At 37.3% G+C, this 1,153,433-nt stretch overlaps 1 protein-coding gene, 3 long non-coding RNA genes and 2 pseudogenes across 10 annotated transcripts; 4 read left to right on the top strand and 2 right to left on the bottom strand.

Moving 5' to 3' along the window:
- The first annotated feature begins 266,470 nt into the window (after positions 1-266,470).
- Positions 266,471-308,901, top strand: LOC311580817. The gene is made up of 3 exons (XR_014773588.1): positions 266,471-266,699; positions 304,912-304,993; positions 308,768-308,901. It is a non-coding gene; the product is annotated as an uncharacterized lncRNA (long non-coding RNA).
- A 1,288-nt stretch (positions 308,902-310,189) lies between these two features.
- ADGRB3 (adhesion G protein-coupled receptor B3) lies at positions 310,190-1,018,371 on the top strand. 2 transcript variants are annotated; one of them, XM_084755177.1, is made up of 31 exons: positions 310,192-310,882; positions 313,625-314,396; positions 550,821-550,931; positions 556,816-556,977; positions 562,851-563,015; positions 581,090-581,254; positions 581,670-581,834; positions 602,315-602,416; positions 602,776-602,882; positions 616,215-616,409; positions 635,421-635,489; positions 639,618-639,726; positions 664,411-664,560; positions 665,423-665,498; positions 683,808-683,910; positions 696,998-697,041; positions 871,085-871,211; positions 872,756-872,859; positions 876,940-877,042; positions 957,415-957,565; positions 959,889-959,958; positions 962,078-962,144; positions 965,066-965,151; positions 969,672-969,770; positions 970,074-970,245; positions 981,135-981,230; positions 983,569-983,608; positions 987,775-988,418; positions 998,554-998,589; positions 1,008,859-1,008,963; positions 1,015,470-1,018,369. In XM_084755177.1, exons 2-31 carry the CDS (start codon positions 313,640-313,642, stop codon positions 1,015,656-1,015,658), a joined length of 4,569 nt encoding a protein of 1,522 aa, XP_084611303.1. In that variant the 5' UTR covers positions 310,192-310,882; positions 313,625-313,639; the 3' UTR covers positions 1,015,659-1,018,369. The 2 variants fall into 2 exon arrangements, with proteins under 2 accessions (XP_084611304.1, XP_084611303.1); XM_084755178.1 differs by lacking the exon at positions 1,008,859-1,008,963 and having other exon boundaries at positions 310,190-310,882; positions 1,015,470-1,018,371.
- On the top strand, positions 537,255-545,572 carry LOC311580728 (low molecular weight phosphotyrosine protein phosphatase-like; annotated as a pseudogene). Its single transcript has 3 exons — positions 537,255-537,334; positions 539,894-540,008; positions 544,912-545,572. The product of its transcript is annotated as a low molecular weight phosphotyrosine protein phosphatase-like (transcript).
- Positions 774,318-779,421, bottom strand: LOC311582245. The gene is made up of 3 exons (XR_014774051.1): positions 779,289-779,421; positions 775,382-775,477; positions 774,318-774,436 (listed from the first exon to the last, which is right to left on the bottom strand). It is a non-coding gene; the product is annotated as an uncharacterized lncRNA (long non-coding RNA).
- A 60,625-nt stretch (positions 1,018,372-1,078,996) lies between the features above and the next one.
- On the bottom strand, positions 1,078,997-1,152,880 carry LOC311582243. Of its 4 annotated transcripts, XR_014774046.1 has the most exons (9): positions 1,152,806-1,152,880; positions 1,151,872-1,151,982; positions 1,127,380-1,127,479; positions 1,124,520-1,124,708; positions 1,119,559-1,119,674; positions 1,111,062-1,111,160; positions 1,104,887-1,104,995; positions 1,081,857-1,082,023; positions 1,078,997-1,079,604 (listed from the first exon to the last, which is right to left on the bottom strand). It is a non-coding gene; the product is annotated as an uncharacterized lncRNA (long non-coding RNA). The 4 variants fall into 4 exon arrangements; XR_014774047.1 differs by lacking the exon at positions 1,111,062-1,111,160; XR_014774048.1 differs by lacking the exon at positions 1,124,520-1,124,708.
- LOC311581926 (proteasome activator complex subunit 1-like) lies at positions 1,123,567-1,124,275 on the top strand (annotated as a pseudogene). Its single transcript has one exon. The product of its transcript is annotated as a proteasome activator complex subunit 1-like (transcript).
- Positions 1,152,881-1,153,433: the final 553 nt, after the last annotated feature.

Genomic DNA, 1,153,433 nt, shown 5'->3' with positions numbered 1-1,153,433 from the left:
CACATTTTATCAATTTTGCTGCAATGCTCCTGGCAGGGTGTTCAAGGATATCTGGCACCCGAAGCAACAAAGTGAATTTTACATCCACGATATCTACTGACATCAGAAGATATCCATGTTGTGCACTGAATTTGTAATAAGAATTAGATCAGTAATGTTATTGAACTGGAGTCACTGGAATTATAGTCAGATTTTTAAATCTGAAACTAGAACACTCCTCTAGAGTATTAAATATTCACAGCTCAAAACACAGATGGATAACGGGCTATTTAGTATAATATTTTCAGTTGTTTTAAAGAGAATTAAAATAAATTTGATAATAGTATGCAGAACCAACAAGTTACCCAATATATATATATATATATATTTAATGCATGCATGTGTAGAAGACAGGGGGCAACTTGTTGGAGTTGGTACTCTCCTTCCATTACTGAAGTTACAAGTATCAAATATGGGTCAACAGGTTTAAAGGAAGGTGCCTTTAGTAGCTAAAATATCTGGCTGGCCCACAGTTTCTTTTTAGATATAAGGAATCTAATATAAGACATGTAAGTTTCATACTTAACTCTACTAAAAAGAGCTTATGTAAGTTATGCAAATACAAACTCAAAGTAATTGAGGGATTTAGCTGATTTTTTTCAAGCATTGTATAAGAAAATATTTTCATGTGTGTCACACAGACACACACACACACACACACACACACACACACACACACTCATATAGAGAATTAAGCTTTCAGTATTGTCATGTATGTCAATTATCTCATCTTTCTTATGTTCTCCTAGGTAACTAAGTCAAGATGAAGGCCTTGTGAACACCTGAAATGAGTATAGGAAACAAATGGCAAGGCATCTTCACTGGTTAATTTTGCCAACTTGATAACAACCTGAAATCCCCTGGGGAGAGAGGCCCAATGAAACACCATGTCTATTAGCTTGGCCGGTGAGCATGCACATGGGTAGAGAATTGTCTGTATCAGATCAATTAACGTAGGAAGACCAAGATGGAAAATGATTCATAACACTCGATGGGTATTGGAATGCACAGAAAGGGAAGAGCGTGCAAAGAACAACTGTGCATGCATCCATTCTCTCTCTCTCTCTCTCTCTCTCTCTCTCTCTCTCTCTCTCTCTCTCTCTCTCTCTCTCTCTCTCTGTGTGTGTGTGTGTGTGTGTGTGTGTGTGTGTATGTATGCACATGCTTTCTTTCTTGTTTGTTCTGGTTTACTTTTATTTTAATTTAGTAACCTGTTTCCATGTACAACTTAGGATTTCTTACAGTGTATCATAAAAATAACTTACATTTAACAATAATGAACCAACATTAAATTTCTTGTGTTAAAAAACTTTACTCCCACCTTGTGTTGTCTTGATGTGGAGTGACCTTTAGAAGGTACAGACTAAGTGACATGTACTAGACCACTGTGCTTGTGCCCTTGATGAGGTACCAGAGCCCAGCCTCTATGTCCCTGTGAACTGTACTGCCAGGAAATGAACAGCTTTCTCCCAGCATGCATTTTCCCATACACAGTGTTATAAATTGGAGACCTACATCAACAGGGTTTGGAGACCATGAATTGAAACCTGTGAAACCAGGAACCAGAGTACAACTTATTTCTCATAAGTTAATTGTCTTGGTCCTTTTTTCCTCAGAAATGGAAAATAGACTACCCAGTATTATTTTTTAGTCTGAGAGGTGACATTCTTTAGTTTGCCTTATTTCCTTGACTTTTTCTATATTTTCTACCTAGATACAACAAGCGTCAGTTGATGTTTTCATATATATTACTCAATTTTCATTGTTTAATCAGCTGTTTTCTTGCTGTTAACACGCACTCATTTTGAATGTAATTAGTCAATTGTAGATGTAGACTTATTAGCACAAATAATTCTATTGTAAGCTGAAATATGAACACATATCAATGCACATTTACAAACTGGAACTAATATGGATTTTACAGCTTAACCTAGGATTGGTATCAGAATATTTTAGAATTCATGCTTTATCCATAGTTGAAACAAGTCCTTGAAGCTAATAACAGCAAAGTACTCACTTACTGCTAATTTCAACTGCATCAAACACAGATTTGGAATAAAAAATCATGCATAATAAATTTATTTCTTTAAATTTGATTTAGGTTTCCATATGTTCTTAAGTAGTCATCTGCAGTTGGGAAAATTAGATAGGACATATTTTGTTTTATTCACTAAATTCTGCTAAAAGGTTGGTAATTATTGTTTTAATAACACCCTGGATAACATACTAAAAGTAATAGTTTTAGAAAATAAAGTCACCTAAAACATTTATTCAATTAGTACATGATAGCTCTCTAGTATTCATAGTGTGGTACAAGAAGATTATAATGTTCCAGAATAATCTTCATAATTTAGACCTTGTTATTTTATCCTACAATACATGCACAAATTTTGTTTCCAATGCTTATGAGAAACATTACATAAAATAGCAAGAGACAACTAGAAAATTTATTGATACTAAGGTAAAGTGAGATTCTGACAAGACTGAAGTAAAGATTCTTAACTTTATTCAGATAAATATAAGACTACGCAAGCTGGAATATCTTGTTTTCTTCTTTGTGAAAGCATTATATATTCTGTATATGTAAACTTACTTAACATATTTATTTAAATATTTATGATAAAGTCACACTATGGAGCCCTGGCAGGCCTGCAACTCTTTACATGAACCAGGGTGGCATCAAGCTCAAAGAGTTTCATCTGCTTTGGCCTACAGAGTACTAAGATAAAAGGCATGAGTCATCATACTGGGATGTGTAGCACATTCTGATATTCAAAATAGGCATTATTCTGCTTGTAACTTATAATGAACATTTCAAACTAATTAAAATTTTGGTTTAATAATAGATCTCTCAATAAAATAACATAGAGGCTTATAATGAGTCTTGAACTTATATGTAAAATGAAATTCTATATAATTGACAGGAAATGTATAGGAATTGTCTAAAAAATTTCAATATTTAGTTATCTAGTATTTTCCTCTGTAAAATTTCAATATCAAAAAATCAATATTTCAAATATGTTTAAAAATACCAAATTTTATATATATGCACAATTATTTATTTTGCACTAGTCTTTTTTATTCATTTCTAAGATAGAACAAAAAGACAAATTCATTTATTACACAATTTTAACATGATGAGAGTCACAAATACTTAAACTCACAAATTCTCAGCTAAAAATATGAACTTGCTATCACTTTAGAATGTGTAAACTGCATTACAAGGAATTCGGATTCCCTACCCCTGCTGCTGTTGGTATGTTGTCTTCTTGTCTCAAGATCCCACAGAGTTGCTTTTAATTTATGGAAATTTCTCAGTGCCTCTAGGCATATCCAGAAAATAGCAAACAAAGAAAAATAAATGTTTATATTGGCAAAGCAAATTTGTACCCAATTTTATCTCTTTTGCTTATTCCACTAAAAATAACTCAGCTTAACAAAAACTGTTAAAGTCATATCTACGTTCATAAACAGAAATGAGTAAAAAAATATTAAATCGTCAACTAATGTCTGGAAATTAATTGGCATTTATAAATGTAGATTGAAGCTGGGACATATACATATGTGTGTGTGTGTGTGTGTGTGTGTGTGTGTGTGTGTGTGAGCGCTCGTGTGTGTTTGAGTGATAAGAGTAGCTAATCATTATCGAGGAGGACCCGAGGATGATGTTTAAATCTCACTTAAAAGAAAAAATAGAATAGACAGAGAAAGTGGTTAAAGAGAGGGAACAACGTAGGAGAGGGAGCACAGAGACAAATCAAGGTGGAGATCAGACCTGGGGCGAGCGGGGACAAGGAGAAGAAAGCTTGCAGAGAAAAGAGAAATCGTGGGCAGAGGCATCTCTGTGAAAAGCTGGGTAGGCTTGTGGGAAGACATGAGGGCGACTCTAGCTAAGACTCCCAATAGCAGGGCCATGGAGACTAACGAGGACACCCTTTAACTGGACGGGACTCCTAGTGGAAAGAGGAGAATACCAGCCCACCCACAAAAACTTTGACCCAACATTTACAGTGCCTACAAGATGTGCAGGGGTAGATACGGAGCAGAGACTGAGGGAATGTGTAACCAAGGCCAGGACCTACCTGAGACCCGCCCCATGGGAGAAGCTCTTGAAGCTAATAGTGATATTCAGCTATACTTACAGATAGGAGTCTAACATAGCTGTCCTCTGAGAAGGCACACCCAGCGGCTGATCCAAACCAATGTGGAAACTCGTAAACGTTGGGCAAACCTTAAGAAGTCTTTCAAAAAGTGAGGGGATGGGTAAAAAGACCTGTAAGCGTCATGAGCTCCTCAAAAAGATCAATAGAGCCAAGAGAGCATGGCACAGAGAGCCTTGCTAACAATTGAAGCACCAATCAAACACTAAGCATCGACTGGACTTACACAGATGTAATAGATTGGCAGCTCAGACTTCATATGTGTCCCCTAGTAAGAGCAGCAGGCTCTGTCTCTGACGTGGACTTGGTTTCCTGCTTTTTGATCACTCCCCATCCCCTGCCCCACCCCTCTCCGCACTGATAAGACTGTAGGAAATCCTAAGTTGTACACGGAAACAGATAATTACGTTAAAAATCAAAGTAAACCAAAAGCAAAACAGAACAAACGAGAGAGAGAGAGAGAGAGAGAGAGAGAGGGAGAGGGAGAGGGAGAGGGAGAGGGAGAGGGAGAGGGAGAGGGAGAGAGAGAGAGAGAGAGAGAGAGAGAGAGAGAGAGAGAGAGAGAGAGAGAGACTAGCAGAGATAAATAATGATCTGGTATCTATTTTTCTCCCATATCTATCAAAATTTGGATAGGTTTTCAGGAGGTGCTGGGATTCCTGGTGTCCCTGAGCCTTCATGGTGGTGGGGTTAATATAGATGCCTTATTTACCTACCATGATCAAGCCTCTTTTTCTTGATACTCTGGTCATGTTTGCATCTCTTGATTTACTATGTTGCACTTTAAAAAGAAGAAAAAACACTCTGGCATCTAAGGCTAGAGAACACTGTGTAAGTGAAGAAGCGTTGATTTATTTATTTTTTAATCAAAATTTCACTTTACAATATTTTGTAAACTGATTGCTGATATCCTATTCAATAGTGCTGTTTCAAAATATCTAGAAAATGGATTGATATTTCAACTTCATGTATCAAACTGTTATTTACTTTTTTGCAGATAAAATTCATCTTATAAATACAATAGGCTATTTTAGCTATATTTTTCTATTAATTCTTTTGTTTTTTAGATTATAATATAATTACATCCTTTTGCCTTCCCCATTCCTCCCTCCACGCTTTCCTATACAGCCCTTCTTGCACTCTTTAAAAACTTCACCATAAACTCTCTATTATTAAGTTAGATGAGCCAAAATCTTAATCTTATATTTTATGTTAATTCTCTTTTGTGATCTGACAATTTTGTTTTAAAGGTTAGTATGTGTAAATTAATGGCTAAATTCTGCTAAGTTCAATTATCTTTTTTGTTATGTTATATGTTTCTAATATTCTTCATCAACCTTAACCTATTAGGTCTTTCTATTGGAGTAAGAGAAACGTAACTTCTTAATTAGGAGACTTAGCAAGGTGACACAGTGTACCTTCCAGGCCAATCTGGCCTATATAGTGACAGCCAATTTCAGAAAGAAATGAAGGGGTGGGGGTGAGAGTAAGTGATCTTTCCAATTAAACTCAGATTCATAGTAATGTATAAAGCTTTCAATAGCAGAGGCTTTTTCTAACAAGAATTGCCTAACTCTATGCCTAGGATACTCTTTAACATAAATTGTATGAAAGATCAAAGTGTTCAAATTCCCCTGATTAACAGAGAATAAAATGAAGAGGAAGGAAGAATAGAAGAAAGGAATAATGGAAGAATTTTAAGGAAGACAAAGTGAGAACAAAGAAGAAAAGGAAAAGGAAAGGTATAGAAAGAAAGGAGATGATGCTGAAGAGACACACTTGGAAGGGGAGAGAAAGGAAGGGAAGGGAAGGGAGGGGAAGGGAAGGGAAGGGAAGGGAAGAGAAGGGAAGGGAAGGGAAGGGAAAAGAAACGAAAGGGAATAGGAAGGGAAAAGAATAAAGAATAGGTCACCAAGTCTATGGGACTGTTTTGTACACTCTTGAAAAGCATCTGGGGCTAGAAAGGGCTTTTATTGCCTGACTTATTGATGGTCTCTAGTTAACCTCTCTTCTTTGGAATCAGTGCTCCATGGTAAAAGCTTTGCTTTCTTGGCTTGATTTTTCACATGCAGACATCCTCCTGTCTTGTTAGTTCCCTCTAATACAGTCTTGACAATAATGACAGATGCCATATCCTTACACTACAAATATTTTACAGTTCTGCAGGTTGACTGTTTATAATGTAGACCAATTGACTACAATATAGGTCTGCTATTATATTGATTTTTTAGAGGTTCTAAGGAAGAGTAAGTTCCTTTACTTTTTCTTATTTCTAGAGCTTGCCTACAAGAATGACCTTATTCTTATTTCTTCAAAATCAGCATGTACAGGTCTACAAATCTATTCAATCTGAATACCAAGGCTCCACTCTTCTCTCCACGCTCCTTTTAAAATACCTTTGAATGACACTGGGCCTGTGCACAAATTCCACCATGGTCTCCCTATTGTAAAGTTAGATGAGCAGAAATCTTCACCTTATCTTTTACATTAACTGTTTTTTGTGATCTGACATTTTTGTGTTTCACAGGGTAGTATGTGTTAATTAACCAGCTAAGTTCAATTACACCCTTTGTTGTGTTATATATTTTATTGGATTTTTTATTATATATCTTTTTTACATATACATTTGTATTTTACTAAAGTTCTTCATCAAGCTTCAACCGATCAGGTCTTTCAATTGGAATAAGAGACAAGTTACTTCATAATTAGGAGATTTGGCCGGCTGTTTGGGTATTTCACTACCCAAGGTACATTAGATGTCTGATATGGTCACCATGCTTAAACCTCTCATTTCACTTCATACTTTATTAAATACAAATAGATTATTCCAAATAATATCTATAAATATGATCAAAATATGTAGGTAAAATCTAGAGAAATCACAATTTACATCAACATACATTGAGACTAAATAGGTTTTGGAACTAACACCACACCAAAATCATGAACATATATGACAAATGTCACCATTCAAATTTATCAGGAATCCACAAAATATAAACATTCTAATCTAGAACTCAGTTCTTCATGGCTCAAAACACAAGGCCAATGCTTACATGGGAATAAGAGTTGTACTTTTTTTCATTCAGATAAATCTTCATATTAAATTTTTTTCTATAAAATTCATTGATAGTTTGCTAGGAGATTCTTTTTTTTATAGCTATGCCCTTCTCACAATATGCTCTCTATGCTCTCAATAAAATATCTGATATTTATACTTAATTTTTTAAAAAAAAACCTCCTTTTCTAGACACAGCTAGAACCACTAGCTCAAAAACCCAATCATCAAAAAGGACAATGAAACAAAAACTGGCAAAGAGAACAGTTTTTAAAATCCTCAAACAACATACAATTTGGTTACAGGATGAGGTTGGTGTTACAATATGGATCTGAAGTGTTTTATTATATGTTCACTGAATAGCTTTGTATTACCATATGGCAGTCTGTGAATGCAGCAGTAGGGATAAATATCCTAAATGGTCATTGTAAAAAGAACGTAATGTTCCCACTGTTCAATTGAACCTTTTGTTGGACAGAATGGAGGAGCACTTTTCTTTAGACAGTTTCTAAGGCATATGTAGTTACACTAAATCAAAACTTTTTCACAGGGTGCTGAGCTGCCAGGCAAGATTGCTTCAAATTGTCCTTTCAGTCTCAATTATAAAATAAAGGCTTTGTTCAGGATAAATTAGCTAAAGGTATCAATCATATTGTAATATTGTATTCATAAGATTTGAGTTGCTAAGCATTTTCTTCCTTGACTAATATCATGGCTATATTTACTAATATTCCCTGACTAAACAGACAGGAACACAGTGGTTATGTCCATGCAATGCTTGCAAGTTATCAGTTGTAAAGTTCCCATATTTTTTCTTCTTCATTTTGTCAGAGAAAATAATTAAAATATTTTATTGTGCTAAAAGCAAAACAATATAATTGAAGAGTTAAGATGAGACCTCTCTGAGGACATAGTTATATTCCAAGATATCCCTATAAAATAAAAAAGAAATCACAATTATGTGGAGTTTTATAAGTGTAAAGCATGATATTGCTTCCTTTGGAATATTATGTCACAGACTGTTATATGAAAGTTAAGGGGAGATGATCTGTGCTAAAGAACAATAGTAAAAGAAATGATGGACATATAATATGAGTGGTGAGTGTAACAATGCATCAAGACCTAACGATGTCATACCAAAGTTAGGACACTAGAGAATTTTCCTTTAAAATTAAGTAACAAGTGCAATTGATATGCTAATATCTTATGAAAACACAACATTTTATTATGTTTCAACTTGTTTTAGTAATAGATTCATAGTATATTCAGGTACATAAGAGACAACAATTTGTATTTATAGCCAAATAGAATGAGTATAAAAACGTAGTCATAAGCTACGGCAAGATTGTATAGCTGCTCTACTAGTATAATTAACTATTTATGTATAAATGACATTCAGTTACATGAAAATCTTAATTCAAATAGCTACAAATTGGAAACCTGCAATATTTGAAATTTGTACAGTTAGAAGTCATTAAAATATAGAAATGTTATTTAAAGTAGTCTAATGTAATACCATAGAAAATATTCATATCTAATGGGTAATTTCTGGCATCAAGGTCATTCACTTTGATTATCTTATGAATGTTCTGAGGTTGTAGACATTACACTTAAGAAACCCAAGTTCAGAGACTATAGTACCTAGGACTGGACCATCCTAGCGTGATGATTGGCTCTTTTCTCTAATGTTGAATACATTCAGGACAACTGGCGTAACTACAGATAACCAAAGACACCATTACATCTAAGAGTACAAAATAATGACTTGAGGCTAAATACTGGTCATGGTGATGGTGCTTGTGATCGCAGAACTTGGAAGGCTGAAGAACAGTTGAGAAATCAGTGCCAATCTTGGTTACTTAGTGAGCACCTAGCCAGGTATAGTGAGTGACACAAAGGAATTCTACCAAATACTAACAAGAAATGAGGCTTTTATTTGGCTTTTAAGTATATGAGTGTGTGTATTGGGAATATACCTCAAAATAAAAATATTAATTTATCACTGAATTATATCAAGTATCACACTCTTATCATTAAATATTTGTGCTGACAGTAGTAGAATTGTGAAGTCTACACAATTTAGTCAAACAACTAAAGCAAGGTCAATGGAAGTGTATTATAGATACACACTGAACTATTCCCAACTATAAAGAAGAATAAAGTTATGGTTTGTGGGAAAACATAATAGCCTAAAGTTAATTGAGCTAAGAGAAGAAAAACAAATATCTTATTTTCTCTTGTTTCTGTCCCTAGTACTAATACAGACAAATTGTGTATATGTGTATGTGTGTTTGTGTGTGTGTGTATGTCTGTGTGTGTCTGTGTATGTGTTGTGTAACATGGAAGGAAGGTTTCTAGGAGAGCAAAAGGGGCCAGTAGGTGGAGAATGGAAAGAAGAGAAAAAGTAATGGAATATGAGAAGGCATGTACTCAACATAAAATGTATACATATATAAGCTACTTAAAATACAAAAACAAAATTTGAATGGAGATATTCTGTGTGGTAAGTAAAACCACTTCCAAAAGAATATGGTTATTAATCAAAAGTTCAAGGGCTGTGGGTAGGCTACCACACTACGAGTTCTTACACAGGGAAATTGTAGTGCTAAAACAATACAGGCTGTTGTCATTTTTTTCGGACTGCCAGGCACAACGAGGTGGTAAGACCCTATTGTTAAATACACACATCGTTTGGTTGTAGGAAAAATAACTATGAGGCCTGAACTGACCTGAAACATGCCTATTTAGCTAACTTTCCTGGTGCTGTAAGGTGCCATTCATACCATTGGGAGAGAAATGACCACCAACTATACTCAGCTATAGACCCTAAACAGTACATTACTGACATGCCAGGAAAGGTATACCCATTGGTTCAACAGTAATATTATTACTGTGTGGTAGAGGATCATTTTCTGATCAGTTTGGGAGTCTACCCATGCCTGACACTGTAAATGCAATCAATAAATCTGTGGTTGGGAAGTGAGAGGCTTTAGTGGGAAAGCTATGTTTGTTTCCTTGCTAAATGGTCATGATACACATGTCAGTTCTCCTGCTAAATATTTATACTTATAATCTATCTCTATCAAATGGGGATACACATGTCAGTTCTCCTGCTAAATATTTATATTTATAATCTATGTCTATAGAATGGGGATAATGTCAGGACTGGCTAGAGAAACGTCTTTTTGCACTGAGCACTGGTTACTTCCTACACTACCTGATTGAAGTGCTAGGAATAAATGACTGCAGAACACTCGCCTTAAATTAAATAATCTGAGTCAAACTCTGGAAGGTTCAGGGAACATTGAGAAAGGGGGATCAGGAAGAATGTCAGAGCAGGTGGAAAGTTTAGAGACTTTTGTGATTTTAAACTCTCAGCAGCTGTGCTTAATTGTACAAGACCTTACCAACACTGGGCTTGTCAACAGTCCGTCACAGAGAGCAGAGTTGCTTATGAGGCATGCCCATTGTGAGGATCTATAGACTTGTACTGATCCTTAGTGCTGGGAGTGGACACAGGATCATGAAAGACCTCTTCTCTCTGTGAGCATCTATAAGATGTTATTGATCACTGGGGCAAGAGAGATAGCCCCCAGTTGTGTCGTCACTAGTAAGGTTTCTATTCTCTTGTAAATAATGTCACCCAAAGAAATGTTCATTTGTTCATCCCAGAAAAAAACATCATCAAAGTAGAAGACTATATGGTAAAAAGATTAGTGGGAGTGTGGCAGCACAAGAGAGGGTAAAAAGAGTGTATGTAGTCAAAATATATTATATAGAGCTCTAAAATATGAAAGCTAACATTATATGTAATTGGTATATGCTAAAATTACTTTAAACATGGAAAACATAGTTCACTCTTTGTAGAGATTTGTGTCCCAATTTATTTTGTTAGATCAGAATAAGGTCCTATAATAGGGTCATATTTTAGAAATTGAAATATATAAACATGCACAACAACTTCAGATGGATGTAAGTAAACTTATCTGCTAGTAATGCCCAATTGAAATGTTTGCCATACCCTGAAGAATAGTCTACTTTTCCTTAACATAATTCTTTTCCTTCACTTGGAAGATGATTTTGTGAGAATGAGAAGACTGAAAACTAAGGACCATTGTCAAATGACTAAGGAGCTTCCATCCTACGTGGTTTGGTGGCTGTAGTTCTTCACTGACTCTTCAGCGGGTGGTGTGAGCTCCATTGTCATAGTTCCGGGATTTACGTCCTTACACTTCTGTTCACCTACACTGTGGTAGACATACATGTAAGATGGTGTCTAAAGCTTCCCATCTCCTGGTCCTGATTGTGAACTTTCAGTTTCAGAAATATGGGCTGGACATGCTGAAGTTACTAAGCTGACATAATGTAGGAAAGTTGATTCAATGTGACTTTCATAATTATTACTAGAAATGATCATAACTGTCATTTTGCTAACTGACTCTTTTGCCTTCTCAACATTGATTGATGATGGAAGCTGTCAGGAGAAGGCCACATGCCAAGGAAATTAAGCCAACAACAGCTTGCAGGGTTCTAAATATTGCCAACAACGTCTCCAGTTTACCCACAAGCGACTCTTGGGTCTTTTACCAATAGCTTCTTGTAGAGTCCTGTGTAACCCGGAAGGAGAAAATGTAAGCATGTCCCAGCTCCTCGCGTACCTAAACTGCACTATTAAACTGTCCTGCTAGGACCAGAGTTTTATACAAATTAGCTATATGGATATAGATAAATAATAACGGCACTATTGCCAATATTCTTCATTAAGCCTTTAAGCCTTCTATGTTTATGTTGGGGAAATAAAGATAATAAGGATAGCTCTCCTGTGCATAAAAAGCACTTAACATTTAGTAAATATTATATGAAATATAGAGGAAATAATAACTGGTACAGAATAAGACACAAATGCGTAAAGCTCCCGAGTAAAACTGAAAGGAAACCACAAGCCTTATGGTGTATACTATAGGCAAGTTAGACTAAAAAATATTGAGTCACAAATTTATGCAGAATTTTTCGTCATTAATACCAGACTTGGAAATACTTCTGTACAAAAGAGGCTTACTTTTAAAAACTTACAGCCTGAAGATAAACCTAGTTTTTGTGTAATAGCAATAGGAGGAGTTATAATACCAATAATACTATCTTAGTCACTAGTGAAAATAGTAATATTAAGAAACTAATAAATGAGCCCGATGGTGGTGGCACTCACCTTTAATCTCAGCACTTGGGAGGCAGAGGCAGACAGATCACTGTGAGTTCGAGGCCAGTCTGGTCTACAAATAGAGTCCAGGACAGTCAAGGCTACACAGAGAAACCCTGTCTTGAAAAACAAAACCAACAAACAAAAACAAAAAAAAAACAAAACACAACAACAAGAAAACCAAACAAACAAACAAAGAAACTAATAAATAGATTTTCTAATAAAATGAGGAATTTATGTAAGGTAAATGAAAACAGCAAAGAAAATAAGCATTTCATTACTTCTGTAAACAAAATGAAGTAAACATAAATATCATTTACAGTTTTCCTTGATAAGGTCTACAAACATTAAGCAACATTTTTTTAAATTGCAGTGGGAGCCTAAAATGGTGATCATCAAACCAATTAACTCTTATTAAAGGTATGTGCCAAAATAAACTATTATTCTGATTTTCATACACAAATTATAACCACCGTTGTGCAAAAACCATTTGTAGATACACTAACAGAATCCCATTTCAAGATTATATCAACAGACATTCACTGCAGAGGCATATTGTGTTGTATACTGATATCATCAATCTAGTGCCTTCCTGTGGAAAACTGCTTAAGCAGAATGCCAGGAATTCCATAACAACACAGTCAAGGGCTGGAGAGTTGGCTCAGTGGTCTGCTCTTCCAAAGATCCCAGGGTTCAATTCCCATCACCCACATGGTGGCTCACAACTGTCTGTAACTCCAAGATCTGACACCCTCACACCAATGCACATAAATTTAAAAATTAAATAAAAATCTTTTAAAAAAACACAGTCAAATTGCAATCAGAGTTGATCAACCAAACAAGACATGGATATTTCTGAGAATATTTGTTATTTATTATATCTTTATGTGTTTTTTCTTGAACCATAACCAAATAACATTCATAGTCTTAGTATTAAATAATAATTCACATGACAGAAAATATAGATATATTTTCAGAAAATTAATAGAAATGCAAGTAAAACAGGCCAACAGCTATTCAAGAAATCTAGATAATAGAAAATCGTGAAGTATTACAATAAAGGAATGTCTATTAATTAGGCCTGGTAAGAAAGTTATATGTTATGTTCCATAGAAACCTGTTCTGCATGTTTGTTCATTTGTTTTATGTTGTTGTGATAAATATTAAGAAGATAACGAATGGAGAACTGGCTCAGCTGTTAAAAGAGCTCAATATTGTTCTAAAGCTTTCATGTCTGACAGTTCCCAACTACCTGTAACCTAGCTCCAGAGCATCCAAAACTTTTAGGGAGCTTCCTCACAAGTGGTAGACATTTAAACTCACACATGATTGCATGCACACACACACGCACACACACACACACACACACACACACACACACACACACACACATACACAGAGAGAGAGAGAGAGAGAGAGAGAGAGAGAGAGAGAGACAGAGACAGAGACAGAGACAGAGACAGAGACAGACAGACAGACAGACAGACAGACAGACAGACAGACAGATGTAAAAATAAATCCTAAAGGACAAAGGAACTAGAAAGTGGTCAGGGTTCAGAGGCTTTGTGGTAGTCCCCAGTAGATGAGTGGAATAAATGATGGAGTCACTTAAGGGTGCTCTGTGGAATTCTCACGAGATAGAAGAAGGGTTTCTCTTAAGAATGAGAGAAAGCCATTTGTGAAGCTACTAACCTGTACTCCCGGTATACTCAGGTAATCAATTTTATTCCTTCTCAAGTCTCTGGTGGGGTTGAAGACAATTAAGCTTACAATTGTGAGTTTTATAATTAAGCTTAGTTTGTTTAGAGGTTAAGATGTTTTTAGATATAGATAGATGTTTTAAATTGATAGAGATAAGATATTATAGATAGTGGTTTACATTCAGAATTTTAGACTCACCAAGATAGGAAAGATATTTTCTTCAAGGATGCCAAATGCAAATAGCCAAAACACTAAGAATGTAACATTTATATAATTCCTGATTGTTTCATGAGTCTTCCTGTTGATGGTAGTTTATTGTATATATGTGTAATAATATAAGTGTATATGTAAAAAATAACTAAAATATTTTTAGGGGGGGAGACCTGGTGGCACTCAGAGGAAGGATAACAGGCTACCAAGAAGAGACTTGATACCCTATGAACATATACAGGGGGAGGTAATCCCCCTCAGGAACAGTCATAGGGGAGGGGAATAAGGGGAAAATGGGAGGGAGGGAAGAATGGGAGGATACAAGGGATGGGATAACCATTGAGATGTAACAAGAATAAAATAATAAAGGAGAAAAAAATCCAAAAAAAATTCTTCTAAAAAGAAAAAAACGAGAGAGCCTACAAATCACCTAATCTTAGTTCTCAACTTGACACACCTGAGAAGAAGGGAATTTAACTGAGGTATTACATCTATTAGATACACCTACAGACATGTTTATAAAAGCATTTTCTATATTGCTAATTTACAAAGAAGGGTCCTACCCATTGTGAGCAGTATGATCCTTAGTCAGGAGGACCTCGGACATATAAGCAACACTGATGAATCTGAGCCTGAAAGCAACCACTAACCATTCTTCTGTTCCATGAGCTACCTCTCTTCCTTGAGTTCCGGTCCTGACTTCCCTATGCAATGAAGTATCACCTGTAAGGATAAGCAAAAATAAATTCCTTTCTTTCTAAGTCAACTTTGGTTGATGTTTTATTACAGAAACAAGAGGCAAACGAGAAAGGCCTATGACCACATATATGACCTAAAGAAAAATAAATCACATTGTCCACTTATGAATAAAAATATCTCATTCTTCCATACTGGTGTCTGATGATCTGTAGGCTTGACATGACTATATATAAAGAAGCAGCTTTATAGTCAGTGAGGGCCAGGCTTACCAGGATACACATGAGAATATTAATTTAAATTCCTCCATTGGTCCCAGAATAACTAGTCCCAGTTCTTGAGAGAATGTCACACTGATTGCTCTGACCTTTTTCCTACACTCATTATAATAGGCATTAGTGGTGACATGGCACCGAAGACATGTTATGTCTTTTTGTTTGTATCTTCCTTTTTAGCAGACTACCATAGAGAACTATATTAGGTACCAGAGGTCTTGTCAGTCAGACTTCCTAAATAAAAAAAAATTCTATCAGTTGGGAATATGAATAAGTGTATATCCACAGACAGCATCATCCTTAAAAAAAGAAACCTAATTGCATCATTTTTGACCAATTTTTAACAATAACAGAATAGAATTTGCATCATTTTTGACCGATTTTTAACAATAACAGAATAGAATTCATTATTCCTAAGCACTGTAGTTCAGTGGTTTTCACCATTCCTAATGCTGCAAGCCTTTATTACGGTTCCTCATGTTGTGGTGACCACCAACCATAAAATTATTGTTATCACTACTTCATAACTAAGTTTGCTACTGATAAGAATTATAATGTAAATATCTGTTTTCTGCTGGTCCTTTGGGGGTCATGACCTACAGGTTGAGCACAACCAGTGATGTAGTTTATGCTACAGAAACATTTTTTATTTATTTGTCAAACTCAAAAAGAATTTCCTTCTGTGAATGAAGTGGATGAAGGATATACCTCTCATTTTCTCCCATTGAATAAATTAATGTTTATGCTTTTTTTCAAGTACAGATTATAAAATATAATCATTATTTAAATGAACTCACGTACCTGAGATGAAAAATATCAGAAGTGAAATCTTCAGTAAAATTCAATAAACTAGCTTCAATTAAGAACCAAAGAAAAACATTATCCTGTTACAATGTTTACAAAGAGATTCTGTAAACCACAACAGCATCTATTAGGTGAGTATAAGGCATTTTAGATCTTTCCTAAGACTCATGGCAGAAAAAAAATAATGCAGTATATTTTATCTTTTGAACATTTTGGCACTGTATAACCAAAGTCTAGTACATAGAAAGTACGGTATAAGTGTGTGCTATGATGAATTTCCATAGTTATTAATCAGTGCTGTTGATTTTAAGAATAGAAACTGATGTAGAGTACTGGGATGAGAAAAAGAAATGACTGAAATATCTGAAAAGGAACACAGATTGGTCAGAAATTATGAACTCTCCTTCTTCAGGATCTCAATGTGAATGTGGCTGTCTAATCATAATACTATATGCTTAATAAAATACAACGTCATAAATTCTAACCTAGCTGAGATACTTCTGCCACAGATACCAGGGTTAATATTCTGGATAGCACCATGACTTACTAGCCTGTGTTTTATGACCCAAAGTTCTAAGAAAGTTAATACATGCTGCTACATACACTAGAAGCTGAACCATGCCTTCTGCCACACTCACTGCGGTTGCCACAGCCTAGTCCAGGAAGAGGTCATGGATACTGATCTTCCCCATATAAAAATAATACAATTGTATAAAGTCAAATAAATTACAAAGTATATACAAATAAAGGGCAGATTGGTACCCATAGGGGACCTCCCCCCTTCTCTGCTCAGATGCTCTGCTCAGATGTAGTAGATAGGCAGCACAGTGAGTCCCCTAATATAGAGAGTAGGGGCTACCTCTGACATAGACTTTGGTGCCCACTCATTTTCAGGCCACAGAGGAAGAGGATGCAGGTAGTCCAGATGGGATTGATAGGCTGGGGTCAGATGATAGGGAAGGAGGGCTAGTGGACTAGTGTGTGAGAGGATGAGGGAAGGATGGAGGGTGGGACCAGGAGGAGATGAGGGTAGGTGCTACAATCAGGATGTAAAATGACAAAATTAAAAGTTTAAAAAGTTATACATAAAAAAATCCTTAAAGGTATTTTTTGGAGATTTTCCATATTGCCTCTGATTGGCCCTTTAACCTTTGAAAGACCTTTACACTGGACAATACATTTAGATCTGCACATTTTAGACTGGTCTCCAGAGATCTTTCCATCTTCTGATGTCATATTTAATATCCTTCTTCAGAGAATTGAAGTTTTATTCAAACAAGTCTTTCACTTGCCTGGATAGATTTACTCCTAGATAACTTATATTATTGTGGCTATCCTGAAGGGTATAGTTCCCCTAATTTCTTTCTCAGCATGATTATCATTTGTGTACAGGAAGGCTACTGACTTTTTTGAGTTAATTTTGTATCCAACCACTTTGCTGAAGATGTTTATCAGCTGTAGCAGGTCTCTGGTGGAATTTTGGGGATCATTTACATACATTATCATATCATCTGCAAATAGGGATAATTTGACTTCCTCTTTTCTCATTTGGATCCTCTTGATCTCCTTTTGTTGTCCTATTGCTCTAGCTAGAACTTTAATAAATATGTTGAACAGATATGGAGAAAGTGGGCAGCCTTGTTTTGTCCCTGATTTTAGAGGAATTTCCTTTAGTTTCTCTCCATTTAATTTGATGTTAGCTTTTGGCTTGCTGTATATAGCCTTTATTATGTTTAGGCATGTGCTTTGAATGCCTGATCTCTCCAAATCTTTAAATATGAATGGGTGTTGGATTTTGTCAAATGCTTTTTCTGCATCTAAGGAGATGATCATGTGGCTTTTTTTTTTATTTCAGTTTCTTTATATGGTGGGTTACATTGATGGATTTCTGTATATTGAACCATCCCTGCATGTCTGGAATGAAGGCTGCCTGGTCATGGTGAATGATATCTTTGATGTGTTCTAGGATTCAGTTTGCAAGTATTTTACTGACTATTTTTGCACCAAAGTTCATAATAAAAATTATTCTGAAATTCTCTTTCTTTGTTGGGTCTTGGTGAGGTTTAGGTATCAAAGTGACTGTGGCCTCATAGAATGATTTTGGTGATGTTTCATCCATTTCTATCTTTTAGAGTAGTTTGAAGAGTATTTGCATTAGCTCTTCTTTGAAGAGCTGGTAGAATTTTACCCTGAAATAATCTGTTCCTGGGCTCCTTTTGCTTGGAAGACTTTTAATGACTGCCTCTATTTCTGTAGCAGAAATAGGAGTATTTAATTTCTTTATCTGACCTCGATTCAACTTTGTAAAGTGGAATCAACTAAGAAAATTGTCCATTTCCCTTAGATTTAAAAATTTTTGTGGCATCTAAGCCTTTGAAATAGCATCTTTTGATTCTTTGTATTTCTTCAGTGTCTGTTGTTCTGTCTCCCTTTTCATTTCTGATTTTGTTGATTTGGATAGTGTCTCTCTGCCTTTTGGTTAGTTTGGCTAATGGTTTGTCTATCTTGTGGATTTTCTCAAAAACCAGCTCCTGGTTTTGTTGATTCTTTGAATTATTCTCTTTGTTTCTAATTTATTGATTTCAGCCCTCGAGTTTGATTATTTCCATTCATCTACTCCTCTTGGGTGTTTCAGCTTCTTTTTTCCCTAGGGCTTCCAGATGTGTTGTTAAATTGCCTATATGAGATATTTCCAATTTCTTTATGAATGTACTTAATGCTATGAATTTTCCTCTTAGCACTGCTTTTGATGTGTCCCATAAATTTGGGTAGGTTTTACCTTCATTTTCATTTGAATGTGTTTTCTCTTTGCAATAAATCCTACTTTAAACTAAAAGAAAATACAAAACAATAAACAAAAACAAAAAAACAATAACAGCAACTACAAATTTTTAAATAGATGTGTTCACTGAACATTTTGAATGAAATGAAAATAATTATTTACTAGCCCATCCCAATAAGACTACCTTAAAAGACTTTTCTTACAAATAGACAGGAATTTTAAATGATTTGAAAGGTAGTACTTGACATGTTGCCAAGGCGACTCTTGAATTTTGGGTCTTACAGTATCTCCTTTCTACACCTTTTAAGTACTGACAAGCCAAATAATATGAAGATTTATCAGCATTTTTGTACCTATGTCTCTGGATATTTTATACTCTACTGGCTATACATCAAAGAAAACCCACCCCTTGTCATTTGATGGGTAAATAATTACAATTGCAGTGGTTAAAAGATTTGTTGGTCTTTCAAGGGGTCACAGTTCAGTTCCTAGCACCCATATGTAGACGCCTACAGCCCTTGAAACTCCAGGTTCATTATATCTGATACCTTCTTCTGTGCTTCTGTACCTGCATACATGTGGTACACACACACACACATACACACACACACACACACACACACACACACACACACACACACACACATATATAAATAAAAATGTTTAACTTAATGTTATTAAATTATTATCATCCTCTGGGGCCTGATGATATGCTTCCTTTCAACAGGTAACATGGAAGACTACATACAAATGATTTTCAATAGATTATTGCTGTAATTTAAACTATGAACATCATTAAATTGTTGAAATATGGTAACTCACTGAAATTATTTTATCTGAAATATTATATTTACATTACAGCAATTATATTGCAAACCTGATTTAGCTTCATATTACTTTTACAATGATACTCTTCTTACCAAAAACTTATTCAGAATCAAAAATTATATCAGCTTTCATGTCTTTCATTATTATTGTCCAGAATAATAAGATGCCTGAAGGGAAAACTGAGTAACTGAGGCCAGTAAAGGGACTACTGATAAAGTGTTTTTTCTCTCCCCTATAATGTTGCACTGTATAAAGTAAAGATCTTTTCTAAATATTAAAGAAAACGAATGTCAGGTGTTTTAACTGTTTGTACTTTAAGAATATGCTTAATACGTCAGGAAGAAGACATGAGAGTTTAGGGTTTTCAAATATTTTGTTTAATATCTAAAACCCACTGGTTTAAAACTATGAACACATGTAAAGAAATACACACAATAGTTTTTTTTAAAGCCATCAAATTGGAAGTATGGAATCCTATTTTTCTGTTGTGATGGTATGCCATCATAATATCACAAATATTTATTATTGAGCATGTTGGCTCACATTGTACACTAGCAAGTAGCAGGCTAAAACAAGACAATTTTACCCTTTTAAAATTGCTCTGCTATATAATGAAAGCTGGTCTCAAGACAAAAAAATTAATTTACTTTTTCATATTGCATTAACACAAAATATCAAAATTTATTTTAATCGCTATATATAATTGTGCATCTATAGCTATACATATAAGAAAATAGACAATGCCAAAGATTTAGTCATTTAAATTCAAAATACAAATGCTGAAAATATAAAAACCCCAACATTTTAAAATAGAAGACCTTTGCTTCATTTTTCTTTTTCTTTCCCCCTCATTTTCACACTGTCTGTTCTATTCTAATTATACATTATATATACAAAAACTTACATACACAGAAAAAGTATGAATTTTTATAGAGAACATCAATTTCTATAGAGAAATTACCAAGGCTCATTAAACACAGAGATAAATAATCCAAATATATAAGCCAATTAGATAAAATGAATTGACTTCAATTTAAAATTTCTTTTGTTTCCACATTGTGTTTAAATACACTTAAATCTCTTGTTTAATCATGATAACATATGTTTATATGTACTATTCAATACTGAATGCATATATATGTATGCAATAATGCATTTTAAAACATGGAACAGCCAGAATTTTTAAACAAACATCATGTATTGTGACAACATGGAAACATATGGATACTTGATATGCTTCATTAAATAAGATTTTTAATGTTCAGCAATATATTTTAAAGTGAGCTTTGTCTTGACTCCTACAATAACAAACAAAACTAAGAATGTAATTCTAGTTTTTAGAAAATTTTCTATGGTTTAATTTAAAACTATCAAATATAATATGTGGGGCAAGCATTGTCTGCCATCTTAAAAGGAATTCATTGCCTGACTTAAAACTTAAGAATCAAGCTCATAGACATTCATAAGCAAGAAAATGTCCTGAAGACAGATGTGTATTAGAAAGACTTACCTAAAACTAAGTACAGTACCCAAAATGTCTGCGATGGTGTTCTGCTATAGCCTGGGCCAAACTAGTTAGATTTGATATATTTTATATGCATGCCAGCAAATAAGAAATGTGATTTAGTAGAAAGAATTGTCAAGTAGAATTAACAGCTTACCAGATATAAGGAGATGTAGTTAACTGTAGTTAATAAGTGTAGGTGACACGTGGGCACAGAAGACAAGATGGTGTTGATGCTATGGAGTCAGAATATGTAGAAAGAAGGAAAGTAGGGAGAAAGAAACATAATGTTTTAAGTCCATCTATACAGAAAACCTTGACAAAGAGAACTTCTCAAGAAATATACACCAATACTAAGAAAATACCAACAGGAAATTCAGGAGGCACAATAAGAGAGAGATAAACAAGTCAGTAAAAAGGTGTTAGGAAACAAATCACATAGAAAATCACATTCATACGACTTCATTAGCTTGGAAAACTCACCCAGGATCTCTAAACCTCATTTACTTGATCTGAGAGAATGAGTAATTTTTCCAGGCAGGATCAATATGAGGATTAGATACAGCGATGTTTCTTAGGTCACTCAGAATCACTAACACAATGGAGATATTTTTAGGTATTTGCATTGGGAGAAATCAAATTTATTTAAAAGAACTAAGAGCAAAAAGGATGCACGACAGTTCAAAGAAATGTTCAGTGGATAAATTCTGGTTGACTGGTGACTCTGAAGACCATTCCTTGGCCGACATAGAAGGAAAGGTGAGCAAGGGATGGAAAAGACAGGGTTCTCTAAAACTGTGAATTCAACGAGAACATTATTAGAATTGCACATTTAATTGCTTCTGTTTGGGATTTCTGGTGCCAAGCTGAAGCCCATTTCATATCAAGTGAAAGTATTATAAAGATTTTCTTTAATGAAGTATAATACATGCAGACATAGGTGTTTTGAGATTATTTTCAAAGCGTGACATTTATTTTAAAAAATGCTCAAGGAAATAAAAAATCAAAACAAAACTTATGGAAGCAGTCATAGGTGTAAATTGTATAGCTATATATGCCTACATAAAAGAACTTGAGAGATTTCAAGTTAATAAAAATTATATGTCTAAATACCTAAAAAAAGAATGAAAGAACAAAGAATACCCACAAAAAGGAAGTAGAAAGAGATAATATCAGGGCTGAAGTTAATGGAGATAGAAACAAAGTAAACAATACAAAGAATTGATGAAACAAAGAGTTTGTACTTTCATAAGATTAACAAAACTGAAAACATTTAGCAAAATTAACCCAGAGAGAGAGAGAGTATCCAAATTAATTAAATTAAAGATGAAAGAAGATATACTAAACAGACACAGAAAATTTAGGGAGTCATAAAAATGTACTTTAAAAATCTGTATTCCACCAAATTGGAATTATAAAGAAATGGCAGAAATCCTAGATATGTAAGGCATGCCAATATTTAATCAAGATTAAGAATAATTTCAATAAAGTCATGACATCCAGTGAGATAGAAGCAGAGATTAACAATCTCCTGACTTATAAAATATTCCTCAAAAGAGAAAGGAAGAACTTGGACAAATTCCTTTCATGAAGCCAGTATTACAGTGATACTAAAACCAGACAAGACTCAATAAAAATTATAAGCTAAAATATTTAATGTGCATAACCACAAAAGATTTTAGCAAAATATTTGCAACCCAAATTCAAGAACATGTCAAAAAGATTATCCACTATAATCAAGTCTGATTCATCCCAGGTATACAGTTGTGATTCAATATCTGTCTTTCAATAAACATAAGTAGACAAAAAGACACAATTATTCAAGTGGAGAATGGGGTCTGACTTTCACGCAAACTCTGGTGCCTCATATTTGACCATGTCCCCTGGAGAGGGAGGCCTGGTGGCACTCAGAGGAAGGACAGCAGGTTACCAAGAAGAGACTCAATACCCTATGAGCATATACAGGGGGAGGAAGTCCCCCTCAGTCACAGTCATAGGGGAGGGGAATAAGGGGAAAATGAGAGGGAGGGAGGAATGGGAGGATACAAGGGATGGGATAACCATTGAGATGTAACAAGAATAAATTAATAAAAATATTTTTAAAAGACACAATTATCCATTAAATGAATATAGAGCCTTTGTAGCAATCAATATTCATTAATAATTAAAGTTCTGGCGAGAAGGGTAATATAGGTGACTCAACATATTAAAGGGAATATATAGTGTATATGCAGGAAGCCCACAGGAAACTTCATGTAAATGAATGTCTTAAAAAGCATTTCCACTAAAATCTAGATCAAGACAAGAGGTGCACCATCCCAACTTCTGTTCAACATAGACATCGAATTCTTAGATAGAGAGCTATCAGCTAGGTGAAAGAGATAAAATTGATACAAATAAGAAAGGAAGAAGTTAAAATATCTTTATTTAAACATGATATGAATCTATATACCAAGGGCTCTGAGTACTGCAACAGAGAAGCACAGCTGATAAATACATGCAGCAAAGTAGCAGAGTACATAATTAACTCTCAATAAGCAGCAGCCTTCCTACTCGCAACTGACAGACACACTGAGAGAAACAAGTACTAACCCATACAACTCTAAGATATATGTCTGGTAATAAATATAACAAAGAAATTGAAAGATGTATGCAATGGAAACTTTGAGACACTGAACAAAATCGAAGGAGATACCAGCAGACAGATTGACAGGATTGATACTGAGAAAATGGCCATCCTACTAAAAGCAATCTATGAGATCAATGCAATACCTACCAAAATCCCCAGACCATTTTCTCTGAAACTGGAAAACTAATCTTACATTTCAAAGAGAAATAAAAATAGCCAGGATAACCAAAACAATCCTAAACAACAACAACAACAAAAAACTGCTGGAGATATCACCACCCCAGATTTAAAACTATGCTCCAGAGCTATGATAATGAAAGCAGCACGCTCATAACATAAAAGTGGACTCATTGGTCAATGGAATGGGATTAAAGAATCACATAGAAATCCATCTACTCTCCTACAAGCTACCTGAGTTTTCACAAATAACTCAATTATATACACTGGAGAAGAGACACAGCTTCTTCAACATATGGTGCTGAGCAAAGTTGGTAGCTTGTTGGCATTTAAAAATGAAACTATCTTTTAATACCAGGATAATATTTCATTTTGTAAACATACCACCTAAAAATCCTCAAGTTAATTGAAGGAGCTATAGCAAAATCATCATCTGAGATTTAATCCAGACTCCAAAAGCCAAATACTGTATGTACTTTAATGTACTCATCTATATGTGCACTATAGCTGTTAAGTCTTTGGTAAACAAACTACAAGCCATATAACTGCAAGGTTAGGTGTACAGTAAGGGACTTGGGGGAAAGTTGGATCTCCCTAAGAAATAGAAATAATGTGGATAATTATGATGAATGGGACTGGGTAAGGCCTGTAATGGGAGAGTCACTTGAAAAAGGGGTTGGAAGGGGGTCATTGTTCGGATATGGGGATAAAACTAAAAATAAAGGCCATTTAATGGGTTTTATGGAAACCTAATTCAGTAGAGTCTTCCATATATATATATATGTTGTATGTATGTATGTATGTATGTATGTATGTATGTATGTATGCATGCATGTATGTATGTATACAATCTAAATGAAGAAACCAAATAATGGAAGAGGCAGAACCCTAACTGGAATCTCTCATTACCAAAGGAAGCTTACAGTACCAGAAATGGGTTCTATCTAATTTAGTTTTTGGCAAAATGAGCCCTATGGAGACAACACAGGCCAAGGCTTTTGGTAACTCTTTGGTAAGACTCTATTGCTGAAGACAACATTTACATGACTCACTGAACACAGAAGTCAAACTGGACAGCATAAACTGGTCTTGATGTGTTAAAGCACAGAAGGACAGGGTGACTATGGAGGTGGGGAGGCTCTGGAGGATTTATTGGAGGAGAAAATTTGTATACAAACTTCCAAAATAATTTTAATGTAATTTTTAAGTACACATAATTGGTGGGTAGGGTCTGGGAAGAGTTGGGTGGTTGAATATATATGTATATGTATACATATATATTATGGGTATATATACAGTCATGATGACAGAATTTAAATAGATACAATGTGTTACAGTTGAAAATATTCAGATCCCTATGTCAATTCATTTTCAGCTAACTAATTTTTTATCTGCTTAGGAGATAAGTTTTATCTGCTTAAGAGATTAGTTGTAGAAAAGGCACAGGTTAGATTGTATTGAAGTATAGGACTGAGGGTGGGTTTGTGGGGGAGCCATCTTTTTGGAAGTAAAAAGTTTACTTGTGAGATGTTCAGGTAAGGAAAGGTTAGAGATCAAGCCAATAAGCAGCACACTTCCATTGTCTGTTCCTACTTCCTGTTCCTGCTTGAGTTCCTGCCCTGACTTTCCTTCACAGGGGACGATAAGCTGTAAGTTAAAATGCACTGAGAGTTACTTATTAAATACAGGCTTGGATTCTTTCTTATTAGTAGTATATTTATGACTCTGAAAAATTATCTGGTTCCCTAAATTGTTAATAAATAACTGTATATATATATATATATACACACACACAGGACTACCCTACACCTTGTAATAAAACTGTTCAAAGAACATACTTCATACTTCAACAATTTATTTTTTGCTATGGGATGTCACAGAGAGACTCTCTAAAAGCCCTTAAGGATCTAAATTTTATTCCAGATCATAAGCTTTAAATTATTTATAAGTTTTCATAAGAGAACATTATGATAGTCCTCTGATGCCCAAGTCACTCATTTACTTACAGATGGTTGATAGCATTTTGTTTCTGAACATGAAGAATAAACACTGTTGAGAAAAATATGGCTTTTAATTTCCCTCTTTAATCCCAAAAGAGTTGAGATAAGCAGAGGGGGGCAGGAAATGTGATTTAGGACCCTGTGTTCAAATGTAAAAAGAGCTCCTCCCATGGATCCTTAACAAGAAGGTAACACTGCCAATGGAGGCATGGTTTGTTTTCCTGCCTGTTCATAGTCCCAAATTGTTTCATTAATATTAACCAAAGTTTGTAAACCTCCCCAGGCCAGTATGTGCTGGATCTCAGAGAAGACAAGTGAATAATAACTCACATAGCCTCCAAAATCATCCTTAGAATCTAGAAGGCTAGTGGGCTAGATAGGGAAGGGAAGGGAAGGGAAGGCTTTTCTGCCACTGGGAATTGTTGCCTTATTTACAACTGAACAACACCTACAGAGAATTACATTTGGAGCAGACACTTCTTGCCCAGAGGCTTATATTTTTTTTAAGGTAAACATTGTAAAGCATTGCATTGGGTATCAAGCAAAACTGAATTTTATTTTTATTTTACTCAACTTGATCCATTTAAATATTCATTTTTTTTAAAGCTGGGTTAAGCTGTAAGTGCTACCTGGTTAACATTAGACTAAAAATAACTTGGCTCCTGTTTGTTTTGCTAGTTATTCACTTTAGTCTTTTAATCCTGATGATTTAGTTGATTGTCTATAATTATTTGAAATATCAAAAGACTGAGAGTTAGGCAAAGACATTTACTGTCATAACTAAATCAACCCCCCCTTCTTTTTTTTTTTTTTTTTTTTCTTTCCCGGTTGCATGCTTATTTCACCATTCACAACAGTAACCACTGTGGGATAAGGAAAAGTAGCTCATGACCAATTTTACACCACAAAAAAGGTGAACTGTTTTACTTGGGTGCCATTGCATTCATTCTGTTCAGTCAGTACACAACTACGTCATCTCACTCATTTCCACAGAATGGAAATGAAGAGCAGAAAGTGGATCAAGGTCAAAACCACATTTGAACAAACCATTAACAAACAACTTCAACATTGCATACTGTATGTTCTCTGAAGTGATAGGGTTCAGAAGACATTACTATTAAAAATAAACATTTGCATAATTTGACAATGTTTTATTGTGTCTGTTTTAAATAACAGAATTGAAAGTGTTTAGCATGTACAGTTTAATGGTTTGGATGTGTTTTATTTGGTTTGCAAGAAAGTAAAAAGTTAGCTACACTCCACTCTATTTAAAAATTTAAGAAAACACCCCCCAAACAAAACAAAACAAAACAAAACACACATACACACACACACACACACACACACACACACACACACAGAGCATACTTATGCATTCCTGACAAATATATAAAACAAATCATTCTGGTGAAAAGTTTTAATAAATGAAAACATTCAGTTGTCTGCTATGTCACCCAAGCACCTGTGTTCTAGCTATACAAAAGATTCTGAGGGGAGAGTGACCTTCAGGAATCCCTGAAGATTGCAAGCTCCTAGAGAATTGGATGTGAGATAACTTACAAAAGCAACTCAGGTCAAGTGCATCAGAATAAAAAACAGTGAAATAAAAAGTAGAATAATGTGAGTTTTTAATAACCTCATGAGGGTGTCAAGAGCAGGCCTGGTTAAAAATATCACAGTCACACACATGTCATATCAGAAACGCAGAGACAGGTAGTGTTGCTGTTAGTCCTGTGTGCATCACAGTTAGAGAGCATGTCCACAGTGTATTGGAAATTACAAGCCATTCTTGTGTGCTTTCAGTGAGAGTGCAAGGAAGGAGATAACAAGGAGTGACTTCCCATCTAGGTGCTCAAATAGGGAGTAACCCTCTTTCAAACTCATTCAGACTTTTGGCATAATTCGTTTTCATGCAACTGTAGGGAAAGTTGCAGCTTGCTTCTCCAAATCCACCAAGAAAGAAACACTGCATGCTTTGTGTGACAACATGGTACATAAAAATATCAAACAATGAAAAGACTGTTAATCCACTAACATTCTCATATTCTATCAATAGGAAAAACTCGTCCACAGTGCCAAAACTAAGAAACATAGGGAAAAGAGGGAGGAATACTGGAGCTACTCAAAATCTGTGCTCCACTGAAAACACACACAATATGTATTTTGATAAATAATTATAAATATGATGGGTTGTATTAATACACTCTAGTAATGATAAAATCCTTGGATTATGTTTTTACAGGACTGTAGTTTTCAGAGGAGATCATTTGGTATCAAAAAGAGGAGGACGAATTTGAAAGGGAGTTGGGTCGGACATTTTGGAGCATAGAAAGGAAAGGGGAAAATAATGTAATTATACCAATCACAACTTAAAAATACTTTAGAAGACTATACATTAATATCTACAGTTAGCCATGCATAGCAGCGTGGGAGGAAGAAGACAGCCAGAGACCTGCCAACTGCCATGCCATAGAGGCACAGAGAGGGAAACACTCCCACAGACCTGTCCTTGCCCCAAGACATGGGAAGTCAGTAGGAACACAGAGCCCTACCTGCCACCATGCTGTGCAGCACAGAGAGGGGCATTCACAGGCCTGCCAGCTGAGTGGTCTGCTGCACTAAGATCCATTACAATGTTCAAGTTTGTGGTAGGCAGACAAGAGAGAAAAGAGAAGCAGAAAGTTTGAACATTATGAAGACAGATGAAAACAGGTGTATGGGACTAGCCTGTTCAGAGTAGTCAGCTCTACCAACTGAGGCTATGGTGAAATCCGACATCCAAACCTTTGCTTCAGCTGGGGGCCATGTCTCAGCTCTGCAGCTGTAGATACCTATGGCTCATATTATCACTAGAGAACACAGGGACATCCCTGGTCTGGGCAGCCACCTGGGACCATATGCATATCCAGGAGCTGAGCAGAACTGGCCCTGCCCCGCAGTGGCTGTGGTGTTCTGGAGGGCTGGTCCCATCTATCCCCAATAGCAGTACTCAGGATAGTTGACCCTGTACATGCTGAGGCAGAACAGTGGAGCTGGCTTTTGTATTGGGAGTATGGGTAAGCAATCATGAATGTGGAAGGGCTGAACCCTCACATATCTGCTGTTGGTGGCCTGGGAACAAAGACGACACCCTCCAACCCTTTGCCCTTATCACCTGAGCCAGCCATGAGAGCTGATCCTGGGGTCATGAAAGCAGGAGATGTCCTTGCTCCTCATTGACTGCTGAATGATAGCATTCCCTACACCTTGCCTAGGCAACTCAGTGGAGCTGGCCCCTATGACAAGGGCATAGTGTGCCAGCCCCAAGGGTGTGAGAATGGAATAACTAGGCCAACCCTTCTCTGGCTGCAGCACTTGGAAGAGTACATCTCTAACCTAGATTGAGCAGCTCAGTAGTGCTGGGACTGGAGTCCCAGTGAGGATCCAATATTGAAGGTGTCACGGAAGCCAGAGACTTTGAACCAGACCAATACTTACTGCAATGAACAATTGCAAGTAAAAGTGTGTGGACAAAGAGATATACTGTGGGACACATTGTGATACACTACACCTTAAACCATGAGATATTTTCTATGCTTTGTTATATTTTGTTTAGTGTGTGTCTCTCTCTCCCTCCCTCCCTCCCTCTCTCTCTCTCTCTCTCTCTCTCTCTCTCTCTCTCTCTCTCTCTCTCTCTCTCTGTGTGTGTTATATTTTTGCAGGTTACAAGGGCAGAAGGCAGATATAGGAGGACAGGGAGATGAGAGGAACTGAAGTATATGATGAGAAATTCACAAAGAATCAAGGAAACACTGAGAAGACTTCAGTTATCGTTCTCTTTTCTAAAAAAATCAGCGTGCACGCACACGTGCGCGTGTGGTGTGTGTGTGTGTGTGTGTGTGTGTGTGTGTGTGTGTGTGTGTGTGTGTGTGTTCAGCCATTTGTGTGTCTCCAAAGGCCAGAAGAAGCCTTTGGGTGTCTTATCATTATTCCGCTCTAGTAGAGCCACCGCATTCCAGGGTTACAGGTATTCATTGTCTTGTATGACTTTGTAGGTGTTCCCTTGATTAAAACCCAGCTTCTCACATTACCACAGCAAGATTGTTTTTTCTACTCATTCCTTTCTTCCTCCTCTTCCTCATTTTGTCCCTCCACCTTTTCCCTCCCCTATAATCAAAGGAATACTATTACATAGCCAACATATATCAATAGATGACTGTGAGCTTCTATGAAGATTCACATCTATGTGATTTAGATACTAGCAAATTTTGTAGGTCAACTTGAATTCAGGGAAGGAGTTCATGTGAGTAGTGATGTAGAATTTCAAAAATGGCTCAGGATTTCCATGATATAGTGCAAAGGAACCCCCTCTATCCATACAACAAGTTTCCAGATGGTTTGTAGTATCTCATGCACATGGCTCTCTGATTTCATAGTCATGACATTTTTCTAAATGATGACGTGGAACATATTTTTCATGAAAGCAACATATTGCATTTCTACTTTTATACTTTTTTTCTAATTTGTTGACAATGCACTGAATTTTGAGCTTAGGAATTTATTTATTAATCATCAACAACCATTTACAACAATTATCCTCCTCAAATCTCTCTGCTAGATATTATGACATCACCTTTTCATGTAAAACCTAAAAAATAATTTTTTTTCTGTGCAATGGTGACACATGCCTCTAATCCTCCCACTTGGGAGGCAGAGGCAGGAGGATCTCTGACTAGACATGATAGCCACTGCATAAGAGAGAACTCACACCTAGTACAGTAAATTTATTTAAGAACCCATGGTTGGGGACTTTGTTTTCTTGTGTACCATCCTCTGCTTTGCACTGCCTTTGTGTGTGCCTTGTGTATGTTATATATCAACTCTAACAGAAGACTTTCTTTACTGTCTGGGAAAATAAGGACCCTACAAATTGAGAAGTTATATAGGTAAGGGATAACCTGTGACTACTCAGTTAAATAGGCACAATGACAAACTGCTTTCTATTTTTTTTCTCCTTTATTAATTTATTCTGGTTACATCTCAATGGTTATCCCATCCCTTGTGTCCTCCCATTCTTCCCTCCCTCCCATTTTCCCCTTATTCCCCTCCCCTATGACTGTTCCTGAGGGGGATTACCTCCCCCTGTATATGCTCATAGGGTATCAAGTCTCTTCTTGGTAACCTGCTGTCCTTCCTCTGAGTGCCACCGCTTTCTAAATACTCATGTTTCTATCCACAGATTAAATCTGGCCTCCACCTTCATCAGAGAAGCTTCTTTTTTGCAGTATGTAGCTGCTAATGCAGAGATTCACAATTAGTCCACTTTGATGTGAAGAATAAGTGATAGTAGAGGTTTTGCTCTAAATAAAATATCTAAATTGCCCCCTTCAGGGTGCACAGGCTATTGTAAAAAGAATGTAAGAACCATAGTTGTAGAAGAATGCTATAAAACAGTAACCTCTGTGTATGATGTGACTGTTGCACTTATGAACTTGCTGCTGCTGTAAGGTATTTCCCAGAATAGAACCTATCACTATTTCATCATGCATGGGGGAGGGACTCATGGGGCCTCAGTCTTCACTGAGCAACCATGGGCAAGCAACCGTAATTAAAGTCAGTTGGTAAATAAATAAGTACATAAAAGACATCAAAGTAGCAGTGGGTTTTCTGGATAGGAAGGGTTTGGCACACAAACATGGGAATAAGAAAGGTAATGGGTAGAAACAGTGTATACATATACAAAACTGTGTGTGTGTGTGTGTGTGTGTGTGTGTGTGTGTGTGTGTGTATAAGCTAAAATGATACTAATATTTGAACTAGTTTCTCACCTATATGTCTATATTTAATACTGATATTTTGGTAGAAAATGGTAAAACTATTTCCATACATAATATTATTGGTGGTATTGTAAGCATAATGAATAAATAATAATTAAATTTATTGAGGCTTAATCTGGTGCAAACATCATAGAAAGTATATTTTATATTTTATTAAAAATCTTACAATTACAACAAATCAACTTACTACTATTATTACATACTTTATATAAATCAACACATTCAATTAAAAACATTCACCGAGTCCCTTAAATGCTATCTATGTAGCCTGCACAGTATTTATGATACATTCAATTTCATTTAAAATGATGCCTATTTCCATAATCTTTATTTTGTGTTCAAGGTTCACGATATTTGAGATCTGAGGAGTCTACATAGAACATTCAAAAGAAGCCCTGCTGTGCCTACTGCTGCTATCTCTACCCACAGCATTCAATAATACTCCATCAAAACTTATCCAAATAAGAGCAAGATGCAACCTTCATGCTGAAATGGTTCACCAGGTCCTCTGTGTATGTTGTGACTGTTAGCTGGTGTTTTTATGAAACTCCTAGCATGGTGAGCTCACTGTCGCTTGCTCTTTTGGCTGCTCTGGGACTCTTATCCTCCTGTTTGGTGACCTTTTCCAGCCTCAATATGGGGCCTTTTTTCTTGTCTTGTTTGTATCTGTTTTGTTGCATTTGGTTGTTGTCTTTTGGACATATGTGCTTTTTTTTTTTTAAGGGAAATGGAGGTGGAGTGGATCTGGGGGAGAGTGGAAGTAGAAGGGGGCTGGGAAGAGTGAAGGGAGGGAAAGCTGTGGTCAGGATGTATTGTGTGAGAGAAGAATCTATTTTCAATTAAATATTTAAAAACAAAAGAGAACTTATTTCTAAGAACACTGGGGCCTCAATCACTATATCAGACCACAGTTGGCAAATGCCACAGACTCTATTGGCCATCACTACTAAACTGTAATGAATCAGACTTTTTAATCCATCAGTAAAAGTGACTGAAATCAGACCAATGATTGATTCCTACAGAATGACCCAAGGACAGAACATCTCTGAGGCAAATAGAGATCTCAATAAGGAAAGTGGGCCAGGATCTAACCCAAGTATCTTACCAAAATTTTCCCTTATATATAGAGAAAACCAAAAATATCTAAGATATAACTGATAGAAATTTATCTGGTTTGTAATCATGCATAGTTCCAAAATGAAATACTTTAAATATTTTTGGCGAAACAAGTTCCCAGCTCTAAGCAGTTTTATCCTCATTTTTACCCTTTTGCAAAATGACTTTTGAAATGACCAATTTACAATTGAGCTATCTATAGCAGCTCCATATGGCTATGTATTATCAAACATGGTGCCCAGAAATAACTTTTGTATGCATATATTTTGTCAGTTTTTTCATACTCTAAAAATATTTTTGTAGAAATGCTACTGGCAGCTTTCCACATATAAATATAAATTTACGTACTAAAATGGGTATTTCCCTTTATTTTTACTTTTGGGAAGTGAACAACACATCATAAAATAGGAATATTTAAGCTAAATTTAGCAATTTAATATTGTTTTTGCAACAAGTATTTACTGAAATTTTATTGAATCAAAAGTTTCTAACATGCAGTATAAAATGATAGTACTTAATCTTATTTAAAATAGTTTAATAAATTCTACTACTTTTATGTGAACATTGGATACAGTTATTTTTTTTTTCTGATCTCTGTGAATCAATCTGTCAGGAAGCCATAATCTCTGTCAAGTTCTAAGTTATATCAATTTGAGGACTAGACAAACATATGTATGCATGTGTTCGTGCCTGAAAATGTCTGTCCTCTATCCATACACCAGTGACTCTCAGTACCAATAAATTTTAATTAACAAAGCAAATTTTTAACATCAATTTTATATCTGAAGGAACATATCAATTTCTGATGTTTTATTTTGTTTTTATATTTTGGTTGATGAATTCTTCCTAAACAAACATTTGTTACAAAGGATACAGTTCATTCATGTCATGAGCCCACATGTGCTCACCTCATGAAATACAGGGCTTAATGTCAACCAATCAAATTCATAGCATGAGCTACATTCTAATGAGACACATTAAAAGTCATAGTACAGTTGTATTTTTTGATAATCATATATATATATAAGAAAGATGATTTTGTGTATATTTGTGTATGAATATCATGCATTAAAATAGTATCTTATGTATAATTTTTCAATGTATTATCACGTATTTAAAGCCAGTCTTTCATTTATTTACATGGTAAAATCCACAAATAAAAATTAACATTGGAAAACAGTATAATTGAAAATGATCAGCTTGAAGGAGGACAACCTTCATACCATTAGTAACTATTTAATAGATATGTTGAACTATTAAAATTCTAAGCATGTTGTAGGTGTGTTAATCTTTCATTAAGATATCATGATTTTACTCAATCAGTCTTTTTTTTTTTTTCCGTATAATTTCAGCCAGTCAACAAAATTTAGCAGAGATTCATTCTGGACTGACACTAACTTGACCAATACGACTCTAAAGATTTTTTAAGCATTAATTTTCTTTACTGAAATACCAATAAACTGTTTGGAAGAGATCATCTGTTGTGGACTTACAAATCAGAATTAGACTTAACAGTTAGGACTCAAAAATTGTGAACTTCTACTTGCAATTTTGCTTTTTAGAGGGAGAAAACACTAAAGGTTACTTTGTACTTTAAATTTCCTGGTGATGAAGGCATAGGTATATGGAGCCAAGATATATATTTTATATGTATGCGTATATAAATGTAGATACATATATGAATATGTGCTTTAGTAAACTCTTCTGAGCCTGCCTCTGCAATCGTGCTACTTTGGAAATGTTAGTGCATACATTAATAGCTTTTGTTTATATACTAAATTTATAACTATTTTCAGAAACTATACGTGTACGCACTTCTAAATGGTGGTAGTGATGGTCATGGTAAGACAAAAAACAGCGATATATTTCAGGATGCTCCACCCACCTTGAGAACTATTTCTCTGCCACTGGGTCCTTGGCCCTTCACAACAATGAGCCATGGAATAAGGCTACCCACACCCTGCAGATCCAAACAAAGATTCAGGCACAGTGCGCTAACATAAGAGCCTTGAGATGACTCTGGCAGTGTACTATACCAAGTCTTCCTAATTAAAGAAAGGGGTGTGATCTCTGGCTCTGTCAAGTCTTGTACAGGAGATGAAGATCAAAGGAATATCACCAAATAAAGCTTTTTAGCAAAGTTATTGTTATTTAAATAGACAGAGGTATTTTGCCAGTTTTATAGGATGGAAGTCCTACGTGAGATTTATGCTTTCTTAATGTAGACTTTATAGAGTAAATGAACTGGTGCTTTTAAATTTTTAAAAAAATATTTTTAATTTTTTACTAATATATTTATATTATTACAAATATATACAACAAACTACCTACAGCAAGAAGAACCATGACACAATCAGGAATTATATAAATGTTACAATCTTAGTGTTTTGGCTATTTGTATTTGGCAGCCTTGAAGAAAACATCTTTCCAATCTTGGTGCATCTAAAATTCTGAGTGCATATCAATCTCCATCACATCTTGTCATTTTCAGCTTAAAACATTTATCTAGATTAAAAAATCTTAACCCCTAAACAACTAAGCTTCATTGTAAAACTAAACTATCTGGTCTTCATCTCCATCAGAGACTTGAGAAGGAATAAAATTGATTACCTGAGTGTATAGGGAGTGCAGGTTAGTAGCTTTCCAAATGAGAAGATGATAGAGACAGTTTGCTAGCTGAATAGTCACTCAAAACTCTAACATTGGAGCATCATCAGCTTTCTGGCCCAATATCTCTGACAGACTTATTTGCAAGGCAGAAACTATTGAAGACTTGCTTACCCTGTCTTGGCAGAGTTTGGCCATCAACTCTGCCAGCATCTAAAGTTGCCCATTTTTAGGAAGAATTCTTTCTGTGGAAGAAATGAGGATGTTTTGCCCAGTGGCTGGTTTGCCACATTTAAAGCCAATTCCATAAGGCGGTTCTTTGATGCTCATCATCTTCTTTGAGTTAGGCTGGGTGTTGCCAGAAGCTAACTTGTCTTATTGTCAAAGAATCTTTAAAATAATAAAAACATCTTTAAATGCCATATTCTGTAGGTCTCTGAGGTTTTTGAAGATCTTATTTAACTGTTTTACCTCATATGTCATATCTACTAGACCTAGAATATATATTCTTGTGATAAAAATTAAACTAGCTTTTGACATGAGCATGATTTGCATTGATATACATAATTCAATACCATTGAATTAAAAAATAACCTTATTTGTGAGTAAGAATTAGGGCCTTGAGATAAGGAGTAGATTCAATAATCTACCTTTTGTTCTATCCTCCCTCTATATTTCTATATCCCCCTTTCCTTCTTTTCAGCTCCTATCTCCTTACCTACAAAAGAAAGATAAAGGAAAAGAGATACATCTCTGAGTCAAAACTAGTTTCTTCTCTGTAAAGACCAATAATACTTATAAACAACTTCCAATAAAAATAAGCATCTGTAGACCCAGAGAGTAAACAGAACCTATCCAATACCCCCTTAGAGGAAATAGGGCATCGTTCTTTTAAGGTTTCTTCAGGTTGATATTGGATGAATAATTCCTTTGAAGTCCTCCCCCCCCCTAAACGGTGAAAATAATTAAGTAAGCCAGGGATAGCATTTGTGGTCTATCTTTCAAAAGTTGTGAAAGTTCAGGTTTTAAAGGAGTCCTGTGTGGGACAGTCTGAACTGCAGAACCAGTTGGGATCAAAAGCTTTCTACAATGCAGTCCTGGAAGCTGTCCTGTTTGATGGGTACCCACAACTGAGGCACCTGGGCTGGATCATGGAGGGTGCAGGGTATCAGCATCCAGCTTGCTGAGAGGAATGAATCAGACCTGTCAGGTCTGATCTAGGGTCGATGTCCACTTCTTTTATTCTGAAAACATAATTTCTCACAAGCATTATACAATTCTAGCATTGAGATAGTACAAAATGGGCAGGATGTACAGAGCAATTAAGGCTGGTTCTCTGCTCATTGTATGAGCAGAAGTAGGACATTTGCAAATCTTCCTTCACGCCATACTAAGAATGGCCTTTAATTATAAGTCACAAAGAATCTATGACCAACATGAAGCCTTGTCTGTGCATAAACCTTCATGTCTCAGCCAGTCTCAGAGCTATTCCCATGTAGTGGGATTAGCAATATTAGTTACCTGCTTTTTCTGCAGTTTGAATTCTTTACATCCTGATTGAAGCCCCATCCGTCATCACCTCCCTATCCCACGCCTACCTTCATCCCCTCCCTACCCCATCCCCTCCCTCAGCCCCTTTCCCTCCCTCCCCTAGTCCTTAGCAAGGGGAGCCTTCCTCCCATAACATTTGACCTCTGTTTATCCAGAGTCTTCTGTGTTACCTCTATGTAACCTCTTCCTCTGTGGCCTGGCAAGGCCACCCAGCCAGGGGAGAAGTGAATAGCATTAGGAAGCCTGAATCCATGTCAGAAGTCGTCCCTACTCCACCTATTGTGTGACCTACATGGAAACTGTGCTGCCTGTCTACTACATCTGGTCAGGAGGTCTGAGCAGGGGTTCTGAGTAGGAGGTCCATGTCCACGTCCCACATGGACCTTGGTTGGCTCATCCGTCTCTGTATTGTAATGTGATTAACCTGAATTAAGTGGATAACATCTGCTTATGAGTGAGAATATGCCATGTGTGTCTATCTGGGTCTGAATTACCTCACTCAGGATGATTGTCTCTAGTTCCCTCCATCTGTCTGTAAATTTCAAGATTTCCTTGTTTTTAATAGCTGAGTAGTATTCCATAGTGTAAATGTACCACAGTTTCTTTATCCATTCTTTGACTGAGGAGCATCTAGGTTCTTTCCATATTCTGGCTATTACGAATAAGGCTGCTATGAACATGGCTGAGCATATGTCCTTGATGTGTGGTGAAGCATCTTTTGGGTATATTCCAAGGAGTGGAATAGTGGGTCTTGAGGTAGCTCTATTCCCAGTTTTCTGAGAAAGTACCAGATTGATTTCCAAAGTGACTGCACGAGCTTGCACTCCCACCAGCAATGAAGGAGTGTTCCCCTTTCTCCATTTCCTCTCCAGGATATACTGTCATTTGAGTTTTTTATATTAGCCATTCTGATGGGTGTAAGATGGAATCTCAGAGTCATTTTGATTTGCATTTCTCTGATGACTAAGGATGCTGAGCAGTGTTTCTCCACCATTCAATATTCCTCTATTGAGAATTTTCTGTTTAATTCTGAGTCCAAATTCTTGATTGGGCTATTTGATTTTGTGGTGTTTAATTTCTTTAGTTCTTTATATATTTTGGAAATTAACCCTTTGTCAGAAGTAGGGTTGATGAAGATCTTTTCCCAGTCTGTAGGATGTCAATTTGTTTTCTTGACTATTTCCTTTGCCTTACAGAAGCTTTTTAGATTCATGAGGTCCCATTTACTAATTGTTGACCTTAGTGCCTGGGCTGTTGTTCTGCTCAGAAAGTTGTCTCCTGTGCCAATGAGTTCAAGGCTCCTCCCCTCCTTTTCTTCTAACATATTTAGGATGTCCGGTTTTAGGTTGAGGTCTTTAATCCACTTGTACTTTAGTTTTGTGCACCATGAAAAGTATGGGTCTGTTTGCATTTTTCTATGTGTAGCCATTCAGTTAGACAAGCACTATTTGTTGAAGATACTATATTTTCTCTATTGTATGGATTTGGCTTCTTTGTCAAAAATCAAATGCCCATAGATTGTGGTTTTATTTCTGGGTCTTCTATTTGATTCCACTAGACAAGCATCTTATTTCCATGCCAGTACCATGTTGTTTTTATTACTATTGGTCTACAGTATAGCTTGAGATCCTGGATGGAGATTCCTCCAGAAGTTCTTATATTGTACAGGACTGTTGTAGGTATTCTGGGTTTTTTGTTTTTCCATATGAAGTTGAGAATTGATCTTTCAATATCTGTGAAGAATTGTCTTGGAAGTTTTATGGGAATTGCATTGAATCTATAGATTGTCTTTGGTAAGATGGACATTTTTACTATGTTGATTCTCCCAATCCAGGAACATGGGAGGTCTTTCCATCTTCTGATATCTTCTTCTATTTCTGTCTTTAGAGACTTTAAGTTTTTTCATATAAGTCTTTCATATGTTTGGTTACAGTTACACCAAGATACTTTATACCTTTTGTGGCTATCATGAAGGGTATAGTTCTCTTAATTTCTTTCTCAGCCATTTTTTATTTGTATAGATCAGTGCTACTGATTTTTTTGAGTTGACTTTGCATCCAGCCACTTTACTGAAAGTGTATTTCAGATGCAGAAGTTCCTTGGTGGAAATTTTAGGGTCACTTATGTATACTATCATGTCATCCACAAATAGTGATAGTTTGACTTCTTCCTTTCCTTTTTTTATCCCCTTGTTCTCCTTTAGTTGTCTTATTGCTCTAGCTAGAACTTCAAGTCCCATGTTGAAGAGATATGAAGAGAGTGGACAGCCTTGTTTTGTCCCTGAATTCAGTGGAATAGATTTAAGTTTCCTGCCATTTAGTTTGATGTTGGCTGTGTATTGCCTTCATTATGTTGAGGTATGTGCCTTGTATTCCCACTCTCTCCAAGACTTTAAACATGAATGGGTATTGGATTTTTTTCTAATGCTTTCTCAGCATCTAAGGAGATGATCATGTGGGTTTTTTTTCTTCAGTTTACTTATATGATGAATTACATTGAATGATTTCTATATATTGAAAAACCCCTGCATACTTGGTATGAAGCCTACTTGGTCATGGTGAATAATATTTTTGATGTGTTCTTGGATTCAGTTTGCGAGTACTTTATTGTGTATTTTGCATCAATGTTCATAAGAGAAATTAGTCTGAAATTCTCTTTCTTTGTAGGGTCTTTCTGTATTTTAGGTATCAAGGTGACAGTGGCCACATAGAATGAGTTTGTTAATGTTCCTTCTGTTTATATTTTGTGGAAGAGTTTAAAGATAATTGGTATTAGCTCATCTTTGAAGATCTTGTGGAATTCTGCACTGAATCCATCAGGCCCTGTGCTCTTTCTGCTTGGGAGACTTTTAATGACCTCTTCAATTTCCTTAGGAGATATTAGGACTATTTAATTTGTTTATCTGATCTTTGTTCAATTTTGGTAGCTGGTATCTATCAAGGATAGCTACACTTCATTTAGGTTTTCAAATTTTGTGACATATATAATTGTGAAGTAGGACCTAATGATTTCTTCGATTTCCTCACTGTCTGTTGTTATTTCTCCCTTTTCATTGCTGATTTTATTGATTTGATTGCTCTCACTTTGTGTTTTACTTAGTTTGGCTAAGAGTTTGTCTATCTTGTTGACTTTCTCAAAAAAAAAAAAAAACAAAAAACATCTCCTTGTTTTCTTTGTTTCTATTTTATTGATTTCATCCCTGAGTTTGATGATTTCCAGCTATCTATTCCTCTTAGGTGAGTCTGTTTCTTTTTGTTCTAGAGCTTTCAGGTACATTGTTAACTTGGTAATATGGGATCTCTCCAATTTCTTAATAAAGGCACTTAGTGCTATGAATTTTCCTCCTAGCACCATTTTCATTGTGACCCATAAGTTTTGGTATGTTGTGCCTTCAGATTCACTGAATTCTAGAAAGTTTTTTTATATCATTCCTTACCTAGATATCATTGAGTAGGGGATTGTTCAATTTCCAAAAGTTTGTAGGTGTTCTGTTGTATTTGTTGTTATTGAGACCCAGCTTTAATCCATGGTGGTCTGATGGGATGCAAGGAGTTACTTCTATCTTTTTTTATCTGTTGAGGTTTGCTTTGTGGCCAATTATATGGCCAATTTTTGGAGATGGTTCTGTGAGGTACAGAGAAAAAGTTAATTCTTTTGTGTTTGGGTGAAAAGTTCTGCAGATATCAGTTAGGCCCATTTGGCTCATGATGTCTATAGTTTCATTGTTTCTCCCTTTAGTTTCCAATGTCATAATCTATCTGTTGGTAAGAGTGGGTTGTTGAAGTCTCTCACTATTAAAGTGTGGAGTTCAATGTGTGATTTAAACTTTAATAATGTTTCTTTTATAAATGCGGGTGCTCCTGTATTTGATGCAAAGATGTTCAGAATTGAGACATCATCTTGGTGTATTTTTCCTTTGATGAGTATGAAATGTCCTTCCCCATCTCTTTTGATTAGTTTTGGTTGAAAGTCTATTTTATTAGATATTAAATGGATATTCCAGCTTGTTTGTTTCATCCATTTGCTTGGAAAACCTTTTTCCATCCTTTTATTCTAAGGTAATATCTATCTTTATTGCTGAGGTGTGTTTCTTGTACGCAGCAGATTGATGGGTCCTGCTTTTGCATTTATTCTGTTAGCCTATATGTCTTCATTGGGGAGTTGAGGCCATTGATGTTGAGTGATATTAATGACCAGTGGTTAATGGTTCCTATTATTTTGATGTTGGTAGTGGTAGAGTGTGTGTGTGTGAGAGAGAGAAAGCTATCTTTCTTTTGTTTTTATGGGTGTACATTTAGTATTTTGGCTATTATATGGTGTACACCCAAGATCCTGGTGGCTGCTTGCCTGCCAGATGTGTGGCTCTAGCCTTCGGACCCATACACTATTTGGAGCTCTCTCACCTGTGGGTTACTGGTGCTATTGTTATATGTGTCTCAGATCAGTTTTTGGGTTGCTGAATGTTCACTGCTGACCTGCTGCTTAAACAAGGTGGATGTTAGGCACTGCCATCTTGAGTTTTAACTAACCATTTTATAAAATACAGCCATCTACCAACTTATTTTACAGAGTGGAAAAGTGTTGAACAATATACTTAACAAATTGTTAATGTTCAAATAGCTCATTTTGCTATTGCTTTGCTTTTAGTGTTGTTACTGTTTGTCACTAGATCTTAGATGGACATTTGTATGCATTCAGTTTACCAGTGTTTCCTTTTCTTTTTCTTTTTTTTTTTCCTTATTTTTTTACATTCAGTGACATTCCTGACACAATCAATAACTAGAAGCTATTATTAGAACAATGAGATAAAGAAACTAATCAATTTTACTTTATATCAAACATAAAAAGAGTCCCAATTGCCTGTCAGCATCAGCATATATAAGATAATAATGTAAGGAAAGAAACTGATGCCTGGGTCACTGGTGTTTCTAAGCTATGAATTCTTCACTATGACACTTCATTATTTGAAGAAAAGGATGGTGAATGTTATCCATCTTTATTATTTAGAAAAATGCAAGAAGTCAGACATCTCCATTCCAAAATTTAATGTGAAGCAGGGAAATCTGAATCAAAGATTAATCATATGAATTATTCCTAATTAAAACTAGTTATGATTCAGACTCATCTTTCATGTGTTCTTTAATCAGAATAATTACAGTTTTCAATAAAAATGAGAACCTATAGATAAAACAATTAGCATACAACCAGAATTTAAGAGACTACTTATTTCTAAATTGACAAAACAATCTATTTTCTTGACAGCAGTGAGCCGTGTCCTAGTATAACTAACCATTCATTCGTCGATAATTCCTAGCTGATTTCTGAAGACATTCCACATATTTTCAGGTCTCTACTTAGGAAAGTGACTCTGAATTTATCCACTCATCCTGAATCTATCCCCTCCTTCCATCGACAAAACATAAAAGTCTCAAAAGAACAGAAATCCAGACCAGACAAATACAACTTCACTGAATAATATAATATAAATATTTTGTATCTGAATGTGTACTGAATATAGAAGAATATAAATGTTCCTCACACTTTTAAAATGTTTCTTGTGGAGAACTAATATTTGAACAATATATTCTTATGATTTCCCCTTCCTCAACTCCTTCCAGGACATTTCCATCTCTCATCCTAACTACCCAATCCAGACTCTTTCTATTTCTCATTTTAAAAAAAATAGGTCTAAAAAAAGACAAAAAAATACCAAACAAACAAAATCGGAATAGGAGAAAATAAGCAGATAAAAGAGGCAAAAGAAGCACAAGAAACATATAGACAGAGAAACACATACAGAATTGCACTAAAGACAGCAAAATAAGAAGCCACAGTATACAGGTCTTATAGAAGACCTATAAGAAAAAGAAATGTCTGCACATAGCATCATTGCTTTCTCCCAGTAAAAGGGAGATTATTCTGAGATTAACAGTGAAAAAGGTTGAGGTAGTTCCAGTGTCAATCCATCTCATGGTAGCTAGTAAGGGATAAATGGATGGTACTTAATATCTTATCTAACATTAGCTAACCTTATCGACCATTCTGTATAAGATCAGGATTTGTAAATTTTAATTTTGAAAAATATTTATTGCAAATTTATGGCATGTAGTCACAATGTATTTTTTTGCCACCTTCTGTTTGTTGTTGTTTTCTTGGCAGGTTAGAGAGTAGTGTCTTTTTATGGATATTTGAAGTTTATTGTTTGCTTCCTTACACAGTTTTCTGTGTGGTAAAGAAGACAAATAAGCATTATGATCACACTACAATTTAATAAATCCCGGAACACGATAAATAGAGGCAGTGGCCTTCTCAAGCCTGAGAGAAAAGATAATTGATGGTCTCCAGAAAGAAGTCGATGGCAACCAGAGCTGCAGGTGGAGTGAGAGCCAACTGTGGCAAAGGAGGCATGGTACTTGTCACTCACAGGGAGCGCGCATTCCACAGACTGGAGAAGCCACACCAAGTAGGGGCAATGAGTTTGTTGTGCCAGAGAGTCAGCAGTGGGCATGAAGCAGGCAACTGCAAGGGTTCAGAATGAGAAAAAGTAACAGGAGAAGGTTTTTCACTCTTTCCAAATATCAACAAGCCACTCAAGTACTTTTGGAGAAGTAGATTACCACCATCAGATTAGATACATGATGATGACAGATAGATAGATAGATAGATAGATAGATAGATAGATGATAGATAGATAGATACCATAGAAAAAGATATTAACTTCAATTTAAAGGGTTGATTGTAGCCACAGGAGAAAGGAAAACATAAACACTAACTATCAGAAGGCCAGTGACCTAAATCTGAGTCCAAGGTTATGGGATGCCACCTGCACATAGCAAAGGAGATTTAAAAAGTGAAATCCATAGGACAAATGGACAAATCATTCACCCCTAGTGGGAGGGGCAAGAGTTAAAACAAGACTCCTGGGCTACAGATATTAAAACCTTTCACAAACATGTATTCAAAGGTGTGAAAGCATTCCCCCAGGTGCCATTGAGGATGAAGGCAGCTTTGGCAGCAGGTGAATTTAGAGAAAGCCTGCAAACCTCTAGCACCCATATGCTTGAGCACCTCAGCGCACTTGCTTTCGTAAGTACACATATGTGAAAGCACAAGTAATTAAAACAGACTTTTCTGTCTTTTTGTGTCCCTTGAAGAATTTTAGGAGAGTTTAATTCATTTCCAGAACTAACACTCTCTGAACCACTTTGTTATGCTTCTCCACTGTTCCCTTAATGGAAAATTTGAAGATTTTTTTTTTTTTACCAAAAATCTCCCCAAACACCCTCCTACTTCCCTTCTGCAAAGGGAATCTCACTTTTCCTCTCACTGTACTGGGTTCTTTTTTCTTTATGCTCCTCTTTGGAAGTTTATTCTAAAATGTCCCTTTTTTTCTTTTGTCTAATACATATTATTTCCTAAAAGTATACTGTATGGCTAGACTGAAGGTTAGAGAGGCCACAGAGTTACATCACAGTCCAAGGTTATAAAAACAGCAGATACAAATGAACTTCAAAATCATAGAGAAAAAGAATCCAGGACAAGGTGACTAAGTAAACAGTTACTGTAAAAATGCATCACCTTGGCACAGAACTTGTGGGAGTGGCTAACCAATTGTCTGATTGATGCCCAGCCCATGAGAGGAGGCCTACGCCATTTTGGATGGCAAGGAACTGGAGACTGGATAGCCCAGAGTCCTAAGTTAGAACCAAATATGACTGGTCAAAAAAAAATCAATGTAATGATTCCTAGTAATATTCTGCTATATCGATAAATCAGCGCCTTGTCATTATCAGGCATGCTTCCTCCATTAGCAGATAAGAGCGGATACAGAGTCACACAGATGGATATTATGTAGAAAGAGAGTCTAAATTTAAGATTTACACTGAGTCCCTTCCCTTGGAACTTAGGGTACCCTGTGGAAGAAAAAAATAAAGACTGTAGAAGTCAGAGAAGATGAAGGACACCAGGAGGACATAACCCACTACAATCAACTACGCAGGGAGCATGGGGCTCACAGAGACTGAAGAGACAAGCACAGGGCCTGCAAGTGTCTTCACCAGGTCCTCCTGTTTTCTTTTGTCATATTTGGTGGTTGTCTCTTGGAGGCCTGTAATTTTCTGAAGGGAAACAGAGAGGGAATAGATCCCGGGGAAAGGGAGGTAGGAGGGGGAGCTGGAAGGAATGAAGTGAAGGAAAATTGTGGTCTGTGTAGTGTATGAGAGAGGAATCCAATTTCAATTTTTTAAAAAGTCGTAAGTGGAAAACGGAAATCAATCTCCACGGTGGAAAAATCCTATGAACTCCAGGTTTCTAAGTTTCACGTGTGTCGCTGTCTTCTTGCTTTCATTTTGGCATCACTTGTGGCCTTTGCTCATCTCCAGCTTCCAACCATACATTACCCACTCCTGAGAAACTGATAAAACTGATGTCACCACAAATCTTTAGTAGATATAAATTGTAAAGCAAGAAGTTTATACTGGCAAGATGCATTCTATTTCAAAGCAAGATTAGAGAAAATTTACAAAAGGAAAATGCAGATTAATCTGTAGTAGAAGAAGCTGGATTAAGGGAAGTATGGGAGGTAAAAGAAATGCTTTTTGAAAAAAAAATATATTCGTTCAGTACCTCTTTTTTCTCTTATATTTATTTCGATACGTGTGTCTTATCATTAGGATTAATGGTAGACACTATAGGGACAATTCTTTGGAAATGAGATTCCAATTATTTCCATGCACTTGTGGGCTGTACAACTTTCTAAATAATGTCCTCTCACTAAAACAAGATTTATGGTGACAATGTAATGAATTTCATGTGAATAGAGTAGGAAGAGAGGAATGACATGGTTACATGAAAAGCAAGAAAATGCCCAAGAAATTGCTGTTTCTTATTAAGGAGTTTAATTGAAAGAACCTTGCATCAGTCGCACACAGTAAATACAGTAAGTTCAACAGCAGCCTGGAAGACAAGGCAAAAGAAAAAGAGAGCAGAAAAATTATTGGAAAACTGGAAAGTTGCTCACAAAAAAAATTTGTATCTACAAAGTTTGCTTCTCATAGTCTTTGAAGATTTTTCAGGATATTAAGTTAAAGTGTGTAGTTATTTAAAGGGCTGTTGCATTTTCATACCTCAAAACGTGGATTAATCTTTTAAGGAAAATTGCATAACATTCCTTTAAGCATGTATTTTCTGTCTCCTCTTAGTGGCTTTCTATTCCTGTAACTTCCTTTTAAAATGGGATGAACCCACACTCACTCCGTGCTACTGCATTTGGATACAGGAAGCACACTTGAGGGGAGCAAAACTCTGGGTGCCAAAATCTGAAGAAGCAAGGGAAGAGAAAACATGCCTTCGGTAAACAGGAAGAATGCTTTAGAAAACGTCAGGTACCCGTCGCCGTACTAATGTCATGAGGATATGCTGTTCTTTTAGGGAAAGTTGAAAAGAAAGAATTTCTGTTTTAATACGCTGAGCCACTGTAGTAGACGAGACTTCACTGCGCAGCACTCTGCCTCTCGTGGCTTCTTGGATTTACAGCCTGGCTGTAGAGTTTAAGCTGGAAGGCCAAGGAGAGGTCCTGCCTCAAAGGAAGAGGCACAAAGGGACAGAGTAGAAAAACTGGTGCCACCCTCCTGTCTCCATTGTCACACAGACATTCATACTTCTACACATACAGATGTACCACACTTGCTCACATGTATACACACTCACAGACACATATATTCACAAGCAAAATTAAAAACATGTAACAAGCAAACAGAACTTGCTGAAAGAGGATTTTACACCACCAAGTTAGTATATATTCAATAAAATGCAATCTTTAAAAAGAATATACCAGGGGACAAAAATCTCTTGTAACTTCTCTATTCTTCTAAATTTAGTCACATGAAATCACTGTCTCCCACAGTAATACTTAGCAGTCAGTTAACATGAATAGCTTCCTGCCAACTATTTTTCTAGCTTATCACAGGTTTTTTTTTTTTTTCAAGTAAATGGCAGGGACCCATTAAAGTTCGGTGGAAATCAATGACAAAAGTAATTTTTAACCTGTACTTCATGATGCATGAGTTCTTTTGTTCTGTCTTCTCTCTATATATATATGAAAAGAACTGTCTGGGCTTACAATTTATCAAGACTCTATGTGCAACATATGTCTTGTTCAGAGCCCAAATAGAAAGTTGAGGCTGGAGTTAACAATCTGTTATCTCAGGTCAGATTCCTTACAGTATAGTGGAAAGAATAACAAGGAAGCATGAGTTATTCAGTGGCTATCACATACCAAAATATGAGTATTAAATGCTAAGTAAATTGTAGGCATACATGTTTGCTTGTATCCATGTGCATGTATGGTTGTCATTTACTATTATCATGGTAGACGCATTTGTTAGCACAGTATCTCTCTGATTCCGTCTCTCTGATTCAGAAAGGAACTGGAGTGGTAATTCTGAAGCCAAAAGCAATTGAAATATCCAAGCCAAGAAATTTACTAATACACTAATAACCTTGTGAATAATTAAGGTTGACAAGCAGTGTGTCACCATCCATTCTCAGACTGAGTTGTGGGAAACAGTCGGAAAGGAAGAAGGAATGTACGTTGTACCACAAACTTCTCTAGGAGTTTTATCATGGAGGAGTATTGGATTTTATCAAAGGCCTTTTCTATTGAAATGAGCATGTACGTTTTTCGTTTTTCTCTCAGTGGCTTATATTTTGGTGGATTATGTTAAATGACCCTTGTATATTGAAGCATCCATGGGTCTCTGGGATGAAGCCCATCATGGCAAATAATTTTTTGGTATATTCTGGTATCCTGTTTGCAAGTGTATTATTAATAATTTTAGCATCTATATTCATACGGGAAATTATTCTGTAATATTCTTTCTTTGTTGCATCTTTATGTGGATTGTGTATCAGATTAAGTGTGAACTCTTAGAATGAATTGGGCAATGTTCCTTCTGTTTCTATTTTGTGGAATAATTTGGGGGCTATTGTTATTAACACCTATTTGAAAGTCTGATAGAATTCTATACTAAAATCCTGACCATGTGACTTTTTGGAAGATTTTAATTACTGTTTCTAATTCACTAAGTGTTATGGGTTTGTTTAAATTGGTTATATGATCTTGATTTAACTTTGGTAAATGATATGATATCAAGAATATTATCTATTCGTTTTGGATTTTTCCAACATGGAGGACATATTTTTCATCTTTGTCATTCTGAGTCTCTTGATTTCCTCTGTGTCTGTTCTTGTGTCCCTTTTTCATCTCCATCTTTTAGTTAATCAGGATAAAGGTTTGTCAATCGTAATCACGTTCTCAAAGAACCAATTCTGTCTCATTGTTTCTTGGTACTGTTTTGTTATTATTGTTGTTTGTTTCTAATTTATAGATTTAACCATGAGTTTGGTGATTTATTGAAATCTCCTCCTTTAGGTGTGATTTGTGTGTGTGTGTGTGTGTGTGTGTGTGTGTGTGTGTGTGTTTGTTTTTGTTTTTGTACTTTCAGGTGTTTTGTCAAGTTACTAGTATGAGATCTCTTCATTTATTTTTTTAGTGTAGGCACTTAATTCTTTTTTTTTAATCTTTTTTTTAAATTAATTTATTAATATTACATCTTGATTGTTAGCCCTTCCCCTGTTTCCTCCCATTCCTCCCTCCCTCCCACTTCCCCCCTTCTCCCCTCCCCTATGTCTGTGATTGAGGGAGACTTCTTCCCCCTATGTATGCTCTAAGATTATCGAGTCTCTTCTCAGGGTTAGGCCATCTTACCAAAAGCAATTTACAAATTCAATGCAATCCCTATCAAAATACCTACAAAATATTTTGAAGATATTGAAAGATTAATTCTCAAATTCATATGGAGAAATAAAAAACCCAGAATAGCAAAAACAATCCTATACAATAAAAGATCCTCCGGAGGAATCTCCATACCTGATCTCAAGCTGTACTACAGAGCAACAGTAATTAAAACAGCATGGTACTGGCAAAGTAATAGGCTGGTGGATCAATGGAATCGAATTGAAGACCCGGAGATGAATCCACACACATTTGCTCACTTGATTTTTGACAAAGAAGCCAAATCTATTCAATGGAAAAATGATAGCATCTTCAACAAATGATGCTGGTCTAACTGGATGTCTACATGTAGAAAAATGCAATTAGACCCTTATTTGTCACCATGCACAAAACTCAAGTCCAAGTGGATTAAAGACCTCAACTTAAAACCAGAGACAGTAGGCACTTAATTCTATGAACTTGTCTTTTACATCTTCCTACATTGTGGCCCCTAAGTTTGGGAATGTTGTGTATTCATTTTCATTCAATTCCAGAAAGTCTTTCATTTCTTAACTTCTTGATCTGCTTTCATTAAGTAGTAAGTCATTAAGATTCCATGAGTTTGTAAGCCAACTATTGTTTCTATTGTTGATATCCAGTTTTTATCTGTGGTGGAGATGGGAGCAGAGACAAAGTAGTGGCTATCGCAAGTGGTTAGGCTACAGAGCTGAGAATGAGACGTGGGGATTGGGTTCAGAGGAGTAGGTAGTGGAGACCTGCACTTAACCTACCTGCTTCCCTAGTCAGAGTGGCCTGTTTTTCCCAGGGAGTGCCTGATCGTGTTGCCAGCTGTGATAGGTCAATGAGTGAGGAGAGGAAGTTTGGAGAGGAAGATCCATGTAATCTGGAAACGTAGAGGTTGCAGCTGGTTGTCTGCTACAGCTATCGGGATAAGACTAGGCAGTGAATTTGAAGGAGCAGAAGGAGGAGAAGACCTACAGTTAGCCTACCTGATCTCCTAGACAGAGTCTGTACCTATCAATTTGATTTGTGGTTTTCCTCAAGAAATGTATCTGAAGGAAATTTTTATATGACACCTAAATCATTTATGTGAAAATTATTGCTCTTTGATTTTTTGTTGATCATTTGGAAATGACATGAATATCTACGAAAACAGAAATATTTAAACTTAATAGAATATGAACAACTTATTAAAGAGAAATATCAATATATAGACAAATCAATAATCTAAACTATATTATTAACCTCAATGATAAAAACATTATATGCATAATGATTTTTTAATTTTCTTCTTTTTTTTTCTTTTTTTTTTTCCTTTTTTAATTTATTCTTGTTACATCTCAGTGGTGATCCCATCCCTTGTATCCTCCCATTCTTCCCTCCCTCCTCTTTTCCCCTTATTCCCCTCCCCTATGACTGTTCCTGAGGGGGATTACCTCCCCTTGTATATGCTTTTAATCAATATCCTAATCTCTGGAGGAACTATTGTAGCCAGGCTATTCTCACCCGAATGAAGGAGACCAGAGTGAACTTTTTATGCATTTGAAGTTTCACTGAGACACACAGACCCCAGGCTGTTTGTACTCTTGTGACCACAGCTCTGAGGTGGCCCTGATCTTAATGAACAGGGGTTTATAAAGGTACAAATTACAAGTGTGGTACATCTCCTGGACATAGCTACATGGTTGTTAGCAAGCATAATGGGATACGAACTTTTAATAAGAATAGAGCACAGCTGTTTTACCATGGTATTTCTGTTTGATCAGGTAGCAGAAATCTTATTCAGTACAGAAGCAGCACAGGAAAGCAAATGCTCCCCTCAGTACAGTTCTGTGCCTGAGAAAGAGGCTAACCTCAGTTTTAGCCAAAGTCAGGATTTACCAAAGGTTTTTTTTTTTCCTCACTTTAAAATCAAGTGATAAAATGTGTTTTGGGGTATCAGTGAATTGCAGTTAATGTGATACAAATGAAAAACATCACAAAGAATCAGTGAAAGAGGGGGGTTGATTATTTAAAGAAACAAATGATAAGTCCTGAGCCAAAGAAACCAGCAGGAAGAGGGAGATCTCTCAAATTAGTAAGATTAGAAATGAAATGGGAGAGATTGCAACAGACATCAAAAGATATGGAAAACTACCTAGTAGATAACTAACTCAAAATTACAAAATCTAAAAGAAACATCAATAGATTTCTGAAACAAATGACTTAGTAAAATTATATAAAACTGAGATAAGAATTATATATAGCTCCAGAATAAGCAATAAGAGTGAAGAAGTTATAGTAGTAAAAGAAGAAAATGGTGATAAATAAACAAAACATATTCACTGTTTTAAAATTACTTAAAAATTTTTTTCAAGACAGGATTTTTCTGTGTAGCCTTGGCTGCCCTGGACTCCCTTTGTAGACCAGGTTGGCTTCAAACTCACAGAGATCTACCTGCCTCTGCCTCCTATAGTGCTTGGATTACAGGCATGTGCCACCATGCCTTGTTTAACATTACTTTTTAAGATTTAATTTAATATTAACATTTCTCCCTTCCCTCTCTTCTAGCCCTCCTATATAACTTCCCTGACTCTCCTATTTTTTCACTAATTGTACTGCAGGCATACATGTATTTGTACATACATATATATTCCTTGTTAAGTCTGTATATGTGTTTTCAGAGCTGACCATTTGACACTGGACAATCATTGCTGTGCTCTTTCCTGAGGAAGGCCAGGCCTTATGCTCTGTGCTTTCCTTGGTGACAGATGAGACAGAGAGAGACAGAGAGAGAGAGAGACAGAGAGAGAGAGAGAGACAGAGAGAGAGAGAGACAGAGAGAGAGGAGACATGATAGATAGATAGATAGATAGATAGATAAATAGATAGATAGATGATAGATAATAGGATATATATATATATATATCTACATAATATATAGGGTTTTTCCATGTTCAGTGTGATATGTTCATTTGTATTCTCCTTGTTCAGCTCAAGTCTACCAGACCCTTAAAGAAGATCTATTAGTAAAGTTCCTCAAACTCTTCCAGAACAATCAGGAAATAACCCTACTGCATTCATGTTATGAAGACAGTCTTAAAACCATACAAATACATGGTATGAAAGAAGATTATGTACCAATCTCCTTTATGAACAAAAATGAGCAAATTCTCAGAGATTACTTGCCAACAAAATTCAAAAACAGATCAGAAGAATGATTCATTATGATAAACTTGGCTTCATGCCAGAGGTGCTGGGACATTTCAACACACATAGATGAGTAGATATAAGTCATCACATAAATGAATTCAAGAACAAAAATCAAATATTCATCTCAATAGATGCAAATAATGTCTTATGACAAAATCTGGCATGATCTCAGGATTAAATGCCTGAGACCAGAAATGGAAGGAATTCATTTCATTATAATAAAGGCTCCATATCACAGATTTACACAGCTATGGTAAAAGGGGGGGGGGGAGACAAAGAATTTCCACTAAAAACAGGTACAAGACAAGCTAATATGCTGTCTGTTATCAATGTACATCTTGAAGTCTAATATAGAGCAATGAGACAAGGGAATGAAAGGGTTACTAAGAAGAGTCTTGTGTGGGACTCACCTAGAGCTCTCCAGTTCTCTCAGTCTGTGGCTCTCAGTCTAGTCCCTGGTCTCCATGTGTAGATCAGATACAGTGTGTGATAGGCGCCACCATCTTGGAACGTCTCTGTCTTTCAACTTCTAAGAAATTCTTTTTCTATTATTTAAACTGTTCAATCTATGGTATTATGGCACGATGAGCCAAAACAAATATTCAGCACGTCTTTGCCTATGCTTGTATCTTGAAGGGGTGTCGTTACTTCTTCCTCTGATATTTCACAGTTGCATATCAAATTCGAATTCATAGAAATAGAGATTAAGATTCATTTTTCTACATGTAGATTCTCAATATTGACAGCACCTTTTGTTGATAAGGTTGTCTTTTTTTTTCCCAACGTATAGTTAGTTTTGACTTCTGTGTCAAAAATCAGCTTAGCAGCCGAAAAAACGGATCATCAGTTAAGAAAACTTGCTGCTTTCCTGGAGGACTTAAGATATGTTCCCAGTATCAACATGAGATTGCACGCAGCCTGTAATTCAGCTCCTAGGAATCTATCTCTTCTTCTTCTGGCCTCAGTGTGTACCCACATACACAATCATGTATACACACCGAGACATGTATATTCAAATGAATGTTGAAAATTCAGGTAGATGTAGATTTTGGTGGTTTGGCTCTGTAGTAAAACCTAAGATATTGTGACAACCCTAGAAATATTCTTTTTTTTTTTTTTTTTTTTTTTTTTTTTTTCAAATTGTCATTGGTTGTGTGGGAGTCTTCTGTAATTTCCTACGAATTTTATAAATTTTTTTGTTTGTTTCTCTGGAGAACATCACTGATGAAGATTGCACTGAATCCACTTTTGATTTTACACTGATTCTTCCAATCTATGAGAATGAGGGTATCAGTTTTCTAGCATCTTCTGCAATTTTTTTTCTTCAGTGTTTAAGTCTTCACTGTGGAGAGATTTTACTTTGTTGATTATGTTTATTCTGAAAAAAATTATTCTGGGACAAGTGTGAATGAGTTTGTTTTCCTGATTTCTTTCAAAGCATATCTGTTATTAGAAAATAGAAAGACTTGATTTTGGTTAACTTCGTATCATGTCACTTTGATAAAAAGTTTTATGGGATCTAAGAGTTTTCTAGTGGAGCCTTTTGTTTTTCTTAGCCATAGGCAGGCCTGGCTCCGGGTCAAACAACAGCCCACAGAGGTTCTGAACCCACTCTCCAGACTTTGGGATGGGACCCACCTGGGACTGCAGCCAGCCTCTCTAGCCCAGGTGCAGTGTGTAGGAGGTGGAACACCACAGCTTCTGACCTGGGGTGAAAGCAGCAGAAAGGGAGGACTAGAAGATACAAGTGATGGGATAACAATTTAATTATAATCTGAATAAATTAATTAAATAAAAAGAAAGAATAAAAAAGAAGGTGAAAGTCTATACTGAGTTAGGTTTGAGATAGGAAGAAAAGCAAGGGTAGTAAAAGCTGAGCTAACTTATGTCTTCAATGTAATAGACTTTTCCAAAACAGAGAACTCAGTAGAAATTTAAAGTATGAGAAGGAGGGGTTACAGTTTTGTAGGCAAGGATGAGTATCAATTCTTCACATTTTTAAGGGATATTTCAGGTACCACCTCACTAGACACCATCCTTAGTGGTCTTCTACTATGTGCCTGTAGTCAGATTTCCTTATTCCCAGGCAACAGCAATAAAAGGTAGAATTCAATGCTTTGTGACTGCAAAGTCCCAGGGTTGACCTGTTAGCTGTTTGCAGCAGTACCTAGAGGGGAAAGTATGCTCCAAGTAGGATGTAGCAAGATTGGTGATGCTACAGATTCCAGAAGAGATAATGTTCCAATAGGCTTCTGAAGTTAGGATGCTAGCATGCCTGAATTCTAGTGAAGAAGCTTCTTGACTTGCAGATGGCTACCACAGATGGCTATATCTATATAACCTATTCTTTCTGAAGATGAGAAATCAAGCTCCATGGTCTCTTCTTTCTGTGTCTATCACATGGTCCCTGACCTCATACCATCTTGTAAATGCAATCATTTTGCCAGATATCACCACACTGAGACAAGTCATCAACATGGGTGTCGAGAGGAACACAGCTGAGGCTAAGACAGTCCTAAATCGTAAAAGCATGCAGACTGCTCTGAGCTGCCCATTGGGAGTGCTGGAACAAAATTCCAGTCCTTCAAAAGAGCTGCAAGTGTTTTGTTAATGATGGTGAGTTTTCTGTTTTTGTTTGCTTGTTCATTTGTTTGTTTTCTTCTTTTGACCAAATTTTATATTTAGACAAGGTTGCTAACTCATGGAGATTTGACCTACCGTTGGTTTCCAAGTTCTGGAATTAAAGGCAACAAATGTTCTCTATCACTAAGCCATTTCTCCAGCCTCTAAAATTGTTTACATACAATTAGCTGTCTTGGATAATGACAAATTATAATATATTAGAAAAGATATTGAGGTAGAGCAAATGAAAGAAAATAGTATTAATATTTTTATACACTGTTTAAGATGTTTATTATTTATCGACTATTACATTCGAAAATGATATTTGAAGAGTGTTAAATATCAATATCGAAATACCAGGTAATGAGTAATTAAATAATAACTATAATTATCTGCTTTCAACATTAATACATGTGTGCTATTTTTACTAATACCATATAATATAAGGAACTACAAAGTTTTAATTTACTATCAACAAAAGTAGGATTAGGAGCTGAAAAGATGCCTCAGGAGTTAATAGTTGTTGGAGGGTCACAAGTTCAGTTCCAAGCAACACCAGTGTTGGGTAGCATCCAACTGCCTAAAATTCCAGCTCATAAGAATTTGTTGCCCTTCTTTGACCTCAGACACCTGTAGGCACATGGCATGTACACACAAAGAGACTCACAGACACATAAATGAATAACCCAAATTCAGAAAACTCAAAACATATTTAGAAACCAAATATAAACATCAATTTTAACAATTATTATAAATATACTATTTCATTAAGTATATTTTATATAGAAAAATTACAACATAATTTTGTTGAACCTAAAACTTTGCTAAACTTCTTTGAAAATATCATTATGGTATAAGGATGAGGATAGACCAGCAATGAGATTAGCATTTCAAGAGCTTGTGTTACATTTTGTACCACTTTTCCTGCCAAGTCCCTAACCCACCAAGGGCTTTGCATATTTGTGGGATGCAAAATATAAAGGAACATATTTGAATGTTTAAGAGAAATTAAACTGTCTTCAGATATTGAAATGTGAGATTAAGGTTACTGCTGGGGAGTTGTCAACTGTTATTTTATTAAGCATCTTAACAAACAGTGTTAGATTCTGTCTCATAATCTGCTGTTCTTTAGTCATAAATGTCTGGTTTATATTCTATTCAGAAAGGGTACAGGAAACCCAAAGGTGAAAATATTTGTGTTTGTTATACTAAATTCAACTATGATCTGGACCTCCTCTGTACCTTGCATTCCGTGAACAAGGTTAGACTTTAAACTTTCTATGAATTTTCTTAATTTGTGACATAACTTTTATTGATGTAAGCTCCATATTTATTTAAAGAGTTTACCTTGCACACTCTCAGTGCACATGTTGTAACTATTCAGGGCTCTTGAAAAAGTCCACTGGAGAGCAGGCACGTATTCAGACTATCTAATGGCCATGCTGGCTGTGCCATCCAGATCCTATTTGGTTACAACCTCCTTTGAACACCTTTAATCCAATGCCATGAAGGAAATGCTCCAGGCATTGGCAGTCTATGACTCCAGGGATGACAACATACCAAAGACCAATCCATACCTGCCTTGCTGTCTTAAATACACAAAGACGAACCACTCTAGGAACACTATGAGACAACTCGAGACTTGGAACATGCAGCAGAAACTTGCATAACCAAAAAAATTGAACTTTTGCTATAAATATAGTTGTCAGATTTTTGTGAGGATATCTTCAGAGTTGAATATCACACAAATGCTTATCTGGGGCATCTTATCACTTGGGAGTGATAGAAATGTCACAGGATGTGAATGAGATAAGTAGTACTCCAATTAGTAGGATTTTTAAAGAAATGGATTCTTAGTGAGAAATGGAAGCCTTTAAATGTGTTTGTTTTATCAAAGAGTAGACTGAATCCTCTTTTCTTTTCTCTCCATAGCATGGAGCAGCTGACAGCCTTTGGAATTTATATGTTCAGGCCACATAATTTTGCAAAATTAAACCTCTCTGAAGCATGTTCCTTCGGGTAACCAAATATAAAAACTAGAAAATTGTTGGAATTATTAAATGAAGTCTTTACTAAATAATGATATGTTCTTCTTATATAATCTCTTCAACAGATTTGTGCTATAAAATAATATAAATAAAAATTATCAAATAAAATATAAATACTGCAATGCTTGTCTAACAGAAAATAGCTAAAGCCCATGTGTTCTTAAATTTTGTTAATGTTTTACAATTTTTGAAAATGTCCTTGTAAATGGCATACTTAATGCAGTAATACTTACATATTTTAATTTTTGTGCTATCTTGTGTCACTTATAGATCAATATGGAACATTTTAATTTCAACCTTTGGTATTTCACATATACACATTTCATATAATTTCCAGTGTGAAGAGGTTTTAAGAAATAGCTAAGAAACTAGTGGATTAACCTGTTTAATGTCCCTTGATCATCATTCTAACATTGAGAATAAAATACTAATCAACCATCAATAAATTCAGAGGTATTGATAGGCAGGATGGAATAAAATCTGCTTAAGTATTATTCCATGTCTGCATTTTTACGTCTGACAAGCACAATCCTAGTTATTATATCTTTACCACAAGGGGTTAAGAATAAATTCAAAAAAATAATGTATCTCAAAGATATTAGAGTGTGGAGCGAGAGGGAATTTTAGGATGACAGAGTACCTGTCCTACCTGTATATAGAGACACCACAAGACACTCTCTGGGACCAGTAGCAATAGCTTCTGTCATCTCCAAATACAGGGAATGATTACCCAGCAGGGCTTCTCAGGCTGCTGAAAAACTCCAGTGCATCTGACCTGCCTCCTCTATGCAACAGCCTCATCACTGGAGTGCTCTGTGCGCTCAGGAGAGGGATGATTTCCTTTTGTTATCAAAGCATTCCTTTCTGGCACCATCTCTTCAGTGCTTTCAATTCTACTAGAAATGACGAGTGAACATGAATCAGGGGCCTACCTCAGATGAGCTGAAAGCACACAATTCACCATCCAAGCTTTGCAGCGTTTAGTGGAAATAATTAAGAAGAGCCCTATCACAAGCATTTGCAATCTCACTTGTCCTTTATAAAGGGTCTCTTTGGAATCCAGCTTTATGGCAGTATTTAAGGCTAAATATCAGGGAAAAGCAAAACACAATGTTTGAAAATGCAGCACTGATATTATAACTACAATATGCCATTGAAGAGAGATGTAGATAAGATGCTGGAAATTATTAAATTACTCACCAAGAAATAAGAGTTTACTGAAAACAAATGTGAGCTTTCAAAGATTCTTGCGTATCAATAAAATTTTCTCCATCTTTCGGACAAAATGCTGATCTTTACAGATAAATTATTTTACTAAATATATGATAGAAAACTAGGGATAAATCTTAGAGCACTTGCCTAGCATAAGTAAGACTGGGTCTCATCTCTAGCTTGGGAAAAGTATATATGGAGATATAGGAATATAACGTAATATACCTGGGTCACAGCCACGTTTGATCAATTTCATTTACAAATGCCTAGATATTTTCTACTAAGATGTCACTTTATATTAAAAAAAAGATTTAGGAATATATAAAAATTCTCTTAGGACATACTGCCATTAAAGCTATTTACAACGTCTTCATACTATGTTTTGCACAATTTGGGATTATATATGTAGTTTCCAAGTTGCATTTCTTCAGACTGAGTAATGGTTTGCAATTGTGCTTAAATGGTTTTGAAATAATGTATTGAGTGTGGGATTCTATAAGAATTATTAGTTTTTTGCCTGTGAAGTACCTGTGACTATAAATGGAACACGTGCAGCTTAGTTTAGTAATTCCAACGCACTCTATTCCCAAAGCTGGAAACATATAGTCTCTCATGACCTTCACACTTGAGAAAGCCCTTATGAAACTTGAACACAATCTTCCCAACTTTTCATGAATGACTTTATCTTATTTAAATGTGTCCTACACCCTGTTTTCCACTGCCAGCTTCTCTCAGAACGTATAACAAACATTTGCTTACTAATCGCGACATACTGTAACTTCTGTTTAGCAGTCTAAAGACCAGACAGCACAAATCCTTCTGTTGCATTACTTTTCCTGGAGAGATGTGAATACATGTCTATTCACTCTAGCTAAGGCACTAACCACTGACAAAAGCAAATTCCACTTCTGAATTTAGGATGTAGAAACTCAGATCCTCTCATTCATGGAAATCAAAATTCATCAGCCTTCCTTTCTGGAAGGTCGGTTGGCAGTATGGTATCTGTGGTGCAGAACGAGCTTCCGGAATACCTACACATAATTCCACAAATATCGTACTTACTATCTCTTTACCACACTGTGTCTTTCATACTTTCTACATAGTACCCAATATATACTATGAAGCAAGCCACTGAGATAAGCAAATTATTTTCCCAGGACCTGTTGACATTAGTGCCTGGCACCCCAAAGTGCTTTCTTAGGTGCCTGCACTCCCTGCTTGTTAGATACCATGGTAAATAGTTGGTTTGTCTTTCTTTTGCCTACAAGAAAAATGGCTTGTGACTCAGTTGGTAAAGTAGGATATGGGATCTTGACCAGGGATCGGTGTTAGAGAATTTTCCTAGAATGTGCAAGCCTGAAATATCTAAGTTCAAACTCTGATTCTACACAATAAAGAGAGTTCTATTTCTTGTATCATTTTCTGTTCGCCTTTTACCTAAGTATTGAACCTAACATTTGTAGATACTATGAGCAATTTTACACAGAGGTCCTCAAATTCAAAAAACAAAAAGCATTTGAATTCTTAAAAGACAGTTCCTGTCTCTATTTTTAATGCTATTTCTAACTGTCCAGTTTGATATTTCCAACTAAGCATCTTGTGTCTATTAAATTATGAGCTGCAATTTTGGGTTTTGACAGCCTTAATTTCCTATAAAAAGAAATTGAGTTAATAATTTTTACTAGCTGATGCGTCTTTTCTTTTACATCAGTGAATCTCAACCACTTGGTCACAGCCTGTTTGGGGGTCCAAGGACCCTTTCACGTATCAGATATCCTGCATATCAGATATTTACATAGCAATTCATAACAGCAGAAAGATTACAGTTATAAAGTAGCAATTAGAATAATTTTATGATTTGGTGTCAAAACAACATGAGGAAAAATATTAAAGAGTCACAGCATTAGGAAGATTGAGCACCACTGTTCTAAATGATCAGTCAGTCAGCAAATGAAAGTAAGAAAATACAGACACATCCATATTTAATTTTATAATTGTGAATTGTGGAACCCATGTATAAAAGATAATATTTATTTGGGAAGGAACTTGTATTTACACACTACTAAGGGACCTATGTGGATAGATATGTCATAAATAAATTGAAATGCTTCTCCTTTTCTACTGGCTTCTAGTATATCTATATCAGTAAAACGTTTCAAAGCTAATACTAATTTTATTTTGGAAAGAAACAATTTGATGGTACATTATCAGACACTTTAGCAAAAGTAAGTTGAGAGCCAGGATTTTTAACTCTGCTCTCTCCCTGCCTAGTCTAAAAATTAAAATTCATTTAGATCAGCTTTATAAATTGTCTGAAAATTAATTTGAAACTTTCAAACAGAAAAAGCAAAGCGAGAAGCAGATGGGCCTGTGCCTTCTTGGGAGAACTGTCTGTTTCTCCTTGTCATCAACAGAAAAGCAAGAGAGGAAAATGAAACAGAACACCCAGGATTTCACACACATCACTGTCCTGCACACATTCAACAGATAGTCAAGTATATTTGTATTAGAACAAATATTCTCATTAACTATCTTGACACCATCATGTCTTAAGAGTTACTTCTTGGTATTTGAATTAAGTAGTTAGCTTATATTTAAGTCACTAATGGTATACATTCACCTTACTTTTTGCTTAGAGACTAAGATGAATGACGCCCAAAATCCATGTAATGTTTGAAAGAGCAGGGGTCTTGAATTAACTTTTATTTTCTCAAATGTGACATGTAGATACGTGGGTAACTACTTTCAAACAACTAAATTCAAGACTCACTCACATACTGAATGGTTGACTTTGGTTTTTGTCTGTCTAAAAGAAGTATAAAACAGTATTTCAAACGATAATCACGCATCTTAAGTCGTTACTCTGATACAAGCAGCTACTTGCTATCACTACTGTTAAAATCTTTTGGAGGTAGCATGCAGAAAGGAGGACTTTGATACCAAAAATAAGGGAATGAGAAGATAATCTGAATTAAATGTTAAGACTTACGGAATTGTTAGTCATTCCATATTGTACAATTAGAAGAACTACACTCTATTCAGGTGACAGAAATAAAATTGTCCTGCAAGCTGTAAAGTCTTTACTTTTCATCCTCCATCACACACACACACACACACACACGCACACGCACACACACGCACACACACACACACACGCACACACACACACACGCACACACACATACACACACACACACACACACACACACAAAGTTGTAGAAAATTTTCCATACTCTTCCTCTTGTTCCTAAGACACTCACTTTCTTATTTGAATTTTTTTAAGGCTTTCCTTTTACTTTTGTTATTATAAGATGTTTACGTCATTTTCTCATTTACATCTTTACATCTCTCTTCTCCCTTCAGACATTCTGGGATACCCTTGCTCGCCTTGCAGAAGAAAGACACAGAGATTTATAAGAACCAGAGGATTAGGGAGTTTTCTGTAAAACTGTGTCTCCTAATCATGTCAATCTACACTCATAAAGTATCACAAATATGACTGCCCCAAAGTGATATGAACAAGGATGACACAAATAGGCACACCCAAGTTGTCAGGGAGAAGCCAACGGGGCCTCAAATTGACACTGACTTTTATGTTGTTTCTCGGGTAATATTTCTTTGTATCTTTATTAAAGCTGGTGGTTATAACCGTGTTCTCAACCTCAACCTGATACTATCCCTCTGATGAAATTAGCATGCTGCTGAGACATTTATGAATGATTATTTATGGTGAGAAATCCTATTTCCCTCACCAAATTTGCATCCTAGTCAAATGTTCTCAGATGTTATTTTATTTCAAGCTAAAATATTCGATTTTCGTTTTTACCATTTCACATCAGGGGACTTTGTTCTCCTGTAACAGGCATTCATCTTCCCCTATTTCAAAAGAAGTATGTTTCACATTGTCCACATTGTCTATTCTCTCCCACAGTGATCTGATTTCTTTACCTGCTCCTGCATAACTCTTAGTTGTTATTGTACAAACATTGTCATACTACCTTTTGAACGTCTCCCTGATTCCCCACTTACAATGTTTCAGTAAGGTGCCTCCTTTGTGGACTGGCACATAGTTTGCTAGCTGGTCTCTGCATTCATTCTAATACCGTCAACTTCCTAGCTTAATAAAACCGCAAAATTTGATATTGAGATGCACGAATCACATCAGTTTGGATGCCACATTCAAAGCTTTCTGCACAGCCCACAGTGGCTTCTTTATTCCGCTCCCTGGGCAATCAGGTAAAATCCATCTTGGGATTAGGAGGAATAAAGCACACTTCGTTGGACCAGGAAGCTTCTGCAATAGTGCATATAACTATGCATTTCTGAAAGCCTATAAGAAAACTGTAAATTTAAAGGCACTTTGAATAAAATAGGATAGTGTAACATATAGTATTTGCTAAACATACATTTTCACAAATTTTGGATTGTAAAGAAGGGGGATCCTAAGTGCTCATGAACACAACCTGAGAGATTCTGGCCTCTGTCTTATTTGTGGCAATAATGATGTCTAACCCTATCTTTGCACAAACCTGATAGTGCATTGTGCTGCCCGTTCTGACAGCCCTTGTGACGTTGTAACTGCTCTTGTGTTCTCTCCTTGAGAAACGTTGCCCCAATCTTTCATATAAGCCTATGAATCACTTTCTTTAACATGATGTTTGGCCTTATCTGATTTTCAGAGTCATCTGAAATATCTCTGCGTTTCACCAAATAAGGCCCTGGTTCTATGTATTTTCATTCATGAGTTGGATCCAAAAGGCTGTGATCCTTGAGAACCATCACTTTTATTGATCCAGACACCACTCCAACATTCAGCCACTGCTGCCCCTGGCTCCATAAACAACACTCACCAGTCTGAATTCCTTGTTCACTTGTATACTTCATAATATTCTGATGCTACACAGTAAAACTGAGTTATTTATATTGTTTATTTTCTGCAGAGTGTTAGTATTTTGACATAGCATGTGTAATCAGCAAGTACTTAATGAAAAAAAATTAACACTGGGTTTCATGCCCCTGATCATACAATTATTATTTTATCTTACAATAAAAATTAAAAGATTAAGTAAATGTTATTAACAGGCAACAGGCAAACTAGAATGAAAAAAATCACTAAAATGTTAAGATCATCTGCGTGGAAACTTTATCTTCTTTTATTAGAAAGAAGATTATAAGGAAAATGAACCTTCAAGGGATGAATTGATAACTTTAGCTATTGAAGCATTGTAAGACATTTGAATTTAGGGAAGATGGACTGCATAGGCAATCAGCAAACTAGTGCAGAAATCTTTCACATGGTGAAATCAAAACCATTGCATGAAAGGCTACATATAAAATGAATGATTTATTTTACTAAACACAGTGTAAGTCTAGGAGAGCAGGTTTTACTAGGATGGACCAGGAAAATAATCAAAGAAATAAAACAATAAATAAATAAACTCTGCATGTGAAAATTCATTTGAAGTCAACTCATCAATATTTTAAGTTGCATTTCTTAAAACCAAGTTAAATAAATAAATGTCAAGAACCACTCAGACAGTTTTGAGTAAAACTAAAATCTTACAATAAAATAACTGAAATAAAATTAAAAGAGCAGTGCGCGGATCATGAGATTTTAAAATGCTGTTCCTTAAGCCTCCCAATCCTAATAAATCCACACTTGCCCTTTGAGTATCTTCTCAAGGTTGATAACAGAATTTCCTTCTAGATCCTTACTTTGACTCATCTATAAAAAAAATAGCCCACTGGGTATCCATGGCCTGGTCCTACCACAGTAACCGTGCAATGAACATCTCAACTCTGTTCTTGATTCTCTGTAGCAAAACCTAGGTCCACAGAGATGGCATTGTAGCCACCTACAAACGCTTTATGGATTTTTGTTGTTGCTGCTGCTGTATTTGCTTTAGTTTAGCCAAGTTATGCTCAATGAGGAATGAGTGGAAGTAGGTGAGGCTTCTGAAACAAACTATATTTATTAGGAGCTGGATTTACCTGGGTGGATTCTGTTGTCCTTCTGCTTCTGAAGGAGCTATGGTAGTTAGAAGAGCAAATAATGAGCAATCACATGCAATGGCCTTAAGGAAAGAAGCCATTTGACAAAGTATAACAAACCATAGTTTGGTTATAAGACAGAGAATCACCAAATCTCCTCTCTACTGCTTTCAGCGTTTTTTCCCCTTATTTCAAAGCTTATTTTTCTCGCCTCTATGGCTAATAAGAATGCTAGACTGAGAAATGATGCTGGGTTTTGCATGACTATTTTCTAATATGCCCCATTTAGTATTTGTATGTTGAACAGTCTTCATTAAGCACGTTAAAAAGAAGGGGGGGGGTGTTAGACATCTGGAAAATATTATCACCTGATTTTTTGAATGATTGACATATAAAATGTTCACAATTTGTTTGGTTGTTGTTGTTGTTTTTAATCTTACCAGAATTCATGAACTGCATTACAGAATATAAAGTTTCTCCATGACTGAAGTAAAATTTACGCTATGATAAATTAATTAGAGAGCTTCAAAATGTAGAATAAGCATAATAACCAGCACATTTATCTAAATCGTTTGATTTAAGAGGTGTTCTTGGTGCATCTGTAATTTGATCAAGGTGACCCGAGAATCCTTTTATGAAGGCATGACTTGATTCGACTGTAACTAAGGAAACCCACATTAAAATAATTATATTTAACTGTGTTCAAAGAGATTGAAGAATATATGAAGAAAAGGGAGATAAACCATGAATAAGAAGGAAGGAACTAAAAGATAAAACCTGATAATGTTCCTAGCATTAGTCAGTAGAGATTGTACCTGATTTAAATAAATGAATTTGTATTCGCTGTGAGCTTCATTATCACAAGTCCAATTCTGGAAGTTAAGCTATAATAAATTCTTAAAAATAGTGCTATGTTATTTGAATGTGTTTGATGGGCTAACAACTAGCAATCCTCAATATGCTATCAGGGTCACTAGGATCCAATTTTCTTAAATATACCACCGCCACATGCATGTCACTTGGTCCAATATTGTAAACAATGCAGTGACACTCAAACTACAACTTCTATATAAGAAATAAGATATGTACTTAACAATTCTTTTCCTTCTCTTCAATAAAACTTTTCTTTAATCTCTCCTTTTCTTATTTCTCTATCTTCTAAAAATATAACTTTCTTCTCAAATCTTTATTTTCATTTTAATGAGAAATTTGCTGAACCACACAAACACTTCACTTATGTAAATATGTTCCCTTGTGAACAGTAATTATTATTTTTGTTCCTACACCTACAGCTATACTCCTTAGATTGTTGTATTTGTTGTCTTCAATCCTCCATTTCTATAGTCAACCCCTTTTACCCCCTGCATTCTACCTTTTACCTTTGTTTCTCTGAGAATAAGATATGTCACTGTGACCAGTATCTGTCTTTGTTAAACAATTTTCTTTTAATAATACAAAAAAATGGATGGAAGAAGGGTTTTAGTAGATGACTTCTGAGGTGTTAGTCATAGCATCACTGTAATGGGAGCTTGTGGAGGAGGAGGAGGCTGTTTATAGATTATAAATGAAGGAGCTCAAGGACAGCATCTGCCCCTAAAAGCGTGATCCTAATGACATTTCCTTTAGCAATGGCCCACCTCTTAATAACATCACCAGTAGTGAAGCTATCAATAGATTGCCTACAGACGAATGCTGAACACAAAGTATTCAATCATCTCTCAAAGACTGGGTTCACACTGTAGAGACTAACCCCTTAACACATCACTTTTCTGGGGATACTTTAAACTCAAACTGTATAACTCATGTGCTAAACTCAATTTTAATGTTCTGTTTCATCTTACTTAGCCTGCCCCCTGATTTCTTCATCATGGAGCAATCCCTCCTCTTCCATATACTGAGGCTGTGTATTGCTCCAAATTTTTTATAATGTGGATGTAATGTAACCACCCAATGATTCTTCTTTCTCCTGTCCTTCTCCCTTCTGGCAACTGTTCCTTGACATAGTCCCTGCTATTGGTGCATCCTCCCCGTCTACAGAATGTCCATTCTCCTGTTTGCCAGTGTCTATTTAACATCCATCCATCCATTTATTCCTTTGTGTGAACACAGACCCGCCCTTTCACCTTTACATCAGAATTCATCTGAAACTTGTGACTCACAACTACCTGACTGCCAACAGTCATTTCTTCCCTGCAGTATGGTTAAAACATTCCACGTCTTATAAACACAAAATCATGAATCCCTATTTGTATCACAGCTCTATCTTTCCAGGCTTCTTTGAAATTCTCTGCCTCTTCAAATATTTGTCAACATTCTGTAACCTACATACAAGCATGTATGAAAATATATTTACAGGGTGATATGTAATGTGTGAGAATGAATATTAGCAATTAGTAGTAAAACAAAAGACTGTGAACTCATCTCATGCAGCTTACCAAACCAAGTAGTGAATATCTAGATATTTGCTGCTATTAAAACTATATTGCCTTGTGAATTTATTGTTAGTCAATAAATCCTATCATTATGAGAATCCCCAAAATGCTTATATTTGTTCCTTACATGATACAGATATGGTACAAACTCCTTCTACAGCCCCCAACCCAAATCTCAGTCTCCTCTTTGTCTTTCAAGAAAGTAGTTACCATCACATGTGACATGTAAATGTTTCTACTAGTCATTTTTTATTGAGTGTTATTCTCTGGTGCATATATGACTCCAATAGAAAAAAATCTTTGTCATTGTGCTCAGTTCAATAACCTAGCTCAGATCATTGGGCAGAGTACTAGAGCAGTAAAAATTTTGGGGCAAATGAATAAAGTTTAGCATTAATACCTGTATTTTAGTTGTCAGTTATATGGTTATGATTTAATTAGTATTTTCTCTTTATATAAAATACTCTGAAAATAATTGTCACTGCTGTTTCTTTGTTTTCCATTCCTTTATCTATAAGGTAGCTGTGTTCTATAACAAAAGGCTAAGAGAAAAAAACATTTCTAAACAAGCAACAGCAACAACAATAAAATCCTACAAAAGATCCTAAGCAAAAATGACTAGTCAAAAGTAATTTCTATTACAAAACAAAGAGACCATAGTATGAACTCAGAAACTCATTTGGCCTGAACGGTCAGCTTATGTCTTCCCCTCAATGCCTCATGAGGTTTTAGCATTTCTGTGCATCATATTTCTCATTTGTAAAGAATTAGTAATATAAGATACCTTAAGATGGCCAAAATAGAAATGATAATCTATGTAATGTAAGTTTAGGTTGGCCCATAGTCGGCATACTACATGTGCACTAAAGGAGAAGAGATACATTAGCAAGATCATGAAGGTGTGGCTGTAAATGTTCACAACCATTTATCTGCTATCCCCATCCTTTGCTGTTCTTATATCTGTGACCTTCATTAGCCCACTTAAGTACTCAGACCTTAGTTTTCTAACCAATGAAAAGAGGGCATTCATCTAGATGACTTCACAGATCTTTAGCAAACAGTAAAGGTTCAAGCTTTTATGAATGTTCAGGAGCAAAGCAGGCTCCTTTTTTTGCTACAAAATCAACTCTCTCCATCGAACATGACAGCCTGGAGACATTTCTTTTCACGCTGATGCTAATGGCTGTATTCAGGGGCAGCATGGGATCTGTGCTCCACATTGATTAGGAGAGAGGAGAACAGCTGATGTTCACCTCTGGAGCAGTGGTTCTTTCTATTCAGTAGAAAGAATTCTTGAAAAGAAGCGAAAGGACAATCAGTGACTAAATAAGGACGATAATAGTAAGGGGACTCAGGTGATATTCAGTGTAATTAGCAATGAGAAGGGCATGGGTATTGAGAAAGAGAATATCTGTTAGGTACATCAATACCTTCCTTCTGAATAGGAGGGTCAAGATAGTTGAATGAGAAAAACTAGACTCAGGGGGATAACTTAGCACTGGTTCATTCTGAAAACAGTTACAACTTTAAAATGATTTAGCTAATTAGTCCCTAAAATACATTGTGATTCATGAATAGCTCTTCACATAGTCTGACACTCTGAGCCAACACAGTGGTCAAATAAGCTTCTTAAAGATGATTAGGGAATGTTCACAGAAAAAGCCAAGCCTTTAGAGAACAGGTTTCTTGTCATCATTTATTATCAGAAAACAACTGGCCTTCAGGGAAATGAATTATAAGAAAATTTCAGTAAACATTGCTCACCGGGGATGGAGAGATAGCCCCAGTTAAGAGCAATGACTGTTCTTCCAAAGGACCTGGTTCCATTCCCAGTACCCACAAGGTGGCTCACAACTGTCTATAACTCACATTCCAGGGACTCGACACACTTTTCTGGCTTTCTTGGGCTCTAAGAAGCCAAGTATTTCATAGACATACATGCAAATCAAACGCCTATACACATAAAATAAAAATTTAATTCCAATTTTTAAAAATTGCAACATAATTACAAGATATGATAGATATTGATTTTCATTCAGAATTTTTAGACTCACCAAGATAGGAAAAATGCTTTTTTTCAAGGCTACCAAATACAAATAGCCAAATACTGTGAATGTAACATTTACATAATTCCTGATTGTTTCATTATTCTTCTTGGTGTATGTAGCATGTATATATGTGTGTGTGTGTGTGTATGTGTGTGTGTGCGTGTGTGTCTGTGTGTGTCCGTGTGTGTGTGTGTGTCTGTGTGTGTGTGTCTGTGTGTGTGTGTGTGTCTGTGTGTCTGTGTGTGTCTGTGTGTGTGTGTGTGTGTCTGTGTGTGTGTGTGTGTGTATGTGTAGTAATATAAATGTGTATATAAAAAATTGCAACACAACTAAAAGAAGGCAGAGGCCACATAGACTTGGATTCTGTTCCATGTCTTGATATCTTCCCACATTGCACTACAAAGTAGTAGCAGTTTCAATTCATTTGGGCTCCTTAACAGCTGACATTCTTGCACTCTGTGCCACTTGGAACTGGCTCCTGGCATCTCACACTGGCATGCACAGTCTCCACTGTCTCTAGATTCAGAGATGCAAATGAATATTGCAATGTCATTAAGAACACAGATTCCAGTGCCAGATTGGTGGGATTCAGACCTTGATTCTGACTATAACTAGATGTGTGTGACTTTGGGCACGATATAGAGTTCCTTCATGCCTCAGTTCCCTTACCTGTAAAATTAGAATAATAGTACTCAATAGATTGTATTGTCATGGGAATAAGATCAGATTATGGCACTTGTTAAGTACTTAGCTAGCACATGCTGTTCTAAGCCTCAGTCAATTTACTAACACTAAGTTAATTTATAGAAACCTGGTCATGTTTCTAGTCTTCTTGTTTACTCTGGCAGCAGAAAAATTTAAGATACATAAGTACTTAGTGTATCACTCCTTTCATTAGCAGGTCCTATAACCTCACTAATTCTTGCATTTAAAAATTTTTAATCACACACACACACACATACATACACAACTAAAGTTCAAAGTCAAATATATTACTTTTGTAATTATTAAAATACTGAGTATGGTGGTAGTACATATTTATTTCTCTGTATAGCATTTGTAAAACTGGATCATAATGACTGGCAATAATAATACTTTCTTCAACATGTTTTAAGTGAGGATCACCTACCATGGAACTTCATTAAGGTGGCCCAGATGAGTCTTGGCAGTTCCTGACCGTTAGATAAATTGTGAAATAGAGAAGAAAGTCAACTGCATTTGACACTCTTTGCAACATTCATCATCATTCCAGTAGAAGAAGAAGGACATAGTGATCAACTAAGAAGCCCCTTATCTTCATCTAGTCTTTAGGTCTATAATTTTAATACCTGCCACACTAAAGCTAACTTTGACAGTTCAAGGATAGAGATGATATTTCTTACTGTCCTCTATTATTAAGCCACTTTTAGAAATAGGAATTTAAAAAGTGAAGTATTGGAGCATTTTCAGGGCTAAAATAATGGTATGCTGCTCTCTACCTAAAACTGGAAGCATACGGTAAGATTAGACTATGGATGTGTTTTGTCCAAAATATATTATGAACCACAGCTTTCTTCATACTGGTCAGGAAAGTCAAGAAGCCCCAAAAATGTTCTAAACCTATTGTATTTGGTATAGCTCTATGCAAGTTAAGGTAGATACAGCCTAAGTCACTCAATAAATAGTAATTAACCTTCCTTAATTTCATACAGAACTCTATGGCTGAAGCTTAGAAATTTTTTTAAAAAGCCTCCACGAGATATCAGCTTTGCTTTGACACCACTATCTTTGAGCAACAGAAATAAATCTGGAAATACTATGATCTATTTAACTGTCTTGCTAAATGTCTGATTTCTATTTGAAACCCAGGTCCTCTTGTGTTAGGTCATCACTGAAACAGAAAGAATTTAAAAATGACTGGAGAAGTCAGTTTTTCCAGCTTTAGAAAAGTAAAATCCCCATAAACAGAAGGTGTCAGTAAAACCATCGAAGGTAGAAAGCCACTGGTTGGGACGGCCAGTTGGAACAAAGACGCTAGTTGTAGACCTGGGGAAGGTCGAGTGATTATGTTTGCAGACAGGGTAGGTTCAGAGGGACTCACGAGGCTTAACTGGAGCAAAGATGTGTAGGTCAGGCTGGACCTGAAAATTGGAGTATTGTGTAGGCATGATAAGGCCATGCAGGCACAAGGTGTTAAGTTGGTGCACAGGATATATGTGTAAGCTGAAGCCTAAAGGCTAGAGATGGTATAAGAGTGGCTTATCACACTGGGTTGGGGCTCTGGTTGTATGACTTTGGCTAAGTCTGAAGGTTGGTGGGGGGTGGGTACAAGCAGGCTAAGGTCTGGTAGACAGACTCAACAAAATGGGATGGAACACAGAATGTATGGGCCAGGCATGACCACCATATCTTGTATCACTGGTGTATGATTCTCACAAAATAGTTGTATCTTCTAAGCCGAGTACCAAATGTTCTTATGTTGAGGAATTTTAACCTAGAAACATGGTGCTCTGACAAGGGATCACTTCTAAAGACCTTCTAGGTCTACATGATTGGGCTGGAATGCAGATATGCCCTAAGTGTACGCCTTTAATTCCAAGCCATAAAAGTAATAATAATTTAGAGAAGGAAGCAGTCATGTTTGAAAAGTCTTCTGATTGAGGGGCAGACAACATGACAAATCAGAGAAAAATTTATGAGTCAGAGATAGGATATGGCAAAATCTCAAAGAGAACAGCCCAGGAAGAGGTAACTTAATAGCATCATAGGGAGATGAAGGAGAGGGGTAGTGTGGTAGAAGTAGTGTGTGGAAGTTTTACCGAGACATGTTGGAGAGAGAATGAGAATGAGCCAGAAGATTAGAACATATTTCGATAGTTGGTTTGAGTCTGTGCAGAGCAATTCAGTCAGTGATAGAGAAGCCAGATTGAATCATCAGCTTAGAAAGGAGTTTGGACCAGAACAGCTGAGTTAGACCAGCCAGCCAGAGTTCAGAAAGAACTAACAAGGGTAAGTTTATTCAACAGTAAGTCTCAGAGGCTAAAACATTATTGACTTAGATAGGAGACAGAGGCTAGAAATTAATGACTTCAAGGTTTGGGTTACAGGAAATTAGATTATACAGAGGCTAGAAGCTTCCAGGCCTAGACCTAGGGTGTAGTTAGAACAGAGAAAGAAAGACTTTGGGCTCAGGCAAAGCCATGTATTCATCCTGTTTGGGTAGGTTCTCATTTCATGCCCTCACCTAAGGAAATAAAAAACATTTAGATTCTTTCACAAAAAGTCCAGTGTAATAAGTAAAAGAAGAAGCCAGGTAATGGTGATACATGTCTGTGATCCCAGCCTTCAGGGAGGCACAAGCAGGTGGATCTCTGAGTTCTGTGCCAGCCTAGTCTCCAGAGCAAGTCCAGGATGGTCAAGGCTACACAGAGAAATCCTGTCTCCAAACACAAAAGCAACAAAACACTCACTCTTGATATGATTAAAATAGGTCACCTCAACACACTCCTTGTCTTTGAGGACCTTTATATAATGCTGATGCCTCTCTGTAAAATCCCATTATTCGTCTTTCTATGTACTTTCAAACCATTCATCAATTAAACATCAGTTTAAGTTCCATCTAGTGCATAAGTAGGTCATCAAGTGGAAAAGCCCCTAGGTTTCCAAAGCCTTTTGCTATATTTTAGGTATTTGTCTTCCATTTATAAGATCACTGTTGCACGTTCTTAGGTTTAGGGCATCGATATAGGTACAGAATGCCTAAGAGCTAATGAAGCACAAACAGCCCCACTAGATTTGCTGTACAAGGCAGATTTGCTGCCAAACAAGTCTCACTGTATAAATACTGTTTTATAAACTTATAAAGAATAGCTCTATTCAGACCCTAGGGTATCAGAAAGTATGGCCTCGGATTTCTATAGTCCAATGGGACTCTAACTTAGTAATTCACTTCTTTTAAAGCAGTTAATGAGCCTCAAATCAGAAGTTTGATTATGCCAATTCTCTGCTTAAAATATCTAATATGTCATGATTGTCTGCAAATTAATGATACGCTCTTAGGCAGTTATTACCTTTGGGCTTAAATGGATGTAAATACAGCAGAAGGGAAAATATTTGTAGTTTGTAGTATAAATGACCTGAAAGAGAGGCAGCGCAGCACAGTAACAGCTGTTCTTCTAAAGCCTTTCTTCTTCTGAAGCCCTGTCCCATTTGACTTTGTTTAAACGTGCATCAGCATTGTTCAAGACTTGACTTCCAGATAGTAAATCCCTTGCTTTAGGAAGCTTGTCCTATAATCTCTAGAATGTTACATGCCACAGGTAAACATTGATCGTTTAATTATATTGCATGCAATTAAATAGCTGATAGCTGTATTCAAAGGAGAGAAGGATTGTTGATTAAGAAAACAAAGTGTTTCCTCCATATCAACTGTCAGCTGTTCAACTGCCACCAGTTGTTAATGGACAGTGAGTTAACTTCTGACTCCAGGAAATGATTTGAATGTGTGCTCTACTTTAATGCCTCCAGTTTATCCATGGCCAGCAAAGCGGTATCTCTTATCAATTAAAGTTATTCACCTAAGAAACCAGGAGATAAAGGTTTATGCCTCAGGCATCAAAATTCCTTCCTTTTTATTGAATGTTCTGAACTAGAGCTTAATAGTCTTTTTTTTTTCCTGTATTGTTCTGTCTACCAGAATTTCTTTCATAGTCAGAGAAAATAGCTATGATTCCATCTGTCCTCATTTCTGCTCTGAGTTGAGCTATATAACCTAGCACCTAGCAAAACATGCATAGTATACATAGTAAGCAGCATATATAGCAACCAGCACCACTGCTCCATGGCAATGCCTTTCCCACTCACCACTTAAGGCTCTCATCTTATTTCTTCTTATATGATTGACATTATCCTTTTAGGAGGTGGCAACCATGAATGTTTTGGGGGTTTCTTCCTATAAATACAATATGGCCATCAAAATTAGGAAGTGAGTGCTGACAAATTAATCACATATCTCAATGGGCTGAAGTGTATTTCCCTCCAAAATTTATGAGTTAAAGTTCTACACACAATACTAGTGTTGAGACTCTAATGGGAGGTAGAGACTTAAGAGATTCGTGTCTTCAGGACAAAAGGAAATTTAGACACAGGAAGAGAAACCAGTTGGGTAGATGCAAAAGAAATTACAAGGTAAAGAGAAAGCCAAGGTCATTAAAAGAAAGTCACCATAATACAAAAGAGTCAGAAAGAATAGAATAAATTGCAGTGTTTTGAAAGTTATGTCACGATTGCATTTTAATATTTAATATTCAGGACCTCAATGTGTGCAAATACTTTAACCAGAGAGTCTATGAAAATGCTTTTGCTTTCCTATCAGTTTTAATTTTCTTTTCTAGTGTCATGAAAACTTCTTTTAAAATAAATTTCTTCCATAAAAAGAATGAAATTTTTTTTTCTTGAGTAAAGCGAGAAAGAATGAGATCAGGACATTAGTCTGTCTCCCCACTTCTTTCTCTCCTCTCTCTTTTCTTCCTTTATCCTCTTACTTTGCTTTTCTCCCTTTCCTTTTCCCCCTCCTCCCCTTCCTCTCCTCTTCCTTCCTCTCATGTCCTGTTCTATCTATGTGGATCTATTTAGTCAATTTTCACATTGTACATCAGTTTCTTTAAGTTTTCAAATCTATGGGCATTGAGGTGTTTAGAGGATGCTTCATTTATTTAAGATTCATAACCTTTTGAAGCATGTGACTTCCTCCTCCATCTCCCAATATTAATCTGAGTTATCTCCTCCATTTGTTTATTGTTTGTTTGCTTTATAGGCCATGAATTTTGTTGGCATTATTTATTTTTTAGCTTCTGGGTTTTAAAATTATTTTAGCCTTAGTTTTATGTTTTCAATAAATCTATTTTGCACAGATATATACTATTCTTTTTAGATTATCTCAGTTTTCTATTTTTATTGTGGCTTTGAATAAATTGAATTGTTTACTTACACTTTTCTTCCACTCTATAATATCCTTTGAAATTGTGAATTTCCTTCTAAACACTAGATTCAGTTCATCATACAAAGGTTAATAATAATTCTTTTTATCTTTATTGACTTACTTTAAAATTAATTTTACTTTAAAGTTTTTCTCAGTTTCCACTCAGATTTATTGTTTAGCCAATACATTCCTTTAAAAATATATTTAACTTCAACACATGTGAGGATGTCTTTAAGTTGTTTTTCTGTTATTGATTTCAACTTTAATTTCCCTTTAATCTGAAAATAGATACTGTACGGTTTTCATTCTTTTAAGTGAGCGTAGGTATGCTTTCTAGCTTAGGATATCCTTCTTTGGGGTGACTTTGACTTGGGAACTTAGTAAAAATGTGGAATCTATTATTGGGTAACCGTCTGTATGTGTCAACTATATTTATTTGACTGATGATATTGCTGAATTCAGTGTTACTCTTAGCAGAACCTTGCCTGTTCAGTCTACTTCTGAGGTAGGAATTTTGAAATCTCCAGTCCTGGTGGTGGATGTATGTATTCCTTCTTGATGTTTTATTTGCTTTTCCCACGTATAGGTAGAAAAGATGTTGTTAGGTAAACTCATATTAAGGGCTGTAAAAATCTGAAAAAATGTATGTCTTCATAGTTAAATAGTACTTGCTACCATGATACTACACCTTATTTTGAAATATGTTCTTCCTCCATTAACATAACTATCCTTGCTTTACTTAGTATTCACATCATTTTTTCTGAATCTCTTTATTTTTATTTGTAACCAAGGTGTATAGTGTCCTACCTTCCAATTAAAGTGGGAAATCAAGTACTATGACCATTATCAGTATTTGGGGGGGGGGATATCTGGAGGTTTCCTGGCCAGCAACTTCTCGGAATAATATATACTAAGCACTGAGGTTTTTTCACTTGATAACCTCAAGCTTCTGGGATCGGCATCACCCACTCATGAATGGTATCTCTGTTGGAATTCTTGCTTAAAATATATTTTAAGTACCTTATAAAGAAGTATGTTTATACCTGACTACTTTCTACATCCTTACACCTTTAGTTTTAATTGATTTTTAACCTAAATTTAATCTTATTCCTCTCATCCACTTTTCATTCATGTCTAAATATTGTCACTTCCAATATCCCTACCTCTCTCCCCGAACTCTCCACAGCCATCCAGCCTGACTGACAGCATTCTTCATAGCTAAATAAAAGCCGATTGTCTTCTCAGGGAAAAAACATACTGATTGTTAATTTAACACTAAGTACGCAACACTGAAAATATAAACATACATATACACCAGTCATTATATGGATTAAACAAGTAGTGTTCATATATTTAGGAATATCCCCACAACTAAAGAAAATGATGCCAGGAATTTTATTTATTTATTTTTGGAAAGATTTTTTTTATTAATTTATTCAGATTACATCTCAATTGTTATCCCATCACTATATCCTCCCACTCCTCCCTCCCTCCCACTTTCACCCAATTCCCCTCCCCTAGGCCTATGACCAAGATGGAACTCCCCCCCCACCATATGGTCATAGGCTGTCAAGTCTCATCTTGGTATCCTGCTTATTCTTTTTCTGAGTGCCACCAGGCCTCACCAAGAAGGGGAAGTGGTCAAATATGGGGCACCAGTGTTCATGTCAGAGTCAGTTCCCCACTCTCCACATAACTGTGGAGAATGTGCTGTCCATTGGCTAGATCAGAGTAGGGCGTCGATGTTTACTGCTTGTATTGTCCTTGGTTGGTGCAGTAGTTTGAGCAGAACCACGGGGGCCAGATCCAGCCATCATGATGTTCTTCTTGCAGGTTTCTAGAACCCTCCGGATCCTTCTATTTCCCCCATTCTCCTATATTTCTCTTACCTAGAATCCCAATAGAATGTCCCTACATCTATCCCAATCTCCTGGTGCCAGGAATTTTAAAGACAGTGAAAAGAGGAGTACATGGAGGGTTTGGAGGAGGAAAACTATAGGGAAAGTGATGCAATTCTATTATCTCAAAATATTATGACGGACACCAACTGTGCACTTGACCAGGTTTTCTCTGTCCATTCATCTTCTGATAAGCATTTACATAGTTTGAATAGTGCCATAATAAACATGAATGGGCACATATCTCTTTGGTGTGCTAACTGGAATTCACATGGGGATATACCCGGGAGTATAGCAAGACCATTTGGTGGCTATATTTTGACGAACTTCCACACTGATTTTTACACTAGCTGCACCAATTTACATTCTAAGCAAGAGTAAATAAAGGTTTCTATCCCCTCTGGTACCATTTGTTGCTATTTATCCTGTTCTTAATAGACGTAATAACTGAGGTGAGATGTAGTTGTGATCTGCATCTTCCTAACAGCCAAGAACATTTAGCATTCTGTCATATAATTGCTGTCCATTTGCCTTTTATTTTGAAAAATGCTTAATAAATTATTTTGCCATTTTTATTTGAAATTTCAGAGCTTGGGGACAACTGTGCGTGTGTGTATGTTTGTGTATGTTTGTATTTGTGTGTGTGTGTGTGTGTGTGTGTGTGTGTGTATGTGTGTGTGTGTGAGTTTTCATGGACTCTATTAATTCCTGTCATGAGTGCTTAGTTGGCAGTAATTTTCTCCCATTCCATAGGCTCCCTTCATAACTCTAATTATTTCCAGTTCTACAATATTCTGTTTTACTCTTTCTTAGACTTCCATCTTTCTTCTTGCAATGTCTACCTTTGCAGGAATGCTGATTTTCTCACTCTCTGTAGTCCTTAGTATCTTAATCTTGGGGTTTTTTTCTTCAGATTCATGGACTAAGCACAATTTTCTATTATGTACAAATGTAATGTGTGTTCTTTTTCTGCCAAACTTGTCTGCGACTTCTTTGGCAAGTTCACAATGTTTACTCGGTAAGTGGGCATGATATTTCAAGTAAAAGCAACTTATTTCCCTAGAATGTAAGTCAAGAGGGTTGACAAGAGGGTTAAGAAGGCAAAGGATTTCATAGGTGTATGGTTTGATCTCATATGTTGGTGAAATTCTGTTTAGAAACTGTCAACACTATACAAGTGATTCTCAATTATTTTTATACTTTTGAAGGAAAATAAAGATATAATGGACTATCCAGGTAAATATTTCCTTTTCTCATGTAGCTTTATCTAAATAGAGTTGTGTATTTCCTTCTTTCTATAAGTCATTCAGTCTCCCAAGAAAGTTTGTGTCTTGTTAGCTATCTTTCCTGAGATAGAAACCATCTTATCATTAAGAACAGAGTGTTTGAACTTATTTGAGAGTGGGTATTGTTGGTGTACCCTCCAAGAATCATCAGAATGTTTTATTGTTTTTATCTAGTGTATTCTAAGAAATATGGTAGGACTCTTAAGTATATGTCACCATACTGTGGCTGCATTCCCATGCCCCAAATTTTCAGCTTCTTAGAATTCCAACTTGAAGAGTTGTTCACGATGAGCCTTTAAAGAACCATTGCAGTTCAGCTTGTGCTTTCTGCAACAATGGTTTTAGTGCACAAATCTCTCTATATGCCTGAGAAACCACAACATAGCTTATGTATGTTTGTGTGTCCTTTGTTAAAGGCAAAAGGTTTACCCTGTGTCTCTTCCTCTATCATTTGATCAAAAGAAGAATTGTTGATGTTAACTCGCTGTTATGGAAGAAGGCCTACTCCCAGTTTCCTTGCCTGTGTAACTCAAACCTGTTCAACTCATATTATAAAGGTGTCATTGTCCAGTCTTAAGAGATGAATGCACATAGCTATATTTGTTGAAATCAAAAGAGTGTGCTAATTGTGCATTATGAACCTGATTTGAGATAAAATGTTTTGTGAAATACTGAAATGAAAATAATTAAACATCTTAATGAATTTTGATTCTCTTAAAAATCTTACTATCTGCAACATTCCATGTCAGTTTGTACAATTTTCAAAATATTTTAGTTTTAAGATACTTTTGAGCCTACAAAGTCAATTGGATAGATTTACATTTCTTGCTAGTTGTTGTTAAAGTGTGACTCCCCAGAGTAAGCACTGTAGCAGCAACATCTGTGGTGATTAAGTGAGAAATACAGATTCTAATCTGGCCCAGTCGTGGTCTTTGTTCTACCTTATCATTGGTGATTCAGGAGCCCTATTGAGGGGTAAGATCCATTGTTCTGTTCCATATATGGTTGATTAATTGCAATGCTTCCTTCCCTCTGTGGTAGATTTTTTTACTGTAAGGAATAAAGGTAATGAGTAACAGGATTAAAATTGGGAACTGTACATCCAGTGATATTGGAAACACAATTTCCCCTGTGGAGACTTAGCTGCCTAGTCAGAGTAATTGAAGAGACACACACAATGCTTTAACAGCTCTCAAAGACTTAACTGAAGACATTGACCTTCAAATCAAAGGTGTTTAATTGATAGGAAAAAATATAGATATTTCACTCTGCTCCAGGCTGTCATTCTTATAATTCACAGCTTAAGAGATTTCCCTTCAAATGAACATCGAAGAAGTAAATGTGCTAAATGTTAACAACAGTTCTAAAGTAATTTGTCAGAGTTGCCATACATGGACAGAATGAAACTTTCTTTTTTTTCTTATTTTTTTATTTTTAATGTATATATTCACTTTGCATCCCAATCTTATTACCGTCCCTCCTATTCTCCTGGTCCAACATTCCCATCCTCTTCCCCTTTGCCCCCTCTCCTTCTCCTCAGTAAAGGTGGAGCCACTCACCAACCCACCCTAGCACATCAGGTAGCATCAGGACTGAGCTCATCCTCATCCACTGAAGCCAGGCAGAGCAGCCCTGCCAGGTTGTAGTAACTTAAAAGCAAGGCTACAGAGTCCAGATCACAGACAGCACCCACTCAACTTACTAGGGGACCTACATGAACATCAAAGTGCCCATTGGTTATATATGTATAGGGGTCTTGGTCTAGCCCAGGCACGCCCTATGGTTGGTGCTTCTGTCTCTGTGTGCCCCAATGCGTCAGTGTTAGTTTACTCTGTTGGACTTCTTGTGGCTTTCTTATAGCCTCTGGGTCATTTTATCTTTCCTCCCAACTCTTCGACAGGACACCTAGACCTCTACTTAATGTTTGACTGTGAGTCTTAGCATCTTATTCAATTAGCTGTTGAGTGGGACCTCTCAGAGGAAGGTTAGGCTAGGCTCCTGTCTGCAAACATAGGAGAGTATTGTTAATGGTGTCATAGGTTGCCTTTCTCCCATGGGGTGGGTTTCAGGTTGGGACAGACATTGGTTGGACATTCCCTTATTCTCTGTTCTATCTTTATCTCTGCATATCTTGTAGTTAGGGTAAATTTTGGGTCAAAGGTTTTGTAGGTGGATTGCAGTTCCCCTCTCACATTATAGGTCCTGCCTAGCTACAAGGTGGCCTACTCAGTCTCCATGTCCTCTGCTGCTAGGAGACTCAGCTAGACTGTAGCTGAGTTAAACTTTCTTAAATGTCCATTTAAGTTTCTTACTGTTGCATGTGTTCTTAATGAATGTTGGATAATTACTACTTGGTTGTGTTAGTATACAAAGTTGAATTTTCAGTAAGTATGCAGGCATATTAAAGCTGTATAGTTATTAATAAAAGTTATTTAACAGTAAAATATAACAATACTGTTTGGGAGGTGTTTGTTTCTAGATGAAAATATGCAGTGGGTAAAAGGACTTTATCTTATTTTGATAACCCCAAAGCAAAGCAAACAACTTACTGACATTCAATTTTTATGTCAAAAAATATAGTTTGAAAAGCTGGGCACAATGCAGTCTAGTCTAGAAAATGCCTCCTGCACAAGCATGAAAACATGAGTTAAGCTCCCCAGGTCCCACAGATACGGAACACCCATGGGGCAGTGCACATCTTAGTACCAGACTTTTGAAATAGGAGAAGAGGGACCTTGAATGTCATTGGAGGACGAACCTAGGCAAAATGAGGGGAGGCGGGTTCAGGTAGATATTGTATTTCAAAAACTAAATGTGAAAAGGAGTGAAAGAAATTTTGATGTCAAACTCTGACTTCTATCCTCCACATGTACATATGTACACATGCAACTAAGAAGTACATATACCACATGTAGATCCATACTGTAACATAGACATGTACACACACACACACACACACACACACACACACACACACACACACACACACACACATCCTATTGGTATAAAGCCTCTTGGCATTTTAAGTTGGAGGAAATTTCACTGTAGTCAGGAAGGTCATTCAGACCAAACATTTTGACCCCTGGACTGTGTGTAGAAATGCTCTCATTCCACCCCCATGCCTTCTTAACAGGATCCTTTCCACTACACCTAGCACTTGGAGAATTCACAGTTTGCCTATGATTCTGATTTACTCGCTAGCATTCATTATAATATGACAGTTTTGAATGACTGAACCCTAGTCTAAATGAGCCAAGACCAGTCTTACACAGATAGCCACTGGCTCTGCTGTACTAACTGATTGATCTGCAATGAAAGTGTCCTGAATTCTGGAATGGAAACATTCTGCCATTCTCATATTTTGTAGGATTTTTTCCTAAAGTTTACCACACAAATTGAAACAGATTATGACAATATAAATAATGGATCTGTAGCATTAAATAGCATAGAAACATGAGAACTAAAATAAGAAAAAAAGAAATCAAATCTGACAGGTCCTTTTTGTTGTTATAAACAACAAATCACTCTAGCTTTAGCATGGAAGGCTTGCATAAAATGATGCAAGCTCTTAATGCTCATTCTAATCTCTGTTATTTATCACCACTATGTAGTCTAAAAAATCATCTTTCACCCTAGCATGCATCTTGAGCTCTTCCTTGTTCGGGCTTTGTTTAGGCACGGGTGAAATATCAGAAAGCCCCAAGCCTAGACAAAGCTCTAAAGAATGCTGAGAACTGAGGAAATGGTCCTCCTGAGGAAAAAGGCATCAAAATAGTTACCTAACATCAAGGTATCAGCCCTGAAATCATATGCATACATGCTATACCATTAACATATGGACCAAGCCGATTATGTTAATTAGGAAAACATATTTATGTAATTATTGTTTATTATCATTGTATATATTTAGGAATACTATATCCTGATAAAATTCTTCTTAGTATCATTCTTAACTCATAAAATTAAATTTACTTGAATTTTCTTACATTAAAATACTTTAAAGGATAGGTTTATTCTTTTCTATTTTCTCTATGTCTTTCTTCCACTAGGCTTAATCAGGTTGCTCACCTGAGAATGGGGATGACCATTATGTCGTGCAGCATGAACAACTTACCAGGAACTACAGCTCTAATGATCAGAATTCCCATTCTCTCAGCAACTATTTACTGCCAATAGCTCCTCAGGGAAGGGTGGGGTCTTGTGAGTTCCTCCCTCTCCTTTTTCTCTTAAACTCTTTTAGCCTAAGGACAGGAAGTAACTATATAAAAGACCAAAATGATCTTCTTACATATAGCAAGCAGCAAAAACTTTATGACAATAACTGTCATTGAGAGATTACATGTATAGTTTGTTTTATGATATACATTTTTTAATTAGGGCAAATATGTAGAAATAAGTGACCAATCATTTAAAAAATAGGAATAAATACTCTTGCACAGAAAAGATGCTTTAATCATTAAAATCAATGAGAAACAATACAATGTCTGAAATAGTCACTTCAGATTTTTTTTTTTCCTTTATAAGGCAAAGTCATCACAACTCCAAGCTTTCTTTATACTCTTTGTCTCCCTAGGAGATTTCATCCACTTTATGTTTTCACCAACCTTCCCTACAGTAAAGCAATTCATTCATCTCATTGAATTGTTAAAATTCAAACTCACAGGTCTTCCTGTGGTGTTGTGTTGCGTTACTTTTATGATGATTCAAATTTAGCATATGCAAAGTAGATCACTGGAACTCACCCCAGTGCTAGGTATCTGGAGAAGTGACACTGTCGTCTGCAGGACCAGAACTGAAGTTAGAGGCCATCTTCGCCTCTTCCATGTCTGACACCATCACACCCAGCTCCCTGAAAGCCTCTGTGTCCTAACCTCCACAGTCATCTGTAAAGAGTAATAGCCTTCTTCCACTTTGTGTCTCCTTGTCTGTGTGGCAAAGGCTCTTTTCTGACCTTGTCTTCCTCCTTTCAGATTCCTTCAACTACATAGAGCAATTGGAGGATTCAGAGTTCACAGAGGCTTATGAGTTAACCACTGCCTCTTATTAAAATACGAGAGTTTTGAAACTTCCTTTACAAAGACATAATTTTTTTTCTCATCACCGAAGACATTTTCGCCATTTCAATCTCATGGAGTTTGCTTTAGCATTCATTTCACAGCTTTTAGCCCACAGGACTGAGCAGGGTAGGGGCTGGGCAGGGTAGGGGCTGGGCAGGGTAGGGGCTGGGCAGGGTAGGGGCTGGGCAGGGTAGGGGCTGGGCAGGGTAGGGGCAATGGTGCAGGTTCATCAGAGTGGTGACTGAAGTGTCTTTGGGCGAAGAACCAAAGCTCCCACCAACATTCAGTAACTAATGTCCAACGATGTTGGATTTTGCCGTTTTAGCCAGTCACACCTAGATAGTTTACTTCCAGAGTGAAATAAAGATTAAAGGTCTCTGTGGGGCAGCTTGTAGGTGGTGAAGGTATTGATATATGGGGTAGGACTTCATCTGATTTGCCAGGTGCAGCAGGTTCTAGTCTTAGGTAGAGGGTAAGATTTTACTCTTCTGCTCTTTGCCATGGCTTTAAAATTGCTTTCAGTACCCAGTTCAACATAACCTCCTATATAGGAACCCTGAGTACATGGACACATTCATGAACAAATGGAGTAAAACCATAGAGCTTCTTTGGTTGGTTGTGAGCACAGTATAATGTGATAATACACTATTGTTAAAATTACTTTGAGAAGTGTTCTGAAAAAAGTTTAAATGTCTTTTTCTATCATATTATTGCATAGCATATAGGCCCAAGGAAGTTATTATGTATGTATGTTTGGAATTGATTTTCCTGAGATGATTAATGACAAAGGGGCCCTATGTGGGAGAATTCCCACTAGATCCAGAATTAAATTCTTGTATGAACAGAAGCCTTGGAGATTTAAAATGATAGATAGCTTAGGCATGTTGATTACATTTCTGATAAACAGGTGTCTTGAAATCTTTGCAGTCCAGTATGAGAGCCTATACCATCAACTGGAAAATGTACTCTTGATTTCTAAGGTAAAAAGTCACTTTCATTTTTCATGGACTGCTCCCCAGTGTCAATATTGGTCTCAATTTTACAAATAGATGTAACATTCATACTGTCATCATTAATTTGTTGATTATTTTAAAATTAGTAATATGTTATGTGGCTTATATAATATACTCATTTAATACATTTATAAGTAAATTATCCAAGTACCATTTTAAGAACCTTTCACAATGATTACAAATAGGCTTGAAGTCACACAGCTGGTAGACCATGGAGCCAAAAGGAAGCACAAGCCCATATGTGCTGATGCCACTGCTCAGCTTGGCTCTCATTAATCACCTCCCACCTGGATAATGAAAACAATTGTCAAGCTTCTATTTCTGCCTTTCCTGGTGAAGCTTTGTTGGTTGGTTGTTCACCTCCCCAATTCTAGGTAGAATCATAAGTAAAGAATGCAAGTCTGACCTTGTAAGTTGTTTCATTCAAACTGTATTGGCCCCTAATTACTTCTAATATGAGATTAAAATTCAACATAGAGGTTAATGGCCCAGAAATCTTCCCATCACAGTCTCCTACCACTTCTGTTTTCTACTTCACGCTCCTTTACACTACACCACTTTTATACTAATAATATGAAATATTTCACCTTACCTCATGCAGCTTCTTCCCAAGCAATATAAGGAAACACTCAGGTACATTATGGTCTAAATCCAGTGTCAATCAGGAAGATGATGAAGCAAAATGTTCCAGGCTGACTTGCCATATTCAATCTGGAATAGATATTCTTTTAAACATTTTTTGTTTTCTGCATATTTATTTTTTATTTTTTAAATATACATTTATGTTATTACACATATTTACAATAAACTGCCTATAGCAAAAAGAACCATGGCACAATCAGGAATTATATAAATGTTACATTCTTAGTTTTTTTGGCTATTTGTATTTGACAGCCTTGAAGAAAATATCTTTCCTATCTTGGTGCATGTAAAATTCTGAATGTAAATCAATCTCCATAAAATCTTGTCATTATCAACTTAAAACATCTGTCTAGATCTAAAACTATCTTAACCCCTACACAATTAAGATTCATTGTAAGACTAAACTACCTGGTCTTCAACCTCGTCAGAGACTTGAGAAGGAAAAAAACTTTATTACCTGAGTATGCTGGGAGTGCAGTTTTATAGCTTTCCAAATGAGAAGCTGACAGATAGTTTGCTGCCTGAACAGTCACCAAAAACTCTCTATAACACTGGAGCATCATCTTCAGCCTTCTGGCCCAATATATCTGACAGACATATTTGTGAGGCAGGAACTATTGAGGACTTGCTTACCCTGTCTTGGCAGAGTTTGGCCATCAACTCTGCCTGCATCCAAGCTTGCCTTTTTAAAGCAGAATTCTGTCTGTGGTAGAAAGAGGACATTTTTCCCAGTGGCTTGTTTGCCACATTTAAGACAGCCTCTATAAGGAGATTCTTTGATGCTCATTCACCTCTTTGAGATAGGCTCGGTGTTGCCAGGAGTTAACCTGCCTCATTGTCAGTGAATCTTTAAAATAATAAAAACAATTATTTGTTTTTAAGTGCCATATTCTGTATGTCTCTCAGGTTTTTGAAGAGCTCTTCTAACTATTTTACCTTATTTTTCTATAGAATCATATTTATCTATTGCACCTAAGATGTATATTCTTGTGATTAAAATACACTAGCAATTGATATTAAATGATTGATCAATTAACAATAAACTTGCATAACTTATTTATCCTAAAAAACACTGCAATAGCACTTTCAAAGTATTGGAAGTAAACATTGTATTATAATTGAGTTATATAGGTACAATACCTCATACTAGAGTAGAATATATATATATATATATAGTTACATTTTAATTCTATACCATTGTATCTAAAACTAAATATATTTTGAATCTATATACAAAATTCTGTATCAGTGAATTAAATATAATCTTGTGAGTGACAAGGCATTAAGTTGAAGAGTATATTCAATCATCTACTTTTTGTTCTATCTTCCCTGTATATTTCTATATTCCCCCTTCTTTCTTTTCAACCCCTATCTCCAAACCTAAGAATGTAAGATAAAGGAAAGAGATACATCTCTGAGTCTAACATTTTTCCCTCTAAATAAGACCTATAATAACTTGTAACCAGCTCCCATTGATAATAACCCTCTATAGCCCAATACAGCAACCAAAATCCTACCAGAACCCTTTAAAGGAAATGGGACATCATTCTCTTAAGGGGCCCAAATAAAATCTGGGAAATGGTTTAAAAAGCTAGGAATAGCATTTGTAGTCCAGTTTCTAAATGTTGAGAAATTCCAGGCTAAATTAGAGTCCTCTCTGGGACAGTCTGAAATTCTGGACCAATTGGGATTGGAAGCTTTCCTCAAAGCTGTCCTGGGAGCTGTCTTGTTCTAATGAAGAACAGCAACTGAAGCACTTGGTGCTGGAACATGTAGGATGCAGGATGTCAGTGTCCAGCATGTTGAGAGGAATACATCCTGTGAGGTCTGATCCAATGTCAGTGTCCTATTTTTTTGTTCTGGAAGCATATAATTTTTCACAAGCTTTATATAGTTCTAAAACTATAAGTTTATAAGGTGTGGGTGATGCACAGAAAATTAAGACTGATTTTCTGCTCTTTGTATAAGCAGAAAAAAGACATCTGTAAATCTACATTTATGCCACTCTAAAAATGGCACCTAATAATAATTCATAGGGGTTCTGTAGCCAACAAGAAAGATTGTCTATGCCTAGACATTCATGTCTCAGCCAATTTCAGAGATATTCTTATATAGTTGGATTAGCAATATAGCTACTTGATTGTTCTGCAGTTTAAATTATTCACATCCCAATTGGGGATTAGATATTCTTAATTTTCCATATATATCCTAGAATCTGAAAGTTATGGGTTTGAAGAGGTACTCTCATATGTTCAGTGTTATAGTTACAAAAGTAATACATGTATAAAACTTCCTGCATAAGTTTTTGTTTCATTAAGGTTTCTGTTTACTAAAATATATGGCTATAGTCAACTTCAATGTAATATTTAATAATTCTCATAATTTACTCACCACATTTAGAACATTCACTTAAATATTATAATCTTATACCAAAGCTCACTGTCCTTTTTCCTTTGCAAAGAAGTAGTCTAGTCTAATAAGCTCCCCCAGCAAAATAGTTTTTAATTGCATGACAGAATAGAGTTTTAAAATTAAGTGATGTTAAATTTTATGATGTAAAATTTGGCAGTAATGACATGTATTCAGGCTTCCAAGATGCAAATATATCAAATTTAAAAAACAGAGTTCTGGACTTTGGATAAAATGATGATTTTTTTTTTTTTTTTTTTTTTTACTCAAGAGGATTTGAAGGGATAGAAGGGCACAAGGAATACTGGGACAAGGGGAAACTCTCTCTCCATAATACAGCATTTACAGATAAGTGAGATCTGTATTATCTAGAATTGGGGAGAAGGAGTTGGAAACTTATGGGACAAAGGGATTTGGAACATTCTTGAGAGTGAAGAGCCAAGAAGTCAATGAGGGAGAAATATCAAGGCTGCTGAGCAGTGGTCAGAGCCAGGTTGCCTGTGGTCGATATAGCCATTAAGAAATCTAAGTCTCCTTGGCAATGCTTCTTTCCAGTGTGGATACAGGGATAATGAAGTGGCCTCCCTCCTCATTGATTCCCTGGATATGATCTTCAAGGACAACACAAAGTGAGAACAATAAATGAAATAAATAAATGAAATAAATGAAACAGCTTTACTGTTGTAATTTACAGTTGACCAGTTAGGTCCAGATGCATTGATACGTAAGATTTTTCCAAATCAGCTTCTTAAATGATCAATGATATAAACTACAGATATATTGTTTTCACAGTTTATATTTAATAGGAAAACACTAGAGAACTAACAAGAGAATTTTAATACATACTTTATATGTAGATATATCTTGGACGATTATATTTTGGGTATACTGTAATTTCTAAAATGCTTTTAAAATCCAATATACAGAAGGGAATAAGTGATTACAAATAATGTCAAGGTGTCTTTGTTTGGTTGATTATTTAAAGAATAATAAACTTTAAGGGAAGAGATTAGTTAAATCATCATTTGACTTTTGCCTCAGGATGTGGATAACTATAAAGAATTCAAGTCAATTTAGAGGATTAACTTAGATAGACATAATATATTTTGAAATAGCTGACAGGCTCAATAATAAATTAATTTAGAAATAGGTTAGATTTAGCTTTTATTCCCAACATCTCTTTTACTGGTGCATAGTTTTATAGGACAATAGAAAAAGAAGAAAAGGCAGAAGTTGAAGAAATGATATTACTGAGGGAGGAAAACAGCATGAGCAAGACTGGCTCTATGATGTATTTATGTACAATGAAAAAAAAAGGAAAGATACTATTTACATACAACTACTTAATTTGAATCTTCTTAATTCGTCCAAATCTCTCATCATTAGTGGTACAACAAAACAGTATAACAAATGCATAATATAATAGTTCTGTGTCTTACTGCTGACAAGACACCAAACCTAAACAATTTAACAAAGAAAACACGTATTTAAAGAAAAAGTTTATTTTGGCTGATGGTTCAAAGATGCAGGCCCTCATTGTGAGCACAGAATGGTAGCAGAAACCAAAGCCAGCTGATCACATTACAACTACAGTCAATGTTGTAATGTTGTTTCTCAGCTCTTTTCTCCTTTGTATTCAGTCTAGTACCCTAGCTTATGAGAAACGACACTCACAGTCAGTATGGATCTACCTACTTCAGGTAAGCTAATCCATTCAGGATAACCTCAACCTGGAAGCTGTCCCTCTTGAAAGATGCACTGGGACAATGGTGATGCAGAACTTGTGTGACTGTCCAACTAATATTTGTTTTAACTTGAGGCACATGTGAGTGAGCACATGACTTACACTGCCTGGGTGGCCAGGCACTGGAGACAGGATAGTCCAGAGACCTAGGGTAGAAACAAACAAGACTAGCCAGATAGATAGATGAATGTGCAATGAAATGATTCTTAATGATACTCTGTTATGTTTATAGAGAGGCTTCCTCCAGCAGCAATGGAGAATGTTTGCAAAGATGCAAGGTCAGACATTTTACACAGAGGTGGTTTAAACTGGAGTCTCCGTTGGATCCCTTGCCTCAGAGCTCCAGAAGCCTGCAGAAAAGGAAGAGGAAAGAATTTAGGAATCAGAGGGGATGGAGGACACTAGGAGAACTTAGCCCCCTGAATCAACTGAGCAGGACTCATATGGGCTCACAGAGACTGAAAGGGCAAGTACAGGGCCGGCATGGGTCCGCATCTGGACCTCTTCATATATTTTATGGGTGTTATCTTATTGTTTTAGTGGGACTCCTAACAGTGCCAATAGGTGTTTCTCTGACACTTTTGCCTGCTTTTGAGATACTTTTCCTCCTACTTGGTTGCTTTGTCAGTCAATTCTTGTCTTGGCTATTGGTACAATGTTTTTTAGTGTCTGATTGCTGTTTCTTAGAGGTCTGCTCTTTCCTGAAGAAGAAACACTGTTGTGGGGAAGTAGATCTTGGTGACTGGGAAAGTGCTGGGAGCTTGGAGGAACGGAGAGAGGGGAAGCTGTGGTCAGGATGTATTGTATGAGAAAAGAAACTATTTCCAATGAAAAAAGGAAAAAATTCAACTGCTATTTTTCATCTTAAAATCTTTAATTTTATTTATTTATTTGTTTATTATGCATGCAGTGCATAGATGATTGTGAGCCACCATGAGAGTTGAACTCAGGACCTTTGGAAGAGCAGCCAGTGCTCTTAACCTCTGAGCCATCTCTCCAGCCACAAATCTTTAAATTGTGAATAAGAAGGAGAAGGAGGAGGAGGAGGAGGAGGAGGACAAGGATGAAGAGGAAGAAGAAAATATGCAAAGTAAATGCCCAGGGTGGCTAAAAGGTTGGAATAGTTAATATACTTAAAATAAGTGAGATTGTCCAGTAGATGATATTTACCCATGAGTAAAGTAAATTTATTGCCCTTGTGGCTTTAGTAATTTTGAGGGTATTTTAGAGGATTACAGAGAGCATTCTTTTTCAATAACAGAGTTATAACTATATTAAAGCCCAAAATAACATATTTTTTGGTGCACACAGAGTACATATTTAAATATATGAGCAAATATGCAAAATGAAACTTGGCATATTATTCAGAAATATGTTCCCTGAGGTAGAGCTCCTGTCCTTCCTTGGCTCTCTCAACTTTTCCTCTTCAGAGGAAAAAGAAACAAATTAAATTACTTCCCTAAGTGTTTTGCCTGATTTTTCCAGAGCAAGGTAACACAAGAAACACCAGTGGGGTTATCAGGACTTCAAAAAACAAAACAAACTTACAGGGAAGGCCAGCTAGTTTCCTGGATAAATCCATTGTAGAGAAACAAATTTCTCATCTAAGTTGTTTATTTACCTCAGACAAGGAACAGTGGTGGACTGAACCTCTTGTTTTATGTATAGAAAGAAATCTTCAACGAATTCCACTCTTTCCATGACTGTAAGTTCCGCCGCTATTATTCTGCCCACAGATCTTTTCTTTTTATTTGTTTTATTTTTGAAATTATACTTACATCATTTCCCTTTCCCTTTCTTCTCTCTACCTCCTTAATGATACATCTTTCTTGTTCTTTTCAAATTCATAAACTTTTTAAAATTTAATGTTTGATACATTTATGTAAACACATATAGCACACAAAATATAATATAAATGTTCATATATATAATATGTGGTATATGTATCAATATATAGTATATGTTTATATACATTTGTGTATATACATTATATACAATATGAGTGTATTTATATATGGTATATATCATTTATTTTGTTGTATTACATACATTAAATAAATATAACAATATTCATTTTATTTATACATATAGGTACATATTTACATATAGCCTAAATATAACCTGGTCACTGGGTTTAATATCACTTGTATATTTGTTTTGGTGACTGAGCATTTGGTATTCGTAAACTAATAGGTGTGCTCTTCCATGGGAAAGACGATTTTGCCACTTACAGCAAGCCTTAGTTGAAGATACTATTTCATGTAAGGTTGAGGCCTTATGTTATTTTTCACAGTTCAGCCTGTGTTTAGGCACTCAGGTTGGGGAGACTTTGCAGGTACAGCTTCTGACATTACTAGAAGACACTGTCTCTGAACAACTTTTTGATGTTCTGGCTCTTGTGTTACCCCCACCCCCACCTCTCGGCTCTTCCATGATACTCCCCGAGCACGAGGTGCCGTAATTGTGTTGTAGATGATGTTTTCATCAGTACTGGACTCTAGAAAGCTGCATTTTGATTGGTTGTGGTTTTCTCAATTTGTGGCAAAAAGTGTGTTTGACGAAGGGTGAGTAGTACACTTACCTGTCTGCGTGATGGCAGCCATTTAGGACGTATTTAAGAGATTCCTCTGTTTCAGTAAAGAGGGAGTAGTACGGTTCGCCTCCAACATCTATGACTTCAGTAGTTTTTAAGGGGTTTCCAGTACCAGTAATCAGGTCCTTCCACCTATTTTCAGGTCTTAATCCCGAGTAGAGAGCTGTTGTTCATCATTACAGTATGCACGCCACTGTGACATCTCAGGGCGATCATGCCATGCTGATGGCTGTTATGGTTCATGCACCTCACAGATGGCACGGCTCCTCTTTAAAACACACGCCCCTATCCTGCCGATTGAACATGTTTTCACTATCCTACTGAGACAGTTCTTCCACAGAGTAGGACAGAGCAGATGATTTGTAAGCTTGTGGACTCTGGTGCCTGAGTAGTCTGGCCCACATTATTATTTTTGTGCCTGTTCGTATAGGCAAATTCCTCTATAATTTTGGAGCATCTTCTTCAGCCTTCTGGACCAATATATCTGACAGACATATTTATGAGGCTGGAACCATTGAGGACTGGAAGTCTTCCTCAAAGCTGTCCTTGGAGCTGTCTTGTTCTGATGAGGAACAGCAATTGAAATACTTGGTGCTAGAACATGAAGGATACAGGAGGTCAGTGTCCAGGATGCTGAGAGCAATGCATCCTGTCAGGTCTGATCCAATGTCAGTGTCCGGTTGTTTTGTTCTGAAAGGATATAATTTCTCACAAACATTATACAGTCCTAAAATTGTAAGTGTACAAGGTGTGCGTGATGCACAGAGCATTGAAGGCTGGTTTTCTGTTCTTTGTATGAGCAGGGGGAAAAGGCATCTATAAGTCTTCATTCGTGCCATATGAAGAATGGAATCTTTCTCAGTACTAGAAAATGCACTCCAGACTGCTAGAATGTGTGTGTTTGTTCAATGTGTGTGCGTGCACACACACACACACACACACACACACACACACACACACACACACACATGTAATTTTTCCAGCTATGGATTTGTGAGCTACGATAACAAGAAGTATAACAAAATATGCCTAAGGGTGAAATAATGGTACACACATTCTGGAGTAACCAATCACTCTCTCCCTAGCTCTAAGGGCCAGTTTATCAGAGAAAATATAAGACTAGTACTATAAATCTTGCCAAGAACACATTGTTGAGGAGCCCACAGGCCACAGGTACGAAACTACTGCTTCTACTTAGTTGAGGACACATATTGTCAAACTTCCCTATAAATTTGTATCTCTACACACATAGATTATATCAATTCTTGGACGTGACCACACGAGATTCTTTGTGCAGTCAGTGGCGTTTGACAAACTCACAACTTGTAAAAGTTCAGAGAATATGTGTCTGTGGAGTGCTCAATATGGAAGAACCATTGCAATGGAGGAAACAGAGATATTGAATTCCGGGAAGGCCAAAGCAAAACAGTGTCTTCTGGATGTGACAGGACGTCTGTACTCATGAACTCACTGTAGCTGTCCTTGCCTGCATAAGACCGGCTATCTCAGATCAAGCAATAAACATTCTAGCATAGAATGAGTGGCTCATTAGCCCCACCCCCTCATACACACAAGATTACCCTATATATACCTGTGGTACCTTGAGTGATGACTGATGATATAGGGCCCAATTATAGGCAGTGCAATGCCTGGGATGATGTCCCTGGGCAGTATACAAAGGCAAGTTTAGGAAGCCATGGAAGCAAGCCATTAAGTAGCATTCCTCCATGACCTCTGCATCAGTTCACACCTATAGGTTCCTGTGATGAATTTTTTTGAATGTCCTGAAAACCTTGATTTCTCTCAGCAACTGACTGTGACCTGAGAGTTGTAAGCTGAAATAAGTTGTTCCTTCTTCCCTAAGTTGTTCAAGGACGTGATATTTTATCACAAAAGTAGAAGCTGTAATTAGACATCCACACTGTGAGCTTGTTTGTTCAAGGTATAATATTTTAAAAAAAAAAACCACTCTAAAAACATTCCCTGTATACTCAGATAATTGATTTTATTCCTCCTCAAGTCTAGATGGGGTTGAAGACCAGATAGTTTAGTTTTACAATTATCTTTAGTTGTTTAGAGGTTAAGATGTTTTTCAGTATGGATAGATGTTTTAAGTTGATAATGATGAGATATGATAGATATTGATTTACAATAAGGATTTTAGATGTACCAAGATAGGAAAAAAGTTTTCTTCAAGACTGCCAAATACAAACAGCCAAACCACTATATATATATATATTCCTGCTTATTTCGTGGCTCTTCGTACTATAGGTAGTTGATTGTATTTATGCATAATAATATAAATGTGTAGGCAAAAAAAGTAAGAATAATTTTAAAAGAGAAAAAAGCAAATTTATGAAATATCAATAAAAGAAGAACTATAAACAATGAATACAATTAATGACTGATAAGATCAGAAAACTTGATTTTCCCCAGGGAAGTGCCTCCTGCTTGATCATCTGATACCTAGTGGTCAGCACTAGACATATGTAAGTACAGCCAACACTGAACAGACTCAGCAGGTGACATTTATATGTTAACCTAAAAACAATGGTTTCAGAAGAGGAGTCTATGAGTTTGGAGGAGCCCGAAGCAGGCATGGGGGACGTAGGAGGGAGGGGACAGAGGGAGAAATGATCAAACTATACTTTAAAAGTATATTTTAAAACCAAAAAAAAAATTCTCACAAGAGAAAATTCTAGCAATTGTTGCTGAGTAAGAAGTTGGTGCTAGCTGAGGAGAGAATGCTCTACAGCCTGGCAAGGGGGTTTGTTTAGATGAGACGGGCATTCTTTTGTGGATTGTTTAGGATGGAGATGGCTCGGTGAAAGGGAAAAGCAAGATGGTACAGGGAGAACATGTTATCTACCACTCTTCTGTTTATCAGAGTTGTTGCTCTAAGCAAAACATGACTCTCAGCAGATGTTCAGGCTTCTCAAGGCCCACATTGCTGTTACATCTTGCTTTGTGACAGTTTCATGTCTGTACAGGGGCAGCATCTGCTGGGATGAGTGAGCCCTCATCTATTTCCATAGCAACATCAATCATGTCTGTTTTCTTTTATCCTTATTCAAAAGTTCTCAACTATGATCTACCCTCAAAATAGGGGTTATGGAGAACACCTCCCTGAAATACTGAGATACTCCTCATCAAACTTTGCTCTGGCTATATATATATATATATTTTTTTTTTTTTAAGAAAGAAATTAATACCCTGAAAACCCTTTTATAAAATATTAATATATATGAAATTGTATTAACTTATTCTATAATATTTATATAACTCTATTCTAGGTTATCTACTCTAAATTTTATATTTATACCTTCGTAAGTTTTTGGAGCATATTCTCTCTATAAATATGCTAATATATAATGGAATTTAGCTATTTTGCCATCTATTTCTTTATGTTTTTCAAAACATTGAAACCTTAAAAGAAGTTTTGGCATTTTAGGGGTAAAGTGAGATAATTGACTTGGTATGCCACATATCATAATTAAATCAGAGTAGAGGGTGCTTACTTACCATCCAACAGTTACGAAACCTGTAAACTTTAAAACTCTTTCTAGCTATGTCCAACCATGACATGGATATTCTGAAGCTGATATTTTGCCTTATCTGTTTATAGAAACCAAAAGTTCTTGTTCCCTCAGTGTGCTGTGTCCCTTTCTACGTTCCTCCATTCCATCACCCTCTGACTTGTCCAGGATCTAGTGATAACTATTCAATTTTTGTCTTCACTTAACAGCTTAGTTTCTACAAATAACTGAGAAAATATGGCATTTAATTTTTTTTCTCTCTGACCTGCTAGCATATAATGGAGAAGAGTTTATTCATGAGGAGTGATTTCATATGGTAATTTAATTACCCCACAGTTTGACCCATCCAACTTACATCACTGAAATCCCAAGTATGTTCTCTGCACAAACTAATTTAAAGGCTAGATTCATCAAGGGTCAATCTGACACAATATATCCCAGAAAAAAAAATGATCCCAGACAGGTGGCAAAGCTGGAACTTCAGAGATAGTGAGGACTGTTGATGGCGATGCCTAAACTTTGACATCTAAGAATTTCTTATTGGTGGACCTCAACGTGCTTGACCTTACACAGACTCTACTTTTCTAATATTATTTTGGCTTTGGAATGATAGGAGACTTCATAATAAATTTCCTTGGCATATAAATAAGCAAAGATGAATTGCTTACTATTTCACATCTTTAAGAACCTTCAATGATCTCATAAATGCATTAGTGCTGCACAGACAAATATTCTAGGCCCAGAGACAAGATATTTATACTATCCTAGATAATTTCTGAAAACCTTTGCTGTGAGTACAGTTGGAAAATTACACATATAATCATTCTTTTCTGGTGTTTTTTTCTTTTTTGTTGTTGTTCCATTGTTCTTTGGATTTTCTGTTTTTATTGTTTGTTTTTTGTTTTCTAGACAATATTTTTCTGCATGGTGGCTGTCTTAGATTCTTTGTAGACCAGTCTAGCCTGGAAGTCACAGAGATCACCCTGCCTTTGCCTCACTGAGTGCTGGGATTACAGGTGTGTGCCACCATACCTGGCAGTATAATCATTCTAAAAGTGAGCTCTGACATAAATTATGTCATATTTTATTTAAAATTATATGACATAAATTCATAGTTTCAGGTACTATTATATATACGTTTAACTGATTTCTTGAGTGTGTCACAAAATGACTTCATTGCTTGCTACATCATGTTTAGCATTAATGAATATTGTCTATGCACTGCATTAATCTGTTAGTGTCTCTTTTTCACAATTTATGGAGATAAAAATGAAGAGATGAAAGATTAATCTATCTCTTATATTTACTCTAAGTCACTCTATAAAATAATATGAAGGTGGTTGAAGAAGGCAATTATAAGATTTAGTTTTCTCTCCGAGAAGCTCAAAGTACTTATCTGTTGTTATTCAATTGATTTTATAAGATCCCCTTGAGACTCGTGAGAAACAGCTCTTTTATAACAAGAGGAATTAATGCAGAAATACCACACACTGTGTTAACTGTAAGAACAGGGATTTGAGTCACAACCTCTGTGTTTATGAAATGTTCTTAGCACATTAGTTACTCTGGTCTGTCCCAGTGTTTGCTGAGCTTCCTCTTCGATGGGCTTCCAGTATAGAGATGATCTAAAAGGCTGAATATCTTATGAACCTCCTCCTTTGAAGTAAAAAAAAAATACTTAGTGTCAGTTAGCTTCATTCATGGATTAACCCTTGCCTTCATAATTCTCTATGAGAGTATGAGGATCATAGTCATAATGTCAAAGCACAAAGGTTAGGCTAAATCATTTAAGAACACACCATCAAGGTTTTGTCTTTTTTATTAAACGCCTTGGGTTATCTTATTGTGTCTTCCAAAATCATGAACTTTGGACTCTATATTTACCAAGCATCATCTTCTTACAAACTATTTTATTCCCCATGAGATGAGCTTTATTTGGTTTCCTTCTTGTCTGCAGTTTTCTTGGAGGTTTACCTCTTATTATTTTTACCTCATTACCTTCATCGACTGACTGTTCCAAATCAATATTCCATGAAACTTCAAACTTAGTTACCTTTCTCAATTTTAAATTTACAAGTTACATTTTTATCTATATTGCTGGGGGTATTAACACTTTTTAATGCACTGATTCCTCTTCATTTGAATTTTTCAATCCTTGTTTTGCTAATTTCTATCATTCCATCTCTTCTTAGCCTAGACATTAAATTTGCAAAGGAGGAGGACATTGTGTCAAATATCAACTAACATAGTTTTTTTGTTTGCTTGTTTGTTTTTTATATGTTCTTTGTTCCAGTGTTTAGAATTGAACCTAGGGCCTAACACATTCTAAGCATGTGCTTTATAATTGGCCTAATAATCAATCCTGGCACACTGTTTTTGCACCTCTCATGTGCACAGTAAATATACAATGAAGAAATGTTAATTTACTAGCTGTCATAAGTGAATTTGAGAGTAGTCTAATGCTTAGGAAATCTTATAATATTTAAGAAATATTTATTTTTGTCTATTAAGAATATAAAATGAGAAAAATATACGTTCTTATATTTAAAAAAGTACTTGTGATACAACTTTTAGCATGCAGGATGACTTTAATCAGCAGTTTAGTTTACACACACTTTTACAGACTAAATACTCCAAACACTAAATCACCCTTTATAGTGATATTAATCACAGCTTTTCCAAGTCTAAATACTAGACCATATTAGTCACCTAGAAATCATACCCTGTTTTTTTACTCAGGCATAAACCAAAGACTGCCCAAAAGCACTTGAAACTTTAATTTTCTACCTACTAAAGGTCATACCATTCTACAGTTCTTCTCATTACTTCAACCATTATTATAAGTGATAACTGGTCATGTTCATGATTGCAACCTTTGTTTGCAATTGTTTACTCTGTACTGTCCTAGCCCACTTAATTTCTCTGAGCTTTTTCTATATAGCTCATTAATTTCTTTTTCTAAAAGTTGATATTCAATGAAACAAATTTCTCCTGAGTCATTATCATCAATGTATCCTACTAGCTGTTGTTAGTGAATCCACATGCATATCAGAATATTTAAGAAACTATAAAACATGAGTCATTTTATCAGGCTATTATGTGCTGACATTCATGCATAAAGATGTCAGTTGTAGCATTCTTTTAAGTAAAAATGTTCTGAATGTAAACAAGGCAGAGAAATAAAGTCTATTTATAAACATGGAAATATTTTAACAGTAAAAAATATTTTAAAGGAATATTTTATTGCAAGGGAAATGGAATCAACACATGTTGTATAGAATGTTTTATGTATTCATTTATTCAAATGTATTTATTAGTGCATCTAATTACTCAAGGAATGATTTAATCAGACATAAACAAATATGCAACATTTGTAAGGGTTATGTTTTCATGGTGAAAATAGATAATAAAATGACAAGGAAATAAATGTAAATTATTAAATATTAATGGTAAAAATAAAGAGAAGTCTGATTCAAGTGATATTTTTACAGGATGATCAGTGAAGATAAAGTCAGTCAACTGATTATATGGAAAAATTCACTATAAATGAAGCAAATATTAAAGTCTGGATATTAAAAATTTCTCAGTGCTAAATGTAGTTGGCATTCAAAATAAACAAATGAATGAAATAATGAATTATTCAAGTCCCCAAACTGTGATCTTAGCCTTGGATATACGTTTTATTGATTAGCTCTGTTCAGTTATATCTTACTTTCTGATCATTAGCCACGTAAAGTATTATGAATTCACACACAAAAAAAGAAACACTTTGTTATTATGCCTCTAATTTAACAAGGGAACTGAGAGTCAAGAAGCTACACTATATTCTGAAGTCAAACAGTCTAGGAATATAACTCAGCTACAAGGGCATTCCATGTCCAAACCCTTTCTTCTGTATCTTAGTGAAACTATAAGACTAAAGATGTATGAGAAATGAACATGCTTCAGAAGGAAGAGGAGTTAAAACAGATTCCCTGATATCATTAATAGTTAGCAATGATGAATTTCTGAAGTGAATGGATTCTTTTTCCTCATTCTGCTGACCTGAGACAAAAGCCTGGCAGCTTGAAACAAAGAAACTGTAGCTGTGATCTCCCACCAGCAGTGTCCAATGCTGATGAACTGGCTTCATGAGTTCAAGTCCTGATCAGATCATAAATTCAGGCATGTTTAAACATCAACTGTGGGCCAGTCAGCTATCCTTTCTCCAACCTGAAAAATGCTAAATTACATGAGGAAAACTTTAGAGATCCTTCAGCTCCCAAGGAACAGCCTAGCCTAGGCTTCCTACCCATACCTCAAACCCCACCCCCTCTCCTGTTTACTCACCCTAATAAAAGATTTTTTTTTTATGCTTATGCTGTCTTATTCTGTTTGTTGTGTTTGAGATGTTCCCCATTGTACATTGTCAAGCTTGAAATTTTTCATTAACTGAAAGATAAAATGCAACAGATGAAGACCCCTAAATTGTAACGCTTCTATTACAGAGAAAGCAAAATAAGATAGACATCAACTCCAAAAACAAAATTTAGTTTTAAATATGTTTTATATGCATATATAAACATAGATACATATATATGTAATTATATGTTAGGGTACATAACTAATGCCTGCTAAATTTAACAAAGGATTATAATATCAAACTTGATTTTAATGAAAATATTCATAATTTATATTGTAGGAAATCCCAACAGTAGTTACTACTTACATTTAACTACATTTCTTCAAAAGAAAATTATTTAATTTTCCTGTCACTCATTAGACTTAGCCAGAGTTTCAAACAATATTGGCAAAGTCTACATTTAGTGCCAGGCTTTACTTAGAGTGTCTCATCATTGTGTAGAAGAATTTTAATCCAGCAACATGGCTGCTCTGGCAATGGATCACATCCAAAGACCGTCTAGGTCTCTGTGATCAGATTGGAATGACATACCTTCAATCCCTGTGGCTGGAATACAGATATGTCCAGGGCACACACCTTTTGTCTCAAAGGTAAAGTTAGTTTGTAAAAGGAAGCACCCATGTTTGAAAGTGACATATAATTGAGGGGCAGACAAAGTGATGAATCAATAGATTGTTTGGCAGAATGAGTCAGAAGTAGGATACGCAAAACTCTTGAGAATAGTAGCATGGCATTGAGTTCAGCAGTCAGGTAGGAGCCAGTGCAATGGAATTCAGTTTGTACAGATTAGTTTCTGGAATTCCGGGGGCAATTTGCAGGCAGAGAACTCCAGTGAGAAGCTGAGAGAAGCAACTTAAAATCAGTCAGCTTGGGGAGGAGTTTTGAGCCAGAACAGCTGAGTTGAACCAGGCTGCCAGAGTTCAGAAAAAGCTAGAAAGGGTGAGTTTTTTTTTTCAGCAGTAAGCCCCTGAGATGACAGTATATCTGGTGAATGTAAGATATTTTTAAATTATTGGATGGCAATACCTTTTAATGCTAGTTACTGTACCTGAAAATTATCTAGTTCTCTCTGCCCATTTTAAAGGGAACTGAAGTCTTCCACAGTAAGAACATGCAACACCTAGAAACATGCTGATGCACTTTGAAAAAAAGACTCATATTTTATTACTTTATGTTTTGGAAATTTGTGAATTCATTATGTGTTATAAATTCAGAAACTAAAACATACAGAATTGTATAGTGAGGACCAGGGAGCAAGGAAGAGTTCTGAAGTGTATGGATGAAAAGAAACTATGACAACACATATTATGAAAGCATCCTAAGAAAACCCATTGATCTGTGTGAAGAGAATATCCCAAATAAAATGGTGGTAATTGTTTCATTAAGCAGAGATTTAAATACTGAATTATCTGCAATATTTCATCAATTCAATAGACTAATAATGAAATAATTGAAAGTCCATACTTGTGTTGTGTTTTGTTCTAAACAAGAGGTATGAGCTGGTGGACAGAGATGCACGGTTCACTTGTTAAGATGACTATAAAATATTTGACAAAAGGAATGTCTGACTCTATTTTGTACAGTGTTTTCAAAATCATTTAAGTAAGGCAGGCATGGTAGTGCACGCCTTTAATCCCAGCACTTGGGTGACAGAGGCAGGAGGATTACCATGAGTTCAAGGCTGTAGGAACCAGGCCCGACTGGGCTGCCTGCCTGTCTTGCTGTTTCATGTCCTGTTTCTAGCAGCTTCCAAGTCTGTGCTTATCTTGGTTAGCTAGTCGTATTTACTGCTCTGAGAACGCACCCCCTCCCTTCCTCGAGAGTTTTCCTCCTATGTGGGATCACCTCTTGAGGGATTTCATCTGGGAGGAGGATTCCTGTTTTGCTGCCTATAAGAAGGCTCTTTGGAACTCTGGAGATGAATAATAAACCGCTGCCGCGGCTGCTGCTGAGGCTGCTGCTCTCTTAGCACGAAGGACCCGCTGTGTTATTGTGTGTGTGTGTGCGTGTGTGTATGTGTGTGTATGAGTTAAATCCGCAGCCCCTTGCCCTCGACTCGGTACTGTGGTGGTGCGGGCGCCACACAAGGCCAGCCTGGTCTACAAAGTGAATCCAGGACAGCCAAGGCTACACAGAGAGACCCTGTCTCCAAAACCCAAAAGACAAAAAAATCATTTAAGTATAAAGCTACTTTTGACCCATGAAACTTTAAACACTTAATCCACACTTTCATTGACAGGCAATAGTGTCCTCTAATGTTCTTTAAGGACAAATGATGGTGGTGATAACAAAGAGAGAGGATGAGAAAAGAAAACAAGGAGGAGGAGGAGGAAGGGGTCTAATATGTAATTAAACAAAATTCAAAAGTAGGAATATTTTAACATCTCATATCATGCTCTGTCTATAATCTTAGACTGCTCACAGAACTAAGAATGCTGAATAAGACTTTTAGATATAGAATTGTTTAAAGCACTGAGTAAATGCTTCTTAGATATGAAAGACTATTGATATTTTCATTGTTTTCAAAGGAGGATTATTGAAATTATGGGTAAACCTGAATAAATAATAGGCAACATGATGTGTGAATTGAAAATCATTTGTATATCAGAAGAGAATGTTGTGTGAGCACAAAAATGAGAGGTAAAGGGATCCAGTTGTCAATAGATTACAAGAATAATCTTCCCTTCATGTAAAGTCCCTTTTATACAGGTATCTCTGGATGTACTCAGTATAGGAGTGGATGCTGGGCTAGTTCTGGATAGCCCAATAAAAGAGGACATGAGTGATTAAAACTCCCAGAATGATTTCTTACAAAAGACTGAAGTGGCAGGTGTTTGTTTATCTTTCACGACTTTCTCCTTTTTTTTTTTTTCCAGGAGCAACATCCTACAAATGATCCTCCAATTCTTTTTAAACTCTAGTTCAAAAGAGCATCCCTGAGCTTATACACCCTTTGGTCTTTGTATTGTTAGACTTTGTATTAAGCGAGAAAAATAAATGTATATGATTACTTGGTTTTGGCATTTCCAAGAAAAAATATGTTTGACAAATAAAAATTTGTCTTTGAAGAACATTGCTATTAAACAAAAAAAAACTGACATAAAGTAAAGAACAGCATTGGTTGAAAATTATATATGCCCTTATATCTAAAGAGTAAGCAATACTAAGGAACACAATGTATATATTATTTGATATCATATGATAATGTTAGTTCTGGAACAGTGTTTGGCAGATAAAATATATCATGATTTTCTCATTTTTATTATTTAACTCAATGAATGAAGCATGCCTATTTAATAATTAGATAAAAGGGAAGAAACTGAATTTTGCTAGGTTTTGTTAGTTTGTTTGGCAGCCTGGCTGGTTCTGGTCTGGTTCAATCAATCACATGAACAGGTTAACAAACAAACCTTTCTCCACTAGTTCTTGAATGAATACCAAGTTTTTAATTCAAGACCATCATTCTGCTCTTTTGATTACATTGCCCTGGAGCATGGGAACATGGGGTGCATTTAAGAAACAGGTGCTTACCGAATATCTATTAAACACAGTATTTGTACAGCGTTGGGGGAAATACAAAGATGCCTTATTAATGTTAGGTCTCAAACCCCATGAGTGTCACTCTTAGCCTTGGCTCCTCCCAGTACTTCTCACCATGACCCGACCCTATAAGCTCCTGCCGAGGACGAGGGCTTCCCTTCTGCCAATCTCTGGTCCTTATAAAACCCCGGCCATTGGGGACACATGGTCTCTTGGTTCTTCTCCCTCTCTTTGGTTCGTAGTCTTTTGCCCTCTTGGTCTCTAGGATTCTTTGCTCCCTCACCTCTCTCTTCCTCTCTTGCTGCCCCTCCCTCACTATTCCCCCTCCAAAAAAATAGCCCTGTTCAGACTGCTGGCCTTGTTCAGTCTGAATTCTTCCATATGCTTCTAGCTGTTTTCTTCCTCATATCTACAATAAACCTTCTCTTCAGCCCATACATGGGAGTATCATGGCTTCAGTTCCATTTATTTATTTATTCATTTATTTATTTATTTATTTATTTATTTATTCCTCTGGTGCTGAAGTAGTTATAAATAAAACTAGTTCGACTTTTTTTTTTTGTGGGAGGAGGGAGCGATTGAGACAGGGTTTTTGTGTGTAGCCTTGGCTGTACTGACCTGTTTTGTAGACCAAGCTAATCTCAAACTCACAGAGATCCCCCTGCCTCTGTCTCCCTGAGGGCATGCACCAATGGGTCTGGTGGTAAATGTTGATTTTTTTATTGTTGTTGTTGTTGTTGTTTTGAGGTAGTGTTTCCTTATGCAGCCTTAGCTGTCCTGGACTTGCTTTGTAGACCAGGCTGGCCTCAAACTCACAGTGATCTAATCTTTACCATCAACAGGGTGGAATGCTTGTCTCAAATTCAGAACAAACGGCTAACTGTGATGCATATTTAACTGTCAAAGATGATGCCGGCTGCCAGGTTCTCAGCAACTTCCTGTTACAGAAACATCCTGGCCTGCATACTCCACCCCTACCCTAAACTCTCCAGCCCTTGGCTGGACTTTCTTTTGCCCACCTTCTCTGGTTCCTATAAAACCCAGCCATTTTGGTTACTCCAGTCTCTTGGACTCTTGACTCTGAGCTGCCTCCACTCCTGGATCTCTTTTAGTCCATTTCCTGCCCCGCCCCCATTCCTCTTCCTCATTCTTCTCTTGGTCCAGTTCAGTCAGCTGATTTGGTTCAATCTGGAGCCTTCCAAATGCCTCTCCCTCATGTCTACAATAAACCTGATCCTCAACCATACACTGAAGCATTCGTATCTACTCTTTTTCATTCCATTATAACTCGATAGCAGTTGGATCTCAGTTAAATAGGAGAAAGATATCTACAAACATTATGCATAAATGTCACAGAAGAAAGGCACAAGAGTCCCAGCACAAGGCATGAATTAGTTCCTGGCTTGGGGAAGGCTGTTGGGAATTAAACCTATGCCTGGGACAGTGATGCTGCTGGCAAACTGAATCACTGGCAACAAGGAAGTAGGCTTCTTGGAGAGTTCTCATGTCCTTTTTCCCCCAGCTCTCATGAAGATTTTTTTTTTTAAGACAGGGATTTTCTGTGTAGCCTTGGCTGTCCTGGACTCACCTTGTAGACCAGGCTGGACTTGAGATCACAAAGATCCAATTATCTCTGCCTCCAGGAGTTCTGGGATTGCAGGCATGCATCACCAGGCACAACTCAGTGGAGATTATTTTGGGGTAGATATAGGAATTGGTTTCAGCCTTTCAAAATGTCTTCAGACGTGAGAACCTTTCCAAACACCCAAGTATTTCTGTCCTACATATCTGCAGTCCCTCCCTCTGCATTACTACTTGATGTATCTTTCAACTTTCTGTAGAATTATTCTTTAGATATAGGGGCTAAAATGAAGCTGCTTTTCCAGAATGCAATAGAATCTTCTGAACTAGAGGATTTCTGTTGTTTTGGTTTGTTTTGTTTTTCCTCTTCTAATATTTAGTTTCAAGTTGAGCATGCATCTCCAGGTCTTTATAACTTTTATAACTTTAGTTATCCATGTGTGAGTGGTGAAAGTAACCTCTTCTAGAACACGTGGCTAGCTGCTTTCCCTGCACACGCTCATCCCTTGGTATGGCCACAAAGGGAACTGAGCCCTCACCGCTGTCACCTTGGCACTCTGGTAGCTTTGATTAAAGAGTAAGAACAGAAGCAGAATCCTCAAGAGAAGACACAATGGTCAGAAGCAGTGGTTGTTCTTCCAAAGGATCCCTGGCATTGCATCACCATCATGGCTTTAGCATTAGGAAAGCCAATATCCTTCTTCAGTCTCTACCTGCAACAGGCATGCAAGTGGTACACAGACACAAACACAAAAACAAGCAAACAAACAAACCTCACGTACTTTATTTTGACAAAAATATTACATATATATGTATATATATGTATGTATGTATATATATATACACACATCTGCAATATTTCAGCTTAGAAGTTTATTCTCTAAATTTAGATTATAAATCCTAAATTCATCAATATCTAAGAAATTAAAATTCCTCAAGATTTCTTTTTCAGTATAATCTATAATCCATTCACTGTTTTCCTTATAGCCTTCTAAGTGTGTTTTTCATTGTCAACAATGTACATCTTTTCTTTTGTTGGGGGGGGGTTGGTTCGAGACAGGGTTTCTATGTGTAGCCTTGGCTGTCCTATACTTGCTTTGTAGACCAGGCTGTCCTCCAACTCAAAGCGATCCACCTGCCTCTGCCTCCAGAGTGCTAGGATTAAAGGCGTGTGCCACTACTGCTCAGCTCTAATGTGCATCGTTTAATACTGCTTTGCTCAATTCTTAGTGATGTTTTTCACTTTGTGGTATTTCCTTACTACCATTACTCTCTAATGAGCGTGCTTAGCCCTTACCTTCTTTTCAAAGCTTGTCACTATTTCTCTACGGGTTTCTGAATTCTCTGTTTCTAAGCCTATTCCTAACTTCTGGGGGAAAAAAAATAAGGTGTTGCTTAGCGCTAAAGTGTCTTAGTTACAGCCCGCTCTTGTCCCACCTTACTGTGTAAAAGCCTATTTCTCAGGCTTGTGAGTTTTTGAGCAGCTCCTTCTCTCAATCCCAAAGCTATTTAAAAGGGTTGAGCATTTCTGAATATTTCTGACTTGAATATCTTAGTGTTTGGATTGCTATAAAAAAAATGCCATCGACCCAGTAGCTTACAAACAACAGTTGTTTACTTCTCTCAATACTAATGGATGCATATGTTGTGCCTGATTAGTCCCTGTTTGTTTATAGATTGAGCTTTCTAACTGTGTTCATATGGCATGGAGATAAAGGCAGCTTTCTGGGGCACTAATCTCATTTATGGAGCCTTGACCTCATGACATATGTACTAACTTTCCAAAGGCTCAAACTCTTAACACCTCCTCATTAGGGACTAGGATTCAGCCTAGATATTTGTGGAATGGTGACGTTTTATAACCAAACTCATAGACAACTAAAGTAACCAATATCTTCCTATCTCTTTTACTTTGACAGATTGCAAAGTTATTATATTCGTGCAAACTACACTCTCCTTTCCATATTTAATGAGATAAGCCATTTTCTTATTTTACTTCATGACAACTAATTCAATTATAAAATAACTCAGCTGTATTTTTAATTTAAAATATATTATATATTCAATTATAAAATAATTCAATTATGCATTGTTAAAAATTCTCAGTTCATTGTGCTATGTAGTGCCTAGGGATCTCATTTATTTCAGATTCTGTATTTTTTTTATGAGGTCTGGAGCACAGCCTGTGATTCATTTTAGATTTTTGAACAGTGATTGTCCTCCTTGTCCACTGACTACATCAATACTGTCATAAAACACAATTTTAATTGGTCTTCATTTTTTTTCTGGAAGTTGCTCATGAAGGCAACAGTACATGACTCCTAGAAAATGGGAGCTGGAGGCCCTGGTCCAGTCTCCTAAACTTCTCTTAACAACTGGGAAATTCTTCCAAGGAAATGTTTACTTCTCCACTCCTGTGTTCAGTGACATTTTGGAGTCACTGTCCTGCTCTGACTATTGCTGCTTTGCTGGGCTTTGCTGGCTTCATTTCTTCTGTGATCTCAGTCTTCTAGGACTAGATATTGTCTTTTTAAATTTCCAATGTCAGTAACCCCATTTTAACTTTCTGGGGAAACTAGGTTGAGTTCTACCTCTTTCACAAAGCCTGCTTTATAGATCTTAAGGTTGTTACTCCCCTTTACATACCCAGTATATCCTATACCTTTAATTACTAGATATTTTTGTCCCTTATTTCTCTTATCTCCACAGGCAGTTGTTTCTCTCTAGTTAATCATAAATTTTTATTCATCTTAAAAGCTACTTCTGTCTCCTTCTTGAAAACATAGCAAACCATATCATCACTTACTTGTTTATCTTTCCTTACCGTGTATACAGTACAAACAAAACTTACCACATGCTTATGTGTTTAGTCTCTTATGTACTTGGTATGCATTCCTCAAATGGAAGACCTTTTTTTTTCAAATCATATATTTTCAGTCATTGACATAGATATCTATACAATTAATGTATATTGAGTAGTAGGATAAATAAATGAACAGTATGAATGCAGACTTTACATATATACTCCATTAAAATATTAGCATAAATATCAGCAACGGTACTCAAAAGTGAGACTACGTAACTCATAGTCTTTGATCTGCAGATCCCAGCCACTAAAACTGAGAGAAAATAAATTGTGCTTTTTAAACAAATCTATAGAAATTTTATATATCAGTTCAAAAAAAGTAACACAGTGAGATAAAGCATTTGCAAGGTAGGGCATGAGAAAGGAGAACACAGGCCATAAACTTCAAACCCCTACCCAGACCTAGCCAATGGACAGGACATTCTCCACAGTTGAGTGGAGAGTGGGGTCTGACTTTCACATGAACTCTGGTGCCTCATATTTGACCACGTCCTCTGAATGGGGAGACTTGGTGGCACTCGGAGGAAGGATAGCAGGCTACCAAGAAGAGACTTGATACTCTATGAGCATATACAGGGGGAGGAGGTCCCCCTCAGTCACAGTCATAGGGGAGGAGAGTAAGGGGAAAATGGGATGGAGGGAAGGATACAAGGGAGGGGATAACCATTGAGATGTAATATGAATAAATTAATAAAATAAAAATTTAAAAAAGAATGACAGAATATTTAATGGGAAAATTGTCTTAAACAAGTAGTGCTAGGGCATGTGGATATCAACATGCAAAAAATGGAGGTGGCTGACATGACACTCAGAATAAATCATATGTCCCAAGCTACAAAGAGAAACAGAACTATACAGTTTTAGCACCTAAGAGGAGTGAATGGTTTCTTAGAAATGACTGCAAAAGCAAAATAGAGGAGAGAAGCAGGGGTTAGCAAAATAAAGATAAATTACACAAGATCAAATCTTTTAACTTATACTTCAGAGAACATAATAGGTAAAAGGGACTAGAAATTCAAAGGATGAGCACATGTGTCTGCAAATCACCATATATTCTAAGGACTTAGGTATCTAGTGTGCACTGTTAACTCTTATTATTGAGCCATATAAAAGTAACTCAACTGAGAAATTGTCAAATATTTGAATCTACTTTTTTTACACACAGTATAGATAGATAATAGGTAGATAATAGATAGATGATAGATGGACAGACAGACAGATGGATAGGAGAGATAGAGTGAGTAATGTGGGAAAATATGACTCATAACTAACGTGAGCTACTACTTCTCTCCTAGGATGGCAGTCATCGAAGGGATAAGCACAGTGTTGGTGCAATATTGGCAGTTCTTCAAAAATTAAACATACAGTTACCACATGATCTGGCAATTTTACTCCTAGGTAGGTCTATAAATTGCAAACACACGTCTTAGTCCAAATTTGTACCAAGATGATCATAGCATCAATATTCATAGTTTCCATGCAGTAATACTAACTAATATGTCTTGCTGTTTAACTGTTAAAAAGAAAAAGAAAAGGAGATTTACACAATAGACTATTACTTTACCACTCAATGGAAGATAGTACTAAAATTACTTTCACCTGGATGGACCTTATAAACATTAAATAAAATGAGAGAGGTAAAATAAAGATTACATGGGACAATTTTACATTTATATTTACATTTTTTACATTTTACATTACAAATTTATATACATTTATATAAGACCACTTATATACTAATGGTTGTCAAAGGCTAGTATAAGGGAAGAATGTGGAACAGCCGCTAAGAGGAATAAGAGATTTTTTTACATGAAGAAAATGATCTGAGATAATATATTGGCGATGTTTGTATGATTTCATGAAATGTTCTAAAGTGGATACCGTATGATCACTAAACAGAAAACTGAAAGTGAGTTCACCTATTGTAAACAACAGGTCAATGTTACTGAAAAATATAAAAATGTTGTGCAGGCACAATGGAGAGGCTTGGTTAGATTTTGGAGGTCTAGGAAAATTTCCACAGATGTAAGCCGATAATAGGAAGCGGAGCGTGGCCACCAATGTGTAAGTGTGTGTCGAAGAATGAGTGAGCAAACTGCTGTTAGATTTTATTGTTGTGACCAGACACCTGAGATGACTTAATTAACTAACTAATTAAAAGAAGCTTCAGTTCTGAGGATTTATTTTGTGCCTCCGTTGATTCTGAGCCCTTGATGAGGGAGAACATTATGTAAGTGACAGCAAATGGAAAGTGCAACTTCACTTGTGGACAGGAAGCAGAAAGAGACAGGAAGTGGTGGCGCAACCTTCAAGGAAACACCTTCAGTCTTCAATGATCTATTTCCTCCGGACTCACACCACCTTCTTTCTTTCTTTCTTTCTTTTTTTTTTTTTTTTTGTTGTTGTTGTTGTTGTTGGTTTTTGTTTTTGTTTTTGGTTTTTTTGGCTCTCAATTTTATTTTTTATTTTTTTTATTTTTTTAATTAATTTATTCATATTACATCTCAGTTGTTAGCCCATCCCATGTATCCTCCCATTCCTCCCTTCCTCCCACTTCCCCCCTACTCCCCTCCCCTCCCCTAAGTCTGTGTCTGAGGGGGACCTCTTACCCCTGAATATGCTCATACGGTATCAAGTCTCTCCTTGGTGACCTATTATCTTTCCTCTGAGTGCCACCAGGCATCTCCATCCAAGGGACATGTTCAAATATGGGGCACCAGAGTTTGTGTGAAAGTTAGATCTCCTTCTCCACTCAACAGTGGAGAATGTCCATCGGCTAGTCTGGGTAGGGGTTCGAGGTTTACTGCCTATTTTTTCCTTGGCTGTTGCCACAGTTTGCGGAGGACCCCAGGGCCCAGACTCGCCTGTGGTTTTCCAGGACCCGCTGGATCCTTCTATTTCCTCTTTCTCCCAGGCTTCTCACACCTAAAGTTTCAATAGGATGTCCTCCCCTCTTACCCACTATCCTGGTAGGTACAGTTTTTCATGGGGACATACACCTTGGACTAGTGTCTCGATATAAGTGAGTATATACCAATTAGCACTTTTTGCTTCTGTGTGAACTCACTCATTATGACAATTTCTAGTTCAATCCATTTGTCCACAAATTTTGGAAATTCCTTGTTTTTAATAGCTGAGTAGTATTCCATAGTGTAAATGTACCACAGTTTCTTTATCCATTCTTCTATAGAGGGACACGTAGGTTGTTTCCAAGTTCTGGCTATTATGAATAAGGCAGCTATGAACATGGTTGAGCATATGTCCCTGTTGTGTGGTAGTGCATCCTCTGGGTATATTCCAAGGAGTGGAATAGCTGGGTCTTGAGGAAGCCCTATTCCCATTTTTCTGAGAAAGCACCAGATAGCTTTCCAAAGTGGTTGTACTAGTTTGCATTCCCACCAGCAATGCAGGAGTGTTCCTCTTTCTCCACACCCTCGCCAGCATGAGGTGTCAGTTGAGTTATTGATCTTAGCCATTCTGATGGGTGTAAGATGGAATCTCAGTGTCGTTTTGATTTGCATTTCTCTGATGACTAAGGAGGTCGAGCATTTCTTTAAGTGTTTCTCAGCCATTTGATATTCCTTCTTTCTTAACATTTATTTTTAAGTTTTAGTTTTGAAAAATTCCTATATGAGTAGCTAGGACATTTTCACCCCAGAATTCTCTCTCTCTCTCTCTCTCTCTCTCTCTCTCTCTCTCTCTCTCTCTCTCTCTCTCACACACACACACACACACACACACACACAACATTTCTGATGCTACACCAAAGTATCTCCCAACTTCATGACAATTTCTTCTTTAATTACTATCATGTATGTATTCTGTTCAATCCATTTAGTGTTTCTTTTACGTGTATGCATGTTGGAGGATGTTTTATGCATTGTGTATTCAAATGATGATTTCTGTACACAGATATCTGGTTGCCTTCTGGACACTGGCATTATCATTTTTTACAAAGATCTCCTATCTCAATATTGTGTAAAAACTGTTCTCCATCTTCTGATTTGTTAGTAAAGAGCTGAACAGCTTATAGCTGGGCAGGAGAGTTAAGGTGGGATTGCAGTGAGAGGGTTCCAGGTGGAGAGGAGCGGGGGGAGGGGGGAGGCAGGGATAATGGAGGGAAGGAGAGAGTCACCAGGAGGGGAGTCTCCATGAGGACACCAAGGAACAAGGAGCAACCAGAGCAAGACTAAGATGGCAAGTAATGACAAAGCAGTCTGGCCCAGCACAGATGCTAAGAATAGTCAATATCTACCAGTCTATGAGGCCTGAAGCTACTATAAGTAAGTATTAGTTCTCCATGTCACTAATCAGGAGCTAAGATGGGCATAGAAAACACTTAATTTTACATATATTTTAAGGGGTGATCACTTGGGAAAAGCTACAGACAATCAATAATTGCTAAGAGGAGTTATTGGATTTCTCACTTAGAAGTTTCCAGCAATAAGAGGGACACACCTTCTAGAGTTTTTGATACTTTTCCAAACAGCACTCCCTATAGAATAGCAAGCATTCGAGATGCAAAAAGGTGGGGCATATTCATATTCAAACCAGCAGAGGTATTATGGTGTTGAATAATACCCTGTATAAATGGAAGGACTGATGAAAGAAGACAGAGAGGGACACACAAATAAAGAATGACTGTAAGTATAATTCTTCCAGGCACTTACAGGAAACAGGAGTTTTGTTAGACAAAATTCAGATGAGAGATTATCATAGCTTTACAAAGGAAATGACATCAATACTAAAGTGTTTTAAATAAAAGAATCAAATGAATACCAATTGCTAGAGGAAATTTTAGTATTTAGTTCAGGTAAGAAATTTATTCATGCTAATTCCAGTCTCAGGAATTAGTCATAATTCCAAAAATATTCTCTCAATGCTTTTTCTATATAACATAATTATGAAAATTAATTTTATATACATTTCCCCCTACCTCTATAGTTCAACAAATTCACAAAGCTACTGAATTTCTGTTTTAAATGCTTGAAATGTCATTAACAAATAGCAATGCCATGTTACAAATGGCGTGATCTCATTTATTTAGAATTAATATTATTCATTATATTTATAACTATTTCATGCAGTTCATTTTATTGGACATGTATACAAAGCTTTGGCTATTGTGAATAATGCAACCATAAAAATGAATCAAAATATCTCTTTACTATTGAAGCTCAGTTTCCCTTAGACCTATACGCAGTAGTAGGTTGACTGAACTAGAAACCAAGGCAAGAATTTCATGACCTTATTCATGTACAATTTAAAAACACTGACTGCATAGACATGGAAATGTATTACTATATTATTCCATGAATACAATACAGAAGAACAATAAATCTTCAGTGATTTAAGTCAGTGGAAAATGTGTGTGTGTGTGTGTGTGTGTGTGTGTGTGTGTGTGTGTGTGTGTGTGTAAAAGAGAAAGAGAGAAAGGGAGAGAGAGAGAGAGAGAATGTGTGTCTGTGTGTGTGTGAGAGAGAGAGAGAGAGGGACAGAGGGAGACAGAGAGTGAGTGAGCATATATTTATATACATATAAACATATATATATGAATGCATATATATTCTTCAAAATTGTAAGAGTGGTGAATGCCATGGACATATGTCAAAAAATACAATTATGTGAGACAGTACAGTCAAGGAAACTTATTCATTCCATAAGTACATGTAATGTAGTACATTATGTTGCACATAATATAAAAATACAATATCTGTTCATTTTAGCAAAGGTTGGGTACTGTAGCATGAGAGATGAGAGTTGAGGCAATGGGCTTTGGGTTAATATATATATATTTACATATATATTATAATTATATAGCTTTAATATAATTATAATTTCCCCTTTCCATTTACTCCATTTACCCTCTCAAGCCCCTCCTATGGACACTTTGCTTGCTCTCTCCTGAAATCATGGCATCTTTTTCTTTAGTTGTTAGTAATTTATGTGTGTGTGTGTGTGTGTGTGTGTCCCTCAACATATAATTGCAACCTACTCAGACTGTGTACTGTGTAATGTTCCTTGTATGTATATGATTTCAGGGATAGCCACATAGTGTTGAATAACAACTAAAGGTCACACCATTAGAAAAATTATTTCTCATCCTCTCAACATTTACAAGTTGTTTCTTTTGATGATTAGTCTTGGTTTTCAACTGAAATTATTCTGAAATTAACTAAATCCCAAGTGGCTGGGTATACCTATAAGGAATTTTCTTTTCAATTAAATCATTTGAAATGGAAAGACTCACTTTTAATCTTTAAAAAGATTATTTTAAAGGTGCTACTTTTCTGGTGTCAGCCAATGTAAGGGGGATGTAAGAAGGAAACTCTCTCTTCTTGGCCTGCTTACTCTGGTAAAACCATGCCTCTGCTGTCATTAGAGCCTATTTCTTCATAATTCCTGCATGTACTGAAAATCTGCTGAGACACTTAGCTTCATAGACTAAACTATTATGAGATTCTTGTGCTTTTTATTGGTGAACAGCCGTTATCAGGATAGCTGGACCATAGCTGGCAAACCACTCTAATAAATAAATCCCATTGTGTGTGTGAGTGTGTGTGTGTATGTGTGTGTGTGTGCACACACATGTATATGTGTACGTCTCTCTTATGCCTTATCAAACTAGGATCATTGGTTTTATTTACCCATTAATAATTCTTACCTAACTGTTATTCTAAATGTTCACTAAATTTTTTCATATTAGTTCCTCCCAATTCAACATTTGACATTCTATTATCAGCAAGTATTCAAAAGCTTTTCTTTTCACTTGTTTATCCCATTTTAAAATAATGTATGTTTTATTCAATATTCTATAATCATTTCTACAGTACAGACTTTATGTTTAAATTGTTCAAGATTCAGCTAATAGGGGCCACTTTAAGCCTCTCACATGTCCCTTTATTAAGACACACATCTTATTTAGGGTTTTTATTGCTGTGACAAAACACCATGACCAAAAGACAGGTTGGAGTGAAAGTATTTATTTACCTTGCACTTCTTTATCACTGTTCGTTATTGAAGGACATCAGGTCAGGAGCTCAAACAGGGCATGATCCTAGAGAAAAGGACTAATGCAAAGGCCATAGAGGGGTCTTACTTATGGCTTGCTCCTCATGGCTTGCTCAGCCTGCTGTCTTATAGAACCCATGACCTGCACCCACAGTGGACTGGGTCTTTCCCCATCAATCACAAATTAAGAAAATGTCCTTCAGCGAGATCTTATGGAGGCATTTTTTTTTCCAACTAAGGTTCTCTCCTTTCAGATAATTCTAGTCTGTGAGTCAATTTGACACAAGACAAACCAGTAGAATACCCATCATTCCTTGAGCATGATCCTATTTTCTGAATGTATTTGGTTTTGTGATTATCATTGTTACGGTGGTTTTTTTTTGTTTCTTTTTATAACTGATACATACATTAAAACTATGTAATCTGTTCTCCGTCCTAAATACTTATAGATATACACTATAAGTACACTTGTTATTTCAGCAAAATTATTCCTTAATATAAAGGTCAGAGATACATGTTTATGTGACCTTGTATATTTATTTAAAAGGGCCAATCTTATTCTGTATAGGTAGCTGTTTTATGTCTGGAATCACAAATGTGTGTTTGTGTGTTGCTTGAAATCTTTATTAATATCTACATGATTGTATATTCAATTCACTAATTCAATACATAGCTATGAGAAATAATTATTTTCCTTTTATAGAACTAAAATTGTTTTTAATGATACATTCCTATGTAAAGATGCAAAATTACACTCCCATATCTTTAATAAGTAAAATCAGAGTTCCCACTAAGAATATTAGCAAGTTACTAAGATTAATTTTGCTATATTTATTAAGAATGTATGTCTGTACAGAAAATAATGAATATTGAACTTAATGCAATATATAATGCATGAACATATGAAGCAGAATAAAATAATATAAAGTGAGCAAGGAAATTATATATTATGAAGACCAGCTATGCTTATTGCACATTGGCCTAATTTTAACCCTTTCAAACATCTGTATTTAATTATTTAAGATAGAAATTTACTATATACATTTTATTTGTGCTATAATATTCAAAACTATATAAAATACCTTTAGCTTCAATTTTTTGAAATGCACAATCGTGTTGCTCCACTAGACACATGGTTTTTAACCAAGATTTTAATTAATAAATTGAAAGATATTTTCTTTGTCTTAGGCATTTTGAATATTCAATAAATTTTAGTATATGGATACTATTATGAAGACTAAAGACAAATAGTTAATTGATGTTTTCTTAAAAATATTATGAATTGAACAATATAACTGTTTGACTTTATCTGATTTATCGGCACTTGTCCTGAATTCTTAGACAAGGCTGGTAAAATACTGACTTGGCATACATGAAGTGCGTTTCAGTCTCTAGCATGACCAAAAAAGGAAGGAGAAGACAGATTATTCATCTGTTAAAATCTTTCTCCTTGAATTTCACGGTTTTTTTTTTTTTTTTTTTGCCAACTCTTGGCAGATTTTAGAATTTAGTCAATCAGTGCAGATATTCTTCTGAGTTCTTGCAGAAATTCTGCTGTTTATTAACACAAGATCCATATGCTTTAAATATGAAATGTGAAATGTGGAAAGCCACATCATTGTATAATATAGAAGTTGTCCTTGAGTTTCATTCACGGGGACCATAGGAGGTTGTATTGAATTCATTGACAATAGCACTACCTAAAGTATATACTTCATGTTATTATAAAACTTGTAGTTCAATGAAAAAGTTTAGTCTAATGAAAGTTTCATTTTGTATGGATTTATTGGCAATGTATAAAAGAACATAAAAGTCACAAAATTAAGACAAGTGACATGTATTGCATGCTATTCCATGGATGAAAGAACTGTATAGTGAAAAGAAGGAAACAATTAAAAAGAGAAATTAAGACAATTAAAAAGGGAATAAGATAAAAAATTGGAGAGATTGAGATGTAACAAGAATAAATTAATTAAAAAAGATAATCAACAAAGAAAAAACAAAAAAAAACTTAATGTTTGCATAGATGCTGAATTTTCAATAAAATATGTTCTATTGTATGTAAAAAATTGGAGTGAGAACAAAGTATAGTAATATATGTCTGAAAATATTACTGTGAAAATTATTATAACAAATAATAATAATTAAAAATTAAAGACTTGAGGATCCAAGATGGCGGCGAGCAGTGTGGACCGTGTTTGAAAGCTCCAGCGAACAATTCAGGGAATTGCACAGATTTCTGAGCCAGGAACACCAAGGTCCCCACACCACGGCAGCAGAAGTGCTCCACGGTTCGGAGGGACCAGGGTGCGGAGGACCTGCCTCCCCCTGCACACGGGAGGAACGAGGACTTTCTCAGATCAGAGCGGCGGCAGCTTTTGGGACAGCAGTGCTACCAGCGGCTCCCCCAGTGGCTCAGGCACCAGCGACGGCGGTTCCAGCGGCGACAGAGGCGGTGGCTGAGGTTTGCAGCTCAGAGCCTTCCAGTGGAGGCGATTAGTGCGGTGGACGGGCGAGGGGACTCTGGGCAGGATTTGGGTCGCGTGGCCTTGAGACCCAGGCTGGACTCAGCGGACGGTTCGGCCCCAGAGCCCTGGGTTTGCTCAGTGAGCGGTGCTGTGGAGAGGCGGGCTTGGCTCGGCGGGCAATTCTGCCCGAGGCGCAGCTCCTCTACTGTAACACAGGCTGGGCGGGGTGCCCGCTTCTACCCTGGGCTCTGGCTCAGCACAGACACAGTTTTCCTGCTGTGACACGAGCTGGGAGGAGTTCTCAGTTATACTCTGGGTGCTTGCTCAGGGCTGTGGCAGTTTTCCTGCTGTGACACAGGCTGGGCGGAGCTCTCAGTTATATTCTGGGAGCTTGCTCAGTGCTGCGGCAGTTTTCCTGCTGTGACGCGGGCTGGGCGGAGCTCTCAGTTATACTCTGAGTGCTTGCTCAGGGCTGCAGCAGTTTTCCTGCTGTGACACGGACTGGGCGGAGCGCTCAGATATACCCTGGGTGTGTGCTCAGCGCAGACTTGGTTTTCCTGCTGTGACGCAAACTGGGCAGGGCGCTCACTTCCACCCTGGGTGCTTGCTCAGTACAGTCGCAATTCCCCTGCTGTGGCGGACGGTTCAGGCCCTGAGAAACTAGCTGAGCTCCACGCGTGGTTCAGGCCCAGTATCCCTGGCTGGACTTGGCAGGGGACCCAAAAGGTTGTGGATACCTTGGCCTGACCAAACGATCATTCAGAGACACAGAATGATTGCAGGACCCACAGCAAAGGGGAGCTGAGGATCACTGGCGGTGAGAGCCCAAAACGACAGGGCTAACCTCCCGCCATTCACACAAGTGAAGTATCAGGGCTTCCAGCCTACGGAAATCGTGAGAAAACAAGTGAATCTATCACCAGACTCCCTCCACTCAACTCTGGAAGTTACCAAAAAAAAATGTCTAAGGGACAGCGTAAAAGCATACGCAAAAAACCCCAAAACAACATGGAGTCTCCAGTTCCCAGCTATCCCAAAGAAAACAATCCGGAGAACTCACATACAATGGAAACACAAGAAAATGACCTCAAATCCCTGGTAATGAGGATGGTAATGGAGGAAGCAATTAAAATTAGAAATCAGATGCAGGAAGAAGCAATGAAGCAGGTGCGAGACATAAAAGAAACACATAGAGTGGAACTGGAAATTTTTCAGGAAAATATAAACAACCAAATGAAAGAAATAAAAAAATCTGTTCAAGATATGAAGATGAAAATGGATTCAATGATAAACACACAGACAGAAGAAAAACGAGAACGTGAGGTCTCAGAGAAGAAGGCGAATGACACAGTGCTGAGCTTTTCTAACAGAATCCAAGAGATGGAAGAACGAATCTCAAATCTAGAAGATACAATCTCAGATCTTGAAGCAACCATTAAAGAAAATGCCAAATCTGGAAAACTCCTGACACAAAACATCCAAGAAATTAAGGACACCATGAAAAGAAGAAATCTGAGGATAATAGGCATTGAAGAAAGAGAAGATATCAGACTCCAAGGCCCAGAAACTATTCTCAACAAAATCATAGAAGAGAATTTCCCCAATCTAAAGAAAGGGATGCCTATAAATATACAAGAGGCATACAGAACACCAAATAGAATTGACCAGAAAAGAAAAACTGCCCGTCACATAATAATCAAAACACAAAACATACAGAACAAAGAAAAAATATTAAAAGCTACAAGGGAAAAGGGCCAAATAACATTTAATGGCAAACCTATCAGAATTACACCCGACTTCTCAGCAGAGACCATCAAAGCCAGAAGGGCCTGGACAGAAATCCTGCAAACCCTAAGAGACCACAGATGCCAGGCCAGACTACTTTACCCAGCAAAACTATCAATAAACATTGATGGAGAAAACAAAATATTTCATGACAAAACCAAATTCAAACAGTACCTATCCACAAATCCAGCTTTACAGAAGATACTAGAAGGAAAACTCCATCCCAAAGGGTCAAGCTACAACCAAAACTACTCAGGAAATAGATAACTATACCATGGCAAAAACACAACTACACAAACGCTCAACTGGAACCAACATCAAAATTAAGACTCTTAATAGTAACTGGTCGTTAATATCTCTCAACATCAATGGTCTCAATTCTCCAATAAAAAGACACAGACTAACTGAATGGGTGCATAAACAGGATCCAACATTCTTCTGCATTCAAGAAACACATCTCACCCATAATGATAGGCATTACCTCAGGATAAAAGGTTGGAAAAGAATATTCCAAGCAAATGGACACAAGAAGCAAGCAGGCGTAGCCATTTTAATATCGAACAAAATAGACTTTCAACCAAGATTAATCAAAAGGGATGAGGATGGACACTTCATACTCATCAAAGGTAAAGTCAACCAAGATGACATCACAATTCTGAACATCTATGCTCCCAATACAAGGGCACCCACATTTGTAAAAGATCTGCTAAAAAGGCTTAAACCACACATCGATCCCCACACAATAATAGTGGGAGACTTCAACACCCCACTCTCACTGAAGGACAAGTCATCGAAACAGAAACTAAGCCGAGAAATAACATCATTAACCAATGCCATGGGTCAAATGGATCTAACAGATATCTATAGAACCTTTCACCCAAACAAGAAAGAATATACCTTCTTCTCTGCACCCCATGGAACCTTCTCCAAAATTGATCACATCATAGTTCACAAAGAAAGCCTCAACAGATACAAGAGGACTGAAATAATACCTTGTATCCTATCAGATCATCATGGGCTTAGACTGCAATTCAACAACAACAGAAATAACAAAAAGCCTACACGTATGTGGAAATTAAACAACTCTCTGCTAAATGACACCTGGGTCAGGGAAGAAATAAAGAAAGAAATCAAGGAGTTTCTGAAATTCAATGAAAATGAAGGAACAACATACCCAAATTTGTGGGATACATTGAAAGCAGTGCTAAGAGGAAAATTCATAGCACTAAGTGCCTTTAAAAAGAAATTGGAAGCATCACACATAAACACCTTAACGACACAACTGGAAGCCCTAGAAAAAAAAGAAGCAGAAACACCCAAAAGGAGTAGACGTCTGGAAATAATCAAACTCAGGGGTGAAATTAACAAAATAGAAACTAAAAAAACAGTCCAAAGAATCAACAAAACCAAGAGCTGGTTCTTTGAGAAAGTCAACAAAATAGACAGACCATTAGCCAAACTAACTAAAAGGCAGAGAGACAGTATTGAAATCAACAAAATCAGGAATGAAAAGGGAGACATAACAACAGACACTAAAGAAATACAAAGAATCATAAGATCCTACTTTGAAGGCATATATGCCACAAAATTTGAAAATCTAAGGGAAATGGACGATTTTCTTGATCAATTTCACTTGCCAAAGTTGAGTGAAGAACAGATAAACAAGCTAAATGGCCCTATTTCCCCTACAGAAATTGAAGTAATCATTGATAGTCTCCCAACCAAAAAAAGCCCAGGGCCAGATGGCTTCAGTGCAGAATTCTACCAGACCTTCAAGGGCGAGCTAATACCGATACTCTTCAAGCTACTCCAAAAGATAGAAAGGGATGGAACATTACCAAACTCATTCTATGAGGCCATAGTCTCATTGATACCTAAACCTCACAAAGACTCAACAAAGAAAGAGAATTTCAGACCAATTTCTCTGATGAACATCGATGCAAAAATTCTAAATAAAATACTTGCGAAACGAATACAAGAGCACATTAAAGATATCATTCATCATGACCAAGTAGGCTTCATGCCGGGCATGCAGGGATGGTTTAATATACGGAAATCCATCAACGTAATCCACCACATAAACAAACTGAAAATAAAAAACCACATGATCATCTCTTTGGATGCAGAAAAAGCATTTGATAAAATCCAACACCCATTCATGTTTAAAGTTTTAGAGAGATCGGGAATACAAGGCACTTTCCTCAACATAATAAAGGCTATATATAGGAAGCCAATAGCCAAAATCAAAGTAAATGGTGAGATACTTAAGGAAATTCCTCTAAAATCAGGAACAAGGCAAGGCTGCCCACTCTCTCCATATCTTTTCAATATAGTACTCGAAGTTCTAGCCAGAGCAATAAGACAACATAAGGAGATCAAGGGTATTCAAATGGGAAAGGAAGAAGTCAAATTATCCCTATTTGCAGATGATATGATAGTCTACATAAGTGACCCTCAAAATTCCACCAGAGAACTCCTACAGCTGATAAACACCTTCAGCAAATTGGCTGGATACAAAATTAACTCAAAAAAGTCTGTAGCCTTCCTATACACAAATGACAAGCTTGCAGAGGAAGAAATTAGGAAAACTACACCCTTCACATTAGCTACAAGCAATATAAAGTACTTAGGAGTTACTCTAACTAAGCAAGTGAAGGACCTGTTTGAAAAAAATTTCAAAACCCTAAAGAAAGAGATTGAAGATGACATGAGAAGATGGAAGGATCTACCTTGCTCATGGATAGGGAGAATTAACATAATAAAAATGGCCATCCTACCAAAAGCAATCTACAGATTCAATGCAATCCCTATCAAAATACCTACACAATTTTTTAAAGACATTGAAAGTTCAATTCTGAACTTCATATGGAAAAACAAAAAACCCAGAATAGCTAAAACAATCTTGTACAATAAAAGGTGCTCTGGAGGAGTCTCCATACCTGATCTCAAACTGTACTATAAAGCAATAGTAATTAAAACAGCATGGTACTGGCACAGCAACAGGCTGGTTGATCAGTGGAATCGAATCGATATGAATCCACACACATATGGTCATTTGATTTTTGACAAAGAAGCTAAATCCATTCAATGGAAAAGGGATAGCATCTTCAACAAATGGTGCTGGTCTAACTGGATGTCTATGTGTAAAAAAATGCAACTGGACCCATATTTGTCACCTTGTACAAAACTCAAATCCAAGTGGATTAAAGACCTCAACATAAAACCAGAGACACTAAGTCACTTAGAAGAAAAAATGGGAAAGAGCTTGGAACATATTGGCACAGGAGACAACTTCCTGAACAGAACACCAACAGCCCAGACATTAATGTCAACAATTAATAAATGGGACCTCATGAGGCTGAGAAGCTTCTGTAAGGCAGGAGACACTGTAAAGAGAACAAAGCGACAGTCTACAGACTGGGAAAAGATCTTCACCAACCCTAAGTCTGACAAAGGTCTAATATCCAAAATATATAAGGAACTCAAGAAATTAAATACCACCAAACCAAATAACCCAATCGAGAAATGGGGCATGGAACTAAACAGAGAATTCTCAACAGAGGAATATCAAATGGCTGAGAAACACTTAAAGAAATGCTCAACCTCCTTAGTCATCAGGGAAATGCAAATCAAAACAACTCTGAGATTCCATCTTACACCCATCAGAATGGCTAAGATCAAAAATTCAAGCGACACCACATGCTGGCGAGGATGTGGGGAGAGAGGAACACTCCTTCATTGCTGGTGGGAATGCAAACTAGTACAACCACTTTGGAAATCTATCTGGTGCTATCTCAGAAAAATGGGAATAGGGCTTCCTCAAGACCCAGCTATTCCACTCCTTGGAATATATCCAGAAGATGCTCCAGCACACAACAAGAAAATTTGCTCAACCATGTTCATAGCAGCCTTATTCATAATAGCCAGAACATGGAAACAGCCGAAGTGTCCCTCAATAGAAGAATGGATAAAGAAACTGTGGTACATATACACTATGGAATACTATTCAGCTATTAAAAACAAGGACTTCCCGAAATTTGTGGATAAATGGATTGAGCTAGAAATGATCATAATGAGTGAGTTAACCCAGAAGCAGAAAGACTCAAATGGTATATACTCACTTATATCTGCATATTAGCCCAAGGGGCACGTCCCACGAAAGCCTTCACTTACCAGGAAACTGAGACAGAGGAGAGGACATTCTAGTGGGATTCTAGATGAGAGAATCATGGGAGAAAGGCAAAGTAGAAGGACCCAGATGGTCCTAGAAGCCTACAAGTAGAACATTATGATAGGCAGATTTGGGCATAGGGGTCCCGCTCAAACTAAGGCACCAGCCAAGGACAATACAGGCGGTAAACCTTAAACCCCTACCCAGATCTAGCCAATGGACGGAACACTCTCCACAGTAGAGTGGAGAGTGGGATATTACTTTCTCACATACTCTGGTGCCTCACCTTTGACCATGTCCCCTGGATGGGGAGACCTGATGGCACTCAGAGGAAGGACAGCAGGTTACCAAGAAGAGACTTGATACCCTATGAACATATAGAGGGGGAGGTAATCCCCCTCAGGAACAGTCATAGGGGAGGGGAGTAAGGGGAAAATGGGAGGGAGGGAAGAATGGGAGGATACAAGGGAAGGGATAACCATTGAGATGTAACAAGAATAAATTAATAATAAAAAAAAAAAAGAAAGAAAAAAAAAATAAAAAATAAAAAAAACAAACAAAAAAAAAAATTAAAGACTTGATAAGAATCCTGAATAAAATTGTATTTTAAGCAGTCATTTGTGATTTGAACAGTTATAATCTTACTGAACCTTCTGAGTATTCTGATTGCAATGTCTGAGTCATTCTGTAACTGTTTTGTATGTATTTGCTTTTCTATTCAATTTCTTTAGTACAAAATGTTGCTGCAAAAGAAAGTGGACCTGCCTACACTGTACTCAATGCCTACATCATTCTAATAAATTCTGACTAAAACTTAAATTTTGGAGAGTAATTTCTCCAGGCTAAAATGGCTTTTATGATCTGAAATGTTCTATATGTAAAAGCTAATGTCTGGGCATCACAAGAAGAAAAATATTCTAAGAGAATTTGAGTTTTAAAAAAAGTAATGAAATAAACACATCATGTCATACCTGTAGACCATGTGTACTAATTTAGTATTAAAATTTGACATATTAGTCTGAGGAAATAAAAACATTAAAAGTCCTCTAGGCCAAAGATTTTCTATTTTTGTATGGGCACTTGATACTTCACTGTACTTTTAAAGGAATATTATATTATATTTTTAAAATTATTTATGACAATTTTTAGAATTAAATATATTTTGATGATAATCTTCCTCTCACTCTACTCCTTCCAAATCCTCTGCCCTCCCTACCCAACTAACGTTAAATTCTTTGTAAAACAAACAAACAAACAAAAACACAATACAATGATTCCCCTCCAAAGAAACAAAAAAATAAAATCCTCCCTCGCCAACCAAAACACCAAACTCTAACCAAATAAAAGCATTCATTTGCATATTGTACACACACAGACACAGACACACACACACACACACACACATACACACACACACACACACACACGAGAGAGAAAGAGAGAGAGAGAGAGAGAGAGAGGGAGGGAGGGGGGGAGGGAGGGAGGGAGAAGAAAGAAAGAAGATTGTGGACTCCGTTAAATTTTTATCAACTATTTCTGGACATGAGACCTGTCCTGGAGTGGTTGATATATACAGTCTATCTCTATGGAAAAAAGCTGATTTTTCCCTTTCCAGCAAGCATAAGTAAGAATTCAGTTATTAACCTTTACTCTAGTGGCTAGGTCCACCCATTTATTTTTTTTGATGTAGAAAAATAAAATATAATAAGATAATAAAAAACTATCACTTTGGAGTTGAACAAGATAAAACCAACAAAAGATAAACCGTCCCTCCTCCCACCAAAAGGCACAAGAAACAGAGACGCCCTCATTTACTCACTCAGGAGCCCCATAAAAACACTAAAACTGAGGCCAAGGTATACACACAGATGACGTGGTGCAGACAGGTACTCTGTTCATGCTGCTTTAATCTCTGGGAGTCCCTATGAGTTTTGCTAAGTTGATTTAGGGGGCTTTGTTTTCTTGGTATCCTCCATCACCTCTGACTCTTACTGTCTTTCAGCCTTCTCTTCCACAGGGTTCTCTCATCTCTGAAGGGAAGGATTTGATCGAGACGTCCCATTGAGGGCTGAGTACTATAAGGACTCTCAGTCTCTAATCTCAAAGTGATATGTGGCTGTTGGTCTCAACAACATCTTCACAATAGCCTCAAATATATATTAAATATCTTGGCTTTACTCTAACCAAGCAAGTAAAAGGCTTGAATGATAAAACTTCAAGTCACTGAAGAAGATACCAAAACATGGAAAGATCTGCCGTGCTTGTTAATCAGTAGGATTAACAGAGTAAAAAAAAAATGGCCACCCTACTAAAAATAATCTGTACATTCAATACAATTCTCATCAAAATTCCAACACAATTCCTCACAAATATTTAATGTGCATTTTAAGCTTTATAAGAAAACACACACATGTACACACAACAACAACAACAACAACAACAACAAAAACCAGAGCAGCCAAAAAAAATCTTGAATAAAGAAGTTTATGAGGTAGCTTTCACTTTCAAGTTCTATTACAGAGCCATAGCAGTAACAACAGCATGATACTGACACAAAAACAGATATGATAAATGAAATAGAATTGAAGACCCAGACATAAGACATCTACTAACACCTCATCTTTGATAAGGAGTCCAGAAATACACAGTGAATAAAAGAATGGTAACTTCTATGCATTTTGACATGTTCTGGTTCTCTGTAATTCTTCTATTTGTGGCAAGAAATAATTTCTAATGAGGGATGAGAGCTAATTCATTGATGTATATAAGGATGAGTATTGAGAACATAATTTTAATACTGTATCCAAGGGTCAGGGAACATCATGGAAGAGGTAGCAAAAAGATTGTAAAAGCAAAGGGGCCAGGAAATTTGTACTGCCAAATAGGACAGTGATGCTACAACCACTAACTCGTAATAACATGGCATCCACACAGAGCCTACAAAAAAGATACCTGTCAACATTCCACCATGGAAGATAGAAAGGCTCAGAAGGCCTCGCCCTTAATTAATGAGTGATCATGAGTAGCATGGGTGGGAGTTAGGATTCTTTATGGATGGCTACAACAGGACTGAGTTGCGGATGCTAATGAAGTGATGGGTTCCTCTTGACATTGTGCTGTGGCAGCGTTAGCTTCCAGGGTTGTATGAGTTACCTTTCTCCTTTTTGAAAACGTGTTTCAAGTCAAGGGAAATCCTCACACAGCACAGTCTTTAAAACCTGAACAGGTTTAGAGGTAGTTGTAGATCCATCTTGAGGGTGGCAGTGATAGAGACTCAAGACAGAGTCTGTGATATCAGCATGCATTTATTTCTTGCTGGGACGGGTCTAGATGCTTCAACTGCAAGCCTGGCTGGTTCCTAGCCTTCTTTCCTTCAAATTCAAACTCATCCAGACTCCTCGCTGTAGCGATGTAGTTTGAAGTATTTGGGGTCTGGGCGAGGCTGTTTTTTACCTACAGTCTTATTGCGGTGTCAGGAATTCACTCTCATATGTGGGCGTGAATCCATGGTTTTAGTGCTGTCCCCTGCAGCATGCATCTAACAAGGCTGTTTCTTTGGATATTACAGCTTGCACCTCCTCTCAACTGTATCTTTCTTGTCCCCCCAATTTTACAAAGAGACTCTCCATCTAGATGGCTAAGATGGTTAACATCTGAATATGTTATTTTCCTGTAGATTTATGAAGTAGATAACAAGTAGTGGTCTTTTGTAAGTCTCCTCTCCTGTCTTTTGTTCTATGGTAACACTCATTTTGTCATCAACTAACCACAAAAATATATAATTAACTTGTAGAAAAGTAATTGACAAATACGAAATGAATAAGCTAATGGCCTAGGTACATTTCCATGTTTTAGAGGAGAAAACAGAAAACAGACATCTGGTGTTTTCATTTGAGGATTCTGAATTTAAGTAAAGATCACTTTCATTCCCTCCCTACAGGAATCCAAGGCTTGATCTGTCCTACCCAGAGAGTAAGGGCTATATGAAACTCTGCAACATCAGCTTATGCATCAAAAAAAACCACTCTGCTGTTTCGTCTCATTTTTGTTTAGTTCAGGGTGTAAATTGTAAATTGTCTTATGAGCTCAGATGGGTAAAAGAAGGATGTTTGGCTTTATTTATTTTCATTCACTTCTAGAAGTCTCAAAAGAGGAAGTACTTCTGTTTGTCACATTCTGTCAGCACTGTACTGCTGAAAGGGGAAGTTATCCTCTAGATTTTTATTGTGTTTATATTCTTAGAATTAGTTGATAGCCTTCTTCTTTCACAGGTTTCTTCTACCTTCTTGGTCAGGTTTTAAGTTCCTGTTGTTTCCTATATTAGAGAAATACCATTGTATTATTATTATTATTAATTTTAGCATAACATCATGATGTTATTCATTGAGACATGTTAAGATCACATTTTCTTGATACAAGTCTTCAAACTGAAAAGGACACTTCAATCTTAGGGAATATGGCATCACATAAAGAGATTCCAATACCATCCCACTAAAAATTTACAGGCTTTAAAAGGTCATCCTGTGTTTTTAAAGTATGCTAGAGAGAAAGGTTGTTTAGAATAACAAACAGTTTACTAGGCTTCCTTGCTTCAGCATAGCATGTTTTACTAGTTGCTGTCTGATATAGCTCTTCCTTTGTTGTGACATGTTATAGACAATATATAAAAGAAGACACTAATAAAGGTCTAGTGACTGATAAAATTGTAGAAGATTAAGCATGTCATTAATTATGTTTAATACTGCCTAGTTGGAAAACTATTTTAAAGTAGAAAGTATAATACTTTGATAATGATTGAAGGCTGTCTATAAAATCAACTATAAGAATTATTAAACAGAGATGTCACATGCACTTACATAATAATCTACAAATGTTGTAGTTGTTATTCTCATCTTTCTTTTCATGGTTATTCTACAGTGGGTTATAGTTGGATATTAAATCAGCAATACTTAAAATTTATTCATGCTTTGAAAACAGGGTAACATTCATATTTTCTACTGAGATTCTGCAAAGATGAGCCTTTCAAAGGTGTAGAAGAGCAAAATGTGTATGTAATAATTCTTTAAACTTCTCTATTATTTTAACCTTTGGCCTACAATTTCAGAACTAAAAAGTTTGTATGATGAAAAGAAAAATCATTTCAGCGCAGTTAAGTAGGTCAAACTGAACCCATTGTGTGGTTGACATTTTCACAGCATCATTGTACCTATGTCAAGGGATTTGACTACAGCACTAAGCTTCAAAAACAAAGAAAATTAATTTCCACTGGTATTGCACTCAATCCAATCTGCACATGAAAGGGAGCAGAGACTATCTCAAGAAGATGTAGAAATGGAGAGAATTCGAAGTAGCTTTAGCCACTTGTGTCATGCTCCTTTTAAAAACCTCCTTAGTATGAGGTTATCAATAAAGGAAACAAGAGCAAAGCAAGCCAAAGTGTTTACTTTTAAAGTTAGAGGAGAATTAACATTAAGAATACTACTAAGGGGCTTGAGAAGTGGCTCAGCCTTTTCAGAGTACAGGTTGTTCCTCCGAAGGACAGGGTTTGATTCCTAACACCCACAAGGTGGCTCACAACCATCAGTGGCTCATGTCCCAGGAAATCCAACATCTCTACAGCTACTGCACACATGACACACACATACATGGAGTCAAAACGCCCACACACATACAAAAGACAATAATAAAGTTTCAAAACATAAAAGGCACTATAACTATAACTATACTGTAGTTACAAAATCATAAATATTATGTAATTTTTTTTCACTTCTGTTCTTTGTACAAACAGTGCTACCTAGTTGTGATGGCTATTCTTAACTGTCAGTTTAAACTACGTCTGGAACAAATTGAACCAAAGAGGGTGGGTACACTTGTAAGTTTCTGTTTTTCTTAATTAAATCATTTCAACTGAGAAGACCTAGTTTTAAATTCTCATAGGTTTTTTTATTCTTCCTGTATACACATATAGGAGGTATAAATCTAATGGGCCATCAGAACTGCATGCTTACCCATGTGAAGAACTGCCAAGTGCTTTTCTTCCTGTATTTGTTTTTATTTCTATTTCTCTCACATATTACACAGAGACCACAGTTTCTCCTTTCTCTTCTCCTCCCAACGCCTCCTCCCATCACTTCCCCCTTTCCCCAGAAGGACAGCCTTCCCAGGGTTATTATTCATACATGGAATGTCAAGTTGCAGTTAAACTAGGCTTCTCCCCTGATACTAAGTCTGGAAAAGATAAACCAGTAGGATGAAAAGGGTCCTAAAGGCAGGCAAAATCAGAAGCAGCCCCCATTTTCACTTTTAAGAGGCTCACAAGAGCATCAACTTCTACAGCCATAAGTGTATATACTGAGGACCTACGTCAGACCCACACAGGCACCCTGAATGTCCGTGTAGTCTCTGTAATCCCTCTGAGCTCTGTTAGCCCTGGTTAGCTGGTTGTGTGGATTTTGACATTGGCCTCTCTATCTCTTACAATTCCTCCTGTCCTCCGACATGATTCCCATTGTTCAACCTAATGTTTAGCTGGGGGTCTCTGCATCTGTCTCCATCTTTTGCTGCATGAAGCTTCTCTGATGACAGTTGAACTAGAGCATAGTAGAATGTCGCTAGAAATAATTTCATTGACGTTTATCTGTGTTTGTTTGTTCGTTTGTTTGTTACTTCTTGGTGTTGTTTGTTATGTCAGGTCTTGTTTGGTTCTATCCTAGGTCTCTGGGCTCTCCAGCCTTTCGTTTCTGGACTCCCAAGCAGTATAAGAGTTGGGCTCCCTCTCAGGGCATGGATCTCAAGCTGGACCAGTTATGGGTTAGCCATTTCCACACTTTCTGTACCACCTTTATACCCCAGCACTTATTGCAGGCAAGACAAATTGAATGACAAAGGTTTTGTGGCCAAGTTGGTATACCAATTCTTCTACTGGAAGCCTTGCCTTGTTAAGGAACATACCAGGTGCAGGCTCCATATCTCTCACTGCTAGGAATCTTAGCCAGGATCACCCTTATAAACTCCTGGGAGTTCTCATTGTCCTAGGTTTCTACTAGGTTTCTCTCTCATCTCAGAGATGCATTCAGTTGTCTCTTCCAGTACTACCTCCCTCCATTAACAGATCGCCCTACCCCACAGAACCTGAAACCTCCTGTTCTCTGTAGGCATAAAGTTACTGTGTAATTCAAATGCTGATTTCTGTACCCTCCATATCTGGCTGCAATCCTTGTTCTGAGAATTTCCTGTCTCCATGTTGTGTAAACACAGTTCCCTAACTGTACCCTGATATTCCAATAAAGCAGCTTACAGCCAATCCCTGAGCAGGGGAGACAACAGGGCTAGACTTCTTGCCAGCCAGGAGAGGAGAAGTTGGAGGAAGAAGTAGAGGATTCAGGCATGGTAGATGTCCGGGAGAAATCAGGAGAGAAAGCTGGAATAATAAAAGTTACAAAGTACAAATATTCCTGAAATGTAAGCTGAGAGGAAGCCAAATTAACTTAGAGGATAGAGTAAAAACTGCTCAGCTATTATATTTTGAGGTTTACTATTTAAGAAATATGAAGGAATCTCAATTGTTTATGTGTTAGCTTGATTAAAAGAGAAACTAAAAAACAAACGTAGTTTTATAAAAATAACCTTAATAGTTCCCCTTCCACTGGACCACAGTCCACTCATAAAATCTATTTTATTTGCCCTTCCCAGGGATATCCATGAGTTCCAACCCTTGAACCCTCCTTGTTATTTATCCTCTCTGGGTCTGTGGATTGTAGCATGGTTCTTCTTTACTTTAGAGCTAGTATAATTTATAAGTGATTATATAACATGTTTGTCTTTTGAGGTCTGGGTTACCTCACTTGAGTTGATATATTTTTTCTAGTTCTATCCATTTTCCTGCAATTTTTATCATGCTATTTTTTTAACAGCTAAGAAATACTTCATTGTGTAAATGTACCACATTTTCTTTACCCATTCTTCGGTTGAGGGAAATATACGTTGTTTCCAGTTCCGGCTGTTACAAATGAAGCGTCTGTGAACAGCATCTCTGAGCTTCTGAACAGAAAGTTGTGCCCTGTGCCAATGTGTTCAAGGCTATTTTATACTTTCTCTTCTATCAGACTCAGTCCATGTGGTTTTATATTGAGGTGGAAGTACTACTTTTGATCTATATTTTTAAAGATATATATATATATATATATATATATATATATATATATATATATATATATATATAGTCTGAGTCACCTCAGAGGACAGACCTTATAAAAAACACAGTAGGAGGAAGCTTGCTCTGCTTTGCTGCTTGTTCTTGATCTCACTGGCAAATCCATTCCTACACTAGTTTTAAAGTCTACTTCTTCAGGAATTTGGTGTGTACAGAAGACCAGCTGTGACATCTGAGCTCATGAACTGAACAACTACCAGATTCTTGGACCTTCCATTGGTACACCACCATTGTTGGGACTGCTAGGTCACTGCCTATAAGCCACTGTAATAAATCCATAAATGAATAAATCTATAACTGAACATATGTATTAGTTCTAAAGAACCCTGACTAATACACTAGTCTACACAAAATATACTGCATTTCTAATTTTATAGACAACACTGTATTTAGTAAAAATTACATTACATTAAGAAGTATTTGTGGTATTTTAGCTGCCATTTTAATTATTTAACATTAGTTTTAGTTGGTCGTTAGCTACATTATAATATACAATATATGATCATTTTTTATTACCCAAACATATCAACAATCAACACAACTAGAATGTTGTAATAAATGTGTCATCTACCCCTTTGAACACAAAGCCAGAAGAATAATGAGTTCAAGACCAGATTTTACTACATACTGAATGCTGCTTTAAATTTGATCAATAATTTTATAAACTGATAAAAATAAAATAAAATTTATCGATAAAATCTGCTATAAAAAGTTTTCCAGAGATATATATACTTGCCTAAAAAGCCACAAAATGATGGCTTAATAAAATAAAATATCATCAAGTATTTGACAAAAAATTCAGAGAAATTGTTCAGTTTACTCATATTTATTTTGCAATCTTGAGCTATTTGTTCTCCCCCTCAGACGTGGGGGCCATAGCACTGTAACTGCCAAAAGAAAGTATGGACAATTATAGCTATTTAAACAGGAATTCATATCTTACAGATTGGTTAGTTAAAAGGAACAATTTTGAAGAAAATTTGTGAATTATATACATACAATATAAACAGGAAAGCAATATTCCTGACCTATTACACCCAACTCCTCATTCCTGAATAACACACAGTAAATTAGACCTTGTATTTGGATATGGCCCTAGGTTACATGTCTGTTGTTGATATGAATTGAATGTTCTAGAAGATAAAAATGAAATGTGTTATTAGCACTTCAAGTTAATATTGAAAAGTGATGATCTGGATTTTCAAAAATGAATCTGTAATATATTTTTGCTCTTGAAACATTTCACTGATAATTTTTAATTACATTTCAGCATAGAACTTGGATAACTTTAATATATTTATACATATTTAGGTAAATTTAAATTTTGTGTGCAATTATTTATGGTTGTGAGTATATAAATACACTTTGTAGTTTTTATATTTTTATAATTTTGCACAATTTTGAAGAGAAATATTAAGATGTAAATTTATGAATAGTGCAGGAATTAAGTTTGATGTCAAAAATTGTGATCAATTTGTTATGCAGATGGATGAAAACATACTTCATAAGTTTATTCAATGAGTTCATAAGCATTATTAGTACCAGATAAATACTATGCCATCTAAACTAATATTTTATAAAAATTAGTGTGTATAGCTGTTTTGGCAATTTGATTTTAGTGGAATAAAGCCTTGAAATAAGAACCTTATAAGAATTCACATGAATAGAACAGGAAAAGAAAAGTATCTATTAACAAATGTTAAAAATTATACTTATGAAGTAAGTATGCATTCATATTCATTTGCTTCAAACATTAAAATTAAACCCAGGAACCCACATTAATCTATCTCTTAGATTAAACTTTTTACTTAATGTGTGGAAATCATACCAAATTCTCACCATTTAAGTAAAAGGGTACAGGTTGATCCTTGGTTGTTAAGAAAATTGTTTATTGCACAAGGTTATGGATCTAATTGTATGAAACAATTAGCTCTGAATAAAAAAAAAAATCAACACCACCACCAACAAAGCTCTTCTTCCACACAAATCACACAATTAAATGCGGTCAACCATCCAGCTACACAAGCCAATGATCCCAATGGGATGGGTGCAACATATTTTCTCTCCTGGAAGAATAATTAAATACACATTTCCAGCTGCTGGCAGTTCCACTGTGGCATCTTAATTTAGGAAAGTATCTTTGAAACAGAGGTAACTAAGGGAAAAATAAGCCTCTACAGTGAAAAAATGAGCCCAGAATCCAAAATGAGCACAAATAAATAGTACAGGGTCAAAATTACCACTTTAAAACTAAGGTTATGTGGTTATTTTTTAACTTCTAACCAGTTCTGGGACTTGGGTGACTGTAATAAATTACAAGTAAATAATTAGAAGTCTTTGCTTTATTTGTAACTGTTAGGTGTACCAATGTATTTGGGCATGTATCCTCTCACTAGGTACTAGATTTCCCCTACTTTTATGTTTTTGTATTTTCACTCATCCTCTGACTTTTATTGTACCTGAAAAGTTGGCTTCTGAATCACAACTCAGGTTCCCCTTCCATGAAGTTGCCTTGTGTTTATGTCATCGGAACACAGGAGGCATCGGAAACAGGAGATCAGAGGTTGATAGAGGAATTTGTCAGAGTTTCTGCTCCTTTCTTTGTGCTCTGAGCCATAAAACACATATGAATAACAAGCAAACATACAAGACCTTTTGTCAACGTTTTTTTCTCCTCATAGATCTGACATAGACTTAAAATGAGTTGTTCAGTTTTCAGTCTTTCTTAATACAGCCATCTTACTCTGGACTAATTGTCCTCCAACATTGGTGTGCAGAAAAAAGTATATCCGTTATATTTTGTTCTTTCAATGTTTATTTCAGAATTATTTTATTGGATAAAAATGTACATGTTAATACTTTCACCAATAACAAGTGTGCAGTTTGATGAAATCTCACAAGTGGATCAATGGAATGAAAATCCAGAAGAAAGAAGTTCATGCCATGCATTACCATAAATCCCCAACATGTCACTGTCCTCACTGGTAAATAATATCTTGCTACATTCTTTTTTTACATATACATTTATATTGTTACACATAAATACAATAGACTTCTTACAGCAAGAAGAAACACAAAACAATCAGGAATGCTATAAATGTTACATTTATCGTGTTTTGGCTATTTGTATTTGGCAGTCTTGAAGAAAACATTTTTTTCGATCTTAGTGAGTCTAAAATTCTGAATGTAAATCAATCTCTATCATATCTTGTCATTATCAACTTAAAACATCTATCTAGGTATAAAATCTTCTTAACCCCTAAACAACTAAGCTTAATTGTAAAACTAAACTATGTGGCTTTTAACCCCATCAGAGACTTGTTAATTACCTGAGTATACAGTAAGTGCAAGTTACCAGCTTACAAAGTAAGAAGATGACAGAGACAGTTTGCTGCCTGAACAGTCACCAAAAACTCTCTAAACATTGGAGCATCATCTTCAGCCATCTGGTCCAATATATCTAACATGACGCAGGGACTATTGAGGACTTGCTTACCCTGTTTTGTCACAGTCTGGTCTTCAACTCTGCCTCCATCCAAACTTGCCCCTTTTTAGGCAGAGTTCTGTCTGTGGTAGAAATGAGGACATTATTCCCAGTGGATTGGTTGCCACATGTGAGGCCATAGCCATAAGGAGGTTCTTTGATGTTCATCATCTTCTTTGAGGTAGACTGGGTGTTGCCAGGAGTTGACCTGTCTTATTGTCAATAAATCTCTTAAATAATAAAAACATCTTTAAATGTCCTATCCTGTAGGTCTCTGATATTTTTGAAGACCTTATCCAACTGTTTTACCTTATCTTTCTATAGAATCGCATCTATTACACCTATTATATCTATAGGTTCTATAGAATCACATCCTATTACACCTAGGATGTATAATCTGGTGAAAAAATATAGCAGTAATTGATATGACCATGATTTGATCAACTAAAAATTAACTTTTATAACTTACTTATCTTAAACAGCCTGCAATAGTACTTTCAAAATATTGCAAGTAAACCTTGTGTTATAATTGAGTTGGATTGATACAATACCACATATTAGAGTAGAATATTATGTATCTATATATATATATATGTGTGTGTGTGTATGTATGTATATATATATATACATACATACAGTGTGTTTGTGTGAAGAATAATCTTAAATTTAAATTCTTTACTGATATATCTAAAATTAAACTTATTATGCATCTATATACAAAATTCTATACCAGTGGATTAAAAATAGCCTTGTGAGTACAATTAAGACATTATGTTGAGGAGTAGATTCACTAATCTATTTTTTCCCATTGCCCCTATATGCTTCTGTACCCCCTTTCTTTCTTTTTAATCCCTATCTCCAAACCTAAGAATGAGAGATAAAGGAGAGACATCACCTGAGTCCAGCCTTGTTATCTCTCCTAATAAGACAAATAATAACTTGTAACCAACTCTCAATGAAAATAAACAACTATAGCCCAAGAAAGCCAACAAAAAACCTACCCAATCCCCTTAAGGGCAATGAGGTATTGTTCTTTTAAGGTTTCTTCTGGCAGATTTGGGGCAAATAATACTTATATAAGGGCCCAAATAAAATTGAGGAAATGGTTAAACAAGTTAGAAATAGCATTTGTGTTCCAGTTTCTAAATGTTGATAAATTCCAGGCTTAATTAGAGTCCTCTGTGAGACAGTATGTAATGCTGGACCAAATGGGATCTGGAGCTCTCTTTGAAGCTGTCCTGTTCTGATGAGTAACAGCAACTGAAGTGCCTATGATTGGAACTTGAAGGATGCAGGATGTCAGTGTCTAGCATGCTAAGAGTATTGAATCCTGTCTGTTCTCATCCAGCATCATTGTTTGGTTCTTTTGTTCTGTATAATTTCTCACAAGCATTATATGGCTTACAATTATAAATATATGAGGTGTGCATGATGCACAGAACAATTAAGGTTCATTCTCTGCTCTTTGTATGAGCAGAAAAAAGTCACCTGCAAAATCTTCATTCATGCCATATGAAGAATGGCATCTAATAATAAATCACGGGGTTTCTGTTACCAACAGGAAGCATTGTCTGTGCCTAAACATTCATGTCTCAGCCAGCCTCAGGGCTATTCCCATGTAGTGGGATTAGCAATATAAATTACCTGCTTGTTCTGCAGTTTGAATTCTTCCCATCCCAATTGTAGGCCCCTCCCTTATAGCCTTCCAATCTCTCCCCCCTACCTCATTCCTTCTCCCTCCTTCCCTCACCTAGTCCTCAGAAAGGGAACCTTCCTCCCCTAACATCTGACCTCAGCCTGTCAAGTCTCATCTGTACTGCCTGTATCCTTTTCCTCTGTGGCCTGGCAAGCCCGCCCTGCCAAGGGAAAGCGATCAATGATATGGGGGCCAGAGCCATGTCAGAAATAGTCCACACTCCCCATACTGTCAGACTCATGGGGTGATGGTGCTGCCTATCTACTACATCTAAGCAGAGGGTCTAGGTCCACATCTTACATGGTCCTTGATTTGTGCATCAGTCTCTGCATTGTAATTTGGTTATTCTGTATTATGTGGCTGATACTTGCTTATGAGTGATTATATACCATGACTGTCTTTCTGGGTCTGGGTTACCACACTTAAGGTAACCTTTCTAGGTCCATGCATTTGCCTGCAAATTTCAAGATTTCTTTGTTTTTCATATCTGAGCAGTATCCCATTGTGTAAATGTACCAAAGCTTCTTTATCTATTCTTTAGTTGAGGGATATCTCGGTTGTTTCCAGATTCTGGCTATTAAGAGTAAAGCTGCTAGGAACATAATTGAGCAAGTGTCCTTGTGGTATAGTGGAGCATCTTTGGGGTATATTCCCAGGATTTGTATAGCTGGGTCTTGAAGTAGAATTACTCCCAAGTTTCCTGAGAAAGTTCCAGATTGATTTCCAAAGTTGTTGTACAAGTTTACACTCCCACCAGCAGCGCAGGAGTGTTCCTCTTTCTCCACATCCTTGCCGGCATGTGCTATCACTTCAATTTTTGATCTTAGCCATTTGGAAAGGTATAAGATGGAATCTTAGAGTCTTTTTTATTTGCATTTCCCTGAAGACTAGAGATGTTGAGCATTTCTTAAAGTGTTTCTCAAGCATTCAATATTCCTCTGTTTAGTTCTGTACACTCATTTTTTAAATTGGATTATTTGGTTTGGTGGTGTATAATTTCTTAAGTTCTTTATATATTTTGGATATTATCCTTTTGTTAGGTGCAGAGTTGGTGAAGATCTTTTCCCAGTCTGTAGGCTTTCATTTTGTTCTGTTGACAGTGTCCTTTACCTTCTAATGCCAAAGTTTTTTTTTTAATTGAATTAAATCGAATCAAAGAGTGTATATTTATTGAGATTGACTCAGTTTTGCCCAAGGGAGCTTTTTCTCATTCTTACATCCCCTCCTTTTATCCTATTTCATTATCTTTCTTATATGTGTCAGAAAAAAGGGGGGGATAGTTTGCTGTAAATCTAGAATTACTTTCATTCTTTTACTGAAGAACAGTCACACACTTGATAATCTCCTTGTTATAAGACAACTTTCCCCCAACATAACTTCTGCTGTCAGCAGGGCCAGATACTCATTCTGCCTACTATAACTTGTTGTTGTTAAATTACCAGTATGTCTAGTAATGTTTATTGTCAGGCCTATAATTATTATTACGACAGTATTTTCTAACCCCCTGGCAATCAATCAAGACACAGACACCTGTTATATTTTAAAATGGCCTTAATTAAATTGGGAAAGGCAGATATTAATCCTCTAAACTACTTCCTGTAGTGGGGCAGGTATGGGATACCTGTCCCAATCCCATGCGATCTGGTTCTAATAACTTCTATTAAGCTACCTCCCATGCATAATCCCATATACTTGTTAAATGTTCTTCATCTTGGCCAAATCTCCCTCCATTCCGGCCATGTGCTTCTCCATCTAACCCATGATGTCCTCTTTCTTCCTCCCTTCTCCTCTGGTTTTTCTTCTTCCCATGATCCTCTCTGTCTCCCCCAGCCTAGAAACATTAGCCACATCTATCCCATTTGCTGTGACCAGGTGTGGTGGCCTTTTATTAATTAGTATCAAAAATCCATACCCTTAAATATCATATTTTGTCATTGTCTGGTGGCAGGGAGGGTGGAGAATAGCTTGCAGAGAGTGTCCATGGGCTAGAGCTTTTCACAGGTAGTGCTCCTAGCTGCCTGTGGCCTCAACTCCCACAGAACAAAAATGCCTCCAGACACACGGCCAATTGGAGAGGCTGAACTGGGAGGCTGGTAGTCTTCTAAACTGGTCTAGGGAATGGAGTTAACTGCTTAGAAAAATAAAAAACAAAGACTACCATGGTCCCTTTCCAAGGCACCATGGCAGAAAGCTCCTGGATCTTTTTTCCCTTTGTTTTGATGCATACAAATTTGTTTACAATAAATGATACCTGGAGGAAGATTCCTCTGAGCTATGAAATCTATTTGCCCTATTTCATCATTATTTCATTTTTAACATGCTGTTTAGAAATATTCCAAAGACAGAAATTTATAGCCCCTATTTCCCACTCAAGCCAACTCAAAAATAGCAAAATTGTAGATCGAATCCATAAGAGAGTAGAACATCTCATTTATTATTTGATTCAGAATCCAAATGCAAGTGTCTATGCTTTTCTAATCACCCTACCCATGGAACACATTTTTTCCTTTTACAATGTAGCTCAACTCTGTTTAAAGCACTGCTCCATGCAATAAGTGTTCCACTCTTTAAGAGATTAGCACTATAAATTAAGTAATTATTTTGAATATTTATTAAAATATCCACTCTCAAATTATACTCATAAGTACTTATGAGGTATATAATAGGTAGTCGGTGTCAATATTTAAACTTTCAATTATATTGTGAACACTTCCTCCTTTTTCTATTTTCCCCACATAATCACTGTGTCACTTTATGTCTTCTCCTTTCCCTATATTATTGTTCTATGTTTACTCTTTCTCTGAATTCTCCCATAGTCTTTATCATGGCAATTATTTTGCTATCTGCTCCTTCAAAACCACTTTTCTTTTCTTCCAATGTATGTCATTAAAATCCATGGTTAACTCTCTGACCTTACTGTCAGGATCCTCAGAAAAGTATATAAAACCCAATATAGATGATTTATATCTCCCTTCTTTGCTAATTATGCCTTCCCTGAATGCTATAGTGTAGTTTGTTTCTCTAAGAAAGATTCTGTCTTTTTTTTTTTTTTTTTTTGGATTGGTCCTGAAATGCTTAGTGACTTATAAAATTGGATTAAACCTGAATCACTTTACACAAGTTACTATCTTGCAAAGAAAGACACACTAGAATTTGAAGAATACAGTAAAAGAAAAGATAACAATATCTATATAACACAATATCAGAAAAGAAAATTTTAATATAAAAAGCTACAATCCTAAAAGAAAAACTTGTTTTTATATTATTTTTACTGTGTTTCTTTTTTAACATGTACATTTATATAATTACACATGCAGCAAGAAGAACCACAAGACAATCAGGAATTATATAAATGTTACATTCATAGTGACTTGGCTATTTGTATTTGGCAAACTTGAAGTAAACATCTTTCCTATCTTGTTGGGTATAAATTTCTGAATGAAAATCATTATCGATTGTATCTCATCTCTATTAACTTAAAGCATCTATCTTAAGCTAAAAACAACTTAACTCCTAACTTACTAAGCTTAATTGACATACTAAACTATCTGGTCTTCAAACCCATCAAGACTTAAGAAGGGATAAAATTTAAATACCTGAATGAACCAGAAGTGCAGGTTAGCAGCTTCCAAAATCAAAACAATGACTGAGACAGTTTACTGCCTCAACAGTCACCCAACACTCTCTATAATGTGAGAGCATCATCTTTGGCTTTCTGGTCCAATATATCTGACAGACATATTTTTGATGCAAGAACTATTGATAAATATGTTTCTATAGATATATAAGGTAAAATAGTTAAATAAGTTCTTCAAAAACCTGAGACCTACAGAATATGGCATTTAAAGATGTTTTTATTATTCTAAATTTCTTCGTTAACAAGGACTTTGGGTGAAAGAAGCATGGGAGAATGGGGAAGTAGAAGGACCCAGAGGGTCCTAGAAACCTACAAGAAGAACATTATGACACATGGATCTGGGTCCAGGGGTCCTGCTCTAACTATGGCACTAGCCAAGGACAATATTAGCAATAAACTTCGAATCCCTACCCAGATCTAGCCCATGGACAGGACATTCTCCACCTTTGAGAGAAGAGTGGGGTCTGATTTTCATGCAAACTCTTGTGCCCCATTTTTGACCACGTCCTCTTGATCGGGAGGCCTGGTGGCACTCAGAGGAAGGATAGCAGACTACCAAGAAGAGACTTGATACCCTATGAGCATATACAGTGGGAGGAGGTCCCTCTCAGTCAAAGTCATAGGGGAGGGGAGTAAGGGGAAAATGGGAGGAAGGGAGGAATGGGAGGATACAAGGGATGGGCTAACAACTGAGATGTAATATGAATAAACTAATAAAATACTTTTAAAAAAACAAGACAAGATAACTCCTGGAAACACCAATTCTACCTCAATGAAAATGACGAACATCAAAGAACCTTCTTATAGAGTTGGCTTCAAATGTGGCAAACAAGCCACTGGGCAAAATGTCCTCATTTCTTTCACAGACAGATTTCTGACTAAAAAATGGGCAAACTTAGATGCAGGCAAAGTCAACAGCTCAACTCTTCCAAGACAGGATAAGCAAGTCCTCAAGACTCTGTCTTTTTAAGGAACCTAAGCAAGAAAAGAAGAAAGCCATAGATGGGGACAAAAGTGCTGCCTTCTTGTCCCTTCAGTACACAAAAGATCAGAAAAAAAAATTAACAGTTTAAACAATCACAGTACCCTACACAACAACATCCCTTTAAAATTAATGATATCTCTTCCTAGTGTATTTTTTCCTTGATTAGTTCTTTATTGCAATGATAAAGAAACATGACAGAGGCAACTTATAAAAGAAAGTATTTAATATGGATCTTACAGTTTCAGAGGATTAAAGTCCATGATAAGAGAGCCAGAACATGAAGGAAGGAATAGTTGAGTGTTCATGTTTTGATATAAAAGCAAGAGGGAGGGAGAGAGAGAGAGAGAGAGAGAGAGAGAGAGAGAGAGAGAGAGAGAGAGAGAGAGAGAGAGAGAGAGAGAGAGAACAACATTAGGGACAAGAAGTCTTTTGACAGCTGAAAGACACCACCACCACCACCCATTTCCCCAGTGGCACACCTTTTTCCACTAAGGCTGTACTTGTTAATCCTTCCTGAAAAGTTCCACTAATTGTGGACCAAGTATTCACATTTATGAGCCCGAGGAAGATATTCTTATTCAAACTATTAAACCTTTATGCCAGTCTGAAAAAGTCAGGTATAAAATAACAGGTATAAAGACCAGGTGCATTTACCTTTCTAAATGCAACGGGACCTGACAGAAGGGAGCCAGTGACTGGGACAAACTAACGTCTCATGCAATAGCCAGCTGTATATAGAGCATGAGCCAACTGACACTCTGAGGGCTAAGAAGAATCATATGAGTAAAGTACACAATCACAAGGACAACCTGCATGTGGTAGACAAGGCACATGTGGCAAAAAATAATATTTTTTTTCATAAGGCATGCAAACAAATTACAATAGACAGTTGTAATGGAAGGTCTGCAGCAAACTCACTCCTATCACCTACCCCTGGAGGAGCATGAAATCATAGTGCAAGAACAACTTTATGATTTTGATGAAACTGAGTTACAAGTCTCTTGATTTTTGATGTTTTACCACAGTTACTCAGCCTTCTCCTCACGGGACTCCATTCTTGGACTTTGATGTGACACAAATGTACCATTTAAATACTAATATGAGGAGATAAAGGCACTTACCAAACAAAGGAGTGTGAAATGCAAATTATTCAATAGTAGTAAAAGTCACACATTTGTTCTTTTGTACATAAAAAAAATATGCGACAAAAGCAAGAGCAGCATCATATAAGATAAACAAACATGTTGTAGATAAAGTAATGCAATATATGTATTTATGTGACTTGTTTTAATTGTGTACAAGTTAAAAAGGAATCATAAGAGGGGGTTTGTAGCCAGATATAAAAGAAACATAAATAGTTTACCTAATGAGTAAAAAAATGTAAAGAAAATATTGAAATGCAAGCAGGTTTGGCGCATGAATATATATATTATTTTTGTTAGCTCATTTATCTGTATGTATGTAAAGTGTATATGTGTACACATGCACATGTGAAGGTTCGAGGGAGATATTGGGTGTGACTCTCCACCTTATCTTTTGTGGGACAGTCTCTAATTAAACCCTGAGCTCAGTGATTTGCTAAACTGCTTAGCCAGAAGCCTTCACACCACCAAGACTAGTGTTCCTGACGTGTGTGATCATGCCTGACTTGTATGTGGGTCCCAAGAATCCAAATGCAGATCCTTATCACCATGCAGCAGGAACATTATTAACTGCCCTTTCTTGCCAGTGCTCATATGAACCTTCAATTTAGCATCATCCAAAGCAATAGGTTTAGTTATAGCACTTACATATACATATGTATTGTGCCTCAGTTTTCTTCATCTTCATCTTCCTCCTCCATAATTCCCTGTTTTCCTTGCATCCTGCTGGTAGTCTGCTTCTTCAAAAAAATTACTCCTTCTGTTTTCATATCAAATTTGCACCTCTCATAAAGCAAAGTATTTAATTTAGTGCTTGCTTACTTTCAGAGGTTCAGTCCGTTATTGTTGTGGTGGAAAGCATGGTGACACCCTGGATCAGCAGGGTGTCAGGGGGAAGAGACTGGGCTTGGATTGAGCTTCTTAAACTCCAAAGTCCACACCCAGTGACACATTTCCTCCAATAAGACCACAAATACTCCAACAAGGCCACATCTTCTAATATTGTCTCTCTCTATGAGACTTTGGGGAGGGGCATTTTCATTCAAAACACCACAAAATGTATTCCACAATAGTCTTCCTTTCTCTTGTCTTCTTAAGATATTTCTCCACCCCTTCTGAGGTTCTGTATCACACACACACACACACACACACACACACACACACACACACACACACTTGTAGATATTTAAATCTATATTGCACATAAGAGATAAAGATATATTTGTCTCTCTGAGACTGGCTTATTTTTCTTAACAAAAGTAGCTTCAGTTCTGTCTATTTTTCTGTAAGTATTGTAATTTATTTTTGTTATTTTGAAAATTTCCAGTGCACACAGATACCATATTGTTTTCCCCAACTGCCTAATGATGGGCAATTAAGCTGGTGCCAAACATAGGCTATTACAAGTCATATCACAATAAATATGGCTGTGATGTTTTTCTGCAGTATGTTGACTTAGTGTCCTGAGGTTCATATATATTGATAAAAGGTTTTGTGTTTATAGTAATGTTCCAATGTTAAAATACAAAAAGGTGCATCAGTAGTATTCTTAGTAACAACGAGAAAATAGTTATTACATTCCAGGGACATTTACTAAAGCCATGTTTACTATAAAATAGAATCTAGAGCATATTTAATTTTACGTATTGCATTCTCTGTGGAGTACCCTTTATTCTTTTTAAGTTCGCTTCCCAAAATGAGTATTTTTGAAATTCAATAGGCTATTCACAGACAGTTTGAAGATTACCTGTGAGAGTTCAAGAAAAATTGACAGTTTTCAGTTTGAATGTGAGATATCTAAAAACATTGGAATAAACTATTTTTCTATTTCAAAAAAGTTATTGGAAATCCAACAGGCAGCAAGCTATAAGAGCAAATACAGGATCTTATCCATTTGGACAGAAGCAGTAGAGAAAAAATTATAAACTGCATTAAATTTAGTTAGCCAAGTTAACATCCCTGTTAGCCTGAAACCTTCATTTGAACCCAATTATTACTTTCAAGAATCTTGTCAAGATAATAGTTTTCTAAATGTCTCTATTTATCAGAGTACTGATGGGGGACCAAAACAAATTAAAGTCCAATTGCCTTTAAGATAAAAAGCATTGCAAACTGAAAGCTGTTCATACTTTTTAAACTTATTTTTATTTAAAAGATGTTTTTATAATATATTTTGATCTTATTTTCCTTTCCCACAACTTCTCCCAGATCATCCGCATCTCCCTATCTAACTGTCTTTACTCTCTACCTAATTCTCACACTTACTCTGCCTCTCTGCCTCTTCTTGTCCCCCCTCACCACAAGATAAAATGCAGACACAAAAACCTTGAAAACTAAAAAGTACAAAAATATAACAAAAATGAAAAAACCTCACAGAAACCAAACATAGAACCCGTTTTGTTTGGGTAAAGTATTCACAGTCATGAGGCCTGCCCTGAATTGATGTTGATATACCCAGGGACAATATGCTGGACAAAACTGACTTACATTCCCTTTTACATCAATTGTGAATAGCCTCTTTGAAGTGGGACATTGTGTCCCCTTCCTCTTCCCTATGTTTGGATTTTGTCTGCTTTGATCCTGTGCAGCTCTTGTGAATATGAATACTGTAACAATCTCTATGAATTCATATGCTCATGAGCCTTGTTGTATCTGGAAAATGCTGTTTCTATGGAACTGACCACCAACTCTGGCTCTTACAATCTTTCTGGCTCTGGTCTTCATAGATCACTGAGTCTTGTAGGAAGGGGTTTGACAAAGATATTAAATTTAGCAGGGAACAGTGGTGCATGCCTGTAATGCCAGTACTTGGGAAAGCAGAGGCAGGTGGATCTCTGTGAGTGTGAGGCCAGCCTGGACTACAAAGTGAGTTGAGGACAGCCAAGACTACACAGAGAACCCCTTTCTCAAAAACAAACAAATAAACAAACAAAAAGAAGGACAGCAGGTTACCAAGAAGAGACTTGATACCCTATAGCATATATAGGGGGAGGTAATCCCCCTCAGGAACAGTCATAGGGGAGGGGAGTAAGGGGAAAATGGGAGGGAGGGAAGAATGGGAGGATACAAGGGATGGGATAACCATTGAGATGTAACAAGAATAAATTAATTTTAAAAAAGATATCAAATTTGGGACTGAGTACTCTAAGTTCTCTCATTCTGTACAGTTTCCCAGTTATGAGTCTCTGTGTTAATTACTATTATTTTTAAAAAGCTTCTCTGGTGAGACTTTATCAATGCATTGATCTCTGGGTATGGCAATATTTCATTAATAGTCACCTGTTGCTATGTTACTGTAACAGAAAAATAGTAATATATTTTCACAGAAAGGTTATGATCTATACAGTTTTTTGTTTTAGTCACTATAGAAATATGTGTTTATTCTTGGAGTGGGCCAAATATCCAAATAAAAAACAACAATATTTTTAAGTGGTTGGTTACTTACATAATATATGTGTCATTACTGAACTAGTATATCTTACAGCCAGGGCTCTGTTGTAGGCCGGGAGTTTGAAGTGATATTGATGATTGCTTTTTCTTTGAGAACCCTGCAAATATTTTCCAGCTCTAGAAAATCTGGTCAAAGGGATGAAGCTTCTAGTTGGATATCAGGTCCATTTCTCTGTGTCCAGTGGCATAACTAAATTGTATGATAAGCAGTAAGGTCTTACCGTCAGGTAATGGAGACCAACAACTAACCTTGGCAATGTAGTCTAATGATTAGAAGGTCCCATTGGCCTATGACCCAGTAAAATACAACTCAGTTCTGGCGCTGGAGGTTTTACTGTTTAGCGAGGCATTCTCTCCCTCATCATATGATGACATCATTTAAATTCTTTTCATAAATGTGTACATTCATAAATACTCCATAATAATAGATTTCCATATGACTATTCAAAATGTCTTTAGCCTTAGTTGTCTCTCTTAATAGTCAGTTTCCTCCTACTCCTCATCCTTCTTTGTGAAAGCAATAAGAATGTCTGGAAAAAACATGATATAGAAAAGTGACATAATATGATATAAAATAAAAAAGTTGGAACATAAATGGCTGCATTTTCATTACTTAATTGGGTAGCTTAGGAGAGGGCAGCCTCTGAGTAATTACAAATGTCTTTAACTCTTCAAGTTTTTTATTGTTTACTTGTAAAATCAATAGAGAAACATTTCAATTGCTACAGCTTCTAAGGAAACATATATATATATATATATATATATATATATATATATATAATGCAAGTAAATACTCATTAAAAGATGTTTTTAGTCACTAATTAATATGAAACCTACAAGAAGAACTTTATGACAGGAAGATCTGGGTCCTGGTGTCCTCCTCAAACTAAGGCACCAGCCAACCCCTACCAAGACCTAGTGGCCGAACACGATATTCTCCACCGTTGAGTGGAGAGTGAGATCTGACTCTCACATGAACTCTGGTGCCCCTTTTCTGACCATGTCCCCTGGATGGGGAGGCCTGGCGGCTCTCAGAGGAAGGATGGCAAGTTACCAAGAAGAGACTCGATATTCTAAGAGCATATATAGGGGGAGGAGGTCTCCCTCAATCACAGACATAGGGGAGGGGAGAAGGGGGGAAGGGGGAGGGAGGGAGGAATGGGAGGAAACAGGGGAAGGGCTAACAATCGAGATGTAATGTGAATAAATTAATTTAAAAATTAAAATAAATATATATATGTAACTAATGGATCAGTCTAAAAGAATGTTTTATGTTTTGTTTTGTTTTTGCAGTAGAAATCCCCAGTACTGACATGGGTAGAAAGAAAAATGAATTGGAATCATTACTGAATGGACTCTTTCATCTGACTTGCCTCTAAGTCGATTTATTTAAATATTTGGAAATTTGCCACTCTGTGATAGTCACTAAGAGATAGTATTAACCTCTGACATCAATAATCTAAAAGCAAACATTTGCTCATGTCAAGTTTTAGTAACCTGCATGCATAGTACATCCTGAGCTAGGCAATCAGACTCTCATCTAGTTCTTAAGTCTGGAATGGTCCAAAGAAATTGAAAGTGGAAACTTCGTTGCTGTAGGAACAACAGTGAACTCAATTGATGGGATGGGAGTAGTAGTGATTATATCAAATATCTACATTCATCAGCTTCAAACTGATTCCATAGTTTGAGTCTGCTCATTTTGAAATCCATTGTTATTTCAATCTGTTTCCTACAACAAAGAACCAGAATACTGTTTAGTCTTAAATACATAAAGATCTAACTCTCTCTTGGCTTTATTCCCTAATGCTGACTCTCTCAATAACAGGAGATACAGTAAACATCAGTTTAGTTTAGTCCTCTTATTTTCAAGTTTGCTCTTAGAATTGTTTCAGGTATCTTTGCTTAAGTTAAAATCGTAAGCCTGGGGTGGGGGGGGGGATGTAATTGTTTTAGTTCTTCAGGATGTCTATTCCTTGATAATTAACTGTAGATGTAATTATAAGGTAATAAACTTGATCTATTAAAACATTACTAGAAGCTAAATCATGGATGTTCAGAACAAGACTAAGAATGCAGACTTTTTTTTCTAAAAGAAGGATAATTATAGAAGAACAAGTGTATGCTGGTAAAATATATGCTTACCGTAAGACATACTAGTTGAATTTTTAAGAGAAAATAAAAATAAGACAAGAAATTAGAAATATTCACTGCGAATTATGAGATATCATAGCAAGATGACATCAACATGCATGAGATATTCATAAATAGGAAGAAACATTAATTATTTTACCATATATATGTATATATGTATATATATATATATTTCACATAAGTTTGTAATATTCTGTCATGACAGCATATCAAATACATAATAAAAAAGGAGAAAATAATAAAAATTGTTAAGATGAAGAGTCTTTGATAGTGCAGGTATGAGAACTACATAAAATAAAATCAATAAGATCACAAACAAAGATAAATTAAAACATTATCTTGAAATAGTTAATCAATAAAATGTGATAGCTAATTGATCCAAGTTGATGAAAGTGATATCAATATTCACATCAATTTTCAGTTGTGCTTTTTAAAAACTTCAAACTGAAACAGGTAATTCATGCATGTATGCTTTGGAACAGTCTAGCTGATGGAAGTTGGGAATCAAATGAAAATAGAAATGTAATGAAACACTTAATTGTTTCTACTCTGGGAATAGAAAGTTTCTCTTGCATCTTTTTGTAGTCATTCGAAATTTACCTATGTTAATAAATGAACTACCCGTAAAAGAATATATATGTGTCTACATTTCTGTTTTACTAAGAGACTTTCTTACAGTGCATCAAGTGACTCTAACCCGTAATTTGAGGATTGCTGCCTAATGCAACAAAAATTTCTTTGAAATAGAAGTTGTTCTTCTTGCAAGCAAGCTGCTACCTGAAAGCAAATTAGACACTTTTCCACCTTGATCCAAACAATAATTTTAGAGCATGGGAGTAAAGTAATGTTTCTGATACTAAATGTATTCTCACATTCTGTAGGAATTGATTCAGCTTTCAAAAGTGCCTGACACTTAGGAAATGCTTCCTTTGCTGTTAAAATCAAGTTCTTGTCATTCTCTGGGCTTTTGACCTGTTATTCAACACTAACTTCTTGAAGTCCTTGTTAGCATTGCTTAGAATTCAGAAGCATCTAGGGAAAACTTTATTTCTCTATTGAATCTTCACATATTTACAAAAAAGTATTTCATTTGTTTGTAGTTGTCTACAATTGTATCTGAAATCACCACATATAAGAATTCAAATAAATTTGTATTTATAGGTTTATAGAATTACATAATTCAGGAAAAGGTGTCACTTTTGCAATAACTACAGTAGGTTAGATTTAATCTGCGGTCTCCAAGGAATAGAGTATAGGCAAAGTATGTAAATATACAAGTTGTGAAAACTGAATGCTGTATATGTCCATTAACATACTTGGATATTAGCAAATTATGTTAATAATTTATATCATTAAAACAATATTTCAGTTCAATAACCTTTTCATAAAATTCATAATTTTAGTGTAGTAATGAGAAATGATTAAACAATGTTGCCATCAACCCTACATAATATTTAGCAACTACTATTAAAATTTCTAGACACACAAGAAGCAAGGGAAAACTGAAAAAGTCAGAAAATAAAGCTAAGTGAATTTGGGGCTAAATTCAATATGGTGATCTGGATTGAATACTGAATTGGGAAAATTATACTAATGTAAAAACTTTTGGAATAAAGAAAAAGTCTATGATTAGACTGGCAATTACTTTGCCAATGTTTTTGTTAGTTAATTGTTGTTTTTAAAAACAAAATCCCAGTTGTTTGGTTTTTATCAATGAAGTCTCAGGAGCCAGATGCAAACAGAGGTGAAAACTTGCTAGGTCAGAGAAACAGAAAACCACCCAGCTGACCATCCTACTCAGATCAAGTCCCAGAAGAAACTAATTCTTCCTAGTCAGCTCAGGTTGTCTTAAATGCCCTTCAAACTAAATGCCCTTCCTTCCTATTTCCACTGTGCCTCTCTATCCATCCTCTAGACTTCCTCTCACTCTCTATGGTTTTCCCCTCTGTTCATTTCTTGTCAACTGGCTGCTTACTCTGCCTCTGACCTAGTTTTAACTTTATTTAATCTTGCTTACGAAATTCCTTTGGATTAAAGGTGTGTGCAATGGCTGAGCCCACCACAACCACATGCTTATAATAAACAAAACGTTCTTGGATTAAGGGTGTGGTGCTAGGGCTGAGCCACACACAACTCAAAACAAGTTTTTCCAGTACACATTCTTGGGGTTCACAATGAGACTCTTTGTCATTGTGACAAGTTATGTAAGATAACAATGTTATGAAGGGAAATTTTCTTGGTCCGTGATTGTTCGTATTTCAGTTCATGTTTTGCTGGCTCTGTTGTTTCATGGACGTGATAGAGACATTATAACACTGGGGCATTGGAAAGGAAATCTGCTCGTATTGTGGCATCTAGGACATGGGGTGAAAAGAAAGCAGAAGAAGATAAAATATCTGAAAACACTTCTCATGTATCTGCTTTCTATAGCCAGACAAATCCTGTAATGACCACACAGTATATAATCAACAATGGGTTATTACCTTCATGATCTAATCACGTCACCATAACACCTCCAGGTGGAGGGAGATTTTAACGCCTGAAGGAGCCTTGACATTTAAATCTTAGCACTCTGCCCTTAGCCTCCAAAAGATTCTTGTGTGTCTCATCATGTAAAAGGCATTCAGTCTGTCCTCAAGAGTACCCATAGGCTTAACAAGCACATAATTTCTAAGAATTCCCAACTTTAAAGTCCTCTCTGAGACTAAAGGCAAGCTGTTAACTATGAGTCTCTATTGGGGATAAGGAAAATTATAGAATTCTAATATTCAATGGTAGGAAAAGGTCCACTTTCCCATTCTAAAAGAAGAACATAGAAAGATATATAGACAAATAAATAAATAAATAAATAAATAAATAAATATCTCTGTGAGTTCGAGGCCAACCTCGTCTACAAAGAGAGTCCAGGAGAGAGGCAGACATAGAAACCCTGTCTAAAAAACATAAACAAGCAAGCAAATAGACGAACAAACAAACCCCAAGCTCCACAAAGCATTTATTCTATAGCCCCATGCCTGGCATCTAAATCATATGATAGGATAGTAGGATGTGATTTCCAAGATGCCTTATGGAATTGAGAGTTGCAAACTTCATGTGGCCTCAGGTCTCTCTCATAAAATAGCTGTGCTTACTGCCTGTGGTATTCCTTGGAAATGCTGCATATTTCAAGCATCTCTTACTTTCTATGGTATACCTTTTATCTTTAGATGCCACAGTTTTATACGTTACTCTTTCAGGAGATTTCTTCAAAGACTCTGACACTCGCATCCATTTTTTTTTCTGCATACCAGGCAGTCCTTTGAACTACTGGGGTTAGCTTCAGAGATAAGTTGTCCATATTGCTGTAGAAAAGACACAGTAGAAACAAAAGAAAAAGTCACAGACAGAACTTTTCCTGCAAAGGCGTCTACCCAAAATGACATAGTCCTCCAGTCAAGCCCTAATAAATCACTAAGTATGAACTAATCAATAGATCAGTTCATTAAGGAGAGTAGCATCCTAATGATTCATCAGGAAATGTAATTCTGGAGAAGAATCACTACATAAAATAACAGGTAAAAGGAGAAACAGAAGCAGATTGCACTTTCCTAATGTGCCAATACCTGATTTGTTTTTGCATTACCTAATAAATTATTAAACTTGTGAGATAGCTCCATTTGATTGTATTTGTCTACACTTCTTTAAAATCTCAAAATATAAACATTTACCCTATACACAATGCTTTTTATAATGAGGCTGATGAAAGAATAGAGCCTTTAGAAGTCTAAGTTTTGGCAATTTGATTTGGAAAAAATGGCGAAAAAGTGAGTTTATTAAGTATGCAATGTTATCATCAAGTAAATTCCCTCATGCCCTACTATCATGGTGAGGAACTCAAGGATAAATAATCTTCTGCAATATTGCTAATGAATAAAACTTAATTAAGTCACCATTCACATGTGATTAGTTCATATTGTAAAATTTAAATATACTCTAAAATATTTTCTGCAAATAAAAATGACAAAAATAACTGTTACTGTTATGTGATGACTATTGCAGAAAAGTAACCCTGAGTTGATCAATTTATAAGTATTATTGAATATATTTCTGTTTCATGCTGACTCTTTATAAAGGATGTTGTTGGTTGCTATGGTGAGCACCATCCCTCTACCTAGCTCCCTTCAAGGCACTACATTTGTAAAGGCAGAGAACTAAACAGAGCTAAGGAAAGTTGATGTCTTCCTACTTTTCTTTGAGTAAATCCTCATGAAAAGTAATGGGCTAATTATATTATTATATTTATCTCTTTTATATTTGGTTGTTTGGTTTTGTTACAATTGTTACTGCTGCTGCTGCTGCTGCTGCTGCTGCTGCTGTTAAGATAAGGTTTCTCTGAGTAGCCCTGGATGTCCTGGAACAGGCTCTGTAGACCAACCTGGCCTCAAACTCAGAGAAATACCTGTCTCTGCCTTCTGAGTCCTGGGATTAAAAGGGTGCATAGCCACAGCTCAGTCTGAGTACCTAAAGTCTATTGTGAGTAGGAAAGTATGAGTAGGGAATGAAGAACGAAGTAGTTTATGAATCTTAATGTTTCACACATTGCTGATCTTTGATTCATAATTCCTCTAGCATACTTAGGTGGGAGCCTTTACTATTTTCATGAAGATACCTGAAGTTCAGCCTCCCCAGTACCATGCAAACATAAGCAGCTCAATATTACTGTCAAAGTCATTTTTGTTAAATAGATTTTTTTCTTTTTTAAATTTTTTATTATTAATTTATTCATATTACATCTCGATTGTTAGCCCTTCCCTTGTTTCCTCCTATTCCTCTCTCCCTCCCACTTCCCCCCTTCTCCCCTCCCCTGTGTCTGTGATTGAGAGAGACCTCCTCCCCCTATATATGCTCTTAGAATATCGAGTCTCTTCTTGGTAACTTGCTATCCTTCCTCTGGGTGCCGCCAGACTTCCCCATCCAGGGGACATGGTTCATACCATATTTCTGATTAATGTTTCCTCTCCCCAAACTCTTCCCAGAGCTCTACTTCCTCACCCACCAACATTTATACTTTTTCTTTCTCCTTCTCATTAGAGGATCTAAAAAAACCATTCTCATAATAGTAAAAATATTTAAACAAAAACAAACAAATGTGATTCAGACAAAACAAATGATCAGAAAGATAAGAGCCAAGGAAAAGGAAAAGAAACACAAATAGACATTGAGACACAGACACACACATTCTCACATTAAAAAAAAAACTGAAAACTAAATCTGGAAAGATAATATATAAGCAAAAGACTTTTAAGGTTAAAAAAAAACAGATAAAGCATTTTGAGATAAAACGAAAGAAAGTCTGAAAAATACCATGGAGTCCATCATGTGTTGGCCTTCTTCTGAAGGGCTTAGGCCTTGCCAACTGTCTGAGGTAAAAATAACAGACAGTACACTACCAGAGCAAAAGCCAACATTCAACCAGGTTCTACTGCTGCTTGCAAACAAAGACAAAATATCTTAACTTAATTATTAAGGTCAGTGAGGCAAAATGAGTTATTGAACATAACAATTGGCCTGTATGTGGCTTCCATATACTAAAGAGGACACATATTTATGCTGCATAATAAAGCAGCAGTTAAATTCTTAAGACCAATGCAATTGAAAACAAAACCGTGGTATAGTTTCATTTCTATGAAATTTTCTAAATGATTGCTTTAACAAATGACATTTGTCTAAAACAAGAATGGATCAGACTCTGTTTTACACATTTCCCCTAGCATTAATTTGGTTATTAGTGTTATCATCATTTCAATTAATTCACCTTATTGTAGAGGAGAATTTACAGTTGACATAGTTTAAACTACTAAATGCTAACAATTCCATTGTGCTTCATGTTGCTCCTTTTACCAACCACAGAGATAAAATGTTAATAAAGCCAGGCATGGTGTTGTATGCCTATAATCCTATCATTCAGGAATCTGAAGTAAGAGTTGTATATAGTTATTCCCTATAAAATTATAGTGACCATATAGTTCTTCCCTTACTGGTGTCAAAAACTTGAAATAAGACTGTTTATTCTGGAGGTAAATTGAGTGACCATGTACTGGGAACACCAATTCACATTAGCCCAAATTCATGTTTCAATATGGAAGCAGTTTCATGAAGTTTTATAGTAATAGGACATATAAAGCCATAAAGCAAGTTATTTTTACAATTATGAAATATTTTAACATTTTATTATGCAATTATTAATAATAATTACAAAAATAATTTTTACGGTTGGTGGTCACCACAACATGGGGAACTATATTAAAGGGTAGCAGCATTAGGAAGGTTCCGAACCGCTGTCTGCTATCTTGTCATGAGCTTATCCTATTGTATTAGCATCAATACACACATTACAAATATATAACATATGTATTACATATAATAAAAGAATCAATGCTATTTAAAACTAAATAGTGCAATATCTTATACCTTATTAGTTCAAAGTTTATGTTTGAGCATCAGAACAGTATAACTTCAAATGTCAACATACCTACTTATTATCGACATAATTCAATAGTGCTTTTATCCTCCTATACCCCAATTTACATATCTACTTAGTGGGAGAATTCATCACCTAGGGTTTTTGAAGGATGAACATTGAAATGTTCGTGCCAGTTCTCCAGTGCACAGTGGGTTCCTAAAGCATAGTAGGTACTCTATGCATATTTGTGGAAAGCATGAGTGAGGAGAAAGAAAGTTATTTCTTAAAATATGTTTGTCAAAACATTAGATATGTCATTTGGCTAAATGAAAGACCCTCTCCTGCAGGGCTCAAATGCTAACATATGACATTTGGAGATTTTGAGTTGGTGCAAGCTAGTGGCCTCCTAGTTAACAAATTCCTAAAGGTTTAACATTAGTCACCAGGATGTTGCAAAACACAATTGAGTAAGGGATGCCTGTTTATGGGGTTAAAGTTGACCTGGGCTCTTAGCCGAGTAATTATGCTGTGCACCTGCAACATTCCCTGCTCTCCATATCACTACAGTTCTATTAGTCAATCAGTCTCTGCAGTCATCGTTTCTTTATAAGAACACTTTTTCACAGATATTCCCAACAAAATGATGACAAATCATTAATAAAAAGAAAATATATATGCCTATATGGATAATGGAATATTTAGAAAACTAATATTTTTGCTCCCAAGCATTCAGAAAATTTATATAATTATTTTTATTGCTGGCCAAATTTATATATATCATTTTTTGTTCAGTGATCTGAAAACAATTTCTATCATGTGTGTGTGTGTGTGTGTAGTTTTTTGGTTTTGTTTTTTTTGTTTTTTTACTTTTTCCTTTGAAAATAGATTCTTTGTTTTTCTCATTAAATTTTTGGATTTTTTAAAATTTATTATAATTTATTCATATTACATCCTAATTGTTAGCCCTCATTTGTATCTTCCCGTTCCCACCGTGTCTCCATCTTCCTACCTATTCCCCTCCCCTAGATCATCTGAAGGGCTGACCCTCCTCCCCCACCATCTGACTTCCAGGTCTCATCAGGATAGCCTGCATCCCCTTTCTCTATGTTCCAGCTGGGCTTCTCCACCAAGGGGATGTGATCAAATCATCAAATTGAGAGCACCAGAGTTCATGGCAGAGGCAGTCCCAGCTCACCCTGATCCCCAACCTTGGAAAATGAGCTGTCTATTAGCTATATCTGAAAAAGGGGTCTGGGTTCCTTGCATGGCTTGTCCTTTGGGGGCATCAGTTTGTGCAGCACCCCTGAGTGCAGATCCACTGGCCTTGATGATCTCTCTTTGGGGCTCTGTACCCTTGCAGTCCTTTCATTTTGTCTTGTTTTGTTTTGTTTGTTTGTTTGTTTGTTTGTTGGAGACAAGGTTTCTCTGTGTTGTACTGGCTGTCCTAGAACTCATTCTGTAAACCAGGTTGCCCTCAAACGCACAGCGATCCACCTGCCTCTGCCTCCCAATTACTGGGATTAAATAGTTGCCACCACTGTCTGGTTCTTTCACATACAATATACCATTATTTTAGTTTCCCTCCATCTACTCCTCCCACTTCCTTTCCACTTTCCCTCCACTCTAGATCCACTTTCTGTCGCTCATTTAAAAAGAACAGGATTCAAAGAGGTAACAACCAAACATGACAAATTGGGGGGAAAATCTACATTTTTAATATGACAAATTGATAGTTTCAGTTGTAGTCTATCTTTAAAAGTGTTTCTTTAAACAGTAAGAAAATGTGAATTAGGTAAAGGACTGGTGAAAAAAGCTGCAGTACATATCTTCCCATGCTGTTTTGTATAAGCATAAACAATCTTTCTAAATCCCATTTTATTCTTTGAAACTGCACATTTTCTTTGCATAGGGAGAAGAATACTTCTGTGATGACGAACACAATGCTTCAGGAAATAGCCACAGGTAGATAAATGTGTCATATAATCACGTTGGCTCTGTAGGATCACTCTTCCCTTAAGAAGCAAAAATTGTCATGACATCTTGGCAATTAAAAGTCTACAATGTCATCATACTTTTTGGAAGCTGTAGGAAAACAGCTGAATGATGTGTATCTAATCAATACCAGTGACTCGGGGTTGAATATATGTTTGCATAAAGGATTAGTAATTTAGGATAAAACACCGTGGCAGCATGATGGATAGGTGAGACTGGGGTGTATATGGTAAGATGCTAAGTGTCCGCTGGGAATGTAGAATGGAAATTTTTACAGCAGTAACTGTTCCCTCCATAGAGTATATTTGGTGCAGGAGACCATAAGTATATATGGGGAAGTTACAGAGACTTAAATACAGGCAGAAACAAGTCTTATCCCACATACATCCCACAAACCTGGACTGTGGAAACGATTTTGTCATGGATTCGTTCCTTTGGAAAATGCAATCACATTTTTCTTCTTTCATAGTCTTTTCTGGGGAAAATTAGATATCAAGGGCCAGATATTTTCAATTCACTCTAACTCCCATGGATTATTATAAGCCATAGGCCTTGTTTTCAGAATAAATCTAAAGACGATGACAATGAATGACAAAGAAAACAGATGCTAGGAAGTTAAACATAAGCTTTGGAAAATAATATTTCCTTAGTAAACACAATCGAGGCCCAAGTTTCTATTTTGACTGTATCTCTTCCCCATGTTCCTCAAAGTAAGTTGGCATGCTAAGTTTGTTTCTGCCCAACGTTATTTTCCAGTTACATCATTTTAGGTTTAATTCTTCAGATGAAGTATCTCAATTCATCCTTTGCATATTACAGCTCCTCTCAGCAACACCACACAGAGCTCATAACTAGTGAGGAATCCATTCTAGACAAGTGGCCTTTCCTGTCATGGACAAGAATAACCAATGTTCTAGATGCTGGTTTTTGGAAAATTCTGTTGTGTGTATCTGAAAAAAGGGAAATGTACACAGCATCCCACTGCTAACAGTTGATACATGCTGGCAGAGAGAAAATATCAGTTTTCTCTAGTGGAATTTTGCTATATTTGTCAACCCCAGTCCAGGGCAACCACCATGCCCAGGGATCACTGGCCAAGTCCAAACAGGCTCTTTGTGTTTTGTGAGTAGGAGGGTGACCTTTTCTTTTTTTTTTTTTCATTTTGTTTGAGGCCTCTCTCTCTCTCTCTCTCTCTCTCTCTCTCTCTCTCTCTCTCTCTCTCTCTCTCTCTCTCACACACACACACACACACTCTCTCTCTCTGTCTGTCTCTCCTTCCATTCCTTTCTTCTTCCATCCTTCTTTCTTATGTATTGTTGAATTTTTGTCGTTTGTTTTGACTTATATTTTTATAATATCTTTGAGATAAGGAGACAAAGAACATAATGTTGGGCGGGTAGAGATGAAAAGAATCTGAGAGGAGTTATGGGAGAAGAAAACGTGATTAAAAATAGCTTCTTTGTTAGAGGTGGTACCTTGTGCCCACCCTCTCTGGACTGAGACACAATCTGATTTGAACCTGTGCAGGTCTTGGGCATGCTGAAACAGAGTGACTTCTGTAAGTTTTTACGTGACTTCATCGGTCCTGTTGAGCCTAGGCAACACTATTTCTATTGAGTCATCCTTCTCCTCTTGCTCTTTCATTCTGTGTCCTCTTTTTCATAGATTCCTGGGCCTTGAGGGAAGGGGTTCGATAACGTCATTGCACTTAAGGCAGGGTACAGTCTCTCTTCTTTTTCTGTACAATGCCTACTTGTAACATTATCTTAAGTGCTGCTTTCTGTACTTCGTATGTGACTGCTTAATTTTCTTGTTTACATACTCCAACATGCCAGTATTTGGGCATATTAAATGAGTACTGACTTCAGGTAAGTACCACACACCTGTAGGATTTTTCAAATCAATCTGTGCTTTTCAGAACCAGACATAAAAATTTTATTCACATAATTATCAATAGCTTCCCTTCTCCAACTACCTCTAGTTACTGCGAAACTAGTACTACCTTGCATATCTGTAAAAATTAATATTTCCACCATTGAAAACAGTGTATTTACTAATTCTCAGTTACAAGGTTTTATTTAAAAAAATAACCATTTTGGTTTATAAGTGAGCATAATAATATTATTGTTCTTTGTTCTTTGGATACAAATTATTGCTTGTAAATTTGTTTGTTGATTTACTTTTAACAGATTACTACTGGAGGCTATGATAGGTTAAAGACTTTTTGATATCTGTGCATGTCTAATTTTTATAATTGGTGCTTTCATTCATACTTTAAATAAAACCTAGAATGAGCACAGTGTCCTGCTAATTGCTTCCCTTGTTTCCTTTGAAAGATTAAGGCAGCCTATGCTTTGTTAGGATTACACTTAACCTATTAACCATATTTATTTGTTGTGTAAATTTTCTATCAGAATATTTATTTTAATTTTGCTTTGTTTTGAATCTGTTAAGCTCCCTTTACAATGTGTACTAGTAGTTTAAAAAACTTACTAAAATGCATTTCTACACACCCATTTATTTTCTAATCAAATCTCAAAATTATTTTTAAAGCAAATATGTATGTGTATTATGGTTTGGTTTTATTTCTCAACTTTAGAAAACTTCTTTTTCTGCATAAAACATTTTAAGGTTAGGAAGCATGCTTTAGGTCTTTAAACATTTGTTAATAAAGTGATGTTAATTTCATCACACCCATTCTCAAAGCACTAGTAATGTGTTTAGGGTTTCAGAATTCTTTATCATTTCTATAGAAATATAATATACTTTTACATTTAAAAACACATGGTAGCCTGAGTTACTTTATGAACTCTTGTAAAGTAACAGAGATAAACAGTTTATGTATTAAAGATACATGATTAGACAATATTTCATTAGAACACTTAGATACTATAATATAAAAACTTTAGTTCCTTATAATTGCATGCATTTTATTTTGCTACCATGAGTTCTAAAAAAGACTTGATAACATGTAATGGTTTAAATTATTTTGTTTTAATATTACAACTTTACATTTCTGACAAAAGTAAGTCAGAAATAAAGAAAATAAATTAAAGGTTCTATCTGTTCAAAAGAGAAATCTTTTTAAATGACAATATAAAAAGTAGATTCTATAGGCATCAGGTCAAATAAATTTGACAGTCTATTTGAATATGTTCCCTTATTTTTCAAATATATTATAAATTAGTTTTCCAATAAAGTATACAACTACATACAATAAACACATCAAAATAGAGTTATTTTATAACATTGATTTCCTACATATTTTAGTGGTCTAATTTAACAAGAGCAATCTGTCAATATTTGTAATTCATCTTTTGTTGAAATAAATAAGATTGTACTAAGAGGTCCTCAGAGTGGGTGTCTAAATTACCTTGATCAGTGTATGCGAATTACAGATTAAAACACATTGCATTTATTTTATTTCAATATAAATACTAATATGTCTTACAAATAAATTATAAAGGTATATTTAATAAATTTACTATGGAAGTATAATTATAAACATACTTTAGTTGTAGGCATTTACTAAACATAGGAAATAGTGATAGGTAGGTAATAAAACAGTAGAAAATTGTACAAAACTTCTCCAATAAACTAATAAGCAAGCACCAATATTTACTGATTCTTATATTTCTACCATAATTAAAATAATACTAGAAGGATAATAATAAATTCATATTCCTCGAGAGTAACTAAGAAACTTGAGGTAATGAGGCATATTCAGTCTTAACAAAGGATAGGATGTCTGTAGTAGACTAGCTATAGCGGAAGACGCCATAGTCACATTGACAAGGAAAGTGAAGATTCAACCTGTGAATGGTGGCCCCTGTGTATCTAATTAATAAGCCTCTTGCTCTTGGAAGTACAGGATGCTAGGAGAAGTGCCATGTAACCTGAGCGTCTAGGGGATTGGGCCATTTTTGAAAACCCTGAAGTCAGAAATGCTGCACCTTGGAATTGCCTGCAGTGAAAATCAACCACGAAAATATCTAAACAACAAATTCATGAGCTTCATCCTACATAAAAATGATACTCCTTTACTTTTTCCATCAAAGCATTGTGCAGAAGTAGGTTGCCAGAAACTAGAAACATGGCAGCGAGGGATGGCTTAGCAATGTCTGCAGGAAGGTAACGTCTCCACCAAAGACGGTCTGATTGAAGAACAATGAACATCTATTACTACCCACAGGCAAGCTATAGTGGGACAGGGGAAACACTGAATATAAGCTTGGAATTCAAATGAATGAAATTTACCCTGGGAACTCAAAGCAAACCACCACTAACAACAACAACCAACATAACAGCTGCCACCAGAGAGAATGGAATGACTCTGTATTTCCACTTATAAAAATCGGAACATGATATGCCATGAAGACATTTCTTTGTACACATGTAGTGGACTTTTTGGGAGCCTTGTCCTCATGACTCATCTCTAGCTCTGTCCTGCTTTCTTCCAACCACGCCCATTGACGGCATTTCATTAACAAAGGACATGGCCATTCACGTCTCACTTGGTTTAAGAAAACTGTCTACACAAGAAAACACATGTGTGTCTGTCTACGTCAATTCTAGAAATCTGCACTTGTTCAACACTTTTAGGAAAATTCAAGAACAAAGCATTCTATGTGAAACCAGCAAGCATGTGATTTAAATGGAAAATGTGCTGCTACACCCCCCCCCACACACACACACAGATGCTCATGTGCCAAATGTATCAATAGCAAAAGTAATGCTAGTCAGTCAAATTATAGTTCCTTTACAAGGTAAGATTAGAAACAGATCACCAGGAGCATCATTATATGGTTATCCATTTTTCCTGGTGCCTTTGTCCTACCCCAGTCTATCCTGAGGTGAACAGCCTCTCTTTTCAAATGCTACAACAGTAATATAGAGTGTTCCTCAGACGTAGATTAATAACATTTATAACTGTGGGCCAACCCTCTGAAAAAAAAATGAGATAAAATTGATTTCTTTAAAATTGTCCTCGAAAATTTTCTGGTCACACTTAAGCAAAAGTAACTAATAAAGACATGAAACTGTATAGTTGAATAAGTACAGTGTAATTATATTATAATTACAGTGTTAAGTCATAGTCAAAGTAGAGTAAACCTATGTAAAGTAAAAACTGTATAGGGATTTAAATAAAGATTTAGGTTGTTCTCCTAGTTGTACCAGAATCCTCAAGATTTTCTTATTGCTTTCTAATCTCTACACAAACAATGCCTGAATCTGCATGGGATAATATTATTAATGAAGAAAATATTTACTAAACATATATAAGCCTATAACATTCAAGGTTGACAAGGCACTACCTGGAATGACACCATTTTGTCTCTTGGCTTTTATTAAAGCCATAATATTATGTCTAAGAAATCTATTTCACATGGACATTTAGAATCATGTTAGAGTGTATCAGAACAGAATCTCTTGAACATAAATGTGAGTGAAGAAACAATTTTTTCATCTATATTAATACTAAATAACATTGTATTTATCTGCCTCATAGCCTGAAAGCAATTATTTCAAAGAATATCAGCTAAAGCAGAATATGGTTTTTGGTATGAACCTTTCCTTATATTATACAGTACATATATGTCTCCTAATTGAAAATTTCAAAATATCCATTAACATTTTCTAATTCTCAACATAAAACCAGAGACACTAAATCAGTTAGAAGAAAAAGTGGGGAAGAGCCTGAAACACATTGGCACAGGAGACAAATTCCTGAACAGAACTCCAACAGCCCAGGCCTTAAGGTCAACAATTAATAAATGGGGCCTCATGAGGCCGAGAAGCTTCTGTAAGGCAGGAGATACTGTCAAAAGAACAAAGCCACAGCCTACAGACTGGAAAAAGATCTTCACCAACCCTACATCTGACAAAGGTCTAATATCCAAAATATATAAAGAACTCAAGAAATTAAACACCACCAAACCAAATAACCCATTTGAGAAATGGGGCTCAGAACTAAAAAGAGAATTCTCAACAGAAGAATATCAAATGGCTGAGAAACACTTAAAGAAATGCTCAACCTCCTTAGTCATCAGAGAAATGCAAATCAAAACAACTCTGAGATTGCATTTTACACCCATCAAAGTGGCTGAGATAAAAAATTCAAGCAACACCACATGCTGGTGAGGATGTGGAGAAAGAGGAACACTCATTCATTGCTGGTGTGAATGAAAACTAGTATAACCACTTTGGAAATCTATCTGGCGCTTTCTCAAAAAAATGGGAATAAGGCTTCCTCAAGACTCAGCTATTCCACTCGTTGGAATATACCCAGAAAAGCCTCCACCACACAAAAAGGACACATGCTCAACCATGTTCATAGCAGCCTTATTCATAATAGCCAGAACATGGAAACAGCCTAAGTGTCCATCAGTAGAAGAATGGCTAAAGACACTGTGGTACTATGGAATACTATTCAGCTATTAAAAACAAGGAATTCCCGAAATTTGTGGGTAAATGGATTGAGCTAGAAATGATCATAATGAGTGAGGTAACCCAGAAGCAGAAAGACTCAAATAGTATATACAGTACTAATTTTAAAGGCAATCAAAATTATTTTAAAGTATGGAAAATACTTTAGTGACCATCTACAAGAGGAGTATAAAATTTGAAACGTATGGGAAAGCATATATGCACACATATGCACATGCCTATACACCTATGCACTCTGAAATATAAACACATACACACCCAGACACATACATACACAAAAGCACATATGTACACATACATACACCAACTGTTAAGTATTGGAGATTATTGAGACACATGAAGATGTTTATGTATTCAGAAGCGGGAAATAATCAGATATAGATAATGAGAAAGAGCCAAGAAAAAAGCCATTCCTTTCAAAGATCATCATACAAGCATTTTAAGTAATATTTATTAGTATTATATTGAAACTGTATCTAAAGCAGGCCTAGTTTTAATCATGTCAACATTTTAAGTTGAGGTTTGGGTTTTTTTTGGGGGGGTAGGGGGGTTGGGGTTTTTTGGCTATTAGTACACTTAAATGTACTAAAGAGATCACTGATTTCTCATAAAGCATTGATTGTTGAAAGATTGTTTGAATAAACTTTTATGTCAATAATTTTAAGGCAGAATTAATAATACTAAATATGCTAATGTTACTGTGTATAAGCTCAAAATTAAACATGCAATGGTACACATTGAACAAATAGTAATTACTATTAATGGCATTATTTATGCTTCATAATGTTCCTCTTCTTCTCTTGAGTGCTCACATTAATCTGTGAACAAGTTGCAGAGCTTTGTGTGCACTCCAGTAACTTAGAAAAGCAGGTTAAAAAGGTTAAGATTATTTACACTGTGTTTGAGTCAATGGTTATTATGATAAGAGGCAATGTTTTGTTAGTGAAATTGCCAAAGAATTCTAAAAATGGAAGTAACAAGCAACAATGAGAAAAAGTAATAGTTTGATTGGTCACGACATTGAAATGAGAATTTAGATAAATCATACCGGTCAGATAAGCTATATATTGACATTAGGAAATGAAAAAACTAAATTAGAATGGTAAAGGCAACCATGAATTGAGGGACAAAATGTCAGGCTCTTCCTGCTTGGAAGAAAATCTGAAATCGAATGTTTGAAATGTCTAATTACAGGAGGATGGGGAGGCTGCCAATACAAACATCTATTGCTCTGCAGTATTTCAGTGATGGGCTCTGAGACACAACACCTGCAGCCAAAGTGAGAAGCTCAAGTGCCACTGGCCTTGAGTAAACAAAAGAACTCCCCTGTCATGGCTTTGAGAGAGAATTAATGAATCAAATAATGCTGAAACACAGCAAATAAGCCTGCAAAATATACGTGAAGTTACGAAATTAGAGTATTTTAAAAACAGTATTAAACATGAAATGATGGATGCACCTGTTTCACAATTCAGATTAACTGCAATGGCTCCAATATGGTCATTTTGCTTTTTAACTCTTCAGAGGAGAAGGGAGTACATTTTCTGGTCGGTATTTTCTAGAAATAATTTTCTTGACTAAATCCCATTTATATGGATAAAAGCAATTTTGTCATGATTTTTATAAGAGATTGAATGGTATTTACACTGTTTGGGATTCTAGAAGTGACTTCTAGAATGTTTTAAGTAAAAAAAAAAAATGACAGTTCTAATGTGGAATACATCAAATTATAGAAATATGTAGGTACCACTCTTGAAATGTACTCACTACCAAAAGGCACATGCATGCAATGAGAAGGCAAATATACAGGTTCATGCCAGAGCAGATTTATGTCAGCATAAGAAAATGCACGTATTATTGTGTCATATTTCCATAAAAATATCACAGAAATTATATTTTTCATGACTTTAGTCTGTAGTTTATAGACATTTGTTTCTTGAGACCGTTTCACATACTCCAGACTGCTCTGGAAATCTCCTTGCACTGGAGCTTGGTCTTAAATTTCTGATCTTCCCACAGCACCTCTTAAATGTTGGGATAACAGCACCACCATACTGTTTCTGTGTTTGTATAACACTTTGCATTAATGCGGAAATAGGCATCCTGAGGAACTACCTTGGCTGGTGAGTTGTCTCAGGCACTGGAAGAAAAAAACTAACAGTGACTTATCTCTAACCTCCACATATCACATATATGTTGTAATATGCTCATACACACACATACACACAAACACACACAGAGAGAGAGAGAGGGGGGGGATTTATGCAAGCACGCACACAGAAACATACATTCACGCACACATACACACTCACAGAAAGAAAAAAAAATTAAACTAAAAATCTGTTTTTCTACATAGACATTTATATACTTTTGGACATCTATATACCCTGTGGAAAGAAGGCTGATGGAAAAATGTATTAGTAAAATTTCTTTTCTCACCTACCACTTTTAGAATTTTTATTTTAGCTTGAAGTTTCCAAAAATGGTAGAGACAGGCAGTCAGTGCGTAGATCCTGCAGACGGGACTGTAGCTATGGCAATCAAATATGCCTTATAAATAATTGATCATTAAAATTTGAGTAATGCAATCCATCCATGATGGAGAGGCTGAGACACAGCAGGAGGTTTGTACTTTTCCTCCTCCCAGCAGCAGTCTCTCCCATGCTTCTCTCCACTCTTCAGATCAAAAAGAAGACAGCAAAGTAGTCACTGGAGAGCAAGCTTGACTTCATAACAGTTTTAGAAACAAACAAAATTTGATAGTCTGCAAGAACTCAGATCACCCGTTAAATATTTGCACTATTTTTTTTGTTTGTTTTTACGTAGTTTTCTCTTAATAAATTAACTTAGTTGACAAAACATTGATCACTGACTTATTTAGTCATGCTTCCATTTGGGCACAAAGAGTACTGTGGAACTGAAACACAAAACCTAAGATTGAAAAGGCTAAAGGTAATGTAACAGCAAGAGTTATATTTAATATCCTGCGTCATGTAGGTTCAGAGAGTCATAAACAATCAAAAACATAAAATATATTAAAGAGTAGAAGAATATCCACAGTTAATGCAGCAGTGTGGAGATTCAAGATTTGAAAACAAAAACAAAAATCCCTTAGTGGAGATCACGTCCTTAGAAGTGCAGCAACATATTGTCAGCATAGTGACACAATGGCACAAGGGTACCAAATGAAGAAAAAGTCCAAGCCTAGAACATGTCTTTCTGCCTCAAAATAATCTTTAGTATTTTAAGTATCTGTGAGGAACCTCTATTTGTATTTTAGCATTTTTGTTGCTGTGAAAAAACACAATGACCAAATGTAACTTGGTGAACGAAATTGTTTATGTTTTCTTATAAACTGAGTAATAGTTTATCACCGAGGGATTAAGGGCCAGAACTGAACAGGTAGCCATGGAGGAACACTACATCCTGGCATGCTTTTCTATGCTTTGCTCATCTTCCTCTCCTACATCATTAAATGACTAAGCCCTCTCTCATTAATCATTTATCAAGAAAATGTCCTGCAGATTTGCCCAAGGCAATCTGACAGAGGCATTTTCTCAGTTAAGATTCTCTCTTCCCAGATATGTTTAAGTTTGTGTTAAGTTGACAGAACCAACCAACACAGTTGCTTTTATTATGACTGTGAGCAGATACATGACATAAAAGCAACTTAGAGAAGAAAGGGATTATTTTGGCTCACAGTTCAGAGGAATCTACTCCATCATTGCAGTGAAGTCCTGATTTCATTGGGTCTCTAGTCAGGAAGCAGAGAGAGATGAATGCTGGGACTCTGTTCATTTTCTTTTTTGTAGTCTATGCCCCTAGCTTTTGAGTTGGTGATACTCACAACCAGGATGTGTCTTCCCTTCTCAGTTAATTCTTTCTAGGAATTACAAATTAATAAATAGATTAGATATAGTTATACATATATGTAGATAAAAAGATAGATACCGATATAGATATAGATGATAAAAATAAATGAGATAGATGATAGGTAGGTAGGTAGATAGATAGATAGATAGATAGATAGATAGATAGATAATATGATATAAGTAGTGATAGATATATATGTAGATATAGAAATATAGAGAGAGAGCTAGATATAAATTAGATAAATAGAGTGACAGATATAAATATAGATATAGATGATATAGATAGATATAAGCAGATGTAGAGCTAAAAATAGAGAGATAGCAATAGAGAGGCGTTCATAGAAACATAAACCTCGGGTTACTACACAGGTTTTATGGTACTTTCCCTCAATATCTCATCAATAATACAAGATGGTCATGTTCCATAAAGAGGCTCTTCCTTTTGACAGAGTTGAAGTTCCACATCAGGGTGGTGATATGAGGCACCAGATAATGCACTGGCTGCTAGGCCTGTCCACCTGAGTTCAATGCTTGTGACTAAAATGGTGTAATGAGAGAACTAACTCCTACAAGTTCTTCTTTGACTCACCTCCACATTTATACAAAATCACACACAAAAATAACGATAATAAAAGCATAAATTAAAATTTTTAAGTATATTCACATTGGCTAGGGATATGATACAACGATGACAAGGCAAGGCATCTTTAACAAGTTAAAAATTATCAAAAAACATAGTGTAGCTGGAGAAGCAACTATTAATTCTTTAATATCTGAGATGAGGGAAATCTAATACTAGGGTGCCAGTATGGCCAACGTTCTTCATAGGAGCCTTCACTCTGGGCTCTACACATAGCAGCCTGCTATGTCTTCCTCTAGGAAATGAATCTACTCTGTGTTCTGTTTGTATTTTCTAAGTGTAATAGTTACTATGATAAGAGGCAATGTTTTGTTCGTGAAATTACCAAAGAATAATAAAACGGAAGTAACAAGCAACAATGAGAAAAAGTAATAGTTGATTGATCATGCCATTGAAATGAGAATTTAGATACCGGGCAGACTTATAGAAGAAAGAGTTTATTTTGACTTATGGGTCCAGAGAGATGAGATCCATCATGGCTGGGAACATGGCATCAGGCAAGATTACAGAGAAGGAAGCTGGGAGTTCCCATCCTTAAGCACATTCATGAAGCAGAGAGAAAGAGAGCAAGAGAGAGAGAGAGAGAGACAGACAGACAGACAGACAGAACAGAAAGTATGGCAAGACTATAAACACTCAAATTATACAGACACACAAAGACACACACACACACACACACACACACACACACAGACACACACACACACACACACGGCATATACTCTTCCTGTTTACTTTAAAATATTCCACCACCAACCCAATGTGTCACCAACTGGTTACCAAGCCTATAGTGGACAATTCATGTTCAAACTACCACATTAAGACAGTATTCCAGCTTTTCCCTGAGATTCCCCCCTACATTTGCTTTCTTTTCTCCCCATCACCTCCCACCCTTGCCTCTGACATAGACTCTGTTGCCTAGTTTTGAAACACTTTCCTCTAGCAAGGCTGCTTTGTTCGGTCTCAGTAGACAAGGAAGTACTTAGTCCTAATGCAACTTGTTGTGTGAGGTGGGTTTGTATCGCGGAGAGCTTCCCCTTTTCTGAGGAGAAGGTGCTGGGGCAGGGGGCAGGAATAGAGGGGGAGGGCAAAACCATGAAGAGAGGAAGGAAGGGGGCTGCAACAGGGACGTAAAGTGAGTAATATAATAATAACAATAATAATAATAACAACAACAACAAGCAGTAATTCCATTCATAAAGGTTCTGTCCTTGTGGCTTGAATAGACAACAAAGGCTTTAATTTCAAATTTCAGCTAATTTGTCATTAGGCTTCAACATATAAATGAGGACAAGAGAGCCTCACAATTCACAGCACAGAGTAAAGCAACCCAGTTCCAACAGAACACAGCAAATTTCTATGTTGTCAGTATAAACAATGCACTTGATATTACCCCAAAACCAGAGAAGTAATATATCAGGAAAAATAGAATGTTTATGAACATCAGGATTTAGGAAAATTTTTATGTTTATATGAAAATTTATATGTTTTTCCTCATTAAGAATACTTAGAGCACGATGCCAGAGAGATGACTTAGTTCTCTTCTAGAAGACTGGTGTCAGATTCCCAGCACTCACCTGGAAACACACAAGCATCATCTAGTTTTGCAGGAATCTGATGCTTGGCTTCTGCTGACACCAAGCACACACGTAGTGCATAGACATACATGAAGATAGGAACATCCATATCTATAAAATATAATAACTGTTTAAAGAATAGTATAAATTTCACAGAATATAACAATTTAAATGCACCAAATAGATTAAATAGCTATGTTAAATCATAAAGTATATGTGTAAAATATATGCTCTATGGTGCCTCCTTTATATTTTCCCTTTGTTAGAAATCTGTGAACTGAAGGCCAAATACATGTATAAATCAGTAAATTCTTGGCATTTACATAGGCATTAATGTTATTAATTTATATTGTTTCAAATATTAAAGTTTTAATTTTATATCGATAGAAATTAATAAAATGACATAAATATCATAATGAGCTAACTTTTGTCAAATAAGTAAAATATCTTTAAGCATATTCACAGGGCTCAATAAAGAGGAGTTTACAAGATATTTTTAGGCAACAGTTCAGCTAAGAGGGGAAAAAAAAACTAAGCAAAGTGAGAAAATCATCCTCATTGTTCCTGCATCGAAAGATCAAATCTCTAGTGGGATTAAGGGGAAAGCTGAATGTTTTACATTTTTCTTGGAGAAAAGAAAATGAAGTCATTTAAAATCCTTGGAAATACTGCCTAGTGTCTTAGCTCCCTGAGCATTCATTGGGATTACTTTATTGAGCTACATAAACTCTAAAAAGGAATTGAAAATGTCAGGCCCAACAGACCACCACATCGTAGCAAAATACTTGCTGTGAGAACACATTTAAAACTGCATCAAATAGATGTGGGCATATAGCTCTGGCAAGAAAGCACAGCACTGATGTAAATGATTTTCTTTGTAAAGATGTAAATTTTAAATGTGGCTAATTGATGGAATTTTTATATTTCAAATGAGCAGGCATGTTTACTGGGAGAGGAAAATGTTAGCAAGGGGCTATATTAGGTGAACGTGTTAAAGCACTTGCTCTTCATGAGGTGGTCCAGTTAACAACACCCAGGTTATGCTGTTCTGATATAAAAATGGCTACTTAAAGTGTCATTTGAAGAAGCTATTGAGCAACAAAACTAGATCAAGAAAGGAAAGTCTTGCCTAGGATGAGAGGTCAGTCCTGTAATAAAGTGCTTCCAAGCAGGAGGACATACACTTGATCCCTAGACCCTCATAAAATCCAGGGGAATGATGGCTTGTGCTCCAAGTCCCATCATTGAGGAGAAGGCAGACAGATACCCATGGCTAGAACCTCAAAGCAAGCAGATACTCTTTTTTTTTTTAAGACTTATTTATTTATCATGTATACAGTGTGTTCCCTGCACGTACACCTGCATTACAGAAGAGGGCACCAGATCTCATTATAGATGGTTGTGAGCCACCATGTGTTTGCTGGGTATTGAACCCAGCACCTTTGGAAGAACAGCCAATGCTCTTAACCTCTGAGTCTTCTCTTCTGCCCCCCAAGCAGATACTCTTGTTTCAAAAATTAGGTGATTGGATCCTGAAGAATGATACTGAGGATGATTTCAGCCCTTCACACACATTGCACACACTACACAATTGTGCAACAATATGATAGCATTCACACACACACACACACACACACACACACACACACAGACAGACAGACACACACACACACACACACACACACGGACACTTAAAGGAAAGAAAAAGCAAATGAAATCTTCCTGGAAAAAAAATTAGCACAGGCATTAATGTAGCATCTAAACCACTTGGCCAGCCAGCATTTTCTCATGAAAGCAAAGGCAGTATATTAGAACAGAGACTGCATGTGGCAGAGTCTAATGTCAGATGAGGAAATATATTTTCCTAAAAACCTACGAATTATATAATTTTATATCCCATATTACTTGTCATATCAGCGCCCCCTTTTTTTAACACATGACCACATTTTATAGAGGAGGATGCATGCCTCTGTTCTTTGAAATGAACAGGAGAGTCAGTTTATTGTCTGGTGGGCTGAATAGGTTTGACTCCCATAGACTCATGTGCTTGAATGGTTGGTCCACAGGAGGTGGCACTGTTAGGAGGTGTGGCCTTGTTGTTTCCTGTGCTCATGCTCCAGTCAGTGTGGGTGTGAGCCTCTTCCTGGCTGCCTGTGCAAGCCAGTCTCCTCCTGGCTGCCTTTGGATCAAGATGTAAAATTCTTGGCTCCTCCAGCAGCGTGTCTGCCTGGATGCTGCTGTGTTCCTGCCATGACAGGAATAGACTAAACCTCTGAAACTGTAAGCCAGTCCCCATGAAATGTCCCTTATAAGAGTTGTCTCAGTCAGCGTGCCTCTTCACAGCAATGATCATTGTTAACTAAGACAGGAAGAGAAGAAATAGACTAAGATTGAGCTTTATTTGGGGTTAAGAATTCTTGCTTGCACTTTTTTCCCCTATACATAATTCCATAAATCCATTACAGTGGAGGAGAGATAAACCTGTTTTTGTTATGATCCCAAGTGTGGGATGGGAAACAGTCTTGTGAAAGAACAGGTGATGTCAATCCACTAGAAGGCAAACCACCTCGTAAGGGAGCTTGATTGTTGCCAACGGGAAAGATCCATGAACGGACTCTGGGAGGAGATTTATAAGTGAGCCAGAAACAAGAGGCAGGACTTTTTGGAGGATTGGGATAACTTGGGCTGTTCATCACTCCACTTTGAGATGCTCCTAGAGAGAACCACTCAAGGGAAGACTTCGGGGCTCTGGTCTCCTGCTGAAGTTTTGGGTTTTGGTTGTTCCAGGTTCCAGCAGAAGAAATCCTTCTGATTACACAAGGAGAAATGTTCCTCAGAACTGATATCCTTACATTTTGTTATTGTATTCTTTAATCTTCTTTTTCTATTGTTTCAGTTAGTTGGGTTATCAATGATGTACTCTCAGTTAATAAGTTCACAATAAAATATATTTGTTAAGAAAATTGAGCTTACATTACACCTTTGAAAATGTCACCCAAACTAAGATAAATATTAAAATTCAAAGGGCTTTTTGATCACCATATCATTAATTGCGAATAATGTTGCTATAGTAGGACATGTAATCTAATTTTTTAGTAAAGTTCTGATGATATAACCACTTATAGACCACAGACCTTTACCTATAATATCCAAGAATGGGTGATGTATTTAAACTCAGTCTTTCTCAAATTTTTGAACATTAATTTTAAGTTCCATTGCAAAAGAGCTTTCAAGTTTATTATAATGAAAGCCCTTCTAAGTATAAAGAATTCTCATACTTAAATGATATTTAAGATAACAGTTTTATTCAGACATAAAGTTCATTCTTTGCTTAATTAACTTCACTGTGTGTAATTTATTTACCAGGATTTCCCTTTCATGTGGATAACTAGTATAAAAGGGGCAGTTAGTGTGTTTTTCAGAAACAAGAATAGAAAGTTCCCAGGCATGACTTTAGAGGTGACTTTTTTGTGTTAATATTATAGAGGTCCTTGTGGACTGTTTTCTCTTTTCCATTTATTACTATAATTAATAATAGTTAAAGTCTTTACACAACATTTCAACAAGGAAACTCAAAACATGATAATATTGTTTATGCCTCTTTCAAGAAGCAAAAACTATTTCCTCAGTAACTTAAATTATTAATTATACACAACCTTATTCGTTATTCAAGGACACCAGTATGAATCAGTGCTAAAAACGAGGACTGTGAGGAGGCACAGTGGCACATATCTTTAATCCCAGCACTCAGGGAGGTGGAGGCAGGTGGATCTCTGTGAGTTCGAGGACAGCCAAGACTACACAGAGAAACCCTGTCCTAAAACAAAACAAAACAAAACAAAAGTCATGTCGGTGACCAACTTTACTGTTCCTATTTCACAAAACAACACCACATATCATCACATTCTCAAGCAACGTCATTAGTTCCTGAAAAGAAATGCAGGGACCTCCTTGTATAGAACTAATATCACAGTTTTGTCACAGTGAAAATACTATTTTTCCTATTGAAAAATACAATGAAATAATTGCCACATGTATTAAAATCATTACGAAATACAGAAAGAAATTAAAACATCTAAATGTACTTTTGTTGATATTTCTGTTTTGTTCATTGCCATTTACCATTCTTTCACATGTAATCAGATCCTAATAGAACAGACTTGATGTAGATGTTAAGCACAGGCTTCTGCTGTGTCTTCCGTTTTTAGATATATTGGAAAATTCTGGCAACAGCAAAAGAAGTATTAAAATTAGTACAGCTATAATGTCCCTTGTTTCCTTTACTATTCAAAGTAATACTGACATTGACTTGTGGGGCAGAGGGTAAATAAAGCACTAGTTCTTAACTATTCCTGGGTTCAAATAACAACCACAAACAATAGCATATAGACGCACAGGTGACCGTCCTCGTATTGCTCAATCCTGAGACATGGTAGCCAACTAAGACTCGCATAACTAAAATAATGGTCTTGTCTTCAGCAATTTGTGAATAACCCAGCTATCATTTTGTTGCAATTCCTGAAGGTGCTGGATAAAATAACAGATTCCTTCAGGCAAGTGTCGTAGATTAAGGTAGCAGTGACATCATCAAACAATTTAAAATACCACAAAAGATTCTGGAGGTGGTTTTAATTAGGATGCCTTTATATTAATGGGCATGGCAACATGAGATAAGCAACCCAATTTAAAAGTTAAAAAAAGCTACACTGAGTCAAAAGAGAAGTTATTCCTACCTTGAGTATTGATAACAATATTCTTTGGGAAAGTAAATTTTACCCAGGGATCCAAGGAAACAGTTATATTTCTATGTACACCTCAATCTTTAAATCATAGAAAAATAAGCATAATAGATTTTATATGAAAATGGAGAGACATGAAAAAGCAAAGCACACCACCCTAAGCAGATTATAAAACTATAAGTGAATTTGAGTATTCCCCTGAGGACCACAAAGTTAGTAAGGTACAATATTTTCAAAATCCTTTCTCTGGCTGGATAAAATTCTAATTTTTTCACTGTGTAGTGAATGAACTCCTCTCGCTTTCTTCTCAGCCTCTTGCTCTGTTTTCAGAGGTCAGAATTGTGTGTACATCACCCTGAGACACCGTAATTAATGTAAACTTTTGGGTTTCACAATTTTCCCTTGACAATGCACATGCTTCTGATTACTTCACTGCAATGTGATGCAAAGCAAGCAGATGCACAATGCTGGCCTATAGCTAACAACATGCCCTCCTTTGCAGCCAGGGAGTATGGCACACAACCCACATACTATGTTCAGTTTATTAAATGACATATCTTCACAGTGATATTTGCCACTTATATCCTAAAACCATGTAAGGAAAATTTTTTCTCTTTATGGTTGAGATGTCTTGTAAAGTAACTTTTATTTGCCTTTTATAATTTTCATCTCAGAAACTTAGTGCCTCCATCAGCTAACCTAGGCCTAGTCCCGGAAGCTTCTAGACTTCTTAGAATCTTACCTAGGTTTTCAGTCTCTGAGACTTACTGCTGAATGAGTTCACCTGTTCTAGCTCTACTCTGGACTCTGGTTAGCTGGTTCAACTCAGTTGTTCTGGCTCAAACTCCTCTCCAAACTAACTGATTCATACTGGCTTCATTCAGCTTCTGAATGAATTGCACCACTTGGCCTCAAACTAACTCTAACATTCTGTTCTAATTTTCTGGCTCCTTCACGTTCTCTGGTTGGTTCCGTCTTCACCTGTGTCTACTTAGTCTTCTCTTTATTCTGTCTCTGTGATACTCTCGGGGTAAAACTGCCTTCTCTGTCTCTCCTTCACTCTGCTCTTTCGAGTAGTTTCTCTTTCCTCTCTCTTCTTATGAGAGTTGGGCCTATCTTAGTTTGTCAAATCTTTCTCTGATAAATCATTTTGTCTGCCTCTCAATTAGAAATTACTGTCAAATATTGGTACTTCCTTCTACAAACTAACTTTAATTCAATTGTTTGGGATTAAAGGTGTGTACTAAGGGGATGTCTGTATTCCAACAAGAGTAGCCATGTTGCTGGATTAAAATCCCTCTTCATGTAAACATTATTGTGTTTCTTAGATTAAATTTATTATCTTATATATCTTATTCATGGATCAAGCAATATTGCTGAGAATTTTGAATTAATAGAAGTACACAAGACAGGAGTTTTCAAATTCATCTCAAAATAATGAATAATCAATAAAGCACGCCACCTTCTCTTGAACTTGGCAATACTTCAAAACTTTTTCACATAAGAACACTTGAAAATAGTACTTTAAACTCAGTCTTTAATGTATGAAATGAATTTTAATTTCAGTAATACATTTCCATTTGTCTTAAAAGGAAGATACATGCAGTGGCTTCATAATATATGTGGGAGACGTGATGCAATTGTATTTATTGCTGTGTCTTCTTGGCTTTAGTCTCTATAATACTCCTTTCTCTTTTAGTATGATCCATGTTTTAGTAATTGATTTACTTAAAGTTAATGAGAAGTAGCTAACATGTGCAAATAAAAGGGAGATATAGACTAAACACAACAAAGTACAGCTTAAAATGCATATATGGGAAATTGTTTAGAAAATTGGTAGTATTAATATACTTATTTATATAATAGACCTATACCCTAAATTTCCATATTTCAGAAAGATAAAGTAATATATGCCAGGAAAAGCTTTCTTCTCATTGTAATGAGATTGTGCACAAGTAATAATTTTGTTGATCCCAAATGAAAATATAAATGACATATTTTCATAATCACCAATTCTACTTGTTTATGATAATAATGAAACAACCAAATTAAAAAAACATGCTTGATAACTATCTCCCCCAAACAGTCACACATCAAAAGTTAAGATGTTAGTAAAAGTGGACATGAAATATATTATTAAATAATATTTCATTGATTCTTTGAAATTTTCATACAGTTTATTTTGATCCCACACTCTCTCTCCCCAAAGTTCTCTCAGATTACACAACATCTCACTATTACACAATTTTCTGCTCACATTTTTTTTAATCTTGTTAATCTCTTAAGACTTATTTAGTTCAGTTTTAGCCACTCAACCCCTCTTGGATGTAGTGTCAACTCTAAGAAATGGTGCAACTATGAAACAAACAAAACCCCCGATGCTCCTTTCCCAAGAGTTATCAGTGGCCAAAAGTTCTTCAGAGAGGGAAGGAACTTCATGACCATTCTTCTTGATCTATTATCAGATATTTTCTCGCATGATCTTGTGCATGTCTTGTGCATGCCATTACAGTAATGAGATCATATGTGCAACTACATGGTTATATCCAAAAAGCATTATGACTCCTGGATCCCACAAGTTGCTAGTCTTTTCACCCTCCATAATACCCGAGACTTGCAGGGAGGAGTGTGAATTAGATACCTTATTTAGGGCTGAGCATTCTGCAACATTTATTATCAGTACCTTGACCATTAAATCTATGTGCTAATCCTGTCTACTCCAAGAGGCTTTCCTGATGAAAGTTGAGAGATGCCCCAATCTGTGGATAGAGCAATTAGAAGCCATTTTATTATTGTATCAATTTAGCCAATTAATTGTACTGGTTGCTTCCCTAGGACCTATGATCCATCCAGTCACAAGTTTTGGGCCCTGATAACAGTTCTATGCATGTGTTCCATCCACTGCAGCCAGCTGTATACTCACCCAGTAAATATTTGGCAACTTTCATGACATTTGTGCCACTATTTGCCAGGGATCTTGCCTTTCCAGAACATACATTATTATAACTCATTAGTTTTACCACTTGATAATGAGTTTTTGCTTCCTCAGGTGTGCATAGCACCTACTGCACTGTAAAAGATGGCTAGTGGGGATGTAGTTTTATTGTCAGTACCAGCTTTTTATGACTTAAGACAGTGAAATAAGATCTTATTTTTTGAAATAAGATCTTACCATGGGGTCCAGAAAGGTAATCAAGAGGAATGAAAATAGTTTGTAGTGTTTGGGGATTACAGAAACTCAGTAGCCAACAACCCCAAAAGAAGTAACCCATCACTTCTACTCGGATTTGTGTTTGCAAGCATGTAGTTTCTTGTAGAGGCATGATTTTTCCTCATTATAGAGTAACTCCATTTAACTCTTGCTATATGTGTATATGAATATGTATATACTTATTAAGCACCCACTGTACTAGTTTTCTATATGTCTTTTTCAAAAGGCCTTTAGTGTCAATTATTCCTCCCATTTTCCCCTCCTTTAACCTATCCTTCATGCCTTTTCCAAGGAATCCTTTCTGTTTCATTATCCCCATTTATCAATTTATATCACTGTATTCTATCCCCTTTAACAATTTATGTCACTGTATTCTATCTCCCTTCCTTTGAAAGCCCCATCAATGGCCAATTACTAAATCCCTAACTGCTTTGTATGTTTCAAATGAAACACACATATCTAAAGAGTCAAAGCTAAACCACTTATGATTACAAAATTTATATTTTTGGTACGTTTCTGGATTACCTCACTCAGGATGATTGTATCTGGCTTCATCAATTTACTAGTAAATTTCATGCTTTTATTTTTCTTAACTGAAAAATATTCCATTTTATAAATGTACAACATTTGTATGTTCCATATATCATCAGTTAATGGATCTCTGTATTATATTTATATAGTGGCTATTGTGAACAGAACACAGTAAACATGTATGAGCAAATACCTCTTTTCTAGAATATAGAGTCCTTTGTGTAAATGCTCAAGAGTATTAGAGATGCATCATATGGTAGGCATAGTTCTAGCTTTTTGAGGAACCTTGACACATTGATTTTTAAGAGTGACTGCCCCAGTTTGCACTTCAACTAACAGAATTAGTCATCCTATTTTCTCCAAATCCACTTCAGCCCATAAGATAATTTGTTTTTCATCTTAGCAGTAGTGACTGGGGTAAAATGAAGTTCTAATGTACTTTGATTTGCATTTCCCTGATGAATAAGATGTAGCATGTAAAAAAAAATATTTCCAAGTCATTTGCATTACTTTTTACAACTCTATTTTGTTCCTTGCTCCAACTTTTTTTTTTGGTGGTTTGTTTCTTGATACTTCATATTTTATTTATTCAGTTGATTGGGATTTTTTTAATGCTTGTTCTTTTTATATAGTCTACATAGAGTTTCAGTCACTTGTCTTGCTGGTAAATATTCTGCCCTATTTGGTGTGCTGTCCCTGCATTTCAATGGTGGTGTCTTTTGCTGCACAGAAGCATTTTAGTCCATTTATCAATTGTTAGCCTCAGTGCCTATGCTGCCAGGGTCCTGTTCCTTCCAAATGCTCTTTCCTATGCCAGTGACTTAAAGCATATTTTCTATTTTCCCCATCCTACTCAGAGTACCTTGGTCTTGGGCTAAGGTTGATGAGAGATATGTTCACTCTTTATATGAAGCCAACCAAAATAACCAGAATCTTTTATTGAAGATGCTACACTTTTTCCATATCTATTGATGGGCTTTCTACTAGTGTGTGGATTTATTTTTACATCCTTATTCTATTCCCTGGACTAATATGCTGTTTCTATGTCAGTACCATGTTAATTTTACTTATTTAGTAATGTAGCATAATATAAAACCAGGGGTAGTGATACTTCCAGAATTTTTCAATTGTTCAGAATTGCTTTAGCTATATTGTTTTGTTGTTGTTTTATTTTGCTTTTGCTTGTTTTGTTTGCATGAGTGCTTATGTATGAAATTTAAGATTCCTTAACAATTTAATGAGGAAATGTGTCAGAATTTTATAAGGGTTGTGTTGCGTCTGTAAACTGATTTTGGTAAGGTGATCATTTCCACAATATTAGTCCTAGTAACTATGAGCATAGTGGATTTTTTTTCATCTTTGGGCATCTTTTTCAATTTCTTTCAACAATGTCTTCAATTTTTAATTGCTTAAGATTTCATTTCCTTGGTTTAATCTCTTCTCAAACACATTCCTTTGAGACTATTCTGAATGGTACTCTTTCCCTAACTTTTTTTCCTCAGGATGTTTGTTGTTGTTATCTATCAATGCTACTAATGGAGTGTATTAATGGTGTGTCCTGTTACTTAGATGAATGCATTTATCAACTGTAGGACTTTCATTTGGAGTCTTCAGGGTCTTTAATATATAAGATCATATAATCTACAAATAAAGATAGTTTTGATTTCTTCCTTTCCTACTTATATCTTTTTATCACTTTTGTTTGTCTTATTCCTCTAGCTAGGATGTGCAGCACTGTGTTGAAAAGGAGGGCAGTTTCCTGGTAAGTGAAGGCTTTTGTGGGACATGCCCCTTGGGCTAAAATGCAGATATAAGTCAGTATATACCATTTGAGTCTTTCTGCTTCTGGGTTAACTCACTCATTATAATCATTTCTAGCTCAATCCATTTATCCACAAATTTTGGGAATTCCTTGTTTTTAATATCTGAGTAGTATTCCATAGTGTATATGTACCACAGTTTCTTTATCCATTCTTCTACTGATGGACACTTAGGCTGTTTCCATGTTCTGGTTATTATGAATAAGGCTGCTATGAACATGGTTGAGCAAATTTTCTTGTTGTGTGCTGGAGCATCTTCTGGGTATATTCCAAGGAGTGGAATAGCTGGGTCTTGAGGAAGCCCTATTCCCATTTTCTGAGATAGCACCAGATAGCTTTCCAAAGTGGTTGTACTAGTTTGCATTCCCACCAGCAATGAAGGAGTGTTCCTCTCTCCCCCCATCCTCGCCAGCATGTGGGAGGACATCCTATTGGGACTCTAGATGAGAGAAGCATGGGAGAATAGCAAAGTAGAAAGATCCAGAGGGTCCTAGAAACCTACAAGTAGAACATTATCAAAGGCAGATTTGGGCCCAGGGGTCCTGCTCAAACTAAGGCACCAGCCAAGGACAATACAGGCTGTAAACTTTAAACTCCTACCCAAATCTAGCCAATGGTCAGAACATTCTCCACAGTTGAGTGGAGAGTGGGATATGACTTTATCACGTACTCTGGTGCCTCACCTTTGACCATGTCCCCTGGAGGAGTAGACCTGGTGGCATCAGAGGAAGGACAGCAGATTACCAAGAAGAGACTTGATACCCTATGAGCATATACAGGGGGAGGTAATCCCCCTCAGGAACAGTCATAGGGGAGGGGAATAAGGGGAAATGGGAGGGAGGGAAGAATGGGAGGATACAAGGGATGGGATAACCATTGAGATGTAACAAGAATAAATTTAAAAAGAAAGAAAGAAAGAAAGAAAGAAAGAAAGAAAGAAAGAAAGAAAGAAAAGCTAAAAAAAGAAAGAAAGAAAAGAAAAGGAGGGCAGGAAAAAATGGACAACCTTGTCTTCTTCCTGATTTTAGTGAAATTAATAGACACTTTCTCCATTTAAGATGATGTTGGTTGTGGGCATTATGAAGACTGCCTTCATTATGCTGAGATATGATGCCCATATCTCTATTCTCCCCCGCCCTTTTATCATGAATAAATGTCAAAGACCATTTCTGCATATAATACAATGATTGCATGGATTCTGTGCTTTGGTCTGTGTAGTTGTTATATTATGTATAGTGATTTGATATGCAAACTATCGTTGTAACTCTAGGATACAGGCAGTATCATCATTGTGGATAATCTTGTTATTTTTTTCTTGACTTTGGTTTGAAAGTACTCAGATGTGTGTGTGTGTGTACATATATATGTTCAGCATAGAGAGTAGCCTTTAGTATTCTTGTTGATTTTGCTTTGGTTTGGGTATCAGAATAATGAGAGTTTCATAAGAATAATTTGGAAGTATTGTTACTTTTGTATTTATTAACTAAATTAAGGAATATTGATGTTGGTTCTTCTTTGAAGATACAGCAGAATTCCAGGCTCTGTATTCGTCTAGATCTGAGCTTTTTAGATTGGATATTCTATTAATTATTACTTCTCATTGGTTTTATAGGTTTACTTAAATTTTTAAATTAAATATATGTTATATGCAATATATTTATAATGTGTCTTTTCTAGCTATATATGATCTACATAGTCTATGTAATTATGTATATATGTGTACATGTTTAATGTTGACCACTTTAGATTGGATAGCCTATCAGGGAGTTCTTCCATGGAGAATACTGCTTTCCTTCTCTCTGAAATTATTGTTTGCCTATAGTTATTCATTTAGAGTTGAGGCTATGTGAGATTTTTCCTATCTAAGGTAGGTTATCTACTAATGTACTGTTCAATAGGAGAGATACTTTAAACCTAGCCACCTACGTACAGCTGATGATGTCCTAGAGCATTAGAGAAGAATATATTAATTTAACTTTCTTAAACCAGTATAATTTCTAACTGCATTCTATAATCTTATCCTTATGGCTATTGTGCTATTAAGTTATTTCAACTTGACACAGGCTAGAGGAAAAAGGGAACACCAATTGAGGAACTATCTCCATAAGGTTGACCTGTGAGAAGATCTGTGGTGCATTTTCTTGAATAAAGAGTGATGCAGGAGGGAGCATCCCCTATGGCCAATGTTATCCAATGCTACCCTATGGCCAAGGGTAAGGGTAGTCCTTACCCTTAGCTGTATAAGAAAGACAGCTGAGCAATTCAGAGCACGCTAGTAAGCAGTGTTTCTCTGTGGTCTTTGCTTTGGTTCCTGGCTAAAGGTTCCTGCCTTGTGTTCCTGCTATGGATTCCCTCAATGCTGGTCTGTAACCTGTAAGCTAGATAAATCTTTTCCTCCTCAATTTGATTTTAATCACTGTTTTGCCACAGCTATATCAACCAACTAAAATACTCACAAGTAAGTGTAACTCTCACCCTTCACAAAAGATGATTCTGCAGAAGGTAGACACTGTTACAGAAATCAATCAATGTTCAAAATGCAAAGGACAATAGAGTCTGGGATGCAGGACCTCATTAGTACATTTACAATACAGCTCCTACACCAAAAGCACAGGGAGCATTCTGGAAAAGAGAAGAAAAATTATAAGAGTCAGAGAACCAGGACATCTGCTTAGAGATTGTATTTTGTTTTTGTTTGTTTGTTTTTGGTTTTTATTAATTTTTTATTTTTACATATACATATTTATTATTATACATATATACAATAAACTACCTACAGCAAGAAGAACCATGACAGATTGAGGAATTACATAAATGTTATATTCTTAGTATTTTGCAGCCTTGAAGAAAACATTTTTCCTATCTTGGTTCTCTAAAATTCTGAATGTAAATCAATATCTATGATATCTCATGATTAACAACTTAAAACATCTATCTAGACCTAAAAGCATCTTAACCACTAAACAAATAAACTTCATAATAAAACTAAGCTACCTGATCTTCAACCCCATCAGAGACTTGAGAAGGAATCAAATTAATTCACTGAGTATACAGAGGATACAAGTTAGCAGCTTCCCAAATGAGAAGATGACTGAGAGTTTTCTACCTGAATAGTCACCCAAAACCCTCTATAACATTGGAGCATCATCTTCAGTCTTCTGGCCCAACATATCTCATAGACATATTTGTGAGGGAGGAACTATTAAGGACTTGCTTACTCTGTCTTGGCAGAATTTGGCCATTGACTCTGCCTGCATCCAAGATTGCTCTTTTTTAGTCAGAATTCTGTCTGTGGTATAGACAAGGACATTTTGTCCAGTGGCCTGTTTGCCACATTTGGAGCCATCTCCATGAGGAGTATCTTTGATGCTCCTCTTTAAAGTGCTATTGCAAGCTGTTTAGGAAAAATAAGTTATACAAGTTGTTAGTTGATCAACTCATGGCCATATCAATCACTAGTCTATTTTTATGACAAGAATATACATCTTAGGTGCAACATATAGATATTATTATATAGAAAGATAAGGTAAAATAGTTAGATAAGGTTTCAAAACTTCAGAGACCTACAGAATATGGCATTTAAAAATGTTTTTATTATTTTGGAGATGGTATTTTCTATAAGCAACACTGAAGCTGCACCATGAAATCTCAACAAATCTTGCATAGCAAAATATAGATTTTTGAAGTATGTCCTTTTGATTCATAAAATTTTCTGATATCTATTGTATCAATTTCTTTTTCATCTTTAATTTTATTCCTACATTTCTTCTACATCTTTCTCTTTTTCCTTTCCCAGTACATTTACCAAACATTTTTTTACCTATTCAAAGAACATACTCTTCAATTAATTGATTCTTTGCATTGCTTTTTGTTTCTAGTTTGTTTCTATTTCATTCTTTTCAGCCCTTATTTTGATGACCTCTTAACATCTATTCTTTTTTGGTTCTGTTTGTTTTTTCCTCAAAGACTTTAGGCACATCATTAAACTATTAATATTCTCTCTCTCTCTCTCTCTCTCTCTCTCTCTCTCTCTCTCTCTCTCTCTCTCTCTCTCTCTCTCTCTCAGTATGCACTTAGTGCTATAAACTACTTTCTTAGGAATGCCTTCATTGTGCCCCATAGATTTTAGGATGTTATGTTTTCCTTTTCTTTAAATTCTACACATTTTCAAAATTACTTCCCTGATCCTGTTTTCATTCAGTAGTACCTTGCTGACTGTTTGTGCATTTGTGTACTTTCTAAAATCGATATTGCTGTTAATATATAGCTTAATTTCTTTGTGGTCTGAAAGAATGCAGGATATTTGTTTTCCTAAATTTGTAGAGATCTGTTTTGTATCTTAATATGGGAATAAATAAAGAAATTGAGATGGGAAAATAATAAATAAATAAATAAATAAATAAATAAATAAATAAATAAGTGAGCCCTTAGTTCCCCCTTGTGGTCACCTCCATTTTGTAGGGATGGTTGACCTCTGCATGCAGGCTGTTTCTGCAGAATAAATGCTCTTTGATTTTACATGGATTTGAGTCTGGGGTCATCCTTCAGTGATTTTTGGACCTGACAGTAGTAGTAAAAAAAAGGGGTGGGATTGTTTTCTAATAAATCATGTTCATCTGCTGTCTTTTATTGGAAAATCAAAACTGTTAATATTGAGAGTTATTACTGAATAATCTTCATTAATTTCTGTTATTTTGTTGTTATGCTGTTAGATTCTTAGACCTCTTTGATTAACTGTTCTGAAATTGTTTATTTATTCCTTGCTCCCTCTTGAATATGTTTAATCTCCTCTCAAGAGCAAAATATTCCTTCTAGTATACTCATTAAGGCTGGCTTAGTGGAAATAAATTACTTAAACCTTTTTTATCATAGAAAGCTTTTTCTTTCTTCTTTTTATATGACTGATAGTGTTCTGAGTATAATAATCTACTTTGGCATCTGTAGAGAATAGAACATGTATAACATCATGCCAATTACAAATGATCTTGAAAGTCAGGAGTTTTTTTGATGTGGCTGCCTTGCTATGTCATTTGGTCCTTTTTCTCTTTGGGCTTTCAATTTCTTTTCTTTGTTTTGTATAGGTAGTGTTTTGCTTATTACGTAACGAAAGGAGTTTCATCTTTGTTCTTTTTTGTTTGGTGTTCTGGATTGTCTGGTAACTTCATATATTTGGGGAATTTTCCTCTGTTTTTTAATATATCTTCTATACTTTTGATTGAGTTTATTCTCCTTCATCTATACTCTTCATTTATAGATTTGGTCTTTTAATAGTGATCCTGGTGTACTGTGGGTTCTTTTCTTGTTTCAGGTGTTTCTTCTCTGTTTTGTTCTAGATTGATCATTTTGTTCAAGTGAGTCAATCAGTTACTGTCTTACTTGTTATTCACAAGGTTATTTTTAATTCACTGGCATAGAATTTTGTATATAGATGTAAAATAAGTTCAATTTTAGATACATTGGTATAGAATTCAAATTTAAGATTATTCTTCCCACACATTATATATATATATCTACTATAATATGGGTTATTGTATCCATACAATTAAATTATAAGGTTTACTTCCATTAAATTGAAAGTACTATTGCAGGTTGTTTAAGATAACTAAGATATACAAGTTAATTATTAGTTGATCAAATCATGATCATATCAATTATTAGTCTATTTTTATCACAAGCATATACATCCTAGGTATGTAACAAATAGGTATGAATTTATAGAAAGATAAGGTAAAATAGATAAGGTCTTCAAAAACCTCAGAGACATACAGAATATGGCATTTAAAGATGTTTTTATTATTTTAAAGACTCATTGACAATGAGACAGGTTCACTCCTGGCAACAGACACCTCAAGGAAGATGATGAGCATCAAAGAACCTCCTTATGCAGATGGCTTAATATGTGGCAAACCAGCCACTGCTCCAAAGTCATAGAGAGTTTAGGCTGACTTTTCAGGCAGGAAACTGACTCTGTCATCTTCTCATTTGGGAAGCTGCAAACATGCACTCCCTGTATACCTAGGTACTTAATTTTATTCTTTTTCAAGTCTCTGATGGGGTTGGAGACCAGATAATTTAGTTTTACAATTAACCTTAGTTGCTTAGGGTTTAAGATGTTTTAAGTTCTTAATGATGAGGTATGATAGATATTGATTTACATTCAGAATTTTAGACTATGATAAGGAAGATGTTTTCTTCAAGGCAGCTAAACGCAAATGGCCAAACCACTATGAACATAACATTTCTGTAATTCCTGATTGTTTCATGGTTCTTCTTGCTGTAGGTAACTTACTGTATATATGTGTAATAGCATAAATGTATATATATAGAATTGAAAGATATTTATTGTTAGAAAAAAGAAATTCTCTTTTTGTGAAGTTCTCTAGTCTTTTATTTGAATTCCTGAGTTTTTCATTTTAAGTCATATTTCAGTTTGGCTTTGTTTTTTAAAGAGATTCTTTCTCTTTATTTTTGCCTTCATACCTTGAATTATTCTCATCATTTCTTTCATTGTGTTTTTGCAACCTTCCCTCAGATATTTATTTGTATTCTGTTTGAGTTTCTTTAACATTACACACACACACGCACGCGTGCGCACGCACGTGCACACACACACACACACACACACACACACACACACACACACATATATTAGATAGTGGGGTAACAGGCTCTGAGAGTCCCTTCCCAGGCATCACCACCTATTCTGGACAGCTGGACATCATGTGATCCTCATTAGTATGTTAAGTAGGATGACTGGTAGCTAGGCAGTCACTTTCTCTTGCAGAACTCCACTCCATCCCAGAGTACCGCAGTAGGTGGTGTGGCTGTCGGGCTATAAAGGAACACTTTCTCTAGTGGCCCTACACAGAATCATGTTTGAAATATGCCATGATGCCATAGGTAGTCTGGCAAGTAGGGTAGTTGTCTGGCAAAGGGTGGGTGGGGGTACTCTCCCTGGAGGTTCCTACCTGGGATCATGGTTTCTGGATGCTGCATCATCCCCGGGCTGAGTGGTGGGTTAGATAGTTGATAGATGAATAATGTGTTGACAGGTTCTAGGCATCCTTCCTTGGGATTCCAGATTGCGAGACTCCTATAATATTGATTAAAAACACAGACTTAACCTTTCTTGCCGGTTTAGAATACTGTAAGAAATACTTGATGCTGCAAACAAAGATGATTTATTTCCCGGCTGGAATTAAAAATATATCTATTCATATAAATGTATATGTTATAATTGGATATGACATAGATATACATATATTTACATATATAGACATTATACTTACAATTATATATAATTGTAAAATTGAACACCGTTCACCAGTCTGACATGGAGATTATATACCATTTCCTGATTATCTGTAACATATTATACATCTAACAAGAACTTTATGTACATACGGCTCTTCTTGAAATCAAGAATTAAATTGGTTGGCTGACTTTCAAGCTCCTCTGACATGCCTCATGAAATAATCATTATACCTTAGAACTAATGACTCTGTGAAACACATTTTTTGAAGCATCATCTTATGACAAATTCTGCACCTTATGACATTGAAGAAATTCAACATTAATTAGCTAGGATTCTCTCTTAAGCAGTGTGGTTGCTTGAATCCCATGCATTTTTGCTGCTATAATTTAGATATCAAGCTTTGTTTTCCTGTTTTAAGTCTTTGTTCTAGGAACCGGTGCTGTTTTACTTGGCTTTTTAATATTAATTAACTAATTATAAATTAATTAATATTTCTCTATGTGCATATTTGTGTGCCTTAGTTTATTTTAGTTATCTTCAGACAGAATGGAGTAAAATCAGAATGGACCCACTTCTTTTTTTTTTTTTTTACTTTATTAATTTTTTCTTGTTACATCTCAATGGTTATCCTATCCCTTGTATCCTCCCATTCTTCCCTCCCTCCCATTTTCCCCTTATTCCCCTCCCCTATGACTGTTCCTGAGGGGGATTACCTCCCCTGTATATGTTCATAGGGTATCAAGTCTCTTCTTGGTAACCTGCTGTCCTTCCTCTGAGTGCCACCAGGTCTCCCCCTCCAGGGGACATGGTCAAAGTTGAGGCACCAGAGTATGTGAGAAAGTAATTTCCCACTCTCCACTCAACTGTGGAGAGTGTTCTGTCCATTGTCTAGATCTGGGTAGGGGTTTAAGGTTTACCACCTGTATTGTCCTTGGCTGGTGCCTTAGTTTGAGCGGGACCCCTGAGCCCAAATCTGCCTATCATAATGTTCTACTTGTAGGCTTCTAGGACCCTCTGGATCCTTCTACTTTGCTATTCTCCCATGATTCTCTCATCTAGAGTCCCACTTCTTGATGCTTGTTGGGCAATTGCATACCTTCTCAGGTTTCTGAGCTCTTTGAATATCAGAAATCCTGCGTATACAAGTGAACATTGAACTGTTGCTTTTCAACTTTCCCCAAAAGTAAAGTACTCAAATCTCTAAAGATAAAGCAGGAGAGCTGAAGGGGAATAACTCCTTTCTGATATTTAAAATTACCACCTTGTATTAATAATAAGGGATGCTATCAAATTGTGCAATCTTCTTATGCCGTTCCGTCTATCCACTGGTGCGTACAGCTGTGTTAGCTTCCCTAGGTAATGACAGCGAAAGAAGTCAGAGCACATGTCTGTGTACTCTGTGTTCTTAACCTTGTCTTCCCAATAAGTGAACAACACAGTGGAAATTTGCGTGAGTGAAAGTATTAAGCTATATATTGCATCAATTCTTTATATAGGGTATTTGCTAAAGAAATTTGTAATTTGTATCTTCATAGTTATCAAACTCCAATATTTTGGTTCTTGTAAGAAAAAGGTCTGAATTTTCTCCGGACCTAAACTATTTGTTATGATATATAATGATGTGACAGCGAGGGAGTGCCGTGGCAGGCCCATGCCGAGGTGTGACCCCTGAGACATTACAGCACACAACAGATATAACACAGAAGTTTGTTTGTGGGAAGGGAAAGGAGGGATGGGGAAGACATAGTGGCCGCGAGCTAGCCCGCGTAGGTAGGCAGATGCACTGGAATAGAACCATGGCTGCAGGGGGCGGGCACAGAGAAGGACAGAAATGTGGAGAGCTGGAACAGAGGGAACAGAGAGAATCTGGAGCACGGAGAGAGAAACTGGAACACAGAGAGGGCTGGGGTCTGGGGGGTCCTTTTATCCAGCTGATACCTGTCACCTGGCAGCAGCAGGTAATGTCATTAACAGTTGCTAGGGCCCTGAGGGCAGGCCAGCAGAACAACCTGTATGCTGACACTATGAATATGAAGTGGATTGGTTCATAGTTTCAGAAGTTTATGTTCATGCTCACTTGGCTCCATTATCTTTGTGCTTATGGCTAGAAAGTATATCATGGCTACGTTTGGATGATGGATCAGTTGGGGTCTCCTCATAGTGACATAGGAAAAGTAGAGGAAGGGAGGCCACATTCCAAATAACACATTCAGGAGCAACACTCCATGTGACCATAAATGTACAAAGACTTTCTTCATCTTAAATATTCCAGTTTCTAGAAAGGCCAATGGACTGGAGACTAAGCCTTTATCAATAAGAGCCATTGGGGACTTATTCAAACATAGTAGTATATAATCTTGAGAAATTCCACTTTACTTTTACATTTTATTTTCAATTATAAATGAGTCACTTAAACCTCTTAGGCTCACAAACAATATTCTAGATGTTTTAATGCGGTTGCAGTATCTGCTCCTTAATGATATATAAAAATTTCCCACTCCGATATATTTTTCCAATTTTCTCACTGTAGCCAATCTAGTGACTGTATAATGTTATCACAAGGTTTCCATGTGCATTTTGTTGATAACTAGTACTGTTCAGTATCTTTTCACATTCTCAATGGCAAAATTGTATACATCTTGAGCTTAGGCTGAAATTAGTATATGGTCAAATTGAAGATTTTACTAGTGCATTGGAAAAGGGAAATAATCTACATTAATGGGTGTAATGTTCCATATAGTTAATTAAGTAAATGTACTTGAAACTTGTCAACATTTTTATCTCATTTCTCTATTTTTTCTGTATTTTATCCCTGCTCAGGGTGAACTTTTCTGTCATACTGTATTTGCATATCTATTGTTTCCAGTCATTTCTGTGCTTATTTGTCTTAGTAGCTTCAAAAAATTAATATTAACTTTTTAAACTTTATGTCTTTTCTTTGTTAAGAGTGTCACTGTGTATTACCTAGACTGGCTTCAGAGTCTATAGATCTTGTAATTGTAGGCAACTATGACAGCTACAGATAGCTATCTTTGTCTTCTGTCTTGCAAACTGTTGCACAGCTATAGTTACATTTATATTATCTCTGTTTACTCTCTGTAACATTCATTCTTTTGCTCTGATCCTGTCTCATCTTCACCCTTACAATTGCCATTTTCAATCTAGTTTATTCTAATTTAGCATATTGCTCCCTAATGCTATGAATTCCCTACAAATAATGCATCAAAATGGAGAATATGTATTTTTATCATGCATTGCAGTAGATTCTATTGGGTATACATAGGGGTGGAATAGATAAATCATATATTAGTTTTGGAGCTTTATTTGGGTTTAGAAGTTGTACTGTATATGTATCAGTTGAGGCTGAGCTTCACAACTATATTTGATCAGTTTTAGTTTTCTGTAATGATCTCTATCTGTTGCAAAGAGAGGTTTCATTGATAATGGATGAGAACTTAATTTTTGTGGTATAAAGATAAATATTTAGAAGGCAGTTAGGGATTATGCTTGCTTAGTAAAGTGTCAGTTGTACATTTTCCTCCAAGATTCAGCACTTGACTACCTCTAGTGAGTTGACTAAGTTTCTAGTACTAAGCATGTTTCCTTTCTTGTTGAGTGGATCTCAAGTCCAGTTAGAGAGCTGTTGGTTATAGCCAAGATATGTATACCACTATTTTCCTCTTAGAGGTATCTTGCCCTACTGGTTATTGTTACTGTTTTGACTATAGCTGAGTAAGATTATTGCTTGCTTCATTTAGAAGCTTTGTGTTGCCTTCTGGAAGATTGAAACCTAGATCTCAGGGAGTAGCCTTTCAGGTCAGAGTCAGATCACATTGCCTGGGTTCTGTGTCCAAAGGGCATTGAGTCTTCACATTTGGAGACTTGTCTTCCACCTCTGAGAGATAGCCAAGGGTTCCACTGATAGCCTATTGTGTTTTGAGAGTCTATTGGGCAACCATGAACAATAACTCAACAAAAAGGCTTGTCATACCTGGTGTTGTGGTTAAATACTCTATAGCTCTTGAGGGGTATATTGTCAGCCCAGATGGGAAATTTTTATCATATATATATATATGAGAGATACTGAGGGTAGAGCATTAATAGTATGACATTTTCAGACATTCTTTTTATTATCTTACTCTCCTCCTCCCTTACTAGAGTCATCTAATTTTCACATTTTTCACACTGGGTCTCTTGTATCCTGTTAGTCCTGTCTCAGTGTCCATCCCCCACTCCTGCCCCTATCAATGGCTACTTTTTCATTCTTTGTTTCTGCAATTACTCAAAGTGATTTATATACATCTGAAGATTTAGAGTAAAGAAAATAAAATGAAGGAGAATGAGTGAATTTGGCTTTCCAGGTCTGGGTTACCTCGCCCAAAATTATCTTTTCTAGTTCCATAATTTACCTGATAATTTCATAATTTTATTTTTTTTAAATGGAATAATTTTTCTTAGTGTATATGTACCATATTTTCATTATCCATTTCAAATTCATACTGCTTAAAACAATATGATACTGGCATAAATCCAGACATGTAGTCCATCAGAATACACTTTAAAAAAGACAAAAAAAAACATGAGTAAACATAGCTTAATACATTTAATACTCAACAATCCAAAAACACACTGGCGAAAATAAAGCATTTTCATCACGTGATGCTCAGAAAATTTGATGTTCACATCAAATGAAGTGAGACCTATATTATCACGTTGCACAAAAACTAAGCCCAAATGAATCAAAGAACTAAATGTGAATCCTGAAACATTGAAACTGATAGAAGAAAATAAGGCAATTTTCTACATGATATTGGTATAAAAAGGGCTTTACGAATAAAATATCATTTGCACAAGAATTACGGCAAAAAGTTGACCTGTGGAACCATCTAGAACTAAAAATTTTCTGAACATTCAATCAAACAAACAGAGCACCCATAGGATTGGAGAAATTTTTTGTCATCTGTATATCTGACAGAGTATTAATATCCAGAATATGTAAAGAACTCATAAGACAAAGATTAAAAAAAAAAACAAATGAGCCATTCAATAAAGGGGCTTGATATTTGAACAGAATTCTTAAAACAAGAAATAAAAATAGCTAAGAAATACTTCAAAAATATTCAACATCTCTAGCAATTAGGAAAATGAAAATCACATGAACTGTGGTGCCCCAAATTTGACCACGTCCCCTGGATGAGTAGGCCTGGTGGCACTCAGAGGAAGGATAGCAGGCTACCAAGAAGAGACTTGATACCCTATGAGCATATATAGGGGGAGGTAATCCCCTTCAGGAACAGTCATAGATGAAGGGAATAAGGGGAAAATGGGAGGGAGGGAGGAATGGGAGGATACAAGGGATGGGATAACAATTGACATGTAATATGAATAAATTAATAAAATATATTAAAAATCAAAACAGTTTCGATATTTCATCTTACCCTAGTCAGAATGACAAATATCAAAACAAAACAAAACAAAACAAAATCTGTATGAGTTTCAGTGAACACTAGTTCATTGTTGGTTGGGTTGCAAACTAGTCCATTGTTTCTCAAAAGCCATCTGGAGAAATCTATAAAAGATAAAATAAAATAAACTACCGTATGACCAAGTTATACCACTGCTCTACAGGTGCTTGCAAAAAGACTTAGCTTGCAAAAAAGACTTTACATGGTATTCTAAAGATACTTGGTCAGCCATGTTCATTCCTGCTCTATTCACAATAACTAGGAAATGGAAATGATGTAAAAGCTTTATTGAAAATAAAATAATACTAAATACAGAACTGGAGCAAAAAGATGAAAGAGAAAGTGGAAGAGATAAAAAATTAAAACTGACAATGAATTGGCAAAACTTCCTCCTCAGTCCTCTGGAATCTGGGCCTAGAATTTAGTCATTCCTTTCAAGAGTGCTCACTAGCTTTGTCATTTCTTAGGCATTACTGTCTCTCTGGAGACGAAAACAATCTCTGATTCACTGCAGACAAGAAACCAGCTGCAAACCAAAGTATGGATACCATCAAAGTTCAATTGGTGAACCAGAGTATTATTTGTATTACTTACAGGAGCATGGGTGAGATTTTACATACGGGAACATCCGTGCCTAAAAGACAGCTGTATCACTAGAAAGCATACTTCAGCATGGGCTTTCTCAGCTCCTGAAAGCTGGAAACTCCGAACACACTGCATAATTCACAAGCAGCCCAACAGATTGCTATGTCTCTTTTAGGCCACTTGAGGGATTTGATGCTGTTGGGTAGCTTAGCTGATCTCTGCTTCTTTTGGGCAACCCCTACTGTTCACATCTTCTTCCCAGAGTCTTTGCTCCTCTCTGTTCCTTCCAGGTAGCCTGGCTGCTCTGAGCCTCTTCTAAGCAAATCAGATTGGCTGAAAGAATGTTTCAGAGCAGTTTTTTTTTTATATACTTAGAGAGGGAAGGACCTAATATATCTGGTCGGTATTAGGGATTTCCTGAAATCTTTGAGTTGTTTACTTCCTGAACTTACTGAGCTTACCTTCAAGATAGAATATTTTACATCCCTAAAGTTTAGAGCATCCTGTAGTTGTATCTCCCTTTTATGTCTTAAAAAAAAAGCTGCTCTCTAATGTAAGAGGTGGCATTTGCAGAAGAAACTGCTACACAAGTGCACTTTTTTCCTGATATCAAGCCCCACAAGTAGCTTCTTCAAAAAAAATCTCAAACTGTCCTGAGGCTTTCACTCTCAGAGATACAAAGATTGACAAAATGGATTTCTTCTCCAGCAGTGGCCTGGTACATGGAGGAATCACTAGGACTCCAGACTTCAGCTTCCAGTGGAAGCTCTGGCCTTTGAGCACAGTGGTTTCTGCAGCTAAAAATGCAAGTCTGTTGTGCTCAGGTTTTACTGCCTCACCTTGTGGCTGTGACTGCTCTGCTCTGCTCTTCCATGGAGCTGAATTGGTGCTGGGAATCACTGCATACAGTCTTTATATCCCAATGCCATTTCTCAGTGCTCTGTCCTAACAAGCTGTCCTACCAAGGCTTTTATGATGCCCCAAGTATTACCCCGGACACTACACACACACACACACACACACACACACACACACACACACACACACATACACACAAACAAACCCCATTTCCCTCAAATACTTTTTCTTTTTACCCTGAAGTTATCACTTAGATAACCACTCATATGAAAGGTGCATCTAAAAGATGCACATACAAGGTGAACCACCTCAATATTGCAGTTCTTGAATTTTCTTGTAATTAGATTGCCTTATAAATCATTAAAAATATGAAAACAGCCTGTTTTTTCATGAAGATACTCTTTTTACTTTTTTCCATTTCCACACTTTTGTTGTTAGAATTGTCTCATTAAAAAAATCTGAAAATATCATATTTAAATAATATGTTAAATTGCAATTTCTCTAATTCCTCTCACCGGAGTTAAAGAGCTTAACTCCAGTACAACTAAATGCAGAAAAAGTTATGTTTTTATTTCACTCTTTCAGGCACATTTATATTTACATATGATCTCTCAATTCTATAAGTAACTGATGCCAAATCCTGAAGATGATGACTAGGTTTTAAAGTTGTAATAATACTTCGTACCTTGGAAATAAGTTAAGGTTTTTTTGTTTTGTTTTGTTTTGTTGTTTTTTTTAATTGCTCAATTTTATTTATTTTTCCCCAAGATATATATTATTTTATTAATTTGTTCTTGTTACAGGACAATACAGGCAGTAAACCTTAAACCCCTACCCAGATCTAGCCAATGGACCGAACACTCTCCACAGTAGAGTGGAGAGTGGGATATTACTTTCTCACATACTCTGGTGCCTCACCTTTGACCATGTCCCCTGGAGGGGGAGACCTGGTGGCACTCAGAGGAAGGACAGCAGGTTACCAAGAAGAGACTTGATACCCTATGAGCATATACAGGGGGAGGTAATCCCCCTCAGGAACGGTCATAGGGAAGGGGAATAAGGGAAAAATGGGAGGGAGGGAAGAATGGGAGGAGACAAGGGATGGGATAACCATTGAGATGTAACAAGAATAAATTAATAAAGTAAAAAAAATTTTTGTTCTTGTTACATCTCAATGGTTATCCCATCCCTTGTCTCCTCCCATTCTTCCCTCCCTCCCATAAGTTTTTAATGTGTTTGAAATATCTCAGCTTCTTGAGGAAACAGACCATATGATACTCAAAGCCAAATACTCAATGTTTATACCCCATTTCAGTATACAGTGAAACAAATACCATATCTCTTCTACAGTAATTGCTATTTCAGTTCAGAGGCAGAAGACATCTGTAGATATGTCAACAAAAGAATTTTATGTAGTAAAGTAAAACACAGAGAAGCTGGTCTTTGTGTGTTTAAGATATGTTGACTAGCAGCAGTAAGAAACAAATAGCTCAGAATGGAACTATAATAAAGTAATGCAAGTTAAAGTATATAATATCAGAGCCACTTAAAGACACCATGGAGTGAAATTCAGTTGTAGAGATAAAGTATATAGCATATCAACGCGGAAAGAAAAACACTGAATTAAATATTTAACAAAACATTATTATATCAAACAAATTAATCCAAATTATTTTTACTGTAACAAAATAATAACCCTAATCATTTATTATTTATATTAATGAGAGGCTTCTGGTCAGATTAGCTTTCCATATAATTTGTAATTTAAGTCTGGAAATTGAATATATAATATGATTGCTCAAGCAGGTGTATACTAAGGTGAGCAACAGTGTGCAGATTAATAGGCATCATAATTTGAACTAATTTTACTGATGACCACATAGCTGATGCAGTTTTACAGTTTGTATGATAAATTAAATCAACTAAAAGCAATAATTTCTAATATGAACAACTAAATTTAGAATTACACTCAAGATATATTTTTCTATATGGATCTGTTATATGAAAGAAACATAGACAAAATAACAACTCTTGTTAAACAAAGACAAATCTTAACAATGAAGGCACACACAATTTTATATATATATATATATATATATATATATATATATATATATATAATTTACATTACTAATATATATATTATTTATACTAAATTAGCTAATATTTATGTAACAAAGAATACTTTTTAAGTGTCGGAAGTTCATATTTTAAGCCCATTTTCGTGGGTCATACTAATTAAATTCATAATTAAAACATTCTTACTCTTCACAGTACTTAAGTGTCTGCAGTTGATGAGCACTGCTGTTTAGACATTTTTAAATGAATCATGGCTGTGGGCTCAACATCAGAAAACTATAGAAATACAAAGAAATACACAAGAGTAGATTATCAAGGCAAGGAAAAGATAAAGGAGCTGATGTCCAAAAGACAGTGATGTCATATAAACGTAAAAGGTAAAAACCCATTACAAAGAAAAGCAATAAGGAGCTAGATATCTATTTGAGATCTAGTACTCAATAGGATTTAGTGAGTATTAAACATGTACATATAAAGAAATGTGTATAGATTGTTCTAAAAAGTGTGACACACAAAAAAGTTAAGCTAAAAAGAATTAGTTCAGAATTTTCAGAAATCTAGTCTCAGCTTCACAGTAAGCCAGAGACTATTAACTGGTGGAGAGGTCACTGGCCCTTAGTTAGATTGTTCTGTTTGGCTCACTCACTGATTTTTTCTCTGTCTAGCAAATTGGCCAACACTTGCTACAGGTACTGTTCCTTTAAGATAGTTGATTTAGTGTGTAGTTAACTGAATTTCAGTGGGAAAGAACAGTACATCTATAGCTGTTGTTTCTCCTTTTTAAGCTTGGATGCAGAGTTGACAGCCAAACTCTGCCAAGACAGGACAAGCAAGTCCGCAATGGCTCACAAACATGACTGTTAGATATATTGGGGAGGAAGGCTGAAGAAGACACCCCAACATTATAGAGAATTTGGATGACTGTTCAGGTAGCAAACTGACATCATCTTCTCATTTGGGAAGTTGCTTAACTGCACTCCCTGTAGACTCAGGTAACTAATTGTAGCCCTTCTGAAGTCTCTGAATCAGTTGAAGACCAGATAGATTAGTTTTACAATGAAGCTTAGTCATTTAGGGTTTAAGATGTTTTTAGGTCTAAGTAGATGTTTTAAGTTGACGTTGATGAGATATGATGGATATTGATTTACATTCAGAATATTAGACACACCAAGATAAGAAAGATGTTTTCCTCAAGGCAACCAACTACAAATAGCCAAAACACTAAGAATACAATATTTATATAATTCCTGATTGTGTCATGGTTCTTCTTGCTGTAGGTAGTTTATTGTACTTATGTGCAATAATATAAATGTATATGTGAAAAATAAATATATTTAATAAGTAATTTTACTTTAGTTTTTAAGTACTCCATGACCCCGTGTTTGTGCATGCATGTGCAAGTATGTGTGTATACATGAGTTCAGATTCCCATAGATGCCAGAAGAGGCTTGCTTCCCTGGAGTTGGGGCTGCATCCTAGCACTGGCAAATGGACCCAAGTCCTCTGCAAAAGCAGGAAACACTCTTGACTAGTGAGCTCCAACTCTATACCTACAGTTGCTGTTTCCCAGGATGCATGAGAAATGGAACCTATGACTGAGGAAAACACTAAACCACAAATTGAAGGGCTGTCTTAAAAATGATTGGTCTATTGATAGCCTAAAACCATATAGTGGGGGAGGAGATCCCCCTTGGTCATAGACCTAGGGGAGAGGAATAGGATGAAAGCAGGAGGGAGGGTGGAACGGGAGGATACAAGTGATGGGATAACAATTGATATGTAATCTGAATAAATTAATAAAAAATGATTGGCCTATAATCTTCAAATATGCCAACACCATGAAAATTAAGACTGAAGAAATTTAGATTAAACTACCTAAATTTATTAAAGACACATAACTAATAAATGGATGAGGGGTTTCTTGAGTAAGTAAAATAATTTTATTTAAACGAAGACTAGCTCACTGCTTACCCAGATGCCTTCCTAGTTGTTAGATAACTGATTAAGGAAACCTGCATCACAGTAGAGTGGAGAGTGGGATATGACTTTCTCACATACTCTGGTGCCCCATATTTGACCATGTCCCCTGGAGGGGGAGACCTGGTGGCACTCAGAGGAAGGACAGCAGGTTACCAAGAAGAGACTTGATACCCTATGAGCATATACAGGGGGAGGTAATCCCCCTCAGGAACAGTCATAGGGGAGGGGAGTAAGGGGAAAATGGGAGGGAGGGAAGAATGGGAGGATACAAGGGAGGGGATAACCATTGAGATGTAACAAGAATAAATTAATAAAGGAGAAAAAAAAAGGAAACCTGCATCAAAGTTAGTACTATGCTGTGACAATGGTGTCAACATGGTTGTGTAGCTATGTCTTTCTAAATGCATACTGCGTCTTTGAGAGGTGGTGGGAAATGACAGCAGAAGAGACAGAGTGAGTAATGATATAAAATGCTAATATGAAGAGCGAAACTGAAGATTTTTCCAAATCCTGTTACTTTGTATGACTTGCGTCTCTACTTTAAACCTTATGTTCGTTTAGTCTACCAACGCAAGCCCACACGTCTTTGTAAACATGCTTCCCTTTGCAACTCTGTTCTCTTTCATGTTTTTAACGACTTTGATTTTAATGACTGCAGAATCCATATATTCGCTCCAGCACTCGTTCCAAAGCACCCCACTAATCTACCACTTCAGATTTACAATCACTTCACATTTAACACAATCTATTCATTTGTCGATTGAACAAATAGCTCCTGACGTCCTCCACAGCGGGCACCATGCCAGCCACTGAGAATGTTGCTGATCAATGTACTAGAGAGATGGTACGCAGAAGTTTCCTGAAGCCCACAGCTGCCTTGTTAGATTCTTTTCAAACTTTCTTCTGCGAAAATCTCTACTTCATGCAGAACTCTAGGAATTATGCTTTTACGCTTTATCATATTTCACATTTTATGAGTGACTTCAATTTGTTTCCTAAGGATTCCTTTGACTGCTTTGCGGTCCAAGTTTTGTGTTTTTATTTCTTGTTTGTTTGTTTTTTGCTTTTTTTTTTTTTTTTTTTTTTGGCCCTAATTTGCTACAGACTGCCTCTGGATTTCCACAGCATCTTTCTACTACATTGATTCTGTTACCCATAACTTAGACTGAGAGAGAGAATTTTTAATTAGCATTAAAGCAACCAGAACAGCAGAGCTCTCTAACTCATAAGTGCAGGTCGGCAGGTACGCTAGCCCAAGGTCCCAGATGATAAGTCACAAAGAATGCGGAGCTAGGAGACAAAGACCTATTGAGTGTTCCAGGGACTGGCTGGCCATAAAAGATAGGGAGGATACACAAGGACAAATTCCTGAGAGAAACAGGTACCGGACATGGTCGAGTGAGTAATGAGCCAAGACCCCTCATCTGATCTTATGGTGTTTGCTTCATCCCCCCTTGTGGCCCGCACACAATGTTTCAGGTTTGAGTTTAACCAGATGTGTCGTTAGCTCAGATAAACATCTACCCTCTGGTTCTAAGAAAAACAGGAACCAAGGACTGTTCCCGTGTGATTAAGTCTGACCTTACCCCAGATCTGCCTATGCAATTTGCTGATGTTCAAATGTTTGAAACAACCAATCGTGTGTGGCCACGCCGAAACTTCCCACTCCCCCCGACCTTTGCCCATATAAACCTCTAACCCCTGGGCTTCTGGGTCAACCCCTCTGTCTCCTGAGATACATGTCGACCCGGAGCTCCGCCAATAAACTGCCTCATGTGTTTACAGCAAGACAGTCATTTGTGTGTTTTTGGGTGCGCGCCATCCCGAGGCTTGAGTGAGGGTGTTTCCCTTCGGGGGTCTTTCAAGACAAGCTTAAATCTGATTTACATGATGTAGAGCAACTTACTCATTTTTACTAAAAGTTTAATCATATGTACCTGCAGGAGTGATACCTTATGTCCCTGTTATCTTCAGAGGCTCCAGCGAGCTGGGTAGGGTGCTTCTGGAGTGCTAAAGCCTATAATCCTGTCAACCTGTGAAGAGAAGAAGAAACATTTGTTTGCCAGAAACATGTGGTGAGTTTCAGGAGAACCTGAGCAACATCGCAAGACTCCCTTTTCAAATTAATACATTGAATTAATTGTTCAGTAAATAATCTCTTTAAAATGTTTCCATACAAATATGAATTCTTTAATTATATATCAACTAGTTAACATTTATAACTCTTTTCGCCCAATGTAAATTCTATCCCTGGCAACTTTATCATTTAAATTAGTTCAAATCAGCTTACTAGATAATTTGTGGCCTTAAACCCCATTGCGCATTAAGTCACCTCCGTTTTGAGTGAGAAAATCTGAGCACAGATATGTTTGAGAAGACAGAAATTATCAAATAGAAGTAATTTCAAGAATGGTAAGAGGATGTTTAACTGAAAACTCAACTCAAGGGCATTTTTAGTTTCTCTTTGTTACCATGAACCTTGGTTCAGAATTCTGGAACTCATTCTGGAAAGATAAACTTGTTTAATGATTTGCTTAACCTAGGAAGTCTTCTGGTTCTATGCTTTGATACCTCACCTATTACACATTTGTATGTGCATTTTAATATAAATCTTATAGATGCATACATTTCAATGCTATTTAGTAAGATAAATAAAAGTATACCAAACTATCAAAACTCATACAAGAAACACATAGGAAACTTTTTTAATGAGACAGTCTCTTTTAATTTTTTTTTACGTATTTAAATTTTTAAGTTAGATGTCCCTGTATGTGGTTATGTGCTTTCGAATTCAGATGTCCACAGTGACCAACATTCTGACTCCTATGAAGCAGCCTTAAAGAGGGCTGTAAGCCACAGAGTATGGGTGCTGGGAATCAAATTCAGGTCCTCTGAAAGAATAATACATGCTCCTAACTGATGATACATTTTTCCAGTCTCAAGTATAAGACAATTATCAAGATATCCATGAATATAAGTCAGATAAGAACAGCTATTTGGCATTAGATACTGATAATTATTAGAAAATCTACTAAATTAAATTCAGTTTTAGCCAGGGTAGTGGGGAATTTCCAAGCTTTGCCTGGTCATTCTTTCCCTGAATTTGACTGATTTTTATCAGTAGAAGATCAAGTTAGGAGAACAGCAGAATACAAGTCAACCAGAGGTGGAAAGCATGCTTCATTCAAAAAAGGGAATCTCTCATTATCCTAAATAGAATTATAAAGGCCATTAGTATAACTACATTCATTGCTACAGTGTGGGAGTACAGGAAGCGGGGGACAAGTTATTATTCTCCACTGGAACCAATGATGATAATGGTGTTTCACTATGGGTACCCAGGAATTAGTAGGTCTTCCTGAAATGTCATGTTGATGAGCTGCTTATGTTACGATATTGTTAAATGTGCTCATTCATTTCTCTCAGAAAAAAATGTTTTTAAAAAGACATTAATTTGAATACCACAAAGTATCAAAAATAGCATCAGGCATCTACATACATAGAACACTGCAGGCCTAGTGGGCCCAATTTAACAAAGATGAAGAACTCCATCTCTCAGAATGCCTCTTTGTTAAGCATGATCGTGATCCGAACCATTTTTCCAGTAGTAGAAAATGAAGGAAAATTAACTCATCCTCTCTACTATGTGGTTAATTTACATTCCTCGGGTAGAAAAGACAGTATGGCATGCTATAATAATCTTTATTTCTTTTTACAAAACTATCTTTTAAGCACGGTCCAAAATGTACTCATATCTCAAAGTCTGAAATTCTGTGACACTTTGCACATAGGTGGATAGGTGAACAAAATTAGTGTGATAATAGAGCTGAGGTCTGTTGCGTCCATGTTTGTTAGACATGTGCAGGTATATGAGTTTATCAACCTCTTTAAACTCAATTTCAGTTGTCTTTTTAAACAAGGACAATAGTAGAGCTGGACACAGGAGCAGTCATTGGCTTCAGTAAGTTGATCAGTGTATAATTCTTAGATTAGGCATTTGACAGGTGCCAACTATTTTGATTACTATACCTTTGCTCTGTTTTTAGTAGAGGACTTCTTCCCAGTGACCTCAATTAACTGAAACTTCATAACTACAAAATAAATGTACTTTCAAAATATTAGCTTTCCAAAAGATTACAGAAGACAAAGCAAATTCGCCATTTAACTACAACCTAGGAACCATGCAGGTTTTAAGGAGCTAATAAATGTTTTTACTTTATGAGGTGGCACCCTTTTTATGTTTGAGATTAAGCCATCCATCAGTCTGCACCTCACGGGTGGAATGGACAGATTGTATTATTTATCTTCCCACCAATGTACAGAGTCACCCTGCACCCGTGTTTCTACTCAAAACGAAGTCAAAAGCTGCTTGTAAAATGAAGTCTCCTGCCAAAGCACAGCCTGAAGGACTGCCGTTTTACATGGGTGTGCAGTAACTTAGAATAGGGCACAAGCTGAAAAATACCTTTGTTTCAGAGGCTGGATTTGGGCAGCTCCTTGAAGAATAGCCTACTGCTTAAGACTGAGCTACCTGATGGCCTTATAACCAGGAGCCATAAAAAGGCAGGGAGCCTTAACTCAACATGCCTAGAGTGGAAGGCCACCATGGAGAAGCGGATAACTAGATGCTGGCTGCCAAGCAGTTCAGGCAACAGAGAGCTCCACTCAGGCAGTGGTGAGCATGATTAGTCAGTTTTGAATGGTTATGGCCTCCATATATTTAAATCAATCATCCAGTTGGTGGAACTGGATGAAAATGTATAAGAAGCCTTATTGGAAGATATGGATTATGGGGCAGGCTTTGAGGTTTCAAAGGATCATGCCTTTTCCAGTCAGCTAACTTGGTCTCCTACTTGCAGAAAAAGGAGGAAGCTCTTAGCTACTGCTCTGGCACAATGCCTGAGTGACTGTTGCCGTGTCCTCCAACAAGATGGTCATGAATTAAATAAAGTAGGTTTGAAAAAATTCAAAGCCTACAAAAATTAAATGGATACAAACAGGAAAAGATTTCAAATGCGTCTATTTTTAGATTACATGATATTATATATAAGATATCCCAAAAATTCTATCAGAAGTGTTCTAGAAACAGTTGACAATTACAGCAAAGTGGCAGGGTACAAAGCAAACTTACAAAAATCAACTTTTCTTACACCAAAACAACACGCTGAGAAAGATATCATGGACACACTCACATTCACAGTAGAATGAAAGACAATAAAATATCTTGAAATAAACCTGACCAAGGATATTAAAGACCTCTAAAATGAAAGTGACACTAGAAAATAATAATACATATCATGTTCACAGATCAATAAAAATAATATTGTGGAAATGAACATTATATCAGAAGCAGTGTGCAGGTTAAACTTTATTTGTTTGATAAAGCCTCAAGGAATGATTTATATTTACCTAAAAATGATTGCATGTAATTATTGATAATATATGAGATATGGGTAATAATATATAATAAATAATATATGTTTTATATGAATATAAATGTGTATATGTATGTATATTTATATGTTAAATAATATATAAAATATATAATGATATATGCAATAATTATATATACATATATATATATATAGAGAGAGAGAGAGAGAGGCAAAGAGAAGAGAGAAGAGACAGAGAAGGGAAACTAACGACTTGGGCTGACAATGCTGCCACAACTGCTGAAGACTGCATACTTAGCACATGGACTTGGATTGCTAGACCTGGGTCTGGCATGAGAATCTCATTCCTCCAGTCCAGCTTTTATTATTCCAAAGGACACTAGGCAAGATTCAATTCAGGCAACCAATTAAATAGTCCTACCCATCTGTGATGCCAAGAATCAGGACAATTACCAGTATGTCAAGATATGCATAAAGGTGTAAGAAGGGCTCACACATCAGTGGAAGCAATCAAGATCTTTCTAAGTGGACATAGAGACCACGCAGCAGAAAGATAATCACAGCTGATAGAGGAAAAATAGGCACATATTACTGCAATTGAAGGAGACTCAGCCTCTTTCGTGAATGAGCGCCTTATTGGTTGCCCAATTCAAAGTGGTCAATATTGAATCAGTATATACACACAAAAATGATTTCAACAGAATATATATATGCTATATACATATACACCATTGCACACATACATATAATCAAATAAAAAAAAAAAGACTGTCAACTGCAGACTTGGCAGGCATGGGAACGGTTTAAAGAAGAGTAAATAGAAGGGACTGCAGGAATAAAAGGAAGGGTGGTTGGAAATATATGCAAAAATAAAAACAAAAGTCAAGTGCATATATACTCTGACGTGGTGGCACACAATTATAATCCCCACACACAGAAAGGGCAACTAGGAAGATCAAGAGTTAAATGTCCACTTCAAAGAGGGCATCGACCACGGTGCACTGTATCTGAGAGCAGAATCAGAGATTGTGGTTACAGTGAATAAGCTAGCTGCTGACTCCAAAGCCTGACAGGAGAGGACATCTCAGGACCTGGAAATGCACAATTCCAGACATGCTGTAGCCATCTCCTGAGTCCAAGAGTGGTATGAGATCTTGGATTGTTGTGCCCTGACCTTTCTGCCTATAAGAGCTCAGTTCTCTGGTCCCAGGGGAGCTGCGCTCCAGCAATCAGACCTTAGAGAGGGAGAGCACATGGCAGGCCTGTTAAGTGATGGCATTGATTTGTCTGGAATAGTGGTTATCTGGTGTGAACCTGCTAATGATACTGCATGTAGTTTGAATTCAGATACGGGTGTGGCAAAAATCCACTATTAACTTCTGGAAAAGTTCAATGACTTGGGATTTGACTTTGCATCCAAAACGGAATATAACAGCTTAGAGAGCTAGAAGTAGATCAACAGAGTAGGTTATGATGTAGATACTTTCATGCTAGTAGAGACCATGGGAGTCACAGCCTGGCAAGGAAAGGAAACCCAAGGCTTCTGGAAAACATGACAGAAGTGACTCACAAGAGAACTCGAGTTTTAGATTCCACTGAGGCAGGCAAATGATGAATGGCTTGTGGATCAAGCAGGCATACAGTAGACTCCTGTAGTAGATTCCACGCTGATGTGACTTTCTCTAGTCCAAGGTTCACAAAAGGGAAGATGTTTTCACTTAGCAGCTGGCTCCCTGGAGTCCACACTATAGACTCCAAAGTATCGGAGTGATGCAGCCTCTCATCTCGGCAGGGACTCATAACAGAAATCTGGACTGGGATCCTTTTTAACAGTCCCGAGAGGCTCAGGTGCCATAAGTAAGAACAGCTCAGTAAGACACTGACCTGGATTAGGTAGAACACCTGTCTAGTCAGCCAGAGCACAGCAGCCTATAGGCCACCTGCCTTCTGAAGCTACCCAGATGAGTTCCCACACCACAGACCACCAAACGAAATAATAGCAGACCAAGGCCCAGCAGGCTTGGATACATAGAAAGAAGGCCACAGAACTGAAGATAAAGATCAGTGTCATGTTTGAGACCATGGTAAGACTTATTTGAAGGGAGATAAAATTATATTGAAAATGTGACCTATGCAACGCATTCACATGTAAGAAACTTCAGTCATTTGTGAAGTAGGGCATTTAAACAAATACATGCCTGAAAGCCAGCCTTTTCTAGAGAGCCAATTGATTATTTTATGTGTAAGTAGGAAAACAACTTACTTTTTCTGGTCTGACAAGCTGTGGGAATATTATTTCTCTGGGTTACCACAAATTGTTTTTGTTCTGAAAACACTTGGATTTCAAGTGCCTGCCACTGGCAGCACTCTTTGGCTTCCTTCTCAGCAGAAGCATAAATGATTAGGTTGCACAGAGTGTCTGTTGGTAAAAAAAAAAAATCTTGAGTCAGGATTCGTGGTTAGCCCCTGTACTCAGTCTGGCTTTGTAGGCCCAATATATACTCAGGTTCAAAAGCCAATGGAGCTGGGTGGTATCCAGAATTTCAGTGAAAATATAAGCCAAAGTGTCAGAAGCCTTCTCCAATTCTGCTTCACCTGGATACTAGAACAGACCTGTTCCTCAGGAACGTGGCAGAGCTACTAACTAGGACTGTCCTTTTCCACACGTCTTTTCTCCATTTATACACTTTACTAACAAACTTATAGATATCTTTAAGAGCAACTGGAAAAAAAACTCTTCAAAGTGTGTGTATATGTGTGTGTGTGCGCGCACTCTTAAATATTGGTAAAGCTTTTAAATTTGCACCCAAATATACTCTGTGCTCAGTGTTTTAAATGTATTTTTATTATAATACAATTGCATCATTTTCCCCTTCCTTTTCCTCCCTTTCAACTCATTCTTCAAATACATAGCCTTTTGTTTTTTCAAGCAACCAACAGCCTACTTAGTGGTGATGCCGATGAACCACAGTGACTAACATGGAAACTTATTCCTAAAGTTGCAGTCATACATAACTTGGCAGTAACCAACAGCTATCTAATTGGACTTAGGACCTGCATAGTAGGAGAGAAATCATACTTGGTACTGCAAATCTAGTCAATAACCACAGGGTTAGTAAACTCATGAGCCTTGGAGGAGAACCTACAACAAACACATGGGTTTTATTTTTGTTGTTTGTTTGCTATATTTGAAATCTTTCTAGAAACTAGTATTAAGTGTCCCATTTCTTATGCAGTACAGGTTGAAATAAACATGCCTATGATCTGTGCTGAGTCTGTCACCATAGGGGCTGTATCTCTCATTAGACCACTCAGAAATGAGAAGCAAAGAAGCTGCCTATGCCAGGCTGAGAGTAAATTTATATTCACTCCCTATTTCTATTCCCCAAAGCAAGGCATCACTTTTTGAGTCTTAACATGTGACCGTGTGCCTTCACAGTCCTTAAAAGTCAAGCAATGGAAGAACATGAGATGCTGGGAATTCAAACTAGGTTTCAAGAATGTAGTATTGGAAACATTAGTTGTTACCACATTAAGGGTGTAACTACAATTTGGTGTGGCTTTTTACATTTGCCACTTGTCAAATTTTACTTTCCCTTCTTGGTAGCCTCCTATCCTTCCTCTGAGTGCCACCAGGCCTCTCCATCCAGTGGTCATGGTCAAATATGGGGCACCAGGGTCCGTGTGAAAGTCATACCCCACTCTCCACTCAACTATGAAGAATGTCCTGTACATTTTGTAGATTTGGGTAGGGGTTTAAAGTTTACTGCACGTATTGTCCGTATTGTCCTTGGCTGGTGCCATAGTTTGAGCAGGATTCCTGGTCCCAGATCCACCCATCATAATGTTCTTCTTGTAGGTTTCTAGGACCCTCTGGATCCTTCTATTTCCCCATACTCCCATGCTTTTCACAGGAGGTCCCCCTCAGTCACAGTCATAGGGGAGGGGAATAAGGGGAAAATGGGAGGGAGGGACGAATAGGAGGATACAAGGGATGGGATAATCATTGAGATGTAATATGAATAAATTAATAAAATATATTAAAAAGAAAAATACAATAGGAAAAACATTTACTTTCCCTTTTTTTAATATTGGTGCAATAAAATATAGCAGGTAACAGAGGAGAGTAGTAATTGTCGCTTTTAACATGATTAATTTTTAACTGTTTTTATATAGTTGAATTTGGTAAATTTATTTTGCTGCTGCATAGTTTTATTCTTGAGATACTCCTTGAGTCATGAATTAAATGGAAATTCCTGAAACTGCTCTTTGAAATTGAAAGTCAGCAGTATGAATGCATGTTAGATCTAGCAAGGAAACTAAAATCTTGGAGAACAGCAACAACTGGAAATGTTGGGAAAGAAAAACTCAACTCATCAAATGAAAATTATAGTCGAAGTCATCCCTAAAAAGTGGCACCAAGCAGAAGAATACTGGGGAGAAAAAACACAACTAAGAAAACACCATGTAGTTAAGATATCAATATTATTTAAAGGTACATGTCCACAGAATTCAAGAACTCAGAGACATTTTCTAATGATAGAAAAACTAAAGGCCTAGGAAATCCATTCGTGAAGTTAGAAATGTTTCCAAATGTGGGATGGCCAATGACCATTTCACCAAAGGAATATTTTGAACCCAGAATAGACATGACCGGAGAATAACCTTCACATTATGCATGATTATCAAGTTGCCAAAACTAAAAACAAAAGTATTAAAAATTAAGGGGAAAAAGCCACAACCAACACACAAAAGCAGACATAGCAGAACAATAACAGATAATCAGCAAAAAAAAAAAAAAAAAAAAAAAAAAAAAAAAAAAAAAAAACTCTACAACTCAGGAAATCATAGAATAATAGATTTCAGTTCAAGGGCATAAATAATTGACTGTCGAGATTGCTATATCTTGCAATGCCACCTGCAAGTGGCTTAAAATTCACTGAGAAGTAAATACTTTTCAAGCAAAGCACGAACTATCAATTCATGCCTAGAAGTTCACTGTTAATGAAGGTAGTATGCAGATTCCTACACACAGAAAAGGAATACAGCCACCATCATGGAAATCACTGAAAAATAAATAATTTTGCATCACAGTTCATGTCAACGGCTTTGGTGCCCCCAAATTCAGTCACTTCCCCTTGGTGGGGAGGACAGGCAGCACACAGAGAAAGGGGAAGCAGGTTGAAACCTGATAGGCTGCATGGTAGGGGAGGAGGTCCTCTTCTGTCCAAGGTCTAGGGGAGGGGAATAGGGCAAAACAGGAAGGGGGGCTGGGAATGAAAAGATACAAGTCAGTGGATAAAAATGGGCATGTAATCTGAATAAATTATAATAAATAAATAATAAATAAAAGAATTCTTAGTTAAATATAAGAATAAATTTTGTAAAATAGTTTAACAAGTGTTAAGAAGAAAAGAACTGATCATCTTTAGCACAGTAAATCAGCAAGCCTATCTCAATAATTATCTCAAATTTCAGTGAACTTAATTGTTTATCCTAAGAAAGCAAAGAGGCTGATTGAGCTTAAAAAAAAAGATGCAATATTTTTTTGTCTACAATAAGTGCACCTCACCAATAAAGATACACACAGAGACTGGTGAAAAACAAGATCTCAGTATTCCAAGCAAATAGAAGCCTAGCCAACCAAAGTAAGACATACTTATACCTGATAATGTAAATTTCCAGTTACAACTAGTCAAAAGAGATAATGGAAGTTAGTGGCCATATATTTTTAAAGGGAAAAAATCTATGATGATGATATAACAATGGTAAATATATGCAGAATAGATATTTGATTTCAGAAAATAAATTGTAGTAGACAAAATGATGTATTCCATATATACTATGGTAACAGTAGATGACTTAATACCATATTCACATCACTAAATCATCCATTTGATTCATGACAACGTTGCACAAATCAGACATTAAAATGATACTACCCCTTTTAACAAATGGTCCTGGAGCATTCAGATGTCTACAGGCAGAAGAATAATATAGTTTCCTTCCATCACCCCGTACAAAATCAAATCAAAATTTATCAAAGATGTCAATGTAATACATGAAATTGAAATGACTAGAGGAAAATATGTGAAATACTTCAAGATCTGTAAATAGGCAAAGGTATTCCAAACAGACTCCAATAACTCAGGAAAATATTGTAATGATTGATAAATAAAATCTCTATCTATTAAAAAGCTTCTGGGTATTTGAGGAGAAAATCACCAGAAGGAATAAACTACATGTACAACAGTAAAAAAAATTTGCCAATGATACAATCAAATGAAGCTTGACATCCATATTATATTACTGACTTAAAATTAAATACCCATACCAAATCCCTACAAGTCAACTATCCAACTAAACAGCACCACAGCTAAGCAGAGAGTTGTCAAACTAAGAAGCCCAGATGACAAATAAATATTTTTTAAGAGATCAACATGTCTTGCCATCAGAGAAATGTAAATTATAAATGTGTTTGAATTCCAACTTACCACAATCAGAATAGTTATCATGATTAAAAAAAAAAAAACAAAGGGAAAAAAAGTGAAACTTCATGGACTGAAGACTGGGATTAAAGGAACCGTTAAGCATTTTGGCAGTGATACAAGCAAATATAGTTACTATTCAAAGCAGTATTGACAATTTCCAAAGACTAAAACACTTATATTATAGAACTAAATCACTTTCAAAGGAATCTTAGTCAGTGAATCATGGAGGTATGTGTTCACAACACATTAAAAAAGAAAATGAGTGAAATGTCCATGCACAGATAAATGTGTAAAGAAAGTATAAATTATGGTGTATGTGCACAGTGTACCTTTAGTTAGACTTCATGGGATAAAGTAAATTGGAGCTTAAAGTAAAATGGTTGGAAATGAAGGTTCTAGTATTAAGCAGAATGCAGCAGACCTAGACAAGTGAAATACTTCCCGATCTAGACATACGCAAGGGTGCTCTGAACAGACACCCATGTGGATCTTATCTCTTACACATGGAATTCATATATGGTATTTATCTTTTAAACACACAGCAAAAACATATTTGCCTACAGGCAAAGAACATATATATATATTCTTATGCATATACAGTGGACAAATAGAAACAAATCATAATGATACACATGTATGAAAATAACAATACAAAACCCTTGTTTTGTATGCTCTCCAAAGGGAACAGTCTAAAAATTCATATCCATTTTATTACAATTTTCATTACCAAATTATCTCAACATTTTTGTCCCAAAAGACACTTTGAGGTACATTTAGCCAAGAGAAAAAAGTACTTTCTTAACCTACGATGTAATTCTAAACCAAACTACCAAATTTAGACACCCTACCGTGTTTTAGTATTTGAGAGACTTTTGTAGATTTTGGGTCAATAACACAGCCGTCAATGGAAGCCAGAACTTTGGAAACAACAGGGACTTCTAGGGATCAATACTTTCAATTTTCCTTCTCCAAGTTCAGAAAGATATTAGAATGGCAGAAGGTTGTCTTCCACACCACTATCATTTTCCAACCACACACACACACACACACACACACACACACAAAAGCTCTGTAAATTTTTAATATTTTACTTTACTTTTAATTCAAATATAATTACATCATTGTCCCCTCTCCTTCTTCCTCCAGCCCATCACATAGTTTATACTCTCTCAGATCCATCACATATTTTTATTTGTTATTCACACATGTATATTACACTTATGTATTAAACCCAAATGAGTTCATGTAGTCTTGCTCATGTGTATGTTTCTAGGACTGACCATTTGGTATTGGATAACCAATTAAGTGGCCTTTCCCTGGAGAAAATTAATTTTCTCTTTTTCCTAACTTGTTAAATCCCTGTATGTTTGAGGTTGATCTGTTCTGCCCAAGTGAGCAGACTCACATAACCCAAAATGTTTGTAACCTTGCCTAAAACCTTGTTCCTGTTTGAACAACAAAATACCGACACACTTAGGCAGGGCAAATGGGATAGGTGTAGCTAAGGTTCAAGGGCATTTGGCAGAGAGACAGCAGCAGCAACAACAGCAACAACAGCAGCAGCAAGCACAGCAAAACAACAAACTGAAGGCCAAAAACGAAAAACAACACACTAAAACTGTCACAGAGATGACAGCAATAGGAAGAGTTTATCATCATAACAATAGAGAAAGGAAAGGAGTGGAAATGAATCTCGACAAAGAGCAACTCGTGTATAGGCAACTCATGTTGAGCAAAGACAATTTGGTAGACAATTGCTTTTTAATACTTTTGAAACAATTGTATATCCACAATCAAAAGTGAATTTAATTACTAAATTTGGATGTAAAGAAGGAAACAATTTGTTAAAGGGAGTTTCAGTGAGATTTTTAGGATATTTCCAAAATGCAACATTCACAGAACACCAAAATGGATTTGGTCCTAAAACTACTTTCTTTCTTCATAAAGCACTGTGAGGAGATTTAACTGCCATGCAGCAGAGAGTACAAGTATTTTATAATTAAATAACTCATAAAGTGCCAACAATGCCACACAGCCAGTCATGGTTAAACTCAGTGGGTCACAAGAACAAACTAAAAGACATGAATGTGGGGAAAAGACTAGCAAGCATGAGTGAGTGGGAGGAGTGGGAGAGAATAAAGTGAGAGTAGATATTGCAGTAATCAAACTTAATTATATATATATATATATATATATATATATATATATATATGAAATCGTAAAAGAAAAAACCTGAAGCTATGTAAAAATCAACTTAAGAGGCAATGAAAAGAAATCAAACAACCTATGTTTTAAATGAAAAAAACATTTTATCAAATAAAATATATGAATTAAAATTAATACAAATTTGAAAAATTATTTATTTTAAAATAATACTAAAAACATTGGGTAATATTACACACTTACAAGAATGTGAAAATTGAAGACATAAATCAGAGTCTTTTTTATACAGAGAGAAAAGGATTGGGAGATTCATATGCCTTTGTAGAATGATAAAATATTTCAACTGGTTTGTAAACCACTTCGCTCACTTCCTTTATTAAATTCTTTACCTTTACTAAGATCTTCACCAACCTACATCGGACAAAGGTCTAATATCCAAAATATATAAAGAACTCAAGAAATTAAACACCACCAAACCAAATAACCCAATTGAGAAATGGGGCTCAGAACTAAACAGACAATTCTCAACGGAAGAATATCAAATGTCTGAGAAACATTTAAAGAAATGCTCAACATCTTTAGTCATCAAAGAAATGCAAATCAAAACGACACTGAGATTCCATTTTACACCCATCGGATTGGCTAAGATAAAAAATTCAAGTGGCACCTCATGCTGGGGAGGATGTGGAGAAAGAGGAACACTCCTTCATTACTGGTGGGAATGCAAACTAGTACAGCCACTGTGGAAATCTATCTGGTGCTATCTCAGAAAATGGGAATAGAGCTTCCTCAAGACCTAGCTATTCCACTCCTTGGAATATACCCAGAAGATGCTCCAGCACACAACAAGGAGATTTGCTCAACCATGTTCATAGCGACCTTGTTCGTAATAGCCAGAACATGGAAACAGCCTAAGTGTCCCTCAGTAGAAGAATGGATAAAGAAACTGTGGTACATTTACACTATGGAATACTACTCAGCTATTGAAAACAAAGAATTCCTGAAATTTGTGGACAAATGGATTGAGGTAGAAATGATCATAATGAGTGAGTTAACCCAGAAGCAGAAAGAAGTGGTATATACTCACTTATAACTAGACACTAAGCCCAAGGGCCAGGTCCCATGAAAATCTTCACCTACCAAGAAAGTGGAATAGATGAGAGGACATCCTATTTGGACTCTAGCTGAGAGAAGCATGGGAGAATGGGGAAATAGGAGGATCCAGAGGGTCCTAGAAATCTACAAGTAGAACATTATGAGCGGCAGATCTGGGCCCAGGAGTTCTGCACAAACTATGGCACCAAAAAAAGGACAATATATGCAGTAAACATTGAACCCCTACCCAGATCTAGCCAAAGGACAGGACATTCTCTACAGATGAGTGAAAAGGGGGACTGACTTTCACATGAACTCTGGTGCCCCATATTTGACCATGGCTCCTTGATGGGGAAGCCCAGTGGCACTCAGAGGAAAAATAGCAGGCTACCAAGAAGAGACTTTGATACCCTATGATCATATACAGAGGGAGGAGGTCCTCCACAGTTACAGTCATAGGAGAGGGGAATAGGGTGACAGTAGGAGGGATGGAGGAATGGGATGATAGAAGGGATGGGATAACAATTGAGATGTAATATGAATGAATAAATAAATAAAAATTTTAAAAATTCTTTACCTTTCCAATTTTTACTAGCATTGACTATTTTATGTATTATGAGGTACAATATAACATTTTGATTCATGAATACATTGGGGAATGATCACTTAACACAAATAACTTAGCCATCTATTTAAAGTTTACTAACATTAAGCACATTTAAATTTCTTTTCTAAGTGTTAGGAAATCCATAATCAATTATTATATGCCTATTCTGTTCCATAGCAACCAAGTTATCTTTCCTTACTGTTTCTAGTATTGTACCCAGTGACAGACAACTTCCCGGTCTTCTTACTATTATCCCAGGTCTAAAAATGTAAGGCTTGGATCTATTTTCTAATAATCTACTCATAACATTCACTTAAGTGAACAACATTATTTACCACCACAAAAAAAGAAAAAACAATTGTAAGTGTTCTAATCGTTTTATAAAGCAGTAAATACATATACCCACAAGATGGCTGTTTTATAATGTTCTCTTATTTGCCTTTCATGCAGCCGCTTTCCATACTCAAAAAGAATTGTAGATCTTATGAAATTTTGCATGTCACTTTATCTATACACAGGTTAAATTTATTATTTAATTTTTATGTTTGTGTGGACGTGTGTGTGTGAACAGGTGTGTGTGTGTGTGTGTATGTGTGTGTGTGTGTGTAGCACCGCATGCCAGATTTTCACACCATGTATCTTCCTCGGTTGCTCTCCGTCTTACTTATTGTGACAGAGTCTCTCACTGAACAAAGCTCACTGATTGCACTAAGCTGCCTGTCCCTGTGCCCCAGGGCTCCTCTTGTCTCTACTTTTCCAGAGCTGAGATTACAGGTGTATATCATGCTCAGCTTTTTACATTGGCTCTGAGCACTTGGACTCAGATCCAGATACTTGTTTTACATTTTTATTTGTTATGATTTATTCAGATTATGTCCCAATTATTATGCCCCTCCCTTGTTGCTTCCCATTCCCACAACTCCCTCTTCCACTCTATTCTCCTCCCCTAGACCCCTGACAGAAGGGGACCTCCCGCTCCACCATCTGACCCTAGTATGAGATTTACTGACTGAGCCATCTCTCTGGGTCTCTACTTTTAATAAATGGAAGAAATACTAGCATTATCATTTATCTTCTGATTGTCAGAATACAATGGATATTAATTTGTCTATAAAATATTTTCCACTTACTGTGCTATATAGTAGCCTCTACCTCTCTATTCTGTATACCATGAAGATAGTGTGTAAATTCCTGAAGAGAAGGTCGAGCTGTATAGTGCTTTTAGGTTATTTTTTTTAAGTTAATTTTAATCTTCTCATGTTTCTTAACAATTAAATTTCCTTATCGATTTTAGTGTAGCCCTATCGCATATCACAGTGCCAAAGGGTTCCACTTATTTTAAGGCTTAATGCTAGAATCAAACAAATCTCTGGTGATGTGACTCTGAAATAATGGCCACAATGTTACCATACGTGTAATCTCTGAATTCAGTTTGCAGCTAATATGAAAGAAAAGAAAATGTGAAGAGGTTGTTTTGATAACAACTTCTCCCAAACAGTTTGTGCTTTGTTTGAAATAAGAGCATATATGAAGTAAGTCATGTACTGGTATCCATAGACAAGGACATGATAACTCTTCCCTTTTGGAATTTCTGCCAGCTATGAGCATTACAAATGTTACTGTAGAAAAGAGACAGGAAGCAGGAGCTTGTGAGAGAGACAAAATACAATGCAATCAGCTCCACACATAATCACAGTTTGTTTAGTTGGTTTTTTTTTTTCAATATGCACATGTGTTTGTTTTGAAGTAAAAATAAAAGCAGAGCTACTGGAAGATTAAAAAGGTAATTTAATTTTGATTCTGGATTATGTTGCTCAGTGTATATAAATCTACTGTTTTTTAATTTTTCCTTTTTATTTACTGTGTTTTACATACACACTGCACCCACCATACACACACATCTACATAAGTACATTTAGTAGACTTGCTGTCTTGGCTAACAGACTCAGAAAATCTACATCTATTTTTCTTTCTGAATTAAACAAATTTTTGATTGATCTAAGCAGCTGAGTGGCTTCATTAAGACTTCAGATAAAACAGTATATCCAAGTGAAATATGCCAGGCTATTTTGAGTACTGCTACTGATCTTCACAAAAATTACACGCAGATGTGATCCCAGAGTGATGGACCTGCCACGCTGGTGTTCATTTCAAGTGAATTTCAAAGCAGAGTACCAAACCACTTTTCATTTCACATGTCTAATATTTTCAGGGAGCTAATAAACAAAAAGAAAGACCAGCTAATCATTCTTTTCTAGGCATCATAGAAAATGAGGAGCTTATCATGAAAATGTACTGATGTGAACATAATATATGTTTTATTCAAAACTGTGATATCTAAATAGCTGCTTTATTATTTGAGTTAGACATTTTCCTTAGGACATAAAGACTAAAGAAGTGTGGGGAGATGAAATCCCTCCTCCTTATTCTCTGATATTCATGGGTCACTAATGATATAAGCATACAGTAGAGGTTATTTTGCAGTTAAAGGAAAATAAAAGTGTAAAATAAGCAATATACTTCATATATGTCATCTAATTTTGAATGCCTTGAAGAAAATTGGCTTAGGTGTTTAATGTCCTTTTCTTCTCAATGTGAAACACACAAAATTACTCACAGTATTCCTTCTCTAGTGTTCAATAGGCATTAACAAGCTCTGACTATTTCCAAACCATAATAACCGATGTTGGAAAATACTTGAATATATGTTTCCGATAACTGTTCCTTTGGCTGTGTTTTTGCTTTAGGGAAATTCAGGTTTTTTTCCCCATTTGTTCTAAACTATAATAAAGATTAATTAATAATTAGACCATTTTCAATTCTCTTAATATTCTGACAGCATATAAATTCATTGCTTTAAAATTCTCACAGTTAGTATAAGAAACATGAGAAAGATAATGCGTTTCGAAATAGTTTTATGAGTCACAAAATTCTAGAGACCAGAAAAGAATCTGTACGTGAGCTGCAGAAAGCCAATGTACAACACAAAACTCTTCCCAGAATCATGGATACATGGTTTAATTTGTATATATAATGCAATATTATTCAACCTTATGAATAAGAATATCTTACCATTTGGGACAATGTGGATAATTCTATAGGTTACTAGATTAAGTAAAATCAGTCATACCAGAAGTGAAATCTTTCTTGAAAGACTTAAACTCTGAAAGCTTAAAGTGACTGCTAAGAAATGGGGCCAGGAGAGACAGTTGTTACCCGTGCCACATAAAAGAGATCAATTGATGGTGGGGTGCCCACGTCGAATGGATACATCTAGACCACAGCTCCCACAACTGTGGCTTAGATATCATCAGGGAAGGGGAGGCAGAAAGATTGTTAAGAGTAAGGATACTAGAAAGTGCCCCCATGAAACAGTCTCTCCTAGAGGTGACTGAAAACAAAACTGGAACAGTGTCAGCATCCATGGGAAATCAGCCTCCCACAGAGAATATGGCCCCTTTTAGGCTGTATGTACATACACACAACTGAAACAGACTCAGTAGGCTGTACTTATATGCTTGGGCATGCACGTGTGTGTGTGTGTGTGTGTGTGTAATAATAGTAATAAAAGAAAAGAAGGCTATCACAATGAGAGGGACCATGGAAGGACTAAAGAACATATACCTTACAGGGGCTAAAAGGAGAAAGAGGTGAAGGAAAGTGAAACCGTTCTATTTCAGCTCAGATGAGTGGAAACAGAAGAGGAGAAGTGAACGGGGACTAATACATAACCGGAAAATACACGGAGAGTGTTGGTCTTTGGGACACTCAGTGCTCTAATCCCTGAGAGAAAGGATTTGATAAAGAATTCTCATTTAGGAATATGAGAAGAACAAGGCAGAGAAATTGTGAGATCCAGTGGTCATGGAAGACACCGATGAAACAGTATCTGTCAGACACAACAGTGTGAGACACATATGAACTTAGAGAGACTGTGGCAGCATGCATAAAGCCAGCACAGGTCAAAGCTAGATGGGAGCCTAGCTCTGAGAGGCAGAAGTGGACATCCCTAACCAAGAAGCTAACTTTATTTGATCACAGTTGCAAAGCAAAGATAGGTTTCTCTAACAGAATCTTATTGGCTGTCTTAACCATTCTTATGAGTAAGGCCTATAACTCACAGTAGATGACCAACAGAAAATGAACTCAGTAGTATTTCGTAGATTTCTTTTTGTCTCATAATCCTGTGTTTGGACATTTTTTATCTTACTAATATTTTCCTTATATATTATGGTTTCTGATTTTGTGTTTTTCTGAGTGCATGTTTGGTTTTTGTGCTTTATTTTTCTTTTTTTAAGTATATTTTATTAATTTGTTCATATTACATCTCAATTGTTATCCCGTCCCTTGTATCCTCCCATTCCTCCCTCCCTCCTGCTTTCCCCCTATCCCCCTCCCCTATGACTGTGACTGAGGGGGACCTCCTCCCCCTGTATATGCTCATAGGGTATCCAAGTCTCTTCCTGGTAACCTGCTATCCTTCCTCTGAGTTCCCCCAGGACATTTTTTTATCTTACTGATCTTTTCCTTACATATTATGGTTTCTGATTTTGTGTTTTTATGAGTGTGTGTTTGGTTTTTGTGCTTTATTTTTCTTAATTCTGTTTTCCTTGTTGTTTTGTTATTGTTGTTTGCCTGTGATTTTCTGAGGAGAGAGAAAGATGTAGTTTATTTGATGGGTGGGGGATGTGGGAAGGATCTGGGAGAAGGGAGCAGATAACTCGTGATCAGAATACATTGTTTGAAAAATATATTTCCAAGGAAAAAGTAAACAAGAAAAATAAATGAATAATGAAAATTTAAAGAGAAAGATAATTATACAAGATGAGAAGCAATCTAATATCCTTGACTATGCTAGTAATTTCACTTTATGTAAAAAAAAATAGCCAAAACACTAAGAATATAACATTTATATAATTTCTAATTGTGTCATGGTCATTCTTGCTATGGGTAGTTTATATATGTGTGTATATATGTGTAATAATATAAATGTATATGTAAAAATGAAAAATGTTAAAAAATAAAAATAAATGAAATAAAATAACTGAAGATACAATAAAAATGTCAGTGCATTGAAATACCATGTTTTGTACCTTAATTATATATACAGAGAAAACATTTAACACTTAATTGAGATACATACTATATTCATGAAATAAAAACATATTTAAATAATTCACATGTTCTCAAAATAATATCAACTATCCTGCTAGCAGCTTTTGTTTTTGGTTGTTGTTGTTGTTGTTGTTGTTTTTCACATAATGCAAGGATCTAATAATAGTACAGGAAGCAGAAAGCTAAGTTTTAAAAATGACAAAAGAAAGCATTGTACATAACAAATTTAAAATGTTACACATTACTGCAAATATTACCAAACATGCTTCAGGACATAGAGTAAGTACCGAGTCTCCTAACAGTGGTGGAAAGAGCTGCCATGAGCACTGAAAGAAAGTAATCAAGCTAACAAATTTTTCCCTATGAAAAAGCTAATAATCATTATCAAGCTAACAGTTTCTTTCCTATGAAACAAAGATTTCATCTCTGGATAATTACCTAAATAAAAATATATGCCTATATACCACATGTAAAAAGTGATTTTGGCGATCATCTACATTTGGAAGGAAGGGATGACCATCACTGAAGTGACAGGTACAAAGCTTTGTGTGGCAGTGCTTTGAAAGAACGAACACTCAGTACTCAAAAGGAATGGGCCCATGATGAGACACAGGCAACTGTCTGACTATAGAGATACCTCAGCAACTAAGAGAACTTACTGTTTTGTATGGGATCCAAAATCAATACCTAGCACTCACTTGGTGCCATAGTCATCTATAAAGCCGGTTTGTTCTGGCACCCTCTTCTGGCCTCATCCTGTACCAAGCAGGCACATAACGCACAGAGATACATAAAGGGAAAACACTTATACATATAAACTAATAACATGCAACTATCAAAAATCATTTTTGCAGTGTAAAGGGTTTTTGGGTTCTCTTTTGTGTTTTCTGAATCGTTTATCTGTATTTACTTAAAGCAAAAAAAAAAGTCTCTGGTGGAAAGACTCTGAAAAGATACCACTAACTGTGGCTACCATAGGAAATTGCAGGCTCAGACATTCTAGGTGATGGTAATGAACCACACGCTACATAGTTTTGGCAAAATCCATTAGAACATGCACATCATGCTCATACATATTACTTCAGTTTGATTCTCAAAGAAAGATTGCAAATAAACATGGAAATATATCTAAATAATATACATACCAAATATTTATAATGATTTTATTTGATATTATAGATTAGTTTGAAATTATACAAAATAATAAAGTGGATTGGTAGGCAATGATAAGTCCATTTTAGTAACACATTAGTAACAGGATTAGACCAGTGACTATATAGACATGCAATAATTTTGTCTGCGTGAAAATTCTTATAATAGAACATTGGAAAATTGAGTTTGAAAAGCAATATTCATGGAGATTATTTGTAGAAGTTTGACTCTAAAAGCTACAAGTCAGAAAGGAGTCTAAATTTGATTAGCTGGTGACTGGGAAGCAATTTATGGTATTTTTTTTTTTTTACAAAGAGGGGAAATCAATGCTAGACATGCGCCAACGATATCATACAAGATCAAAATGCAGTTTTCTGTGAAAATGAAGCTGGCTACAATAATGTGCACTGTGCTGTTCTGTTCATGGAGGCATCTAGAACAAGATAAATCTAATCTATTGTGGCAGAAAGCAAATCAATTTTGGAATAAGGGGAATTTTGCTATAATAAAAATCATTTTTATTATGACAGACATACTGTGTATTTTGACCATACTACTGTGACAATATATATTTTTTAACTAATTGAAATTCACCTTTCACACAGGTAGGTTACACCTCAATAGCATGGGTAAGGGAAAACTGAATACTTGTGCTGATAGGAAGTACAACTTGTCTGAGGATGTTATAAGTGTTCCAGTCTTGGTGAGAACGTCAGGACTCCAGCAATGTTGACATTTTCTCAAGTTTCTCAAGGCTGTCCATCTCTTTGCCCTCAAGCTGTGTGTCAAATAGCCTATTTAACCAAGTGCTTTGCTCCTTTGTAAGAAAAGCTCTTAGCACTTCAGATCGGCCGATGGGATACTCACAGCCTCCTCGAACTGTGCATCCCTCACACTGACAGTTTTCTCAGACACAAGTAACAAATTATTCACTCAGACTTTAAAAGGAAATACACTGGCTCGTGAGACAGACACCAAGAAGTCTGAATAACAAACAATGTTCTGTAGAGGACTAGGGTACCATTGGAAGACCTAGAAGTACACAAACTCGGTAGCTCTCCCATCTTCAAAGGCTCTTTCAATGTCTCCACTCCATTTTTTTTATTACTTAGTTACTTTAATTTAATTCATATTTTTGAGTAAAGGACTCTCTATGTAGCCAATGCATGTCATAAATCCATGGTCTTATCTCAGACTTTCAAGGAATGGATTTGTACGGTGTGACATCATGCCCAGCTTATCTCATGTTTACTTTTAAACAGACGGTGGTGCACATAAAGGCCAGAAGAGGGCGCCAGATTTCCTGGAGCTGGAGTTAACGTGCTTGTGAGCAGCCATATAGGTTCTGAGAAACAAACTTAGTCTTCTGGAGAGAAGAGCAAAAGTTACTCTTAACTTCTGGACTGTCTCTCCAGCTCTCTCACTGAAAAGATTAAAAAAAAACTTAAAAAAATTAAATTCATTATTTTAATTTTTATGTGTTATAAGTGTTTTGCCTGCATTTACCCATACGCACAGTGAGCTTGCCTGGTGCTGCCAAGGCCAGAAGAGCTCTTTGGAGACCATAGGATGTAAGTACGATGTTTGTAAGCGACCAGGAGGGTTCTGGGAACCCACATCTTCTGCAAGAGTAAAACGTGCTCTTAAGTACTGAGCCAACTCTGTATCCCCCAAGCTCTCACTGTTTGTCTGAAACGTTTCGATGTGGTGGTTGATCGGCTTGGTTTTGTTCTTTGTTGTTGTTGTTCAGTTCTGCACTATCGACCCTTCTACATTTCAAGGCACATGACGTATTCCTGAATTTGCCAAATCAATATCCAATGGCTAACTATACCTAACCAGGACCAGTTGGTTAGACGTTGTCTTGAGTACTACTAACAGTTCTCAAGTAAGGGTCTCAGTTGATTAGGTCACATGACATTGGATTACTCATTCTTCCACTTGACTCTCTGGTAACGAGTTTTGTATTCTATGTCCTGAGGAGCATGTACTGGACAGCCTTAGCCTCCTCGTCATTAGATGCTAGTGGCTGTCTCCTTGTCCCATCACCCTTCCTTCATATAATTAATGTTATATGGTAGGTGTCTTTCTTGTCAGTGTGCAGAAAGGGAGTGAAATTAAGATTATGAAATGATGTACTTAGGACTAACAAAGATTCTGTAGTTCAACTTTCTTGGCAAAACTAACATTGAATGCCTTTTTTAAATTTTATTTTATTAATTTATTCATATTACATCTCAATGGTTATCCCCTCTCTTGTTTCCTCCCATTCCTCCCTCCCTCTCATTTTCCCCTTATTCCCCTCCCCTATGACTGTTCCTGAGGGGGATTACCTCCCCCTGTATATGTTCATAGGGTATCAAGTCTCTTCTTGGTAGCCTGTTATCCTTCCTCTGAGTGCCACCAGGTCTCCCCATTCCGGAGACGTGGTCAAATATGGGGCACCAGAGTTCGTGTGAAAGTTAGTCCCCACTCTCCACTCAACTGTGGAGAATGTCCTGTCCATTGGCTAGATCTGGGTAGGGGTTTGAAGTTTACATCCTGTATTGTCCTTGGCTGGTACCATAGTTTGAGCAGGACCCCTGGGCCCAAATCTGCCTATCATGAGGTTCTTCTTGTTGTAGGTTTCTAAGACCCTCTGGATCCTTCTACTTTGTCATTCTCCCATGCTTCTCTCATCTAGAGTCCCAAGAATGCCTTTACTATCATAATCATTTGCTCTTTTTTCTTTTTTATTCCCCCAGCCATTGTTGTGAGGGATTCTGGGACAGAGTATTTTGTGAAGTAATATTGTACAAAACTAAACTAATAATAAGATGTTTAGCCAATGACGCATGTATTAAATTAAGTAAAATTATTGTATTCTTTAGATTAAATTACTCACATTGCACTAATACTTCATACTCCCATTCTTTTATAAATAATAACTATAACGTACCTTTTCTAAGTATAATAATGAATGATTTGATATTCTCAAAGAGTTTTACTAAAATCTTAATAGTGCTGCTATTTTTACATATAATAACATTCTAAAAATTATTAATGATATATTTGTCAGTTTGAGGCTTTTATTTGATTTCCTGAAGCATGTCTATAAAAGTATAAACTGTCCAAGAAAATGTACAGAAACGTAGCCACTCACACTTGCAATAACCCATCAGTTATACACAGTAAATATATTTTAATGAAAATATTCTGGGTCACACCTAAACTCAGTACCTGGAAGGCTGAGGTAGGGAGATTGCCAGGGGCTCAAAGCCAGCCTAGGCTCTACAGTGATTTCCAGGTAGCCTGAAATACAGAGTAAAACCCGGTCTTTAAACATTGGAGAGGGAGTGATGTGTTTTTCATATAAAACATATATAAATTAGACTGTTGCACGATTCCAGCTTAAAGAAAGAAAGCCGCATATATTCTTTCCAGCTTTGATGTGAAGCTAGTAAACATCTTCATTTATAGTTTCTCAATATTTCATTTTGTTTGCAATTATGGTTCAGTGTATGTACACACCTGTGAGTACCTGTGCCTAAGTAATCTAAAGGAGGGAGTCAGAGCCCCTGTATCTCCATTTGCAGGTCATTGTGAGGCACTGGCATGAATTCTAACCTAACATGGGTCCTCTGAAAAAAAGTCGTCTTCATCCTTACCTACTGAGCCATCCCTCCAGCTCCTACAATTACCGCTTTAAAACATACTAAATTATCAGTATTTCTTTTTTTTATTTTGATTTACTTTAAACTTTTTATTTGCTTTACATTCTAACTGTAGGGTCACCCCTCATTTCCTCCTGGTCCCATCCTCCTTCCTCCTCCTCTACTCCCCTTCCCTAGTCCACCAAGATAGGGAGCCCTTCTCCTGGCTCAACTGACCACAGCCTATCGAGTCTCATCAGGACAGCCTGCATCCTCTTCCTCTGTGGCATGGTAAGGCACCCCAGCAGGAGAAAGTGAAGGCAACACAGAGTCTATGGCAGGGACAGCTCCAGCTTCCCTTACTAAAGGACCCACATGGAGACTGAGCTGCCCATCAGCTATGCCTGAGTGAGGGACCTAGACCTCTCCATACATGGTCCTTGTTTGGTGCATCAGTCTCCGTCGCCCCCCACCCCCGCCCCCAGGACTAGATTTTTTGCCTTTGTTAGACTTCTTTTTGAAGCTCCTGTCCCCTCTGGGTCCTTCTATCCCCTCACCCCCAACCCAGGCCCATCCTGGGACTTCCTATGCTCTGCCCAGAGTTTGGCTGCTAGACTCCACTTTCTGCTTAAAAACAATTGTCAATATTTCTATAATTTTAAAATCTTTATTCTTTCCGTGAGTGAGATCTTGACTTTGTATTCATAAATTTTTACACTATTGTTAGGTCAATCAAATAGCAGATATTAACCTTTGATATCTGTTAATCTAGTATTCAGTAGTCAATAGTGCCTTTGTTCTTCCAATAAATCTTTACCTGGTCTTTTAAACCTGAACCCCTCTAAGACTACAGAGAAGGAAGTCTGTCTTCAATTATCAATATTCAGTCTGTAAAGAGCTGGTTGGTAACAAATTGATATGACAGACCTTGGCTTTTCAATGTACTTCATTTAATAATTTTTTCTGGCATATATTTATAAATTGTGTTTCCCATAACCCATAAGAATCCTATAATCAGGGAAATACAACACCCTGTAAGTGAATGATTGAAAGCAGTGTTTCCAACAGTGTCATTTGGAGCAGACTGCCCAAATGCTCTCAGCTGAGTAGGTCCTGTCAACTGTAATGGATCATTTCCCCAGAATGATATAAATGTTCTGAATTCCAGGGTACATTTTCTTACGGTTATCCTTTAGTGCTTATGAATGTTATTTTTGACATTTAATTTTAAGTGTTCTGGTTACTCAGAAATTAATAATACCCAGAAATGGCAAAGTATATGAAAATTCAAGTACGGAATTAAATGCTGAGATGAGTGTTCTACAATATAGAGATTTAGAACATGACTCCAGAGTGATTAGCTTTGGTGTTATAATCAGAGAACATTCGTAACTCTTTGATCTTCCAATAAGCATTAATTTGCAAGGAAATTTACATAGTCATGTTGTGAAAATATTCTTTTGATCTTGGTAATGAAATGTGTGGAGAAAATTTTTGTTTTCTAATTACAACCAGTTATCTGCAAAGAGTGAAAAAAATCACAAAAGAACAGTAAGTTACAGTAAGCTAGATTATTGATTTATTTGTCTGTCACCAACAAGAAGCTTGGTACCAAGGGCATCTCACTGGGCCTCCAAACCACACTTAAGGGCTGGCTCCATGGCCTGCAGTACACGACCAACAAAAAGTAAATGCAATACTATTTTAGGAGAGGTTTTTTTGTTTTGTTTTGTTTGTTTTTTGTTTTTTGTTTTTGTTTTTGTTTTTGTTTTTTTGGTCTTTGTTGTTTTGTTTGAGCATTTAAAAAATCTTTCTGGTATATTGCATTATATTATTATTTCTAGTTTTGTGTTTCATTGGATTTGTTTGTATGTAGATATTCCTCTTTATTTTTCTTTGTTTTATTAGGGGAGGATTGTTTGCTTGGTGTTCTGGTGTGCAGCTGCAACTGAAGTGCTACGATGAAAAAAAAAAATCCAGACTGAATCCTGCCCCAACAGCCAAGACACAGCAGTGTGACTGAGGTCCTGTAAGAGATCTATCTTCAAAATCAAAGAAAATGGCTCTTGAGAAATGATACATAAGCTTGAGCTTCCACCGACATACACATACATGGGAACACACATTAGCATCCACAGGCAAGTACACACACACACACACACACACACACACACTCAACACAAAGAGAAATGAAAAACAAAATTCCTCACAATTTTTACTTGACTGTAATCATAATTAATGGAAATTTCTTATGCATCTCTCTCTCTCTCTTTTAGTTCTTGAAAAGAAAATGCTTTCAAAACCATTTCTCCCTCTGTGTCTATGTCTCACAATTTTATGTTACTATTTTTTTCACTCAATATTTTTAGTGGCAAGAAGTTAATCAAAAATCTGTGAGAGAATTCTGAGACGCATCTTCAAAAAGCTATCCTGTAATTGATGTTTTAATATATACATATATATATATTATGTCACCTCAAACTTCAAATATATATACACACATATATATATATATGCATATATATAAATACACATGATATATGATGATAATATGTGAATCACTATATGTGTTAACTACTATATCTATTAATTTACAATTCCTTGATGTTTTTAAAACAATATCTTAATATATCATATACACAATCAGAATAACCATTGCTTGTAATCTAAAAATTAAGAATATATCTCTGGCTAGAAAGATGTTTAGCTGTTAAATGCACATATTGCTTTTCTAGTAGGCCTGAGTTTAGTTCCCAGAATCCATGCTGGAGGCCGCTATACAGCCTGTATTACATGCTCCAGGAAATCTCACAGCCTTTTTTTTGTTTCTTTGAGCAAATACATATTCATGTGCACTTATATCCACATATACACATGCTTAATAATAATAAAAATAAATACTTTAAAAGAAAATATAACAATGCACACCTATTTACAGAATACTTTGAGTCTACATTATTCTGTGCTTTCATTGTTATTTATTATAATTTATTGTTTGGTAATTCCACACATGAATATATGTTTTGATCTATGTACACCCTACTTCCTCCCCTCCAACTTCTTTCATATTCCCTCACTATTTTCTCTCTCCACTTCAGTAATTCTTTTTTTAAAAACCCACTAAGTTCACTTAGTGTTGCCATTATATGTATGGTTTTGGAGCATGGGCAGCTTACCAGGGTCTGTATTATATCTCAATATAAAACTAACTCTGTCTTTCCCAGAAGTAATCGATTGCCAAGATCGTCTCATCTAGGAGTGGAAAATACTAAATTCCCTCCACAATTTGTGCTGGAAATTTATACTGTTTTCATCTTATTCTGATCCAGATTTGTAGTCACAGCCACTGTGACATCATGTGTGACATGGCCCTCTCATGTGTGGAAAACACTGTTTCACACCAGTCCTCTACTCTGGCTTTTAAATCCTTTCTTCCATGGCTTCCACGAAGATTCTTGAACCTTGGGGAAAGGAGTGTGATATAGATATCTCATTTAGGAATGAGTCCTCCACAGCCTTTTATTATTTGCATGTTGACCAGTTGTGAACCTCCTCCGTGTGGATTGTCATCTGCTACAAAAGTAAGCTTACTTCAATGAAGGCTGGAAGTCACACTAATCAATGAATATAAATATACATTTTACAATCCAATAATCTATGTTTATAATACATTTTGATTTATTAAAATTTTTAATTTTACTAATAATTTAGCACTTTTCTATGAACACATCATATGTATGTACATTCCACATTTTCAAAAATAAATAGGTTGTATATTTCCCTTTCAAACTTTATCCATTTGGGATTCATAGCATTCTTTCCTTGTTGCATTGACTAAGATCTACAGCTATTTGTTGAAATCTAATGCAAATGGCAAATAGGAGCATGCTTTGGTCTTGAACTTAAAAAAAGAAAAGAAACAATCAATATATCAGAATTAAGAATATTAGCTACAGAAATTAATAGTCTGTAAAATATTACAAATATTCTCTCCAGTATACATTTCTTTAATATTTTGTCAATAACATATATTGAATTTAATTAAATATCTACATCAGTGTATATCAAAGTGTTCCTCTTCATTTCTTAATTTTTATGATTATTTTCTTTGTTTTCTCAGTATTGGAATAACATGTTTTTCATGGGATAAACTACACTTATGGATACTAAATATATACACATAGAGAGAAAGTTATATTTATCATATGTAAAAATACATACAGCTGAAATTTTATGGCATTCTTTAGTAGAGTCAACTTATTTATATGCAAGTTCATTAAAGATTTTGCTTGGTTACTTTTGTTTTTCTGAATTTTGTCTTATATTTTGCATGTCAAAATAATCTGATATCACAAAATGAATGTTCTCTCTTATTCTATTCCAACTAATTTCTGTATGGTTATTTTTTGGCCAGGAACAGTGGCATATATTTTTATGCCAGTATTTACACACAAGGCAGATGCAGGCAGATCTCAGAGTTTGAAGCCAACCTGGTCTACATAATGAGTTCCAGGACAGCCAAGGATACACAGAAAACAACTTGTCTTAGAAAGAAAGAAAGAAAGGAAGAAAGAAAGAAAGAAAGAAAGAAAGAAAGAAAGAAAGAAGAAAGGTGAAAGAAATTTTTAATAAGTAAGGAAAGCAGGAAGAAAGAAGAAATTGTATATATTAGTGGCCCCCACAATTCTACTAAGGAACTCCTACAGCTGATATATACCTTCAGCAAAGTGTCTGGATACAAAATCAACTAAAAAAAATCAGTACCCTTCTTTATACAAAAGACAAACAGGCTGAGAAAGAAATTAGGGAAACACCCTTCACAATAGCAACAAAAAACATAAAGTATCTTGGTATAACTCTTAACCAAGCAACTGGCAGATGTGTATGAAAAAAAAAAAAACTTCAAGTCTATGAAGAAATAAATTTAAGAATATATCAGGAAATAGAAAGATCTCCCATGTTCATGGATTGGTAGTATTAACATAGTAAAAATTGCCATTTTACCAAAAGCAATCTACAGATTCAACGCAATTCCCATGAAAATGCCATCACAATTCTTTACAGACCTCAAAACAACAATTCTCAACTACATACGGAAAAACAAAAAAACCTCAAACAAGTAAGACAGTTCTATACAATTCAGAATTTTAGATGCACAAAGATAAGTAGAGATGTTTTCTTCAAGGCTGTCAAATATAAATAGCCAAAACACTAAGAATGTAATATTTACATAATTCCTGATTGTGTCGTGGCTATTCTTGCTATAGGTAGTTTATTGTATATATGTGGCATAATATAAACATATATGTAAAAAATAAAAATAATTAAGCCTTAATGTGTCAGAAATGATGGAAGTTAGCATGCACATCTAAGTGTGTCATTACTTATTCATTAATTGAAATCCTTTAAATTTATATTCTGCTCCTGGCAATTGTGGCTTATTTGGTACTTGTAAAAGCCACTTTAGACAAGTAAATAAAAATGAGACTGAAGACCTCAAGAAAAGTTCTCCTGGAGGTACCTCAATCCCTGATCTCAAGCTGTGCTATAGAGCACTAGCATAGAAATCAACTGGTTGATCAATGATATTGAATTGAAGACCCAGAAATAAACCCACGTAATTATGGACATTTGATTCTTGACAATGAGTTTAAAGAAATGCTCAGTATCTTGGTCATCAGGGTAAGGCAAATCAAACTGACTCTGAGATTACACCTCACACTGATCAGAATGGCTAAGATCAAGAAATCAAGTGACAGCACATGCTGGCTAGGAAGTGGAGAAAGGGGAACACTCCTTCGTTGCTGCTGGGAGTGCAAACTTGTACAACCACTTTGGAACTCAATCTGGCAGTGTCTATGAAAATCTGAAATAGTTCTACCTCAAGACCCAGCTATACCACTCCAGAGCATATACCCGAAAGTGTTCCACAATACAACCAAGCTATTTGCTCAACTATGCTCATAGCACCTCTATTTGGTTTTTTGTTTGTTTGTTTGTTTGTTTTGTTTTGTTGTTGGTTGTCTCTTTTTTATTTTTTTAGTTAACTTATTCTTGTTACATCTCAATGGTTATCCCATCCCTTGTATCCTCCCATTCTTCCCTCCCTCCCATTTTTCCCTTATTCCTCTCCCCTAGCAGCTTTATTTGTAATAGCCAGAATCTGGAAACAAACTAGATGTCTCTCAGCTGAAGAGTGGATAAAGAAACTGTGACACATTTACGCAATGAGGTACTTCTCTGCTATTAAAAACAAGGAAATTTTGAAATTTGTAAGCAAATGGATATAAGCAGAAAAGATCACTCACACACACACACACACACACACACACACACACACACATATATATATATATATATAATAACTTACAAGCAATTATTAGCCACATAGTATAGGATAACCATACTAAAATACATGACCAAAAGGAGCTGAATAACAAGGAGGACCCTAGAGAGAATGCTTAGTTCTCATTCACAAGGACAAATAGATTAGACACTGGTAGCAGTTGAAGAGAAGCAACAGAATGGGAGCCTGCCACAGAGGTCCTCTAAAAGGCTCCACCCAGTGGGGGATCAAAGCAGAAACTCACAGTCAAACCTTGAGGTGGAACACAGGGTGTCTTTATTTTTTTTTTTAAAGACAAATCGTTTTTATTGATTTATAACGCAGAAAGGTACCTAGAGAAATATCAAGTGGGACAAAATAGAACAATAATAAAAGGTAGGATCATAAAACAAAAGTAAAAAGAGATGGGAAGGAAAAGGTATTATTTATTTCATAATGGGCAGCATTCTCTGATAGAAGCATGAGATCATTATTAAAGGGAATGGAGAGCCACACAGAGATCAGGAAGGAGTTTTCCAAGTCTAAGGGGCAGCAAATGCTGCTGTCTTGTGGTAGGGCAGACCAGTTGTCTTTCTCTACTGTTTATCCAATCAAAGAGCTACATATAACCTCTGAAATTATACCTTTCTGTTGTTTCTATGATAAGAAACATGATTATTAAATTCAATGGAAATATGTTTTAGAGCAAAGAAGAACATTATATTTTAAACTTCTGATTGGGTATTAGTTTTGTTCTATTTTATCAAAAATTTTACTGAATGGCCCCCTTCTTTTCTTTTTTTATTAATTTATTCATATTACATCTCAATTGTTATCCCATCCCTTGTATCCTCCCATTCCTCCCTCCCTCCTGCTTCCCCCTACTCCTCTCCCCTATGTCTGTGACTGAGGGAGACCTTCTCCCCCTGTATATGCTCATAGGGTACTGAGTCTCTTCTTGGTTACCTGTTATCCTTCCTCTGAATGCCACCAGGCCTCCCCATCAAGGGGACGTGGTCAGAAATGGGGCCCTAGAATTTGTATGAAAGTCAGACCTCACTCACCACTCAATGGTGGAGAATGTCCTGTCCATCGGCTAGGTCTGGGTAGGGGTTCAAAGTTTACTGTCTATATTTTCCTTGGCTGGTGCCATAGTTTGAGCAGGAAGGACCCCAGGACCCAGATCTGCCTGTCATAATGTTCTTCTTGTAGGTTTCCAGGACCCTCTGGATCCTTCTATTTCCCCATTCTCCCATGCTTCTCTCACCTAAAGTCCCAATAGGATGTCCTCCCCTCAGATCCACTTTCCTGGTAAGTAAAGTCTTTCATAGGACATACCCCTTGGGCTAGTGTCTTGATATGTGAGTATATACCTTTTGTCTCTTTTTGCTTCTGGGTGAACTCACTCATTATGATAATATCTAGGTCAATCCATTTGTCCACAAATTTTGGGAATTCCCTGTTTTTAATAGCTGAATAGTATTCCATAGTGCATATGTACCACAGTTTCTTTATCCATTCTTCTACTGAGGGACACTTAGGCTGTTTCCATGTTCTGGCTAATACGAATAAGGCCGCTATGAACATGGTTGAGCAAATCTCCTTGTTGTGTGCTGGAGCATCTTCTGGGTATATTCCAAGGAGTGGAATAGCTGGGTCTTGAGGAAGCTCTATTCCCAGTTTTCTGAGATAGTGCCAGATAGATTTCCAAAATGGTTGTACTAGTTTGCATTCCCACCAGCAATGAAGGAGTGTTCCTCTCTCTCCACATCCTCTCCAGCATGTGTTGTCACTTGAGTTTTTTATCTTAGCCATTCTGATGGGTGTAAGATGGAATCTCAGTGTCATTTTGATTTGCATTTCTCTGAGGACTAATGAGGCCGAGCATTTCTTTAAGTGTTTCTCAGCCATTTGATATTCCTCTGTTTAGTTCTGAGCCCCATTTCTCAATTGGGTTATTTGGTTTGGTGGTGTTTAATTTCTTGAGTTCTTTATATATTTTGGATATTAGACCTTTGTCAGATGAAGGGAAACAGAGGGTGTTTTAAAGGAAGAGTTGGAGCATAAAAGGACCTGGAGGGGATAGGAGCTCTGAAGGAGACCAATGGAGTCAACAAATCTAGGTGGAGCAAGAGTGCTGTGGACAATGAATGAATCAGCCAAGGACCATGTATGGCTAAGACCTAGACCCTCTTCTCAGATATATTAAATAAGCACCACAATCTCTTTTTGGGTCCCATAATATAGGGAGTAAGGGGGTTCCTCTGACATGGACTCTGGTGCCCATTTATTGATCACTTTCACCTGGTGGGAAGGCCTTGTCAGGCCAAAGAGAAAGAGAATACAGGCAGTCCAGATGAGACTTGATAGGCTGAGGTTAGATGACAGGGGAGGAGGGCTCCCCCTTTCTGAGGACTAGCGGAGGGGCAATGAGGGAGGTAACGATGGAGGGGGCTACTTTTGGGATGTAAAGTGACCAAATTAAAATAAAAACAATAAATAAATATTTTTCTTATTGTTTACTCATAGTTTACCAATGAAACAACATAAAGCTTTTTTAGGAAAATGATTTAAGCTTTTTTAACTTTGTAAAATGTTATTAATTTATTCAGATTACTACTCAATTGTCGTCCCATCTCTTGTATCCTCCCATTCCTCCCTATTCCCCTTCCCTAGGTCTGTGACCAAGGGGACCTCCTCCCCCACTATATTGTCATAGGCTATCAAGTCTCATCTTGGTATCCTGCTTATTCTTTCTTTGAGTGCCACCAGACCTCGCCACCAAAGGGAGGTGGTCAAATATGGAGCACTAGAGTCCATGTCAAAGTCAGTCCCCACTCTCCACATAACTGTGGAGAATGCCCTATCCATTGTGTAGATTACAATAGGAGGTCGATGTTCACTATTGTATTGTCCTTACTGCAATAGTTTGAGCAGACCCTCTGGGCCCCGTTCCACCCATCATGATGTTCTTCTTGCCGGTTTTTAGGACCCGCTGGGTACTTTTATTTCCTCATCGCCTTTATTTCTGTTGCCTAGAGTCTCAGTAGGATGTCCTCACATCTATCCCTATCTCCTGGTAAGTGAAGACTTTCGTGGGACATGCCTTTTGGGCCAGTGCCCAATTATAAGTGAGTATATACCATGTGAGTCTTTCTGCTTCTGGGTTAACTCATTCATTATGATCATTTCTAGACCCATCCATTTGTCCACAAATTTTGGGATTTCTTTGTTTTTAATCGCTGAGTAGTATTCCATAGTGTAGATGTACCACAGTTTCTTTATCCATTCTTCAACTGAGGGACATTTAGGCTGTTTCCAGGTTCTGGCTATTATGAATAAGGCTGCTATGAGCATGGTTGAGCATATATCCTTGTTGTGTAGTGGAGCAGTTTTCTTTAAGTTTTAAATAAGTGTAGATTCACAGAAATTAGCAAAATTATTAAGGAGTTTGTCTACTCTTTTTCTGGCTTCTAGAAATTTATATTATTATTTAGTAACTATAGTAAAATATTAAACCACAAAACTGAGATTTGTACAATTTCTACATGCAGTCATTCACTATCTTATTGTATACTTAGACCCATTAAAACCATTAGAATGACTAAGGAATGAACAATTGTGTTGCCACAAAAATTTTAGCCATACTTCCTCATTATAATTACATCCACTCATCATCCCCCTCCTTAGTAACCACTAATCTCCCTTCAGCATCTATAATTTTGTCATTTCGAGAATGCTATATAAATTGAGTTGTACCACATATGACCTTTCAAAATTAGCTTTTATTCTCACTCCGTTCAAGAGCTTGAAACGTGTCCAAACTATTGCATGTGTCAGCAATTTGTTCAGTTTGTCATTGAGAAGTATTGCATAGAGTTGACTCAAACAAAGAAAGGCCTGTAATTTCCCCAGCTACACGCCGGAGTTAATTTCCAGGCACATTGTACAGAGTAGCATGTATAATGAAACTGACATCTCAATGAACACAAGGTTTAAATACTGGAATTCAACAAAGTTAAGGCTGAGAGAATTCAAGTAGAGAACCACCGTCAAGCCTCTGAATGGATGATCTGTTCCCAGCTTGAACATGTAGGTAGGAAAAAATTAATAGACTCAAGTGACTCCAGAGCTCAAGTACTCAAGAGTGACGCACGTTTGCCTAGAATGGAGAGATTTTCTCATACTGGTAACTAAATAATAATATGTAAAATACAACGCCTAGGAAATGAAGCTAAATCAGAACCAGAACAATGGTTGATCTGGACTTAGATTAGCATGCAGAAATGACTATTAAGCTTCAAAAATGTTTAATTGATTCTCAACATAAATTTGTGCCAGTACAAATCTAAAATTTTTTAAAGAAATTAAATAAAAACTACTTTTAACCATGAAGAATGTACAGGTGAAATGTAACAAATATAAAAAAAAAACAGGAAACAATACATAATCAGAAGGAAAAACCATGAGAGGAACAAAAATAACAGAAATATGGTGGGAAATACAGGAATTTCCTCTAATTTTCATTTTAAAAAAATAAGCTTTCATTAAAAAACAACCAGGAAAATAATAAGAAATAATGTAAGAAAAGTGTGAGATGCTCTTAAAGCTGAAATGAAACTTGGAATACCAGTGCACTATCTTCTATAGAGACTGATGATGTCCATCCGTGGAAGAATGGCAAGGAAACTTGTATATTGTATAGTCAAGAACAGATCCAGCCACAAGTACAAAGGAGATACTGTTGTATGCAAAACATGGAAGACCAGACCAGATAACAAGACACTAAATAAAGAAATACAAACAAAGCAACAAGAATACTGCAAGATCTCACACACATGTGCATATATTTGAATACCAGATACATTAAGAGCAATGATTTATTAATTGGACATCATGAAGTTGAAAAGTTTCTAAGAGCCAAAAGACACCATCTATAAGACAAAGACGAAGCCTACAGGATGGAAAAAGGGTTTTACCAACTCTATATCTGATAGAGATTTAATATTCATAATACATAAAGAACTCAAGAACTTAGGTATCAAACAAACACATAATCTAATTTTAAAATGGGGTAGAGATGTAAACAGAGAATTCTTAATAGAGGATTCACAAATGGTTGAGAAATATTGAAGGAAATGTTCAATATCCTTGGCCAATAGGCCAATGAAAACTACTTTGAGATTCCTTTTAACACCTGTCAAAATAGCTAAAGTCAGCAACTCGAGTGACAGCACAGGCAGTGTGTATGGGCCACAAGGAGAACACTCCTCCATTAATGGTGGGAGTGCAAATTTGTACCGCCACTGTGGAAATCATTATAGTGGTGCTTCACAATATTGGATATCTATCTACTTCAAGACCCGTCTATATCACTCTAAGGCACATACTCAATAGTTGCTCTATCCTACCATAAGGACACTAGCTCAACTATGTCCATTGTGGCTTTATTCATAATAGCTGCGACTAAAAGCAACCTAGATGCCCCTTAATTGAAGAATGGATTTTAAAATGTGGTACATTTACCCAATGGATTATTACTCAGCTGTTAAAAATCGATACCATGAAAATTTCCCAAGAAAGTAGATGGAACTAAAAACAATTATCCTGAATGAGGCAGCCAGACCCAGAAACACAAGCATGATAAGTACTCACTTACAAGTGGATTAGTAGTTGTTAAGTAAAGAATAAACACATTACAGTCTACAGACCAAAGGAGGCTAAGTAACAAGGAGGGCTCTAAGGGGAATGAATGCTCAGAGCTCCCTGGGGAGGAAAAACAGAATAGATTCTGCAGGTGGATTTGGGGTGGGTGGGGATAGGAGCAGGAGGGAGCAGACCGGGGTGGGGGGGGGGAGATGAGGCAAAGAGCGCAGGAAGAGATGGCTGGAATTGGTGGGCATTTAGGGGCCTTTGTGGAAACCTAGTGCAGAGGAAACTTCCCAGAAAGCATGAGGGGGGCTCTAGAGAGTAATGGAAAATACGGAGCCTGAGCAGACTATGTTCTTTAGCCCCACGAAATTCCTACTGGTAGAAGTTGGTTGCAAGTTGCATTGTATTGAGTTGTTGGTATAGGGGGCCCTGTGGAGATCCCTAAAGAACTTGGGCTGAGCCAGGTGTGGTGGCACACGTCTTTAGTCCCAGCACTTGGGAGGCAGAGGCAGGAGGATTGCTGTGAGTTTGAGGCCAGTCTGGTCTACAAAGCAAGTCCAGGACAGCCAAGCCAAGGATACACAGAGAAACCTCGTCTTGAAAAGCCAAACCAAAGAAAGAAAGAAAGAAAGAAAGAACCTAAGCTGATGCTAGGACAAAGATTCACTCTCTGAAAACTGAAATCTGGGTCCCATCGCTGAGGACAGCATCCATACAACTGAATGTGGAGAGGTCAAGCTGGTGTTCGCATGGAACCTTTATCACTATGTTCTAGTCTCTTTAGCATGAAAAGGCATTCTGCAGGATACAGAAAGAGAAACCTGGACACCATCCCAGCCAGAAAACCCTTGACCTAGAAACTGTCCTTCTTGAAAATGTGCTGGAACAACGGTGGTACAGATCTTTTGGGAGTGGCCAATGTTTGGTTTAACCTGAGGCACACATGAGTGAGCCCACGCCTTACCCTGCCTGGGTGGCCGGGGACGGGAGAATGAATAGCTCAGAGACTCAAGGTAGAATCACACATGGCTAGCCAAACAAACAAACAAATTTAAATAAATAAATAAAACCAATAACCAATTAAATGATTGCTAATGATATTCTGCTATATTCATAGTTAAGTGCCTTGTCAAATTGTCATCCGAGAGGTTTCCTCAGGCAGCCGAACCAAAGATAGACATATATACAGAAAGAGTATCTACATTGGATCCATTGGGTCCTTCCCCTCAGAGATCCAGAACTCTGCATAAAATGGGGAGGAAAGATTATTTGAATCAGAGGGTACAAAGATTATATGAACCAGGAGATCATGGCTCCCAGTATCAACTAAGCAGGGACCAAATGGACTCACAGGGCCCTCTGCTTATAAGTTATAGCCGGTAGCTTCATGTTTCTGAGGGACTCCTAACAATGCGAACAGATGTATCTTTGATTCTTCTGCCTGTTTTAGGGATCCTTCCCTCCTATTTGGCTGCCTAATCAAGCCTCGGTATGAGAGCTTTTGCCTTGTCATATTATATCTTACTGTTTCTCTTGTCTTTTGGAGATCTATTCTTCTTTGAGGAGCAAACATAAAATGAGTGATTCTGGGGGAGGGGAAGGATGAAAGCGATCTGGTGTCAGTGGAAGGAAGGGAAACTGAAATGTATTGTATGAAAAAATAAAAATAAATTAAAATATGCTTGTCTTCAATTCTTGCTTACTTTTTACTATGAGGTGGTACTCATTTTAATCGCATAGGTCATCTAAATACTTCCAGGAAATAAATTACTGTTTTTAGCAGGAAATTATTGAAAACAGGAGTTATTTCCTCATTTAGTCACCAAGGTATACAATAAACTGATAAGATGTTCCCAGTGAGACATTCAAGAACCTTAGATAAGTCTAAACAAATTGTTAACAGCCACTTTGTGCAAACCTAATACAGAAACATTTCTTTCAAATGTAAATCTATTGTAGGTAGCACAAGATTTGAGGATAAGAAAGGATAATCTTATAAGAAATAAATACAGATTAAACACTATTCTGTGTTCTATTACATACCAAATTAATGTTTAAATAATTTTGTTCAGGTTTTAAGCCTTCATTTCAATTAATGAAATAAATAGTAGGGCACTATTTCAATTAAATAGCAATAAGTATACACCTTGATATATGCAGTTTGTCACTTGTATTTTAAATATAGCATCCATAATTTTCATCTAAAATTAGTCATAAAGTTTATTAGGCATACAATATTTTTAGAATAAGTACATGTAAGTAGGAATGTTAAAAAATAGTGCAGAATAAATAAAATCAGTTTATCCAAGAAGAGAAAAAGGTAGGAGAAAATAGAAGACATAAAAAATGATACTTTAAGTATTATTCATACCTATAGTTACAGTAAATATAAGTATACTTATAGTAGTAAGTGTGTTACTACTATACTTAGTAGGTAGTAACCAGCAAACACCACACTGCAAATATATAGAAGAATAGATGTTGCTCAAAGACGTTAAAAAGCTTCTAGGGAACAGTAATCATAAGATACCAGATTGGCTCTAGTAATAACAGACATAAACTAAAATGTAGATTCTCCTGTGATAAAGAGTATAGTTTCATAATGATATGATCTGTGAATAATAGAGAAGTCATAACATTATAAGAGTGAACATATGAATTAACAGGTTTCCACCAATGATAAAATATAATAGCAGTGAATGGAAAATACATAAATACAGTATCATAGAGGATTTACCACTCTTTCCTGATTAGATTTACGTAGGACCTATGCCTTATTTAGGAACCACTGCAGTAGAAGTAACATTTACGGAACATTTACTCCTCTGGTATGTATGTTTGAAACAATAAGTAATATTCTTAATTTAAAGGGATTTAAACCATGTGTTGAGTTCTCTAACTGTTGAGTAAAAGCAAAATTCAGTATTCTGATTTTATGTAGAAAATACAGGCACAGAAAAGATGGCTCAGCAATTAAGAGCACTGGTTGTTCTTTCAGAGGACCTGGATTTGATTCTCAAAACCTGCAGGGCAGCTAACAACACTTATAAATCCAGTTCCAGAAAATCTGAAATCCTCTTCATGCCTCTTTTGGAAATGCATGCAGGCAAACTCCTATCGAAATAAAATAAAAAGATATAAATTTTGTAAGAAAAAAGAAAATATTTAAAAAAGTAACCCATATATCTACAAATAGATAAGGAAATTTCTAAAATATTTTAATGTGGAAATACAAAAAGTAATCACTCTTGAATAAATACAGTAATTCTAAGTAAAAATAAAGAACATTAGTTCTTAAGTTAATATCATATCAGTAAATATTAATGTGTAAATTTTAAAAAGGTAAAATTTAATTATTCTGGCAGTTCCTTGAGAAAAACAAATGATAATAAATAAATAGGAGAAAAATTTGCAAAAACTGGTGCAGCAGAAATTGATGAGATAGAGAAAATCAGTGAAGCAAAAACTACTTGCTTACAAAGTTTATCAAAATTAATAAACTTAAAAACAGCCTTACCAAACTTAGAAAATTATGTTCCTATTTCTGCAGCGAAAAGGTAGTTAATGATTGGAGGTCCATACTATTTAATATAAATGCACAAGATTTCAAAATAAACCTCATTTTATATTGACTACATCATACTTTCAAAAGTATCTTTAAAAATTAACTGTAAAGTATAGCAGGCTACCAAGAAAAGACTTGATACCCTATGAGCATATACAGGGGGAAGAGGGCCCCCTCAGTCACAGTCATACGGGAGGGGAGTAAGGGGAAAATGGGAGGGAGGGAAGAATGGAAGGATACAAGGGATGGAATAACCATTGAGATGTAACATAAATAAATTAATAAAATATATTTTTTAAAAACTAACTAATCAATATAGATGCATGCCAACACCCAACAAATGGTTACAGAAACTGGTGATTTTAAACATTGTAAGAGGTTGAAGTAATGTGCTAAGGGATTTTCTTGCCACTGTGACCAATTATTTGGCAAAAGCAACTCAAAGGGAAACCTTTATCTTGGTTTACAGTTTCAACACACCCCGTCCGTTGTGGAAGGACCTTCCGTACTTGTTTATTCATATCTTAGCAGATCATAAAAGAGATCCCAGACTGGATCCAGAAATGAGTATTACCTCCACAGTGCTAACCCCTGAGACCAATTCCTAGTATCTAGGCCAAAGTCTAAACAGGCTGATAGCCTCCCCTCGCCCTAGAGAAGGCCTGCCCTTTTAATATCCGAAGGGAAATATGTGAGGATTCCATCTGAGGCAGGGGAGGTAGCTGGGAGGAGTGGAGAGAGGGGAAACTGCTGTTGGCATGTATTGTATGAAAGAAGAATAAAACAAAGACAAATAAATGAATAGCAGCCTTTGAAACATCACCATAGGCCAGACATCAATTGTTCAAACCCTTTTACCTATGGATGACATACACCATCCATACCACAGAAAGTGGAAGATTACTCAAACCACTGTTAACAGAAATATTATCTTTGTTCCATAGCTCCTAAAAGCGTGGCTGCTATTACTGCAAGAAAGCTAAAATACACAATTAAGGCCTCCCCAACTGGAGAAGCTTCTGAGTCCCCAGAGCACTGTTGGTTTGTTTATTGGAGATTAATGCAGTTTGATTACAGTCAAATTTCAGGAAACCAACTCTCTAAATGACCAAGTTGGCTACTTATCTTATTTCCCATTGTAACATGTATTATTACTTATGGATTTTTGAATAAAGAGTAGCTAAGTAATATTCCATTATAACAGGATAAACAGAAGAGGTGAAGAGAAGGGGACTGAGGAGTGACAAAAATCAGAGAATTTGGCAGGGACTCAGCTATCATAAACAGAAATTTAAGCACAATCTGGATGACATTTTTTTTTCAGATTTGTCACTGAGGCTGTGGAAGGAGACAGTCCGTAAATGGATGTTACAAGAGATGTATTGTAGAAAGCATTGCTGCTTAAAATCTAAGGCTTGCAGTGTAGCTCATTTGCAGCTATGTATCATCAAAGCTAAAGAGACAAAGCACAGAAATGAGAAAAAGAGAATGTAAAATTCTTTATAGAAGCTGAACATTTTAATGTTATATATTTTAAATCCCATTGCAACTAATGGTTTGTCTATGAATAATCTACTGATATTTTACTTATAAGAATACCCATCCACAAAATAATGATTTTTATAAAAATTTCGTCGGATAATTGAAAGCTTCTTCTACAAAATTATAGTTTCCAAAACAAACAAACAAACAAAAATAAAGCAAAAGAACCAAACGAACAAAAATAACTGTCATGTTGTAACCTTTCCGTGATAAAATCTGGAACTTTCCCATGATAAAATTTATTTGGGAACAGTTTTTTTCTTACCTTTCAAAAATGTACTTTGAAATATTAATATCTAGATGAATTAAGCTTTTAGTATTTGTTGCATTAGGAGATACAAGTCTGACTTAATAAGAATCTTGCCCATATGATGGTATTAAAACCTTAAAGAAAAATTCTCAGATAAACATATTTAGAATTACATGAGATGGAAGCCATGACCAAAATTTGTGGAATTTTAATGTCCTATAAAATATAAATGTAACTGTTCTTTTAAAATGTGCCACATATATTTTTATGTAGTGAAAACAAAAAGAGAATTAGATCTACCTTCTCAGAAAAACTTCAAATGCACTATATAGGGTGGTTAGCAAGGCATGATGACAAACAGCAAGGTGTAGAATTACACATAGCATAGCCAGACTTTTATCTAGAAGAACAGGTCCCCATTTGCCCCACATATTGGCAAACAACACTCTTCACTCTGTTTGTATTAGTTTGATTTTTGTTTCTCATATAAGTGAAATAATGATTTCTATGACTCTAATTGAAAATTTTCCTTCTGTTTCATCTATGTTGTTACGTATGGTATAATCTCCTACTTATTTTAATATTTATTTTTAATTATTTTAAGTGTATCTGTACGTCCCCAGAATAAAGTAGTAGGTTCAGGATCTTCCGGAGCTGGAGGTACAGGTAGGTATGAGCCAAACTCAGGCCCCATGCTGGAGCATGTGAACACTTAACTGTTGAGTCACTCATTGAACCCAACCTTTGTCAGTGATTAAAATTTGGACATTATCACTTAATGACACTGAATGTCACTGGAAAGTAACATGATATATGACATAGATTGTGGTCTCTGATTGAAAAAGTGCTATTTAAGTATTTACAAAAACATCAATAAGGTGTGAATTATAATGATAATTAAAAGGCAAATATGATTTTCATTCACATTGTTTATAAATAATAACCTTTCAGTTAACAAAAGCATTGTGTTATCATAAAAAATGTGGTGTGAAGAAATTGTTTTCAGCAGCCTATGAATGTCTCGGTAAAACTGAGGACCTATATGAAAGAAAGGAATTGTACAAATTGTAATTCTCATTATAATTCATTAAAAACATAGGCAGATATAACATATGCTTTGAATATAACTATTTGGGCTATAATATTGTGCGTTTCGAACCAAAGTAAATAAAAATGTACAAGGAGAAAAAAATTTAAAAAAAAATTTGGACATTATCAAGTGCAATGACCGGACTTGCATCCATTTTGAGTTTATCTCTGTATCTTGGCTGTTGTTACTGCTGTGTCAGACCTAGAAGTACAGTTGCCTCTTCAATATACAAATTTAGCTGAAAGGCTATGTATCTATAATCAGAAATGAAACTGATTTCTAGTACAATTGGCTTAGTTTTAAATTTTACAAAATCTTCTTTTTTAAATAATGCCTCTCATTTTCCCATTTTTATCAATAGTGTAAATGAGCTCTCAGGTCTCCAAATTCTCAGAAACATGGAGGGGGATGGGTACTATACTGAGCTGATTTCTGTTGCTGCCATAAAAACTACTATTACCAGAAACAACTTAGGGGACAAAGTGGCTTATGTCACCTTACATTCTAGGTCACACGAACTCAAGCAAGAACTTGGACAGAAAGTGTAGAAGAACACAGTTTCATTGGCTTGTCCACTGGTTTAAACTCAGATTTCTTATGCAATTCCGAGTAGAGATGGTAGTACCCGCTGTGGAATTATATGTCTTCATATCAATCATCAATAAAGATAACCTTTCAGAGACAAGGCTACAGATGGATCGGCTGGTGGAAAAGCTTCAGATGAGGTTCCCTCTTCCAAGTGTCTCTAAACAGCTTTAAAAAAATTTAACCAGCAAAAACTGAGATATAGATAGATGCAGATATAAATATTAATATGAATACAGATGTAGGTAGTTATAACCAACCTAGGGTGTGTAAGGTCACCTTTGTTTTATGTATGATGTAAAACCATAAAACTGATTGGAAAATCATACTGAGAAAGCTTCATTACACAGGTCTAAGCACCGAATTATTTCTCAGGTGTAACACCAAAGCTGCAAGTGACAAAGAAATTATCAGAAATGGCTGTACATTAAGCTAAACATTTTTTGCTAGCAAAGAAAATTACCAACAGAATGATAATACAATAGATGCCATACCCATAGGTGAAGTCACTTTGTAGCCACAATAGATGGTGGTAAATATATAAATGTGTTAAGATCTACATCTCAAAGGCAAGTTAATAATCTGATTACAAAATTTACTAGAGAATGTGACTAATTTCTCCTACAGTAACATGAAAATGTCCACGAAATATATGAGAGGAGTCATCACTTTGCTTAATTTGTATTTCTCACATTAGAATACTACTAAGTTTTGAATTAAAGTCAATAGTAGCCATTGTTTCAAATCCTTTTTCTTATTCTAAATGTGATTTACTACACTCCTAACTAACTCATGATGAAAACAAGCATGAGACTCTTGTAGGTGTTTTTGTCTTCTGAACTCAATGGTAGAAGTCAGCTCTACACTACTTGCAAAAACTTAGGTAAGTACATAAAATTCTCTAAAATTGTGTTTTGTAATCATACTATGTTTCTGGAATTTCAGTATAGCCCACATTTCTGGAAGAAAAAAAAACCCACAGTGGATAAGGGGCCTTGTGTCAGGATTCTGGAATCTTTGATTTTTAGTTATCATCTACTGACTTGAAAACTTCTACTAACTTGCAAGTGGCGTCAGGTGAAAGATCCCAAAAGTAAAGGGAGATCGCCTTCCAATAAGGCCCCAAAGTATATCATGGAGTACCATGGAAAGATCAGACATTGATACACATCCCGGGACTAAGTCTTCTTTAAATTTAGAACTGTGAAAAAGAATCAAGCAATTGACTCAAAGTCCTTTTGGATTCATTTTTCTTTTGTTTTCTTTACTTTAAAAGCTTTATTTACCATGTATTTGCTCTCTGCTTCATAATTAGCATAGAAAGAAAAATGTTTAACAAAGAAAAATAATAAAATGTATAATATGATCTAATATGTGAACATTCTAAAATATACAGATACATTTCTACATTAATGAAATCTTCATTGTGAAAAAGATAAGGCTTTATAGCTCAATGAAATATTTATTATTCAACATTTTTCTTCCATTTCTTTTTTTCTCTTGCCCCATTGGTGTCTAGGTAACTGAAATACCTCAGAACTTTACCAATAAAATTCTATTTTGTGTTTTACAAAAGAGAAGCATGAATTTCCACTTTGTGAGTCGAAAAGCAACACATACCATCAGGACACTAAGCTCTTTGGACATGAACAGATCCTAGTTAGCATATGCTTCCCGCAACAGTGATGCCCAGAACGTCTGCTTCTGCAGCTAAAATGGGCTTGCCATTTAGAGCAGGTGGATGCTGCTATTGGTTTTAGACTTCTTTCCTTCAACACCTTTTGGGAATAAGAAATTGGGTGTTGCCAATCTACCTTCCTTACACAGATGTTTCAGCTCCTTCTTGTAGATCCTTATGTGCATGGAGGAAACTTCATAGGATGCAGGACATGGGCATTTCGTGCTAAACATTTTATTTATTTCAGTTAACATATAATAAACTAAAAAACTGAAATGAGTGATTGCTGCTGTATCACAAACTATAGGCACTGTCCATGGATATGTTGCAACTTTCAAAGCTATGTTAACTTTTAGAAGAAATTAAAAAAAAAAAGATGAAGTGAAAGAGATGGCCCAAATGATAGAAATATGTGATAAGAATTTTCTAATTTTGGTTTCTTTCACAAATAAGGAAATACTATGGGAATATGTTTTCATTTTAATCCCAGGTGTGGAGATATCGGCATGCTTCTCAGCAGCTGACTATGATTTGCATGATTTTGCCAGCTGCAGACAGTTTCTGCAAGTATGTGACATTTGGAAATTGGGGGATTTCCCAGAGGGCATATAATTTCTAGAGCTCTAAGATGTGGTGTGTGTTGCTGGTTGGTGAATGGATGCTATTGGCTGCCATTGGTCGCGGTTTGTCAAGTAATTGTGCACAAAGAAAAAGAAGAAATTAGATACCCTGATGGTGAAGATCAAACTTGCCCCATGGAACTTGATGCCCCCTAGTAAGCAAGAAATAGTCTACTGATAACATTGCTCCCTTTCCTCTTCATCCTTTTTCCATTCTTTATGTATTTTTTTATTTAAATAATTTATTCATATTACATCTCAATTGTTATCCACTCACTTCTATCTTCCCATTCTCACCTCCCTCCCTCCCTCTTTCACCCTGTTCCTCTATTATAGGTTTGTGACAGAAGGGGAACTCCTCCCACACCATATGATCACAGCCTATCAGGTCTCACCCTGGCAGCCTGCTTACCCTTCCTCTGAGTGCCGCCAGGCCTCCCCAACAAGAGGAAGTGTTCAAATAGGATGCACCAGAGTTCATGTCAGAGTCACTCCCCTCTCTTGACACCACTGTGGAGAATGTGCTGTCCATTGGCTAGATCTGAATAGGGGTTCTAGGTTTACAGCATGCATTATCCTGAGTTGGTACAGGAGTTTGAGTAGACTCCGCCCCCCACCCCCCGGTCCGGTCCAGACCTGCCAGCCTTGACGGTCTTCTTGTAGGGTCCTTCCGTTTTCCCATTCTTCAATACCTCTCTAACCTGGAGTCCCACTAGGAAGTCTCAGCATCTATCCCAATCCCCCACTAAATGAAGACTCTGAGAGGACATCCCTGTTGGGCTAGTGTCCAATTATAAGAGAGTATACACCACGTGTGTCTTTCTGTATCTGGGTTAACTCACTCAGGATGATCATTTCTAGTTTCATCCCTTTGCCTGCAAATTTCAAGATTTCCTTGTTTTTAATAGCTGAGCAGTATTCCATAGTGTAAATCTACCACAGTTTTTATACATATACATTTATATTATTACACACACACACACACACACACACACACACACACACATATATATATTTAACCACCTTTAAAGCTAGAAGAATAATGTAACAATCAGGAATTACATAAATGTTGCATTCTTATTGTTTTGGCTATTTGTATTTGACAGCCTTAAGGAAAACATCTTTACTATCTTGGTGCATCTAAAATTTGGAGTGTATCATAAATTGCATCACCTCTTATCATTATCAACTTAAAACATCTATCTATACCTAAAAACATCTTAACCTCTAAACAACTAAGCTTCATTGTAAAATTAAGATACCTTCAACTCTATCATAGACATCAGAAGGAATAAGCTTGATTACCTGAGGATACCAGGAGTGCAGGTTAGTAGTTTTCAAAATGAGAAGATGACAGAGACAGTTTTCTACCTGAAAAGTCACTCAAAACTCTCTATTATGTTCGAGCATTTTCTTCAGCCTTCTGGCCATCAAGTCGGCCTGCATCCAAGCTTGCCTTTCTTTAGGCAGAATTCTGTCTGTGGTAGAAATGAGGACATTTTGCCCAGTGGCTTGGTTGCCACATTTGAAGCCATCTTCATAAGGTCTTTATCCATTCTTTGACTGAGGGACATCTAGGTTGTTTCCAGGTGCTAGCTACTATCAATAAGGCTGCTATGAACATGGTTGAGCAAATGTCCTTGTTGTGTGGTGGAGCATCTTTTAGGTATATTCCAAGGAGTGAAATAGCTGGGTCTTGAGGCAGCCCTATTCCCAGTTTTCTGAGAAAGCACCAAATTGATTTCCAAAGTGGTTGTGCCAGTTTGCACTTCCACCAGCCATATACTGTCACTTGAGTTTTTGATCTTAGCCATTCTGATGGGTGCAAGATGAAATTTCAGTGTTGTTTTATTTGCATTTCTCTGATGACTAAAGACATTGAGCATTTCTTTAAGTGTTCCTCAACCATTCGATATTCCTCTGTTGAGAATTCTGTTTAGTTCTGAGCCCCATATCTTAACTGAGTTGTCTGGTTTGGTGGTATTTAATTTCTTGAGCTTTTTATATTTTAGATATTAGCCCTTTGTCAGATGTAGGCTTGGTGAAGATCTTTTCCCAGTCTGTAGACTGTCACTTTGTTCTGTTGACAGTGTCTTCTTCTTTACAGAAGCTGCTAGGCCTCATGAGTCCCATTTAAAAGTTGTTGACCTTAAGGCCTGAGCCATTTATGTTATGTTCAGGAAGTTGTCTCTAGTGCCAATTAATTCCAGGCTCTTCCTCATTTTTTCTTCTAATATACTTAGTGTCTCTGGTTTTATGTTGAGGTTTTTAATCCACTTGACCTTGAGTTTTGTACATGGTGATAAATATGGATCTATTTGCATTCATCTACATGTAGACATCCAGTTTGAAAAGCATCATTTTTTTGAGTATGCTATCCTTTTCCATTGAACAGATTTGGCTTCTTTGTCAAAAATCAAGTGTTCTTTCATATCTAGTGTTAGGTGGTTGAAAGGGTGGAAGAAAGGGGGTAGGAAAGGGTAGAAGAAAGAAGAACCCACAAAGTAGCAAAAGCAGTCTACAGATATGGTTTGTTCATTGGTGTTTTGTGTTAGTACACTGTGTTTGATTGGCCCTATTAATGATATTGTGAGTAATCCAGCTATATGACCACCCATCATTGAGCTAATGTAAAGTATTTAATGACCCTCATAAACTTATTAAATCATTACTTCATCATAAGGCCCATGAATCATCCCATGAGGACCCGCCCTTTATTCATTCCTGCAAGTCTCTCTAACACCTTTTATGCAGTGCTTCATCTTTAACAATCTTTAGTCATTAGGACAAAATAAAATGCCAAAACTCTAGAGCTTGCCAAATTGGTATGTAATTTTGCTCCAACCCACTTTAAAACCTATGTATTAGTCAGATTATAGCATATAAGTAAGCATGTCAAGATTGAAACTTATTTCTTTAAAATTATATATATATATATATATGTGTGTGTGTGTGTGTGTGTGTGTGTGTGTGTGTGTGTGTGTGTGTGTGTGATATATATATATCACCGTATCAAGTTTTATGTATGAGAAACAAATGAGGTAAAAAAAAATTTCAGCAAGCAGAAAAGCAATACACCTTTATTTTCTGTTAAAAAGTTAAGCTTCAAATGTAGTTTACTCTCTGGATCTTCAAACAAGTGCCTTACAGTTTATAAATACTAAAATTCAGAAAATATAACAGTCTATGTATGATAAGAATTGAGGAAAATAGACACTTGTATAGAAGTTGTTTGTAAAGACCAGGGAAGTTGTATTCTGGATAAGGAATTTGAATTCTGATCAGACAGATCTTGTACAACTGAGCTCAGGGATTAGGGAAACATGAGGGAATACTTGAAGATAGGCTTAGGATGATTAAACCTGTGACCTACTATTGGAATGCCATGATGGCAGGAAAATGGATATGTCTGTGATGGATAAAAGGTCTTGTTGCTTCCAGAAATTTCTAGAAATTATTAACAGTATTTTTAAAGGAAAAGAAAGCAGTAATAAGATTAAAAACACTTGTATTACTAGCTAAAGTTGCATTCAGGAATTTAAAGTTGAGGATGTACACATTTTCCTATCTGAAGGATTGGTTAGTGTTTATGACTAGAAGTAAGGCACACTATAAAACCAGGACAGGATCAGTTCTCAGTAGGATTACTTATCCTGTTTTCAACGACTAATAGTTCCATTTCAAACATTCTTAGTGATTTTTCCAGTAAAGTAATGCAAGAAAATGAACCAAAAAATGTGTAATATCTACAGCCCATGGCCCCGTATTTCTAAAAAGTTGGACTTCCTTATTAGAGGACCCTATGGAACATACATAAAGTTACTAGAGGTCAGAAGTCAACCAAATAAGTACAAGTCTCATATATAAAAAAAACTATATTGAACATTAAAAAAAACAGCAGGTGGATTTATAATACAAAACATAAAGACATATGAAAACACAGTTCTCAAAAGTGAGTTATCTTTGCACAAAATGGGTATATAAGACTGAGAGATCACCAGTGTTCTAAAAATGAGTCACATATAGCTGATGAAATTATTCAAGGTTGACAGAACACTAATACTAGAAAGAAATAAAATTACATATACAAAATGAAGTTTTAGAAGGTATCTTACTCAGCAACACAAAAGAAGGAAACAATATATTCAGTGAAGACATGAAACGAAGTAAACATGCTGGGTGAAAGAAGGCAGACAGCTGTCACAGAAACCTTGTTCCTGTTGAGGTTCTGTGAAAAACAACCAAGATTAGGTGATCCATAACGAATTTTATTTCTCTCAATTGGAGCTTCAACTTTGGAACTCCACACTGTGGCATATTTTGTAGACCTTTTTGATGTCTTTGCCTATGGCAGAAACTAGATTAACAAGTGCAACAAATGCTGCATAAAGCATCCTTAGTAAGAACCTGCAATTCCTTTCATTAAGGAGGGCTTATCATTACTCCACTACCTCCTAAGAGCCTGTAATGGTTCATAATCATTGTCAGGTCCACAAGATCTAGAGTTACCTAAGGGGACAAGCCTCTGGGCACAGATGTGAAGGATTAGCTACATTATTTTTGAGTTGAGAAGATCCATTTAATAATGAAAGGCATCCAGGCAGTGATACATACCATTAATTCCAGCAGGCAGGCAGGCAGAGGCAGGCAGATCTATGTGATTTCAAGGCCAACCTGGTCAAGAGATCTAGATCTAAGATAACCAAGGCTATACAAAGAAACCATGTCTTTAAAAAAATGATGATGGTGATAAAGAAGAGGAGGAAGAGTATGAGGAGGAGGAGGAGGGAGGAGGAGGAGGAATGGCACTACAATGGGCTGGAATCTTTGGCAGAGTAAAAAGGATAAAGGCTTTCGTGGGACATGCCTTTTGGGCTAGTGCCCAATTATAAGTGAGTATATACCGTGTGAGTCTTTCTGCTGCTGTGTTAACTCACTCAATATGACCATCTCTAGTCCCATCCATTTGTCCACAAATTTTGGGATTTCCTTGGTTTTAATAGTTGAGTAGTATTCCATAGTGTAAATGTACCACAGTGTATCCATTCTTCAACTGAGGGGCATTTAGGCTCCAGGAGATTGGGATAGAAGTGAGGACATCGTACTGAGACTCTAGGTAAGAGAAATATAGGAGACAGGGAAATAGAAGGACCCAGAGAGTACTAGAAACCTACAAGACAAACATCATGATGGGTGGATAGGGGGGATCTGCTCAAACTATTGCACTAATCAAAGATGATACAATAGTAAACATCAAACCCTTACTCTGATCTACCCAATGAACAGGACATTCTCCACTGTTATGTGGAGAGCGGGGACTAACTTTGACATGAACTCTGGTGTTCCATATTTGACTACCTCCCCTTGGTGGAGAGGCCCGATGGCACTCAAAGAAAGAATAAACAGGATACCAAGATGAAACTTGATAGCCTATAACCATATATGGGGGAGGAGGTCCTCTTTGGTCATAGACCTAGGGGAGGGGACTAGGGGGAAAGAGGGAGGGAGGGAGGAATGGGAGGTTACAAATGATGGGAAGGTAATTGAGTTGTAATCTGAATTAATAAAAATTTTTAAAATGTTTTTAAAAATTAAAAAACAAGGAGAAAGGACACAGAGCATGGCCTCTCACTTCCCTCAGCTTTCTGTGAATGCAGTGTGACTAGCCTTAGACTCTTTCTTCCATTATTTCCCCAGCAACATGGGCTATGGATCCTGAAATGTGAAACCAAGTAAACCTTTTACTCCTTATGGATTTTTCCTCAGAGCATTTGTCACAGCAACAAGAAAGTGGCTAATAGACATCACCAGTTCTTGATATTAATTCATTGGTCATACCTGTATTTATTTTAAATTAGAAAGATACTCAAGGCAAAAAAAAACCCTCAACATATAGTATATATTGCATAACTTCATTATACAAAAAATTCTGAAAATTCAAATCGACCTAATGACCCATTAACATATTATTCTTCAGAATACAGAAAGGATAGCTGGTTGTGGTGGCATATGCTGGTAGGATTTGCTGAAGAAAGTGGAGGCAGGAGGATCATGGGTATATTATATTGAAAAACAGTTACTGAAGAAATGGTTAAACATTTTGAGATACAAAAATCACCCTGAATTTCCTTGGTGACACAGGAAAACTGATATAGCCAGATTGGGCTAAACCAGTGTGGACAGAAAGGCGAAGACTAGAGTAATGAAGCTACAAGCCAAGGCATGAAGGTAGACACCAGAAAATGGAAGAAACAAAAAGTGCCTTACCAATCCAAGCCAGAGAGCATGCAACCCTCATGATGCCTGATTTGCACATTGCACAATAAATGTATTTTTGGCATCTATATCCAGATATCAGAATATTTTTTGTTATTTAAGACATCAGTATTGTGATAACTTATCACAGTATCTTCAAGGGCCTCATACAGTCCCTAGAAGTTAATCGTTTTCTTGTTATTTACTTCTGTTGTTTTCTGCACTATAATCTGCTGTCTATGTCTTGTTTTCTGAATTAAGACTGAAATCCCTGTGCCAACTTGATTTGTCTTTCCTCTTGGAAAATCTAACTTCCACAGTTAAACAAATTCTCTCTGAAACTCCTCCTGGAACATAGACTTCCTGTCTCTGCTAATGCAAAATCCATTGATCCAACTGCTAAAAGCAATATTCTTCTTGGAGTCCTCAATCCTCTACTCTTCAACCACTGACAAGTCTCCACCATCACTATGAATTGGTTTCATGTCACCACTACCCTGCCAGGGGTTACTGTTTTCATGGGTCCCCTGTTTTCATGTTTGCTTGTCCCTAGGAGCAGATAAGGGCTCTTGTAGAACATGTGTAAGAATCAGGTACTCATCTGCATAAAATGTCCCTCCCCCCCATTTTTAGACAGTATCTTTACAATGGGTGGTCTCTCTCTAGACTATATAGACTGGGCCACCCATAACTACTCCTAGATCCTTTAAGTACTTCTTCAAAGAGCAGCCTGACTGCGTTGCTGGCCTAGATCAATTTAAACACTCTGCCTAAGGACTTTAGATCATCTTAAACACTCGGCCTAAGGACTTTTATTTCCCCCCCCCCATGTTTGCGTGTGTGTGTGTGTGTGTGTGTGTGTGTGTGTGTGTGTGTGTTTACTTCTTTTTTTTTCAAGAAGAGACTTGATACCCTATGAGCATATGCAGCGGGAGGAAGTCCCCCTCAGTCACAGTCATAAGGGAGGGGAGTAAGGGGAAAATGGGAGGGAGGGAGGAATGGGAGGATACAAGGGAGGGGATAACCACTTAGATGTAATATGAATAAATTAATAACATTTTTTTAAAGTGTAAAAAAAGTAAGTTTATTTATTCACTTTATATTTCAAACCGAGCTCCTTCTGTCCTCTCCTCCTGGTCTAATCTTTGCCCATTCTTCATTTCTCCCCTCTCCTTCTCAGAAAAAGGGAGCCCCCTGCCATCATCGCACCCCAGACCATTGAGTTGCATCAAGACTGAGTTCATCCTCTTCCACTGAGCCCAGGCAGGGTAACCCTCTAGAGTGAAGAGACCCAAAAGCAGGCAATAGAGTCCATGCCACAGACAGCTTCCACTTCACTTGCTACAGGACACACATGAAGACCACGCTGCCCATCAGTTACCTATGTGTAGGGGACCTAGGTCCAGCCCACGCATGCTCTTTAGTTGGTGTTTCATCTCTGTAAGCCCCCAGGGGCCTAGGTTAGCTGACTCTGTTGTTCTCTTGTGGAGTTCTTATCGCCTCCAGTGCTTCTCCCCAACGCTTCCACAAGACTCCTTGAGCTCTGCCTAACGTTTGGCTGTGACTTTTGGCATCTGTTTTTTGTCTGCTGCACGGTGGAGCCACTCAGAGGGCAGTAATGCTAATGCTCAGATGTGCAGAGGGGCAGGGGGCAGGACGGGGAGAAGACTGGGAGAGAAAGGGGAAACCAAGAGGGTGCATCTCTGAGGGAAGATGGAGACCTGCAACAAGGTGGGGTCCTGGGAAGGATATGGTGTTACTCTACCTAGGACTCCTAGCAGCTCTAGACATGGCAACTGACGTGATCACCTTTTAGCCAGGTAGGACCTCTAATATAAGGAAGGGGGACACCAAATCACCCACAAAATCTTCAATCCAAAATTTACCCTACCTATAAGAAAGGCATGGAGAAAGATGGAACAGAGATTTGGGGCAGTGTCTAACCAATGACTGGCCCAAGTTGAGACCGACCCCATGGGAGAGAGCCAATCCCTGACACTGTTGATTATCATCTGCTATGTTTTCTGCTATGTTTTTAGTTTCTATTCTTTCCTATTCTTTTTTCCCAAATAGTCTCCCAGTCTCCCCAAACTTTATGTTCCCAATCCGTCTATCTAGACTATTTAATAAAACACATTCAATTTTTCATTATAATTATCCTTTCCCTATTGTACCCAAAATGTGTTTTAACAGAGTAAATAATCTTGCACATCATTTTTATCATTTGTTGTATCATTCATGCAGTAATAGAAGCTCCTCAGTGAAGAAACTTCCCATGGATACATTCCAAGTGTGGAGAATCGGATGTGCCTCAGTCACTCAATAGATACTCATTTATTTAATATTTATTAAATAAAGAATTACTGAATAAATGACCTTCTTATTTTCCATGGTAAACCTAATTCTCTGTTTAATAAAATGCGAGTGTCTGTATGCCTGCTTGAATTAGATCACATGACAAATGCACGCTATCTCTGTATTTCCAGGACTAATTTTTTGTAATTTTTAATCTTTTGATTGAGCTGGAAAAATACAAGTGCATACCTCCCAAAACACTGCCATGGTAAAGACAGAACTTAAAATTGAGTATGTAAAAAAAATGAGTATGTAAGGAAAATCAATCAATCCTTGATACTTTCCTCTATGATTCCAAGCCTGGTTGTCTCCAAATTTTTCTAAAGTATGAAATTATTAAATGGAAGCCTGAACTCCAAAGATAGCCAACGTAAATTCCAGAAGTTTTCATTAACTGAAAGAATGGGTTAAAACAGAAAGAAAGTAATAGATGTGCCATTTACTTATCAGGCCCTAAATGAACCATAAAATCCGTCAGCGAGAGCTGTCAGAATTAAATGAAATTTCAAGGCTCTGACCAGTGATTTCCAGGAAAAAAATAACAAAAATAAAACAATTGCCCCTAACTATTCATTATTTTCTAACTAAATATGCAATCAATATAACTCTAAAAATATTATTTACATATGACTTGAGACATAAAATTTAAAAGATTATAGCCACTGCTTCCTCTGATCTTTTCCTATATCATTGTAAATGAAATTCTTAAAATACTTTTCAATTGAGGGAACTGTGAAGGTGTTACACAAAATGGGTTCATAACACAGATTGCTGTCAACGGAGACTCTAGGACACCTGTTCCCTCAGAAATTTGTACTATAAATGTAAGTCATGTTTGCATTTCTCTCTATATTGCATAGTGCCTAAATGTAGCTGCCCACAAAACTGCTGTTCAACAAATATTTATTAAGTAACAAGAGGATAGAGTTATTTACCCTGAAATATGCTTGAGTTTCTTAACCTTGAGTATACTTCTCATGATTTTTTAAATAAAGGAGTTTTTTTTTCACTTAGTTGCCTTAAGTGGTTATTGCTACTTAAAAGTTGTTTATCTCTACTTCAGTTCCCATAAGCACATTGATTTTCCTATTTAATATTTCATCTATTCTTCTTCCCACATTGTATTTCTCTTTTAGCAAACTCATAAAGGCAAGTATAGTAAATGACTCCATCCCCTTATATTAATGATTTTTATGCACTGCTCAGCTTCTTTCAAATAGCCCACAGCATCATTATTTAACATTTTATTAATTTTGTAATAAACAGACTCACTGCTACTTAAATGTGGAATCAAAATCTCTTAATGTTTGATCATATGATTATCAGATTAAGTTGTTTCCCCCACCCCAAAAGGATTGTTGTAACATTGCAAAGTTAGGTCAGTGCACTAGGTTAAAGAGTATTCACCTAATCTCTACATCCTTCCTAGAATTTTAGGATGTAACTCAACGGTTAAAAAAAAATGATTGTAGAGCAATTGATCAGTTTACACAATGTATTTCATAAGTAGGTTGAGCCCTTAATCCAGTGGCTTTCAACCTGTAAGCCATGACGTCTTTGGGGGCAAAAGGACCCTTTCATACGCATCATGTAAGACCATTAGAAAACACAAATTTACAATACAATTCAAAACAGTAGCAGATTTAGAATTATGAAGTAGCAACAAAAATAATTTTATTGTTGGTAGTCAACTAGGAAGGTCAAAAACCATTGCCTTGATCCAATATGGCCATTATCCTCCCAAGAAAAGAAAAGGAAGTAAAGATACTTACAAGGAAGGCAGCCTCATAAAAATGGAAGCGCTTGGTGTGATTTCTCACATAAACTAAGGAAAGGTAGTGTTGTCTGCAGCCAGAAGCTAGGAGGAAGCAAAGAGAGTTCTGTACCTCAACTCTTCAGTGCTACCATATCCCTGAAACAGTGCACTCTGGGTTTGCAGCCTCCAGAACCAGGCAAGAAAAATAAATCCTCTAGTTTTTAGTCACTGAGTTGGCAATAGATACTATTATGTAAGCTTGTTGTTTCATGCAGGACTCTATCACTCATAATCACCCACTGACAAGTGAATTAACATACAACATGTTCTTAAATTAATGAAAACCTAGTTATTTTTTCTTCCATTTTAGTTTTTTTTATTTTTACACATACATTTGTCTTATGACACATATATACAATAAACTATCTACAGCAAGAAGAACCATGAATAATCAGGAATTATATAAATGTTACATTCTTAGTGTTTTGGATTTGTATTTGGCAGCCTTGAAGAGAACATGTTTCCTATCTTGGTGTGTCTGAAATTCTGAATGTAAATCAATATTTATCATATCTCATCATTATCAACTTAAAACATCTATCTAGGCCTAAAAACATCTTAAGCCCGAAACAATTAAGCTTAATTGTACAACTAAACTATCTGGTCTTCAACCTCATCAAAATGGGCACGCTTGGATGCAGGCAGAGGTGACAGACAAACTCTGCCAAGACAGAGTAAGCAAGTCCTCAATAGTTTCTGCTTCACAAATATGTCTGTCAAATACATTGGGCCAGAAGGCTGAAGATGATGCTCCAACGTTAGAGAGAGCTGTGGGTGACTGCTCGGGTAGCAAACTGTCTCTGTAACCTTCTCATATGGGAAGCTGCTAACCTGCACCCCCTGTATACTCAGCTAATTAATTTTATTTCTTCTCAAGTCTTTAATGGGGTTGCAAACCTGCTTATAGAAAGTATCTGTGGACTTTTGCAACCTTTCTAATTCTGTAGATATACTTTTTATAAGATTTTATTTATTTTATGTATGAGTTGCTCTATCTGTATTGCACCTTCATGCTAGCAGAGGGCATAAGATTCCAGTATAGATGGTTGTGAGCCATCATGTGGTTGCAGAGAATTGAACACAGTACCTCTGGAAGAACAGACAATGATCTTTTTCCGTGAGCCATTTCTCCCGCCCCTCTTTAGCAATTCCTTATACAAGAATATTGTTTTCATTTTTAAGCTAGAACCACACCAACTCTTTTTCTTGCAATATAACTTAAGAAATATATTCATTTAAAGGTATGTAACAGTGATGATCATAAAAGGCCATTAGTTTGAGAGCTGTTGGGGTGACATATTAAGAGTTAGAGGTAGGGGACATTGGAGGACTTGAGGGAGGACATACAAGAGAAAACTGATGCAATTATATCTTAATTAAGATAGTTATTAAAAAGTAATAGGCATCAGAACCTAGAAATATGGAAACTATTAACTATGATATGTTATATTTTTAAATTACTTTGTTATACACTTATGTTGTGTTGAGTGTGCTTCTCTTTTGTATTGACAACATAGACAAACGTCAGACACTGAGCCTATACATAGTAACAAATCAACTTTCTCATATCAGAGTCATATCTACATTTATTTACCTATATCAGCCTAGGAATTCTATAATTTTACCTATTTGATAGCAATTCATACATGAGAGCATTTCATACCTCCTTTTCTTGCAGGCCATAACACTGAGATTTAAACGCAGCTTAAATTGTTAAGGAATACCAACCTCTTAAAACCATGAGGGCACTCTTTCCTTACCTGTGCAAGTTTTAGCTAGAAACACACACACACACACACACACACACACACACACACACACACACACACAGACAGACAGACAGACTGTAGCTAGTTGTGGTCACTATGTAAGACACCATAAGACCTATGAGCTACTGAAAGCAAAGAGATAAGGTGTTTGCATATTAAAATGTTATCTTTTAAAGGAGATTATAGCATTGTCCCTAAAATATCACGTATATAGGCCTTTGTAAAATGTGTAATAAAAATTTGTCACAATTAAATAATTCCCCTTTGTCTGAGTCAGCATCTGGGTTAATTCTTCTAGAACAGTTATTATCTCTAAGCACATAGGCTCCAACTCAATAATTTATTCATTGGCAACAGTAAAAAATACCACTTAGTTATTATGGTGTGATCTTTTCCAGGTAAAATTTTTACAATTTTGAGAGAAATATAGTCCTGTAAATTTGATTTCTATAGACCATGCCTAATAGTGTATTGCATGCTTACTTCAACACCATGGAATTCAGACTTAATTAGTGCATGGTCAGATTCTCCTTGTACCGTGGACTTCTTTGATAAAATCCTCAGCACAATCAACTTTTTATACTTCACAAATTAAAGGAGAATTGGCCATTCATAAGAAGTTGCGGTTCCTCCGGGGGAAACGTGGTGTCCAGAAGGAGGCCATTTTTTTTTAATACACATTAGGCTGGAGCCATTAATCTCATACAGGGCAGATGAGTAGTTATCGTTAGATTTCCTCCCTACCCCGTGGACATGATGATTCTCCAAGGTTAAACTGAATTGCACGCCCTAGCCTACAGAATTTCATCAGACTCTGCTTCCGCGCTGTCACAAAGGTGTCTCTCCCAACTAATTAGGTCTCTTCTGTGCATCCTATTTTTAATTCATGGATAATATGCAGCCTTGCCTTAGCAACTTCTTTCCTATAATCGAAGCTCTCTTCTTCCTTTAGGCAGAGGAATTATTCCTACTTACTGAGCCAGCTCCTCCCTGCTTCTCTGACCTTTACATGCCAACCAGTCATCTATAACTAAACATGTCCTTACTATATACTTTCTAAGTATCAGTTTATACCTGTCACTCTAAACTTGCCGGTTCCTGGGCTAATGATACTCTTTCCAATGTCTAGATACCCGGGGATCTCCGAGGCAGGCTCCTCAAGTGATCTATAAGATCGCAAATGAAATCTGATATTAGATCATGCTATGCCTTTCATTCAAGTGTTGTTCTTGATGGTCATGTATCAGTTCTAATGACTATGTTAGAAACATGCTCAGGTAAATAGGCTATAATAATAGTGTTGTTTATAACAAGATTATAATATTTTTCCAGGATTAACTAGTACACCACGACAAATATCTGCATTAACAAGAAGTGCTCAGTAAGCCCTTATTGCCTGGAGGAGCTGCCTGCCAGTAGGAGAGTATTGGGAGCATATGCATCTAAATCAAAGCTTGAATCTTTGTGATCGCATACAGACAATATGTGATATAAAAAATCATATAAAATAGAAGCAGATGAATATTTTAGAATTTTTTAATTTAGTTTCCATAGATGCGGTAGGCATGGGAGAATGCAATAGAATTTTTGGCAAAGAAACTTGGACAGTCTAAATTATGGGCAAATTCAAAATCTAATTTTGCAACATGCTCAACAAAGATGATGCAACAGAGACACTTCAGTCCAGGAAAGGCTTTGCACATTTTGAGGAATTAACATAGGTTAGAACTTCCTATGTGTACTTCTGAAGGTTATGCTCGTGTCTTTACCTTAGTCAAAACTGGTTCCACAGAAGGCCTGTGGCCAACCCACTGAGCAGTAGGGAACTGCTAAGGCTAAAGGAAACCAGGCAGAAGCTGACAGGATTTATCATTAAATATAGGCAGATATAAAAGAAGCAGCAAGCTTGAGGGCAAGGAATAAAGGTTAGAGCAGGTTATAAAATGGTTATTACTGCTTATGTCGAGTTTTAAATATTTCAGGCTTTTCAGGTAAGTGCTAGCAGGCAGGTCCAACCTTTTGGCATTACACGGTATTGCCATCAACAAAGTTCACACTTGAGAACTGTATTATCGAGTTACAGAAGGAAATCCATCCAAAATTCTCATAAGGGTTTAAGTTAAGTTTCTGATTTTGTTCTGGGTCACAATCGTTGCTTTCTGGGATTCTGGGGGTCTACAGCCTGTCAGGTAGACACACCTGAACAAAAAGGTGATGTGGTCAATGTGGATTTCTGGAGAGCAGGGTAGGCAAGATGCTATAGTGTCATTAAAACGGCAGAGAAGAATGTTTCAGAAGGAAGTGAAAGGCAGCATTTTCTCACAAACTTCACTGGTTTTATGCCATAAAGCAGAAAAGGCAGCCACTGATTGACAAGCAACACGTCACCTGTGGCCTTTCAAGAGCTGTTCCTACAGTATATTGTGATGAATAAAAGAGCAACTCTGAATATTAAAGAGAGGAGAACAAAATCAAATTGATTTAGACAATACTTAAGATAAATTGTATAACTTGTGAAAATGCTTAAAGATTTTTAAGATATATTTTTAGATTTGAGAAGCTCAATAAATTAATGTTATTTTTCTAGTTATTAAAGTGTATTCATAAATATGTTTATTTCCTATCTGAGAGAAATTTAATAATATGATTTATACCATAAATAGTGGTATATTACAGTGCTCACTCAATTGACTTCTAAATACGTATTCAGGTCAGGTCAAAGACAAGCCATATAAACACATGTATGAGAATGTATCATAAGTGGACAAATTGGAAACAGCTTCAGAATCTGTGATACCAACACTGAATTATTTATGTGTGGACTTTAAAACCAGACTAGAAAAATAGAGAATAGATTGGAGGTTACTAGAAACAGCTTTGGGGGGGGAGGTTTAAGAACATGTCAAAGACAGAGATATTGAGTCTGCAGGTTTTTATCAATTCTGATTATGTACTTTATAATTATGATACAGTCTAGTGATTGTAATTCATAATGATCCATGTTACAAAAGGGTTTATGAGAATAAATTCTATCTCTCTATTGTCACAATAAAAATAATAAGTTCCTGAACAGATTGGAAGGTTAACTTATCCTAATCTAATCATTACAGAGAGAAATAAGAGAGAGCAAGATATATTACAATGTACCCAATTATATATGTGATTAAAATTTGCCAAGTAGAATTACAAATAATGGTTTGGTACAGTTGATTTTGAAAGTTGTATCATACAAAATTTAGAATTCATAATTATAACCACATGTTTAATCTAAAATTGAAAATCAATGTGTATAAGTTATGGCAATGGATCAGCACAGGAGTGTTAAGTTGGCCTGGTGTGTATTTTTATTTGAAAGGATTAATTTGGAGGCAGTATGGATAGAAGTTAGCAGGTAGGACACATAAGCATGCCTAAGAATAGTTGAGGGCACTGACTACTTGCCCTCTCTGGGATTGGCATGCTGGTGGAAACAATACCAATTTGAAAGTCAATAGAATTTCATGAATGTGGTGCATGAGATAAAGTTATTAATTATATTATTGTTTTGGCTTTGAACAATAAAAACAATCAGCTAATTGTGATTGTTTACTGCTTTAACCAATATATATTCTAATGCTTATTTCTTTGTATATGTATTTGCCTTATACATGTAGACATATTAATACATGTGTGCATGTATTTTGCTATCACACATGAATGTATGTGGAAGCCACAGATTGGTATCAGGTATCTTCCTCAATAAATCTCTCCACATTTTTTGAAACAAAATCTTCCACTGAACCCAACAAATATCCTCATGCTTACTTCTTTATCTGCATACCTCTTTATCTGCTTACTTCTGTATCTGCCTTGTGTGTAGGCATATTAACATATGTGTGCATGTATTTGTGCTGACATGCACGTATGGAGGCCAGATGTTGACATCAGGAACCTTCCTCAATCACTCTCTCCACTTCTCTTTGAAACAAAGCCTTTCACTGAAACTGGAGTTGGTTGCATTGGCTGGCTAAGTGGCAAGTCTCACAGATATATCTGACCCTAATTTTCCAGTGCTGGGACTCAGCATTCACAGCTCTTCTTGGCTTTTCATGTGGGGGCTGGGCATATGAATTCAGAGCCTCATGCTCCTACACAAACACTTTACTGTGCCATCCACATAGTCCCTTGTATTTCGTTCCTAGGTATTCAGAAGTAGCATCAAAATTCCTGCAGCATTATTACTGTTTATATGATTTGAGAATGTCATCTTATCTGGTTATTCTCAAGTTCCTTTAGAGACCCCTCCCGTGGTATCAGTATAGCACTATCCTTATCCGTAGTATAACTTCTAAATTAAAGTCACTAATTTACTATCTCCAGGTCACCGTCTTTAAATTTTTATACCATGACCAATAGTAAAATCGTTTTAAAACCTGTTTGCAGCATAGAACATATATACATGTTTTATAAATAACATAAACCAAATATTGGTAAGATAATACCTATCTTGACTGTATTCATGTAGTATATGGTATTTTGTTTCAACTTAAAAGAATTTTTTTTTTGTCCTTCAACTCTGTGTATGGCTTACAAAGAAGTTATTTGTTCATTAACTGAAATCACAACTTGAGAAATTCTTACCACTGTAGTACCTTCAATTTTAAGTTGATTAAACACAAATTTAAACTCTTTATTAAAAAGTGTCTTTTAAGACCGTAAATCATAAACTTCCCTGTTTTACATCTTTACCAGAAAGAATTACAGATTCTCCAAGTTTAAAATCAATGCAGTTCAGCCTACGTATTCCTCTAAACCTGTTACATGTCCAGAAATTCGTACCTCAGCAACTCTGCTACACACTGTAGAAGCAGAGGATGGGAAGTGTATGTTTGTGGCATCTGTAACATGTTTCTCTATATTCAGCTGTTTCGTGGTCCCATATTTCCACCTTTTTCATATTTCCTAAAGGTGTGCTCATCACTTAATATCTATTAATTGTGTATTCAATCCCCCCCACAGCCATTTCTTGCACTGTGTCTACAAATTGTCTAGCTTAAAACAAGCCTTAGTTTTAGTATACTACATCCAGGTGAATTTGGAAAGAATATCACTGGTAGTATTTTTTCATCCCTAAAATGCTGAATATGTTCATGAACCTAATAATAAAAATGGAGCTAATGACTCTCAAGATCACCCTTAGATTTTTCTCACTTTATCAACACCTTTCCCCTGGTCCTTTGTCCCCAGGTTCTCCTATGTGTGTGGGTTCCACGTTGATACTCAAGGAACTATTCTTCCTTTCCAGTCCTTAAGGACTCATCACTCAGGATTGAGAAAAGCATCAGTGAAATTTTAGTTGTTCTCTTTGTACTATGTAACAGACCCCTGAATAAATTCCAATCTCAAACCTTCTAATCGAGCCAAATATACAGCTTAAGTCCATTTGATTTCGTGTTCATTACCAAACATGTCTTCTTTATCACACATAACACGTCATTTCAAGGGAATTGTGTGCATCATCAAAACCTCGGTGCGTAGTAATCAGTAACTATCACAACGAAAAAAAGAAAAGATCCCAGCACTTGTTATAATGAGTTACCAAAAATTATTGTAACAATGACAATTATCACTAAGAAGCACATGAAATTAATGCCACATTTTTCCATCCTATTATTTACATGCTTAGAAAGTATCAAATCATATGAGTGATCTAATCTTACATGTCTCTTGAAACAAAGCCTGAACTAATAAATACATATATAATCACACACACGCACACACACACATATATATATATTCTAGCTATGGAAATAAATATATGTACATACCTATAAATGTAGAAAAATAGTTTTAAAACTGGGAAATATGTTTTAAATGAAAATATGATATACTAGAAAAAAAGTAAAAATATGAGATTAATTCATAAATCCTGAAATGCACTTTAAAAACATAGAACAAATGATAACCATGGCATGTTTTATCATGTCCTCCACTTGGTTAATGTAGATTAGTACATTTTTCTGCTTTAGAATTTCTATTTAGTGCTTGATTTCCTATTATCTGCCTAAAAATCTGATTGTAGCATATATCTCATTATGCATATTAAGCATTCCTATCTCTTTTATCTGCTCCATTATCTGAATTCCCCATGGTTCTGTTTCAATTATCCACTATTTGTTATGGCTAAAAATCACATTATTATATTTCTTGGCATGTCTGGTTAATTTTGATTGAGTGGTGAATATTGTGTGGTAAAAAAAAACGGAGAAAAAGTTCAGACTTGCATAATGTTATTTTCTTCCACAGAGAATTCACTAGGCAGTTGCCTAGTTGCCTGACTCCTGGGAATCATAATTTTGGAAGATCTGCATTCCAACTTCGCTCACTAAGATGATTTAAAGCTGAGCTACAGTCCCTGTTAAGTCATTTCTACTTTCGAATAACCTTTACTCTAAGAGAGCTGCCTTTGCATCTCAGCACTCATAGAGCATATTTGAGAGGATATGACACTTGGTAGTCACTTCCCTATCTTTTCTTTATCAACCTTATCTTTATCAGTGTTTGTTAACATTTCAGATTTTTATTTTCCTCCAAAACAGAAAACTTTCTCCAGAGTAGATAATTTCTGTGCGCACCTGTTCTAACTTGATCAATTACTCTCCTCCATCACATTACTAGTAAACATATTTATTTAATATCAATATCAGGCCATATCTAAACAAAATCTGCGTCTATCCCACATTCTCATGTGTTCTGTGCCAGAAGTTGCATCAGGTTACACAGTTCACTATCACCAGAAGCATGAATCTCTTGACTTGATGTTGAGGAAACTGATCTGTGGGAAATGCAACAGAAATGGAGGTGATCTTGCTTCTTTTGTGATTCTTTAGACTTACAAGGTGCTCTCTGGGAGAGATACATTTTATCTAATTGGCGACTTCTTGCTTTATAAGCCATATGAGTTTGAAATCCACACCTTTTCCCTCTGAATTTAAATCTAAACAGAAATGTTGGGAAAAGCTTGTTCTCCCGGCCGGAAGAAATTAATACCTGCTGTTCCTTTTGTTTTCTCTATTACCTTCTGTGCATTCAAGCAATGTTTTGTTCTTTCTTCCAAGAAGATGGTAAAACCCAAACCTGTTACTGTTAGACTATAACCAGGTGGATGACCTCACTTTTACTTCAAGTGTGCCACTACTCACGAAGTAGCCCTTTATTTTATTTCAGATTCACAATTTCCTGTTCCTTGACCTTCCTGGTGGTCATTATCAAACCTTTCATAAAATCTATCCAGTATCGCCCAATAGTTGGTAGAATTAACTTTTTATTGAAAAGTTGCATAAACACTATTGCTTTCATAACAAGTTGAAATGTCATACAACTAACATAAATAGCTATGAAGATTCACAAACTATCAGGTGCCATGATAGCACTGGAATGTTATGATAGGCTGACATTTCCTCAACAAGGAATGGCTTAAAGAACTTATCTCTCACCACTAGCTCCTTTCACTCAGAGCTCGGTTGACTGGCTCAGACATGCTTCATGTCTTATCCTTAACTCAGAAGCAGTTGCTTCAGACATGCATCAGGTGAGGGTACATTGAGCTCAGTTCTCAAAAGTGCTGACTAGAAAAATCTAAGAGCCATTCTAAGTCCTTCCTTCCTCTGTGGGCACAGCCCGAGAGCTGTCTTCTCTTCTGTTTTGATCACACACTGAATCTATCACTTCTTATGACTACCTAGAACATTTAAGTGCGTTCATCACCATAATGTTGAGAGATCCTGCATTCAGGGTTTACTCCATCTGCAGCTGAGTGAGCTTCACAGATGAAGAAAGTGCACATTCTTCTAAATCTGCAGTAAGACTTCTTCTGTTCCAATGAAGACTGAGACTGTCAACTATGGTACTTATATCATTCACTTTAGGAAAAATAGAAATAAAGGTTGCATGTTAGCTGTTTTTAATATCACAAAGGAAACCAGAAAGTTGGGGGCATCAAAATGTTATTTGTTAGCCTGTAAAGCATTTTCTATGAATACTGTAAGCTCATGAGAGTGTGTTGAGTGCTCAGACATGCCTAAACTGCAGCTTAACACTGAAAAATAGCCTGATCCCACTCAGCCTAACATTAATATACATCAAGTAGAATTTACATTTTGTCCGTGGGCCAACATCAATCCTTATGTAGAGTGCTCCTACTTTAAGAAGATTAAATAAGCAACAGCCTAGCAAGTGAGAAAAAAAAACCATAACCTGCAATATGAGAAGAAGTACAAAGAAAATGATACAATTTTAATAAGTATTTTTATAGGCAACAGAATAAATACTTGAAATCCTTGTGCTTACACAGCTATAGGACAAACATAAGATATTGTGTTTACTAAGAAGCATGTTTCAAGAAATATAAAGAGATTTCAATCAATAGAGAAAAGGAATGAAACCTAGCTAAAATGAGATTTAAAAATTAAGTTCTCAGCAAGTTTTCATTTAAAAGGAAATTCAAATGAATGAGTGGCATAATGAACAAACGTCCTAAGAATCTAAGAAATTAAAGTATAAGAAGTGAAGATATTTAATAAATAAATAATGACAATTTTACAAAACATTTTAAAAATTAACAAGAAAAAAAACCTTTAGAAGACATGATTTTAGGAAGGTGATATGTGAAATATGTTATGGGGCAGAGGGATCTGGAGAAAGGAAATGTGTATGACAATGACCAAGCTGCTCTGCTCGCTGCTCTTGAGATGGTGGCACCTAAGATAATAGAGCCTAAAATGATGTGGTCTAAAGGCTTATGTAATATCCAACTATATTCAGAGCACTAGACAATTTCAAGTCTCAGGGATAAGAGGAATCACGGGAGTAAAGTGTACAATGCCAACGACAAGCCACACATAGCAAATACATGGTTTCCCATAGAGGCATATAAGCAAATAACAATAGCCAGTAATAATGAATAATACGAAGTAAACTCACTTCTCTCTGCTATACCTGGGAGAGGTGCCAAAGCACAGTCCAAGAACAATTCTGTGATTTTTTTAAGAAACTGACGCCACAAGACTCTTGCCTGGTTTTCTTGCAGTTTTCTCACAAGCACCCAGAATTCTCACACAACTCCATCCTCACGCTGTGTTTTGACACTTTACTGCATACATGTGAGAGAAATTTAAAACCAAAAATTTCGAAAAAGTGCATAAAGAAGATAACTCATGAATTATAGATTTTGTTGAAGAATGAATATAGAGCCAATGCAATAATCATCAGTATATTATAAAGACTAATATAATAAATTGTTTCTGTGGGCCAAAAACCTTTTTTGTAGAATGTGCTGACCGTATTATGAGAAATTACACTCAGTCTAGGCTTATGTAGAAATAACTTTAAAAATTTAAAGAATGTATACACAAACTGCTTCTAGCTTGTTTTAAAGTACATAAATAGAAAGATCTTCATACTACAGAAAACAGGAAGAAACAAGAAATTTCATAATAAAAAAAAGGAAACATTGTTAGCTCTGTGTGTATTCACGTATGTGCCTCACTCTTTTCTTGGAACTTTAAACATAATCATATTGACTTCTCACGGGAACTTTAGGAGATTGGTGTTCTCAGTCCTCTTGAAGATAAGTGCATAGTGCTGTCAATCACACAGTCATGAAATAATGAGGCCAACACTTTAAACTTACCCATGTAGTTCCTGGATCTGCACCTAAATCTGTGTGAAGCATCATCTAAATTTATTTTCAAATACCATAAATTACTTTAAATAAATATCATAGTTGGCATATCAATATGTAAATATTAATTAAAACAACACATGCCATCGTTTGGGTCAGGACTTAAATCTCTGAGCACATACAGTGGAAAAAAAAGTATAGTAGAACTATTTCCCATACAGAGAGATTTGGGGATTAGAGGATGCTCTGAAAATATGTGGTTCTCAGTCTCTTACCGTGATCTTTTAGTGTTGACTTGACTCTTTCATAATCTTCAGATGGTGACCAAGACATGTAAACCTATAGCCATAGGTTTAAAAACTTTAGTCATGAAGAATTCACACACACAAAAAAATCTCACAGATTAGAAACCTTTTTCTGACCAAATCACTAGTTAGGTCTGTGGGATCACAGGTGCCCTCCTGTGGGAAGAAAAAAAAAAGGAATATATAATTAATGGCACCTGAAGGTGAAATGAGGCAAACTGTATAAGAGAAAGTGACAAAGGCAAATCAGCAACAGATATATTTAACCATTGTTTACAATGGCAAGAATGTATTACGAAATTTTCAGACAGTAAGCAAAATGCATAAAGCATAAACAGTTATCATTAAAAATAGAGTGAGGTGTAACAGATCTGATATTGGTAGATTTATTTAAGAGAAGGGGAGAAGAGTTAGGGCCTGAGTGGGCCATGAGTGTAGAGAGAGAGGAAGAAAGAAAGAGAAAGAGAGAGAGAGAGAGAAACCCCTTAGAGAGAATGCAAGAGAGAGAGAGAGAGAAAGAGAGAGAGAGAGAGAGAAGTGTATACCTGGTGTCTTTGGCACACACTTGGTTGGGGAGGAGGCAGATTATGATGTCAGATGTTGCTAAGCAACCTAGAGGCAGATCAGGTCAGCTAGCAGGCTTGCAGATCAGCTTGTGAACTAACATAAACAAAATAACATTTCAAAACTAACAAATGTAAACAAACCCTACCAGTAAAGTTTAACATGTTCATAACTTTATAATGTAACTAACACATTTTAAAATGTAAATTGAAATTTTGTTATGGACAAATGAGAAGTTACAAATGACAATTAAGTGAAGTAATAAAACAAGAGTTTTCTATATCAAATCCTGTGAAAATATGAACACGATACTAAGGTAAATTACATGTATAAACTTTACAGCCTAGCAAAATTTTACTTTTTATTTATTTATAGCACATTTTCAGGAGTGGTCATAAACTGGAGCATACAGATTTTTTAAAATGTTTACATTTCCAGAATGGATATTATACTGTCAATAACTCATATTAACAGTGAGTTTTATGTTAATTATTTTAAAATACTTTAAAATGAATATATTTTAAATATTGCCCATCTTTTAAGTATGTTTCCAGGATTTGCTGAGGCAAGAACTAGAGAAAGAAAGACATTCAACGAGACTTGTGATTTCCAGATTCAGTGAAAGAATTGTTTATATTTAAAATTAATGACCAAGACAATAAATAAGTCATACAGTGATTATACCAAACTCAAAAAAATTTACCTTAATCAATGTAATTGTGTGCTTTTAAGGATCTGATTCAAGTTTCATTCTTTACCACATCTTCAACATACAAAATATGTCACCATAACCCTTTAAATAAGATTTAATTCTGATTAGAAGATATTGACCATGTCTGTATCCAATGATACAGACAATAGCACTTGGCTAAAAGTCTGCATCCAACTTAACTCCATGCTAATTAGATTTAATACTAATTATTAAAATATAGATGATGGAAAAATTTTTATCCAATGCTATCTTCAAAATTAACAAATTTCATAATCTTTACTTTTTCAATACTAACACACACACACACACACACACACACACACACACACACATGCTAGAGCGTGCACTGAAGTTCCTAAATACACTTAAGTTTCCCAAATGGACGTGGCAAGGCCTGTTACCAGAGGGCTTGCTCTATGCCAGGAGATTGCCCTCACAATTAGCCCCTGCAGCACCATGTGCTGAGCTACATGATGTAGCTCTCAGCTTTGTTTCCTGCCAACTACTGAAGTCTTTCTGCAAAATAAATTTGGTTCCAATATTTTCACCTTAAACAAAACCCAATCATTTGATTAATTTCAATTAATAAATATGAACTAGAAAACCAACCCCTGAAGTTAGGGTACTAATTGGTTAAAGTGGTCTATTCTTTCCAATGTATCAAATACTAACACTTTTCCTATAAAACTAGATGTTCCATTTAATTTAAGATTTTCCAAAAATGGTCCCAAAAAATTAAATCAATTACCTCATTTAGCATGTCTTGAACATTTAATATAGAACCAGTAAATTTTTATTATTTACTTATCCATTAGAAAGGCTCAATAGAATTGTAGCACACCAATGGATATATGTACATATGTAAAGAGAATGTTTTAGTTGCCTAGCAAATTCCCAAAAAAAAAAAAAATAGATGAGACACTTTGTATACTGTTCAGACATTTTCTTTAAAGGTCTTCCTGCCGTGCAGCGTATTAGGCCAGCGTGCCTTGTGAACAGGATTTTAAGAGTCTGGAGATGTGACTGTGTTTAAGATTCCTTTTTCCAGTCACTAGTTCATTGTCAGCAGCAGCTACAGAGCAGCTTGGTGTGTATTCAAAGACCGCCAGGAAGTTAGTTCTGCATGACTGAGTCAGCACGGAAGCCTGGAGAATGCAGATCGCCTGCTTCCTTAAGCAATTGTGTATTCCTGGTTATGATAACAATCTTAGATAGTGTGACTGGTGCAAAATAAAAGTCATGTCATTGTATTTCATGGAAGATAGTTAAGTCATCAGTAAAAGAGTGGTCCATGTCATACATACTATGTGAAGTTTAAATGAAATGTACAGGATCTTTTCTGTACTTTGTGTTGCATTCCAAAGAGCTTTAAGGGGGGGTGGGGGGATGTTGGTGGCTTGTTTAGTGTCCACGGTCTTCTCAAATAGAGGAGGAAGGAAATAACATGTCAGGATAGTAACTGCATTAAGTTAGCAACAACCAGAATTCAAACGTAATTTAAAAGTGAGTCAAATGTCTTTGTTTCCATGGTTTTCAAAGGAAAAAAGAAATAGGTAGTAATGTTTTTCAGTAGTCCCAAGTTAAATTAACATTGGTCTCATGTGCTTAACTGCTGTCCCATTTCAGTCCGTAAACCATTCTCATCCCCTACCCCCTAAATCTTCCATTTCAAATCATTTTCAAAAAGAAAATAGAAAGTGTTCCTAAACTCAAATCTATATATTAGATATTGCTTTTGATTGAAGTTCTTTAAGGATGCTCTTGTACGTGTATAAGTCTGAGAAGGATAACTTTTCTCATTATCATAATTTTATTTAATGTATTCAGGCATAGCCCTGAAAATAGCCTCTTACATATTTCATATATTTCCTAATGATATATTGATGTGCCCATAATTTCAGAATATCTCATTTATACAAATATGCATATGCACACATAATCTTACCTGAATTCATAGATATAACTAAAACCTAATAATTTTGAACTGCGGTATAGATATTTTAAGAATGCTTTCTCCTTTTCATTTTCCAGTGTCCATCAAGCACACGCGTGTGTGTGTACTCTCATAGGTGTCTATGTATACTGTGCATATTTCAGAAGTGTGTATGTATACACTTAAGCATATTTCTATTTCCAACAAAGTCATTAGCTGTAAGTTTTAAACCTGCTAAAGTTCTGTGAAAGTATAGTCAATAAAATGCCTCAAATTTTCAGTTCAAAAGATACTTATTAAACACGTACTTAGTGGATGAGACAATTGCTAATTCCAGTGATAAACACCAAGGTTGATGACACAGTTCCTATTCTGAAAGTTGTTCCCATAACAACATGGAAGATATCAATTTATCTGTCAGTCTGAATAGTTTTGTGTGAAAGAACATGACAAACAAAGCAATTCATAGGAAATGTTATAAGCCTAAAGTACAGGATCATAATTTTTCAAAATGATCAAATTTTAATTCGTGGTAGAATAATAAGATTCCTAATGCAGGAAAATTAAATGTATACTGAATTTTCTGTAATATTTTAAAAAATATTTTGTAAGATGACCTTTTCACCACATCATCACATTCAAACTGTTTATATTTTCTATAACTAATGACTTTAATAGTACCATAAGTTATTCAATTATATTCCTTCTTGAAAGTTCTAAATCTTTAAACAGCATCTTTCCTCATGAAAATGTTGACACTCAGTAACTGTAAACTCATGTGAGTTTTTATCCATTATCCTATTTTGTCTTTTGGTAAGTGAAATAATGGTCATAGGTTTACAACCCTAGAAAGAACTGGTATGAGTCTGCCCCAGAACTGGTTGAGACAAAGTATCACATTTAACTATAATCTTTTGATGGTTGTAAGTGATACATATTTTCTATTGTGAATTAGGCTTAAGACTGTTCTGTAGTTTTCACCCAAAAAAAGCAAATACTGGAGATACAGGCCAGTGGTGGAGTGCTTGCCTAGTATGTGTGAGTTTAATCCTTACAACAGGAAAAATAACAACAAATTCCTTATAATACAGTAAGAAAATGAATCAGTTGGTAAATGCAATTGACACAAAGCTTGGTAACCTGAGTTTAAGCAGCAGATTTCACAGGAGAATGATCTCTCTTGTGATTCCTGAAAGTTCTCCCCTAGCTTCCATACATGCATGATGGCATGCAGTCGCCACAAATAAAATAAGTAAAGAAATGAAGGTTTTAGAAGGGCACTTAAAAGAAAGTTAGGGATTTTGAAATATTACACAGTAAAAAAAATACTATTAACTTTGTATCCAAATGTATAGTTTGACTTCAAAGCTGCTCAAACCTAAATAACAGATGTTCAAAAATGATCTCTGTGAGTTAGAGGCCAGGCTGGACTACAAAGTTAGTCCAGGGCAGCCAAGGCTACATAGTGAATTCCCGTCTCAAAAAAGCAAAAACAAAAGCAAACAAAAACAAAATGTGAATTAAAGAATATTTTATTTCTAGGTAAATCATGCAGATTATTATACCCATGATTTCTTAAACAACATAATAAATTTTATTCACTGAATCCTATGAAATTTGCTTAGTGTGTCTAAACACTTTCAAATGAGTCAGCAATTGCTATCCTGACCTCCTCTTCACCTGAGATAGCTATGACGTCAGGAAGGATAAGCATTACTCCTACAAGGTCACTCATATACTATGGCTCTGTGAACTCTTATGTTCTGAGTCATGCAATACTTCAAATCAGAATGTTGCTTTTACCTTTTTTCCTGTTGCACTGGAAACATGGAATTAACCCTCATGCAGTTATTGCTACCTACTTTATTACCAAACGTAAGAGTTTTGAGGAGTTAGGTAACTTCTTTTGTGAGCTGTAATAGGCAAGGACATGTAAGGCAAATACCACAATTCTTGTCTCCTATATTTCCAAGGAAAAATGGGGATTTTTCTTTTAACTTCCTTGGCTTAGCAATTACAATCTAATGACTTGGTCTCCACCCACTGCCACATTTCTTCTTTGTCTCAAATATTAATGTTTTGGTTTTAATTATTTTTTTTCATGGTTCTTTTTTTTCTCCTTTATTAATTTATTCTTGTTACATCTCAATGGTTATCCCATCCCTTGTATCCTCCCATTCTTCCCTCCCTCCCATTTTCCCCTTATTCCCCTCCCCTATGACTGTTCCTGAGGGGGATTTCCTCCCCCTGTATATGCTCATAGGGTATCAAGTCTCTTCTTGGTAACCTGCTGTCCTTCCTCTGAGTGCCACCAGGTCTCCCCCTCCAGGGAACATGGTCAAAGGTGAGGCACCAGAGTATGTGAGAAAGTAATATCCCACTCTCCACTCTACTGTGGAGAATGTTCTGTCCATTGGCTAGATCTGGGTAGGGGTTTAAGGTTTACCGCCTGTATTGTCCTTGGCTGGTGCCTTAGTTTGAGTGGGACCCCTGGGCCCAAATCTGCCTATCATAATGTTCTACTTGTAGGTTTCTAGGACCCTCTGGATCCTTATACTTTGCCATTCTCCCATGCTTCTCTCATCTAGAGTCCCAATAGAATGTCCTCCCTTTTTAAAAGACTACATAGGGAGGTATAATAGCTGTGATCCAAATATAATTCTACTAGCTCACAAGGTAAATGAAAGGGACACATGTGCATTTAATGACCACAGAATAGCAAAGAACAAATTCTATATTTAAGGATCCTGAAATGTTTAAAAAATTTCAAAAAGAGATTACAGGACACAAAGGAACTTTCCAATGTCATTCTGATATTTCATTTAAAAAAAACTTCATAGAATTAAAAATTGCTATCGCATTCAATAGCTAGAACAAGTGACTTTTACAAGATCACCGGGGAAAAAAGTACCTCAATGATGAAGTATTTTAGTGTAAGAGAAAGAATACATTTAAAGTTGCTGCCGCTGGTGGGAAACAATGAAGAATATGATCAGATAATGAGTGAAAGAAAAAATATTTAGGACTTCAGAAGTGCATAAATTATTAGGAGAAGCATACATGGTGTTTCATTATCAGAATTCCTCAAAAATAGGAAGAAGTCATGGAAACTTGTCAGGTTGTTTGAGCAACCTTTGTACACAGTTTATATTTACTGTTAATTACATAACCCTCAGGAGATTAAACAATTGAAAATTTGGGTGAGAAACATGTTGAGAGTCAGCTACCCTATAATAAGGGATATTTACTATGTATAATAGTTGAAAAGTGTGTTTTTAACAGAGAACTATATATTGCATTTCTTTAATTCTTTTTAATCTAAATTTCTTATGTTAAAATTTAAATGACGTCTACTTTGTAATGATGTTGTAGACTAAATGCTTAGGAAATGATAGCACAGAACCAAGAGACACTTGACTGTACTATCTTACAATTCTGTCCGTAATTTTTAATGTGATAAAATTTTCTCATTCAGATCATAAATTATTACTAATTTAGGTCTGCCCTGACAACTTCATGGGCCATCACTAACAATGGTTAGCAATAGAGAATATTAGGGTGCTGTATAGTAATGGGGAGAAGGGATAAAAGAGTGGAGCCAAGTAGATTTCAGCCGTTTTCGATTGTGAGCCTCGCCTTTTCTAATGGCTGAGCCATCCCTCCAGCCCAGCTTGAGACAGTTTTAAACATTAGAAATGCACAGAAACCACTAACATGGATGAATATACAACAATACAGAGGACAAGGTAGGTTTCAATATCTTGAAAGAGAAGATTGGGAAGTTGAGGGAAATGATATTAAAATTTGAAGAACAACAGTATAATAGAGAGCAGATGAAATAAGGTAAATGTGATATCTCTAGTGTTATTATTTTTGTTAAGAATTGATTTTCTAAAAAAGATTTATTTATTTCTCTTTTATGTGTACGTGTGGGTTTCCTGAAGGTTTGTCTATCCATCCTGTGCTTTCCGTTCCTTTGGAAGCCAGAAGAGGGCATCAGAATCCCTGCAACTTGAGCTACAAATAGTTGTTAGCTGTTGTGCTGGGAAACAGAACCAGGTCCTCTGTAAGAGCAGTCAGTGCTCTCAAACCCTTCTGCACTGGGCCGGTTCTCCCTCTCAGCTCCCCCAGCTTTTAAAGTTTCTGCTGAGAAATCTGTCTTTCAACTGGTCTTGTTTTTATACTTGGGTTGATGTTTCTATCTTGTTATTCTCATTATATTTTCTTTATCCTGTACATTTAGTAGTTTAATTATAATATGACCGAAGTACATTCTTCTTTGAGAGAAGTCTGAACATATACTTTACCTGTATTGACATCCCATTTGGGACATTTTCTGGTCTGCTTTTTTTTTTTTTTTTTTTTTGTAGAAAATGTTCTCCCTCTTTTCTAATCTGTGTGTGTGCTGTTATTTCATTCTTCAATAAGATGCAAAGTAGCTGAAATTATTAGGCCCATACCTTCACCATGAATAACATATTCTTAGGGCCTGCCAGAGGGAGATGATAAATTGTATCCTTTCTCACTTCTGAAAATGTCTCGATTATTGAGTCTTCTTTTCATGCTGGATGTGTCTGTGATGGCTGACAGGACTAATGATGATACAATGTTACTAGCCCTTGAAAATGTCTGCCTTCACTTCCCCACAACAGTGGGGAACTTGGATTTGGGACCTAAACAAAATAATCAAGAAAGCAAAAGAGTGACCACACTGCATCCTCACTTTGACTGTAGCCACAGTGGTTGAGCAGTTGCTAAATCCAGTACTGAGATGGCAACCATGGCAACGAATGAGGGAGTCAGGGATGTTCCTCTGAGCCAACAACAGGGTAAAGTCCGACTACGCTGTCAAAAGATGTACAAGCATTCAAAGATTTCCTTCTTAAGAACTGTTCCAACTACTCCCCCCAGCCTCATCTGTGCCCGATTTTATGGGTAAGCCTTCTTAGATTTTGAAACATCAGACAGCTTTTAGCCTCCAAACGCAGTGCCATCCCTGGCTACCTTGATGGACTGTGAAGTTTCAAAGTGCTAGCATGACTTTTGTTAAAGTCTCTACAAGGCTGGTGGGCTGTTAAGAATGTCTGTAATTATAGAGAGCTAAAATGCTATAGGCATGGAGCCAATATTTATTCTGAGATAATTTGGGACCTCTAAAATAGCCATTACTTCGTACCTCTGTTTGTGACCTAACACTCTATGATCATTAGGGAAGTCATTTTATGCAGACAAATTTTTTAAAATGCCCATCACATTCTAAAAAATCTCCTACAGGGTATCAGATTCAATTGACATCTTAACACTATAGAATCAAAGACCTGTATACTATTAGTACTGCTCCCCTAGGGAGTTCCCGTACGCCCTTCTTTTGATTACTTTTGGTCTCCATCTTCTCAATAGACTTCTATAGTTTATCCAACATATTCACTTATGAGTAACTAACATCTTCCACCGGAAACAATACAGAAGGACATTCATGTGACAATGTCTACTAAATCCTAGAACAGAATACTATGTAGTTCCATTGATGCTCTTCAATGAGGCTCCAGGACAGCTTAAGGACAGACTAAAATCTTTCCTATTCAGCTCTATGTCCCTACTCAACAGGAAACAATTCCTGGGAGACCAGCCTTCTGCCTTCAACTCCCCTAACAGGGAGAAAGGGCTCTCAGGGGAAGTCAATGTGAGCTAGAATAAATAATAGTTTAGTCCCCTGGGACTCTCCTTGTGTTGGGCTATGCACAAACTTCTTTTAATAATTTACTTGGCAGCCACAGAACTTTGCCTCTCTGAACAATGGATTGAGTTTCTCCTCTGTCTAATGACCACAAAATTTAGAGTTTATTCAGTTTTACTCCCATTTATGTCCAAGTACAAAAATAGGAAGACCAATATAGTGTAGACTGGGCTTTGTCTCATGAACAAGAAGGCAAAGCTGTGCTTGCTGCTGGCGAACTTTTAGAAACAACCCTCGGCACAGAATGTGCCTTACTCCAAGTCCCATGCAGACTCTCTGAGCCAGACTCTGTCCTCGAATTTGGGGTCCACACCTTTTTCACAAAGCCAAGCTGACCTCTCTGGGATCCTTTCATGCTGCAATTAAATCAAGAGATATTCCAATGCCACTCATCTCTTCTAAAGCATTTATGTATCTTCAGAGTATTCCTTGGAAGTTCTGGCAGCCCCTGCCAAGCGTCATTCACTCACTTCCTTTGACCTCAAGTTTTGGCAGGGTTTTTTTTTGTTTGATTGTTTGTTTGTTTGTCCATTTTATTTTATGTGTGTTGTTGTTGTTGTTGTTGTTGTTTGTTGTTGCTGTTGTTGATGATGATGGTGATTAAAAAAAACTTGTTTCATTATATGTTTATGAATGTCTTGTTGCAGCCTTGTCTTTTATAGTTCACCATTCTATTTGGTCTTGCCTGTTGATAATGCTTTTCACTACATGTTTCATTTGGTTCATTGAGTCTCATGATTTTCACATTTATTGTGTGTTGTTTATTATTTTCTAAGTTTTCTTGCTCCACGCTGAGTTTCTCCTCTAAGTTACTGATAATTTTCTCCATGTTGATAACTTCCTTGTCCCACTACTGAACTGATTTCCCCTACATCATTCATCTGCCTATTTGAACACTGTTCCTTCTCAAATCGTGCCACTCCCTGATAACCAAACATTCAAATGTATGGGCATATGGAGGTCATTCTCAAACCACCACAAGGTGTTATAACTCCTGCAAACATTTTCTTTTACATGTTTTCCATCTACATTTCCACAACTCTTATTTCCTTTACATTACAGATGCTTTCTTATGGGCATTCAAAGGGAATGGCTACAAAATTTACCATTTTATTGTTAAATGTTGTGGGAGAATTACAGTTATGAGGTTTTATATAGCATTATTATTTTCAAAATATAAATACTATTTGCTAAGGGCATTTATTAAGATACAGTATGATGTTGAGAGAGCATAATCACTGAACCAGACTAAGGAATGAGTGAGCTCTGTATACTAATAAGCTATTGATATTGGAGACAGGAGCACGGGTAGAAAGTTACCAGGGACTGGAGTATTCAATTGCAAAAGAAGCTGAAATGGCACGTAAACTAAAGGAGGCTGAGCTTATATGATCATGTATAAAGAATGCATGTAGTGATTGCTTGTAAGAATTAGCAATTCTTTATTTCTATAATCATAACTGTAAAGCATAAATCAATCTTATTTCTTGTCAAAAATAAACTTATGGTATTGGAAAGGTTGCTCAGTGGTTAAGTACACTTATCTTCCAGAGGCCAACTTTGAATTTCTGGCAACTCCCTTAGTATATGACAAGATCTAACTCCAGTTCCAGGTACTACAAAGCCTCTTCAGGATGCCTCAGGTATCAAGGATGTAAATGGTCCACACACATACACACGCAAGCAAAATATTGACATATACAACAGCAAATAAATACATTGAATAATGTTCTTAGAGAAATATTACTGAAGATCTATCTTCACTATATTGTACACAGTTATAAAGTAGACTCATAAGTACCCCTAGATTTTACTTTTAGCCTAAATCAAGTGGGAAAGACTGTAAGCTTTGTCACAGGTAAAAGCAGTCTTGCCGGGCTTTACCCTTGGACACCCCATGGATTACTTGTGATAGACTGAGTGGAGCCATCTTGGGCCTGGAATTCAGGAAGCAGACCTGGGAACCCCACCTGGACTATTGGTTTTCTAATTGACCCTCAATGGGAGAGAGAGCACGTGACACAGGCAGGCAGAGAGGAGAGAGCAGCAGCAGGTGCAGACCTGGCTTGAGTGCATGTGGATCAGCGAACAGGCTGGACCAGCATGCACGCCAGAGACACGTAGGGACCCGTCCCATGGAACGGACACCAGAAGGTTCATTCTTTTTTCCCTTTAACCTTTTTTCCCTCTTGTGTAAGCTAGTTGGGTTGTATAATAAAGTTTAATTGTTAAGAAACAGAGCCTACATATATATATGTGTGTGTGTGTGTGTGTGTGTGTGTGTGTGTGTGTGTGTGTGTCTGTGTGTGTGTATGTGTGTGTATAATTTCTTGCACTTTTTAACTCACAATCAGTACATCCACTACTAAAAACCACTCTAAACATCATTCCTTTAAGAAGTTTTGAATCACATAGTAAGTATCCCAGTTTATCTTAGGTAAAGTTCCCTCTTAAGACCTTGGAGGGAACAGTTATCCTGTTATTCATAGCATCTCCTCAGCAAGAACCTTCTAAGGGAGTGAAGAGAAGCACTGGGAAGGTTAGCAGAGCAAAGACGGTTTGTAATGAGGCCTAGACTCATCACGACCCCACAACACACGCTTGAACTCAAGTGTTTAACAGTCTGTCTCTCAGTAATGTTGGTCCTCCGCCTGGTGGGTGGTGAGGCAGTTCCAGGAGCCCAAGATAGTTCTTATGGAAAAGGTTAAGTAAACTGAAGCATTGGAGGAATCATTTCCAAGGGATCATCACAAGTCTGGGTAAGACACCAACTGTTGTCACTTACAGACCTCTGTCATCCAGAATTCTTTCACTGAATATTAAAGTGAAAACATTTGGGATGGGTTAGAAACGAGGAAGGCATAAAATGTCTCCCTTTTGTGGATTCAATCTATGTGTCCCCAAGTTTTTTTTTTTTTTTTAGAAATCCTTTTATTATTCAGGAGGTATTTTCAAATCAAATATATCATAATATAAGTATTTTGCTTTTGTTTTTTTCAAATCTTATTTCTCACAAATCTAACTTAGCAACTTCTGTTGGTCTTTTAGTAAGTGAGGAAACGGCATACAATCTATAGTTTTATCTCAAATGGAGGGTGGTTTTTCAGGTCTCTACATCTCTAAGAATATGCATCGTATTCTTGGTTCTCCAAATATTCCTGAAATATAACTGGTAGACATGTTTATCACAACGTTATGTATATGATCAAGCCATGATCTATGGAAGGCACACCAGTGTCAATCACATTTTCTCTTGGTGTTTTCAGAACTTGGACTCAAATTCAGTGCCCAACTCAGTGTCTTTTCACTATGCCACAACCCCTACTTGAAAGACTTTTGAAACTTTCTCTGCTTAAAATAGTCCATTATATAAACAAACAAAAAGTACATCTTTCTAAGTATTTTATGAGATGTCATTTAGTGAGATTAAAAGAAAAACGCTTAGAGCCAGGAACATTTAAGATCTACACATCACTTACTATGTGGCCATTAGACAGTTCCTGCTGAGTTTCCACTTTCTTGAAAATAGACAAGTAATAAGAATGGTAGTAATGTCACAGGTAATAATGTCATCTTACCTGTGACATTATTTCGTTATATTTGCAAGAGATTAAATATGTACGTAGCATAAATATTGTCAGGTGTGGTCATTATTATATTTTCACTTGGCAAGAGGAAATGATACATAGTTGCTCCCAGATGGCCACTATGCATATGTTTGAAATATATCATTCAGAAGGTTTTAATATTCACAAAAATAGGGGGTTCCTAGACATGAATTTATGATCTGAAAATGTCTTGTCCATTCTAAACCTGAAAAAATTGACTCTCCTTTCATTGCCCAGCGCTTAATGTCACTTTGATGTCAGGCTCCTGCAGAGCCTCAAAACATATGCACACTTTCTTGGTGAATTTGCCTCCTTTTTAATGTAAGTGCATCATTTACTGCCTGAGCACCACATTTGGTTAGTGCTGTGAAGCTGTTTTGCAATAGAAAAATCTTTAAACTCTACTGTTTCCATTTCCCTGTGACCTCAATTAAAACTTTGAATAGAATTCATAAAAGCAGTTTGATCTGTAAAATATGAAACTCTGTTATTCTTTCAAAGGAAAAAGAAAACTTCCAAGGTTTTAAAATGGGTATATAACTTGTATTTTTTGCAATGTGGGCACAATGTAAATTATTTTTCACCCTGGACAGTGAGTTAATTGGAGGCACTTTCAAAAGCTAGATTACAAAATGAACCATCTGTGACTCTATAACCTATCCACCAGAAGCTCGGGTGATGATAGCAGTCACTGCAGCCTTCTGAACTCTGTTCATCATTTCACTATAAACACGGGATTCTATTCAAAGCTAATCTAATGCAGCCATTCCTTGAGCCTTTATTTTGCCAATCTGTCTTGATTTAAAGAATATTTAAAGAATAAACTCCAATCTCTTCATATGATGCACATGGTAACAGAAACATTCTCCCCCCCCCCGCCCCCCCAAACATGTAGCCATTAACACTTGAAACATGCTATTTTCCTTCTGTTTTTCTATTGAGCTGAATTGGATCCATCAAGAAGTAGCTATGGTGTAATGAAGTAAAGGGCCACATTTATGCTGAGTGTCCGCCTTGTTAAATGTTCCCCTCGGTTATTTAAGCTCCAATATTACAAATTACCAAAAAAATAAAATCAATGGGAAAAAAAGACAGGAGAGAAGGAGGAAGAGGGGGAGAGGGGTGAAGATAGGAAGGAAAGGGTGAAAGAGATATCTCGGAGATCTTGGGGCCTTTTGCTACTTCTTTTTAAAACCCGCAGTGCATTCCCACCTCCAGGAGAAAAGTGCTACCCACACAGTCTGACCCAAGTCCTCCAGTTTAGTTTGAAAATGGTAAAAACAAAGCAACAGGAATTTTATGCAAAATTGAACTTAGACTAGTATATTTTCCATAGTTTCACGTCAAACTGTGAGATAGAAAATAGTACATTAGGTCAAGCAGAAGACTCTCATCCCCTTCCAATTATTTCAGTGCAGGCTCCACCTGTAGTCACAGGATTAGCTAATTATTCTGGTTTTCAAAATGCCATCATCAAACAACTGTGTGTGCACTGGCCTCACTAAAGTCTAAATTGGCTGCTAATAGGACCGCTCTGTAGAACAACTGGTTATCAATGTGTTGAATCCTTCAGACTGATGCTCTTTAAACATTTAAAGTTCTTCATGGCTGTTTCTAATTATTGTACAGTTTAAAATATATGGCAATATATGTTTTGATTTTTTTTTATAAATCAAAAAAATATTTCAAATGAGATGGCAACTATTAACTCCTGGTGTCATGGGAATGGTTTTTGGTTTTTTTGTTTGCTATTTGTTTTTATTTTTTGTTTGAGTTTTTTGTTTGTTTGTTTTTAACATCCGAAATGGAGTTCCCTGAAGAAAGAGACAGGCTGCCTGATTCTCTGTTATGAATAACAGTCATTGTCATGGTAAACAAGAAATGATTAGAGATTTCCCTTCATATTCTTTTTCTTAAACAAGCCTTCATTTAATGAAGAAGGAAAGAAATATTTTTTAGTAGTATACGTTAGATAATCATACAGTGGCACCCTCTTTGCTTAGGTAATCATTTCATTCATTCATATGGTAAATGAAAGTTAGAGACAGTTCATTTTCTAATCCTCATCCTACTTATTTAGGTAAAAAGAACTTTTGAAAATTACATGCAAATCCATACTGGGTGGTCCTAAAGAAGACTGATGAGGAGTCATGGGAGACTGTATTTCAGGTGATCTCCTGTTGGCACATACTCCGTTACATCAATTTTAAAGTATTACATGCAAATGTGAGATAAGGTTATTTTTAATTCATTGGTATAGAAATTTAACTTATGTTTAATTTTAAGTTTAAAAATAGCTTTAATTTGATATATTGGTATAGAATTCAAATTTAAGATTATTGTTTATATGTATTTTATATATATTTCTACTCGGTTTAGGATAATTAAGTAACACAAGCTAATTGTTAGTTGATTAAATCATGTTCATGTCAATTACTAGTCTATTTTTAATCACAAGATTATACACCCTAGGTTTAATAGACAGATAGGATTCTATAGATACATAAGGTTAAATAGTTAGATAAAGTCTTCAAAAGCCTCAGATTTGACATTTTATCTGCTTACATTTTTGAGTGCATAAATTATTTATTAATCCAGTTGAAAACCACAAAGCAATGAAATACACACAAAATGTCACGATTTTAGGGAAAGAAACTATATACACATTGCATGTACTACTTCAAGCACAAAAAATCAATCTTGTATCTACTCCAACACACTGTCCTTACTTCCTCCTTAGTATCCACTGCTCTAAATATTTTTCAGCTTTTGTCATTTGTATTTTCTACATATTTTTCAACTATTTGTTATGATACTTTGGTCATATTCTCTAATGAAGTGTCACTTAATACAACAACTACAATCCAAGTAAGGCCCTGTGCTCAGGAATAGTTGCTCAAGACGAAAAGGACTCCATGGTCTTTGTGTGTGTATCCTTTTTTGTTTTTTTTTTTGTTTTTTTCATTTTTATCTTATTCATTTTCTCTGTTTGTTCTTATTATTTTCATTGGGTTTTTTTTTTTTTAAAGAAAAAGAGCATGAAATAGTTGGGTGAGTAGGGCAGTGAGCAGAATCTGGGAGAAGTTGTGAGGAGGGAAAAGAATATGATCAGAATATTTCCTTAAATTTTAGCTCCCACATGAATATGTTATTTTATTATTCACCTCCTATTATTCATTGTACAAAATAAGTCATTTTCTCACTTTTGCATGGCAGATATTTTGCAATGTTTTTAATGGTTTTATACTTCTTTTTCCAAAAGAAAGACATTTTTTTTTACCGCTGAATGTGTAACAATGCGATAAATTTGTCTGTTTAAATTTACGAGTGTTTCTGTGTCTGGGTTTGGATATGTGCATCTCAGTTAAGGTGTCCATGGAAGCGAGGGGGTGTTGGATCTTCTGAAGCTTGAGTTATCGTTGCTTCTGAGCTACCAGCCATGGTTGTTGGGAATCAAATTCTGGTCCTGTGCAAGAGCAGCCCCTGCACTTAACATCTAAATCAGCGGTTCTCAACCGGACTGCCTGTGGCCTACCAGATATCACATTACAATTCATAATAACAGTAGCAAAATTACACTTATAAGGTAGCAACGAGAATAATTTTGTGGTTGGGGGGGGTCACGACAATGTTAGGAACTATATTAAAGAGTCGCCGCGGTATTGGGAAAATTGAGACCCAGTGCTCTAAAATCTCTCTGTCGCGAAACTTATTTTTAGGATTCCATTAGAAAAAAATATCAAAATAAGTAATAAAACCCCTTTCATTCACAGAATAATTTCCTCAATGAAAAGGAGTTAATAATAGCATCAATACCCTCCTAGGACTTGTAAGCAAACGTGTAGAAGGAATCTCTTGTGTCTGTATGAAAGCATCACCTGTCAGTAAAAAGCTAATGACCAGAGGCTGAGGCAGGAGACAGAAGGTGAAAAAATGTAGATTAGTATAATGAGTTAATTTAAGTAATGAGCTAGTCAGAGAAGAGCCCAGCTATATGGCCTAGCTATTTGTAATTATATTTTGAGTCTCATGAGTCATTATTCTAGGAGCTTGGGGCCAGGAGGAAAAGCTGCAACACAAACCAAAGAAAAGGAAAAACAGCCATCAGATAAGACCAAATTAACCACAAGGCCATTTGTCTCAGTCTCACCATACTATTTTGAAATACTCTCCAAGGCGGCTGAGCAATATTAATTTATTGCAGTGTTGAAGATCAGAAATTTTAAAGAGATCTCATGAAGCCGGAACTAAGTCACCACTGTGATACATCGAAAAGGTGTCCTCTTTCACACAAGCTTAGAAAGTATTTTCAATATCTTCATCTTCCAGAGGTTGCCTGCTTTTGTTGGTTTACAGTCTCCCTCCCTACATCTTCATAGCTAAAAGGACAGTCTGTTCCTTCATATACATTACTACTGACATATTATAGTATGTTAAGTGTTAGGCAGTAAAGCATAAATATCTTTGAGTAACATCACTCTATATCTGGTATAGATACAGGATATTAATAGGTACCTACTACAAAATAGTTGATTGCATCAATGCTGTAGGTTGTTTTCTCCTTTCAGTTCAGCAAATTTTATTTTAGAGTATAAAAGACGTGTGAATTTTAACAATACATAGCAAAATAAAGGTTGTGTTCTTGTTCTCCTGAATTTATTAATTTTTAATTTGTTCTTTTCTCTTTTTCGAGAATCTCAGTCACAAATACTATATTTTCATCATTTGTACCTAATTCCCATCCCTTGACATGTTCCTCCAAGTCACCCAATGCCATCTCACGTTCATGAACTCTTATTATTTTTATTATTGCGTGTATATCCTCCTGAGTCCAGTTGCTCATGCACATGTGTTTAGTGCTGATCAAATGGCATTGGATAAGCCATCATGGAAAAATTGATTCCCTTTTCTTCTTCTGCAGTCCATAACTCTTCATCTAGGGTCCTTGTGAATTTTCTCCCATTTTGACATGTTAACTACTATTATCATTATGTAGGTCTTGCTTGGTTGGCCATAATGTTGAGTTTACATGAGCTCCCTCCTTGTATATAGAAATAATGAGCAACGGTTACCTAGTCCTCTGGCTCTTGCAGCTTTTCCAAGTCCTCTTCCATGATATCCCCTTAGCGCTGGGTAATGGAGTTACATTGCAAATATGTCAGTTAGGGTGAGGCATCCCACAGTTGCTTATCCACTGTTTTTTGACCAGTTGTAAATCTCTGTTGTAGCCTTTGTCTGATGTCAAGAGAAGCTTATTTGCTCGGAGTTAAAGCTACACTTATCTGTGGGCTATAAGGATAAGTATTTAAAACGCATTTAGAAACTGTTTTGGTATAGGAAACTAGCAATAGGAGGTTCTCTTCTTCTAGAGTTTCTGACTTCTCTAGCCATGGGGTATTGTCTTTGTTTAAAGTGTCAGGTGCTATTTTTCTTGTTGTTGTTTGTTTTGTTTGTTTGTTTACTAAATCCCAAATGTTCAGTTTTACCAATAAAGACTCGGGATCAAATATCCTGCAACAGGCAGTTATGAGTTCTCTCCCATTATGTGGGATTTACACGTCTAGTTATTTATTAGACGGTACATCTTTTGGTTATTCCCAATATATACATGCCATTATTGCAGCATCAGGATTGTCTTGTCATGCTGGTCATTGTGATTTGTAGGTTGCATGGCTAGGTAGGACTATTGATTGCTCTTCTCTCTTGGCAGCTTCTATAGAACCTTCTGATACTAAGAATTACTATTTATTCCTCCAAGATTTGTGTCCCAATTATGTGGTGTCTTCAGCAACAGGATCTTACCTTCAAGTTGCAAGAACCAGATAATATCAATACTAATTGTCTATATTGTTTGTTTCGGGAGTGTTTTTGGTTTCCTGGCCAACAATTCAAAGCGATGTGTCCCATGTCTGGAACAAGGGAATTCGTTGAGTACTCTAGAGTTTTTGAAGGAAAGTTATTATGCTGTGTGACACAACCCCATTATACATGTGCATTTTTAAAAGCTTATAAAAGAATGTATTAATCGATAGCTTTTCAAACATCATTAGTATCTATGGCCATGCCACCCTGAGCATACCTGGACTCATTAAGCATCCATATTATTTATAGCTCCTTCCTTTCTCTGTATTTTATTATCACCCAGCTAAGATCACCCTCCAATTTTCTCACACGCCTTTATAGCACCTGGGTCCACTCATCACTCTCTCCCATGCTTGTTCTACCCACTCCCCATGGTCCTTTTCTATTTACTTTATTTTTCTCCTTCCCTTAGGCTATATACTTGAAACATTTGGTACCAAGATCTACAAATGAAGGAGAACAAGCAGCATTTGATGGGGGGGGTCTAGGTTACTTCTTTAAGTATAGTACTTTACAATCCACCAATTTACTTGCTCATGTAATGGTTTCATTTTTCTTCATTGCTGAATAGAATTCTGTCGTCGTGTATATGTACCTTGTTTTCATCATCCATTCGTTAGCTTAAAGACTTCTTTGTCATTTCAGTTTCTTGCCTATTATAAATCGATCAACAACACACATTGCTGAACAAGTATCTCTGTAGTAAGATATGGAGACCTTAGGGTACACTCCAAGTAGTAGTTTAACCAGACAGGCAACCTGAATTCAATCTCCTGAAATCACATTTAAAAAAAAAGTACAACATTGTGGTTGGCAGGCATCTCTCTCCCGTCTCTCTCTCTCTCTCTCTCTCTCTCTCTCTCTCTCTCTCTCTCTCTCTCTCTCTCTCTCTCTTTCTCACACACACACACACACACACACACACACACACACACACACACACATACACATACACACACACACACACACACACAAATCAATCAATCAATCAATTTCATTGTTTGATAGAATATTTTGCCTAATCATTTTGTTTCATGAAAATCTGTTTGCATATTGGGTCTATGCAAACAAACAGCAATAGAAAGTAGTTACATAAACACTGATTCAGGTGTGGGTTTCTGACCTACTGTAGCAAATGCAATATGACATGGGCTTCATCTTCAAAAATATTGTCTGAATTTCAGTAATGGTTCTGCCACTACTCATTTCAGTCATCTTGTCCAAATGATTTTGCTGTTTTTATCTATGTGGTGAAATTCCTAATATCCATATTATCTAGGTATTTGAATGTCATGAAATTCATTGTTTTCAAAGTAGCTAAAATAAGAGTTTATTTTGTGTTTCCTAAGTGAGTCAACAAATAAACTAACACACAACAGAATAAACACTATTAACACATATAATTAGGCCACTAGGACAAATTATACTTAAAATCAGAGAGAATTACATGTCTGAATGATAATGCAAAAGATCATAAGTAACTATTATGAACAATTCCATGGCAAAAAGTTTCATAGGCTATGGAAAACTGATAAATTCCTAGACATAAGTTGCCAAAAAAAAATCATGAGAAAGCATAAAATCCTTAGAGGTGCATAATGAATAAGGAGATTTAGCCAGCTGTTAAAATAATACCAGTAAAAACCAAGAGAACCATATGACAATGATTTAATTATTGTTGTACTCAGCATTCCAAGAAATAGTCATAATACTTTCTAAAACTTTGTTTTAAAAAACTGAAAAAGAAGGTGTACTTGTGCATTCATTTTATGAGGCTGACATTGCCCTTATATTAAACTAAGAAAGATACTACCAGGAGGCAAATATTACAGGTCCTCATAACTATAAATGCAAAAAAAAATACTCAAGAAATACTTGTTAGTAAATCATGTTAGAAGGAATTATTCACCAGGCCCAAAGAGAATATATCCATGCTTGAAAAAACAAATCACTTATGTATATCAAGAAAAGCCATAAGACCACCTCAACATATGAAAATAACTCAATATATGTATGAATATAAAGAATTACTACTTCTTAAGTTTATTGTTTTTTTGGTTAAATTACTGTTGGTTTTGTAGGTGTTACTTTATTTATTTATTTTTTTGCAAAGTTTTAGAAGATAAGTACTACAAATAATTTTGGATGCTCTGTAGATCTCAGCAGGGGAGATGTAGTAATGGATCAACAGTGAGGAGCTCTGCTGCTCTCCCAGAGGTCCTGGGTTCCATTCTCAGTGCCCACATGGAGGTGTACTACTATCTATACTCCAGTTTCAGGGGATCCAATGACTTCTGACTTTTATGGGCACCAGGAGTGCGTGTGGTATACGTGAACTCTCCCAGACACAGACACATAAAAATTAAATATTAAGAAAAAAAAAGAGCCCAACAGGGAAATCATTGGGTCTCTTGGGCTTTTCACTTCTATGACTTATTTTTTTATTACTGACTCAATCTTCTTACTTATTATGGGCCTGTGAAAATGTGTTTTGAACACAAAATAATCCTTTCATGATAAAATCTCTGAACAAACCACAGGTAGACAAATGAACCAGACAAAAACCATCAATGGAAAGTCCAAGCTTACATCATAACTGATACTGACAGTGATGCCTACACACCCTTCTTTTGTTCAACATGATGTTAGAAGTCCTTACCAGTGTGACTAGACAAAAGACAGAAGTAAGCCAACCAATATACAAATTCTTGTTTTTCCAACTTAAGTTCTCCTTGTTTGAGGATGAACTTTCTCTCTCTCTCTCTTTCTCTCTCTCTCTCTCTCTCTCTCTCTCTCTCTCTCTCTCTCTCTCTCTCTCCACACATACACACACACACACACACACACACACACACACACACACACACACAGAAAGAGAGAGAGAGAGAGAGAGAGAGAGAGAGAGAGAGAGAGAGAGAGAGGCATATTAACCTTATGTAACTTGCAAAAATAAATTGATTTAGTAAAATGGTATTATATAAAACCAGCATAAAATATTTAGTGTTTTTAATCATTAAAATGAACTATATAAAGTAATTTAAGAAAATGTCATTATTTGTCATAGCTATAAAAAATATTTAAATAATTAGAAACAAAATTTAGTCTTGAGAAAAAGTTTTACAGAAAACTACATTTATTTGAGAAATAAATTGAACAATAAGAGGAAAGTTTCTTCTAAAAATTATGCAAGTAAAACTGAATGCTGAAGAGTAAAAATTAAACTATTCACACATTATAGGAAACAAAGGTAGAAAATATTTAACATAGTAAATGTATGACCTGAGAGTATGGAACCACTAAAAGAAAAATATAAAGGACAGACACTAAAGTCTATGTGTGACATGAGCCTGAACAATGGCTTTTTAAAATATGGTCAAAAGTAATAATAAAAACTTAGGTAACAAAAGCACTAATAACCCTCCTGTATAACAAAGGACATTAAGAGCAGAATGAAGAAATCATCTCACAAACACCTATAAATACAGTTCTAGGGAATCTGACACCCACTTCTGTCCCCATGGGCATTGAACTTACATACTCCAGCCCACACTCAGATACAAACATATGCACATGATTTAAAATAATTGTATTTTTTTAAGCACAAGTTTTTTAAGTCTAGAATATACAGTTGCTATGCAACAAGTTCTTAACACCTGAAGACAAAAGACAGCTTGAAGGAATTCCTCCTGATTGTCTGGTTTGGAACACTTTAATGAATGTAAGGGATCGTTATACATTGAGCGTATGCCACAGAGCTGCACACAGTCATCAAGTTATGGCTGTATATATAGCTTAGCTATTAAAAATAGCAAAGTACAATGGAATCTGCAAGGAAAAATTTTAAGTGTAGAACATAGAAGAATGCATGCATAAGGAGATGAGAAGGATCTTTAAAATTTAATTCTTATACAATATATTTTAATCATGCTTTCTTCTTCTTCAGCTTCTCCTAGATCATCTCCACTTCTCTCCCCACCCAACTTCATGTTCTTTTTCTTTTTCTCAGCAAACACAAACAAAAACAAAGCACAGCAAAAGAATGAAAATCAAAACAAACAAAAATCCAGTAAGGGACAAAATGCCAAAACCAAAACCAAAAACCAAAAACAAAAAAACAGAAAGCCCACAAATAAAACAAACAAGCAAACAAAGAATGAAGTTAACCCTATGTTGACCAGCTATCATTCCGCATGAGCCTTCATACAGGTAGCCTGAGATAGACACTCTGCTAAGCAGTGATCCATGTTTCCTCTCAATGTCTCAAATTGTGTCTTATAGAGAGAGCAACTTAGGGCATGCATATATAAACCTAGGAAAATGTATGGTAAGTACATGGCCTGGTACAAGAGTGGGAGAGAAAAATATCATGATGTAATTACAGGTTCGAACAATAAACATTTTTTTTCTCTAGAGAAGAATAATTGCACTTGAGTGGATAAGGTGAAGAAAGATGATAATAATCTGAAAAGATTCATCTGGTTTAGCGTTTTATACAGTTAAGCGTCATTGGAGACTGAAATTCTAAAATAAAGCACTGGGTAAAGACTCTGGGAAATAGGAACAGTATTAATTACAGAGCTAAAGGGAAGAGGCTGGCAGAAGCTGTGGCATTATCTTGATATGCAGGCCTCCTGTCAGTCCGCCAGCCTTTTGTTTTTAACCATTTACCTTGCCATTTTCTGGTTTTTCTGCATCAGAAATTACAGACCCACAGTATAGTCTAATCCCAAAAACCGTGTTCTTTGGTAAAATGAGAGCTATGTGTTTTTGCCAGAATTAACCCTTTATATTAGCAACTGACCATTTGACTTATCTGGTTGTTTACTCTTGAAATTGTATTTTAATTATAATATTTCTCTCTTCTCTTTCCTCACTCCAAACTCTCCCTTCAGCCCTTTCCTTCTAATTCATGGCCTCTACCTTCAGCAGTTGTTGCTTCATGAATAAATGTATTTTTATATGCCGGTTTATTCCCAGATATAAGATTCCATCCGTACAATGTTACATATATGTATGCTCTCAAAGCTGACCACTTGAGACTGGACAACCAATTGTTGTGCTCTTCGCTGGGGAGAGCCACCTCTTTCACTCCCAGCTTTACTCAGTTACCTCTTGTTTGTTGGGTGTAGTTGAGGCTCCTTGTGCTTTTCCCATGTAGTTTGACATGTTAGTTGGTGTTCTCCTTGTTCAGCTCATGTTTGCGTGGTCCTGTTGGTGAAGATTCATGGGTGTAGCTTCTGATGTTCCCAGGGGACAACACAATCCCACTGCACACTCCATGATCTTCTGACTCCTACAATCTTTCTGCTCCCTACTCTGCAATGCTCCCCAAGCCTTAGGCGCAAGAGAGTTTTGTAAATGTGCCCACTGGGACTGGACTCCATAATTGTGCCTATTGATAGGCTATGCTTTTCTGTGATGCAATATATCTACAGCAAAGAGCAGTTTCTTTGGTGAGTGAAGATTACACATTTTTTTGTGTATAAAGACAAATGTTTATAGATTGTTATTAGAGATCATGCAGGTTTAATAAGTTAATGGCTGTTGATTATCCTCCAGTATCCATGATTTCATTAGCAACAAGTAATGTCCAGATTTCTAGTACTAACCATGGTATCCCTCTTGTTGACCCAGTCTTAAGGCCAATAAGAGAGCCATTGGTTTCCACCAAGAGAAGTGTGCCATTAATACACTCTAAGGGTTATTGGGCCATGCTGGTCATTGGTGTGGTTCATAGGCATTATAGCTGGAAGAGACTGTTGGTTGCCTCTGTCTTTTATAAGCTTTTCTGGTACCCTCTGGTACCATGGATTCTATCCCTCAGGGAGGGAAAATTCAGGTCAGTTCCAGCTTGAGGTCTCTGTTTTTATGTCTGAATAACATAGTTTCTTCAACAACAGAGACCTAACTTCTAAAGGGCAACAGCAACTGGCTATGTTTAGGGGAGTCTCTCAAGCAACCCTGGGCAATGACTAAAAAGTGGGATTCTCAAATCTAGTATTGTCTTTTTTTTTTTTTTTTTTTTTTTTTAGGTAGTCTTTGGTTCTTGGAGGGAGCACAATCAGACCAGAGGAGAAAAGTTAAATGAAATTTAGTTTAGAAATATACATGTATATTTTTAATGATCTTTTCCTGTCCTTATTAAAGCACAGTTGTTATCAGCAGAATTCTGTGCTTGGCAGCTGTAGTGGTAAGACTCTCTTTGGTACAGGCCATCCAATACTCACTGGACAGAATGCTCCTTACTCAAAACATTTGTGTTTTCTTGAATCTTTTTTCTTTCTCTCACCTTTATCTTCTAGACCTTTTATAAAGTACTTATTTGATTGGGTTGAGCTTATTAAAGATAGCCTTTCTTATTATCTTAAATTCAACTGATTGTACATAAAACTTATGTATGCACCTTGACTTATTACCGAATCTAGTGGCTGTAGTGATATCATCATATCTACAAATAATACAATGTAGACTATGTGTCTTAGTTAGTGTTTTATTGCTGTGAGGACACATTGTGACCACAGCAAGTCTTATAAAGGACAATATTTAATTGGGGTTGGCTTCAAGTTTCAGAGTTTTAACTCATTTTGATCCACAGGTAAGGAGACTGTGCACCACACTATACATAGCATGAGCATGGAAGACCCCCAAAGCCTACCTCCACAGTGACATACTTCCTCCAACAAGGCCACACCTCTTAATAGACCTTAATAGGGCTCTCCTATAGGCCAGGTAGTCAAATACAAGAGTCTATGGGGTCAAACCTACTCAAACTGCCACACTCGAGATGTGTGTGTGTGTGTGTGTGTGTGTGTGTGTGTGTGTGTGTGTGTGTGTATGTGTGTGTGTCTATGTAAGAATTAAACTTTGAAGATATTAGACAGAACTAATGGCAAATTTTTCATTTATTCCAGACTGAAGATGGATATCACTTATGTGTAAATATCAAAGGAGAAGGGACAAATATATTCCTCACATTTGAGTCTCAAGCACTTTATCTACTGATTCATCCCCTCAAACCCAAGTACTCTTTTTTAACAGTCCTCATAAAGAGCAAATGGCACTAATGCACCGATTGTGGGTTTCTACACTTTGCAACTCCAATATGATTAGTTTATATTTTAATCTACCCAGTACTGTTGTTACTGCATTCATACTACACGAATCATTTTCTTCTATTTATAAAAGACTTTATAAACTGTATAAAAAGTTATTTTAAAAACTGTGGTCACATAATTCTCTAGGTTGCATCTCATATCAACTCCTCCTTTCCCTAAAGCTTCTTTGATTTTTCAAAAATAGAGTAAGTATTTTCTATCCCAGGCCTTGGTACTTGGGATTTAAAGTGGAAGACGTTTGTTTTCAGATGTTTGCTTGACTCGGGTTTTAGCTATGGAGCAGGTGTCAGTCCATTGGCTTTACTGCAACAAGGCCAAGCATTTAGATGAGTCAAAACAGTGTTCAACCCACAAGCCAAGAAGTTTTGCCAAGCTGGTTTTCTAATTCCTAGAAAGTTTTCCAGGAAATATTTGGCCCCCTTCTTATGCAGTTTACATTGGAGTACAGCTGTCAGATCCCAAACCATGGGGAAGCTAAATATGTGGGCATGGGTATCCTGTTCTTGGAGGCACATAAATGGATTAGACTTTTCCCAAAGTTCAAGTAATAAGGATTGGAAGACAACACTTTGTTATTGTAGATTCTGTCAAAGCAAGCATACTCAGTAAAGTATTTTTTAGTTTCTTTCCAAAGAATAGAGAGTGTTTTCATGATCACCTGTATAAACCACCTGTTCCATCTACTCTGTCTTTCTCTATTCCTGTGGTTAGATTTACTTTCAAATCTCAGAATTAACATTATGTCATATAAGCACTTGAAGAGAAAGGGATTCTTCTACACTGCTGAAGGCAGCATCTTCAGGTATATGAATAATTCCTAGAATATTGTGTGTTCAAATGGTATCACAAAGTGAGAGACTATATGTGATAAACAGCAATAAAGAGTACGGGATTACAATTTAGATTTCAGGCTATTTGAGTTCTGTCTTTTGCTCCTATGTTAAAATTATTGTTTTCAAAACTGATTACATTTTATTAATTAATGCATCTTCTTTAGAATATAATCATATTAATGTAAATGAATAATATGATAAAAACAACTTAAAGTACTCCTTAACTTTTTATATGTGTTCTAACTATGCAAAAAACAATAAATGTAGCCCATTTTACTCTATGTTTTCAAGAGTATTTGTGCATTGAAAAGTCTTTTTATTGCTAAATCACAATTTCATGACAAATTAAGAGTCGTACCAATCCTGAAAGGAATCAGAATGTGACAAATGCAAGAGGTCGACCGTAGCTACAATACAGTAATAACAATCTAGTTTACTTCACCAAATATAAGTGCTACTTCAATTATCTTATAAAAGACATTATCTTTTTTCAAAGCAGACCAAAACACCTCTTTGGCAGACACAACAATGATGGGTTTTGTTCACAGTATAAAGGAAATATCTCTAATGGCACTTATGATCTGAGCAGTCAAATAAAGTAACAAAAATTGAAAGAAGAGAAAGAATAAAAAGTAAAACTTTGTGTTAGGGCTGTGACACTGACCATCTCAGGTGTTTATCTAGAAGCTGAGTTACACAGATGTACTGGAATCTCTTGCACTTTGGTGAAGGAGAGTCTCAGCATACTCTCCCACCAGAGTATTTCTTTCCATCCTCCAGTTCTTACCTCCAGCCACCTGATTCTCCAGTCTTGGCTCTGACAAAGCTGCATGCTCCAGTGGTGAAAACAGCATAGACTGGAGTGTGATGTCCTTACATGCTGTCTATTCCTTATAGATTTCACATGACAACATAGATGTACATTCAAATGGCCTCTGTACACTCAAGTCAAATAAAAATATATATCATGAGGCTTTCCATTACTGATGGATTTGGCTCCTGATAATATCTTTATGACACTAAAGGGGAGGTAACCTGCGATTTAAGTTATAAATACTTGGATTTCCATTTAAATCATCTCATATATACAATAGATTACACATAAACGTTGAATGATTAACCACGTACTTTGCACTTTACTTCAGGCATCATAAAAAGATCTATTTGTTTTTAATTTAGGTTTGAATGTTTGCCTACATGCAGGTATGTAAAGCATGTTTATAGAGGCCAGAAAAGAGAGTCAGATTACCTGTCACTGGACTTACAGGTTGTTGTGAACCTCTGGGAGGCTCCAAGGAACTGAATCCAGGTCTTCTGCAAGAACAGCAAATAGTCTTACAGTTAAGCTTAGTTGGTTAGGGGTTAAGATGTTTTTAGATCAAGATAGATGTTTTAAGTTAATAGAGATGATATATGACAGATATTGATTTTCATTCAGAATTTTAGGCCAAACAAGATAGGAAAGATGTTTACTTCAATTTGCAAAATACAAATAGCCAAATCACTATGAATGTAACATTTATATAATTCATGATTGTCTCGTGGCTCATCCTGCTGTATGTAGTTTATTTATGTGTAGTAATATAAATGCACATGCTAAAAAAGAAACAATAAAAAATAAAAAAGAATAGCAATTGAATAGATATTTGTTCTATATATAATATTGCATATTGAAAGTCATGTGCCATTTTTGTATTGAAAAAAAGGTAACATTTCCTTTGGTAAAAGTGAAAACTGAAAATAAAAACAAAAAAAGGCATAAAGCAAAAAAAACAAAAACAAAAACAAAAGATAGCAAACATTTCTTCCAGCTCCATCGTTTCAGCATTCCTCCAGTCTCTGTCACAACTAGCCCACTCTGTCCTCATAGACCTTATGTAACAATAAAACATATATAAATGGTGACAGCTGCAATCCAACAAAATTTTATTCCTACAAACAGCTCACCAGTTAGATATGTACTATGGGACCTTCTTTCCAATTCTTGACCTTTAAAGGAAGAATAGCACTGCCAATCCTGGCATTTTTACAGAAATGATGTACCTGGTCAGGTACTTAGAAAGGAACAATCTCACACACTGTAAGTTGCAACAGTTTCGCATGTTATCAATATTTTTATAGTTTTAGTTATCACTCCATGAGATACCTATATCTAGAAACATTATATGATGGTCCTTCATTACCGCAGAAAGTAAAGCTACTTGCTGCCATGAGTAACCTGTTTCTAAAGCTGTCCATAATATTGAAATACAGAACTTTAGACTATAAAAGTTGTCTTTAAGTGTCAAGCATTAATGATTAATCCACGAAGAGTATGTAACAAAATGCATCACTATATTTGATTTGGTAAATAAAAACCAATGAAAATGCAGGATTAAATAATAAAAGAAATAAGACTAATGATACAAAATTAAGGATTTAAAATATGACACTTTTTTTAGTGTGCTACCTTAAGGACATAGAATGTTCTGAAGTGGATTTCCATCAAGAGTACTAAGAGATGATGCTATTCATTTAAATAGATTTTAATTCATTTTAAATTATAATTGAAATACAAAGCACACAAAAAGACCACATTAAAGAGTCATTGTTGAGCAAGATCGAGCAGGATAGCAGTTTTCCTGTCTGCCTGGGAATGCTGAGCTAAGACAATGGCACTTCTGCTAGGGAATTTGGGAGAGCGCACTTTATGGACATCTCTGAGGAGCAATTAAACTAACTGAATTCAATTAAAAATTGGCCTTCAACCAAGAGGATATGAACTTAGCCAGGAGAATATAGCCACATATTAAAAAAAAAACTATAGTTGGAAGCAAGACACTAGGATCTCAATGATTCTTTCAGATGCTGTCTTGAGAGAGAGCGTGTTATTGCCATAATAGCAAATCATTTTAATAAGCAAGGACCTTCAGGAGTTATCTCCAGGTCACTGCTCCAGGAGCCGAACTACAGAACTCGGTAAAACTCTAGCCAAATTATATAGCTAGAAATTGCTTTTACACTGCTCAAGTTACTCTCCACTCTGATTACAATTTAAGAGATGCTTGATATAGCTTAATATTTTTACATGATACATAAAACACTGCTTATACTGATTTACGTTAAATATTTGATTTTACTTTCAGAGTTTGTGTGTTTGTGTTTGTGTGGTATGTGTCTGTGTGTTTCTGATGTCAGACCCTAACCTTCAGTGCTAGACAAAAAAGTGACTACTAAGCCACATTACTGACTCCTAGTATTTTTTTATTTTTGGTCTCTATGTTGGTTTTATCAAAGGCATAGTTGTAATATACACTTAATATAAGAGTAGCATATATTATACAATTATACTATAATCTATGAAAGTCATCCTTCATGATTATAATTCAGTAATAGACACTTTGATAAGTAATTAACATTCATCATAGATTCTCTGATTTTGCTCATGCAAGTTGTACTAGAAAATAATGGTTTGAAAATCCAAAATCATTAAATGGAGCATATGTTTTTCTTCAACAAAATCTTCTGTTTATCTGTCTATTAAAAGCATTATTATTTCAGATTGAACATGATGACACAGGAGAAGGCATTGCTTTAAGGGTGATAAAGTATAACCTCTCTGGTTTTGACTTGTTTATCAAGTACTGTTTGAAATACTGTCTTAAATAAGGATCATTTGTTACAACTAATTGGTGCCTTTATTAAGTAGATAGTGTATAAAAGGCTTGTGTTGGCTTATAGTTAATTGTAGCAGAAATAAGGTATGTTGTTAACTAATATGTTACATGAAATGTACTAAAGATGGGGGTTGCATTAAAAAAATTTTTTACATCATGATCACTTCACACAGCAGGCAAAATGATCATCTCTAATTTATATTTAAAATAGCTAAGAGTCTTTGATGAAATATGGGCAGGCAGCTAATGTCATACCAAGTATACAAGCTCTGCAGTTTTCATCCATTTTTGCTGATGAGAGACCTGAAACTCAAGAAAGCTAAGGAATTTAAGTAAGTACTACTAATTCAAATTAAACCCAGTATTCTGATCACAAAGTTTACTCCATTAGCCAATTCAATAGGCAAAATAGAATTACCAATATCAATACTAATGTTGCTATCAATCTTATAATAGAATTCTTAAGTAATAATTAATTAATTAACTACACCAGGCACCAACACATTTCTCAGAGAGTACATGAACTTAGAAATAACATTTTGAGTAATTTTGAGACAAAGCTTCAAAGTAGAGTTACAAGGAATCTTTAAACATGCTATAATTTTGTATTCATTGTTAGTGGAGAGGGAGGACACTTAGAGAAGGACATGGAAAAGGGGGTTATTTTTTGGGGAGAGGGTTGTGACTGTCTTGTAGATTAGCTGATTTGTGACACAATCACTTCTGGGCATGAAATTGGCATGCTAAAAGCATCCTTACCAAGATTTTAGGAGAATCTTGACATTATGTCTCCTTAGTCCCTATTCACTTACATAGCCAAGATATCAAACCTCCAACTAGCTTCCTTGACAAATTCCCTTAACATTGTGACTCAGTCTCACCAGTAAGAGTTTGTTCATTTATATATTTCATGTGCATATCTTAGTTTTTAGTTACCCTTTAATGTTATCCAACACGTCCATCTTTGATATAAGTCCATAGCTGAGCAAATTAATAAAAAGATCAAGGTCTCAGTCTATAAAGTATTAGCCTTGTTAGCATGAAAACTTGAGTGTGTTAGTCAGAACCCATGTTAAAATAAAGATAGTCATCACGTGATGCAGTGCACTTGAATCCCATTGCTGTGGAGACCGAGACAGGCAGGACTCACTGACAAGCCATCCTTATGTCCTCTGTAAACTACAGGACAATGAGAGAACATGTCTCAAAACACAACGTAGGCAGAACCTGAGGGATAACATCCAATATAACACTTTGTCTTCTACATATATGTAGACACATGTGCATGTGCCCAGGCACACAGGAGCATGCATACACTAAAGATCAAAGTAAAACATCTACATAAAAATATCTGCAGTGTATTTTTTCATATGTGAAACTTAATTAGGAAGTGTGCATGTATATGACATGAAAGCAAAAAGGAAACTATTTGAGAGCAAAACAGGGTTCAGTGGGGGGAAGACTAAGCAGAGAGAGCAGGGGGTAATGGGGAAAAGGAACAAAGTACAGTGATGTACAGTGAGGTCCATTAAATTGTATGCTTATTTAAAATGGTCATTTTTTAAAGAAAGTAAAAGTGTCAAAGTGACAAAAACATGACATAAGAGTTTATTAGAACCTTCAGGTTGGTTTTTTTTTTTAATCTAAAGCCTGTTTCCATTTCAACAGAGATGAGTGAAAAGTACCGAATGTCACAAAACTCCATTAGATTGTTGAAGTAAGTCTGACACCCTATTCACATGTCATACTCTGTTGTTATTATGTAACAGGGGATCTAAGCCTAAGATCCCCCGTTGAATTTTGATGGAATTTTCCAATCGTACGAGCTCCTTGAACATTGATGTAAGAATCTGATATTGTTGCAAAATACTTAGAGACTGAGAAATGCAATAACTTGCCCCACAGCATAATACTTCAACATAGTACATATACTACCCCTCAAAAGACTCAGGGAGCATTGAATAAGGTGGAGGCAGAATTATTTTAAGATCTATAAATCAGAAAGATCAGAGTAATGTCTTCTGGACATGATGAGGCCACTGCGTCCCTGACCTCACAGTACAAGTGAGTTGACAGCAGAACACCTGTGCAAGGTCAATAGGTTCAGCATTCTAACTCACACAGAGAGGGGGGCAGATAATGAGACCGCACCTGTAACTGAGGATCTGTTGATGGTTGGTTTCCAGGGCAAGGACAGTTTTCTTTAAAGCCTGTGGAGCCTTGTAGTTTGACCATACTCCAGTGGTTGGCCTAACACTCACGAGTATATTAGCAACATAATCAAGTCGTTTAAAAAGACAAAAGAAAAGCAGTTGCCATTGAGAAAGGATCAGAGCATGAAAGTGAATTAGGGAGGAGTTAGAAGCAAGTGGGAAAGGAAAATGTGATCAAACTACACTGTGTGAAAGCCTCAAATAATTGATAAAAATATTATATTTTAAAAGTCCCCATGGGTTCTTCTTCTTTTTTTTTTGCATTAAAGTAATTGATACACTTAACAATTTGTAGGAAATGAGAGTGTTGGTTGTTGTATTAGAATCATTCCGTACACCTAGTAATTGCTTGCAAAGAACATAGCAATTTTGAAACTCCCCAAAATGACCCTCAAACACCACTAAATACATTTTTATAAAACTTTAATACATGGTATCAGCTAGAGCTTAACCTTAAATTTTAATTCATGCAAACTAAGTTTTTAATGCATATTACAATCTGCCATTTACTGCAAGCACAGAATGGAAACTTAATTTCCCAATTACCTGTACCTTATAATGGAAGCGCTCAATTACCCTGACAAGTTCTACTCTTTGTGTGGCTTTCAGAGACTATAGGCAGTTTAGCATTACCTGGAGATCCCCATCTTAGAATAAAACGTTACAGTCAGTGCTTCTTTCAATAAAATTCTTAATTCAAAAATAAAAATATAATGAAATTTACTTTATTAGCTTATCTCTTAAATCTATTTTTGTAAAACTTTTAAGAATTAAAATCATTACTATTAAATAGCCAAATACATAAGGTGAGAGTCATAGCTGGTCAAAGTGCTGAGAATAAAGAACTGTGAGTGTGCAGCCCTTATGTGGAGCATCTATACGGTGCTATAGGGAAGATGGGGAGGAGGCGGAAAGAATATAAGAGCTGAAGGATGGAGAGACCCGCTGTGAAACCCTACCCCGAGACATGCTAGATATAGTATTATGAACTCACAGCAGCTGTACTTATCTACATAGGATCTGCAAAATATCAAGCAAGCAAAAATTCAGGCCTGGATGAGGAAACCCCATCATAAGGAGGTCCTGGCAATTGATAGCTGCTAAGGGAGGAAGATTCTCTTCTCTCTGGGAGTACGGCCACTGGTATGTGTGTGTCCCAGTGGATGTCCCCAGACAGTGCACATATGGGCAGCACTAAATGTAGTTGGTGAGTTACTAGAAAAAGAGAGAGAGAGAGAGAGAGAGAGAGAGAGAGAGAGAGAGAGAGAGAGACAGAGAGAGAGAGAGTGAATAGGAGGAAAAAGTGGAGGAGGGTAGAGGGGAAGAGAGGAGAGGAAGTTGAGAGGTGAACATATGTGGGAAGTTATGGGGGTTAATTGAAGGGTGGTTCAGTGTTTTTTATATTAGGTTTTTGTGTTTGCATGATCAAGACCAAGCATTTTACCAGTAGAGAGTCCCCCTTTTTGAGATGCCTTCTCAATTATCACAATCTGGTTATGAAATTACTGTGTGGCCAAGGATGACCTTTTAATTCCAATGATTCTGCATCTTCCTCCACTGTTCACACGCTACAATGTCCAATTGATATGGTGGTAGGAATCAAACTCAGGGCTTTCTGAATGCCAGGAAAAATAGCCCATGTCCTTGACTCCTTTATTTATTTTTGAGTCACTGAAAAATTGCTTTATCATTAATGACCTAAGCATTAATATGCCATATGAGTCTTTCACTTGCCAAATGGGAGTCTCCACTTCACAATACTGTTAGCTGAATATGCTCTGAAGCACACAGAAATTCATTCACGTGTTGACATGGAAGGAATCAATAAAGGTGACCATAGGCTTTTAACAGAAATGACAAAGATGCCCGAGATTTAATTGCCAAAAGCAAAGATTAATTTACTCAACAAACTCTTCTATGAATTATAAGTGTTAAATTCTACCATAGGGCTAGTGGGATGGTTCACCCCTAACAGTGATTACTGTGCAAGCCTCATGACCTGACTTTGATCTCCTGATCCCATGACAGAAGAAGAAAACAGACTTCTGATAGCTGTCTTCTGACGTCCTCATGTGTGCTGTGCTACACAAATGCACACACATGCCCAGTTACTCCCACAATTAATCAGTAAAAATGTTTAAAAGTTAATGTTCTTCATGATATTCAACTTTTGATGCATATTAAGAATATAAACAACTTGTCCTACAAAAGTATTGAAATTTCTAATAAAGCAATTTATTAATTAATGATTAATATAAGGAAATACATATTTGTAAAGGAATTATATGTAAATTATTGTCAATTAAAACAAAGACAATAGGAAATTTGTAACACTCAACACATGGCTAGACAAAAATTAAAGATATTAAAAGTTTAAAAGCAAGGCCAGAGAACGAAGGATTAAATGACAACAAAAAAATTCAAATTAGAAGCACAAGATATCCTGTTTCCATGGAACAAAAGGCTTCATGATAAGAGAAGGAGGACATAAATAATTCTTACTTAAATTCCTCCTTGAATCAACAAAGGGATAATATTTTAATCTTGAACATATGGACCAACCATGGCTGAATGAAATGATAATCAATAAATCACAGAAAGAATAAAACTTTTTTTAATTTACACCATGATTATCCTAAAATCTGTCTTGATGTATTAAATTGTATCAAGTAGGAACAGATAAAATGTTCAGACACCAATTCTGAATTTATTAAACTATAATTTAAAAGAGTATTTCCTTTACAATTGATATAACACCTATCATCTTACATTACCCACTTATTTTAGAAATTTTTTAGATTACTAAAGTAAATTTTACAAGAACATTTTCTGTCTTCCTACTTGATACAATTTTATACCCCAAGACACATATAGGATAAACATAAAGAAAAGCTATAAATTCCGATTAAAGAAGTGAAGGATGACTAGAGATATGGTTCCATTATAAAATGCATATCCCAAACCCAAGTACTACCAAACTAAAGTTGAAGGTGTGTGAGGTTACTTGTCTGGTGGTTGGGAGTGCACAAGTATACAGCACTGTGTAAGGATGCTCTGTTACATGTATCCTCAATCAGAAAGGGCTGTTGCACAGTACAGTATCCAGCCAATTAAGTATTATTATACTTTGGTGAACATTGCTACATTATTTATTATAATCATGGGCATTGAATTCATGGAGTGCACATTAGCTATCTAATGATGCATAGCAGTAACCCCCAAATATAGCAATTGTAAACAAATGTTGGGTTTCTTACAGTTTTTTTTTTTTTTTTTGTAGGTCAGAAATCCAGGATCATCTTTGCTGGGTGGCTTAGCTCAAAGTTTCCTGTGTTAGCCTGGTGGTGGGTCTCTCAAGATGTATCTTAGGACTCCTTCTGAGCTACTCAGAGGGTCATAGTATAATAAACTTAGATATGCTTCTCCACAGGACATCTGGGTGGCATGCTAGCTGGTGTAGCTGAGAAGCAACCTACAGGAAAGAACTTCCCAAGTTAGCAAACCTGTACTTAAACACTTTAAGTTTGCAAAGGGCATCCCGTTATCATTGTCATAACGTAGCTGCCAGAAGCAGCTTTCTGGTTTTACCCCACACTCCTGGGATTGTACTCTAAGTAAAAATTGATCTGAATGGGAGAAGAATAGAAACAGATTTTTTTCTATGCAGGAGTAAATGAGGAAAAGAAGTGGTTAAGCTTGAAAGAGTCTGACGTTTTTGGAAACTGTGGTGGAACAGACAGACATTTCCAAGATTTGAGTGGAACAGTTGCAATTATATCTAGCCCAGAAATTTGCCACATTTTTCTCTTCTAGATTCCATTTATTTGCAGTAATTACGTTTTAAATTTACTATAATTTATTCAGATTACATCCTGATTGTTATCCCCTTGCTTGTTTCTTCCCATTTCCACCCTCCCTCTCTTTTCTGCCATATTCCCCTCCCCTCGACCTCTGCCTGAAGGGGACCTCCTCCCCCACCATATGAGCACAGCCTATCAGTTGTAAGCCTAGACTTCCTGTTCAGATCTTGCCAATGGACAGCTCATTCTCCATGGTTGTGGGGAGAGCAGGGACTACCTCTGACATGAACTCTGGTGTCCCCGATTTGATTGTTGCCCCTTGGTGGGGAGGCCCAGTGGCATACAGAGAAAGGGGAAGCAGGCTGTCCTGATAGATTCCATTTTTAAAAGATGCTGATATGTAGCCATGTTCTCCAAATTAAAACATCTTGTTCTGGAAGGAGGTGGGAAGTTCATGGAACTGAAGGCAACTATGGGATTCAGGAATCTCAGAAAGGGCAAGCTCCTTTTTTGTATTTCATTTCCTTCTCTTACCTTTCTGCTCAGAAGAAGAAGACTTCTTGTACTGTGTTTAATAAGAATAGAGAACATAGACACCCTTCACTTGTTCCCGGATAAGTGGAAATACTGAAAGATTTTGTTACTTAGTATAATATTTCCTATAGCTTTGACATGCAGCCTTCATGGTGTAGAAATCTGATCTCTGTATTACTAGTCTCTGCAAGGCTTTTTTTTTTTTTTTATCATGAATTGATGTTTGATTTTGTCTGCCTTGCTACATTTATTGATATAGTAAGTGAATACTTTTAATTTTCAATATTTCTTCTTGAATTTGGTTTGCAAGAACATTGAGGATATTTGCCTGTATGTTAATCAGAGGTATTAACCTATCATTTTATTGTTTCTTAATTATATAAAAACAAGAAAGTAAACTTTCATACATAGATTATTTCCAGGTCTTCCCATTTCCTCATCTACCCAACTGCATGACTTTTCTTTCTCCCTCTTTGTTTAGAAAACAAAAAGGCAAAGAACAACAAAACCAGTTTGAAACACACACACACACACACACACACACAGAGAGAGAGAGAGAGAGAGAGAGAGAGAGAGAGAGAGAGAGAGAGAGAGAGAGAGAACCCATAGAACTCAAGATCAGAAACTTAAATATTTAAGTAAAAGACCAGTAAGACAAAGACAACACACACACACACACACACACACACACACACACACACACACACACACACACATACACACACACACACAAATGAAATACCCAAATAAAGCAATGAAAAAAAATTCTACCAAAATAACTTTGAAATCTGTCTTAGTTAGGGTTACTATTGCTGTGATGAAACACCATGACCAAAAGCAAGTTGGGGAGGAAAGAGTTTATTTGGCTTACACTTCCACATTGCTGTTTATCACTGAAGGAAATCAGGACAGGAACTCAAACAGGGCAGGAACTGATGCAGGCAAGAACTGATGCAGAGGCCATGGAGGTATGCTGTTTAGTGACTTGCTTCACATGGCTTTCTCAGCTTGCATTCTTATAGAACTTAGGACCATCAGCCCAGGGATGGCCCCACCTACTGTGGGCGTGGCCTCCCCCCCTCCCCCCAGTTGATCACTAACTGAAAAAAACGCCTTACAGCTGGATCTCATGGAGGCATCTCCTCAAGTGAGGCTCCTTCCTCTCTCCATAATTCTAGCTTGCTAATATCAAGCTGACACACAAAACCAGCTGGGACAAAGTTGTTTTATGGTGGCCATCTTGGCAATCAATTGGTGGGCGTGGGGCCTCGCTGAGGTATAGTTAATATACACAGTGTGACTTTATTGGAAAAAAATAAAAACTCTTTTCATTTAAAAAAACAGATATCAACTTCAGATAGTTTCTTGGTTAGGAATGGGAACCCACATTTTCTTCCCCTGTGAGCACTGGAGCCACAGCTGGCTTGAAATTGCTCAGGCCTGTGCCCACTACCACAGTCACTGTTAGAGCAGCTATGCATCTTTGCTGTTGTAACAAGAAGACACTGCTTCCTGGGAGTCATCCATCTCCGGCCCGTATTTGCCTCCTTTTCAGCATAGCTCCCTGAACTCTCAGTGGAGGGGTTTAATGAAGACATTCCATTTAGGACTGAGTGTGTCAAAACCTCCCACTTTAGGGTCTTTGGGTTAGCTCTCAAGTACTGCGCTAGGAACCTTCTTTGTTGATGGCTGAGCAAGACCCTGATCTGAGTCACAGCACGGTGTGGCCATTCTGTCATTTGATTTGTGCTTTGTTTGTTAGCTTTGATACCAGAGTAATACTGGTAATGAAGACCAGCATGTAGAAACACAGGGAAATGTGCTCATCTCTTGTGTTGATGTAAACTCATTGAGCAACTGTGGAGGTCAGCTTGGTGAAATCTAAAAATTAAATGACAACAAACAACAACCAATAAAACAACACCCCACATACATGTCTCATACATAAATCATTTCTGGGTATGTACCTGAAGGACTCAAGTCACCACGTCATCACAGAGATTCTTGCACATTAATGTTTACCTACAGTACTATTCACAACAGTGCTATTCAGAGTAGCAAAATTGGGGGACCAACTGTGGTGTCCAATAACAAAAATTAGGAAAATATTGTATTCATGCACAATGATAATTTTTAGTAACTGCTGCCATTTGTAGGAAAATGGATGCAACTGGAGAAAATCATATTAGGTGAATTAAAACCATTTCAGAAAGAGAAACATATAAAATCATGTATGGTATGGGTGATGAGAGTAGAAGTAAACTATTTACAGAGACAAGTGTTACAAAGAGGAGTGTGGAAACAGGAAGGCTAGGGTACCCTTCCAATGAAGAGCATGCTCAATTTACATTTTATACTCACACAAAAACTTAGAATATGAAAAATTACTGTTTACGCTTTTTAAAGATTATCCTGTGTGTCTGTGTCTGTGACTGCTTGTGAGCATGGGCATACAGGCCCAAATCATGATGCATATGGGGAGATTTGAGGATGACTTTTGGGAGACAGTTTTCTCTTTCTACTAGGAGAACTCTGGGGATGAACTACTGCCATCAGATTTGAGTGACAAGTGTTTCACCGGCTGAGTCATCTTGCTCGTCCTAAAGGGTATGTTCATAATAAAAGCTACAATCTATTATTACAAGAGACTATACACAGACGTTTTTATCATTTCAGAATGTTGTATTTATTGAAAATACATTTTATTATTGTTGTTGTTATACATATATGTTAAATATAAACTAAACTATATTTCCTCTCACGGTGTTACACTTATTGTTGTCTCTAGACAAACATACTTAAAATCTAGATTACTGTCAATATTATTCGTCTCTTATTTCTTGACTGAAATACCTGTGTGATTCTTGAATGTGATTCAATAACTTTTATTCCATAATTTATTTCAAGAAAGAAAGAAACTTTAGGTGAAGGAGCTGTTTTTGAGTTGCCACTGCTCTTGTAAGTCACCTCTCCCCCAATTCACCCTAGTAAAACATATTGGTCCACAAGGCTAGACTTAGTGGAGACTTTTATTTGGTCTGTCATTAGTGCCTTTTCTGGAGAGAACATCTAATTGTTCACCTCTCAGCAGGAAAACCTGAACAACGGACACATTTCTTCACTTAGAAAAAATAGCAACTACTCATCCATTCCCTTTCCTATGAAAAAAGACTAGAGAAGCCACAGTTTCATGTTCATAACCAGGGAATAAGTAATGTCAATTTCCAGGTTAAAATAAAATGCCGGGAATGGTGGCAGACGCCTTTAATCCCAGCACTTGGGAGGCAGAGGCAGGTGAATCACTGTGAGTTTGAGGCCAGCCTGGTCAGCCAAGGCTACACAGAGAAACGCTGTCTCAAAAAACAAAACAAAACAAAAAATAGAACAGAATAAAATATCTCACTTCTAGTGAATTGAATTTGCATAGATGAAATATTATGCCATAATTACAATAAATTTATAACAAAAAAGAACAACCAAAAATAAAACAAAAACAAAATAGTAACTGATAGAATTTTGGGATAGGTTGGCATTTTGCTGAAAACTTTTATTCAGAGCTCTAAAAAGTTCGTTTTGTTGGTTTTTGCTTTTACTTTTTATGTGCACTGCTGTTTTAGTCTGCATTCATGTCTGTGTAAAGTTGTTGAATGCTCCGGAACTGGAGTCACGGACAATTGTGAGCTGCTATATGGGTGCTGGGAGTTGAAACCAAGTCCTCTGGACAAGCAGTCAGTGTTCTTAACCACTGAGGCCTCTCTCCATGCCCTAGTCTAAGCTTCTACAATCCATATTTTTCAAGTTCTGCAATATATCTATATGACAACACATGTGTTCCTGGAATGCAATGAGTGAAACTATAGAAATTGACAGGCAATAACTACCAATGAGCTAACCTTCTTACTCGTGTCATTATCCTTGGAAACACTAATAAAATTGAAAAATGATACTAGGACCAATTCAGCTCTGGTCGTCCCTACACTGGATGAGACTTGACTAACCTAGATAGACCTCTCTAGTGCACCGCCTACCTCCTATAACTTTCTACCGCTTTGGCCTATGCCTTCTCTTCAAGGCTGCCTAAGACGAAAATGACCAATACTCAGCTTGGTTACTGAGATACTATGTTATTTAAGAAAAATAACTTAAGGAAAACAATTTAAGAGGAGGAGAGGGGGAGTTTGTCTGCTTGTGGTGAATATATTAGTTTTAGCATAACCATGTAATGTTTTAAGATTTTATTATTATATGATTATTTAAGGGTTTGGTGATTGCGGTAAATAAGAACATGGTTAGATTTTGATATCTCTGGAGATACTAGACAATAGGAAGGAAACAGTGGAGGAGACGGTAGAGGAGGAGAATTTATTTCCAAATCTTGTGTGCACATCCGCAGAGACAGTAATTACTTGGGGAAAAAAAAGCATGGAAAGAACAGAGGTTAAGCTACATACTATATATGCTTCAAAAATCTTAGTAATAATGATAAACTATAAAACATAGAATGTGGCAATTATATTATATGAGGAAAAGGGCAAGGGAAAGCTTTTTGTAAAATTGTGGCTGGAGAGATGGCTCAGAGGTTAAGAGCACTAAGTGCTCCTGTGAAGCACCCATGTTTGGTTGCCAGCATTCACTTGGCAACTGACAGACATCTATATTTCCAGTTACACAGGGTCCAACACCTCTTCTGACCTCTGAGGACTCTGCGTGCACATGGTCTACAGACATACAGGCAAATACATATGCACGTAAAATAAACAAATACTTTAAAACAGCTTAAATGCATTAAATGTGTTCTAGAAGTGTATTACTATTTGATGACAGTTATACAGATGAAACAATCATAAGCAATACTGTAGGAGAATGGCGTTATTGTCAAATGCAGAAAGTTTAAAGTTAGGTGATAAAGTAAATTTAAAAATACTATACATAGAAACACTTTTTGCAGTGATCTTAATGAGACAGATAAATTATAGGTGATATATTGTGAAGACGTTGAACCTTGGATACCCTGGCCAATTTGAATAATGGCAATGCCATAATAAAGTATTAGTCTAGATTTGGATATGTTAAAACTTATTTCCCATTATTCTTTTTGAAAGTCAATAAGGATATGGATAAAATCGAGTTGTACAATTAATTTGATAGGTTTTTTTTTTGTTTAAAATAAGCTACTTGCCATAGATAAACAATTTACTATAACCCTCCGAACATGATCAAATGTATGTATGTGTGATGTGTGTGTAGATTGGGAAATAATGTATGCATACATAAACACATATAATAAGTATATTGTGAAATATGAAATATATAAGGAATATGCACAAGGACAAATGACTTAGATGGTAAGAGCTGGTAACTACCATCTGAAGACACAGAGCTCATGGTATACACTATATTTTTGCTGTTGTTGAGTCAATGACAGCAAAGCTTTCCCACGGAACTCCATGCCGGCACAGAACAAAGTAATGCCTTCTTGAGTTGGCTTTGGCTTATGGTTGTTGTCAGGGCCCAGAGACCAGATTCTCCTTATATGGTTCCTCCTGTTATTCTTGATTGTGACCCCCTACCCCCCAGAGGAAGTCAGATGAGCCCCGGGTTACTGTAGCCATGTCTTGCTTGGCATATTTATCATCTACAAATCATCTGCTATAAATATACCCCAGCAGGATCATCATCAGGCCAGCTCAGTAGCCTGCAATTTATGAAGGTTATGGGAAACAGTGTGAAGGGTGAAGCGCTTTATTAAGAGTGGCTTTCCTTTCTAACCCAGCCCTGGGTCCCACTTGAATTAAAAAAACGATCCTGGGAAAGAGTGCCCCTTCCCATTTAGGATTAAGCCTTTTTAAATTGTCCCCCTAGGCTGTTTTTCTTACTCCACAGTGCTATGACTTTAGGGATTCACAATGATAAACGATAATGTGAGAAGGCACTACTGTGTGAGAATTATAACTAACCCTACATTATTTTATCTCCTTATTTACAACCCATGCAAAGTATTTTCTTATTCTCCATTTTTATTGCACGTTTATTAAGATTTTTTTTCTCCAGGTTAAAAAATAACAGGTTGACCCAAATGTCTTGCAAAATTGTGACTACATATCTGAAAGTTAAAATGAGTGAAACATTTTCCTCTTTTGTACTGCGGAATAGTCTTTCTTTTTATAAGACAATGTGCTCACTATACACACTATGATTTGGATTTTGGATTTGACATATAAGACCCATTTTCTTTTCAAATTCCCTTAAATGAATAAAAGCATTGTAATGAGCCAGAAATGACACAAAACCAAAATGCCACCCAGGCTGCTTTCCCTGGTGATTTGTTCCTGGGAACATAGTTGAAGCCTGCTGGAGAGTGATTAACTGTTTCCCTTACAGGTTGTTACTTCAGTTCTTCTCCTAAAAGAGAAAGCCTTGAAGAGGGTCATTCTATTAATATGTATTAAGATGTAAAGAGCCAACGAGCCAATTTTAATATTTCAAACAATTCTGGTGCACAAAAGATCATCAGCACCTTCCTGGTTTCTTGATAGCCCTCCTTTGAAAATCGTGTTCTTGGCTATGCAATTGCCCCAGGGGACAGGAACAAGAAGAGGAATAAAAAATGCAAATGAGAGAGTAGAGCAAATGATGGAAAATTGCTTCATTCAACTTCACCTGCCGCTCAGGCAACTCACCCTTAGGAAGACTCTCTGCTCTGAGCAAACGCATTTCCCATTATTATGCCTCCTCCCTTCGCACCAGTAGGCTATTCAAACACTTGTTTTGCAAAACACCAACCAAGGCTACCAGTAAAGATGTAACGAGCAGGCGAACGACCAGTTGTTGCTGCATGTAAAGCCAATCAGATACTTCTTCAGACAGCTGTCTGTACAAAAGGCGAAATAAACAATAAGTAAATAAAAAGGTTGAGGCGTGTAGAGATTTATTCTTTTTCTCCCTCTCAATGGACAGCAATGGTAGCTTTTCCTCATTTCTTCCCATAACTTACCCAAACTTGCTACGAGGGGAGACTTGACAAGGAATAAATACATTAAGAAGGCGAACGAATCAAAAGTTTAGAACCCGCACTATTGTCCCATCTCCAGGCAGACAGCAGTGCAGATCGCCTGACCTCGGTAGCCCGCCCAGTGGTCCTGGCAAAGGCTCTTTGGAGCCAGAACAAATAAGATGTTAATTGCAGTCTGGCTCTGATTAAAAAAAAAAAAGACAAAACAAAACAAAAAACCCAACAACTATATAGTTCCAGCATCCATTCGGAAGCAAGAAGCAGTGGGAGCTGAGATTTAGCCCCTCAGCTGCAAACTGGATCAATCCTAAATCCCGGTACTGAAATGACAGCTCTCCCGCTGCTTCAGGCGGGGACTGAAAGGCAGAAAAAGATCTCTGATCGAATCCAGCGTTTACTTCCTACCCCTCCGAGTCGCCTTCCTGTCTCCGAGCCCCCCTGCCTCTCCTCCTGGGGACTTTTCTCCAACAGTTGGTGGCCACCAGTCCCAGCGGTGGAAAATGAGGATGCGAAAACCTCCCAGACGCAGAAAAGACCGGGATTCCAGACGAGCTCGTGTTTGAGTAGCGGGGCGCGGGGCTCTGCAGCTCCCTCCCGCTTCGCTCCCGCGCCCGCCCGCCGGGGACGCCAGACTCCAACCCCAGCGCAGCGCTCCGCCGGTGGCGCGCGCACCCACGAGCACGCGCGCGCGCGGGCGGGGGGTGCTGCCTGGTGGCGTGTGCGCGCCCGCGCCGAGGAACGCGCGGGTTCCCCTTCGCGCGCAGCCCCGGGGAGAGCGAGCGCCGCGCGCCGGCGCGCACGCCGGACACACAGCTTTACTATATCGCGCCCTCGCGCGCCTCCCTCCTCGCCGGGCATTCAAACAGCTTTCCGACGTCGCCAGCCTAGGATTTTCACCCCCCCGGTTCCTCAGCCGCGGCTCGTCCATCAGTACCTGGCAAGGAGGAGGGTCAGGGAGGAGGGTGCACCAAGCAACCGGTTCCAGTTCCAGCCTCGCCACCAGTCGTGAGCACTCCTGCCACCAGCCCGCCGCCCAGCCCGCCGCCTCAGCAGCCACCGCCGGCCACTTCTCAGTGCTTTCTTGGCTTCTTGGCCAATCCGTTTTTTGGGGGGGTGGGTTTGGGAAAACACATCTGCGCTCTTAATCCACTTCCATTTTTCTGTTTGTTGTTTCTGTCGAGTGTCCCTTCAGGGGGCCTCTCCCCGCCTCTCCTTTGAAGGCTTCATTCACTTGGATAAGGCGCAAGCCTCTGGCCACTGGGTACCACCACCCCCACTCCCTTTTTAGTTTTCTTTTTTCTTTTTGTTTCTTGTATGCATGCATTTTCCCCCCAATAATAAATCTTGATATGTGAAGCTGAGCTGGGGGAAAAATGGGCAACGGTGATTGGGACCGAAGGGGAGTCTCTCCGTCACTGTTGTTGGGACGCGTGCCTGTGCTGGTGTCTTAGACCAAGAGCCTCCCGGAGCTTTCGGAGTGGAAGGTAAGGAAACAAGCCTAGCGGTCACCTCTGTCTTCTGGGGGTCGCCCCGTAGAGGCTTGGGCTCAGTTTTGGGTGAAGGAAGTCAAGGCTGTTGCTGGCGGGTGGAGAGGTTCTGAGCTTACTTAACCGCCGCAGTTGAAAAGTTAAGACAAGTCTCATCTGGAAGAGGTGTGCTGGATAGGAAGGAATAGGGAGAGAGACCCAGAAAAATCTAGCAACTCCAACGTGATTGAGGTAATTTTAGCGGGGGCGGGAGGGGGTACGTTAAAAGGAAGTTAGAATAGAGTAGAATTGTGTCTTCTATTGGGGGAAAAATCAGTGGAGTGATGGCGCCGTCTATGTTCGGCTAAACTAAAGTGTCACCCAGAGATCAGTTTTGAGAATAGCTAAACTCAGTGCTGGTTTGCCTCTCAGCAAGAGCCAAATAAATAAATAAATAAATAAGTACAACATCCTGGAGACCTCGGTGACCATCCCTTAGCCCAGCCCTGGCCCATTATTTTCCTTAGACAGATGTACAGTTGTTTGAACAGGCCCTGCATTGGGGGCGGAGGGGGGGGGAGCGAAGGCAGTTCAGCGATTCATATTTATCATTATTTAGAAACAAACAAACAAGACTTCATACACCAAGGATAATTAAAATTAAGAGCGTTACATGAAGGGCGCCTGCTCAAGAGATACGTGAAATCAGCTGTTTGCCATTCTTTCTAATCACTGATAAGCACAATATTGCAGACATTCACTGTCACATAAATGGAAGCAGAAATACAGATTTTATAAGGAAAAGAAATACGACCTCCTTTTGAGTTCCTGATTATAAAATGAAGCCCCCTTTCGTGGTTGGAATTCCTAATTTAGACACTTACTGTCACATTGGCTTTCAACGCCTACACTCTATCCTGAAGAACACTGCGCAGACCTGCATTGCCTGCAAAGTGCTGCGCACACACACACACACACACACACACACACACACACACACACACACACGAGAGAGAGAGAGAGAGAGAGAGAGAGAGAGAGAGAGAGAGAGAGAGAGAGAGAGAGAGAGGGATATTATTTCCAGGTGAAAAAAAACCCCACATATTTTAACCTCTAAAAGATCATTGCCTTTTTTCCCCCAACTGGAAAAGGCATTACTCATTGAGCTGTGTGTTTGAAAGAGAAAATGCTGTTCTGATAGTCATATCAGCTCTGGGGTTATTTTAAACTGCTCCTATATAGGGATTTACAGTCGGTGCTGTTTTGGCCTCTGTCAAGACATAGTATTTGAATTACAATCCTTAAAACACAGATCTGTTCAGGGACTTGGTCACTGGATTGGGAGTGCATGCGTTGGTGGGTTATGCAACTGCAAAGAAGAGGGTTTTGTGCTTTGGTTCAAAGAGGACCAGACAGAGAAAGCATGAGAACTCTTAACTGTCTGTGTGTCTGTCTCTCTGTCTGTCTCTGCTTATTGAATGGTGGAAGAGACATCAGCCCAAAGCCTTTTAAAATAAACTTGACCATCACTTTTATCAGCTTAAAGGCTGAATAACAACAACAAAACAAAAAAAGCCACTGTCATTTATTCTGAGAAACAACTTCCTAAACGTTAAAGCTGAAAAAATATTCAAGTTGTTTTTGGACAACAACTTACAGAGGCAAATATAATCAAGGATGCTTTGGTTGTACAGGCCACGACAAAAATAAATTAAAAGGAAGAGCTCTGGAGCACTTGTTTGAAAGGCATGAATTCAGTAATTGAAATCAACTAGAGGAAGAAAGGAGGCTAATATTTTTCATCTTCCATATGTAAATCCTAATTTATAAGAGATAACTCTAACTAAACTACCATAATTAAAAAAAAAAAAGAGTGAGGCAAGCTCAGTTACTGCAGTTCTGGGATTTTTTTCCCCCTCTGACATTGTCTTTGGATACATATACTAATATAGTGATCCACTTTATGCCCCCCAGGAGGGCATGTCATATGGAATGTCTGCCTCAAATCTTGTACTCAGTGGTGATGCTGAACACCAAGTCTTTTCCTGTACATCTCCCCATGTGTGCCCTTTCCTAGGTAACGGCTTTAAAATTATATGAATCCACACGAATGCCCATGTTTTTGCACAGGAATTTCTCATCATTTCCTATGGTGGCCCCTGCAAAGGCAAGTAGGGGCATTTGGGAGACGATATTCCATCTGGCACAAATGATCATTTGGGCTTGCAAAGCCATGGCCATAATTTATCATGATTACTTTTCACATTTAAGAGAAAATAAGTAATGTGATGACATCTGCTTCCAGATTATCAGATTAGATTTTGTGTGATGGTGTTTACTGCAGGCAGAAGACTGAGGGAGAGGAAAGGTTGTGTAGCTTGAGTCAGAAGCTTAGCAATTAATATGTAGGCTATTGCTATTCCAAAAAAACCTGTTTTCCCGCTTCACTTGATAGACTGATAATGGATGTGCAGGAAATCCTGGTGGATGAATTAGGACATAACTATTAATAATCTATTAAATGTTATTTTTAAATTGAATGTTGAGACTTTGTCCATAAGCAGTTACCACGTGAGGGCGCTGTTCACACAGCAACTGATAGTTTCCTGGCATTATAAAATAAAAATCACCTGCCCTTCGTTTAAAAAGGGCTTTTTTACTGAATTCTTGAAAACAGCTGGCTGCGATATTGGAAAGGTTTTGTTTTTTCAATGCCTGTGGTCTCCTGCTTGCATTTCACTTCCATTGCCATTTTTACAGGCCAAATGACATAGGATGAAGGCTGTTCGTAACCTGCTGATTTATATATTTTCCACCTATCTCCTGGTTATGTTTGGATTTAATGCTGCCCAAGACTTCTGGTGTTCAACTTTGGTGAAAGGAGTCATTTATGGATCCTATTCTGTAAGTGAAATGTTTCCCAAAAACTTTACAAACTGCACTTGGACACTGGAAAATCCAGATCCAACCAAATATAGCATTTACCTGAAATTTTCCAAAAAGGACCTTAGCTGCTCTAACTTTTCTCTTCTGGCTTATCAGTTTGATCATTTTTCCCATGAAAAAATAAAGGATCTTTTGAGAAAGAACCATTCCATAATGCAACTTTGCAGTTCCAAGAATGCTTTTGTTTTTCTACAGTATGATAAAAATTTTATTCAGATACGCCGAGTATTTCCAAGTGATTTCCCAGGATTACAGAAAAAGGGCGAAGAAGATCAGAAGTCTTTTTTTGAGTTTTTGGTCTTGAACAAGGTGAGCCCAAGCCAGTTTGGTTGCCATGTCTTGTGCACTTGGCTGGAGAGCTGCTTAAAATCAGAAAATGGGAGAACAGAGTCCTGTGGAATCATGTACACAAAGTGCACCTGCCCTCAGCATTTGGGAGATTGGGGGATTGATGAGCAGTCCCTGGTGTTGTTGAATAACGTCGTGCTACCCCTGAACGAGCAGACGGAGGGCTGCCTGACCCAGGAGCTGCAAACTACTCAAGTCTGCAATCTGACCAGGGAGGCTAAAAGACCACCCAAAGAAGGTAAGTGCATATAGAAAGGGGGAAACTGGTGTTAGGGGGTAGGGGAGGCTTTGCATAGGAGTTCCTGGTTCGTTACTTAAGCGGGAATCCTTGCTTCTTTATTCTGTCAACTTTGAATTGATTTGATTTGTGGCCGTCACTGATGAAGGGTTCTTAAGCTAGTGTTCGCCTTCAGGACCTTAGAGACAAGCAGGGGACATGGGCAGCTTAGCGAAGCTCTACAGAAATATGGGTAGAGTATTCAAGAGGAGAGAGATACAGAAAGGAGGAGTGAGTTGTGTTGGGGGTTGGCAAGGAGGAAAAAAAAAACGTGTGCTTGTATTCAGGCTGCAGCCCAGGAAATCTACACATGCTTCAAATGTGAAAAGAATATGCAGGCTTCTTTCTGATCAAGTCCAGCAAATTCTCTCTTCCCTTCCTTTCACCTGTGCCTTATCCTCTCTTCCTCTTGCTGACTTGAGAAACCATTCACCAGAAAGCCTGCATGGACTCAGAGGTGACCTGTCTCTGAAGTCAAGAGGGACCAGTTTCACCAAGGTCCTTGTTTTGTATAGAGTATTTGGCACAATAGATCCATATGCACAGTCTTTGGCCTGTCAAGAGAAACACATTGGAAGCCAGAATTCCCTAGGTGTCTGCCTCTGAAGTCACCAGCACCCCAGCAGAAGGGAGGGGGTGGTGGAAATTAAAGGACATATAGATTCTATAAGACCTGAGTTCCATGTTGCAAGTCTTGCTACTTTCTTTTCCTTTATTGATATGTGGAGAGGGGGAGGGGGAGGGGGAGGGAGAGGGAGAGGGAGAAGGAGAGGGAGAGGGAGAGGGAGAGGGAGAGGGAGAGGGAGGGAGGGAGAGAGAGAGAGAGAGAGAGAGAGAGAGAGAGAGAGAGAGAGAGAGAGAGAGAGAGAGAGAGAGAGAGACTGACTGACTCAGAAAGGGGGGGGGGGGAAACAGTGCAACGGAAATGCGGAGGAAGAATCCCAAGTATTAGAGTGACTTCTAGCTTTCAGCCATCCTCAGAGGGGGAGCTAGAAGGAGATTTGAGATTGTGGATTATTTTTAATAATGCAAGAAAGCATGGCATATTTTGAGAAAATGACATTTGCGCTTGGGAGGTTAATAGCTGTGCTCCATTTGTTAGAGGACAGAGCTGGTGCATATTCTTTCTCGTCCCCCCCAGCTCTCTGACCAGAGAGTGTGTTGATTTCTTATGCAGGAAATGTTTTCTGATCACCACAAAGATCCCAGTCTGTGAAAAGGGACAGCCAAGCTCCAGTCCCTCTTTCCTCTCCCTCCCCCAACAGAAGTTGTCTTTGTGGCCAATATAAAATTGACACGTTGTTGGAGAATTTTCTTTAATGGTAGCCAAGGCTTTGTAGGAAAGTAGAGCCAGCAAGAGGAAGGGGGGGAGGGATGCTTAGAGGAGCCTCGACAGCTTAATGCTGTTTCTCTGCTGGCTGCAATTTGGGGGATGGGAATTATGGAAGAGCGATGGCAAAAGGGAAAAAAAATGTTAGAAAATAAGTGCAGGCCAACAGCAACCAGAGAGGGGCGGAAACCTTTTCACATTTCCACAGGTCAGTGTTAGAGCCCTGACTGAAGAAAACAAAGTAGTTTTAAATTACAGGAGTTCTTTTTCTCTAGTAAAAATCCCAGAGAAGCACTTACAACTGCAGGGATGGTATTTAACACCATTTAAAACTCATTAGTGTCCCCTAGAATAAGAACTACAGTACACACAGAAACTGTGATGCCACGAGCTGCCTAAGAAAATGTTACCATCAGAAGCTAAGCTCGGCTCGTCCTCTTGTCATTTGAAGGAGAATTATAAATGTAATTCTTCCGTGGTGGTGGTGGTTCAAACTTGACCCCTGATCAGATGGAATGTGGAGAATTAGTCTAGTTTTGCAGCCTGTTTTCAAATGGAAGTCACAGAAGAAAAGTTGTGAGCTCATTATGCATGCTTTTCAGGGATGTTGCTGGTTGCAAGCATGGGCTGCGTAGAAGCTGCAGGAAATTCACATTTGATTTGCAGATGAGTGGGTTGTATTTGTAAAGCATGTGGGAAAAAACATATTTTTTGTTGTTAATCCTGTAAAAATGAGGAGGAAATACTCGCAAAGGCAAATATATGCTCATCTTGAATTTTATAATGTTATGGGAGATGAACTACCAAGTTTATATATCAGGCATCATATTTAGGCTGTATCAATAAAATGGCACAGCTATATCCTTTGTAGTCTGAATTTGTGCTTTTTAGTTGTCTAGGTGCCTGGAGTTAGAAATGTGAGGGATTTTAGTTCCTTCTGACAGGTTTTAGTTGATGCATTTACAAGTCATTCTTATAAAATATGTATGAAAGACTACCTTATCTCATTCAAAGAGGGCCTTTTTGTTTAACATGCATTGTAGAAAAAGAATGTGGAAATTTAGACCCTTGATTTTGTACCATTTTTGCAAAGTATATTAAATCTTAGATAATATTTTATGTAAGTGACAAAATATTATGTAGAGAATGATTTATTTAATACCATTTTAAGTAAGCAACGTAACAACACCTAGAGATTAAGGCTAATCATTACATACAGAATTGCTGCTTATATTCAATTTATGGTTTCTTCATTTCATGCAATAACTTGCAATTCTTGTTTATAATATGAGCTTTTAAAAATTTCACCTACATGTATATTATTTGATGATCATATTTTCTATGGAATAATATTCACCTCTGCTGAAGTTGTTAAAAACCCAGTCTTAGTTTTGGACTTCCTGTTCATTCATTGTGTATGTAGTGGTGAAGGTCTGTTTTGAGCATATTTACCTGAGTTACATTATAGACTTGGGAATGACTTGTCAGCAGTTGCCTCAAACTTAGTAGACACGACTCAAGCTTGTTTTGTGTGGTACTGATGTTCATGACAAAATGTGCCAAATGTTGCCTATCCCAAGTGAGCCCACTGTGTTTACAGGAACCAAGTTAGCACTGAGGAAAGAGTAGACGCTCTACAGTGGGTTTCTACTCTAAAAGCTGATTTGTACTAAAAGGTTATTCATCAACATGGAGAAATTATTACTCTTTCTAAGGATACCAGCCATTATAAACTAAAGCACACAGCAAGTTCCCGTACTGGAGTTCTGTCTCATCTGAGAACATTTAAGAACCATCTTATTTAATGTCATATCGGACAGAGTGGAGGGTGGCACCTGCTTACAGAATGTTGCCTTATCATTCACCCCGATTATTTCTTTTTTTTTAAATCATGAAAATGAATTTTAAAAAGGGATGCTTCCTAAAAACAGTGATTTGACAATTTAGACAATATTTGGATTTAAAAACTATACATCATGAACATACATAGATATATTTTATATATTTATGTATAAAATACTTTATATACATTTATAAACTATATAATTTAGACTATATAATCATAATTATATAGAGCATGTAAATATAAATAAAATAGTATTGTTACATATATGGATATATATTTAATAAAACTTAACATTGGCATTCAGCTATTTTCAGATAGAATTCTGGGAATAGACAGGTCTTGGCAAAATCATTTTCACATTTTCAGAAATATGCTTTATTACCAAATATGACTCAGGACTATACAGTTAGAATTTGGTGTGAGATCTTATGACAGTTTAAACTGATAATATTAAAACAATTTGGAAAGAAGAATTCCACAGCAGAATGTCCAAGTCATATAAGAATTCTTAAAGGAAGCTTTGTTTGCTGCTAACATCAATGGCTCTACTTATGTGAAGGCAAATAGGATCCCTGTATAGATTCCAGGAAATCTGCACACACTCACTCATTTGTCTTTCAAGTTTGGCTATGCGAATCCTGAATATTCCAGCTCCCAAGGGAAGAATCACTGTGTGACTGTGTAAACTCTAGCTTGTGTGTGTGTGTGTGTGTGTGTGTGTAGTCTTGAGGGATTTTTATCTCTGTCATTCTAAGTCTTTCTTCTCTTGCCCTATTTGCCCTTACTTTACTTACTGACTCACCTGTCATCTTTTCTCTTATCCCTTTGTGAATAATTGTTATCAATACACCTTCTTCATCCCAAGAGAAAGTGCATCCGTATGGGTTTGAGGAAACAGACCCTGAGGTTTGTCCTGTTCTTTGCTGTTTCCTACAGCCTTTTGTAAGCACTGTAGTTTTGCTCTCACACTTGACCACAACGTAGTGTGATTTTTCCAATTTATATTTCCTTCTTCTTCTTTGCCAGATTTTGTGTTGAGTTTAAAAGCCCTGGATTTAAAATTGTTAGCCCGATCTTAACAGAATTTCGGTGACTACAGGTTGAAATAAATGTGAAGAGAACAAAACAATGACGTTCTAAAGAGGAAACATATTGATGTATTGATTGCAGTCAAAAGATTATTGATGAATCATGTTGGGAAAGCAGTCACCTTTTACTCTTCTGTGAGAAGATGAATTCCATTCACAACATTTCCAATTCCATTAATGGATTGTTGATGTTAGAGACTGGTCTCCAGTGTATTCTAATAACACTTTGAAAAGAACAAGGAGATTGCAGGCATTTAGTATTATTTCATATTTATTTGTAAGTGTGAATGACAAGCATTAACTTTTTAAATATAACCATCTAGAACAGTGGTTCTCGGTCACAACCCCTTTGGGGATCAAATGGCTCTTTACGAGGGACCACGAAAGCCTATCAGGAACACTGATATTGCATTATGATTCATAAGAGTAGCAAATTATAGCCATAAAGTAGCAACAAAAGTAGTTTTATGTTTGTTTGTGGTAATCCCAACATGAGGAACTGTATTTAAGCATCACATCATTAGAAAGGTGGAAAACCATTGGTCTAGAAAATGATAACAAGGTTGGTAACATTTTTCTGCTCACATCTCTGTGTTTCTCTTCTGCCTCTTGCATAACCTGTGTAGTCAGAGCATTTCCTATGTCCTCCCTTAAAGAGTGAGCTCATGCAGAAAGCCACATTCACCTGTGTTATTAACTCTCAGTTAGGAACTGTACACACTGTTAATGGCAGAATATGGCCAAAGATGAAGGCCTAGTCAAACAAAATGCTGAAATTATTCCTTTTTTCAATTTTAGAAATATATCAGTTTAGGAAATATTTTGCATATGCAGTGTTTATGAAAGAAAACTCTTGCAATGCAATTTTGTAAGCCATTGCTTCTTAATAGTAAAAGCCTTGAAAATTAAGGGAAGTGTGCCTGTTCGGCATACATACATGGCTGAGGCAGGCAGCATGTAGGTCTTTGTGACTGTTGCGGATAATATACTAAAATGATATTTCCTCAAAAACGAGGAAGAAATTTTACTTCACTAACAGTTATGTTGTTAGTCACTTTGTGACATAACTGTCTTGTGAAATACAGTTTCCTTTACAGTTAGCCTGGTCTGCATTGCCTATAAAACTCAATTGACTCTTGAGTCAAGAATTAGTGTATTTAAAAAAAAAACAACCTTTTTTCTGGCTTAAGGAGGTAGATCAGTCAGTAAAATGTTTGCCACATAAAACCTGAGTTCAATCCCCAGAAGCCTAGTAGGCACACACACACATGCACATGTACACACACACACACACACACACACACACACACACACACACACACACACAGACGTATACATGCACACAGTTTTCTGCTTCTCTTTTTTAAAGTAGCATAATCTGGGCTTTCAGTTTATGAATCCAAAAGATCATGAAGCTATCTTTTATTCTTTCATTTGACATAAAATGATCTTGTTTCTTAGATTTGCAGTTGTTGATACTGCTTATAAGAAAAATTATATTGAATATAAGAGTGAGAAATGAGATTAATGATTAGATAGTTTAGCTTTCATCAGTCTCTATGAAAACTTCTCAATTCAGTTTACTAATGTTCTCATTTAATATAGCAGTTATATATTCTTTATTTAATACCAGAAAAACATTAAACTTTCTAGTTGTGTCACTTCATTGAAGTGAAAGCAGTAGTGTGGTTTTTTCGGACCCGAGTCCATAGAAAGACTCAGCCAACTTTGACAAGTAACTAAGCCTGAATCATTAATAAGCTGGGAATTATACTTGTGATAAAAGAGTTGTATTCGATGAGATTGCACCTATTAATACTTAGCATATTTCTCAAGCTGTGTTAGAACATTAATAAGTGTTAGTATTTTTCCTCTCTCTCAAACTTCTCCATTTGGTGGCTTAGTTTTCCTGTTTTTTTTGTTTTTGTTTTTGTTTTTTGTTTTTTGTTTTTTTTTGGTAGTTGTTAAAACTCACTAAGTTCAGGGATTTATAGATTCTTATAAAGTTTCTTATAATGTGATAAACAATGTTTTTATAATTGTGCACTGTAGTGTAGACATGATCATTTAAAGCTCAAGATAAGTTAACACTCAGTATTAAACTGCATTTGTCAAGTAGTCAATAGGTTTTGTTATTGTTGCTGCCTTTTGTCTTTTAAATTTGCATTGAAAAGGCTAAACTTGCCCTTTGTTTCTTCTTGATGGACAAGAGAGTATAAACAAGGCAGAGGGATAATACCTAAAACTACCAGCCGGGCTGAAGCTGGAACATCAGCCACCATCTTGCTCCCACACTTGTCTCTGTCTGTCTCTGTCTCTCTGTGTCTCTGTCTCTGTCTCTCTCTGTCTGTCTGTCTGTCTGTCTGTCTGTCTGTCTGTCTCTCTCTCTCTCTCTCTCTCTCTCTCTCTCTCTGTGTATAAAAGAGTAATACCATTGGTTTAGAAACATTGTTTTTTCAGCAAATTTATTGATATGCCAATATTTACCTCAAGATCAGGAGGATACCAAGTTCTCAGAGTGTGGTGTGGGAAATTCTGTACTGAATGTATTTCTGCAGACAAAACAAAGAAACAAACCAAAGTAAAGCAAAACCAAGCCAAATCAAAGAATTAAATTCGAAATTTGGAAATTGAAAGGTTTTTGTTGTTTCTATGTGAACAGGCTTGAGATTCTGAATAAACCAAAACAGAATTCCAACAAATGCTGTGAACTGTCATGTGTAATGCAGAACAAGGGTAGTTGCTCTCCAGCTTGATGAGTGATCCATCAGCCAGCATGGAAGTCTTAGACACTTTGCATCATGAGTAGAATACGTTTTCCCTGAGACACCTTTCCATTACGGTTTAACACACACTGATGGCAGAACTGCTCTTTACATCTTCTGTAGTTTTAGTTATGGAAGCGTTGTCTCTTGTATAACATCAGTATATGTTTTTCTATTTATCTGGTTGCTTATACTATCTTTTCCATTTTTATTGTTATACATTCATTTAAAAGATTCTTTTTTAAACAACTGAGGTTTCTGAAATCCATAAAAATCTGTCCCCCCCCCCCCAAATAACCATAGGGAATTGATAATATTTTAGATTGTGATATAATTGTTTGAACTTGTCTATTAATTTAGGGCATTTAATAAAGGACCATTAAGCCACGAGTTTGTGTACATTTTGAGTTAGATAAGGAAAAAGCAGCAGTTTTGGCTTTCTATATTGATGTATGAATGACTAATACTTCAAATAGATCAATCTAGTGGTGCGCGACTCATCTCAGCCTGGAAAGCCGTCCTTTGGATGTCTTTGCGTATAGGCAGGCGAGCTATTTAAGTTAAACTGTTTCCATGTATTTTAATCTTTGCTGCATTATACGAAATGAAGATTATATTTGGATGTTTGCCTTGCAAAGGAGTTCTCTTCAAATGCCAAAGGATTCTTTTCCAATCTGCTGTAAACCATTTGGGAGGATAGTGGGGCTTGGTTGGTATTTCTTTCACTCAAGTGTGACCAGTTTTAATAGGACAGTGAGCCCCTCCCCTCAGCTTCTTACATATTCGGATATCGGTACAAAAACAATGAGGATTGTTTTAGTATTGGTTTGAAGATTCTGAAATGCTCTTAAAGCAGGATTATAAAACGTTGTCTGTATAATTCCGTTGAGCTAACCTTTAAAATGTGGTCCAAAAAGTCTACCATCAGAGAGTAACCTAGCTACCTAGTTATTAAAGATTACTCATTTATCTTCATTTAGTAAAGAAAGCTCACCAAATAACAAATGCATAGGAATCAGTTGACTAAATAGCAGTTCTTTTCCTAGGTCATAACTGTTTTCTATGAACACCTTCTGACCCCCCCACCCCCCACCCCCGCCCCACATAGCATAAACTAAACAAACTAAAGTCATGTGTGAAGAAGAAACCTCAACCAAGGACTTTTTCAATCAGGTTGGGCTCTGGACATGTCTGTAGGGTATTTTCTTGGTTATGTGAGGGCCCAGCCCACCCTGACCAATACTAAACCCTGAACACGCAGCCCCATGGGTATAAGAAAGCAAGCTGAAAGCAGCAAGGCAGTTGGCAATGTTCCTTGAGGTTCAGCTTCCTGCCTGAAGTCCTGCCTTGACTTCCCTCAGTGATAAACTATTTTCCTGAAAGTGTTTGATGAAACACACCCTTTTCCTCCCCAAAGTTGTTTGCTGTCAGTATCTTATTGCAGCAATACAGAAAGCGATGTCGATCGATGTCACTTAGTATTGTGACAGTGTTATTTGACATTGTTATCAAATGGAATGTAAACAGTATTTGCATTATGTGAAATGAAATAACTGACTTGGTGACCTGATTCTAAGATGTAATATTCCAAGAGTTTTTCTTACACTAAAAGTTTCTTTGGGAACTGAAATTGTTTGGAGAAATATAATGAAGTTGGGCATGCAAATGACATTAGAACACCAATTGGACCAGATTACAATGTTTTTAAAATATGCATAGACATTATTAACAGGAAATTTGGACTCCAGCACAGAAAGCTATACAGGTGAAAAGATGTTTTGAAAATTAATATGAGTGAATGATAAAGTGTCACAGAAATATTTACCCTTCTGAGTAATTTCTCCTGATGTTCCTTTTAAGATGATTTTAGAAAATGATAAATTTTTGGAAAAAGAACATAATTTCTGTACTTGCATCTTGAAAAAATTTAATACTTTAATTTCCATTCTATGTTTTGAATGTTGAAAGACTCTTTGTTTAAGAAGTAAAGTGCATAAGCACTTCATGTGTTAAAGCAATACAATTAAATTTCTCAATCTAGAAGTGGTAGCGTGAAGAGTTTTACCGCAGGCATTGCTTGTTTGGGCAATGATTGTGTGGGGTTTATGCTATTTATACCAATATTATGTGGCCTAAATATCATGATATACCATTTTTATCATACAAACCAAAAAACAATAATAGTATAACCGGACAAAATGAAATGCTCAAGAACTTGGTAGTCTTAGTGGTTTCTTACAGTTTTGGGAACACTTGAATCTAAATCTCACATTCTCCAAATTGTAAGAATCTTTTAACCATTGCCTGATTAATAAAACCTTCATTTGCAAATATGTAATGAGAAGATTGCTTCAGTTGAACACAGTTATTGTCAGAGTATGCATCCTGTAACATCTCTCCAATGTGAAAAAGGCTATTTGGTATCCAGTCAGGGCAGTGTGTATGATCAGAGCACAGTTTTCAGGAGTTGTCTCCTTCCACCATGGGGTTTGCAGTTGGGCCACATGTGGGTCATTATGCCTGCACAGCAACTGCCTTTTCTGGCTGACCATCTTACCTTGGCCTCACTGTTAAATGGTAATGTGAAACTGGGGCATTTAAAGTTTCCTGGACATTTGAAGAAAATATTTCTGAGGTTGACAGACAAAAATCAAATAGCTTCAAGATTTCAAAATGAAATAAGAAGAGGAAGTTAGTTCTAATCTGATGTTATTGAGAAAATGGAAGGATAAAGCGAAACCAGAATCAGTTGCTAATTCAGTTTTAATTTGCAGATTCATCTCAACTGTGTCCCTTCAAGCACAAGAAAAGCAAAGACGCATAATTTCCTACACTTCTTTGTGATGTACCAAAGTGACAAAAAGCTTCCAAGTTTTCCCTTAAAAATGAATAAGGAATATTATATTTCTTTCTTCTTCATTGTCTAGCCATTTTTCATATGGAGAAAAATAATCTGTAAAGGGAAATTATTGACTTTTCCATTTCTAAATTTATTCATATAGCTTTATGAGGATTTGTGAACTAGAATCCAATGGATATTGGGCAAATATTTTTAAGTTGCCTATGCAAAATAATGGTGATATGGAAAGGAGGACAAAAATCTGTTTACTTTATATAATATTTCCACATTAATCTGGCAAGCTTTCAAAACCCTGCTAGTGCCCTGCAGACTGAGATATTTCAGTGTATTTTGGCTTCCCAGAGAGGTCAGCTTCCTCACAGATCCTTCAGCCTGTGGTTAGTTACTTTTGGCTGGCCTTAGTTTTTGTAATTTAAAAGCTAAACAGTGTATATGCTTAAGTGATGAAAAATGCCTAAGAAATTAATACAGTACAGTAGCCCTTTGTTTTTAATAAGCTTTAATTTCAAATAAGTAGTAAGGTAGCCAGAAAACAGCTTTTAAATCATAGCTTATAGTGTGTCAAGAATCTACTCTCCTAAAAATATGTGACTTTTTATCCTTTTGTGGTTTCCTGTAATTTTGTGATGACCGTATGTTGGTGTTGAATTACTTCTAAAGGGCATAAATGAATCCTAGGCTTAATAAATAGTACATGTAGTGGCCTCTGATCTCTGTCATGAGACCACAGAAACCACAAAAAAGGAGTAATAATATTATAGAGTAAATGTTGATTCTCTAGCTAAACTGATGAAGGCATGAAAAAAAAGTAAGTGGCAGAATGTGCAACCATGCACACTTTTATTAATGTGGGCGACTCTACTTTTCTCTAAGTTCAAATCAACCCATAAAAGCTTAAAGAAGAGCCAACCAACAAGATGTTTAGTTGATGCAGTCAGGCCTAATGTCCTCCTAGTCAGTCCCTCCCCTCTCTGGGTGCTGAGCCTAGAAGCCACTGCACTTGAGAAGCTGCTACAACATCTCAGTCTGCTTATAAGAGAATTTGGAAAGGTCAGTACTATGCACTTCCTTCTATAAAACTATTTCAATATTACAATCACCTAGAACACGTAAGAACCAATATTCTGTGTTTATTATGCTCTGTGTGGAGCAGGATCCATACTCCTATGGCCCAAGTATCTTCTCTTGGTTTCCTTCCATACATGCTTCTCCCCACACAGCCCTGTATGGGATGAACATCCACCGTTTGTACAACAATCCTGTATATATCAGATGATGTTTATACCCACCAGTGTTTGGTCACTTCTCTACCATGTGTCCTCTGCTCCGATTGGCTTTTATACTCTCAAGTATCAGGCCACAAAGTCATTTCTAGGTTTGCTTTGCAAAGCTTTATAGTATAGAATCCATGGTAGGTTTATGCCAAAGATGAGATCACCTCTTACTCTGTTTCATTTTCGTACAAATGAAATAAAATGCAATAACCTCTCATGACCTACTTGTCATACTTGCCATGTGACATTTGCTTTACAGTATGGAGCCTGACAGTGTGTGGATTTGAGAGAAGACACCATGGTTCTCTGTTTTTCCTAGTTATTTAGACTTCGGATCATCTCTCTCCCCACAGGACTTCCTAAAACAGGCGTATATCTTGTTCACATACTGGTTCTCCTTCATAATCATGAATAATCATCTCAGACACATTTAGCTCATTTAGGTGCTAAGTATTCAAAAGACCTATTTTTAAAATATTTTTTCATTTTAATATTCTTGTACATACACGTCCTTAATATGTGAGTGCACAAGTGTGTGTGTGTGGGGCGGGGGGTGGGAAACAGAGGTTAATGGCAGATAACTTCCTCAATCTCGTCATCGTATATTTTGAAGCATTGTCTCTTGTTGAGCCATGAGCGTACAAATTTGGTTTGGCTATGTAGCAAGCTTGCTCCAGCGAGTCCCCTCCTTAGCCTCTGGAGGGCTGGGATGGTACTTAGACTGCAATTGATGCTTAGCGTGTACATCACTTTGGGGGGAACTACACTATGGACCTTGTGCTTAAGTGGCAAGGGTTTTATCAGAGGATCTGTCTCCGCAGTCCCCAAATTCTACTTAAAATCTATAATTGTAAACAGATGACATTGTGGTAGATACGTTGTGGTCTACTTTTTTATTGTTTTGTTAACCTTTTAGTTACTTACAAACTATCAAGCTATCTGTTAGTTTTAGTTCTCTGACTATTTACTCTGATTATATATGAAGTATAGATGAATGATATGCACTTAAGTCACAGTGTGCATCTGTGATTGATGATATCTTATTAAAGCAAAACCAGAAATTTTATTAGTATTGGAATTCCTTTGATACAAATGGGTGATTGGGGTATCATTACTGTTCTCCTCCATGTAATTCTAGACATGGACCATTTGGGGCATTTAATGGGACCATATGTATAGACCACCAGTTTTGCATGGATTCAGTCATGTGTGAGCAAAGGTAACACCACTCATTTATTGGCTGCTATGAGGCTGTGAAGTCTCCTGTTTCTGGCATGCAGACTTGCATGTACGGAAGGGGCTAATGCCTGAGAGCAGCCCTCACTTTGAACCTTGATCAATCTACGATGGCCAAGAATCACGAGAGAAGGTGGATCTCTGTGGCTTAATACAAAGGGTGTGTTTGGAGCTGCAGTTTAACCTGTCTACTAGGACCCAGGTAACATCGGGTGAGAAGGTCTGCAGAGTAATCAAGGTGATGTGTTCAGTGGCGCAATGACTCACTGCTGATGTGTTCAATAATTCAAGGTAGTTGTATGATGCCCATGACCTTGCATTGTATTTTGGGAAAAGGGACTGAGTCACACATGCACAACACTGTAGTAAGCTGTATTTGCACTTTATGTCCATGTCACCCCGAAACTCACTTTAGTTATTTATCAGAAAATTTTCTCTAGCTTATTTAAAGCAAATCTCAGATTTGCTATGAAAACTTTGTCTTCTAAAGAAACCATTATTTGTTGTATATTTATAATGCTGGCACTGGGCATCCTGAGGGCACCTCATACAAGTACATAATGCTGTTTGATCATATTGACCCCTCAAGCTACACTTCTTCCTCCTGTTATATCCTTTATTCCTTTAAACATGTTGGCTTATTTCATGTCTTATACATGCAAAATTTTTGTATCTATGTATAATACAGGATCCACAAATGAAAGAGAACATGGTATTTGTCCTTCTGAACCTGACTTAATATGCTTAATATGAGAATTTTCAGTTGCATCCATTTTTTTTTGAAAATGACATAATTTTCCTTCTTTGTAGGTGAATTAAATCACATTTTGTATTCATACCACATTTTCTTTGCTCACTTCTCTACTGATGGATGCTTTGTTTGAGTCCGTGCCTTGGATATTCTGTATAGTGACTTCAGTACCTATCAGTGTGCAAGTGTCTTTATGATATGTTGATTTATAGTCCTTTGTATAAATATGTGGGAATAATATAGCTAGGTCAAAAGGGAGATTTGTTTTTGCTGTTTTGAGGACTCTATACTGATTTACAATGTGTCTTTTAATTTTAAAAGTTACTTGAGGTTTCCTTGGTTTTAAAACTAAACAGAAGATATTGTCATTTGGTGAGCTATATTGTTATCTAAGCAAATAAAAAAATATTCATTCTAGTCTGGCAGTTTCAGTTGAAACACATCTCATTCATGGAAGTTTTTCCTTTCTGCTGATCTGCCTTTCTCCAAAGTGTTTTTTTCTCTCTCTCTCTCTCTTTTTTTGTTCCTTCTCACTTTTTTCCTCCTTTGTTCTCCACTTCTCAACAAATACACAGCGTGGGATTTACAAACGTTGGTCCATCGATTAACCAATGTGGCAATGTACGCAGAATCTGTTATTAATATACATGGCAATGGTCTTTGTAAACAAATATTTCTGTAGTAGTTCCTGGAGAGTTTGTAATCACTTAGTAAGCACTGCTTCATTAATCTTAGCAATTTTCTTGTGAGGCTAATTATGTAGCGATAATTAACCTCCTCTTTGAGTAGGTGGGTTTTTGTTAGGGGAGTATTCTTAACCTCCACTGAGAAGTGGGAGGAAAAGGGAAGGCACATGACCTTTAAAGATGTCTCAGGCTTCCTTACTGGGGAGAGAATAGGTCCTCTTGCTTCTAGTGCAATTCTGTCAAGCTTTGCTCTAAGGGCTGTGCCTCCATTTCCTTGTTTTCTCATCCTCAAACTGTGTGGATTATGGCATGCTCGTTAATTATAAGAAGCACACTCCAGGAGTCAGGGGGAAGAGTATGTAATCCATTGAACAACTGAGAAATTAAAAGAGATATCAAACACTATCTGCTTTTTTCCCTTTATGCATTTTGAAGAAAATCCAGGGATGGAGCAAATTATTTGGTCAGTTTTAACATGTGAGTGCATACGTGATATTGTAACATGGAGATGTACACATATATTTATATAACTATGTGGAATTAAATGATTACAGGCATTACATGCATCCTTATAATAGGAAATGATCAACATTTTCCAATAGTTTGAGAATATCCCCCAGGCATTGGCACATACTGACTTCTCCATTGGAGAACCTAGTGAAACCCAGAGCAGTAACAGGAATGAAGGCTTTTTGAAGTAGGAGGCTTAAAGGATTTTGAAGATTCCCTTGTAGTATGTTTATGAAGTAAGCCAACATTAGATAGATCTCCTTGGATATAAGAATTGGTCACTTCTACTTCGGACTTAAAAATAGACAATTTGTCAAGTAGAGTTCTAAAAATCTGAAGACAGTTCTCCATTCAAAAACCTACACGAGAGTTCAGATGAAGTCGCATACACCACATATAGAAAATTAGAGACTATCAAATCCCCTTTAACTATTGATCACTCTGTAGGAACATTTTATGTCTTAGAGCTCATGATTCTGCATTTCTGCTCTCAGCTTCAGGCTTTAGATTTTTCTTATGGTTGTTGATTTTACCATCAACTGAGATTACTCTAATAGGCAACATTTCATTGTGTTCAGAGTCCGATTGCCCAGATGCAACTCTGGCCTCTTCATTTCTGGCTCTATGGACTTTAGAATATTATACATCTCTCTAAATATCAAGGTATCTTACCCTCAGTCTTCATAGAGGTATTTTAGTGTAGAAATTAGCAGATTGGGATAGAGACAATGCTCGATGTTTGACCACATACACATGGCATTCTTTCAATGTCTGGGCTATGTAGTACAAACTTAGTAAATGTTAAATGTTATCAATTGGGTGATCCCAATGCTCCTTATTGTGCTAGAGATTTTGCTAACACCAAATGAAATTTTGATCCTTAATAAAAAGTAATCCATTTATTTAACAGACCCCAGAGAAATTAAAGTATCTCCTCTAGTGTTCAGTGTATGGAAATGTGTTGCTTGGATTCTTCCTGCTGAGAAATCAGTGAGTTAATCTGACATACCTGCTTTTCATTACTCCTCATTTGAAAAATGGATCGTTCTGTTCACATCACTATTCTTCTACTTTTAAAATGAATTAGTCAGTTATATTTAATTACATTTGGCCATGAAAACAGCTTTATCTTCCTTAGTACTTTTCCAGTCAGGGTGTATGGCCAACTAGCCTAGCCTTTTCTTGATAATATTTGAATTAAATGAATTATCATGTTATTAGTTGTATCAAGTTAAAATCTCAAGTCTAGTGCATGTCTTGAAGCAAACTATCACTTTTGTCTGTGTTCCATCAATCTTTTTCTTTCTAAAGAGTAGTTTCCCTTAAAACAGTGTCTTATTTCAGCCTCTTTGTTAACATTTGTTCTTAGGCTTAATTAAGGAAAATAGTAATAAAATATAACTGCACATTTGATTTCCCAAAAGATCAACTCTTTTGATTTCCGTTTAAGAAAAAAAAAAAATAGAACCAGCAAAACAAAATGAAAGAAAGCCAAAAACCTTAACTTGGAATAATGTCACAAACATGCCAGCCAGAAACGCAGTGCTGGAGTTCAATTCTCCAGCCTAGTTAGAAGCTAAGCGACAGTTCTGTGCATGAGATTTGCCTGTGTCTTCAAGCCAGCTTTTAGCAAGGCCACTGTGACTCACAGGGTTGTGTGGCAAGGAGACTATCATTCACATTAAGAGCCATTTGGGAAATCTATATCAGCGACCAAAAAATGTTGCTATTTTTTCATCATTTCCAAGATAAACTCATGTTATTTATTTCAATTGTTCAGCTCATAGGTGGGCATGCTTCGGGCACAAGGCTCTCTCCTCTGATGACAAGTATCGTAAATCGCATGGTTTTAGATATGCTTGGGATTCTTAAAGGAGATGTATGTGTTGTTAAGATGTTTTTAGTTTCTATAATCAACATCACTGGTGAGAGTGTTGACTTCCTGTGGAAATAGCTTAAGTGCTTGGTTTCATCTGTCACTTGCTCTATCTCTGTGACGTGCCAGTGTGCATCATAGTGCACACTTTTTGTCCCTTCAAAACAGGCTCATATTTTAAAAAATGTAGTCTATACAATAAAAATACAGTTATTGCACAGGTGTTCAGGTGTAGCCTGCTCTCTAAATTTACATTTTAAAGCAACTTAAAAAGTTAGGCTTCTCCAAGTTAGTGATGTTTGATGACTTCGGTTTTATTCAGCTTTGGCATTATTCATTTGAAGTTGAAGATCAGAAATTTGATGAGTCATTTCACAATGAGCTTCCAGTCTCCCATAAACCAGACACGTTGCTTAAAAATAAATACATCCTTTTCCCATGAAGAGTCAAGAGCAATAGTAGACGGGACTGAGAACAGATGGACTCACCAAAATGTTGTTCTGATGACTGTGAGTTATAATGTTACAGAAATGCTCTCTCTAGGAGGCGAAGAATACACAATAAGCACTCATCTTTGTGACAGATGATGCGATTAAAAATTATATGTGTTAATATTTAAGGAATACCAATTGGGTGAATTACAGTAAAGCTTCATAAATGTTTTAGAGTATTATTTTAGAAATTAGTCCTCAAAAAAGTACATATAAGACTTCTCTAAATGGCAAAAGTGGGACTATGTTAGAAAACTAGCTTAATCAATTCATATACTACTGTTCTGACTGGGTCTCTTAGTAAATTTCGTAGCCAGGAAGAACATCTGCTTGTAAAAATTTCTACCTGTGGAATGCTCAACTTTTAAAGAGCTTTGACAAACCTAATCGCTTCACAGTCACCTTGTCGAAGCATGCAGTTTTGTGCCTTTGAAGGAGCGCTGCAATATTAATAGGTGGGTTTTCAAAGACAGCATTGAAATGAACTAGTTCTGTTTTCTCACAACTTGTTAAAATCAAACAATCACAGCTTAACATTTAGATCACTAGATCACATCAGATAACAATAGATACAAATAGGTGATACAACTGCCCTTTTGTGCAATAAAGGCAGCAGTTGGGCAGTGGTTAGCATAGTTAAATCTATTAACAGAAATTTCTTACTCAAATTGGCTGTTGTAAAGAAAATCTAAGTGGAACAGAACAGTCCCTTAAACCTGTTTTTTTTTTTTTGAAAACTGTTTAATTACATATTTTACAATATGCCCATGAATGTTTGTGTGTTTGTGTGCGTGTGTGTGTGTCTATGTGTGTGTGTGTGTTGTGTATCTGAACCCTGTGAGAAATACTTATTACTTTAATGTTTATCTTCCACATTTGCAAACTGGGACATGGAGAAGACAAAGCTAACTAGGAGTACATGCTACAAGTCTATAGTTCTGTCAAGACAAATACAATCTGATACTTTTAATAATTCAAAAGATAACCAACCTGTTCAATTCTTTGTTGCTATGGGATGTTAAAAATGTCTGAAGTCTTATTCTAAGCTTTCTAAAGTATATTTCTTAAATCAGACACAGCAGCCGTGGCTTTCTAATGCTTCATCCAATATTTTTATCTTTCCTAATGAGTAGGTTGTACTCCTCCTTAGTAATAAAGGTGAAAGTGGTTAAAATTTTGACCAGCTATTAGCATACAGAGCCCATGAATAGCTTTTATTCGTATATATGAATTTCAAAGACTTTATGTTTTTCATTAATGTAAATATCCACTTAGGTATAAATGTAGTCTAATTTTAATATTCTGTTCCAGAAAAATATGAATGTTTTATATTACAGGAGCAAAGGCTTTGCCGTTTAATTGCTTTGAACTTCACTTAGCACCACATTAACACAACTAGGTGCTTAATCTGTTCCATAATTATAATTAGAGAAGATCAAAATAAAATAGAATTACAATTACCTCTTCATGTATAAAGTAATGATTTTAAGTTGTTAATATGTCATTTATAGTCGACAAAAATATAGTTAGATTCAGCATTTGTAATGGCAAAAGATACAGGATAACTATAAAAAGAAATAGGGGTAAAAAGTTCATTCCTTAGTTGAAGGAAGAGTTTATTTAAATTTTCTCTTTTAAATATTTTATTAAATTCCTTTTTAATTTTCAGCTTTTGTTTGGATGTTTGTCAAAATGGTATACTCTCATTTAGGAAGAAGAAAATAATTTTGGGCCATGCTTAGTATTAATTGATAAATGACATTAACCATAATTGCATTCAATTATTTAAAATCAATTTGATCCAAGCTTTATGCTTTAAATAGTAGTGATTCACTATTATAAGAATATAAACATTTAAATGAAAGCAATTAAAACTTAATTTTTTTTACAGAAGGACAACTATTTATTTTACTTTAAGATTTATAGAAACTATCTGTAGCCCTTTGGCAGGGAAAAAGAACAATTTTTTTTGAAAAGTACATCAGAAAACTTTCTATTTTCACTTATATTTATTTTACTATCTTTTTTTAACTTATGATTAAAAAACATATTCTCCCAGAAATAAGTTTTATTTTGAATGTGATTCAAACTTAATGTTCTTTGTCTTCTCTTTATATTAACACATAAGCATATATCCATCATGCTAATTATTTATATATCGTATCATTGGAAAGCAATTTCATTTGAATGAATCTAAAATTCTTATTTTGTGCTCATTGTATATAAAAATTTGTAGGTACAAGATTAGACATACTTGAGCATTTATAGAATTTATCAGATTAAAAAGAATTTAGAAAACTATGCTAGAGCAGTTTACTTGTTTTGGACATCTGCTTAACAGCTGGAGTAATGAAAGTCAACACAGCAGTGACCATTTTTACACTGATCCCCTGTGCATACAAAGCTCTACAAAGGATTAACTACTATTAAGTCTTGCTTTCTCTGTTCAGAGAGATTTTCTCTTCTAAAGAGAAGGTTTTAGAATTAATAAGTACATCATTAAAATATATGGGAGCTAGGAATAGTCCTGATTAACTACAGATTTCAGCGTAATATAATTTACAAGGAGAGTACTATATTTTGACGGGTGACATACTTTTTGTGATAAACTCTTTTGTTAATTCAGGGAACACACTTAAGCCCCAAATGATATTGTGTCAATAATCCCTGGTTTATTCTGCTGAATCTATTTATTGAATTGACTAGATGGTAAAACCTGAGTTTTACTCTCTTAGGGTATTTAAGATATTAGTTAGATTATCACTTTTGTAATAGATAATATGTAAAATTATTTCAACAGTTCACATTTTTACTGTTTCAGGTGAAACTATATTTTATTTATCAATTATTCTCTTTTCATTTAATGAACTGATAAATTTGGGATGCATTCAATTGAAAATGTATAAGAGCTTCCCCTCCTCGGGTCCCACTGAAAAACAGTTAATTTTAAAAATAAGTATAAAAGTATAACAGTTCCTTTATATAGAACAGTAGAAACAGCGTCTCCAAATCAGCCCTCCCATTTACATATCAGCCAAAGTCAATCTAAGGGGCATTCTTCCCATTTGAAAGTGCAGTCCCACTATTGAAATGTGTAAGCATTTTGTATGACTAAAAAGTCATATGTAACGATAAGCTAGAAAACCTTGTGAAATTGAACCACAGTAGAGTTTCTGCTATGTGTTATCTCCAGTAATAAAAGAAAAGAGACTCAGATTGTTCTGTAATTATACTTTTGTACTCAGTCCATTTTGTAGGTGATTTTTGAAGGGATTAGAACAAGACTGCAAAAGTTTAGCATCAAGTTATTTTAGGTCGGGATGAGTCGCAATAACAGTAGATAGAATATGTGTAATCAGGTTATGATATGTAATAAGTTTGATAAGTAGCTGAAGGATCATGATTCTTGGTGTTGTCTTTATTCCTAGCCTCACGTTATTGTGTAAGGAAACATGTATGTTTGCACGTAACAGTTCACAGCGGTACCGTTTTTGATATGTAAACAGCCTAAGAGTTGACCTTAACCTGGCTGCATAAGCCTTCAGTGATTATTCTGGGCTGGTTTTCCTAGAATTGTTTTTCAGCATGCTGTACAAAATAAAATGCGGAGCGGCATATGGAACTTTGAGACTAGACTCTGAAGCTGCCCATGTCAGTAACATGCTGCTGACATCTTTAATGTTACCTTGAGGTAGACCAGTTATTTTTCTGGCCTAGATCACTTCAGTCCTGCCTGCTATATAAGCTCCCTCCTTGCTGAACTTGCGGGTTTATATTGACTTTTATTCCCAGAACCATGCTTACATCAGAGTCTCCAATAAGGATATTTGTGATAGAAGTAGGAAGGAGTAGATAAAAGTTATAATGAAAAGGGTAAAGGTTGGATGAAAGGCAAATTGGATGAAAGCTGAATTAAAGCATCTGGGATGGTGAGTTAGGGATTCAGTAAGCATAATGAATACTCTTTCCATTTGTGTAATTGGTACCTAATAACTTTAGGAGAAACTGTGAATGAACTGAGCAAGTAGTTAAGGGGACAGAAAATAAACATTTTGTATTAGCAAATGGCAGTTTTCTAAGCTAAGTAGAGAATTGAGGTGAAGCTTTGAGAATACTCTATTTCAACCCTACAGTGAAAGGCTATGCAATTCACAGAGAGCCAAGAATGGCCAAAATAGAAATCTATTTGGCCAGTCAATGATTCTTAAACAAAAATTTTCAAACCTATACAAAGAAATGGCAAGTGTGTATGTTATAAAATGATATCTGAAAATTATATTTTACTTAATAAATCTAATGACAGAAACTCAGACCACAATCTTTGAAGATATCATTTAAAGACGTACTAAACAACACTATGTATGTATACAAACTATCATGTAGAATCATGAAAATGATGTTTTGGGCATTTAGTTACAATTCTAGAACAATTATTGGAGAAGTGAAAATTGATCAGAATAAATCTTGATGTTTCCATAAGTGAATATTTTTATACTATGAAAATATAAGGTCTCTTGTAAATACAATGGGAACTTGTCAAATGGAGAGTAACTTCCCTCTAGATATACTTCGTCAACATTGTCAGTAACAATGTTAGGAGAAATATAAAAAGTAACATTTTTTTCAATTTTTTTTATAGTAATTTACTTTTTTTAAATTTTGTGGACAGATTCTTGCTAGGTAGTTCAGGCTAGCCTTGAACTCACTCTGCAGAGGAGGCTAGCTTCAAACTTGTGATCGTTTTGCCTCAACCTTCTAAGCAGCTTCAATGACACGAATGTATCACCATAACTTGCTCATTTCATTTTTCTAAACTTTCATAAATAGCTACAAAGCAGACTAGAGTTTAAGAGCTTTTTTTTTTTTTTTTTGGTTTTTTGAGACAGGGTTTCTCTGTGTAGCCTTGGCTGTCCTGGACTCGCTTTGTAGACCAGGCTGTCCTCGAACTCACAGCGATCCGCCTGTCTCTGCCTCCCGAGTGCTGGGATTAAAGGCGTGCGCCACCACGCCCGGCTTGAGTTTAAGAGCTTTTAAAAAGGGTCCTTATTTGTCTTTTTATTTCCACAAATTACCTCGTATTACTAATCATTTTATATTTCAGAAATGCCTTTAAAGCAAAGGGAGCAATATAAAGCCCATGACCATTTACAGTAGTAAATGCTGTACCAATTGATATTGCCTTAATTTTACCCAGACATCTAGCATTAGCAAAAAGTTAAATTTGTTTTACAAACAAGCTGTAGCTTTTGTCCACTATATACTATTACTGCTTTAATTCATTAATTCTGTTTTCCAATCTTATAAAAGGGCTTTCTGCTTTCTGAGCAAAGTTGCTCTTTTCAGATTTTCAAAAACTCTATGTTTTAACAAATGCTTATACAAACAATTATACAGAGTCACAATTCAGTACTTGAAAAAAGCCCCTATATTTTATAAACTATTTTTGAAATTTTAAGTTTGAGTTGATAAGTTTAAATTTTTTTCAATGCTGAGAAATAATCCTGTTGGTTGAATCAACATTATAGTCAAAGTGATAAATTAATAAACCCATCTAGGTCATGCAACTAATTTTGTGCCTTAAAAGATGCTCATGTGTACTGGAACCGGCTATTAGGATCTTTGTGCATTCTGTGCATCATTGGTTGTGCAGTTGGAAAACGTTCTTCCGTAGACATTAATAGCTTTGTCCAGAAAGCGGTTTGAAAGAGCAGAAAATTTACAGCTACCGAAGGAAAAACTTCTCTCAATTTCAACAGTAGTTAAATCAAAGACTGGGCAAAGATTTCAGCCCTCCACTGTATTAAAGATGGAGAGACTAAAGGTGGTTCAAGTGTTTTAGTACAATAATAGATTTAGATATCTCAGGGTCAAGTTAGTTAAGCCATGTGTATTCCATAGAGGAAATCGTCCGCAGTGTTGTGATTTCCTTGCAGTGTAATTTTCTCTAAAAGCATCATCATCAAAGGAAAAATCAGTATGTCAGCAAGGATTACATATGGAAATTCCATTCATAGGATAAAAGGATTAGTTTTAAGTGCAAACAAGCATCTTGAGTGAAACTCTTCTGTTTCCTCTGTTCCTTCATTTTCCTGGTGTTTTCTAAATATGTAGAGGATAGTGTGATTTGAGTCACATTTTTCTCAGTACCATCACAATTCTTCATGAGCCGTCACCCTCAAAAACTATATTTGTGAACAAATAAAATGTTAAGATATGTTTTATATTTGAGTTGAAATATTCGTGTGATCTGAATGTTTTGTCATACTAATAATTTATATATTGACATAAGTCCACTGCCACGTACATGGGGCAGCTTCTATAAGAGGTCATAGGGTTAATTTATACCCATTTGTAACTAACTTTCCTCTTTTTTGGTGAATGGTTTAGAATGCATATATCAATATTTGGTGTTCCTTTGCCTACTGGGAAAACAGAGTTAGAGATTTTAATTCCCAGTATTCCTCTCTTTACACTCCAACCTGGTCTAACCTTTGTCCTTTTTATGAATTAGTTGTCTAGGGCTCTGTGCTGGACCATTGTCATCAGCATCAACAGCAGCATGCACTGAGGCTTAATAATGCCATTGCTGGGTATATTTTTATGTCTAATTTTAAGTTCTGAATTAATTAAAAATGATAACTCCACATATATGTTATTCTTGGTGCACTATTAGTGAAATAAGACAATTTCCCATAAATTATGCTTAATATTTTTAGTATAATTGTGTACCATTATGCTCATGTAATGAAGTTTTACATTATTTTAGACTGTATGCTGTAATGAATTCTTACGTAGACTTCCTTGATATCCAGTTCGTCTGTACTCATTTTTAATATTGTGATCCTGTCTATTAAAAGTTACTTGGCTTCAAATGATAAAAGTGTTGTTTTGTTTAAAATATTGTCATGTAATTGTTTGCATATGTATTTAAACTACAGTTTATTTATTTATTTTTTATTGTTTACTCACCCTGGGCCCTAGTTAGTTAAGGTATGCCCTTCCTTAGAATTTTAGGCTTTTTTTTTATGTTAAAATGTCTGAGAGGCAGATTTCATGGTGCAGAAATAGCAGATCAGAATCTCCCTTGAGATTCAGTCCCTTTTCTTTTCTACTTGTCAAATTAGCTTGAACATGGTCACTTTGGACATTTATATTAGGTGTGTAACTACGAAAGAAACCTGAGGTTTTGTTTGTAGGACCTACTTTCTTTTTGTTGCCTCCAGTACTGAAATTGTCAGCATTCTTATGATTGTGACTCTTTGGAACTATCTTGGGCAAGGCAGTTTTTATTATCAGCTCCTGCTTCTGTCTCACTTTTAGATGAGGACCAGTAATTGTCATTTTTGATGCTGAGGAAAATTGATTTTTCTATTTTGCTGCCATCTAAGTCAAATATAGGCACCAAAGAATAGCATAGATAGACATGATTTTACAGCCTGCAAAGATATTTCAAAAATAAAATAAATATTCTTAATCTTCTGCGAATACAATAGCAGAATGAAATTCTATCTTTTATTTTTATTTATTTTATTGGCTAATTTCATTTTGGAGTAATTTTTTAAAAATATGGATATGAAAGTAAGTTGAACTACATAGGTATAGTTAGGTAATTAACTCACAAAGTAATGATAAGTGATGTTGATTTTAAGTGTCGTGGAAGTTTGACAGTCAATGATTAACATAGTAATATCATTTTAGAAGGAAAAAATGTCATACTGAAGTCATTATGATTATTTTCAATATTTTAAAATATAACCTTTACCTACTACTAATATTGTTTGGAAAATTGGAGCTACAAATGAATATTTCTCATAAGTTATTTTGTAGTGAAACTGGTTCATGTTCAATACAGGCCTCTACACACAATTGGAGCATTGTTTTAACTTTGTAGGGAAAATATGCAAAACTAAAACATGTTAAAACTTACCCGAGTTCAGTTTAAAGCTAAAATCTGTAACCATGAAGTGACTGAGAAAAATTGTTTCTTAAGACTTTGATAAAAGTTTAAAGTAATTGTTTGTTAATGGTGCAAAGTAACTTGAGTGGATGTATTGTACATTTAAGAAACATCAAACCACTGCCTTATTTTTTACTAAATTTGTATGGATCTTCTTCTGCCTGGAGTCAGCAGTGCTAAAGTCTCTGTTTAACCTAAAGAAACACTCATGAACAAACTTCAGGAACCCTGTAATCTGAATTTATATCCATAGGCTCTAGGGAATAAAAATAAGGCTTAGAATTATCATGTATTTTGAATAAGTATTTAAGGTAATCTGAAAACACAGTTTGACAACAAATAACAGATTCGTGTAGCTACATTCTCTTATAGTACAGAGTTACAGGGCTCCAAAGAACGTTTGCAGTAACTGCAAGGCATTTTTATAGTTAGAGTTCCAGACTGCCTGTTATGGTGCCATGTTCTATTTGTCAAAATAATAATGAGACCAGCAGAGATTTAAGAGTAAGAGGAACAAGACTCTTAATGAGAAGGCCTGTAAAAAATTATTGCCATCTTTTCAATGAGTTATATCATAGGTTTTTTTTCTTTAGCCAATGTACACTGAAAAAATAGTATACAGTTAGGGCTTGCTTTGTGGAAAATAAAAGATCACAGACATCCACCCCTGCAATCTCAGCTGTCTTAACTAAATCTGGCCATCCTTGCCCACAAGCCGTAGATCTAGAGATGTGTGTATCCTACCTAATAGAACTGTTCACATATCAGAAGAACCATATATTCAAGGCATACAATCTTGAGAAAATATGAGCAGTTATCATTTTAATCCACATAACTATTTTGTATAAGGCGGTCAGCATCTTTTTTCTTTCGGAAGTTGGTATTGTTTCTCTGACTTTAAAAATGGAATTTCAAGGGTCTGGAGAGATGGCTCAGAAGTTAAGAATCCTTGCTGCTCTGACAGAGTTTCTGGTTGCCCTTGTAGTTTCCCGCACTCATAACTCTAGCTCAGGGATCCAATGGCTCCTGCTTTCTGCTGCCAACACTTTCACTCACGTGTGCATACCTACACATAGACATGGCTTGCAGAATGACACAAACATACTAAAAATAAAATCTTTTAAAATGTAATTTCATATGTAAAACTAGTACTGGTTTTGAATGTAGGAATGATACTATTTTCCAAATAATGATCTGTTTATAAGATAAAATTCCTTATAATTTCCTTAGCTTTGGAGTGAGGAAAAAGTAGTAGGCTTTGTCCAGGTCTCATTATTGTCACACTTTTTTGTTCATACTTCCAATATCATGCATATGATCTTTCCCTTTACTAGGTGCTGTATCTAGCACAACACTAGGGAATTAGATCTGACTATGGAAGATGGGGAGTGGAGAAATGGCAGACAGATCTAAAGACAGGAACAGCTGGATCAGGTGAGATGGACTTTCAGATGGAGTCCTCTGAGCATCCAGAAGCTCAGCTTGGTAGAACTGAATGAGAAGCCGGGTTAGTTAGGGCATCCAACTGAATAAGGGTGTGGGTTATTATTTACAGATAGTAAGGCTGTTGAGTTTATTTTATACCATTGTGTCAAATAAAGAGTTTTAGCTCATGTTAGTAGGAGGAGTGACTGTAGGGAAGGGTTATTCAGGACTGAATGTTTGGGGGAAGAGAGTTATGATGCACATTTTCTTTTTTTTTCTTTTTCTTTTTTTTGTGTACACATTTTTTTTATTTTTAATTAATTTATTCATATTACATCTCAGTTGTTAGCCCATCCCATGTATCCTCCCATTCCTCCCTTCCTCCCACTTCCCCCCTACTCCCCTCCCCTCCCCTAAGTCTGTGTCTGAGGGGGACCTCCTCCCCCTGAATATGCTCATACTGTATCAAGTCTCTCCTTGGTGACCTCTTATCTTTCCTCTGAGTGCCACCAGGCATCTCCATCCAAGGGACATGTTCAAATATGGGGCACCAGAGTTTGTGTGAAAGTTAGATCTCCTTCTCCACTCAACAGTGGAGAATGTCCTGTCCATCGGCTAGTCTGGGAAGGGGTTCAAGGTTTACTGCCTATTTTTTCCTTGGCTGTTGCCACAGTTTGTTGCACATTTTCTGAACCCACGTTAGAGATGGACCAGAATGGAAGGTTTTACATTTCCCCCTGAGCCTCACTCGGGGAGGTGGAGGTGGGGTTTGCCATTTTTCCATGGGTCTGAGGGTAATGTGTTCCATGCCAACAGCAGTATCACACATCCACTGAGGTCTTCACTCACACAGGGCTTTTCCAGTCTCTACCACCAGGACCTTTCTTTTTCTTCTCTCTGCCTATACACTGTAATTAACATATACCTATGCTTGTCTTCCCATTCTCAATACACTTTCTGAGGGAGAATTTCTCTAACTTCCCCCAAAATCAGATTCCTTTTTATAGTAAGAGAAGGCAATTATAACACAAGGTTTCTATAATGATTTTTTTTATTTCCTCCTAAGGTCTGGTGAAAAGGGATAGAGGAGTTAATTTTAGCAGGGCAATATTCAGCAGAGATAGGAGTGAGAAAATATTGCACAAATGTAGCTAGATTAATGAATAGGACTTTCTATATTATATTCCTAGCTCTTTTAATAGTCCTATCTGCATTTGCTAAGGGACACAGGCACCCTGATAGACAAAAAAGATAAGAGATATCTTCCTTGAGTTGAGCTTGCCTTAAAATATGGTTTGTGCATGTTGTGTTGGGTGCACTGTTTAATTTTGTATGCAAACTTGGCTTTACAATGGGATCCAACTTTTTGTCAAAGAACTAATTACACTAAAGATAGTTTTTAGGTGCGATGGAGACTTAGATAAACATATAATAAAGAGTAGCATCGTTGATTATATTACCTGGTCAGTTGAAGACAATCTGAGAAAAGACAGATTTCTTAAGGAGGAAAGCTTTTTTAAAATCCAGTTTGCCTTTATTTAAGCTACATCAACTCTTGTCTGCTTCTGCAGCTGTGAGGGAGTATCCTACAGATTTAAAACCTGACTTCTGTAGCCAGTTCCTGAAACTGAATTACCTCCCTTCTGAGCTGTGTGGTGGTGGCACATGCCTTTAATCCCAGCATTTGAGAAGCAGAGGCAGGCAGATCGCTGTGAGTTCGAGGCCAGCCTGGTCTACAAAGGGAGTCCAGGACAGCCAAGACTACACAGAGAAACCCTGTCTTGAAAAACCAAAAAAAAAAAAAAAAAAAAAAAAAAAAGGAAGAAAGAAAGAAAATGCAGATAGAATTAAATAGAAAGATTTCTACTTACTAATAATATCTTATTTCTAAAATAAATCCAAGAAAATGAATTTAGCTACTGTTCTCACTGAGCCAGAGAAACTCACTCCCTGAGAATATAAAGATATAGTCCCTTATAGTGTGAAACTATACTGAGAAATAAGGCATATCACTCTGCATAACCCTAGTCACACCTTCATATATTTCAAATTATTTACTAGGAAGCCAGTATAGCTGTCACTTGGATTTAGTAGCAGAGAGTGTTTTAGTTTATTTTGTGTGTGTGTTAGCTTATATATTTATTATTTATTTATTTTCTGCTTGGTCATAGACTGCTGAGATTCTGAAACTTTTCTTAGTTCTGTTTGGTCTTTAGACATTTATTTTTATTCATCAGTGAATTTAGAGACTCTTTATGCTCTTTTTTTCAAATTGCTTACCCACTTCTCTTTAAGGCAAGAAAAACCTTACAGTTGATTATTTTATTGGGGTTTGTTTTACCAGTTGCTTTTCTCACTGCTGTAACAAATTCCTTGAGAAAGAGCAGCTAAAGCGAAGGTGGGTGTTACTTGGCTCATTGTTTGAGGACAGGGTTCATTAGGGAGTGAGGCTGTGATCATGAGAGCAAGGCTGAGCTGCAGTGGCAGGAGTGTGAGGCCACTGGTCCCTCTGGGACTGCATCCCTGCAGCAGAGTGAGAGATGAGTACTGGACCACATGTGCTTCTCCCTTCTTACTCAGCTCAGGATGGAGGCCCACAGAGCACTTCAGGGTGGGACTTTTCGTCTCAGTTAAGCATTTCTGGACATCACCTCACAGAGATGCCCATGCCTCTTCAAGGCGATTTTATATCCAGTCCAAGTTGCCAATGAAGATTAATCATCCCAACTGTCCTAGCACAACGCTTTTGTTCTAAGCGGACTGCTGCCCAGTCTGCTCCACACTTATGTCTTTGAGTAAGAAAAGAAATGGAAGAGTTACCTAACCTATATAATCCTTGAGGAATGTAGATTTAGAAGAGTTGGATTTTTTTTTAATGTTATAAAATAAGGGATGCCCTTTCATATCCAAGATAAAGTTAATTCTAAACATTGTTAGTATTTATAAATTCCCTGGAAAGAATTGTTACTCTGTTTTTTAACACTGAAAGCATTTTATGACCTTAAGATATACTGTGAAAGATAGTATTTTTTTATTGTGTCTGAGTTTGTCTTAGTGAGAGGAAAAGTTTCTGAACATTAATAATGTACTTCCTATGATTGCTATTGCTATTGCTTGCAATTCTGCGGGAATATTTTTGTTGGAAAAATTGTTTGTAATATAACATGATTTAAAACGCTAAAATCTTTTAAAAATAAAAGATATAAGACTTAGTAGAAAAGATAATCTATTTACCACAAATGGATAATAATAGAAAAAAATTACATATAAAATATCTTTATAAAAATATGTAGAGCAAACCTTATTCATGGGAGATTCACATGGATATTGTATTTTTCTGTTATCAAGACTTCATATGGCAGGATAAAAACTGTCACAAAGAAGATGTTAAAAGTGCTCTAAATAAAATGCCGCTTGAAGGGGCTATGAAATGGAATTATCTTGTTTTATCATACAAAGAGGAAAATGACTTAAAGAGTAGGTATTTTCTGAGCCTTGGGTGGAGTACGATGGAGATTTTCATAGAGCTCAGTGGGCATTCTCCTAGAAGTGGAGGCACAGGAGCACAATTACATTCATTTGACTCTAGTGTGAAGTAGTAGCTCATCAGTGATTTGTTCAGAACACCGTGATTAGTTAAATAAAAAGGCAAAATTAAAACCAAGAACTTGGACATCCTATTGGGACTCTAGGTGAGAGAAGCATGGAAGAATGGGGAAATAGAAGGATCCAGAGAGTCCTAAAAACCTACAAGAAGAACATTATGATGGGCAGATCTTGGCCCAGGGGTCCTGCTCAAACTATGGCACCAGCCAAGGACAATATGTGCAGTAAACTTCGAACCTCTGCCCAGATCTAGCCAATGGACAGGACATTCTTCACAGTTGAGTGTAGAGTGGGTCTGACTTTTACACAAACTCTGGTGCCCCATATTTGACCACGTCCCCTGGATGCGAAGGCCTGGTGGCACTCAAGGAAGGACAGCAGGCTACCAAGAAGAGACTTGATACCGTATGAGCAAATAAACAGGGAGGGGGTCCCCCTCAGTCACAGTCATAGGGGAGGGGAGTAAGAGGAAATGGGAGGGAGAGAGGAATAGGAGGATACAAAGGATGGGATAACAATTGAGATGTAATATGAATAAATTAATAAAATATATATTTTTAAAAACGAAGAACTTGTACTTCCAAAACATTAGGAACTTTCTGTAGGTCCATAGACTAAGCTGTAGTTGAAATATAATACTGTGCTTCAGAATAACAGAAGTTTTGGCCTGTTTTGGGAGTGTCTTGATTGTAGCTAATTGGTACATATTAGGTTCTTTCATGTGCTTGCAAATATTGTTCTTCAAGGCAAAGAAAATTATGAAGACAAAGTTGGCTTAAAGAAAAGCATAACAGCTGTGGCATTATATATCTGGTGAGATTTATATCCAGAATATATAACGTTATGACACATTACATCCAAACAATCTAATCAATCAATTGGGAAATGAGCTATACAATTCTCAAAAGAACTGGCCAATACATATATAAAATAACATTCAGCATTCTTAGCCACCAGCGAATGCAAATCAGAACTACACAGAGGTTCCGTCATACCCTAGTCATAATGGATATATCAAGAAAACAACAAACACATACTGTGGAGAATGGGCAGTGGGTACTAGAAGAGAGAGTGGAAAGTGAAATTACTGTAGCCATTATGGAAATCAGTGTGGAAATTCTGTAGAAAACTAAAAGTATACGTGATGGCTAATCTTGCTTGTTAACTTGACTACACCCTGAATCAATTAAAATCCAAGCAGCTACGCACACCTCTGAGGATGTTTTCTTTGTGGGATGATGGAAGTGAGAAGACCGAGCCAAATATGGGTCATTTGAAGTCAGAAATCCCATGTGAAATTTGGGGCTTCTGGTGGCAGTCTACATCAAAGGACATGGAAAAAGGAAGCTTATACATTTTTGTCAGCTTGGCCTCACTCTTACTGGAAAGCTTATTTGTCGTGATGCTGAAGCATCCTTTCAATGGTATTAGAAGTTCTTCTTCGGAATCCCAAAGTATAATGAAAACAATCTAAGACATCCATCATTGTGACTTGAATAACCATTGGATTATTGGCCTTTCTGTCTTGAGACAGTCATTGTTGGACTAGCCAGAACACAGTCTGTAAGTCACGCTACTAAACACAAATATAAGTGTGTGTGTGTGTGTGTGTGTGTGTGTGTGTGTGTGTGTATTTATTCCTTCATTTACTCTATCAGTCCTGTTCCTCTAGAGAATCCTGACTAATCCTAATCCATGTATCATCAAGCCACATCATTTGTCAGTGTACTTATGGTATTCTGTATACTTATACCTAAGCCAGCATTCCATGGAGATACTTGCACATTAATTTTTATTGATGTAGATTTGTAACTGCTAAGATATGGAAAGAGCCTAGATAGTCACCCAGAGATTAACAAATCAAGAGTAGTGTATTTATATGTGTGTGTGTGTGTGTGTGTGTGTGTGTGTGTGTGTGTTTGTACTTGTATATTTATATATGTATGACATAAAGGTAGAACAGGAAACACTTTGCAATGAAGTCATGGCCTGTAGAAAGTAATGGTGATTATTATGATTGAAGCACAATGACAAATAAATATGAAAATGTCAAAAGAAACCCATTATTTGGTACCTTAAATATATTATACTAAAGTATGTTTTTAAATGTTAAAATTTTTACATGAGTCTTAACTTGGATGCAGTTCAATTGTGTGCAATTGTTATTAGGAGAGGAAATTATTCCATCTTTTGCTCTCAAGTTTAGAAAGGAAGAGGGTAGCAGAAATAAACAAGTTGGAAGTGTTCCTTTTCAGCTAGTAAATTGATTCCTTTACTCCTTCTACTAAGCTTGAATCTGGTGTCCATCAATGCATGAACAGGGAATACCAGGGAAACAAAAATGAATTAACAAGTTATTGCCATAAAATTTAAGCTAGGTCTTAAAAATCAATTTTGAAATAAAGAACAGTGAAACCAGCAAGAAATAGTTTTTAGAATAGATGAGAGGGGAGATTAAAAGGGAAAGAAAGAAACTTATTATAGTAGGACATATCCTCCGAATATATTTTGGGCAAAGAAATACTACAAGAAAAATCCATTGAAACGAAAGTGAAGAAGCTAAAGCATATATAAAAGAAAAGGAGAGACAGCTTACAGACAGGCAGAAGATTTAAAGATACAGGTTGAAGAAGGAAAAGGGGAGTTAAAATGAATAAAAGAAAACTATGCAGAGACATGTTTGTCTTAGAAAATTTCCCTTCCTACAGCCAGGCGTGGTGGCACATGTCTTTAATCTCAGCACTCCAGAGGCAGAGGCAGGTGCATCACTGTGAGTCTGTGGCCAGCCTGGTCTACAGAGAAAGTCCAGGACAGCCTAGGCTACACAGAGAAACTCTGTCTGGTGGGGAGCCCTGGTGGCACTCAAAGAAAGAATAAGCAGGCTACCAAGATGAGACTTGATAGCCTAAGACTATATAGTGGGGGAGGAGGTCCCCCTCGGACATAGACCTAGGGGAGGGGAATAAGGTGGGGGTGGGACGGAGGGAGGAATGGGAGGACATAAGTGATGGGACGGCAATTGAGTTGTAATCTGAATAAATTAAAATTAATATATATATAAAAGAAAAACAAACAAACAAACAAAAACCAAAATAAAACAAAAACAGGACAATTTTCCTTCCTTGCCCTCCCTGTGAGTGAGTTCTCAGGTTTTTGTGGAAGACTTTTGGCCTAGCGTCGTTTTCGTGCCTTAAAGCCACAGCTTCTCCCAAGGTATTTGTAATTTAGCATAGCCGCCAAACTCCAAGTAAGTCAAATACTATTGAAGAAACTGAAGACTATACTTGGTGTTTCTCTCTCAGGATATTCATAAACTCTCTCTCTCTCTCTCTCTGTCTCTCTTTTGAGATTGAATCCAACATATCAGGCTTTTACTTTATTCATTCAGAATATTTTGACCTAAATGGTATTCTACTTCAAATGAAGGAATAAATTCCATCACTTATGAAGCTGAACCAGAAGGAGGGCAAGTTCACGCCAGTTTGAGCTAAATAGGGAACACTGTCTCTGGAATAAATAAACAAATAAGCATAAAGTCCTCCTGCAATATTTTGTTTGTTTCTTAAATGAAAGCATGCCACTGTGTGCAAGGTGTTACGTTTCTTGAATGCTAATGCAGCAATGAAGCCGTAATGAAGCTAATCCATGGAAAGAGGCTGCCGTTTAAGTATCTACCTATGCTGTGAATCTCCTTTCAGTTACAGTTTTATGTACTTGCTTTGGTTCACTAATATTTCCAGAGTCTTGTATTCTCAAATAGACTGTAAAATCCCCCAAGACAAGGACAGTATCATAATACTTTTATGGCCTGTGTAGGTTTGAGTATAGACCTAAGTAAAATGTGTTTTTCCATGAATGTGTGTTGCATTTGTGATCTAGTGCTTGTACGATATAAGGAATCCTGTGACGTTTTCAGGTTACCAAGGCTGTCAAGTTAATCTGCACTTATTTAAAGCATCTAGTTTGATTTAAAAAGATGAGAATCTTCTCCATTGTGATCCTCCCTACCTAATATGAGGAAGAAGAAGAAGAAGAAGAAGAAGAAGAAAGAATGACAGTAACTTTAGAATCAACAGTTTTAGAATGTTGCCATAATTACATTTTTCTACTTGGTTCTAGGAATCATAAACAAACCCTACTTTAAATATATTCATTTTCTTTTCTGGCAGTGTGAGTACGCCATCTAGTAATTAAAGTGAGGCGAGTATACTTAACATATTGGCGTGGTTTGGTTGTTTTATTACAACGTTAGTATTTCTTTAAAGCTGAACAATAAACCAAAACAACAAGGGAAACACATGAACCTGGAGATTCTTCTTTCTGCTGCTTATGTCTTTCTGTCGTGCCTCGAGGAAGGTGAACTGTACTCTCTGCAGTTACTCTGGCTGGGTACAGGGCACTTCTCAGTGTCTGAAGTAGTGATGTAGGTTGTTTCTTACTGTCGGAAGGAACTATAGCGAGGATCTTTTTCTTGAGATGCCATTACTTTCCTATTTCATGATTTCCCTCCCTCTCCCGCCGCCTGAATGTTTCAACAGAGCACTCTGAGTTCACTGATACAAACAGAATCATAGGAACTTGCAGAAATTTTAGGTAATTGCAGAGGGTCTCAGGAAAAGACATGCATCCGGGTTCCATTTATTTTCCCTTTTGCACAGGCGTGCTTCAAAAATATGGTGATATGCAACTACGGAAAGGAGGAACAATGCCAAAGAACTATCACACTTGATAAAATCATTCTAAAAATAATTTATTTCCTTCTGGCACAGTAAGTCAAAAGAGAAGCCAACATATCTTTCTTTTATTAATGTATAAAAAATTAGATTTTATGCATATTCATGTTTGCTTGTAGGTATGTATGTGGACCATGTTCATGCCTGGTGCCTACGGAGGGCAGAAGAAGGATGTCAGATCCCCTGAACTATAGCTTTGGTGGTTGTGAGCTCCAGAGTGGGTGCAGGGAACTGACTCTGGATATTCTGGAAGAGCTGAGCTACCCCTCCACACCCTCCCAATGGCTTTTTACATTTCTGTGCCTTCATTTCTATCAACCAAAAACATCCAATTGTTAATAAATAGGTCTAATCTTTAGAGCACAGATCACAACGTGTATGTACCATATTTTATGTACCTCCTAGGTGATTAAATTTTAACTAATTTTGCATTTAACTCTGGATTTTATGTAGCTTTCAAGGAAATTAGAAGGTTCAAAAACACCAAGATAACAATTTCCCCCAACCAATTGGCCTCCACAGACCTTCCTATTAACATTAATGCCTGCTTTTAATTGATATCTGCTCAGCTCTGGGCCAAGTGGCTCTCATAAGTAGCGAGTCAACCTATTTCCATTAGAAAAACAAGTTAAATGTCAATTTGCTGGGCAAAACAACTCTGGTGTTTCATCACAACTCCTACCTAGCCCAGTAAGTATAACCCACATGCCACCTGTGAGCCTCTGTGAGCTTTTGAGATTTTGATACTATTTTTCTGGAGCTTATAAAAGATGTTGTGATTTGGAAAAAAAAAACAAAAAACGAGTCCTTAGAGTTAAAATTTGTCCTCACTTCCACTGATAGAACGGACATAATCAGAGTAGTAAGGTGATGTAAATAGTCAAACTCAGGAATTCATCCTGGTTTTAGAAACTCTTTTTCTATTGTACAGGCAATTCTGCATATGTTCTTTTCACGAGACATTCAAATTTATTAATTGCGAGTGGTAATGTACGAGATTGTAAGCATTACCATCATTATAAAGTTGTAACACCCCATTAATTCTCAGAGTCAGATAAAAATCTAGGATTTGCAAATTAAAACAATAATATTAATAATGCTACTGAACATCAAAAGAATATCATCATAATAAAGCATTTCAACGGGGTTATTATTTTGAGTTGTCTAATGGCTTAACCTCAAAGACGTTTTGATGTTATGTACATGTATGCAAATAATGGCTTTTCTTCATTTTGTTTTAAATTGCTTATTCCATTTTAAAGATCAGAAAAGAATATTATTCTCCATTAGTTCTCTTTAAAATATTTATCTTGTGATTAATTTCTAAATAGTATTGCTTATTTTGCATAAAATTAAATACTTGGTAAATAACTTGAAATATGGCACTTTAGAGTATGCATAATGTATTACTTTTGCAAGGGTTTCTATCATTAAGTTGAAATCTTAACTTCCATGGTGATGAAATGAAGAGGCAGAACCTTTCAGAATTGATTAGTGTTCGGAAATGAATCTTATGAATGTCATTTGTGTCTGAAAGAGACACTTTGTCCCTTCTGATATATTTGACCCAACTAGGAGGTGCTGACTATGAACCAGAAAATAACATCAGGTTTGTCTTCAATGTGGGCTTCTTAACCTTAGAAGAGTGAGACATACTTTTCAATTGTTTTTCAAGTAGCCAGTATGTGGTGTCTAAAAGGGATAGTTAATTCATCTGTCAGATGAATACAGGATGAAGGAAGAGTCCAACAACAAGTAAAAGATTCCAATAAATTTTGACAGAAAAAAAAAAAGAACCAAAAAAGGTGGAAATAGTGAAAATAAAACTATGCAAATGGAACAGGAAAAGAGGATGAAAGAGGTCCACAGCAGACACGTACAAGAAGGCAAGTTTAGAGGTTAGGCTCAGTTAGGCTCTTTGTCAACGAGCTTTAGAGCTTTGTGGACTCCTTTCTAACGTGTGTGGTGCTGGCTATCCATGACAGAGAGCTCTTCAACCCCTTTAATCCTAAAGCCTTTGAAGTATCCTCTGAATGGGAGACTAGAGAAAGCCAACAGGATATAAATTGATTTATAAACCTTGGGACTGAAGCCAGAACTGCGTGGAGTCTGTTACAATTGGGTCATAGTTTCCCCTTACTCTGAGACATGCCATCAGGTATCAATCCATAGCACTTTTTTTTTCTTTTTTCTTTTTTTTTTCTTTTTTTCCTTTTTTATTTTTTATCCTTTATTAATTTATTCTTGTTACATTGCAATGGTTATCCCATCCCTTGTATCCTCCCATCCTTCCCTCCCTCCCATTTTCCCCTTATTCCCCTCCCCTATGACTGTTCCTTTCAATGAATGTTTTAGAGTAACTAGAAAGGGAAAGAGCCTCAAGGCATTAAGATATTTTCCCCCTGCCTTAACTCACTGAATCACTGAAGTTCTCTTTGTTTACTAACTGCTAAAATGAGCTGTCCGTTACTTGAAATTTCTACACTCCAATAACAGTTTCAGTCTTAATACTCTATTATCCAGTGAAACGTAAGCACTGTACAAATTAATTGCTACTATTTTTTTTTCTGGTTTAAAGGGTAAAATAATCTGGGTGACAAAGTTGGAAATATGATTAGGACATTTTCAAAACTACAGTCACTAAAAATGTGTTGTATTTCATACACAAGTATTATATTTACATCATTTTTATGCCTCCCACCTCCCACTTACAACTCCTACTCTGTGTCCCCCCCCCCCCCCGCCCAGCTACCTCTGCAATTCATGACCTCTTTTTCTTTATTATTGTTACACACACACACACACACACACACACACACACACACACACACACACACGCACACACATGCACACTTCATTGAATCTATTTAGAGTTGCCCATTTTACATGTGTTTAGGACTGACCATTTGGGACTGAATGTTTAGGGTCCCTAATAGGTTAGGTTCCTTTGTCCTGGGGAGCTCTGTTTCTCCCTTCCCAGCAGCCATAGATTACCTGTAGCTATTTACCTAGAGAGAGAGGGTCCATCAAATTTTCTCCATCAACAATGACATATATCATGTAGGTAGGTTTTATTTACCTATACTGTTGAGATTTCATGGTTGTGGGTGGCATGTCTAGAAGACAGTATCTCACTGGTTTTCTGGACCCCTCTTCTGTGGCATTCCCTAAATCTGAGGTGTAGAGATTGTATTACAGAGGTACATTTTGTTGCTGGGCTCCTCACAGTAATTTATTCTCTACATTTAATCAATTGTCTATAAGCCACTGCCATTTTCATAATTCGATATAGTTTCTACATATATTTTACACACTTACCCTTACACCCACAGGTAAGTATAGTTTTCACCCCTCACTAAAAAAAAAAAAACCTTCTTTTTTTCCAGTTGCTTTATATTTCATTTATTTGAAAGACAAAACTGTGATCCATAAATTGTTACTGCTTTCAGCTATTAAAATAGCCTTTCCAAAATAAGTTATAATTATGCAAACTAAATTTGATTTATAGAAACTTCAACTCTTTAGCATCTAGGTATTTGGAGTCTGGGGAGAAAAAGGTTATGGAAAGTGCTGTCTCAAAGATTCTTCCAATTATTATTATAATTTTTAATTTGTTCATGTCACATCTCCCTCCCTCACATCCTCCTGGTCCTCCCCTCCCTCCCTCCCTCCCTCCCTCCCTCCCCCTCCCCCTAGCTCTCAGAGAGGCAGAGCCTTCCTCCCCTATCATCTGATCCCAGCTTATCAAATCACATCTGGACAGCCTGCATCCTCTTCCTATGAGGCCTGACAAGGCTTCCTAGGCAGGAAGAAGTGATCAGTGAGTGAACACCTGAATTTGTCCCCATATTATGGGACTCACAAGGAGACTGTGATGTCTTATCTTCTACATCTGAGCAGAGGGTCTAGTTCCTCACCATGCATGGTCCTTGGTTGGTGCATCAGTCTCTCCACCCACCCCCAACCTCACCCCATCCCCCGGAAGCGCTGTTGTTGGCTCCATTGGTCTCCTTGTGGAGCTCCTTTCCACTCCAGGTCCTTCTCTCCCCCAACTCTTCTAGAAGACTCCCTGTGCTCCACCTTGAAGTTTGGATGTCTCAGCATCTGCTTCAATCCACCACTGGGTAGAGTCTTTCAGGGGATTAGTTTATTTTTATTGGAAGTAATTTTGTCTTATTTTGTTTTCCTCAACACAGGGTACATCCTGTTTGAAAATGAAAAGTAAGAAAATATCATATTAGTCTAAACATAAAAATCAAAAGGAAATGTACTCAATTCCCGAGAATACGTCAATTAATTTTTGCTTCTCTAACTTTTTCTATTGGTCATGTAATTTATGACGTAAGTTCATTATCAGAAAAATAGCTTCAAAACTCAGCTCTAGTATACAGTGATCACATATCAGAACTATAAGTTTTTTTTTCTTTCAAAAATTACTGGGTTTTTAAATTTTACCCATCTATAAAATTTAGAAAATGTATATGCTAATAACGATAAATATAATAAGTAATAGAGGCCACATAAATAGTTAAGTGTGTTAAATAATATCCTGTCCCACTTAGGTGACATAATTTACACACTGCTAGAATAATGTAAGGTCATTTGCATGAGAAATTTAAAATATGTTGATTTATATTTTTGACTTGCAGTTTATTCCACAAAGATAATCTAATATGATAATAAATATATGATGCTATAGTTTATTATATACTGTTTTGCAAGTTAAATAGGAGACAATTAAATAATAATCTAACAGAAGATAGAATTTCAGTGTTCTTCTGATTTACAAATTTGGATCATTACTGCCTGTCTTATTTTTATAAAGTAAATTAGAAAATATTCTATGAATTAAATTAAGCAAGTAGTTTAGAGTGGAGTTATATGAGTTCACCTCATGTTTTATATTTGACATGTATCTACTGTATGCCTTGCTTTGTGTTAAGAAAATATCCAGTGGGTCACTGAACTCATAATTATTTCTACACTGTGGCAATTGGAGTTGTGTCAATATTACAACTTTGATTTCCATTTGTTTTGAGATGTAGGATCAATGAGGAGTTTGGAGCGAGGAAGTGGCAGCACCTGATAGGTTTATAGATTCCTGGAATGGATTATTCAAGAAGCCTTTACGGCAGTGCTCCTCTGAGCACATGGCTGAAGTTGGCTATAGCAAAGACATTGGCCCACATACGTTAAAAATGCACATAAAATGGAAATGTGTGTTAGGGTACCTTATGGAATGCTTGCACTTTGGGTTCATCTGTAAGGGAGGAGGTACATGTGCTGTCCCGCTTCAGAGAACTCCTGATCTTTGAAAGTGGAATCAAGTACTAACTGTCTGACAAGTTATCAAGAAAGTTTAAAGCTACATTTTTTTCTAGGGATTCTAAAAATTGGGCTATATGGTATGAGACATGAAATAATTCTCCCTTTGAATGTTTGCTTGAAAGCTGTTTTTTTTTTTGTTTTTTGTTTTTTGTTTTTGTCAACCACACTGCAGTAGGGTTTGTAATGTTCCAGAATAATATGGGCACCTTCATACCATGTCCACCTTCCAGTTCTCTTTGTCACTCTGGAATTGATGTGTTTCTCTGGCTACCTGTCTGTCTTATTTTGAACCGCCTTGTTACACAGAAAGTCTTCCTAGACATTTATATCTCAGTCTTCAGTTCAATGTATTTTCTGCTACAGTTCACAAAGTTTGTCATAAAAGGAAAAATAGACCCCAATTCCTGAATATTCTGATAATCTTGTAATGATAATCTAGGCTAATAAGCCTAGAAGCAAAAGAGATTTTTTTTTAAAAGTTGTAGTTCTTAGAGTCTTGACACTTATGAAATACAGAACATGATTATTTCTTGAGATTTAATCTCACATTTTATAATGGGGTCATGTAAATCTGAATAGAGATGTCTGTCCTACTTTTAATTAGGCCTTCTCTTTTTAATATGCCCTTTATTAAGGGGACTTGATTTCCTTCGGGAGAACGTTGTGAGCACTATGATATAAATTTCAATTATGAGAGATTCTAATGTTAATTCAAGGGACATTGTCCAAAGAAATGTTGGGCATGATTTTATGACACACCAGCTATAGTGTATTCTTATTAATTTTTGATAGAAACTGGAGCCATATTCCACATAGCAATTCAATTTAATTTTAAAACTCTTCCTGTTTATTTACTTGACCATCTACATTTGATTCTTAAAAAGAAGACTGTGCTTTGGCCTACTAGGACCAGGGGGGAAGTTTAGATTGGGCACTCCAGAATCACAGGAAGGTAGAGGGCTACACTAGAAACTCTTACAGGATGAAGATGAAGTCAAGAAGGCTGTGCATCTCTTTCTTGCTCAGCAGATCCCAAGCACTGGCAGCACCCACCTGCAGGGAAAGACTCAGTAGGAACTGAGCAAAGCCAGACCACATTTCAGTGTTTAGTGTCTCCAGTGGAAAAGTTGTGTTTCTGTAAGTCTACACACATCATACATTGATGGGCAGTTTCTAATAGATTACTTCAGTGCTTTGCTGAAAAAAAAAAAGTTTAAGGAAAACCTAATATTAAGAGTTTAAATAAAATAGAAAAATGAAGATGAAGGCAGATATTCAGGGAATAAAATGATACATCAAATAGTATAAATTACTATCCCAATTAAAATAAATCTATGCATTGCATCTCTGAAACAAAATGTGTTTTGTATTTTTCTTCAAGAGTTAGAGAAGAAAGATCAGTTCACAAGTCAAAATAGGTGTCCTATATATGAAGTTAAAATGCAAAATTAAAGTTAGAGGAAGAAATAATGGTAAGAAATGGAGTTGGAAAGCCAAGATTTTAAATGCAGTTGTCTTCTCACTGTCTATAAGCAAGGAAGCTGAGGCTCTATTGAAATGCAAAGGTGACTATAATCAGAGAGAAAGTCAGACCAGCAGCTACACTAACTGCACTTGTGAAACCTGTGCATGCTCATGTTGTCGAGGAGCAGGGCATAATAAGAGAAACATGAAAATAGTCAGTTAAGAAAAAAAAAAAAAGAATAGGTAGAAATAATGCTGCCCCGGTCCTCCCTGTTGAGAAAATGAAATTTAAAGAGCGCCTGTTCCCAAAACATAAAAGTGAGCATTCAGTTACCATCACGAACCAAGCCGAGTGGGAGAGAGCTTCAGACGGTGATTTTGGAGACTGTAGAAAAAGCCTTGCCAACTTCACTGTGGCCCATTAAATGAATGTTAGTGACGAGTATAATTTTATGTTGTCACAAATTTGGTGCCCTCCAACAATTGTCAAGATCCAGTGTATAAAGGCATACAAAAATAGAAAACCACAATAATCAAAAAATAGAATACGTACTTATAAATGAGGAATGGAATTCAGGACATTAAGTAACCAAACTCGCCCTTCCCCCATTGCCCATAATATAAATCTATTAATTCTTGAGATGAAAAACAAGGTATTGTTTGAGGCCTGGAGTGCCATCCAGGAGCAGGAGTGAGGTCCAGGTGTGTCTAAACCCTGGAAATCTCATCCTGAAGCCGGAAGGAGCAGGACTCCTCCATCCCTGCCCTGGGCCTGTGTGTCCTGGCACACTTATCCCTCACCTTTGCTATCCTTGATGGAGGTCACATAGCCTGCCAGCCAGGTTATAGGTTAAACTTCCTTTCTACTTATAAGGTCATGGCCAGTAAGCACCTGGAATGCTTCTCTATGCAAATAAGGCATTTCCGGGACCTTTGTCCTAGCCAGTGATGCACACTCACCCTGAAAGCCTCTACCCACTCTCCAAAGGGTTAAATAGCCTTTGTTCTCCCCAATCAAAAGAGCTGCTCAGTGAAGCCCGCACCTACAGAAGAGAAATCTGTTTCTGCTGGTCCACCCATCATCTGAGTAGTCCATCACGCTCACCGTTTCTGCTTTACTCTCCCTCTCAGACCACCATTATGCAATCATGCCATTAAGAGGCGAGGATTAGAATATGAACGACAATATTGAGACTTTCTAGCGAAACAGACTAAACAATAGCAAAAAAAAAAAAAAAAGCAAAGCAGGTATTTCACAAACAATGAAAGCACCCTATATGGTGGATCTAAACTTCATGCCAAACTGTAACCAAATGGACAGTGAAAACTAAGATGATTTTTTTTACCCTGTATTCTATTTCCAACTAAGTAATCAGTCTAAACTTGAAGGTTGACTGAAGACATTTTCTGTTATGAAAAAAAAAACAAAACTTTGTCTTCAAGCAGTTTTTTTTCTCAGGAAGCCAGTAGGTGTTGAACAGGGAAATTAAGTTGATACCTAGGAAGAGGCAGGTATGAAATCCAGAAACAAATTGTCAGAGGAGGGAAGGATTTTGTAGAGTCCCACATGGTGATACATGTCCAAACCAGAAGAGTGCAGTCCAGAAACTTCCTAGTAAAAGATGACTCTGTGAGCAATGAACAAACAAACCTCAGACAGATAGCATGCCTATCAATGTGGCAAAGTCCGTAGTTGCCAGACTACATCCTAACCACATTTGCTCTTTGGTATGTAAAATAGAAGAAGATTCAGAAGAGTTATATATGTCATGTACCCGTTTCCACATGTTTATTCATATGGATTTTCTTCATAATAGTGGCATAGATGCATGCCTTCCCTCTCTGTCTTTGTTTCTGTCTCTCTCTGTCTCTTGTTCCATCTCTGTGTCTGTCTGTCTGTGTGTCTCTGTCTCTCTGTCTGTCTTTCTGTCTCTCTCTGTCTCTGTCTCTGTCTCTGTCTCTGTCTCTGTCTCTCTCTCTCTCTCTCTCTCTCTCTCTCTCTCTCTCTCTCTCTGTGTGTGTGTGTGTGTGTGTGTGTGTGTGTGTGTTCTAGTAGACTGTCAGTCATTAGAGGTTATGGACTTCATTTGAAAGTCCACACATCTGCAGATAGGACATATATCACATCATGCTAGACCTTAACACTTAGGTACATTTTATGAAGAATATTTATAAAGAATATCTTTCCAAGTGCTGGTTTCAACTTACAAAGTTTTTGGCTCTGAAATGTCTGTAGCTCGTTTTATTCCATGTTGCTTTGTTGATTCAAAGGTAGTATTGTCAAAAGCTCTATGCATCAGATATACATCACATGTGTATTCTTATATATAAGAATGTCAACAGCAAATACTTCATGGTTTAAAACTTAATTCTTTATCCATAATAATAATAATGGAAACTTGATTTGCTCTATTCAAAAGAATAAGCAAGTGAAAAAGCAACTTTAATATTTTTGTTATATTGCAGATATGATAGAAGATGATGATTTTTATTTCATATTCCCATGTTTAATTAGGGTGATTATTGAGTATTTCCTAAAATTCCAAAGTCTATGCAGAACAGGTAAAATCTCTCAGATAACTTGTTTAATTTATAATTACATATTTTTCCTCAAATTGAATTTCTATTTAGAAAAAGAGAGAAGACACTGGCACCCACTCCCGTTGTCCCTGCTCCAGATGCCATGATATTTCCATTTCTTAAAGCCTCTGTATAATAAAGATTATTCACTTCCATGATTCTATTGTGGTCATGTGTTCCAGTTTATGATCATGGAAATTCCTGTGTGTTTCTGTTTTGATTTTTCAGTGAAGGGCCTGTCTTTAGTGATATATGTCTGTATATATATATAAAGACTTTTAACTTTATTTTTCTAGTGTTAGTATTATGTTTTCATTCTTCCATTTAAAATATTTTATTATTCACTAACTTTGTGTGTACATGTGTATATTCATGTGTGTTTATGAGAAAGAGAAGGGAAGAAATTAATTTAGTTGAGAAATCTCTAGTTTTATAATTACTATGGGACAGTCAAGATTTAGAAATTTTATGAGGTCTGAGAATTTATTCAATTCTAAAGACACTTTTACTTAAAGAGAATGCAAAAATAGTTTAAAATAATGGAATTTTATTTTAGACAACAATTTAAAAATTAGGCTTTTAAAAAGAAAATAGTAATATTAGTATTTGCAGTAGTTATTATCAGTATTTAAAATACCTTTCTCTTGTTTTTCAATTCTTTATCCTACAGAATTGATTTTTTCTTTTTATTTCCCCAAAGAAAAATAGAAAGACAATTTAGTCTTTCCTCTAACTTGTATCCTGTTATTGCTCACAAGTTTCCTTTTTCCAGGAATGCTCCAGGTTTATGATTTACAAATCCCAAGGTACTGATAAATTCTATTCCATGAGAGAGTGGGGGAAAGCGTGGTGCATTTATGAAGTGTGTGTCACTGAAGGAGAGAAAAGAGCTTTTTCTCTCTCTTGAATTTTTATTTTAATTTTTAAACTTGTATGGTCCTGATGATCTTAATATTTTTCACAGATCTTACTTCCAATGCTCTAGCATATCTCAAAATCATTTTCTCCTCCATTACCCACACACCCTCACGGTTGAGCATGATAAGATATATTCCTTTTTTTTTTTTTTTAACTTTTCACTGATTCTTTGTGAATTTCACATAATGCACTCCAATTGCACCCTGTGTCATGGGGACATTCTGACAGTGAGACCTTCATGCTACTCTGTTTATGACTTGATCACTACAAAAATTTCAGCAACCTATGTCTATCCAAAGAAGAACATAAAAAAGACATTTATGAATAAGGCCTGTTTATGTATACAATGATTTTTTTATTTCATAATAGTACCCATAAAATCCAAACTTAATAGGTCCCAACTTTTTCTCACTGTAGCTTGATGTCAAATTATATCTGGAAATTCAATTATCACGCTATATAATATTGCTGGATAGTTTACATCAACTTGGCACAAACTATAGTCTAGTGGTAGGAGGAAACATCAATAAGGAAGTGTCTCCATCAGATTGTCCCATGTATAAATTTGTGTGTCGTTTACTTCATTAATGACTGATGTGTGAGGGCCTAGCCCACTTCAGAAAGTTCCGCCGGCTGTCTGGTGGTCTTAAGTTGGGTACCACTTCTGTGCAGATATGGCCCTGATTTGTATAAGGAAACAAGTGGAGCAAGCCATGAAGCCTTTAGAAGCCGGCTGAGCAAGTCTGTAAGAGATGCTATTCCATGGTCTCTGCTTCAGTTCCTGTGTCTGGCTTCCTGTCCTGAGCCTTGAGTGTCTGCCCTAGCTTCTGTATTATGAAGTGGAAGTGTATGCCAGATTAACCCTTACAGCCTCAAGTTGCTTTTGGTCAGGTTTTATCACAGCTCAGGGAAGATGTCCCGGAGGACAATGTAGAGGCAGGGGACAGCAGTCTTGGTTTCAACTGAAATATTCTATTTATGCACATTTTCATAAAAGGAAGTTAACAGGTAAATGTACTGCTAGTTTTCTTCAGGGACTTCAGGGACCTTTGAAAGTCCATGCGGGTAAAGCTCCCACAGCTTAAGGGCACTGCCTTTAGATCAGAGGTCTCTGACCTCTGAAATTTCAAATCAGATACATAAACTACCTTTTGAACTGACCACAAGATCAAATCAGAAGCTATTTAGAAGACTCAGGATTTCCGTACAATGATTTATAATTGTATAATTGTTCTTTATGTTAAAGTATCATGAAATTTTTTTTCAAAACGAAGTGCATAAAGGTTCAAGCCAGAAACTACTGACATTCACCAAGATTATCTTTGTAAGTTTAAGGAGGGACCCATGTGCCATGTTCTGGATGCAGTGTCTAGAGACCACTATAGTATTGGAGCTTGGAGAACACTCAGGCTTCTAAGTGGAAGAGGAAATGTCGCAATGTAGCCACACAAGAGCAATGACAAGCCACCAAGTCCAGAGAACTGCTCAGAATTACACGTGTATGGGGCCATCTGTTGGAGTGTGGGAAGCCTAGGACAGCCACACCCTCAAAAATATTGATTTGTTTTTCTCATTAAATAGCTCTCATGTGCCCATAGCTCCTCAGTAAAGGGCGAGGCTTTGGGAGTATCCCCTCTATCTATGCCAGAGCTTTGACTGGCTTAATCTTACATATTTAACCATAGCTACTCTGAGTGCCTGAGCATGATAAAAAATACCACAGAAGGGAGCATTGCTCAGCACTCCTCTCTATCCTTGGCTCTTACATTTCTCTTGCCTACTCTTTGGTGACATTCTCTGAGCCTTGGTGGGCCTAGGAGTGTGGGGGTGCTATGATTTGACAATGATGTCCCATTTAGAGCTGTATTTCATTATGTAAATGATTGAAATCCTGCAGCATTATAATTAAATTATAATTTAAAAAGAAAAAAGAGTAGTAGGATAAGCTTAAGAGCATGGGATACCCCAGTATCCTGATGGAACCTTTCATATGGCTGCTGCTAATAGTAAGCTGGAGGTGGGGGACTCTAGGTGTAGGCCAGGCGTCAGAACAGAGCTCAGCCTTGTGAACCTAGGAGCTAGTGTGTGCTGGGGATGATATCATTAGGGCTACTTTTCAGTGGTTTTAAAAACTGGTCTGTGGTGAATGTCAATCGCTATTATAAAGCTGGGTACATGTCTTTATAAATTTCTAAGATTATTATAAATCTCCTTATTAGTAGCTAAACTTCTGTGGGTAAAAGAAAAAAGGAACATAGTCATTTCAAAAGTCTGTGAGGAGTTGAGAAGAGAGTGGGAGGCCCCTCTTTGGATTATACATGCTCTGAATTTTTCTAATCATGCAAGGCTTAGCTCCACAACTAAGCATGCTTATGAAATGTGTATTTTTAACAAGTGTTTGCCAACTGTAGCTTAAGCACCAAATACATTATTCTGCAAACAAAAAAAAAATCAGAAAATCAACTAAATAAATTTCCTTTTCAAACAAATAATCACCCCCAATGTTTTGCAGCCCTATCTTAAGCATGGTGCCTTCCTCTTCTCCATATACTTAGAAGTCTTGACTGTTACAGCTTCTGCGTCAGGAGCATCCTAGGAACCACTCTCTATATAGAAATTCAGGCTGGTCCCTGTCCATTGTGTGACTGCTCATGGACTTGAATGGCTGTGAATGTGAGTAGTTTCTTCCACTCCTGGGCGGAAGCTTCAGTGCTGTCCTCCCAGGAAGTGAGTGGGAGACAAGCTCTTCTTTCCTTCTGTCTGCAGCTATTGAAGGCAGCTTCCCAAGGAAGGACTCCTCAGAGGAATTACTTAGAAAGCTGCAGGAAGCACGGTGCAGTGCTAACTGCAACTCTTTGTGTGTTTGTCCCTAAAAAGCTTAGAAACATAATGAGCTTTTGTTAGTTTGTGTACTTCTGAAAAACAGCTTAAATCTATATTTAAGAATTTTAAGGCTCCAAGTCAATGACAATGGTTACTCCTCTTTGTGATACATTGATGCTCATTGTCATATGAATGCTTCTGCCATCCTCCTGTCAGTATATCCATCTTAGCTTCATGGTAAAACTAAGAGAATCAGCTGGAGAGATGATGGCTCAGTGGTTAGGAGCACAGACTGCTCTTCCAGAGGAGTGGAGTTCAACTTCCCTTGTCCCTATCAGGGAGCTCATGGCAGCCTGTAACTCCAGTGCCGCAGGGATCTCTCCCTCTCTTCTCAACTCCTCAGCTACCCACAGTTACACACACACACACACACACACACACACACACACACACACACACACATACACCAGACACACCCATACACATATACATTAGTAAAAGTAATCTAGAAACGTAAGAAGAAACGTTCCCAATCCTTCAACAGTTCGGTTATATCAGTTCCTGTGAGGTTGTAGGAAGCACACGGTTTTGACTCAATGCCCTGAGTCTGAGTCAGTTTATTAATTGTGTGACATGAGCCTAATTTTCCTCATCCATAAGATGTACTAGAAAGCAGTAACTACGATAAGGATTGTATACAATTCTATAGGTTAAACATTCGATATCTAGCATATGGCTGCCATCAAAACAGTTCTTTTATACTCTTCGTATGCTTTATTATTTCATTTTATAATTTATTTCACAGAGAACCACCCTAGATTGCAGTTTTCCAAGAAAAAATTGGTTTAAACAATTTTAAGTGCTAATATTAATTTCATAAAATAATTGTAATATTTTCTGAGATAGCTTTTAATAACAATGCTACATTCTTTGAAACATATAGCCGTGATAAATACATTCTATGGATTTGATTTTATTTGTTTTGGCTATAGAATTTAGGATAAAGCAGGCTACATCTATTCTTTTTAGTCTTTAGGCAATCAGATGATTATTTGAATTATTCATAGAAAATCTTTGCAGAGTATTTCACTGATTCGTCACCTGAACTGTGTTAGACATAGTGGTAGACTTCTCATTATGTGTGGTCTCTTCTCAATGGCTGCTGACTTTGTAAGACTGCTAAGTCATATCCCCACCATCATGTCATAGCCATGAAACAAGGGCCAGACATTGCTTGACTGAAAGATGAATATTCAGGGTTTGGGTTTTATCTCTCTCAGGGAACGTTTGAAATTCATGTGGCTGTGTCTGTGGTTGTGGCTGTGGCCGACAGCAATGTGTAACTGGTGTCTGGCCTTCTTTAGTGCTAAGTATCTCAGTTAGTCTACTCCTCCTAATGCTGACAGTGTGTGTAAAGTCACAAAACATTATGCAAACACCTAAATATCACACGTTTGAGTACATTGATTCTTTAGTTGTCACTCTCTTCCCTGTCAATGTTTGAAACTATCAGGTAGACACAAACCATTATTTAGTTTACATTTTCATACCACTAAAATGCAGTTTTAGAGGATGACCTTTAGCCCATGGGTTGTTTTGCTCCTTAGCGGTAACAAGAATGGGTATTAATAGTGACAGCTAATTTGCAATATTATAGTATTTGTCAAATTTCAGTTACTATTTTTTTCTCTACCCATATAGTGACCCAAGCCATAACTAAAAGGATTTACCTGTTCCAGTAATGATGCTATCCTGGTAAATTCCAAGTATATTATGTTTTTTCCCTAAAGAGATCCTAAGGAATTCAATGAAAGACTTTAAATTATGTTTTAAAGAGTGGCATCTTGCTGCCTTGCCCAATCTGGGCTTCAACTATTTGGCACAAGCAGTCTTCCTGCCCCACCCTGCTGAGTAGCTCAGACTACAAGTGCATTCCTACTGCTTTGTCTAGAAGGTAAACGTTAATTCACAAACTATTGCTAGAGTATGAAATATTGACCAGAGCTGTCATGTGTATCCAATGTATGTTAATGTATAGATATAAACTCAGGTTTGCATACAAACCTGTCATAGATTATGCACACTATTTATACTACATTATAATTATGTAAGTATTTAATACAACTAAAACCAATGTCAAATATGGTCACCCAAAGGTTATAGAAGAGTAAATATTTTTACCATTGAAGTAACTATGTCAAATCTTTCAAAATTGTTTTAAGACCCCACTAATATTGAGGACATTTAATGTGATGTTTGTATATGGGATAACTACTTTGATTATCCCTTAGAAAGACAATTTTGTGTTTAAAGCAACAACATTTTCTTTCTCCCACATTTGAAATTACATGGGTACATTAAATGAAAGACAACATTATAACAGGCTAATATATTGAGCAAACAAAAGCTGTTCATCTTAAAGAATATTTCGTTTCTCGTCTTGAGATCTTGCCATTTTAAATTATTCTGGTTTGAAAATGAGGAATATTCATTGAAATATCCCATATCTCTGTATCTTGGTTTGAAAAATAAAGAGAAATGTCCCTGGGTTTTTCTAAACCTATACTTTAGGAAGCCCTACGCACAGGAAATACATGCATAATAGCAATGGTCCTTACATAATGCTAAAAGGAAAGCATCAATGAATCCTCCAGATGCTTCCCAGTGGGTGTCTGAGATCAACATTGTCTACGGAAGGCTTCTTGTCTATTCTGTGTTATGTTGTTGTGAGTTTGAAATTGATTGAATTTTGAAACTCAATATCATTGTTCTAAAATTTTATGTTTTGGCTCTCACTTCTATTTACAAAGTATAGAGAAATGATTTTTCCTTCAGCAGGGGGGTTGTAAAGAGTAATGAAAATGCTAGCCCCTAGTGTTAAGAGAGCTGACTCCCTGAAAATGTCAACAATGAAATAATGTGACCACTAAGGCACTTAAAACCACACACTTTGCAGCACAAGCTACTATAATGGCATCCCTGTGACTTTTGCAACTTTACTCAGCTTTATAGAATCAACTTTAAAAAACTTAGAAGCTAAATATTTATATTTTTCAGTTCCAAAGTGACAGTAAATGATTGAAGTGATAGGGACAAATGATGGTAAGTGACTGAGGTCAAATTTTAAAGGTTTATTCTTTTGTAAGTTCAGTAGATGATACTTCATCTGTATTTCCATGTGATCTCAACTGTGTGTTTCAAACTTTCAGGTATTAACTATAAAACTGGCTGTGAATGAAACAATTTGTAAAGCCACTGTTAAGATGTGCTTTTCAATGAGTAAAGTAAACCTTGCCTGGCTCTAAGTGTTAATGGTGGTCTCCCATGTTGTGAAAACCTATTACTCTAACTTTGCAATTTTTCTAAGATAAATGAGTTTATAGGAACATGGCATAAGACTGCTTTTTCATGTCACTAAAGGCTTATAAAGGATTTTAAGTTGCTAAACTGAAGTAATGGAAGATATATTTTATTTTTGACACCTTTTTTTTGTATATCAGTCTTGTTTTTCACACATATTTATATCTATGAATTACCAAAACAAAATTGTCATCCAAACTTATCATAGCAGGGACTGGATGTTCTATACTAATTGACAAATTAGATGCACATTAATCACCAGGAACACATGGCATCTACCCCCCAAATTTGGAAAGCACTCAAAAGTCTCATTTGTGAATTGGGGATTGCTGACAAAACGGGCAGTTTTTCTTTGCAAGGGGCAGGATGCCAGGACTCTGGTGAACCGACTTATTGTTTGTTATAAGAGACCATATAGATCAGGAACATCATTTCCTTCACCAACCTGGGCAGTGAGACAGAGAACCCTTTCAAACTACCATTTCTTAGGCTAAAGTAATCCAGTAATAATGAGCTTCATACGTATCTCACTTCTCTCTGGGGGAGATCTTGCCTACTTCCAGGGGCTGGATATTGTCAAGGCATTGGCAGGGAAGTGGATTGAGGAAATGTGTGAAATAGACTAATCCATCCTGTTTTGTGGTCCTCTGCCTGCACACACAGATGTCTGCTGAAATATCCACCATCCCATATGGCCCTGACTTATTTTTTTTCTATTGGTTACCTTAGATGCATGCTGTGTTCCTTTAGTTTAACCCGTAAGGTCTGTTACACTCTCTCTTTGCAAGGTTGGTAATGGTTTTGTTGGTTTTAAGCCATAATAGGCTAAAAAGGTAATGTGAGATCTCTGACGCCTCAGCTACTGTCCCTTTCCCCCATATCTTTTGTTTGCCTCTTTCCTACCATCTTGCTCTACAGATCAGAAGTTCTTGTCTTTAGAGAAAGCTTTAGTATCTGTAAGCCTAGACATCCAAATGTTAAAATGACGCCTGTATCCCTTCATGGCTTCAGGTAATTGGACAACAAAACATTTTATAGTCTAATGTGTAAAGTCCATTTAGTAATTTTATAAACTTTATTGTTAAGAGCTAGCAAATAAATAAAAATATCAGCCACCAAAGATAACCAGATGCGGCCGATGCAAGTCAGTGAACACCGTTCAGGCAGAACAGGCATTCAGAATGGAAGCTGTGCAGCCTCATGGTAAAATTTACACTAAATGATTGGAGAGGGTAGTCCCTTAGTCAAGAAAATTGTCTTTTTTCTTTATATTATAGGAGGTCAAATTTAAACAGCGCTAGAAAACTGTAGTTTGCTTTTTTGTATGAGTACTTGAATAAGGAAACATCTGGAAAGCCCTGATTCCACTGGTAATTAAAGGATTTTACATCCTTGCAAATTGATCCTATTGTGCAGCTCTCTTACTGAGCAATACTTCTTACTCTTCTGAGAATTATCACCTGTGCTTTTGAGTCAGATCAGAGAATAAAGAGACCCCAGGGAACCACAGATAATCCTACGAGAATGCTGTGAAGAACTGTGTGGGATGGACCAAACCAGAGATGAAAATGTTCAGTCCCGATCTTATACTAAGAAATGTGACATCCCATATTTTTGTTTGAGAGGTTTTTATACTATTTTTCCTGTGTTGTTTTATCTTACCTTGAAATGATTGCTTTAATTTCAATTGATCTGTTTTTTAATTTTATACTATTATTTATTTTATACTGAATTATATATTGAAGATGGACCTCTTCAATAACCCATTGAAACGAAATGTTAAGCATAACTTGCTTGTGACCTTGGTTACACATAACCTTTCTTTTATTAGTCTGAGTGACAGATGAGTTGCTTTTTCTGAGCATATATGTCCTTCATAACATTGTGTGTGTGTGTGTGTGTGTGTGTGTGTGTGTGTGTGTGTGTGTGTGTATTAAGGCCTTTATGACCACCATGCAGTATTGGCCTATACTGTTTGTCTTATAAATTCTGTCAATGTACTAGAATGATCCATTTAACTTGGCCCTGGAAGATGGTGTTCACTCTCTAGCAAGCATCCTCCGGCTTCTTGCAAACCCAATAGCACTGTCGCTCTGCTCTTTGTAGTGTTGTAGCAGTGAGGAATGGGAAAGCTCAAAGCAAACTAACATCCCTGAACACACACACACACACACACACACACACACACACACACACACACACACACACACACACACCAGACAGAAAGAGAGAGGGGGAACAAGAGAGACACTATAAATAGCAAAATAATCAGTTAGTAGTATGAAATTTTTAAAAATATGGAAAGACCAAAAAGTCTTTTTAAAAAAGCTTAAATCTCACGAAGCAGAAACAGTTGAATAGGATCATCGATTTTTCCATTTTTATTTACGTTATTTTATTTACTTGTGTAATCCACCCTTTCTTCACCCACACTTTTCAACCTTTACAGTTATTTTGGTTTCTATCACTGCACATATACCTACCGTGTGATGGACACGATGTGCATCTCTCCTTCAGAGGGGCAGTAAGACAAAGTTAATGAATTAGAGAGAGACCTCATTATTGATAATGAGGCAAAAATATAGTTGGAAAGATAATTCTAGGAAAGCAAGCAGAAAAGGCTATTATTTCAGGATACTTTTTGAGGAAGATTATCTAAGCAAACAGTGGTGTGTTCCTTGTTACTTTATGTAAAGCAAAGCAAGAAAGGCATGTGTGGTAGTCACAGGTTACAAAGGCATCAATGATGTTATATTAAACTTAACCTCTCGAAGTTTCTAACAAGTGGTGCATCTAAGCCCAGGTGCTATCTGTACCATGTTTCTCAAGTAATTTTCATTTATAGCTAGAGCTCATTTTATGTCCACATAGAAACCTTGAGCTTTTCTGCAATTGTTCCCCAGACAAAAATGAAATGATCTCTAAGCTATTGTTTCAGAAACAAACACCATTTATAACAGAAGCATTTTTAAATGTTTTTTTATATTTTGAGTAGGAACTCTTCCAACATCTAATTCTACAGTACTAATGGACATAAGCCTTCATAACAGCAATTAGAGAAACTTATTCTGTGAGTAAGCACTTTATAATTTGCAGATATTTTAGACCAGTAAGTCTGACCAGACTGGCATTTTTATTTGTGTAAATTACTATTATTGAGACAAAGGAAAAGACAGCTTTGTAAATGAGGAAAAACCGAGGAGACAAATTCAGATGCTTTTTTCCCTGGAATATTTCAGAGAGCAATATTTCAAAGAACTTATATAAAACTAGATAAGTCCTTGTGATGTAGCAAATTATTTTGAATATTTGTAAAAGGAATAATCTGTAGTTTAGCTAACCAGATTTGATATTTGGGACTGTCTCTGTAGAACTTTAAATAGTATATTCATTTTTTCATGGTGTTAGATGGGCCATGTTCATTTCTGCTTGGACAGTCTCTTCCTTCTATATCCTAAAGAATCTTTTGTAATTGAAAGTAATCTCTTATATGGAGACTCAAGTTAGATTTGAAGGTCTTAGCACAACCACATATAGATTAGACACTCATAGAGCTATGTGAAATATGAAGAGGAGTGAGTGAAGACACCAGTCAGAACAGCTGCATAAGCTAAGGGGTCAGGTGATATCCATCATGAACAGCCACATGAGACATCAGTCAGAACAGCTGCATAGGCCATGAGGCCAGGCGATATCCACCATGATCAGCCACTCTCCAGTACCTCTGTCCTGTACACAGTTTTAAACAAGAGATGGTGGTACCCTGAATATAGGAGACAGTAGAGTTCTATTTAACAGAGGGCTATGGGGGTAGTGATTCCAAATAGGGTGGGTTTTTTTTTTGCACTGGTAAACATGGGATGCTTCCTATTTTCAAAGACATTCTCATCTTAAACACTGTGACACCAATTATTTCTTTACCATGGAGTATTGAGGATATCTATCGACCAATTTTAGGGAGCTTAGACAACACTCATATGCACGCATGCACAAACAAAGCAGAAACTAGAGGGGACAAAAACAGTGAGCAATGTTTTCCAGCTTTGTGTAGTGTTAGATATCCAAAGGTGTGGGGTGGGGAGAAGGTTCCTTAACAGTGAGACAGGCAGAAGATTCATGACCTAGGTTCTTGTGCCTCAGAGAGTTTCGTGCGTGTGTGTATGTGCATGCGTGTGTGTGTGTGTGTGTGTGTGTGTGTGTGCATGCGTGTGTGTGTGTGTGTGTGTGTGATTATTCAACTACTAATTAATTGTATTCCTTAAAGGCAAAGAAGTAGATCATTCTTATTTTATTTTGTCTATCTATCTATCTATCTATCTATCTATCTATCTATCTATCTATTTATCTATCTATCTATCTATCTCTGATCTATCATCTATCTATCTATCTATCTATCTATCTATCTATCTATCTATCTATCTATGATCTATCACCTATCTATCTATCTAGCTATCTACCTACCTACCTATCTATATTCTTTTTATACTTCCTGTAATCAACCAGAAGATATAAAAATGGAATAAATTTACTGTTTCATAGTCATGATGATGGGATTTGAAAATACAAAGACATGGTGACAGTTTCAACTTGAAAACCTGTCAGTGAAAGAGTTTTATAGATTCAGTGATATTTTGATGTCTTTTTTCTTCTGTCCACTGTCATGTAAGCAATTTCAGTGTAAGAATAATACATTCAAATCACTTTATAAATAAACCATCAAGATTGTTAAGGATGCTTTGATAACTCCCTTTGTAGTTAAGGTATAAAATTTATTCCCCGAATTCTATAAGACATGTGAAAAGTCTAAATATTTCAATGAATACCTTTGAGACTGTGTGAGGGTAAGCATAAATATAATCAGAGTTGTGAAGGACATTTCACAATGATTTGAATACCTAATTCTAGGAAATTACCTTTAGGTGCCTCCTGTTTACTTTGACTACTATGTTGAAAACCACACCATATGAAAACCAAGGAATCATTTGTACTTCCTTGATGTTTCACAGCCAGTGACTAAAACAGAATTCAGACACTGTCTTTGCCAAGGTGTATAAGCAAATATGTCTCTCTGTTAGTTTCTTCTATCCTTTCCAACATCCAACATCTATCATTAGTCAAGAATTCTCCCTACCTGGTCCAAATGGATAGTCACAGTCCTACTCAGTAAAGGGTTTCATTGCTAATTGATCAAAGCGGGCAGATAAGATGAAAGACCTTCTCCAACACAGCACACAGGAAAAATGCACTGGCTGACTACTTGTGACTACCTTTATAGTTTCTCCTCATGTCAGATAACAGAACATCTTAATGAAAGCATTCTTAGTTTCTTAATGTTTTATCATATCTCTCGGTTCATTACTTGTTTTGACGGACAACTTGCAGATCAATAGGACCGAAGCCAGCACATTTTCCTATGGTGCTTTGAAAGCTATTTTAATTGGTTCTTATTATTGCTCTGTCTCAAAGAAAAAAATGAATTCAGAATTTCCCCAAGCCAAATGCTACAGCCACGTGGCACAAGAAAACGTCTTGTTTGTTGTGCTTGTCTGTCATCTGAACACTCTTTAAAGATAGAAATGGTGTTCATAAACATATGAGGCTTTATTTTACGTTTGTTGATTTTTATTTTGTTAGTTGACTTAAACTAGGAGAAACAAAGGAGGTTGTACAGGCACAACTACAATCTGCTTTGGCAGGACTGATAACTTGTTTCTGAGCCTGCATAATTTAAAGTTAAATAGTTTGGCAGCATTGCTTCACATTATAAAATTATTTCTGGTCTCATCAACTTGAGTACTAGCAAGGCATACTGAAGGACTCAGTCTTTTTGGCTTGGAAGATGGAGCAGGAAGTGTAGTCATAGAGGTTCAGAGGCTAGCATGGCAGAGGGATTGGCATAAAATGCTTTCCAAAGGACAGAGTTGACTAACATTCCAGTCTCATCAATGAGCATGTTCTTAAAAGTGAAGAAATGATTAATAAACCAAAATCCAACATAAAAGAATCAATGCATTTCTCATGGTAATGCATTTGACTGTATGTTTCTCATCTATCTGTCTATCTGTCTGTCTGTCTGTCTATCTATCTATCTATCTATCTATCTATCTATTATCTGTCTATCTATCTATCTATCTATCTATCTATCTATCTATGTATCTATCTATCTATCTATCTCTATTATCTGTCTGTCTATCTATCTATCTATCTGTCTGTCTATCTATCTATCTATCTATCTATCTATCTATCTATCTATCTATCTACCTACCTACCTATCTATCTCTCATCTCTATATCTTAATCATCATCATCATCTGAAACCTATATTTTGTCTATTTATCTAGTGATCAAAGTAGCTTGATTTCTTGATTGACCATTTGTTGACATAATTGAAGATAATACAAAGATTTAGACTTGCTGTTATTCCTTGAATACATTTTATATAGAGCTGTAACTTACATGTGCTTTGTGCTACTGGTCATAATTTCCTAGTATTTAAGATATATATTGCTTTGGGAATACTTTAAATTGAGAATATTTAGAATACTAGAAATTTAGCAATACTTATTTATACAAAACAACTTTAAGAAAGAAATTTATTGATTACTGGTTAGAATGGGTAACAATGAGTAGATATTAATAAACACAAAGTAAAATGTTAATATCAGATGACGTACATGAGTATACCCATCTTCTGTAAGATGTTCCCAACTGTGTTAGCCAAAGGCCATAATAAAATATGGGGGAGGGGAGAGTGTAATTTTGGAGACAACACATTTTATTTTTATTCATCAAAATCAATAATTTTAAGATAAAAATGAATGTTTTCCAATCTTAAATTTATAAAATCAAAAAAAAAAATAAAAAGAAAGAAAAGAAAAGAAAAGAAAAAGGAAATATAGATATAGCACAAGCTCTCACAAAGTGCCATCAGGGAATTGGGGAACTATAACTTTGAAGTTTTGGTATAAGATTTTATCCTGTAAAGGTCAGATTTCTGCTTGAAATCCTAAAAATTATCACTCTATAGAAAGCCATTATTGATTACCAGCTTTCAGAATCTATGGCTATTTAAGAAAACCTTATGGTTTCAATGTTTTAATTAACTTTTTAGTAGATTTTGTGTGAACTGAGAAAGCATAATTTATTGAGATTACTGTGTTGCTATTGATCATTGTTTTACCACACTTTTTATTTTATATTTTGGTTTCCTTCGATTTTAGATAGGCATTTCATGGAACCCAATGTCTCCCTGTTTGTCATTTATCACATGGTGATCTCACATTTCCTATCCGCCTTCTTCAGTCTCCCAAGTACTGGAATTTTAAACATGCGCTATCAAGCAAGGAGGATGCTACATTTTAAAGCACATAAATGGGATGTGTTCAATGTTTTAAAGTCCCCAAAATTTATTGATAACTATTTGATTCTTTGTATTTTACTACCGAATACCACTTCATCATTATAAATGTAAAGTGTAATGCATTAATGTGTACGTTTATTTCAAAGATTGTCTGATTATATTATTAAATGTAAAAAAGTCCTGGCCTACTGAGGTTAGCATGCCGCTGTTGAGGCACAGAGGCGTGTCACCCTATGTGTTCTGTCCCCATTGTTCAAGCGTTTGGTTCTGTTTTTAGATGTGGGACACTTAGAGAATAACGCCAACCTGATTATCATTCTCAAGTGAGCTTTCCAGAGTTCATTAAGAGTTGAGACAAGAACAGCATGCTCTGGGAGGCAGCTATTTTTAACAGCACCAAATTTGAATCCACCTACTTTAAAGCCTTTTGCTGTTTTTAGAAAATATTGCTATGTATAAGCTTTGTATTCTAAGTCCACTGAAGTCACAGTTCACAGTCTTCTATTGGAAAAACTTGGCATTTTACCTTCAATTAAATTCATGAGAACCGATCATGTCAGTTCAAAAGAAGCACTGATAAAGAAATTAGCGCAAGCAGGTTTGTCATGCAGGCAAACAACAGACAAAATCTCCAAAATATTGCATTCAATTGGAACCTGCCAGTAATTTATATTATGCTTTGGTTTGATAAATTAGTGCTAAATATTTGTGTCATCAGAAAATCAAACTTTATAACAAAAGTTTCCTTTTAAAGAAGAATGCTTAAAATTCCATTTTAAAATAAAATCCTACCAGCCGGGTGTGGTGGCCCATGCCTTTAATCCCAGCACTCTGGAGGCAGAGGTAGGCGGATCACTGTGAGTTCGAGACCAGCCTCGTCTACAAAGTGAGTCCCCGATGGCCAAGGCTACACAGAGAAACCCTGTCTCAAAAAATAATAATAATAATAATAAAAATAAAATCCTACCAGAAGAGGTATAAGTTTGTCTTCAATTTAAATACACAAATAATTTTTGGAAGCCATTAAAATATAGTCAGTAATTAATCTTTTTCACAGCAGATCCATGGGTGATTATTTGTATAGTATTTCTCTAATAACATTAATATGCACTTGATTATAATCAATGATTTTATGGAAATACTGAAAATATTTTAAGGTGACAGTATTTAAGATAAGTTAACACACAAAAATGCTGCCCTTGGAATAGTATATCTAATATGTGTCTCAGATTATTTACTTGGTCACTGCTTTTTTGCTTCTCACTGCTTGTTCCAGCTATTTGTTCACTCCTAAACACAAGATTAGTCATCATTTCGTTGTTGTGCTCCTCCCTCGTTCCAGAAGACTGACTCAGATCATCACTTCTAATATAGCACTTTGCAGCATTTATTACAAGATTTACATGTATTTTTCTCTTACGTAGATTTGTAGCTAAAAGTAGTCAGTGACTGAGACTTACCTGATGCTTTTTCATTGTAGTTTTTTTTTTCTCTCTCTCCATTCAAAGTCAACACTGATAAATTAGGACGTTGAACTTATGCTCTGAAGACTCCTTTCTCTAAGGGTCGTTTTCGCTTACGTCATCCTGTCAGTAACTTGAAGTGGAATGAACTAATGTGGGCATCCCATGTGTTGTTGTTGCTGTTCTTGTTGTGGTTGTGTGTCTGTATCTATTTGAAGAATTATGATGGAGTTAAACAGTGGTATTTAAAATCCTAAGTCTCCATTCCAGTCAGCAATATTCCAGAAATTGGGTACACATCACGAGAATTCAGTTAAAGAGAAATTAATGAAGTGGGCACTTAGAGGGTTGCACAGGAGTTGGTGTACCAAACGAAAATAGAGAGACATACATGGACTAGCGTTAATAAAATGACAGAGCTGGTATGTAATGTGACAGTTGTAGATTGTACTCAGTCATATTACAGCATGGCTAAAGGGTCCCCATTGTAGAACTACATCAGGTCTTAATGATACATTGATAGCTGATTCAGTTACTAAGATTGTTTTGATAAGAGTATTTTCTTATTATGACTATCTTAGCATCAAAAACAAAAGCAAAAACCAAACTAAACCAAAACAAATCAAAACCAAGCCAAACTATAAAATTGCCTCAAGTTTTGAATCAAAGCAAGGGCTAAAAAACAAAACTGAAATAGAGTTATGATGATAGATTCTGGGAATGACACGCTCTGAAGATATGCTTATTTCTAGGATCACATCTGTATTTATAATGTCTTAGAATCATTTCAGTAAATATTTCATACATAGCAATGTACAATCATTTCTGTGTATTCCAAAGAGATTTCAAATACATACAATATATTGGTATGACAGTGATGCACACAGAAAAATAGTGAGTGCATTTTCACTTTTGTACTGTTTTTGTACGTGTTCAATTATACAATGTAATAAAATGAGATAGTATGAAAATAAAACTGCTTGCATATCTGAGGGTCATCAAATTGTTACACATTTGTTAGCAATCAAATCAAATTGATCAATGCATTATAACCAACATAATAAATGCGTAGTTGAAGTGTAAGGGACTCTACAAAGACCAAGGTTGATCCATGTGAAGCAAGAAGGAAATGTGGTTCAGAATGACCCAGTATCCAGTGTCGGTTCAAACTTCTAGAGTCCGATGCCAGGCAATTTATTTTAGGTATATTTAGAGACAGTAGTTTCTTGGTGTAACACAATCCCATGTGCACACTAGGGCATGATTACATCAAAGTTGTTTATCACGTCATTCATAAAGATGGATTCCATAGATAGCCAACATGTGTTATTTTAAGGGTCTGTAGGAGGGACCTGGTAGGGTCTTGCTCATACAGAAAGCATAGAGGTCACCTAGGCTATTGCAACAACATATCCAGCCCTTTGGGCACAATACAGTTTACACATCTTTTCCTTTTATGAGACAATCCCATGTGTTCAACATTCTTGATTTCCCTAGTACGTACCTGTGAGTTCTAGGCCCTCGGTGCTCCCAATACTGTAGTACACCACTTTCTATCTGCAGTAGTGCCAGGACTGTCAGAGATGAGAGCTTGTTAATGCTCAGGATGATTCTGGGCTCAGGCCTCATGTGTGTATGTGTATTCAGAAGGGATTTCAAATATATACAATATTAGTACAAAAGTAATGTTAAGGTGAGATTATCAAAGAGTCTTCCAAGCAAAGATCCTGTGCCAGGGAATGAGGAAGCTCTGCCACAAAGCAGGCAAGAGCCTAAGCAGCGCTGAACATTGACCAGGGTGAAAACAAGATTTAAAAGCCCACAAAATATTCTGGTGCTTCTGAGGTACTAGGTCAAGTCGGATCTGTGAAGTAAGTCTTCATGTAAGAAGCTCTTCCTGTACTTGACCAGGAATAAATAAACCTTTCTTAACACAATTTTGACTATGAGGCTTCTTTCTCCATTGAAAAACAAGCGATTAATTTCTCCCAACGCTAGATCCATTTCACTTTCACCCCTTTGTCCTTTTTTTAGCCAGGAATTAAAATATTTCTACAGTTCCTGAATTATCATGGGCCCTAGGTTCGATGGTTCCTGTGCATACTCCTCATATGGAACAGCACTCCTGTTATGTGTGCCCAGGCTGAAATGCTATCATCTGGGACAATTCTTAAAGGTTCAACTTGTGGATGAGTAAATACTATGAAGTGGACAGATGTTTGGAGTATGCCACGCGGTTCGAGTTACAGAAAACAAGACTGAAAGGGAACCTAATTAGAGTCCTAGCATTTACAAGGTTCCAGCTCCTGACACTTGTGCTTAATAGATAAGGAATATGTGGAATTGTTTTCAGGATTTATATAAAAAAGGTTCACGGCCAACCTTGGTGCATATCAGATCTGAAACTTTGTTTGAATTAATTTTTAAAATGTTATGCCTTACAAAAATTTAAAGAATAGTTTTTACTAATACATGGCATCTTATGAAAGTCTGATAATGTGATTTTTCTAAAAGGGCCTTGATTAATGCCAATGCCTATTTTTAATCTATACTTGATGCCATTTTTAAAAAGACCCTTAATAATATTGTAGTCAGAAAAAAAAATCACTGTGCTGTCTTTATTGGAGCATGGGTGGATTCTGATGAAAGGAAATGCCTTTTTGCATGCACAAACACAATTTTTTAAAATGTAGGTTGTTCTACTTTAAAGCTCAGTGCTCTGGACATTTTGAACCTTTTGCTTCATTAACTGCATTCATTCTAAAATACCTTTCAATTTAAAACAGGAGATAATTGTAATACCTTGAAGCAAATGAGATGTTATTGCAATAATTAAATCAAAATGAGATGCAGGTACTTTAGACCTGCTGGTGTTTCGGACTACTTAATAGCAAGTAACATTTCCATTGGTCACACTGATTTCTTTCCATAATGCTTTCCAGTTGAGATGGAATACTGCATCCTAATCATATTCTAATATGTTTTACAAGAGGTATAATATGTCTCAGTCTCCATCACACTATTTTAAATTAACTCGGCAAAACTAATGATGATTATATTACATATTGCTTTCCTCCTTTACAAAAAAAATCATCAGGTTTTAGAAAATAATTTTATATAATAATAAGATTACTGAATAACAAGTGCATGCTTTGCTACTGATGGATTTGTTTGTGGGCTCATCATGAGCTTTTCCAGGCTTCAGGGCATTTCAGTTTTTAAAATGTGTCTGTGTTTTAAAAGAGGTATAGTGCTGTCACTGTGGCTGGATGTATAGATGGTGCAGAAAGAGTTACAAATAATGGGAGCCTTTCCTTTTTATTTTCTTAGAAGGAATATAATTTTCATGAAGAAAACAATGCCTTATATTAAAATGTTAAACTATGGTACATAATTTCTATCAAATTACAAATGCAAAGGAAACTTTCTGTTCATAGCAATGACCCAAATACTTAATGAATCTACTCCTCAACTTATTGCCTTAATTATTACTCACAAGGTTATTTTTAATTCACTGGTATAGGATTTTGTATATATATGCAAAATAAATTTAATTTAAAAATATTGGTATAGAACTCAAATTGAAGATTATTCTTTGCACACATTATATATATTTCTACTCTAATATGCTCTATTGTACCCATACAACTCAATTAAATAAAAGGTTTGCTTCCAATACTTTGAAAGTGCTATTGTAAACTGCTTAGGACAAGTAAGTTATACAGGTTAATTGTTAGTTGATCAAATCATGGTCATATCAGTTACTAGTCTACTTTTATAACAAGACTATACATCCTAGGTGTAACAGATAGATATGATTCTATAGAAAGATAAGGTCTGCAACAATCTCAGAGACATACAGAGTATGACATATAAAGATTTTTTTATTATTTCACAGATAGATTTACAGTGAGACAGGTTAAGCCAATGGCAAACACCCAGCCTACCTCAAAGAAAATAATGAGCATCCTTATGATGATGGCTTCAAATGTGGCAAACAAGCCACTTGGTAAAATGTCCCCAGTCCTACCACAGACAGAATTCTGACTAAAAATGGGCACGCTTGAATGCAGGCAGACTTGACAGACGGGGTAAGCAAGTCCTCAATAGTTTCTACCTCACAAATATGTCTGTCAGATACATTGGGCCAGAAAACTGAAGATGATGCTCCAAAGTTATAGATAATTTTTGTGTGACTGTTCAGGCAACAAACTGTCTCTGTCATCTTCTCTTTTGGGAAGCTGCTAACCTGCACTCCCTGTATACTCAGGTAATCAATTTCATTCCTTCTCAAGTCTCTGATGGGGTTGAAGAACAAATGGTTTAGTTTTGCAAATTTGCTTAATTGTTTAGGGGTTAAGATATTTTTAGGTCTAGATAGATGTTTTACATTGATAATGATGAGATAGGATATATATTGTTTTACATTCAGAATTTTAGACTCACCAAGATCGGAACGATGTTTTCTTTAAGGCTGCCAAATACAAATAGCCAAAATACTATAAATGTAATATATATATATATATCTCCTAATTGTTTCATGGTTCTTCTTACTGTATGTGGTTTATTCTATGTATGTGGTCAGTGGAGGATATTTTTGAACCTAGTGTAGTTCTTGTGCTCATGTGCCTAAGCTCTCTAGCATCCCAGGGCAGCCAAGTTCACTGAGTGGAAGATGGTAGGAAGGTATAGGTAGAGATGTACGTATCACTCCATTGTCGGTAATATAACAATTAACTTGTGCTTTATCAAAAGGTATGTGGGCCTCTTGTTCCTTTATGTGATTCCTCTGCAGTGACATTTAGTAATTTCACCCTGGTACTACCTGTTTTATGTGGACTTTCTGTTGTGTTCCTCTGGCTGCCCATGTTCCCCAGACTCTGCTACAGCTCTTTCTTTGAGCTAGTGGTTTGTGTATACTTTGTGTGTGTTGACATTATTATTTGTTGAGGACTAGTACCATATTTTATTTGAGGTTACCAGGCTTCTTTCCTGGTTGTGAGTGTGTTTCGCTCACGGTTAAGAACCTGTTTTTGTTTCCCAATATGCACTGTTTTTGTAACATCTCTAGGTTAAGGAGAGCCTTCTTTCATCCTGTTATGGGACTCTGATGGGATGAGGTGGAAATGGTATCAGTGTACCAGCCTACTTGTAGATTCAACCCATCCAATGGCCTCCAAGGTAGAAAATACGGATGATTCAAGGTTTCCCTACCCACTTCGACAGGGTCAGAGTTTTCGAACTGGATATAGCTATTAGTTCAGCTTTTATTATCATTTCTTTCCTTTAGGCCCTACTGAATGCTCTTAAGGAAAACCAAACTTCCAGAATGGTTCACTCCCAATTCTGAGGGGATGACTCAGTTGTTTTCTGTGCAGACTTCTCCTCCTTCATGCATTTCTCCCTCTATCTCTGCTGTAGAGTTTGCTTCAGAGAAGCCTCTTTTACTCTTCAGATAATACTGTGAAATTGATCCAAGTAGGTCTCTTTATGTGTCTGTGTATTTTTCTCATTTTCTACTTAGGGCAGATATTTCCTTGCCAAGTCTGTGCATCCTCATAGAATGAGGACAGTGGACACTATCTTTATCTTTCAGATCCTGCATATGTAACACAAGACCTTATTTCTTTTCTCCTATCAGTAGCGTGACCTGCTTGTAGATTTCATCTTGAAGCTAACATTTTCCTTTTTATTTCTAGAATGCCAGCAAACTATTTGTAGTTTATGACCACAAACGGTATGTTTCTATGGTAAGCAAATAATACTTTTTAAAATGAGGACCGACACTTGATAGGAACACATTCAAAATTGACAATGTCTGCAAATACTGATTATCAAAAATGCCGACAGTATGCCAACTCTTAATTCAGAAAGGAATGAAAGTTAGATGTGCTTTCTAAAATTCCATGAAACTGCCCTGACCTTACTTTGCTTTGTGAATATTTCCTTGCCAGTGTCTATATTTTATTTTATATTTATTTTTTATTTGAAGGATTCAACTAGACCAATAAAGCTAATATCATTATTTTTAGCCTCTTCAACAGTGAGTTTGACTTGGCTTCTGGGTCTTGTGTTAATACTCTCTCAACAAAAATAATGTCGAGGTCTCTTTTCGTTTTTGTGGACATTTTGATTTACTCTTTCATACTCATGACTTCAAAACCTATGAAACTTATTGTCATGTTGATCACCACATGACACGCAGACTATGATTCTTCCTCTTTCGTAGGATAAGTCTAATTGACACTAACATTTCCTGAGAGTGGAAAACTGTTTCTCTAGAGGTATCTAACCACAGGAGACAGGATTGGGACAGGTCCTGTTTAGTTGCAGGTATTTTGCTGGGAAAGCCATGGTTTTATTATCATTCTGTCTTAGAAGAGTCTCACTGTTCTGGTCTTGAAATACTATGCTGTGGAAACAAAAGATAACTCCAGGATAAATATTCTTTAAAAGCAGGAATTAAAGTTCCAAAAATAATAACTTAGGGCAAAAATATTATTAATAAATTTATTGACTTCGAAAGTGCACTAAAATTTTTATGAAGCAGGAAGTTGAGCATGGGCTTAATTTATGTGTGGAACATCACTTCGCAATTTATCTAAGTTCAACAGAGATAAAAATCCTCTCATAAATAAAGAGGCAGCGATTTGGGGTGACTGTGAATGAGAAGGCAAAGGGCATGGCTATATTAGCAATTTTGGTCTCCATCTACACCACAGGCATTTCAATAGCTGCTATTTCAAATTCATTTAAAACCCACTTTTTGAATTTTAATAGCTTTTCTTCTAACACCAGCATGCAAATGTGAATTTGCCTCCAGCATGCTTTATTCCTTTCTTGTCAGAATCACTAGAAATCCATATTTTCACCTACGATCGCCCTTCATTTTTTTTGGAAGTCAAGAGAAAGGATGTAGGAGTTTAGGTAGATGAATGAAAGGGATCCTGTGGACAGGAGACAAAGACGGAGAAAGAGGTAGAATCATAGGATGGGACACAACAAATTAGACATATTAGGAACAAGGAAAACATCAAAGAAAAATTTAGTAGGTTATCTTTTTGTAAGTTGAAATTAGCTAAATAAAATTTGATTTATTTTTGTTTTTCTTACTAGAATAGGAAATACTTTTTGGGCTGAAAATCTGACTCAATAGGGAAAGTGTCTGCTACATAATCACAAAGACCTGAGTTAAATCCCCAGCAGCAGTATAAAAATCTGGCTATAGTTGTGCGTACCTATAATCTCGGCTCTGGGGAGGCAGTAACAGGAGGATCCTGTGGGGCTCCTAGGTAGGAAGTCTAGCCAAGTTGATGTGCGTGAGGTTACAGTGGGAGGCAAGTGGACACATGCACACGCACACGCACACGCACACGCACACGCACACGCACACGCACACGCACACACACACACACACACACGAGTCTTATAAAGTCAACAGCTGTACATCCATAAGAGATGATAGTTTGCTTCACCACTTCCCAGACACAACAGTGACCCTGACCTTGAACCAAGAGCTCTGAATGAACAAGCCTAAGGACATCTTTCCTTCTTACAGCTCATTGTTTAAGTTGTGTAGTAGGTGTGATTAAATGCTGACTAAACCTAGGAATCATCACTGCTTGTCCATTAACCTTGTGGACGCAGTGTACTGTCCTTACTTTGTATGAAGCCTTCAGAGTTCTCAAAATCTTTTGAAATATTGCCAGCTTTATTGGTGACGGGAATGTTTTTTAATAAATTCATTTGGGGTTGTTAGAGATGTTGATCATTTATTATATGTACTTAAATGCCTCTTTGACATTCAAATGCTGGCAGCAAAGCCTGTTTTTAGATTACTAAGGATGACTTGTACCCAAACAGAGAAAGGTTATGCTTTACATCAGCAGATATTTTTTCCACCTCAGCCTTTGGTTTAAAATCAAACTCAGGTTTATATGGTCTAATTAGGGATAGCATATAGTGGTGGGCAACAATAACAAAATGACACTTTGGTAAAACAGAAAGGCTGAGAGATAAATTGATTAGGCACTTTCTGCCGGTTTCCAATATCTGTGATCCAACCTCTGTGAGAATGTTATTCTGAATCTAATCACGGTTTTTTGCATTTGGCCACTTCCTCCCACCATTGTGTGAACCTCAATATCTAGATGTGCCTTACTCTGCAGTTTTTTGTTTGTTTGTTTGTTTGTTTGTTTTTTGGCTTTCTAGAATTAGTGATTTCTAGTTCTAGAGTAACAAAAGCTGTGTGGAAGGGCTAAGCCGTAGACTAAAAGGAAATATTTGGAAATTGCCTTCCTTACTAATGGCAGTCACTGCCTTGTCTATTGAAAGAGAGGGATGCCTGAAGGGACACTGCGGGTGTTGGGGTTCCTATGATCTACTGGGGAGCTCCCTAGATCATTTAGCTGATTGCCTCCAGTTTTTTCCTCCTTTATATGGTATCCAAATCAAAATCATTGTTATGGTGACCACCCAGGCTCTTTTGTGTACATGGTCTTGGTCTATGAATTTCTACCTCAGTACTTTTGGTCAGACAATATATTACTTTCTGAACGGGTATGCATTTGTTGACTCTACCTTAATATTTTTCTTGCTGAGCAAACTTCACTTATATTTGATTTACCCACATTAGTTTTATTGCAATATTTTTGTTAACAGTTTATCCCCTCCTTAGTTTTATATGATTACCTCTTGTCTAGCATATTTTCTTTGTATATATGATTTTGTATGTGTGTGTGTGTGTGTGTGTTTGTGTGTGTATGTGTGTGTGAGTGTGTGTGTGTGTGTGTGTACAGGTGCACTTGGATATACAAACACACATGAGCATACATGTTAAGACAAGAGAAAAATGTGATCTATCACCCATCAATTTTTTCATTATTCCCCTCCATCCCTCCCTTCCTCCCTCCCTCCCTCCTTTTCTCCCTCCATCCCTCCCTTCCTCCCTCCCTCCCTCCTTTTCTCCCTCCATTCCTCCCTCTCTCCCTCCTTCCCTCCTCCCTCCTCTCTCTCTTTCCCTTTTTCTCCCTCTATCTCTCCCTTGTAGCTTGGATTACAAGCACAATCTTTTACCCTTGCTTTTATATGTGAGTTCTGGGGCTTGACACGGACCTTTTTCTTGCCTTGCAAATTCTTTATTGACTAAACTATCCTTTCATCTCTCTAGCGTCTGGATGTAATACCTCAAAGATAAACTTCTATTCTTTAATTATTTGTAAACCCATCTTAATATAGAAGTTAAAAATATATTTTAATCCTATGAAATTCCAATTGGTGCCTCTTGTCTTAGAATAATTTATCTGACAATATTAGTTGTTATTAAATTTTATGTCATAAATATTAGGTTTATTGTCATATTTATATCATAAACATTTAATTAACTATATGGCCATATTATTTATTAATATGTCCTATATATTTAAATATAATATTTTTACACAGGAAGAATGCTGAGAAATATTTAATTGACTAGAGGAGGGTAAGTAACACATTTTAAAAGAAAAATTTGAGTTAAAATCTAAGCATTATGTAGCAACACATAAAGATATGAATTTCTAACTAGGACCCTCTATAAAATGTTGATTCACTTGGTAGTTTTAGTTTGGACTTAAGAGCCAAACTTCTGATATAGTCTTTTTAGTGTCAAAAACATCTATGTTACATTATTTTTAAATTTTGGGAATATTACTTGGTGTAGTCTCCTGGCAATGTAGGCTAGCTGTTAATGCAAAATGTCAGATCACAGCATGAACAGATATAGCACAAGGAAAAGGGTGGCCAGTTGTGAGAATTCAAGAGATTATTGCACAAGTAGATTTGTTCTATTCAAATCATAAGGTTTTCATGTCGGTTTCCAAGACTTGTCAGCATGTGGTGACAGTAGGATCAGTCTGTACAGGTGTGTACTCACCACTCTCAGGATTATGTATTTGTTTTTACCTCCTGGTTCTGCAAAGTAATTAGAAATACTGAGCAAACAGAGAAGCATGGGCCAACTGAATATTACGTGCACCCTGCTACAGTTGCCATGTTAAAAATGTATGTGGGAGATTCTTTCAACTTTAATGTTCGGACAGTGGTACTAAAGGGTAAATTTTTGTAGGGCTCCTAAGATTTTAGATTTGATAGAGAATAAATTGTATATTTTGTGAATGTTTTAGGCCTGAGTCATTTCTGAATCAAGTACATGAATACTTTCATGCTCTCAATTATCTTCTATTGAAAATAAAAAGCAAATGTTTAAATGAATAGGGTTTTTTTTCTTCTTCTGAAAGCAGCAGTTTTATAATCCTTGGAAAGTAAGTTGTCAGAGTAAGTTGTTATTCATTTTCATAAAATAAGATTAATATACTCTATGTGACATTTGTAGTGTGAGGACAATCAGATGAGTTAGTGCATACCATGTGTTTTAACAAAGAGCTCTAACGTGCAGGATAGCTATCTTTATCATCATTAAAATTTGTCATTTAATAATTGCCTTTTATTTATGACAAAGCATAAATGACCCTGAGGCTATTTATTTCGTGATAAAGGGCAGTTGCTTGGAATAAAGTATTATCTGATAGTTAAATAATTTGAAATGACTTTAATATAAAAACTGCTACAATTCTATGGGTTGAAAATTGGCTCAGAGACTTGAACAGATCACTGGAGAGTGTAACAATAGCCTCTCTCCAACTGTAGTTGGTACCTGCCCTGGTTCTTTAGCAGGTATCTGCTGTTTCTTCTCATGCTGTTTTTGTGCTCTCCCCGGTGTGCAAATATATGAAGAAGGAATGTACTGATGTTTAAAGAAATGTTTTCACTTTGAATTTTACTCCTCAAAATATGATTTTTTTCCAGCAGGCAATGTTATATTTATGAAAGCCCCATAACAATAGATCTATGAAAAATTCAGAGCATTTTATAATTTTATATTTACATTTTCACTTATAGAGATAATATCTCCAGTTCACATTGTAGTTAATAAATCACATTGATCTTAAAATGGTATGTTGTAGGATGTCACATCAAGGTAAACTGTAGATTACAAGTCTCTTAGATACTCTAAGTTATTTTTATAAGAAATCTTCCTGAAGCCAGGCTTAGTGGCCCATGCATTTAATGCCAGTACTCAGGGAGGCAGAGGCAGGAGGATTGCTATGAGCCTGCATGTTCTTCAAAGTGAGTCCGGGACAGCCAAGACTACACAGAGAAACACTGTCTTGAAAAAAATAAAAAGGAAGGCAGGACGGGAGGAAGAAATCCTCCTGAATATGAAAGGTGAAAGGAATTTTACTATAGAAATGTTTCTTTGGGTTAAAGAGGGTCTACTTGGAATGCAGTTGGCTGAGAGAGCCCCTGGACTGCACTAGAACCTAGAAGAGCTAGTTTCCCTTTCCTTGTAGCTTTAAAGAATTTGGTGTATTCCAATGATTCATTAAAATATCCATTGAATTAACAAAGATATAATAATGTTTCTCTCTGCCACTGTGAATTGACAAAACCTTACTCCCATGCTATGGAAACTTCACTGATGCATCTCAAGGAGGAATATGGGACATTCCACTAGGAAGATGATTTGATCAAAACGTGCCAAAGGGGAATAAAATGAGAATAACTAAAGAAAAGTATTTCTTTAGTACTAGAAATGAGAGGTCTTGAAACTGGAAATGACATCTCAAGGCGGAATACTAATTGCCTCGGTATGATGAACGTATTTGAGGCTGAGGTCTCTGAGATGAGGTAGCCTGCCAGGTAGCGAAACCGTTTACATTAAACAGTGACTTGCACACATCTGGGGCTTTTTTTTTTCCAGAGAAAGAGTTAACATTAGACAATAGGCCTAACATAATTCCAACTGTGTTCAGCCTGTCTCAAGTGGTTAACAAGTTTTAATAACTTGAGATGTTCAGCCTGTCTTCATTTATTAAGGAAGTGCAGCTAGAGGTGTTCAAGCTAACCATGTATTCAGCGGTCCTCAAACAACTGTTAGCCTCAGACTCAGGATGATTGTTCAAAATGTACATTGTTCCCGGCTACAAATCTATTGAATTTGGACGTTCTGCAGATTATGATCCAAGAATCCATTTTAACAAATCTCTGTGGTAATGTGGGTAAACAATTGATCACCTAGAAAAATACTGCTTTTTTTTTGTTGGTGTTAAAAAGGACAGCCTCATCTATACTTAGAAAGCACGACTGCCTCGTCCTAATATATACTCTGTGTCGCTGTCAATTCCAGTTAGAGTGACCTACTACCAACTCATTGAACAAGTCCTATGCTGTTAAGCCCTTTGTCTTCTCTTGAGTTGTTCACTCTTGCTGAAATTTCTTCTCTCCATGCTCACTGAGGTCATATTCATTTACCAATATCCATTTCATATCTCACCTCTTCTGGGAAATTTCTGCCAGTTCGCTCAGTCAAAAATCTGCCTCTCAAACCTGTGTCCCAATAGATTCTGAACATATTCTAGAATTCATCACAGTGTACCTCTGTAGAATTCTTCACCTTGCATGGAAGTGCTTATCTATCAACCTGAGTGGAGGTTGGCGAATTACAGTCTGCAGGCAAAGTTCAGCCCACTGCCTGTTTTGTAAATGATGTCTCGTGGGAACACAGCCATGTCTATTCCATTACACATCATTTAAAGGAGCCCTTGCACTCTGGCAGCAGTGTTAAGTGGTATTGACAGGGAAGAATGGTCCACAGAACCTAAAATGTTTGCTGTGTGGTTCTTTAGTTTGGCAAACTCTAAATTAGGGTATTTGATATTAGTTAGTCATTGTATATTAACATTCTGCTGCTCTGTGGTTTTATTTAAATAAGTAGTGAAAGAATGAAGAGTTGAGAATTTTTGTATTTATAAAAGCTTTGCTTTCCTGGCTCAGTTTGGTTTTGATTCCTTTTGTCTTTGATGTTCATCCAGTGCTCTATGCCTTCTGTGGCAAGGGAAAATACCCCCATGTCAGTCCTGTCCATGTGATAGCTGCTTGGTCATGTGGCCACTGAAGCATTTGACATGTGACAAATATACTTGGATAACTAAATTTAGTTAATATCATTGATTAAACTAAAATAGCTAATGGCTATCATATTGGACAATGTTGATATAAACAAATCATATATATATAATTTCCCCTGGAGAGAAACATCTTGGAACAAGAATTAAGGGGCAGGAATTAATTTGTTATGTTATAAAATATTTGTAAGAGATTTCTGATGCTTTTGTGTTGTTAATAGTTATTCTTTGGGAAAATTTGATCACTAGTTGTATCTTGGATAATGCTCTTAAAATTTATATGCTAATTTAAAAAGTTCATTAAAATATATCTAGTTACATTTCTTATTTTCATATTATTCATTACTCTTGAGTATATGGGGATGACAAAAGTACACTTACTGAGTATTTGTGATATTTTTGCTGATAAGTGTTCATCAATTCATAAGCTATTGAAGCCAAAACACAAACACAATGGCATGCACCTGTAGTCCTGGTCAATCTCATGTGAAGTGAGAGGAGCTCATAAGGATAGAAGTTCAGATGCTGTCTGGAAAATATAAAACACGCTCACCTGTTGGAGATGGGAGAGTGTTGGAAGATGGGATTGGTAAAAGGTTTCTTGAAATACCGAAAGATCCATATCATAAGTTCTACCTTTGTGTGTTACCGTTGATTGAGCAGTGAGTACTACAGATGCAAGAGGAGTTTACTCGAGAGTCCTGGGAGTGTTATCGCCTAGGATATTTCCTTAACATATTTGTATAGTTATCATTATTGTAGCTGAAGTTCAGCTAAACTTCACTGCCTATGTGACCGTATTAGGTAAGGATATTATGGCTGTGAAAAAATATAACTTTTTAAAGAGGCCCAGTTGTGAATCGTTCAGTTGCTCTGAGAGATCATTCTACATTTTAATGTTTTCTATGGGTTCTGTGTTGTTTTTTCATGGTGTAGAACTTTCCCTCTTATAATTGTGTTTCTATTCAACATTGTGGGTGTTATGGATGGGGTTTCCTTCCTGTTAGTTTTGTCTCAATTGATTTATTAATGATGTTCAGGAAAGGTTCCATTATTTGTATGCTGAGTCTGTATTTTGCGACTTTGTTGAATTAATGCATAAATTCTAATGATTTTTAGTAGATCCTTTTAGTAGCAGATAGTTTTTAGTAGAGGTTTTTCTACATACTGCAAAATGTCATCAACAAGTAGGGTGATAGTTTATCATTTTCTTTTCTTATTTGTTAGAAAAAAAAGTCTTATCTCACTTAAACTTTCCATAATGTATGACATTATCTGCAAATGGAATCTCCTTCCAACAAACTACCAATGACATTATTCACAAAACTAAACAAAGTCCTAAAATTTTATGGCAACAAAAAGACTGAATAGCTAAAGCAATTTTGAGCAAAAGAACAAAGGTGGAGTTGCCACAATTCCTGATTAATAGACATAATACTCAAGCATGGTAACAACAGCATGATTTTTTTCCCATAAAGCAGATGCACTGACCAATAGCAAACTATAGAGAAGACAGAAATAAGTCAACACAACCAACTGATGTTTTTTCAAACAGTTACTGACAATGTGATGTAGAAAGGACAGCCTCTTTTTAAAATTTGATGCTGAAAAGTTTGCATGTATATACATAGAAAAATTAAACTTGATGTTTTCTTCGATCCTGTACAATGATTAATGAAGAATAGAGCAAAGACCTTAGTGTAAGGTGCAAACAAAAAATTTTTGTTTCCTGAACCAAAAGACAAAGCAAACCAATGATGGAAAAATTAGGAAAACCATAAAATTTCATATGCTGTTAACTGGAGTGTGAATTTATATATTTCCTTTGAAACAGTATAGAATTTTCTCAGTAAAATGAAAGAAGAATTTCCATAAGATCCAGCTACAGGACTCCAGTGTAATTATTCAAGGAAATGAAGTAAACATACAAAAGCAGCATTTCTCTACTCATTATGACCGATGCACTACTCAGCCTAACTGAAGAATGGAACCAGACATGGTGTCCATCAAAAAAAAAAAAAGAATGGTTATTTAAAATATGATATGTACACTCTCAGGTATTATTTGGCTCCCAGGAGGAATGAAGTTCTGTCCTCTACCAAGAACAGATAGAACTAGAAGAGGCCAGGTTAAGCAGAAAAGGCAGACGGCAGAATTATAAGTACCATGTATTCTCTTATATGGAAGCCAGCACGGAAGATTTGAAATTGAAAGAGCGCTTACTATAGACTGTAGGATTGCAGAAGATGGAGAGCAATAAAAATGGCACAATGGCCAAGAGACACGGTCAATGCATAATGTGTGCATGTATTAAAATGGTACAATGAATTCCAATGACTTATAAAATGCATATGTGCTTTTAAAATGCCTGTAGTCCTCTTTTCTGGCAAAGAAAATGGAGACCTAGATAGCTTATAACAAAAATGCATTAGTCATTCTGGAAATTGATTTTTGTGGTTCTTAAGCTGATAAACTGGAATCTGAGGGAGAAATAGGTCTTTTAGCACCAGTTTTTAAGGCAGCCCTAAATTCTTGTGCCTGGTATGAATACAAAACAAACCTCCCTCATGTCCGACACCAGTCCTGACTGGAGGTTCCTCTTTTTAGGATTGTGGGAGTTTCTCAGACTAACTGGATGTAAAAATTTACCAGAATAACAATATTGAAGATGCAGTTCTTTTTTGATATTTAAACTAGGAACTACAGCCTCTGTAAGGGACATATGCCACAGCAAAGTTACAAAGAAGATTAAAATGGTTTTTTGTTTCAAGGCAAAAGAGGAGTGCTAGAATTTTGAATCTGTTACTATGTAAAAAAAACTTGGTACATTCTTTAAATAGAAGCTACTCTAAATATCAAATATAAAAGTGAAAATTAGAAAAATACAAATGCCTTTGCATTCTGAAGTCTCATACTGAACTCATAACAAATGTTTGTCTACCTGTAGTATACGTGTGTAGACAGTGGCGATGGCCATGCACACACATACAGGGAGGAAAGGAAGTTGATGTTGACATTGCCTTGAAACGGTGGACATCAACAGAAGCCCTGGTTAGGAAGAGTCATGTTTTCAGGAACAAAAGATGAATAATGAAAGCTTGCCAGCTATTGGGAAGTCCCTAGCTCCTTTAGGGCCTGAGAAATTGAACTTAGTTTTGCCCTCTGTTTAAAAGGTGGCTGATAGCAAAAAGACAGTACTCAGGAAAATTTACTTTTACTTTTTCCCAACATTTGCACAGCACAGTCATCTTCAAATGTGGAAATGAACACACACTGGAAAGAAAAACCTATGCAGTGTGGTAAAGACTTTGTATGTAGCAGTAGTCTTAGAAATAATTAGAGAAAAATCTTCAGAGAGACCCATAAATTAGTAAATGTGGTAAAGTTTTGTACTTTCTGTTATCTTACACAAGAATAAAACCTTGAATGTGTAATCAACCTGTTAAAGCCTCTAGGTATCACAGTAGTCTTTGAGGATCTTAAAGAACTCATACTGAAGGGAATTTATGACTATAAAATATTTGGTAAAATCTTTACCCGACAAACATACTTTCAGTTACACAAAATTGTTTATTCAGGAGTATCAAAAATCTATTCAAACATTAGGATACCCCTCTTTATTTTGTTTGGACTTGAAAACTCTTTTGGACCAAAGCCCTATTAATTCAGATTTTTACACTTCACAGTTTTCTTCAATTACTTGAAATAACTCATGCAGGAGTAAAACTATGTGGATGTGTATTAGTACCTTTTCTGTTGCTGTGATAAACCAGTGTCTAAGAATATTTACAGAACCTCTTTATGGAGATGGCTTCCAATGTGGCAAACAAGCCACTGGGCAGAATGTCATTGTTCTACGATAAACATAATTCTGCCTAAAAGTAGGCAAGCTTGGAAGAAGGGAGACAGAGTCAATGGCTAAACTCTGTCATGACAGGGTAAGCAAGTCCTCAATAGTTCCTGCTTCACAAATATGTCTGTCAGATATATTGGGCTAGAAGACTGAAGATGATGCTCCAACACTATAGAGAGTTTTGGGTGACTGTTCAGGCAGCAAACTGTCTCTTTCATTTTTTCACTTTGGAAGTAGCTAACATGCACTCCCTGCATACTCAGGTTATTAATTTTATTCCTTCTCAAATCTCTGATGGGGTTGAAGAACAGATAGTTGAATTTTACAATTAGGTGTAGTTGTTCAGAAGTTAAGATGTTTTAAGTCTAGAAGGATGTTTTAAATTGATAGAGATGAGATATGATAGATATTGATTTACATTCAGAATTTTAGGCTCACCAAGACAGGAAAGATGTTTTCTTCCAGGTTGCCAAATACAAGTAGCCAAAACATTATAAATGTAATATTTATATAATTCCTGATTGTTTTGTGGTTCTTCTTGCTGTATGTATCTTATTTTATATATATATTATATATATATAATAAAAAATTTTAAAGTAAAAAAAAATGAAAAAAAAAAAGAAAGAAAGGTGTGGAGTGCTTCCATATAACCTGTTCTCCAGAGGATAGTGGCCTTTGTTTTAGTCTTTCATGATATTTTAATACGATGCTTAGATATTTTTACTCTTCCAAATTATCATATCAAATTAAAAAGGATATATGGATATTATACATAACAACAATGGAGAGAAAGCTGTTCAAGCCCATATATAGGCACAAAAAAGTCATTTTCATGTAAAATACATGGATAGTTACAGTAAAGTGGTAGTCTCTGTCTTTGCAGAGGAAAAGAGAAGATAACTATCTCTACCTTAAATGGGTTTATATTTTAAATCATATTAAAATATTAAAATAGAGATGAACGGGCCTCCCCAAAATTGAGTAATCTTTTTAAAAAGCTGCCTATTTAAGATGTGATACGAATTTCATTAATACAACAATACAATAAAATGTATTAAATTCTGGAAGTTTTTTTAAAAATTCTGAAAATTGACATCATTTTCTTTAACTTTTTCCATGTCATCTTGAACATCTATTTTATATCATGGTATCTAAGATATTTAAGATATTCAATACAAGTGTCCTTACTTCCCACTGAAAGATTTGAAACCTATTAGCTTTTGTATCTATATTAATGATTCCAAAATGTATATTTCTTGTCTAAACAGAGGGATTTTAAGATATATCCTAAGCTACACATATATGTATACATATGTTGGTACCACTAGTGGCACTGCTACTTAAAACATTAGTCTATAATGTCTTGATTATAGAGTCAATTTGCATTAATTTTTCTAACTTTTCTTTTAATATATTGACCTTATGTGTCCAGGAAGTCACTGCTTTGTGTGTTTTGGTTTGTTGTTCATTTTCCATATGATTTCCTCCTGTTTAAAAGAAGCAATTAAATATTGCTTTTTAAAGACAAATGCAAGGGCAGGTTTTTCCCTAAGGGATATTTTGGTTTATATTTCATTTAAAATGTGATATTTATCTAAGAAACAAAGAATGGTAAAATTTTGTGAAAGAAACATATGCAGCAAAAATCCCCAGTGACATATTGGTCTCTGGATGTCACTATAGGATGTTACCCGAGCATCATGTGGTGATATTTCTTTGTTGGAACTTGTGTATACACATCATTGTACTCAGTTAATTGTTTGACAATATTAAACATTCTGTCACATAACTGAATTATGTGTTTCTGACTTTTTGCTCTTCTAGCAAACGTCTGATCATTTGGCTTTCTATATGTTTTGCTTATGAGAATATACGTAAAGATGTGAATTGTAAATGGGTAATTATAACCCATAAGGAGTACTTGGATCCCCTAGTTCCAGATTTCACTTGATGACTTTTTTTTATTATTCTCTGAACTTGAGCAGTTCTTTTACTGCTGTCATTTACCCCCCTATAATAATGCATCCAGTGAAATTGCAGACAAAGCTGGCCAGTAAAGGGTCCGTGGGGCTGTCTTTAAGATGACTTTTTATGGCTTTGATCTTGTTGCCAAGGTGACAGTTTTATTAATGGTGGCCATTGCACTTCACACTTGCAGTAAGATTGTAAATCCCTAGGGGAACTGTCAATAAAAACTCACTAAAACGGAAATTGTGGTATGTATAAGCAAGGAAGTCAATTGCTGTAGGTTTGGAAGGTTTTATAGCAATGGACGAGAACTAAACAGTTAGTCCTTGTGAAATGGCTATCCTTTAGCCATTTTAGGTTCATTTTAGGTAAAAATATAACATACAGCCAAAGATGTTAGGACCAAAATCATTCAGCATTTTTATCATTTCTTGTTCCTCTCTTTCTCCACTGTCCCTTTATTTTTGAAATTGGAACTTGGCAGTCTAAGATGGTGACTAAAGGATAAAACACACGTGTATTATCATGAATTGCTTTTGGGGGGAATTTTTATGAATAGACTTTCCCATTATCTTTTTTTTATTTTTGTCACTATGAAAAAACTGTGGGCATCATTTCATTCTTTATTACATCCTTGGTTTACTATTCATGAGACTATAGATTAATGAAACACATGACCTGTTTTCTTGGCAGAAGAAATCTCACAAATTTCATGCCAAAGGCAACATACAGCTACTTTGCACTAAAGAAATTTTAGAAGGCCTTATTGTTTAGTAAACCAAGCTACTACTCTCATAGGTGTGTTTATATTTGTCAAATTATGTGACTGGGCTGATGAGCGAGAACTGTGCCATTAGTTTCCTTGTGTATATAAGAACACCTCACATAATTATAATATGATTGGGAAGTCTGCAGTATTTTTTTAACGTGAACACATATCATATATTTATTACAGGTAAACTTGTGTTCCTCTCCTACTTTACTAGATTAGGAGAAGGGGAAGATAAATCTAGAATTCTAAAGATATTAATGGATGTGTTATGAAATTCAGGATTTATCCTTTATAAACTTTTCATTGCTAAACTACAAGGAAGTGACAAATGACATGCATAATCTTATTTTTGTCTCAGAAGGAGAATTTCAACAATAATTCAGATGATGGATTAGACAGAAGGAAAACTAGCTTGACAGAAATTAATTAAGAGGGTATGGCAGTAATACATATGCCAAAGAAATATACCAGATGGGGATGTAGTCAAGCAACAGTGTCACCACGAATTGAAAGGACTGATGAACAATGTGATTGCAGACATGGGAAAGTAAAGCATGAACTTTAGGAGCATGTCATGATTTCAGTATGAGTAACATCAAGGTTCCAGAGTCTATCAGAGGACTGACTTGAGAATGACAATCTTTTGATAACCTAACAATATTTAGGGGAAAACTAATGAGATCACTGGGGAGAAATTAGAGTAGAAGATTAGAATTATTAACAGCAACAGGTGGTGGTTCTGACTGGGAAAGAGGCTGACTCAATACTAGCCCGAGCATCAAAGTAGGAATGGTTGACAGAAGGTTAAGGGTAGGGGGTGTCTAGTAAAAGAAGCCAAGAGTCTGAACTGAAGTAATTACAGAATGGTTGCAGGAAAGTTGTCAATCGTTAGTACTGAAATGGAAGGGTAGAGGCTAAATAATGCTATCAGATTTTTATAGTTCTTGTAAGAAAAAGACCATGAAAGAAAACTTTTGACGATAGGAATATAATGATAAGAAAATGTTATTTTTAGGTTATAGCTATGCATTTTCACTTATACTTCAAGGGTATGGTCAGGCGTTATATAATTTTATTAGATTGGGTAAGTATTGGAGAATTCCTATTTCTTCCAGATTATAATTGGAAAAGACATTTGTCCAAACATTATATACTGACAAATTTTTATTATATAATATTTCATTCTTGTGATCAGTTGAGTGATTTTTTTTTAATGTAAAGGTACATATGGCTCCATAAAAGTAGGAAAAAGTTATACAAAATGGTTATGCAGCTTGTCTTATCAGCCTAGTCAGTTTGGAGTGGAGGAAAATTGAATAAAAAGGGTAAGTGTCTTCCCAATATGTGCACATAGTTGGTTGTAAAACCAAATCTGGGGATGCTCTTATGATTCCTGCTCTAGTACCTTATCCATTATGCCATGAGCAGAAAGCTCGAGGTCATTTCTATACAGAGAAAAACGAATGAGCTGTGTCATGGAAGAAATGTTCTGCATCATTTGCTGCCATCTGTCTTAAAGCTCGATCTGGACCCACAGGAATGGAGACAGTGCGCTGCATTTGGAGTGACCATGCGCAAAGAGCAAGATTTAGTATATGGAAAATAGGACATATAAAACATTATTCACCCTCTTCTAAAAGAGGGTGAATTTCCTTAGCGAATTAAACCAAAGTATAAAACTGGAGGCCTTTTATGGCCCCCTGAAGACTTCTTGGGCTAATTCCTCACATTTTGGGGGATCGTAATGTAGGTAACTAGAAAGCCTTAGATTTCTTTAAATCTCTTGTCCTGGTTATGTAAGCATTTGGGTTTTTTTTACTTCTCATTGTGTTTGTCCTTTAAGCTTTGTTGTTAAGTAAGTTTCATTAAATATTTCATTAATTCTTCATGAAAAGTTACCATCATCAATTGTATGGGGCTATGATTCAGTGTTCATTGATTATAAGTATTGAAAAGTTCATAAAAGTGTACTAAATGAAATGAACAAACAAATAGAGATTTATTTCTAGTCTAATTATTTGTTACCCATAATGATTAGGACTAAAGATCCTCTTTGTCACTTTCTGGGCATGTTTATCACTCTAAAGAAACACTTAAAGTCTATGTTCTTTTGCTCAGACTTTCTCGTAGTTAAGATTTTATTATCTATAGAACATCTAGGCTTTATATCATACTAATATATACATCTCAAATGCCATTTGACAAACTACAAAACTGATTGTGACAATGCTATGCTTGATTTCACTGAGATGTTCAGTTGACATCAACCCTTTCTGGGAGATAAAATGGTTGTCATCTCAATTCGATGACATAAAACAAAACAGTTCTCTCCGACCCTTTGAATCCCATCACAATCAAATACTGATGAATCCTTAATAGATATTTGAAAAGTACACCATCGAATATTTGTTTGTTAGAGATTAGTGTAAGTTTCTTCTGTTTTATTCTATTTGGGTATTTTTGTTGCATTATATTTGTTTTGATAGTTCTGAATCTTTTCTAAGAATGACCTGTAAGTTATAAGTTAAAACCGAAAAATGAAAATTTAGACACATGGAGTATGTTTTAAAAAATATTGACAAGTAAACTGAAGGGGTATTTTAATTTGATTTGATTTCTTTTGCAGTGTGATAATGCATTTCCTGATGTCAGTTAGCTTCAAAGGCTAACTGTTCTATCCTTCTCCTGTGTGTAGACTTATGTATGAAAATTTCATTCTTGGCGGTTAGTGGCTGTACAGAAACTCATCATCCATCCAGCCTTATAATACAGGACAAAAAAAATAAATATAAACCCCCAAATTCCTGTTTTCTCAAATGGTGTAATGATGAGGGAAACATTGTTAGACATAGAGTGTCTAGACCTTACAAACAATCTAATTTGTTTCATGGACTATTTTTTTTCAAATATCAAACATTCATACATATAGACACATAAGATAGTGTTCATGACACATAGTTTGCTTATTTTATTGATATAGATATAAATAGCATAAATATAGATACTAGTAGGTATTGCAGTTTTACCTTCATTATTTTCAGATGGAATTTTTATGATAGAGAATATCATTTGCATTGTTTACAAAAAAGAATGTTAAAACATAGATACTAGGTGATTGTCTAAAGTTGTACAGCCAATAAGAAAGACCAGAGCCAAGTATGAACAACGTGTCTTGGCTTCATGTCCCTTAAACTTATCAGTAAAATCTGCTATCCATCTTCACTACAACTGAGCAACCCAAGATTCTGGAATAAGGCCCAATCAATTTTGTTTGTTTATATTGTTTTATTTCATAGAGGTTCTGGCTTTGTGCCTAATAATAATAAAATGTGATTAATTTTAAAGAATTGCATTTTGGTGCACATTGTAATTTGATTATATGTATCTCATACTACTCCTTTGAACTCCCAGGTGTACCTTCACATTCCATCTTCCCAACTTCTTGTCATTTCTTTTTCTTTGTAGCAAACTCATTCAAATTAGTGCTGCCTATATATATATATATATGGGTATGTGATCTAGAGGAGAATGGGTAAGTACCAGGGAAAACCTGAAAGAAGACTGACTCTCCCCTCCCCTGGAAGCCAGCAACTGAAACAATATACTTAATGGAAGTTGTCACTCAACACATGGCTTTGAAACGCACCCTTTTTGCATTTCTTGAAGAGACATTCAAAACTGTTTCCCTTTCTAATGGCAAAAGACACAAGATAGGCAAGGCAATCTGATATAGTTACAGAAGCTATAGGTTATTAATGCCTCATATATAGGTCAATGTCAGTAGCAACCATGAAAGGAAACCGGGAAGTATATGTTCCCTTAGGAAACTGTAGATTGGCGCAGTACAGAAATACTGCTCTAACTCACTATCCACCCAGAAATGGAAATTCAGTATCTTTGTCCATGAAAGAAAACAGGGAAGTATATGTTTCCTTAGGAAACTGTACATTGGCGTAGTACAGAAATACTGCTCTAACTCACTAACGACCCAGATGGAAATTCAGTATCCTTGTTCATGCTGGAGAGGATGATTGGCAGTAGGTTTGAAGCTAGTGTGTGAAAACTGCAAACGTCCAGTGTGCAGCAAACCCTGGAGGAATTTGACTTCTGTAGATGAATATTCTGAATTATATGTGTGTGTAGTGGGGTATCGGACAGGTCATGAAGCATACTGAGCCAGATTAGGGCCGTAGAGGAAAGCCTGAGAATCTTTTGCACATGGTAAGTTTGTGCAGAATTAAGGCCAAAGGTTTGTTGTTGTATGGTGTTGTATACACTCTTGCCCTTATAGTTGCACTTTTCAAGAGTTAACATCTCTGTTGAGATGAGGTAAGCACTTTCTCCTTGGTATATTGATCCTCCATTTAAATACATGTTTTCCCCCAAAATCCTTACAGTATCTATCCCACTTCCAGCATCCAGAAAATTATCATGGTAGAATTCTCGTCTCAGATATAACGATACAAAGATGAGTCAGAATATCTACTACCCTGGATAACTTACAGTTTAGTAACAATGACTGACTGAAAATTAAAGCAAGGGATAATAGGAAACAAGAGTTTTATCCATCTGTTTCCACAGTTATTAAAAATGCTAGAAAATGGAGCTAGTGCCTTATTTATCACGTTATTTCCAGAGCATGGGCATATATAGCTCTCCAAAACTGGAACCATGGAATAAATTCATATATCTAGTTAAATGAATGATAAATGAAAGTTAAAATACTAATAGATTCTTATCCTTGGACAATTAATAATGTAGCTTCATGAAAGCCATTCCCATTTTCTAAACTCCTGGCACGACCAAAGAGGTTGATGAACCATCACAAAGGAGAACAAAATTAATCCATTAAGAGAAGTAATATTTTATATGTGTAAAATGATTATTAATATTGAGAGTTTCAGAGCTAGTCTCGGTGCCATAATGTTACTTTCCTTTAGAAATTAGCATTTTGAGGTGGAATTATGACTTGTATGTTTCAAATGTCCAGTACAGATGATGACACAAATGATATGAGTCAGAACAAATTAGGAATTGTGGGCATATTAATATTAAAATGACCCATATGGAAGGAATTTACATGCAACTTACTGGGAAACTAAGAAATAATTGTGACTTATGAAGTATTATATAATTCTTCCCATATTATGTCTTCTTTTTGATCATCATCAGCTCAGTACTCTTGTAACTTAAACAAAAGAAAAGATGGTTATAAGGAAGTAGACGTCAAGATGATAAATTTCATAGTTTTCAACACCTCAGTTATAAAAAGCATGCTCAAACACCTGATTGAAAAGAAACCTGATGATTCATGCGTTATGATACAGGTCTTCCAGTAGTTAGCCTTTAGTCTACAAGTCACCCTCCACATGTTTATTATTACTTAATCACTCTAGCAAAGGATTAGAATGAAACTCACTGTGCATCAGCAGATGAAAGCATAATGAAAATTTAGCCTATCTATGTAAAACACTACTGCTACTTTCCAAAGAAAATGAAATTTAAAAGTTTGCAGGAAAGTTGATGAACTTAGAGTATATACACTAAGCAAGGTCACACAATCTTAGAAACATACACCATGTTCTTTCTCATATGTCAGATATAGCCAATCATACATGTCCATATGTAAACAAATCTGCACATAGGTAAAGTAGAACAGAAAGAGAACATGCAAGAGTGCATATTGCAGGAGACACAAGGACTAAATGCACCTAAGGGACATGAGTTTCTATAGGTAGAGCGAACTCTTTTTTCTAGATCTAATTCTCTCATGCTTTTTGTCTTTTTGTTTTTTCCTTTCTTTTCTTTCTTTTTTATAGTATAGTGGGTAAGGGCAGAAGATATATTTTGATCCTAAAAATGTAAAACTTAATTAGAAACTTGACAGCTTCTGTTTTGAATGCTAGTTCTAATTGTATCACAGTTTATTGAATTAGGTATAGCTGATTTGGGCATGTGACATTTTTTATTTATTTCCAAGTTTTAAAAATAACATAAATATTTAGAACAAAAGAACAAAATCCAAAGTCAGGAAGCGGCCTCACATCCGCCATCTCAGGCATGAAGTGTGAGGTAGGAAGATTGAAAACTGAGGATGACCTAATACACACACACACACACACACACACACACACACACGAGAGAGAGAGAGAGAGAGAGAGAGAGAGAGAGAGAGAGAGAGAGAGAGAGAGAGAGAGAGAGACAGACAGACAGACAGAGACAGAGAGAGACAGAGACAGACACAGAGACACAGAGAGAGAGAGACAGAGAGACAGAGAGACATACAGAGAGAGAGACAGGCAGAGACAGAGAGACAGAGACAGAGACAAAGATAGGCAGACACATAAAACACATACACACACATCCATATATATATATATATATATATATGTCTTTTGTGCATCTCTGTTGCTCCTGATAACAGTCTTAGAATGAAACATGCTGAGAACATTATATCAGATTAACCTAGAACAGTTCATTGAGGTTACAGGTCTCACCTTAGAATTTCTCATTCAGTAGGACCAGGTTAGAAGCAAGAGGTTTGTTTTTTCCTGCACACCCAGCAGGGTGGTGGTGGTGGTGTTCTGGAGAGGCTCCTTAAGAACTACTGCTGAGGGGCTGGAGAGATGGCTCAGAGGTTAGGAGTGCCATCTGCTTTTCCGAAGGTCCTGAGTTCAATTCCCAGCAACCACATGGTGGCTCACAACCATCTATAATGTGATCTGATGTCCTCTTCTCGTGTGCAGGTTTACATGGAAGAAGAACACTGTATAATAAATAAATGAATAAATAAATAAATAAATAAATAAATCTTCTTAAAAAAAAAAAAAGAACTACTGCCAAACACCTTCCTTATGAGAGCTCTGTAGAAAGAGTCATAGTCACCAAGTGTTTTGGTAAAATTGTCAAGGACGAAGTTGGTATTGTAAGTTTGGACATAAACGCATAGACTAAAATGGATCCACATTTATAGAAATATGTTTAAAATCAATCTGGTGAATTTGAGAAAATTTCACATGGACCTTGATAATTAAGGGGTTCTCATGGTGCATCATATCAGGGGAATGTTAGATAAGGGTATGAAGGAGACAAAGGGTCAGGGCAGCCCCCTTAAGACCCTTGGGGATCTGAACACTTCATTTTCAAATATTCCTTTCTTGCAGGAAACCGCAAACTTAGGGATTCTCTTTGTTCAGCTCTCTGTCCCTAGGCATACTTAGAGATCCACACTTGAGATTTAAGCCCTTGCCCTTTTATCTTGGATGGCATTCATGTAGATGGAAGTACATAGTTTTGCCCAAAGTAAAATTTTCTTAGGTTTTCCTATTACCACTGCAATTTTTTAAAAATATGGGACTCAAAGCTCCCAGGCCAGAAGATAAAGGCTCATATATCAGGGCTGTGCAGTTTTCTCTCTCCTTATGATTTGATTCAACCCCTGAGCTTGTTTAGAATGGAAGAATACAAGAGAAACATCAAATCTCTTTCATTCCTTCATTGGAATGAATGTTTACAATTAGCTTATGAAGTAATGGTTTCATTATGATATTTCCAAGGGTTACTTGTCACTTTCAACTTTCCCCAAGCAGTGCCCAGCCAACCTCAGGTCTATTCCTCTTAAGATCACCTGCTTCACTCTAACTGTCCCTTTTTATTTTCAGACTTATGCAACAAACTTTCAATCTAGGGTCTACAAATAAGAGGTAGCCTACGATTTCTATCGATGTGAATCTGGCCAGCTATTTAGCTGTTTAGATTTTATACTGTGTGATTTCAGTCCAGAAGAAAACAGATTCTGTAAGGACACTGCGAAATTTCCTGAACACTGCAAGATGGTTATAAAAGGAGTAGGAGTTGCATTACCAGATGACAAGCCAGGAGAAGTGGTCACTTGGCTGTCTAACTAGTAGGTTTCATACACAGAGGAAGGAATTATGAGGACAGTGCTGTGTTGTTAGTATAGCAGAAAACTGGCAAAGACTGAAAGCTAAAGCTTGACATTTTAAAGGAGTTTGCCTGGGGTTTGAAACCTAGATTTTATTCAAATAGAGTTTAAGCCTTCTTAAGAAGTCAGAGGTCACCATTTGAGTCCTACTTGAAAGAGCTGGGCTTCTGTGAGGAAGCACAGAATTGAGTACGTGATGCTAAGCTCTAACTATGGACATCACACAGAGCCGAGCCATGCTGTGAAAAATGACACACTCTAACACCGAGGTTCACAGAAAAATTTGAACTTGTGAAAATTGGGTCACCAACAGTGTTATTCCTAATTTAAAATCTTCAGGTTCTCATTACAAGTAAACAAACAAACAAAAATGTAATCTTGTTTCTCTATCTTCATCTAGTTCAAATCTAATTCTTTTGTCGTTTTATTTCCAACCTATCAGTACTCATTACACTTATTAGAAATTCCACTTATTTCTTATATCATGTGGTATTTGCTTTTTCTCTCAGAGTGCTCACTTCTCTGCAAACATCTGTATTTAACTGGTCATTGGTTACAGACTTATAACTATATTTGTAGCCTTCATTATACAATGTGCATTTACTTGGTAATTATCTCTTTGTAGCTTGTTACTTCCAAGAGTCAACAGAAACTTACTTGCCAGGGTTTGTGACATGGTAAATATATAAAATAAGACAAAATTTGAAATATTACTTGAGTGGATGAACAATTAGGCTAGATTCTAAGATAAAGTTTGAATAGAATACTTAATTTTATATCTAGATAAATAAGTCTAAAACAAACTTGAGATAAGAATATGTTTATTTAGTTTCTAAAAGACTGATTAGCATTTCAAATAGATAATATATTGAACTTTTCTATGATTAATAATAAACTGAAAATTTGATAGAATCTGAAAGTAATCAATTTTTCTTATAATACAAATGAAAATAGGAAATATCTTATTAAAATTAGAAATAAAAGCATACTAAAGTATTGAGAAATATTTTTAAGTTGTTAAGACCTTATACTTTTTCCTATAGTAAATGAATTTATAACAATATATTTGTCTAATTAAATTAATTTACAAAAATTGGAGCATTTTAATATGCTTGGTATTTAGACTATACAGACTCATGAGGAAAGACATCTGACCTGGGTCATGTAAGGGTTCTCCTGTTACCATGCCTACCATGAACTCTGTAATTTTTAAAAATTGTCATATGTAGAATATAGTTTGCTTTTAAAGAGGACCACATTAACACAAGGCCATATTACAGACAAATTCCTGAAATTTTTTTCTATTTTGAAATAGAGGGATTTTTAGTTTTAGTGAATATTGTATGGCCTGTGTCCTTGTTCTGCTGAGATGCCTCAAAAGCCTTATTCAGAATGTCTGGGTCCCAATGAAACCCTACTATACCCAGGTTTACCAGGAAATTTGGGTAGAAATGAAGTTAATGACCCTTATCCTTTATAAAATCAGGAGTACTGATAAAAGAAGTAAAGCTTTGAAAGACTCCAGTCCTGCACCTGCCCATGGCCATCATTAACCGCTCTCTGAGTCCACTAAGCTTAAGCAAACTATATTAGGTAAGGTAGACATGTAACATCACTGCACACTTGTCTAAGTACCATTTACAATGTGGCATTAATAAATGTGAGAAACAGCAAAAACAAACAAACAAACAAAATACCAATTTGAAATTCAGAAGAGGCATTCCAGTCATACATAAGTATATGGAAGTAGTTAGTAGCAACTTAAAATTATGACACCTTGGGCTGTTATCAAGACAGTGATTGTTAAATTCTGTTATTAGGGTCTCAGGCTTTCTAAGGTCAAACATGGGGTGGGAGCTGGGGAGATGGCTCAGTTGGTAGAAATCTTGCCATGCAAATGCGATGACTTCTTTGCATCCTCGGGGCATCGTCATCATAAAAGCTAGTGTAGTAAAACATCTTTTGTGTTTCCCACACTCCAAAGTGAAAGTGGGAAGGAGAGACAGAGAGGGATCCTGGAAGCTTACAAGCCAGCTGGCCTGGCATATCCATCAAAACAAACAAACAAACAAATAGAAATAAAAGAAAATTGGCTTGGAATATGATTCAAGGTGATGACCAACCTTCGATGTTGTCCTCTGTTCTTCAGATATGTGGTGGTCACACCTGCATTGAATAACACATGATCACACGTCCAAGCTCATGCTCACCCTTGATGGAAGTCATGAAGAGAGTAAACTGACATAGGCATGTCTGATATTTAAAACCTAAGAATATGGTGGTGTCCTTTATGGCAAGTATAGGATAGGGAACCTGCAGAGTGAACAAACATTTACACTTCTACAGTTGGCTCAGAAAAATGAGGGCAGACCTATGATTTCTAGCTCATAGCCAGAATGTTTACTGGTGAACTTGCCAGGAATGCCTTTGGAGTTGTCTTGAAGAGCAGAAGTCTGAGTATCATGAGTGGATAGTAATTAAGGGGAAAAAAAGAGATGTATGTAGATCTTTCTAGAACCTTTGTTGGAAAAAGACAACTGAATTGGATATTGACAAAATATGCATGGCCAAGTGATATATTTTTGAGATAGGCTTGAATATCTCTGGCTGAACTCAAATTCACAATGTAGCCAGTGACGGCCTTGGATTCCTGCTTCTCCCGTTGCTGTCCATGTAATTCTTCGCTTACAGGCATGCGCCATCATGCCTGGGTCATTTTCCAGAAAGATTATCATGTTTTATATGCTAAATAACTATTTGGAAAGAGGTACAATGAATATATATTTGTTACTTAAAACAATTTTTACTTTAAATATATTTTGTTCATATTCTTTCCCTCCCCCATGTCCTTTCAGATCCTGAGAATAAAGCATGTTTCTAAGTAGTGGAACGTATGTCAGACATAGTTGTGGGTGTTTTCTTCAGTGAGGAGTGTAGCAGGAGACTAGAGAAGTCAAACCTATTGGCTCAGAAGGGAGGTGTGAGTAAACAGTGTGATGTTCTCCTTGTCTATAGTTTAAGATATAATGACGCTGAGTATGAGTGCATGAAGCATTTGCTATCTGAAGAGAGGGAAGGTGATAAATAGCTGATGAGAAAAATAACTTCCGCCTTTGTTCTCAGTGGCTCTAATAGTAAACCAAGGATGTTTGCATATTCAAATTGTAAGTTAATTATCCATAGCGATGCAACCATCCATGTAGCTGATTGTAGAGCCTAAGTGAACACTACTCATTTACTTTTATTACCCCAACTATTTAGTTTTAATTAACTTTCTCTGATTTTGTTTAACTTTCTTGACTAATGGTAGCAAAAGGTTGTAGCCTGTTAAAGGAGATGTTTAATTAGCATTGTCCTAACCCAACTTCAGCAGGTAGTAGGTACCACTGTAATGACTGTCACCAATCATTCAGGAGTTGGGGATCCTTAAGACCCTCTTGACACATCTGCTGAGTTACCATACACTTGATTAAACCTGTCTTGCCACCTCTGCATTTTCTGCTCTACTCATTAAAAAACAATTCATTCAAAACAAATCTCACACTATATTTTTGAAAGTGGAAATGCATGCTAGTAATTACATACAAAGCGATATGTTTTATGAAGACAGTCAAAGGTCTATAGTTTTGCAAACCCATAGCAATAAATAGAAATGAATATCAGTAATGAAGGAAAGCATTATTTTTGCATGTATTTATTTTTATTTTATTTGTGTGGATATTTTGCCTGACTGTACATTTGAATCACAAGGGTGGCCTTGGAAGCCTGAAGAGGATATCACATCTTCTGGAACCTGAGTCACAGTCTGTTGTTAGCAGCTATGTGGTGCTGAGAATCTGTAATACACTTAATTAAAAATAAATTTTAAAAATTCAGAGGCCACCCCTCTCCACCCCCTCAGATGTGGGAAGAGCAGGCACGGGGGTGAGAAGGCTGGCAAAGAGAAGGGAAATTAGTGTTAAGACATCTCTGGGACAAGCTGGAGAGCTGGAATGGGACAATATGTGGATGACCCTAGCTGAGACTTATAGCAGTGTGAGATACTGAGACTGAAGTGGCCACATCCCAAAGCCAGGCAGGACTTCAGTGGATGGAGGGGGGACACCGACCTACCCAAAAAACCCTGGACCCTGCCTATAAGATGTGCAGGGATAAAAGATGACCAGAGATTGAGGGAATGGCCAACCAATGACTGGCCCAACTTAAGACCCACCCCAGAGGAGAGACCCAACCTTTGACACTATTAATGATACCCCACTATGTTTGCAGACAGGGGCTTAGCCTAACTGTCGTCTGTGAGGCTTCATCTAGCAGATAAAGGAAATAGATGCAGAGACCCACAGTCAAATATTAGGAGGAACTCAAGGAGTCTTGTAGAAGAGTTAGGGGAAAGATCGAGGGAGCTGGAGAGGTCGAGGACACCACAAGAAGACCTACATAGGAAATTAACCTGGGCCCATGAGGGGCTGATAGAGTTTAAACCACCAACTGAAGAACGCGCACGGGTTGGTCCTAGGTCCTCTGCACATATGAAGTGACAGCCAGTTGGTCCTCAAGTGAGTTCCCTAGCAATTACAGCAGGGCTGATGCAACTTGATGTGCCATGGTGGGCAGGGAAGGGGAGAGCAGGGAGTAGGAGGGTGGGACAGGGAAGAGAGGAGAAAGAGGGCTTGTGATTGGGCTGTAAAATGAACAAATAAGTAAATTAATGAGGGAAAATGTTAGGGGCCACCTATATACATACATAAATACATACACACACACACACACACACACACACACACACACACACACACACACACACACACATATATATGGAACAATCTCTCCTGCTGCCCCAAACGAAGTAAAATCATCACAATATGTTTTTTTTACAATAAGAATTGTAATCATCATGTCTTTGACTGACTTCTATTGCTTTGTAACTGACTTTTGGAGAAATGTGAAGATAAATTACTTGTCATATTTTTCTCAGTATTATTGCAAATCATAGCTAATGAGAAGTTTCTTGGAAATAGTTTTAAATTCAGCATATATTGTAGATTCTCCAGATTCTAATTAAGCAAACTGTTTGGGTGCTTTATTTCAACATAAAGGATTTGGGAAGGAGATTTCCAACTCGTCCAATGACAAGTGATATACATTTTAAAGAAAACTTGACACTTTTCCTACTTCCTCTGGGACTTGACTCTGACAGAGAGGAGAGAAGGAAAAAAAAAATAACAACACCAATTATGCCAGTCAGTCTGAGAAATAAAGTTCATTCTTTGAAAACTGAGTTAGTATACTTGAAAGTGTACTGATTTAGAATTGCAGGATTAGAAACTGAATTCTTGATTGTCTTCCTCACACCTCTACAAACTCAGTGGGTCACTGTGTTATAAAGGAGAATAATGAATGCCTATCACATAGGGTGTCTACAAGATTTAAATTAAGATGAAGGACATATGTCCATTTGAATGCATTATGTAGTAATCAACAAGCAACCTCTTCAATTATTAAATTATGAAGATACATTATTTGAAGTCATAGGATACAATTAGAAAAAACACACAACTACATATGAGCGTCTAGTCACTAATGTTTTTTCCTTAGTTGGAAAAAAAACCCTAAAATTATTCTGAAAATTGAAATGTTTTATGTTACCTGGCTATATTATGGGTCATTTTAAACCCATTTTCATGATTTCCTCTAATTTCACAAAAACATATTTTACATATTTATTAATTAATTATATCCTATAGGCAGCACTTTTGCTACCTTTACTGCATTGATACGGAATATTTATGTTTGCTGTAGGTCAAGCAGTTTACCAAATATGACTAACTATGTATTTATTTTCTATTACAACTAGCTTGGATTTTGTGAAACTTTTTGATTACAGAATCATATATTTTTATTTCAGAAAACAGTGCTTCTATCCATTGTGCTGCTATTGGTTGTTAATTGTGGCATAGTCTCTGCTCCTTTTACGTGGGATTCCTTCTCCGTGAGTGGGAGCCTCTCAGGGCCTGTCTCCCTCTCATTCCCTTCTCTATTGTCTTGGAGTCTCTGTGTGGATGTCTCAGCAATGACTAGCCTCACTTTTAATCATTTCTTTTTATCCCTTAAGGCAGGCAAATAAATCCTCTCCTTGCTCCTTTTTGGTAGATATGCAGAAATTATTAGTTGAGGAACACAGAGCCCCTTTAAGTGCTTTGGGGCTTTTCCACCTTCAGGTGTGTGTTTGTGACTTGAGTAGTTTAATTTCATTGGCCATTGAACTTCTAGTAATGTAGTACCTACATTGTGTTGAATGGTTTGTGAATGAGCATGGTGTATGAGTTTTTATGAATCTTGTTTTTACATTTTCTTCCTTTTACTATTATTAGTTCTTTGCAAACTTGATAAAGTGTATTTTAAACATATTCACCCCTCCGTGAATTTCTCTTAGATCTTACCCTTTTTAGTTCTTGCCTACCACACAGCTCTGTGTATGTGTGTGTTTTAAAATGAATCAGCCCAGTTCTTGCAGTCCTGTTTTTACCATCTACACATCACTGGATGTATGGTTCATCCACCCTGAAAAACACTCTTGAAGAAAGCCGACTTTCCCTCTTGCAGAAGCTATCAGTTTCCACTAGCACATCCCTAAGGGTGAGACTTCTCATCTAATTCCCCTTTCCATGCTGTGGATGCTTTTACATTTTCTGTGAGTGCATATATGCAACTGCCTTGCTGTGTCCACAAAACACTGTTTTCTTGTCATCCATTGCTTCTTGCCCTTACAATCTGTCAGTCCCATTTCCCAAAATGAGGCCTGAATCCTGTAGGTGGGGATATGATGTAGAATTCTCGTTTATAGGTGAGCATTACATAGTCTCTTATTCGCTTAACCTTGACTAGTTGTCTGTCTCAGTGTTAGTCCAGTCTGTTTCAATTACAGACTTCTTATAATGGTTGAGTCTTGTATTAAATCGATGTATAATAATAAATTATTAGATATCATTTGGGATCCGTTTTTCCTCCTGTCCCAGAGCAGTTGGCCTGCAAAGGTCATTGCCAATGGCTCCAGATGGGAGGAAGTGAGAGGAAGAGGGGCAGCAGGGAGGCCACTTGTGAAAGAGACCTCAGGTGATGGTAGGCAGGGAAGAAGCAGACTTCACTGTGGACAGCTTCCGTGAGACCACTCATTTAACACAAAGGCTGTTTGAACCTTTGAGGAGTGAGCGAGTAGGGGCTGTTTGCCTTGCTTTCCATTTAAAAATATGAGTCCTGCCAGGTTACCCTCCAAAGAATTTAAGAATACCCTTTCTGACCTGAGCGGTGGTGGCGCATGCCTCTAATCCCAGCCCTTGGGAGGAAGAGGCAGGTAGATCTCTGGGAGTTCTAGGCCTGCCTGGTCTGCAGAGTACCAAGACAGCCAAGGCTACACAGAGAAACCCTGTGTCATAAAAACCAAATCAAACAACGACAACAACAAAAAAAAAACCAGACAAACAAACAAATCCCAAAAAGGAATAAAGGAATATCCTTTCTGCTGTAGTATGCTCAGTTGTAGAAAATATCAATTTCAGTAACGTATTGATATACTTAAAGATTATTGTCCGTGTGATCTTATCTTATCTTATTATTGAGGTGAAAGTATATTCTTATGTTCACTAGTGACTTCAGCTTTTAATGTGGATTTTTGAGGGTTTTATACAAGTGCTGTTTTTTGTAACATCGCTGCTACCAATCTGTGTCTCCTACTTCTCCCTTGTTCTTCTCCCACTTCCTCTCAAAGGACTGACTTCCCCTCCTCTAATTAACATTTACACACACACACACACACACACACACACACACACACACACACACACACACACACACTCCTTCCTTACTGAGTCCATTTAGTGTTGCTTGCATCTGTTTAGAGTTGACCACTTGAGATTGGATAACTTATCGTGGTGCTCCTGCCTGGAGAATACTGATTCTTTACCCCAGCAGCCATCAACTGCCTGTCAGTCTCCATCTACAGGTGGGTGCTTGTAGTATTTCCTCTATCTGAGTTGGCATGTGAGCTGATGTCATAGTTATGCAGGTCTTGCTAAGCTATCATATGGCTGATAAAGCATAGCTGAAGTGTCCTTATTTTATAGAAGTCTAGAGCCTCTAACTCTATGCTCATCCTGCCTACTCTTCGACAATGAGCCCAAGGTGTAGGGCTTGTACTGAAGATGTATTATTGGGACCATGCATCCCACAGTCTGTTAGTAGAGTTGTGGATTTCTATAATTGCAGCCTTAAAGAGGAGTGAGAGCCATGCTTATCTGTGCAAAGCTCAGTGGCAAATGACCTGGTTTGTTCCTAAGCTTCAGAAAAAGAAAAAAGAGGGATGGCTTCTATTTATTTTGAATATCTTTTATTCATATGTCGAGTTCTGTTTCATGCATTCATAAAACCTAGTTCTTTTTCAGATTTAGTTGTTGTCCATTAACAATCATTGTTTGCAATTTTGTTTTAAAACAATCTTAAAATTGCTTGGACTTTTTAAAAGTAGAAGTACATATGCTATCATGTTGTAATTAGAATCTTGTCTCTTGCATCTTACTATTGTTCGTGCCATTGTGCCTTGTGACAGGAATGTTCTCTCAAAGGCGCATTAACATTCTCTCTTCAACTGTGCATAAAGTTGTTTTGCCTTGTCACTCCCATTTAGAGAAGAGCATTTTATAGACTTTCCCCGTTATGTATATAGTATTTTTCTATGACATTTTTAATTCTCCAAAAACATTTACTTGATTTCTTTACTAATTTTTGACATTAAAATCTATAACCAACCTCTAATGTTTCACCTGCATTCTTAATCCTGCTGTCAATTTTCATTTCCTTGTCGGTTGCTATATATTCTCAGTTATAGGGTTAATTTCTATTTTGACCACTCCATATTGGTCATAAAAGCAGCAGCCTTAGAGTCACTGTGTAACTTCCGTAAGTCACTATCTTATTAAGGCAGCATGCATTTGCAATGTTTTATGACGGAGACACTGAATCTCTTATAAAATACAATTGATTCTGTGAATTACATATCGTGGATGCAGGGAAGAGAGGACAGAGAAGGAAGAGAGGAAGACAGGTGCTTTAAGGATAGAAATATTTACTCTCAAGGAAGATATGCCTGGTCTAGAATGACTGGCTGTCTTTAATACCAGGCCTTAGTAGAGTAAGATTGCCTAGTGTTTGAGGCCAGTTTCCACTAAACACTCAATACTAAGCCAGGCAGTAGTTTATAAAAAAAAAAAATTCTGTCTCAAGAAAACAGAAGATGAAGAGGAGGAAGAGTAGGACAAGAGCAGAAGAAAAAGAGGTATGTGAGAAATTGATGGAACTACTGAGAAACATCTTTCAACTGACTTATCTAATTGATGAAGACTGTGCATTTGGGTGTGGGGGGGCGGTGTTCTGTTGCATCCTAGAGAGCAGTGAACCACCTAAATATGTGCTACTGAAGCACATCAGTGAGATCTCCCACAAACATTTATGCAGCATCTACATTAGTAGGAAGTGTCAATCAATCAGGCAATGACCTCTGTTGTTGTCTGAAATAAGGTGGCCTGCTTATTCGGTATGGTTTTTATACATTTGAACATTAAAAAAAAATGCATTTTCAAGCTTAAAGGGAACCTCCTGTGGTAGATTCAAAACCAGAGCATTGCATTTCCTTATATGCTGGTGCAATTCATTTAAGTACTTAAATGGAATCATTTCAGGCCATTGCATTTGCAAATTTGGTGCTAAACACAGAGTAGAAAAGATTGATATAAAAATGTGAAGAATAATTTATAGGAGCTTTTGAAATCTAGAAATGTCCATTGAGAATTTTCTTGGAAACAGATACGTCTGGTACTATTTGGATACATATATATATATATATGACATATATATATATGATATTTGCAATATTTCATATAAATTAGTTTTATTTTATAATATTTCATAAAGCACTTTGAAATAAGCTTAGCATTATTGAGTTTTTGTTTTGTATTTTGTTTGGTTTGGTTTTTTGAGACAGGGTTTCTCTGTAGCCTTAGATGTCCCGGACTGGCTTTGTAGACCAAACTGGCCTTGAACTCACAGAGATCTGCCTGTCTCTGCCTCTCTATATTCTGGGATTATAGGCATGGGCCCATGCCCAGCTGAGTTATTAGTTTTATGGCACGATGAGTTAGTTTAGTATAGTAGATTGGAAAAAATAAACTACTATTAAATATTATAAGTCTTCAAGGTTTAATTACCATAAGTACCTATTTTAACATGTCATTAGCAATAATCATGACGCTGTTGAAGGATACATTAAAAGAAGGACCATATGGACTTCTATACCAAGACCTGTGACTACAGATGAATAAGAGGAATAATCACACACGGATTAAGCCTTCTGTCCCGGCAGTGTAAGCAACATATTACAGACTAATGAGGACAGCTATAGCTGTGTTGAGGAGCCTAGATTAGCAGAAGCTCTAGAATCAATGAGATATTAAATTGCTTATAGCCACTGAAGAGGGACATCTGTTCTAGTTGCCGTGGCTATTGCTGTGATGGAACACCATGACCAAAGCAACTGGGGGTGGGGGGTGGCTGGAGTTATTCAGCTTATCCTTTCACATTTCAGTTTATTACCAAAGAAGTCAGGACAGAAACTCAAATAGGGCAGAAACCTGGAAGCAAGATGTGACGCAGAGGACATGGAGAAGTGCTCCTCACTGGCTTGCTCCTCAAGTCTCAAAGCTTGCTCTGCTTTCCAGCCCAGCGATGGCTCCTCCCACAATGGGCTGGGCTCTCTCCCATCAAGCATTAATTAAGAAAGTGCCTAACAGGCTTACCTATAACCTGATCTTATGGGAGCATTTTCATAATTGAGGTTCCATTGTTGTAGGTGATTTTAGCTCCTGTTAAGTCGACATAAATCCAGCTGCGCAGATATGTGAGAAGAAAAATTTCAGGTGGTTCTTATTAACAGTGCTGCCTGGAAATGCAAGAATGAGGATAACGTGTGTTTGAGTATGACTATGTTCAGACTTTTTGAGACAGAGAGCAAAACTCAGTCTTGTCAGGTTTCACTGGCCAATTTACTGTCTCAGTGAAAATGTACATAATTTTAACACATCTCCCTCCATTTAAACACAGCTCCGTATTTCCAAAATCTCACATCATCACTTCCTTGTCTGTTCAAAATCAAACAAACTGGAACAAATGCAAGTTCATGGAGAAAGTGAGAAACTTATTTCAAAATATAATATTGTGATAAGTTATTGTCTTCTATTATAACATATGTGACTCGAATCTTCCCTGCCTAAGAAAGCATCTTGCCATCAAATGTTTACATTGGAATTTACACACCAGCAAACCATTTAAACAGTCCAAATTTTTGAAATGAGAAGGAATCAAGATAAAGGACACTCAAACATGAAACTGACCTTTCAAGATTAAATTCAAGAAGCACTATTTTAAATCTAGGTCTAGAGCAAACACACAAAAGTTAGTATTTGTTGGTTGGTCAACTGATAAAAATTGTTGTTTGTTGACAAATGTGGTGCCCACTTGTGAAACAGGAGAGAAATCAAATCAAATTTCAAAGGATTATGCAGACTTTGAATCATTAGCTTTGAAAGTGTTTAAGGAGCTGTTGGTGAACAGTCGTGTTCAGTTGCATCAGTGATGGCATTTGACAAGAACATAGGAGGGAGAGGCACTTATGGAAGAGGTGTTCATGGGGAAATACCCATGCAGTGTCATAACATATCGTATGCTACTCACAGGGGTAGTGGTTTCTTATATCATGAGGTTAGCAATGTAAATAGAGAACTTTGCTTATCAGGTAGCTGTCAGATTTGGACACAGGTTCACCATTAGAGATTAGCTTAAAAGAACTTTGGACAACATTGCAATTGACATAAACCTTTATGGGACAAAAGAAAAAAAAACAGGAATAGGTATATGTCACAGGAGTAGGTATATGTCACAGGAATAGGTATATGTCACAGGAAGAAAGCACTATAGGAGTCATTCTAGGTGGCAGCAGAAGAAGGCAGCCGTAGAAATTGGGCCTCCACTTTCTGCTATGGAACGTCTCTGAGAAGCTTTACAAGTTAGTGCTGATAGGAAAGTTATTTTGGGGAGTCATGATTAACTTTTCATTACTCGCTAAGTAGAAATTATAGGTACATTTAGCATTTTTTATGTAATCATAAGAGTCTAAATGATTCTGCCAGTAGATGGGGAGAGTAATAATATAAAAATGACAGATTAGGGAACACTTTAAGAAGTAATGTCACTATCTGAAAACAAGAAATATGAAAGTCAAGAACAACATTTTTTTTTTAATTTCCCTCTCACCAAAATGGAGAGCGTTGGGAGGAGCTATTATTATGTCCATAATGTATCCTAGCAAGTGGCTTGAGGTGTGGGAGGGATTTCACATAGAAATGCTTATTAACGTATTGGAGATACAATCTTTGTAAACACAAGGCCATTTTAAAATTCCTATATAAAGACTTTGTGATCAGGATCTGTTGTGTGATTCCTTGAAATATCAGCTGGAAGAAAATACCCAGAGGAAGTTTTGATTCAGCAAGAAAAATAAAGGACGAACTTGTGTTGTGTTGTATTTGAATATTTAAATCCCTTATTTGGTAGCATGTAAAGATAACTTTTCTCAGAAGTCAGAGATTAGAGTTAAGGAGGGAAATGTACAAATTGCTTTTAAAATAAAGTATATGTTTAATCCCCACACTTGTCGCTGGCTTGGCAAGGTGGTATTATTTTCATGCTGGCTAAGGAAATTGGTCTCTTAACATTTACAGTGGGGGACACTCTGGAACCTCAAAATGTAGAGGAGTAGGTGTTTGAATGAGGCGGTAAGTGGACACTGAGAAGGAAGAAGAAGAAGCTTTACCCATGGCCCATAGCCATAGCATGCTCTCCACACATACGCTCCAGCACACAGCTCAGCTCTGTGACTGCTCCTGCTAGCTGAGAACTCTGAAACAGCACTGCAGGTCAATGTATGGTCTCTTCTCAGCAGCTAAGCTCATGATAGATAGCCTATACATTTTATTTGAATATTGTATTAGTCACTCGTCTTACTGCTAGAGCAAAACTCATGACCAGCCAACTGAAAGGAGGATTATTTTCTCTCTTGGTTTAGAGTACATGCCACCATGATGGGGATTCATGGTATTGGATACACTCACTAGTAGGTGATTGAGTGTGAACAGATGTAGCAGTGCTTCCCCCTCAGAACTCTTTCCGGCTAAGGCCGGAAGATGCTTCCCACCTTTAGAGAACATTGATCTCCCTCAGTTAATTTCCCCAGATGTACTCTTACAGACCTGCTCAGATGGGATTAGCTTAGTTGATCTCAACTCATCAACTTGAAATAAAATTAACCATAACAAATACTTGGTATGTACAAATTGTCTTTCTGGGAAACCTGGATATAATAAGAACCTGGTATAATTAAAAATATACCAAACAAAATAAGTACCATGCTAGCGCTCTAATAATTCATAAAACCTACACTGGGTTGTGAGTCCCCATTTCATGAGGAATTTGTATATGAAGAATAAAGGGCCAGTGATGTGAAAAGCCCACCTTTTGAGAGGTTGAGTGTAACGCCAATTGCATCACAGAGCATGCAGAGAAGGCATCAACATTTTTCATTGGCATGAGCTTCATTCAGAGAGATGATCGAATGAACCAGAGCAGATGATACTTAACAAGAGTTGAATACAGCACAGTCACATGGAAAGAGAATACTGAAAACATGAGACGGATGCATGTGTGCCCGTTTATGACTGCATGTGACTGTCTTGGGCAGATAAACACAGCTCCTAGACATCTAAGACAAGGGGACTTCACTTCTAAGGCTGTGGTGTTGCTAATAGCCATGGGCCTGAGGATCCAGTAAAGGCCACAAGAAAGAGTGACTACAGCTGACCTGACTTCTGCAGTGGAGAATTCTCTTCTTGTTAGCATTATATCATATTTAAAGATATAAAGGAAGGAGCTGGGGAAGTGTGTCACTGGGTAAAATCCTTGCTATGCAAGTATAAAGACCCACGTTTGTATTTCCAGCACTCCTGTAAGAGCTGGGTGTGGTTGCCCAGTCAAAAACCACTGAAACAGGGCCAGAGTGAGGGGGAAAAGAGTTGGTGGAGACAGGCACATCCAAGAGCTCGGAGGCCAGACTGTCTGGTCAGTTGGTGAGCTGCAGGTAAAGTGAAAAACCCTGTCTCAAAAGGTAATTTAGAATGTAATAGAAGAAGGCATATAAAGCTGCCTTCTGACCTGTACACACAGTTACAGTGTGCATACAGTCTGTTTGCACGCACACTCATAATCACATACACAAATATATATATATAATTAAATACATTTATATTTATTTAATATATATAATTAAACATAAATGAATATATAGTGCATAATATGTGTGCATATATACACACATATATTATATATAATATTATATATATTACACAGATATATTTTATATATATATGTTGCCATTTATGGAGATACTAGAGCAGAACCATTAGCAGAAATTGGTACTAATTTTGGAGAGAAAGAGGCGTTAGGAAGGGTACTGACTGAAGTAAAGGCAGCATCAGGAATGATTTCAGCATATAATAGCTGCTCTGTTGTTTTGTTTTGTTTTGTTTGCCTTGGGAATCTTGAGATAAGGTTACTCATTGGCACTGATGTTGATGTTGATGTGAACAGAACAGAACAAGAGAACAACACCTCTGCTGAGGTGATCACTGAACTAAGTTAAGATGGTGGAGGTCTGAGAGGGGAGGGGCCAGAGGTCAGCCAGAAGGAACTGCAACTCTCACTGAAGAAAGGAGGAAGCGGCCTCCACAGCAGGTTTGCGGGAGAGGACCAAGGTTCTGAGCGTCTGACAGCAAAGATAAGAGCAGGGAATGAAAAAAATAAACAAAATAAATACAAAATAAAAATTAAGAAAGTTTAAAAAAATTAGAAAATAAAAAAAAGATAAAATGCAATAAAAAAAAGAGCAGGGATTGAGTGTGAGACATTTATTTTGATATATGACCCTTAAAACTATAGTTTCTGATAAATGGATGATGTTTTTTATTGTTGTTACTGTCTAGTTTTGCAGCAGCCTTTAGTGCAGACAAGGTTCATTTATCTAGCTTTACACTATTGTTCTGCTCTTTCCTTTTTCTCAAAAACAAGCATCTATAAGGAACAAAATTCTCAGGTAAAGTAAAAAAAAAAATCCCTCTGCCTTTATTAGGCCCTGTTGGCAGAGCTTTTAGCAAACACTGATATATTTGTTTCTCTAAGCTTAGAGTTCTGATTAATGGGCATGCTGTTGTATTTCCCCTTCCTTCACCTGCTGGCTAGCTCAGCTCTGGGCAATCTCTTTGGGTCAAATTAAGGGTAGAGGACAGAGTATAGTGCCCCGGGAGACAGCCGTATATAACTCCCATTTAAATGCCACCAATGGAAAAAAAAATGCCTTGGTTTAATTTAAAGCATTTGGTTAAGGAGAGAGTTACTTTATAATTAAATAATACTGCTTCCTTCCTATCTACCCCTTGAGTAAGAGAGTTAAGAACTAAAACAATCTAATGAGATAATATTTCAAGGGCATATAGTACTTCCCTCTCTGTGCACAGAGCACTTTAAATCTAATGGGACTTGTCTGTGCCGATGCAATGTCGCTATGCAGGAAGTTAGGCCTGGAGAAGAAGGTAGTACCAAAATACAAATGCGGAGGACCCAGAAAAAGCACAGGCTCCTTGTTCGGAAATCTGTTTCGTAGTGTACGGATGGATTGTTCTGTAGCACAGGTGCTCATATTACTGCGGGGCATATTCTGTACCAAAAAAACCAAAATCACTCAGAAGCCACAAGGGCTTCCTGTGCTACACAGAGACCAGATGGGAGCTCGGGGCTGTTTTGCTTATCATATGGCCTCTAATGTTGGAAGAAGTTGCTGCAAGGAACAGAAACAGTTTCATTCCCAAGCCGTTGATGGTCTGATAGGTGCACATAGGCTGCTTGTGTGTGGAACATATTTTTATATTTGTGGCGTGATTAAAAGGTGTCTGGTACAGCATTCTTCCTGGTGTGATCGCAGACATTTAATCGTTTAGCCTGTTCCATCCACTTGTAAAATACCATGGAGCATCCGGCCAAATTTTCAGTGTTGTTACCAGCTCCACTTATCCTTTGGGTGGTACACTTTGATTTCTCCAAAAGACTGCTTCCACGTCTTTGCAGCTCCTTGCACATTTTCACACTCTCCTACAGTCCTGAATCCCACTGTTGAGAAGTTAAGAGACTATTTGTGGAGAGTGACATATATGTCTGTTATTTGTTCTGTTCTCCTATGGAAGAGCTTGGTCCATTTCTGAGCATAACTTTTTTTTTCTTTTCTTTTTTGATCGGGAGTGTGCCCTGAACTTCAGGTGCTGTTAGAATTAAGAGCACCATTGTTCTTGAATTCCCCATTGCTTTACTTTTCTCACCTTCGATTTTATAAAGATTATATATCTTCCCCCCATTTTGAGAAAATTTCGATTTATTTTCATGCTTGGTGTTCTATGCCAGGCAGAACAACTGAAGATGATGTCTGAACCCTTGGAGGATGCCTTTCTTTCCACAACCTGGTTCAACTGAATTCAACTTGGTTCTCTCTGAGCCAAATTGTTAACTTGAAAATAAAACTCTTTAGCTCCTATGCCCATTGCTTTGCCAGCTCGTATAGCTTATACCTTTAAGCATGGGCAGTGTTGCTTTTACAGTCCTGAGCTTCTTCATTTCCCATGCTCTCCTGAAAATAATCTTCAGAACCTTTTATTGCTGTTGTGTTATAAGCCAAGAAGACACTTTCAGCTTTTTATCATAATAAGCCTGCAAAATTTTTGCCAGTTTTGAAAAACCATTTAATCTTTCGTCTCAGAAAATAGTACCTTGTTTCTTTTTTAGCTACGTGGAAAACAATTAATGACATATCACTCTTCCTTCAACCAGTGGTAGCCTGGTTTCCATATTAACCTTTAAGATACTTGTTATCTAGCATGAGGATGCCCCTCCACAGTTACTGACTTCAGTATACTTTCATGGCACTTTGAACTCCTACTTTTGCCTACTCCCCATCACCGTGTACTTCACTTGAGAATCCGTGTCTCTTTCCTATCAGTGATGCCATTCACTTAGAATGAAAGTCTAAATGCTTGACCTTAGCAGCCATAGAAACTGACCTTTCTGTTCTGGGCTTAATATTATGTGACCTTAGGAGAGTTCACTCACTAGTGCCTCTAAGGTTGATTTATTCATCAGTAGGAAATGAATGGTCCGATCTCCCTACATCACCACAATCCCTTCCATCTGCTCAACACTAGGTAGAAAAGAAGGAAATCTAGAGGAGGAACAGGTTGATATCCTGACATTTTCTTTCCACTGATTAGTGGCATTGAGTTCCTTGGGCCAGATTTGATATTTGTTGTCATTTATTATTATTTACTTCCAACCAGCAATCCAGACAACAACAAATGGCAACTAGCAACCAGCAACAGTAGCAGGAGCAAACGACAAGGGGCAACAGGTGCAGCATTAGATGGCCAGCCTCTGGGTCTCTGGCACTTTTGTATGCTCCCAAGAGTCCCTAGAATTTTAAATGTAAGCTTTCTTCAGCTGGCGATAGCACGCCCCTCCTAGAGCATGAGGTGAATCATAGCCAGCTCTAGGGGAACATAACTGAAGCAGCCCCATAGCCCTCACCTGGAATTATAACAAAAACATATATACTTAACACTTTTTGTGTAAAAAAAAATTACCCACAAAATTCTCAACTGTAACTATTACCACTACCATCCTATCATGATAATTACTTCTGTAATCAACATTTCATCAACCTCATTTTATTAACTAGATCACGGTTCATTGTAGTCCTAATCATATTGTTAATTTCTTATTCTACCTCCTCAGCTTCTAGCACAGTAGTAAACACAGCCAAAAAAAAAAAAATCATTTTGCGACTTTCCTGTGAAGACCATTGTAATACATTTCCTTCCAGTACATCATAAATGTCATGTAAACAGCCATTTTAAAAAAAAATTTTAATGCATGTTCCCTACACCCCATGCTTAAGTCATTTTGGTTCTTTGCCTGTGTAGAAAAAATGTACTCTGTTGGCTGGAGAAATGGCTCAGAGGTTAAGAGCACTGACTGCTCTTCCAGAGGTCCTGAGTTCAATTCCCAGCAACCATGTGGTGGCTCACATCCATCTCTGTTGTGATCTAATGCCCTCTTCTGGCCTGCAGGCAGAGCACTGTATACAAAATAAATAAATTTTTTTTTTTTTTTTAAGAAAAATGTACTCTGTACCTGCAGTCTGGTTGAATTATTAGCACTGTGAAGTAATTTTACAGCCCCCATTTCGAAATGAATAATTGTATATTCCTCTATGTTCATTCAACATTTTTATAACATTGTGGCATTTACAATGTTCTGCTTTGTAACATAATCAATTGCTGCTCTGTCTGCTCTCCTCCTAATCCTATAAGCAACCTTACTGTTTCAATCATTTTGTAAATTAGATACCTTCTGTACCTCAAAGATGCTTCCTGAGAAGCACTGTTTCTTAAGAAGCATAAAAACACAATCCCAACGGCATTTTAAATCAGCCAGAGTGTAGGATATGAGTACCTGGCCTGTGAGCTCCATGGTCTTGATCATGATCATGGAGATGCTCATGGAGATCATCAAGGATCATTCTGGAAGATTTACCAGTGATAAAATGTCATATAAGAAGCATATTCATTGACAGTCTCTTTACCTGCTGAGAAAGTAGATGCAGAAGAGCTATTCCATTTAAGCAATGGCTCGTGGCTTACTAGCATAGAGAATCTACATAGAGTTCTTCACAGCCATCAAAATAGTTTTCATAAATTTGAGTCACATTAAAGATAATAAACCCCCATTTTGCAGTATTTCAGTTAATTTTCTGTTTATATTGGAGAACGCATATTTCTGTGAGCTTTATTATTTTGTTCATTTCAAAGGTAATCCATATATCATTCTCTGAAATAACTTCCTTCTCATTCACTGTGTAGCTTATCTAATATTTTTGTCTCAGTTGCTTGTACTAATTCCACACTTTCCACTCTTTTATTACTCTTTTATTTAGAATTAGTTAAAGAAATTAGGATTATCCTATGTGCATGTGTAAATATGGGTGCAAGTCAAGGTTAGAGGACGACTCTGTGGCATCATTTTTGCCTTTCAACCTTTACATGGCTTCTGGAGGTCAAATTCCGGGTGTCGGGTGGCAGCCATTTTCACCATCTGAACAATCTAGTTATCCTCTCTTATTTTTTATCCATTCACTATGTGCACAACCACAATCCATTGCTTTATTTATTCTACAGTTATTTTTTTATTCTGACATTCCCTTGTACTCTAAGAAGTGGCCTTATGATGTATTTATATTAACTATTTCTTTTGTGCCCAAGATATTTCCAGAATATTTATTTGTTCAATGTAAAAACTTCAATATTTAAGCTGGGCGTGGTGGCACACGCCTTTAATCCCAGCACTCGGGAGGCAGAGGTAGGCGGATCACTGTGAGTTCGAGGCCAGCCTGGTCTACAAAGTGAGTCCAGGATGGCCAAGGCTACACAGAGAGATCCTGTCTCGAAAAACCAAAAAAAAAAAAAAAAAAAAAAAGCTTCAATATTTAAATTAAATATGAACTAATGTTAAAGGTAATAAAAATTTTCTTAGTATGTAAAATGTAAATTCACATCAGAAAAAAGAAACTATGCCAATTGGGAGATAAATATGTTATCTATAGTTAAAAGAAAATATAAAGAAAAAATTTTTTTAGCATTTCCAGGTTTTTAATAAAATGGCCCTTAAGAAACTTCATGAGATTTTTTGTTTTAGCAAATAAAGGTTCATCATCATTGTTTGAAACTATTTGTTTTGAAATTAGATTGCATATCATATAATGCCTATAGTTTTATTCAAATGAAACTATCTTTTACTTGGAAAACTGTATTTAACTATATAATTTGGCTGTTTTAAAACATATGATAGAATTAGAAACAAAAAATGAGTATACATAAACATTATAAAGTTATTTTATCCATATTATTATATAGGGAGGATAATTTAGTAATTTAAAGCAAGTTTAGCCTTTTTAGACACACAGATGCGCGCGCGCGCACACACACACACACACACACATATCTGCAGTGGGGAGTTCTTTCATAGGAGTGGTTGTCATATGATTCAGTAATGGATATTAAATTCTGAGTAGTTAGTTGAATAGATCTTTTCCTAAAAGAGAAGCTAAAATTCATTAAAAACTGATTAGAAATGTATAGAAGGCTAATTTTGCATGTTAAGCCTTATTAGCGTGAGATAAGTAATTCATAAAGAATCATAGCATTGCTCTGGACAGGATCAAATAAAATGACACTACCAAGCCTTGTTTCTGAACAAATTAAAGAGCATGAAAACAAATCAAAGCAAAATCTCAGGTCCAACTCATCTTGCCTTTTGTCAGGGGAAAGCAGCACACATAATGCCCTGCACAACTCTATTAAATAGTGGCTCCTGGCAAAGGTTTCCTGAAGTAGCAGCTGTCCATGCAGGTGGACTGCCTCCCTTTTAGTGTCTGAGCTAGAGAAAATCATGCCATTTGCCAGGATAAATTTACCCTCGGTGAAACATAACTGGGTATGAATTCTTGCTCGATTCAATGCCCAATTACCAAGCCTGCAACAGGACACTATAATAGTAGTATGTCCAGCTATCTGAGTAAATCTGTCAGCTGCATTCGACTGCATTTAGATATATGGCACATAATGGGAATTAAAGGAAAACAAATACTATAATTTTATTTTTGCTAAACTTAGAGCTTGCATCCTATTTTAGCACCATTTTTAATCTGCCCTTTTAACTAAATAACTTGGGTTATTTCCATGTTGGAAAACTTTAGTTTTGTTGACATCCTTTCCTGTTACCTCCTACAGTGGGTGTTCTCACTTCTCCTTGGCTTTCCTAACAGACAGGACATCTGCTGATTCTTGTAAACAGTAGACGCAGCAGCACAAGCCCTGTGGTCCTAGCTCAGCCCGCATGCACTGTTCAGGCAGAGAAGAACAAAAAGGCAGCCAGAAGATGGAAAAGGCAGACCCTGCTGGCATTACTCTCAATCAAGTGAACTTAGAATCACATATGCCCTAAACCACCTCACCTGCTTTCCTGTTTTGATCCTAATCAGGTTTTCAACCAGTAACTCTTCAGAGTTACTCTGAGACATAGCTGATTTGTTTCTGCATACTACTTTGGCCTTAGACGTGGCTTGTATATTGACTGTATTTCCCTCTGAATGGCCTAGGATTACATTAGCTTTGCTCTGATATCTTAGGCAGCCATGCTCAGTTCTGTGGTGCTTGGTTGTTTTTTTTTTTTTTTTTTTTTTATGTTTTATAATTTCAGGGTTGCTTTCACATTAAAGAATGAAGAAAAACAAAGAGTGACTTTCTCTTTGAGAATGTGTGACCAAAATTTGACTGAGGAGGTGTGACCAAGAGTGAGCTCCAATTTGAGTTCTCTGTTTTTCCTTTGTTTTGTCTTCCACCCATCTGTGCTTTGTCGTTAGTGGCCTGTCTGTGTTGTGTGTATCATCTGTCCCTAGTGTCTGTATGTTGTGTCTGGGTGATCTCTCCTTCATGCCAGTCCCTTCTAAAGGGCTTTGCTCTATATTTATTGATGAGCATGGGGATCATGGTATGAGATTAATTTTTATAGAACATTTTAACAGAATTACACAAGAAGTTAGTTGTCTGACTTCATCTGACCCAGAACAGCACTTAAAGCCACAGATGTGATTAACCTATTTCTGCATATTCTCAACATTTATGAAATATTTGCTGCTAAAGACTACTTTCAATCTGTTGGCTACTTTTAGCCAGTGGTTGCCACAGTGATTAATCTGATTCAGACACGTGGAGGAATATGTAGCTGAAGATTAGAACCAATCATTTGGCTTAGATTTTGGCAGGTGATTTCATGCAAAATCCAACACATAGGAAGGTTGGTTACGTTGTTCTCTCAAAGGCTAGTTAAACCTGAGTGCACAGTAGAATGGCAGCTTCCATACATAAGTCTTAAGTGGTTAAAATTAGCTGCTTCCCCATTCCCCCTCCCTCTTCTATTATCAGCACTTTTGTTGAGTAGGCTCTTTATTGTACCAGGTAGTTTTTACTACATTTGTAAAAACTCAAAAAGATCTTAACTGTGTGAGGCTAGCTTTTCTTCTATTACATTATCTTCATCTATTTGTTTTGCTGTTAGTACCATGAGGTAGTGTAATTTGTGGTCCGATAGATAACGTTACGCCACTATGCTCTTTCTGTTTAGAATTAGTTTGGCCTTCCATGATCTTTTCTGTTTCCATATGAATTTTAGGATTGCCTTTCTAGTTATATGAAAAACACCATTGGAATTGTAGTGGTTATTTCAATGAATCTGTAGATTGCCTTTATTGGTATAGCCATTTTCACATTATTAATTCTGCCATTCTGAGAACATGGGAAGTTTCCCCATTGTCTAGTTTCTTCAGCTTTTCTTTTCCTTCTCCATCCTCCTCCTCATCCTCTTCCTTCTCTTCTTCCTCCTCCTCCTTTTCCTCTCCCTCCTTTTCTTCCTCCTTTTCCTTACCTCCTCCTCCTCCTCCTCCTCCTCCTCCTCCTTCTTCTTCTTGCCTTTAACTATTCCTTATGTTCTGTTTTATTTCCACAGGAAAATCATATGTAAGAAAATTGAAAAGTTGAACAAAAAATAACATAAAAGCAATAGCAAAAGATGTCCTGTTCTGAAACCATACATTGTATCAAAAGTCTTGCTAGATGTACGAATGGAGACAGCATATTTGTCTTAAGTATATAATAATATATTTTCTTTTGAAGAAAGGCTGTTTATGACCATGCTTCTTTAAAAAAATGGATTATCTATTTACTTTAAGTTGAGTTGTTTGAGTTCTTAGTATATATTGTATAATAATCACCTATCAGATTTGTTGTTTTCAGATACCTTGTCTCATTCTATGGCTTATCTTTTCATTCCCTTATTGTTTCATTTGCTTTGTAGAAGCCATGAGCATTATGTTCGGGTTGTTTTCCTTTCATTGTCTCTGCATTTGCTATCATAGGATATTATTTTCATTAGTCAACTCAACTGTAATTTTATTGTTAGTCTTTAAAATTAGTATTACAGGCCTTAATTTTCTTGCCCTATGTTTTTGTGTTTATTGTTTCATTTTTAGCTAATTCACTGGAAGATCTTACTATTAGTTTTCAATTTCTGCATATTCTAAGTCCTATTTTGGCTAAAAATTTCCTTAGAGATATTCTGTGTGATTTCCTACCTAGTAAAATATTCTTGCTTCATATTGAATATGATAATTCATAAACATAATCTGAAGAGGAATAAAATTGAATGGAATTTTCTACTCTTTATATCTAGAATTATAGAACTTATAGGAAAATTTTAATTTAATAGAAAAAGACGTAGCATACTCACATATATGTGTTTGCTTGATTTCATTAACAAGAGTGCTTTAACTATAGTTTTATGTCTATTTCATTTAAATTTTATTGTTTTTACATGCAGTTTTTCTAAATTAACAACAACACTGAAATCTTCCAATTTGGAAAAGATTTGAAAACCTTTTTGACTTGTTGGTCTTCTTTAAGATATTTTACAATAAGAGATACACTTGAATAATCCTTAAATAGAGACAGTCATGTAAAATACCTCTTTTTATAAAAATTGATATCCCAAGATAGGGTAAGCAAGTTCTCAATAGTTCCTGCCTCACAAATATGTCTGTCAGATATATTTGGCCAGAAGGTTGAAGATGATGCTCCAACATTATAGAGTTTTTTGTGACTGTTCAGGCAGCATACTGTCTCTGTCATTTTCTCATTTAGGAAGCTGCTAACATGTACTTCCTGTTTACTCAGATAATTAATTTTATTCCTTCTCAAGTCTCTGATTGGGTTGAAGACCAGGTAATTTTGTTTTACAATTAATCTTGGTTGTTTGGGGTAAAGATGTTTTTATGTCTAAGTAGATGTTTTAATTTGATAAAGATGAGATATGATAGATATAGATTTACACTCAGAATTTTAGACGTACCAAGATAGGAAAGATGTTTTCTTCAATGTTGTCAAATACAAATAGCCAAAACTCTATGAATGTAGCATTTATATAATTCCTGATTGTTTCATGGTTCTTCTTGTTATAGTCAGTTTATTGTAGATATGTGTAATAATATAACTATATATGTAAAAAAAGAAAAGGAAAAAGTGTATAGCCCATGCTAATGGATAAAATGTATTTCTAATCACAAAACTAGTGCCAAATAGATAAATTTCCAATAAAAGCTAATAATGACAATTATACAATTGTAGTATGGAAGTATATAGGCCATGATTCCCATAGTATACTCCCAGGACAGTCCTTTTTTGAGTGATCATCTATAGTTTGAACACATGATCATCACTTTATATGTCATACAAAATAAGTGTGTTACTTTTATCCCCAACTTGAGATTTATGTAGAACGGTATTATCTTAAAGGTCTTTGTTTTCAGATCCTTAATCACAAGTTATAGTGTGTAATTTGAGTTACTATTTATCCATCAACTGATGGAGAAGTGACTAAAGTATGCCAAGACCACTTCCATGTTTTATGAAACATAATTGTTTAAATTATTTCCAAAGCAGGAAATTTCAATTTAAGACCATCTCAGATAAGATACATAGCTAATGTCACTGTTTCTAATAGTAGTGTAATTGTTTTCAGCCATGAGTGTCTCAGAATTAAGTAGCCATTTATTATATTATATAGTAAAATCATGAAAGTTACACTTTATCCAATAATATAGCTTATATTGTCACAATCCAGAAGAGAGAAAAAGAAATTGCATATGATTATCTCATGCAAAGGTTCCTTTATGGAATGTGATATAGGATATGAAGATCTATACAAAAATATGTTGCCAACTAGATAAGTAGTATGAAAACTTTTGTGCACTAAAATCACACACACGCACACACACACACACACACACACACACACACACACACACTGAGTTTATTGAATGAAAATTTCCGAAGGAGAAGATTTAAATTGCTTTCTTAACAATTTAGAAGAGCTGGAGGTCAATAGGTAAGAAGATATTTCTAAATTTCTTTTGCTGATGATGAAGGATGTCTTGGATTCATCAGTGGGTTAGAATGTCCCAGATTTTTAATGACTTCCTGTTGAAATTAAGTGAAGCTAAAATTAAAAGCATGCCATGGCATATCTTCATGCTTTCAATGCAGTGTTTTGAGTTACTCAGGCTGTATTCATTTTCAACTGACAACCATTGCCTTTTTTTTTTTATCCTAATAGAATGAGAAAAAGAAATCTACATACTTTATTTCTCCTGTTTTATATACAAACCTCAGTAATTGGATTCTGAGTCTTCATTCTCATTTTATCCCAGGGCTCTTATTGATCATTTGGCCAGGGAGAAAGGACTCTGGAAGGAATACATTAAGGGAACAACAGCTCTGTCTGATAAGTGCTTGGCAAAATCCCTGATGTTGTAATTTTGGTAATGTACATCTTTGTTCCAGATAGAAGGCTAGCAGGATGCAGACCTTCTATCCGTGTTATGTATTATAAGTTGCTTTTCTTTTCTTTCTCTTATTAGTGTGTCTAGAGTGAGGGAGGGGTATTGGAAAAGAGGAGAGGAGAGAGAGAGAGAGAGAGAGAGAGAGAGAGAGAGAGAGAGACAGACAGACAGACAGACAGACAGACAGACAGACAGACAGAGACCGAGAGAGACAGAGACAGAGACAGAGAGACAGAGAGACAGAGAGAGACAGAGACAGAGAGACAGAGACAGAGAGAGACAGAGACAGAGAGACAGACAGACAGAGACAGAGACAGAGAGACATGCTAGCATAGTTAGGAAACATCCTGTTTTTCATCTATGTGAGCTGTACTAACCCTATCACTATCTAGAAGAACCTGCCTGCAACTTAGGCAAAATAACTTCATCTTTATTCACATAATGTAGTTCATGAATGGCACAACACTTATTGAAAGGACTTGGACTTGGACTCTCCCTTTCTGTCCCTTGAATATGCCTGTGTTAGAGTCTAAACCCGAGAATTTGTTCGTAGTTTCAAGGGCATGATGTCACATAATAGCAGATTAATTGCCTCTCTTATTTTTTTTTTAACTAGGAGAATTCTCAGATATTTCTGCCTATTATCAATAGATGAGAGGAACTGGATGTTTTGGCAAATAGGAAAATGCAGTTCTGTGGGAGGCTTTTGTGGCGTCCATGCATTGGGCTCTCAGCATGAGCTTAAGTCAGTGTGTCATGAGAACTGACCCTGTCCTGCTCCTGGCTGTACACGCTGTGCGTTTGATTCCTTGATTGTGACATTGAGGAAATTCCCCTGTTCACGATGCAAATACTTATTATATCCCCGACTAGGCACCATGGTGTAAGTTAGCTTTACTAAGTTGTCTTTTCAGGTTGTTATAAATTCAAGAAGGTGATATGGGCCACACAGAGGAAGGGGAAGCAGGCTAGCTGGATGAGACCTGATAGGCTGTGGTCAGACGATGGGGAAGGAGGGCGGTCCCCTTCTACCAGAAGTCTAGGAGAGAGGAGTAGGGTGAAAGACAGAGGGAGGGTGGGAGAGGGAAGATACAAGTGAGAGGACAGTAATCAGAATTTAATCTGAATAAATAACAATAAAATAAAATATTTTTAAATTTTTCCTTAAACACTTTTTTCCCCTAGTCTGTGGATACCAGTGGTCTTCCTTTACAGCTAATGGAAACTACAACATTTAATGGTTCATAATGAATTATTTTGATATTTATCTTAACCTTTTACCCTAAGTTTATATTGATTTGCTGATGTGTGTCCCTGTGAAGAGACACCAACTGACACGTCCTAGGCGAACCATATTAAGATGGGCAAGGAATGAATTATCTCATCATCTTTTTTACAAAAAAAAAAAAAAAAGAAAAAGAAAAAGAAAGAAAGAAAGAAAGAAAGAAAGAAAGAAAGAAATACACAGAACTAGGAGCTAAAGTGATTGCTCTTTAGACACAATTGTGATCAGGCCACATGGGATTTTGAGTGCTTAGTAAGAAGTGGCCTGGCAGAAGAAGGATGATATTAACAGCTCTGTTTACTGCTTGCTTCTATTTATAGGGAGGGGGAAACAGAAAACAAAAACAAAAAATAAAACAAAACCCTGCTGCGCAGAGAGTTTCCCTGCCAGAGTAGGATATTGCTGCATCAGCACGGGTACAGGAGGAACTAGAGAGAAGCAAAGGACCCAAAGTAGCCAAAACAGTGATGGTACTTGAGCAGTATTCTCTGCATACGGGCAGGGGGATTGCAGGTCTGCAGGGACAAAGCATAAAGACCCACTAAGGGAAGAAGGGAAAGGACAAGGCATAGATAAAGGCTGGAAGACCAGAGCTGCTTCTAAAACCTAAGACCCAAGGAAGTGAAGGGTTGGTTAAGCTGAGAGGGAAATGTGGACATGGTGAGTGTGTTTCTAGAATCCAGACAAGTAGTTTCAGGTTTTGATTTTAATGTATTGATGCAGTCCTCCTGCAGCTGGTGGGCAGTTCAGGATGCAGATGTCTTTATTGGTGAAAATGCTGTATTTCCTAATGGGACATCTAGGGCATATGTCTGTCTGTCTGTCTGTCTGTCTGTCTGTCTGTCTGTCTGTCTGTCTGTCTGTCTGTCTGTCTCTCTCTCTCTCTCTCTCTCTCTCTCTCTCTCTCTCTCTCTCTCTCTCTCTCTCTCTCTCTCACTCATATCTACCTATAATGAGTCATCATGACTGTAATCAGCTCTAGGAAATTTATTACTTTAACACTCTGTTTAACAAATACATTCAAAACAATTGGAAAAGAATAAAACTGCTTAACCATGTAGGAAAAAGAACATTCCTACAGAGCAATAGTAATAAACGCACACAAACAGCTTTTATGCCTTGCAAGAGCAAATAGAGCTGCCGTGTAAGCAGCGTGTCCTGAATTTTATTCCAAGCCCTGTGGCTTCACAGTCTCTTGCTACGTAACTTGTGTAAAAGAAAGAAATTGGGGCTAAAGTAACTGAACTGGGTTTCCTCAAGTTGTCCATTTGCCCGCAGCTGAGCTAGGACTGGAATTAGGCTGTTCCTACCAGTTTGAAGACAGACTGGAGTCTCTGCCTGTCCAAACTAGGGTTAGGGGCACTGATCGTCTCTTGATCACCTCCAACCAGTGGAAGTGGTGACATCTTGTAGCATTGCTCAGTTCACAGACCTTGAGCAAACTCAGTAAGTGCATGGTGTGGTAATGTCTGTTTATTCAGCTATCCATTCTATTCTTTTTTTTTTTTAGCAGAAAAACATATGTTTTATATTCTCAGTTTTGAGCAAGAAAGCCATCTATATGTTCTTGAATAACCTATACCTTCTATAGGATAATACTGGACAAAAATTATTTTTAATTAAACATTTTTACTTTTTACATATACATTTATATTATTACACATATATACAATAAACTACCTGTAGCAAGAAAAATCATGGCACAATCAGGAATTATATAAATGTTACACTCTTAGTTTTTTGACTATTTTATTTTATTTTTTTAAGTAAATGTTTTTTTTTTTAAATTGAAATTAGACGTTTTTTCCCTCATACAATCAATCCTGATTCTACTGCTCCCTCCACTCATCTGAGTTCCTTCCCATTTCCCCACCCCTCAGGATCCACTCCCTTTGTGTCTCTCATTGAAAAGAGCAGACTCCTAAGAGACAGCAACCAAACATGATAAAATAAAATATAATAAAATAAAGCAAAAACTTCCATATTTAAATTGGACTTTGCAACTCAACCGGAGGAAAATAATCACAAGAGCAAGCAATAGAGTCAGAGACCCACTCACTCTCAAAGTCAGGAGTCCCAGAAAAATATTAAACTAATAGCTATAATATGTATGCAGAGGACCTGGTGTAGACCCATGTCGGCCTGGTGCTTGCTGTTTCAGTCCCTGTGAGGTCATATGCACCTTGCTTAGTTGATTCTGAAGGCTGTGCTCCCCTGGTGCCCTCCATCTTCTCTGCCTCTCATAATCATTCTGCTTCCTCTACCACAATACTCCTTGAGCTCTGAGAGGAACAGTTGGATGGAGACCTTCAATTTAGACTCTCCACGAAATGTCCGGCTGTGGGCCTCTGTATCTGCTCCCATCGGCTACTGGAGGAAGCCTCTCTGATGGTGACTGGACAAGGCAGTGATCTTTGAGTATATAAGAATATCATTAGGAATCATTTTATTGAAATTTTTTTAGACCATCTGATTTTGGTTTTACCCTGCGTCTCTGGATTATCTAGTCTCTGGTTCTTGTTGGCGCAAGCAGTATGGGGATGGGATCCTGCTCAGTGGAGTGGGTCTTGAGTCAAATCAGACGGAAGTTTGCTACTCCTGCAAGTTCTGTGCCACCATTGCTCTAGCATATTTTGCAGGCAGGGCAGATGGTAAGTGAGAGGTTTTATGGCTGGGTTGCTGTCCGCATTTCCTTTTTGGTAGCCTGTGGAGTAACTTTCCACTAGAGGAAGACTAGGGACTAGTTCTAGGGACTAGAACACAGGGGTGAAGGCTCCATGCAGGCACCAGCTCAACTTCCCCATGTCCAGTGAGTCGTGTAGATGTTGTCCTCAGCAAAGGGACCCCACTGTCAGTTTGTGGGAAGCAACCCTTTGTCTTTGCATTTTTCAAAAAAAAATTTCTATTCACTAAAAATATAACACATCAATTGTATAGGATTTATTAAGAAACATTCCTTAAAATGTAAAATATATCTTATATTCTTAATATATTGTTATGAAATATTAACCATAACATGAGTGCAATTTAAAGCACTGTTATATCAAATAGAAGTAAATACTTCTGTAATAAAATTACTGGCTTGAGGGGCTGAAGAGATGACTCAGAAGTCAAGGCCCCTAGTTACCCTTCCCTAGGGCCAGGGTTCAATTCATAATACCCACATGACAACCTTCAACCATCTGTAACTTCAGTCCCTGTGGATCCAAAGCCCACATCTGCATACACGTAGTGCATAGATGAGCATGCAGGAGGAAAGCGGGAAGGAAAAGTTTACTTTGGAAAAAAAATTTTTTAAGACGTTGAATGGGTGAGCCACAGAGAGGTCTGGCACTCCTGAATATGCTCATGGGTGTGACCACTATGATGAAAGTAGGAGATTTCCTTGACAGTATTATAGGCGATCAGCTCCATGAAATTCTTTGCTCTCATGGATTTCCTGAGCTCTTCTACATTCTGCACTTCCCTGTGGCTCCTAATGTCGTTGGGTGATCAGGAAGAGTCAAAGTGAAGAAAGGTCCAAGCAGCTACAGGAACGTCTGTACATCCAGAGAATCACCATTGCTGTTGTTGCATAGATCAGGGGACATAGGTGTGCCTCATAACTTCCAGGTCAATAGAGAGGAACAGGGTGGACAAAAGGTGCTTCTTGCAAGGAAAAAGAAGTAGGATTAACATATTTAATCCGTTTCTCTAAACAAGTGACCCCCGGACTTCTGACCAGAGGAGGTTTGATGTCATACTTACTAAGAAGAAAGCTCCCCATGTCTCTTCTTGATGTCCACAGATGGCATTCATTATGAGCAATCTAAGAGACTTGAAAGCTAGCAGAAAACAGGACTCAGGTTTTTTTTTCCTTGAATCTTTTACTTGGTGCAATCACGATGTCTTTCCTTACCACTAGTGTTCACTCTACCGCAACAAACTTCCTCTCTTCTCTCTCTCAACACATTTTCAGTAGACGCCAAATGAAGTTTGTTTCCTGTCTTTGTTTGTGTTTGAAAGGGACAGCCAGATAATTTATTGTCAAGCCGTTTTATTCCTTCAGCATTAATTAAATACTGAAATGCATTTAATTGTTTCTTATCAGTATTACAAATGAGAATTTGGGCAACCACTGTAGAATTGTCACTTCATTAGCATGGCTGAGAATTTTCTTTCTATGCTTCAGGATGTCAAGAGCACTTACTTAGTCATAACCCAGACACTGAAAGAGGAGGTTCCTGCATGAGCTTGGGCTTGCTCTCTTCCAGTTTGCCATCCGTCACACTACTTAGTATCTTCACATTTTAACTAGGTATGAATGTGAGGAAATAAGTGACTAAACATTGCCAGTTTTATCTAGTGCGAGAAACTCTAGAAGGAAGTTTAGGACAAAAAAAAAAAAAAACATGATGTAAAAATAACTCCTTGCAACCTAATGTACCTGATACAGTCTTCAATCATCTACCATAGACAACTGAAGAAGAGTTACACGAACTAATCTTTATAAGCAGGAAATTGCTACATCTGTCCAGGGTAACCGAGAAATGATGGCATAACCAGATATCTGTCGTATGTTTGCCGTATGACCTCCATGATTTCCTTTCAGTCTTTGACTCTGCAAATTGAATGCATAATTTCATATGCATTTATTCAGAAATATGTGTACCCAGACTTCTTTCTTCTTAATGCAGACACCCACTCTTAAATACTGGTGAGAGAAGCCTGTTAACTGACATTTGCATTTTCAGGATGGCATCGTGTGGGAGAGAGAACTGCCAATCATTTCTGCCAACATCACTCTCAAGGGGAGTTTAAATGAAGCTAGCTTGGCCCAATTAAAAGAAGCAATTACGAATAATGGAAAGTAAACAAATGTAAGAAAAATGATATTACAGATCATACTGAATAGGCAGACTGAAATTCTGTCATCTATAAGATTCATTTTTGCCCCTAAAGCTGTTAATTTTTTCTTTCCCCTGAAGTCTTTGTATGAAAAAATCAAAAAGAAATCTTCAAACTGCAATTCATAGCTGAACAAAATTCACTTTAGTGGAAAAATTAAGAAGCTTTTTACAGATCCTTAATTAGGTCAGTTCTACATGGCCTTTGGGTTAAGAAAGCCATATGAAATATTATTACACTGTGACCTATTTAGATGCTTTATTATAGAAAATCTAGGTAAGACTGAATCTATAACTTGAGGTCTGTTTTGTGCTATATTGCAGGCCAGGTGATGTAAAATATAGATTTTTGATGAGTTACAACTTCATGCCCTTTTCTCTATGCAGCATATATTGAACCATTCACCATGATCCCTTGTGTATATTTGCTTTTTATCTCAGAAAACCTAGTAAGAGAGCACTTTACTATTGCCAACCAGCCAACTGTGGTTATCTTAGCTGACAACAGTTCACATATACTGTGATTTAATTACCAAATATTTTTAAGCATTGGCATATTCTTTCTTTCTTTCTTTTTCTTTTTTTTTCTTTGTGTGTGTGTGTGTGTGTGTGTGTGTGTGTGTGTGTGTGGTGTGTGTTTCAAAACAGTTTCTCTGTGTAGCCTTAGCTTTCCTGGACTCACTTTGTAGACCAGGCTGGCCTTGAAATCATAGGAATCCAACAACCTCTGCCTCCTGAATACTGGGATTAAAGACCTATACAACCATGCCCAGCTTTTGGTTGGATATTCTAAATAGAAAAAAAAATGCCTGCCTTAAAGTTCTGAAAAGACTTGTTATTATCTTTATTTCAAAATATTTCCCTGCTCTGACATTGCCATATAAAACAATATTCTATTAAGAAGCCAAAGTACAAACTTGCTTTCCCCACTAGCAGTAGCTTGGCTTGGGGATTAAAAGCCAAGATTGGAGAACAAATGCCTATGTACACACAAAAAATGATGGTAAATGATATAAACAAGAATAGTGTTCTTTTTTTAATTGGTGAAAACCAATAACCATGCAAAAGGGATAGGAACAGTCACTGTTTCTTTGAAAGCTAAGAAATGTGCTACTGATGAACTCATATGATAGCATATCTATAGAAAACATTTCTAACCAGTTATCAAAGTGTTTAAAGCTGATTCCTAACTGGGAAGAGAGGATGGTCCACGGAAAACTGTTAAATTCTTTTAGCTTAATTCTGAAACATAATGAAAAACAAAACCAAACAGTACAAGACAACAAGAAAACCTCCATGGTCAGCAAAGAAAATAATAGAAACCAAACCAAAACACATCCTAATGTGCCCATTCTTCTAAACAATCACCTAAGCCAACAGCATTACTGTGCCATTCACTGTGTTTCAGAAGGTAAAAAGGAAATGTGAAATCTATGTATTCTGGCTATGCAACTGGCCTTTTAGGAAGTGATGGACATGTCAGACATCCTGAAGTAGATGCTATTTCGTTAGCATCACTTACTGCCAGCAAATGGCATAGGTTTGGATCAAAGCCAAGATAGTGACATGGAAGCTATGTACAATACTCTGGACTGGATTTCATCAAGAAATAAGAGGAAAATTATCTAGTCTAGTATATGGAAAAGGCTGATATGAGAGACAAATGGGAAATGTCCATATGTCTCTTGTGGTTGAAAACAAAACAAACAAGAGCCAACAATATACACACACAACACATACACACCCATTCCCACCCCAAACAAAATTAGACTTTAAAATTCCTTTCTCACAGTACCTATGATCAGGATTCAGGCATAGACCCATATTCTCCCTTAACTCTGCCAGCAGTGTTTTATCATGATGACAACTTTAAACTACAAAGTAGAATATCAGCCTATCTAATCTAATTTATGTACATATGTATGTATGTGTGCATGTATGCATGAATGAATTTTAAATTGTGTCTGTGTGTGTATCTATGTGCTGGATATGTACATGTGAGTGCAGTTACCCAAAGAGGCCAGAAGAGGGCCTAGGATCCCCTAGAGAAGTAGTTGAGGGCAATTATGAGGTGCCCCCAAACAGTTCCTGAGAACTGAATTCCACTTCTCTAAAAAAGCAGTTTATACTCTTAACTGTTGAGCCAAAACTCCAGCTTGCAGAAATATATTTAGAACACAAACTTCATGCATAGGATTACTACAACCAAAGCCTAAACACTTCTTGTGTTTCATAGGTCTGTTTTCATTTTTTCCATAGCCTTGTAACAAAATAATAGGTTAGTCATCACATAATTTTTATTCAGCCAGTCTTGGTTGGTTTTTGTTTTGTTTTAATTTTTGCATCACACTTGTAGCGAGTTGGTACAAAATGCCTACACTTTGTTTCCTACTGAACCCACCTGCACACTTTTCAGATATTTTCTTAAGGAAATATCACAGTTGTACATTATTATTATGTCCAAAGAATTACCTCCCCCCGCCCACTCCACCTCCATATTCACCCGTGTCTCAGTGCAGGACTGCCATCTGGTGGAACCAGGAAAGCACTTCTGGTTTGAACCTAACCAAAATGTATTATCTTATTTCTAATTAAGTTTCCCATAGAGCAGTGTAGAAACAAAACAGGAGCTCTGTTTCTTGTCTCAAAGGAAGATGAGCACACGAAGAATGGAGACCTTGGTAACAATTATAGCAGCCATTCTTCAGGGTGACTGGGTGTTAGTTGGAAGGCACATAGCATAAGCAGAGATCTCTCATCTATTAGCCAAATTTTATAAATATGTGATTGTACATTGTGGGCATAATGTCTACAGTAAATAAATTAAGGAAAAATCACAATAGAATTGTAATGAAGCAACAAAGAGGTGTACCAGATTCCTTAAATTCTTCTTTTTTCCTTTCTACATCTGCTAATCATTTAGTCTCTTCTTAGAGTCCTGCTCATGTACCTCTCTACCTATAGTACCTAATAAGATCACATATTGGCAGTAGATGACGGTGCCTAGGTAATGCAGTGTCTACATGCCCAGATGGCTCATTATGTGTGCTGCTACAGGCCTGTTCTCCTCAGAAATCCTGTCACCACTGTCAGACACTTTAAGTGAGGGACAGTGGGTTCCTATTGGAGGAAGTACTCAGAAGTAATTTGATGCTACTGATCATGAATAAAACCAGCACCAATGAGAAGGAATAAGATTTTTTTTCTGAGAAGTGCCTCTGGCATCTTGTCTTTTAGAAAGAAAGAAGCTTCTCATTCTTATGTCATATTCATCCAAATTAATCAAATATTCCAAACAAATTGAACTGTTATTAATAATAGGGGTCACAATTGTAACCTTTCAGAGCTATACAGAATTCATTTATATGACATATGCTGCATACCTAGATAATTTTGCGTATGGGAAAGTAATTAAGAAGTGGGGAGAGAGGGTCTAGTGAAAAGGCTCCACTTGTTTTGAGCTACACCTGTGGAGTGGGACTAACATTTTTGAAGGCAGATAAAATGCCACAAGTGAATTCTGAAGAGGGCTTTTCCTAAAATTATTCCTGTTTCTTTGAAAGAAAATGTCATTGTTAAGGTTGAAACATTCTGTTTTATCTGAGAAAGAGATGCATGAATTCTTCTTAACTGGAGAAAGATGAAAGAAAGAAATTGCTACAAAGCGTTTGCTTTGGTTTAGGTTTTGATTTTGATTTTTACGGAAGAGCAGGGTATGATGCATTCTTCAGAGTACCTTAGGGATATCCAGACCCAACATGGAGTTACTTCCTAAGAGAATCAAAGTCCGTTCCTAAGAGTTGCATAACTGGGGATGGAACAGTGCTGTTAGTCTAACTACTCCATCATCATGGGAACAAACCGTAGATGTTACTGAGCAGTGACCGACACCCATGGTTGACTCATAGGTCCATGATTTGCTAGTTCATTTGATATCTGAGTTGTGGAGGATTTGGTAACAGCTTCTCATGGAATGTTCATGAGATAGAATAAACGTCCACAAAGAAATTAAGATACCTGGACCCTATGGCCAATTTAAAACACAATTGGAAAGAAATAGAGAGCTGGGGATACAGAATCATGGTAGAGTGTATTTGATCCCCAGCGTTGCCTCATCCAATTTAACTGAGTAAAGAAGATCTCCAAAGCCGAAAATGATGCAAGAAAGAATTTCTTACATCATATTAAATGCCTAATGAGGTATAGAGCATGATTGTGTTCTTAGTTATGCAACAAAGCAGTAATTACATTTCCAGTTTCATGTAGATGATCCAATTATGGCTTAAAATTTTGACTACAGTTTTCTAATTCATTCTCATATAATAGGCATAGGTTTTTTTAAATTTTAAAATAATTTTAGAAGATACAAGAATAGGATGAACTTCCTGTGTATTCTTCCCCCAGCTTTGCTCAGTGCTAATATCTTATATAACCCGAATATTTTAACAAAATGACAAAATTGAGGTTGGCAATCTACTATTAGCTATAGACCTTATTGTGATCTTTCAATTTTGCATATTTTGATGATATTACTTAGCATCTCTTTATTATTGTTTTATTTTGTAAATTATTAGTCCTATTTCACAACGAAACTCTGCTTGAATTTAGGGTTTCTTGAGGAATGCCTTGCTTTCAGCTCTTTTGTTTTGCCTTCCTCCTGCCTTTGTGTCACTCTCAAATAAATGAATAATAGAACTGTCAATTGCAGGCTTTTTTGTAGAGTTCAATGTTATTGCTTCTCCACAAAATTTCAGCTTGAAGCAAGGTTTAAAGTGTATGCCTTATGGTATTTGTTTTCATTAAAATCATAATTTCCACCATTTCTATCAGTGTCATCTGAATTACAAACACCTACATTTTCCACTGAGATACCAAAGTCAGCTATCTCTTATACTTCACGACCTTCCCATGATCCTACCATTAAATTTCTTGCATCTTTTCCAATGAATGATATCTTTTAGAAGAATATTACTTTTTAGAAGAATACTGGTAAAACAAATATGTTTTTTTTCATAATTGAAAAATAAAGGCTCAAAGGTTCTATTTGCGTAATTCATGGCATAAAATCATGTTATGGAGCATGGCATGGTGACACATATCTGTAATCCCAACACTGGAAGCTGAGGCCAGAGGATTCTAAGTTGGTGGCCAGCCTGGGCTATACATTGATGCACTGGTACACAGAGTCTCTTTATATAACGAACAGTTAAATGGTCTGTGATTATGTGCCTATGAGGAATATGCTATATATAGCACAAATTTGTATTTTTTAAAAATGTGGCCAAATCGCTAAGAGCCATCCAACAGGGCAGCAGCATCAACCAGAAGTCTTGCTTTTTGAGCGCAGTCACTGGTTAACGTGAGAGAAGCCTAGGAAGTGTAGGAGGAGCCATGTTGATAAGAAGCAAGTTTAGCGAGGCTGTTAGAAGCCCATGTCACATTCAGGATCTGCTCCCAACTGTAGACAGTGGTGAGCTGCTCTTACTGTGTACTGCAGAGAGTTCTGGGTAGATTTGCCTTAGAAATACCAATCTTCCTATGGCATAAGGCGGCCACGATATTTGGTGACACATTTGGTGAGCATATGATGATTATATAGACACTCTATAAATGTCAGGGGACTTTTGCTTAAGTGTTGTATTGGTGTAGTCGGAAGGGCCCCCAGCGCTGCCTAAGATTTTATGGCCCTGACTTAACTTCTACGTTGCGAGAAGCGATGATGATCCTGACAGTCTCTTAGGTGTCTGAGAACAGGATTACAGAAATTTACCAATTTGGTTCAACATTCAAGCAACAGTACCATTGCATTCCTGTGATTACTGTATCAGTAAATTTTCACATATATGTATGCAGATGATTCTTGAATAACCCTTTTACTAGCGCAGAGAGTTCTTCTGCATTTGAAGATATCTATATGAGCAGTAGCAAGGGGGAAGCAACCAACGGGAGGCTACTGAGAGGCAGAACCAAGACAGTAGGCATCACCAAGGCATTGTTCATGGACCACATTGGTGTGATTCACTTCACCTCTCCTACTGCATTCTAGTTCTGTTATATGCTTATTTAAAGAAATCAAACGTCCGTGTCCTCCCCATTCAGTTCTTTTTGTATAGTGGATTTGTATTTAAAATTACCTCTACATTGTTTCTAGTAATTCATTTTATGCTGCAACTAAAATTTTAGTAGCCATCACCTATATCTCAGAAGGTTACCTGTCAAATATATAAATTATTCATAAGTATAAAAGCTATTTAATATTGTTATATGATCTTTAAACTTAGATTCACCTGCTTCTCATTGTATTGCAAAGTATTTTAAGAGTAAAAAATTGCATTTTTTTTTGTTTGCTTCCTAACAGGTGAAAACGATTTTCTTTCCTTCTTTGATTTTAATTTTTGTAGCCTCTCATTTGTATTAAGATGAGGTAGCTTCATATCTGCAAAGCAGAAAGAATTATTGTTATTAAAATAGTCCATTTCCTTTTCTTGGTTTCTATTTATTCACAGTTTAATAGTGTTCATTTTATTTACCTGAATGTTAAAATTTTCTGGATCATTATAGCATGCTATGATCAAAGTAGCTTACTTGAGTAGAAGAGCTTAATGGCTTAGCTTAACTTTAGTTAGTGAGTACGTGGGTATAAAGCTACAGAACCTCTCCTGTGGCATCATGGTCTTGGTAGCGTCACTGTAGGAATGGCTGCCTCCGGAAGCCCCCAATTCTCCTGACGTTCCGTCAGTACTACCCACATCGCAAACTAATTGTGTACTCTTACTGATTTTGCATAATTATTTATTCATAAAATCTTGTGTACATGGCAACTTATATCTTTACGTAATAAAATTTTAGTAGTGTATTCTTGTGACCTTGCCTTGGGGTTTTAGTCAGAGGGAAATGTCGATTGTCAGCATTATGACTTTGAATGCAATAAGCATTCATATCTCTCCATACTGGTATCCATATGCATATTTATAGAGAATCATGACAGTGTAGCTGAAGACTAGAATAATTGTTTCCAAATGTAAAAGGGGTGTGATGATTAGTGTGAACTGTCAACCACACACTGTCAGCCACACAAATGCTAGAGTCACCTTGCGTGCAGGCCTTTGGGCATGTCTGTGGGGGTAATCTGGATGGTTTGAGTTGTGGGAAGATCCACCCACTGTGCATGGTTCTCTGGCTGGGATCCCACATTGTGTGAGTGGAGAAAAGCAACTGGGTAGCCGCTTGCATTCATTCCTTTGTGCTACCTGATTTTGAAAGTAATGTGGTCAGCTGTTTTATGCTGAGGCTTTCACTTTCCTAAGTTTGACTGTACCCTGTACGCTGTGTAATAAGTCCATTTTCCTTTAAGGAGCTTTTGTCAAGACATTTAAATATAGCAACTGGAAAAGAAATCAAGATGATGATTATGTGTTATATAAGTAAATACTATATAAATGTAATGACTACATGCATAATGGAACTGTGAAGAAAACTAGCAGAACACATACACACATACACAGGGGTGTGTGTGTGTGTGTGTGTGTGTGTGTGTGTGTGTGTGTGTGTGTGTGTGTGTGTGTTACTTTTCCTGAAGTGCTGTTTTCATGCAAATTGGTTAAGAAAATTCAGTTTCTAAGTTGATCATCATGCAGTGCTTGTGGTGTAGAGACACTATATATTGTTCAGATTAGAGATGTGTACCTCACTTGTGTTTCTGCACATCAGAATAGCTAACTGATATTTAATGATGAAATGCTGCCTGATTTTCCATATGTAGAAAAGTGTGTTCATATCTTCATAGTCTGTAATAGCTTTCTGGAAGATGGACTAAATGCTACACATATGAGATTTTGATGATCATATTAAAGATATTTTTAAGTTGCATATTTAAAATCATTTTTATTTAGAACGGGCAAATTAAAATTTAATTGATTGTGGCAATTAAAAGTCCTTTTAGACCCAAGGCAAGAAAATTATGGTACAGGTTTTAATAAAGGTTATAGACAAATACACATTATAGTTTTAAAACCTGGAAAGATGGATATAAAATTGAATAGATGGCATGGAGATAGTATTAGTGTAGCTCTTAGCTTATCCTGAAGTAATGTTTGCTAAGAATTTGGTGAAAAGTTGAGTGTCACTTTCCTCCCTGTATGCACTCTAGGTCTACTGTCATGCCTAACAGAATTATAATATGTTATTCTTCTGTCTGGGGCTTTAAAGGCTATTTTACTCCAAGAAGAATATGGTACCTATATCTCTAAGGGACTAGTTCTTTACGTCATATAGATACCAGAATTTAATTAATTGTCAGGAATATATGTGTCCTCTTTATCTAGGAATATGCATGACATCACCTAAGAGCAAGGAGAGAATGCTTCTTCACTCAGAGCTCAGTAAGTGGCCAGGTACAGTGTCCCTTGCTTGTATTTCTAGCACTTGGTTGAGAGAAGCGAGAGGGTCAGGACTTTAGGATGATTTCGTGCTACATAACAAGATACAGCCTGGTCTGTGGTGTAGGAGACTGGACTCAGCAAAAGAAATGAAACCAAACCAGAAATTTCACATGGCTGTCCAGTGTCGTGCCTGCCCTAGGTGCCAAGTGCTCTCATTGCTGAGCTTGGAGTCCCTTGATTACCTGATCTGAAAATTCCCAGTGAGACATTACTTTTCTTTCTCTATGATCTACAAAGTGCTGGATGCCCTGTGGTTCTGAGAGCCTCTCTGTCTTACACCTGAATTCCTTCCTGTGGATGTTTGTGCTTTTTTAAAGCTCCACTTACTGTGCGCTATCAGCATGTCCTCTTGCTGTCAAGGGGCCTGCACATTAACCGGCTCTTGGGGAAAATACTCCCGTTGATGTCTCGAGCCTGAGCTGAATATCCACACCTTTGCTAGACAGCAGTGCGCTGTGGTGGTTCTTTGTCCCAGTAAACAGCCTCCATCTGTGATGGCTCTCTGGCTTTTCCTAGCTCAGGTGCATCATTGTTGGGACATTCCTTACATTTGGTTCTGGTTTTTGCTGTTGTTGTTTTATTTGTTTGTTGTTGCTGACGTTTTGTTTTTTGTTTTTTGTTTTTTGTTTTTTGTTTTTTTTGGCACAGATTCTACAGAAAGTATTGCTCTGGAGGGATTAGGGAAGCAAGAAAACAAAACAAAAAGTCGTAAAGGAACAAAATCCACTCCACAGTGCAGTCAGGTGTCCTCCTTTTCTTTCCCTGCACTGCTTTCTCTTACCTATGGCCTTCCAACTTCCTTTTAATAATCTTCAGTTTTTATACAAAAACCAGTACATGGAATGTTCTCTTTAATTTAGTAGAAACTTGGAATGTGGAGTGAGTGTTTCATTCAGATATAGCGAGTGCCTAGGCTTTTGAATGGACAGTGTTCACATAACCAACATATTCAGAAAAGAAAACTGCCTTAGTTACTGTGATGAAATACCACCAGCAAAGGCACTTGGGGAGGAAAGGGTTTATTTTGCTCACTGGTCCATATGACAGTTCATCATTAAAAGCAGTGAAGACAGGAAGACCAACAGGGCAGGAACTCTGAGGCAGGAGCTGATGCAGAGGCCTTGGAGGAGTACTGCTTACTGGCTTGCTCTTCCTGGCTTGCTTGCTCAGCCTGCTTTCTTATAGAACTCAGGACCACCAGCCCAGGGTTGGAACTACATACAGTGGACTGGCCCTCCCACACCAATCACTAATTTTAACCTCAGTTGAGGTTCCCTCCTCTCCTCTCTAATAACTCTAGCTTATGTCAAGTTGACATAAAACCAGCTAGGAAAGAAACACTGGTCAATTGTTTATACCTCCAAAAGTAGATTTGAGACTGTAAATAGATGCTTCTTTTTTTTTCCTTCCTCATCATTAAAAATTGTTCCTTGTGTATTTTATTGGTCTCCCCCCGCCCCCGTCATAACACTAAAATATTTAGTTTTCTGATTTATGTAAGATCCTGAATGTAGCTGAAGCAAAGCAAACCACGGTAAGTGGATAAAGATAGCACAGGTGTGTGTGCGGTAGGTCCCGTGAGATATTTGCACATCCCAGGCTTGCACAGGTGCCTTTATTCTGCTATGTGGGGTCATATCTGGGTTTCTATCTCAATAGTGTGCTGCCCACTTTTACCAAGCAAAGCTTGAGTCTTTTCTTATTTGGTGCTGAAGTTTGAACTTAGGCCCTTTCCAAACTAGGCTAGCATATTATGACTGAAATATGCTCATAGCCCCTACCCTTTGTATTTTTCCTGTGAGTGTGCATGCTGTGTGTATGCTACATATATAATTTATGTATTTAGATTATCTGTTTTATGGTCATGTATGGTATGAATTACTTCCTTATCTCTGTTCATGAATTAAATTTTTTTTAGAATTCATAATTTTCTCCAAGGGCACAGTCACTAGTCTCAATTTTCATTTAAGAAAAATCATCCTCCTTAGTAATTTGTATTACTTGTAATCCTTTTTATTACTGATGAAATATTTCATATTTTAAAATTTGAAACTATATAGACAAGTGACTTTTTTTTTGCTGCCTTTACATCTGTGACAAGATACCATTGGAACTGTTGCCTCCTGGTGAATCACATAGCTCTGTCTTATTAGAATTCTAAATGTTGTTCACAGTTTGGGGCTTAAATGGGGGAATCAGTCTTTCAGCTCAAATATCCTCATCATATTTTTCACAATATAACCAAAGCAATACCATGGGTTGTAGATATATTCATTGCTTAGGTACATGAGCAAATTTTATGTATTCTTTCAATTTTAGAAGCTACAGCCAGAAAAAAAATTTTTTTCATTTTTTATTATTTATTAATATTTTGTTATATTACACCTCGATTGTTATCACCTTGCTTGTATAACCCCTTTAGGGAGAGCCATGTAATATAGGCCATTTGTACATATGCAGTACATACACAATTCATACTTATGTGATATGGTATCAGTTAAGGATAGGTCAGTAAAATGCAAGAATTGGTAAAGGAATAGAATCAAGTTGAAAAAAAATCCGTTCATTTTGCTCCTTTACAAAATGGTACATAACCTGGGGAAGAAAAATGCAGTGGAAATGGCTGCAGCACATTGTACTCATAGCACATACCATTTGATGTGTTTAATTTTACTGTTACATAACAACTCTACAAGTAAGTCATCGTTCTTTTTCTTCTACATGTGACGGTGAAGGGTAAAGAAATAAAGTAACTGATTGATGTTATGACAGACCTATAATCTGGTAGTCAGCTTTAGTAGCCTACTCCCCCTGTAGTTGAGAGGAATTTAAAGCTAGTGTAAGGCCCAGCAAGTATGGTAGGGACAATACTTAGTACAAGGCTAAATAAAGCTGGCATTGGAAATTAATCTTTTGCAGAGGTTGGTATGCAGAAATATATTGGTATCACATCACCAACATTTAGTTTGATCTTTTCATGTGGCCAAATATAAACTGATATTTTGATTTAATACTTTCCACCCTGGTAAGTGCTGGAATGACAGGGTACTGAGCCTCCTGGGTCAGTTCACACAGCTGAACCAGTATGCTCCTGTTGATGGGCTCTGGTAATTCTAAAACTACCCTTATAAGGGCTGTTATCTTAGCCCTAGTCAACTTTGGATGCTTTTGAGATGATCTAAAATATTTAAGTAATAGATGGGACCAAGTAAGAGGCAGTAAAGATAAAACCCCCAGGGCAGTGGAAGGAAAGTGACCACATGTCCTGTTTTGAATCTGTGCCCCCTGAGTTGTCAGGTGGGCGCAGTGATTTAATAATTGTATGCTCTCCCATGCACAAGCAACAGTCTTCAGCCTTGTTAGCACTCTGTGTCATCTTCAAAGATGAGAGGTAATAGCAGAACATTCAAATTATCTCTGCTAAATTATAAGTAAATGAAGTTATCCCAGAAAAAAATTCTTGAAATAGCAGAAAATATGACATATATTCTCAGATTTTAAGACAAATGAGACTTTTTTCCTTTTTAAAGACTAAACATTTACTTAGATCACGAAGCTAATACTTTTGATGGAATACACTAGAGCAATTGTAATTTTCTTCTTTTAATCTGAATCAATGTTGTATTTTTAAAAGCATGAAAGACACCCAAACCTAAATTTTACGGCGCTCTGAGCTAGTTAGAGGTAGAATAGATGTTCTACTGCAAATTCAAAGGTGAGAATTTTTCCCAGTCAAGTTTTAATTTTTAAAATCTGAATATTTGTGGGGAAATCTAAAAGCTAAAATCACCAGGAGTGCCTGAAAAAAAACTGGCCTAAATAATATGTAAATGCAGAATGTTTGTGAATGGGTTGGAGTTGTCAATGGGCATCTTGAATTAAAATGCAAGTCGATGTAAGAGAAAGTTCTCACAGTTTATTACATATTCAGTGGAGTCCTAATTTAGCTACCATTTCTTTCAACTGATTTATTTTTCTTTCTCTCTCCTATTTTAAAAATAAATGTCAAAAAAAAACTAGTTTGGTTAATGATGTCATCCTTATTGTATCTTACTGGCTTTGTTTAAAATTTTCTTATGCTGGTTCAGATTCCATCTTCAGAAACCCCTTCTGTTTCTGTTGGAAAAGGAAAAAACCTTAATTAAGAACCAGTATAGTAAAAAAAAAAAAAAAAAAGAGGGTAAGGAAAAAGAAAAGAAAGCTTTGGCGTGAAGTAAATTTGTGAAATTGAGTTCAAATTTTTCGCTACAATTTCTCTACAACTAGGTCAAGGCTCCATGAGTATTTTTTTTTTTCATCTCAGCATTCTTTACCTTTACTGATACCTATTATAGCTATACCGTAGGGAACGAAATGATTGATATGTTTAGGTATATGAACACTCACACTATACAGTATCCAGGAAGAGCTTCCTCTGAGTCTAAATATGGTCTGTGTTTTCCTACTTTGTCTGCATCCTCTTCTGTGTCCTCTACTTCCTTCGAGCTTTCTGCGTATGATTTTCTTCTGAAAGTTTTATTTCGAAGCCTTCCACTCTTTTATTGTGAGTCTGCATGTGATTGATATTCTAGGGTTACACGTGTCCTCGTTATCTTCGTTATTCCTTTGAGACATTCGTATTTTTGTGCCAGTGTCTATACTTATTGTGCTACCAATGATTCCAGGGCACTCCCCAAAATTTCTCCTCTGACGGAAGCGTTCCATCAAGTACTTTCTTAATTTGCATCATCTGGGAATATTGTTCTCCATTGTTGAGGTTCACCGGGCAGGTCTATGTTGTCTTGGTGACAGTGCGGCTATTGGGACCAAAATTCACAAGACTATCAAATGAAATGTTTGCGTCTATAACTTCCGATGCAATTATTCCAGAGAACCTTTGTCCGTTTATAACAGCTTAGGCACAATTCATACAGAGAGAAAGAGTAGTATTTGTAGACCACAGTGGAACTATTATATATAATAACTTTAGAAGAAAATTAGTAGTAGAGGCTACGGTTATTGTAAATTTATTTTTGTGCTAATAATTGTCCTTTGCAAACTCAAGGAATACAACCCTATAAATCATAGTGAAACTATGTGGAAAGGATCTCCAGAGACATGAAGAATGCATATTTCCCTAATGTTTCGGTTCTGTTTCATGGGAACACATTCTTTGGCTGGTGTATATTCCCCTCCTGTCTGAATGCTCAACTAGTAACCAAGGTTAACTCATGACTCAAAACTGGATGAGCTACAAAGACAACCCATCTTTGCCTGCGTCCATTCACTGCACCCGTGCATTCCATGTCCAGCATGGGTCAAAAAGGGTGCGAGAAGCTTCCGGCACAGACAGGGGGAGACTATAAGACAGTCCCCTGTCCAGTGAGAGAAGGCACACATAAGAACAAACGAGCTATGGGAAACATTATATCCCGAGAAAGGGAATCACATTGTGTTTAAAAACTGGGAAGGATTACCTGGCATATGTGGAACCTGCTGTGTAAGTCCCAACATTGGCAAATAAGTAAGTAAATGAAAACTGAAAGGCTGCCTTCTAAAGGAGCAGGTTAGTGTGTACAGATTACTCAAGGTGAAAGAGCCTCCTGTGCGATGATTGGGTGGAGGTGAAGTGCATAAATTACTCTGAAATGTTAACCAGGCTTTTCTGAAGCTCCAAATGTGGCTAAGCTTGAGGGTTCTGGTAAAGTTGTATTTCAAATGGCTTTAATATAGAACAGCTTCCTCAAGGTTCGTGTCTGAGGCCAAGGAACACAAGGAAAGTATTTAAAGTTAAGATACCTGGATACATTTGTGGAAAACAAAAGTGCTTTTCCATTTAAAGAATAATCTAAGCTAGGCAGTAGTGGCACATGCCTTTAATCCCAGCACTTGTTAGGCAGAGAGACAAGCAGATTTCTGAGTCCACCACGGCTAGCCTGGCTTGCTGAATGAGTTCCTAGACAGCAAGGACTAAACAAAGAAATGCATTTTTTAAATGTATTAGCAGATGGGTTAGGGCAAGGAATATACATTTGCAGAAACGATGAAAAATTAGAAAGCAACTCCAGAGTTCAAAAACACAGTTCAAGTGGATACTTGAAGGATAGCCATTATTACAGCCGTGCCACAGGGAAGTGAGGCAGGGAAGAACGGTTTGAGAGAAATTGTCAGAAGCAATTTACACACTGCATTTGGGAAAAAAAAGGGGGACACGGTACAAGATTACTTCCACATTTCAAACCTTTTAGGAAAAAGTAGACAAGTACAACCTACCATCCAGGAAATAAAGTGGCTTGGAGGAAACTGTAATTATTTATTCAACAAATATTACTGAGTAATCAGTGTGCTCCAACATTTATTCCAGAATAAGAGATATAAACCCAAACCAGACACTATATTTATATAGGGATTCAATTCCCTATGGACAAAATAGAGTCAGAAAGAATAATAATTTCAGGAGGTTCTGTGTCTTGGAGAAAACAGAAGGTATATGATGAAGTAGAGAAAAGCCACAGCCTGGGAATATGTTACAGATAAAATGGTTATGAAAGGCCCCTCTAAGAAGCAATATGTAATGGAAGAAGTAAAGGAGACATCCCCATGGGATGACCTGAAAGACAGTGCTCTCTGCAGAGTTGTTCCAATGGAAAGTTGTCATTGTTAGCTTCAGCTGTCAACGTTACACAAACAGAGTCGTGTGAGGGCAGAAGCGTTGCTATCATATTGGCCTAGAACTGTATCTGTGAGCCGTTCTTACTGGCTTACTGTTTTAGGAGGGTCCCCTCAAAAGGCGGGGTCTGGGCTGTAAAAGATGGACAAAGGAAGCAAGAGTTCCTCCAGGGTCCTGCTTACAATCCTGTCTCCGGATTCCTGCCTTGAGCTCCTGCCCTGGCTTCTCTCAAAGATTGACTGCACTTGTCTATAAGCCACGTGACCCATTTTCACTTCAAGTTACCTTGGATAGTATTTTTGTTCTTTTCTTTCTAACAGCAGAAAGAGAAAGATATAGGTAGAGAAACTAAAGCTAGGAGATAGAGGGGTGTGTGTGTGTGTGTGTGTGTGTGTGTGTGTGTGTGTGTGTGTGTGTGTGTTTTACAGGAAATGAGTTTCAGGAATGTTGGAAGTAGCATGGCAAAGGCAAGAAATTGTGTCTGTGTCCATTAAAATGAACCAACCCTGGAACTTAGGTAGTACTGGGGACTTGAGGGGGGACTCGGGGAATTATGGGAGAAGGTACATTAAGTCGGATAAGGCTGTATTAAATCTGTGACTCCTGAGCATGCACAAGGAAAAATCAGGAACAAAGGAATCTGCTATCCTCTGAAATTATGAGAGAGTTCTTGGAGAATTCAGCATGGGACATATGAGCATATGAGCACATGAGCATATGAGATCACCTCGAGTGGGGGAGTTTAGCAGATGGGGAAGCCGCAGAGCACTGTTGAGACTGGAGGAAGACTGCAAAGCAGGGCAGGGGAGTGGCTGCTGGCAAAGGATGCTGAGAAGAAAGCAGACACAGGAACCTTTGGATCTGTTTCAGTAATGCAAACAGAAGTAGAGAGAGGTTCTAAGAGCAACCAATCCCAGTGAAAGATGTCATCGGTAAAACACTGAGGCATTTTATGTTTACAAATTAACCCACGTAACCCACTCAATGAACTAGTCATGTAGCTCATAGAAGCTGCTATCTGCATGGACGAAATTGCTGTTCATAATGACAGGTAGGCATTGCTGTTTGGGGAGCACAGTAGAAAGTCACAGTAGAAAGGGAGCCGAGCATTAGTGTCCGACACTGACTGACTTTGGACAAACAGACTGGTTTTTACATCACACAGGAATATCCTCAGACACAGCGGGGAAAGATCCTTGGTGTTTAATAGAATCACTAGTCGAAGTGATTTGTATTTATTGAAATATGTGATCAGCTTCATATAAATCTGAATGAACTAATCACTTGATAATGAGTCAGCTTAATGAAAAGAACTCCTGACTGTGTGCATAAATTTTTTGTGCTTCTAGAACTTGCTTGTGTATGTACGACCGTGGCTTCATGTAAGTAGATCAATACGGTCTCTACCATTTCACTCTGGGTCCTATCATTGCTTTGAGAATTATCTGTATGACCTCCCCCACCAGGGTAATTCAGTTGCCTTAACAACGACTCTGCCTGTGTCCTGTTCCCCACAGAGTGGATTTCAAACTTCTTCACGTGACAGTTATGCCTTCCACTTCAGCTTATCTGCCTAAGCTGCCAGAGCACCCTGTTCTCAATCTTCTGTCTGCCTGCACTTTCTCTCACCCCACCTCATCCCCTTGGTTCCTAATGTTCACTGTGTACTTGTTTCTGAATAATTCGACTTCTTTGGCTTACGTCACACTCTTCCTTCCGGTAGAACCATATTGGGATACATTGCTAATGATTTTTCTCATGCTCCTACGATATCTTCCAACATTCGCTTCACATGTCAGCTAATGTAAGAATTGGTTACAGGCAGAGAGACGGCCCTGTTTCATGGAAGGCCTGAATCTCTTACTGTTTTAACTCCTGTCTTGTCTCTTAGGGGTTTAAAATCTGACTGGAGAACAGATAAGAGCTTTCTTCTAACCATGGAATCTGGCCGTGGCTCTCTTCCACAGTCTTAGCAAATCTAAGTGGAGTAGCCACTTAAAAGGCCTTGAAAACACCACACACATTATACCTTAGAGCATTGGAGATGCGGTTGCTGCTCTCTGAAATGCTATTTCACCCTTGCAACTTTAGAACGCCATGCTTATCTGCAAATTATCTCCCCACTGTGCCACTTGCCTTCCTAGAAGGCTTTAGAATTGTCAAGCATCATACACTGAAATATTTTCTTAGATGGCTAAGGTTACAGAGTTCCTACTTAGGTAAGTGTTTACAGCAAATAATCTCATTCACACTGCAGAGTGCAGTGTAAGATTTTCCCTCTACCATCAGTATTATTTATTGTCTTTCTTTGATGGGGAAATTCTGTAGTAGCTCTCTTTATTGCTTATCTCTATAAAAATAAATAAGCAAAAGAAATTTATTAAAAATTATTTCCACAGTTTTAATTAGTTCGCATTAATGGGTGAAGGTGATAACTTTTATACAAACAAAATTTAAATATTAAAATTGATATTTCAAAACATTATTATTCCACAATATTTATATCATATGTCTGATCATTCAAAATAGTACTGTTACTCTTATTTTCCACATTATTTGAATTTGATATCTCTAACTTTCCTCTGGATTTACATGTTGTACTAAAATACGTCAAGTACAGTTCTGAAAGGCTGCAGTATTAGAAGGAACCTGAGCCAGCATTTTGAAATCACTACAGAATGAATGTGAGCACTTTACAGGATTTCATTTTCCCAAATAAGGAATGCTCAGTTGGACGTTCATTTTTCTGCACTCTAATTTTCCTTTGTTCACTTAATTGAACTCCATCTCTCAGGTGCTGTAATTGCCTGATTCAGTAAAGCCCACAGTGAATGTAAGTTCAGTTCTTTTTCACCTTCATCCGCCAAAACAGTACTCCTATCCTTCAAGGAACATTCTAGAATGGTTATTCACCACAGGCCTTGAGACCAGAGCTGAAAGTTCAGAATATCCACACACGAACTGTGGAAAGGGTTTTGTAGCAAGCGTCCGCCTACCAGAACCTGCTGCCTAAATGTCAGGGACCATATATTCTGTGACTGACTAAGACTTAATGTGGTGCGCTAGAGCCATGCAGAGTCCGACAGTATAATAATGTTTGCAAATGAGTGAGTGAGAGTGATGGAGTTTAAAGGCTCATTATAGTCTACTTCCTGTGTCCTTAAGACTTTGAGGATACCTGAAAGTCAGTGGTTTGGATTTGATAGAACATTGTGTATTGAATTTAAAATAGTTTTTTTTAATTTTTGTATTTAATTATTACATTTATGATGTGGCAATTTTATACATTTATATAATGATTTCAGGTTGTTATCAATCCCCCACTTCTCTTACCTCTCTCCTATTTCTTCCATCACCCATTCCTTCTACAAATTCTTTCCCTTGTCAGTGTCTTTTTGTTTGTTTGTTTTAAGAATTATTAATTTATGTAAACAGTGTTTTGTCTACGTGTACACCTGCATGCCAAAGGAAGGTGCTGGGTCTCATTATGGATGGTTGTGAGCCACCATATGGTCGCTGGCAATTGACCTCAGGACCTTTGGAAGAACAGCCAATGCTCTTAAGCTCCGAGGCCTCTCTCCAGTCCCAGTGTGTATTTTTGTTTTATGTCACCACTCACCTTATTAAACTAGAGCGATCTGTGTGCCCATAGGTTCAGAACAATCCTCTAGAGCCTGGTGGCCTCACCATTGGGAACATACTGAAGACAATGACTGGTTTTTTTTTTTTTCTCCAAAAAATACCAGTAACCAGTGGGTCAATACAGAGGAAAAGGAATCAATGAAGCTCTCTCAATCTATAATTGACTGTTGATAGGCCCAGCCTTATGTAGTCCCAGACCAGGAAAAGCATTTACTGTGAATCATGTTTGCAGTGACTGAAGAAAACATTTCAAAATCTATCTAAGTATCTCACAGCTCTCCCATTCTTTCTGCTAACGCTTTTGTGTCCCCTGACCTTAGAAGGACTGGTATCCATGTTGTGTATATGACTGAGTTCTCAGTAAACACTTATTCTCAGTGCCTTGGGTAGCTTCAGAGACACATTTTTGCACTTACTACCCATCAATACATTGCCTGTAGTGGGGCTTTAGGGCCCATGGTGGTTTAATTTTTAACTTTTATTTTGTAGTCTGTATCTCACATAGTCAAATTCAGATTTCTCACTTTGTAGTCTGTTGGGACCTGACCTATTTACTAGATATACAGAATTAATGAGTGTGTGCATTCTGTAAAAATCTAATATTTACATATTAGTTCTCTGCATGCACGTACCGGTTAAAAAGTTGTTTTACAAACACCATTATGCAATATTGCTAACATTTAATGTGGGAAAGAACAAATATAACCCTAAATCCATAACTCTGTAAATCACTAGTTTTCATTTTTCATCTTCTCTTCCTGGTAATTCTGATATTTCCATGTTGCCAAAATATTTTCATGGGATAGTAGTCTAATTTGATATTCAAATTTTTATGCTATGATGTACTTACTGAAAAAGAACATTTTGAGTTTATTATAGAACTATAACTAACAAACAGCCAAAATTACAAATAGACATTACTACTTTGACCTCCCAGAAAAAAAGTGTCACTATTGGGGCAATTATTGAATAGTTTAAGTTTTTTATCTTAATTTTCTATCTAAACAATTATGAACATAAACACATACACATACACATAAACACATATGATAATTTAATTCATAATAAAATATATTTTATAAGGCATTTTATTATATTATGACCAGTTTTAAAATTGATACTTCCTACTTATCTATATGGTATTTTCTTTATAGAGTATGCTATAATTTAAAATAATCCTAGTTAATGCATTTTAAGAATGACTCTGTGACTAAAAACACTTGCCACTAAAACTGAGGACTTGACTGAGTCCTTGGCACTAACATGGAAGGAGAGAACTCACTCCTTCAACCTGTCATCTGACCTTCACATGTAGACTATTTATTACACATGCTTTCAAACTACACATGTGTACATAAACTAGTATGTAAAATGTAATAAATAAACTTAAGGTATATTTTTTATTTCTTGTTACTTTAAACTTATAGTAAGCATCTTTACTGTCACATAACAGTATTTGCTTCTTAAGATAACCTTTAGACTGATATTAAAATGTCAGGTGGTGTTTATACTTAGTGAATAACTACCAGAAGGCTCATGCAGGATTATATTTCAAGCAGCAAGTTTGTAACACATGTTTTGGACATTTAAATGTGCTTTTTAGGCCAAATAATAACAGAATGGACATAATTTACTAACTGATTACAATATATTGTATTCAGAGAAAGCCCTATTTCAGCTCCAGATAGTGCAAGATAATGATTATGTTTCTGGGATTAAAGTCTGGTCTTCCATTGTTTCTCTCATTTCTATGATCTCCATCACAGAAGATACACCAAATGTCATGTAAAAGCAGAGCATGGGAGAATAGCAAAGTAGAAGGATCCAGAGGGTCCTAGAAACCTACAAGTAGAACATTGTGATAGGCAGATTTGGGCCCAGCAGTCCCATTCAAACTAAGGCACCAGCCAAGGACAATACAGGCTGTAAAACTTCAAACCACTACCCAGATCTAGCCAATGGTCAGAGCATTCTCCACAGTTGAGTGCAGAGTGGGGTATGACTTTCACACAAACTCTGGTGCCTCATATTTGACCATGTCCCCTGGAGGGGGAGACCTGGTGGCACTCAGAGGAAGGATAGCAGGTTATCAAGAAGAGACTTGATACCCTATGAGCATATACAGGGGGAGGAAGTCCCCCTCAGGGAAAGTCATAGGGGACTGGAGTAAGGGGAAAATGGGAGGGAGGGAGGAATGGGAGGATACAAGGGAGGGGATAACCATTGAGATGTAATATGAATAAATTAATAAAAAAATTTTTTAAAAAGCAGAGCACATTCTCAAGAACTTAGAATGGACAATGGCCTTATCTACATTTTATGGTATTTCTGAAGTCTCTAAAACTAGCAACTATTGCCAAGTGTCTTCTCAGGTCCAGATGATTGACAGGACCATTGGTATTCACTACTATAAGAAGGGACAATAACAAGTCTCTGTTCTTTACCTAAAAGCCTCCTGCTATTAACATGTACTAAGCTTTTATGATTTAGCATCCTTAGATCCAGGTTGAGATAGATATCTATTCATGATCTACAAAGCAATTGAGGATACCAAGGCTGTTCTCTGGGTCAGAGACGGCACTCATTTTTCCCTCTTTTGACCAGTAATTGTCACCTGAATGTGTTAAGTCTTGTCTTTTCCATGGTCTTGGTTATGATGGGGGCTCTATGGACTCCCTGTGTTCTCCACGCCTCATAAGGTCTAATCAGCTAACTAAGAGTTATCCTGAATTGACCCTTTCCGTGTCACAAAGAACAGATCCCAACACTGATTCTTTCTATAACATTTGCTTCCCTCTAGATCATATATTCAGAACAGTAGAAAGTTCTAGAGGCAGGCTTAATGCTGTTCAAACAGCTGCACCCAGCTGTCAATAACGTGTACACAGTTCTTTCAAGTTAATCATCTGAGATTTATTTTTCAATTACTTGTATGTGTGAAGGGTAGTATGTGAACTTGAGTGTAACTGCCTGCCTAGGCCAGGTTCTCCTAAAGGTGGAAGTACAGGTAGGTAGTTTGTAAGTTCCCAACCTGGGGGCTGGTAACCCAAACTCAGGTCCTCTGCAAACGTAGTAAGAACTCTTTACTGCTGAACCATCTCTTTTTTTCTCTCTTTTCTTATTATTAATTTATTCATATTACCTCTCAGTTGTTAGCCCATCCCTTGTATCCTCCCATTCCTCTCTTCCTCCCACTTCCCCCCTACTCCCCTCCCTTATGTCTGTGTCTGAGGGGGACCTCCTCCCCCTGTATATGCTCATAGGGTATCAAGTCTCTCCTTGGTGACCTATTGTCCTTCCTCTGAGTGCCACCAGGCATCTCCATCCAAGGGACATGTTCAAATATGGGGCACCAGAGTTTGTGTGGAAGTCAGATCTCCTTCTCCACTCAACAGTGGAGAATGTCCTGTCCATCGGCTAGTCTGGGTAGGGGTTCGAGGTTTACTGCCTATATTTTCCTTGGCTGTTGCCACAGTTTGCGGAGGACCCCATCTACACTATCGAATACTACTCAGCTATTAAAAACAAGGAATTTCCAAAATTTGTGGACAAATGGATTGAACTAGAAATTGTCATAATGAGTGAGTTCACACAGAAGCAAAAAGAGCTAAATGGTATATAGTCACTTATATCAAGACACTAGCCCAAATTGTACGTCCCCATGAAAAACTGTACCTACCAGGAAAGTGGGTAAGAGGGGAGGACATCCTATTGAGACTTTAGGTGTGAGAAGCCTGCTAGAATGAGGAAATAGAAGGATCCAGCGGGTCCTGGAAAGCTGAACCATCTCTTTAGTCCCCAAATTGAGTAAAAGTGTTTGTATCTACTCCACTCAAGTGAAAAACAGATCTGCTGTGATACTATAGGACACAGCTCAGTTGCTTGAGCTAATCATTAGTTAATAGTTGCAAAACTGTTGTAAACTGAATATTATTGAACCATGTACTGCGTATGCATAGTCCCCTTTGAGTTCTCCAAGTTTAATATCCATCACAACTGCCTTTACAAAGCTCTAAAATGTTTGTAGCACTAGTTCAATAATAATATTTTAAGGTCAGATGGATCTAATTTCCTTTTACTCCGGGAAAGATAAAGCCACATAAAATTGAATCAAACTCCCAGGATTCCTATATGGTTGTTTCCGATCTGCATTTAGTGGCTTCAAAAGTTCAATCTCAGAGTGGAGCGCTTGCTGTGGCAATATCATCCATCACTTTGTCATCTAGGGAAAGAGTAGACAATGTGCTTCTACCTCGGATAGCATTGTTTGAACTGTTCGGATGCATGGACTTTGTACTCCAATAAGAGAAAAACCCTCACTTTTCAGGGCCTTTCTTTTGCCTCCGTTAACTCTTTATTTGCTATGTTTAAGGTGATATTTAGATCTAGCCAGCTTCAAAGCTATGCAGATTGAATTATGTTCTATCAAATACAGTTAGATAAGGTTTGGGGAGCATATAATTCTGTATGCTGCAAGTAGATGAAATGGAAATGCCAAATTAAGTTTCACATAACAGATATATTCTCTTAATATTTCTAAAATGTCTTATAATTGAAGACTCATATACATTGCATTTTTTAGTGGTAGAAATTTTCAGGAATAGGAGAAAGGAAGGGACGATTAAGAGGGAGGAGGAAAAATAATGAACAACCAACAAAGAAGTGGAGGCCTTTTTATTATTGTGATTGAGGATAGCTATTAGCAGATAGCTATTAGTAGTGGCTTTTCTCCAATTGTGATCACGAGATCCCTTGAGGACGGGGACACTGTACCTGATGAATATTGAGACTCTCGCCTGTTAGCCTGTACCTACTACTATATACTGATGGGCCTCATGTTTCTGTTTGTGCACGTATATGTGCTAGTGTGCATACTACTCCATATCCTTCTGAATTATAAGCATGTTACTCCACCAAGCTACACCACAATTTATATTGTTATTTTTCAACAAATATCAAAGGTGATTTGTGACGTTAAACATCCATTAATGGCTAAAGTTAATTGAGAATTCTGACCTCTGGCCTGTTTTAGGTTTTCTTTTTTTCTAAAATAGTATTAGCTTTAAAAAGAAATCTATGCATGCTAATAGTTTACATTTAAGGATCACAAAACTCATTACTTTAAGAAAAAAATCTGATAAAGAAACTTGTGTGGAAAATGCATTGGAGTAAAACTAATAGGAACATTTTGACTGTTCATTGCTTTTAGAAATGATAACAGGAGCAGGGGTCATTAAGGCACAAATGGTTTTGCTTTGTATTTTTAATATTATGTGAATGGTGATTTTGATAAATACTTAAATAAAAACAAATTAATGTGTATAGACAAACACCTAAATTTTAAGACTCTGGAAACTATTCATTATTTACATGCCAGAATATTCCTATCAAGTGACTGATATTGATACATATTATCACAGACATTGTAAATATAGTTTAAATAATAGATAATGGCAGTTGACTGATATGTATATCGATTTCTGTAAGTTATAGAGTATATATTTAAGATCATATCTTAATTAACTCTCTTGAGATTATGCTCATACTTATGTAGTTTAAATGAAATTTTTATATCTAGGGAAAATAGTGTAAAGAAGTAACAGATGAATTTAGTCCCATAGGTCACTTGGTAATTTATAGTTCCATCATTAAAATAATACTACAAGTTCCAGTGCTAAAATTAATTAATGAAAAATAGACTTCTTCTGAAGCTGATTTTTTGACATGTGCATTTTAATCTGTGTTAACATTATTTTATTCCTTTTTTCCCCTTCAGTGTTTGGAGTGGAATTGTAACACAAGTAGATTATGCAAATCAAGACAGTTCTTTCCCAAAGCCCTGAAAATTTAATGTCAAAAAATACATATTTTAGCATACATTATTTCATGAAAAGTTCATTTTTATTTTTCTGCAAAAGTGTTGTAAGCTTTGGAGGAAATCTTATGGTCTCTGGTTAAGCCATATGCTTCAGAGCATTTAATGTCCTTGCAGTTACCCAAAGATGGTAATATTTGTTTTTTTCTGGCATTGTACTAATCGTGTTTCCTTACCATGGCGTCTCCATCAGAGTATCAGCTGCTGACACTGTTATCATTTATATATGAACGAAAATGGGAAACTGCCACGCTGATCAATGGTCAAGAGCCACCTTACACTTGACCAATAATTATTATGATTTCTTTAATTGGTGTAATATTTCCAAGTTCTTGGAAGAATAGAGTGTGTTTGTCTATAGTTAAAAATGTAACACAAATGCCTTTGAAAACAGTCATCAACATTACTATCATTACACCAGACAAATTTGAAAATATTGACCTTGGTCACTATCAGCAATGGAATCACCTTGGCCAAGTTTTCCTTAACAGTTCCTATCATGAAGTAGGTAGGTACTTAGCAAAAATGCTTAGATCATAGTGAGATTCGGTGGACACATATTATGATGGGAAATGGCTGTTAAGATTGTCAGCTGACAGGATTCAGGTCAGGACTTTAAATTTGAGAAATCCAGCAAATGTTTCCTGTGCCTTTTTTCAATCTTTTGAAAAATGGCTTGAGGTAGGTTTTGCTTTATTACATTAGTTTTCCAAAGGTTGAAAAATGAACATGGATGGCATAAAAAAGCCAGTATATACGGTGGTGAGATAGACAGTAATTACAGACTTAAATTAAAAGTACATCAAGTTGAAGAAAGGGAAATTTTAAAAATATTTAAAATTAAAATATGAAGCATTTGGCATAGAAAATAGGCAGATTTAACAATAAGCAAATTGGTTCAAATGAAAGCTTCATTATAAAAGAACAGGAAAATTGATGCCATTTGATTCACACATCAGCAGAAACAAAGCATGGCAGCATATTTTGAGCTTTCTGTAAGTAAGTTAATCAAATTATATAAAAATGTGTATCTAAAGTATATCTTTTTTATGTATTTTAATGATAGTTTTTCAACATTTCCTGTAAGTAGCAAAGCCTTGGCTCATTAGTTTTAGTTTTCCGATACAAGATGCTTTTCATTCCTTAAATTTGTTCTTAGCCAGTTTCACACATGTGATGCTTCCTGCACAACTCCCTGGAGTGGCCTCACCTGGATGGGAAGGGAGTGAAGAAAGGATGAACACTTTGGTACCCAGAAGAGCTGGGATCAGGTGGCTGGACTCTGATGGCGAAGCCTCAGCATCCTGGGAGCCCAGAATGTTTATTATATATAATTAAAAGAAGAGGGAGACAGGGATGTTTCATACAGATAAATGAGTAGGCAGCATTATTAAATATAAATGAACAAGGAGGCAGTGTTATCACATACAGATAAACAAGAGGCAGCGTTATCACATACAATTAACAAGGAGATAGAGTTACCATAAATACAGGGTTGAAGAGGAAACAGGCTTTGCTAATCTTGGTAGGAGCAGTCTCTTATAGAAAAATAGTGTTCAGGCCATATATATCTGGGGGGCCGGAGAACTGTGGACATTTTCTGACCATACTGTGAACATTCCCTGCAAGCTTAACCCAGGAAAGGCTTTGCCTTCTCTTGGGCCTAAGGCATTGGCCCTTGAGGTGGCCTTGTCCAAGTCAACAATACACATGCACTGAGGATTTCACTTGCTCCTTTATACGCCTGTACTCAGTGCATACTGAGCTCTATCATAGTCCACCCTTTTTCACCTCACAACCCCCGCCTGCCCCCCTACACACACACACACACACATAAGAATTTAAAAAGAAACTTATATGTTCTATGAGTTTTAAGTTACATGATGTTTGATTATTCTCTCATCCAAAGAAACTATTTTGGGCACAACAGCACATCAAAATGGGCAAGGCTCTTTTCTAGATTCTGTGAGTGATGTGCGAGGATTGAATTAGACAGACAGATACAGGGACCTGTTCCCTTAACTTACATTTAAACTGGAAAGGGTGTCAGTGGCTACTCTTAAGAAATTAGCAATAAAAAAAATCACTTTTAGTTGTGCAAGAGAGAAACTATATATATAAAATAGCAGAATTAGAATTACTTGAATCATGTATTTGGGACATGATTCTTTAATGAGACCAAGGGAATGGTATGGATAAAAATATTAATTACTATCTTATGGTGTGGATTTTGGAGACCTAATGTGGAATGGCATAATTGTACTTTCAAAAGTCTCATGAGTGAAATGGTAAAGGCAGGGAGGAATCAGTAACAAGGAGCTTTAAATGTTAGAAGAAACAAAGATACTTGAAATTTGTCCTGTACACAGTCATGATTGGACGGATAATATAAATGTTGACAGTATTGCAAGCACTTGAGGTTCACTTAATCTGCAGTCTAACTTCTGAGCTAATTTATTTTTTTAAAAAATTATTGTTGTAAATATGTATATTTTAGAGTGTAAATATTTTAATTAGGTGATTATATTGCCAACAGTAACAGAACAACCCTGTGTTTTTAACACTTTGTAAATACTGATTACATGCTGGTAAACTACTCTTCAGCCCTGCCTCCCTAATATGACCAATGCCCATGGAAGTAGCTGTACAATGAAACATCCACATGAATGTTTCTTTTCAACACAGAAATCACCTAATAGACACTGAATTGTGAATGTTGCTCCCACAATGTTAAAGGACAAGGTTACACCCAGGAGTCTTTAAGAATTAAGCCTGAGAGGGAGGAAGAGTGAGAGAGGGTAATGTCTGAGTTTTAAAACATATAAAATATGCTACATACAAATATGATACGTTTAAATAAGCCTGGGGGAAAACACGATGGAGATTTTACTCAGGGAACACATCTGTGGCTTGCAGTAGGCTAAGCTTATGAGCCTAAGGTAAATATGCTCGTCATTACAGGAAGAATTTAGCTTGTATTGAAAAACTTGTTCAATTTCTGTGAGCAATCTAGAGTTAAGTTACAAGCTTAACTGCAGTTTTTAATTTCATAATACTAACAAACCATGAATGTTTTATATTAGTAATAACTAACTCTAATACTAAATCTCTGATGGGCCTGAATGACTACTTTGTCTCTGTGTAACATGGCTGTAGCCCTGAAATGTTAGTTAAGAGGTAATGTTGTTCAAATATACCAAAATCATATATGTTTATGCCAAAAACCTATCAGCAGCACATTATATAGTTTTATTGAAATAGTTTTTGTAGCACATCTATCTTAACTACTTTGCAAAGAGAAAAATTCATTTTCTTAATACCGTCTTGTTAGTACTTACCACCTTTGCTGGTAAACATAGGACTTTTAAGATTGATTTGATTATTATAAATATTTATGTGTATACAGCATATACATTTATAGAGATCCTGCTAAATGTAGTAACGTAAAAACTCATCTTGAATTACAAAACTCATCCAGAGAACAGTTATTGGTTTTAAATACATTTTACATATGTAACTTGCCCTCCAGAGATATGCTCCAGATGTAAAAATCTTCAAAAGTACTTTAACATTTACAATGCTCTACGTGTTTCTTGTAGTACTATAATAATTAGGATGATGTATTCTAAATGTCATATTTCACATATATAATATGCTCTGCATGATATATTTATTCACATGACTTTTACATTATTTTATATCAATATTAAGCTTTTCAGACCAGATTGGCATTCTCAAGGCTAATTGATCCAAATCTTTGGTTGTTTCATTAAAAATTTTCGTGATTTCAATATGTCAATATAAATTAAGACAAAATGAGTTTAAAAATAACATAATGGGGAACTTTCAACTTTTGACATTACAATTTATCTAATAAGATTAGGAATAAGAAGCTCTTATCATAGGTCCTTCATAATGCTTTGGCTTCCACTTTTATTCCGTGTCTGTTTTTAAAATTTTTATTAAGCTTATTTGTTTATTCATTTTACATCCCGATGACAGCCCCCTCCCTCCTTTCATCCCTGTCATACCATCCCAACCTCTTCCGCCTTTCCTCCTTCCCCTTCTCCTCAGAAAAGGGGAGGCCTTCACCACCAACCCACTCAGGCACATCAAGTCTCATCAGGACTAAGCACATCCTCTTCCAATGAGGCCAGAAAAGGCAGCCCAGCTAGGAGAAAGTGATCCAAAAGTGGGTAACAGAGCCCATGTCAGATACAACTCCCTCCACCCCGCACTCAGCTCCGTTTGCCAGGAGATCCACATGAAGACCAAGCTGCCCATCAGTTACATAAGTGTCAGGAGCTTAGTCCAGTCCAGGCGTGCTCCTTGGTTGGGGCTTCAGTCTCTGTAAGCCCCTATGGCCCTCGGTTGGTTGACTCTGTTGGTCTTCTTGAGGAGTATTATTCTGTTTGTTTGAAGTGTTTTTGCTAAAACTAATGTCTTGAATTAGCATCATGTATATATGCATGTATGTAAGAATGTATGGATGTGGTGTCTTATAACATCTTTGCCCATTCTTAAAGCTTTCAGAAGTCTTAACGAAATCAAACATTTTCATTCCTGAAGGTACAATTGTGTACCGTTAATGATAAAAAAAAATGCAATGGATAAAAGCTTTTATTGGAAAATTAAAAAAACTAGTTGATGTAGTATGAAAGAAGCATTTTGTTGTTTGATTTGTTTTAAATTAATAAATGAGCTAATTTTACTTTGAGTAACTAGGTTAAACTCTCATTAATGTATTGAAACACATTGATTATGGTATACTCCCAGAAATATTTAACTTGGAACAAGTAACAAGTGCTTCTTGGAATAAAGAATATGATTATTTATTTTCATTAAAATGAATAAGGATCTATTCTGAGTTACGACACTGTTAAATGAGTTATTCCAGAATATAGTAGAGAATATTAATGACTAATTATATAAAATTGATTTGTAATTTTATCTACAGGAGTACAGAAATAATTCTGCTATATTAATGACAACCTTATTCATAAGGATAGCTTGTTTCTCTCTGCTATAATGACTTTGGTTTACAAATTCTTATTTACAAAACAAATACACTATTTATTATTAGGTAGCCATGAGTCCCAAACCATGTGTTCAATCCAGTGGAGATTTCTGTTGTAATTCTTTGCCTTAGAAGTATTAGTGTAATTACAGAAAGTCACAGTGAGTCAATGAAAATAAAAACAGACTCAACTCTGAGTAAACTTAGGAAGTATGATTTTATAAGTATTTTTTCCCATTTATCACTACTCCTGTCCTCTTCAGACGCAAAAAGCCTCTCGAGGCACAGACTACATCAGCCCCTTCAACACCACCTGGAAATTTTTCCTCTTCCTCCTGGGTTTGAACTTTGACCTTCTTGATTCCCAATGCCCTAATGAAACCGAATTAAGCTGGACCTCGTTTCTATTTTATTAATGCTTTTCTACTGCTGCTCCTTGATCTGATATGTGTCTACTTCATGTAATTCCCTCAAATACTATTGGAGAAATATTTAGAGATGTTTCTTCTCCAATCAGTCTTGTATACTCCTTCACAAGATTAGACATCTATGTAATGCATGCATATGTGGACATTTGCACGTTTGCTTTTTATTTCATTCGTTCCTTCAATATAATCTTTGAAATTGGAAACATTTTTTCTCCTTGGTATTCATAGACTAACACCATCAGCACTCTATGCTTATACATTCCTAGTAGTCTATAAAAATTTCCCAAATAATTAAAAAGTTATATATATATATATTACAATTTATCATACATATATGTATATATATATGTTGTTCAATGGCTTATTTTATAAAGTTTGAGTGATTTATTGATAAAGAGTATTTCATCCACCAATTTGTCCTTGTACATATAAAATTCAAGATTCTATATTTTATATATTTTCACAGTAAGGTGATAGTATGTGATTAATGTTGTATGGTCTGAAATAGTGAGTAATGTGTCTTTGGTGAACAGAGAAGCGAAAAGGTATTTAATCAACTCTCTCATTGATATGATGAATATCTGAGAAAAACTTAAAGTAAAAGACTTTTGCTGGTGTTCTCAATGAGTTTAGTCCATGGTCACTTGTCCCCATGTGCTTGGACTTTTTTATGATGGGGGATGTGGTGCAGAGCTTTACATCATGATGGAGAAAACAGAGAGAGGTAATACAGCAATAGACCAGTGTAAAATTCAGGCAGGATACCCAGGGCTCCCTTGACCTACTTCTTCCATGGAGGCTCCAACTCTTCTCGTGGCCTTCAAAACAAAACTGCAAACTGGGGACACTTTACAAATAAGTTATAGCATAAGTGAATATGGTCAGATCGATTACCATCCTTATGTCTATTTCTTTTATTTTGATTAGCAATGTGTTAATTATATGTAGTAATGGCTTTCAGTATGACGTTTTTATAGGTGTATATAATGTATTTGAATCATATTTATACCTCCTTTCTTATTCGACTCCTGATGATCCATTTCCTCATACTGCCTGTTTCCTATCCCATGCCTTTTATTAATTTTCTTTTCATTTATGTGTGTGTGTGTGTGTGTGTGTGTGTGTGTGTGTGTGTGTGTGTGTGTGTTTTGACTCAGTGAGTTAGTGTTTCTAGCATGTGTAGGATTTACAAGATCCTAGACAACTTACTAGTAGGTGCACCTTTGAAGGAAGTGTATCCTTCATCTCCAGCAACATTAAGTATATACATCCTCAAAGACAGGTGAGGCTTTATAAGCTCTCAGGTCTCTTGATGATGAAATTATTGATGGGTCATTCTTGTGCAGATCCTCTGGAAGTAATTACAAGTTCTGTGGTTTCATGAGCGCAATGGGCTCGTCATGTGTGGAAGACAGCATTCCAAAATACTTCTCCACATCCTCTGGCTCTAACATTTTTCTGTATCTTTTGTTCATTACTTGAGTCTTGATTGGAGTGATAGAGATGTGCCATTTAAGGCTGAGCATTCAACCTTTACTTGTTTTCAGAATTATCCCTATAGCAACTGCTACCCACCACTAGGAGGAGGAGAGCAGAGGAGAGGAGAAGAGAGAAGGAGGGGGAGGATGAAGAAGAGGTGGAGGAAGAGGAGGAGGAGGTGGAAGAAGAGATGGAGGAAGAGGAGGAGGAGGAGGATGGGGATGAGGAGGATGGGGAAAAGGAGGAAGAGGAGGAGGAGGAGGATAGGGATGAGGAGGATGGGGAAAAGGAGGAAGAGGAGGAGGAAGAGGAGGAGGAGGAGGAGGAGGAGGAGGAAGAAGCTGTTTCTCTGACCAAGCCAATCCAGGGAATTAGCAGTAAATTCAGGGAATGGAGGTGCTATCTGTTCTTGTAACCAAGACCAGTTCCCTCAGAGTTTGCTAGAGGGCGGCGCCCAACCCACACACTGTTAAGGAAATGAGAAAGCCACATGGAATGTGCAGTTCTCTGGGTGTGAATTCACCTTTTCCTGCTGCACACTCCCCACACAGTTCAAGTGTGATAAAAGCAGTGTTGGGAATTAGACCTTCAAACCCAGCGTTTAATGTCACTGGAGCGTCATCTGAAATGCCGGCCCCCATAGCATTTCCATTGAGGATGAAGGAACCCACCTCTGAGAGGTATCTAGAAGGCAGGCCTCCAAGCACCCATTTCTCCCTCTCCACCCTGCTGCCCTGATGTGTGAAAGTACTCCTCAAGAGAGGCAGCTGCTTAGCTTGGTTGAAATTTTAACTTTTGAGTCCCTGTTTACTCAACATGAGATTGATCATAAAAGGAAAAGAAGTTACACTCTACCTTTGTCCTATGCATTCTTGGGCCCTCAAACATTTTTTTTATAAACTATTCTCTTTTTTTCTCTCTTAGATGAAGAGTAGATTTAATTATTTATCAGTTGCAGTTCTATCTAGTTCAAAATGAGGCTTCTAAACTTGCCCTCAGGCAAACAAACAGAAAACAAAGTTATTTTATTTTGCCAATACAAAAATTTGAAATAAAGAAAATTCAAGGATGAGAAAGCCTCCTGATGTTTTTACATAATCTCTCAGACTGTTTCTCAAGACTTTGAAGAAAAACAAACTCTCTGAGGAAAGATAAATTTCAGAGAGAAGTACAGTATTTCTATGAAAGATTGACAAGCACATGTTTTACTCTGTGAAGCAGTTGAATAAAAAGAAACAACACAAGGCAGATGCTTCTTTATCGTGCAGATCCACAGCTGTCATCTGCTGCGGTGATGATCGCTAAATGAGTGGAATATTGTTTATCCCACGCAGAAAATTATCCAGTCTTTAGTTAATAGATAAGCTTCATTTCCCCAACTTTATGCCTGGAAGCAAGGACATACCAATTGTTTTGTTGTTGTTAAGTGCTATGAACCTCTAGATGTGAACTCATTCACATCCACCCCTTAGTAGTCTGTATTTAACTCCATAGAAAGTTCTGGTGCCTATTTGAATGGCTGTCTAACTCCTGGGCCACTATTCATCTCCTCCAGCTTAAATGTCTCTGTACCTTTGTCCTTTGTATAATGTGCTTCCCCACTTTGAAGTCTGTGATTTCCCCTGCACGGTCATCTTTCACTCTGCCTCCCACTTCCTGCTCCTTTTCTGTATTAATAGCCTGCCCTTCTGCTCCCATATGCATCTTAACTACATCTTCAAATGATCCACATCCATGCAAAATGTCTTGGTGAATTCGCTCAACACCATAAAGCTAGTTTTATTTGTATGTCTAGAGTTCCTGACTCAAAAGTTTGTATTTTATGCTGTGCTGTCCTGCCCCCCTCCCCGGGGGCACCACTATATACCTCAGAGCTTAAAGTGTCTAAGCAAAATGCATCTCACACATGGAAATTTATTTTGTCTTAATTTTCTTGTCTTATTAGTAGATTTTGATCATTAAAAGTACATAGAAAACCCTTGTTTACATATTTATCTAGGGTGTGTGAATGCATGTATGTGCATGTGTGATAAGCATGTTCTTACATGTTCCAAAGTACACATACAGAGGAGAAAGAGCAACCCTACGGATTGGATTCAGTTTTCTTCTTTCACGATGTATGTTTATTGAAGGAACTCGGGTTGTCAGACAACAAGGCAAGTATCTTAACCTGCTGAACCATCCTATGACCCATCACTTAGTTTTCAATTTAGTATTATCTTTGTGTGTGTGTGTGTGTGTGTGTGTGTGTGTGTGAGAGAGAGAGAGAGAGAGAGAGAGAGAGAGAGAGAGAGAGAGAGAGAGAGAGAGAGACTGAGACTTAACAGCTGCATTCCTTATTATGAAGAGCACTAAACTGTGTGGAGCCATCCATTGCAGTCTTCCTCTGTTGTTCAAATATTTTCTTTGACTATCAGCTTTTTCAGGAATAACTTTTTAACCATTTGGCCATACATTTCAAACTCCAGCAAGAATGCAAAGTCCATAAAGACAATAATTTTTGGGCAAATTTAAAATTATTTTACACTCTGTATACTTGAAGACCAAGTTATAGAGAATTTTATAGTAGAATGGGTGCTCAGCCCAAGGAATGCATGCTCGGTGCTCTGACACTAGGTTACACCCAGGTGGGAATTTAGTATAAATCTTAATTATATGATAGATTGAAAGTACTTGCAATGAATTACAATAAGTAATTTCAGATCATAGAATTCATGTAAAAACATGGGAATGGCTTCAAATGCACCTATAACTACAGAATCCAGAGGACAGGGAAGGACAGACTGCTAAGATTTACAAACCAGCTTACTAGTTCTAGGTTCAGTGAGAGATCTAGTCTCAAGGGAATGTGCTAAAGAATTAAAAAGCAGGACCCCAGGCATCCTCCTCAGATGTCCACACATGTGTGCATGGGTATGTGCACCCTCATTCTCATCGGCCTGTACAACATACACATACACCCACATATGTGTGCAAGCACAGAGGGAGATGGAGAGGGAAAGGGAAGGAGGCAGAGAGGATAAAAGAAGTTGTCAACTTATGTATTCTAGCTCTCTAGACTTTAATGTTTCTTTAAAAATCTACAATGTTGTTATAAATTGAAAAAAATTGGAAAAAGTGCTGATTTCAAGAAACTCATTTTTACAGGATAATGATATCACTTTACATAAATTCCTGTCGCATAGCTAATTACACATTTTTATATTTATCTTACGGAAAATGAAACCACTTATATCTCTGATGCAACAGAATACACGAACATTGAACGGAACACTACTTACAATGTTTACTAGAGCAGACACAATTGCGGGCCCCTTGGTAGGCAGGCAAAGGTGTGCTGATGCACTGTCAGGGGGTCTGATTCCTTTGCTTGATTTTTTTCTCCTGTTTCTTCCACATGAAATAATTGTGGGTTTTCCTTATTTTTTAAAACAATTTTCACATGATATGTTCTAATTCTTTCTTTTATTTTTGAGATTATAACTATGTCCTTTCCTCTTCAGACATATTCTTCTTCCTCTCTTTTTGCATACCATGTATTTTTTCATAAAATGTACTTTCATCATATTTATTCACTTTCCAAACTTCTTCCAGATTCTCCTTACTTCCCCTCCTTAAAAAATTAGGGTAAACAATGCAAGATGAAAAGCTGTAAATCATTTTTTTAAAGCAGTAAGATAAAACAATACATAAAATAATGTGAACACACACACACACACACACACACACACAGAGACACACACACACACACACACACACACACACGAGACTATGTATTTTCTTGGCCACTCTTCCTGGGTTTAAGGCCTACCCTGGAATGTATTTATTATATTCCTATATAATGGAACACTCCATTGGAAAAGAAAGGGGTTTCCTCCTTTTCGTTGCAAATAGCTACTAGGTTAGGAGTGACCACTTGTCCCCAGTGTTTGGCTTGAACCTGTGCAGGTCTTGTGCACATTTGTCACAGTCACTGTGAGTTCATATGTGCCTCAGTCCTGCTGTGTCTAGAAGATGCTCTTTCCTTGGTGTCCTCCCCCAGCTCTAGCTCTTTCTGTCTCCTCTTTTGTCCAATACCTGTCCTATAAGTTATTTGTATATTTCAGTGGGTGTGCTGACATAAGATTAAAATGACTTCAATTAGAGTTATTGTGTGTCCTAAAGGCCAGAATTCCTAGTGCTTAGTGGTTTTTCTTATTAAAATTCATGAGCTGCCTTCCAAGGTCCTTCTGATGTCTCTTTGAACCATAAGATCTCACACTGAAGGAAAAGCTATCATGAAGATTTTTTTTAAGTTTATTACATAACGTTTCCATTTTAGAGACTTGAAGTCTAGCTTAAGAACCCTGAAATGATGTTAAGAAATGGAAATTGTTATCCAAGCATTTTATGAGGCACTTCATTTTAGGATCAGGATGAAATGACTCTGGTCATTTAAGTTAGTGACAATTTGTGAAGCTGTGTTGCCTCCTCGATCTTTTGGAAGCACATCTTCCTGTTTACACCCCAAAAGAAAGCTGTGTTTATTTATGACAAGCAGAGAATATTTGCATCTGTTATTAGAAACCTAAACGCATAAAATAAATGTAAAGCACAAATCTTACTGTAGTTACGACTACTGATAAATAACTCACTATAACAGAAGATGTCTTCAGCCAATAGGAGGCAGATGTTGTACATACAATTGCACAATGAATATTGTGAATTCACTAAAAGATTCTTACTGGTGATGATAATGTTATTACAAAGGAAAGACCAGAGAATTCTACAGTATGTGGCTTATAAAACTCATTCATTGAAAAAAAATTAAGCCATATCACTGTGGAAATGTTTGTACTTTTGTTTAATTTTGTTTTTATTTTGATTTTTAATGCTTTTGGTGCACAAACTAATTTAACCTTTCTTTAAAACTGAAATAGTTTATTGAGCTGATTGACTAGCATCTATGACCCATCTAGTTAGGTAGATAAATAGATGCATATCTTAAGGTTTATTTAATATTTTAGCAAGGTATTCCATAAGTATTGAAGACTGTGATAAGTTGTTATTGAGTCATGTTTTACATATATGCAGTTTTTGTATGTGAAAGAGAATGTGCACACATATCAACATGTATGTGAAAAATGAGATATAATAGTAATGAGACAGAACCTTCTGGACTGAGATAGGTAGGTCAGTCAGTGAAAGTACTTTTCCTGGAAGCCACAAGATGAGACTTTGATTCCCAGAACCCACATGAAAGTGGAGGTTTAGGAATGACTCCTCATAGTTTTCCTCTGCCATCCATGTATGCACGGTAGCATGTGTGCATACAAACACATACCCACACTCACGCAATGTGACCTCTAGCTTTTTATAGATTGAATAACAGAATTTTACATGATCTGTGTTTATGATTATATTTAGGGCCTAACTATCCAAAATTTTTTCAGTTTCTTTAGAGTTTTTTTTTCCTGCCATAAAATACTTTCTCTGTTTATACTTTCAACACATATTTGCTAAATGACCAGGAGGTTCCAGGTACAATACTAAATGCTGACAATCATGTGTAAAACATTAAAAACTCCTGAGCTTTTTTAGAGTTTCCATTCTAGAAATGACAACAGCTAAAAAAGATGTTATATAAATTATAAGCTAACTATGTTGAAGAACTTGGTAAGAGTATAAGAGTGTCACTAGGGACAGAAATTACACCTTAAAAGAGAATGCATGAAGTCTTAAGCGAGAAGAAAGACCTTAAGAATATAACTAAGTGGGCAGTGAAGTTTTGTGAAAGAGGAGGTGGTAAAGCCAGATGTGTTGACGTATAGGCTAAAGACAGGGAACACTGGGGACTGACTGGGCTTGACTGGTACGGAGTGATGGCAGGAAGAAGTATGGAAGGCCAACATAGAGAGAAATTTGCCTATTACTGCTTGGGAGTCTTAGAAGCCTGGGCTATTTTTAGGGTAGAAATATTATTCATTTGACTTAAGCTGAAAGAGATCTGCCTCGCTGCTCTATTATAGTCCAGTGGAATCGTCCAAGATAAAAGTAGGAATGGGGAGAGTGCGGACTGCCTCTGACGTGAACTCTAGTGCCCCTAATTTGATCGCTTCTCCTTGGTGGGAGGCCAGGCTGCACACCGAGGAAAGGGATGCAGGCTATCTGGATGAGATCTGATTTGCTGTGGTGACATATGGGTGGTCCCCATCTGTCAGAGGTGTAGGGGAGAGGATTGTGGCTAAAGAGGGAGGGGGTGGGAATGGGAAGATATAAGTGAGAAGATAACAATCTGAATAAATTATAATTAAAAAAAAAAAGAAAAAGTAGGATTACACATCAGCAGCAGCAATTCAGAGAAATATAATGGTGGTTTTCCGAGAGCCACAGCAGTGCAGGGGAGCACTGGTGAGGTCCGGGAAGTGCAATTATGGCACAGCCTACAGCATTCCTTTGATACATTAAGTCTGAAGTATTAGACTACAGTGAGCTAGGCCAGGTGACACAATCCTTTACTTCATCCTAGGCCTGAGGAATCTGAAAGTGGAATATCATGAATTTGAGGTCAGCCAGGGCTATATAATAAGATTCTGTCTCAAAGAATGAATGACAAAATAAGAAAATGGCCAAACAAGAAAGGAGGGCGGTAGGAGAGGAAAGAAGGGAAGAAAGCAAGCAAGCAAGAAGGAAGGTTGGGAAGAACTGAGGTGGGGAAGGAGGGAGGAGAGATACTATACTGCGTTAGCAACAGTTGCTAGGTTGGATGTACCACTAGCTGAATGGAGACAAAGACAGCATGAGAAGAATTTGTAGAAGCGAGTTTTGGTTATATAAGGTTGGTGGTACCTATGAATCAATCCTACTCAAGATTCAAATACACAATTCAGGCTCGTGTGGTGGCACGTGAGAGGCAGAGGAGCCAGATCTCTATGAGTTGGTAGGTAGGCTGCCTATTTTACACTGTGTTCCTGGCCAGCCATGGTACATAATACCTTATCTCAAAAACAAAACAGAACAAAAGAACAGCAACAACAAAACAACAAAGCAACAAACGTAAATCAATAAACTAGACCATCACAAGGAAAAGTAGGTTAGGAGATGTAAATTTGCCTGATGAGTAGGTAGATTTTGCTTTATACTGTGATGCTGCAATCACTCCCCACACACATCACACACGAATGAATAGAGAGAAGGACAGTAAAGGCAGAGCCCTGAGGAGCTTTTATGGTCAGCCTCACAAGATGCCAGGTAAACAGAAAAGCAGAGTGAAATTAAATATCCCATTAGATAGAGAATGAATCCCAGAAGTTAAGACATTGATAGAATGATCAGGTATGTCAAGTGGTAAACATTGGGTAACTGAGAGGTTGTACCTTAACCATGAAAATAACTATAATTTGGAAGCAGGTTAAAAAAAAAAAGCTAATTGGAGCATATTCAACAGAAAATGGGAAGAAATAAGGTGATTTTCTCTATTTAATCAAGTGTGAAAATGAAGCCTAGCTAGAGAGGAGATATGATAAAAACATATTTAATTCACAATATAAAAACAAGGGAATCACATACATGTTCAACATCATCCAAGAAATCTATGCAATAATATGTTTGTATATGTAAACAAATATACATGTGGGTGCATTATAATGTGTACAAAAGAAGAATAAAGGTATGCAGGTATGAACATGAGCAATGAAAGAGCGTAGAAAACTTTTTTGTTGTGGTTATTACTATCTTATTTTATTTTGTTTAATTTTTGTAGTTCTAATACAGTCACAGAGTCATCTTTTGGTGGTGGATACCTGCAAATTATATAAATTTCATAGTGAAAATATAAAATCCAGTGTGAAACCCCATGCCTTCATTTTGGAATGGCTACTTTAACCACATAGATGTTTATTGACTTGTATAGACCTTGTGTCTGGTTGACTTTTTAGTGCAAAGTGTATTTTATTTACAATTTTCATGAAAATAATAAAGTTTAATTTTTTGTTTTTTAAATTAACTTATTTATTCACCTTATGTCCTAATCATAGCCCTCTCCGTCCTCTCTTCCCAGTCCCACATTCCCTCCCTCTTCCCACATACCCCTGTCTCAATTCCTCACAAAAGGGAAGGCCCCCTACTAACCTATCCTAGCACATAAAGTTGCATCAGGACTGAGAGTGTCCTCTTCCCCAATGGCCTTGTGAAGCAGCCCTGCCAGGCGGAAGTGATTAAAAAACAGGCAACAGAGTCCATTCCTGATATAGCTTCCACTCCCCTTACTAGTGGATCCACATAAACCAAGCTGCCCGCCCGTCGGCTACATATGTGTAGACGCTTAGGTTCAGTCCGTGTATGGTCCTTGGTTGGTGCTTTAGTCTCTATAAGCTCCCATGGGCCAAGGTTAGCAGACTATGATGGTCTTCCTGAGGAGTTCTTATCACTTCCAGGTCCTTCTGTCCTTCCTCCAATGTTGCCACAAGACTCCCTATGGTTCGCCCAATGTTGGCTAGAGAGCCAACCCATCACACTATTAAGAATACTATGCTAATCTTGCAGACAGGAACCTAGCATAGCTGTCCTCCGAGATGCTCCAGGTAGCCATGGATCAAAACAGATGCTGAGACTCACAGCCAAGTTTAAAAATTTTTTAAATTAAAAATATAGAGAATGTAGAGGGAAGAAAATGAGTTGGGAATACATTCATGCAAAAGAAAGAAGGATGAGCTGTTCTGTTTTGGAATACACAAATAAGAGTGGATGGTAGTGGAACTGGCATCTCCTGATTTCCAAGCAAGTCTTGACTTAATGTTTTAGTGCTATCTGCAATGTTGTCAGAAAGACTGTGAATAAGGGAGATGTTAATGCAGCAGTGCGTATCCTGCCCTTTTCCTGTGAGAGTCCAGTCACAAGGACTTGTATTTACTGCATTCTTCCCCCGTGCCCCAGACTCACCATAGTGTCCTTGTGCATTCTGTCTGCCTCATATGGCAGCCACTCTGTGGCTTTATCTAGGTCATCTTAATATATTCAACAGATCTAATTCTGTTTCCTTATGTTCTCAGTTGGTTAACAGTAGTCTTTATCATTGACGTTTAGTCAAAAGGGCAGGACCAAGTCTTTTGAAGTGTATTAAGGACATATCATATATACAGGATAATAATAACCAAAAGTGGGTTTGATGATTTTCAAGCTTGTTTTTATGGTCTCTTTAAAAAAAAATAATTAATTTACTTTACATACCAGTTGGGTCTTCTCCCTCCTCTCCTCCCATTCCCACTACCTATCCTCACTCTTCCCTCTTTGTCCCCTCCCTTCTTCTCAGAGAAAGGGAGACCTCCCATGGCTATCAACCTACCTTGGTATATCAAGTAGGACTGGGTGCATCTTCTTCTATTGATACTGGACAAGGCAGCCCAGTTAGGGGGGAAGGGATCCAAAGGCAGGCAACAGAGTCAGAGACAGCCCGTGCTCCTGCTGCTGGAGGGCCTACATGAGGACCAAGCTGTGCGTCTGTTACACAGTTGTGGGGGGGGAGGGGGCCTATATCTATCATATGGCTGCTCTCTGGTTGGTGGTGCAGTCTCTGAACCAACTAACGGGACGAGCATATTGTTAACTAAACATTTTGAAATATACTGAATGTATTGTTAAGGGGCAAAAGATGACTGATGCAGGTGCTCCTGTCCCTGATTTTGGCTGCCTGAGTCTAGACAAAATCATCATCATAAATCCGAAATGCTCTAGAGATAACATGAGTAAGCCAACTGTGATCCGAATAAGTCAGAAAATAATGTTGCAAAAGACATACTCTTGAGTTTTTTATTTCAAAATGAGCCAACTGTGTGCATGCAGAAATGTCGTGGGAACATTTGAAGCTGTGCTTAAATTTTAGAACCTTTAGCTATGCTCCCATAACTTTGACCCAGGACCGCATGAAATACTTACATTTTTACTCACTAAAATAAAACGTTCACTGGTTTCTGAAAGTATGTTGGTGATCGTGGTGATGTTGCTGCTGTAAAGTGGGAAGTACTGCAGAAGAAGAGTGATGCAAATCATTAAGTAAAATAAATGTGTATCGGTTACTCAATACATCTACTCATGTGTATATAACCAATAAAGCAAGAATTTAGGAAAGTAGCTAATATTTAGCAATATTAAGAAATCAGGAAACTGTCAGTTAAAATCAAAGAGCTTAGGAATCAAATGATATGAACATGTTTGTACCCATTTCTGAGCCTTGTGTGATCATCAACAGGGCTGTGTAAAACTCTGACCTCAGTAGCATAAGTGAGTGACTGAGGTGGTATGATTTGTTTATGTGTGCCCACTGTATGACTAGCATTTATAAAATAGAAATAGAAAGTGTTGCACAGAAGGAGGTTGCTAAGTCTTCATGACCCCACTGTTATTTAATACCATAAATATGCAAATTTGAGACCCGTATCCTTATCTTAGCTGCTGTTCTAATTTTCCTGAGTCTCCAGTAGAACAGAAAAGTCTTTATAAATACCCCTTCCACTTAACTGTTACAATGCTATGACCATGGGGCCAAAGACAGATTGTCACTTAAAAGTAGTTTTTATCACAAACAAAGAGTTTTTCAGATGTAATATCAAATGCATGAGGAAAATAAGGTGGGATAGGGTATTGCACATCACTTAGATCTTTAATGTAAACCTCCATGTCACATGGGTATTGATGAGGATCATAATTTTAATTTTTTCCTAGTTTGAGCCAATCAGATTTACATTGTTGTGCTATGAAGAATTCATCATTTTTCTAAGATATACTTATATATGGTTACTGTATATTATGATGGGCCATGTGCCAGAGTAATCTTTATCTGTGTTGAAGCAAAGTGAACACCATCAATATTCCAAAGGAATTATAACTAGTGATTTATTGTTAGATAGTAATTTTGTAAGTTACAAGGCAAATATTAATTATTTATTATTATTTTGATAAAAGAGTTACTATGCCAGACCTATGTTAATGAATATAAAACAGGACACATGTACCAGGTGTGGTGGCACATGCATTTATCCCAGTACTGAAGAAGGCAGAGGCAGTCAGATCGCTGTGAGTTCAAGGCCAGCCTGGTCTACAAAGAAAGTCTAGGACAGCTAAGGCTGAACACATATACAAATGCATGTGCACATGCATGCTCATGTGTATGCGCACACGTGTTTACACCCACACACACAGGAAGAAAGGAAGAAAGAAAGAAAGAAAGAAAGAAAGAAAAAAGAAAAGCAAAGCAAAGAAAACAAGACAAGTGCTAATAACACATATTTAGTAAGCTCATATATATATGTATATATATATTCCTTTTGTGGCAAATGATTTCAATCAAAATATAATCAGGAGTTTTCTAAAAAGTCAAACTTTTGAGGATCATTTGCATTCATAGGTCTATATTCATAATTACATTATGGATTATTATATACCAAATTTATTTTTACTTTGTTTAAAATATAAAAATAATGTTCTGAGTATAATTTATTGATTTTTGGAATCAGAAATAAAATGAGCCCATGAAATAAATTAATAGTAAATATTTGGAAACAAACAGCTGTCTGTTGTTCAGGCAGACTGAGTTTTCCCAAATTGTCAGTGAACTCAAATTATACCTTCTTGAAGGAAAGCAGTAAGTAGCTAAACTCTCATTTACAAGGCATGTAAAAAATGTTGTATTTGAATTTTCATTTTCAGAAAAAAATGGTTCTGAGAAGGTTGATTTTAGTATTGTGTCTTATGAATCCATTTCCATAATCAGAGTCACTTAATAGTCACCATTAGCAAGTGCTATTTTTGACATTTTCAAATCTATAGTCATATCAGGATTGGAAATGTCTTGTCCTTTACTATCACACAGACAGTAAAATGCTAGATATAGAGGGAGAGAGAAGACAAACTCAAAGCAAGCTGACGCACATACTCAGAATTGGTTTTTGCCACTTGCAGCTACTTCTCCTTTCTCGGAGGCTCTTCATCTAACCAACTCTGTGTCTGCAAACAACACATGGGACCTGCACCTTCTGCTGGGCTCATGCCTTCTCACATTATTTGCATTAAGAAAGTCAGCAATAGTGCATGTTCACTATTAGAATTTAATGTACCATTGAAGCCTAGGAAAACTATTAAACAATCATCAGTAAAGTGGGCAGAGGACACAGAAACATTTAGAAGTTGAGGAGGAAATCATATTAAGAGGGTAGGTAAAGTATCAGATCTTTGTAGAAATCCTATGAGATGACAATAATTTATAATCTAAAGAATAGGGAAATATTATTATGCTAATTTTATCCTAATTTACATGCTTTGACCAAAATAGTATTTCTACCCATCGTGGTTAGTGTGACAAACACAAAGATTTCTATGAAATTTTTCTCCCATCACCAAGTGTTTTCATTTACACTACGGTTACTTGAGATACAACGGGCATACTGCTGCTGTGATAATATTATTAACAGTATCACATGTATTTATGCAAGGACTCAGCTACTTTTAAAAAACTTCATTTTTTGTCATTTAAATAAAGTTATGATGTATTAATTGCCAACACATATCTGAAAGCATATATTTTAAATTAAAACTGTATATTCAATGTGTATGAGATTTAGCAATTCTCAAGGAAATCAACATAGAAACTACTAAGACTGTTGTCATAAAATAAAAACATTTAGGAAAAATTTTATAGTTATTATCATTTCAACTTGTTAAAATAGATGTTTTGTAAAGATGAATAAATAAAAATTTATTATATTTTCATTCACCTATTATGTTGTATCATTCCTGTTTTAGTGACAATACCATTTCTCAGGGTGAAAATGATGGCTCAGAGAGTTAAGGACTATGTCACTGGGCCATGGACCCAAGTTCAATTCTCTGAAGCCAGGTGCAGGTTGTAAAGGTTATAGGAGAGAACAAATTCATTACACTGTCATCTGACTCCCTCCTGTATACTGAAACATGAATGTATGTCTGCCCTATTTTAAACAAAATTTAAAGATACAAAATTCTGCCTTCCTTTAAATTATTAGACTAGCCATTTCCCTCCTCCACTAGACTCACTTTTCTTGGTAACAATTAATCATTGACACACATATATATACATATATAATAGATATCAATATATTTATCTGATATAAATGTATTGCTTGATTCTAGATCCAAAATTCAAAAATGGAGACATGGTAGATATTTTCACAAATATCATATTGGCAAATGTTCTAGAACATATATCTGCTTTGATACGATCATTTTTCTATTCCTTCAATCATAGTTCACATTTTAGTATTTAATTTTTCTAATAGTATTGTTCAACCTAATATCATTACAATAGTACATTAATTAGTTCATGACACTAATAGCAATTAATGCTTTGAAGTTTAAGTAATATGTTTCCCTGTCTCCTGACCATCTATTGACTTATATCTTGGCTACCTTTGCATCTGTACAATATTCCTTGCACTTTTCATGAGAGTTCCAGCAGTTCGAAGCGGAAGCTGATCATGACTCAATGGAAACCAGCCTGAGCTATAAAGCAAGGCCATCTCCAAGAAGCAAGGGCTTGGTCCTAGGACACTGTTACAGTGCTTCTTATATGTGCTGTGCACCCTCAGGTGACCCCCAGGAGCACATAAAAATAATTATAATGATAATATAAAAAAATAAAATGCATGAATATATTCAAGATGGAAAAATCACTAAGACTTAGCTCCCTTATGTCCCTAGGATAGAGCATTGTCAATTCTGTTTGTATGAGCAGCCTGTTTGATCTTGAGGAATAATGCAGTATTCCTTCTCCCAGCCTTGCAATCTGAGTCTCCTGAATTGATGAACACACACACACACACACACACACACACACACACACACACACACACTCATTGACTTGTTAATATCTGCTCACAATGTACCGTTCTCTTGTTATTACCAACAGAGTGGTCAAAAACAAGGTAAAGGTATATCTATAACAAGACCATCTAAGGAGGATGGTTTTACAGAAGCATTTCAAAGGTTCTCAGCCTTTTACAAAAAATATGATTTTTTGTTCTGTACGGAAAATTTGTGTACAATCAAAAACCCAAAGATATTAATATGCATCTTGAGTCACCATCCTACATGCAACTTTTCATCTTGAATTGTCTAATGAAACTATTTTACAAGTAAAACATTTGCTGACTTGACAAAGAATACTAAAATTATTAAAAAGTGTATTTACTGCATATATGTAAATTGACACCTGAATGAGTATAGAAGACTGCAGGATTTTAAATTATTGTAGTTGTTTACAGTTTTTTAAAAAATGATTTATTTACTTATTATGTATATGTGTATCACCTGCATGCAAGCCTGCACTCCAGAAGAGGACACCAGATCTCAATATAGATGGCTGCGAGCCACCCTGTGGTTGCTGGGAATTGAACTCAGGACATTTGGTAGAACAGACAATGGTCTTAACCTCTGAGCCATCTCTCCAGCTCCCTTGCTTTTGTTTGTTTGTTTGTTTTATTCTTGGTAACATGAGTGCCATTTTGTGAGAAAGTAACACAGTATGTCAAGTTAACTTGTGGCTTTAGGAAGCCTTAAAATTACAAGAATTAAAATAAAATGTCATGTTGTTTATTATCAAGCAGTGAAAATAAGAAACTTCTCCTGTTATTTTACTAGGTAAGTATTCTAGGTAAGGGATTTGAAGTCAGCATCTCTCTTCATGTTTTATTGAGATCAGTTTATCAATTAGCTAAAATATACTTTATTGAAATAAAATTAATAAATTCCCAATTTATTTAAATAATTAAAAATCCCATTTCTTCAGTAGCCACTGTTAAAATAAATTCACAATTTAAAATTGATATAATACTAATATTACTGGGAGAGCATTTGTATGTATTAAACCCAAAAGAATGAAAGCAGCTATTGTATGGGACTTAAGACATATTCAAAAATTAACATAGCCAACTCAATAGAAAATGTTTTCTTTATGGACAAGAGAAACTGTATGAGCCTCAGCTTTGTCTGCTCTGTTCTCTGCATTATTTTCCTTCCTTATGCGGCACTTATATTAACATGCAGTTATAAGGCATTTTGAATGAGTGAAAAATGAGTGTCATAGTCAGCAAAGAAACTCCAGTTTCCAATCATTATGATCATGCCATGTAAAGAAAAATAACATGTAAACCTAGGCTAAGTTTTAAACTCTCTGGGATCCTCCTATTAAACTTTCATATCCTGTATCTCCCTTGGAAGCCATAGAGAATCCCAGTGCACTGCACCTTTGATTCTGAGCTTGGAGAGGTCAAAGTAAGTGATGATGTGCGTGGATCAACACAAAGCCAAAAGCCAACACTGGAAGAGAAATTATTCACCCTCATGATTGCCTGAGTGGGGCCAATAGTGTTTAAACCTGGGTAAAATAGGATACTGTGCGTATAACAAAAGCATTGTGATTGCGATCGTATGCATGTATATAGACGTTACTTTTGAAAATCCAGAATCTAAATGGTTTAAGGCAGTCATTCCCATTTGTGAGTAGCTGAGCTGGATTCAAAGATATACAGAAAAACAATTTAATATAAGAACAAAAAGACCACTTCCTGTGTGGTACCAGAAACCCAGAAAATTGCAGCTAACAGAAAGCTTTAACAGTGCTTCTCACTCTTTAAATTTCCAAGTTCGGTTTTCTGAGTGTATTCGTGGATATCCATCTGTTCGGTGCAGACACAGGCTGGATGCTTATATTTATTTGCGGCCACTAGCTCCAATCTGCTGAGTTAGTGGAAAGCACGAAGGTCATGCCTGAATTTAGCAAGGCGCATGAAGCACTGTCTACCAAATAAACTGCAAGATTCTACTGCAGATGTAGGTCAGTGGTAGGGCACTCGTCTAGCAAGTGCAAGGCCCAAGTTCAATCCCCTGCACTCGAAGAGATAAATAAAACTCTACTATTTAACATATTTATATATAGAATTGCAGCCCTAAAAATATTCCACATGCCCTACTCAAGGACAGTTTTGGGCAGAAAATTCAATATGTTCTGTCAACTTCAGAACACTTTAAGCTATGATATTAAACAGTGAGACTGTAAGGTAAGATGCTTGGGGCAATAGGTGTGTTAAAATAAGTGGACATTTTTAAAAAGGCTTTCAATGTCGATGATAATTTCTTGTGAGGAGGCCTTGCCCAGTCTCAGTAAGGGTTGGTCTCTGTGGCCCAGCATTCTCTTTCCAACTCAGATAGTATTCTATTGCTCAGAGAAAACATCATGACAAAGGCAGCTAGGGAAGAAAGGGTTTCTTTATTACATTCTGTCACTAACTGATACACATCAGGGTAGATACTCAAGGCATGGACCAAAAGACAAGGACTGAAGCCGAAGCCCTGGAGTGCTCTTGTTGCCATGGTGCTCCTTATGGGTTGCTCATCCTGCTTTCTTATAGTACCTGGGGCCACCAACCTAGTAATACCACTGCCCACTGAAACCTTGGAACTCACAAATCAATCACTAATTAAGCCAAGCACCATAAGATTACCCAGAGGCCAATCTGATGGGGGTATTTCTTCAGTTGAGTTTCCTCTTCTCAAAAGGCTCTAGATTGCATCAAGTTGACATTAAACCGACAAACATAGAGTCTATGAAGTAGTTGATGTGCATTTTTTGATGAAGTTCATAAATACACAAAATATGTACAAAGGACTATGCACTCCCTTATAAAAAGAAAGTTTTCTTTTCCAACACATTTTTACTGACCTTTGACTGATTTTCAATTATGCTAAGGGACCAAATTCCATCCCAAGTTCACATATACAAGGGGTAAGATCCCATTATCTTTCCCCCTCTTTCTTTCTTTTTGTTTTGGCTCTACAGCTCATTTGCTATGTTTTTCTCTTTGAGTACTTGTAAGTATTTTAGATTTTTCTCCTTTACAAAGGTTACAACTGCTGCAATTATACAGATGTCTCCTTAAAGCTGTTGTCATATAGTAGGAAAAGCTCCTTGTCTAGAATTTTCATTTTGCTTTATATTTCACTGTTTATTTTTTGTCTTCCAGGGTTTTTTTTTTTCTGAGACAGGATTTCCTTATATAGCCTTTGCTGTCCTGGACTCTCCATGTAGACCAGGCTGGCCTCTAACGCATAAAGATCCACCTGCCTCTGCCTCCCGAGTGCTGAGATTAAAGGTGTGCACCACCACGCTCATAGTTTTTATTTTACTTTGTTAGAATATTTCATATTTTTGTGGAGGGTATGTCTTCTTTGTACTGGCTTTGATGTTTTAAGGACAATGTTGGCATGAGCTGGTTGTAGATGAGTGTTCCCCATATATGTAAGCCTGTATGCCTTTCACTCGGATAGGAGACTGGCTGTGCTGTGGCCTACAGAGTCTGATAGGCAGTGTACTGCTTTGCATTTCACATTTTTGTGTCTTGTTCTTTGTTTTACCCTACAGAAGTGCAGCTAGAGAGATAATTTTTGCTTTTCCATGTTTTAAATTGAAAAAAAAAAGGCTTATATTAGAAATGTCTTTGACATTTTTTTCATACCCAGCTTTACTTTATTCCTGTGCACATACCTGGACTTCAAATCTCTAGACAAAGGACACAAGTTTAGCTCTAATGGGTTTTTAGAGCTGCGTTATAATGCCTTTCCATTTATGATATGAAAATATGATATCATACGATAACCCTTTCTCTTAACCATGTCTAATGTTCATTGTTTTTTCATAACATGTTGTCCTAGTTGTGTTTTTTATTTCCAGCCATTTTCTCATGTTACTTAAGATGGGATTTTCTTACATGCACCTTTTTATAAAAAGAAGCCATTGTTGATTCGTTTACTTCACCATCTTTAAATAGAATCCCTTGATTATGCTTAACTATAGTAAGTGCCATTTTAAATTCAGGTGTACTCATAAATGTTTTTGGTCGAGAGACATAGTGCATGAACTTTGACTTCCATAATTGTTTACATAATTTAATAGTAACATATCTGAGGAGGAAATTAGGAAATTACATATGAAACTATAGAGTACTGAACTTCAAAACTATTTCTCATTCAATTGCTAAATGCCCTAATAGCTTATATCACTCAAGAGAGTAAATGTAACTTCCCTTTGGGAGATCAGTTTAGAGAAATTAAGCTTTCTCATTGGACAACTGCTACCTAAAGTCTAACTACTGGCCCGCTCCTGGGTCTGCCTTACTCAAATCCTCTAATGAAGAAATACACTCCCCACAATTATCATACATACTGCAAATATCAAGACCTGTATTAAAAAAAAGAAACAAACAAATAAACAACAACAGCTAAAGCCTTTTCTCTGTAATTAACTTTCTGATGATAAACCTTTCCCCATGTGTGCAAAACAATCAACTGCCCTGGCTTCTAAGGCTCATACTAACTACACCATGAGGTATTTCAAAATATAAAAATACAGATACTAGTAAACTAGGAAATAGAAAGTAAGAATGATCAGCAGCAGCTAATATAGTCTTAAATTTTAATTTGCTATATTATTGCTAAATTTGTATTACATTTATCATATCTAGTAATATAATTATTGCTTATACAATATTGTCATATCTTTAAACATAATATGTTAAAGTTAATAGCTGGTTTTCATCATGTGAAGTAGATGAAAGAGAAACTCTGAAAGTCCATGACCTTTATAAAGAAACAGGATAAAAGGGAGAGAGTTATTGATAAAAACTTTCATTTGCTCTTTTTGATGATCTGTGTAGGCTAAAAACCAAGTCCTGTCATTCAGGGATAGTTTATAGCCAACCTGAAGAAATAGATACAGGTTTAAAACAGGTTTTTCCAAGCTGGGATTATATTCTTCTTTGAAAAAGTGCTCTGGTAACCTAAGGGGTCATTGCAGGGTTTCTGCATGCCAAACTGCCCCCTGAGTGGATTTACAGTTCAGAATCACCCAGACACTTTACTTCCCAATCTTATGTCAAACAGAATGCCACAGTCAAAGGATTTAACAGGGTTTAAAATATATCTGTTGTAACAACTGCCAAGCCTTATCTTCAGCTGAGCTGCGAGGAAGCTCATCAAAGTGAATTTTCAAGGCCATTTTGATAGTCAATGCTTAGATTCTGGATCTTGAATTTTTAACACTAAAGTCTCTACTTTTATGTGAAGAAAAAAAATGATAACCAGAGAGGGGAAAAAAAAACAGTATTGGAAAGAAAACATGTACAAGGAAAAATGTTGGCCTAGAAAAATCAAGGGGAAGGCCAGCAACTCTGCAGGGTGTGGGCAAATGCTGACTATAGCCACAGTTATGATTAGGACTCATTTCCCCTGTCTTATTTAAATGGATGAATAATCACCGATTGATTGGGAGTAGACTATGTATGTAGGTGAATATTGCCACATGTGCTTTCCCTCACTCTAAGAAGTAGATGGATTAACTGTTTGCTATGCAACTAGAGAAGGATGGCTTTATTTGTATTACAGGATGTAACAATGACAAAACAAAAACAATAGCTCATGAACTTGCTTCAGTCCCCATTTTCTCTTTTTGTCTACAACAACGTGCTTTTCTAAGTGTAGCCACATGTGTAGCCACATGCTTAGGAAAAGTAATAACATGATTTTGGTTAGTCAACAATTTTGTTATTAATAATAAGTTGTTATAGTTGAGTCAAAGGATTTTACAGAAAAAAATAATTGTTAAGCTAGGGATCGGGATCCCAAATTTTGAGTTGTAGATTTCTCATCAGTTTGTCGGTTTGGTTTATACAGTTGGTGTCTTTTTCCTCAATTCTACACTGACATGCCAAGTGCATCTGATCTTTCAGCTTGAGTAACTGTATTAGTTGCTTTTCTGTTGCTGTGCAGAAAAATAGCATGACCATGGCAACTTATAGAAGGAAGGGTTTATTTTGGGCTTATGGTTCCAGAGGGATGACTTTATCAGCAACACTGTAGGGGAAGCATGGCAGCAGGCAGGCATAGTGGCTGGAGCAGCAGCTGAGAGCTCACATTTCAAAGTATAAACAGAAAGCAGAACTAAGAATGGTCTGAACCTTCAGACTCTCAGCTCCTGTACCCAGTGATATACTTCCCTCATCAAGCTCATACTGCCTAAGCCTCCCCAAACAACCACGACCTGAGGACCAAATATGTGAATGTTTGAGACCACGAGCAGCATCTCATTCAAAATACTATAGGAACCAACTGCTACAGATTACTTACTATCTCTGCATTTATTTCCATGACACATCTCATGTCATCAAAGGATCTTTTGGAAGTGTCCTACAAAGATGCATGAAATACTAATCAAAATTACGTAACAACAAGGACTTGCAGTGGATCAGCCACCCTAATGCTCGAATTGCAGGTATGCATTACTAGCTGACCCACTCACTGCAAGTTTGAGGTCATCTTGGCATACATTATAAGACCCTGTATCAAAACAAAACAAAACAAAACAAAACAAAACAAATCACCCCCAAACCAACCAACCAACCAACCAACCTACCAACCAAAAAAACCACTAACAACAACAAAAGCAAAACAACATCAACCAAAAAACAAAACAAGAAAAGTGGAGTTAAATTGGCTGGTTCCTAGAAGTTAAAAAACAAAACAAAACAAAAATGAACAAACTAAAAATGAACAAAATATCCATTAACTTACATGGTCATGAATGTAAGAGATATACATGCTTGCTTTATCTCAACAGCACCCCCTACCCCCTATGGCTAGCTATCAATGGAATGGTCCAAACCAGGAATATTTCTGTGTTTGCTGCTATAAAAGGTAAAGATATAACTTTATTGTTATATAATGTAAATTACACAGACAGTTTCTATTCTTTCCTCTTTGGAATTTCAATCCACCATATTTCTCTGTAAAGTACCATTCTATGCTCAGAAGAACTAGATCATCTCTAGAAAGTAAGTTCAGAAGGAATGGGTACAGAACTGCTTTTGAAAACAATGAGAGAGTTAAGGAAGGAGGAAGAAAAGAACGTGAAAAAGATGAAAAAAGTGATATTAAAAGCATGAATAATTTAAGTTATGCAACCAAGAAATTGAATCCAATCATATACATAAAATTTTTAAAAATAAGCTAGTTGTAATATGGCACTCCTTCCTAAATAACCAGTTGTTAAATAAAAGTAAAATGTGTATACATTTTAAGCATATAAGAATAGGGATTATTTTTAATTATCTTAAGAAAAAGCAATACGAGATTATAAGAGGAAAACCATATATCTTTCTTGCCAGTTACTGAGTCCAAGGCTCTCTTTAATTTACCTTGCACCTTTGTGATTAATTTATACAAAAGAGCAATTGCAGTTTTGCTACTAACAACAATAGTAGCAACATTGTTTCTAAGATGCAGAAGGAAATAATCCCATTTTGAAGAAATATTAAACAATGAAAACTGTAGAATTCACATCTTAAAAGTATTTCTTTAAAAATGACTGTTAGGGTTGAGGAGAGCCCACAGAAAAACTAAAGTAGTAGTGGCCTCTGTAATATTGTTGCAGCCTTCTGCAAGAAGGTGGGCCACAGGGGTAGGGGATTCCTAGGAAGCTTGCAGGGCATTTGGCCACACATCCAGACATTAGAGGTTGATCTCTGACCTCTATACCCCAAACATACACATACATGTACTTGTGCTGTATGTCTGGACAGGGGGAGAGCTCCCTGCAAACACCAGGGCTAGCAAAGTCTAGATCTTCAGGAGGCAAGAAGGAAATCAGGTTAGTAAGAGTCATAGCCAATGCTGTTTCAAACTTCCAAACCTGATACCAAGCCATCCCTTTTAAACATGTTTAAGCATAGAGCAAATTTGTGAAAAAGCTTCCAGATGATACTAAATTAAAGCCAGCGTCTTCTATAAAGCTTAAGAATGCTTACATTGAAACTCTTGACAAAGTGAACATGACTTCTTACAACACCTAAGAAGATTTGGGCTTTTAGGGGCTCACAGAGACTGAACTGCCAACCAAAGAGTGTACTGTGGCCCTACACATGTGCAGCTTGGTCTTCATGTGGGTCCCCTAACAATTGGAGTAGTTGGTCAGGACATACGGGCTTGTCTCTGACTCTGCTACCTACTTGTAAATCCCTTTCCTATAGCTGGGTTCCCTTCTCTGGCCTCAGTGAGAGAAGATACACTTAATTCTGCTGTGATTTGATGTGCCAGGGTGGGTTGGTACCCATTGAGGGCCTCCCTTTTCTCTGAGTAGAAGGAGAAGGGGGGGGGCGGGGCAGGGCGGGGCAGGGGGGGGGTGAGAGGAGAGGGAAGTGAGGGTGGGAGTGGGTGGAGGAGGGAAGAGACTAGAATCAGGCTGTAAATTCTTTAAATAAACAAATTAATGAAGAAGAAGAAGAAGAAGAAGAAGAAGAAGAAGAAGAAGAAGAAGAAGAAGAAGAAGAAGAAGAAGAAAGATGTGTTCTATTGACAATGCCCAAGATAAGGAGTTTAGGGAAAAATAACTGAGATAAACATAAGAGTCTGGGGAAGCCTTGTGTGGCCTGAGCCTAGATAGCACAGAGACCACATGGGCTATTGTGAAGTACTTGTGACAAATTTACATATGGATGGGCTCTATTAACTGAAAAACAATAGGTAGGATAAAGGTCTTGGGAGGAAGAGTCTTTGTTAAACTAAAGAGTCTGCAAGAGTTAGATGTGGCCTGGGTCTACTTATAGCAGAACTCACTGGCCTATTAAAAATATCCTTTTCCAAACTTCTGGGTGGAAAACAGGTTATTCATCTCTTCCACTGAAGACACCATTCTGAGTGTTTGGCACTCCTGGATTCCCTAGTGCTTATCTGTGTGAACAGGGAATGCTGTACATGCACAACATATACATCATAAACATAAAATATGAATAAAGAATGAAAATGCCTTTTAATGAAAATACATTAGTCTCAAGAGTAAAATATCACAGTAATAAGATGGTGTTATTTTGTATTGCTTGAGAGCCATCTACAGTGTTTATTTGAGGGTTTAGAATCTTTCTTAGACCCATAAAATTTTCCCATAGAATCTAATATAATTCCACCAAAACATGTTCAGACTTTTCAGTATGATATATTAAATCATGATTTTTAAGCCAGTAGAAAAAAAAGAAATATTCAGACCAAGAGCAAAATTGTAAAACCAGCATTTTTAATTCATTTGCCAAAGTTTTGCTCACCTTGTAAGTTAATATTTTATGTCATTATTCCTTTCTAAAATGTATTAGGCTCAGGAACCATTGCTTATTAGCAAATAGTCGACTCCTTGAGATTTTATTAGTATTCTGTAGGTTTCCCATTGATCGTGGAGCATTGACAGTTCAAAGATATTCTTGACTTTTGATGTATCTTCCCTGCAAAGGAAAAGGCCGTATCTGGTTTGTTTGAGGAGAGCCGGAAAGGCACAGAAGGCTTCTTGGCCCACTTGATTATTGAGGAATAGATAAGTTAAGTGCTGAAGCTTAGCCAGGACTGAACTGTTTGAGTTGTTTGCTGAGGTTTTGCAAAAGCATGATACTTGCTTTGATCTGCAGGTGAGAAATGGCCTTGAATCATGCAAAGGGGATGCAAGAAAAATTCGGCGTCCTTGAACTAAATTGTCACCAGTGGAAATGAATCATAATTTGTAATATCCTTAAAGACTCTCTGTAGGAGATTTACAGGAGAGGCCACAGAAAAATCTCCCTTCTAGCATACACACTTCAACTTAAAAGTTCACTGATGTTCCCCTCCTTTTATCTAGAGCAGAGGCAAATGCAGTGATGAGCAGCTGAGCTACATGTGCATCAGTGGTCAATGCCTGAATTACACAGAGCACAGTTGTAAATAATAATTGAGGTCAGCTACTGGACACTGGAGCACGAGCTCTTTATTGCCCATTTCTTTATTGTTCCTAAACAAAATATACCTAATTAAAAAAAACATGTATATTGAGATATCAAATATGCAAAGGTAAACCCTCCTTTCCAACGCCACCATTTTAACACTAGCTAAACACCTTCTCTGCTGCTCTTACCACACCAGTCTTACCCACGTCTTCAAAGCTGCAGCAAGATCCTTGCACACATGTGCAGGGAGACGCGTGCATAAAGATAGAGGGTTGGTTGATTTTGAGGAAATCACAAATATGCATGTTATTTCAGAAGATATAGAGACCCTTCAGTTTCACTTGAGTTATTCAAAACTGCTAAATTGGAGAGAAATGACAGGGTCAAGTAGAGAAGATAGCTCAGTAGCAGAGAGAGACAAGCAATCTGAAGAATACGGACTGTCAAAAAAAAAAGGGAAGGAAGTACAAGAATGCTTTATGAGGGTCAGTTTTTCAGTTGCCTCATCAAATTTTAACCCTGTTTATTCTAATTTTTACACATAAGTCCTTCTCTTCATGTGGATAATACTAAGCACTATTTCTATATTTATCAAATGTATGGCTATTACATTTTTTTTTATTAGTAAGTAGTTCTATGGAACTGGATTCAGGGTGCTTCGCCATTCCTTCCACAGTGAAGCCTGGGTCCCTGTGTATTTGTTCATTTCTCCTATAACTGGTTGGATTTCATACTTAGTTAAGTATCTTGGTTTGTTTCTCTTTCTTTCTTTCTTTTTTTTTTTTTTATTTTGTTTTTTTTTAAAACAGGGGTTCCCTCTGTGGCTTTGTCTATTCATTTCTTTATTTGGGATGAGTGCAGGTTTAAAATACAATTCTTGCATATGTGGAGTCTCTAATTTTTGTACACAATTATATTTTTGTGGTATTCCCTTTTTCTCATTTTCATATCTATTTGCTTGTTTCTAACCTTGCTAAGCATTTTCATTAATAATAATAATAATAATAATAATAATAATAATAATAATGAAACCATAGCTTGCTATATAAACCCCAGCAGTGTCCTCCATATCATTTATTTGACCTTTAATCAAGTTAATCTGGTTTCTGATATCTCTAATTGTGTACTTCTATATAAAAGGATTCAATTGTCAATATTTGTTCATAAGACTTGCGTTGTAATTTTACATACTTGTTTCACTTTGCACTTGAGTTCATTTTTGTATAGTTCATAATATTAGTACATTATTTTTAATGCTAATACTTGTGGAAAATTCTTTTTTTGAGCCATGCTTTATTTTTCTTCTGTTGGAATCTTGGCCTTTCTGTTTTTTTGTAGCACATTTCTGTAGAGCATTTCTGTCTCCTCTAGAAAAATACTAATGGTGTGTTTACCTTCTTCCTGTGTCTCTCAGACAAGTTGTCCTTCAAAACTATGGTCTGCACATGCACTCTCTCTGTGTATCTGCTTTATTTTTGTCTTCAGCTGTGTTTCTTACTAGTATTATTTTTTTTATTCTACTATAGTTTTCATGAGTCCTATATGCATACTGTTAGAATATATTTCTACCACTTAAATTGTTTCTGCTCATTTTATTTGGTAAAGAAAATTCTGACATTATGAGCTTTTCCCCCACATTAAACCGAAAGGTTCTGTGTTGATATTTTAGGCTCTGTATATACATTTTAAAAATGATTTCCCACAGATAAAACTTAAGATTACATGATTATCAAATTTCTGAGACAGTTATGCTGGCTGATTTAAGGCATCAAAAATATTTATTTTATTCTTAAAATATCTCTCAATGGTTAGGAATAGTGGTACATGCCAGAAATCACTCAAAGGCTAAGAGATAATGATCCAGTGACAGCCTGGCCTACCAAATTAAAGCATCTATCATTAGTAATAGAAATATACTGTGTTACATTAGAATAGTCTTTATTTCATGGAAGTAATATACTTCTAAAAACATTCAGCACAGTAAATAGTTGTTGCAGTGAATGTGTTGATCTCACAGAGGCAGTTCTTCTTTTTCTACAATTGTCAATTAATAAAGACCTAAGAATTTAAATTGCAGTTACTCCAGGAGCTGGGTTTTCTTCTTCTTCTTTTTTTTTTTTTTTTTTTTTTTTTTTTTTTTTGATGAACACTTACTATCTCTTGATGAATTATATGTTTCAACACTGGCCACTCTGAGTTACTTCTCTGGGCTTTTAAGCCCTTGCATCTTAATATGGCTGTTAATTTACCACATCCATAAAAAGTTATCAGTTTTTATCTCCTCTAAGAGATTAAACATGGTATCTTATGTCCTTGGCTAAGAATGTATCTTATTTGTGAATACTCAGATGCATCTCGTTATTCATGGATAGTCTTGAACACTTCATAAAGATAACGTTTGTTATTTGTGTCTTCTTAGTGAATACTGAATGCTTTTAAGAGGTCAGAAATAAGTATATAATAAAATTATCATTTGTTGAATATTAACAGAAATGAAACATTGTAATATGTATTTATGAAAGTACTAAATTTTTATTATAAAATTGAGGAAAATATATACTCGCCCTCTTCAGAGGTAAACAAGTAGGTTTTGCTTTCATTATACATTTTGATATAAAATTTAAAATATTTTCATAATGTAAGCAACCAAAATAAATTCTATATGAACATCCCTCATTGTTTTTAAAGTAATCAACACTTTTCCTTTAATAGAAATCTATAGCCTTCAATGCTGCACACAGCAAAGGCTGTCAAAGGTGAAGTAATAATTTTATTGGAAGTGAATTAATGCTGTATTTGAATCATGTTAAGTTTTTAAAATTTTTGTCTGGAGTAGAAAATATCTGCCCTGAGTTTAGAATAATGAGTTACTTCTTTAGACTCTGTGGACCTTGTTACCTCTGAGGTTGGAATGTTAAACAGGAAGACATGTGCACTTTTCAAATGCAAGAAGTCTTTACTGACTAAGCCTGCTGTTTATCCCCATATATGAAACAATGTCTAGAATTAATTGTATGCATTCATGAATCTGAAATGTTTCCTCCAGGGAACCTTACTCATTAATAGTTATAATATATTTTTTATCCACAGGCAAAATTTTAATCTTTCATTTAATCATCATAGGCCAAAGCAGAACAAATTATGATTTATATTTGTATAATATTATTTGACAAAGAAAAAACATTTTGAAGAAAAATCAATTAACATACGCCATAATTGGGTATAAATTTCATAACCTGCATTGTCTCTTTAGAGCTTGATTTTCAATAGCCATAAGTTTGAAATAGGTGAATACGCTCATACTTTTTTTTGGCAAAGCATTTAAAATGTTTTTTATTCTGTCATGTTTCTTATCTTCAGAAGTGAAACTGAAACAGTTATCACTAATAGAAATAATATAAAATGTTATTAAACATAGTAACTGTGAGCAATGAGGAAATGGGCTAAAACCATAAAGATACTTTGATTCTTGACTCATTTTCTCTGCACGCGCGTGCATGCGTGCATGTGTGTGTGTGTGTGTTCATGCATGTAGGAAGAGAGGTGTCATATCTCAGGCTTACCATAGACCATATTAAGCAAAGTGTGAACATGACCATCAGATCTTGTTTTCCACCTAAATGCTGGGATTGTTGAAGTATGCCAGCATACCCAGTTTAGTCAGTGTTGGGGACCAAACCCGGGCTTTATGCATATGGGACATATATTTTCCTAACTCAGCTACACCTTAGCCCAAACTCCTCAGTGTTTTTTTTTTTTTTAATATTTTGGATTAAGCAGTCATGAAGAACACTCTAAGTCACACCTATTCCGATGAGTGGTACAGTTAGTACCTGTATTATTTGTTAACAAGTAGCTGTTAACTCGAGATCTATTTCAATCATACTTAATACTTATGAGTAAATCTTTTAGAAAGTTATCTTAAAATTATGCAATAATGGTTGAAGTCACAGATAATGGTTTTTATAATGCTCATTTAAATTAAAGTAAAGGTGAAGGCGATAACAAGTGTGAAAGCTATGATTTCTAGTACCAAGGAGCAAAGGATTGATATCCCAAACCATGGATGTGTAAAAGATATTTAATTTTTATTTTCACTCATATGAAGATCTTTTATTTTCTTAAGACACGTCCCGTTTCCACGATCTCTGCATTCAGTCTAAAGTTTTGGCTTCTTTTTGATCAATCCCTGTGTGCACATGTTTGTTTCCTTGTGCTGGGAAGTCTCTTGGCAGATCTCTGGTCAGGGTTGATAATTTTCTGGAATTGTCTCCTCTATTTATTTTGCATCTTTTCAGGTTGAAGAAGTGAGTATCTGGACCATAAATGACCATGTAAGGAACTTCCCTTACTTTATTAAACAGAGAGGTGGACTACTGAGAAAATTTTGCTGGGTTAACGCCTAATAGCTGTCAGGTTTGAAAGGTCAACTTTTACGGACTGCATGTCTTACTCCAAGCTCCATTCTCTTGGACACCAATGCTGGGATACATCTTCCTCCCCAGGGTATTAACCACTTCTCTTTATGATTTGATACCTTGCTCCCTTTATTTCAAAATATGAAGACCTAATAGTCTTTCCTAGGTTTCTCTTCATCTCTGGGCAGAATATTCTGTGCAGCTCTGTGAGCTGGTTATTATTGCCCTTGTAGAGTCTTACCTCAGAATCTCATTTCCTATATTTTTACATTCAGTTTCTTGCTCATACTTGTCTCTCTTAAGGAGTTAGACCCAAGAAGGACAATTTTTGTAGAATTAAAAATGATTCCAAGATTATTCAAAGAAAAAATGTTTCTTTCATGCCCAAAGTTGTTTTTTCCTCTTCCTCCTCCTCTTCCTCCTCTAACGCCTCCTCCATCTCTTTGCCTTCCTCTTCGCCTTCTTCTTCTTCTTCTTCTTCTTCTTCTTCTTCTTCTTCTTCTTCTTCTTCTTCTTCTTCTCCTCCTCCTCCTCCTCCTCCTCCTCCTCCTCCTCCTCCTCCTCCTCCTCCTCCTCCTCCTCCTCCTCCTTCTTCCTCCTCCTTCTCTTCCTCCTTTTTTCTCTTCCTCCTCCTTTTTGGTTTGACATGGAATTTATTTAGTACTTGTTTTAAGTACTAACTATTTACTAATATGTTAGTACTTCTTTTATGAATGGCGTTTTGCTAATACTTTTCCTGCCTGCTTTTAGAATATGAACTCAAAGTATTTTTCAGTATCCACAGGTGTGGTGATTGTGTAACAGACTTTTGAAACACAATAAAAACACATACTTAGATACATGTAAATAAACAATTATAGCCTCAATAATACAAACGCCATGCCATTCCCCAATAGGGTTCTCTTTTCCTCCTCAACTTCTTTTTTCCCACTGCCTCTCCCTGTCCTCTCTTCTTTCTGTTTGTGGTTCTGATGTAAGCACTCATCAGCTGCCTCAGTATCAAGCCTGCTTGCCTGTTGCAATGCTCTGTGCCAAGACAATCATGGATTCATCCTCTAAAACTGCAAGACCCACTAGAACCATTCCTCAATAAGTTTCCCAGGTCACGTTTTCTTATTATGGAAATAGAAGCAGAGCTAAGACATCTATTATGTAGTGTTATACCTACATAAAGTACATATATCGTTACAGTTAACTCAATCATGTAAGTGATGTATTAGCAAGTGAATATTTCCTCCTCCTCATTTTTTTTTTATTCTTCTAAGCTAAACAGTAGAACTTAACATTTTCTGCTGAGGCCACAATGGCTAAGAAGGAGCTATCAGAGGACTTGATTTGGGACAATGAGATAGGAGCAAATTGTCCCATTTTCAACGCAAAGCCTTAAAGGAAGCAATGTGGCTTTTTTAGCCCTCTCTGCAGCCTGTTGCTAAGAACTAAAAAAAAGTTGTATACCTGGAGTGGGTGATGATCGAAACCTAGGTATAGTGTAGGAACGACTACAGAGCCATTGAAATGGGGACAAAATCAATGACTTCCCTTTTCCTATACTTACTGTTATTGTTGCTCTAAGTTACCTGTCTTCTAATGGACCAGACTTCGTATAAGTGAATGTAGTTAGTGGTGTGAAAACAGCATCCTCCCCTGCTCAATATATTAACAGTATCATTGCTCAGAGAAATCCTGCTTCCTCTCCTCAATTATCTTTTGGTTCAAATAACCATGATTCAATTAGCAAATTACCTAAATAGATTTCCTACCCACCTAGAATGAGAATTCTCCTACTAGTTTCCAGCATGGCCAAGAGAGGAGATGCCACAAAGTGTTCATAATGTAACCTAATTATATGGCATTTTCATCCATAGTTTACAAGGTAGGGATGAGAACAATTCTCTAATCTTTTGACTCTTGAAAAGCCGTGGGAGATGAATCTGATGCACTTGCACCTCACTTCATAAGGCAAGTGACTTTAATATTCTCTGGTCCAGGGTTTGGCATGAGTCCCAGTAAGCATTCTGTTCCTTTAGTAAGGTAATCATGAAGGAGAATGAACCACATACTTTCTTACGTACAAAATTATTCTTAATCAAACACATAAAATTTGTATAAGCAGTTATAAGTTTTATAACAGACATTAAAATATACACATTTATTTTCCCTTGTCCCTGAAACCAATATTTTTTCCACTGAATCTAAAATGCTGCTATTTATAGGATAATCTAGTGTAGGTAACTTTTATAAGCCCAATAACTATTATTTTTCTCCTAGATGTTTTTAATAAATATTACGAGATATATTTACACAATATTTCTGTGTTGGCATATGTCAGATGTGTGACGGTATGCACCCTGTAGTACCATAGTGCAGACTCCTAGGGAGAGTTATAACCATGAAGCATTATAATTTCTGAATACAGGTTGGAAGACAAGCTACAGAGAGCACTGTGTCTCCTTGTGTACATGTGTGGGCACCTGCATGCGTTTTAACTTCATATCAACAATCATCTCTAAACTTTTCTGCTTTAGTTTTCTTGATACCATCTCAAAAGAAAATAAGTACAGTCTAGTAGACCCCTACAAAGTAATGTATTTGACTTCAAGGTTGTCCTTCTCCCCAGTCAGCTGGACTCTGAAATATATGTGGTGGAAATAACCACAAGACTCTTGCCTTTTAATTCTGTAACACTTGACTTGAAATCCTCAAACGCATGCATCTTTCACTTGTTAAACATAAGATAATGATAACAATTAAACAATTCTTAATCCTAGGAGAAATGTAAATAATCTATAGTTGTTTAAAACTTATCACTTTAAAATAATTTATAATTTATGATAATTTATAATTATACAACTATAGTTATGATTACTTGGAGAATTTCTATAGTAGGAAATTTAAAGATGATAATAATTTTGTGTATGCAAAATGCGTGTTTCAAATGTAGACTAATAATTATGTTTATGGGTACTTATATTTGCTAGACTGGAAAAATGAAATAAAAAAGGTAAGAGTATTGAATAATAATTTAAGCATTTAGGAAGCACAAAAAGGAAAGCTGGCAGTAAAACCTCATAAATGAGATTTGTATACCCAAATCAGTTTGATCACTTGGTTCATAAATCTAAGTAAGAGCAGACTCTAGAGCATTATAAAGACAGAGAAAATAAGGATGAGTCCATTTATTTAGAGTTGTAGATGCATTCCTATATTTAAAAAAACGTAAACTGTTATTTTATTTCTTATTTTTATGTAAGGGATGCACATAAACATAGCTTCAAATAAAAAGGAAAATTATTTTGCTGTGAAAGAAATTCATCTTCTTCGTATATTTAGCTCCATAATTTTCACTGCATTTCTTTCCTGTGTGAGAATTCAATTCCTATTTGGAACGACAGCTAAATACTCTGCTGCAAACTCATGATGCTATTGGAGGGACAGCTCTGGACAAAGACTTAGAACCTGTCTGGTGACAGTCACCAACTGAGGTTTCATTGTCAGAACTCACCACACTTATTTTGGCACACTAAGTAAAAATTTGGAAATTACAGGTACGATTCTAGCTTCTGTGCTCGTCTTGAGAAGTCCTGATGGTCTTAAACATGCTGTTCCCTCCTCTAGCCATCAGTTAGGACCGAGTTACCAGGCAGCTGGCCAGAGGGACCATTTCTTCTAGCTTACTTACTGACTTTCAAACAACGGGTTGCACTCACTTCACTTTTGCAGCATCTGAAAACATTTGTATGTCTGACCCTTGATTTAGTCCATCTTTTACAGCTGAAAAACCACTTGGAGAGGCATACACCTGGGATCCCAGAACTAGGGAGGGAGAAGCAGGGGGAGTGGGAGTTCACTGACATCGTGAGCGGCATGTCTGGTTCTAGGCCTGAGAGATCTAGGTGACACCCTAAGTCAAAATGTTACTCTTTTCTCCTGCCCTGCGTCACCAGCATTCTAAAAGATGACCATCTATCTGAAATCAGCCTCGGTTTATCTTTATGGGATCTATTTTCAAGAATCTTCATTGTTTAAAAATGTGGTACGGAAGCACCGTGCTTGGGAGGATAAATCCAACTTCAGAAGCAGAATAGCAGAGCTCACACTTAAACCTGACAGGTGCTGGACTTTTGACCCCGTTCACCAGGAGTAAGTGTTAGAAAGTTGCCAGTAAGTTGACTCCACCTATTTCTTTCTTGAAGTCCTTCTGGGGACTTCAAACTGTTATTCAAGAACCAACCGCGCCTTTCTACTCCAGCCTATCATTAAGTCCCCCAGATTACCTACCAGCCTGTCACAGGGACTCACATAGGCCACATCTGAGTGTGGAAATACAGATACCAGCCTCTGACTCTAGGATCATTAGTCGGTCAACTGACACGTTATGAAGAGGGAAGGCTTTTAAACCTGACCCTCACAATGCTACAATTTCAGCAGGAAGTAACAGAGTAAAGGTAGGGGCCCATAAGCTCCTTGGACCCAACTTGCATCTAGCATCAGTTTTGTGAAGTTTCATTCCTTTTTTAACATATTCAAAAAACAGACAAGCAAACAAACAAAAACTGGAATGTTGGGTGAAAGTTGCCATGGTAGATACCTGCCATGCCTCATGTCGATCTCATACCTTTCATGAACTTCCTACCTCCTGGCAGCCCCAAGCAATGTTGAATAAACATTATAAATCACTGCCTTTAATCCTGTCCAGTACCTTCAGTTTTTGCTAAGTTCAGACTTTACTCCTCTAAGCTCAGAAAACCCCTCTATTCTAAGCTTAGAGAACTATTCTCTCCTCAAAAGACTATAAAAATAAAAGACTTCCACTGATCTGTGTGTTTCTGTGGGATCCCAACTTTTTACCACTGTGGTTGGTCAACATTACTAAAGGATTCAATTACCAGAAAGAAAGCAAGAGGGGGAGAGAGGGAGGGATGGGGTGGGGGGGGTAGGAGAGAGAGAGAGAGAGAGAGAGAGAGAGAGAGAGAGAGAGAGAGAGAGATGAAAAAAAAGAGAAAGAAAGATAACAGTGTAATTGTTCTGAACAATTTACTCCTTTAAATTAAAAAAAAAAAACTGGGCTAGATACATGAGTTTTGAATTAAACCTTCAGTTCTCACTTAAAAGAGTAAAACATTTCTTTGTTAAATTTCTCTTTGAATAATGTGTAATTAGTATTAACATTGTAGAAACCAGGAAACAAATCACCATCTGAGGTGAGGACATGAAGATGCATTCCCCCCTGTTAGACACAGTCATTACCTTGGTCAGATGGAGTTAATGGGCTTTTTTAGAACTACACACTTCACAATCAAGAAAGGTTCTTTTGGGTGAAGAGGTTAAAAATAATTTCACACTAAGAAAAAATAACTCCATGTAATTTTTAAAAAGCATTTATATATAGCATTAAAAATTAGCATTTTCTTGTTGCTAAGCTTGTTGTTGTTCAAGAGATGAACATTTGCATTCCCAAATGTCCCTACCCCACGGATTAATTTCAGGTTGACATGACTCCCTGAGCACCAGCTAGAATGCTTTCTTTACAAAGAAATATTTCCCATTTTGCACCAATGGAAAGAATAATACGACACTTGTTTACATATAAGTCAATTATCTAGCAAAAGGAACATGAAGTTCTTCATAAAGGGGAAATTGTGTTCAACAGACATATATTGGAAATGCAATCCAATTACCAATTTATGGAACTCCATTCTCTTTCAGTAAAATAAAATTTCTTGGACCATTCTAAAAATTTATCATTTGTGGATAAATTATATAAGTTATGTAATCTTGCTGTAGCTTTCATATTCAGAGAGCGTGTAAGTTTCTGTATGTGCAAGGCTTTGGTACTTGGAGACCAGGTAGAGGCATAACATTATTCTATTCCGGAAACATTAATGCAATATTTTCAACTCCTGTTGGTTTCCATAAAATGCAAAATTATCTTCAAAGACAAATTCTTGATAGCTGGCATTTGCTAACATGATAAAACATAATGCAATGAGATAGTCACCTGCTTTTATTTTCTTTAGAATAAAGATTTTACTGAAAGGAATTTATAAAAAATAAAGAAACTGTGAACATAAAAGTTGTTCAGGAGGTATTACCATTTGAACAGAAGAAAAGGCTAAGATAATTAACTTCAAAGTAAGTATGAGAAGAGGTAAAAATAGACTGCACAATATATTGAATTCAAAATGAGAGCCGTTTTTAATGTTCACTTTTCTATATTGACCTTAAGTAATAGGATGACTCTACTCTCTCCTATTATGAGTTGCAAAAAATAAGGCCTTTGCAAATGACTTCTTTATTGATCTTGTGATGTACTCTGTCTAATCTGGAAGATTACATGTCTACGTCTTGAAATAACATAGCCAAGCTCTAATGACAACTGTTGCTGTGATGTGTATGTTTATATTGTCTTTAAATATGATTTCAAGTGGACATCAAGTACGTAAGTTCCCTGTGTGGTAGCACATTTAGACAAATTCTAGAGTGTCATTTGGAACCACGATCAACTTTACTGTTCTCTGATCCAGATACTCTTTAAAGGACACCCTTAGTAAGAATTATAGATGAGGAGATGGGAGGGAGAACACATTGACACTTGGCTAGTCGACTGACAGAACACTAAAGTCACTGCAGAATGATCGTCGCCCAGTCTTCACAATTCCAAGGAAGAATTACTGAAAAGAAAAAGAACCAAAGTGGAAACTTATAATTTAAGAATTTTGAAATTTCAAGAATTGTTACAAGTCCTTCAAGACACTGTAAAGTATGTGGTGTAGCATGTAATAGAAATAATGTTTCCCATTTGGCTTATCGGTGAAGAATCGAGTGAAGATCATTTCTCAGCAGCAGGTGCACATATTCTGGCTTTAGGCTTCGATGCATTTTGTGAGATTGTAGCTCGGATTACAGCCATAGTTCCTGTCTTTTTTCTCTCTGAAGCTAATGAAAATCCCTCGAATGTAATGCCATTAATCCCCAGAGAAGAAAGAACTAGGGCAGCAGTTTGTACAACAGATGTGATTTCTATATGTGCCAGGGATAAAATAAGAGGCAGTGCGTTAGGCAAGAGATTAAAATAAGGAATATTGAACCCCACACGTAAAGATTGTTTGTTCTAAAGGAAGCAATGATTAACTAGCTACTGCCTAGCGTCTGCCTCCACCCCTTCTCAATCCCTCCCTCTCCCTACCCCTTCCCTCCCTTTTGTGTGTGTATATGTGTAACCCTGTGTGAACCTGCTAAAGGGGGTGCATAAGCACATGGTGCCCTTTGGTCTAGAGTGCTGGCCAGATGGTCACATGTTTCTGACTCTCTAACACTGGCCTTACAAATATATATGGTGCCATTCTTTCTTTCTTTTTTTTTGTGTTGCTTCACAGGATTCAATTCTGGTCCTTCTGCTTACAACAGCAAACACTTTACTGACTCCCTAGCCCCTCATAATATTTACTAATATTTAACTAATAGTATTAAGAGCCACAGACAGGGGTTGACTATGGATTCTGATAATGAAAAACAAATAATATGTACAGTGTATATGGTTTTTCATCACAAAAATAAAACTAATAAAATATTGGCTCATGGGGTGGGGATAAGAGGGACAGTAAAATTAGGATGACTTTATTATACTCGGAATTGGTATTAAATATTCAAAATGCTTTTATTACACTTCCCTAAAGGTAATTCAGTGGTTGAACTAGAGTTTGATTTTATTAACAAATTAGCATATATTATTTTTTTCACTCTAAATTAGCTAATATAACTCAGAATAGCCTAAATATTAAATGAAACTCTAAAATTATATTGGTTTTCAAATAGTATAACTATAATTGTTGAGTACCTAAGATATCTGGGCAGTTTTTGCCTACTTTCCCATCTTTCCTAACTGCAGAAATTTGACTTTCAAGAATGTATATTTGTCATGGAACATTCTTCACAAAACTGGGCTTTCTTACCCGTGGAAAGAAGGTTTCCTATAATAAAAGCTATCCCTTAAAATGTACTCTTACTGAGCAGAAAAATATATGATTTCATATAAATATTACCACTATTTTTTAAATCATGACATTGTGAGAATAACATGTATGCACTCATGATTTATTATTATATTTCCAGGTAAAACTTCACTTCAAGATTTGGCTTTCATACTATAATTCTTCATAAGTATATATTATGGATTATTAATTATAAACTACTAACTCCTAAATACATATTTAAATATTCTTTTCTTGAAAGCCCATGTAGTTTGGGTAAAACCCTGGCCTCTTAGTTATGAATTCATCATACATACAAATTTCAGTATACTTTTAACTAGTTCAAAATGATTGGATATACTTAGGTTTATATTTTGACAAATTTTAAATTTTGACTTATATAGCATCATCAAGGTTGACAGGATGGCTCAGCAGATAAATTCACTTGTCATGCAAATCTGGACACAAGAATGTTGTCTCCTGAACTCATGTAAGCTGTAATCCAATCCAGATACAAAACTCATCAGGTACATGGGCAAAATTCCCCAATCATAAAAGGTGGCAGAGGTTGGCTCCTGCCTCAGGCTGTACATGAAGCCTGTATGTTATTGCTTATGCTCTCATTGAGATCATGAGCATTTCTTGTTTCTTCGAGCCCTTGATAACTATCTTTCTCTTTCTCTATTTTCATAAGACTATTGAGTCTTGGCTCCACTTTTAATCAATAAAGGCCTGAATCACCTGATATGTTTGATAGGGTTAAGTAGGTCAAGAAAATCATCTATCCCACATAGAAACAAGTGGTCTTCCTTAGTTAAAGTTATGGCACCGACATCACATGTACCAGCAAATACACATGACCAGTAAGAATCTTAAATGTAGCATACCAGAGCTCAGTGCTGAGGGTACACCCCAGGGCTGCACACACATCTAGCATGCTCTACTGTTCAGCTACTTTCCCAGACTCCTAAACAGCTTACTTTTACTTATTGGACAGTCTTCTTGGCATGGTTCATGTACTTTAATTTTGTTTGATTTTGTTCCCACAGTATTACCTGAGTACAACAGTATTATTGGAGTTTAAAAATAAAAATTGTAACTTCTTATTCAGTAGGGTGGGAAGGTCTGTGACAAGCTTTCCAATATAAAGTGTTCTTGTATTTTTAGTACTAATGATGTGGATACTATGTTAAGCATGTTAGAAAAAGATAAAGAAAAAATGTGACACACACACACTTTTAAGTAAATCATTTTGGTGTTAAAAAGTCAAAAGTTTTTTGGGCCTTGTGAGGACGCTCAGCAATTAAACACAATTTCTACTCCTGTGAAGTACCACAGTTCATTTCACAACACTTGATTTCTCACAGGATCACAGCTACCTGTGACTCCTATTCCAGGAAGGACTGATACCCTCTGCTGGCCTCTGAGTGTACTCACTGGGTTGTGCCATAACCCCCTACATATACAAGCTTGTGTACACACACACACACACACACACACACACACACACACACACACACACACAAATTTTTTTAAATGAGGGTTCCTGAAAATATTTGACAGCAGTTTTAATTTTCTAGGGACTTGATGGGACATATATTAATGTGTACTGTATTTGCCAAGTGAAATCACAAATTCTATTACTGTCTAAATACTACACAGAAAAGATTAATTTGTTAGTGTTTTCTAAAATGCTCAAACTACAATGAAGTTTAGTAGAAGTTATTTTGGGAAAAATAATTTATTGTATTTTATTGTTGTTTCTATGAATGGATAATGAATAAGGAACTATCTGATCTTAATTTTATTATAAATAATTTATGAACTCAAAATATCTCTTGATTATTTCAAACATGGAGCTGAGAGGCAAGTGAGGAGAGGGAGGGGGCCTGTGCTTTCATGGAAATTATTACAACCGTTAAATTGCAAATGACAAAGATGTCATCAGATCACTCCTACTACACAGTCTTGCTGGAATATACAGTCTTCTTTGAGGCACAAGAATTTAGCTGTATCCATCAGTATAGTGAGATGGCTCAGGGTGATTAGCGGAATCATTTTAACTACCATCATATGACAGGGGAACAGGAACCAAACCAGTGTTCTGCTCCTCTCTCGCTGGTGACAGTAGACAACATTTTTATAAAAACTTACTAGGATTGAAAGTGAATACTTGAATGTAGATACATAATCAAAGCAAGGAGATTGTCGGATATTATCAGTGGTTATCAATGAGTAATTTTTCAAAGTTGTTCATATCTATGCCTGAAATATGTTTTTCTTGACCTAAGTGATTTTTCCCCCTTGATATTATTAGTGATGAGTATTGAGAAACTATTGAAATATGCCTACAGTAGAGCCGGGCATGGTGGCACATGCCTGTAATCCCAGCACTCCATGAGGTAGAGGCAAGCAGATCTCTGAGCTCAAGGCAGGTCTGGTATACAAAGGTATTCCAGGACAGCCAAGACATCACAGAGAAAAACCTGTCTCAAAAAAACAAAACAAAACAAAAAAAACAAAAACAAAAACACAAAAACAAAAAGCCTATTGTGTCTAGTTTTTAATCACTAGATTTGCATGAAGATCTCATGTCCTCAAATCTATGTTGCTGAAATTGGCCTTGAACTCCACATCCCCCTGCCACACCCTCCCAGGTTCTGAGATAGCACAGTGGACCAAGCTCATGGTTGTGTTTCTTATTAGTTGCCAAACACTACTGAAAACATTAAGGGAGGCCCAGAAAAATAACTCAGTAATTGGGGTTAGTTGCCCAGCACTCACCTGTCTTCTCTTAACTGTGAATAATTTCCATTCTAGGACGAGTAACTTCAGTTCTAAGGCCTCTGGTGTTCCTTTGTAGCATTCACAGAAACTAGACACCCACCTATTGGACAGACAGACATTCACACAAAACACACATCTAAACAGAAATAAATAAATCTTAAAAATATTAATTAAGCTATGAATTACATTCTTTATTGCCTTTGTCTGGATACATCCAATTAATCTTGATTAGATCTGGGACTTTGGATTCCACAAAATATATGCCAAGTTCGTTATATATTTATGGGTGCTAGTTTAAACTGGTTTAAGTATACTGCCTTTACTTACCTTATGTCAAATTGAGAATATTATTTTGTATAGACCATAGCGAACTGACAGAAGTGGGATCAATGCAATGGTATTAGCGAGTGCAAAGTTACACGCCTTTATTATTGTAGAATGTCATGTCATTTAAAACATTTTTGTTACTTATTTTATTCTGCCTCATGTGTAAGGTATTTGAAGCTTCTATTTTCTTTTGCTAAAATAATTAATAAAATATTTACTAATTATTTAATGTCTTATACTTCTGTTTTCATCCAGTATTTATTATGGTATGAGTTTACATACAGAGTAGTATTTGGCTATAATATGATGACTCAGTTTTGAAAATACAAATCTTTAAGTAACTATAGTTTTTTAAGACATTGTTAAGCCATTCTCAACTTTACCTTTAGGTGGCAGCATTTGAGAAGAGTTATAAAAAGTTGCCACCATTTAGAAAATGATAAAATACTATCAGGTTTGAGAAGAACGAATTTAGATGTATACTATTTAATTTTTAAACCAATGTAATATCTCATGCAGCCTTAGCTTAGGTTTATAATTTAAACACTGTAAAATACCTGCCTGTCCACTAAAGTACTCCATTCCCATAAAAAAAAAAACAACATAATTTTTGAAATGCCATTTTCAGGACTCAGATATAATATATCTGAGATAATTAGACATATCTAAACATTCCTTCTGGAGTATTGAAGATAAAATTGCGTCAGTTTTCTATTGTGATTACTGGCTTAAATGTACTTTACTTATGTAGTGAGAGATGAAAAGGGAAACACATTTCAAAACTCACTGATATCAAGACTTTTGACTAATAATCCATTTTAGTTAATAAATAGTTTATCTCCACTGGAAATCAGTTTCGTAGAAAAGTAGATTACTTATTCTGTCTGATCTTTAATTCACGCATTGTCTTATCTTTCAAAAATTATGGTAAACCAATCAGCTTTAATGTGAAACACTTTGGAAATGTTGGCCTCAATAAAATCCATTGCCTTTTGTAGTGTCAGCTTTTTCATGACTTCAACTCTTATTTCTATATTATTAATTTTTATCATATTAAATTATAAATTATTTTACCTCAATTTTATTTTACTATATTCCAGAAAATCTTTTAGGATAACTTTAAAATAAAATAATGTGTTCCCTGTCCTCCCCTCCCTCCCTCCCTCCCTCCCTCCCTCCTCCCTCCCTCCCTCTCTCTCTCTCTCTCTCTCTCTCTCTCTCTCTCACCTGTGATTCTTAGATGTTTTGAAAAATGTTTTAATATTTTTATCCTGATTTAAGTCCAGTGGCTTTTAAGTGCCTACTTTTTACATAAGATACACATTAAATATCAAGTAACCCAATTAAGGCTGTTTATAAATGTAGGCGAACAGAAGACTAATGAGAATGCTTACTTTGATCCTCTAATGCATTAGTTTTATTGAACATGAAGTATTTATAAAGACATTAATGGATTGTTGGAAATCTGTTTTATGAATCTCATTGTGTAATATTACCTAATGATTTGAGAGTTTTATAATCAGATGCTTGTGTTTATGATGACTGTATTAATGAATTGGAATGTATCTAAAGATGTGAATGTACAGAATAGATATACCGCCAATTTATGTAGATAAGGTGCCTGAAGTTCCTATGGAGGCACTTTAACTACGAAGGCATTTGTAGCATGTTAGGTTTCTGTCAGGTTCTTTTATTTCCATGAGTTTCTAAAAATGGCTCCAAACAGGGGAAAGGATTAACCGACATTTACTGAAAAGGTCAGAGACTAAAGACTTGGTTCAATCAGATACTTAAATAATGTCAGAAATCTGGCCCCAAGCCCCCTCCCCTTTCTGTACTTTCTTTTCTTCCTGGTGCTTTCATTCTTGTTTAATCTGGAAGCTGGGGAGCATGGTCGGCACTTAAGAGCGCGTGCTGTTGTTGGAGAGGGTCTGAGCTCAGTCCCCAGCACCCAACTAGGGTTGCTCCTATCACACCGCTTCCTATCACAGAAGCACCTGCACTCGTGTACACCTGCTCACAGACAACTAGCTGAAACCAGGAAGACATCTCATTAAGCCTTTGCAACATACGGCGAAGAAGGTTCCTGCCACTCTGAACAGCATCCTTCTGGTCTCAGTGAAACTTCTAGGGAAGTTATTCGTTGCCTGAAACTGAGCTAGAGTCATCCTGAACCTTCCTGTCAGGCTGAAGTGACTCTTAACTATGATTTTTACAAAACAAATGACTTCTGTGCAAGGCCAAAACAGACGTCAGATTTTGGTTTAGTTTAATCCAGACAACAGGAACTAAGAACCACAGGAAATGTGGTTTCCTAAAAAACAGACAAACAAACAAACAAACAAACAAAAACAAAAAACAAAAAAACACAACTTGATGTCTTCATTAAAAACACTAAATAAATATAAAAACGGAAAAAAAAAAACCAACCCAAGTGCATATAAATGCCAAAGAGCCAACAATAAGAAAGATTCATTAAATACTGTTAAAGTTAGGTGATAATTAAATTATACTGAAGGAGAAAATTAGAAGTAAGATGCATGAATTAATTGCTCATGAATTTTATAATAAATAGGTAATGAAATAAAATATTAAACATATTATATATAACACACATTTCTATGCACACATTTCTATGTTGCTAAAACATACCTGAATTTATATTTCTCCTGCATTTAAAATAGTTTAGTTTGATGGTCATGGCTTTGCACTAATCAACTTTATATTAGCATAATGCAATACCGGTGTAGCTCTGGTGTAATATTTTAAAATATTTATCACTTACAATTTCCGTGCAAATATAATTTTGCAAAAGGGGAGTTATGGCATAAGGGAATCGTCTCCAAATTGGGATATTTTAAGGTAATGCAGTCATAGAATGTTCAGTTTCTCTCCATATTTCCTTTAACTATAATTGCCATGGAGCTTCAGATTTGCTATAAAACCTAACTATGAAGTATAATTTCCTATTTAGTAAAACAGGAATAGAATATGCTGCCTTTTATAAAAACTTAACAGTTTATAGCAATGCACAGTCACAGAAATATAAAAAAAATTAAATGCCATATACATTAAGCAAATTTAAATGACTCAGTATGCTCTTTAAATAAAAACCAACCATGACTTTCAGGTGAGTATAAGTTAGGCCACACAGATTCTAAACTCTTATTTAGAAGAATGTTGGGATTGAGTTATACTTAATGATAGAGATAGAATGTTGAAATGGGAGAAAAAAATGTGAAAATGATGAGTGACTATAGTTTTTTCTAAGTGACTTCATGTTTTAATCCTGACTTATTTTTCAGAAAACTTCTATTTCAATGAATCTGTTGTATTTTTACTCAACATTTTATTGAAAAATACTTCATACAATATATTTTGGTCATGTTTCCTCTCCCCCTATTCCTGTCAGGGTCTTCCCCTGTTCCTGCCTACCCAACTTTAGGTACCGCCTCTTAAAAAGAAAAAAGAAAACCCCCCACAAAAACCCCACAAAAGTGCAAAACAAAATAAACAGGCAAATGAAAAGATCAGTAAAGCAAAACCAAGCAAATAAAATTTCCAGATTTAGAAAAATGCAAAAAAAAGTCTACAATAAATATTAAGTTTATTCTGTGTTTGAGCTTCTTCTCCTGAGCATGGGGCCTGCCCTGAGGTGTGGTTAATTTACCAGTGAGATATTATTGGAGAAAACTGAAGCTTTCCTTTTCCAGAAGATATCGATCAAAGAACGCTCCTGTGAGATGCTAGAAAGTTTTAGCAGAATACTAATAGAAGAAACTAATTTCTGAGTTCAAATATACCTTTTAACTTGTGCCCTGTCTCAGTCATTTGACAGTGTCAGTTGACACGTGTATTCAACAACATTTTGGAAAAATGGGACAAAGCAGATATTGAGGCTTTTCACTCCTGGTTGGGGCACTTGAGCCTGGCACAGTCATATTCAAAGTGCATCAACAGGTCATCCCACCAAGGTGAAATGAAAACCAATTTCTAATAATTAGTATTGTGCCTGCTGTTAAACTTTGATAACAAAGGCTGGGAAGGCACATAATGTGTAACTAAAGCCATCTCAATTCAACTCCGCTTACCCATGTAAAAAGCTAGGCCCAGCTGGTTACTTGTGCCTGTAACGCAGAGACTGGCAGAGCCCAGGAGCTCACTGGCACCCCTGCCTAGCCAAAGGATGTGCTTCTGGTTTAGTAGAGACCTCCCCTCAATAGCTGTCTTGGAAAGTGGGAGAGGAGAAAACAAAACAAAATTTTGGGAATTGTACCTAGATATGACCAGGTTGTTGGAAATTCATTTAAAATAAAGCTATATCTTAATCCAGAAATTGGCATATTATCCTAAAGATTGATGTGCCCAAATCCTGACTTTTGAATTAGAGATAAGCAGAAAAACCTTGCCTGCGTAAGATGGAAGTCCATTGTAGAGACTGGGTAAGGTGTTTAAGGTATGGTACCTCCATCTTCCAGTGACTCCTGAAGCCAAAGAGATGCATGACATCAAACTGCTGTATTGAAGCCTCGAATTCCCGAAATAAATGTGGTGTTCTCTCTTGTAACAGGGATAACACATGCCAAATAACATGAAGTATTAAGTTTAAAACACTGTGTTCCTCACCTCCACTTTCCTACCTCATATTGTATCAGTGTTACCTTGTGTTTGGTAGGGCTACTGTGACTCTGAGGGAACCGAAGGTCTCCTAATACAAGGTATCCTGTAATAAGTTCTGGGTCAATGCACTTTGAGAGCTTCTTACTTTAAAGAGGAGACATGTATAAAAGCTTATGCAGGTAACTCTACAGCTCAAATAGATCACGGGGCCTTCATACATGGAGTGCATCCTGGAAGAACAAAGTCGAGTGTTAGTGTCTCTGAAAAGGAAACAGTGTGTTCAGAAATTCACTTTACTAGGATCGGTTGCATAACATACCCTAGGCAATGTTTTGACATTGTATTCTTTCTCATAGAAATGTGTGCCTTATCTTTGAAAAAAGAAAACCGAGAAATACAAGGTTTAAAATGTCCAGTGCCTTCTGCATTAATTATTTGAAATGCTTGCAAGAAAGGGCATTTTGTACATCGAGGGTATTTGAGAGAAATAGTGTTTAAAATTGTCACTTCTTACAAGGTTTACGGAGGTATACTTAAAGGTGTATGAAAAAATTCTATATGTAGTATCAAGCCAACGGTCCTGCAAATGAAAAAGCACATACCTCATTCCCTTCCCTTTCCATCTTTTTCAGTGCTGTCAGTGAACTTTTTCAAGTGCCAGTCTATTTAGGTAACTGTTGCAGTTTTCAGCCTTCAGTGTCTTTCTATCTGCCCCTTGTTCTTCTCAGACTTCTGAGCAAGTGCTTTACGGTTTATCCTATTTCAATTCTACAGCCTGGTTTCAGGTATCTCCCCACCCTCTCTGTGTCGTGCTACTTTGATCTTCTTTCCATTCTTCTACTAAGCAACACGCTTTCGTTTAAATCATGCACTCCACAGTCAACATTCCTGGGTTGTTGTTCATCAAGGCTACCTTTGCCATTATGTCTTCCTTCAGAACAGCGTTTCTTTCTGGCCCAGTGATGCACTCCTCAGTCCACATCCAATGGCATATCCTCCAGTACATTCCACTGAAATTACACAAATACTTCCAGTCTAACACATGGCCTCTGTAGAGGCAAGGACTTTGCCTTTTCAGTGCCTAGCATACTATTGATACATGTGGATATATATTGAGTAGGTGAACTCAGTTCAGCTCATCAGATATTTCCTGAGTAAGCATTGCCATACAAGGACTTGCTGCATACAGTCCAGGAAGATGCAATCAGTCTTGCTGTAGCTGCTTCTTTAATAGACTTGAATATTTGGGATAAGCAGGACTCATATTTCACATCATCCTATTGTAAAGCAATATATGTGAGTTGGAGTCTGATATAAACAAGCAGAGATGGGGATTCCATCTCGGGAATGAGGGATCATGAAATCTCAAAGATTCCTGTTTGCTGCAATGCATTCTCCTCCATGTTTGAGGAGATATTTGTCTTTTAAAGTGAGCCTCATCTCTTTTTATAAATGAACAAACCCCGCTGTTTCCTTTATGATATGCCTAGCATATGTATCTTGACTTAGTGTAATACAGTTCCCATATTCACCTGTTCTACATAAGGTAAAAATATATTTGATATGTTTAAATATTACTATAATTTCAGTTTTTATCCAAGTTTACACCTTGATTTTGTGTGCATAGGTCTGTGATCATAACAATCTAATCTTTATTGCTTCAGTGTAATCTCTGAGTCCCCTTTCATACGCTAGTATGTCCTCCCAGATGCTGATAATCTAAAGCTATTAGCAAACTTTAATGTTCTTTTATGGATCTTTGACTTTGATTTAGAAATGTTATTCTTCTATTCATCTTATAAACATTCTCTAATATTTTTCTAAGGCTTGGAACATAATATGGGTATCTTATTTCTATTGAAAATTATGGATAGATAATTGCTCTATTACCATGTGGGAAAAAGACATTTGGATTATAGAGTCCCAAATATTTCACAAAATAATCTTCTGAAGTAGTGATTCAATATTGGTAATGTGTATAGTTTGCATACAAATAATAGCTATTAAACTGTTGAGGGTAGCATTTAAGCCACAGGATTCTGAGCTGCTCGCTTCCTGTTGGCAGTTTTCCATGTAAATGTGGAACAATCCTCTGAAAAGCTATGTATTTCTGTCTCATTTTATTAAACAGTACCATGAAATCATAACATTCGGATATCATTAGTTTTTTTATTAACTCAGCTATCTTAAAAGATTGGTAAACTTCCTTCACATTACATCATCCTATCTTATTCTGTAAATATCCCCTATATATCTCTCGCTTTTTCTCTCTGAGTGGGTTCTCTTCCTCCTCTGTGGTGATCTATGGACTATTCTGTATGTTTGTTGGAAGTAGGAACTCTCTCTCTCTCTCTCTCTCTCTCTCTCTCTCTCTCTCTCTCTCTCTCTCTCTCTCTCTCTCTCTTCCCCACTCCTCTCTCTCTGAAGTGGTCCTTTTTATGTTTCCTGAGGAGTGAATTCATGAGATCACCAGTTTCTCCCACCTCAGTTTCTCAAGCAACAGGGTACAGGCTCACACACCCACACATATCTCCTGCTCTTTATATCAAACAGATTGTGAAACAACTAATAAGGCCTATTGAAAAAAAAGCTTCTACTAAAGTGTCCTTAATATTAATTCTGATAGGAAGACCAGCTAGATTAGGATGCAGTTCTTTCAACAGACATTTCTATTAGAGGATCTTTAAGTCAGAAATGAAAAACAGTCTCAGATCAAGAAAATGATTATGATGACTGATTTCTCTAAATACTCTTTGAAACTGCTCATATAAAAAGGCTCTGAAGAGGAATTAATTTTCTTAAGTATTTCATAATTGACAGTGGTATAATGTTTATCTTTAATGTTTTGTCTTTTGGAAAATGATTAAAAGAAATACGAGGTCCTTTCTTCTTAAAGTACTGAAATTAAAAATATATAGGTATTTTATCATCCATTCTTCTCATGCTCTTATCTCCATTATTTGGAGAGAGACACAGAAGCAAGATGGCTTTAAAACTCTACCCAGTTAATTTGTTACATTGAAATTTTACTAATGATGCTTGAACTGAAACAAGAATATATGCATGCTCCCTTCACTGTTATTCTGTCAATTGGTATTTGTGTAGTAATATATTACATATCAAATAGAAGTAAAAAAGCATTTGCCTGGATCTTAAAATATTACACTTTTGTTTCTGGATTGCCAATCACTAAATATGGCACCAACTTCCTCCAAACTTAAAATGCATTACTGTATTGACTTGTGTAATCTTCATGGGTAACTTAATTATAGAAACAAAACAAAAAAAGTGGTTTTTTAGCATCAATGTAAACTAAAATATACTCTTTCAGATGGCTAATGATATTAATCAGATATTGTGTGAACTTTCTCTTTATGTTAGACACACTGATAGGCAGTTTCTTTGCTCATGGTCTTAACGTCCAGGAAAAGACAGACATTACACCACCACCCCAATGAATAGGAACTCTGATAAGTGCTGAAAAACACCATGAAGGGCATCTCAGGGAAGAAATAGGATGAATTTAGACTGAGAGTCAGGACTCTAAGTTCCCTCAGAGAGTAAGCCCGTTACACTAAAACCCAAAGACTAAGAACGACAAAGCCTGTGGAGAACTACCCAAAGCCTAGTGCTACAGATCAACAAAGAGGCTGGGGAGGAGCCCAGAAGCACATCCCCCAGGCGTCCACACTATGGTCTGGGATAAGGCTGGAGAAGTAGGAGCCAAATGATATCAGAGAAATACTAAGGCAAATTTTGGAGCTTTTACCCTAAATACAAAGACCAATTGTCACAGGGAGGTGGAGCTGGGGAAGAAGACGATAATACTCGAGAGAAAAAAATTCATAAGGTTTAGATGCTTGACTTGCTGTTATTGTTGTTGTTGTTGTTGTTGTTTTGGTAATTTGGCTTTTCTTAAGATTGATCCCAGTGGATCAAATGCGATTTTAGGATTTTGAAATGTTCTTATTTATAATTCCATACCCTAAGTCTAAGACTGCTACTGTGATTCCTATCATTGCTAGCCTCAGAATTGTGAGCCGGGTGGAAAAATTGGCACAACACATGAAAAGAGAATTCACCCCCAGGAGACTAAATAGCAGTGCAGGGCAAAGCAGAGGCAGTGTACTATGCAAGCCGTGCATAATTGTCATAGATAATTGCTTAATCATTGTGCAGTCAGACTAGCAAGAAGCTCGTGGTGCTGAAAGAATTCTGTGAGGTCTTTTAAAGAGGGAGCATTTTAATATTCTGAAAGAATGTATGCAAGTCTGGTACTAACAGTATCGGAATTTTAGAGAGGGGATAATTTCGAGTTATTTTTAAGTGGTTATAATTTGATGACAGGATTAAAGGATGCTATGGTTACAAAGAATATAGAGCCCGGGCTTCATATCTAGGATTTTTGTCTTTTATTTATAATTTGGCAATTATATATAGTTATAATTATATTAACCATAACCATAAAATTGTTATAATATATATTGTTATTGTATATATAGTTATGATTTTGTGATACAGTGTGATGCTTTGATGGGATTTACTTTGTTGAGTGATAATAAACCTACCTGTCAAGTCCATCAAGTGAAATTCTTAATCATTTTTCATTTCCATTCATGTTTGATGGTTATATTTTAGTGTGCCATTCAGTAAGTGCACATATGTATGGAGGAAAAAAGTTTGGCATTATGTTTTTCCTATATTGTTCTCTGTCCTGCTTTCTGAGATGGGATCTCTCACTGACCCTGAAACTTGGTGACAGGCTAAGCTGGTAGGCTAGGGAGCTTCAGCATCTTCAATGCTGATAAAACTCTCCCTCAAAGGCACCATTATACTGAACAGTCGACATTTTAACAGCTGATCCATGACCCCAGACTCCTATCATTTTTGATGTGGTAAAAATATAAAAAAAAAAATCTCACTCAATGATTTTAAAATAGGCAGTGTTTTACTGTTTATTATATGCTAGGTGAAATAAGCCGGCCCCAGATCAAGACATGAACTGATCTCAGTTACATGTGGGACCTGAAAAATTGAACTTAGAATCAGAGGATAGGATGGTTCCTCCCAGAGGAAGGGGAGGGGAGGAATGGAAGAACAGGGGCTGTTTTCAAAAGATACAGAGTTTTAGTAAGACAGCTGTTGTGTAACATACATGTTGTGGGGACATGCTGCAGTCCTCAGAATAGACTAACAGTGGAATCAAATTGACAGAGCACAGACACAGTGAAAGCCTGGCCAAAGATTAGAGGAGAGAAATAGTCAGATGTACAGTCAGAATCCTGGCCAGAGGCCATAAAAGCATAGGATGATGGAGATGAGAGTGGAAAGGAAACGAGATTTAGAGAGATCAAATAAATGAGAGATAAAACAAACAAACAAACAAACCCCAAGAAAAGACAGGATTACAAAATTACATATGTAAGAAAAAAAAAAAACGAAGTGTTCAACATAAGTAGAAGTTTGCACCTCATAAGTTCAGGAAGGCTTTTGTGACTATTTAATGAGTTGGAATGTCTGATGAACTGTGAGTCAGAAAATCAATAACAGCACTTACCAATAAAATGCATAGCTGGCCCTGCTAACTAGAAGCGAGCTCTATCCTGCAGCTCTGCTCTATAACACAGCTTTATAACAGCAGCTGTGTTACAGTTGCACATCCCAGACCCAACGCACCCGAATCCTCACTGTTGGCTAGTTCTGATATTTCATCCTGCTAGGGCAGCTGATGGGAATTTTCTGGTCATTGTTCCCCACATCCTATTAAATGTCATTGTCTATAGGCCCAGAATGCAATCCTCAATTGAAAGGCCAAACTTTTTTTTTTAGTATAATTCTCCATGCATCTCTAGTCTAAAAAGTACATGGTGGCCGGAATGACCTCGATGCTGTCAATCATTTCAATGCCTGGAAATTAAAAGAAGAACATTTATTAATCAGAAACAAAGGCTTTCATTCATATGTTATGTGTTTCTATGTATGTTTCCTCTTTATTTTTATTCATTAATATCTTTCCACAATTGGAGTTAGACGTAACAATACTTCATTTTCAAATAATTGTTAATAAAACCTTCTGCAACAAAAAATTCATCTTACTGGGGGGGGCAATTTTTAAAGTGTTTTAAAAAAGAAGTATGTAAGCAATTTCAATGCTAAAAAATAAATAGCATAAATAATATTAAAATCATGCCATCATCATATTGTATATAACTAGCTACTACTAATACTCATCATCATGCTCCTAAGTTATATCCTAATCATACATAAATTACAAATTTTGTAACAGAGATGTGGCCTTTTATATGCTGCAAAGATTGATACTTTTTTATACTGTTCATGGCGTACTCGTCTCAGTTTCTTTTAGTTGTTGTTGTTGCTGGTTTTTTTTCTTTGCTGGGTTTTGAATGAGCACAGAGAGGAAACTGCCATTCTCATGACCTTCGTGAATGTTTAAGCCCCTTCTTGGTTTTACATGTTGTGTTGACTCACAACAGTTCTATCGTGAATGCTATTGTTTAAAAGTATCTCATGAAGCAAGCCCTCAATAGTTCATGCCTCACAAATGTGTCTGTCAGATATATTGGTCCAGAAGGCTGAAGAAGATGCTCCAACATAATAGAGAGTTATGGGTGACTGTTCAGGTAGCAAAATGTCTCTGTCATCGTCTCATTTGGAAAGCTACTAACCTGCACTCCCGACATGCTCAGGTAATCAAGTATTCCTTCTCAAGTCTCTGACGTAGTTGAAGACCAGGTAGCTTAGTTTTACAATGAAGCTTAATTGCTTAGGGGTTAAGATATTTTTAGGTTTAGATAGATGTTTTAAGTTGATAATAAAAAGATGTGTTGGAGATTGATTTACATTCAGAAGTTTAGATGCACCAAGACAGAAAAGCTATTTTTTCAAGGCTGTCAAATACAAATAGCCAAAATTCTAAGAATGTAACATTTATATAATTCCTGATTGTATCATGGTTCTTCTTGCTATAGGTAGTTTATTATATATATATGTGTGTGTGTGTGTGTGTGTGTGTGTGTGTGTGTGTGTGTGTGTGTAATAATATAAATGTATATGTAAAATATAAAAATGTTTAAAAAACAGTCAAAAAAATCCTCAAACAAAATAAAAATAAAAGCTTCACATGTAATTTTCCAGTGATGCCAGATAAACATCCCTGATAGCTAAAGGACAGCATTGCCTCTAGCAGTGCAGTGGAGGCAAACGGAAGCCATAAGGGAAGGCCCTGAGACAAGCATGTGCATATTCACGTTAACACATTAAAAGTTTATTTCATAAGTTTTATTAGTTTGCCAATAAAATTGATTCTTGATAATATTTATATGATTAACTCCAAATTATGGAACATAATTCCCACCGTGTCCCAACTACATACAGATTTTAGAGACATATTCATCCAAACATTCATATCAGTAGGTCCTACATGTATGAGTTCAACTACCTTAAGATAGAAGAACATATTTAGTTAAAAACACCTTGCATTCAATATGTCTACACTCCCTTTCTTGTCATTATTTCCTAAAGAGTAATGAATGCTTACCTAGGACTTACATTATCTCCGGCAGTACAAGCAACCTAAAATATACAGCATTACACATAGGTTAGTTGTAAATAATGCACCATTTTATTCAAGGGAATCCAGCAGAAAAATACTTCCGTGTGACTGGGTGTGGCTAGACTAATCCTTCCAGACTGAGAAGTGAGTGCATTTTGATTGAAATTATAACTAGTAATGAGTATTGCTGTGGGACCCTAACTGCGACCTTTGATTGATTATGCATTTCAAAATATTTTCAGGCATTAGATGCCCAATACTTGATGTTTATTTTGCAAGCAGTTTATGATCAAGTTTCGAAAGGCACTTCATTCCTGAAACCTCTGCTCTCACTAAGTTTTAAGACAAATATCAAAATAGTGCTTAGTTCGTCAATAGCTCAGTGAATTAGTTCTTTAGTTTTTACCCCACCTACCAAGAAAGGGATGATAAATGTCCAAAAGCGAACCATGGTTTGACATTCTCAGGCATCAGTTTGGGCTACAGTACCTGAGAGTGAAACGTTGGCAAAGGTTTGCTTCCAGGTAAGTACAGTTACTTGAGAATGTTACACATGATGTCCAATTTATCCTTAGCAAATACGTTTGCCATGACAAAACAGAACATTTTATGCTTATTTCCACAGGTAAAAGAAACCCATTGGAGTGTCTTCAAATTGACTACAGGCTTCAGTTCCCCTAACCTTTCTAAAAAGACATCTTCATAGCTTTATCTGAGCCACCTTAACAGGGACTTTAGGCTCATTTTGATACTTTGTAAGCCAAGGGAAGATGTTTCATTAAAATTAATTAAGTTTCTAATACCTTTAGTGCTATTGTATATTATAAAGATCCAATTAGCATATTAGATACTTTAAAACTGTAAATCTATATACAGTATTTTTGGTCTTAGTGTGAATTATGAGGCATTAATCAACACTATAATGCAGGGGTATGCAAACTCAGAAAATAAATCACTAAGAGAGGAAGCTGAGCTTTTTAAATGCAGAAGGAATCTCTATAAGACACTGGTTTTGAAGATAAAATAAGACTCCATTGAGCAAGAAGTGCTGGTGATCACCTTTAAATCAGTTTTTATAAATAGTAAGTAATATGACTGTGTTTTGAGTCTGAAATGTCCTCCATGGGTTCTCCTTCTTGTGACACTATTTTGAAGAATATGGAAGCATTCAAACAAAGGGTGTGGTTATGGGAAGTAGGTTACTAATGGTGGGCCCCTGAAGGCAATACCCACTCATCCTTCCAACCAGTATCACTGCTTCCATGCTTGCCTTGTGAAGAATCTCTTCCTTTCACGTCCACTTGCACATTCACAAGTGCCTTCCTTGACGCATTGTGCTGAGAAACTGGGACCTATGAGTCTATCATCCCATGAGTTATTTTCTATCAAGTATTTGGTCACAGTGGTATAAAGGTAATTAATACGTTCATATATTTGAGGTGGGTGGCTTAGCAAGTAACACAGAATAGTATGACCAAACTTGGAAGTGGAAGAGAAGGGGGTCATGTTCCTGGACCAAAACCATGAATGCCAAAAGGAAAGAAAAACAATGAAATTGGAAGTGCAAATATTCTATGGCAACAGTGTAAATGACGTGTGTCTGCAAGATTTTTTTTTTAATCAAAATGCTGGTTGGAATTATAGTGTTTTAACCAATCTTATTTACAATCACTTTTCCTAGAGGAGTTAAAGTAACTTAAGTAATAACCAACTAGTTGAGAATAGAAGTAAAAGTGTATTAAACCTTGTTAGTATAGATTATATATGGTTGGATGGCCTTGCTGAATTACTGCCTGAATGAAATGGACAGATTAGACGGCTTTCAGATGATGATCAGGAGAATGGCAAAAATCCTTCCTAAACAATAGAGGAGGCAGGAGGTTTGAATGCACACAGGGAAACAAAGATTTTTATAAAAGGTTGGATTCAAATTGCTTCCGTAATAGTCCTGCAATGTTGTCAAGTCATTTGCTGAGAAACTGCATCTTCTGCAGAAGATAAGGAGGTGCTGATGGTGGAGCTGGCAAGGGTGTGGTCAGAGGAGTGAGTCAGAAGTGATCACAGAGAAATGGAGGAAGAGAAGGTGGATAGAGGTTCTACAGCTGCTCCCTGCATTTAGAAGGTGGAGATGTGAAAAGCAAAGACCAGAAAGACATCGATACTGATCTGGAGCAGTACTGCCTGGAAACCGTCCCTGCAACATGGAAGTGTCCTGTGTTTACTGCCCATAGGCTGTCCAGAATACTCTGTGCACCCAAAGTGGGGCGTTGATAGGTGCAGCTACAGAGAATGTTAAAGTGCTCTTCTTAAAAAAAATGATTTATTCTTATTTTATATGTATTGGTGTTTTGCCTGAATGTATGTCTGTGTGAGGTTGTCAGATCTGGAGTTACAGACAGTTGTGAGCTCCCATGTGGCTGCTGGGAATTGAACCCGCATCCTCTAAAAGAGCAGTCTGATGCTTAACCTCTGAGCCATCTCTCCAGCACTGCAGTGCTCTTGTCTCACATCAGTCGCTTTTACTTGGCCATCAAGTGAAATCCCTATTATAATCCATTTACTTAAAATTGGCCAGAGACTTTTCCTGCTTTATTAATTTTTATAGTACCAAATGCCTAGTGCCTAGAAAGTATCTCTGATCCCAGTGTCCCCAGAGAAGCCACGGCCATGTCAGTGTTCCTGATATAGGCCTTTAATCCATCACCTGCTTCCCTCAACTTATTTATAATTTCTACAAGGCTCATTTTTTAGTTCATTCACATATCTGTTTACATGCTGATTCTTAGCTCTTCCCTAAGCCTGTATTCTAAATTAGCCAAGACTCTGCCATTGGACTTGACACTCAATTTATTTATTTTTCTTTGGATATAACTCATAACTGTTACCTGTTTATTTCCCACAGCTTCTGAAGCTGGTCTTTCTCATGCCTATAGCCAGTTGTCTGTGCTATAGAGCAGTTATCATGGAGTGACTTTGTTCTATACGTACCAGGCAAACTGTCAGATCCAAGAATATGTAGCTATTAAAGAGAGATTTTTAACATATTAACCTTGTTGTTACACAACATATGTACATATGCATACATATGTGTGTGTGTGTGTGTGTGTGTGTGTGTGTGTGTGTGTGTGTATGTGTGTGTGTATAAATCTCACCCACAGAGTACCTGGAGAAACTTAAACAGAATAGCAAAGTTTTCCTGGAAAAGCCCATTGCACAAAAAGGATAAAATCAGTTAAAAGATACTATTTGGGTAGTAACTACAGGAATGAAAGTCACTTAACTTTGTTGCTCATGACATATCAAGTCTAAAGCCTTTGTTCCTGTGGTACCACTGGAGTTTATTGCTAACCTAAAGTAAGTTTGCCTCTTGACTATTGCTGCTATATAGATTTATTCTTTAGACTTCCTTAAAGATAATGTTATTACATTATATATATTGTGTGTGAGAGAGAGGGGGAGGTGCATGTGAATAGCATAGCATGCATATGGAGATCAATGTACTAGGTAGGTTCTATAGGTCAAACTCAGCTCTAGCTTTTTCCTCAGCAGGAAGTCTCACTGGCTGTCTTTACCTTTGTGTGGGCTGTTGAAGCTTTGGATAACTTCATTTCAGGGTGTTTTCTGGAATGTTTGTCATGGCGAAATGCAAAAACCACTGTCATTTACCGTATAGAGAAAGAGAAAATAGTCTGTTATTGCTTGGATAAGCAGGAGAAATAAGGATCAATTTATCCCCTCAGAAAAAAATAGTTATTTACTGTCATTGTATGAGTGAAATACAGCAGCTGGCATGTTGAACTGATTCCACTGCTTAAATAGGCACAGGATATTTTTTAATAGATTTCATTATACTGGGAATGAAATTGATGGTGCAACATTAAAGCTTTCTAAAATAAAGCATTGTTTGAGGTGTGTAGTTTTAAAGTTAAATATAAAAGGGGTTATACAAATGAAAAACATCTTTAGCATTTGAAGCAAAGCTATATATCTTCTGACAAAGGCAAATAGGGAATCTGTCTCCAAGACAACGAGGTGTGATTCTCCATATCCTATAGCTATGAAGTGTGTGTGTGTGTGTGTGTGTGTGTGTGTGTGTGAGAGAGAGAGAGAGAGAGAGAGGGGGGGGGAGGGAGAGGGAGAGAGGGAGAGAAAGAGAGAAAGAGAGAAAGAGAGAGAGGGAGAGGGAGAGGGAGAGGGGGAGAGAGGGAGAGGGAGAGAGAGAGAGAGAGAGACAGAGAGAGAGAGAGAGAGAGAGAGAGAGAGAGAGAGAGAGAGAGAGAGACTAATGACTGGCTTAGGTGACTTGGGCAGGGGAGAAGAAAACAGTAGCAACTACACATAGAAATAAATACCCCATGCTGATATTTCCCCTTAAATTATGAATTTAAATAAATGTTAAGTTGCTTTCATGTGTCCAAGCTGAAGATTAAGTTGAGTGTATTCAGTTATTTGTGTCTGTGCATGGTTTTAAGTAATTTTGAGGACCTGGGAAACAACATTGAATTTCAAAAATACCAATTCCCCTCCTATCTCTGTTTAAATTTTCATATGTCTTCATCTACCTGCGATCTGCCCCTTCTCCCAATGGATATCTGCACAAGTCTAGGGGGTATCATAACAGATCTTAAGTGGGCATAGGGGATATGTGCTTAGATAACCTGGGATTTACTTTTAAGTGATGTCATGATATAATAAAGCATACAAATATAAAAATGATCCTGGAAGAGTTCGTCACAAATTGTAGATAGTTCTCAAGGGATTCCATGGGCTGTCTTTCTTCTTGAAATCCATTTCTTCTTTCTCCATTTACCCCACCCACAGAGTTCAACATAACTTATTTCAAGATCAGTTGCTTAGCAGGTGGAATGTATTGAAATAGAGGCTCGCTCATAAAACTTCCCAAGTAGGAACATACCACTTCCTATTGAGAGCCCTTGCTTAGGGGAAGCAGAAGGTCCCTGCCTCCCAGCATTCTGAGTAGTTATGTGGGCCACATACTGCTGCTTAAGATTTTTCTCTGCTATTCTTGTTGAATTTCCAGGATGTCTCTTCTAAAGACTCCCTCACCGAATTGGCTACAAAGTTTTGCCTCTAATTTGTTGCTAGGATACGCCTCCATAGGTAGAGAGAACTTAAGAAGATAAAAGACAGATGACTCCCAAATGGTGACAATTACAGAACGAGTCCCTAAATGACTGCAAGTGGTTCCTTTATCTGCTTCCTTTGCCCAAAGGGGCATATTAGAGAGCAGATAATTACCTTATGAACTCATGTTGTATACACAGATGGATTGGTTGGTATGAAAAAAAATTGCATTAATGGCCTGTGAAATGCAGATGAAGTAATTATTTAGATAGCTCCATCAAAACATGAACTTGTCCTCGTCTCAAAAATTTAAATGAGTCTTAGGAGCATGTGGTGTGCCCCAGTAATTTGGCATAAACATTTCACTTCAAGTTGTATGAGTTAAGATACAAGCTCAATTTGTAACTTCAAATAACTATTAACCCACTTGCTTTGTGAATTAACAGATTTTTTATTTCAGTCTTTGGTGCCCATAATAAGACAAGATTTCATTTTTATATTGTAATAACTACATGTCTTAAGTTATGAAAAAAAAAAGCATTATGATTGAAGAAAACTAAACCTGAAACCTTGATGTCCTCAAAATCAAGAGTCATACGTTGGTATAGAATATTGGTAGAAAACATAAAATGTTATTAAGCCTACTTTTTAAAGACAAGGACCAAATTTCTAGAGGATATTCTGTTCTCATCTCAGCTATTAAAATTATCATCTTTCTCAGAAGACATTATTTTTTGGACATAATTTCTTCCTGCTTCAACAATCCCATTGTCCCAGCTGCTGGATCTACTGAGGTTGAGTTTTACTTAGTTCAATGCTGTGCAGATTATTACATTACCAATTGAAAGCTTTCAAAGAGGTCCTGCTGACTTGAAGTATGAGGTCCTTTGTACTGTGTATTTCCTTGATTTTATTTTTACACATTTAGTAAGTGCACATTTAGCATTCAGGGTTTTGAAAAGATTTACAGTGAGTAAAAAAAGAGATTTTTAAATTCGAGAAAGATGAAGGAAGAAAGTGCATGCAGTTGAACAGCTCTGTCTCTGTATTTTTGCACCAATCTGCTTTTTCTATGTAAGAAAGGAAGGATATCTGTCACATTCTTTGAAGATGAAGATAAAAACTAAACCTCTTATATCAAATATTTCCTATTTTTTAAAATGAACATATAAAATTTTGTGTGGCTTTTAAGACTCTACATTGATGAACTACCATTCTGTTCTGCACCATGTGCCAGCTATTCAAAGAAGCATCTCACGATGAATAAAATCAGTGGTTAATCTTTTAAAACACAAAATATCAATATCCATCACATATCCATAGAACTTGAAAGCCCAGTTCTATTTGCTACTTGGGAATTCACAGGATATTTTTTTTTTTGCCCTACGTAACTATTTATTTGCCTATGGTTTTCTCTTTTTTAGATAAAATCTTGCTGTTTTGCTGTAGCTAGCCTTGACTGACAACCATATCCCTGCCTCCATCTCTCAAGTGCTGTAACTACAGGAGTAGATCACAAGAGTTGGCCTAGTCCATATGTAGATTCTTAACTAATTTGCTGTAACAAACCTGTTTTCTACTAGCTATGAGGAAAAAATCTGACAGAGTATTAATTTGTAAACAGAATATCTGATTTGTTATTAAAATATAAGGGAATTCATGCTGGATACTGTAAATATGGTCAAAAGCACATAAAGATATCATAAACATAAAAATTAAGGAAGCAAATAAATTAATTAAAAATACATAAAGATATAGAGCAGAGGGCAAATGACAAAGTCAATACTTGGTATTTTTTCAATAAGAGCCTCGTTTGAGAAATTTAAAATGTAGGTATAAGAATACCACTTATCCATATTACATCTCAATTGTAATATGAATAAATTAATAAAATATATTTTAAAAAAAGAATACCACTTATCTAGTGCTCGTGTGTGTGTGTGTGTGTGTGCGTGTGCGTGTGTGTGTGTGTGTGTGTGTGTAAAGTAAATAAATGACCAGCTTCCTTTAAAAGGATTATACATAAACAATGAAGAATTGGAGAAGATTCATGTACAGATAATTCCTGAAAATAAGCTTCTCAAGTAAGGTGTTGAGCAGCCCCTGATGGTTGCAGAGTTTTGAAAACATACTATAAAGAACCAAAGAGCTTAATATGGGTTTGGGTATCTTCCATCCCCTGACCCATTCTATGTAGAAGGGAGAGCACATTAAAAATGCAAATGACCTTGAGACCATGATCATCAAGTGTCAAGATGGTGTCCACATGTTTTCTCTATCTCTAATATTAACAATTATATTTTAAAATGATAATTAACAGAATTATTTTTCAAAGGTACAAATTTTGAAATAATACTTCAAGCAATTTTGAGAGCATTTTTATTTCACTAAAAGCCTAGTTTTCTATTTTAATTGCCTATAATTTTTCCTTTTTCTGACCTTATTCTGCCATTTTAAGCACAGGACAAAAGGTAGATGCATATAAATTATCTAAGTTTCAATGACATCAACCCATGGGGCTTTTCCTAATTTTGAGGAAGAAGGAAAGAGTAAGGAAAATGAAATGGAGATAGGTGAGCACTGAACCTTTGATGTTGCGCTTGGAATTTAAAGCTAAATTATCAAAATGATCACCTGATCTAATCATCAAAGATAAAAAAAATTACTCTGCTAAAGACACATCTCAATGCACCTTAATACCTTCAACATCCTTTTGGCTAGGGAAAATGATTTTTTAAATTTGTTTATTTATTAATTCATGTATATTATATCTCAATTGTTATCCCATCCCTCTGTCCTACCATTCCTCTCTCCCTTCTTCCCTCCCTCCCTCCCTCCCTTCCTCCCTTCCTCCCAATTTTACCCTATTCCCCTCCCATATGACTGGGACAGAGAGGGAACTCCTCCCCATGTATATTATCATAGAGTATAAAGTCTCTTCTTGGTAGCTTGCTATCCTTCCCCTGAGTGCTACCAGGCCTCCCCATCAAGGGGACCTGGTCAAATATGTGGCACCAGAGTTCATGTGAAAGTCAGTTCCCACTCTTCACTCATCCATAGAGAGTGCCCTGTCCCTTGGCTAGATCTGGGTAGGGTTTCAATGTTTACTGCATGTATTGTCCTTGGTTGATGCCATAGGTTGTGCAGAACCCCTTGACCCAGATCTGCCAGTCATAATGTTCTACTTGTAGGTTTCTAGGACCCTCTGGATCCTTCTATTTCCCCATTGTCCCATACTTCTCTCACCAATAGGATGTCCTCTCATCTATCTCACTTCCTGGTAAGTGAAGACTTTCATGGGACATGTCCCTTGGGCTAGTGTCTAGTTATAAGTGAGTATATATCATTTGAGTCTTTCTGCTTCTGGGTTAATTCACTCATTATGATCATTTCTAGTTCAATCCATTTGTCCACCAATTTTGGGAATTCCTTGTTTTTAATAGCTGAGTAGTATTCCATAGAGTAAATGTACCACAGTTTGTTTATCCATTCTTCTACTGAGGGACACTTAGTGACAGCCTGACAGCCTACAGACTGGGAAAAGATCTTCATCAACCTTACATCTGACAAAGGTCTAATATCCAAAATATATAAAGAGCTCAAGAAATTAAACACCACCAAAGCAAATAACTCAATGGAGAAACGGGGCTCAGAACTAAACAGAGAATTCTCATTAGAGGAATATCAAATGGCTGAGAAAAACTTAAAGAAATACTCAACATTTTTAGTCATCAGAGAAATGCAAATCAAAACGACTTTGAGATTCTATCTTACACCCATCAGAATAGCTAAGATCAAAAATTCAAGTGACACCACAGGCTGGCGAGGATGTGGAGAAAGAGGAACACTCCTTCATTGCTGTTGGGAATGCAAACCAGTACAATCTCTTTGGAAATCTATCTGGCGCATCTCAGAAAACTGGGAATAAGGCCTCCTCAAGACCCAGCTATTCCACTCATTGGAATATACCGAGAAGATGCACCAGCACACAACAAGGACATATGCTCAACTATGTTCATAGTGGCCTTGTTCATAATAACTGGAACGTGGAAACAGCCAAAGGAAAATGATTTTTAATATATGGTTTGAGGAATTGGAGCCTATAAATGTACAAACAAAAAAAAAATCCATTTCAGGCCCATTTTAAAGATACCGGTAATGCTACAGAATAGCAGCAAATGGATGAATGAGTTAGTAAGTAGAATAGATTTTAGTGCTCAGTAGCAAAATAGAGTTAGTAATCAACATTATAACTCTTAAAATACAGGAGATGGTTGTAAATACTCTGGAGAGAGAAGTTGTAAAAGTTTAAACTGGGGCTGCAGAAATGCCTTACTGGAATTTGCAACTCTGATTTTGGTCCCAGCTCTCACATAGTGGCTCACAAATGTCAGTAATTCCAGTTCTGGGGCTTTCAGCTTCCTCCTCTATCTTCCACAGGTACTACACACACATGGTGCACCTAAGTATAAGGGTAAAAACCCATTCACAGAGAAATACAAATAAATATATCTGTTTTTCTTAAATATCTAAGGTGGTATGTATGCTAATTTGTGTAAGTTGGTTATTATCCATCATAGGCATGAATCAACATATTTGGATCTCAAATACATATATCAGTTATAACAGAAAACTGTTTTAAAGGGTTATCAGGGGAAGTAGAGCTGAAAATGATATTCTTATTTGCATATACAGGGGGAAGTAATCCTCCTCAGGAACAGTCATAGGGGAGGGGAATAAGGGGAAAATGGGAGGGATGGAAGAATGGGAGGATACAAGGGATGGGATAACCATTGAGATGTAACAAGAACAAATTAATAAAAAAAAAAAGGAAAAAAAGAATACAAAAATATACTAGGTGTATGCTAAGGAGCTCTGAAATACTTCCCTTAAGTTAATGTGATTGGTAGATATTATGACAGTCCAGTAAACCCTACTTAGCAAATTTCTAAGTGACTAGAGAAAATATGGTTGATGGGCTAGAGGTAAACTGTCCCTCAGTAACAAAATATACATTTAGTAAGAGTGAGGACCTCTATCCTGGCATCATAAAACCTCTTTAAATAAGCATGATTGGAATATTGATAGCGAGCAGGGCAGAGGAAAATGCATATAAGTAGACACAAATATAAAGATATTTGTATTATTGAATGCTCACCAACGAATGACTCCACCAGTAAAGGCAGTTATCACACCAGTAAATTGAGTGAGCCACTCTGTGGAACTCAGACCGTCCCTTTCTTCGGTTATTTCCCAGTTTACTCATGTATAAAGTAACATTATAACGATTTTAACAATGAGGGAAGTTATATATGAGCTTAGCAACTAAAAATAATCAGACTGAGTTCTATGCTAAGGGCCTATTTCCCACCAATAGAGACTAATAGTGTGCCCATAATACGGCATACTCCAACTGTTTTGGTAATAGAGATGGTATGGCTTTTTACTAATATAGACAAAAATGCCTCTTAATTTAAGCTCATTTTGCGTATTTACAAAACCAACTTTTTAAAAAAAATATTGTCATTCAAGAATGCTTATCACATAAACTTGAAAACTTAGCAAGTCAGAGTGGAGGAAAACATTGATTCTGCCCTGTCATGCTTGCATGACGAGGAGGAGCTGCTTAGTGTTGCCACTGCCCAATATCTGGTGTTGTCCTGCATATGGACCTCGCTTTAGGTCCACCCTCAGATTGAAGTGTGGCTTCTGTTGACTCCCGATCACCTGTGTGTGTTCCCTGCAGGGGCCTCATGGTCAGAAGCAAAATGATCAGCAGAAAGACAAGAATGAAACTTGGTTCAGTATGGCTTTAGTTAACTGGTGCTGCTTCAAACTTCCGGAGTGTGATACCAGCTGGTTTATTTTAGACACGTTTAATTTCAGCACAGTTTTGCAATGTTTCCTGATGCCAATTGACTAGCTCTGCCTTGAGTATACATCCAACCTCAAGACATACTTATTCTGAAACTTTTACAAAGTGCATGTGTCTTCTTCCATAAAGATGCGGTCTATTGACTTAGACATTCTTCAAGATGAGATATAGGGAGAATGACTGAGGTAAAGATAATAGCCTATGAGAGGCCCAATTGGCCTGTTCCCTAAGATAACATAGAAAGTCCTTAGACTATTATAAAATACAAATGATATCTCTTATAAGAATGGATATTTTTAGACTGAGAAGCAATGCCTAAGATTTGTGGGGAGGCGTCTGGAATAAACAAACATTAATCCTGGGAGATTTGGTGAAGCCTGGTGCTACAGAGGGCAAAAGATCATTAGGTTGTAAACTACTTCCTTTCCCAGCATCCCAGGTGATGTAAACATCTCCTTCCTCTCAACACAGAAACATGTGTGTTTACTTTACCTGGTCTTATCTCTGAGAACAAGGACATCTTGTCCTCTACTTCCACATGAGCTCCATCATAAATTTGAAAAAGAAAAAAATAAAACATTAGGTTAGATTATCCTAATTCAATGCTCCCTTTGCTTGCTCTCTATTTCTAGTGTATGTAGACATATTTATCAGAGCACTGAGAGGCATTTTGGATAATACTTAGCAGTGAATGGAAAATAATTGGGAAAAGATGCAAATCCTGCTTTTATTATTACCTATAATACCTTATCATTTCAACAAATATCAATGGACATAGCTTCATACATTAAGGTACAGATGTTTTGAACATAGCCTTTCATAATAAAAATGCTTAGAAAATAAGAAATTGTTACATATTGTCCATAGCTAATATTAAAAAGAATATGCTCCCAACATATAAATTTATCTTAAGAATTTGTGTACTAATTTTCATGATTGAAATTCTGAATGGCTCCATGTTAAAAATTTGTATATTAATTGTCATGACTGAAAATCTGAATGGCTTCCTGTCCATGCGTGATTATTGGCAACATTAAGATCTATCATCTAGATTACAAGGATATACACATAATGTATCCAAATAAATGGGTGCTATTTGTATTGTGTAACTCTGATTAAAAATGTTAGACATAGCCATAATCACTCTGCAGTCTTATTCACTGAAGACTGTGTCTATTGTCACACCAACAACTATTATAAGAACAGAGGGTTTATTCCCTGCAACCTTTTTAGGACAATCTATCAAGCCATCTGTGGTAATGTTCTTTCTGCTCAGGAAATGATGGTTAGCATATGGCAATGTCAAATGATTTTAATTTATCTTTCATTAAACACAAAACAACATGTCATCTCTTCAGTAGACTGGAGATTGTTTGCTTTTTTCATTATGAACCACTACAGAAAAGCTATTACCTTCTCATTTCCCTGGTGTTATGAGAGAGAGAGAGAGAGAGAGAGAGAGAGAGAGAGAGAGAGAGAGAGAGAGAGAGAGAGAGAGAGAAAAGACATTGCTTTCTCTTTAAAATATGTAGAATATTTGGCTGCGGGCCCCTAATCAGTTTCCATCAGGATCTGGGTGAAGCCTCTCTGATGACAGTTACGCTAGGCTTCTATCTGTAAGTCTAACAGAATATCATCAACAGAGTCAGGAGTTGACTCCCTCTCATGACAAGGATCTCAAGCTAAACTCTCTTTAAATTCTGCTCCATTTTTTCTCCTGCACACCTAGTAGGCAGGGAAAAGTGTGGATCACAGATTTTGTGGCTGGACTAGTATCCAATCCCTCCAGTGGAAGCTTTGCCTGGTTGAAGGATATGGCTGGTTCACTCTATATCCCCCATTGCTTGGAGTCGTAGCAAGGGTCACCCTTATTGATTCCTGGGAGTTTTCATTGTTCTAGGTTTCTGGCTCATGCTAGAGATGACCCCCAAGAATCCAGTTGTCTCTCCCAGAACTCTATCCTCTGTTCTTCCCCTACGTCATCCCTCCTGTCTCCGTATCCACCCCCTCCCCAATCCAGTCCTCCACTTCCATCCACCCCCTGATCACTAATATATTTTCCTTCCTCAGTGAGATTCAGACAACCTTCCCTTGGGCCCTCCTTGTTACTTAGTGTCTTCGGGTCTATGGTTTATAGCATGGCCATCCTGTACTTTATGACTAATATACACTCGCAAGTAAATATATACAATGCTTAAGTGGAGATTGGGATATATCCTGTGGAAGCTGGGGAGGGAGGATTAAAGAAGCGAGAGGAGTCAAGGACAACATAAGAAAACCTACAGATTCAACGACCCTGAGGCCATAGGGCCTCATAGAATCTGAACTGACCAACAGAGAGCATGCATGGGACAGACCTCGACCCTCGGCGTATATGTAACAGCTGTGCAGCTGGGCTTTCACGTGCGACTTCTAAAGTGGGAGCAGGAGCTGTCTCTGACTCCATTGCCTGCCTTTGGATGCCTCTCCTCTAACTGGGCTGCTTGTGTAGCCTCAATAGAAGACGTGCCTAGTCTTACTACAACTTGCTATGTCAAGGCTACTTGGTATCCATGGGAGGCCTCCCCTTTTCTGAGGAGGGGTGGATAAATCGGGGAGGAGCAAAAGGTAGAAATTGGGAGGAGAGAGAGCGGAACCTGTGATCAGCATGTAAAGTAAATAAATGACTTATTAATAAAAATATACAGAGAATCAGAGGTTCTACAGATTAACTTTACAAAAAAAACCAAATGGCTTGTTTATATTTTAACGCCAAACCTTTGCCTTATGTAACTGGTTGTGTAATATTTTGGAAAGGGGAAAATGTTTAAGTAAATATGACTTCGGAGAGACTAACTCTATGTCTTGGTGTAAGAGTGAAAGGAAATCATGTTTACTTAAATATAATTATTTCATTTTCTCTTGAGCTGATGGGCAAATAATGCAAACCCCCACACAACACACCCCAGTGATCTCAGTAATGCCAGACAGTCACTGCTGGCCTGAATAGTGTGACTGTGCTGGACCCTGGACAAAAGCTACTCTGAACTCACTTGGTATGCTGTGATACAGTTTTTTTTTTAATTGCTAAAAGCAATGTACAACTTCTCTAATTTCTGTCAAGTTCTGCTGCATCTGACAGGTACAAACAAAGAGTCTATGTTTTCTGATAAACTTAGATGTGGCTTTAGGCATAGAATACTGAATGCTGGACATCTCCCATATATTTCACTACTCACTGGAGCTTCTTAGAAAGTGAGATTAGTAATCTAACCATGAAATAAGTCACAAAGGAAAAGCCAAATGAAAAATGATGGTAACTTATAACATATGATAGGCCAAAATTTAATAACAAAAATGTGATTGTATATTATTGTATCTCTAAATCCCTTATAATTTCAAGTCAAGAAATAACCTTTTTTTTTTTAGCAAACAACTCCCATGAAAAAAAATTTTTTAAACACTTGACTATATCATTCACCTTTTATTGACATTCCAAACAATTCCAATATTTTTGGTTTTAAAACAGTGTCTGACAAATTTTTCCCTTAAAGGGCCACAGAGCATTTTTCAATTTTGTATGATATACAAGCTTTGTCACAACTACTTACCTCTACCTTTGTCATCTACATCATATAAACAGACTTAAACCTAGGACTTTAGTGGCTGAGACAGGTGGATCATTAATTTAACGGCAGCCTGAGATACATAATAAGACCCTGTTCCAAAAATGAGCAACAACAACAACAACAACAACAACAACAACAACAACAATAAAAATAAAGCACATGACAATGTTCCAATAAAACTTCATTAATAGAAATGAAAATATATATTTCATATAATTATTGTGGGCTACAATATAGCATTTTTCTTTTGATATATTTCTCATCATTTAAAAATTTCAAACCATAGTGAACAGGCCATACAAGAATGGTGATAGTAATATTAGAAACCCTTTTAGGGTGCCCTCCATGGCAGATAATGTGCTTAGCACATAGGAGGCTTAAGTTCTTTTTCTTTCACAGATATAATCAGAGAAATATAGGAGATAGGGAAATAGAAGGATCCAGAGGGTCCTAGAAACCTATAACAAGAACATCATGATAGGCAGATTGGGGCCCAGGGGATTCTGCTCAAACTATTGCACAAACCAAGGACAATACAAGTAGTAAATATCAAACCCCTACTCTGATCTAGCCAATGGACAGGACATTCTCCACAGTTATGTGGAGAACGGGGACTGACTCTGACATGAACACTGGTGCCCCATATTTGACCACCTCCCCTTGGTGGGGAGGCCTGGTGGCACTCAAAGAAAGAATAAGCAGACTGCCAAGATGAGACTTGATAGCCTATGACCATATAAAAGGGGAGGAGGTCCTCCTTGGTCATAGACCTAGGGGAGGGTAATAGGGTGAAAGCGTGAGGGAAGGAGGAACGTTAGGATAAAAGTGGGATACAATGATACAAGGGATAACAATTGAGTTGTAATCTGAACAAATTAATTAAATAATAAAAGAGAGATAAGTAGGGGTTTTATGATTATATCTCATAAAAATCTTGAATAGCATTTTTCAATAGTAAATTCTACTTGGACCTGTTGCAGAAGAGAATCCAAACCTCGATGCAAGCATCCTGTCATTCTGTCTGTAACACCTATAGCATTTACAGTACCTTCACTTCCTCAAGCTGGTGACTAAGACATTTTTATTTATTCCACCTGAAAATATTTAAAAAATTCTCAACTACCGTTTGATAAATGAATGCAATTCCCTTCACAAAGCTAGCTTTTAGTGGCATATATAAGATGTACTTTGTCTAAGTTCAGTCAGAAGTTTGAATATCAGATTTGATTTGTAAGACTGAAGAGGTATGTTATATACATATATGAAAAAAAATCCCAAATCTGGGCTTGCTAGCAGGTAAAATTAATAAAGCTGGTAAAAACAAACAAACAAAGAAACCTTTAGGGTTCAAGATGCCACCATGGATGGAAGACCATACATTTAGATAAGTTTTTTTGTTTTGCTTTCTATTTTTTAACCATACATGTCTAATAATTATTTGCACTGTCAAGTATTCTAATATGGAATTAGAAAACAGAAATATAGATGTTGTATGACATTTCATAATGGTTAGGGCTTATCTTTAACGGTGATGCTTCTGTGACTGGCCTGGTGCTTGCTAAAACTGCATAATCCAGAGGTGTTCCAGTCAAGATTCAGACTCAGTGTGCTTGAATGTACATATTGGAAATGTCCAGTAGGTGTTTCTTACTAGACTAGTGATTTAAAGGCACAGGCATATAGTGTGCATTTAATAATTAGAAAATGAAAGCCAATGGGAAGGACAACAGCTAATGCACCCTAGTAGGCCGAGGTAGAGAATGCTTCACTCTTCTCTGAAAATGTTGCTTTTGCGTGTAGTGATTTCAGCATAACACATGAACTCTTATGAAGCACGTCTTAGCCCTGAGCTAGGTCTAACTTGCACCTAGATGTTTTCATCTCATACAACCACGTATGGTGGTTTCTAATCACGGACTTTAGGAAGAATGGTTCTCGTGCATGAAGATTATGATTTTGAAAAACTGCAGTCTACGGTTCTTTGAGAGACTGTGTCAGTCAGTGTGGTGCAAGCAGGTGGTCCACTTTATGATGTCTGTAGACGTAACCATGCTTTGGCGAGACTCTTGTCCTTCAACGCAAAGCTGAGTGGGCCCGCATATAATCCCATGCTTTCCAAAGCCAGAGGAGTGCTATGTGATGGGGTTGCCTTTGCCTTGGAGCCTCCTGCAGTAACAACCTCTCTCTCTCTCTCAGTCACAGTCTGATAACACTTACCTCTTAAATAATTACTTCCGAAGCTATCGCTGGGTTTAATAATCTAAATAATAATCAGTCATTGTGCTTATTTAGGCTTATGGCAATGTAGACTCTTGTGTGTCCTTGGTGTTAATCAACTTTTTATTGACATGTGCAGGCTATTAAGAAATAGTAAATGATGAATATTTTAGAAAGCAGAGCAAAGAAGGAATGTATCCCTTCTGGACATTCAGAGTTTTCTCCTCTGTTGTTTTCTATTTCACTTATCCAAACAGGCAATTATTTCACATGAAAAGAGTTTGCGTGTTAAACAGTGGAGATGCATGCTGTTTCAAATCTCAACAATGAGCATCAAAACTTGACCCACAGAGAGCTCAGTGGTAGAGTGCTTGCCTAGCAAGCGCAAGGCCCAGGGTTTGGTCCTCAGCTCTGGAAAAAAAAAACTTGACCCACAATAACATAAAATGATCCCAGGTACATAATGAATACTGGAACCTAGTGTTTGTTACATTTTTGAAGGTTTACTATATTGCCAGTGGTTTCGCAAATCTCCCTGGTATTTATATGTCACGACATCAAATTTAAAAGGTTTAAAATGATATGATATAGAGCAGTAGAGAAAGATGCTTGTCGTGCACCATTGTCTCCACATGTGCAAGCACTCACACATGCATGTACATATACCATGTGCTCCACACACATGAAGAGGGAAAGGGGACAGGCAGGCTGGCAGACAGACAGACAGAGGCAGGGAAAGAACAGAATGACAGAATGGCAGAGAGAAAGAGAGCATATTTATTTTTTTTTTTATCTTTTTACATGCATATTTATATATTTACACATATATACAATAGATGACCTATATAGCAAGATCACTGGAGTTTTCCTCGATGTCTTACATTTCCTGACTGTGAATATTCTTGTTTTCCATTTGCATGACTAACCCAAATAGTTGCTCTGAGACCATGCTGTGGGTTATTAAGGCATCGTGTCTAACAATAAACAGTAGTCGTTTATTGTGCTTTCACAGGGTCTCCCATTAAGTTTCAGGTTTTTACTGTTACTGGTAACTTCATTCTTCCTCTAGATCACAAGAATACCAAGTCCTTTTCTGAGACTCTTGTGTTAATAATAATAATGTCTGTTTTTTTAAAAAATAATATAAAACATCTCTATTTACTGTCCATCATAGAACTAAACAAAAATACTTAATTGTGGACTAAAAGATTAAACAGTCACATGGAGATTGAGTCAGTTCAGAGCAGAATGTGCTTATTATTATTTTGGTAGCAATTACACCTCTAGCAGACCTCCCTTTCTGCTTGGTTGGTCAAGCAGAGGCCCTGTGTCCTACTTGAGAGCCAGCCTGCTTCAGGCTGATCCTGACCTCCATCTACAGCCTTCCTATCTATCCCCGGGAACGTGTGGAGAAAAGACCAGCCCCAGGTTGCGTTGCTTCACAGCAGTGCTTTGATTATCTACAAACTGCAAATGAGTTTTCCAAATTAGGTTAAAAAGTTTCCCAAATATTCCATTCTAATCTTCCCTCCAGCCATTTGTCCCAGTTTGCTTCTATCTTTCCACAAAAGTATAGAAAAAACAAAAACTTGGCTGTTGCCTGCATTTCATCATTATCTAGGTAGATACACAAATGTAATTCTCTCATTGAAATGGTCTAGAATAGTGCGAACTACCGCTGTTTTAAAGATTCCTTTACTGGTTTTAAAAATGACCTGTAATCATTATTCAAATACTTGAAAATCATTAAATGATAAAGATATATAACATAATTTATGGCCGCATGTTTTATTTTATTTTATTTTATTTTTGTTATTTTTATAGCCTTTACGTTTCATTGGTTTTAGTCATTTTTTTTGTAGGATCAAATGTGCAATGGCATTTTCTTAGCTCCTAAATCATCTTGGAAAATAAATTCTCAAATCAATTTTATTATTACTGGTTCCTGCTTACTTTCTAATCACTTGTTGGTCCAGAAAACTTCTGTAATAAATAATTATACATTTTGGCCACATCTCTATTGTTTTACTCATGTTGAAGAGAATGACTGACTAGGTTAAAAAATTAGCATTTAAAAGTTGCTACAGAAAAATCATGTTAAAGAATTAGAATAACTTAGAATCTAGAATAATGTAGGATTTAGAAACAGGGGATACATGCTTCCTTCACATTTTACACGTATCTCTTAAGAACAGTGACTGTGTTTTTAAATTTTTCAACTCTAATAACAGCATGCATATATAGATGACATAACAAATTGTACCCTTTTCACCAAAAACAGGGACAAGTGAAAGCTAAAGAAACATTACAGTCCTCTATTAAAAGCAGATGGGAGAAAATACTGAGATTTCTGTGAGCTATGAGTTTTCATTTAGAACGACAATTTCCATGGTAACTTTGTCCTGTGTGTCACTTAATGTTCTGTCTCATGAAAGGAGCTGAATGGGTCTGATCAACCTGTGTTGAGACTGTGTATTGCTTGAGGAACAGAGAAAGCTTGTGTAGAACGACCAGCAAGGAAATCATATGGCAGCATCAAGGTCAAGACAGAGAGTCTCAGACTTGATTTGAATGCTGAAATTACTAAATTCAGTGAAACAGTCTGGATACCAGGAAAGGATATATTTGGTATTACAGAAGGCTGTGGTGGAAGGTTTTGAAATTAAAAAAAAAAAACTGCAGAGTTGTCAAAAATTTTACATTTTCTGAGTTATCAAAGCGGGTTTAACAGTTTTGTAAAAGTGATGTGAAAATGGATGAAATATTTGTATGCAATCTGGGCACTTAACTTTACTGATTTTCAGTAATGTTGGCAAAAATTTTATATATATATATATATATATATATATCAAGGGCAGTAATTCCTTTTTTAGCTTATAATGTCTATTCATTTGCAAATTTGTTTCTGGGAAAGTTTGAATGTTGGCTTTTTTGGAAAATGACTTTTTATTCTACACAAAGGTCATTCTAAAATGTCAAGCATCATGTGGTAGTTGCTTGTGGTTCTTTCTTTTTTTAATTTCATTTTTTTAATGTCCGGAAGAACGTTTTTCCAGGATTGTTTTGGAGATCCATCTAGTGTTTTGGAGTAATGGGAAAGTCTTGTTCGTGGAGACCTTAGGCTTTGAGCAAAATGTAGGGTACTGTTACATAGAAAATTAAATTCTTATGTGATTCAACCATGACCTTTGTAAGTGATTAACAGATTGTCTGCTGGGGGAGTTCAGTTCTTTCTCAGCCATTTACTAAGAAGAATTGAGTATTTCTCTGGCAGTTACAGTCTTTTACAAAAGTTAGAGTTTAAAACCATTGTGATCTCAAAGGACACCAGAATTAATGCCAATTCCATCTCAGTAACTTATGAATATAAAGAATTTATATATTATGTATGTCTATTATTTCTATGCTTCTTCCAAAATGTGTCTAAGGTACCCCAGTAATTATACTCTCCGGTGCTTTGTTTGAGAAATAACGTATCTTATTCATGTTCCATGAAGATATCCCCAGTTGAGGCAAAATTACAAAAGCATCAGGTTGGCAATGTTGGAAGCAAGAGGGAAGATGCAATATAAATATCACTCACCAGCACTCCACATTGTGAAGCTCTTTATTTAGCGTAGTTCCCTCCCATGATATATGAAATAAAAACCTACAAAACACGTAGAGGGAACCTGCAGCCGAGACGAAAACTCTGAGCAACATTAGCCTAATTCTATATTAATTATATTTGGGTGTCTCCACTATAAAAATGCTACATAGCTGTACATCCATTTTGTAGAAAGAAACTATACAAAATGAACAGATAGCCATATTTAATTTAAATTCTAAAGAATTTCAGTGATCCAACTTTCTCTTAAGCTGCTAGCAGGATGGCAGTTAATGTGGAATGTGGCCGGCGCCTGGACTCTGCTCTACCTGTATGCTCTGTGTCACAGAGAGGGCCAGGCTGGTAAGTGGCTGGGGGGCTGAGAGAAATAGGAACCCAAAACAGCTCTGGTGCTCCACAGGCCTTTTTGAGACGGCAGGGCTATGCCTATCTGCTCTGTGACGAATATGGGCTAGACCAGTAAGCAGCTGGTGGGCAGAGAAAGAAAGATTCGAGCTGGAGGCTGCAGGGAGAATGGCAGCTAATGTGAAGAGTGGCCGTGCTGGGACTCAGCTCTGCCTGTATGCTCTGTGTTCCAGATCTGTAAGCAGCAGACAGACGGAGAGAGCCCAACGCTGCACAGGTGTCTCACAGTTTTTCTCAAAATGGCAGCTAATGAGGGTTGTCCCCTGGGACATTTCTGTGGGCGAGTTGGATGGCCAGGGCCTTCACACATGCTTCACACTATGCAGATCCCTCTCATCTGGGAATCAGCAGCACGGGGTGTTTTATAGCTCTCAACTTGGTGTTTAGGTCACTGTGCAGTCCTGGTTTACCTGCTGTTCAGATGCACTGTGAGATCAGCGCCGCCATCTTGGATCTTTAAGTATCACTATTTTTAACATCATTTTTGAAGTGCAGGAATTCATCTCTTACAGCTTCTTCTATTTTCACTTTCTAGATTTTTCTGCACCCTTTCCTTCATTCTACCTGAATATTTAACCTTTAGCTCTCTCTCAACTATCCCCATGAAATCTAGCTACTCTGACTGGCAGCCTCAGCTAACTTATCATCATCATCTTCTCTTAGGCAAAACAAACTTTAATCTTCAGCTTTTCAGATTTATATCCAGCGCTTTTTTTTTATAAATGCACAAGTGGTCCAGCATGATGTTTTGATAAGCCTGAGGTATTTTCTTTACTCTATTTGCTCAACTTATTTTCACTTTCCTACTTATTTATTCATCAAATGTTTATTTGGGGAACTTAAAGTTTGTTAAGCAGAAATTTAAAACATACAACACAAGCAGCTGGCCTAAGAGAAATAATTAACTTGTTATCATAAATGCTAAGTTTGCATACAGAATATGCAAATACTTAGCGTAGGTAGTCAGGAAGATAGTGGTGGGCTCATCTGTATCAAAGACAGCTGTGTGCTTGAAAGCCATATTTGACTGTGTGGGGTTGAGTGGGATTTGTGTGTGTGGGGGTGCAATGTTGAAGCACAACCCAAAGTAAGCATATTATGTCGTGGATAAGGGGTTACCTAGGCAATGACAGTCACAGTGGGGGAGGGGAGCAGGGGAGGCGGAATTGAAGAGGAAGAGAATTAAGTATGCTAGCTTTGCAAGCCTGGGGGATGAGCTTTGCAGGAAAGGTTGTGGGCTAGAGAAAGGTGGAAGGGTGTCAGATGCTGAAGGGATCCAATGAACGTGACAGTTTCTAAAGGCAACTCACTTTCAAGAGTTTTGTTGGAGGACAAAAGTCTGAAGTCACATTGCTTGATGTTATTGTGTGAGTGGGACGTGAACTGACAATGGTGTTGTGAAAGTTTTCTATTACAAGGATTGTTCAGAGAGGGAAATAAAAAGTAAAGATTGTCTTAGTTTTTATACTCACTGTTTAATAATCAGAAATCAGGACCTCAATTGTCCTAAAGAAACTTCTTAATGAGTGTGGAGGAGCTGGCATGAAAGCACAGGAGGCATTCAGAAGCTCAACAACGTAAGAGGGAAAAAACAGAAAGAAATAGGAAATTTATTTAGGATGAACACACTCCATGTGCACTATGGAAGTGTCGGTGTTGAATTCCAAGGGTACATTCCATGCATGTATGCTGAATGAACAGGAATGCCTGAACATACGCTAGCAACACTTTAGAACTCCATGAATAAAAGGAAAATTCCAAGGCCTGGAGGGTTTTTTGTTGTTGTTTTTTATTTTGTTGTTGTTTGTGTGTGTGTGTGTATGTGGGGTGGGGGTGATGTGGCTTGTGCTTTGCATGTTAGAGATGCTGAATTCAGTTCACAACATTTTTAAGAATTGCTTTCATTAAGAGAAACAGCTTCATGGGAAACTGATCAAAGTAAAAATATGTTCAAATTTGGGGGGGGGGAACAATTTTAATCATATATTTTTTTCTAGCATTAATATGAAGTGGGAAATCAAGGTAAATCAAGCCAGATCCAACAGTCCATCCTAAAGTATGGACACATGGTGTACGGATGCATATTTGTTGTTCTTCTCTCATATAATACATCCTAATGGTGGCCTCCCTCCCTCTACTCCTTCAACTCTCTCTGTCCACCTCCCTTCTTCTCCCACTGCTGTCCCCCCATTTCCCTTCAGGAGAGAGCAGGCCTCCCAAGGATATCAATTGAACATGGCATTACAGCATGCAGTAAGACTAGGTATAAACCTTCATATCAGGGCCTACTAGGTAACACAACAGGAGAAAAAGGATCCCAGAGCAGGCAAATAGTCAGAGACAGCCCTACTCCCATGGGTAGGAATCGCACAAAAACCCCATGCTAATCAACCACAACATATATGTAGAGGAAGTAGCTCTGAAGCATGCAGGCTCCTGGATCGACTTTTTCAATCTCTGTGAGACCCTATGAGATGTGTTAACTTGATTCTGTAGGCCATGTTCTCCTGGTGTCTTTGGCCCCTTTGGCTCCTACAATCCCTCATACATCCCATCCCAGGGTCCAGGCAGAGATATGGACAACACTTCTAAACTTCTGGCTTTGTGTATGGTAGCATAGATGCTTATTACAGATACTGATCAGGTTAAAAATGCACTATTTTGTGCATAGGAAATAAGTAGTATTCAACGTTGAAACATTTAAAAACCTACATTAAAATTTCTAAGAGAAAATGTAATTTAAAAAAAAACTCCTACCAATCTAAAAGAAATTACAAAACAGAAAAGTGAAATAGTAGGGAGGCTAAATAAAGAGAAACTCATACCTAGCAAAAGTAGGTTTAACCTTTTAATACATCTAATAAATATAATCACTTTAAATTTCTTAGGGTTTTATTGTTGTAAAGAGACACCATGGCAATGATGAGTTTTGTAGAGAAAAATACTTAATTGGCCTGTCTTGAAATTTCAGAGATTTAGTCTATTACCGTCATAGCAGGAAGAGTGGCAGTATGCAGGGAGACATGGTGCTTGAGCTGAGAGTTCTACGTCTTGACCCCCTAGGCAGCAGAAGGAGACTGCGTGCCACACTGGGCATAGCTTGAGCATATAAGACCTCAAAGCCCACCTCCACCGTGACATACATCCTCCTGCAAGGCCACAACCTCCTAATAGCTCTCAAACCACCACATCTATTAAGAGAAGGAAGGTCAGATATGATTTTAAAAATCTAACTCTGTTTATATTTAGGACCAGATCAAATGCACAGCAAAGCGTTAAAAAAGCAGATACAGGGAGCAAAAACGCAGAGTAGTACTCAATGTGGGACAGAGGTGGAGTCGGCATAAAGGCATTAACCGAGATAGGGAGGCTGAACTTTCCTAAGCATCAAATACACCAAGAAGATTACAATATATGCCTTTCCTTACTATGCTACTTATAGTCAAGTATACCAGGATAAATATTTGAAAGAGATTGGAAATATATGTACATATATGTGTGTATATATATATATATATATATATATATATATATAACACATATACAGCTACAAAACCATACATATATATATATATATATATATATATATATATATATATATATATATGCTGTTGTGTTGTGTTTGGGACTGGCACTGAACCAATGGCACCAAGAAGTAAAGTAGGCAATCCACTATCTATCTATTAGATCCAACCTTCTTTTATTTTTTTATTTGGAAGAAGAGCTTCATTAAGTTGCCCCAGCTGACTTTCAATTTCCTATCTGTTTTTCTCAATGTCCCAAGTATCTAAGGATAGAGATTTGTTCTTCACTGTTGAGTCAATTTGTTTGATATATGGTCTTTCTATATATTCCCACCATGCTGTACACCCACCGTTTATTTCAGGCTAGCCCCAAATTTGTAATTCTCTCAACCTGACATCACAAATACTGCAATTACAAAGTGTTATCATCACGGCCAAAGTATTACAGTATGTTTCCATGTGTACTTTGCAGAAACAAAATAATTAATTTATATGAAAATAAGAAATGAGGGTGGAAAATGTTTTTTTTAATGAGGTTTAAAGAGACTAACTGAGCAATGGACAAAATCAGGAAAATAAAAATGAGGAAATTGAAATGTGATGACATGAATATCATGTCCGTGGTTAAATATTCACTTAACAAAGATGTCAAATAATATTGTTGAAGTACACATTTACATTAGCTTTAAATTGATATAAAGCATTAATCAAAAGTTATAAATCTGAATATATATGGTAACTGATGATTATCTCTTGATGGATAATATTGTATAGTTAATATTTATATATTTCTATGTCTTACAAATCTGAATAGAAGCAATTGCAAAGGTAATTACACACAAAAATTATCTTTTTAATTTAGCACCATAGCTCCAGTATTTAGAGTCTCATATGAAGTGGAGTGGATACATAATTTCTTTTGAATGAGTAAAAACCATCCATTCGCAAATGCATTTGAAAACTACTCCCCTTCTGGGAAAACTTCCTGCAATGTGGAATCTTACAAGAGTATACTTGCCATATTTACTCAAGTGTACACTATGAAGTCTAGGAATTTACAGGCTGGACAACACATTGCATCAATACTTAGAACTAAATCAAGAAGGTTCCTAAATAACTGATTAAATAAACAATGTTTTGAAACAGCCAAACAAATGTACAAAAAAAATCACATGCTTGAAGACGTGTGAAAATCTACAAAACCTTTAATCAGCCCTGGTCAGGTGTCTAGGCCTCTTGGTCTGGTGAGTTGGTCCATGCACTCACGGAATGAATTCCAACCTGGGAATTCAGAACAAGTGTAATTATAGAACATAAAGAGAACTTGGGGCCTCAATTTTCTGCACTTGCATTTGCACCAGGCTGAAGCATGGTATTCTGAAATATGAACTGCATTTCCTAGTTGCCAATTTCCTTGTCCCTTCATCTACTCTGACTCTTAGGGTACAGGCCAATTAAAGTGGCCTTCACTTTTGTCAGCATCTTAGCCACTGCTTTGCCAATGTGCATTATTCTTAGATTGGCATACAGAATTGGACTTGGCTAGCAATGTAGTCCATTTATCGAGGTCCTCTTGACTGAATGTTAGCTGATATCTTAGAAAAGTGCAGAGATAATAAACCATGTATTTTTACTTGTCTCTGAAAAATAATCTACAATATTAGGGAAGCTCCGAGTTAGCATCCTGGTTACTGTAGAAAGCACAGACACTGTACCTCAGAATCTGGTATTTATTTTAGTAAATGTTATGCTAACAGCACTGCTTTAAGTTGCAATGTTCTGCAGTAAGTGATGGAAATATGAGAGTTCTTAGTAAGACATGACCCGAACCACTTACTCAATCATTTCCAGACCCTGAAAAATACGTCTCTTCGTCCATATATTGAATGAGGTAAAAAAAAAAAATACATCGAAGACAGAATAAACCCTTTTCTCACCTTCAGAAAATACAGCAAACCCTGAGAGCTGACAGCTCAACATATATTTACCGATATTTTCTATGAAAAAGAAAATATGTTTTTTATTACCTATAGCTTATATATTTACTTTTTCATCAAACAACCATTTATAGAATATTTTAAACTTGGTATTTAAATTTAATACTTAAATAATTTAAATTTATTTCCTATTAGTATTATAACAAAAAGGCAAAGGATCTTATAGTATAATATGCTAATTATTTTTGGAAGATCATATTAAAAAATTCCCGTTAGTAATGTAATATTTTCATGGAATATCTCATAAAAGTTCCAGTAACATTTCTTTAAATCAAATTATTCTATGGCTTGCTGTTAAAATAATAAATGAAAAATAACTTGGCAAGTTTAAAGTGCCATATAATATGAGCTATAATTTAAAATCTAGAAGAATAATTTCATTACAATTTCTAAGAAAATATATATCATCATATTTATATGTGGGTAAGACCTATCAAGATAGCCAACTAGTGAATGCATTAAAAAGATCAGAAAACAAAATAAGAATACGCTTCTACATGGAAACTCTTTGTTGATGATCAGTCAGTACAGTGGTGCTTGTGAGAAAGGGTGAAGACCCTTGTTCAGATTCACAGCACACACTTAAAGGCCTAACAACACGAACCTCCAATTCCAGTGCTGAGCCTAGACATCAGACAATAGGCAGCCAGTATCCTAGTTCGCAACTCTCTAAAACTACCGTCCTGGAGACCTGACCCTCTCTTCTGGACTCTTTAGACACTGCAGACACGAGGTGCACGTAAATACACACAGACAGTGATACAGATGAAATGAATCAAACTAATCTTCAAATCTCCGTATCTTCTAACCAAAGCTTTAAGTTCCTCAATCACTTCTGAGGCCAGTCTGTTTCCCCTTATTAAGACAATCTGGCTTCCCAGAAAACATCTGCCTTGTTCCCTTTTGTGCTTGGCTTCGCTGCTTTGTTTCCAGGGAAGGGTGAGAGCCAAATCTTTTGGACACTGTCATAACTGTGTTGCTCTCTTTGAAGCCTCTTCACACAGGACGCCTCTACCTGTCACAAACTTTGTGCAAAAACAAACAAAAAAATCAATCTCTACACTAGTTTGTAAAAAAATCAGAAATAATTTTATCTAAAGACAGCTCTGTTTTCATATATTTCAGATTCTTAAGATCTTGTCAGGCCATATTAATAGCAAAGCTTATTAAAATGCCATAATATAATAGGTTTTGTCTGCAGCAAAATGGACTAAAGTAGATATGAGGAAAGCCCTGGTGTGCTGATGTAAATGAACAAGAAAGTACATTCAACTACTAGTTTACCATTGAATTGTAGAATTGCATTTACTAGTATGTGTTCATATGCCATTTTCTTCATTACTAAACAATATAAAGTATTTCTCAAGCAATCTCCAATACTTGCTTACAGTAATTCAGTAGTTAACAAATATGCATTAATAATATACATTTATATATTAACACACATAATCAACATATATGTTTTAAGTAACTTAGTAAATATTTTATTATCACATAAATGATATTTTACCACTTCATGTATACTTCTGAACATTATGAACTCTTTGAACATATTAGTAGCATATGCATGATTCGTTAATGCTTTATCAATTCATATAAGCATCTTAGGTCCCTAATAAAGTAATTCTGCCAAAGTATTTTCAAAGTAAGGTGCTGTTTTATAAGTGTGAGATATAACATCTTTATCCCTGTAGTCAGGTATAAGAATATTTAAATATGATAATTAAACTTAAAATGATGTTTAGTAAGGACTCATCATTGATATCTCAAATTTTAATGAATTATTCAGGTTCCTTGTATTTTAATAATGTCTTTATTTTTAAATATTTTCTAGTATTTATCAACTTATTCTGCAACTTTTACTCTCAAGTTCATTTAAAAATGTGTTCCAGTCATTTTTCTGTGCTTTGGCGTCTATTAGTTATAATGAAGAGTAAGTATTGTTCAAGTGCTTTTTAATAAATTTTCCTAATTTACATACTTAAAATTATAGCCTTTGAGGGCAGAGGTTGGGTCCAAGTCAGGGCTGTTCGTGTCTCGGTAACATTTGCCGGTCATCCATTGCAAAGGCAGTTTTCAGAATAGCTGATGGAAGTGTTTCAGATAACTGAAGGATAGACAGTGCAACTACCTCCAGCTGCGAAGTGGGGAGCCCCCCCCTAACTATCAAGGGCCGAGCTGCATGAGAAAACATGGCATCTCCATGAATCACATTGCACGGCAGATTAAAAAAAGAAGACTGCCACATTCAATTATATACTATGCATGAATGAGAGCAACCTGAGATATTTGAATAGAAAAAGCAATCAAGTTAAAAACTTCAAAGTTAAAACTCAGCTGTTGGGAGCTATGATCCACAGAAACAACTCATTATTGCAGATCCCTATTGTGGCAATGAGTCTCACTGCGAGGTGATGTACCAGCAGTGTCCTAGGGGATGCAAGGCTTTCCTGGAGAAGACTCAGTAGTAGGTGGTCCTGCCTACCGCCGTTGAGCAACTCACTCAACCAGTGCCATGCCCAAGGGTGGTGGCAATCCTTAGCCCTGTGTCCCACCTGTCTTTTCAGCTGACTGACTTTTAAATAATCATAGGTGAATATTAAGTATATGTTCAGGAGGATAAAAATACTTGAGTAAGACGGTTTGAGGTGTGGATAAACATTCTTAAACCAATTGAACCTTGCCCTACTTACAAAATTGTGGAAGAAACAAATATGGAACAAAATAAAACCCAATAAAGTAAGAATTACCTACAAGCTGTAGGTCAGCCTCTGAGCTCAGCCATCCCAGGTGGCCTGCTCCGACTGGAGTGTGGGCATGGAGGGCACCCAGTGGTGCTGCTCACTTGCCTTATGATGCCTCTCTACTCAAGACTCTAATTATGGCAATAACTCCATCTATAGCCGCCTTTCATGTAATACTGGAGGAGTTTAAAGGCCGACTCACTGAGGGCGTTCAGATAACTTGGAAAGAGAAGAAGCCGGATGTGATAATGGGATTGCAATTCCAGCAGGCCCTCCTCGGCTGTACAGTGACACCCTATCTAAAACACAAACAAACAATAAAAGATGGGAGGAGCAGATTGACAAAATTAACATTTTCATTCTTATTTGATGTTTGTTTCGGTTTTTGAGCTTTGTTCCTATTTGAGCCACTTTCCCTCTTTAAAAAAAAAAAAAAGGTAAGTGTGCTTAAGTAGTATATATCTCTACGAGTGTTCTTTTATCCACATTTTTAAAAGTTACAGGCAAGCGTAAGTAATTTTAGTGCATTTTCAGAAAAATGACCTCAAATTAATATGGATATATGTCAGAAAAGAACGGGAATTAAGCTGAGAAGTTATCAAATACAACCAAAATACAATATATATACTTTGATAATGCATGCTATTTCTAGAAACACTTTTGATTGTGGAAATTTCAATCTTTGCACTTTTCTCCTCTGTATTTTCATAAAATGTTTGTATATATAAGCACTTAACAAATGCTTATGAAATGAGAAAATAACAGAAAAGTTAGACAAATTAGAAAACCTCAGAAATCAAAAATATATTCTCATAGAGGTGATCTGAGTTTTTCTTTACTGTCTACATATTTTTCAACTTTATTATGCAGAGAAGGTTTTTACACACAAAATAATTGTGCCAACTATTTTAAATAATATGAAAATAAATGAGAAATTTAGTAAATATATTCCAGCCCAGATGTGAACCTAGAATATATTAACTGAAATCAACTTGCCTCAGAGATAATGTTGATGCTTCTTAACAGACTTTACTTGTCTGCACTATCTTTAGTAAGTAAATGATAGACTTTCATTGGCCCACAGAAATGTATTTGATATTCTCTCCTGTTAATGAAAAAAAATCTCATTTAATTTTTCTAGGTGTGTTCTTAAAGTTTATATGGTGGGGGCTGGGTATGTGGTACAGTGGTAGAGTTAAGGTTTATCTCTTCTTGTATAACAAATTCCAAGACAGTCAGGGGTACATGAGATGGTTTATCAAATAAAGAAAATGGGAAAAATTTGTATATGATGGGAAAAATAAAATATATCTATATAATATACTAATTATATCTACATACTAGATAAAATACAAATCCTTTTGCAGTACTAGGCAAATTAGTGTTTCAAGGAGATAAGCACTTTTCCTTAATACCTTGATGTGGAAGTGATATCTGGTGCTATTGCTGATGTTGAGAATAGAAAGGGCCTACAGCTATGGCTGTAGGAGGGGACTTTTCCATTGGAGAAAACTGTGAGCAAAAGTGTAGTTCTCTGGCAAGCAGTAGTACAGTTGGAACACTTTATAACTACAGCATGACTCTTGGAGCACTGGGAAAAGCATTTATGGCCTGTACTATGTTGTTGTTGGGAATGCAAAGGAAAGTCTGCAAATTATGAAGCCAGTCTTTATATTAAGTGCCAGTATCAATGCCTGCTCTTCAGTGTCATATGCTTGTCCGTATATTTAAAATAAACACATTGTAAAATAATGAATAGACATGTTTTAACTTTTTGATAAATTAAATCATATTATCCGTGTCTTCCTTGCTCTCTGAACAAATTTCACATAATTGATGATTGATGTTCAAGACAAAGGTCTAAAGTCTATTTGGATCCTTAGGGATTCCCAAGGGATCTTGTACTTAATCAATTCATCGGCCTAGACTTAAGGGAAATGATGTTTAAAACCTTTCTATCATGCATCTAACTGTTGGGACTTCTGCTTTTAGCAAGAAGCCTCAATGGATGACTGAGGGAAAAACCCTGAAGCTTCCGAGTCATCTTCAATCATTTTGGGTTTTCTACATAAATAGCTTTTTCCTCACCACTTCATCAATGCCATCGACATAAAGACAAAAGAAGTAACTCTTTGTTTCCATAAGCCATGTGCCATATGCATACATGTCCTATTACCCTGCACTTTTTCATTTGACTTCATAACTTGCTTTTCATTGCTTTCACCAAAGCAGTTCATCTTTTAATTTGGTTATTTTCCTTTGTAACTAATGTAGTATATTATCTTTGCCAATGCAGACTTGTATGACTATGAACCAATCATTCGTAAAGACTTTATATTATCCAGAAATCATATTACTACAGAATACATTGGCCACATGAAAGCACGCTATTATAATAGCTTTGTCTCTTACATTTGAATGATCAAATTGGCCTTTATTTTCATTAGAAACAAAGATAATGCCACCATGAAAGGTGTGAAAGGCAATATAAGTGTTTTGAAAATAATATATTGTGAGATATGCAAATTTGTTGTTAAAATCTTACTCTTTATTAATATTAAGACAACATGGATGTATATTTTCTAACAGTTTAAAATGGAGATGTTGGGTAGAAACTCTCTTGATTAGATAATAGCATGCTTCAGTTTCAATGATAACTGTAATCTGGATTAATAGGCCTAGATATTTTTAGATGTTTCTATAGTGTTCATTTGCATTCTAAGAAATCAGTGGTATATCCTACATAATATAGATAATATATCTATATCAGGGCCATATATTGTTGTGTGGGGCTTCAGATATATCTCAGTGGCAGAGATACAAAACAAAACAAAAGCTCACAATTCTCATCTTTAAACAATTTCCAGTTAAATTTTATTACCACAATAAGCAACAATTCCACTTTAAACATTTGTTTGTTCATGATATAATTAAAGCTATAAATATTTGAAGGATTTATTTTCTTAAATATTATCACAAGCGTAAAGCATCATCACTAATGCTCATATGGACATAAAAATTGATGGCAAGTGGTCACTAAAGTTGAAGATAGATGTGTCATTTGTACTGTAAACATTTTCGAGATATACAAATTATTTGGCTAATAATACACAATAATAGCCTAAATCCTTTTCCAAAATAAATATTTAACATATTTATATTTGAGAAATAAATAGAAATTTCATGTTATATTTTTTTGTGTTATCTCAGTAGTGAATTGGCAGTTGCCACAACCTTAAGTATCAGAATCACATTTGCTTTAACATCACAATATTTTCCTCAGAAGATAGATTACAGGTTATAATAGTCATGCTGCCACTGATATTACAAATGGTCTTCCATCAAATTGGTTCTGTCATTACTTTGTAACTTAAAAGTTGTATATATGGGATAAAATTTTTTTCATCCTTCACATGATTGTGCCAAAACTATCTTAGTGTGAGCATTAGAGCCCCAACTGTATAATGAAAAGATATACTCTGTTATAAATATTGAAAGTGATAAAAACTTGCAAAACCTGCAAGTTAAATTATACTTTTAAGTAGAAAGGTGATGTATAGTGTTAATAAAACTTAAACATCATTATTTGTTTGTTATTGAAGATTCAATGACATTTCAGTTGCATAATAGTTTTAAATATATGTAGGATCTAACTATAGCTAAAACTTTCTAAATAGTAAATTTAATAGTAATTAGATACTTCTTATATGCTCAAGGAGAAATGGTTTACACAGCTGATAGTTTACACAGGAATGCTTGAAAGAATGTTGGCAGGGCTAGAAAAATAGTGATGGATTTTATTTTATCAAGTAAACTGACATTTTATAAATACTTCAATTTTTTTATTCTTTGATATTTTCCCATTTGACAAAAAAAGAGACAAACATGTACACTTCCCAGATATCTTGAGATGTGAACTCTTTAGTGGATACACTAGTAAGAATTTCTTTAGGTTGGTTTGTCCAGCGTTGTAACTGGTTGGGATTTTGACTGGACAGACAACATGCTAGGCTTTCTCTTACCTAAAAGACACAAGCTGGCAGAATTACTGCCTTCAAAGTACATTGCAAATACATTGTATTTTAGCATAAGAACATTTAAGATTTGATGACTAAAAAGCTAAGTAGTAAAACTTTTGGTGAGAATTTGATTCTCAACTTTTAAGTTTCGAGTATCAGAGATTAGAACATGTGTGATGTAAGAGAAAGTACCCCATAGTCTCATTCTTGCTAGGAATTTCCTTTTCCTAGCTTACTGTTAGTAATTAGAGCTATCAAATATTCCATATGCCAGGCACGTTTTTTTACTAGAGAATTTTACTATGACAAGTCAGCAAACAGAGCCAATCAGGAGTCCTGAGCATATACCCTTTAAGCACATGAGTTTTTGGAAACATGCTACACAGAATTTTCATCTCCACATTTCCTTTCTAATTATGTTAGGCAAGGATAATTTTTGTCTTTATTAGTAGCTTTACTATGGGACAATTAAATACAAAAGCCTAGACTCTTTTTTAAAATACAATTTTAAAAAGAAAACATTGCTAATATGTAGTCGGAGTGAGGTATTGGTTAAATCAGGGAAAATAAGAGTCAGAATTACTGAGGCTACCATTATTACTATTATTTTTTTGTGTGTGTGAGCCTTGAGGCACACCAAGGTTACCTCATCTTTGGATGAAAAATAAACATACATTTTTGAATACTTGCACTAGAAAGTTAGATTACAGAGCTGCCCATTACTTTTGAAGGTGCAGGAAACCTTATGGGGGTGACAAACATTTAGACAGAGGCAGCAGACACCTACTCACGACTCTCTGAGGGACAACAATTAACAGTGCGGTTGAATCTTTTCCTTCTGATATGTGACTTCAGAACATTATCAGAAAAGTGTAATATATGCTCTGTTGCTTGAGTTGACTTAACATCGGATGTATCATTTACTGATTGTTGTTATTGTTTCTTGAAAGCTGTTCATGATTGCAGGTTTTCCAGCTAAAGTTTAGACATATTCCAAGTAGATCAGCATAGAAAAGTTAGAATTGTGTATTTTGTCCATAACTTCTAGGTCTGTGTAGGAACATATTGCATGGGACAGTAATGTAATTTGTGAGAAATGTCTACACGCAGGCTTTCATATACCTTTATTCTGTCTTTAGAATTTGGAATGATGGGAGATCATACAATTAAAAGTCAGCGACCTCGATCTGTCCATGAAAAAAGGGTCCCTCAGGAACAAGCTGATGCTGCTAAATTTATGGCACAAACTGGTAATACGTTAGTTACATTTTTCTATTTATTGTTGTTAATTTAATGAAACCACTGCATGTTTTCATGGTCTTTTGCTGCACATTTGTCAGTTTTTGGAGCTGATTTTTTTTTTAGCCATTTTTTTTGTCACCAGTTAAAGTCCATAAATAAAGTAGCTGTGAATGAAAACTACACAGAGAAAATGTGTAAGACTTACATTGCTTTGATATGGAACACTTTAGAATTTGTATATTATTATTTCCTTATGTTATTTAACCACTAAAATGTATCAATACACTTTCAAAGGAAAGCAATACAGTTACCTTTTCAAGAATTATTGTTTTTGGAACTTACAACAACTATAATTTAAATAGGACTCAGATGATGAAATTTAACTTAACAAAATTTGATACATTACTCTCTTAAATGACATTATCTATAAATATTGCTTGATTGTTAAAATATTCAGAAGTTGGGATTTTTATAATTTAATATGTTATTTGAAAATAATTTTAATGAAGAAGATAAATAGTAAATAGTTGACCATCTAATTAAGTATCAATAAAATTATCTTACTGGCTTATAAAATTCTTTAATCCTACATCAATCAGACTATTTTAAAACATTGCTACAAATTGGAAAGTGACTTAAAAGTTTGACATGATTTTTGAAATTCATAAATATACATGAATAGATATGCCCATGCAGAGTTTATGCTTTAATAATCTATAGAGTTTGACCGATTACATTGGTTTTGATTTGACCACTTTAGTAAGTGGTCCAGAATTTCGCCCAGTAACATTGCATGGAGACTGTTCCTTGTTGCAGATGTTTAAAACTGCATTGCAAACATGCTCAGCATTTACTTTTGTTTTTCAAAACTGGAAACTCAGTTTTCCTGTGTTTTTATAAAACCATATGCATTCAATTCCTATTTGTTTTAGCATTAGTAGGAAACTATGAGTATATGGTCAGATCTGGGACATGATATACAGACTGATTTGAATGAAATTGTCCAAAAGAATGGGTGCTTCTTTTGGCTTATGTTTTTTTTGTGGTGCTAATTTTTTTTAGAACACTGTACCTGATCTGACCTGACTACCCGGAAATTGAAATACTGATACTGTATTTCATTCTTCAAAATAGATGAGAGGAATATTTTAATATATTAATTGCAGCAGCTTCTCAAAGCAGAATATGTAGAATAAATTCTATAGTATAGAATAAATTTTTAAAATATTGTATGAAGAGAATTTTCTTTGCTGGATTGTTTTTGGGGTAGCTAATTTAAGAGGAGATTTATAGTTTAGTCAGTGGTTCATTCAGGTTTAAAGTTTATTACAGGATTTAAATGAATCTCCAAATTTCTAAATGTGTTTTTTTCTGATACCATGAGAAAACTAATTGATACAGTGAGCAGAGATCCAGGAATTTCTGCCCTCAATGAAGATGAAGCACGGGCTGACCACGTTGTCACTTAGGCATCTCACTATGAGGGCACATATGCCTTTTGAGAAATGTGTCCTTCTTTTATACAGAAGACGTATCAAATATTTCTTTACTGCAAATCCGAAAACTTGTCATCAAGGACGAGCGAAATAGAGAAACATAGGTTTAAGTTTCCAGTGATCTAGTAAAATTAGTTTGTGTATTTAATATTATGCAATTTAGTGGAGACTTTGTTTAAATTCCATTTTTAATGTTTGTGTACATTAAGAATATTCAGTTTTTCTGCCAGAATATTTTAACAGATTTAAATTTAAATGGTGAGGAATGTTGATTTTTAAAAGAGGAATTGGTTGTCATAGTTTTTATATTTATTTGTGATTTTACAAGTCATTATTTTTTTTTGCACAACGTATATTTTTTCACTAACAAGTGATTTGGTAAGTAGATGACACACTTAATAAATAGATCTGTGATCAACTTTAAAACTATTTACACATAATGTTAACATCTCTGGAGGGCCATGCAAAATTAAAGTTCTAAAATTATGGATTGATGCTTGAATTTATGAGAAATAGGGTCAATAAATTCATATTAAACCAAACATTGTATATGAAAGCATAAAGATGTGCATTGTATTTACTTGGTATAACATCACCAGGCTGAACTAGAAAGGGAATGATTTATATTAATTATTTTTAAGATTAATAAGTGATTACTCTGTGCTTATAAAGCCAAAAAGACTAAATTAATAGAAGTATCAAACAATAACATTTTATAAAATAAAGTTTTATTTATAGAACTTGTTTATTTCTCATATCAAGGTATTAATATTGCATACAAACAGTCATGAAACATTGCTAAGCATATTTTGAAAACGAAAAAAAATGACACAATGGAGAAAAATTAAATAATAGAATTCTAAAAGGTCAGACTATGTTATATTAATAATGGAAAAAGAAATCAGAAGCTACCACACCTTGTTTCTTCTCAAATAAGTGAACTAGTTTGCAAAATCAGTACAATCACTAAATATTTTCATGTTAAAATAAACTTTACTATATGGAGACAAAGTAGGTGGATATTTTTAAATTACATTGTTATAAGGTAGCATTATTTTACCATCATAACTAGAGTTTTCTTCAAAGTACTAATAACTGGAGCAAGTCGAAACATTAAGTAGGTCACGGTAAAATCCTCAGATAAGGTTGGAGAGATGTCATAGTGGTAACAACTCTTACTGCTCTTGCAGAGGCACCATGTTAAGTTCCAGAATCTGCATGGAGGCTCACATCCATCTGTTAACTCCAATTTTAGGGTATCTGACACACTCTTCTAGCCTACATTCATAATGTGGCCAAACTGTATCATGCATAATAAAATAAAATAGAGTAAAAACTTAAGTAGGATATCTATATGTATAGTTAAGGAAAATGAAATAAGTAATAAATATGCCTACTTAAGGGATACATGCAAGCTAAGTACCGATAAGGCAGAATAAGACATTTTAATGGGTCTTACTTTTTAGCAACATAGGCATGAAGTGAATTTATAAACAGGTTTAAAAAAGTAATCATTTATTACACGAGGAAAACTGTATTGGGAATATATAAAATGTGATATAAAATAGGAATATAACACTAAATTTGTTTCTAAATTCATGATTTTAACACACTAGCAAATGTTATGTTAATATCTTTTTTATAACTTTAAATACACTACCCCGATGATCTCACTCAATTTGAACAAGTAGCTTTTGAAGTAGACAAATTATTAAAGAGCTTCAAAAAATAAACGGAGCTTTTCAAGGCTCCAGGGTCAATATAGAGTTGACTCGAAAACCATTCTGTTTTTCTTCCATGGCTAGTTTCAGGATAAAGAGCCTCAAAATGGCCTTGTCTCAAGACTCTTTGGCCTGACACCTAAACTGCATGCTGTCTAGATCAGTTTGCGCTATCCCTAGAGACACATATGCTGAACATGGTGCTTAGTTAATATACTACTATTTAAGTGCCATTAAAATATTTTTCTTATAAAGCATATTAACTATTTCTAACATAGCTCACAGTGTGCTTTACTAGATTACCCTCACACTTTAGGGAAAAAAGGAAAATAATATAAACATTGCAGTGAAAATATCATTCGAGATACAGGATCAAGTTGATGGTTAGACCATTATTTTAGTGGCAATTTTTGATTCTTAAATTTGAAGTAAAATTTCCTATTCATGGGTTTATTTTTATTTAATTTTTCATCTTCAACATGAACTGTGAGGAAGGCTAGCTTTTACCGTTCACCAGTGACGTCTCATGACCCAGCACCACTGCTTACCATGTTCAGTGTTGTGCAGAATCATGGATTTAGAGACAGCTCAGATTTTCTAATACTTGTGAAAGGTTCTATTTTAAACTGGGCTTCAGTATGAATTCACTGCTAAGATTAATTTAAATTTTTTTCCATCATTACAATGCAAGAGAGAAAGAAAGAAAAACTATGTTTGTGGCAAACAATGACTAATTTTACTTATAACCTTTGTCATTTCACCTATGGAGTTCACATTGCTCTTAACTTTCTGGTTTGTAATCAGTAACATATAGCCATAATATTTATACTCAGTCTCATCACAAGCAGCTGGGCATGTCATTAAATGTACATTACATTCCCCTAATTTTAAGCTTCAAGTTTTTACTCCCAAATATGCCTATGTGTATGTGCATACATATGTAGATTTAACCATTGCCATACTATTGCATTCACAAAATTATGACTTTTATTTTGCTAAAATATTCAACGTAATAGAGAAAATTACAAGATGTAACTTCAAGTACTACTCAAACAGACATCCAAGATGATATTTATCAAGTTAGTAATATATAATATTTGTAAAGGTAAAAACACTATCATGAGCGATCTATTACTGCACCTCTATGCTAAACATGTGTCAATATTTAAAAGAATCCCTAATTAATGTGAGTTGTCCTTCAAAATACCAGCATGTGTCCTTCTGATAGATAGCCAGCTGTCAATGAATTGTTATCTGTGCCTTTTCATTCATAACTGTAAACCATAATATAAGAACACATTTCTCCAGATTCTGCTAACAAAGTTTCAAATGAGCAGTGTTTCTCTGCAAACTGATTGTTCTGAGCCTTCAAGAAAATAAGCAGATTATGCCAGAATGTAAAATCAACCTCTTTAGCAAAGAGATTTTCAAGCAGTAAGCTCATTTTTAGAATGGGGTTCTCTCTGAAAAATATCTTGCCTTGCAGTTTGGTGTAAATTCATTCTTTTCTTCAGAACTAGTTTTTAATCAGCTGCCCTGATTTGCACTTAATGTGCTTTCTAAATCATTGACTCTCCAAAGCAAGACAGACAAGTGCATGGTCATTTCTGTTTTTTCAATTGTCTTCCTAGGAATTACTTTGGACAGAATATACAATATGGAGCTAAGTTCCTTCTTGCTCTGAATAATCAGTGATACACATTTCTGGGAAACCCCTTCCCTGTGAAACATTTTGACAACGATATGCATACTTAACTTAAACACACACTTCTAGCCAGATATAGCTTGACTGGAATTTGGTGCAAAGCATTGGCAAAATTTCAAGTCAGGTTTTAAAATCCAGCCTGGACACGATGACAGAATATAATTAAAACCCCAATGGTTTGAAAAATTGATGCTTCCTATCTTTTTATGACATGGCTTTAGATAAGGAAGCACCTAGTCATAGTTTCACTGCAAAGCCAAAGCACCAGAAATTTTATGAAGCTTGCCATTAATTGGCTTCCGAGGGCCCTATTTTGAAGTACATTTTACTTCTGCCTTCAGCTAATAGAAATATATACTTTCACTCATTTGAAGTAAAAAAAAAAATCACTTCTTAGGTCAGGGGTGAAACGGAGAGCAGGTAGATATTAATAAATTACCACAAGGTAAATAATTATCGTAGGTTGAAAATTCAGGAGTATATTTGGAATACATTATCAACCTGCACAGTAATCCATGTGTACTCAGTCGTTATAATAGAAAGAGCATTCTTCAACAAAGACCTAGATAAGAACAAGTCAGGAATCCATACTCACCAAAGCTACAGAGTGTGAGCAGGCAGACAGTCTGTCTCTTTTCACATCAAATACCTGACCCTCGATAGGCTTGAAGAAGACTCCTTCCGCAATTATTCCCACAGAAAACCCTTGATTTCTTCCTTCACAGTGTGGATAGCACAGTGGACTTTGTGGAAATGGTTTTGCTAACGAGGTTATGACGAACAGCCTTTGTATCGGCATTGCATACATCCTTCTAAATTCATTTTCCTATGAAATGTTTTGTACCTTTGGATGCACTGTCATATATTTACATTGAAATTATCCATGCATGTCATTGTGTCAGTTTGGTATATGCTTATGAGATGAATAATCAAGACAGTATTTCATGTTTATTTGTTGTCTTGCATGCAGGTGAATCTGGTGTGGAGGAGTGGTCCCAGTGGAGCACATGCTCAGTTACTTGTGGTCAAGGGTCGCAGGTGCGAACCAGAACTTGTGTATCACCTTACGGGACCCACTGCAGCGGCCCATTAAGAGAATCAAGGGTTTGCAATAACACTGCCCTCTGTCCAGGTAGTGTTAGCAGCAACTACGACTATGGATGTTTTGAATTGTGTCATGCTACGCATTTGGAACAGTTTGTTATTTTCCTGTGAACTGGGTATAGGCATTTTAATTAGAGCCTATTAGCGTGTAATTCTTTTCAACTGTGATATTTTACTCTGTATGTGGTTATTTCTTCTTTCAGAGCAGTCAGGCTGTTAGATAGTTGACTATCTCGGCTGCAAATAAGATCGAAATGTGTGTATCTACTTCAAAGAGTATAAAAATTCAGTTACTTTTCTTGTATTTTAGGTTGCAGAAGCATCCAACTGCATATATGAGGATAAATTAAAATTTCAAGCATAGTAGAAATATGACATGTAGCCATTCAGTGATTGACATAAGTTTCCAGTCATGGATTCCCCTACCATTCATCTGACCCTATCAGAAAAAAATAAGTGTAGTAGACCTAAAATTGATCTCTTATTTTACTTCACGAACTACCTTGAAGTTATTGTTCTCATCACAGCAATATAAATTTATAAAAGCCAGCGAGGGAGTTGGTTATGGTAATATATGTTACACCAAAAATGTATTATTTAATGATGCACATGGTCTTCTTGTATTTGTTTCACACTTGCAAAGCAATGAGGACTGTACTTGAATCACACCCAAGGCAAAGAGTTTAGCTTGGTCCCCATCATTTGAATAATGGTTTACTGTTAACGATATATAATATTGCAACAGTTGATACTAGACTCACATGTATAGTCTACAGAAACATCTGAAAGGCAGATGTTCTTTAAAAAAAAAAAAAGCCTAGCACTGTAGTAAGCCTTGTAACTTTCAAGTCATACCTGAATATTTCCTAGGGGTTCTACATTTTTGGAGGTAGCTGATTCTGCAGTTGCTAAAGACAAGAGTGAGGGACGTGGTAGACTGATCAGATATAATGTCAATTTATGAACAGGCAAGTGTAATCATAAGTCATTCTAGGGAACCAATTATTCATCGGTATAATGCTTCAAAAGTGCAAAATCGAACATTTCCAGTGATCTGTTTGACAGCCACATGAATATCCTCAACATTCCTGAATTATGAACTCAAAATAGTTTACATGAACAATTTTATGTTATGTGGGTTTTTGTAATAAAAATAAAAATCCCCAAGGAAAGAAAAATGAAGGAAATAGCAGGAGTATTGGAGGAATGATGTAATAAATTATGAGAACACTTCACAGCAGAAAGAATGAAGGAACAGAAAATCAATAGATGAAGACAAAGTTAAACAGAAACTAAGACTATGAGGAAAGGAAGGCATAATTATCAACAGAAGGACAATAATTACTACTGAAAGTAAGTAGAGACAGTTGGGATTGCATGAGAAAAGAAAGAATATGGAATAAAAAGTAATATGGTTCAGAAGGGGAAAAAAGTAAGCTAGTTTGGAAGACTAAAGATGACAAAAGTCTAAAAGGAGGGTTGATAGACCAAACACATTTTGATGACATGAGCTGAAAAAAAAAAGAGATGGAGAGATAGAGGCTTGGAGTGTCATAGTAAAACCTGCAGACATCAAGCATAGTGCATATGAACATAATAGGTCTTCTGGGAGATTACTTAACCAGGAAGCCTTAATCCCAGTATTTACATGATGATTTACAGGGTCTACACCCTGTTCTGATCATTTTTAAAAAAAGTATCAGTAAAGGATTATGATTCAATTGATAAATAAATTTATCTTATACATAAGTATTTTGTGTCAAAATCCTTTGCACATGACAAGAATAGAATTTAATGACAATTTTATTCTCAAGTGGCAATTGGATTGTTTTCCAGTGTGCTTCCCACTGATCTCTATTCATAGCTTACTTTCCAATCATCAGTTATACAAATTTGTAAGGATGATATATGGATATGGAAGTCTTCATCCTCTACCAGAGGGGGATGATTAAGCCCTTAGTTGGAAACCGAGCACTTCTCTAGGAAGACCCAGATCTCCCCACACATGGAATTACTAAATTCTCTTTCTGTGTGTCTCATGTGGAGAAAACTGAATAATACCTCATTTGCTGGCTTTTTTGATTTCTTAAGTTTCCCTTTCACCTTCATGTATATAAAATATTTGACTTTTCAATTTTGGTTGAATATTTCTCACAAGAAGGATGTCACTGTTATATTTCATTTTGTTGAACTAAGGATCTTTTTTTTTTTAATTTTACACCTACAAAAAAATCAACTCTTTTGTTTTAAAGTTTCAGATAAGCACATAGTTTCAGAAAATAGGAATTTCTCTCATATGTTGTTTTTTATTTACTGCATTGTCAAATGTTATCCTAACATGGTATATTGTGATAGCAATACAAAATGAAAACTAAATCTCTAAGTGGTTTAAAACTTAAGAAGTATTTGTGTCAATATAAACTCACTATCTCAGCTGTGATGCTGGAGAACTGTAATTTTTGTGTTATTTTATTAATGAACATGTGACAAGAAAAGGACAACTTGACTATTAAGTTATCTCTCCACCAAATACGTGGCGTGAGAGAGCTTTTTGTACAATGAAGGAAGCTCATAACAAACAAGTAACTTTTCATTTATTCACTTGTTTTTCTTTTATTCTGATCCTCTAATACAGACACACTCTGGGCCTTATGGAAATTGTTTTTATTTGACATGATTTTTTTTATTGGCAGGGTTTTTTTTGTGTGTGTTTGTTTGGCTTGGTTTGGCTTTAACAGAGGAGAAACTTATGGGATATTCTTAAAGTAAAACCAGAGAGGCAGAGAGCAACATTCAATTATGTAGTAACTGTCCCAGCTGAATATCAGTTCTATATTTCTCTCTAGGGTTCTCTCTGTTGATTAAACACCAGCATTTTGACCCTGATACATCTTTGTTTCCCAGGGACCTTACTGCTCATGTGAGTGCTTCCCAGCATCTCAGGCTTTCACCCATGTGATGCCAATAGCACTTCATTTCCTTATAAACTGATACAACCCAAACCATCCGCAGATACCAACCACTGTCCCCATGGGTGGAGTTACTTCCAGATGATACAGATACTGATCTTTACACTGCAGAAATTAATCTGTGAAAGTTAATAAAGGCTACAGAATGACTTAAGATGTGTTTTTAATGAATGTCAAAATTGTTATATTCATTTATTTCCAGAGTAGTACTGTTACACTTAAAGGGTTTATTTTATATATAATGCAACCTAATTCATATGAGTATTTCCAGATGTTTATTTCTAAACCTTGTGATAATGTTTATATATTGTATATATTTTAATTTATCTTTGGCTTGTACCAAGTAGAGATATGACAATATACCTGGTACCAAAGATTAAGAAGAAAACTATAAAATTGGATGAAATTGATGTAAATTAAATGACTATATTAGTTCTTTAAAAAAAACTTGCTAGATAATTTATACATTTTCTTATTTTACTGTAAAATAAAAGACCTTATATAACACTTTTACTTAAATTGAAACCTGGTCTTAACAAAAATCTTATGAATAGCCACTCTAATAGAAATATTTTAGAATCTAAACATTATAAAGCATGTGCTATCATTTTCTGCCAACTTAATAGTCTCTAGAAATGACAAATTATTAATAACTTCTTGTCCCATAAACAAAATTGCATCTCAAATGATGTGACTGAGTCACAAAACTTCAAGGCATAACAGTAAAGACTACTTAAAATGGCTAGGTAGCATTAATTTTCTGATCCCTCCAGTATGATTATTTAACTAAGCGGCTAAATTCTTTGGTAGTTTTTTGTGGTTCACAAAGAAAAATATGCAAATTTAGCCATTTAATTTTTTCTAGCATTGTTCTATGTTCATTGAGTACTGTAGTAGTTTGATAAAAATCATACAGTGTCATTAATATGTTATATAGTGGAGCAGTTTAATCATTAAATTGAAATTTTTAATGGCTGCAAAAAATGCAAAAATAGGTTAAAAACTTTTAAAAGAATAAAATATATTCATATAGATTTCTTTGAGAAATCCTTCTTTGATTGATGTGTACATAGATGTATGAACATATATATTTACATACTCAAAAATTAAATAATAATTATGTGTACATAGCTAAATGCAGACATTAGATATTGTTACTGATAGATATCAATTAGCTTTGGGTTTCCTAACTTACCATAAAGTCAATGAATAAATGTTAGTTTTCCTTGTTCTCTGGTACTTTTCCTATATATTATTTTGAAAGATTTTCCAGTGACTTTCATAGAATCAGTAAATGATTTTTATTGAATAATATTCTGAGTTGCTTTTTTCAGTATTTGAATACATTTTTACCACTTATTGCAATAACAATTTACCCAAATACTGAAGTGTCCTTTTTAGTGTGTGAAATTCTTTTGAAATTTAGTCATGGATCATTTAAATTTCCATGTAAAATTGTGTTTTAAATTGTATTCTTGGTGGTTTGAAGTATATGTACATACACTGTGGCATAATTAACCATTCGCATAGTTTGTAAAACTATACAACATTCCATCAAGGCCCTAAAGGAGCAGATGCTAAGTGCATTTTACCAGAAAACTGATAACAACCTGTGGCCATGCACTGGCTAGTTAACTAGATTTCAGCTTTAAAATAAGAACATGGTCAACATATACATAAAGAAAAATCTAGAAATATCATATTTACCTGGAAGGCACCTATGACATTTTGTGTGGACTTGTGCTTAGAGCTATCAGCTGGAGGAGGAAAACGAACCTCTCTCTGCTGCTACTGTCCTGTGGATCTATACTCCTTCACAACTCGCATGAGTAGCCTCAGCCAACCCAAGACATTCTCACTGATCTAAGGCAGAGACAAGCTCACCATCAAGAGAGCAGGTTCTCAACCAAACATTTCTCCTGTCTTCTTTGTGCTCGCTTTATTTGTGAGGTAATACCTTACGTTAATAATGAGGAGGAGACCAGTAATTGGCAACCAGAAGAGGGATTTAAACTTTGAGATCCACTGAGCTTTTGTAAAATACACCAATATTTATTTACACAGCATTCAATACTCATTCTGAAGGAAAACATTGTTTTGTTTCTAGCCTTATGGGTAATGGGATATTTGAAGTATTAGTGTGTTCATGGTGACTTTAAGTCTGATTTTATACACTTTAGCTTTTGTTCTTGTTGTTTTAGAAATATAATTGGGAGAGTTTCCAATTCCATCAAAATGTCAGAGGAGGAAGATCATCTTCTAGCCCCATGGCTTTTAGAAACCTATCCTTTGTGCTCACCTTGAAATGGGAACCAGGAGGACCCGATGAGATTAGATACAGTGGTTGAAATATTCTCTTACTCAAAAAAAAATGGTGAATTTACTGCCAAAGTTTTATATGAGAGAACAATTTTTAAATAATCACTCTAAAATATCTATTTTAAATATTTGCAACCAAAATTCAGGGAGCCTTTTTTTGTTGTTGTTGTTAACATTCTGACACAAAATATTCCTGAAACTTCACAGGTACTAGAATTAAATGGTCCCTTAGCTATTTAAATTCAAATTTAGTTCCAAAAGGTTCAGCTTTGTTATGAGAAATTTAATTTTTCTTATTCATCGTAAGTGACCATGCTTTAAAAATAACAGATGCATCTTCCATCAAAAGAAAGGGGAGTTTCCATTTAAACAGATTAAAGGGGGGAATAGTTTAAAACTCATGGCTCAAATATAGAAGAGAAGCAAGATAGTTTTCTGTTGTTTTAATACATTTTGAAACTAAATTTAAAAGCGAATGTCTAATTAAGAATTTCAGTGAGAGAGTTTTCAAAATATCATTATACTTTGATGATTTCTTTTCTTAATTATACAGAGAGAAGTCTTTGACTTTGCTTCTCTTCCTTGTGGCTGAAGCTCGTTTGCTTTATTGCAGTACATGGCGTTTGGGAAGAATGGTCACCATGGAGCTTATGTTCGTTTACATGTGGCCGAGGCCAAAGAACACGAACCAGGTCGTGCACACCTCCTCAGTACGGAGGGAGGCCCTGTGAAGGACCTGAAACACATCACAAGCCTTGTAATATTGCTCTCTGCCCAGGTAAGCATATTTGGTTTGATATTTATTGAAGCTTGCATTAAGGTCCTTCATATATTGTCCCTGCTGTACATGGCATACAGGAAGCATATCGCAATTATTGATCCTTGCTGCAAATATTCCCTCTCATTACTCTCTCTTATCTGGGTAATTGCCCTGGTCCCTATGTTTGTAATGATAGGCGTTTTCTTGAGTGATGCCAGTTTGATGCTCATCTTCCTGTATTTCTCTCTATATGTACATTAATGTTTTAAAATAAAGGTTCCTTGATACAGAATTATCCATTGTGAAGAATCACAGAGTTCTCGGGTCTTGAGGTGAGTTGTTACCTTTGGGTATTACTAGTAAGACCTGTTTTAGGATTGTTTCTCCGTGTGTTTTCCCTTCACACTCATTCAGTCAAGGGATGGAGTTTGTCACTGATCACATGAGATAACTGCCAACATTTTCTGAGAAATATCATAGAGCAACATGTTCGCTCTTTCTTAGAGTATTTATGTCATCTTAACAATTTACTTCTTCCTAATAATCCAGTTCTACATCATTTAACTTTTTTTTTTTTTTTTTTGGTTTTTTGAGACAGGATTTCTCTGTGTACCCTTGGCTGTCCTAGACTCGCTTTGTAGACCAGGCTGGCCTCGAAGTCACAGTGATCAACCCACCTCTGCCTCCCAAGTGCTGGGATTAAAGGCGTTATAACACAGCCATCTTTATAATGTTATGTCAAACATCAAACAAATACTTATATAAAGAATAAGACATTTTAATCCCCAGTTTCAATAGGGTCAAATTTAGGGTATGTTAATAAACTAGTAAGTGATAGAATCTTCCAGGAAGCTATAGGCAAGACCATAAATGGCAAGTGGCTTAAGAGAGTGACAAAAGGCAGTGTTTAAAACAAAAATCTCTTCTTTGCTCTTTGGAAGTTTTGTTGGTGGACCAGTTTACAATCTACTCTGTAGGAAAGCAACATAGTGGAACTCATACTGACACTTTTGTGTAGGTATATTTTCCAACACAAATTCAGTTTCTTCTATACACTAAAATTCTTCATGTCAGTGTCCACTGTTATAAGGCAGTCCCTTAATGTTTCAGGAATTATGTGACAAGATGAGGACTGCCAGAAGAAGGCAGAAGGAAGTAGTGGTGAACAGATACAGAAGACAATGTATATACATATGAAATTTTCAAAAAATAAATAAAAATATTATCTAAAAATAAAATTTTTGTGTAGTTTCATGTGTTCCATGGATAGATATTTCAGTAGCAATTCAATTATTAATATTAGAGCTCAAAATCATAATTAATTATTTGCAAATCATTCTGAGAAAATCCATTTATGTTGTTATTGGTATTCCTTCTATCTGTAAGTACATACCCCACACATTCGCATTCAGTCATCGAAATACTGCCCCTTTCTTATGATTTTTCAAAGCTCACTCAAACCTTTTTAGAAATCTGGCCCAGCTCATCTTTAATTAAGATGTATGGCTCGATCTTTATATTCTTAAATTCATCATACATTTTTCTCCTCAATTTTATTTAAGTCTTGAGTTACACTACAAAAGATGCATTTCACTTTGCCTACTCTAAAATGGAAACTCTTATGGCTTTTCAAAATTTTCATTCTGTATCATATCTTTTTCAATTATGATTTATAAATATATATTTGGTACAAGCACTAGGAATTCTCTTTAGAAACAATTGTGTATGGCTACACTCAGCCAACTCTACTTACTACAAAACCTTCACCAGTAATAGCTAGGCGCAAGGCATTGTTGAAAAGAATGCATACTTCACAACTTCAAGAAATTAAGAACACTTGCATATAAGCATGTAAAATGCTAGATGAAGTACTCTAGTGTTATTAAATGTTGCAGATTAATTGTCTTAATGTTTAGGGTAACATTTTTTATTATCATGCTGTCTTGAATCCCTTAGACATTATCTTATGATATATAGATGCAATAGGACGTGTCCCAAGTGTAAAGTAAATGGTCACTACTACAGTATGTCTCCTGGGTTGACCTGAAATGTAGTAAAGACAAGGACAGAAGAAACACACAAACCCACAAATTGCATCTATCCTTACTACTTTCAAGTTTTAACATATGAGCTGAAGTAGTGTGTATGGTGTTATTTTTTTCAGTGATACCACAAGAAAAGGATTTCAAATCCTTTCTTTTAAATAAATGTTTCTAAGATGTGTAAAGCCACTGTAAGGGTGACATACATTTTTCATCAAATAATGAGGTATTTTTCACTTATGCAGTTAATATCCCATCTGCTGCTTTCCATGGGAAATATCCAGTTTCCCTCACTTCTTTAGAGGGTGGAAAGTCCTCTGCCTGACATCAAAATAAAGAGGGAGGGAAGAAAGAAAAGAGAGTAGATGCTGCGTTTCTGCTTCAGTTGTCTGTTACTGTCTTAGCTTCTGTCCCTGTTGCTGTGATTAAAATATCCTGACAAAATTAATTTAAAGAATAGGCTTATTTTGGCTCACAGTTCAAGGTGCAGCCCACCATGGTCAAGAAGTCAAGGCACCAAGGGTTTAAATCTGGTGAAATTGCATCTTGTCAATAGGCAGAGCATCATAAATAAAGGTTTGCTAGGTCTCAGATTGCTTCTCCACCTTATACAGTGTGGGATCCCCTGACCACAAAAATCATCCTGATAATAATTAAGGTGGGCCTTCCCACATCAATTAATGCAATCAAGATAATCCTTCAGAGACATATTCCAAAGCTAACCTTAATCATTCCCAGGTATACCCTGAGGCTTTTCTCCCAGGTGACTGCAGACTCTGCCAAGCTGACAATCAACACCATTACCATTACTGCATTAAAGTCTTGTCTGAGAACAGGGCCTGCTGTTGATGGGGAAGATGAGCAGATGAGTGGAGCAGCAGTGGGGATCAGCTTCTTTAGAGTTATTATGGAAGGCTTTGTGTGCACCCTGAGTGCTTAATTGTCTTTCTGGTCTGACTTTCTCATCTAAACAAACATAAAACAAAGTCCAAACCACTTTGTTTTAATTATTGTTTTCTCTGAAATTTTGTTGTTGTAACTAATTGAACATTCAATCTATGGTAGTGACTATTGACATATTTGAGTATATAGAACTTCTCTTCAGTTGTCTTCGTATTTAAACATATTGGCTTTTGGTATTCATCCAACAAATTACAGTAAATGTATTTTTTTCATATATATGTATATGTCATCTATAAAATATATTTTCATATATCTATTTACTTACATCTACATATATACACAAATTTCTAAACCTCGTTACAATTTCTTTAGTTATGTTTTCTACAAACGTTTCATTATCTTAATGTGATGTCATGATAGAATTTTTGTGCTTTCATAAGGATGTATTTTTTCTTTTGTATCTTTTACTGTAATTCTTGCTCTCTGAAACTTGCCAATGAGACCTTTGAGAGAATTAGAAAGGGCTTATTAAGGGACTTGGTTTGTGCATTAAGTAATTTGATGTCAGTTGAAGAAGGAAGAACGCTGTTCTGGATTGCATGTTGTCAGGTAGGAGGATTATTCTGACTGGATATCATATGCATTGTCTAGAGAAAAGGAAAGATTTCCTGTAATTGTAATAAATGCCAGCCATTCATATTAACTGAGAAATGAATATTTTGTACTGTGCGTAGTTGTGCTATTCATTTTATTATGTCTTTTATTAAATTATCTTATATTCCCCCGCCATTACAGCTATCCCTCCCTCTTCTCTTTTCAGTCCTACCCTCTCACCTTGCCCCCATCCTATACATCCCTCTTCCCCTTTTCAGAAAAGGGGAGGCCTCACCGGATATGAAGCAGCCTTGGCATATCGAGTTGCAGGAAGACTAGGCACATCTTCTATTGAGGCTAGGCAAGGAAGCCCAGTTAGGGGAAGGGATCCAACTGCAGGCAATGTAGTCAGAGACAGCGCCTGCTCCTGCTTTAGGAGGCCCACATGAAGACCCAGCTGCTCAAGAGTTCCATATGTGCACAGCGCCTAGGTCCACCCCATGCATGCTCTTGTTGACAGTTCAGTCCCTACAAGCTCTGATGGGCTCAGGATAGTTGCTTCTGTAGGTTTTCTTGTGGTGTCCTTGAGCCCTCTGGTTTCTTCAGTCCTTCTTTTCCTCTTCCACAGGATACCCACTGCTCCTCTTAATGTTTGGCTGGGGATCTCTGCATCAGTTTCCATGAGTTGTTGGGTGAAGGGTTGTACTTGTTATATTACCTTGATCTTTACATGGAAGTGAATGTGTCTCGCAGTAATGTTGTTTAGATGGTAACACAGCCTAGGTCAAGTATAGGCAAGCTGCTAACAATGGTAGGATCTAACTATGCCAATTCCATCTTTGGATTGTCCTGTTACTTGGACTACTCCTATGGGGAAACCTTGTCATTGGTGGTTTTGGCTTTCATTGATATTTAGCTACAGAATTATGTCAGATGTGAGGTACCGCCACTAACCTTATTGACACAACTTGAAAAGTATATAGGTTGATAGCCTCAGAATAAAAATCACTTCTTCTGAACTGAGACAATTGCTTATAATGTCTTAAGGTCTGAACTCAAAAACTCAAAATTAACAAACATATAATTTACATTATAGATAATGTTTCCCTCTTAGCAGTTGAGGATTAGAGTAACCAATGATTCAAAATTCTCCTTGCTTTTTGTTTCAGCTTTGGCATTTCTCAATCTGAAATATAGTCATTTAGCAAAGTACAAATAAAATAGATCAAGCGTAAGTAACATGTGAATCACCACTAGCAGACCAAAATACATGAAGTGTCTACATAAGATTCTATGAATATACTATGTAAAAGCAAATTTAATTGTTCAATTTAGTAGGAAACAAGTGCTCTGGAAGCCAGAATACATTCAATTCCAATTCTTAATTAATGATGCTTACTTATACAACTTACTATTGCCCTTAATATTCCTCATTTTTCTCATTTATAAATTGACCCCAGCATCTATATGACAGATATGATGAGATTAAAATTCAGCAGAAACATGAAAAGTATAAAATAATGCAGAGTGGAAGATATTTAGCCAGCTTTGTAGAATGATACTATTTTAATATTTGGATCTTTTGGAGGTTATACCACAAATAAATTCAAGGTGTAATTTTTGAGCTCTGGAGCCCTCTCCATACACTATGAGACCCTTGTCGCCGTTTTGTGCAAGTATTCACCAAATGCTTGTGCCTGTGGGGGGCGGGCTAAAGGGTCATTCTGATATCCTGTTTGAGAAACACATTCCTGTGAACCCAGACAACCCACTGTGGAGTTTCCCCAGGTCTAGTTTCCAGGCACATTTGCATATTTTTGCAAATCCTGGCAGGGAGCTATAGCTAAAGGAGATTTGACCTGAAACATGCCCGGGGTTCAGTGTCCTACTGACCTAACATTTTGATGCTTGGCATTCATAGGAGAGTAGCCTGTCTGTCCCTCTGCGGGGAGCCCTTCTGGTGGCATGGTGAACAGGATGATGCTAAGCATTTGTGTGCATTTGGTTCAAAGGTCTGCTAATCCCTCTGCTTGAGGATGCTACAATTTGACATTCAATTGTTGCCCCATTAACCTGTTTTTTAATATATGTATTTTGGTATTTTAATATTCTAGTCAGTCTGTTTCACGCTGATTGTGTTTGCTTTATGCCTCTATGCCAGTAATAATTTTTTTTATCAATTGTACATTGCTTTTATAAGAGTTTGCATCACACTCATTTGTAACTTCTAAAAATAATATTGCATTTTGAATCCTATTTCCTAATAGTTCATTTTAAAATAGCACATAGGAAACATAGATTTTTTTCTTTTTCTGTTTATTTCCAAGGCAAGAAGTCAGGCTTTTTCCACACACTTGAGCCTTGTGTTATGAAAGGATCTTTCAGATTCCTGGTGACTCTTAGCTAAATTTGAATCTGCGCCCTCTGGCGCTTCTATCATTAAGTCAGACAGCTTTACAGCCAGGTGCCAGGGCTCTTCTGCTCACAAGTCCCTCTCTCTGTCCGATTTACTCACTCAGCAGTTTTCAAGCAGAATCACTGCTGAAGTCATAGTTTAGTATCCAAAATATACAAGACTCAATGCATGGGTACAAATCTATCTGCCTGTGCTGTATTCTTAACAAGTCGATCTAGCTATGAAAACAGACTAAAGACAATACATTTACTATGATATTATATAACATTTAATAGGAGACAGTTATTATTTCTACCACACTGGCTTGGCTATGTCTGGCAGGATGAAGTCCCTATTTCAGCACTAATGTCAGAGATCTGAAAATTCAGCCCGTGCCAGTGTCACTCTTCTGGTCCCAGTCAGGTAGCTTGTCTTATCGCCGAAGGGACTTCAGTGTGGAAGGGCGTACACTGCGGAGTGCTTAGACTGTTCGATCCATCAGATTTTTCCTGCTTCAAAATAAAGCCTGTTTGTCCTTTGTTCTTATTTGCTGCTGTAGAATGGCTCATAAGGCACCAGGAGCTTTTAATTTGGAAGATTAACATTTATAATAAAAATAAAAAGAGTCAAACTGTGAGTGCTTGTCATGTAATTGAAAGGAATTGAAAGGGGCTTAGAGAATGATGACTTTGAAATGTGTGCATTTCCTAGATTAAATTATTAGATATGGTGTACCATTTGAAAAATGGCTTTCTGTGAGGGGGAAAAGAAAGGAAAGGGTTACATTTTCAATAAAATATTCTTTTTTTTTTTTTTTTTTTGGTTTTTTGAGACAGGGTTTCTCTGTGTAGCCTTGGCTGTCCTGGACTCACTTTTTAGACCAGGCCGGCCTCGAACTCACAGTGATCTGCCTGCCTCTGCCTCCCGAGTGCTAGGATTAAAGGCGCGCACTACCACCGCTTGGCAAAGTATTCTTATAACATACAATACTGTGTAAAGCATAACGGAACATCTTACTCCTAACTATATATAATCCATTATCCATCAGTATATCTTTCACCTTGTGTCCATCAGCCTCTGATAACTATAAGTCTGGTTTTAAGATCAGTCTTTTTATATTACACATACAATGTCACATGACATGTATCTTTTTTGTGTCTGGCTTATTTCATTTAACATAATGATTTCCAGTTTGATTCTTGTTGTAAACTATAGATTTCATTTGCTTTACTGATGAGTACTATTCCATTGTGTTTACACAACAACTTTTTGGGTCATTCATCACTTGATAAACAGATTGTTTCTGTTTCTTGGCTCCTGCCTCTTCTGGTACTGCTTCAATAGGCAGAGGGGTACAGGTGATTCTTCAAATTACCTATTGTTGGATCGTATGATAGTTCTACTCCTATTTTTTTTTTGTTAAGTGTTTTAAAGAACATCTACAATATTTTCCATAACTGATGTACTAATTTGTATTCCCTGCAACTCTTTTCCCTTCTCACCAGAATAATAAAAGCTATTCTGAATGGATGGAAAGTATATCTCATTGTAGTTTTGATTTGGGCTTTTCTTAGTCTTTTTCTTTTTTTATTTTTAATATATTTTATTAATTTATTCATATTACATCTCAATTGTTATCCCGTCCCTTGTATCTTTCCATTCCTCCCTCCCTCCCATTTTCCCCTCACTCCCCTCCCCTATGTCTGTGACTGAGGGGGACCTCTTCCCCCTGTGGACATGTTAAACATTTCAGTGTCTTCTGTTGAAAGTGTCTAATGAGAATTCTTCTTTAAAAAAAATATGTTGTTTGTCCTTTTGGTTTAAGGAGTTCCATATATATTCTGGATACTAACTCCGTCATATGTAGAGACTGCAAATATTTTTGCATTCAATTAGGTTATCTTCCCTTTCACTACTCTTTATTTTACTGTGCAGAAATTTTGGTTTTATGTTAACTCAAAAATTTATTTTTTCTGATTTTTGTCTATTATGATATTAAAAGAAACTACTTATTGTTTTCTTCCAGTAGTTTCATGTTTTATATTAAGACTGGAGTTCGTTTTAGATGATTTTTGAAATTGTGATTTTGAAAATGGCAGAGTCCAGTTTCCCATTGTTATTTCTTTTTTTTTAATTCATGTATTCATATTACATCTCAGTGGTTATCCCATCCCTTGTATCCCCCCATTCCTCCCTCCCTCCCATTTTCCCCTTACTCCCCTCCCCTATGACTGTGACTGAGGGGGACTTCCTCCCCCTTTATATGCTCATAGGGTATCAAGTGTCTTCTTGGTAGCCTGCTACCCTTCCTCTGAGTGCCACCAGGCCTCCCCATCCAGGGGACGTGGTCAAATATAGGGCACCAGAGTTCGTGTGAAAGTCAGTCCCCATTGTTATTTCTTAATAATGGTATCCTTTTAGCAATCATTCTCTTAGAATGTGGTTAAAAGCTCTTTTGGCAGCAGGTTCATGAATTTGGTTTTAGGCTGTCTATGTGTTTCCTGTTCCATTAGCCTGTGTTTATGCCAATATTGTACGGTTTTGATTATTGTTGTCATCTAACACATTTTTAAAACATTGTATAATGATCCTGCTTGGTTCTTTTGTTTTTTTTTTTTTTTAATCAAGAGCTTTGGTTATTTGTGACTTAGTGGTCCATTGAAATGTTAAAATTGCTTTCCTAGTTCTATGAAAAGTAGCATTGGTATTTTGCTAGGTGTATCAGTTACTTGTTGTGAAAGGAAAAAGAAAACAACAAGAAACTTTATAGCAGAGGACTTTATTTTGGCACAGTAGTATATCATGAAGGGGAAATTCTTACTTTCCCCAGGAGCTGGAGGCAGCTAGTCATGTTGCACCCAAAGTCAGGAAACAGCATGATTAATGTTATTGCTCAGCTTGCTTTCTTCTTTATTTTCAACTAGGACCTATACCCATGGTTCTAAACATAAGGTGGATCTGTGCACCTCACATCAGCTGATCTAGACAATATCTCACAAGCATGTTTGTAAGAGCAGAGTCCAAGTTTCATCTAAGCCTTAAAATAGTCTCTTAAAATAAACTTCTATAAAAGAATACACAGGTACCATAAAATACCATTTTTCATTTATTACACTAATCTGCATAAAAATTATAGATGTTTAGTCCTCCGCACCCTTCTTGTTCAAATCTGCAAACCTACCCTTAACACCTTTCCTTTCCAAACTCACAAATTTCTTATCTTTCATTCTCTCTCACTCACTCCCTCCCTCCTCCCCCCCCCCTCTTCCCCCCCCCCCCCCGGAACACTGAGCATTAATCATTAATCATAACACTGGCTGAACAGTAACATACCTTGAAATGTTCTCTACCAAATAAACAAGTCTGTCCCCTCTAAATTTAGTCTTATTCAAGTACTCTGCCATGGGTTAAGTACAGCTAGATTCTTTACTAGCGTACACATGCATAGCTCTTAACCCAGGTCCTCGTATGACCACTCCATCTGTTTTAAACTACACGAGGGGCTCCGTGGTTCACATTTGCCTCCTCAGTTTTTCCTTCCAACCTCACTCCAGAACCACCCATTAAGCTCTGCTTACTGCGTTGAGGATCTTTTCTAGCCCCAAGAGGCCCAAGTTCACTGTGGCAGTGAAAACAACACAGCAGGAGCTTGACTCAGCTGGTCATACTATGTCTACAGTCAGGAAGCAGAGAGTCGTGATGCTAATACTCAATGCGCTTCTTCTTTTTTTTATTAGGTCCAGGAATTCTGTCTGTGCAATGGTCCTGCCCATTTTTAGGATGGATCTATATAGCCCATCACAGACATGCCCAGACACATCTTTTCATTGTTATTTCAGATCCCAGCAAGTTGATTCTCAGTATTAGTCAGGACAGTAAGGTTTGTATTGGTTTTAAACTGCAAATCGTTTTGGATGATGGAAACATTTTGACAATATTCATCATTCCAATCCACAAACTCAAGACGTCTCACTTTTTCTGTACGTCTTCTTCAGTTTCTTTCACCAGTGTTCTAAAAGTTTCATTTAATCCATTCAGTCAAATTTATTCTTGGATATTGTTTTGTGGTTTCTGTAAATGAGAATGGTTTGTTCATTCTTTTTTTTTTTTTCCTACTGGTGTTTAACAGCACTGCCAATGTGTATACGTTGGGTTTGTTATCATCAACTTTATTAATCCATTTATTAGTTCTAATTTTTGAAAGAATCTCGGTTTTTAATCTAAATAAGATCATCTGTGTCATCTGTGAACAGTAAGGATTTGACTTATTTGTTCCCAGAATGTATGTTCTTTCTTACTCTTTCTTGATTGTCTAGACTTCCAACTATATGTTGAATAAATGTAGAGAATATTAGTGCCCTTGTCTTCTTAAAGATAGTAAAGACAAAGCTTTCAACTTCCCTTATTCATTTAGCTTTATTTCACCTGTTTGCTTACATTATGTGGCTTTTATTATGTAAGGTACATTCCTATCTATTAAGGTAATATCCTTCTATTATCTTGAGATACCTTCCTCCTATACCTGATGTATTAAGTTTCTGTCCAGTAGGATGTTGGATTTTTTTTTTCAAATGTTTTTGCTACTGCTGAGATAATAGTATACCTTCTATCCTTCGTTCTCCTGATATGGTATGCCACATTTATAGATTCTATTATGCTGACCTGTTCTTCATCATAGGAATGGATCCAATTGAGGATGTTAATTAATTTTAATGTGCTATTATAATTGATTTTCTGTACTATCAAATATTTCTGCTGAATAATTTTGCATCTATATGTGAAAGAGAATATTAGGCTGAGAACCTCTTTCAGTGGTGTGTTCTTTTCTAGTTTAAGTTGTAGTGCACTGGCAGATTCATAGAATGTTTTTGTCTTCCTTGTTGCTCTACTGTTGTCAAGAGACACCAAAACCGAGGAAACTTTTATAAGAAAAAGCATTTAATTGAGGGCTTGCTCACAATTGCCGAGGTTTACTCCATTATCATCCTGGCAGGAAGCATGGTGGCATACAAGAGGTCACTAGGACACTAGCTGAGAGTTCTACATCCTTATCTCTAGGCAGGGAGAGGGAGACTGTATCTGGCATAGTTTTGAAACCTAAAACACACTTTCCCCTTCAGGGCTACACCTATTCCAACAAGGCCATGCATTTTAATCTTTCTAATTCTTTCAAAGAGTTTAACTCCTTGGTGACCAAGGATTCAAATATATAAATGAGCGTATTGTTGGTGTGGTTCTTATTAAAAGCACCACAGTTTTAAGGAATTTTCTTTCCTTATTTTACTCTGTCATTTCTTTCTGCAAAGATACCTCTTGTTTCCTTCCTTCTAATAAATGTGAGGTTAGTTAATTCTCCCTTGTTTACTGCCCTGAGCTGCAGTGCTATGCTGTTCATTTCAGGAATTCGTCTGTAATTTGGTATAGAAGTTGACCTCTATCAGCGTTCTCTTCTTCCTCCTTTAAGTGTGTCAGGCTTTGCTTTATTGTATCTTTATCTTCAGTTAAGCATTTATTATTGACTTAATGCTTGACTCACTGTTGCCTTTTGAAAACCAATTTTGATTTCAGTTTATTTCATTTGGTTGAGGTATGGCCACTTCTACTCCTTTGTAAAACACTCTACAGAACATCGTATTATGTCTTTCACGTTCAGCCTATGCAAGCTTTTAGAGGTAAAATGAGCTAATTGCAAACAAAACATGGTATTTAAATTTTATTGTTAGTCTATAGAGACATCCTTTTTAAAATTTAATTAAAATAATTTTTAGCTCTGTGTGTGTGTTTGTGTGTGAGTGCATGCGCACATGCCAGTGTGTATACACACATGCATGTGTACATGTGTATAGGTATTAGAGACCAGAGCCGTTTGATCTTCCTATGGTTAGAACTGCAGGTAGTTGTAGGTGTCTGTCATAGAACCTATAAACCAAACTACTGTTCCCTCCAAGAGCAGTCAGCATTCTTAACTGTTCAGTCATTTCTCCTTTTGAGACACAGTTTTAAACAAAGTTCATCTGATGCAAAATAATTAATGAACCTCTAAATTCCATATCATAAACATAGAAATTTTCTTTTTAGTGATGGGTATTTCTCACTTGTTTGGAAGCTTGTCAACAGCCCAATAAAAGAATCTTCCTTTTACCTATATGTGTTAGCAAAAGCATCAGTCTGATTGTTTATTACTGCCTCCGTCAGCTCACCATCCAGAGAATCTGACCTACTGTTAGCTTTGACTGAACCATAGGACCCCATAATTCCTTTGACTTTCACTGTTCTTGCCCATGAATAATTTATGTTTCAGAAAACAACAAACTTACTTAAGCTTTAAATGGAAATTATTTCATGTGTCTACTTGCAAATTCACTCATAGCTACACATGACTTCTGGGTCCCATATATTACCTGAATCTATCTTGTACATGTTCTGGTTTCCTGATACTGTGATATGACCTACCTTTTTCTCTTCTCCCTGGCACACATCTTCCTGGTCTGGAGAGTTTGCAGTTATATATAGTTATAGTAGTCTTTGCATTGCTGGCTCATTTTAGTGACTGGGAATCTGCCATTATTATCTCCTAACAGACCTGCTGGGGGATTCCTTGCGGTGGTGCCCAGCTTATCACATTGTTTTCATACCTTTCAGATGAAACTCCTCCTCACCCATTTATGTACATTTTTTTCATAGCCACTCAGATAAGATCATGAAGACAAATTTTGGGCAGTCCTTGTCAACCACAGTTGTTCCATAATCTGGAAGAACAACTCCAATGACACCATAAATTTTCTGGGACCCTTCAGTTAATAGTGCATTATTAGCTTTCATTAGGGTTTTGGAGTTTTCCATTTTACTAACTTACCAGAGAACAATTTTCATGTCAGAATACCAAGATATGAATCACAGTTCAGCAGAAATGGTTTTATAATGGAAGAAAATCATTGAGATCTATCCAGCTTTCTCAGGTTACAATGACTCTGTGAGATTCATCTTATCTGGGTGACAAGCTCACAGAATTTATCGAACTGATTCTTGGGAAGAAGAGGCATTGCTTTTCTGCTGCCTTATACTGGTTACCACCAGCACAGGTATTGAGAGAGACTTCATCTCTTTACTGCTTGTCTCCCCAGTTAAGCCCCAGATAGCACAGTTATCCATTTACTTTATTTAGTACCAAGAAGAATGTCATTCTTAAATTAATAGATACCTGTATTTTAATAAATGGTGCTTAGCTTTATATATACCAGCATTCACACCTGAAATATAATGTCCACTCTTTATTTTGGGTGCCTAAAATTCCAAAAGAGAAATTAACTTCTTCCAAGAAACTCATGTTCCCTAAAATGAGACTACCAGCTCCTGGAGTACCTAGCAGCAGAAGTCCTTAGAAGAACATAGTAATTAACATTTTTTAAATACCAAGGTGAGATATGAAACTAAAAAAATAACAGAAAATCTTATAATATTGTGATCCCTCACTCTCACAATAAAGAAATTTATGTACATCTGTGACATATGTCAATCTTTTTGTCACTCCTTACATTTCTCCTTATATAGTAATATAGCCAATACACTAAAAGAATTAAGTTCTCTGTCTCTCTCTGTCTCTGTCTCTGTCTCCCCTTCTCTCTCTCTCTGTCTCTCTGTCTCTCTGTCTGTCTGTCTCTCTCTCTCTCTCTCTCTCTCTCTCTCTCTCTCTCTCTCTCTCTCTCCTTTCTCTCTCTCTTTGTGTATAAAGTGAATTACTTTATCAAGTCAATTATTTCAGAACATCTCAGCTAATATCCGATAAAATGAACTCCAAATACATAGCAGAAATAAAAATGAAATAAAAACCCTAATAAAAGTGATTTATATATCTTCAATTTTATTATATTTTGTTGTAACTGACTTTGTAAACAAAACTAGTCACATCTCAAACATGTGTTTTATGGGTATTTGACAGTGTTTAACCTGAAAATATCCTTCATGTTTCTAATATTAACTCATGCTTGAACATTGGGTAACCCAAAAATATGTACACTGTTAGCAAGCACTGGACAACTCACATTAAAAATGTATGACATTGACATGTTTAATTTTGGGCTGATGGAAAGATAGCATCTCCTTCGAGGTAAAAAACCTAATTAAACCAAACTTTGCACAAACAGATACAACCATTTTTCCCAATTAATTTTCAGCAAGACCTTTGTGTTTTTCTTATAGAAACAAAACTCTAACCACACGGTCTATCTTCTCTCTCATTCTCACACTTGACTTGCTCATTCTTATTTCTATAACTTCTTTGCTTAATATACTGTTTGGTGTGTGTGTGTGTTGTGTTTTAATTTTTTGTTGTTTTGTTTTGGTCTGGTGAAGAGTATGTAACTATAACAGTCATGATGAAACGTGCTTGAAAACTATCTCAAATTGGGACTTCTAAGGATGCTGCAGGAAACCCAGTCCTGTCTTGATTAAATTGATGTCATCTAATTTATCTCCACTAGTTTTGCTTTCTGAGTATTGAGAGTTAGGTGTCAATCTGTATACCCTTTATCAATTAAAACATAAGATACATGTCATTAATCTTAATGTTTCAGGTCATTCTCCAATTGCTTGGAATAGCAAAGGTTCATAAAGGGTTCAAAGCTCTCTTTTTGTTTTTTTAAAGCAAAATCTGAAATAAAAACTACATGCCTCCTGAAAGTCAAAGCCAGAGGATACATTGATACATTATAATGTCCTATTGATTCACTAGAATTTTCATTTTGTCTAACAAGTGTACTACATGGTCAGATAAGATTGTATCAGGTACTTACAACAAAAGAGATGCTGAAATTACATGAATGTGATTAAATTGGTATTTTGTGATTTTTTAATCTCACATGGGCTTATTAAGTACAGCTAGATATCTATTAAAGAACAATATATAATATAATATAATAGCTACACGTGAGATTTGAAATTATCAACTCATTCTGTCAGAATCTGGTTCACCTGGAAGTATTTTCACAGCAATATTAGCTTCTGGTAGAACTTATGTGTGATGTTAACTTCCCTTTCAGCCATGATCAAACTAAGAACACAGAGTGGGAATAGACAAAGTAGACCTTGATCTATGAACATATTTATAGCATTCATATATTAATTTGTACATTTTAATAACATATTTTTGCTTTAATCTTCTACTTTTTTGCATTTGTCAGTCTGTCTCTTTTAATTAAATTATTCAAATCTCACCAACCTATCAATTATCCCTTGTGTAGATAAGATCCAGTGAAGTCCTGCAAACCTCAAGTACCTTTTTCCTTTGAACTTTTACTTGCCTATATGTATAATTTCATACTTTCCATGATAGCTGAGGTTGGAACTTAAGCCTCTCATTTCTCTCATCAGCACCAATCACAGATTGGATAATTTGTTCTTAACATCATATGAGTGAATGAGCAGGAGAATAAAGCTCTAAGGATGAGCCAAGTGCAGTGGTCTGCATTCCAGCCATCAGACACAAGATACCTGGGAGTCACCATGCGTTTTTCTCTGTTTTGTTCCCAGAGATTTCCTTCATTGCTCTGAGCACCACCTTTCTATTCTTCCCAATTCTCTGTCATCCAAGCTCAGATGCTCCTCAGTTCTTCCCTAATTTGTTTTTCCCACACAGCACTAGCTCTTACCAGAACTTCCTCCGTTTAAATACTTCAAAGCTTACTTAGTTGCCTGAGAACAGTGGCCCAAAATATTAACCCAGATGCAAAAATTGGTTGCAATATTTGACCAACTTCATTTTTTATTAATTCATTCATACTACATCTCAATTGTTATCCCATCCCTTGTATCCTCCAATTCCTCCCTCCCTCCCGCTTACCCCCTACTCCCTTCCCATATGACTGTGACTGGGGGGGACCTCCTCCCCCTGTATATGCTCATAGGTATCAAGTCTCTTCTTGGTAGCCTGCTATTCTTCCTCTGAATGCCACCAAGCCTCCCCATCCAGGGGACCTGGTCAAATATGGGGCACCAGAGTTTGTGCGAAAGTCAGTCCCCACTCACCACTCAATTATGGAGACTGTCCTATCCATTGGCTAGATCTGATTAGGGGTTCAAAGTTTACTACACGTATTGTCCTTGGCTGGTGCCATAGTTTGAACAGAACCCCGGGGCCCAGATCCGCCCATCATAATGTTCTTCTTGTAGGCTTCTAGGACCCTCTGGGTCCATCTATTTCCCCATTTTCCCATACTACTCTACCCAGAGTCACAAGAGGATAGCCTCACATCTATGCCAATTTCCTGGTAAGTAAAGACTTTCATGGGACATGCCCCTTGAGTCTTTATACCATTTGAGTCTTTCACCTTCCAGGTTAATTCAGTCATTATGATCATTTCTAGTTCAAACCATTTGTCCACAAATTTCGGGAATTCCTTGTTTTTAGTAAGTGAGTAGTATTCCATAGTGTATATGTACCACAATTCCTTTATCCATTCTTCTACTGAGGGACACTTGGGCTGTTTCCATGTTCTGGCTATTATGAATAAGGCTTCTATGAACATGGTTGAACATATGTCCTTGTTGTGTGCTAGTGCATCTTCTGGGTATATTCCAATGAGTGGAATAGCTGGGTCTTGAGGAAGCCCTTATTCCCAGTTTTCTGAGATAGCACCAGATAGCTTTCCAAAGTGGTTGTACTAGTTTGCATTCCCACCAGCAATGAAGGAGTGTTCCTCTTTCTCTATATCCTCGCCAGCATGTGGTGTTGCTTGAATTTTTTATTTTGGCCATTCTGATGGTTCTGAGATCGAATCTCAGAGTTGTTTTGATTTGCATTTCTCTGATGATTAAAGATGTTGGGCATTTCTTTAAGTGTTTCTCAGCCATTCAATATTCCTCTGTTAGGAATTCTGTTTAATTCTGAGCCCCATTTCTCAATTGGGTTATTTGGTTTTGTGGTGTTTAATTTCATGAGTTCTTTATATATTTTGGATATTAGACCTTTGTCAGATGTAGGGTTGGCGAAGATCTTTTCCCAGTCCGTAGGCTGTTGCTTTGTTCTGTTGACAGTGTCTTCTGCCTTACAGAAGCTTCTCAGCCTCATAAGGTCTCATTTATTAATTGTTGACCTTAAGGCCTGGGCTGTTGGTGTTCTGTTCAGTAAGTTGTCTCCTGTTCCAATGTGTTTCAGGCTCTTCCCCACTTTTTCTTCTAACCAATTATGTTGATGACCAACTTCATTTGATGCCTCTCTTCACGTGGATCTCTGGATTCCCTTCCCGACAGCTTGTGTCTTGTTCTAGGAAATGCCCACCTTTATTCTGTTAGAGACCTAGGTATACCCTTTTACAGACAGCTCTTTTCCTATTGTGTTCTCAGTATTCTCAGTGATTCCTTGGAGAACCAGATTAGGCAGCAAGCTGTCCCAGGCCCTCAGGACCTATATCTCACAGTATTGTGAAATCATTCTGTGCAACACATTATATAACTTTGATCTATTTTTTGCATGTCATCTATTGGTTAGTTTTAGTTGCTTATATTTTAAAATATGATTTTTGTGATGTGTTTCCAAGTTTCTGCCTTCGGTCACATTATCCTGCTTCTGTATTCTGAAGTCTAGCTCAAGGTCTTAACTTTTTAATGCATAAATTAGTAGAAATAAGGGTATTAGTTATTGGTCTTATTGCTTTGACGCAATACCTGATAAAATTAAGTTATCAAGAGCAGTGTTTACTTTCCTAAGGAAGGTGACAGGAACAGGAGTTTCCTCATCCTGTTGTACCTGTAGTCAAGACACAAAGGAAATACAGCTTGTCTTCCTTTCTCCTTTTTACGTAGTCTTGAGCCCCAGTCAGTACATTTGTGCTAATCACATGAAGGGCGGGTCTTCTCAGCCTAGCTACCCAAGTCTAGATAGTTCCTCACAGACATGTTCAGATATTTGTTGTCATGACTCTGAATCCCATCAAGTTGGTAGTCACGGTCAGCCATCATAAATGATTATATGTAAAATGAAACAGAAGCAAAAAAAAGGCAGTAATACCTTGTGGAGTAGTAATAGAATCTCATGCAGTGTGATCTGCAATCATATTCAGAATCCTTGATTGGCATTCATCTTTCAAGTTGCTGTTACCTTGTGCTCCCTGCATAGCCTTCCCCGTTGGAACATCTTATGCTGTCTCTTTCTCCTTTGGTAGTTGATGGACAGTGGCAGGAGTGGAGTTCATGGAGCCATTGCTCAGTGACATGTTCTAATGGGACACAGCAGAGGAGCCGGCAGTGCACAGCAGCTGCTCACGGAGGCTCTGAGTGCAGAGGACCATGGGCAGAAAGCAGAGAGTGCTACAACCCTGAATGTACAGGTAAGGCTAGTTCCTATTTACAAATACACTAAGTTCATAAGACCCTAAAGAGCCACACCAGATAGTTATAAAACGAAAGTAAGTTTTATATATTCTTATGAACAAAACTACTTACTCTCTTTTACTGTATACTGTGAAAATAGAAAAGTCAGGAGATTCTGAGATTGAATAACCACTATGTTAATAAAATTTAGTGCTAGGCTTATGGTTTTAAAAGACAGGTTCCCTGTGAATAGACACGCTAATATAATTTTTCTAATCACAAAATGCACAGTACGTCAACTTTTTGGAAAAAGCTTGTTCTTGAAAGTAAATTAATAATAATAGAAGGGATCTTAGCATCCTTAGTTTTACACATCTCCAAAGCAGTGTGTGACCGCTAAGCCTGCTGTTAAGGAAGACCCCTTTCTTTCAGCCAATGGTCAGTGGAATCAGTGGGGTCACTGGAGCGGATGTTCCAAGTCATGTGATGGAGGCTGGGAGAGGAGAATGAGGACGTGTCAGGGTGCAGCTGTAACAGGACAGCAGTGTGAAGGAACCGGTGAAGAAGTGAGAAGGTGTAGTGAGCAGCGGTGTCCAGGTAAGGAGAAACTGGTGTGTGTGTGTGTGTGTGTGTGTGTGTGTGTGTGTGTGTGTGTGTGAGGTGACCACTTCCTCAATGAAAATACTGATACTAATAAATGGCAATGCACTGTTTTTAAAATAATATATGCCAAATTCTCCTGATACATCAGAATAGTTCCATAAGTTGTAATTTATTTGTTGTAATGTGACATTGAAATACATGATAGTTAAAGGTAGTCTCAAAGGATAATAACTAGGTCATGTACGATTTATGTTATCACAGCATATTTTCTACTATTTTTATGAAATTTGCTTATTGAGAATACAAAAACACTCTTAAATCTTTATGTTTTAAGTATTAAGCAAATCAAATAGAAGGTACTGTTGAGATTCATATACTCTCACTTTTAAAACTGTTTAATATCCCCACGATGGATAACCTTAGATATCTCAATTTACCCATTCTTTTTCAATATTCAATCTTTTAAAAAATCACTATAGGTAAAATATGAGATGTTATGGCTAATGAATGTGGTATGCATGTAAACACAGATGATAACACTTCATATACCATTCATATTTTCTTCATTCCTTTAGAATACTAAATTCTTTCCTTGAAATAATTGTGACACACTGAGAAGTCAGTATATAAGTGAAAAAATCATAATTTTAGCATGGTACCATAGGTGAGACTGATACAAACATGCAAAAGAGTGGGGGGTCGGTCTTGTAATTGCCCAGTGAAGTGAACCCAGAGAATGTGAATGCCCTATTGTGTTTATTCTATGGGTGTGTTGGTTTGGGTTGATTCTAATTTGAAGGGTTGTAGAATCACCTTGGAGACAAATCTCTGGGCTGGTCATGTTGGTGAGAAATCACCTATATTAGGCTAACCATGGTGGGAAGACCTATCCTGACTGCTCTTGAATAAAAAGGAGAAAGAAAACCAAGCTCCAGCGCTTCTGCTTCCTGCCTGTGGATACAAGATAACCAGCTACTTCAAACTGTGAGACAAGATACACTTCTTTCTTCTTCAGTTGCTTTTCTCAGAGGACTGTGTTATCAAGAAGTGGAGTCATTGTCATGATAAAATTGACCTTGCAGTTCTTAGGGCTTTGGACCTGGTTAGTGGAAGAGATATGGAATAGCTTTGGATATTTTACCTACAAGAACCCTCAAAAGTATAAACATAGCTTGGGCCATACCGGTGAGAATCTAGAAAAGTGTAAGACGGAGAGAGATGTGGCCCAATCAGTTTCAGAGGTGAACATGAGCTCCATCAGAAGCTGGAATAGCGGCCACTCGTGCAATATTCCACATGAATATCTCGCAAATGATCTGGCTGTATCCTGTCCGTGCTCTGAGTAATTGAACGGGATCGCATGGAAGAGACTGATGTATTCGGTGGAAGGAACTTCAGACAGGCTAGCTTTAAGTGTGAGGCACCGGCTCCTGCTTACTGCTCTCATTCAAGTCTACAGAGAAAGCAAGGAGTCCCCACATGTAAAATTCCTTTCCATGCAATCCTGGTAACCTGCATTCAAGCCACAAGACCCACAGTGGAAGGAGAGAACCTACCCCTCAATGTCTGTTCTTTGATCTCTGCATATACCCCATGACTCGCATGTTACTGTACTGGCATAGACATATAACAGAAACTCATGCCTCATGCACATACAAACACACACACACAAGCATCCACAGACATACATACACAATAGTAACAAAAGTGCTGATGATGAAGTACTTCAAGTGAAGCAGAGAGATATTAAAAAATCATGCACTTTGATGATGAAAATGTGTGGACAAATTTCAACCTTCTGAGCAGGAGAATGTGGACAAGAACAACAGAACATTCTGTCTTTGTTGAAGAGATTAGTGACACTGATTTGACACTGCACTGGGACAACAGAATAGATGTCCTAAGTGCAAGACCCTTCCCCATCCGGGGCTCCTTCCAGTGAAAAATGCAGGTTCTTTTGAATGAGACTGCCTAAACTGAAAAAGTTCCTGAAAGGAATCTTTGTGACGTTCTCACTGGTACCAGCTCACGAAAGCTGACCTGACTGTGTACCATGTCTCTGTCCTGAGCTGGTAACCCAAACTCGGCAGTATAACTCTCTTTGTCCTAGCTGAAGGAGATGTTAAAGATGTGAACTGGAGCAGTCACAGACGCTTGCGTCCTTCCAGAGAGCTGATAACCCAAGGCTGTGTGTGTGTCAATCCAGTTAACAAAAGAGACGCCCGGGAGACCATTTCATGAAGCTGTGAAGGTGAAGCCTACATTGTAGTGGAGTCTTCTGATGGTCCCAGATGCCAGAGCCTTGGCACATTGACCAAAAGAAGGCTGTAGATAGACATGAAATGGGAGTAGCCCAGGAGAGAGGCAGGGTTTCCTACAGGCAGCAGGGAAGGAAGGGCCGGCCTTCCGGGCTCCCATGATTCTCTCTGAATCCCTAGGTGGCAGCTGAGGAGCTGCAGGGTTTCTTGATTGCACTTGAGGGTTTCCACATTGGTCTGTCTGATCATACCTTACTATTCTTCCATTCTTCATTTTGCAGTATGGATACTTCGCTGTGCTAGTTTGTCCTGCAAGTGTGCATTTCTTTATCTTGTAGGAGCTCACCATCGTGACATCACCTTGTGTCCCCAGTGAGCTTGGACTTTGTACTTTTGGACAGTATTAGGCCTGATTAGAGCTATGGGAACTTTAAAGTGGGACTAAATGCATCTTGCATTATGAGATGGTCATTAGCCTCTGCTGACAGGAGTTAGAGGTTATGCATTGAGAGTGGTCTGTTTCGTGTTAAAGCGAGGAAAATGGCAGACACACGATGGCTTACATTTGTCAACTCGACACTATGTAGTCAAGTCATGTCTCAGAAATTTACTAGAGTAGGTAATTTGGGGCAGGAACATGCACTCTGTCTCCCTGATTCAATGTAAAGAAGAAAGAAAGCTGAGCACAGCTTTCTTCATGCTTGTTGGTTGTAAATATAATGTAACAGCTACCTTAGGCCCCTGGTGCCATGGCAGCTCTCTATGATGGAATGTACTAAACCCTCTATTCCTTAAATTGCCTTTGTAGGGTGTTCTGTCACAACAACAAGACAGGTAACAATGCAGAAGTTTCCTATTTCCTTCTGCTACCTGGTTACAGAATTTTGGTATGTCTTTGCAATATTCAAGCTATCAATTTATATCTAAACTGACCACTCTAAGAGTTACCCAGTAGTCAAAACATTGCATTTCTCCATAAGTAATAGGCTAAAAGAATTTTCTCAGTTAACCATTAATAATTGCATCAGAATCCAGTTTCTTTTAAATTATTATTAAATTTAATTATATTATTGGGCTGGATTGCAGGCCTGCCACAACACACATACCAAAGTCAGAGAGCAACTCAGAGACCCCTTCCCTGAGTGGTCTTCAGGCAAGACAGCAAGCACCTTTACCCACGGAACCATCTCTCTGGTCTAGAAACTTAGTTTTAAGTTTTGCAACTTGCCAGCAGGTTTTCTTCTGGCGTGAGGTCTAAAATTAGTTTTGCTAATTCTTCAGGCCATGTGAATTCAGAACGATAAGAGACAAATAGCAGGCAGAAACTCTGCTGCGAAGGATGCCTAGACAGATTAACAATGAAATCCTTGCACCGCGTGAGAATTAACAAGCTTTAAACAAAAACATGTGTGTTGCCAGAGGAGCAATTTCATTAGAATGGTAGAGTGTGATGAAGCAAGACTCTCTTGATATTGGAAGGTGTCTGAGCCAGTCTCTCTCGGTGCGTGAAGCTTAGTGTCTGTCCACAAGTGCATTTCATCTGCATAGGTAAAACGGAGCAGCGGCAATCAGATTTACAAAGATTGCCACCTGCTGTTGGAAAAACATTTTACAGATCTGTTTAGAGAAAGAGTCTACATTTTATTTGCTACGTTGGCTTGTTAGGTTTCATGGTTTAAGACAGATTAATAGCTTATCAAATAAAACTAAAAAACAAATGTAGTGTGATGCTATATTTCTTGGTATTAGTATTTTCAGTTCTCTTCAGTAAGGTGATTGGAAAACAACGACAATAAGCTTACAAATATATGGTTTCCAGGTGAAACATAGTTCTCGATTCAGCCAAATATTTTTAAGATTACTGCTTATAAAGTTACAAAAAACGTTCCCATTTACACACACAGCTTTATCAAATGAACTTCACTGTAACTAGTTCTGATACTTTGCACAAATAACATTATACATTAAAAGGTGTTCACAACTGTTGCTTTCAAAATTTAGTGTCTTTGAAGGATAGGATGCTTTTATCACAATATTTGCTGTCCTTTTTATTAAGAAGGCAGTAATTATAACTAATTATTTTATAGATGTACGTGGTGAAACTGAGTTACACACTAAGCTCTATGTCTTAGAGTTCCCTAACCCTGTTTATTTTCCCCATTATGGATGTCATCATACCCTTTGTGAATAAGGGTATAGCAGTCCTAATTCAAGCCAATATATTGTTTCAGGTACACACATTGACAGAACACGTTGGGAAGTGTTCAAATCACCTTAGTATTTATTAAGGCATTTTTTTTTGTCGGGTGCAAAGCTTCAACAAATGTTTTTCTTAAAACTATGATTTTGTTACCTGTATTATTTTTAATATTATTAATTCTTGCTGGGGGCCTGTTTCTGGGGAAAACTAGTCTTTATTTTTATGCTTCACTTAATTTGAATTCAAAAACAAATTAATCAACCTTGTCCAGGGACTGGCTGTTGTCAAGAAGGAGAAATATATGTACATCTTTCAGATAACTAATGAAAATTAATCATCTAGATTTAATCAAATTATCTACTAAACATATAAAAATGCTCTGCAACGTTAGGACTTTTCTTTATGGGAAAGTAGTCTAGGGCAATATTAAAACAGCATCATTGACTCCCCCTGCCCCCAGTAAGATGTTTCATTTCTTTTAATAAGAAACAAGAATCATAGTGACCAAAACTTAAGAATACTACTGTTTGGGAAATAGAATCACTCCAGGGAAGATAATTACATTTCCCAATTTTTAAATTGGGCAAACTCACCAAATAATGATTTCATTTATCTCAGTTGCATTGCACACCCTCAGGCTCTGATGGGCATGGTCAGGGCTTCACTGATTTTTCTTTCTATTACAATGTGAAACAATCTTTCAAATATTACTGGTGGACTGGTTAGATTTAATTTGTTGGTTCCCTGCTGGACCATCTTACTAATGTCCTATTTGTTTATCCATTTGTTGCTAAGTTGAAATTTATCACTTACAAATAATATATATATATATATACTCATACATACATACACACATACATATATATGGCTTTTAATCTACAAATAATGTTTGCTTTTGGGGATTACAATTGCATTGTCTATCAGGATGAGGGAAGCCTGCTGGTTGATTGTGCTCAGGAACACTAAATCTTAATGAAGGCATGATGCTCCAGGGAGGCTGAGAAGCCAAATATATAAATTCTGGTACTTTTCTCTAGATTTCCATGCCAAACAAGGACAGCAATAGCAGTAGTAGTGCAAACTGTATCTTCCACACTGCAATGTTTTTTTATGAACCACCTGCACACCATCATATCATAAATATAAGCACCATTGCTTTGCCTTACTCCTGCACCCCATCTATTGTTTTTAAAATTACCTGTATTACCTGTAGGCCTGGCTAGTAATTAATCAAGACACAGACACTTGTTATATTTTAAAATAGCCTTAGTTAACCTAGGTCAGGGCAGATGTCAATCTTCTAAACTACCTCCCATTGTGGGACAGGCGTGAGATCCCTGCCTCAATCCCATGCCAAATGTTTCCAATAACTTCTATCAAGCTACCTCCCATCCATAATCCCAAATATTTGCTAATGTTCTTTATCTGGGCTGGATTCTCCATCCACACCACCGGCCATGTGCTTTTCCTCTATCTAACCCATGACAGCCTTCCTCTCTTCACTTTAGGTCTCTCTCCTTTCTCCTAGTGGTGGTCTTTCTTCTTCCCAGGATCCCTTTCTCTCTAAGACCCACATATTTCCTTTGCCCTGCCCAGGTGGGATGGCTTTTTATTAAGCAAAAGGTTCACAGAGACTGCAAGCAGTAATTAGCATCAAAATACATCAGACCATCTCCCAACATCTCCCCTTTTCTGTCTAAATAAAAAAGGCCATTTTTATATACAACTTCAGACAGACTTCGTCTTTTATTTTATTTTTTCTCAAGTAAGACTGCCTGAAGAAAAGGAATAAAGAAAAGAACTTTACTTACTCTGTGCTTGTGTCTTTGCAGGGAACCACTTATCACTAAGGCAATGCTCTGAAGCCTTCAGTCAGCTTAAAATCCAGGCAGGGGGCTTGTGGACTCCTGACAGAATATCAGAGATTTGGTTAGGTAGAGCTTGTGTGGGCTTGAGAATTTACATTTCTAATCGCTACAAGGTGATGCTGATGAGAATGGTCTCCAGGGCGTCTTTTAGATTTCAGTGACTGACTAAAGTCAACTCTTCATAATAAAATTGTGATTGAAAATTAACAGAGAAATGAAATGCACTCCTCAACTACTGCTCCATTGGTGAAAGTTGCACACTGCCTGGAAGACTGCAAAGATGTACTTAACTCATGCTTCTCCACTGATGAGGAAGGGTGCTGGCTGTAATACATTGAAAATGCAAATGTAGACAAAACCTCTCATGGCAACCTTTTAAAGAAAAGCAGGGCTATTGACTTTTCAGCATAAAGGGTCATGTTTTGTTCAACGCTTTGTTCTCCAATTCTCATTTCTCCTGCTCCATAAAAAAAGTAAAATAATTATCATTAGAACAAGTTTAATGTAAAATTTGCAGTGCCAGGAAGCAGGTTTCTAGATTCCTACTGCAGTCTGTGTCCTGGCTAGCATCTGTGCCAACTTAGCACTAACCGAAGTCATCTGGGAAGAAGAACTGCACTTGAGAAAATTCCTTCATGTGCTTGCCTATAGGAAAGCTTTTAGAGCATTTTTTCTTGATTTATGGTTGATGTGGGAGGGCACGGCATGCTGTGACAGTGCCAGTTCTGAGAAGGGGAGGTGGTCCTATGTTTCATAAGAAAGCTAGCTCAAGCAATCCATGGGACTGCACCAGTAAACAACACACCTCCAAAACCTTAGCTTCAGTTTCTGCCCATGGCTTCCTGCTCTGAGTTCCCTTCATGATGGACTGTTAGTTGGAAGTTTTTGTCAAAGAAACCCTTGTCTCTCTCCAAGTAGCTTTGAATCATGGTGTCCTTATCCTAACAGTAGAAAGCCAAGATGTTTCCCGCACCTCTCTTCATGGGCAGGAGTGTGTCCGCAGTGTTCCTCATCTTCCAGAGTGAAAAGCTACACTATGGAAATGCACCTGGTATAAGACAGCGTTAGGGAAGGTGGGGTGCCCAGTGCATTCACTTGTTTTCTCCTCAGGTGCCAGTTAGTAGACTGGAGAGTTGAGAATCAAATCTACCAAAACTGTTTTTTTTAAAGAGACAAGTATAGGACACATTAAGCAGTTACACATTGGCTGTTCCAGTTCAGTTTGACCTTAGATATAATCACTTCCATAGCCCAAATATGTCAGTTTAAAATGCTCATTTCCTCACCCAAGGAGGAAAGTTGTAGAAGCATTTACAAGCTGCCATGAGCTGTCCTCTCTCCGAGTTGCTATGAGTGCATGTGAAATCCCCTGGATTTTCATTAGTTTCTGCTATTACCAGTTATATTTAAAACATATAAGTAATTACACTGTTATGTGGTGAGCTCTTCACAAGGTTGAAATAACTGAACAATAAAAAGGTACTAACTGAACATTTCTGGCTATAGTAAGTAATAGTAAATAGTAAATAATGTCATACCCACATTTTGACACCAGCTATTCACCTAAGTTATGTATTGACAGTAGATGGCAGTAGGTACTGACATCTGTTTGTTCTTGTCAGGTGCCTCAGGTACATATTAAAGAGCAGAGAAGTATATTAGATGTTGTAGATCACCTTTGAATGAGAGATATTGCTTAATAAATACCTAAAACAGTATTCAATCCTGCCCAAAGCCTAAGTGTTGCTTGTTTTTACATAATCTACTGTTCTGGGACAAAGCAGCTGAATTTTATGGGCAAAATTAAGGAAAAATCACTGAGGGGCAAAGGACTCAGAGTTCGAATTAGATAACACTACATGTCCTTTATCCAAGCCTGTTGCTATGGTGATAACTATTACAATAATTTATCTTAGCAGATTGTTCATCAAAGAAGACTTTGGGGAAACTCTCATAGGTTCTTCCAGGGTGGAAATTTAAAAATCAATTTGTTCTAATCTTCTATTAGCCTACCTTTTCTGGTTTAGAAATACTTTGGCAATATCCTCAAATTGAGAAGAAAAATATAGAAGTACATATTACTATTTTTCACTTCTTTTCCATTCATAGTAAAAGAAGTAAATTTTAAGATGAGCATGGTGGTACACGCTGGTAATCCCAACACTCAGGGAGGCAGAGGCAGGTGGATCTCTGTGATTTTTGAGGCTAGCCTGGTCTACGAAATAAGTCCAGGACAGCCAAGGCTTCACAGAGAAACCCTGTCTCAAAATACCAAAGCAAAGCAAAGCAAAGCAAACCAAACAAGACAAAACAAAATTACATTTTAAGATGCATCTAACAATTATCTTCAATAAGAACATCATTAATTAATGCAACTCCTTTGTTCCGATGCACAGAGAAGCAACAACTCTAATATCAAATGTAACCTTTTTCTTCCTCATTGATTTTCTGAACGTCCTGATATGAGGGACCCTCAGCTTCAGCATCCACTCTTTTTTTTTGTTTTCTTCTTATCATCATTAGTCAACTCTTTGGGACATACTGGCTGTTTTACAACTTTGCCTTGCCTCTCTCACAGAGTCCTTTGCCTCTCACAGAAGACTTTGCCAGCAGTCATCTACTAGGCTCTTACAGAGTGGGAGAGTTTTTCTGTTTTACTAGCAAACCCTTTGTGTCAGTCAAACTGATTATTGACAGAGGCAGTTAATGTTCTAATTACAGACCCTTGATCATCTATTTCCTTCCCAGGTGGCCCTGTGCATGCGCCTTCCCAATACCTGTTAGTAGAGTAACATAGAAAATACAGTGGCCATGGAGCGCAGGAAAGAGTGGATGTTTTTCTCTTGGTAACGTCACACCTAAAATGGAAGCAACATGGTGCAAAGAATTGCTTCAATGTGATAAAACATTATAACTAAATATGATGATAAATGGCAGTTGGTGAATACTTTGCCACTCATATCATCATAACGTTATCTTTTCTGAACGGGTTTGTCTGATTATTGTGGCTTGTTTACGGCCTTAGTCATATGATTCACCTGGTTTAAAAACCTTGCATAGATTTTCATTACTTGCCATATTGAGTGCATACTGTGGAGTCCAGATATTCTGTATGTCAATGATGTCACCTCACTAGTTTTCCGACACTACTTCTCTCTACTCGGTTATAAGTATGTACTATTATGTATGTATTGTGGCAATGGTACATATTATTTCTTCATACTACAGTTTTGTTGTTAACCCCCTTAGTGTTGCTGCTTCCTCCACTTTGACCATTGTGATGGGGTTCTCTCGGGAGTCCATCCATCAATGATTCTTCTATTTTCCCTCATTTTATAGTGTATCTTTTTTATGGAAATCCTATAAAGGTAATCTGTGCTCCCATTATGTGTTATTAATAGTCAATATGATTATGTTAGCTTCAATCCCAACACATTTCATGCATACAATGTCTTTTTAGCCTAACATCTCATAATTGTGCTGAGTCTTGTTGGCCATAATAGATCACTGGGTTCATGTTTCATAACATTAATAACTAGAGTGGTGATAACATTTCTATGGCATCATCTCAATAAACTATGCAATGGCTATGATTTTAATACCTATTATTTTGTAATCTTTAACTCTCTAAGAATTCTGTTATCTTTCAGATTAATTCATCGCATGAATTTTTAAAATCAAATCTGTAATTTTATAGTTATAGTTTACAAAATTATCTATTTCTTTTGTAAATAGATAAATGATAGGTATGAGATAGGAATTTCTACAAATATAAATTTCTTTTTTTCTTTTTCTTTTTTTTTTATACTTTATTAATTTATTCTTGTTACATCTCAATGGTTATCCCATCCCTTGTATCCTCCCATTCTTCCCTCCCTCCCATTTTCCCCTTATTCCCCTCCCCTATGACTGTCCCTGAGGGGGATTACCTCCCCCTGTATATGCTCATAGGGTATCAAGTCTCTTCTTGGTAACCTGCTGTCCTTCCTCTGAGTGCCACCAGGTCTCCCCCTCCAGGGGACATGGTCAAAGGTGAGGCTCAGTTTTTCAGTTTCCCCAAATCTCAACCTCACTTACTCTCTTTCATTAGAGTACCTCAAGGCAGTATACAGTAACCTGTCAAGCTGGGATTGGTCCCATAGGTCTAAAATTGTATTGAAGAACTCAGTGCATTTTCCCCGAAGGAGATGTATCCAGTACTCCAAATCTCAAGTAGTTTTGTCCATTTACTCTGGTGCACCACCAAGCATTATTTTTCTACATGTGTGACCACGGGAGTACATTTGGGAACCTAGTTAAAACTAGCCGTTGTGAAGATCGTATACTAGGACAAACAAATCCAATATTCTTTGGAAATTCTTGCATGTGCTCTCAGACCTTCAATATTAAAGTTAATTTTCCTTCTATTAAATTGGGTAAGAATTTAGAACTAAAGAAAACTTATCTGCTAGACTGAAATGGAGTTAAACAACACAGAGTACAGAATTTACAACATGCATTAGAATACTGTCCAGACAGTACCTAGTACTGGTCCAGACTTGGGTAAAATACTGTCCAGAGTTCAAATAGGCAGTCTATAATCACACACACACACACACACACACACACACACACACACACACACACACAGAGGCTGTGATGTTTTCACTTCTGCACTCAATGACTCAATGATAACTTTTAAAAATATACAATTGATTTATCACCAGACTACTAAAATCTTCTGTAATTGGACACAAAGTAAATATCTGCACTGAGCGTGGCCTTGCTGCTTGACTGACCATGGGTCTCCACTTCCTCCTGTGTAGCTTCAGGTTCGGTACATTTTTTCTACTTTGATTACTTGTTTAAAATGAAGACAAGCATTCAGTTCTCTTCAAAACTAGCAAGATGTTTGATAAATTACAATATTTAATGTATTTAGAGGAGTCATTCCTGGTAGTGTTACAGGCACATAACTTAAAGCGGATAAAGAGAATTTACTACAAGAAGACTAATTACAGCTTGGTGGAATGTGTCTATAATCACCACATGGGAGGTGGAGGCAGAAGGACCGTACATTCCAAGTGCAATTGCGCTACATAGTATGACTCTATTTAAAAGAAACAAACACAACACCGCATCAAACTTCACAAACTCCTTTACTTCAGACCTTAGCAACAGATTGACTTCTTCACGGTTCTATGTCCCAGGTCTGAATTCAGAGCAGGGAGCCCCTATGAGCTCAGACTGACCTCTTTCACCTCCACCGCCAGGGGAACAAGGAACTCACATAGGACAGTGCTTCATGATTTGCCAGCAAGTACAGTTTGAAACTGGGGGTCATGAGTAGTGCAGGTATTTTTCTTTCTTCTGCATGCCAGCTCTGTAGTTTAGAATCAATTTCTCTTTAATGCTGAAATTCTAGCATATGAGGGGAAAACTAATTTTCTACATCAAATTGATTTAAGCCCTGTATAATTTCTGCTATTTTTAAAAGACAGAAAATCAGTTTGAATAGACACATTAACAGCTAATCGCTAGGTAATTGCTACCTTGTTTTAAGGGAGCATGCTAACTACATACTTGTGACTTCCAAGTGCAGTTGTGTCTTACAAATGAGATTTTGCTGTAGCCCTAAGGCTGCTAAGCAGTGGATCTTGCAGCTGATGAGTAGTAGTTGCTATTGCAGTGTGTTAAGACTTAAACACACAAGAGCACTTCATACTATAGAAAAATATTAAAACCCTTACTGTTATTTGTATATCTAGCCCGATCTGGTATTTTCCAATCGATAAGATAAACACAGATACCATGCAAGAGCAATAATTAATGTGAACCATCAGCTCCTCATTTCCTCCTGAGCATGGTTTCTAAGCAGCAAGTAAAAATTTAAATTATGATTTGAGGTTATAATATAGTTAACATAATCCCGTTTCCCATCTTATTCCTTCCATTTGGACTTCCTGACTTTCCTTCAAATGACTGGCCTCTTAGTTAAATGCACACACACACACACACACACACGCGCACACACACACACACACACACATACACACACACACACACACACACACACACAAATTCAATGCTATGAATGTATAAAGTTACTTGTATAGTATACATGTTTCCAGCGATGACTATTTGGTATTAGATGACCAATGGTGTGTTCTTCCCTGGGGAAGACTATTTGTTCCCATTTTCCAAATTTGTTAGCTACCTGTAGTTCTCTGTATGAGGGTAAAGGCCTCTCTCTCTGTCCCTGTCTCTGTCTCTGTCTCTGTCTCTGTCTCTGTCTCTGTCTCTGTCTCTCTCTCTGTCTCTCTCTCTGTCTCTCTGTCCCTCTGTCTCTCTCTCTGTCTTTCTCTCTGTCCCTGTCTCTGTCTCTCTCTGTCTCTCTCTGTCTCTCTCTGTCTGTCTGTCTGTCTGTCTGTCTGTCTCTCTCTCTCTCTCTCTCTCTCTCTCTCTCTCTCACACACACACACACACACACACACACACACACACACACACACACCCTTTCTTTCCACATTAGCATGACTTTTAGTGTTGTCCTTGTTCAACTCATATTTAGGCGGCCATATTGGGGAGACTTCATGGGTGTAGAGTCTAAAATTTCTAGAAAACTTTATTTTTCAGCAAACTCCTCATTCCTTTGTCTCTTACAGTCTTTCCTCTCATTCTTTTGCAGTGCTCCCTGAGGCTGAGGCTTAGTTAGGTTCAGCAGTTGTACTTTAGATGTGTCCTTTGTGATTGGGCTCCGCAATGCTGCATTTTAACCAGTTATGGTTTTCTAAATAATCTCTATCTGTTGCAACTCATTTTTTATAATGCTTAGATATGCTCAGATATCTCAAATGAAAATTATTGTCATCATATCCTTCCCAGGGTATTTTCTGTAACATACTGGAGCTCAGGATGTAGCAGAGTAGACAGTCTTTTTTATTTATGATGCCTTCTTGCCTTTCCTATCCATTTTCTTGATTAATCCATCAAGACATATAATTAATCATTATTTTATAATATATTATATTATGTATTATGTACATATACATATATTGCATTAATAAAATATACTATATCAACATATACTAAATAATTAATATATGATATAATATATAAATTAATATGTAATTTAATAATTAATCATATGCTAATAATTATTTCACAATAGCCTCATCTTTATGGGCCCTCATCCTGCACTCACTGACTTCTTAATACATGACTACTCCTGCCCAACTTTTCAGTCCACCTACTCTGACCTGCCTAAGTTCTTAGAAAGTCCTGCTTTGCTTTAACTGTGAACCTGACAAGGCCTAGAGCCTCCTGAGGAGGCAGTCCGAACTGAGAGATTGCCCTGATCAGATTGACCTGTTGGCCTAGCTTCAAGGAATTGTCCTGATTGTAACTGATGTGGGATGGAGCAGCCTAATGTGAACGGCAGCATAGGCGCACAGTAGGTCGAGGGCTATGTAAGAAAGCTCCCTTAGCATGAGCAGAGCAAGCCAGAGAGGCAGTGAAGCAGCATCATATGGTAAGTTCTGCCTTGGAATTCTGGCTTGAGTTCCTGCTCTGACTTCTCTCAGTGATGGACTATGACCTGGAAGCAGAAGCCTAATAAACTCTTTCCCCGCTGATTGCTCTCTGTCAGGGTATTTTATCAGTGCTATAGAAAGGAAACTAGAAAGCTGACAGGTGCTTCAGTAAGTGGTTTCTTTGTTTGTTGAATGGGTGAATTCCAGAAGTACAACTAAGGTAAGACAGATAAATTGATAGTGCAGTGGCTAAGGGTCTTTAGATTTTTATTTTAACACAGATAAATTTGCTTTCTGGCTCTATTAAAAATATAACCACCAGCCAAAAGTGGTGGTGCACACCTTTAATCTCAGCATTCAGGAGGAAGAGGCAGGAGGATCTTCATGAGTTAGAGGCCAGCCTGATCAACAATGTGAGTCCAGGACAGCTAGGGCACACACACACACACACACACACACACACACACACACACACACACACACACACTAACACACTATATGTATGTATAAATGGGTGTTCATTGATTTCTGGCTTTAAATGAAGAAAATAATCCAGTTCTCTTCAAAATTAGCAGGATATTTGATGTATTAGTTGCCCCTCCTCGTTGTCCTGGAACAGCTGCCCGGCTCCTCCCACCACCTTCAATCCTAACTCGAACCTCACCGTCTCAGTCGTTTCCTGCAATACTCATCCCGACCTCTGCTTTTCCATTTTCCAAAGCATGTGTCTATCACCTTGGTATGCTAATCTTGCCCTAGATCACTCATTTATCTGTTCTGGCTCGTCCTATTTTTCAGTAGTATGAATTTCTACGATAACAGAGATTGACGATGACTCATCAAAATAAATGGTGCACACATGTGATGTGAGGGCCCGACTGTAGTACCAGACAAGAAGACTGTTAGGAGGTCAGTGTAGCAATATAATAATAATAGTAAGAGCAGAGATGAGGAAGCTGAGCTGAGGGAGCCTTGTCCCAAGGGTTTTATTGCCGCAGCCCAAGTAAAAACTATTATACTTAAATAAACATAAGACAATCTGTTTTTTCCCTAAGGTGTAGGCCTTTGCAAAACGTTAAGAATTGACACCCTTTGCCCCAGTAGACAGCTGCTACACCTACCTACCTTGATTTTGAACATCGGTTAAGATACAGATGCAAAAGTAAAACAATTGTCCCTCTTAGCCCTCCACTGCCATCTAGTGGTTAACATATGCAATGACAGACATTCTGACCACACAGTGGACTGCAGGAAAGGGCACACACTGAAGGGATGTGCCTTTCCCATAACACTAAGTGAAAAGGCTTTCTGAGACCACTACAAGGACAAGATGTCTCTCAGTGTTCAAAATCATTCTTCTACTGGTTTATATAAAGATGAAGTCAGAAAATAGCTATAGCAATAGGATTTATAAAATGTGTTCCAAAGGTCCTCGGAGGAACTGAAGGAAATTTGATATGGAAAGCATTGAAAACAGAAGAGACAAATGATATGAAAAGTGAAAGTTAATAAATAAAAGCAAAATGGAAAAGAACTTCACAGTACAGACAGAACAAAACATTCAAGTGTACTCATCTTGTTAGATAAACTATCTTCAGCACACTTAAAATAGACTAGTTATTTTGTACAGTATCCTATTATGTAATATACTCAGATTTTATGGACTTTAAAACTTATTCTATTTATCTATCTTAAATTATTCAATAATCATTTGGGAGTGGATATACATAAATACAATAATCATCTATTAACAATAGTGCTCAAAGTGGTAGCTATTTAAGTTTTTATTAGCTAACATTTAAATGAAAATTAAAATCTACTGCTCATATCCACTAACCATTTTTCTGGAACGCCTTCGTGGAATTTGGTCAGCGACTAATGTATTAGACAGTAAAAATAAGGGGCATTCTATCATCACTGATATTTCTAGATGGAAGTACTTGCTCATTGAAAATGATTTAATAAACATAGTTTTGGGACCTACTGTATGTGAAGTATTCTTGAAGTTTGTTATAGCATATAAAAGAAATAAACAAAGATAATTTACCATCCAAAAAATACTATCTTGGAAGTGATACATGCACAGCCAAATGCTTTCAGTCCACTGTGAAAAATGCTAAATTTGTCTATTCTGTGCCTGAGACACTGAGAGAGGCTTTTTGGAGAAACAACCACTGAAGCACAAAGGAGCTGTGTTATATACTTGTAAGTGTTACACTTGAGCCTTAGAGAACAGACTGAGGGAAAGCTAGACTAAATCCAAGAGGCCTGGACCACTCTCTGTGATGCAAGGAAAAGCATTCACAAGAAGTAGCTATAGGAAGTAGGTGAATTCCTAATCTCCTGAGGAGGTAGAGAGGCCCAGTTCAATGCTGGAGGAGAGGAAGCCGGAGGAAGAGAATACAAAAGTGAGGCTTCAACACCAACACCCAGTGTGCTACACCCTAGCTCCAGCAACTGATGGAGAGAGTGCTGAGGAAGAGATGGTGCCAAATTTGCCTTTGAGGTACCTAGGCACAACTAGTTGTTATCAGAAACTAAGGTGGTATCATTAAACAAAGCTCAGAAACAAACCTGAGTTACGGATATGAGATGCTTATTAACTTCTTTATGTACTACCTATGTGAAACTTGTGGTTATGAGACTTGCCTATGCATGTTCACCTATCAAAACAGAAAAGGGAATTTTACATTCACAAGGGAGAAGAGAGATGATTTTAAATAGAAGATAGAAAAATATGAGCGTGGAATATTTGGGTCTGAGCATTCATTCTGTGCAGCGAATGTGTTGGAAAGTAATTGGAGTTGTTATAGATTAAAGTTGCCTTCAGCAACCTTTTGTCGTAGTGAACACACATACCTTTGTCCAGCCAGGCCTGCAGAGCCATGGGGGAGTTTCGAGCCGTGAGTTGGCATCTCTGTACCTAGTTCCTCAGCTCTGGCGGGGAGCAGGCGAAGTCCTCCCATTCCTCTTCATCATTTGCTGAACTCCTGAGTTTACTTTGTATACTCCAGTTGTTTTCCTGTTGTCAGCCCAACCATCGTTCCTCAACCATCGTGGGGCTATTGCCTTAGCTTCTGCAAAGGTCTTCGTCATCTAGTTTACATGAAATCAGATGGCTCTTAAGCTTGAAAACCTTTGCCTGGATACTTGGCAGCTCCATCACCTGCAGTGCAGGCCCTGCCCTCTCACCCCGTCGCACCACTCTCACTCATCCTATTGCCCCTACAGTCATGACGGTGTTTATGGTCTTTGCATCCATTGCATCCTCTGTCTGGAGTACTTAACGGACCTCACACTGCTCATTTCAATTAAATGTCACTTCTTCCCAGAAGACTTTTATTTTTTCAATCCTTCAGATTTATAGATTGAAACGGAAATTTCTGTTTAATGTATGAAATTTTTTTTCTAGTTGTAGTTAATTTTTTTCTCAGCTTTTTCCCCTTGACAGAAAGAGCCATGGCACAGTCTACTTTCTTCTGCTATCTTTGCATACTATTGGTTCTCTTTAAACAGGGCTTAGTACAAGCTAGGGAAGTGCAGCAGTAAACGAGTGAGCTTTGTTCCCTAATTCGATGGGAGGGAATAAATACTTGGGTAGGTGGCCAAGGTAGAAAGGAAGACTAAGGGCAGTGCAAGGGAGGGCAAGTAGACATTTATCTGATGTTTTGCATCATAGGGAAAAGTTTGACATATAATTCGCAGAGTTCAGAAATACAGGGAGAAGAAAAAGTAGTGACATGGGTTGTTGGATGAGTCTTGAGTGTCAGCAAAAAAATTTTTTGATAACCAAATAAAAAACAAACCTAGTAGTCTGATTTGCCTGTCTGTAATCCATGATAGGGTGGGTTTGTGTGTGGTGGTTTTAGCAACAACATTAGGGAGGCAGAGGCCTACAAATCTTTGTGAGTTCAAAGCCAGTCTGTTCTACAAAGCAAATTCCAGATCAACTGGGGCAATGAGACGACTCTGCCTCAAAACAAACAAACAAAAGTCACAGAAGACATCTGAACCAAAGTGACAGACACAACAGGTTTCTGCCTCACAGCTGAAGGTAGGTGGCCTGTGTCCTCACATGAACACATGAACACAAGCAAAAGCTTCGATCCAGACCTCAGCTTGTCTGCTTAATGCTTAATGCAGTTTTAGAATTTCCTGACTATTTCCATCATCATCATCATCATCATCATCATCATCATCATCATCATCTCTCTTTCTCTCTCTCTCTCTCTCTCTCTCTCTCTCTCTCTTTCTCACCATCTCTCTCCTGCTTTCTTTCTCCTGTATCTGCCTCTTTTTCTGGCTTGAAGATAAACATTACATCGTTCCATAGTTGTTTCATCAGGCTTTTCCTTCCTTTCCTGATGCCTGGCCTCCTCTTAGGAGACACACATTTGGACTTCTATTGCCAGCTGTGGGAAACATGTAGAAGCAGTCAAAGATGGAAGCACACTAGCGCCATGCATTGGGAGCTAAAGCAGGCAGTCGTGAAAGTCTCATGGCTTGCCTCTGGAGGCCAGTAGTCTTAGCTATTTGGATGATGGTGGCAGCAGTAAGTGATCCCCCTGCTGTTTCTTGACATACCAGGGGAAAGAAAGGTGCAGAGAGGCTGTCCCATCCTTCCTTATGTTGTACATTTTGGGGTGAATAACTGTTTCTTTGTGTTTATGATAGATCCACATCTGTGCATCCCTGTCATTCTCACAACAGATTCAATGACAAAACCCATTCTCGAGTCCCAGGATGAGACCCTGCTCGACCCAATGCAACACATGTGCACCGTTAAACAGCTGGTATACTTAAGGGGCCAGGAAGACGTGGTCTCACGCCTGATAGGGAAGAGTGCACAGCATGCCCTGGCCAGATGGCTTTCTTTCCATGCAGTTACCCCTGGGTTCCTTTGTTTTCTTGTCTAAAGTTAACGTCTGATAAAGGGAACATTTGAATTTTTAAAAGTTTATTTGCCTCTTCAACTTTGTTTTTCCACATCCTATATCAGAGCAGTGTGCAACTCTAATTCATAGTTGAGGAAATTAAATGAGTTGAAGATATGAAATTCTAAATAAGGGCTTTGTGACTCAAGCCAAAAAGTGATGACAATTGTTATTAATTTTGAAATTATATGAAGAGAGCCACTGCCGGTAACATTAATGATCTTGCAGAGAATGTGGAGAAGATGGACACAGGAAAAACGGCACAAGTGTTTGGTAGATGCCAGACAGAAAAAAGCTTGCTAATATCCTGGAGAAAGTGATTTCCAAAAGAAGGAATAAATCAAAGTTTGAAGTGCTTCAGGGAACATCCAGTGGGTTCAGACTGAGATGAACATATTAGGTCTGGTGGCACAACATTGGTGACACGAAGAAGACACCATTTGATAACAGGCTGATAAAACACATATCGTCTGAATCATCTGTGATGAAAACACCTCATAGAATGAAAACAATAGCATGTGTGCTTTAGTGAGAATCGAGAAGAAACACACATTCACTATTTAGAGGGAGAAGAATATCTTTACTGATTTAAAGAAACAAAGAAGTTATTTGGAAAGCTCAAAGGAGGCCACTGAGGAGTCAGAACGCTAGGCTCCAGCTTTCCTGATACCTCCCTCAACACTGATCTAAAACCACAGGGACCCTCTTCCTTGTGGCCTCATCACCTTATCTGTAAAGGAGATTGAAGGATGTGACTCCGAATTATCACACTTTGCAAATAAAATACAACTTCAAGATGTAATGCGTGCAAGTGCATTTTTTGATAAAATAAATACTGAAATGTAAGATGGGTTCATAAACTCTGAAGTAGAATGTACAATGTTGATAGATCTCATTATTTCATTATTCATTCTACAGACTAGAGAAGTTGTGTACACATACACAGACATATTTAATAACAACTAATGGGAAAGGAGACTATGAATTTGAAGAAAGCAAGGAAATATATAGATTCAAGAGTTGGATGGAGAAAACAAAAGGGGGAAATAATTTGATGATATTATAAACTCAAAATAGAAAAGAAATGATTAAGATAATAATTCAGTTTTATATGTTATTATTAAATTTTCCCTTATAAATCTTTGCTCTGTAAATAAATTGATATTATGAAATCAGTAAGATATAATTAATATGTTTTTTATCTTGAACTGTGGATATAGCTCAGTGTTAAAGCACCTGCCTAGTATTGCTAGATTGATGTGTGTGTGCACGTGTGTGTGTGTGTGTGTGCGTGCGTGTGTGTGTGTGTGTGTGTGTGTGTGTGTGTGTACCTATTTTTTAGTGTCATCAACAATTTCAAAGCAGAACTGGCTTATTGGAAAGGCAGCATCTAAAAGTTCAATGCATTTTGAAAGTTTTTTGATTAATATTCTGTATGTGTTCATTTATTTGAAACCCCCATTGACACTTCAGTAAAAACATGTCTACTATGAAGCTTTTAAAGAACCTGTGAGGGTTTAGAGACTGTTAAATGAGACATAGTGGTTTCTCCATAAGCACAACCAGAACATATCAGTAAATAAATTCTTTACAGAAAGGAAAGATTTCCACATTTGAGGAAGGTGTTTGAGAAATGTTTATTTACCAACATTTGAAAACATAAACACTGCTGACGTTCATATTTCTGTATCTTTAAATTCCAGCACCTTATGAGATATGCCCAGAAGATTACCTTATATCAATGGTGTGGAAAAGGACTCCTGCGGGCGACCTGGCATTCAATCAGTGTCCACTGAATGCCACAGGTACAATAAGATGACCCACCCAGCCCAAATAAAGCTTTTATCCCAGAACTGCATGCTGCATTTGCTTAGCAAGTCGTGCCTTTATCCTTGCGCTATAAATAAACCCTTCTAATAAGCAGTTGGTAGAACAGTTTTAGTAAAGATGGAGTTGACGGAGAGACTTCAAAAATGTTGCTGATGCATTGCTTCCTCGGTATAACTCATAAATTATAAAAAAAAAAAATTATTCAAAACAACAATTTCATGTGAATGTTTCCTAAAGCAAAAAAGAAAACCCAGGCTGTAGCCTGCCTCCCAATGCCTGCAGTGCCTTCTAGCATCCTGCTATAATGCTTCTCTCTGTTCTTTGTGACACGCAGGCACCACTAGCAGACGCTGCTCTCTCAGTCTTCATGGAGTGGCCTTCTGGGAACAGCCGAGCTTTGCAAGATGCATATCCAATGAGTACAGACACTTGCAGCATTCAGTAGGTGCAAAGCCAGCTTTAGTACTTGCTCTGTTTATTTTTTCCTAATGATCACTGTGTGAGAATTTAACCTTCTGTTGTATAATCAAATCAGTAAAAATCTCTGAAGAAATGCCCCAAGGAAAAACGGATGTGTTAGGAAGCTGATATCTGTGACTCTGATCTAAATTGTTTTGTTCCTCGAGCTTGGGTTTTTATGGATGCAGGCAGTTTAAATGAAAAATCTAAATTTTATTCCTTATCTGATAAGAGAAAGGACCAAGCAAAAATATTTCTCAGACTCATATGGAAGAGGTCAACTAAGTATCATGATTGATTCAAGTCTTCATTAATTACTACGTGATTATCTCAAAACACTACATTTTAAAGTTAAACTCTTTTCCCTTTCAGTAACTGAAGAGTGACAAGGCTGTGTTACTTAGGTACCGAATTTCTCATGCAATTTAAAATATGAAGAAGGTGATCATTCGTTGCACCATAAATAGTTAATTACTCACAATAGATCCAAAAATGGCTCTTTCCCCCAGAAACCATTGAATTATTCACAGAATATGATATTCAAAATAGCAATCCTTTTCCTGTATTCTAAATTCTAGCTCCTTATGAAATATGCCAGAAGATTATCTGATGCCAGTGGTGCAGGATATTTTGAGCACAATTAAGTGTTGCTTGGTCTGGTTCAAGTACAAGTCATTGACATTATTCAGAGGCTGCTGTCATTTCATCCTGGCAGCATAAAGTCCTCCACACACAGGCAAGGTGAACACTGTGGAAAACACAAAGGGAAACCAAGCAGGAACCAAGCACAGTGTTGTTACGAGCCTCCATGCTTTACTGGACTTATGTTTCCTTTCATGTTCTCACTGTAGGTCAAAAAAATCACACAAAGTGAAAATATTCTTGCTTCTGTATAGAAACAGTATAGTATGCAATAACTGCCCCAACTAATATAATAAATTCTTATTTAATTACCACAAAAACAGAATAATAATTTTAGAGAATCTAAATCCAAATGCTGCCTAAAGCATTGCGTTCACATAACAAATTAGTAATTATCAGAAATGTAATTGATGGCTGGGCAGTGGTGGTGCACGCCATTAATCCCAGCACTTGGGAGGCAGAGGCAGGTGGATCACTGTGAGTTCGAGGCCAGCATGGTCTAGAAAGGGAGTCCAGGACAGTCAAGGCTACACAGAGAAACCCTGACTCGAAATACCAAAAAAGGAAAAAAAGAAAAAAGAAAAAAAAAAAGAAAAGAGAAATGTATTTGATAATTATTTAAATGCATAAAGTCTTGTTTTTCTTGTGCACACAAAATATGTCTGTATAATATATATAACTAAGTTATTATTTGGCTACATGGAGCTTTATTTGTATGCTATTTAAATATGTAATAAAAATACACATTTTTTGTTTTCTATATAATCAGATAAATGTAAATTCTGTTGATGATTTAATATGTAAAAGTATTACAATACATTCAGTTTTGCAATTTTTAAATGTAGTTTTTGTAGCATGTGTACTATATACATATACACTTTTATACATAATGACAGATATAATATAATATATGTTAATTTTATGACAGAATATATGGCTATAATATATAAACTTTATAATATCTATCACTATTCAAACACTTATATTCTAGAATTATTAACAAAATAATTATATCAATTAATTTTACATGAGTTATTTTTTCCTAATGTTAGATATACTACTTTAATCTGGTTGGATTCTTTGTTTCTTTTTATTTATGTCTATTTGTTTTTATTTTGTTTTTTGTTCCATAATACTGAGGATGAGTCTCTGTACTTTATACACTTTAGGTATATGTTAACCAACGTGTGATATCACCAGCTTAAAAAAATACTAAATATGTCTTAAATACAATTTTTAATGTAGTAGTAAATCAAACAGTGCAGAAATTAAATAAATAATAAGACAATCCTTACATATTAGTTAAAATGAATATCACCTTTTCATAGCAAATTTTTACTCTTAGTATTTTTGTGTAGAGCAATGAATGATTTACATTCCTTAAGTACAGACTATCAATAATGGAAGCCAATACACTCTATGAAGTAAAAGACATGACATCTCAAACTATGCATCCTGTAAAAAAATACCACATCTAAAAAGCTAATAACCATCTGTGCATATATGTCCCTGTTAAGAGACCGTCATCAACTGTGGGTTCTCCCTTCTTAGTTCAGAAAGTGAAGATCTTCAAGATGCAATCTGTTTAGGTGAGGAGTTACATCCCAGGCACAGTTGTCCTAAGACTTAATCTCTCTGATTTAAGTCACATGACCTCACATGTGAGATTTTTGATTAGAAAGCATCTGTCCTAGACTATAGAGTTGAATGTAGCGTGTCCTCAAGATAGTCCACATTCAACAAGAAAAGAAAGAAAACTAAGAGGAGAGAGCGAAGGTTGATGTTGCAAGTATTGGACACATAAATTATGATTACATACACGTACATATATGAGAATACGCATAGGTACAAGTGCATAAATATTACTATCTATAAATATAAAAATACACAGACTTAAGGTGCATATGGGCACAACCTAATGCTTGCTGATGTATCATGACTTTCATCTTTACATGCTCAGGTTGTGTAAGGTGAAGGGTCTACCTGTGCTTTCTGTGACACTTGTCTTACAGTCAGCCTCAATATCCAGAGTATACAGAGTCAGTGAAAGAGAGGCGATCAAGTTCTCTTAAGACTCACACTCCTTTGTGCCGCGAAGCTCAATAGTGCTTATGACATAGAACAACTGGGACTTCCACAAGTCATAATTACTCTAGAGATGGCATAGAATTCACCAATTCAGTGTTTAGCCTTTGATGGATTTCATTTTCTTATTTTTTTATATTAATAAGGCCAATTAAATTGTGATCAATTATTCATAGTATACTGCAGGGGTTTATTTGAAATAAATAGCATGATATTTTCTAACCTTTCAACATATAAATAATAGTAATATGTTGCAAACACACACAGGCACAGTTTATATGTGCACCCGTTTCATTAATAAGGAAGCAAGGGCACATTTTGAGATGCGAATTTATCATTATAAACAGTGGCTGAGTATGTCTTGTATACTCTCAGTTATAAGTGGTTTAACAGACAAAATTGGTCCATTTATCAGTTTAAAGTATAAATTCAATGATCAATCATGCTGAACAATTAGTTTAAGTTATTTAATTTAGCAGTAATAGCCAGGCCATTTTAGTCATTATTTTCTAATGTAGAATACAGTGCTTAGTATAGAGTATAGATATTCCAAAAAGGCTTATTTTCTTATTTACAGTGAGCTATTGGTAACCTATGAGTTCTGATATATCATTTTCTTCATAGTAATTTTTAATCCTTGAAATTAGTACAGATTACCATACAAATGCAGGTTTTGTTTTCAGTCCGATAACTTGTAGAAATACAGAGTAATTGGTATCACCACATGATGAACTTCTTTGGTTGTTCCAGAATGGCCCCTACCAACTAACACCTATGAAGGTTTCTTAGAGACTCATGAGATTCAAAGGGAAACCTAATTATTAAAATGTTTTCTTAAACTTCATAAACACATATGCATACACTACTCTCATTTTCATCTCTTTTCCTTACACACACACACACACACACACACACACACACACACACACACAAACACACACACACACACACACACAAACATTCAGCCCTGAAGAACCAGACTTTAGAGATTTGTTGAAATGTATATCCCTGCAAGGGAACAGATCTTAGAGCAAAGGAAGTAAAGCATGCTTACCAAGGCTTTCTCTAAAATTATCAGGCAGATATGTTACTCCCCTTTTCCTGTAAAAGAATAAATATTGGCATGAAGAAGGGCTGAAAAAGTCTAACAATTGTATTGTAGTGTAAGACCCTTTAGGCAGATATAGGAGATACAGGTATAGAATTATGTTTTAATTCTGTTCCTGAATTTCTGTTGCTATTGTTGTTTTTTTTTAATTAATTTATTCTTGTTACATCTCAATGGTTATCTCATCCCTTGTATCCTCCCATTCTTCTCTCCCTCCCATTTTCACCTTATTCCCCTCCCCTATGACTGTTCCTGAGGGGGATTACCTCCCCCGGTATATGTTCATAGGGTATCAAGTCTCTTCTTGGTAACCTGCTGTTCTTCCTCTGAGTGCCACCAGGTCTCCCCCTCCAGATGCTCCAGCACACAACAAGAAAATTTGCTCAACCATGTTCATAGCAGCCTTATTCATAATAGCCAGGTCATGGAAACAGTCTAAGTGTTGCTATTGTTGTTAAACATACACATCGACTTTGAGTACTTTATCTTGTCATTGAAAGTTTGGCTCCCTAGTTAGGGATATTTAAGAGGTTGAGCCTTGATATAAGGGCATTGTTTTTCCTCTATTTTCACTGATTGTATTTTAAAAAGAGAGCTAGAGAACCAGAGCCGAGAAGAATCAGACCAAAATGAGAAACCAAGACAGGGGATGAGAATATACAAAGACAGAACATGAGAATAGGGTTGTTGGGGGTTATTTTTGTTTTGTTGTTTGGTTTTGTGTTTTGTTTGTTTGTTTTGCCCTCATGTTCTTTATCTATGAGTGAATTTTTCTTCATTGCCACAATCTCCACCAACACACACACACACACACACCACACAAACATGTTGTAAACTTGCCAACCTTTCAGTACATTGGTTGATCAGTAGTGATGCTCATTAAGCCTTATAATCATATAGGAGTTCTCGTTACTGAGTCAATAAGACATCACTCGAAGCCCGTTATCTGGGGCGGTTATCAGTATATAGTATGTAGTGTGTTATTGTCAACTGTTATCTATACTAACTACAGCATTGATTGTCACCTACACTCATGTATTCATGCTTGCATTCTTCTCTCTTAAAGGTACGTAGATACTCTTGTGCTCTTGAGAACCAAGCATTTTATTGCTCTACCTCCCCTCGAGTGCACATAATTATTACAGTATTCAGCAATGCTAAAGTAAGCTGAAGAGCATAACTTCTTTTTAAATTTTTTAAAATGTATTACAATTTATTCACATTACATCCTGATTCGTATCCCCTCGCTCTTATCTTCCTGTTCCCAATCTTGCTCTCTCTTCTGCCTTATCCCCCTCCCCTAGACCTCTGATGGGACGGGGTCTCCTCCCTGACCATCTGACCTCAGCCTATAAGGTCTCACCAGGATAGCCTGCATCCCTCCTTCCCCCTTTCTCTGTGTATTCTATTTTTTAAATTAAACACCTATATTTGTTTATGTGTATTATCTGTTTGAGTTTCTCTGTCTCTGTCTCTGTCTCTCTATCTCTGTCTCTCTGTCTCTGTCTCTCTCTGTCTCTGTCTGTCTCTGTCTCTGTCTCTCTCTGTCTCTCTGTCTCTCTGTCTCTCTGTCTCTCTGTCTCTGTCTCTGTCTCTCTGTCTCTCTCTCTCTCTCTCTCTCTCTCTCTCTGTGTGTGTGTGTGTGTGTCTTTGTACACAAGTACTAGCTATCATGTGCGGAGGTCAGACAAGAATGTTCATTGTCTACCATGTGGGCCTCCAGGATCTAACTGACATAATCAAGCTGGGGAGCAAGCACCTTTACCCACTCAGCCACCTCGCTGACCCACATCTGCATTTTAGAAACATTCATCCTCGCTCTTCAGCATATAGATACTGTAACGTAGGATGCCATATTACGAGATGCCCAGTAATTAGATAAGTAACTCAATAGCACTATCAAGTGAATAACTTTGATCTTAAAAATATGGCTAAATCATTAATTGAATTAAAAATATATTTAGATTATTGTTTATGGAAAGAATCTTTGTATATAATTATCTGTTAATTGAAGCCACTCAGAATTCTGAGAACCTTTAATATAACTTACAGATGGACTGTAGGAGTTGCTGATGAAATAATATATAAATATCTGCTATATCAAGTGTGTCATTTACAAAGAGCAACTAAGAGAGAGCCCCTCCTTTTTTTTTTTTTAGGATTGAGACAATGGAGGCAACAGTAGCTGCCAATGGGTGGCATAAAATGGAAAGTGGTATAAACAGTTTACTGTGGAAACATGGTTACTCTCTAAACCATGACCAGCCTGCATCACTGCCCTCTATATAAAGACCAAGAATGATTAGTTCAGAACTATTAAAAAAAAAACCAACAATTTCATATGCAGTCCTATTCCTGCAACTGTTAAGTTTGTCTTTGAAGCAAGTATCTCTCAGTGTTACACTGTCAACAGGCATGATTACTGATACTTATCATTCTAAATGAGAATACCAAAATTCATACATACATACACACACACACACACACACACACACACACACTCATACACAACATTTCTGACATTGATGACTAAATTAAAGAGATTAATAATTATTTCCCATAGGAATTGAACTATTTGCCCCACCCTATTTTATTGCGTAAAACTACATATAAAAATATACTTGGCAAATAGTTTTATAAATATTTAAGTAACATATTCCAAGATTGTTCCTACTGTTTAAATAATTAGAAGTACCTCAACAATGTAGTGTATTTCTTTTTTAATGGAAAGTATTTATGAAAATATTGAATTAATTTTTTAAATTAAATTTATTTATTTATTCACTTTACATCCCAACGGCAGCCTCTCCTTCCTCTCCTCCTGGCCCCACCTCTGCACCCTCTTCCCCGTTTCCGTTGTCTCTTTCTTTTCAGAAAATGGGAGCCCTATCCCGCCCCATTAACAACTCACCCCAACACCTCAAGTCTCATCAAGACTCAGTGCATCCTCTTCCTCTGAGGCCAGGCAAGGCAGCCTAGCTAGGGGAAAGGGATCCACTAACAGGCAATAGACTCCATGTCAGAAAAAGCCCCTGTTCTACTTGCTAGGGGACTCACATAAGGGACAAGCTGCCCATCAGTTGCATATGTATGTTATGGGGCCTAGGTCTAGACCATGCATGCTCTTTGGTTGGTGCTTCAGTCTCTTTAAACCTCCATTGGCCAAGGTTAGCTAGACTGTGTTGGTCTTCTTGTGGAGTTCTCTTCCCCTCTGTGTCCTTCTATCCTTACCCCCCCCCCCCCCCCCGCCACACACATTTCTACAAGGCTCGATGAGCTCCCCCCATGTTTCACTGTGAGTCTCAGGATCTCTTTTGATCAGCAGCTCCGTGGAGCCTCTCAGAGGACTGTTATGCTAGGCTCCTGTCTGCAAGCATAGCAGAGTACTTTTAATAGTGTCAGGGGTTGGCCCCCTACCATGGGGTAGGTCTCAGGTTGAGTCTGGCATTGGTTGGCCAGTCTCTCAAGCTCTGCTACCTCGTTTATTATTTATTTATTTGTTTGTTTATTTATTCACCACCCCGTCCCACCCTCCCTCCTTCCTCCCCTCCCCTATGCCTCAGAGAAGGGGAGCATCCCCATCCCATCCACCCCAACTCATCAAGTCCTATCAGGACTGAGCATGTCCTCTTCCCCTGTGGCCTGGCAAGGCAGCCCTGTCCATGAGGGGATTAATTGAAAAGCTGGCAAGACAGTCCATGAGAGAGCCCCTTAGTAGGTGACCTACATGTAGTCTGAGCTGCCCATCAGCTACATCTTTGTAGAGGGCCTAAGTCCAGTTCATACAAAGTCCTTGATTGGTGCTTCAGTCTCACCAAGCCCCTTTATTTAGGCCCTGGTTAGTTGGCTCAGTTGGTCCTCTTGGGGAGCTCCTGTCACCTCCAGATCCTTTTCTCCTCCCCACCCCTACTTTTCCACAAGGCTCCCTAATGCATTTCCCAATGTTTGGCTGTGAGTCTCAGCATCTGTTTTGAGGGACTGCTGGGTGGAGCCTCACAGAGGACAGCTCTACTTGACTCCAGTCTGCAAGCCTAGCAGAGTATTGGTAATAGTATCAGGGAGTTGTTTTCTTCCATGGGATGGCTCTTGGGTTGGGCCAGGCAGTGGTTAGACTTTCCCTCAATCTCTGCTATATCTGGTCTGTCTTTATCCCTGCACATCTTATAGGCAGGGTGAACTTTGACTAGAAATTTTGGTGGGTGTGTTAGTGTTCCCTTCCCTCTATTAGAAGACTTGTCTAGTTAGAAGGTATAATCTTCAGTCTCTATGGCCCCTGCTACTAGAAATCTCTGCTAGAGTCCCTCTCATATCCCTCCATACCATGCCAGAGCTTATCCAGACTTAGGTCTCTAGTCTTCTTAGAGATGACCGCCTCCTTTTCCCTTCTCTGCCCCATTCCTCTCATCTCCTGCCCCTGTTCTCTACACATCTGATCCCCACCATCATTTCTCTCCCCTCACCATCTCCTCCACAGTTCCCTCTCCTCATTCACACTTCCACTGTCTTTTCTATTCTCCTTGCTGAGTGAGACTCAAACAACATCCTTTGCACCCTCATTTTCACTTAGCTGCTTTGGGTCTGTGGATTGAGGTACGGTTATCCTGTACTATGTGGCTAATGTTCGCTTACAAGTGAGTACATACCATGTGTGCCTTTCTGGGTCTGGGTAGTATATTTCTTAAAGTTCTATATTTCTTGTGTTGTTTATTCAAGTGAAAAGCATTTAATCCTCTTGAAATATGTGGAATTGGGAATGATATCTAAATAATTAGATAGTTCGGGAGTTTGGGTAATTTTTGGTAAAATTATATTGTAAACTATTTGTTAATTATGATAATATCCAAGAGATAGACTTAACTCAGATTGCTATCGGTAATTTCTTGATAGGAGCACTACTTAGGAGCTCTGGAGTCTTGTTACACAGCTAAAATGACTGGGTTCCTGTGTCTACATGTAGAACAGTGTATGCCTATGGTACCTTTAAGAATCACAATAATGGTCCTCAGAGGAAGAGGAAGCAGGCTACCTGGATGAGACCTGATAGGCTGTGATCATATGGTAGGGGAGAAGGTCCCCTTTTGTCACAGACCTAGGGGAGAGGAATAGGGTGAAAGAGGGAGGGAGGGGAAACTGAAAGGTACAATGGGATAACAATTGAGATGTTATCTGAATAAATTACTTTTTAAAAGAATCACATTAAAACCTAAATATCTTATAAAGCATTTCTAGTCACATACTGGCCATATGGAAGGTGCTTGGCAAATTGTATAATATTTTCTAATATTTATTTTAAAAGATAGAAAGTAAATAACTATAACTCTAGACTCTTACATTTTTATAAACTCAGAATTCCAACTTCCAAAATTTCTAAATCTAAGCACATAGTTGGATGCCTTTTAATAATTTATTTCTATCTATTGGCTTTATAGTATAATTCTATCATTTCCTACCTTCTGTTTTCTTCCTCTAAACATTCCCATATACAACTCAATGATCTCTTTTAAATTTATGGCCATTTTCTTCATGAATTGTTGTTATGCACACACACACACACATGCATAAATACTATATATGTCTAAAAATAGAAATACAACTGTTCAGTTTGTATAATTTTACTTATATGTATACATTTTTAAGAACATTGGTATGGGATAACTAATTGGTGGGTTCTCTTGAGAAGACTATTTCTAAATGACAATTCTGTCATGGAAATGTTTTCCAATATTATATATATTTTTTGCATTGAATGTTTATCAACTACCACCTTCACCTTGTAAACACTAAGAAAAAGGAAATCTTTCTTTACCTTCACTTAGATTATAGCAGGAACATAGAACAGGCACTTCTGTGACAGACTGCAGGAGAGAGACTGTAGGGTTCTCAAAGACTGAACTACAAGACCTTCAGGAGTTCAGAGGCTAGTGGCATGGATGAGATCATGATAAAAAAAAAATGACAAAGATATAAGATAAGGTAAGATTACTTTCAGGAGGCATGAAGGGAGAAAGCAAAACAAAATAGAACAAAAAAGGGTAAGTTACAGAGTATGAGCCTTGGGCACTTGCTGGAGGCTAAGGTTCCCTCATGGGAATGTTTGCAGGATCATCTTCTACAGAAGAAGAGTGAGTCTACTGAGGCTCCAGCAATAACCACACACCTTCTTGTTACCCTGGCTTGAGAGATAAAAAAAAAAAACTATGGGAACTCTCAGATCTAGAGCATCTCTATGAACTATGTGACTCAGAGATTTGAGGGAGAGAAAGAAAAGAAATCACTTTTCAGAAACGGAAAGTTCTAGCCTGAACTAAGAGCAGATGGAATTAGCATGATAATCAGCAAGAACTGAAATAGGACCCTCCAGCGGGCCTGAGGGCTCCCCTGCTGGAGAAACACAATGGCAACTGGTCTATAAAATAACTTTACAAACCCTGGATTAGGGCCTCAAAGCATGAGAACATTCCATATGATTACAGGAATTATACATCATATTAGCTGCATCCCATAGCGAAACCCCGGCACATGTAGAAATCAGTAGAGCTAGAGGTGCGCATATATATATATATATATATATATATATATATAAATTAAGGGATGAGAGATAGACTAGAAAACATGGTTAAATACTGAAAGGGAATGTAAAAGATTTAAGTGTAACATTTAGTAGTATGTAATTGAGCTTCCTATTGCTGTGGCAAATATCTAGGGAAACATCGCTTTGAATGAGGAAAGACCCTCCTGGCTCAGTTTCTCACTGTGGTTGTCTCTAGTATTATTGATCAGAGCTGAACACCATGATTATGACAGGGACCATGGGATACAACGAATCTGCCCATCTTATGTTAAATAAAAATTCTAGAACACAGACAGGAATGTGCCACTAACAACAAATGTCCCAAACACATTCTACCTGACATTTCTAAAACCACATTCCATTGAGTCTTACCTCCTAAAATTTCCAGCAGCTTCTAAAATACCAGCACAAGCTAGAAGCTGTCTCATATTTGAGCTCAGGTGGGTAAGGGGGATTTTATATCCAAAGTATAACAAAATTGGATATATTCTCACTGCTATCAATAATTAGTATAATTAGCCAATTAAGGCCAGATGAAAAAACAATTACTGAACTGGATGTAAAAGACAAAGTTCTAGAGCTATAAATGTTATCTAATCAAAGAGAAAATAGGAATCAGAAATTGAATCCTCGCAAGAGCAATCTATTAACACAATCACAACAAAGGGACTTCCCTCCTTTTGACAGACAAATAAATGATCTTAGAAAACAGAAATTCCTCCAATCTTCATAAATAATAAGTAGCAGAATCACAGTTACAAAGCTAGGTTTTATACCTGAAGCTATTTTGAAAACTCGGTAGATAGCAAGATTTCGAAGAATGATTGCACCCTGCACACACAATCGATAAACTAGAAAGCATCGTTCAACTCAACATGTTCTGGAAAGAAATGAATCTTTTCTGAACACTCTTTATTCTCTGTGTCAATGCTGTGAATAGTCTACACCAGCATGTAAAAGTATTGCAAGGTATTTGTGCTGGGTACTTTTCAGTAACAATGTCAGAAAGGATGCTAATTATTGCCAATTATGAGAACTGGAATGATCTGAGCAACTGTTTGCTAAGAACTGGACTGAGCACAACTCATTTCACATAAGCCTGCTAAGCAGCTGTCAGATGGCAGCGAGGCTAATTTAATACTGAGTCAGGCTAGATGTGTTGCTAACACAGATGAGAAAAGCTAGCTTTCCTAGCTCTGATTGGATGGTCCGTCCAGTGCTTCCTATAACTAGGTCTCCCGAAAGCAGAAAGGATGCCTGAATATTTTATTCTTAAAAGTTCAAGTTAATTCTGTGATGCTTCTTCTTGAGGGGAAACACCCGTAAGATCTCTGACACACACATCTTCTCAGATTCCCATACACAGGCAGATTGTAAAATACCAGACAGAAAGCGGTCAGACCGTATTCACAGTTGTAGCTGTTGTTGCTTCTGGCTCCTGATGAGGAAAAACCTAAGCCCTTTTCTCCTCTGAATTGCACATGTCAAGTACAAAACTGAAGGCCTAACTTGTATCATTTTCAGGCTAGGTTCCATTCACTTCATGCCCCTCCAAAACTCTCTAAACCTCCTTTAATGAGCCACAATTTTTTTAGCCTTCATGCTATAATATCTCTGCAAGTCAGGAGGGTTATTTTATCCCATGTTGTCGATTTGGCTCATGCTATTGATACAAGTGTTTGCAGTTGACAGTGTCTGGAAGGAGATATGATGGATCCCAGTTTTACTGGTGTGCTCCTAGGATCTAGCAATGATGTGAACCTAGAAGGTGACCCATGCATTCATCCATCTAATTCACTCACTCAATATTTGATTCCTGAAGTCATGTCAATGACAAAATTATAACACTCAACAAAATGAACCAAATATGGCAGGTAAAGCTGAAGATATTTGACTAGGTTAAGGTTGTTGGGAAGGAGAAGGAGGCCATTATGCATCATCTCATCAAAGCTCTCTGAAAAAGTCACAAAAAAAAGAGTACACTAGTTCATACAGAAGGAAATGCAAACGCAAAGGTCCAGGATTAGGAGTGTGCTCTTCTGTCCATAAGGAAAAGGAAAGGATGAGAGACGAGACCACAGGAAATGAGGATGAAGATGCTACGAGTCTTGAGTCCTACCATGGGGTACTCAGCTCATGGAAAAGGAAGAACCTTCCTTGACATCTTTATTTCTTTTAAAAAGAAAGATAACACTGTCTTTCTATTGCATTATAATAAGCCTCAAATATTTACAGATTTTTTTTCTTAAACTGAGGTATTAAGATTGTTCCGTGACACGACTTTGTGTTCTTAACGTTGTGTGTGATCATTATGTCACCTGAGTTTTCCTGGAACTCATTGTATAACCCAGGATAGCTTTTATTCACAATTCTGCCTCAACCTCCCACTTGCTAGGATTTCCAGGACGTGCTTTTTTTCTTCTTCTTTATCTGGGGATGTGTGGTGTGCTTGGGATAAGACCTAGACCCTTACACTTTAGAGAAGCACCTGTAGCCCCTTCTACGATGGTAAGGTAGATATTACCAAAACGGATGCTGAGAACAATTATTATAAAGTACTTACATTCCCCCATCTTTGATCACACCCTCCTAAATACCTTCCCACACTTGTTACACGTAAGAATAGTTTAAAACTTTTTCCACACTTGTAAGATACTTTCCCAATACACTCTAATTGAAAAAAAAAAGAAGTCTCTCAATTGTGAAGGAGCTACACAATTTCCACACTAGTTTTTGCATGCTGGGTTGTTAGCCCATTAAACTGTAGGATATACAGAATTTACTGTTTTTACATCCGAAATATCACAAGACTGTTTTAAAATATGTTGAGCAAGGAGTTCTGTGGGAAAATATGAATAGAAATAGTAATGAAGATTGTGATGTGTTTTCTGTTCCTTTGACCATACAGATTAAAGAGCACCTTGCAAAGGGGCAGCGGATGCTGGCAGGTGACGGAATGTCCCAGGTCACCAAGACGTTATTGGATTTAACTCAGAGGAAAAATTTCTATGCAGGTGATCTTCTAGTGTCTGTTGAAATCCTCAGAAATGTGACAGACACGTTTAAAAGGGCAAGTTACATCCCTGCATCGGATGGTGTCCAGGTAAGGAAGATGAACCCCGAAGGCCAAGACCAGTATAAGTGTGGTCATCCTTTGTCCCCCCACGCCCAGACAGCAGTGCACTCACCTTGGAGGCAGCCTCACTGGAGGGAAAGAATGTTTATGGCTTTGTAGAAACATCTTTACTGTGTATAATGTGGACTCTGGCAGAGAACTCAGTCCCCTTAGGAATGCTGCATCTTGATATCCTAAGCATAAAATGCTCACATTAAGGCTCAAGGAAAGACCAAATAGGCATATGTGTGAAGTGCTTTGAACCTTCGAATAAAAACCATTATTGCAGATTCAAGGTAATATCATGGATATTTTATGCCCATGTTTAATATCACCGTCTTGCCATAGGAGACTATTAAAAGTGCATTAGGTATAATGAAAGCATATTATCTACAGCATGCAAAAAAAAAAAAGACATAGTGTAACATTTGTATGGGGACTTTTTATTGGAAACATGGAAAAGCATATTTAACATTGAGAACTATTGCCTGAAAGTATAAGGCACATAGAGGATTATTGCAGATGGGAAAATAAGAAACTCCGCAGCTCCTTGCAGCCCTTCTGACCTTGTCATGGAAGACTTTAGAGCAGCATAATTCACTTCCATAATAGAGCCTATGTACTCAACCTGATGAGGGTTGCCTTTTGCCATTAAAACAAAGCGTGGCAAACAACATGTTTAATGTAAGGCCAGTGTGTACTTCAGATTAACTCCATTTCTTCTGTAGACTAAAATGTTATGCTAGGATGATTTCTGCATTTCCAGAAAAATGCAACTCTGCTATCTCTAAAAACAAAACAAAACAAAACAAAAAACAACAACAACAACAAAAACGCGTTAAAGTAAGTTTGCCAGCATTGCCAAATTAGGTGTTTTTCTCACTCACTCTGCTCCTCACATGGGAGTTCAGTTAATTTCACTTAAAAATGCACAGGTGTCTTGTTGGGGCCGAATGGGGTGTTATTCTTTGTTTTTTGGGGGGCGTAGTTTATTGGATTTTGCTAAATTAACTATTGGAAGGCAAGGAACAGTTGTGTGAATGATGGAGTCATTCATTCCTGACCACAATGTGCTGGCCTGTACCCAGCTATGAATATTACTCAGATGATGCCATATACAGAGGACAGTCTATGTACGAAGGAATCCTCCATGCTGAGGTCCATACCATAGCACCAGTGTCTGCCAGAACCTGCACTTACTAACTTGGCCTGGGTCACATGATATGGCTGTGAGGAATTAAATCAGGCCAGATTTAAGTGGCCACAGCACAACTGAGGCTGTGGCAATTTTGTTGTGTGCAATCGTTTCTATAGCTTTATCAGAAACAGAATATAATGGCATTCTCCAGGATCAATACAGTTGTAGTTTCCAGCGTATAATGAAGTTTGCAAGTTATCAAGGGTACACAAGATTAATGTCTAAGACCAATTGTCCTGTCAAGCTTCCATGCTTCTTTGACTACCAAGGGAATGTACAGAGGAACAGAAAGTGGCCTGAACACGTCACTGCCCCCAGGGAACACATCAATCTCTCAGGAACTGGAAGACACATTTGCCCCAGGAGCCATGGACTTTAACCAGAAAAACCACTGATACATGCCTCTCAAGGCAGGTAGGCCAAGCCAACTCCATGGTTACCTGCAAATGGCAATAATAGAAGAGGTGCTGATAGAAAATTAAAATCATTCAAGCAGTTTGAAGATAGTACTTTTCTTATAAAAATAGTCTATTTTCATAAGAAACTAAGTGAGCCACATGCATCTTTACCCTTTGAAAATTCCTATTAGTGCTGACAGAAAAAGATGTTTGAAGTCCTTGACATAAAATAAAATTAAATATATTTTTAAAAACCTGAGACATATACATAGAAAAAATTACCATGTAGAACATAACACTAAAGTCTCTGATTTCTCAAAAATATAAGACTTGAAGGTTTTAGTGCTAAATTTCAAAAAATTAAGACTGATGGATTATATTAGAAACATATTTTTATTCCTCTTATTTTCTTTCCTTTTTTTTTTTTTTCTTGAGACACGGTCTAAGTATGTAGCCCTGCTTGGCCTGGAACTTACTGTATACATGATGTTAGCCTTGAATTCAGATGCCTGTGTGCCTCTGACTCTCAAGTGCTGGGGTGAAAAGTGTGTGACACCAGACAATGCTGGAAACATTTGGATTCAGTTATTCAACACTTAATTTATCCAAATGTCCGATCATGAAATTAGTTGATTTGACTTACATAAAGCAGTCTTCCTGGGTCACTTGTCGTTTGGTGTAGTCCAGGACATGATCTTCCATTGCTTCCCTCTCTCTTCATTTCTCTACGAGATAGAAAAATCTGTACAACCTCATATGTCTACAAGAGTGTTAAGCACAACTGTCTTCCTCCTTCCCTCATGAAGATGATGCATTTCTCTATTTTATTGTCTTTACTGGTATCTTATCAGCTGCCTAGTAAACCCACCATCCTCTCTGGAATTCTCCTTAACCTATCCCAATCCTTGCTCAAGACTTAAAAGCCCTTTCACATGCCAGCTTAGCAAGCCTCCCTCCGGTTTCATTAGGAATTAATTTTAGTTCCTCAAGTACTTCAGAGAAATTGTACCTCTCTTATTCTACTTTTAGGAATCTAATATAAACTAATGTGCATATACCCATTGTCTTCTTTGCTTCAATAAACACTTGGGTTGATGGTTGTGTTCGGTATCCCCTGCACTTCAGCTTGCCATGGCTGAGTTCCCCTGGGCCTGTTTGATGATGTGCTACAACCGGTTTAATATGCTAGGAACTAATTTTTTTTTTACCCTGAAATGTAAGTGCTCATGCATTTCCTGCTCTTTATTATAAAATCACCACTTCCTAGGCAATATGTCAACACTGTTTAGGTTTCCTTCATCTTCCTTTCCTGTGGGGTCTGCCTTACAAATCCTCTTGCTGCCACTCTTTCATCCGTAGTCCCACTGTTACTAAGCCAGCCTCTAATCATCTCAGCCTAGTCATTTCTGTGGCCTCTTTCCTTTGTTTGTCCTGCACGTCTTAGTCTAAATGTGTACTTAGGATGCATACTGGAACAGCTCTTGTTGTGTCAGCAGAAGTTCCAGGTCCTTTGAGTGACAACCTGGACCCTGGGAGCTAGAACACTATTGGTTATGTTCATCACATGCTGTCCCATCACATGCTATTCAGGCATGGGTGGATCTCCCTCACTGACCACCGCTTTAGTCAAATAAACCACTTACCGTCTTCCAGATGTACTGCATGCTCTTCTTGCCTCGTGACATTAGTTCCTCTGCTTTCAGACAACCTTGGTCTGTCTCCACCTTGCGAATTAATCTGAGTCTTGTCACTTCCAGAAACCCACAGCATCCTCTCCCTGCATCTCATTACATCTCAACACTCAATGGACAAAAATAAATAAATAAATAAATGAAAGAAATTATTGCATCATAGCAATGCCCCCTCCCATCACTCACAGTAAGTTTAGTCTAGAATCTTGACCACGGAACAAACAGCAAATATTTATTGAGTTAATGACAACAAAAGAAATAATCAAGATATTGAAATAATTGTCTTTGGGTTGCTTTCATCACCTTTCTCCTCCACCCCTGGAGTTGGGAAACAATGACCAGAGTTCATAGGCTGATTAGTTAAAAACTGTCTATGCCTTTGAATACAGTTAGATGCAGACCTTTTATTTGAAATGGCTGGCAATGCTGACATGGACAAAAGAGTGAATTGATATGTTGAAGGAAGAGTGTCCCCGTCACCTATTACAGTCTTATCTGGGCTGGAAACCTAGCCACAAAAATTTGCTTTGATTTAAGTTTCTAAATACCATGAGGACATTGTATTCTTAGATTTTTATCTTTACTTATTTAATAATTAGAGCTCCGGACCTGAGAAATCAATGAAAATATTTTTAAAGAAAAATCCATAGGACTATTAACTTACCATTAAATATTTGAAATACGTAAGACATGGTTGTTGCCTTCCCTCTTTAGCTCATGCAGAACTTGCTGCTTTTAATGTGAAGAAAAAACTTTCTCTTTACATTTTTTAGACTGTGTGTATGTGTGTGTGTATGTGTGTATGTGTGTGTGTATGTGTGTGTATGTGTGTGTGTGTGTGTGTGTGTGTCTACTTTGCCTGTATGAATACCTGTGTGTTAAGTATGTACAGCACCTGGAGAAGAGAGAAGAGGGAGGGTATCTGATTTCCCAGAACTGGAATTATGTATGATCGTAAACCACAATATGTATGCTGGGAATTGAACCTGGATCCTCTGGAAAAGCATCCACTGAGCTTAACCACTTTGTTAAGTGAGCTTTCCCTATTTTGTTCACCTTTTAAAAGCCTTTTCTTTAGATGTGTAGCTAAACAACTTCTTAAACCAGAATATTGATGCTCTGTTAAAGAATCCATAAAATTATGAAACAAAAATATTCCCAAGCTTATTAATCTTACTTAAAATATTATTATAACATCAACCATCTAAAATTATGTCCACAGAATAAATGTCTATTTTATTATTCATGATTTCTGCCTTTGACAACAAAGGTAAAAGCAAGAAAACTATAAAACGCATTATTCTGAATTGTATGGAGCTTCTCATGATCAAAATAAAATAGTAAGGACTTGATAAACTTTATACTTTGCTTTTCATAAATATAAATAATATTTGCCATTAATTTTCAAGCAAACCATTGCTAAGTCCCTTTACCCCTTGTCTATATCAACACAATATATTAAAATGGGTAGTTGTAGTTATCTTAACATGCAATACAGTTAACTCCGAAGCAGGGCCACTGCCTTTCATTGCCTTCTCTCTTTGGCAGCTGCATCTTAATGTCTGTCATCAAAATGTATATAATATCTAGTCTTTAATTTTTAATACCAAAAAGTTGAAACACCACTTGAGAGAAGCATCACAATATAACAGTGTAAATATTTTGTGTGACTGTTAGTGCTATGAACAAGAATTCACCACCTCTGAATGAGGGTAGTTTAGTGTGGTCCATGCCAGGCATACCTTGCCTCATCAAGAGGCATGTGGAAAAATGAAGCTCCTCATAAAATTATGTTATTTCCCTCGTTGGGTATCACAGTTAAACTATGCTTCACCTTAGATGAGCTAATACCAACAATAGTACACATCTTCTGTAATGCACACACACACACACACACACACACACACACACACACAAACACACACTCCAATTCAGAGACAGAATGTTTCTATTTATAATTTTTGCCATTGGAATAATTCACACCAAATTTCATTATATCTAAGGAGGACTGAGTTTACATGTTCCTCATCGGGAAATATAGCACTTAACCAGTGAAAATGTAAAGCATATATGTGTAAGTTCTTATTTGGCATTATTTTCATACATTTCCTCATCCTTGCAGTTCAATATAAAAGTGTTATACAAAAGTACAGCTCAATCCATTTATCCACAAATTTCGGGAATTCCTTGTTTTTAATAGCTGAATAGTATTCCATAGTGTATATGTACCACAGTTTCTTTATCCCTTCTTCTATTGAGGGACACTTAGGCTGTTTCCATGTTCTGGCTATTATGAATAAGGCTGCTATGAACATGGTTGAACAAATTTTCTTGTTGTGTGCTGGAGTATCTTCTGGGTATATTCCAAGGAGTGGAATAGCTGGGTCTTGAGGAAGCCCTATTCCCATTTTTCTGAGATAGCACCAGATAGATTTCCAAAGTGGTTGTACTAGTTTGCATTCCCACCAGCAATGAAGGAGTGTTCCTCTCTCCCCACATCCTCGCCAGCATGTGGTGTCGCTTGAATTTTTGATCTTAGCCATCCTGATGGGTGTAAGATGGAATCTCAGCGTTGTTTTGAGCATAGACAGGGGGAGCAGGTCCCCCTCAGTCACAGTCATAAGGGAGGGGAGTAAGGAGAAAATAAGAGAAAAGGAGGAATGGGAGGATACAAGGGATGGGATAACAAGTGAGATGTAATATGGATAAATCAATAAAATATTTTTTAAAAAAAAGTACAGCTGATTTTCAGTATTCTTGGAATTATACTAAAACAATAGCAAGCATTGAATTGCCACTGAATCCCTTGTCTGTAGCCAATCATAGGATTAAGTTTCTTTGAGAATTTGGTCACAACATTTTCATCAATTTATTGTACATTGAACATTGATTGTTGTGTTTTCCTGCTGAAAGGCACCCAGTTTAAGCTCTTCCTGTGGAAAGCATAGGATATGCTCCTTGTTCTTCATATCACTGGAGAGCCCTTCATCACACTATACTGTGGCCGTTTTAAACAGTGAAACTGTCTGTCTGTGTGTGTGTGTGTGTGTGTGTGTGTGTGTGTGTGTGTGTGTGTAACATGGTACTACACAGACCATGCAGAAAGCACTTGTTCACAGAATTAGGAGTGAAACAAAGAGTGAAGAAAGCATGACCATTTTAGACTTCCGAGCTTGAAGAGTGTGCTTTAGGCAATCAAAATTGCAGACATCTCCAAACATGTCCACGATCAACCATGACAACACTGTATTGATTTGTGGGTTACAATTCCATTTTAATAAGCAAATACATTGACGTAACCTTTCAAGAGGTTGTGAGTAATTTAGATTGTATATGTGTATTCTTCAGGATTGTTGTGACACTAAAGACCAGTCAGACTAAGTACATGATTTACCACAGAGTGTGTGCACCATACTGTTTTTATTGTCAGCATTTTAATTTGTAACACATACTTAAAAGGCGAACCTTTCTCTCAAGCTGCTTACAATATTACTGAGGAAAAATAGCATGAATGGGGCTAGATTGTAGTCCTGGGGAAAATGGGGACGTACAGTATGTCCCAATCTTAGGAAGAATTCTAGCATTTCCCAGTTCCAACAGCATACAACCCTGATCTCAGCAGTAAATAAAGTATTCATGGGAGGTTTAGGACATGAGGAAAAAACTTCAGGAAGCAAGAACTATACAGAAACACTCAATAAATAATCAGATGGAGTTATGAAAAGCACAGCAGTAATATACACACTGAACAATCAGACCAAGCTTTGTAGGAAGTGGGCTGCAGGATGGACAATGCAGTGTCTGAGGACAGGGCATGAAAGCAAAGCGGAGCTTGTATTCTTAGAGTTTTATGGTAAAATACAGTACCCTGTCAGTACCTAACAAGCAAGGCTCAACTGCCTTCCCCATGTGCCAATGAAAAAGAACATTATAGTGAAAACAGAGAAAGGAGATTTGTGCAGTGTGGCTACATTGGGAAGATGAAGAGATAAAATCTTGTGGCTTCCAAGTCTATTTTAGGAGTTACTGATATAAGGTTTAGGTTTAAATCAAGGCCAAGATATATGCATAGTTAAGTAGAACCGGTCAATATGTGGCCTGGTCTATCAATTGCTTGTCATTATTGTGGCTCCATAATGTCCTACAAGGTGACCAGATAAGTTGTCAAAATTATGAAGCCTGTTTCTGGTAGACAAATTCCATCCTTGGACTGTACCAGGTCCTCTGCCTTTGACTTCCCCCAATGGAATTCCAAAGGGAGTTTTAACTCCTCTATCCATTGACACAATAGTGTTATAGTCAAAAGGAAGGTTAAATTTCTATTTTTTATATCTCCCCTCTCATCAAATAAATGACATTTGGACTTAATTCTTTATAAACAAGATTCCTAAAAATTAATGATTTTTTAAGAAAAACAGTTTGCAGATTTTGATAACATGGATGAATAAGAGAAGAAACAGTGTTTAGTGGACGGATAATCCCATGGTGGTGGTGGTGGCCAGGGAAGGGGGCAGTTGAGACATAGAGAAAAGGGGGAAAAGGAGGGATTTAAGGACAGTGATCCAGAAAACAAGAGAGAAATGTTGAAAGAAAGTTATGCTTGTGAGAGTATCTATTTGGGATATGGTCTTGGCTTTCTGTTGTCATGACAAAACACCTTTACCAAGGCAACTTACAAACTAAAGCGTTTAATCTGGGGCCTAACCTTCTGGGAGGTTAGAGTCTATGACTATCATTGTCAGGAGCATGGCAGCAGCCAGCCAGCCATGGTTCTGGGACTGTAGCTGAGAGCTTACATCTTCTTTTATTTTTTTAAGTTTTAAAAAGTTTATTTCTTCATTATAATTTATCCATATTACACCCCAATTGTTATCCCCTCACTCCCGTTCCCACCCTTCCTTCCTCTTCTGCCCTATTCTCCTCCTCTAGACCTCTGACAGGAGAGTCCCTCCTCCCCCACCATCTGACCACAGTCTGTCAGGTCTCATATCCAAAATATATAAAGAACTGAAGAAATTAAACACCACCAAACACACTAACCCAATTAAAAAATGGTGTACAGAACCTAACAGAGAATTCTCAACAGAGGAATATTGAGCGGCTGAGAAACACTTAAAGAAATGCTCAACATCTCTACTTATCAGGGAAATGCAACTGAAAATGATGCCTAGATTCCATCTCACACCTACTAGAATGGCTGAAATTCAAATGGCGGCACATGCTGGCGAGGATGTGGAGAAAGGAGAACATTCCTCCATTGCTGTAGGAAGTGCCACCTTGTACAAGCACTTTGGAAATCCATCTGGCATTTTCCCAAAGAATTTGGAATAGTGCTACGTTAGAGACAGCTATACTACTCCTGGGCATATCCCCTAAAGATGCTCCACCATACAACAAGGACATTTGCTCAACTCTGTTCCTAGCAGCTTTATTGGTAATGGCCAGAATCTGGAGAGCTTATATCGTATCTGCAAGCATAAGTCAGAGAGAGCTAACTGGGAATGGTGTAGGCTTTTGAAACCTCAGAGTCTACCCCAGGGCCACACTTCCTCCAACAATGCCATATGTTCTAATATCTTCCCAAACAGGTCCACCAATTGGGGACCAAACATTCAAACATATGAACCTATTGGGGCCCTTCTCATTCAAATCATCACAAGCAGAAAGAAATTATTGAAAGACTCTACATTCTGTGGAGGGACTCATCAAATACCAGGATCACCAAATTAATTTGATTGCAAGGGCTAGCCTTTCTTCAGGGTCATGAAGTCCTAAACAACAAGTATTGGTTTCACTTAGTATTTTCCAACTTTTTATCCTCTCCTTTGATTCATCCTACGACACACAACAATTAAAGAAATATTTAATGAAATATTTGATTTTTTAAAGTGATATTCACCTTACTATATTATTACATCTACATGATATTTTCTTCTCTATTTTGTTAAGAAGAAAAATCACGACAGCTTTTTATCTGGTCTTTGACATGTCACTTGTGCTTGAGATTTTTTTCTTTTTTCTTTTTCATTTATTAGTTAATTTATTAATTAGTTAATTTACATTCATTTCTTGTTGGAACTTGCCCTCCCTCTCCTCCTCCCAGTCACACCTTCTCACCTCCCTTTCTCTTCCCTTATGCCCCACCCTCTCTTCTCAAAGAACAGGAGACCTCCCATGGTTATTAATCCACCTTAGCATATCAAGTAGAATTTGTAGCCTCTCCTTCTATTGAGACTAGACAAATCTGGCCAGTTATGGGAAAGAGATCCAAATCAAGGCAACAGAGTCAGAGGCAGCCTCTGCTCCTGCTGTTGGAAGACCCACATGAAGACCAAGCTGTACATCTGTTACATATATGTGAGGGAGGGGGGGATAGAACCATCCAATGAATGCTCTCTGGTTGGTGGTTCAGTCTCTGTGAATCCTATGGGCCTAGGTTATTTGATTTTGTAGGTTTTCTTGTGGTTTCTTTGACGTCTCTGCCTCCTTCAATCCTTCCTCTTCCATCTCCTCTTACAAAAGATTCACCAAGCCCTGCCTAATGTTTTGCTGTGGGTCTTTGCATCTCTGTTTCTTAATTGCTGAGAATAAGTGCAGAATTATTCAATCAAAGAGATTTATTGGAAAAGGGAGGTGGGAGGAAGTACCGCTGAATGTCTCCTGGAGAGAGTAGGTTGTGACAGATGACTAGGTAAGATAGAGGGTGAGGAATTGCCAGGGCAATTTTTACAATACATCTCAAAGCTTGGTAAACAAAAGGCTATCTTGTCTTGGTAATGCATGAGATCTTTTGTATAAGTTTATGCTGATTTTTAAATGCTTGTAATTCTTAAAGTCTTCTGTCACATGTGCAAAGAGACTACTGAAGATCAGTTATATATGGTTGGGGTTTGGGGTGGGAATAAGTTACATTATCTCACTAAGGGGATATTTAGTCCATCTGTTGCTTTCACATTTCCTCGGAGGAATCCACTCCTGGAGGAGATTGGTAGGCCCAGCTAGATTATCACTCAAGGGAAGAGACAGAGGAATGTTCTAGCCTACGGAGCAGATCAGAATGTCCTACCTCTACCCAGGGCCAAAAGCTAATTATCTATTTTTGAACACAAAGGAGTAGATTTGTCTTACTGATCCTCAATAAAGCCCTGAAACTTGCGCCTTCCTATTTGACAATTTAAATCTTAAGAGGCTGTTATGGTGCTTCCCTTTTAATGTTATGAGAGAAACAGATAAGAGGGGAGGTCCAGAGGTGACCATGAGAGAGGGATCTGGCCTGCATGGCCTTTAAGTCAAGCAACACCTGTCCTTGCTGACTGAGAGGAAATAACAAGTTCCCGTGTGCAAAGGACACAGCAGTTAGGTGGGAAGAGAAAAGAAGGCAGAGAAGTATTGAACCTGTACAATGCAATCTATTAGCTAGCCGATGCCAGGTAACCATTGAAATAATAACGTTCATTCCACATGAATTTTGTAGATGAATGGAATTCATTGTGACATTTTGTACATGCATACAACCAACATGTACTAAGTGTTGACAATTTACCATATTGACTTTTGTGTCCTTCTGCCTACAGGTGAATAATAAACACTCCATATTTAGCTATATAGGCTAACTTCTTTACTTTTCATTTTTAAATGAAGACTGGAAAAACAGTACTTAAGTATCTACCCTAAAGCACAAGGATTGAATAGCCCTGTCTTTTACTGTACTTCATCCCATTTGGAGTATGTCAAATGTAGACATCCCTTATTGGAGCATTTGGTCCCAAATTTATCCCAAAGAGACTGGTAGCATCATGGATGCATGGCTTATTTGGGCTACTAAGAACACTTGTAGGTCAAGCTGTTTTGCTTCATAGCAGGGAAAAAAAAATAGTGTGAAACATACCCAGTGGATCCTAGAGCAACATCCTTCTGCTATTTTCAAAATGAGTCAGAGTTTCTGTGAGGATGTGACTAAAAGAAGAGCAAGGAAAAACAAAATGTGTCATTAGAGACCTTGTTGTTTTCATCTAAACAAGCACACATTGGGAGAATGATGTCAACAGTCTGTTCTCAAAGTATTCCAGGTCAGAGGAATTGATGGGGTTCAGCAGAGACATCCATGCCTGATTTTGGAGACCTGTGCTCTATTAGGTCAGGAAATCCTGGAAGCTTTACACTCTAGAGCTAGGAACCCACTCCCTCAGCTGAGCCTAGCCTTTCACCTGTTTTTTTTTAATGTGCTTAATTTTTTGTGCTTAATTTCTTTCCATGAATAATACGGCCCCTTTGGCTTCATCCCTGACACCTACAATAGGATGATTTGGGGTGATAATCTCCAGCCCGTGATAGCTTCTAATTACCCAAAGTCAATAGGCATGCTGCTAGGATAGATATTCTGTACAAAACTCTAATGTACATTGTGAATTTTTTTTTTGGCTTGGTCCATTCTAAATTATTTTGCTTACTCATCTGTTGCAAAATATGCATATGTTGTTCATGCCATGCTTAAGGGGCTGCTCATTTAAAAACAAATAGGACAGAACAAACTCAAGTTAACTGATGCAGTAAGGTTGCCTACACTCATTTTTTTTCTATAGGAGACTAAGATAGTTTCACACATCATGAAGAACCTGCAGTCCATGCCTTAGTCTGTATTGTGGCTGTGTTCATAGGTGCTATGTGTGTGCTCATCCATGAGGAGACAAGTTTTAAAAAAAATGAATTCTAGTATACTGTACTTTGAATTGCCCTTGAGTGTATGCCTCGCTGAAGAACAGTCTGTGTGTCTTCGAATTAATTTCACCCACGGAACATCTTTTAAACGTGTGTTATTCTATCACCTGTCACTCTTGCCTCTCGTCCTCCCTTACCTATCCCATTTATTATTCTTCCTAGGAGGCTCACCTCTAGTGCTTAACCTTGACTTTACCTACTCAAGTCTATTCTTAGTCTTCATATTTTTTTTATCCCAAAGGACTCCTGTTTTCAGCTATGATTAATTATTCACATTACTTTTGTCTTTGGAGATTTAGACTTAAGTCAAACGTGTCTCCTGGGTCTCTTCACTTGGATGCATTAGAGATTCCCAATGTTTAATTCTTTCTTTCTTTCTTTCTTTCTTTCTTTCTTTCTTTTTCTTTCTTTCTGTCCATCTGTCTGCCTTATGCAGCTATTTCTCATGTAGGTTGTAGCATATGTAGCTTCAGTGTAATTCCAAATATGCTGAGCCAAAAACCAAAGATGGCTGTGTGATTCTTTGCTTTCTTACCTGTGCAATCTGTCACTGTGCATGTTGTTTCTGTGACCCAAGCTCCCACCGTCTCTACCCTCTACACTGAAACTATTTTACAATATCTAGTTTAACTTTCATTTTACTGCACTTTATATGTTATTCTGCATCTAAAAGAAAGATCTTACTTTTAATCAAATGTACTACATAACCATTGTAAGTTGACAGCTCCAGTGTACCTGACCCTGCTCTTTTTCCTTTATATGAACAGCATTGTCTTCCCTCTCCAGCCTATTCAAGATGGATTTAGAAATATTATATCATTCTTTCTGATTCTAAAGTTTGTTTAGATTGTTTTAGTCATGAAGTATGTACTCTCTCTTCTCACTTTTTCTTTATAAAGAAAAACTGTCATTTTTAAGGCAGTCACCTCATCATTATGGTCTTAGGTTAGATATCACACAGAGAAAGGCTTTGCTCCTGAGTAGCCAATAACCACCATCACTGTCTGTGACTTTCTCTCTCACACACAGTCTGTCAGTCTCTTCACTCTGACTCTCATCTACCTGTTTACCCCCCTCTCTGACCCTCTGCAGCTCTCTCCCTCCCATTTCATTCTCCACTGCTCCTGCATCTGCGCTATCTCCTTTCTCTTTTCCTTCTACCTTCCATGTTTTCCCACATTCTGCTACATGTCCATCTCTCTTAGTCAACTTGTGCCATTGCAGCAAAGTAGGTAAGAAAAAAAAAATGGAACCATTTTCTTCTAGTCCTGGAAATTAAGTCCAAGATGAGCCACATGAATTCACTTGTTTTTGTGAGGATTTCTCTGCCTTCCTAGATGGCCCCTGCTTGTTATATCCTCCTAAATGGAAGAATGTTGTACTTACACATGGCAAAGGTGGCACGGCAAGGTAGCAGAGTTCTGCTTAAAGTACCTTTTATAAATGTCTTAATAACTTTGAAACAGTAGGAGCCATTTTCAGTCACCACTTATAGGTATCATTTCAAAATACCCTCCCATCAGCAACATTCAATCCACTGGAGTCACTATCTGAAATTGTTTTAATTGTGTGTTCATTCTTACTGCTGAGGACTGAAGACAGGGCTTTGGCTACCACATGCAAATGCTTTACTACTCCCTTCTATACCTCTCTTAGTTTCTTTCTCATTGCTGTGATAAAATAACCCAATAAAAGCAAGGTCCACAAGAAAAGGTTTGTTCTAGATTGTAGTTCCAGAGGTATAGAATCCACCATGGGAGGGAAGACATGGTAGCAGTCAAGGAATGCATGGAACCTCTCTAGTCATACTGCATCCCCACTCAAAGAGCAGAGCCTGAGTAGAAAGCCTCAAGACCTACGCCCAGTGACCCAGCCCATCCAGTGAGGTACAACTTACAATAGGTCCCCCAACTTTACCAAACAGTGCCATCAGCTCAAGAGCAACTGTTAAAACACATTTCCCTATTACAGGCCTACAAACCTCAGCAACCCCAATCCGAAAATAATTGTTTTATATTTATTTATTTACCCACTTTCTTCACTCACTACAGTTTATGATCCATGAGTTCAGGATTCCACATACATCTTGTTCACTCTTAGTCCCCAGCACCATACAGGATAGAGAAAAAAAAATCATTCTATATATACCTTTTGTGTAAGTGAGTATACTGTCAATTGATTTTTGTCTTTTTTCAGCTTTACATTCCTATATACTTCCTTTCATTTGGCCCTCCAATAGTCACCATGGTAGCCAGTAAAGTAAAGCTAGATACACAGCAATACTCATTGTGTTTAGCCCAGAAGCTGTATAAAAAATTGTTGTTGTGTCATCTTATCGAAAGACAATATTTGGATATGCGTATTACCAGAGTTTTCAGAGACAAAAAAAAAAAAATGGGCCCTGACAATTCTAATAAGCAAGGCTTGAATGCTTGTTCACAGTTGGTCAACTAAAAAGAAAGAAAGAAAGAAAGAAAGAAAGAAAGAAGAAGGAAGACAGAAACAAGGGAGGAAGAAAGGGTGGGAGGGAGGGAGGGAGAGAGGGAGGGTAGAGGGAGGGAGGGAGAACAGGTAAAGCTATTCCTTCAAAGTGGCTATATTAGGAAGAGGGTCAAAGAGTTCCAGCAAACTTCTTAAGTCCTAAGGGCACCTCCAGTGCACTGAAATAAGATTAAAGTTTAAATAAAGGGCCAAGGACAGCACATCTGAACAGTTCCAGGCAAAATGTGGGCCTGCCCACCACTGACTTACCATTATCTGGGTTTCAACTTATAAGGTGATATGACAAATCATAAGAGTTGCTTGATGTTTCTTTTTGGAAGACAAGGCTCTCCTCTGGTTGGCACTCTTTCCTTTCCCTAGCATGTGATTCCTGGGGAACTTTCCATTTCTTTGGGTGTCCATTGCTTCAGTCGTCTGTCAGAAATGAGAGACACAAGTGTCTTTTTAGAATAGTTTTATGTTTTCTAGGCCAGTTACAGATTAAAGAACAGGAAACAGGGCTATTATCTGTATTCATCTACAAACAAGACTGTATAGCGTTATGTGCATGATGAAGTCTGATACACCTGGCCTGTAGACAAACTATGGGGCAGGAAGCAAAAGAAAGAGATGAAGACAGCAAGAGCGCGCATCACACATGGCTTTGCAGCTATAACCCAATCTCTAGGTTTACATTCAATTGTTTATCCTACCCTATCCATCATTATAGTAATAGATGGTCCCTTCTTCCTTGTGTAGCCTTCAATCATTTCCTAGAGTTATCCTGACCCTCCTGACCCAAGCCAATGAGATGTGTACCAAACCTTCACCTCTCCATTATGGAGGCTTGTCCTTTAGAGATTTACCTTTGTCCTTTCAAGTGCAAATGTTTTGCTCCTAATATAAGATGGGAGAAAAGCATTTCCTATGCCTTGGGATAATCAAATCATTAGGCCACTCTATATTTAATTTTTCACACAAATAGAACCTATAAGATGATTTCATGAAGTTATGCAAAATCATGTATGGTCTGTCAGAAGTCTGCCAAGTGTAGCCATTCAGAAGTACAGCAAGATTATTGACTACTTTTTGTTGTTGTTATTCTTTTTTCATTTGGGGATCTTTTCTTCTGTAATCACAGAAGTGTTTGTGTTTCTCTGTACATTATGCATTTATTTCTCTTTTTTTCCTACCAATAAAAACACAGAGCCATGCCTGTTTGACAAGATTGTTCTACAGCCATTTGCTATAATAGCTCTAACTAGACAGACATTTAGTAATAACTACACTCTAAAACTCTCTTACCAGGTACAGTCTAAGAAAAGAGATTTCTATTGAAAAGTTATAGGTACTGAAGTCAGTATTTAATTGATTCTATTTTCTCTGTGTTGCTGCAAGCGGAAGAAATATTTGTCAAAGGTGGTGAAGGTAGCATAAAAGTCTTCACCAACGTGGTTGGTATGCATTTGCCACAATGCAGTTATATGACAAATCACAAAAAGATACTATTGAAGAAATTCAATCATAAAAGGTCCATATATCAAGCACTTTCCATTAAGCAACAGGAACATGGTTAGGAAGGAATTACCTCCAAGATTTATATATCTCTGTCAGTGGCTTTTACATATTAGAGAAGTAAGGTGGGACAGCACCATGTAGTTAAAACAAAAACCAAAAGAGCGATTTTTAGTATCTATCTGCTACTTCACTGCCAAGGACTTTAGTTTATGAAATTAGTCTAAGACGTGGGATTGGTGTGCTAAAGCATAAATTCTATTATAGCACACAGAAACCTAAGCAGAAGGATCACCCCTATGCCAGCACAGTCTACAGAGCAGGTTCCAGGTTGGTCAGGACTACACAGCTCTTTCCAAACACCATGCACTAAAAGCAAACACTCCTGTGTCGTATATATCAGCCACTGCTAAGTGACCTGATTCACTCATCAGCAAAAGAAGGATCTCTGTAGCAAGCAAGTGGAAGGCATGTTGCCAGCCTCCTGTTCTAAACATTGTCTTGTTTGGTCGGCTCCATTCTACCAGCCTGCACATGTGTGAAAACTTAAAGTGAATTAAGCAATAACCGAATTTAATATATGTATTTTTCAGTACATTTAAGACAAGCAAGAGCTATCAAGTTCAGAGGAATGATGCAGAATCCAAGGCATTCTGGCTTTGTAGCTCTTTCTTTTAATTTTGAACTTCATTAGCTATCTTCTATGGGCAAGAGTTAAGGATGAACCGATTCACGAAAAAAAAAAAAAAAAAAAAAGACTTGTTTTCCCCAAGGAGGCCTTCCACATCACTCTAGACAATGAGGTTTAACTCATCTTACTGTGCCCTACATGGCCTGCATTAGTCAGAAAATGGCTGTTGATTTTTCTGAAATATGATCAGTAATGAGATCACAGGGGAACTTTAATCTGAGCTGCCTTCCTACTCTGATTCAATAAAGTTCCATTTATTATCCCTGAAAAATAATACAAAATGCTAGCTATATTCTATGTTTGCTTGGTTTAAGACTCTGGTTAAGAATTTATGTTTTTATGTTTATCCTTTGGTTATTTAAAAAGAACACTGAATTCGTTCTTTTTATCAAAGAATGTGTGTGTGTGTGTGTGTGTGTGTGTGTGTGTGTGTGTGTGTGTATGCACATACGCACATGCACACACAGTGGCCTTTGTGTATAGCAAGAAGTCGCTGACCCACTGTCAGAAAAACATGCTTTGTGAAGTGTTTTTCCAGAAATAGAGATGCATTTGCACAAATTGCTTTCCTCTTTCTCTTAGCTCCTCTTGTTAGCAGCAGCATGCATTTTGCATGAGAGCCAGAGGGGTTAAGATGCAAACCAAGGTCATAGACCTCAACATGGCCATCTCGCATGCACAGGGATGACACCTACAGCATTTGCCTCATTAGCTCCCTGTCCCCTACTGAGTTAACCAGCCATAGGCAATTGGAGAACTCTGAAGGTTAATTCTTTCGGCTCACAGGTAGAGTTACAGCTCAATGGACTAAGCCCTTAAAATGTGAACACTCCAAGCAAGGAATTTTAAGTGATAAAAATGGCAGGTAGTACAGAAAGGTTAAATGAGTTGAAAATGGGGCTTAAAGCACACTTAGTACTCACCTCTTCAACAGTTGCATAAAATATTCTAGAACTTTTGCAGAGGTTACAACTTGAAACATGGTCCCACCATGTGATTGCCAGGAACTATTAAAATAAATAGCACAAATAGGGCAATTAAATATAGATACTAACAGCTTCAAACCACAGAAGAGGAAATGAAACAGCCTTGTTTTTCATCTAAAAGCACCCAGGCGATTTTATTTGCAATGAGAGCAAATGCTTGTTTTGAAAAAGCTGCATGTAGAGAAGACAAACAAAACTGACGAATTAATATTATTTCTGCCCACAAGGGAGTCCTGCCATAAGCAAGTGAGTCGGCCTGCTGCAGTGTACCTGCATAATTACCTACAGACCAGTCAGGTAGAATATAACCAAGGAACCAACTGAGGATATGACCAAGCAGCCGCCCTCTGTGTGTCATGCCTCTACTAGACACTGTGAAGGCTTCAGGCCACCCTTCGATGGCCACTTCCTACTGCTTCTTCTGATTTCTGCATCTTGATGGCACAGCACTATCTGAGAATACAGACAAATCTTTCTGGAGACACCACCCAAGCGAAGTTATCAGTAGCCAGACCTGAGCAGAATGCAATGTCTCTGTGCCCATGGAGAATGAAAAATGGACCTTAGGATGGGGCTTGTGTTCTTGGAAAGAGAAAACCAGCCCATCATTTGCATAATTCCAGAGGAAGATGAAAACCAATTGGTCTTTTGCCATTAACACTGAGGATGCTAGGCTAGGATTTAGAACTGTAAAAGAACATGTGATGTGTCAACCCATTCGAAAAGGTCAGGGATTAAAACCTAGTCATTCAAAACTTACAAAGATGTGATAAACATTGCTACACATGCTCTTTGCCAGAAAATTTGAATGTCTCTTTACTCTTTTGAATTGATAGTTGAAAAGCAAAAATATTATAGCCAGGAAGGGCAGAACAAGAATTTCAGCTGAGGGGGCTGTCTAGTCAGGCTTGTCCTTTGCCCTGCTCTTATTATATATACTGTTATTAGACACAATGAAATAGCAGTCCTGGTTTGCAAAATAACTTGTGATCAACCCGTACAAGTGCCTTCTTTAGAGAAGGAATGAAACATTTGTGAGGAATAATTATATGATGCTGTTTCGGAGCATAATACAGGTGACAATGGAACAAATCTTTGTGGGGGGAAAAGTATTTTACCTATTCTGGTTGCTTCTGATATGCAGATGTAAAGCTGCGTAGAAACCTTAGTATTATGTTGCCAAAAGATTCCTTGAACAAGGATGTGTCAGGATGTAAAGTGATGCTGCAAATATTCCTGTGATATAATTGTTCCAAATGGATGTTTTGAAAAGTACATTCTCACCTATAATACTGAACTTTTTATCTAATTTAATTTACAGAACTTCTTTCAAATAGTTAGCAACCTTCTAGATGAAGAAAACAAGGAGAAATGGGAAGATGCACAACAGGTAAGGTTGAGATTATTTTAGAATTTATAATTAAGTTAGCTAGGTACAGTTTTTAAAATACATGAAAAGTCAGCAGTTTGATTCTCCAAGAGTATAAAATGATTTTAGAAATCATCCTAGATGACAAAGCAATAATTTTATAGAAATCAAATGATCATTTATAATATCATCTAATGGGAGGAATTTTTTGTGAATAAGTGGAAAGATGAATACTTCAGCTAATTTGCAACTTTGAAAAACTAATATGTAATAGCTATGTAATTTAGCAATAGACTTCTTTTTGGTTTACAGACAATGGGAATAATAAAACCATCTAATAGAACATACCTCAATGGACGTGATGTGCTAAATACTAATGAGAAAATCAGTTCCACTTCATTCATGCTTCACAGAATCTGTCTCATATATATAGATGTGAACTCTTATTCATTTTTAACATAAACTCTCATAAATAATCATGTTCAATTTTCTCTTTCTGTCATGCCTTATTAGTTAGTGAGCTTTTTTTTTTTTACTGACTTAGCTAATTTAAAAATGTTTTGCCTTATCATCTTATACTAACTTATTTACTATGAGACTCTTTTCCTAAAACAGAAAAGGGTTTTACAGGCAAAGGAGTGGGAAGTATAGTTTTTAAATTACTATGGGAATTTAAATACAACTGAGCATGCAACTTCTGTAAGGTTTCTACTTGACTCCAGTTTTTAAAAACCATCCCAAGATCAAGGCACTCTCGACCCACAGAATGAACATTTATGATGTTCAGGCAAACCGTCCTCTCCATTTCTCATACAAAATCACAGATGAGGCCTTCAGAAAGAAGGCATACGCTTTATTCCAGGTATGATAGGAAATCCATAAATAGCACAGCATGGCCAGCCTCATTATTAGGTACCAATTCTGTGCTTCTGGCCAGTGCAAGGGGGAAAGATGTCACCTCTTACTTTAAAACCTTGCTCTGTCATCTTCTGCTCCTTTGAGTTATACACTTGTCCTTGGTCTTCATCTAGAGGGTAACCTTGTTCCCTCACTGTTAGAAAGTGGCATCTTCACCTGGAATACAGCTGTTGGAGCTGAACACACCCTTCCAGAATGCCAGAAGCTATTACTTATGGATATATTTAGAATGAATGTATGATACTCTGTTTAAAATAAGGTTGCAGTTCATCACATGGTGTTCTTTACTGGAGGTCACAACATGAGCTAATGATGAATGTTATGCTATCAGGCATTCTCATCAATGGGAAAAAAACCAGGAATCTAATCTGTATGTTGAGTTGTGATTTGGAATGAATTCCATTCTCATTTTTTAAAACAAATTTTACAGTTGAAATGGCCCTTTGTGATGTTTTCAAAGTGATGGTTTGGAATGTTAAAAGAGGTTATTTTGTAGCTTTTACTAAAAAGTGGTTATTAGAATTACAGCCACGTGGTAAGCGTGTGTGGCACGAAAGGTGACTTCTTTTTTAAAAAAGGTGTTTAACATTTACCAAAAATAAGCCTTGTGATCTCTCTTTATCTAGGAGAAGTAGACTTAACAGAAACAATCTTGAAAATAGATCCTTATGTGAATTTTGTAAACTAAATGAGTAACTGACGTCAGAATTGTGTAAAACGTGTATGTACATTTCTGGAAGATGCGACTTCGCAGAGCTCACTGGTTATTCACCAAGACCATTTAGGAAGACTCAAATTGCATTTAGATGAAAACCCCCTGCTGAACATGTAGTGTACTAAAGTGAAAGAATGTACTTTATAACAGTATTCCCACCCCACTTCCATGACATATACACATCTATACCCATACACCAACACTGTGGCGGGGGGGACTGTGCATTATATAATATAATTTTTATATAATTCATATTACAAAGTCCACCCTCAGGTCCCTGGCTTAGGAGGAGACAAACTGCATCCAGGTAACAAAATCCATCCAATGACTACTATGTAAATAGCACTGACCCCGACCTGTTGCCAATGACCACTCTGCAGCAAGGACAGGAAATACTCCTTTCACTAGAGTCTCCATGATCTGAAATATGTAAAATACTTACTGTTAAGCCCTTATCAAAAAAGCTTGCTAACCCCTCTGTAATATTTTATAACTATTGGGGAAATATAATTAATAATAAGACCCTCTACCAACATGAACAGTCATTCAACAAAGGTGGAAGAGAATTAAGACCCTAGTGCTGAACAAGTATGCAGTCGGAAGTCTGCCATGATACAAGCAGGCCTCCGAGACAGGAGCTGTTTCACCCTTCAGAGAGCCAAGAGGTACATCACCACGTATGTGGCTTCTAAATAATAACTGGTACTGCTGTAGGACCCTTCACAGGCTCTGTTGTGTCATACATATATCATCAAAAAAACCACTTGGCAATCTATCTTCTTGCTTTCTCCAAAGGGAAAGAAAGCTACTTATATGCCTGAAATGGAGACAGTTTTGAAACTTGAAACCCAACCTCACGGGATCATTTACTTAGGCGCCATACTCTTAAGACACCAAGGGACAGAGACACTAGTTTTCCTTGATGTTTTCATTTCAAAGAGAAAAATTACTGGATCTTTAAGACGATGGGAAGTGTTGTTTAAAAAAAAAAAAGACATCCAAATATTTCAAAGAGGCTGACTGATTCTTACGAGTACTAGTTTTCTAAAGTGAATGCTTTAATAAAAGTGAAGGTAAGGGAGATGGATATGCCATTTCCAAGGGTGAAAATGTAGTCTCTTGTTGTTAACTTGCATTCATTCCTCTGTCACACAGCATTCACAAGCAAGCTTACACAAGGAAACAAGCAGGCTACAGTAGAATCAGGAAGCTTTGGAGCCCATAGGAACCTTATTCGTGTTCATCCAATGGGGTTGATTGATTTATAGAATCCCCATCACTAATGATCAATAGTGTAGGTGAGAAAAAAAAGATTGCCCTCTCAAATATTTCCCATGTTAAATATTGCACTTTTGTGTGGGATATGTATATATGGAGGGATAGATACATTTTTCATCTGTGTGGTATTTGATTTTTAGGTGTAACAGCCATAGCCCTCTATAAAATACGCATGTAGGCTTACTGCCTGTCCTGTTCGCCTCTTCCCGTCCCTCATAGCCCTTGCCTTATTCAGTTAGGTCTTTTAATCTCCTATGATAGCATTTATACAAATAAAATAACTATAACTGTATCAATTAATTTCTCATGTTTAGAAGCTGCTGGGATGCACATGCTTACAAATGATGAGATGCATATGTTTTCTTAGATGTCTTTGATGTTACATACAATATAAGGTGTCCTTGAGAAAACAGATCCTTTTGTGTGTACCATGAGGTTGTCTAACACACACAGAACATGGAGGTAAACTGACATGCGCATAGGTAGATGGTTAGGCAACTAGGGAAACATGTGGAAAACACAGGTACAGAAATAGATAGATGACAGTTATGGCAATGAATAGATACTACCTCTGTTACTAGCAGAGGTACAATATGGCTTCACATATATTGTTTGCCTCCTTGAGACTCATTTTTAGCCTTCAATAAGTATAATAACCTCTCACAGTCTTGTTTTTTTTTTCATGTACATATGTAAATTATTTATATTATAGCTACGATTATAGTCCTATAATTATTGCTAATTCTGCTCGGCAATAACAAATACAATTATTAGAAGTAAATGCTTCTCATAGGTACTTACTATACAATAGGAAATATGGACTTACTATTTCTAGATATCATTATATAGTTATATTTATATTTTTATTCTCATGTTTCTCCATGTAGCTATTAAGTTAAAATGCTGAGTCCAATTTCACTGTTTTATTATTTAAACCTAGGTTTCTACTAAAAATAAAGTTACGTTATTTGTGTGTAGACAGTCTACTAGTCATTTTACGATTTCTTTAACTTCTGGAGTGATTAGTCTGTCATGTCACTTCCAAAGCTCTTACTGTGTGACACATGGTATCAGATTATACCATTAATTAAAAATCCAACAGATGATCCCAGCTGTAGACATTTCTCCAAATAAGTGGAGCTGAAATGTGTATTTAATATGTAGAACGTCTGACTTTTTAGTTATGTGCTCTATCATATGACCTTCTTGTCAAGTCTAACTTGCACTTATTTTTCTAGATTTATCCAGGCTCAATAGAGTTAATGCAGGTGATTGAAGATTTTATACACATTGTTGGAATGGGGATGATGGACTTTCAAAATTCATACCTAATGACTGGAAATGTAGGTAAGAAATAGGAGTATTCCTCAAAACTTTACTGAAATTAAATCTCAGGGTTTGCACTACACATTTTCAAGTGTAATGTGCTTGTTCATGCCTTTTAGGTACATGTGAAGAAATGTAATGTGGGAATTTACTGACTATGTTTTAGATAGACCAAGCCCCATATACATGAAATACATACCACCGTTTAAATATATATTATCACATGCCTTTCCTTAGGGAGAGATAAGCAAACATCTGTTCACCCCCAGGTAAAGCACTAACTCCAGAACAAAACAAAATTATTTCACTGAAATCTAACTTGGTGAGTGGATTTATTCCCTAGATCGACTTATAAAATCCTGCATGAGTGATTACTCACAAAAGAATGGGTAATTCAAAGGCTGCTGCATCACGGAAAGACCTACCCCAGCATAGATGACAACTAATGAAAGCAGCTCGCTTGGAGCTGCCTATCCAAATTGTAGGCAATTCCAGCAAAAAGTCTCCTCCGGCCTCTCCTAGTTATTTACTCAATGAATGTAACCTGAAGGAGTGGCCTCTCGAGTAGTATAATTTTCTTAGTTCCCTGGGTTTTGTAACTTTCTTCAGTTTCCTGAGTCTTGTACGTTACATTGGCTGTGTAAATCATATGATCTCTCCTCCTCCTTTCTTTCTCCTCCCTCCTCCATATTTCAGTTTGACAGAAATGCCTACCTAATATTTTCCTCCTGACTCTTATACTGCTTTCTATCTCCTCCTCCACAATGTTCCTTGAGCTGTGAAGAGGGTGATTTGGATGACTAATTGTTTTTCTCCCCCATTTTGAATGGACGTGGAACCACGAGACCACACAATGGTCATTTAATTTATTTTCAGCATCTTAGACAGTTTTGCCTTCCTGTATAGTAACCACTGCACAAGGAAAAGAGCAAGTTTCCCTCCAAAGAGAAGGGGACTTTGTATCAGTTACAGCTTCATTTCTCTGTGTCCTGAAACACAATTAAAGTATCTGTATCAATAAAAACTTACTGTGTAATTCTGGTACACAACCACCATTCATCTCAATAGCCTTTATGGTTTAGGGGGTTTTAAAAGAGGTAAAATACTGCTGGCAGATCTTCACTCAATAACCTCACGCCTCCTATAAGTGTCACTTTCCAACAAAACAGTGTACCTGCTTTCAAACTCTCCTTTTTTTGTTCGTACTCTTATTCTAAACATTTCCAAATTTCTAAAAACATGTAAGAGTTGCCATTATATAATGAAGCAATTTATAGAGTGTGAACACGATTTCAGATTGACCAATGCCATTTTAAGCAAATGTCAGTGGGTTTGGGCATTTAGAATTAAGAAAGATTTTTTTAAAAAATTCTAAATTCAGCGCAGCGTTACTTATATTAACTGTTTCGTCAAAGAGTATTGGTAGATACAGAGGTGGACATGAGGACGGTATTCCATCTATCCGTCCCTGCATGATTCACAGTTACCAGTGGCAAGTCCTCAGCCTTGTCATTCTGAGGCACAACTATGTGGCTTGTGACATATCTTTCCATCCCCAGTGGTCATGACAGGGCTGGCTCATACCGCTTGACATGGCTCAGGACTAAGAGGGAGGGAGGCTGTGATATTGTTCTTCCCCGAGCTGAACCTGTATCCTGTAGTCTGAGAGGCTCCAGCCATTGCACCATGGCTGCAAATGTTCAATGGTCACATATGGCAGCCAAAGTGTCCCTTAAGCACATCCATCGTAAGCATATTTCCTACGTGGCAACTCCAGTTCAATAAAAATCTTATCACATTTACTTTTGAGTAACTTTGATAGGCTCCACTCTCTGTCCTCCTTTTTATATCTTGAAAAATATTTTATCTACTCCAGAGTGCAGATGACACAGATCTGGAAGGGACTCCATTACCTTGTATAAAGATCAGACCCCATTATGATATTTATCAGGGCCACTGAAGCGTTGTGCGAGTTGTAAAGGCACAGATGAATTATCTTCTTCATTCTCTTAAGTCCACATTTCCATCAGACGAGGTGAACTGGGCACCAAACACCCCCATCCACATGTACATTTTGCTCACTAATGGTTTTGTTATTGCTATTGTTATCACCCAGTCCCTGGTACTCTTGGTGACCTCAGCTAGCCATAACTAACTGTCCCTAATGGTTTTTTTCGAGCCAGCCCTCCAGGGGCTAGTTTCTCTTATACTGCTCTTGATTATGAGTGCATTGTCCATCTCTCCTCGGTGACACTCAGATCGCATACAGCTACACCCCACGACAACATGAGCCAAACTTTAAAACCATCCGTTTCTTGTTCAAAAGCTTTTCACAATCCAAACAATTATCATTGCTTCCCTATATGGACAATTAGTAAGGCCCAAGTCTGTGCATTAGATCATGAATTTTCCCTGTCTGTATTAAAGAACAGACTTGAGAGATGTCTTCTCTCATTTATATATCTCTCTATCGGAGTTTTCTCAAGATTCTGTGTTTAGGGATCCCACAAAGGGCTCTTTATTGCAGGTATAACATGTACACTTCCAGCTTTCCATATAGCTGGCTGTAGGAAACAGCAAGCCAAGAGTTCCATCTTATCCTCTGTTTTCTATATTCTTCTTTCTAAATCAGCTTAGCGCAGAAAATTAATGTCTCTGTGTCTGTTTCCCATTTCTACCCTTTCCTTCTGTATACTAGTTCTTTCTAGGCAGAAACTTGAGCCTCAGTTACAAATATTTTCACTGACCCAGAGGAAGGGCTGTGCAGTTGCTAGTGGAGCCTGCTTATAATCCCATCTTCTCTATGGTATCTCCAAGAGTTGCAATGTATTTTCTAGTTTATAGTCCTTTGGGGGATATCCCTGTGATCAAATGAAAACTGCAATACCACATAGAGCAAGATAGCCACCATGGGATCTCTCCCATCCCAGTGTGCTCTGTTCTCACGTAGCTCGGCATATGCCAGATAAATACAATACCATGGCAAGGTGCTCATACCTCCCACCACATCAGTGAGACATGTACCTCATATCAACTGTGTAAAGGCGGCCCTACTGGGATATTGTCCGTGAACATTCCAGCATCGGTACTTTATCGCCTGTTTTAGGAGCCATGCAGCAATCAGCTGATCCAAACTCATCCTTGGTTCTGTGAATCCTTCCTCAGACTCCAGTTGTGTTATACAACCTTTCCTGAAGACACGTGAACAAGTGTCAGTGCAACTGAGATGGTAGGGCACCGATGACAGGCTTAAGAAGTGTTCCCACGGAAGTGCAGTTTGGCGAGCCAGTGAGTTTACTAGGCTTACTTACAAAAATGTGGGTGAAAGGCTTGCTTAGAGGATCACCCAAGGCAGCTGCATAACAAATGCCCACCCCACTGTGAACAGAACTTGCTAACAGTATATTCCCAGAACTCTGCCCAGCCTGCAAGCGCCTCACAGAAGAACTTGCCTTCCTGCAATGATCTGCTGCTTATACAGTGTTATAGAGAGGCTTGTGAGAACTGTAATCTTAGAAGTTTTCACGCTTCCTTAGCCTTGTAAGTTTCATTATCATCCTGAGTCTTATACTCTTCCCACCTCCATCCATGAGTAAATATTTCAGTGCAAAGGAAGCAGAAAATACATACACACACACACACACACACACACACACACACACACACACACACTCACACACACACACTCACACAATGCCCCCTCTACAGGAACTTGTATTAGTGTCCAAATGCCCACTGTGTGTTTCTGTAAAAGTTAATACATAGTTATTTTTTCAATTGCTATTTCTTACTATCTATCAAATATAATTTGGAATATTATACATCAGTGATTTGGGGGGTTCAAGATAGCATTTCTCGGGGTAGCCTTGGCTGTCCTGGACTCTCTTTGTAGACCAGGCTGGCTTCAAACTCAGAGATCCACCTGCTCTGGCTCCCTGAGTGCTGGGATTACAGGCATGTGCCACCTTGCCTGGCTACATGAGTGATTTTTAAAAACAATGAAACTGCATTGTCCATAGGTTATTGAGTTGCTTCCTTACTAAGTATCCTGAACACATGTTAGATTTGTGTAGAACATTTCAGAATGCTTCTGAGGGATGTGCTACTGCAGTGGTCTTCTGAAATATCTTCCAGTACATAATAGATTACTCAGATATCTGTAATGTATTCTAAAGTCACACACACACACACACACACACACACACACACACACACACACACACACACGAGCTTACTCATTTTAGTTGTCACCATTGCATTTCATGAGAGTCTTTAAAAAGCAAAATTCCCACACAATGTTTTCTACTGAGCCACAGTAATTGTATTAAGCAAATGGCATATTTCTCTTTGCAGATGAAAATTAGTAAAGAACAAAGAAATTGTCTTCCTAATTATTATAGAAACTGACTTCATGAAGGAGTACAGTTTTATTATTTCCTTAATACTTCCTGCCTTAATTTTACTGTGATTCAGAAAGATTTTCTTTTATTTGCCATGGTACAATTATCTTCACATAAAGACACTGGAGTAATGGGTAATAATGTTATTATTATTACTAATCTCAGCATTTGTCTGAGGTGTTTGAGACATGCCTGATCTAAAGTCTGTCCAAAAATAAATAATAAAGTGTGTTATCAGATCAATATGAGACATTTTTGAAAATGTCTTTTAAAATTACTATAAAGCAGTAGTTCTCACTCACACTGTGGGTCATGACCACTTTGAAAGTTGAATGACCTTTTCCCAGGGGTCACCTAATACCATCAGAAAACACAGATATTTATGTTATGATTCATAACAGTAGCAAAATTATAATTGTGAAGTAGCAAAAAATAATTTTATGGTTGGGATCACAATAATATGAGGAACTATCTTAAAGAGTCATAGCATTAGGAAGGTTGAGAACCACTGCAAGGAAATAACAATAGTTTTGGATTCAAATATAGTTAAATTTAGGCTTAATATAGGCTGTTTCAGAATAATAGCATATCAAATTATTATTATTAATATTATTATTATCATTATCATTATTATTATTATTATTATTATTATTATTATTATTATTATTATCAAAGTACTATGTCCACAATTTAAATATTATAAGTAAATATTTATTGCATACCTTTATTTTAATTCACTACTATTATCTATTAGATTTTTTTTTTTTTTTTTTTTTGGTTTTTCGAGACAGGGTTTCTCTGTGTAGCCTTGGCTGTCCTGGACTCACTTTGTAGACCAGGCTGGCCTCGAACTCACAGCGATCCGCCCGCCTCTACCTCCCGAGTGCTGGGATTAAAGGCATGCGCCACCACGCCTGGCTTGAATATTTTTAATATCTCATTTCCAATAAGATCTGCTCACTGTCTCTTTTCTTTTACGTCACTGAACTTGATTGCCTTTAGTCATGCGTAAGAAGACTAAGACTGTTCAGTTGTCTGATCACTTATGTAGTTATCCATAATCTAAACCTTATGTTCTCGGAATAATAAAAATCCCAAATTACTGAATGACCATTGAAAAGAAATCTTATGTACCACTGATAATCCAAATACTGCCTAGCCCCTTATTCTAGCTTAGTGGCTTGAACTGGAAGATATTCTATACAAATTGGAATTTCCCAAGGTTTACCTACTAGTGTCAAATTACATAACATGGATAACTGCTGAGTGGGCTGGAATATTGTGCCAGACTTTAGAAACTTTAGCATTATAACTGATTTCTAATACCTCAGTTTTGAAAGGGGTAGTCTTAATACTGATTTTAAGTTATGCTCAAAATCATGGTGTTAATTCATCAAGATAAAAAGGTTGTACATTCCAATTAACTTCGTAGGGAAACAGCCAATATATCATGCAATGGCTTTCTTCAAAAATAATTTAAGTAAAAAGTTTCAACGTATCTTCAATAAAAAAGTATTTCTATGTATATTACTTTCTGGCAAATGAAGATGTAGTCTTTGCTAAAGTTTATATGATTAGAAGAATGTAAGGAGAATATCCAAGTATAGTTATTTTTTTAGAAGATATATATTATCAAGATATTTATTATGGCATTGGGAAAAAGAATTCTTTAAAAAAAGAGTTAAGCCAAAATGGTATAAACCAGTTTTTATTTTTCTTTACAACCTCACAAAACTTTATGTGTCAGCTCAATATTCATTTAAGATGTAATTTTCCCAGTAACTTCATGTAACATATTTATTCACCTTATCAAGACTAACCAATTCATTTATTTTTTACTATGGTACACTTCACAAATCTGTGTGTCATCCTTACTGGGCAGACATGCTAATCCCACATCGTTCCAATTTTAATGTATGTGTTGCTAAAGCATAATCAAACCTAGTCTATTCTTTATAATTAGTGTTTTTAGTTTTTGACTTAGAACTAGAAGTGTTTTCATTGACCCAAATCCAAAGATCAGCTATATGTCATTTGTTGTTAGCTTATAGATTACATTTAATGAAAAAACCAAAATTATTCCTTACTAAGCAAAATAGTGAGTAAATTTTCCCACTTTTCTGTGAGATTGGCGTCACTATTACAGAGGAATTACTTCAGACATTGTGATGTTTACCTGTAACCCTAGCACACTGAATCAGAAGCAGGAGAATTGTGGATTCTAGTACAATGTAAAGTCAGACCAAGATGATGATGCCAAAATTTAAGAAGTAGGCGGAGTTGTAGCCAGCAAGCAACTGGAGACATGGCTCAGCAATTAAGAACACTGTCTGCTCTTCCAGAGGACCTGGGTCCAATTCCCAGCACCCACGTGGTGGCACACAGGTGTCTGTAACTCTAGTCCCATACGATCTAATAACATCTTCTGGCTTCTCTGGGCATCAGGCACGCACGTGTGCATAGATGTAAATGCAGACAATGCACATGTACACATAATTTTTTAAAATATCTTTAAAATGACATCAATAAATAAACACTTAGTAACCTTGCATGTGCAATGTAACCAAATACTAGGAATGAAGCATTTAAAGGTAAACAAATATTCCTAGAGAGGGGAGTATTTAATCATTTATGATGGACTTTCAAGGTTTGCTGGCAGGGAGGGGGTCCATTCAAATGAAGAAAGTGATTATTAGCAAGCAGATCGCTAGCTTGCACACCATTATTTTGTTTGGTTGTTTGGTTGTTTTGTTTTTGTTTTCGTTTTTAATCAAAGATGATAGAGAACTATCCTGGTTAGCATTGACGTCTTTCATTATAACTCCAGCCTTAGAGGATCAGTGGCCTCTTCTGGCTTCTGCATATGGTGCACACACATATACTCAGGACCACATAACTACATATGAAAGAGAAGAAATATACCCTGGGGAATAAAATCATGTTATAAGCTAGAATTACCTGGGAAGACAATCTCAGTTAAAGAATGATGTCTATGAGGTTGGACTATGAGGACTTCTGAGAATGTGGGTGGGATGGAGATGGAGGAATCCCTATTTTTAATTGTAGGATGTCACTGGATGGCACTATCCCTAGACAGCTAGTCCTGAACTGTATAAGAAAGGTAGATAGCTTGTGGTTCCCTGACAGACAGGCAGCATGCAGCATCCTATGGCCCCTGTTACATTTCTTTGGCTATGGAGTGAGTTTCTTAGTCAGGGGTAATGCTTTGTGTAACAGCAAGCAAGCATGTCTTCAAGCCCCACATGGGCTTCTGCCATGACTCCTTCAATGATAATGATGGGCTCTAAACTGGAATTTTAAACTAAAATAAACCCCTTTTTTTTTTTTTTGCTATGTTGCTTTAGATCAGATATCTTATCATAGCAACATGTGCAAAACTAGGACAGGTGTCTAAGATGAGATTGTGTTTAAGGTATAAGACTTTGTTTGAGTAAAGAGGAAAAAAATACAACCCACCATTACTATTTATGAAAGTAATGAGAGTCACTATGAGAAAGGCTTCTGAACTCTAAGGAAATTTTGGAATCACTGAAGCACGACTTAGTAAGAATCTTGCTCTGGTAGGAAGGGTGTTAGGGTAGGAAATAGAGCTACAGCTACTGGGAAAGACTGCAAACATCATCAGTATAAATGGAGATCAAAGGCTCTTAACTGCAATCAGTGTGTGACAATAATGAAGAATGGAATTAGTAATATATGAATCAAAACCAAGTGTGGGCATGGATTTCAGAGTCTATCTGAGTTTAGAATTGATTGGATTCTATAATTTATAGTACAGAGAGGGGGGGGAATTGAGATTGTGTTTAGTCTAAAAACATTTGAACTATCTCTCACATACTGATAATACTGATATTTAGAAAAGGGCATTCCCCAAATGACAACCACAAATGAGATCTTGGATCTTAGAACAGAAGGCAAATCAATAAGCATAGACAGTGGTCAACTACATAGAAATAATCCATGAAGTGGTGTATGTGTTTTCAATGATCAAGACAGCAGTGTGATATACAAAGAAGGGAAAGTGAAGCAGCACCTGCTCTGAAAATATTCAGAGTATTATTTATTGGGCGTAATCATGTGAGGTGTGAAAGGATGAGTGGTTAGAATTAATCTATACAAGAATTCCTGAAATAAGGGAAAAGTGTCAGTGTCAAATAATTAACAGAACATTTTGAAATATTATGTATATTAATATCTACCACTAATAAAGGTCAGCGTGGTAGAGTTTCCTTAAAGATGTAATTATTGATGACCATTCTAAGGAAATCTACAGACACAGTAAGCAGCACTTAAAGTTCCTTGCCCTGGGTGGCTTCTGTGGTCATATGTTTGATTCAGTTGTCTGCAGGGATGTGCTTGGCACAGATGCATGCTGCTACTCCCACATGCTGCTGTCTCACAACTTTTTTTTTTAGGAATAATTCGATGTTGACAATATCAGAGAAGCAGAGAATTGTTTTTAGGCTGCTAATATCTTTAAAGACAGAATGTTAGGATCTTCAACTGTAAAGAATTTCAAGTGTTAGTTTTGAAATACAAGACTCTTGAAAATTGTAGCCCCATTTCTCCCCCAGTGCACTAGTAAAGCAGGTGTCTCAGATACACGAAAGTGAACAGATTTTTCTTTGTGAAGTTAAATATCCCATTTAATCTCGATTTAGAAATATAGACTAGTGTCCTTTTTCAGAATGAACATTCATACTCGATATTTTCTGAAATTTAATCTGAATAAAGATATACAATATTAACATCTTTTTCCCCCCTCCAGAATGTGTTTTCATAAAAAAAATTGTCATTTTGAAATTTTACTGTGGAATGACGAATTTGGTATAATACCCTGGTCTTCAACTGAGGAGCAGCAGCATTTCAGTCTTATGCTGTAGCTGTGATGAAGGCCTGGCTTCTGCTTCTAAGCTTATTTTCCCCCCCTCTCACGGCTTAGCTTTGAGCTTCACACATCTCCATCGCTTACTTAGCTTCCTTTCTAAATAAACAAGACACATGTTGACACCAAGCCCCCAAAATAGAGAAATTTGCATCTATTTTGTTATTTTGTATTACTGACGTCAGTTGAGTTAGCTAGACAAGGGAGTAAACTTGTAAGGTTCTCCCCCACCTTCCAGCCCTCTACCAGTCTTGCTAGACACAGGGAATAAGTGAGTAATTTTCCTTAAGTCAGAAAGAAAAGCACATAAGTGACTAGTTTATTTATATAGTATTACCATGCAGCTTCACTCAAGAAAACAGTCCGAAAGTATTTTGAAACTAAGACTTAGAATTATATGCAATATTGAGTTCTTAGATTGCTTCTTATTTCTTAATAGGAATTTTCACGCAGTATTGACTGACCCACTTATTTCAAACGTTTGGGTGTGGGAAGTGTGGGTAGATTAATGTCAACAAAACACTTCAATTTTTCTGGGTACAAGCAATAGAAAAAAACTAAGGGCCTAGAGATGGGCTTTAGTGTTCCAAACTAAGAGCCCAATTTTACTTGTTCCTCAGGGCCAGTGCAGTAGTTTGGTAATGATTCACATATTTGATTCACCTTATTCTGTCTCAGTCTCTCATTACCTACACATCATGTTCTGTTCTCAGTTCTAAGGCTTTGCCAGTGAATGAATCTGACAAAACTCTTGCTCTTGTGGAATTGCAAAATTCATGTTTCATATCAGTGAGACACATGTCAAGCAAATGCCATCCACAATACTCAATGGTTATAATTGCTGTAAAGAGTAGTCTACCAGGTTTAGAAATACAGAGTAAAGACAGGTCATGAAGAAAGGTCAGTAAAGGTCACCTCTGACCAGTGATATTTGAAATGGCAGAAGGCCTGTGGGACGCTGAGCTGCTGTGGCACGTATAGTCAGACGACCTCCGACAGAATAAAAGCAGTAGGTAAAGACCAAGGTTTACTCTAGTGCTTAATACAGTGGAGGAGTGGGAGAACTCCAAGAATGTCAAAGTGGCTGTGTGTGACCGTGAAAAAAAAAAAAAAGGCTATCAAACAGGTGACGTGAAGGGAGATTTTTGTAGCATAAGACTGGATATTTAAAAATAAGTGGGAAAAAAAGACTGCAGATATGATCAGAAAAATACATAAATTGATCTTTTTTTAGTGGATAATTATGACTACAAAGTGGAAAATGATAGGCTATGTGAGATGTGAGTGGAAGTAGCTGGAAACAGGAAGAAGATACAGGACCTGAGGGTAGGGTGAAATAGTAAGAAGTCTTGACAGTTGGTATGGCAGATTTTTACTAACACTTTAGGTAGGGTATGAGCAAAAGAAGAAGTTCCTAGTTTGACACAGTGATGCATCCAAGTGATTTTGGCCATGGTGTATGCTGATACAGAAAGATCTCGAGAGCCTGGGAATTCAAGATTGTCTCAGGGAAAAACAAGAGACACAAATAAAGGGTCAAGGACATTTCTCTACAGCTGTTCTAGGTCAGCTTACATTAAAATATCTTTTATGTGAATATTCAAGTGTCTCTAAAGTTTAGAGTACACAGTTTGTGTGTATGTGTGTTTTGGTAATCATTTACTAAAAGCTGATTGGTTGAAAGCAACTACAAAAATATAAACATCCCATAAATATTGGAGGCAGCATGTGGAGTGTTAAGTACTTTTCTGGGTCAGTTGGGTCGGCAATGTCATTTCTTTCTTTGTAAAATTCTGTTAAAATTTTCTGTGAAGAATGTTTTGTTCCTTTCCTATACTGTGTTTTCTTCACTCTTCAATAAATACAGAGCAAAACGCTTTGTTAGGGACAGGTACAACAAACAGGCGTCAAAGGCAGGCAGATCAGACACACACAACTGACAGGCAATACATAAAGACCATGGACCACAAGCACAGACAAATGGAAGACATCTTTCTTCATTTACACATAAGTCCTTACTCCCAGTGTCTATGCTATTTCACTTGTATTCTCAGCGAGAGTGATAAATTTTATCCATGGAAGGTATCACCATACTCCCACTATTGCATTATCGGAATCCTGGGGCAAGAAACAAAATGAAAATAATCATGGAAATTATTTGGTAAAACTCTGCCTTAAATTAGGTGCCAATTAAACAATAAGAAAACCCAGGCTTTCTCTATGACTTGGGATGAAATAAGCCATATTTTGTCTGAAATGTTGCTGTATTTCTCTATCAGTTGGGATGCAATAAGACATATTTTATCTGAAATGTTGCTATATCTTCTTATATTTATGTCATGGATACTCAATAATAGAAGAACTCTTAATAATAAAACATGTCCAACCAGGAGCTAGTCAATTGTGTTACACTTTGTCCTTTTCTGTTTGTTTGTTTGATTGATTTTTATACTTTTTTTATACTTTGTAAAAACATTTTCTATTTAAGTAAAAGTTTTAAAATATTAAAAATATATGAAAGTTTGTTATGTAATTAAAATACATGTCTCAATGTATTATATCCCTACAGCTTAAAAAATTATCTATAGCAGTACTATTGTTACAATTAGAACTCTAGACCTTAATATAGAAAATATTAATCGAGTTATCATGTTGCAGTATCAGTAGGCAAATTGAGTTGTAAAGTAGTTACATAGCCATTCGTGTTTATCTATTCTGTTTTATGTACTTATGCTTAAGGACACAATTATTCATCCACTTATTATTCAATAATCTTTTTGCTGAAAATCTGTAAATCATTTGAATAAGCATCCAGTCTTGATTTAAATAACGCAAATGTCTTAAATGTTTCTATGCTATGCTGATACTATTCCAACTTCTAATCTGGAAAGCTTCTCTGCTGTGACTGTCTTACATAGTTGTTCCTAAATCTCTATTTAATAAAACTTCTATTCCTTCTTCCTCATTTGGCTTGCTGCCAACAAACAACGGAAAATTTCAGAATGACTTTTTTGCTGTACTGCATGTTCACATCATCCTTGTACACATTTTAAGGACAATTAACGAAGCATCAGATAGAGACTAGTATCCCAAAATCCTATTTTCAGAAGTCTCATTTGAATACAGTACATAGAAAATGTTTCTGTTAGTTTTCCTCTTCATTCCATAGACTTTATCATTCCTTTGGGTCATACTCTAGAGCAGTTCCCAAATTAATTATGCCCAGGTATTCATGATGCTCTTTGTCTTGGCAGCCTTGCCACGTGAGTTTGGAGGAAACTCGCATAGTTTACCTTACATCGATAATTTACCTTAAGAATTAATGATTTTTCCCTGTGCATCTTGGTAATTAAAGTTAAATATTTGCTTCTTTATTTTGTTCAGCCAAACATCCTCTAGCCTACTTCTGTTATACTAAGAACATCAGGAAGGTTCTCTTTTTAAAATATGACTCTTGGGAAACTGGCACATAAGTTCTGTTTTTGCACATCATTGTTAAATTATTCCTGACATTTGTTTTCTTTTGTAGTAGCAGTAGTCATAAATACATATTTCATTAAAATGTTAAACTGTTTTTCTGTCTAATTGTACATATTAAAGGATAACTAAATTAATCTTGTTAGAAATGTTTTATATAAAAAAAGTGTTTCATAATGCATCTTAGCCAAGGAATATTATGAACTTAATCCTCATTCAGTCTCCTCTTCTACAGTTACCGTACATTAGAGAATGTGTTGCTACAGGAACAACTTTCTGTCTCTACCACATATTATTTATTTTGTATTTACTAATTCCTTTAATTTTTTATTTTATGAACTTTATTATTAAAAACTTTAAAATTAAACTACACATCACACTAAAATTAACCAGATTCAAAATCTACACATATTAATGAAATTATTAGAAAAGTCACTTGGAAACTATGGATTTGTATCTTTGCCATTGAACATACTGCTGTGCAGTTATGCATCCTGAGACGAACCTCTTGATCTCTAGAACCTCAGGACACACAGACATCCTGTACAATACTAGCAGCAGAGAATACATAATAATTTTCAAGAGCTTTGAGACAAGCAATGGGAAAAAAAGAATGTAGAAACCTTCATGTCTACCAAAGGCAAGCATGCCTAGGAGGAGAGGAGTTGTGCAGCCTGTAGGAAGAACTGGGTGCAGCAGAGATGAAAAAATTTATATTTAGTGTTCTGGGCAGTTATCTTTTAACAGAGACCCATCACCTCAATAGGAAAGGTTCTGATGGACCATCGGAGAACTCTGGAATTTCTTATACATTGACACATACACCTAGCCTTAAAAGTTTTCAACTCAACTGTCTTTAGTATCTTCAGTGAAGCTGTTGGTGAGCTCTAAGCATTTGAGAGATACAAAGAGGGACTTTGCAAGCGTGCATGGCTTTGGTCCCCAATCCAGGAGATCTTTCAGGGCCTGCAGCCAGAGAAATGCTTTCTGACATGGGAGTGAGCAGAAGGGCCATCTGGCACATGAGATGGGTTTTTGTTTCCATGGAGAACTTCTATCTAAAAGTTATCAGGATCATAACTCTTTCCATGGTGAGTTCTTCCTTTTCGTTTAAAATAAATTCCTTTAAAGTCTGGTAGATTCACACTTGTGATTATAAATGGAAAGATAAATTCTAAATCCTATGAAAGTAAGACTTAAAATTTTAAACTATTCTGATCTCTACTGGTCTATATGATATTGTAACCATTTAGAATTAGTAAAAGTGGCATATTGTGCCTGTCTTTGCAATTTTGCTCTTCAAGTAAAAGGACATTACTATCTGTTTCACTATGAAAACTAATCCTGGTTTAGCTGTTTCTATGGCAATAATTGCCTATCTCTATGACAATAGTGGTCTGACTCTAATAACTGTATAAAGAACAAAGACATTTTAACAATTTATTTTCATTTTTTTTTTCTATTTTCACGGTCTTCCTTGCTTTCAAAATCTTGCTTTATTTGCCTGTGCGAAGATATCTGTGTTGACTTTGCCCACTTCACCAAAATACCCTTCACTCAGTATGAGGCTTTGTTCTAAATTTGCAAACTGAAAAACAGATTCAGATTAGAAAGCAACACTCTTGCAGGTGGGGAGATGGGTTGAGGATGCTATTCTGTATCTTTCCAAAAATGCTGGCCAGGTATGAGAGCACACTCCTGTAATCTCAGAACTCCAGAGTCTGAGCCAGGATGATTGGGAATTCAACACCAGCTTAGGCTACATAGCAAGAACTACCTGATAAAAAAAATAAAATAATAAATTGTGCTGGCTTTAGACTGGACACTTGGCTAACCACATTCAATGATAAACAGGCCTTCTACAAGAGGCCTAAAAGAATTCTGATGCTCCCTCCAAAGTAAAATAACTGGCCTGATTATATGTTACATGTATTTGATAGCTGTCAAGTAATAGGAAGGGCTTTTATTTTGTAATACTCAAGCAGGGACAATTATGGGTTCTCCTACGGACTGGCTATGTAACTATGGTGACATTATGTCATTCCCTCGACCATAGTCTTTTCCCCTAAAAATTTAACAACTGAAACTAAAATGTGCCACCCTGTAAATTTTTTTAAAAATCTAAATATTATGCTTGGTACACACTTCGCAATGAGGAGAATGATGTTATACTTCTAGGCAGATATTGTAGCTAATCAAAACAATGTGCTGTGTGTTTTAGTTGGAGCATATGGCACAATTGCCTTCTGGAGTATAATGACAATAAACACACATAAGGATTTCAGCGGCAATTGGTGTCTGAAGGAGGGACTCTCCCATGCATTTATTTGTCATGAGTCAAATTGCAGCTCCCTTGAGTAATTTTTAGAAGATAGTTTTTCTGATTTAACTTTATGATATCTAAACATTTGTCTGCCAAATTTTATTGTTTATTTTATATATGTGTCAAATGGCCCTGTAATCTGCAGAGTTTATAAATGTTTTAGTGTCAATGATTCTTTTTCTTTTCTTTTTTTTTTTTTTTTCTGAGACAAGGTTTCTCTGGATTCACTTTGTAGACCATACTGGCTTTGAACTCACAGTGGTCCATCTGCCTCTGCTCCCCTGATTACTGGCACTAAAGGCATTCGCCACCACACCTCGATGTGTCCCTGATTCTTAAGGTCTCTTTTGTAATTGAAAGTATTGGGAGCTTTTGTGCCCTGCAGAAGTCTTCTCTCATCCATGTACTAACCAGGCCCTTCCCTGCTTAGGCCGAAGGACAGAATGAGATCAGGAGCGTTCTAGGTAGCATGGCCATAGACAACAATAGAAATGTCCTGTCTTTTTTTGTTGTTGTTTGTTTTTATTAATTTATTCTTGTTACATCTCAATGGTTATCCCATTCCTTGTATTCTCCCATTCTTCCCTCCTTCCCATTTTCCCCTTATTCCCCTCCCCTATGACTGTTCCTGAGGGGGATTACCTCCCCCTGTATATGTTCATAGGGTATCAAGTCTCTTCTTGGTAACCTGCTATCCTTCCTCTGAGTGCCACCAAGTCTCCCCCTCCAGGGGACATGGTCAAAGGTGAGGCACCAGAGTATGTGAGAAAGTCATATCCCACTCTCCACTCTACTGTGGAGAATGTTCTGACCATTGGCTAGATCTGGGTAGGGGTTTAAAGTTTTATGGCCTGTATTGTCCTTGGCTGGTGCCTTAGTTTGAGCGGGACCCCTGAACCCAAATCTGCCTATCATAATGTTCTACTTGTAGGTTTCTAGACCCTCTGGATCCTTCTACTTTGCCATTCTCCCATGCTTCTCTCATCTAGAGTCCCAATAGAATGTCCTCCACTCTGTCTCAGTTTCCTGGTAATGAGTGAGTTAACCCAGAAGCAGAAAGACTCAAATGGTATATACTCACTTATATCTGCATATTAGCCCAAGGGGCATGTCCCATGAAAGCCTTCACTTACCAGGAAATGTCCTGTCTTAAACATTTTAACTTTAGATTGTAACTAATTTCTCACAATGCTCATGAGATTTCTCTGTATCTCCTATGCTAGTCTTACAAGGGCAGTAACTGCACTGTTACTCACAGCTGCGTCCCCAGTACCAGGAACTGTCTCTTGTATAGAATTGGTCCTCAGTTAGTGCTGCTGAATGAAGATCTCTCCGTGTCATTAGATTCCCAACATTGTCCATGCTGGAAGACGTTTCCCTCTATATATATATCAACCTCTTATTCTAACATGAGATGGCATCTATGGATGGCATCCAATTTATATGTCTATATTCTAAATATAATCAGTTTCCAGACCAGATCTTGTAACTTACAAGATCATGTTCAGCCTTGTACCCTACATGAATACTCTGCCCTCTAAATGTGGTGTGACTCTTAATATTAACATAATAACAATTAATTCTATTAATACTAATACCCTTGTTACCCTGGGATATAAAAGCGTTCTTATCTCACACCCATTTCTTCTATTCAGAATGTTTCCTTTCTTTTCTTCTCTCAGTACTGTTCTGGTGCCCTTGGAATGTTATTGGGCTTTACTAGGCCCTGGGCCCTCCTAGGCAGTTCTTTCTCCCTTCACTGAGACCTAACTGTTAGACCTACCACAGAGAGCCCTGTTCAGAGTGGCTTTTCTTGGTCTGCTTCCTGTTGTCTGCCTCATCAGCCATTTCCTTTGAGATGGCAGTTCTCACCATGTAGGATACTGTGAATCGCCCTTTCCCCTTGCGGATTGGGTTTATTCCTTCAACTAGATTTTAGCTCTCGAGACTTCGTGTTTCATGTTCAGTCACTACATTTCAGTGGTAGGGCAGTTCTTAGAATACTCTGACGTTTAATGGGGGTTTGTTGAATGGACATGTTCACAAGTGGTTGTTTAAGTCTGTAGTGATATCTTTACTCCTATCAAGATATTGTACTCTTCCTGGTTACTGCTCTTCAGGGAATATGTGAATCACTATCCAGGGAGACCTGATATTGCTGATCTCTGGATCCTCAGAGGTTCTGGGCTTGTTTTCTGATGAGGTTTAGGCAAACTTTAGCTTCAAATTAATAAAAGAGAGTGAAAAAAATGTTAATGCTGCACTTCCAAGCCACTTATTGTTTTACACTTGGTTAATTATAATTGAATGTTCTTTCTATAGAAAATATTTTCAGAATTTTACTCATTGGACAAAGAATGGGATTTTAATCTGAAGTATGTTTTAAATTAATTTGTTTCTACTACTTAAGCATACATGGACAATTTTGTATTCCTCATAGGATTAAAATTCTAAACTATCTCCATAGACAAAATGAATATTTGTGAGTATGTTTTCTAAAAGGACATAGACACACCCTTTTATAAATGGAAATGAAATGGTATAATCATTGGGCATCTTCTTAGCTGCATTATGTGTAGTATGGAAAGAACACAGTAGTCAGAAAGGATTTGCAATAGACAGCAGTAAGTGGTGATACTAAAGTTACTTTCTACTTGTTAAGGAAAAACAGACATCCTAAAGCATAGTGTCCTCAAAATATGTCTAGTATAGTGTGGCTAAGCCATTTCATGTAAATGCCTAGGTATTAATAGTTTAGGTTCACCATCTCTGTTGCAACTACTCCACTCTGCCATTGTGCCCTGAAAATAATGAATGGCCATAAGGAAATCCTAGAAGTTGCTGAGTTCTAATCAAACTTAATTTACAGCCATTAAGATTTTTATTTTATATAATTTTCATATTCCAGTAAGAATTTTTCTTGGCTGTTCTCATTGTTCAAAAAAATGTGAAAAAAACATTTTTTAGTTTGTATATGACACAAAAATAACAAAAGGGACACATTTGTTGCAGGCTATAGTTTAGCTGTTTCCAGTAATGACATTTCTACTTGTACAAGACTCAAGTGAATGGCCTTGTCTCTACCCTCATGCATCAGCATGCTTAGTGCTGAAGAAATGAGAGCAACATGCAAAGACATTGAAGGAGTTCTCCCAAAAGCACCTATGCCTAGAAAGAAAGAAAAAAAAAAAAAACCACAGATACATTCTACTGTCAGCTCCCAAGCCATGAAATGGGTAATGGAAAATGAAAAATAGAACAAGAAGCTACTAATATAGAAATAATTTAGAAAAGTTTCTATTTTGCAACAAAAATGAATATGAAAAATGGTTACTTATTTGGATTGTGTATAGCATGTAATATTTAAGACTTAGAAGCTGAAAAGAAATTAGTAAAAGCCCTGCATTGTTACTTTTAATGTCCCATCTAGTTGGTCTACATTTAACTGACACGGGGCCCCTACCCCCTTTACTTAAAGCAAAATTGAGAACTTGGGCAAGGAGATTTCTCACCTAACTTTGTGCATAGTGTCAATAGGACTTGAGCATCTTAAACTTTGTAATGCTGCCTGTGGCAATAGAAATGATGGAGCTCACTGGTCCTAAGCCTGCCCTGCCCACTACTGCTGTTTCCAGAGAGCATCACATCCCAACCATCTGTTCCTTTCTCTATGGCCCTCAGTAGTCTAATCCTCACCTTTTGAGAAAGAAGCCCCTGGTGGTGGGAAACCAAAGTGGAGTGCTGGTGGAGTGAACAATTGAAATTCTATCTGTGGAAATACCTGAACAGTTCCTACAGACCACAGTCGCAGAGTCTTAAGATAGGATTTCTCATGGAAAGGCTAGAACATCAAGCCTGTACAGCCAAAGGAGAGTACATGTGGTATTTTAAAAGTCATTGTTCTTCAGTGACAGCTAGCTTTGATTTGATGGACATATAAGTGTTTCATTGCCTCAGACCAAATTACTGGCTCTGTCTTTGTTCTTAGTGAAAAACAATACCATGAAGCAGAGTACATTCGTTGTTAATTTGCTAGATAAAATCGAACTACACCAGGCAGCACAAATCTGAGTAGACAAACTGGGATCTGAATCCCCATGATACTACTTATAACCTTGTTGAAGTAGCTTAAACAGAATGCGAGTCCTCCTTTGTAAATATGAAGGCTCTGATAATAGCAGTAAAAATACTGACAATAATCATGCCTCCTGGGGTGATGTGAATGTTAAATGAGATATCATGTCTAGGCTTTCTGGCTCAATGTCATGTTAGAAACAATGTCTTGCACAAAAGAGATGTTTGACAAAATACTTGTTGGATGAATTAAGGGATGAAGAGAAAGTGCCAGACGCCTAACAATTGTCCAATAAGTGCTAGAAAAAGAGCCATCCTTTTGTTCCTAGATACTCTCACTGATTTACTAAGGATTCAACATTGCTATATAAATCCAAACCACAAGCTTTTTAGCTGCTAAGTCCTCAGAATGGGCTCAGATGTGCCACTCAGTAGTCTGTTTCATATGAATATAGTAACAAAATCAATTAAGTATATGCCAGCATGCCCAAACAAAGCATCATTTTCCTCTGCCCTGGACTCTTCTGAGAGAAACTATGCAGATGACCGCTTAACAGTCTTGACTGATATTTTCCACTAGTAATTCCATTTTGATCATTGGACAACTTTCTAATATTGACGCATGAAGACCCAGCTTGTCCGTTGTTTCTTCCGAAGGAACGTGAAAAATGATATGAACTTCCAGTATGTTTGAACTGTCAACAAAAAGAAACAAGGGAAAGGGCAGTTTTTAAGAGAACCTAGAAACAATGTCTGTGTTCCTTTGCACATTTCTTTGTGGCTCCCAAGCTCCCTTGCCTGCCTGGTTCTTCTGATCATTCACACTGAGTGGTCCAGAATGGGACTCACTGCATTGAGCACTTAGGATGATGCTTCTGAAGGGCTGCTCACTGTCTGTGGTCTTAGCTGCGATGGGAATACTGAATGTGTCATTCATGATGCTCTTACTCTATTGAAGTAGTACGTTTTACCCATTATTATCTTCTATATCTCCTAAAATCAAAATTGGAAAGTTCATGCCAGAAAAGAGAAGAAGAGGGAGAAAGAATGGAAGAAAAGGAAATGGAGAAAGAAAAGTTAAGGGTAAAATGAACAAGATAGAGTTGCACAGCACTCCTATTTGGCTCTCTGGATGATACATTTCAGCATTCCAATTTGAGCTCTGCTTATTTTCAGTGCAGTTTCTGCCTTTGGGTGTATGAATCCACTTAACATAAAACACTCAAGACATAATCTCTTGCCTGGGGTCACTCAAAGAAAAGCAAAAATAATGTTGTAGGAAAAGTTAAGATACTTTACTATGATGCATAACCTACCATGTAGTAGCTTTCTGAAACATAATTACATGAAGATTAGCTCCAAGAGTAATAGCTTATGCTTTGGGTGTAGTTCCGCATCAACTAGTCTCAGCTTTCGATGGACACTCAGTTAGTTCTCTCATAGCTCAGTATGTTACAGAAGATATTAAGGGACTGATTTTAAGGCAGCCAGTTTACTCAGCCACACAGTTTGTAGAATGAATGTGAATTTGTCTTTACTTATATTTTTGGTGCTTGTTGTTGTTATTGTTGTTGCTGCTGCTGTTGTTTTTCTTGAGATCGGGGTCATATGTTGCCCAGGTTAGTGTCTAACTTGCTATGTAGTTCAGACTGTCATTGAATTTCTGATCTTACTGATCCCACCTACCTAATGCTGGAATACAAATAGGTACCACTCTACCCAGCTTCAGTCTTGCTAGGCATTAGATCCAAGGCTTTGTACTTGCTATGCAAACAACTACATCCCCAGACACTAAAAATTATTTTCAGACTGAGACTTTTGAGACAGATAGGGAATTCAACACACAAACTGTAAACACATCTATGAAACTAAGAAATGGGGCTCAAAGGTAAAACCAGATGTTCTTTACTAGGCTTGGTTTGACTACTTTGCTCACCTTTGCCACTGCCATCTGTATACCTTTGCTCTCAAATCTTTTCTTTCCTCATGCCTATAACTCAGATAATATATCAAATGTACTAACTCCAGTTTGTTCATGGAACAGACTCACTTCAGTGGTGTGTAACGTAGAGTCTTTGTTCTCTTTGCCTTCCACACTGACAAAAGATAAAACCTCATGATCGACCTGAGGATGGAGCAAAAGGATCATGAAGGGAAAACAATCTCTCATACACTTTGGACTCAACAAGAAAAATTCCCTTGAGTTGCTGATGATCAACAACCTTAGACAGAAGGATAATGAGAAATAAGACATGAGGTTTCCAGGGAGATGTGTTGGGGGCTACTGGGAAGAATTAGAGGAAGTGGGTGGAGGTGGATATGATGAAGATACTTTGAAAACATATACAAAATCTGGAAAAAGTAAACGTAATACTGTAAAGAAAAACTAGAAATGGAGGAAAACATATACACGGAATCAGAATCTTTTTAGAATTTGATGAATAAGAATTGTGATGTTAAACCCAGTCTGATGGCGTTACTCCAAAGTTTACCATGATGAGTCACCTGGTTTTTTTTCCCCCCACGAGGAATCAAATCTAGTTTTATAGTGAAAACACAGTACTCTGGATTTAGGGCAATTCTTAGAGCTTTGAAGATCTTTCTATTTATCAAATACACTGTATTCTGTCTCATTTTATTTAAGCACCAGAATCTGTAAAAGAATGTTTTTTAAGGAACATTTTCTTATCTTCTACGTGCTTACAATAGCTGGATTTAATTAGCAGTTACTATAGAAACACAGAATATAATATGCATCTGTTTTTGTCTTTATCAGCAAAATTCACATATTTACTAAGTTGAAGTTTAAGAAATTAATTTTTGGGTCTTACCTTCTTAGTAACTCATCCCATTTCCTTATTCCAAATTTATATAAGGGGTTGGATCAGTTAAACTCAGTGAAGAAGGGAAGGCGTAGGGAACTGGGTTGATCCAAATGTCATACACAAGAACTTAAAAAAGGAAAAAAGGCACCCTTGAATTATTTTTGCCGTGTTCTAGAATGTTTTCTTGTTAATCATTCGAGGCTCATGAAGAACCAAAATGTCAGCCTTAAACATTCACCTTGGTAGATTTGGTGTAAATAGGTATTTAAAACACTTTGTGTTTTAAAAAAAAATTTAACTTTAAAAATTAATAATTCCGAGGCTAAACATGACATACTCCTGTTGAAATATCATTTTTATAATGGATGTATTGAAATTTTCATCATATTAAATACATTGCTTCCAGAAATAGTTATCACTAATTCTAGTTATGAGCATAATAATTAGTTCAGCTTGGATACACACACATATATATATATATATCCATATATATAAACATAAGCTACCATTTAGACAAAAAAGCTCAATTTTAAATGTATACAAACATATACACATGTGTGTAAATTACATTCCTAATACGTAATGAGTCATTTTTTGGTTTAGATACTGTTTATACAGGAGATTATATAATTTTGACTTTTGCACAAATTAGTCACTTTGGCCTCTTTTTATATCCTTTTGTTCTATACTGTGTTAAGTCCAATCTATCCTATATAGTCTTAGTTTAACCACTAGAAATCTATTTTATATAGTAATAACTTAACCATTAAAGTCTTTCTAATGAAAGACTAAGTTTTATAGGGAAAATGAATGCCTGTGTCACCAAATGAACTTACATATTCATAAATAACAGTGTTAAGCTTACATCTACCCAGTGTAACATGATCTCTAGCAGATACAAATATCCTCCATTAAAAACTATTTTGTGTTTGTTTTTGTTTCCTGTCAGTGTTTAAATAATTAAATAAATGATTAGACTTCAGGGCCCAGACATTTAATTCATGTTTAATTTCTATGATAGTAGAAAATAGTATGGAAAAGGCAGCATTCCTGTCTTCTCATCAGCTTTTAGAGCAGACTATCAGAAGACACTGTCTCTAAATCAAGGCGACTGAAGTTTGGGTCAAAAACATTGAATGTAATTTTACACATTATAATTCCAGAATCAAGGATGTATATTTAGCAACTGTTTTTCTGCATACAGCCAAAGTTTTGTGTCCTTGAGCACATTGAGTGCGGTTATTTATAGAAAGAAAAAGCATCTTGGTTTTAAAAATTAAAAAAAGAAACTAAAATAATTACAGTTGTTATTCAGGGGGGGTAAAAAGGCATTTAACATCCATAACCAATTTATGTCCTACCCGGTGCCTCTTTCTCCTTCAACATTTAGTTAGCAAATCCTTTTTAAGCTTAATATGTCAAATTGCAGGCCAAATGAAATTCCATCCTGTGCTGATAATGGATGTGTATAATAGCCACAAAGAGCTTTCATAAAGTATAATTTCACTGGTGCATTGCTATAATACATAACCAATTTAATTTGAAACTAAGCCAGAGGTGCAGCAATATATTTATACAACTAATATTGTTAAAATCTTAATTTCGTCCTCTCTGGTTTTAAATTACAAGTTCCTTTAGAAGAAAACCCACTTATGAAGAGCCTAATGGTTTTTACTTTCGCTATCCTATTGTGATAGCTTTTATAGTTTTCCCATCATCTTACCACTTACATTTCCATGAGACACTTAAAGCATTACTGTAGAACATGCATGAGTCTAGGTAAAATTTTACAAATTATATTTCTTAATTGTAAAATGAGTATAATCTATAAGTGCTTAAGGAGTTATCATCTTAACCTTTATTGTGAGTATTGTTATAAGTATGGGTACATGTAATATAAAGTTAGATAGTACCATTTCATAGACCTCCCAAACTGTATCATTTACATTTATTTCAATAGATAATAAAATGTGTATTTATAGGGGCTGTAGACACCTCAGCAGTCAAGACTACTGGCTGTTGCTGCTCTGCTAAAAGACATGGGTTCAATTACTAACTCTCAAATGGTGGCTGGCAGCTTTAACTTTAGGGAAAAAGTATTAGGGTTACAAAGTTACTGATATTTCTGTATATGAGGTTGCCTTGTGGTTATGGTATCATTATTGCTATGGGATTCTGGTGGTTGCTCTATTGTTCATCACTTCACGGGACCCATCTAAATCATAACAACGTTATTCTAATAATTATGTAAGGAAATCAGATTCTGAAGACAAAATATGCATTTAAATATTTCACCCTACCAGATAAGTATACTAAACTATTTAATAGAAAGTGCAGTATGGGCTTCTAACAGTTGCAGTGGAGAGCTAGCATGACCACAAAGTGTGGCTACTCCCATTGGTCCCTTCAGGATACTGACATCACTGTTGACTATTCCTAATCAAAGCTGAAGAAACCTAATGGTAAATAAAAAAATCCCCCGCCTTAAAGAACAATGCTAAATAATATATATTATATGCTAAATAATGCTAATATATTATATGCTGAATAATGCTAAATAATATATATATATATATGCTTTACTAAATGTAAACTTACCTTAAAATTTAGTTTTGAGTCTACGCAGAGTTATTTGATGTAGTTTACATCAGTGACATTTCGAGCAAGAATTTCTGACAGTATTCCTTCTTTTTCAAATAGTGGCTAGCATTCAGAAGCTTCCTGCCGCCTCTGTTCTAACAGATATCAACTTCCCAATGAAAGGTCGGAAAGGAATGGTAGATTGGGCAAGGAATTCAGAAGATCGAGTCGTCATTCCAAAAAGTATTTTTACTCCTGTGTCATCCAAAGGTAATAATGAGAAATAATATGAGCTGTGAACAAATATTTCTGACAGGGTCACTTATTAAACCATAAGGTGTAATCCTTCATATATCATGTAAGATTGAAATCCTTTACAAACATGTTTGTAAAGTAATTTTGTAAAGGTAGACAACTTGTCCTTGGTCTGTAAGTTACTTAAGGAGAAGATGTATTAAAGTGGGGGAAAGTAACCACAAACTAGTGACCTCAGCGTGGTGTGGTCATGTTCCGCTACTGCTACAAACAATTTTCTCCCAGAATAAAGCACATGACATAATCCTTTACCTTTAAATGTTGAAATGTGATGGCTTTTTCAATTCAAGGTAATTTTGTTGTTATTGTTGTTTTTATTTCACCTTTCGTTGCTTTTGTTGTTGTTGTTGTTGTTGTTGTTGTTTAAATCTCTCCTTAAAATGAGCTTTTGTTTCTAGATATTATTTTGGTGTAAATATCACATGTAAGAAAACAATTATTTGTGCTAATGTCAGGTAACTTCTTATATTAGCTTCAGGAGAGGCATTGTGATCTTAATTCTCAGACTGGTGATCCAGAACTTAATTGAAATCCTTTAAATGGACGTGAGGAAGGACCTAATCTCAGCCTTCTCAGGGAAAAGATTGAAGCTTATGTAAAACCACCACAAACAGTATTGTCTAAACCTGCCCAGGCAAGACAAGGTGGTGGGGCTGACTGACCAAGGCATGGTTGCGAATGTTTGAATTTCTTCCATCTGGCTTTATCTTTGTGCGTGGGCAAGGGTTGAAATAACCTTGTGATTAATGGATTAACGTCTTGTATTGTTATATTTTTGTGTGGTTTTACTAACAGCTCTTTACTTTATTATTCCCAGAATTGGATGACTCATCTGTATTTGTTCTTGGAGCAGTCCTATACAAAAACTTGGACCTAATTTTGCCCACTTTGAGGTAAGCTACAAAGGAATAAGCTGTTGTAATCTTTGTAAATTATTTTAAATGTGATTATGGCTCATTCTACGAAATGCTCAAACTAGCTTTAGTAGTACAAAGGGCTTTTTAAATGAAACAGAAAAGAGCAATTTAATGAATAGGTTATTATCATATTGTGTATCTCAAAACAAGTACCCAAGACAATTTTGGTGTCTGATTAAAGCTCCACTGCTCTTTTGTTACTAATCAGGACTTACCTGAAGATTAGAAAGAAAAGAAAAGAAAAAAAAAACCCTCACTACTCTCTAATAGAATGGGTCATTGTAAAATTTATCTGACTTCTCCTTTTCTTTCTACTTAATTGTACTCTTCACTGACATCATAGGAAATTAGAGTAGGACAGTAGCTGGGAAATCATGGTTTTCTACTTCATTTGCATAAAAACTCAGTTTGCTCCAAAATAAAATTTCAATTACAGCTACATTAAGAAAAAAAAATACTCTTCAATTAAAGGAGACTATTTGTGGAGGAAATCCATCTATTTCTTTGCTCACAGATATTAAAAATAAACTTCGATTAAGAATTCCACCAATATTCATTCCTGTGTTCTATTGTCTCACCCACTTTATTAAATCTCACAGGGAATATCATTTGCATCTATTTGCCTGGTGATCTTATTACTCAGAATGACTTACTTCCTGACAGCACTTCATTTGGGGGATTAAGACAACGTTTTATTTTGTTTAACAGAACCATACTTGCTGTGAGCTCTTCCCGCATGCTCTCATAAATAAAGCCTTCCAATCAGTGGGGAGCAGAGCATGGGAATGTTGTACACAGTTTTATCAGAGGCATAACAAATGGTCTAATAAATAAACACAATTAGAGTTGAACCCAGAAGAAAAAAGGCCTCCTAATAAGATAGAAGAAATTAGTTGGGATTCTTCAATGACATCCTTTCTGCTTATTATTAATGTAGGTGATAAGTCACCCTGGTCTCTCCCAACCACAAGCACCCTTCTGTGGATTCAACCTAGATATGCTCAATTTGTATAGATTAGAATTGGACAATGCTCTGCTGGGAACGTAATTTGAGACTAGTATGTTTATTCTAAACCTCTCCAGTGGTTTCATATGCACACCTACAGATAAAGTGTATGCATGCCTATAAAGGCCAAAAGAAGAGAGGCTTCTCAAGATTCAAAACTGCCCAGATAAAGTTAGATTCTTATTTCCAATGGGAGGTCACTTAGAGACATTTATAATTGAAGAATACTTGTCTAGACATTATCAGGTGACTTGTTTTAATTTTGCTTGAACATCTTAAAAGCCTCCAAAATTTCTCTAATCACTCAGTAATTTATTTAAACTGCCTTGAGCTCAACTTAAATAGAACCGTTTCTTGAATGTTTGTACTCTTTGTTATTGAAGTCAACAGGGAGGACAAAGTAAATATTAACGTCAAGTCATAGAACACTTTACCTGATTATTTCTTTTCTAGAAAGGCCAACAGAGTTGCATGGTTAACTCTGTTGTGTATAATATAATTAATTAAGTACTCTCACATGTACAGTGGGAGACACATTGTTCCAAGTTTGAGAAATCAATGTAGAAAAAAAAATTGGAAATTTGTCAAGTATATACCATTTTCAAAAGAAAGAAGGAAGGACGGAAGGAAGGAAGAAAGAAAGAAAGAAAGAAAGAAAGAAAACTATTACTTAGTGGTTCAAATTTTTTTAAATTTTAAAATTGTGTTCCTGATGATATATAACTGCAGTAATGTGTCTATGAAAAGTTATTAATTGAACGGAATAGAAAATCATATGGAAGACGTCTCTCACAACCTACTGTGGTATAAATGGATTAGGTAGAGCTTGAGACAGTGTTGTACTATGCAAAATATGACAATTGATCTTAAAGGTTCTTTTCTGCTTCAAACATTCTACTTTATTTTAAAAAGTAAATATATCTTCTGTACACCAAAGCCTTTAGTAACCTTTGTGTAAGAATAAGAAGTGTATGACATGTACAAATCACAGGGAAATATAGAAATAGTTATTGTGTTTTATTGCATAATTGATTGACTATAGGTAACAATAAGCAATGAATATTTAAAAATAACTATAAGAAAGGATTTCAGATGTTCTTTTCACAAGGTATTGATTTTCACAAAGTATTGATTGTGAAAGTGATCAGTATGCCAATTATTCTGTTTGAATATTACACATGGAAACAGTATGGGAACAGATTCTCCTATTTCTCATAAATATTAACAATGAGGTCAAGGAAAATTGTTTAGAGCATTACTTGTAGTTATATAGTAAATGGTTGTAGCAGACACTATGTGTGGATCATTATCTCGAAGTAAAGTTACTAGAAAGATCAGCATGAGATGTCTGCTAATAGAATCTTTGAATGCAAAAATACTAGTGTTTATGATTTTTGGGTAGGTTTTTTTTTGTTTTTTGTTTTTTGTTTTTGCTTATTTAATATCTGAAATGTATCATCTAAGCACACACGGTGTTTTTCCACTTTTGAGAAATTCTTCCAGAAATGTAAGATCAGCATTAAGATTTCTGAATTTTGTACTTTGGTATAATTATTTTCAAATATAACTAGAAACTATGAAAGATGATCAAATATAGTATTTCAAATCAACATCATTAATAAAAATTTTTTTCATATAAGAACAGTTAAAATTTGTATGTTACTTTTTCTTTTTACTTTGGTCATTTTTAATTCTCTTGAGCCAATGTGTATCCACCATCTTTCCATCTATAATTTTTATTTTTCTATGTCTTAGCTATGTCTTCCCCTTTAAAATTGAGAAAGTCCACTGCCAGTGAGATAGCTTAACCCACCAGCAATTCTGATGACCTCAGTTCAAACCCCAGGACTACCATGATAATAGGAAAGACCTGATGCTGCAAGTTTTTTTCTGGCCTCTACATAGATGCCGCTATATGTACAAACCCACACACACCACATACATACATATACCGAAACACATGTACATAATGAATAAATACATTTTTCCAAAACAGAAAATAAAATTAAGAAAATTAGAATTGTTCCCTCAAGGAAAGGAAGTATGCTCTACTTGAGTCTAAATCACACAGGTGCTCTTCTCTGCACACCACTTTCATGGTTTTTGAAAAAAAACTTATCACAGCTAAAAGTTAGGCACCATAATTAGGTATAGTGGTACACTATTTTAATTCTACCATTTAAGAAACAAAGGCAGGAGTATTGAAAGTTTGAGGCCACTCTGAGCTCTGAATCAAATTTTTAAAAAGCATACATCTCATTCTTGTGTCCTAGAAGGAGAGGCCTATACATCGGCAACTGTGTGTTTCCATGCTGGTGACAATCTGCCCTCATATAAACAAGGCCTAGATTTATTTTTTTCATTTTTGCCTTTTTTCTGGGAGAGCCTAGGAAGGTAACTCGGCTAGCCTGGACAACAGGGTCAATGAGGAAGGTGACACAGCTGTACATAAACGCTACTCCATATCCAGACATCCTGAAGTCTACAGGCTGGCTATCTCAAACACTGCTGTGAAAAGTTTATATCTTGCTGTTACATTTTTAGAGGCCAATTTGGCAATGTCGAGAAACTGAGAAATATATTTCCTTGATGTAGCAATTCTACTTCTAGAAATTATCTTATGAAAATTATGTCTAAGAAAAGAGACTAGTATATCAAAGCATACATCAAGCCACAAATTCCACAAATACTTGTACACAGTCTTTTAATTGACTAGATTCCAGGTTTTGTAAGGAACCCACGTTACTTCTGAGTATAGGAAGAGTGTTTAAGACATAGAGAAATGAAATCATGTTTTAGTGCATTTAATGTTGAGATAGCAAAAGGTGCCTAACTGAACTTTCATTAAATTCCATTTTATTAAATTGTATTAATATTATCTTATTAACTTTTATTAAATTACATTGCAATACTAAAAGTATAGAAAAGGGCTGAGGAGACGGCTCAGCAGTTAGAGCACATATTACTCATCAAGGATGGGTGTTTCATTTCCCAGCACTGGATTCAAAATTGGCTAAAACTCAAGCAGCTAGTTGCCTTCTTTTGGTCTCTCTCACATGCACAAACCCACATGCAGATACACATGAACACAAATATTTTTTAAAATGATAATAAAATCAAACATTAAAAATTGCTACATGAAATAAATAGAATGCCAAAGATTAAATAATAATAATAATAATAATAATAATAATAATAATAATAAGAAGAAGAAGAAGAAGAAGAAGAAAGAGAAGAAGAAAGAGGAAGAAACAAACACAGCATTTTCACTAGTCATGGACAATTATCTTTGAGAGAAGGAATTAAACACAAATGAGAAAAGAAAATTATCTAAATATTAGTAATATAAAAGGAAACCTAAGACCATCAATTATACCCCCGGCATTCAGGGAAGACCATGAACACCCAGCTTCCTCAGGAATGACTGTCCGTTAGTGTCAAGACCTAGACTATGGACTTAGGACCCTACTTCATTCTCAGTGTGCAAAGGTCGTTTTTATTTTGTGAGGTTCTCAATCTTTCTTTGTACCATCATAGAGACATTTGATATTTAAATTATTCTTGGTATCAAATTGACATGACTAAGTATATAAAATAATATAGTTTTACATAATGCATAGAAATTCTAGGTTTTATTTAGCCAAGACTTTTAAAACAGCATTTACATCCTAGGTCATTAGCATTTTCTATTTCTATATCTGTTAGAAAACCAAGCCTGAAATCAAGTCTTTCTCCTCACCCACACCACCAAGTCTGGAACTTCCAAACAATGAATTTCTGATTTGTAATTGCTAAGCAAGCCACCTGTCTTCTGACTTAACTTAACTTATATCTAAAGATTAACTTACTTTGTTCTATTGTGTGTGCATGAGTGTTTTGCCTGCATGCAAGACTGTGTGCCATGTGTGTGCATGGTACTTGTGGAAGGCAGAAGAGGGCACTTTATCCACTGGGACTGGAGTTACAGTTGTTGTGAGCCACCCTGTGGGTGCTTGAATGGAACCTGGCTCTTCTGGTAGACCATCCAGTGATCATAACTGCTGAGCCACCTCTTTAGTCCTTGATTTTAATTTTAAGAATAAATGTATTTATCTTATCCTGATAAAGTGCTTTGATACCATATTACATAAAATCTATTATGTTTTCAGTGCATCTAAATTGAGGGCCTTATTTAACGCAATAAGCAAAAATTTTGTCTTTGAACCTACATAAATGCTAATTGTAAAATAGAAAATGACTAGGAGAATTTTAGTAACTGTCAATAATCAGTTGATGTATTTTTTTCATATCATGCTGGGCTACACTTTGCATGTACTACCTATTTTGCTGCCCCTCCATCAGTTTTTCTATAACAGAACATCAAATTTCGTTGTTAAAAATAACATAACAAAATTTTCCATCACAAATATTTCAGGTGTCTGTAGTTAAAGATGTCCACCTATGGTATAATGGATCTCTAGGGATTTTTATTAAAAAATTGAGGCACCGCTCTTTCCATCTACTTTAGATTCATGGAAGAGTTTAAGAATCGCTGTTAGGATGTTTTTTTGTTTGTTTGTCTTTGTTTTAACGTTCCAATAATTCTCCAGTACAGCTATCTGGTCTTGAGATTTCACGATTGTATTTAAAAACTATTTTATCTAATTAAGTCTTATTAGTTTCATATTTGTATATAATATGATATATATCATATGATATATATGTATACATATATATATATTTCATAGTAGTTATATAGACCCATAACATTAGGTCTTCACAGATGTTGATTTATTTCATGATTTAGTCTTAGAAGACTACACATATCTAAGTATTAACCTATTTTGTACAGGATATACCATCACTTGGCACAGAATTAATTTCTTATAGAAATTGTGGCCATCATTTCTTTTTTAATATATTTTATTAATTTATTCATATTAAACCTAAATTGTTATCCCCTCCCTTGTATCCTTTCATTCCTCCCTCCCTCCCATTTTCCCCTTACTCCCTTCCCTTATGACTGTGACTGAGGGGGACCTTCTCCCCATGGATATGCTTATAGGGTATAAAGTCTCTTCTAGGTGGCCTGCTATCCTTCCTCTGAGTGCCACCATGGCCTCTCCATCCAGGGGACGTGGTCAAATATGGGGCACCAGAGTTCCTGTGAAAGTCAGACCCTACTCTCCACTCAACTATGAAGAATGTCCTGTTCATTGGCTAGATCTGGGTAGGGGTTCGAAGTTTACTGCACATATTGTTTTTGGCTGGTGCCATAGTTTGAGCAGACCCCTGGGCCCAAATCCGCCCATCATAATGTTCTTCTTGTAGGTTTCTAGGACCTTCTGGATCCTTCTATTTCCCCATTCTTCCATTCTTCTCTCACCTAGTCCCAATAAAATGTCCTCCCCTCTGTCCCACTTTCCTGGTAAGTGAAGACTTTCATGAGATATGCCCCTTGGGCTAGTGTCCAGATATAAGTGAGTACATACCATTTGACTCTTTCTGCTTCTGGATTAACTCACTCATGATCATTTCTATTTAAATCCATTAGTCCACAAATTTCGGGAATGCCTTGTTTTTAATAGATGAGTAGTATTGCATACTGTAAATGTACCACAGTTTCTTTATCCATTCTTCTAATGATGGACACTTAGGCTGTTTTCATGTTCTGGCTATTATGAATAAGGCTGCTATGAGCATGGTTGAGCAAATGTTCTTGTTGTGTGCTGGAGCATCTTCTGGGTATATTCCAAGGAGTGGAATAGCTGGGTCTTGAGGAAGCCTTATTCCTAGTTTTCTGAGATAATGCCAGATAGATTTCCAAAGTGCTTGTACTAGTTTTCATTCCCACCAGCAATGAAGAGTGTTCCTCTCTCTCCACATCCTCGCCACCATGTGGTGCTGCTTGAATTTTTTATCTTAGCCATTCTGATGAGTATAAGATGGAATCTCAGAGTTGTTTTGATTTTCACTTCCCTAATGACTAAAGAAGTTGGACACCTCTTTAAGTGTTTCTCAGCCATTCGATATTCCTCTGTTGAGAATTGTCTGTTTAGTTCTGAGGCCCATTTCTCAACTGGGTTATGTGGTTTGGTGGTGTTTAGTTTCTTCAGTTCTTTATCTATTTTGGATATTAGACCTTTGTCAGATATAGGGTTGGTGAAGATCTTTTCCCAGGCTGTAGGCTTTCACTTGTTCTGTTGCCAATGTCTCCTGCCTTACAGAAGCTTCTCAGCCTCATGAGGTCTCATTTATTAATTGTTGACCTTAAGGCTTGGGCTGTTGGTGTTCTGTTCAGGAAGTTGTCTCCTATGCCAATGTGTTCCAGGCTCTTCCCCAATTTTTCTTCTAACTGATTTAGTGTCTCTGGTTTTATGTTGAGGTCTTTGATCCACTTGCACTTCGGTTTTGTGCATGGTGACAAATATGAGTCCAATTGCATTTTTTTTACATGTAGACATCCAATTAGACCAGCAGCATTTGTAGATGATGCTATCCTTTTTCTATTGATTATATTTGGCTTCTTTGTCAAAAATCAAGTGACCATATGTGTGTGATTCATATCTGGGTCTTTGATTCAAATCCACTGATCAACTAGCCTATTGCTGTGCCAGTACCATGCTGTTTTAATTACTGTTGCTTTATAGACAGCTTGAGATCAGGTATGGAGATTCCTCCAGAGAATCTCTTATTGTATACGATTGTTTTAGCTATTCTGGGTTTTTTGTTTTTCCATATGAAGTTGAGAATTGAACCTTCAATGTATTTAAAAAACTGTGTAGGTATTTTGATAGAGATTGCATTGAATCTGTAGATTGCTTTAGGTAAGATGGCCATTTTTACTATGTTAATTTTCCTGATCCCTGTCATCCTCAATCGCTTTCTTCAGAGTTTTTCATTTTTTTTCAAAGAAGTCCTTCACTTGCTTGGTTAGAGTAACTCCTAAACATTTTTTATTGCTTGTGGCTAACTTTGAAGGGTGTAGTTTTCCTAATTTCTTCCTCTGCATGATTGTCATTTGTATATAGGAAGGCTACTCAGTTTTTTGAGTTAATTTTGTATCCAGCCAATTTGCTGAAGGTGTTTATCAGCTGTAGGAGTTCTCTGGTGGAATTTTTGGTGTCACTTATGTACACTATCATAGCTTCTGCAAATAGGGATAATTTGGCTTCCTCCTCTCCCATTTGGATATCCTTGATCTCCTTTGGTTGTCTTATTGCTCTGGCTAGAACTTCAAGTACTATATTGAAGAGATATGGAGAGAGTGGGCAGCCTTGCCTTGTTCCTGCTTTTAGACAAATTTCCTTGAGTATCTCAACATTAATTGGATTTTGGCTATTGGTTTGCTGTAAATAGCCTTCATTATGTTGAAGTATGTGCCATGTATCCCTGATCTTTCCAAAACTTTAAACATGAATGGGTGTTGGATTTTATTGAATGCTTTCTCTGCATCTAAGGAGATGATCATGTGGTTTTTTATTTTCAGTTTGTTTATATGGTGGATTACATTGATGGATTTCTGTATATTAAACCATCCCTGCATGCCTGGAATGAAGCCTACCTGGTCATGGTGAATGATATCTTTGATGTGTTCTTGTACGCATTTTGCAAGTATTGTATTGAGTATTTTTACATCAACGTTCTTAAGAGTAATTGGTCTGAAATTCTCTTTCTTTATTGGGTCTTTGTAAGGTTTAGGTATCAATGTGGCTATGGCCTCATAGAATGAATTCGGTAATGTTCCATCCATTTCTATCTTTTGGAGTAGCTTGAAGAGTATCAGTATTAGCACATCCTTGAAGGTCTGGTAGAATTCTGGAGTGAAACCATCTGGCCCTGGACTTTGTTTTGTTTGGGAGACTATCAATGATTGCTTCTATCTATATAGGGGAAATGGAACTATTTAGCTTGTTTATCTATTCTTCACTCAATATTGGCAAGTGGAATTGATCAAGAAAATCATCCATTTTCCTTAGATTTTCAATTTTTGTGGCATATGTGCCTTCGAAGTAGGACCTTATGATTCTTTGTATTTCTTCAGTGTCTGTTGTTATGTCTCCCTTTTCATTTCTGGTTTTGTTGATTTGAATACTGTCTCTCTGCCTTTTAGTTAGTTTGGCTAACGGTTTGTCTATCTTGTTGATTTTCTCAAAGAACCAGCTCTTGGTTTTGTTGATTCTTTGGACTGTTTTCTTTGTTTCTAATTTATTAATTTCAGCCCTGAGTTTGATTATTTCCAAACGTCTACTCTTCTTGTATATTTCCGCTTCTTTTGTTCCCTAGGGCTTTCAGCTGTGTCATTAAGTTGCTTATGTGGGATGTTTCAACTGCTTTTTAAAGGCACTTAGTGCTATAAATTTTCCTCTTAGCACTGCTTTCAATGTATCCCCAAATGTGGGTATGTTGTTCCTTCATTTCATTGAATTTCAGGAAGTCCTTAATTTCTTTCTTTATTTCTTCCCTGACCCAGGTGTCATTAAGCAGAGAGTTGTTTAGTTTTCATGTATGTGTAGGCTTTTGTTATTTCTGTTTTTGTTGAAGTGCAGCCTAAGACCATGGTGATCTGACATGATACAAGGTATTATTTCAATTCATTTGTATCTGTTGAGGCTTGCTTTGTGACCTACTATGTGACCAATTTTGGAGAAGGTCTATGGGGTGCAGAGAAGAAGGTATATTCCTTTTTGGGGGGGTGAAAAGTTCTATAGAGATCTGTTCGATCCATTTGATTCATGCCATTGGCTAATGATGTTATTTCTCGGGTTAGTTTCTGTTTCAATGACCTATCCTTCACTGAGAGTACAATGTTGAAGTCTCCCACTATTATTGTGTGGAAATCGATGTGTGGTTTAAGCTTTGTTAATAGATCTTTTACAAATGTGGGTGCCCTTGTATTGGGAGCATAGATGTTCAGAATTGTAATGTCATCTTGGTTGACTTTACCTTTGATGAGTATGAAGAGTCCTTCCTCATCCCTTTTGATTAATTTTGGTTGAACGTCTATTTTGTTAGATATTAGAATGGCTACACTTGCTTGCTTCTTGTGACCATTTGCTTGGAATATTTTTTCCAGCCTTTTACTCTGAGGTAATGTCTATTTTTATGAGTGAGATGTATTTCTTGAATGCAGAAGAATGTAGGATCTTATTTATGCATCCATTCTGTTAGTCTGTGTCTTTTTATTGGAGAATTGAGACCATTGATGTTAAGAAATATTAATGGCCAGTGACTGTTAAAAGTCTTAATTTTAATTTTCGTTCCAGTAGCACATTTGTGTGGTTGTGTTTTGGGGATGGTGTCGTTATCTATTTCCTGTGTAGTTTTGGTTGTAGCTTGTCCATTTGGGGTAGAGTTTTCCTTCTATTACCTTCTGTAAAGCTGGATTTGTGGATAGGTACTGTTTGAATTTTTTTTTCATGGAATATTTTGTTTTCTCCATCGATGGTTATTGATAGTTTTGCTAGGTAAAGTACTCTAGCCTGGCATCTGTGTTCTCTTAGGGTTTGCAGGATCTCTGTCCAGGCTCTTCTGGCCTTTATAGTCTCTGCTGAGAAGTCGGTTATAATTCTGATAGGTTTGCCATTAAATGTTATTTGGCCCTTTTCCCTTGCAGCTTTTAATATTTTTTCTTTGTTCTGTATATTTTGTTTTGATTATTATGTGACAGGAAGTTTTTCTTTTCTGGTCTATTCTATTTGGTGTTCTGTAGGCCTCTTGTATGTTTATTGGCATCTCTTTCTTTAGATTGGGGAAGTTTTCTTCTGTAATTTTGTTGAGAATGTTTTCTGGGCCTTGGAATCTGGCATCTTCTCTTTCCTCTATACCTACTGTTCTCAGATTTCTCCTTTTCATGGTGTCCTTGATTTCTTGGATTTTTTGTGTCAGGATTTTTCCCGACTTAGCATTTTCTTTACTGGTTGCTTCAAGGTCTACTATTGTATCTTCTAGACCTGAGATTTGTTCCTCCATATATTGGATTCTGTTAGAAAGGCTCGCCTCTGTGTTGCTCACCTTCCTCTCTGAGCTCTCACGTTTCCATTTTTCTTTTATCTGTGTTTTAATCATTGAATCCATTTTCATCTTCAGATTTTGAACTGCTTTATTGATTTCTTTCATCTGATTGTTTTATATTCCTGGGTTTCTTCCATTGCCTCTTTATAGGCCTTCAGAACTTGAACGGTTTTATTGATTTCCTTCATCTGGCTGTTTGTATTTTTCTGAATTTTTCCCAGTGCCTCTCTATAGGCTTCTTTTATGCCTTCCACCTGTTTGGCTGTGTCTTCCTGCATTGATTAACAATTTTATTTGTTTCCTCTATTATCATCCTCATTACTAAGGATTTGAGGTCATTTTCTTGTATTTCCCTTGTGTTTGAGTTCTCTGGGTTGTTTTCTTTAGGATAGCTGGGATCTGGAGATGCCATACTGTTTTGGTTTTTTTTTTTTTTTTTTTTTTTTGCCTATGACTTTACACTGTCCTTTCATCATCTTGCCATCTCTGTTTTTGGCAGGTAGCTTCTGGAGTTGGATGGAGGGAGTCTGAGAATAAATTCACCCATTTTATCATGGTTTCCCTAGGCCAGAGGCTCTGATGCTTCACTGGTCTGGATGGCAGAGGCCAGCCCTGTAGTTTGGGTCTTGCACAGCCAGTGATCCCCAGCTCCCCTGTACTTGTCATGGGTCTCAGAATGTGTGCGGGGTCAGGCCAAAGTATACCCAGCCTTCTGGGTCCCCTTGTGGCACAGGAGCTCTCCAGGGACCGAAGCAGGTCGGGCGGAGGGGGTCTGATGGCCACTCTACTCCCTGTCTCTCCGAGCTTTCCTTGGTCCCGGAGCTCTGATGCTCCGCTGGTCTGTGGTTCCCGGTATTGTTTCAGGTTAGTGTCACGGGGCCCAAACTGCACACACAATGAGTCCAGTTCGTGTCTCTGGACCCATGTGGGTCTCAGGGCCTAATCCACACACTTAGTCCAGTTAGTGCTGAGTCCAACCAGGGCCATCGACTCTAACTGCACACTAAGGTCACCGAATTCAGCTAGAGACTCAGGGCCCAGGCTGCTAGCCGAGTCCAGCCAGAGTCTCAGGGCCAGGACCACATGCCAAGCTCAGCTAGAGTCTCTGAGCCCAAACCGCATGACACGTTCAGCCAGGGAATCTGGACCTAAACTGCCCACCGAGTTCAGCTATGTTCTCTGGGCCCACCTGCCTGCCAAGTTCAGCTAGGTTCTCTAGGACCAAATTGCCCCTCAAGTTCAGCCAGGGACTCTGGGCCCAAACCGCGGACCAAGTCCAACCAGAGTCTCAGGGATGAGACCGCGGGCCAAGCTCAGCCAGGGACTCTGGGCCCAAACTGCGCTGAGCTCAGCTAGGGTCTCAGGGGCTGAACCATGCACTGAGTCCTGTTTGAGTCTCAGGGCACAAGCCACACGCCACGTTGAACTTGGGGCACAGGGCCCAACCCATGCGCCAAGTTCAGCTAGGGTCACAGGGACCAAATTTTGCACTGAGTCCTCTCTCCCACAGCAATTTCACCAGTCACCATGCCAATCTCTGCCGGAGGGTTTCCAGCTGCAAACCTCAGCCACTGCTGCTGCTGCTGCTCTGGTCAGAGAACATCTGTGCTCCTCCCGTTTGCAGGGCTATGCAGGTTTTCTGTAGTTTGGTCCTTTTGAACTGTGGAGTACTCCCGCTGTAGTGGGGTGAGGTGCTTGGTGTTCCTGGTTAAGAATTCTGTGCAATTACCTGAATCATTTACTGGAGCTTCTAAACACAGTCCACGCTGCTCGCTGCCATCTTGGATCTCTGGCCATCATTTCTTCTGTAGCCAAGATGAAATATTTTCTCCTTGGATTATGATTTTTTACTCTTAAAGATCTTTCCTTTAAAAAAAATATATCTAGCTTAGAGTTTGCAAGTTGTGCTGATATTATATAATATTTTTCTAGTTTTGTTGATTTTTGTGTTTTCAGTTTATTTTCCCCACATCTTATATAAGCATTATATTATATCCTAATATATATGAGATCTTTCTTCTCATTATCTAATTATTATTGTAATTTCTTCTTTCACTTATAGTTATTTGACTGTATATTAATTTTTTACATATTTTCAAAGCCTCTTGTTTTGACATTGATTTTCAGTTTTACTTGTTGATATGATTTCAATCTCTCTCTCTCTCTTTTTTTTTTTTTCATTTTACTAAGACCTGTTATGTAGCTTCATGGGTGATTTATCATGAAGAATTCTCAATGAGCATTTAGAAAGTCTGTGTTCTTCTAAAAAGTGTATTGGATGTTCTTTCTGTGTCTGCTAGGAGCAGTTGGTCTACAGTGTTACTTATACATTCTTGCTCCTTTTTAGTCCTTATCTAGATATTATTCAAGTGACTATTGTATAACAGTCTACTTCTCCATACAATTCTGCCAGTCTTTACATTGTTTATTTCTGTCCTCTAGTCATAGGAGCATGTGAATTTATAATTGCCAAATATCACTGGTAATTTGACTCTTTTTTGTCTCTATTTAATGTTCTCCTTACTTTTTTTCAACCTTATATATACTCGATCTGGCATTAGTTTAACCAAGACTGCTTTCTTTTGGTTACTGTTTAGAATTTTTACATCCTCTTATTTACAGCATATTCATATCATATTGAAAGTGTCTTTTATGTACATTTTCAGTGTGTTTAAACCACACTTTTACTATCCTTAAGAATAAGTTGCCTGACTTTTGAGTGAATACCAGTGCAAACCTCAAGGACAGAGAAGAACTTTATTGCTTTAGTCATGAAATCCATCTGGCTGTAAGATGTGCTTTCTTAGCAATGTATACCACTGTGCAGCCAGCCAGGAAGCATTAGGAGATCTCAAGCCTGACGTGGCACATTGGGAGCCAGCTATTCACTTATGCAAATTATAATAAATTGATGGAATAAATTAAAGCCAACTTTGTACAATATATACATCTTGTAAAAAAAAAAGTAGCCATTGCATAATGTAAATCTGCCTATTTTCCCTTTATTAGGCATTTTGCTGTGACACTGGCATTATAGTGTAAATCAACGTTTTAATATTTTACTGTGCTGTTCCACAAACTAATTTAAACATGTTTTGATCATGGAAAGGGGCAAAATGTAATGAACGGGAAAACAGACAGATAGTGGTAGTCATTCTTGTCGTCCCTGGGCTTAGAATCCTGTGGAAGGGAGCATGTAAGTCTGCTGGCTGCTATAATAAACCTCAGTGCATGTTGCTGTGTGATGCATGTATCACGGGAATAGCCACATAAATGAGACAGGTATACCGATAACTATAACTTGACACACACATTTTATCAAATAAATTCCAAGTATGCTATAATACCCACACTCCCTCAAAGCTGTAACACAGGTGCCCTCCCCTCGGGGAGGGGTTGCCTTTCAGCTGACTGAGGAGCCTGACTCAGCTAAGCTCCCTACAGAGAGTTCATCTTTGCTTTATTTGCCACTGATCTGCATCCACATTTCCAAATGCAAGAGAAATCACAAACATCTTCCCAAAAATCTCAAACTCATACATAGAACATCCATTTTCAGTACTTTGCTGATTTATACAGATTGAAAGTGATGCAAATGCATCCATATTACAAAAACTATCTAATGATTATGCCTGTGTTTTATTAATAACGGGAACAGCCACTCTAAGCATAACTCTAGGAATTTGGTGAATCTAGCAGTAGTCTATTTCCAAGGACCCAGATAAGAACTCATAAACATTCCGGCTTACCTGAGAATGAACTTACATCTGCACGCTCAGGCCAGGGCAATTTCTCTGTGGGAATCTTGCACCCTTATTTTCTGGTCCTGAAAGACAAGTTCCTCCAGAATCCATATTAATGTGATCACTCACTCACCTGACACTTCTCCAGATTTGTTTTTCCATTAATTCTCACCAGAGCCCATGGTAGCTTTGACCCACAAAGAGCAAAATAATTGGGGCAGAAAAATTATCATAATTTATTCATGTTACATCCCGATTGTTATCCACTTGCTTGTGTCCTCCCATTCCCACCCTCCCTTCCTCTTCAGCCCTATTCCCCTCCACTAGACCTCTGACATGGGTGGGGGCTCCCACGTTCTGACCACAGACTGTCAGATCTCCTCTACATAGCACATATCCCTTTGCTCTGTGTGTCTTTGAGCCTCCTCACCTAGGGTAAGTGTTCAAATTAAAGGCTCCCACCTCAACCGTGGGGAATGAGCCATCCATTGGCTATATCTAAACAGGGGGTCTAAGTTCTCTGCATACACTGTCCTTGGTTGGTGCTTCTTTTTGTGCATGCCCCTGCATCCAGATCCATCAGCATTGTTGGTCTCCCTGTGGGGCTCCTGAATCAACCAGGTCCTTCCATTACCCGATTCTCCTGACTTTAGTTGTAAATCCTTTCCAATGCAGTTTGCCTTTAATTGATAAGTTAATTGAACAAGGAATAATTAACCAGCTCTCTCTGTCTGTAATCACTTTACCCATCAGGAAAGTAAAACATACTAATGCTATGTTTTTGTTTTTGTTTTCTGCCGGCACTGTTTTCTACACACTGGATGCTCAAGAAGGCATCTAAATATCTAAAAATTCATTATTTGAAAATTCTAAGTGTGTGAGAAATGGGTTAAAATAGTATACCATGCACAGAATACTTCTTGTCCCTCTGCTACCAAACAGTCTAACATTTGTTTGTGGTGACATGGTACACCAAATAGTATCACAGAAAGAACAGTTTCCACAAATAGTGAAAAATATGATAATTTTAGAATACCAACAGCCACTTCAGAAAATAATGACTCATAAATTTATAATATGCCCTTACCATATGAGCAAGCAGTTCCCAGGTGTTTCCCCAAGACATTAAAAAATCTGTGTGTACCCATTAGAATGGCTAAGATTAAAAACTCAAGTGTCACCACATGCTGGCGAGGATGTGGAGAGAGAGGAACACTCCTTCATTGCTGGTAGGAATTCAAACTAGTACAACCACTTTGGAAATCTATCTGGCTCTATCTCAGAAAACTGGGAATAAGGCTTCCTCAAGACCCAGCTATTCAGCCGGGTGTGGTGGTGCATGCCTATAATCCCAGCACTTGGGAGGCAGAGGCAGGTGGATCGCTGTGAGTTCGAGGCCAGCCTGGTCTACAAAGTGGGTCCAGGACAGCCAAGGCTACACAGAGAAACCCTGTCTTAATTTGCTCAACCATGTTCATAGCAGCCTTATTCATAATAGCCAGAACATGGAAATAGCCTAAGTATCCCTCAGTAGAAGAATGGATAAAGAAACTGTGGTACATTTACACTATGGAATACTATTCAGCTATTAAAAACAAGGAATTCTCAAAATTTGTTGACAAATGGATTGAACTAGAAATGATCATAATGAGTGAGTTAACCCAGAAGCAGAAAGAGTCAAATGGTATGTACTCACTTATATCTGGACACTAGCCCAAGGGGCATGGCCCATGAAAGTCTTCACTTACCAAGAAGGTGGGACAGAGGGGAAGACTTCCTCTTGGGACTCTAGGTGAGAGAAGCAAGGGAGAATGGGGAAACAGAAGGATCCAGAGGGTCCTAGAAATCTATAAGTAGAACATTATGATGGGCAGTTGGGCACAGGGGTCCTGCTCAAACTATGGCACCAGCCAAGGACAATATGTGCAGTAAACATCAAACCCTTATGCAGATCTTGCCAATGGACAGGACATTCTTCACAGTTGAGTGGAGAGTGGGGACTGACTTTCTCACGTACTCTGGTGCCTCATATTTGACCATGTCCCCTGGATGGGGAGGCCCTGGTGGCACTCAGAGGAAGGATAGCAGGCTACCTAGAAGAGACTTGACACCCTATGAGCATATCCACAGAGAGGAGGTCCCACTCAGTCACAGACATAGGGGAGGGGAGTAAGGGGAAAATAGGATGGAGGGAGGAATGGGCGGATACAAGGGATGGGATAACAATTGAGATGTAATATGAGTAAATTAATAAAAAATATTTTTTAAAAATGTTTGTATAGAAAGTACATATCACAATTACTCCTAATAGCCACCCATGAATGTCTATAAATGCCAAAGTACCAGAAATGGTTCAAAGTGAACTTATTTAATTGGTGATTATATTACTTATCGTATGGCTAACCCGTGGAATTACTCAGTTGTAAAAAAATTATATATATGAATTTTAAAAATATGATGTGAATTAAGTCAAACACAAAAGTAGATATGCTATATTCTGGCAAAGTAAATTTTACAGTAATCATACATCTAAGTCTGTCTAATGCCCTGGAAATAGTAGGATCATCTGCAAAGGAATTCAAGGACACTGCTTAGGACCAGGGAGAAATCTGTTTTGATGAATGTCACGTACTACTTGCATGGTAGTATGCAGAAGCATTAAAGTATATATAATTAGGTTTGGTGGGTTTTAAATAATATCCTGAAAAACAAACAAGAGTTTTCTTTAAATGATCTTATGCTTGATACTTCTATAAATACAAATTCTCCATAATAGGTTCTGCTTATTAAAAGAACAAGTGATTTATTTCAAACCATCCATGTGGCAAGAATATACCTATTTCTTCAAAATGTGAAAAACTATAGTCAATATTTTAAATCTATAAAGAGTAGATGATCTATAACATTTGTATATTTTAGATGAAAATTTTATACTCTATTTATTTAGTTATATATGTTCACATCTATTGATAATATTCCAAATATGTATATTACAGAATGTCTGAGTGTCTCCTAGCAGGACGTTTCCGGAGAGAGAGGTTTTACAGATTGAGGACCTTGTGTTGGAGCTTTGCATGCTTTCATCTTCTATCACATTCCAGTTTTCCATCATGCATTTTGGGGAATCAAAAATGCCATGACATCACTTGGCAAAGAGAATATTTTGTCTCCTGGAGAATGGGGCTGTGATGTCTTCTTCCTTGAGATAAATGAGTCAAAGATTAGCTGATGCTTTCAATCCATGGTTTATTCTTTCTTGGAGAGCGAATTGGACTTAAGGACTCGGGAGGTTGCCAGTACTGTGTATATTTTTATCTTTCCTCCATATGAAATGTTAAAATCCCTATAATTCTTCCCAGAACTTCTACTCCCTGAGATGCTTGTTGATAAGAGTGAAGTGACATTACCTTTCAATGACTAAGGTGCCCCTACATTTTTTACTGAGGGTGAACTACCTAATATCATCCCAACAGGTATGGAGCAGCCTGAAGCAAAGTTTTCAGCCATCATTTCTCTTTTTTAATCATTATTATCCTGTTTCAGAAATTATACGGTCGTTAATTCCAAAATCATCGTGGTCACAATCAGGCCCGAACCCAAAACAACTGACTCGTTCTTGGAGATAGAGCTAGCTCACTTGGCGAATGTAAGTATCCTGCTCTTGCCATGGACTGTTTACAGAATTACCGTCGCGTGAGGATAATAATCATTATTTATTCAATGCAAACAGAACTCATATTGTGTCTTTTTATAATCACTGATGAATTTATTTGTTGTGAACATTTATAGAAGCAGATAGCCACACAATTCTATGCTTTCATTCATGATAAAACTGTCTTTAGTTTATCCAAGATGATAATTAGTAAATTATTTGTTTATCTGTGCATTCGTGTTTCCTGGATTTTTGTTACATCCTGGGAATCAGAATGAAAAAAGAATTTATCTTACTATGTACTGGGATAAAGTAGAGTGGATTTAAAATACATTTGCCTTCAAATCTATTTAAAAAAAAAAACAATTCCAACCATAGGAATTGACTGAAAAGAATATGATGTTGCTTTAATACAGAACATAGTAGGACTAGAGAGCAGTTTTGCTTTAAAGTAGTGGCTGCTCTCCCAAAAGATTTAGATTTGATTCCCAGCATCTATAGACACTCACAATGACATGTAGTCAAGTTTCAAGGGATCTGGGGCTGGATAGATGGCTCAGAGGTTAAGCACACTGACTGCTCTTCCAGAGGTCATGAGTTCAATTCCCAGGAACCACATGGTGGCTCACAACCATCTATACTGTGATCTGATACCCTCTTCTGGACTGCAAGTGTACGTGCAGGCAGAGCACTGTATACATAATAATAAACCAATAAATCTTAAAAAAAAAAAAAGTTTCAAGGGATCTGATGCCCTCTACTGGCTGCCTTGACCCCAATGAATCCATATGGCATATAAACATATATGCAGGCAAAACACTAATGAACATAAAGTATTTTTTTAATAGATTAAATACCTAGGGTGGACTGTAAGACTGATAATACATTTACTTCTAATCTTTTCACTCCTGCCCTTACTTCTTGTAAGGAATTGTTAAAATTACCCATGTGTTGGAGAAGTCTGAGATGTGACTGTCCATGTTAGAATGACAAACTTTCCCTAAATCAACCCAGCTGCAGCTGAGTCTCACAGCTGGGTCTCATTCAATCTGGTAAAAGTGTAAAATTTCTTCCTATAATTTCTACATTTAATTAGATAATTAAATAGTTAATGAATCAGAGCAACGAAATATAGTTCCTATTAAGACCCTCCTTTTAATCCTATTTCCCCTCTGTATTTAAAAAAAAAGGCCTTCACACTGTTGCATGTATTTAATGTTTCTTCACTACCCATTGAAATGCTTCTATGAAGTCATTTTTTTTTGTATTAAAAAACAGTGATTGAATTGGTTTTTTTTTCAAGTCTATATAGTTAGTGAATAAGAGAATTTTCATCCACTTTCCTTGGGCTACAAAACTCACTAGTTTTTGCTATTGTATAATTTCTGGTTCCCCCAGATATCATCCTTAATTTTATAGAAGGAGATAATCATCTTCTCAGGGAACTGCATTATTATAAGATGCTGCAGGCTTTGAGACTGTGTAATGAAACTACAAATCTTTCTGCAATGACTTTTCAACATTGTAATTAATATTTAAACTATTAAATCTCTCCTACTTTTGGCAACATGTAAGCAAGATGATGCTTTATTCTCGGGGTCTACTTCCGTGTTGCCTTACTCTACTGAATACGGGGAGAGACAAATCTGTTTTTAAATAAGAAAAAGGACTTATTCATGTGTTCAAAGTTCCCTGAGGTTTATTTTTTGTGTTGTTGTTGTTGTTGTTGCTATAGTTTCTTGTGGACATGTCCGTGTAGTTACAGAACATAGTGCAAAGCAGATATGTGAAGAGATATTATAAATAAATATATTAATTTTACTCTATTCTAAATATATTTAGATATTATATATTATAAATAGATATTATTTACAGCATAATTCAAGGACCGACAAATAAGTAGTACCCAATTAGAATGCATACCTTGCTTCTTATGCAGAAGTACTTAGAGTGGTGTCTTCTGATAACTTGGAAAAGAATAACTGTAAAATATAATTTTAGTGGAACTATATTATTTACTTTTCTTGTCCCTGTGGATAAATACCTTACAAAATGACTTCAGTGAGGAATGACTTATTTTACTTCCTGGTTTTAGAGCATCTTGGCCACAGTCATGTGGCCCCACGAGCTTGGGGAGAATACCTAGATACTTGAGAGTGGTGAGAGTAGGAGGTATGCTTCCCTCCTTGGTAGGCAGAGGGTAAGAGAGAAGTTAGGCAACAGTAATAGTCTCCGAAGGCAATGCCATCCATTGACCTGCTTCCTCTGACCAGGTCTCACCTCCTGTTGGCTGACTTAAGTATTGACACCCGAGCTTGTAGGGCTGTTCCATATTCAAACCGTAGCATTGTCTTGTAACTTTACAAAATCTATTTAAAATGATCAAGCCTATTATTTAAGCCAAACTCTCAGGAAAATATATATTTGTTGGTTGATTTAAAATAAATAAATAAGATAAACCATATATTTTAAAAAAATCATTGCCTATATAGGGGACTCGGTAAACTGTAGATAATTTTTTATTATGTGTCAGCTAGACTCTGTAAGTTACATGAAATTAGCAAAGAAGTATGTTGTGCCAGTGATCGTAAGTCACTTAGAATTAGCTCAGTGTTTTTAATATTTTAAGTAATTAAATGGATCAGGCTCCACCCCCACATGTTCTCCACTGCAAATACCCATATTGTAGGATATGTAAGCAAGAATACTGAACAAATGAGATGACGAGAGAACTGCAGTCTATAATGCTCATACAACAAAACAGGGGAGGAGTTCCTCTTTTCAAAACATGTTCTAACTGGATAGGTCTATGGATAGGTGCCTCTCTGGAAATTTCTACACTTCGTGTACTTTAAATGTGCATTGCGTTGTTTGTACAGTATATATAGCCCTTTGGGCTTGCTGTATTGGATTACTAATGCTTATTGCTTTTATATTTTTATTATCATCAAATTTGATTTTGTTAAGCATTTTATTTTTCACTGAAGGAGAGAGTATGTAACTGATTTACTGAATATCTCGATATTTATTACAGTCAAACACTGGAATTTCATATACTGATAAAAGTTTGTTTCCATTAAGGAGATAACAAAATAACCTATGCTGAAACAGTGAACTCTCAGCTAGAATGTAACAACATGGATTTTAATATGAACAATGAAACAAAATAAGCTAAGGCTTCCTATTTATAAATACATCTGCATATTCATTGATTTAGTCTTTGCAATTGAACTACTTTGGATATAATAAATGAGCAATGGCAAATCTTTCTATACTTACCTATTTTCTTATAGCAAAAGTATATTCCGTACTGTTCTGAGCTCAGCAAAGAATAACAACTTGCAAATGGACTGTGCTTCATACGTCATGTGAATAAGACAAAGATGGGAATTAAAAATTATAGTGAGTCTAGGGAAAAGCCTATTAACATTTTGTAAATGAAATCTGTCCTTTTAAAAAGCCTTTTCACAAATAGCATTTATAGTATGTTAAACATAATAAGGCCCATGGGAACCCGCAGGAATAAGAAATAGAATATGGAGCCGTGCCATTCCAAATGCTATTTAGCAAAGTCAATTGCGGTTCTAACTAGCGTAGTGATTAATGAGCAGTGCACCGTTCTCGGTTCACTTTCTCAGTGTTTAAGCTTCACCCTTCTGAGCTATGTAGTAAAAGTTTCTGATGCTTAACATTTAGATATAGCAACCACTTGCTTTTTAGTTTTATCAATGTTACTTTCCAAGAAAAAGAATTTGCATGATATATGACTGTTGTCATTCAGAATTAAGTTTTTACATGCAGAATTTTTGTATTTATGAGATATATGTAAAGTTAATAAATATGTTGAGAATAATTAATAAGGAAAGTAGCATACATGTATGTATACACATGAGTACATGTACATACCTTCACTCTGAGTGTCTTTCCAAGATAGATGGCCCCCTTGTATTTAGATGAGTTAGAAGATTAGAAAATAAATGCATTGCAGCTATGTCATGTGTATCAACTTTATAAATCTGAAAATTTACTGTTCATCTAAATAAAATATAGTTTTGTATGTTTTTCTGTTAAGGTAGAACTTTGCAATCCAGTCTAGTCTAAACAAAACCATACTTTGGCAGGATGCTACTGATTTTTTTCATGCTTGGGTTGCATCTACAGAGTGATTTGTAGTTCCTGAAGCAGACGCATGTGAAAATTATCATGGGAATTTGGGCCTGTGTTTACTTCCTTTGCCATATTCTTACATGAGACACATCAAGCTAACCAATGATAAAATCTGATATATGTGTATGAATGAAATTTGATGAGCAGCCATGTCATTTGTATATCATAGTAGGAAACATGGTAGAAATGTTCAGTGCTTTTTGCCATTGATAAGCATGAGAAACAATAAGTTTAATCCCAGCATGCACCAGTATTTTCATAATTATCAAAGACAATAAAATATTCAAAATCATTTCCCAAAGCTGTAGAAACTGGAGCCTTTGAATCCATGTTTTTCACAAGCTTTATTTTTTTCAATTGTTTTTCTCTCCTAACTTTTGTCTATTTGGAAGCAATTTCTGATATTTTGTCTGCTTAAAGCTCCTGATGATTGTTTTGTTGGGGAATCTTGAAATGCTAACTAGACAAGGAGACAGATGCTCTGCCAACAGCTAAAAGCGAAATGAAAATTGTTCTCTGCTTGCTTCTTTGGGTTATATTCCCAATTGCTCAATATGAGCAAGGATCCTTCTCAATTTCTCAGCTAGCTTATTTTTATCTACAACATCTATTTGACATAATCCAGAAGTATTTTAGAATAATTGTGGTATTGTTGAAACAAAGATCAGCAAAATTTTTTTCAGTGAAGAGATAGATAGTAAATATTTCATACATGGAAGCCTAATTATTTTTGTCATATATACTCAATTATGCTATTATTTTGCAATAAGCCACAGAAAATATATAGATATTTTATAGACCTATATAAATAGAATTTATAAATAGACATGCCTGTTGGACAGATTTAGCTTCCATGTGGCAAGCACAATAAAGGGCCATTTAAAATGTCTAGCTCTTACTCTGCTAGAGCTTATGATTATTTTATATTATCTGTCAATGGCATATTTTTATATTTGGCAAATATGTGTAAATGTGTGTTAAATATGCATGTGAGGTATGTTCTAAGTGAATGTTTTAATGTGAATGCGTGTGTGTTGTGTATGTGTAGTATATGTGTATTGTATGTGTTTATTGTGTATGTGTTCTGGAAGTGTGTTGTGGGGGGTGTCTTCTTGTTTGTTTGCTTCTTTCTTTCTTTCCTTCTTTCTTTCTTTTGTTTTGCATTGAAGATTGAGCATTGATTCTCACACATTAAGTGTATTCTCTAACAGGATATTTATTTAAGGCTTTATTTTAAATTTATAAAATGAAAGAGAGCTAGGACAGTTACGTTGAATAGTTTGTCATGCACACTGAAGAACTTAGTGTCTATGGCACCAAACAATATGACAGAAATAATTGTTGTGGACATCTGAGCCAGAGCACTAGGAATGTTAAGGTAGTTAAGATGAAGTGACTCTCCTTAACAGTTTCCCTTCTTTATGTCTTTAGCTGTTTGTGTCTTCGTGTGTTTACTTGCATTGTTTCCAAAAGCAAAGGCTGTTTTGATTCAAGGGAATATGAAAGATGCAAAAGTTGAGCCATTTCTGATAGGCAATTTCCTGTGGTGTATGTGATTTATGCTTATGAATCTTCGGAAGTCTGAATGAAAACAGACTAACCAGGATGTTACTAGGGAACGCAGCCCCCTATTTGTTGGTTCTTAATCTCATAGAAATGATTATTATTATTTTAAATATTCAAAAAATTTTTCTCATTCAATGTTATTGGAATTTGGGAGAAAAACAGTGCAAGAAAGGTAAATGTTAGACTCTGCCTGAAGGAGGGAAATGTTGTAAGAGAGAAAGTCAAGTGTTTCACATTCTAGATAACTCGGCCATCTCTTGCATGGGATTGTGGAATTTAGTGAGAGAAGGAAAGCCTCATGAACATCAGGACACTCGAGCTCTGGGTTTGGCTAGTATCCCAACAAGGGAGCTATAAAAAGGGAAAGAAGCAACACTTTTGCAGTTAGAACTCAGAAACCAAGCAACCACATGCCATTCACATGCAGTATGAGAAGGAAGTAAGGATACACCAGAACACTTTAGGATAGAGCTCCTCTTCCAGACCACTGTAACGAGGAAGGACTTTTCCATGTGGGAAGTTCCACACATTATAAGGGGAGAGTTAATCCTCCTTGAAGGGTAGTCCCCGAGCGGTTTTCTGTAATGTTTTAATTTTGTGGGCCCTTTAGAATTTCATGTCTCCACCAGGGCCCGAGAAATGAATTAGATTGCATGCTTTTGACCAAAACTTTTACAACATAGGTTATTTTAGATTTATTTTGTTTTGTTATTCAAGACAGGGTTTCTATGTTCTGGAACTCACTCTGAGAACATGCTGGCCTCAAACTCACAAGTCTGCCTCCCAAGTTTTGTGAATAAAGATGTGCATCACTGTTGCCCAGCTAGATAGATTTTTAAAATTAAAGAAAATTTAAATTTGTATAATAGCCATGCTTTACCAGGACAAAATATAGATTTTTCAAGGAGACCTTTGTTGGACTCAATAAAGGCCTGCTTCTCCCAGTTTTTTGAATGGTATATCAAATATTTAGGTAGGCATCTTTGATCATTTTTTGCCTTGCCTGTGGCATTATGAATTCTAAGATGAGTAATTAGAATAACTCATAAATTGGTGTGTTATCAGGGAAAGAGAGAAGGCGTCCAAAATGTGAGTTCAGTTCATCCTCAGTGGCCAACAAGCCTGCTAATTGACTAGCTACCTACCAATACTTATTTATCTTTTTGTATTTTTGTTTTTACTTTTTATTTTCGGGAATATTTTAATAGAATATAATTATATTTCCAAAAATAAAATAAGCCTGGACTTTCAGAGAACATTCTTTTTGCTATTCTAATGTTAACTTTACTGGCTCACTATTTTTAGAAGTAGTAATAGTAATTATGATAAGATTAGCATCAGTTCTGTAGATAACCTTTCCCTGTTAAAGAGAGACATCCATATAGGAAGGAAATCCCTAGAAGAAAAAGAGACATCTAATTTAGTTGACTTTGACATTCAGGAAGAGGAGCTCTATCCTAAAGTCTTCTGGTGTATCCTTACTTCCTTCTCATACTGCATGTGAATGGCATGGTTTTCTAGCTATGAGTCATATAGTTTATTTTTGATTGACAAGTAATAATGATGTATATTTATGGACTGCAAAGTTATGTATGATGCATGTGTACTACTAAAATGATTAAATCATGCTAATTAACACATCTATAACCCCCCAAAGTTTCATTTAGACAGAAAAAAATGAATTTCAGTAATCTGTTGCACATAATTGTGATTATAGTAAATAATAATAAATTGCACATCTCCAAATTGCTGGACAAATAGATCGCAAATGTGAACCTTCATCATTTTATTTCTTTTAAAAATATTTAACAATATGTTATTATGTAGAGGGGCATGCACATGTAGGGAGATCAGAAAACAAATTTTGCAAACAACTCTTTCTATCTTTACTTGTATTCTTGAATAACGGCTATAAGCAGCATGAGCATTTTATGTCACACGGTACATGTTTTTCATGCCAGTTGCACAGTGTGATTTTTTTCAGATATTTCACATGAAGTTCTACATACAACTTCATGATCACATGACTTATAGGGTACATAAACACTACGCCCTGCCCCCCCATGTTAACTTTTAGCAATACAATGAGTCATATTAAGTTTTAGACACACCAGTATGCCTCTGCATCTGAGCCAGTGGCTCCAACTGGTACCAGCCATCCTCGGTGCTGGCCCGGAGGGGAGTAAATTAGGTTCCACCTATTCTTTTTGCTAACAGATTTCTTTCCTCACAACCTAATTTTGTATGTGTTGCTGTATTGCATTTCTGACCTCATCTCTATCCTTAATAGTCAGATGTGTTTAAGATATTACATTGAGGCAAAGATTCTAATTATTAATACCATTGTAGAAGCAACTAGCAGTACAAGAGGATATCACATCCTCTCTACACCGTAAAGAAAAGAGAGAATAACTCAAATGAAACACATTGACCATGTTGGCCATATGCTCCATGGTTAGATAAATACACATGTTGGTTCGTGTTGATAGAGAGGAATTCTTCTAAACAAAACTGATGAAGGCACTTTAGGGAGAGTGTAGAATATATGTAGTAGTTTTCAGAGCGGCATGAGGACATCATCGCTCCACCCCATCACCTCCGTCTGAAGTATACCCTTAGTCTTTTCAGACCTTCATACTGGTGTAATAGGATCAGTGTCATGGTTTCAGAGAAGATGTTTTTGGCCGGTGTAAGAGACAGCTGAGGTTTATTTAAATAGGAAGAAAGTGATGTAGAAAAGATGAAGCACACATGTGTGTGTGCTTCTCAAAGAAGAGTCTCAGTTTATTAAAAGACATTTCAAAAACTTACTGTCTCTCTCTCTCTCCCTCTCTCTCTCCCTCTCTCTCTCTCTCTCTCTCTCTCTCTCTCTGTCTGTCTCTCTCTCCCCCCCTCTCTTTCTCTCTCTCTCTCTCTCTCTCTCTCTCTCTCTCTCTCTCTCTCTCTCTCTCTCTCTCTCTCTCTCTGTGTGTGTGTGTGTACTGAATTTGTACAAGTGCCTAGAGTGGCTGGAAGGGAAATTTCAGTACTCTGTAATTAAGGTAGTTTTGAGCTGCCTGATGTGGGTTCCGGGAGCCAAACTCCTGACCTACAAAAGCAGTAATTTCTCTATCAGCTGAACCTTCCATGCAGGCTGCCAAACTCATTTTTGATGTATATTTAGGCAAAGATGTTAGGGGAAAGACACTCAGATAAGGAATAAGATCCATGTGTGAGTACTAGATTCTCGGGGGAGAAAAACAATTCAAATGTACTAGTGATGAACTTATAATTTTGGAAAACTGTTGGATTTTGTGGTGTAATGGGCTTCTACAAGTCATTTCATTCCTACAGCAGAAGTCACTGGGGTTGCTGAAGGGGTTTAGGACTTTCTGGTGAGATTTCTAGTACATCCCATTTTTATGGCTGGGAAAAAGAGAAAGGCCGCAAGCAAATGTTAATTGTACTGGAGTTTTTGACTCTCAGGGGCCCAGAGGCTTGAATCAGACTCCAAAGTGAGAAACTAATTTCCATTCCCAGCAGAACTATAATTTCCCCTATTTTTCCATTTTGTCTTGTAATTAGGAAAATTGACCCACGTGATTTTTTAAAAAACCGTTTAAAAGTGTGTAGTTAAGAGTTTTTAAAATTATTTGAATTGTACCATTTTTATTTATTTGTTTTGATAAAAAGAAAGCTTGACAATAACAGTATTTATTTTCTAAACTTTTTCAGATGTATGCAGTTTCAGTGCACTCAAGTGCCAATTTTATAGACAGTTTGGTAAATTAGTCTCTAGCCCGTCTGTCCCATGTCCCTGACAACTTTCTTAATGAATTTGAAGCCAGCTTGTGTAGGTTCCTTCCCAGCTTGCATACATCTGCTTGTTTCTGTCAGTGCATTGCCTTGCTGCTTTCTGTACATCTCACCATTCCATTATTGATTTCCGCAAGTACCTCAGAACAGATCTTGTAGCAGTGTCCCTTGGACAGGAGTATCTAAAAATTATAACAAATCAATCAGATGTATGTTCTGGGCAGAACCAGTCATCCAGTTTTCATGGCTGCTTTGTGGTTTTCCAGAGTTCTTTCACTGTTGCTCTTGCTTCTTACTGTCCTTCTTGTTTCTTATCTCACTGGATCTACCTGATTATTAGGATAACTTCAACTGATTAAATAATTTTCACAAGCCCTATAAGTCTGCACAGTTGCAACTAGACTATGTGACCCACCCAGAGAGGCTTCTGCATACTCGGTGCATGCCTGGTAGCATGGCACATTTCAGAGCAAGACTAATTCTCATTGGGTGGTATTAAATTTTTGATAAGGACAGAAAGTGAAGGAACATGAAATAGAATCTAAGAGGTAAAAGGGTGGAAAAGATAGAGGATGTAACCGAGTATAGACAAGGATGTGGAGGACGACTACCAGACGCAATCTCATGTTTACAATTTTATCTAAAGCTTGCTTTAAGATTAGATTGCATTTTTTCCTAGTATTATTTTCTCTCGCTTTGACCTGCAACAATTTTAAATAATTGGAAAATATCAAGGCTGGAGAGATGGGTTAGCAATGACAAACGTTGGTTGCTTTCCCAAAGGCCTCAGGTTCTAATCTCACAGCCCAAATGATGGCTCTCAACTGTTGGTAAGTCCACTTCCAGGGGATCCAAAGCCTGGCTCTGGCTCCCAGACACACATGTGGTGCACAAACATACATTCAGACAAACCGTTCATAGACATAAAATTTTAAAATAATCTAGCAGTCATGAAATGTACTCTTCTCAGTTCCTATAACACTGTTGTGGTAAGCCAACAATGATGAGCGCCTTTGAGCAAAATATTAGACAAGTACAATATAACTATATGACATATCATTTTAACAACTTAGATTTTATCAGAAAACAATAGATTTATGAGTCTAAGAGCAACCAGAGAAGATTTGACAAGAGAGGAAAAGATCGATGTGGTAAGCCATTTCAACACCCTTTCATGAATATGCAGTTGTGCCCCTTCCTTAAAATGTAAGGAGGATCTTTGCCTTCCATAAAGCCTGCTTTGGTTAGCACAGACTATGTGGTTCATCATCAGCAATATCTGACCTGTGATGACATATGCATCTCTCCACTTGTTACAGAAGTTTTCATAGGCATGTTTCTTATGTACCTTCTATAGGACTGTGGCCAATTTTTCAGCAAAGGAAGTTTATTTATGATGCATGAGGTGGAGCCTCAGAGCATTGTGTCTAGGTTTGATAGTTTGATGGGGAGCAAGATCTATTGAATATGTGATTTTTTGAATAAAATTGTGATGTTGTAAATATTGGAGTTAATCAAAGATCACATCCCCTGGATGGGGAGGCCTGGCGGCACTCAGAGGAAGGATAGCAAGTTACTAAGAAGAGACTCGATATTCTAAGAGCATATATAGGGGGAGGAGGTCTCCCTTAATCACAGACATAGGGGAGGGGAGAAGGGGGGAAGTGGGAAGGAGGGAAGAATGGGAGAAAACAGGGGAAGGGCTAACAATTGAGATGTAATATGAATACATTAATTTAAAAAAAATTTAAAAAAAGATAGCTATTAAAATAGAAAATATATAAATGAGGTTAAATGGATTTCATAACATTTAGTGAGACCGATTTTTATTTTTTAATAAAATTATAAAGTTGATCTAACAATTATCACTCATCCCACAGTGCCTCTTTCCTAACATTCTCTCATCTCTGTAATTGTAAACTTCAAGACCTAAAGATTGGATTATCCTTGCTTGCTTCTTAAGGAACAAATTACTTGAAAAAGGATCCCAGTAGCCCGTATCAGCATTGTACTTTTCTAAAAAGATTTATTTACTTAGTGTATATAAGTGTATGCACACCTGCATGCCAGAAGAGGACATCAGATCCCATCACAGATGGTTGTGAGCCACCATGTGGTTACTAGGAATTGAGCTCATGAACTGTGGAAGAGCAGACAGTGCTCTTAACCACTGAACCATCTCTTTAGCCCAGCACTGTACTTTTTAAACTGTGTTGGCCTGTTCACTCTTCTTACCAATGACTTAATTGTAAATTATTCCTACCATGATATAGAGCTTAGAAACAACCATGAATGTGTGGGATGCCAAAATCAAAATGTATATGATCCCAGTAGGCTTCTCGGTGTAAGAATTAATATGAGTAATACCACTCCAGTTCAGGAAGAGATTACCAGCTCGCCGATTGTAAATTATTCCTGCCATGATATAGAGCTTAGAAACAACCATGAATGTGTGGGATGCCAAAATCAAAATGTATATGATCCCAGTAGGCTTCTCGGTGTAAGAATTAATACGAGTAATACCACTCCAGTTCAGGAAGAGATTACCAGCTCGTCGATATAATCTTTAGTTTGCATTATTACAAATGATTTCTGTTATACATGTTTGGAAAGAAAATAATGCCACTTTGCTCTGCACAATTGGACTCACGTGGATGCTTTCCATAAATGGACTTTTAAAATGTGTTTCAGGAAGTGTGTGTCATGAAGAATCAGAGAACATGAAACCACAGGATGTGTTTAATAGATAAGTTATTCTTTGAGAGCATCACAGAATGTTTAGAATTATGTAAATATTTTAAAGAAAAAATTGAGTTAGTTTTGAGGTAAAAAAAAAAAAGTCCAATATGAACAAATAAAACAAGAAGAAAGAAAGCATTTTCCAACATCAGAACTCTTCAAAACAAATTACTTGGATAGACTCAGTGTAGAAAACCCAGCTTCAAACCTAATGGTCATGGCGGGTGCTTAGTATATCAAATGCATAAAATCTAGCAACTCCTTTTCTTAGAGTTTCATTACATGTAACCTCACTAAAATATGACCTGTTGATTAAAGTTCTGTTTGTTACTGGACGCTGAAAATGGATAGCTAGCACAATCCACTGTTTTCTAGGAAAAGTCTACTAGAAGATGACATGGTTGAGTGTTCGCAAGTGCAGAGCAGGGCATGTCGCTCTGGTATAAACGCCATAAATATTTTGGTCTTCATAAAGAATGTAACTGAGCAATTATAATCAGAGAAATACATGTGACATAGAAGTCACCACAGCACGAGGCATTTGGTTTTCCTTTTCAACAATCTAAATACCACTTAGAGTTGGAGTAAAGATACTGCTTTGCTAAAATTTCACAAAATTTGTCACCAAATCTATGGGAAAGAAAATGTAAATTTCTTACAGAAAAAAAAAAAAACCAACCTTCGCGGTGTCTCTTCAACATGTCTTTTACTACTGTATGATAGTTATAAAACCATCTTTACTTTTGTATTTCACATCATTTGTCAATTTTTATAAGTGTACTCATGGCATATTTTATTCTCTGTTTATTTTTAGGGCACTTTGAATCCCTATTGTGTGTTATGGGATGACTCAAAATCGTAAGTGGCAAATGTTTTGTAATATTATATTGTGATAAATATTCAAAGTGAATTAAACTATTTTAGCTATCTGCTGGTCAACTGGACTATAATTGAGTGGGATGTGAGGTTTACTCTGAAGACATTCTCCTCCTCAGCCTGTGGGACAGCGTGTTCAATGTGTTTGTATGACGATACCAGCAGTTACTTCTCTAGACAGGAATATATAATGTATAAGGCATATTGGGATGCAACTTCCATGGGGCTTTTCTTAAGCTCTGATATTTCAGGGTTATATAATCTCAAATGTTGTTTTTATATTTTGCCTTAGTAATTCAGGTTAGCATCATATCAGAAAACAGCAATCTCTGGTCATTTAACAAAATCATGCATGAATCGGGTATGTTATCAGAGTACTAAAATATATATATGGAAATTCCAAAGTGTGCTGTTATTAAATTTGATGAGTTTTAATATTCACATGTTTTATGATTTCATGAAGACAAACAAAAGTAATCACACTAAGTACACATTAGAGATTCTTCCATGTTTTTTATTGTTACTCTTAAAATTTATTGTAGTGTCTGATTAAGCTCATCATCAGTTCAGTGATAACTCTGAGGATTTGGTGTGGGGTGGCAAAAAATGCATGGTTAATTTTTAGACTCAGGTGTATTCCAGACTTTTTTTTTCTTTTTTGTTTTGATTTGTTAAATGAATGCCCAATAAATGTCAAATGAATCCCACAGATAATATTGCCAGATGTGTGTTCTTGGTTCATTTTCTCAGTGTCATTAATTCTAAATATGATCTATCTCTAAGATATTTATGATGTTACAATCTCTCCTTAGAGAGTCTGAAGTGTAATGTTCTTAGAATTCAAGTAATTATAATTATGCTCAGCACTAGAGTACTTGGTGAAACTTTTTAAATGTTTTTCAAATGAGGACAAAGTCAGCATTTAAATTATTTTGGTCATAATTGCTGATATTTTAGCTGTTGTCTCCTTGGAGCCCTAGGGCCATAAGAAGAAACCAAGCTTGCTCGCTCTGGTGATAGCATGGGCAGACTACTCTGATACATAGCATTGGTGCTTTTGTTTTTTAAACTTGCTGAGAAATTTATCATAGTAAGATTTTCCAAAACTTTGCTGTCTCAAACAAATGCTAGAGAAAAACATTGGTTGTGTATTCCAAGAAACTACTTGGTATGTTTTGTGTCCAGAGGAAAGATAAAAGTTGGTAAAAATCTAAACGCATGTTTTCTGCTAAAGAAAAAAAAATGCATGCTCTTTTATATTCTTTACTGAAACTATTTGTGTATGTCTATGAGTAATAAGCAACTTTGATTTTTTTTAAACTTTTGTTTACTGAGTAGAATATACTTCTGTATTGATGCCAAAAAGCTGTTAATTAAAAATGAAATAACAACAAACCTCATTAGGACTACTAATGGGACGCTCAACATGACAGGAAGCGTCCCTGGCTTGCTATCTTCTTAGAGTTTCATTTCAGAAAGCAGGTGTTAGTTTCAATTTATAAAGCTGTTGTTGTCTGAGGTCTTGGTAAACCTAAGAAGTCAATCACATTCCATTTTCTAAGCGTCTTCTTGTGAATTAACTCTTATCCATCTCAAAAAACACCAGTAACTGTCGGGTCCCAGCCCGCGGGGGAAAAAATCGAATCAGGGTTCACCTGAAAGAGGGAGTGGGGATTGAAAGTAGGATACAAAGACACGAGAAATAACGAATCAAGTCAGGACATTTCTGATCAAGATTCACTTTAATGTCCTACTAGTAAGAATATATATAGAGCAAGGTCAATAGGATCTATTCTTATCTCACTCACCCTAGCCCCCGGGCAAGAATGCAATAGCCCAAATCGCTCCCTGTAGAACTTCCTAGTTCTCTGAGTAGTTCCCTGTAATAACTTCCTTGATCCTCTGGGTGGGTCCAAGTTGAGACTTCTCTACTTCTTTCAAAGGTAAATAGTCCAGGGATAGCCTAGAACACAAGACCTCGTGGTGAGGTAAAGGTCAGCAACTCGAAGGTCACAGCATGCAGCCTAAGCACAGGATTTCTGACATGGCAGAATTTGTAACTTGACCAAATCAGGCTTGCCCATGGGCCTTGAGGAAACTGTTAAGGGGACGTACACTTCCTTGCATCACAAAACAGATCATCCTAGGAGATCAGTATTTTTCTTACTTACTTCCTCGATAAATCTGTTAAAGAATCAAAAAAGTTTTCCAAAGTGACAGAATTTATCTCGTCACATTTTTTTCTCAGTGTTTATTTTTGCTAAAATATTTTTTAATTTTCACATTTATTAAGTTATAAACAGTGAAGGTCAAGGTAACTCTATAGCTTTTTTTTCTCTTCAATTTAATTGTATTTCAATTTAAGATGTACAATAATTTTAGCGATGAAATTATTAAATTTGAAAGTAAATTTTCTAAGGAAAGTTGATAGTGGATAGAAAATTATATTTCTTCCTATATGGGAAAGGAATGTCATAAATGACACATTTGTTTGTGTGTGTATGTGTATGTGCATGTGCATGTTCGTATGAATGTGTTTGAGACTGGATCTCAGTATATAGACCTGGATATTCTGGGACTAGTTGTGTAGACCAGGCTTTTCTCAAACTCCTCCTCCAAATGCAGGAATTGATGCACCATACCCAGAATTAAGTAATAATTTTAAGATTCTATTCATGAAGTTGAGATTATAAGATGTGTTTTTATTTTGGCTTTTCAAATCTCCACCTTTTAAAATTGTAAGCGAAACCAATGCATAATTGTATACTTGCACAACTTTAAAGCATGTTGCTAAGGTATAAAGTCCCATTGATCTCACTTTTAATCACTATATTTACTCATCACCAAGATCACTCCTGTAGTGCATTTATATACATGCATGAATATACAGTCATAGATATCAACGCTTGTTTTATAGAAGTGTTACAGTGTGTGTAATAATTGAAAGCTTTAATTTTAAATAAAACTGTCTTGGAAGTGTTTCTATTTTACTATTTCACTGAATCCTTCTTACTGGCTACATAGTATAGACATCTCCTAATTTAAATAATATTCTCTATATTGGGCCCTGTTCCTCATTGCTATGGATGCAGGACTGTCACCTCATCTATTTTAGGAATCTTAGGCAAAAGAATTACAAGTTTAAGATGTCTGGGCTTCAGAGTTTTGAAGACCAGCATGGGCAATAATATAGTAAGACTCTGTCTCATAATAGAAGGTAAGACAAAGTTTGGATGTGAAGCTCAGTAGTAGAAAATTAAGTCACAGTACCACAGAATGAATGTATTGAGAACTAGTAAAGTGGGGTACTTTGCTCTTGTTGTTTTGGTTGTTGATTTTCTGTTTGTTTTGGGTGTTGTTGTTGTTTACCTGTAAACTATGCTTCTACATTCTTCCTTGTACTTCCTCCTTTGGATGTCTCTGACCACTTGTTCCGTGTCTCTTGTTCTATTCATATCACTCTATTTTACATTCTTCTTGGCTATTCTGCTTCTTTTCTTTCTAATTGAAAATAGATTCTTCTCTCATATAATACATACCAAACACAATTCCCACTCCTTGTAGCTCTCCACTCCCTCCCCTCTCCCCCAGATCCACTCACCATTCATTTTCAATAAGAAAAGAGCAGGCCTTCAAAAGAGAACAGCAAAGCAGGACAAAACAAGATAGGAGACAAGGCACAAGCCCTCATCTCAAGGCTGGGCGTGGCAATCCAATAGGAAGGCAAAAGAGTCAGAGAAATACTTCCCCCTGTTAGGAATACCACAAAAACACATAGCTAAGAGCATGACATTTGTACTGGAGATCTGGTACAGACCTGTGCAGGCTGTGTGCTTGCCTTTTCCATCTCTGTGAGCCCATGTGGGCTCTGCTTAGTTGATTCATTTCTCCTGGTGTCTTCTACCTCCTGTGACTCTTACAGTCTTTCCTTTCCTCTTCCATGGGAGGAACCCAGTGAAGACTTCCACTTTAGACTTTCTTTTTCTCTGTCTTTCTACATAATGTCTGGCTGTGGGTCTCTGCACCCACTCCCATCTGCTGCTAGAGGAAGCCTCACTGATGACAGCTAGATATGTCACCAACCTATGAATATAGCAGAATATCATTCAGAATCATTTCATTGATTTTTACTCCCAGGCTTGTTGTTTGGGTCTACCTTATTCTCTGAGCTATCTCATCTTCAGTTTTTGGCCATCCAGGCAGTGTAGGACGTGGATTCATGTCATGGACCTCAAATTAAACCAAATATTGGTTGGTTACTCACAAGTTCTGTGCCTCCATCTCTCCCACCCCTCCACATCCCGCAGGTCAGACAGATTTTAGGTGGAGGGTTCTATGGATGGTTTGGTGTCCAGGTTTCTCATTCTGTAGCCTGTGGAGTTCCTTCTCTTAGGTACCAATGAAACTAGGACTTAGGGGTGAAGGCACCAAGCCTGCATCAGCTGAACTTCTCTAAATGCAATGAGTTTTGTGGAAATTGTCCTTGGCAATGGGGCTCCACTGATAGTTTTAAGAGAATGACCTTATGTCCTAGCATCATCCTGGGTTGTTTAGGGCCTCAATGGGACCTTCTCGGCCAATAACTGAATCAGGTCCCAACACTGGAAGCCTTGCCAGGCTACAAATAGCCAGTTCAGACTCCATATTCTCCATGAAGAGTCTTAAAAGGTCACCTTCATAGATTTCAGGAAGTTTCACTGCACTGGGTTTCTATACCACCTGGTAAGTTCTCCCCAATTCCAGCTGTCTTTCTGTACTCTCTTTCCTCCAGCCCCCCTCCCCACCCCCTCCACACAACCTGATCCCTCCCACTCTCAATCCTGCTGGCTCACAGTCCACACTCAAAACCTATCTTATTTCCCTTTCTCAGGGCAATCCACACTTCTGCCCTGTAGTACCCCTCCCTCTTACCCAACCTTTATGGGTCTGTGGATTGTAGCGCGATTAACATTTACCTAACAGCAATGGAGGAGTGTTCCCCTTTCGCCACATCATTGCCAGCAAGAGCTGTCACTTGTGTTAGAGATCTTAGCCATTCTGATGGAATCTCAAAATCATTTAGATTTGCGTTTTCCTGAGGATTAAGGGTGTTGAACATTTCTTTAGGTATTTCTCAGCTATTTGAGATTCCTCTATTAAGAGTCCTCTGTTTAGATTTGTGCCCCATTTTTAATTGTATTATTTGGCTTTTTAATATCTAGTTTGGAGTTCTTTATGTGTTTTAGATATTAGACACCTATCACATGTGTAGCTGGTAAAACTCTTTTCCCGTTCCATAGACTGCCTCTTTGTCCAGTTGACAGTGTCCTTTGCCTTACAGAAGCTGTTCAGTTTCATGAGATCTCATTTATTAATTGTTGATCTTAGTACCTGACCTGTTGGTGTTCTGTTCAGAAAGTGTTTCCTGCGCCAAGTCATTAGAGGCTGTTCCTCAATTTCTCCACTATCAGGCTGTGTCTCTGGTTTTATGTAGATGTCTCTGATTCAGTTAGACTTGAGTTTTGTGCAGAGTGATGCTTATGGCTATATTTACACTATTCTGCATTCACCATCTAGTTTGATCAGGACCATTTGTTGAAGATGCCTTTCTCCCCTGTGTGTATTTATGTTTGTTTGGGTTTTGTTTTGTTTGTTTGTTTGTTTGTTTAGCAGAAATCAGGTGTACATAAGTATGAATTCATGTTTGCCTCTTCAATTTGATTCCATTAACCATCACATTTGTTTTTATTACTTTAGCTCTGTATTACAACTTGAAATCAGGAATGATGATCCCTCCAGTGGCTGGTATCAGATCTCTCCATTTTTTTTTAATGTGGTCATTTAGCATTGTGACTTTCATCTTCACTCTGCTTTCATCATGTCCCATACGTTTGGATATGTTGTATATTCATTTTCATTGAATTCTAGAAAGCATTTTGTCAATTTATTTCTGTCTTGGTCCATTTTTCATTCTGTAGAGTTGTTATGTTTCCATGAGTTTATAAGCTTTCTATTGTTTCTATTTTTGTGGGTATCCAGGTTTAATTCATGGTGGTCTGATAGGGCACAGGGGTTACCTCAATTTTCTTATATCTGTTGAGATTTGCTTTGTGGTTGAGTATGTGGTAAATTTTGAAGATATACTCTTTTGTGGGAAGTGTTCTGTAAATATCTCTTAGGTTCATTTGGTTTATAACAAAAGTTAGCTCCACAATTTCTGTTTAGCTGTTGTCTGCATGATCTGTCTATCTGTGAGCATATGCTATTAAAGACTTGCATTATTGGTATATGAGGGTCAGTATCTGATTTAAGCTTTAGTAGTGTTTTTTTTTAAAGTTGGGTGCTCTTATGTTTGGGATGTAGGAGTTAAGAGTAAAAACTCCATCTTCTTGGTTATTTCTTTTCATGAGTATGTGGTGTCTTTCCTATCTGTTTTGGTTAATATTTATTTGAAGTCTATTTTGCTAAATAGTGACATAGCTACAACAACTTGCTTCTTGTTAGGGTTAGGGTTAGAATTAGGGTTACTTGGTCTACTTTGTTTGGTATAAGTCTTTACCCTGAGGTAAATCTATCCTATATATTGACATGTTTTTCTTGTATGTAGCAGGTTGGGTCCTGTTATTTATCCATCCTGTTATTGTATGTCTTTTTATTGGCAAATTGAGGCTATTCACATAGAAATATATCTATGAACAATGATTGTTCATTCCTGCTATCTTGTTAGTGATGGAGGTAGTGTCTGCGAGTGTGTGTGTGTGTGTGTGTGTGTGTGTGTGTGTGTGTGTGTGTGTGTGTTTCCCTTCTTTTGGCTTTGCTGATGTGAGATTATTTATTTCCTATGTTTTTGTGTGTATAGTTAACCTCCTTGGTTTGGATTTTTTTTTTATAGCACCTCTGTAGGCCTGGATTTGTAGATAGATATTGTTTAAATTTGACTTTATCATGGAATATTCTATTTTCTCAGTTTCTGAGGATTAAAAGCTTTGCTGGATATAATAAGCTAGGATGGTATCTGTGGTCTCTTAGAGTCTGCAGTACATCTGTCTAAGCCGTTCTAATTTTTAAAGTCTCCAATGAGAAGGCAAATGTATTTCTAATAGGTCTCCCTTTATATGTTGTTTGGTCTTTTTCCTTTGAGGCTTTTAATATTCTTTCTTTGCTTTATATGTTTCATGTTTTTATTATTATGTGGTAAGGGGACTTTCTTTTATGTATCCTTCTAGTTGGTGTACTGTAAGGTTCTTGTACCTTCATAAGCATCTTCTTCATTGAAATTATTATCTGGGACTTTGAGTTGGTATTTTTCTCCTTCCTCTATTCCAATTATTCTTAGGTTTGGTCTTTTCATAGTGTTCCAGATTTCATCATAGATGCTATGTGTCAGGAGTTTTTTAGATTTCACATGTTATTTTATTGATATATCCATTTCTTTTATTGTACCTTCAATGCCTGAGAGTCTATCTTCCATCTATTGCATTTTGTTGGTGAAGCTGCTTCTGTATCTCCTGTTTACGTTCCTAAATTTTTCATCTCCAGGATTCACTCAGTTTGTCCTTTCTTTATAGCTTCAATTTTTATTTTTATGTATTCAACTGTTTTATTTGTTTCTTTTAACTTTTTTTTTCTTTCTCTGAGGGATTTATTAATTTCCTCCAATTGTTTGTTTGTGTTTTCCTGGCTTTCTTTGAGGGATTTGTTCATTTTTCCTTTAAGGAATTTTATCATCTTCATATAGTTGGGTTTAAGGTCCTTTTCTTGTGCTTCAACTATGTTGGGACTTTCAGGACCTGGGGTGGTAGGATAGCTGGACTCTTGTGAAGAAATATTGTCCTTGATATTATTGCTTGTCTTCTTATGTTGGCCTCTAGGCATCTGGATTTGGGTGCTTACTTCTTGGTTTTTCTTGCTTGGGCAAGAACTTTTTTCTTTGGTATATCTGTTTCCTCTATGGATTTTCAGAGAGTGTGTTGGCTGAGTGTTGCCTATTTTACTAACCTACTAGCCTGATGTGTTCATGGGGGAATGCTTGTTGGTGGTTAAATAATAATAATAATAATAATAATAATAATAATAATAATAATAATAATAATAATGGAAGCCAGAGGGAGACACAGTCTGAGGGATCCACAGGATTCACTGAAAGGGAGGAGGGGAAGCTGTCCCTGGTATTCTGTTGTGCTATGGGTGACCTTGAGAGTTGGGTCTAGGATAATAAAGAGAGTGAGGAAGGTCGGAGGTCAGCCTACCTGGTCTTCTGGCAGTCATGCCATTTTTCCTACTTTCATAGTTAGCTAACTATCTGGGGTTTTTGTCTTTCTCTAGCACTCTAAGAAAGAAGCTTTTTATTTCCTAAGTATTATAGTTTCAATTCCTGCTGGACATGCTTGTGGCATTATATATCCAACAAATACTGGCTTTTTAGGTTTGTGTAAAGATGAGGGCTCTCCTACATCCTAGGCATACTCTCTAGTTAAAGATTCCTCCCATCTCTATGGCAATACAAAATATTAATTTCTTTTCAAAATTATAAGATTGAAGCTCCTTTGGAAGAAAACCAAATAAAATAAGCTTAACAAAAAGTCATTACTTTTGTTTTTTAATCTTACTATGCATTCTTTTCTGATGAGGAATCATAACTACATGTTTCATGATTCAAAATGACCTTGGTTCAGCTTTCTTTGGGCAACTTTTTCTTTTGATCCTTAAAATGTTAAAAAAAAAAAAAGAGTTTTACATTGAAACATAGAGTTCTATATTATTAACCCTTAAGTATCTAACGCCCTGAAGAAGTTTTCTTAAATTTGTTAGTACATAAATGAAACCTTTTCAGCTGCCAAAGGTTATAAAGTGCCTGTAATAATAACAGCCCATTGTGGTCATTAGCATAGTTCTTTCATCTCATCCTAAGAGGAGTGAAACACTGGCGTGGTTTTTTCCCTTGCTTTGACCATCTACCACACAGGTGAGGAAAATCCAGCTTGTGGCATGACTCCGTTCTCTTTGTGCTTTTGTGAATGAAGTTTTGTGAGGCTGGCCATGCCGCCATGTTATTTGAGGTTGTTGTGCTAAACACAGCCATAGAGCCAAGTCAGAGCAGAAGCCACAGTGCCCATGAGTACTAAAGTATGTAGTTATATATGTTAAACAAACTGTCCACCCCTACCTAAAACACTGCTGTCAAGTATTTTTTCTCTTTTGGCACACTTGAAGTATTGATTATCGTTCACATTAGGATAATTAGTGAAAATGTTTGCAAGCTTGCAGTACTCCAGGGTAGAGGGGATTGCTGCTTCATCAACTCTGTAATCTGTCTCATTTCCATCTCGAATCTCAATGTTTCTCTTGACCTCCTTGTCTCATAACCTCTCTTGGATGTTTCTGCTTCACATTATGATTATTTTGTTTTTGTTCATTTGCAGTGCTTTGGGTACAGTTTTTGCTCATATGTTGAAGTAAAATTGTTATCATATGGTAGCAAGACAGTGGAAACTATGCCTATGGGGCTCAGAGGAGGGGGGTTCTTTGTGTATGATGACATCATCTCAGTGAGCTTCCATGTTTGCAGGCTAGTGGCTTCATAAAAAGAGAGCCTGCTGCATGACGCCTCTTGCCTTGTGATACCTGTGCCATCTCAGGGCTGCCAGGCCATCATAAGATACAGGCTGCTAACCTTGTTCTACCTGAATAAATTTCTATTGTTTATTAAGTTATCCACCCACAGATATATTGTTATAGTGAAGCAAAAGGGCACTCAAATAGTCTATAATTTATCCATTTTAATGGGACGTTCAGTTCACCAATTCTTTTTTCAGTTTTGTCCAAACAGTTGAACATCCACAAAGCTTATATATGAATAATAATTTTATCATTTCTAGAAACTTTATCTGATGAATTTTTTGTATGTAGTTATATTTTATTTTTTTATTTGATGGCTTTTAATCTGCCCCATTACTCTCCAGAGATCCCTCTTTTTCTGCAGGTGCATATTTTAATTTATTTATTTTATATGCATGGGTGCTTTTCTTGCATGTTGTCTATGCACCATGTGCATGCATGGTTCCTTTGGAGGGCAAACAGGGTATTAGATCTCCTAAGACTAGATTTACAAATGGTTTTGAGACATCAGGTGTGGTTCTGGGAATTGAACCTGGGTCCTCTGGGAAAGCAGCCAGGACTTTTAACCATTTAGCCATATCTTCAGTCCAAATCTATTAATGTTTGTGTCTTTTTTAACTCAGTTAATACAGTAGATTGCATATGCTGACTAAAGATTTGTACTTGAACTACTTGTATATCCATTTATTCTCTCCTTTTTCTTCAAATTCTCACTCATTCATAATACTTTATTCTTTTAGTGTACTAGGTTATGAGATTTTAATTGTCCTTTCCAAATTATGGCTGATAACTGTTTGAGACAGTGGATGAAGTCATATTTCCCAAAGGCTGATTGCTATAGTTCTGGGGTTGGTGATACTACATGCACTCAGGATGCCTCAAACTGAATTGAGACCAGTGTTCTTGGACGACTTTTATGTTGCGCATACAAGTTGCATGCCCACTGGAGGGTAGGATCATGTGTTTTACTTGTAGTCCAGAATTTTTAGCAGAATTCAAATGCCAAATTTTCTCTTGAAAGGTCTCATTCCTGAAAATAGGAAATTGAAACTAATGTCTCTTCACTCCTCGGTTAAACAGCACATGGGTATCACATAAATATTTCACTCAGGAAATACTACATCAAAGTGTCTTAGGGATGTATGTTTCAAAACCATTATATTTTCTCCTTAGTATTACAGCAGTCTGAAATTCCTATTTGTATTTAAGTATTTGAAGACGATAAGTATGCTATATTAATATTTGTAAATTCTTGCTTACATATTTTGACTTTTGCAAAAGTGTTCTATATATTCACTAATTCATTTGACACATATTTCATGAGAACTGTTATATGCTCCACTATTGAAAACTTTGACATCCTTAAACATCTGCCATGTAGGCCTTAAATAGGGGCAGGTTTGTGGGAAGGGCGTACGAATAAAACCATCATGGGTAAACTATACTGTTGTGTAAGATCAGAAGAATAAAGAATGTTGCTTAGTGGAATTATTGTAGTCACATTACCTTGGACTTATTCTACGGTGCTGTTGTGTTGATTTGACAAGCTCTCTGCAAAACCCTTTTGCTCACTTCCTGAGCCATTTAAGCAGCTCCACATTTGACTATGGAGTTCTCCCAATCCACTCACTTTACTGCTGCTTTCTTCTGTCTACTCACCAAATGTCTTCCTCCCAGGCTCTATAGTGATCATTATTCTGACTCTTAAATTAAATTGAGTAATGTTGGGAAAATGGCAAAGATAAATAATGGAATGAAAACTAAACATTGCCTGATCCCAAAACAGGTAAGAGCTTTGGCCAAAATAATATCTTTCTATCTATCTATCTATCTATCTATCTATCTATCTATCTATCTGTCTATCTATCTATCATCTGTCTATTTACTTATTCATTTTTTTAAAAGAATAGTTTTTTGTTTAATCAGTAAGCTTAATGTGTTAAAAATTTTAAATTATCAAGGGGTAGATTGTTTAATATTATTGTATGGAACTAAAATTCATAGCTGAGGGACTGTAGAGATAGCTCACTGTTAAGAGTACTTCTTGCTCTTACAGAAGAGTCAGGTTCAGCTCCTGGTACCCACATGATAGAGCAAAACTTGCCTACACTCTGGTTCCAAGAGATTTGATGCTCTCTTTTGACCTCTTTGTGCCCTAATCTCATTTGTGGAGTGCATACACACATACAAACAAAACTCATATTGAATCTTATTAAAAAGTAAAATCAAATGCGTAGGTGGAAATAGGTTAGACTTATCCATATGCATTGCCATATCTATACACATACAGTTGTGCAGATAATAGTTTTCTATAGTCTGTTGCCTCCCTGGTTAATAATGATCTGGAAAGGGCACAGTGTTTGATGTGAGTAATACTGTTCAATGCCATTTTCATTATTAGTAAAAACCTGATGGGAAACAAGGCTGCTTATCTACTTAACAGTATGTAAGTGAAAAATGGCTAACCATTTCCTTATTAGAATCATGCATAGAACAAGTGAATATCTCCAAATGCGTTATTTCTTTTTGTTCCGCATTAGTCTATAAATCAAAATAGTCATTAAACTGTCCATTTCACAGGGTGGTAATAATGGTCTCAAGAAGTGCTCCATGGCTAAGACAGCACAGGAGTTTTAATTAGCATTTGATACATGCCTACGTTGTCCAGTTCATTAGCTTCTCAGTTGCAAGGCAGCTGATTTCTGATGCCACAGGGTCTCTGCTCAGAGTCCATATCCAAAGGAACTTGGGAAGAAGCCACCCTCTGCCTTCCTAGTCTTCGTTCGCCTTCAGAAAGTCATTGAAGTCTGTTTTCAAAGTATTTGCATAAACTAAATTTACCTAAAAATCAATGATCACAAAATTTAAAATTTATCTCATAATTAATAGCAATATACATTATTCTTAGGGTCTTTGAGGTATCACTCAACAAACTTTTTGACAGAATGTAAAATGTATGCTATTAATACGTTAATAGGCATACCATTAATAAGAATAACCTGGCGCTTGATAGAAAGATAGGCCCCTTGTAAACAACAACTTCTCCTCCTCCTCTTCCTTCTCTTCCTCCTTCTCCCCTTCCTCCTCCTCCTCTTCTTCCTACTTTTCTTTTTCCTTTTCCTCTTCCTCCTTCTATTCTATTCTTCTTTTTGGTTTTTCATTTTTTTAAATTTTTTTATTAATTTATTCATATTACATCTCAATGGTTATCTCATCCCTTGTATCCTCCCATTCCTCCCTCCTTCCTCTTTTTCCCTTGTTCCCCTCCCCCATGAATGTGACTGAGGGGGACTTCTTCCCCCTGTATATGCTCATAGGGTATCAAGTCTCTTCTAGGTAGCCTGCTATCCTTCCTCTGAGTGCTACCAGGTCTCCCCATCCAGGGGTCGTGGTCAAATATGAGGCACCAGAGTACGTGGTTTTTCAAGACAGGTTTCTCTGTGTGTTTTGCCTGTTCTGGACTCTCTTTGCAGACTAGGCTAGCCTCAAAGTAATAGAGATCCACTTGCCTCTGTATCCCCAAGTACTAGGATTACTGGCATGCTCCTGGTACGCCTCTGTTTTTTTTTTTAATTTTTTAATGTTTTTTTAATTGAAAAATAAAATCATTCATATTACATTTCAGTTGTTATCCCATCCCGTGCATCCTCCCATTCCTCCCTCCCTCCCACTTTCACCCCATTCCCCATCCCTATGACTGTGATTTATGGGGATCTCCTCCCCTTGAATATGATGCTAGGATATCAAGTTTCTTCTTGGTAGTCTGCTATCCTTCCTCCGAGTGCCATCGGGCCTCCCTATCAAGGGGATATGGCCAAATAAGGGGCACCAGAGTTCATGTGAAAGTCAGTCCCCAGTCTCCACTTAACTCTGCAGAATATTCTGTCCCTTGGCTAGGTCTGGGTAGGGGTTTGATAATGACTGCACATATTATCCTTGGTTGGTGCCATAGATCGAGTAGAACCCCTGGGCCCAGATCTGCCCATCATAGTGTTCTTCTTGTAGGTTTCTAGTACCCTCTGGATCCATCTATTTCCCTATCTCCTATATTTCTCCCACCTTAGGGTGTCTTCACCACTATCCCATTTTCCTGGTAAGTGAAGACTTTCATGAGACATACCCCTTGGCCTAGTGTCCAGATATAAGTGAGTATATACTATTTGAGTCTCTCTGCTTCTGGGTTAGCTCACTCATTATGATAATTTCTAGTTCAATCCATTTGTCCACAAATTTAGGGAATTCCTTGTTTTTAATAGCTGAGTAGTATTCAATAGTGTAAATGTACCACAGTTTCTTTATCCATTCTTCTACTGAGGGACATTTGGGCTGGTTCCATGTTCTGGATATTATGAATAAGGCTGCTATGAACATGGTTGAGCATATGTCCCTGTTGTATGCTGGAGCATCTTCTGGGTATATTCCAAGGAGTGGAATAGCTGGGTCTTGAGGAAGCCCTACTCCCAGTTTCCTGAGGTAGCGCCAGATAGCTTTCCAAAGTGGCTGCACTAGACTGCATTCCCACCAGTAATGAAGGAGTGTTCCTCTTTCTCCACATCCTCACCAGCATGTGGTGTCACTTGAATTTTTGATCTTGGCCATTCTGATGGGAGTAAGATGGATTCTCAAAGTTGTTTTGATTTGCATTTCTCTGATGACTAAAGACGTTGAGCATTTCTTTAAATGTTTCTCAGCCATTTGATATTCCTCTGTTGAGAATTCTCTGTTTAATTCTGAGCCCCATTTCTCAATTGGATTATTTGGTTTGGTGGTGTTTAATTTCATGAGTTCTTTATATATTTTGGATATTAGACCTTTGTCAGATGTAGGGTTGGTGAAGATCTTTCCCCAGTTGTAGGCTGTCACTTTGTTCTGTTGACAGCGTCTCCTGCCTTACAGAAGCTCAGCCTCATGATGTCCCATTTATTAATTGTTGACATTAAGGCCTGGGCTGTTGGTGTTCTGTTCAGGAAGTTGTCGCCTGTGTGCCAATGTGTTCCAGGTTCTTCTCCACTTTTTCTTCTAACTTATTTAGTTTCTCTGGTTTTATGTTGAGGTCTTTAATCCACTTGGACTTGAGTTTTGTATATGGTGACAAATATGGGTCCAATTGCATTTTTCTACATGTAGACATGCTCCTGGTAAGCTTAAGTTAATAATATCTGCAGTTTAATTTTTAAACCATGAAAGATAAGATTCTTAGAATTTAGATTAAATATTTTTAGAGCTATTTGGGGGTTTTGTTGTTGTTGTTTTTCTTGTCTTGCCATACAAATGACTTGAGCTAAAATGTTCTTTACTTATGAAGCAGGTAACTTATTTGGCTAATTCTACCCTATAGGACTAGCTCTGAGACTGGCTGAAACGTGAATGTCTAGGCATAGACAATCATTCTTGTTGACTAAATAACCCCTATGAATTACTATTAGATGCCATTCTTCATATGGCACGAATGAAGATTTATAGATGTCTTCTTTTCCTGCTCATCCAAAGACAGAAATTGTTCCATGCATCATGCACATCTTTTATACATTTATAATTTTAGGACCATATAATGCTTGTCAGAATTTATATGCTTTCAGAACAAAACAACCAGATGCTGACATTGCATCAGACCTGACTTACATATTTTTTAAACACAGACAGGATATCTTCCTTAATATTTAATCTGCCATTTACTTCCTGTATTTTAAGCCTCCGGACTGTCTAATTGGACTATAGAGAAGAACTACAAGTTTGTGTTATAAATTCTCAATAATCAAATTTAGCTAATGATTATTTTAGATACCATTGAATAGTATCTAATTACTTTAAAAAATACTTGAGGCTGAGAAGATTATATAGCTTACAGTTCTGATGTCTGAATGCCTAAGCAAAATAGAATTGGCACTGGGAAAGACCTCATGGCAGATGACTTGACAGTAGCAGAATAGAAGGGTGATTCCCCAAAGAGCTAATGACTCGTCCCTTAATACCCCATCTTACTTGAGAGAAAGCTTCAATGTGAATCTTGAGCATGTATTCAAACAATATCCAAACCACAGCAGCAGGTAATCACACACACACACACACACACACACACACACACACACACACACACACACACACAGACAGACACACACACACATATATATGTGCGTGTCTGTGTTTATATGTATCTCTTAGAATTTTGACTAATATTCTTTGTTTTTAAAGTAAATTGTAGGTTGGATGAACAGTCATTAATATGAGATCAGTAAAATTATTTTTACATTTGCTTAAAAATATCATGAGTTACATATCCAAGTTAGAGGGCTCCTGGGCAAGATTAGTAGTGTAAGATTACATGTAGTGGTATTAATTTGGGTAGAAACTAAATCATTCTGTTTAATCCTTTTCATTTGTTGTCATAATAGACATCAAGTAATTACACTTGAGGGTTATAAATCAAGTCACAATATTTTGCAAATTACACTTGGAGTCAAGCTGAGTTGTTATCACAAATGGTAATTTGCAAAGATTTTGAAACCTCCAAAAACATTTAAAGATATATGGAGACACAGTCTATGAGTAGAAAGTAATTTGTAAATCTCTACTTTAAAATATGTTACTATCTGCAACCTGTAATACATATAAGGCTGTGTGTCCACTCTTCTTTGTATAAACAGTTTTTTTTTTCATGTGAACTTGCGTTTTACATTATCTTTTTAAAATGCTATCACTAGAACTTCGTTATGTTCGCTATGTCAAGGGGGGGAAAGTCAGGTTTTTGTTACTCATTTAGGAGGGTGGCAGCACATCTTGTTACTCAAAGATTACAGTTATGGTCAAAAGAGGAAGTTGTGTTTACTAGGTTTTTCCGAAATGTTTTTTGTAAAAACAGACAAGGACTTAAAACTTGGTCTCAGAATTTCTGTTTCTCAGATTGTTGGTGGATTGGCTGACTGGCTGATTGGTTGGTTGGTTGATTGGTGGATTGGTGTGTTGATTACATGAAGAACAGGAAGTTAAAAACAGAAGTTGGATTAAAGAAATGCTACATACACATGGATACTTTCAACCATGTCAAGGGGCATAGTAGTACTTACACAGGAGCTGCTGCATATGGACACACATAGAATTTTATAAACCCCCAAAAGTCCATAAAATAAATGGACTCCATTATGAGAATGTTTCATTTCATACAGTGTAAGTCATTCTATAGTCATAATAATGTACTATATACCTTCATTATTTATTTCAGCAAAATATTGTCTACCAAATTCTACACATAGTCAGCTTCCTTCTGGGATTAGACCTTGCCTGGATCCTCTGTGGCTTATAAATTGAATATATAGATGTCACATGGAAGATAGGAAAGACACCTGGACCGCTTTAATATTTGTTAGCTATAAGAAGAATCTCTCTTGCTGTGTTTCACTTTTATTTTCTTGAATATTCAGAACATTTGATCTTAGCCAATTCCTTCTTAAGTCTCCAATGGTGTTGAAGACCAGATGAGATATGATAGATATTGATTTATATTCAGAATTTTAGATGCACCAAGATAGAAAAGATGTTTTCTTGAGGTTGCCAAATACAAAGAGCCAAAACACTATGAATGTAACATTTATATAATTCCTGATAGTTTTGTGTTTCTTCCTGATGTATACAGTTTATTGTATATATGTGTAATAATGTAAATGCACATGTAAAAAATAATAATAATAAATTATTCTATAATAGAAAAAAAGACTCAGAACAAGGTAGCCAAGAATTTGAAGGTATTGAGTGTACTTTTTATCAGAATTGACTGAACATATAGAAATCTATTCAAATAGATTATTTGGTTGTCCTATGACTGTCATACTGAATGGATATTGATGCTATGATTGGGACATTTGCCTCTCCTGAATTTTCTATGTTGAAATAGCCTGCACATGCTAGTATAGGAACAGTATATCATACCTTCTAAGAGTCCCAAGAAAACTTTTAGTCCTTTGTGGATGTGTGATGGTCAGTCTTCATTGTCAAATTGACTGTGGCATGGAAACAAGTCTCTGGGTGCCTTTAGGTTTTTCCAGAAAGGCTTAAAAGAGGAAGGATGACCCACTCTGAATGTTGGTGGCACTCTTCTATGTGCTGGGGTTTCCATTTAAAGTAAGAGGAGGCGAGCTGAGCACTACCATTCATCTCTCGGCTTGCTATGGAATGAATGAGAGCCACCTTGCCTTCCTACCTTGAGGGATTTGTCTACCTTTTTAAACCCACAATCCAAATTATTTTTTTCTTTCTTTGAGTTGCTTTTTTCCAGATATTTTGCTGCAGCACCAACAGCAGTAACTAATACACTGGAGAAGGCATGGTGTGTGAGAAATACACCACTATTGGACAGTGAATAACTGGCACCTTGACCTTGGATTTCTCAGCCACTAGAGCAATAAGCAATAAATTTCTGTTGCTTAGAAATTACCCAGTCTATTAGAGATGTGCACATGGACAAATATAATGGGAAAGTAAAGGAACTTCTGCACACAAAATGAAATTTAAAAAATACATGTGGAAAATCCAGGAAAATTATCTATAAATGAATAGACTATGTTGCTAATAAAAGAAATGCAAGCCATTACTTAGAAAGATGTCAGAGTAATCATTTGCCTGTGTCATAGAAGAGCAGCTATCCTTTACTGTAAGTATAGTTCCTATGTTTATAAAGTGTTCAGCTTGACCTAGAAGTTTTTGAAATGTTTGCTCTGTTTCAAATACTAAACACCAAAAAAAAAAAAAAAAAAAAAATCTGTTTTTGAGAAGTTCATGCACATAAAATTTGCCGTGACAACTGTAGGCATAAGGGTGTTGTATAATTCAAATTCTCATCTCTGTAGCCCCAATATCTGGTTGCAAGCTTTGTTCTGAGAATCTCTTATCTCAATGTTGTATAAATTCTGCTCCCAATTGTCACCTTGTATGCCAAGAAAGCAACTTACAGTCAATTGCTGAGCAGGCGAGAGAATAGGGCTGGACTTCCTGCCAGCCAGGGAAGGAGGAGTTAGAAGAAGAAATAGGGGATCCAGCCACAGGCAGAGGTGCAGGAGAGATAAAGAAGATTTAGCTGGAGCAAAAGAAGAGCTAAAAAGGAATGTACTTGGGAATTTTGGCAAAGGTGGAGTCAGGATAGCAAAGAGCATTAAGAATAGAGTTAAACTGCTCATGATTGTGTTGTAAAGCCTCAAAAACAAATATAAAAGAGTCTCAATTATTTGTTTCAAAGCTAAGATTAAGAAATAAGCTAAGAGAAACAAACATAGCTTTATAAATATAACTTACAGATCTCACTAGCTTTCCTGGGGAGGGCTATCTTCATCCATGGATTTCTGTGGATCCCTTGCTTTGTGAACTCATTTCAGTTTTTTTGAATACATGCCACAGTGCCTGGACCAGAGTACTTAATAAATGTCTCCTGAATTGAAATGGAATGGATTGTCTAATATTATATCACATTTATATAGCCTTATCCCTTCTCTGTATTGATAGAAATGTTAAACAAAATAAATGAACTGATAAAGAAAATAGAAGATATGATTTCAAATGTATAGTTGCATAAGTCAGTGTATTCACTGTACACATTGCTATATGTTACTGAAAATTAAAATGTTCGTTCTACACTCTTTTAAGAGAGAACTAAGTTGTTTTCTTCACAGAAAATACAAAATGATTCAGTGTTCACAAACTCATAATTCACGTCTTGTTTTCACACTGCCTTTCAGCAACACCTACGCCACCCAGAATAATGATCTGCTAAAATGAAGCACTGCAAACTATTTCAATATAAGAAGGAAATTATTTTCATAATTACTGATAAGTTCTTAATTTGTTATGCTAAACGGTAAATCAACCACACTTGGGGAAAGAAGTGACTCTTGTGCATTGATATTAAAGGCTTAGAAAAGGAGGCTTACGTTTGTCTTGAAGCACTAGGCGATAATTTAATTTTAAGGAAACAAATGATTAATTAGTGAATGCTATTTGATGCTCTAAAGAGAACTGTCATATTACATTTTATTTTAAAATGTGTATTAAAGTCAGATTTCTACAATTATTGTATTCATATGAAAATATATTTTAGGGACAGTGGGGCCTCAATCCTAGACTTTTGTACATTCTAAATTCATGTGTTACTTCTGAGTGGCAGTTCCCATATCACCAGATGGGAGATGTATCTTTTAAATATTTATTGTTTATTAATTTGTGTGTGTTTGTTTATGTGAGTATATGCACATGTGTGTGTCGGTGAATGTGTTTATGCAGAAATGACAGAAGAAGGCACTGGGTGTGCTTTCCTACCATCCTTCATGATTTAATTTGAGGCAAGGTCACTCCCTGAATCTGAGAATCACATTTTTTGTTGCTAAGTTGGAAGCCATAAACATCCTGTGATCTTCCAAATTCCACGGTCTTCCTCAGAGACAGGCTTGCATGATTGCTGGCTGTGCATCTTCTACTTTAATTCTAGGATACAAACTCCAGCCTTCATGAGTGTGCATCAAGGACTCTTAAATATTGAGCCATTTTCCCAGCACTTAGCAGTGCAGAAATCAGACGAAACTATAATTAAATTTGTCAAAATCAACAAGAGATAAGAAAGAGTATACTATGTTAAATTTTTGATCATATTCCAAGTATATATAACTATATATTAAAGTGTGTGTGTGTGTGTGTGTGTGTGTGTGTGTGTGTGTGTGTGTATTCTCAGATTTGAGATCAAAACCCAGACCTCATTTCTTAGGCAAATGTTCTAATAATGAACTACATGGCCAGCCATTAAGAGACTATTTATGAACTGTGTGAAATGAAAATTTGCATCTGTTTTTGGTTGGTTTGTTAATTGGATTGTTAGTTTGGTTTGTTTCCTTTTTTTTTTTTTCAGAGCTGCTCTTTCCATTTCAGGTTTCTTAGAAATATTAGATATTGTATGTTCCTATAGTGTTAAGTAAATTGATGATTCACTGTTATTTCCAGCCAGCACCACTGTAAAACAAAGTACTTCTGGTAATGGAAATTCTAGTCAAAGGAACACCTCCTGCAGAACCATTGTAAAACCCTACACATTGAATTAAGATTTTTTTCCAAGACTGATTCAGCTTTTTTCTGTCTGTCATGAAGCCAGTCCAGGAATGGAGGATGACTCAGCAACACTGCCTTTGTCCTCTATGTCTCTCCACTACACAGCTACATCTCTTGGTCTCTCAGCCTAGTCATTATAGGGTATAGCAGTATGGCTTTCTTCTCCTCAGTGGATGACAGTAGCTATTCTGGACATTATCATAGAAAAGGACTCCAAATATTGGAAGATTCACCTGTATATTGACAGGAGCAAAACTACCCCTGTTTGAGAACAATTAAAAAAGAATTTATTAAAAAATGAAGATTATGGCCCCAACTTTAATTCTTAAATCTACTGAATAAAAACTACCATGTGCACTCTTCTCTCTCTCTCTCTCTCTCTCTCTCTGTCTCTCTGTCTCTCTGTCTCTCTCTGTCTCTGTCTCTCTCTCTCTCTCTCTCTCTCTCTCTCTCTCTCTCTCTCTCTCTCTCTCTCTCTCTCTCGTAGATATAAGCCAGATAAGACCAGATTACAAACTGATGTAGGCACTTCTCTGGGGCAGAGTCATTATTCTCAAAGAACAGGGTAATGACATCTCATCCATAAGCTGTGTTTCTGTCCAAGTGTAGTCAAGAACTGAGCACTTAGGTAGAGGTTTGGATGGCTGGAAGTATCATGGGGGGAGGTTGGAGAACTGCCAAGAATGCAGAACTGTCTTCTTGGTACCATTCTTTTCTTCACAGGCTTCCCAGTGAGGCTTGGGTTGGGAGAAGAAGATACGATAAGGTTTTCTACCTTGTACAGAGGCAAGCAGGGGGTTCAGGCAAAACAAACCATATGGGACAAGATTTGTAGATATTGTGCTTTGTATCAAAAACACTAAGTTTTAAAATTATTAGTAAGGAGACTTCATAGATTTTTTTTTAATTTTTGCTATTTAGATAGAAAATAAAGTAGCCAAATATTAAGCTTTATGTATATCATGGTTTTCGTTACTTCTGTGGGGTTTTCAGTAGTTTTCCAAGTAAGTTGATAAACACCCCATAAAATCAAAAGGGCATTCAGTATGTCTGGTACTAATGCAAAACCTAACATGAAATCTACTCATGCTGAAATTTGACTATAATGATGCCCTGTGTTTAACAATATGTGAACTGATGTCACAGGACAAACCATTCTTTCTTAGAAGTTCAGATGATGATTTTTCTAAATTAGTGAAATAAATCGTGCTTGCACGATGACTGATCAGGGAAAGGATTTGCCACATAAGACATTGACAACCTGTGTTTTTACCCCTAGAATCCAGGTAAAGGTAGAGTGAGAGAACCAGCTCCACAATTTTGCCTTCCAGCCTCTTCTAAAACACACACACACACACACACACACACACACACACAAACATACACACACCACATACATCAGACATAATAATATAACAATTACAACTTCAAAATGTAGGGAGTATAGGGAAAGTGGGAGGGAGGGAGGAATGGGAGGATACAAGGGATGAGATAACAACTGAGATGTAATATGAATAAATTAATAATATATATGTATAAAAATTTTAAAACAAATAAATACAACCACAGTGGTGAGGTGATAAGAGCCTATTCAATAACTCAGTGGTTTAAGCAGTTACTGCTGACTTAAGCAATCATTACTTAATGTATTTGACCACCATTCATTGGGTACCTACATTGCATTGACAATTTATTGATTGTTGGTAACGTATAGTGAACAAGATAGCAGATATGTCATATAGTGACTAAAAGTAGATATGCAGCCACAAAATCAAATGAAGACTATGTTCTCATTAGCCAGAGGCTATAACTTATCCAACCAGCTATAGAAGCTTAATTAGCAACTTATCTACCCAGCAAAGGAAATAGCAAGCTGTCGAGGAAATATGATTTAATGTTTAATGTGTGCTCTGCCCACAGTTAATGCCGTAGGGAAAATTAACAGTGTTATAAACATATCTCCTATAATTTTACTGTTAGGGAAAAGAATTTTTTGGAATTGAATTAAATCGTTGTAATATTCCAATTTTAGACATATAGAAATATTAAAATGTAGACTTACATATTTTGTATCAATTTGAAATAAAAGTATTATGATGGAGATTGGAATATTTTTATTAGACTGGAAAAAATTTTAAATTCTTTTGAGAATAATCAGTTGAGTTGAACAGTAGCATGATTTTCTCAGATTATGTAAGCCCAGCCCTCCACTGCCTTTTACTGCTTCACTACGATAAAGCTTGCAAAAAGTAAACAAACTCCTTCAAACCCCAGTAATTTGGTAGTTCTTCTCTCAGACCTGTGTCCTCTGCCCTACTCCTTCCAGCCCTCTCAAGGGCAATGGCTGACTTCTTCAAATACTGAAAAGCCCCAGCAGCAGCAGCATGCTTCTCCCATTGCTTGTCTCTCCTGAAAAGTAAGACATTGAGGGGCCCCTAAGCCTGTCTGCTTATGGAGTGACTTTACTTGCAGTAACATTTCTAATCTTTTTAAGCCTCAATTTTACTTTTCAGTAGTCACACCTCTTCCTGCTTCTCAAATCCATGGCTATCTCTGCAGAGAGTAAATAACCCAGGAAGGCTTTGGGGATTTGTTTTGTTGATAATGCGTAATGTGCTTGTCACTACAGCGGGCATTGAGAATGCCAACCAGACAGAGATCCTTGGGAAGGTACCTTTAGTGATGAAAATTGAAAAGTGAGGAGTAAGTACCTAACAGAGGGGAAGCAAAGGAGTGCACACAGGTACTTATAGAGAGGGGAGGCTGGAACAGCTGGAAACCAGGGAAGATTTTCTTAGATGGGATGATGGCTGCATTGTTTCTTGAAGACACTTGCCAACAGTTGCTGGGAGGTGGAGAGGAGAATGATGGAGAAACTGTCCAAAACAGAATGTACAGCACAGTGATGTTGTAGAGGATGCTGTTACTATGTCCTTGGAGAACCCTTACAGTCCAGGCTGAGAAAATCAGGTTGTGGGATACCGTAAAAATTAAACATCTCAAGGATCTTATATATCTATTCCTAGATAGGGAGTTTAACTTCTTTCTAAAAGCGATGACAAACCAGGAGAGTGCTTAAACCAGAGAAACACATCAGGGTGCACACTAAAACAACAACAACAAATAAATAAATAAATAAAATAAAACAAAAAATGCGATTTTAGGTAATATATGGAAGTGGGAAAGAAGAATCAAGAATACAGAAAAGAAACTGTTCCAGGCTCTTACTGGTACTTAGGATACACAATAAAAGGAATAAAACTGCAGTTTAAAAAGACAGTAAATATAAAGGTGGTATAAACAGGTATGGACCAGTTAGAAGGATACCTATGAACTAATTCAATAGAATATGCTAACTGACTTGACCAAAGATTTTAATTCTTAAATTAGTCCCGGGAGATTTTCAACAAACTATCCATTTCCAGCATCACTCTGCAATGGAAACTCTACTGGTTTATTTACTTGCACACCAAAATAATGCAGTCTGTAATCGTTTAAACAATTGGAGGCCTAGTTTCTTCTTTCCAAAGTTATTCTCTTACAAATTGCAACTGTGTCAACAAGGGTGCTAGTGGTGTCTGTTTTGCCAAACTGCTTTATGTTTCTAGCACAAACAGTAGATTAATTGGTGCTAATTAATATCACCTTTTAGATATCAGTCTGACATTACAGTGGTATCCAAAATGTGAAAAACTGAATTACTCATACAATTTTCAAAGCACTGATCATTGGATGCTTAACATTGTAGTTATACAAAATTTGTTTCCAATACTTTTGACACACTTTTATGTATTATTAACACCATAAAAATTGACTCTCTATGAAGATCATGATTGTAAAGGGTAGTAACATTATTTATTTGTGGATTCATTTATAGAGATGGCTGGCTCCAACTTGCAAACATCATTCAGCCATCAGAATACTAGGATTATAGGCATGTGCCACCATAACCATGTAGACTAGAGGTATTTTAATATATTTATTAACATAAAAGGCTAAAAATGTAATTCCCTAGAAATGACATGATGGGAAAAATGGTAAATACTTTGCTCTTTGTAGAGATCAATTTCATAAAGCTGACTATTCATTTAGATAATTTGGAAAAAAAGGTGTCAGCACACTTTGATATACAGTGAGTACAAAAATCAATGAAACTATTAGAAGACATCAATATGGCCTTTCTAAATTAGGATCTTTTCAAGTGTACAAAAAGTGTATACTTTCTTGGATACGAATTCCTTTTTCCTAATTGTTACAAATCAAATTGGATAAACCTGCCCATCTTTGACTCGTGATTATTTGTAGGAAGCTTTTGACTTGTGATGGCAGATTGTTTTGATATAGAAAAAGGAACCAGACTAAAGGGCAAGAAAATTGAATGAGCACTGGATTTTGTTGAACTGTGTTTGAAATTTTTTATTGGTTTAAACAGAAGTTAACGTGGGAACATTGGCTTATGGGAGGTCTTTGGTGAAGAATCCTGAACTGGATCTTACAAACCTAGAGTGTCATGCACTCCGACCAATAACAATGAGACTGGTCCATTCGACTGATGGTGACCCCCACAATGGGAAGGAGATATAACTTATTCAAAGGCACAACCAATGTATCTGGTGGGAATAATAAAAATTAGTATGAAAGGCATAGGGCATTAAGGATCAAGCTAAGATTGGGTTTAGCAATGAGGGTTTTCAGTTGGCCTTGCTGCTTTGTTTTGTTGTCAATGACTAAGTTTAGACAGTTATTTTCTTATATTCCTTTTAACAGTTTTTGTTTTATGTGTCTCTGTATGTGCATGTGCGTGCAGTGCCCATGGAAGCCAGAAGAGGACATGGAATGCCCTGGAGCTATAATAATAGGCAATGTGGGTAGCTATATGGGTGCTGGAAACCAAACTTGGGTTCTCTGGCAAAAGAGTGAATGTTCCTAACCACAGAGCCATCCCTCTAGCCCCCTGTTGTATTGTATTAGGATCTTTTCAAGTGTACAAAAAGTGTATACTTTCTTGGATATGTATTCCTTTTTCCTAATTGTTACAAATCAAATTGGATAAACCTGCCCATCGTTGACTCGTGATTATTTGTAGGAAGCTTTTGACTTGTGATGGCAGATTGTTTTGCAATAGATTATATTTTGCAATAGATTATATTTTGATAGTTTTCAGTCCCAATTACCCTCTCTCATTCCATTCCCACACTTGCTGAACCTTTTATTTTTCTCCGTAACTCCACTATCATCATATCTTTGTTTGTTTGTTTATTTTTGTGACCCACTGAGTTTAATTAGGATAACTTTCATGAGCGCAAATGGGTGTTTATATCTTGGTGCATGAACAAGTTACCAGTACGATACCACTGAAGAAAATGATGCCCCTTTCTGCTGGCAGCCATCAACTCCAATAGTTTTCAGAACAGGGTGGACCCTCGCGAGCCTCTCCCAAGCAGGATCAAATGATGACAAGTTACACTTATGCAAGTCTTTGCTAGATTATGAACTCTCTACCTCCTGTCTCTCTTCTCCCCCATACCTTACTGCATTTCTTACTCTGGTCAGAGTTCCACAGCAACATATGTGCTGAATGGCCTTGCAGTCCAGGACAGGCTTGAACTATAGCTTTACTTTTAGCCAGTGCCCTCCTGCCTTGTGAGTCCTGGCACATAGGCTAACTCAAGCTAGATTACTTGCTATGAAGGTTGTTCACACCACTGGTAACTTTTTGAGCAGGAAACGTCCTCAGTCCCAGGAAGAGAAGGGTCTGCCTCCTTCCGTACCTGTTTCCCATTATGCTCTATATTTGTTAGCTATCTCTTTTAGTATTTTCTGCCTTGAGGCTTCTTCATGGCTGTCTATGGGCATGAGGCTGTAACACATCCAAGGATGCTCTTTTGAAGGGTATTCCTGAATCACCTTCTTCTATATGTACTTGACATTTTTTTAAACTGACATATGGTGCCAAACCCAGGGCTAGTGCAGGGAACCACAGTTGGCTGTGAGTTCATGGGTACAATAGCCACATCATGTCCAGAAGACAGTATTTACAGCCCTCCTCCCTAACCTCTGTATCTTCCATTCTTTCTGCTTCTGCTTCTATGATGTTCTCAGAGCATCTTCAGTGGAGTAATATAGTTTTTTAAAATAGCTTTGTCTGTATTTAAAAAAAAAAAAGATAGAGCTTCGGGATATTTTTATGTGTTTGTTCACAAGTTCTAGCAATATGGAAAGGATTTGTTTACCGCTAAGTAATCAGGAAGTAGTTTTTGGAAATAGGCAGAGACGGCTATTTAAATTTATTATTTCAATATCACAGGATAGCACAATGCAGGCAGAAACATAGCCATTAATAAACATATACCTTGCTTATTTGCACTGCTTATTCCATATTGTGCTTTTTGCCTTTTGTATGTTTTAAGATTATTTCTTGGCTAATAACGTATAAGCATGAAGCATATATGAATAATGAACAAAAGCCTAATGAAAGAACAGAGACCTAGAACACACTGAAAGGCAATTAAAAGCAAGCGGTTGTATTCATGGTTTCTTTTGAGAGTTTTCTATGGCTTCCATTGCCTCTTTGGTTGAAATTTGCTTTGCTTCCCGAACTTTTAAAATACTTCAGTTGGAATATCCCTAATATAGCAGTATTTTAGCTTTCCCAATTTTTCTTTATAAGCTGTTATAGTCAACAGTTTAAACTGTAATTTAGCATTTTCCGACCATGATGTATAGCTTAAGGATGTAAAAGCAACAGAAGTCTCAAAGCTGTGTGAGCTTGCTCTAATTGAAGGCAATTGCATTCTGCCTGTGGGAGAATGCTTCTTGCTTTTTCTTGCTTATCATTATTAAACACATCATCGACATTATCTGCATTTTCCCTGGGAGTACAAAAAGCATTTGCAATTATCCTATTTGACACCATTAAAATATTTCTAAATTAAAAAAAAAAAAAGTCTCTCAATATCAGCTCTCCCAAGCCTGTTTTAAAGTCTTTAAGCTCCGGGCTTTATTTAAAAGCTTGGTTTTCCTGAATCGAGCCAATACCCTTTTTCCTGTATTCTGTACTGAACATTTTTCTCTATCAAAATCTTTTTACTTTCTACTCATGTGACTCTGTGACCCTGTTGATCAGTGTTACACAGTGCCAATCTCCCTGAACACAGACTTTCAGCCCCAGGTTCACTGTCGTATACAGCAATACCTTTGTGACCTCAATATAGGCCTCATTCAATCTGAGAGAACAGAGACTTTGTTCTCCTGTGTTTCAACCTCATGCCATCCTGTGTTTCAGGAGAAATGTGAAACAGCCCTCAAGGACTCTCAGGAATCCAAATGGAATTTGCATTGAGTCTTTGGAAGGAAGTGAAATCACATTTTCTCTGTGACTTAGCTATTTAGTCTTGCTTTGTGTAAATACTAGAAGAGGATCCTGCTGTCCTCTAACATTAAACCAAAAGAAGGACACGAAGAAACCAAATTCACATTAAAGCGGTAGCTGGTAATGAGAATTAAGTATTACATTCCATTTCATTTTAATCTTTGGGATGTTCAGTAATGCTGAAGGATAGGTCAGGTTGATGGCACTTACCATGTCCTGAGATTAGAATATCCGTGACTAAAATGAAGATGTACACAGTGGCACGCTTAATGAGAACACAACACATTATTTCTGAGTTGCGGCACTTCAGCCAGATGATATTACTAGATGAACAGCTCTAAGTCAAACAACTTCCTGAGAAGGAGGTGTTTTTCTTCAGTATGCACTGTAACATGCAGAAATTAACCTACTGTGCGCTAAAGCGCGTTGTATTCTCATTGGTCTTTGATGATGATAGCTCTTCTGGTTTTGTCATGAGAAACATCTCCTGCATGTGAAAGAAGCACATCTAACCAACCAACCCTATGTGCTTGAGATTTGTTCCTACCCCATGGTAGCAAAACTCCTACACCTCACAATCATCTCCAATATTAATCCCATGACATATTCATCTTCAGGATGCATTTTGGAGCTACCTATACTATTATAAGACACAGATATTGAAAAACTCTGAAAATACCAGGTAGTTTGGATAATTTCTAGAATGCTTTTTTATTCATTATTAAAAGTTCTCATGTATGTGTGTGTGTGTGCGCGTGCGTGCGTGCGTGCGTGCGTGCGTGCGTGCGTGTGTGTGTGTGTGTTTGCCCATACACATGTACATAGAAGCTAGAGGCTGATATTAGAGAATATTCACCTTATTTTTGAGACAGAGTTTCTCACTAACACTTGTGCTCACTAACTGGCTAGATGCCTGGACAGCAAGTCCTTTGTGTCCCCCTGGCTCTGTGCCCCAGACACTAGGCTTACAGGTACATGCAATCACACAATAGAGCGTTTAACCCAGTGTTAGGATCCTAACTCAGCTCCTCATATTTGGGCAGCAAGGACTTTATACACAGATATCTCCTTGGGTCTTTATTCATCTTTTTAAGTAGGCATAAAAATTGTGGGTTTAATTATGGCTTCATACATGCATGCCTTATACCTTCTGCTTATCCCTCGTCCGCCCCCCCCACCAATGGGATCCTCACCTATTATTGCTGGTTATCTTCACCCCACAAATAGCCCTTGCTTCTGGTTCCATGTCTTGTATATCCCTTCTCTGCTGCTCATCCTTTATATCGATTTCTGCCCTTGTATGCTTTTTTACTATTCCCATGACCTACACACACATATGTATAAGTGCATTAAAATCTGTATATCGCCTGTGAGAAAAAGTCATGCTATTTGTCTTTCTGTTTCTGGATTATTTTGCTTAACATGATAGTATCAGGTTATATTTTCCTAAAACTGTGATTTTATTTTTCTGTCTAACTGAAGAAAATTTGTTGTACAGCACATTTCTTTATATGTTGGATGCACATCTAGGCTGGTTTCATTAGTTATCAGTTACATAGTTTATCAATAATGGATGTGTAAGTAATTCTATATATGTAAAGTCCTTCATGCAGGGGCTGGAGAGATGGCTTTTACATAGGACCTCAGTTTGGCTCCCAGCACCCATGTCAGGAAGCTCATAGCAGCATGTAACCACAGTACCAAGGGATGCCATATTCCCTAGGGAATAATTTCTGACTTCAACAAACCCTCAGCATTGCTTTCCCAGTTGGTTCCTGGTGCTGTGTTTCACTTGTGACTCCTCCTTGTATCTCTATCTCTGTCTCTTTTATACAAACACACTCTGTGTGTGTGTGTGTGTGTGTGTGTGTGTGTGAGAGAGAGAGAGAGAGAGAGAGAGAGAGAGAGAAAGAGAGAGAGAGAGAGAGAATGAGAATGTGTGTGTGCAAAATAATGTGAATTTACCATTTTTTATTATATCATAACTGAAATAAACCACAAACCACTAGCCACATGTTATTACTTTAAGAATCTATGATGACATTAAGTAACTTAAGAAAAAAATTATATTATGTATATAAACTAATACTTGCTATATGTAAGTATGAATATGTACTTATTTTCCTAATACAATCTAAAATAATATGGTATGTTATAAATGAAAGAGTATGTTTAACATGAAATTACTTTTAAAATTCCACAAAAATTGTTTCGTTTAGTTTTGAAAATGTAATAATTTTTTCTTTATCTTTCTAGTTTTACTGTATTTTTAAAAATGGTGGAGACAGGTTCTTACTATGTTTCTGTCCTGAAGCTCACTCTGTAGACCAGGATGCCTTCAGACTCACAGAGATGCTCCTTTCTGCCTCCCAATGCTGGGATTAAAAGTGTGTGTAACCACACAGAACCTCAAACAAATTTTATCAGTACAACCTACTTCTCTGAGAAATGCTAGATGACAATACTGTGGTTAATTTAAATAGCTACAACTGTAAAAATATAATGTGTGCAAGTTAGATACCAACATCAAATATTTTTAAGTGAGTCACAGATATCTTTTGACCTCTGTCAGTGTCTGTAAGCACTTCAGTTTGTCTTACTAGCGTAGGTGTGCTCTGGCGTATAGTGTACAGTCTAGCCATGCATTGTCAAAAGCTACAATAGGACAGTCCTGAAAACAAAAAGTGTGTGGTTCAAAATATCTTTTATAATAATTTGTTTAATTTATTTACTTTACATCCTGATTGTAGCCCCCTCCCTCATCTCCTCACAGTCCCATCCTCCCTCCCTCTTCTCCCCAATGTTCCTCCCCTAGTCCTCAGAAAGGAGCCCTCCTCTCCTACCATCTGATCCCAGGCTATCAACTCTCATAAGGACTTCCTGCCTCCTCTTCCTCTGTGGCCTGGCAAGACCACACCCACCAGGGGGGAAATGATCAATGAGGGAGCAAGTGACAGAGTTTTTGTCAGAGACAGCCTGCTCCCCATATTAGAGTACTGACATGGAAACTGAGCTGCCTATTGACTACATCTGACCATGGGCTCTAGTTCTCGTCAAGCATGGTCCTTCATTGGTGAATGATTCTCTGCAAGTCCCCCTGAGCCCAGATTTGTTGGCTTTGTTGTCTCCTTGTGGCACTCATGTCCCCTCTGGGTCTTTCTATCTCTCAACTCTCCAGTAAGACTCCCTGTGCTCTGCCCAAAGGTTGGCTGTGAGTCTCAGCATCTGCTTCGTTCCCCTACTGGGTGGAAGTTTTCCAGGAACATCTGTGATAGCCTCTGGTCCTGTTCCCTCTCTTCACCTGCTTCAAGTGTCTATTCTATTTGCCCTTCTGAATGAGAATTAAGCATTCCTTCTAGAGTCTTCTTGTTATATAGCTTTTTTAGGGCTATGATCACCATACGTGTCTATCTGGGTCTAGGTTACCTAACTCATGGGGGATCCTTTCTAGTTCCATTCATTTATCTGCAAATTTCATGGTTTCCTTGATTGTAATAGCTGAGTTGTATTCCATTGTGTAAATATACCATGATTTCTTTAGCCATTCATCAGTTAAGGGACATCTACATCATTTTCAGATTGTGGCTATTAAGAGTAAAGCTACTAGGAACATAGTTGAGAAAGACGCTCCACCATACAACAAAAATATCCTTATTGGCAAGGTGATGTAAGGCACTGATAAGAGCCAATATGCAAATTGAGTGTTTCTTTCTGATTGATACTAACTTTCTCTGCTTTCTCTGTGTTCAGATTCTAGTAAAACTTCCCTTCATCCTACATTCATCTCTCCCTAATTTAACAATGTTTCAAATTTTTCTGCTGTGTTACTGTGGGCATAAAGACCTTCCCTTTTGCATATGCATTAGTGCTGAGTTCTTCGCAATAAAAATTTTGTACACTGCCCTAGGGAGGTTGTGCTCATTCCCAACATATCTACAAAAATAATAGTGTTACTTGCTCCTTACTATGCTTTACTTGTTACTACTAAGTATTCATTAAGGAATTAGTCCAAAATATCAGCCCTGAATACATTTGAATTGTTCAAATGGGGGTCTAAAATGGAAATATATTTCCATCATTCCCACAGAGCAAAATTGCAATCTTCGTGTAAGAAACATAATATGGTATTCTACTTTCAGGGACGATTCTGTATAACCAACCCTTACCAAGATCATGTGGCAAGGTTTGCTGTCACCATACATATATATGTATTTACATGAGAAACATGGATTTTTTTGAATGATTGCTTCTGTATAAGAATATTTTTGGCCCTTTCGTAACTACTCTAAATGAAAAGGTGAGATAATTACACATACTGAAAGTAACTTTAAAGACTATGTTATTATTCGTATAAAAATGTATATTTACTTTAATTAAGTAAAAGTATTCCCTGTAGGAAAACAGTCCTATTAGAGTTATTTTTCTCTTTTATTAATTTAATTTATTTATTCACTTTATATCCCAATCATGGTCCCATCCCTCCTCTCATTCCCACCCTCGCTTCCTCGTCCTTTCTCCCTCCCCTATTCCTCACAGAAGGGCAACCCCCTCAACGCAAGTGACATCAGGACAGAGCTCATCCTCTTCCCCTGTGGCTTGGTAAGGCAGCCTCACCAGGAGTAAGTGATCAAAAATCAATCAACAGCACCCAGGTCAGAGACAGCCTTTGCTCCTTTTAATAGGGGACCCACAAAAAAAATCTGAGCTGCCCATCTATTCTAGTTCTCCTTCTGAGTGAGATTTAAACATCCTCCCTTGATCCTTCCTTGTTACTTAGCCTCTTTTTGACTGTGAATTGTAGTATATTTATCCTGTACTAGGTGTCTAAAATCCACATATGAGTGAGTACATACCATGTGTGTTTTTCTGGGGCTGGGTTACCTCACTCAGGATGATCTTTTCTAGTACCATCCATTTGCCTGCAAATCTCATGATTTCCTTGTTTTCAGTAGCTGAGTGATATTTCATTGTATAAATGTTTCATTATCCATTCTTTGGATGTTTCCAGATTCTGGCTATTATGAATAAGCTGCTATGAACATAGGTGAGCAACTGTCATTGTTGTATGATGGAACATCTTTTGGGTACATACCCAGGAGTGGTACAGTAGGAGTGTTCACAATTTTCTGAGAAAGTATCAGATTGATTTCCAAAGTGGTTGTATAAGTTTGCATTCCCAGCAACGATGAATGAGTGTTCCCTTTTCTCTATATCCTCACCAGCATGTGCTGTCACTTTAGTTTTTGATCTTATCCGTTCTGATGGGTGTAATATGGAATATCAGAGTCATTTTGGTTTGCATTTCACTGATGACTAAAGACATTGAACACTTCTTTAAGTGATTCTCAGCCATTCAAAAATTCCTCTGTTGAGAATTTTCTTTTTAGCTCCATACCCCATTTTTAAAATTGGATTATTTGGTTGTTGGTGTTTAATTTCTGGAGTTCTTTATATACACTGTATATTAGCTTTTTGTCAGATGTAGGATTGGTTAAGATCTTTTCCTAATATGTACAGCACCATTTTGTTCTGTTGACAGTATCCTTTGCCTTATAGAAGCTTTTCAGTTTCAAGAGGTCCCATTTATTACTTGTTGAGCTTTTAGCCTGAGATGTTGGTGTTCTGTTTAGGAAGTTGTCTCCTGTGCCAAGGAGTTCAAGGCTCTTCCCCACTTTCTCTCCTAATAGATTTAGTGTATCTGGTTTTCTGTTGAGGTCTTTGATCCACTTGGGCTTTAGTTTTATGCAAGGTGATAAATATGGATCTCTTTGCATATTTCTACATGTAAACATCCAGTTAGACAAAAAACATTTGTTGAAGATGCTTTTTTTTATTCCATTGTATGGTTTTGGCTCCTTTGTCAGAAATCAAGTGTCCACATGAGTGGACTTATTGTCGGGTTGGGTCTTCAATTCTATTCCACTGATGAGCCAGTCAGTTTTTATGCCAATACTTGTGGTTTTTATTACCATTGCTGTAGTATAGCTTGAAGTCAGGGATGGAGATACCTCTAGACATTCTTTTATCATATAGGGTTTTTTTTTTAAAGCTATTCGGGGATTTTTCCATATGAAGCTTAGAATTTTCAAGGTCTGTAAAAATTTGTGTTGGTATTTTAATAGGAATTGCATTGTATCTGTAGATTGCTTTTGTTAAGATGTCCATTTTTACTATGTTAATCCTACTGATCCATGAGCATGGACATCTTTCCACCTCCTGATATCTTCTTCAGTTTCTTTTCATAGACTTGTAGGTCTTGTCATATAGGTCTTTGACTTGCTTGGTTAGTTATATCAAGATACTTTATATTGATTTGTGACTATTATGAAGGACTTTATTTTCAAAATTTATTTTTCAGCTCATTTGTTGTTTCTATATAGAAGAGCTACTTTAAAAAAATTAATCTTGTATCCAGCCACTTTGCTGAAGGAGTTTATTAGCTGTAGGAGTTCTTCAGTGGAATTCTTGGGGTCACTTATGTACATTGTTATATCATCTGTGAATAGTGATACTTTGAATTCTTCCTACCAATTTATATTCCCTTGATCTCCATTAGTTGTCTTATTGTTCTGGCTAGGACTTCAGGTACTATATTGAAAAGATATGGTAAGAGTGGGCAGCTTTATCTTGTTCCTGATTTCAATGGTATTGCTATAGGCTTCCCTACCTTTAATTTGATATTGCTATAGGCTTGCTGTATATTGCCTTTATTATGGTTAGGTATTTGCCTTGTGTCCCTGATATTTCCAAGACTTTAAACATGAAAGAGTGTTGAATTTGTCAAATTTTTTGACATGTGATAAGGGGAACATGTGTTTTTTCTTTCAGTTTCTTTATATGATTGATTATATTGATGGGTTTCTGTATGTTGAACCACTCATGCATGTTTGAGATGAAGCCTACTTGAACATGGTGGATGATATTTTTGTTGTGTTCTTGGATTTGGTTTGCAAGTATTTTTGCCTCAGTGTTAATAAGAGATTTGGCCTGAAATTCTTTCTTTCTTTCTTTCTTTCTTTCTTTCTTTCTTTCTTTCTTTCTTTCTCTTCTTCTTCTTCTTCTTCTTCTTCTTCTTCTTCTTCTTCTTCTTCTTCTTCTTCTTCTCCTTCTCCTTCTCCTTCTCCTTTTCCTTCTCCTTCTTCTTCTCCTTCTCCTCCTCCTTCTTCTTCTTTTTGTTCTATATGTGTGGTTTAGGTATCAGGGTCGCTGTGACCTCAGAATGAGTTTGGCAATGTTCCTATTTCTATTTTGTTGAGTAGTGAGGGTTATTTGTATTATCTCTTCTTTGAGAGTCTGGTAGAATTCTGTGCTGAAACCATCTGGCCCTGGGCTTTTTGGGTTGGGAAAAAATTTTAATTAATTAATTTTTATTATAATTTATTTATCTTAACATCTTGATTGTAATCCCTTTGCTTATATCTTCCCAGGATGGTTGGTAAACTTTCTGTGACTGCTTCTATTTCTGTAGATGTTATAGGACTGTTTAACTCATTTACCTGATGATGTTTTGACATTGACAGGTGAAGTCTATCAAGAAAACTGTACATTTCATTTAGATTTTCCAATTTTGTGGAATACAGGATTTTGAAGTAAGTTGTGATGATTCTTTGGATTTCTTCAGCGTCTGTTATGTCTTCCTTTGCATTTCTGATTTTGTTGATTTAGATATTGTCTCTCAGCCTTTTAGTTAGTTTGGTAAGGTTTTGCCTATCTTGTTGATTTTCTCAAAGAAGCAGCTCTTGGTTTTTTGGTTCTTTACAGTGTTCCTATTGTTTCTAATTTATTAATTTCCACCCTGAGTTTGATTATTTCCTGCTGTCTATTCCTCTTAGTTGTGTTCACTTCTTTTTTTCTTAAGCTTTCAGGTGATCTGTTAAGTTGCTAATATGAAATCTCTCCAATTTCTTTTTATGAATGCGCTTAGGTCTCTGATTTTCCTCTTAGCACTTTTTTCATTATGTCCCATAAATTTGGATATATTGTCCCTCATTTCAACTGAATTTTCTACTGCAGTTATTTTAATGTTTGGAGTTTGTATATTTATATAAGACTGTGTGAGTGTGTGATTTTGTGTGTGTGTGTGTGTGTGTGTGTGTGTGTATGGCTATTTTATTGTAATGCAGTTTTCGGTAAATTTTGTAGATATTCATATTTAAAAAAGACATATTTGTAAGTAATCCTGTGTACATTTATGCTTTTAAATTTTTTCTTTACTTTAATCTTTACTTTTATTTTTCTTTCTGATACAAAGTCCTGCTATGGCATAGGCTGGCCTTGAACTTTCTATGTAGAAAGCCAAAGCTAGCATCCAACTCTGACTTCTATTGATTCCTAAAAGCTGAGACTACAGATATCTGTCACCATACCCAGCCGTCCTTGCTTTGAAATGTTTGTTGATTACTATTCTTTATACTCTAAAATAAGATAGTAATCACTATTCACATGGACTGTTGTAACTAAAATACATCCCCCACATACAAAACAAATAAAACATTGTCTTTCCTATTTGAAAGTAGTATCTTGAAAATAAATCTCAAACTTCCTTGTATTCTTATGCTCATTAACATGCTGCAAAAGTGATATATGTCTTATGTATATGTAGATACGGTGAAGTGTATCCAACGTGGTGCAATGCATAACCAGGTCATGATGTTCAGAATCATAATGAAAGAGACATCCATGTTCTCATCTGTGAACAACTGGCATAAATTATTAAAATATGTATGCTTTTATAGAGTAATAATCTTTATGACCAAAAGCCAAGTTAACCCTTTCCTCTCAAAGTTTCTTTTGGTCATGGTCTTTATCACAAAAATAAAAACAAAAACCTTACCTGAGTTTGATTCCTGAAATCCACATAATGGAGGGGGAGAAAGGACTCTACCAAATCATCTGATATATATACGTGTGTGTGTGTGTGTGTGTGTGTGTGTGTGTGTGTGTGAGTGTGTGTGTGTGTGTGTGTGTATGTGTCTTTGTATACTAGAGAAATTTTCTTTCTCATTCATATTTTTGTAGAGTAAGAGATAAAACTAAGTTTTCCCATTTTATACCTAGGAACTTGGCAGGTCGTGACTTCCCTGAGACTGAGACAGCTGACTGTCCTATGTTAATTATGCTTTGCCTGTTTGGTCAATGGGAACACAATATACTTAATCACACTCCCAGTTCTTATTTCAAAGGCAAAAGGTCTATTACTGTTCCAATTGTTAGAACTTTCCTTAAAATACTTTAAATTTATGTGGTAACTTCAAAAAGATAATTACTGTTAACATTTTGCCATTAAGGCTTTGGAATTCAATGTTCCTAGAAATAGTAGTGTCACTAAAACAGAAGAAGGGAGGTTGGATGGAGGCAGGGAGGGGAGAAAGAAAAGAGGAGGAAGCTTGAGCCCCACTTGTGTAGATGACCATTCCTGGGCATCTGGTAACTCGTCATGATATTGTGATTATAGAAGCTAAAAATGTAATAATTTCTCAGTATTGAAATGAATTTCATTTTCTAAACTGACTCAGGCAAAGAGCATGCAATATGACCACATTTTAGTAGTTTCTAAATGTCTAACAGTACCCTGTCTTCAGACAATTAAAGTTCTTTTATGATGAAAACAAGCAAAACCAAAAACCTCCCTAAATTAAGAACAGATTGTGGTCAGGTAGAGGGATAATGTATTTGACAATGTTGATACCTTGCCTTTGATGGCTTATAGTGCAAAGAAGTGAATTTTTCTCTAAAAATAATTTTATTTGATTATATTAAGAATTTTATTTGGAGAGCTGTAATAGTCTATAAATATAAAATATTAGATATAGTATCAAATGTTAGCATTGTATGAGAGTAAGCAAAAGAGAAAATTTCAGGTGTCCAAGTTGAAATGGCAAGGGCTGAAAAACTGAAAAGTTCTTGGATTCTTTTATTTAGGTTGTTCCTGACATTTATCTTTTCATTTAAGTTTAGAAAATGTAAGTATGTATTTGTGTGTGGTGTGTGTGTGTGTGTGTGTGTGTGTGTGTGTGTGTGTGTGTGTGTGCCCAAATCAAGATAAGCAAGCAATTTGGCAGAGTCATTTCTCCTCCTCTATCATGTGGTTTTCAGACTTTGAATTCAGGAAATGTTTAGTTTGTTTTTTATTGTTGTGAAAAAGACCAAGATTAAAGAGACTTTGAGAGTAAAAGGTTGATTTGGCTTACATATTCCAATGACAAGGTTGGTGGCAAGCATCTTTGCCCACTTAATCAGCTTGTTGGCCTGATGGTTACCTTTTTTACAATGGTAGGGTCTATAATCTTCCATGCTGTGTAGAGAACTTTTGCATGATATTGTCTGTCTGAGAGTCACTATTCTGAATGTTTCTCTGAAACAAAAATGAAGCGCAGAGTTATAAAATTTACCCAAAATCCTTAAGCTAGAGAGATGAGGATGGAAGGTGAACAGAATTCACGCCAGCATGCATATTGGAGTGTTTCTGATGTCTTAGATGCCATTTAACTGAGACTGCGCACAGTCAGACTCTTGGGAGCCTTCACATTGGGATCTTTCTCATTTCTCATAGTGACCCCAGGAAGCTGACTTTTCCTGACTTTATGTAAATAAAGCTAAGCAAATCACTGTGACGAGTCCTCAGAGTCCTCAGGATACCAAGCCTTCCAATGTTTTGCAGACATGCGCATCTTTTTCTATATTATCAATACTTCTAACTTACATCTAAAGCTGTCTTCAAAAACTAAGTCTAAAATGTGTTTTAGTTTTTAAGAAGCAGCTGTTGTTAAAATCCATGAGTTAAAGGCTCAGGGGCATGTAATTGAGGCCACATGCCCTGAACCAGCCAGGAGCTAAAGCATTCATGTCACAGGCATATACAGTGATGTTAAGGTATGGATCAAGGAGCAGCAGGGCTGCAAAGTAGAACTGGTAAAACTCAAATGGAAAATAGAGCTGCAGTAATGTTCTCCTGATTACTTGGTGGAAAAGACTGTCTATCTGGTGCCACATCTGATTTATGGAACAGATTGGAGTTATAATGAAAGTCCAGGTATAGCTGACCTCATTCAAAGGAAGTCACAACCCTTTTTGGCTTCACGTATGGAGTCATGAATAAATTAACATGATGGAGCTTTCTGTTTTATTCGGAAGCTCATTTTTGTTGGATTGACCACAGTTCTCTGTAAGAATAGACAACCATAGAGTCTATATATATATATTTGCTTCACAATGAAGTTCTGTGTTATATCATATATTTATTCTCTTGATAACAATTCTGAGAAAAATAAATATGCTTGAAATGCATCTACTTCATGGTATTCTTAAGATGAAAATCTTAAAGCACTCAGATGTCTTAAACAACTTTTTGAAGAATCTGAGGCCAACACGGGAGAAGCACAAGCCTCGTTGCAGAATGAACACAGGGATTTCAGATATACTCAACTACAGTGAGCTGAAAAGTTTCTGGTGTGCTGAATTTCATCTTGTTCAGTTGAAAAAAATATGACATATGACTACACAATGGTTTCAGTATTGGTGCAAATGGAAGTTAGACCAGACCAATAGATAAGGAAACACTAATTTTTGTTAAGCAAAGTAAGTATTGAAAAGTGTTTTATTAATTTAACATATTGCCTAGGTGACTACATTAACCAGTTTATTTTTATAGAGTTCATTATGCATCTCATAAGTAAATCATGCCAATGTTCTTTCCAAATAATCATATTTACAAATATATTTGCTTTTAAAAAAAAGCAAGTTTCCTTTGGAAAAATAACTTTTGGATATTTTTATTATAATAAATTCTTGGCTTTAATCTGATTTTCTTTCTTGTCACAAAATGGCTGGAGCACATTAGACAGCCATTGTTGAGGCTTTCATCCTTATCGCCATTTTGTAAGGAAGGTGAAAGTACTGAGAATGAGTCATTGGATGGCTCTGCCTACATCTGGTCTCCCAAACGTTCTCTTGGGTGTGAAGACATGGATCAGTTCTTAAAAGCACATAACACTCTTGCCAAAGACCTGAGATCTGTTCTGAGGACCCACATGGAATAGCTTCCAATCACCAACAGCCCTAGTTCCAAGGAATTGAATACCTTCTTCTGGCCTCTGAGGGCGCGCGCGCAAACACACACACACACACACACACACACACACACACACACACACACAGAGAGAGAGAGAGAGACAGAGAGAGACAGAGACAGAGACAGAGACAGACAGACAGACAGACAGACAGACAGACAGACAGACAGAGACAGAGAGAGATGCATGCACATAATGTAAAAGTAAGATAAACCCATTTTTTTTTGAGCCAGGCACAGTGACACACACCTGTAAACCCAGCACTTGTGGAGGCAGAGGCAGGCTGATCTCTGTGAGTTCCAGGCCACCCTGGTCTACAAAGTGAGTCCAGGACAGTCAAGGATACACAGAGAACCCCTGTCTTAAAAAAAAATGTTTTTTGACAGCTCCTCTGTCCATCTATATATCAACATATTTAGAAAATAAAAGACATAAATCTCAAGCCCTTGACTTTAAGAATTGTCAGACAGCAACACTGGGGACCTTGTATGCAAACTCATTAGAGTCTCTCTTTCTCTCTCTCTCTCTCTCTCTCTCTCTCTCTCTCTCTCTCTCTCTCTCTCTCTCTCTCTCTGCTTTCCTAACTGATAGCTGATAGTTACACTTTATATTAATATGCACCATCCTCTAAAAATAACTTATGAAGCTGAGATTTTTGTTATTGTTTGAGGCAAGATCCTGCTATGTCGTTCAGACTGGCTTTAAACTTGGAATCCTCCTGTCTCACTTCTCCAGTGCTGGATTTGCATGCATGTACTACCACTAACCTGCTATTTATTTTGTGCTCTAGGTTGTCTGAAACATTAAGTTTTACTTTACTAGTGATCTAAGATGGTGCTTAAAGTCTGCTTGTTGGGGAAATTTTGCTTATTACACCTTTGTATAATTATTGTGAAATAGCATATGCAAAGCAATGACATTTATATCAGCAGAATCTTGGCCTCTTCCCTAATAATTTAATATACCATTCTGTGTCTTCTAATTTCCTGGAAATTCTTTTCTATGAATTCCAAGATAAAATTCATATTTATTGTTAGTGGCATTTGTCATTTCTTGTCTGGCAGTTTGTGTCTGGTGGAGAACAGGGGGACCTCGGGACCAAAAGTCCCATTTCTCTCTCAGGGGCATCAAAGAGCACTCAGGTTGAGGCCTGTGCAGTAGGCGAGGCTCTCTGTCTCACCAGGAGAGGTGGAAATGAGTTTTCCACTGGGTGTTACAATGAACTCTTTTAAATTGAGATTGCTGCCATCAGAAGGCAGTGGAAACTTGGGAGGTCCAAAAGCCCGTGATGATACCAAAAGTATTAAAGCTCTTAGTTAAGGTGCTGGGCTAAGCATGGAAGGGGATGCAAATGGATGTCCGAAACTGGCAGAAGTCAGGGCCGGTGAGACACAGGTCCAGTGGACCTGAAGACAGGTCAGGTGAGATACACGCCGGGCAGGTGCTTCTCTGGTGGTCAGCATTGAGTTCAAAGTGATGGGGTGGGCTACAGCGGCTGCCAAGGCAGTTCCGCTATGGCTGCCTGACCAGTACTCAAGCCCTGGGCATCCAGAATTAATGATGAGGCTCAGATGGTCATGGTGAAGGAGTGGAGTGAGAGAGCAAGGCAGGCAAACTTTTATTGTTGAATCAGGGATTTATAAACCTTGGACAGTGAAAGGGTTTGAGGGTGAATGTGTCTAATTTGCTGCGGCTAGAGTTGCCAGGATACTTCATCCAGATGTAACAAAACAGCCCTGTCATAAGAAGGGAGCACAGCACTTGATTATCTTATGGGTAGGGGAGAATCTCCAGGTACAATTAAAAGGCCATTGGTTGAAAGCCAAGACATCTTATTATCTGCAGGATTCCCCAGGCGCTTGCTGAATGGGTTTCTTAACTTCCCTAAGGGCCATGAGACCCTCCTTAGAAAGTCTAGGGCTTCCCAGATCCGGCAAAAAGGGGACCCCACTGAGGAAGGGAATCCAATTTTTTTTTGGTTTTGTTTTTTTTGTTGTTGTTGTTTGTTTTGGTTTTGGTTTTGGTTTTTGCCAAGCTTAAAGACTCTCAGGAAACTCCAGACTTCGATCTTCCAAAGGGTCCACAGATGTTATTATTACAATATATTAAATATTACAAATTAATGCCATGCACTGTGATATTTCCATGTTTACAAATATCAATTATTAGTGTGTTCATTCAGTCTTATTTCTTCTTTACCCTGCACATAAGTCCAATCTAGCCCAATCATCCATCTTGTGGGTAATGTGCTTACATTCTTCTTTAGTGCTAAGTAATATTGGATTTTGGATGTATGATGTATTTTCTTCATTCATCTGTTGACAGGAATCTAGGCTAATTCTGTGTCTTAGCTATTGTGTTTAGTGTTTAATAAGCATGAGAGTGCAGGTGTCTGAGTTATAGCCTGTCTTCATATTTTTTGAATATATCTATGGAAGCAAGCCACTTCCATGAGTTGGCACTTCTTTTTCTAGTGTCATTCTAAACCTCCATAATTGTTTTCACAGTAGTGGTTTTACATGCCCAAAGTGTGTGAGTTGCTTTATTCTAGGCAGCATTTATTTATGCTTGATAAGATTCATTGTCACTGGGGTGAGATGAAATCTCATTATAGTTTGATTTATGTTTCCACAAAAGCTAATGATACTAGGAATAGCTTCACATTTTAATGCCTAATTGCATTTATTTTTTAACAATTTTCTGTTCACGTCTCATATCTATTCTGAATTCATTTAATTATTTATTTTTCTTTGTTACATTTTTCTGAGTCTTTTATATATCATCAGTGTTAGTTCCATGACTCATGAATATTTTCTTCCATGCCATAGTCTCTATCTCCGATGTTATTTTCTCTGCTATACTGTAACATTTGATTTTAAATTTAAAAATATTTCTTTTGTCCCTTGTGCTTTCAGAATCCTATCCAGAAAAGCATTTTATTTACCCCCAGGCTTTCCCTTTCAAAACTTCTGGTCTTTATTAGATTCATTCCACCAAGTACTTTTTGTGTCTCTATTTAATTTGTCACATGACTTTTGCCCTTCATTCCATTGTGTAATATATTTACTGATATATTTACTGATGTTTATATGGTGATCCATTCCTTTATCCCTGGTATGAACCAACTTGATCATAGGTTTTAATTTTTCTGGGAGTGCCACTGAAATTTATTAACTTGTACTTTCATGAGATATTTATATCTATGTTATTATAAATACTGACCTAAATTTGTTTTGGTAAGATATTACCCAGTTTGGTAATAGGTAACTGCAGGCCTAACAGAACGGGTTTAAAATAGGATTATTTTCTCTTCAACTCTTTGTGGAGTGCTTTAAGGAGTACTGTGGGGTAGTTTGAGGAGTGCTGGTGATAATTACTTAAATGTTTAGTAAAAATCATCAGAAAGTAAGTTCAGGGCAGTGTTTTTATTTGTTGAAAGATGTTTTGGTACTCATTTATGCCTCATTATTTATTATTCTCTACAAATTATTGTATCTTCTTTGTTGAAACTGTTGGTCACATGTGTTCAAAACTTTGTGTGCTTCTTCTAGAATTTCAAGGTATTAGCATATAGCTTTTCTGAATATTTATCAATATTCTGAATGTCTGTGGTATCAATTGTAATATCTCTTTTTATCTCTGATTTTAATCCCTTCCTGCTTTCTTTCCTTTTTGTTTATTCAAACTAAAGAATATTTTCCATATAATCTATCTTCTATTTTCACTGAAACTTTGCATAACTATTTCTGCTTTGGCCTTTGCAGTTTTCCCTCTGCAAATTTGGATTATGAGTTGTTCTTTGTTCTCTGAAGTTTAAGGTACATCATCAGATTGCTTTTTATCTTTTAAAATATGTTTAAAGTAGTCACCCATTGCCTGTAAAACCTCTTTAGTGTTGTTTTTTTTGCTATATCCAAGAGGTATGGATGTATATATTTCCATTTTCATTTGTTTCAAGAATTGTTTAAACTTTTCTGCTGACTTTCATAGTGATGAGCTCTTGGCACAAAGAGGTGGAAATAAAAAAGAGGTTTTTTATTTCTAATTTCTACCCACTATAATCAGAAAGTATACAAAATAAAATTTCAATTTTTTAAAAATTTGATAAGAATTGGTGTTAGACTATTATGTGCTCTACTTTAGAAAAAGTTCCATACATTGATCAAATGACTGTTTCTATCACTGATGGATAGAATTTTTTCACATATCTCCTGTGTCCATGTGATGTGGGTGTCTGATTTTTTTCATCCATTGGTGAAAGTAAAATGTTAAAATCACCCACTGCTTGTGACTCAGAGACCATATCCCATTCACAAAATTGGATGCTCTGTTGCTGGGTGCATATACATTTATAACCATTTTTCTTCATATATTTATGAAAAGAATTTTGTAGTAGCCTTGTTTATCCCATCTTATTTTTTTCTAAAGTCTATTTTATCATATTATACCTGTCCATGATGGCATAAGAGATCATTTTCCACTTTGGTTTTGACTCCTTTACTTCAGAATCGCTTTTCTTGCTGGTAGGATGATATTAATTTGTAAATCTGCACTTTTTAACTAGTGTTGAGATTATTTACATTTGAAGTTTAATAAAATTTCAGTTTATGTCAGTTGTTTTACTGATTTTCTCCTAGTCATTTAGTATATTATTTGCTTATTTTTAACTCCTGTACTTTTGTGGTTTGATAGTTTTTGCTAGATTGATGTTTGTTCTCTTTCTCTGTCTCTCTCTGTCTCTCTCTGTCTCTCTCTCTGTCTCTGTCTCTCTGTCTCTCTCTCTGTCTCTCTCTGTCTCTCTCTCTCTCTCTCTCTCTCTCTCTCTCTCTCTCTCTCTCTGTCTCTCTCTCTGTCTCTCTCTGTCTCTCTCTGTCTCTCTCTCTCTCTCTCTCTCTCTCTCTCTCTCTCTCTGTTGTGTTCTTGTAGAAGTTATATTTAATATTTTATCATGGTTCACATTTTTATTATCTTAGAATATCTTCTCCAGTTCTTCAGGATAGCATTACTAAGTAAAGTAATGTTGATTTTGAGTTACTTGGTGAGGGGTTGGGGTTGAACAGGCTTTCGCTGTATAACTGGCCTATCTGTCCTGGAACTAGCTTTGTAGACTAGGCTGGCCTCTAACTCACAGAAATCTGCCTGCCTCTGCCTCTGGAGTGCTGGAATTAAAGGCACGTGCCACCACACTCAGCTCAAGTTACTAAAAAAAAAAATTGAAATGTGTAACGTCTATATAACAAGCTGCATATGTTTAAAAGGTACATGGGTCCTCTGAGAGCTGTAAAATGGCTGAGTAGAAGCACCCATCACTTACCAGATATTTCACAAAGTAGAGCCAAAGCAAAAAGGCTATAGCTTCATATTAGCATGAGTGACCCCAGGAAAATATTGGAATCAACAGTAGAAAGCCAGAATCATATGCAGAGATCTGTGACAGTAGGCCACTAAGGAAAACAATACTGTAGGACTTGATGCCCAGACTCCACGTTGGAAGGGATGTCCCTCGGACAGAGGTAAGGTTCAAACAGAGATTCCCCGCAAATGGTAGTTGCAGAGAGTGGTAATACTTGCAAAGGGACCGTTTTACAACCATTCCCAGTTTTCATCTTAAAATCAAGAAACCCAAAATCTGTGCAACCATCAGGTTTCAGGAAAAGAATTTGCTTTGAATACTTCCAAGAGGCTATAGCTAGGGGTGGCCGTGAAGAAGAACTAATTTTTTTAAAATTTAAACTTCTTTGAGAGACTGCAATCCTGGGAAAGAATCAATCTCAAATGTCAGAGATGAAAAGCTCTGTGTGCCTCGTACAGATTTTGGTTTGGCAGCCTCCACAGTGAACTAGATGGCATGGAACAAAGAAACATCAGAGAGTGAATATTTTACCTCAATAAATCATATAGGTCATCATCATTGCCCCATGTTGATTCCTTTAAAATAATGGTAAAATTAAAAGAGCTTAGCTACACCAAGAGACATAGCCGCTGTAAGCACCGTGGGTCATAGTGCACTTAACTAGTTCTAAAGTGCCTTGGCCTCCTATCTGGGGATCTTCCAGAACCATTTCCTGGTTTCTAAGGTCTCACTGCTGTCCTTGCCACCTGTAGACCATAGAGCTCCTCTAGCGTGACTGGGGCTACAAATATAATCATTTGAGTGTCCAGGAGCCGTGAAAACTGAGCTGAGCTCAGTAATACAAGGATAAACAAACAATTAACTTGCAATCTGCCAAAATAAAAATTGGCGAATATATGTATGTTTTGTTACTTTTTTAACTTTCTGTCCATTTTCAATCAAAAGAATCTTTTTATTGTTGGGAAATATATGATTTCACAACCAATATGTGATCTTTTGAGACGTTGGTTACATTTAGAGAGTAAACATGCTTCTAATGTAGGTCATTTCAGATGACTCAAAAATTGACCCTTAAATAAGTGAAGTAGATGTTCAGTCCTTTCAAATAAAAGCAACAAGTGATCAAGGAATATGTATACAATGGGCATAACATGCAGTCAATGAACTATTCTGTATATTTGCAAATGCAGCAAATGCTCAAGAGCAAGTGTAATCTGACTGCAGACCCTTCATTCTAGCCTACATTCTAGCCTACAAAAGGCACAGGAAATCAGTGGCGTACTTGGGAATTTCCAATGATACCCACTTCACTAACTACCACAAACATGCTGTCCCCTCTGCTTCTCCCTTTACTCTTGTTGGAAAGGAAATGCTTACTGTGTGATTCAGGCACACTAGAGACCTCCCAGCTTTCTTCTGCTCATGATAAACGGGGGCGGGTATTCCACTGTTTCCCATGGTTCTCTGTCTCATCCTTAAATTTCAGGAACTCCACCCTCAGACCCAAGCATCTAGTTCATCTCTTCACTTATTCCTTTTCCCCTTCTCCCCTGGCCCAAGACTCATTTGTCTATTCTAGCAATTTCCCTCCATGGATTTAAGTTTAATAAAAGAAAAGTTATCTAATACTAAAAATAACGCCATGGTAGGGTTATATGTTTTGTCCCCTTTTATGGATGACTGCCTAAGGGTGGGGCCAGCTGACTATTATACCCAAGGTTACATGGTTACTCAGTGGCAGTTTTGAAGAGTACAGCACTTGAATGTTCTAGTTAAAAAACAGAGAAATCAAATGCTACGAGAACAGGAAACTTAGAAGAAAAGAAAAACTTCCATTATTTTGCATTTATTGCTAGTATATGCAACATACTGTCCAGCTATGCATTTGCAGGAATAAGGGTAACATTTAACTAACAGATGGTACAAGTAGTCGGACAGACCTTGCATGCAGTTGGGCTCTGCTACCTAGCACTTTTATGCGTCTTAGTTCTGCTATCTCTGCCCAAACTGAAAACGCAGTAAGATGCATTTGTATGTCCTCTACCAACCTGCAAAAGAAAGTAAATCATTCTTCGAAGTAAGTGAAATGGATTGCTCTTCAGCCAATCCGTTTCGTTTGCCATCTCCGGTCAGAGCCATTTGTTCACCAGGAGAATCCAGTGGGTTCAGCAGTTTTCTAGAGCCTCTCATCATGTCCTGTGATTATAAAGGCAGGAAAGGCCCTTTTCTCAAGGGGTGTCAATAGTGAGGGATTGTGCGGCTGGGACAATGTTCCTCTTTGCCTGATTTCTAATGTAGAGATGAGCACTGTGCTGTTGCTATGTGAGACATGAGAAGAATGTGTAAGTAGCTGAAGGTAGTTGACACCCGATTTAAATCCACTCAGAGGCTGCTGGTAGGGCGGCACAGCAGGGGTAGTATTTTCCTACCATTAAAAATCAAAATAGGAGAAATTTGTCCCAGTCTCACTAGTAGGTTTAAGCAATAACTGGCTAAAATTTTCAGTCCTTTAAACCTTATATTACTTCATCAGAGATTTGCATGCTATTATTACATATAAATCTGTGCAATAATTATCTTCCCCAAAGAATTTCTAAATAAATCTATGATGGTAATTCTAACTAAGAACACAATGGAGTATGACTACTCTTTGTTAAGCTTCTGTAAGAAAATTACATGGTGCATGTAAGTGCGTTTTCATCACAATTAGTCTTTTTTAAGAGAAAAACTTAAATATATTTCTGTATAGGTATAAAAACAAGGGATTTTAAAAGCCCGTTTTCCTAAAATTGAAGATTTTTTTTCTAGTTCACTCAGTGTTTATGTAAAGATTACTTTCAAATGCATGCTATTTTAATTCACCTTAAGATTTTTTTAAAAAAGCACAGTTTAGTAGATATTGTTTATTGTCTTATTTGGAAATATTGTTCAGCATGAAAGGATTAGTTATTTTTCTCTTTATCTCTTCTCTGGTGGTAGGATTCTTTTAAGAGGTGTCACCCAGAGTGGATGGATGCCTAGGAACCACATAGTACGGTGCTAATTCTTTACACAGTGGGAAAGTGTTTACCTGAACTCTTACATAGACAACAGATCCATGGGATAAGAAGTGAAATGGAAGGGATTTCTAATGTCAGTTCCATTTGTAACTAGAAAGTCTGTGTTTCCCAGGTTCCGTTTTTTGACTTGTGGAAAAGGAAGCTGATACTGGATTTAGAAGGGACAGGACTCAAATGTCATAGTTAAACTTGTCACTTCGTCCAAGTCGTTGTGTGCATGTGTATGTTTGCACACATGATTCTATGTGATGGCGGATGGCGATAAGGACTAATCAACGAGGACCAAGGTGCTAGTAGGAAGCAGGATGTGATAAAGTTCACATTCTAGTTAGAGACACCCAGTAAGTTATGTTTTCTAAGAAGTGAAATCAGGCTGAGGCTTCCATGACATCTATGAGGCCTGGGGCAGGAAGCAGACTGGAGGCTTCAGGGAGATTGGTGGAAAAGGGGCGGAATATGGGTCTCTTTCAGAGGGTGTGTTCTTAACTTGTGTTCCAACGAGAACATGTGAAATGTGAATGTTAATTTAAATGTTTAAATTTTTAAATGAAGGAGGTTGTGTACAGGGGCGCAACGTTAGTTATGTAAGAAAAGCAGCATAACCTGGAATTCTCACCTACCTGCACCAACATGCTAAGTAACCATCAGAGAGCTCAGTCCTTTGCATTTTCTGATGCAGTGGGAGCTCTCTAAAGGAATTTCAACCATAGGATATAATCTGAGTTATATCCTAGTAAAAAATTACCCCCTCTACTAGCCCTAGAAGATTCTGGTTTGATACTATTTTTCTTAGTTTAAACAAATTAAAGACAGTTGATATTTTGGTCAGCATTTTCCAAAGTGATAGTGCCATTAATGAAATAAGTAGGAAAATGGCAGGAACTCCTGATTTATACTTCAAAGACAAATGTAAAGTGTCCTCAGCTGCACCTTTTCAAGTGCTCTTAGATTCAGGTGCAGGGCTAGGAGCAATACATCATCAGTATTATCAACTAGCCCTATTTCTCCCAGATCCCCCTTTCTTTGTCCAATTGCACCTAAATATGTGGCCCTACTAATCTTTAAAGGACCCAACAGAAGAAATTTTAATTAGCCATATTTTATAGGTTGGATATAAAATTTAGCCTAAAAGACACATGTGTTTCAATTTCATTCCCAAACTGGCGGCAGTATTAAGAAAGTAAATGTATGGATCTGAACTATATTGCTTGCTTGGTGAGTGGGATATAGATGGAAAAAAATAAGTCATTGGGTGACGTATTTTTGATGGGGCTGACACCTCAGACCCTTCCTATCTTTCTCCGTTGGCTTCCTGGGTACCAAAAGATGATCTGAATCCACAGTCTCCTCCCACTGTCAGGATGTTTTATCTGAAATAAGAGCCCTGGTCCCAGCCTGTTGGGTTGTGAAACCGCTAAAACCATGAACCAAAATAAATCCTTCCTCTTTTAAACTGATTGGGTTTTTAAAAATGTATTTTTATCACAACAATGAAAAGTCATTGAATGCACCACAATGCAGAGTATAAACCAGAATGCAAAAAATAAATAACAATTATTAATTCTTATTTAAATAAGAAACAGGATAGATTTGTATTAAGCTTATTTTATATAGAAAAATATTAGTCTTTGTGGCATGTAGGTGACTTGTCTAATCATGTAACTAGTAAGTAAATTACTGAAGTGTGTCCCCAGGATTCTAATGAAGTGGCACCTGCTTCTACTCTTCACGCTTGAGACAGCAAGTCGATGGCTACTCTGAGTGGTTATGATGAATCGTAAGAGTGGAAAGGCTCACAAGTTTATTTTTAACTCACTGGTATAGAATTTTGTATATATATGCAAAATAAGTTTAATTTTAGATACAGTGGTATAGAATTTAAACGTAAGATTATTCTTCACACATGTTATATATACATTTCTACTCTAATATGAGGCATTGTACCCATTAACTCAATTATAATTCACGGTTTACTTCCAATACTTTGAAAGTGCTATTGCAAACTATTTAGGATAAATAAGTTATACAAGTTAATTGTTAGTTGATAAAATCATGGTCATGTCTATTACTAGTCTATTTTTATCACAAGAATATACATCTTAGGGTGCAACAGATAGATATGATTCTATAGAAAGATAAGGTAAAATAGTTAGATAAGGTCTTCAAAAACATCAGAGACATACAGAATATGGCATTTTAAAATGTTTTTTATTATTTAAGAGATTCACTGACAATGAGACAGGTTAACTCCTAGTAAAACCCAGCCTACCTCAAGGAGAATGATGAGCATCAAATGAGGCAAGCAAGGCACTGGAAAAAAAATGTCCTGGTTTCTACCACAGACAGAATTCTGTATAAAAAAAGGGCAATTTTAGATACATACAGGTAGAGTTGATAGCCAAACTCTGCCAAGACAGGGTAAGCAAGTCCTCAGTAGTTCCTACCTCACAAATATGTCTGTCAGATATATTGATCCAGAAGGCTGAAGATGATGCTCCAACATCATAGAGCGTTTTCTGTGACTATTCAGGAACCAAACTGTCTCTGTCATCTTCTCATTTGGAAAGCTGCTAACTTGCACTCCTGGCATGCTCAAGTAATCAAGTTTATTCCTTCTCACGTCTCTGATAGAGTTGAAGAACCAGGTAGCTTAGTCTTACAGTAATGCTTAGTTGTTTAAGTGTTAAGATGTTTTTAGGTCTACATAGATGTTTTAACTTGATAATGACAAGATGTGATGGAGATTGATTTACATTAAGAATTTTAGACACACCAAGATAGGGAAGATATTCTCTTCAAGGCTGTCAAATACAAATAGCCAAAACACTTAAGAATGTAACATTTATATAATTCCTGATTGTGTCATGGTTCTTCTTGCTATAGGTAGTTTATTGTGTATATGTATAATAATATAAATGTATGTATAAAAATATTTAATTAAAAAAAGAGTAGAAAGGAAATAGGTAAATGCTCCTGGTGACTCTAATCACAGCAGGTCTAGTCTGTCCCATTTCTCCCTTCTGCTGTTTCTATTGCAGTGAACTCATAGCTAACACTTGTCAAATTATATATTTTTTTTCTTTTTTTAGATACATCCTAATTTTTGGATAATTGAATTCATTTCTATTAGTATGTACTTAGTATACACAAGAGTTTCATTGAGGCGTTTGCATACCTGTATTCATGTATTGTCACAAGAATCTTTTTACCCTCTCATCCTCCTCCAACTCCTACAAGTCTGCTTTTTCTTCCCAACCATTCCCTACCACCACCACCACCACCTATTTTTCCTTTCTTACCTTTGTTTGTCTTTCTTTGTTTGCTTGATTTGATTTGATTTGATTTGATTTGATTTGATTTGATTTGACTACTCACTGAATTTCAGAGGTGGATGAGTGGGAAAGCTGTTGACAGAGTCAGGGACATCTTACTTAGAGCAAACCCACTGAAGAAAAAGTTTCTCCTCTTAGCCAGTGAATCTTGGCTGTGAATTAATTTTACAATATGTACTCAAGCCTTAAATAATTTTCCTGTTAAGTATTCTCTTCTTATCTTCTTTTCTTTGGTTCTAACATTGCAGAAGATAAGTTATTTGTAAAAATAGTATAGTTTTAATCCTACCATCTTATTTCATTTTGTGATTGCCTAACAGAATACCACAGAGGGATACTTTATAGTGACCAGAAATTTGTTCAAAATCCACAGATTGTAGGGGCACTAAATCTGTCGAAGGCCTTTAGCTGTGTCACCTTATAATGGAAAGCAAATGCAAAGAGAATGGGCAAGGACTAAGTTTGCTTTGTTATCATGCTTGTGATACCAAAATCCTTCTCTCATCACAGTTACATAAGTGATGATGTTTGCTGAAAATATCTAGACATGGCCACTGACACCTGTAGTCTTGGCATTCAAGTGGCTGAGGCCAGAAGGTGTTTTAGATCAACCTCGGTAGCATAGTAAGTTCCATAACAGCTTCTCTCAACAAACAAGCAAATACAACAACAGCAAATCATTTTATATGAATTTGAAGTACCTATCTAAATACTAACAGCCATCTATTATATATAATACAAATCTATCAAACCATATATATATGTATGTATATATATACATATATATTAGATTGTTTTAGTAGATTATTTTTGATTGTTGATAAATTCAGGAGTTTGTAAAGAGAACAAGACAAAAATAACAGCCTTCATTTGTTTATTACAATCATCTTCATTTTACATTTGAAATCTTGTTCTTCCCCTTCAGAACGTGCATACTCACAATTTCCTGTTGTAGAAATATTTAACTTCACAAAAATAAGAGGCATTATACAAAAATCTTTCTAAATAAACTGTTTACTTACTCAATGAATTCGTCTGTTTCATTGTGTTTATTCATTGTGCAGGACACTGCATTGCATGAGGATATTTTAAAGCATGTAAATATTGTACATGGAGCACACTCCTCATGGTGTCTTCACCATCCCCTGTCCCAACCTTGCTCCCTTCTGTTAGTCATTTCTGTTCCTCTACATAGTGTTGTTTCCACCTTCACTTTATATATACATACATGCTTGTATACATGTATATAATGTGAGAAGCAACATAGACCTGGTTTTGTGAGACTGGCTTAATTTTCTTATGTGATTAACTTCAGTTGCATCTATCTGTGTGATAAATAATATAACTGCTTAAAAATATTCCACTGTGTATAAATATCATGTTTTATTTTACATTCTTCTATGTATGCACAGTATTACTTAGCTATTTTGAAAAGTTCTGTAAAACATTAATGTTGATTCTTTTGGGTAAGTAAACAGGAGTGGTATCGCTGGGTCACTTGGCAGACATATTTTCTTTTCTCTCTCTTTTTTCTATTTGTTGTTATTGTTGTTACTCTTTTAGCTCCATACAGATTTCAACAAAGGCTAGACTAGTTTACAGCCCTGCTAGCAATATATAAGCGTTCTTTCATCCACCTACCCTCCAGCATTTGCTGTTGCTTTTTATACTATTACTTAGATTTGTTTTATTATTTTTATTTATGTGTTTGTGTGTGGGCCTATATATGTGACTGCAGGTGCTGTTTGAGGTCAGAAGCTCCTAGATTTCATAAAACTAGATGTACAGGAGATTGTGAGATGCCTCACATAAGTCCAGAAAATCTAAGTCTGCTCCCCTGTAAGAGTAATATGGGCTCTTCACCATCCCTGAAGCCCACCTGTTACTTTCCTAATGATTGAAGTTCTGACTGGGTGGAGTGGAACCTCACTGTGATTTTAGTTTGCATTTCTTTGATGACTAATGGGGTTGATATTTCATATATTTCATATATTTATTGGTTATTTATATATGACATTTTGAAAACAGATTATTATCTCTTCTCTATTTTTCATCTTTTACTCATTTTTTGTTATTTATATATTCTAGATATTAATTTTCTGTTTGATGTATAACTAGCAAATATTTTCTTCCATTGCAAAAAAAAATGTCTTTACCAAACTAACCAACTTCTTCGCAGTGTAGATGATTTTAATTTTATGAGTTCCCATTTGTCAGTTCTTGACATTTTTTTCCTGAGTGATGAGAGTCTTATTCAAAAAATTCTTTGCCTATGCCTATAGATTCTGTTGTCTTATTACTATTTTTCTGCTAATAGTGTCAGAGTTTCAGGTCTTACATTCAGGTCTTTTATCTGTTTAGAGTTGATTTATGTACATGATGAGGAGGGATGATATAGCTTTCTACTTTTTACATACGGATAGGTATTTTCCTGATATCATTTGCTGAAGAAGCTATCTTTCTTGAAACGTATATTTTTCTAATCTTTATAAAAATCTGATAGGTGTAGCTTGATGTGGTTTTACGTGAATATTCTTTTATTCCATTGATTTTCTTATCTGTGATTGTGCTAGTGCTATGATATTTTTGTTACATTGGCTCAGTAGCATAACTTAAAATCAAGGATGGAGGCACTTCCAGCCTCATTTATTTCTGTTTAGAATTAATTTGGATATCTAAGTTATTTTGTATTTCCACATGAATTCTAATTTTTTCAATTAATTTATGAAAAATAGTTTCAGAATTTTTATGGACATTTCGTTGGCTTTAAGTAGCTTAGCAGTTTTTCACAGTTCCATCCCATGAACAAAAAAGGTGCTCTACTGTTTAATATTTTTCATTTAGTTATATTCAAAGGTTTTGGTGATGAATGTGCATGTGTGTGAAATAAACCCTTTCCTCCCTACGTTGCTTTTGGATATGTTGTTTGATTAAAGTAATAGAAATACCAACTAAGATAATGTTAATTGTCCAATTGAAAGAATCTAATAACACCTAGGAAAGAAACCTTCAGGCACAACTGTGGGTGATTTTGTGTGGTAGGACAGCCTCAGCACATGCCTGTGGGGAGTTATTATTTTAGGTGTCCTCTGTAGGTGTTACCAGTCCCTTGATATGGAGTCTTTAGATATTAATTGGCTTAATTAAAACAATCCTCCCTACAGGCATGTAGGCCAGCCTTAGGTAGATAGTAAAGCACTGAGACCCACTGTAACAAGTAAACAATTGAATCTAACCATCAACTTAATATACAAACATAGCACTTTTAAACCAGAAACTTCTATTCTTTCCCCCAAACTCATAATGTAAGCTACAGACCAGCTCTCTTAAAAAAAAAAAAAAGGTTAATATATAAACATATGGTGGCTCAGGCTATCATTCTTATTATATAAGTGGGGGAAAAAACAGGTCATTACAAAGAACAATCAGATAAAAATAACACCCAAATCAGAGCAATGATCAAATCCTGTAACTTCATGTGCAGCATCTGGGTCTCACCTTTGAGGCTCAAAAAGCTTGCGTAGCCCCACCCATCAAACTGTGCCACCTGAAGCACACATGGCTCCTCTCAGAGGCTGAGGCTGGCTCCATTCCACACCTGCAACTCTCCTTAGCCGAGCTTCCTTGGTTGTAGCATCTACAATATCCCACGGCTCCATTGCAATTGAGGCTTCCCCTTCACAGCTTCACATAACTGTCCCTCAGGGTTTCAGGACAGAGACTCCAACTTTGCCACACACTGTTAAGCTTCGGGTTCTGTCTAGGACCACCTCAAACATGAATAGTTAATACCTTTAGAACCAGTACACATAGACAATGCTTACATCGCTAAGTTCTTCTGGTGTCAAGATGTTGCTCAGTCTCCTTGGACCACTGACATGTTAGTTTTGGTGCTGACCCCGAGGAAACTCTTCCCTATTGTGCCAGTGAGCCAGAGGAAGTTTCCTTTTAGTACTGTTGCTGTCTTTAACAATTGCTGCCGCTGCTTCTTCAGCCCCAGGCTGATCACCACACAGATTCTTAGCCAAAAGTATCACATGAATAGCACCATCCCTGTGTCTAATGAAAGATTTCTGTTCCTCTCTAAAACTTCAAAAGTGAGGCCTTCACTGTCTACACTTCTCTTTGTGTTCATGTTTCCCAATCTTCCCCTAAAACTGTTCTTTGAGCCCAGCTTCCAGCATTCTCTGACTTTTCTGACCCAAAGTTCCAAACTCTTCTCCAGCCAGTAACAGTTCATATGGCACGAAAAACAGGTATTCAGTTTTATCTCACTGAGAGCCCTACTTCCTTGGTGTCAATCTCTGTTATAGTTTGATTTATGTTGTTGTGATAAAATACCCTAAAAGAAACCACAGAGAAAGGGCAGTTTCAGCTCACAATTCCAATTCACAAACCATCATTGTGAGGACATTGAGGCCAGAATTTCCAACAGTTTGTCATACCACATCCAGTCACGAGAAGAAAGAAATGAGTACATATATGTTCACTTGCTTTCTTAGCCTTCTTCACTCTTACCTTGGCACCTCCTATAATGGACTGGATATCCAGACATCAGTAAACAACACAATCACCCACAGGCCAACCTCATCTAGATAATCCCTCATTGAGACTTTCCCCAAGATATTCGAAGTATTTGTTTGTTGTGTCAAGTTGACAATTCAACCTAACCTCAAGGGCTTCATAGAATACAGTTCCACAAGCTCAGATAGCAGCCAAATCTAGGCAGTGTGTGTCAGGCCGAAATTTCTGCAAGGGAGCAATGAAAGGCAGTTGGGTGAAGCTGTGAGTTTGAAAGCCTGAGTTGCAATGGAGACTACAGAATATTGGAGAATTGGAGGTGCCGGGCCCAAGTACATATGCTGATAAAAGCTGCAGGCATGGAGTAGAGTTTGCCTAAGGGAGAGCTTACATATAGTGAAGTTGTTAGATCCCTGGATACAGATACTAGCTGCAAGATTTGGTGTTTGCTCTGCTGCATTTTGGTCAAATCATTCCTTGCTATTCCTGGTTCTTCTACTTTGAAGTAAGAATGTTTGCTCAGTGTCGTTAAAATGTTAGGAGAGTAGAGTTTGTTCCCTGGGTTTAGGGTGCTGATACTTAAAGCTTCTGATGAGATTCTTAAGGACTATGGGGAATTTTGAAGTTGGATTATATTTTACATTATAAGACACAAGTGAAACTGGAGATAAGGGATGGGATACTATGGTTTGAAGTACTGTGTTTGAGTAAGAAAGCAGATAACAGGTAGAATTATACTGCTTGGTATTGTCAGTTTGATGTGTTCTAGAAGCACTTATGAGGGAAGCCTATAGGCATACCCATGAGGGATTTTGTGGACTAGATAAGCCTCTGCATATGCCTGTGATGGATTGTCTTGATTAGATGTAGTGGGATAGAAAGCCTACCTAGTGTGGGCAGCATTATTACCTGGGATGGGATTCTGATTGTATGAAAAAGGAAAGGTGATATGAGCACAATAATTTGTTGGCCACTTTGATTTCCCGGCTAGGATCAACAGACAGTACCATGAACTACGAGCCAAAATATATGCTTTCTTGTTTAGGCTACTGTTGTCATGATATCTTATCATAGCAAAAAGGAAAGTGCATAATGCACTTGATGTAAATGACAGCTTCTAAATTCTTTATAAGAATTTTCTATCTTTCTATCTTTGTGGAAAGCGGCCATCAATTCTTCCAGTCAAAAGTCTTTAGGGGAATCTTTATGGTTTCCTATGTAAAATAACATCTCATTTCTTCCTTCTCTATTTATACCTTGCATTTCTTTTTTGTCTTACTGGTACAAAAAAGACTTGAAGAACTATGTTGAATAGGAATGGAGAATGTGAATACTTAGCTTGTTCACAATTATAGTGAAAATACTTCTAATTTTTCCTATTTAATGTGACTTTGTCTATATACTTACCTAAAGATTGTATTGTGTTGAGATGTGTCCCTTGTATTCCAAGTCTCATCAGACTTTCAACAAGAAGGCATAGTGGAATTTGTCAAATGTCTTTATTGCATCCATTAAGATTACACTATGAGTTCTATTTCTTTACAATATTACATGTATTGATTTGCATGCATTAAGCTATATCTGGATCTCTAGAATGAGCACAACTTGATTACAATGAGGGATCTTCGTGATGAATTCTCAAAATCAGTTTCTAAGTATTTTACCGTTTTATTCATGTGTATCAACGAGATTGATTTTTAATTTTCTATTTTGTTATGTCTCTATGCAAGTTTTACATAGGGTTAATACCGGCATCATATAAAGAATTTGGTAGCATTCCTTTCTTTTCTACTTTATGGAATATGGAATAGTTTGACAAGCTTTTGTTTCATTCTTCCTTAGAAGTGCAGTAGAGAGCAGCAGTGAACCCATTAGTGCCTAGGCTCTTTTTTACTTGGAAAACTTTTTTTTGGAGTTACCGTTCAAAATTGTTGCTCAATATAGATATGTTTAAATTGCTTATGTCATTATGGTTTAATTCTAGTGGGTTATATGCATCTAGATATTCCTCTGATTTATTCTGATTTTATGTTAATGGGTTATATATTTGTGTCCTGATTTTATGAATGTCATTGGTATCATAATCCCTCCAATTTCATACTTAACCTCATTGATTTAGGTCTTCTCTCTATATTTATTAGTTTGGATAAAATTTTGTTGATTTTCTTTATCTTTTCAAAGAACCAGTTATTTCATTAACTATATTAACTTTTCATTTGCATTACATTAATTTCTCTTAATTATTTATGTTGTTAATTTGGTGAGTGGTTCATGTTTTTTAAGGCCCTACATACACTATTAAATTATTTGGGATTTCCTTGACTTTTTTCTTTTTCTTTTTTAAATTTAGTTTATTAATTTATTCAGATTACATCTCAATTGTTATCCCGTCACTTTTGTCTTCCCATTCCTCCCTCCCTCCCTCTTTCACCCCTTTCCCCTCCCCAAGGTCTATGACAGAAGGACACCTTGTTCCCCACCATAAGGTCACAGCCTATCAAGTCTCATTCTAGTAGCCTGCTTATCTTTTCTCTGAGTGCCACCAGGCCTCCACGTCAAGGAGAAATGGTCAAATATGGGGTGCCAGAGTTCATGTCAGAGTCAATCACTGCTTTCCTGAAACTGTGGAGAATGTCCTTTCTATTGGCTAGATCTGAATAAGGATTCAATGCTTACTGCATGTATTATGCTTGGTTGGTGCAGTAGGTTGAGCAGAACCCCCTGGGTTCAGATCTGCTTGACATGATGTTTTTTCTTGTGGCTTTCTAAGACCCTCTGGATCCTTCAAGTTCCCCATTCACCCATATTTCCTTCACCTAGAGTGCCAAAAGGAAGTCCCCGCATCTATCCTGTTCTCCTGGTAAGAGAATACTTTCATTGGGCATCCCTTTTGGGCTAGTGTCCAATTATAAGTGAATATAGACCCTGTGAGCCTTTCTGGGTTGGGGTTAAGTCACTCAGGATGATCATTTCTAGTTCTATCCATCTGCCTGTAAATTTCAGGATATCCTTATTTTTAACAGCTGAGTAGTATTCCATAGTATAAATGTACCACAGTTTCTTTATCCAGTCTTTGACTGAGGTACATTTAGGTTGTTTCCATATTTTAGCTATTACAAACAAGGCTGCTATGAACATGGTTGAGCATATGACCTTGGTGTGTTAGAGCATCTTCTAGGTATATTCCAAGGAGTGAAATAGCTGGGTCTTGAGGTAGTCCTATTTCCAGTTTTCTGAGAAAGTGCCAGATTGATATCCAAAGTGGTTGTACAAGTTTGCACCCCCACCAACAATGAAAGAGTGTTCTCCTTTCTCCACATCCTCGCCAGCATGTATTGTCACCAGAGTTTTTGATCTTAGCCATTCTGATGGGTGTAACATGGAATCTCGGTGTTGTTTTGATTAGCTTTTCTCTGATGACTAAGGACGTTGAGCATTTCTTTAAGTGTTACTCAGCCACTCAATATTCTTCTGGTGAGAATTCTGTTTAGCTCTGAGCCCCATTTCTCAATTGGGTTATTTGGTTTAGTTGTGTTTAATTTCTTAAGCTCTTTATATATTTTGGATATTAGACCTTTGTCAGATATAGGGTTGGTAAAGATCCTTTCCCAGTCTGTAGGCTAACTTTGTTCTATTGGCAGTGTCTTCTGCCTTACAGAAGCTTCTCAGCCTCATGAGGTTCCATTTATTAATTGTTGACATTAAGCCCTGGGGCTGTTGGTGTTCTGTTCAGTAAATTGTCTCCTGTGCCAATGCGTTCCAGGCTCTTCCCTATTTTTCTTCTAACCGATTTAGTGTCTTTGGTTTTATGTTGAGGTGTTTAATCCACTTGAAATTGAGTTTTGTGCATGGTGATAAATATGGGTCTACTTGCATTTTTCTACATGTAGACATCCAGTTAGACCAGCATCATTTGTTGAAGATGGTATCATTTTTCCATTGAATAGATTTGGCTTCTTTGTCACAAATCAAGTGTCCAAATGTGTATGGATTTATTTCTGGGTCTTTAATTCGATTCCATTGGTCAAACAGCCTGTTGCTGTGCCAGTACCATGCTATTTTAATTATTGTTACTCTATGGTACAGGTTGAGATCAGTAATCAAGATTCCTCTGGAGGATCTTTTATTGTACAGGATTGCTTTAGCTATTCTGGGTTTTTTGTTTTTCCATATGAAATTGAGAATTAATCTTTCAAAGTCTTTAAAAATTATGTAGGTATTTTTGATAGGGATTGCATTGAATCTGTAAATTGCATTTGGTAAGATGGCCATTTTTACTATGATAATTTCCCAATCCATGAACAAAGGAAATCTTTCCATTCTGACATCTTCTACCATCTCTTTCTTCAGAGATTTGAAGTTTTTTTCAGACAAGTCTTTCACTTGCCCAGTTACAGTTATTCCTAGATACCTTAAATTTCTTCTGAGTATCATGAAGGGTGTAGTTTCCCTAATTTCTTTCTCAGCATGTGTTTTATTTGTATACAGGAAGGCTGTTGATTTTTTAAAATTAATTTTGTATCCAGCCACTTTACTGAAGGTGTTTATCAGCTATAGGAGTTCTCTGGTAGAATTTTGGGGCTCGCTTATGTACACTATCATATCTTCTGCAAATAGGGATGATTTGACTTCTTCCTTTCTTATTTGGGTCCCCTTGATCTCCTTTTGTTGTCTTAGAACTTCAAGAACTATATTGAACTTCAAGAACTATATTGAAGAGATATGGACAGCCTTGTCTGGTCCCTGATTTTAGAGGAATTTCCTTGAGTTTCTCTCCACTTAATTTGATGTTGGCTATTGGCTTGCTGTATATAGCCTTTCTTATCTTTAAGTATGTTCCTTGTATCCCTGATCTCTCCAAATTTTTAAATATGAATGGGTGTTGGATTTTGTCGAATATTTTTCAGTATATAAAGAGATGATCATGTGGTTGTTCTTTCAGTTTATTTATATGATGTATTACATTAATGGGTTTCCTTATATTGAGCCATCTCTGCATGCCTGCATGCTGAATGATAAGTTTCATGTGTTCATGGATTCAGTTTGCAAGTATTTTATTGAGTATTTTCGCATCACTGTTCATAAGAGAAATTCATCTGAAATTCTCTTTCTTTGTCAGGTCTTCATGAGGTTTAAGTATCAAGGTGACTATGGCCTCATAGAAGAAATTTGTTAATGCTCCATCCATTTCTATTTTGTGGAGTATTGGTATTAGTTCTTCTTTGAAGGATTGATAGAATTATGCACTAAAACCATCTGGCCCTGGGCTTTTTTTGGTTGGCAGACTGTTAATAACCACTTCTATTTCTGTAGCAGAAATAGGACTGTTTAATTTTTTTTAATTTAATCTTGATTCAATTTTGGCAAGTGGAAATGATCAAGAAAGCTTTCCATTTCCCTTAGATTTTCAAATTTTGTGACATACAAACCTTTGAAATAGGACCTTATGATTCTTTCTATTACTTCAGTGTCTGTTGTTATATCTCCCTTTTCATTTCTAATTTTGTTGATTTGGATAGTGCCTCTCTGCCTTTTTGTTAGTTTGCTAATGGTTTATCTATCTTGTTGATTTTCTCAAAGAACCAGCTCCTGGTTTCTTTGATTCTTTAAATTTTCTCTTTGTTTCTAATTTATTGATTTCAGCTCTGAGTTTGGTTATTTCCAACTGTCTACTTCTTTTGGGTGTTTCCGCTTATTTTTTCTAGGGCTTCCAGATGTATCATTAAGTTGCCTACATGAGATGTTTCCAGTTTCTTTATGAAGGCACTTAGTGCTATGAATTTCCTTCTAAGCACTGCTTTCAGTGTGTTCCATAAATTTGTGTATGTTGTTCCTTCATTTTCATTGAATTTTAGGAAGTCCTTAATTTCTTTCTTTATTTCTTCCATGACCCAGTTTTTATTAAGTAGAGAGTTGTTTAGGTTCCACGTATGTGTAGGATTTTTGTTATTTTTGTTGTTGAAGTCCAGCTTCTGGTCTGGTAGGATACAAAGTATTATTTCCATCTTCTTGTATCTATTGAGGCTCATTCTATGACCTATTATATGATCAGTTTTGGAGAATGTTCCATGATGTGCTGAGAAGAAGCTATAATCTTTCATATTTGGGTGAAAAGTTCTGTAAATATCTGTTAGATCCATTTCCTTCATGACATTGGTTAATGTCATTGTTTCTCAATTTAGATTCTGTTTCATTGACCTATCCTTTGGTGAAAGTAGGGTGTTGAAGTCTCCCACCCCTATCAATGTGTAGGGGTCGATGTGCGGAGTAAGCTTTGTTAATATTTCTTTTACAAATGTGGGTGTTCTTGTATTAGGAACATCGATGTTCAGAATTATGATGTCACCTTGGTTGACTTAGCCTTTGATGAGTATGATGTGTCCTTCCTCATCTCTTTTGATTAATTTTGGTTTAAAGACTATTTTATTAGATATTAAAATGACTATGACAGCTTGCTTCCTGTGTCCATTTGCTTGGAATACCATTTTCCTGTCTTTTACCCTGAGGTAATGTCTATCCTTGTGGCTGAGATGTGTTTCTTGGATGCAGAAGAATGTTGGGTCTTGTTTATGCATCCACTCAGTTAGTCTGTGTCTTTTTATTGGAGACTTCAGACCATTGATGTTGAGAAATGTCAATGACCAGTGACTATTAAGTCCCTTGATTTTGATGTTGGTTACAGTATTTGTGTGGTTGTGTTTTTTCGACGATGTAGTTATCTATTTCCCATGTAATTTTGATTGTAGTTTGTCACTTTGGGTTGGAGTTTTCCTTCTAATAACTTCTGCAAGGCCGGATTTGTGGTTAGGTACTGTTTGAATTAGTTTTTATCATGGAATATTTTGTTTTCTCCATCTATGGTTATTGAAAGATTTTACTGGATAGAGTAGTCTTTACTGACAGCTGTGGTCTCTTGAGGTTTGCAGGACCTCTGTCCAGGCCCTTCTGGCTTTATAGTCTCTGCTGAGAAATTGGGTATAATTCTGATAGGTTTGCCATTATATGTTATTTGGCCCCTTGCTGCTTTTAATATTTTTTTCTTTATTCTGTGTATTTTGTGTTTTTATTATTAGGTGATGGGAGGATTTTCTTTTCTGGTCTATTCTATTTGGTGGTCTATAGGCCTCTTCTATGTTTATATGCATCTCCTTCTTTAACTTAGGGAAATTTTCTTCTATGATTTTGTTGAATATATTTTCTTGGCCTTTGAGCCCAGCATCTTCTCTTTCCTCAATTCCTATTATCCTCAGATTTGTCTTTTCATGGTGTCTTTGATATCTTGGATTTTTTTGTCAGGAATTTCTCATATTTTAGTATTTTCTTTGATGGTTGTTTCTAATTCTAACATAGTAACTTCTACTGCTGAGATTTCCTCCTCCATCTCTTGAATTCTGTTAGAGATGCTTAGGTCTGCATTACTGTCTTCCTTTTCTGAGTTCTCTTGTTCCTAGCTTTCTTCTGTCTGTGCTTTTATCATTGTTTCATAATCATCTTCAGATTCTGAACTGTTTTATTGATTTCCTTCATCTAATTGTTTGCATTTTCCTGAATTTCTTCCAGTGTCTTTCTACGGGTCTTCAGATATTGAACTGTTTTATTGATTTCCTTCATCTGTTTGTCTGTCTTTTCCTAAATTGTTCCAGTGCCTCCCTATAGACCTCTTGAATGTCTTCAATCTGTTTGGTTGCATCTTTCTACATTTGTTTATGGATTTTATTTGTTTCTTCCATTATCATCTTCATTACTGTGAATTTGAGGTCATTTTCTTGTGTTTCAGTTGTGTTTGAGTTCTCAGAGTTGATTCCTTTGGGATAGCTGGAACCTGGAAATGCCATATTGTTTTGATTTTTGCCATTTATGATTTTATGTTGAGCTCTAGTCATCTTGCTGTCTCTGACATTGAGAGGTAGTTTCTGGTGTCCTTCCCTGAATCAGACAGGTGACCTGGTTTCAGCTCCAGGGTGCTTTACTCTACACTCTGGGCTCTCCACTGGGTCAGCAAAGGCCGGGGCTGGTGCTCTGCAGCCCAGGGATCAGTTTGAGGTAGTGTAGATAAAGCTAGTTATCCCCCTTTTGGCTGGGCTTGGAACCCTTTCCCTAGGCCACTGGGGCTTTGGGAGCCTAGGCTTAGTTAGCCCTAGAGTGCTGGAATCTCTGCTGGCTTATGGGGATTGGCTAGGATTCTGCCTGCTCCTTCTAGGCTGTGGGGCCTAGGATAAGTCCCACTTGAGAGAACAGATACTGCCCTATGGCTTCTGGGAGTTGGCTGGGCTTCTGCCCGATCCCTTTGGGCAGTTCAGTCACCTCTGGGCTTGTGCTTGCACTCTTGCTGGGTGGCAGGAACTGCTCAAGCTCCACCACAGCTTGTTGGAATGGCTCCCTGCTTTGGAGCTGGTGACCAGTTTTCTGCCTGATCCCTCTCAGGCCAGTTCAGACCCTCTTGAGAGTGTGGGAGTCCCAGCTGAGTTGTGCCGGCTGGCTAGGCATCTGCCTGGTCCTTCTGGGGCAAATCAGTTCTGCCAAGGTGCTGGAACAGACTGCTGGGATGTTGGTTTCTGCCCTATCTGATCATCCAGAGCAGCCTCAGATCAGTCAGCCTGAGTGTGTTGCTTTGGAGCTGTGGCTAGAGAGTCTGTCTACAGCTGCCTGAGCCCCCATGTGGGCCCTGAGTCCCTCTGTGGACTAGTGGTCCCAGCTCCACACTTTCTGGTCCCCCTGGGCCAGCCATCCCGCAGATCAGCCAGAGTGGGATACAGAGAGCCACAAGTAACCTCGGCTGCCCTGGGCTTTTGATTTTGTGCCTGTGTGGTCACCAACCTCTGGGGCTTTTCAGAACTCATGGGACGGTCTGAGGTCAGAATCCCTCCCTGACGTTTTCCTGCATTTTTCCCAGGCCCACAGCTATGGGTTGGAGTTACATCACCACAGATCAGTCTCAGATATAGAGTCCCTGGATATCCAGTTACATTGTACCTCAGGGCATGCAACAGCTCCCTGGTGGGTATGGGGTCAGGTTTCTGGGGATTGCACTGGTCCTCCTTGGGACATTGGGTAGCAAGAGGCCAGTGCCACCTGTGCTCTGTACTTTGCAGACCCTACTGACCTAGGGCCCTAGGGCTTTTCAGGTCTTGTGGTCTGTAGCTCCCATAGTCTCCCCATCCTGCAGCTCAGATAACCTGTGTGTTCAGAGGCGCCATCTTGGATTGTCCGACTTTTTTTTTTTTTACTTTACATCGCAATTGTAGTCTCCTCCCTTCCTCCCTCTACCCTCCCCCTTCTCTAGCCCTCAGAAAGGGGTAGCCCTCCTCCAATATCATCTGACCTCAATCTATCATGTCTCATCTAGACTGCCTGCTTCCTCTTCCTCTGTGTCCTGACAAGGATGTCCAGCCAGGGGGAAGTGATCAACATGTGGGGTCCAGAGTCCCTGCCACAGGTAGCCCTGACTCCTCATATTATGGGATCCACAAGGAGACTGTGCTGCCTATTGACTACATCCAAGTATAGGGTATAGGTCCTCACCATGAATGGTTTTTTGTTGGAGCATGAGTCTGTGAAGGCCCCCCTGATGCCCCTGATGCCCCTGCCCCAGGCCCAGATTTGTTGGCTCCATTAGTCTCCTTGGAGAGTTTCTGTCTGCTCCAGGTCTTTCTTTCCCCCAACTCTTCCATTAGACTTGTACTTTACCCCAAAGTTTGATTGTGAGTCTCAGCATCTGCTTCAATCATCTGCTGGGGCAAGTCTTTCAGTGGACCTCTAATGGAGGAGCTTGCCTATTATGCTTTGCTTTTAGGATTGCTTCATTACATCCTATAATATTTGTTATGTTTTGTTTTCATTTTTATTTGACTCTAGTTCTTTTTTATTTCAATCTTGATTTCTTTGATGACAAATTTATCATTTAATAGCTACTATGTTGATGAAGGTTTTGTAATGGGCTTATTAAATTTTTAATTTTCAGTATTTCAGTTTGCCTTTCTAAAAGTATTTCTACCTCCTCATTGAATTACACCTTCATGTCTTATATATACTTTCTTATTTCATTCATCTGTGTTTGCCTTCTCTTGTAATTCATTCAGGCATTTGCATCCTTTTTGCTTTATTTTTATATATTTATTTATCATTTTTTAAACTTTTGCACCTGAGATTTTGTCTACTTCATTCTCATTGGAAGAAGCTAATGTGTATTTGTAGTCAGAGCATTTATTTTTTAATCACTCTTGTTCTTTCAATGTGTGTATTTGCAGTGTCCACATGGGACTGTGTTCTGGGTTGTAATAGAGGTGAGGTATCTTTTTCCTTGGCTAAACTGATGTTTGGGGAAGAGGACCAAAAATATTTTTGAGTAGATTATTGTTTGCAAATAACATCACTGTCAGAAAGCAGGCCTATTATGAAACTACAGGAATAATCTAATTAGAACAAATCACCTCTTAAATACAAGTTATTTTATCAAATAAGGAAATATGGATACATATTGTGTGCACCAAGGCATTTGTTTCTTTGGATACAAGTAGAGAAAAAAGAGCACAGTAAGAAAGTGATTAGAATTGAGTTAACAGAGAAAGAGTAGAGCAGAGAAAAAATACAAGGAGGAAGTAGAGGAGAGTTGGCAGAAGATGAAGCAACTTAGTCTAAAGCTTGAATGAAAAGAGAGGGGTAAAGAAATGGAATCAGGTATCTCTGGGTGCTAAGTTACCACCACCCTATATACTGCAATGATCTATATGCTGTGAGAAAGCCTGTCCAAGGGGAAATGTCAAAGAAAAGAGGAAAAGAAGAAGAAAAAGGTAAGAGAGGAGATATTCAGACCATAGAACAGTGTTGACCTGTTGTTGAGTTTTACCCAGGAAATTATGAGCAAACATCTATTTGACCCAGATAAGACACCAACTACAAATGAAAGAAAGTTTTCCATCAGGTCTAGATTAGTGAGCAAATTAGTTTCTTGATGTTACTTAGAGCAGGACAGCAGAAGAGTTACAACAGCATAAATGACTCAAAGGCAGATGCTTCACCAATGAAGGCTGAATCCCTAGACCTTGCTGATTGACTTGCAGGAAGACTGGGCCCTTCTCTTCCCAGGAATTGTTAGTGTCTATAACCTTGGGATGCTCTTTGTGAGTTTGCATACTATGAAGTTTGTTTACTTTCAGAATATTGTCTTTTGTTGCTTCCTAGGCCTTAAGTGTTTCTACTGGCAGCATAAAACACCCTGACCAAGAGCAACTTGGGAAGGAAGGGGTCCCTTATAGTTTACAACTCTCAGGTCACACTCTGTCACTAAGAGGAGATAGAGCTGGAACCCAAGGTAGAAAACTGGAAGTAGGAGAATCCTCAGAGAATAGCTGCTTATGGACTTGCTCCCCATGAGTCTCTTGGCTAGCTTTATCATATACCTCCAGGTATATGATACCTGCCAACACAGGCAATGATCCACTGTCATTAAGTAAGAAAACAGAAGACAGATTTGCCTACCAGCAATCTGTTAGAGGCATTGTCTCAAATGAGGTTCCTCTTCCAGGATAACTCTAGCTTGGTCAGGCTGTCACATAAAACAGTGAGGTATAGAGGCTAAGTTCAGTATGACCTGCTGTCTTGTGCCAGCCTTAACTTAGCATTCCTCGCTGGTCTGCAGGATGAGTGTCTCATGTCTAGATGGTCCTTTGTGAGATCCAGGTCACAGACGCTGTTCCCATCAATGGGTAGTTTTCCACAAGTAAAGTTACAGAGCTGGTCATACCTCTTGCCTGTTCCAGGAATGGATGGAACAGAATAGATACTGTTCTTTCACAGGTTAGCTCATAGATGACAGCCAGTCCTAACGCAGTCACTCATTGTGTCTAGTGTGGCATCCTGTTTAGGCCAGAACTCTATTCTCTTAAGACTCCTGCCCTGAGCAGGTTTCTACCTTGCTCATGTGGTTCTCATTCAGCTTATTCCCCATATTCTGGAAGGATTTTATTGACCAGGTTTTGGTAAATGCCAGAGTCTTGTGACATTTGCCCTAGGTTGTCTACAAATGTGGTTCACAGAGATACAGGGTTATCAAACTACAATACAGCACAGGTCTTTTGAAGTGATTTCTGATTACTGTCCTTGCTTGTGTGTTGGAACAGAAGCTATCCCTGCATCTTGTACCTCTGTGGCTGCACCAAACAGTTGTGGTCTGCCTTCATCATTTTACTGTTGTTGTTCTGCTTAAAATTCTCTGCTACTGACAGTTTGGTGGTGGATTTTCTGTATGTTTTTATCTTAAGTATGGCTCTACTCACTTTCATCCCTGGGAGGGGAGAGTTCCCAGACCTGTCAATCACACTGGGGCAGACTCTGGATTTCTTCCTTGTATTGCTTCTTGTTTCATTTTGCCATTAAACTGGGTGGTTGTTTTTAGCCATCACTACTTCTTCTGATAGCTGTTATTTGATTTTCTCCAGTCTATTTCCTGAAATTCTAGCAGACCATAAATGTATGTCAACTGGAATCTTCCCTAATCTAATATGTATTTTTAAGTCATTTACTGTGCCATTATTCATGATATCAAATGCAGTCAGATTCACTTTTTTATTTAGCTTTAATGAAGTATTTTGATAAAAAGGTTTTGTTTAATTAAAATGGGATAGTGTCATGAACAAACATTAGAATCATATTCCAATTACGCACATTGAAAATCACTTAGAGAATTTCAAAATCAATAGGAGTTGAATTATATTAAGTAGTATTTCAATATATAGAGTAAATACTGTTTCCTTTGGGAATAAAAGTACAACTCTCAGTAAAAGTACTTACCCCTCTACACAGTCATTTGCTTTTATGGATTTGGTTTTGTCTCTAATAAAAGCAATGTATCTGTTTACTTACTAATGACTTAATTTGCTTGGGAATAGGCACATAGCTTAAGTCTGCTCATTCAAACCACAGCTCATGACTTTTTCTAGAACAACAAATCTCCTTTTGTGATGTCATGTATAACACAGTGATTAGTCCTAATGACAGCATCCAGGTCCTGTGTAACCTTGAGAAGCCAGCATTAGGATAAAGCTCGATAGTGGTGAAACCACAAGAGGAAGCAGAACAAAACACATCCCTTGTCAAATGAAAAGTATCAGACTCCAGTCCACCTGAAGTTAGCTTCAATAGTTGTCATAGTTACAGTTTCTACATCTGGAGTTAAATACCATTCCCAAAAGCAACTTGGAAAGGAAAGAGTTTGTTACACTTACAACTCTCCATTTATACTGCATCCATCACTCAGGGAAGTTAGGTGAGGGGCTCAAGGCAGGAACCTGGAGGCGGGAACCGAAGCAGAAGCCATGGAGGAATGCTGCTTACTTGTTTGATTGCTTTCTTATAGCCTGCTCAGGTTAGTTTCTTATACCATGACCACCTACTTAGGATTAGCACCTCCCACATTAGGCTGGGCCCTCCCATATCAATTATAAATCAGGACAATGCCCTCACAGATTAGTCTATAGGCCAATCTGGTGAGACCATTTTCTCAAAAGATGTATCCTCTTCTCAAATAACCAGCTTGTGTCAAGTTTACAAAAAGCTAACCAGGACACTAGTTCTTCAGCTGAATTATGTAATGTCTGGTTTAGTCACTTTGAGTTCAGTCTTCTGGGACATGGTTCCAAAGTACTTGTAATTGATGCCATGAACTATATTTGGTGAAAATTCTGTTTCACCTCAGTTGTGGAAAGAGCATGAGGAATGGAGCGATAGAGCATGCATGAGCCAATAGCTGAGGGAAAAAAACTTCTCCAGGATAATCTGGTTGGCAAAAAAAAAATGTTTACAAGTTTGATGGCATATTTAGCATGTGTTAGGATATGGATCATTTTCAATGGATTTGAAACAATCATTTAGAGTTACACTAATTTGGAATCTTCCCATGGACCAAATTACTTGCAGGTAGACAGCTCCTGATGGCAAGTGGCCTCTGTGATTTTTAGGGAATAGATACAGATGCTGCTGCAAACAGAGGTTAAAAACTCAGGATCTCAAAAAGGAATTTTTGTGTTCCCTTCTTAACCATCCATGCTCAGACCAGAAGTCCAGCAACAATAGTTAGCTCTAGTCCTGGGGTGGGAGGAACACTTGAATGCCCTCTCCTCCTATGTCTGGCAGCCTGTTTTGTCACTTTTATTTGGCTTTCAATACTTCTCTATCTTTTTTGAACCCACAGAAGAAAAAAAGTAAAAAAAAAAAAAAAAAAAAAAAACCCTGTTTAGCTTTACAAAATATGATTTGGCATGTGCTTGTGTCCACTAAAGTCCCAATTGCCACACTTAGGCAGATATTTGTGGCTTGACTAGATGCATTCAGTGTTAAGGAAGGTGACTTCTAAAGAATGTTCTCTGTTGGTGTATTGGTATAGAGGTACAACATGGAGAAACGCTGGGTGAGTGGCAGAAGGATATTTCTCCAGTTCCTTAAAACTAAGAAAATACTCCTATAAAACAGTTGTTTCTGTATGTCATCTCTCTGTCTATCATCTATTAATCTATAATCATCAATCTATATGTGTATACATACACATCCCTCCCTGGTTATTTCATAAAGGAATTATAATTCTCAAATGATATAACAAAGTAATGACAACTCAATTTCTAAAATATGAAACTAAATAAGATTATAGCCAGTAGAAGTTTCAGTTCATTTATAATTCTCAGTAAGTTAAGAAGGAAAGAATGATTTTCATTTCAAAGGATCATATTCATTCAAAATGACTAAATAAACATGTTAACATATTTTTGAAAAAAAAATTTATTTTATGTGTATGGATGTTTTGCTTGATTAGAGACATATGTGCCATCTATGTGCATGGAGGCCACAGATATTAGAAGAGGGTATGGTATTCTCTGGAACTAGAATTCTGCATGGTTGGGAACCATCATGTGGGAACTGGGAACCAAACCAAGGTTTTCAGCAAGTGCAGCAAGTAATTCTAAACTGAGGAACAAGCACCCCAGCACTAATCTCAGCTTATTTCTTAGTTTCAGGAACTTTTGGATTTGGGGATTTTGTTGTTGTTGTTTTCATTTTATGGCATGAATATGGGATAAAATAAATTTACATGAGTGGGGCTATTTGTCTATTATTTTGCTTCTGGGAAATTATTTATTCAAACTTTTTTTTATTAGGATCAGTGGGAATAATTTTTAATCTCTGCCTTTTCCTAATAATGTTTTGTAGTATCAAATGATTGAATGACTATTACTTTCAGTGTGACTTAAATACACATTACTGACATCATGGAAGTCAGATGAGTTGACTGAGTTCAGAAAGCAAAGGATCTTTCTTTTAAGAATATGAGGACAGAGGTTTGTTTTACCTACCCTACTAGGTCCCAGAGTCTTATAATTTTTTTGCATATGAAAGGCAGCAAAGGTTACAAGTAACACCAGTCTGGGAAAAAAAGAAGAAATATCCCAGTACTACTGTGCTGGGTTGCATAACTTAGTTTTCGATCACTGTTCCTTTAATACCTGGCTTGTCACAAGAAGTGTTCTACATTCTCTACTTCTGACAGCTCTATGGTTAATGCCACTGTCTGTCGGTGACTTTCAGATAGGAAAGCTGGGACCTTGCTAAATGATAAAAATTGTTCAGAATAAAAGAAAACAAGACTTTCTTCTTCTTTTCTCAGACTTGAATCCATAATAATTATACCAAAATTGAGATAAAAAGAGGCAGAGAGACAAGAGAAATACTAAAGATGGGGAGGCTGATGGGATGGCTCATTGGTGAAGAAAGAACATTTGTCTTGCAGATGAACCCTGTCAGCATCTATGTTTCATGTCTCACAGCCACCTGGAACTTTAACCCCATGGGACCCTTTTCTGGACTGTGTTGGGAGCTGCCCTGGCTGGCTCCCACACAGAATCAGTCAATCTTTCACATTCTCTTTCTCTCTGTATGTGTATCTCTCTCTGTCTCTCTGTCTCTCTGTCTCTCTGTCTCTCTGTCTCTGTCTCTCTCTCTCTCTCTGTCTCTCTCTCTCTCTCTCTCTCTCTCTCTCTCTCTCTCTCTCTCTCTCACACACACACACACACACACACACACACACACACACACACACACACACACCCCTCAATGCAAATAAAATTAATCTCTTAATGACAAGAGACATATGGAAGAGATTTTTGTTTTAACTTGCAAGATTTTGGAGCTGGCAAGTCAAAATTCTGTAACCCAGACAGATAATGTTTCATAGTGCACTCCTGAGATGAAATATTTAGGACATGTCCACATGTGATAAATCAGACAGAATTTTATGTAGAGCCTTGAGGAATAATTCCTTCTTCACGAGGAGCCCTCTGTTTTTACACCTAATACCTTTACCTGATTTCATGAGGCCCATTGTTGTATGTAGGGCAACTTACTCTTCTGTAAGTCAGCTGACTCTAAATGTCAACCACATTAACAGCAGCATAGAGACTGACCAAACAGCTAAGTGGTTAATCTAGCCCGGCTGACACACAACATTAACTATAGTAGTTTTCCAGATAACCCCTCTCACATACCTGCTTTTTCCCTGCACTTGTTTGAATGTAATGACACAGAAGTAAAACGGAATCAAAGAAACTGTATTTAGGTTCCGTGTAGGATTTCCAGGAGATTATACATTAGTGTGAGTGTTCAGGACAGATTGTGTTGGAAGGCATGAAAAAATAAATAAGCCTTTCTTTGATGAAATTCAGATAAGCAGTCAGAGGAATTAGGGGGGAAAAAGATAAGGGATTGTGAATGTCTATGCCCATAGGTTGCAGTAGAAATTGGAGGCATTCTCTTGCCCCAGGTGGGATTAAGGAGGTGGAATTTCTGAAGGTTGTAATATTAAGGCACAGATGTGCCTTCTTTAAGGTTAGAGGGAGATGAAGGTGTAGAGTTCTCCAGAAGGAGCTTTCATTAACAAGGTGATTGTCCTTGGGCAGGTGGCTCATCGCCTGGGGCAGAGCTTTGTGGAAGCACATTACCGCAGTGGCCATGCTGGGCTTGCTAATGTGCCACTGATGTGAGTGCTTCATTAGCGCCTGCCAATGGGGACTCACTCTGCAAGTCCAGCGTGGCCTGTGGGCTTCTGAGCTGTGGCTGCCAAGACTCCTTCTGCCTTTCACGTGAGCTATGCTGACTTCAGAACTTAATGCCCTGGGGAAACTTCTTCTCCTTTCAACCAGTAACTTATGTTTGTTTTTTTTTAATTGAAAAAGAAATACATATTCTGTGATTTAAATTTAGGGGAAAATGATAGGTAAACTGTATCTTTAATCTCACCATCAACATTACAGTCTATTTTAATGAACATTCTAACTTAGTATGAATATTACTGTGAAATTGGTTTTATATATAGGTGAAATATAACTAGAAATGGGTTAGGACCTTGAATACCCCTTTATACTCTGTCTTTTCATATATTATATCATTAGTAGAGATCTTTGTTGATTTACAAGCTATAGATGTTTTTAGGGCTGAATAAAATTTCATTCTCTTTCTCAATAGTAGTATAATCTCTGATAAAAGGTAAAGTATGTTATTTCTCTATAACACACATTCCTGAAATTTTGTAGCTGTCAGGATACCTATCTGTAAACCTGAAGGGTAGAAAAAAAAAATACATTAGTAAACTCTAAATTACCAGCCGCTAATAAGAATTACATTGAGCAAAAATTCTTGGAGGCAGTGGGTAATACTTTAGAAGTAAATGTTAGTTTAAAATTTCATTATCTCAAGTTCGGAAGCAAGAGTGATGAATCAAGGACACTTCATGCTTAAATTTTTCATTATCTTTAGCTTTGAGGCAGCAGACTCCACAGCCAAGACAAATTTTCAGTGCCCTCTAACTATTGTCTTGTCATCTTGTGTCTGAGTATGATTTGCTTTATTGAATTAGATTAAAATTAAGTCTGGAAGCTTATTATGCAACAATTTCTAAAGAACACACGTTCCCCCACCAATGCTTGCTTTATGAATTGCTAATACCCACAGCACAGGGCTGCTTTATTCATTTTTAGAATTACTATCTCAACACATGTAAAGATAACAGTATTATCTAATTGTAACAACCAAACTTTTCTTCCATGTTTTAAAAAAAAAATTCTTCTATCAGGATATTCATTTTCCAAAGTCATAAAGATAACCTCCTAATTAATAGTTTTTAGTCTGTAGGCTATATGATACAGCAATAAGACAGGAGTCCTTGGGGGCACTTGGCTCTATTATCAATTAAATTGAAAAAGCAGCTAGCTCTCAGTGTCACCATTTGAAACATACAGTGACTATGATATAGTGGTGATTTTTCATGGAGACCAGAGAATCTTCATCTAACTTATGTATTGCATTGTTGACCGAGTATGAGTCCTGGGATTTTGTAGTGATTAAAGTCAAATGCCAAGAAACAGTCCATCCACTCTAGCAAATTAAATATGAAATATTAAATATGTTATTGGATCGACTAGAATGAATGTAGAGACTCCAGAATCTTCAACATGGAACTTGGCCAGCTATCTGGCCAACCAATAATTCTGTTCTAATGGGGGAAAAGAAACAGTAGACAGGGGAAGCTGGTGGGAAAAACATTTTCTGTACTTTTTATGTTTTAAATATTTTAAAGGAAATACTAACCGTGGGGAAGAGTAGAGGGTTTTTGTTTTATTTTTTAGTTTTGCCAGACAGCATGCTGCTTATTCTCCTTGTATGATCCAACAGAAAGCATGGATGCTTGACTGTGATCGTCTCTTCACTGCCTTACATGAAGAACAGTGTGTACTTTTACTACAAGACGGAAAATTGCGTTTCAAAACGAAATCATTTCTCCAAGTTTTAGTTAGCAGTTATCATTTTACATCTGTCTAAATTTGGTTTATAATCTTAAGTTTTTATTCCTTACTTTAAAAGACACATTTATGATGTCTATGTTTTTATAGAAGTCTGCAGACAAGTTAAAAATAGTGTGGGACACAGAACCCATTTCCCCGGGGAAAACTCATTATCTTTTCATCTTGTTAAAAGAGAAGATATTCAAGCTGTGTAAGGCTATGTAATAGAAAAGCAATGGCTAAAGCTTTAGAGGACTTCTTCTACAGGATATGCTTTAAAATATGAAGTCACAAATAATGCCGTGTGTATTCTACTATCATGTATAGTTTGTGATTAAATAATAAAAGTGGAGAGTGGGAGAAACAGTCTTCCCCAGAGAAGAGTACACCAATTGGCTACCTAAGACCAAATGGTCATCTTTGAAAAAAAATACATACAAGTAACATTACACAGACTGAGCAGGTTATTACAGGAATTTATATGCATATGCATTTCATATATGCACAGAGCAACAATAAATGAAAAAAGAGGATATGAAATTGAAAGAGAAAAAGGAGTGCATTGCAGAGTTTAGAGGGAGGAGGATGGAAATGTGTAGTTATATTATCCCAAATACAAAAGGCATAATGAAAATAATAAAGCAGTATTTAAAAGTAAAGTTTGCTGCATATTAGTAAATCCAAATCAAGCTTCATTTCATTATTTGGGAGCTTTTGTTCCTACTTGAGGAACTGTAAAGACATTGTTCAGCAGGCATTCGGGAACTGTGTCCTGAGTACCTGGAGTGTGCCTGGCCCCTTTCTGAATTCTGATATTGTAACAATGAACTAAGTAGGCGCCCACGCCAGGTCTCCCATAAGTTATACATGCTGCAAGAAGGTAAACAAGACCAGTCATGTGCCACATCTCTAAACGCTAAGTGTAGAAAGGTAAGTTAAAGGAGATGAATATTAGTGATGGGAAAATAAGAGGAAAACAGTGTCAAAAAGATTACCTATGGAAATAATCGCCAAGAAGGTGACACTGAGTGGGGCCTTCATGGAGGGAAGGAAGTGAACCAGGAAGATTCAGCAGGAAGAGATTCCAAGATGGCTTTATGGCAGGTGTGGCATTGGAGCTGCAACAAAGAGTTTGTGCCCAGAGAGTGGCAGTAGAAAACTGAAGAGATGAATATACTAACATGCATTGTATATGGCATCTTGCAGGCCTTTGTAAAATCTAATTACTAATAATAAAAGAGGGGCCAGGCATTTTGGCACATGCCTTTAATCCCACACTTGGGAGGCAGAGGCAGGCGATCTCCATAAGTTCCAGGCCAGTCTGGTCTATGAAGTGAGTCCAGGACAGCCAAGGCTACACAGAGAAACCCTATCTTGAAAAGAAAAACAAAACAACAAAAAAAAAATAAAGGAATAAAAGAGGGTCCAGTAGGCAAAGCTTTAAAAATTTGGAACCATTCCAAAGATCCCTTCCTTTCACATTTGCACTTGATTGATTGCTATATCGGGGTAAACTTCAAGGACTAATGACATCTACTCCATAATCTCGGTGGGCATCACTGATGCTGGTCATAGGACATTACACGGGACTTGGATCATTGTTTCTTCATAAGTAGGTAGCATCAAAAATAGTCTTTTCAGTTTTCTCTAATGTTTAATATTTCACCTTCTTTTTAGATTTTACTCACACGGGTTTCCAAGCAAATGTCTTTTTCTTTTTTCCACAAGTGATCACATAATTAAAAATTCTGACCTGCCTATAGCCCAATGATTTCATTGTTTCAAAAAAATCTTATCATTGCATACATCATAATGTTCCTATAAAAGAGACTGGTTTTATTGTCATGTTTCCATGTCTTTAATATTCCCTTTTATAATTGCTCATAGGTAAGCTTTATCTACGCTAAAGAGGGCAAAAGTTATAGTTTCTGTCCGACCTTCAGCTGATTCTTCCTTTTCTGCACATCAGTTATTTTTCCTCTAGCAAAAAGGATAGCAACAACAATACCTATGGTGTAGGATTTAATTGTGACTATTATTTACAACTTACCTTTCAGATGTCTTGGGTCGTAAGGCAATGCTCATTTCACTGTTCAAGGCTATTTTCTCAATGTTAGCTCTATCTTTTCTCCATTGAAGCCTGTTTTTCATGATGAAACAACACTTTCAAATCTTCTGAGGGGAAAAAATTAAGTTTCTTTCTTCTTTTCAAATTAATTATTTCTATTTCCCCCAGAGCCTGCTATTGTATTTCCATTTTCTGGAATTTATTTTTATTTTTGCCATGAATTTTTTTTCAAGATCTTGGAGATGGTTGAATCAGGAGAGATTACTAGGAAGAGATGTGAGTTCAAATAATATACATAGCTGGTGTGGAGAATACTGTGTGTTTGTGTGTGTGTGTGTGTGTGTGTGTGTGTGTGTGTGTGTGTGTGTGTGTGTGTGTTACAAGTCTTTTTCTCGTCCATAACACCTTCTGGTATGAGATGTTCTCTATGGTGCCCACCACACCTGACAAGCAGCTTCCTCTTGTAATTGATGTTCAAGGAGCACTCAAATATGCAGGACTAATGCCAGCTGAATGTGTTTCCTAGAGAGTACTACCTATCTCCTCCTTTGTCATATTTCTACACCATGTGTGGACATCCAGACGCGATATGGTCTTCTTCATACAGATCAGAACCTTTCTTTTGAGACTGCTTGACTTTACTATTTTGTATATATCTCCTATGGTCTATAGGTCTACTTAGCAGTTAAATCCTCTAAGAGGGAGGAAGGTAAATTGGTAAAAGGCCCTTGAGATTGGTACCTCTGTAAAAGATATCCTATAGGATAACCATGTGCCCTATACCATCTGAAGTTATAGCTATAAGGTACTGTCTACAAACCATCCACCAGATTAATCCCAGTACCTTCATCTTGGCTTCCATAGCCCCCAGAACTACAAGAAAGAAAGTTCTGTTGTCAATAAGCCAATAGACCATTAGGTTTTCTTGTCACATTGCAAAAAGACTAAGACAGTAGCTAAAGAGGAACAAGCACATAACTGGCCCAACAATCTTTAACTTCTGTGATGACTCTGAGAGTTTTCCAGTGCTTCTTAGAAACAATACTGCTTACCTCCCGCTTTGAAGGCACTTTGTTCTGCTCTGATTTCTGTTTTAGTCTATTTCCATCCATATCCACTTCTCAGAGTTACTGTGTGTCTCTTAGGGCCTGTTTTTAAAAATAGATTGTATACCATTTTGGTGAATTGGGGAAAACAACCAAAGGATGGTGAAGTTTTTATCTGCCAACCATTTGACCCATAGTCAAGTCCATGGCTCTCAATTTGTGACCCTTGTGTTGCTCTCTTCTTTGATTAAACATTAGACAGATTTTATTTTCTGATATTAATACTAGGAATTTAAAAATAGAAAGAAGCAAAATTGGCTTGAAGGCTTGTGATAAAGGAAGACATGGCTGAGAACACTTGGTGGGAAACAAATGTGAGATAACCTAACTTCCCATTTCTACCCATGGTACTGGGTATGGTTCAGTGTCACCTTTCACTATTTCCACTGAAAAGAAAAATTATTATCCAAACACTGGCAATTTATTTAAATGCAGGACATCTTAATGCCTACAGCATTATAAAAGAATTATAGGGGTGATGGAGTAAAGAAATGAATGGAAATGGTTAGAAATCACCCTTTCCTCACTTTTCTGCAAATTGAAATATGCATGATTGGAGTGTTTTATTTTTCTATGTGCTAAGAAATAGTCATGGAAGGTGGCATAGGCATCAAGGTGATACCCAGTTAGACAGTGGGTAAGGTACAAGTAAACTGAAAGGCAGTAGGTTCGGTTACACACACACACACACACACACACACACACACACACACACACATACATGCACAGGCACATGCACACACATGGGAGGGTGAGTTTCAGAAACATGCTATTTCTTATCAACCTTCAGGATGAGGAACTAAGTCAGGAGCCTAGAAGGAACAAACTAGTCAGATGCCCCTAAACCTCTGAATGGTCCCAATAGCAAAGAAAACTCTGGGACATGTTCTTTGTTCATAATATATGAGGACAGGAAAATAAGAAATGAACAAAACTCGCCTTAAAGCCTTCATCTTCTTACCATTTCTTTGATGCACCCAGACTACCTCCTATGACTATGCTTTGGACTGCTTTGACAGAGGTTTCAGTTAAATAGGAAGGGAAGAAAATTGGAAGAAGAAAGTTTTTAATAGAGAAATATGGTAATGTTTGAATATAAACATGTGTTTATCCAGGATACATGATGGTTTTCAAACTGAAATTGATTGAGAAACAGTAGGTCTCCAATAGATATAAAAGGTAGGTCTCCAAAAGATATTTTAAAAATTCAAATTTTTGCTGTTGGGTTTTTTTCAATAAAAATAAGTATTAGATGAAGCTGAGACCATATTAAATAAGAGTAGGAATATTTGTGAAAGAAATATGTAAAGGATTTTATGCCTAACCAGAGCTTTGCATTTAGTGTATAATTTTGACCTTTCAATACTATATTTATGCATGTTGCAGGAAAACACTTTATATATGCTTCCTAATAAAATATTTTATTGATAATTAATTTAAAATAATTATGTTTTCATTCCATGAGATAATATATCCATGTCTCCATCTCTTCTTAAGTTTAGGGACTGTCATAGTCATTCATAATTGTCTGTACAACATCTTACACCTAGTCAGATACATTCATCAACAAATCAATCATATATCACCCACAACAGATCTCACCCATCAAATTCAAAGCTATAAAAACAGAAAACAGAGCTGAGATTGTACCTCAGTTGTAGAGCACACGTTTAACATGCACAAGACCCAACAAACACCCATCATTGTCACCAATAACAAACATTTGCAAGCTATTATCATTGTGATTATGAGCCACCAATGTATCATATTTATTATCATTCATTTAAATATCCAAAAATTGGATATTGGCCATGACCTATGAATTCACTTCATATTGGATGTGTTTACATCAACACTATTTTCACGGGGATATCCTTGAAACAAATCATTTCTTTTTTCTTATGGAGACAGGGTAGCTCGGGCTGGACTGGACGTCTTTGTATAATCCAGGCTGGCCTGGAACTCACAGAAATAATTTTGCCTCCTTAATGCTGGGACTAAAGCTGTGTATCACCATGCCCCACGATAACACATAAATTTCCTTGTATGCATGTGTTATTAAAGGTGGTCATCTTAGTTACTTTTCTATTGGTGTGAAGAGACACCATGACTAAGGCAGCTTATAAAGGAAAGGATTTAATTGGGTTGGCCTTATAGTTTCAGAGAGTCCGTGATCACCTTGGTAGGAAGCATGACAACAACCAGGCCTAGTGCCGGATCCATAGCTGAAAGCTTACATTTTTATTCACAAGTTGGAAGTAGAGAGAGTGAAAATGGTCCTGGTGTGGGCTCTTGAAACCTTAAAGCCTACTCCAGTGACACACCTCTTCTATCAAGGCTTTCCAAAAAGTTACCAAGCACTCAAATACACAAGACTACAGGGGCAATTCTTACTCAGTTCTCTACAATGGTGTTCTTTTTTATTTTAATTTTTACTATTTTAAATTATGTCTCTGTGTGAATACAGAGTTTCATAGATGAGAGGAAGTTGGGTCCCTCTGGAGCTAGAGCTACTTATGGTTGTAAACTGTCTGACTTGAGTGCTGGGAGTTAAATTCTGGTCCTCTGAAAGAGTGGTATGTTCCTTAAACATGGAATCGTCTTTTTCCCCCCCTGAAATAACAATCCCAAGCCTGAAGTTTTAGTCATCTGTAATGTGAAAAATGAAGTGCCTGGTACTCTATGCAAATATCCTTTGGGTTCAAAGTTACCCGTTTGTCTCTGTCATTGCAGTGTCTGAAGTGTGTTCAGGCTTTTTATGTCTGTTTTTGATCTCTGACTCCTATTAAATTTGATCATATGCAGGTCAACCTGACCCATATACTATACAAATTGTTTTGGAGATATGAGCCTTAATATCAGATAATTTCTAAATTCACCCCCCAAAAAACTCCTTTGTGCCTTCTGTTCCACAGACTGTAATTACCTCTTTTATAATTATGTCAGGTCTCGATGACTATATTGCTTTAAAAATAATACAAGAGGAAAAATACCTTTTTTATTTTAGCTGGATGATGTTTTCATTTTAAATATTAAATACTGATACCAACTTTTAACAAAACACTTTAAACAAAAGTTTTGTTTACTTCATCTGAAGGAAATAACTGTGGTTGCGTTCTTGTCATTTACTTATGTATCAAAGCTGTGCACTACTGAATACAAAGTAGAATCTCATTCTGGCAAATTTCCCACACTGCCTGAAAACAATTCAATTAGTTAATCCAACTCTTTATTTATCTAACAAATGGAGATTTGATAGTGTGGTTGAAAACTGCAAATTCAGCTTCTTGTATGGTTTCTATTATTCAATAGCTAAGAGACTAGAGAGATGCTATTTGGCCTTTCTGTGGCTTACTTTTCTCTGTTACAAAATGAATGCATTCTATTATCCACCCAGTGTACATAGAAGTAAATGAGCAAAAAAAGAAAAGTACTAGTGCATCATGGTTAGTTTTATGGACATGTAGCTTTTTCCTCCTCTATTATTCTAAAAGAGGCAAAACTTTCATTACTTATACCCCCGTGTGTGTGTGTGTGTGTGTGTGTGTGTGTGTGTGTGTGTGTGTGTACATGTGGAGGACAGAGGTTTAATGGTAGGTGATTCTCTCTCTTACTTTCACATTAAATTTTGAGACAGGGCTGGTGAGGTGGCTCTGTGGGTAAGGTAGCTGCAAACCTGATGATCTGACTACGATCCCTGAAGCCCACATAAAGTAGAGAGGATATAACAAATTCTATGAGATGGGCTTCTGATTTCTGCATTATGTGTTGTAGCACATGTGCATCCATACAGGTAAAGCAAAAACACAGACAACTAAGAATAAAAATGCTTAAAGGGGACATAAGGTCTCACCTGACCTGAAGCTCACACTTTCATCTAGATTAGCCCATAAGTCCCCTGGAATGTCCTGCATCTGCCACCACACCAAGGCTTTACTTCATACTGGAGATCCAGGCTGGGGTCTTGCTGCTTGCTGAGCTGTCATCTTCTTTTTTTTTTTTCTTTTTTTTTTTCAGAAGATCCTTAATGTTAGGACATCATGATATCAAGACAAGAACCAGGTTTTTACATTGTAAATGTTAGAACTTTTGTTACCTGAGTCCTGTGGTGGCCTGAGAGTTAGTATAAAGTAAAGGCCACAGATTAGATCTCCTGGCGTAGTGTTTGGACACAAATGTCTTGTTAAAAGTCCTCCTTTAGCCCAAGCCCAGAGATACTCCAGGCCAATAAGGAAAGAGCACAAATTGTAAGACTCAGCATCAGATTCTATATAAGCAATTTATCTGCTTTCCAAACAACCCCAGTTATACTCTTTCCAGTGAGCAACTGTAGTCAGGCTGTGTGTACTCTATGCAAGGTTAGCTGAGTAAACTCTTTACTTCCTGAAGACTCCATTTATTTTTCTGAGATGGGCTCTCTACAGACAATTCAGAAAGACTACAGTTTGCAAATTAATAGCCCAACCTGGCCTTGATTTGTGATTTTTTTTTCCCCTTCAATATACCAAATGTTAGGACTACTCTCCCACATGCTGGATTTCCAGGAGCACCCCTCACCATGCTGGACAGGACATACTCTTAAAGTTTGTTGTCATTTGAATGACAATCTATCTGCTCAGCAGGAAAAAGATCTAAGAGCCATCACTTTATTTGAAAGTCAAATGCATTTCTGGATTTTTACCACATCAATTTTACTTTAAATATCTAATACCCAAAACCAATATGACAAAATATATGGCTTAAGTCATTTATTAATATTTAAGGCTGAAGTTTAAGAGAAAGAGGAAGTTATCAAACTCGGTGGTCCATGATTTAAAGATGATTACTGCTTAAGAATAATGCAAATAATTTAAAGTGTTCCATTTCTGACTTTGATGTATGGTGATTATAAGTGCAGTTTATTCCTAATTCTTTTCTGCACTTTGGTAGATCATATAAATATATACCAGCTTTCCCTGCAAAGGGAAAAAAAAACCTTGAGAAATCATTGATCCCAGGCTTGAAGCCAAGCAATCTATTTTTAGTACTTTCTCAGTAAAGTATACAATAAAAATGTAAATGGAATGGTGCTACTTTGGCCTAAGATCATATTTTAAAGTATAAATTTGGCATTGTTTAAATTCATTTTCAGACCATCTTTAAGGAATTTGGATACTTAAGGTGTCTTCATATCCTAGTTTCACATTACTTCTAATACCCACATCTCTTGAAATTTTACAATACCCAGCCTTGATTAATATCTAAGGATCCGCTTGATAGATGTTCCATGCCAGACCGCTGAGTTGGCACTCTGTTAGTTGGGTCTGAGTTGGCACTCTGTTAGTTGGGTCTGAGTTGGCACTCTGTTAGTTGGGTCTGAGTTGGCACTCTGTTAGTTGGGTCTGAGTTGGCACTCGTTAGTTGGGTCTCTCTAAGGCTTCTTGCAGCTGATAGTCCGGTTCTTTTTGAGTTGGCAATCTTGTCTCTGTGGTTCTCATTTTAGCCAGGCCCTTCTTAGAGTAGGCAGCTCAACATTCTGGAACGCCACTAGACTATAAATTCCTTGTTCATCGGAAACTGTGTTGTATTCCTCTGCGTTCACCTTTACAACTTCATTAGGTAGGCATGCTTTGGTGTCGACTTCATAAGTGTGCTAGGCTGACATGCAAAATAAAAGTGAGAGTGAAGGCACATTATAATAAAAATTTTGAACCAGGGAAGCTCTTAAAATGCATCTTCTGCCGTCTACTTACTAGAGGGTGGCAAGGATTCAGAGCATGTTTCATGAATCAAACACGTTTCCATGGAAACTAATGGAACTCCTTGAAGCTGTAGATAATGCACATGAGATTAAAACAGAGAAGAGAAAGAGGTTAATAAAGAAGTTGGAAAGTGTCATCAAAGAAAGATAAAGTATTAACAAATGACATCGGAAAAAATAGCCAAGGAGAGAGAATTGCTAGGCAATTAAGAGTTAAAAAGAACTTGACAAGGGAACAACAGATGCAAAACTGGGGATAAACAGAAAAAAAATTGAGAAGCATTATCTATCCTACTCTATTGCACTGTGCCTAGTCTGTAAGTCATGCCTTCCCACAGCATATCTGTGTGCCCATGTGCTTGACATAACTCTTCTTCCAGGAAGGGAGAGGTCACTCTTCTGCACTAAGAAGACACCTCCCACAAACACTACTCTACCAAGGATGTTTCTTCCTTTTAGTTAGTTGTTTTCTTGCCTTTTGCTTTGCTTTTCTCTGGTGCTGGGGCTCGCACTTAGAGGCACACTAGGCAAGCACTCCAGTGCTGAATTACACCTCAGTCCTATTTAAATGTATGGATTCAAAAATTAATGCAAATCTTATCTTAGATGCTCTGTGCACTGGATTGTTTGGTTTTTTTTTTTTTAAGCATAATTAACCCATTTATTTTCAGCTGTAAACTTGATTTAATGAAGTCAACTGTGGACCAGTTTCCCCATACTTTCTCTGCACATCCATTAACTGTTTTCATGATCTCTTTATTTGTCCACTATTATTTTCCTTATTTTTCTATCTACCGTTTGTAATGCTAATCTAATTTATTAGACAGTATTTTTGTTTTTAAATGTTACATTTATGAACAGATTATTAACATATTCACTCGCTCATCATTTCTTCATAGTTCACTCATGCCTATGAATCCATTTTATTTTGCTTGAGATACATCCTTTAGTTATTCCCTTATCTAAAGGGAATACAAGAAGCTTCTCTTGGTCTTTGTCCAAATATATTTTTATTCAAAGTTCACTGTTGAATGTTGTAAGACATAGGACTTTGGGCTAATTTTCTTCCATTTTTATGGCATGTTAATGAAAATAAAATATCAAGAAGAAAATTAAGAACCATTAAAAACAGAATGATGTCTGAAAAGAATCCATGAATCTCAAGTATTGGAAGAAAGCCATTAATTATTTTGAAATTAAAATCTAATATAAATTCACTTGAAATTAGAAAAAAGGAGTATTTAACTCAACGCTTTTCAGTATAAGATATTTAATTAGAAATCATGAAGTTATTATAGAGGTCAAGTAGAGTACTGAAAGCTAATATTGAAAATAATATCTAATTAAAATAAGATGAGATGACAATGAATATTCTCATTATTTATAGAACCAAAGAGAAGAAAAATTTTAAAAATTTGGACACAAGTCTGTCATAGTCTTCTTTTATTATTATTGTTTCTATAATGGAATGTATGGAGTTACTTGAGAAGCTCACACTTTTGGATTATGAAAGTCTAAGATTAAAACTGCTTCTGGGCATTTTCACTAAAGTCAAGTAAATGTTCTTAATTGGGCATCCTCTTCCCAGTTAATTTCTGTAAGGGTCTCATTGTGGGTAGCACGATGGTGGTAAGAATTTGTAGAAGAGATCCTCAGCAACTCAAGAAGCCAGAGGTGTTCAGAGGTATTGAGACACCAACACACTCTCTTAATACAGCAGCCCACCAAAGAAACTAACTGAAGTCTTCAGAACTAAATCAACCTCTTCAGAGGGCCACAACCCCAGTTTACTAGCCACCTTCCTCCGGACTACACCTCTTACAGGGACTACTGCCGTAGCAGCTACACTGGGGACTAACCTTCTAGCACATGATACTTTGATGGACAGAGACACTTTGTAAACCATAGCCAAGTCCCTAGAACAAGTCTCAAGTGGTCCAGTTTCTGCACATGTGATCAGAGTGCCGGAACAAGGACTCATACAAACTATTTGAAAACTGTCACTCTTGAATATTCATTCGGCATTCTCCGTGAAACAATCTACTCTGTTCTTATCTTACGTTTTCCCCATGTTTGCTTTCTACCACTAACTCAACTCTTTCCTTTCCCTGGGGACTCTCTTGTTTACTTTCTCCAGATACCTCTTCTTTATCAGTTTACCTTCCTGTGGCATTTAGAACCCCAACTGTTTATGCTGGACATTACATATTTATTGTTGTGTCATCTACTGTTATTTGCAATATTCTGCAGTTTGAACCGTGAGGACACACCTGTATTTTTTTTAATTTCTTTGTTATCATAAAGATCTTCATGTTTCATCTCACACAAATGACTCTGAATGTGTTTCAAAAGCTAAGCAGTTTGGAAAGTGGGACAGGGAAAGGACAGTCTTTGTTGTTGTTGTTGTTGCTAAATCTGCCCGTAACCTAATAAGATTGGATCTTTCTTTGAGGGGAGACACTCAAAGATAATTGGAGATTGATTTTAAAATCACGGGTTAAGTGTATGGATAGTAGAAAAATACAAGCTATGCTTTGAAAGAATTTGAAGAGCAACATCTCTATAAACTACAGTACACAGAGGAGGTTGACGAGGTTTTAGTGAATACTTTTTTTCTAAGGTTAAGTGTTGCTTTGCAAAACATCCCTGTGTGTAGTGTTATTTTCTTCTTCTCTGAAGATTTGTGTATGTTCACATAGATGTTAAAATAATAGAAAGCTTTCAAAATTCCAAACAGGTAAAGTCTCTGTGTTAAGAAATTACTTTTGAAAAAAAAAAAGGAAAAGGAAAAAAAGGAATGACTTCTATTGACCATTTAAATTTTTTTATTTTCCATTTTCTTCTGGAAGTAATCTAATATATGTAAATACTATTTACCAAAGATCACAATTATACTTCATTTGCTAAGAAGTTTGATGCATTCTCATTTTAGATTTTCAACTGGTAACATTGATTCCAATAAGGTTCATGAAAATATTGTCTATAAGCCATTTATTACAAAAAAACCCTGTAGTTATCCTTTTTTTAAAAAATCTAGTTTAACAAAACAAATGTATCATTATATTAATCAAAAGAAAAAGCTATGCATGAATTAATTTCTATACATTAACTTAGAAATACAGACAAAATGGCATTATATTCTTATATCACTATGTATATATATTCAAATTTTTCTTGTCTTGGTTCAAGGAACTTGGCATATTAAAGCATACTGAGTAGGAATTTGAAGTTTCTTGTTCCTAAATGATAACAGAACAGCAATGTGATGCCTTTCATAAGAACAGCCCCAATAGGCCCGTATATTTGAATGCTTAGTCCTAAGACAGTGGTACTATCTAAGGAGGAGTAGGTGTTGTTGGAAAAAGTGTGTCACTGGTGGGTGGGCTTTGAGGTTTCAAACGCCCATCCAAGGCCAGTTTCTGTTTTCCCGTTGCCTGCAGATCAAGACATAGAACTCTAAGTTACTACTCCAGGTGTGTGGGCGTGGTCATGCTCTTTACTATGAGGATAATGTGCTAAACATCTGAAACTATGAGCAAGCCCCCAGTTCAATGCCTTCCTTTTCAAGAGCTGCCTTATCATGGTGCCACTTCATAGCATAACAACTGAGATGTAATATGAATAAATTAATAAAATAATAAAAAACCACAAAACAAAACAAAAAACAGTTAACAAAAACTCTGTTTGAGGATAAAATGTCCAAAATATATAAGAAACTGTAGGGGCAATTAGAGGACTAAGGGGTAGGAAGTGCCAAGTGTTAAATCTTTAAAAGCTATAACAGGTTAGACTGGAGCAATAAGCAGAAAGTAAAACAGAAAGTTTTCCTCTACAAGATATCTTCTGTGTGGTTGATCTGAAATGCAAGGAAACAACATACCAAGAACCAACTTTGATTTTTTTCATCAATAAAGAAGGAATACAATGACAGGGACTGAAAATCAATAATGTGTGATGTCACTTTCCTAGCATGCACTCTTACCAGTAAAAGTTTTAGAAATATACTCACTATGAATAAATACATACAATTATGAATATTAGAAATGCACATATATAAGTGTGTCTGCATATATAAGGTGTGGTTATGGCTGCCACCTCACTGATCTCAAAGACATATCTCAATTATCTGTTATTTTTCCTCTTTCATAAAATAACAAAGGTTTCCAATAAAAATATTTTTCTCCTCACCACCTAACTGATATAACCATGTTTCTGTTTTTTTCTTTTCTTTTCTTTCTTATAGTAAGTTCTCCTTATGCCTCAAATGTGAAATTAAAATCAATGGACACACAGTCACTTCAAATTGCATTCTGAGCTTGATGCACTGTCTTAGTCATTTTCCTGTTTTTTTTACACAGACTTATTTTGCTTTCAAAGTGTTTTTTTACTCTTTTCCTATAGTTGTATTTAAATATATTTTCAGCAGTTTTTAGTTTTGTTACAGTGAACCTTCCAACAATATATTTCCTGTGGTTGGTTTGATGTTGAGGTTGACTGCCTTATTCGCTGATAAGTTAAAAATAAACACACATACACATCAATCATAGTATCTCAGTGTCATTTCTGAAACTATGGTATTGAGTATATTAATAACACTATGGCAATGTCTATTAAAATAACCCCTCAATATGAATCTCTCTGCCTCCAAAAATAGAACAGGTAGGTGAGAGGCTGATAGGGTGCTGTATCTCCAAATTGGCATCGAACATCCTGACTGATGATGGAAACATTGACAATATTACAGTCACCACCGAAGTTTGCTTTCTGCTCAGATGCATTTAAGAAGCAGAGAGTGACTCGCCGGAGCAAATATGGGAGGTTGAATTGGCATGGACACAAATGAGGCCCCCATTACTTCCACGTGCCTATTATTAGTTCTAACTGTCATGTGACCATATTGAACTTCAAGGGAGAATCTGAAAACCTCGATGAACTTTGGAAGAAGAGAGACAGACGTGGGGATACCTTGTAATCTACCACATCTCCTTTCAACAGTGATGGCTCAGTGTGGGAAAAGGAGAGGAAGAAATCATTGGCTCTGTTACAGTTTGCAGTTACCCATGTCAAGGTTTCCAGTATGCCTCAGTATACCCACTTGTCAATTTCTGAGGTTCTTGGGGGCCCAGTGTTTCTTTGTCACTGTTCTGGCAGGTTACTGCCTTTGTTCTTCTCAGACAGCTGGCAAACTTATTCAGTGGCAGCCAATATTTAAACAGTCACCCAAAGTTAGAGTGAGATTTAAAACAAACTTTAATAAGCCCTCTGCAGTGGCAAGTTACTCAAGTTTTTCATGATTTCTTTCCTTGGAGGCGGAAGTTGGCTCACTGTCAGGTTTCTGGTGGTTAAAATGAGTTATCAGATACAATGAGTGCTTTTTTATTGGAGGTGCTAATTTTTTTCTTCCCTGCATTTTAAATTAATGAGATTTATATATGAAGTTTATAAAATGCTAAGTTTAAAGAATTATAATGAGAAATAAGAATGTTCCATTGTAAAGCTGCCATTAATATTGAAAGGGAGATCTGTATGAAGATACTCACATCATAATTCAAATTCAAAGGAAAGCAAAGGTTATAAGAGGAAATATATTAATGTGAGAAAAATGCTTTATACCCATCAAAAGGCACTAGAGGAAACTATTACTTGGCTCTAAAATTAACTAGAGTGTTGCTGGAGTCAGAGGCAGCAAGTCTTAGTTTCCCCATATACTCTAAGCCCAAAAATTTCTATTTGAACTACTCAACACAAATAGAGTGTAAGGATATAAAACAGACCTCTTTACCAGTCTTGCAACTCTAAAATACACTGACATTCTTTAATTGAACGTAAAAATATTTTTTCATGCAATATATTGTAATCCTACTTTTACCATCCCCCAACTCTTCCCAGATCCTTCTCACTTCTCTGCCCACTCAACTCCATGCCCTTCTTTCCCTCTGGCTTTAAAACACAAAAAAACCACACAAAGCAAACTATTAGCAGTTGATGGGTAAGAACACAGAGATCCACAACTAGACAATATTCAGGATGGGGGAGATTTTGGAGCATTTAATCCTAAATGGATTGCCTTCATCAAACCTTCTCCTCAGGGCTCAAGAACCTATGCTGAAGAGGATGCAGAAAGACAGTAAGAGCCAGAGGACATCACAACTCCAAAGCAAACCGTGCCCTCCTGACATGGGAGGACTAATGCCAAAATGAACCCAGAGTCTTTGTCCCCAGGCTTAAGCCAGAAGGGGTCCCAGCACTGAGAAGAGACAAGTGGAGGCTCTCTGTAATTGAAAGCCCCTTGCAAAGGAAAAGTTAGTCTCTATCATTGGAGTCTCACTGAATATATTAACCACACTGCAGGTAACGCTCATCCCCCGGCACAAGTAGCCAACACAAAAGAACTCAGTGGTATTTTGTAGACATTTTCTCCCATTGCTTTGGTTGGGCATTTCTACATCTTATTTGGCCTTTTGTTTGTATATTTTGGTTTCCAGTTTTGTGGTATATGTTTGAGAGAGGGAGCAGGAGGGTTATTTTCTGCAATGCCTGGTATTTTTTAGGTTGGGCAGAATTTCTCATGAGTCCCTGCCTCTGCCTCTTATTATCTGGGACATTTGATTGCACATGGTGGTGTGGGGAGTCTCTGAGGCAGGGCTTTCTCCAGCCTTTGGTTAGCATCCTCCTGTGCCTGCTGACCTCTATTAACTCATCACTCCCCACCAACAACACTCATATACCCTGGGGCTGCTCCCTCAGGGAGGGTGTCTACAGATACTCACATGGCAGCATGCATATGGAACCAACTGATAGGAGGAATGCTCTCTTGGCACTGTCTGTAGAAAAGAATAACTGCCAATGCAGGTGTCTCAAGCATATGTCACTGAGAAACTGTTTTATTACATGCATATCCTCATTGTTAAGACCATATATCTTCCTGATATGTCTTTGTTTTATGTGAAGAATTGGTTGTACTATTAAATCACTAAAGAAATAATTTATATATTATAGTATGTAGAAATGAGAAAAACAAAAAATAATAGGTTCCTATTTGACTCATAAGTGACATTCACCTTTATAAGTGTTTTATGTTACTAACTTAACCATCTTAGAAAAATACTAAGATTTTTAAGCTTATGTTCTACAAATCAAGAGCTACATGAATTGCATTTGTAAATTTTTAAGTTACATGAATTGCAGAATTTTACCCAGGGCTGAGTGGGAGTTTATAACTCAGTTTTGAGATCATCTTATATACCTCTTTTATTTGTTGTATTATTAGCTATATAGAAATGAGGTGTCTCTACTTCAAGGTCACCTAATTGCTTAGCAGTGTGGCACAGAGCCGAAGAGTCCGTTTTCTTGCTTGCATCACAAGCTGCCCCCTGTAAAGGAAACTCAGTGATTCATCACAGCTGCCACTTTACAACATGCTCTCATTCCAAACTTGTCCATTCAGCATCTTGGCATCTCAGATGCAAGCATAGCAGCCTGCAAAATTGGGAAAGAACAGAAACTAAGTAACAACATACTAATTGGCATACAATAAGTTTATATGCTTACTGCAAGACCCCGACACATAAATAAATCAGTTTATGATAATTGTGGCTGTATTCAGCATTCATAAAGAACCTTGGAGAAAACAAACAGAAAATGCTATCTTACTTGATTATGTTTTGGATTAGGATAGATGCACACTTGCACAAAGGTGCCTACTAAGAATTCAGCTTTCTACAGTCCTGGGAGACACATCAAGATAATTGCTGCTCATGTGACTTGGTTGTCATGAGCCAAGGGATTGCCCTGCCCTACTCAATTGAAGACCATTCAGGATGTCACTTGAGAATTTTAGGTTGATACCACTGAATCACCATCGCTGTGAAATATCCTGCACACAATCAGCAATTTCCTTGTGGGGATCTATCCTTGTTTTGACCAACAGCATGCATTTTGGGGGGCAGTTGGTAAGGCCTTGGGATGTCTTCTGCAGCTGTATTAGGGCCAAGGGCCAAGCCCCCTTAGGAAAGAACTCATGCTGTCACTTAATTAGCTTCAAGCTTTAACCCAGTAAACTAATTTACCATAGTTGTCTTTTGCATGAGGCTTTGCCTATGGAAAGCAGATACAACAGTAGAGAAAAGACAGATGCCCTTGCCTTATGCAAATCACAGAGGGCTATCATAGGCCACAGCCAATTTTTGAGGCCATTCTAAATTAACCCACAAAGAAAAAAAATATATATAAGGGCAGATCAATTTAACCACTTGAAATCTTCCTAGTGGAACATGTTCTGATTAATGACATTCAATAAATGGAATTCCTGCCGAAATCAAGATCGAAGGATAATGTTCAAAAATTTAATTTCTTCTAACAGTTTGTTAATGATTGGTCATCTTAGAGTCACTGATGCTGAACCCATCAATACTGATCTCATGTCTCCTTGAAGCTAAGACATCCCTGCCTGGGGTGAGTTTATGAACCCTTAAGTCAGTGTGTAAAATGCAGTTAGGATTAAGCTGCTAGTCCAACCTTCTTCTTGCTAGCAGCTCATGTACAAATCCAAAGGTGATTTCCTTGACTCTAGATTGAGTATATGCATGTGCCCATTACGAAGACATCCTAATTTCTTCATTTCTCACTTTAAAACTTTGTGAATTTTTCTCTTTTTTTTTTTCCTGTCATCAGCATATACAGTCCTTTACAGGTAACTCAAAGCAAAAACTACATCCTTATTCATGTTCGCTTGAGCTGCCCCAGCTTTGTTCTCTCTCTGCTTGGCTTCCTGCTGCTCAGCTTCTCAGATCATTTCTACTTCCTAACATTGTCCTCATGGACCAGGCGCTCCAGGTACCTCTGCTCCTACTATAAAGCTGAGCAGAGGAGCCTGTGGCTTCATTCTCATTCTGTTACCCGATTACTCAGGCATTTTCTGTGTATCCTTATGAAATAATACCTACACACACACACACACACACACACACACACACACACACACACACTCATCCTTGCATCTCAAACTATTTTCCTTAGCATTTTACTGCCCAAACACTGTATATATTTCTTGTTCAGCCTATTTATTAATTTCCTCCTGCTACTTTGAGGGGTGCGTGTGAGTGTGGGTCTGTGTGTGTGTTTCTGTGTTTATACAAATATCTTCCCAGCTTACACACACACACACACACACACACACACACACACACACACACACATATCAAAGCTACATCCTTAAATATGAGCCTTAGGGGTCTTTATGCTCTGCCATACCTCATTCTCCTCTTCACTGTTTTGTCTAAAACACTGCCTGTCACAAAGTCAGGGCTCATCAGATGTTCCTTTAGATACACAAAACCCATGTTTCTTAACCCTTCTTTCTAGAACTCTTAACAGCAGCTTACTCGGAAATCTTAGTTATTTCAAGCTCAATATGTTTATGAAATTCATGATTTATTCTATAATGATTCCCTCAAAACAGATTGCTCTTGTGGAGCCATTGGTTCTTAATGCACTATGGCATCCAGAGAGAAATCTTGAAACGATAGTGTTTAAATTCATGCCCCAAATGTAACTCTCCTTAATGCAAATCAAGTATGAATTTATTAGAAACCATTAGTGGGATAAATGTTCTCCTATTATGTAAATCTGTGCCTTTAATCTGAAATGTGGAGAGTGAGTTGCTTTGTAGAATATCTAATCTGCAATTCTGTAATTAGGGAAGCAGGTGGTTAATCACAGGTGCTGTCACTGACTTGCCCCTCATTGCTGAACACAAGTAGCTAATTCCATGCATTCCAAGTCAGCTACAGGGCAGTTGTGTTGGGTACACAGTTCTTAAATCCACCAGCATGTTTTGTGCTTGAAACATCAAAGAAGTAGGAGTGTGGTTTGGTTTTCTAAATATCAAATTGATGTTTTGCTGCAATATATATTACAGTCTCTCTGTCTCTCTGTCTCTCTCTCTCTCTCTCTCTCTCTCTCTCTCTCTGTGTGTGTGTGTGTGTGTGTGTGTGTGTGTGTGTAGGGAGAGAGAGATGTGATGTATATGGAATTTGCATGGATTTTTTTTTCTTGACAGGGAAGAGGTCTTTTGATACAGTGTCTTGCTCTGTAGTGCAGGCTGACCTGGACCTCACTGTATCACCTAGGCCAGTCTTGGAGTGAAGGCAGCCCTCCCACTACAGATGTCTTTGTGCTAGGATTACAGGCTTGAGCCACACTGAGCTTTAATCTTATTATGATGTTACCAGCAGTATTAGGCTGAATATCTAAAATACTGTGTAATAGGAAAAAGAATTGTGATCTTTTACATCTTTCACTGTTATATTATAAAGGTATTACAAGAGGTATGAATGACCTATTTTATAGCAAAGTATTAGAATTTGATAATAAATTGAAAAATAGTATTACATACAGACACAATGACCAATCTTAACTGATCTAAAAAAAATTCTTTGTATCTCTATGGTATCCCTGGAACTGTAAGGAGATGTTTGATTTAGTATCTCACCTGTTTTCTATTAAATCATAGCACATCATAGTGCTAGAGAAAGATTACTAAACATGTTCAAGAGTTGAGCTTGGAGTCATAGTCAATAACATGAAACAATGTAAGTTAATTCCGCATGAAGGGTCTTCCAACGTACTAGGTATTCGATTTAAGATACAGAAAACTCTGAAGTGGTTCCTAGCACCCATGTAGTGAGGCTTACAACCACCAGTAACTACAGCTTCAGGGAATCAGACACCTTTTTCTGACTCCCAAAGGCACAGATCCTACATCCACAACATGTACACACACACACACACACACACACACACACACACACACACACACCACATCTAAAAAACAGAGAGACTGTATAAAGAAAGATTTTCAATTCTCAAATCTGTTTCGAAGGCAGGATATATTTAAGAAAGACAGAAAACTGTGGGAGTTTAGAAGCTAGCGAATGGTGAAAAATAAGCAGCAGTTTTCTTTGAGGACACCTGCTTCTAAATATATGCTTTGGCCATCCAGGGAATCATACCACAGTCATTTCTCCGGCTAGTAACTCTCACAATTTTGAAGGATAGGCAAACAGATGCACTAACACAAGACAAGTTAGGTAGGAAATAACAGAAGCATAGATTGAGTTGAAAGTAAGTGGATAATAGCCAGTGGCTGATATCTTGACCCTACAAGTGTGGCTATTGTTGTCTTTCAAAGAAAATGGAAATTGTTTCCTCAAGATATAAAATACAGGTTTATCCTAAGGAAGAATTAATTGAATTTAATTTATTGGGTATATATGAACATGAGAAATTTTGAATAGGATGTATAAAATAAATGTCATTTGATTTCTGCCAGAACGGCCCTCTTACCCACAGCCCTCCCCCGGAAAAGAAAGGTCAATAGGTCAATATTGCAATTAAGAGAATAACAAACTACTTTACAGTCATAATAATAAAAATGGCTTTTGCATAGTTGAGTTGAATAAAATGAACTATGAGGAAGTAATAATAAAGCTGATCACTGGAGTCAAACATCAAAACCCTCTCCCAACACTGACTCACAGATTGTAGTCACATTTAATATATATACCTCTTTTGATCAGAGTTTGTACTTGCCCAGTGTCTCTGTTATAGTTCAATGTCAAGGCTTAAGGGTGGCTGAAACTTTTTATGATGATGAGAAACTTGCACTGAGAATCGAAGGAGGCAACATGATTTGACCCCTGGTATTTGGCTTTCACGTAGATCTTCTGTTTTTCTACCAACAGATTTTATCTTTCAATAGTTCATTACAAATGCATTAGATTAAGTACAAGTGGGTTTTTTTCCAGCATGATTTATGAGACCCTCCAGGATCAACCTCATGTCTCTTCCCCAACTCTTCCCTTTTCACACCTCTGTCTTGTCGTTCATAGCTGGCCGCTTGTGGTTCTCCTAACATAATGCTGAATCAGTACTTTATCTATCAAGTTCCCAATGCCAAGAAGAACTTTTTCCATACACATCAACTTTTCTCTTTGACCAATTCTGGTCACAAATCCACTTCTTAACCTATAGCTCCAAAACACATGGTAAAAGAAATTGTGTAATTGGCGGCTCTTTGTAGAACATAGGACTAAAATTCAAATGTGTGCCCAATTGATTCCCTGTGCCAAGCACCAAGCCTAAATCACAGTAGATTCTCATCATATATTGAATTAAACTACGCATATACCTCAGTCTCTACAGTGTCTCATTCATCTGCCCAAGCCGGTATTGGTTTTCACATTGTTTACCACAGTCCTTGCTGTTCTCTAAGATGTCAGAGTCTTATAAGTAGAGGATGATTGGCTTAAATGCTTTTAAATTGCAGTAGTTTTGACAGTTTAAAGTGCTAAACTAAGCATAGAATATTGAAAATGTATTTTTTTCCCATCTCTGGTTATTTAAGTAGCAAAGAAATGCTTGGTAGGCTTTACATGTATTCTGAAATTCCAGACCTGATTTATTAAATTAGATATGAGAGCTAATTTTCACACTGATAATAACCTAATATGAAAAATTACCTCCTGTGGAAGGAGATGTCCAATATATATAATAAGAGAGGAAGGAATAAACTGAGTGCCTGGTACCTTGATGATGCTGGCTTGGTAGACATATCTACCTACATTAACTACAAGACAAGACAAACATCCACATGCTGCTATAGGCTACTGGGCTGGTTTCATTTGTCTATGTTTTCCAAACTGGAAATAATAACCCACAGTATTCTGTTTGCTTCCAAGAAAAACAAAGGAAAAGAATTCAGAGAAATATGCCTCCAGATGCCTCAGCAAATACCTCTTGTTCTTTATAAAGATATATTACAGTTTGTTAATACTGGCAAATTAAAGCCAACAGTAGTAGTTTCAAGGGATTATTAGAGTTAGGGCTCCACTGAATCATTCTCAGAGCAGTGAACCCCTTTCCCTCCACCGATTTCAATCAGTTATCCCACACACTCTTCTAACACTGAAGCTAACAGAGATGCCTCGTAAGGAATGCTCATTCATAGGCCAGTCTGCATCTCCAAACACATGCATTTCAACTGCATTTAGAAGAAGAGGGTAACAGTCCCATGCAATGAAGAAATATGGCTGTGGCTTTTGTCATTGTTGTTGTTCTGTTTTTGTTTTGTTTTCTTCTTCTACATTTGGAAATGTAAGAGAAATGTAATAGTAATTATTTCGATAGTATTATTTCAATAGCATCTAAAGAAAATTGCTCCTTGTGCCTGAAGTGGTTTCTATATATTTCTATATATGCTCTGCTGTTTCTTGTAGGAGTTTAATGAAAGTCATAAAATAAACATGAAGCATAATTATAACAGTAGCTTTGTTTTATATATGCTTATTCATTTAATTTAAAAATAGTTGGCTGATGGGCCGTGGATGTAGCTCAGTGATAGCATACTTGCCTGGTGCTTTAAATCCTGAATACAACCATAACAAGAACAATCATACTCTATTTTTAATTTCTCTCCGACATCTTATAATTGCCTTTCATAGTAATGAGACGATCTGCTTCAATATAGATTGCTACTCTAGGCATAGACATTGTTCTTTACCTCAAGTTAACAAGATAAATTCAGGAAATAAAAGCAAAGTAGGAATGTGTGATGAGGATGGTTGTGTCGTCATAGCAGCTAAGTTGAGAAGGCTGGATGCTAGGCAGCCTCGTCAGGGAAGGCCACTGGGAGCGACATTCAATGTGAAGTCTGAGTGATGAGAGATGAAGTGATGTAAAGAAATGAAGAGAAGTGTCCAGGCGTGGCCTGCACACACAGCAGGACAGTAGCTCCACGCTGGAACGGCCTTCACTCATCTAAGAATGCAAAAAAGCTCTGAGGCTGGGACATGTTAAGTAAGAAAAGAGTTAGTCAGGCTTTGGGTGGTGCAGAATTTTTCAGGCCAAAGTAGAACATTTGGATAATTTTCAAATACAGTGAGAAGGAATGTGGGGCTTTTTTGCTAATGCATCTGGGTGGCTTATTGGTTAATTTTTTTAAAGTGATCTCAACAATTGCCCTGTGATGACTGATTTGTGATGTCATCCAAATGAGTAGAAAGGGACCTGGGGATGTAGTTCAGTTGGTAGAGTGCTTGCCTAGTATGTTCCACAAGTCCCGGGTTCTATTTCCAGCAGCGCACAAATTAGGTGTAGTGGTACACACCTGCAGTTCTGTCACTTGGGAGGTGGAGGCAAGAGGCTCAAAAGTCCAAAGTCCCATCCCTTGTAACAAGAATAAATTAATAAAAAAAAACACAAATAAATAAAAAAGAAAATGCCTTACAGCTGAAAAAAAAAAGTCCAAAGTCACTAAATTAACCTAAAGCTCAGGGAAGCCTGGGGCTGGGAGAAAGGCTGTATCAAGCTGTGCCATCAGGAATCTGTTACTCTCCTAGAGGACCAGATTTCCAGAAGGCTTTCAATTCAGGCAAGACACCAGACTTCCTTCTGCCACAGAAAGGAGACGCAGCAGGGGAGGGATAGGCATCCCCTCTACGTGGGAATGAGCTGTGTTCAGACCCTCCTCACTTCCCCAGCTGTGGGACTACTCTCAACTTACTTGTCCTTGTTGAATCTCAGTCTCTCATCTGTAAGACACCTTGATAATAACTTGTAGCAGGGTTGGAATGAAGGTTCCGTGAGCAAATAAATATTCACAGCACACCTCTTTAACATATGAAAATTATTTTAAAAAGTGAGATGATAGTACTAAGTTGTAGCAAATATATCATGCTTATCACGTTCTGAAGGCTTGGATAAAATAGATGGACAGGGAGTTTTTGTGCTAGGACACTTGAGAAGGCATTTAAAGTATCAGGAAGTGGGAGCTACACACAGCATTCCAAGAAATAGCTTGATGTTCCTGGAAACACCGTTGCTAGCTCCCTACCCCAAGCCATTTCCTTTCCTTTTGAAGAATATAGAGCTCATGTCTCACAACCAAAGCCCCAAGGAGCATAGCGGAACATGTCTGTGTGGCACAAGAAAAAGATGTATTTGGATACATGACTTCTCTGACCTGAAAGGAGAGGTTGTACTCATGCTAATCCCTTGCCCCTTCCCTAGTAGGTGATTTTGCTTATGAGGAACTGATGGCTGGGTAGGTGGCAACTAACTATGATCATGAAGAAAAGTCTTTGTGTGCTTTAGACTCCTACACTGTAGGAATTGTTAAATTGCCCACCCATAGCGTATAATCTCCATCATCAGAAATACTTCTAAATGTGAGTTTTAAAGAAAATATGCTACCTAAGTGTCTATGGATTGATGTTTTGTCCTCTTCAGGAGAATAAGTCTGACTGATGTAATCTCCCCAGTCATCCAAACTCTTAATTAGATCTACCTAGTCCAGAACTCCTGCTTAAAAGAGACATAAATCCTTGTAGGATTTGTGTTGGTGTTCTTATTCAGTGTTTGCTCTTGTGGCTCCTCCCTGCCATCTCATATATAGGCTGGAATTGGGATTGTTTTGTTTTGTTGTTTTCTTAATTTATTTTTTTCTTCCTTCACACCTGTGCACCAAATAAACTTGATTAATGCCTATTGAGTTGTATATTCAATAGCTTTGGATAATTGCATCTTCCTTCCCTCATCTCTTTTAGCTATGACTCCATAGAACCTACCATGATTAAACGGAGATTGAGACAACACATATTACATTAAGCATTAATTTTCTCACTCCACACTAATGTTCACTTAAAAAAAAAAAGGCAATTCAGAGTGAGACTCAAGCAGTCTTACAATCAATGTGAATAGATGGATTGCTCTAATTGAAAGACATTCTGCTAAGAATTATGCTTCGCTGGAGTTAAATACGGCCTCATAAAAACAGAAAAAGAAAAGGGAAAGTTATTTTGAATTTACATTATTGATACACATTCTTTATTACTGCTACTCACGGAAATCTTCGAGGGGAGGGTGTTCGTACATCATAAGTCCTTCAGTACTGCGGAAACTTTCTCCACGAGGTTCTTTCATTTGCTTCCACCCATCTTTTTCTCATACACTTCAAAGTGAACCTAAGAGCACTTTCCAAAGTAAGCTTGTCTTCTTGCAGCTCCAAAGTGACAAATACAGTAATGCATACTATAATATCATTTGATTATAACAATTTTTCAGTCTTTTTGAAGATCTGAATAAGACGGAATTGAACTCCTAATTCCATAGTTTTCTTATTGCATTATTTGTCTTCTTTTATTTCTCCAAGGTTTCAGTTCCCTACTCTCTGTCTTCTGATATTCTCAGGGGACTGAACACTGAGAAAGTATGACTCTTACCCAATGTGAGTTCTTTTATTCTTAGCTAGAATACAGTGTAACACTCACAAGTAACTGGATCTCAGCTAACTCTAATGCATTCCCTCTCAATGTCCCTCAAATTCTTTCCAGACATTTCCTGGCTTATTTTCAGTTTACATTTCCAAAGAAGTCTTGCATGATTAGCTAAGATTCAGGAATTGCAAAGGAAAATGTGTGACTTTCCTCTACATCCCATCCCTATTGAAACAGTGGTTATCTTGCTCAAGGAGGGTCTGTAATTGACTTGCATATCTTATTTTCTTAGCCAAGTGTTAGTTATAATGGTTTATCTGAACACTATGGCCCAGAACTCTGTTGTATGTATGCAAGGTGCATAAAATATAAAATCACTTATAAGCACACTCTACTGCACATTTCTGGTTGCAAAGAGAAGTGACCACACAGACAATCCAGAACTGGTTGTTTGCTAGACATTCAGTAGATATTTAGTAAGTGTTTAAAAGGGGGCAAGGGGAATCGAGCAAGAAAGGGCTTTTGTTCATGGATCCTCAGTATAATACACACAATAATAATCCCCTTAAAGATTTCACAGTCTCACCATCTTAAATATTATGAGTAAGCCATGCTTGCTACATTTTTTAATCCTTTGCATCACTTGTTCCTCAGAATGTTTGTGCATCTGGTTTTCCACTTGGAAAACCTTAAAAACTGAGTGTTTTTGGTACTCAAATAGCTGACCTCCTCCAGCCACAAGAAAAGCCTATGGTTTACACAATCTTCTACACAGGCCTAAGGCAACAACTTATTTTTCTCTTATATCCCAAATGGTGTCTTTCTGTCACTACTACCAGCTCTGCCCACAATGTGTCCAGAATTTTGTCATCTGTTTTCACTTCTGTCCCATCACTGTAGCCCAAGCTTTCATGGCATGGCAGCTAATCTAACTGATCTTATTGATTCCACCATTTCCATACATGGAAGTTCCAAGATATGAATAAAAATAAGCTATTGAGCTTGAAATTGAATCTTGTTATAGCTCCTATTCTGGAACCTTCCATGATTCCATTTCATGCACAGGAAGTTCCCATCCCTCCTAACACTTTAGAAGAACTTTCAAATTCTCTTTTGCCACATAGGCCCTCTTGATGGTCTTTGAAATTTTTAAGTACTCACTTAACCAGGAATTTCCACGATATCTACACATGGCATTCTACCCATGTCAGAAGCTGCTTTTATGAAAATCTTGTCTTTTACTGTTTAATATTAGAACCCCCATTTATCAGTATTAGTTTCTCTCTAATCTTCCACTATTTGTAATCCTCTTTTCTTGTCTTTTAGAATGATCATTGACTATTATATTACTTTGTGCTACTGTAACGAAATTCCTGAGCTTGGATAATTATAAAGAGTGGGTATTTGTTTCTTCGATTTCATGTTAAGGAACCCACTTCCAAAATTATGACATTAATCTACCCATGGATGAGAGCTCCCATGACCTAATCCCTTTGAAAGATTTACTTCTCAAGATTACCACACTTGGGACTACATTTTCAACAGGGCAACACTGGCAACAGATCAAGTTATGTTTCTCTGACCCCTAGAATATAAACTACAATGCAGTGGGGTTTTTTTTTTGTTTTTTGTTTTGTTGTTGTTGTTGTTGTTGTTGTTTTTTTTTTTTTGTCTCTTCTTTCTTCATTCTACTAATGCTAAATTTGCACAATCTGGAAAATTTCCAGGGATATATAATGAATATTTTTTAAATGAATAATGAATGTATATGTCCTGCGCCATAACGGCATTATGTTTGAACCTAGATTTGTGGAAGAGGTCTTCACACTTGAAAGGCCAGAGGTAATTTAAGGAATTATGTTCTGGGAGACCTTGTAATTCCTTAGTTCAAAATGCCAAGTTCAAGGTGAGGCTCATGCCAAGTCTGGCCTCACCAGGTAGGCATCATATGCTTTCAGACAAATTGCTTTATTTCTCAGAAGCTTGTAGTTCTACGTCTTGTGGTCAGTCTGCACCCACCTCCTGCTGCGGGTCGGTCCAAGTACTGCTTGCCTCTGGATGAGAACGTGTCTCACTCAGGGGCAGCTAGTGCACTTTCTGGGTGAGGCTGTGGCTTGGGCACAAAGCCAGGTTCCCAGCCTTTCTGGGGGAGGTGGGAAATGAGTTTCCACACCAGGTGTTACAGTTACGTCTTTTTTGAATGAGACTAGAGTTCTCAATAGGCAGTGGAGACTCAGGAGTCCCACCAGATCTAAAAGGGCTATAGCTCTTTGTGCTGAGGTCAGAGTATAGAAAGTGGACAAATGCTCAAAACCAGCCAAGAGGCCATGAGATTGTTGGTGTCAGAGGGCAATGGAAACTCAGGATTCCAAAGGCCTGGGATAGTACCACAGTATTACAGCTCTCAGGCAGGCAGGGTAAGAAGGCAGACTCCTGAAGGCAAGTTGAGTGCCAGTTTTGCCACTTGTAGTGAGTAATTCCACATGCCAGCAAATGGAGGGAAGTCCTGGAAGCTCGGCATGTCCCTTAGGAGCCCTTCTTTTCCGGGAATGATAAGTCTGGGTCAGTGGTGGTGGAGTAAGAAAACAAGCCAAACATTATTTGTGAATCAGGCATTGATAAACCCGGGGTGATGGGAGTAAGGGGAGGGGTTGTGAGGGTGTCTGATTCCCTAGGGCTAAGGTTGCCAGGATACTACATACAATGCCTTGTTTACAGTCAACAGCCAGGGATCCTACCACAAGAAGGAGAAAACAGTACTTGATTATCCTAGTGAGGGGACCCCTTCTAGGACTATGTGATGAAATCTGGGGCTACCAGATCAGGTGAAGTAAGGACCCTGCTAAGAAAGGGAGTCCACCTACATAGACTGAGCACAAAACAACAATTGTTCAACCTTCAACCTCATGTAGCAGAGTCCCACAGAGATAATTATAGCACCAATCTCATAGGTTTTGGTTAAGAAATTATTATATTAAATAGAAAGTGCTTATGATAAAATTTGATGTGTAGTTTGCAGCACATCTCATTACTTTCATTAATAAATGAAATATTCACACTAATAAGGTACCCAGTGGCTACTAGAATATCTTCAACTATAGACAAAGCTTAATAAACTGATTATGATATAAAATTTTTAGGATGATTAGCACAGGATTAAGCAAAGGTTTTTCTTTGGTTTCGTTTAATTTGGCTTGGAGGAACTAATATTGCATTTGTGTTTATTTCTGATTTTCTTTTTCTTTTTCTTTTCTTTTTTTTTTTTTTTTTTTTTTTTTTTGGTCCAAATGTGGCATTTCACTTTAATTATACAGAATAGCATATTCTCAGACCACATTCAGTCCTCACACGGTCTCATTCCTTTCCCTTCCGTTTACCACTCATGCTACTGTCCTGCCTTTCCCTAGTCTCAAGACACTTATTTCTCTAACCTGCTGCTGTTGTGCTGTTGTTGAGATTGTCCTGGGAAGGCCCATGTAAGCTGAACTACAGATTTTAGAGTTCATACTGTAAACAAATAGCTCTGAAACTTAGGTACACCACAATAGTCCATGAGTCTTTATCATTAAGCTCATGTTTAAATGAAAACACCCTGCAGCCTGGAATACTAGGAGAGATATGTTGGGCTTGCAAGTAACTTTTTATAAGTTGTCAGCAACTGGTGGCTATAAATATAAAAGACCAGACATTCGTTTCACCCCACTCTTCTCCCGTCTTCCTTTCTCTCACCCTATCCACCCTTATTTTTTTCTTTCTCCTTATCTAAAAGCTTAGGATACCCAGTAAATTAATAAGATCAAGGCCCCAAGAACTATTAAAATTGCCAGGGAGTGTTAACATAAAAAACAGAGTATATTTCATTAAAAAAAACCACTTGTAAATCATTTTAGTACAAAACTAGAAACCACCTGTGAGATTGACACCTACGATCCCAACACTAGTAAGGTTGGAACAAGAGGTATGCCATGAGTACAAGACCAGCTTGGCTTCCATACTAAGTTGTGGACCAGCCTGAGGTGTGTAATGAGAACTTATCTCAAAAATCCAAAAAATTAAACAGGACAAGTAGAAGTGATTTATTTTAAAAACATAGGAAACTGAAAATGAGGTTGATTCAGTCTCAGAGCTGTGTTAAAGAGGGGTGTTCAGCAGGGGATACGTGGTACGCTGTGTCTTTCAAAAGCTTGTCAGTTTGGTTGAGACTGCAACATGAAGATCTCTTCTTAGCCAAGAAGGGCATGGAGTCTGCTTGACCCCAGCACCCTTCCCACCTTTTCTCTGGTACTTGGTGACATCTCGTTCCAACAGCAGGTTTAATCATTCATTGCTGCACCAGGAAGCAGCTTAGCTTTTCCAAGTGGGGATTCTGTTCCTTTGGCCTGAGTATTTGTCTGAAGTCAATTCACTGGCCTCAACTTGTTTTTACCTCCCGAGTATCGATTTTTGGCTGACATATAGTTCACCATGTTATCAATGTTCTTAATCATTTCAAAGAGAGAGAAAGGGGCAGAGATGCCCTAACTATTACCCATCACATCAGTCCATGACAGCTCCAGGTCATCTGTTCCCCAGACAGCAGCTCTAGTGAAAATTACTGTTTTCTTTACCATGACTTCAACTCCGACAATGAAAAAGCTAGCTCATACACTCAAAAGCCTATCAAATGCCCGACTCCCACTTTAGTCAAGCTTTTCTTATACTGGCATAGAATAAATGACGGCGGCTTAGGAAAGTACAAGTAGATATAATTTTGAAAAGGCTAAATACTATTTACCAGCAAGCGATGCCATGCAAACCATTATGGGGGAATAATGTTAGATCACACTAAAGCAACGTTTTCAGCCTAGTTATACAAATGCTAATCAGTTCGACTAGAGAGCTGCAGGTATAGCAAACTGCTTTGAGAAGGACCTAAGCTCAGGTGAAATGGAGCAGGCATCTGGGACCAGTCAACAAGAAGGCCTCAGGCTACACTAAGAGGCTGGTTGAAATGTAACCATTACCATGCATCTTACTTTAACATGAGCAAACAAAAACCCTCCAAGTTTTGCACTGCTAAATTTAAAATGATTAGGCAGCCAATATTTCATATGGATTCGTCTTGTAATGGTTCTGTGGAGAAAGTTCCCTGGGTATCTGCAAAGTGGATTCTGCTTTGAGATTCTCTACAGTTGCATTCAACACAATCTCCTTCAGGAGTTGCCTTAATAGAATCATTTTTAGTTTTAACCCCAGCTTTCTCTGGCATTCTAAGTCATTATTTCCCAGTCTCTAATGAGACGTCTCTCAGGTTCTGCCTCAGGATGCTGTAGTGTCCTCCACAAGGTAAAAAGAAACTGCATACCAAGACCTAGCCGACGAACATGATATTCTCCACTGTTGAGTGGAGAGTGAGATCTGACTCTCACATGAACTCTGGTGCCCCTTTTCTGACCACGTCCCCTGGATGAGGGAGGCCTGGCGGCACTCAGAGGAAGGATAGCAAGTTACCAAGAAGAGACTCAATAATCTTAGAGCATATATAGGGGGAGGAGGTCTCCCTCAATCACAGACATAGGGGAGGGGAGAAGGGGGGAAGTGGGAGGGAGGGAAGAATGGGAGGAAACAGGGGAAGGGCTAACAATCAAGATGTAATATGAATAAATTAATAAAAATGGTAAAAAAAAAAAAAAGAAAAAAAGAAAAAAAACTGCAAAACCATCGCTCTTGAGACGTTGTGGAGACAGGATTTGTCCAATGCTGCTTTGTGTCCTCAGCATGTTTCCCACTGTAGAAAGGAATCCCTCCTCTCGCCTCTGCTTTCAATCACCTTCGGTGGTAATTTCCTTGGCATCTGTGTGTTTATCAATTGCAATTAAGGCAAGGGATGCTCATGGGAAGGAACGATGGCTCCTTTCTCTTCTCACTCCGGAACCAGTCAGAGTGCCTGGCACCTGAAAAAGCAGAGCATACCTGCTAAATGAAATAGGAGGGAAAGCCAAGGCAGAGCAGGACAGGTCATCTTAGCATGCACGCTTTTTCTTATCAAGGAAAATAAAAGCATCGTTAAAGGGCTGAGCAAAAAGTGTGAAGTGTCAGAGGCCAGCAGGTGCCAGGCATTGGAGTGATTACCCGCAGAACCTGAAGAAGTACAGCTATTCCTTTCTGACTTGTACACTTTAGGTCAACACGTTATTCTTTTTAAAAAGTAGATAGGCATAGTACCAGTCAAGGCATGTTTCTTATTAAGAAAGATAAAGTATTCAGACATCAAAAGACTTGCTTTAGTTACCTTTATGTTGCCATGACGAAACACTACGGCTAAAGCAACTTGAAAGAAATAAGAGCATTCAGTTTGGGGCCCCTGGTTCCATTGCATTAGAGTCCATTACCACCATGGTGGCAGGCAGGCGGCCATGACCCTATACCAGGAGTTGGGAGCATCCACCTTGATATATACCCATGAGGCAGAGGGAGCTAACTGAGGATGGTGTGAGCTTTGATATTTCAAAGCTCCCCTTCAAAGACACACCTTCTCCATCAAGGTCATACCTCCTAATCCTTCTCAAAGAGTTCCACCAACTGGAGCCCAAATATTCAAATGAGCCTCTGGGGCCTCTCTCTTTCATACCACCACGAATAATAAAGGGTATGCCATCAGATAGACATGAACTGAACACTTCCTAGGAGGACAACTAAGAAGAAAGAAAGGCAAGACACAGTCTGAAGTCTGGAAGCATTGATCTATGGAAAAGCCTCGCATTTACATAATTAGAATTAAATTAGTAATCTCTCATTTGAGTTTCCTCTGTTAGTCTCACAGCTCTGTTGGGTACTGCTATTCCTAGCAGCCATCACTGTGGCTAGCAGAGGCTAAGCATCCCATGGGTCCTTGGAAAATCAATAAGTCATTCTACCACTGGAATATAGTCTCCAATCTCCATATACTTTGCCTCCTCCCTCAGGCTTTTATTTTGTCTGAACCGATTACCAAGTCTTCTTCCTTCTCACTCCAAATCTGTCCTTGTCGGTTTCCTCATACTTTCACTTTAGAGATACTGTAAAGCCAAGTAGGATCCCTTCTAAACTCCCCCAGATGTCTGCAGGTAGGTGCTCACTTTGAGACGTGGATCCTTTTTAAAACCCGATGAAAACTGAAGCCCTTTACCACTTACAATCTCTCTACCCTATGAAAGTTTGAACTTTCATTTCTAGGTATTGCTGTGTAGGGCATGGCCAGTTCCAAACCCAATAATGGTCTAGGAGCCTAACCCAAAGAGCCCCAGGGGCAAGAACATTGAAACATTTAACTTGAAATTACCCATCCCTTCTCTAGCATCTCCTGGGCCTCTCTTCTGCAGCAGACACTCGCCAGCCTTCTATTTATGCAAAAGTCAGATATTCTTAGCTTACTTTTCCAAAAATACCATGGTTCTTCCTCCTGTTGATTGTCTTTTCTGGCCACCCCAAGAACTTGGTGGATCTTAATCACCCTTCAATATCAAGTCCACATTCTGCCATTTGCTATAAGCACTAATAACATCCATCCTTACCTCTTCTGGCTATTTCTGAACTTTACAAATAACTTTCAAGTTGCTTTTTCTTTTCTTCATCTTTTTTTTATATTTAGTTGCTTATTCTAAAAGATAGGTATTATTATACTTATTTTGCAGATAACAAAGCTAAAGCACAGGACTTTCATTACCACAAGCTAAGAGCTTTATCTAAACACAGGTTTTTGAATTTCTTATTGTTGTTCTTTAATGAATTGAAGTATACAATCAGAAGTATACATATCAGAACATTAATAAAACAGTGCTTATTATAGCAACTAATTCAGAGCATTAGAATCTCCTAATGTGTATTTGGATGTTCTCACTACATCATCATTTGAATTCACTACATTTCAAGAAAAAAGGCATAAATTTAATGTTTTACAATGTTAAGAGGGGAGGAATGAGACCATCTAATCAGTTCCCTACCACAAGGAAATCTGGACGTGCAAATGTATAGAAGAGAGACTAAGATCACTTCTTACACTGGCTTATTTGGGAGATGATGATAACAAGAGCTCAGCAGATGTGCACCTTGATTAATATTTGTACTGTGGTATAAGCATGCTATCTGAGGAAGACCTGACTATATGATACTCTGAAATGCATATGTGTATATATATATATATATACATTATATATATAATGAATATATATATAATATATATATATATACACATTCACTACTCACCTTGTTATCATGCAGTCTCACTCTGTATTTATAGATTTGAATATTGGTGTGTTTAGGGATCATCAACAGAGAATCAGTGATATAAAAATGAAAATTTTATTTTCCAATTAATGGTGAGTATTCTGTGTGCAATTCACTTTCATAGGCACCAAGAGACAAAATGATGCATAGGAAAAAAAAACAATGATGATACCATCAATAGACATTAAACACTAAACTTTCATCATTTCTGCCGATATCTATATTTCTCCATCTTCTATATGAAAACAACTTCCTCATTATACTAACAATGACTATAGGATACCACCTTTAGGGAGAACAGTAGATTCCTAGTCACTGGTTGATCCTTGAATTTCTCAACAGTTGATTTTTCAATCTGCTCTTTATTTAATAATTTTGTTTTGTTTAGTGATATGTGATATGTGTTCTAATAACTGAATTGATTTCATCAGAGAGAGAGAGAGGGAAGGAGAGAGAGAGAGAGAGAGAGAGAGAGAGAGAGAGAGAGAGAGATGTACTGTGTGTGTGTGTGTGTGTGTGTGTGTGTGTGTGTGTGTGTGTCCCTAGCCTTTGCACTTTTATTTGAAAAACACCAAAACCTTACTGAAAAATAAGATTAAAGAGCATTTTGATTCTGAGCAATGTGAGCAAGCCATTAATAAGAATTTCATTTATCCAAATACATAGAATATTTTCAACATGTAATTTTTCTAAACAGCCACAATGATATCAATGAAAAGAGGAGCTTTAAAATGATATATTGAAGCTACCTAGTTACAGACAGACACTGTTCAGGGTTTAGAGAACTGCATCAATAGTTCCATTTTGAAAGAAAATAACCCAAGCTCTCATTAGCTACTGTGTTTCTGTTGCCTCCTTTAATCAGGACCAGCTCCTTGGTATTTTCCTGTTTTTGTAACTTTATGGTATTGTGAACTTCACATACAGAATATCCCTAAATTTGCTTTATCAAATGTTTCCTTATGATTAGATTTGATTTGTGCCTGCATGGGAACAGCAGCGTAGTGATTTCATGTTCTTATCTCATGGGAAGATACAGCCTTTTGTTTTGTACCATTGCTAGTGGTGTTGACTATATATTTTTTCTGTTCTTCTTAGAAGGCATGCAGTGACGCATAGATGCTTAAGAACTGACACAGGTTTATGGTGCACTGTGGTGATGTTTCAGTACATTTATACGTTGTGTAATGTTTAAATGATGTTAAACAATTTTCTTCATACACTTATCTTTTCTTTGTTGTGAAAATAACCAAAATCCTTTCCTTGCTTCTAACTTTTTGAGACACACTGTACAAATGTAGCGAGCCTTCTGTGCCATGTTGCATCAGATCTTATTACTCATAACTCTCTCAGGGCTGTTCATCAACCTTTCCCAGGTCTCTACAGATCCTCTTTCACCACATTCGAATAACTACCATTTCACTCTCAACTTCCATGAAAGCAAGATATATACTGTGTGAATGATATCATGGGGTTACTCATCTTTCTGTGTCAGTCTTATTTTAATCAATGTTATCTTCAGTTCTACACATGTTGTAAATGAAAGAAGCACATTCATATAATGACTATGTGCATTCCACTGTAAGTGCATCCTGTGTTTTCCTTATCCATTTATCGGATGCTACACTCTTAAGTTGTTTTCACTTCTTAACTCTTGTAAGTAATGGAACGGTAAACCTGGGATTATGGCTGTCTCTTAAACAAGCAAATTTCAACTCTTAGTATAATGTCTAATATTAGGGTTGCTAGAACATAAAAAAGTTATATTGTGGTTGTTCTTACTGTGGTTTGAGGATTCTCGATCCTGTGTCCAGCAATGTCTCTGCTAATTTTTACTCTAACTTACAACATGCAAGAGTTCTCTTCCTCCACACCCTAGTTAGTACTATAATCCTATGTCTTTTTTATAAAGCTTACTCCTACTGAGATAAACCAGTTTCTAATTGTGATTTTTATTTTCATTTTCCTAGTGACTAGTGATGTGAAAATAGTTTAATGGACCTGTTGGCATGGCCTTCTTTCAAGAAATGTCTACATCTATTGTCCATTTTATGATTTTGTGTTTTGCTATTAAGTTTATTAAAAATCCCTTCAAATATCTTGGCTCAGAAATGATTGTCAGAAGTGATGCACTGAACCCACATCTTGAGTCGATGCTATTCTGTTTCTTTAAGAAAATATTGTATATCTTATGTGTTGAAATGCATTCTTATTTAAATTTTTAACATTAGAAAAGTATCAAGCCTTACTTCTCTCTGTGAGCTCTTGGCTCCTTCACTGCTCGTACAACCACTGTGTACAGAGGTTAATTGGAGCAAAGCTATGTTTCTGTACATGTTTGCAAGTTGGCAGTGGGTCACTGTGTCTAGAGAAAGTATGTGTGGCTACTGAGCCAAGTCAAATTTCTGAAGACTAGTGTGAAGATTATGAACTTTATTTTGTATTTGGGAAGAAATCGTTGAAACTTTTAGACTATGAAGTGACATAATCAGTATATATTTTTAGAAAGGAGAAGTTTCAAAAGAAAAATCTCAGGTTTGCAAGAAATAAATCCTTTCCCTAAGTCAGATAACTCTAACTTATACAATGCAGTCTTAATTAGTTCAATTAAAAAGAGTTAAGTTTTGCTCTTTTCTTTCCCTCTCACATCAATTAAAACTCATATTTTTTGAAAGGAAAAAATAATAATTCCTCAAATATATTTGGAAGTATAGGAATAAAAGGGTCATACATCACATTTTTGAAAACCCATAAATATCTCATACCTTGGGTTTGCTCTATAGCAAGGTACAGAAGCCAGACAACAGAAACCACTGGCCAGCTTTGGTCTGAATGAGCAAAGGATCTCCACCAAAATAATACAGATCATGCTGGATGGTACCAAGGACAAAGGAACTGGACTGATCTGGTTACTCTTCTAAGGAACCAGATTGCATTTTCTTTTCTTTTCTTTTTTTAAGATTTATTTATTATGTATACAGTGTTCCACTTGTATAAACACTTACATACCAGAAGAGGGTACCAGATCTCAACTATAGATGGTTGTGAGCCGCCATGTGGTTGCTGGAAATTGAACTAAGGACCTTTGGAAGAGCAGCCTCTTAACTTTTGAGCCGTCTTCCCAGCCCCTGATTGGATTTTCTATAACCATGAGCTATTTCCAATATCTGTAATAACAAAGAAATAACTAGAGATGAAACTGGCTTAAGAGTAGCTGTGCAATGCTCAAATCAGTCATATGAAAAGATTATACATCCCTGGGATGTGAGTGCTGATTTGAGACTTATGCCTTAGGAGTTGTTTCAGAACATAAAGGAGCATATATATCATTAATTTAAACTACATAGACCTCCTGTCAAATTTAGAATCCAATAAATGATGAATAAATGTGGTTTAATCAATAGGGTGGTATAGCAGTTTGTTAAGTAGACAAGGACAGGGTAAATCAGTTCAATTGTACAAGTTAGAAAGCAGGTTTAGATTCTTGGGATTGTAGTTACCTAATAATTACACAAAGAACTAAGAGCAGAATTCTAGGATAGGATAAGTCTATGTAGAAACCACAAACACAGCTACATAACAAATTAAGGTAGAGGTATGCTAATTGTCAGATATCCAAATTCATTATGAGGAAGATGAAGAGGCAATGGTTACTGTTAAAGATAAGTATCTGTAAATATTAGTACACTCATAAAATCAGAAACTGGAGGTAGAACCAGGAGGATCACAACTTTGAGGCATGCATGGGTTATATAGCAAGCTGAAAATAGGTATAGGCCAAGACACTGTTCAAATGAATAGATAGGTAGTTAGATAGGTAGATAGATAGATAGATAGATAGATAGATAGATAGATAGATAGATAGATAGTATTGTGACAAACTAGTGATTTATAAACAAGCCTTTTCAATATGAGTGTACACACACACATACAGTTCATGAAAGGTATTTTCCTTGCTATAGAATAACTGCATTTTATTAGTCAGTCTATCTCACTTATTAAGGTTCATACAACATAGTACATTTAGTGCTTAATTTCAAAGTAAATCAAAGCAGGTGTGTGATGGTACATGCCTTTAATCCCAGACCTGCTTTAATTGCAGCACTCATAAGGAGTTCAAGGCCAGTCTTGTCTATACAGCAGTTTCCAGGATAACCAGGGCTACACAAAGAGACGTTGTCCAAAAAAAAAAAAAAAATGCTCAACAATTTCAAATTTCACAAGATCTCCTTCTGTAAAATTTCTGTAAGTAATAATACAGAATTATTTGTATCATCTATGAGAAATTATTGACCAAGTGTCAGTAGTTTATGCAAGAGAGAACAGTTTATGAGACACAGAACAGAGTTCCTCCATAACCATCCCACCTAGAAACAAACACATGCTAAAAGGGAGTGAGTGATGACAGGAGGAAAATAGAATAGGGCAACAGGCATCTGCTTATTACAAATCTACATAGTGTCATCTTGGTCTGGTTTCCTAGAAATATAGCTCATTTGAAAGCCTATAGCCCACATCTAGTAAATATATAGGCTTTCATGGTGTATATGAGATATTCAAGATAGTAGAATTTGCTTACTTGTAATAGTTACTTTTCCTGTCCCTGTAACAACATGGTGTAACACAAGTCGCTTAGGAGGGAAGGTTTTACTGTACCCCACAGTTCAAGGATATGATATGTCATGGCTACAAAGTCCTGCAAACAGGAATGTGTCACAGCTGGTAACACTGTACAGAATCAGGGAGCAGAAAAGGACCATTGCTTGTGTTCACTTTCTCCTTTCCATACAATCCAATATTCTAGCCCAGGGAATAGTGCCACCCACAGTGAACAGGCCTTCTCACCTCAATGAACCTAGTCAGGACAAACCCCTTCAAGCATACCCAGAATCCTGACTCCTAGGTGATTCTGGATCTCATCAATTTTACAGTTGAAGCTAACTATCTCATCACCTTCATTGTCTTGGTCTGTACTTCTTATTAAGTTTATCTTATGTATCAATGCTGCAAGCCATTTCATGATACTTCAGTTACAAGTTGTGTTATAAATTTGATGAATCAAGTATTATGGGCCTTACCAAGAGTACAGTTAAATCTGTTGGTCATAATGGTTTTTAGTTTAAAGGTAAACATAAGATTCAGAATAAGGACTAAAAGAAGAACAATATTCTTTAATTACTGGTTTGCAATGTAAGTGCTAGGAGAGATTCAAGCTTTACAAATACTGGAGCTCATGGACTTTTTCCTGGCAAGGATGGCCAGTTAGGCGATAGTGTACCACCTAACCTTGAATTGCATCGTCATGGGCCTCTGTGCAGTCCTAACAGCCTTCAGGTACTTAGCCAGGAAAGTGCAGGAAAGCTTGGAACTGGACAGAAGGCCCTCTGGTGTACTCTTGGGCCATCGTAATGTTACCAGGAAGTCAGATCAAGAGGCCTATTCAGGATTTCAGTGGCACTACTAATTCTAATGACCATTCATGAGGGGAAGTTGACCCCAAGGAAAAGTTTGGCGTGGATTTTCTTTACTCTTGCTCTTGAGGGACCACAGAATGCTGAAATGTCAGGAACATTTTACTAGTACTTTAGACTGAATTGCTTTGAGATACTCAGAAGTAATTTTCTAAATTTTTAATAGCATGGCCAGGTATGAGACTTCCGCCTTAAACCGTTCCAGCTCAAGTGAATGCTGAAAATAAAGCATTTGCTAAAAAAGACCCCAGATCTGCACTTTGCAAATGGTTCAGATCCTTAACAGAATACTTTTGGCATTCACAGTAAGTGTTTTCTCTTTTACTTCATGCCACGCAAATAGTATTTCATCGCATTCAAAAGACCACTGGGAAGCCAGTTCTTTCTCAGGCACACATTTTAATTTCTCATCCTTCCTGTTTGAATCCCCTTGAACAGGTCTATCTGTCTCTTGTTTCCTAGCACAACAGATTCCATTCTCTTACACACTGGTAATTTAACTTCTATCAGAGCCAAGAGGGTCAGGGAACATAGAAAGATCCAGAAGTGTCATTTCTGCCCTATAAGGTAGTCATGAATTTGATCAAGCTCTTAAAAACATACAAACACTTCTGAGTACTATAAAGCAAAGGTTGTTCCTTGCCCTAAACCTATCCTGGTAAAACTGTGTTGTATCGGAGAATGGCAAACGATGGCTATCTATTGGGAATTAATTAATGCAAGGGATGGAGCAAGACCTTGGAAAATTAGGCTGCATGAGTTATTCAGGCATGGAGTTAGAGCCTAACAGTTGCCAGCAATTCAATTTTACTTAAAGGTACAGGAAATCTAAGTAGAACGCATACAGGAAGGAGTATATTAGAAGGTAAATCATTAACCTTTCTGTCAGTGCTGTCCGGGTGAAATAGAATAGAAATAACTTACATAATTTGTAATCATCTAGTAACCATTTTAAAAAGTGAAAAGAAAAACAATAAATTTAATTCTCGCAACATATTTCATTAAGGCCAGTATGTTATCATTATAACAGGCAATCATCTTCAATGTTATTAAATAGCTATTTATATCTCCTTTTTCATAATAAATCTTTGGAAACCCATGTGGATTTTATACCTACAACAAATCTCAATTCCTAGTAACTACCCTTCAAATGCTCTACAGCAAGGTTTGACTGGTGACTTTCATTAGAGTGGTGTTGTTCTTGTAAGTGTAACTAATATGTGAATGAGTGGATGATGATAAACAAAAGCTGGGAGCTGGAATTTTTTTAAATATTTTGAGTGATTTGAATTCAGAAATACATTGTGTTCCTAAATGAGCTTCTCTGCTTCTGATCTCCTAAGTTACTCTGATTGCCAACAAGGCATTCATATCTCCCTCCTATAATTCACTTGCTTAGGATAAAGTAATTCTGTTTCTGGGTTCTATAGATGTTCATGTGGTTTGGTCCTAGGTTGATCAGGTAAACGTTCTCCTGGGCCCAATTACTGATTCTGAAATGCACTATGAGATTAGAGGGGATATTTTTCTGGGATGTATAGTAGGTACAGTATCCTTTTCTAATAAGAAAGCCACTTGGGATACTGTCTCTCTCTCTGCCATTTCCTGGATGTAAACAAAGGACTATTAAGCAAATATGTTGCAACTACTTGGAAGGAAAGCCTGAGAGGACAGCAGGAAGAGGAGGTGCACATGATTGGGACAATACACTTCACAATGTCTGGAATCCCATATCTTACAGAAGAGGATGTAGTCCATTTTCCACTTTCTCCTTCCTCGGCAATATTTTTGCTTAATTCTGACACATCATACAAAACAAATATTACAACTGGCAGCCCCCTTTCAGAGATGTGTAGTCATATGACTAATTCTTGTCAATGAGATCCAAGGGGAATGTAGCATCTGGCTTGCTGGATGCCTCATCCATCATGACTAGAGCTATAACAACTCTCCGGGCTGTTTTGTAGCCTTGAAATTGAAGGGTGCGCAATGAAGAGAAAGGGGAAGAAAAATCCGAGCCTGTGTCCTTAGCAAGACCATGGGATCTCAGACTATATTTGAGCAGCTATCTCTCTATTTCTTTGCACAAGAGAGATACAAACATCTGTCTTTCCTCAAACATGGATATTTTGTTTCTTAATGTTATAAGCAATTCTAATTGGAAGCAGCATTCTGACAGAATAAGGATCAATATAAACAGATCACAAAACATAGTTCTGCATAGGGCTAATAAGTAACAGAACAGCAAGGAGTTTTTGTTTTTGTTAACTTGGGTTTTGGTTTATGGTTTGTTTGGTGTGTGTGTGTGTGTGTGTGTGTGTGTGTGTGTTTTAGAGACAGGAACAGGGATGCCATTTACTGTCAGGGCAAGTTCCACAAGGAACAGACACTTAGGCTTTGGTCTTCAGGACAGCCAGAAGCATTTGAGCTGGAGATCTGGCCCAATCACCTCAGGCTCTGAGAACAGATAAAGTGAAGGCCAGGGGGACTGCCAGTGTTTCTGGGACATAGTGAAAATAGAAGACAGGAAATAAAGAAGCAAGAATTATAAACATGCCCTTGATCAGACAGAACTCTCTGGAATGGGAGATGCATTTGAATTAATTTTTACAGAAGCATTGAAGCCAGTGGATAATTATTTTAATCAGAAAAAAAAAGCCCTGCTTCGTTTATTTATTTTTTAAATTTTTGTAACAGATTTGCCTTTCCAGGTCACACTTAATGGGTGAGATAGTCATAAGATAACTATTTGCAGTCTTCTAAGTACACAGGAATGCTAGCCTAAACTTGATAGAGCAATGGTAGGTGCATTTATGTCCAAAAAAATGTAAAACACTGGATAAGTGGAAGGGATATTACAATAACCTTGTAAAATTGATTTTTTTTATCTGATTGTAAGTCATTACCATTTTTGTCCACCCTCTGCAGAGAATATGACCCACAGGGAGCAGGAAGAAGAATAGGCTAAATAATGACAGATGGGTACCAAAGGTTCAGGGACTGGGACAGTGTCTGAGAATTATCAGGATTTCTAAGGAGCAGCCCGGAGATAAGAACCAAAGGAAACCATGATGAGAGCTTACAGGGAGGACTTCATGATAAGGTTGAAAGGCCAAAGTGAAAAGTTGAGGGAGGAAATAGACAAACAAGAGATTGCCAAGAGTCCAGAATGCTAACCATTACACATTCATATAATTCCTGATTGTCTCATGGTTCTTCTTGCTGTAGGTAGTTTATTGCATATATGTGTAATAATATAAATGTATATGTAAAAAATAAGAAAATTAATATAAAAAATAAAAAAATAGATTGCTCATGTACAATATTCACCCAAACATTTCTTACAGAATTCTCGAAGAGGAGAAGAAATTGGTCTTCTGCCAGTTATTACCAAACAGTATAGCTCATTACTTTTTTTCATTTTACTTTTATTGAATGTCTATGATTTACACATATAGCTCATTACTTTAAATGAAATCATTTATCTACTTTTATTATTGGCATTTTATCCATCACATATACTTTTGATTCCAGAATTTCTATTGTTTTTAAATTAACATTTTTCAGTTATACAGATTAACTAATAACTCATATTTTTAATCTCTCTTTGGAGACTAAAATACTATGTATGGACTATGACAATATCCAAGAAAATAATGTTCATCAAGTTTAGAAGAACTGTAATTCTATTACGCAATGTTTGAATTTTCTTCGAAGCTTCTTGCTGAGTGTGGTGGCACAGGACTTTAATCCCAGCACTCAGGAGGACACAGTTGGATCACTGTGAGTTCCAGGACAGCCTGGTCTACATAGTGAGTTCCAGGACAGCCATGTAAGAAGTATCTTAAACTGCCACCATCCTGACTCTTCCAAGGATGCCTCTCATGCCCCTTCCTTACTCACACTTCTCAGCTAAGTGCGGCCACCTCATTCTAGCAATCACACACCAAGCTGTCCATAGTAGCTTTTCCTAGAATTTTCACATGTCTCCTGCAGCCCCGCCAAAACAAGGGGTCTGGGCCTGCTATGCTTCACTTGTGTCATGGCTTCTGAAGTATCTGAGATTCTTCCTTACTTGCATGCAGACTATTACATTGGCCTCTTGTTCCACGGACACTGAAACTGCACTGAAAGAGACTGGGTCTGAGCCAACGGGAGACATACAACTTGCCATAGACACAAGAGCTAGAGTCACAGCAATGTTTTAGCCAGCTCTTCTAACTGCCATTCAAGGTGGTGACATGAAAGGCGCCAGACGATGGTTGTGTTCAAAGTGGGCTGTGTTAGCAGAAAGAGTGCCGAGCTTAAGGTGTGGGGACTTTTATAATGCATTGGGAAGATTCATATTCCTTCACCCCGATGACAGACATTATCTGTCTTGAAAACACATTCTGGGAAACATGATGATCAGTGCTCTGCTCCTAGGCTGTACCAAAGCATAGCATGATCACTGAGAATTTTTCTTCCAACAACATCCAGATTCTTTTTGTCAGAATGTCATCTTGCTTTGTTTCTATCAATAGCTATCTGTCCACGAAATCCATATAAAATAAGTTGGCTGGAAGTTGACTTTCTATAGCCAGAAATACATCATCCCTTCTATAAATGCCCATACACCGTGTTTACGCATCTCCCTTACCTGTATTCAACCTGTTTCATTTTTGCAAGATTGATAGATTGTTTGAAGCCAACTAGAATGATAATTTCTAGTATAATTTTGCTTAATGCTGTTTCCAGTAATTAATATAGAAGATACTGAACGAACAAATAAAATGTATACAATTCTGTTTTTCTTTTTTTTTTCAGTTTTTCTTAATAAGACTTACATGGTGGTATATGTTGCATAGGAAAATTGACTTAGCTGACTTCCCAACCTCAGTAACTTTGACTTCAATGATGTGGAAAGAAACTATTTGTCAATAAAGACTGAAAATGGAGATATGCACACACAGTGATGCATACAGACAGAAAGGGGTCCTAAGGAGACACACATAAAATAGATTTGTGGGACAAAAACCACAAGAGGAACTGCATATGACAAAGGTGATAGTTAAAAACTAAGAGAGTGGAGAAGCAAGTTATAACATGAAAAGTTGATACATGGGTAGAAGTCCAGGGAAGGTAGCACTGGCTAGCATTTTTAAAAAGCATGGCATGATGACATATACCTTTAATCCCAGTGTTTAGGAGGCAGAGGTAACCAGATCTCTGTGAGTTCAAGGCCAGCCTGGTCTACATAATGAATTTTATGTGAGCCATAGTTACATTGTGAGTCCCTGTCTCAAAGGGAAAAAAAAAAAACACAACCAAAGACCCTGGAGTCACCTTGCTCTCTGAGTTACTGAAATGTTATAATTTTGTTTATCATTTCCTTATAAAGATATTTCAGAGAATCTCCTAGTCTTCTGCATGTTTTTTCTGCTCTTCCGTTTGACCCAGGTCCCTTTCTTCATCTGTAGATAATCTTTCCTTATTATTCTCATCAACAATATTATTCTCACTTTACTAGAAGCAACCTAAGTGAGCTTCCCCTCCACTCATTACAACCGAAAGATCCTGTTACAAAGACTAGTGTATTTAACAATTGACTTTCTAAGGAAAAAGCCCTAATTTGTAGCATTTCTAATTGTCCTGGTATAAATACTCATACTATGGCTAATTTGAAACTACAACCTTAAGGCTTCAGAATGAAACAATAGCAGAAGAGGTGTCCAACTGACTCACAAGCTTGTATGAATTTATTCCAACATATCATGGACTCTCTGGGCTACTGTATTAAAGGTTAATATTATTGTCATTGTGAGTGTTACCTGCTATCCAAAGACGACTGTTTCATACCAAGTAAACAACTTCTAGGAGAACTTGGATTCCTCTTATAATTTTGAGGAGTCATATTACTTTATGATTTTATGCATTACTCTAACTATATTCCTTTCATCTTGCCATAGTTTGGTTAATTTTGAGATTACTTAATGTGTGTTGAATTACCGTATTATGAGAGCCCCTTAACTTGATTTCAAATTGAAAGAGTTCAGTTGAAACAGAAAAGCTACACGTACTTAGTGCCTTTTGCCCTACACTACACATGCTGATTTGGAGTTACTGTGGCACTTTTTTTCCTTCTGTTATAAGTGCTTCTCTTTATTAGAGTAATGACTGTGAACTTAAAAAGTAGAGTGCTTCAGGTCTTTAGGAAAGCTCCATTCTTTCACATTCCAACCTGTAAAGGACTGCAATAACTTTTCATTGCTGAATGCTTCGGGACAGAATTTCTTAATGAAATATGCATAAAACACGAAAAGCTCTTCAAGAGGACATGCAGAGATTATTGATTCCACACTTTTATTATTCTGCAATTAGGAACAATAAGTATGAAGAATAAAAGAAGATCCATATTTTAATCTTCCATGTCAAATTATATTTAAATTTTTTTGTTTCTAATATATATGTGTGTGTCAGAGTTTTCTGAAACACGACAGGCTTGGAAAGATATGAATGAAAATAAACTTGACAGGGATAAACAGACTCAATTTTAATGAAGAAAAGCTCTTAACAAGATGTCTTATGTTTCATAGGTCTAATAATGTAAACAAACCGTGGCCTTAATGTTCCCCGCATTGTATAATATTTTATATGAAAAAGGAAATGTTACACTAGTTTTATGGAAATTGAAATAAAAATAAGTTCTCAAAAACTCATGCATAACAACTCTAAAATGTGTTACCATGCATAGGCAACAGAAGGGGATAAGCCTTTTTCAATCTTCATAACTCAAGTACGAGTGGAGGCTGCTGACCTTCATATTTATCTCTCCAGCAAAGAAATAGATTGATTGGGTTCATGGTGCCGCCATCTCTAGCTGTGGTGTGTCATGACTGAAATCAGTGGTTCTCAGACGGTCCATCTATTACAAAGAAATAGGTCCCCATCTGCTGACTCTGAGCACCATTCCATCACTTGGCACACACTGCTGTGAGAGTCAGACAGATTGTGGTGACAGTTTGCCTATTTATTCTCATGTAACTTGAGGGAGAAAATATAAGTGTATTGTTTTTCTCACCCTCTGAAACCCACTCCCTTTATAGTTACCACAACAACCACCAACTCTTCCAAAAACGGACCAGAATAAGAATAATTTTAAGTCACATACTGAGAGGACTCATCTCGGGTTTGTTTGCGTGTGTTATTTGTACATGAGATTTCCTGTTAAACCAAAGTCAGCACGCTCAAATATTTATAACATGCTCAAGTAGTATTGTTTGCATCTTTACTGACACTGCAACCTGGCTTGATGCTGATCATTTAATTGAGACTTTTGACTTTATTTTGACTTTTAAAAGATTTTAGCCTGTGTGATTTCTTTATAAATGCAGAGACACACATGGTTCTTTGTAAAATGTAAAAGATGCTTTCATATGAACTTAGATGAGAAATGTATACTGAGTGGGAAAATACTGAAAATGAAAATACTTTGATAATTGTCCGTATTACCTAAAATTCATAGTTCTAATTGGGGGGGTGTGTTTGTTGAGTAGAAAGTAATGTTGTAAACATTAGTTTAAAGTTACTTAAGAATTTGTTTGTTTGGTTCTTTTTATTAATGTATCTATTTAGTCACTTTACAGCCTGATCCCAGGCCCCTACCTCCTCTCCCCCCTGTCCCACCCTCATACCCTTTTACCCCATTCCCCCATTTCCTTCTTCTCAAAGAAAGAGATGATCCCAAGGGGTACTAATCCACACTGGCACCTCATATTTTAAATATCTGATCTAAGTTATTTTATTCAAAGTTAACGGAGGAAAAGAAAGCTGTCTGTAAAGACCTTTTTAACTTGCATAAAGGCCTGTGCATTATATACACCTAGAATAAGACTTGCCAAAGGGTTTACATAGTTTATAAAAATTATTTGTGTGTGTGTGTGTGTGTGTGTGTGTGTGTGTGTGTGTGTGTGTGAAGGTACGCATGGAGGCTTAAAGAGGACATTGGATGTCCTGGAGCTGGAGTTACAGGTGGTTTTGAGCCACAATAAGTGGGTGCCTCTGGGAACTGAACTATGATCCTCCGCCCGAGCAACAAGTTCTCTAACTATTGAGCCATTTATTCATCCTGATGATTCTTTTTATTTTTGTTTTTAATTCAACATTACAAAAGTTTTTCCCCCAGATTTTCTAGAATAGGATTAGTCTTCAAATTGCTTTTTTGAAAAGCAACTTGCATTTGGAAAAACAAGAGATATAAATATAGTTTCACATGTTTGGGAGAAAAACTGTAATGAAGATTCAGAATCTAATAGTTTTAGTGTATGAATAAGTTACCTTCTTTAGCCCTATTATTGAGGAAATATAGATAACCTGGCTGGGACAGAGAACACTGAGGCATGAAAACTCATCTTGCAGATTTGCAGATGCTTATACATGGACATGTTGCTTTAAAATGTTGGCTATAGCTCTTCCTGCCCATGGGGCTGCTTGGACAGCATTTAAACCCCTACACACCCTGTTTGAAAGGAAAACTACTGTGCTACTGCAGTGCCAATGTAGACCAGCTCCAGAAACATTTTCACATGGAACAGAACATAGCAAACCTGTACAAGTAGGAGCCCACTTTTTCTTAGAACTGCCGCTTTCATTTTGTCTCTTGCCATCCACACTACATGTTCTTAGAACACTGAAATGCTTTCTGAACTCCTAACAGACTACATTCGTTCTTATCACTTCTTTTACAAGGAATGTACATTGATCTTATTTCAGGTGGCTGTATTTAGGTCTCAATTCCTGTAATTGAAGGAAATACAATGTGGATGCATCTTATCTCTCAAAGGCAGACCTTTCTTATCATTGACTTTTAAATTGTGAAGAATACAGGATGACTCCTGTACCTACTGAGAGGCAATTAGCATATTGTGAATTCCCAAATGGTCAATGACAGCCTTATACAAGAATCTGATGTCACATGGGTTTTGAATTTGTGTTTCCAATGAAGTAAGTATCTGTGAGTTAAGTCTATGCTTTAGTAAGGAATATAAAGTCAGCCTGGACAAAAAGGGACAAAGCGATTCAACGTAGCATAAGAAAAGCAACGAGAGCTCTAGATTTAAAACCTCGTGGGGCATAGTAGTGATAGGAACAAGGGGACTGATAACCAGATGCCTTGGTGAAGATGTCTTCCCGCAGGAGACCAGAACAAAGATTGCTCAGAGGAGCAAAAGAAACTCAGTATCCTCCAGGAGCCAGCAAGTAATTCTTCAAGTATGTAAGCAAGTGAAAGGGCAAAATCTGTCCTGGGGCATAGTAGTGATAGGAACAAGGGGACTGATAACCAGATGCCTTGGTGAAGATGTCTTCCCGCAGGAGACCAGAACAAAGATTGCTCAGAGGAGCAAAAGAAACTCAGTATCCTCCAGGAGCCAGCAAGTAATTCTTCAAGTATGTAAGCAAGTGAAAGGGCAAAATCTGTCCTGGTTTACCTTGCAAAACTTTACAGGCCAACTACAATTTAACTTTTTATCTTTCTCATTGGCCACAATGTCACTAAAAGACACTGTTTGAATTTTCAGAAGAACCAAAGTGAATTTCAATCTTTTGGAAAAGCCAAGAGTGTTCAGCATATCTTTGAATATGTTAGTGCAGATACTTGTATAAAATTAAATTCTGTCTACTGTTTGGATTTTAATCCCATGTATGCAGCTGAATTGGTTCTTCACTATTTAGATTAAGCTATCAGACAAAAGCTAGCATGCTAAATGCTGTAACTAATACGTAATTACTTCTTATCTGTTAGTTACCTACTTTGGTTTCTAAAATTTAAGGGATCTCAAATTAATTACTATTGTATATATACATATGTGAAGAGTATGGATAAAGGAGTGGACTGAGAGAGAATATAATCAGTTTTGCTTTGAAAAGTCTGCTAAAGGAAATGGTGTATTTATGTTGACAGACTATAATTATCCAGATGGTGGTGACATGGCCTTTAATCCCTCCACTTGGGAGGCAGAGGCAGACAGATCTCTGTGAGTTCCAGGCCAGCCTAGTTTACAAAGTTAGCTCCAGGACAGGCATGGCTATGCAGAGAAATCCTGCTTGAACAAACAAAACAAAACCCCCCAAAACCAAATCAAACCAAACAACAGCAACAGCCACAAAAACAAAACAAAACAAAATAAAGAGAGAAAGCACAAAAAGTAACATTTTTAATTAAAATATTTACCTATAGTATGGAAGCTGACGACTAAAGAGCAATGAGTAAGAATTTTGCCAGACCCGAGGTTTTAATGAAGAACACTTTTTGTTTGCGTGAAGTGTCCACTGAAGTACTAAAATTATAATGGGCCATTTGCATAATGATAATATCTGACACGTTTAATAGCCAATAGCCCATTTTAGACTGGGTCTTTATGAAATGATAGTTTCATTGAAAATGAAATTATGTAAGTCAGGATATTCAAATCCAGACGGTGATGTGCGTTCCATGATAATGTCATTTACCACTATTCATGCTGTGGCCTATCATCCTCTTTGAAGAGATTACCCAGTAAATGTGTTTCCTGGAGCTCAGCCGACTGAAAAGCAGAATGAGAATCAGTGGCTTCTTTTTTGGCACAACTTGGAGGAACATGTTTTCTGTGCAGACGTTCACCGTACAGGGTCTTGCAAGGCCTCACCTCTCTATGATGGTTCATGGCTTGTGAGGGAGAAGGCTCTTGAAATTGGAGACATAGTGACAAGAAAGGGAAGAAACAACTAGAGATGTCACAGGAGGTAGATAGCAGCTTGGGATCCAGTTCTGCTTCCCCAGCTATTCCTGAAATCACCTATTATGATGCAAGACCCAGCGGGTCCTGAGGGCTGTTAACTTGTGCTCATTCATAAAGGAAATTATTATGTATGTTGTTCAGGCATCAGCATGTGTTTAGTTCATGAAAGATTTTGATTACTTCTGGAGATCATATGGAGATATGATTTTCTTAAAGAATAGTTTCTTGAACTTCTTTACATGGCTGTTATATGATTATATGATTATTTTTAATGTTGTTCTGGGTAGAATTTGAAAATCAAGTCTCGAACCATGAAATAATTGTTCTAGTTAAACTAAATATTTGTGTGCATATTTTGCCTTTACCCTAGGCAGATAGAAAATTGAATAGTTTTCCATGAGGTATTATTTTTTTTTCTTTAAAATTGTGGTCTAAGAAATCTTCCAAGGTGTTTTCACTGTATCTTCAACTTAGAGTTCCTCATTTCAGTTATAGCCCATGAATTTCTACTATAGACACATTTGTTCCAACTGCATATGCAAGGCCTTAAGAACAAAGACAATGGGCCATGAAACTAACTTTCAATAAATATGTGCGGCCTTAAAAATATAGCTTTTAGTTATTTGAATTATGACTGGTGAATTTGCTTAGAATGTGCATATTTTGGAGAAACCATTCATTTTCAGTCTTTAGTGGGCTCCACAAATAAATTAAATATAATTATAGATGCCCCTTCATATGTAGTAAATTTAAGATTTATAGCCTATGAGTAAGGATATAAAAAAACATCATGAACTCTTTGGTATTTTATAGGAAAAGATAAAACTTAGACTTAATTGAAAAGAAGTATTCTTTGCTGATGTTCTTTCTCCACAGATACACTCTGTGACATTATATTCTTTGAGCTATTTTTTTTTCCGGAACACTGTGTGTACTTCCAAAAGGCTTGGAAATGGAAGCAAAAGTACAGTTTCACAATTTGGAGATACTGCGTGAATGTCAGAAACTGCTAAGTTCAATAGCAATCGCTTTTCTATGATAGAATCAGAGTAGGAATTGGGGAGCTGGTCAGTATATGCTGTGCTGCCGTGAGCTGGTTGCCTTGGGACTCTTCACCCACAGATTATTACTAGTTCACTGATACGGGCATTTACACCGGCACTTCTGCTGTGCAGCACATCTTCCACTGTCTGTCTTCGGTGGTGCTGTTCCACAATAGTGGCTTTGCATCAGCAGCAAGAGATTTCAGGATTCATTACCCACACAGCTCAAGAGGATGAGTATATAGCTGTTGTTGCTGCTCCGTGAGATGTCCTGTGGAAACGTTAATGCCACTTTAATCAGGTCTGCATACAATGATACTCACATTCATTCCTGATCAGAATTCTGTCCGATTAAAAAAAAAAGTTTCCATCTAGCTCAATATGACTGTCCTTAGGGATTTTTTCAGAATTCTAAACAGGAACATCTATTATCATTTAGGTCAATTTCTTCCCCAGTGAGTCAGCAGTTGACATTAGATTGTTCATCAATAAAAATTGACTGTCTTTACTTTGTAAGATGCATACAGTATGTTGAATTTAATTTGCTATTTATAATGTAACTTTATTGTAGAAAAGAAAGATCCTTTGTAGACTCTAACCATAAAGTCTCACATTTATATGGTGGTGTTGGGTTACAATATATGTTCACGTACTTAATTCCATCTGATCCATCAACAAGTATTCCTACTAGTTAAAAGCAAGATAGCAGCCTCCTACTAATGTGCACTGAGTTAAGACTGCACAGCACAGTTGAACCCTAGGCTATAACCCATAGTGTCTCACTCTTGATTTCATGGCACATAATGCCTTGTGGCTTCTACTTAAAATCAACCACAATGATTCAAACTAAATAATTTGAGATCCTTTCTCACATATAAGAAATTTGTTTCAGGATGGGTGGCTAAGAACTCAAAGCCTTCATCTGAAACCCATACAAGTAATGGAAATTATAGCTCAATTATTTGTTCCTTGATATATACTAATATGGGCATATTTGGTTGACTTTTCAAATTAGCATTAGTATTAAAAAAGAAAAACAATCATTTTTGGTGTAGTAAAATAAGGAAGTGACTCTAGTGTGTTACTTCTTCATGATTCATAATAACAGCCATACGATGATGCAGTGTGGTTACATCACAGATGCTTTGGCATTTTTTTTTTAAATAATTACTTCCTGCTTTGATGAGCTTGTTGTGCAATATAGACCTGGCAGAAGAAATCTGAAGTATTGTGAGCACGCTGGAAATATGCTGTGACTTACTGGACGGCCAACTACATTACAATTAGTTTGCTGTGTATTGTTGCTGTGACGGTCGGTGTGCTTGCTATGACAGAGATGCAAATTAAGTAGAGATAATGAGAACGGGGGGTGGGGGGAACAAAATAAAACAAAACAAATGAAAAAAATGATGCAGAGATCGTTTCAATACACTAAATGTTATGATCAAACTAAACAGTATTAAAAGTTTGGAAAGGAGGAAATAAGCGCTGACCAGTAGCTATGAATTAATGCTTCTGTGTCTAAGTCAATGTAGAGAAGTAAAAACAGGATTAAAGAGAGTGTAGGAAGAATAATTTTTTCAGGCAATCTCCTGGTGACCTAAGAATCTGTAGCTATAATCCCTACCCTCACACGTTTTAGCCTATGAGTTAACTTTCGTTGATTTTATCAACCAGCAATATAAGCAAAACTTTGACTCTTCGGGGGTTTGTTGTTCTTACTGCTATGTAGGGAAAACTAGGCTATTAATTTCTTTTTTTTTTTTCTTTGCATGCATATACAAATCTCTCGTGAGATCTTGATTCTATATTCTTTATATTGCTTTCAGTTTTAGTTATTGAAACACAGCCTGGACAATCCTATGCAACTACACCACCACTGCATCCCTTGCAGTGATCCAAGCAGGCAGAAACATCCTCGCATACTTAGAGACTTTCGTCATGTTTGTATATCATGAGTTTTTACACTGCAACATTTTGGTTTCACTTCAGTTAGTGTTTGGGAAAATAATATTATCCAGATTATGTCCCCAAACATATATAAACATCATAAGCATATACAAGGGGACATGAACTTGATGGATGTTCATCATCTTACTTTTCAATATCAAGAGTCCCAAGCCATCGAAGTAAGTTGTCCTAAACTTGATTTCTCTTTGCTTTTCAGAAAAGGCATAGACTTGCTCTCCAAAACCCAATGGTGGACCCTTGTCATGTGTTCAGCATAGCTCATGCCTGTGTTCTGTGTTCCATCTCTCCCATCCTATCATACAGCCGATTTCGCCCACCATGTTTATCCAGGTCTTTCTCAGACATGGTATTTCATCGCTGTCAGTCCTCTTCTTGATTGTAGCCATCGGGTGGATGTGACTACAAAGAATGGGATGGCTAGATGGCTGGTGTCTTCCATGAAGAAAAAACAAAGGCAATTGAGAGTGCACATCGCAAATTAGGAGACAATTATTTCAGGGCTCAAAGCATGAGAAACTCAGGCTGGTAGGAAGAAGAGAACAGAGCCAGGACAAAAAGGAAGCAGCTCCCGCTAGATTGCTGCTTGGCTCTGGGTGTTCCTTCCCCATTGTCCAGGTGTACCCATCCAAATACTCATTTTTCTAAAGCTTCCTCCTTCCTGTTGTCCTCAGCCTACTCACTTCTGTTTGTAAAACTTCTATCTATCAAATTCCATCTCGTATTTTCTCTCCTGTTTCTGTATTAATTCTTGAGGGTGACGTATACTCCTAAAGCAAAAATAAAGATGTATTCATTTCTGTGCTTTAAATGTTTGATTTGTTAACTAGGTGAATACAGAGAGAGGTGAAGGTGAAATATGAGCATGAGAGTTCAGGTACTTGGAGTTGAGATGTGGGTGGTGGATCTCTTCAAGCTGCACTTATCAGTAGCTGAGGGCCACCCGGTGTGGGTACCGTGAACTGTACTTAGGTCCTCTGCAAGTCCTTATGCACTCATAAATACGGAGCGTCTTCTCTGGCCTTCATTTTCATTACTTGAATGTTGTAAGTCAGTGCTTCTCAACCTGTGGCTCATGACACCCAGAGTGGTTGTATGTCAGATATATATACATGACAATTCATAACAGCAGCAAAATTACAGTTATGAAGTATAATGAGATAATTTTATGGTTGGGGATCACTACAACTATATTAAAGGGTCGCAGCATTAGGAAGGTTGAGAACCACTGTTTTAAGGTGGAAATGAGAAAGAATCTTACCCTAAGTTAAATAGCTTGAGGCATAGCATTGTCAAACAGGGTGTGCCTGAGGATATATAAGGTTATGCTTACGTGTTCCTGGTAAGGAAGTTGTGACCACTGTGCTCCTCGTAGGGGATTTGCATGTATTTCTGGTGATGCTGGCTAAGTTCCATGGTTTCTCAGGGTGCGAGGAACACTACTGCTGGAAAAATCTGACTAGAGGATTGTTATGTTTTCCAGAATTATGCCTTTTTAAAGTGCTTTTCTATTTCCGTCTTGATGGAGACATAATTTGGCAGCTTAAGACAAAGAAGTAAATACTTCAAGCTCCATTCTTGTTACTATAAGTTTTTTGATTCTGTGAGGATGAGGCTGGAAGTGAGTCCCATTGGCCTCTAGATATGGCCCAACCATGTCTATTACGAATGTGATGCTATCCAAACGTTTAACCTCTTAACTTCACTAAAAGGATTTTAATGGTCAAACGATCTAAGATCAGCCACAAGATAGTTGGCTTGTGTGGCATTCAGTAGTTAGTGTCTTTCACTTCAGTAGTGCAAAGCATAACAGCATTACAAAGTTATGACATTTTAATGTGCTGCTACGTATAAAGTGCCTGGTACACATCACATGCTCACATGTTAACGGCTACATTTATTTTGTTCACAAATGGCTAGAGAATGACATGTGTTTGTAGAAACTCGGAGCCAGCAGAAACACAGACCACAGTATGTATGAGCAGCAATGAAGGTGGAAAGACAACCAGATAACCCAAGGACTGATGGATAGGCCTCCTCACCTATTATGAGATCACTGTAGAAAAAAATAACACTGGAAACATTTCTATGTTCCAAGGTTCACTGCTGTAAACACCTCAAAACTATAAAATTGCAGGGACTACTTTCCTCCCCACATTGAAGGCACCATATTTTCAGTGTATGAAACAATGTAACTGAATTAGCTTTACAATTATTACCGTGGTCTCCTCTCCACTGCTTCTTCTTATAGAGTCCCCCAGGGAGATTATCAGTTTTACATATTGGAGAAATTAATACAGAGAGGTATATGTGTGTAAGGCCGGACCAAACAGAATCCTAACACTATCCATAGGCCCAGGCTCTTTTTCTCTGACCTACACCACTTTTCTAGACATCATTTTAAATCTAGCTCCTGTTTTGTTTTGTTTTGTTTTGTTTCTCCCTTACAAAAGTAAAAATGTCATAGCAAGGTCTTATTTATCTTTTGAAGTCTGAGTTTCCAGAAACAAGTGCTGATTTAAAAGAAATGCTGAATATTCTGATAAAAGTTGTAGATTGCCTAGAGAATATCAAATTACTTCTGAACAGAGGTCTCCGTTTATCTTCTGATGTTCGTGATGTAATGCACAGGTGCATGAAACCACAAGCCTTTGCATAACAAGAGCCTCCTTTTTCAATCTCATGTGGATTCATCCTAATGAGAGATCCATGTAGCCCTGCATCAGTCTTCATAAGTACCAGGCTGGTCAGTCTTCCTTTGTGGTTCACTGTGATGTGCTGGGGTGAAACATCATTGTATAAATTTTAGGGAAGCATGATTCAATCTGTATCACTTTTATGATGTGGGAATGAAGCTCTCTGGTTTGTACGCTTTGTTTTTCTTTGATTAGGCACCTCTCTGGTTTATCAAAGGGTGATTTGTCATATGAGAGGAGGGGAAATATAATAAAAACGGCACAGGACTTGGGGTCAGACAGATCTGTGTCGAATAGTTACTGGACATGGGTTATTACACTTTGCAAGCTCTAATATTTTGTTGGCAACATGAAGATGATACTATGCTTTTGAGTGTTGTGAGAAATTAGAAATTATGTTTAGCACTGTCAGCAACATCTGTATGTGTTGTGTGGGTGTCTCCTATAACACTGTTAATACTAACATTATATAGACTTGGTATCCCTCAAGTGCAAGACACACAATGCATAATCAAAGTTTTCCTAGTATTTTCCAGTCTAAAGTGAAATTTTACTGATCAGTTTATTAGTCTCAGCATTTATATTTAATAGTGTCATTCAGCTATTTATTGGTTAACTATATGTATATGTATTTTATATATGGTAAATTCTTGTAATGTTGCATATTATATTATGCTGTGTAAAGAACTACGTTTGGCCTACATTTTTTTTTTCAAGACAGGTTTTCCCATATAGCCCTGGCTGTCCTGGATTATAGAGCAGGCTGGCCTCTGCCTCCCTGAGTGCTGGGATTAAAGGTGTGCGCCACCACACCTAGCTGGCGTACAGTTTTTAAAGTGCTTTATGATCATTGTTTAAAAGGATGCTTTTTCAGGCTGTTAGAATTTCACTTGCAAATTAAATGAGAAATGGTGGTAAGATATTAACTTATTCTAGTGCTTCAGAATAGGAAAATGTATATTCACAGCCACTTATATTCTCGAGAATGCTAATTCCCGGTCAAGTCCTAGCACAGTGCATCACATACTCCACTTGCTCTGCACTGACATTTAGAGTTTTGAAGATTCATTCACCTGCTTTAAGCTTGGTATTTCTGGATCCCTTGGTCACATTCCACAGCTGAGACATGGGCATCAGAAGCCACGTGTTATCTAAAACCTTTATATCAACACTATTATCAAGTGCACGGTGTTTCACTGATGTGGGTGTAGTGCCAACTAAAGTCAAGAAACCTAAATGATAGGAAAGTCAGGAAGAAATAACAGTTTAGAGGACTGACCCATTCCTGGAATTCTTTGAGAAACAATCCTCTTTGTCTTCATCTATCCACCCTGTCTTCTCTTAACTGAGACTTCTCTCTTTTGATTCCCTAACTCCAAACTCTTCTCCGGTAATTTGCATATTTCTTCCATTGATTAATTTTCATCTATAAGAATATGACTGTACGTCCATCAAAGGCAAAATAGTTTATGCTTCTGGCATTTTTGAGTTTCTTAAGGATGGCACTCAGTATATTAACTCATTGCTTTTGATATAATAAATAATTACCTTTGTAGCTTTTTATTAGCCTTCTACACTTGAGCATTAACAGAATTTTGTCAAGTTTTTGTTTATAATTATGTCTCAGAATTTGAAGCAGAGACTGGAAAACACTAGCCACCCAAGATTGGCAGGTTCAGGAAGCCACTTACTATTCAAGATGATGCTGGTATGTTCCTCATGAAGAATGAAGGATCTGAGGATTGGGTATCAAGTCATTATAACTAAACAACAGCAACTTTACTGTGCAAAAGCAGGATAAAACTCAGCACAATGAGACGAGAACAATAGAGGAATCCAGGGGAATGTTCTACAGACAACCCTCAAGTGATTATTGTTACAATAATTTGTATTGGTGAGGCCTACAAAGCCAATAGCTGACACAGAATCTGAAACCTACTTCAAAGCTGGGCAGAATCTAAACTGATACAAATCTACTCATAAACTAAACAAACTACTCTAAACCTCATAAGATACATACATCCCAAGCACTTGCCACTATAATCCTTGAGCTGTTTCTCCCTGGGTCCTCATCAGTTGTCTATAGTCTTCTTCCTCCTGCCTTCTACTTCCTGTCCTCCTGCCCCGCTGATTGGCTAAACAGCACTTTATTGACAGTTGTTACATCCACTCATGGCATTCCTCCACAATTCCCCTTTTTAGTCTAATAATTTAAAAGACTCTTTTACTCTTTTACCTATACATTTATATTATTACACCAATTACAGTATACACACACACAAGAACCACAAAACAATCGTTATATTCATGTTATACTTATAATGTTTCACTTTCTTCAACCCCACCAGAGACGTGAGAAGGAATAAAATTAATTAGCTGAGTAAATAGGAAGTGCAGGTTAGCAGCTTCCAAAATGAAAAAAATGACAGAGACACCTCGCTGCCAGAACAGTCACCCAAAACTTTCTAACACATTGGAGCATCATCTGCAGCCTTCTGGTCCAGTATATCTTACAGGCATATTTGTGAAGCAGGAAATACTGAGGACTTGCTTACCCTGTCTTGGCAGAGTTTGGCTGTCAACTCCACCGGCATCCAAAATTGCCCATTTCAAGCAGAATTCTGTCTGTGGCAGAAAACAGGGACATTTTTACCCAGTGTCTTGTTTGCCACATCTGAAGCCACCTCCATAAGGAGGTTCCTCAATGCCCATTACCTTCTTTGAAGCAGGCTGGGTGTTGCTAGGAGTCAACTTGTCTCATTTTCAAAGAATCCTCAAAACAATAAAAGTTTGTTTAAATGCCATATTCTGTAGGCCTCTGAGGTTTTTGAAGACCTTATCTAAATACTTTATCTTATCTAGCTATTGAACCTAGGAAATATATTCTTGTGATGAAGTTGAATAAAACAATGAATTGAAAATAAACTTATTTTACATCAATATATAATATCCTCTACCAATGTTAAAGATAGCATTGTGAATAACAATTAAGGCCTTAAGTTGAAGAGTAGATTCAATAATCTTCCTTTGGTCCTATCATCCATATCTATTTTATATTCTCAGAGAAAAATCCCCAAGTCCAACCTTGTTTCTCTCTGAATAAAAACAATAATAACTTAACCTATTCCCAATGAAAGTAAACATTCATAGTCCAAAACCATCCCCCTTTAAGGGAAATGGGATGACGTTCTCTTTTTAAGGCTTCTTCAGGATGATTTGGGACGAATAATATCTTTGTAGGAGCCCAAATAAAACTGGAAAAATGGTTAAACAAGCTAGAGATAGCATTTGTGGTCCAGTCTCTAAATGATGAGAAATTCAGGCTTAATAAAAGTCCTGTGTGGGACAGTCTGAAATGCTGGACCAATTGGAATCAGGAGCTTACTTCGAAGCTGTCCTGAGAGATGTTCTGTTCTGATGATGAACAGCAACCAAAGCACTTGTGGATAGGACATGAGGAATGCAGGATGTCAGCATATCAGCATGCTGGAGGATGAATCCTGTCAAGTCTGATCCAGTATCAGTGTCTGGTACTTTTGTTCTGAAAATATATAATTTCTCAATAGCTTTTACAGTTCTAAAACTATAAATGAATGAGGTGTGCAGGATGCACAGAGCAATCGAGGCTAGTTCTGCAGTTTGAATTCATGTAAGTATAAACTCACTTGAGTTAACAGTCTCCCTTTCATCCATGTCTGTTTTATTTTGACTTCTTTCAAAGAGGAAGTATATATTACAATTACCAAAGAACATACCATCATTATTTAGCTGAAATCAAAACAAGTTTGTAGAGTTCAAAATGCCCTTCTCTAGGCTCTGTGGCATCAGATGTATATAGGCCAGGCTGCTACCTGTCTCCTGAGAAACTGTATCCCATTTTAGAAACAAGCTGGTTTCCCTGAGCAAAAGAACAGGCATTAAGCCTTAAATAAACTTATGAATACTGTAGGCATCTTGTACCTGGGTTTTTACATTTGTTGCAGGTGTTTTTGTCTCACTCTTTCTCTCCATAGGGGGTGGACACTTCCACCTTTTAAGCTAAATGTCCTTCTCTAGGTTCTATGGTGCCTGATGGATAGGCTACCTGTCTCCCAAGACAATGTATCTCATTTTAGAGACAAGCCAATTGCCCTGAGCAAAAGAAAAGGCATTATGATTACCCTTTTAAGTATATGAAATTTAGCCTTTGAGTTTTGGGCACCTAACTAAGCTTACATGTACTTTTCACCTGTAAGTCCTTGGTGTTTTCTTGCATCTGGTGTGACTGCCACCTGTCCCCTGTGAAAATAGCTCACATTTAGAGGCACGAGCCAGCTGCTAGTGCAGTGACACCTCAATTCAGGTTACAAAGGCTTTTGACATGGGAGACATGCAGTTTGCATGTCTGTTAAGGAAAATTTTGTCAGTTTAAATCCTAGGCTGTTTTTGCAAGTAACTTATCTGCAGGGGGTGGGGTGGGGTCACAGAATGTGGAGACCAGGCTGGTCTAGAAGTGACAGAGATTCACCTGTCTTTTTCTCCACTGTGTTAAGATTAAGGGTATGTGCCACCACCACCCTGCACAAATATTTCACTTAATTCCAGTCAAAATCTACAAAAATCTAGGTAAGGCTCTCTCTCTCTCTCTCTCTCTCTCTCTCTCTCTCTCTCTCTCTCTCTCTCTCTCTCTCTCTCTCTGTGTGTGTGTGTGTGTGTGTGTGTGTGTGTGTGTGTGTGTGTCTGTGAGTCTGTGTCTGTGTCTCTGTGTGAAATTTGTACCACTTTATACCATTTTTTATAACCTAGTTATGCCATCTATCAAAACCCAAAAGAAATCTGACCATTTAACATGGATCAAACTGCGCCAAGCATGGGCTCATTGGGGCAAAGGATGGGAACCACAGAACATGTGACTGAACACAGCTCCATCCTTAGGTCCTACCAGAGCAGGCAAAGGTGCTGTTGGAGGTGACTTGCAGATATGCCCAAAGAAGGAGCTATTTGGAAGAGCTGGGTGTGTCAGTCGGTACCTGTCGACTCTGAAAACTCTAGCTGCTTCGTTTGTCTTTTATTTCCAGCTGGTGTCTGTGGACACTTTCTCCTACATTACTATTTGGATGGAAGTGATTTCCTGGTAGACCAGCTGCATTCTGAGTATTCTTTTGTTTAGGTTATCTACACAGGCTCCGGAGTTAAGGCTACTTGGGCAGCAAGATGGGTGACCTTGCACAGTTAAATTACCATTGTCTAGTCCCCATGTTCTCGAAGTGGATTTTGATAATGATTTTTATAACATTGCTGTGAGAATTTAATGAGACAATGCACTTGCAGCACTTTGAGTTCCTGTTATAGATAATGGTTCAAGAAACATGAGTCTCCCCCCCCCCCGCCCCCCATCGTATCCAGGAAAAAAGAGAACATTTTCCTGGCACTGCATCTTAAAGTGATCATTTCTACGGGCTTCTCTTTGTAGAAGAACACTCTATCTTATTCTCATATTAGAATCTCACACAGAACACGCTTCTGCTAGAAGATTGGAACGTTCTCAGAAACAAGAGCCTGCTGCTTGGGATAAATGTGGGACTGCAGACAGATCTTGGGAAGACGTGGCTTGAGCTGTTTCTTAGCTATCTGCTTTACTGATGAATCATTGGGGATTACTTGAACTCTAATCTCCATGGCCTGGGCTACAAAATAAGAGTCATCACCATTGTCACTACCACCATCATCACCTACAAGGGTTTATAAAAATTAAGTGATTATGTGTGCAAATTTCCCAAGAATCCATATGTATATGTATACTATACTGCACACTGATGGAAGAGGAGAGGAAGCATCATCTGGTTCTGTCACTTTCTTTCTGAGATAGAAGTGAAGCATCTCTCTGGTAAGGTAGCTAGAACTTGATGCTGGTTTCCTAGTTTATGAACATTTTCACCAGAATTAATTTAATTTTCAAAGAGTCAGAAACGCATATTGGGTCTGGTACATTCTTGTGTGAAGTATTGACTTACACAATGCTTTTTTAGAACTGAAATGCAGGAACCAGATAGCTTGAGCAATTCCTTCACTCTATGAGAGCAGCTATTTTGGCTCTGGTAACTTGAAGAAAATCTCTAGATACCCTATGTCTGACATTAGTTTGGCAAGCGTATAGCACAGATGTGGCAGAGGGAACATTAAGGCTAATTTTATAACATCAATCTGTTGTCATCGGTATACAAATGAAATTAAGCCCACATTGACAGATGAAATTAGGAAAAGGGCATGTGTGGATTAGGAAGAAACAGAGGGCCTGTGGCTAGAAACCCTGGTGACACCTTGTTTGTATGACATGTTTTGAGCCACACTCTGAACCACAACTGGACCTCTCTATGCCATTTTCCTTCCACTAAATGTTCTGACTGAAGCTATGTTTCTGTTCAAATGGAACCTAAACATCTGTACAAAAACAACGGGCCCTATGTCCTTCTGGAGGCTATAATATCTCATGCAAGGCCTCTCCACTGTGCTTCTTATGTGGCTTTCAGAGTTAGGAACTTTAAAGCAAGAGCTATGGGAAAAATGGGAAGCACCAACACCTCATTCCTCCAAGGAAAACAATAAAAGCACGGAGAGATAAAAAGAAGAAATAACAAGAAAGCTTTTCGAAGCCATGGCTACAGCCCCTTATGTTTGCAGTTTTAGGGGGACATTTTCAGTTGTATGTTGATTTGTTATAGAAATGGGAAAAAATAAACGGATTTAATAAGAGGATATGGCTTTACAGCTCTAACATAAGAACTTGTATCTTCTTCAGTTCTCTCCCCACATGCAGCCATGCCTTATAAAATACCCATCCCAACTGGTCCCTACTCCCCATACTGTGGGACCCACAAGGAGATTGTGCTGCCTATCTGCCATGTCTGAGCAGAAGGTCTAGGTCCACATCATTCATGGTCCTTGGTTGCCATCACACTATGCATGTAACATTTATATAATTCCTGGTTGTTTCATGGTTCTTCTTGCAGTAGGCAGTTTATTGTATATATGTATAATATACTAAATGTATTTGTAAAAGAAGAAAAATAATTCAAAAAATAAAATAAACACCTGTCACTCTCCTTAGATTTACAGACATTTCTACCTGGATTATTTCCCACTTAACAAACAACACAGCGACAAGACAGCACAATCCGCATGCCTTCCTTACTTTCTCTTGTTGCTGTTGCTGCAGCAACTCCATTTCTGTAAACCTGCATTGCAAAGTCTTCATATGATTGCTAGCTTGCCACTTGCCACTTCCTCAGACTCCTACCTTCACTTTCTCCCTGGCTTCTTTTCTTTCTTCTTTTTCAGGTAGTATAAATTTCCTATTTATCAGAAACTGTCTCTATTTTTCCTTAATCTTTTTTCGAAGGTTTTTTTACTCCCCCTTTTCTATTCCTCCCATTTACACATTACACACACACACACACACACACACACACACACACACACACAGAGAGAGAGAGAGAGAGAGAGAGAGAGAGAGCGCCTTACCTATCTCACTCCCCTGTCTACTACTTTGGGTCTTGCTTAGTATCCCACGTTTCACTGAGGGTATTTGTTTGACCCTGAGTATAGAACTAACTGTTGGAGCCTCATAGCCTCACCAGTGATGACACAATTAGACACTAACCTTCCTCTCTCTCAGAATCTGGTGGTTGCCAATAGAACATTATGTGGTGGGGCCCAGAAAATCCTTTTTCCACCCATATTTGCCTGTTAGGAGACTCAGGCTTCTAGGTATCCTGTGCCAGTATGCACAGCTGCTATGAGTTCATGGTTGATATGGCTATTTGTTCCAGCGTCTCATCTATCGAAAACCCTACTATTTAAAATTGCACAAATACTCTATCCAAAAGTATGCCGTTATTGTCATTAATCGAACACACTATTAAAGAAAACACTGTCCTCTTTTTAGCATCCTTTTGTTAAGACTACATTAAAACTGTGCCCCTCAATAGTACACTATCTCTACTTCCTAAACTGGTCTGCTGGTATGGTTTTCAGTTACCCATGAGTATTCTGAACCACTCAACCACTCACAATTGAACTTAAGCTTGATAATATATTGGTTCTGTTATTTTATTTATTTATTTATTGGTTTTTCAAGACAGGCTTTCTTTATGTGGCCTTGGCTGGTAAGGACTTGCTTTGTAGACCAGGTTGGTCTCAAACTCACAGAGATCCAGATGCCTCTGCCTCGCTGAGTGCTGGGGTTATAGGTGTGTACCGCCACAGCTGGCTTGTTTCTATTAAATATTAATCCACTTGTAAAGCCAGGATTTAGTTATAAATATGGAAACAGTGATAGGCAAACTGTCTTATGAAATTCATACTTTAGAGTTCTATTTTTATGTTAACAGTAATTCTTAGATTGAACAAGTATCTAATTGAGAAGTTATTAATGATGCCCATAAAAGATTTCTCTAGCCTCTGAACCTTTCTATACTGAAATAGACTCTGTCTTTTCTTTTTAATCTAGACACGTAACCAATTTCTTTATTACATTTACCTTAAATTCTAAATAATCTAATCTATATTTCCAACTCCACTTATAAAAGAAATGCATAGTAGATTTTTCCTACCCTTGTCTCAAAGCCATCCACTAATTTATATCTAAAGTATCAAAAGACATTTGTATTAATAGAACAGAAAATATTCTCCTATATCCATAAACTAAGCCAGCATACTATGAATTAAAGTACTATTTGGAACTAGGTCTCCAACTGATATGTGATAGCTGAGTGTGTAGGTAGCAGAATTTTTATAAACACCATATATGTGTGTGTGTGTGTGCATGTGTATATGTATGTTACAATTATATATCTGTACAGATTATATAAACATATATATACATATATATTACAATTGCTGAATTAAGGAACGCTAGGAAAGGCAACACAGGGCACTTCACTGAGAGTAGTCAGAAATAAATACCTACTAACTTCAACATCAGTGCTTGAAAAGAGTGATATAGATTAGACAGAAGCCTGAAGAGTTGCCAGAGGACCATCTCTGGCAGAGCACGCAGGAGGTAATCAAATGCTTCCACAGGATATTAGAGCTACACAACCTTCAAAGGTAAGAGCCGAGTAATAAATTAGCCTTCCAAGCTTCCAGAGCATAATCATAACAGCAACTATTGTATGAAGATGAACGCCATAAGGGATAGTTTTGTGGCAGTTGCATCGTGATCGTAATCGCCGAAGGATAGAATACTGGGGTCCAAGAAGCGCGTAGGGTAACAATGATAATCAAGGAAAAGGAGGCTATGGGTTTGGAAAGAGGAACGAGGGAGGAACTGGAAGAAGCAAACGGAGGGGCAATCTTAAAATTCCCTTTCAATTAAAAGCATATTTTAAAAATGCAGGGGCTGAAGGAGGAGTACTCGTGAAATTCGTGCCGGGTGACGCGCATAGGTTTTGAATGCTAGTTCCAATCTTCTGAGGCTCAGGCGCCGCTACTCATCTGGTCATCATTGTCATGGTTTCGTGTCCTTCGCCATTAAGTAGGTTCTTGGCAGTGGCATCTTGTCGTATAGTATCGGCCACACAGATTCTTCAGGGCAGTGGTTCTCAACCTTCCTAATGCTGAGACCTTTCAATACGGTTCCTTGTGTTGTGGTGACCCCTGACCAAATTCTACCTTATGACTGTAATTTTCCTACTGTTATGAGTTATAATGTAAATATTTTTTGGAGATGGAAGATTGCCAAAGTGGTTACGACCCGCAGACTGAAAATGCTGCTCTAGAGAGTTGTCCATAGGGAGAAAAAGTAACTCTTATCTCTTCGTCTTTTTTCTGTTCCTTCCTTAAGAGGCCATTCCTAGCCCTTACTTACCTATTTCTAGTCACACTAAGATTGAACACATATCTAGAATTGTTGGGGACATGTCACCCTTTCTCAAAATCCCTAAGTACTGGACAGCTTCTATAAGAAAAAAAATAAATACGTGTGTTGGAAATGTAGCCACGTAAACATCTTCCCTATATATCTCCTGCCCATTTCTTCAGCCACAACACTTTGTACTCCTTGGCACACAAATTAATTCTCGGCAGCACCTATTCTTTTTGCTAACTCTTTCTCCTAACTTAACAGACATATTGATATTGTCATGTGTAACCCACACAAACTGGCACCATATGCCATTCCAACAACCTGGAAATCCTTCTTAATGAAATACATTGTTTGCAATTTCATGCTTTAATTTCCTCCTGCTCGCCATGAAAATTTTATCTGTGAGTACAATTCCAGTGGTCCTTCTGTTCTGCTGAATAGACATCCCAAGGTCTGGCATGAGTTTCATATATGTTTGTATTTTATTTCAACGCAGTATTTTTTTCATGTGACAGTGTTCTCTGTCATCTTTGATAAATAGTAGCTCTGATCAAAGAAAAAGACCTAGCCTTTATTTTTATTTTTTTGACATTCTCAGAGCTCAGCATATGAACACATCAGTGTTTTTTTTTTAAAGCGATGCTTGCCAGCTAACAGCCAAGCAGTGATGCACTGAGAAGACACACTAGCCTTTATTCTAGACACACTGACTTCACCTTAGAACCCTCCCTGAGACTTGGCAGTGCCTCCAATGTACATATTCTGTGTGGACTATGAAAGTCCAGGACTATTCAAATAATTGTCCTTCTTCCATGCAGCAAAAGTGTGTCCACTTTACTTTGTACTCTTTGCTTATTATGTACACCACATTTTTCTTATGCCGGTTATAAAAATGTTTAATACTTAATCTGGAAAAAATCTGAAGAGTTTCAGTATCTCAAAAAACCCATCTATACAAAATTCATCCATACATGTACCAACCTGATAATTGGGTGTCTTGTGTTCGCTTTGCTTCTGAATGTGTTATTTTTAAGGATAGTGAGAGTTGGGTTCATAAAATCCATCTGTTCACTTATTTTTTTTTCTAGTTGATATTTTTGCTTGCTACAAAGCAGTTCATCTGAAAATCAACCTGCTTCCTAGATGCTACCATCAGTTGATTTTCCTTTAGCAACTCTTTTAACCTGTCAGTCCTCGGTTACCATAACTGTAAAGCTAGGGAATTGCATGAAGTTTTCACCATGTTTTTTAATGACTCCAGTTGCAATAGAAGGAGTTAAGTAATACCTACCAAGAAATACTCAGCCGTATATACTTCATGGCATTTTCAGTTAAAAAAAAAATCATGCTATGTCACTTCACACAGCACTAATGTGATATTCAGCAAAACCTAGTATAATAATGTGACATTCCTCTTAAGTTAAAATTTTTTCACATTTTCTTCATGTAAAACATCACTCAACTAAATACCAAATTTTAAAATACTTTTAAACATCTCTAAAAACCTAAGAATAAATAGGCCTCATTAAAACACAATTGCCTTAAAGAGCACTTTTAAAAGTGTTGACATGTTGGCCAGAATATTACCTAACATTCCTGTTGTCAAACCACTAGGTGAAGTAGTTAATAGCCAGACTCCATGAGAATGTATTGTTTAATTCAGTTCATCTGGGGCTCCCACTGCTAGAGTACTCCTCTGCCCTCTACAAAGGTAATAGAAGTGAAGAGTACCCATCCTATTGCAGTCTAGATGGACTAACATTCCAAGCTTACAGCTAAACATGAGCTGTGTTAGTCTCATATAGCAGAAGCTGAGCCCACCACCAATATCCTTATGGTAAAACTAAATAAGAGTTTCCAGATTTTAGTGTAAATTCATAATTAAAAGTGACAATATTATCCAGCCTTTTTGAAAGAATCAGAAGCGAGCTAGTCAATGATACAAGTAGCAATAATATTTGGCACTTTTGGAAAATATCTCAAGTGAAGGGAGAAAACCATCTTCCTATTTATTGTTCCATGCTTACTGGAAGAAAGGACACTGGGCTACTGGGAACTGGACCCGTCCTCCTGGGGTTTGAATCAGAGGTCATGCAGGAGAGAGCAATAAAAGAGAAGGGCCCTATGCTCCTGACACAGTGAAATACCATCCTGGCCCTTTCCTACCCTCCTTCCAGATTTATTTGGGAAAGAATAGTTTTTGAGGACTTCTGCCAAACCTAAACCTGTAAATCTTTAATGTTTTTAAGTGCATACAAGTGCCAAGCCCTGCCTAAGCATTTTACCTGCATTATATTTTTTTACTCCACCATCCCAGCTCCATGATGTAGCAGAATCATAAAAGATGTAAAACCAGCCTTAAGGAGGCCAACTTGGCCAGTGAAAGCCCCAGGCGTTCTCTGTCACTACTGACTCATTTCCCCCTGTTCTCAATTCAACGACTGTAGGTACTTATTGAACTACAGTGTCACATGCTTCTCTTGTGAGTATTTAGACAGCAACCTTTACTACCATGACACCTTAACTTACAATTGCCTGGGACAGTATCTGTTCAGTACTTGGTAGATGACTCCAACCTCACCCATCTTTTAACCACTAATTCATGTGACTATTCACTAATTTATCCTTTATTTTCAGTTCTTCATAGACTATGCTACATGAGTTTGACATGTCATAGCTTCCTTTTGTTGTGGTGTAAATGTTTAGGTATTACATAATCCAGCAAATATATATATATAAAAGAAAAGAAAAAGAAACTCAATAATTATTCTTCATGGTGGACTTCTTTTTGATTCCTAAATACAGAATAAGGTTAATATTTTCTAACCCCTATAAATCCTGATGTGAAAGACAATTACTTTCCAGGAGGACTATAATGAATTTGCAGGAATGAAAGTTACAGTAACCTCACTTTGAATATTACAGAGTTTGAAAATGATCAACTCACCCTTATTGCTGATTTGCCCATAAAATGTGCTTTGTGAGGACCTTTCCCAGTACTGCCTTTTAATTAGTTTTGCTGAATTAGTGAAAAAATAAATCACAGGGAGCAACATTTTAAAAATTAAAGTGGAGGCACTGAAATGGGAGAAACACCAGACCTTGTGTTCAAGAGTTATTCAGTCTATTGAGTTCCTATTTTGCATAGAGCATTGGATGTTTTTAAAAATGACCAAACAAAAGAGCCAATTTACAGTGTTTAAAAAACCATTTTAAGGTCAAAGATGGTTTTCTATTTTATTTTTCAATAAATTTTCACCTTAAAAACAGATTTAAAGATTTTGACCTTCCCCCTCCCCTCCATAGAAACTGCATATACTCCTTTCTGTCATCCTTTACTGTAATGAACACTCATAAAATCATACTCCTTGAATGTCTAGGCCATTCCTTGATTTGGAAGGCAGAGCATTTGAAATATTTAATTGACCAGTTATTCCTCTTTGAAATCCCATCACAGACAATGAAACTACTGATTCGGTAAGGGAACTTAACGTGCTAGAAAAGAAGACTATGTAGAAATTAATTGAGGGTCTTTGCAGGCACATTCATCAACAATCAAAACAAGCTTCTCATTTTAGAACTTGTCCTTGACCTGTGGGCCTAAGATACTTCTCTGTCCCAGCCGAAGGGTAGCAGGAAAGAGGCAGCAGATATTATTTTAGTTTTAAATTTTAAAACGCACCAAAGTAGAAAGCTGTTATCTTGGGTAGTAAACCTAATCTATAGGTTGTCCCAAGTGTTCCTGGAATGGGAAGGGCTGACAATAGGTATCAATAGGATCAATAGGTAGTTGGTGGCTGCTGGGAAAGGGAGAAAAATTTTCTGCAGTTGTGCAGCCACTGGAAGGTGCCTATGCTTCTGTAAATAACCCTAATTAAACACGTTACATCATGAAAACAAAGACAAAATGCAAAAAGAAAGAGCCTTTGAGAATAGGAAGGCGATTAGTGACAATGAGTTGGCAATAACATAGGGTAATGGATGACTGGGTGATGGACAGGATCAATGTTCTTTATATATGAAAATATCAATGAATCCCTATCACATATATTCTGACAGAAACATAAAAATCGTTTCTGATTATGAGCAAAGTTTTACTTTAGCCCACTAATTTAATGAAGATAGGTGAGCAAATATGTTATTGCTGAAGTATATATTTCATAGTCAAGTCAGTTTATTTTGTAATGACTGAACATTTAATATAAAATTAAAATGCATTCTCATGACAAAATTTAGATAATTTGTTCACATATAATTCACCCCTTTGTACCTGATTTTCAAATGATCATGATTTTCTTATCTCTATATATAAAATTTAGGAAAGAGAAAAATCTTACAAATATGCTAATAAATATGCACTTAACTCATGTATTGTGTTTACCTTATGGATGGTACATGAATTGCCTTGATTTCAGGAAGCTTTGATTCAAAATCACAAATGTAAATAGGAGACAAACGTACACATAGCTTCAGCACATCTTGACTGTCAACCACAAGCACGTGATTCAGAATTATTGCTATAGGATTCTCACATTTGGTAATGTGGGGGGTGCACACACAGTAACATATAATATATATGCATGCATGTGGACGTCACTGGTTGCCATCAGGTGTCATCTTCAATTGTTCTTCTCCTTATTTTCTGGAGAAAAGTGTTCTTACTGAACCAATAGATCAATGACTGCCTAAAGTGAGTGGCCGCTGTCTCTTGTGTCTGTCACCACAGCACTGTGATCATAGATGTATGCCACCATGGCCGGTGCCATCATTCTCACCCTCCTTTTTCCTTCTTTTGAAATAACTATTTTCCATATATCAATAGAAGTAATTACAGAACATATTTTACAGCTGCGTTGTGTTGTCCTGTGGGGTTCATAATATTTACAGAACTGTTTATTGATACTTATCAGAGTTTGCTTTATGATCATCGTATTTATTACAAGCATTTAGTTTAGACTCCATCTCTAGCGAGAGAATAGTACAAAGCATTTTGCCTAATGTATTCCTAGCTCCTTCATCACATGCTTTCTTTTTAGTATCTTTAGCATCTGTGTGTGTTGTTTGCTTATTTGTCTATTTGAGGAAGGGTCGAAGTGCAAAGCCCTGGCTGACCTGAAACTCAACTATGTAAACCAGGTTGGCCTCAAACTCGGTGACTTACATACCTCTGTAACCTAAGTTCTGGGATTAAAGGAAACATTATTTTTATGTTCTATGGTGTTTCTACATGGCACCTAAAATCTTACTTCTTTTAAGTTTTGAGATTATAGCTACAACATTTCTTCCTTCCTTTTCCTCGCTCCAAACCCTTCCTTGTTCTCTTTTAAATTCATGGCCTCTGTTTTTCTTAGTACCTGCCTATAAGTATATGTAGATAAATATGTATTCTAAATATAATCTGTTCAGTTATATGTTTCTTGTATGTTTTCAGGGATGACCATTTGGTATTGAATAACCAATTGGTGTGTTATTCCTTGAGGAAAACTTCTACTCCCATTGTCAGCATGCCTCAGTCCATGTATATATAATCCACTATGTAGGATTTAGCCTTTTGGGATTTTCCTGATCTGTTTTGGCATGTGCACTGATGTCCTTGTTCAGCTCACTATTAGGCAGTCATGCTTGTGAGACTTTGTGGATGTAGCTTCTGACACTCCTAGAAGATGCAACCTCACAGCATGTCACGGACCGTCTCAGTCAGGGATAGGTCCTTGGAATTGGGAGTTCTTGAAGCGTCGGTGGGTAGAGATAAAGCATGTGACAAACAGACACAACCACACAGATGAGTTTGTGTCTGAGTGTACTTTGTAGCTAAGCAGTCTAAGTTTTTAAACACTGTGATCCTCTACTTATTACAATCTTTCTGCCCCTTCTCCAGCAATGTTTCCTTAGCCATAGGTAGAAAAGTGTTTGTAGCTCCAGTGTTTTTGGATGAGGCTCCTCAACTCTGTATTTTGAGCTTTTTATGGTTTTTTTTTTATAGTGGTCTCTATCTGTTGCAAAGAGAATTTTCCGTAATGAGGGGTGATAACTATATTTATCTGTGGTTAAAGGGACAAATGTTTATAGATTATTGTTAGGGATTATGTTTGTTTACTGAAGCAATGGATTTAGGTTTTCCTTCAATATCTATGTTTTCATTAACAGTGATTAGTTCACTTGGTTTCTATTACAAGGAGTGGTTTTCCTCATGTTGAGCTTCTTTTAAATCCAATTAGAAAGCTGTTGGTTAAAACCTAGGTCTGTGTGTCACTACTCCCACCCTTAGGGTTGTAATGCCATGCTGGTGATTGAAGTGGTTCATAGGCATCCTAGCTGTGTAGGACTATTGGTTGTCTTTGTTCTTTGGAAGATTACACCTTCATGTACCATGTAAGTCCATCACGAAGGAAGAGGAATTTAAGTCAGTTCTAGTTCAAGGGTTCTGGGAAATGCATGGATGGTGTCTTCAGCAAGAGGTTCTTACCTTCTACCTCTGGCATCCACCGAGGACAATGGCAGTAGGCTGTGTGTTTTGGAAGCTTCTTGAACAGCTCTTACTAACAATTCAGTAGAGGGCGTCTCATGTCTGGTATTGGGGTTTTTTGTTCTTGGTCTTTGGTTGTTAGTTAACCAACATTGTTAACCCAGGTAAGTAAATTTTATTAAAACTATATATTTATATCTATATACAGAATCATATGTATTATAGGTTTTTTTAGGTAAATAGCTAATGTCATTATCCTTTATGACTTTTTCAAACATACTTAATGTTATTTTACCTTCTCTTTCCTTTTTCTGTATTTAACTACTTCCATATTCTCTAAAGAGCCATCCTTTTTGTTTTCCATATAAGATCATTTTTCTTTCATTCTAGGAAATGTTTTATTTCTTTCTAGACTTCTTCCTTGACCATTCATATTCAGTATTTAATCTCTGTGAGTTTTGGTATTTACTAGAGTTTTTATTTTTGGTGTCAATTTTATGTTTTATTGCATTGTGGTTAGATAGAATGCGAAGAGTGATTTCAATCCTTTTTATTGTAAAATTTGTTTTGTGTCCTTGGATGTGGTCTATTTTAGAAAAGTTTCTGTGTGCTGCCGAGTAGAATGTGTATTCTTTGGCATTTGGATGAAATATTCAGTAGGTATCTGTTAATTCCATTTGATATATGATATCAATTAATGCTGATGTTTCCTTATTTTTATGTCCCAGCAACCTATCTATTAGAGAATGTGGAGTAATAAAATCAGCTAATTTTTTTCTCTTTATTCTTCTCTCATATATTATATCGTGACCATATTTTCTCATCCCCCCAGCATAAACAACAACAACACCAAAAAAAAAAAACCACACAAACAAGTGAATAAATAAATAAATAAATAAATAAATTATGGCTGGCTCTTGTGGTAGCACTATTCTCAATTTTCTGAGAAAGTGCCAGATGATTTCTAAAGTGGTTGTACTAGTTTGCACTCCCACCAGCAATGGAGGAGTGTTCTCCTTTCTCCACATCCTCACAAACATGTGCTGTGACCTAAATTTTTTATCTTAGCTATTCTGGTAGGTGTAAGATGGAATTTCAAAGTTGTTCTAATTTGCATTTCCCTAATAACTAAGGACATTGGGCATAGATTTTTTTTTTTAATGTATAAAATTGGGCTCCTGAGAGTTTGGTGCATATATGTCTCTTTGGTGAACTGCTCCCCTGACTAGAATGAAGTCTTCCTTTTTATATCTTCTAATTGGTTTTAGTATAAAGTTGATTTTGTCATATATTAGCATAGCAAAACTGCTTGCTTCCTGGTTCTCTTTGATTGGAGTACATTCATTCATCCTTTTACTGTAAGGTAGTGTTTGCCTTTAAAACTAAAATATGTTTCTTATAGACAGCAGATGGATATATTTAGTATCTTAATCTGCCCGTGTCTTTTGATTAGAGAATTAAGGGCATGGATGTTTAAAATTATACATGTTTTCATTATGGTTATCATGTTGTTGATTTTTGGTGCTGTTTGTGCTGTCAGTGGCATTCTATAGTTGAATCACTATTGCTCTGTATTTCTTTCCACGGCATCTCTGCTGTGCTCCTTCCCCTCTTCAGCACAAAATAATGCTTCCTGTATGTTGTTTAGGTTTAGTTTGTTAAATACAAACAAAACAGGCTCCTTATATAAAAAATGTTTCTGTTTCTCTTTCAGTCATGTCAGGTAGTTTTACTGGGTATTCTAGCTTGGCCATCATAATCCTTCTGGACTTGAAATACTTTGTTCCACACTCTCCTGACGTTCCAAAATTTCCATTAAGAAATCAGCTGTAATTCTGATATGTCTTCCTTCATATGGGACTTGTTTTTTTGTTGTGTCCATCTGGTGTTCTGTGTGCTTCTTGTATCTGTATGGGTATGCTGATATGTCTTCCTTCATATGGGACTTGTTTTTTTGTTGTGTCCATCTGGTGTTCTGTGTGCTTCTTGTATCTGTATGGGTATGTCTTTGGGGGAAATTTTCTTCAGTGATCTTGTTAAAGATCAATGTCTATGTCATTGACTTTGGATCTTCTCTTTCATCTCTGCTTGTAATTCAAAAGGTCTTTTTTCATAATGTCACACATTTTCCTGTGTGCTCCTATCCTGTTTGTGTTGTGTTTTAATTTTTCATATTCCTTGATTATTTGATGTATAGCCTCTACTTTATATTTGAGTCCTGATATTCTATCTTGTATTTGCACCATTCTCTTAGAAGGCTTTCCTTTGAGTTTTCTGACTAGATTATTGAACTGTTCACTTCCTCTCATTTCAGCATGAATCCTCCTCAGTGTTTCTGTCTGTTGATTAAATTCCATTGTCAAGTCTTGGATTATCTTTGCTATTTCCACCCACCTTATGTTGACTTGGGAATCACTCCAGTGTTTATTCTCTTTAAACTTATTCCTTGATTTTTTTTTAATGGTATCTGAAACTGGGAGCTACTGCTGAGATGTTTCAAGGTAAAATTTTTATTTATGACCAGGCCACACTGACAGTCTCCCTTGGTAGCAGAATGTTTTATGATCATTGAAGAGATACATGTTATGGACTTATGGTCATATAGTTATCAGAACATACCATGAAATGTTTTATGGTCAGTCAGTTCTTGGAACATATCATAAAACAAATAAAAGAAATTATTACATAAAAATCACAGGGTTATAGAGGAAGAACCAGTCAAACACAAAATAAAACAAAACAAAAAGTCAATTTGACCTTTATTTTTGGACATAATCAGACACTAACATTAGGCTAAACGAGGAAAAAAGATGGAGTCAGCTGTCTCTTACCAATTTATTGAAGATATTTCTTTGTTTCTTTTTTAAACTCCTTAATGACTTTTTAAATTATGTGTCCTTGGAATTCATTTAGGTAGTTCTTATTGGCAAACAGCTCTATAGGATTGGTAGAATTTTTTGAGAGACAGTATTGGCTTGGTCTTTCATATTGTTGATAATTTTGTGATGAGATCTGGGTATGTGGACTTTTTGTTAGTTCTGAGTTTGTTAGAGACAGACTAGGTTGCATCAGAAGAGAAGATATGCAATTGGGTTGAGTCTAGAGGTTGGAAAAAACTTGGGTCAAATGAAATCAGAAAGAGGGGACTGGGCTGATGTACATGATGTGCTTCCTGGTCCAAGCCTAGGCTGTTTGGGTAGATCTGGCTGTGTGGAAAAGTTGTATATGGTATCTGAGGGTCCTGTGCTTTGTAGAAAAGGTAGGGAGAGTCCTTACTGAAGCCTCGAGCTCCTTTGGTCTAAAATCAAGGGAGAGCAGACTGGACTGGTACACTGGTGGTGGTACTCAGCCTAAATCCAATGGTTTGTAGAAAAGGTATAGATAGGGATATCAGGGAGACACCCTGTGTGGGACCATAGATCAGGACAAAGGGCTACAAAAGAGACCTGTGGATTGTTTCAGGTAGGGAAGTCCTAGCAAAAGCCAAGAGGTTGGCTGTACCAGAGAAAGGGGTAGTCAGGCTAGTTAAGGGCACTGGTTATGGGACCCTATGGTGGGTTATGGAAAAGACATGAATGATGACATCAGGGCAATTCACTAGTGTAGGCCCTGTAAGAGGGTATAAAAAGCCTGGGTACTGAGTAGGGTGCTTGGAAGCAATGTCCTAAATCTTTCTTTTATCAAGAATATAAAGCTATATTAGAGGATGGATTGTTAGGATTAAATCAATACCAAGAACATGAACCATTCTTTACTACATTAATATCTTTGGTATTTGTTTGGCTTATTAGATCACTGAACATTTATTTACAATTAAATATGCTCAAAACTATACATTGTAGTTCTGAGTAGACCGATATAACTCTCTGGTATTAAACACCTGAAAATTGAGTAATGGAAAAGGTACTTTTACAACCAAACCTAATGCCATAAAATCTTTCCTATAAAGGAATACATATAAAAAATATTGTCAAAACACAAAGAGCCCTGAGCAATGCTCAACTTGAACTATCAAGAGAAGTTTTACAGAAGAAAGGGTATGTAACCTGGCCTGGGAAGAAATTCTTATATCATGCACTGGAGAAAAAGAGATAATAAATAAAATATGCTTGGACAAATGAATATAGCTGTTGGGCATAAAAACTCCCTTTTTGCTTCAGCTGTCATTGGGAGTAGTATTGTATCATGACATTAGCATAATTATAAATTAGCATGTGAGATACCAATGCAGATTTTCAGCAGCTCTTCCCTGTGATACCTGATCAAGCTAAGAGTTAAGGCATCTCTTGCCTTCTCTGATTCAGACATACTTCATATAACAGAGATAGCTGTTACATTAACGCAGCAATAATTAAGAGCTATATTATGTTACTGGAAGGAAATTATGGTGAAGATCAACCTAAAAGAAGTGAACAAATTGTGTGTGTGTGTGTCCAAATCTGCTTATGTTTTAGGTTTAAGACTAAACATTGGTGAAAGGGGTGGTGTGGTATGTTTTTTGAGCAATGGCATTGAAGCATGGTGTGTGTCAGGAAGGAATAAAATGCTTCTTATTATCCTAAGAGTTCCAGATATAGCATCTCCTAAAAACCTAAAGCAGCACACTATCCACTTACTAAGTACAGATGGGAAAGGTGAAGAAAACTGCTGTGGTAGTTTGAATAAAAATGGCCCCCATAGGTGCATAAGAATGACCCTATTAGGAGGTGTGGCCTCCTTAGAGTAGCTATGGCTTTGTTGGAAGAAATGTGTCTCAGTCTCTTTCTGCTGCCTGCGTACCAAGATGTAGAACTCTCAGTTTCTTCTCCATCACCATGTCAGCCTGAGAGCCACCATGCTTCCTTCCATGATGATAATCGACTAAACCTCTCAAATGTAAGCCAGTCCCAATTAAATGTTTTCCTTTCTAAGAGTTTCTGTGGCCATAGTGTCACCTCACAGCAATAGAAACCCTAAGACAATCTTACCAGATGCCATCTTAATCAAGCATTCATAGCTAACATCACCAGAAATGTGAATAATACAGATCATGTGCTTGCTGATATATTGTACTAAGAAAAACAAAACATTGATTCTGGGATATTCTTGCCAAAAACACATAACCTCAAACTGTTATTGAGAAACACATTGCAACAAAAATAAAGGAACATTCTGCAATAAAACTTATCAATGTTATGAATCAAAGACTTTGAACTTTCCGTGACTGAACAGTAAGTACACAAAGGCTAGTCAATGCAGACCACAGTTGCACTCGTGCCTCAAATTCCTGCACTTAAGAGGCAGAGGCAGGAGGATCACTGCAACTTCAAGGTCAGCCTGATATACATAGTGAGCTCCAGGTGAGCCAGGACTATAATGAGACATTGTCTCAACAAAGAAAAACAAACTAAGACAAGTAAATGCAGTGTAAAGTCCTAGACTAGATACTGGGTAATACAAAAGGACACGGGGATACAGTTACCTTAGAACAAGGCTTGGGGATGAGTTAACATATGCTAATGGTAACTTTATAGGATAGACTAATTGTATGGTGGTTATGTCAGATTAAAACATAGAAAAAGCTGGGTCAAGGGTGTTCAGGAACTTCATACACTATTTATGCAAATGTCTGTTGTCCAGATTATTAAAATTAAATGCTCAAAAGGAAAGGAGACATGTCCCAGATTCTCCTACTTTGTTTTCTAGTTCTATCTTTTAAAACAGGATAGGACAATAAAAACCTGGAATAATTACATAATACATATTTCTATCATATTTTACCATAAAACAAATGTCCATTGTTTTCAGGGCATAGGTACGTCCTTCTTAGGAAAATATGAACTAAATTCATTGTTTTCTGTCTTCAAATTAAGAGTTGTAAGACTGACAGGATGTAGCAGCCTGCCCCTGTAGTTTTCTTTGGAAATGTCCTAGAGATTCAGTGGGAAGATAAAACATTCTAAAGCTATTTGGTTAAGCCTTATGTTTTCATCACAGTAATATTCCCACAGATGATTTATAGGCCTCTTTCTGTAGTGAAAACAAAATTTTCTGATTTCTTACTAAGTATCCACATACTTAGCTGTCTTTTACATAGTGAAATGAGTTTCTTACTCTTGATAATCCTCAGAAGGATATGGATAACCCTTTTAATTCCTTCCTATGGTTGACTCTAATGGTGAGAAATAATTCAAGTCTCTTGAACTGCTTTCTCTACTTTGACTACTTCCTAGGAAGAATTTATGATCTAAATGATGCTTATTTCACCCGCTATATTTTTATGAAGCTACTAAATATAGGAAAATATTTTAAATAGTATCATTGTGTTTTAGTAACACAGTAAATGCCTGACAATAGTATGTCTTTACTAAAAAAAAAAAAAATGAGTAAAATCTTAACCCAGAGACCCTGGTATGACTAAAGAGAACTACATCCCATCTACTGCCTAGGGTCATTTGAGTAGCCAGGATTAGAAAAAACACAGTCTCAAGGCTTGAGTCAGGATCAGGCATCCGACCTAGAAGCTAAGTAATTATAAAGCTTTCTTTACTTGAAAAAAACATGCTATGTCACCTACAGAGCTCTGTTGTGGCTACAGGAGAATTATTCTGGTCCAAGAAAAAGGACAGTGTATACATAAATAAGGCTAAATCAGTTACTCAATACAGTGCCTGTAAGTAAAACCAGAACAGTAAGTTTAGATACAGGGACCCCTGGTGAGTTCTGAGAAGAGGAAGAATATTGGGCTACAGAGCCTCAAAGCAAACTCATTCCACCACAAACATAAAAAATAAGCTTCACCTTCCTTTCAAGTGATAGTTCCAAGTATTTTTATTTTTAAGATTCACTTACTTCATTTTACATATGAGTATTTTGCCTACATGTATATATGTGTACCACATGCATGCCTGGTGCCCAGGAGGTGAGAAGAGGGCAGTCAGATCCCTGGAACTGGAGTTTCACAAGATGGTGAGCCACATTGTATGGGGTACTAAGAATATGACGCAGGTCCTCAGCAAGCGCAATAACTGCTCTTAACTGCTGAAACATCTCTCCAGCCCCATGTCATTTTTATTTCCACAGAGAATAATTGTGACTCTTTCCTTTTCTTTGTAATACATCTTTTAAGAGAGAAGGATGAGGTGAGCCCTAAAGCTGATTATGGGAGGGGACCACCTAACAGAGGGACTGGAAAAAGACATATTTTAAAAGCACGAAGAGATAGACAGCACACAGAATAAGAGTGCAAAACTCAGCTGAGCATCGCCTTCTCTGTCCCTTGTCTCTGGATGATTCAGTCATAAATTATCTGTAAGTCTGTAGCATGGCTCGGGAGGAAGCTGCCGTGATACAACAGGATGCAGCACTTTGTTCAAGGTGGCTCCAGAAGAGTAAGCATGATGTGACCCAGTAGCTCAGGGGCTGCAGTGCTTCTCAACTTGACTATAGCCGGGACTTGGTTTTCCTGAAAGACACAGTAGCAGATGAAAAAGATGTGTTACCATGTTCCTCGTGTGTGTTGTTGAGTGAAAAAAAAACATGATTTATTTCCCTTGGCAGTCAGGTTTTGCTGTCAGGTTTTTATCTCTCTATCCTTGCCTCCTTCTTAAGGATGCGTGAATTAACACTGTGACCAGACAGAATTAATATCACTAGAGATATAGCTATGTCCTGCTCCTTTCTGTACAGGTTTGGTCATTTAGAAAAGACATGGGTCCGGAATAGTTGACATGGAGTTTGTCTTACTACAGCTCATGTTAGCTAGCAAACACCGTCTTGCATCCAAGACAGAAGGTCTTGGGTGGATACTTCTACACACAACACCAATGTCTTTGGTGACTATTTGGAACCCTTATTCCCATCTGAAAGAATGATGAAAAGCAACCCAATCTTACAGTGCAAAAGGAAACAGCCTTTGAGATATTAGCATGAAACCTTTCATTCAATGTTTCTATAGATACCTACAGCCGAATATGTGGAAGCCGTCAGTGCCAAGACTAATTCTGCTAGCACAAGAGTAACTCGTATTTTAACCAACAGTCCAATTTAGACTCCATTAAATACATTTTGCCCATCTCTAATGCTTCTTCTACATTGGGATTTTTAGATAAGCCACAGCCCCTAGAAGATTATGTCCTTGTTTAGATATACAAACCAGAATTCTGTTCATCCGTATTTTGTCTCTCTGGGAAGGAGGAAGATGGGAAGAAAAGACAACCTGAGTGATTGTGAATGGCAGTCTTTTCTAACTCGTCACATAAAAGACATTAATTCTCAAGATATGAATAAATAAATTACCATTGGATGTTTGCACACACTATAAGTTCAAAGACAGAGGGTCTCAAAAAGCAAATTCTTCCTCCTTTTGCTTGGCTTCCTGTAGGTTTTCTGCCTGTTTTTTTTTTCTTTTTTTTAAAATTCAATTGGCCACCTGAATGTTGCATCCCTCTCCTCTCTCCTCCCAGTCCCACCCTCACGGCCCATCTTCCATTCCCCTATCCCCTTATTTTCAGAGAAGGGAAGCCCACCCCCGTCATGGGTACCAATACACCCTGGCACATCAAGTAGCTGCAGAACCAAGTGTATCCTTTCCCACTGAGGCCAGACAAGGCAGTCCAGCTATGTGACAGGAACCCAAAGGCAGGCAACAGAGTCAGAGACAACCTCTGCTCTAATCCTTAGAGGACCCACACGAAGAACAAGCTGCTCATCTGCTGCTAGGGGACGACCTAGGTCGAGTCTATGCATGTTCTTTGGTTGGTGGTTCAATCTCTGCAAGACCCCATAGGCCCAGGTTAGTTTATAGGTGACTTTGTTCTACAAATATTCTAGGGAAAAACAAACCTAAGTAGGTAGAGAGATTCTGGAAAGGAAGGAAAGTTGTTGTCACCAGACTAAATCTGAAGAAGAATTTGTGTGATCACACATAGTGGAGTTCATGAATCTTTCCCCAAAGCTGCACTTAGCTCATAGAATCAAAACTACCATCACATGGACATGCTATACACTTCTATCTACATTTCTCTTACGTGCTGGATGGCACACACACACACACACACACACACACACACACACACACACACAAAACCCACCTTAGTTGTATTTCTTTTTGCATAATTGTGGCCAAAATACTTGAGAGAACCACATAGAGGGAAAAAATAGCTTGTTTGGGCTCACAGTTCTGGAGGTGTCATTAGCTTCATTTAATCTGGGCCTATGTGAGGGAGAACAGGATGGCAGCAGAGACATGTGGAAGAGGTGGCCAGAAGGAGGAAGCAGGGGGGGGGGCATACTTCCACGATCTGGAGCCTATGCCTCTTTCCAATGATTCCAGGCTCTTAAAGTTTCCAGAGATTCCCCCAATAGCACCCCAGGAAGCCAGCATTCAGCACAGGAGCCAGTGGGGGACACTTCATATTGAAGCAGGAACATGGCTGCTCCAGGATATTTTTTGCTCCTCAATGCTGTCTCCCATCTGAGTCTGTCTTGGAAAACGGCCACCATTAAAACTCGAAGCCATAGTTTAATGACCTCATTTAGAGATGTTTGAACACAGGTAATTTTTGTGTGTGTGTGTGTGTGTGTGTGTGTGTGTGTGTGTGTGTGTGTGTGTGTGTGTGTGTGTGTTTTGTCTTGACACTGCAGAGTTGAAAATCTGCTATTAGCAAAGTCAGTTTTGTGTTCTACTGTAAAACTAAACAATCTTCACACCAGTCTTCCCAAATGTATCCTCACTAGGAAAATCTCTGCTTTTATGGAGCTGTCTATGAATCCTTGATAGTTAGCTACAGAGTGGGCTGTTCATATTTGGAGACGTTATGCTGTCATCTGCTTCTCTGAGGGGAACTTGTGGTCCCATTCTCAATATAAAGTCTGCATCTGTGACAGAAACCATGTGACAACTATTCATAAAATCAGTCAACTAAATATGCAGGCATTGCTACATGTTAACTTCAGAAATATCTTTGATTATGGTTAAGAGAAAACCAGAACTGAAGGAGATGAACAGGACTGGAGTGTGCATCTCTGAAAGGATTGTGTGACTCACAGGTAACTGGGTATGGTGTCTTTGGTTTTATGACTAAACCAGTTAGCAAAATTAAAGCACTCATCAAGCTACTTCAATAACTATGTAGATTTATTAATGTCCACATCTTTTTTCTTCTGAACATGTATTTATTTTTAATATAGTTTATTAATTTATTCATATTATCAATTGTTATCCCATCCCTTCCATCCTCCCCTCCCTCCCTCTCTCCTTCCCATTTTCTCCTTACTCCCCTCCCCTATGACTGTGACTGAGGGGGATGCTCATAGGGTATCAAGTCTCTTCTTGGTAGCCTGCTATCCTTCCTCTGAGTGCCACCAGCCCTCCCCATTCAGGGGACAAATTGTAGTACTTGTCACTGGGAAATATGTCAAACTTGTTAGATTCTCCACTCTTACCTGATGACTGTAAACCCTATAGTGTGTTATGTATTATTCTATATTTTAGTAATGGATGTAGAACAATCAGACATGAATTATGAAGACAGAAGTAGCTCAGTGGAGATGTATTAATTATGACAGTGGAGGCTTTTTCATTAGAAACCTCAATTTTAAGATGCTTAAAATTTTCCCAAAGGAATTTTTCTCTTGACAGTGCTTTTGTTGTTGTTGTTGTTTTCTAGTAATAGAAATAAAAGATTGGTGCTTGGTGTTTATGGAATATTTTTTATCCTCAAATAAAAGTGGTTTTCTAAACACTGGTATTTTGCTCTTATATACTTTATTTTCTGAAGCTTCCAAACAAATTATTTGTTCCTTTCTTTTTAATGACCTTCAAAATCCTCTCCAGTGAGGAAATTTAATACTTTCAGGTTGCAATGAGCATAGTAAATAAATGCTTTTTAGACATGTAAAAATAGCTTAGTCAGGATCCCCACTACACCTGAGGCTGCATCTGATAACAGCAGCCCAGTCACTTCACTCACTCAATCAGTCCTGGAACCCCCATGATGCCCATTAGAATGTATATAAGCAGAGACAAAGAACAGTGCTCTGTTCTGCACATCTGGAAAGGCACCACATTGATCTGTCCTCTAGCTGAAGAGTCTCCCCCAGGATCCTGACCCTCAATCAGAGACTTCTATCAGAAACTGGACCTGACTTTCATCTAAGATAGGTCACACAGGTGAGCAGCCTTGGGGCTATTGGCTTAGGACCCTAGTTAGGAATTCAGAATGTGAACATTGTTAGGATGACCCTCAGCATGATAAAATCTAAATTTATTATACTATGTGCATCTACTCTCTTGCTTGCTATAGGGGTATTATGCAGTTTGATTTCCAAATAACTAAATTACAAAATGTTATCCAGTTCTTCTGTGAATTGTTTTGTTCCCAAGTAGAAGTTAGTCCACTGCACCTTACAAATGAGAACTCATAATTACTTGGTCACTTACAGAATATTCACTATTCCTGAATAGTGAAAGTTGTGGCTGCTGTGTTTGCAAATGCTAAAAATAGGAACAGAGATGAAAAGTGTCATTGGATTCTCAACCACAAGAGAAAATCCTTAACAATGGAACAAACAGGAAGCCACTGAAACTATGGCCTGAATGATCACATTTAAAGCTCACAGAAGGAATCCCCTTGTTTTCTAAGCTCAAAACATTGAGATCCACTCAAGAGACAAACATGGTTAGGAGCCAAAACACAAAATGCTTTGACTGCTCATTAAAATGTTATTATGTCATTGAGGGTTCAGTGCTGTCCTTCAATGAAGAATTTTCACTGTCTGCCTTATTTATTAACCTGAAGAATCAGCTGGCAAGAAAAGACAAGAGAAAGAGCATGTCAGTAAGAGACAGGGCACGCTTACTGACTTTGCAATGTGTATTACTTTAGGCTTTCTGAGAAATGGGTTTCTGTACTTCTTTCGTGGTATCACCAGAACACTGGTCACACTTCTACAATTTCTAATTGGATTATAGATTTTGAAATTTTCTTAATAGGTGTTTAGTGTCCGCAAGGTGTGGATTTGACTCCACACTGGAGTACAAGATCTGGATTTATTTTCCAATCTTTGAAAGCTCAGTTCCCCTAGCATGCTGATGAACGCAAAATAGGAAGAAAAGCAGTTAATTTTTTTTTCAAAACAGGAAGGTGAACATAATTTTTTAAATTAAGAAAGTATTTTAGGACACTTAAATTGATATGTAAAAACCCTTCATGTCATCTACCAGTAGTTCAATACAGTATCCTCGCTCTTTCAATTTTTTCATTACAGTCGACAAAGCACTTTGCACTGACTCTTTTAAAAAGCCATACTGTATAACCCACTTAAAACTGTTCCTAATATCTTCAGTATTCTTTTCTGCATGCGCTGTCTCTTCTTATATAAGTACACATGGGCTCCCAATGCCTTCTTACCCTTGTGCTCAAGTGGCCATTGAGTCAAAAGTTTATGCTTTGGGAAACCACTCAATTATTAGATGGGTAGGAGGGAATCTGTGGGATGTCTAAGAACTCTACCTTATTAGCAGAAGCCACCTCTCTACTAGTTTTCTTAACATCTCTACTGGCCAGTTTTCTGTCAGACTCACACAACAACAACAAAATGGCGGCAGGGAGGGGGGAGACTTAATTGAGAAATATGCCTCTGTAAGATCTGGGCTATAAGGCATTTTCTTAATTAATGGCTGACTGGGCAAGGCCCCGTCCATTGTGGTTCTGTATGCAAGCAGGCTGAGTAAGCCATGGGGAACAAGCCAGGAAGCAGTACTTCTCCACAGCCTCTGCATCAGTTCCTGCCTCCACATACCTGCCCTGCTTGAGTTCCTGTCTTGACTTCCTCTGAGGAAGAACTGTGTGATGTGGAATCATAGGCAGAATGAACTCTGCCCTCCCCAGGTTGCTTTGGTCCTAGTGTTTTATCACACCAATAGTAACCCTAACAATGACAGCATCTTACTGTTTTAGCCAGAGTAGCTAAGTTATGGACTCTCAACAAGAGAACTGTCTTCAAGTTTCCCCAAAGCCAGAAGTCTGTAACATTCAGTATTTCATGAAGCATTTTGTATAGTTTTTGGTAGTCATACTTTTTGGTTTATTATGTTAAATGCATATTGTTTTCAAACTTGGAATGAAAGGTTTCCATTGATAGACTATTGGTAATTGTAGTGTTTGAGGATAAAAAGATTATATCCTTTATGTTTCATGCCAGGACATGACATAGATTCTTTCCCCTTGTAGTATATAATTTTTCTGTTGATGTTATGCTGGCCACCCGTGGCTTAAAACATCATTTAGCTGTTAGTTGTGCAGTAATAGAATCCCAAACAGATTTGCTAACTCAAGACTTTGCTTTCCTTGTTGGTATACTTACAGTAACTAAAAAAAAAAAAAAAAAAAAAAAAAACCAACAACAACAAAAAAATAATCTCATAGGGAGAAATCAATTTTTTTTCTGTTTTCCCTTTTTCTTCATAAAGGGCATTAGTTACTCATGCCTTTTTAAAAATTTTATTAATTTATTCATATTACATCTCAGTTGTTATCCCATCCCTTGTATCCTCCCATTCTTCCCTCCCTCCCATTTTCCCCTATTCCTCTCCCCTATGACAGTTCCTGAGGGGATTTCCTCCCCCTGTATATGCTCATAGGGTATCAAGTCTCTTCTTGGTAACCTGCTGTCCTTCCTCTGAGTGCCACCAGGTCTCCCCCTCCAGGGGACATGGTCAAAGGTGAGGCACCAGAGTATGTGAGAAAGTAATATCCCACTCTCCACTCAACTGTGGAAAATGTCCTGTCCATTGGCTAGATCTGGGTAGGGGTTTGAAGTTTACGGCCTGTATTGTCCTTGGCTGGTGCCATAGTTTGAGCGGGACCCCTGGGCCCAAATCTGCCTATCATAATGTTCTTCTTGTAGGCTTCTAGGATCCTCTGGATCCTTCAACTTTGCCATTCTCCCATGCTTCTCTCATCTAGAGATGCTAAATCTGTTACTCATGTCTTTTAAACTTAAGTGCGTCAAACCTAGACTCTCATATTACCAGAGAATTTTTTGTTTATTTCGGAGGTTCGTGAATCTTTGGTTGGCCTATATAGCCTGTGATGACCTTGAACTTCTGATTCTCCTCTGCCTTCTGAATCCTGGAATCATGGGCATGTTCTGCTATGTAAGCAATGCTAGAGATGAAACTTGGGGTTTCCTGCATACTGGGCAATTTCCCAGCTCAGCTACATCTCCACCCCCCACTCTAGAGAATTCTGAAAGTAATCTTGTTCATGTTACTTGATCCTTGAATATAATGTCCTTGTCATCATAACATTGTACTACAATGTCATGATGATACCTTCCATTTTTATAGAACTAGATTTTTTTGTTTTCATTTTGTTTTGTTCTTTTGGGGGGACTGTTTGGTTGGTTGATTTGGGTTTGTTTTGCGGGTTTTTATTTGTTTCTTTCTTTTTCTATTTTTAAAAATAGGACCTCATACTATGGCTGGCGCTGCCTATAAGTCAGTGTTGTATAGCCCAGGCTCACCTCAAACTATGACATTCCTCTTTCCTTAAGTGTTCATATGTTTTGATTTTGATTACATGCACAAGCCAACACACCAACCTCATTTTCACTATTCTTTGTTGTTATTTCTTTTTTTACATATACATTTATATCATTACACATAAATAAAATAAACTACTTACAGAAAGAGGAACCATGAAACAATCAGTTATTATATAAATGTTACATTCATAGTATTTGGCTATTTGCATTTGGCAATCTTGAAGAAAACATCTTTCCTATCTTGGTGAGTCTAAAATTCTGAATATAAATCAATATCTATCATATCGCATCTTTATCAACTTAAACATCTATCTAGACCTAAAAACATCTTAACCCCTAAACAAATAAGCTTAATTTTAAGACTAAACTATTTGATCTTCAACCCCATCAGAGACTTGAGAAGGAATAAAACTTAAATACCTGAGTAAACCGGAAGTGCAGGTCAGCAGCTTCCAAAATGAAAAAATAACAGAGATTGTTTTGTTGCCTAGATAGTCACCCAAACTCTGTCACAATGGAGTATCATCTTCGGCCTTCTGGCTCAATGTATCTGACAGACATATTTGTGAGGCAGGAAGTATTGAGGACTTGTTTATCTTGTCTTGGCAGAGTTTGGTATTTTCACTATTCTTAATAATACTTAACAGATAGAACTATTAAATAAATAATTGGTAAGAACGTTTATCCCATCAAATTTATTGATCACAATTCTCACTATAATAAGCACAATATGCAAGTGTCTAATTGGTAACAGGGATGACAATTTCAGGTTATGCACAGACACATTCTAGATGGTGGTAGTTTAGTGGCACAAATGAAATTAGAAAACATGTTTCCTCTTGTCACAGTTGTGATTTTCAAAACAATGATTAAAAACAAATCTTTATGCAGAAGAAAGACATTTAGTGTCCTATCAACTCTACAGATGCTATATCACAGCTGAAAATGAGGAAGTACCTTTGAAAGAAACTATAAGCAAATCCAAAACTCGATTTGAATTAGAATAAAAAAGTAAGAATTATCTCTGGTATTTACTGAAACTGTTGTTACAACTTTTCACTGGGTGGTTAAACTTATCTCTGTTGTGCAATAAATGCAAAAACATTTGCCTCCTGCCTTGTATCGGATGAGTTTTTTCCACTTTGAACCCTGCAATGCTGGAATATTGATTAGTTTTTTAAAAAGAAGTCAATATTTGCAAATGAGGGATATTAGCATTAATATAAGATGAATGTGTTAGTTATAGATGCATGATTACGAAACACTCATTTTGGGTGGCCTGTTACTTTCTTAGATAACATTTTACTAGGACGTTACGCCCCACTTTGTATTGTTTCTATGTGTTCATGAATACTAATACCCTGTCCAGCCGCTCCACTCATCTTTGTTCTGTCCCCACTAATACCCAGGTTCCCAAAACGGACATAACAGTGTGAGCACAGACACAGCTCTCTAAAACTACTCAGAGTTCAAAGAATAATGTTGCATTCATTGTCACGTCATCAAAGCAAACAACCAATGAACATTTTCTTTTTTTGCATTTTCTTTGTAGGCAATATGTCATATTTTTAAATAATGATTATCTCAAGATCTAAAATCTAGACTTTTTTCAAGATGAGTTCTGATACCAAGATTGCATTTTGGTGGCCTTCTCAGATCTAATATGTAAAGATTTTGAGTGGTTCCTTGTCTGAGCAGCAACCTGTTTAGAACTAAAACTCCTCTTCGAGATTTGGATGAGTACCACAGGCATGCGCGCATTCATATGTAATGTCCACAAGCTACCTGGCTTCTTGTTTAGTGATTCTGCTGCTTTCCTCGTTATGAACTCTTAACTCATAAGAGACTGTTAAGCATCAGATATAACTTTTGCTGCTTTGTTAAAATGCTTTCAGAGTGTGTTAGGCAGCTAATGTTTAACAGACTATTGAGTTGCATAGGGTTGCTGGAAATTATGGGAAAGCCACAGCTTTGGTAATCTCTTTCTAAGTTATGCAGCACAGATGTTGTTGTTGTTGTTTGTTTGTTTGTTTTGTTTCCGTTCTCAAGACATGGTTTCTCTGTGTAGCCTTGGCTGCCTTGGACTCACCTTGTAGACCAGGCTGGCCTCAAACTAACAGAGATCCACCTGCCTCTGCCTCCATGAATGCTGGGATTAAAGGCTTGCATGACCTGGGTGCAGCACTGATTTTTTTTTTTTAGGAAAAATTATTGACCTTACTTACACATCTAAATTAGATAGTCTGTTTAACCAGCTTTTTTCTAGATATTGAAATAACAGCTAGAGTTAATATTTATTGGTTTGCCTTATCATTGTAAATGGGAAAAGATTATTTGTATAACTTAAAAAGATTAATTTCTGATGATGTGTCATCTTATACAATCAATACTAATAAAAATAAATCTACACTTATGAACCAAACTGTTGTTATATCACTTCAACATACCATAACACTAGTGTTGTATAAAAGAAAATATCAACATACTACAAAATGACGTAATACTTGAGAATAAAAGGGAAACCCTATTTAATGTTTAAACACATTCCTAACCCTCATAAAGACATAAACATTTGAGAGATGTATTAATACTCTCTTTTAAGATACATCTTTTAATTTCTTGTGAAGGAACAATGTGGTTTAAGTCATAAAAGTTCTTCAGAAGGAATCTATTTTCTATAAATGCACACTATTAACCTGATTTTGTCTTGGTCTTTTTTTCTTTTTTTCCTTTTTTGAATTTCAAGAGTGTCTGATGATAATGATAATATAGCTATGTGTGATAAACAGAAAATCCTGAAAAGTACAAAGTAACAAAAAAATAGAAATACTTGTAACTTGGTACCCAGAGGCAACCAATATGTATGTCTTTTCAAACTTATTTCTACTCTTTTTTCTATGTGTATTAAAATTGAGATTAGTCCTATCCAAAAAGCATATGAAGTGAAAGCCATTAGGATCAGGAAATAAGCGAGCTGATATTAAATTAGCGGGACCTTGTATGCACTCTGTTACTATTTTACAATGGTCTACTCATACCCAGGACTGGCTTTTTGTCCAGATTATTAAGTAGTGGGGAAAGTGACATATGTTTAAATGTGCTCTATTTTATTTCAATAATTCTGCTTTTTCAGGGTTGTAGATCTCAGCTGTTGCAAATTATGTCAGGCTGAAAATTGGTTACCAGCCCAGATAAACAGCTTTTTTGAGGGAAATAAATCCAAATAGAGTGAATTGTTTTGTGATTTTGAGATTAACCAACATTCAATGTCCAAGCATTTTAAAACTCTTTGAAAATAAATAAAATAATTTACTGCCTGTTCCTGCCCACACTAACACTCAAGAACAACTTTGAAAGTTTGCAAGCTCTAGTTGTATATAGAAATACAATGTATTTTGTTGTTCATTAGTCATGCCACTCAAAATTCAGTTAGCTGAAATCTACTAACATTTTCAATGTCATTAACACTTCGACTTGCAAATTATTTTCCTTGTTTTTTTTCTCCTCCATGGTCCAAATTGTGCTTTGTAAAATGAGGTATACAAAAGCTTCAGAAACTTCTATGAAAAATGAGAAAGTGAAACTTTCATATTGGATTTTCTACTATCTTATTGTATAAAATAATTATATTTTTCCCGTCATAGTTCCAATAGAAGATAATTTTTTCTCTCTCTTTTTAAACATTATCATTGTCACCATGACTCTGACTCAAATTGGAAAGTTCCTTCTCATCCTTGCAGCATCCTGTTTTTGGTGGTGTTGTTTTCTTGGTGACAATTTAGTCTATATCTTGAGACATTAGGATATTGATACCTACCTCTGATGGCTTAAATGAGAATATATCCTCCATAAACTTGGGCGTTTTAACACCCCAGCTGGTATCTCTGTTTGGGGAAATTACTGGAACTATAGCCTTGCTGCAGGAAATGTATCATTGCAGGAGGGTTTGATAGTTTAAATCCTCACTTCTCTTCCAGTGCCCTCTGTGCTTCCTGCTCCTGCTGCCCTGCCCGCCCCTTGCTGCCTTGCCTGCCCCCTGCTGCCATGCCTCCTTTGTGGTCATGGGCTCTCATCCCCTGGACTCGAAAGGCCAAATAAACTCTTTGTTTTATGAGCTGCCTTTGGTCGTGCTGTTTTAGCACAGCAACAGAAAAGTAAATAAGACGCCACCAGAAAGGAAAAGCTTATTTCACAAGTATTTCATTTTGGGATACCTGACTTGTTTGCAGTCTTTTCCCTTTTGTTGCTGAATTCTTTGATATCCCACAGGTCTTTTTGTAACTTCCAGCAATTTAATTTCTGTCTGACCTCTCTACTCAAACTGTTCTCTCAGTGATCTCGGTAGCCTGCTCCATGCTCACACTAGTCATTCTCAGACTACATCTTTTAAGTCTATAATATGACCTTTGACTGCTCACTTGTTCATGAAATCCTCCATAGATATGTGTGTGTGTTGTTGTGTGTTGTGTGTGTTGTGTGTGGTGTGTGGTGTGTGTGTTGTGTGTGTGTGTTGTGTGTGTGTGTGTGGTGTGTGTTGTGTGTGTTGTGTGTGGTGTGTGTTGTGTGTTGTGTGTTGTGTGTGTGTGTGTGTGTGTTGTGTGTGTGTATTACAGGATTTTAGTTCTCAATATTTTGTCTCCCTTTGGAATAGTCTCCCTGTGTTTCTAACTTTGGCTGTGCTCTCTCACTATGTCTACCTCATACTGACAGGAGAGAGGAGTGGGGGGGGGGGACTGTTGGGGAGTAGATAGCCTTGGCCTCAAATCCTGGCACAGCTCTTTATCAGCTGGATGTCCCTAGGAAAGTCACAATCTCTTGACTCCATTTATTTCTTTTCAAAACAAAACAATAGCACCAAAGATAGGCAAACCAGGCCTCTCGTATGCATTATTAACTAGTTGAGAGATTCAAACAACTTTTAACTCTAGACTCTGTTGTCTCTGATGTCTTCAGAGCCTAGATGGAGGCAGGAGCTCCATTTTTTTTCTCAGTGTTGCCTGTAGCAAAATCAAAATACCAGTTTTGCCCCTAAGCTTTGAGATGGAATGGGAGTCTCACTATGCTGTTGCCAAGTTTATTCTCAAATTTGTGAACTCAAATGATCCTCTACCTGCAGCTTTGAATCTAGCTGGAACTATAGGAATCTCCCATCACCACATACCACTCAGTTTTCATTCCATTTATTTATTTATTTATTTATTTGTTGGTTTTTGAGACAGGGTTTTTCCAGGTAGCCCTGGCTGTTCTGGAACTCACTCTGTAGATCACGCTAGTCTCAAACACAAAGATCTGCCTGCCTCTACCTCCTGAGTGCTGTGATTAAAGGCATGTGCCACCACTGATCTGAGCTCTAACCGACCAAAGCAGCAGGCATGTGGCCTACATCTGCACCAGGTCCTCTGTATATATATTATAGCTTCTAGCTTAGCGTTTTTCTGGGACTCCTGACTGTAAGAGTGAGAGTGTGGGGATTCCGACTCTTGGACCTGCTCTTAGGACTCTTTTTCCTCCTGTTGGTTGTGGTGTCCAACTTTGATATTATAGCTTTTGGTTCATCTTATTATGTTCCATGTTGTCATACTGGGCTCATATCTCTTTGAAACCTGTTGTTTTCTGATGAAAGACAGTAAGGATGTATGGGTCAGACAGAAGAGAGATGATGGGGAGAAAGTGGGAGGAGCAGAGAAAGGGGAAACTCTAGTTGTGATATATTTTATGAGAAAAGAGTCTATTTTCAGTACAAGAAATTTTAAAAAGAATTTTTAAAAAGCTTTTATATATCGGTTAGAGTACCTAATACTGGGTAGATACTCAATAAATGTTAGCTGTTATTTTCATTAATAGGATTATTATTATTATTTGCTTATTGCATAATTAATTATGACAGCTAGCATATTTTAACCTTTAATTATTAATAAATCATTTTGAAGTACTTATACATATTTATAACCTATCGTCCTGAGTGCTATGCCACACTCCTTTCTACTCTCATTATTTTGAGTTTAAAACAGTAACAAAAAAATATGTCACTGGCAGTAAAATTGGTGCCACCATTCTTGTAAGTGATGTTGGGCTATATCAAAAGTGACATATTTTTCGTTTTATGTGTATTTTATGACAAAAAGGCAGTGACAGTGCACCTGAAAGAAAATTTCTATTGAGCTCTAAGATGTCAAAGGGCAAAGTGGAAATGTAGCACCCCAAAATAACTTAGCACACAGTCTGCAGAATAAATATTTATTTAAAGAATGAATAAATGAATTAAGTAAAAAATGTCCAGAATCTACTAGGTATTCACTCAACAAATATCCATTAAGCAGCTGCCATGTACACATCAATGGCCATTTTAGAATAAGAATACAGAAATAAACATAAAATGTATATTCTATTGAACAAAGACAACCAAAACTACCTTTAAAACACCAAATTTTTGCATAATTGTGAATCTAGTGCCAAATCATTACAATAAAGCAAAGTTAAGGCACACGAAGATTCTTGGGTTCCTAGTGCATTGTATTTACGTTATACTATAATTGATACTGTGAAATAACATTACATCTTAAAATTCTAATGATCATCTGAGGTGTTGGAAAATGATACCAAGTGAAGTGTTTGATACAGGGTTCAATTTGTGAATAAATGTCATTGTATGTGAAGCACAGTACGAGTTGTGTCCATATGAAAATCAGATGTGATGTGCAAATGGGAAACACAACTCTGAGTTAAGAGCAAAATAGATCTCAAGAAACCTGAGTACTTCTCCCACTACTGTCAAACAGACTCCGTCAAGTGTCAGTGGCTTACAACAACTCTTTATCATGATTCTCTGCTTCAAATATTGGGTTAAGCTCTGCTCATCTGATGTGACTCACAGGGCTCGATCTTGTGGGTCATCATGGAGACACATGAGTTCATATAGCTTCACACACATGCCTGCTAGATGGTAGCTATCTCTCAGCCTCAGTGAAGCTAGCCTGGGCTATTGGACATCACGATACCAGTTTAAGATAACCACAAAAGAAACTGTAAGCCCTCTCGAGGAAAGGTCTCAGAAATCATACAGCACTTTCACTACTACCCAATCAGGGTCACAAGTTGTGCTGTCCTTAAGAGGTGAGAGAACAAACCCATCCTCTTGATGTAAATTTATAAACATTTATACACATTTTTAACCAACTCTGGATAGAGAGTTACTACCTTATGCTGGCCAGTTACTGACCACAATGCAGATAGGATGAAATGAAGGCTGTTAGGAAACAGTATATTCACAACTGAAAAGTACATTCTGAATGGAGGGAATAGGCAGCAAGCACAGCATGCCAATATGAGCCAACAAGGAGCTTATTGTAGTAGGAAAAGATATGCGAAAGTGAGTGACTGTTTTAAAAAAGGTGGCCGAGAGACACTAGGAGTAAAACATTGCTAGGGTTGCAGACCATTGGTAAGAACTCCATATTGTAAACTAGAGGGCAAAAATGACAAATAAAAAATGGACAGAATTTTTTATTGAGTGACATAATTTGTCATTTTTGACACTAGAATCTTTCTGTCTTCTCTCTTTGGTTGGACTTGAGAAAGGAAGCAAAAATGGAAACAATAAACCAGGAAGGAGATTGAGTCAAGTAAGAGATAAGGGTGGCTTAGACCTTGAGGGTAGAGCTGACTTTTATTTTCTGGAATAATTTGTTGACTTAATAATGCAGAAAACATATTCTAAGATTACTGTTAGTTATTCCTACAATTTTCTTTTTTAAAGTTATATTTATTTGTTTTTATACGTCTTCTCTCTCATCAAGCCTTTGAAACTCATTCAGTTAACATGTATTGATGCTAGTCTCACTATTGGAATGAAAAAGAGCATCAGAGAGATGTTGAATCTTTCAGATATTATCATTAATGATAACTGAAGCCAGAGGTAAATAGATGTCTCTATTAAGAGCCACTGATACTCCTCAGATTTTATACTCCTCTGTTTTGTGCTGAAAGACAGCAAGTGTGTTAGAGCTGAGACACACTACCAGCATTAAAAGGCTTCTATAAAATTGCCAAAAATTACACACTTGATGCAACATTTTTCATTAAGCCTCCACTAAGTTAAAAGCAGCAAATCAGGAATTCAAAACAAGATGAAAATTTCAAAAGCACCAAGAATTCTAATGTGGCATAGCAGGGGTTAACCTCATGAACAAGAAAAGGGAGATGAATTGATCAGCTAATATGATAGTGTTAACTATAAACACTAAAGATCAGCAAAGCATTGAGAATTCTTGGATATATATATATTACACACACACACACACACACACACACACATATATATATATATATATATATATATATATATATATATATATATATATCCATAAATCTAAGTGCTCAGGATTGACCAGTATTGCTGAATAACCATGCTTAAGGTCCACCCACTGCCAATTTTTAAAGCTCTCTATGTAATTTGAATGAATATCAAAGGTTGAAAAACCAATGTTCCAAATAGTCATTCAGGTAACTTGTAGCAAAACTCTGATTTTATAACTCATCCTGTTATGACAAAGTATCAGTTACTACAGATAGCAAAGTCTTAGCATTTACAGGATCTCAAAATGCAGAGACTATAATAAAACTCTTCCTGTGAAGGGAGTGTAATAAGAAACTGTATAAAAAGTTACTCTTGTACCTTTTGGTTTTCAAGTAAATAGGCTCAATGTACTGTCAATGAACTTCCTAAATTTGAATTCATTATGTTAAAAACTTGAATCTTGAGATATATGAAAAAGCATGACTGACTTGTAGAAGAATAAAGCACAGTATCTGCTTGTATTGATTTTTCATAGATTTAAATCCATAATACTCTAAACAGTTTTGAAATGGATCACTACAACTTTTGCTTTTTTTTTTTTTAACTAAGCAAAGTTTTGTTAGAATCGGCAGATAAATTCCCCTTCGGTTTAGTTATTTGTAATTTTAAGCAATAGAGGATATATACAAATGTTATATTGTTTTCAAAAATGAATTTAAAATTTGCCACAAGCACTCAGGTCCAAAAATTATCTAGGTAAATGCTTAGAGAATTGGATAAAGACCTCAAATAAATATTGTTATAACATAAATACAGTTTGAATCTTCATTCTTCTACTCTGTTGCATTTTGGTGCACTTTTAAATCCTTCTCCTTCTTTTAGCCAGCCTAATAATAGGAAGAAAGACATGTGCAGGTGACAGCTAATAGCTAGCACTGATGAATGTAGGTGTAGCCAACAAAGAATTCAATGGTTGTGAAGAATTTTTGCAAGCATGGCTATGTTTAAAGACTATTTGGGGAAAAAGGCAAAATGTAAAAAAAAAAAAGACATTACGAAAAGGCAATGTATGGTTTTCAGTATTATGTGGATGCCCATTTCATCATTGCATATACTTTTGATATCATTAGTCTGTTATTCTTACTATATCTCTGTATATACATTTCACTGTGTCTAATGTTTGCCTTGTGAATGACAAACTAAGCTTCATAAATAAAAAAATTACAGTTACACTTTTTACTGTAGCATGCAAAATTATGACACAGGAATAACAGTGTGGTGGCAAGAACATGTATAAAAAAAACATTATTCACTATGCAGCATAGGACAGCTGTTTTACTTCACATTAGCTCAACCACTTACGTACCAGTTTGCTTTACAGATACCCTTGAAATCAATCAGACATGTGGACCATGCTTTTTAAGATTGCTGTGCTGTGAGAATAAGCTTTGGAAAGTCTGAAAATACAGGCAATACATACCAAATGGTATATAGTAACAGTTACAGATATGCTAATAATTGAAAAACCAACTATAGGGCTCGAGATGTAGCTCTGTACGTTTACAAAGCATACACAAAGCCCTGAGTTCTATCAACAGCACTATATAAACTGTGAATGATGGCAACATGCCTGTCATCCCACCACCAAGTAAGGAGAGGCGTATGTATCAGAAGTTCAAGGTCGTCCTCAGCTACATAGGGAGTTTAGTGCCAGCTTGACCTATGTAGGAGGCTGCAAAAATAAAGGAATTTTTGGTTATAATATGGCAGGATGTTTTATGAAATAATATGTGTTTTAGCATCAGGATGAAATCACTCCTTTATAACTCAACTTTTAATAATAGGCAGATGTGGAAATCGTCAGCTTTCTCAAGAGCATTTTAGATCATCTCTTCTACTGTTTATTCCAAATTCTGGTGTCTTACCAGATTTAATACATGTTAGTCCATATGTAGTATTTCATACATTATTGTGAATGAGACAGAGTCATTATAGGGGTGCTATTTTAGAGACAGGACAAAGGTAATATAGTTTCAAGAGGATACACATGAAGAAGTCATGGAGCATCTCATGTTGAGAGGAGCCAGGGAAGAGTGAAAGGTTATCTCTTAGAAACCAGAGATAGTTACTTCTCACTTGTGCCTGGGGCTAGGGAAGGCCAGCCATGCAATCACTGCACAGAATAAAGCAAATTGACCCACTTTTCTAAAGATGTCTTGTAAGATTTGCATGATCTTCAGAGTCTAGCAACACTGTAATGAATCTAGAGTTTATATCTGAAAGTATATATATATATATATATATATATATATATATATATATATATGAAAGTATATCTATATATGAGATGCTAATACCTTGAGTAATGAACTCTCATTACATGTATATGAATACATAACTTGCTCTCAAGTAAAGCTCTTTTCCTTGTTAAGATACTGAATTCATTTATTGGACATAAATTCATCATATCGAAGTCAGAAGTACTTAGACGCCATCTTGAGAGAACAGTTATTGTATTAAAGTAAGCCTGTCAACCAGAATAAATAATGCAGGTGTTGTGTGTGTGTTTTAAACATATCAGGTGTTTAAGTATATTTTTTACTTTACACTTTGGCCACCTGAGATAAATGTTTTTCATTTGGCCTTGATTGTTTGTCACACACACAAAAAAGAGACAGACAGCTAATGGCATAAGTTGTTTGCTACATGCCTATGGCTAGGTAGAATTACAATTTGAAACAGTTATCTAGAAGTAAACCTAGGTTTAGATTTAAAAGACAATCTGTAATGCTTGAATGATATCATGGAAGACTTACAAAATTTTGAAGTGTCCAGCAAACTGAGATTTTTCATTAAAATTGGCCATGAGTTTTACTTAATGGTTCCCAAATATGGTGTTCTTTCCTGATATCAACTCGTGAATATTAAAAAGATGTTGCTTATGGACACCAAAAAGGGGTGGGGTACACAGTACTCTGTAGTTTAAGTTGGAAGGTCCAGTGTCAGAGAAAACCGCATTGATCTGAAATGGGCTATATGCACGTTTAACCCCATGCCCTAAGGCATTAAGAAATCTAAAAGGCAAAACCCAAAGTACATAGAAACTAACTCTAAGCCATGTGGGTTTTTATCCTTCGAATTTCTGAGCCATTCTTAACACGTATAGTAACTTGGCTAAAATGTTTAAATACACTCATACATACAGGTTTTCTAGCTGGAGAGTTTCCATGCCTGGGGGAGGGGAGGGGACAATTGGTGCATTCTATACAGAGCACGTGTGATGATAATAAAGTTGATTGGCTGAGCTTTGCAGCTCCCCCCTTTTTTTCTCTTTCTGTAGAGTAGTTCAGCGGGGGGTGACAGGGTTCCCCCCCCCCCATCGCCACCAGCTCTACTAACAAGACGTAGGTTGATACCATTTTTATTGTTCTGCTGGGGTGGGAAAGAAACCATATGCTTTAGCATTTTAAATGGCTACACCAAAGAGAAAATTGAACCAGACCTCCTCCCCCATCCTGCTGGACTTTGGGGTGGGTTTATTCTCAATATTCCGCGGACTTGGGGTTAGCTTAATGTTCCTGCGCCTGGACAAAGAGGCAGTTGGGGGCAAGAAATATTCAGGGCTTTAGAAGAGCATTGGACTAAGTGAAGTGTGGAGTGGGAAGCTTACATCTGAAGCCCACCCCTCCCCTGGATACCAGGCAAAGGCAGTGAGAGTCGGAACCAGCTGATGCCTCTTCCCGTTTCCAGGGTGAAATTTTCACGGCAGCTAATTCTAAAGGGAAGAAAAATCCCTTACCAGCAGCGAAGAAGATCCTATCACCCAACCCCAAGCTATGTAACCTTTTAGGCAGGCTTTTCAGAGAAACCCGCATTTTAAAAGGCAGCATTTACGGTCCAAACCACGGGCCTGGAATCAGAGCTGGTATGAAAATATGAAAAGCCTCTTTACACTCAGGGTGTTTGAAACGACCCGATGAGCATAGCAAGTGTCTGCCAACGCTCGGTGGCTGCCGCTGCTGCTGCTGCCGCTGCCGCCGCTGTTCCTCGCAGAGGGCTGGACAGAGCTAGTCCTGATTTCAGCACCTCCGGCGCTGGACAGCTCCCTGCACGCCGCACCACCGCCTGCTTGCTTTTTCCCCACTCTCGCTTTGCATTACTGGAGATGCATCTAAATTACGTCCTGTTCAACAACAAGTAGATTTTTTTTTCCTGTACGGGAATTACAGTAGGCGATTCTCTCAATTAAACTGCATTTTCTTCTTTACGGACTTGGCTGTCAGGCGTATTTATCCAGATCTCCCCTCCACCCCCTTTGCAGGAACGAATCTTTGGGAACGTGGTCCACCCAGGGATGTAAAACTGTGCTTACCGATGCATCCCATACGAAATGCTTATGTGATCGGCTCTCTACCTTCGCCATTTTGGCTCAGCAACCTAGAGAAATAGTAAGTAACAAAGGGAAAACACGGCTTTAATGCAAAGGCAGGGACGTTGTGTCGAGTGTTTCTCCAGGGAACTGCATTTTCAAACGGGGGAAATAGAAAAGGTTGCAGGGTGGCAAAATCGGGTTCTCCTCAAATACAGTAGCTTGGGGGAAATGAATTCTAGTTGGTGTTCGATAACTAAATTCTACTCAATTTTATGTCTTATAAGTTGGCGTTTCTGCAGTATAGTTTTGAAGATGTACTCTGATATTACTAATATTCTGCAAACTTTCAAATAAAAATAATTGCCAACTCAACGTTTATTTTAAAGCTGGAAGGCTGTTCTGGGGGAATTTGTGACAATGCTGTTAGGAGTGAAATGAAGACCCCAGACACCAGAGCTGAACAAATTGCATAGCTGCATTGGATATTTTCAGTACAGGTTTTCTGAGGGTGTCCTTGGATACATATGTATTTTTAAATCAAATTAAGTTTTCATGGAGCCATGGTTGTTTGGAACAGTAAAATCATTCCTTAAAAGCATGTGAATTCTTGCAAAAAAAAAAAAAAGGAGAAATCATTTCTGAAAGAGAGAGCTGTGCAGAACAGTCCAAAAGAAAAATAATGTTCTCACCAAATGTGTTTTGAGAAAATTGAAGTAATAACAAGTAAATATTCTGACAAATATGACTTCCAGACCAAACCTGGCCTAAAAAGTATCACTCCTTTTACTCACTTGATGGTAACATATATCTAATAATTTGATACAGATTTTGTGACACACTTAATTTTACAGTATATTGCTTCAAACTTCTACTATAAATTTTATGAAAAGCATCTAATTTCATTAGTTATGGCCATGCTACTGTCTGAAGAGCCATTTGGATCAGTGGATGTTTGTACTATTTATATACGTTTTTAAAGGTATAAGCTTATTTTTCAAGGTCATGGTTTTAGGGACTGATACTATGCAAATTATCTCCACATACTTTGTTCATAAGAAAAATATATTTGAAGGTCTTAAGTATAGCATTCTATTTTCTTCTGTATAATAGGAAACCAAGCAAGTAAATTTTAATGTGAGAATGCTTGACTCAGAACAAAGTTGTCAAAAGTCAGAAAGTTTCCATTTTTTTCAGTAACTGTGTGCCACATTTGGATAACATAATTATTTATAAATGGAAGCAGCAAAATAAATCTTACCAAGAATCATATGGTGAAAATAAAGAACTGTGCTGCTTCAGATCTCACTCAAGAAAATTTCAACTGTGAATGATGACCAAGTTGTAGTTTGGGATCTTTTAGAAAACTTGAAGTAATGGGCTGGACTCAAGCATTTTCAACCTTAAGGACTCTATTGCTTCACAGTGTGAGAGAAGGTAGAGCTAGAATTAGTCATGTTAGAGCTGAAGAAAGTGTGAACCGAGTGTTCTGTGGGGTAATTATCTGGTAACTATAACAACTGTTTATGCTATCCCTGAGTGATTGCCTAGTTGCTCTGAGTCTAGAACTTACTATTAGCCACCTAACATTTCTCTTTCTTTTCTTTTTCCCCTAATTTAAAGGTCATGGAATCCTCTGGCACCCCTTCAGTTACCCTAATAGTAGGCAGCGGCCTCTCCTGCCTGGCCTTGATCACTCTAGCCGTTGTCTATGCAGCACTATGGAGGTATGTAATTAGGGGGTAGACTTGAGATAAGGAACTCAGTTCCTCTGAGTTAAAGCTATGGTTGTGATGAACGTCTACTATCTTCATCACATATGGAAAGGAGCATTGTTATAACAGAATTAGAACATTTGTGATAGAACTGGAGAAAATGAGCCATATTTGCTTATGATTAAAATAAATAAACAAAACTGTGTGTATACTTTTCTTCTAACTCATATGACTATAGACTTGGACAAGTTCTTCGCATATAAACACAACTCTCTTATGCCTCGTTTCTTCTCTGTGTGGATACTGTTTATATTGGTTGTCACTGAACCTCAGAACTCAGCGTTCTCTCTACAGGAATAGATATCAAGTTCTAAAATACCAAACATTCTTTCAGTATGTCCTGTACAATGAGTAAAGCCTTCTCTGATGTTAAAAGAATTAACAAATTTCCAAAGTTCTCTTCAAAAGGTCACTTACTTCAGTGTTTGTCATGAGTCAAAATTTGACAAATTTGAAAGAAGGACATCATAAAAAATATGAGAGGGAAATGATTGAATTTTTCTCCCATATTTTAAATTGTAATTATTTAATAGTCTATGGAAATTAAATATTTTTCTAGGTAATTTCTTTGGCACTTCTTAGAATACAACTAAAAATTGGGCCTGTGAGATTTAGTATGTCTACTCATGCATTGACGATTTATATGTACCATATGGCCAAACTATTTAATGGATTTTATAACCATTGTCATTGTTAAAGTGGTCAAAAATGCAATATTACATTACATTACATTACATTAGTATGCAGATAATTGCCTAGTGTTTCCTGAATATATGATCTATTTTGCAAAATATTTGATATAACTGCAAAAGTTGATCTATTTACCTCAAAAACCTTTATATTTACTTAGAGTTTTATGCTATCAGCAGAAAAATTAAAAATCAATTGCTATTTAATTAAAGAGATATTTATTTAGATTAACATTGACATTTAAATAAAAGATTACTGTCCATTATGGCTTTTGCTCATTTGCAAGGAAGAATGAATTGTGAAAGACATTTAAATTGTCAAATATGTTAAGTTGTTTCATGCTTTGTGCAAAAAAAAATGTGTGTACATTTTGGCCCAGGTACATTACAGTAGTATTGTCCACCAGGGAAACACTTTTAGAGTAACCATGCTGATCCTGTAAGAGAAGAAAAATGCCTGATGCAAATATAACATTGTGGACAACAAAAATGTATGTTCCAGATTCGACTAGGCTGTTGACTTATAAGAATGAATTGGCATGCTTGGAAGACTACAATTTCCCAAACAGCATGAAAGACATGTCCTTTTTGTTAATGAAGGGATTGGCTAAGATACTAGGTAATCACGATAACATTATAATTCATACCCATTGGATCCTTTAGAAATGAGTTATATTTTCAGCAGTTTCTGTTCAGGTACAAATCCACCTTCTGCTGAATCCTCTCAGTCTCTGTCTCTGTCTCTGTCTCTGTCTCTGTCTCTGTCTCTGTCTCTGTCTCTGTCTCTCTCTGTTGCTGTCTCTCTCTGTGTCTCTGTCTCTGTCTCTGTCTCTGTCTCTGTCTCTGTCTCTGTCTCTCTCTCTCTGTGTCTCTGTCTCTGTCTCTGTCTCTGTCTCTGTCTCTCTCTCTCTCTCTCTCTCTCTCTCTCTCTCTTTCTCTCTCCACACACACACACACACACACACACACACACACACACACTCACTCACTCACAGGCACACATGTATGCACACACACACACACACACACACACACACACCTAGAATATATGTGAGTATATGATATATTTGTTGATCCACATGAAGCTTTCTAAAGTTCAGAAAATGCAGCATAGTCACTTACTACAACAGAATTCTAGGAATTTCTGAAAATCATTAAAGAATCTATCCAAACTTATCCTGAAGTTGAGAATTACCAAAGCGACCACCAAGAAACAGCACAAACCTAGATTCCTGAGAATTAAGTGGTCATCAATTCATCATCTATCCAAGGAAAAATTGAAATAATAATTACAACTTGAAAGAAGTGTCAAGACTCATGAATTTCTAAGTGGATCTTACAGAATGATTCATTCAATGTACTTTATAAACATCAAATACACATGAGAACAATTTGATTCGGAATGTATCATTTGTTGGGATCCTCCTGCCTTCTTCTCTAATAAAAAATTTAGGATTAATATATTTATAGTGATTTATAAAATGTATTAGCATGTAAATTATAAATCGCATGCTATTTTGAAGTGTATAGGTGATCCATGGAGTTATTAAAAAGTATTCTTTAAAAAATTTACAGGGCTGGAAGCATGGCTCAGTGGCAGTGCTCATCTTGCATGTGTGATACTCTTAGGCTCAATTCTTAGAGATATTACTATCTTTGCTATTAACACTATTGGTAATCATGATAATGTTTATCATTATGATGATGATGATTATGACAGTAACAATACAGTAAGCTGTTTTCTTTCCATCCACCCATACAACTGGGAGAAATGCACTGTTACATCAAGAAGCAATTTAGCATGTCCTCTCACCCAACTTATCAACAAAGAGAGTCCACATTTTTTTTTTAAAATACAGAATGTCGTATGACAATGTTGAAAGTAGTGACATTTCTTAGCAGTATTTAAAACAACAATATGACTCAGTATTGCTGAGAAAAGAAAACATCTCAACAGTGCGCAGTGCAGCCAGTTGGTCTTTTATTGCTCTGTGATTTTTTTTTTCTATTTATAAGCAGAAAATGTCACTGAAGTGCTTTTTGATAGTGTCAAGATGTGTATTTGTACTACCATAGAAGCCATTAAAATCAGAAAAAATTTGTAGCCTCCATCCTTAAAAGGGAACAACATAATATTTGTTGATACCTTTAGTACCCCAGTGTGTGTTTTATCACAGTTAGCCATTCAGAATGCATGAGAAAGGTCCAACAAGACTTGAAGCCCATTTTGTGCTGTCAGCCTAACTTCGTCCAATTTGGGTTTATTTGTGAAGAGTAATTCTCTACCATTATCAAACTTAATTTTTGTGTTTTGGTGTTACTGGTTTTCTTATTTATTATTTTGCTTCAACTTTTTGAGAACGTGGTTGCTGCCTGCATACTATTCAATGACAAAGTAGGGAGAGAGAAAGAACTTTGTGAGATTATATCTTTTAAAAAGTACTTCCAGATCTGTGGTTGCCCCATCTACCATTGTACAGAAAATCCTATGCCTGCTATGGAATGAGAAATGTTATAATACAAATGGAACTGGATGAAACACACAGCAAGTACAAGGTTCTCTTACAGTTAACGTCATTCAGTGATTACCACAGGGTACAGTTAGGAAAACAGCTGCTACCCTTTCAGGGTAAATAGCTGGTGGAACACTTGATTCTGAACAGTTTTTTTTCCTGTTACTTACATTCTCAGTGCACTTTATAATTGTATAGCAGATTATATATGCACATTTTTTCCTGAGTAAAACATGGCAGTCACCGATGATGTTCCAGCCTAATGGTGAATGATCATTTAAGGAGTGTGTTCATTTTTATTTCTAAATACTTGTGCTGCTTTTTTTTTTTGAAAGTGATACCCAAGGACATAAGAACCAGCCTAGCTACATTAAAAAAAAAAGAGGCTTGAGTGGCCACTGATGTTCATGGCTTCACATCCTTCTAGTACACAGGAGAGTTGCCTCAAAATCTTGGGGGAAGCTTTACTGTTGGGCCTGTGTTTTTACTGGTCAATGTAGATATTGGAAATGTATTTGTACATGTGTAAGAAGATATTACAATAATTGAAGTATTTCCAAGAAATTTTATTTATCTAGACAAATAGTGCATTGTTCTCACATATGTACAACTTACATTCTATCACTCATGACATATTATAGAAAAAAATAAGTTTGAAGGTTTCTTACACATGCTATGTACTCTGAAACTGGGAACCTAAGAAAAAGACTTATGAAAAAAATGGTTCTTTGTTTCTTTATATAAAGTCTGGGGTCAGAGGTTCTTTCTACAGTTAATTTTACTAATTACGCAGTATGAAATTTGTCGTATTTCTTTCTCTCTTTGACTAGGTACATCCGCTCTGAGAGGTCCATAATCCTGATTAACTTCTGCCTCTCCATCATCTCATCCAATATCCTCATACTCGTTGGACAGACTCAGACGCACAATAAGGTATGACTATTACCCACTCTCGCTGTGTTTGTGCATTTGTTTTGGCATATAGTTGGTTATTGGTTTGCCTAAGTATTTGTTCTAAATATTTGTTTTGAAATATATGATTTTTTTTCACTTGTCACATCTGTTTCTGAATTAATGTACTTCTTATTACGAATCCCATTGGTTTATACCTGTAGTGGTGTAGACGGTATAATAATCAGAATGTGTGTTAAGTATTATTCAAATCCATATGTCTTCAAAGGCTTGAGACACCAACAACACATATTTTTATTGACTGTCCCAATTGTGTAGTGTGTTCAGCCAGAATGAAATATAGTGTCTGTGTTTAAGTCTACTTTATGAACATACCAGTTACTAAAATGACTATATCAATGAATTACAATCACAACATCACTCAAAACCTATATCCCAAAGGGTTTATACACACTAATCACAGGATCTATCTACGTCTATGTTCAGACCTTTCAGAGTGTTTTCTTTGCTGAAAGCTTTTTGATAGTTAAGCAACTTTGCAGTTATTAAAGCATATAACCACTTTTTATTAGGTTGTGGAACTACATCTCCCATTTTTAGGAATTGAACAATATATTTTTTGTTAAATGTCCTTACTGCCTTCCATAAATGACTGTCTTTACTTAACTATTCTCTACTATATTTCAGGAAACCCACCCTCATATTACTTTGCCCAGGCCTCATTGTTTTAGGAGTAATTTCCTTTTTAAATTATTAGTTTAAACACCAAAATCAATAGTTAAAATTAGAAACTCAAATGCTCTTTTTAGAAGCTTTTTCAATAGATACTCATAGCACCTATAAAGACTATGGGTACTTTGATTGGATTCACAATTCCTATTCTGCATCTAGATAGGACCTTAGAGGTACATCTTCCTCTTTGAGGCCCATTGCTCTAGGCCAAAAAGACCCAAGGGGAAAGCCACTGACCCTGAAGACAAACCAAAACATTATCCCATTAACCTATAAAACTAAAAACTACTTTCATGTTCTTGAATATTTTCAATACATCACTTCTTGTTTCTTTTCCTTAATAAAGAGACAAAGGAGTAAGAAATTTATTAAAATAAAGTACATGGCCATTTTAAGACAATCAATGTAAAACTTTTGAAAAAAAGAAGTAGACAGCAAAATAGAAAACAGACAGACAGAGAGGAAGAACCAGAGAAGAGCAAGAACCAATTAGAGATGGGAAGAGGAAAGAAGACACAGAGGTACCTGCAGTTGAAAAGATAAAGGTGACCATGATGCTCAGATGAGAAAGAGAGAATAGTGGAAGAAGTGAAGGAGAAGGAAACAGAGAGAAGGAAAGAGTGAGGATGTGAACTCCCATCCTGTGTCTTCGTTCCAATCCTCCCCGTGTGCTGGGCTTCTGGTCATCTCTGCTCACTTAGTTCCCACTAGCAGTTCTTTGGCTGACTGTCTTTGAACTTCCCCATGCAAAAGAAGCCCTTCCCTTTAAAGCAGGAGCCAGGAAAAACAAATAAAGCTAAAGTTTGGTTGAGCCTCCTTTAAAGAATTTTGTATAAAACGCTTACTGCCCATCGCTTTTACACCCTAAATTTTAGGGTTATGCCTCTCTCTGGACTATGGTGAACAGTGATGTTCAGTAGAGACTATGCTTTTAAAGCTATCTCATGTGGTGGAACATGGAACCTACTAGCACACCTAGGGGAATAGAACTTGTTACAATATTCATTACCTGCATTTCAATAGTTCAGTGGTGTCACGTGACTAATGACAGCCAGGTTGTGATTGTGTCTATCCGAATGTTAGCAATATCCAGAAACTAGAATCTTCAAAAAACAAACAAAAAAAACTCCTTATGTGTTGTTCACTTTGGCCTTTGCAAGCTTTTGGTATCCTTGTTTTATAAATAAACGTATCTTTTTGATATTTCCAAATATTTTCAATGTCAGTAGCAAGATGAGACAAGTCTTGTTTTCCTTCTCATTTCTGATTGTGAGAAGTGGCTGGTGTGTGCTTATTAAAAACTAAAGAAAAGTTTAATGTGGTATGGTTGCTCCCCAGGAAACTAACTGCAGAATAGATTTCATGTGGAACCATAGTGGGCTTGTGCCAGATTGACTATGCTAATTTTTGCTGTTAGTTATTGATGCTCGTGGGGGGCGTGGATAGTAGGTGGTGGTGATTATGTGGTGTTCTCTTATTCTACAATAATTTTGTGTTATTGGTTTGGCATTGTTGTTCTTACAAGCTTAAGACAATTCATATTAGAGTGAAGAGGAGATAAAAATGGAAGAAATAGAATTTTATTCTAAGTCATTCTCAGCAATAACAGATTTCCTAAGGGGTAGCAATTACGTGTGAGACTTGAATTTAATTAAATGGGTCATATTTTATTTGGGATGTGAATGTTTATACCCACCTTTCCATAACCAAGATGAAAATGCATAATTTATATAGATATAATCTATATAAACTCCAAGGGAAGTAAAGTGTAAAAAGTAAAAATATTGATTGGTGACCAACTGTGTCTTGTGCGGGTTGTACGTAGGATTTCTTAGCTACTATAGACAAGTTGTAATGGTCAGATTCCTACGTCTGACTTTCCTGACAAGTTTTGACTAGTGTTTTAGTATTCCCCACTTGGAAAATGGAAACATAGGAGAAGACTCTTGATGAGCAAATTATTTGGTACTACTGTCTTGTCTACTTTGTGTGAAAACTGGCATTTGCTGCTGCTGTCCAGAATCATGCTGAAGTGTTGAAGTGTAGTCTTTCCCGACTCTCTGCTAAAATATAATTGACCTGATTATCATGCTGTGCTCTCTGCTTGCTTTTGAATTGGGGAAGAAACAAGCCAAAATAATCCAAATTTAATATACTCAATATTTAAACTGTAGATTCAATGGCTGGCAGTAAAATACAGAATCAAATGCACCATCTTATCTCTCCTCTTAAAATGTTGTTGTAAAATTTAATTATAACTTGCTTCATTGTATTTTGAGCTTTTCTCATGAAGAAGCTTTGTCTTTTGATCTTTTTATGGATTTTAAAACCTCAAGCAGGATATTCATATTTCACTCAGATTTACTGTCCATAGGTTTATACCATAAAGTAAGCATGTGTAATTGTGTAGTTTTGTGGATTAATTTTGATGCTGTTAATTTGCAACAAGGAACATTTAAGATACAGGTAAACTCATGAAATGGTTTACTTAATTACTAAAATTTCCCCAAATATAATTTTGTTTTGTTCCAAGAGTCTGCCATATGCTTTATCATCCCAAAGATTACATAGACCTCACCAGAAGGAAGGAAAATTGGACAAAAATATTTATACTATTCAAAATAATTCAATTTATTATATGGTAGTAGTGGTTGAGTAATCACAAGCAACCAAGAATTTCAGTGTACTCAGTGTACTAAGAGGATGAGATAGCTTCTCATCCTCAACATCACTACTAGGTTATAATTAAATGCCATACCTACAACAGATAGTTATTAGATCAATGCTTGTTAACAAGTCAGTACCAAAACTTGTTCTGAAGACTCAGGCAGAGCTCGTGTGTGTGTGTGTGTGTGTGTGTGTGTGTGTGTGTGTGTGTGTGTGTGTGTGTGGTTTTGGATACTTTGTCAATACCCTGTATGAAATATCCTCTGAAAGTGGATATAATGCTCTTCTGTAGAAGAGTTCTGTGGCCTTCGGTCAGCAAGACTCAGTCAGAAATATACCTAACCCAATGTCTAGTACAGAATGGTTGGGCATAAAGCTTTGGCCCTTTCTCTAAGAGGTCCAGGATACATGTCTCAGTGGAAAATTAAATATAATTTATTTAAATGATAGAAGAACAGAGCACATGCTGGCTCACACCTTTCATTCCAGTGCTCAGGAGGCAAAGGGGAACCTCTGTGAGCTAGAGAGCAACCTGTTGGACTTATGGAGTTCTAGGATAGCCATGGATTCTTAAATCTTATCTCAAAAACAAACAAAAAAATCAAAAGTAAGAAATGACTAATGGTGTTTATTATTTCATATATACTGAATATCTGTATTTTTACGAAAGAGAACATATTATTGTGTAACAGTTACCCAAAAACAAATATCTCAGTTGAGGCCAATATTTTGCACTGACTTTGGTGGAGAGTTGTATGTTGATTATCTATAGATAAAACTGGATCAGAAGGGAGTGTAGCTGCCGCCTCAGAAGTATGGACTTTTTGAAAACAATGCCAGTTGATCCTTATGACTTGTACATTACTGGACCCCTACTTGAATAAAGATTAAACTATTGTATCATAGGGAAAATACCAAAATATGATCAAATAAGCTTAGGCCATTCTATCCAGTACAAAAGTATAAAGTTTTGAAAACTACTTAAATACATGAGGGGAAAATTATGCAATAGCTTTAGTCTTAGAAGACTAGGATTTAATCAGAATTCTTCATTGGCTGGTAAAAGGAAACTTGTAAACTACTTGGTATGTATGTTATCTTCTCACTAATATTTAGGCAGTTTGATCTCATGAGCTTTTAATATATATAGTATTGGAGTGTGTAATTAGCTATATCTTTTAATGAAAAACTGTAAAAGATACAGAAAATTGCTGTCTCATAACACTTAAACTCTACAAAGTTGCCTCTCTTTATTGTGTACTTATTTTATTTTTCTAACCATGATGAATTTTGGTTATGAGATTTGCCTTTCACAGCCAAGCAATCTCTGCAGTCCATTTGACATATTTTAATTATGTAGTTTTTAAGGGAATATTTAATAAAGATTGACCAAGTTAGTAAGATATGGACAATGGAAGAAGTTTTTCATTGGTCATACCTGTATCTTTTAAAATTGAAGTCCTCCATTCGGATATCTTAAACTGTGTCAAGCCTTCTCTCTTTCTCCTAGCAGCCTAAGACTTTCTTTGACCAAAGGCACAGCTTATTCACACATTCACCTAAACAAAGGGCCTGTGACTACCTATGTGTTTTCAGCTTCCAGGAAAGCTGGCTATGTGTGCCTCACAGCTTCCATTCTGTACCCCCTGAGAGCCACATGGAACAGATTCCTTGTCCTTGAGTTTCAGTTTTCTGTATTCTTTGCTGGGAGGGACCATTCTCTCTCTAGGATGCAGGTGGTTAAAAGCATCTTCAGGAGGAAAGCCTAAGCATTCTAAATGTTCCACTGCTGGTTATACGATGTGGAACATGGTCCATAGCTTTATACCATAGATTCTTGTCAAAGTTTCAAGAGCCAGTACCTCTGACATTTTGACCCCAGAACCCAGTGCTTGGTACACATTCCTTGAGTGTCTGCAGTGACTACGCTGGTGATGATGAAGAATGCCGAATGTACCTCTGAATGTGTTCTATTTTGGGGCTTCAGATTTCCTCTTGTGGAATTTCCTATTCTCTACTAGCATCACTCTGTGTCCTCATTCCACATTGACACACTTCTAAACGTTGAGTGCTGGGACTTTGGAAATCATCTTCACTATCTCTGTCACCCTGATACAAGACCAGTACCTCATCTACCTATGCCTGCTGATCCCTCAGTTCTCAAACATAGCCCTGTCTCTGTCAGATACAGCTGCTGCTTCGTAGCATCACGTAACCCACTCTACTCCATAGCTCATCTCACAGAAGTAGAATTCAGTCTGACCCCACGCCCTAATGTATTGTCTTCAGAAGTGATTTTTCAAACCGTGACCATATGAAGGGAATGGAACATATTTATCCAAAGTTTCTATTCACTAGTTTTTCTTCATTGATGTACCAGATCTCAGAAATAATTTTTACTTAAGAGCTCATCAACTTATCAACCTGCCTTAATATTAACATGATTCTACTGACCACTGCATTCTCATTTTATTGTGTTGGGTTTTATTTCATCACACCTGTAACACCACACTGCTTTTGTCTCACCAAAGTCACTTGATGGCTTCTTGCTCCGTGCAGTACTTCATGCCGCAGCATTGTTCCCCCATCGCAATGCTAGCCATTGCTCCAGAAGACTTGATCAAGGTCGTGTGCATATATACTGGGTATATTTCTATATTTGGATACATTATCATTGGTGCTTACCTATCACGCTGTGCTCTGTTGCCTGTTTTGAGCCTCACTACACAGCTCTAGGGTTAAGACTTAGTTATACTCATCCCTAAGTCTATTGCCAGTATGTAGTATATGTATTGTCAGCGTATGACACATATTTATTACATGAATAAATTCTTATGGCTAATTTTAAGTGCTAACCTGAGTGGATTTAAGACACATAAAAGGTTGGTAAAACTTACCTCTGCTTGTGTCTGATTGCATTTGTAGGGATGATTAGATTATAGGGGCTACAAATTAATGAGTGTTATACTGACTGGTTTAAAATAATGTGAATAGACTTTTAAAAAGTAATAGAACTATGAAACATGGGTCTGAAATGAAGAAAATGGGTCAGTGGTGTTTTATGTTGGGTGATGCATCTTTTTATACACATACACATAGTTTGCTGCTCTCCTTCTGGCCTGCATTCAAGTGAACAGCCTCACCATTGTTATACATCTGCAGGCAGGATATCATATCTCAGAATCATAGAACCAAGGACTGTAGATCTAAACATCTAAAACTAGGAATTAGACTAAGTCTTTCCCTTTTAACAATGCTTAGTTCAGCTACTTCGTCATATGGCCCAAAGACAGCTAACCCATACATGAATTTACAGAAATCCACCATTTGGGTCTGTTGCATTTGTAGCAATAGTTTCACAAAGGCTGAGTATTTCCTACTCTGGACAGTATCTCAGATGATATGATAACGATGTTGTATTTCCTCAGGAGCTGTTTTCTTCCAGCTCCAAGTGATAGACAGCATGTAGTGATGAAAATCTAGTTCTTAGATTTTAGTCAAAGAGACGCTAACACCTAACAAATACGGATCTTTTCCTTGATAAGTCGTAAAATCATCTTTATAGCCTTTCAAAGCATACCTACTTAAAATTCTTTTCCTGTAAGACAACGCCTGCCAATAATTTCCCAAATGTGTGTTTATGATCTCTCAGATATATATGACTCCAATGGAAGAAGCAAAAGCCTCTTATTTAGATTTATTAAAATCTAATTTGTTGATTGGCTTTGGTGTTTATAGAAGGATTTAAATGTAATCCTTCTGTATAATCCATTTGAGTCTATTTTGAGGCCTTCTGCTACCTCTATTGAGGTTCTTAGGAATTCCTTAAAATTTCTCAACTAAGGAAGCAAACAGTTGGCTCACTTCTTAATTTTGCCAGTGCCTGGCTTTCAAGGACTATTTTGTCCAGCAGTAGGATTTCAAATACTTTTTTTATTTTACTGTAACCAAGTGGATGTCTTGGTTATAAAAGTCCAACTTTATTCAGAAAAAGCCAGGGACCACATGAAAACGGAACACAAAATCAACCTAAAGGATGGGTTCATGACAAGCAAGGATGATGCAGGTGGAATTGGTTGACAGACAGGAGTTACTAAACTGGTACCAATGTCAGGAGTAGACATGGAGAGATAAGAAAGCCAGTTTGGACATTCAGTGAGGGTTTCTGGAGCCCAGCATCAAAACAGAGAAAAACTACCCAAGAGCGAGACCTCATTCAGCAAATGTCAGGGCATTGTGTCAAACAGCAGCTGAGAATGTCAAGTCTATTCTGATTACCAACTGTCCATTGGTCCTCGGGAAGTGGTGCAGTGCAGGAATTTCTTGCCTTGAGCCAATGGGTCTCCATCTGTGGGTCACAACCTTTTGGGAGATCAAATGACCCTTTCACAAGGTTCCCATATCAGATAACCAGCATATCAGATATTTACACTAAAAATCATAAGAGTATCAAAATTATATTTATGAAGTAGCAATGAAATAATTTTATGGTTGGGGGCCATCACAACACGAGGAACTGGATTAAAGGGTCACAGCATCAGGAAGGTTGAGAACCACTACAGCAATCACAGCTCTATCCCTGCATCCCACTTTAGACCTGGCCCTCAGAACTTCTCATTTGGATTATTATTGCCAGTCTGTGTTCTTCTCCTTGCCCTCTAATTTGTAACCATTCGTCTTCCACTTGCCATGAGAATATTCTTAAATTTATTGAAAAACAAGGACTTGATTTGGTCATTCTCTGCTAAAGTTCTTCTTTGCTGGTCTACAGGGAGTAGTGTGAACACCACCACACTCAGGCCTATTTCTGGAATGTCAGTCAGCTTCGTGGAAAATTAAAAGATAGTCTTTCTGTGGAGATGAATTATGAAAATAACTGTTTCCCCTCAAAGCTGCTAAGGCAAAGAGCTGGATTTCTGGCATGAGCATAAGAACTGCATTTCTACAGGGATCCATGCCACAGGAACTGTGATCATCCCAGCATTTACTTTTCTTTTCCTGACAAACTTCTAGCACACCTTAGGAAATGTCTCACTAATGTTCCTTCAACACGCCACACAATCTGTACCATCCCTCTACATTTAGAGCAATCGCTTTCTTTTATAACAGCAGTTTCTCAACCTGTGAGTTGAAACTCTATTGTGGGTCGCATATCAGTTATATTGCATACCAGATATTTATATTACAATTCATAACAGAAGCAAAATTACAATCATGGAAAATCAATGAAATAATTTTATAGCTGCGGTATCACCACAACATGAGGGACTGTATTAAAGTGTCACAGCATTAGGAAGAGTGTGAACCACTGTTTTATAACTTTATTTGTTGATAAACACTAGCCACTGTAACTCTCTAGAGATATAATTTTCTACTTTTAGACTTTAAAATCCCTAAGAATTGTATTATTTATACATGCCACGAAATGAATAATGTCACATGAATGAACGAAGTACGGCCGTACGACTGAGGGGTACAGTAACAAAACTGAAGCTACTTCAACACTGGAGGCCCGACTTCTAATAACTGCAGCCCAATTAAGTTTTGTTGATATTTTTGTCATTCTTTGATGAGATAAGAGAGTTGAGTTAAGCTCTAGAGACTTAGCGGATACTTTTAAGGCCCTGGGTTGATGGTAGATGTTTGACTTGAATCAGATTTTTATCTGAAATGCAATTGAGAACTTGAGTGGCTCTCTGAGAGCCTTTCTAAAGAGGCTGAAAATTATCGGATTTTCTGTCCCGTTAAACAGCCAACCCAGTAAAGAAATAATAAACTTCTATATAATAGTTTTAACCTTTTCCTATGTACAGGCTATGAACTGGTCTGAAGTTTGGCTAGTGTTTGTAAAGATATGCTGAAATATGGGTGCCCCTTACTATCTCTAATGCACTGTAAAATGTCCGTGTGCTACATAAAAGCACAGGAATCTGACATGATTACAAGGAACCTGAAAGGCCTTCGAGGTAACAGAAACACTAAAGACTGTTTACAGTGTTGGAGATTGAACCCAGGCTAGCGAAGGACTCTAACACTCACCTTAGTCCTTTATAACAGACATTTCAGTGGTTTGATATGCTAATGGCATTTTCACTCAAGATTGAAAAGATGTGAAGAGTAAGAGAGCAAACACCCTTGTCACGCACAGTCCAGAACCAGCATGCAAGGCTCAAGAGCTTTGGTGCAAGCAGAGGCCTGGTAAGCATCCTAGGTTGTGTTGGCTTTGGCTGTCTTTGCTGAATCTACTGCACTCCACTAAAGCAGCTCTCACTGTACACTCTCCCAAACGGGAATGTGGTTAGGTTGGATGGGGAGTCACTGTTTGCCAACTGTAGGCAATGTGAATTTTGCAAAAGTATCGGTGTACATGAAAACAGAAGAACTTCAGTGTAAGTTCAGGCCAGCCTATATTTAGACTGGCCTTTTTATGTAAAAATGACCTCAAGTTCTGAAATATCTACTTAAGAGCTAGCCCGCGTAGCCTGCAGAACTGGAACGGGGCACCAATGACAATGTAAGAAAAGGCTTCCGCAGAGATGAAAAGGGTGAAAACCACTTTGAATTCCTTTTTTAGAGCAACACCTGAACGCAGATTCCTTCACTTGTAGTGACTATTGGTTGCCAGTGTATAAAATACAAAAGCTTGAATCAAATCACTCGGAACCAAGTAGGGTGTTTTATAAGTGGAAGAAGCTGAAAAGTACAAATGCCCAATATGTCAGGCAATAAAGCTTGCTTTCTTTGAAGAAGAAAACTTTCTAAAGTAGAGCATGAAGCATTAAGTCTTGTGTTGGAGAAAAGCTCTCATCTGACAATTTGGGCAGGAAAGTAATATTAGAAACAAAAAGAAGAGCACTGCTAATCGCCACTTTGTTCCCCCAGAGTCCCGATTGGCCTCTCTAGCCATCCTTCGTCCTTTAAGTTGGATATTGTTATGTATATTAGATCACAAACATTGCTACAGCAAGTGTAAGCGCTAAGGAACTATAATCAGGAACAAGACTAAGTACCATTGAATGTGAAGATTAGAGTCTGGTTTTGAACTTTTGCGAGTCAGTTCATTTTTTTATGCTATTCCTTAAAGAAAGGGGTGACATAGGACTGAGCTACAGCCCGTTCCTAACCGGGAAAATTGAATATGTATGAAATTCAAAAATGAGTACATTGAAATATGTGTGCTTTTTCTAGGCTATTGGGTTGAATCAAAAGTTAAGGATTTAGCTGTTTTGTAAAGAGGAAGTGGGTAGTGTTAACATTAGAAATGCAAACCGAAATATAATTCATTAATGCTCAAGATGCCCTCTGTGCTATGTCAGACTAAAAATGGCTTCACGTTGTATTCTGTGTCTCCGTAGAGTGTCTTTAGTGATGATGCATCTGTATATGTACATAAGCAGAACTGCAGAAGTTTCAAATGAATATGATTTGTATTTCTTTAAAATTCCCTCTGGCAATTAGATTCTATTTGTGTTTTAAAGGACTCTTTCCTAATGGATAAGAATGATGTTTATTGCTTTTGCAACATACAAATTAGTTCTTGTTCTCTTTTTCATATAGATTTTTATTTCTGTTTTGTTGTGCTGGTTGGGGACAATAGTGACTATATCACTGATTAGGCTCTCATGGGGACTCTTTTCCAACATGTGAAATAAAGCTAGAAAATGAATCCTTTATGCTGCACAGAAAGCATCCTTTATTTCAGCGCAAGGTATACCCATACTAGCTAATGACTGCTAACCTAACAAGTTTCCTGAATGCTAGTGGCTTTCAAAAGCAGTGAACATTCTCTTTGCTGTTTCCGTGGGTTGTATACATAGGCCTGGTCTAGCTGGACTGAACCAGGGTCTCTGGCCACTTTGCAGTGCTAGGCCCTAGCTGCAGTGGTCTGAAGGCTTGGTTGGGCTGGCAAGGACAGCAGGACTAATGGTTCCAGGTGAAATGGGACCTGCATTGAGGGGTTATAAGCTCTACCACCCTCTGTGCCATTTGTCTGGTTACTTAACTGTTTGCCACAACCAGTCTTGGCACTTTTCTTTTAGTATTGTAAATCAGATTGTGACACCTGTTTAAAACCCTCAGACTAAATGAAGCCTCATTACACTCAGCATGAAATCCAAAACCTGTAACACTGTCCTCAAGTTCCCACAAGTCTTGGCTTCCATATCCTCCCACCTCATTACCTCAAACGCCTTACTTTTCCTTTCTTTCACACGATTCCTGGCTGTACTGTCAGTTTTAATGTAGCAGTGTTCACTAAGTCACCAGGGTGGTGGCCATACTCCTCATTTGGACTTACTAAGCACAATTACCAACAGTCACTTTCAAAACTTTTCTGTCAGTTAGCACTTTGCCTAGCAAGCAGCTCTTTTTTCCACTTCCTAACTTTTACACATAACACACACACACACACATACACACACACACACACACACACACACACACACTATGCCATGGGGCATCTTCTGCTCAATCCAATATTCCCATAAAAGCTATTCTCGAACACTTCATTCTTCCTAACTAAAACATGGTAACGGTTTTGCCATTACCCTCAGAACCTGTCTTTTATTTTTTCTTTCTCCACCTTCATAATAACTTAATTGATGTTGGCATTATTATTTAATTTTTAAAAGTAGCCCCTGTGAGATGAATTCGACAATTAATATATCTGTCATCTAACAGTTAATATTTTTGACTTAAGAACATGTGCAATTCACACTATTAGTGAATTTCAAGTATATGATGCGTAGTTATCAGCTATAGCTTTTGCGTTGTACATTAGCTCTCTGGAACCTATTCAACTTGCAACTGAAAGTTTATGCCATTTTAATGGAGGTAAAATTTACATGCAGTTAAATTGCACTGAATAATGTCATGGGTTTTGACCAACATCTACTCTATAGCCTAGAGTCACTGTGCAGAATATTCCTACACTCGAGAAAGTTCATACTTGTCTCTTTTTAGTCAGTCCCTACCAGTGCTGACTTCTTTCTTCCTATAATAGTTTTGTTAATTTTATCATTTCATATTAATGGAATCCTAAGATGACTACCATCATTGCTCTGGCTCTTTTAATAACCATCTGGAAATGTAATCATGTTACTCTTATCAATAGTCAATTCTTTTATTTTCAGAATAAAAATAGTCTTTTTTTAAATCTTAGTTTACAAGAATTATTATATAGTGTTATAGCAGCAGGTTACACATCCACATCCAATTGATTATCATTTAGAAATGTTATCCTTTAAATTTTTTAAATTTTTTTCTCCTTTATTAATTTATTCTTGTTACATCTCAATGGTTATCCCATCCCTTGTATCCTCCCATTCTTCCCTCCCTCCCATTTTCCCCTTATTCCCCTCCCCTATGACTGTTCCTGAGGGGGACCTCCTCCCCCTGTATATGCTCATAGGGTATCAAGTCTCTTCTTGGTAACCTGCTGTCCTTCCTCTGAGTGCCACCAGGTCTCCCCGTCCAGGGGACATGGTCAAATTTTTTATTCAGAATTTCATACATGCGTATAATGTGCTTTGAACACAGTAATAACGATAAAGGCTTCCTTCTTGGCCTTAAATCTTTTGATATTCTTTGATGTTGTACATGATTACTTCTACATCTCCCATTATCTTCTCTCCCGGTTTTTTCACTATCTCTTCTTCTTCTTAAAACTTCATGTATTTTTAAACCCAATGTATCCTTTGTTATTATCAATAACAAATAATAAATGAATTTTAAATTATTATAATAATTTATATAGATATGTGCTTTCATTTTTTCCTTGGGTTCAGTATTTAGAAGTGCTATTTTAAACAAAGACTAGAGTGTTTTTTTTAACTTAAAGCAAATAGACATTGCTTGACACCATGGTCACATTATTTAGTCCCCTTTCCAGAAATGTTTAGCCATCTCAGTATTTCTTGCCACTGTTAACATTTTAATTTACACTTCTTTAGTAACTGGTGAGGTTTCTCACTTTGTCAAAACTCTACATTCCCTGCTGTGAGTTCTTATCTAAAGAACCTTCTGCTCTTTTGTTTTGTTTTGTGTGTTTGTTTTTTGGTGTTTGGGGTGTTTTTGTTTTATTTTGTTCTGTTTTGTTGAAACAGGGATTCTCTATGTAACTCTGCTGTCCTGGACTACTTGCTTTATAGACCAGACTGGCCTCGAACTCAGAAAGATTTACCTGCCTTTGCTTCCCAAGACTGTGTGCTACCACACCTGGTGCTGCTTTTTTTCCCCCAACTTTTTGTGTATAGCCAGCCATGAAAATGCCTATAGAAGCCACAGTGCAAACTCAGGAGTCTTCCCTTATGCTTGTCTTACTGAGTTTTTTGAAACAACGAGGAGTTCACTATTTCAAACAGACATTTCATTCAAACTGTATGGTCACCAATCCCATGGAATCTTCCTGCATGTCCCCACCAAACACTGAGGTTTCAGGCACCACAGCCTTTGCCTCGGAGCTGGGGGATCCAACCTGGGTCATCATAGTCACTCGATAACAACTTTACTTACTGACCTTCTCCATCCTCTCTACTTTTTTTTTCCTCACTTGAATTTTTTAAATAAAAGTTTTCTGAAAGACAGACAGAGAGACTTTGTATGAAAGAGAGCACACTAGGGTGGAGAGGCCAGGACACCTTGAGTGAAAGAGAGAGGGAGCGGGCAGGGCAGAAGAGCTGCAAAGAATTTGTGAAGTTTATAGGTCCTGTGTATTATTTTTTTTTTAATTTGTGCTCTGTGACCTTTCTATAAGAGATAATTTTGCTCCTCCAAAGCATAAAATATTATCAAAATTGTTTTCTGTAAACCATCCTTTGAGTCTTGGCCTTTGTGTTGATTGGTGAGTCATATAAGATTATATTTTGAATTTTGAATATTATAGAAGTGGGGTTTGTGTTCATCTTATTTTATTTACTGATATGAGATGGTCAAAGAGCTTCCTTTTCCATTGAATTGTCTGATCCCTCTGTGAAAATCGAACACCTATATGTGTGAGTCCTCTTGTGGAACCCTTAGTTTGCTGACCTATATACCTTTCATCATCCTTATGCCAAGAGTAATGTTTCATTTACTATGGCCTACCAAAGTCATATCATTTTCAAGGTCATTTTATTTAATCTAAATCTCTTTGTCCATATCTAGGCCCTTAGGGCATTCTAATAATATTTAAAATAAACTTGCCAGTTAAAAAATATTGCTGTATGCAGTTTGTTGTATGTGTGTATATAATAATATAAGTGTATACGTAAAAATAAAAATATTATAAAATAAATAAATCTCATGTCAAAGATATACCTAATAAAAATATCATCTGCATAAGGTCTAAAAAATATTGCTTCAATTTTGTTGGCATTGTGTTTAATCTTAACGTGATGTTACAGAGTTGATATTCACTTTCAGTAACTGTTATTATTCATCTATAGAAAGTGCATATAGATTTACTACACAAAAGAGTAAGTAACCAGTTAAGAACACTTAGGAAAACACTCTGGAATAAGGTGCATCATGAGTCTGCATTTACAACTTATGATGGTGTACACTGGTGAATAGTTGAAGGGAAATCACAGCCCCATGAAAGGACTATTCTCTGTGCTGAAAAAACTATTCTGATACAGATAAAATCTTCCTTCTTCTTGTCCTTAAATCCTTTGATATTTTTGATATTGTACATGATTACTTCTTATGTATATTTTCTTCTCCAAGTAGAACGTTTGTCCTCCAGAGCACTGTACAATTCTATTGCATCAAAACACCTAGTGTAATTATAGATTACCTTCATTTTCTTCAGCTTGTTCATTACCAGCTAAGGAACAGCCTGTCTCTCAGGTCCAACACACATGAACACATTTTCTTGTTAGCATATGCAATGCATATCTTCTGCAACTAGACACAGAAGGATATATGGACCAAGCTAAGAATAAGCTTTCAGGCCATCAGAGTTTGGTGATGCACATTTTCCATGGAATCAAAGTGGTTCTCAAATGAAGAAAAATGTCCAAAAAGTCAAGGGCTAGAACTTAGACTGAGCAAGCATTCTTCTACTTTTCTTAGTGAGTGGCAAATTTTAATCCCATTAGTGAATATGCAGTCTTCAAGCCATTGATGTTTAAGGCTAAATTTTTTAAATGAAAATATAGAAAATATAATCAGTAGCCAACTATTTCTAAACTGACCAGTAACCAAATGTTTGAACACAGATGTTCGTTTGCTTATTAATACAATCTTAATGAGGTTAAACTAAGATATTTACCTATGTGTTATTAATAGAACCCAGGTCTTTATACTAATGAAATAATAGCATGTGTTCCTTAGTTTCTTTTTCAAACACTGGAGGAGACATCTGTGGTATATGGGTTTTGGTTTACTCGTTGTTGTTGTTGTTGTTGTTGTTGTTGTTGTTGTTGCTGTTTAGCCTTGACTGTCCTGGACTCACTTTGTAAATCAAGTTGGCCTTGAACTCACAGTAATCCACCTGCCTCTGCCTCCCAAGTGCTGGGATTAAAGGCGTCACAGATAAACCTTATTGAATGTTTTTACTTATTCAATTAAAAATGATTTTATTTTGAAAGGCACCTGTGTTCCATTCTGTACCTGTTGCAACTTTCTCATTTGGCCTCATTAGCTATTTATTTTAATCCAATGCTATTTGAAGTAAACAAAGTTCTGCATACCTATTTTCACAGGTAGAAAGTGATGATTAACTCAATTGAAAAAAAATGCATTACACAGATGGAGAAAATGTTAATTATTTTCCATCTTGTCTGTTGATTATATTCAAGATTTTCATGACTGGTCTGCATTAGCGTCTCAAAGGGAGCTACTCTGGGTTTTGAGGGAGAAGTTGATTTTCTGGGCACATTCTCTTGTGGATGTTTGCTGGTAATTTCTTTGGGTGATAATAAAGTTTAGCTATGCACACCAAAAAACCCTAGATTCTGCAGAAACCCCCTGCAGGGGAGCTCATGACAGTGTTCTTAATGCTTGTTGGCAGACCTGTCTATTTGTAGAAACATGCCTGCTAGTCTCTACTAGTGAGAGCTGGAATGTGGGGATGCACCTCCCCAACTCTTGTGCCCAGGTCTGAAGACGATATTTGCTAAGCTTCTGAAGTTTATTTAGTAATTAAAGAGAATTTGAATGAGATCTCTACAGCAAACGACACCAAAAAGAAAATACTTAAGTTCCATTTTCAAAAATGAAATTGTATTCACAGAAAAAGATTTAAGAAGGAGCACAACTATTTTCTGCAAGTGAAGGAGAATTCTAAGAAAAGTTAAAAAAAAAAAAAGTCTGTGGCTTAAGAAAAACTAGTAAGAGACCAATCTGAAAGTAAGATGTCAAGGGAGCCCATTTTCATACTGTAGAACTCTCCTTCTGTGTGGCTGTTATTTATTCTTGGAAATCAAAGGGCATAAATAACATGCTAGCTACCTAGCTACTGAGAGGTCCCTTTTCATGGAATCCTGACAAAGATTTGTGAGGAGTGTCTGCATACTACATCTACATAGATATAGACATAGTGTTCATGGAGGTGAACAGCATGTAATTATCTAGATTACAAAAGCACTAAAGTTATTTTATTCAGCAATACAAATACAAAAGTATAACACTATTAAAAATATCAGTTACCTTTATGTATTGGACATGTCTGTGCTAAAACGGTAATTCTAAGGAAGAAAGGAGACATGATTCCGGAATAAACATTTCAACAAGGACACTTATTAAGGGAAGTATATTCAAGAACCAGACTGCATAAATATGGAGCAGTATTTCAGACACGATGTTTCTTTTTTGTTCATTGTTTAATTTTTTTTTATTCTAAAATTCAAACTACAACAGAAAATAAACATTATATGTATTACTAATGGGGTATATTAATTTGTTTCTTAGTGTGCTAATGCAGAGAACTATCTTCAGAGATCTCTAATTGTTTTTTGCTAGATTTTTTTTCTTTTTGAAAGAAAATTTTTATATTTATTTTTTTTACATATACATTTATATTATTCCACATATATACAAGGCACGATGTTTCTAACGAGAGCAAAGTGAATTGAATGTTGGGGAACCACCTGTAGACTTCCTGGCCCACCTGCCCCACACTCTCACAGTCTGCTCTGCTTCCAGGATGGATAGGAATAGATTGAGACTGCCTTATCATGAGGAAGCCATGATAAGGATTACAGTTAAGAACCTCTGCAAGTGAAGCTTGCACCAAAAATGGAAGCGTGGTTAAAAAAAAAAATAGAGTCATGTCTTTCAGTACCTATCCCGAGTAGGTGGGCCCCATGTGATCTACTTACCTCTCTGCTTGACTGCGTGTCAAATAAGGTTAAAATTGCACCCCGGCAATGGCAGAAGGATTACTAAACTCTTTGACCTTCCTTAAAAAAAAAGGAAGCACAAGATATTGAGAGAAAGGAACTCAGAAAAGCCAAAAATAACACATTGTTTCAAATTTGCCTAATAAGAAAGTGAGTCAGAGCATTATAAATTGATGCAAGCTTCTAGTTCTAGGCAGAGAGAGTCAACAAAAGCTGAGCCTACGAGGGGGATAATTTTAAATACCATGAAGCTTATAAGTCAATGGACAAATGTGTATGAGGTGAAAAGTCTGTTACCGTTCTCTCTGTAATTCTCCATTTCTTGTTGGAAAATAGGATATGAATATATTACTAGCCGTATTGATAAAATTTTAGTAGTGTTCTCTTTTTGCCATCTGAATTCATAATATGAGACTGAATAGACACAGCATTGGGGAATACTGGGTTGTTTTTTTGTTTTTGTTTTTGTTTTTGTTTTTGTTTTGTCTGTTTTTATGTGATGAATGCAGATACTTGTGTAACTTCACCAAGCTTAAAGAGCAACAATTTGGACACCCAGAAGGGGTCCTCAACATGCCCCCAAGCGCTTGTGCATTCTCTGAGTACTGCCCACAGGGTGTCATTCCTCCCTGAAAGTGCATATAAGTGAGGCTACTCCCATTAGTGTTAGGACTTCTTCATAGTCATGAATTCTGACTCAACTTGTTACAGCAAAAAAGGGTGCATGCAAGTAAAAGATGCCTTGGGCAAGTCGTCTAGCCTGTTTCTGCACCTTTATCCTTGACAATAAAATAGGAATATCTGTGGACTCACTTACGTTGCTTACTGGACACTTGGTGGCTGAGGTTAAGTGTGAGCAGTATTGTTCTCTGCTAAAGGAGCTGGAATGGGGATCATCTCTATTTCTTTTTTATTATTATTTATTAATTCATTCATATTACATCTCAACTGTTATCCCATCTCTTCTATCTTCTCATTCCTCCCTTCCTCCCATTTTCACCCTATTCCCCTCTTCTGTGACTGTGACTGAGGGGGACCTCTCCCATCCCAACCTCCCACCCCCCCCCCCATATATGATCACAGGGTATAAAGTCTCTTCTTGGTAGCCTGTTATCCTTCTCCTGAGTGCCACCGGGCCTCCCCATCAAGGGGATGTGGTCAAATATGGGGCACCAGAGTTCATGTGAAAGTCAGACCCCACTCTTCACTCATCTGTGGAGAATGTCCTGTCCATTGGCTAGATCTGGGTAGGGGTTCGATGTTTACTGCATGTATTGTCCTTGGTTGGTGCCATAGTTTGAACAGAGACCCTTGACCCAGATCTGCCCATCATAATGTTCTTCTTGTAGGGTTCTAGGACCCTCTGGTTCCTTCTATTTCTCCATTCTCCCATACTTCTCTCACCTAGAGTCCCAATAGGATGGCCTCACATTTATCCCACTTTCCTGGTAAGTGAAGACTTTCATGGGACATACCCCTTGGGCTAGTGCCCAGTTATAAGTGAGTATATACCATCTGAGTCTTTCTGCTTCTGGGTTAACTCACTCATTATGATCATTTCTAGTTCAGTCCATTTGTCCACAAATTTTGGGAATTCCTTGTTTTTAATAGCTGAGTAGTATTCCATAGTGTAAATGCACCACGGTTTCTTTATCCATTCTTGTACTGAGGGACACTTAGGCTGTTTCCATGTTCTGGCTATTATGACTAAGGCTGCTATGAACAGACCATCTCTATTTTAATAGCATGCTATAGTCCTAAGTCCTTACCCACAGGAAAAATGAAGTTGCTTTTCTCCCCACTGTTTCAACTATAACTTTTAATAGATATTCTATGCTAAACATTCTCTTTTTATTAATAATTTCTAAGATTGTTATGCCCTTATATATAGCAAAGAAACATCTGCAACTGCTACAGCATTTTTGCTGTCAGTAACAATGATACATTGATAAAGTAAAGACGGAATCATTTTGTTGGCTATGAATCTATAGCAGTCTAAGAAGTGTATAGGAACATTATCTCCCTGCTATGGGCCCAATCTACCCTCAGTCTCATACACGAAAATGCTTCCTAATAGAAATCATGAAAGACTACAGTGAAAGACAGGAGTGGGCCTGACATCATAGCGGCTCATTCACTTGTGGGAGTTTTTGCATCATCTCCAATTCTTTTATAATAACCTTTGTACTTGAATAATTTTAGGCAGTTACACCCCTGAATAGAAAATTGTCATAAAAATACTTTACAAGAAAAAAAATGGCAGTGAGGCTAACGGATTGCTGTGGCCTTTCCTGACGAGTACTGCTGGGAAACTTCTCAGCACCCTGCAGGAAAAAACATGTTTTCTTTAAGAAAACTGTCTCCAGCTGTTAAAATGGATAGAACCTCAGAAATGCCATAAGTTCAGCTCACAAAAAAATTTGTATGTTTTCTCAGGAAAAAAAACTGAGATATATTCCTTTGGAATCCAAGTTCATCTAGAATGAGGTGTGATCAGATGCACCAAATAAAAAACAGGTATGACATCAGACATACTCCAGGATATTATAAGAATTGTAATAAAATATGCTAATTTTGATATATTTAATTTTGCCATTTTGAAATTGCTGACTCTCAGTGAAAGCAAATTTCAGTGGCACAACTGAAAAAGAGAAACAGCTTCCTCCATGTGTGAGATGCCACGATGGATAGCATTTCCAGATCATCTTGTCAGAGAAGGTTTCAAGTCTTCCTTTCTCCACACAAGCATCCTTGAATCTCGTGGCAGACAAGTTGTGAAAGGAGGCCAGGAAATGTACTCGGCTCTGGGAAATGCAAATATCACCATTCTTATTCAGTGGTAGTCTCCACTTCTAACCAAATAATAACAAGAAGAAGAAGAAGAAGGAGAAGGAGAAGGAGAAGGAGAAGGAGAAGAAGAAGAAGAAGAAGAAATAATATAATAAGGAGTAGTAATAAATAATAATAAGTAATAGTAATAATAATAATATATACCTATATTAAGATAAAGCTATAAACAATTAAAACTTCTTGGAAAAAGAGGAAACTTACAAAGTGAGGCACAATCTCCTTAGGATGTTTGCTTCTCTTGCAACATAAAAATTAAATACAACTGGGGAAGATTTACACTAAAAGCTCCATGCTCCCCCTAGCCCAACAGAGGCTTCCTTGCATGTGCTAAAGCCGTTAGTGTGGTTTTCTTACCTTGGACATTTGGCCCGCAACTATTCTTTTGCGCCTTTATCCTCGTTGCGTTACACTTTTCCTCCTAGCTGTCTCTTCCATGCTTTTTACCAGTTCCTTTGAACGGAACTGTCTCACTCACCCTGTAGACACCTTTCCTGTGCTGTGTAGTAACTGGAGCCCTTGCTCCAAAGCCACAAAGTGCAGCAGTGGTGAATCTCTGTGTTAACCAACACCCTACCCTGGTGCACATGTGCACATGTGTACACACACACGCACACACGCACGCACGCACGCACACACGCATGCACACACACACGCATGCACACACGCACACACGCACGCACATGCACACTAAGCTTTTTTTTAAGCATTTATTTTTATTTTATGTATATGAGTGTTTGTATGTATGTATGTATGTATGTATGTATGTATGTATGTATGTGTGTATGTATGTATGTACCTGAACAGGGCAGAACCAGGAGTCAAATTTTCTAGAAGTGACAGAAACACTAAACAATTGAGCCTCCATGTGTGTGCTACGAACTGGCTGTGGGTCTTCTGCAGGACCAGGAACTATTTCAACCACTGGGCCACCTTTTATGATTTTTGTTTGTTTGTTTGTTTGTTTACTAGACTAACAAAATCCTAGACTTCCATGGGGATTTTTCATAATACTTAATTTTGCTTGACACTCCTCCACATCCTCCCCTCTTCCCTGCCTTCCTGCTCCTATCTCCTCTTAAACTTTTTTTATCTTCTCCATTCTGATAAGACTGTAAACTAGCACTGCCTCTGTGGAAATCAGTGTGGACATTTCTCAGATAGCTACAAATAAATCTGCTATATTCCCTAAATAAATATACCCTAGACCCTCTGAAACTTGCTCTATGATACTAGTGCATCCATGCTCACGGCTCCTCTATTCACAATAGCCAGAAGAAGGAACTGGCCTCGATGTCCAACAGCTGATAAATGGAAAAGGAAATTGTAGTACATGTACGCAATGGAATTTTATTAAGTTGTAAAAATATTAAATTTCTGCAGGAAAATGAATGGTAAAAATTATATACCAAGTGGGGCAACCCATTCACAAAACTACGAATGCCCCATGTGCTATGTAATGCAGATCCTAGCTTCACACACCGTGTTAAAATTAGAGTACTTGTAAAGACCAGTATGTCAGAAATGGGCATTGTGGGCACAAATTAAGGGAAGGTCGATTTTATTGTGAATTCATTAAACTTATTAATGAATTAAGTTTCTGGAACATCTGAATCCTTGCCCAAGAAATATGGTCCCATCCCATTGGCTTTCTCCTAGTATGATCACTGTCCACATTATAATTGCCTGAGCGCGCTCCACATTTTCTCATTCTTGTGTCTCTCACCCAAGTTCAGATAATATCTCCTTTGCCAGAAACAAACTGGAGCATTATTTTATGCAGTGGCTCTCAACCCTGTTCCAGCCAGACTCTCCCAGGGAACCTTCTGTGGATGGAAGCCCCAGGACTGACAGTGACGCTGACTGAGTTAGATTCTTTGAGGGGAAGGTGCAGGAGTTGAATTGTGAACGCCCTCACAAACAGCACTGATATGAGGCCACAAATGTAGTCACATAACAAAGTAGGCTATGTGTTTGTCTTTTTTTATTGTTATTGGTGTGTATTGTCACACGGAGTGGTGAGTTTAATTATGCCATTTTCATTCAAGTGTATCATAAGCTGCAAATGTGTTCACCCCATTACCCTCTCCTGTCCCCGTTTCCCATGTCCTGCAAGGGCTGTTTGAGGACCATAGGACACTTTATAAAATAATCTGAGCTTCAACATAGGAAGATACGGCTGCCCATACAGTACAGTTTAACAATCTTCACAAGCCCTCTTCCATCCATCCTTCAAATTCAACATCCACAAAACCTTTTCTTGTTTGTGTGTGTGTGTGTGTGTGTGTGTGAGAGAGAGAGAGAGAGAGAGAGAGAGAGAGAGAGAGAGAGAGAGAGAGGGAGGGAGGGAGGCTTTCTCTGTGTATCTCTGGCTGCCACAGAATTCACTTTGTAGACCTGGCTAGCCACAAACTCAGAGAGCCACCTCTCAAGGGCTGAGTGCTGAGTGCTGGGATTAAGGCAAATGCCAGAAAGTCTAGCTTCACCAAAATTCTTCAGTGGCCCAACTGAACTTAGTCACACACTTTATTCTTATAGCAGTCTTGTAGATTATATTTTACCTCATATGTTCAAGATGCAAAAGCTGCCAGGTGCTGTTATTGGCTTTTCTTAAGAATAATAATAATAAAAAAATCTAAATTAGATTTATATGTATCTTAATCATGAAGCTACCTCTCAAAGCAATCTGAGTTCGATGGAAAGCTACCAAATTATAGTTCCTAAATGAAAAAACAACAACAACAACTTTGATCCAACATCTATAAAGTCCAGAATACTATTCGCCTACTTTAATGTTTAGATAATTTTAAAATAGAAAATGTTATTGGTCACTTTGTTTCTACTTTGTTATTTTCCTCAAATGCTATCTCCACATGTGTCCTGGAGAACATTTCCATTAGCAAACCCCAGTTCTGTGGTGGGCTGACAGGAGCCAAGCAGCCTCCCGGGTGGTAATGGCCCACTCTTCTGCAGAAGCCAGACAATGCTTTCAAGGCAGCCAGGGCTGTTTCCTTCTGTCCCTGCTCCAGTCCTTGCCTGTGATGCACACACTGAATAATTGAAAGGAAATTAAAGAAATGGTTCAAATTTCAGAAAATATATAAAGATATTGAAGTCAAGAAATGCAGGTAAGAAAAGCGTTCTTAGAGGTTTTTTTGGGGGGGGGGCAGGGGAAGTACTAATTATTTTCTTGATGAGAGGAAATTTTCATATCAAATTTTGTTACTTTATTGAATGATTCATTTTAATAATTTCAAAAGGAAACACTGAATTTTAAAAACATGGTGCGTTTGCTTGCTTTTAATTAATAAGGATACTGTTAGTTTTCCACTGGGTCTGTGTGATTTGTAACATGGACAGAGAACAGCTCAGTCTCTGTAGAGATGACAGTTGGATATAGAAGCATCATCCTCGTAGTGGCCCAATCCATAGTTTATTTTTTCCCAATCCACAGTTTTATATAGCTAGAAATCTCACCCAAATACCTCATCTCAGCCTGTAAAGGGCTTCTTATAACAGGTAGAATGTAAGAGCAGTTTGAACTTGGGCTGGCAAAATGATCCAAATGGTAAAAGGTAGTTGCTGCCAAGCAAGATGACCTGAGTTCAATACCAACAACCTACATGGTCGAAGGAAAGAACCAACTCCACAGGTTGTCCCTGACTTCACTATACACACACACACACACACACACACACACACACACACACACCTGTACACACCTGCACACAAACACAGTCACTCAAACACACACAAATACAAAGTATCAGATAAATGTAAAATGAAATTGAAAGTTTGTTAGCTTACAAATCTAGTAATATGTTTACTAGTTTCATTATGTTTTAGTAACATACCAAATAATCTTTTTTATTGGACTTTTCATAGTCCATTAAGAATAGTTATAGTCAGATAGGAAAATAAAAATTTTACTATCACTATCATCATCATCATCATCACTATTATAAGGGATAGAAGTGGTGTGTGTGTGTGTGTGTGTGTGTGTGTGTGTGTGTGTGTGTGTGTGTGTGTGTGTTTGAGTACTGGCTTGCATTTGCTACATGGATGTGTGGATATCAGAGAACAATTTGGGGGAAAGTTTGTTTTCTTCCACCATGGAACCTATGGAACTGAACTCAGTGCATCAGGCTTATATAGAAAAACTTTTATGTGCTGAACCATTGCAAGAGCAATAGACTTTTTAAAGACTGCATTACATTGTGAACAAACATACATACATAATACATATATGTAATGTAGGCAGTGTAACTGGATTCTTCTTTATATGAAACATACCTGGGGCTCAAAATGTAGCCATAGTTGAGTAAACTTTATTTAAAGTTGAACTGAAAATTGATTTTAGCTCCATTAAACTTTCAATGAGATGCAAATTCAGCACTTTGTAACTAGGTTTGGGAATCATGTCATCTTGGCATTAGTATCTCAGATTTTCTGTCCAACTCCTGGGCAGTAAAACGATTGCCCTGTCCCCATCAGTCACTTTGACAAGTGTGGAATCTTAATGTGGCTTTGAGAATTGGAGCGTGAAGAGGTTAATGATATTGACAATTTCATTAAAAATATACATTTTGGTTCACAATAGTTGTGTATAGTAATCCACAGTTTCAAAATAGTCATGAACGTGCAAAGCATTTATATACAAAGACCAATTCAAAGTTATTTTATTCGGCATTTATTAATATTGAGATTTCTTTTTATTTTTACTGATTCTGGAAAGCAACCAGAACACTCTTAAGATATATGTCATAGTGGGTTATATTATTTTTCTGACTTTATGATCCTGTTAAAATAGTGATGTGGTATACAAGGTTTGGAACCATATCGTGCATACTTAAATATTTCTCATGTCAGCATTGCAATGTTCCATAATGTGCAACTATAATCATAAAACCCCCTTTATAATGGAGTCAAGCATTATCATTGACACGAGACTCTCAAAAAGGTTCTTTGTGCGTGGGAATGAGGTCAGGCCAGCTGATTACACTGAACAGTCATGACACTGTATCCAGTTGCATTTACTCTACTTCCTAGTACACTTGTCTCTGAGCACTCACTGCTTTGACAGCATGACCTCACTAACATCTTAAGGCAGCCAGAGGGAAGGTTTGCTTTCAGGCTCCTAGAGTTTTCCAGCATCTACACACAAGTATTGACGCATCCTGGCTTAGGGGGAGGGAGGTGGTCCAGGCCCTTCCTTCTTCTGGCTTTGAAATTTCTTGTTCTCAGCATGGAAGAGAGAGCCTTTGGATAGAAACTTCATATTGATTTTCTGAGCAATCAATAAAGTGATTTAACTTTCCTCTTCTGTCATGCATGATCAGTCTCTGCTCATTAGAGGAAAGCCTCCTTTCACCTTGACTTCATCATGGCCTTCTCTTGTTGTCCAGTTCTGAAATAGGCTGGCTAGGAGTCAGGGCTGAGCTAGTTACAGTGAGAGTACTTTACAGAGGAAGAGCTGGCATCCCAGGATTGGCTCTGAACTGCCTTTGCCTTTGCTGTTATCTCCCACGGAATCAGATGAGCTGCTAACTAAAGAGGTTCAGCCCAGTGCCTGTTTTGCATATGCAGGTTGAACTGTCCAGAATCTTACTGCTATTGGCAGGGCCACCCTCATCCTAACTATTGCTGTTACTCCTAACACTTAAATGATCATTTCTTCTTCAAGGTACTAAGCCTTGTGTGTCTGTCATCACATTACTATACAAACCAATCTTTTTTTTTAAAGGTTAGATACTACAAATGTTAAATGTCTTGTCCTAGGTCCCATAGCCAGTGCAAGGAAGAACTAAATATTGAATTTAGGTTTCTAGCTGCTGAAGCAATATTTAAGCTACAACACAAGAAATGCTTATTTAGAATGAAATCTGAGGACAGCCCTCATCAAATGCTGGTGTTTCCCTGAGATTTCTTTAGAGAGCATAAAATATTAAAATTCTTGATTAATCAAAATTATTTCAGTATAAAAAATATGTCATCTTTAAATTGAAGTTTCTTTTGCAGTTTGAAGTAAACGGATATGTGTGTAGCTTACATTTGTAGCTCTGCATTCAGGATTAATTACGTTTCAAGTGCCTCTCCTTAATCAGAGCTGGAATTACATAAATATGCAATCTAGCCAATAATTTTTGCATTCCTTTAGTTAGCATTAAGCTTTGCTATTTATACATGAGTCAGTTCTAGCCCTAAATCACTTACATGTCAAATCCAGAGGTATCGTGTCTGTTGCTCACTGGCACACAAATGACCATTGGGTGTTCTCATATGATTTTATATGTATGCCTGAGAGGTGGACCAAGTAGTAAAATCCACATGGCTATATTAGCTTTATCAAGTAGGATTTTCTAGATAGATACTAGATTATAGCTTCTTTGTGAAATTTTAAAAAAAATCACATGAACTGTAGAATCTACATTATATTTCAGTTTTACATGATCCTTCTTTTATCAAATATTAAGGAGTTTTATAGTGTTAATTATTATAAAGGATGTAAAATTAAAGACTTGGAGATTTTTTGATGATTAAAGGACAGTGCTCAACTGCACAAGTCACACACTCAGCTGAGCCAGCTTTGCAGACGTTGATGGACTTACACTTAATGAGCATGCTCACTCCAGGATGGCTGACATTTTGATATGAGACTTCCAGCCGTGAATGCTTGTCAAAAGCAGGTTTTTCAGATCACTGGGCTTTCTATGAGTAGAAATTTTGGTACAGAATGTCAAGTACATTCATCAGTTAAATGCATTAATTGTAAATGAGCATACAGTTGGTAACACAGCAACAAAAGGAAAGTCTGTCACAGAGAAAACGCTGAGGATGTGGAATATTCTCTCTGCTCTTTGAGTCTTAGCTCCTACTTGACCAAGGTTTCTCAAATGAACCTTAGAAGGCTATTAAAGAATAGACTTGTGGGTGTGACCTAACCGAATTACCAATAGTACAACAATAACATATATGGCTGTGTATTATCTTAAAATACTACATAAACAATCAAATTGTTTATCTTAAAGGAAGCCAAAGTGATTATACATACTTTACTGAGAATAGAACAAACTACAATCCAAATCAACTGAATCTCTCAAAGGTTAGAGTTTCTTTTGAAGTTTAGGCCATTTTTGGTAATCTTTGCTATAACTTTTTTAGAAATACGTTTGCTATAACTTACAAAGTTGATGAAAAGCAACTTAAGTTTATTTTCAAACTTTGTTTCCATAGTTTTTGAATCACTTTTGAGGCTAAGAACATTTTTAAAGGAATTTTTTTTAGAGAAATAGCCATATTTTTTCAAGCAGACCAGTGTGCTTGTGAAAGAACAAAGTTCTCTTCATTGGTTTTAATTTTTACAAATTGTTGTGTATATGGGTGTTTTGCATGTCTGCACATCGCTAGACCACATGTGCGTCTGGTTCATGAGGAGACCAAAAGAAGACTAGGAATTATAGACAGTTTCGAGCTACCATGTGTGTGGGAACCAAACCCAGGTCTACTGGAAGAGAAGCCAGCGCTGCTAATTGCCAGTCCGTCTTTTCAGCCCCGCCATCATTAGTTGTAGATTAGATGACAGTGTTGTCCTTTAAACACACAGGTTCTATAAAGGAATATGCATTTTTCTCAAATTGGAAACGTTTTAAATAGTATTATTAATGAAGGAGCTCTCCAAGATTGTTCTTTAAGAAAAAAAAAATCTTCCTTTAAGCGTGCATGTGAATACCTAGGGGAATATATAAATGGGAAGAAAGGCAAGGAATGGTCAGCATGGTGGCTGGTGGCTCCTGCTAGTTGAGCAAGTTCAATGTTTTTTTTTTTTTTTAGAAGATCATGAGTTGGCTCTGAAGCCAAGGTTTTCCAAGTTCCCATCTCTCATGCTGGGGGCTGGGGCACAAGAATATATTAAATGCATGAATGACTTGATGATTGCAAAAAGAGAGCCTTGCTCACATTAATGGCAAAGATGATCCACAAACCATGGGCTATGATCAATCTAATACCTTATCAAAAAATAAGAAAAAGAATAATTTATAAATTCATTCACCCAGGAACTATTTTTATTTGCTTATAAGCAAACATGGAAGGTGTTTTTTTAATTAAGAAGAAAGCAACTAAGTTTCTTTAATTATATGGCATTTTATTCTGAGCATATATTTTCTATTTGAAGCCTAAACAAAACTTCATCTAAGTTCTTTCAACTAAAAAATATAAACATTTTGGAATGAGAAAAAAAAATTTCTCTTTGCCTGTATCTCTGTTATCTTGTATCTCTCTTTTACTTGTCAGATTCACCAAATACACACACACACACACACACACACACACACGGGGGGGCAGGGGAGAGAGAGAGAGAGAGAGAGAGAGAGAGATTAAATAATTATTGAATGAAGAAATATTAAAATTTGAGTTTGCTGGCCTCAGCCTTTTAAAATATGAGCATTCGTTACTTACTTCTAATTATAGCATATTACAAATATTTGAGTCTTTTTGTACCAACAAAATTACAGTGAATAAAGCATTCCATATTGCTGTACATATAGCGCATCTCTTATTTGAAAGAGAAAAAGTAAAAAGTAGCTCAATAAAAATGAGAAGGGGATTAAGTATTAATTATATCAAAAAAGTAAAAACATGTAAAATTGAGGAGAGGAAGGAACAGAGAGAGAGAGAGAGAGAGAGAGAGAGAGAGAGAGAGAGAGCGCAGTAGGTAGCAATAGGAAAGTGTGGTTTGAATGATTGAAGGATTATCCATCTTACTTTGAAATGTGTTCTGTGATTGGTAGATTTTCTTTCTCTGTCCTTCTCTTCACCAAGACCAGTAGAGCGACAACTAGGTCTCATAGCGTCCTCATTCTGTCACTTTAAAGATAGCCAGGTGGCTGATGATTATAAAGGTGTGGTTGCTGTACAGCTCTAGAGGAGAGAGGGTCTAACTCTACACAATAGAATGGGAATGGGGGATGACAGCTTGGGGAAGCCCCAGCAGGAAGTGGAATTGGAAAAAGAGCTGATAAACAAACTGGAATTTGCTGAAGTAAGAAAAACACGACGAGGTGGCCAGTAGCCAGTGGCGCCAGGGCAAGGCTTTCCAAGCCAGGTCTAGAGGGGCCCCGCAAGGGGGTTTCTGAGACTGGCCCGAGGTGGGCCCCCACTCTCGCCACGAGGATGGAGAACGGGAACCAAAGTTATGAAAAGGTTGGCTTTATTGTGAGAGGTGAATTTGAATGTGGAGAGCTGGCAATTAAGAAGCACAGCATGTGGGAAAGAAATGGCAGCCTTTGAGGCAGGGCGGTTGTAGCGGGCAGCAAAACGAGAGCACGGACTCCAGTGTCCTGGCTGAAGTGGGAGCCAGGGCCACAATACATGAAGTCCAGATTATTTCAAGATGCCCAAGTATCCCTTTTATTTTATCGTCTTCTGTTTTATTTCATATTTGTCTTAATTCTGTTTTAAACTAAGTGTTCTACCTTGGAAATCTACTTCTCTGGACACTGGGGTCTGGCTCGATTTTGCAAACCGATCATTTACTGTTAGGAAAAGGTATGAAAATTTCATTCATCATGTTCAGTTCTCTTCTCTAAGACCAACATGACCACCTAGGATAACTCTCTTACTGACCACACACATCATGATAAAGGAGACAAATTTCTTGCAGTTTAGATGAATGCATTTTTAAAATTCTGTGTAAGTGGTATTATAGCCTGAAAATCCTTTCCGCTGAGTCTTTGTAGTAGTGAGGAAACATAAAGTTCACATGAGTATTAACCCCGAACAAAGCCGTGGGTTGGGGGAATCACACGCCATACAAGTTAAAGGCACTTATCCCTTTGTGGCTTGCATCGTTTTCTCTGCACGTCCATTTGGGGGTGGGGGAAGGGGAGAGTGTTCACATGCTAAACACTTAAAAATAACGCGGTAGCTTTCAGGTTTCTTTGTGTGATTCCACAGAACGCCTGTTCTGAGGGAACAAAAGACAACCTCCAGTGCCTAGGCAGGGTTCGCAGAGGCTTCAGGTGCAGTGTGTAACTGCTGCTGATGGGAGGGAGGACCTGCTGGTCTTTGAGGTTTGTCTCTGTGTCCACCATATGGACTCTGATTGAAATCATGTGCATCAGGAGTAAATTTTCGCCAGTCACCAGCTGCCTGAGATACAGATGATGCATCCAACTGGAGTAAAAATAGATACCTCTGGAATGTGAGAGTGGATGGGGGTGCTGGATGCTTTTCAGAAGGCAAGAGAAAGTGTGAGTGGAAGGCATCTAGGACCAACAGATCAAGTGAGCATTTTGAGGAAGACAGGGTCAAGGAGATGAAAAGATTCCTGGATGAAAAGATGACCAGATGCTGCAGTGTTCACAATGCCAGGCTGTGGTTTAAAATGTCTGAGAAAGAAGCATCAGTGTTACGCTAGCCCACAAGCCTTTCACCTCTAGACAAACACTCTGGATTCAATGCCAAACCAATTTTGTGGGATTTACCCTTCAATCACCAGGTCACAAACAATAAAGCATTTTAAACCTGACTTGTAGTGTTCATGTCAAAGAGCAGAACCTATAGAGTTCATTATAGAAGAGCAGGGAAATAATATGTTCAGAATGGAAAAAAGTGATCTTTCATATCTTTCTCTTTCCCTTTGTCCTTCTTTTTCTCTTACCCTTCCTTCTTTCCTCCTTTTCTCTTTCCCTCCCTCTCCACTTTCTCTCCTTCACTTCCTCCCAATCCTTCTTCCCTCCCTCCCTTTATGTTTCTTTCTTTTCTCTATTTCACCTTCACTTTCATTTCAGGGTAGAATGTTCGGTTTAGTTCGATAGAAAGGTGAAAGCAAAACCCCCATAGGTACCAGTGGGATCTGTAAATGTTTTCTTGTTGGTACATCTTGCTGGATGCAGCTTGTTGCAGGAGGGAGGGTCTGGACAGAGAAGGGAAAAAGCATCAGTGGGATTCCTGGACAAAATAATAATAATAATAATAATAATAATAATAATAATAATAATAATAATAATATGAAACAGAGCTGAGAAATGTACTAGTGTTCTCCTCGTGTGCCCCAGCCTACCTCACACACGCACTGTTAGCATTCTTCATTCGATAGAGCTTGTTGTCAAGTGTCACACATTCCCCACAGGTTTTATTGAGAGGTGGCTTCCTTCCCAGGGAAAAATGGGATGAAAATATCAAAGGGGATGATTGGGACATCATGAGTGTACTGAGAGGGAAACACCCCCCACCCCATTCCTTCGGTGTGCTTTCCAAGTCTATCATGTAAAGCAGAGGTGTAAAGAACATCGCATGCTGACACTTTCTTGCAGACCCACCACACTGAATTGGATCCCCAAACTTGGACTCCTCGTGCTGAATATCAAAAGTGCTTAAGAGCTCTCGTTTTCTTTATAGCTTCTTCCACATTTACATAAGTGAAACTCTGTAGGGGAAAGTGTCTAATTTTTTTCACCTAAAATAAGCAGAAATAGGACTATGTGCTGGAGCTTTAACAATTTCAATTCCTCATTGTCTTAGAGAACCCTATTATAGCATCATACATTCGTTGTTTGAAAGAAGCAGAGCTTGGATTAATTATAGATAATTATAATTTTATTATGATTCCTTCTTTCATCAAGACATAAACCATATATTATGTAATCACACCAGTACAGTAAATATTCAGAAAATCTGTTTATATCAAATAAAAGAAATGATATGTAACCGAATTTTAAATGTTTTTGGTTAAAAAAATTTTTTAAAAAAATCAAAATTATATGTTAAATATTGCCTGAGAATAGATATGACTCTAAACACTTCTGTAGGCCTGCGGTTATTTTCTTAGTACGAAGGATTTACAAAAATACTTATTTATGGTGTCCTCTGAGTATTTTGAAGTTAATGGAATGATTTGTGCCTGACTTTCAGGGGCCAACTCTCTCTGAAAGAAAAGAGAATTCATCAAAATAAGAAAGGCCTCGCATTTATACACAACTGCCTTGAGGCTTGCTATCCCATCACCAAAGCCAAGGGAAGCCCACATGAAAATTAAGCGTTAACCACATTTCTCTACATTAAATAATCAAACTTCCCTTCACTTTTCTGAATCAAAAACACTGGATTACTCATAGGGAAAAGCTGTGGTAAGGTTGCTACTGGCTGTGAAGGTGACAAAAAGGTTTGTCCTAGAATTGCAACCACACCTGCTCTTCGACTAAAGGGAACAGACAGCACTAAGAGACACTGGGAGCTAGAGTCTTCCTCATGGCATTCGATGGCAAAGTTTCAGGCATCAACAAGCAGGCAGACTGGAAGGAAGAAAGCAGAGCACATAACGTTCTCAGGTCAGGTTCTATCAGAGAACACTCCAGTGAGTTTTGGAGAAAGTAGCACGTAAACAACCTCTCACATTAAAGTCATTCCAAATCTGAATCAGTCTAAAGTACAGCATTCCCGGGGAGGTGGGGGTTATTGGGGAGGCAGAAACTCTCTGTGAAAGAGAAACGCTCAAACATATTTCCATCAAAGAGTGCATATATATATGTATATGTGTGTATGTGATATATATATATATATATATATATATATATATATACATATATATATGTATTTCTAATTTAACCCTTCTTTTTCCAAGCACTGGGAAGAGGATCTGAGCTACTTTTGGAGGATTTGGGGAGGGGGAGTTCTTAAAGGCACAGTATACAGATGGTATAAAATTAGCTCAGCTCACTGTCTAACTCCAGTAGCTCATCAGCCTAAGGACCCTTTGGCCCAATGGAACCTTCTTATTTCTTGTGAAAGGTACTTCAGGATCACAGATTCATGACAACAGTTGTCCATTCTGAATTGATCCATGCACTCAAACACGGAGTTTTGGGAAGCTGTTCTGTATCTGTTACCAACATCCCTCTCACAGACATCCTGTCCTGTGACTGCATGTTTCATAGGTACTCAGCATAAACACCAGTTTGACACACTGGCAAACACGGGGTACCAGACTGCATTGTCTTCATGGAGCTGGCACAGCTTAGGGGCGTGCCATCGATCTGAAGAGTCAGCATTTCCATTGAACTTCTCAGGGCTCTGCAGCTGTGGGCTCATAAATTGCCATGGTGCCAGCCTTCAGGAAACCTCTTTTGGAAGTAGTCCTCCTAAGGATGTGCATGGATTTAATGCTGCCTCTGCCTCCAGTGTGTGTGTGTGTGTGTGTGTGTGTGTGTGTGTGTGTGTGCGCGCGCGCGCGCGCGTGCATGCACATATGGAGAGAACAACTCTGTGTATGACCCATAGCTTCTCACCTTGGTTAAAACATGGTCTCTCTTGTTGACTGCTGTCTGTGTATGCAGGAAAGCTGTTCCTTGATCTCCCAGGGATTCTCCTGTCTCTATCTCCCAACTCACCAGAGGAGCACTGGGATTACAGATGTGTATGTCATTGAGTCTGGCTTTTACATGTGTTCAGGGGATTCAAACCCAGGTCCTCACACTTGCACAGCAAGCACTTTACCCATGGAGCCATTTCTGCCACCCATCCCAAGTTATTTTTATATAATACAATAAATGCTATTAAAAAACACAAGTCCAACAGGATAGTTACATGGCTCTAAATTCTTTTTTCTGAGACTTGGAATATAATTTGGGCACTCTGTCTGTAGTTTCAAAATCTGTAAAATGCGGATGAGTACACTGGTACTCACATGGTAGTCTTATTGTAAGTATTTAGTGACAAAATACAAGAGACATGCTTACAGAATTATCTGGCAGGTTAGCAAGGAATTAATGTTGCTAACTGTTATTTTCCACTTTTTTAATTGTGATACACACCAAGAATAATGTTCTATGCAGTCATTGGAGACATTTGTACTGGTTCATGATAATCCACTTTTCACACAAAGTATTATATTTTCTTATTACTTCCTTATGGAGCTGCATTATGAAGAAGGCAAAAGCATGCCTTTAAAGAGTGGAGCTTTGAGATACAAGATTCATAACCATACTTTCAGAATTCTAATGCCCTTGCACCCTGTGACATATTGTTCTTAGTGGTTTCTATATAACAAGGCATCCTAGGAAAGCAGTTTTAATCTGCCCTGATGACAAAGGCACTCATACATTCTGATCAGTTGCTTTTACGAGAAGGCAAAAAACACTTTGCTATAACTACCTCCTCGTTTCAGCAAAATACGAAAAGAAGGTTAAACATCAGAGGTTTTAATTAACTGAGTTCTGATCAATTCACAGAAAACATAGCAGTAATGTATTAGTGATGAATTAATTCCGTATAACAATTAAGGTATTAGAATTCCCTCCATAACCTCACAAATTATTCCCCCTGCCATTGTTTGGTACTTTGTCCTTGTCTTCATCTCATTTAATCTGTTTTTAATGAATGGCATTGGTAGTTATTCATAAGCACATTTCAACAAATGTCACATCAACTCCTCTATATATGTGACTCTTTTGGACTTACAATGTGACAATCATATTTACTGAGCAAACAGTGAGCATCTGTCTATTCACAATATACAGTAAGAACCAAAGTTTTGTCACAGGGAACATGTGGGTTCTGTGCATGTGTTTCTGTGCTTTCAATTTCCTACTCCATCTGACATGGCTTAGTTACATCCTTTGTAAAATGGTAGCAAGCACATTGTCTGCTTTGGAGGATAACTAGCCGTTCTTGCACAGCAGAATGTGCTTATTGTATTTTAACTGATGGATACAACATTTAGATATAATCTAGAAAGAGCAACACAGAATGTTTGAAAAAAAACTTTGTTTACATGTTTTTACCAATTTTGCATTCCCATAGAAATAGTAAGAATTCTATTCCAAGTATTCACCTCTTGTTTTATTCTTTCCACAGCAACTCACTCACCGATGTATAAATGTGTTTTATATATATGTGTGTGTGTTATATATATGTGTGTGTGTTATATATATGTGATATATATATATATATATATATATATATATATATGCTTCTGACAATAATGGATCACATACAGAATGAAAAACTCATCTGATAATGTTGCCTAATGACATCATAGCCTTCTTAGTTGCTGTAAGTACATTCCAGGATAGGAGTACACCAAAGAAATGTGTTTAACCATGTATGTCTCAGAAGTCTTCTCTCCTTGAATCTATGCATGATGGTGTAGAGGGGTTAAGTTCTATGACTTGCTTTTAAAAGTATCTAGCACATGGGTAAGAATGTGATAATAGATGTTAACTATTCTTGTAACTGCTTTTTTATCATGTTGTTCTATACTGAAAACAATGTTCTACACTTGGAGACACTTATGCTTGTCCATGCTAATCTTTTTTTGCACACAGGCCACCTTTTTCCTTATTGATTTTTTTTTTTTTGGTTAGGAGAAACATATTTTAATGATTGTATTGTAAAAAATTTACCTATTATAAAGGCTTATCAGTAGAGTGACTCAGAAGAGAAAGGAGAGTTGATATCTCATATAGGTCAGTCAAAATTATCTTTTTTTTTACTTTATTAATTTATTCTTGTTACATCTCAATGGTTATCCCATCCCTTGTATCCTCCCATTCTTCCCTCCCTCCCATTTTCCCCTTATTCCTCTCCCCTATGACTGTTCCTGAGGGGGATTACCTCCCCCTGTATATGTTCATAGGGTATCAAGTCTCTTCTTGGTAACCTGATGTCCTTCCTCTGAGTGCCACCAGGTCTGCATTAATGACAAATTCTTACCTATATTTAAAAATTGACAATACTTATCCATGCAGAACAAATATTGATAGTATATCTCATATATTTGCACACAAATAAGTAATTTGAAGTTTTCGGGAAAAAATGTACTTAACTCTAACATCACCAGTTCAATATTAATACCTTCTGTCTTGACTGGCTAAACTCAATGAGGACAATGTTTAGCCCATCACACCTGCTCTCCTTGTCTATGAACTCCAGATTTGCTAAGGAAGTATGCCAAGTTTTTCCTCCACTTGGAAAAGATATTTGGAGCTACAGGGAAGTCTGAAGAGAGACCTGCTCAGTTTCCTTACTCTGAAACTGCCTGGGCTTTCTCTTCTTACACTAGGCAGACAGGCTCTCTCTTTGTGTCTTGTCTCTTCAGGGTAACCCTCCAAGGAGAAAAAGGTGTATTACAGAAAGCATTCAGCTGCTGTGGTCACCAGGCTCACACAGCTGTGAGGTGTCAGTGCTCCTGTCTCTTGGCTGGGCTCCCAGGTGACCAGCAGGAGATGAATTCCTCAAAAGAGAGATGGCAGCCTGAGCAAGGAGGGGTCGGCAAGCCATGGAGACATTCTATAAATGCCAAATTCCAAATATTTGGAATTCGTGTTTGCTCTAAATCCCAGTCTATGAAAGAGAAAATAATCCATTATAGCAGAAATCTGAGGCTTGGTAGCCTGTGGTTCCCAATGGAGATCAACAAAACTGTAAAGCATTGGTGAATATGGACTTGAAAGGTTTTTACTGACATCATACGTAAAATAGCCTGTCTTTGCCGGCCCCAGCTCTATTGTAGAATCCCTATGAGTGCCATGTTGTGAATCCTGACTCTATCACTTCTTATCTGTGTGACCTTGGGCACATTTTCAATTTCCCTGTCTTCAATTATCCTATCTAAATAGTTAGAATGCTACTACAACTAAATCTACCTTGTCATATTTTATAACAATTCAATAAAATAACAATCATAAAATGCATAAAATGGCCAGGCTTGGTAGCATAAGCCTTTAATCTCAGCACTTGGGAGGCAGGGGCAGGCAGGTCTCTGAGAGTTTGAGGCCAGCATAGTCCGTACAGTGACTTTCAGGACAGCCAGGCTACACAGAGAAACCCTGTCATCTTGAAGCAACAACAGCAACAAAAAGCACACAAAATAGCTGGAACATAACAAGAGTCTTCCAAAACTTTGCTTCATTTCTTAGGGTATGGGAACAGTTTTCAGTCAGTCTTCTGTTTCCCAAACCTTAGTATAGGAACAAGGCCTAGCATATACTTCAAGTATTGAGCCTAGTTCTCAAAGCTCCAACGACTGTGAACCAATACCCTAGGGCAAACGTCATTGGCAGAAAAATAAGTAAATTTATAAACACACATACAAACATACCCACACAAACACACACACAGGAGAGAGAGAGAGAGAGAGAGAGAGAGAGAGGAGAGAGAGAGAAACAAAAAACAAAACAACAACAGCAAAAAATAACTTCTCCCAGTCTCTGTAACAGGAAACAGAATCTGTGTAGATTGCTTTTCTACCAAACGGAAATGTCCTAGTAACCAATCTTTCAAAATCCCCTTCTGAAATACATCAGCGGGCCAATTAATTAGTAAGAAAGCTTAGTCAAAAGGACAATGGTTCCTGGAGAACTGAGCAATTCAGTCAGCCTCGCAGCACGTGACTAAGCCACAGAGCATGGAATGACTTTGTTTGGTAATTTACAGCATACATTTGCACAGGAGCATATTTTCTGGAACAGGTCTTCCACAGAAGCCCCTTTCTGCCTGTCATATGTGCTCAGAAAGAGATGATCAAGTACCACAAGCTGCTTACACAGTAGTCACAACAGAGAGAAACTCCTAGGTTCTTGTCCATAGGTATTAGGGATCCAGAAACCATCTTCCTATGCAGATATTCACACACAGAACAAGAGCAGCAGATGTGTTCATGGTCCAGGAGACTGGAGACAGAGACAAGTGGTGGGAGAGGACCTGAAGCAAATGGGAACCCAAGAAGACTGTTCTGCTGCCCATGGAATCCTCGGATACGGAGCTGCACCCTAGTGTAGCATGGTCGCCTTTCTCTGTACAAGGCCCTGGCTTTGGCTCCAGTGGGTTAGGTTCCCAGCCTGTCCACACCTGCTGTGCCTCCCCCTGCAGTGGTGGTATAGATTCACCCAATATGGATTTTCCATGGTACTAGCAAAGCCACTTTAATTTGAGTCTTAGCTCATCCTGCCAAGATCCAGGATTAGAAAAGTGAGGCCATGGTAAATGACTCATTTGAGGGGAATCCACTCTCTTTTAGACAAATGAAAAAGCCTTACTCGTTGCTAGGAGCCAGTTGAAACTACATAATGGATAGTTGTGACAAGGAATACAATAAAGCACATTTAATTTAGTATCATACAGCTAATCTGTGATGGAAGAGAATAAATTCCTTGGTGATCAGGCCCCTTTCTTTAGAGTTTCATGTCATTCTGATTTGGTCATGGCAATAGGAAAGGTCCAAAGTATAAAGTGGGGCAACTTCCCAAACCCTGAGATTAGCTCTGGGGGTTCACTTAGAGAAACAGCAGATTCTCACCAAAGAGCTCTCTTTGTTCTTGAGTTCAGGATGAGAAACTGTGCCCCTCTAGTCACTCAAAGGGGTGTTGTTTCTGCCTCCCACCTAGTTTTCCTCAAGAGAAATGTATCCCCGATGAAACACATTTGCCACAGGAATGATGAAAATCAACATTTTTAGCATCTGTATTCAAAAGCTGTTTACATGGAAACCCACCCACTGTTTGGGGAAAAAAAAAAAAAGCAAAAAGATCTTGAGGTCTATTCCCGGAACCAAATGATAAGATGGGCTCTGTGAGATTAAGCTGGTCCTAGACAACAAAACAAAGACAGTAAGAAAATGCCCTCCAATTATAGTCCAAGGTTTATAAGTTTAGGGGGAAGAGCGATATAATTAAATTTAATGAATGCATTGAAGAGGAGGGAGAAAAACGAGCTAAGAGAAGAACAATTGTGAACTCTAAGTTGTTACTCAAGATTAGGATGTCCTATGTGGAGTAAAGGAAGATGGACCTAGCAAGTAATTGGAGACTTGTGCTCTAGGAAACTGCCAGAGGGGCTGGGAGACATATTAAAAGAAATTTGTTTTCACTTCTGTTTTGTAACAGGGTGGCCGGCACAATTAGAAAATGTTTTTCAGGAAGAGATTATTAGATTGTGATGAAGATCAAATAGAACTGATAACCAAGGGTCACCCCAGTGAGCAACCAACCCCCACCCAGGACAATTTCATACGTCACCCCTTTCTTCCAGGACTGAGGGGGAGCACCCTCTCCCAAAGGCAGATGGTATAACTGTTGCTTTGTTTTGAGAGCAGATCCTCTTACAATAGACAGCAGCAGACCTTTCGGTGAGATTCTGCCTGGCTCTGTTTCCAGGTGGTGGGGCATGTGTTGAGATTGCGATTATGAGAGTTTTGCCCACATGACTTTTTTATACCTGAGTTTTGACTTGTGAAGAAAAAGTGGCAGGCACACTGGTTGACATATGGTTAAAAAGTCAGTCAGTCTGTAGCTGTGATTAGGAACAGAGTTATGAGCAATTTGTATTCGTGAGGTGTGTGGTGTGTGTGTGTGTGTGTGTGTGTGTGTTTGTGTGTGTGTGTGTATGTGTGTGTGTGTGTGTGTGAACTAACATGCGTTCAGCTTTTCTTTGGACACACTCTTGTAGATTCACAGATAATCAAGGGGAAGTCTCACTAAGTCATTAGCATTTTGCACTGTGATGTTACTGCACCAACAAAGCATGCTTAGGATGTTTAGGCACAGTGGTGTCGAGGGAAAGGCTGAGCTGCTTATATACGTTTTTCCCTACTACAAAAATCAAAACAGCAAGAGGTGGTTAGTGTGCTCTGCAAGCTCTTCCTTGAACAGAGAAAACAACCATGACTCATAGGCCTGCTAACTTGTTTCTTGAAAGGGGCCCAAATTGCTTTTGTTGCTAAGCTTTTCAAATGTTGAAGAAGCCCCAGAGCCCATTGTCCTTAAGACTTATGCTCTCAGATTGGTCAGAGGCAGTAGAGAATAGATAATCTGTCACCTTCCACCTCACCTGGCAGTGCTGACTGGACTTGGAACCCTGAGCCTCTCTTTGTTGATCCTACCTCACAAACCGCGGTTCACCTCTTCTCTCTCTGCGTATGTTTTACACAGTCATCACATTCTTCTCCCCCCCCCTCCCGCCCCCACTACTAGCCCAGCTTTCATGTGGACTCCATCGAGCAAGAAAAATAATCCATCCTGGCTGTGTTCTTGGTAAAGGTCAGAAAATAGAATCGTAACAGCTGACTTGATGCTGTTGGGGACTAGCATTATGATTTCTGCACCTAAGTTGAACCGGGTGCAAAGGCACAGTGAATGGTATGCGAGGCCAAAGCTGTGGGGCTTTGTGTGAAATCAGGCAAGAAGCCTTGAAAACTGCTCTTCAACATCTGGTTGTTTACCTGAATTTTTCTTAAAGGAATGCAAGTGTGAGTTGAAACAGGACTTCCTTTCTGTTACCATGGTGTTCATATGAACTTTGACACTTAATTTGACAACTAACTAAAGTGCCTTCTCAAATGCATGGTCACTACTATGCAAGCCTTTTTTTTTTTTTTTTTCTTGTTCGATTGAATTGAAATTTAAAAAAAAACATAGAAGACAGAAAAATATTAAGATGGGCTTTATGGTAGTTTATAGAATATGTGTAGGGAGAATTGGTAAGTGTTTGATAAGATACTTAGGGGGAAAGTTGAGTTCTTAACATAAATTTGGCAAAAAAAAAATCCAGAAATGAAAAGCCTTAAGAATTTAGCTATTCATTGAAAATGAAAAAAAAAAAAAAAAACATTAAAGTTAGCACTAAAAAACATACAGCACCTTTTGGGCATAATAAGATGTTCCAAGAAAGCTTTAGAATTTATAGGTTCTTACTTTGAGTTTGTTTGCCCAAGAGCTATAAAAGCTTAAATAAACCATAAGGGTTGATGTGTGATACTGGTTTCCTTGTCAAGAAGCTTAGCAGGGGAATTTTGTAGAAGGACGCCGAGGCCCGTGTTCTGCATCATTAGAAGGCGAACAGAAGCTAGCCTGCAAGACTGCCCCTTGATGAATTCATTTGCAGTCTACTCTCCTCAACTCTGTCTGCACAAACCTGGCTCATTAAACAGCCACGTACTTGGGCCAAACCTTCTTCCACCTGTTTCCCATAGTAATCATCTTAAAATAGTTTTTTTCACTGTAACAGTCTCCGCCCACTCAAAACCAACTTGTAGCTTTCCGTCCGTATTTTGAGGTTTTCCTGTGCCCTCTCCATACTCTGCCTCCATACATCTGGCTTTAGCAAAGGCTTCCCATAGCAGAACTTATCCTTGAATCTGGTCTCTGCACCACTGCCTGCAGCTAGATGCCAAGCCTCTACCACGGGCACAGGTTTACCTAGGTGTAGCCAGAGGATCACCCTGTTTAAAGGGTTCCTTAATGAAACTGAGTCCTCCCTTTCCCAGTGTGGCACCTGCCCACGTCTCATTCCAGAGCTGGCCTTCCTGTTACCTTGGGCCACCCTTTAAGAAGAAAGTGTGCCCTGAGTCTCACATTGGTTAATTTTCCCCGGCAGTCCTCATTAATAATAAGTTTTGTTTTTAGTTAGTTGCAGATACTTTTCAGAAATACAGCCTTCCCATCTAACCATTGTGTGTTTCTTTGTCTGTCTTGAACACTTGAACATATGATTAATCACTGCTGGTTCTCTCTCTCTCTCTCTCTCTCTCTCTCTCTCTCTCTCTCTCTCTCTTCTCTTCTCTTCTCTCTGTGTCTCTGCCTCTCTCTCTGTGTCTCTTTCTCTCTCTCTCTCTCTCTCTCTCTCTCTCTCTCTCTCTCTCTCTCTCTCTCTCTCTTTCTCCTGACTTGACTCTTCCCCCCACCCCCTTTCTTATCTCTTATCTCCCACTTTCCAGTCTGTTTCCTCCACAGTCATTCTGGAGCACCTTGTCTTGCTTCCCACCTTCAAGGGCTTATTTCTGATTACAGTGGGGAAGCCATACTGTTCGAAGGAGACACTATTTACCTGTCCTTTCCTAATTGTCATGTCACCAATAGTTGAAGTATGTGCCAGACATCCCAGGTGCACTGAGACAGGATTGGCAGCGGGGACTTGAATGAGCTGCCTAGCCCATACAGGTCCAATGGAACCCCTGCCAAAATGTGTCTCTGCATCCAAGTGCTGAATGCAGCAGTTACCACCATAAATATTAGACCAACTGGAGAGAAGCTATGTTGGACTCTTTTAAAAATGGAAGCCTCAATTTTAAAACAAAACAAAACAAAAAGTAGTCTTTTAAAAGTCATTATACCTAAACTTATCACAAGGCCCAACTCGTCAATGGAGAGCAACCTATTGCAAGGAAAGAAAAAAAAATGTTGTAGCTAAAAATAATTAAAATTTCTCTAACATGTTGATTTGTGGAAATCTCTTATTAAGAATTAAATGTGTATGTAATACCCATGCTGTTAAATATGTAATGTTAATGGACACTGTGCTAGCCTTTCTGATGAGATTAAGGGTAGCATGGCTAACACATTGCTGATTTTCATTACTATTTGCCAAAGTCCTTGATACACAAAGTCCTGCAGCATGTAATAAAGTCTTCTGTCTGAACAGGGATTTCCAAGTCTGTATCTCTAGGGATCATATGCCCTTTGTATCATATGATTAACACTAATTCAAAAGGAAAATAGGAACAGTGTGAAGTTTAAAGTTTCTTTTTTTTTTTAGTGTCTGTGCCTCTGTGAGTCACATGTATGTGGACATGTTCACTTCAGGCTTGTGCAGATCCTGTGTTAACTTCTGAGACTACTCTTCGCCAGCACTTTAACACTTATGTACAGCTTGGAGAATGGCTGCAATGTGAGAAAGGGTAAAAAATCACTTCAGTCTCCAAATGCATATGGATTTTGAGCTTGAAAGACTAATGTGAATTTTTATCATAAAAATAAATTATAATCAAGGAAGAAATTATTTCAGGAAGATAGTTATATAATTCAGTCAGTATACAGTTCTAATCTAGTATGCATGAAGGTCTGTATTTGATCCATGGCACCAGACAAACTGACATGGTGGTGCATGCTTTGATCTCAGACCCCAAAAATGAGCAGGCAAAAGATCAGACACTCAATAGCATCCTTTGCTATATAACTAAGGTAGGGCCATTCTGAACTACATGAGACCCTGTCTTAAACTAAATATCATAGTAACAAAACAAAACACCAGAATCTGTTAAGTAGTGGGCACCAAATTATGTACCTTGCCAAATGCTGATTTGTTGAAATTCCACTGTTTGAGGCAGTGTAACTGTTTTTGAGGAAACTGAGGCTGCAGAAGGCCAGTGTCACAAGTGGTAGAGCTGAGAGTCAAATGAAGGTGCCCTAAACTCCACGGCCTGTGCTCTTTTTAATTACATGCACCTCCCGAGTATGAATTCATTCAGCTTCTCCTCTGATGTCAGGCCCAAATGGCCTGGCAGAAGAAAGTGCCTCAGATGATTGCCTGAATTTCAACTTAAATTGAGAATTTTCCGTTGCTATGTGGTGTCCTGAGGATTCCCAGTGATCACTGTGCTTGTTTTCTGTTATTTGTCAAAGGTTCCTATGAAATCTAAACCCATAGAAAGAGGAGAGATGTGAATTCTCTCTGTGTTCTGTTGTTTGGGAGGATGAAATTTGTAGAGGCATAAAGCTTGGTTTCTGAGAGCACCTTTTACATTGTAATGGAAACAGCCTTTTTTTCTCTTCTTCAAGTCCATTGCCTTCTGCTGTCTAGCAACTGAAATCTCACTCTGATCTTTTTGCATTGTTATGTCTTGATAAACTGATTTAGATCTTCACAGACTAATGGCTATCCTTGCACACATGCCTCCCTAAGAAAGCTGCTAGCGTAAACACTGCTATGCTTTGGGACAAATGTTTGGCTTTATTGTTTCCAGTATATTTGTTTGTATGTTTGTTTGAGACAGGGACTCATATAGCCCACATTAACCTTTAACTCCCCATGTGACTCCAAAGAGACTTGATCCTACCAATGCTGGGATTATAGGCTTATGCCACCATAGGCAACATTTTTCTTTAACTGATGTCTTAACTTGATATGTTATACAAGGCTAATAATTAAGTCTGTGTGTAAAGATATGGCAGTAAGAGGGCTCAGTGAGGAAAAACCCTTGCCTTGGAAGCCTGACCACCTGATTTTGTACCCTGGAATCCACAGTAGAAGTACAGAACTGACTCTGGCAAGTATCTCTTCCTCTGACTTTTACACATGTATCCCTGTATGTATGCACCAACATAAATAGAAGTGTGCATGGGCAAGTATGACATGCACACAATACATTATACATACACAGAGCAATAATAATAAATAAATTTAAAATATAAATAAGTGATAAGAGTCTGAGGCTATGGCTCAGTCAGTAAAGTGCTGGCTGTGCAAACCCGCAGACCTGTGTTCCGTTCTCAGCTCATAAGAAGCTGAGAGTGTTGGAATGCACGTGTAATCCCGGGACTTTGGAAGGACAAGATGGGAAATTAGGCTTCATTAGATAGCCAGCCCTGACTTATTGGCAAACACTCTGCTAATGAAAGACTGTGCCTCAAAACAAGATGGCTGGCTCCTTAGGATTAGCTCTTGAGGTTATCTGGCTTCCATATGCCCATGACCCACTCAACCAGACACATGAACCTGAACTCACATGCACACACATACATATCGCTAAAGAAAGAAAAAGGTGATAGAAGACAAAAAATCATTTCTATGGTGCATTTTCTTTATGTGTCAAGATGATCATTGGCATTACCAAAGCTGCGTGTCCTTCAAAGTCACAGACTTGTCAATCACATTCCATGCTTGCTTTCGTATGACATTTCATTTCTGCCGGAAGCCCCTAAATGAATCATCCCTGTCCTCTATCACGCCCTTATCTGTATTAAAAATAAAAGTGTAGTTAACAAATTAAATTACATGACTATGGTGGTTTGAAAGAAAATGGCCCCCCTCAAGCACTTTGGGAGTGGTACTATTAGAAAGTATGACCCTGCTAGAAAAGGCGTGGCATCATTAAAGGAGGTGTGTCACTGTGGGGCGGGCTTTGAGGTCTTAGGTGCTCAAGCTGACCCACTGTGGCACATAGTCTCTGTCTTATGCTTGCCGACCCAGAGCTAGACCTCTCAGCTCCTTCTCCAGCACCATGTCTGCCTGCGTGCCACCACGTTTCCTGCCATGATGACAATGGACTAAACCTCTCAACTGTAAGCCAGCCCCGATAAAGTATTTTCCTTCATAAGAGTTGCCATGGTCATGATGTCTCTTCATAGCAATAACCCTAGCTAAGACAACAATAATCGGGAGGAAAGCCTGAAACTTACTAATGAAAAGGACATTTCAGACATCCTAAGACAGGGTCTACTTATCTGCACAGGAGAATGAAACTAATGCCTTGAGCTGGATAGGAGCCACATAGTGTGGGTTAAAGAATATTTTGGTATGAGAGATTTGTGTTTTCTTACACGTTATTCCTCTGAGGCAGGGGCTTGAATTTTAAAGACAACCACAAACTACGCATGTAATATAACTCTGATGTGGTGGTGGGGTAGTTATTACCTCTGCCCCTTTGGTTTGGGCTCTCACATTTGAGGCCACCATACTTATTTTATCGCTAACTCTTTAATTATATAGTCCCATTTGTGCCTCACCCACACACCTGCCTGTCCCTGGCACCAAAGACAGCTTTGGCTGGGTCTACAGAGAAATGACAAATCAGAACTAAGGTTCTTGATCTTTCGCAAAGGAATGTGTACTTTTCAGCTCCCATAAACATCATTTGCCACACAGCTCTGCCTCTGCTACAGATAGATACCTACACAGCCTGAACCAGGAGAGCCGTCTCTTCCTTTGTTTCCGCAGTACACTTCAGTGATGTCCCTCCCAGACTTGCCGGATGGTAGCATGCTGTGTATTTTGACGTGGAACATATCTCTCCTAGGATCAGTGTGTGGCTACACTCGGAAGCAATGTCAGGCACAGCACTGGACAAATCACTTCTGAGCAGTTCACAGGCAGCCTATTGCTTGAGAGGACAGAGTCTGTTCAAAACCTGCAGGTGACGAAATTCTTAACGGAAACACCAGTTTTCATTGGCTATGGATGCACATACATCTCCAGACCATAATGGCCCCGGGTCTGGCGATGAATAAACAATCTCAGTTCAGATTGCTAATGAGAGGAGAGGACAGGGAAGGATTGAGTCATCTTTCATTAATATAACTGGGTGTTATAGACCCCTTCTTAGGAGAAACTCTTGATAGTAACTGGCCCTTGAAATATAAAGTAAAATCCTGAAGCAGCCTGCAACAGGATCTGTGCTTTGCAGCTAATAATAGCAAGGTTAATTACAGAAGGGAGTTTCAGAAACAGAAAGCACTAATCTCACTGAGCAAAAGTTGCTTCACTGGTGGCTCAAAAGAATTAGTAATAGCATCTGATCGCACAGCAGTTAATGATAACCCTTTATTGACTAAGGTTAGAGATGGGAGGTCATGAGTCTTTTATGGTGGAAAATCAAGTTTGTCTGCTACTGTTGTAATAAATGATAGCTGCTTGTCACTCCAAGTCAAGTTCTGAGTCCTTCATTAGATTTATCAGTGTCTGACTAGGACTCCTTACATTCAGAATCCATGATACTCAACAGTCATCCAATTCTACATCTCCAGTATTCTCTGACAAGCATTAACGACTAAGATAAAAATACTAATATGTGAAACTAGTATGTAAGTCAACTTCATAGTAAATATCTATGCAAACCATAGATACTGATTTCGTAACCATGTGGGTCTACCATATTTGATATCAGATGCAGAGTCTTTATTTATTTATTTATTTATTTATTTTGGTCTTCATTTATATCATTTACTTGCTTGGCTAGGAATTTTTAGTCAGGGCTAATTGAATGGGTATTTGCCCTCATTCAGATGAGTCTCAGAATTCCACAAATGCTTACTTGATTATGATTGTGTGGTTGCTGCCTCCATCTTTATTAACCATTCCTAGAGCATCTCCTATATGGTAGGCATGTGCCACAGTACATGTCTGGATTATAAAATGACTAATGCACTACTATTGTTACCCTTACTTGAAAGTGAGAAAAGTAAGACAAAGGGGGTTTAGGGTCTCATTGAAGACCCAACAATGACCATCAGTGAGCATCACAACTTGCATGTGAAGTAGAAACCTGCTGTGCTCCCCTCCCCAAATGTCTTATCCTTTTTAAAATGCATTTGCGCATGTGTGTGAATCCCAGCTTCATGTACCCTATTCACATTAAGTAACTATATTTGTACTGCTGTTCAGAATTGAGTGATGCACAAAATATTTGTTCATTGACTGGAAGCCCCATTTAGAAAAAGCTGCTGTATCTTGCTTATGTCATGGCTTCTTCAAAGAGGAAAGCCCATATATAGCAGCCACTCTCATGGTAAAGGATGAGCTTCCTGACACACCACTGCCATGCACCGCACATTGGCACAATATTAAATGGTTTACACCCGAGGGATTTGAGAAATGAGCGGGAATGTCTGGCCTTCCACTCTGCCTCTGCTCCCTGAAGCAAGATGTACAACCTTGCAGCGCTCCCAGGTTCTCCCCGAGAAGAAGGTCATAAGACTAACAGTGTGATGGGCATCCTCTCTTTACTCAGCTCTTGATGTTGTGAATCTGAATAGGTTTGATGAGGTCCCCTCAGATTATGATGAAGAGCTCAAACTCTGCCCTATCACACTTCACCATAACTGCCCATTCTTTAAACCGACCACAAAAATTTGTAGTTTAGGTGTTTCTTGGGGCTCATATTTTATGAGGGTTTCCATGTCATATGGTATTTACAGTAACATAAAGATATTATTTCCTTTTTAGGCCACCTTTTGTTTTAGGAGTGGTAACCATGAGCCCAGAAAAAAAAAATTCATACTTCCTCCCCAATACAAATATTTTCTAGAAATAGTAATATATAAGTACTATTATGAGGTCTAGTGAGGTCCTATTAATTGTCTACTCAGTCACCTCCAATTTCCTTCTTTGTTTAGGAAACAATGTTTAAGGTTAAAAAAAAAAGGCCTATTAAATGCTTTTCTTTATCAAGAGTTTTTCTCTTACTGTTAATTAATAAGGTTTTTGTAGGTATTTGTAACAGGTAATATGAAGCTTTCAAGTTATATATAATTATATGTTATATACATATAAATTATAAATATAATATATACACATATATATCCAGTCAGGCTGATTAACATGAATTACTTCTTATACTAGCATTTATTTTCTGGATTGAGAATACTTAAAATCTACTATTCACAGTATTTATTATTTATTTATTTATTTTTATTTAAGTAATTTATTCAAGTTACACCTCATTTGTTATGCTGTCACTTGTATCGTCCCATTCCCCTCCCCTAGGTTTGTGACAGAAGGGGATCTTCTTCCCCACCATATGATCACAGCCTATCAGGTCTCATCCTGGTAGCCTGTTTACTCTTCCTCTGAGTGCTACCAGGTTTCCCTACCAAGGAGAAGTGGTCAAATAGGGACCACCAAAGTTCATGTCAGACTCAGTCCTTGCTCTCTACACAACTATGAAGAATGTGTTGTCCATTGGCTAAATGGATGCATTGTCCTTTGTTGGTACAGTAGTTTGAGCAGAGCCCCTGGGTCCAGATCCAACAGCCTTGATGGTCTTCTTGTAGGTTTCTAGGACTCTCTGGATCCTTCTATTTTTCTCAATTTGCTGAAGGAGACAGAAGCAAGAGGATCAGGAGTTCAAGGCCAGCCTGGGCTATTCAGTTTTTAAAATAAAATATGTCATTATTGAATACAATCAATTCATTCTTCTTGTCTAACAGAAAAGTTTATTCTTTCCTTTTTTTTCTCCTTTGCTTTTTCAAGACAAGGTTTTTCTGTGTAGCCTTGGCTGTCCTGGACTCACTTTGTAGACCAGGCTGGCCTCAAACTCACAGCAATCCACCTGCCTCTGCCTTCCGAGTACTGGGATTAAAGGCATGGGCCACCACGCCTGGCATTGTTTGTATCCTTTATCCAAACTCTTTCCTCTGGCTTTCAATAGCCACTACCCTGCTCTTTACTTTTATGCAAGAATGTTTTTGTATTCCAAAACAATAAAAGACAATGCAGTGTTTGTCTTTCGGTGCCTGGGTTATTTCATGTTACATAGTATCCTCCTCGTCCACTCATAGGATTCATTATTTTTCAAGGCCTAGTAAGTGTTCTATAATGTATATGTTTCATAGTTGCTTTATTTATTAATCCATTAACTGACAATGCCTTAAGTTTATTTTGTTGTATTACAATATCGTGCCAAGATTGAGTAATATATATATATTATTTATAAAAAGTAGTTTATAATAATTAGAAATTTATTTATGCATGATACCCAAAGACCAAAGATAGGAAGTGTAACACCAAGATACCAGCCTCTTGCATATCATCCCATGGGAGATAATCAAGATAGTATGGGAAGAAGAAAAAGGGAGGCCAGAACCCCCTTACCCACCTGGTGTTGGGCTTGATCTACTCATGCTGCCTGCCTAGCCTAATTGCTTTCTACTTGGCCTCAATTCCCAACAGTGTTGCCCTGTTCTAATACATACCTATGCAGAACCCGTTTAAAGAATGTAGACAGTTGGGTTGATTCTGTATCGTGGCTTATGTAGTACTGCTGCAGTTAGCCCGGGAGACTCGCTGTCACTTAGACATACAGATATCATGACTTTGAATATGCCCTGTAATAAAATTGCTGGATCATATGGGTGTTCTATTTTTAATTTCTCATAGAGACTCCACAATAGCTATACTAATTTACATTCTCACTAACAGTGTCCAATGCTACCCCTCTTTTTTTTTTTTAACATCAGCTCTAACATTTATCTTTCATCCCCATATTAATGGCCATTCTAATAGGGGCAAAGATAACAGCTCCATGTCGTTTTAATTTGCATTTCCTTGGTGGTGTGGGAACGTTGAACCTTTTTTGTTTCATATTCCTTTTGGGTTTTGGAGAAATGTCTATCCAGGCCTTTTGCCTGTTTTGTAATTGGATGACTTGTTTTCTTACTGATTAGGTGTCTGTGTTCCCTCAGAGAGCTTATAAGCCAGATCAAACAGCCCTCGGCCGAATGCATTTATTTGTTCTATGTGGCATCTTCTGCAACTTCTTGCTTTCGTTCTCTGTTGCTCCCTCTCCTGTGCCTCCTCCAGATTATAGGAAACTGCGTTAGTCAGATTCTATTGCTTCCTGGTTGCTGGGAAGGCACATCAGTGTGCTGCAGTGCTGCAGGGTGGATGATGAGAGGAGGCAGTGAGCAGCCAGGACAGCCTGAGTCCCCGCTTTGTGATTCTGCTTCCACCTTAGCTTCCTCCACTGTCCGTTTCCCATCTGGAAGCTCTCCCTGAATCTCTTTGCAGTTGGATAGGCCCCGTTTCAGGGCTCAGTCTCTCTTGTCCCAGTATGTGCAGTCTCTGCGTAAGAGATCATAGAGCAGCCCATATACATGTGCTCAATATGAAAAAAAATGCAAGACGAAAACAGAGTCTATTTATTTTTTCTGGTTTGATAAATACACCTTCAAAACGCTATATATTTGGAAAATCAGTAGCTTGGTAATCCACAAAATGAACAACAACTTTCTCTTACTCATTAGGCAAAGAGGTGGGATTTGGCTATTCACCCTCTGTTCATCCTTCCAGAACTCCACTGTCTAGGAATGAATGGCATAGACCATGGTTGCTGTTGTTTTGTTTTTGGTTTGTTTGTTTGTTTGTTTGTTTGTTTTCCCCAAATCCGAGGCACTAAAGAACGTGCACTTGGCCTCTCTCTTCTCCCACAGGAAACAGATGCTTCCTCTTGGCCATCTCAAGGCTCTGTGATTCTCTGTTGCTCTCGGGAGGGAGAAGACAGGATTAGGGGAAAGGCATGGTCAGGATACAGCACTAGACCACTCAAGCTGGGACAGGAGCCTGGTCTGAAAAGGAATCCTAGCATCTGTGTGTTTATGGTCTCCTGACCCACTTTCTTACAAACCTGACTGGCAGGAGCAGAGGGAGGTGTTCCAAAGTGCGGATTAAGACCACTGCTTTCAGAGTGGCACTGATTTGGAAGCTCTGTAGCCTGGTGTGACAGTATCGTCCTGATTTTGCTAGTCTCTTGATTCTATCGCCGTCCAGTGCATTTCTTCAGCTCTTCACTGGCATGCTCAACTAACACCCTCTCTCAAATTCTCTTTTTGAAACAACTAGAGTTCAACTTTCCATGGCTATACTCCAGTTCATGTAAGTTGATTAAAGACATAAAATATAGATTGTAGTAATATTTTCTATTCTGTTACTTGGTTTCATCTAAACTAAAGAGAATAATCCCCGTTACAAAGATAGATTCGGAGGAGGAAAATGTTTTCTGACAATCTAAGTTTTTTCCCCCAACACATGTGCATGTCAGAAGTCATTTTCCATAAGGCATTGTGTATTTAGCTGTACCTAAATCTACATATGGAGTTACAAGATAAATAGGACAGATGGAGGAAAATAGAAGGGGAATATTTCAACGTTCCCAGCAGAGGGGCAAGAAAGTGATAGTGATTCAACTAAATGCTGTGCTTTACCCAATATAGAGCATTTGATGGCAAAGCTGCAGCCTTTGGGTCCTCTACAATCCGCTCCAACACTTCCCACATTGGATCCCTTTCACGTGTCATTCTACTAGGGCAGTGCAATGCTAGCTCTTAAAATAAATCTTACACATATGGCACTTATATAATGAAGACAAAACCTGTGCAGTGGGACTGGAAACACTCAAATTTGGTCTCTGGATAATGCTTGAAGAGAGATCCTGCCTGGGTTTTGCAAAAATTCAATTCCTAGGTTAGATTTGGTTGGTTGGTCTTTCCTAGAAGGCACAAGGATTTGATGTACATCAGACTTTTGTTCCTTGCCACTTTCTGCTAACAAATAAGGTTTAGGTATCCTGATTTCAGTAATAAAATCTTAAACTCTGCGTTGATGATGTAATGTGATATCACCCTTTCTAATTCATCACCGGTAACATTGTTGCTATGAGGAAACCAAGGATCTATTTGGCATTGTTCTGCCACTTAGGTTTCCATGCTTGTAACTCTCCCACGGCAGCAAATCTGCTCTGGCAGATGCAGCAGACGCTGCAGAGATTTGGCAGGGGAAAGAAAGGGAAAGTATTCCATCCATCGCCTGATGTTACTAAAATCCGCAGCCAACTTTCAATTAGCCATGTCAGTAAATGCAAGGGTCTTTTAAATCCATATCTCATCTATAAATTATAATGCAAGAAGAGAAACAAAACTGTGGGGGTTTCATTTGACCAAACATTACTGTACCTCCCTGTAGTAGTTTTTTTTTTCTTTCAGTTAAAATGTCTAAGCTAGAAAAACAGATCGAACCTTATTAAGGTCAGCACTGAGGCTGCTAGACCTAGATTGAAGAACATGGCCATCATTCTTAAGGAAATGGGTATGCAGCTACCCCCTTGCAATTTAAAATTGAAGTTACTTCCCTGGGTAATATAACAAAAGTACATAGTGAATATGTTTCCCAACAGAGGGACAGGCCTTTGGAATGGAGAGGGAAGCACTTAGCCTCCTCCAAAGGCTGAGCCAAAAAATAAAAAATAATAATAAATAAAGATTGGTCCTTCTACTTAGGAATAATAATGCCTGGAAACTACCCAACTGAGAAAGGGGAGAATGAGAGCCACTGCAGGTGTTGTGGATAGCATAGCTGTCTCCTGGCCACAGCAGCATCACATGGTATCACTAGGCAGGGAGCATTGTTTCTCTTGACTCTTGTCCACGAGTGACTAATGGTATGCGGTAATCCAACTTTACTTCTGAAAGTGGCTGGAACATTCTTAATGCTATCAGAGAAGAAGAAGAAGAAGAAGAAGAAGAAGAAGAAGAAGAAGAAGAAGAAGAAGAAGAGGAAGAAGAAGAAGAAGAAGAAGAAGAAGAAGAAGAAGAAGAAGAAGAAGAAGAAGAAGAAGAAGAAGAAGAAGAAGAAGAAGAAAACCAATATAACTAACCACAGTGCAACCGAGAGCTGGCATTTTTCTTCCATTGTCTCCAATTGTTCATCCTCCTCTAAACACTGATATCTCCTCCATTATTCATTTTTTTTTGAGACAGGATCAGCATATGTCTATGAATCAGTAAATCTTGTTAACATTTTGGGAAAAATAGGAGAGATTATGTGCATGCTGATAAACTAGTAACGGCGTGGTTGCACGAACAGAACGGTTTGTATCCCTTTCCAGTTGGTCTGTGTGGCCGTGTCATCTTTTTTCTTGAACTGGCACTTAAGCGGCTATGCTGTCAGTTACCCACATCAAATGTGGAACCCTTTCTTATAAAACTCAGGTTAGCCAAGATGTTGGATAGTCAAAGATACACAGGGTTGTTGTTAACAGCTGTCGTAAATAAGATTTCAGTGACTGTTTCAGGAGATTGACCCTTTCATTCTTGTGACTCCCTCATGAGGGTGAACATTTTCTGTTCTTGGTGAATCACAAGACACTGCAGAGACTCTACGGCATCCTTTCTTACCCACTTATTGCATGTTTGCTTATTTATCCCACTGATCTTCATCTCCCAAATGTACATTTTTGAGGCACGGCAACATTTTTCACATGTTAATATCAATTTTTCCTCCCTTGAAAATAATTATAACCCTCCACATGTCAAAAAAAAAATTATGGGACAGAGTGCTGTTCAGCTTGAGTCGTGTTCCAGCACATGAGGCGATAAAAACGCATTATCTGAAAATTACTCCATGTAAAGTAGATATTTGTGTTCTCACTTGAATTCTTCAGAAACAGATGGCCACTTTCTTAGTAATAAAAATAATTCTCTTCACTTAAAAGACTTTTATTGGAAAATGTATTCACTTGAATTGTGTCATATTATCATCACACCATATTCCTGTGGGTGAGATAGAGTCTGTTGTATGGGATTTTATGGGATCTTCTTCAGGAAAGTCCAAACCATCTGTACTTGGAATCACCTTCAAGACACCCCTGGATCCTTAGAGTCACAATAGGGTGAAGATTGATTAATTTACGAGCACTGCTCAGTGTGAAAATTTATTGCTTCTTTTTAATGAAACATATTAAAGTGGATGTCGACAAGATAAAATCAAAGCTGATAGTACAGCCGTGTTTTCTTGCTATGTGTGAACAGACTCTCATCTTTCTCACACTTTTGCTCAGAGGTACATGTGAAATGTTTGGTAGAGAATTGTAGTAGTAGTGGAACTGTAGCAGTTTGTGAACAACTGCAGATCCTGTGTGCTCTGCCATTGTGGTAAAAGTTGAATCTGAGTTTTATTTCCAGTAGAGATAGTTTACTAATACATTAAGCCAATTGTACATATTGTATACCATGCATAAGTTGCATATTTTATAAATAATATTTAAGTTATATATGATATAATGCATGTGTGTGTGTGTGCTCAGAAAATAAAAGAGAACGAAGAATTTCCAGAAGGTTACTTGAACCATACAACTTGAACCAAGAAGGCTATCTGTTGATAGGTTAGCTATTTTTTCATTGCTGTGACAAGATATCTGTGATAAATAGTTTAATATGAAATATTTATTTATCCTTGGTTTTTTTTTAAAAGTATGAGTTCCTGGTAAATTGACTTCATTGCTTTGATCTGAGGCAAGTTAAGAACATCATGGTCGAAAGGACATGAGGGAACAAAGCTGCTTGTAGCACAGTAGTCAGGAAACAAAGAGAAAGGCGGATGACACAATCTCAAGATAAACTTCCGGTGTCTTATTCCCTTCCACTGTGCATTACCTCAAGTAACCACTTCATTCTATTACGCATTCCATCCTAGCTTCCATCCCCTTCCACTAATGCCATGAAATTATGAGTTTGTCAATGGATTAACCCACTGATTGACATCAGAATCTTGCTGATCCAATCATTCCACAAAGCCCATGCATGAAGACTAAGCACATGAGCCTTTGTGGTCATTTTATAACCAAATTATAACTACTGGTAATTTGGAGCTTTTCAATTTTTTTCATGAAAGAAGTAGCTAAATAAATCAATAGTGAAGTATGCTTGTTCTTTAACTCAAAATAGAAAATTATTTGTTATGTATATTTTTAAATAAGAAAAATACATTCAAAATATCTATCTCTCCAATGACATTATTCTCTTGTATGTGCGTGGTCCCTCACACTCAGCATGCCCATCTTACACAGGGTATCTGGTGAGCTGAGAGCAGATTGTCCAGTCTCTGTGGTTTCCATCTCTAATTGCAAAATTTTCTTTTTTGTAATTAGTTTGTCTCCTACTATAGCAACAATTGAAAGGACTTGGTCTCACAAGGAGAGAACACATAGGTCAAATTCCTATTCTACCACCTACTGAATGTCTTTACTTTGTGCTGGTCCTCTGGGAGAACATGTTCTCCTGCTATCCAAGAATTAACTGTGAGATTCACTGCACTAGACCCTTGTTAAAAATGACAAGAAAGATTTCTCATTTTAGTAGAGTGTATATATATATATATATATATATATATATATATATATATATATATATAGAGAGAGAGAGAGAGAGAGAGAGAGAGAGAGAGAGAGAGAGAGAGACTATTGCAGTAGGAGTGGTATATTGGACACAACTTTCCCTGAAATAAAATACTTGCTGAATAGAGCGATCAGCCTGAGGGGCCATCTGTATTTGCTAATTATGAGACTTCTGAACTCTGCAGAACTTCGAGGCATGACAGCAGATTGACAAATTCCTTTCAAAGTGAAGATATGCGGGTCCTTGAGTAGGACATGCCTGGTCTGTAGAAAGCTTTCGTCTCAAAAGTGCACAAATAGAGTTTATAGGTGCAAATTCTCTAAAACTAGACACTGCAAGTAAATGGAAGTTGTGCTTTGGAATCGGGAAGAAACCTATTGAACGCTTGTCCAATTGAAGTGAGAGTGAAGACTCAGGTTACCCCTCCCTTTTGTGGTGTCTGTGGATAGAGTACCTCGCACTCAACTTCCACGGGGTATCTGTTCAGCTAACCACAGACTGTCCAGTCTCTGGATTTCATCTGTAATTATATATTTTTCTTATCTTTTCTTTTGCTCTATTTTAATCTATCTTCTTGACATATTAACAGACATTATGTAAAAGTCTCACAGGAGATTGGCCTCTCTCTAAAGGGCCTTCTGTGTCAGAAAGGGCTGAGAAAAGAGGCTTTTATTAATTAAGAGTCTGAGATTTTATGTAGACATTAAATAGGACTGACCCTAGCTCAATAGCAGCTTTCCCTGTGAATCATGGCTCATCCTGAAAGATGTTTTTACTGGCTGGAGTGCTTTCAAGGATCCACTGTCCCTCTGACTCTAACGTAAGCATATCTTACACTTTCTACTCCCAACCTTTTGTTTTCCTTCACTTAATAATCTCATCCCATCATGGCTGTCAGCACGGCACATGGCTTTTATAGTGTCATGAAGTAGCTCAGTGTATCTGAGCCTCACTTCTATCATGTTTATATGATAATGAAAAAATGACAATACTTTCTAGAAGAATTATTGTAGAAGCTGGAACTGATACAGATAAAACTCTTAGCACAGTGTCTACCATGCAGCATGCACTCTAAACAAACTGACAAAAAATTCGAGGAAGATAGATATTGAAATTGAAACTCCCTACATCATATTAATTATACATATATATGATCCAAAGACAAAGGAATGTCATTTAATACTTCCTGTCCCTAGTCAAATGGTGTTCAAATTGTGCCAGTACCATGAAGATTATTATAATAACTAATACTATTTTCACGAAGCTTTCTTTTCTAGTTAATACAGATTGTTAACAAACAGAACAAGGTATCTCATTTTCAGAACTATGACACCCTGTCTTATTTATTGGAAGTTACCTCAACCTCTCCTATAAAGAACATACTCTTGAAGTGCTGTGGATGCTTTAGTTAGAACCAAGATGAGATTTATATTTTTCTGTATATATATACTCCTTCTGTATATATATATACCTTCACATTTGCTGTGGTATAAATTAAAATGAGTGTGCCAGATCACATAAGCTATACATGAATTTTGTAGAGATAAATTAAAAGATGCTCAGCATTACTAATAATCAGGAAAGCACACATTAATACAAAGAGCAGGCAAGGATACCCATGCACTGAATGTCTGAGATTAATGGAACTGCCCACATCCTGTGCTGTTCAAGATGGGAACCCGCTGAAATCTGTAGGTTATAGCATTATAAAATGTAAAATGCTACTATAGTCAAATGTGAAAACTGTCAGTTTCTTGAAAAGTTATGCATGCACGGACCGTGGAACATAGATGGATTAATTACTCTTACCCTTGCTGAGACAAAACACTTGAGAACAGCAATTTAAGAAAGGCCTATTATGGCTCACAGTTTGAAGGCACAGTTCATCATTTTGAAGAAACCATTGCTTCATACTTAGATTTGGACCCAGATCATGAGATGAGGTTGCGCACATTCATGGTTATTCTTTCTTTCTCAGGAAAACATTTCTAGAAACATTGTTTGGATGTATTTCCATGGTGATTCTAAGGCTGACCTTAAATATTAACCTAGTCTTTCCAGTAATTTTACTCTTAAATGTTTATCCAAGAGAAATAAATGCTTATGTTCACACAAATACTGGTATACAAACATCCATTGCGTCAATGTCACATAAGGAATAAAATTAAAAAGTTTTACTTGGTGTAGTTTAACCAAGAGTGAGCCCAAATTTGAATGTATTTTCTCCTTGTCTTCCATCTTTCTGTAGTTTGTGGTCTGAGGTCTGTCTGTGTTGCCTGTCCATTGTGTGCGTTTGATTTGTCTGCCTTTGATGCCTGTCTGTTGTGCCTGTCCCTAACAAAGGGCTTTCCTCTGCATTTATTAAACAATGAAGAAGATGATGGATAGGAAAGGAACAAAGAGTTTTTTTACACATACACACAAAAAAATTAACAGTTTTAATAAGAAAGAAGTGACATTGCCGACCCAATTGACCCAGAACAGCACTCAGCACTCCACATGCTGCTTCTAACATTTATGAGATAATTATGTTTCTGACATTGTTTTCAACCTATTGGCTGCTTTTCACAAATGATCACTATCAACACCACTGCCCCCTCCACACACACACATGTTTGAGTCAGGAACATGCAAGAGTGCACAGTTTAAGATTGAAACTATGTACTTACCTTAATGTTGGAAAACGAATTATATGGGAAACTCACAGCATACCAAGGCTGTTTGCGTTGTTTTTTTTTTCAATGCAGATTAAACATGAATGGGCTGAATATATAATGAGACAGTAGGTAAATGCATAGTCTTAGTTTTCTTAAAGTGTATTATTAACTTGGCTGCAAGGTAAGGTAAAAGTTTCATCTTGAACTTCAAAAGCCAGACATATTGTGAGGAAATAGAAAACAACATCAATAACATATCACCAAAGTCCATACCATCCCTTTTTATAATGTCTGAAACTAGACATAGTTCATCAATAGATGTGTGTGTATACTATGTTTATGTGATTCGTACTATACAGAGAAGAAAATGTGACAAAATTTTGAGACTTATTATAAGAAATGAGAAAAAAACACCAAAAAGAAGCCTGAAGAAAGTGGCCTTCTTATGGAAAAAAAAGGTGCTTTACAACTTTGTTTCTATAAAGTATCTAAAAAGGTAAATTTATATAGAAAAGAAACTACTCATTTTCCGAAGCTGGGGTCAACACTTTATTATAAAACAATGTGAAGAAAGTGTTTAGACCAATGTTGTGTATCCTGATTATGGAGACACTTAACTGAATGAATGATCTCATTAAGCACTGATTTTTGTTGTATGTAAAGTATCTCATAAAATGATTAATCTAGGATATATGAATAAATTATGAATAACAAACTCTGAAGAGAAAAATATATTAATCAGTTAGCATTCCTGATTAGAGTTGGGAGCAGAAACAAAAACAAATAGTTCATGTTGGGAACAGACTAACAACATTGCAAAGTTTGTGGAATTCTAGCTCAACTGGTGATGAAGTCTGGCTCCTGTGTGTATTGAACACTGGCTGTTTCCTTTAACACAGACTTCCAGTCTTCAAGCCCTAAGAGTTATTATTGATTCTAAATACATATTGTATTGAAGTACGTATTAGTGAACTACTGTGGGTTACCTTTTATGGCATAGAAATCTGCCACCATCATAACATTATCTACACACACTCAGTCATGTGTGGGTGACTTGCTACACCAAATGTAGCTTTTTTTAAAAAATAAATCAAGGGCACTGACAGTATCATGTGGTATGTCCTTAGTCTCTAGGGTCTGTTACACATAGACCTAGAGAAAAGCTGTTGCTTTTCACTTCTAGATTGAGTAGGTTGAGAGCCTGAGGACCAGGCACAGCATTGTAGAGAGAAATGGTTTGGATACTGAGCTTCAAGAGGCTCTCACTATGGAGACTGTGGAGATGAATCAACAGATAAGCAACTGTTGCACATGCATGCATGCATGCAGACTGCTGTTCAGATCCCCAGCACCCATGTCTATGCCAGGTGGCCCCAGTGGCACCCCTGGGAGACAAAGACAAGGATCTCAAGAGCAAGCTAGGTAATAAGCCCATCCATGCTAATGAAGTCTGGGTTTTGCTAGGAGAACCTACCTCAATGACTAAGGTAGATAAGCAATAGAGGATGATTTCCCTATATCAAACTGAGACCTCCACAATCATGTCCACACGTGTGCTCCTGTACTCACACATGTACATGCAAAAATATGATGCGTAGGTGAACATTACACACATACACACACAGAGGGAGGGGGGAGAGAAAGGGAGAGGTGATAAAAAGAAGAAAGTAAGCTTACATCATGGATATGAGCCAGCTCCTCCAGTAGCTATGCATACTGTAATACAAAACCCAAAAGCTTCCATTCAGCATGTAGTTTGCCCACATAGTCATTCACTCATTCTGCAGTGAAGCCTTCTGTTTTAACACTGGCCAGCCTCTGTGGGTTACCCTGAGATTACGCTGATGAACAGTAGCATCACGTGTACCAAATTAAAGGTCTACCTTGGGTCCTTACATCTTAAATACCTATGTGGTGGGGAATGTATGGGAATGTGATGATGAACAGTGGAACTTACTAATGGTGCTCACAGGAAGCCACAGGTCCTGTGAATGATGGGAGGGCATGTCACAAAATTTGGAGGTCAAGATTTCCCACAATCCACTGAGTTTGTTTCTGTTTACCTTGAGGCTGGAACTACATACTGGAGCCATGTTGTACTGCACTCATAACTTACATGCCTGCCACTTCTTTCCTTTCCAGTTTTCTGTTTAAGATATTGTAGTAGCTACAAGTTTTAAAAACCACATTTCTTTGCTCTGTCAGGTTTCACGCCATTTCCCTAAGCTCATCTAGTTTCAAGTTAGGGTATTAAATGCAGGGCTGTTATCTTCCCAATATCAGCTCGGTTCATTTTCCTTGTGTGTGGGGCTTGACTTGAAAAATCTATCCTCATATTGTTATCATCTATAAAATTATGATAGTAAAGATCTAGGCCCATTTGAACTGACTAAAATATGTATCATAATTGAATTTCTTATGGGTTTCAGAATCACACTATGCCAAATGCTACATTTTTAAGCACAGCTAAGATGTTTCCAATTTAAGCATTCTACACTAAATAAGTCAAGTCTTTTAAAAGTGAAAGATTGTAGTCTCTCTGCTTTGTCAGTAATTTGATTATTGATCCATTCACAGCTACTGCAGCATCCTCTTTGAGTAGCAGGTGAGTGAGGTCAGATGTAAGCATTTCTTCTGCATAGCTCCTCCCCATTCTCTAGCACTGTCAAAATATCTACTTGAACGAGATTTGTTTGATGTGTCTGTTTCCTTGCATTTCCCCAAACTTCACTTCTTTGCATCCTGTCTGGTGTTTGTGGTATTCACAAAGAGCAGAATGTTATGGTTTTCCCATGAGCATCTCAGTCCTGTATTTGGGAAGAATGGTAAGGATACCAGGATTGAAGTGTAGTTATTTTAATTTGTTCCAGTTGCCTAGGCTGGCTGAGCATCCAATGTGAAAACTAAGGGAAGTGGTCAGAGGGCATGGCTGGTACAGTAGTTACTCCTAGGGCATCAACTCCTCACTCTCAAGTAGTGCATGGATTTGTTTGATTTTATATATGAATAGAGAAAATTCTAGTAGAAAAATTACTAAGGATAACTCAAGGGCTTAGAAATGCTGTGTTGTATGACACTATTCCTGGGAGAACTTGAACAAATGACTACTCACTCCAATTAGGGAATCAGTGCTAATTGTTGATGCTACAAGTTGAACCTGGTGAACTAATGAGCTTATTGGAGTTCAGTTAGGGAAGTATGAATTAGAGGTTATTTACAGGATAGAAACAATTTAAGGGCAGTTGCATGGGAGAAAGCCCACCCAACACTGGGGGCACAGCTAACAAAAACAGGGAGCATAGAGCACACTGCACAGCTTGCAGACAGCTCTCTATGTTAGAGTGTCTCTTCCAGACAACTTGTCAGATTCCTGCCTCTTCCACGGAACACATAGGATCTAAGAGTGCCTTTCAGTGTCCTTGTTGCTCCTAAAAGCCTGGGGATGCAAGAATCTAATGTATATGGTGAGTTGCAAAGACGTCCTGATGCTTCTGAGTTGTTTACTTTCTGGTTCTTAAGAAGCCTTTCTTTAGAATATCCAGAGTATTATTTCTTTCTGAGACAGAGTTTCTCTGTCTAGCCTGGGCTGTCCTTACTTGCTTTGTAGACCAAACTATCCTCAAGCTCAGAGATCTGCCTGTGTCTGCTTCTCTGAGTGCTTGGGACTAAAGGCATGCACCACCATGACTGCCTATATCCTGAGTCTTAAAGAGCTTCTCTCTAGGATGGAATGTGCCACCTTAGAGGATATTAATATACAAGATCTTTTTGGCAAATTTATTTTATTTTTTGAAATAATATAATTTTATCATTTCTCCCTTTCCTTTCTCCATTCAAACCCTCCCATATAATCTCTCTTTTTCAAATCAATGGTCCTTTTTCCCCATTTACTATTGTTACATAGATATATACACAAATATACATATAATAAATGTATATATGTAAATACACATATTTCTAAGTACAGCTTGCTTAGTCTGTACAGTGTTCCTTTAATGTATGCTTTCAAGACACCCATAAAGTCTCACCAGCATGACTGTCTAATATGATCTGAATAAGGACAATAATAGAAATGTTAACTATAGACATGGTAACATGGATATAGAAAACCCAGAAAGCCGTAACTCTACACAAAGTACTTTCGGCAACTGCAGGATGCTGAGATCATTATGTTTTTTAATTTTTAAATATTTTAGGGATTTTAAAAAGAATTTCACACATTAATATACTGTATTACAATGTTTACAACACTCTCTCTTCTGCCTCAAACTTTTCTCTTCCTCTCCATCCCTCCAAGATGCCTGACCTCTACTATACTTATTGCACACACATACACACACACACACACACACACACTGCTGAATCCATTTAGGGCTGCTTATATATGTGTGTATCTATGGCTTATCTACTTGGGATTCATAACCTATCAGTGGGCTTGTCTCTGGGAAAAATTGATCAAGCCCTTCTCAGCAACCATTAACTACCTGCAGTTCTTCATCTACAGATAGTGATAAGGGCCTGTAGATTTTTCCCCTATCCCCATTGGCCTGACAAGTTGTGTAGTCATTATTCAGATTTTGATTAGGTAATCATACTATTCAGATTTCATAGGTGTAGCATCCCTGATATGCCTAAAATATATTGTCTCATAGGAGGCATCCTGATCCTTTTACAAAATTTCTGCAACTTCTGCAATGATTTGTTGTTGTTGTTGTGTTTTTGTTTTGTTTTGTTGCTTTTTGGGCTTAGGTGTAGAGGAATCTTAATCCAGCAAGATGGCTGCTCTGGCAAGGGATCACATTCAAAGACCTTCTAGGTCTGTGTGATCCAGCTGGAATATAGACACACCCTTAGTACACACCTTTAGTTCTAAACAATGATGCACATTTGGGGTGCAGACTGAGCCAGAGATATGCCCAAATCTCAGAAGAACAGACAAGAAGGAAAGGCTACTTAAGATCAGTGCTGGGAGAAAGAAGAGAGTTGAGTTCAGTTGACTTCATGCAGTTCTGTTCAGTTTGTGCACTCAGTGCGGTTCAGTTCATGGAGTTCAGAGGCAGTTTGTTTTGTTTTGTTTTGTTTTGTTTTGTTTTGTTTTTTTACAAGAAGAACAATTCAGTCAGGAGCTGACTGAAGCTGGATTGAATCAGTCAACTTGGAGAGGAGTTTGAGCCAAAACAGCTTACTTGAAACAGCCAGCCACTGTTCAGAAAGAGCTAGACAGGGTGAGCTTATTCAGCAGTAAGTCTTAGACTGAAAACATCCTAGGCCTAGGTCAGAAGATGAAGGCTGGAAGATGAAACTTTCAAGGTCCCAGGCTTACAGAGAATTAGATCGCATGGAGTCTGGAAGCTTCCAACCTTGGCTGAGCCCAGAGTGTTCCCCTTCTCTTGGCTTCTGACTGAACTGTAGCAAACTTAACTCCCTTCTCTCTCCCTGAGCTCTTCTTCAGTAGCCACTCCTTCCTGTCTGTGCTCATGAGAGTTGGGCACTGCCTTTCTCTGACTCATTCTGTCAAATCTCTTTCTCTGATTTGTCACTTGTCTGCACCTCAATTAGAAATCACGTTCAAACACGCCTGCTTCCTTCTATAAACTAATCACTGACATTGTTTAGGATTGAAGATATGTAATAAGGGCATTCCTGCTTTCCAGCCCATTACATAGACCTAAAAAGTCTGTAGATGTGATCTCTTGCCACAACAGCCATGTTACTGTTTTAAAATTACTCTACACTTAGGTATAGGGCTGTGCAGCACATGCACCAACCATGGTTCTTTGTAATAACTGCCATCTACTGCAAAAAGAAACTTCTTTGACGAAGAGGGGTGGTCACACTTATCTGTGGATATAAGGGTGTATATTTATACTACAGCTAGAAGCAATCTTGGTTTAAGAAAATGTCAATATTAGTCAGTCCTCTAGGATCTATAACCTCTCCAAATATTGGTAGTTGACTAGGTTTATAATATCAGGCCTAACTACCCTCATATTGAGTAGACCTTAACTCCAATTAGGCAGTTATTGGTCAACCCTCCAGATATCGGTGCTACTGTTTTACCAGCTAAGGATGTCTTTCCTGACGAGCCATTGCTGTGGTCCATAGGCTTTGCAGCTAAGTAGGACTATTGATTACTTTGCTCCCCTGGCACTGTGCATAGTACCTTCTGAAACTGTGAGAGATAACCCTCAGAAAAGAGGCTTTCAAGTCAGCAACAGCTCAATCCCTCCGTGTCTTATGTCTTAAGTGTATTTTGTCTTCAGCAATAGGGTATTCTCTTCAAGTTTTGGGGGCTAGATAAGGGCAATGGTAGTAACCTGTATTGTTTTCTGGATCTCTTGTACTTTTTTGTCCAATGCCTAGAAAATAATTTTCCCTTGCTTGATTCTGAGATATTTGTTAGCCTGTGACTCCTGGGGAAAGCATTATCACCCAGTGTCGTGTAATGCCACTTAAATTACATATATGTATATATGTGTGTGGACCTGTATAAGTAAACACATATGTAGTATATATTTAATTAAGCTCATAAAATAAATATTTCTCTATGATTTTTACCATGATCCTTAGTCTTATTTATCTCTCTGTGTTTTGTCTCCTTCTGTATTGCATTCTGCATCCCCTGGCCTGGTAAAGCCTCAATTTCCCCTTCCTTTATTTATACCACCTATGCCCTACTTACCCTATCTCAAGAGTTCCTTCTAGACACTTCTCCCCATAGTTTCTTCCACTTCTGCTTCTGCTGTTTCTTTGGAGATATACTGAATCTAAGGGTTTGGAGCTGAGGCACCATCAGGCCTTTGTTGTTCTGGGTCTGGGTTAACTCACAAAGTATAGTATTTTTTACATCCACAGGTTGACTTTGAAATGCATATTTCAGGAGGGCAGGGAGGACCAAGATAAAAATCTGTATTAGTGTGAAGCTTTAGATGTCTAGGATCTTCTCTAGTCTAATAACATTAGATAATAAAGCAATGGCTAGCTCGCAGATACCCACTGTGACCACACTTGTACAGGAAAACACGTGAGCCCTGTCACAAAACTACAAATGTGAGTGTAAGTCATGCCTCTGATGCTGTGGTGTGGCTTTTAAAAAGTTTCCCAGTTTTAGTAAAACTTTTGTATTCGGACATAAAATTAGTTATAGGAATTACACTACTTTCCTATGGAACATATGGATGAAATGAGATTACATGTATTGAACTGTCTTGTAAAACTACCACAGTTCACCAATATAATTAATTATTTGAGAAACTGAAGGAGAATTTTGTAGAAATGAAGATGATATGGCTCTGAATTAATTAAATGATATATTAGTATTTGGCTTAATTTTAAGAGTATCACAAATGATTCTACTAATTTTAGTTGGTTCACAGGTTACATTTGCCCAAGCATTGTAAGCGGCATTTTATTAATTTGGGACAAAATAATAAATGTTTGTTTTTGTATTTATTGATGCCAAGTATACCAGTTTGGTTTAATCTTGACAGGATTAAAACTGGGCAGGAACGGCATTACATAGAAGAGCAGATTTGCTTTTCTCTCACACAAGCGCAGGAAGCTCTAGGATGATCGAGAACGAATGAAATCCTTCTGATTTTTATTCTGGATCCAGGCACAACTCCTTCAGATCCAACCATCGTTTCTACATCCACAGTGGCAAATGGAAAGAGAGAGAACGTTGTGCCTTGCCGGCTCCCATACTGTCCTCTTTAGCTTCCACATCAGGTCTCTAATCCTGTGACCTTAACCCAAATAGAGGAAAATTCAGCTCATTACAGGGAACCAAGTGCTTTTAAGATCCTATCACGAGAACAAAGAGAGATCAATTATTGGAGGAAAACAGCCCTCTCCACTACAGAGATTACAGAACATGTTTCCATCACCTGGAGGCAATAGCACATCTATTCAGACCAAAATCCTCTTTGAAGTTACTGATAGCAGAGCTGATATTACCCACGTACCAGATACCACACTGGACATAAAAAGGAAACAGTCATCCTTTCTCCGTTGAAGCTGTAACCAATGAAATAATAATAAAAATAAGAATTTCCAAGCAAAAATATGATACTATAAAAGAAAACAATTTTATAGCCCTGTAGGAAGGGAAAACAAAAGACTGTGATTTTTGTGATACAATCAGTATTTGCTGTTGTCGTGCATCAGATATCACCTAAGGTACCTGAGAAAAAGTATCTGAAAGTAGTGTTTCATTCGCAAACAAGGCATGCCTCATCCCCTGAGAGGTTGTCATTGAGAGCTGAATATGAATCATAATCTAATTTCTCATAGAAATATACACGCAGTGTTTTGGGATCAAATGGAGTGAAATAGATAAGGAGACACATATTCATTTCATAGTATTCACCTGCTTTCAACGGGTTCGGTTATTTGCATAGTTTTGGGTTCCTTGGGAGAGGTGGACCCTGTAGCGAGGCATCCTTTCCCACAATGTTCTAGAGTTGAAGCGCTGTGGCCCCAGTAGGATAAATCCCCTTTCTTCTGTCTTCCCTGCTCTGAGGCAGGCTGTGACCACGCCTCTCTTCTGAAGACAGAAATGCATGGGAGAGAAGAGAATGGGGCGAGGTTGGAAGTGGGGTGATAGGAACGGTGTTCACCCACTTCAAACGAGGAGAAGGAAATTACAGCTCTCCAGAGAAGACTGGGAACACATTTCCCCTTTCTCTCCACCCCTCTCCACCCTCTTCCCTTCAACTGAGGCTCAGAAAGCTTTCTTCTCTCTACACTACTTTTATGCTTGAGACTAAAAATGGAGGGAGTTTCTCAACTCATCCACACTGCTTTAAACGGTATAATTTAAAGCTGTGATACAAAAATAAAGGACTATACTTAAAATATTTTCTAAGATCTATTTTTGACCAAATGGTCTTTTGGAGTTGGCTTCTCTTTTCTTATTGACACTTTTTCCTGCTCTGGCTTCAAGTCAATTGCAAAAGCGATCAGAGGAAATGGCTTAATGCATAGTACGTCATCACAGAGCCAAAGGCTGTTAATAAGAAAATTCACAAAAAAAGAAAAAGAAAAAAAAAAGAAAGAAAGAAAACTTTGTGTCAAGCCACAAATGTGATGCAACTGTCACCATCCCTAAACAAGTGAGAAGCCAATGGATGGTGACCTGTTCATTTCTCATGTTCTGAAATAATATAAAATCATGCTTGGCTCCTTTCTTCTTTTTCAGTCAACTTTTTACTACCCTTCTTAGGCTCTATTTTGAGAAGTGAGTTATAAAGATAAAATGTTGATATGTTCTGTATTGATAAAGGAAAGTGGGTAATATGAATGATCTATTTTCTGTAACATATCTCCAGTAATATAAACTTAAAATTAGAAGTGTCTTTGTTATCCTGACCTCACTTACCTGAGCTGAACACACAAATGTTATAAATGCTGGCAGGTGTTTTTGTTTTGTTTTGTTTTGTTTTTTATCACATACTTTTTTCTGCATTTATATGCTCGAGTAGAATGCATATAACCTTTTTAATTTAAGATTTTCTGAGATTGGGTATGCAATAAGTACCTTGACCCTAAATTTCTTAACAACAGAACCTTTAAAGGCATAGTAAGAAGAATACCTAGGGTTTTTCTGCCATGCACCATTCTTTCTCATTAAATGGATATCTTTTCAAAGATGTCTATAGCCCTTACTTGGAAAAGCAATGCTGCTAAGCTGGGCATAGAAATGCACATCTTTATACCCAGTACACAGGAGACAGAGGCAGGTAGATCTCTGTGAGTTTGAGGCCAGCCTGGTCAACATAGTGAGTTTAAGGGCAGCTAGAGTTATGTAGTGAGACCCTGTCTCAAAACGAAACAAAACAAAAATTCATGTTTTTTTTTCTGGTGGTATTATTTTGTTCGGACCTAGATTACCAGAACCCTGATCATAGCCATTTTCCTCAGGTGCTGGGAAACTGAGAGCCCAGCCTATAATGGCACCAAATTTGCAAATATAATTGTTTATTAAAAAGTAGCAAACAGCTTGAGACACCTTTTAAATATCTCTTCAGAACAAGGGATTTTCTGCAGCTGAGTTCAGAATTTCCTTACCAGTGGTCATAAATTTGATTTTGTTTCTGTTGATTGCCTAAAAGGCATCAGAGTGCTGGTTTATATCTTTTGTGGTACATTAGAAGTCACAGAATAAAGGACGATTTGTGTACTGTGATGGATCATTGAACAGAGAAGAGTCATCAGGTATGGTAGCATATGTCTTTAATTCCTTCATTCAAAAGGCAGAAGCAGGCAAATCTCTGTCCATTTGAGATCAGCCTGGTCTCAATAGTAAATTCCAGGACATCCCACGTTGCAAAGGCCCTGTCTCAAAACATAAAATTAATAAGTAAACAATGAATGGAATTCCCAAACAGAAGAACAAATTAATATATCTTTCCTGTGAAGAGAGGTCCAAAATATGTGGTTTTATACCATGAGTCACTTATCCACTGGGAACAAACTGGTGTAAACATGCTTACCAAGCTAAAAGAGCCTCACCAAACATCCAGCTCTGCCTCCCTCTCCGTCTGTCTCCTCTCTCTTCTCCACCCTCCAATTGTGCAAAAGAAATTTCATTCTGTTCTCATGCATTCAAACCTCTGATTCATCACCGTTAGCTCTCACATCCTATTCCCACTTGAAGAACAAAAGTGTAAGCCATCACAAATTGAGATCATCACACCTTTCAACCATAAAGAGCACAAATCCATCTCTTTCCACACCCATCCTTCATTCATTGCCTTTCCTCTCTCCCAAACTCTCCTTGATCAGGGACTGATCCTTCTGTGCTTCAGATTCCATTTTCTGTGCTGCCACGTTGTCACAGAGCTTGTGGCTATTACTCCTTTCTTCTGATTTACAAGCTTCTCTCTGATTCTTCACTTAATATTTAAACACATTTAGTGTTTTCCACTGTAGAAACCCCATGCCCATCTCTCCTCCGATAATTATAAAGATCTGACAACCATAGCTTATAGTGATTAAGTACATAGTGTATGCCAGACATATCCTATGGTCATTCTTTTATGAATTTGTTGAGAGCAGGACCCAGGGGAACCCACCCAGGCTTGCCCAGTTTAGAAGCTTTCTCTTCACTCCGGCTGCCTGAGATTGAACCATGGACAAGGAGTACAGAGGGAATTTCTTGGTGCAGATCTTCCTCTTCTGTTGATTTTCCTTGGAAGATTGAGAAATAGCCTCAGTTAGGGTGGCGGGAATAAAGAGACCGTGGATTTGATGTGTAACTATTAAATAACTGAATAGGAGCTGACAACTGATGAAACATGGAAACATTACAAAAATGACATCCTATTAGCTATGATAAGGTTCCTTCATTGCTACCAATTACAGGAGGAGGCACAGGTTTAAGAGGGAAGTGAAGGAGTTCATTGTTAGAAACTTGCCTTTTTGGGATTTGAAATATTGGAATTTGGTTAGCTCAGATGTAAGTAAAGAGGAATGTGGAAGATAATCAAAAATAGAAAGAACCAATCTCAGGGTTCAGATTGATACCTTGGAAATGGTTTCTCTCCACTAATTGCCACTCAGAAGATTCCAGACTATGTTCGATGGTAGCATGTAGCATAATTCAGTTGGTCGGCTGGTTAGCAATAGGGATTTCCTCCCACAGGCTTTGAGAGTGCCAAAGTAGAGTCAGCTGGTTGTCTGCTTTTGTTCCTGCATACCAGCAAGGACAGGATTACTATAATTTGGCTGCTTTTTCATAGTTTTCATTGTTCCACAATTCTTGTGAATATTAGTCATTCACTTATGCTTTCCTAGCCGGTTCTGTAAGGAAATTTGTCCATTCAAATGGCATTCTAAATGAAAGTATGAAGTAAAAAAAAAAAAAAAAACACAAATGTCTCATTTCTGTTATTCTTTCTAGAGTAACTTTACGAATTGAGTCCAGTCAAGGCACTATAAGAAAACTGAAAATATGCGTGGTACTCTCTTGTTCATCTTACTGAGTTTCTGCCAACCACGTAGAAGTTTGTGGTGCTAAGTACAGTAGCTATCCATAGTAGATAATCCCATTCCCATTGTACAGATAAATGGTGGAGGCTGTGAGACCCTAGATACTTTTGGAAGAGCAAACATTTGGCAACTTCTATTGGCAATGACCAGCCTATGGCCAAACTGCTGATTCCGAACCATGGATGCCCATTAGCACCACCTGGGAGCTTTGATAATTCTACAGCTTAGGCTGAACCCCACTGACATGACAGCATCCTGAAGACAAGACAGTGGCACTAACACATGCTCATACATTTTAGAGATGCCCGGTGATAACAGTGTCCAGGCGAGATCGAAAAACATTACTTTGCTACTAAAACATAGGATCTTTTCTCATCATCTCCTCAAAAACACAAAACTAAAAACAAAACCATACTTTCATTCCATGCTCCAACAGGACTCTTAGAAAATATGATAAACATTGGCTGAAAACTATTCTCCTTTACAAATCATCCAAGAAACATTTTCAAAGCCTAGATATTCCAGCAACTGTGCTGTATTTTGTTTGTTGTATACACTACAAGTTGTACGCAACTCCAAATGCCTTTTAAAATATGATTTTCGCATGTATTTGTTCTGTGTGTATGATATAGCACATGTGTGAAAATTAGATGGCAACACGTGGAATTCGGTTCTCTCCTTCTACCATGGGGGTTTACAGGAATTGAACTCAGGTTGTCAGTCTTGGCTGCAACTGCTTTTACCCTATGCACCATGTCACTGGCCCAGAAAGCAACATTAATTTTTTTTTACATGTAGTAATTCTTACCATACATTTCCAGTCCACTAACTGGTCCCAGATCCTTTCCACCTCTTCACCCATCTAACTCAACACCCTTTTCTCTCTCTCTTAAAAACAAACAACACAAGAAGAAACACATACACACAAACAGAAATCAAAATATATAAACAAAAGACCAATAACACTAAAAAATGCCCAAACAAAGCAACATGAAACATAAAGTCTGCAAAAATACCACTGAGTTCACTTTGCACTGGCCTGAGCACGGGATCTACCCTTACATTTGAGTACTAAACCCAGTGAGACTCCATTCAAGAAACTAATCTTTCCTGAAAGCGGTATCAGTTGCAGACAATTGCCTTGGTCAGGAAAGGGAGCCCCGTCTCACTGCCCTCTCTCAACACACGGGGTCCTTGACTGGCTTGAACCTGTGGAGCCCTTGTGTGTGCTGCCACAGTCGCTGTGAATTCACACATGTGTCTGTCCTATTGTGTTTCCCCTGGAGCCAGCCACCTCCCATGGCACTTACAGTCTTTCAGCCTCCTCTTATGCCTACATCCCTGAGCCCTGAAGAGAGGGGTTTGATGAAGACATCCTGGTTAGGTCTGAGTGCTTCGAAGCCTCACTCTGCACATTTTCAGGTGTGGGTCTCCAGGTTAACTCCCATGTACTACAAGAGGAAGCATCTGATGGTGGCTGAGTTAGGCACAGATCTATAGCTGTAACAGATTATCATTAAGAGTCACTGCATTGCTATATTCCTCTAGCAGAGCAATAGGACTTGATTCAGAAAGCAACTTCTCTCTCTCTTTTTTTTTTTTTGAGACTGTTATTTAATAACAACATTTCTTCCTTCCCCTTTTGCTCCAAATTTTCCCATATACTTCTTGCTTTCCTTCAAACTCATAGCATTTTTTTATTCATTGTTATTATGAGTATATATGTATGTATTTGTTTGTATGTATGTTTTTAGGGCTGCTCACTTGACATGGGATAACCGATTGGCGTGCTCTGCCCTGGGGAGGACCACCTGTCCTACTCCCAGCTTTACCCAGCTGCCTGTAGAGGCTATTGTGTCTATAGCTGCCTGTACCTATGAGGCCTCACAGCTGTTTGAACACCCAGTTTGGCATGTTTGCTGCTATCATCTGTGTTGAGCTCATGAGAAAGCAATTTTTATGTGCATCATTATTGTCCCTGGTTGTAAGTGATTATGTACATCTAGGAAGGAGTACCGGAGCAAGAATATGAACCCACTAACAAATGCTTCCTTCTCCAGACAGAAAATTCAGGGTAAATCAATCCCTAGACATGTCTTAGAGCTTATAAGACATTTTGAAGATTTTAAATTATTAGTTAATTTTTAGTTAAACTGTGGTCTTTTTTTTTTTTAGCAAGTAACCTTCATTTCATTTTATCTTAAATAAGACTGATATTTTCCCAAACTGGCAAACAATACCATATAATGTAGCACCTAATGTGTTTGATATACAAATGACTGGACTCCCAAAATACATATTTCAAAAAATTAAAATTTTCTGATTAGCACAATAATCTTTTCAAAGTCTTCAAATCTTCAGCCTGTTTTCTTTGAGACTTGTATTTTTGACATTTATGGAACAGGATCTTTATCTCTGTTCACACCTATCTGGCATCCATTTTTTTAATAGCACTGCCTTATTTTAATATGAAATTACAAAAACTAGCAAATAAGGTTTTCAAGATGCTTATAATTAGCACTGTTTCTTCAATTCATTCATCCAATTATTTTGTGTTATATTTAACTATCTTTCTTTGCAATTTTGTACAGTTAGAGTTTGTCTTCTGGTAGGGATCTTGATTATGCAGACAATAATGTCCTTCAAATATCACAAAGAACATAGTGGGAGACATGATGGTGTTTCTTCCTTATCCATCTGGGCTATTGCTCATTTTTGCTTGTTTTTTATTTGTTTTTGGACAAGAGTCCACAAGGTAGCCTAGGCTGACTATGGACCCATGATCCTATTGTCTTTGCCCTTCATACTGTGCTTAATGGTGAACCAAGAGTTTACAAAAAAGAAGTAGAGTTCATCATATCTCTTATGTCCCTGCCTCCCATTACTGAAAAGAGGAAATACAAGGCACAGGCTAAGTATTTAGATCTAGGAGAAGTACTGTCAATACCTCTAAATAATATTATCATCAGTGTGTTACATGTTACCGCAGTTATGGAATAAGAGAAATTAGATAGCATGACATAAGCCTGAAGTCTCTAGATTCTTCATGTAATGATAGTTTACAGTTATTTTATGAAATGATGGAGCTTTGTTCACATTGGCTTTGATGAGTTGTGTCATTGTGATTAGGTTTTTTTACCCAGGTGACCTCAAAGGACAATGTTGGTGGCATCTACAGAACCAAAATTTACACCTGGAAATGGCACATTTATCTGTTAAAATCTGTTAATGATGACAGTCATTTGTACACTGATACACAGTGACAAGCTGTAGTCACTCTATGTGGCAAATGGTTTGGATTGACTTCAAGAAATATGATGTAGCAGTGTGAAAGTCAACATTAGGATAGTCAGCGTTCTTCGACGTACAGGTTTACACCTGGTAGTAAAAAGAGCATAACACACTTCATCTCTAACCTATGTATCTTTAGTTATTTAATTTTACAGTGCATCATCCTCTGCCTCCCTTGTAAGACATTTCCATCTCACTGTTGCTACAAAATCAGGGCTTAAGCTGGAATAGGTCTCTGATAGGCTACTTTCCCAATCATACTTTAAGAAGAAGTCAGATATCTTCAGACATGTTTGTTTCACCAATAAAAACTCAGTTCAGGGCTCTCTCTCTCTCTCCTACCTGTTCCCTCTCTTCAACTACTTCCACTATCTAATCTATTGCCCCTTCTGACTGATACTGAAGCATCTTCCCTTGTGTCCTCCTTGTTACTTCTCTTCTTTGCGTCTGTGATTTGTAGTATGGTTATCCGGTACACTATGGGTAATAACTGGTCTTTCTGGGTTGGAGATTCTGTTGCGTGCTTTTGGATCACTTTCTCCCTGGCGGGGCTGCCTTACCAGGCAACACGGAAAGAGGATGTGCTAAGTCCTGTCCTGGTGTGGGTTGTCAGGAGAGGGTTCCCCTTATCTGAGGAGTAAGGGAGGGGGAGAGGGGAAAGAGAGAGTGAGGGTAAGACTGGAAGGAGAGGAGAGAGGGGACTATGATTGAGATGTAAAATTAGTTGATTAATTAATTAAACAAACTTTTAAAAATTCAGTTCATATGATTGACTAAGCTGATGTGATGTAATTATTAGAATTCGTAGAATATATATTATCTTTGTTTAAAGTTCCTTATATCCATTATCTTATTTATCCTCGCCATAACTCATTTTATAAGAGCTACCTTATTTTGAAAGATGTAAATACACTACTTTCAAGCTCATTATGATGGTTAGTAAGGATGCGTCCTCATGCTGTCAAATAATTGCCTATATTACAAGTTTACAGTGTCTATACTCCACTTGTGTGAATCTCAAGACTGATGTTATTTTAATTGTTTTTGTAAACAAAAAAATCAGTAGGATAATCCATACAATATCACATACTTCAATTCACGTATTCAAATGTTATATAATTCAATACATCCTGTAGGTGCCTCTTGTATGTGCTGCCACTTTTTAGTTTCAGACATTATGCTGAAACACTTCATCTCAGTATTCTGGTTTTTCTTTAACCTTTAGCAAAATTAAGGTTCTCTACATTCTATACTTCATGGAATTTTGCGTTTTGTGTCCCTCTTTAAAAGGCTCATTTTTTTTTTTAGATTTTAAAAGTATTTACAAGCTTAATGTTTTTCCCATTTGAGTGTTGGAGATGGGGAAAACATGTTAGTTTGCATATTTATTAGTTTCTTGAAAGCCTTGCCAAATAAAAGGCCATAAAGATTACATTTCACACGAAGAAACTCACCCCGGGAACTGTATATTATTTTTGAGTACAACGAAGCAATAGTTAAGGTTTGGAGAACATAGGCTCCTCTAATAAATCTAATCAAAAGCAAGCCTACCAGGACTCAGAAGATGAAAACACATTAAACGGGATCCTGTTTCAGCAAATAAATAAATGAGTAACAACTAAGAAAGAAAGAAAAAGCATGATTAAGCAACATTAGAAATAAAATGGTTTAATCGGTAAGAAAATATTATATAAAATTATATTCTAACACACTGAAATATACATGACATGATAACTCCTTTGGAAATCACAAATTATCAAAACTAACTCAAGAGGAAATGAAGCACCTGTTGAGATCCTTAATTGGATGATTTATAGTATTTTAGACCTTTCAAGATAAAGAAGCATTTAAAGACCGTATTTTTAAAAATTGTAGTTTTAAGTAGAATGTGAAGGTGCACGGTGTTAAATGCTTCACTTAGCTTTGGAAATGGGAATTTCTGTGGAAGCAGAATTCAAGGATATTTCAGACATAAAGAACAGATAGGAGCAAGTCATAAGGAGCTTACTGTACAGCTTAGACTTTTAGCAAATCTGGCCAAGATTGGAATCAGAAGGAAAACAAAAATTACAAAAAGGCACTTTGCTTGGCTTAAAAGAGGTATTTCAACACATGTATTTGTAGGCTAAGCTGAAGGAGACTGTAAAGTTGACCAATGTGTACTTAAGCATAATTAGCATTTCTATTAAGAAAAATCAGAGTAGTGGATACTCTTGGAAGAAGAGCAATGACTGGCAAGCAGGCAACATTATACATTTTGATGTGTTTGTAGTTATGAGGGTGACTTAATTTACAACATGCAATGTTTTATCTGTTGTCAATAAGCATATATACTTGTAAAATGTATACTACATCTCATGATATAACAATTAAAAGTTTATCCTTCCACCAAAAATAACTTTTTGACAGGTATGGTGTTTGGGTTGTTTGTTTGTTTCTTTGTTTGTTTGTTTTGAGACGGGGTTTCTCTACGTAGCTCTCACTGTCTTAGAACTTGCTCTGTAGACCAGGCTGGTCTCAAACTCAGAAACCAGCCTGCCTCTGCTTCCCCAGTGCTGGGATTAAAGGTGTGTGCCACCACACCGAGCTTAAATGGTGTCATGTAGCTGTTATAGCCAATTTGTGAGGTAGCTTTTCTTATTCTCAAACTTCTTTATGGTGATACCACAACATAAAGACAAGAAAAAGTGGTGTTGAACCATGAGAATGGTGGAACTGTGAGGACCCAGTGATGGTAAGGACCCACAGTACCCTGCAAGTCCGCTTGTCTGTGACTGACAGCTGGTACCCCCAGTCCTCCGGTATAATCGGCTTTCCTTCTGGCTGCCTCAATTGTCAAAGTGTTTCAGCAAATCATTACTGGTTTCCTATGCTGTGTTACTTATAAATCTTCTTCATAGCTTGCTACTTATATAAGGATGAAAAGTCTGTTTCCATCCCACTTAATGATTTTTCTGATGTGATCACTGTCACATCTGATATCTGGTATTAGAATTTGCTTAATATACTCTTCCCATCTCTTTATTCCCTATCTTCCTTTGGATTGGGTGGAGACTTCCTTACAAAACCATCATAGGAATACACACACACATGTATGTATGTATATATATATTATATATATATATATATATATATATATATATATATATATATATATATATATCAAGTATTAACGTGGGTTTTTTTTTGACATTTTGTCTGTGAGTTTACAGCTATTATGATTTCTGATATTTTGGGAAACATTTTCCTATTTATTATAATTTCTGTTTGCTCCCTTTCTCCTTATCTTTAATTGAATGTCTCTTATCAATGTCTCTTAGTCTTATTTTTCCTTTCCTAACTCACAAATATATTATTTCTATTTTATAATGATTGTCTTAATTTAATAAGGTTATCGTAAGTGTTCAAATATGTCTGTCATATATTACTTGGTCTCTTAACATACCTGAAGGGGAAAACAGAGCCTTAGCATGTCTTTCTGTTCCTTTGTTCCCCTGTAGCCCTCATGTCTCGAGTCTTTTGATCCTTGATGGTGTTATTTTGAATTTTATATCTAGGTGTCTGTATTTTTAAGATTATATGAAATATGTTAAATAAAAAATTTATTTAGAATCAATATGTTTTATTGCTTTTGCTTGCTGTGTATGACTTACTTCCATCCTCTCCACTTGAAGCCCTTACTGGTGGCTCACATTGTCTAGCAGTTCTTTCTGAGAGAACCTTAAAGTAATAAACTTCAAAGTCCCTTTCAATTCTAAAAATATACTTCTGCCTGTCACTTGGATAATAGTTTGGCTGGGTGTAGAATTCCAACTTCAAAGTTCTCTTTCCTTAGAATAAGGACATTTTTTCACTTCCTTTTTGGATCCGGGATAGTTCGCAAAAAAAACATTAATATCACTCAGATTCTTATTCCATTGTAAGCAATCATTCTTTTAATTCTGACCACTTTCAAATGCTAACAGATGTTAACGGATTTCACAACAATGCATCAAGGAATGTGTGCTTCCCCTCCCCCCCCCCCCCCGCACCCCCTCCACTCTCTCCCCCTCCCTGCTTCCCTAGCTCCCTCCTTCCCTCCCTCCCTCCTCTGTCTCTCCCTGTTTCCTGATTAATCTATCCTATAGCCAAGAACGTATTGAATTTTGAAGAATTCTTCCATAATATTTCTTTAAATGCCATCTTCATTTCAATCTCTTTATTAGAGTGTCCATGACATTTACATATTGTCATACTTTTCTTTCTTTTTTTCTGAGTCCTCCTTGCTCCAAATACCCAGCTTGGAGCTGAGGTATCTACCTTCAATATGATTTCATCTACTTTTAATTTTTTCCCTAGGATCTCTTGGAGCCTCTGATTTGTTCGAAGTAATGCATTTTCATCTGTTCCCTTCAGAAATTATTTTTTTTTCCTGTTCCCAATTGGAGATAAAGGCTGTATCGTGGAACTTATAAACAGAGTTCGATTTACTAAATAAAAATGGTTTTGACTTTCGTTAATATGAAGCACGTATCTGCTGTGACAGTTCTGCAGCTGAGCTGTGTTGGGCAAGGCAGAGAAAATAAATTTTGATGTTGAACTTGAGAGGCTAGTGAGTCTTAAATTCAGAATTGTGATGTGTGAAGACACAACTGTCATGGGAGTGAAGAGTACACTGGAAGAGGATGCAAAGAAAGGGCTTTGTGGCCGGAAGTCATTGTGGTGAGGCAGGTGGCCACAGTGACTGAAAACATATCAGATATGAGCCTGAGTTAATTAGAATTTGAGACTCACCAGTGGGAAAGCCCTAGTACTAGGAGACTTCGAGAGCACACGATTGTTAGGAGTTGCTGATGCAAAGCGTGGGGTGTATGGGAAAATAAAAGAACAATCCTAAGCTACACACATCAGAATAATGATGCCTGGGGAAACTGATAATATTTACATAAAATTATTGCAGTCACTTGAAAATTGCTATTTATGAAAGTTGTCATTTTGAAGTTATCTACTACAACTTGGCAAATATCATGTAAACAACGAAAACAACAACCCAATGTGCGTTTTATACTATTCTTAAAATCTCAGGAACAGACAGCTCTCCTGATGGATGTTTTCCTGTCCTGTGATTACAGGCCCATAAAAAGAATGTAACGGTTTGTCTTTGTTCTTTATCAGAAAGCTTCCTTGCTAGATAATTACCCTATATGATCAGGTTTATTTGGAACAAATTATCAGTTGGGCAGTTCAACCTATCAAATCTTGTCCCTGGGCCAGAAATATGGGTCAGATTGCTGTTATCTGATCAGTGCTGGGTTTCTGCATTTCCAGACTCTTGTTTTAAATCCCAGTGACGATGAGGGGGGACTGTAGCTCTAGCACCTTGGAGCCTACTAACCTCTAACTATCAGCCTAGCAATATTGTTGTCTATTTTCAACTTCTGGAACAGCGTTGACTGAGGAAGAAAGAAATTGATCCTGTTGCTGGTTCTGGCTTATGAGGAGTTGTGTTACAACAAAATGTACACAAAGAAGTCATACCAATAGGGAAATAAGTAGCAGCCTGCATAAAAATGAAGCTGCTGGTCATTTGCAGACAAGGCACAGCTAATGGTCCACACATTTAGGATGATTAGATTCCATGAAGAAAAATATTGATGAAATCATAGCTGTGTACTGCCAGTGACTCAATTAGCTTTTCAAGATTACTCGATTAAGACGTGCATGACCATGTAGTAGCATACCGTGCAACTATTAAATACTTTACAATGTACATTCTTTTTGTTCTAGGATGCTAGCCAACCTTACATTGTATTTTGCTGTTATAACTTGCGTATCACACATAGAAAAACCAGTTGTCCATTCGTTCTTTCTTTTGAAAAATTGTTGAGCTTGCCAGTACAATCTTATGATCAACACAGATAAAACAAACAACAACAACAACAACAAAAAAGAATTCTTGGTTAAATAAGAAAGATAAAAATGTAGCCAAAACAATTATACATGATGTCTGCAACTTAAGCTAAAACCAGGGCCATTTCCATAATTTTATTTTAAAAAGAACACAACTAAGGCAGTAATTTTAATTTTCCTTGAGCTTAAATTTGTAGTGTGGGTTCTCCTCATTAAAGACACTGAAACCACAAATGGAATCAGGGCATGTATTTCTGTGTCGCGCAGATTGTATAATGTACAGAGACAGTAAGGTTTCTAATTTCTGTAAACAGCTTCTGTAACACTGAGAGAAGGTGACTATGTGAAGTAAAAGCCGGTCAGAACTCAAGCTCTTCAAGTGGAATGTAGTACCGGATCCCTGTAACCACAGAACTCGGGAGGCTGAGGCAGGAGGATGGCAAGTTAAAGGCTGTGTGGAGCATGTTCTCTTGTGAGAACAAAGGAGGGAGAAGGACCGGTATTGCAATCCTCTGAAGCGTAGGTCCTGCCCAGGTTGAGTATGCTTTCTTCTTCTGTCTCCACAGAGCATCTGCACAACCACCACTGCGTTCTTGCATTTTTTCTTCCTGGCTTCGTTCTGTTGGGTCTTGACAGAAGCGTGGCAGTCATATATGGCTGTGACAGGAAAAATCAGGACCCGGCTTATAAGGAAACGCTTTTTGTGCCTTGGATGGGGTAAGCATATTAATACACTTTTCATGCTTTGCTGAAGTGACATAACATCATAAAATAGTAAAAAGTGATTGAACCCAGGTTATGAAACTGAAATGCGCAAGAGGGACCGTTTTATGAACATTTGCAAGCCCATTTGGAACTTTATAAGGGAATAAGTACCAAAAGTTTTAGTTAGCAAGCTAACAATGAATATACCTTCGTGGCGTACCTTGAGACCTGAGCTACCACAGCTAGAAAGACAATGTGTTTTCAGCTGGTATTTTATGAAAATGCAAAATGCTTTAAGTTGTCCCGGCCCCCAATCATGATGTTCATTGGACATGTAGCAAAAAACCTAGGAAATCTCAAGTGTTCTATTCCAGGAAATCTCCAAACTCTTAAGGAATAAAGCTGTTTCACACCACAGGGAAAGGAAGGAACCGTTAGTGAGGCAATGAAACTTCAAACACAATTAAGGAGTGGCTCCATGGTAGAAACATACAATTACTACCAAACTGACCATTGATCAGTTCATTGTCCATCATTATGGGGAAAGTTTCTGATTGCTTCATGGCATAGATATCTCAAATATGGTGATTTCTTTGGACCAGTTTGAATGAAAACAAAGTTATTTTTTAAGCTAGTTTTAGAAAAAGCACAGGGTTTTTTCATATTTGTCTTTGAGTTTAAAAATTCCTCTACTGAAGCAATTGCACATGAACATACACAAAGAAGACATGTGTACACATATAGACATGCATGCACATTTGCACACACATGCACACATACTGCTGCCGCTACATCAGATTATGAGAGTACGATGTGAAAATGAACCTGGGTGGTTAGAGGCTAATGAACTTACTACAAAACTAGAATAGTTCATCCTGGAAAACAGGCTCAAAACCACTTACAGATTATGTGCCAACCTTCAGCAGGGGAGCATCCATATTTAGCTGATGTGTTCAGACTCCTTAGAGAAGCAAATGGAAAGTGGAAGAATGTGTTCTACTGGGAGTTTCATAAGACTTTTGTCTAGATTCCATGACAACAATCTTCTGAAATTAAGGCAGTATTGAGCCAAGGAACATGTTTCTTGTGAAATAGGACCATAGATCTAAGGAAGAGAGAGTGCGAGTACAGGAAGTTATTTCTTAAAGAATGATTTCCCTTTCAGGAATCAATAGTCACCTTATTTAATATTGTGACTAAAGATCTTGAAGAAAGTATTTGCAGTTCACCTCCGAAGTTAGATACACTATCAAAATCCTCTGAGTAGCAAAGTTATATAGGCTTTCAGTGGAGAGAAGTACACCACAGTGAATTCATAAAACAACAGAAGTCCAATTTGTATGAAATAAAGATCACGAATTTCTTAGATATCGTTTAAGGTATAAGTTTTTTTCTAATGAGTCAACCCATTCTATCAAAATACTCAGTCAACAAATAGCATTCAGGATGAGGAGGGGAGAAGACTAAGAGGATTGCAAGTGTAATTAATATTATAAATGTATAGCTCTCTGTATTAATTAAAAAAAAACAGCAACTCTCCTGGATATGGTCTTTATATTTCTTGTCTTTATATGTGGTGAATGTATGTAATGTCAGTAGAGCAGACTCCCAGAAGAAAGAAAATAGAAATAAGTATGGGAGAAGATAAGAAGAGAGAGGACAGGCAGAGAAGCTGTAAGAGTGTGATTAACTGGGATATTTTATTTTAACTGAAAAAGAAAACATGGTCTTCTTAGAAATGTCCATATATGTTAATGTATGTGGAGAAATAAGTCTTAAGTTCAGAACTGGTTTAGATTTTCAGGTAACTGAGTTCTCTGTTCCTATATCCATGTTGTCATGAACAAATTGAGAAGAAAATGTTAAGTGATAAAATTTATTTTGGGAGTCTATTTATAGGTTGAACTTGATATGGATCAAAATATGGCCACCTGAGTGTTCTGTTCTTATGAGTCCACACCACAAGGGTATCTAGTTTTCTGCCTTTCTGGTCTTATAACTATAAATTTCTTTTATAGCAGTGCAAACACCCTAGAGAAAAAATAACTTAAAAGATATACTAAATCTGTGTTATCACTTTAAAGCCATGCAAATGCAGTGGTAACCTAGCAACAACAGGGCAGTGCACTAAGTTTTAAAAAAAAAATCCACCTGTCTATCTGTATGTTTGCACTTAAAGAAAGTTTTCCATTTAAACATACCTTGTGAGGTGACCCTCCCCTACTCCACCCAACAGTAGTTGCTGTCAGTATGTGGAGTTTGTCCATGCTTGTCCTAGGCAAGTGTCCACAATGGCTGTAGCTTCATATGAAATGTCACCTTGCTTTTCTTGCAGGGCTGCCAGCTTTAGTAGTGGCCACGTCTGTAGGCTTCACCAGGACGAAAGGATACGGCACAGATCACTAGTAAGTCCATCTGGAATGCTGCCCATGTTGATAACTAAGAAAGTGACCAAAAGGGTTTTCATTTTCTTGTCTATTGGTGCCATTCACATTGTCTCCGAGTCATTCACAGGGGTAAAAGCTTGAAAAAGGATACAAGGTGACCTGTGTGCACAAGAGAAAGCAATGCAGCTCTTTTCAGAATCCTCCTTAGTTCTTCCTAAGATTTTTTCCCTTTAAAGATATATCAATATGTACTGTACATGTCAAAACTTAAATACTCTTGGTAGAACTGATAAAAAATCATGATATTATTTTTCTATTATATTTTACTCAGTGACTGTTCCATCAGCTTCAAGTAACATTAATGTCTATGTCTATTACCATTAGCTATTACTTCAGGTTCTGTTGCTGTTTTATGGTCATCCTATACTGGAACTGATTGGCCAGGAGCCAGGTTCCATTTTAGAAGTTTCCTAGGCTATCGAGGAAATTAGAACGTGGTTTGATGGTCCATCTTATGCCTATGATGCTCACAAACCCTATGAGGAAATTTATAGTAAAGATTAATTTTAATATTTGTAATTTAAAGCAATATACTTTCATGGTTTCATGCGCCCATTTTTATATTGAGGATATAAATGAGATGCGGAGAGTGTCTCCAAGTGTAAATTAGGAGTTACTGATAATTAAGCCACATGTTGAACTCAACAAATGAAGAGTATATAAAAGGACATCACTTCACCTGCTTATCCCAATGACACCTTCTTAGATGTGAAGAAACTCATATCCTTGGAGTTCTTGATTTTATATGGAATCAGTATCACTGAAAGAAAATTCTAAGCATTGATTTAAAGACTTCTATTTACTATAGCACAGTGGTTTAAGTTATTACTTTTTCTATTAAAGTAACTGTGTTGGTGTAAATCAGGTCTTTGTAAAGCACCTGAGTGGTATTGTAGATATTATATTTCCTGCTTTTGAGTTTATAAAGGTCAAAGCATACCAAGTCACATGTTGATCTGTAAGTGCACACATATTTGTAGCTGTATATACTAGTATTTCATTATGTATGTGTAACTACTAGATTAAAATTTTAATTAAGGTATAACTTAAAGAGGTGCATTTATACTCTTAAATGTATCATTTTTCTGTGAGTTTTGGTAAATGCACCCAGTATGGAACCCCCATCTCAATAACTACAGAGCAGCCCACTGTTAGAAGACCCTTGGACCAGTCACTGTTAGATGCTGCAGCTTTTGAAGGCAGCTCACTGGCTGCACGGACTGAAACAGTCAGCGGGGTCAAATATCAGAAAAGCAGTTGCAGGAAGTAATGTCCTGGCTGCAGAGCAGCCATAGATACTGCCCGTCACCCTCTTCTCATCGCTCTCCTGGGCATGGGCATCCATAGTCTGCAGCCTGCAGACATCCGCTCGGTGCCCTCCGGCCTCCTCATTTCCTTTTGCTTCAGAGAATGAACATTTTTACCCAAAAGAGTTCCACAGCTCCATCAGTGCGAACCTACATCTCTTGGTGGAGTTGGTGCGTGGAACAAACACAGCTGCACTCATTCTAATGCAGTCTTGTCCCAGTGACTGTTCTTGGTAGTCCGGGAAATGGTGAAATCAAAGGGAAACAATGTAAACATGAATTCTCCGTTTCCTGCCTTGGTATCTTTTACACCGGTTTCTCTTGGTTTCTCAGTGTGTCTCGGCGGTGGCGGGGCGGGGGGGGGGGGGGGGGGGGAGCCGGTAAGCTCCATTTCTAAGAGTTTCTAAACACAGTGAAAGAGCCAGCCAGGGAGACAGAGCAGCATTTGTTAGGTGATAATCTCTTTGCGATGAAAACAAAACAAAACAAAAAAGTAGAGATTGCAATATACAAATACTTTGTCTAAAATAGTTTAGCTGCTGCCACAAAAATAAAGCCCAATAGTTTTTCTCTCCAGTGAGGGATGTGAACGGGTGTACTTTCTCATAAAATGCTCTACTTCTAGGTTTTTCTACAGCTTCTAGGGTTTAAGTTATGAATCTTTGAAAGGTGCCAACACTGCGAGTTCTAGCCTATGCTGTTTGCGTCACAATTCATTGTTCTGATGCTTATCACTGATTTTTGTTAGTTTTATCTAATGCTATTTTTAGCTGCTGGCTGTCTCTTGAAGGAGGACTGCTCTATGCCTTCGTTGGACCTGCAGCCGCTGTTGTCCTGGTAAACTCTGAATTCATTTACTTGATTGCATAGAACAAAAGAAAGATTACAGTGGCTCACTTAGGGTCGCAATTTTGATGAAGTGTTTGGTGGGTAGAAATCTTAAAGTTCAATCACTTATTACTTTAATTTTAACATCAGTTGCATTCAATCTTATATTACTCTAAAATATTCATATTTAAGTACTAAAGATTATTAAACTTGAGAGAACAGAATTCCTCTTACAGTCTTTTCAGATAAAGAAGTTCTAGTGAACTTCAATAAATTCCTCCTCTACAGTAGATAAAAATCCCATGCTTACTATCATTGCACCTCTATATTATTTTTAATGTATTTATATATGAATAGGGAGATTTACTCAAGATGTCCACTCCCAAAAGCCTTTACCTATCATTTACCCATATGTATACATACATGCATGCGTACATGCATACATAGATGTGTATGTACATACATACAAGCATACACGTCAGGTTTTTAACCTCTATGACACAGACATTCTAGAACGGATTTTTGTTTGTTTGTTTGTTCGGTTGGTTGGATGGTTTTTCCAGAGACAGGATTTCTCTGTTTAGCCTTGGCTGTACTGGACTTGCTTTATGGACCACGCTGGCCTTGAGCTACAGAAATCTGCCTGCCTCTGCCTCCAAATGCTTGTATTACAGCCACACAGCACGTTGCAATGGACATTTCCTTACTCCGTAGTCAGTCCTATGTACTCTAGTATGTTCAGTAGCATCCCCTCCTTCTGCCTACCGCATCTCCAGATGTTTTGATGTTCCCTGTGGGTCAATATAATTCTGTTAAAACCCCCGATAGATGTTAGACAAAGGTTTTAATTATTTTTCCTTTGGAATGACAAAACAGTTCCCTAATTTAAAAAATTATAACATGCAAAAATTTCTACCAGTTTTCCATATTCTCTCCCCCCCAACTTGTCTCTCGTACTCCTCATTTTGGTTTTGTCAATCTGAAGAAAATTAGAAAATTAAGGGGGGATAAATCATATAACTTAAATACAAAGATGTAGTTCACTGTTCAATTAAATATCAGTTTGATAATTCCCCTTCAGTTTTTGAATGAGTCATTCAATAACTTGGGAGCTGGAAGTGTCTTTCTGAATAACTATTTGAGTCTTTCTTCCTTTGCAGAATGTTCTTTTTTTTAAGCTGTAACAGGGAACAGCAATTGCCCAGGATTCACATGTAGATAGATAGAGATAGAAAGAAAGAAAGAAAGAAAGAAAGAAAGAAAGAAAGAAAGAAAGAAAGACATATAGATGGACAGACCACTGAAGAAAAGAGTGTCACAGAAGAGTCTAGGGAAATCAAAAACTATTAGGAACACTTCTGCCTGTTGCACTGATTTTTATTAAATAAATTAAATTAATGAGTTATTTTCCTAAGCCTACATAATAGGTATATAATTGAAACACCAGTACAATGACTCTTTATTGGCCATCAATTCTCTCTCATATTTAAGTTGTGAATTAATGGAATCCATAGAGCTTAGGTTTTTCTCTTAGTTCAGATAAGGTGAAGTACAGTGTTCTTTCTCTGGACTGAGTGGTGTCTTGCTGAGACACTAGGAGTGACACCTTAACAGACATGCTTTGGATCTTTCACATATCAGAAAGTGGACAGATTTCTGCCTTCTCTTAGCAGAGGAAGAACAGGTGCATGAGATCCTGCGGCCCACTAGTAGAGGGTAAAGGGCTAAGTTATGTGAAAAGAAAAGGCTCTTCTTTGATTTTCTTGGTCTTCCTACTGGGGTGGGTATTCAAAGTCATCACCTTCTACCAATAACTACTGCAGTGACTTAACAATTTTACTTGAAAGAGAATATTTTCTTACTGATTTCTCTTCTGATGATATTATACAAAAGGCCATGTAAGTGAGAGTAAGGAAGTCTTACAAATGACTAAAAAGCACCCAGGAGAGTGTATTTTAAGAATTGGTGTCAGTATCCATCTCTTGAAGGAATCTGGAGGTTGAGGAGGCTATTGTGTTTTTTTGGATAATAAAGAGTATCAGAAATCACCCTCCACCCCATCCCCATCCCACAGCCCAGTCCCTTGCTGGGAGATTTAAAGTTTAAGCTCAATTTTAAACTCATTTAGTCCACTGTTTTAGTCAAAGTTTCATAAAAAAGAATAATGCCAGACTGGTAGAGTTTGGTACTATTTAAAATTTAGAAGGATCCAGAGGGTCCTAGAAGCCTACAAGTAGAACATTATGATAGGCAGATTTGGGCTCAGGGGTCCCGCTCAAACTAAGGCACCAGCCAAGGACAATACAGGCGGTAAACCTTAAGCCCCTACCCAGATCTAGACAATGGACAGAACACTCTCCACAGTAGAGTGGAGAGTGGGATATTACTTTCTCACACACTCTGGTGCCTCACCTTTGACCATGTCCCCTGGAAGGGGAGGCCTGGTGGCACTCAGAGGAAGGACAGCAGGTTACCAAGAAGAGACTTGATACCCTATGAACATATACAGGGGGAGGTAATCCCCCTCAGGAACTGTCATAGGGGAGGGGAATAAGGGGAAAAGGGGAGGGAGGGAAGAATGGGAGGATACAAGGGATGGGATAACCATTGAGATGTAACAAGAATAAGTTAGTAAAGGAGAAAAAATTATAAAAAAATGAAAAAAAAGAAAATAAAATAAAATTTAGGCAACTGGAGGTCAATTTTGCCATGTTAAACTGCAAATCATGGAAATTAAATGTGTTTAATGGACTTTAATTGTTAGGGGCACACACCACTGTTGAACTGCTCATTGTGCCTTTAAGAAGTTATTCATATCACTCTTCAGAATCATGCACCTCCGTGTGGGGTTTAAGGTTTGCTTTCTGGAGAAACAGAGACCTGATCCCCTTCAGTACCGTTGAAAGGTCAACTTTCTTTCTGTTTGACAGGTCAACATGGTGATTGGCATTTTGGTATTTAATAAACTTGTTTCCAGAGATGGGATCCTAGATAAAAAGCTCAAACACAGAGCCGGGTAAGCTGCCATTGGTGGATTTTGAAGGTTCTTTACAAGTAAATCCTATAGTCCAGGTCTGTCTTGTCACACGCGGGGCTGTGCCCTGAGCTTTGTCCTTGATGTGCTGGTATGTCTGGTAGATGCTGCTGCTTAAGGTTTAACTTATACAATGTGATATTACATAGTAGAAGAAATAAATCTAATATGTAGGTTTAGATTTGCCAAGGGTGAATTATTGAAGATAGTATGTGGAATAATAAGAAAATAACAGTATATAAAATAAGATGTGTGTGCATATTGCTTGCCCATCTGTTACACTAGGTCTAGGTTCAAAATAGTTATCCTAACGTAAGGGATTTCAAACCACAAAATTTTTTTGTCCTGTCTCACAAAAGACAGAAGTTAGATTAAATAAAATGTTAGTTTCAGACAGGACGAAATGGGGGACAAAACTAAACAGAGTAAAATAGTGCTGGTGGGAGGAACAGGCATTCTCTCCAATTGTATAGACCAGAAAAACTTACTTAATTACTTAAAATAAGTACTTACCAAAGATTATTTTTATCACTTATGTGTTTCTTTTACATTTAAAATATAATTTACTAGAAAAGTTATTTGTAATTTTTATTTGCCCATTTTAGCCATTTATTCAATCTATAAAAACAGCTGTCTCACATTTACTGTTAATACTATGCCAACAAGCACTTCATATATAGTTTTATAGAAACATTTTAGGTTACAGTAATACCCCATTCTAAATATTTGTGTAAGATATTAATGCCCTTTATTTCTTCATGAGTCTTTTCTTACAAAATGTTACATTTTCCTTTCAGGAAAAAAGTACATTTATTTAAAATGTATTTTTATAATTATTCCCTTTTTAAAATACTTATGGTATTTTTTAAAAGACTATATTATGTGATCACTTACTGATGAGGAATTAAAGATCTTTCTGTTTTGATACTTTATGTGATGATTATAAAGTAAGATACACCAGGTAGTTCTTTTCCCTGGTAAAAGACCAAATTTAATGGATTTTGATTAAAAAATAAATAAATTTGGTATTATTTACGTAAAACCCTAAAACTACAATGGCACAATGAAAGCATCTGTAGATGGCCCTTCCTGACACAGACTCACTTTTAACTTACATATTGCTTTGCATTAGAGATTAGTGCCTAAACCATCCTAAATTTACTGTCAACACAGTAAATTCCATTATGTCATTTTCCATGGACACACCCTTGTTGGTTTGCCACATGTAGCTGGAATAGAGTATCCATTTTTTCTGTTGATCTGACTAACTACGGGGTAGAGAAAGCGAGCTCTGATACTATTGGCATGAAGATTTTCTAAAGGAGTTATCTGAAGTCATAACTCTGCAATGCGCTAGCTACACGCATGTGTCTCCAGACACGCTAAGTTGTCTTTCTGAAATCCAGTCTCCTCATCCATTAAATATAAAATTTTCTTTGCCTCATTACCTATATGAAGTAATGCATATAATGATTTCACAAGAACATTAGCAACTGGCAAGCCTTACTCAACAGTGGATCTTATGATGAATGAAATAACATGAGCAATAAAGGTCTCTATGACCTCATCACCCAAGGCAGTGAGGTCAGAAAAGCAGATGAGCTCATTACAATGCTGAAGAGTCCTCAAACTCGTGGCCAGTGCTCCTTTTCACACTTCATTATTTTGTCTATCATGTCAAGTTTGAATCACGCTTTTCTTTGTAAGTGGTAAGCAGAGACTTCAATGATACCATTGCCGCAGTATGAGTTTAAATTACTAATCTTAATCTTTATATTGGCAATGATAACAGTCATTGGAAACCTCTAATTCTAAAGGCATCCTTAGAAGTCACATAAATTTCAATGGCAAATCTGAGACAGTGTCTTTCTGTTCCAATGAGAGACATCTACAAAGACACCTCAAGTCTCTCTACATGTAGAATTCTGATCACTGCCCCAAGCACAGGCAAGCTTTTGAGGAAATGACCAAGTTTAAACAACATTTGTCAAATAGAAATTCTTAGCTATAGATTCAAATTTCTTCCCTAATCTGAAGTGTGAATAAAGGAAACTTTAAAATTACTGTGAATGTGTGAAGTTAATTTTGGTGCCCAGAGAAACAGTGAAGACAGTAATGAAGACTTCAGTGAGGACTTTAATCAGATGCACTGAGAAAGCACTGAGCATTGATATAGACTGGCTTAATAATTGAATTCACTAATTATAAAGATAACTAGTTCAGGTTGGCTGAATATATACATATACATATATCTATATATGCATATATAGAGAAATCATATTTTCTGAAACTAGATGACATGATTTAAAGTAGAATATAGGACCAAGATATTCATTCTTTCATTTTTTTTCTTTCTAAATTTATTGCTTCTTATACTTTATAATCACTTATTAGAAGTATTCAAGCATATCTTTGGTGCTAAATAAATATTTATAAAGGAATGAATGAATAAATGTTTAATAAATAATTAAAATATCTTGACAAACTGTGTAACATCTAAACTATAAATGCTTTCTAATATATAAAATATGTTTACCAAGGGTCATTTGCTAAAAGTAGAAACATATATTACATGAAATGATAAGTCAAAATAACTAAAACAAAGTTATAAGGTACATCTTAAAACAGAAACATCTTCAAACAAAATTTAAGAGCTTTTAAAAAATTTCATTTTCTCAATTTTTTTTGCTATGGTGTTTTCTGAGATACTGCATTGAACTACTGTCATATGTACTTGAAATCAAGGAACACGGCTTCACACCGCCATTTACACATTTCATGAACTTTCTTAAAGTAGAGGAGAGAATTCCCTTACTTTAAGGGAATCTGTTAGATACTAACACTAAAAGAGTCAAATAATTTTCCAGAAAATAACAGAAATAGTTGAGAAGGGAAGAAGAGCAGTAGACTTCAAGTCTGACAGTGGTGATAATGGAGCAGACAGACAACATGAGGAGAGTGGGGGAGCAGCCCGGGTCTTGTACTCTGATGCAGAAGTATTTATCAGAAGATATGGACCATTCAACCTTGTGTTTCGTCATCACCTAAATTTATACTTTTTATGAATGTAGAGTTTACAACCTAACTCCAAACCCTTGATTTTTTTTCTCATAAGATCTGCTGATCAATCTATAATATATTTCAAGTTTATCATCCCATGTAGGCACTGTTTATAAATGAAAAGAAATCAAGCACTCATTCATCGGCCGTATTATATACAATAATAAGCTCCGCTATAACATTAATTTAAAAACTTAGAGGGAACCAGCAGTGTGGGTTAGCAGTTTCCAAAATGTACAAATTGACTTAAGACAGTTTACCTCCTGACCAGTCACCCAATACACTGTATAATGTTGGAGCCTCATCTTCAGCTTTCTGGGCTAATATTTCTGCCAGACTTGTTCGCAGGGCAGGAACTATTGAGGACTTGCTTACCCTGACTTGGCAGAGTGTGGCCTCGACTCTGCCTGCATTAAAAGTATAAAAAATAAATAAAAAAAAACTTAGAGGACAAACATGTTTTGGATATAAACATCACATGGGAATGCAGTACAGAAGTACACCACAGAAAATTCTTTCAAGATGTTTCAATTTTTGATTTAAGTAACTTCTTTTTGGTTTTCCTAGAAGGGTTATACTTTGATGAACACATAATGTTGTAGGAACAGTGCAAGTTTCCGTAAGGGCAATGTATGCAAAGTTTGCCTATGTAGCCCCATTTTGCTTCCATAAAGTAACAGTAAGATGCACAGTATTTGAATCTGAATTCCCCTGCAAAATGTCTTAGACCAAGATGGATTGTTAAATGTTGTATGTCTGAAGCCTCTTGCTTTGAACTTAATTCCTATGATAAATGTTTATTATTGCAGAAAACAAGTACTTCTTTATTATTAGATAATATTTCATCAAATTCCATCAGCCCTTATATTCAGATCACCCTATAATTTGAACATATATTTATGCTGTAAAGATATCAAAATAAGAATCTGTAGAGGTACATCTCTCACAGGTGAAGAATATATAAGTACATATATGCATGTACTTTCTTAGACTTCCTGCCATAAATATTAATATTTCTGGAGGCCTTCCTGACACTTGAAACTTCTTCAGATGGTTAAAAAAATCTTTGAAGCTAGAAATCTCTACATATTTGTTTACCATGGGTCTGAATAAAGGGTTATCACTATATGTCTACCCAAACATATACACATATTTAACTTAATGTCTTAGCCAATTGCAGTTTACAGATAAAGGGCCATCTGTAATGTAACTGATGGAAACATACTTAGAATGCTACTTCAAAGGCCCACACTGTTAAAAGGTGAATGTTGCAGAGATGACGTATATTGTAATTGCATCTGTAAAATGATCTAGAATGTTCTTCCTTGATAAGTATACTTTTTCTGCATGAAATTGTATTTAAAAATGAACTTGCAGCTGCAACGTTTTTGGTGACAATTCAATATTTTTGTTCTTTTTGTGGGTGTTCTGTTTGTTTGCAGTCAGATGAGTGAGCCTCATAGCGGTTTGACGCTCAAATGTGCCAAGTGTGGAGTAGTTTCTACAACAGCTTTATCAGCCACCACCGCCAGTAACGCCATGTTAGTCCCAATCATTTACATCTTTTTGCTACGAATCTTTACAGTGCATGTGAAAAAAAAATGCTATGATGGAAAAAAAATGTGTTTGCTAATGCTTGACTATTTTTAATTGGCAACTACCTTTGTAACGATTGTGGGATAGTCTATAAAAGCTTCTCAAGTGTTATCTGTTTTGTGGTTTCCAAGTTAATGGTCTTGGCACCACGCGAAAGAGTGCTTTGTGGGAGAGTGAATGGGGGTTTGGTTATGGCCTGGACCCTGACATGCAACTACGTAATACTGCTTTCTTCTCTCTTTCAACAGGGCCTCTCTTTGGAGCTCCTGTGTGGTGCTGCCCCTTCTGGCTCTGACATGGATGTCTGCGGTTCTGGCCATGACAGATAAACGTTCCATATTGTTTCAAATACTTTTTGCTGTGTTTGATTCGTTGCAAGGCTTTGTGATAGTCATGGTCCATTGCATTCTTCGGAGAGAGGTGAGAAATACAATTTGTTTGTGAAAGAGATAAGTGAAAGTGGGGTGTAGTGTCTTTTAAAAAATTTATTAATTTATTCATATTACATCTAAATTTTTATCCCATCCCTTGTATCCTCCCATTCCTTCCTCCGTCCTGCTTTCCCGCTACTCCCTTCCCCTATGTCTGTGACTGAGGGGAACCTCCTCCCCTGTATTTGCTCATAGGGTATCAAGTCTCTTCTTGGTAACCTGCTATCCTTCCTCTGAGTGCCACCTCAGAGGAAGGCATGGAGTGTCTTAACTTACTGGCATGATTTTGATTGTAACCTTGGTCTTCACTCTAAGAAGATCTTCTCCAATGACAACTGCTTAAGATTCAAAATAGAAAAGAAGTGTTAAGGCAAAACTCATGAGGCTTTGACACTCCTTAAGTGACAGATTGAAAGGCATGGGCTTACATGAGGGAAAGTCACATCCAGAGGTGCCAAGACCCAGAAAGACTGGATTCAAGGCAGGTGCAGTGATATAGGTATGCTGGAGAAGCTGGAGGAAGAAAGGGTAAGGTGGGCATGTCTGGAACGGCACTGTTCATACACATACTGTGCTATTGCTACCTATCTTCTTGTTTATGCTACTGCATGGAGCATGTTCTTGGTCCTTACTAACTGAGTCTCCCTTCACGTGCCAATAGATTACATTTTAAACTTACTAAGATAAATGGTTTAGATGTGAATGTTTATGGGAACAACTACAGTACCTGCATATGGTACTGTAGTCATTATACGCAGTAATTGTCCACAAGACCTGTGTGCCCGCATTCACAGAACATCTCTGGGTCACAGTCTAGAGTTTATTTTCAGGAAAAGGAGGAGGAAGGCTCCCCAAGCCTAGAGACACTAAGAGGCAGTGAAAGACTGAAGATGTGTGTTGTTGAGGGATAAAATATTGTTTTCCAACCACTGTGAAAATTATTCCGAGTGCTTGCAAGCACCGACATGGTATTTACAAGGTTTATGAGTCATTTCAGTGTTTACTCTGGGGATAAGTGGGGAACTAAAGAACATGCTGACACCATGCCATGTGAGTGATTTCGAGAACAGTCGACTGTCGGGTCAAATTAGCTAGCTTGTTGTGCCGTGCACACTACAAAGTGTGGGTGCTTCCTTTCATACACCCCGTTGTTTTACAGTGATATGCGAAGGTAACAGAAAGCATTAACCTGATTTATTAGGTGGGAGGAACAGTATTTCTGCCTTATTTCAGGAAGGCACAGATGTCAGCAGTAAACTCACAGGTGCATTCTAAGAATATTCTATGAGAACCCATGAAAACAGACGAAGTGTGACTTCATCTTGCAAGGGAAAGATATTTCACCACTTCTCAAAGTCTGAAGTAGCTTACAACTGTCAAGCCTTGCTCACCAACTTCTACCTAAAATACCACTTCTGAAATCTCCCAAATATCAAGGTCTTTATATAGCAAAGTAATAAAAGTTAAAAAGAAATTGAATGATAATTTAGATTAAATTCTTTTCCAATTATGACTATCTTGTGGATCGTCTGTATTAACACTCCTCTAGTATTTTTCACAGAATTCTTCTAAATTAATAGACATAGAGCCATTTCAATTAAGAATTAAGGATGGCCTATTCAGGCTTTAAGCAAGGTACAAGATATACATGTGCATTCAATTATCAGAGGAAACTAATGCCCTACTTACTAAAGAACAGACAAGCACTCTATTTTTATGTGAAATATCTCTTTTCTCTTGAAGACATGGTCTCATGTAACCTATGCTAACCTCAAACTCACTATGTCAGTTTTATGCAATGCTAGAGACTCGATCCATAGCTTTGTGGATGGATGCTAGGCAAGCGTTCTGCCTGGTCAGGAACATCTCCAGCACATGTCTTTTTTTTTTTTTTTTAGATGCTATTAGGCTATGCTCAAAATAAATAGAATTCTAAGTGACAGATATTATGATAGCTCATTATCAAATTTTTGCTACTTACTGGGAGAAATACACTTGGCAGAAAAATTCTTGATGGCCATCAAAACTTTTCAGTGCTTTCTAATTAGACTATTAACTGTCAAAAGCATGATTTAAGTGCAATTAAGTCCAATCATAAAATAAATACTTCTACTAAATAAGATGTCTATAAATACATGTTTTCTCTATCAATGGGAGCAAGAGCAAGCCCATTTCCTCTGATATTGTTCAGTGTGCAATTGAAAATTAATAACTGTATTACTGATAAAGTCATAGTGAGTTGTTATAGCATTCCTTAGTTCTAACACTACAATGAACATATTTCCTATGTGTTTTTTTTTCTTTTTCATTCAACACTGTGTAACCTTGCTAAAACTCATACATTTCACTTAAGGGTAAGTCATTCAAAATTCCTAAGAGAAATTTTGTTATTAAATAACTAAATTTTTAAAAAATTATTATTTAAACCATTTTATACATTACATGGAATACATTATATCATTATTCCTTGAAAGCAAAGCCTCCCTCTAATCTACATGTGTACTCACAGACGTTGGCAGGGTCTGGCTCATATTGGGGTCATTCTGCTCGAACACTGAATATAGTGTAAGAGAAAAGGACCGCCTTTCCATGTCCTCCTCCTCAGCCTTCTGCCAGTACTATTGCCATAAATAAACACCAAAGCAGAGTTCATAAATAATGTTTGTCAAACGCTTAGTTGTAATGTTTAACTCTTAAGTTGGTAATTTGTCATTCATCCCTGATGATCCACAGGAGACCTAGCAACATAGTTCTGTCTTTATTGCTTTTTCACCATTTTGTTTTTCTGCTATTTTCTCCAGAATAGTTTTATATAATTTGTCTGGAACTTTTCCTTCTTGAAAAGATGCAACCAATGTAGGAAATACTTTTACTATAGAGACTGAGTGCATACATAATTTTATTTCTGTATGTTTTCTTCACATTAACATAATTTGGGTATTTTTTTTTCTATTGCTGCTTTCACTGACCTTGGCTTGTCCAATCTTTGTGGAAGAGAATGAAAGATAGCCTTGGCTTACAGAAGGAAAAGAAGACTGTAATTATGACATTAGACTGTAATATGCAGACTCTTTTAGGTGTGATTTTGCTTTCCATGGGCTCAATTTGAAAGAAAAAATAATTTCTAATCCAGAAACAAGGGAGAAACAACTGCACTGGTGCTGACAGCTTACAGCTCACTTCGATGAGTTTGTATGGCTGTGGTATATGTTAAGGTGGCAATGCATTGTCTATGTGCTCATATACGAGGCCAAACAAGGGATTCAAGTGTTGTCTCTCATTCTCTGCCTTATTGCCATGAAACAGACTCCCTCACTAAGCTGGAAGCTCCCCTATTGGCTGGGCTGGCTGGCAAGTGAGCATTAGGTATCCTCCTGCCTCTGTCCCCTCCTCCAATCCAAGAGCTAAGATTGCAGGGTTTTTTGACATAGACACTAGGGACTCAAACTCAGATTCTCTTGCTTGCAAGGCAAAGGCTCACCCACGGAGCTGTTTGTCCCACCCCCTTATTTATTTTATAATAAGAAATATGAATATATCTAAATACCTATTCTTTATCTTTAGGCCTGACAAATAATATTTGAATACCTTTTTTCCCCTGAACACTATAGTTGCCTCTTCTAAAATACCTTTGTCTGGCTGAGTTGTTTTACTAAATGTCTCCATGGAAAACAAAAGATGAAGCCAAAAAAGATAAAAACAATAAAAATATATTTAGGTATCTGATTTATCATAAAATATTACATACAATCTAGTTGCTAACATGTGCTCTAGCTAATCAGATTGAATCTAGTAAAACAAGTATAGATGTTTCCGGCATTTGTTGATTAGAATTCATATAAATTGAGCAGATAAGAACACATACTATTTACTATTCTCCTCATTGCTATGGAAATGAAACTACACAAGAGTTATGAAACCTTTGAAATAGTTCCTGTTGCTAGGAAACCACTTTCTTGGTTTCTGCACATTCTTCTCATCTCTGTCTCTGGCTGTGCCAGGCTCGAAGACAGTCTTACAGCTTGATGTCAGATGGGGAAAATAACAAGATTGTGATACAAAATAATCTACAAGAAACCCTGCCACTGAGTAAAGGGGGCGGGGGAGCACTTAGAATCTGAGCCTTATATGGATGGTCTTATGTCTCTGTGAAGCATCTTGTGGCGGTTCCATGACATTAGTACCAGGGCCAAGGTCTTCTCCTGTCTCTCCCAAGGTCTGGTGTGAAGGTGAAGCTACACCACATGAGGCCTCAAATATTCACTCAAACCTGTGAAGCAATTTTGCAGGAAAATCTTTAAAATAAACATGACCTGCTCTGTCTCTGTCTGTCTCTATCTCTGTCTGTCTCTGTCTGTCTGTCTGTCTGTCTGTCTGTCTGTCTCTGTGTCTCTGTCTCTGTGTCTCTGTCTCTGTCTCTCTCTCTGTCTCTCTCTCTCTCTCTCTCTCTCTCTCTCTCTCTCTCTCTCTCTCTCTCTCTCTCTCCCTCCCTCCCTCTCTCTCTTTCTCTCTCCTTCCCTCTCTCCCTCTCTCTCTCCCTCCTTGCCTCCCTCCTTCCCTCATGTCAGACTTCTAGTTAGAGCATTTGGTGGCCTTGATGACAGTTTCTTACTTCATACTGTATCCGAAAAACAGAGTAAGTGACCAAGTGTGGAGAAGATCAGGACTTACTTGATTGGCACATGTTGTTGGAAGGCAGAGGGATTAGGAGACAACTGATTAATTTACTAACACCTTCATACCTCTCATACTGAATTGAAAATTCCAAAGGAAAAATCACTTAAAGATTTTGTAGTTTTGCTTTGCTGTCAGTAAAATAAATTATGTGCCTTGATGTGCCTGGCAAGAGGCAACAGAATAAGCCTCAATTGTGAGCATGGACATGACACAGTCTAGGACAATGTGTTCTTGGTCTTAACACCATTTCCTTAGAAGCCACCCATTTCACCCCATTCTACATCCCATTTCTTAGGCAAGGAAGTGTAAATCTTGCTGCTTCTAGGTTAGGCTTGCCCTGACTGTCATCATTTCAGTTTATATGGTGAGCATTTGCATCCTTCTCAATCTTCATACATGTATCTGTACAGAGGTTAACAAAGCTGTGAAGTCTGACCAAAAAAAGGTGGCTTCAGTGAATAAGTTCAGACACAGGGAGCTTAAAACACAACCTGACACACTGTCATGGCTGCCAGGGAGCATCCAACTGCGAGTTCTGGTTACTCTAAATTCCTCCACTAACATTTTCCATCAGCTGCTCCCTACTCTGGGGGGAGGGGCATGGGCGGGAATAGCATCATGCAGCTATGGCAGGGAGCAGAGGCTGCTGGACACTGGCAGGTTTATAGGCAGCTCCCACTTTCACCTGTTTAGCTGCAAGATCTCACCTTGCAGCTCTTTTATACTGGTACAGATTGCCAATGTGTGTTGACTAAAGAAATAAAATGAAAACTTACCTGGTTGTTTTTCTTTTCCACCAGCAATGAATGAGTGTTCCCCTTACTCCACATCCTTGTGAGCATGAGTTGTCATTTGTTTTATTAATCTTCGTTATTCTGACTGATGTAAGATGGAATCTTTCTTTCCTTTTATTTACCTATTCTTTTCCTTTTTTATTATTATTTTTAAATTTTTAAATTTTAAATATAAAATACATTTATATTAGTACACATATGTACAGTAAGCTACCCACAGCAAGAAGAACCACGAAACAATCATGAATTATATAAATGTTACATTCATAGTGTTTTGACTATTTGTATTTGGCAGCCTTAAAGAAAACATCTTTCTTACTTTGGTGCATCTAAAATTCTGAATGTAAATCACTATCTATCATACCTCATCATTATCAACTTAAAACATCCATCTAGACCTAAAAACCTCTTAACCCCTAACCATCTAAACTTCATTGTAAAACTAAACTATCTGGTCTTCAACCCCATCATGGACTTGAGAAGGAATAAAATAATTACTTGAGTATTTAGAGAGTGTAACCTGCACTCCCTGTATACTCAGGTTATTTCTTTCTTAAATATCTTTTTTATTTGTTTGGGTTCATTCTTAGTCTTAAAGTCTTTCAATTTCTGCTCAGTGCATTTGAAAGGATATAAACAGAATGATGTGCAGGAATGAGGACTTTCACGGCAAGAAACCTGGTTCCATGCTCTTCTCTGTCACCTGTTGTGATTCTGTTGAGCAAGAGTCTTACAGTGTCCAAATGTGAACTTGCTCTTCTATGCTTCGCAAGCCTGTCTGCCTCAAAGGCTACCGCGCCAGCCTGAACTGCAGTGCTTCCTGTGAAGGTGCGAGGCATGGTGTCTAGCATATAATTCTCCTCTCTTTCCTCTCACATTTGCACACTAAAGGAGCAGCGCTACATTTTCAGATCATTTTTTTGAAACACCATCTAAAGAAGTTTCCACATGCCCCAAAGATGGATCTAAAAAGCTAATTTGAAGGTCGAAAGGATGGAAAATTCAAATAGCAGTTGGTAGATCCTCTAGCATGGGGGGAGCGGTCCCCATAAAGGTCCATCAGGGCTGGAATCTGAGAATTCATTCTGTGTCTTTGATTGTATAGCAAAGAACAAACTTCCCCTTTCTTAGCTTCAATAGGAGGAAAGTCAAGTAATATTTTTTAAATGTCAAGTCATTCATATTACTTATGTCAATTGGCATATTTATAAAACTGAGACTTATTCATTTAATGATTAAATATGAAATACAATATTATGTTGAAAGATCTGTGCCATTTGTTCAAGTATGAAACAATGGCGGTGATTATAGACTTAGCACATAGAAAACCCTTCTTCTCCAATAATGATAACAAATGAATACAAAAGTAAAACTTGTGTATTCCTGACTTAAAATGATCTCGTGAGTTGACAAGAATTCACAAAGAGCAGCTTGGGGTAAAACTGTCTTATTTTTATAAGAGGTGGAGTTTTGGGGTGAGCTCAGATCAGCAGCTAAACACTGTGCGACTCTTCCCTGTGAGGCTTCTGGGGTTTGTAACACAGCCAATGGTGCTGGGTGTTCCTCTCCCGCAATGTCTAAATCTGGCATGGGCTTTGCACAGTGACTCTCTGCCAGCTGCCTCTGGAGTGAGTTCCAATTGAGAAGTTCTCTTTCTTGCTGCTGCTGAGAAAACCCAATGTCTCACCCCATGAGGGAGAGACAGGAGCAAGACATTCCCCTGCAAACTGCTATGGAATGAGCTCTCAACCAGGAAAGTATATGAATTTGGAAAGATTGATTCCTTCTCTTGGCAGTTTTTTTTTTTCAACACATATTTTTATAGTGGAAGAAAAGGAAGAAGAAGAGGAGGAGGAGGAAAAGAAGGCACACACACACACACACACACACACACACACACACACACACACACACACACACACACATCCAATTTGTGGGGCCCACATACTTGCTGAAGCATGGACAAACTCCCAGCAGCCAGCCTCTTAAAGTAAACTGAGTCTTTCCTGAGCCGCACCACCACCAGAAGCCCTCAGTCATGGAGAGCTACACTTTAGCGTTTTCATCACAATTTTTAAGGGTTCTCTTCCTACGCTTTCCTGTGTAGGCTGTTACCTTTGGCGAGATATGGGTGGAGGTAAGAGCTGCCACAGAAGCCTTCCATGTCCTTCTTCCTCAGCTGTGAGTCTCCAGTCATTGATACTACTACAAAAGTAGCTTTCTTTTCTTTTTTCTTTTTTTCTTTTTAAGCAGGCCCCTAGCTGCGGTTTGAAACTTAGTGGAGACAGCACTGATAGGTATCACATTGCTTCCTCCTAAAGATGTCTTTCTCTGTCCCCTTGTCTTTATCTTGCTCATTACAGACCATCAGACTCTCTTAAAGTCTCATAAATATTTAAAAGTTAGTTACATATCTGTTCCTTGCTACCCCCTCTTACTTCTAGCCCTGGCTGATCATCAGTTAGAATGACAGACCTATTTCAGAATATTTCAAAGAGAAGGCATTTTATAATCTAGATATGAAGTGTGACATAATTAATGTTAAATATTTCATTGTTCCCCACAGATTCGTTTTTAAAATTGGGTTTACTGGCTTCCAAAAAGTTTTTGAAATGTTAATTCTGCAGGAACTCAGATTTGTCATAATATCTAATAGTAAGCTTTAAATAAAACTGTTAACTAAAGTAAGAAGTTAGTTCCTTATAAATAGTAAACCAAGGACAGTTATGGGATAGCCTTGTAACTATAACTTTGGCATAGGAGATTCAGAGAGGTTTAATTTTAGTATGTTATGGCATAGAATGGTCTATTTTTTCTTTTTGTTATATTTTATGTTTTTCTAGAACTTGAATTTTAAACAATCCCTAGTTTTCATGGGTATAATTCACAAAAGATAAAGCTCTTTGCTTACATGCTTAAAAAAAAAACAGTTATCAAAATGTTTGCACATGACTGGAACGTTTTCCAGATGCTATCTTCCCTTCAGCCCTCTGTGCTAAGGAGATGAGTCCTGTGCATCGTGTCTCATCGTTTCTTCCCACAGTGATGAGCAAATATTTAATGCCAACTCATCTAGATGGCCTCAGTGTATTTTCTGATTTAAAAAAAAAAGCAAATAAAGCATTTGGAATCAAATGAAATTTCTCCTGGTAATCCTTATGAATGAGAGTTCTGCATTAAAAAAATGTCTTAAAATCTAACTCTTAAATTATGGTACCCATAAGAACTTTAAAATGACCTTAAACATAGTGGGAAATGTGTGTGCTTTCCTGTCTTCTCTTTCTTCCAAACTACATCAATTGACTGAGAAAGCTGCTGTCTTTCTCCAGTTTAGACATGCCCTAACGCTCTGTCACATTTGGAAGTTGTTTAGGTGAATGTAGTGTTTTTGTGTGAGTCTAAGTGTATGTTTTGAGAAAGAGATGTATTTTATATCTTTTTCAATCATCCAGACAATGATTTGGAAGAGAAATTTACAGAATTTGATTTTACATATTTTAATATCAGCTGTAAGATCCTTGACAACTATTTGGCATTGGCTTCAAAATAAAGAACACTTAACAAGGAGTGGTGAAATTAATGTTTTTTATTGCTACAGTCAGTGCAAACACACAACTCTCTCCTTTTCAAAAGAGATAAGAAACATCTTATTCTAGAATCAAGTAAGACTGTCCAGGTCCCAGGAACACATATTTATATCAGTCAGAATTCCATGTTCCAACACAATAACACTTTAATGAGGTTTTTATAGTAATAGGCTAAAGAAGGTTACAAATCAAAGCCCCTCTAAACTGTATCAATGGAAACATCAAGTAGACAGTAAAAAACAACAACAACAACAAAATAAAAAAAAAAACAACAACAACAACAACAACAAAACTCAGGGAACCCCCTCATCTAATTTACATGAGAACTTTCATTCCCACTGCAGTGTTTCACACTTTATATATGCCAGTATTTAGAAATTAGGATTTGAAGGAACGTTTCACATGACAAGCTCTCAAAAGACAATGTTCCTAACATTATTTATTTTCCTTTACAAATTGTACTTTAACTGTTACCTTGGAGTAAATACAGAATTGAGCATGGACCTGTTTTTCTGACAATGGTTTGTAGGGTTATAAGGAGGAAAACATACAGTAATTAGTTTTCCTAATTCAGACTTGTGAGTAACAGAAAAATAATGACAAACACTAAACTTATTACCAATCTTCTATCATTAATGTGTCATTTTATAACCCACAATGACTTCTTGATCTAAAACAGAGTTTCTTGAGAACATTTCCACAGAAGGAACCATTTGCTCTGCCTTGGGCCTGTCTGCTTTGCTCGGAGAAGCTGATGATTCAGTTCTCCTGTTTATCTGGGTCCTCAGAAAAGAAATCAGAGTAGATTTTAGTGCAGCTGGACTCTTAATTGATGTGGTAGACCAAAGAAATGTATCAGGGAACTGATCCTTCTTTTGGAGGGACGTGAGATCAGCAATATTAGCATTGAAGAATGGAAGTTATCAGAAGGCACTTGCTCTCAGTCCTACATCATGGAGGCTGGCAGCGAACCCTAGGTCGGGGAGATGTGTGTGCAGATCTCTTACATGGACTGTAAAGCAGTCTGTGGTGGTGACTACTCTGGTCCACATTCCAGCTCCAAACTGCAATTGGGGAGAGTATTGATGACTCAAAAGTAGGTAGGAGGGAGACAAAAACGTACTAATGGATGTAGGCTTTGATCTGGTCTATTCTGTTTGGTTTGTGTTTGTTTGTTTCCTGGCCGACAATTATGTTATGCACATCTCACATCAAAACTGAGCCAGGATGCTATACAGCTGTGCCTTTCAAAAGACAAGATCTACATGCATTTACTCTTCAGTCCCTATAATAATGTTTCAACATAGAGAAAACACAGCATCAGCTGTGCCCTTAATAACAGTAAAATGGACTGTGGTAGAGGAGAAGGAGAATATCAAATGCATGAAGTCTGAAAAATAAAGCATTTAAAAAAATCCATGACCTGGCCACAGATTTGGGATAAGCAGCCTGTGGATGTATTCATCAACTTATGCGGGGCCTAAGGGGCAACAGGAAGTGAGGAAGTGAGGTGTGCATCCTGATGCTAAAGTGGTCAGAAAACAGTGGTTGTCCTTAGCCTCTATTGAGGTTTTGTAATAGGAGGCACATGTAAGTAGATCTCTGTGAATTTGTGGCCAGCCTGATGTATATTGTCAGTTCTAGGCCAGCCAGGGATACATAACAAGGCTCTGTGTCAAAAGCAAACAAATAAACAAAGGAAACAAAATGAGTCTTATACCATACAAGCAAAGAAAGCATTTTTCTCATTGATTATCAGTATAGGCAATGTCTAGTTATTATCGATTAAAAAAGAAAATTAATGTTTTTTCTCCTCACAGGTACAAGATGCATTTAGATGCCGATTGAGAAACTGCCAGGACCCAATCAATGCTGACTCTTCAAGTTCTTTTCCTAATGGGCATGCTCAAATCATGGTGAGTGTTTATTTTCCTTCCTCTTGGTAATTAACTCATGGTTTCTCAAGAACTTATATAACAAACTCCTTGTTAATAAAATAGCATAAAAATCATAACTTGGCCTTAGTTCTCTAAGATTAATATTGTGGGAGCTGGAGAGATGACTTAGTGCTTAGAAATAACTTGCTGCCTTTCCAAAGGACTGAAGGTCAGTTCCCAGCACCCACAGGATTACCTGTAGCTCCAGCTCCAAGGAGTTTGTCACCCCCTTCTGGCCTCTATGTGTTCCTGCATGCATGAGTATATGCACACACACACACACACACACACACACACACACACACACACACACACAAATCATAAAACAAATCTTTAAAATAAATACTTGATACTTTAACACCCAATACATTTTAATCCTGGATTGCCTTCGAATCAAGGGTCTGCTTTTGGCAGTATTTAGAATGGTGCTCTATACAATGGTTGATAATATTTTTTATCTTGTCCAAATTCAAGATAATGATTTCTAAACAGGAACACTATGGACTTTCACATCTAGGGGTATGTGTGTGTGTGTGTGTGTGTGTGTGTGTGTGTGTGTGTGTGTGTGTGTGTGTGTGTGTGTGTGTGTGTGTGTGTGTGTGTGTGTTCTTTCCTTTCGTTCTTTTTATTAATTTTTGAGATTTCCTTAAGCAGGTTTTGATCATGCTCCCTCGACCAACTGAGACTTAGCCGAATTATAGAGTCCTCAGAGGGGTTGCAACTTGGATCAGTTAAATATGTATCTTTATGGGTGCCTCAAGGTAATGGCAGTTCTCCTAGGCAGCCTAAAGAGAGCACCAAGGGACTGAAAGCACAAGGAAAAGGCACCCTTCCAATGATAGGTCCAGACAGTACACGAGCCCAGAGTACTGTTGGAATCAAGGCTGCTGTAGGCATAAACACATTGGCAAGCTTTAAATGAGACAAAATCACCTTCATCAAATCAGAAATGCAAGTCAGGAGTTGCTGCGAATGCTTGGAATGCCAGCACTGGGAGGCCGAGGCAAGATGAGTCTAGCTTAAGGGCACTCTGGACTGCATAACATGAGTCTGTCTCAAAACAAAACAGAACAGCCAGCCAACCAAACAACCTCAGAGAACGATGACCGGGTAGGAATGAGTTTTCTGTGGCATAGCTGATTTATTATTAACATTTTTTGGGCTTGAAACCTAATAATACCATAAGCAATAGGTTAGCAGCTAAAAATTGAGCAATAATAACCAATTCCTTACAAAAACAAGATGGCCATAAAAATCTCTAAGATGCTGATGGTGAGATGGCTACATGGTACAGCAGACGCATACCTGGTGATCTGAATTTGGTCCCTAGTACCCACTTCAACTTAGAAAGAAAGAAACAACCCCCACCGAGTTTTCCTCTGACCCCAACACACGTGCTGCAGCATGTGTGCTTACACATAGAACAACAACAACAGTAATAATAATTTAAAATTAATATTAGTAAAGAAAGGCATAGTGTTGACAGAAGTTCGTTACAACAGGCTAATTTGATTTACCATTAAAAAAATAACTTGATTCGTTTAAAATAAGAATTTAGGGGAAGGCTAACATCTCAAAGATTCTAGGCCAGCCACACTAACAAATGGTTAACCACCAGCTTTAATCTGTGCACCCGGGAGCCCTTTATAATGGTAGAGGAATATAATTCTGCAGAGTTGTGACTTTAGCAAAGCTACATAATAGAATATCACAGGTAACACACTGAAACCGGAAGTATAAAATACAAAGAACAAAGTCATGTATGTATAATAAATAAATAACGATTTATTTATTAGGTACCCAATAGTGTGCCTTCTGGTTCTCCTTCCTTCACCATCCTAAGAGTTAGCTTACAGATGTATGCCACCACTTCCACATTTATTCGGTACTGGGATTGAACCCAGAGCCTCAGGCATGCTAAGAAAATACTCTCCTACCCCTTTAAACTTTTTGGATTGAGCCTAGTCTCATGGACCTTGACCTCACTCTCTGGCTCAGATAGGCCTTGAATGTGTAGTTTTCATACTTTATCTTCCTAAGTAGCTAGAATTACCACTGGAACCAAAAGTCTCAAATAAAATTCCATTGTTTTGTAAGGGGTTATGTTACCATATCAAAACCATCCCATTTTCCATGGGTTTTATACACAGTTTTGTCTCTAGGAAATTCTGATTATTCCCTGAGAATACTCTTTTGCACAAAACAATAAACGATATGTAGCAGCCATTAATGTGTAAGAGTCAGTAAATAGAAATATCAAAAACATTTGAAATCTTCTTTAAATGATGATTCAATGCCTTGTTATTTCTTGTTACAGACAGACTTCGAAAAGGATGTAGACATTGCTTGTCGATCAGGTAAGAACACTTTGGCCTTTAAAATATAATCTGTAAAGATGTGAAATCATTTTGTGAAGGTTTTTTTTTAATGCTGTTTTTGCGTCACACTCATCTGGATGACTGGTGACATCTTCCAATGACAATCACCATAACATCAGGGATATATACATAGAGGGGAGAAAGAAGGAATGAAAAGTGAGAAGCAATAAGGAATGAATTATTGAGAGCACCACAGCATCAAAACACACTACATGTGCCATAAACTTCCATCGGCATGAATAAGGGCAGCCATAAGGCAAATCACTATAGCCTGTCTCTTTATCATATATAGACCATGAATCACTAGACTGATGAACTACCACGTGTGTGTGTGTGTGTGTGTGTGTGTGTGTGTGTGTGCACATGTGTGTTAATAGTAGCTGTCCTCTAGCCACTGCTAACTTTTCACTAGAAAAGAGGGCTTCAATTTTGTATGTTTTTCACTAGTTGGGAAGTAGTATTGCAAAGCACATCAAGATGAAGCACATGCTGCCACACATTCTATATTTCTTGTTCTCTGTGCTGTCCTCTGCTTAATAAAAGTATATATACAGACTTAATCTGTATGTCCACCCAAACATTTGAAATCGACTATCATTTAGCTCAGTATGAGTATTTTATTTGTTTGTTTGCCGTAGGTTTGGTTTAGTTGGTTGATTTTAGTTTGGTTTGGTGTTTTGTTTTTTTGCATCTTCCCAGGCCTAGTGCTGAATATAGCCCCCCTATTTGTCAATAAGCTTAAATTATAGTGCCCACCATCTTTTGTCACGGTTGGCCATTCACTTGTATGGATACGGTCTACGTTCACCTCTGATTTTTGTTACAGTGCAAGTGTCAGCTTGTCATCTTAAATGCCTAAGGTGTTTTCTAGGTGCTGTCAAGGATTCTCCTTCTACGATTATGTAAAATTTATGCTTCTGGTATGTTTTCCTAGGGAAAAAAACCCCTCTGCTTTTATCTCTGTTAGCTGTCATCTTAACTTTTTTCAGGATAGCATCCATTTGAGCTTGTGTAGCCACTGAACCTTGGAAACAGAACCTTCTAAGTCTCCATCTATACTGGGTATTAAGGAGTTAAATGTCATGACAAGGACTACCAAGCCTGCTGAGCCTGCTGTGTGGGGAAAGGCACCCACCTCCTACCTTCCAGACTCCCTTATGTATTGTTTTCAGATTCAACTCAGAGTCATTAAAATCTGTGCAAATGTCAAATCATATTTCTTGCCATGATCTCAAGCACATGGGAGACTAATCTTGTATTCCTGAATTCAATCAAAACACTCAGGGTGGGGCACCGCCACAGCAGCCCTAAGCTAGTGGCTATGATTTGGCTACCCATAGTGAGCCTATGAGAAAAGTACAACCTTTCTTTTCCTATAGAAAAAAAAAATCTAACAAAATGTTGCCAAGGCATAGTCTCACTGGTATTTAGTTTCATGAACCTACAAGTTAGCTGGTAAAATACTTTTCTCCGGCTTATCCATCTGCTACGATTCACAAGCCATGGGGCAAATTTTCCCATTTATAGAATGTAACTTGGCTGTGTCGGGAGGCTGGAATTTATTTTAATGGTTAGGGATCTGTTTAATTCATAATCGCCTGTTCTCAATCTAGCTTCCATTCCTCTCTTCATTTCCTTAGAGTTCTCGACAGGGAAGAATGAGAACATTTTATTTTTTCTTTTCCTTAACAGCTATTCATATCAAACCAGTGCTTTGTCAAAGTGTGGTGCCCAAACAGGCAATGTTGGCGTCACCCAACACCTCCTAGAAATGCAGTGTTTGACGATCTACCTAGACTTTCTAGGTCAGAAACTGTGGGCTGAGGACACAGTAACCAGGATTGTTACAAGCCATTCAGAGTGATGCATAGTGACGGCTGAAAAATCTTCATGTCAGAGCCTCTTCCCAGAGATGTAGCTCCCAGCTTTTCAGCATGCACAAGGGTGTATTTTCACAGATTGTTCCTTTTTCCTCAGTCTGCACTGGAGTCTTGGATTAAGCCTTTTAAACACAGACCAGTGTCTCTGTATTACTCAAAAACAAGTTACAACGTTTTTCTGTTTCTGTTTTCATTTTCGGCCAAGGCCTCTTTAGTTGAGCTCTTCAGCTGTTTTCTTCAGTTTTCCATGGGATTTCTGCGTGTGGTGAAATGTACTAAATGTGAAAGGCTGCGTTCCTAGGCCCTGAGCACCCCGTTCTAAGCTCTGAAACTGCTTGTGTAGCTGCTGGAGTGTACATCTGCTTCTGCTAGCTATTCAGGCTGCCTTCTGTGTGACTTAAATTTGATTTCTGTTCTGCCTTTCACAACTTGATTAATTTCTCTCGAAGGTCTTGCTTCAACATTGTTGCCTTGTGCAGGAGGTGCACGTACCAGGCTTGTTTACATGCTAAGCAAATCAAAGGAGCAGGTCATCTCTCACATACTGTGGACACAGACATGGACATAAAAATAATTACATTTCTCAGATATTTAATAAACACAGATCATATCATAAAAAAGCTAAATGTATCATGCATCCAGATTATGATACCAGTACTTACTACCCCAAGGCTTCCTTCATAGTTTATAATCTATTAACAAAGGTGTGAAAACATCTATACATCCCTAATATAATACAATATGTTCTTATAATGTTTCTTTTTTTGTTGTTTGTTAGTTTGTTTGTTTGTTTGTTTTTTGAGACAGGGTTTCTCTGTGTAGCTTTGGCTGTCGCCCTAGACTCACTTTGTAGACCAGGCTGGCCTCAAAATCACAGAAATCCACTTGCATCTGCCTCCCGAGTGCTGGGATTAAAGGCGAGCGCCACCACACCCGGCTTTGTTTCTTTAAATTTTAGTGCTATTAATTTTGGATTAATTTGTGTGTAATGTTGAAAACTAAAATGATTCTGAGAATTTGGAAATGCTTTTAAACATTGTCTTAATTTCAACTATAGTTACATTAACTAACAAACTTCACCCTTTACTGTTTCATTTATAATTATTTCTGGAAATTGCCGTGTATTGCTGCTCTCTTACTATCTTCAGAAGTTTAGGTTTTATTTTGATGCTGCTTTTTGCTTTTATAAAGTGTAGGTAGCCAAGGCTGCCACAGCCTCCCAAGTGCTGTAATTGCATACTACCCCCATGCTAGATTTTGAAATAACATCTTAAAGCTTGATTTCTTAATATTTTTTACATATTAATAATCCAAAATATAAAAATCCATGACCACATTGTAGATTCATGAAAAAATATGAATACTTAACATGACATGATATAGGAAACAAGCAGGCAATAATTCGATAATAGATAAAAGCATCTCCAAAGATAGCATTTATTGTATTAGTGGTTCATGCTTTGGGCAATTTTAAAGGCTTTATTTCCTCATAGTAGCAAAATTATTCATAATCTCCTATTTTTTGAACTTCTGTGCTAATTCACAATTAGGTTTCTGTTCAAAACTTGGACAATTGGCAAAATTCCGCCTGTCTGAAAGTTTTCACACTTTCAAAACACATGTTGTAGAGTTAGTTACCTGTAGAGGTGAACTTTTCTGCTTCGCCTTGTGGGCAAAGTGGCCATCCTGCACCAGTTTTGCTTTGAGACAGCTTCTCTCTATGTAGGGCTGGCTGTCCTGAAACTCACTATGTAGATTAGGTTGGCCTCGAATTCACAGAGATCTGTCTGTCTCTGCCTCCCAAGTGCCAGGATTAATGACATGGACTACCACACCCAGCCCTCAAGAAGCTCTTTTAATGAACAAAGCTTCTAGAAAAACTTCAGAACAAAGGACAAAAGAAAGTAGCAAATTTGTATGAACAAGATCTATATTTTTATGGAAATGATTTGAAGAAGATTGATGGAAAGATCTTCTCTGGTAATCTACCCTCTGCCTGAAAATTAATGCAGAACTTTTTTCAGGGCAGGACATTGAGATTTTTGGAAAGACAGTTAATGAACTTTCAGATATGCTTTAATCTATGGTTCACTTAAGATCTGTGGTAGCATCTGAGTAATCTGGACCATAGGCAAACAAATGCAAATAAACTGTTAAAAGATTACTTTTCTTTTACTTTGCTGTTTAGTATGAAGATACATGATATAGAATAATGATTAAAAAACAAAGATTTCCTTCTTATTAACTTCCGTCCTGTAATTGCAGTGCTGCATAAGGATATCGGTCCTTGCCGAGCAGCAACAATAACAGGAACACTCTCCCGGATCTCTCTAAATGATGATGAGGAAGAAAAGGGAACGAACCCCGAAGGGCTAAGCTATTCAACATTGCCTGGAAATGTCATTTCCAAAGTCATCATCCAACAGCCCACAGGCTTGCACATGCCCATGAGCATGAATGAGCTCAGCAGTCAATGCCTGAAAAAAGAGAACACTGAATTGCGGAGAACTGTGTACCTATGCACGGATGACAACTTGAGAGGGGCCGATATGGACATCGTCCACCCTCAGGAAAGAGTGATGGAGAGTGACTATATTGTGATGCCTAGAAGTTCTGTAAATACCCAGCCATCGATGAAAGAGGAAAGCAAGATGAATATTGGCATGGAGACCTTGCCGCATGAAAGGCTACTGCACTACAAAGTGAATCCTGAATTCAGTATGAATGCACCCGTCATGGACCAGTTTACTATGAACTTAGATCAGCATCTTGCACCCCAGGAACATATGCAGAGTTTACCCTTTGAGCCTCGCACGGCTGTGAAGAATTTCATGGCCTCTGAGTTGGATGACAATACAGGACTATCAAGAAGTGAAACAGGATCGACGATATCTATGAGCTCTCTAGAGGTGAGTCGTAAGAAGTTAAACAGGGCCTTGTTATCTGAAGGGTGTACAGCCTGATTCATGTCATGTTGGTGTTGGACATGACACATGTTAGTTTTGGCAGAGTTCCTGGTATGTTGCATATTAATAACTGGCCATAAAGATTATCTAGTAGTGCATTTGAATCTCCTGGCTCAAGATGTTATTAAACAGTCCCAGTGTGTTTAAAGTGATAATGGTCAATCCTAATTCTCTCATATTGGGACTCATGTGTGACATTCATAAAGAAAATACAGCAGGTCCTCTTGAGGTTTCACTGATATGAGAGAGCATTTTGAAACACAACATAATAACTGGATTGTGTTGCAAATTCAAAGCTAGATCTAAATCTCCTACAAGGCCATCTATTTATATGAAGCTGAAATGTTTGCGTGAGGTGTACCACTACACTTACTATAAACTAACTATTACTTATTGGATCAATATTATTTAGAATGAATGTTTTGTTCTTGATCCTGCAGAGTGGTGAGCATTAAAAGTATTGGTCCTTAATTGTTAAATGCAAAAGTGTATATTCTAAGTATACTAAGGACAACAGCTTTTGCCTTTCATAATGCCACCAGCAATAAAAACTTAAACTACTTTCATCTTTTTTCATCTCAGTGTAGTAGAGAATCACTCACTGTTTTCATCATCATTCCTACTGTATTAGAATTACACAAGTTGGATTCAAGAATCATATCTGATTTTCTACTGGCATATACCATTACCCTTGCACTGATTTGTATGTATCCTTTATGTTGAAGTCTTGCTATAGACCCATTAATAAGATATAGAGTCTATATTTTAAAAACCCACATGTATTCTTATTTACCGTATATGTACATGTATATACATATATAGCCAATTGTGTTAATGTATTATATTATTGCATAATCTACTATTAATAGAAAAACTACTGTAGTTGCTCATGTGGTTTTTCCATCAGAATTATTCTGATAACATATGTTCTAAAGTGCAAAAGTCCCTTAAGGCAGTGGCTCCTCCAGATTCCCCAAGGCCGTGGCTTTCACTTTGTCCAAACTAAAATGGACCATTAAATGTAGATAATTCTAGTTTTCACAAGGAGGACAAGAAAATTCTAGAACAAAACCAGAATATAAATATAGTCCAAAAGGAAAAAGTCTTAAGTCTGCACAAATCCATGTAAGAATCATTCTCAGATTCAAAGGTGTAGACAGAGACAGCAAAGTAAATTCTACTCCAGAGTAGCAGGTGTGCCCTCTGGACAGAAGCATCCATTTTTCTTAACTACTACAATTGCTACTGCTATGCCAATCATAATTCACAGATATTAGTGTATCCACTATAATAATGATCACATAAACACAAGCTACAAAATGTTCATACAGAATGGCAAAGGGTTTTAAGAGGATCGAGTAAATATATACATAAGAATATAATATCAAAAGTAACAATAACACTGTGGGAGGTTTTTTTTTCTATACAATGACTATTTTAAAGTTACTATAGAAATTTGAATGGAATTACGCTAAAATAATTTGGGTGTTGTGAAAATGTTTTACATTTAACATCTAGAACCCAACTGAGTCTGCTACTGCGCATGTTTTGTGCACTTGTACAAGAGTGTATATTTTCCAAGTATCAATTGCTTCACCTTCTAATTTTTTTCAAATCTCTATATCCCTATTTTTAATCACAAACATCAAATATATGTTTTAAGCTTAAAAATCATATATATGTGTGTGTGTATATAAACATATGTATATATGAGTCATCAACGGATCTACATTTCAGTGACTTAGAGATCATAAAACATATTTTGAAAACAAAATTCAGAATTCAGAATAAAACTTAGTTCCTCATCCATTCTATTTTTTTTAAGTGATTATTAATTTAATCACTTTACATCCTGATCACAGTCCCTTCTGCCCTCTCCTCCCGGTCCCACCTTCACATGCCCCTTCCTTTCATTTCCCTCTCTTCTTTTCAGTGAAGGGGAGTCCCCCAAGGGGTACCAAGCCACCCTGGCACCCCACGTTGCAGCAGGACTAAGTGCATCCTCTCCCACTGGGGCCTGATGAAGCAGCCCTTTCCTGGGAGAAAGTGACCCAGTGGTAGACAACAGAGTCAGAGACAGCCCTTTCTTCCATTGTTAGGAGACCCACATGTTGACCAAGCTGCACATTTGCTCATATATGGGGGTGGGGGGTGGCGGTTCTAGGCCCAGTCCATGCATGCTCTTTGGTTGGTGGTTTAGTCTCTGTGATCCCCAATGGGCCCAGGTTAATTGTCATTCATTCTTTGAAAGTGTTTAATAGTAACTGCTTAGGTGACCTTTTAGGAAACAACTGAAAGAAAATACATACATGAAAGAGTGGTTAATAAAATTAGGATTTTTATAGAATTTTTCACTAGCAGATTCTCAAATCCTGTTAAAAACATGAATTAATTAATCTTCACAGCACTTAAACAAGTTGTTATAATCTTTATGAAACAGGAGGTTATATATGCAGGGACATATATCCTGGAAGAAGTTGACAAGCCATTGCATGATCTATTCATGGGCATAATGTGAAGATGTGAGATTAACTCAGGAGTTTTCCTCCAAAAAAGGTGACAAGAAGGGCAGATGCTGCTAGCTGATAGCACGGAATTCAGTAGTCATGGGAAAACTGCATCCAAGAAAAGACACAAGTTGAGGTAGAAAGAAAAAAAAAAAAGAAAAGCAAAGAGCCCGGAGTGGGTGAGTGGGTGGGAGCAGCTATTCAAGTAAGCAAGAAGCAACAAAGAAAGGAGGAGGCCCCAAATGCTGCAGTGCCAGTAGAAAAGACTCCAGCCTCCAGGGGAGCGTGTTCTGCTAACACCCAATTATTGGGTGTAAATGTTTAAGACATTCACGGAGTTCCTTGGCACAAAAGTGTATCCAGATTTTTTCCCATGCCCATTATTACATTCTGCTTTGCCTTAACTGTATTTATTCCCAGAATGATCCTGTTAAACCAATTCTAAAAACTCTTAGAATTTGGGTTTTCATAAAAATCTGGCCCAAGATGTCCTCTAACTACTTCCCTTAAGGTGAAGAAAAAATTGTCTTCAGTACTTTAAATATTCATCTTCAGAAAACAAAATAGATCAGGTACACAATGCATGCGTGTACATGGGAGATCGAGTAAAGTTGAACAGTGATGAGGATGGACCATGGTGTCATGATCTTAAGCACCAGAGTTCAAGTCTTAGAACGTAGTTCTTTCAAGTTATTGTCTTAAAATTGTGAGTTCATTATTGTTTATAAAAAGACAAGTGGAGTTGTCAACACGGCTGCACTGCCACGCTCATGAATTCCCAGTAGCTGTGGTTGCCCACATAAGACCTACATGAGAAAAAGCCAGACCTTTTAAGCATGGAAGGCTTCCTAAGCTCAAGGCCTAGGTGAGAAGCTATTGATGGCCATGGCTTCTGGAGGAGGAAGAGTATGTTTTCATTACAGCTGTGCCCCTCTTAAGTTGACCACGCTCCAGTGGATGGCCCCACAGTGAGCCAATGGGCACAGCACAAATTAGACTCAGCAAGCTACTGCGAGAGAAAAGAGGACGTGAAGTTGAGAGGAGTGAAGAGTAAGGATCTGGGAGGTTAGGGAGAGAAATGGAGAATAAGTATGGTCAAAATACATTTTATGAATTTCTCAAAGAATTAATTAAAATATATCTTGAAAGGGCAGATCAGCCTAATTTGTGGGTTGCAGTAGTTCCTGTTCAATTATTTATTTATTTATTTATTTATTTATTTATTTATTTATTGGCAATTTATATGTGCATTATTGGCAGTCAAGGTTGGCCAGCATTTGCTCTGAGTCTGAAACGCTGTGTGTATTGAACAGCTTGTGACTGTGCATGACCTATATCTGTTTGGTCATGACCCATCCTTTACTCCTTTTCCATGATCACTCAGGGTTAGCATAAGTCTCTTGTCACTGACTTCTGGGAGGGTTCAGCCAGCATGAAGCACTGGCTAGAGTCTAGGTTTGGACCCACCTCATCTTCCTCTGTCCATCTGTGTTAGGGGGTCTCTTGGCTTCTTCCATTAATCCATCGGGCACCTTATGGTTCCCTATGTGCCTTTTCTGCTTCCCTACCACTTGACATGTTGTCCTCACGTAATGCCAGAGTGACTTCTATGACTCCCCTGTCAAGTCTTGCCTTAGTACCGCTTATCAACAAAACAGTTGCGAAATGGAAAAAAGTTTATATGGTACAGCACAACATTATTTTACCGTACACAGAAAGTTTGCTACTCCAACTTCTCTGTGTGCTTTCATACACAAAATATCTATCTGGATGTGACCTCAGAGAAGTCTTACCGCATTTGTAAAAGAGTGTTTGTAAATATCTCTCTAGGCTCCTCCCACCCCAGATACAGAATACTAGCACTCAGCCTAATGGTTACCGAAAGTAAAATATTTTAGTGATAATGACACTTCCTAGGCGCCTCCCTTTGGCTGCCATGGGGACCACATTACATGAAAACCTTTTGAAGACTGTGAGCAACCCTTCAGATGTACAGTTGTATTATGATTATGTCATTAGTGTCACACTCTGAGTGTTTTTGAAGAAGCTCAATTACTACTAAATGGAGATTCAGGATGTTATTGCCTCGCTTAGGAACCAGGAGACACTGTCTCAAACAGACGCCATATAAAACTGACCATGTGCAGAAACCATGCTTCACACACACACACACACACACACACACACACACACACACACACACACACACGTATCTATACTCATGTCAATCTGGTAAAAGGAAAACAATCTCTCTTTATTGCTTTGTTTTTGCTCTTGGATTAGAGAATCTTATCTTTTATGCAGGCATACAAACAAAATTAGCTTGAATAAAAGCTATTTCAGAAAATTAATTATTCCCAGACTTCGTTGGCACTGCTATTTTTAATGGATTTGTTATCAAAGCTTTCTCCCTGTGAGTGAGTCCATTGCTCATCCTGTAATAGAAACTTCTAATGGCATTCATATTGCCATTCATTAGTCGGTGGAATTCATTACTTGCTGTGAATCTTCTAGTGTCTTGTCTGGTTTAATTTTCAGTGACACAAATAATGACCTAGCACCTCTGTGAAATTATTCATCATTCTACAGAGTTGCATGTGGAGGCCTCTCTAGGCACATATGCCTACTCAGTGGCCCTCTGAGTAGCCTGAGACCATGGCACATTTTCTCACTTTAAAATTATTCTTAAAAAAAAATATTCTCCCTCCTATCAGTAAAATGATTGACTTCCTAATAAGTTGTTCTGGTACTCTTAGCTGCCAATCTGTCTACTTGAGGTGGTTTTCTTTGTATATTTACTTCACTTGGTTAACCAAACTCTCCCAAGGTGTCCTTTAAAACAGGAGCAATACAAGCGGTCACTTTGGTTTGAATTGTGGGGTCGTCATATTACACCCCTTCAAACATTCACCATTAACTTTGCGACTGCAAACTGTTGTGACATATCTTCTTCTAAATGCTAGAGCTGTACATATAATTAAGAGAGGACTAGAGAAGTGGATGTGTAGGTGGCAAAAGGGGAACAGACAGAGCTTTTAGAGATCAAATAGGCGGCGACTCATAGGTGGATTTATGTGGAGGAGGAAGGTTATGTGTAAAGAAGGGTCAGTGTTAAGCCTTTGTCTTGGTTGACTAGTTATTAGCATCATCTGCGATGAGAAAGGCCATGCAAAAATGCGACATTTGCATATTGAAAGATGGTACTAAAATGTAAGGGATAAGCCATGTAATCCAGGAGAGCGAGAGCGTTAGGGCAGAAAAGACCTCAGGAGCTCCATGTTTGGAATGAAGGGGCATAGGAAGCAGCCAGCACAAGACATTTCAAAAGGAGCTGCAGTCAATGAAAGAAGAGAAAAGGGGGAAGGGGAGAAAAGCCGAGCGCTGATGAGTGCTTTAATGAGGAGGTGATTAACTTTCTACAGCTTCTGAGAGTCCAGTGAGATGAGGGTGGAAAATTGACCTTGCTGTTTGTCCAAATGGAGCTCATTAGAGGCCTTTGACAAGAATTTTAATGGAGTGTTAAGAGCATAATGCAGTTGGGATGAGTTCTAAGTGGCATATTACAAAAAATGAAACTGCATGGGAAAAGGATGTTGCTCGGAAGAAAAGGCTATATAGACAGAATGAATTATATCCTCGCAAAATATTTTACATCACGTTGGCTTGTTTTAATTTTACATGTAACATTCTTTTAAATTTCAAATTATTCGTTATTAATAAAAAAAAATCAAGTGGCTTGGCCACAGTTACTTCTCTTTGTTTAATATACAATCGGAGCTGAGGGGATGGGTCAGTCAGGAAAGAGCTTGCATTGTGATCATAAGGATTTCATTTCAGCCCCTGGAGCCCAGGTAAAACTTAGGCACAGTGTTGTCACATGCTTAAAACCCCAACTCTGGGGAGGTAGAAATGGACAGATGCCTAGAGTTCACTGGCCAGCCAGAGGACCGTACTCGGCAAAGTCCAGACCACTGAGAGACCCTGTCCTAAAATAAATAGATAAATAAATAAGCCAAAATATGGGCAGTATCTGAGGTCCTTTAGCCTCCACACACATGCCTACGCACACAGGAACAGGCACACACACACACACACACACACACACACACACACACACACACACACACCAAGCAAACAACAGTCTTTATTTCTAACCACTTTTATGACTTAAGGTAGCACTCTACAAGACACAGGAGGACATGTAAACAAACATGTGAGTCAGAGTCTCAGCAAACTTCAGCCTCAAAACACTTTCCAGAACATGTATGTGCACTTGGGTAGAAACAGACAAAAAAACAAATGTGCTGGGGTTTTCTGGTTGCTCATCGGCAAACGGACCTTCTCAGTAGCAAGTGTCACACCTGTTTGTTATTGTAGCATTGCTCATAATGTAGCAATTAGAATGAATGTTTTGTTTTGTTTTTATCCAACACAGGTTTTCTGTGAAATAATCATCATCAATTTGACTTTTTTCTTCTTCTTCAAAATACAATTTGCTTGGAAAAATTAATCCGTCTGACCTTGCTTTATGCTTCTAAAGCATTTCAGTTCCACTGCTATGAAATGTGGATGGCCAGGGTGGTCTAGTATTACTCTTGCTGAGTTCCAGAAGAGTTTTACAAAATATCACAGGCAACTAGTGTGTAAAGTACTATGCTGCATGGCTGAGCTAGTGAGATCTCACACAGAAAAGGTTGGACTTCAAACAGACCCGAGTTGTTCATCACAGTCCACGTGCTTACCTGCTGTGATTTGCTCACATTACTTTAAGTCCACTGGCGTTCAGTTGCATTAATTCACAAAATGACACTATTTTCCACAACCATTCCATAGAAACTACTTTATAAGATGCACAAAGTCGAAACACTATTGTGAGGAAGCATGCACACACACACACACAGAGAGAGAGAGAGAGAGAGAGAGAGAGAGAGAGCGCGAGAGAGAGAGAGAGAGAGAGAGAGAGAGAGAGAGAGAGAGAGAGAGAGAGAAAGAGAGAGAGAGAGATTTGAAATACTTGACATGTTTCCCACACTATATGATCTTTAAACATTCATGATTTTTTTTTGTAACCATCCCCACCCCACCCCACCACCAGGTTTTGATTAAAATCTGTTTGATTCACTTCCTCATCCCTGCATCTAATCCTTGTAGACTGCCAGACCGGCTATGCCATTTGTTAGCATTTAACTTTAACCAAATTAAATAGGAGAGATGGGGGGGGGGGGAGGGGGAGGGAGAGAGAGAGCATGGTTTGTAGAAGAACATCCTTTTCCTTTTCCATGCTGCACGGTGACATAGGGGACATTGGTATGAAGAGTTGGAAATGGTTGCTGGGGCTCTTCAAGTTCCCGTATTTTCCTTTTGCTCCTATAACATGGAGCCTTTTGCAGCATGTGTGCATCAAAAATTTCAGTTCCTAGGTAGCACTGCCTTGTGATCCAAAACAAATGCAGCAGCATATAGTTGTGTACACCTTTGGCAACAGAGAGCCCCTCAGAGCATGCAGCAGAAGGCTCGCTCTGTCTTCTAGCTGACTGAACCATTTTGTAAGATTCCACCATTTAATTTTCAGATGGAACGCAAAGCTCATGACTAACGTTTTATAATAATTGCTTTTAGGTAGATGATTTCAGGCTTAGACTTTGCTATATTAATAAAGAGTTTTGCTTAACACATATTTATTTAAAAAAAAAAAAAGTCTTGCCAAATCACAGTGCCAAGAAGGCGAAGTATCTATAGAGGAGCAGAAGCCCTGACATTTAGTTTAGCCAACTGCTGCAAACTGCCGTACAGAACCAGATTTGTTTGAATGCGTTCTCACACTCCTTCCTCTTCCTGGATGTCACCAGCATGAAGGTTGCATGCTGTCGGAGGCAAGAAAAAAAAATTCAAGAGGATCATGTGTGAGTTTCCATTTCAATAAGGCATTCCTCTTTCTTGTCTCTCCTCAGTATCCCTTCAAACCTGGATTCCCCCGTGCTCAGCAGTTTCACCACAATGAGGTTATGTCACAACTGTCCCCGTTTCTTCTTTTAGTCCCTCTGTCTGCAGACACCTGTTCTGAGGGTAGGCAGCACAAAGGGTTCTGCTTTTATAATGACACGTTTAGCTCTAGCTACAGAAAAAAAAAACATATTTTCAATAAAGTTCATGGGTACTTTTTTTTGCCTTTCCTGGCGAGCAGTTACAGTAGACGCTAGATCTGCGGTGTGGCAGGATGCTGAGAAGCTAGTGGCTTTAAGGTTATGGGTACGGAGATGGGAGTAGGGGAAAAACAAAACACAATCTGGCCAGAAAGATTGCACGTTTCCCTTATGTTGCTTCCCCCCACTCCCTCGAAGGGGAGGAAATCTACTTAAAGAGAAAGTGCGGAAGAAATTTTCTTTGTTTTCTAAAGATGAGATCTTTTTATATGTTTCCAGGCATCTCCCTCTACACCTCACCCACTTGAAGAATTGGTGGTTCCCTGGAGCAGATGCCAAAAATACCATCCCCACACTGATATCATGAACGCTGCATGGTCATATGAACTTACATTCATTTTGTTTTAATCACATTTCCTGATTTTATCAAGCCCACTGCCTAATTATTTTATTTCATCAGTGTGTGTGTGTGTGTGTGTGTGTGTGTGTGTGTGTGTGTGTGTATCTGTAAGTAGATTTGGGTAGTGTTTAACGGATTTAGAGTCAGAGAGAAACACTGTGAGACACTGTGATGGGGTGTGGAAAATGCACTGTTTGACTAAGTGGGAATGTAAAAAATAGTAATGTAGTTCCTAAGAACTAGTAACAAGAAATACTTTGGCAGGAGATGACCTAATTGTGAAAACTTTGTACAGAACTAATATGTGTGTGTGTGTGTGTGTGTGTGTGTGTGTGTGTGAGAGAGAGAGAGAGAGAGAGAGAGAGAGAGAGACAGAGACAGAGACAGAGACAGAGAGAGAGACACAGAGAGAGACACAGAGAGAGACAGAGAGAGAGAGAGACAGAGAGACAGAGAGACACAGAGAGAGAGAGAGAGAGAGAGAGACAGAGAGAGAGAGAGAGAGGAGACAGAGAGAAAGAGGATAAACAGACAGGCAGGCAGGATTTGCTTGCCGTGAAGTGTGGTTTCAGCATTCTGGAAGCTGAGGCAAGAAGACCCTAAATTCCGAGAATAGCTTGAGCTACATTGCAAGAGCCTGTTCAACAAATAATCTAGATATTTGCTCCTGGAAGGTCTCAAAGTATCTAGATTATTTTACTGATGCCACATTTAATCTCATATGCCTGCAAAGTGTTTTCGTTAGAGCTAGAACCTCTTTCAAGGCTGAATGCAGGTGAACTGTCTTAGGAAGCAGCTTTCCTCACTCAACACAGGCATTAGGACTCAAGGTGGAAAATGTATGTGTGATCATACCCTTCAATTTTAAAAGAAGTTTGGGAATATTTTGAAATCAGGAAAATAATCCTTGTGAAATGGCATAACACAAAGAACTGGGATTATTTTCATTGAATGTAATGACTTCCACTGGTTTAACTGACTAAACATAATGTTATTGCTTTTCTCCTTCTTTCAAAATGAACTAACAGAGAAGAAAATCACGGTATTCGGACCTTGACTTTGAGGTAAGTTCCTATGAATTACTTTATAATTTTTAATCGTTTAATTCAAGATGGTCTTATAACTATTCAAACACAGCACCATATGTAGCTCTGTGAATATAATTATGTCAGTGTTTAATCACTATTTAAGGAAGCCAAGGTTCTAAAATCAGGAACCCTACATTATATGTGTCTGAAAGTAAATGGGTTCGAGTTCTAATTACTCCTCCAAGGAATGCTTGCCTGACATTTCTTTTCAACTAAATATTTACTTTATAACTGCTGGTAGTATGTGACTGATATGGGAAGGAATCAGCCAATCTAGGTCATTTAAATATAAGAATGGCAATTTCCTGATTTTTTTTTTTACTTAAGTAATTTTTCCAGTTTTACTTTAGTGAAGACCTACAGGAATGCCAAGGGGATGGCTTGGCTAGTTGGCAAGGCTCTGAGACTGGCTTTTGCTGTGCTGTGACTCCTGTGCTTAGGTTCTCTGTGGTCCTTTTTCCACTAGCTAGCTAGTGTTGATTCCATGCGTGCCTGTGTTTGGTAAATGTCTTTTTACAGATATAAACAAGATGAGGAGTTTCATTTTCCATTCTGCATTGAATTTATAGTGATGCTCTGATATTGGTGTTGGAAGTCACTGAAATGATACCATCTAGGCAGCTTATGCTAAGCACAAAATTAATGGTGTTTAAGTATCACATAAATGTACTTACGCATCTTGAAAATTGGATGTGATTCATAGCCTGCTGACATAATTGTCTATAATATATGATAAATTTCTACAACATGGCTGTACCCTTGTGATGCATACACAGAGCTCAATACTCTTAACTGATATTTCCTGGAGTGCGGAAACTTCCGATTCAGTCATTTCATTTGTGTAAGTGAATGTTGTGATTCTACAATGAACAATGCACATCAATATGAGGCAGGGTGATTTTTATCCACTGTGATGCTTAGTTTCATGCCAAGTGTCCAAGGAAAATGATTTGCTTAGTAGTAGCTCAATTTGCCACAAAATAGTTATGAAGAATCCAGCATCAATGCTTAAATTACAAATATGTAGGCAACTACATTATACCCACATAGCTAGGGATTTGTTTGTCACCAAAGCCTAAATTTGAAAGCAAAGGTAGCAAATCATTTTTAAGCAAAAGTACCAAATCATTTTTTTAAAAATCAGACAAAAGTATTTAGCAATCTTCATATTTGAAGCTGTCATTGTCCTCTAATGATTAAATACTGTGTTAATCCATTAGGTATCGAAAGAATAAAGAATGAAACTGTTTCTGTTTTTATGTGTTATGTGCAGAGTGACCTTTCTTGTGACTACCTAAAGTAAGTTGTGTGTGTGTTTGTGTGTATATGTGTGTGCATGTGTGTACTCCTGAAAGCAATAATCTGTTTTGTTATCACAAAAGGATGAACATAAAAATTAACCCACTAGATTTCAATGAAAAAATACAATAAAAACCTAGATCTGATATTAAGCTTCACTCAAGCAACAAGTTATTAATGACAAAATTAAACACTGAAAACAAATCCTAGCACTCAAGAGGTGGACTATTGTTAGTTTAAGGGCAGCCTGGACCACAAAGCAATTTCCAGGCCAGCCCGAGTTACATGGGAAGAACAAAAGCTGGAAGGAAATTAAATCACACTGTGTCACTGAGAATGTTAGAAGAAAAAAATGTTCCTTTTTCCATCCACTCTCTATGGCAACAGCTAGCAGCTTCCCTAAGCAGATGCTACGCCTTGTATTTCACGCATAAAACCAGAGTGTTAACAAAGATAGCTGTTAGGGGAGAACAGTTGCAGTATAGGAGCTGATTTCCTTACCTCTTTAGCTTCTATAATCATTAAATGATTATGGTAGGAGGTGAAGCTTCAGAGGTGGGGCAGAGTGGGGGTGGGGGGCTCTGAAACATTATCCTCCCCCTGTGGACCATTGGGAATTACTCCTTGAGCATGTGTACAATTCCAGGGGCGTGACAAAGACTCTGTCAAAAAATGGTTTGTTTGTTTTTTTTCATGGTGCTAATACGTGTACTTTTAACTTAGGGTAGCCAATGAAGAGCAAGCTAATTCCCTACTCCCGTACTAAATAGAGACTAGGCTAGTTTGACTTATGTCAAGATCGATGTTAGCCTTCTCCCTGCATGGACTTTACCGTACAATAATCACCATAGATGTTTTTACCCTTGTCAAGCTGCCTTGTAGGCTCCTGAAAGTATCATCCTGTAAAATTTTCAGAAGCACACACCACCCCAAGGTTCATATACAATTCTATTATTCCATTAATTCTTTTTCCTTAAAACATGAGGATTTCTCAAAAATATTTAAAACAGGACTACAGCATGATCCATCTATACCACGCCTGAACATATATTCAAAGTACTTCATGCCCTATGTTTACTGATGCTTACTCATATTTGCAAGGAAATGGAGCCAGCCTTTTTGTCCATCAACACAAGAATGGGTAGTGGAAATGTGATACATAGACACAATGGGATTTTATTAAGCCATAAGAAAAAGATGAAATTTGGACTAAAATGAATGGATCTGGAAGTCATTGCATTAAGCGAGGTGACTCAGACTCAGATTTTTTTTTTAAAAAAATCATGTGTTGCCTCTTACGTGCACATTCTAATTTTTAATATTGTATGCACGTAAATAAGGGGTGTGGGGATGAGTGGAGACTATGAAACTAAGTAGAGGACCATAAGAGGGAAAATAGAGGTGGTACAGGGGGACACATGGAACAGGAAGGCCGACGGTACAAAGGGCTGAGAGGCCCGGAAGTGAAATGAGGAAGGAACTAGCAAACACAAATTTTGTTTGAAAACTGTCGTATTGAGACATAATTATTATATGAAGATAAAAACAATAGCCTTCTTTAAAGTGTTAGTTACTATAGCTGGGTAGACTGAAACGGCATTCACGGTAACACAGCATACCTGACCAAAGAAAGGGAGATTAGAAATAAAGTGGAGAAATGCTGATTCTTATGCTCTGGAAAGTATATAGAGAATATGATTAGGCTTCTTCTATGCTATGTGACCAAATGTCTTCCTTAGTTAGTACGCCAGCTTCTAACAGAGATCCTGATATTCAGTGAGAGTGCATTAACTTTCTTTGCAGAGTGAACAAATGATTAAAAATTAAACAGCAGATTTTCAATGAAGTATGCTTTAACAAACAGCTTTTGAGCCATAATTGAGTTAAGGTAACAACTAGTAGAGCAAGCAAGCGACTATGGAGGAAGCGCTTCAAAGGTATCCACTCTGGGCTGCAAAATGATCACATCAAACATGGCCCAAGGATAGAAATGGCGGTTCAAATCCAAGGGAAAGAAAAGACACAGAGGTTTGCAGATGTGTGGAGTACTCACAAAACAAGAAGTCAAAATTCAATTAACCAAGGGTCAGTGGAAAAGAAATAAACAGAGTAATTTTAAATCTTATACCCCACAAGAGAAGTTTTTAAATAATGTGCTGCTAAAAACTGCTAAGCCTATTTGACTGTATGTTGTTTAGATTGTTTATTAGTTTCTATTGGAGAATAATTTGGTATAATCTGGCTAATAATTTAAAGATGACTATGTTAGTAAAATTCAGGATAGATAGAGAGGATAAAGTAAGAAGTTATTAGTTTAAGTGGCTAACCCAGGAAGGAAGTGATGAACTGACCATCACAGGTGAATCTGTCAAATTTGCTCTTTAATTGAACATGGGATGGCAAGACAACGATGGCTTGCATTTTTATATATACGGGAGACAGAACCAACGAAGCAGATGGACAACTGGTTAGGATGACTTCCAGTGTGGTGTTGGCATGAAGATGCTTAGTGTGATTCGAAGACTCAGACAGATAAAACTGTTCGTATTGGTGAAGACAAACAGCTCAAGGAATTCCTGGAAACATGATTGCAAATAACTATTATAAAATTGCCATGCATAATGGTATCTGGTATCTGTTCCATGTTAAATATATATATACATAGAGTGAGAAAAATTTTAAATCTTCTCTTCCAAAACACGGACATAACCCTTGTCTCGTTCTTCCACTGGAATCATGTATTCTTTGAAATGTCGTAGGCTATTTCTCACATAGCCACCAAATCCATGCGCCTGAACTGCATCAATGGTGGTGAGCAAGGATTGGGAGCAAACATGTATGTTGGATCATAGGGCCACTCTTCACAGGGCTTGGCTTTTATTGGAAGAATTGGGGGCACATGAATAAGCATGAGAAAAAAATAGAATTACTTGATATCACTAGAAACAAGGCTAAGCTATAACACGTGGTTTATATTAATTTCTAAATAGACAGCACACCAATTGAAAGAAACATCTTGTTCAAAACAGGCTCCTTCCTGCTTTGTCCCTGAACCCTTTATAGTAGGTACAAAGTACTAAACAATCAGGGTTTATTTAAAGCACACATTTGACGGGCAAGCAATTTGAACAATTTAATCCTAGAGTGTATCCATCACTTCTATATCATTAAATTTAAACTGTTTCAAAAAATAATACATTTATAACAAAATATATTCTTGACTGGCACTGACAAAATATTATCACTCATTTGTTTTTCTTACACCTCTGTACAGTTTATTTGAAAACAGCGGTGCATATGTATCTACATCAGCATATTTCAGACACAGATGCTGTGGTTCCTGGGGATGCAGATTATTGAGACTCTGGATGTAATGATTCATTAACCATCAGCCCCTCACAATATGGCTTTCAGAATTTGGCTTAATTCGTTCAATATTCACCTTACTCGTTATCAATAGGAGTATTGGCATTCTTTAAAGATCACTTTCAAAAGGCCACTCTAGAGAACAGAAATGATTACAGAGAAGTAATGCACAAAAACATCTCTAGGTCTATCCAGGTGGATATAGGCAATGCAAGTCTAGGCATAAAAAAAATGGTGATTCACCACACTTGTTTATAACTCATGTGAGCATAGGGTCTCCCGGCCCCTCACTCTTAAGCTGAATTAAGAAAGAATTTCTTACATTCCCTGACAATTTCTGTAAGTTCAGAGAACCCATACGCACTAGTACAACCTCTCTTTATAATTCAGACTTTTTCTCTATAGTTCAAATACAACTCTGTGATTCACACTTCTAAATTTGAAAGTGAAAATCACTGGTTTATTGCAAATCTACTCTCAGTTCCTCAAAAACCACTTATGGAGGGGGTGGGAATGCGTAGCAGGCTGAGAGAGAGAAGGCATGTCTCCTGGCTAGAGCCAATACCGCACACGCTCCTTGGGGCTGAAGAGATGTCTGAGCATCCATGACTCACAACCAGCTGTTAGATGCAGTTCCAGGGAGATCCACTGCCTCTGGACTCAGCTGGCACCTACACTCATAGGCGTGCCCCCTTACACAGACACACGTATGTACACACAATTTCTAAATCATATAAAATTTTCAAAGTAAATGTCCTTCCTAATGAAGAAATGTTCTTAATGGGAGGAAAAGATAAAATTTATAATAGTTTTCCATGATTCAGACACTCTTCCTGTTTATACACCTAAGCTATCCCATTCATTTTATTTATTCGGTTAGCATTCACTAAGCAGCTACTAACTACCAGACAGTGTGCTAGGTGTCGAGGATTCACAGAGGAGGAGATCACTGTCTATGAAGAATCCAGAGACAAAATATGAGCGCAGCATTAGAAATCTCATTGCAGTACATCAAAGGAACTCCCAATCCAGAGTTAGGGACCTACTACAGAGGATGCCTAACCCCTGCCCTAGTTTTCACTTCTCTCCCATCTGAACAGAGCAGAATTTAAAAACATGAGCAGTCTATAGAAGAATGCTCTCTGAGTCTTTGAGATATACTCAGAAGAGCAGCATGCTGAGCTGATGTGGAGACTCAGCCCACTCACCATTTGCAAAAGCAAAGTTGAGCTTCAACCTCCTGGTCAATGAAATGGGGGTAATGGCTGTTGCCTCCTAGGGTTACTATGAGGCATTAGAAAAACAATGGCTGCCTTCTCTTAAGTGGCATGCATCTGTGTGGTCTAGGGCTTCACATCCTTTGTGAAAGCCTCCATGATATCCCTGTTAGGTCAGCCTCACTGCGGAAGCTGCAGCTACAGGAAGGCTGGCATTTATGCTTCAGGCCACAAAGATTGAGATGGATGAAATGTCTCCATGTCCAGAGCTAGCAGACTTGGCATGCTCCAAAAACTTAAAGGGCCTCTAAGACTTGCTTAAGACATCAGGTGCCTTAAAATCTCATTTTTAAAAATGTCCAAATTATAATGAATATGCCTTAATGTGTCACTATTTCTGTAATGTTAGTAGCTAACAGGTTCCAAAGATGCCACATCTTTTTAGTTATAAAAGTATAAATTAAAAAAGAGTTTCCATCTCTAAAAGAGGATTTTTTTGTCATTGTCGTTGTTTCTGTTGTTATTGTTTTTGATAAAAATGAAGAAGAAATAAGGAACCAAGCTACTTGAGAGAGCATATATCCACTTAGCCTGGCGGTCATCTTGGGACAAAGGTTAATTCATCCTTCACAACAATGTTAAATGATATTAATTTGAGTGCAAAGGAGCATTACTATGTACAGATTTTTAATTATAAAACATCCCTAGAGTATTTGCAGTGGATTTCAATAAAAGTAATTGAATTATGTATATACTTCCCAACAGACTATTTTTTGTGTTTCTACATAGAAAATATATGCTAGAGTTTTTAATCATCATTATAAGATTTTAGAACATTGAGGTATAAATCAAATTTTATATAAATGTTGATTTCTTTGGGAAAAATGATATAAGTCATAAAAGAAAGAAAGAAGTAAACAAACAGACAAACAAACAAAAACCTTAAGTTAGTAAACATCCAAGAATAGTCATCAAAATGGACCGATAAAATTCATAAGCATGAAAATGTCTCCTTAGGTGGCTAAGATCACCAGAAGTATAAATGCCACAAATGAAAGGTTTCTGAAGCAGTTAAGAGGAAACTTAATATCTTAATATCTTGTAAAACAAACAAACAAACAAAAAACCTAGAAGTATAGATAAGTTTTAAATTCAGAACATCAGTGGGTAGAAATCCTGCAACGCTCACTTGTAAAGTTGGCGTTCTTATGGAGGGAAGCTACCTCATTCTTTACAGAGATACGAAGATGTACTTGAGGCTATCTATGAAGAAGATGGAATTGTGTGGATGGAACCAAACAGTCTGTGTGAGGACGTGAGCTGTTTGCAGCTGCTATAATTGATGCCCCTTCCAGCTCACAGGCTATTATCACTATGGTGATTTCTGGCAGTGCCACCGTGGCCACTTCAGTTCAAAATGATTATCTGGCAATATATTTGCAACTAATGTTTGCGAGTAGGAAATGCTCTGTATTTCAGCATCCAAATTGTCATTGGCCTCCATATTTATTGCAGGATATTTTAGCTTTGTTATTATAATACCTTTCATGGAACTATGTGAAATATTTCAAAACGATCTCTGGTTATATAAAATTGGCAGCCACCACAACTTTTGTTCTTCCATTGTATATTTTTAGTATGTACAATCAATCTAATTTTTAAAAATAAAATCCTCCAAATTCAGAATCAAGTACTGCTCTTTCAAAAAGACTCTTTCCATAAAACCTCCAATCAGTTAATGTATCAAGTTTCCCAATGATTCATTTGACACAGGCTTTGCTTTTTAAACATTCTTTACATAACGGAGGTATTTGATGATGAAAATTATGACAAAAACTTGAATAAGACACAAACACAAACAAAAGATTCCTGTTGGAAAGACATGAACTAATTTAGCTCTTGGCCAGGGAGCAGTAGTAAATTTGATTGGCATTCCCAGCAACCTGGGACAAGAGAGCTCTGTCAAAGCACAGTCAAAATAAGCTCAGAAGGAAAAGGATGAATGAAGTGGCCAGAGAAACCTAATCAGCAAATGCCTGCAGCCAAGCAGAGGTGTTGTGCCTTTGGAACCAGGAAGCTTCAGGACAGTGCGTTTCTTGTCTTTGAAGAGGGATGGTTTCATTAAGAAGGGATTCAAGGGCATGGTTGAAAATTGAGCTAATCAGAATTCTGAGAGAGAGAGAGAGAGAGAGAGAGAGAGAGAGAGAGAGAGAGAGAGAGAGAGAGAGAGAGAGAGAGAGAAGATGATCCGGACAATAATTCATACCTTTCATTTAAATATAAACTTGTAAACACTTGGAGGTTATCTTATTTGCATTTCTCTTAGCTTCCCCTCTCACTTACTTAGTATCCTCATGTTTTTAATCACAGCTATAAATTTCCATCTCTTTGGATTACAATGCAATTAATTCTGTTGTTCTCCATTAGACCTTGAACTACCCAGAGGTAGTAATTCAGCCATATTTTTTTTTTACCATTGTTACTCAAGCATTTAGCACAGTGTGTGGTATTCATAAGTATGCATTAAGCGATGCAATGAAGTGTGCTTAGTGAAAGGATGGTGGTGTGACATCACTTCTACATAAAAATAAATGACTGTGTAGTAATGTTCATTTCTGTGATAATGTGGTGTTTTTTAAGCATTCTGTGTGTCACAGGACAGTAAGTTAACGAGTGTCTTAGGACCTGATACTGCATGGAACTACTTGTCTTCCAAGCATAGGGCATACTGAATTTCCTTGCCAGCTACAAGGTCCTCAAAAATCCTCTACTGAGTTGCTTATGTAAATCCTCACTCTCATAAATCTCCATCAGCCATCACTAGTCAACTGATGTTTGCCTGGCGTTTCTCTCTCTACATCCGGCGAACCTGTTTCATGTACTCTCTTTGAGACTGATGGGAAGTTAATGGCGCGGTAATTGCTTGCTATGTTTCATGTCCCATCATGAGTCATGCTGCCGTGTTCTCATCCTCAACCACCTGATTCTTCAACAGCCAAGTCCCAGAGCTCCAGCGGCAAGATGGAAATTGGTTACTGCACGACTTAAAATGGCAGGATTCTCTCACTGAAATGTAGGACTTTGGAAGAGGAAAAAAAAAAAAAAAGAAGAAGAAGATATTAGCATAACAGTGATTGCCTTGATATTATTCATTAAGTTAGGAAATTAAACTCTGCAGAGAAGGGGACAGGCTTTTATAATATGTTAAAATATTCAGTTTAATTTTCCATTTGTCCTTCTCCCTGTTTGTCCTTTCTGTAAGCATCTTTTTAGAAGAAAACTAAGCATTGCCCATCTCTCCCCAAAGACACACAACAAATCCTTCCATCTGAAAATATTTGCTAATGGAGATAGTGATTGTCTAATGAAAGTTCAAAGCAGAGCCCAGACACAGATCCTAATAGCCTCACGCAAAACACAGAAGCGAATGGTGTTCAGATGTGTAGGTTTCAAAACACTGTGGACTTTTAAGAGTCCTGGAGAGTCATCAAAACGCAGATTCTGAAATTTTGAAAGTGAACATCTCGGAAGAGTACTTGGAGATGGGGAGAATGCATTCTCTGACACTTTGCTGCTAGCATCCCTTAAATGCTTTGTATTAGAAAAATATTCCGCTCCAAGTGCCCAAGATAACTCATACTTGCAAGCCCATTTGCTGGGTTATAATGGAGTAGAGAGAAAGGCATGTAACTAGGGAGGAAAGGCATTAATACACTTTTACCTGTGATCTTAATAGCTCATCCGCCACACAATGAACTCTCCAAACTGTGACTGCTGGCATTCTGCGCCAGCCAGTAAGCAAGTAAATGGAACCTATGGGCCAGATCTCCCTTCTGCAAAGCTCAGCCATTATTCTCACTGAGAGTGCAAGGGTTTAAATCCCACATGTCTTTCAGGCGCGTTAGAGCTGTGAGTCAGCATTAATGGCAGTGCCTGGGATTATGTTCCCGCTTAGTGCAGTGAGCTGTTTGTTCTGTTTATAGAAAGAAGACATAAAGAAGCAATAGTTCCCATGACAAACATCAAGGACTCAGGTGCTTTACAAAGTCCAAATTTCTAACATTTTTTTGCAGAACAGACTCAACTTTTAAGAGATGAAAAAAAATCTTACACAAGAATGATGGCCACAAGAAGGGAAAAAATACTTTTTTTTTTTGTAACCTTGCAAGTGGAAAGAAAAGGCCCATTCTTTTTCAGAAAGAACTAGGAATAGGGAAAAGGATTTTCTACATGTCATTTGCATATGTGATGTCTTTGGGGACTACAGGGCCCTGCCAGGATTAGCTTCACTTAGTATTAAGCAGTTTTTTTAAGAGCATGTGAGTCAAATTAGGAATGAGAGCCACCCTGTTCTCTCTTGCAGAAGGTCATGCACACAAGGAAGAGGCACATGGAATTGTTTCAGGAACTAAATCAGAAGTTTCAAACTTTGGACAGATTTCGGGACATACCAAATACAAGCAGTATGGTGAGTATATTCTGCATCCTAGGTGCCCCACAGCAAGCTGGGCCACTTCTGAGGCCAGCTATGCCCCTTGCCCTCCAGGACAACTGTAGAAGAAAAACAAACATGAAAACTAGTGCACACAGGGAAATTAACAAGCCTAAAAATGCACCTGGGAGAGGTGACCAGAAAACTTACTAAGAATGACAGAATCTCTAAGTATTTCATTTTAATTTAAAATGTACTCCCTGATAAGCTTTAATTAGGATTAGTTATGTATCAAAGACAGGTTGGCTTCATGTGGGCATTGTACCACCAGTTAAAATTCAGATACCTCAAATCTCTGAATAGTTTGCTAAATGTCCCCCACTGTTATTCTAATGCCTGCCATTTTAAGGCCACAAAAGATAATACCAGTAGAAACATGATGCAACTCAAATCAGAACAGCACAATTTAATTCCAGAAGATTTGTTTGTTTAGGAAAGGAGAGTTTTGGATGAAAGCCAATATCCGGAACTTGGGTTGTTGGTGGTAACCATTTCCTTCTCATTCATTCATACCACTACCATCTTAGTATAGGACTCCATGAAATTAACTCTGTGCCCTTACTCGGTGCCTGGCACAGTCATAGCCTCAGAGAAGGCCTTGCAATGTGACTGGTAAGTGAACTGTGCCAGGACTCTAGGAGTTTGAAGTACTTGACAGCACAGCCACGAGCTGCCTGAGCTTGAGCGGGTCTTGCAGCTCTTCCCTCCTAAAGCTTGACTTTCTCTTCTTACCTGAAACACAGAGCACAGCAATGGATGCTGTGTACAGACTTCCGTCTTTGTAACATAAAAAAAAAAAAAAAAAAAAAAAAAGGAGAAGACACTGAGGTATGCTGGGTCTGCTGCCTCGCGCCAGCTTTTCAGTTCACATGTGGTGTTCCTTGCCCAGGCAATGCAGCCTGGGGGTGGTTCTTCTTTACCAGATAGTAATAGATGAATGATCAATGTATAAATGTAGATAGATAGATAGATAGATAGATAGATAGATAGATAGATAGGATAAATGAGATGGGTGATAGACAGATAGATATAAAGAGATACATAAATAGATGATAATAGATGATTGATGATTGATAGATGACAGATAGATATAATAGTTAGATGATAGATTAGATACATAGATAGATGATTGATAGATGATGATGATTTATAGATGATATATAATAGATGATTGATAGATAGATAATGATTTATAGATGATAGACAATAGATAGGTAGATTGATAAATAGATAGATAGAGGCAGGTAGACAGAGATAATTGATATAGATAGATAAAATCATTTTTATAGGTAGTTATATAGACAGATGAAAGATATACTATATTACTTATACTAATATTATTTGTAATCTCCATATATGTGAATAACCTGGTTTCTGATCATCTTCTATTGATTCTTCCACATGTATCTTATGAGTCTTAGTCCTAGCCAACTGATTAATTATATTAGTGAATGAAAAGCTAAGGGATGAAACACACATATGTCCTTATATTTTTCCTTCATTCCTCCTAGTACTTATGCACTGTTGGACATGGTAAGTTACTGGTAAGTGGTAACTATGGGTTTATTTCACAGCAATAATAGCTCAGTCCATGATGTTAAAATGAAGGTTATTCAAATGCTACATACTTTACCTCTTAACTAGAATCTAAACAGTATATGTATCAAACTATTTTCCCCCAAAGAATAAAGAAATGCTAGATATATAGAAGATACTTAAACTTCATGTTTTGTGAGTGATTCTTTCTCCACTCCTCCAAATATTAAATCATCAATTTTTAGCTAGCACCAAATGAGAATGACACTACTGAGATTAGACCTAAACACATTAGCTACTCATTTCAGAATATTGAAAGCTAACATGAAAATAAATTGAAGAAACATTGAAACATCATTTTGTGTGTGTTTTCATTTTTAAGTAGAGGTTGCGTTTACAGGCTGAAAGGCTTATGAACCAGCTACAGCTGACTGACTGCTGTAATATGATTGTAATTTCCCCTTGTTGTCTAAATTACAACAACTAGTCTGGGCATTAAATCATTAATGACACAAATGTCTGTATCTCTGTTTCCTAAAAGCCAAAGTAGTCTGCTAATCACACCACACTTTTGCGGTGGTACACCTTTTCTAGGAGAGATTTATAAATATTTATCATTTGGGAGTTTGGGAATGGGAAAGACACAGTCATTACTGCTGCGTGACTATTGTCCTAAATATCTGAGAATAGAAAAAAAAGGGTCCTTTATTCATCCCTGATTAATAACAAACATGCAAATGAGTTCATTATCCTTAATTCAGTCACATAGTTTGTAGGGATACATTGCTAATGAAAAATTGCATAATTGGGAAGACGGACATTTTTAGGGAATCACTTTTTCTGTTTTTTGGGGAGGGCTGCCTCTTTCCACCACTTGCCCAACACTGCTAATGCTGGTCATTATGCAAAATAATACAACTAGAAAAATCAAAAGGGGACTGAAATATCACTTAGTGTTTTTTCTTACTTCTAGGCAGGAAGATATATACAATAGCCAATAAAGCATTGGGTGCTTTTAGGTGATCTGCAGAGGTGAAATTCTTCTACCTTGAATGGTTTCACCATTTGGTCAAAATCTCTTTCTTCCAAGAAACTTCCAGGAATTCATGATCTTTTAGAATAATCCTTCTCTCTTTTGCTTTGCCTAAAATTGTGGGCAGGTCGGGAGAATGAAGGAAGCCAAGAAAGGATTGTGGTAATGAAGAAGGAACAAAATAGAAAAGAGAGCTAGAGCATCTTAACCCTGCTGGACCTTTATATGCCATTCCTGGCTACATCAGCTGTTGGAAATGTTCAGGCATCTGCTATGCTTGGGATGGTTCTTAATTCTCAAATTCACCCAATATAGCTACTACTGATGTGTCCTGAAGCCAAATTAGCATATTCACAAACTCTATGTATGTTGGATTACAGTGGCTCTGTAATGACTAGGCTTTTACTAATTACACTTCATTTTAATTGTCTCTTCTCTCTCCTGAACTTGAACTCAGAACAAAAACAAAATCAAGAACATACACTCAGGAACTTATAAAAGTCACATCATTTTGTACCATTATATTTAGGCCTCCGCTGAAGCCTTCCAAAGCCTCTGTAGCTCTCTCTGCAGAATTCAATGATCCCTTTCAGCTATTGACTTGAGCCACAGAGTATATGAGGCTCTTTCTCTTATTAGAGACTACACACTACCCTCATGCTATGCTATACCCAACACACGCGCAGATGAGCTGACTGTGGCCACCTACCCTGTCCACTAGCTCACTGACTGCTTGTAGCAGGTCTGTTTCCTCTGGCTGCTGGATGCTGCAATCTTGTTCCTCATGGAAGGGCAGGTGACTTCAGGCCAAAGGGACTACCACATATTTGTGAGTGGGGAGGAAGACAGAGTTAACATGGCAGTGTCTTAGGATAATAACAGAAATGGTTAAGAAAGCCAAGTTATCATTTAATACTTGAACTCCACAGAAATTCAAGTGATCTTAAGCTAAAAAAATTATACAAATGATATTTAGATATTGTGCCAATGCTTAAATTTAGTGACTTTAGTTTCTGTGTTTCATCATTAACATATTTTTTAAACCAGAAGGGGATCCCAACTGTTCCAATAACAGCAAACGAGCTAGCATTTTGAATACCTGCCGTCCAGTCAGAGTCAGACTAATTGGATTTTTTTCATCACACTAAAGGGTCCCTGGAAACTATTGTAAACACTGCTCTTGTCTAAAGCAGATAGGTTCACTCTGGGCTTGCTGCAGCAGAATTAATAACAGTGAGCCTTTCCATTGGTGGTTGGAGGATCAGGTGACCCACAGCACCTCCAGACTCTCAACTATTTGTTTCTGTCTACAAAATAAATTCCAAGTTGAGAAGTTTGGTGCTCTGAAACCCTCATACTCTGGCTAATGTTCATCACCTGGCTGCTTTTATTCTGCTTTTTATCACCCCAAATAGAATGAATAAATGACTTTTGCCATTGTTCGCCATCTCACTACTCAGAAATTTGATATCCTGGTATAGTTACAGCCACCTGCCCTCAGGGGTGTGCATTCATAGCCAACTTTACATTTCAGTTCCATCCTCAATGTCACTTTTCTTAAAAAAATAAATAAAAATAAATAAATAAATAAATAAATAATAACATGCTTCACACAAGCAGCAGCTATTCCCATACTTTGATTCCAATATTACTTTTTTCTGGAACACAGATGTGAAATAGATGGGGAGAAAGGGGAAAACCAAAAGATGGAGTAATTATGATCAGCATACATTATTCGCCTAACAGAACCATCCCTCTGTGCAATTAATATATATTAACTTTTATACACAAAGTATGCAACTTTTATGCTTTCATTGATTATGCACACTTTCTGTAATAAATATCCCTATGAAATAATAAACATTCAATGCCTCAAGTGACATTTAAAAACTGTTTTCAAGTGCACAAAGAAAGTATTGATTAACACACATGGTATCAAGTTCTTTGTCACACAATGCAAAGCCGATCTCTGTTATGCAAGTATTCAAACTGAGGGTTTACATAGAGTGAATACATACCTCAAGGTCACATTCATGTTGCATGAAAGAGCTGGTATGTGGACCTGGCTGTATCAGACTTTTAATCTTGGGTTCCCTAGTGAACTGTTCTGCTTCTCCAGAAGAGATGTATTATTTTCCCCCCTTGAACTTAATATAATAGGAAGTTAAAAGCAGCTGGTAAAGAGTATGAGCTGAGGGAAAGCAGGTGAGAAGAAAGGAGAGATGAAGTTTGAATTTTTTTAACATATAGAGCTAAGCAAATCTTCTTCATCTACCCTAAAAGTTTACTCTTCATTAGATCTTACTTTTCTTTGATTTCTTCATAATACAACTAATTCGTGATGTGCTCAGGATTTTAGGGTGCTATTTGTAGATAGAAGTATTTCTATAGATGATCTTGCTTGTATGATTAGATATGAGGTTGGAAGCATTGTGTAGAACCAATATAAAAACAAGTAACAATTTTGTGTTCCACTCACTAATTGACTCTAATGGATTGAAGACTAGATTTGGGGAGGAGGATTGAGACATTAATGACTGCTAGAGTAATTTTTTTTTTATTAATCAGAGTCTCCTATAAACAACGACTGAGAAAAAAATTTCAAGCAATCTTAGGAATCTTGGAGAATAAATTCAAGGGCTAATCGAAATTAAAAAGAGCCAAGAAAAGGACTAAGAGTGCGGAAATTATGTAGTGAAGCTGAGTTCCATTGTCTCTCACGGATAACGATAAATTTTAATGACGTTCTGTGTCAAATTAAAGCCAGGATTAGTGTAAAAGCGTCAACCCTCACTTGACATCTCCCCTTGCAACAATCAATAAACTCAGCTTCAATCAATACTCTATGTAATTTGGCTTTCATCAGATTAACCCCCCAATCATTTCAGTGTTTGGGTTTTATTTTCTTCTAAGGAGTTTCCAGTTGTGATTTCCATCTTGTTCTTCGATGATACTCAGCTGATTCTGGGCCATTCAAACCCTTCCACTCACAGAAACCTTTAAATCACATGGATTTGAAATAAATCAAATTCACTAGTAAATCGTAGCAAAATATCAGACAGAGCATTACTGTGGGAGTTTGTTCATGTGCTTACTGAGCTCTACAAAATGGCAGCTGTGATGGCAGACATAAGTAGGAGAAACCCAAGTCTTAGATAATAGGAAGCATGTGCACTAAAGCTTACTGAGTATTCTGTGCATACTGTGAATGGTGAGTATTCACAAGTTGAAATATTCCCCTGTACTGCTGGATACATTTTCCATACGACTGTGATCTTTAAAGGGAAAGGTAATGGGTGTATCACCCAACCACATAGAATATCGTGGGTAGAAAATAAACATCCAAAAATCCATGAAGTGAGACAGTATAGCAATGTATGAATATTCAAATATGCTAATCTATTGAAGAAAATGATTTAGTTTTGTTGCTGTTGTTTTGGTTTTTTGTTTGTTTTTTTCTCAATGAAGTGCTACTAGGTTGGGTGAGTTGGGTGACTATTTAGCATTAAATAGTATGACCTGAGAACTATCTTCACATTTGTTTATTAAAATTTCTGCCACAATCTTTAGATTTTTCTACATCTATTCTTATCAATGATTTAATTTTTCTCCGTCTTTTTTGTAACAAACATCCACAATGACATTTGGATATATCATCTCCTTTGCCTTTCACGGTACTGTTCACATCTTTCAGTTCCTGAACTCTATAGACACAGTGACAACTCAGTGACGATATAAAAGTGAGATTATTACTTTATCACTTCGTCCCTTGAAAGAAAAGTTAAATCGAAACTTCCCTGTGTGGCTACCCTCAATTTTAAATCATCTCTGAATCCTAGAAATTGCATACTCGCTTCCTGGGGAGGATAATACTAATCAAAAAATAAATCACCTCTGTTTTTCTCCTCAACAGGAAAACCCAGCACCAAACAAGAATCCATGGGACACTTTTAAACCCCCCAGTGAATACCAACATTACACCACAATCAATGTCTTAGACACGGAGGCAAAGGATGCTTTGGAGCTGAGGCCCGCAGAGTGGGAGAAGTGTCTGAATTTGCCTCTGGATGTGCAAGAAGGTGACTTCCAAACAGAAGTGTAACACAATCAAAGCAAACTGAGGTGGAGACACAATCAAATGTACTGACACTGAGACTTGAGAAGCCTGGCATTTCCACCTGGACAGTGTGACTTTCCTCGGTCAGGACCTTCCTGGGCCAACATCAGTGTTTTCATATGGTAAATGCTCACTGGTCAGGCTAGTAGAAAGAAGGCCAAGTGTACAGTTCTCACCACCCCGTGTTGTAAGTACCCGTGGAATGGATTTGTAAGGTAATCTTTCTAGATAAACCTCAAGCAACAATTCATGTTGTAACAGCTTCATGTGGTTTAGTTTTCAGAAAACTTCACCATGAAGCACAATGTACATATTTATGCAGTTTTTAAAGTTTATAACAGTCTGTTTGGCCATTACTACACTTTTTACTTTATAATATAAAAGCAAAGTTTTTGTCATTAAATGAATGTTTGTTGAGCTACATTCTTCATTGCTTTAAATGCAATAAAGTAATAATCTCACTTTTATATGAATAATATATTTCACATCTTTATTATTGCAGTTTTCTCTAGAAGGCTTTGAGTAGCTTTCTCTGCTGCAGATGTGTATAAAATATTTAAAATGTTGTATGGTGTAAATAAACTTTTGTCTACATATCAGTTTTTTTAGTGCATTTTATTTTGGATTTGTTGAACAGAAATTTACATATTTATAAAGTTTTCTTTTTCAATACCGACACTGAAAATGTATTCAGAGTTTCAAAAGCATACCATTATTACTCTTTTAAACCTAATGATTTCTCAATGTAATAATAGTTTGTATAGTGCTTCTGTATTTCCTACTTACATGCCCTGTGGAACAATGCACCATGTAAACAGGGTGTCGGAAATCTTTTCTTCTTGTGGCATAATGACAAGGGGCAGAGAACAGTAGGCTGCTAAACGGAAAGCGATGCAGGGCAAGTGTTTTTGGTGATTCCGTTTGCTGCACGTTTCACAGAAAACTACTTCTGCCGTCAGAGTTCTTCATAGCATAACCATCAACGAACATATCCGGGACCTTACTTATCCGATCTGCACCCTCCCCAGCAAAAGGAAAAGGAGCACGAATGTGCTTCTCCCTGATTAGAACGTTCGAAGCCTGAGATGAGCTAACTGCACAGAAAGCCCACAGGGCCCCCTCTCATAGTGCTGTCTCTTGCTTATTCAGACCCATGTTCAGCAAGGCCGAGAAGGACTTGAGCAATTGCCAGGGTTTTGGGGTGTCTGGAAAGAGTGTATCATGTAGCCCAAAGCATTGAAGGTAAGAGCATTGAGAAGAGTTGGGGTGTCCTGAGTTGTCCCAGAGTTTTACTTTGATTAGCTTTTAGCTAAGCCTGAGCTGTGTGCTCCGTGTTTGGAACTCATGTAGATCAGCTCCTTCTCCTGGCTGCTTTGGAGAACCCTGGCACACAGGGTGAGCGGAATAGGCTACGCTCCTTCAGTCTTCAAGCGCAACCCTAAGCTGGAGCCTTAACTACACAGCTCAGGTGGAACCCCTGTCCCATGTTGAAAACATTCTCAGTGTCAAGGGGTTAAAAGTATATTTTTAGTCAGATTTTAAAGATAAAAGTGGTATCGCTATGAAAAAGTATAATATAAAGATTTTTCAATAAATTAAATGCTAATTATGATACAATTGCATAGTCTATTGAATTTATAACATGATTTTTTGGGGGTGAGAAGGAACGTTTGATAACTCTTTCTCCTTCTGTGGCTCACACCCTGCATCCCTCTCTTACATATACATGGACATAGGTACACACATGTCTCTTTGTGTGTGTGCACACACATTGAAATCCATGGTTCTCTGCTCCACCTCAGAAACCTATCACTATGAAGAAAGACTGTGTAGAAAGCCACTCGCTCCAATTTGTACAACCTTAATGTTTTTTGAAAAATCGCATTGGTCAGGTGTTTCGAAATATAAATTCAATAGGTTTAAACATACATAAATTCAACACATTAGATTAATATTTCTTCTAAATAGTGGCTGTCCTAATATAAATCCTTATATTTCTTAGTTTTTTTCTCTCTCTCTTTATTTCTACTAATTCAATATTACATGGCAGTTAACCAGAAATTGCTTACCAAAATATTGTGACTGGAAGTTTGGGGTTGCGAGGAGGTTTACAAAAATATCATCACGGCTCCTTTGTTATTTTTGTTTTTTCATCTATATTTTTAAATCCAGGTGGAAAGTATGTAGGAATCATAAGGCCAGTCAGGGAAATCTCTTTTAATCTATTCCTTTTTAAGTTGTGTCCCACGGTTTCACACACCTGTGAGCGTACACACAAACACATCTTCAAGGCTGACTGCAGCTGTCTCCTTATATGGGGACTACCATCTAGTCCTGGGCAGTTCCTTCCCTGCCCATTGTACTCCTAGCCTTCCAGGTCAGTGTGCCCTTACACTAGAGGTTTTTACCCTTTACACACATCTAAATTTTAATTATGCTTCAAGTAAAACATGAATATTTCATCTTGATGGTGTTTTCCATGATTTTCTGAGCTACAATCAATTTCTACTGTGACCGCTTTGGACCCCGTTTCTGTACTCCTCTTAGGACCTCTCAGACCTTCTGTCTTGTTTCTACTTCTGACGTCCTCTGGTAGACTGTAAGTGCCTAGAGGGCAGAATTCATATCAGGTCCATTTTGTATTTCTTACGGGACATAGCACAGTAATTTTCACACAATAAATGTTTGTTAAATTATTTGTGGTATTTATTTTAGTATTTCTTACAGGCATGCACATCAAATCACACACACTTCTAAGTATTAAGCAACTATGATGGATCTGCTACTATCTCCAGCAGTTAGGATTCCATAGGATCTGTGTTTTAGGTAGTTGAGACTAGATTAGAAATGCCAAACACTAAGGCAAAATAAGCAATCTAACTAAAGTATTATTAAAGGCTTATTACTATGGATCACTTCTTTTTGTTATTAGCAATAGCATGTGAGTCAATGAATAATTAACCCATGGGACTGGAGATATGGCTCAGCATTAAGGGGCCCCTTACAACTCTTTTAGAAGACCCAAGGTCAGTTCTCAGCACCCATAGCAGGTGGCTTACAACTATATATACCTCTGTCTCTCAGAATACCTGAAGCCTTTGGCCTCTACAGGTTACACACACACACACACACACACACACACACACACACACCCCTACCCACACTATACAGATATATATATATATATATATATATATATATATATATATATATATATATATATTGCACCATAAATAAATAACACTTCAGTATGTGAGCAAAGGTATACTGGCTCCTATACTGCAGCTATTTCCCCAATACTGGGGATTATGAAGTTCTCAGATTTAACTGTAAATGTTCTGTTGAAATATTTTCAGATAAGAAACAGAGGCTTTAAAATGGAAACATGCCAGCTGTCATGGGGTAGGAGGGCAGGAACTACGTTATTAGAAATGTAGAGCCTATCCAGAGTGGCAGGCAATCCTAAAGATGACCTGCCCAACATCCTAGGTGTACTTTTACCTATACTTGATCGAGGTACAGATAATAGTACACTGGTTTTGTTATCACCAATTCATTGCAACTGGACACCAGTGAGATAAATGAACACAAACTCTTGGATTATCTTCAGCCCATCTGTAAAAACAAGTGATCAAGCCTAAAGAGTCAGCAGTTAAGCCAGAGCTCGGGAAAGTGTAGCATGTAGGTGTAAAATCCTCAGTTTCTCAAAACTACTGTCAGGCTCTAGTTCCTCACAATTCATGTCAGCATCGACTAATGAAATTCTACCAATTTCCCACAGTCCAGGCAAGTTAATAAACTAATGTGTCTCTGGTGTTTCAGTCGACACAAAGGTTTCCATGGTGACAAAACCATCTTGTCCCTGAGATCCTTTTACAGTGAGATTTGTAGCTATGATAAGTGCTGCAGTAAATAGATTTCAGGACCAGGAAAATTAGAATGTAGGGACAGACAACAACAACAACAACAACAACAACAACAAAGCCTGGGAATTGATGAGAATGTCAATCATTTTCATCTCTCGAGCAGCAATCGCAGAGATAGAGAAAGAAAGATTCATTCAAAAATACTGCTCTGGAAGCACGGGCATTATTGCATGATGAACAGGACAAGCATCTTCGGGGTCAGGCAAGAAACACTTTCCTTTGTGATTATCAAAAAAAAAAAAAAGGAAAATAAAAATCGAGGTATGGGAGTGAGTTCAATAAATCATGGAAGTCTCTTATGAGGAGTCAACTCTGAGGGTTTTTTTGTTTTGTTTTGTTTTTGTTTTTTTTTTTAACCTCCTAGAGGGCTGGAGAGATGGCTCAGAGGTTAAGAGCACTTAGTTCAATTCCCAGCAACCACATCGTGGTTCACAACCATCTATAATGTAAGCTAATGCCCTCTTCAGGTTGCAGGTGTAAATGCAGGCAGAGAGCATCGTATACATAAAATAAATCGTAAAAAAAAAAAAAAAAGATTAGGAATTGAAAATGTCTGTTGTCTGGCCTCATCATGGAACCCGTTAACAAGGAGTCCATCCACAGGGTCATCTGAGAAACGTGCGGAGAGGGAGATCTTTGTAATTAATAGTTTCTAGAGCACAAGTGGTTAGGCAATTTCCTGGCATTTGCAGTTTTCCATATGCATACAATTCCAGAACAATCTGGCGCAGTATATGAAAGCTGGGAATGTTATGAGACTCAGAGAGGCAGATGGATTTGGGAGGGACTTCCGGAAGCATGATCCTGGGTGTCAGCAGACCGATAGGATTTGAGTCAAAAGAGGAGAGAGAGAGATTGGTCAGGATAAAAGCATACTTCATCCAAGCCAAAAGGCATCTGTGTTCTCTTACAGAAACATCAGAGTCACTCATGGTGCCTTTGTCCAGCTGTAAAACCCTAACTTTTCTAAATTTGTTTGTGTATTTTAATTTTCTGGAGATCTAACAGAGAAACCCAGTTCAGGTTGACTTCAGACAATCCGTGCAGTTATTCCTAACAATGGATTCCATAATGCAAGATGAATCCATATACATAGACTCAGATATAGTTGAAAATTATCACAGGGGTAGAAATTAAGCCCTCTGAAGTGAGAGGAATGTTTTCAAAATTACCACTGTTCAGCAAACAGTGATTAAGAGAAAGCATTATCTTGGGTTAGAAAATATGGCACTTAGAACAAAACTGATTCTAAAGTGACAGTGATAAATATTACAAGAAAAATTATAGCACCTGCTTTTGTTTTTAAAGATGTACTTGCTTTAATTTTATGTGTGTGGGTGTTCTACCAGCATTTGTGTTGGTGCACCATGTGTATTGAGGGCCCTCAAAGGCCAGAAGAAGGCAGAGACATCTGTGAGACACCATATGTAGGGTTGTGAGACACCATGTGAGTGCTGGGAATCAAACCTGGGTCTTCTTGAAGATTAGCCAGAGCTTTTAACCATTGAGCCACCTCATCAGCCCCAGCACCAGCTGTTCATCTGAGCTTGCCAATCACCTCTTGACCTAGTGTCCTGCTTGTTTCTGTGGTGTTGCCGACATGTTGAAACAATGCAACTCTGGTTTGTAAGTCATTGAGACCTTACACCCAGGGACAAAGCCAAATGCCACACTGGGAGTGATGCTGCAATAATAAAAGAGACTACAAATCGGTCTGGACTGAAACAAAGTATTTTAAGACAAGGGATGGGGGTGTCTGTAAATTTCTCAAACAACAACAGCAAAAAAAAATCCCTTATATTTTTATGTCTGGACATACAAAACTTAAAGTTCCAGCAAGACTCCTGCAGAAGGAGGCTGCTGTTCTCCCATGGAATTACAAAATAGATATACATTCTTCCTTGAATATTGTATTTCAAAGGGATGGCTCCTACATCCTTGAGAAACAGCCTCTGGCAGGTAAAACTGCCATGAACGTGTTTTAAAATTTTACATCCCAGAGAGGCAGATAAAGAATTTACAAGTTTTCTAAAATAAAGGCTGTAAAAAAAAAATGGGCACAAAGGAGATGTGCAGGCAGAGGCTTATCCAAAGTTTAGTCATGTTGGGGAGGACATTAAGACCCTTGGAGGAAGCTGACTACTAGAACAACACCAGACAAGGAGCTGTACTGAAGAAACCTGCCACAAACTTAGGGGTCCAAAGCCAGTCACCTCAATGCAGCCAGAACATCTGAAATTCTTCACTTTGCATCTAGAACAGAAGTTGCTGTGTCAAAACAGTTCTCCACTTAGAGACCACCCACACAGCATGTGAAGAAGACTATTGGAGATCCACTGTTGAGTCAAAACTGCCCACCCACAGTGGAAGCACAGACCTCCATTCTGGAGTGACTTCCCACAGAAGGAAAAATGCACAGTTGGCAGTCCAGCATCAGCACCTCAAGCACCATGCTTTCTGTTTGACAGCTCGGAGCTGTGTCCATTCTCAAAAACCAACAAAAGTGCCTGAACTAATATCTGTCTCTTTCCTACTCCCCTCAAAAATCTAGACTCATGCTTTGAAGGACATGAGACATTTTAACGATGTACTGGAATAAAATGCTACCCTCTCCCAAATAATAATAAACTTGTGTTCTATTCTGAACTGGAGAGGTGGGTGGCATATAAAAAAGATATACATTAATTTATTCAACACATTTATTTCAAACCCATGGCAGGCAGTCCGCATCCTTAAGAACTAGTGACTCAACCATGAACAAGAAACAACTCCTATTTTCAAGGGACTTCGCATCATTGAGAGCACACAGGCTAACAGAATTTTAATAACACAATATAGCTGCATAGGAAAGAAGGAAGGAAGCTAGGAGAACACTGGAAAATGTCCAGGCATACATAAATAAAAGATAGCAAGAAGGGGAATCAAGGTGACAGAGCTATGCCAGCCCTCAAATGTCTGCCGTGAGGTCCTAGCCTCAGTCTTGGGGCTGTGCCACTTGATGGATCTGAGCTCCAAGCAACCAGTGCAAATATAGAAACTGCAATTAGCTGTGCAGTTCACTGATTCTCCGAGATCGACTCCAGCATCTCCTCTGTGAGACAATCAGGAAGAGCCTCCTAAGAAGTGTCAGGCTCCTGTACATAGCAGCAGCAACATTACATCATTCCTGAGTTTTACAGAGGTATCTTTATGTTGTTTCTTACAGAGCAAGGTGGTCTATAACTTAGGAACCAACATGAGTAAACCATAAACTTAGTGTTCACTTAAGCAACCTAGACATTCCTTTCATGGTATTTTTGAAGGTGAGATTAGCATTTAAATTGGTGGACTTTGAGTAAAGCAGGTGTTCTCCATAGAATGGGTGGGCCTCATCAAATTAGTTAAAGACCCTAAGAGGAAAAGACTGATTTCTCTTAGAAAGCAGAGAGTCTTCATCCTAACTGGGTCCAGACTAGAGCTATGACAGCAGGTCTTTCTTGGGTCGCCTGCTGCTAGATTGCCCTTGCAGATACTGGTCTTGCCAGCCGCTATGATCACATGACTCAGTTCTTAATAGTAAATCTCCCTCTTTCCATGTGTACACATATTTTCTTATTCTTCTAGAGAAACCTGATTGATACAACTAAAAGCATAACAACAAATTGTGATTGGAAACATTTTCACCCAAATCAAATGCCCCTTGAAAATCTGGATAGAAAACAAAACAAATAAAACGGGAGAATTTCTCTGTCTGGTCCACATCAGGAATTCACTCATGCTTATGAATGCTCAAAACCAAGCTTTTGCAAAAATTAAGCTCCTTTCAAATGGTTATGATATGTGTACAAATGTTCACTTAGTAATAAAAATGAACTTAATAGCAATATTCTCTCACATTACTTTTATTTTGAAAAGAGAAAACTGACAAACTTCTCCAATATCAAACAGGAGGTATAGCAAAGACCCATTATCAATTGAGACAAAACACCGGTGGCAAGCTTCTGCATCTATGTCCCCCATCTGACTGACAAATGTTTAGGAAGAAGGGAAGGTTGGCTGTGCTTTCATGAGATCTAAGTAAATAGAAAGTAGCTAGAAGAATCCTGCAGAAGACTGTGAAAGAACGACCAAGCTGGTCCTCAAAGCACAAGTTTGAGTTTGGTTCAACGTGAGGGCACAATTGACAGAGATCTCAAAGTTTTATATAAAATAAGAAAAGGCTAATGTTGGTTTATAGTATTATTATATATTCAAAAGCACTTTCTCTTCAAGGTTAGTATTCAAGATACACTTAGTATTTTATGTGGGCAGGCATTGCTCGGGGATAGAACTTAGGACCTTGGGCATGCTAAGCAAACATTCTACAACTGAGCCACATTCCCTGCCAAGCCTATGACTTTTAAGTGATGCAATTTTGCACTGATATGTACAGGATAAACTAACTTCAGAATATAATCCAGGGTAATTAGCATTGATTACTCAATTAGACAAGCAGGGCATGAAAATCATGAATTTAATATTATGTTTGTGATTTTTTTTTTGTCAATGGATGAGAGGTCCACTCTACTCATTTTATTCCATGGCCATAAAATCACGTCACAAAGAGAGAAGAATGCTGCAGGAGGTGACTCACATCTGTCTGGGGAGGAATATAACATAGCCAGCCCATCAAGAAATCATAGCAAATTATTAATACGGAGAGAAGCTATGAGAGATTGGTTTTGTCCCATAGTGAATAATTGTCTGGTATTTCTTTGGAACATTGTCAAAAACTTCAACTATTGAGGTATAATTAAGACAGCTTATATGTGAGTCAAATAAAAGGTACAATATTGTCCTGAGGAATGTTTTTATTTACTTGGGGGTTTGTTTCTCCTTGTAGAACTGTTATTAAAGCAGGAGGAGAATGTAGAAGCAATCAAAGAAAGGTGATCTTTATGCCCACAACTTTGCAGCAATCTGATCAAATAACGCTCTAAGCCCAACTGTGGCACTTTTGTTGTTGTTGTTGCTGGTTTCCAGAGATTGAAGCAAGGACCTTGATCATACTTAGGTGAATGTTCCACCGCTGGCTGAACTGCATCTGCAACCCTGCCACACCTTTTCAATGCAATGCCTAGAAACTGCTAATTCTAATTCTTTATAGAGAATAAAGTGCCATTCCCCAAAATAAAATCTGTAGTGAGAATTTTGTTTTCTTTAAAAGCCCAGGTATGTTAACTGAATGTGGTTTTGTTCTACTCCCTGGTGTGGGATATGGGGCTGTTTCACATTGTCCACAGCCACCAATTATGATTTGTCTCATGCTCTAGGAGGGACGTGATTTTTTTTTGCCAACTGCAGATAGTTTATGTTTGGAATTCTGGAGACTCTTGAGAGGGTACAAATACGAGAGCCCAGAGAGGGCCTATGGTGGCTTCTGCTTCCCTTGCTGCTGCCTGTGCTACTGCACTTGATGCTCCTGGTTCCTGCTGCTGCTGGTTCCTCCTGTTATGTTTGCTATTGCTGGATTTCTGGATTTCTTGTTTGCTGGACTTCTAGAATTCTGGATTTTTGGTTGGAGATATTCTGACAACAAAGATTAGATTTACACCAGGGAACTCAATACCCCTAGTCAACAGGAAATAGTCTAAAGAGGTGTACAACCCCTTTTCCCTCTAACCTTCTTTGTCTCCAACCTTTCTATCTATTTCTACACAAACCCTGGCTGCCTGCTGTCTTCAACTACAACAGTTAAGTTTTTTTCCCCAGAGTCTGACAAGGATTTTCTAAGACTGCCCTAACTCATTTTCTCATTTATTAGATCACAGGAAAACTGAGCACCTGATTCAACTGACAGGACCCTGCTCTAACAATCCCATCCTCTCGTTGACCCACACGTCTGAAAAGTAGAATAAGAAAAGCAGAGCCACATCTTCCGTTAGTGTCTAGTGACCTCATTACTCAGCGGAAATATCTTGATACCATATTTTCTAAATGCAAGAAAATTCTCAGAGACTCTCATCAGATTGATTATGAGGCCATTGTACTAGGAACTATACTTTGCTTTTTCTTTCGGATCTTGAGGTATGGTGAACTTGTAAGCAACTGTTTGTATTCCTCTATTTTCAAAGTTCTGAAGATCCAATCTCCAGACAGACAAGCTATATCAGATGCCCTGTCTGATGAGAGGTATTGAATAAAGCATCTGTTGTGCAATCTTATCCTTGGACTGTCATCAGACGGCTGAAATCTAGTCCCACTTTTCTTCATGGAGTGGTGCAAGTATTAGGCCTGCCATTTGTCATACTTTGAACTGAGATTCTCAAGCACTATTAGGGGCTCTCAGCTTCACTCACCTGCACACTCACTTACCAGGAGGATCATTTAGTCAGCTGTCTTAGAGAGGAATGGCAGGAGGTGCATAAAAACCTGTTCTGGCCACCCACATGAGTGGTGCTTGTGATGGAGCACCAGTCTTAGTGTGAGCCAAGTGCTTTTCCCTTACTGCAGAGAAGCATGGAAGAGGAAGAAGCCAAAACAAACCTCTACCCCTGCCAAGTTTGGCAGAGAACCAGAAAGCACTTCACAGAAATCCATTCTGGTCCTCCTCAGCAGGGACAGGGCACTGGTTATTAGCACTGTTTGTTTTAATTGAGTTGCGGAATACTTATCTAATGAAAAACATTTAGGCTCTCAAAATACATGAATTTTTAAGTAGCAAATGGTTTTTCCCAATGCAGGTCCCAAAGCATCAGATCCTACAGATCATTTCATATAATTTCCTTTAAAAGGTAGTCCAATGAAATAAATAATAGCATTCTCAGGAGCCATACGGCTCACATATTTTCTCAGGAACTCAAGCAGAGACCATCACTGTTTATGCAACATGTTTCTGGGACATCACAGAGCTGAGGTTGCACATCTTTCTGTTGAGATCGACATTATGACAGCCATGTATTTATGAGCAGGATGCCTCGCCTACAACTCCAAAAGCTTTGCTTCAGCACAGCTGTGCAGGGACCTTCCTGGCCCTGTTTTAATTAGTATCATTAACTTCCTGTTTTACAGTGGAGTTTCCAGAATTTATTTGGCACTCAGAAAAAAACCTCTGCATATTATTTCATCATTGGGAGAAATTCTCCTGATTTATTTCTTCATCCAAAGAACAGTCATGGACATTCACAAGCACCTATCTCGTTGTATGTAATATTCCTGCAAAATTATATATGCTTCCATGCCCCCTGGTCAAGCACTGGGTAGTCTAGAAATATTTGATGGGTTGAGTGTGAAGAGTTAAACAATATACTCCATTTCTTGTTTGTAGCCACAGATTCAAGTAAAGGTCATATAGGAATGAATTCTCTTCTAAGCCCCAAGTTATGCTTGCATAAGTCTCAGTATTTCAAAATCCTATGTGTTAGACAGTTTTCTGCTAAAGATTTTATTTTATAGCATGAGAAAAGATGGCTTCAAAAACATAAATTATATTCTAATAAAATCAGTTTACCACTCTTCTTGGTAATAGGTGCTTTTGTTTTTATTTTCAGCAACATAGTCAATAAACATGATCATTGTCTTTAGAGATCAATGAATGAGGGACTAGACAGAGACAGAAAAGCAGAAAGAAGGAATGAAGGAGAGAAGAAAATAAGAATGAGAAAGAATTGAGAGTTGAACTGAAAGAAACACACATGGTATATAAAGAAGGCAATCTGGAGACAAAAAAGCTGTATACTCCTCTCCTAGCCAAAAGTATATAAGACTCCTTGGGAACCACAAAGCAGCCACACTGTGGAGAAGCACTGAGAAAACTCAAGAGGCGCCATAGTTCAGTGGAATAGCAAGAAAAGTACAAGTGATAGAGATGAAGATAAATCACCAGCAGGGATAGTCAACCAAGGCATGCTTTCAAAGGCTGGTCCTGGGGCCGTTCCAGCTGTGTACCAATTGTTATTGTGAGAAATTAAAATGAATGAAGTTCCCTCTTTTTCTAACACAGAATTTACGTCTATATCTCTAGAGAAAACTGGTTCTCTAATACATGATATAACATAATTGCAAAAACCTTATGGAGCCATAACAATATACGAGTGTGTGGAGAAAAAAATCTTGCCATTTTCCCATCTCCTTTCTATATTTTGCTTAAGTTGTGATCAGGATTAAGCATGTGACCATTCAGGCTCAATTCTTGACTCCTCATAAAAGCAAGAGCTTTATTCTCAATGGGGCCACAGAATAACTGTTCTGATAAGTTACCTATAAAGGATTAAAAGAATCTGTTGGACAAGGAATCTGAGGCACAGAAGAAAAGGAAGAAGGCAAAGAACAGTAGGGGTATGTTCTTGCTTCTAGGGATAGGATGTAAAGGACAAAATGATAAATATGTGGTCTCCTGAGGGTCTAAATGAGAGTCTTTAATTCTGATGAAGAATTTGACTCCTAAAATTGATATACACCCTGATTCATTATATTAGAAGGTAATATCAAGGACATACACATCAATGAAGGAATGTTCCTGTATTACCATAGCAAAAGCTACTAAGCCCTAAGTTTTATGGGATGCTGCAGTAATACCAGTCCTGCTTGGAAGGAATCTGCATAGGTCTATGCTCCTCCTTCTTTTCCTTTCTTCTTCTTCTTCTTTTCCTTTCTTCTTCTTCTTCTTCTTCTTCTTCTTCTTCTTCTTCTTCTTCTTCTTCTTCTTCCTCTTCTTCTTCTTCTTCTTCTTCTTCTTCTTTTTCTTCTTCTTCTTCTTTTTCTTCTTCTTTTTCTTCTTCTTTTTCTTCTTCTTTTTCTTTTTCTTCTTCTTCTTCTCTTTCTTCTTTCTTCATCTTCTTTCTTCTTCTTCTGTTTCTGCTTCTTCTTCTTAAGTTTGTCACTTTTATTTATGTTTAAATTTTTTAATTTTTAAAATAATTTCTTCAAATTACATCCTGAATGTTATCGCCCACTTGTATCCTCCCATTCCCACCCTCCCTCCCTCTTCTGCTCTATTCCCCTCCCCTAGACCTCTGACAGAAGGGGACCTCCTCTCTCACCATATGATCACAGCCTATCAGGTCTCATCCAGATAGCCTGCATCCCCTTCCCCTGAGTGCTGCATGGCCTCCCCACCAAGGGGAGGTGGTCAAATAGGGGACTCCAGAGTTCATGTCAGAGGCAGTCCTCGTTCTCTCCACAACCATGGAGAATAATGAGCTGTCCATTGGCTAGATCTGAACAGGGGTCTAGGTTCACTGCACGCATTGTCCTTAGTTGGTACAGTAGCTTCTGCAGGCCACCCTGGGTCAAGATCCGCCAGCATTGATGGTCTTCTTGTGGGGCTTCTGGACCCTCTGGGCTCTCCTATATCTCCATTCTTCCATACCACTCTCACCTAGAGTCCAATAGCGAGTCTCAGGATCTCTGCTGATCCCCCGCTAAGTGAAGACTCTCAGAGGATATCCACGTTGGGCTAGTATCCACTTATAAGTGAGTGTATATACCACATGTGTCTTTATGGGTATGGATTGTCTCACTCATTTCTAGTTCCATCCATTTGCCTGCAAATTTCAAGATTTCCTTGTTGTTAATAGCTGAGTAGTCACTTATAACTGGACACTAGTCCAAAAGGGATGTCACATAGAAGGCTTCACTTACCAGGAGATTCAGATAGATGTGAGGCCATCCTATTGGGATGCTAGGTGAGAGAAATGTAGGGGGAAATAGAAGGATCCAGAGGGTCCTACAAACCTATAAGAAGAACATCTTGGCAGGTGGATTGGGGCTCAGGGGGTCTACTGTACCAACTAAGGAAAATACAATCAGTAAACATCGAATCCTTTCTCAGATCTAACCAATGGACAGGACATTCTCCACAGTTGTGTGGAGAGCGGGGACTGACTCTAACATGAACTCTGGTGCCCCATACCTAACCACTTCCCCTTGGTGGGGAGGCCTGGTGGCACCCAGAGAAAGAATAAGCAGGATACCAATATGAGACTTGATAGCCTATGACCATATAGTTGGGGAAGAGGTTCCCCTTGGTCATAGACCTAGGGGAGGGGAATAGGGTGAAAGCAGGAGGGAGGGAGGAGTGGGAGGACACAAGTGATGGGATAACAATTGAATTGTAATCTGAATAAATTAATTAAATGAAAATAAATAATTAAAAAAACACCTGCATAGTATCCCATAATGTAAATGTACCACAGTTTCTTTACCCAGTTTTTGATTGAGAGACATCTAGGTTGTTTCCGGATTCTGGCTATTATGGATAAGGCTGCTATAAAGTCAACAATTAATAAATTGGACATAATGAAACTGAAAAGCTTCTGTAAGGCCAATGAAACTGTCAACAGAACAAATAGCAGCCTAGAGACTGGAAAAAGATCTTTACCAACCCTATATTTGACAAAGGGCTAATATAATAGAGTTTAGAACTAAACAGAAAAGTCTCAACAGAGGAATATTGAATGGCTGAGAAACACTTAAAGAGATGTTCAACATCCTTAGTCATCAGGGAAATGCAAATCAAAAGGACTCTGTAATTCCATGTTATACCCATCAGAATGGCTAAGATCAAAAACTCAAGTGACACCACATGCTGGCGAGGGGACCACTCCTCCATTGATGGTGGGAGTGCAAACTTTCACAACCACTTTCAAAATCAATCTGGTGCTTTCTCAGAAAATTGAGAGTAGTTCTACCTCAAGACCCAGCTATGCAACTCCTGAGCATATACCCGAAAGATTCTCCACCACACAACAAGGACATTTGCTCAAGTGTGTCTATGCTCCTCTTATTGGGAGATATTCACAATGATGTGTTCCTTATTTTCCTCTTCCACAAAACAAACAAACAAACAAAAACACAAACAAAAAGAAAAAAAACATAGTTTAGGCCATTACTTTTCCTTCATTTAGTAAATGTTGCTTTTGAATGATAGAGGCTTTTGGCTTTGTTTTGAATGCTACAGAATGCTTCACAACTATCTCTAAAAGAAAGAAAAGTGTTTTGCATGGTAATCACTGCAAACCGCCATGTCACAGGAGCCAGCTTGGCATCTGTCACTTAGTGAAATGACCTAACCCTAGACGTCTAAAGTTCTTCCCTTCTGCTGGAAGAAGAGACAGTATTAAAAGCAAGGTAAGACTGACCATCACCCTGCAGCAGCAACACATTCCATTTTATAAAGAAGAAAACAAACAAACAAACCAATGTTCCCTCCTCTTCTGACTAAGGTAACAAAAGCAGTTGGGAACCAATTTGTTAGAAACATTTGCAGCTATCAGAGATATTTCCTGATGTAACCAGAATAACAATAAGAGTAGATTAAGGTGTTAATGTAAAAAACCAACAAACAAAATAAGAAGTAACCAAACAACCTGTTGCTTCCATTAGTTGGTAGTGGGATAACAACCCTAGTGAGATAGCACCATAGCCTTGTTCATAAGAGATTTTTACTTCCTTAGGTCCCAAGCCAAAGCAGTCTTCTAATATGAGATGATAGCATTCAATATATATTCATTATGCATTGATTATTTATTGATTTCTGCCTGCAGCCAATTCCTGACATGAGCCCTGCTCCTCCTCTATAGACCTATCAGGGTCAATCAGCAACAAGCTTATAATCTTGCACTGTGCTCAGCCTCATGTGCCTGCCATACCAACTTTGGGAGCATTCTAAAAGAGTTTCCCCAGGGCAGTGGCACACTTAAGCCCCCCTCACACAGGAACACATTGAGCCCCTACTACAACTGTGCCTGCTTTTTAGCCTGAGAGTTTGATCTAGTGTTACCAAAAGGAATACAGGGCCTCTATTCTTTACAGAAAGAATAGGAACAAAAAGAATCACTTGCCTGGGTTTATTTGAAAACCTACCTGTAGGTAGTCATGTTGTACCTTGAACTAGTAAAATAGCACAAAGAATTCTCCTTCAGACATTTACTGTCTGTCCTGTAATAAGGCCCATGCTGGAATTTCATAAAGTGACCTAACTACATGATAATAAAGATCACTGAAATTGCTTCAACATCTCTGTGTAGATCATTGAAAAGAGAAAAGGCATAGGTAGTTTTCTGTACTCTAAGACATTTGGGGGCACTTGAAGATTTCAGATAATAGCATTTTTTAGCCAAACCTATGTTTACATCACAGACAATCATTTGAATTATTTGAACCGTTAAAGCTCATCATTATATGACCATCGGAGGTAAGCATTGCCGCAGTCAAGCACCCCAAGCCAAGTGCTAAGAAGACGTGTTCATCTCAGAGCCGTAGTCTCGGTTTGTCTTGCATTGACTGTCTGGAATCAGAGTTTTGTGGAAATTGCTTTACCCGCAGAGCCCCACATTTAATTCTCCAGTTTTCTAGAGAAAAATTAACGTTTTCACTTGAAGTTCAAAATGGGACTTGCTCAACTAACTCTAGGACAAAACTTTCCACAGCACATTCACTACCTCCCTCGTGATCACTCAAGTCCTTGAAAAAAATTAAAATAAAGCAAGAAAGAAAACATGCTGACAGGAAAATTGCTTCTGAATTATCATGTACCCCAGACGGAAAGATATTTAAGAAAACAGTAAAAGAATAATTAAAGGTATTTAAAAAAAAATGTTTCTAGCAAACTGATTTAAACTTTTGTTCCACTTCAGCTGTAGAGCCAACAACGGAAGCTTGAGCCACAGAGGGTGGAGCCCCACAGAACACCACAAATTGTGTTTACTGGATTTCAGCTGTACTCATGACTGCTCGGCTGCCATGATGTTAACCAAAAGCTATGTTCACTATGTTCAGATTGCTCAGTCTCTTGTTGTCACTTGTTTTTTTTTTTGTTTTTGTTTTTTTGTTTGTTTGTTTTTGTTTTTTTGACAGGTCCGGTGTTGTACTAGGGCTGGCCTCAAACTGGCAGTCTCTATACACCTGGCTAGGATCACCCAGAGTGCAGCACCACACCAGACTTGTAAAAATAAATCTAGATGCTCTCCTCAATGTGCTAGAAGGAGCATGAGGTATCCAGAGACCACCACGGTGTTTTCACAAGCTGGAGATGCGTGTGTGCTGCCTCTTCCATTGTATGTGAAAAGAAAGGGGCACGTATTTCTGAATGGAGATTTAATACAAATGATCATTTGTGCAGTTCATTAATATGGTTTATCTGGGAACCTAGCTTTATGTTTTCTCTGACTCCCCCTCCCCCACCAAAAGTGCCTAGGAATAAGTTACAACTTAGTAACATTGGCAAATGCCAACAGAGCAGAAATACAAATACTATGATAAAGAGGTGTTAACTTTGAGCATACATCAGAGTCTGGGGAAACAACCCCTCCAGCTCAGGAACCACAAACTGAGAACCACTGAGAGAGTAAGATCACTCTTGATCAGATGATGAAGGACAAATAATACAGTAGAGATCAACTGTTAGCATCATTTGCCTTGTTAAAGTACTGGGGTAATTGATGCTACTTTAAATAAATGAAATTACAATATAACGATTTGGAAAGTGGAGAAGAACAGCATGTATGCTAATGTCTTACAGACTAAGCTCTCCTTAAATGAGAAGAAACAAACCAGACTTAAGACCAGCTCAGCAAGAGGGGGATTAAAACTAGTCCTACAAACCTTGGCAGTTATGCATACCTAGTGAGGTGATGCGTCTAAGAGGAGAATCTACTACTGTCGCTTTCCTAAGCCACTGCCATTTTTAACTGTGTTCTAAATCCATATCCTCATAGCCACAGATAAGTATATATCTCATCCCTCATCAAGAAAGAGAGAAAGAAAGAAAGAAAGAAAAAAGAAGTAAGGAAGGGAGGAAGGAAAGAAGGAAAAGAAAAAGACAAATGGTGATCGGTACAGATTTCCACAACTGGTCAAAATACAGAGAACAACTGACCATGGCCTGCCCTGATGTCACTGACTCATCTACAATACAACCTCTACACCTAAGGCTTGGGGGACATTACAGAAGAGGGGATAGAAAGGCTGTAAGAGCAGAGGACTTGCAAGTCAGCTGGGACATTGTGTCTTCTCGACATAAGCAAAATCCCAACAGTGTGGCCACCTACACAAGACCTGCACAATTACAACACCAGCTGATATGCCAATGTGGAAGGGGAGCTCTCGTAGAGCCTCCTCTGATGAAGGGAGACAGACACTTAAGGATATCTGAGAGAGGGAGGGAGAGTCAGCTTTCCCCAGGGGTGATCCCACTAACTGGCAATCCAATACCAAGTAGTCAGCCATAAAACCATGTGCATATGAGCAACACTAAATGAACTCGGCAAGCTGTATTTGTATATTTATTCAGGTATGTGTGCAAGAATAATTTTTAAAGGTCTTGAAATTGAATAGGAACAGTAGGGACAGAAGAGGCGATGCAGCAAGAGAAAATACTTCTTGAATAAGAGCCAGATAGACTAAAAGAAGATCTAAATACAGTACGTACATATGGAATAAAAATAAATTTAATTTTAAAAAGTACCTACAATCTAAAACTAAAAATTTCATCATTTGTCTATTAAGTATGATAAATCTCCAAAGAAACTTTATGGGAGTGAGGAAATGCCTTGACTTTCAGTGATTTACAGGAGCCAGGCCTCCTATATGATCATCCCCTGTGCTGCCTTTATCTGCCTCTGCTCTAGCTATATTGGTTTCCATGTACACAACAGGTATCACTGCATAGTCCATGGTATTGGATCAGCCTGGACCACACACAGCTAGTTCATCATTCCCTTAAGTCTTTCTCAGTGAAACTCATTTGAGCCCTAGTGTACACCTATTTCCCATGTCCATCATCCTCATCTTTTGCTTTGCTTGTTCTCTATTGTTTCCATCACAACCAAAGACACACACACACATATATATATCGTGTGTGTGTGTGTTTGCTGTATTTTCTTTTTTTTTTTTTCTTGCCCTAGCTGAGAGAATAGAAACCTCATAATTGCAGGGGTTTTATCTACTTTATTATTGATGCATCCCACACAACTAGAGTAGTTTTTCATATAGAAGATTCTCCAAACATACTTTTTGAATATGAGTTTCAATGAACAACAGAAAATAGTGACACAAAACAGTCAAGGTTGCTATTTTTCATGATAAGCACTAAGGAACTATCTGAATTTTTGTCTTGTGTATGTATCATCTTAATAAGAACAATGAAAACTTTTTAATGAGAATTTAATATTTAAAAATTAGTAGAAAATATACACTCAAGATTGGATGAGAAAGAATGAGAGGAAGGAAGGCAGGACAGGAATTGAGGAAGAAACAAAACAAATTAGGTAAAGGCCATTGAAAATGAGGCAGGAAGAGGTGAAAGGCCAAGCCAGGAGAAGCCTGACTGGAGGCCTCCCAAGAGAACAGGTTGGAGTATACAGCATGGCTCTGGTTCTAATGACTATTATATATATATATATATTCTGCTTTATTAATTTATTCTTGTTATAATGACTATTTTTTAAACTAGGTGTATTGATGCATATACGAAAAGTAGAATTTCTTTTCTATTTGCAAGTAACATTTGTTTACAACAGACTTGGATTCTTTGTTCCTCAATCCTTAAGGATACTTGGCATTAGCAGCCACAGGGAAAATCTGCAGTGAAATCAAACTCTTTCTGCCCCAGGTACAGCTTAGGCAGCTCAGTAGCTCAGTGAAGTCCCAGTTCGGACATCAGAGACATCAGCAACTCTTCATCCACGGGATCAGAATCAATCATAACAGGGCTGTGGGCACTGACAGGAAAGAGTAATCCTGCCCTGCCCTGCCTGGACCCCCCAAGTCCCCAGTTTTAGAGGGGTCATGCCCCCCATCCCTGTTGGCATATGCAGCTCGTGATACTGGTATGATACTTCTGCAGCCGTATACTAGCTAGCAGATGAGGGACAGGGTACAGGTTGTAGTATGGGGATTTGGTAGGAGGAGTGGCAGTAAAAGACCCTATTGAAGATGGTGATCCAGAGATGCTAGTGGGAACCCATTGGCTTTGGCTTCATTTGTGGTGACCTCAGTGTATTGCAAGACAGCCATTGCTGTGTGATCTTTCACTCCCATAGTAGAGTAGGCCAGGGAATTCATCCTCTGGTTAACATCCTCCATCACAGAGATGGTACCACCATTTACATTAAGCACTGGTCTTAATATAGTTGCTATTTCAGAGCCTGGGCTGAGGTCAGGTAAATTGGTAGGAGTTAATGCTATTACTTTGAGCTGATGGACTTGGCAGAGCTAGTGTCCAAGAGAGACAAAAGCTCATGGAGCTGCTGCAGGGGACCAAACCCTTCCAATTTATAATATATATAATTTGATGAGTTTGGACACATGCATATATGTGAAAATGGTATTGTGATCAAGAAAATAAAGAGATATATCACCTCCAAGAGCTTGTGTGTGTGTGTGTGTGTGTGTGTGTGTGTGTGTGTGTGTGTGTGTGTGTGTGCCTCTCTTTCTTGGTTAGGCCAGAGAGACCATTCAGAATGAAATCCATTGTGTTAAATGGATTATCTGTAGTCTTGCATAACTGAAAGTTCCTATCCATTGGTAACTTTGTAAAAGCTCGGAAATAGAAGGATGCTTACGGATGAAGGTATACACACCGGGCACATGACTTTGCAAACAAAGCATGCATTTTATTTTGGTGAGCCTTGTACTCTGTGTAGAAAAGTCTCTGCAGCAGCCTTCATAGACTGGGTCCTGGAGAATACCGATGACTACTGAACTAGTCCTCCTAACCATTCACAGGCCCTGAGAATGATGTGCCAACAGCTTAGTCCAGAAAGATGATAGTTCTTTTCTTAAACCAATGCTCAGAAAATAGATGGTGAGGCAATGTGAAAATGAGCACTATCAAAGCCATATCTATTTCATTAGGAGGCAGCTTCTAGAAATGAGAAAAAAGGGGTCAATACCAAGGTGAGGAAATGCAGAGGGAGTCAAGGCTAAGTGGATATTTCCTGTCTCTTGCTTCCCAGTTGAACCAAAAGAGAAAAGTTTATCGGAAGAAAACAAAAAGGGAAATGAAACAGATGCAGCCAAGGGACACAGAAAGGGCAGATGAGTCTTAGCAATGAGGCTTACAATCGATTCTGCACCATCAGCTTCCTGTGAAGAAATCAAAGGCAAGACAGACATCTTGTTGTTCATGCGTACAAACAAAATCCACCCGAAACCTATGCACAGAACTATAAAGGAACTTCAGTCCTAAGCGATTTACTCCCATCATTAATTCATCTGTTTATTCAATAACTGGTCACTGAATGCTTCCTGTGTGTCAAGAACTTTGCTGAGAACTAGAGCATGGTGGTAGGTGAAAATGAGCATGGATCTATGCCTTGTGGAGCATGGAGTATTGTGGAGATTGCAGTCAGCTGTGAATTCATTAAATAACCAAGTTCTACAGAGGAGAGAAGGGCCATGATACAGTGCTATGTGAGAAAACATCAGCAGAGAATTTGACTTGACTGCAAATTAAACCTCATGTCCACTGTTAGCAACAAATGAGCAGTGGTCCGAAGTCTAGTACAAAAGCTTAGTGATTGGATGGACAAAAACAATGAGTTGTCTGAAGGGGACCACGTACTGTAGGACACATGAGAGCCTCTGCTGAGTTTGTGGCTTGAGAGTGGCCACACTGAATGAGGCATTGTAGCTGCGGTCCATAATGTAAAACACCGTCTTTATTCCGGGAAACAGTGGAGAAGCTTTGAAACGTTTCAACAGAGAAGTTCCGGTCTGCCTTTTGACTTCATTAGATTTTGGACACTAGAAGAATAGACCAGGTAAGAGTAGATGGGAAAGACGAGTTAGGATGTGGCATAGTACATGAGAGCTGCCTGTCTCCCTAGAGGACACGATACATTTAGAAAGACGTGCTCTGATTAAAGTGTTATTTAAGTAGTCAAATTACCTGTACTTGTGCTTGGTTGGGTAGATGGCAGGAGGAAAAGGAAGTTGTGAAATATGACGACAATGTCTAAATTAGGCACTCATATGGATGGCGGCAGTAACTGTTGTATAGACAACACATTAAGCGCCAAGTTTAAAGGCAGAATGAGGAATTGCAGAACATAAGTTTAATTGGAGTTTTTAAAGATGTTTTTAGGAAGATGTAGACAAGGAGATGAGTAAGAATGTATTTAACAGAGGATATTAATGAATAAGTGTATCCCAGGAAGTCTTGCTTTGGAGAGAACACATGTGCCACCCATCTGCTCATGAGGGATAATGATTGAACATGAATAATAGACATCATCTACAGAGCAGATTTACCAATAATGTAGGAATTGTGGCTTCTAATATACAATAAGGAAGTCAAGTGAGGGCACCGGGACTCATTCAAAGACCAACCAGACAAAAGGAGAAGGAGAATGGACATAGTAGGGTCCCAGCAGCACAATTTGCTGCTGTAGCAGCTCCACTGAGAAGAAAAGACGTTCAGCATGTCTTCTCAGGATTGGCCTGGTAATCAGCAAACAGTAGAATCTGTAGTGAGATTTGCAAAGTTGCCCTTCTCTAACGATTTATTCTCCAGGCTTAATCAAATCCAGTAGGAATGTGGCACTTATCAGAAACAGCCATAAATAGCAAAATCTAGATGAAGTCGCACAAAGCAACCGCCAATATCCTTGACTTCTATGAAACACAAATGAACTGTACTGAGAGAAGTTGGTACTGATATACTTAAAGACACATTCTGTGCTGAACTAAGAATCATGAATTATGTATTGTAAAGTATAATACTGTTAAAAATGCACTCAAGTTCGACAAAGAAGGCTGTTTAAAATCAATTATAAATAAATAACATCACTGGTAAATATAATATGAATTCCAGAACAATGAAAAGTCAAAGACAACTTTTTCTCCTGCCAGTAACTTCTTCTTCTTTTTTTGCCTCAAATAAAGTCAAGACTTTTAACTATTTATAGTGATATCCAGTCAAGTAACTGGTCACTCTGATGCCTTACAGCTAGCTATGTAGGGATTGTGGTATGAGTAGAAGTCCTGAGTAACATAAGAATTTCTAAGAAGTCTCCTTATAGATAGAAGTGGCTTTCTTTTGCCTCTCTCTCATTCCTATTGGTTGAAATTTCCATATGTTGAGATGTAGGAAGTTAAACATTAAGCTTAAAGAACCACCAGGAGAGAATTTTCAGAGCTTCCTGGTATGTTTGAAGTGCCACCAGAGCGTTTATCTGCCAGTTGAATCCGTCCACTTGTGAGGACAGATATGGTATCTAGATTATTTCATTGCTTTGGTAGGTTCTTACTATACACATCTTGCCCTTAGAGTTCAACTTAAGGAATAAGCTGAGAGATGTTACAGCAGAGATAAAATCCTACTGAAGCCTAAAAGGTGAGGTGATGTAAAGGGAATCAAAGAGTAATATTCTAAAGTAACAATAAGTTAAATGGATTAAACATACTTCATTTTGGGGAAATTTAACAAGCCTTAAGTATTAAGTTCTATAGTGGTACATCCAATAAAAATATTTTTTATTATATATACTTTTTTGTTTCCATAATATTTAACCACATGTCCTTTTTGTTTAATATAACCTATCTCATAATACAGAAGTAAGAGTTTTTAGGACTAGGAAGAAAATTCAAATTTTAGATTTCAGAAGAGAGGTAAGGATAGGGACAGATCACCATGTCCCTTAAATGCACACAAACCCAGGAAAGCAAATGCTTCCAAACGCCAAGAGCCAGAAGAGAAGAATTCAGAATTTCTGTGTAGTCAGTGAAGACAACAGAGCTTGGGATATAGGCCAGGTAGAAGATGGGCAAATGTCCCAGGAATTATAAAAACTGTAGAACAGTGAGTTGGCATCCATTTTGAGGAGAATTCTAGACTAAATTAGTAAATGAATGGCTCGTGAACATTTAAGGAAAAAAATCTTTCATAGAAGTGACTTGGTGATGGGCCAAAGTAGAATGCTGTAACTGTTTCCTGTCCTCTTACCATTTTTCTCTTCGCCAGACACTATCCTTTACCAGTTTGTTATTGCCTCTCTGCTGACTGCACATTTTCCTCTATTGAATATCTTATCCATAGTTAAAGAGTAATTATTCAACGATAGCTTTTAGGTCCCGCTGCAGGGCGTGGCTAGCAAGGCCCGCCCTCTACTTAGGGGCGGGGCTTCTCCCTCCTAGATATTCGCTTTATAAACGTTTTGGTTCCATGGCCCTCTTTTTATTTTTCCCCACCTCCCTACCTTCTCTCTTTCCCTGCTTCCTGCATCCCCAGCGCACACTCTGTCTTCTCCTCCCCCTCCCATGCCACTTCCAATAAACCTGCGTTTTATATTATAGTTTCATCACCAATTAGCTCCTTCCGTTTATTTACTCAATAGCTAACAAAAAAAACCTGGTAAAATTCCTCAGATACAAATAATAGTAACGTATTTTAATATAGTTTCTTCAGGGAGAAGGCTAGTAGACACACTACAAGTCCGTGGGAGTAACCATTTCCAATTGGAAAGCATGAGAGAGTGAGTCTCCCTGTAAGGAGAGGCAGAACATGTTTCAATTCTCAACTGAATGTTCTCCCAGCTTTCCTTCTTCCACCCCTCGAACTAAACTTAGAGCACATGTTGGGAGTTAAATTATAGAGGAGACGAAGAAAGGCCAATCACATGGGAAAGAATCATTAAGTAACAGCTAAAAACACGCATTACGTATAATACATTTAGAATAAAGGTCTCTGAATGCCACACTAATGGCTCTGTGGTAAAACTGAAATTTGATCAATTACGGATCAATTTATGAACAGTACCTTCTGGAACAGGAACAGTAAAAAGCTGTAAGTAAAGAAATCATTATCACATTTGATTGAAGAACTTCACCGGCTTCAAAAAATAAATAAAATTAAAAAAAAAAAGTACATTTATAGATTGGTGAACCCCTGAGATCATTCTATAGAGACTTCCCTGATTCGGCTAAGCCAATTGTACTATCCCTCATTGCCTAGGGTGGGTAGCTATATCAGCTCATTCTTCTGTTAGCTTCCTAAACCCCGAAGGAAAGGTCCCTGGTAGTTGTTGTTGTGATTGGGGATACCCGGGGAAAGCAGCTCTCTCCTTATCGCTGCCATTAAAATGCTGCTGCCCAGAAAGAGTAAGCTGGGTGAGGAACACCACCTGCAGACGCCGGCTTCCAAGCCTCATTCCAGCCTACGCAGCTGCTGATGGTCGTCCACTGATCGGGGTGCGCTGTTCACTAGTCTCAACCAGCAGCAGCATTTCCACCTGCCTGGTCCTTACTGCTCTCTATCACAAACTCAGACGGAGCAGGGTGAAGACCTTGGCTTCCCAAGCATCTTCATCTGTCTTAGTCAATGGTGCCATCGTCTCCATCCACTCTTCCTAATCACGCTGCCCAGCATCTGCCTGCTTCCCTCTCTCATTGCCATCAACCACAAGCTGGACTGATACCACCTCTGAAATTCCCGTCAATCAGTCCGTTCCATTATCTTCATTCCCTCTGCTGCTGTCCTGGTTCAGTCTTCTTCCTCTTGCTGTCTGAAGTTATCTTTCTAAAGTAAAAATCTAATTATTTCACAGCCATACTTTAAGAAATCTTCCATGGTTCCATGGCTGCCCGTCTCTAATAAAGCTTTCAAAGCGTTCTAGGATTGAGTTCTGCTTTGTCCAGCCTTATCTCTTTTTTTTCCTCTGGCTCTTTTTCCATCCCTAACTTTACAGAAACACACACACACATACACACACACACACACACACACACACAAATGCACACATCTCCATACATACTAATCACTAAGTCTTCTACTCAAAACAAATTATTAATTAAGCTTTAACATAAAGCCTTCCCTTGGAGTGTAGAATTATGTCTTTATAACGACCACTTACACAAATAATAATGCTGCTGTATGTCAGTCTTACTCAAATTGCACCGCTTATGAGATGTCCTCTCTGAGTCCTAAAAGACAGATTAATAATTTTCACTTTTATGTTTTTTGTTTTTTGTTTTTGTTTTTGTTTTTTGTTTTTGGTTTTTTGGTTTTTGGTTTTTCAAGATGGAGTTTCTCTGTGTAGCCTTGGCTGTCCTAGACTCGCATTGTAGACCAGGCTGGCCTCAAACTCACAGCGATCCACCTGCTTCTGCCCACACCACCCCATCCCCTGACTACTGGGGTTAAAGGCGTGCACTACCACCTCCCTGTTCGTTTGTCTTTTTATAACAAGATTGCAGTAGTAGTGCAGTTTTGTTGCTATTGTTTTATTTTTCGTTTTATTTTATTTTAAACATTTTTAATTTTTTACATATATATATTTATGTTATTACACATGTATACAATAAACTACCTATAGCAAGAGGAACCATGACACAATCAGGAGTTATATAGATGTTTATATTCTTAGTGTCTTGGCTATTTGTATTTGACAGCCTCGAAGAAAACAACTTTCCTATTGTTTTACTTTTGATTTTGAAACTAAGTATCTCTGTTTAGCACGGGCTGTCCTTGAACTAGTTTTATAGGCCAGGCTGGCCTCAAACTCAGAGATTCAACTGCCTCTGCCTCACTAGTGCTGGGATTAAAAGTGTGCACCATTCCTGCCTGGCTGCAGTGATGTCTTAATTCTTATTTTATTTTATGCCTATAAAATACAAATACTGTTCAAATGGATTCATAATGACAAGGGATTGTATGGAAATAAGAGCAGGACATTTGTTTAGGGTGTTGCTGCCCAGTCAGACCCTCCATACATATCACCCAGAAATCAAGGAGTAGTGTGGATGAGAAGAAAAAAAAATGGCTTCCATTGGCTTGGTGCTTTGCCTTGTGCTTCACCATGTTTAGTTGTTAATCTGTGGAGTGCTAGGAATAATTTGAAGATGTAAGTGGCTTTTTGGTACAGTAGGATAGGCAATATGGGATAATGGAAAGTGTATAATAACAACTTGTGTCAATTGAGCTTACTTGCATTCAATAGTTAATATGGACTAAAATGGTGCTAAATAATTTACAGGAACTATACTTTTTATTCTCATATCAATACTATTGTCATTCTCATTTTACAGATTATGAAACTGAGACATACTGTTTAGCCTTTGGTCACATAGATGGTAAGGATGGATCTAATATTTGACTCTGGGGTCACATAATTATTAAGCAGGACTCACTAATGTGAACTTGTGATGGTGTATTTTAAACAGCAAACGGCACACTAAGGCTATATTAATTAATGGATATACAGAGCGTAGGCTAAAGGAGGTAATTTTCAGTTGTAATTATTCAATATGTGAGATACCAGAGCCACATTTCCTTTTTCACATTTTAAAAATAAATTTTAATTGAAATAGGATTACATCACTCCCTCCTACCCTTTCTCCCTCCAACCCCTCCCATTCTCCACCACTTTCAGGTTGATAGTCTCCTTATCTTATGTAACCATTGTTATATACACATATATGTGTATGTATGTGTATGTATGTATGTATATATATACATAAATATATAAATACAACCTACTGCATCCTTTTTTTGCTGTCTGTGTGTATAGTGTTCCAGGGATGACTACTCTGAGTTGGACAACAAACAAGGGGTAGAGGAACATTCTCAGAAGACTCTTCATGGTACCAGGGCATAACAATGAGGAGCACGTAGGTCCTGGAATCCAAAAATTCGATGGAAAGATGGAAATATATAATAGGATCAGCTTGCACTTTACCAATGAAAAGAAAATTAACATAAAATACTCAGGCTTTTCTTCATCCAACAGGGTGGAAGACAGAGGGGTGTGCATCTGAATAGTAGGGGAGGGGAAGACAGAAGAGGGCCAATCACTAACAACTCACACGCTCTGCCTCCCACGTATTCTCCACCACATCAAGATTAGGGGCCCCATTTAAGAAATCATTTGATAAGCCCAGACCAGCCTTTCTTGCTACCTTTAAAAATCAAAACTAATTCTATGCATTGCCCTTTCAGGAACAGAATTAGGAAACCATTACATAGTTTACCTAGTCTTTCCCTCTGTCAACTTCTTAGAGTAGTCTTTAATGTAACAAACATATAAGAGCTGCGTCACTGAAGAAGGCATATCAGGTGGAAACTACCAATCAAAGCAAGCATGCATGCCATACGCTGACAGAATGCTTATTCAGCATGTTCTTGTATAGGCGCTGTTTGTATAAGAGGTAATGCAAGGCCAATAACTGTACTTCCTTGACACAAGTTTCATTACTATATGGAAAGGTGAAATAAACCTAACAGGGGCTAATTAAGTTACTGGCTTTGGGCTTTAAGAAAACGAGAGATCAGTGTTGCATTTGCTGGTTCTTAATCCCTTACTCTTCTCAGGACTTCTCAAGAGATAATTGCTTGTAATTCTGAAAGTTCATGAGTTAATTTGCTTAAGACCCTGGAAACACACATAAGACCAGCAGAAGATCTAGGGACAATGACTGTAATCATTTTCCTAACAGGATTATTAGAGATTCGATGATAAAAAAAAAAAGATGCTTTGGAAATGGAATCAAAGAAATTAAGTTCATGCATATATGCAGAAAACAAACAGAAGTCTGAATTTTTGGAGCATAGTAGCATCTGCTGGGTGGTGGTGGCACATACCTTTAATCCAAGCACTTGGGAGGCAGAGGCAGGGAGATCTCTATGAGTTTGAGGCCAGCCTGTTCTACAAAGCAAGTTCAGCATAGTCAAGACTACACAGAGAAACTCTGCCTTGAAAAAAAGGGATTTTAATTATTTTGTTGTATTTTTGAATTGCATGTGTATGTGTGTTTTGCCTCTATGTACTAAATACACTATCTACATGCAGTGGCCATAGACACCAGAAGACGGCATGAGATCGCTTAGAACTAGGATTAAAGGCACCATGTGGGTACTGGGAACTAAACCCAGGCCCTCTGCAAGAGCAACTAGTACTCATAACTACAGAGCCATCACTAAAGGCCCATGCTTGTTTTGTCTATTAAAGATAAAATCTTTTGTAGAAAATAACAGATGATCTTACCTTTTATTCCATTTACCTTAAACACTTTTTCCCCTAAAAGTAACTGCTATGGAAACATGTATTCACCTGTAAATACATGTGCTTTGTACTTTTACTAACACAAATGGCAACTTTGTTTACATTATCTTATTCAGTCTTTACCTATTTGATATATTTTTATATGCATACCAAATATATATATTTGTGTTGCTATATATCTGTATCATTCTTGTCGTGGATATTCTATTTTATAGCTCCTTGTAAGTTGAGGAGAAAATGCCCCTGCCTATGCCCCTGCTTCAAACTCCTCTGTAGAGTGACAGAGGAGTTTCCTATTAGCACTATTTTGGGAGATGGGGCCCAGCTGTTGAAAATGGTTAAAGTCTGAGTGTCGTATTGTGAGTTACATATTGTTGTAAGTCCCTCCTCTCTCTCTGTTTCCTGTCCCCTACTAACATCCATGCAAAAATCCAATGACCAGTCCAACACGTGGTTCAAGCAATTATGGACTGAATCTCTAATTCCTTCTTTCAAATTATTTCTTTTGGGTATTGCTAAATGATGAAAAATTCACTGATACAAGGCTACAGGAAAATGTGTGGCACTGGTACCAATTAATGGAAATTCAGGGTTCCATGTTTCTGCTCTCATAATTAATATTTATTGAATATCCTTAAGTTCTGTTTCTGGGTATAGTGAACCTATTTGAAGATAAATTCCTATTGGTATAATTGTTGGATCAAAAGGTACATGTATTTCTAAAATATGCTAACTGTATAATATACTTTATATTCATGAAGATAAAAATATTAATTTCCTGATGAAATATATACCAAATTATTAATTTAATATTATTTGAAATAGAGTAGTAGTTACAATTAATAATTTGCTTCTGAAATATGAAGGGCCTGAAGATGAATTAATTCATTTTCCCCAAAACAAAGAATATTACAATTCTTTGCTTGAACATGTCACAAAATTTGCTATACAAATAATAAGACCTTAAAGGCACTTTAAGGAGATACATTCTAAATGGTGCTTCATGTTTACATGTTTTGAAAGCTCTAAAGAGTAGGAAATAACATAGAAAAAAGATGATTTCTTAAATGTTAATTACTTGGATCATTAAAAAGATCTCATGCCCAGTGACTAGAAGCCTGCAGTTCCAAGTGAGAAGGCTGCAATGCTTGGGAACTGGAGCGTGACACACAAACATGATTGCGTTCAGAGCAGCAAACAGAGCGCAGGACTCCACCTGTGCAGATATTCAGGGAGCATCTCATGGTATTATATTCTAAGCTAAAATTTTTTGGACATGCTTAGTCATGCATGCACGAGCTATGACTCACAGTCAAACTAAATTGGACCCCAGTACAAATCGGGAAGCTGAAACTCACAGTAAGTTCATTTTGTATTTTATTCTGCTCAAATGTTAGTTTTTCTACTTACTCCACTCTCTGGGGGCATTTTTCATCCCCTTTTAATTAATACAAGAAATTCAATGAGAAAATTTCCTGGCTATATTTATAACTGTATATTTAAAGGTAATCTAGATGGTAGATAGATAGATAGATAGATAGATAGATAGATAGATAGATAGATTCCTCAAAATTCATATTTAGTCATAAACATCTCCTTTTGGTAGCTTTCGTTTCACTGTAAGAATTGTTAAATAGCAAGGTATGAGCATCCAGTGATGGCTCCCTTGTCAATCTCAGTGGGCATGAGCAGTTGCTGGAGCTTGCAGTATCAGTTGCTAGGCAACCTGTTCATCTGCTGAGCCTGGTATTTCAATTCAGCAGCAGTAAATGTCTTGATATGTTGTGGTCATTTGAAACTATGTTCATTACATAATATCTACCAGTATAATAAAGCGGTTCAAATGTTTAGGGCTGCGACGGTAACAAGGAAAATCTATGCAGCTGTGGTGACAAGATAATGTCAAATTAGGCTTTCTAAATATGAGAAAGTATAGGATGATGACATATTCAGCATTCAGTTCTTCATAGCGTAGCCCTGAAAAAGCATCCTGCCAGGCTATTTACTTGATGGTATCAAATGAAGTCTTGTTAGCATTTTTAAAAATTTCTAGCTGACATTGACATGAAGGTAACATAGCAATAGCCTCAAGAAGTAAGAATGTTAACATTGTGAATCTAATAAGTGAGAAAGGTGTAGCCACCCAAGTTCTGTTCAAAGAATAAGTCTTAAGAACAGATTTCCACAGAATTACATTTCAGTGAGAAATTTGACATCTAAGTCTTTATATTCCCAGTTACCAATCTTGCTAAACCACTTCCTCTAAAGAAATGGCTACACTTCCATGACATGCATTAGAACTAACTTCAAACAGTCCATTCTTTATCGTTGGCAGCTTATTTTTAGAAGAAGCACATGATCATTACAGTAAGATGACTCAAAGCCATGTTTTATTCACTTATTCAGTCTTCCTATTTATGAAACATAACTTGTTTGCTTCTATAATAAAAAGTACCGTAAATTGGGTAGCTTATAAACAACAAAAGTATACTCTTATCATTGGAAAGTCTGAGGATTCCAAAACTAAGCAGCTAGCTGACTCCATAACTCTGATAAGAGCTTAGTGTCTTTAGACAGAGCCTATGGCATGACCTCACTTGGTTAGAGAAATGAACAAGGTTCTTAGTCTTCTATCCTAGGGTGTCAGTTCCAGTCATGAACAGAGAGACCTTGAGACCCCATCCATTCCCCAAGTCGCATTTCTTAATTCTTAATCTGCCACACATTGGAGGTTAGACTTCCACATCCGAATTTAGGGAGTATGCACAAATATTCCCACCGTAGGAAAAATGTTCCAATTACAACGAATAGAGTGTAGGGAGATGAGGACAAGAAAACAGAATTAGAATATAGTTTTGTGTTCAATGACATAATGCTAGAAGTTACAATATCTTCAGTGGCAATGCTAGGTTTTTATACTTCCATGAACACTTTCAGAAATCCATTCTCATTTTTGTCTTGCCACCTTCAATACACACTTTCTCTCTCAGGGTCTCAGGCACCATCAGAACTCCACCGCAGCCAGTCAAAAGCTCAGAGAACACACATGCACTCTCCTCTTCAACCATAGGTTGTTGTACTCAGACCTCTGCTCCCACCCTATTGGGCATAGCCGGACCACATCTAACTGCAAAGGAAACTTGGAAATGAGGTTGTCAGTGGGAAGAGCATATTTCTGTCCAGCCAAATCTCCAGGAAATTGTTACTGAAAGAAGAGTAAAAGAATGGACATTGGTAGCTACCTGTTTCTGGGATAAGAAACAAAAGCAATTTTCAGCGGTGCTGTATGGAAGTGATAAAATGATTTTCTACTGTAACAGTACATTTTCTTGTATACGTTGAAACAGCACCCATAGAATGAAGGTGGGTGGACAGGGTGGAGATTAACCACAGATGCTGAGTGCACTCTTTTCCGTCAATTCTTTTCCAGGAATGATCTAGTACCCTGCAGAAAATCATCCTGAGGATCAAAAAGCAATTTGGGGGTAATGGATATACTCTATCATTTTATTCTGGTCATGGTCTCACACTCATGCACATATGTCAAAACTTAATGAACTGTATGTTTCAAATGCTTGCGGCTTGCTATATGTCAGTGATCTCACATAAGACTTGGTAAAGGTGGTAGCATGGAGTATGAACAAAAGTGAATATAGGCAAGTGTCACAAGGAAGAAGATGTCAGGTGGGTCAACCTGATCCAAGCCAAGGCTATGTTCTCATCAGGAAATTTCTTCAAGAAAAGGTAAAAAGGTGAGCTTTGTATAAAATACAGAGATCACTCCAAAAGAAGACTCGAACTAGACATGGATCAATGAGATTCCTGCTATTAGAGACAAGCTAATTGGCACTAATTGACAGTCTTTATGGGTATGGGTACAGGACAAAAAAAAAAAAACCCCATAATAACAAAGTGTTTTTAAAAATAAGAGACAGAACATCCGGTAACATACAGTTAATGAAATCAAGACTAAAGCCAACATGTTTTATTTTTCTATAAAGATAAGACAAAGGGAAGGGCTTGCTTGACACTGCGACCTCCCTTACGGCTGCTCTCCTGGAGGTGATTGTAAAGTAGCAAGAAATTTTCTCCAGTGCCCATTCCGTAACCTCAGTCATTTACTAACTAGCACCTAGGCAGATCTTGTATTTATTCACTTATTCCAATGCTTTTTTTTTTTTTTTTTTTTGGCAAGTCCTACTTTTATGTGCCTCTTTGCTAATTTTCAGAAACAAAAGAAAAATAAATTCCACTCAAAAAGAAATACAATATCGAAATGATAGCTGGAAATCAAATCTCTCCAGTTCAGCTTTTCTATTTGTTTCTGAAAACTTACTACTGCCTTGTTGAGGCACACTTGTGACATATTCTAGGGAAGTCCAGAATGGGTAAAAATGTGGCAGGAGACTGTTGGGTTTTTTTTTTTCCTCTTTAGGGAATTTCACTTTTGTGCACTTCATCTGGAGTTAATTTTTATCTTCAGTTTAGAATACCAAATTAAGTAGGCATGGCCTCTGCTTATCTTTGGTACCCTTCCCCCTTCATGACTGGTAACCTAAATAGAAGGATACAGATTGAAGAGCAGTGAGGCATGCATACATTTTAAAATTAAATAAACTGAGAGCTAATCTCTTCATCCTGGTGCCAGGAGGATACTGAGATTTTGTTTTGATAAGTGCTCCTTAAATTCCAAAAGTAAAAGTGTGATTTTTTTATATCTCTTATCATCATTACCATGTTTCCTTATCTTTCATCTTGTATCAGTAAACAGATATGCGGTATGATTTACCATAGTGGGTGACGTGTCCCTCCCCTCCAAAAAAAACATTGAATCTTTTCAACTACACTTCCATCTTCTTCTGTGAGGGTCTAGAGATCCCACCATGAACAAAAGAAGTTGCCTCAGGGTTAACATTCTTTTGTTCAATCAGGTGTCAAATATGAAGTCCCTTTCCTTTCACACAAGGTGAATGTGTGTGCTTATGAAGTATAACAGGGGTAAGCTGAACACAAGGAAAGCATATAAATTAAAACAGTGGAAATAGTCTTCCATCATTCTAATAGAGCTTCAACAGGCTCAAGGCTCCATAACTTGCTTGTTGCTCAAGCATGAAAGACTAAGTTTGGATCCCCATGAAGCACCTCAAAAGCAGGGGGCAGTGACACTTGTCTGTAACCGCAGGACTGGCAGGCAGAGACAGGATGATCCCTGAGACTGACTGCTCAGCCAGTCTAGATGAAAGACCAGTGAGCTCTAGGTTTCTGAGAGACCTTGTCTCAAAAGAGAGCACAAACACAAAGCTAGGGAGTGACTGAAGAAGAGATGAACTGCTCATCTCAGACCTGCTCACACGCAATGGAAATATGTACAACATATGCGAGTACAGACACACACACAAGTATGTATACACACACACACACACACACACACACACACACACACACATATAATTTAATCACCTGCGTGGTAGTTTGTAATGTCTTTGTAACCTCTTAACTGAGCACTTCATTTTCCTTTAGTATTTCTGTTGAATAAAAATGCATATTAAAATAGTTGCTTTGTACAGTAATATTCAATGTTGACTAAAACAGACTCATACATCCTATCAGAACATTGCTAAGGAAGGCAGTTGAGTTATAAAGTTGTGACTAGGCTTCTGTAAGGAGACATCTGATATTCATAGTTACAGTTTTCTGGCTCTCACTCCTATGGCTGGAAACAGAACTGTATCCCAGGCTTCTAATTACCAATGTCACTATTAAGAACTCATGTACCCAAGACACCAGAACATTTGTAAAGATGGAGCAATCTCTGCCCCTCCTCCTTTGTTAAAATCTCATCTTCACTAATAAAAGTTTTCATCAAAGGTAACTATAACAAGAAACTAATAGCAAAAACCTCCAGTGCATGGATAGCAACATTAGTAAGGTTTCCCCCCCCCCAAAAAAAAACCTGGTAATGGTTATGTTAATTTGAAATTTGAAATAAGAATGAATTCCTACCCTCTACCTGATCTGTGGTTGTTGTCTATCTCAAAACAAGTGGGGACTCCTAAAAAGAATAAGGCCTATAGATATTTTTCAAGTTCTATGCACTTGTGTTTCTTGTTGATTAATTGGGAGGGTTTCTTTACAAAATAACTGTTTCTCAAGTGCGTGCTAACCCTATATGAAGATGTTGCTGAATCAGAAATACCTGCATGATCTAATTTAAAGAAGAAGATATGTGAATTGAAGTTGTACTCGGCTATAGGGAAGGAAGGCAATAGTTTCCAAAACATACCATACTGTCTCATTTCCCTGACTCAGCATAAATACATCCTCCATCACTAGCCTACCTAAATTTAAAAATATGTTGTTTGTTCAACAGAAAGTCATTGTATCATAAGCTATGCAAATGTGGAGGCTTCAACAAAGAACACAGGAAATACAGACTTCCAGGTTACATTTGTAACTTCCTGAAATCCAGTGAAGAAGGCATATAAATTTTGTGGAGAGAAATGGCCATAAAGAAGCCTGAACAAGCATGGATATATATTAAACCTGATATATATGTGATATATGTACATATCACACACACACACTCACATATATGTGTGTGTATATATATATATATATATACACACACATATATATTTATAGAGGCTTACTAAATCTAAGTTTACCTTAAGTTTGTTTACTTTCCCCCTGCCCCCAGAATTTACATATGGATATATGTGGTTTGAATCACATAGTATCAGTTTATTAAAGCACACAGACTGTGTCTTCTTCAGTGGCGATGCTACCAGAGATCAACCAAGGTTAAATAATGATAAATAATAACAATATATTCAGAAGCATTTATCTATCACACAAACATGTGTCAAGCAAAATGGTTATGTATTTTATTACACAGGCTAGTAAAAATGTCATTCATGAAGCACTACATATTACATCATGAAGATTAGAAACCAAAAGGCTTTTATAAATCACAGCATCTTGCAGCACTCATCTGAGCTGTAGCTTCGGAAATGTCACAGTGTTGCTCAATTACCCAGCAGGGGTACTAGACAGATCCCACATACAAGCCACTCTTAACTTACAGGCCTCCAAGGACAAAGAATTCAAATATGATTTTTTAATAGTTTCTGAAGGTGATAAAGGAAGAAAGTCTGGTTGTTTTTAGAGAGAATATTTTTTGTAGGATGTGAGACAAGGACACTGTCAAAACATCAAGTTTTCCCTCCTGATAGTTTTTGACTAGAGATACCTATGTGCTTGGAGAAGCTAAAATCCAGTCTCTTTTGTGTCCCCAGAGCCAACTAGCTTTTCCAGGAGCTCAAGGATCTTGCTAGGAACAGGGGAACAAAAAAAAGCTGTTTAAAGGACAGAGGTCCCAGCAGAGCATCTTCGCATAAGCTGAGGGAGCAGAAAGATACAGGATATGGAGAGAAAGGCTCTAGCAGTGAAGCCTTTAAAGGACAATCTTGATTAGTTTAATTCAAGTGGGAAGATCCACCTTAAAAACACAGGACATAATTTTCTGGGACTCATGCACAGGTTGACTAAAGAGTGGAAAGTGATCTGAGCACAAGGAATCATCATTCTTTGCTTCCTCAGTAAGGATGCAACATGACTAGTTAGCCGTCTCCTCTTGCCGCTGTCTCTCTCCTGCCTGTTGCCTTGCCTTCCTTGCCATGAAAGAATGGTCCTCTCAAACCTTAAGCCAGATAAATCTGACCTCCCTTAACTTACTTCTTGCCCAGTGTTTGGTCACAGTACTGAAAAGAGTAACTAAAATAAGAATGTAAGAGCATGATTATAGGTTCTTGCTTCAGGAAACACTGCATGTGACTATACCATCAAAGGAAACTACAGTCATTGACTCAGTCATTGTTTTCGCATTACAACACTCAGCATCTCAACTTCAGCTAATCTACATTCCTTTCCTTAAGGCTACTTCCTCTCCCCTTTGGCGGAAACCATGAGACTTTCCAATAGCTAATTTACTGCAATAACAAGATCCTTTTTTCATCAGGAAGAGAAGTAGCTTGTAACTAAATATGAAGATGTGGCTTACCTTGTCTCCTGGATTCATTCATTGAGCTAACACCAAGGGTCTCTTTCCAGATAAAAGACAATTCTAGTAACAAAGCAAATGTGTCAGTGATACTCGTTCATTTCTATTTAATGAGACTCCAGTTTATTTTCTCTGCAAATTGCAAAGCTGTGACCTTAAATACTAAATGTAAATGTGTGTGTATCTTTAGGGAAAAAAAAAAACTAGAAATACAACCTGCACATAATTTATTTAGCTCAATATTGGCGTCTTCTTTTCCTTGTCAAGAGGAGGAAAAATGGATAGTAAAATGCATATGATGCTCACTGTGGACATCCCACTCTATTTCTTTAAGACTAATGTATACCATCAAAAAGGAATTTCTCGTTACAGTATCTTTCCACAGTTAAAACTGGTTGAACGATTAAAGAAAGATCTAGTGTAAAGTGTAGATGTGAGTGATACAAAATGATTTACATTTTGGAACCTGGTGGCGCTGCCCAGTGGTGGAGTTCTTGCCTAGCTCTGCCGACATCAACAATAAACTCTCAAGGATCCTGTACCAAAACTAGACTTGGTGGTCAAGGCCAGATGGGTTTTGTAGTTGCTATTGTTATTTGGTTTTGTGTTTGGGCCTGGAAAGTCAGAATAAGGCAGACAGAAGGATATATAAATGGGGATCAGCTAACAGGTAAGAAACAGATTCTCCAGACTCTAAGCAAGAGCTGAAGAGCCTAACTCCAACCAGGTCAGAGCTGGGTGAAGCCGCATACTCACCTGAAGCCAGGGATCCTAGGGAAAAACCCCAGGCATTGCCGCCATGTCTACCTCTGCTCTTCTGATTACTGCCTTTATTCTGCTTTCATATTAGGCAGGAGAATTTTAACATGCTGTAAGAAACATAATGGCTGACAGCCCTAGCTTAGGAATATGAGAGATATCAGAGGGATAGATTATTATTACATAATGCACAATAGTGTGTGTGTGTGTGTATGTGTGTGTGTGTGTGTGCATGCATGCCTGTGTATATTTTAGATATCAATCTCAAGACTATGTGACCTTTGAGTACCGTGTTGACCCTCTGGGTAAAATCTTACTATTAGGTAAATCAGATATTCATCCGAAGTGACCTTTTCTCAAACTGATATTCTCTGAGTTTGTCTAGACTTATATTTGTGATGCCTGGCAGCTTTTATACTATGGATACCTACCTCTCCCACACCATCTTATGAAGCCTACCTGTGAGCAGCAGAACTGGGTTGGGATTTCAAGAGCTCACTGTTTTCCTTTCTCAAAACCTTGATACCTTGGTAGTCTGTAGAGACTTTGAGTTATTCGTAACTGACAAATATCCCGAGTTCTTGAGGAACTAGTGAACATATGGATACAGATAAACTCAGAAAGACTGGTTTTGAAAGAGAAATTAAAGTAAAATATCTTTAGGTCTCTGAACAGGAGTCGGTGTTAGAAGATGTATAAACAAGTGAAAAGTGAAAGAGATGAGAGATGCAATATAGGCACTTACCTCCAAGCTCAAGCAATATACAGGAAGTGTGTACATCTGTTTCTGTGTCAATAACGCCTTAAGAAAGTATACATGGTGTTTTGTTTTTTTTTTTACTAAGTATCCTTAGTATCCTACTAATCCTTATCCAAAGTATGGTGATGTGACAATGTCTACAACATGACTTCCAATTTAAAGATACAGCCAGTTCTGTCACACTTCATATGGATTCTTTTATGTGGACCTTACAATGCAGCCCGCAATCCCCTCTTTACCTGCAAGTGATCAAAGTCACATTACTGCTACTGTCTTGGTGCCTTTCTCTTTCCCAGATCCAATCCCATTTTTACTTTCTTTACTCTTAGCAGTTGAATACACATTTGAAATTGATATCTGCTAAGTCAGTTATTTTCAAGATTTCAGATTTCTATCTCAAAATCTCTGCTTTAATTAACCACAACCTTCATTTCTGCACAAAAATAAATTCATATAAGGTCAAAGATACTTTAATGTTTAAGAACACTCTCTATTCTTGGAGAGGACAAAGGTTTGATTTCCAGCACCCACACTGGGAAGTTCACAACACCTATAATAACTCCAGTTTTGGGGTGTCTGACATCTTCTTGCCTCCCTGGGTACACATACATACACACACACACACACACACACACACACACACACACACACACACACACATACACACATGACAAACATACAGGCAGGCAGGCAAAGATACATCCACATATAATTACATAAACATTTAACAAAATAAATAAGTTAAAAAGTAATAATTTTAAAATTTTATCCATAGGTATATAATAAAGGGTAATATTGATCAAGTTTAACTAAAATGGTTGATTCCTTTTACTGTTAATTGCAAATGCATCCCTCAAGTTTTTTAATTATTAAAATTTATTTATCTATTTATTTATTTTACATCCTGATCATAGCCTCCTCCTTCCAGTCCTCCCAGTCTCACCCTTCCTCCCTTTTCTCCCATCTCCCTCCACTATTCCTCAGATAAAAGATCTCCACCCACCCTGCCACCCCAGCTCATCTAGCTGAATTAGGACTGAGCAAGCCCTCATCCCCTGTGGTTTGGTGAGGCAGCCCCATTAGGAGAAAGTGATCAAGAAGCAGGACCTGAATCCATGTCAGAGACAGTGCCTACTCCCCTAGGTAGAGGACCCACATGAAGCCTGAGCTGCCCATATGCTACCTCTGTGTAGGGGGCCTAGGTCCAGTCTATGCATGGTCCTTGGTTGGTGCTTCAGTCTCCATAAGCCCTTCTGGGCCCTGGTTAGTTGGCTCTGTTTGTCTTCTTGTGGAGCTCCTGTCACTTCCAGGTTCCCTTACTGATCCCCCCCATCCCCCCACCCCCGCTTTTCCCCAAGACTCCTTAAGCTATGCCAAATGTTTGGTTGTGAATATCCCCATCTGTTTGGATCTGCTGCTGGTGTGGCCTCTCAGGAGACAGCTTCTGCAAGCATAGCAGAATATCGTTAATCGTGTCAGGGTTTAGCTCTATCTTATGGAGCAGGTCTCAGGTTGGACCAGGCATTGATTGGACATTCCTTCAATCTCTGCTCTATCTTTATCCTTGCACACATTGTAGGCAGAGTATTTGTTAATTGAAATTTTCATGGGTTTTGGTGTTCCCCTCCCTCCACTAGGAGTCCTGTTAGAGGGTGTCCTCCTTAATCTCCATGATGCCTGCTACTAGGAGATTCAGTTAGTTTCACCCCCCATATCTTCCCAGAAGGAGGATAGAGGGCCTACAGAGATAAGAGAAACCATGGGCAGAGGCATCTCGGTGACAAGCTGGAGACCTAGGATGTGATAGGAACAGATTCTATCATTTCTGTCTTTTGTAGTGTGTCAGAAACCCTTCTAGGCTATGATTTCATTTTGTCAGTCCGAAAGGTACTCATCTGACTTGACAGACTTAGTGAGATTCAGAGTTGTAGACTCCTCCAGCACACCAATATACAAAATCCAAATAATTTAACCTTATCATGTTGACTTATGTAATTAAATGTTGTTTAATATCTTTAAATGTAGTCTTAAACTATGAATAAAATAAATTAAGACTTTAATAACATGATCTGATGGTTTGAAATGGATCCACTTAATTGCCAGACTTTCTATTAAAAAAAAAAAAACTTTGATCAAACTGCTGGTGAGCATATGTTAACATGTGGTACACCACACATTAACTCAATGAATGATTTTCTACTTTGCTAGTAGTTGTGAAAACATGTTGAGCTTTAAATCAGGCATATATTACATTAATTGTTTTTTATTTCACTTGTCCATCTAAAATCCATATTTATTTACATTATTCACATTTAAAGTCAAGTGTTTAATGCTAGCCACCCAGTCTAGTAGAAACCTAAAATTTTGCTTGATAACATAAATCTTGTTTCACCATCTAAATCCCTAACTTGGACAAATTGAGGTTATTAGTAAGAATGAAATTGCTAAAGTATGAACAGAATGTTTAGACTTCAAGGGCAAGTATATTTATAAATTAATCTAAAATTTTTATCAATTCAATTTTTGAAAAATTTAATCTACCCAACATCAAAGAGTTATTCCCTATTAACTTTAATATTGGTATCTTCTGTTTACATTTTATGGTAGAGTTGGTCATTAAATAATGTGATGGTAGCCAGACCAAATGCCTTTATAACAGAGGAAAAATGTTTAGGTTTATGAAAATGTACAAAACATCATAGCTATAATTTTACCCCATTTTCATTAAAATCTAAAAATATCTCAAATGAAACCAGAGTGTAACTACTATTTCCCAAAAAAGCTCTTAAGAACTCACATAAAAGTCATGAATTTGTTAAATTCTTGCTTTACTCACGAGTCTCAGTACATGACCAAAGCAAAGGAATACACATCCTTCATCTTAACCTAGTATCTAAATAGTAGTAAAAAGCACTGAACACTCTTCCAGAAGAGTGGAATTTGGTTCCTAGTACCTCTTCCTGGTGGCTCAAAATGACCTGTAACTCCAGCTCCAAGGAATCTGAATCCCTCTTCTGGTCTCCGTAGCACTCACATGTGCACAAATGAGTGTGAGAGCGCGTGCGCGCGCGCGCGCACACACACACACACACGTACAAATAAATTAAATATTTTTAAGTTAAATAATTTTATTCTATTGTCTCTCTATGAAGAGTTAGTAAAATTGAATGGTTGTTTCCTCTAAAATCCCAGCTTAGTTTTCCTAGGTTACTGGCCAGTTTTACATCAATGTGACCCAAGCTAAAGCCATCTGAGTGAAGGGAACCTCAGTTAGGAAAATGCCTCCGCAAGATAAGGTTGTAGGCAAGCCTGTAAGGCTTTATCTTCTTTAGCAATTGACAGGACGGTTCCAGACCATACTGAGTAGTGCCCTTCCTGGGCTGGTGACACTGGGTTCTTTAAGAAAGCAGCCTGAGATAGCCATAATGAATAAACCAGTAAGTGGTGATCCTTTATTACTTCCGCATTGGCTCCTGCCTCCAGGTTCCCAGTCTGATTTACTACCTTGGCTTCCCTCAGTGGACTGTGATTCAGGATATGTCAGCCAAATAAACACTTGCCTTCCCAAACTGCTTTTGGCCATGGTGTTTCAATACAGCAATAGAGACCCTAACTGAAACACCTAGGGTTTGTGATGCCCTGGATTCAGGCTTCTGCACCAGAGAATTAAAACAACCAGAAAATAAATAGAATGAAAGAAAAGAAATTGAAGTTACCCCCAATTTTTAACCTGGTATTAATTTCAGCTAACTGGATTGAATTCACTGGGGTCTGAGAGGAATAATTTTAATTAGCTGTTCCAAGAAAAGGGACTATGGCAGTGCAGAGATTTCTGCATGACTCACTTCAGGCATTGTCTCAGTGCACACACAGCAGCCAGGGACACAGGGATAATTGTCCTACTCTCAGAGCAACGATTTAAGAAATTATTCACCTTAGCTGAAGAGAATGCTGCCTTAAAGGGCATAGATGTGTCAAACAGAGAACAAATTTGGACTTGGGGAAAGAAAGACTTTACTGGAAAGGGTTAGTGCTGTGAGAAGTAGGGAAAGTACTATTACAGTTGGAAGATAATAGTAACTACCAGACCTGGGGCAGCTCATTAGAAAGAAAGGATTTTCTTTTCTCTTGTTTTGAAGGAGAGGTTTTTTAAAAAAAAAATTTTACTAAAAGGCATTTTTAATACAGATTTTAAGCAAGAGGACTAAAGGAAAGAGGTACTCAGAAGAAAGGGGGAGCTCGGGCATCATGGGCAGCAGAGTTCACTAACAGCAAGAGTAGGCATGGCTGTACAGCCCCCCAGGCAGGAAACCCAGTGAAGGAATGAAGGTTGGAGGTGGCAGGACAGAGGACAACTGTCAGAGACTGAGTCGCCCTGAGATCAGTCACCCTTTTCTTAGAAGGGCCCTCCTAGGAGAAAATGTATGTTAGCTCGGGCTGAGCTGGGCCAAAGTTCACAGACTGGATAAGGAGAAAGTTTAACTGACGCATAATCAAGTCGGATTAATGGACTTTATTCTCCAGGTGATGATTCAGAATAAAACAATTTAGCTGGTTCCTGTGAGACAAAGAATGGGGACTTTCAGGGCCCTGGGCTTTCTCAGAGGTAAATAAAGGAAATGTCTTTGAAGCTATCTTGTGAAGAAGGATCATTCTTTGCAATACGTGTTTCTCAAAACACACACGCACAAAAAAAATAAAATAAAATAAAAACTCACAACCCATTACTGTCTATTTGGGGTCTCAAGTCTGTGGGAAGGCTATGGCTTTGTTAGGATACACGGCAATCAATCAGTATTGCCCCAGTCTGCAAGATACAGGAGGAAACAGACACTCTGTAAAAGCTCCTGCAGTGAAGTCAAAGATTCCCTTGAGATCCCAACCCTCAGTGCTCACATTCTACATAATTCCCGCCTCCTTGAATGGTATATACAGGACACCATATGCATAGTTACGTCACTTTATATGAGTGTCAAGGTAAAATCACCACTCTGCTGTAAAGGAGATTTAAAAGGAAAAGAGTGTATTCTGAGACAAATATGACTGAGCATGGTTCAAAAATAAGGCTTCAACTTCTTCTGAATGGCATGTTCCAACACGCAAAGTGTTACAGGACCTTTCATGGTCACCAAAATCAGTTTTTTTTACAAAGTACAGCTAAGGTTAAGGGGACTTAGTGAGGCAGGCAAATTGTTTCAGTGAGATGTGGATGGTGTCTTTCTTCAGTTAAGTGCTACCACATCTTTGCTGTAGGGTTGGTAGAGGCTAAAGTTCTGTGAGGTTCTGTAATACAGTCCAATAGTTTTACCCAGGAATCAGGCAGACATTAGGTCACAAACAAAAGGCTGATGGTTAATGGCTACAAAAAGATGCTAAAGAGGGATTGAGCTAGATGGCTCAAGAGGAAAGGGTTTGACTCTTTGCCACATTCGTGTCCCTGGGAAATCACTGTTCTCTAGTTGCCAAGGCAAAACAGTCTTCGGGCTGTTGAAGACAGGGGTAGATTCTGTGGGATAGTTCACTTTGCACTGAGGAAGGACTCTGAAGACATGAAAAGGGCTGGTGGCAAGCAGTTAACTATTTTCCAGCAGAATGCAAGAGACTTTTCTGACAGTCATATTTTAATAAAAATCTGCACACTAAGCTGAACACTAGCCATCTGTCTGTCTGCAGAGGGAGAGAAGCACAGTGGAGCCATTCATCCAGTGTTGTAGAAGACAAAATTGCAACCAGAAGTCCGGACGTCAATGGAGCTCTGTGTTTCACAAGGCAGTGAATTCATGGGATATGCTTGGTATCACCAAACCTCAGCTGTGTGAATTCCAGACAGAATTTTGTTATGTTGCTCCTACAGCTTTTAATCAAGTGAGGGATGTTTTAAGAGCTCTTGGCTATGGGGTTCCATAGACGGGACACAAGGGAACTAGTCGGATGGGACACACCTGGATAAATAGTTGTTCTTCAAAGCCTTCTAGGGGAGAGGAACATGACTCAGTGGGTAAAGTCTTTGCTATGAAGGCATAAAAACTGGAGTTTGAATCCCCAGCCACCATGTAAAACCTAGACAGTTGTCACAGCCTACCTGTAATCCCAGTACATGAGAGGGCAGAGACAGATGATCCCTAGAGAAAGACAGCTGTTAAGTTAGCCAAATCAATGAGCCCTGGTTTAAAATGACAGAGCTTGTCTTGGTATATAAGGTGACAAGAGATTGAAAGAGACCCTAGACATCAACCTTGGGCACACACACACACACACACACACACACTCACACTCACAAAAAACACCCCCTCCTCTCCCAAGCTAAGCTATATACCTCTAGGAAAATTATGACATTTTCTCAACCTCTCTCCTTTTCTATGTAAACTGGTAACAAATTACTCCTCTCTCTAGTTTCTGACTATAGTGATGCACAATAATAAGAAATGTAACCGGACACTCAAAGAGACTCACTCAGCTGTTGAGATGCAGAATTCCAACTAACTTCTGTAGATCACAAATAAACCACCAAAATAAAATGTGGACTTCTAACATTCCCACCTTTTTGAAGTAATTCTATTTCTACAGGAAAAGCAATGCTGAGAGTAAGAAGAAACTTTTAAAATAAATCCCCCTTTAAACATACTTCCAATGCATGTAGCACACTTTGGTGAAATTAAATTTGTCACATCTCACCCTAATATATACACTCAGTTGTTTATTTAAAGCATCAAGTCGTTGCATGAAACTAGTGTCTCTGATATATTTTGTGCCTCTAAATATGTTAAGATGGTTGATATAAATAAATAATCATATTTTCAGGTGGATAAAAGGGAGAAAAATACAGTCTTTATGTTAATATCAACAGTCTTTAACACCAACTACTGGTTGCTATTAAACAATACGCATTCTGAGTAAGGAATAAAGAGGATATAAAGAGCTGGCTTGTTGGCTAGGTACACTGGCTGCTGCTCTAGGACCCAGGCTCAATTTCTAGCAAGGAAGCTCCCAGCTATGTGTAACAGTTTCAAGGAGGATCTGATGTCTTCTTCCAGGCTCTGTTGGCATTAGACATGCATGTGGTACACAGGCATACATGCAGGCCACACATCCATAAGAAAAAGTAAAAGTAAATAAATCATAAAAATTACAGGAATAAAACATTTCGGCTTTTGTTCTCAATTTATACCCCAAACACACACACACACACACACACACACACAAACACACACACACACACACACTTTGAATGCCAGTGCTTACACACTGTTGGTGTTCGGCAGCAGTGTTTGTTACTTGCTGCGGTATTTAGTTCTGGATCCTGTTTTGATTCACGTTTTTGTTCTTTCCTTTTGAGTTTCAGCAGAGTTTTTAATTTCCATGCAAGTGTAAACAAAAAGATCTGAGAGCGCTCCGAGACTTGCTCTTGAAACCATTTCACTAACTAAGATTAGCCTTATTCAAGAAAAAGCAAGGTGTCCTTTGTCAGGATTTGTCAGAGTGCGGAGGGCTCATGCTCTGTGGTGAGCAGAACAAGTCTTAGGTTGAAGCTGGATTTAAATAGCTTTGAACGTCTTCGGCATCAGGACAAAGTAGATGCAATTGCTCTCATAACTGTAATTTTGAACCATTTGGGAGTGTAAAAATAAAATAATAAAATTTGGAGGCAAGGTTTTCCCATGAAGACTAAGTAAGAAAACTATTCCTTTTTATTTCTATTTCATTTGCTAACAGGGCTGCCTTTCCGCCGAGGGACTAAGAGAGTCTTCTCTAAAGATCTTGTAGGTTCAGATATTAGCTTTCCACTTTAATCAATACATACACGTCCATTTTATATCCCAAGTGAACATAGATGTTTAGGTATAGATGAACACTTCTAGAAACTTCATTGACCTTTGCACTTTGGGTAAATAACAACTACTGGTGGCTGATATCTTGCATGGTCACTAAAAGGCCATGAAATCCCTCCCACTGGAAATGGTTATCACTGAAGTGTTGGCTCATAGTTTGTTAGATAATTTCAAAAATGAAAAAAGAGAGTTTCTAACTTAAAAGTGATCATCATCATATGAGTATTTTTGGGCATCTAGACTTATGGGGTAAGAATTAACAGATAACACACAAGAAGAAGGCAAGAGACAAAAAGCTAGTTAGCAGAGCTCTTCAATTTTTACCGTAGAAGTCCTCAGCTGCTTCGGGGCTCACCTGCAAAACCTCATGGTATAGCGATGACCATCTGTACTTAGGATGAACTGCAATGAGTACATTGTCATCAGAAAAAGAGTATCTATGTTACTTCATAACTCACGAGAATTTTATTGCTTTCATTATCACATATTTGTATGTATGTGTGACATAACATATGATATTCTAGAAACAGAGACTGCAATCCAGGCATCCTATTCCAGTAATTTCTTGCTAAAAAATGAGATCTACATGTAGGCAGGCATAATAATTTACTTGGCTGGCAAAGCCCTGACAACTTGCAATGCCCAAGATTATTGTCTTCACAGGTACCCTTAGTTAACATAAAGTTCCTGAATATTGCATCAGTGAGCTTCAGAGTAACCCCCCCCCCACTTGGAAATGACCTGTCCCTTTTTTTTCCTTTCTTTCTTTGGTGTCTCTTTTATTAGAGCAGTTCTTCGTCCCACTCACCTGTGTCTTCTTGTCCTTACTACTATAAACTGATCTTCCTAGCTCATTTTTCAACTGTTCCATTAGTTTGGTGTTTATTTCTTATCCAGATTCCTAATAAATATGCTAATTGTGATCATATCAAACAGCAATTGCTGAGGCTTCCTACGAGCTCCTTTCTTCTTCTAACGGGACTGACTCACATTTATCATCCCAGGCTTTAGTTTGTCAGCAGATTGTTATATTCCCAACCATTCTTCCTCAAGCCAGCTAAGCTTATTTTGGGAAATCAATCCAATTCCTAAGCTGATCTACCCATTATCCTAGCAAAATTCATCTACAGAGCCACTTCCTCTTTGTCTACAAATGTGATGTTATTGGCAAAGAGAAAACACTGCAGATAAATATACTTATTTTTAACCCTTTCCCATAATGTAACCACTTACTGTTTCTCTCTATAAAGGCATTTTCTATAGTCATCTCTGCTACAATAAATTAATGCATTTACTTATTTTCTGTGGTTCTATAAAAAAAGTTGTATGTTACTAGCCCAAGGGGCAGGTCCCATGAAAGTCTTCACTTACCAGGAAAGTGGGACAGAGGGGAGGACATCCTATTGAGACTCTAGGTGAGAAAAATATAGGGGATAGGGAAATAGATGGATCCAGAGGGTCCTAGAAACCTACAAGAGGAACATTATGATGGGTGGATCTGAGCCCAGGGGTTCTACTTGATCTAAGGCACCACCAAGGACAACACGTGCAGTCATCATCAAACCCCTACCCAGATCTAGCCAAGGGACAGAACATTCTCTACAGTTAAGTGGATACTAGGGATTGACTTCCACATGATCTCTGGTGCCCCATATTTGGCCATGTCTCCTTGTTGGAGCGGCCCAATGGCACTTGGAGGAAGGATAGCAGACTACCAAGAAGAGACTTGATACCCTAGCACCATATTCATGGGGAGGAGGTCCCCCCCAGTCACAGTCATAGGGAAGGGGTATTGGAGTGAAAGTAGGAGGGAGGGAGGAATGGGAGGATGCACAGGATGGGATAGAAAATGAGATGTAATATGAATTATTTTATTTTTCAATAACAATGTGTTTTTTTTTAAGTTGTATGTTATGTGGAATTCTTGCCTTTAATAATTACCAAACTTGATTCATAAAATGTGTTAAACACAGGCCTGATCTGCTTTATTTTACTATTCTTATGCATTCCTGCTATGTTTCCTAAAAGCTACTTTGACAAATTATTTTATGGTCTAAAATCAATTTAAAAACTCATTTCTACCAGCCAAGCACAAACCACTTCTTTTGAAAAAAGTTCTCACATAAGCTGAGCAATAGTGGCACACAACTTTCATCCCAGCACTTGGAAGGCAGAGGCAGGTGGATCTCTGAATTGAAGGCCAGCCTGGAAAAAAAAAAGTTCTCACATTTAGTAGATAATCTTGATTTTACTTATTATAAGATATCCTTCCTTCAAATTTTATATTAGCCATCAAGAAGATGGGTTTAATTTTTTAATTGCATTTAATTTTTTTCCAGCAGTATGTTAGCTTTCTAATATGTAGCAAAACATTTCAGATATTAAAATTAAAGAAAGCATATCTTTTCTTTGCACACAGTTTCAAAGGTTTTACTCTGTGGTTAGTTGGCCCCATTGCCTTGGGCGTTTGTCAAGATAGCAAATACATTATGGTAGGGAATGTGTTGGGACAAGTTGCTCGCTTGGCAGCTGTGGGGTAAAACAGAGACTGAGGAAGAAATGGCTCCCAAAGCACCCTTTGAGGGGGTGGTGAAGCAGGGATGGTGATCAGTCATGAACCAGGATTAGCGCAGCTCTCCATCTCAGCTGAGAAGTTACTTTGCCCAGGGCATAGGGGTTGATGTGGAAGCCCACAGCTGGTAGAAGTGCAGGGAGTAAGTGTCTTTGGAATGTTCGCCCACAAATAAGACATCTTTATCCCAGGATTCGGGAGTCATCTTGGAAGAGGAATCAGAATGGTTGCCGAAGCCGGTTTCAGGGACAACCAAAGCCAGACAATCATTTCTGGACCCAATAGGACTGTTGTGTTTGCAAATTCACAGCAGCTGCGGTTGCCTGCACAGGACCTGCACAGGAACAAGGCAGTCAATATTCCAGCATGGAATGTGAAGGGATTCGTGAGAGTCAGTTTATTTAAGGATGTGGGCCTTGGTAGGATGATCACACTCCAGGGGATACACCATACTGTAAGTATATGGAAAACACAAATTGATACCAGTGAGTTATTGAGTTAAGAATTTTTAAAAGGCACAAAATTTGAGAGATTAGGAAAAGGATGGGGGGAGTTGAGGTGGTTCTGAGAGGACTTACCAGGGCAATTTGAAGTATTATAAAAATACACGCACACAGTTCTACACATTTTTTTTTAAAAAGCCATTTGCAAGACAGTCCCCAGTAACCTAAGACCGCTCCTCATCCCTACCTCTCAGAATTTCCACCACATCACAATAGTGTCATGTGCCATGGACCAAGCTTTCAGTACCTGGACCTATGGGTGGCACTAATATAAAAGATAGCAAGAAGGATACATACACTTTGGAAAAATTATTCACTGTGGCCCAAAGGAAGCATAAGAGATGGAAGAATTTTTTAGTCACAGTTCCTGGCCTGCTGGAATCAAAACATCCTCATTTCTTAATCCTCATTTTTTCCAAAAAATATTTCTTTCTCTCAAATTAGTCAAAAAATAATAATAAATCTGCCACTCTGAGTGTCCATTTGGATCTATATTCATACCAACTGTGTCTTGTTGCTCTCATATGATGTGTTTTCCAACCCATAGCTATAGACAGAATGACCTTGGGTCAGTTTTTACAAACCATTTCATTATTAAGGATTCTAAAATTTAACCTAAAACTTACTAAACTCACATGTTACTATTTTTTACTTTCTTTCTATATTTAAAACCAACAATAACATATTTTAATGTTTTGATCCTTTCTAAAGGCCACACAACAAACACAGATTACACATTTGTTATTATGACGACTTTGCATGATTTCAGGGTACACAAACATGTAAGGTTCCTGTGCTGCTGTGCAATGTAAGAACTCCCTGTAACAATCATTTGAGGTTTCACAAACACCAGTAGCTCGAAGCGCCTGTGGTTATCTGCTAGAGGATTGTTTCCATCCTGAAGAGAAGTGAGAGAATTATTCATACATTGAGGTTTGAGTACGCTAGCCCTATGGGGTTTCAATTCTAACGCTGTGCAAAATAGCATATTCCCAATGTTCCCTCTCCCGCAGGAAGCTTAATCTAAATGCTGTACAGCTTCTCATTTTCTTCCTTCCTGTACCAAACTCAAGTAGCCCACACTTTGAGTAACAAAGTTGTGTATTGTTCTCACATGACTGCAGATGTGTACATCACCCAGGAAACCAGAGATGCAATTTTAAAAGGCGCTCTCTAGGGCTTAACAATCGACTCTGAGCTCCAGTGGAAACCAGTGCTGAATTGTTCCAACAGCTCGGTGTACACACAACAAATCCAACCACGACTGTGGCGTGACTGGAGGAGCTGGGGCCAATTTGAGGAGAAAGGGGGCTCAGAGGGAGCTGGTGGAATCTTGTTCTCAAATTTGCAGATTGTCCAAATTAAACTTGCCACTCAAAGTATGAACACAGACTGTCTCCTATTTGTTCAGAGCCTCACAACGGCCTGAGAGAGCAAGCGATTGCCAAAGGGACAGAGCGACTAGAACAGAACACGAAGTCCCCATCCTACCACAGTTTTTATTCCTAGGAATGCTATTTGGAACCCCAAATGCATTTTCTCCTACATTCAGTGTTGAGAATCACAGACAGACCAGCCCACAGAAACCTATTTAGCTGGGGAACAGCTCAACTGGGGTGCTACTCACAACACAATAGTAAATCTTCATTCTCCAACAGATTGTTTATTCAAAAAAGCAAACAACAGAGAGTTGGTCAGAACACTTCCGGGTCCCATAAAGGTCAACAGGAAATGTCTCTAAGTTTTTTTAGTTTGACTAGAAACCCAGGGCGGTGGGGGAAGGGGAGGAGGAAGACATGAATTATAATTCTACCACTTCGGATAGCTCTGTCATATGAAATGCATAGCTAGAGGCATTCTATGCAAGCATGTACATCTCCATGAAAGTGTATAAAATTATCTTGAGCAAGAATGTGATATCTTTGCACAGTGTTTGCAATTCCTACTTATAGTCACTTAACATATTAACCAAAACCATGGGAAGAATGATCCACATGCTTGTCATATAAAGAAAACGTAATTTGTGGCAGAATTTTGGTTTTTGCGCATTGTTGTGGTCCTGATGTTTGTGCTCCTTCCCACATCTACACCTACATGCACATATTGAAATCTTAATTTAAAGTAGTTGTATCAAGAGGTGAAGACAGGATCTGGGGTGTTGGTTAAGCACTTGTACAAGCCCAGTGATCCAAGTTTGGATCCCTGGGATATATGTAAGCGATGTGACAGTTCCCATACTCACGGTGATCTGGAGGCTGAGACAGTGCTACACTCACCCCCACTTCCCCCATCCCCAAGCTGGTTAGCTAGACTGGCCAAATTGACAAGCCCTTTGTTCAAATGAGAGCCTAACTCAGAATATAAGTGAGCGTCCTCATTCTCCTACACAGATACATACCACATACATGAAGATTTGGGTTAGGGAGATGGATGTGCTGATACGATGCTTTCTGAAAAAGTGTGAAGACCCAAGAGAGTTTGCATCTCTAGAATCCACACAAGAAAACAAGCATAGGACCCGGGAGATGGCTCAGACAGTAAGAGCTCTCCATGCAAGAACTAGGATCAGACTGCAAATCCTCATCATAGAATTTGCTTTGCGCACCTTGGTGGCGGTTAAGTCAGAAAGGCACAACTGGTTAAAGCGTAGAGAAAAGTAACTGTGATTTGCTTAACCGTAAATGGGAGTGTCTATCCCATACCCTTTCTTCTCAATTGCTTAGGGACCACTGCAGGAGTAGAAAGATTGTTACAGCCAGGACAGGGAGGACCAGGTGGAGCCAGTATCTTTATACTAAACATTATAGATTCATTTTCGAGCCTTTGAGCCACTCTGACGTTGAAGCCTGTGTTTTCCTTTTAAATGCAGCTACCTGTGTTTATTTGCATCTGTGTCTGAACTTTTCCGTTCTTTTGATCTCTTTTGTTTTGTTAGCCTGCATGAGGGTTGTGAGACTCAACTGCTACCATCTTGGGGTGGAGGGCCGGGATGTGGAGATAAAAGAAAATACTGAGTTGTGTTCCATCTGGAGTTAGTTTAGTAGAGGAGCACCATGGCAGAGTGGGAGTGGGATGGCCGAACTTCGCTGAAACGTGGCCCCCTTTAGCTTTTCAAGAGTCGGCTCTTATTCCTAAGCCACCGTCATCAGGGGTTTTTTTTTTTTTTTTTTTTTTTTTAGAAATCCTGAGATTTTTTTCCAAATTCTATTACATCGTGAGAGACCAACCCTATAGCTGTATTCCCAGCGTCCAGGCAACTGCTAACTTTTCTAGGCAGCTTTTACTGGCCCTTCAGCCACTCTTAGTCCTAATCTCCCCGCCCCCCCCCCCGCCCCCCGCGCCCCCTCCCGCCCCCCGCCCCCAGGGTCTCAGGGATCTATTTCTTGCTCCACACAGGTGCAGTCTCCAAGCTTGACAAGATGTTTTGAAGTTTGTGCACTGAGTTTGGACTCCCCCTAGTGTCCTGTGCTTCCGGAAGATCTCCCATCCTATTCGGAACCACATGGGTTAAGTCTCTCTGCAAAATGGAGCCTTTCTGCCAGGCGCTATGTATTCAGCTTTGTCTTAGTTATACTTCAACATATTCTTCTAGAAATGTAAAAAAATGCTTACTGATACTCAGATGCAAATGTGAGTATATATGTATATGTATGTATGTATATACATACATGGTTCAACAGCACCCCGAGATTTGTTTGCTTAAGTTATTTATTCTTTACATTTGATGCAGGTCCCCCTCTGTTCTCTCCTCCCAGTCCTCTCTCCCCTCTCCCCTCCTTCCCCACCCCTTCTCTTAGGAAAAGGGGAGGCCTCCCATGGATACCTACCAGCTTTGGCTTATCAAGTAGCATATGCAGTGAAAGTAGGAGATAAATACTTTCAATTATTTTCTTCCCATGTTAAAATTAACTTAAAAATTTAGACCATCGTTTGATTTTTTTAAAAAAAATATAAAAACCAACGCAGTTAAATAGAACATATTATTTTGAGACAAGATCTCACTATGCAGCTCAAGCTGAATTCAAGCTCCCAATCCTCCTACACTGGGAGTGTGGACCACCATACCAACCCTCCGTTTTTATTGGTTTAATTTAATTTTGGACGGTATGTATCTTCTACTTAATACATGGTTCTGTTTACTTAATAAATTAAGCTAATTAAATTAATTAATAAATTAAATCCTGTTAATGTTAGGCCGCATTTCCCCATGTCTAATTATAATATTCCTCTTTGTGTAATAAAATCAAGGGAAGTAGGAGATAAAAGACTGTGGGTTGGTTGAGGCTTGTGAGAAAAGTTTTCATATTGCAATAGAAAACAAGGGTTTGTCAAGGGGTAGGTTATTTCTTCCATCACTATTGACAATTGATTTTGTCCTTTAGTAATTTAGTTTTAAGTTTTTCTTGTGATTCTCAGCCATTATCCAGTGGAAGGACTGAGGTCACATTCAATCCTGGCCTTAAACCTCAGCTCTGACTATTTTAACACAAGACACTTATATGTGACAGGAACATTAATGCTGCTAGCAGTTTTTCTAGTAAATGTCAACTGGGCTGGGGTTGTTCCTTCCCAGCCAGCAAAGGCTTCATTCAGACCCCCAGGTGAAGGAGTCATCTCCCTCCCCCTGTCATCATAGTTTTCCTGTTCTTCTGTCCTACCTCAAGTTCTTTTCACGGCCTCGTGAAGTTGTCAGTTTTGGGGAAGAGGTGGGACATAAATAAAGGATCCAATTATAGATGTGGTAGGTGTAACAAGGGCCAAAAGCAGAGTACAGGAAAAACATTTCGGTACGCATGACTCGGGTTAATGTCAGCAACATTTCTCTAGGAATGCAAGAGTTGAGCTGAGGTGTGAAAGATGAGGAGCACGTATCTCCTGTAGAAAGGGCCTGCAGATTGGGTCATACGACTGGAACATGATGAGTAAATGGGGAAAATAATCAGGAGAAAACAAAGCAGGTGGGTTGCCACCTTAAAGATCTTACACTATTTTTAAAGCAAATGAGGCCAAAGGAGAATCTTAAAGGGGAAGTGACTCAGTCAGCCTTGTGCTTTCTGAAATTATGCAAAGTAGAATTATGGCCTTTCCCTCCCCCTGCCCCCCCCCCATTCTTCTCTGCTTCCAGTAATTCTCATATGAGCTAAGGCATGTGTCTTCTCATGCCTCGGCAGCCTGTTTTTAGCCATGTGGTTCTCTGTGGTCTGTTTTCTTTAACCTGGCTTACTCCATACAGCATCTTAGAAACCTGTGGTTCACTCCCAACATGTTTCCTTGTTTTTTAGCTGCTATATATTTTATCAAACATAGTTTTTCCCTCAGATAATATATTCTGATGAAGGTTTCCCTCCCTCTACTTTTACTCCTTCCAGCTCTTCCACACCCTCTGTCCCCTCAGGATCTACCTAGCTCTCACTAGAAAACAAACAGACCTCTATGGAATAACAATAAACCTTCTGATGAAGGTTTCCCTCCCTCTACTTTTACTCCTTCCAGCTCTTCCACACCCTCTGTCCCCTCAGGATCTACCCCCTTTCTGTCTCTCACTAGAAAACAAACAGACCTCTATGGAATAACAACAAATATTTAAATAAATAAAATGAATTAAGACAAAACACAAACTAACACGTTAGAAACAGATGAAACAAACAAACAAAAGAAACAAGAAACAGAGGCTCGCTTCTTCACACATTCGGAAATCACATAAAAACACTAAGCTGGAAGCCATAATATGTACACAAATAACCTGTAGGGAAAAAGAGAGAGACTAAAACAAATATAAATAAAATCAAATTTTAAAAAGAAGAGCCATGACACGACCCTATGAGACAAAGAACCTTCAAAAATGCCATTGAGGTTATTTTCTGTTGGCTTTCTACTGCTGGGCATGTAACCTACATTTAAGTTTATTTTCTCAATGAGACTCTCTTGGAGGAAATTCAATTTTTATTTGCAAGTGGTTACCAATTGGAGATTGCTTCTTGGTCAGGGAGGAGGACATTTGTCCACTTCTGTTTTCAGTTCTAGGATCCCAGTTGGTACAGCCCTGTGCAGGCCCCATGAATGCTGCCTCAATCTCTAAAGTTTCATATGTGCATCGATCATGTTAATTAAGAGGTCTTTGTTTTCAGGAGGTCACCCATCCCTTCTGGCTCTCTACCTCCTCTTCTGTGGGTTTCTTGGAGCCCTAGATGAGAGATTTGGTGGAGACATTATGTTTACACTGATTACACTAAAATCTTTCCCTCTCCACATGGCTAACTGAGGGTCTCTATATTTGTTCCCGTCTGCTGCAGGAGGAAGCTTCTCTTATGATGGCTGAGCAAGGCACTGGTCTATGAGTATAGGACAATTTCACTAAGAGTCCTTTTAATACCATGTTTTTAACAGTAATATTTGGTTTTATCCTAGGTCCCTGGGCTATCAAGTCTTGGTTCTTAGTCACCCAAGCAGTGTTGAGTATGGGTTCCATTTTGTGGAGTGAGCCTTAAGAAAAATTAGATACTGTTTGGTTACTCCCACAAGCTCTGTGGCCTAGTACATCTTGCAGACAGGACACCACTGATCTATTTCAAAGGGATTGTGGCTGGGTTGGTGTTTACATTTTTTTCCTTTGGTAGCATCCAGAATGCCTTTCAATGTCAATGGTAACATCTATGTAATAGTTAGTGGTGGGGCCTTCCCATCAGTTGTGGAGGGCACCCTATGAGCTTCTCCCTTTTTAAGTTTCACACACTATTCTATTGAGGTAAGAAGATCATACGAACATATGATATTCATGCTTCCACATCGAACTCAAACAGTTTACTTACAGACATTTTTCCACATAATTTGTTGATGTGGAGAACTGGCTCAGCAGTGTAGCCTACACAACAGCTAAGTGCTCTTTATTCCTTTTGCAGAGGACCCAGGTTTTGTCCCCGCATCCACATCAGGCCACTCACACCTGAGGAGTTCTAAGAAGCTCTTCTGACATCCGTAGGCACTTGCACATACGTGGCATACACTCATAACGGTGCATATGTACAAACACATTTTTCAGAAATCTGGCTCACTTGCAGTGGGGCCAGGAATAGTGAATTTGAAAGGATGAAGTGTCTGGGAATTAGCTTCACAGATATAGTTTCACTGCACGAAATAGCAACAAACCCTTGCTCATTATAGGATCAATGACTTCTCTGAGAAAGTATTAGACACAACCTCAATGCTTTCTAACAGGAGAAATAATGACACGACTACACAAAAGAACATTGCACAGTTGTGAAAAAAGAAAGGAAGGAAGGAAGAAAATCCTTTACACACTATTGTAGAAAGTTCTCTGAGGTCAAATTCCAGGATGGAATTTATTATAAAACACAAAATTAAGACCAGCATAAGGAACAAATGAGGAAATGGTCATCTTTGTAAGTAATCGGTAAACCTTTTGAAATGGATTAATGTAGCAGACCACTAGCCTCCAGCAACCAGCAGAACTAATCATGGCCTGAGACAGCATCCCAGGCCTATAGCAGCCATATTACACTCTGCTTTAATGCACCTATTTCATGTTTTCACCAAAGTCATTGAAACATTCCTTAACTTATCAATGACTTTGTTCTGTTGTTGTAAAAAAAAAAAAAGTCTTTATAAAAAGAGAAGGGAGAATTGTGTATTTGTAGTATCATCTCCCAAAGTTTTTTAAAATTAAAAAAAAAAAAGCTTTTTCATCAAACTATTACCATGATGGTGCAAGGAATTTGATATGACCTGAATCCACGCCCCTAGGATATAGCCACTCATATTTGGCTCCAAAATAAACTTGAAGTGAGAGTTATATTTTAATGTGTCCAAGACTTAATTCAACTCACACCTTTTAACATTATTTTATTTTTAAGCATAATAAAGCATTATTTACTCAAAGCACAAAATTATTATAGAAACTGCATGGGAACTAAAGGAATGAGATAGAAGTCCTTGTTTTTTCTTCAAAACGTTAAAATCTATCTTTTTTTTTTTTTTTAGCGGTGGGGCCAATAGTCTCTTAAACTCTGGTTTGTTTAGCTTTTTGAACAGAAAATTGGCTTTGAAATAAGAGATTCTAAAAATTCCTTTGAGGTTTTTTCTGTTCTAGGTTTTCATTGAAGCAATTCTGCTTGCTGGTACCTGCACTACTCTATTCCGGTTTCAGAAAAGCAACAAGGTAAGAAAAAGGGAAATCAGAGGGCTTGATCGATAAAACGTAACAAGGCCACCAATTCCTCACTCCGTGCTTCCTAACAAAGGCGTTTGCTGTGTTTTATTGTCACCTCAGCCAGATCTCACACATTCTGGTGAACTTTACAAACTGTCACACACACTGTTTATAAACAACCTTTTCCAGATAGACCAGTGAACTAGTGGGATGAAAGTTGTAGCCTGATTCCAAACTGAATAAATTAAAGGAATATTGATCTTAAAATACTAGTATAGTAAATAATTGAAGCTTTCTTCTGCACTATCACTGGCATTGTTAAAAGTTTTGTCTTCATAATGGTCTTCCAAGCAAACACTTCAACAGTGAAGCCCATTAGCTTTTTATGAGACCAACTTTGTCGACTTATTGACAAGTTTATTTAAACACAGATCACTCTCTGGAGCCTGATTGCTCATACTGGCACAGTGATGAAAAAGTACACTGCATTATACGAACACTCATTTACAGCATTTATAAACACCTGCGTACAAGACGAATACAGGTGCAAGAGAGACACAATTTCTCTCTGCCTCTTAGGCTTGCATTATGCACACACTTGTCTGCAGTCAAAAATACAGTATTCAGTGGAGAAATGGTGGGGCATGGTTGCTCCCTTACAAATTGCCTCACTAAACCAACATCAACAATTTTCTTTGTTGACCATCAAGTTGAAAATAGTCTTCTTTGCATAAAAGTCTTTTGGAAAATTCTGTTTCAAGCAAAATACATTGCAATGTATTAGAATTCCCAAGCAGAAATAGCTACAGCATGTCCAATGGAAATGCTTGCCAATTTAAGTCACTTACTTATTAGTAAAGTTGATGGAAAGGTATCAACGACTATAAGATGTGGTCATTATTTTTCAACATGGAGCCAAAGAAAAATATTTCTTTTGCTGTTGGACAGATTCTCAGGATGGCCTTTGCAGTTGAATGGTTGTTTGTCTCATCCTTTAAATTTGTATGTTGAAATTCTAATCTCTAATGAGAAGAGACAGCGCTGTAGGCCAGCCTTAGAGAGGTAATTGGATCATGAGGCATAGCATCCATGTGTGAGAGCACTGCCGTTACAATGAAGACCCAGAGAGTGCTCTACACGTTTTGCCATCACGTAAGGACACTTTTGCCCTGTACAACCTGGAAGAGGCGTTGAGCCAGCACACCATGATGCACTCATCCTAATCTTAGATGCCTATTCTCTGCCTCTGTGAGAATTAATTTCTTACCTCTTATAATTGATTTCCAAATTAGTTGCTCATAAGCCATCAAGCCTTCAGCATTTTGTTACAAAGGCTTTAACTAACTGAACTAGTAGTTTTCTTTTATTCTAGGAAAGTATCTAAATCTATAAATAAGGAAATTAAAATAAAAGCTCTCTGGACTGTCTAAAACACTACAACTCAATATGTTCACAGACTCCAAATCAAAACTGGGGTCTGAATTTGCCCTTCACTGCTCTGTGACTGTGGCTATTCCATGTCTCTGTCACAGACTTCTTATCCAATATAATGCTATATGCCTTGCAGATGAACAGGGCATCGTGCATATAAACATTTTAACTGTTTGAAAAGAATACATTATCATGACATTTTAGGATTTTACTTCTCTTATATAGATTACACCCTTATTTTGAAAAGTCAGAGACCATGTTGGCGAAAGTTTAAGATTCAGCTCTTTGCTTACAAATACTTGCATGTACGCATAAGCCCTTGAAAATATATATATATATATCAGTCCACAACGTGGCATTGTATATACTGAAGAAAAATAAGCTTGTTTCCCTATTTTGCAGTTTACCTCAACATCTCAAGCTCCAAGGAATAGAGGGCATCCAGGCATCTGTCTACCCCTCCTATCACCATAACAGAATATCAGAAGCAGGATAAGTGCTCTTGTTTCTGCTGGGACCTGATTATGCTTAGACCACACTGACCAAGGGGAGCTGTTCTCTGTGGCTTGGGTTTGGTTTTCTGGTTCTGTTCACAACCACAATCAGTGTTCATCACAGGCCCCAGGTGTTGTGTTGGGCCCTGTCCTGCTTCCATTTCTGTTGCTGTGATAAAATATGATGGCAAAAAGTAACTTAGGGGAGACTAAGCTTCCTCACCAGTCAAGATTACAACCTACCACTTTGGGGACGTCACAGCAGCAGAAACAGGAGATAGCTGCCAGCATCACGTTCTTACTAAAGAGCAGAGAAAGAGAGTAAATAAATGCACATGTGCTTAGTACTCAGATAAGTACTTTTCACTCTTTTATAGTTCAGGACTCCAAACTGGGACATGGTGGCACCTAAAGTTGACGTGGTCTCCGCACATCAACTGAGGCAATCCAGACAGTTGTCCAAAATGATAGGAATGGAATCCCAATGATATTTCTCTTCTCAGGTGACTCCAGGTCATGTTCAATTGATAATTTCAGCATTAGATGATCTGATACCTTGCCTAGAGGTTACTATTGTCCTCCTTAAAATAAAATGTAGCCTCAGTCTTCTCTACCAACCACCCTACTTCTCATCTAATCATGTCAAGGCACTGAATGGAGCCTAATTGGGCCTTAATTAAGCTTGTAAAACTCTAACAGTACCACTTACCTATTATTCATTAATTAATCCATTAATCATCTCAAATTAATTTTCAATTGTTGGTCTTACTGATAAAATTAAATTAATTAGAATAGAGATTTCTGGCCCCTACCTGTACTTTCACATACGTATCCTGCTTCCTTGATTGCTACTAATGACCAATTACCTCTGAGCCCATTTAAAGTCACCCATCTATGTGAGTACTGGAGTCTAGTCCTGCTTTTCAACTTAAGGACATCATTCAATAGTTCTTTTCACTCTATCCTACATCATCATCCAGTTTATCCACTAATTAAGTACATTAGAGTGAACGGTTATTTCTTGCATACTTAATAAACCTTTTCCCCTGCCTGTCTCCTGTCATTTAGCTCTCTATTACATTGAGTTCTGTATTGAAAACAAACAAATGCTGCTGCTATACTCTCAAAACTTCCTATTTCACTGCTCTGACTCCAGACACAAGGGTTTACACACACACACACACACACACACACACACACACACACACACACACACACCAATTCCCAATTCAGTTCTTCCACCCAAATCCATTGTGTGTCATATGGCTTAACTCAATTGTAACATCATCTGCCTGGAAATAACACTATTAGATCCCACATATTAAGGGACTCTAACCATCCATCCAAGACCAATTCCTATTTTAGACATGAGATGCAAACAGTAGAGTCCCACTAGATTCTAGATTACTGATTTGTTACAAAGGACAAAGCCCAGGAAAATCAAGTTGGAAAACAGTCTCACAGGACAAGGTGTGAGGAAGGACCACTGGGCGTTCATGGCCTACCAAAGCTACTATCTCTACAGACCTTCAGTAATTCAGCAATCTGGAAGCTCTCTGAACCCAGTAAATATTTTAATGAAAACTTCATCCTGTGGGAAAGAGCATTTCTTAACTCAAACTTCAGATTCTCTTACCTTCCAGGAAGATTGGGGAAAGGCTGAAAACACTTCTAATCATGGTTTGTTCTTTCTGATAAGCAAATGCCATCTAGAATTCCAACAAATGTCACTTCATGAAAATAACAGAGGCTCCTATTACACAGGAAATTCTGACAGGATTAGGGTCTCTGTGCCAGGAAGTAGGAATGAAGACCAATACATAAATTTCTTGGAATAAATTTCAATATCATGTTTTCCTAGACAAAAATGCCTTGAGAACATTATCAACATTCTGAGTCAAGCCAGGCGTGGTGGCGTATGTCTTTAATCCCAGCACTCAGTGGATCGCTGTGAGTTCAAGACCAGCCTGGTCTACATAGGGAGTCTAGGACAGCCAAGGCTACACAGAGAAACCCTGTCTCTAAAAACAAAAACAAACAAACAAACAAAAAATTCTGAGTCAATTGTTCTCCTAATCTCTTCTCAATCTTTTGGCTGAGATCAATCACAAATTATTTCTTGCTAACTCTCTTAAACCCATCTCTCTGTCTTTTATACTCAACTTCATCGTAATAACTATTCTTAACAAGATCACCTATCACATCCACCAGCCAATTATGATTTCCCCATCCTCTTCTTATTTGAACTATGGGTGGTATCTCACATGGGTGAGCACAACATGACAATTTTGTCACATCCTTTTCCAACGGGAGAGTCACCCCTTGTTGTTAATATTCAATGCATGAGATTAGTTGGGTCAGCTCTAAAATGTAGCCAGGATCTAACCGTATTCACCATCTCCACTGCTAATGCCCAGGTAGAATTCCCACTCTTTTTTGAACTGCTTTGTTGATATGCTATGTCACGTTATAATCTCTTTTAAATAAGACAGCTAACTTAATTCCTTTAACGTAAGACAAATGGTGCAACTGTGTTAAAGTCACCTTGAGGCTTTCCAGGACCAAGGACTTGCTGGGTGTTTTTCTATTCCTTGCTCACATCCTCCTCCAAGTTCCCAAGTGTCTATTGGGAGATATTTAAACACCTGCAAAACTCCAGCTGTAAGGGAGTTGACAACACATAATGCAGCTTCGGTAATATAGGAAGGTCAAAAAGAAGAGAGACAGAATGACATTAAATGGGCCAGTCTGTACCATATGCAAAGAAGTCCAGTAATTGCTCTGGCTTAGTGAAAAAAGATAATTCTGGGAATTAACCATAACTTACTCTGCATGGATAAGATGAAAGAGAAAGACCATCATTGAATTACAAAAATCAATAAAATAGCATACATATTTTTTAAGCAACAGATCATATCTTACTTTATGGTTTTTAATGGATACTTGTTATAAAGGGGGAAAGTCTTAGACTTCAGCTATAACATCTACAAAAAATTTTATACAAGTAAGAAAGTTTCCAAATTGACCTCATATAACAAATAAAATAGATCATTTCATATACATAGCTATTTAGCAATTACACATAATAATTAAAATAGTGTAATAGATATTATATATAAGATATCCTCTAAAATTGTAAACATTCACATATCTGTCAACATAGAAATGATGTATACAATTTTCCTTTGAAAATCTGACAGAATTTCAAAACCTCTCCCTAGTGAAAATAAGCTTTGTGTTTACAACAAAGTGTATGACAAAAAGATTTGTCATGACCAACTACCTTAAATGTCTAATATACAGCCACAGACAGATTCTAAGAGCTGGATATTTCCACTCATAAGATTATTCCCACATGGGAGGGAGGGAGGAATGGGAGGATACAAGGGATGGGATAACAATTGAGATGTAATATGACGTTTGACTTAGAAAGAGATCAAAACTTTATTTGCCGATCTAAGCCACTGATATTTGGAGTGTTTTCAAAGCAGTAGCAGACAACTAATATATAGATAATTTTTAAAAATTATTTTGAATTCTTTCTTGGCAATTTAAGTGACATAGCCATGCTTTGCCAGTTAAGCATTAATGTTTGTGGAAGTATTTATATTTATATTTGTTTTCTAAGTTATATTACAATGTACATTGTACTTTCCAGAAAGAACATAAGCTCCAAGGATATCACCTGGCAAGTTGCAAGAAAAAAAATTAGAACCTGATGGTATAATTTATAGAAACTGACAGTTAACACCTCAGACACTAATATATAACCGTTCCTCTTTCGTGGAAACAAATTGTCACAGACATGGATCTTTAGAAGACTGTCAAATCTTGAACAAGATCAGCCTTCTCTGGTGATGAATATGGTATAAATGCTTTGAAAAGTCTGCAAGGCCCTCAGAATGAAAGGAACTTTTCACAAGATGAAGAGAATGGATCTCACAGGTCTTTTCCACAATAGCACCCACCTTGCACTTTCTGCTCCTATTTTCAATGTACTGTGCTCAGTTAGGCAAAATAATAGAGGACTGTCATAGCCCAGATCATTCATTGCTTTGATCCTAAAACTTCATTTTTCTGTTGGCTTCAACCTGGTTCCTCCGGCTTGCCTATAGTAGCCAATCTTGAATATTTTCCTACATCCCCAAACACTTTGGAAAGTCTTCTTTGAGTAAGTACAGTTGTTTCAAAAATGAGATATTTTGGGAACCAGAAGTCACAGGTACAGAAAAAATATATGCAAAACCAGTTTTTAATCACTTAAGATGGGCTACTCCAGTTTTAAGGATGTTTAGTTTTATTTATTTTTAAATCATCTTAACTAAGACACTGCAAATTTCATATTGTTACAAACGGAGAAGAAAACTTGGTAGGTATACAAAGTTTCACATATTTCATTCATTAAAATATGTACAGCTTCCACTTTCAGCTCCCACATGTGCAGAATTTGGGCAGAAGCAATCACCAGATATCTAGTACAACCACTTTGGAAAGCTATCTGGTGCTTTCTCAGAAAAATGGGAATAGGGCTTCCTCAAGACCCAGCTATTCCACTCCTTGGAATATACCCAGAGGATGTACTATTACACAACAGGGACATATGCTCAACCACGTTCATAGCTGCCTTATTCATAATAGCCAGAACTTGGAAACAACCTACGTGTCCCTCTATAGAAGAATGGATAAAGAAACTGTGGTACATTTACACTATGGAATACTACTCAGCTATTAAAAACAAGGAATTTCCAAAATTTGTGGACAAATGGATTGAACTAGAAATTGTCATAATGAGTGAGTTCACACAGAAGCAAAAAGAGCTAAATGGTATATACTCACTTATATCGAGACACTAGTCCAAGGTGTACGTCCCCATGAAAAACTGTACCTACCAGAATAGTGGGTAAGAGGGGAGGACATCCTATTGAAACTTTAGGTGTGAGAAGCCTGGGAGAAAGAGGAAATGGAAGGACCCAGTGGGTCCTGGAAAACTACAGGCGAGTCTGGGCCCTGGGGCCCTCCGCAAACTGTGGCAACAGCCAAGGAAAAAATAGGCAGTAAAAACCTTGAACCCCTACCCGGACTAGCCGATGGACATTCTCCACTGTTGAGTGGAGAAGGAGATCTAACTTTCACACAAACTCTGGTGCCCCATATTTGAACATGTCCCTTGGACGGAGATGCCTGGTGGCACTCAGAGGAAAGATAATAGGTCACCAAGGAGAGACTTGATACCGTATGAGCATATTCAGGGGGAGGAGGTCCCCCTCAGACACAGACTTAGGGGAGGGGAGGGGAGTAGGGGGGAAGTGGGAGGAAGGGAGGAGTGGGAGGATACATGGGATGGGCTAACAACTGAGATGTAATATGTATAAATTAATAAAAATGTATTTTAAAAAAAAGAAAGAAAGAAAAATACAACCCAAATGGAGAGTAAGTTATTTTTGTGAATTCCTCAAAGAATTTACATCACAGTGTAATCTATTATCCTGAAATCTGGGCAGATGAACACAGGGACTTCTGAAAGACAAGAGCTCACTGGAATGGAAGCCCTGAGAGCTACCAGTTAGTAGATACGTGCAAATGCAGTTTTGATGAGTTTCTAGTGGCTAAGTGTAGACCAGCTAGAAAATGAGAACTCCAAAGACCCCAGTGTTAGCATGAACTGCCATCCCCAGTCTTTTGTAGTCAAATAATAAGACCCTAACCTCTCTCTCTCTCTCTCTCTCTCTCTCTCTCTCTCTCTCTCTCTCTCTCTCTCTCTGTGTGTGTGTGTGTGTGTGTGTGTGTATGTGTGTGTGTGTCTGTCTGTCTCTGCCTCTTGCTCTCTGTTTCTGTCTCTCAGTTTCTATGTTTCACTCTCTCTCTCTCTCTCTCTCTCTCTCTCTCTCTCTCTCTCTCTCTTGCTCTCTGTTTCTACATCTCTCCCACTACCTCTCTCTATTCTGTCTCCTCTCCCCACCCTCTCTCTGTGCATGTGAATGGTATACATGCATGGTTGTGTAGGTATATACAGGATTGTGTGCAGGTGATGCACATAGGTGTGCATGTACTTGTATGTGATGCACATTCATGTGGAGGCCGTAAATTGACATCAGGTATTTTCCTCAGATTCTTTTTTTTCCCTTTTCTTTTTTTATCTTTAAATTTTTAAATATGTTTCTTTTTACCATGTACATTTATATTATTACACATGAATAAAATAAACTACATACAGCAGGAAGAACCATGAGACAATCAGGAATTATATAAATGTTACATTCATAGTGATTTGCCTATTTATTTGGCAAACTTGAAGTAAATATCTTTCCTATCTTGTCAGGTCTAAATTTCTGAATGAAGATCAATATCTATCATATCTCATATCTATTAACTTGAAACATCTATCTTGATCTAAAAACATCTTAACTCCTAGCCTATTAAGCTTAATTGAAAGACTAAACTATCTGGTCTTCAACCCCATGAAAGATTTGAGAAGGAATAAGACTTAAATATCTGAGTGAACCAGAAGTGCAGGTTAGCAGCTTCCAAAATGAAAAAAAAAATGACTGAGACAGTTTACTGCCTGAACCATCACCCCAACACTCTCTGTAACATTGGGGCATCACCTTCAGCCTTCTGGCCCAATATATCTGAGAGGCACATATGTGAGGCAGAAACTATTGAGGACTTGCTTACCCTGTCTTGGCAGAGTTTGGCCATCTACTCTGCCTGCATCTAAACTTACCTATTTTTAGGCAGAATTCTGTCTGTGGCAGAAATGAGGACATTTCCCCCTGTGGCTGGTCTGACACATTTAAAGCCAAATCCATAAGGAGGTTCTTTGGTATTCATCATCCTCTTTGAGGTAGGCTGGGTGTTACCAGGAGTTAACCTGTTTTACTGCCAGTGAATCTTTAAAGTAATAAAAACATCTTTAAGTGCCATATTCTGTAGGCCTCTGAAGCTTTTGAAGACCTTATTTGACTATTTTACCTTATAAATCTATAGCATCAGCTTCTTACCACACTGTTCTTTGTTCGTTTCTTTGTTTTCGAGACAGGGTGTCTCACAAAGTGTGGAGCTCACTAACTTGGCTAGGTTTGTTGGCCAATGAACTCTATGTTTTCTCTCTGACTTCCCAGTAGTTAGATCCTATGCTTATCACCATGCTTAGCCAGTGAATGATACCTGATGATGTAAACACAGTCCTCACGCTTGCCCAGCACTTTCCTGACTGAGTCATGTGTCCACCTCAATGTAGATGCAGCTTACAAGTGTCACCCAGGTAAGGTTTTACTCTGATGAGAGCAGGCAGTGTTGGAAGCCTACAGAAGAGGAGTTGGAAGCAGTGTTCAGAGTTTTTAGTTTGATGCTAGGGAAGTCAAGCTTGGGAAGTCTGTTGAGATACACACTGCTGCATGCACACTGGGAGGTTAGAGGCCAGCAAGGCTCATCTGTGGAAGCAATGTCCATAAATGGACCTTTGGGTTTTAAACATGTGAGAAAAGGCTTCAGGAAGCTTTAAAACTTGATGTTGAGACACAGGATTCTTTCCCAGCTAATTCTGAAGAAACTTCTGAAGAAATTGAAAGATCAATGTGACCAACTGCAGAAACGAGAACAAAAGCATACTAGGATTACAATAGAAAAGGGAAAATGAAACAAACGCAAAGTTTGGAGGTAGCAAGTCTACCTGTGACAGCTCTAACTCTTCAGAGTTGGCTTTAGCAGACCACCTTGCACAGCATTTTGATGGCTGATATTTTTGTGAGTTTCTTTGTGCTTAAAAACATCAACAATAAAATCAACTTCTGTTGCTTAATGATCCCCTAAGGACAATAATCAAAACTACAGGCACTACAAGTAGGTACTACCCTTCCAAGAGATTTCCTGAGACTATGACACTTAGGACCCGTGTTTCAGTGAGGTTCTACCATTTAGGGCTGCCAAACATTAAAACAATGTATACTGTTAGATAAATCATTCATGAGATGCTGCTAGCAATCACTAGCACATGGTCACTTAGTGTTATTATTGAAAAGTTAGCTTCTTAGTATGTTAAATACCTTTTAAAATATTTGTATTTCTTTCGTGTGGGAAGAGAGGACGGCATTTGGTTGGGTTTGGAGTGTATCTTCTAACCCCTAGTCTACGCATCTTGTTTTGACAGTGCCATGACTGTTGTCCCCAGAGTCTTGGACTCCTCTGTGTGTCCCACGAGACATCATGAATAGCAGAAGGGGCCACACTGCAGGTACAGCAGCACCTTGTAGATAACTTGAAACTTCATTTCAGTTTTTATTTTTAAATTTCTTTATGTCAATACCAAAAATTACTTTTAAAATTCATTTAGAAATTATAAAGTTCTATTACCATTATCATAATGTAACAAAGCAATAAGCAAATCTTAGCCAGACAATTCACTGAAGATGTTATCAGCCAATTTAGTCAGCTGAGGCCACAAATAAAACCTTTCCCTGGTTAAATGTGATCCTTCATGATCCTTCTCTTAAAACCAACTAGAACCTGGTGGTGGCACATGTCTTTAATCCCAGCACTTGGAGGCAGAGGCAAGCAGATTCTGAGTTCAAGGGCAGCCTGGTATACAGAGTGAGTTCCAGGAGTACACAAAGAAACCCTGTCTCAGGAAAAAAAAAAAAGAGCAACTAGGATTTTATAAACAGAATATCTCCAGCCATAACTTTGCAATGTTTAAAACAAAGAAAATTTTCAATATTTGCCAAGATCTTTCACTCCAAGATTCTAAGTTTATTCTAGAAACATCAATACTTTAAGTAGACTAGTGAATACTTGGAAACTATCTGTGGCTAACGGCATGCTCGGATTTCCTGTTAGATAATTAACATCTATTACTCAACTTTCTGTCTTGCCTTGGCTTTAAAAGTACTGTGCTTGGCTTTATGGTTGTCTCTGTGATTTCTGTGAGCTTTATGAAACACTTCTAAAATTATATAATATACAATTCTATAAAATATGTTACAGACACCTTCAGCTGTGTGAGAATAATGTTTAGGCATGCCACCGTCTTCAGCTAAGTAGGATTATGGGTATGGTGGCACACACTTGTAATCCTAGCACTCAAGAGGCTGAGGCAGCAAAGTCGCTAAGAGTTCCAGACCACTCTGGGCTGCTGAATGACTCCCAGGCTGGGTTCCAGGCTAGCCTAGACTAGAAGAGGCCCCATCTCAAAAAGTTAGTAAAAACAAACAAGCAAGGAATGAGAGTGTGATTGATGTACAATCAGTTTTGTTCTGCTTTGGGATTTTTGCTTTTGTAGGTGTTATCTAAGCTTACAAGGAGTAGAAAAGGGTCAGAAGAAAGGAAAGGCCTTAGTTTACATGTCAGAAGGAAGTCTGAAGCTGAGCGTGGTGGCCCACGCCTTTAATCCCAGCACTCGGGAGGCAGAGGCAGGTGGATCGCTGTGAGTTCGAGGCCAGCCTGGTCTACAAAGTGAGTCCAGGACAGCCAAGGCTACACAGAGAGACCCTGTCTCAAAAAAAAAAAAAGTAAAAAAAAAAAGGAAGTCTGGGATGACTAGATCTGATTCAGAAGTTGAAGGTGATCCAGAGTGTTTGCTTCTGTCATTAACCATCACAGTATTCCCAATAGGGATGGTGTTCAGTACAATAAACTTCCCCACAGTATGTTAAATGGGGCTTTGAATATACGGTTCCAGAGTCCCAAGGTAAAAAAGAAATACATGAAAAATAACTAGAGACAGAGGAGCTGACAGATGCAATAAAGAATAGGATCAAGTCAGTGGATAATATAATACATCAAAATATGTTAAAACCATAGTCTTGGAGCATGTCTACCCCAAAATACTGAAAGAAAAAAGAGAGAGAGAGAGAGAGAGAGAGAGAGAAAAAAGCAGAGCGTCTCTCTGCAGGATTTTTACTGATCCTGCCTTCTTAGGAGCGCGACCAGCAGCAAAGCCTTTTTTTAATTCCTGACTCGCCAGCAGCTTATGTATCATCTGCTCTTGGATGGAGCTCTCAGTGCTTAGCAATCTCTCCTCTTCGTGCTCATTCCTGCAAAGACAGTGCTCAGAGAATACAAATGACCTACAGGTAGCTGTGTACATATTTTGACACTTTGGGGGATAATTAGCTTTTATGAACTATACAGATGATTATCATATAAATATAAACAGTGGGCTGACTTAGCACAGCCTTCCTTATCTTTAACAGATTACCTCTCTAAGCAATAATTATTAATATTAAGAATGGCTAAACTTCTTTCTCACAATTTCCCCCATGAAAATATGAGGTACATATTAAAGGAGAGACACAATTTAAGCAAACGTCCAAGATACAGTAAAAGTTCCAATAGATGCCACAGGCATGATGAGTGGTCAAAGGAGATGGGCAAGCCAAAGGCAGATAGCTATAATGAGACAGAAAAGCAAAAACCTAAGCTTCTCAAGGGAACAGGACTGAAGGAAGAATACCCGAGGCCTCCTTCTAAAATAATTAACATCCTGACCTCCCAATGATCTAGCTTACCAACTCAATGCCAGTTTTTTCCATTTCTATCATCTCACTGTCATATCTCACCAGTATATTTCTTAACCCCAAGCTGACAGATTTAAATGCATGAGTCCTCATATCTTGTTTGCTATGATAGTGCCGTATGTTAAGGCAGTAGTGGTATACAGTTGGCTCTCAATGTGTGTGTGTGTGTGTGTGTGTGTGTGTGTGTGTGTGTGTGTGTGTGTGTGTGTATGTGTGTGTGTGTGTGTGTGTTGAATAACTAAATAAGAATAAGTTGCTGGTATCTCCGAGCAGCCATATTTATATAGCCTGTAAGCCCTACAATCAAACATATGCAAATAGCTTTTAAATAGAGTTAAAGGTAAGAATTTTTTACTAGATGGCAATGTTGACTTGAACTCTCATTTGAGAGACTTATAAAACTGGAAAAAATATATAACAATTTAAATATCCATTTCTATCTGCTTAACTAAAGTATATGCTCTACATGTCTAGAAGGGAAGCCATTTCTGATAGGTGGACTTAGGAGGGAAGGCTTTGTGGTAAAAATAACTCAGTTGGTAGACACACAGTTTTAGATGTTTCATGTCTTTGTTTTATCTTGTTCAAATCATCTTTTCCTCCTCTCATGTGTTATATGAATGCTTATATATTATTTATATAGATGTGTAAGGCAGGATCAGGCAGACCTGTTCACATTGCTAGCTAAGTTGGCTCAGCTCCAGGTCACATACTCTTACCTATCTGCTGAACTTCTTGGAATTTATGCATTTACTTCTTATGAGGTAAATTCCATTGTAGACCTCACTTTCTACAGGAACAAACTAAGATTGGTAGGTGCTGAAGAGACTGCCCATGTCTCAAAGGTAATGATGAAGCGAGAAGACAGGAGATCTCAACCTGTGGTCTACACACTAAGTGGTATGCAACAGAGACAAACCAAACCTCACAGGCAGCTGTGGAGACCAAACCCTGCAGTAGAAGAGAGGACAGAACCTTAAAGGCAACTGTAGTTTAACTTTTAAAGCTCTCTGAAACTGCTGTCTGAAAGCAGATTGGTGCCTGCGATAGAAAGAAGTGGATTTTGAATGCTCAACAGAGAATTATTTGATACAGAATCTACTATTATAAAGAAGCAACCATAGAGTTCTGAAATTTGTCCTGGGGGTGGTCACCAGGAGTCCATTGAAACAAGTGAATGTCAACTAAAGAAACTGATGTTCCTTTTGTAGCTTTCCAGTGTAGTCCCATTTAAAATAATATATGACAAGTGACCAAAGAAACTATCTAGTCAGCATAAAAATTAGGGCATAGAGTGCCCTTCTTACTGGAGATTGTCTTGTAATGTTGCTAAAATAATTAATCGGCTTTTACTAAATTTCTGTTATCAGATGCTTCAGACAGATGGACATAATACCTGCAAATCAGAGCTCATCAAAGGAGTTAAATGAGATGACATACCTTGGGTGTTTTGTACAGTGTCTGCACAGAATAAACACACAGTAAGCAGCGTCGTGCCAAATGTGTGCAAACCATGACAGTAATTAGTAACAGTAAACACATCATCAGTGGCTTGCACAATCCACGAACAAGTGATTCTGCCAAGTGAGGAAAATGCTGACCATAGTACTACAGATGAGTGCCTCATCTGCTGATGAAGGCTGCATTGATCAAGTTGTCAATAGCCACAGGCATCCTAAACCAACCAAACAAACAAAAATTAGGCCTCGCTGATTAGAAGAAGGAAGGCCAAAAAACATGGTGCTGGAGAATAATGAGAGACATAAGCGATGCAGAGAAGTTAATGAAGAAGTGATGCTCAGAAGAAAATAATCACAAAATCAAAATTAAGGCATATTATAATGGAAATTCTCATTGCCGTGGGAGGAAGGGTGGACTCATGGTTGCTGTAACTCTTATAGGGGGATGATATTTGGGGTAATTGTTTGGGGAGAGGCAAAGTGACCCCACTGCTGTGTAATTAATACCTTAGCACCCAGCTGTCATTATACTTACATGGGCGAAGCTAATGGCAGTGAAATAAAGGATGTTTTCTTTCCCCGGTAACCCTAATGCCTCTCAAAGGCCTAAGAAGACATATCTGAATAGTTTTAGAATCAATAGAAAACTGACATATAGAGAAAAAGATGTGGCTGATGACAGTTTCTGAAGGCCCCTACTGTCCCACAAGCACTATTTTCATAATATCTTCAGAGAATGGCAATTTTACATTTAAAAAAAGGAACCTTCTTTATGTTCATTTTTGCCCACATAATCTATCTAAAGACTACTCTGAAAAGTAAGATCTACTTTAAGGCAGTTTGATGGTTTGAATGAGAATGGCCCCATGGGCTCACAGATTTGAATGCGTGGTCATCAAGGAGTGGTGCCACGTGAAAAGGATTAGAGGGTGTGACCTTGGTGGAGAAACTCTGTCTTTGGGAATGGGCTTTGGAGTTTCTTTCTTCATTCTGCCTACAGATCTGGATATAGAGCTCTCAGCTGCTTCTCCAACGCCATGTCTGTCTGCATGCCACCATGCTCGCCACCATGATGATGGTGGACTACATCTCTGAAGCAAGTCTCAATTAAATGCTTTCCTTTATAAGAATTGCCATGCTCATGTTGTCTCTTCACAGTAATAGAACACCGACTAAGGCAGATAGTACACGTGGAAGCTCATACTGAAGGAAGGCAGAGTATATTGGAGACTCTATCCAGATTATTTATTTGATCAACAGAGTCGGTTTCCCCTGGTGTTCACAACAGAGAGCCAAACATGAGCTAAAGTTGTCCCACCAAAGGCAACTAATTTGGCCTTTGTCACTCACTCTGTAGCATTTCCAAAGAGCCACCTCAAGCTTCTTTCTCTTATATAATATCATAAAGATTTCTTTAGAATGTTGTAACCAGGCAAAGCATGTCCCTCTTCCATTGGCATGCCAGCAAGGATCTGTCTTTGCAGATCAAGAAGAGGGCATCTTTTCTTCTGGATCCTGAACTTTGCATTTTGCTTGTGTGTGAGATTAATTTCAAGAGTGATATGACAGTTTTGTACAAGGATTCCTATAAAATATGCATCTTTGTGGCAGGACACCTGACATGGCAAACCTGAAGGGAAGAGTTTTCTGACAGTCCATGGAATTCTCTTGCCCCTACATGTCCAAAGTTTATTTATTTTAAAGTACTGCCTTTTGATGTTCCCAACTATTGCTTCAAAGTCTATTCTTATAGAACTTCCCACCTACCTTGGTGAACCTTTCACATGGATGCTTCAACCTCTCAAAAATAATAATAACAAAGGATTTCACATTATGCCATATCATCTCAGGCCTCAAAGACAGTGTTGTCATTAATTACATCTTAATGACTTGACCACCTATTTGAAAAAGCCATCAACTTCCCCTTGTAATATAAGATTATTGACATCAAAATGTCAAATTCTTTTTCAAGACCCATAAAATCCATGTCTTAATTCATCCACCTTTCAGATCTATGTATCAAATTTTTGGTTCCTTCAAGTAACAATATTTTACTTTGTATCTGAGTAAGTAAAAATGGATCAAGATATAAGCTTCATGAGCTTTGCCAAACTCTCTGGGAGTTTGCTTTCATTAAAGGAGTACAGAAGCATTGTAGAAGAAATCCTCAAGACTTAGAGCTCAGAATAGCAACTATCTCCTGCGAATGCATAGCTCCTTCCTACTGAGGCACATAGGAGTAAATGAAGTGGTTATTTTTATGTCTGCTTGCCAGTATATTTTCTGGGGTTATTTTTACTATGAGATTACCATTCCAATTGGCATGTTCAAATGGAGCACATTGACCTCTCTCATATGCCTAATGTCCTTTTCTGAGCAAGAAGGAATTCTTTCAGCAGTCACCTTTAAGTGTTTACTGAAACATGACCTATTCTCTGGGTCTCCAGCCTATTAACCTTTCCAACAGATTTGGAACCTGCTACATCATCATGTAAGCCAATTCCTTAACATGACTCTCTCATATACTATATAGTAACTTGTTTTGCTACTGTAACAAAATACCCAACAAGAAGAAACTTAAGGAAGAAACCTTAATCTTAACTTACAGTTTCAGGAGACATAGTCATCATGACTAGGATGGCATGGCAGCAGAAACAAGAGGTGGCTGGTCACACTATATCCAGGTAGGAAGCAGAAAGTGTTGGGTGCTTATACTCAGCTCCCTTTCTTTTTATTCAGTCCAGGACCCCAACCTATGGAATGTTACTGCCTACAGTTAGAATGTATCTCCTCAGCTAACCTGACCTAGGTAATTATCTCCTGTAGTAATTTCCACAGACTTATCTCCTAGGTAGTTATAGATCCTGTAAAAATGACAATAATAATAATAATAATAATAATAATAATAATAATAATAATAAATAATATAATAATATCTATGTATATATCTGTCTATCTATATCTATCTATCTACATACCAGTGGTCCAATAAAAAGTAATATTAGAATGTACTAAAAGAAATATAAGTATGTTCTTTTTGAAAATATGGTATTAGAATGAAGGATTTTTGGCAAAGGATGGATTCCATTGTATAAATTCAATTCAATACATGAATTGAAAGTGGAATAGATATTAAATGTGTAGAATGATGGAATCAATAATTTTAAAAAATCTCCAGTTTCTAAAAGAACATGAAGCTTAACCTCACAGTATTAATTGTAAGAATTGATATAAGTTCTAAATATCAACTTCAAATAATTAATTTCTTGGACTCAGGATAGGAACTCAATGGCAGCTCAATTTAAAAGCTCTAGGAAAGCTGAAACTGAGCTAGAAGCTTCCTCCCTCTTGGCTGACTTTGATGCCAGACAGTTTTAGTATTAAGCAAGGTATAGGAAAGAGATGAAATCTATGGACTGACCCAGCTAGGAACACTATAAGCTACAGTATGATGTAAGATAGTTGTGCAATGCTTACGAAGTCAACAGACTTTTTCATTGTATTGGGAACCTTTTTCATTAGAGGAAATGCATGCCCAATACCTATGGATGCCTGAAGTGGATCTACACAAGACTGGCCCCATTACCAGTCAGTCATGGATAAGGATAGTGACTGTGGGTTTCTACACTTTGCTTCTGAAATGTTGGCTACTGATGGATTCTGGGAGCAGAGAAATCATTATCTTGTGTTGTGTACCAACTAGCAAGAATGCCAGGATACAATGGATAATTTCAAAGCTATGATCACATGTTTGGCCTTGGTTGAACATAGTGGATCATAAAACAAAGCAAAAAGATTTGAATTGGAAAATACTTCTTGAGAAGAAATGAGGTGTTTGACAAAGGTAGAAGATCGATAAAGGAAGGTAAAGGTAGGGAGTATACTCAAGATGAATTAAATGAAATTTATATAATAATGAATAATATGAATATGAAATATAAAATATGAAAGTATCCAGAAAAAATTTTAACTAAAAATTCTAAGTAACAATAATAGCCAAAAGGGCTTAGTAAAAGATTACTTTGTAGGTCAGAAGTAGGGTACATGCATTAGACCACAGAACCACAATCACAAGGCAAAACAAAAAGAAAAATCCACAAACAAGTGAAGACAAAGCCCTGGAATAGTGACCCAGACATACTAGAAGTCTACGGTGTGACACAGCTGCTGTAAAGATAGGAGAGGTCCAGATTTTAAAAGTGTGTGATACATCCTCACCAATACTAATTAAGGAATCCCATTATCCTCAGATGGCAAAAGTCATATAATTCCACTTTCACTAACCTGAGGAGCTTGGTTCACACAGGGATACAAAGAGAGCAGAAAGACCTGGGATTCTTAAACCATGACTTGAAACCCCACAAGGAATTGATGAATATTGGGGTAAGCAATAAAAACAAGGCAATAGTAAAATGACTCCAGGTGTGCAATGACTAAAAAAAGTATTTAAAACCATATACATAGTGAATCTGAGGTGGTGTTTGTGTTTCATCCTGACTTCAGTGCCCCTTGGTTCTGAACACACATGTGTACATTGCATGTCGAGCCAATAAACACTATCTGAAACCCCTCTAGCAGATTTCAGGTGACTACTACTGTGTGGTCATACAGCATTTTGTATTTTAATAGAATTGTAAAGGTTTAACTACGGAAACAAACTGTTAATGTTTTCCTACTGTTCTTCTTCAATGTGTTAAACTCTGTGCTTTGAGACAGTGTTGTGTTAGAATGTATCATTGGAAAAATTGCCATTTAAGTTGCTAACTTGAGTTTTGGGGGTTTTTTTGTTGTTGTTTTGTTTTGTTTTAATGTCGAATGACTTTTGGCTTAGAGTACAGCTTGTCCAGCAACATCTGAAATGGTCCTAAACATTTTTCCCATTTTTCAGTGTGTGTTTATGTGGCATTCGAAGAAGTAATAATTATAAAATAAAAAATACTGGTCAAGTTTTTTTTTCTAGCTGCTACATTTAGTTTTTTATTGTGTCCTTATTGGGGTTCATGAAAAGTAAATAGTTAACATTCTTCTCTTTTGATTTTATTGACTAGTTTGAGAAGCTTTAAAGATCAACTCTTCTTAAGGCTTATGTCTAATATAAAAATCTTTTTCACCCAAAGTTTGGTTTTATGCCCAGCACCTTCAAAGGTGCATGGAAGCTTGGCAAAAATATAACCAGAAATAAAACACTTCACTGGAAAATAAAACACAGAAGATGCTGTCTGTACGCTTCATAGATCAAGTAGACTTTCAAGACAAATATTTTTGTAAAAACAAACAAACACACCCATCACATTTGTATGTAACTTTCTTGTAGTCTTTAATAAATAGTAAATCAAAGTATTTAAATTTATGTATTCTTGTCTCTCAGATGTTAAACAACTTGATTTTTGAGAAAAAAAAATCTACTGGCTTGAAGTTCGAGGATTATGCCATGGTGGTCGTCCAGCGAGCCCCAAGGATCAACCTCTGTATTCTGGGAATTTCATTAAGATGAACAACATTTTACGGAGTTAACTTTCTCTCCAATCACTCAATAACAATAACAACAAACAACAACAACAAATAATAGCTATGATCTTCTGCTTTTTATTATAAAAAATCCTTCATATGTTCCTTCCACAGTTGGATATTTTCTCTCCTACAATCTTAACAGGAGAATTTTTAACTGAGTTCCTTTCTAAATAACACATGGGTTATAATTAAATCTTCATTTTCATTGAAAAAAAATAAATTTATGTATTCTTTATTATCGGCAAGCAGTTGGCTTTATATACCTATTTTGTGTGTCTGCAGTCATGTAAAGATTTCTTGGGTGAAAGAGGTGATGAGTGAATACAGTTTAAGATATCCTGGAGTGGACAACCCCAGGGGAGATGCTGAGGAGAATGCCTAATTAGGGAAACACTGGAGCTAACGATGGCCAAGAAGAGCACAGGTGGTATGTTTACCTCAACCTTGGAGATAAGATAAGTATAGGGCATATGTTTACCTGACTGAACACAAGTTATATACAAGAGAGCATAGACATCTCTTTACTAAAGAGGATAAAAGTGGAATCCATGAGTAAACTAGATTAGTAAATATGTCTAACAATGGAAATGATTACTCGTGGCATGAACACAAGCTTCTGGGTTATAAATTACATCACTGGGCCTACTTCTTGGTGCCTTCCTAAGAGTCCTATTTATCTTTACCCATTTCCATGGAACTGGCTATATCTTCCTGTGGGTGGATATTTTCCTGGCCTACTTTTTGTCACATCAAGAGTTTTCATGAATAATTATGAGAGAATGTGTTGTATATTGCTATTGCTCAAGTTTTAATGTACTTAAAAATTAAAGGTCCTCTTAAAATGAAGATTTGTGTTTGATAGCTCTTAGCTGGGGCCCTAGATGTTATATTTCTCCTAAGCTCCAATGCACTTTTGAAGGTGCTGGGCACTGGCCCAAACTTTGAATAATAAGAATTTAAACCAGAGATGAGCCTTAAGCAGCATTAGTCTCCAGTGCTTCTTAAACTAGCCCCAAATTCAAGAGGGGAGCATGCTACCAATTTATTGTTAATGAGTCCAGAGAAAGACACAATAAGAAAATAAAATTTTAGGGTCTGGGCTGGAAAAAAAATAAGTATCTGATTTTCTTGCATTACACTAGCATTTTGTCCTTTGTAACTAAGTCATTGATGTTGTAAATCTCAACTACTCCATAAACCTGAGTCCTGGACATAGATGTCCAGGAAATGTAAGGGAGAATCACAGCCACCAACAGAAAATAAATTCTGTGTGTGTGTGTGTGTGTGTGTGTGTGTGTGTGTGTGTGTGAGTGTGTGTGTGTGTGTGTATGACTGTTACTACTGCAAGATCCATATGTGAATAGTCTCATACATGACATTGCAAAATAATGTGTTATGCATCTTTAGAATCTAGACTTTTTCATTTGTGACTCCTGACTCACAGTATTTGGTGAAGATGGTCATATCTGTGTTAACCAACCATAGTCTACAGTTTGAATGGTCCATATGAATCAACAGGCAGAAAGTTCATGATGTGCTGGTTGCCATCTCTCCTTTCAGGCTAGTTTAAGAGTCTGTGCATTTGAAAGCTGGTTGGCAGTTCAAACAGAAGGTATGCTCTAGTGAAGACTAACCACAGACTTGTCATGTATGCTGAGGGAAATGTCACAGAGAAGGAACCTGTTTTGCCCAGGGAACAGCTTCTCACTCACCATGAATTGATAGGTCTGTCAATTCCTAAAGGTTAAGGTGGAGGACATTAAATAAATTGCTCAAGAAGAAGAGGATAAAATGGAGACTGCAAAGCAAATCAGGTGCTTACAAAGCACAAAGCACTAAGAAAATAGATTTGACATGCTCCTGCCACATACAAAAGATGTGAGATGAAGGCTGTATTAATTGACTACAATGTAGTAACCACTGGATTACATGTATGAAATAAAAAACAGAAATGGAGACTTCACATCAGAAGTGAGAAATTCTCCAATACAGTGTAAATCATAAATGTTCATTCTCTTTCAGTGACAAGCAATAAAGTATGTGGTCGAGGTGATGACTATGGAGTTTTACAGTTCCTCAAAGTTTCAGAAGTAATTATTTTGAGTAAATGGAGAAATTGTTTTTTTTTTAAAAAGGAAATTAAACTTTCCCCAAAGAAATCTTGACAAGAAATTCCCCAATTCAGAAGTAGCTGACAAATGCACTTATGGGATGATGATTTTGGCAGGGTAAGTGTAGAGATGGATGTTGCCAACTCCGTGGTCCAACCACTGCATTAATGCTGTTTTATATTAATTAAACTTATTGCTATAAGTACTCACCATGTATAGGTTCTCTTTTTTAATGATACATTTATTTTATTACACATATATAAAACAAACTATGTACATCAGTGAGAACCATGTGACAATCATGAGAATAATGAGTTCTATACATGTTATATTCGTAGTGAATTGGCCATCTGCTTTAGTCCAGTTTGAAGTAAGTGTCTTTCCTGTCTTGTTGGGTCTAAATTTTCAAATGAAATTCAATATCTATCCTATCTCAACTCTAATAGCTTAACTTTTTTATCTTGATATAATATTCTCAGGAGAAGAAAAATGTGGTCCAGCAATAGTCCATTAAATTGATTTCTGAGAAAAATTTGTTAAATTACACTTTAAAATGGATATATTTTGGATTTATTCTTTAGATTTTGTAGTTAGTTTATACATTAGTTGAAGCAATAGTAAAATATTTTTAATAAAAATGAATTCCTATGTAAAGTCCATAAACAAAGCCCAATGTTTTATTATGTTAATGATTAATTCATCTAGTCCATGAAATTTAGGAAACTCTCACTTTTAGACACATGTGAATTCCTGCATCACCACTAAAATGTGTTATTAATATATAGCCTTTGTTTTATAGTGAAAATGCTATAGTTTTCAATAGATTAGTTGTATATTTTTCATAGTTGCAATATAATCAAATAATTATGTACTATACATTATAGAACCTGAAAAACTTACATCCTGCCCTGAAATATGGTGATTTACACTTTAAAGTGTTCTAAAATACCATTTTTCCAAATGTTTATGTATACTGTTAAATTTTCTCATTGAAATGTTTTTCATTTTTCAATGAACATAACTATACACATGCTTTTAATGAGCAATTCATTTACATGGGTACATACATTACTCACTTTCTTGGAAATGAACTCAATATTTCAAGACTAAGTTTCTCCACACAGCTAAACATATTTTATGTGTCAAATCATAAACTGAAAATGTCTATAGATACTTAGCAATAATTCACAATCATTTTCAAAGAAATAAAAACAAAGGATAGAACAGGAAAATGTAGCTAAAATAGACAAAACCCTCAAAGTCAAGGAAGTGCTTTATTTTAAATATTAAAGTCAGATTGGAGTCTCAACAGTAGTCACTGCTCTTGCAAACTACCTGATTTCATTTTTCTCGACTGCTTGTCAATCACATTACAAAAGCCTGTAACTCTAGCTTTAGAGTACCCAATACCCTTTTCTGACTCCTGGCCTTTGTGAGGCCCTACAAGGGATATGCATACACTTATACATTCAACATTCTCAACACACACACACACACACACACACACACACACACACACACACACACACCAATAGATAAAGATTAAAATCATAGCGCTAAGCTTCATTTGTTGTTTTATTGCTTTGCTTGCATTTTATCTGATTTTTAAATTATTATTATTATCATTATCATTATTATTGGTGTTCTGACTTCATGTATGATTGTGTGAGAGTGTCAGATCCCCTGGGACTAAAATTAAATACAGTTGTGAACTGCCAAGTGGGTGCTGGAATTTGAGCTTGGGTCCTTTGAAAGAACAGCCAATGCTCTTAAGCATGGAACCATCTCTCCAGCCACTATGAATTTTTATTTTTATTGTGTTTTTACTTACTAACCCACAGAAATGTCTGTACATGGTAGCTATACTAGGGAACATGATGAAGAATACTCAGTTTTCTAAACACTCTAGATAACGGTCGACCATTTGACTCTTATCTAAAGTTCACATCAACACAATACTTTATTTGGCCAAGATTACTATTCCGTAAGAGGAATAATATTTATTTACTTCTCTAGAGAGCCACAAATTTTAATTAATTCTTTGAAAGAGCATTTGACCTCTTCGAAAATGTGCTAGCCATTATAATAATGATCTCTATTTTTGGTTTGGCCATATTTTCAAAATCACCTTTAGAATGACTTCCATGGCAGATATTGCAATAAAATGTAAAGCAAATTAAAATTAAATAAGACTACTCATTTTTAATGCCCATCTGCATTATATTGCACATAAGTAAAGCAGGCTCTGTGACCTTCAACAAAGGCGCAACGAATCCTTAGAATTCCTTCTGTTTGAAATGAGGCTGTCACCTTGAAGTTTTTTTCTTTTTGCATTATTCTCTATTACTCATATTTTTTTTTTACCACCAAAGCAATAACAGAAACAACTGCATTCCAAGTTCTTCTTAAATACAGACTTTCATCACTGATTAGATAAAACTCCATTGTGAATATTGTTCTGTATCTCAAAGAGTTCTGCTTCTCTGTAAGAATTTAAATATACATGTGTTTGAGAAAGGATAGGGAAGCATTATTTTATGTGTGTCTAATACACAAAATATTGTGCTGAAAGAAGTTATGCCACTTGAGGTGATGATGCTTCTCTTAAAAGCCGTGACTAACAAAAGTGAGTGTGACAGTGCTGGGCATGGGAAACTTCCCACTGAGATTGGTCCAGGGAGTTAAAGAGATTCCCAAAATAATATGGGGCATTGCTACTGTCTTTGGTTCCTTCTCAAAACTTAAAGGTACTATCCTACTGATAGACACTATTGTGCACAGGTCTTGGCAGAAAAGAATGGGAAATAACTTGGAAGCCTCCTCCCTGAGGATGACCTCTCATAACATGTGGAGATGGTATGTGTTCATTTGGGATCTCTGATTGACCCATGATCTGGTAAACCCCATTCTATCTCTCTCCAACCCTTCCACCTCTGAAGAAAACCTCCAAGGCCTAGCTCCTTATTCCTGGCATTCTGGACACTGTCCCAGTGCCCCTCACTTGGAGTCGCCAACTTCCCTCCACCCCAGATGGCCATTTGTGGGCACAAGTCCAGGGGGCGGCAGACACATCATTTTCCTTCACCTACAATTCTTAAAAACCCTTCCCACCATAGTTTGGGTGCAGACTTCCTCTGGCTTCATCCCTTGAGGCTGGTGGACTCTCCAGGAGCCCCCAGTGCCAAATAAACCTGCCCTTTTAAAACTTTTAATTTGACTTAAATTGGCTTATTTTGTTGGCTGGGATAGCATATCAATATGCTGCTGGGAGACAGTTTCCTTGGTCCAGCCATCTCAGGAACAAGTTCCATCTTTCTGGCAAGGTCCCTAACCCTAACCCTAACTCAGAACCTCTGCTTATTCAGTTATTTCATGTTTGTCTGTTAGCCAGTAAAAGATATAAGCAGAAAATCACTGTTAACCTTTATATAAGCTAAGATACACAAGTCATAAATGGGTTGCCTGTCTGGACTTAATTAAGTACAGCTGGCCTACTTCTTTGTTCCCTTATCACTCTACATTTCAGGTCTCTTGGTTTAACTGACTATGAGTAGCTTATCCACTCCTTTTTTTCCCCTACCACTCTAAATTACAGGCCAAAGTAAAGATGTTATCACTATATGAGGCACCTGAGGACGGGTGCCTCAGGAGGACAGAGAAAAAGACAGATGGAGGGAAGGAGAGAGAAAGAGAGAGACAGAGAGAGAGAGACAGAGACAGAGAGAGACAGAGAGATAGAGAGAGAGAGAGAGAGAGAGAGAGAGAGAGAGAGAGACAGAGACAGAGACAGAGAGACAGAGAGACAGAGAGAGAGACAGAGAGAGAGAGAGAGAGAGAGAGAGAGAGAGAGAGAGAGAGGGAGGGAGGGAGGGAGGGAGGAACAGCAACAAAATGTCTGGATTATACGGTGAAGGGAAAGGAAAAGCCCCTGTCCAGGAAGGTTCAAGGTAGAGAGTGAGGAATGCCAGCAATGCCCTGCAACAGATAGGAACCAAGGAGTCCTGGGAGAACCTGGAGCTATTTGTCCTGGGTCTGAAGCACACCATTCCAGCCTTTTGTTGATAACAATTGGATAAGCGGTGAAGGACATCTTTGCCTGTTTCCTGCAGACATTAGGGCAGTGAGAGGGGGCCAAAGGCTGAAATGTAGGCCAAGTCTGGGAACAGCAGGCTATTGGGTTAGCTGTTCAGGGTCTGAGAACATCTGCGGCTGACAGGGATAATGTAGGTCCAGCTGGCACAATCTGTGAGGTTGAACTGGAGCACCTGTGAGTAGCTAGTAGCTGCCTTGGCACTGTTTTGGTTGTAGGAAATCTGGCGGGATTCCAGGATATATATATATATATATATGCAGAAGACCAAGTAGGTTATGGGGGAACATCCCTGTAGGTGTACATTTGAAAAGTTTGGGAGAGCAAAGAAGAGAAAACGCCTGAACATAGGGTGCCTCCTTCCATTTCCCCAGTTACTGGCCATAATGGAAAAAATTCCATTTTGGATCCTTGGATCTGTCATTTAAGGGCTATTAGGACCAAATTTTATTGCAGAGGTACGTAAGCTTAGCAGCCCTTAATGTGGGCAGAGAGACTTGAAATTCTCCAGAAGAGATCCTAGAGGGGAGCCTGGAGGGATGGTGAATACGGACCGTTCCCATGGGGACAGTAGAAGTCAGTGACCTGTCCGAGGCATCCCAAGAACGAGGTTTGACTTAACAGACTTGGTGCAACCTTTTCCAGCAGCTCACCAGCACTGGTCAGAGACCAAGGGTGTGGCCGGAAGCAGATACGGTCACCCAGTACTAGGGTTTCTAGCACGGGCAAGAGAGGGGAGAGGGAGAAACTGTGCTGACAGAAGGAGAGCTCACCCGAGGCGTTACTTCTATAGATCCTCTTGATGTTCTTTTAGTATTTAACCTATTTTCCACTGGTTCTTTTATATTAAAATGTCCCCCATACAGATAATTGATAGGACAACACCCTCTTGATAGTCCCTAACTGGTGAAAAGTACTGAAGTTGAACATATTTTCATGGTATTGGTTATTCACCTTCTTAGAATCACAGGCAATAGGTAGGTGGATGGGTTGACAAATGGAGGACTGGATAAATGGATAGATGGATATGCTGCTTTTCTGGTAGTATAGACAGCTTTCGTGTTTCCCATACTCATCATTTACTTTCTCTAAATCTGTGATTTATCTTCACACTTAGGTCTTTTGTCAGAGAAATTAATCAATATGACTTGTGTATTTTATGTCTTATTTAATAAACTTGTCATCACCTGGTGTCATAAAGACCATCCTCTAATTATTTTACCTAAGGTAGAATTGTGCTTTTTTTTAAAAAAAAGTGAAAATCAGACACACATTGGGACTATTATTTTACTCTTTCCACTTATATAATGATTTGGTCACAACACTGTATACTGAAGTCAACATTTCACTACAGCGAAAACTCCTTCCTTAACAGTTTTAAATAAATATAGGCCTATTTGTGGATCTTAAATTTTTTTCAATTTGACCTAGTCACATAATGTAATATCAATGTCCACTGGTTTAACAATGACTATTTGTAAGTGTTGAATCCTGTTGGAGTAAAAAGCATGGCGCCTCTTATCATTTCCTTTATTTCCTTTTAAGATATTGTGGCTACTCTTCGTCTTTCACTATTCCATCTGAATTAAGCAAGCACCAAGAAAAGTATTTTTGTATTGTTAGAATAATACTGAGTTCACTAATAAATATGAACAAAACAGAAAATATGTACTATGATTAGTTTTTCTACCAACCACATGATATTTATTCCATTTGTTTATAACCATCTCAATAAGACATTTAACTTTTTTCTCTAAGACAGCCTTAAATGACTTTTGTTAACTTTTAGATATTATGGAAGTCTTTCTTTTGCTCTATCAATGACTTTTAATTTTTATTTTAAAAATTATAAACATTTTAATAATTTCCCTTCCCCAAATCCTTCCAGCTCCTTCTCACCTTCCTATATATCCAACTTCACAAATTGTCTCTCTGTCTCTCTCTGCCTCTCAACAACAACAACAACAACAACAACAAAAATAAACCCACAAAAACATGAAAATCAAAACAAACAGAAAATCAATAGGACAAGAAAGTCTAAACAAAAGCTCCCTCTTCCCCCCAAAATAAAGATTTTTATGGTGGCCACCTACTTCTGGGGTTGGAGTCTATCAAATCAATTTTTAGCATCACATATTCTAATTAATTTTGATGGTGCCTAGAAAGACTTTAAGATTTACTTTTATTTATTCGTATATGGATGTCACATGTATGAGAGTACTTGCACATATTAAAAGAGTATACCTGGTATTCTGGATCGGAAGTTAAGGGGAGTTGTAAACCACCAGATGTGGGTGCTGGGAACTAGACTCTGGTCCTCTGGAACCCACTGAACTGTCTTTCCAGTCTCCAATGCTATTGCCTTCTGTGAATAGTTTTTGTGGTCAGCCAACCTACTTGCCTCGTGTATAAGTTCAAAGTTGTAGGTTCTCTTGAATTTTCTATGTAGCATATGATCATGTGGTACTTTGTTTTATGCTGTATCTTACATACAATTCTGGAAAAGTCCTAAAGCTCATGGTAGTCCCTTGTGAAAATGATAGCCAATAGTGTTGCATCCAGTAACATCCCTGTTTAAACCTAGTTTAAAAAACAAGTTTAACAGTATTGAAAGCCCTCATGTTGGAGCAAATTAAAGAAAACTTCCACTTACATTTTGTTTTGTGTGCTACAACAGCCAAGACATGGAGTGATGTGATTGTTTCAGTTAACCTTTACTTAAGAAAAAAAGAAAGAAAGAAAGGAAGGAAGGAAGGAAGGAAGGAAGGAAGGAAGGAAGGAAGGAAGGAAGAGAATAAAAAAGAAAAAGAGAGCCCTTTGGCTTAGTCCACCTGTTTTATAGAGCAGTGGGTTGCTGTGCCTTGGTAATGTATCTGTCCTTAATGGAGGACATATATATGATGAAAAAAGTTTCTATTTATTTTCTTACATGGAAATCACTGGAAATCAATATGCAAAGGCAACTAAATAAAGATTTCAAAGATGACCAACTGGGCCAAACAAACACAAACAAACAAAAATGAATTATAGCTAAGTACTTTAAAAAGCCATCAACACAAGACATTAAATATAAAAGTTAAAATATATTCACCCCTGTGCAGTTGTCACAGGATGCTGGCTTTGCTGTTCATTCTGGTTTTTAGCTGAGTGGAACAAGATGATAGGCTGATTCTGTTTGATTGACTGATTGATTCGATGATTCACTGAGTGATACTAGTGGTATTCTCTGGGCTCAGAACACAGTATCTCATAGATTCACCATGAAGTATGAATCAGCAATTTGACAACATTTACAAAAAGGTTTTATACCTTAAATGCAACATAATCCAAGAATTTCCCCATACATAGACTTTTTTTTTTAAAGAAATAGTCAGATCCATAGTAAAGTTTGACATAAAAAGGCCAATGAGGTTTATTGATGTTAATTAATTAATTATTCAAGTAATTAAGAGACAGACTCACTATACAGCCCAGGCTGGTCTCCAACTCTGGAGCCTGTTGCTTTCACGCCCATAGAGCTGAGGTCACATTCTAATGTTACCAGGGTCCTTGTATCAGCACTATTGACAATGGCAAAACCAATATATCCATTCAATAAATCATAATGCAGTCATCTAACAAAATAACATTTAGTCAGTTAGATGATACTAGGATACAATTTCATGAAGAACTAGATATGATTTTCCAATATACTTAAATAAAGTTAAATGTTTTTTTAACTTTAATGTAGACTCAATTATAATCAAGCTATGTTTACATAATATGAAAAACAACTTTCTGTTTATTATATTCCAGGTTCCTATGTGTGTAAGCATTTTTAAAAGCCATCATAGGAACACAATTAAAATGTTATTATTATCACATTTTAGAGAATAAGCAACCAAGACACTGGAGGGGACTGGGGAGGAGAGGGGATGGGGAGGAGAGCAGCAGCGGGGATTAGGACTAGGGAGAGCAGAGGGGAGGGGACCAGGTGAGAGAACACAAATCTGGGTGCGGGGGGGGGGGGTCTCTGGGATATGTCAGAGACTTGGGATAGGGGAGGCTCCAGGAAGACTATGGCGGTCACCCTGAGACTCCTAGGAGCAGGGGATACAGAGCCTGAAGTGGCAACCTCCTGTAGCCAGGCAGGACTTCCAGTGGAGGGATAAGGACACCAACCAACCCAGAAAACCTTTGATCCAAACGTTGTCCTATCTACAAGACACACAAGGACGAAGATGGAACAGAGATTGATGGAATGCCAAACCAATGACTGGCCCAGCCTGAGACCCACCTCATGGGAGAGAGCCAACACCTGACAGTACTAATGATACTATGCTAGGCTTGCAGACAAGAACCTAGCATAACTCCCGAGAGGCTTCACCCAGCAGCTGATGGAAACAGATGCAGAAACCTACAGGCAAAGATTAGACAGAGCTCAGGAAGCCCTGTGGAAGAGTGGGGATGATAATTGAGGGAGGCAGAGGGACCAAGGACTCTGTAAGATGACCTTGAGAGTCAACTAACCTGGGTCCATGGGGGCTCACAGAGACTCAACCACCAAGCAAAGAGCATTCAGGGGCTGGTCCAAGGCTTCTCTGTACATATGTACTAGATTCACAGATTGGTCTTCAGGTGGGTGCTCCAAGAACTAGAGTGGAGGTGGGAGGGGGGGGGCATCTCTTACTCTGTTGCCTGCCTTTGGATCACATGCCCTAGTTGGGCTGCCTTTTCTGGCCTCAGTGGGAGAAGATGTACCTACTCCTGCAGCGACTTAATGTGCCAGCATGGGTTGGTACCCATGTGGGACCTTCCCCTTATCTGAGAAGAAGGGGAGGGGAAAATGGGGGAGGGATGTGGGGGATGGACTGGGAGGAGAGGAGAGGGCCTGGGATCAGGATGTAAAGTGAATAAATAAACAAATTAATGGAGAAAAAAAGAATAAAAGAAACCAAGACACAGAAAGATTCAGTAAATTTGCCTGATACAGAAAATGCCAAATTTGGGGACATGCATGTACACATCCTATAGGGATACAATATCAGCTCAGGACCCCTAATACCACGTTCTCAGCACAAAGGAGATTTACTTGCCCCAGAGGGATACATGTCAGGGACCAGGAGACAAAGACAGGATGGGGGAGAAGGCGAGGGAGAAGGGGGAGGGGTATTTGTCCTGGGAGGGGAGAGACTAGACAAAAGACTGGCCCTGGATAGAAGGGAGATGGACATGGTGCTTAGGAGAAGGGCAGTTTATGAAGGTGTAAGGGAATCCCATGTTAGGTTGAGGACTTTAATTTTAATTGGGCATGTTAATTAGGTGAGAGCAAGGGCCAGTGAATGCCGGGCTTCAACGCTTGATAGCTGGGCCTTGGTAGTCAGCCTCACGAGGAGGAAGTGGCCAAATTAAGGAATAGACCATGGTACCCAGCTTAGGAATGCCATCTAACAGTTTTCAGCAAGGCAGAGGGAATGGCGGAGAAGGGCAAGACCTTCCAGAGCCATGTTTGCCTAAAGCTGGGCACCAAGGTCTGTTCCCTTATTTGGCCACTTTCTTCTTGTGAAGCTCACTATCAAGGTCCAGATATTAAGGATGGAAGCCCAGCAATCAAAAGGCCCCTTTGGCTCACCTAATTAACATGCCCAATTAAAATTAAACATTTCATCTTAACACAGGGTTTTCCCACCTTTATAAATCGTCATTTTCCTATGGGCCATGTCTGTCTCCTCTCTATGCAGAGGCCGTCAGTTATCTCCCAGGTTAGCACCCCTGCTGCCCCTCACTTGTTCCCTTCCCCTTCTCCATGATCCTCTCTCTCCCATCTTCTATTATTCTCTGCCCTCTGTCCCTCTGGGACAAATAAATCTCCTTTGGGCTGAGAACTTGGTCTTGGGGCTCCTGAGCCGATACCAATCACTTTCAATCACTACATTGTGAAATTATTAGTAATTTTGTTTTCGTGTCTGTATATGTTTTCAAGTCTCTAAATCTCCTAAATTAAGCCCTTAATAATGAATAAATTATATAGTTATAAGGATGAATATTAACATTTCTTTTGAGAGCTAAATGAAAAAGGACCTACTAACCATAGGTAACACGAAGCTTGTTAATGGTTTCCATATGTATCTCTTTCCTGTGCTTTCAAAATGTAGCCCAAGATCTATGTCCATTTATACTTTTCTGTATAAAGTACATCTGCAAAAATGAAACCAAAAGTTGTGAGTCACTCTGATGCAGGAGCTTCATTTACATTGTCAGTTGTTTGACACTGGGGAGATATTGCCCACCCTTCACAGCCTGAAATGACTGATGCCAAGGACCCGTCTCCACCTGTGTACACTCATTACCCTGAGCTACAAAACAGTGAGTTCTTGAAGGAAGAAACATTGCCTTATTAAGCAGCATGTCATCATGGAAAAGCAATCATTCTTTTTTATTTTTCCTTGGAGGCTCTCTTAATAACTCACTCATAGCAGTTATCTACTAGGAAACATCTACTTCACAGAAGAGGATAGTTAAACAATAGGAACTGGCTATAAACAGCACAGGATGGATGTGTCCAACCATGAATATGTACATTTATTAAAAGTCCATATAAGGCAAAACCTTACTAACTCATAATGAGTACTCTACACTATTGTTTAAATGATTATAGGATATGTTGTTTTATTAATGCATCATAATTTAAAAAATACCTTCTTGGAAGATGTTTTGTCCTTATAAATATTTAATTTCTTTTCAGTGCAAAAATTTTCAAAATAATAATTGAGATGTAATATGAATAAATTAATAAAATATATTTCAAATTTTTTCAAAATAAAATTAAATTATTTTTGCTCTTCCTCCTCCATATGTAGCCTGTCACACCAGAAGTTATTTGTCATCATAATAAAGAAAACTACATAAAAACCTAATTGACAGACTCAGACTTTGATTTGTGAGACCAAAAGCTTATGGGAAATAATGAATAATTAGCATTTTAGACAAACACCATTTTAACATTGCTAGACTATAATCCTCTAATGAAGGTGGAGAATCCATTCTATTGCTGCCAGAATAAAATTAGACAAAGAATTTCTACAGACAATTACACTGAAATCTTCTCTAAAATAGAGCTTTTTATGGCCATGGACACTCCACAAAGACAAGCACATACACACACTCATACACACACATATGTGCACACACATACATGCACACATGCACACTACAACACACACACACACACACACACACACACACACACACACACACACACACACACAATCTCCAGGAAGGATTACTAGCTCATGAAACCTGGACTTACACAGCCATCTCTAGTTTTGTTCTTACATTTATTGTTTTGCTAGCCAGTTGTTCACATTGATTTCTTTGTAAAATACTCAATGATATTAAAGTCAAAACACAAATTGGTATCACTGAGTGCAGAGCAAAAAACTAATAACACTACCAGGAAATTTACCGAATTTACCAAAATTTAGCACCCTGATGAACCTGGCCATGTGTGTTTGCGCATAAAGATTGAGATATGTACTATTAGTCAGTTTTTGTAAGTTTGCTGCTTTTTACATTTTTTGTACTGATGAACAATTTGCAGAAGAAGAGAAATGGAGAACCATGCAAGAAAGCATGGTGATCTAAGTTGCTATCAGTTACATGGTTTTGAATAGTTTTGTTTCTCAACACTGAAACATATTGCACTTTCTCAAAGATATCAGAATGGAGATGTATGCTGGTCAGTCACCACAGTGTATTCATCACCCAATATTGTGTAACCAATTAACCACAAAATTCAGGAGCTTAAAACAATTGGATTTAATATTTTGTAATATGAATGAGTTGGGAAACCAGATGCAGTTTGTCTGTGTCCTCTCCTCCTGTACTCTTATGGGAGACAGTCAAAGTGTTGGAGAATTGTAGTCACTTCAAGTCACCAGAGAAAGTGTCCACTTCCAAGTTCAGGCACGTCACCGGCTGTCAGACTGAGCCCTGCTTCCTGCTGGCCATTAAAGAACCCATGCTTCCTTTCTAGCCACATTGTCAGCTCTCACATGCTTCTTACATCAAAGTGAGAAAACCAAATATTCCCAGTGAAGAATTTGGAGTGCTCATTTTAGGTGCTTTGGTTTCCAAATTCAATAACAAACATGAGGGTGTTTGTTTGTTTTCAGATTCTCCTGTCTACTATGAGTTGGGTGAGCGTGTCCCAGGTTCACAGGATGTCTTTGCTCTGGGGTGTACACGTTCTCATCCCTGGCCAAGTCCACTAAATACCAAAGCCGCAGGGACATGATAGGAAAACAGCACCAGGGAATGATATTCATCTGTCAGAAGGGTTTTGATCTGAAGTGTGAAATCCCTGCAAACTCACCAGCAAGATTCCGAATAAGAGCAGTGTTGGGCACTCCTGCTTTTCAGTATTAGTTTTGTGGCCACTGCAACCACAGGACTCAGATAAGAGCCACTAGGTAAGTGGCAGTGGGTAAGCTAGGACTTTGGACTTGAATTCTCTCCCGTGAAAAATTAAAATGTTTTATGTAATGTATATGTTTGTTGTTAGATTCTAATGGAATAGAAGAACGTGCCTCCATGCCCTGAACAGTATAGGCGAGACAGGGTAATGACTGTAACCGTGTAGTTGGATGTAAGAGATAGTAGGACATTTGTTACCAATGGTTCTAGTCAAAGCATCTTGTCAAATGCATAGTATCTCTTGCCAGCTTCCCCCAGGATTACTTTTAGGATATAGTCTTAGGTCCTTTCAAAGATGTATGCCATAGTACCTTTAAATTTATTGAACTACATAAATATAAGGGCTTGGAAATTCTTTTCAATCAATCACCGGAGACTATCTTAGCTGTGGGGGATACATGGGCCCCTAACTAGAGCAGTTTAGACTCTAATGCATAAAACAGAAAGATAAACAAACAAAAATTACAATATGATAAATAGCTCTCTCTCTCTTTCTCTTACCATCCAAATCTTGAGCCAAATCAATTCAACATCAAATAGGCCAAAACATCACTCAGGAAGATTTGTGTTGGAATATGTAGTTTATGTGTGTCAGCATGTGAATTGCTAATTCTGAATGCTGGAGATCAGTAAGCAGACACTGTTTGGCATCCAGACAGCTTTCTGCTCCTATTCTCAAAGAGGCAGAGCCCTGCTAGGGGGAAAAGTATAGAGTCTGGTGCCTTATCCTCAGGGAAAGGAGGCCGGAGGGGGACAGCACCACACCCTGCCGGTCCCAGAAGGCAATGCTACAGATCTGCAGCTCACAGAGCATGTGCTAGCCAGTCACTGTCCCTAGTATTAAATTCAGCCTGTCATGTTTTTGGACAGCCCATGTGTTAAGAATAGTTTGTATATCTTTTGAAGGTTGAAAGGGAAAAAAAAAAACCAAAGAATGCTTTGTGACATATCAACATTGCATAAATTGGAATTCCAAGGTCCATAAATAACATTTGATTGAAACAAAACCACTCTGGCTTGTTTACCTATTGTCTCTATTTTTTTTTCCCACACTACCAATGGCAGATGGGGAGAGCTCTGTCAGTGCCTGCTTGTGCCAGAAAGTATAGAATAGTTGATGTCTGAGCTTTTGGGAACAAGTTTGCCAACTTTTTGCGTAATGGGAAAACCTGGTATGGGGAAACGTCATTAGCCAGCATGACCTTTCACTGGAGGCAGCTCTGCCTCATACTTCTGTCACTGATAGAAAACCACCATCTCTTCAGTTCCTACCACACTCTCAGCGCCCACCACACTCTCACCACCCTCCATCCCCTCAGTGCCAGCCACACCCTCAGCGCCCACCACACCCTCAGTGCCCTCCACACCCTCAGTGCCCACCACACCCTCAGTGCCCTCCACACCCTCAGCGCCCACCACACCCTCAGCGCCCTCCACACCCTCAGTGCCCTCCACACCCTCAGCGCCCACCACACCCTCAGCGCCCTCCACACCCTCAGCGCCCTCCACACCCTCAGCGCCAACCACACCCTCAGCGCCCTCCACACCCTCAGCGCCCTCCACACCCTCAGCGCCCTCCACACCCTCAGCGCCCACCACACCCTCAGCGCCAACCACACCCTCAGCGCCAACCACACCCTCAGCGCCCTCCACACTCTCAGCGCCAACCACACCCTCAGCGCCCACCACACCCTCAGCGCCCACCACACCCTCAGCGCCCTCCACACTCTCAGCGCCAACCACACCCTCAGCGCCCACCACACCCTCAGCGCCCTCCACATTCTTAGCATCCACCGTGTTCAAGAACCTCCATTCCTACATCCCAATCACAACCTGGCAAGCATGGCATAACTTCCCTTAATTCCTCGTATCCAGCCAATCACTCTTTGTCTGCTGCTTATTTCTCCTTTAAAATGTCCCTGGCACCATCTTCCCATTTCTCCCAGTACCTTCACACCAGGGTCCCTGAAAGGTTTCCAATTAGACTTCTTATTTCTGGTACTTCCACAGTGTTTTAAATTGAAAATAACTTGAGAGAGTCTCGGCTCAATCCCCTCATTAGTAAAATTAGGAGGCCGCTAGCCTGTGAGGCAAAAACAACCTTCATAAATTTGCAAGTCTAATTGATGAGAGACCAGGACTGACTCTTTTCCCAGCAATGGCTCAGTGATCCTTCTACCCTGACTGGCACTCCATTCCTGTAGCTTTACTATGAGATGCTCAGGATTCCCACTCATCACATCAAATTCATAATATAGACAAAAGGTTCAATTTTATTCTGTAACTGCTTTTTTTTTTTAGACAAAGTTTTATTGGCAGACAGCCGTTACTATTTGCCTGCTGTGGCTCTGCTTTTTGGCTACAATGACACAACTGTGTAGTTACACTAGAGGCAATATGGCTCACAAAGCTTAATATTTGCTACCAAGTTCTTCATGGAAGACATTTGCTGCTCTCTGAACTAGACCTACTGAAAGAAGTCTCCTGCAATCCTTGTCACTTTCTGTGGCACTAGTGGCTTCCTGTGTCCAATGGTACGTTCTGTAGTAACAAAGATACCGTGTTTTTAACCTAAGAACATGGAGTCTAAGTTGAAGACTGCATTTCTCACTTGACTTAATGTGGCCAATATAATCAATGAGATATCAGTAGATTTGTGTCCTCGACTTCCAGGAGGCCCTCCTTAAAGGAAGGAAGCGTGTTTCCTTCTCCCACTACCTCTTGTGTTCTGTATGCTATTCCTGGCTAGAATGATGGTAAGAAACTGGCAAAGGCATCTTGCATAGATGACCTTCCACATAGTTTTATCCTATACAGCAGTGTAAAAGTTGGACAAATCAGACCAAAAATCCAGACCCTCCACATTGTGAAACTAGGATAAGTGTGTAAAAAGCTAGAGCTGAGGCATGACCAAGCCATGCCCTGAAATTACAGATGATGTCTGAGGCCATCCTTCTCAAGGTCAAACGTGAGGCAACACCCTGTTTCTAAGTGCCTTTATAAGCATGTTTGGTGGATACCCAATGTCAGATGTGCTTGAAAACAAGTCTTCTTTTAGGTGGTACACAAGAGTCAGACATTAATTAGTAAATCAGGACCCCAGCCTGGTGATGTTTGACCCAATGACATACAGACTTGAGTTGGTGGAACAAGGTTGTGTAGCTACAACATTGTTTGGATTACCCATCTCTTTATTGGTTTTCACCTAACAAGAATTTTGATCCTTCCCCCCCCCACACCTCTGTCCCTCCCTCCCTCCCTCTCTCTCTTCTTTTCCTTTCCTGTTTCTCATATGCCTTCTTCTCTCTCTCCACTATGTATATCTGATACTGTGAAGTAAAATTCCCCCACCCCCAAAGAAGCCAAAACCTACCTTGGGTTTTCTATAAAGTCAAAAGAACTGATTAGAATGTTGTTGATGACTATGAAGAGGTTAGAATGTTGCAGATCCAGAGCCAAATCCTGCCCCATCTTTATCCCTGTTATTAACTATTCCTTGCAGTCCCTGGTGCCTGGCATATCATACTAACAGACCACTGGCTCCTAGTTTCCACCAAGCCAAGATCTAAGACACCAGCCAAAGCCTACAGCAGACAGTCTTTCCCTTTGGTGTAGCCAACCCTTCCTATGTTTTGGAACATGTATCTGGAAAACATGTTGGCTTGCTACTTCCTGAGTAAAACCTTCATGAAACCATTACCACATTGGAACATGGAGTCTGAGGTGATCTAAATTTGTGATACCAGGTATGGTCACTCATATTTGCCTCCAGAATAAATGCTCTCTTACCTACTCTTGAGGTGAAAGCTCTGTATTTTCATTGTTAATGTTTAATCCTGGGCACACTTCTTTCAATGCCTGTTTACAGACCCAGCTAAATTAATACACCTAAAAGAAAGATGGGCTAATTAATGTGCATATAAGTCAAATCTCCACCCCACCCCTACCATCCTTTTACTACCCACCATAACTCTGAGTATCTCTACAAGAAATGGAATTCCACATTAAATCAGTCTCTGTTAATTGGGATTGTTGTTCTGTCACTTGCATTTAATCTTAAGTGACACACTTCCCAATCATTTTTCTTCTAGACAAGCCACTATCTTCACAGCCTGCAGCACGGACTGTGCTCACTCGCCTCCTAGGTTGCCTTGGCCCCACACCTAGCTCATGATGGATTACCCACCCTTCCCTCTTCTGCTTGGCCACACTTTACTAAATCTTCAAAGCTATTCGAGTTGTCCTCCAGCCTGGCTCGTTTCTCTTGTTTTTTACCTAATTAGAGTCAATTGGCCTGTACATGGCTAACTAATGTCACCCTATTTACTGCGTTATATTCATTGAGTCATTCAGGACACCACAACCAATAAAAGTGTACTTTTGAAGAAGTAGGAATTTCTTATGATTTAACTCTACTATGAATATACCCATAACATAGGTAACCAGACAATAGTTGGTTAACTTACTTGAATGGATTTGGGCAAAAGCAAACTAAACACACATATGAATTTGGGGATTTAAGTGGATTATATTCAAAGACATCTTCCCATGCTTGAATCATAATATGCAAATCACCAAAATAAGATCTGTCAGGGGAGAAGTCATTTTAAAACTCCATAGAACAGTCATTTAGGCAAAGGACGTGCTGCCACAAAGTCATCACAAGGAAATGCACATTTCCATATGTACAGCAGATTGGAGAAACCTGCCATGCTCTCTGTTTTCATGTGATCTTGAATTTATGATGAAGCACCACAGATTGGACGAAGGATGGAAATTTGATTCCCACTGGAGAACCCATATGCATACAACCAAAGTGACATGATATTTGTCTTCTGGTGAGGGATTCTCCCTGCTCCCAAGATGTCATCATCCTGAGACACCTCGCAGAGAGGAAGCAGCAGTGGAAATGGAAAAGACACAGGACTATGCCTTTCTATTCATTATTTTTTAGGATTATTATTTTTGTTGTTGCTGATTTTTTTTTTTGAGACAGGGTTTCTCTGTGTAGTCTTCGCTGCCCTTGACTTGCTTTGTAGACCAGGCTGGTCTTGAACTCCCAGAGATCCACCTAACTCTGCCTCCCGGAGTGCTGGGATTACAGGTGTGTGCCACCTCACCGGACTCCTTCATAACCTTGTAATACTATGCCACTAGGTGTTAGGTCTCTTATATGAATTTTAATTAATGTGTAATTCCACATTCAATCTCTTCCTTTATTATTTATGACATGTTTCATGGGCCGAAAAACTATACAGACATGCCTTCTCCTAACAGGGTACTAGATGAATATGTTTAAAGCAACAAAAAGCTAATGAGATACCATTTATATTTGTTCTATGGCACAAACATAAATGTGCTGGCTTGTCAAGAACTTGAACGTCAGTGGCCAAAACACTTCATGCACCAACATCCAGGCAGCGTATCCCCTGTGGAGCCGCACAACTTATTTATCTACAGGGTATAAGTCTATTTGTATAAGGCCAGCCTGCAGCTTTTAAATAGTGATGTGTAGGCTGTCTACTTGCATTAGCCTGCAGCGTGGATCCTAGAGCAGTGCTACAAACGAATTGATTTCAGTGTCAGCCAAAAGCCTACCTAGAGACAAGAGCTGGGCATGGCTGAAGAGAAAATTGAGTTAGAAGCATATGGGAACTGATGTTTGTTCCTTTGAGCCCGTGAAGGCTGTTTGCTCCCAATTCTCCTTGCTTATAATCTGAGGTGGCTGTGAGGACAATCTCCCCCGGGGGGGAGGCAGACAGTCTCCTATCTGCAGAGGGAAGTGAGATCAGGAAGCGACAGAAATTTGTCAGATGGCTCGGGAACAGAGCGGCTTGCAAAACTTTTTGTTTATCTTAGTCAGATAGTTTCTGTCCATATTCCCTCAAACCTTATTCTTCTACTGTTTCCGAACATTTTGTTCAAGTTGTCCTATTTTTTTTGTCAGTTGCAATTAATTTTTCTGAAGTCCTTAGAAGAATTCTTCTTTCTCAAAAAAGGATATGCCACAAAGTGATGACTGTCTGTAGGTTCTAGAAACATCTTATTCCTTCCTTTGCCTTGTGCCTTCAGCTAGCCCTAACTACCAGGAAGAAAGCCATGGCCTGCAGAAGACTCCCCCCCCTCCCCTTCAGTCCAAAGTGTCTATAAGGATGCTAGCAAAAACAAGCGCCTACCTTTTATTTTAAAACAGTTCTTAGGTGTCACTGGTTCTCGAAATTTTTTACCCACCTACACATGGACGTTTTAGGATGTCTATTCTGGCACGGTTTTCCTCCCCGTCTTCCTCAAGACCTTCTCTGTTCTGTTGAATTGTTCTTATCTACAGCTAATGCTGTCCCCTTGATCATGAGCCCTCTCTTAATTGGTTACATCTGGGAAACAAACTAATACACAAAATCTTCTTCCACACCACAAATCCTCTCCTCAAAGTGAGTAACTGGCTAAGTGTAAAGGTAGAATGTGGTACTCACTAGCGACCTAGCAAACTGCTGCCAAAAAGAAAACAGTCTCTCCCTCTTACAAAGTCAAGTTGATATAGCTCTTAATATACAGCCATTTCATGCTAAACACCACCACCAAAAAACAAACAAAAAAAAGCATTTTTTTAAAAAATCTGTGCTTGCTCATAACTATTATTCTAGCAGTTGGACACTAGGGAGGAAGAGACAAGAATATCCTCTGCTGTATAGTGAATCCAAGTCCTGTGTGGACACACCGGACTCGGTCTTTAAAAAAAAAAAAAAAAAAGGAGCAACGCCATTCTGACAGCATGGCTGGTCCACGTGGATCATCCTCAAGATCGAGTAACTGGGTAACCACCTGTGTTAGGAACTGCCTTTATTCAGAGGACGGAATAAACCCATATCCTTATGAAAACATACAGTTTGTCAACTTGATGCACAGGAACTATGAGTAGAAGGTTTAATAAGGCATCATGGGTTGAGGGCTGGTGAGGCAGGCAGTACATTCAGTGCTCAGTGCACGCATATCTCAGAAGCCATTCTCAGTAGGAGCTACTATTTCTCAGGTGATGACTCTGAGATACTTGAGAAAGGTGAGGCAGAGTTGCAGGGCTCAACAAGTCTCCAACAGGATCTGGATACACGTTAGAGAAGAAACAAATGTATAATTTCCCCCAGCAAACACCTCAAGAAGGGTGGCTGTAGAGAAAATGCTTACCTGCCTTTGTTTCATCAAGGAAGCACGCTCCTATTTGTGCCTGCTCTTATAAGTTTACCTCAGCATTGCTTCCTAGCTGCCGGGTCAATATACAAGCAACAAGTGTAGAAGACGGATGGAGGTCACCTACGAGAAAGCCACACAAGAGGAAAGGGGGGAGCAAGTTGACATGGATTCATTCTGGAGCCAAAGGGGAAAAAAAGCCCTAAATTCAGGAACTCTTGGTGAAGATGACCATCCAGTGAAACACATTTGGGCACAGTTCTCAAACCCACCACCTTGCACATTCTAATTCTGTTCTGTGAACTTATGTCTAGGTGTCTGAAAAATTATCCTTTTAAATAGTTGGGGTGTTTTGTTTATTTGTTTGCTGTTTATGAGGTTATATTATTCCTCCCTTCCCTTTTCTCCCTCCAAACTCTGCTATGTGCCACTTTGCTCTCCTTCAAATTCATGACCTCTTTTGCATTTAATTATTGGTGTGTGTGTGTGTGTGTGTGTGTGTGTGTGTGTGTGTGTGTTCCTAAATATATAAACACAGCCTACACCCTGCAACCTGTTCAGTCTGTTTAATGTCCTCGTATGTGTGTGTGCAGGGCTGGCTGTTTGGTACTGGATAACCAGTTCGTGTGTGCTTCCCGCCCACTCACAGCAGTCCATCCGTATTGTCTGTAGTTCCTCGTATAAGACTGAGGCCTCAGGAGCTTTCCCCTCCTCGTGCTGTCCTGTCTGTTATTGTCATCCTTGTTCGGCTCACCTTTAGGCAGCCATGTTGCTGAGAATTTCTAGAAGACACGATCTCACGACAAAGTCCCTGTTCCTCTGGCTCATAAAAACTTTTTTTTAAAAAAATCCTCTTCCATTTTTTTTTTTTTTTTTTTGCAGTACAGCAAGGTTTAGGAGCCCCGACTTTAGATCTCTCAGTTCTAGCTTTTCCCAGGATCCCTCACTTTTCCCCAAGTTACTCCTAGAGAATTTAGCCTTATATACTAGTGAAAATGAGATAAAAATGTGCAATACTAGTATCTTGTAAACAAATAAATAAATAAGCAATGATCATTCCATTGAAATATGTCCTGAAAATAGAATCCTTATTCTCCCAGAAGAGCCAGGAGATGTGTTGCTGCCGACAATTTCTCTGTCCTGCCACCAAATCATGCTGGTGAGTTTCCAGCTATGGCATTGGTCTTAGCACTAATTTTTAAGTGGGCTCAATCCCTGGTACTGCAGAAAAACATATACATATATAAATAAGAGCCTTGTTTTTTTTTTCAGGGAAAGAAGTAGAGATCTTCAGGTTAGACTAGGTCTCTGAGCTGCAAGAAAAGCAGAGAGTCTTCACAAGATGCTTCAGTGTCTCCAGGAGAGAATACTTCCAGGAAATGGCCAAGGCTTGAGTGGAAATGAGACATCCACGAATTTCAAAATCAGCTACACTGATCAGCCTGCCATGTTTCTTGCCTTTATCCTCTGCACTGTCTCCGTTAGGATTCAGGTTAGCGCATGAAAAGCCAAAGGCAGTGTGCCACGTATGCTGGCAGATGACTGACAGCGGTAATTAAGCAGGGAGCCTGGCTAAAGGCTTGGCTTCTTGAATAGCATTTAGATCCTTGGGGATGAGGAAAATATGAATTTCTTAGCAGCAGCAGGTAAACTGGAAAGCCTATAAAAGATGTTTTCAAGACCTCTTGGTAGGTGGGCAGTGCTGTGTGCCAGCAGGGCTCTGTCCGAAGAACAGATGGTCTAAAAGTAGTGTCTTCCACACAATAGGATTGGGTGTAGAGATACAAAGGCAAGATGAAAGTGTAGGAATATTTTGATAAAGCAATGTAACTTAATAAATAGCAAAGAGAGAATAAAAGGGATATGGTGTCCAGCAAAAGGATTTAAGATACAAGATGAACTAAAAATCATAGATAAAATTAATCATAAAAGATTTGGAACCCTCCACAGTAATAAATCCTTTATAACTCTATCTACTAAATAGAAATATATCCACCATTTATCCCACAAAATCAGAACAAATACCAGCTTGCATCTCCCTGAAATGAAAATAAAACAAAGGAGCCGGGAGTGATTCCAATATAAAATGAAATAAAATTTCATATAATAGTTACCAGGAAATATAGTTTCACAATTGTAGGACATGACCCCTCTAAGGCATGGTTGTGGAGAAGGTTTTTATTGTGCATATGAGTCAGAGTACAGCCAGAGGCATCTGGAAGATTCCAGAGCAGAGAGAGAAAGTAGTGGTGTTACAGACTGAACTGGGCCACGAGGGGGAGGGGGTTGTAATCAAGAGACAGCCAAAATGGCAGGTTCTATAGGAATGTTAGAATCTCGGGAAAGAGAAGTCTTTGGACTGGAGAGGTTTAGGGTAGGGGCTCGGTGAGAATTGCTGAAAGGAGCCAGAGGTACTGAGTGAGCCTGCTTGTGGTATGCTAATAGGCACCCCAGTTAGCTATTTGTCCCCATTTGTTTCTTTTGGACCTAACGAACATTAAGTAGATGCCATGATAAAGCCATGGTTCTGTTAGCGCCTACTTTGTGTCAATCTAGGTGCCTCCCGCATATAACCTCAGAAATCCTCCAAAATAACGGCAAAAAAATGAGCGTTGTTTTTATGTGGCTTGAGTTCCTGAGAAATAAACTGCCTAGATTATACAAGTAAAGAACAACGGAGTTAGAACAGAGACTGAGGAATCTGAGACATGGAGGCTTTTGTATCTCTCCCTTGGTCTCTGGCACAGATTCTAAGCACTGTGCTCCCACAGGCTTTGTTCTGTGACTGGAGTCCAACAGTCAGGGGATGGAGAAGCACTATGGGGTCTTCCTCATCTAAGCGTGCCAACCCAGTATGACTGTGGCCCCCAGTTATCTATCCACAGAGGATATTCTTTCATTCTGACTTCTAATTCTCCACTGGATCAAGTATCCAAGCCTTTTCTGTAATGTTCTTTGTTTATATCATACCAATATGTGTATATTACTTTATTGTTATATATGAATATGTAAAGTTTATTATAAATTTTATGTTAACCTGATAATATATTATGATATATAATTATACAATTATATAATATTACTATATATTACATATGAAAAGATAAACTTTATAGGTAGAATATAATGAAATTAAAATTACTTTTAGTATAATTATTGTAATGCTTTTAAATATTTATTATTATTGCTCAAATACATTAAATTCAGGATGATCAAATTTGTCTGTTTTTTCTTTAACTTTTATTTCATATTTTACTTTGCAATGAATGTTTTCTAGGGTCAGTTTACGTTAATATCTATTTTCATTTGTGGGATTTCTTAAGATTTGCTTTGAAAATTATGTGTCTGTGTACGTATGTGTCCGTGGTATATGCACATGTGAGTGTAGGTGCCTGTGAATGCCAGAAAGGCACTCCCAACCTCTTAGGACTGGAGTTACAGACAGTTTGAGCTGCTCTACATAGATGCTCAGAACTGAACTCAGGGACTTTGCAAGAGCAGCAGGTGCTCTTAATTGCCCCTCTGATTATGATTTTCTCAGAGTCTGACTTTGTAACCCAGTCCATCCTTAAACTCAGAGTATCTCTCCTGCCTCTGCGTGAGCCACAATGTCTGGCTTAGATGGTGGATCTTCTATTTATCTGTGACATATATTAAAAACAAATGTTCAGCTAGGAAATATAGATTTCCTCTGTTGCTATGTGCTTATTAAATACTAGGAGTCTTATTTTTTTTTTTAACAAGTGGGCTTAAGTATCGCATAACTATTTAAATATTTTAAACAGCTTAAGATTTTCTATTTCCAATTTTCTTAAATTTTGTGTATGACTCTCAATGGAAGAGTTAGTGCTAAAAAAAAAAAAAAAAGGGGAAACAATGCCCAAATGTCAATTTTTTACTCTAGTCAGTCTGTGGCAGAAAAGGCTACCACCATGAAATTTGCATACAGCCTACTGTGAATCTACCTAGCAGCCCCTGTCAGAGCAGAGGAGACAAGCATGGCTCTTACCATCCAGTATGGCTCACCAAGAGTGCCTGCTAGAAGTAGCCACTCTACATCCTGGGAGTACTTGTGGGATTCCACTATTAATATTTTGAACTATAATCTCCATGTTAATATTCATTTGACATGTTGTTCATTTTCTTAGGTGTATACGTGATTGAAACTCAGTAGTGACATTTTAAAAAAAAATTTTTTTACTTAAATAATTTATTCAGATTACATCTCAATTGCTATCCCCTCACTTGTATCTTCTCCTTCCCCCCTCCCTCCCTCTTTCACCCTATTCCTCTCCTCTCTGCTAGGCCTATGACAGAAAGGGATCTCCTCCCCCACCATATGATCAAAGCCTATCAGGTCTCATCCTGGTAGCCTGCTTACCCTTCCTCTGAGTGCCACTAGACCTCCCCAATGTCCTTGAGAGACTTCCTATTGGGACTCCAGGTGAGAGAGGTATGGGAGAATGGGGAAATGGAAGGACTCAGAGGGAACCCTACAAGAAGACCAGCAAGGCTGGCAGATCTGGACCCAGTGAGGGTCTGCTCAAACTACTGTACCAAGCAAGGGCAATGCATGTAGTAAACCTAGACCTCCTATTCAGATCTGGCCAGTGGACAGCAATTCTCCATAGTTGTATTGAGAGCAAGGACTGACTCTGACAGTAGTGCAATCTTAAAGGCCACCTACTTGATGTGTTGCTGTGTAGCTGAGCCTTGATGAGGCACCAGTGCCCAAACCACCTGTAATGGGTTTGGAATAAATCTTGATACAGGAAAACTCCCTTCTGAATGTAACGGAACTGGGTACAAGACAGGTGCTACCAGGAGGATCCAGGGCCCAGACATAGGTGGGTATTTGGTAATTTCAAGAAATAGACCAAGAATTTAGGGATGTTTGCGACATTTTAAAGTGATGGCTAATAATGTCACCTCAAGAGTCACAATAGTCACAAACATACCCTGGGAGTAGTTTTAAAATTAGTGAGGTAAGCACTTGGTAATAATTTAAATACCCGACAATGGATAATTAAGTAAATACATTTCTGTTAATTTAAAAGGTAGGCAACCATCTGTATATTAAAATCTGGGTCTGGAGACATACCTGGATGTACAGGCCTATAACCTCAGTAAGGGAAGCAGAGGCCAGGAGAACAGGAATTCCTAAAGTGATCCCTGGCCAAATAGTAACTTAGTGTCCAATCTACAGTATTTAAGAACCTGTTTGAAAAAAAATAGCAAATAGCAAAGTAACAAACAGAAACGAGATTCTGAAAGAATATCTGACAATATATATGTTCATGCTATAATTTTAAGTTTTAAAAGGAACATTAAAAAAGGGGCCATATAAAAGTTGATCACATTTTTATAAAACAAAATAAAATGCTGAAAGTTAATAATGGATCATGTGCCTTTAACAATGCACATCCCCAGCCGGGCATGGTGGCGCACGCCTTTAATCCCAGCACTCGGGAGGCAGAGGCAGGTGGATCACTGTGAGTTCGAGGCCAGCCTGGTCTACAAAGCGAGTCCAGGACAGCCAAGGCTACACAGAGAGACCCTGTCTCAAAAAACCAAAAAAAAAAAAAAAATGCGCATCCCTAGGTAGTAGGGTCATAATTAGTTTCTGTTTAGTTTACAGTGTGTTTCTATTTTTAAATGTGTAATATTAATGTCTATGAGAACATTCTAGTCACTATAAATATTTTAAATATAAGGTACCATTTTGGTTTTATTTGGCTGCACCCCACTGACAATGAAAACCTAGGACCTTAGCAAGATAAAAGTTTATTTTTCACATTTAGAAACTGTCCCAGTGAGGCACGGTAATTCCATAGCTATCAGTGACCCAGCTGCACTGGACATGTAGCCTAGGTCATCTCAGAGCCCATCTGATCTGTATTCTCTGCACGAGGAAAGAACGCAGTAGGAAGTGCACAGCCTTCAGGTCTCACTCTAAACTTCTCAGGAGCGAGATGGGAATTCAAGTTTTACTCAGAGGTAGCTCACTACTTAGTAAATCCCAGAGTCTTTTCCTAAGGGCGTAAGAAAAGATGGCTGGTTGGTTTTTGCCAACTTGATATAAACCTGGATGTCTCTGGGGAGAGGAAGCCTCTGTAAGTTGGCCTATAGGCAAGTCTGTAGGGTACGGTGTCGGTGTGGGCAATGACATCTGTGGTCCCAGGCTGTATAAGAAATGAGGCTGGTGAGGCCTCTAGGAGCACACTAGTAAGGAGCACTCCCCTATGGCCTCTGCTTCAGTTCCTGCCTCCAGGATCCTCTCTTGAGTTTCTGCTCTGACTTCTGTCAGTGACGGAGTGTGACCTGTAGGCTGAAATAAGCCCTTTCCTCCCCAAGATGCTTTTGGTCATAGAAACACTAAGACAAATAGGTAGCCAGAAGGTTATGCAGTGCTTATATAATATAATAATATAATATATAACTAACTTCTAAATATTTGAAGTTTTATAAGAATGTTATCAGCCCTATAATAGCAACAGCAAAAACAGCAGAAGAGAAAAAAAATGAGAAGAAAATAAAGGATGCAGATAAGAAAAAAACTCATGGAAATTAAAGGTTATCCTGGCCCATGAGTGGAAGAAGAAAAGTGCCAGCAGCAGGTTCAACTGCAAACAGTGCAAGAACACTGAAGGTCCAATTCTGTTTCCTGCAAGTCGGTTGCAAAGACCAGGCAATTGAAAAGAGAAACATGGAGAGGACGGTGAGCCTCTGCATGCCGTGCTTTCGTCATCTCTTTCCAAGATTCTCAGGAGATTATGGGAATCTTAGAAACAAAGCGGATGTTCACAACTAGAATCTAATCTAATCCTCCACGTGTGAAACAGAGACGGCTAGAGTTGATAGGTACTGTGCAGACAGACTGCTTCAGTGCCATTGTAAATTACTTTTGTGTGGCTTTGACACATAAATACTTATTGATCATGGTGTGTGTGTGTGTGTGTGTGTGTGTGTGTGTGTGTGTGTGTGTGTGTGTGCAGAAGGGCTATGCTAAGGAAAGATAGGAATACCAGTGTTTGAATAGCTGCAGATAACCTTCCATGCTCAAAGAGTCTCTATGCTGCTCACCTAAAGGTGAGGGCCCCTTCCTGTTACATCACCAGAAAGCCCTGCCTCCCAAACAGAGCGGTCCTTTGGATGCTAAGCCATGGCATGATAGTCATCACAGAAATTCAGTTTCCCCATTAGATTCCAATAGTCAATTTGATTAAGGCAAGACAATATATCAGACTGAACTATTTTATGGAATCTGAATTTATTGTTACTGTGTGTTCTAACAATTTAACTTGCCTGTGGGCGCAGAGAGCACTCTGCTTGATCTTTCAGAATGACACACTTGAATAGCATTTATCAGAGCCTTCAGTGCATTGCATAATGTAGAGCATTTTACTGAAACGCCCATATAAATGTGGTCCTTGACCTCTGAAGGCATTCTTTGTGAAAATAAGACTTCACTAAAACTTTAAGAAGAAAAAGAATTTTCACAGCTGCCTATTACTGTGCTGTTCCTCGTCACGAATCGTACTGACTGTGTCATGATAACCTGACGAAGTGGGCACAATTATTATCTTCATCTTGCAAATGAAGAAACTAAAACTCAGAAGTAAAAAGATGGACTAGAGATTACACACTTAATGATACATAGTGCATAAACGCCCTTATAAGAGCAAAAGGGACTAAATTATCCACATTGTGTGCCAATGTAGCACAGCCATGATATGATTGCTTTAAAATATGAATTTTTAACATATGAACATATTTTGAAATCATATATAACATCGTGTGCTAGAGATTATATTTAAGGTATTATGTTTGATATAGTTAGAAATTTTAAAGTAATTGTAAACATTGTAAAAAGAGAAGCACCATCAAATTGAAGTAAATACGGAGTGGCCGATTGCATTTAATCAGCAATTGACTCAAGATTTTGTTAATCACTCCTCAATAAATAGTGTTATTATTATTGTTAGATTATTCATTATTATTATTGCAAGGAAATCTGTGTAGTTTAAGGGATAATTGGAGCCTAGGGCAGTGGGCAGTGAATTATTCTGAAAATCACGCCTCCAGAAGTTACCCAGTCCCACTTTGACTTCTACAAAAATGTAAAATAGATAAAGTTATTCCTCGTTCCTCAGCAGGAAACAAGTGGGCATGACAAAGTCAGTTGTCAGTGTGAGAGACTCTTTCTTTTGCTGCCCTAATGAAAGTTATGGGTAAAAATCACTTAGAAATATATCATAAATAAAGCCAGTTCTCACATCCCATCTCCTCTTGGGTTAATGTTGGCGATCTCTCCTCTAATGTATTGTAGTCATCCTTGTGGAGTTGGTGACATTAATGTCAAAGACCCACAGGAACAGAGGTACCAACCCTTCTGGAGTTAAAAACATCATCAGTTAGCGGTGTGATGGCACATGCCTTTAATCTCAAAAGTTGGGAGGCAGAGGCAGGAGGATCTCTGTGAGTTATAGATTACCCTCGTCTACAAAGCAAAGTCCAGGACAGCCAGGGCTAAACACAGAGAAACCCTATCTTGAAAAATCCAACCAGCCAACTGAACAAACAGACAAGCTGCATGTAGTGGCACATGCCTTGAGTCTCAGCACTCAAGGATGCAGAGACCGGTGGGTTGCATGAGTTGAGGTCAGTCTGGTCTACAAAGTGAGTCTAGGACAGCCAAGGCTGTCTCACAAAAAACAAAACAAAACAAACAAAAACATATCTTGTCCTGGGCTCACTTTGTAGACCAGGCTGGTCTCAAAGTCACCTACCTCTGTCTCTGCCTCTGCTTCCTGAGTGCTGGGATTACAGGTATGTGCCACTGTACCTGGCTTAGTCTGTATCTTTTTATTAGGGAAATTAAGCCTGTTGTTGTTGAGATATATAAATGAGAAGTGTTTCTTGATTCCTGTTATTTTGCTTATAGGTGTGTGTGTGTGTGTGTGTGTGTGTGTGTGTGTGTGTGTGTGTGTGTGCGCGCGCGCACACTTCTCCTGTTTTTATTTAATGGTCAGGAATTATTTATTCTTTGTGTCTTTTCCTTCTGCCCACTTCAGGCTCCTCACATGAAGCTCAGCCTCCTGCTCTGGCCATGGCCACACTCAGAGTCCAACTTGAAGCATAAGCTAAGGTAGATTTGTCTCTTGAAGATGTATGAAGCAAGACAGAGAACCTGATTGGGTGCTACTTCCCTAGGATGCATTTTAAAAGGAACCAGCTCTCAATGAAGCCAACCTGCACATTTTAAAGGCTCTTTTGGACATCTCAGTACCTTATCCAGTCAAGGAGGAAAAGAAGAGTGAGTGGAAGAAACAGGAGAAAAAAAAAGAGAAGAGTGAAAAGAAGAAAGAGGAAGATGAAGACAAAGTTCCTCCCTGTGCACTGGAATGAGGAGACTGTGGTTCCCCTGAAGTGCCTAATCCTGAGATCAAGGATGTCATTGAGCAAACTGATCTGCTCACTGCCTGGTTGCAACTGCAGGTATCTCAGATAGAGCATGGGAATCACTGTGGGGTGACTGCCCAGGAGAAGGTGTTTGAGCTGAAGGCTGGAAGGCTTCCACACTCAATTCTTTTTGTACTTCTCAAAGAGGGATGAAGCAATGACAAAAGCAGCCAAGCAGCCACATGTGGGTGATTATTGGTAATTTGATGCATAATCTGGACGAGGCAGAGTATCAGGATATCCGGCTGACGGTCATGGAGATCCATGATGCTTATGCTGTGTTATGTGACATCATCTTGAAGAACTTTGAGAAGCTCAGGAAGTCTTGTGGAGAAATAAAGAGAATGAGCTATTGAGCCCCATCTCTCATTGTGTGATGAAAACAGGAGAGAACTTCCTGCTTTTCACCAGGAGCCTTGGACTTCACTCAATTTTCTTTGAGTGGTTGTCCCTCACTCTGCCTCCCAAGCATAATAAGTATATAATCAACAACAACAAAAAAAGAAAAAAGAAAAAAAGAAAGAAAGAAAGAAAGAAAGGAAAAGAAAATTTTAAATAGCAAAAGTAGATTTACATAAGTTAAATTTTATGCATACTCACTAAATCTCCAAAACAGTGGTTCGGTCTGATGAGTGAGGAATAAGCAGTGGAGCTAAAGCCACAGGCAGGAACTAGGGAAGCAGGAGCATTGGTAGCAAACAAATAACAGAATCCAGGTCCTCTGGTGACCGTCCCTAACTGTCCGTTGCAGTTAGGTACAATAGTGAATGCAATGAGGATCTAAGTCACCTAGAACATATTAAATCGTATTTTCTTCCCAATGAATAAAGATTCTCTTAACATGCTTTACATAAAATATATAAATTACATTACAAGCCGTGTGTGTATGTGTGTGTGTGTGTGTGTGTGTGTGTGTATGTGTGTGTAACACAGATCACAAGAATCACTGTGGTTATGCACTTCAACAGTTGTACAATTCACTAGTAAACTATTTAGGATTCAACGTCTTGGCCTTTAGGATAACTGAAGTTGAACTTTTTCGAGACCATGAATTTATTCTTTGTCACTCCCTTCTTCATAAAGAAAACATTGTATTCATAAACTTAAATTTATCACCTAGCCAACAACTCCTGTGGTGATGTGATATCAACAGCAGTTGTCACAATGCCATCAATTTTAACCTGTTCTTTTCTTCATCTTGAATGAGGTAACCCAGACTCAGAAAGACAAACATGGTAAGTACTCACACGTGTAAGTGGATATTAGCTGTAAAGTAAGAGAGAATCATGCTATAGTCCACAGATCCAGAGAATGAAATAAGGAGGAGGGCTCAGAGGGGGAGTGCAGGAGTGGGGATGGGGGATGCTGTGAAGGGGAAATAAAAAAGACATCACAGGTCTAGGTGGGGATGAGGATGAGAAGAAGAGTAATCAGGTTGGGGGAGGATGGTGGGAGAGACAATAGGAATTGGGGGGCATCTCTGGGATGAACTAAAAACCTAGTGCAATGGAAATGTTCAGGAATCTACAAGGGTGACACTAGCTACAACTTCTAGCAATGAGGAATACGAAGCCTGAACTGGTTATCTCCCGTAACCAGGCAAGACCTCCAGTGGAGGAGTTGGGACACAACTGTTGGCTCTGATTCCTTAACAATTAGACTTTATTAAGAAGTTATTAAACAAAGGTATCTTCCTTACAACCCAATTATCCTGAACAGGAGGGAAAGGAGGTTAAGGAGAACAAAAATGAACCGTATCAGTTCTGTGGGGGCGAAGCCCTTGGCATCTCCGGGCATGCTCCCAGATCCTCTCCCAAATAGAAACACTCCTTACAGAATGTGGTCTGACCCTGCAGCCTTCTCCCTCGTCTCTCTGCTTGCCTCTTCTCTCAGTTAGGACAGGACAGGACCACTGGACTCTCTTCCATGGAGTCCCCACTGCCCCCTCATTTTCCTTGTTCTTGGACCCAAGATGGCTGCTCCTCTCAGTCTATCACAAATGTTTCTCAGTGGGATATCAGTGGGGACTCAATGGAGTGAAGCCACTCAAGATTCTCCTCACCCTAGGCTCAGTCCAAAGCAAGGCCACATTTATCCCACAAACAACTTTCACTTATCTGGGAAGAGGACTCCTCAGTTAAGGAATTGCCTCTATTAGAAGGGTCTATAAGAAAGTCTGTGGGTCAATTTTTTGATTGATGATTGAAATGGAAGGGCCCTGCCCACCGTGAGCAGTGCAATCCTTTGGCAAGTGGTCCTGCAATGTATAAGAAAGCAAACTGGTCAAGCCAGGAGTAAAAGCCTGTAAATAATGTTTCTCCATGTTCTCTGCTCCAGCTCTTGCCTCCAGGTGCTTGCCCTGCTTGAGGTTCTACCCTGACTTCCATCAGTGATGAGCTAGGACCCAGGACATGTAAGATAAATCAACTCTTTCCTCCGCAAGTTGCTTTGGGTCATGTGTTTTACTTAGTAGTAGAAAACAAACAAGGACACACATGAAGGTCTGGGCTCTACACTTCTTCAGTCCCTCCAGGTCTTCACGACGTCTGTTGTCCACAACGTGGCTGTCATTTTCATCCTTCACAACCTTCTGTCTATTCAAAAGCTAGCCTGGAATCTGGATCTGGTGCCCCTTTTGTATAGCTGTAGCCAGCCAGAGCTGCATCTCATCTTTGATGGCTTCTCTAGTCCTCTTTCTGGGGTCACTGTGTGCTTTCCTCAAGACCACCTGAACAAACTTTATCCCACACATCTTCCTCATTACCCAGTTTCTCAAACCAGAAAGCTTTTTATTCGTTCTTCTTCCTCAACTCTCATCAAATCCATCCCCTCATCTTGTCAGTTCAACTACAAATGTATCTTGATTCCTTTATCTTTTCTTTCATCACAACTTCCACTGCTATAGTAAAACCTATTCTCATTCTTTTCTAAACAATTGTATCTGCTTATAACTCTGCCTTCTTTGCCCCATCCATTTTCATTACAATAGCTAAAACAGTCTTGTAAAAATGTAACTCTCTGAGAACTACACTTCTACTAAAAATACTCCAGTTAAGTCCCATTTTGCATGGAGTGAAATAAAAGCACTCAAATGCAGTCTACAAGGATCTTGTGTTATCACGATTCATCTACTTGAGCTTGTTTTGTGGTCCACCTGGACTTCCTTAATTTCACAAAACACCCAGGCCGTTCCTTCTTTTTAATACTAATATTCTTCCTTCTGACTGGAATAATCTCTGAGAAACAACTTCTCGGACTCCAAGGCTCATTACAACTCTCTTTTCCTGGAAGAAGCTGATGGTGTCATCAATCTGTCTAAAGCACTTCTCATCACTTCCTACATTTCCATAGCAGCCATAGTGCCCTCTATTTTTCCCTCACAGCATCTTGCATAACCCGCAGCATACATATTTGTTTGCTTGTATGTTGTTAATCCTTTCTCAACTTAATAGAAACTCACAGGATCAGGGCTGCCATTGCTTTGTTGACCACTGTAACACAGTGGACATTCTTCTGTTAAGCTTCTATCTTCTCATTGTACTTGATTCAGAGGCCTACTCCTAGTTGGAAAAATGAATGAAAAGTTAAAGAGGCCCACTGGCAGATTTTCTGTTGTGTTGAATGTTTGTCATGTGCTAAGTCCTCTTATTTTTCTCTTCTCTATATTTTCTTGCTACACAAATAATTAGCTATTATTCTTTGCTCCAGATTAATTTATTTTCCTCTTTGATGTTTATTCTGCTACATTGTCAGTCAGCTTGGTGTTCATGTCACTCTCTCAAGCTAATCTAGCTATATTACCTTCATCAATTTTTCGACCTGCTTCTAACACACTAATAAGAAATATCAATTATCTTCCCTTCTGTCTCTCTCCGTCTATGGATGCTTTACAGGACACTGTATGCTATTTCAAAATCCCATAACAAGTGACTGTCTGCCATCTGTTAAGCTATCATTCCTTCTTCATTAAAAATCTTTCTTAAATTTAAGCTTGTTTTAGAAAAAGTGAGTTTGGAAAGAAATGAGATGCTGCACATTTAGATTCATGTGTCTGACAATGCTCTGCATGGCTTACTGGGTTCAGTTAATAAGAAAAACATGAAAAATCCTAAATAGAAAAAGCAAAAAAAAAAAAAATCACAACTTTTTCATATCTTAAATACATGTGACCAAATTTAATAGATATGTATGCCTGTTCTATTTGTGACATGCCATGGTGTGACAGGGTTATGACAATGGCAATCCAGAAGGTTTTATTCCCTTCTGTGTAGTACCCAGTATAATCCACACTCCTATTATGTAGTATATATATATATATATATATATATATATATATATATATATATATATATATGTTAATATCCTAAATGCACCAACATAAACACTGGCCATAAAATGAATAGATTATATATACTTTGAAAGGGGTATTAGGCTGGAAACCTTTCTTATATATAACCTGGTAACTGCCACTTATACAAAGCCTATCTCTGCAATGGGAGGTCAAGTAAGCACAAAAGTATCTGTGTCATTTATAAGTAAAGACACCATGCACTTTCTGAGGCTATGTTCTTACATACAATAACAAATTAATATCCTACAACAAATGTCAGAATATAGCATTCATTGCAAACCAAAACCAAGGGACAATTTTATACTGGTTATTTCTGATTCTTCAAGTCCTAAACCAAACACAGCATAAGCTATGGAAATTTCTAGTTGAACATGAGGATAGATTTTTTAAGTGGGATATAATAAAAGACCATGAGTATATTATGCATCAGCACGAGTTTCTCTTAAAACTTGTATGTAATGAAATTAATCAAATGAGGTTAGGCAATCTCTTTTATAGGCATCACTCCATTCTACATATTGCAGAAGAAAGGTTGAAAATTGTTTACAGTTGACAGAAAAGGCATGGAGCAGGGTGGGTAGGATGATAACAAAGCCTACAAGGAATGATAAAACAATTGAAGTTCTTTAGTCTTCAGAAATGAAGGTAATGAACTGGCAATTATTTTTATTAAAATAGAAAATTTTTATGAAAGGGTTATTTCCAGATTTTTCTATTCTGTGGTGACTACATAAAGAGAATAATGAGTTTAGATTACAATTTAAAAGATATTTACTCTGTAAGCAATGGAGCTTTGTTGAGATAGATTATAGCACTCAAAAGGAAGCATCCACAGAAAATAATTCCACTTACAGTCTCAGAACAGAAAAACAAGATGCCTGAGAATTTATCTGAAGTTGCTTCCAAATAAAAAAAAATATTTAACCAGTTTGCACTTAAAGAACATCCTGTGACTTTGTATTCCGGATTCTACTTTGCATGGATCATTTTTTTTATTAATTTATTCATATTACATCTCGATTGTTAGCCCTTCCCTTGTTTCCTCCCATTCTTCCCTCCCTCCCACTTTCCCCCTTCTCCCCTCCCCTATGTCTGTGATTGAGGGAGACCTCCTCCCCCTATATATGCTCTTAGAATACCGAGTCTCTTTTTGGTAACTTACTATCCTTCCTCTGAGTGCCGCCAGGCCTCCCCATCCAGGGGACGTGGTCAGAAAAGGGGCACCAGAGTTCGTGTGAGAATCAGATCTCACTCTCCACATAATGGTGGAGAATATCCTGTTGGTCGGCTAGGTCTTGGAAGGGGTTCGAAGTTTACTGCCTATATTCTCCTTGGCTGGTGCCTTAGTTTCAGGAGGACCCCAGGACCCAGATCCGCCTGTCATGAAGTTCTTCTTGTAGGTTTCCAGGACCCTGTGGATCCTACTATTTCCCCATTCTTCCATGCTACTCTCACCTAGTCTCAATAGGATGTCCTCTTCTCTGACCCACTTTCCTGGTAAGTAAAGTTTCTCGTGGGACGTATCCCTTAGACTAATGTCTTGATATAGCATGGATCCTTTTTTAAATGCCTTTCATGACTTTCACTTAAGTATACAATATTTCTTGACCATGTCCCTATTACCACTTCCAGTTTCCTCGAGGACCCAGAAACATATCTGCCTTCCAACTTCATATCTTCTTTTAAAGTTGCTATTATTTTAACCCATTGAGTCTAACTGGTGCTGCCCGTTGCCATTAGATGTGGGGGTCATCCACAGAGGCCTGGGCAGCCTGCCAATGGCCATCTGTCCCAAATTCTACCCTATGGAGCAGGCCTCGAATCCAAACAAGAGAGCAGTTGTTTACCCCAATAGTCTTGCCACTACTGCAATAATGGGCACACTTTTGCCAAGCCAGTTAGTATTGTAGCACAGAGGGACCAGAATGGATAAGATTATTGATGACTTCCCCTGCCCCCCCAAGCCTGAATAATACCTTTTAGCACTATGAAAACCAGCCAACAGGAAGAGTTTCCTGGTCAGTTCAAGACTGATCTGTCTGTAATCAAAACGTATGACATCTTCAGCAGTGAAGTCTTACCCTATATATTTGGTGAGCAAGCAAGAACAATGGCAATAGCTTATAGTTTTTGGATGTCCCTGATGCCTTTCTGACCAGCTAGCGCTGAGATCTTCTTTAAGTAACCCAAGCCTTCCGGGAGGAGCATTATTCTCTACATGGGGTACCTCTGTTCAAACACCTTTCTAAAAGAAAAATGTATTGTAAGTTATATTACAAACTATTGGGTCTCAGAAGGCTTCTTCGTACATCCTTAATGTGAGCTAACTCACTCACTAATCCCTCCTTCCCCTCATCCACTTCCTCCATTCCCCATCTTCTCATACCTGATTAGATTTTCAGTGACTCTTTTAAAAACTTTATTCTTAATAGTAATTTTGTATTTTAATAGTGTATGGAATGCTATTTTCAGAAATGAACACTTATTATCAGAAATACGATGTAGAGAAAAGGATGCGTAGTCAAGGCCAATGTAAAGGTAAGTAACCGCTTTTGCAATTGTGGATAATTTGAAAGCTGCCACATCTCTTTTTCAATGTCATGCTCTTCCTAGTTCTGAAGGTCAGTCCTGACACAACATAACACTGAATTCCGAAGTCCGGGGCTAGGAGCAGCTATCAATAAATGTAAACACTGGGAAAATCTAAAGATGAAGAGTTTTATGAATTAAATATGCCACAAGGATTGTATGTTGAGAAACTGCATCCATTAGAGGCAGAGGTGTCCCAATTACCAGTCTTAGCTCCACTCAAGACTGATAGGGTCACCCCTGTCTCATGGATATAAATGTCACTATAATCTGTCTGATTCTGACCCATTTTTGTTTATATTAAGCGCATAATGGCTCAGCTTCATTCTGACATTTACATCTTCCTGCAATGGGAAGCCCAAAATAACATCTGGAAATGCAAAAGGAAGTCCTGGAGATTGACCTTTAGCTACCACAGGAAGAAGATTCTGGAACAGCGATATGCTGAAATCATAGTATATTTATGAATTGATAAGTCTCTTAGTCACAAAGAGCATGTTTCCGGTGAAGGCACTATGGTAGTCAATTTTCCATGACTGTGATGAAATCCCTGGGAAAATCAAAAGAGGGAAGTCTAGGGCTCCAATACCTTCTTCAAGGGCACTCTCCCAATTACGTGACTTCTCTCATGAGGGCCCTCCAAGGAATGGTTTAATCACCTCCCAATAGCACCACTTGCTGGCAACTGAGCCTCAAATATATGAGCCTTGAGGCACGTTATAGCATTTAAGTCAAAAGAATTATAGGAAGCACTAATAAAAGTTGTCTGTGGAAAGTCTACCAACGTACCACAGATTTTACCTATTTATGCAACTCTAAAAATATAACATGAGTAGTAAAATAAATTAAAATCCATTTATTTGGGGGTTATATGTACACAGGCCTGTGTGTATGTGTGTACAACTACATGCTTAGGGCCAAGTTTGATATCAATTTTCTTCCTCAAATACCTTTCACCCTAATATCTTGAAATAGGACTTCTCACTGAGCCTGGAGGCTGCCAGCCAACCCCTTTATCCCTCCTGTCTTCAGTTCCCCAGCACCTAGATTACAGATACTTGCTGTTGTGAACAGCTTTTTATATGTGCCTTAAGGATTTGAACTTAGGTCCTCATGCTCTTCGTTCAGTAGATAGGAACAGATACAGGGACCCACAACTGGACAATGGTTAGGGAGAAACTTTGGAGCACTCAGTCTTAAATGGTTTGACTTTGTTAAGTCCCTCCTGTTGGGGCTCAGAAAACTGATACTGTGGAGCGGCACAGGGCCTAAGCCAGATAGGGTCCCAGCACTAAGAGGATACTTGACCCTTGGACATGAGCCGCCATCCCTAACCCAAAAGCTATCTCCAATTGACAACTGCTCACAAAGGGAAAGTTTGTTTTCTCCAATAGAGTCTCACTGGGTAAACAAACCACCCTTAAGGGAGGCCCCATGGCCAGCAGTAGATGGCCAACATAAAAGGAACTCAATGGTATTTTTGGAGATGTTTTGCCTCGTGTTTGGACAATTTTTAACCTTACTTGTTTGTTTGGTAATCTATTAGGGTTTCTCATTTTGTGGGGAATGAGGTTGTTGTTGTTGGGGTTTTTTTGTTGTTGTTGTTAGTTTTTTTTGGTTAGTTTTTTGAGACAAGATTTCTCTGTGTAGCTCTAGATATCCTAGAACTCATTTTGCAGCAAGGCTATAATTTTGTGTTTCTCTGGGCTGCTTCTGTTGTTGTTCGTGTGTGTGTGTGTGTTTGTGTGTGTGTGTGTGTGTGTGTGTGTGTGTGTGTGTGTGAGTGTGTTTCATTTTTGCTGGACTGTTTGTGTTTAAAGAGACAAAGAAAGAAAGCATTGAGTTGAATGAGTGTGGGAGGTCTGGGAAGAGAAGAAGGAGGGGACTCCATAATCAGAACATACTGTGTGAAAAAAATATTTTTTTGAATTAGAAAATAATACGACAGTAGTAAATTAAAGTTGAGTTAAGTGAGAAATAAGGAACATCAGGCATGATCTTTAGACAGGAAGTATAAAGCACTACAGAGCTGTTTAGAGTGGCTCACCAAGATCCTCTGTGAACTTCACTGCAGCGTAATCAGAGGGAGAGTAGATCATTTTATTAGGGAAACCCAACTACAGAGCTGCAGATCATTTCTATTGGGATGAACAAATCTAAGAGCCCTACGATCTTTTGCCTGGAAGATGATAAATGCAAGCAGCCTGGTATTCTGGGAGCAGAGGAAGGGAAGAATTTTATTGGGGCTGGAGATGCCTGGAAACTGAATGTACAACCTGTCACTCGCTCTTCTTCAGCCTGAAGGTGGTGTCTCAATTCTACCCTCAGCCGTGCTTTCTGCCTCTTGGTCTAGAGCTTTGTTGGGTCAATTGCTTGACAAACAAACCTCCTTATTTAGTCAAGAAAGTTTCATAGGTATAAGTGAGAAGAGGTGATCACCAGAGTCTAACGGCTCTGTATATAGAGTTTCAAATGTACTTCCTGTCTCCTGCCGACCCTTTACCCCCATGTCAATAGAATATAGTCCACCCGTTGAAAATCACTATTTATTAATCACACAATAATTAGCAATGTATTCCTCACATATAAGTAACTTGGAAAAACACTGCTTTTCTTGGCCATGTAGATTTGCTGTTGCTATGGCTGTCATAGAAACAGTCATACACATACTGAGTGGCTTAAGCCATGGAAGTATATTGTCATAGACTTCAGAATTCCAGGAGTCTGAGGTCAACATTTGGCGAGGTTTGTTCCTTCTAGAGGCTGGGAAGAGAACGTGGTCCATCCCCCTTTCCTGGCTTCAGGTTGTTCCAGGTCATCTTTGCCATTCCTCAACATGAAAGAGAATCATGCTGAGCTCAGCCTCACTCCCATTATCCTATGTCAAAATTTCTCCTATTTGTAAGAATACAATCATAATGGGTTAGAGCCAATTCTGTCAACCTCATCTCAATTTAATTACTTGGAAAAACTTTAATACCAAATAGGGCATATTCTGAAGTGCTGACCACTAAGACTTCAATACTTAAATTTAAGAATAAGATTCTAAGGCTGGAGAGACGGCTCAGCAGGTAAGAGCACTACCTGCTCTTCTAAAGGACCCGGGTTCAATTCCCAGAACCCACATGGCAGCTCACAACTGTCTATAACTCCAAGATCTGACACTCTCACACTAATGTACATAAGTTAAAATTAATTAAAAAGTATTTTTTAAAAAAGAATAAGATTCTGGGACAGAGGGAAGGAACTTACCAGAACTAAGGAAGAGAATAACCAGAAAGTAGGAAAGATTGCTGTTGAACTCTGAGTATCATGGCATCCTAAGCAAGTCCCATCTGTTTATATAAATTACCTCTTACCTCAGACTGGACCATTTTATTATTTATTCTTTCCATGGTTGGCCAAATCATATCACCTTTTGCCCAAACAGGAACAATTGCATGTGCTTTCTCCTTAACCTTGTTTTCTTCCATAGATAGGTAGGTAGGTAGGTAGGTAGGTAGGTAGATAGATAGATAGATAGATAGATAGATAGATAGATAGACTGATATATGGGTAGATGGTTGGGTGGGTGGGTGGATGCGTGGATAGATGGATGAATAGACAGATAAACAGGCAGATAGATGATATATAAATAGAGAAATAGATGATAGGTAGATAGAGAGAGAGATAGGTAGATAGATAGACCTTGTTCCTTCAGCTACATCCTAATTCTAGGGCTAATACATAGTACTCTCAGGAAAGGCACTGTCACACCCACTAAATTCCTAGTCCCAGACCTGTGTCAGAACAGAAGCATCAATTTTTACCAAAGAATTGTTATTATATTCTCCAAAGTAACCATTAGATTTAACAATTACCTTCCTTGGAAGGACAGGTTATAGTTTATCATCCCAGACAAATCAGTGCTAACAGCAATAATCTACTTAGAACATTAGATTCTTTGTTGAGTCCAACTCTGATCTTTCAGTGCCTTAAATAGCTTTCATTATCATCATATTATGTGCAAATTTTTCTTTAATAGAATGTCTAGTATTTATCAAAGTGTTCAGTTTTATAATTTTGATAATATTGTAGGTTAGTGGTGTGTGTATGTGCATGTGCACACGCGTACGTGTGTTTGTGTGTGTGTGTGTGTGTAAATACAAACAACACAAGAAGTAATCATAGCAATAGCTCAAGACCAAAGATTTAAAGGGAATTACAAGGATGACCAGTTATTGCTACTTTATAAAGAAGAAACACAGCCTCAGAAAGAACCAGCACATAATAGTGAAAACTGGAAATGTCTACAAACCATATTGTCTAAGTTCATTTCTCTTTTCTTCCACCTTTTCCCTTTTTTATATAATTCTTACTCTCATTCTGCTTACTTAATTTTTATTCTGCCTTCCCATAAGAATATAACTCCATGTGGCTTCTAATGGATCAAGCATGTTTTGTTGTTGTTCATGTTCTTGGTGTTCTTATTGTTGATGATGATGTTGTAACTTTGGTATGGAGTGCTTTGTTTGTTTTGTTTTCTTCTGAAGGAGAGGTTCTAACAATAAGATTTCTTTTAAGTAACCCAAACTGGCCTTGAATTTAACCTGTAGTCCAAGCAGGCCTTTACCTCTCAAGTAGCTAGGATTACAAGTGTGTACTACCACATCTGGCCAGGATCTTTTTCTCTAGGGATATGTAACACATATTGTTCAGTAAAGCCATATTCTCTTCAAAGACACAGGGGGTATAAGTTAAAATACACTATGTGCTGTGCCTGAAAAAAATGCTATGGAAAAGAAAATATAAGTAATGAGTTCTATCTAGCAGGGTAAGGGAGTGTAATAAAAACTGAGGTTAAAATATAATTACCATTTGCCAGATTGTTCTGTGGAGTGCCAATGGAACATTCCAACCAAGATTCCTATTGTGCTATATACTGTTTACTCTGATAAGAATCAATATTATAAATAAACATGAGCATCATATCAAGGTAGGGGATATCAAAGGCTAAGATACCCAATCCAATCTGTAGCATATTGGCTTTCTTGTACTATAGACTATAGATTAAGATCAAGGAAGTCTCCAGAAATTATGCAAAAGCCAGGCAGCCATGGTGGTGCAAGGATAGTGGAAGATACCAAGTGCTCCCCTGCCAACCAGTCTAACCAAACAGGCAAGCTTCAGAAAGTCTGTCTTGAAAGCTACAGTGGAGAGTAATATTATACCCTTGTTATGTTCTTCTGAACCCTTCACAAAGAGGGAGGGTAAATTTTTTTCTATTCTCTACCCAATTCGTTATTAGGTTGTCTGGATAATCTGGATTTTGAGTTGGCAACTTCCTGCTTTACCCTCATTTCTTTTTCTTTGCACTAATATCCTTCTTAAAAAATAAGCCAATGTTGAGAAACACTTAAAGAAACGCTCAACATCCTTAGTCATCAGAAATGCAAGTCAAAAAGACTCTGAGATTCCATCTTACACCCATCAGAATGGCTAAGATCAAAAATTCAACTGACAGCACAGGCTGACGAGGATGTGGAGAAAGGGGATCACTCCTTCATTGCTGGTGGGAGTGCAAACTTGTACAACCACTTTGGAAATCAATCTGGTGCTTTCTCAGAAAACTGGTAATAGGGCTTCCTCAAGACCCAGCTATTCCACTCCTTGGAATATACCCAGAAGATGCTTCACCACACAGCAAGGTCATATGCTCCACCATGTTCATAGCAGCCTTATTAATAATAGCCAGAACCTGAAAATAGCCTAAATGCCCCTCAGTTGAAGAATGGATAAAGAAACTGTGGTACATTTACACTATGGAATACTACTCAGCTATTAAAAACAAAGAAGACCTGAAATTTATGGGCAAATGGATGGAACTAGAAATGATCATACTGAGTGAGTTAACCCAGAAGCAGAAAGGCTCACATGGTATATACTCACTTATAATTGGACACTAGCCCAAAAGGGATGTCCAATGAAAGTCTTCACTTACCAGGAGATTAGGATAGATTTGGGGGCTTCCTATTGGGACTCTAGGTGAGGGAAATATGAGAGAATGGGGAAATATAAGGATCCAGAGGGCCATAGAAACCCACAAGAAAAACATCATGACAGATAGATCTGAACCCAGGAGGTCTGTTCAACCTAATGCACCAACCAAGGACAATAGATGCAGTAAACATTGAACCCATATTCAGATCTAACCAATGCACAGGACATTCTCCACAGTTGTGGAAGAGCAGGGACTGACTCTGACATGAACTCTGAACTCTGGTGGCCCATATTTTACCACTTCCCCTTGGTGGGGAGGTCTAGTGGCACTCAGAATCAGAAAAAGGATAAGCAGGCTACCAGGATGAGACTTGATAGGCTGTGACATCCCCTTCTGTCACAGACTTGGGGAGAAGAAAAGAGTGAAAGAAGGAGGGAGGGAAGAACAGGAAAATAAAAGTGAGGAGATAACAATTGACATGTAATCCGAATAAATTTTAAATAAATAAACAAACAAACAAACAAACCAAACATCAGTGGCTGAGGAGTGGCTCAGTGGGGACAGAGCTTGCTGTGGAAGCATGAAGACTTGAATTTGGATCCTTAACACCCACAAGCAAATCCCTAGAGCTTGAAGACTTGAATTTGGATCCTTAATGCCCACAGGTAAATCCCAAGAGCTTGCTGGCCAGGCAGCCTAACCAAAGAGAGAACCTCCTGGGAGACCATTTCTCCAAAACGTAAGACGGTGAAACAGCTGAGGACACCTGACAGCAACCTCCAGCCGCCACATGTTAAGACATGGGCAAGTGCACGTGCACACAGGTACACACACACACACACACACACACACACACACACACACACACACACACACACAAAACAGAGAGAGGAGGGGGGAAGGAAAGGAAAGGAAAGGAGAGAAGGAAGGACAATGAAAACTTTAAAAACACAAAAGGACATGATTTTTATTATGTTTGGTTGCTTAGCATTAATTGAGTCAAAAGAGATCTTTTATGAAAATTGAGGGAGGATGGCTTTTAAAACAAAACAGATCATCAATAATGATGCCTTTTAGGAAATTATAGCATTACACTATCTCTTTAAATAAAATTCACATACATATGAAATTCATATATATCCTAGCCATTGTTCAGATTTTATTCCGTGCCATAATGTAGCTGTTATCACAGAAGCACTCAAACACCAGACTACAAATGGAGCCGACTGAATATATTCTATTTTAGGGTATCAGGAGGAGGCAGCGATGTCCCAGTTTAGTCAGTCCCACTCTCTGTTTTGCAGGTCACACACCAGCCCTCCAGTTCATGAAGCTCCTCTCTATTTCGGGGATAAAAGCTCCTCTTGTCTGTAGAGCACTTCAACCATGTCAACTCTGTGAGGAGGGAGCTGAGGGGCCCGATTTCTCTGCTGGATGTCACAGGCAAGAAGACAGTGTAACGCTGACAAGCTTGAAGGTTCAAGCGAATATCCCAATTAAAGTGCAGTTGAAATGCAAAGACTAATAACATTAACAATGTATGCATGAGGAAGGCAAAGAGCATCCGTGTGGCCAGTGCCACAGAAGGAAGGGCCTGGGCAAAGAGCTTCAAAGGATGGTTTTAGACACCAAGGAGGTGGTAGATGGCAGGATAAAATAAGAAAGCACAAATGCCGGGACTGTATATGAGGCACTGCACTAATGACACGCACTCAAGTACTTAGAAAGGAAGGAAGGAATGGCCTTTATATAAAGCCGCCTTGTTCTATCTAAACAATATTTCCATTACCCAAAACTCATCTTCAGTAGCCTGTCCAAGTTGTTATGTGTCAACCTCACCCATAATGCCTCTCTTTCCCTCTTTCCTCCTCCTCCCCTACTTGTCCTTCTTAATTATTTTCATAATGTAAGGATAAATTTGTGAGCAAGTTCAGTTTAGTAATGTAGATACCTCATATGGCAAGCAGCCCACAGAAAGATGCAGAGAAAAACAGCAGGAGTGACCAAAGCTTGCAAAGCCACAAATGGCAGCCCTGGGCTGCTTTGGATATAGGCTATCTTATCTTTGACTTAAATTTTGCCATCTCACATACTATTTAACATTTGACTGAATTACCAAAATTATCAAACATGATGACTTTACTTTAAAAAATACAATTTCTCATTTAGTTATAGCATTGTGGCTTATCTACCTGAATAAGCCTGCCTTATATGGCCTCACGTTATGTTACCTAGAAAATGGGTGCCTCCCCCCCCCAAAAAAAACTATGGTGTAGGATTGAATGACAATGTGACAGTGTGCTGAGAGAATTTGTAACAGTACCTGGCACTGTATTGCTACCCAACACATATCAGATATTAATACTAATTATATCATTTTGCACTGAAAAAATATCATATTAGTCAAGGTCCTTTAGAGAATTATAATATGAAGATTAATATATAATATATTATATAATATAAAGAATTTGTTAGTTTATATGAAAATAGCATCAATGCCTGAGAAGCTGGGCACCTCAGTTCTTGAGGATAGCTTCTATGCAAGTCTAAAATGGCCCTGAAAACCTGAAAGGTTTCTGTTGAGCCATTGGTCCTTAGTCCATATAGAAGTCTGGACATACTGGCCCTGATGTCACTGAAAGAATCAGCAGCAACAACAAAGTAGATCAACTCAGCAAAAGGGAAAGCCAAGTGAGCAAAAGCACAAAAGATATTTCTTCTGCCACATCAGAAGCTGTGTAATCTTTTAATATTCCATATTTTTAAGAACTTCATACATGAACACAATGTCTATATCACTTCCATCCCTCCACTCCAATACCTACCCTCACAAACTCATGAACTTTTAAAAAATTATTATTGTTTTATATGTGTGTGTATTGAAATATATACATAGGCACATGTATATCTCAGCCATCTCCAGGGATGAACACCAACGTAAGTCATCCCATCCCAAGCGGCCAGTCCTGGACATATGTACATATGAACAAACCTAAATGAAATCACTAGGAAATGATACCTAGAGGAAACTGACTTTTAGCAACCACTGATCACTTGTAAGTCTTTAAGAGTAGTACCTTGTGCCATTTCATCCATCACTCTAGGCATGCCAACTGGTATTGTCATTATGATTACATTGTTCCAATAAACATGACACTGAGAGCTCATGGGTCCATTTCCCCCATTGTGTCTAGGGGACGCAATCTTCTTACAGGTATCCTGGGCCTCTGGGCCTTATAATCTTCCTGTTCCCTCTTCCCTGACTTCCCTTGGTCCTTAGGGTCATTGGTTACACTGGAGATGTATTATTTAAGATTGGGTACCTCATAGTCACTTGTTCTCTGCATTTCATTAAGTTAGAGATCTTTGTAATAGTCTCCATAAATTGTGAAATTAAGCTTCTTTGATAAAGGGTGAGAGCTACACTTGACCATTTTGGTTTTCTTGCCAGTCCGGTCATCATGGTGATTCATGGGCTTTGCAACTAGACGGGACTCTCAATTACTCCTCCCTCTTAGCAACTTGCCTAATGCCTTCTGGTACCATGAGAGCCATTCCTTAGGCAGGAAGCTTCCAGGTCAATTGCAGCTTAATTCTCCAAAATCCCAAATGCATCATGTCGTCCTAATGATAGCCATTTCATATTTGATACATATGTCAAAAACACACATTGGAGAGAAAAAAAGAAGCATCTTCAACAAATAGTGCCAGGATAACAGGATATCTGTGTGTACAAGGATGAAATAAGATTTATCATCCTTGCACAAAAACCAATGCCAAAAAGCTTAAATGAAAAAAATCTCAAAGTGAAACTTGAAGTGCTGAACCTGCTCTAGGAAAACCTAGTCAGCACCCTGCAGGATGCAGGTGTAGAAAAAGGCATTCTGAACTGGACTCCATTTGCCCAGGAGTTGAGGTGTTGTCATTATGCTGATATTGTTCAGGCTACTGCTAGAATTTTCTGAGGATAGAATAACGATGTGGCAGTGTGCTGAACTTGTAACAGTACCTGGCACTGTATTAATACTAATGATATCCTCTCACATTGGAAAAAATGATGAGTGGGACTTCAAATAACTTAAAAAGGCTTCTGTACAGCAAAGGAAATAAGCAATCAAGTGAAAAGGAAGTCCGCAGAGTGGGAGAGAGGATTGCCAGCTAGACGTTTGACAGAGGACTATCCAGAATTAACTCAACAATGAAAGAGTCAAAAACAAATGAAATAATTTTTTAAATTAGCCAGTGCACTGGCTAACTTTTTGCCAACTTGACACAAGCTAGAGTCTTCTAGGAAGAGGGAACCTTTATTGAGAAAAATGTCTCTCCCAGATTGTTGGTAGTCTGTTGTTTTTAAACAAAATTCAGAACATTGGATTTCTACCAATAAAGACTCAGGAGCCAGATACAGGGCTGAAAGCCTACCAGTCCAAAGAGTCAAAGGAAGCACCCAGCTGACCTTCCTACTCAACGGATTCCCAGAAGGAAAATGCTCTTTTTCCTTCTCGGTACTGCCTTAAATACCTTTCCTTCAACTCAAAGTCTCTCCTTCTCCCATTTTGTTATGTTCACTCTGAATCAATGTGCTGCTTGCTCTGCCTCTCGGCCTATAGTTGACTTAATTTAGCTCTTCTTTACAGAAAGCTCTTGGGTTTAAGGTGCATGTTCAGACTTAGCCACATTTCCTGTTCACAGACTCAGGGTTCACAATGTGATCAAATATCTTACAACAGTGGGCAAGTCTGTGAAACATTTTCTTGATAGATAGTTTATGTGGGAGGACCTAGCCCGTTCTTGGAAGTGTCATCCCTGGACATATGGGCCTGTGTTGTATAAGAAAACAGGCTGAGCACAGCATAGAGAGCAAGACAGTAAGCAGCACTGGTCCATGGTCCCTGCTTCAGTTCCTTGAGTTCTTTCCCTGACTTCTATAAATGATGGGGTAAAACTATAAGGTAAAGCTTCCTCTTTAATTTACTTTTGGCTTTCATATTTTGTCACAGAGATAGGACCCTAACCTAGAAGAAATGTGGATCTGAATAGAGAGTTCTAAAAGAATAGAAAAAGAAGGAAGGAAAGAAAGAAAGAAAGGTGGCCAAGAAAGATCTCAAAAAGCATTCAACATCCTTAAAATTTGAGAAAATGCAAATTAAAACTACATTGAGATTTCGTCTTATCCCACTCAGAACGGCTAAGATGAAGACATCAACAAATGTTAATAAGGATGTGAGAAAGAAGTAGCCATCATTCATTACTGGTGGGTAAGCAAACTGGTACGGCCAATAATGTCAGTGTGGAAAATACTCAAAAACCTAAAAGCAAATCTAGATGACCGAGATTTACCAGTCTTTGACAAATGCACAAAATACTCAAGATTCAACAACACAGACGTTTGCTCAGCCGCGTTCATTGCTTCCTATTCACAATAGCGAGGCAGGGGAAGTAACCTAATGTTCTTTAATTGATAAACAGATACCGGTCATGTGGCACATATACACAATAGGATTTTATTCGCTTTAAGGAGGACTCAAATCATGAAATGTGCAGGTAAAAAAATGGAACTAGAACATATTGTACTGCCTGAGGTAATGCAGACCCAGAGCAGCAAAGCGCCTCGGGTTATCTATTTGTGTTTCTTAGCTCCTGGCATTTAGATGTGAGTATATAAGTTAAATTAACCAAAGAAAACAGAAAGAAAGAATAGACTAAGTTGGTGTGGAGGAAATCTGGAGGGCATAATGGCAGGCGTTATAAAGGGAGAAATGGGAGAAATGAGGGGGCTTTAACTGGGGAGGGAAGAGAGAGGTTAAATCAAATGGAAGGGGAAGGAGAAGGGACAAACAAGGAATGTGTGTGTGTGTGTGTGTGTGTGTGTGTGTGTGTGTGTGTGTGTGTGTGTGTGTGTGCATGCATGTACACACAAATAATATATAATATATAAAATATATATTATATATATAATAGATTAGATTACTTGGTGATAATGTTCTTCCCAAAGCACAGACTACTGAAATGCCAGTACCAGGCATGAGAAACCATTTCCTGAGTTACTGGCCAGGAGAATTCAAGAGACGCTCAGAAAAATATACGCTATTGCTTTTTCCCTAGGATGTCTGCAAGAATCTAAAGGTCAGGACCTATTGCTGCAGACACATCAAGCCATTTTCAAAAATCACTGCTATCAGAGGGCACCACCATGATCATGGGGAGAGGTCTTCTCACTTCAATCAAGGCAACCAGGACAACAATTTGGGTGAGAAGCCCTACTCATATGACACTAATTTGTGGCAAATTGACATAAAAACAACCAAAATACTGACCTTTAGAATCAGGAGACAAGCATCAAAATGAATATAGAAAAATGAACTTAAAATTTTAACAAACATATTTGTAATGGCATTATTCTAAACAGTTTTTTAAAACCCACACTAAGTTAATGTGCTATTTGATTGCATTTTTATCTAAAAATCTAAAATAAAATAATACATAGGTAATCATGTTACTCTGAGATGAACCATGCCTGTAAGCATACATACATAACATCAAGTGTAAGTATGACATATATGTTATATATGACATATATATGTATATATATAGCTGGATACATATTTTTATATTACATATACATGTATATATATATAGTCATCACAAAATTATAATTAGTCACTGTTAAAAATAATAAATATATCAACTAAACGCAGTTTAACTATACTACTAAGAAATAAATGTAAATTGAACCCCCAACTGGATTATGTATTTCATCCAGAAGTTGGTAGAGACACTAAAATTCAATAGTCAATGCTATTGAGGGTGTATGAAGGAAGATGATGCTCGTTCATTGTTAGCATAAAACACCATATGAGCTGCTATCAAAGACCATAAAACATGCCTAGTCCTCAATCAAATTCTACTCTTCATGTTTTACCCCCCAAATTAACACTGACTGTGAAGAATTTGCATGTATAATCATGTTATTCCCAATACTTATTGTAAAAGCAAACTCTTGGAAGTAGTGCAAATATTCAAATTAGAAACTCATTAATTATCTTATAAAAGAACATATAAAAGACCATTCCACAGTCTTTAAGATACTACAAGGGAAAATGAGCTAATAATGTATTCATTTTCTTCTTGGAGCTCCTGATTTTTAAATTTCCTAAAATTATTTTTTAATGAGTTTAACTTTCATTAAGTTAAATGTTATTTTTATAAAATATCACAGCAAAAATGCAGAAAGTTGAGCATGAATAAAGTTCAGTGAAGCAGTTCTAAGAGGAGATATTTCATGAATTTAAAAAAATGCTTCAAGCTCACAGCAGGAGTAGTAAAATAGAAACAAGAAACAAGGCCTGATTTTAAAATAAATAGTATGCATCTATCTTCCTTGATATACTTGCTCAATAATGCAGAAAACCCATTCAAGTGTTCCACATTTTTCTTTCCAATATTCTCTTCAGTGTGGTGAGAGATAAACAACACAAATATTGTCAGGTGCACCGTAGGACTATGCACTGAAGAGATCATTTCTTGGATAAGCAGAGAGAGGCACTGTGTTGTTGTTTTAGTGTCTATAATGATAACATAAATTATATGTGTAATTATTTTTGATACACACATAAACAGCTCAAAGGGCGAATTTTTACAAACAACAAACCCAGAAACTATTTCTAATAATCAAGACAAAGATAAAGGTTATATCTCATGGCCTGTGGCTATCCAGCTGACCAGCCGGCCACCTTTAGCGAGAAGAGAAAGTTACTAAGTTTGCCACCATGACAGATAGGACAATGGTGGTCTTCCTATGACTCCATTGATTCTTTGTGGACTTCACGTTGTGTATCCCAATCCTACAAATTTCTCTGTGCCTTCATATCCTCTCCAAAAGAAAACTAAAAAGCTAAAACTAAAACAAACCAAAGAACTCATTTTGTCCTGGAAGCTGCAGCACACTCTTGTCTACACTTCCTTACTTGGGAATCTTCGTTGCAATGAGTCATTGGCCTGGTTCAAGGCCTCTGGCTTCTACAGCACAATCACTACTACATCCTCACCAGGACTTCTCTCAGGTATCCTCTCGTTGTCCTGTGTCATGAAGATCCTCGGCTTCGGATCTTCAGGACCAGCCCCTTCCTTCACACACTCCAGCAGTCATAGATAGTATGGATGCTGGCGTGGGTAAACTCACAGCCCTGGATCTATGCCTGGGTGGAAGGTCAGTCAGTCAACTCACCAATTCTTCTGCACCTGTGCCACCAGGGCCAACTCTCCAGCTGTGCTCAGGTAAGGGACTAGGCCATCTCCCCCACTCCCATGCCCTCAGGGCCAACTCACCCACACCCATGCCACCAGGGCCAGCTCTACTATGTTGCCCGGATGAGGTGCTAGGCCTTCTCCCACATTTACTCCATGCAGTTCTCCTGCACCAATGCCACCCAGCCAGCTCTCCCATGCTGCCCAGGCTAGGGGAAAGAGCCAACGTAGAACAGTTCTCAGACATCAACATTGTTACAGGTGGCAGGAACATATGCATGACCTTTAGTGGTAACCTGGGCCTCAGACATCAACACAGATGCTGGCTGCAATAGGACCACAGACTCAGACATGGTCCGCTGCAGCAGCATAGATCCTGATGTCAACATAGCCTCAGGTAGTACAAGCCATTCAATATTTCCCCTAGGGCAGCATGGTCCTCAGACATCTACCTGGTCTCAGGTGGCAGCCCAGACCGCTGACAACCACATAGCCTTTGGTAGTAACTTGGGCCATGGACATATACACACAGCCCAGCTGCAGCAGGACCACAGACTCAAACATGGCTCTCAGAGGCAGACAGGGCCAGGGTGTCACCATAGCCTCAGGTCACTCAGATCAGTTTGGTCCAGTCCTGAGACATCAGTGTGATCTCAGGCAGCATCCCAGACCACTGACATCTGGATAGTCTTTGATGGCAACACGGGCCACAAACATCAGTTTAGACCCTGCTGTGGTAGGACCACAGACTCAAACATGGCCCTTGACAGCAGTCCAAGTCTGGACATCACCACGGCCCAGTCATTGTTCAGGCTCCTCGTATCTGCCTCTTCCTCATGATTGTCAGGTCTCCAGCTCCACTTTGCAACTCTTCACAGTGCACAAATGACTCAGCTTTGCTTTCTCCCCCATCTCTCTACAACACACTCCGTTTTTCCTATCTCTCCATCACACATTCACTCTTTGTGGTAGCACCCACTGCAGGCCCGGGGCAGACACTTATGTAGCTCTCTCTCTCCCAGAAACCCTGGACCCCAAACAACCTATTTCTAACTTTTGGTTCTCTTATGCTCATTCCTCAGCATCACACAGGAGATTCCCAACTTATTATTCAAAAAAGAATTTAGAGGCCACTAGCAGAATCCAAAAGAAAGGCTTCTATAGAGCAACACAAAATGTCTAAATCATGCATGAGAAAAAATGCATAAACTGCAAACAAGTGAAGAACTGGTGAAAAAGATTCTTTCCACAGATAAAAGACAAAATATTCTTAGTACCCCAAAAGCTCTTACATACCAAAATGAAAAAGAGATAACTCCAGTTTAAAATGCCCAAAACATATCTGCAGACTTTTCAAATAAAGCTAAATACAATGTCAAAGTATATCAGAGGAAAACAAATTTACTTGTAGTCAAATAAATGACTGCTCTGTATTTTTTTTTTTTTTAGTTTAATAGGAGCTAGGAGGGGGGGGCAGTGATCAGGATGTAAAATAAATAAATAAATAAATAGGAAAATATTAAGTGGAGCATTTCTATTCAAGGATTATGTCGACTCCATATTTTATTTCATAGATTTGCAATAAAAATGCTTGACAATTTTGTGCTAGGAACAGTGTGCCACTCATTCGTCACTGAGAACCACAGCTGATGAAAAAATTAAGGAAGCCAAATGAAAACTAACTTGGTGTAGCATTTAACACTCTGGGAGTAACCCACCTGCATGCTGACAAAAAGAAACCATTTCACTTAATGTTTGATTTTAGTAACAGAAGGCTGGAAATAATCTGATGGCCCATTACCAATATTAATACCAACATTAATAAATTTATATATATAGTATATGTAATTGTGGGTACATCTTGGAATACATGGAAAGACTAAGGCAGTTATACACTTATAAAAAATAATCTTTGTATAATAAGAATTGACTTAAGGCAGTTAGAGAACAGTGGTGCACTTGACTTACAGCTCTTCCTGAAACGTGCATATGCTTCTGTCATCACGTACGAGCCACAAATGGCTTTATAGGACAGTCTGCTGGTGGTAATAATAGCTTAATTTTACATAGTACTTACAACAGACTAAACATTATTTTAATGGTTTACTTATGTTATTTACACCTAACACAGTAGTTCTCAACTTCTCGAATGCTGTGACCCTTTAAAACAGTCCCTCATGTTGTGCTGACCCTCAACCATAAAGTTATTTTTGTTGATGCTTCATAACTGTAATGTTGCTATTTAAGTCATAATGTAAATATCTGTATTTTCTGATGGTCTAAAGTGACCCTTGGGAAAGGATTTAAACATCCCCCAAAGGGGTCATGAACCATGGATTGAGAGTTGCTGATCTAAACAATGAAGTGTTTTGTACCGTTAATATATCCAGGTTAAAAAAGAAGAACCAAGGTATGGAGAGGATAAACAATTTACCTACTACATCCACACAGTTTATAATCATAAACTATATTTCAGACACAATGAGACTGTCTCCAGAGCTGGTGGTTTTGACCATGAAGTCCTTTATTTTTGAAGCAGGAAACCAGCAATCAAGTTTAAGAGAGATAATTATTTCCCACTATATTCTTTGTATTTTTGCCATATACTAATTTTTTAAAAATTGCAGGTAAAATTATTTAAAATATCACACAAAGTTTAAATCATAGCTACAAAGAAGAGGAAAACTCTCTCAGACTTTTGAATCTCTCGAATGAAGTTCTAGCCTCACCAGATCGAGTAAAGGAGGCTACAAAACCAAGAAGACTAAACAGTAAAGAACTGACAGGAGGAGGTGGGGAGATGGGTCAGTTGGTAAAGTGCTTACCGCACAAAGACAAGAACCGAAGTAAAAAGCCGCATTCTGTGCACAGCATGCACCTGTAGCCCTTCAGTCCCGAGCAGGGAGCCACTGAGTCTAGATGCTTCACTGAGCTCTGGCTTCGGTGAGACCCACGGTTCCTCAAAAAATAAGGTGGAGAACCAACTGGTAAAGACACCTGAACATACAAACACACACACACATACACACACACAAACAAACACACATATACACAAACACACACACACAAACACACACATACACAAACACACATACAAGCACACACACACACACACACACACACACACACACACACACACACACACACACACACACACGAGCTGGCTGACCTTAATCCCAGCACTCAGGCGGCAGAGGCAGGTGGATCCCTGTGAGTTCGAGGCCACCCTGGTCTACAAAGTGGGTCCAGGACAGCCAAGGCTGCACAGAGAAATCCTGTCTCAAAAAACCAAAATAAATAAATACATACATACATACATAGCAGAGATCAACATTGTGATTTTAAGAAAATGATTTAAAAGCCAATTCTAGGAAACCAAGGCATAACATATGACGCTGAAGCTATGACAAAATAGAAGGTCTAGCCAAGTAATGTGACTGGGTGAAACTGACTAAATATTTGGACGAGCACTCTTTTGAGATAATAGCATGCAAAGTTGAAGCAGAAAAAAAAAAATCAAGAAATCCTTTGGAGGACCAGCTACCTTCCTAACAAAGCACACTTGAGGCAATAATCTGGGAGGGTAAAATCATTTTGATAAGTTTAATTTTTGAAATGTTATATTTAAAATATAATAAGCAGAGGTTAGGGGATAACTCAGAGAGAAGTGGTTGCCGGAGGACAGACCCATAGCACCTATGCTTCAGACCAGTAGAAAAGGCTGAGAATTTGAGAGGGGCTGAGGACAGACAAGTGTCTATAAGTGCGTTTCTGGTTGAGTTATTTCTATATTCTAACTAGCAACTTGCCAGGAATCCAGAGTCTAACTAATATGAAACAGCTAAAGAATTTTGAACCTATATAAATATAATTGTGCATGTATTATTATCAAGAAATGAAAACTATTAAAAAAAACCAGTAATTTCTAACTTCAATTTTTCATTTGCTTGAATTATTTAAAATAATTTTATAGCTAAATTAAAGCCTAAGGATATTTCTGCTTAACGGTTAATAGCTATGTTCTGAGTTAAATCTGCTTCCTTTGAGCCATCAGTTAAATATGGCTCAAAGAGCTTTGTTGTTACTGAAACTGACCAAAGTCAACTGACTGCTACACAAGAGATGGTAATGTCAACCCAAGTAGGAGAGGTTATCTCTGAAGCATTTTTATAAATTCTTGCCAAATCCAGGTTCTAGTTCAGCGTTACTCTTAAAATGGCCTCTCTTCTCCTCCTTCCTCCCTTGTTCCTAGTCACCTGTTCCTTCAGCTTAAAGTTTTCCACATTCTCGATAACAGTGCCTTTTCCCCCTTCTTTCCTTGATCCTTGCACCAGAATGAAGTATTTTATATCGCATATTCATAGACAATCTTGGAACAGATATCAGGGCCATTAACTGTAAAAGAGAAAGACTAGCAGTGAGATGGGAAGGAAGGAATTCTGGGTGGTCAAATTGTTTAAGTGCATCCACTGTCACTCAGGCACATTTATTGTGGAGTAGCCCATAAGTGGGAGGGAGAAGGGCAAGGCGGGTATCAGGTGCTAAAACTCAATTACAACAATTACCACTGCTGCTAAGTAGCAGGACTTCAAATATCCCCTTATTAACCAGATGGCATGGAAGTCGATCAGCAAAATAATTGCCACTTCTTTAACATCCATATAATGAATTATATAGCATAGAGTTGAACATGAAAGTTTAGACTGACTTTAACCCACAATTACATATCTAGTAATAAAACTTTCCACATACGAACTATCAATGATGTGCCTACTTAGTCCATTTAAGCACACACTGGGGGCTCTTCTGGAAAGGTCAAGGTCTGGCATATCTGGGTTACCAACTGAGCTCAGTCTATTACAATGGACTCCCTTTCTCAGAGGGGTTCTCTCTTTGCCTGAACTTGAGGAGCATCAGATCTTGTAAGCAGCGTCACATAGTCCTAGGAAAGATTACGGGCCCAACCATTTCCTAATAGAACCTGCTCAGCAAGCACATGGGGATTCCTGGAGATACCCCACCCTATGCTAAGGAGAATCTAGCCTTCAGCAAGTGACCTTTACATGTACCTGGAAGTTCTTCCTCCACCAATAGGATAATTAAGCACTGTGTTTTCCTTCTTCTGATAGGACCCCATGCTACTGCAAATAAATGTGGTACTACGCCACTGCATATACATAAAGTATCCTGTCATCCCTAGCTCCTTGGAATCAGACACAGTCCCCCTCCCTACTGCCCAAGGTTTATAAATCCCTGATTCATGAATAATGGTTGGCTTGCACTCTGACTCCACCATAACTGTCTGGGACTCATCTTTTATTCCAGGGAAGGAAGGGCTCCTGACGAATCATTTCTGGAAGCCTGGGGCTGACTTCTGCGAGCTTCCACTGTTCAGTCACTCACTGGTGTGCAGAACTGCCCAGGCAGCTTCTGAAGCCTGCTCCACCACAGCAAGACTGGTCTTGACTGCACTCTAAAAACACACTATGAACAAGCATGGTACTATTTATGTCTCTAGAACAAATAGGCTAGTAGAACACACTCTAAATAATACTTTCAAAATCAAAATAGAAAGCTATGTCGTTTGTGGATAAATGGATTGAGCTAGAAATGATCATAATGAGTGAGTTAACCCAGAAGCAGAAAGACTCAAATGGTATATACTCACTTATATCTGCATATTAGCCCAAGGGGCATGTCCCACGAAAGCCTTCACTTACCAGGAAACTGAGACAGATGGGAGGACATTCTATTGGGACTCTAGATGAGAGAATCATGGGAGAATGGCAAAGTAGAAGGATCCAGAGGGTCCTAGAAGCCTACAAGTAGAACATTATGATAGGCAGATTTGGGCCCAGGGGTCCCGCTCAAACTAAGGCACCAGCCAAGGACAATACAGGCGGTAAACCTTAAACCCCTACCCAGATCTAGCCAATGGACAGAACACTCTCCACAGTAGAGTGGAGAGTGGGATATTACTTTCTCACATACTCTGGTGCCTCACCTTTGACCATGTCCCCTGGAGGGGGAGACCTGGTGGCACTCAGAGGAAGGACAGCAGGTTACCAAGAAGAGACTTGATACCTTATGAACATATACAGGGGGAGGTAATCCCCCTCAGGAACAGTCATAGGGGAGGGGAATAAGGGGAAAATGGGAGGGAGGGAAGAATGGGAGGATACAAGGGATGGGATAACCATTGAGATGTAACAAGAATAAATTAATAAAGGAGAAAAAAAAAGAAAGCTATGTCGGACTTACTTTTATTCTGGGTGCAGAAAACTACAAAGAAAATGAGAAAAATAGAAAATATGGGAGACTATGTGTTTGTTTTAATTATTAAGTGGGTGCATTGGTAAAAGTCATGAATCTTTTCTTTTCTCTTGAGTTCTTCAATGGATTACAGACCAACTGCTCTTATTTCAGTGAGTTGGTGCTTCTAAAAATCAGTACACTGCTGCAGACTTTTTCATTTCTTTCATCAATATAAAACCTGCCATATACATTCATAACAATGGCTTTGATGAGAGATAGGAAGTAGCAAAAATTAATTGTACTAATATTCTGCCCAGCATAGCACAGTCAGTTTCAGATAAGTATGACAGCAACTGAGCCAAAGGGCTTTTTTTCTTTTTCTTTTCTGGTACATGGTTTGTTGTTTGAAATACAGGCCATTGTAGACACACAAGTGAACGAACTGTATGCAAAATAATGAAGCAGATGTTGCCAGTCACTGGCAGTGTGCCAAAACACATTTGATCTAAATAACAAGGACCAAATCTCACCTTGAGAAACCACTAGCTCCAGGATCTCTGATGTTTTCATAATCATCAGGACTAACTGCTTCACCTTGTTGCCACGTTCTCCCAAGAGAGAATGTTAAGAGGCTTTCATTCCTAATGTGTTAGAGTTTGGGGTGGAAAAAAGCAAAGGGGAGAGAGAGAGAGAGAGAGAGAGAGAGAGAGAGAGAGAGAGAGAGAGAGAGAAGGAAGGAAGCAGAGAAGGGAGAGAAAGAGGGAGGAAAGGGAAAAGAAGTAAGCACTGAAGAGTGCCATTGTAAAAAACAAGTTTCTATTGTATAGACTGAATAAAGCAACTGTATTTATAATTTTGCTTTAAAAATCATTTTTTATATTTAAGTATAGAATTCTGAAAAAATTGAAACTGTCTGAAAGTAGTAGGAAAAATAAGTTTTGCTGCCCCAGCCATATTCCTTTGCCCAAGGCATAAATTTCCTGTGTTTCACACCATTTCTAAATGCAAGTAAACACACACATGATCTCTCTATTCACCATGTGGGGCTTACAAAATGCCCATTATATGGCTTGTTTTTTCTACATTACCTTATCATAGAGATTGTCTCACATTGTTACATCAGGGAGAACTTCTCACTGCAAGCTAGTCACTTGTATAGAGGAATATTTAGTTGTCAGTACTCCTTTGGAAGAATGTTAGCTTGTTTCATATTCATATGATTATAAAGAAACAAAGTACTGTACAGGGTTCTGGTTAAAATCTAAACCATATGATTACTTAATAAATTGCTTGTAACAGCAAAGAGTCAAGTTTTCATGCTTGAAACCATCTTATCTGATCATTTTACTCCATACAATTCTTCCCAGCTCTAATCGCCAGATATAATAGTAGACTGTGTTAGACTGATAATTAATTAAGGATGATGTAGCCTATTGAGTTTTATTAAAAAGGAAATGATGTTACCAGAAATAAGAAGATTGCTTTCATTTGAGGAGATCTACTGAACTCCCCTTGTTTTTCTCTGTATATTCAGGGGTGTAGCCAATGATGTAAACCACATAGAATTTTGTTTTGTGACATCAGTTTTGACTGTTCTCCTCCATTTCAGAACTCTGCCATTATCATTATTCAGGGCTTAACACTTAGCACGCAGATGGGTTTCAAGTTCAGAGGCCTTTGCAAATCACAATGATTCAACTGTGGAATACATAGGCAGCAAAAGAATTTACTGGAAAGAAATCAGGAGGCTGCAAAAACTGCCTCAAGGAGAAGGCTTTGTAAACAGAAAAGAATCCAATTGAAAGGTGAATAAAAAGCAGAACATCTGAAATCACACTTGGGCTCACTCAATAGCATAGCCTATGGCCACAATCCCAAAGCCTCCGGAAGCACTCACCGATGAATCCCCTCTAGTGCTCAACAGAAGGTTTCAATCATCCTTATCCAAGATGCACTCCAGGATGCCAGTGTGCATGCAAGCAATGCAGTTAAACAAGTAATAACCCCACTGTGTGGTGCACTCTAATGACATATAGTCTTTTCTGTGCCATTCTCAAATACCAGTTGCAATCCATCGAATTGATTTCAAGGC

The sequence above is a fragment of the Acomys minous genome, assembly GCF_964271855.1.
Source record: "Acomys minous genome assembly, chromosome: 13".
NCBI classification, from domain to species: domain Eukaryota; kingdom Metazoa; phylum Chordata; class Mammalia; order Rodentia; family Muridae; genus Acomys; species Acomys minous.
Note: the sequence above shows the minus strand (reverse complement) of the source record. Positions and strands in the feature narration are given on the sequence as shown.

Coding starts and splice junctions, on each gene's coding strand:
- ADGRB3 (XM_084755177.1), top strand. CDS start 313,640: ATGAAGGCTGTTCGTAACCTGCTGATTTATATATTTTCCACCTATCTC. Junction 962,145..965,065: donor CTGCAGCCGCTGTTGTCCTG/GTAAACTCTGAA, acceptor TCTGTTTGACAG/GTCAACATGGTGATTGGCAT. Junction 970,246..981,134: donor ATTGCATTCTTCGGAGAGAG/GTGAGAAATACA, acceptor TTCTCCTCACAG/GTACAAGATGCATTTAGATG.